Source organism: Amphichorda felina (genome assembly GCF_050947745.1).
Source record: "Amphichorda felina strain 45539 chromosome Unknown scaffold_7, whole genome shotgun sequence".
NCBI classification, from domain to species: domain Eukaryota; kingdom Fungi; phylum Ascomycota; class Sordariomycetes; order Hypocreales; family Bionectriaceae; genus Amphichorda; species Amphichorda felina.
Genome location: NW_028145043.1, coordinates 1,801,582 through 2,864,448, shown reverse-complemented (window position 1 = coordinate 2,864,448; position 1,062,867 = coordinate 1,801,582). Strand labels below are relative to the sequence as shown.

The following is a 1,062,867-nucleotide window of genomic DNA, read 5'->3' as shown; positions in this document are numbered from 1 at the left end:
CAACCCTAACCCTAACCCTAACCCTAACCCTAACCCTAACCCTAACCCTAACCCTAACCCTAACCCTAACCCTAACCCTAACCCTAACCCTAACCCTAACCCTAACCCTAACCCTAACCCTAAGCTAGGCGATCGGCGATGACCTATCCTTAGGTAGCGGGCCGTCCGATAGGTCTTAGAGCTCCATTAAGCTGGTATAGTCCTTGATATCTGCTAGAAGCCGCCCTTTTACCCCATAGCCGCGGAAGTGACGCTCGATGCCGTTGTCGGGCCTGATACCACTGCTACATAGCTGATATACCAGCATCTGATGCTCCTCTACTAAGCACACATACTCTTCCACGGTTATTTCCTTAGTCGCCATTGCCTACGCCTTGGCTGTTAGACTGATTGACAGGCGCGTTGATTGATTAATGGTCGTTATCGGATGCACGCGCCACGACCTACTACACCGCTCGTGGTTATGCCGTCTGGGGATAGGATTCCAGATTAAAGGCGCTGGAATTTCAACATATTTAATCTGGAATAGGCGCTCTCGTAACTGCTGACCGATGGGAGTTGGGTCAGGTTGGGTTTATTTTTTGGACCAATCAGCAGTAGAGGCTAACTGGAAAAGAATTCAACTAGAACGCACGGACCACGCACCAATTTCGCACTTTAGGGTCATGGGAATTCTAGTCGAAAACCCGCCGAATAGAGAGCTAGGGTCATGGGAATTCTAGTCGAAAACCCGCCGAATAGAGAGCTAGGGTCATGGGAATTCTAGTCGAAAACCCGCCGAATAGAGAGCTAGGCGCTGGAATTTTAATATATTTAATCTAGAATAGGCGCTCTCGTAACTGCTGACCGATGGGAGTTAGGTCAGGTTAGGTTTATTTTTTAGACTAATCAGCAGTAGAGGCTAACTAGAAAAGAATTTAACTAGAACGCACGGACCACGTACTAATTTCGTACTTTAGGGTTATAGGAATTCTAGTCGAAAACCCGCCGAATAGAGAGCTAGGGTTATGGGAATTCTAGTCGAAAACCCGCCGAATAGAGAGCTAGGGTCATAGGAATTCTAGTCGAAAACCCGCCGAATAGAGAGCTAGGCGCTGGAATTTTAATATATTTAATCTAGAATAGGCGCTCTCGTAACTGCTGACCGATGGGAGTTAGGTCAGGTTAGGTTTATTTTTTAGACTAATCAGCAGTAGAGGCTAACTAGAAAAGAATTTAACTAGAACGCACGGACCACGTACTAATTTCGTACTTTAGGGTTATAGGAATTCTAGTCGAAAACCCGCCGAATAGAGAGCTAGGGTTATGGGAATTCTAGTCGAAAACCCGCCGAATAGAGAGCTAGGCTATATATCGTAGGCCTTATAAGTATATCCGGGTTAGCTATATTAGGAGGGGGTATCCTATTAGAGGTAAAACGATAATATCGCGTCGATTTACCTATAAGGGAATAAGGTTATATATAGTAGATAATTAGGAGAGGTTACGTAAGAGGAACTTATAAGAATAACCCTATATAATAATACCTTATTATCGTTAGAGATTAATATAATTACTTTATACCCTATAACTATAATATCGCTATAATATTATAATTATCTTACCTCGTTATACCTCTTTACTCTCCTCCGTATATCTAGTCTTAATAGTAGGCTAAGATTATAATTTCTAAAGTTAAGTAAGCCGTCTAAAATATTACTTTTTTTTTAAATTATTAATTTAACCGATAAAAGTTAAGTTAAGTTAGGTTTATTTTATTAACTAATTAATAATAAAGGCTAACTAAAAAAAAACTTAATTAGAATATATAGATTATATATTAATTTTATATCTTAGGGTTATAGAAATTTTAATTAAAAACCCGCTAAATAAAAAGCTAAGCTATAATTATAGCTTATAATAACTTATTATATATACCGATTATCTATATAAGTAATATTATACCTAATTAACCTTACCCTAAAATTTTTAATCTTTATATTATTATTATAGTTATTATAGTATTAATAGCTTTAGCCCTTACCCCTTCTATCTTAGAGCGCCTCCTTAAACCTTACTTATAAGGCCCTTAATAATATACTTATTATTATAGGTCCCTTATTCGTATTCTTATATATAATAGTCTATCCCTAACTTAGTATATAGCCTTATCGCGGATTATAATTAGATATTATATATAGCCTTAGAGGCGCTATAATAATAAGGGATTATTAAGGATTAGGATTATAATTAGTATTCTAGATATAATCCTCTAAAAAATAGTATCGCGGGCTACCTTACTAAGAGAATAAGAAAAAGACTACCCTAACGGCTACGCCTACTATACGTAGGAGGCATCGTGGGCGGCCTCATTAAAACAAGCGGCGGCGAGATAGGCCCGAACCGGCGGGACGGGTAAGATACTGGTCTGCGGCCCTGCCCCCCCCCGAACCTGTGGGCACCCTGCCGGTGGCCTGCGGCGGCCACGTGACGCGACCTGCGGGGCCCCTATGCACGCTAGCCGCAAGGGCAGGGCGCGCTGGTCTATTTACGTCGTATAAGCCCATCTAATCTCGGGGAATTTTTGACTGCCGATCATTGATTAATCGGGGATATGGAATACTTGTAGTGTTACTGGGGTGAATTACTCCACAGGATGTGTTGGCCATGTAAAGGCCGAGGCACGTTGTATACCCCGAGCCCCGAAACACCGATGCGGTGTTTAGGAAGCTGACAACCACCTTATTATATAAGGCCTCTTCATTCCTTTTGACTTGCTAATATCAACACTCTCTAGTCTTTTTAGTCTAGGTACTTCTATAAGCATCTCTTTTGAAGTTTTCACCCCTCTCCACGCTTATCACCATGTCAAAATCCACCACTACCATCGGCGATGCCATCAAGAATCGCAGCTCGCTGCACACCCTCTCAGCAGATATTCAAATTGAGGATACGCAAGTACGGGGTATTGTCCGCGACGCTATCCTCCACTCCCCCACGCCATTTAACTGCCAGTCTGGCCGAGCCGTGGTGCTTCTGAAGGATGAGCACCATAAGTTCTGGGACATAGCCTATCAGGTCGTCAAGGCCAGCGTCCCACCCCCAATGTTTGAAAAGGTTTTTGAGCCACGTATTAAGATGTTCCTTGGGGCTTATGGAACAGTAAGTGCACAACCCGCAGTGGCCGGATGGGCCGTTGGGCGACTCGGCGCTAACGCTTATGTGCGCCATGATCAGATCCTGTTTTACGAGAGCACCAATGTTCTAAAGAAGATACAGGAGAAGATGCCTATCCTGAAGGAACATGTTCCCCAATGTGAGTGACTAGCCTGACGAAACCCCGCCCCGGCTACATAATGCTGCCCCCTGCAGCATGGAAATTGTGACTGACATTAATTCCACAGATTCTGAGCATGCAAATGGGATGCTGCAATATGCAGTCTGGACAATGCTGACTGCCGAGGGGCTCGGGGTCAACTTGCAGCATTATAACCCCATGGTGGACACTGCGGTGGCCAAGCAGTGGAGCATACCCGAGGACTGGAATCTCAAAGCTCAAATGGTGTTTGGAAAGCCAGCGGGTCCACGGCTTACGACAAAGGAGTATGAGCCTGCTGAGGATAGGATGATGGTGTTCGGGACCCTGAAGGAGGATTAGTAATTATCATCGAGCATACCATAGTCATGCGGGCTTATTTTGCCGTTAGAATACACACTTTTTAGAAGTAGAGTCGCGTTCTTAGCTAGCTATACGGAGCTCAATCTTTTTCAAATGAAAGAATACTAAGGGTTATAAGATCTCAGTCTATAATATACGCTTAATTTAACTTTATTCTTACCTGCCTTTAATCATAGTCTCCCTATCTCCGTAGTAAAAGTTTATATATTATACGATACTGACTAGAGAATACATGATCCGACACGCATCCACCTTGCCGGTGCAATTACTGAGGGGACAAGAGACATTGTCATACCGGGTCAAAAAGGAGGGCCCCGCAATCCCCCATTCGACGCCACATATAGACGATGCGGGCAAGCCAGTGAGCGCGGACGTAATCTTCCTCAACCAAACGACTCAGAAAGGGTACCCGGTCCTTGCTGTTTGGCCGAAAGCCGACCAGCTTTTATTCTGGACATCGGCATCACCGGCGCAGTTTACCAATGGGCGCTGAACGGAACATCGATGCCGTTGACGGTCGACGCCAGCAACCCAGTTCTCTTCGAGCCTCAGCCAAATGTCATGAACAACCTTACCATCACAACGCTCAATAACACATGGGTCAACCTTATCTTCCTGTCTACACAGGCGCCGCAGCCGTCACACCCTATCCACAATCATAACAATAAGATGTGACTCATCGGCTCGGCCATGGCCCATTTAAATGGAAGAGTGTAGAGGGCCTATTCAATAGATACCTGAGAGCTCCAACCTTGTCAACCCTCCACGACGAGATGGGTTTGCAATGCTCAATACTCCATCACAACCACCTGGATGGCGGCGAGACATCACGTCACTAGCCCGGGCGCCTTACTTGTCCACTGTCACACCTCAGACCCATCTACAGGGCGAGATCAGCATGATAATTCAAGATGGCGTTGACCAGTGGCCAACAGTGCCGCCCGAGTACTTTCATTATGGAGATTGAATCATCGAAGCGCAGGGCGTGAAGGATCTTGCCCAAGGCCATCACATTTATACTTGGTTGCGAACCTTAGAAGTCTCCTCCTACCTCTTTTCTAATTAGGTGTCAAGGTATACTAGGTCACCATTCGTATACTTTAATAGCGCTAATACTATAGTATGTTCGTTCTTCAAGAAAAAATTTCAACATTTATCTAGTTGACCCATTTCTCAGCCAAGCTATAGTCTTTAGGACCTTCCCACCGTTCACCTGGAGATCCATCCAAACCGTGATCCATGCCCCTGGCCACATCAAGCCGCATGGGTCTGCCTTGCTTCCTCATCGTCTCCTCGAATATAAGACTCGTTTTAGCCGGTACCGCGCTATCTTCATCACCATGTATGACCCAAATCCTCTGAGGAAGATCCTCTCCCTTCTCGACCCGCCCGTTCAGCCAAACTGCCTCATCGTCGTTCAATCTTCCATCAGGGCTGAATAGTTCGTGGAATAATCCTGCCCGTGCAATAGATATCGAGACAGATAGGTGATCCTCTTCGGCCAGCGTCACCTTGGGCCCTTTGGAAATGTCCCCGATACGCGCTTCCAGGATATCATCAGAAAGGCATGCTGCGTCGGGAATATGCATTGGATTCATGGCGCCCACTGCCTTGCTTCCCTGTTGCCACCACTCAGTATCGAAGTTGATCATAGGATACAATAAGGCTAATCCCTGGAACGACTTGGGGAAGGCAAGGGCGTGAGACATGGCAACGTAACCACCTGCGGATCCGCTCGCGAGAAGGAGACGAGATACATCCGGCTGGTACTCGGATGCCTTTCTCACTATGCAAGAGACAAATGACGAATGCAGCCACTCGTGGAACGCGAGGACATCAGCTTGGACAACGGCAAGGCCATCCTTATGCGGGAGGAGAGTATAATCGGGCGAGATTATAATGGTCAAGTGCTTAAGAGAGAGGTTGAGAATAAACTGCGGGAAATATGGCGCGTAGATACCATGGGCTAACACAAGATAACCACCATGCCAGTTAAAGATGATAGAATGAGGACCTGGTCCAGCAACCTTGGGGAGCAGGATATGTGCGGGAATGGGGTGGCCCTCGCGGGTAAGGTAGCTAAGGCTTTTAGTATGATCTCGGCGCTAGTCTTTTGAACATGACTCACGGCTCGCTTATAATATCAAAGTCTTTGAAATTTATCCATTGGTGATTGGGGATGATGGTCTTAGATATGACTGGGTTATTGAACGTGGTACCAGGTAGAAGCTTTGTGCGCAATTGATGAGATGCGCAGGCGAGAGGGAGGAGTGTTAATATAGTATTTGTTGATATCAATGACATACATACAAGGACTGAGGGGGCCCCGAGCTCCTTATATTCCATGTTACGGTCCATCAGATGCGGCGGCCTAGCTCTTAACCTCCCACATGCTTTGAAAACAGGTTCATATTGAACGGGTTACGCCTGTCCTAATTTGTCACATAGTTATAAAGCATCAAATACAGCCTTAATTATCTCTTTGGTAAATAATCTTAAACCATCAATAGTCCGGCTTGAATTGGGAGAGAGTAGATACGCGTTATTTAGCGTTTAAATCCCTAATAGCACCAGAGATAGCCCCCCAGTTATATTTCTCAGTGCCGTATACCCTCTGAGTCTTTAAAAGCATCACCGAGCTGTTGTCAATCTCAGTGAAATCCCCCCAAGATTCGTAACCAAAGATGATCTCCCGGTCACGCAGCCGCCAAGCCCCTTCTTCGTTTGGCGGAGCTCTTCGATCAGCGTAATCAGATGACAGAACCGGGCATATATCCTCCAGTACATCATCGGCCCTCGGTATTCGGTCGAGGTCTGGTAGGTGGTCTTTGGGGCTTTCTGGCGCGGCAGTGTGGTCGAACGGCTCGATAACCCAGGCTCGCTTTTGCCAGGACGGTAGGCATGCTATCGCAGCTGGTATAGCGATCCAGGATCTATTGCTGATTGATGGAGTGATAGCAAAGTCCCCTGCACCGCAGGGCAGACAGCGAGGAGCAGCGGTAAAGAATATCAGTCTCGGATCCAGGATGCATGTTAAAAACCTCGTCAGCTTTTCCAGGTCATAGCTCTTCTGCAGCAGTTCATCCTTTTGAGGAAGGGAAAAATGAGAGAGAAGGGTGCTGGCAGCGTCTGCCAGCCTAGTGTCGATGGCGTTTCCCAATGTTCCATATTGCCATGTGCCTTCTGTCGCTTCTCTCATGACCTCGGGGAATCGCAGTGTCCACTCAAGGCCACAGTCGATGGCGTGAGAAATCCAGACTGCAAGGAATGTTTTCAAAGGGCCGGCGTCGCCTTTGACGCGGTGAACTTCGCTTTTGACAAGGCTCAGGGTCCTCTTGGTTTGTTCATCGGCATCTACTGCAAACTCCTCAGCGAGGCCTGATAGCTGGTGCTTTTCGATGATCTGCGATGCGACAGCCAGCGACTCTTCAGTGGCTGCACGGGGCAGCGATTTGAAAAGCAGAAGGTCCAGCTCTATGTAGTCTCTTGTCACCATTGTAATTGATCCTGGTGAGGATATCGGCAACGTTTCGTCAAGTACACCTTGTATTGGGTGAACGGCCCAGGAGACTGCCCCCTTTCGAGGGCCATCTGCAATTCTCATCTTGGCTCCGTGCATCACAAGTGGGACGACATCATCGGTCGCGAGCACTAGGAGCGAGAATATCCAGATGAGCTCATCCATAGCTACAACGTCCCCAATAAAGGATAGGTGGATGTTGGACGTATTGAGCGCGATAGACATCAAGTCTCCCTGGTAGAAGCACCCGAACGAAAGAATGCTCACAAGGTGCTGCATAGTAGACTCATTGGGACTTCTCTGCGCCATAAGCCTTTGGATTCGCCACCAACGCTGTCGTAGCGACACAGGGTTCGGGTCGTTGATGGATTCGTTGAACATTGCGGCCTGCAACATCACTTCTGGCTCTGTATCCATCAGGTACATGGAGACATAGTGAATGGCGCGGAATTCGAATGACAGCACGCGCCCGTCATGCCCAAAGCAGAGGAACAAAGGGTTGTTTACCTTGCCATGAGGCACCACTCGGCTCTCGTGTGCACACCATGCTCGCGAGAACCATCGGGCGCCCAGCAGCTTCATGGCAAAGAGCTTTCCCGCCGCCTGGATATCCCCTTTACCCTGCTGACGTAGTAGTTGTTCTTGTCGAGGAAAGTACGCGTTAACAAATTCCATCTTCTCTTCTCCCTCGAGATTGCGCTCCTTTACCTCAAGGCTCATGGACTTGTAGAAATCGGCGTACGCAAGACCTGCAGCCTCCTCTTCCTCGCTCAACTGGACATCCTCCAATAGAATCACCACACGTCGCGCAGAGCGGTAGATAAAATCCATCGCCCCGACTTGCACTTTCTTCTCCATGATATCGTGTTGATTGATGCACAGCTTGTCCAGCCAGACCCCTTCCTCCTGGCTCTCACGCAGACTCATCACAGCGTTGACCATGGGCACCGAGATCTCCCATCCTGGCGCAATATCCTTTGCGGCCGGGGCCATGACCCATTTCGGGTAATGCCAGCAGTAGCTCACAATGATGAAAGACGAGACATCTCCGGATGCCGGTGGGTTTGAGCAAATCAATCGCAGCTGTAGCTGCGAAAGCATGTGCTGTTTTAGCTGAAACTTATCAGCCACGGCCGGATTGAGCTGCTTCAGCCGGGCCAGCAGATTGGTTGCTTGCTCGCGACGTGCCTGTGTCGAGACGTATGCTTCTGAAAGCAAAGTCTTTATGTTGGAGGTAGAAAGGTCGACAAGGACCTGGCCCAGGGAGGACAGGATGGCTGTTTGACGATGAGAATAATTGACAGACATGTCACTGAATGCTCCTTTAGCTCAAAGTGGAGATAATTTCGGTGAAATTCTTTAGCATATCTAAATTTTAACAATAGGAGTTCATCATTCGGAACGACTTATATTGGGGTCATTATGATTTCTACTTCCAACTCTTGACACCATTCCTAGGACTACAGAACTAGGGGACCAACCCCACCGGGGTAATATTGACAGCTGAACCGCGCCATTGAAAGCTGCATGCGTAGCTCCGCATTGATCCCTGTCTATCCAGGCCTAGATTCTTTATAAGTAAGTACGAATACATATTATACCATTTATGAGCAGGAAGAAAGTCATGTATCACTACGCAGCTAAAATACGAACTAACCAGCCTGGAAATAATGGCTTAATATTAGAGTAGGCTTCAGCCCCGGATCAATAATCGGACATGAGTTTCGCTGCCACATATACAGAGGTGGAATCCCACTTACTGCTCCCCTCTTCTGCCGGCATACTGAGTCTAGACTCATCTCTAGGATCAAGGCGTCCAAATGGCCCTTACACACTCTTTATACTCTTTGATGGTGATATCAGTACGGGCTTAGACACTTCTATATAGCCCTAAATACTATCCTTGTTAGTCGATCTGTTAAGTTGTTGAGTTCGGAGCCCAAGGACTGTTTGGAATGGGTGGTCTCTGCCTTGCCACCCCCCTACGAGCAACGGCTTGAGAGGAGGAGTAGCATGCCAATATTTAACCTTCTCTCCCCCCCCCACGTCTACTTTCCATATCGTCCCCTATTCCTCCCGCATTCCATATTACCACACCTTCGGCCACACAGGACTAATGATACGATCCATGATATATGTAGCGAACTATTCTCAGGCGGGTGGGGTATAAGAACATACGTCTAACTTAATTATATATGACATGTTCCCAGATGTCCAGAGCACGGCGCAAGAGGGAGTTGATGACGTCAGTGGTACACCCTAATGTCAATTCATTTCACCCATCTGGAGTCTCACATCGAGGAACCTTAGGAAGAGAGCGACTCTAGTCTTCTAAATGGTCTTTGGGCCTAACAGCGATGCATCGCTCGATTGGGGGTTGCTATCGGGGCACTCACTCCGACAGCACAGTTGGTCGTTACGCGGACAGCTCCCTGACAGGGGAGATGAGAGTGCTTCATATCTGTGCTATTGATATTAGCCACCGTACCCCGCCTCGCGTCACATCACCCTCCCCTCCTGCCCCCCCACCTTACTCGTCCAGCCAGATAGCTGTGTCTAATTTCAAACTCACCATAGAGATCATCATGACTACTTTCGCCGTTTGAAATCCAATTCCATGCCACCACTTTCTGAGAAGTGATTCTTCCTCACCATCTGACAAGTTACGGCAAAAGCTGTCCGAGCCGTACTCCGTACTACTATGCCTTTCTGCGAGGTTTGTCTCGCCATCGATTTTGAATCTATCCTGAGGCCAAAGGTGAAAAAGTTTCCCGATCCCATAGGTAGATAGCCCCAGAATCATAAGCTCTTCTATTATCCTACCGACGAATTTGACGAAGCCGTCGATCGCAGAAACCTTATTCGTTGCCATGAGGGTCTTGATGATATCAGAGCCAATGCAGGGCACTGTGACCTTTGCCAGCTGGTGCTACGTGCCATAACGGACGCTTTTCAAAAAATGAAACGGTCAACCGAACTAGGTTATGGAATTTTACCAGAGTCGGGATATAATTACTAGCTATTGGCAAAGGCAAATGCGGACGGTTTCCAAATCATCGGCAGTCACGACGAACTAGAAAACCAATATAGAGAGAGTCATGGGAGGTGCTGGAATATGCGTCAGAGATAGTAAGAGTACAAAATAGCAATGACCCAGATATCTTAAACTTTTAACTTATACTTACAATTTAGCCACGGAGTCCGCTGGCAAGTTTTATCAAAGGGCGAATGGTGGCCGCCAGTCCCAAGTTACCCTCCGCTCTAAGCACGATTCGCGGCTAGGTCGCAGAATGCAAGGGCAATCACGCCCATAATCCGCATATGGGTAAAGCGGGCCCTACTAGGATGTTAAGAATAGAGCACGGTGGCTAGAGTATCGTGCTTGACGAGATGGGATATTCCGAGCTCGAATATGCTGCACTCAGCTACTGTTGGAGTGATGGTACACAACCAACACTCAATAGAAGCTCTATTTCATATTTGAGGGCGGGGGCCGAAACAATCAATGTTCCGCAAACATTCCAGGATGCTATTTGGGTTACCCATCAACTGGGAATATAATACCTCTGGATAGACAGCTTTTGCATCTTTCAGGATGATCTATCCGATTGGGCACGGGAGTCAGCCCGAATGGATCAGGTCTACGGAAATTCGACCATCAAACTTGCATCTGACCGTGTGACAACCAGCTCCGCAGGATTCTTGGGAGATAGAACTCCTCGGACCTATGTCACTATCCCATTTTGCCGTGATCATCTGTCGGGAAAGTTACTCCTCTTCCCTATCGACACCAAACTCTTGCTCGACGCCCACTATAGTCGGCTACAAGATACCATTAACAGCTCGGGGCTGGGCACTACAGGAGTGATACCTTTTCCCTCGTATGCTTCACTTCATTGGTTCCCAGATCCGCTTTGAATGCAAAAGCAATTTCATCCCCGAGGACCGCTGCTCCGTGAGCCCATCATACGACAATCACTCTTTCCACTTCCCAAAGGAAGATACATAGAATGCCAACTAGCAACGACTCGCTATTCTATACTCTTACCGAGAATTGACCAAAGGTGCCGACAAGTTGCCTGCAATTGCTGGTATGACAAAGTATTACTCGATAGCCATACCCGCAAATTTAACAACCACGGCATCGAGTCATCTATATCTTGCTGGATTATGGAGGGATAATATTATCTTTGACGTTTGCTGTCAGGTTGATGTTCGCAGAGGAGTCGGGGACGCTGCTAACCGTATCGAGCACCTTCATGGCCTTGGGCATCACTGGACTCAAGTATCATTTATGGTCTGTTTGACGAACCTTTGGCTCTGTTCCGTGACGCCCATATAGATCTTGATTTACCTAAACGCCCGTTTGGTATAATTTCGGGGGGTTGGGTTCTATTACGAGGGCGGAAATATCCACTGTATATGAGCACGAGTAAGGATTACAGTAATTCTGGGCACTTATTCCTCGAGGAAGTGGGAAATTACCGGATTATCGTATGTTGGGATGATCCAGATGAAATTGGAGACACCCAGGCACTGATTGGATATTCAGCTAAGACATCAGCGGTGTACCAAAAGACGCTTTAGAGAGCCATCCCAATGGCATTCCGTCAAAAACCTAGAGATTTGGCTCGCAAGGTTTTATTTCTCGTGGTACGGGCTGTAGATCAGAGCGTGCTTCCTTCGTTTTATACGCAAGGTTTACAAGACTCAGATCAACGAGTCTTAACATGTCTCAGAACGACAACATGGATTTTTTCGACGCCCTTCACATCTCCACTTGGGTAGATCAGATGACGGGGGATATAAGTAGTGGCATAGAGGATATTTTGCTGGTTTAAATCCAAGAGGCCTCCTTCTTGCTATCAACTTTGCCTTCAATTCTAGGTCTACTTCTAAAACTTTGACATCTGCATCTTTTACTACATCCAGTACCTGCTCTGGCTCTAGATATCTCAGCTGCAAAACTGGTTTATTCAATTACAGTCTATAACCCCAATCTAGATAACTTGATTACGATTAATCCTCATTTTATAGATTCCATGTTCTGTAGAGAGATGGGTTGAACGCTGACCCATAACCTTTCGCAGGTTTATAATCACTTACGTCGCGGTTTTATTAAATCTTAGACCTTGCTTTCGGCTATTGTTAGGACCAAGACGTTCTCTCTCTTCTGGGAACCATTAAGTAAAGCACTCCTATGGCTTTATTCTTATCCCTACCTTATATCCAACGTATAATGAATCCTTAGCCAAAATATTCCCCCTTAGCTGTGATCGTTTTCTGAAGTACCCCGGTATCCCACCAGACTTTTGCTTCCAAGATCTGCATTTCATCTGTTCCTTGTCCGTCAACATCGCTCTTCCCAACCAAAAACATCAGAAGCCTGGGTATAATGACAGTAGAATCACCGGCTGGAGTTTTGCCCTTTGTTATGAATGTAGTCTGAGTTTCCAGTGTGATCCATTGCGCCGCTTTCTTCGGAGCTGCCTCGCCCGTAGTAGCGTCATACAGTCGGATCACCTTAACTTCGTGGCGAACGCGACGAAATGGTGCAAAGAGGCCCTTCATCCAGTCCCAGGTTTCTCCACCGCCATGGATCACGACGCCATCGGTATTGTAAAAGGTACAGCTCGGGGCGTACCACAAATGGAAGGGCCCAGAAATATCGAGAGAGTCGACTTTGTTTGTATACTTCTCGATGAACGCAAGGGTGGGTAATTCCCTAGTCACTACATCCCAGGAGCCGTAGTGAGTAAAGCAGGCCGCGAGAGGAACCATAGTTATGCTGACCAAGAAGGTCGGATAGTGAATCTTGGGGCCCATGGAAATAGCGTTGGTGAATCGTCAGCCACGTCGTCAATGGCGAACTACAGATTTTGTATTTTTGATATATTACGCGTTTGTGATTTCCAATCTACTATTCCGTGATGAAGCAGCGAATCATTAATCTAAGAGATCTCAGGAACTTCAACCCATGTTCATATAGAATATAAATAACCCCGGGCCTGTCTTCCAGTAGTATCCTATTCTTTCGCATTATTCAACTAACCGCGCACCAACATTTGATCATAGTGTTTCATCAGTACAAGATGAGTCGACCAGACATTTTCTACCAGCCCCTAAAGGGTGAGACTTCTGGCCTTACTCATGACCCCTTCAAGAGTTTTGTTATCCCACGGCCTATCGGCTGGATTAGTACAACCAGTCAAGCCGGAAAAGACAACCTTGCTCCCTTTAGTCAGTTTCAGAACGTATCGTTTGATCCACCAACTATTCTGTGTGCTTCCACAATTTGGATAAACCCCATGGCAATTATAGTAGCAATCTCTAAAACTATCACAGTTTCATTGGCCATCAGGATCTTTATAAGAAAAGGTCCAGAGATACAGTCATGAACTGCATCGAAACAAACTAGTTCGTTTGGAACATGGCTACGTAAGTTGCTTCGTATGGTCTACTCATTGTCTTGTACTCTGTCCTCAAAAGTGCAAGTCAACCCAAGCTAATCAACAAAACCTCAGCCATGAACTTCGTCATCAGGTCAACAACACCGGCAAGGAGACGTGGGAGGACGAATTCCAGGAATTCAACATCAAAAAGACTCCCTCTCAGCTAGTGCGACCACCTCGTGTCGCAGACTCGCCCGTGTCCTTCGAGTGCCGCGTGCACAGTATTGTACGCGTCGCCAACGAGTTTCACGGCAAGAAGACGGCTGGGTCCCATATGGTTGGCAACTCTGACATCGTCATCGGGAGAGTCCTGGGCATCCATGTCAAGGGAGAGTATATAACGCCTGAAGGAGTACGTAATCCCAAATCCCATTCCTCCCAATTAGACTCCCAATTAAACTTATCCAAGCGCGGGCTGCTAATGGTTCCCTGTTATAACATCAACAGTTGTTTGACGTTCTCAAAGCCGCACCGATAGCGAGACTTGGGTACCGTCAGTATACACACATCCAGAGCATTTTTGAAATGACAATCCCGAGCATGCCTGATGAAGGGGATGTCAGTGCGGTATTGAGCGGGTCTCTTAGTTACGGTGGTACTAATGATGAAGGGGACGGAGAAGAAGAAGAAGAGGAGGAAAATTATAAGGGGACGGCTCTAGCTCGTGAGTTGTCGCATCGCTAATAAGCCATCGCTCGGATTATGGGGCCCAATTGGGAAGTTGCCTCCAGCCAAACGTATAGGAGTTGGCACTGGACTTTTGTATGTCGTGGATGGCTATAATGGGCTCTCAATGCTTCGTCAGGGCCCAGAGAGAAAAAGAGCGCTACCAGGGCTAATCATGTTGCACAATCAACTTCAGATAGCCGAAGAACCACCAGAATGTACAATTTTTTGTCGGGAGAGTGTACCGGTTGGGCGGTTGAGCAAGTGTCCCAGCCCGGTGCTTTTTGGGGGGCGAGACGATCTGGACTGCTAGACTAGGCGCATGGAATGATGGGACTCGCAGCCCTTTTATCACATGATGCAAAGAGCGACCCCAATTTCTATTCCATACTTCCCAGCACCACCTAAGCTACCAGTCAGTACGCCAGCTAGATTATTTGGTCATGGGTCTTCCCAACGAGGGTCGGTAGTGGAGAGGGCGGAGACGACATGGATATTCCAGCCACATGCTCTGGCTCTACGTATCTTAGCTGCTGAGCTGTTCTGTTTAGTGTGACAGCTTCCAGGCATTTCTCTCATCCACAACGACATCCGAGAACCCTCGAGCCGCAGCCACAGGTAGCCCGGACCGAGTGCCATGGCCAGCGACTCAGCCGCATTTACAGATTTCGTTCTCTCCATCGTTCGCTTCCTCATTGTGCCAGGATGCTGAAATGGAAGATACTTGATCCGAAGATCTTCTATACAACCCGCGTGGGCGGTGTCATTCGCCAAGCCCCACTCCCGGGGAAAGATGCGTAACTGCAAATGTGGCTGCCTGCAAGCAGGCAGGAACATAATTATATATATATGTATTAATTTTCTGTCAGTAAGATTACCCTCCCCCACTTCAAACAAACACATCATTCTCATTCCGCCAGTTTCTACCGCACCGTGCCGTCCAACAGTGCCTCCTCAAGAACGCCATGTATACGCCGTCCAACCTTCCCTCTGGCAATATTGCCCAAACAGAGCTAGTCCAGACAGAGATCATCACCCTTGCAAATGGACAGCGCATGCCGAAGCATTCCCCGAGTCCCTTGCTCCAGCAGCTCTATGAGGCCTGCCAGGCTGGATCGTTGGCAGAAACAGAGCGGATCCTTCCTAGAATCACTCCGCTTCCCATAGACAACATCCCACACCAGGCTTATATGGTCCTTACAAGTTGTCTTCGTGACGCAGTAAAGCTGGAACATCGCGATTTGGTTCACGCCATGCTCCAGCGTGGATTCCCCCCATGGCACGTTGCCATCCTGCCTGCCGTTCGTGCGTCTGATACTGCCACGCTGAAGATTTTTCTTGACCACGGATGGGACGTGAATGGATGGGCTGAGAACGGATGTGAGATACGGCCGCCACTTCAATACGCAGTACTCGCCAACCTCACGGATCTCCGGCAATTTTTGCTCGCTCACGGCGCAAATCCCAACTTTCAAAATAACAGGGGATGGACGGCGCTAGAATTCGCAGCTGGAGAATCAAGTATTGAAGTTGTGTTGGAGTTGCTAGACCATGGTGGAAATCCAGCCATAGACGATAGCTTAATCCGTGCCGCAGGGCATGGACGGCTTGATGTTGCGAAGCTACTATTGGAAAGAGGAGCTGTTATCAATGCCTTGCCCAAACAGCTACCACTTCCTTGGGGCCAAGTGAGAAGGGCGAATGCGTTGGAGGCAGCGATGCAGAGGAATCACCAACACATGGTACAATGGCTAAAGAGTCACGGGGCGACTGCTAGAGATGGTTTGTTGAATCCTGGCGGTCACTATCATGGATACCATATTACTGGTTAACTTCTCTCGCAAGCATTGGATGATCGCGAGCTTGTCAGTGTTAACATGGCCTGTAGTGAGCTGGATGTTTCTCTACCAGCAATTGACTTCTTAGGACATTCTGCAATTTTTGGATCCGTCCGACAGTAGCACTTACACGAGTAGATATCATATGTCGTAGGGTTTCATTCTACAGCTAACGTTGTATGCCCTAGCCCCTCCCAACAAAGGCTAATAGTGGTGGAAGCGGAGTCGAGAGGGATTTCCAGTCGCCTATCCACGCCAAACTGCCTCTATAACCACATAGAAGGTCAAAGGATTTGCCTCTACTCGTGTGATTTCAAACCGCTCGTCCGCAGCACGGAATATTTCCTTCCACGCCTCGACCGGCCTCTCCTCAGCATTGAACAATGCCAGCATTCTCATGTCAGTGGCTGTTCCCATCTGCTGGATAGATCTTGGCAGGTCGTCGGCACTGCTCTGTTTACCCACATAGTCAATAAAAAGCACCCGGGACCCGGGACGCATTGCTGGCACGAGTCCCTGGAGGATCTTGACCGACTCCTTGTCGGGCCAGTCATGGAGGATGAGCTTGATCATGTAGATCTCCGCCTGCACGGGCTGCGGGTTGAAGAAGTCGTGGGCCATGAAGGAGACACGGGATCTGAGCTCGACTGGAGTGTTCTTTTCAAACGCGGGCCCAGCTTCAGGGAGATCCTGGACAGTGATTTCGAGATTCGGGAAGTTTTGGGCCAGGACGACGCTATCGTGTCCTCCCGAGCCGCCAATCTACGCGACTTAGCTTCACCCTTATACTATACCATGAGGGGCGAGAATACTCACATCAACCACCTTGATATTTCCAGCACTCTTCCAGTCATATGAATCGAGGATGACACTCTCGAGACGAAAAATCTCCTTTAGGTAGCGCATGAACTCGACAAAGTTCCTCTGTCGCCAACCCTTTTGCACGCCATCACCATCATTCTCGATAAAATCCCATGACGTAGTGTACTTGCCACCAAAGATTCCACCGCTGTGAAACAGTGACAGAGCTGTTTCTCCCATGTCAGTTGTTAGTTCTTCCTTGTTGAGGCTGTATCGACGAAGCGTCTCATTCATAATGGTGAGGGGCGGCCCGGCATCGTCGAGGATGGTGGAAACGAGGGCGCGTAAACCCGAAGACTTGGCAAGGGCGGCCGAGCGGCTCGTGTGCTTGACGTGGGATGCGATTTCGGCCTTGGCAAACAAGTGCAGGGTTGTGGAGTGCTCGAGAACACGACGCACCACTTCACGTGGCAGCTTGACGTGCTTGGCAATGTCCTCGTAGGAGGCACTCCCATCCAAGGGCACGGCAGCCCAAAAGTCAAAGTGGTTGAGGATACCCAGGGCTGCCTGGTCAGGCATGACCTTTAAGTGCGCGTTAGCACAGATGGGAGAGTGAGTCCATTCGGGTAAGAGAGGAAACTTACATTGTGGCAATAGTTGAAGATGCTCTCGCTGGGGCCCTGGGTCAGGATCCACATGTCGTTGATGGCATCAATGAGCTTCTGGCGCAAAAGGAAGCTCTCGGAGGTAAGACCACTGTAGCTGGTGGGACTATCCACGGCGAAGGAGGGTTCCTGGATGCCATTGTCGCCGAGGAATTTGGTGAACTGATGAGTGAGATCTGTGATCTGGGCCGCGAGGCTAGTAAGAGTAACCTGGGGCTGTGCCATGGCTGCTAGAATTCCGTTCCGAGGTTGCGAAATGCGAATAAACCGTGAGAAATGGGAGGACGGGGAGCATCGGACCAGAGCTCGAGGCGGCGCCCGAGGACCTTTTGTTCCCCATACTTACACTACGGCCACTGCGAAGCACGGCCAAGAAACACGACCGCAGCGAACATCGGCTACAGGTCTAGGCCGAGCTGCGCCGGTCGGAGGGACACATGCAAATGAACCACTATGATGCTTAAGGAAGTTAGACGGAAGTGTTGTACGGGCGTTGAACATGAGGGGTGCGCCAAGACAGGGCGACCCGCCCTGGTGCTACAGGCCCGCATGCCATGCCATCTTATCAATCAGATAAAATGGCTCAGTTCCGATCGCTCCAGCGCCTTTCTCCTCAAAAATCCCGCCTCTCTCCACCTCGGTCCCCCTCTCTCAGACTCTCCTCCTTCGCTCCGCTCGGTTCCCGACCCCCGCCCCTACCCGGGGGACCAACTCGTACGAGTCCGAGCCTATCATACGTTATGCCTTGCCATGGTAGGATCGAGTGTGACGCATCCGGGGCAATGATAGACGGACGATCGTAAAGTAAGCATAAATTGTGCGAAATATCCCGGCAGCAAGCGTCTGCCGTCTGTTGGAGCCTTGGTAATGATTTGTAGCATGAAAGATGGATGCCCTAATCTCATTGCGACAGGCGCTGTCAAAGCTGGACAGCGACAATGTACCGCTACAGACGGTTGGCATATTTCGCCAATGGGTAGGTACGAATCGATGTATATCAAAGGAATTGATTGATTTCGTAACCACGGCGAATACGTAATGAAGATGCGAACTACTGTGTATGGTAGGGATCAATGATACCTTTGCTGAACTTGGACAAGGACCCATGGGCAGAGGTTACAAAGCGACATGGCAAACAGTGAACCTTGAGGAATCATAAACCTTTCATCGCTAAATGCCCATTACCTGTGACCAATGTTTTCATGGAGTAGCCTCATTGCTGGTGCTTACCGTGAATGCCCAAACAGCCCAAGCTCCCACTCAAAGCTGCACCTTATTATTATCATTATTTTGTGCCCAACTACGGATACGTAGACAAGGTGATAAAAATAGGCAGAAGAGATTGTGAATATTACTGCGCACCAGCGCCCAAGCTGACCAGAGCATCCCCAGCGTTGGCTTATGAATGGCTGCGTGGCAGCGTCGGCACCTATTTTGGGGTGCGGGGTCCACTGGGATCAGCCTGTGCCTGCTCAGTGCTGTCCCCTGAGGCAGTGGAGCCTAGCAACTCAGCCTCAACGAGTCTCCTCTGGTCATTGTCCAACTTGACCGGGAGTCCTCGAATGGAGGAGGCTTTGAAGCCTTGTGGGAGGCACGGGTGACGGCATGCTCTCTGTGCGGCCCGTGCTGCGTTGCTGACAGCAGGCCCATGCCATGGCTGTGGGTGGGCTGTGGCCCCTGGCTGGTGGCTGGTGGTTGGTGGTTTGGCTGTCCAGGGCTGCATGGTCGCTTTGTTTGAATCAACGTTGCAAGACCCGGCCATCGAGTCCAGCCATTCGGGGCCATTCAGGGCTACTCAGGGCCATTCAGGGCCATTCTCAGGGCCTGATCGTCACCAGTGAACCCCCATCATGCCATGCAACGTGAAACCGCAGATGCCGGACAAGGGCTTCATCCTCCCGTGAACAAAAAGAAGCCCTCGTCTCGTTTGCACTTCACCAGCATTGTCACAGATTCACTTCAGTCGTCCGTCACTTTATATATCTACCCAGACCCCCATCGGCAGTCATTCCACAGACTGTCCTTCTTCAGTTCCATATCATTTCACACCGACTCGTCCATCCACGAATCACCAATCATCGTGACATTCGATTCCTTACGACTATTACTTCGCTGCATCACTTTTGAAACCCAGCCTACAAACAGTACATACATCACACAACCGCCCACCATGCAGCTGCCAGCCATTGCTGCTTTCGCCCTAACATGCGCCACGCTGGCGTCGGCCTCCTGGCCCATGACAGACATCATCGAGCACATCGCGCCCGGCTCCAAGACGTGCAAGCCCGACAACACCGAGTGCCGGACCGCCAAGCAGGCCGCGCCCTACATCTTCCAGAGCATGTTCGTCTACGGGCTCTACAACCCCAACCAGATGGCCGCCGTCATCGCGCTCATGGCCCTCGAGTCGGGCGAGTTCGCCTACAAGACCAACCACTTCCCGGCCCCTGGCCGTCCCGGGCAGGGCACCGCCAACATGCAGATGGCCAAGTTCAACCTTGAGTACGCCAAGTCCATCGAGGCCGTCAGGCACAAGGTGGCCAACGTCACATCGGTAGATGGGCTGCCCGATGCCGAGCTCAACCGCATCCGCAGCCTGGTAACGGTCGACAGGTACAACTTTGGCAGCGGTGCCTGGTTCCTGCGCAACGAGTGCGGCGAGGAGGTCGTGGAGGCGCTGCGGGCTGACATTGACAAGGGCTTTGAGGTCTACATGGAGTGCGTGGGCGTCGAGGTCGACGAAGCCCGTCTCGGTTACCTCAACAAGGCCAAGGAGGCCTTTGGCCTGGACAAGTAGACAAAGGGCGTTACAGTAGCACAATCGGTGGGAAACGGACAGGCGCTGCATGGCCAGGTGTTAATTGCCGTTTAATTTTTAGTATACCTATTCACAATTTCGTTATTGCTATGGCAAATAAAATGAACACTGCAGTGTCAGATGCAGTAGTGGCAAGAACCCTGCTAGGCGGTGGCCTATAATCAAGGGAGGATCGAATCCCAGCACAGGTTCATTTCACGGATACGCGCAATACTTACATAGTATGAGACTCGTGGGATGGGGCGTCCAACTCGTATTGCGTTTCTCCGGCCCTTTTACTACTGTGTATTATTGCCCAACTTAGGAAAATATCTATACACAGACTCAGATCTGGTAACGGTCCAGTTGGTCATGCATTGGTCTATAAGTGAGATAGTCAAAGACCGCAGGCTGAGCCAGTCCGTTCAGATCCGAGCAGGCCATTCCCACAAAAGATCCCGTGAAGCTTCCATGTGCCGGGTGACCGCCACACTCGTCGGAAACAATAGACGCGTCGAATACTGGGCCGACTTCCTTCAGCTCGCCATCGCCCAGGGCGTACAGAAACTGCAGAGCCTTTCCGCCACGAACAGTAACGGCAAGCTTCACCTTGCCCTCGTTGGGGATCTGCACCGGGCCCGGCGCTGGGTCAACCAAACGTCCTTGCGGGTAGGAGGCCTCAGAGCTCATAATGAGCAGCTCTCGCTGTCCATCCGCGTGAGCCGTCACTGTGATGTAGAAGAAGTTGTACCGGCAGTAGTACACCGTCAGCCCTGCGAACTGCCGCTCATCCTCGGGCGAGAAATCGATGACTGTCTCGGCATCAAAGGAAAAATGTGTCTGGCGACGCGCAACGAGCGCCTGCTCAAACCACGAGCCGACCGATTCGCGCCCGAAAAGCGTCAGTTTGCCCCCGTCCGTGGAGAAGATGCGCTCGGGCTCTGGGGTGCGCAGCCACTGGAAGTCCTTGTGCAACCCATTCTCGAACGTGTACCGCTGTTCAGCCCAGTAGGCCGAGTCGTCGCGTACTCCAGGGACATCGGCGTACAGCGATGGTACAGGGCCGTTCTTGACGTAGAGCCAGTCATCATCCCCCCAATACGCCTCCTGAATGGCCGTCTCCCTTCCCAGAACACAGCGCCGCTCTTGTCCAATGGGCCTCCCACACAGGTGGACAACATACGTCCTTCCATCCGGGGTGTCGACAATGTCTCCGTGGCCGGCTCTCTGCAGGGCAGCAAAGGGCGCGTCCTTGGACGTGACAATGTACTTTTGCGGGTGCAGCTCGTAGGGGCCCCAAATGTCTCGGGACCGGGCCAGAGTGCAAGCGTGGTCATAGCCAGTACCGCCTTCGGCAGTCAGCAGGTAGTACCAGCCATTGCGCTTGTACATGTGCGGCGCTTCGACAAGGGCGAGCTCCGTACCCCTGAAAACATTCTTCCTCGGGCCGATGAGCTTTCCGGCCACAGCATCAAACTCCTGGAGGACAATGCCCGCAAAGGCTTGAGGGCGTCGCCGGTGGTCCCACATCATGTTGACGAACCACTTGCGACCGTCATCGTCGTGGAACAATGAGGGGTCGAATCCGGATGAGTTGGCGTACACGGGGTCAGACCAGGGCCCCTCGATAGCCGGGGCGTTGATGATGTAGTTGTGCGCGTCCTTGAATGAGCCATCCTTCCGCTTCACATCGGTGTACACAAGCCAGAACTTGTCGCCGTCGTGGGTCAGGCAAGGGGCCCAGATACCACAGCTGTCCGGATCGCCACGAAGGTCGGCTTGGCTCTTGCGCGTGACAGGGCGCGTGGCGAGCTCCCAGTTGGCCAAGTCCTTTGAGTGGTGAATCTGCACACCCGGGAACCACTCAAACGTCGAGGTGGCAATGTAGTAATCGTCACCCACCCGGACAATCGACGGATCCGGGTTGAACCCAGGGAGGATGGGATTGAGAACGGGAGGCATGGTGCAGCTGGATGGTCTCACTCCGCCCCACAGTCGTGGTTTGTACAGAGAGATGACTGAGACACCTGGTTTATCTGGAGTGTGAGGGAGAGTCTCGCGATTCTGAAAAGCCATGCGCTGTTCAAATACTTAACACCCAGGAGCGGAAGAATATGGAGGCGGAGACAGCATGAATGCTGTGTCGCGATCAACCCGTCGACAGGAATAGTCGTTGTCTCATGGTTGCTGGCGATTTACCCGCCCACTTTAGCCGCCAGGACTCATGGTGGAGGCGATTGACGAGGATTCAGAAGAGGGGGAACCTGCTGTCCAAGTCGGACTTTTGTCCGACTTGGAAAAGTCCGACTTGACTGGACTTGTTGTTAACGGCGAGCGCAGCTGGGTCCAGGTGAGATTCCCCGCCATTCAGTCCGTCAGCGCATTTGTTGATTGCGTGGTGCGCTCCACTTGGAGGCCAGAGACTGAGTGCGGGTGACGGTTGAGACTTGAGAGACTCGTGTAGTGTTGCGATCTCAAAAATTAGACAGAAATCTGGTAGAGGGAGTGCTTAAGTATCAGGGAAATCAAAAATTGACGATAGTGATGGGTGCTCTGATATATAAGCACGACAATCTGACGAGATATGTATTAGAAAACTCAATCTCCTACACCATCACCACAGTACTTGTACAACCAACAAGGCAGTTCATAATATGTTCATTCAACTCTAAACAAAGTTTAATACTATATTCCTCCTTCCTTAAAGCAAACCTTTGGCTTTTTCTTAGTCTGAGGCCCGTGGCTTTATTTGCTATCATCGCAAAAAATGGCTACTTAGGGTGCAGGGTAGCTGCAGAATCACCTAACCATGGGCGACGAGAGAAATGGAACTTGGGAGGTTTCAAAAAATATGTGCCAAGGCAATCAGTGACAGCCGACCAAAAGCACACGTTACATCTGTCGAAAGGCGACCAGGGCGATTATCGCGTCTTGGATATGGCTTCAGCAGAGCTTTGCAATCTATGGATACTGTACTGCAGTCTCTGGAGGGGCGGCACTAATCCCAACCTGATGCGACCGTCATAAAAGCATTGGGAATGCACTTGTAAATATTCCAGGCCGTTTCGGCTATGTCTTTGATGAGACACATTCACGAATACGTACGTACGTACAGTCTCGAAAACGACAGAAGCCCAAGTGGAACCGGAAGCATCCAAGACAAGGGTGTCATTGGACTTCGACTTGAATGCGTCCAGCTGGTGATGCATCACTACAGATCCGCATGCGCATTCGATATGCGATTTTCTTTTCGATGGATAATTAAATAAAACTGTCGCCTACTGCATAAGTACGGGAACATTAAGGTTCGTCGGAGTCTGACCCGTACCTGAGACCCGAGATCCCGAGGCGAGGTCGTTGATTTCCGTATTCGGAAACTCCATGTCTCGCGACCCTCTAGAGATTCATAGGCCCTCCGTGCTCATCAAAGACCATGAGCCGTCAGTCAGTCTACTTCGGATATGGCCGAGGATTGTATTGTTCTGGGAACACACCGGAAAAAGGACGCCATCCGGAATCATCGACCAGAAGGAAGGCATCGTCATCGAATATGTCTAGTATATACATTACTGAAAGCAGCATATGGGAGATGGTCGACTGGGTATAAAGGAGAGCTTCATTCTCTCAGATCTAGAGCACAACCATCATCAGCACAGCCAGCCTCATCCAGCAAAGACAGCTTGTTCAATCATCTCTCACAACACTTTAACTTTCCGTTTCCACCAAGAAACATGCATCATCTCTCGGCGATCGGCCTTGTTGGCCTGGCTCATGCCGCCTCGGCTGGCACCATGTATGCCAACACCACTACCACTTCTACTCCGGTTCCGCAGCACACCACCAACATCAACATTGATATTGACGTCAACGTCTCCATCATCTGCTACGGCGACTTTTGCGCCCCCGAGGTCCCGTGCAAGGGCCCTGACTGCACCCACCACCAGATCGTGTGCCGAGAGGATGTCTGCCACCCCGAGGTCTGCTTCACCGACGACTGGGACCGCCTCGTCATCTGCGAGAAGGACTTCTGCCACCACCGCAAGTGTGAGGGCGACGAGTGCCTGGAGAAGATTGTCTGCAAGGGCGATCATTGCACCATCGAGCAGTGCCCTCCTGAGGAGGGCAAGGTGAACCTCGTCTGCGAGAACGACGTGTGCACCCACAAGCCCTGCGAGGACGTCTGCTTCGAGAAGATTGTCTGCGAGGAGGAGTGCAACCCGGCGCCCCCTTGCGAGACCACCACCTCTGTTCACGTCCCCCCCAAGCCCACCAGCAAGCCTGTCAAGCCCGTCAAGCCTATCAAGCCTGTCAAGCCCATCAGGCCTGTCAAGCCTGTCAAGCCCATCAAGCCCACCCAGCCCGAGAAGCCCGAACAGCCTGAGACTCCCGAGCAGCCCCAGAAGCCGGAGCAGCCTGAGACGCCCGAGCAGCCCCAGAAGCCTGAGACTCCTGAGCAGCCCCAGAAGCCGGAGCAGCCCCAGAAGCCTGAGACTCCCGAGACCCCCGAGACCCCCGAGACCCCCGAGACCCCCGAGACTCCCGAGACCCCTATGGTCCCCGAGACTCCAGAGACCCCTGAGAAGCCTGAGACTCCTATGGTCCCTGAGGTCCCCGAGGTCCCTGAGGTTCCCCAGACCCCGGAGACTCCCGAGACTCCCGCCAAGCCTGAGCAGCCTCCTGCCCATGTTACTGGCCCTGCCCAGCTCCCTCCCACTGCCGGTGGATCTTTCAACACCCCGGCCTACGCCGGTTCCCTCATGGGCGCCGTTGCTGGTCTTATCATGCTTGTTTAAGCGGTCACCGAGAGGCTTTACGGTTGCAGAGTTTACTACTCTGTTATAATCACCAGCTACTAGCTACACACTTGGGTAGCGACTAATAACTGTCTTATTAGACAATAATACCGCGTAATAGTTAGTCCTTAATTGATTATCTTTGCTTTTATAACCTTGTTTGTGTACTGAGTGAAACAATATTGCGAGTATCGACTCAAGACTTAACTCGGTGAGTTAATTATTGGTTAGGAAGAATAGTAGTCGTCACAGTTGACTACTGCATGGTTACTGTTCCTGGGGATGATCTTGGGCGTATACCCTAGATTTGGCCAACTGCCGAGCCTCTAGTTTTGACTACTGTATTAGGGGATTCTCCTCCACATGGGCACTTTAGGTAGGATTAAGACTTGATCATGGAACCCAGATCCAGGTCCTCGACAGAGGGTATTGCCGCTATGGCCACGATGCTGGCGCATGCCAGGAGGAGAATGAGGGAGGTAAGACGCTTGCCTCCACTCATAGATCAGTGATACCTGCATCGTGAGAATTAATCACCCTGTCATCTTAGGAGCGGCCGGCAATGTGTTCTTTTTGCAGTCCAGCGCCACCTTCCGGAACGTCATCATCGGAGCGGATCAGGGTGAGATATGTAAGATATATGGCGTCTACTGTATTGAGAGACGCTGCACAATTGAAAACGCCATCTCCATCGTACGTATTCCCCTCCCGTATCAATGCTGGCACGTAGTTTTACTGACAACCTTGACACAGAAAGAGGACCCTGCCGGTGTTATGACGATCATCACTGGTGGTGGCGCTTACTATGCATCTGATAAGATCATCTAGCATGATGGCTATAGTAAAGTCAACATCATCAATGTAAGCTATGCTGAATGGGTAGTCTGGAGTATATTATCTGATAGCGACATAGTTCTATACACTGTGAATGCGGGACTGTGAGCTCTCTCCGATATTAGCTAGTATGACGATATTTTATAGCGACCATACCATTGAGAGCTCTCTACCAATCCTAAAGACTAGTAACATTTTCAAGTTAAAAAATGTTAAATACCCAACTGTCGCCACTTGCAAGTTGATGGTGTCGTGCCTTGTGGAGACCCCTGGATTGCAAGGCTTATTGTAAAACGTCATCCCGCGATCGTGATCATGGCCGGAAACCGGTTTTGGGCCTCCCACTCTTCCACGTCTCCAACACTGCGGGCTTCACATAATCAGCTGAATGAACCCCACGTCAATCATATGGTAAGATTTATAGCTTAATTCCTGGAAATCGTCCACACGAGCATTGGGATATGACGTACCAAGGACCTGGCCCCATCACCACTACAGGTACGTCCTGTGGCGGCCCAAAGTCCAGGCACACACATATTATAAGACCATACGGCACCCTACCTAACTGATGATATACGGGCGCATTTCCATTTCATTCAAACATATCCAAATACGCTGTTCGAAATTTTCTACCAGCATAAAATGGATTGGACTAAGGAAACATACAACACGCAGTACGAGAAATGGGTGCCTTGGCTGGAAGACGTCTTCCTCCGGTGGTTCACAAAGGACAATAAGGCCAGTTACTCAACAAAACGTCCGTCCCACATTCAATCTATTCTCTCCTCATCCTTTCTAACCCTATTACAGAAAATCTCGACAAGACCAAAGTCACTGGCATCGAGCAAGTTGACACCCTCCAGGATGGCGTGCACAACCTAGTTGCTGGTCAGGTCGGCCAGGGAGGCCTCCTCCAGCCTGTTGGTGATATTGCCTCCAAGGAGGGTGCCAACCGCGCTGAGCGAAAGGGTAAAGACGAGAATGGCAGCTACATTCCGTCCGGGGCCACCAACGCTGTCTCTGGCGCCGCAGAGGGCAGCAAGAACATGGCCAGCACGGCAGCTTCTGGTGTGAAAGGTGCAGGGGGCTATCTGGGAAGTGCCCTTGGAGGAGGTCAGGGAAAGCAAGACGATGACAAGAGTACTTGATACAATTTTTGAGCTTTGGGTTTGATCGAACAACTATATTAATGACACTGGGCTACGGATTGTATGTAACCAGGATTACCCGTCGCTCCGAACGATAGGGTATATAATCAAGCAAATGTTTTCCTCTCATGAGTCATGCCTCCATTCTCAAAGATAGTTTTCGGCCTGCTCAAGCTCTCAAATTATTCATCATCCCAAGTTACCTTCATCGAGGTGGGGAACGGAGAGACGGTTCCCCAGTCTTCTGTCAGGTACGCAGAGAAACCTCCCGGTTGAGGAATCTTCTTCAGAAGACCCTGGGGTCCGGCAGCCCTGCGGAGCCCCTTCTTGCGGAAGATGGTGCGGAAGAGCTCCGTGAGGGCAACCTGGTTTACCTTGCGGCCGAGCCAGGCGTACGGCTCAGCGCCGTAATGGATATATGCATCAAGGGGTCGCCCGGGGTTGACCTTGTCGGGTTCGGGGAAGTACTTGGGATCCTTAGCAGCTCCACCCAGAGACACAAAGATGCGATCGCCTGGTCGGACTGACACCTTACGCCCATCGGCCTCGACAATGGTATCAACTGCGCTGGCCTTTCGGTACAGACCGGCCGCGCCCTCCATTCGGATACCCTCCACCGCGTAGCCGAGCAGCAGAGCATCGGTTTCCTCGCTGGGGGTCTGCGCCGCGAGGCGTTTGATCTCTTCGAGGTACGGCTGTCCTTCGGGGGAGAGATAAAAGTCCAAGGCTTGGGCAAACTATTTTAATCGTCAGTAAAATGAAGAGCAAAATGTTTTGAAACCACCATTAGGTGGTGAACTCACCACTTGGCCCTGGTTGGGCGCCATAGCACAGGCGGTAGGGAGGATCTGGCCCCAGGCAATATCATGGGCACTCAAGCCAGCCTTCTTCAGGCCCTTTGCCACATCGACTCCGAAAGACGACAGAGTAGAATTCTTGAGCTTCAGCGTGTACAGGCCGCGGATCCCAAGTGTCGTTGACAGCTTGACGTTTGTCTCGATGGCAGTGGCCAGAGCCCCGGCCGCCTCCTTGGCCGCCTGCCTGACGGGGACTGAGTTGGCAGGATCCATGTCGGCAAAGATGCACATGAAAATTGAGGCAAATGTCTTGTAGAGCTCCCTCTCTGTGAAGACTCCCTTGGGATTATCGCGCGTTTTGAGGGGAATGTTGAACAAGCTTGCCACAAAGTGCGTGTGGGCCAAATTGCCAACATCACGAACAACATCAACGTAGGTCTTGCCCGCAATCTTGTAAGACTTCTCGAACAGGAGTCGCTCAGCAGTATCGGAGTAGAAGGACCTGACAGCTTCCTTCCAGCCATCCTTGTAGAGGAGGTCGGTCATGATCTTTCGCGGATCGGCATCGGACTTGCCATTGCCAGTCCTCTTCAACGTGCGGCCACCGTCGTCCATTAGGTTGCGCAGACCCTCTTCCCAGTTGACCTTGTAGATGGTGGGATTATCCAGGACGTGCTTGGCCGCTATGTAGGAGGCGATATCGACCTGCGGCTCCCGGAAGGCAGGGCGGTCGTAGCTGAAGCGATCGGCACGACCAAGATTCTCCATGATCTTCTTGTTCTCCTCAGGAATGACCATGGGGTAGTGCGCATAGATGGAGTCCGGCTTGAAATGGTTGGGGAACGCACGGATGAACAGCTTGTAGAATGAGCAGCCATGGTTGAGGTTCAAGTCGTAATCGACTTCCTTGAAACCCCAGTTGGTCAGGTTGCCAGGGTGGTAGTCGATGGTGTAATAGCGATCACCACGCACCAGCGACACGGCATCGGACAGGACGACACGGGAGATGGTATATGTCGGGGCGATACCAACACCCGGCGCCATGGGGCTCTTGCCCTCCTCAGCAACAATTCCGGGGTAGAGCTCGACATTGTCAGGGTGCTGGTACAGGTTGCGAAGGCTATCGGCGACAGCAGGATTCGAGTTGATGTCTTCGAATGTCTTGTAGGCTGTGAGGCCAAAGTGCTTGCGGAACTCGTTGAGACCAGCCAAGTTCCAGCGACGGCCGCGGAGGATACCCAGCATCTCAACAGGCTTCATGATCCTAGGCACGTTCCGGGCACCAAAGGCGCCTCCGGGCTGCTCGATAGCAGTAGCCAGGGCATCCATAAGCTCGTCGTCGTCGAACCGCCCATCGGGACCTCGCTGGAAACCGTTGAAGGTCCGCTCCGCAGGATCTTCAGGAATCGTCGCTTCAAACTTCTTCAAGGCCGTGATGAGGGCCCTCATGTCCATGGTGCCGTAGTCTTCGCCAAGCAGCTCCGTATAGAAGTCTTGGATCCACTTGTCATCCATCTCGGAAATGCACGAATGCCAGCGGTAGCAGAGGTTGAACTCGGCCGACACGACGTTGCCAACGCCAGCCTCGGAGCCCTGCTTGGTCCCGACCGAGACGCCCATTTCTTGCCGAGGGTCAAGGGTCCATGCAGTGTCCACTCGGTTGAGATTGATGATGTTGCGGACGTAGTCGATCAGGGTGATGTTGATGTACAAGCCTGACGTGACGAGACGAGCCGTCTGGAAAAGCTCTTCATCATACTTCTTCCACGTCGCAGCCGTCTGCTCCTCGCTCATGTCTGGAGTCGGCTTCACAAAGCGGCCGCCTTCGTTGATCTCGGCCAGGTTGGTGGCGACGTAGTTATGAAAGCGGTTGAACATGATGAGAAGGATGCATACGCCGGGCGGGTTACCAACAAGGCGCTTATCCGCAAAGCAGTCCGGCTTGAGTTGGCCATCTTTGAAGGTTCGGATGCTGTCCTGGGCCTCCTGAGTGTTGCCGTACAGAGGCGCCAGATCCAGGTACGAGGAGGTGTCATTCTTATTCTGATCGTGCGAGTTGGTCCAGAAGAGATCTATTCCACCTTTAGAAAACAACCCCCACTGCGCATGGTTCCAAAAGTCTTACCGTGGATGATAATGGTAGCCCAGTACCAAAGGATGCTCGACACATTGTTGGGGTTCCTGCGAAACCCGTCTCGGGCCATGACAGCCTCAAAGATGGCTTCGGGATCCGGCTGGGCACCAAGCTGCAGGTTCTTGGGTTTGCATGATCGGGCATAGGTATGGCCCCTAGCACCAAGGTTGGGCGCGTACGGGTTCTGTGTACATGTGTCAGTACAGATATTTCGTTTGGCGTCGATATCAATTGATGGCAGAGTACTTACATTCCCCGATCCGTCCGGGCGACGGTACTTGGAGTCGGGCCCGACGTAGATCAGTGGCGGGTGATCGAGAGAATTCCATAATTTGTCAATGAAACTATTCGTCAGAATCTCCTGCGTCTTGGAGTGATCGGGGAGCCCGGCGACGATCTGGATTGTTCTCTCCATGATCATGGTCTTGTCATCCTGGAGCGTCTCGCCCCTCACCTTGGCCGTGACGATTTCGATCAGGGTCTTGATGTCTGCGCCGCAATATTAGTTGATTACTTTGGTCGCCTGTGATGTTTATCGCCACCTACCATTTTTACTAAATGACTTCAAGTCTTGGCGCAGTGTAGGGCGCTTGACAATCTGGTGGTAAGACCCGTCCCCAATCTCGATAGGAAGCGGGCGCTGGGATGCCTTTCGAAGTACTCGCAGGTTGCCGATAGTCCCCGGCTTCTTGTTGGGCTTGGAGGGCTTGCCCAGAGGACCGTGATTCAAGACTGGCTGCTTCGCGGTGGTCCTCTTGGAAGCACCAGCAGAGCCGTGGCCACTCGAGTTCTGGCCATTGGTGGCCGAGTGGCCGTTGGTTTCTTTGGTATCAGCCATGTTGGTAGATGAGAGGCAACGCGGGAGAGTCTTGAAAGCGACAGCCCAGGAGGGGAGGACCAAATGGGGCACGCAGCCGTCTTAAACCTCCTCTACTCGTAGGTCGGCAGAAGCTCCCGCGAGCTGTGGAGGACCCCCAGGTTCCACATGCTCGATCACTGGGACTACTACTGGTAGTACTCGTATGTAGCTTCGGCATTCGTGCGAGTACGACTGCGGCTAGTAATATCCGTACGGATACACTATTACACCGTACGAGTACTTCGTGCACGGCAACAAGCCCGTTCTGACACCCCCCATCCCAGATGCTGCATGGATGCCGGCCGGTTCATGGCCACCGGCCCACGTCGCGCGCAGGGGCCTCGATCGACTGTGCATGCAAATGATATGTACGAAGTACGGATACTTCACCCACGATGCCACGATTTGCGCTGATTCGCTAACTAATAAGGTCCCCACACAGTCTTCAGTCATAATAGTCATTGGTTCCTCGCTATCCGTACTCGTACTGAGCCCAGCACCACGAGCAGCCTGCGCACCGAACTAGCACATTGTGCCCTATGAACGAGGCAGTGTTTTGTCCTTGCTTTTTATAGACGATGTTCGTCCAGAGGCTAAATCTAATGAGGATTGCAAATAAAAATGACGTGGCGCCAATGGGAGGCTCGTGATTCATGAGCCATGCTAAGGCTTCCCCGGGACAAGGGTATCACACCGGCGTCAGGTTACACCATCTCCAGGGTGTATTCGTATTATGATTTTGCCATTTCCGTGATCTGGGCTGGCGGGCCATGGTCCATTCGTCTCGCTCATTTGCACGGCCCGGACAATGATACCTTCTGCAAGAACTTGCGCGCCACCCCCCAGATGTGCATGTTTCCTCTCTCTGCGTGTCTTTGAAGGCCCGTCTTGGTCCTTGACTCTTTGGACACTGATGCTTCACGTCGACCCTGACTCTCTGAGACTCGTAAACCTCGTGGCAATGGCGAGTCAAGCATAGACACCGTTGATGGACGTTCCCAGACTCTCGGGTCAGCAGTCACGATAAACTTGCCTTAGCCGCATGTCAGCGTGGCCATTCCGTCGGTGCTCCCAGTACCATGCTGGTTGCTTGAAATTTAACAGGATCAAGTTTCACCCCGAGCGCAAGATATGACGAGAGATTAGTAGCACACATCACTGGTTCACTGCGCCGCAGGATTCTCCCAGTACTCAAGTACGGGTATGTAATACCTAGTACGAGTACTCAGTACGAGTACACGATACCCGTGCCACAACGCAATCCGATGTGTGGTCGTTGTAAGGCGTCCATAATCGTATCCACACACCGAGGAGACAGGACGGCAACCCGCCATCGGCCGAATGGTGAAAATGCCGACACGGGCGACTGTGTTTTAATCAAAGTATGTAATAGAAACTGTACGGATATCGCTTGCGAGCTTCTCGTCGACAGTGGCACTACCTGTACTCGTACGGAGGAGAGCGGAGTCGTTGGGGAAAAGCCGACGATGCCAAGATCTACATGCCGGCCGTGCAAGGATCCGGGGCGCGGGAGGATGGAGCCAATAATGCGGTGGATGTGATGTGGAATAGCCGCTATGATATGTACGAGTAATGCAGCTGGCCCGACGTCAATTCCCCAGTGGCCAAGTCCCTCTTGAAATGAAATGGTCGGAGGACTCGAGAAGCGTAGGGAACTCCGTGCTCGGCTTCGTCACTCGCTTGGTCCATGACTGCTCTCTCTCTTTTTCAATACTGGGTTTCCCCGTTGCCCACTCGACTCCCTGTCCATCGTCGGCAACCTCGCAAGCGCACAGGCCTAGTTTGATGCCCGAGACTCCAATGCGATATCAGCCGCAGCGCCACTGTCTTAGCCTGGTAGGGTTGACCCCCCTTCTGCCAGCAAGTGGCCAGCTGAAATGCATGGAAACCGTCTGGTGCACCACTCGTTCCTCGCGGTCAGCGCGGTGACTGTCCTGGAGCTGGGTCCCACAGAGACCTGGCCGACGCATCCAAGTGAAATTAACCATAACAGCCCAGTATTGACATGCACAGGTCGGAGGAGCTGTCAGCTCTGGACCTCGCAGCTGGGAAGCACATCGTCGACCGATTCGGGCGGTAGCTGGCCGACCTTCGCAAACGCCGGGCCCCGGATTGGCCATGAGGCTCCGCCGGCACCTGAGACATCAGAGCTGGAGGGTTGGATGTGCACTGCATCAACCCAATCCAGCATGCACAGCTCCCCACATGCGCGGCGCTATCGACAAACGAGCAACTAGAACTCGTTCGTCCGTCATTCTCGCACCCCTCTCCTGCCCCCCAGGTCATCCAGGTAGGATCATTGGTCGCTGCAGTGCTTGTTGCTCACGTCGTGGCCTCCAGGTTCTCATTGTTCATATCCGATGGAGGGGCGGATGATCACCAGTCATCGCCCCGGCAGTTAAAGTGTGCTTCCCCGCCGCTAGGGGCTAGTCTCAATGGTCTGTAATCCCGGGTCAGGATCTCCCCCAATGGACCCAACAAGGTCCCCCCATACACTGAAGTCAAACATGCTCGAGTACATACTCGTACGTACGTACTCCGTACCGCCTATCAAACATTACCCGACTTACAGCCACGTCGTTGCGGAGTTGGAAATGGCCATGGCACTCGTGAGCCCGTCGGGATGATTCAGATCAATATCAACCGTCATATGACCACTACGCATGGTGTTTGACTGATGAATTTGATGCACTTGTGCTGCCACCAATTCGCAATGGCCGCCAAACTCCGTGACCTCAGAGCCCTATCTGTTCTACTAGAGAGCAGAAATCCTGCACGACGATGGCTGAAAGGGCGTGAACTCGAATTAAGCAGTGTCTTGTTCCCTACTGTCCCATGTCTTTCCTTTCAACTCCGGTGCTATGCAATGATGTCAAGCATTTGCTCTAAAAGCCTCGTGCCGAGGCAAAACTCCGTGACTTGTGTCAACCAGAACTTCGTGGTCGCAACTACTTGGTCCGTAAATCCTGTACGTAGAATGGCATCTTGTCGGTCTCGTAGACGTGGCCATCTGGCTGCTCTGCCTCGCGATACAAATTGTCTATCGAGTGCTGGTGAAAGGTATCCGTATGGTTGCAATGAAGAATATGTTCTAAGCCTGGTGGGTTCGTCAGACGGAAGATCCCATATCTGGAAATAGTGGTTAGCATTGCCAGAGCTTGTTACTCTATTTGGGACACGACTTACGATGGCGTGAACTTCGGAGCACAGACAATAGCCACACTCTCGGGCATCATGATCTGATACCCTGCGTGAGTATGCAGATCCCGCGAGCTCATGAAGCAGGTCTGCGTCGGGTGTGTATGGATCCAACCCAGCACCAGTAGATCCTCGCTGTCGCAATAATCAAACACGGCTGACTCGTTCTCTGTCTCGCACGTGTCGGGTGTACATTTCTGATCCGGCACGAGGAGACAGCGGATAAAGAGGGCATTGTTAATGGGCGTGCCACAGAGAATCCCACACATCTCAACTCCTGCTCGCGTATTATCGGCCGCAATATCGAGGAACGCCTTCCGAAGGCCCCGTGGTAGAAACACAGATCGAATAGGATCTCCATTCTCAAGATACGCGCCTGGCTTGAAGGCGAGGCGCTCCTTTTTGGGCGGAGTTGGTGTTTCAATGGCTGCCTTTGGAGGTAATGCTGGGGCTTCTGCTAGGTTTTCGGTTTTGCTAGGTCGTGGCGGAGGACTTGGCACCAATGGCTTATAATCGTCCAGGACCAGTTTGCGAGGGACTGAGGGAGGGGGACCATTCAGTCCTGTTGCGTTCCTCTCGGCAAAATCTTGAACAGGTTCTTTCGGGGGTCGCGACGGTTGGGTTGTTGATGGCACCGACGCCTGGGAGTTGCTCCTGCTATAGATAACTGGTCGCGACTTGGAGATAGACGGGTAGTTGTAATTGTGTGAAACAAAGCCCGGCGACGGAATGTTTGTGCCAGCCTCTTGAGTCGTATGCGGCGAGTCCAGATTCCTTCGGGTTGCCTCTATCTGTTTCTGGAGATCGGTATCGGGCACGGTAGTCGTCGGTGTATCCCATTTGTCCCATCTTCTCCCTCTCCACTTCACCAACGTCTCCGATTCTGGATTCTCCTGTCTTGTTGCCCTCCGAATCGTGTCTCTTCGCGACAGCTCCTTTTGAGCAAGATCTACGGCTAGATCCTGATGTTCTGAAGCATCAAGAATCTTGGCATTCCCACTCAGACTCGGGTCGCGAGCAGCAAAATCGGCATACGTAGAGGATTGGTTGGTCTTGTGAGACTGCTCGGAAGATGTTGGCCTCATGCGCTCCCACTCTTTGTACAATTTCTCTATCTCGGGTTTCAGATGCTCTAGGTCCTCGAGGACACGATCTATTCGCTTCGATAATGACCGGCACGCCCGTCGCTGATCGGGGTCTTTATACTGGGGGTGTTTCGGAAGGCATTTCAAGACGAGAACTGAGTGGCGATAGAGCATCATGTATGCACGGCCGAGGTCTCCGTCCGCAAGGGCAAAGCTGGCCTAGAGCCGGTTGTCAGCGCATGTTGAGTAAGGGAATAGGTTGGGCACCCCACCTCTTGATAGAGCGTCTCGGCGGCACGCGTCCAGTGCTTGAGGGGGATGTTGATATTAAAGGCGAAATTCTCGGCCTGTTCGACCAGCTCCGTGACCGACTGTGGCCGGGACGGCCGCATCGATGGACGGGCCTCCATTTCGATAGAGGCAATCGGATCCGATGCCCGGAAGCTTCTATCTAGAAGAGATATGGGTGAAGTGAGCGACGCGACAGCAAGTTGCGGTACTGTGCGAGGGGCCAGGGTCTGGCCAACAAGTTGTTGGAGGAGCAGGGTCAAGGTTCCCCAGAACCACGCCGTGAGCAGCGCAAAGTGCCTAGGTAGGCTCGCCCTATCGGACCGTACTCGTAATTAGGTGTCGCAAAAGTTGAAGATGGGATTTGACCGAACAAACAGGCTGCAATTACCGTTCCAGTTCTTCAGCTTCCCAATTATCTGGCTTCTTTGCCGGGCTGAAAGCTGGTGCCTCTGCCCGACGATGACGCAGACCCGTGGACGCGTCGTTGGGAATTGCCAGGCACCTGTAATGGACGAGGGGGGAATCTTGGAAGCTCCCCAAAACAGAAGCCCCTCACTCCACAGCGGGGCATTCGCTGAAGGCAGAGCAGAGCCACTGGCGACATGACGAAATGCGGTGTTGACAGAGATGCGACTAAAGAGACATATAGATCTAAAGCGGATATGCATGAAACCACACCACGTTAAGCTCTCACGATGCCAGGTTTCGGGTTCTCATCAAATGACCCGACGGGCTTGGACGGAAACTCCTCTCCCTCATATCGATTAGCGAGATTTCCCCCAATTGCTTCTCAATCCCCAAATCTACAAAACTTTTTCTGTCTTATTGAGAGTTGTTGCCTCCTGCTGGCGGCGCCTGAGCTGCTGCTTGAATCTGGATAATCTCCGCCTTCTTCTTCTCCATCTTTTCTTGCGTCTCTCTAATCTGACCCTCTACTCTCGATCTGTTGTCCACATCAGAATGCTAGCTCTTGCAGTACAGGGCTCGGGTTGCTCACATATCGCCATTGATGTAGTCCAGGCGTCCCTTGACAGTGCTCTCGGCCTCTATCTTGTCTTGTTTCAGAAGAACGGGGCCTACCAGCTTGTAGATTGTCTCGTCCTCTCCAAGGTTGTCGAATTCCTAAAAGGAGCGGTCAGAATGGCGAGGTAGATGGGTCGACTCAGGGGTGACAACTTTTTGCACGCCTACGTTCTCTTGCTTCTGTCCTTCAAGTTTTTGCCTTGAAGCCACAAATTCCTGAAGATCTGAATGTATCATTAGCATCCATGCTGTGTGGGCTGCTGGCGGGAGGATCTCACCTTGTTGGAGCTTCTGAAAATCTTCAGAGAGCGCCTGGAGGCGCGCCTGGGGGTTTGCGGTGGCCATAGCAGATATGGGCCCGTTAACCGAGGCAATGGAGCAGGATGAACCTTCTAGGACAGAAATGATACCCTCAGTCTCAGTAAGCGGATGTTTTGAAGGCTTCTTTTGCAATGCGATGGTTACTGGTGCCCCGCGATGGCCACGATACAGAGCAGTTGATTGAAATAGTCCCTCCTCGTTTAATGCATATTCCTGTTTCCCCGCCAATTCTCATCCCGCTCTGGCAGCCTGGCAGACTGGCTAGGATGACGCTCGTCTTCATTCGACCTCACCAGTCCTCGCCACACCAGCGTCCACGAGTCCCTTGTGTCGTCGATACGTCTGTAGAGAGCCTGGACAACCGCTTGCCAACCCTCTTCGACGTGTACCTGGTCCGGTCACTTGGGCCCCGCGGTTCCCGCTCCCGCGACTCTCGTCTCCGTTATCGACCCTCCCGCGATCTCGTCGCACCTATACACGACCCAAGTCAAGGTTGACAGACATCCAGAGCACTTATAGCTCAAAATTGGACCACTCGGTTTTTACCACAAGATCCTCTCGCCAAAATGTCGACCAACTTTCGCGATCGCGCCATCGCTGAGGTGCAGAAGGCCATCACGGCCGACCACAACAAGGAGTACCAGAAGGCCTTCGATCTTTACATGTCCTCGATGGAGCTCTGGGTTAAGGCTCTGAAATGGGAGAAGAACAAAGCTCTCAAGGCGACCATGCAGGAGAAGATGGCCACGTACCTCGACCGCGCTGAAAAGCTCAAGCAGTTCCTCCAGAATGAGGCTGAGAACGCCAACGGTGGTGGGAAGTCTCTTATGGGCGTCAATGGTTCAAGCACTGGTAAGAGCAAGAGCACACCCGAAGACGACGACAACAAAAAGCTCCGCAACGCCCTGTCGGGAGCAATCTTGCAGGAGAGACCAAACGTCCGGTGGGAGGATATCGCCGGCCTGGAGGGTGCCAAGGAGACTCTCAAGGAAGCTGTCGTTCTGCCTATAAAGTTCCCTAGTCTGTTCCAGGGAAAGAGGCAAGCATGGAAGGGTATCCTTCTCTACGGTCCCCCTGGTACCGGTAAGAGCTATCTGGCAAAAGCCGTCGCCACGGAGGCCAACAGCACATTCTTCAGCATCAGTAGTTCGGACTTGGTGAGCAAGTGGATGGGTGAAAGCGAAAGGTGTGTTTCTATCAAATTATCCTCCTAGGGGGGTTCCATGGACTGCTGTAGCTGACTAGTGAACGCGTATAGGTTGGTAAAGGCCCTATTTTCCATGGCCCGGGAGAACAAGCCCTCGGTCATCTTCATTGATGAGATCGACGCTCTCTGCGGCCCCCGAGGTGAAGGCGAATCAGAAGCCTCCCGCCGAATCAAGACCGAAATCCTCGTCCAAATGGACGGCGTCGGGAACGACAGCAAAGGCATTCTCGTTCTTGGTGCCACCAACATTCCTTGGCAGCTAGATGCGGCCATTCGTCGGCGTTTCCAAAGACGTGTACACATCGGCTTGCCGGACGCCAACGGTCGCGCGAGGATGTTCAAGCTGGCCATCGGAGACACTGATACGACACTTCAGGCCGGTGACTACAATGTCTTGGCCAGCAAGTCAGAAGGATTCTCCGGAAGTGACATCAGCAACGTTGTCCAAAGTGCTTTGATGAGACCAGTTCGCAAGATTCTACAAGCAACACACTTCAAACCTGTATGAAGCCAATCCTCAATAGATGACCAACACGGGCCCAGAAGCTGACTAGATGTTAGGTCATGAAAGATGGCAAGCGCATGTTGACGCCTTGCTCACCGGGTGACCCCGAGAAGATTGAGATGACCTACGACGATGTCAAGTCCGACGAGTTGCTAGCGCCGGATGTCGCACTAAAAGATTTCGAGTTTGCGTTATCAGACTCGCATCCGACAGTGTCGAAGGAGGACGTTGAGAAACAAATTGAGTGGACCAACGAGTTTGGCAGCGAAGGCTCCTGACGACTCAGCCCCATCATGGCTACTATCACGTCAAAGAAGACTTCAAGAAAACCATGGCAATGCGGCGTATCCGGAGTTCATCTTGATTTCTTGACAGTTGGGAATCTCGGACGAGACGATGGAATGAAGATAAAGCGGAAGGTCATTTTGCCTGGAGTTGGCGCTAGAAGGAAGGGCGGAGCGATACTGTTGATCTACTTGGTGGCCAATGTGAACAAGGAGACGCACATGGAGGGTGCTAAACTACTACGAAGGTAATAAGCACTCGGGGGAACTATAGATTTAGTTGTCGTCACTACCCACCTAGTATATAAGTGTTATGGTGAAACGGGCATACAAGATATCTTGGCCAACATGAGAACTCCCAGGTTGCTCCTCGCCGTTGCTGCTGTTGCTGTTGATATGAACACTTCTCTGGTGGTGTAGGGTTGACGAGAGTTGGAGCCTCACGACATTGACTCGAGAATACGCGTATTGGTGAAGGTGACCAGGCAAGCGGTGTCGTGTGGCAGAACCCTGGAACTTCCCTGCGAGTACGTACCTACGGTGATGCAATGTGCTAACAGACTTCTTGTCAAAACTTACCGTGCCGGAGCCTTTCATGCTGGCTAATCTGCACCATGCGCCAGCGCGCGGCTTCTTACGGCCAATTGGCCGGCTGGCCAGCACCCAAGGAGCTTTGCGCACGATGGCGACAAAATCTACCTCGACCGACGCCGTGACCAAGTTGACTACGCCCATGGCCGAGAAGCTCCATAAGGCGAAGCTATGGCAGGCCAGCAGACGCGCCCCAAAGGGAGCTTCAAAACGGCACGGGTTTTCTCTAAAGCCTATTGAGGCGAGAAGGGTCAATATTGTTAGCGAACAGCTATGCGGTGAGTACTGGGAGGCTAGAGTCCGCGCGTCGAAAATAGAGGCTTAGATGTATTATTCCAGACGACATTATCGAACGGTTGGGGCCGTCGCTCGAGCGTCACCGCGGCTGCGATCTTCTTGATATCAATCCCGGAGCCAGCGTCTGGAGTCGAGCTCTTCACGACGCTATCCTACCCCGACGGCACATTATGATGGACCCCAGCGCCAACGAGTACGAGCCATTCCGCCAGGAAATGATGGGCGACCGCAACATCGAAGTCATCCCCAAGTCCGGCTTCATCTGGTCAGACCTCGACGATGTGATGACCTCACACGTGGACTCGCACCATAGGCGGTTGAGCCCGGGCGAGCAGCCAGAACGAAACGACACTCTCCTCGTCACGGCCAACCTAACCACGTTTCCTAAAAAGAGGCTGTGGAACTTTGATAATATCGCCACCATGATTCTCTACCAGCTTCTCTCCAGTATACGTTCCTCGAATCTGTTCCAGCGATACGGAGTCGTGCGGATGCTCATTTGGGTCAACGATGACATAAAACGGCGGACGATCCCGCGCTCCATTCTAGGCCGCAAGCGAGCTGCTTTTGAGGCCGAATTATCGTGCGAATGGATACACGAGGTGGCTGGCTACGACATCCCCGATGCCTCCTCTGAGCGACTGTCTCTGCGCGACCAGTGGATACAATACGAGTCCGCGGCCAACACTCTGCGCCGTATGGAAGAGCAAGGACTGGTCACCCCCCCGGGTCGCGAGACGAGTATGCTCCAAACGGTCAGGGCTGACCCAACTCTCCTAAATCAGGAGCTCGCCGGACATCGGCCGCCCATATTCCAGCGCGCCTTCATGGCGGAGCTTGAGGAGATGGAGGCCGAAGAGATGGAGGGCCATGGCAAGGAAGACCGAAGTCGCCTGGCCAAGCTTCGATACCGTGATCGCCATCTCATGAAGAACGGGGAAGTCTACTTGGAGCTCCTCCAGCTCCATGACTCCATCCTCAAGATGGATCCTGCAACCCCCGAGTTCGCCGCCGCCAATAGAGATTACGACGAGCGCCTCGAGGGCCTCAAGAAGAACCAGCGAAATGAGTATAACCTCATCCGCGACAGCTACCACCTCTTCCGCCACCAACCCTCGCAGTCCCTCCTCTGGGATCGCCGCGCCTACGAACCTCTAGCCATCGACCCGACCGAGTTCTACCCCAACGCGCCAACCTGTCTTCTCGATATCCAGCCCAAGGCCATGGACCCCGTCTTCCTCCAGCACGGCGCTTCCTCATCCCGCTCCGGCGATTACTCCAGCCTCATGCTCCGCTCCTTCTTCAACAACACCACTCATCCCATCCACCCCACCGCCATGGACTCTGTCTGGCCGGGCTTCGCCGACATGGCCCGCGAGCACTGCCCTAGCCTGTGGGATCCCGCCGTGGGGGGCTCGTCCATGACGGGGCACGGCGCATTGACGGTCCGCACCATGAATGAGACTCACTGGACTGAGCTTGTCAGGGCGTGGATGCGCTGGCCTTTCCGGCCTGATTATGTCCAGATGCTGGGACGGACGACGGAGGGCGACGAGGAAGATGAAGCTGGGTTGCGAGGAGCAGCCCAGGGGAGCAGTGACTAACCATGCCGATTTTACGACTTGTACAATATATGTAAGAGATAACGTGTAGCTATAGATGGTGGCGTTTATGTTTAGGCACCTTATCATTATGCAACAAACATACTCATTTATTATAAATCATAGGGAATCATGCATTACTTATGGGGGTAAGTAGCTAGGTATAACCAACCCGACTGCCGCGCGACTGGATGTTGTACATAGGTACCTAGTTGCGGTACCATGTCCTCCGCTCTATCTTCACCGCACTCATATATACCGCCCATAAACTCCTCATACAAAACGATGTTGTAAAACTCGCCTGCTCCAAATTCGCCTCAGATCCAGTTGGATGCCAGATAAAATACCCTCGGGGGCTACACTCCGAACTGCTTGTGCAAGGGTGGATGGATGGAAACCAACCTCCGAAATCTTCAAAACAGATTGGCCCCTTAAACAAAAAAAATCAAAAAATAGATATGCCATGTAACAAAAGGAGCGAAGACAAAAGCATGGGCTAGGTCCGGCTTACCACCACCACGACCAGGTCTCCTCCAAGGACGGATCCTTCAAGGCGTCGTCGACCCAACCCATGCTGTCCCTCCGGTCGTCAAGGAGACGTGCATACTCAAGTAAGAGTCGCAGGGTATAAATTTGCATGTCTTCCTTCCGCAAGACCTTCTCAGCCCACTCCTTGCCATCGTTGGCAATCTTCTCCGCGGCCTGATCATGCCCATTCGCGCCGCGATACCCAAGAAAGTATTCCATGATACCATAGTAGTCACCGAAACGATTATCCATGGGCACAAAATGCTTCCATGGCACGAGACGGCTGTCGTGCCACTCGCGGAAAATGGTCGCTTTGATGGGCAGGGATGTTGAGCGGAGGAAGCCAAGATAACGTCCAGAGAAGCTGTTTCCGTCGATGTCAGGAACGTATTTGTAGTAGAATTGCTCAGCCATTGAGATGCCCTCGCGAATGTCGAAGTAAGGGCTGGTGTAGGAGCAAGTACCATCCACCGTGTTCGGCTCGCACATGAGGTTGATAAAGGCCACATCGGCCCACCTGTCGACCCACTGGCCAAGCTTGCCGTCTTCTTGGGCGCGGAGCTGGTACTGCTCCTCCGGCATAGCAAAGTTCTCCGGCTCATGCTGACCCTTCTCGGCAGCCGCGAGCTTCGTACCATTATTCATGGCAACGAAGCGATGGCGTTGGAAGCCGCGCCAGTTGTCTACCCGATTTTTGCCACCGGTCGCAACTCCACGCCAGACGGCCATGTTCTCCTTGGTACCCCACGCTCCCCCATGTTCACCACCACCAGTGAAGCGCTCCTCCTCACTCCAGTACATCGGCGCTGGTAGGAGAATCTCGTTGTTAACCCCGAGCTTAGAGCCGCCGAACAAAGGGGCGAAAATCTTGCTCGAACTTGTGGAGATTGGCTCTATGAGGATACCCTCTAGACCTTGAAGGTCAGGTTGATGGCAGATGTCCGTAGACAAGGTGTAGTTGGACACAAAGCCCTTGTGCATGTGAGCTTCGGCGTGAGCCATATCGATCTTCGGGGTGATGTCGAACGATTTCTGCAGCGGCTCAGTTCGAGCAAGGCTATCAGGAGGGCATCCACGACGGGCAATATCCCAGTACCGACCTTGAAGGTTTGAGAGTCAGTAATTGGGCGCTTAGGAGTCCTCTAGCCCGGAGAATGAACGTACCAGTTTCCTCAAAATCCCTATCCCTTGTCTTGGTCTTCAAATCACCCTTTCCAGGCTTGGGGAGTTTTTGAAAGTCACCCCGGACCTTGCTTGCTTTGGGTAGGTTGACCGTTTTGGCCGCCTTCTGCATGTACTTGTCCATATCTTCCCAGGGAACCACGTGGCGGGGTTCATCCATAGGGTTCAGTGGTAGGTCCATATCCGGCAGAAGGTGCGCAATGGACTGGGTCATGTTATGCCAGATGGTAGTCCAGAACCAGTTACTGATAGTAGAAGCATTGCCGTCCCTGATGTTGATTGTCATCTCAAAGTCCCAGGACTCCTTGCGCATTATAGCCGGTTCTAGTCCCCAAAAGGGCTGGAGATCATGATAGATTTGGTCGAAGAAGTCCTCGACGACGAGGGCGCTGTTGTTCTGGGCGAATTCGAACCATTGGTCAAACCCGGGAGGAGGGTGGCGGCCACGGCGCTTGCGATAGGCCTGAGCAGCCTCCGAGAGCGAGTGGGTCTCTTTGGACGCGAGTTCGGCAAACTTGAGCTGCGCATCGTATATAAGACGGTTGATGGGGTGGGTATCGTCGGGGTCAGAGGGGGTTGAGGACCCTGACCCAACGCTAGAGCCACTGTTGGAATAGTCCACCTCCTTGTGTCCCTTCCCTTCCACTCTATCCCCATCTTCCTTCTCCCACCACTTCTGTTTCTCCTCCGTAATCGCCGGGGTCGAGGGCCCCTCGTTGGGTTTCGGGGCGGGTCGGTCGTCGTCGGGATCGACGACGTAGCTAGGTTTCGACTCTGGACGATGAAGATTGCTACCATCGGCATTGTAAGGGGGAGATCCGGGTACAGGATTCGTCCCTGCCCCAGCCAGCGGTCTCGAAGGAGAGTCGTTGGGGAATTTGTAGAGATAGATCATGATGACAAGGACAATGGCGACAAGTAGGGAGCGGACGACCCCTGACGGTCGCCGGGGGGGAAACCCGGGGGATAGAATCTTAGGCATGGTGGCTCACGGCGTTGGCAGGCCGCAAAGCGGACTGCTGCGCTGGGCCTTGTATTCGCTCGACAGTCGTTGGCCGAGGGAGCGTCGCCGGCGCGAAGAGGTTGGCGATGTCAGGGGCACCACTTCGAGTTTTGAGCCCGGATAAACGGCGCTAGGAATGCTTTTCGTCTTGACGTAATGTAGCGCAAAGTATGAGGTAACGCGACGGTTGGGCAGTCCCTTGTCTCGGCCAGGCGCGTGGAAGAATGATGGGGAATTGACCAAGTGGGAGCGCGGTGGCGACAGAGGATGGAGGAGCAAACAAATAACTAGAGATATAAATGTGCGGATGAGCAGAGTAAGAGTTAAAAGACGGTAAGCAGCTATTTGAATGGTGGGAACAAGGGGTAAAGGAAGAGGAAAAGGAGGACGGCGCGGAGGAATGAGATGGGAAAGGCTCCGAAGATGCAAGAGGCGTGGTTGATTAACTTGAAGGCAAAGGGACAGTTGCGGCAGGTACCATGTACCTTTTAGTGCGGAGAATTCGCGGGTGGGACACCGTGGGAGCCAATTCAAATTGGCCGCATCAGTACTAGTAATATGGGGTTGTATGGTGGGGTAGTCGCGAAGGTACCCGTACGCACCTGCCTCCCTCTAGCCATCGCACATGCCTCCATGCGACGCGCCAGCTATGGAATGGACAGCTGGCCGTTGCGCTTTACTTACCTAAGGTACCTGACAGTCAATACCTTAGTAGTAAGTAGATGACCTGGTTCAAAGTACGTGCGCGGGAAACTGGAGAGGGGAGTCGCGATGATTGGGTCTATTACTATGTAGGTACCTGTTACCCGATTACAGCAAAACTCTAACAGGTTACGTGGTGGGCGCTGGATGCTAGCAACAGCAGAAATGCTTGATAAAGCTGAGAGGAAAGTGATGAGCATCGAACTTTTGAACTTTTGAAAAGGCCCCCAAAACTTGGAACCTAGGAGCCGGTTCAGCGGTCCCTCCCCCTGGCCCACCCACCTTCGGCCAGGTGGTTTCAGAAGTGAAGTACTATCCGTACTGCTGAGGGTTGCAGCGGACACCAGCGCCTTCAGCCTGGCAATTGAATTGATGATCTTCAACATCTGGTCCTAATTAATGGGGCACCGACCGACGACTGGTCCGGCGGCCACAACGCGTCCGAGCGATCATGTTCCTAGCTTGGAAGCTAGCTCAGGGGCTCCGGGTCTTGTCGTCACCAAACCTGGAACAATCCACATGTTCCTGGCCACTTCACATGCGTCTGAGTATCACCTGCAATCCGAAAAGGCCCTGAAATAGACAGCTTAGGGGCATTGAAGGCCGCATTAGATCGCATTTCACTGCGCGCTGACGATCAGCATCAGGTATATATTGGTGAGGCGGAAAATATAGTCTTCCCTTTGATACCCTTCCTCCACCTCGAGCAGCTATTGAATTTCTGCCCAGTGGCCGACCGCTCCATCACCGACTGCGGGTACATTTGCTTTGGGGTCGGAGGAAACACATATGCTATCAAGGCAGCGATGAGGATAGCCTTGTAATCAGCGGCAACACTCATAATCATAGGTAGCCCTGATGAATACCTCACCTGCTGCTAACCATAGGCCTACCTCTGGCCTTAGCCTACCTCTGACTATGGTTACAAGGCCTGCCTCTCACTGCAAGGCCTGCCTCTGATTGAAAGGCATGCCGCTGACTAAGGTACAAGGTGGTTATAAGCGCTGCCTCCGACGGATGGTGGAGTTAGTGCGATACATTGACTTGGTGGCCGGCTGTAAACCCCCTGATATAACCCAGTAGGGGCGAGTGCATGACGTAGCGTTAAGTCCAAGTGGTAACTCGTTTAGCACTGGGCGGATACCCTGAATCCTGGGGTTGTAATCCGTAATACTTACGGAGCATTTTTGTTTCCAAGGCTGACTCATGGAGAGCCTTCTAGCTTCATGCCACATATCGATGTGCCTCTCTTCTGTGGGCAAAAGAGGCGCAATATTCGTCCTAGCCAAACCCTCAGGCCTGCTGGACCGGTAAACTCTGGGCCTGATCCAACTTGAACACAGATCTTCATGCTGCCGTATACCTCTGAGCTTTCGATAAGATACATCTCTATGATCTTGTGTTAGGAGCGACTGAGAAACCCATTGATGCTGGCCTTGGTCCCGAGAACCTGACCTTGTCCCCGACGCTACTATACCTACTGAGATATCGTCACACGGACTGCAGCAACCACCCTGGCCTCCCTGCACTTCCACATACTATCGGGTCGCAGCCTAGCGTGTTGTCTTTGACTAGACTATGTTGTTGGCGATGGGTGCGCCACCAAAAAGATAGGCAAAGCTGCGTAGCCCGGATCATTAAATGTAGCAGACGTAAACAACTATAATATGTAAACAACTATAATATTAACGTAGCTATATCCAGAAGAGTCCTGCCTCTGATGCCTCTAACTGCGATGGTTACCTCTGACTGTGACGCCTACCTCTGATGGCTGACTGTGAGGGTTGCCTCTGGCTGCGAGGGTTGAGATGGCTGCAACTTTCTAGCAGCAGTATTTCTTGAGTCAGTTCTCTGACCAGTATTGGGGTACCCTTGACTGATGTTACCCATCGATTAAGCCACCGTTATGAAGTTTCACCCACGATGACCAATATTGGTAGTTAGCATCTATAGGTTATCATAAAATAAATCACGCTTCTTTAGTGAATTCTCTGACTAGAATTGAGGTGGCATAACAGCATCGGCTGAAGTTACCTATTGATGAAGCCACCGTCATGAAGTCTCGCCTACCATGATCAACATCCATAGTTGGATTCCACAAGGCATTATATGATGACCCATGTCTCATGCATATACCTCTTCCTTACAGAAGATGGTGTGTTGATAAAAGTCATGAAGGACTGCATTTCGCATTCACATTCATTCTTCGGAGTTTAAGACTGCCTGGTCATATGGCAGGGCACTCGCCCAACCAACCGGTCCCCTGAGAGCATGCTAGTCAATCATGTCCATGACAGCCCCTTTGAGTGATAAAGTCATGTTGCAGACATGCCTAGAGAAAGATGACTTCCCGCTGACGAGCTCCACTCCTCATGAGCTTCCGGTACTACGGTCGGGTTGATGTCTCGCCCTTGAGTTGAGATGGCATGTCACAAGTGCAGGTGCAGGTACACAATTTTGCTCCGCAGACATAGCAGAACTGATACCCTCAACGGCACAACATCTGGCGACATGCCTCCTTGTGTTCGACTAAGAGGTTGCATCTGCCACACCGTTCCCAGGGCATCTCATCTACTGTCTGAGCCGTTCGAGGGGCCCATCCGAGTCGGCGGCGATTCGGCATCTGAATGAGCAGACTGGTGAGAGTATTTTTCTTCTAGAAGGAATGTGTCGAGGTCGTCGACGTGGTTAGTGGGCTCACGACAGATTTTATCTGGGCAACAAAGTCGGACTGTATGCGTCTATGACGGTTCTGCGGCACGATATGGGATACTTTACATCACTAGAGAATGACCTTCTTGCTCAGTGCGTTCCGCTACACAGTCACATACACTATAGTAACTTAACTGCATAACTTATGCGACTTAATCCACGCTAGCGCGGGCTATGTAACCAGACGTCGCGGGCACATACTATGCTTCGTGTTTCTATTTTCGGAAGTGTCGTATATGTCGCTCTATGAAAAACTAGGATTATGAACGTTTAGGTGATAGAAAGGAACAGAAGTACTCTTCTGTGCGGGTCAAGAACACACATACACACACATACACACTCACTTATAGTCACAACAACACACATAGGCTCAATAGACCGCATTGAGCCCCATGCCGTTCCACCTCATCGCAGAAGCGGCTCAAGCTCTAAAGGACTTTGTGGGCCGGGCCCCCGTGCGTGGACATTTGGGACGGCTGATGTTAGCAGCGTTATATCATAATAGATTGTGGGACTACTCGAGTGAGAAACATCGAAGAAGATGCCGCTGTGGAGTGTCGCCTTGAATGGGACTCTAAGACACGTCCAACGGCCCATGGTAGTAGCATCAATTGCATTGTAGGAATAAATTTTCCTGGAGAGACTGATCTTGGCTGCAATGTCACTGCGGAAGTTGTTTTGCTGACGGGCTTCATAGTCGGTGTGCCTTGAGAGCTAGGTCTTAGAGTGGTAGCTGCGGTTCATCTCATCTGCTTTTAAGAGCAGCTACCGAGCGTGAAGATGTAGGGAAAACGAGATTGGTGTATGAGCCAAGGATTTCATGGTAAAGCGGATAAGGGCCAGGCCATATCAATCTGCCAAGATATACGGGTAACAGCTGGCCTTGTTCCGTTCCTTCCAAACCAAAGCTTTAGTAGGTAAGCCAATGCATCATCAAAGTGCTAGGCCGATCAGCGGTAAATGCAACAGCTACTACTGAGTACCTAGCTACGGTGGGAGTGTTTTGTTTTCCTGTTAGATCAATAACCATTTGTCACGTCAGTGCCCCTCTCTTCTCTATTAGTCAAAGACCCCCAGAGCATGCTTGTGCATAGCCGGCCCACGAAGTGTATACCCGCAGCCCCTTAGACATATATATATGTCCTTATACTTCTTCCACGTTCCTTCCTTTGATTTTGTTTTTATCACACTCTATGCATCTCATACCTAGACAAGCCCACAGTCATAACTTCAACCGTCATTATCTCCATCATGTCGAACACTACAGCCGCAGAGCAGACCCTGACCTCCGATACCGTTGCTGCCACTAGTCCCAGCAATACCAGAGACCTCCCAGTATTGCTGAAAGACATTACGGCAGGTGTTAATGCACTCGTGTCGGGGAATCTGCATGACAGAAAAGACTTGTTGACCAAGTCCCGTTTACTTGTTCGAGCCTTGGAGACACCCCGTGAAACGATGTTGTACCACTGCTGGGCACAGGTATGCGGTATCACAAAAAGACTTTATGATGTTTCTCTGACAGGCTGCATCAGATCGGTACCATAGGTGCTATACCTTCGGCGTCGACTGCGGTTTGTGGAAGGCGATGGCTCCATATGGAGACCGACCTCATAAGGTCGACACTCTAGCTGCGGAACTCGGCGTCGAACCGGCCCTCCTTGGTATGCCATCAGTAGTTTCTCTATCCAACATTTCGGAAATTATTGACATGTCCAAGGGCGCATTATGAGACACCTCGGGGCGACGGGATACCTGACTGAGGTTGGCAAGGACGAATATTTGGGCAATGGTTTCACAAAAGCCCTGGCCAATCCGGCTATTGCGCATGGCTACCTTGCACTGTAAGTCTAACAATCATAACCAGAGATGGTTGCGTTATTTGATGTCTTTGATGCAGTCGATGACAACCATCAGAATCCCGGACATGAGTGCGTCCGTACTGAGATTGAACGAATTCTCGCGTGAGCGGGGATGGAAGAGTCCAGCTGATGCGACAGATTCCCCCCTGATGCACGCCTATAAGACTGACAAAAGCCTGTATTCCTGGCTACAGGAAATTGATCGCGAGGAACAATTCAATGACTACTTGCGTGGCTTTAGTCTAGGTCGCCTCAACTGGGTAGATCCGTCCCTATATCCTGTCCAGGAGAGGCTCATCGACGGCGCGGACCAAGATGCAAGTGCGCCATTTCTGGTGGATATCGGCGGCAACATAGGTAGCGACCTAATCAGGTTCAAAAACTCGTTCCCCAACCCGCCTGGGAGACTCATTCTTCAGGACCTGCCAGCGATGACTGGCCACATCACGGACCTGGATCCGTCTATCGAGGTCATGGAGCATGACTTCACCACAGAGCAACCCGTGAAAGGTAAGGAACTGTACTAGTCACTTATTCCTTAATCTTATTATATCCTTCAATGGTCTGGCGCACTATCTGACGTCCTCGCGACTTACCAGGTTCCCGGGCATACTTTATGCACTCCTGCATGCACAACTGGCCCACTAAGGTGTGCGAGGAGATACTTCTCCGTGTGAAAGAGGCCATGAGGCCGGGTTATAGCAAGCTGCTACTCTTTGAGATTGTAATTCCGGATGTCGGGGCCTACTGGGAGGACACAGGTCTGGACATGATCGTTATGGCTGTTTGTGCATCTGAGCAGCGAACAGTCGAAGCCTGGCACGACTTGATTGAGAATAGGGTCGGCTTGAAAATTGAGAAGATCTGGGGACCAGGAAGAGGCCAGGAGAGCCTGATTGAATGTACACTGGGCTGACATGTCGGTCTAACGCTCGAGTTGGGGGCGTTGTTACCTGCTCATGTGCATCTCACTCCTAGAGCACATTGATTTTTTGTCTGCTAGCTTTTTCGTATGCTCCACATAGCCCAGATTGTCAATGGCATGATTAAATCCTTAATTTCACACTAAAGTGAGGCAAATTCGCAAGGTGGTGACAAAGGTTAGCTGAAGCTTGCAAGCCCGTGTCTCACGAACTGTCGACATCTATCTTGGGGAGCCTGCTGAAGAACATACTGAGAGAAAAGCTGCAAAGTAACGGAAAGTAGACGAATTTAACTACGCAAATCCCTGATTTTGTGCTCGGTGTGCTTGGGTGTCCCTCCCTTAGTGATGGGAGTTGTCATACAGTCACTTAGCCTGGCTGTGAATAATAATGTATATGATCTCTATCATATACTACGTACGTGGGCAAAACCAAAGACATGCATATGATGTATATCATATAGGCGAACGGGACCTAGTTAAGACATGTATTTAACTTCCATCGCATACGAGTCAGCGAATAGAACCCAAGGCATGCATATGACTCCTGTATATTTCAGAATCTTTACTCTAAAGTAGACTAGACTACATAAATCATTCTGTATCATGATACCTTCGCTTCTTGGTTGTACTTCAGCCCGCAGAGTTGCACTTAACAGGTTGAGCGTTACGTTCAGCTAGTTCTAGGCTCGCCACTTTCTCTACACCCGTAAGAATCTCATGACCAAGATGACGCTGGCATATGTGTAGATCTATATACAACTCTGCCTCTTCTCTCTCTCCCCCCTGTGTTTGTTCATGCGTAAGTGCTTTTGCAAGTGTGTTCATGTCTCCGCTTTTAAGGAAACAATGTGCGTGTCATGCATTCACTCCCTGATCTCGATCCTTCTAGTCATAGTGTATATAATGCGTCAGGAGTTCTCAGACCATGGTTTCTGTATTACAAAACATCTCTCACACTCAGTCCACCAGTCGAGATAGTACCACACTCGAAACAACCAGATATGGCCCCCCCAGCTTCCATGAGTTCCTACAACCATACCTCTGGCGAGGAGACTCACGGTTTCAAAGAAGGCACTTTCTCATCGTTCCCACCTGCCCCCCTGCCATACTCTGGCAAGCCAGACAGCCTTGCAAGTCTCCGTCTCAACGAACCGCCCATCACCCTCCCACCGCAAACTGAGCTTAAATGGTGCCTGTCATGGGCACTCATCTTCAGCAGCATGGTCAACTCAGACAAGATTGTATTTGGTGCTATTCCCGCACGACCAGACACACACCCTTCGCCAACCCAGGACACCGCAAGCAACAAAGCGAAGTCTCCTCTCCCTATTCATATGCAGATTTCCCACCACGCGTCTATCTTCCAACTCGAGGAATCTATTGCGAATCAATTGAGAGTAAAAGCTTCGGACCATACTTCAGGCACTGATCCAAGCAAAAAAGCCCTGTGCTCCCCCTTTAGTGCTGTAGTCTCTGTTCGGAGGAAATCTCTTGCGGGGGCTAAACCAGATCCTGACACCCATCACCTGCCCCTGTCCGTGGAGCTGGTCCTCGTGAACGACGAAGCCCTGGTCATAGCCAAGTTTGACTCAACAATTATCGGACGTTGGATGGTCGATACGCTGCTTAGAAGGGTTGCTATCGTGATGCCACAGCTCTCAGATTCAAGCAAGAGTCTTTGGGGGATTAACCTGATGTCAAAGCACGAACTGGACAAGATATGGGGGTGGAACAGCTATGTCCCAGAGCCGGTTGGACGGTTGGTGCACAGCATGATCACCGAGAGGGCGAGGATGCATCCTGACCGAGTTGCCTTGTCTGCATGGGACGGCGAGCTGACCTACCATGAGCTAGATCAGCTCGCCGATAAGGTGTCTATTATGATCTGCCGGCGTGGGGCCAGACCTGGCGACCTGATACCACTGTGTTTCGAAAAGTCTCTGTGGGCCTTTGTCGGCATCCTTGGAGTACTCAAGGCCGGGTGTGCCGTTGTGCCGCTCGATCCATCCCTGCCCTTGAAGCGCCTACGGATGATCATTGACCAGGTTCATGCTCCTCTGGTCCTCTCATCTGCTACTGGAGAGGTCCTCGGGTCACAGCTTGCGTCTCGAGTTGTGGTGGTTGGGCGTGAGACCTTAGCCAACGTAGTTAATGGGGAGCTCAGCACAACGAGTGCCACGGAACGACCAGATCCTGGATCACCGATGTACGTCGTTTTTACATCCGATACCACGGGAGTTCCTAAAGGAGTCGTCATTACGCACACGAGCTTTGCTTCTGCCTTTGACTGCCAAACAGAGGTGTTTCGATACTCCCAGGAAACTAGGTTCTATGACTGGGGATCAATCGGCTTTGGTGTTTCCATAAACACGCTTCAAGTCCTGCTCGCAGGGGGCTGCATCTGTGTTCCGACAGACCTAGATCGAATGGAGAACCTGGTCACGAGCATCTCAGCCTTGCGGGCTAATGCCATCTTCTTGACGCCGACAGTGGCCAGGCTGCTTGAGCCTGCCCATGTACCCTCTCTGGACATGGTCCTGCTGGGCGGTGAGGCGGTGCAGGAGAGCGACGTTGAGAGGTGGTGGGGGCAGGTCCGGGTTATCAATGTGTATAGCCCAAGCGAGTGTACACTCTTCAGTGTTGTCAACGCGCACCCAGAGACGCCCTCCGAGGCCGTAAGGATTGGCTTCGGTGCCGGACAGGCGACTTGGATCGTGGACCCCTCGGATCATGAGAAGCTCCTGCCCCTTGGCTGTACGGGTGAGCTGCTCCTCGAAGGGCCTCTGAACGGAAATCACTATCTGGGGAACCCGTCCAAGACGGCGGCCTCTTTCATCAACCCTCCAAGCTGGCTGATAATAGGACGAGCACAGAGATCATGCCGAGCATACCCAGACCCAGATGCAGAAGGATGGTCGAGTCCGGGGCCATTGTACAAGACGGGCGACCTCGTGCACTACCATTGCGATGGCAGCATCACCTTTGTAGGCCGAAAGGACAGCCAAGCTCAGATCCACGGACAGCGCGTCGAGCTAGGCGAGATTGAGAGTTACTTGAAGAAACAAATGCCCAACGCAAGGCACGTTGTTGCCGAAGTGGTGGAGCGCAAGGGAGAAGCCCCAACCGCGTTCACGTCCACCTTTGTGGTGGCTTTCGTCCAGGCCGTTGACGCCGCACCAGTCTTCCCAGGAAAATCGTCTTTAACCTTGACGGACCTTGAACCCATGGATGATGAGGAGCTGGCGGCCACGAGTCTAGCTGCACTCGTTCCAAGGCACATGGTACCCACAGTAGCCTTCCGCGTGCCCAGTATTCCCATGACCTTGACAGGCAAGACTGATCGACAAAAGTTACGAGAACTGTCCGAGGTGTTCCTCTTCTCAAAGCTCCAGAAGGCCCGAAACGGTCAGGAGACTGGGGACCCTGGACAGGTAGAGAAACACGGCCATGGTTCGAGGTGGCTGCAAGAAATCTGGGGCCATATTCTAGGTATCGATGCAGATGCTGTCGATGCAAATACTGATTTCTTCCGCATGGGCGGCTCCTCTGTTCTTGCCATGAACATCATCGCCGAGGCTCGAGCCAGGGGATTTGCCCTCACTCTGGCAGACGTGTTCCGCCACCCCTTGCTGGTGGACCTGGCAAAGCAAGCACGGCCCCTTCGGGAGGATGATCATGCATCCAAAACCCCAGGCGGATGCCTTGAGCCGTTCTCACTTCTACCAGCCGGAATAGCTAGCCGTGATGCATTCCAAAATCAACTTGGCTCCCAGTACAACCTGGATCCAACGAGTATCGAAGATGTATACCCCGCGACACCTATCCAGGAAGGCCTCATGACGCTCTCTCTGCAGGCACCTGGGGATTACTTTACGCAAAGAGTGCTGGAGTTATCTCCCCAGGTCTCCATCAAAAACTTTCGGGATGCCTGGGGCGAGGTGGCTCGGCGCGTTGCGCTGCTCCGTACTAGGATGGTCCAACATGTAGACGTTGAGGGCTTTCTACAGCTGGTATCCAGCGAACCAATATCATGGGACGACGACACAGGACTAGGGGAGTATCTCGATCGAGATCGAAGTACGCCAATGTTGATGGGGCATTGCCTCGCCCGGTTTGCCGTCGTCCGCGATGTCCCGGGTGGCAACCCGCGGTGGTTTGTCCTCTCATTACACCATGCCGTCTATGACGGCTGGATGCTGCCTCTGCTCTTTCGGATAGCGAGCCAGACATACCAGGGCTGCGCCCTTCCTCCGCTTCGCCCGTTCAAAGCGTTTGTCAAGTATATAACCGGCCAGGACGGTACAGAAGCCAAGAACTACTGGGTCGAAGCTCTCGAAGGTTGCAAGAGCAGCCCATTTCCGCCAATTCCGAGGACGCATGCAACAAGCGAGAGAGTCAAGTATGTTCTCCCACACTTATCTCGACCCAAAGCCTCCAGCATCACGGAATCCACGCTTATCCGTGCAGCGTGGGCCATCGTCGCCGGCGACATGACAAGCTCACGACACGTTTCTTTCGGTATCGTCGTTTCCGGACGAGGGGCACCAGTCGAAGGCATCACTGAGATTATAGGACCGACCATGGCCACAGTTCCCTTCTTCGTGGAGTTAAACAAAGCCCAGAAGTTGGCCGACTTTCTAGAGTCAACCCAGCAGCAGACCAATGGCATGGCCCCGTTCGAGCAGACAGGCCTACAGAACATTTCTAGAATGAGTCCATCGTGCCGACAGGCGTGCTCTTTCCAAACCTTGCTCCTTATCCAGCCGGAACAGACAGATGCCCCCCATGACGTGGTGGGCCAGTGGCAGGAGAGCGACGAAGATCAATACAGCACGTACGGACTGGTCATTGAAGTCGAACTCGGCGCCAACATCGCTACTGTGAGATTCAACCCCAGTGTCCTGGAGCTTCAAACGGTGCAGAAGCTGCTAGAGCGCTTCGGAGCGGTACTGATCCGTCTTGCCCTCGGGGAAGACGGGCCCGACACCACGGTGGCTGACCTCCAATCGGCGACAGAACAGGGCGTAGAAAAGATATGGCAGTGGAACAGCCATGTTCCCGAGCCAGTCGAGCAGTTTGCCCATGATATAATCCATCAACAAGCTCTATCCAATCCGGACGGGACGGCCTTGGATGCCTGGAACGGGGTAATGTCCTACCGAGAACTGGATGAGTATGCCTCTGGACTAGCCGAACAGATCATCGGCCTAGGAAGCCAGCAAACCGATCTGGTGCCCTTGTGCTTTGAGAAGTCAATTTGGACAATAGTGTCGGTTCTCGGTGTGCTCAAGTCGGGAAAGGCGTTCGTCATCTTTGAGCCGTCACTCCCTGAGCAACGGTTGCGAACCATGTACAACCAAGTCGGTTCCGAGTTTATGCTTTGCTCCCATGCATGCATGGAACTGAGCTCAAAAATCTCTCCAAAGGCCATACCTGTAGGGCCGGGAACTGTTCAGCGGAAAGGCCACCGACAATCCGGGCCTACTGTGGCATCTCCTCCTCAACGACGCCCACTCGAAAAGGTCATGTACAGCGTCTTCACATCGGGCAGCACGGGAACCCCCAAGGGAGTGCTCATCTCCCACGCCAACTTTTGCTCCGCGCTCAAGTACCAACTGCCGATCCTGGGGTTCAACTCAGATACCCGTATCCTAGACTTTGTCTCGTACGCCTTTGACATGTCTGTTCACAATATTATAGCAGCCCTTGCTATCGGAGGTTGTCTCTGCATCCCATCCGAGCACGACCGCAGAGAGAACCTGGGGGGGATCTTTACCACATTCTCCCCCACCCACGCCACCCTCACGCCGACGGTGGCACGTCTCATAGACCCCCTAGCAGCGCGCAGTCTCAAGTCTATGATCCTGATCGGAGAGGCTGTCGCCGTCGAGGACGCGCAACGGTGGTGGGGAGCACTCAAATTCATCAATGCCTATGGTCCGGCAGAATGCACACCCATTAGCACTTTGAACACGTTTGCTTCTGACGCACTCCAAGCCACCAGTATAGGGACAGGGGCCGGGGTCGTGACCTGAATTGTAGACCCGGATGACCACGAATGCCTGCTTCCTCCTGGTTCCACCGGTGAGCTACTAATCGACGGGCCGTCGGTCGGTCTTGGGTATCTTGGAGATGCAGAGAAAACGGCGGCCTCGTTTATCAAAAACCCTGGGTGGCTCTTGCGAGGCGTCCCGGGACGGCCCGGCCGCCGTGGTCGACTATATAAGACGGGAGACTTGGTGCGATATGACGACGACGGCACCCTTGTGTACATCGGCCGCAAGGATACGCAAGTCAAGATCAGGGGCCAGAGAGTTGAACTCGGCGAAATTGAGCAACAGGTCGAGGCCCATATCGAGGAGGCTACCCGGGTCGTGGCCGAAGTTTGCACTCTCAGCCAAGGGAGTCTTGACCCGATACTGTGTGCCTTCATTCAATTGAAACCCGAAGTAGAAACCGCTATTTCCAAGGACGGGGAAGCCCGCTCGAAAGTCGGTATTTACTCGGTTTCCGAGGAGGCGAGGAAGTTGATGGCCAGTCATCTGCCAAGCCATATGATTCCTCGATTATTCTTCTCAATGTCGGAGCTGCCGTATACAGCAGCAGGCAAGACGGACAGACGACGACTGCGGGAGCTCGGTTCAGCCGCCATATTACAAGACATCTCTCCGGGCAAATCCCAATCCCAATCCCATCCCGGACAGAGCACAGGTGGAGATGAGCCCATCCAGGCCGCAGAGCAGCCGGCCCATGACCTGGCCAAGAGGATCTTTTCCATGTTGCCCTCTTGGGCCGGCCATCGTCTTCAGGGGTTAGGAGAGGAAACGACTTTTGATGACATACCTCTGCATTCATCTGGCCTAGACTCGGTGAATCTCATGACCTTGATTCACTTCATCTCGCAGACGTTTCACGCCAAGGTCACCATACAAGATCTTCTAGGCGCCTCCATGACAATCAGGGGTTTGGCTCGCCTCATCAGCCCTACACAGCAAGATTCGCGACGCGATCCATTGGTCACAGACACTCAAGCACAAAATCTAATTGCGGAGATTGATAAGCACTATTCTAGAATTACATCCGAGGCTACGGGTTTGAAAGCGTCAGGGCAGCTAACCGTTCTTCTCACCGGTGCCACCGGTTTCATCGGCACGCAGATCCTCCGTCAGCTGCTGCAGCACGGCCAGGTCGGCCGAGTCATCGCTGTCGTCCGCGGTGAGACCAAGGCTTCCGCGAGACAACGAACCATCGCTGCGGCCGCCAAGGCCCCATGGTGGACGGATTCCTGCGGGGACACATTGGATGTGTGGTCAGGGGATTTGTCCCAGCCTCAGTTGGGCCTTAACACTGCCCAATGGAGGGAGCTGGAAGGAGTGCATGTCGTGATACACAACGGCGCCAAGGTGCACTGGACTATGAGCTACGAGGCTCTCGAAGCTACCAATGTCCGTTCAACGGTCGAGCTGGCCCAACTCGCACTACGTACCCCAGGAATCAGAATGGTCTATGTGGCAGGGGGCCAAACCTGGTATTCTAGTCTCCAAACTGAGAGGGATATGGCCTCCGAGCTTCCCACGTCTTGCACTCTGGCTTATAGCCGGTCCAAGTTCGTGGCCGAGGCCGTGATCCGGCGCGCTGCCGCTACGCCTGGCGCCAAGGGGCGGATCGGCATCGTGAGCCCCGGACTCGTCATCGGCACGCCGGACGAGGGCATTGCCAATGCCGACGACTACCTCTGGCGCCTGGTCGCGGCGTGCATCCGGATCGGCGCGTACAACGAGGATGATGTCGAGGTTTGGCTTCACGTCTCTAACGCCAGGTTCACCGCCAGTACCATCATCAGTACAGCGCTGGCAGAGGAGGTACCCGTACAGACGCTAGTCTCAGAGGGCATGTACTGGGGCAGTTTCTGGAAAGTCTTGCGCGAGGCGGGCTATCAGCTCCGAGGCATGGATGCCAACAGCTGGACTGCTGCTGTTTCGCAGGACATCAACACCGCCCAGGAGGGGCATCCCCTCTGGCCCTTGGCGCAGCTGTTTGAGCAACAGGGGACACGGGATTTCGCCGTGCGTGACATCGTCGGGGAAACGTATCCTCGATTAGAGACAGCAATGAGGAAATGTATCGAAATGCTGTCTAAGGCTGGAGCTTTGCCTCGTCCAGAGACGGAATCATCTAGGGTTACGAGACCCAGCGAGGGGGATGGTAGTAATAGCGGGTTCTTTTCTAGGTCTAGAGTGGTAGCCTGATAGAGGGTTGGATCGAGGTTGGAGGGCGCGGAGGGCGGCGGCCACAGCCGAGATTTCGATGGGGCTGCGGGCTGAAGGACCCGAGATCTTGATCCCGTCGCTTGTACCAACCAGTATTGGGTAGCACCTGGAGGGTCTAAATTGAATCGATGTGCTCGGAGTTGCGATGTTGTCACTTGTCAGCCGCCATCTCGGTCGTTTTTTTAGCACGCTTGCGCACGTCAGGTGCTCGGGAGCGGCAGACGCGCAGGGGTAGTACATAATTATGGCCAATAAACCATGGGTACTGACGGCTTCCGCCGGCTGCACCTGTTTAAGCGTCATCGCTGCAACGTCTGGGAACAGTACATGAACCGGGATAACATGAAGACCGCACAAGACCCCATGCAGCGAGCCCCAAACCAGGTATTATCTGGTATCGTGTCAGGAACCAAGGCAAACTCCGAGAAAAATCTCTGTGGGCGGCCCGCCATGAGGCATAAAAGATGGAGGCGAGAGCTTGGCGCCCACCTCGGACGACTGCTACTAGACCCCTAAGTGAAGGTCCGGCGCAGGTCCGACATGCGCACGACGACCGCTATACCCCTAAGTGAAGGTGAGCCGAGGGGGGCTGAGGCACACACGCGGGATTCCGGGTGGCATTTCCCCTAAGTGAAGGTGAGTCCGACAATGGCATGGGATGGCATGGGAAAACAGGATGTCGGAGGACATAATGCAACCAGCTGAGAGGCATGCCTGGTATGCTGGTATGGCCGTAATATGGCGAGCCCCGCCATGACGGGCGCTTGGGGGGCATCTCCCACGAGCCGCCCTAGGTACTTAAGTGCTAGGGAAGGGTGGCAGCTGACTCGAGCTGATTGATAAACCACACGGCCAGCAAGTCCTACATAACCCGGAAACACCTCGTCGCTCTTGGGCATTTCCAGCTTCCATCTCATCTGACTCTGCGCTGCTCGGCTCTGAACGAGCTCCATCGCCTATCCCTCCTTGTCTCCCGTGTCCCGCGTCCCTGCGTGATACCCCGCGTACCTTGCAGAGTTGGCACCTGTACCTTGTACTTGCCGCACTTGCAGCACTTGCAGCACCACAACCAAGCCACAGAGCTGCGCCATGACGACCAGCCCCATCCACAACCGCTACCTCTCCAGCCAGGAAGACCTCGGCGTCGTCGCCGTCGGCTTTTCAGGCGGCCAGGTATGTTTCCTCCCCAAAACACACCCGACCCCATCATCCAGCCAGCTAGCCAGCTAATATCGTCTCTGGAACAGGGCAAAGGCGGCGTCGATGAGGGCCCCGTGGTGCTGATCAAGTCCGGCCTACTCACGCAGCTCCACACCGAGCTCGGATACAAGCTCCATGGCGACGACAAGGTTCACCTGTACCCGGAGCTGCTGCCCAAGTCTCACGATGCCGACCCTCCGTTCCGTGGCATGAAGAACCCGCTGGCCGTCTCCGCCGTCACGCGCCGCATCTCGGAGCAGACGTACGAGCAGTCGCGCCAGGGCCGCATGACGCTAACCCTCGGTGGCGACCACAGCATCGCCATCGGCACCGTCAGCGGTGTCGCCAAGGCCACGCGCGAGCGCCTGGGCCGCGAGACGGCCGTCATCTGGGTCGACGCCCACGCCGACATCAACACCCCCGAGGACAGTGACAGCGGCAACATCCACGGCATGCCCCTCGCCTTCCTGACGGGCATCGCCAGCGAGGAGCGCGAGGAGTACTTTGGCTGGATCACCGACGACATGCGCCTCAACCCCCGCAAGCTGGTCTACATTGGCCTGCGCGACGTTGATGTGGCCGAGAAGCGCATCCTGCGCGAGCACAACATCAAGGCCTTCAGCATGTTTGACATTGACCGGTACGTCTCTCTGGTTTTTTGCTTCCGAGCTCAAGCTTCCCACTTTACTAACTGCCCCGTCCCAGCCACGGCATCGGCCGCGTCGTGGAAATGGCCCTCGCCCACATCGGCTCCGACACACCGATCCACCTGTCGTTCGACGTCGATGCTCTCGATCCGCAGTGGGCGCCCAGCACGGGCACGCCCGTCAGGGGCGGCCTGACGCTGCGCGAGGGGGACTTCATCTGCGAGAGCGTCCACCAGACGGGGAGCCTGGTGGCCGTGGACCTCGTCGAGGTCAACCCCAAGCTGGCCGAGGACGAGAAGGTGGGCGTGCAGGAGACCATCAGGGCTGGGTGTTCGCTGGTGCGCTGTGCGCTGGGAGAGTCGTTGCTGTAAATTATTATAAGCTGCAAGAGGGTCTGACTCGTTGTGGAAGAAGCTGTTTGGGGACTGGCAACAGTTGTTTATCCATGGGCGAAGACTAAAGACTAAATTCTAAAGAGAGCGTTTAGTGTCCAAGTCCAAGGCGTTGAATGCATGTACCTTGGGTACAGGCGGGTACTCCGAGCACATCGGCAACTGGGTATTCGTAAAATGCAAACATTTTCAATAGATGACTTGAAGGTGAAACAGCTGGTCGGGTATAAGAAGTACAAATAGGGGGCAAGTCCGACGTGAACCAGCCGTGCTGGCATACTTAAAGCCCAAGCAGTGAGGTCAGTGAGGCGGTCGATGATGAATGGACATAGGGGGCCCACCACCGTCCCGCGACTCCCGTTGATCCCCAACCATCGTATTTTGCGATTGGACATGGACGAAGCCATGGACCGCCCATGGATGAATTGGACTCGATTTGGACTCGATTGGATCCAAGTCCCGCCCCGAGACCCCCACTGGAAGCGCCGAAGAACTCTGCCCAACCACCCCGACCGCCCGGTCCCGAGAGCTAGGTATCCATATCCATCGCCTCTGACGCCGTGATTTGACCACAGCTGGGCTTCATTCGTGGCATGTTCATCTCGACCACATTCCCTCCTTGTCGCATTACTTTGTTTTTGCGAGTAGTTCATCCTGTAGTCGCTCGCTTCGTGTCATACTGTCTAGCACCAGACCTTCACCGCCCGACGCCCCATTTCCCCCCCACCACGGCCCCGGGCCAATTCTTGTTGAGAACTCGAGTCTCCCCCCACAAGCCCCAGTTGAGGCATCACCGCATCGTCGTCACCCGGTCCCAAGACGGCCCCGCCAGCGTGTCCCTGGGCGCCTGAAACTAATACTCGTACAGCAAAGCAGCACAACATCACCGCCCAACGGCACCGTGGCCCAGGATTCGCCCCCCGTACCTGACAGTTCCCGTTGGTGAAGCGCAGGGCGCGCAACGGGGCAGCCTGCAAACGGCGGCGGCCCAGCCAGCAGACCAGTCAACTCGCCTGTGGAGGTTGGGAAGCTGCATCTCCCTGCATGCTCGACGTGGCAGCCATTGGGCATCCTGAGTCGAGTCGGCGACAAGCGATAGTATAATAATTTTTTGGGGTCATCCCCCGTCGCCCAACTCGACGCCGCTCATTTAAAGGGTCCTAGTCTCGCAATACATTACCGTGCGACGAATGTCCGAGACACCAGGACTTGCGCGACACGCCAAACTGTGATACAGCTACCCTGTGTATATTGGAGGGCAAGGACTCGACTGAGGTCAGCCCCAGGGCTCGCGACGATAGCAACGTCAAGGACGACTCTGTACGGCTCAATTGCCCACCGATCACTTGATTTTAAAGAATCAAAGAGAAGGCAACAGCCTGAAAAGCCCGTCACCATGGTGTCCACATCCGCGTTGAGCAGCTCCATCTACACGCGCAGGCCTCCTCCCCCGAGTCGCATTCGCACGTACAACTGGCCTCCCATCCAGCTCAACTTTTGGATCTTCACCATGCTTCTCGCCGCGGCGAGCATTCTCGGCGTCTTTTCCGTATTCATCCAGATCCAAAATCAGCTCCTACTGCCGATACCATGGTACGAACGACCGACCTACCGCTCTCATTCCGCGATGATTGTACTAACACAAAGTCCACCATCAGGTACTTCCCGTACTACATCTCAGTATCTGCCCTCACGATCCTCTTCATCATTGGCCTCTTCTGGCTCATTGCAGAGCGCCGGCTGCTCCCGGCGATTGTCATGATCGGCGCCTTCATGCTCTTCGTCCTGTGGCTCACGGGCCTCGTCGTCATCTCCATCGAGCTATTCGGACCGTCGGGTTCGATATCGAGTAATTGCGATATAGAGGTGTTCAGCCGGGACCCTAGGGGCCGGACGCAGGAGGCCTTGGCCTATTTACAGCAGAGAAACATCTGTACGTGGCACGCATTCCCGATCCCTTCCCGACAAAACGCGCTCTAGTACCGGAGACTAACATTTTGGTAGGCCAGTCATGGCTTTTGGTCTTTGCGATGGCGCTAATAGGGGCCGTGTTTCTATTATGGATCATGATCATGGCTTATCACGTCTTTGTCCACTCATGACCTTGACAGCCGGTAATCTTTCGTCCAGGCGAGATGGCCGACGTGTGCTGCAGCACCCGACCACGTTATAATACATCGGTGTGACTATGGCGGATTTTGAAGTATGGAATATGTAACGATTTTATGTGTTGATGTGGGAAAGAAATAGTAGTAGCTAGCATTTGGGAGGCGTTTGGGACTCGGAAACTCGGTTTGAATTTGGCTTCATAGCGTCGCATTTTGGAATATATATTTGGAATTAGACACACTTGTTGGACTCACTATCTCCAAGGTGAGGGCATGGAACGGTAAGATTGACCTGCAATGAAGTCAACCGGGCTGCGAGAAGCTTGTCAAAGACTTGTCGCAGATACTATGATAATACCAGTAGTTCGTACCAAGACATGCCACGCTGTAATTAGCACGCGCATGATCCCCCACAGCATTGCAACAGAAAGGCCATCACGCCATCCAGTCGACCTTGGTTACTTGCCAGAAAGAGTTGGTGAGGGTCGCGTCTGGTCGACGTGTCCCAGTGCCATGCCCAATTGTGGCCCTTTTCAGCTCGACAGGGTCACTTTTCGACGTTGCCCCCGAGACACGATGACGCCTGCGCCCCGTCCAGTACCCCTCATCCGAACTCTGGACGCGCAGTGACGCACCCCCGCTACCTGATAAGCAGCCAACGATTACTGAGCCTAGAACGTGGAAAGTTACGGGCTCCAAGAGCCCTGGGGCGAACCGCCCGTAGAAGGCGAGAAGTGGCTTTCGGATAGACCTTAGGCGACTGGGACTTCCCGAGCTTTAACGACGTAATTCAGCAGGGGCAGAGGATCCGGTATTGGGTGGTGGGCCGGGGACTCGGGAGGGACATGCGCCGATCAGCGATGCAAGATCCGCTGCACTCTCGACCTTCAGCTACTATTAGCTCCCCTGCTACGCCTGAAGCTCGGGATCTCGGGCGGGCTGTGCAACCTGGACTATTGGCAATGACGGTCCCGCGCCATGACGCTACCTGCGTACCAACGGCCATGATCCATTGGTCACGGCCCAGGCGGGGGATCAGCTGGTGGAGGGGCAGAGAGGGAGGGGCCATTGGAGTGACGGTGGCTTGCCCGAGTTGAGCTGGTCCATGGTGGTCCATCACCGTTCAGCGTAGTCCAAGCCGGGTTAGCAGACAGCTTCTCGTCATATCCGAGCGTACCATGGGAGCTGGATCTCATGCTGGTGGGTTGGAGCTAAATAAATCTCCCCGTAGGGACGGGCAGGCAGCCAACAGGGGCCAGAGGGCTATAAGAGCGCAGGTATCCCCATTGCCCTGTGGCCGTTCCCGACTTCTCCCCTTGCCAGTTGTATCCTACTTGCAACTGAAACACTTACATAAACACCACCAACAATCATCACAATGGACTTCGTCAAGAACGCCATGTCTGGAGGCTCCAAGGACGAGAAGAAGGCCTCGGGCAGCGGTGGCGAGCAGAAGGAGGACTACGTCGACAAGGGTACGTACCGCGATTCCATCCTGTCTACATTGTCCTCCCCCATGCCAAGGGCTAACCATATCACTCAGCCTGGGACACCATCTCCAAGAAGGCCGGCCACGACTTCGACCGCGAGACCGATGAGAAGATCACCGACGCCGCTCGTGGTGCCTTCGAGAAGTTCAGCGGGTATGTCATACTACTCCACCAGCCGCAGACGTCGGTGGCCAAGATTCTGACCCACCGTGCAGCAAGAAGGTTCCCGACAAGGTCTCCAACTAGACGGAGGCATTACGCTTTAAGGATGGATGTGTATCATGTCTTCATGACGGTGTTTTATGGGCAGAAAGATTATTATACGGGCATCTTTAAGCTGCCGCGACTCGACGGCTTCGCTTGCGCAGCCTACTGCGGTCACTACATAAATACTAATCCCATTTGTGTTCCTGATAATGCTCCTTCTATAGACTTTAGGATGTGCGTATAAAGTGTTTGTAATTTTGCGATTTCTTCATGGACAATGATCGTTTTACGACCTCTTTCATTTATGCTAAACGATGCGGACGGCTCACATCAATCTTGAGCACAAAAAACACCAACTGCAGATATGCCCAGCTCTGAGAAATATCTAACAGAATATAATTTGTCGTCACCTACTATGAAGAGTCCCAGCTACTTCAGTAGCCTCTGGAGCGCTTTTTGTATAACCATTAATAATTGTATAGGGTAGTTGAAGCGACTGAAGTAGTAGCGTGTAGAGCTTGTTGTAGGGATTGGCGGGCGGATGTGCTAGCCGGGCGGCCGTTGGAAGGTGCTAGGGCGCTGTATTTTGGCCCACAGCGCTTGGATCAGCCCTGAGGTACCCCGGAACCAGCAAAGCGCATGGGTTGAAGCAGGGCGCCGTCGCAACTCCTTGTTTGAAAAACAACATCGCCGTCTTTGCTCCCGATTCGGCTTCAAATTGCCATACCTGCCCCTTGTGCTTTTTCTTGCTGCCATCGCCGCAAGCTCTTATGACGCCCGCAATACCGAGGCACGCAAAAATGCATCATGGAGGACGATGAGCATTCGTGTGGCCGCCCTACTAGCTCCATAGGGCGACCGTCTACCGCGAAGCGCGTCCCGCCTAGCAACGATAACCAAACTTTAACGACCACTGCCGACACGCCCAACGCGACGACGCGTCTGGCGTCCCCGAACCACGCTGCGATGCCCGACCTGTCTTTCTCGGAACATACAGCACACGATACGCCGTCGAGATCCAGAGGAGATGGCGATATTGAGCCTCTTGCAGACGCTGCTGAGAGCGTGGGTTGGGCTGGGACCGCCGACAGCAGCTCCATCATGGCAGCGCCCATAGAGCCCAGCAGATGTCCTGAAGACTCCATCACGGAGGAGGCCGTGCGCGAACATCTCAAAGACGTCGAATCCAGCTTTCTGCCTACCCTGTCGCCAATTCCCGCGGGCCCTAACAATGCCGCTGGCGGGGTCGACGACACGTATGTCTTCGATTCGCCCAATAAGGTCGACATGCAGGCGCACCGCGCATACTTCGAGCCCGACTCGGGAGATGCCGGCGATACTACATCTAGTCTTGAGAACCTCGACTCCTCACCGACTGCGGCTGCCGCAGCTAGGACCATCTCTCGCGCCATGAAGATGGCTGGCAACAACAACACCGACACGATTCCCGAAGAGCGAGAGCCCGAAGACGGAGAGGATGAGGAGAGAGAAGGACTGGAAAGCTCTCGGGTGTCCAGCATTGGCGATCAAGAGGGCTCGCTGTCCCGCTCTCAATCGCTTAACGAGCGTCTGGACGCGGGCGGCACCCCGGGCCACGCACTGCGGTCGAAACGGCCCAAATACCTGCGAAGCCGCCATGCCAGCCAGCGATCCTCGACGTCCTCCTTTGTAACGAACCCTGATTCTCACGATGGCAGTGAAGTCACCACTCTCGGCCAAGGCGCCGATTATGCCCTTCAGTCTGGTGGAGCTGTGTCTGCATTGGGGCCACAGCCGCGCAGCGCCAGCAATACACTGACCCGATCGACGAGCATGGGCAGCGTTGCCTCTGGGTTTGACGACTTCACCGATCATTCGTTCGGCCAGCTCGAGACTCTACCCGAGGTTGCTAGCCCCGACCGGAGCTACCAGGAAGATCTGGCCAAGACTCCGAAACCTGATAAGGAGAATTTTGTTTCTGCGCCCACAGACACCGTTATTGCTCGCCATGTTCGAAACGTTCATGTGCCCGAGTCCTTGGCAAAAGAGTACAAATTCAAGAGCGGCCTTGAAACACCGCGTAGGCCGTCCAATGCTGCCTTCACAGCGTCGGTGATGACAACGGGACGGGCGGCGAAGAGTCTGACTCTCAAAGAACAGAGTAGCACAATTGAGAGACTCTCCAAGGAGAACTTTGATCTCAAGCTCAAGGTCATGTTTCTTAGCGATCGCCTCGACAAACTGTCGGAAGAAGGTATCAAGGAAATGATTAGTGAAAACGTGGATCTCAAGACGAGTCTCGCTGTGCTGCAACGGGATAACAAGGTCCTGAGGAGGAAAATCAAAGAGCTCGAGAGGAAGCAGAAAGATGACGATGAACGACCCAGCACAGCCCGCAGCGGCACCTCTTCGACCGACCAGACCGCCAAGATGTACGATGAAGAAGCCCAGGAGCGAGAAGAAGAGCTTTACTTCTTGCGAGAACGCGTCGAGGAGTATGCTACCGAAATTGAGAGACTCCGAACCGAGAGCATGAACGGCGAAGCAGAGCGACGCAGAATGACTGAAATGCTTAGGACAATGGGCGATGGAACTGGCGAAAGTCTCGGCCGGCAAGAAGAAGCTGATGTCTGGAAAGACTTGCTGGAGCAGGAAACGGCACGCAGAGAACAGGCAGACGATGACAACCGACGTCTGCGCGACGAGCTCTTCCGGCTCAAGCAGGAAATATCTGGACAAGGCGGGCTGCACCACACAACAAACATCTACAACATCACCAAGAAGAATCGCGACCGCAACGGATCTCCTGGTCGTCCGGTTTCTGGCCTCTCTGGCGATATGGATGGAGGCTCCAACGCCAACTTCAGCGCCGCCAGCACGCTTGCCGACGAGCTACGCAAAGAGGCAGAGCATTTGCGCCATGAAAACGCCGAGCTGCGACGGGAGGTTGGTGCGCAGACCTCCATGTTGACATCTAGGAACCGGGAGAAGGAGCGCCTGTACCAGGAGATTGAAGATCTCAAGATGGCTGCCAGGCACGGCAGACCGGCACCGTCGACGATCGACAGCCTCCTGGACCGGTCTGCATCTCGCGTTGGAGCTCATGAGAGGCCGCAGTCGCGGGGTAGTGGCCAGACTCGCCACACATTGGCCGACGAGGATGCTGAGCGCGAACGTGAGCATCTGGAGAACAAGCTGGCTGATCTCCGCGATAAGATCAGCGAGGTCAAGCTCCAAAACCAGGAGCTGCAACGGGAGCTCGAGACCTGCATGGAGGACTTTGAGACGGCGGTCAATGGCAAGCGCGAGGCCGAGGAGAACGCGATGGCTCTCCAGGAGGATCTCGACAATGCGATGAATGATCTCGTTGCCCTTCAGTCGGAGCGGGATGAGGCTCTCCGGGAGCAGGGTGACATGGAGAATGAGTTTGAGGCCCTCCGGCAGGAAGCACAAGAGGAGATTGACTCATTGGAGGCAGAAGCTGATCAGCGCAGTGAGGATGTGCAACGGCTTCAAACTGAATTGACGGATCGCGCAGAAAATTTCGACGCCTTGCAGGAAGAGATGCGAAAGATGAGCGACGCCCTGGTTGGTCTCGAGGATGACCATGAGCGTAAACTGCGGCGCATTGAGCAGCTTGAGCAAGAGCTGGACTCGTCTAACAAGGAGTTGGAAGAGCTCGAGCAGAAGCTCATGGAGGCGAATGAGAAGAACCAGCGACTGTCTGTCCAGCAGGAGTCGTCTCAAGACGAGATTGCATTCTTGCGGGAAGAGCAAGAAACGGACAAGATCCGCATTGGTGATCTGGAAGCGTCGCTGGCCAACTTGGATCAGTTACTGCGAGAGGAGAAGGAGCGCGCTAAGGAGCTCGACAGCCGTCTGTCGCAGGAGCGCGAGCAGAGAGAGATTGTTGCCAACAAGGAGAAGGCAGACGTGCAGCAGATTGTCAACCAGCTCAACAAGGAGACTTCGACCGCCAAGGACGAAGCGCGCCGACTGCGTAAGAGCCTGTCGTCGCGCGAAGTGGAGGCGACCGAGTGGAAGGAGAGGCTCATTGAGCTGGAGAACAATCTGCGGGAGGCCTTGGGTGACCTGAATGGCACTCGCTCGTCGTTACTTAAGGTGAGTTTCTCTTTTAGTATGGTGTAGCGTTCTGTCTTGCTAACGTGAAAAAGTCGATTGCTAAGATGCAGCGAGAGCTCGAGAATACGGTACGAGAGCTTGATACGACAAAGGCTTCGGTGGTCGAGAAGGACCGCATCATCAAACAACGTGACGCTCTGCTGGAATCCCATGCGCTCGAGAGTCGGAAACTATCCGAGCTTCTTGATAAAGAGCGCCTTGGCCACCGCAATACCAAGTCCCAATTCGAGGCCTTCCAGAGGACGAACCAGCATCTTACGAGGACTGCAAGCACCCAGGATGTGCGCATCTCGGAACTGGAGAGCACGCGTAACCAAGAGCGGAATAGGCTGATTAAGCTGGAGCAGCTGTCGCGGGAACAGCTGGCAGAAAGGAACGAGCTGCTGCTAAAACTGTGGCAGAAGCTGAGCGCTCTGTGCGGACGCGAATGGGCCAACAGCAACACGCTCATTGACCGCCAAGTGCTTCCGTCGCTCGAGGTCGTTGCGACGCGGTTGCCAGGTTTCTCTAAGAACTTGCTGGCTGCTGTCAAGGCCATCGAGACCATCGTGGCGTCTTTCCAGACCAAGATCAAGACGGTTGAGAGGGACCTGACACGCGAATACCAGTCCCTGGAGAACAATCTCGAGGTCCGATCTAAGAAGCTAGACCGTCTGGAGACGATGGTTCGCAACACGGTGGCGTCGAGCAGCACGAGCTCCCATGAGCTCCACAGTAGGATGCTGAGGCTGGAGGATAAATACCGCCAACTGAAGGTTGAAAACGCGACCCTCAAGGCAGCCAGCGATGTGCGCGCACGTGCCGCGTATGCTTCCCTTGGAAACAACCCCGAGGCTCTCATACCAGGCCATCCCGGGTCGCCCTCACCAGCTATTCCCCGTGGGCCGGGCGAGAAGGATAGGGGCTCACGCTCAAGTCAGAGCGGTACAATGCTTACAAGGACCAGCACGGCTGCCGGTGGCTCCGAAGTGGCGCTGTCCCGTGACGGCGAGGGCGGCCTGAGCAGCAATGACAACCGATGGATCTACCGTCTACGTGATATGGAGTACAAACTCAAGATGGAACGGGAGGCGCGCAACCAGGACCGACAGGCAGCCAGAACCCGACTCGGAGGGCTGGAGATGGAGAATAGGGATCTGCGAGAACGTGTGAGGCGGGGGAACAGCGACGAATGATGGTGATGGTGACGGGCTAGTCAGCGGAGGAGCCTTCGGGGGCGTCAACGGCGTAAGTGCACAGGCATAAAGGAAAGCTGTTTGGTTCATTAATTCGGCTCGGATCGACACTTGTCTCACGGTGGCGTGTATACTAGGGGGTCATTGCTAGTACGGGCAGTGTGCCCTGGTTCTCTTTGACACAGACGGCAGGGTGCATGGGAGTTTCTTCCACTTTTGGGTACAAGGACAAATGATATCCACGTCTAGACAACGTTTTTTTTAATGCTTCGATTGAACGATCTGGAATGACTGGACGTGAGGTGCCTGGAATCAATGTGTCATAATGACATGGACTTTGTCCAGCCAGCTTGAAATGACTCTGGAAGTATACTGTCAGAGGTCGTGGCAGAAGATGAGTTCTGCGCCAGGAGGTCAATGAATGACGAAATCAACAAGGGTGGAAAAGGATCGCGGAGCTGTGAGGAAAAGGGGCAGGGGTATGTCCGCAGGAATGACCGTCTATGAGGCCCTGCGGAGATGAGCTTCTTAATCCCGGAGAGTTCTGACATGGCTGGCGAGGCTATTAGCAGCATATTTGCTACTGAGGGTATTCTTTCGGAGCGTTTAGCGCCGTGTCAAGGGAGAGGTGGATCTGGATCGGAGGAACTGGAAGTCCATGGCCGTGGAGGAGACGGAGTCGGGCCTGTGGGGTATAACACTGTTGGGGCAGAGACGGAGGCCGGCTGCTGGTTAAGTCGCCGAGCAGAGCCATGGGCTAGGGAGGGGTTTGTGGTGGTCGGCGAGGCGGGTCTAGAGAGGGTGTGGATGAGCAATCATGATTGTACAAAGTACGGTGAGACAAGAAGTAGCCAGTCAGTGTTACAGAATCAAACAGTGATGTCGTATTGCATAAAAATATACGGATACGCGAGGCGTGGTTAAGGTGCAACTGGCGATAATATGTGATGTGGTGAGATGAGGCTGGACTGCATTTGTCAGCGTGGTTGTATGAGACGTGATGGAATGCGGAGTTGGTAAACATGATGGCTCTCTGCCCGGAGCATCGCTCGTGGTTCCCGTGCTAGACGGGTCGTCGGTGGTCACTGGAGGTCATCAGTGCTTGTACGGAGTAGGTACGTATCGGTCGCCTCGGGAACAGTAGTACTACTACTACCAGTACACGCCTCCTCGCTCGTGGTTGCGGCGTGTCATGTTAGCCTAGTTAGATACGAAAGGGGACATAACAACAAGTGACGCAAGGTCAGATCCACGGTGCGTGGACATAGGGCATTTCCCCTCCAACCCCCGAAGTGAATTGCCTCGCCGATGCTGGGTGATTGGGCTCTTGAAACTCCGCATGTGTCTTTTCAGTTCTGCATTTGTCAGCTGGAACCATCCCCATCCTGGTGACTACCTGGCGACAACCTTAGCATGGTCCAAATATGGTCTACTAGGTATGTACTCCGTACTCGCAAATGCAATCTCATCCCATTAGTAAACAGCGATGCTTATGCATAGGCACTGCCTAGCGCTTGTTTCGTGTCACTCGGCTGCTGCCCCCATGGACTCCTGTAGGGATCGTCTGTTGAACACGTACTTTGTAAGCCGGTAATAAGATCCATCCACGATTTTGTTTGCCGTGGACAATGGCAGAAGTGGGACGGGGCGGGGAACCGGGCGGAGCAGTTGGATACCTCGCGCCGTCGCTGTGGCATGGAACTCTGGCCGGTTCACCAGTATAAAGGAAGAGAAGCCGACTGTGTCCAGTCCACGTCTCCATAACAACCTCGTCTCCCCCTCTTCATCAGCTTCTCACATCAGCTCTCAAACCCCCAATCCCAGCTCCAACTCTCCACAAGCCAACAACATGACCGCCTACTCTCTGTACGACGCCTCGTTCGGCGTGGCCAAGGACGTCCTCGGTTCTCTGTCTGCCGTCATCGCCAAGGCTGAGGCCTCGCCCGTCGCCGCCAGCATCCCCGCCGCTCGCATCCACGAGGACATGCTCCCCTTCACCTTCCAGGTCTACTTCATCGCCTACACCGTCCACAAGATGCTTTCTCGCCTCACGGGCGCCGTGCCAAAGAACTACGAGGACAATCTCAAGACCTTCGATGATATGAAGGCCCGCATCGCCGAGGTCGAGTCCCAGCTGGCTGCCGTGGGTCGTGATGCCGTCGAGGGCCGTGACAATGTGATTGTCCCCGTCGGTCTGGGCCCTAACAGGCCCGAGGCTAAGCTCGAGACATGGCAGTACGTCCACGGCTACACCGTCCCCAACATCTTCTTCCACCTCACCACGGCGTACGACATTGCGCGCAAGGAGGGCGTTGAGCTTGGCAAGATGGTCTACCTTGCCCCCTTCCTCGGCAAGTTTCTGGAGGATTAGAAGTAAAGAGGGTTCGAGGAGATAGGAAGAGGGTTTAAATGAAAAGAAATTTGCTTGCATCTTCACTTAATTGCCATCGTCGTGACTGTATTTTGGTGAATCAACGGCTGGTGGGGGTTGATGGAGACGTATGATCGTCAGCAGAACAGGTTGGGTGTGTGAATCGTGAAGACGCCTGGAAAGCTGGGCGGCGATAGAGCAGTTTCGAGAGATGAATCGATGATACGGACACACAGAAATCGATGGAGGAGTAGACTTGGGAGATGCAGGCAGAGACGACGTTGGGGTGTTTTGTGATCATTTGTCCTGATGCACCGCGGCAGGAGCACGTCATCTGGGTGCTTGCTTGCCTGTGGTCGCTGCAGGACCCTAGTAGACGTGATGCGACCTCCACATCAACTGTCCGACAATCCGCCACCCACTTCAACAACCCCAATCCTTCCATCTTCCACCTTCACACCACCCACACGCACCTCCACAGATCTGTTCGCGCATCATCATGGCCGCCCACTGGTGGATCCTGCGCGCCGTCATGGCCATGGAGGACCGCATCGTCGCCCTCATCCTGCGCCAGCCGGGCTTTCACCGTGCCGTTGGCCGCGTCCACCGAACCATCCACGAGCGCCAATATGGTCGCAATCCCCATGAACCGCTGGCCCCGGGCGAGGCCACGGGTATGACTTCCTTTCCGCAAAGTAATGGTTATAAAGTGAGGCTGATGTGGAATCTTCTGACAGCCGACCCCGATTCTTCTGCAAGAAGCCAGAGCTTCTTCAGATTCTTCCGCGACGAGCTAAGGAACCAGGTCCAAGGCAAGCCGACCGACCTCTCGAAGGAATCTGCGAAGAACAAGAAATGAACTGCAGACCTTCATTTTCCGGCATATCATAATACTTAGGGCCATTTCTGCGTCAATGCCAGCGACCCGACGCTCTCCGACGACGATCCCGACGCAAACTTTGAGAGTGAAGAGATGACGGCCCATCGATCACAAGTCAAGAACAATCGCGGCTTGAGGCATCTGCCTCCACGAGGCGCCTGGGCGGGTGGAGGATATCAGGCTTGCTCCGGCTCTCGCTGTGATGGTCGACTGCCCACAAGGGCTGGAAGATTCTTCCTTACTGAAGCGGCCATCCTCATCTATAACCAGTTTGCCCTCCGCTCGAAGCATAGCTGCTTCTTTCATATCGCTGGTCTGAAAGAAACTGCCGAATGCTTCTTCCCCCCAGTCTGAGGCACACGATCGGCAGAACGCTCCACTGCGTGCGGATGGTCACACTACTGGCGCCACGAAAGAATACGCTGGGACCGCGAGTGTCGTCACTTCTCCGATACCGTGTCTGTGTCCTCGCGGATGAGCCAGCCAATGTTGGGGTAGAAGGTGGTGTTTTCAATGGTGGCAGGGGCCTTGCAGCTGCGAGCATATTGACATGGTTGGCAAGAAAAAAGAGATCCGGTCCCCATTGCAGCCGGCTCACGCCCGCGCGACCCTACGACATAACGGGGGACGGGTCGAAGGACCGACATACGGCGGTCTAATGTCAGAAACTTCCCATGCTACAGCCGGGCTACAGTCTGGATGACACCGAGCCGAGATAGGGAATGGCTTACGCGCTACTGAGAATCTGTCGCCCCCAACTCCTGCGGGTTTGGCGTGGGACTGGGGATCATATCTTTTCACTAGCAGGCTATCTCTTGGGAACCCTCCAGCTCTTATAATGATAATTCTCATTGAAGCGATACTTTCCCCCCAAATCTACGTACGGATACTAGGTACGTGCGGATACGGATACTGCCCTGAATTGATGGGAGTGGGTCAAACCGCCTCAACTTGCAAGGGTAATGCTACTCTCTGGGACTTGATTGTCTCGGCAACAAGGGGCTCCCGAACGACCGGGACAACGCCGACTCTTACATTAACAACCGGATACGTGATGTTGCATTGGTCTAAACTAGTGCTGCTTGAGTCCCCAATATATGTCAGTTGTGCATGCAGTCATTGATTGTCTTCCTGAGACGAAGAGGAAATAGGGCTGGTGTGTTAGAAGCTGCCTCCGCTGGAAGAAGTGTAGCTAGGAGAGCAATTGCGTGCGCAACGTGATCTTATGTATGTGGGCTGGGCCCGGCAACAGGCAACATTCAGAAATGCTGCGGCAGACAAACCCTAGTCGTAGAGCAAGGCCACCTGGTCCCTCGTCATCATCGTTGATGGTCCGTCGTCTGACGGGCTCGGGATCGAGGTGGGTCAGCCGGGGGCTTCTCTCCGGACTCGGAGCTCCAGCTGGTAGAACCTGGGTTTGCCCCAAACTACTTTGGAGCTGGGATGCTAATATCTGTACGCTGGATCATGCAGTTATTCCAATAGGTACCGATAAGCGCGCCATACGGCTCTCAAATGTACCCAGTTGTAAAGCCCGGCGACCCCTCAGTACAGATACCTAAGGCACCAATACCTATAACTTCACGTATTCTGCCTGATGCCTAACGACCGTTTGCTTCCTGCCTTAAGCAGAACAACGGGTCCTAGCCCAGACGCAAAATAATAGACCACGGCTCCGTTATTGCTGATTCTACCGTCTCTTCCTGACTTTGGTTACAACAGAGCGAGGGTATTAAAACCGAGCGTCCGATTCCCGACTCCAATAGGCCCGGCCACCTTCCAGTATGAGGTCAAAACTTCTGGAACTGGATCCAAACGGCGACATCGAGCTCATTCTACTGCAGCCCAACACGCAAGAGTTGCAATGGCCCGCTGATGGACTATACGCCCACAATCCAGCTGCTGCTGCTGAAGTCCCAAAGCCGCTATCGAAGAAGGAGAAAAAGAAGAAGCAGAAGAGAGCCCAGAACACCACCCTTTTTGGCGAACCTCCCCCTACCGCGGAATCCGGGCCTCCTGCCGAACCTGAGCCTGCTGCGGAGCTACACACTTGTTCAGAATACAAAGAGGTGTTGCCTTTCTGGCTCGAATCGTCCGACACCCATGCGCTGAAAAAGCTCACCCCTATCTCTAGAAATGGAGAAATTAATGAGGTACGAATGCTGGTTTCCTCGAGACACTTATGTCTTGCTTCGTCGACGTTTCGGACCATGTTACGGGGCCCTTGGCATGAAGGATGTAGCAACGATGAGCCGACTCGCCAGATAACAACTACCGAGTGGGACGCCGAAGCACTTCTTATTGTTCTAGACATGGTCCACGGCCACCATCGAGCTGTACCTAGGTCGATCAGCCTGGAAATGCTGGCAAAAATTGCAACTATAGTTGATTACTATAATTGCCACGAGGTCACCGAAGTCTTTGTTGATCACTGGATCCTGGGCTTAGAGAACAACCTTCCTTCTTCGTATGGAATAGAGTGTGTACTCTGGCTATCTGTCTCGTGGGTATTTTCACGAGCAGATATTCTCAAAAAGATGGCGGACATAGCTGTCATGGAATGCCGATTACCAATTGAGACAATGGGTCTGCCATTTCCTGATACTTTATCGAGTGAGTAATTTTTGTTTTATTTTCTTTTGCCCTTGAGGAAATCAACCAAGGTCTGAACTAATGGGTCTCGTAGGTGCAATTGAGAGCAAAAGGAGAGAAGCGGTGGAGCAAATTCTCCAGATGCTCAATAACTTAGTCGAGTCTTTATGCACGAAATCCGGTTGTAGCCCCCAATGCTCATCCATGCTCCTTGGATATCTGATAAGGCAAATGCATGCAGCTGGGATCTCCACACTGCCAGGGAAAGGGAACTTTCATGATTACAGTCTCGATTGGCTAAACAAGACGGTCTCAGGGTTTTCCAGTCCCGAGTTTAATACTGCGGCCAGTCCCTTTGGTCCACATTTTTGCAGGCTCCAGCATAGGGTTCAGCCTGCTCTGGATGAGATCTTACAATCTGTTAAAGATATCAAACTAGAGGAGATGGGGATTTAAGGCAAGGAGCCGACCATGAAAGTCAAACTGATGGATGTGGTCCAGGCCAGCGTGAGTTCGGCGTTGGAAATGTTCTTGGCTCGCATCAACATATAGGGCCGAATCGTCCTTTTTTGCGGGGCTATCTAGTTGTCTCGCTAATTATGGCGAGTCGGTTGCCTTGTTCTTTTCGTAGCTTAGTTTGATAAGGAGACTTCAACCGGTTCAAATATCAAGGATTGTATACATTAAAGAGCCCAAACAAGTGAGGCATCATGGTAACCAAGCCCAGCACAATAACGCCAGCATGGAGTCCAAACCAAGTTTGGACACGAGGCATAAAAGCTCCCGATCTCCAACTCAGGGTCAGCCCGATCGAAGTACCCGCATAACCCGCACCTTGGATGTTCCGGGCTACTCACCCCTCCCTGAGATCACGACGGGTGCTACCGTTCTATTGCCGACAACAGCATTCCCCCTCTGGAACCTCCACCACATGCACTGGTGGCTGCCTCTTCTACCACGTTGGAAGGGACATCGTCATTGTATGAATCGCAGTGCATGTAATAGTTCTGTTGGCAGAAAACCTACGCTTTACCTCAAACAGTCCTGTGGTGGTAGAATCTCCTTTCCGCTGGTAGTACCGTGTGGGGGTTGCTTAGCTTCGGCAAGGCCCGCTCTGTCGGTAGCCTCGACGTGGCAGCTGCGAAGAGAGCACCGACCGAGGATTGGTTCGGGACTAGTCTGTCGCTGAGAAAGCTGTATCTCGATGCCGTCTTGGTTCGTCCTCATTAGATGGAGCGGTCATGAGTGGGGTTGGCTGGACTGTGGCAGATGCCGGTGGGTGGCGCCACCCGCTCACTCTCCGCTAGTAGTACGAATCTACGCTAACAGGAGCAGACCGAGTATGTTACGCAAAAATAGCTCTCACGAGCACCTCTTCGAGTTTATAATCATGCATACCATGTCTCACAAATCCACTCCCCTGGTTTAGAGTTGGCGTTTTCACTATAGACAACTTCGATGTTGGCTCTTAGCTCGTTGTTTACTTGCTGGGTCGCAGCTCATCCGAAAGACGGTCTCCGAACATTGTATGGCGGTCCCAGGCATTGGTTGACGGAATTGGGCTGCCAATCGTTTGATAAAAGGCCTGAAGGGAAGGCTGACGATGTGCGCACTGGGAACGTATGTTGTTCAGCTGTCTGGTTCGATAGGAAGATAAACCGTTGGCGCACTAGTAACGCCTATTATTCAGCTATCTGGTCCGAAGGGATTACTATAATAGATAGGGGGGGGAAAGAAAAGCGCTAAAGGATATTAGTAGGATAACAATTAGCACGAGTAGTTATAGCTAACCGCTACTCCTTAGTATAAGGGAGGACCCTTGACTAAAGATAATTCCGATTCTTAGGCGCGATAGCTAAAAGCTACCCCCGACCCTAATAACACCCCTTACTTCTCCGCCTCATTGTCTGGCATGGTAGTGTCAACCTCTCGCCAAATCTCCCACTCTTCATCTCTAAGGCGGAATTCAAAGATCTTCGTCCCAGACCGCGCAAAGAGCGCCCTCTCATCCGTCACCGCAATTGCGTCAATCTCCCTGTCGATCACCTCCTGGGTCTCGACATCGCTGTAGTACACCGTCGTGCCGCCAGTCGGCTCCGGGTCGGGAACTCGGGGAATCAGGCGGTGGTAAAGGAGCGATGACTTGTAATTCTCCAGGGCCAGGAAGCCATCCAGTGTAGGTGATGAGCCGTTCCCGGGTCGCAAGCGAGACCACTCGAGGTAGGTCGGGTGGGAGACGATAGGGATGGGTTCGCCATCGTATCCTACACATAGAAGAGTCAGCGCCGTCGTTCCTGCGAGCAGAGTCAAATTCATGGGAACCTACGGGGAAAGGAAGTGTTTGAATGGTAGCAGGCTGAAATGGTATGCTTCTCAACAGTGCACTCCGCCACCACGACCGTGTCGCTGCCCTCCAAGATGACGTGAAGCCCAGCCCAGTCTGCCAAACTGGGACCCAGTCGATTGACGAAACTGAACACGCCACTTGCTATGGTAATATCCGCATTTTTCCAGCTAGAACTGCTCATGTCCTTGAATTCGTCGGGCTCGAATGTCTTCCACTCATCGAAGCCAGGCTCCGGAGATATCTGGAATGAGACCGCCCCATCGGGGTTCACATAGGCGAGGACAACAACACCCCTGTCCTTGTCACTCTGGTGCCATGTAGCAGAGAGGGAAGACCCCCTTGAAACTTGAACCAGCTCTCCTTGCGAGACCCAGTCCCCCTCGCCATCCTGAGTGAGACGTATAACGGTGCTCCCATCGTCGCTCACGTAGAACAAGTGTATGGCTCCTTGGTCGTCTGGAGTAGCAGCAAGATCCGTCCCGGGCATTGCGTTGAGAATACTGCCGCTTCTATCATTAAACTTGTCCCCTATTCTGTAGACACGCGCCTTGTCGTGTGCGGAGGAGTTGTGCGCGATGAGGGCATCGTTGGAGTCTTGCCAAACGACGAGACGGCGATGGAGGCCAGAACGGCCGATGTTGACGTCTACGGCGGCAATTTTTGAATATTCAGATGGGGATAAAGGTAAGGGAGTAGCCGACGGAGTGGAGGTCTGCGCTGCATTGCCGTCATCGTTGTGTCTCATCCTTATGGCAAAGACGGCAAGACCAGCGGAAAGACCTACAACAACGAGCATGACAATGAGCCCAATAATGGTATAAATCCACGTCTTGCGACAGTACCACAATTTTGCAGTTGGTGCTTCGACAGGAGCCTGAACATAGTGGTTGTGAACATGAACCTGGTTGCTGGCATCCTCGTATGGAGGAGCTGGTTTGAAAGCTGCTGGATCTTGGTTCGCCATATTCTCTTCGTGAACAAGGTTCGGGACGTCAATGCCGGGCATCTTGACGAAAATTAATAAGGACCAGTACCAGAAAAATGGAAAATGTACCACCTCTTACAGGGAACATGAAGGAGAATGGAAGACGAGGTATCGTGCAGATGGGGGAAATAGAAGCTTTATACCACGCATGTCAGATAATGAACAGACAGATACAAGAGTCGTGAGTCAGGTAAATCTCCAAAGTGCTCTGAGCATTGAATGTTTGTAACTTCTCACTGACAAATGGTCACATGGTGAAGCATGCAGTAGCTTGTGACACTGCCTTCATCGTCAGTCCGTCTATGAGCGTCTTTGATTCATTCGAAACTACTATAACATGCCTCTCCAATACGAACCTTTCTAAGTCAGTGGATGTCACCCTGGACACCCTCAATCAGAGCTAGTCGTCTCGCGAAACTGTGCTGTTGATGACACTGAGAAACTTCCACGCTGCCTTGCCAGAGTTGCCGTCGTTGCTCCACCACGATCCCTCCCGTCCAAACTCAAGTAGCTTGTCGTCCGAGATGGAATACATGATACCTTCGTCGGCGGATGCCACACTTGTGAAGTTTGTGGAGACGCCTTGTGGGAGCGAGTTGGAATCGACCGAAAATGGCTGGTATCCCACCCATGCCTTATCGTCCCTCCGAAGCTCCGTCAGGCGGCCTCCACCGTCCAGAACCCGGATCAGGTAGTCCGAAGGTCCTACAGGATCTCTGTTGCTAACAAGGGAAATCGCGGAGAGGGTGAGGGGCTTCGGTGCATCGAGGATTCGTTGCTCTGCGTTGGAGTCTGGAAATAGTTAGCCACGCTCCTAATTTCGTCCAAGTGTGAGATTCACAGACCTCGCCAATCATTGGTCGCTCCTTGACACCCATCCAGGGTTTGATCCTGAGTGAATGAACATTCGAATGCTCCAAGTGTTTTCTCTCCCGAGTCACTGGCGACATCCCAGTGAAATTGGATACCCGGTCCCATGTCACCCTTTCTGTTTTTTCTGGCGACAGGGAGTAGCAGTAGGGATGGAGATTCCGGGTTCATCTTAAGGTCTAATTTGACAGTTGCCAGAGAGAGAAACTGGCCCTTCCAAGAATTTGCATCGTCGGGATCGGAGCTCGAGACAAAAACCACCGAGTCGGCGTCTGGTCCGGTATGGTACACGACAATAACGTAGCCATCGGCAGCACCATTTGTCTCCTCCGGCATTACTGTGACGGAGAGGCGTAGGGAATCCATTGGGTGGGCGGGTAACTTGGACTGGCCTCTGGACGTCGAAAGAGAGCCACGGTCCCAGTTTCCCTCGTCGCTGGAGGAGCGTCGGACGATGTGAGCAAGGCGCATGGTGTCGTCAATGTAAAACAGATGCAGATCGGAGTCGGAGCCAAAGTTGACGAGCTGAAATGGTGTTCCAGCCAAGGGCTTCTGTGGAGCGTTCCCATCAGTGAGCCTGCTCATCCGGCTCGCTTTCCCGCTCGAGCCACGCCACTCGATGGTCACAAGGTCTCCGTCTGGGTGCTGAAAGAGAATGAGGCGGACGTTGGAGGAAGAGGAGCTTGTGGTGGCTGCTGCCAGGTTCGAAGACGGATGTAGCGAGTGAGGAGGAGTGTCGTTCACGATGGTGCCATTTTTGCGTGGAGAGTCATCGAGTTCGCTGGGGTTGCTCTGGAGAACTGTCCCAAGCACGGCACCGAGGATGGCACCAACAACCAACAAGGTGATTAACACGGCCAGTGGAACAATAAAACGCTTCCGGCGATACTTGGAGGCTTTGCTCTCCCCTCCCGATGCCGAGTCTTCTTCATCCATGAACGCGCCGAAATTGTTTCCCTTAGTTTCATCGGAGTCAGCACGGGTGGAGGGAGGGAGAACCACTGGCTCAGGGAGGTCGTCGGGGTCAGGAACCCAGGCTCTCCGTGGAGGCTCGGGACCGGTGGGAATCGTCATGGCGATGGTGGATGGAGGCTGAGGTTCAGGCTGTCGAGGGCCTGTTGGGGGCCGCAGGAAATCAGGAAGAGGGGGAGGATCCATGTTGGGTGCAGAAATTGCCAGTGGGAGGTTGAAGTAGAGAGAACTGACGAAGAGATGGGAGACAAGATGGCAACGGCTAGGGGAACTTGGGAAGGTGCATCTTGTGCGAGGTGAGTGTGTGGTGAGGGCCAGTGAGAGCCAGTAAGGGCCAGTGGGCAGCCGAGGACTCGTCGTCTCTGGACGGCTGTCAACAGCTGCGAGTTCTGCAACAGCTGTCGGGCAACACTGCCAGTCGCCTTCATAGCGCACTCATTGGCGCCAGAAGAGGAACAATGGCCCTGTATCACAATAACGATGAATTATCCTGCTCTCTGCCCCCGTGCCCCCCCAATCCCCCATTCCCTAATACACTTCCCAGACCCCGCGGGTCATGATCTCGATAACATGGCCCTCCCAGTCGTGCACATAGACCGACTTGCCTCCCTTCTCCCATTCCATCCTTGCCACTATGGGCACGCCCTTGGCCGTAAAGTGCTCCTCCCACTCGAGAACCTCGGCGTGGCTGGCACAGGCAAAGGCAATGTGCTGCCCGAGCCCCTTGGGGCAGCCGTGTTTGGGGATGACACCGCCAGGCACGGCCCTGTCCTCAGTTACCTTGTTGCGGTCAAACAGGAGCAGGATGGTGTCGCCAGGGAGGTGGAAGCCCCAGCCGCCAGGGCTCTCGAAGAAGGGCGTGATGCCCATCACGTCCTTGTACCATTCGGCCAGACGCGGCACGTCTGACGTGTACAGGATGGTCTCGACAATTTGGCCAAGCTTTGGCGGCATGGCGGTGGTTACTGTAGTTACTATAATTGATATTGGGTGTGTGTGTGTGTGTGTGTGTGCTTCTGTTGTATATGTAGTCCCGTGTACGGAGTAGATGGGGATGACTGGTAGTCTGCGGGGATGAGCGACGTGCCATACAGGTTATATATACCTGGGATTCAGCCATGCAATCGACTGCGATATGCACCGATTGGGTCGGTTCGTACCATCGTATTCGGCGAGCGCCTCGGAGACCGACTTTGACAGGGCGCGAACTACATTCCCATCACAGGTAATTGTTTCTTGATGTTGTAATCTTACCCCGTCCTCCGAGACAGGATCAGGATTAATAATAGCAGATCGCTGCAAAGGACTACGTAATTGTTAATTGCGAACACGACTATTGCATTTGGGATACGTTTTGTTGAGCAAAATGTCTGCTTTATTCAGCCCGCTTCAAATTTTGTAATAACACAGTCGCCTGTTGTTCTTGTTCATTCCTCTACACCTAGGGCTGACCTTGCGGTTGTCTTTCTTACATGCTTTACTCTGTTGTTCTTGCATCGAACTATCTCCATTCTTGTTCCTTCATTCCTGCTCAAAGATCCAACAACCCGATCCAATAGCTCTACATCTTCTTAGACTGGATGATGTACTGGCGCATACCCGATTTGTCCGCCTTGCCCAGAGTCCTGATGGCAAGGTCCTGTCCCGTGGCAACTTCGTGGATCTCCTCTTCGCCGCGCTTCCAAGAGGGGAAAATGGTGTACGAGGTGCCAGCCTTGACCTCATAGTTGTCGAAGTTGAGCAAGGTCAATGGTTTCAGCGTGGTGACCTCGAACCAGTGCTTCGACAGATCCATCTTGCTCTGGACAGACCAGGTCTTCTTCGGGTCCGCATCCACCCCTGCGAGCTGCTGAACACTCTTGAGGTACTGGGTAATGAATGCGCTGTATGCCTCGGTCTGGTAGGAGGCGTGGGACTGGGCTCCATGGGCTCCGGAAGGGCCATCCTGCCCGACAATCAGTCGGTCACCGGGACCCATGTGTCGGTGGAACTCGTTGCATCGGTCGTCACATATGTCGTCAGGGGCGTTGAAGAAGATAGAGCCAAGGGAGAGGAACAGGCGGGGACCAGAGATTTGCTTGTAGAACCGGTCTCCGTCCTCGAAACTGCCCCAAAGTCCGAAGCACTGGATCTCAGGAAACCTGTTCTGTGCACGACAGATCTGTTCGACCAGGGATTTGTGTTCGATATCGAGAGCAACGTAGGTGCAAGTCTTTCCCTGCTCGAGGAAGGCCCGAACGTAGGCTTCGTACTTGGTCGAATTGGCAGCGCCAAGGTCGATGATGGTGGTGCCGTCGGACATCTCGCTTACGACATGGTGGGCAGTTTGCTCGATGATTTCGAGTTCGTGGGCAGTTTGGTAGGATGTTCCAGCAATGTCAAACCACTTTTCCATTCCTGCAGTGTAGGCAACTTCTTTGGGGAAGTCTCCCTGGGCCTGGAAGGCAAGTGGGAGTTGATGACCGAGTGTCATGTCAATGCGACTGCCTCCAATGTCGGTGATGGGGGGACCATCCTTGGGAGCCATCTTTGCTGTTTTCGAGCTGGAATCTGGGTGGTTCATATGATGAAGGTAGTGCCTGGTAGTTGTTGAAATTGCTGTGGTCTGAGGTTGATGAAGAAAACAGTAGGATTGTGATGAGAAGGGGAAAAGAAAGGGTTTAGTTTAAGAGAAGACATATAAAGGATTTATATCAAATTATACTCAGCTAGTTCTCAAAAACGAGTTCTTCAACAGTGTTGCCAGTGCTTGCAGTTTACAGTGTTCAACGTCACCAGTTCCCGCCTGCGTCTCATGGGGCATCTAACTGAACATGACAGAACAGCCTCCGGAGGAAAGCTGTTACAGTGGTTTGAACAGAGTAACAGGGTTCACAGCTAGCTCACTCAACGTTCGATCGGATCGGATAGCTCACTGCTCTTGTCCTAGCTCATTCCCCTGGACAAGTTCCAGTTCTGACCCCTGTTCTGATTCGATGTCCGCCGTGTTCTGGGTTCCCTATCCAATTCCGTTTCTATTACGACGCCTATTAGTATTATCCAATTCAGATCACCCTTGCTTGAAGAGCATAAAAATCCCATGAGGGAAGTTCAATATCTGCTGGGTGGTTGACTTAGAACTTTGAAGAGGCTGGTTGAAACCTGAGCGTTACCAATTGATAAGGGGTTGTACCCACAACCTAGTCATACAAAATTCCCAAGCTCAAGTTCAACAAAAAAATTCCTAGGTAGGGGAAGACTTGGAGTTCCAATTCTTAGAAGATATTGTCACTTACACAGCGTTGGTGCGGAAGCGTGGTGGGTGACTAAGCGAAGAATCTAGCCTGTTCGCCTGTTTTTTCTCCGATTCGGTCAACGACTCAGTCCTGTCATTTGACTGTTCATCCAATTTCACTTACCCATCATCATCACCCCTCGCCAGTCACCACATCCAGTCGACCAGGCTTCATACGGGCCAAAAGGGTGTGCTTTTTGAATCGCATACAATGTGACTTATCCACAACTCTTGCACCTTGATCTGGGCAATTGTCAGCACTGAGCCGACTCCGCCATCACAGCACCATTCGACGTCTCCAACTCCAACTCTGGGCCCAACATGAACCCCAGCCGCAGGGTCAAGTTTGTCGAGGTGGACACGAGCCGCGGGGGGCTGCCGGTCAAGCGCAAGCAGGTTCAGCACGCATGTCCGTCCTGCCGTCGAAAGAAGGTAAGATCCAGTGCTCACATTGAGTTTTGAGCGCTGAGTCTCACGAAATCTTATACAGAGGCGCTGCATCCATGCCCAAGACTCTGCAGACGACCACTCTGGCGACAGCACCCATGCCCCTCAGACCTCGTAAGCGACCCCCTTATGCAGCCTAGAGGGCTACTTCAATGCACCTATGCTAACATGGCCCAGCCCTGGCGGTCTGTCCGCATCCTCAACTCGCGGTATCTCGGCGGATCCTGCTGGCGAGAACAGCCTCTCCAGCGTCCCAAACCATGGCGCTGTCAACTATGGCGAGCGAGGCCCTTCGCTGCCCAGAGAAACCCCCTCTAATCAGCAGTCGCCCAACGACTCTGTAAAGCTTCAGTCTTCCATCTTTGTTGGCGACTTGAACCCAGAGGGCATGTTTAGGGAAGCCACGGGTGCAGTCTCAACCCGCGAAACTGCGCAAAAGGGCGACGTCGGCATCTGGCTGTCCACGGCCGGCCCTGGAAGCTCCTCCACCCAGCCATCGCAATTCATCACGTCTCGTCCTCCGGCCATCATGGACCGCTTTCTCCTCCCATTTGTCAGGGAACATTGTCTGACATGCTGTCCTCCCGACGACCAGTTCGAAAAGCTCAAGGCCATCTTCCTCCAAAAGATCCATCCCATCTTTCCCATCGTCCCTCTTCCCGCGCTCGACGGCAGCCGATCGGATCCGACGACGATTGTCCTACGCCAGCTCGTGTCTCTGGCCGCCGGCACCGACGCCGACGCTTCTCAGCATCTACGACTTCAAAACAGAGGCTCCGACCTGCTCTCGCCCCAAGATTTCTCCCAGTCACTCTCATCCGCAGTCCGGGCGATCCTGGAAACGAGCATCATCCCAGACAGGGTCTTGCACATCCGCGCCCTGACCCTACTGTCATTATACACCCAGCCAACTTGCGCCGAGGAGTCCGACCTCCCAGCACAGCTAGGCGGTAGGGCTATCCAGCATGTCCAGACCCTCGGCTTGCATCTTCTACGCTACGACGCCCCCAATAGCGATGACCTGGAGACTTTATTCTGTGCCGTGTGGGCTCTAGACCGGATCAACGGCGCCGTCTATGGCCGCCCGCACCTACTGCACGAGAGAGACATTGGAGCCAATCTGGAGGAATGCTTCAAGAAGTGCTCACCCTGCTTCCGCCTTCTTCTTCTCGTCTGCCAATGGCTCGATCAGGTGATGGAGCTGTATCGACCTGGTCCGAGTGCCGAAGCATCAAGCATGAACAAGATCGCATACATTGATCTCCCAGTTCTCGAGGCTATGATTGTTGATGCTGACGCACTCAAGGTCCCGTCGTCTTTGATCGGTAAGAATCCAGTGTCGCGCCTTGCCATCCAGAACTGACGTTTTTTCAGCAACCATCGAAACTTTCTACCATGCCGTTATCATCCTCTCCTGCCGCCTGCCCCGTCCGGGCACTCTCCCTGCCGCCTCCACCCTCCCTCCGCCATCAGCCAACGCGCGTCGCTCCTTAGCAGCCGAGCGCATCGCCTGTGCCGTGCCGAGGGACTGCCTCAGCCCCGTCCCCTTCGTCCCCTACGCCCTGTCTCTTGCCCTGAGCGTCGAGTACCGTAAGATGCGCCACAGCAGGCTTCCCATGTTCCGCGCGCGCGCCATGACGGCCTTCAAGCGCAACTGCCAGATGCTGCGCAACTTTGGCGACTACTTCTGGAGCGCCAATGTCGTCGCAGAGCTCGGCGAGAGGGTCATGAAGGAGATGGAGCGGGCCGCCAACAACCTGACTACAAGAGACGCGTCACCTTTGCCCATTGACAGTGAGCAGGAGGCGGCACCGTCCAAGAGACACGATGAAGGGCAGTGGCGGGTGCGGGAGCCGCCTGCGGTCGACCCCATGGCCATTGATATGGCGGCAGGCATCGACAACATGGTCGACTTTTCGGCCGTGGACCCCATATCTGGCCAGGATGTGTTTGGCCACATTGACCCCAACTTCAACCTCACAGCTGTCGAGGACGCTCTGGAGGCAAATCTGGATATTGGTCTTCCCCTCAACTGGGGTGACTGGGGCCAATTTGCGACCTGAAGACCGTGGACCATCAATTGGTTACATAGTGCAGCATACTACTACGGCCCATGCTGGCGCCTGGATGTGATGGCTGCGGCCGTTTTTGACGCAGGAGACATCAGGTCCTCGGGTCGAGTGGACCCAGAAGAGACAGGGCGGAAGCTGAAGTCTATCCTCATGATGAATCGCCTAATGCAAGGCGACCTTGGGTATTTACCGCCAGTTATACACGGGCGCCACGCAGAGTATACTTTGCATCCAGCCAGAGGAGTGGCCGTGGTCTTCGGTTGACTCCGCTCAGACCGTTCGTGGTTATAACCCTAAGGCACCGCGCAGATGTCTTGCAATTATTCTCCATGAGGGGCTGGCCAAGGCCGCCCGGAGTCACGCGCGGCGTCGGCCAGCCCCTCATGGCGAACACGTTCCCAAGTTGGGTGGCGGTCTCATGTTTGGGGCAGCGATTCCGTCACACTTAGGCAATGGGGATTGTCGGGATGTTGTTATGAATATAATTATACCAGCAGCATCAGAGTAGTCTCGATTAGTACCTAGACAGGGACGGACCCCTCGACATACTTCGTAGGTAATATTAATACTAGATAGAATGCCCATTTTGGCTACTCAGCAAAACCACAATCGCCATCACACAAAATGCGGTCAGGCATTCCCCAATGACAACTGAGGAAAACAACAGACCGCGGCCTCGACGCAGGGTCTCCCAAGCCGGCCTCCCGTGAAGAAATGATTGGCTGACAACGCCTCAATGGTTCGATGTGGGTCCGTCACGGCGGGGCAGCGCGGGGCCGTTGCCGGAACCGCTAAACCGCGATAGGAAATAGGTAAACACGCCGATAAGGATGGATGCCTGGTTCACGGTCAGTTCACATCGTGGCCGTGAAACGCGGTCTTGTCCAGGTATTGTTTACTTTACCTGTTCTTGTTTTTTTCCTCCTCAAGTAGTCGTGATCTGATCTTGTTCCTCGTCTTTTCCATTTCCATCCATCATTGTGGGAAAAGACAATGGACGCAGACGATAATGTCCCCCTCGCCCTCCGGCGTGAACGCCGCAGCAACTTTGGCGTGAGGGTCAAGACAGAGCCTGACACCCTCCCCGAGATCAAAACACCCCGGAGAGGAGGCAATGGCAAGAGAAAGGTCCGCTTCTCAGATCCGGGCCTATCCAGCAACAGCGGCCTGACGCCTATGCTCCGTCGCACCACCCTCTTCAGCACGCCCTCCAGCCGTCGACGCGCTTCCAACCCAAGTACCACCACACGTCACAACGGTCCTTCAGTCCCCTCCAGCCCTTCGCGCCAGGTCAATGGAAGCCAATGTATCCGCCACGTCCTCGACGGGCGTGTCGAGCGCCGCCTCCGACGCTCCGCTCTACGCACAGCACTCGACCAGCTCGACTCCAAGCACCAGCGCAACGCCGGCCAGGCCAGGTCGCAAATCACCCACCTCAAGAATGAGCTGCGCGCGCGCGATCGAGAGATCTACGAGCTGCAGAACGCCACCATTATGGTCGACACGGACCGCGTCTGGGATCTCGAGAGGCAGGTGGACGACCTGCAGAGGGAGCTTAGGGAGGCGCAGGACCAGCAGCAGCAGCAGCGGGAGAAGACCACGTTTGTTGACTGGACTATGGCGGCAAGGGACCCCTTTGAGGAAGGCAGCAGGAGCCATATGGACATGGACTTTGGTTATGATGGCGAGGACGAGGACATGTTTGGCGACGCAACCGTGGCCCAGTTGGCATGCAGCACGCCGTCCCGAGCGCGACACTCGTTCCCTACGCCACCAGCCACCAGTCCCGTGCTACCAGGTCTTGCGACGCCATCGTCTCACCACCCTCGTCTGAATCTCCATATTCCATCAACACCGGCCTCGGTACACACCCATGCTGGTGTTCAGGCCTCTCTCCCAGACCCAGAGCTGCAGGCGCGACAGGCTGAGCTCGAGTCCCTCCAGCGGGAGACGAGGAAGCTTACAGCCACACTCGACTCCTACAAGCAGCTCACGGAGCGTCTGAGCCAACGTCTACCGCAACTACCATCGGCAGATAACGAGCCCCAAGTCACAGCATCCACCGGAGACAATGTCGAGCTTCAGGTAGAAGCCCTCCTCCAATCTCTATCAGACCGCACCTCCTCCCTCACGGGGCTTACAGCCACCATATCCTCCCTCGGCTTCCCCGGCAAAGACGCATCCGAGATGCTCACCTCCCTCTCCGCCGCCTTCCGCACCGCCCGCCTGGAGCTCGAGTACCTAACCCCCGGGGAAATCACCCTGCCCCTGACGTCGCACGGGGCAGAGGTCCTGGACCTCGTCCTCGTCCAGCTGCGCGATCTGGCCCGCAAGGTCAAGGAGGGTGACGAGGCTGTCGATGAGTACCACGCCATCGAGCTGAATCTACGGCAGCAGCTCGATGCGCGCGTCTCGGCCATGGATGACCTCAGGGCGGATTTAACAAAGGCCACGGGGCTAGTGGGCGACAAGGACGCCAAGATCCAGGAGTTGGAGGTTGGGAACGACCGGCTCAAGGGTGCTGTGGAAGGGTATGTCCGCGACATGGCCGAGCTGGAACGTCTGGTCGAGCGAATGGAGGGCGAGGCGTCTGAGAAGGACAAGACGCTTAGTGAGCGGCAAGTCACCATCACGGACCTCGAGACTCGCCTCAAGGACGCCACCAGTCGCGCATCCGACTTGCAGGATGAGTTAGAAGTCGCCCAGGCTACCCGCAAGAAGCACCTCGCGGCCGTCAACCGGCGATCCGGCGAGGCCCTCGCGCTGCGCGACGCCCGTGTGGCGGAGCTCCGCGATGAGATTGACCGTGTGAACAACGCGCTGAGGGATGCGCACGAGCGAATCCGCAGGCTGCGTGTCGACCGAGGGAGTGTGGAAGACGAGAACCGGAGTCTGAGGGGCGTCGTCGACGGCATGAAGGGCGAGTTGCAGCGCGTGCTCAGGATGAGCGAGGAGCTCCTAGGCGGCCGGGGAGGAGAGCCTGGCGAGCCCAGTGTTGAAGACGACGGCGGTGATAAGAGTATCTCACCTGGGAATCTCCTTTCTGGAAAGCTGGCGCGGAGGAGCAGCGGAAGGAAGCGCCGGCGATATGATTCCGGGCTTGGTTTCCTCGACGAGGATGTGGTGGATATGTGAAGCGTCTCTTGGCAAAAGCACATGGGATGGCGTATTCTCTCGCTGTATTAATCTTTTCCTTTGTACATTGCATCTGTAGCATATGTATGTTGTCGTATTGATCATTGGACTATTGACTTATCATCTCAGGCGGATCTGGAATCAGTTCCAGCATAGAACCTCCATCTGGCCTTGTACTCTGGGTCAAGTTCCTTATCCAAAATCAATGCCCTCACCAACTCAATAGGCATGCCACCTGTCCTCAACACCTCATCATGAAACTCCTTCTCAGCCAGCCTGCCAGAGTCAACCGCCTCCTTCCTCAGCGCCCACATCTGCAATGCACCGAGCATGTACGCCGCCTGGTACAGTGGCCCATACGTCCCCTCCAGCGACCTCCTCACCTCTCCCTCGGCGGTGCTGCGCTCGTGACCAACCCAGTCTACCAACAGCTCAACGCACTCCTGGGGACTCATCTGACCGAGGTGGAACTTGAGCGAGAAGATGATGCGCGCGCAGCGGTGCATGCGCCAGAACATGGTGCCCACCCTGTCCTCGGGGCTCACGAAGAAGTCGCCCCGGTCCCAGAAGACCATCTCCCAGTAGAGAGCCCAGCCCTCGATGAAGAAGGGCGTGGAAGTCAGCTGCGGTCTATGAGAGTTGTGCCTCGACGCCATATACAGCTGCAGCCGGTGGCCCGGGATGAGTTCGTGGAACGCCGTTGCTCGCGAGAAATGACGGTTGTTGCCTCTCATGACCATGTTCTTGAGATCATGCTCCATGTCTACTGTCGGACTCGACACCAAAATGGACGGTCCACCGAGGAAGAAGGGCGACACGCGCTGCTGCTCGGGTGACATCATGAACATGCGCCATGTCTCCTCGGCGATGCGTGGCACCGTCACAAGGTCGTGCTTCTGGACATAGGTGCTGCCCTCCCGCGCGAGCTGCAGGACGAGCTGGGTCTGCTGGCCCGGGGGCACAAACTTGTTCTTGACGTGCTCGAGGGCCTTCTTCCAGTCGTCCCCAAAGCCCAGCTCTCTCGAGGCCGTCTTCATCTGTTTCTCGCACCACGCATACTGCTCCTTGGCAATGGTGAGTAGCTCATCGGGCGAGTAAGGGATCATCTCTGCCTCCAGCTCTGCCCGCAGCCCTTCTCTCCCAATGGGCTCACCAATAATGTCATCCTGGCCGGACCCTGGCTGCGTGCCGACCAGCTTAGTTTGGACGATAACCAGATACTGCGCCAGTGCAGTGTCGGCGGCGTGGAAGGGGGCAGCCGCCCACCAATCGAAGGATGGGTCGTAGGTCGCATAGAAGTCAAAGAACTCTCGTAGACAATCGCGGAGCTCCTCAATGGCCTTGGAGGCCTGGTAAGCGCTAGTCCTGCTCACCTGACTATCGCCTCGTTTCACCGCCTCGTGTGCTTGAACTGTGGCTCGGGCAATCTCGTCCAGTTGCGCGGCCACGCGCTCGGGTTCTATGGGCTTCACATCTTGCCGATCTTCACAGAGCGATACAATAAGTGGCGCGAAGGGCACCACAGTAGGAAGCCATTTGCTTGCAGCGTCTCGGCGGAGCTGCAGTTGATGGCTCCGCAGCCGTAAGAAGTTTCGCAGGAGAACAAAGTCCGCGCGATCCTGCTGAATTAATGCTCCAAAGTCGAGGGCAGACAGTGCTTCTAGTTCTTCGTGATAGTAGTTGTAGAGAGCAATGTGCCTTCGTGCCGAAATGCTAATGTTGTAGTAGTTGTTGAGGTCCTCAAGGTCGGCTCTGACGCGGCGGAGACGATCTGCCATAGACTCGGGTGGGCCCGTCCTCGGCGCCGCATCCGACAACCGATCCCAGGAGCTGTCAATATCCATGGTCTTCTAAAAAGATGAATTGCTTCTCCTTGATTGTCTGGCAAAGGTCGTGCGAGGAGTGATGGAATTGGAGAAGAGGGGAAGATGACGGTTCACGAGTTGGCGCGAAGTTAACAACAGGGGGTGGTCCGGAACTCGGAGTCTATCCCGTCCCAACCAGGAAGTTGCCAACACCTAGGCCAAAAGCAGGAGCACTCCAGAATGTCAATTCAACACCAGGTATCCGTACAAGTGTGCACAACATCTCTTCCAGCCATTGCTGGCAACGTTTGTTTTAATTATCGAATTCTCCCCAAAGATTCCATATATCTAGTAAAGTATGGCGGGTTACACTAATTCTCACGTCCCAATGACCGTGGTCGATATAAGTGAACTCAAAGACGCCAACGCCTACAAGTCTTCCAAATCGCTTCAATAAACAAACACAAAATCTTCATTCTCTAGATCCGTGGCATCGGAGAAGGCCTTGTCCTCCAGTTTATCGTCGCCATCCTCTGCCCCCTGCCGCATAGCAGCTAGAAGGCCGGCATTCTCCGCCGTCTCGAGACTCGTGTCCACGACAGTAGCCTTCTTTCCCAGGGAGACTCTACGCCGGCTATGCGCGCGATTCAGTCCAGCTAGATAGAGGGACGTGATGCCAACGAAGCAGATGACGCAAGTGAAGAAACCAATGTTGGCGCGCAGACCGCGCGTGTAAGCAGGAGCTTCGCCCGGTGTGAAAAGCAGCGGGCCAATGACGTTGCCTGCTGAGGAACCAATGAACACGAGGGCCGAGGTTGACTTGCGTTTGGTATCCCCTGCAGTGTTCTGGGCCGACCATGAGTATATAAGAGGCGCTGAGAAATGTTAGTACAAGTCTTACTCGGGTCGGTTCGAGGACATCAGAACTCACTGATGCCAGTGAAGGTGGACAGGCAAAAGAAGCCCGCCAGCAAAATACCCTTGTTCTCTACGTTGTGCGTGAAGCTCAGAAGAACACCAAGTCCAACGATGGGCGGTAAGCAAAGGATGGCAATGACCGGCCCTTTGAGCTTCCACTTCATAGACACATATGAGCTGACTGAGACGGCCAAGGCATGGGAGATCCCCACGGGTACATTGAACAGCATAGTCTGGAAGGGATCCGACACAAATGACTGTATAATGAGTGGACCAAAGGTGCCAATACCGTTAGATGGGACAGAGGCGCAAAAAACCATGACGACCCAGAGCCAGGTCTTGGGGTCAAGCAAGGCTTCAAAGAAATGGGGGTAGCGCCACTCGCGTGACATGACACCCATCTGATTGTCACGAAGACGTTCAATGGCTATAACCTTGTCATCATCCGAGAGAAATTTGGCCTCTGTAGGCGAGTCGGGCATCCAGAAGAACATGAAGCCCGCGACCACGACAGTAACCAGGCCAAAGAAGAGGAAGATGATCTACGAGGTCAGTGACTAGCCAATGTATGCAAGGGATAATCGTACCTGGTATGGTTTCAAGGATGAATCAATGCTGGCTAGGCAATAGGTGATGAGGCTTCCAAACTAGTACATGTCAGCTGATCCTGCGACAATGCAACCAGCACGCCATACGCACCACCCAGGTGAGACCATTCATGCAGTACCACGAGCCGACGCGCATCGTTTGCTCCCTAAAGAATGATTAGCATCTATCCCAACAGCACACGCGAAGACACCGCAGCCCACCCACCTTCTCCTCCACCACATCTGCGTGATGGCCACAAAGCTAGGGCCCACGCTCGCCTCAAACGCCCCGAGCAGGAACCTAGCGCCCAAGAGAGTCGGGAAATTATGCGCCCACGTCATGCACGTTAAGGTGACCCCCCACCCGAGGACCATAAAGCTCGTAAAGGTCCCAATGGGCAGCTTGACGAGGGCCCAGGCGACAGGCAGCTGAAAGACGAGCTGGGCAAGGAAGACGACGCTGCCCAGCCAGGAGAACTGGTCGCCATGCAGGTGGGTATCGTCGATGAGGCCGAATATGGAGGCGTAGGACAGGGTGGCCTTGTCAAGGGCGTGGAGGAAGTAAACGGCGAGCATGAGAGGGAGCAGAGCGATGTCGATGCGGCGCAGGACACGGGCGTTGTCCTCGGGCGAGATATGAAGGCGCTTCAACGGGGAGTGGCCTAGCTTGAGGAGCATCATGGCAGCGGCGTCGCGGTGGTGGGGATGGCCGGTGTGACCATTGTCGGCGCCGTCGTGGTTGTAATGTTCGACATTGTTGTCATCGTTGCTATGGTGGCCGTCGTCGCTGGCATCGGACTGGGCAAGAGGCTGGTATCGAGAGTCGGATGCTTTTGACGTCGAGTAGCCAGTAACGCGGGCCTGCAGAGCCTGCAGCGCGGCCAGAGGCCTCGAGAATACGCTGCTGAGCTTCATTGATGGTTGACCATGGAGGTCGGGCGCGGAGGGTGCATCGTGGCTTGGTGGAAGAGAAAGTCGGGTGCGATCTTAGGAATGGAATGGGTGACGTCGTGTGCTGACATTCGAGTGCGTGATGTACCTTAGCAGCCAATGGAGGTGACTCTAATAAACAAATACAGTGGGCCCCCAACCTCGCCCAGGGGGACAGGACCCTGAACCCTGGAGAGAGCCAAGCGCTGTGCGACCACATCGATGATATCAAATGACTTGCAGAGTATCATCATCTCCTCTGGTAAGTACGCATCCATTGTAGATTCAGCTTGAGTAAATAAAGTCTGGACCTCTTCCCAACGATCTTGAGGTATTGGCTCAGAGCAGCGTAGATCGGGATCATCTCTTGAGCGATGAACTTGAACATGTTGGTACTGCGGAAGGGCGCCTTGAAGCATATTCACCCTCAGGCTCAAGGATGAGCCCTGGCACTTAGTTCGCTCCGTCAGCGCCAGAACTCCGAGGGTGTTGCTACGGCTGAGTGCATGGGATCCCGACCATTCGTATAGCAAATGTCCCCCAACCTGTATCCATTATGACATCGAGTGGAAGCTGCTGCTGAACAAAGGGATAGTGACTAGCAGGCTCGCAAAAGACACGAAGAATCTTGTTCTTACTCCCCATGCCTTCTGGGACCGGACCCTAAAATTCAAGGTAGAGGATCTCCTTAAAAAGAAGACCCCACGAAATAAATGCTATAACCCCGAGGAAACAAACGTCACCATTTCTATTACTAAACCATCCGAACGAGACTATATCAGGCATTTCGAGCTGTTCGATATTGAGTGGGATAGTATCGCGAAACAACTAGAAGAATGGAGCCATTTATTCCGCGCCGGGAAGAAGTTGCGAATCGATATCTCGTTCGTTTGTGTCGAGGAAATCCAGACCAGTATGATCACAAGGAGTAGCTCCCGACGTGGAGCAACCGGTACACAGTTAGCCGAAAGAGACGGTATATTCGAGGCACACTAAGCCACTGGACAACCCACCGTGTGGAGTGCTATGTATGCATTGATGCGCTGCCCCGGGCATCCATACAAGAATCAAGGATCTTATTACTAGCGAGACCCGGACATCAAGAAGCACTTCACGCTCGATAGTAGCCCCCTGACCAGGCTTGTACGCCCGCCGAGGAAGGAAATGGTTTGGAGATACATACGGACGTGCCAGAGTTCATCCGTTAATTGGTATATGCCAAAGAGGAACAAAAATTGGAGCGTAAACAAAAGCGTAAGGCATCTGGGCAGCCTGAAGGCAACCCTCTAATAAAGATCATCAATGTCTTGCCCTCGTCATACGAGTACCGGCATGGCTCTCCTGCAGGTACCACCGGCACAGATGCCGAATTGTCTTCAGTGGCGTCTACGGGATGTGCCGCCGATCTTGTATCCTGGAGCCAAGAGATAAGGCCATCCAAACTTATTGTCAATGACATTGCGGCCGTGTTGTTGGTACCAGGATCAGGATGTGGATTTCTTTGTGAAGAACGGCGTTTCACGAGGGATTGCTAGGTCATTTGTGGGAGATATTAAGAAGTGGGCAAGGGAGATCAACGGGTGGGAAGTCACCAGGTACCTCAAAGTACCGCTCAAGGCCCTCGAACAAGGGAGCAAGGGGCCAGGGCTGGCCTTGAGTACACCCACTGTCAAGTTCATAAACACGGCCCTTAACGGCTCAACTGGTCAATATTTTCTTTAATGTCTCGCAGATGCCCTTCTTTTTAGGCGGCAGGAATGAGGGAGGCCCAAACGCATGCAAGATTCGAGGTCTTAGTCCAGGGACCGACCCATGTTTTAGTGGCAACATATGTCAGCTGCAATAGAATTATAGTGGCGCTGCCTCCAGCAGGAAGCCTCACAATAGATGTATGTTGTCAACTCCTTCCTTGGGAGACGTTGGCTTCCAGCGGTTGGCGCCGAGATCCAAGAATTCCACAGTGGCTACGGATACCAGTGCACCCACCGAAATAGCCGGCCGACGGGAGACAAAACATGACGCACGACTGCCTTTACTACTTCGTACAACATTTCAGCTGGAATTCCTGCCGGCCATAATCAAAGAGCTAACTGACGGCAAGCTCGAGCACATACCAACGGGTGTGAAAATGGTCCATCTATGCCGAAGGGAGACAAATGGGAAACCTGGCAGGTGAGGAGAGGCCATCCCCATCTATTCCAGCGAGAGTCAGGTTCCGTATGCAGAAGATATCGCATTCCAATCTTTTGTAGTCTCGACGCTGATGTTAATATTGCCCATATTTAATAGATCGTATTGGATCCACTCTGATTCATCAAGATACAACAAGTGTTCCTTCTTTTCGCCCTTACCTTGCTGGCGATAGTATTTTCCGCAGCGCAACTAAATATGGCATCCTCTTCTGCCGTCAGAGGGCTAGACGACAAGCAGGAGTTGTCGAACATCACCAGACTCCTTAGTAAAGTTGCCCTTGACGTCCCTGCACCATCCGCCCTCATCGACACAGCCGCCGCTCTATCCAACGTAATCGACGCTCTTGAGGGGCTCCCACAGCAACCACCGGCATTCTACATTGACCTGGAAGGAGAAAGCCTCTCTCGGGATGGAACTGTCTCTGTTCTCCAGCTCTACGTCGCGCCAACCAAATGCACTTACCTTATCGATGTCTACACACTGCGCAACAAATGCTTCTTAACTCCCGGGAAAAGTGGTCGCACTCTTAAAGGGATTTTGGAAGCTCCAGATATTCCCAAGGTTTTTTTCGATGTTCGCAACGACTCGAACGCTCTGTATCATCATTTTAACATCCATCTGGCTGGTATACAGGATCTCCAGCTTATGGAGCTTGCGACCCGAACCTTCAGCAGGAAGCATGTGAATGGGCTAGCGAAGTGTATTGAAAGGGACGGGCGTCTTTCCATGGCCGAAAAAAAGGACTGGAAAGAATGCAAGGAGAAGGGAGTGCGGCTTTTTGCACCTGAGCTTGGGGGGAGTTACAAGGTGTTCAATGAGCGTCCACTGTCTGATGATATCTTGCGATATTGCATTCAGGACGTACATTTTTTACCCCGCCTATGGACTATCTACAACGACAAACTTACGCCGATGTGGCGGCAGAGAGTCAAGATGGGCTCAACGGGGAGGGTGACACAATCGCAGTCTGACAATTATGTTGCTCATGGGATGCATAAAGCTTTAGCTCCAAAGGGTTGGGCCTGGCTATGAGGCTACGCACAGGGATCCCTCTCTCATCTGACCCTAGGTGTCGGGAGGTCGTTGCGCTGAGATGGTTGTGCTGGATGGTGGTAGGCCGCAGAATCGGTTGATGCTGACGCTTGGTTCAATGGATACAATTCGATTACCTGATAGCTTTAGTGATATCAGCCTTGACTGAGCGATGGCTTCAACAGATAATTTGCCCTATTATCAATTGCTGGGCGCCCTTAATTGTTAGCTGGCCCCTGTCAAAATCCGGCTCGTCCTGGAGTCTGACATATCTTTGTGTCACAGCTAGACTACTCCGAAGGAAGTCACGAAGGTCCCCGTCTCGCTGTTGTGCGATGCATCTTCTTTCGCGGCCAGTCCGCAACAGCCCGAGCGACCGAGTTTCTCGAACTTCGCCATCAAAAGATCTACTAGTTCTTCAATTTGTTTATGAATCCAGCTATATATAATGCTTGCTGTTCCTCAGAATCTATCTCTGTCGCCCTCCAAATATCAGGCATGCCTTTCCGACTTGGATACCTTCCATCTCAGTAGCTACCTGGGCCTCGATCCGATCATCTTCGGCCTTATTCCAATCTAAATAGGCCATCATCTCTTCATTAGTCCAGTCTCTAACGCCCCGCTGCAATCTACATTGCTTCCCCATCTGCTTCCAATCAAGGCACCACTAGAGCTTTGCCTTACTATATCGTAGAGGCAGACCCGATTGCTTCCGATATTGCTGATTCGTCTTGATGCCTCCACGGGGCTGTGCGTTGTACCAAGCCTCTCTTGAATCAACGTATCGCTAATAGATAGCCAGCGGGTTATCATATCGTAGTGCCTCCGTGGCCGCCGACGGCCCAGGCCGTGTATGACCAGCTCCAGCCCATGCCTTCTGTCGTGCGTGGTTGAATGATAGCAGCTTATGTAATGGATGCATTGAATGGATGAAAAATAGCCTTGATTTTTTACAAAAGAGATACGGCAGATTGTGCCCTATTTATAACTAATTGAGCAGACCTTTTGAAGCCATCGTGCGATCTTGTGCACCCTTGCAGCGTTCTCAATGAGCGGTGTATTTGAACCGATCTCAATAGGAACAATCAGGGATATCTGGATCGCATGATCGTTGAGGGCGGTCGCGATCCTCTGATCGCGACGCCAGTGAGCGTAGGTGCCTAATTAGGCTAGATCGATTCCACGTGATTCCACCACACCTTCGTACCAGCGGACCATGGGTTGGTTTGTCCGCAAAGAGCTGGTCGCCGTGGCAGACAGCCGCAGGAACTGAATAGTTCGTTGGAACAAGCCTTGTAGAACATCCTCGTTAATAGAATCACGCAGAACGGTTGCGTTATATCGCCGAGTATTACCAAACTGATTTCATCAGATCATGATGGCGTAAACTGATCAATTTTTCTTCAAAGATGGGCAGTTGTCGCTTCCAGTGGCCCCAACTAACTTTGCTCCAAAAACGAATGTCAACATGGACTTCCTCGTGAGGGAAAATTTCATAGCAACCTATTGGATAAAGATGGCCGGGGCCATCCTAGCCGGACAAATCCTCGCACCCATTTTGAGTAAGAGGCGGGCAGCGTTGTGTATTACTAGACAGCCTCCGTTTCTAGTGGTTGGGGAAGTGTTACAGCAGGTCGAAGGCAAGGGGACCCAGCCCTATGTGCCCCAATAGACGTCACAATGGATGTGTAACCTCCCACTCAACGACGGGAGACCTCCAATCCAGCAACGAACATACACGCAAGTATGCACCAAGGGACCAACTTACCATCATTGCATACAGGCACGCAAACCCAAATTAATGTTGAACTTAACCGCGTGGGATTTATGCACACCAATTAAAATGACGTACGCCAGCAACGGTTCCATTGAACTCAACCGTACTCCGTACTTGTACATAAGTATGTAGCAGTAAAAAGTACACATGGCGCCGGTATATCAGGCACCCCGCGCTAAATCACGGGACGATTACGGCTAGTATTAAAGTTAAGTATTTATTTGTACACGTAGCATCCGCTTCCCTGTAGAATCTGTCAGTTCTCTCCCGGTTCACTTCGAATTCACCACCATTTACCACCTCGTACTCTACGAGCACCGCCCATTGCCCATCACCCATCAGTATCACGCCTCACAGCTCGTCACGATGCCCGCTACCGATGCACTCCGTACGTTACAGTTTGCCAATGCTTTTTGCTCAGAGGCCTGTCCAGCTGACACCTTGTCCCAGAGCCCCCCCTCACGCCGGCAGAGCGTGCTATTGTCAAGTCTTACGGCGGTTGGACGAATTTCATGATCTGCTTCGGGCTCAAGCCTTACGAACTGGATGACATTGATGAAGCGAAGCAAATTGTTGCGACATTTGCTGCGAAAGATGCCGAGAGCTAATCGAGGGGACCTGCATCCCATTCCGCGATGACAGTCGGGAGGAACTTGGGTTCGACGAAGGGGACTGAGGGGGCGCAACCTGAACAGTGTCACCAGATGGGGCAAATCAAATCACGATTACCATGGAATTCACAGAGGCCCGGTAGAGTTCCATGAGTGTCTAGTTAATATATGTCTGGGGCGGTTGAGGTCATGCCCAGTGCACATTTCCGGCGTTGGCATTGGCCGGATAATACATTTAAGCCATCGCTATGTAAGCGTATGTAGTGCAGGAGGAAATGGCCTTCACGTGATACCAAAGATTGTATATACGCAAAACCAGAAAACATCCTTTACAGCATGCCCTCGGCTTCAAACGCCCGGTCCGGAGGGGATTAGTACGAGTGGGTGCGCACAGGTAGGTCAGCCTGGTTTAGTCTAAACACGGCGCTGCTGGAGAACCCATCACACGAAAAGGCTGCACAAGCAAACTCATCCAGCCACGAGATGATCACTCGGATGATGACTTGGATCCGGGGACCGGAGAGGAAGCACGTCCCTTTCACGGACAAGGCTGGGTCTCATAGTCGGCGCTTAGGGCTGAAATGTGATGTCCGAAGCCGGCACGTGTTCTCCGTACCTCTGTAAGGAGGTACAGGTTGTCCAGCTCGTGCGGGGTCATCGTATCTGTACATAATAGGCGGAACATTCTGGCTCTGACTACGGACATGCAGATTCTTGGAGGCATCCGAATTCTTCAGTCAGATTACGCCGCCGTTGCAGTTTGACGAAAGCACGTCTAACCCCGCATCCGAGGTCAGACATTTATTCTCCAGAGTCAGAGCAACTAATACCACTCTAAGAAATACCATCCGTCGCTGACAGTCAAGAAGCTTCTGGGGCCCCGGGGTTGATGATCGTCTTTTTGGAGGCCAAGGTGTATTCACACGTCTCACGAATTCCATCGAACTCGCCATCACATCTGCGTATCAAATATAGATTCGCTCACCTACGACACTCGATCGACTCCAAGGCATTCCAACGAAGAATCACAAGGGGCTTTAATCCCGCGGTATAATATATACAAGAGAGAAGGTCGTCGCATTGAACGAAGAAGCTGATGTTAGCCGATTCTTGCTGCCCTACAGAAGTTCACATTAGGAAACAGCAAGACAACAGGAGAACCAAGACCAGACGATGGATATACCAGAACAGCTCGACGAGACCTATCAAGAGCCGGTCCAAAACGAAGGGAGCACATCGTCCTCAGACCACTCCAGCCCCGTCCTCCCGGAGCTGCCTGAGGAGCCGTTCCTGCGCCCACACATTAGTCTCGAAGACGTTCGGGGACAGGACGACCATTGGACATACCCTCAGACCAATGCATCCAAGGGTACTCAGCCTAGTTATGCGCCTGAGCTACGGGTTCCGGTTGATGGTGTCACAGGGTATCTAACCCGGGGTTCCAATTCTAACCCTAACCCCAACCTAACTCCAAGACGTGGGAAACGGCCGAGACAATTACAGAGCCCGGACCAGACGGCCGATGTTCGCAAGTCTGGGGCCTGTCTGCCGTGTCGGCTGTCTAAGACTCGCGTAAGACGAATGAATATCTCCGTAGTTAGTCTCCCGGTGACGGTAAAAGCTGAAACTATCTTAGTGCAGCGAGAATGACGTTTGTCCTACGTGCAGGAAAGCATTCCCGCACCATTCGCATCTAGTCTGTGCTCGAACGACTCTTGTTGAGCTGTGGCCTGTCATAACCAAGGGTCCCGGTATGTTCCACCCCGGACTCCGAGACATCTCTGGCACGCCACGAACATAAACGCTAACATAACTGTGCAGACGTCTGGTCCAGAAGCCCGGAGAAGGAGTTTATCTACAGCGCTCAAGGTGGTCGGACTTTTACCGGAAGATCGAAGCCTATCTCGGTCCTCTTCTCGAACAAGCCTGGGTCACCAGCATTGAGTGCCCATGTCCAACCGTATCGATGGCAGGGTGAGGACGAGGATAGCCAGCTTGAGAAGGCTGCCTTCTCAAGCGACCACCCCGTCAGCTATGAAATGCTCCGGCAGTGGGTGGAGCAAGAACTCGAAACCCATAGCGAGCGTGAATTAGATTTTCCCCTAGCTATCCACAAGTTCCTGATGATATACACCCGGGATGGCTATGGCCTCCCTAAAGTAAAACCCCTAACTGCCAAGTACACTATCTAAACTAACTCGTTGTAGCATGGCTTGGTGAGGAAGGTCCATTATATGGCCTGCTTCTTCAGCATCTGGAAGATACCATTTTTCTGGTGCCAGGATCTATCTGGGAAGACTGCCATGTTGCCGATTTCTATCCAGACGCACCTGAGAAGGATTGTCTACCTCGGAATTCACTCCATGGAGCATGATATCCTAAAGGAGTTAGATACCCTAGTCACACCTTCCCACCAGCCCAAGCCGGACGATAAGTTAGCTTTATGGGCAAGCTTGTGGCAGCTGATCATCATCTACCGTGACCTGACGGCGGAGTCAAAGGTCTGGCTATCTCGCTCTGAACAAAGACAGGAAGGCCCTCTGACCTGTAAGTACATCGTCGCGGAATCTAGGGGCGTTTAGCTGATCCATCCGGTACAGTCGCCGTCCGCTCTCGGTGCCACTACCTGTTCGAGAACTTCTTCCCGCTGATAACCATCTTCTATCACTACCAGTTCCGGACGAAGAAGAGTCTTGAGTTGTCTCCGGACTGGCTGAGGAAGTACTCCGCTCGACGACACGTCAAGGGGATTGAGGCTGCTGCAAAGGATATGCTGGATTGCCGCAAGAAGTTTAGTAAGTCTGAGGTGTTGCTGGTGAATGCCGACAATAGACGCTGACAGCAGTATCCAGTGCAGAATCTCCAGGCGTCGGAGGAGGAGATAGACCACCTTCTGTGTATCTTCGTGGTAAACCATGAGATCAAAAAGCTCAATGCCAGAAAACGGGCGCCGAAGGCCAAGTCCCAGACATCGAGGCACGACGGAGATGGCGACCACCCCGGTCGAGTTAATCACTTGACCGGAGCCTCTGCTGATGATCGTGAGGTCGCCACAGAAGGCAGCGATTCCAGCTCCGAAGACCTATCTATAGGACATTGGAGTGCGCCCTGGTCAGATCAAGCAGGTGCCACAGAGCTATCTTCGTTATCACATGGGTCTGCTGTGGACATGGAGTATACCGCAGGGAATCAACCGCCCATGAACTTTTACGGCTATAGCAACCCAGTTATTGGAAAAGATCTTGTTGAAGAAGATGATGATGTTCAGTCTATCAACTCAATACCGGACGATATTGCGTCCTTGGCCGCATCTACCTCGGTCTCGCCGGACTATCGGCAAGCCGCGGTAAACTACCTGGTGAAAAAGTTTACTGACGACTCTGAGCTGTTATCTCTGTACCAGGATGCGACTAGACGCATAGGGGGAGATAGATTCGTGCGGAACCATAGGCGCTTGTTGAAGAGGTACTTCCTAGACCTACAGTCTGAGGGATATATACCTTCCCAGAAACTTGCTGTCAGGTTCTTGCGTTTGCGGAGCGAGAGAACCCTTATCTCGTCCAAGATTCGACGAATAGTCATGCCGGTGGACAATACCGTTTTCGAGAAATTTAACATCGCGCTTGAGCAGGAGAAGGGCAAGTTGTCCATGCTTGATCGCTTCCTGGCTCAGAAAGATTCTACTGCTAGTGCTGGGCAGGGTATAGAAAACACAGCTACAAACGATGTGGATGCTGCTAGCGAAGCGAGCGAAGACACTGACGACTGTGGATCTGACGCTAATACCATTGATGATGGCACGCTGCCTAAACTGGACGCAACTACGGAGTTCCTCACTACGGGGCGGGCATTCAGCCTCTACAAGGAAAATATCCGCGCATTCATACATTCAAGAGCTAGTACCGTTGAGAAGAGCCATCAACTTGACTTTGTTGAAACTAGCTCTTCCAAGTTCATGGACGCATCTAGAGACGTCGACCAGGGAGAGTTGGAATCCATTATTCCGAGTCCTCCAGTTGCAGACGAGAAGCAACCGACTGTTTCAGCTAGTGGCGCATATCATCAGGCTTTTATGCCAAGACTGCACACCTTGATACACCCTTCTTCATTTGAGTCTAAGCTGAAGACAATGGCCAAGGTCGCCTCCGAACAAGAGGTAGGCGTTGACCCCGACGGGACCCTTCGAGAGGTTGTCTCCGAGTTACTATTCTCGAAGCCCGTGGAAATATCAGTCACAGACGAGGCCCAACTCTCGTGGATAGACAAGACCAAGGAGCTTGTAGAGAGCTCGACGCTGACGCCATGGGATTGGTGGCCGCTGGCGCCGAAGAGAAACACACTACGACCAGGACATTCAAGGCTGAGCTGGATTTGTGTATGTTCCCAGCTAGTATGGGGTTTTAAAAGGCTAGCTGACATTGCATAATAGAGATGCGGAGAGCGCCGAACCGCTGACATCCCGAAGGTCTACGCCCACTATATCGTCGAAATCAGGGAGCAAACCATCGACCAAGCATCCGAGGACATAGCTCAAAGCCAGACGCGACATCAAGGAAATATAGATTTGGGACCAGAATCATCATCCGCAGGAAAGACAGCAACAAACTTTCCAAGACCGGGCGCATCAACGCAGTCTTCTGATGCTCTCGCCTCGATAACGCCAGGTGGTGGAAGTCCCTCGATAGTGCCAATGCCCTCAAGCTCCAGGTATATTCCACTCCTAATGCCTTTAGGATCGCTCCTGCTTAGTGAGATTGAGTCGCAAGACTTGTGTAATGAGGGCCTATTTCGAAAGATAAGGGAGGAGTATTATCGGGCCAAGGGCATCCGGCGTTGGTTCACGACAATGAAGTTCTCACATTGTGAATTTTTCAAGGTCAGATAAACTGTCTAGCATGTTACAAGTGATACTGATGATCCGTGAGTTCGAGGAATGGTCTAGGCAACGATACTGCGAGCGATTTCCGGGGATACCGCCATATGACGATGCAGCCTACTTTTACGAACCGAGACCTATGGATCGCGAACCTCCCATCTCACGGCACGAATTTCATGATAGATTCTACCAAAAAGTAGACTCGGAGGACTGCCTGGTAGGAGTCCCTCACGATAGATGCAGTGATAGAGATGCGGTCGATAGAATCCCGCAAAAAAAGGAGCTCGTCAGCATATCGGGGCAGAAGAGGCAGCAGTTCTACGGCATCGTCGCCAGGGAGAAGAAGTCTGGTGCCAAGATGATGCTGTATATTCTCGTGTCTTCCGTACCTGGTATTATTTTCTTCTTCCTCTGGATCTTCCAATGGGGTCACGACAGTCTACAAGATGCTACCGTTCTTTTGATGCTTTCTTACACGTTATTAGGATTGCTTTACGCGGCGCAGTTTTTGTAATGGGCAGTTTTGGTTATGACTCTGTGTGGTAGATTTGTTATGGATTGTAGTCGATGGCATATATCATTCGATATCGGTCTTTATTATCATATTACTTGCAATACAAATGAAAATTTTACGGATATGATGACCTCTAGTCCCAGATGGCACCTATGCTCCGTATATGTATGCTTAACATCATGATCGTGAAGCGAAACAGTGAGCACTACTCGTGACGAGATCTGAGATAAATTAATAACGATTGACAATGATCTAACTCTGTGTTAACTACTCAAAATGAGTGCCACGAGAGAACCGTAATTACCCAGGGCCTCTCGAACATTTCCCTCTTATCGACAGCTACCCTCCAAGTTTGAGACCATGTTGAGTCATGCAATACCTTTGTTAGAAGACGAACAGTCATGTACATAGGAAACAGGAACCCTTAGGCAGTCGCCAGCGCCCCAGCAAGACAAGGGTTGCTCATCAGAACCCAAAGAGGTTATCATCCTCGACATATCCCCAGTCTGCACCCCGAGTCAGTGGATATAGTCGGTGCTGGTATAGCGGGCGCCAACTCACCTGTCAATGCCGGCAGCGCCACCTTTTGTATGAGACCCGGTGGACCACACAGCAACGCCACGCTGTCCCTGCCTGGGGGGAATAACTCCCGCTTCATGATAGCTTCGGTGACGAATCCCCTCTCACCGGTCCAGCTGTCCTGCGGGTTGCTCAGCACATGGGTGATCCTGAGCTGCCCCTTGGACTGCTTCTCGAAGTCGTCGAGCTCCTTTCGCATGAGAATGTCATCCTCAGTCTTGTTGGCGTCGACGACTCTGAGCTTGGTCTTGTCGCTTTCGGTTAACATGATACGGGCGATCAAGGAGTATGCCGGCGTGATGCCGGAGCCGCCGACCAGCAATGAGACGCGGTTGAAATGCCGCTTTTTACCCTCAATCAGGAAATTGCCATTTCCATGATACTCAATCTCCCCCGTCGGGCCCTTGATCTCTACGTCTTCGCCTAGAGGGATGCAGTCCAGGATGTTCGACAATGCACCGCCGGGCTGTGTCTCGTCGGGGAAGTACGTCTTGACCGTCAAGTCAAAGGTGCCGTCGCCATCCTCCATAGAGTGGCCTGACCCGGTCTCGTGTCGTTTGACAGCACCCTTGGCATGCGGCGGCAGCAGTGGCCTAGTTGGAGTATACCTACGGATCAGCATCCGGTCTCTGAGGTGGAAGCCAATCTCGACATGCTGGCACGTCCCCAGTCCCAGCAGCTTGCTGCCCTCCGGGAGTTGGAAAGTATATGTGCGCGTGTCCTTGGATATCTGCTGCCGGTTGATCATCTTAACCGGCACCCATCTGTGCCTTTCTAGCGTCACCTTGGACTTGGATGACTTGGACCCTGCGGCCTCTTTGGCAGCCGCCTCGGCGTTGTCCTTGATGAACTTGGCCGCCTTGTCCGTCACGACACCAAGGACGCACTCTACGCTCGTGTTAGCCCCCACTGCTGCCACTGCTAGGCCTAGCCTATAGTAACTTACCGTTAAGTTTCTTATATGCAAAGTCGTCGTGAATGGCTGAAAACTCCTCGGTAGTCTGCTGGTGAACCTTTCCGGCATGGCTGAGGATGGCGGCAACGCCACCGGGGTGCCAGTCCAGTACGCTTGTCGCATCGTATACCTTGCCGTCAACCACGATCCAGCAGTCATCTCTCTTGTCGTGCTTCTCGATTTCCTCGCGAGTAAACTGCTTTTGGGGCGTCCCCGCCTTGAGTTTTTCCTCTGCCATCTGGTTCTCGACGCTCGGCTTCATCCAGCCGCCATCGCCAACTGGTTCGGTCGGGTGTCGGAACAAAATGGCTGGCACATTCGATCCGGCGTCATCGACCATCTCCGGACGGACTTCGTACCAACAATTATTCATCATGCCCATGAGGTTCCAGTTGCGCTGTCGCGGCTGCGTGTTCTTGAAGACGTTGAAGCACCGGACGAGGATGCTCGGAGCTCGGAGCAAATGGGAAATCTCAACGTCGACGTGCCAATGGATCCATGCCCAGAACTTGTTTCCATGCCGGATGGGGAAATCGGGAAACCTGCGCACACAGTACAGCCAGGTCTTACCGCCGTCGAGCGACACTTCGACGCGTTGCACCTCGTGCCCGCCTCCATCGTACGCGTATCCCTGAATGCGGTAGCTACGGCCCTTGCGTGCCTCCGACACGGGAATCTTCTCGCCGTGGGCCGGTTTCACAATGGCTGAGTTCAAGTTCTGCTCATTGCAGGCAGAACTCGGGTGGTGGAACAGGGCCTCGGCAAACGGACCGTCCTTCTGGGTCACAAAGGCGGGAAGCACTCGATTGTCGTAGATGTGGTAGTAGGAATCATTCTCCTTGTCGCTGATCCAGATTCTGCGGAGCCACTTGACGCATCGGCCGCCCACGTATCCAGGTATCATCAACCGCACGGGATACCCGTGGTCCGGGTGTAACGGAACGTCATTCATCTCGTATGGCAGCAAGACGTCGTTCCGTGGATCCATGGCGTACTGGAACGGGATGCAAGTCGCGTATTTGCCCTCGCTCGGCTCGTCGGCGCCCTCAAAATTGACCCAGTACCGCTTGTTCTCGCGCTCTGGAAGATCCTCCGGGATCCCAGCGGAGAGCAACACATCCCGAAGCAACGGGCCCTTCCAGTATGAGCAGCTCACGCCACCAGCCCCCCAGCTAAAACCCTTGCTCTTCTTGATCAGGTTGAGCTCCTTGCGTCTGTTTCCGTCGCAGGCAATAGCAATGGGGATATTGATGGTGTCATACTTCTTCAGGTCGTCCATAGATAGCGTCTTCACCTGACCGTTGTATTCAATGTCAAGCTGATGAAACTCCCATAGAAGCCTAGGCACAGCGCCATGGCTGCGGATGTAATGAAGCTCGTTTGGCGTGATCAGACCCGCGTCAAACAGCTCGCTCAGAGGTGCCTCGGCATTCATAGGGTGCTTGCCTGTCAGGCGAATGAGATCTGAGCAGCGAGGGAGCCAGTTGTCGGGGGTGAATTGATCCCGCTCGTCAATGGACAGCTCCCGTCGGTTATGAGTCTGAGGCGACTTGTGCTTTCCATCATTTTCTCGGAAATTCTTGACATAGTCCCTCTCATGTTCGAGAGCTCGTAGTAGTGCGAGCTCCTGAGGCGTGTACTTGTTGCGGAGCTTCTCATCTTCAGGCACCCCGTTGGTTGTGTAGGCATCGTTATGCTTGGCTGGCTCAGAAGACGGCATGGCCTCATGCTCTTCCTTGGGAGGCTTTTTAACCCCACCGGGATTCTTCTCTATAGTAGCCGTCTTATCCGCCTCCTTGCGTTTCAAAGTGGCTGGCCAGTTCTCCTCGTTCTTGACCCAATCCTCGGTTGTATCGAGAACATATCTCCAACCCAAGGATCTATTGGCGGGGTAACGGAGGTGGAAGTCCTGTTTTTATTGAAAATGTCATTCTCGAGGAAATTCTTTTTCTCATACGTTCAACTAATGATGGTCGTACCTTTTGCTTCTGGATGAGATCCCGGAAGTTGACCAGCCTCCCCTCACTAACTTGTTTCCTTAGCGAATCTAGATCACGCTTCGCCTCTTCGACATAGTGGTGATAGTCTTCGTCATAGGGAGTGATCCCGGGGACCCGGCCACTATTATTTTTTACCCCAATGTGATGACCATGCCCAGATCCCCAGTCCGGCTCCCTGGCGACTTCGTCCGGGCTCGAACCCGGATGGGGTTGCACATTGATAGTCCAAGGCTTGTGAGGGGACATTGTTTCTTCTCTGGTGATAATGCCTCGAAGGCAGCTCGAAGGGAGGTAAATTCGTCTGACCTCCAATTGAAAAGGGTGCGGGGTATTATGAGGGGTATATTGCGTTTCGGGTGTCTGGTATGGAAGTTGTCACCGAGTGTAACGAAATGATATGAGGATGACGTTGCTACCTGCTAGAGCCAAGGCACACTACTTACCTTAGTTAGAGCTTTATACAGACTTGAACCTTAATTCGATCTTCACCTCTAACTACGAGGATTGCCCCGGTTAGAATGGTCGCGCTGCCTCTGAGGATTATATACGAGGTATAATTATGCATGCCTCTGCTTGCAGGGAGGCTACCTTGGATAGTAACGGGCCACGGCTACCCCTATCTTTAATTTAGAGTATGTTTCTATTATTTATTACGCACGATACTATCACAATTCCTGCCACCCACTGCCATGGCTATACCGCCTAAGTTTAAGTTTGATCAGTTCGTAGCTCAGTAGATCCCGCAAATCCTTTACAGGGCCAAACCCTCGGGTCCTTACCCGTTACACCACACGACAATCCCCCCATTGATGATATCATGACCAGCCTTACCGCTTGAGCAATGATCATAATCATTGAATGCCCAAGACAGCACGGAGACCTCAATAGCAAAGCTCAAAAGCATAAATAGGGCGCAAACAACGCATTTCCTTTGTAGAAATTAAGGCTATCCGTATTTAATCTATTCATCCCTCACACTAATGCATAAGCTACTATTTTTCCGCTCCTAACGATAATTTGCTTGTGTGTGTTGATTGAAGAGATGGGCCGGTAGGATTCAGGAGGCAGCACAGGGGAAACGATGTTAATGAAACGGAGGAGGCCGATTCGGACAGGCAAATGAAAAGAAGCTGAAAGCAATCACCTAATCTGAGAGTCATATTTCAGGAACCCAATAACCATTGCACATTGCCATCGTACATTTTTACAATCTCAGTAGCAGGCGAGTGATGCAATTACTAGCATAAGCACAACTTCAAGTTTAAAGATACCCACCAGCTACCTGGGATATAATGCCTCCTGGTCTAGATTCTAGTACATACGACCATACCCAGTGGAAAATACGGGATCCCGTCTGCTCTCCCAGAGTCAAGCCGCTGAGGGGCTGATTAGTAGTTGGGTCGGTGACGACCAGCGAATACCGGCTGTTGTATGTTTTTACCTTTTTGCTCTCCCAGAGTCAAGCCGGTGAGGGCTGACCAGCTATCATATATGTGCCTTTATCCCTACGTTGCCTCAATACCACACACTCCACACACTCACCTTCTCTCCAACCTATTCGTTAAAAGGGAAGCCATGACTACCGACGTCCTCATGATCCTACGGACGTTCTGGGACCCTGCTTTCCCTACGTCCTGTTTTTTAGTCGGGCCTATAATCAAAGCTAGAGGCTTCGTTTTTTTTTTTTTAGTAAACTCCCCAACCCCCCTAGATCTCTTATCCCCGCGTCCAATCCAACTACGAGTATAGATCCGTAGGCTGCCATGACTGAGCCGACGTCCCTTGCATGGTATTCCTGTACGAGCTGTTGCAAGGGCAAGGGCAAGTGTAACAAGGAGCTGCCGAAATGCCAGCTCTGTCAGAAGGCTCGCAGGCCTTGCGTGTACGTGTCGGAGGCGCCCCTTGAGCACCCTGGCTCGGTGAGGCATGCTGGCCCCATGTCCCGTCGTATCCTGCAGCCGCTCTTCTTCCTGGATGCATACACCTATGAGCAGCGCCATGTAACAATCGAGAACCCCAAAATGCCGCTGCCTCGGGAGTTTGTTTGCGTCTATCTAGGACTCTATGGATCTGTATTTTGATATATGCCACGTGCTGTTCCCTGTTGGTGAGGCACACAATGTACTGGTTCCAATGCAGTGCACTAATCCAACATTTTTCGTGTCAAGTCTCGAAGCTACAGGTCCATCAGGGTTTGAATGCAGTCGGTGACTACATCGATACTGATCTACTCGCCCTCTTACACTCCATGAAGCTCTTAGTGCAGCCCCAAGGAGACAATGGCACCTCGGCAGAGTATACGGCTACAAAGCAGATAATCTCTCTGGTGGAAAGCCAAGGGACCGTCTCTCTCCGTCTGCTACAAGCCGTCCTCCTTTTGTCTTTCTACGAGACGGCAAATTGCATTTACCCAGCCGCCTATCTGTCGGTAGGCCATTGCGCTAGGCAGGGGCATGCCATGGGGATTCACGATCGCAGAAATGCGCCTCAGATGATTCAACCATCCAGTATGTGTGCTATAAATGAGCATTCTTTAGACATGACTTACGCCTTTGTAGACTCCTAGACCAAGGTAGAGGAGACTCGTCGAGTCTGGTGGGGTGTGATTATGATGCACCGGTACCCCGTCTCAGGAACAAGTAGCTTCTCCGTCACTAGCCGTTCCCACAGACACGTCGATTCCGGCCTCTCCCTTTTCCCGGACGTATCAGGCGGCAGATCTTCTCTCTCGCGTCCTCGCACACATCAACTCCAACCCGACCGCACCTAGCCGGAGCGACTACTACTCCCACTCTAAGCAGCTCTACCACGTCCTAGTGCTTTTCCACGCTACACTAAGTAGAGAGCCTACGAGGTATAGGCATTGCCGAGAAACTTAGTATACAGAGGACCTCTCTTAATAGACTCTACACCGTAATAAGATATATCTACAGTTTTACGTCCAGGTTACCTACCCTTATAGAGTCTAGTTCCGGCAACTTCTTAGCGAGCCCTTTCATAGCCGAGTCAATGTATACCTCGGCGATATAGTATACATAGCACGTCAATAAGACATAAAATAAAGAGCTCTAGCCTACGATAAACGGCTTAAAAGATAATCTAAAGCTCTTAGGTCACAGGTAGAATATCGCTAGTATATTATCTACCCTACTAGCTTTCTACTACTATACTCGAAGTTAACGTCGTCGTAGATAAATACCTTTCTATTCTCGCGATAGACTAGCCGCAATCTTCGTAATATAGATTTCTATATATATTTTAACTCCTTAGCTTATATCTAGGAGAGCTTTAGTAGCTTGCCTATTAAGATCTTTATTTATTGCTATTAGAGGCTATACTAATACCGTTTTAGCTATCTTATATATATATCTATATGCCCCGGATAAATAGCGGCGATAATGATATATATATAAGACATATTATTATTATTATCATTCTTCGACCCGTACTATCGATAGAGCTCCTTAGCGTATAATATATTAGTAAGCTTACTCTATCTATACCGTATTATAGTAGACTTCTTCTCTAAGTTAATATCGGAGAATTCGATTATAGGCTTTAGTAGAAACGCGGCGTAGCTATTAGATATAACGTTCGTAATATAGCACGTAGCCCCTATAGCCGAGTTTACTATCGTTAAGAGCAGTAGTAGATAATAGTTTAGGAGCTAGTATAAGATATAGTTAGTCTATCTAGTAATATATATCAGTTAATTATCTTAGATATAGATCGCTATAGAACCCTAGTAAAGGTAGACCTTACCTATAGCTAGACATCGTACCTATCCTCCGTGAGGGTAAAGGGAACGCCTATAATACCTACGTTATTTACTAGATTATATAGGACGGTCTCTCGGACCCCTAGCTCTTTAGCGGCGGATACTATACTTATAAGGCTTAATAGGTCGATTTTAAGAAGCTAGATATTTATAGATAAGAGTTAGGCTTAATCTTATTAATAGTAGTAAGAGCTATTAGTCTTATTACGTATACCTATCTATACTCTAGAGCCGCGTAATACTAAGCTAGAGACTATAAAATACCCCGTTAATAGCTTTTCTAATAGTATTAATATTTTATAAAACTTATATCCTCGTATTCCTATTAATAATAAGATAGATTCTCCTAAAGAGGTTAAGAAGGGAGTTAGCGGAGAACTTTAACTATATCGTTATTAAGTAGAGATAAAGACTAGATAATTAACTAAAGGCTAATTAAGGGCAAGAAGGCATGCCTAGGGCTAATAAGATATATAGTAACTATTTATACTATCTCGGCCCTAAAAATACTATAATCTCTCTAAAGACTCCGGCTATGATTCCGACCCTATATTATAAAGCATTACCTCTCCTTAAGTCTACGGATCGTAGTATATATATATAACCGGCTAAGCTTATAGGATAAGATATAAGCTTATAATATAATACTTTTATTATAAACTTCTCCCTACTATTTATATAATATATCTTATTAGCCCCTATAACTTTATATATTTATATATAGGCTTCGGTAAATTAACCTCTCCTATAACTATAGTTCTAAGGGCCGATATATAAGCTAAGCTCTAGGTTAACGGTAACTACTAAAGATACCTAAGGGTAGTCTATACTAGACTACTCTAGTATAGGTATTAGTATCTAGCTCTAGCGAATACTAGCTATTAGATATTTTTATCCTTTTTTAGTACCGAGAGGGGAGGTTCTAATATAAGCTACTATTCCTTATAACCTACTATATATGATTATACCTAGTAGAAAATATAGGATCCTATCTACTCTCCTAGAGTTAAGCCGCTAAGGGGTAGCTTAGCTATCTCTTCTCCCCGTTATATAAGCTACCTCTTCTATTACCCTCCGCCGTTTCCTATACGCTTATCTTCTAGCCCCTAGCCCTACCGTTTACCGCCGCCTACCTATTAAGCCGCTACCTCTATTTCGCTCCTTTCTTACGCCCTATTTACTATCCTTTTACTATAAGCGCCCGATTATACTACGATTCGATTCTATCTTAGTACCCGCCTTCTACGGATAGCTCTAAGCCTAGCTAAGAGATATTAGCTTATTAATTTCGAAAGCCCTAATAAGGGGTAATACTTAACTAGGGAGCTATAATATTAGGCTATATAATCTACTTAGGTTATTAATCGCCCTCTCCTAAAGTCTATCTCCTTTTACCCCGAAAGAATAAACCCCCTATCTTACTTACCTTCTCTCTAGCCTATATCTTCTACTCCTCTCTTACTACGTAAGTTACGTTTATTTTATAGCTACTTCTAGAGTACTCTTATACTTTAAGACTACTTTATCGCCTACGCGATAACTTAGCGCCCGTTCCCGATACTACTATTAAGATACTTTAAATCTAGTAGGCTCGACGCTAGTAAGGACGTAGCATTTACTAGTCTTAAGTTCTAGGAGGATAATTATCGTAAAAACCCTATTATCCTTTCGCTAAAGTCTTAGGCTACGTAGGAGTAGCTTTAGGAAGACTAGAAATAATAAGTATTAATTAATAGGGCCTTAGAATACTATAGTTTTTACCTAGCGTAGCTACTTTATAAATATCCTCTAAAAAGAGCCGGATCGGATATAGCTTAACCTCTATAATAGCTACCCGAGGGCTAGGTACCTCTATCTAATATTCCTCGAAGCCTATATCGATAACTCTAAAGTACTCTACCTAGTCTTAGGTCTAAAAGAGTATATAGAAGTATAGACGATAACCTTTACTAATTCTATTCTAAAAATATAGAAGACGCTACTCGCCTACGCCGATAATACGGTATTAAATAAGTAGAGGTAACTCGACCCTAGGAATAGAGGTTACTAGACCTTACGCTATTCGAGCCGCTATATAGCGCGTAACACGGGTCTAGCCTATAACGTTACTAGCATAAGATAGCTTAACCCTTTATTAGGCGATTTTAGCTAAAGTAGAAGTATAGTTAATCTAATATAAACTAGCTAAGAAGAAGGGTCTTATACTTAAGTAGATATTTATTAAAAGGGAGGCTGCGATTATTAATATCCTCGTGATCCTACGAATACTCTAGGGCCAGGCTCGTAATATTCCCTATACGGAGTCTAACTATATAATATTCTACTCTATTATCCTAGCTAGTATAATCGGTAGCTTTCGCCCCGAGACCCTAATATCTTTACCCTACGAGTAGGTTAATCTCGCGGTTATCCGTAACCCTACCTAGCACTAGAGTATAAAGCTTATCGCTACTATTACTATCTACTATAATAAGCAGCATAAGTATATCACGCGCTATACCTAAGATAAAACATAAGGCCTACGATAATTATTCGTACGATTATCCTACTAATATCGAGAATATAGTATATCCTTCTCTATCACGCTAATTCCCTGCCGGCTTATATACCTCGCGACCTTCCTCGTCTTATACGCCTTAGTAGATAGCGCGTTTATTACCCTATTTACCTCTATAGCTAAGATTCTTAAGAGACCCTAGCTTAAGGATATTAATTATATACCTCTTAAGTAAAAAGAAAAGTTCCTCGACTATAAGATTTTCCCGATAAAGTACTCCTAATATAATAAGATATAGAATCTAATTATCCTAGCTATAGGATTTTAGGAGTATATATAGCTATATTTAATAAGAGTAGGAGCCGGTACTTATCTTAGTAAGTTCGATCCTAGCCTAAAGCCTCTTTTTATACCTATATCTCTTAATTATATATCTAATAGGTATATTAAGCGGGTTACTATAGAACTACGTTCTATTAAATATAACTTAAGTATATAAGCGAAGCTATTAGCCCCGATATATACGGGAAAACCTTATAAATATCGCTTTTAGGAAACTTATTAAGAAGGATAAGGAGCTTTTCGGGGTACTCTAAGATATATCTTTATCTTAAGATATAAATACTTTACTCTACGTAAGTTAGAAAGACCTAGATAGCTTTAATAATCATCGCGATATCCGGAACCTATAAGCTTAGTATACGAATATAGTAGCTATAATATTAAGTAATACTCTAGAAGTAAAGAAGATCGCGGCTAGGATTAAATAGGTACTAGATTAGCTATATAATCTTAGGGTTACGGAGCTATATAAGGCTTACTTCGAGGATATCGATAAGCTACGTAGCTTAGGGCGGAGTATTCTTAGTATCTATAATATAGCTACGGCTATTAACCCCCGTAGATCTATCTATACCGGTAAGGCGCTTTCTACTAAGGAGATAATATAGCTCCTAGAAAATAGTAAGAGTACTAAAGAAGATAATAAGGATATATCTAACCTATTTAATAATAAGTTACTAGCGGCGTATCTCCGATATAAGCCGTTATAGGTGCCGCTACCGATAGATATAAAGCCTATAGATTACCCTATACCTAATAATAATAATAAGGCATACTATCTACTTTATAACTATATATTATCTAATCGATCTAAACTAATAAGATATATTAGAGTATAGTATATATTTAACGAGTTATTTATATGCCCGGAATATATATAGCGAGGAAAATATATTATAGTCGCTGCGGGCGGCGCTACCTAGGCTACGTACGCGGAAAGGAGCTATAGTAGATTATATATACCGGTCTTACGAGATACGAAGGATAATCTAGCAAAGATAATACTTTACCCCCTATATAAGAAACCTTATCGGCTAGGCATAGCCTTATCGTTATATCTAACGAAATATTATAAACCTCGAGGTTACTTTAAATATCTAGTATTATACGTTCTCTATAGGGATAAAGTCTAGGGTAATAATAGATAATCCTTATATCTCGATAGGTATATCTAGGTCTATATTAGTAACGAGCCTATCGATAGCCTTATAAGATAGACCTACGGAGGTAGGGTTAATTATTACTCTAAACTATTAGCCGGGAAGAAAAGGAGCCGAGAAGAGGATAATAATCCTTAATAGGGTAAAGCGTAAAAGCGGGGATTATAATAAAGAAAGCGGTAATAGATATAATTCTAATATCTAAAATAGCTAATACCGATAATTTACCGTAATAAGTAATAAGGTAGTTTTATAAATTTAATTAAAATTCTATTATAAAAGATATAGGGCCTATCTATAATATAAGGGGCTATAACTACGTTAATTTAAAAAGTAACCTATACGCCCCTAATTAATAACGCTATAATTTAATACTTATTATAGGTATTCCCGATAAAAGCGTTACCTAAGGCTACGGTATATCGATCTATTAGTTTATAATAACCTAGAGGTTAATTATAAGATTATAAAAGCTATAAGTAATCGAGATAACCTAACTAGTTAGACTATACTCTCTCGAAATAAGGGTAACTTATTATAAGTATAGCGAGTATAAGAGATAAGTCGATCCTCTAAATAACTTCCCGCTAGCCTCTAATTATATAGGTAATAATAATATTAAAAGCGAAGAAGATCTAGATCCTATAATAACTAATAATTCGGGTCTAGCTAGTATTTAATTCTCGCTAGTAGCCCTTAGCTTAGTTCCTATTATACCTTATCTCTTAAAAGTAAATAATCTACTTAAAAGCTATCTAAACGCGGAATAAGACTATAGGTATAATAAATATAATACGGCTAGCTACTCGGTATTAGCCTTTTAGAATAACGCCTCTAAGAAATATACTAAAATACGTTACTAATCTAATAGCTAATATAGCTAAGTTAAAGGTATACTACCTATAGTACTAGCTTCTAGCTACCTATATATACTAGAGAAGTAAGTAATAATAGATAGTATACCCCTAGCCTTCTTTACCTACCTAATTATACTTAAAAGTATAATAAAACTAAATAAGGATTTTAGCTAAACCTCGTTATTAATAAAAGTAAATAATATAAAATAAGCTCTAAGCCCTAATAAGAAAAGAATCTAATATATATTTAGCGCTAGAAATATAAGATAAAACCTAATAAATAATAACTAAGATACTTCTATAGGCTAGGATACTCTTTTATATTATAGGTAAACCCGGAAGATATAGATAACTAATACTATACCGCTTACTCTAGATATAATAAATATAAAGTAATAGAGGGGAGATAAATTATCTATTATTATAAGTTATTATAAAGTAGGGAGTATAAGGAGTTTATTTTTTATAGATTATCCTCGCTTAGGGAATAATATAATCTTATATCTTATAGCCCTTATTATATTACTTAATTACTAGATAAATAATTAAGTAGATTAACGCGGGCTTACTTTACCCTAGAGTAACTTCCTAGGAAGTTATAGGTTTAGAAATAATAGGATAAGTAGCTCGGAGTTATCTAGCTATAGGGTTATATCCTATAGCTTAGATATCCTCTAGGATAGCTATAGTATACCGCTATTTACCCTAGTTCTACTAAGTAGGATCGAGGCCGGTAAGGTCTACTTTTTAATTACCTCTAATAATTTACGTTTAAATAATAATAAGGATTTAACTACTTTTATTTTGATAGATTAGTAATAAACGAAAAACGAACTTAGAAACCTAAATATTAATCTCGAATTACTATTTATTACCCCTTATCCCTATATTAGAGGATAGGTTTAATAAGAATTAGTACCTAGATTAATATTAAATACTTTAATTTTACCTTCGAAGTCTTCTATAGATATAATATTACTATCTTCGACCTAGGGATAAGGAGAGGTATTATAAACGGCTTTATTCTAATCGAGGTCTCCTAAGTTAAACCCGGATATTATAAGGTTATTACTAATCTATCTATAAGAAAGTAATTTTAAGTAACCTAAATCTCGGGAGGGTTAAGGAGGGTTAACCGAGTATTATAGGTATCTTCCCTATTTTATCTAGTTTAAGAACTAAAATCCCTAAATCTAAAACTTTCCCTAGCTATAGTTAGACTAAGAGTATACTTTATAATAACTAATTAAGAAGTTATATCCCCGTTTATTAGGCTAATGGCTCTTATATTATAAGTAGAGGACTTAGTTATTAATCTTAGGTTAAAGAGTAGGAACCCTAACCTCCTTAAATCGTTTAAGGATAATTAACCTAAGAAATCTATATTTACTAATTCTAATTAAGCCGAGTATAGAAGAGGTTAAGAAGAATTAACTAAGCTATAATTCTCTAGCCTATTTTATCTATCTAATATTAAGTATATTTTATTTAGGCGCCTTCTTATAAATTCCTAGATAAGTTAATAAAGATTATCTCTATATACCCGCTTAATATAAACTAACTTAAAGCTTATCTAAGCCCTAGGCTTTAGTATCTTTAGCTTATATTAATATATCGCTTAAACTATACGTATCCCCTAGAGAGTTTAGACCTCTAGATTCTTTATTACTATAAATAGTTAGCGATATAGCGGGAGTATTAGGAATAGGTCTCTTATCCGGAAGTAGGTAAAATATTATCTCCCTTAAATAATCTAAGGGTATTAAGTAGGCGAAGGGTAAGGGTATTTAAGGAGGGTTAGCTAAGTTATAGTATTCTATCCTAATCTATTCTTACGTAAATAGCTAGTCTATATTATTCTATATATCCTATATAATTTTCTATAATTAGCTAGTATTATCTAGAATATAAAAGCTTATACCTTAACCTAGTTATTCTAATCGTATCTAAGGTATCCCGAGAGCTTAATTATACTTCGTCTACTATTATTAGCGGATTCTATTTCTAGGGTAGTTTATAAAGGATTCTACGATTTTTACCGGGTTTAATCTAGTAACCTCTAAGAGTCTAGATTACCTTCTACTCTACTAAGTATATTATAATAATATAGAGGTAAAGATAACTATTATTAATTATCGGCTTTCGATAAAGGTATAAGAAGGTACTTCTTATGCTTATAGCTTATACTTCGGAGGTTACTATTCGAAGAGGGAGGAAATAGGTATTTTATAGACGTTTAACCTATTATCGAGACCTAAAGAGTGGCTTTATTATCCCTATAGGATATCCCGCCTAGTCTCCTTACGAAGCTAACCTAGATATTAGGAGATCGTTATCCGCGTAAAGCTATTCCTATAGGCCCCGTTTATAGGATTATAATTAACCTATCGAGTTATATATATATATAGCCGGGATTAGCTTAAGTTAAGAACGGTAGATATTTATAATAGGTATTAGCTATCCGAGGTATAATTATTAGCCCCTATTATACTATTAATATAGGCTACTTCGAATAAAATAATTATTACTTTTCGGCTAGGAGATAGTAAGTCTAGAGTCTACTATAATTAGAAATTCCTAACTTATAACTACGCGATATAAGGCTACGGCTAAGACGTTTCTATTAAATAGTACGTAAACTATTATACGAGACTAAATAACCCGTTATCTAAAGTATTAAGCTTCGGGTTTTAGGTTTATTTTCTCGCTTCCGGTCGATAATTTAGTAGGCCTCGTAAACTATAGCTATATAGCTAACTATATCCTAGAGAGGTAAATTACTAGGTTTAATATAATTACTATATAGACCCTCGATAAACCCTAGGGGTATCTATTATCCTATAAGCTACTAAGAGTAATAATAATACTATTAGTTCTACGGGGTTAAGTCTTTCGATAATACTAGCCCCTAAAGTAGACTTACTAATAACTTCGTTCTCCTATATTAATACGGCCGGGAGCTAGTTAATAGAACTAAGCCTATATAAGATAGGTATATACGGCTATAAACGCTAATCGTATTAAGAGCGACTAAACTATATATATTATACGAGAACGACTATAATATAATAGCCTTAAACTCTTCGAGAACCGATATTAAGGTCCTTATCTATACTTTCCTTATTTCTTAGTATATAGCTACTTATACGTATATGCTTATCTTAGCTTCGTGACTATAAATATTAGATAAAACTCCGTTAACGTACTAGCGAATCTAAGCAGTAAAGATAGAGGTCGCCTAATCCCTTTTTATCTATAATAGTAAGATATAATCTACTCCCTCTTTAGACCGGGACCTTAATATATAATCTTACTCCCTTTTTAGACTAAGACCTTAATATATAACCTACTTCCCTTTTAAGATAAGGATTATAAATTATAGCCCAGTTCCCTTCTAGTTAAAATCAATTATATATAACCTAACTTCCCTTCTAATAAGAAGCATAGTATATAATCCGCTTCCTATTAGGTCGAGGTTTACTCCGAATACGTATATATACTTATAAAATCTAGATTAAACTAATCGGCTTCGTTTTAATTATACTATAATAAGTTACTATTCGTAACCTCGTTAGCTCGATAGCTTACGTTATCGTTAGGTACCCTTAGCTAATATCGGTATCGGTATTAGTTCGGTATATAAAATCATATAAATATAATATCTTCTATTTAATTAAATAAAGCTAGTAAGAAAGGAGAGAATAAAAAACGAAATACTAGCTAAGTATTTAATATTCGCGAAAGGAATACTTATGCTTATAAATCTATAGATAAACTATAATTAAATAAATAACTAGTATTCCTTAAGGTAAAAGAGCCTACTAACGCCCTTTAAATTAAAGGTTCTTAGTATCCCTTTAATATATACTATATTTATATAATTTATATCCCTTATATATAATAAGTATATATCTATAGTAAGTAAAATTAGTTCTTATTAGCGGTCTATTAATATAAAATCTATTAGAGAAGAATCATATAATATCTCTATTTTAATATACTATTACTACTATAGTTAGTATAGGTAGATAAGCTAACTTACCTACTATTACTATACTCGATATAAGAGGGTATAATAAGTCGTTCTTATATCTATAAGAAGATAGAGGTAATTAATATTAACGCTATATAATACGGCCTCGGGGGGATTTTATATCCCGTCTTACTTTTCCTAGCTAATCAAAGTTCGGCTAGGCCCTATAACCTTAACCCCTATTAGATTATACTCGACTTTAGCTATTAATACTTATAGCGTCTTTAAGTTATAATAATAGCTACGTTTATTCTTATTAACCCGACTACGTCTAATAATTAAGCTTAGAAGTATTAGACTTATTTTAAGATATTTAATTCGAATAAGTTATTATATCGCTATATTATAGAGTATTAGGCTAGTATATAGAACTACTAGGAGGACTTTTACTAATATCGTATAGTTTATAGAGTAACGATTACTTACTAGGTTACTTAATATTTAAGCGTATTTACTACGAAATAGCTATCTTTATAAAGCGTATAACTTAGAAGACTAGGTAAAAAATACTCGGTAAACCTACTAGACTTATTTTAAACCTTTCGACTCTAACGAGGCATTATATCGCTATATTATAAAATACTAGGCTAATATTCTTAATTAGAGTTCCTTATATATTATGCTTATATCCTATAGCTTAAATAACGATATCTAGTTAGAAAGTTATCTAATATTTAACTATATTCTCTACGGGATAATCCCTAAGAGTATATACCTTCTATTAGGGGTATTATTAGCGCTAATTATTTCGATAACGCTAAGGGTAAAGTTAATTATAATAACTATAGTAATAACGCCGACGATAATAAATTCGATAATAAATATAGCGATAACGCTACTAGATACGGTTAAATAAATAATACGATTAAAGGTAAAGCCTATCTAATAATTAATCGGGCTTTAATCCTATACCTATACCGGAATTACCGTAAGGAGTAACGTCTATTTATAACTTATAAATAGTTACTTAAGTACTTCGAATCACGTAAATTACCCTATTATTAACTAGTCTAAAATATATGATTAATCGAAACCTATAAGTATTAGATATCTTTAGGTCTATATATTTTATAGGGAGATATCTACTAAAATATCTATAGCTATAAGGTATAATTATAATAAAAGATAGAAGGCTAAATAAAATAAATAAGACTTAAGAAGCGACTAGAGAGAGGCTTATAGATTAGATTATCGTAAATATCTACTACGCTAATCCGAAGTAATTCTTAATAAGATACTTTCTAGGGTCTTAATAACTAAGAGTAGGAAAAGAGAATTATAATTAGTATATCGAAATTAAGAATCTAGCGCTCCTAAGAGATTTAAGCGAGACTCGATTTATAGAATCGAGTTAAACGGTATTCTAATAATAGAAATAAGGCCTTAAAAGTATATAAGTCGTTTAATAAAGAGTTAATTAATTTAGATAAAATTACCTCTATTAGATTAGAATAATAGGAAGAATACTATCATCGAAGTATTATAGAGGCTAGCGGAATATATATAAATCTTAGAGGATAGCCTTAGATTAGTTCCCTACCTAGTTACTTTATACTTAAATCTAGTAATTATAGAATCACTCCCCGAATATTTACCGATTTTTAACGATACTACTATATCGCCTCTTTACTAAGTTCCTTCGTAATTAGATATAATATTTATAGAACTCCCTAAGTAGCTACTAATTTTTAAAGATATTATTATATCGACTCTCTGCCTAATTACTTCGTACTCGAATCTAGAGTTTATAAACGTACTTCCCGAATATCTACTGATTTTTAACGATATTATTATACTACCTCTTTATCTACTTACGTCGTAATTAGATATAATATTTATAGAACCCTTAGAGTATCTACCGATTTTTAAAGATAATACTATACCGCCTCTATATTTAGTTTCTTTATATTTAGATACTAGGTATTAATTAATTTACTCTCCCCCCCTTACCTATGATTATATATAACGTAGACCTTAAATATTAGTATTTAGATCTTATCTATCGTTAACTTAAGGGATTTATCTAACTTTATCGGTTTTTATCTTCTTACTATATCTTTCTTCGTAATTATAAATATAAAAGCTTTACCGGCTAAAACTTCTATAAAAACGCGGGTATTACGAATATAACTAATTTCGATATAAGATAATATCGTCTATTAGTAAATATATTACTTACTAACTATTATTTTCGAATATCTATTTAAATCGCTATAAACTAATACCTTTAAGGTTAGAAGGAGCGGTTTCCTAAAGTCTAATATCCCCTTTAAAGAAAGGTATTTTTACCTAATATAAAGCCTTCTATATAGCTATTTTTATATTTTTCTCTAATAAGTAAACTACCACGGATTCGATAGGTAGGTCTAGGTTACTTTATCGGAAGGAATAAGCGCTAGGGATAAGTCCTAATATTCGATAAAGTCTAAAGCCGATCGATTCGTATTATAAATAAGATCTTATTATTTCTATAATTTTCTAAGGGGAGTTAGACCGTATTTTAAGGGTAAAAAAAATAGTTTTTATTAACTAAATCATCGATGACGTTTTATTTAAAGAATATAAACCCGTTAACTAATACTAAAGGTATATTCGCTATTATCGAGACCCGCTGCCCTAAAGCAGCATCCTTTAAATAGATAAACCCGTCTACCGATATCGAATACTAATCATCGTACCCTTCTAAAGCTGCTATCGGGCTAATGCTTTAGCCTAGAACTTACGTTATCGCTTAATAAATATTCGAAGGTTATAGCGAGGTATATTCGAACCCCGCCTCGTTATTACTTAGAAGTTCGTAATATTTAATTTCCGAGCCGATTACTATATATACGGAGTACTACGAAGTAGGATAGCGGAATATAGATATACCTAAGCTAGCCTATTTCGGTAGGCGTAAGGTCTATTACGGGGATCGGTATAATTATAGTCGGCTTCCTAATTAGGGTACGAGTCGTATAATATAATCCCTACCCTATTTAGGTTAGGATATTATCTAGGCGTACGGAGCTAATAGGTTTAAAGATACGACTTATTAATTAGTAAAGTATCTATTAGCGATACGCTTAAGGGAATTACATTAGGCGCCTAGGCCTTAATAGGTAGCCGTAACCCTTATTATACCTATATAAAGCCCGATCTTATAGCTTAGTTTAACCTAGCCGAGGATACTTAAGAGAACGGCTAAGTTAAGACGATAAGTTTAACTAATTATCGGCGCCTATATTTAGCCTAATTTATCTATTCTAGCTTATATAATATAGGATTAGGCTCCCTAGGCCGCTCTAGCTATTCTCTATCGCTTAATATATCTAGATTAGTTACGAGGCGCTTACGAGAGCTACTAGATACCGCTTCTTCCCTTAAATCCGATTAACTTACTCCCGAGGTAATCCTTATATCTCCGAAGGCCCTATATCGTTTACCGAGTAAAACCACGTCTACTAGGTCTACGGAGGTATCGGAACTATAAAGGGATTATATTTTATTCGATCCGTGATTCGTAATAGTATCTTAGCTAATAAGCTCTATATTCGCAGCCGATACTACGCTTACGAAGCTTAGACTTAGGTTATCGGCTTTATCCCTAGCTACCTTATTAGCATACTTAATTACTTAGTCTCTCTTTTCTTTTACCTAGTCTCTATTATTTCGATACGTAGCAGCGCCTTTACGGAATAACTCTAAGTTACCGGTTAAACCTTAAGTATCGATCTAGGTTATAATATAGCTAGGCGCTCCTCTAGGCATAGATAGCTATATCGGGTAGCTAGCATATATCTTTAAAGTTCTACCGTGATAAATTAATATAAGCGTATAAGCCTTATTATCGTATTCCGGCTCTAGAGCCTTATATAACTAAAGGCTATAAATCCCTCTCGTATTATTTATGGCGACGAAAGTAGCTTAACGAGATATAACTAATAAAGACCTATCTAGGCCTTTTACTTCGAGAAAGTAGTTTAGTATAATCGGTAGATTATATTATATAGAAGGAATAATATAACTATCTAAATCTTTACGAATCCTCCGGTCGAGCTACTCGGGATACGCGCTATAATATAGGTCCGGTTTAGCTAGTATAAGTATACTATCGGTTAGATAATTAAGGTTCGTAAAGAGGATATTACTAGCTATATACTTACTATCTCTAATATTCCCTTTAATAATAGGAATAACCTTTAATATAACCTAGCTCTCTTTCGTCGTATACGTATCTACTCGTTTAAACGTTCGGAAATCCTCGTTTAAGAATTACGATAAGGATAGAGATAGCCTAGGCCGCGTAAGTGCTATCGTAATCTCGTTAATATTCTCCGGCTCGGGGGGTAATTAGCCGTCTAGGTACTCGTAGCTATCGGGCAGAATATTATAGTCGATAAGGTATTACTAGAACGCCCGGTCGTATAGCCCGGTGCTTCGAGTCGTTATAGTATTCGATAAGTCACGCTTTATAGGAGACTAGGAGCCTCGCTTTCGTCGCCTAAGGCTCGACTAGCTAGAGCTTATCTTATACTTAGCGGCTAAAGGTACGCGGTACTACTACCCGTTAGCTTAAGAGATAGGGAGGCTATATAGTTTACTAACCCCCCTTAGGTCGGTTAGGTCCGGGCTACCGTATATTATAAAACGCCTAACTTCCTTTAGACGCGTCGCGGGATACCGCCGGAGAAATTAGTCGGCGAGGAGCCTATAGTTATTAGTAGCGGCGCGTCGGCTTCGGAGACGACGGCTTCTCCTACGCGTCGAGTCGGGAGATACTATAGTATCTTTCTAGCCTAGGTCTCGTTATCCGTTCCGTCGGTCTAGCTCCCGCAAAGCATTCGCGTAAAGCGGCACTTATAATAAGTTATCCTAGAATAATAGCGGTGAAATAGTTAGCTAGTCAAGCTTTTATCGCTTCGGCGAGCTATACGTTACGTTATCTAAAGATAGGTTTAACCTAGGCGAACGTCGATGCTTACGCTTCCTAAGGTTCTCGAGTTAGTCGCGCGAATGATCTTGCGATATAATTATCCTCAAGCTCTTAACTCGGTGCATCGACAGAGATACTCTTATATACGGCCGAGGATAGCGTAGCGGAGAAGAGATTACCGCTAAGCATAGCGCGATAACTAGTGATTATAACCCTACTACTACCTTAAGCCGGGCTATTTATAACTAACCGTTTATCGCGTATCATTATTAGTTTATAATATATATATGCTCTATAATAACTATAGGGTATTTAATAGTTATTATACTCTCTTATCTCCTTAGCGCGCGGGGCAGGTTTCTAGACTTAGAGTATACGGTATATAGAAAGGGCCTCTAAGCGTAAATTCTTATAGGCGCCTAGTAATATACTAAAAATAGCAATATATGCCGATCTAGCGAGCTACTCGCTAATTATCCCTAGAGAACCTTTAATCCGGCGCCTAATAGGTATACGGGTACCCGTATATATAAAATTATACGGGTACCTATATAATTACGTAAGTACCTATAGCCCGTAGAAGCCTAGTAGGTAGGCGCCCGGGCGCCTATTTAATCTAGCGCGCCTAGGCGCCTAAATTATATAAGCTTTATCGGCCCGGCTATTAATCCGCTAGTAATACTATAAGCTATAGGAAGCGGCTATACTATTTAGGGGCTACCGCTACTAACTATATATTACTAGTATAGCCTAATAAGCTATCTTTCCCGATAATACGCTCCCGCTAAAAGGTATATATAATTCTCGAGAATCTCTCCTTATAGCTATTAATTCTTAGGCTAAGCTAAGGGGTTATATATTTACGATAAGGAAATTAATAAAGATATTAAACGGCTATATTAGGATTATCTTTACTTATAACTAAAATAAGTAGCCCCTAAGTATATCTACTTAACGAATATATTATACGTATAATCGAAGGATTAGCTATTAATTCTTAATCCTTATTAAATAATCCCTAGATAAAGCTACTTAGGTCCTAAGCTATCGATAAGGCTAGGAATACTCTTTATATAATTACTCGCTAAGCTAAGATCTATCTATATATCTAATATACCGGTAAATATTAATAATAGATTAATCTATAATTTCTAATCTCTTAAATACTAGAATTACCTCTAAAGATATTAATACTTATCTATACTAAAACTCTAATAAAGTTATAATATAATAAGATATCTATAATCGGATTATAGAGAATAAGTAAGAGCTCCTTAAAGGCTAGAATATAATTTACGCCTTTATTAACTAACTAAATAAAAAGGGGTTCTAAAGCTAGATATAATTTAATCTAAAGGGTTAAGTTACTATTATCTTATTTACTTATCTAGACTTATTAATATACCTTTAGGTATACCTAGATCTACTTTTCTTAGATTATATATATAAGATAAATAAATATAAGATACTATTCTTTAATATTATCGGCGTTAATACCTATAAGCGATCTTTTTATATCGCCTTTATATTCCTAAGTAGTAATACTAAGGAGGATTATATCTAGGCCCTAGATTAGCTAAGGTTAATATACGAGAACTATAGTATAAGACTTCTATCTATTATCCTAATAGATTATTACCTAGCTTATATAAATACTATATCTTATTATTTTCTAATAGTAACCTTATTATTATACCTTTAGTATACTAATAAGGTAATCCTTTAGTATTATTAGCTAGCCTTTATATAATATTAATAAGGATTAGAGGCTTACTAATAAAGTCTATATAATTAAAATAAGTTTTTTAGTTATTAGTTTTTAATTATTAGATTATTAGATAAAGAGGCTTTTAATTAATCTATATAAGAGCTTAAAAGGCGTTACCTACTATAATATATTAATAAGGTTAGATATATTAAGATAACTTAGCTTAATCTATATATAGAAAAGCTTATTAAGGCTTAGGCTAATTAATACCTTTATTTTAATAATATAATTACCTTATAGGTTAAAGGTATCTATAGCCTATTAAAGAGTTATCTTAAGAAATCTATATTTAATCTCTTCGAGGTTTAGAAGATTATTAAGTATATATTACTTAATTAGCTAGCTAAGTTATAATATAACTAGGCTAAGTAATAAATCTAGATATTAATTAAGCTCTCTAGGTTATTATATAATGCTATATATAGCTAGATATTATATAAGGCGTTAAGAAAGGTCGAGGAATAATAGAAGCGGCTCTTAGAAGAAGACCTTCCTAGCTATATTAGCTCTTTTACTTTATCTTAAGGATTCCCTTATATATATACGCTCTAAACTCTATAAGAGTAAGATTAAGCCTTTTAGTTAAAGTATTTCTATACGTATTAGTACCTAAGCTATAATAGTATTTACTAGTTACTATTAGAGCCTCGTTATCGATCTAACCGGATAGCTACTAGCTTAACTAAGCCTTAGTTAAATACTTAGCGCGAGCCTACTATATTTAAAGCTATTAAGGCGGCTATATAGCTAAAGGCATAGCCTAAATATAATAGATACTATATATTAGGTTATAGGATATCCTCTACGGTATACCCTCTATGGTACGAAGAGCTATTACGGTTAGTAACCTTAGGGCTAGTAGCGGCTACGGAGGCAGTAATATCAGGGCCGGCAATAATATTAGGGTCGGTAGTAACGTTAGGGCCGGCAGTAATATTAGGGCCGGCAGTAACGTTAGGGCCGGCAGTAACGTTAAGGCCGGCAGTAACGTTAGGGCCGGCACTATAATACGATAACCCGCGGGCTATATATTAGCGATATATTAATTTAAGAGATACTTAGTATAAAGCATAACCTCATAATAGCGTTAGGATTAACTAGTAATATAGGAAGGTATAAGGTCTACCTCTACGGTATAATAAGGCCGAATACTAATAGTACCTTAATTAGAATTAGATAGATAAGTAATATAAGATATAGAAGGGCTCTAGAGATTAGACTAAGGAAGAGATAATAGCCTATCTAGATTAGAGTAAGGTAGAAGAGGATCGGGTTAATATATAGGTAGCTATAAGGATAGCTAAAGAAAGGGCTATAGAGAAAGTAGGTACCCGGCTTCTAAGGAGAGGGGTAGATAAGATCTAGGATATAGCTATAGTAGATAATAAGGAATAATAGGCTTTCTATTTAGGTAGATAATTATAAATTTATCGGCGTTCCGGATCATAGGATTTAACTATTACCTATAAAGTATAGTAGCCCCTAATAACTATAGCTATAGTATTACTAGCAGACTAATAGCCGGGCCGATAGAGCTTATATAATTTAGGCGCCCGGGCGCGCTAGATTAAATAGGCGCCCGGGCGCCTACCTATTAGGCCCCTAGCCCGTATACCTATAGGTATATAGTTAATACTATGACTATAATAGATATATATACTCTATACCTTTTGATTCGAGTTACTATAGCTAGTAATACGATTTATTAGTATCGAGTATATATATTTTTATTCGATTCCTAGTAGGATCCCTTTTTTTTTAGTCTAATAGATATATGCCTAGTCGTATACGTTCCGTATTAAGGTTCTGCCGCTACCTACCGCCTTCCTGATCGAGCTATCCTATAGCATAGTTTAATGCCTTTTAATAGCGTATAGTCCTCGTGGTCGGGCGGTATAGGGTTAGCCACCTATTGCTTAACGTAAACGGTATATCTAGTGTTCGATTCCTGCCGAAGGTAGTTTTCGAGGCTTCTGATCTATACTGTGGGATATCAGTTAGGACCCTGGGCCTGATCAGAAGTAAAGAACTCCGAGGTACTAACGCCTTTAGGCTAAGTAAAGGGTTTCCTAGGCCTAGGTAGGCTTAGTTTTTTACTAATTTTTATATTTTTGATCTATCTAAAGTGAGGTCAATGAATCCCATCGACTTGACGCTAGATCCTGGCCCGGAACTGGACTCGAAGAAAAAGTCAGCTCCAGCTCAGAAGTGGAAGCTCCCACCAACAATGAGGAGGGTCAAATCGCGAAGGACCTCTGCTACGTTACGGATGACAATGATTCGAGAGACGACAGAGAAGACCGACAGGGAGTACCGATGGAACCATCGTGCCGGAGAGTGGCGGACTCGCGATCCCAACTCCATTCTATATTCCTCATCGGGATGTCGGCTCGCAATGAATCACAAGACGTCAAGTCGAGTAGCTCTTCTGGCCGTGCTCCTGAACGAACCGAGCTGAGCACTGGAGGGCCACCGGAAACAACCAAGGCACAGGCACCCGGAGATTCTCATCCATCAGTTAATGACCATGAAAGAGCCGGCGAGTCAGACCATACTGCCAATTGCTCTCCTGCTCCTATTTCATCATCAGTTCAGAGGAATCCTGCACCTGCCAATACGGAAACCCCTACGGAGCCGCAATCCCCTACAACTGACAGCTCTGTTCTAGCACGCCCCTTGACAGATGCCACAGACGTCGACGGGGCGGACAGCTATTACCACACTAGTCCTCCTACGTCACCAGAAACGGGGAATGAGGCAGACTCCTCTGATATGAGCTTCATGGGGCCTCTAGATAGCAGCACTTCACAGACGTTGGGATTCAATGCCTCAGATGAGTGATGGTATTAATTGTCACTCCTGTTTCTGCACTGGGACAAGCAGCACTCCTTCAATTGCAAATATTAATATCGGTTCTCAACAGCCTCCTGCGTCCCACGGCAGACCTAACTCCAACCCCATGCTCACCTTACCAGAGCCTAGTTAAAAAATTCGATGTTTGTCCGGTTTATTAGCAAGACTATATTTGGGAGGTGTGGAATCACGTGGAATTGATCTAGCCTAATTAGGCACCTACGCTCACTGGCGTCGCGATGCAGAGGATCGCGACCGCCCTCAACGATCGTGCGATCCAGATATCCCTGATTGTTCCTATTGAGATCGGTTCAAATACACCGCTCATTGAGAACGCTACAAGGGTGCACAAGATCGCACGATGGCTTCAAAAGGTCTGCTCAATTAGTTATAAATAAGGCACAATCTGCCGTATCTCTTTTGTAGAAAATCAAGGCTCTTTTTCATCCATTCATTGCATCCATTACATAAGCGGCTATCATTCAACCACGCACGACAGGAGGCTTATAGAGAAACCGTCGGCGGCTGTCAGTGCCGTAGAAAATATCACAATACCGCTATTCGGGCGTCTGACGTGTGCGGTATCCCTCGTGACGACGTATAGGCTCGTCGTCAATGACGTGTTTGGTTTTGATATCTGCCCCATCACGTGATGTGCCACACAGTCAGTGACTAAGGAAAGAGGGGTCTTAGGATGGTTGGAAGGAGGCTATACACGCACAACAAACACAAGCATCAACAACACACTTATCAAGGCCATATCAGGGCCACAAGAGGCATCAAAATTAGGCCTCAAATCAGCCGAGACCCTTCCATCCTCGGGTCGTGACAATCCACAAAAGCGGCCACGTGTCCGACAGGCACATACGTCACCTGGCAAGACATTTATGCCTAACACCCAAAGCTTGACAATTATTTAAAGGCCACGGCTTCTATACATTCCCCGTGGATCAGCACAAAAATTCATTAATCCCAGCGCCATGTTTTTTATCCAGGCTTCCGACGACTTTCGCAACGCCGCCGAACGAGTTCGCACTCGCGTGGCGGATCTGGCCCAAACGTCAGAGAGGAATGATGTGTGGCAGCACGAGATTAAACTCAACCCTGAAGCAGCTGCACTTGTGAGATTATACAATAAAGACGAGGTAGGTATAGACTCGGCTCTATATTGAGGCTATGCTGAAATCGAAGTTTCAGCGCATACAGGCAACAATTCAAGTACAGCGCCAGAACATCGACGCTTGCCAAGTTGTTTGGAGCCGTGGCCCTCTATCGCCTTCAGACGGTAGCATAGGAGTGGCCATAGCCATACCTCCACCGCTCATTCCACATGATCAGGAAGAGGCCACAACATCCGAGCCGGCTATACTCCAGATTCCAAAACAACAACGACAACAACCCAAGACGAAGATCACAGATTGGCGTCGTGGCACTGATCAGACTTTTTACCTGCGAGTTGGTGATATCCTCCGGTTTGATGCTCACGAGACTCTTGCCACGGAGGCCGAAGGTGTTGGGCTAATGCTTATTCTGATGCGGTATAAAGTAACCAGGACGCCAGGGCCTGAAAGATGAGAGGTGAGGAAAATATCGTGGGGTAGGTCAGGGGAACTATGTTGATGATAGGGTATTGAAATTGTGACGGTCGTGCTTTCGATGTTCGACAAAGCGAATCAGGGTGTCGCTCTGAGCAATGAGTTAGTATCACTAGCCGTGAGGGTGCTTAAGCCAAAGGAATTGGTACGATGAGAAGCGTGGCTTTGTGTTATTGATAGCTAAGGAGTGAAAGAGAGGTAGCTAACCTAGGGGGAATTGGGGGTTTCTATATACTGCTGTTGTTTGCTTGTTTGTCCTTTGGATCAATGGATCGTAGGCGCTCCACTGCTCCGTAGTGTTTGTTCTTGGATCGCATCAGCCCTGCTGCGATCCCTTGCTTAATCATCTGTTCCCTCGTGACTCGTTCAGGTCTTCCGTCTGCGACCGTTCTTCCCTGCCCCTAGTTCATTCTGCTGTCACCCGCTTCCAGACGAGTCTAGGGTACTGACGACGTCGACCTTTATGAACCTGCACCCGGATATGGAGCATCCTCGATAGCAAAGTCGGCAAGGTCGTTAGAGTCTAAGTCGACTTGGTTTTCCGGGTCCAAAAATTCCAAGCCCATAGTGTTGTCATTGGTGAAGCCCAATCCACCTTGGTCTCCTGGTTCTAAGGAACCCATGAAAACCATATCGTCATTGGTGAAGCCCAATCCACCTTGGTCTCCTGGTTCTAAGGAACCCATGAAAACCATATCGTCATTGGTGAAGCCCAATCCACCTTGATATTCCGGTTCCAAGGTACCCAGGAAATGCATGTCGTCATTGGTGAAGGACAAGTTGTCCATGCCTGCAAGCTCCAAGGAGCTCATGAAGTTCAGATTTCCAGGGGTTGGCAATGTATGCTGCCGAGTCTGGCTTCCTACGACACTCGATGAGTCTTCCATAGCCTGGAAGTTCGTATTGGCATTCAATTGACTCGGGAGGATGGAGGAAGGCGCTGGTTCCGGCCGGAGCGCCCGTCTATTTGGTGACGAGGTCAGGGGACATTCCCGATTCAGAATAAAATCAAGTTGGCCAGGTGTTGCCCCGGTACTACCATGAGGCTGGCTGGGGGTGGGATTCGTTGTTCCCTGTTGTAGCTCTAGCTGGGTATGGGGGAACTGGTGTTGAGCTGTAGAAAAAATATCAGTATCATGGCCGGAGACGTTTGCATTGGGGGAACCCTCTCGACTCTGGTCCTCGGTTATGTTAACCTGGCATGACTGAAATACGCCGCCTGCCTGTTGTGCGGAGTAGTTGGAGAGTTCTGGGAAGTTATGCTCGGGACTATGGGCGACTGAGGGCCGAAGCGCGATCGGTGCGGTGGTAATGGTTGGTTGAGCGCTCGCGGGGTTTGTGAAAGGGCTGGGTTGCGTTGAGAGGGCGGCTTCAGCCAGCCCGGGTCCCTCTTGGCACCTGTCGGTCGTAGTGATTGACGTAGACAGACTGTGCCCCGGCAGGCGTAAGGAGCTTAAAGGAGGCAAGGCTGTTGTTCTCGGATGGTTTCCTGGCGACGAAGGACCCTGCTGAAAGCGAGTATCGACCACTTGGCTGATAGGAGAAGGCAGTCCGCCCGTTAGAACGGGAGCTGTGCCAGGATGACGGCCACTGGTTGCCAATGGGCCTTCTGTGAATAGCATCCCGGGCTCATCTTCTTGTATGACTGATGGACGTTCAGTTGGCCTATGAAATTCGCAACAACAGTATCTGGCTTCGGATGTCCTGTGTATATGTCTGAGGCGACCAAGAGGGACCGTCACTGCGTCGCGAGCTTTGCGTTCGAGCTCGTCCCATGCATCGTTATGCTCAGGATTGTTACGATCTAGGTGCGCATATTCGGAAGAATGTTTTTCGAGCATAACGCCAACACCAGGATCCTCGTTCTTTAGGTTCTCAAGACCAAGAACTTGACAGAAGTCTTTGAATCTATGGCCTCGTTAGTACCAAATAAAAGTTTCGACCACGGAGCTTACGTGAACTTCAAGAGCCAGGCCAGCCAAGCCATAAAGTGGAAGATGGGAGTGTCATCTGGCATATCCTCGAATTTTTGCTCCTGCAATTGTTCCACGGCATCCTTTTCAAAGTTGGCTATGCAATCCTGGGATAGCTTGGTGATATTTCCGGCAAGAACACCCATTCCTTGTAGAGAGGCGAGGAATACCCAGGCGTCGGCGCCTTTCAAGCGGTGAAGGCTATCCGTTATTCGATTTAGGGATTTGGCCCTTCTCTCCATTCTCTTCGCGTACCAATCATCTGTATAGTTGGACCGATATCGCTCATCTCGAAACCTGCAGACGATCCGCGTAGTCTCCTCAAGGATAGTGCTTGTCCATTTCTCTCGGGATGCCGCTCGCTTGGCTTGACTCGCTGAATGCTCAATGTCCTTAAGCTGCTGGCCAAACAGCTTGGCCAATCGCTCTCCTTGGTAAGCATCATGTGTCCTCTGGCACGCGACTAAGTGAGCAAACTGCCGGGAGCCGGGGTCGGGTTCTGATTGGGATTGAGATCGTAGGCCGTCCATTCCTCGCCCACACTCTTTGACCAGAACAGCTATACAATCATTGATATCGAAGCTATTCCTGGTAATTTGCAGCTCCTTCTTGGCATCTTTATCTTGTACAACGGTTCCTTTGAGTTTTCGTCGCAGATTCCGGGTGTCGGACCTTCCGCTAGATTTTCTTTTAGCACCTGGTTGGCTCGGATCCGGCTTCAACAAGTTATCGAATGCTTGAGATGGTTGTTTCACTTTGTATATCTCGAGAGTTGAGATGATTTCTTGTTGGCTCACCACGTCAGGCGGTGAACTGCGATGACGCCTAAGCACACTGTCAACGACTGGACCCAAATACTTGGTAGAGACTACTTACCCCATGTTAAGCCAACACCCATCTCCAAAGGCAATTCGAAGGGCTTGATCTAGGAGATTGTTAAGCTCCTCAGGTGGTATGGCGTTTGGACCGCAAGGGCATGATGTGAGTTCACATAGTAGGTGTGATGTACTCTCGTACTTGTTGAGGTACAGCAGCACTAACTCATCGCTGCTGTTCGGAAACTCAACTATAAGATGGATCGTTCCTGGTTTCTTGGGTATGAGCAGCTCTGTAGCACCGAATGCCACGCGAATGGGCTCCATGACGCGAGGGTTTGTGAGAAGCGAGGGAGATATCCTTGGAGTTTGCGTTGGAGGGAAATGGTAGAGACCCCTTTGCTAAAGGTCGACCTGGGGCCCTCGCCTGACCCCTGTCGTACACATCTAGCTGGCCAGATCGACCACCAGCTGACCCCATGCGGACCCCTGTTGCCAGAGTTCGAACTTTGGCAACAGGGATCTTATTCCCCAGTGACAGGGATGACGAATGGAGCGCCGAAGCAATCTGCTCGCACTGGCCGGCAGGCAATCGGTACGCATATATGATTGCCGTCCCGTCTTGCAACCTATGGCAGCCTCATCTGCATCCCAGACGCATTGCATTCCCTGACCGCCATTCCAGATGGCAGTCGCTGCCCCAGACGATCAGGCTGTCAAAGTGGCCGCTATTGGCCTCTCCGTTATTATCTCCCTACTTGTTTACATCCTGTTGCCGTTCGTACCCGAGTGGAAGCCCCTTGACCTGCCATGCCTGCATGGGTCTTCGATGGATGGCCCCGTCTATGCAATGCACTGGAATCATCCGCATAGTCGTGCCGGATTGAGCGGCGTAGAGCGTGAAGTAGACGACTCGCCTTATCCTTGCACTGATTTTAGTTAGTTATGGTATGCCTACGGTGATACTGGTTAGTCTGACGTTGTATTCCCGGAGCTCTCCTAGCGAGGGACTCTTCGCTGCTAAAGGATTGATAGTATCTAGGGTGACCCTGGTGGAGGTATTATAATCTATTCCGCGTATAGATAGTAGCTGATAAGACGTAGATCTTAGAGGTTTTAGTACCCGCTACTCGAGTATTATAAGGAACCTAAGGCTAGAAGTATCTTATAGCGAGTATATATATCTCTTATGCCTAGATAACTAGTATAGCTATAAAACCCTAACTAGAGCTTCTACCCGGTCTACCGACTTTAATATATTTAAGCTCGGCGGTGATAGTAATATACGTAGCTACGAAATATAAGAAGAGGCGGATACGTTAATAGGTAGGTACCCTTTAGAGTATATAGATAGTATCTTTTATTATACTACTAGTAACGAATTTAGGGTAGCGTATAGGGTATTTCGCGGTCTAATCTTTATACCTTATTATCGCGGTCGGGGAGAAAGCTATTTAGAAATATATTTAAACTCTACTTATAACGCTAGCCCCTATCTTAATCTTACCCTTCCTACCCGCCTTATAGTTAGCTATATATATTAAGCTTAGCGGCTACTTACTAATAGCCTAGAGAACTAAATTTTCCTTTTTTAAATAGGCGGTCGGCCGACTAATATATATTAGGTCTTATTAATAAGGTATCGGAATATATAAGGTAAATATCAGAGTTAGTATATACTAACTATTTCGAACTAGCGGTAGAGGAAAAGCTATTAGAGGTCGAAGCTAAATCTATAGTTATAATAAATAACGTATAATAAGGTTAGGTAGCTAGGTAAGACGATAGTAGCTATAAGTCTATTCTATTATAAGATTAAAGCTTACCAAGTAAGCTTTTTTAAGGCTATATACCCGCCTTATAGATAAGGTATATAGTTACCTTATATATAATTAGACTTAGGGCTTAGGTTTATTATCTATAACTTAGGTAACCCTTAGCTATTATAATTATCCTTTACCCTTAGGGTATCTATCTTAGATACTAAGGTTTTACCGAGAAGTTATAGGTTTTACTTAATAATAAGGCTACCTTATTAATAAGGCGATAAGGTAATACTAGCCCCTCTAGCTACCCCTCCTTTATTATAGTTACTTTTTCTTTAGTTTAGGCTTATTAACCTATATACTCTTTCTTCCTATATTATTTAATTACGCTTTCCCTTATTAATATTTATCGATACCCTAATTCTAAGTATCCTACGTTAATTATAGAAGATAAAACTCCTAATCCCCTAATTACGCCTTTTACGCCTATTAACTATAATATAGCCGCCTTTACCTTAACCTATATAAGCGGATTAGGTATTTTATCTATTATATCTTATTATAGTATTATTTACCCTCTAATATAAGGTACCCTAAGTAATATAAACAGATCTTTAGGATTATATCGGTTTATTTATCCTTTTATTAATATACCTTAAGCGGGTAATAGCTATAATATAATAAATTTTATATAGGTTTTACGCCTAATTAAGTTTTTAGCCTATAGCTTTTATTCTAAGCTTTTACCGCTAATATTACCTATTTTACCTAGAGATAGTTTATAGGCTCCTTATTTTACTTAGCCTAATATTAACTCCTCTTTTATCTATTAGGTATTATCTTTCCTCTAATTATATCCTTAATACCTCCTCTATATATATCTTTTCCTTCCCTTATATTACCTCTATAACCTTTAACTTAAGCGCTTAGTTCCTTATCTTAGGGTATTTATTACTTTACCTATTAAGGTATTTCCTCTATATACCTTTACCTTATTACCTAGCGAATTAGAAAAGGTAAAGCCTTAATATAACTATCGCTATAATCTAAGATTATTATACCCTTAGGTTTTATAGGTAATACTATAAGCGTAGCTAAGGCGGTAGGTACCCTTTTTACCGCTAAAGAGGTTATATCTCTCTTTAATAATAATATCTAATTAGCTGATTTAGCTAATAACCTCGGTAATATTAAAGGTAATACTAAAGATAACCCTAATATTATAAAAGCTATTATTAAATAATAGTATATATAGTATTTCTATATTATTATTAATAAATAATACTCCTTTTTCGTTAAGCGGTAGATTATTTTCCTTATTATATTTTTCTTAATTAAATATTATTAATCTTAATCTAGTAATATAAAGTATAACTATTATCGCTATACCCGCTACCCTTATATCTAGGTAAACGCCTTATACCCGCGTTATTAATAACTAATTCTATTAATACTTTATAGCTTATACTACTTCTTATAAGAGATTACCTTAATCTCTAGAATACCTTTAGTATCCTAGAGGATCTTTATATTATCCGATATACCGATAATAATACCGCTAAGGTTTACCCTAATAAGCCTAATAACCTTATTAGTAGCTAACCTTTTATATTATTTATAGAATCTTATCGCTGCTTTACCTAAGTTAGCTTTAAGTTAAGCTTAGTATTCTTTAATATAAAAACCTAATATTATTATAAATACTAACTTAGTAATAGTTAAAACGCTTAACGTATAAGTATCTTATAATTTATTAGCGATATAAAGCTAATTAGGTTTAGGCTCCCCTAAAACGTTATAATATTATCTATATTAACTAATAGATAACTATTAACTAAAGCCTAATATTACTCTTTTATTTTATTATAAGTATCTTTTTTAGCTAAAAGGTAATTTATTACTAACTTATATAATTAAAATCCTAAAGATTATATTACCTAGGATTTACTCCTAAGGTTATACTTATAGCCTTAAGATATTAAGTATTAGCCGTAGGGTTATACTTTAGCTAAATATTACTTAATTATATTTTATATCTTAGATAAAGATACTTAACTCCTCTAGTTTAATATAACTAATAATATATTATTTAAGTAGCTATTAAGTTTCTATTATAATATTATAGGTATTTACTTTACCTAGTAGGTTAGCCTTACTAATATTATTATTAATTTATAATTATTTCTTTTATCTTAGATATAAAGTAATTTTAATAATATTTAGGTAATCTACCTTTTTTCTTTTTTTAATTATCTTATAATTAATTAGCCTTTATTACCTAGGTCCCTTATCTTTATTTTTTCTTAGATTTATAAAATATAGCTATTACTTTAGCTACGTATATTATATCTTCCGCCGAGACTTATTAGTTATATTTTATAAACTATCCTTTTTACTTAACTAGGTATTATTATTAGCCTTTTTATATTCTTTAGTCTTAAACTAACTTAACTTTTTATTTTTCCTTATTATCTTTAAGATCTAATATTAATAGCTATTAGTTAGGTTTTTATAGCCTTAATCTCTAATATTATAATTTAAATCTACTAATATAAAAGATATTATAGATCTATAAGTATTTATTAGGGAGTATAAGGCGATATACCTATAAGCTAATATAATTTAAGATCTAAAATAATCTAATAAATTAAGGTATTAGCTTCTTCTATTTAGCCTTAAATTATAAGTATTTTATAGCTAACCTTATAAGATCCCCTCTCTTAAGGGTTTTTTCCTAGTAATATAGGTTATACCTTTTTATTTATTATTTTATTATAGCTTATTAGTTTTCTCTAAGGTATTAATAAAGTTATCTTAGCTTCTCGATTTATACCTTTATATCTAAGATCCCCCCTTTAAGGGTATTATCCTTAATATTAAGATAAAACTTTAGGTAATAACCTATTAATACTTTATTTAATAAGAGCCTTATAATTAAACTTTTTATATTATTATATATAAACTAAGCTAATTATAGAAGCTTAGCCTAGGCGATTAGGTTATCTATATAGAAGTATCTAAGATAATATTTTAGTATCTAATTTATCCGTTTTATCTATTTATCTATTTATAAATAGAATATAATAGATAATCTCTATTTAACTTTAAAGTAAAAGTAAAGCGATAATTAGAAGTTATTTATAAAGATTATACTTTTATCGTTTATAATATTTTAAGGAGCCTTAAAGGTAAATTCTATTTTATTATAAAATAACTTTACTAATTAAGGTATTATAATTATAATCGAGATAATAAAGAATATTAAATACTTCGTAAATCTATCTATAATTATAAGGATAATATTAGCTTCTTATTTTTAACCCTAATCTATTATAGGTAATCTTATAATAAAATCTATTATAAGTTCTTATATTAAGGTTATAGGGATTAATAGCGAATTAAGCTTATTATAGGGATAATATTATCTCGCGATAACTCCTTAGTATATAATATAAATCTTTATATATTCTTTTATATCTTTATCTATATAATTCTAATAAAACTTCTATTATAGTAAATCTAAGGTTTTATCGATACTAAAATACTTTATAAGTAGGTTATTATAATATAGATAAAAGAGCTCTTATTAGATTATAGTTTACTTAGGTATAAGGATCTTTTTATCTTTTTATATTAACCCCTTAGGGTTAATAAATTACCCTCCTTTTATAGATATTATATTTTATTTTTATTTTTATATTCTTAGGTTTTAATCTTAATTCTCCCTTAAGAGTTATAATAAAGGCTAGGCGATACTATTATTATATATAACCTCTTATACTATTACCTCGTTTATAATATAATAGGGTACCTATTATTCGCGATTAATAATCCTAGTAGCTTAGCTAACCTAGTAAATAGGGATATTATAGCCTATTATATAGATTTAAGAGTTATTCTCTTATAAAAGCATCTTATTATATCTAAGCCGATTAATAGTATAGATACTCTAGATCTATAAAGATATCTTATTATATTATAGCCCCTTAAGGTTTTATTTTATCTTCCTCTAGATAATAGGGAGGAGGTTTTAAATTAGGGGTTTTACCCCTTTAAACTTAGGCTATCTTAATAACGCGTTAGTAAGGTTTATCTTTCTTACCTAATATTTAATTATAAAATTATAGGGGGTTAAGAAGATATATTATTATACCTACCTTTTATTTAGCCTTATCTACTTTATAAAAATCTAAAGGTTCTAATAATTAAAAAAGACCTTAATTAGGTCTTTTATCCCTTTAATATAATACCTCTAATATTTAAAGGATTCTATAATCGCTATTATCTCTTAGTTAAAGGTTCTATAATTAAGTTTAACTCCTTAAAATACCCTTAATTAGAATATAATTAGGTATTAATACCCTTAGGTATTAGGCTAAGATAATATTCCTACTATAGCGAAGTTAAATATATTAATCTTAATTTTTATTAATCTTATAAGGTTATAATAGCTTAATAAAAGTATTTTAATAAAAGCCTTTATAAGCTTCTAAAATACCTCCTTAGTATCTCCTTATAATATTATTAACCCTAGCTTTTTATTATTTTTATTCCCTTTAAATAAAGATATTAAAGGCTTTATAAGGCTTAAGTATCCTTTAATAAATTATTAGTAGAAATTATAAAATCCTAGGAAGACCTAAATCTTATAATAACTTATAAGCTCCTTTTACTCTACGATAATCTTAACCTATAATAGGTCTATTAATATACCTTCTTATAAGATAATAAACCTAAGGAATTCTACCTTTAATTAGTAAAATATATACTTAGATAACTTAGCGTAAAGGTTTATATCTTATAGCTAATCTAATATTTAGTAAAGGTATTTTATATAACTTTCCTAATCCTTTAAGAAGATAAAGATATTATTAAGGTATATTATATAGATAATATTAAAGAGCCTTTAAAGCACTTAATAGATATAACTTTAGAAGGTTATAAGGGTATTTATAAGCTTAAATAATATAATAAGATACTTAAAGTAATTATAATAGGTATAAAATACTATTTTCTACTTATCTCCCTCTTTAATTTAGATCTAATAATATATATCTTTAATATCGATCTTTAAGAAATATTAGGTACCTTTTACCTAATCTATAATCTTTATTATAAGTAAAAAAAGGTATTAATTTTTATATATTACCTTATTAAACCCCTAATAATTAATATAAAATTAAAAGGTATTATCCTTTTTTAAGATAAAAAGGATTAATACTTTAGCTAGACTTTTTAATAATTAGATAATACCCTTTTTAAGGTTATTATCGATATATTAGCGTAGCTCCTCTAATTCCCTTAGGAATAATAGGTAGATAAGCCTATAAAGAGGTATTTCTACTTTAAGGATATTAATAATATAATCTATAGCTTTATATCGTAGTAAGATTATAGATACCTTAATAGTAAAGATATTATATCTTTCTTTTAGTTTTACTAATAATATTTATTTAGTTAATTCTAGCTCTTTTATCTTATCCGCGAATAAGATAAATTCTAGGTTTAGCGTAATAGTAAAGATATATACTTTATTCTTTAATTTCTTCTAAAAATCCTATTCTTTATAGATCTAAATCTCTTTCTAATTATACTAAAACTATTATTATACCTTAGTAAAGTTAAGGTAAATCTAATAATCCTATAATATATTATAAGATAATAAGATAAGGCTTCGCCTAAGAATCGGTTCTTTATTAATATTAATATATAGCTATATAAACTCCTTAATAATACCCCTTAAATCTATAACCTATAATAAGACCTCTTATATATTATAAGGCTATATTTTATAATATTAGAAGTCTAATAGGCTTAGGGGTATAATTCTACTTTATTAAAGCTAAAGTTATTTTATTAGTTATTTACTAATAATATCGATCTTAATATAACTATTAAGGTTAATTATAATCTTATAAGGTTATTATCCCTAAATCGATCCCTTAGTATAAAACTATAATATTACCCTTAGGGTAAATATCTTAATCGATACTAAGGTATCTATTTTAACCGCTTAAAGTTTCCCTTTCTATTAAAAGGCTTAGAATCTATCTTTAAGGGTTTTAGGTAAATATTTTAAAGGTAATTATAGCTTTTATAATTAAAATAATAAAAGGTTTTATTATCTTTACCTTTTAGGTTTTTTACTTTAATATTAGCTATAATATTAAAATATAAAAATAATATAAAGGTCCTCGGTAATATAAGATTATCTCTCTTATATATTAGTATTATATTAGCCTTACCCCGCTTAAGATAATACTATAACCTTAGCTATTAGTTATCCCCTTAGTAATATTATTTCCCTTATAGCGATTCCTAAAACTACTTTATAAATATAATAACCTCCTCTTTTATTAAGGGAATCGCTTTAATATAAAGGTTAATATATTCTTAAAGGGAGAATTAGAGCTTAATATAATAATATAATACCTACTATTTCTCTTCTTTTTCTAAGAAATACTTCTTTAATAAATTAAGGTATAAGTAAAAATCCCTTAAGGATTAGCTATCCTTTTAATAGGTATTTTCTAATTATCTTATTAGGATCGGTTCTTATAATATTAAATCCTTAAGAAGGGTTAAGGATTACTCCTTAAACTTAGCCTAATTATTATAAAGGTTTTATTACTTTTCTTTTATAGGTTAGCTATTAAGGTATTAGTCTTAATATAAATATATATTAGCGTTAACTTAGTTAAGATTAAGTAAGATCCTCCTAGAATCTTAGCGGTATTTATAGGTATTACCCTTAAAAGATTATTATAGGTTATTTAGCTAATTATCCTTTTATTAGAGAATTATTTTAAATTTAAAGGTAATAAAGTTATAGATCTTTACTTCTCTACTATTATTATTACTAGAAGCCTTATAAGAATATTATTAACGTTTTATAGGTAGGTTAATATTATTATAGGCGAATACTTATAGTAATACCTCTTCTTTATCTTAAAGTCTCTTTAGCTTTTATAGCTAAAGGATACGGGTCTATATAGCTACTTACTTCTATAGTAAGGCGTAATCGGGGGATATTAAGACCCTTATTAGGGTTAGGGATAGCTTTTAGCTACCTCGCCTAAGAATCGGGATTATCTTAGGTAAAGGGTTAACCCTTATACCTATAAGTAGCGGTTAATTATAGCTTTATATATTAATTATTATAGCTTAGGTAGCTATAATAGAAGCTTTAGAATTATAATAAATAATATATAATAAGGTTAAGTAACTAGGTAAAACGATAGTAGCTATAAATCTATTCTATTATAAGATTAAAGCTTACCGAGTAAGCTTTTTTAAGGCTATATACCCGCCTTATAGATAAGGTATATAATTACCTTATATATAATTAGACTTAGGGCTTAGGTCTACTATCTATAACTTAGGTAACCCTTAGCTATTATAGTATCTTTTACTATTCCGTTATAAGTATTCGTCGTTAGTATAGATCGTACCGGTATAAATATATATAACTATATGCTTTTTTTTAATAGGTATTCTATTAACGAGGATAAGTAACTAATAAGAAAAGCACTAGGCTATTATTATATTTAGATTATTCTATAAAAGTTTCCGCTTATGGCTTAGCCTATTAAGATCTAAGCGTTTTAAAGGGCTTATAGGGGGTAAAGGAGAATTTAGGAGCTAGAAGCGAATACGCTTACTATGCTTTTTCTTAGAAGTAGCTAGTCGGCGGGCGATTCTAGAATTTTGCTTATCGATTAAAGCTTATTTAGTAGCCTCCCTCCTTTAATTATCACGGCGGATGCCGGCAGACAAGCGATAATCAGGGTTAGCTAACGTATACCGATATAATATACGAATTAGTCGGAGAAAGTATCGACCCCGGTCCTAGTTAACGAAGGGATATAGCGTTAAGGGCCGCCGCGTAGTCTTATAACCCTAAGTTCGCCGTAGTTCTATAGGATAATAGCGAGGCATAGTAGGAAACTTAGTCGAAATCGAGAATACCTATAGATTATATAGCTTAATTAAAGGTTAAATAATTATATATTAAAGGCGGTACTAAAGCGAATATATATATATAGCTAGTATTCGGATACGGTTACCTATATATAGCTTTAGCGACCCGGATTCCTGCTCTTTATTTCCGTTTCACAGGGTTTAATTCCGACGTTATAGGCATAAGCTATATAACTATATAGCGATAGAAGGTAGTTAGGTAATCCGATATTAACTCCTCGAGCTTCTCCCCGAATTTATTTAACCCCTATATATAACCTATATTATATTTAACTAAAAGCATTATAGCTAACGATCCGTGGGATATAGTAACTATTAAGAGCTATTTATATCTAATCTTAAAGGAGCTAAAAATCCCCTTTAACCGTAAGGATAAGAAAAAGGTTCTAATTAAGAAGTTAGAGTAGAGGGGAGTCACTCCCGCTATAGTCTTAGGTAATAAGCCTATATCTATTAACTTAAACCCCTCTAAACTCTCCGAGCTAGAAGATTAGGATAATACGGCTAAAGACTCTTTATTAGCGAGGGAGGATATTATTTCTAGGCTTCCGTATTTAGCTATATACGTAGCTATAAACTGCTAAGAGGTCTTAGAGGTAACTTAGACGCTTATAGAGAAGCACCCGAGCTCGTCGATTATTAAATTCTGGTTCTTCCTCGATATAAACTTCCGAGAAATACCTGATAAATTTAAAAGCCTCTCTAAAATATACCTTAGGGATCCTAAGGGTTCTTAAAATAATTAGAATCATAAAGATACGGGAAAGGATCGCCTTAAAGGGCTTAAGTCAGATCTAGTAGACTTTCTCGGAAAACCGCCTCCGGTTAGTAAGGGTAATAAGGGTAATAAGGGTCGTCAGGGTAATAAGGGTCGTCAGGGTAGCAAAGGTAGTAAGGGTCGTTAGGGTATACACGACGATAACGACGACGACGACGGCGACGACGGCGACGACACGGATAATAGCAGCAATAATAACGATAACGGCAGGGTAAACTATGATTTAAAGGCACGAAGAGCTATCAGAGAGAAAAACAGAGGCCGGTAAACTCTAGCGGAAGCTAATTATATAATAATTAAAGACCCAGAGACTAGAGAAGATATCGAAGGGGATATCCTTAGAATTAACCTAACTAGACGTATATAGCTAGGCGTCGCACTTCCGAGTACCAATGATATATTTCTAGGGCTTTCTAGGGCTATATAGGTCGACTATAGTAAAGGGAACTATATCGAAGCGTATAGAGAGTATATATCTAAGGGTATTAATTATATAATTATAGCTATAGCCGACGATAGTATATTAAAAGGCTACTAGCCCGACGAATTTAAGCTTAATTATATTCTATAAATGCTATAGGGTAAGACCTTTTATACCTACGCTTTAGGTATACCCTATTACTAGTAGGACCGAGAATTTATATTCTTCTTAAAGTCGCTCCTTTCTAAGGAGTTTAAGATAACCGACGCTTAGAACCTACTTAATAGTTATATATAGGATACTAAGTAAACTATTATAACTAAGACTAGGGAGAAATATATTAGAGCTAAAGCTTAGAGGAAGTAATAAGAACCTTAGATAGCCTTTAAGAAATATTATGCTTTCTATGCTTTATCCGCTATACTTTACTAGTTAGCTTAATATATAACTAAAAGCTATAGAGGGTTAACTATCCTTATAGCCGTAAAAACGGATAACGGAAAACGGGAAAGATATCTTTACTAAGAAAGCCGGGCTAAACTTACTAGTAAAATCGACTAGTTCTTACTAGTAAAGCTATCTTATCTTTACTAGTAACGCCGGCTAAATTTACTAATAAGGTTAGCCTAAATTTACCGGTAAAGATAATCGCTTCTTATTAGTAAAGCGATCCTTTTATTTTTTTACTAGTAAACGCTAGTAAAGTTTACTAATAATTAGTAATAGTAGGTATTATATTTAGAGGTCTAGTCGCCGCCGCCGTTACGTAGCTTAGTATTACCTTACGGTAATAGAAAAGGTAGAAGGTAAAGAGGGTAATAGTCGAAAGGTAGGGAGGGGGGGGGGGGCGGTTAAGGTATTTATATATATGCTAGCACTACCTTCCCCCTTCTCCTAGGTTACGGGTATAGTAGCGCTATATAAGCGCCGTTAACGTATAAAAGGAGGGGACCAGCGATACGGCCAGCTATTAAGCCTATAACGCATAGCCTAAGGTTCTAATGATCTCCGGCTTTATATAGGCGACCCTACTAACTAGAAATAACTTGCTCCCTACGATATACTAACGAAAGGAACCTAGGGACCGCGCGGTCCCTAGATAGGGAGAGTCCCCGGATATAGAGTATCTAACCTACCCCGTCGGTCCGGGCATCTAATACTAGGCGATATAGGCTTTTAGGGGATAAGGAACTCTAAGCTATATTAAACTCTAAGCGATATTAAACTCTAAGCGATATTAAACTCTAAGCGATATTAAACTTTAAGGGATATAAAAGTCTATATAATATAAAACTTATAATAGCTAAGGGTTACCCGAGTCATAGACGGCAGACCTAAGCCCTAAGTCTAGTCACGTGCGAGGTAACCGCACGCCTTATCCACGAGGCGGGTATGCGGCCTTAAAAAAGCTTACTCGGTAAGCTTTAATCTTATAATAGAACGGACCTATAGCTGCTATCGTCTCACCTAGCTACCTAACCTTATTATACGTTATTCGTTATAAAACTCTAGGCGACCTATAATTTTAAGCGATATTAAACTAAGGAATAGAACTCTAAGCGATATAAAAATTTAAGGGGATATATAACTCTAAGCGATATTAAACTTTAAAGGATATAGAAATCTATATAAATATAAAATACTAGGCGATATAAAACCTCTAGGGATATAGAACTTTAAGCGATATTAAATTTTAAGAGATATAAAATTCTATACTTCGAGGCGATATAGAACTTCTAAGAATATAAAACTCTAAAACTCTAGGTAATATAAAGCTCTAGATAAACCCTAACTAAAGCTATTCTTCTAACTATTAAAATAATTTAAGAGATTCTTTAATCTTTACGGCTAAAAGCTTACTTATATTAAATAGTCGATCGAATCTAACTATAGATTCTGCTTTATCGGCGAGATAAATATAGATACGTATAAGCCGTTCTAGATACTCTTCTAAGATTCTAATCCCTATTAATTTTAGCGTTATATTATTAAATCTTCTAAAATTTACTCTAATAGAGATTAGTATTATAGTAAAATCGTAGAAAAAAAAAGGTAGAAATATATAATTAGCTTAGATACCTCCGAATATATTAGAATAAAGAGTAGAGATAGCCTCGCTAGGTCGCTTTAGCTTCTACTAGCTCGCTTATACTCCCTAAGCTTACGCCTTAAATCATTAGGATATAAGTAGCTTTCTTAGGCGCTTATATATATATCGATAGCTATACTCGCGTTACTATAGCTAATATCTCGGGGGATCTATTTAGCCTCTCGTTTAGACTTTATTATAGCTTCGAGAAAAGTAAAAAGCTATATTAATTCTACGTAGGCTAATTAGTAGGAGAGGTATATTCCTTACTACCTAGAAATAATATTATCTATAGCTTTAAATATAGTAATAATATATAGGTCTAAGCTCTTAATATTACTTAGTAGAATTATCTTACTTAGGAGGGAGATCTAATCTACTATAATCTTTTCGTAGTTTCCGGAAAAGGAGCTTAGCGGGTCTTAGCCGATAAGCCTATAGCTTAGGTAAGTTATATATACTATTTTTTTTCTTACGGGTCTTCTTAAGGGCCTTTTCTCTTTTATAATAATATATTAGGTATACTTTAAGGTTCCTAGCGCTTAAACCTTAGATATAATACTTATTAGTAGATTCTCCCTAGGTTTTTTTAATCCGATTCTTACCTTATATTACCTATATAGAGCTTATTAAATACTCTAGCTTTTAGCTCTAATATTAAGGGGCCCCTTACTATCGTCTCCTCCCTGTCTATCTATATAGGATTAAAAGTAGCGTCTTCTCTACTTCTCGTCTCTAGTATAATATCTTCGCTATAGGGATCGAATATATTATTAGGCTTATAAGGGGAGGCGTTTTTACCGAGTAAATAGGGGTTAGCCTTAGATAGCAAAGATATATAGTTAAGAGGCGTTTTATAGCATAAACGGTTACTAATAACTTCTTAATATTAGAATCTAGGATCCTAGGTTCCGGAGCCTAATTTTAGGAGTTAGCTTCGTAATAACCCTCCTAGAATATTATCTATAGAAATCTATTCCCCCCCTTTTTTTTTAGGTTTTAGAACTAGTATCTTATATTCTTTATTATAAGGTAAAAGCCTAAAAATATAATCTTAAGAGTAAAGGAGTCTAATAAGAGCTTTAATTAAACTTATTATAAGAGCCGAATCCTACCTAATCTTCTATTATCGATTTTATCTATATCTATAAAATAAGTAATCTAAAGTTAGGAGATAGATATTAGAACCCAGCGATCTAACCTATAAGCCCCTACTTTATACCCCCGCTTATATCCTATGATCTAAAGGAATTCTAGACTACTCTTAGATCGGTTTCCGTAAGCGATATAAGGACCGATCGGCTAACTTTTTCGAAAGTATAAGATTTTATAACGTAGAAAATATTTTAGGAGAGCTAGTAAACTATACGTAGGCTTAGTCTTAACTCTCGGAGTATAACGATACTATATCGTTATAATAAGATACGAATAATAGTTAAGGATTTCTAAGATTAGATAGCATAGAAGTTATTCTAATCGTTTAATCGTATCTTTACCCTCGATAGTATTCCCTGATTATACGCCCTTTACCTTTTCCGAACTTCCCGCTTCCCCTTCGCTATCTATATTCTCTATATCTCTATTATTTATATCTCTATTCTTCGCGTCTTTATTCTTCGTATTATTATTATATATATACTCCTCGTTCTACGGAGCGGCGGGAGCGGTTACCGTGGTTAGAGTATCTATAGCTCTAGAGGCTACCTTAGCTTAGATCTATATATATTAGGGGAGCCCCCTATATTATAAGACCTAATCCTACTTATTATAGCTAATATCTTAAGCCTTATTAAAAATCTAGTAATACTAGCCTCGGCGACCGATAAGGCATAGGAGACTTAGCTAAGGTTATACCGTAGCTAGTCGAGAACCTACGTAACTATAGATATCTTAGTATAAGATTACTAATTCTCTATATTTATATTTATTATTAAATTTAGCTCGTTACCTAAGTAAATACCTAGGATCTTAAATAATAAACTAGGATATATCCTAAAATAAACTAATTATCCGTAAATAGAAACCTCTATTAGATCTAGCCTTTACGGGTACCTCGCGTATAATAACCCCGAGCGCCTATCCTCCGCTAACGGTAAGGAGATACGGGTTATATAAACCGCTTAAGATTTTTTAAAAACTAAAGCTAATAGATAGCTAGTATTAACCCTATTAATAACTCGAATACTCTAATTAGATATATCGTAGCGATAGCTATAGGAGACTAGTTCTTATCCCGCGCCGTATATATATTAACTAGGCTTATAAGAAGAGCTACCGCCGTATTTATTAGCCCGGGTCTTAGTTATTCGAGTTAGAAAATTACTATAGTAGCGAGCGGGTAACTTATAGGAAAATATAAGTAACTAGCTAGATATAGTTATACTTAATACGCTATTAAACCTAATATATTCCTATTACTCTAAGGGTATAATAGAAGGTGCCTATAACTAGGAGAGGGGTATTTTAGATAGCGCTCTCTAATATACTTCCCGCTAGGTAATTATATAAGACCGAGGCGTAGCTAAGAGAGGTAAACGTTCCGGGGAAAATAATAAAGCTAGTAAAGAAAATCTAATTAGCCCCTATAGCCTTAATATTATAAGCATTAGATATTTCGTACGATTATATAATTATAGTATTATATAGGGTAAGAGCTACTAAGCCTAGCCTATTAGACTTAGCCGATAATATTACCCGGTACTCTCGATTTCCGTTAGTAATTATAGTATCTTCTAGATAATCTTATAGTTTAGAATCGTATTATAATATTATAAGGAGACTATATATTTATATTAGTTATTATATATAGATTTCTACCTATAGATAGGCTTTAGACCCTAGAGTAATAATATAATATTAGGAACTAGAATCTATATTATAAAAGCTATTATAATTAAGAGGGCTTTAATATACTTATCTATTATATATACTATGCTTCTAGACCTAGTTTCCTAAGCCCCGTTTTTAGTTTATAGTAACGAGAGTATATATATAAATATCGCTAATAATTTATACTATAAAGATAAGTTACGAGACTAGCTAGAGAGGGGGCTAGCTATTAGCTTAATATATAATAGCGATTAGACCTTAATACCTCCGTATAATTCCTTATATATATATAAGGCTAGCTAAAGTTATAGTAATAGAGTAGATTAGATATATACTTATCGTAGATTAGTAAACTATTCCCCTATTACCTTAAACTATTCTAGGCGCTTTATATACCGAGGAAGATATAGTATTAAATAAAGCTACGAAGCTATTATAACGCGTAAAGTAAGATAAACCCTTAAACGCGATATATATTCTTAAGAGATATAGTTTCTAGCGCTTAATAAAGAAGCTCCTATTATATATTAATATATATTATATTTATATATCTTAGTTATATTCTCCGGCTTACGCTATTACCCTATACTAATATACCTCTTAGTAGCCTATTATAGGTATATTATTACCCCCTCTTTATAACGCGGATTTATATTATACCGAATTAATAGGCATAAATATAAGATATTATTACTAAGTATTATAATAGCTAACGCGGTATAGCCTATATTATTCTTTCGATCTATAGCTAAGCTATTAAGGTTATAGAGGAAACTCTCTATAAGGCTATACTTTATATCTTTATATTAAGTAGCGAGAATATATAAAGCCGTATTATTATACTAATCGTAGTTAAGCGGGCTAGCCCCGTATTATACTAAGCGCTAGATAAAGTATTCTTTACTACTAAGGAACCGGCTAGGAGGTATCCGAAAGAGAAAGTAAATAATCTTATCGCCTATCTAACTAGGGATAACCCTATTTAGCTCGATATTCGGGTTTACTAATAAGGTATCGATTATCTCCGGGCCTTAAATATATGCCTCGTATATTGCCTACGAGTTATTTATCGATATTAAGGTACCTAAGGCAGCTAATACTATAGCCTATATCTTATTTTTAGTAAGGATCGCGTATATTATAGTATCCGAGGCGTTAGTATCTATAAAGGGCTTTAGAGAGCCGACTAAGGTATAATTAGTAATACCGCTCCCTATAGGCGAGGCGGCGGTACCTACTAGAAGATAATAAGGTAATAAAAAGTAAGATATAGCTAATCGGTAATAGCTTATTATTTAGGTAGAATTTACTCGGTATATTAGGAGGTATCGCTTATTAAAGTATTTATATATTCTCGACTTTATTATTATAGTATTTGGTTTATAGATAACTAGGCTATATTAGCGCTATCGTCTATACTATATTCCCGCGACCCTTACTATCCCGATAATCTAGTAATCTACTAAAGTATTATCTAACCCTCCTTCCCGCCTATTACCCTTAGGTATTATAGGGCCTAAAAATATACTTTAACCTCGCCGTTAGCCGCTATTACTCTTATTAGTAGCTTTTAGGGTATCCGGAAGGCTTAACTAGATACGTACCTAATTATTATCGCTCTTAAATATATTATATAATTAGATTTCTTCTAATTACGAGATAGCCTCGGGTTCCTTATCTTATCTTCTAGTCTTATCCTCGTACGCGGTAAAGGTAATCCTTATCGTATTAATAATACCTACGATAAACTCGTTTAGCTAATTAATCTTTCGGAGCTTTTACTAGTTTTATCTTCTAAGGGAGGCGATAAGTTAATCTTTTTCTAACTTTATTTTATTTTATAGGAACGTTAGCTACCTCCGTAGGTTTTCGTTCTCCTTCTATAATAACTTAACCTCTAAATCTACTATAATAAGCGCTTAAGGAGATAAAGAGGGCCGGTATAGGCTAGTTTACCTATTTATCGTTAGTAGATTTAGTAAATCCTTATTACGATATATATTAAAGTAAATAGATAAATAAATAATCTAGAGAGTAGCGTAATAATCGGGAGGATTATAATACCGCTTATATATAGGATTTCCCGAAATTAGTTACTAGTTTACTATATAAATATAAATTATATTAGTATAATTATCGCGGGGATATAGCTCTATCTACGCTATTTCTATATCTTATATAATTCTATTATTATATAATAATATTAGTCGCCGTCTAACTAGTATACTTACCCTCTTCGAAGTAGCTTATATAACGTATAAAGAACTTATCTAATCCCTTCTTAATTATTTCGATAAAGTACCTAAGCTACTTCTTATAATCCTTTTCTTTATCTTATTAGTTAATTCTCTCTATAAGCCTTAATAAGTCAGCCTATATTTACCTTAGCGTTACTTCTACCCGGTCTAGCCGAGATTAAGATATAAAGAGGCTACTATTATTATTAGTAACTATAGGCTAATAAATAAAAGGATTCTTTTCTACCTATAAATCTTAGCGCCCCTATAATCTAGGCGTATAAGAAAGTTAAAAGTATTCGGCTATATTAGACTAGTCGATATAGCGATATTAGGCGCTATTAGGTTAGGAATACGGGTAGATAAGCCGGGTCTATAGGAAATAGCTTATATAAGCCGTTTAAATTCCTAGTAGGAATAAAATCTATACTACCGCCGTTTAGTTTAGATTAAGGTAGCGAGCCGAATAGTAAACCAGAGCTCTATGATAAGGCGATATATATTTCTTCCGCCGGGGGTAGATAGATTATATCCGCCGTAAGGTCTATATATACTTCTAGTTATATAATATTAAAAGAAATAGGAATAAAAGGGAAATTAAATTATTAGAAGAATTATAATTTCCCGGGTTTAGCTTTATTTACCCTTTAATAGTATCTACGGAGTATCTTAGTCTTTTATAACCTAACCTCGGCTATTACCCCTAATACTAGCGGTAAAAGAGCGCTTATTATAGCGTAGAGTATTTAAGATACCGTATTAGGTTATAAGTTTTCGTTTTATGCTTTTCTAAGAATAATAGTAGCCGATATAGCGATAGTATCTATAAATTATTATACGGCGCTACTTTATATCTTTTAAGTTAAAGTATCCTTATAAGTAAAGATAGAATTTACTATAATCTTAAGTCTTTTCGCTATCTATAGGTTCGCTATAAGCCTCCCTTTATTAGTATATATAATAAACGGTATTAACTTATAAGCGGGAGAATCGATAATCACCGCTAAGTAGGTCGATCTCCCCTAATTCGACCTATTACTATCTAATACTTTTAGCCTATATAATCTATTAGCTAGAAGATATTTAGTATCTATAGAGTTTAACGATAGAGACTTCCTTCCTATTATATATATCTTCGATCTATCTAGCTATATTAGCTCCGAAGTAATAAGCTTCCTTTTTCCCTTAGGTATCCCTAATAGAAATACCTTTATTACCTAGTAGGTTTACTTACCCTAAAAATAAGAATAAACCTTACCTTATATATATAGGCGTTATACCGGGGAAACTCCTATATATAATTATATAATTATTTTTAGTAGGAAGCTATCTATAGATTTAGACCTATTCTCGGAGGGTATTATATCTTACGATAATATATTAGAGACTAGTAAGACTATTACCGTAACTTAGACTATAAAAATATTTATACTAATAGCGGACTCGGTTATAATAACTATAACCTTAACGATACTAACTCCTATAACGATTACGATAATTATAGAGAGTAAAGTATAATCCGTATATACTTTATCGGTATTAATAAGTACTTTATTAATTATAGTTACGGTATCTTAGATTATATTAGCTTATTATCTATCTATAGATATTTAGCTTAGGTAAGTATTACTAGGGGCCTAAGAGATAGCTAGCTATTACTATACGCTAATAATACTACTAATATATAAGTTCCGTTCCTATAAAGCTAGCTATATATCGTGATTAGAAGTAGACTAATTAAGCGCTAATCGGCTTCCCTAATAATATAAGCGGTACCGTTCCTATTAATATATTTATTATCTAGCTCTCTTATAAGCGCTATTATATTTATAAGAGTGATACTAGTATACTAAATATATTTAAATCTATCCGTTCCCGCGATTAGTTCTCTCCCTATAAGCACGTAAATATAGCGAGTAATCCCTTAACTTTATTACTTTTACCGGCGTTATCGGAAGTATCTTCGGGCCTAAAGACCCCTTAGGGCTATAATATATTTAATTTATGATTTAAACCTCTTATAGTTATTCTCTTTAGGCTACTTATCGAAACTAGAGACGAGCTTTATAATATACTCGCCTTCTATAAATATTTAACTAAGGTAATTAAGACTCTTAGCTTAAGACTTTACTACCTCGAGGAATAAATTACTTTATTAGAAGAGAGTATATTCTTTATTACTTCTTAGTCTTATTAGTACTAATTCCTATAGTTTTCTATAGCTATAAAGCTAGATAGCCCCTTAAGTAATAAGGTAGCATAGTTTTACTAATTATATTATTATTCGGGGTAGCTATACTTATAATTATAGATAGCGTAGCCGTTTTCTAATCCTCCTAATCTTATTTACTAGCCTTAAATTAGTTATCTACTTCTTAAGCTATATATTAATATATACTATCTCTCCTATTAAAGGTATCTTAAAGCTTATCGTTATAATTTATAAAAGACTCGCGAGATATTCGAGCCTCTAAGTAAGCCGTTATAAGCTCCCTAGAGGCGTGATTTATATACTCGGTGATCGCCTTATATTATTTATCCCTAACTATTCTCCATAACTCTTATATAGACTTTATAGCGGTAATAAAGCTAGCTAATACGGTAAATAAGGTAATAGATTAGGGTATTATTTTCGGAAAATAATAATACTATTAAAAGGCCCGGGAGCTATTATACGAATATCTTATCGTATATACGGCTATAGCGATAACTGCTTATTATCTAATATAGGAAACCGGATTCTTAGTACGTAATATAAGTCTCCCTAAACCCGAGGTAGCGATATAGTTCCGACTTAGGGGATTTATAAAATTATCTCCGGTAACTAAGATAAAAGATTAGATTATACGCTTATTTATAAGTATTTAGCTAATAATTCTAGCCCTTATAAAAACTTTAACTAGGTATTATTAAACCTATTATTACTCGCTATTATTACCTAGCCCTTAAGATTATAGAAAGTTTAACTTAGCTAAAGAGGTAGGTTAGCCGTAATAAATCTAAGGAGTCTTCGTTAAAGCGAGCTAAAGGGATAAAGGAGTAATCTATCTTCGATTACCCTATCTAGAGAATATAAGCTAAGGTACTAGCCTAGGAGGCAGAGCGGTAATCCTAACCTATAAGAGGTAAGGAGAAAAAGGAAATAGCTAATAAGATTATCTAGTAAATATTAGCTAAGCAAACTACTACTAATAAGATAAAAGAATAGTATTACCCTATAATAGCTAAGAAAAAGAAAGGTATTTAATAGACGCTAGCTAAGCGATCTAATAAGAAAGAGTAATTATACCTAGTAGATAAAGATAATAAGGGTATTAAGATAACTAATAAGATAATCTAATAGATATTAGCTAAACGAAGTAATAAGAAGGAGTAGTATTATCTTATACTAGGTAAGGGGAAGAAGAGTATTTAGTAGATACTAGCCGAGCGATCTAATAAGAAGGAGTAGTTATACTACCTAGTAGATAAGGGTAAAAAGGGTATTAAGATAACTAATAAGATAATCTAGTAGATACTAGCTAAACGAAGTAATAAGAAGGAGTAGTATTATCTTATACTAGGTAAGGGGCTAGCTAAGCGATCTAATAAGAAGGAGTAATTATATTACTTAATAGACGAGAGTAAGAAAGGTATTAAGATAACTAATAAAATAATCTAATAGATATTAGTTAAACGAAGTAATAAGAAGGAGTAGTATTATCTTATACTAGGTAAAGGGAAAAAGAGTATTTAGTAGATATTAGCCGAGCGATCTAATAAGGCTAAGTATTTAGAATTTATAGATACCGATTCTAATATTAAGCGGTTAATAGAGGGTATTAGCCGCCTTATATTTATAAAGAAGTAAACTAGATAATTAGCGTATAAATATAACCGATTTTATATCTACTTATATCGTTATATTTTACTTATAAGGGCTACCTTAATAATCTATCTAGACTCTTAGCGGCGTAAGCTACCCTACCTCTAAGTAATTCGAGGGGGTAAATATAATAGGAGCTCCGGGTATATATCTACTACCGCCTAGATTACGTATTCTATAACCTAAAAATAATTCTCTAATAAATATCCGCTCTTAGGAAACTAAACGCTAGCTTCTATAAGAGATTTATATATAAAAATTAAATTTACTTATTATTTCCTCTTATAACTATATCTTACTATATAATATACTTCGGTACCCTAAAATTCTATCCTTATAGATCTATTCTATAATAGCTAAGGGTTACCTAAGTTATAGATAATAGACCTAAGCCCTAAGTCTAATTATATATAAAGTAACTATATACCTTATCTACGAGGCGGGTATATAGCCTTAAAAAAGCTTACTCGGTAAGCTTTAATCTTATAATAAAATAGACCTATAGCTACTATTATCTTACCTAGCTACCTAACCTTATTATACGTTATTCGTTATAATTTTAAAGCTTATATTATAGCTACCTAAGCTACGATAGTTAATACGCGAAGCTATAATTAACCGCTACTTATAGGTATAGGGGTTAACCCCTTACCCGAGATAATCCCGACTCTTAGGCGAGGTAGCTAAGAGCTATCCCCGATCCCGATAAGGGTCTTAATATCCCCTAACTACGCCTTATTATAAAAGCAGGTAACTATATAGACCCGTATCCTCTAGCTATAGGAGCTAAAAAGACTCTAGGATAAGGAAAAGGTATTACTATAAGTATTCGCCTACGATAATATTAACCTACCTATAAAACGCTAATAATACTCTTATAAGGCCTCTAATAGTAATAGTAGTAGAGAAATAAAGATCTATAACTTTATTACCCTCGAATTTAGAGTAATTCTCCGATAAAGGGATAATTAGCTAAATAACTTATAATAGTCCTTTAAGAGTAATACCTATAAATATTACTAAGATTCTAAGAGGATCTTACTTAATCTTAATTAAGTTAACGCTAATATATACTTACGTTAAGACTAATACCTTAATAGCTAACCTATAAAGGAAAAGTAATAAGACCTCTATAATAATTAGGCTAAGTTCGAGGAGTAATCCCTAACCCTTCTTAAGGATTTAGTATTATAAGAACCGATCCTAATAAGATAACTAGAAAGTATCTATTAAAGGGATAGCTAATCCCTAAGGGATTTCTACCTATACCTTAACTCGCTAAAGAAGTATTTCCTAGAAAGAGAGGAGAAATAGTAGGTATTATATTATTATACTAAGCTCCGATTCTCCTTTTAAGAATATATTAACCTTTATATTAAGGTGATTCCCTCGATAAGGGAGGAGGTTATTATATTTATAGAGCGGTTTTAGGAATCGCTATAAGGGAAAAAATATTACCTAGGGGATAACTAATAGCTAAGGTTATAGCGTTATCTTAAGTAGGGTAAGGCTAATATAATACTAATATATAGGAGAGATAATCCTATACTACTAAGGACCTTTATATTACCTCTACGTTTTAATATTATAGCTAACGCTAAGGTAAAGAACCTAAAGGGTAAAGATAATAAGACCTTTTATTATTTTAACTATAAGAGTTATAATTACCTTTAGAATACCTATATAAAACCCCTAAAGATAGATTCTAAGCCCCCTAATAAAAAAGGAAACTTTAAGTAATTAGAATAGATACCCTAACGCTAATTAAGATATTTACCTTAGGGGTAATACTATAGTTTTATACTAAGGGATCGATTTAGGGATAATAGCCCTACGAGATTATAATTAACCTCGATAGTTATATTAAGGTTAATATTATTAGTAAATAACTAATAAAATAACTCTAGCTCTAATAAAGTAAAGTTATACCCTTAAGCCTATTAGATTTCTAATATTATAAAACGTAGCCTTATAATATATAGGAGGTCTTACTATAGGTTATAGATTTAAGGGGTATTACTAAGGAGTTTACGCGGCTATATATCGGTATTAATAGGGAACCGATTCTTAGGCGAAGCCTTATCTTATTATCTTATAGTATATTATAGGATTATTAGATCTACCTCGATTTTACTAAGGGATAATAATAATTTTAGTATAATTAAAAGGAGACCTAGATCTATAAGGAATAGGATTTTTAGAAGAAATTAAGGAATAAGGTATATATCTTCGCTATTACGCTAAACCTAGAATTTATCTTATTCGTAGATAAGATAAAAGAGCTAAAATTAATTAAGTAAGTATTACCGGTAAAACTAAAAGAGAGATATAATATCTTTACTATTAAGGTATCTATAATCCTACTATAATATAAGGCTATAGATTACGCTATTAATATCCTTAAAGGAGAAATACCTCTTTATAGGCTTATCTACCTACTATCCCTAAAGGAACTAGAGGAGCTATACTAATATATCGATAATAACCTTAAGAAGGGTATTATTTAATTATCGAAAAATCTAACTAAGGTACCGATCCTTTTTATCCTAAAAAAGGATAATACCCTCTAACTCTATATCGATTATCAGGGGTTTAATAAGGTAATATATAAAAACTAATACCTTCTCTTACTTATAATAGAGATTATAGATTAGGTAGAAGATACCTAGTATTTCTTAAAGATTAATATTAAGGATATATATTATTAGATCTAGATTAAAGAAGGAGATAAGTAAAAAATAGTATTCTATACCTATTATAGCTACTTTAAGTATCTTATTATATTATTCGGGCTTATAAATACCCCTATAACCTTTTAAAGTTATATTTATTAGGTACTTTAAAGGCTCCTTAATATTATCTATATAATATACCTTAATAATATCTTTATCTTTTTAAAGGATTAGGAAAGTTATATAAAATACCTTTACTAGGTATTAGATCGGTTATAAGATATAGACCTTTACGCTAAGCTATCTAAGTATATATTCTACTAATTAAAGGTAGAATTCCTTAGGTTTATTATCTTATAAGAAGGCGTATTAATAGACTTATTATAGGTTAAGATTATTATAAAGTAAAAGGAGCCTATAAGCTATTATAAGATTTAAGTCTTCCTAGGATTCTATAACTTCTACCGATAATTTATTAAGGGATACTTAAGCCTTATATAGCCTTTAATATCCTTACTTAAAAGGAGTAAAAATAATAAAAAGCTAAGGTTAATAATATTATAAGGAGATACTAAGGAGGTATTCTAGAAGCTTATAGGGGCTTTTACTAAGGTACCTTTACTAAGCTATTATAACCCTATAAGACTAATAAGAATTAAGATTAATATATCTAACTTTACTATAGCGGGAATATTATCTTAGCCTAATACCTAAGGGCGTTAATACCTAATTATATTCTAATTAAAGGTATTCTAAGGAGCTAAATTTAACTATAAAACCTTTAACTAAGAGATAATAGCGATTATAAAATCTTTTAAGTATTAGAGATATTATATCGAGGGGGTAAAAGACCTAATTAAAGTCTTTTCTAATTACTAAAACCTTTAGACCTTTATAAAGTAGATAAAGCTAAACGGGAGGTAGGTATAATAATATATCTTCCTAACCCCTTACGATTTTATAATTAAATACTAGGTAAAAAAGATAAACCTTATTAACGTATCATCGAGATAGCCTAAGTTTAAAAGGGTAAAACCCCCGATTTAAGACCTCCTCCCTACTATCTAGAGGAGGATAAAATAAGACCCTAAGGGGCTATAATATAATAAGATATCTTTATAGATCTAAAGTATTTATATTATTAATCGGCTTAGATATAGCGAGACGCCTTTATAGGAGAGTAATTACTAAGTCTATATAATAGGCTATAATATCCCTATTTATTAGGTTAGCTAAGCCGCTAGGATTATTAATCGCGAATAATAGGTACCTTATTATATTATAAACGAGGTAATAATATAAGAGGTTATATACGACGATAATATCGCCTAGCCTTTATTATAACTCCTAAGGGAGAACTAAGACTAAGACCTAGGAATATAAAAGTAAAAAGAAGATATAATATCCGCGAAAAGAGGGTAATCTATTAACCCTGAGGGGTTAATATAAAAGGATAAAAAGATCCTTATACCTAAGTAAGCTATAATCCGGTAAAAGCTTTTCTATCTATATTATAATAACCTATTTATAGGGTACTTTAACGTTAATAAAACCTTAGATTTACTATAATAGAAGTTTTATTAGAACTATATAGATAAAGATATAAAAGAATATATAAAAACCTATATTATATACTAAGGAGTTATCGCGAGATAATATTATCCCTATAATAAGCTTAATTCGCTACCGATCCCTATAGCCTTAATATAAGAACTTATAATAGACTTTATTATAAGATTACCTATAATAGATTAGGGTTAAAAGTAAGAAGCTAATATTATCCTTATAATCGTAAATAGATTTATAAAGTACTTAATATTCTTTATTATCTCGATTATAATTATAACGCCTTAATTAGTAGAGTTATTCTATAATAAGGTAGAATTTACCTTTAAGGCTCCTTAGGGTATTATAAGCGATAAGGATATAATCTTTATAAGTAACTTCTAGTTATCGTTATACTTTTACTCTAAAGTTAAATAGAGATTATCTATTATATTTTACCTATAATTAGATAGGTAGATAAAATAGATAAACTAGATATTAGAATATTATCTTAGATACTTCTATATAGATAACCTAATCGCCTAGGCTAGGCTTCTATAATTAGCTTAATTTATATATAATAATATAAAAAGTTTAACTATAAGGCTCTTACTAAATAAGGTACTAATAGGTTATTACCTAGAGTTTTATCTTAGCGTCGAGGATAATACCCTTAAAAGGGGGGTCTTAGATATAAAGGTATAAATCAAGAAGCTAAGATAACTCTATTAACGCCTTAAAGAAAACTAGTAAGCTATAATAGAATAGTAGGTAAAAGGGTATAACCTATATTACTAGGAAAAGACCCTTAAGAGAAGGGATCTTATAAGGTTAGCTATAAAATACCTATAGTTTAAGGCTAAATAAAAAAAGCTAATACCCCGATTTATTAGATTATTCCGGATCTTAGATTATATTAGCTTATAGGTATACCGCCTTATACTCCTTAATAAATACTTATAGATCTATAATATCTTCTATATTAGTAGACTTAAACTATAATATTAGAGACTAAGGCTATAAAAACCTAACTAATAGCTATTAATATTAGATCTTAAAGATAATAAGGAAAAATAAAAAGTTAAGTTAGTTTAAGACTAAAGAATATAAAAAGGCTAATAATAATACCTAGTTAAGTAAAAAAGATAGTTTATAAAATATAACTAATAAGTCTCGGCGGAAGATATAATATATATAGCTAAAGTAATAGCTATATTTTATAAATCTAAGAAAAAATAAAGATAAGGGACCTAGGTAATAAAAGCTAATTAATTATAAAATAATTAAAAGAAGAAAAAAGGTAAATTACCTAAATATTATTAAAATTACTTTATATCTAAGATAAAGGAAATAACTATAAATCGATAATAATACTAATAAGGCTAACCTACTAGGTAAGGTAAATACCTATAATATTATAATAGAAACTTAATAGCTACTTAAGTAATATATTACTAGTTATACTAAACTAGAGGAGCTAAGTATCTTTATCTAAGATATAAAATATAACTAAGCGGTATTTAGCTAAAGTATAACCCTATAATTAGTACTTAGTATCTTAAGGCTATAAGTATAGCCTTAGGAGTAAATCCTAGGTAATATAATCTTTAGGATTCTAGCTATATAAGTTAATAATAAATCACCTCTTAGCTAAAAAAGATACTTATAGTAAAATAAGGGAGTAGCGTTAAGCTTTAATTAATAGCTATCTACTAGTTAATATAGATAATATTATAACGCTCTAAGGGAACCTAGACCTAGTTAGCTTTATATCGCTAATAAGCTATAGGATACTTATACGTTAAATATCTTAACTACCGCTAAGCTAATACTTACGATAATACTAAGTCTCTATATTAGAGAACGTTAAGCTTAACTTAAAGCTAGCTTAGGTAAAACGGCGATTAGATTCTATAGATAATATAAAAGGCTAGCCGCTAATAAGGTTATTAGGCTTATTAGGGTAAACCTTAGCGATACTATTATCGGTATATTAGATAGTATAAAGATCCTTTAAGATACTAAAGGCGTTCTAGAGATTAAGGTAATCTCCTATAAGGAGTAGCGTAGGCTAAGAAGTATTAATAAAACTAATTATTAATAATACGGGTATAAGGCGCTTACCTAGATATAAGGGTAATAGGTATAGCGATAATAATTATACTTTATATTACTAGATTAAGATTAATAATACTTAATTAAGAAGAGTATAGCGGGGAAAGTAATCTATTACTTAGTAAAAGAAGAACGCTACTTATTAATAATAATATAAAAGTATTATATATACTACTACTTAATAATAATACCTATAATATTAGGGTTATCCTTAGTATTACCCTTAATATTACTAAGGTTATTAGCCGAATCGGCTAGTTAGATATCGTTATTAAAAAGAGGCGTAACCTCTTCGGCGATAAAAGGGGTACCTATTACCCTAGCTACGTTTATAGTATTACCTATAGGACCCGAGGGTATAATAATCTTAGATCGCGGCGATAGCTATACTAAGGCCTTACTTATTTTAGTTCGCCGGGTAATAAGGCGAGGGTATATAAAGGAAATACCCTAATAGGTAAAGCGATAAATACCTTAAGATAAGGAACTAGGTACCTAAGTTAAGGGTTATAGAGGCGGCGTAAGGGAAAGAAAAGATATATATAAAGGAGGTATTAGGGATATAATTAGAGGAAAGGTAATACTTAATAGATAAAAGAAGAGTTAATATTAGGCTAAGTAAAGTAAGGAGCCTATAAACTATCTCTAGGTAAAATAGGTAATATTAGTAGCGAAAACTTAAAATAAAAGCTATAGGCTAAAAACTTAATTAGGCGCGAAGCCTATATAAAACTCGTTATATTATAGCCGCTACCCGCCTAAAATACGCTAATAAAAAGATAAATAAACCGATATAATCCTAGAGATCTATTTACGCTGCTTAGGGTACCCTATATTAGAGGGTAAATAACGCTATAATAAGATATAATAGATAAAATACCTAATCTATTTATATAGGTTAGGGTAAAGGTAGCTATACTATAGTTAATAGGCGTAGAAGGCATAACTAAGGGATTAGGAGTTTTATCCTCTATAGTTAACGTAAGATACTTAGAATTAAGGTATCGATAAATATTAATAGGGGAAAGCGTGATTAAATAATATAAAAAGAAAGAGTATATAGGTTAATAAGCCTAAACTAAAAAAGAAGTAACTATAATAAAGGAGGGGTAGTTAGAGGGGCTAATATTACCTTATCGCCTTATTAACGAGGTAGCTTTATTACTAAATAGAACCTATAACTTCTTAGTAAAACCCCGGTATCTAAGATAGATACCTAGGGGGGGGAGGATAATTATAATAGCTAAGGGTTACCTAAGTTATAGATAATAGACCTAAGCCCTAAGTCTAGTTATATATAAGGTAACTATACGCTTTATCTATAAGGCGGGTATATAGCCTTAAAAAAGCTTACTTAGTAAGCTTTAGTCTTATAATAGAACGGACCTATAGCTGCTATCGTCTTACCTAGCTACCTAACCTTATTATATATTATTCGTTATATATTCGTACCCTACGTTAAGTAGCTATGGGTTATAGATAATAGCGAAGATAACCTACTAATTCTAAAGTTATTAATACCTCTGAGAAATACGCTAAGGCGGAGTATAAAAGCTAAAGTCTACCTCGCTAAGTATAGAAAGCGCCGGTAAACCCTTCTTTATAAATTAGATAATTATCGAAAGGATTTTAGCGCCTGAGTTCTTAATATTATCGAAGTTAATAACCGCTATTACGTCTATAAGTCGGATAAAATATAATAACCTTTACTTACAGAGATAATAAGATTAAATTAGCTTATAATAATAATCTTTATTAACTTTCTTAGGAAAATACCTACCCCTTACCCGTCTACTATAGGCTATAGTATATCTCTAGAAATAGATAGGATCGGTTACGGGGAGTTAAATATTAAATAGATTATAATCTATAATACCTTTTATAAAACTCCTTAAGATATTCTTAGAGATTACCCTAAGTTAAGTATTATATCCTTCGAATAATATATAATATAACGCCTTAAATCGCTTTTACCTTCTCCTCGGTTAGACGATTTATCGCTATAAGGGATATTTATTCTACTATTTTACTTATAAAAGGGAAGTCTAGGCGCTCTTCTTACTAATCTACTAAATCTCTAAGTATATATTAACCTTATAGGGGGGATAATAATACTACTTAGATAATTTCGCGGATCGATAGGTCTTATTAAGTTTACCTTAGGCCTTAGAGATCTCTACCTAGTCTTCTAAAGCCGCCTAAGGCCTAGTCTATTCTCTAAGCGCGCTAATAATATTAGTAAAAGCGTAGGGCTCCGAGAATATTAAAATAATTAAGGCGAGTTTATAGTTTCTTCTAGGATTTACGATTTTAGGAGACTCTTCGCTCTAATACTAAGCGTTATAGATAAGGCTTAGCTTTAAAATATACTTTAGATTTAAGACCGATAAAGATCGCGGATTATAAAAATCTTATTTTCTCCCGATTTAAGGTTTAAGGTCCTTTTACTACTTAGATATTATAATAAAGAAGTAGAGCGATTAGAAATTCTCGGAGTATAAAGCTGCTTAAGGCTTCTATAATAGCTCTCCGGCGTCGAAGGAATTAAGGAACCTCTATATTAAGCTAGAAGATAAGATAAGTCTATAAGATCGAAGTTAGTCGATTATAGAGCCCGCTTATCTATTATATTATCCTTAGACTATAGGATAGAACGGTGAAAGTATTAGTAAAACGTATCTATACCTAGCCTATAAAGTAGGTTACTCTAGGAGGATTCTTTTATTCCTTAAGAAGTAATAAAACCCCTAAGAGTAATCTTACTTATAAGACTCCGAGGAGAATATATATTTACGTTTAAAGTTTATTCTAGTAATTCGGAGATATTAGGGAAATATCGTAATTCTTTATCGAAGGTACTTATATCCGTCTAAGATTCTATCTATAGATTAATATCGCTCTTTAATAGGGTCTCCGGGCGATAATATATATTTAGTACTAGATATAACGTATAAGCGACGGAGCTACCTATTAAATATATCGCTATCCCGTAAAGTCTATTAATTAGTAGTTATCTTATCGGGAGGGGTTAAAAGCGGCCTCCTAGCGACTCCTTCCCTAGTAGCCGGGGTTATATAAGAGCGATAGGTACGCTAAGTTAAACCTCCGGGGTATATAGTATTATATTTTTATGATATTATTTACTCTCCCCCGGAGCTCGGGTTAAGAGGTAGCTATAGCTAGGAGTTAGCCTAATCCCTAGAGTTAACTCCCGGCGGTAGGCTTATAGGTCCGGGGGTCGATAGCGAAGTATTCTATATTATAGCCTTACTAAGAAGAAACTTAAAATCGCCGAAGAAAGCTTAGAAGAAATCTACTAAGATAAATACCGGGCTAGGAGTATTCCCTTATAGCTATTATCTACTAAGCTAGTCTAGAAAGCTATAAGTCTATAGACTTAGATATATCTTTATAAATAGTATCCCCGCCCTCTAATTAGCTAGCTTTCTATTCTTAGGCTTAAATAGAGGGCGTTTAATTTATTCTAGTAACCGTATTAAGTCTTCTCGAATCTTTTAATTATCGAATCTAATATATAAAGCTAGCTAGAATAAGTATATAACCGCTAAGCTATCCTTAAACGCTAGTATAGATTCTCCTCTTATATCTTAATAAGGATAATCTAATCTAAGTTCTATAAAGATTCTTAGCGCCGTGAGAAATACTATCGAATAAGTAAGCTATACTATAAGCCTAATATCTAAAGCCGGCTTAAACTCGCTATCGTTTACTTTAATTTATACTACTAAAGGTACCTTCTATTAGAAACTCTTAAATAAAGTCGGCTAATCCTATCTATAGGATAGTTTCTCCTATAGATATTTTCTTAATATCTTTACCTTAATAGAAAAGTATTTTATATTCTTATAGAATATCTTAATGCTTAGGATAACTACGTTTAAAGAAAGTATACGCTCTTTAACGGCCTCTCTTAGGTTAGGGTTTATAAGGTTATAGAAAATCATCCTACTATCTATTATTTTAGTTATTTCTTATCGGTCTAGCTTAGTATTTATTAGGGCGTAATATTAAAGGTTCCGAATAGTTTTAATATTAATAATCGACCTAATCTTAGGGTCTTCGGTAGAAATTAAATCCTATATATAAAGAACGTATTTATAAAAATAGTATATAATATTCGTATTATAATAAAGCGTTAAATACTTATAGAAATTACTAAGTTAAAGCCCTCTTATTATACCCGGATATTATAATAACTCGCTTAAGGCTATATTAATATATATATTCCTAAGTAAGTAATATAAGTGATCCGAATAGACCCTTAGATCCGGCTAGTAAAGCCGGTTAGGATCCGCCCTACGGACGAATAGATTAAATATATTATTATTAATTGACTGATTAGTTCTCTATCTCTCGTATGCCTAGGCTATAATATTATCTAACCTACGTAACCTACGCTACGTGACTATGTGCGCCTCCTTTATCGTAATAATAAGTCTTTTAAACTTATTTCCTTAGGGGGTAATAGGCAGGTTCGGTACTTAGCTATACGAGGCTTATCCTATCCTATTATATGCTTCTAAATCAGCTAATAGGTCTCTACGTCGGAATACCTAGTTTTATAGGAGAAGTAATCTACTTTATCCTAGATTTAAGACTTAATATAAGTATAGCACGGAGTAAGCTTAAGCGGGAAATCTACCTATCGGCCTTCTATATAGAGGAGCCTTATAGCCTAATATAAGAAGGGTCTATGCTTAACCTCTATAGCTAACCTCTAGCGGCTATTAAAGTATATGATCGGTTACCCTATAAATAAAGGGTAGACGCTAGAGTAGACTATAGCCGATAAGTTACTCTTAGAGATCCTAAGAGTAGTTAAGATTAATTCTAGCTCCTAGGGGGTAATAATACCTTAAATATAATTCCTCGGCTTACCTAGGCTATACTTAGTAGCGTTAAAGTATCGGGTAAAGCGCTTTATACTTCTAGGGTAAGGTAATCTACTATTATTATAAGGCTAGAGGGATATTAGCGGGTATTATACGATATTAATAAGTTCTATTATAATTAGGAATCTCTAAACTAGTAATAACTATATTAAGTATATTAAATATATAAGTAATATTAGATTAGCCTCCGGTATTTATACCTATCTATAATATCCGAGGATAGATTAAGTTACTATAGGGGTAAAACGGGAATCGGGAAATAAGAGAGGTAAGGCCTAACCCCTAATATAAGTCGGCGCTTACCCTATATACCTTATATATCCTTTTAAGTATATTATAGCGAACTACTATAACTCCTATAAATTAGCTAGAGTTTCGATCTAAGGCTCCTAATTTTTAAAATCCTATTTTCTTAGAATTCCGATATATCTATAAAGTTTTTAATAAATACTGCCTTTTATTAAGAATAGTATTTATTATCGGTAATAAGTTAAAGCGATATTTTCTCTAAAGCTAGTAACTTAGGGTAAAGGGACCTACTAAATCTAGGGTTACCTTCCGGCTATTTACCTCCTTATCGGTCTTAATTAATTACGAGTTATATAATATCGAAGTATTTAAATTAAATAAAATAGGCTTATTACTAAGGAACTACTTATAATACCGCCTTTATATACCCCTAACTAGTAATAGCGTTAAACGTAAGATTTTAAGCCTTGCTTAAGACCTATATTAGTAGCTTCTATTCCTATTTACGTTAATAATCCTCCTATTTATAGATAACCTCGGTAAGGCTAGCTATACCTTAGAGCTACTTACGGGTTAGGTCTATAAGTTAATACTAGACCCGGGCCCTTACCCGCTAAGGATCCTTATTATATACGATTAATATTCTAACGTTAACCTATAGTAATTCGAAGATTAGCTTAGACTAAGACTTAGAGTATTCTTAAATAGCGCCTCGGATTTAGAGGCTTACTATATAGCCTTTAAAAGCATATAACTACTCTCTTTCTTAACCTTATTACCTAAGCTATTACTTTATATCGAGGAGGTATTTAGTATATAAGATAGGTTAGGCTTCGCGTTTAACCCTAAATACCTTCGGTATCTTTTTTAGATCGCTATTAGCTAAGCCGGTTAAGGAAATTATCGATAAGTCGACGTCTAAGACGTGGTTAGACTCCGAAACCTACCCTCGCCGAGATTTACCGATTATATTAGCCGCTTTATAATAATAAGCTAGCGTATCGGCTTTACTTATAATTCTATTATAGTATCGGTATTATATCTTAATGCTAACCCCCCGGGAATATATTATTAGTACCCCTCTAATATACTATTATATAGTTATAGTAACTTTCTCCTAGATTTCTAGCCGAGCTCTATATTCGATAAATATTACTTTGCTATAATAAGCGCCGTCGAAATAACTATTAAAGATTATAGCCTTATAGTATAGGTCTAGTAAAATTTTATTAAGCTATCTTTTAAAAGAGAGTATAAGTCTTCTACCTAAGTATATCTTCGATTTCTCTAAGAGTATTAGGTATATTAGGGGACCTATAATAGCGAAGTTAGCTGCTTAGTTTACCTAGCCCGCGAAGCCTATAGGAGTAATATATTATCGTGCGGTTATAGGCTATATAATCTATACGTAGCTATCTCTGGTTTACTTATACTAAGAGAGCCTTAGACGTTTACTATTCTATATTACCTACTATGCTATAAGGGTAAAGATAAGCCTATACGTCTATAACCGCTAACTATAGGTTTACGAGTACTTAAACTTAGAGGCTTAGCCGGCGATAAGGAAGCTATATAGATATTCCTTAAGTCTCTATAATATATACTAGGTTTACCTCTATCGCTAAGAGATTAATTTAATATAGCTATTAGCTATAACCTCGGTAAGTTTTATTTATCGTTTTATTAATTATTTTAACTTCTTAGGTACTTACTTTATATAAATACTTTTTCTAGAAGGCTAGATACTTACTAATTATAAATATTACTTTAAAAAATAATAGACCTAAAAATTAATAAAAGGCGTTCCTTTATTAGCTTTAGGAAAGGTTTAGAGTAGGGTTTAAGTAGTAGTAAACGCGAAGGTTAGGTAGCTTTAGGCGAGGGTAGATTAAGAGGTTAGCTAGTTCTACTTTAGGTAAAAGGCTATAAAGTTTCTAATACCGCTAAAATTATTAATATATTAGTTCTTTATCTACTAAAGCCATGGGAATATTTATTAATTCGATTTAGATTCGATAGGCTAAAAGAAGATACCGGCGGTTATAATATCATCGTTTAATACTAAGGTTATAGCTATATAATTAAAAGCCTATATCCTCTAGCTACCTAACTTATAGCCTACCTCTTTTATATTAAGCTTATATCGGCCCCTATATTCTATATAATTCTAGACCGCGTTTAGGTATAATTATAATATCGCTTATTACTAGGACCTACCTTAATAAGTCTAATTAGAAGGTTATATAAGAAGAATATATAGGTCTTCTACTAAGGGGATAAGGCTAGGTAAAAGGTTAAAACTCTTATAACTATAGTAACCCTTTCTAACTACCGTAAAGGTAAATACTTTTCTAAGATCTTAGAAATAAGAGTAACGTTAATAAAGTTAAGACTTAATATTAGAGTTAAGACTAATAATATAGGTACTAAAAATATTAGTAACTACCCCTATAAGCTATAATAGCTAGTATAAGACTAAGGGTTAGATTATATATTTAGTAGAAAGGATTATCTTATTTAGAATAAAGCGGAAGAAGGTAGTTTAGAAGAAGTAATTATAGAGTAGATTAGCGAACTATATATTACCTTAGATAAAATTATTCTATCTTAGAATAAAGCTATAAATAATAGTTATATTAACTTATAATTTACTCTAAGATAATAGGATTCTAATTACTTAATCTAAGATATCTACCTATAGCCTCGTTATACCTATCGCTAAAAACCTTACGCTATATATACTAAGCCTATTTATTATATCTTACGTTAACTATATATATATAGGTAGCTAGAATACCCTAAAGAGCTCCTTATCTTTTCTAACGAGTTTTCTAAACGCGATATTTACTAGGTTTTCTTATACTTATCGGGCTAATAGATTCGCTCGTATACTTAAGTTATATTCGAGGATATAGTTTCGTAGTAGCCCGCTTAATATACCTATCGGATATATAGTTAGAAGAGGCGGGTATATCCCTTCTATTAGTAACTAAACCATTATACTCTATAATCTATTATACTGATACCTATCCTAGCCCTTTAGATACTAGAGATACCCCTTATATCTATTAGAACGCCTTTACCTAATATACCTTTCTTTATTATCTACCGAAGCTTACCGTTTATTACTTATAATACTCGTCCCTTATTAAGGCCCTCTTAGTTATCGCCTACTATTCTTAGCTAGATAGGTAGGCTAAGATTACTTAGCTAAAAGGATACTAATATTCGGTTTTTATCTTAGGAAGATATAAAAAAGTTAATCTTATCTAGTTAGTAACTAATACTTTATATAATAATTCTTCGCTTTACTAAGGTTTTAGAAGAAAGTCGCTAATTAGCAGAGTTAGGATAAGGAAGGAGGTAGTATAATAAGTATACTCGAGTAATATAGATATAATTCTATATAGTATCGGATAAAGCGAAGCGACGCTACTTTTATAGATATTAACCTTATCTATAAGCTTTAGTATTAGCTAGCCTAGTATATATAGCTATACCTATAAGCCGTATTTAGGGATTATAATCGATTAATCGAGTTATATATATAAACTATTAGTTTATAGCTATGCTATTAGGCGCTGATATAAATATATCCCTAGCCTTATTACCTCGCTTTTATCGACTTCGAAAATCCCTAGGCCTAATCGTATATAAGTTAGCCGCGAGCTCGTCTTCTTATCGGCTATACCGATCTTTTCTAAGGGCAAGCTCTTAGCATAATCGAGCTATATCTTAATAAAGCCTAGGATTTCTTACTAGATAATCCGTATCGTAGGAGGTATCGGCTATTCGAGAGGACCTAAGACTATCTAACCTAGCCTTAGAGTTAGCCTATAAGTAGGTAGGCAGCGCGCCGGGTAATAAGCGATAGTAGTTATTCTTAGATTATACGATTAGCGGATTAATTCGATGCTCTCGATGCTTAGCTTATATTAGAGGATTACCTAATAGTCTATAGCTTTTCTTATTATAATTACGTATATATCTAAAGGGGGTACTTAAGGTAATTCTAGCCTTAGAGAATCTAGACTCGAATTTACCTTTATCTTAAATAAAGATAGCTTCCTAGAGAAACCCTATATCTCTTATATTATAGTACCTTAAATAAGGTAGCTTCCTAAATATCTCTATCCCGCTATTATTTCTAGATATCCGTAAAGATATACGCTAGTAAAATAAAATTTCGAGCTTACGATTACTAGCGCTGCTATTTTCGAAGGATATACCGCTCGATATAGAATAATAAAAGAATAAAGCTTACGAGTATTATCTCCTTCTAGAACTATAAAAAACGTCTTTAAATATCTTCTATAAGTTTAAAAGACGATAATTAGCTTCTTGCTTTTATTAATATTAAAGTTTTCCCGTATAATATATAGCTCTTTAATATACGGTAAGATAACTTAAGGCGGTATTTCGTAAGGGTTAAGCGAACTTATAGGTTAAAGATTTATATCTTAAGAGCCTCTATATTCTACTTAAAATATTCTATTATTTATATTATAGGCGTTAGCCTAGATATTATTATATATAGGGAGGTAGAGGATAGCGTTATAAAGGTACGAAGGCTCCTATAATAGTTATACTTCGGCTATAGGGTAAGCGAAAGGATTCCTATTATTAGATATTCGATAAATATTATTCTAAGTAATAAGTTAATCGGTTACTAATAATCCTAAAAGCTATCCTTAGAAAGTTAATAAAGGCGCTCGGAGGAGTACTTACTACTAGCTACTATAAGGCCTTCCTAGGACGGGGGCTAGGAGGGATACTTAGGGCTAGGAGCTACGGCGTAGTAGTAAGGGGCACTTAATACTAGTTATTATAAGGCGCCCTCGGAGCTAGTTAGTATAAGGCGCCCGGATCGCTAGGAGTCTACTAATTAGGGTATACTTAGGCCTTATAATAAGGCCTAATATCTCTTAACTACTCCTATAAAAGTTTTCTATTAAATAAGCTAAAGGAAGAGGTAGTATTTATATTATTAGTCTAGCCTCGCTCGAATATATTTTATCTCTAAATAACCTTTTTTTTTATATTAATATCTTTTATTTTAGTAATATAAAGGGTTTATTAATACTTATTTTCTCTATATATCTCGTTAATCTATATAGCTAAGGTCTAGAATAGGGAAGGCGGTTAAGCCCTAAATCCTAGAAATAATAATTAGATCTCGAAAAAGAACCGAAATATAATAGCTAAGGGTTACCCGAGTTATAGATAGTAGACCTAAGCCCTAAGTCTAGTTACGTACGAGGTAATTATATACCTCGTCTATAAGGCGGGTATATAGCCTTAAAAAAGCTTACTCGGTAAGCTTTAATCTTATAATAGAATAGACCTATAGCTATTATCGTCTTACCTAGCTACCTAACCTTATTATATATTATTCGTTATAATTCTAAAGCTTTTATTATAGCTACCTAAGCTACGATAATTAGTACGTGAAGCTATAGTTAACCGCTACTTATAGGTATAAGGGTTAACCCTTTACCTAAGATAATCCCGACTCTAAGGCGAGGTAGCTAAAAGCTATCCCTAATCCTGATAAGGGTCTTAATATCCCCTAACTACGCCTTACTATAAAAGTAGGTAGTTATATAGACCCGTATCTTCTAGCTATAGGAGCTAAAGAGACTCTAGGATAAAGAAGAGGTATTATTATAAGTACTCGCCTACGATAATATTAACCTACCCGCGAAGCGTTAGCGATACTTTTATAAGGCCTCTAATAATAATAATAGTAAAAAAGTAAAGATCTATAACTTTATTACCCTTAAACTTAGAGTAACTCTCTAATAAAAGGATAATTAGCTAAATAACCTATAATAATCCTTCGAGGGTAATACCTATAAGTATTACTAGGATTCTAGGAGGATCTTACTTAGTCTTAACTAAGTTAACGCCGATATATACTTACGTTAAGACCGATACCTTAATAGCTAACCTATAGAGGAAAAGTAATAAAACCTCTATAATAATTAGGCTAAGTTCGAGGAATAATCCTTAACCCTTTTTAAGGACTTAGTATTATAAGAACTAATCCTAATAAGATAATTAGAAAATACCTATTAAAAGGATAGCTAATCCCTAAGGGATTTTTACCTATACCTTAACTTATTAGAGAAGTATTTCTTAGAAAAAGAAGAGAAATAGTAGGTATTATATTATTACGCTAAGCTTTAACTTTCCCTTTAAGAATATATTAACCTCTATATCGAGGCGATTCCCTTAATAAAGGAGGAGGTTATTATACTTATAAAGCGGTTTTAGGAATTATTATAAGGGAAAAAACGCTACTAAGGGGATAACTAATAGCTAAGGTTATAGTATTATCTTAAGCGGGGTAAGGCTAATATAATACTAATATATAAGAGAGATAATCTTATATTATTAAGGATCTTTATATTACCTCTACGTTTTAATACTATATCTAATACTAAGGTAAAGAACCTAAAAGGTAAAGATAATAAAACCCTTTATTATTTTAATTATAAGAGCTATAATTACTTTTAAAACGTTTACCTAAAACCCCTAAAGATAGATTCTAGGCCCTTTAATAAAAAGGGAAACTTTAAGTAATTAAAATAGATACCCTAATATTAACCGAAATATTTACCCTAAGGGTAATACTATAATTTTATACTAAGGGATCGATTTAGGGATAATAGCCCTACGAGATTATAATTAACCTCGATAGTTATATTAAGGTTAATATTATTAGTAAATAACTAATAAAATAACTCTAGCTCCGATAAAGTAAAATTATACCCTTAAGCTTATTAGACTTCTAATATTATAAAATATAGCCTTATAATATATAGGAGGTCTTATTATAGGTTATAGACTTAAAGGGTATTACTAAGGAGTTTACGCGGCTATATATCGGTATTAATAGGGAACCGATTCTTAGGCGAAGCCTTATCTTATTATCTTATAGTATATTATAGGATTATTAGATCTACCTCGATTTTACTAAGGGATAATAATAATTTTAGTATAATTAAAAGGAGACCTAGATCTATAAGGAATAGGATTTTTAGAAGAAATTAAGGAATAAGGTATATATCTTCGCTAATACGCTAAACCTAGAATTTATCTTATTCGCGGATAAAATAAAAGAGTTAGAATTAACTAAATAAATACTATTAATAAAATTAAAAGAGAGATATAATATCTTTATTATTAAAGTATCTATAATCTTATTATAATATAAGGCTATAGATTACGCTATTAATATCCTTAAAGGAGAAATACCTCCTTATAAGTTTATCTATCTATTATCCCTAGGGGAATTAGAGGAACTATATTAATATATCGATAATAACCTTAAGAAGGGTATTATCTAATTATTAAAAAGTTTAGCCGGGGTATTAATCCTCTTTATCCTAAAGAAAGATAATACCCTCTAACTTTATATCGATTATTAGGGGTTTAATAAGGTAATATATAAAAACTAATACCTTCTTTTATTTATAATAAAGATTATAGATTAAGTAAAAGGTACCTAGTATTTCTTAAAGATTAATATTAAGGATATATATTACTAGATCTAGATTAAAGAGGGAGATAAATAGAAAATAATATTCTATACCTATTATAGCTACTTTAAGTATCTTATTATATTATTTAGGCTTATAAATACCTTTATAACCTTCTAAAGTTATATCTACTAGGCGCTCTAAGGGCTCCTTAATATTATCTATATAATATACCTCGATAATATCCTTATCTTCTTAAAGGATCGGGAAAGTTATATAAAATACCTTTACTAGGTATTAGATTAGCTATAAGATATAGACCTTTATACTAAGCTATCTAAGTATATATTCTATTAATCGGAGGTAGAATTCCTTAGGTTTATTATCTTACGAGAATATATATTAATAGACCTATTATAGGTTAAGATTATTATAAAGTAAAAGGAGCCTATTAGCTACTATAAGATTTAGGTCTTCCTAGGATTCTATAACTTTTACTAATAATTTATTAAAAGATACTTAGGCTTTATATAGCCTCTAATATCTTTATTTAAAGGGAGTAAAAATAATAAGAAGCTAAGGTTAATAATATTATAAAGAGATATTAAAAAGGTATTTTAGAAGCTTATAGGGGCTTTTACTAAAACGCCTTTATTAAGCTATTATAACCCTATAAGATTAATAAGAATTAAGACCGATATATCTAACTTCGCTATAGCGGGAATATTATCTTAGCCTAATACTTAAGGGTATTAATACCTAGTTATATTTTAGTTAAAGGTATTCTAAGGAGCTAAACTTAACTATAAAACCCTTAACTAAGAGATAATAGCGATTATAGAATCCTTTAAGTATTAGAGGTATTATATTAAGGGGGTAAAAGATTTAATTAAGGTCCTTTTTAATTATTAAAACCTTTAGACCTTTATAAAGTAGATAAGGTTAAATAGGAGGTAGGTATAATAATATATCTTCCTAACCCTTTATAACTTCGTGATTAAATACTAGGTAAAAAAGATAAACCTTATTAACGCGTTATCGAGATAGCCTAAGTTTAAAAGGGTAAAACCCCTAATTTAAGACCTCCTCCCTATTATCTAGAAGAAGATAGAATAAAACCCTAAGGGGCTATAATATAATAAGATATCTTTATAGATCTAGAGTATCTATATTATTAATTAGCTTAGATATAATAAGATACCTTTATAGGAGAATAACTCCTAAGTCTATATAATAGGCTATAATATCTTTATCTACTAGGTTAGCTAAGCCGCTAAGATTATTAATTATAAATAATAGGTACCTTATTATATTATAAACGAGGTAATAGTATAAGAGGTTACGTATAATAATAATATCGCCTAGCCTTTATTATAACTCCTAAGGGAGAACTAAGACTAAGACCTAAGAATATAAAAACGAAAAGAAGATATAATATCTATAAAAAGAGAGTAATTTATTAACCCTAAGGGGTTAATATAAAAAGATAAAAAGATCCTTATACCTAAATAAACTATAATCTAGTAAAAGCTCCTTTATCTATATTATAATAACCTATTTATAAGGTACTTTAGTATTAATAAAACCTTAAACCTATTATAATAAAAGTTTTATTAGAACTATATAGATAAAGATATAAAAGAATATATAAAGACCTATATTATATACTAGGGAGTTATTATAAGATAATATTATCTTTATAGTAAACTCGATTTATTACCGATCCTTATAGCCTTAATATAAAAACTTATAATAGATTTTATTATAAGATTACCTATAATAGATTAGGGTTAAGAGTAAAAAGCTAATATTATCTTTATAATTATAGATAGATTTATAAAGTATTTAATATTTTTTATTATCTTAACTATAATTATAACGCCTTAACTAATAGAGTTATTTTATAATAAGGTAGAATTTACCTTTAAGGCTCCCTAGGGTATTATAAGCGATAAGGTATAATCTTTATAAGTAACTTCTAGTTATCGTTATATTTTTACTCTAAAGTTAAATAAAGATTATCTATTATATTTTACCTATAAATAGATAGGTAGATAAAATAAATAAACTAGATACTAAAATATTATCTTAGATATTTTTATATAGATAACCTAATCGCTTAGGCTAGGCTTTTATAATTAGCCTAATTTATATATAATAATATAAAAAGTTTAATTATAAGGCTCTCGCTAAATAAAGTATTAATAGGTTATTACCTAGAGTTCTATCTTAGTATTAAGGATAACGCCTTTAAAGGGGGGGTCTTAGATATAAAGGTATAAATTAAGAAGCTAGGATAACTCTATTAACGCCTTAGAGAAAACTAATAAGCTATAATAAAATAATAAGTAAAAGGGTATAACCTACGTTACTAAGAAAAAACCCTTAAAAGAAGGGATCTTATAGGGTTAACTATAAAATACCTATAATTTAAGGCTAAATAGAAGAAGCTAATACCCTAATTTATTAGATTATTTTAGATCCTAGATTATATTAGCTTATAGGTATACCACCTTATATTCCCTAATAAATACTTATAGATCTATAATATCTTCTATATTAGTAGACTTAAACTATAGTATTAGAGACTAGGGTTATAAGAACCCGATTAGTAGCTATTAATATTAGATCTTAAAGATAATAAAGAAAAATAAGAAATCGAGTTAGTTTAAGACTAAAGAATATAAAAAGGCTAATAATAATACTTAATTAAATAAAAAGGATAACCTATAAAATATAACTAATAGGTCTTAGTAGAAGATATAATATATATAGCCGAAGTAATAGCTATATTTTATAAATCTAAGAAGAAATAAGGATAAAAGACCTAGGTAATAAAGGCTAATTAATTATAAGATAATTAAAAAAAGAAAAAAGGTAGATTACCTAAATATTATTAAAATTACTTTATATCTAAGATAAAAGAAATAGCTATAAATCGATAATAATATTAATAAAGTTAACCTACTAAGTAAGGTAAATACCTATAATATTATAATAGAAACTTAATAGCTACTTAAGTAATATACTATTAGCTATATTAAACTAGAGAAGCTAAGTATCTTTATCTAAGATATAAAATATAACTAAGTAGTATTTAGCTAAAGTATAACCCTATAACTAATATTTAGTATCTTAAGGCTATAAATATAACCTTAGGAGTAAGTCTTAGGTAATATAATCTTTAGGATTCTAGCTATATAAGTTAATAATAAATTACCTCCTAGTTAAAAAAGATACTTATAATAAAATAAGGGAGTAGCGTTAGGCTTTAATTAATAGCTATCTACCGGTTAATATAGATAATATTATAATACTCTAGGGGAGCCTAGACTTAGTTAGCTTTATATTACTAATAAGCTATAAGATACTTATATATTAGGTATCTTAACTATTATTAAGCTAATACTTACGATAATACTAGGTTTCTACGTTAGAGAACGCTAACCTTAACTTAAAGCCGGCTTAGGTAAAGCGGCGATAAGATTCTATAGATAATATAAAAAGCTAGCTACTAATAAGATTATTAGGCTTATTAAGGTAAACCTTAGCGGTATTATTATCGGTATATTAGATAATATAAAGATCCTCTAAAATACTAAAAGTATTTTAAAGATTAAGGTAATCTCCTATAAGGAGTAGTATAGGCTAGGAAGCGTTAATAAAACTAGTTACTAATAATATAGGTATAAGGTATTTACCTAGATATAAGGGTAATAGGTATAACGATAATAATTATACTTTATATTACTAGATTAAGATTAATAATACTTAATTAAGAAGAATATAATAAAGAAAGTAATCTATTACTTAGCGAAAAAGGAGTATTACTTATTAATAATAGTATAAAAGTATTATATATATTATTACTTAGTAATAACTCTTAGAGTATTAGGGTTATCTTTAGTATTACCTTTAATATTACTAAGGTTATTAGCTAAATTAGCTAATTAGATATTATTATTAAAGAGAGGCGTAACCTCTTTAGCGGTAAAAGGGGTACCTATTACCTTAGCTACGCCTATAGTATTATCTATAAGACCCGAGGGTATAATAATCTTAGATTATAACGATAGCTATATTAGGGCTTTACCTTTTCTAGTTCGCCGGGTAATAGGGCGAGGGTATATAGAGGAAATACCTTAATAGGTAAAGCGATAAATACCCTAAGATAAAGAACTAGGCGCCTAAGTTAAGGGTTATAGAGGTAGTATAGGGGAAGGAAAGGATATACGCGGAGGAGGTATTAGGGATATAATTAGAGGAAAGGTAATACCTAATAGATAAAGGAAGAGTTAATACTAGGCTAAGTAAAGTAAGGAGCTTATAAATTATCTCTAAGTAAAATAAATAATATTAGCGGCGAGAGCTTAGAATAAAAGCTATAAGCTAAAACTTAGTTAGGCGCGAAGCCTATATAAAACTCGTTATATTATAGCCGCTACCTACCTAAGGTACGCTAATAAAAGGATAAATAAATTAATATAATCCTAGAGATCTATTTATATTACTTAGGGTACCCTATATTAGAGGGTAAATAACGCTACGATAAGATATAATAGATAAAATACCTAATCTACTTATATAGGTTAAGGTAAAGGCGGCTATACTATAATTAATAGGTATAGAAAATATAACTAGGGGATTAGGAGTTTTATCCTTTATAATTAATATAAGATACTTAGAATTAAGGTATCGATAAATATTAATAAGGGAAAGTATAATCGAATAATATAAGAAGAAAGAGTATATAGGTTAATAAGCCTAAACTAAAGAAGAAGTAACTATAATAAAGGAGGGGTAGTTAGAGGGGCTAGTATTACTTTATCGCCTCGTTAACGAGGCGGCCTTATTACTAAGTAAAACCTATAACTTCTCGGTAGAACCCTAGTATCTAGGATAAATACCTAGGGGGGGGAAGATAATTATAATAGCTAAGGGTTACCCGAGTTATAGATAGTAGCCCTAAGCCCTAAGTCTAGTTATATACGAGGTAATTATACGCCTTATCTATAAGGCGGGTATATAGCCTTAAAAAAGCTTACTCGGTAAGCTTTAATCTTATAATAGAATAGACCTATAGCTACTATCGTCTTACCTAGCTACCTAACCTTATTACGCGTTATTCGTTATACGAAAACTATAAACCGAAGAGTATATATATATAGTTTTTAGGTATTATAAACCGATATATTATTACCCGGTATTAGCTATAAATAGAGCCTTCTATATTATACGTAATAGTATTCTTAAACCCTCTTTATAAGATTATTATTCGCTAGAAAACCTTATTATAGACTATAAAAAGCTTTAACCTAGGATATAGTTAAGATATTCTTACTTCTTCCTAGGTATATTCGAAATTATAGCTAACCGGTTAACTATTATAAGTATTATAGATTACTAAAATAATCAGATAATTCCTAACCCTAATACTTTAGATTATTAGATTTACTTATTACCGATTATTAGAGCTATCGCTCCCGCTAATTTTACTACTTAGACGCCCTAACTAATAGATTAAAGTACTAAAAAAGAAAAGATTCGATAAGGGTATAAGAGACGGGTTAATAAACTATTAAAAAGACGAAATATATTATTATAAAAAGTATACGATCTTTAGAATAATTATAATATAGATATATATCTTATTATACGTAGCCGTAAAAATAACTAAGTATAGAAATATTCGAATAGCTATACGCTACTAAATAAGGATAAGTTTATATATTAGCCTTCTAGGCTCTCTAAAGCGCCTAGCTAATAATATCTTATTAAAGAATATAATATACCTTATACCTATTATATTCGACCTAATAAAGCCCGATAAAACTATAAATCTATAATTATATTAGAGAGGCTTAGCGTTTATAAAGAGGAAAAGAAGAAAGAGAAGAAGAAAATAATATTATTCGTAGAATATAAGAAGTAATATACCTAATAGTAGACGCCTTTTAGACTATAACTATTAGCTTAGGAGTATGATAAACTAGTTACTATTACCATAGGCGGCGTAGGCAGAGTAATAAGGCTCTAAATTTAACGTATATATCGGTATAAATAAATAGGTTTTAATATTATATTTATCTACCCTCTTTTTAGATACTCGTAGACTCGCTATAGACTAGGTTTATATTAATAGCGTATAGGTACTAGGCCGGATTATTATAAGTATATAGTAAATACTATAAATATATTACTATCCTTATATAATACCTTACTTATCTCCGGTTAAGTTAATTATATATCTTATTATCTCCTCCGCTTAAGGCCCCGTATAGCTTCTACTAATTATACTAATACGCCGCCTCTTCCTTATAATACGATTATCTCTACTAGCTATCCTCGTATATATCGCTAGGCGGGTATCGGACGCGCCTATGCCCCTACGTATAGCCTTTACCGGGGGAAGATAATTATACTCTTCGTCGGAGTTATAATTATATTATATACGTTATTCGTATAATGCCTCTTTACCCTTTAAGATATAGTTAGAGTAGGTATTATTAAACTTATTCCGTAATATAACGTAATAGCCCTAGTCCTCCTCGTATATTATATAGGGGCGAGGTATAGTATCGCCCTAGGTATAATATATAAGGGCTCTTTCCGTATTCCTATTACCCTCGATAAGCTCGCGGTAGATATCTATCGGTGCCGAGTAAGGCCCGGTATACCGCTAATAGATTATCCTCTGCTAGGTATAGGTCTCGAGGGATCTAGATTAAACCCCTTTAACGAAGAAGCCTATCTTAGAATCGCTTATAGCGTATTAGAATAGGATTATAGTAAAGGAGGGGTTAATATAATATACGAAAAACGATATAGTCGAAGATACTAGTAGTAGTTACTATAAAGGAGAGAAGGTAGAGAGGATAATAGTCGAGGGGGGATAGATAAGGTATTTATATATATGCTAGCACCCCTTCCCCCTCTCTTAGCTATAGGCATAGTAGCGTTATATAAGCGCTATTAATATATAGAAGGAGGGAACCGGCGATATAGCTAGCTATTAAGCTTATAACGGGTAATCGCGGGGATTCCTTAAGATTTCCGGCTCGCTATAGGCGATCGTATTAACTATTACCTAGCCCTCTTAAGTTATCCTAGGCTAAATCGTATTAGTTAACTACCGCCTAAGGGCTAACGCGAAACTAATAAGTAGGATACTATATTATACCGTAGGTGAGGCGGGCTCCTATTACGAACTAATAGCGAAGGTATTAGAAGGCAGAGGGATAGGCTACGGTAAAGGCTAAACTACGATATATACTAGGGAATACTACCGATCCCTAAGCTATAACTATCCTCGTGGTTTTATATTATAGCTTTATAATAATCTTAACTTTAAGGTAAAGGCTTTATCTAGTATTAACTAAATAGGGATAGAGAGTAGGGGGCGGAAAGTTAAGTATAGGTAGGGGAGTATTAAGCTTATACTATATTAACTCTTAACCTCCCTATATATCGCTTATTTACCCTCTTATCTATTCTCTTAGTATAGCTATCTATTTCTATCACGCGTAAGCCGCGTACGGCCGCCTCCTATATCGAAGACGGGATATAGGCCTAGGATATAATTAGTACCCGGCCTTAGCTAGTAAAGTAAGCATTACCCTCCGTAGTCGCTACTACCTTACCCCTCCTCCCCTACCTAGCTAATAAAGCCTAAAGAGAACCAGCGACGCTATTATACTAGCCGGCCGCTACTCTGCGCGTATAACCGTATAAGCGATCGATTAGGTAGAATTACTAACTAAGTATCTTTTCCTAAGCCTAGGTCGCGGTTACGAGTATTAGGGGATTAACGGAATCATGGCTATCTATTATCCGTTACCTTAGCGTTAAAGCTAACGTATCCTCCTATTATCGCCTCTTAGTTTAACGGATTATCTCTATAATAGTAGTTATCTTCCGTTATTAGGATTATTCGTAATCGCTCTATCGGCTTATCGATCTTTCCCGCGTCTTAGTAATACCTAAGCGATAATATAGTAGCGGTTAGACGAAAAGAGGGTTAATTCGATCCTAGTAGGTATATAGATTTATAGACTCCTTTTATAACTATACTATATATACCGCTTATCTATACGGTATTTTTATAATTAGTTATCCGGTAATAGTCGTAAGAGGAGCCGTCGATAGATATATTAGAGGGGGAAGTACTTAAAGAGGAGTTAGAGGATATTAGTATCGTAGGAGATTAGGGGTATCCTAGCTATCTACCTTAGTAGCTTTAGGAGGAAGCACTCCTTACTATACTTATCTCGCGGGCCTCTTATAGATATAGATATCGGATTTATTTAATCGCGGCTCGCCTTCTAGCTTAAGGGCCCTATCCTCGTAATAGGTATCCGCGGCGCTAGAAGTATTCGTATTAGGCTACTCTTAATATATAGATCATAGCGCTCTAAACTACTATATTCCCTTTCTACTAACTTCCCTACTCCTAAGGGATTTTATATAGGTAGGGCTAGGAGTATATAGTAGCGCCGGTATTAAAGTTAGTATCCTCGTCGAGTAATAAGTCTCGGTTTAAACTAGGAAATTTAGAGCCTTAGTATAGCAGCCCCTTAGAACCCTTATCGTTAGCGGTATCTAGCTCTTTAGGTACTCTAATAATTTTTTACGATAGGTAAAGTAGGTCTATTTCGTATCTAGTTAGGTGATTTAACGGTAGAGTAGAGAAAAACTACTAAGACTTAAACCTCTAGAAACGGAGGCTAGTAATACTAATTCTAGATATATATACCTATAACTTTAGAGGTTCCTATCCTAATAGATAAGAATTCTAAGGGGCTGATTAGTAGTTAGGTCGGTGACGACTAGCGAATACCGGCTATTATATGTTTTTTTAATCTTTTTTTGTAATTATTATAGGTTTAGGTGGAGCGAACGCGATATAAGCCGCCTCGAAGACATATAAGGTCATGTGACCCCATTGACTTCTGCCCTCTGATATTCTTGCTATATACTCAGTATCCTGTGTTTCTTAACGCTATTTCTTTCTGATTTTAGAGGATATATCCGCTAGATACGGATGTTATTGAGCCGTATATAAAGCTCTTTTGACCTAATAATACTGTTACCGGGTTTTTAGCAATCCGCATCATCCTAAAAGGTGGACCCACTGTTTCTATTTCTACCTCCACCTGCAAGTCTTTCCCGTATAGTCCGGATTTTGAATTAAAATGTAAACCTTGCGTATTATGTGTATTTGTTCATTAGCGATTGGCTCAAGAATGGGTTGGGACAAGATCGATCTTGCACAGAAGGCCAATAGGGTGGGATGTGAAGGCCCTAGCTGCACAAATGCCAATGACGCCCACGATCCGATCACATCAAGAAGAAGAAAAACTACTGCCTACAACAATCGGCAACGAAAGCGTCTCAGATATTTCATCTGAAGGCTCGAAAAAGCATGTTCAGTTCACCAACCTTTACAAGCACTATCTCCTGGCCAGCGCATGGTAGCAAACCTAGGTATCCTAGGGTGGCAATGTATTGACCCGACTAAGGCCTTCATGATAAGGCATCCCCCTATTCCAGCACGTACAGTGTGGGTAGTGACGAGCGAGAGGCCCTGCTAGTGCCATGGCACCGATGGCAACAATCCAACTAGCAGCAGTGAAACCGTCCCCCATCTTGTCTAAGCAGATTGTATAGTACAAAGCAAGAGCGCCGCTTCCCAGCATTATCAGAAACATCCCTATGTAAATAATGTAACATGGCCGCAACGTGAACAAGCCAGCCTTGGGATTTATAGACGCCGGTAGTAAAAGTACTGGGTCGGAATCTCCGTTTCGAAGAGTACTTTGCGAATCATTTGAAACATCCTCTACCGAAAACGCCTCGATTGGGCGAGCATAATACAGGATCTCTTTTGCATAAGCTGCGGCCGCTATTGCGGCGTATCCCTGCCATTCAGATGTTTTGTGCGAATCTGAGTAGTCGCTAATACCTCGAATGACCAAGAAGGGAAGATCGGTCATTATTAGCTCGGCAGCCTCCATTTCGAAAGCCAACACGTCCCAGGCAGATGCAAGACGATCACGCAATAAGGCATCCTTCATGACTGCATTACTCGAGGCAATCCGGCCGTAATGAATGGCTGGACTGCGCTCAGGCTGTGTCCGCTCGGGTCGAAGGATCAAGGTCCGGTTGCTGTCGTCGTCGCTCGAGGAAGGACCGCTAGTAATTTTGGCCTTGTATAGTTTGTCGGTGTCTGGTTTGGGACGCTTATACGTTCTGCCTAACCGCGGGTGCTGCGTGATAATGTCTTCGATGGATTCTTTGAGTCGGCTGCCTTCAGTCTCGTACAGGGCGTTGAACCGAGCCACTGCCGACCGCAGGATGGATGGTGGCGGCTGCAGAGTTGCGAGCTTTGTAGTAAATGGGTAGTCTCGGCCATCTTGAATTTTACCAAAATCGTACTGAAGTACCCCTCCGCTCGCGCCATTGAGAGAGTTGACCACGATGTCGCCCAGACGTATATCATGCTTATCGCTCGGTGCACCACCTCCGATGCCGACCGACAGGGCGAATCTGATGTTGGGAAAACTGCGTAGCATGCTTGCCACAAGGTTTGCTACGCTGGCCGAACCATATTCTCCAGGGGCCAAGGCAGCAACGACAACATTGTGAATCCCAATCTTGCCAAGTGTGTAGTCGTTGGTGTCAACAGGCGAGATCCATTCGGGAAACTCGTGGATCTCATCCAGACATACTCTCGCGGCGACGTACTCGGTGCTGATAGCGCAGACCCAACCGACGGTGTAATCTCCGGAATTTGGCATGCTTAAGTGTGGAACTGTTCAGTAGTGACGGCGATTTGATGTCGTCGGACAGGATTGGCGTGGACTTCTGATCCGATGAACGGGGTCATTGGAGGGGAGTGGGAGGGATCTGATCTTAAAACGCACTCAACCTGGGCGGGGTAGATGAGGCTGACCACATGCAGGCGTACAGAGGTACCAAGTAGAGTAGCGCAACGGGGATGCGAAAAAAGCGACGAGCAGCAGCCAGGCTGAGATATCAGGCTGAACTGCCACCAGGTCTGACTGTGCGTGGCGGGGTTAAGCTAAGATGAGGGTGACAAGAAATTTGAGTTGAAGCTTTGAGTTGAAGCAGTTGCGTAGAAAGTGCAGCATAAGTACGTAGTAGGGATCTCATAGAATCACTAGGTGTGGCATAGAAAGTGCTTCCAGAGGTTCATGCGAGAGGTGGTAGAAACGCGGCAATGGTAGACCTTGGCGGCAGACTTGATATAAAGGAAGTACGAGTAAGGATTGTGATGCCGTGCCAGGCCCAAGGCAGACAGGCGCCCTCTCCACAACCGCCTTATTTTTGTCACAGTGATCAACCACACCTCTGCATCCATAAAGTACGGAGTACGTACATCACTGGCACTTAGGGCCCATGCATCCTGCAGCAAGACGAGCATCTGAAGCATGTGTCCCATGGATAAAGTCCAGTCAGCCGCATATTTGCACTTTCTATTCAGACTCATCTCGTCATACGGTAGAAGAGATGCCTGCCATTATGCTTTGCCTACGCCATGCTGCATTATAGTCCAGAATAATGAGCGAGAGCCTCTAGATATCCAGCCTGGCCCTCGCGGCTTTCCCTTCTCTTATCCCGTTGATGCTCCCTTGCACCGCCGTGCGTATAGAGATAATTCCACTATAATAGGCGCACTGTCTATGGATTCATTGTCAGGCGTCACGGGGTCGGATTTGCTTTTTACAACGCCACGGCGCACATTGCTTGTCCCTATTAGAACGACTTTGAGGGGCTTCACTTGAGAGATACGACAGAAGCCGATGGAAACCGATTGGGCATCGATGCAACAGGCCCAGGTGTCTTCGTTGATCTATATGTAAGGAAACCTGCCAGCCGAGGGATTCGAGCCTCGGCACCGCTTCAAAGGACTGCCAGCACTGCCAGTGTAGGCATAACGCTGTGACAGTCAACTCAGCTGCGTCGTCACTTGTCAGCCTGACCGCAGTTATGCATGCGGGTTATACCACCACAGGTATTTTGCACATCTATTCGTTACTCAATTGGTCGCTCAGCGCGCCACAGAAATGATGGTGGTTTTGGTCAGGCGATTAGGAATCCGGGATGTACGGGTCCAATGAGGTTTGTTACCTTCTTCTTAGTGGTTAGTGTCACGACTTAAGGCCCGGTATGGTAAACCCGGCTTTGCCGGGTCCGGAGCTCCGGGCCCCCGGATCCCTGTGATCCAGTTGCCCGGCAATAGCGCAGTACCTAAGACTGCGAATTTGAGCACTGTTCACTCTTTTTCTTCTTTCTCCGTTAGCTCTAGATAGATAATATGACGGCTTGCTTGTTGAACAAACTCCAGTCCAACTCGGCTCTACCAACACTTATTCTCTTTTGCGGCTACTGCCCTTATATGTTGCTTGAAGCCTCTCGTGATCCCTTCGTTCCTGAGCCCTGTGTGTGTAACCGGTAGCTGGGTGACCGTTACAAGGTTGGTTGTGGAAACCTTTGTTGTCGTAAGCCTTACCGATCGGGGCATTTAAGGATAATAAGGCCCTCGGATTAGGTAGCTTCTTTCCTTTCCTCTTTACTCTAGAATAGACCTAATTGAGTTTACCTTTACGTTGGTACAACGAGGTCTGCCCCAGAATGGGTATAATTATTATTATTATTCACGGTGACCTGGTCCGGGCCGTTGTGTCATTCGTTAAGGAAGGCTTAGGTAGCGATACATTTAGTGGTAACTATATAGATCTAGCTAATGGTATAGTCTTGAGGATCTGATATAGTCTTGGTTCGTAATCTTGGGTGGGTATAACGGTTACCCGGCTACTAGGCCGTCCAAGTCCGTGATCTCAATGGCATCATGCCCAAAAATTTCCTGGTCCGGCACTACTAGCTATGCGGCTACCGAGAGTGCATAGATCTACCGTATCGAAGCGTTAGAATTCTATCTTTGCTACCGCTTCTTTGGGAAACTCGTAGCCCAGGACAGGCCGGAAAGTGAGTGCTTTACACCCAACTCCTTGCCTAGTTGCAGTTGAAAAGAATTATCCTTAGTTGCTTAAGTGAACCCTTAATCACCTCTTCACTGAGGGGTTCTGCACCTCCGATGCTCTTGTCTCTGAATGACGGGCTCAACACGGGATGGACACTGCGATGTACAGGGTTGGCTCAACCAGGATCTTCCCCGTCCGCCAGCAGAGGCTCTACCACTTCCTGAACGGTCGCTGCAGAAGAGAGTTCACGACTCTTTCTACTGCTGTTGATCATCTGGGGAGTGAAAGTTGTGAGTACATGCGCTTAAAGACAGCCTAGCAAAATGTCGAGCGTATTGTCGATCCCCAACGTATGGACGAAGAAGCTGTAATGGAGGCTCGACGGATGAGCGAAGCCAGACAGGAAAAATTGACGGGGTACGTGGTTTCTTTGGGTTGGTTGTCACACTGTTCTGGCAGGCCGTCGCTACTAATTCAGAAACTATCTGTATCATCATCCTTCGCTCCATCATCCACAGCTTATATCATGCCAGTGCTCCACTAATCAAGTGGTCAAATAGCTCTTGGCGCTTCTCGTCTGCAAGACTCGAACCGGCTAAAAGGGGCGGCCTAGCGAAGCATACGAGCAGTAGCAAGGTTGGGGCACACGAGAATGGGTCTAATCCCCGCCTACTAACACGGGGCCGTAACATGGGGTCGGATTGCAGGTTGCTTCACAACGGCGACTCTCGGGGCTTTAATGGGGCCAGGCCGGTGTCTCTCCCCGAGATCTCTGATGCCACTTGCCTGATGCGATGGTCTCTTTGGATAATGTGGGTGGCGGTTCGCAACGCCGTGGCCAGGAAAAAAATTGCAGCACCGGGGTTTTGGGGGGGTTTCAATGGCGCACGCTGGATCCCTACCTAGGTACATATGCCCCTAGAAGCCAGCCCAGATGGTTGCTACAGTGTCCTTGGGGAACTGGGCAAATATGGCATCCCCAGCCCCCCCTCATCTCGGAGGGAAAGGAGATTTGTTGACTTGCCAGCCTTCCGAATAAATGCTATCTTGGCCCCAATGCATGCCCAGCCAGCGAGCACCTCCTTCATCTCCTTATATCTCCGGCTTTAACCCTTTGTTACGTGGGAGGTTTTCACTTACGTGCTTGAGTTGGATGTCTTGTTGATAGAGCTCATGTTTGTGTCGCATCTTTGAAAGTTTCTGCGCATCGATCATCCGCTTCTCCAGCCTCGACATGTCAGGAACGTTCTTCAGGCGCCTTGGCCGGCCACTGCTACTTCTACTGTTGTTGCAATGGGCCATTCCGCTCAACGCGACAGCTTCTCCGAAGCCCAAATGCAGAAATCCCATTGTCCGCAAGGAATGGTGAGTAGTTCGGGCTTGCGAACATGCCATTCGTGGCATCAGATATGGTTTCGCTGCGTGCCCCGGAAGAGGACTGACACAAACCAGGCGGACCCTTAATCGATGGGAGAAGATCGAGTACCTTGTAGCTGTGAAGTGCTTTCTTTCCAAGCCTGGCATCACACCCAAGGCTGATGCGCCCGGGGCGGTGAGCAGATACGATGATCTGGTTGCCACGCATATCAACCAGACCTTCTCCATTCACTACGTGGTTCGTCGAATACGTACAACCTTTCTGTGAATTAGGCTCACACTGTCTAGGGTCATTTTCTCCCATGGCATCGGTGGTTCACCGCTCTCTATGAGCAAGGCCTGCGCGACGAGTGTGGCTATAGGGGCGCCCAGCCATACTGGGACTGGACGCTGGATGTGACTCCATCCTCCAAGTTCACCGAATCTCCTGTGTTTGACCCGGTCTTCGGCTTTGGTGATAACGGGCCTTTTATCCCCAGCAATAACACCAATGATGTGCCTGGTCGTACCGGCGGTGGCTGTGTCGAGGATGGCCCATTCAAGGACTTGGTTGTGAACCTAGGCCCCCTCGACGACCTCTCTGGAAACCCACGCTGCCTAAAGCGGGATTTTAGCCCGTACTTTGCCGGCCGATATCTCGGCATGAACCAGACCGAACTCACCCTGGAACAACCAGACTTCGGATGGTTTGATAACGTTGTTGAAGGCGGCCCTAGCTTCGATGCCTCGGGAGTTCACGGTGGCGGCCACTATAGCGTGGGTGGAACGTACGGTCAGATGGGTGATCTATATGCAAGCCCAACCGACCCCGTCTTCTTTCTACATCATGCCAACCTAGATCGCGTATGGTGGTCATGGCAGAAGCGGGACCTACCGAACCGCTTAAAGGATATCTCTGGCCCGATCTATCTCATGGATTATACGAATTCTCAGGGTGGTAATGTAACACTAGAATTTGAGATGACCATGGGAGTTAACGCGAAGAACATCACCGTTGGGGATACTATGGATATTATGGGGGATACTTTCTGCTTTACCTACGATAAGCTTTACTAATGGCACCTTCACTCTAGAAGGATTCGAAGGGGCTATTGATTAGATAGTAATGAGAGGAAACCTAGAATAGAGACGGTCGATTTATCCCTTGCTAAGGGGGCCTTCCATGCCTCAAGTCTTAATGGACGCCCTTCCATGTGAAACACTGGGATCACTTACTTGCTAGCCATATACCTAAGCTCGGCAATCCTTCTTCTGATCATAGTTCTACTTAACTTTCCCCGGCCCTTTTATTCAATCATTCTAGAGGCGAGTTTCGCCGTCACGTTGGCTGACCATTCGGGAGGCTCGGTCTCGCCCTCCGCATCGCGTCGTATAAATTTCCCCACCTTGGAATCCTTCGTCTTGCCTTTGAAGTTACCGAAAATGGGATCCGTCACTATTAGCGTTCGTATGAATTCCGGGTAGACTTCAAATACTCCGATTTGGTCTTCTCTGTTACTCAGAATATCGATACATCGTGTGAAAGCTGCCTTGCTAGTCAAGTACGAGGCCCATCTGGTCTAAGATACTTCGTGTGAAAGCTGATGATGAATGAATGAACTAGGGGGAGCGTTTGAGCTCTTGGCGTGCCCAGAGTAGATTTGCTAGCGCTACCGTCTAGGTCTGTGACGCTCTAGAGTTCACAGCCTAGATGAAGTTATTCCAATCGGCTTCTGCCAAATCTCGGACATTTATGAATGCAGTAATTCCGCGTACAAAGGTATCTATGTTGCCAGCCATTTGCCAATCATCAATGCAGGTCATTCTATACACAGGCAGGCCCCCGACTATGGCCGGCCCTGTGATGAAGTGGTTGTAAAACCTGAATGTGCCACCATGATAAGTCGCACTGAAGGTGTATGCCTTATGATCGTATATCGGTTTAGTGCACACCGCAGTTTGATGAAGCGTGCATAGCGCGAGCGCCGTATGCTCTATCGAGCAACACCTGTTTCCGAGCTACAGATGAACTTCTGTTTGGTCCTTTGACTTCTAAAATGAGGTTTGGTGCTACCGGGACTGTGGGATGTCTAGTTGGGATAACCTTTGACCGTAGGCTCTGGTCATTTCTGAGCTCTTCGCTGAGATCCTCCAGGAAAGACTCATTAACAAGAATTGGCTTTAGTCTATTACATTGCTCGCGATAGGCTAAGCATAAGTAAAGAGAACGTTTTGCTGGTTCGGAATGTTGGCTTCCCTATATATTAGTGGAATAATACTGGTTATGACATCGTTCTCAACAACTGATAAGACATTTTTTCTCTCCTTCCGATCACATACGACCATACCTAGTGGAAAATACGGGATCCCGTTCGCTCTCCCAGAGTCAAGCCACTAAGGGGCTGATTAGTAGTTGGGTCGGTGACGACCAGCGAATACCGGCTGTTGTATGTTTTTATTTTAGTCTTTTAACTTTTTTGCCCCCTACGTATTCGTAGGGAAGCCTTTTTAGGAAGTTTGCCCAGACATCGTCTAGTTAGACGTCGGGTTGCTATCTTGTTCCCTGTTTGCAGTGGAGCTTCAAGGTAGTTGTCATGATGAAAGTGGCAAGTTCTCTAATCCTGCAAAAGTGAAAACAAATCTGCTAGTCCTTCCTCACGCAATAGGCTTGCGGCGCGCCCTACGGGCAGCCTTTTCCGCCTCTGGCGACGTATTCTGATAGATCTACGAGGCCTGCCTTTTGAATGATTATACAGTATAATAGTTGATCAAGCTTTCCCCCCTCGCCAAGGGACCCTGGGTACCTATATACTATAGCTAAATTATATACGTAATGAGTAAAAACGATATTCTAACTAATTACTAGTCGATTTGAGCCGTTTAGTGTGGTCATTTTCCCTATTAGAGAAGCAAACCTGGAAGCTACGCTTTGCCCTCCGGCTGATGCCTTCGCGCAAAGCTGCGAGGCAGCTTGCTTAATAACACATTCTTCTCTTCCTGTCTAGCACATATTACTCGAGGGCTGTGTGTGCCGTGTGCGGGGTTGGCGTACTTTTGCGCCTTGTTGCCTAATATCCCATCGTCCTGAGGAGCTGCTCAAATAGTAACCCGCCTCATTTATGAACTCTGCCGCTCCCTGTGCCCATTAGCAATATATCCGGTAGCAACAGGTGATTTAGAGTTACGATAGCCATGGAATCCATGGACCTGCCTTCCACTATCATCGCCCCACCAGGCCCCCCAACACACACAGTCATCTTCCTCCATGGCCGCGGCGGCAACGCACGCGACTTCGCGGCCTCTCTCGCCTACTCGCGCGACTCACACAACCGCACCCTCCTCGAAGCCTTCCCTTCCTTCCGGTGGGTGTTTCCCCAGGCCCCAATGCGCCGCTGTGCCAGCCTCCCGGACACATGGCCGCAGTGGTTTGACGTCTGGAACGTGGGCGACTTTGCGGAACGCGAGGAGCTGCAGGCAGTTGGGCTTAAAGAGGCTGTCCCTGCTATCCGCCGCCTTATAGCCAAGGAGGCGGCATTATTGGGCGGGCGTTGGGATCGCGTCGTGTTGGCGGGAATTAGCATGGGCGGCGCAACGAGCGTGCACACACTGTTTAATCTGGATATACCGACTGTGGCGGGAGGGAGGCTCGCTGCCTTGATGGGATTTTCATGTCGATGTCCCTTTATCGGCAGAAGCCTCGTCGAAATGAGGGATACTCTCGGTTTAGACCAAGTCCCCGCTCATAACGAGGTCCTTCGCAACACACCCATGCTTCTTGAGCACTGTATCGACGATCCATTGGTTTTGGTTGAAAATGGTCGCAGTCTGAGAGATACACTTCGTGAATTCGGTGCAAACGTTGTGTGGAAGGAATATCCCAGTGGATGGCATTGGCTTAACTCACCGAGTGGGATAGATGATGCAGTGGAGTTTCTGAATACATACGTTGTTGGGAAGGACAGCTTTAAAGAAAACTTAGCAGCCATTCCTCAGGCTACACCTGATGCGATGGATTTATCATAAATCTATCCTCCATATAGAAGGGTACAGTCATTTTCATAGTTCCATCTTCCTTACTACATGACTCAAAAAAGGTAGGATATGACCCCGAACAAAATAGATACGTTAGCCGTTATACTCTTGTCTATCAAACCACTTGTGTAGACGAACCACCCGACTGACCCGTGCCAGCGGAGCAAGTAGTTCATACGCCATCTCCAGACTCCCAGCTCCTTATTTCGATGTCAATCTCGCGGCTATAATCCCCCAGCTCGTTGAAGATTTCCTTCACCAAATCATTATATCGCCTAGTCCATCTAAATCTCTCAAACATGGCCTTCGTACAGTCCCAATATTCGGGATAGTATCCCGAATTCTCCCAATCAACGATTCCAGCCACGCGCCAACTGGTGCTCCCATCCGACTTGGTGATTTGGTCCACCAGAATATTCCGGGGGTTGAGGTCAGCATGCGTAAAGACAATTTTGTGTCCACGGCGGCTGGGGTCATCTGAGAACCGTAGATTTTGGCTGAAAGCTGCCTCGTCCAGGAATGGTCCAATGGGCTGTTCACCGCATATGCGAGGGTCTCTGCACGCTTTGCCAAGAGTGTTGCAGATGGCCATGTCTGGATTGGCTGTCTTGGGTATATCTCGTAGCTGGCTCAGGTAGTCTTTCATATGAATGGCGATATCCTCGCAGCCTCTATCAGACAGGACGTCTTGACAGCGTGATAGGGGCACACCTGGAACTCTCGTGATAAGAAGATAGGCTTGCGGTGAAGAGAATGGATCATCCACATCCCCTGGCTTGGAAACTACATCAAGGGGCACTGGAGCTGGAATGGAAGTATGCCTGCGTACTATCTGTAGTGCGGTAAACTCGTTGCGAAACCCGTCAGGTTCTCCCTGGTACTTTAGGTAAAGCCCAAATGGGACTCTCTGAACAGTTGAATAATCGTCTGGCTCTCCGTAAAGTAGCCTTCCGAGCTTCCGCAACGTTTCGTAGGTCGCTATCCGAACTCTGTTTGGGAACATGAGCCAGACAGTGAGAGCACCGCGACCTAGAAAGCTATCGAGAGTGGAGGGTTTCCGTGATATTTCTTGTGACTGTGCATGCCATGCTGTTGGAAGCTTGACCGATGATTGAGGCAAGGTTTCCGATGCAATCTTCTGGGCGATCTCAAGGAACTGAATGTTCTTGCAGAGTCGGGCGTGAGAACCGACGAAGCGCGGATCTATCTTTTCGATGCCTGACCGTGAATGATCGGCTAATAATGCATAGGCGCTTCCGATATGCATCGGCTCCAATGGTCCGATGGGAACAGGATTGACCACGAACTAGTGCGAGTGTAATGAGTAAAGGACTGAAAACATCCACTACGAGGGGTCCATAATTCGAAACTCACCTCGACCATCGAGGACTGCAGCCTGTCCAGTCTGACCAGGCCTCGCGCCATTGCCCTGTCCACTGACTTCCGGATAAGCCAGTGATTATGGAAAGGCGACATGTGCTCAGGGTGTCTGGCATAAGAGAGCCACCAGTCCCGATATGAAGGCCCAAAAAAAGCACCAAGCATGTCGAAAACTCCCGCCTTTCAAGGTGATCTGTCAGCATTGTCGTAATGCGGTGCGCTCCAAGACGGGCGAACCTACCTTGTCCGTGATCCAGCCAGACGGGACTGGAAGAATGGGCATGACCTCGAGGGGATCCCAGAATGTGCCAGCCTTGCCGGTTACACAGCACTTGCCCCCATCTCGTCTAGCGATGGCACGTCGGGTGGTGGCGTCTGGTGGCGGCGGAGGATAACTGTTTTGCGAAACTCGGAACATTTAGAGTGGCGAAGAGGCTTCGAGGAAGGGACATACCATACTAGATTCAAGAATGTAGGTCCAATCGGAAACCGTGGAATGAGCGTCGCCCGCTGACAATCTATCCCGAACATAACGGGCAGCCAACGCAGAGTCAACAGCCTCGGTGACGAATGATGAGAGCAGCCGACCTGAAGGATGTGGCAGTCTCATAGTCTCAATGAGCGACAGTGTGCTCTGCACATCATCGCGAGTGGAAGCCATGTTTTGAGATGCAAGTAAGTTGGGTAATGACAAAATGATGGGGGCGGCGAGGAGAAATCGCACGTTTCTTGACCATACCATGAAAAGGACGTTGGTCAGGGGACAGTCACTCTTCCACTAAAATTACATGTACACTTTGGCTAATTCTTAATCCAATCATATTACTATGTTTAGCGCGTAGGACAGCGCCAACCGTGACAATCATATATCTGTGTCAATAGAATGTTTTTTTACAAATTAGTACTCTTTATGCTTCCGAATTGTAGTGGTATTCGTTTATGTTCCAAACTTACTCATAGGCAACACCAGGTCGGGATCATCACTCAGCCGCAGGGGTCCTCCGCCCTGAACCTGCTATAAACTTACAAACATGCCGCCCAAGTTCCCAAACCACAGCCCTGGGCAGAGCCTCTGGTTCACCCAGCCGTTCCTAGAATCCCAGGGTCCAATTCCTTTTCGGCAGAGACGACGAATAAGCAGCGTCCGGGTACGATATGACGCCGATGATCCGATGAGCCCCAGCGCAGTGGCGGGAGGATTCGATCAGCCCAGGCTGACCAGCGGCACAGCACCATCATCACCCACTATAAACCACATGGTTTGCGTCACAGCAACAGGGACACCCTGGATTGCAGGTCCGATCATGCCCTCCCGGCCGAGACGGTAATACTCCTTACGATCTCGATGCCTCCACATCTCCCGTAGCCACTGGCGGGACTCGGTTGCAGGAGGATTCGATCGGCCCCGACTTGGCGGCGGCGCATGCCATGTGTAACCCCCAGCCAGTCGCTAAGCAACATTGTTTGCGTCACAATAGCTTTGCTTCTTTCTATAATCTTACCATTTCGAACCAGTGTCATCCCGGGCGCGGCAGCTCATTGCCCTTAGGGGGTAGACACTTGCTGTCATAGTGGTAAGACTCCTTGAGGCACAGGCGGCGCATAGTAACATCTTGCGCGGCTGCGGCTACACATCGCCAGCATTCTTAGGCTTCTATTTTGGAAGTGGGTGGGTTTCAAAGTCTGTAAGCCTTGTACGTCATGAGTGTTGCTATCATAGGTGAAGATGCATAGGGCCACCAGGAACTTGGAGCAGCTCTCAAGTATATAAGGTTGTCTTCCTGCCCCGGGTTCATCAAACATAAAACATCATCACAATCACAACAAGCACAAGAACAACTACAACCTCTAACAAAAGCCTACTACTCAAGTCTTTGACTTTCTTCCCTCTTATTTGATAAACACAAGCCTAACAACATCACCACACCACCGCCAAGATGAAGCACGCTGCTGGTCTCTCTGCTCTGGCCCTGGCCGCCCTCTCCACCCAGGCCCAGGCCGGTCCTCTCAGCCTCGCCAAGCTCCTTGCCCGCGACGACCAGTGGGAGAACGACGACGGCGGCAACACCAAGGTCACCATCGGCGACAAGAAGATCAATTGGGGCGAGTACAAGCCCGAAGACGCCCTCGACGAGATCAAGGACCACTGCCAGTCCAACGGCTGCAACGGCGGCAAGCTCCTCAAGCTGGACACGGCGGTCAAGGGGGATAGCGAGATGGTGGGCGCCACGATCAAGATCTCGGTCGAGGGTAGCTTCGACGACGACGGGGATGGGACCCTCGAGAACCTGGTCGACCTCGCCAAGGAGACGATGAGCAACTCCAACTACGAGAAGAACACCGTCGAGTACCCCGAGAGTGCCGGCGGCTGCTCCTTTGCCGGTGGCGTCCCCTGCGACAGTAAGTTTTCTTTCCTCCGTGTGCAGTTACATGACTGACTTTATCGAAGCGGGCGACACCCTTGAGACGGACGAGTTCAAGGCCATCGACACCATCACCATCCGCGTCGAGGGCGAGGACGGCGATCAAAAGGCCGACATGAGCATCTACGTCGAGGTCGATGTCGACGACGTCGGCTTCGGTGGCTGCGACGACATCACCACCATGGGCGCTGGCCTGGCGAGCGCCTTCTCCGGTGTGCTTTCGGGTGCCTTTGTCCTTGCCTCTCTGGGCTGCGAGAACTAGAGGCCAATATGGTGATTGGATATTGTGGAAGGGATTCTGGATGCTGGACATTCAGCGGTATTAAGCGGGCGCAAGCCATGGAACCTTTTGTACTTGTATTTGTATTTTTAAGAGAATTGATGGAATTCATATAACGCCCAGTGATCATTTGCATAATTCACTTTCGCGAACATTAGGCATCTAAGCTCGCCCTCAGGCCGATGTTAGACAACAGTGACCTGCTAATAAAGCTCTTCTATATAAATGACATTCCCAATGTAAAACGCCGTCCACGTCTAAACCCAACATCTAGTCCCAACCCAAAATAAATCTATCAACAGTAATAAACGCATCTATTCATCCATGTCGCTCATTCCTCTACCGTCTTCCCAGCAGCCCCCTCTACGGGCACTACTGCTCTGCCGCCAGTCAGCGCCTCAGCCCTCCGGTTGAGCAGGGCCAGGTATGTCTGCCAGCCAATGGCGATGACGCCGGAGAACACGCTGCGGTACTCTATGGGTATAAAAGTGAAGCTAAAGGCCGTGACGATGGGCCAGAAACAGGTGGCGTTGGCGATGCTGGTGGGCACCGTGTTGACGACGCGCTCGACGACGCCCGCGGGCGAACAGCCGGACAGGACGGCCTGGGCGCCGAAGAAGTAGACGTTGAAGGTGGGCGTGAAGATGACCTGGTTGACGAGGATCTTGGTGGCCAGGGAGAGCAGGCGGGACGAGTAGTTGAAGTTGTGCGAGAGCCAGAGGAACCTGGAAGGGGAGAAGGGTGTTAGCGTTGTTGGCGCATGGACAAGAGGCGGTGGAACAGGTACATACCATGAGTAGCTCGGGATGGCCACGATGCCTCCGATGACCAGGCTGCGCATGGTGCGCTTCGGGTCCAGTTCATCTTCGCTGCCGATACTCTGCGCGGTGAGGTCGGCGACGAGGTATGTTACGAGGGCCGAGACAAACTGGGTCCCCCACGGGCGTCGCTTCTGGGCCCTGGCGTAGGCCATGGCGACGGTGGTCAGAGGCCCCAGGCGCTGCCATAATGGGAGAGGGGCCACCGTGTTGGGCACGGGGATGTGCTCGCCCGTTTCGACATTGTCTACCTTGGGGCGCGACGAGGGCGGTCGGTCGGGGACGGGGGACGAGGACTGGTATCGGCGAAACCGGAGCTGAGGACGGAGCTGAGGACCGAGTCCCCTCCGGAGCACGGAGCGAACCGGGGCGGCGCCGGGGGCGGTCGGGGGGCGCATGGTCGGCAGGCTCTGCGGCGAGCCCGGTCGCCTCGTGTCCGGCGCTCGTTTGTGACGCTCGGAGTGGCCACTGCAATGTCGTGCGATGTCGCAGGAGTGGTGGTGGTGAAGAATTGTTGGCGCATTGGTACAAATGACTCAGATTGTGTCGGCTTTTCGGTTCCCGGAATCGGCACGGCCCAGTGCTCGGATCCGATACGAAACCGGCAGTGTCCTACCCGGTGTCAAGACCCTATTGCTGAGTCTACTCCGAAGACATTGTTTTCAATGGCATTTAGTCAATATTAAGCTGTAGACAATTTTCGGGATATAACTAAGTGCTACCATACATCTATCACACGCCTTTCCCCGATTTCTTCCCGTGCAGATGTTGGCCAGCGAATGCATTGGTTTCAGGCAGTATATGAATGTGTCTACGTACAGATTATAGTCTAATTGTTCACCTAATCTGCCCTCCTCAAGAGAAGCCTCTCAACGCAACGATGTGCACCTAACACACTACACTTCCAACTATCGCCTAGCCCGCTGGCGAGGTACCTGTAGACCAAGTATTCGCAGGTTCTTGGGACGTATACCCTATCTGCCTGCCAGAATCCCCAGATGTTCCACAGCTCGATGGTGGCACTATTACATTTGGCTCAAACGGCCCGCTGGTCACGATCTTCACCAATGCAACTCCCGCGCTTGCGTGACGTGTCACGGCGTCTCTCCGTCTTCATTGGCGTCAGGACCACGCGCACAGCCCCAGGTCATGTCACAGATCTCTGCACAACCATGGACCAACAGACACCCAACAGACTCAACGGCCACACCACTGACCACTGATCAGCGACACCGCGACACCCCTGTCGGCCACTAATAATAACACCCACCAGGGGGCCAGACCTCGCCATTCCGCCCAACCGCCCGACTCGCCCGCACGCTGCAGGATGCATGATGCCTCTGAGCCCCCCCCCCCAAGGACTGTGGTGGACCCCAGGCGCATTACCAGACCCTCGGCGCTTGGGAGTCGCCCGATCCTACCATCCTACCACGTTAATATGGGATGAAATGCCGCCCGTCGCCCACCTCCGGGGTCACCCTCACTGTCCACGAGGCTGTTGTCCTTGGGGGTGTCTTCCTGCCGCTCGGCCCATGTCTCATCCCAGCTAACAACAGGCCGCCTCGTCTCAAGCCTTGTCACCATGGCCGAACTTGGTCTCGGCGTGTTATCCCTCGGTATCACCGTCACGCAGGAGCTATACAAGTACTACAACACGTGCAAAGACCAAACCTCCGATGTTACCCGGGCCACCAGCAAGCTAGGCCATCTCCTTGAGTGGCTCAAGAGGGCCCAGAGCACTGTCGATGGGCGCCAATCCCGAAACGGCGATGACCCTCAGCTGGCGGCGGACATTGCGTCCAGGATCGATGATTGTCATGAGCTCGTCGCGGAGCTCGAGGGGGAGCTTGACAAGTTCAAGCCAAAGCTCCAGCGACAAGGAACCAGAGACAGCATTGTCGCCGTTAGTCGCAAGGCAACGTATCCATTCCGGAAGAGTACTCTGGTGAAACTGGGTGAGAATGTGGACGAATTTGTTCATCTCTTGGAGCAGACCCTGGATCTCCTTGAGCACCAAGACGTTGGCCAGATTCGGGACGACATCGAAGATATCACAGTGCTCCTCAACCAGGTCAGCGCAGACCACCTCTCGGTCCAAATCAGGGACTGGCTGAAGGCCCCAGACGCCACTATCAACTTTAATGAGGTCGTCAAGAACAAGAATGAGAACACAGGGTCCTGGTTTGTCCTTGGTCCTCAGTTTACTTCATGGCTGGACGAGCCCAACTCATTCCTGTGGCTTGTTGGCTTCGCGGGCTGCGGCAAGTCTGCCCTCTGCTCTACTGCGATTGAGCATACCCTCAGACGCCGCAAGGCCAATGCGAAAATTGGCATTGCCTTCTTCTATTTCACGTTCAACGATGAGACAAAACGGGATGCCTCTGCCATGCTGCGCGCTTTGATTCTGCAATTATCTGGTCAACTGGGTAGCAAGCATCCCGGCCACAAGCACCTCGCCGAGCTGCATAACAGATACCGCAACGCCACGCCACCTGTTTCAGATCTCTTGAAATATCTGCGCAAGCTTGTCAAGGAATTCTCCAATGCCTACATATTGCTGGATGCGCTCGACGAGAGTCCGGCGCCGAAGCACCGCGATGAGGTGTTGGAGTGCGTGACTGAGCTTCGTGAATGGTCCGAGAATGGCCTGCACATTCTTGTGACGAGTCGGGACGAAGTTGACATTCGACAAGATCTGGAGGCAACCCCCGAGGAAACCATCAAGGTCCAGAACGAGGCTCATAATAAGGATATTCGACGTGTCATCTCTGAAAGACTGCAGTACAGCAAAAAGCTCAAGCGGTGGAAGGCACACCACGATCAGATTGAGGAAGCTCTGTCCAGTAGATGCAACGGCGTGTAGGTCTTGCTCCCCCGAACTGTTGGAAAGCAAACAGTGTCTAAGGTATGTCGACATACTTACTGTGTGTAGGTTTCGTTGGGTGGAATGCCAACTTCAGGGGCTCCAAGGCTGTCCGCCGAGCGAGAACCTTCTCAAGCGTCATCTCCAGTCACTCCCGGCGACGCTCGAGGAAACTTACGAGAGGATCCTCGCCAACATTTCGTCGCTTTTCCGGGATTATGCCCAGAGGGTTCTGATGCTGCTATGTTGCGCGGCACGGCCCTTGACTCTGGAGGAACTCATCGGTGGAATTGCCATTGAACTTGGAGACACGCCGAGATACGACCCGGAAAGGAGACTGGAGGATATCGACTCGATCCAGCAGTTATGTCCTGGCCTGACCGAAGTAGATATTGCCCACTCTTCGCAGAAACCTTATATCCGCATCGCCCATTTCTCCGTTCGTGAGTACTTGGAGTCGGAGGCAATAGGAAAATCCAAAGAGGCAGCCTTTTTCAGCGTAAGGCCGCAAACTGCACACGTGCAGATGGCCTGCATCTCTCTGACGGCTCTACTCTCACCCTCGTTACCGCCGACAATCCTATCGGGAGACGAAATTGTTCAGAAGGGAGGAATAGTGTCTTACGCTGGTTCAGCCTGGCCGTTCCATTACCGGGCCGCAGACTTCGACCCCCAGATAGAGGCTCAGTTGCGTCAACTGTTCATCGACCAGGGGTGGTTGTTCGAGAGATGGTGTCACATTATTGAAGCCAGATCCCTCAACTGTCAGTTTGAACCCCCTGTTGATGGGATCTATCCATCGCCCTTGGTCCTCGCTTCGGCCCTTGGGCTGACTTCAATCGTACCCGAACTTCTCAAGGTCCGGGGGGCGGATACAGATACCGAGGTGAACTTTGGACAGGCTCTGAAGGGGGCGGCAGAAAATAATCAGGAGCATATTGTGCGAATTCTCTTAGACTCCGGAGTTTCAGCGACAGAGAAGGACAATGTCCGGGCGTTGGAGCTGGCCTCTAAATGGGGTTACGCAGGCATTGTCCAGCTGCTGGTGGACGATGGTGTCAATGTCAGCCTAGCCGACGGAAAAGCCCTGCATGAGGCTTCGAAAAAGGGGTATGAAGATGTGGCCAAGATTCTCCTCGAGAACGGAGCAGACGTCAATGCTAGAGACTACAGGAAGCGGCCAGCTCTAAAGCTGGCATCAGGCCGAGGATATCAGCGGATCGTCGAGATGCTAGTAGCCCATGGCGCTGACGTTTCAGCAGACTGCGACATTGCCCTCCAAGAGGCGTCATTTGGTGGCCACATGGAAGTTGTGAAATTTCTCATCAAGAATGGCGCCGACATTCACGCGGAATCCGAGGGGCCTCTAAGTAACGCGTCAAGAGGAGGGCATAAAGAGCTGGTTCAATACTTTATTGACCGCGGCGCGGACATCCATGCCAAGAATGACCATGCTCTACTGATGGCATCAACTAAGGATGTGGCCCAGCTCCTGCTAGATAATGGCGCCGACGTCGTCGCGCACCACCAGGCCGCTTTCTCTTCTGCGTCGCAGACGAACAATGAGGAGTTGATCCAAGTCCTCATAGACTACGGTGCTGACGTCAATGCACAAGGACCACAGCCGGCAGCCTTACAATTGGCATCGGTATGTTTGCGACCCAAGGCTGTGCGGGTTCTCCTCGCCAATGGAGCCGACATCAACTTGCAAGGTGGACCCTTTGGTTCTGCTCTTCAAGCCGCCTCAACACAAGGCCATGTGGAGATTGTCCGGATACTTCTCGAGAACAAGGCCGATGTCAATATTAAAGAAGGAGAGTACGGACCTGCCCTCCAGGCAGCATCGGCGCGCGGCCACGAGGAGGTCGTGCGTCTTCTCCTTGAGCACAATGCCGATGTCAACGCCGAGGGTGGCCCCTTTGGATCCGCGTTAAAGGCAGCGGAGTCGAGGCACCACAAGAAAATCATTGATCTTCTCATGAAGGCCAGCTCCAAGATCAGTTCCAGTACTGCACATTCTGAGATTAGTGCACTACCTCCCGTGGCTGTTGGGGTTGACGTCTCCCCCTAAAAACGCGCGCGACTATCAACCAACCGAGCGTTCGCAATGTCCGAGCATGATGTTCACGCAGCCAATCTATGTTCTCAACGATGCCACCTAGGTAGGCATCAGATTTGGTATAAACTTCTTTCTTGGAATTTTTCACGATTACTCGAACTTATGTGTACATAAATATCCTATAACAACGCCAAGGTACGAATACAGTGGTGTATACCGTTCTGTCCCGAAGTACGGACACACAGGCGTCATCACGGATGATGCATTGGAAGAAATAAACTTGGCAACCCATCTTCCTCATATATGCCAATATTCTAGTCACGCTGGCCATTCGTTCAGTCAATTGGGTGGCCAAGTTACATGTCCTGGGTTCCATTGCCAAATTTGGATTTTGTCTGGGAGAAGAAAGTCAATTCAACAACATGCGAGACGGAAAACTCGCCCCCCAACTCCAGTCCTCCACAGTCCGTCACCAGACACCAACGTTTCCTCGTATTATTCCAGCTTGAGGTTAGCATTCGCTAGTACTTTAGTATGTGGCCCCAAGGTACATGGGCAGGTACCTAGATGTACCCACTGGTCGCCCCCCTGACAGTTGAGCCATGTTGCACGAGGCCCACATATGCAGGCCTCAGTCGACTGCTCAATGCTGCGTGTCCCGCGCCACCTCCGGCTGCCCATGTGTCCCATCTTGCTACACAAGCCACATGAATGAACCCACACTTGACCAGAAACTTGGAGTTGACGCCAATCATTGGCAGGCGAGCACGGTCACTCCAGTAACTCCGCCCCCAGCTGACGACAGCTCTGATCTGGACACCAGAAAATTACTTATATATAAGGTACTGCGTGGATTAGGCGCCAACGCATACTCTTGCTTGCCTTGTCTTCCAGAACATTGAAGCTAGGACGGTTGACATCAAGTTCACTCTACTCATTCTCGCCATAGCGTCACTCTCGCTTGGCTTTCGTCATTTCATGAGACTTCGTGACCTATTCAAACCAAAGCCGCGCGTCAAGATGGGCGGTGGACCAGAGGGCTACCGGTCCGTGGTTTACTTTGTGAACTGGTATGGTGGTGCCACTCCTCCACACTGACACGACGAACGACTGACCATAATCTCCAGGGCCATTTACGGACGTGGCCACCATCCACAGCAGCTACCAGTTTCCAAACTTACTCACGTTCTCTACTCCTTTGCCAACGTCAAGTCAGACAGTGGCGAGGTGTAAGTGGCCTTTCATCTTCTCAAGCAGTTTGGCACTAACGCCCAATAGCATCTTGACCGACAAATGGTCTGATATAGAGAAGCACTACCCGAAAGACTCTTGGAATGACACAGGGAACAACCTGTATGGCTGTCTCAAGCAGCTCGGCATCTTGAAGAGGGACAACCGCAATCTCAAGGTCCTTCTATCCATCGGAGGATGGACCTACAGCTCCAACTTCAAGGGTCCGGCCAGCACACCCGAGGGCCGCTCGACATTCGCCAAGTCTAGCGTGAATCTCCTCAAGACCTACGGCTTTGACGGCTTGGACATCGACTGGGAGTATCCCCAGAATGCCGACGAGGCTCGGGATTTCGTCGCTCTCCTCGCCGAGGTGCGCAAGGAGCTGGATGCGTACGCACAGGAGCTCGATGCCAGCCGAGGGCATCACTTTGAGCTCACGGTGGCCTGTCCCGCTGGTCCGCAGAATTTCAATAATTTGGACGTTCCCGGCATGGACAAGTATCTTGACTTCTGGAACTTGATGGCTTATGACTATGCCGGATCCTGGGATTCAGTTAGCGGTCACCAGGCGAACCTCAAACCCAGCACCGAGAAACCTGCATCGACCCCGTTCTCCACCACCGCTGCTGTCGACTTTTATGTCAAGAGCGGCGTGCGACCCGATAAGCTGGTCCTGGGCATGCCGCTGTATGGCCGCGCTTTCGAGAATACCGATGGCCCCGGCGAGCCGTTCCAGGGGGTTGGCGAGGGAACGTGGGAGAACGGCGTCTACGATTATAAGAAGCTGCCGCTGTCTGGATCAGAGGAGAAGTATGATAAGAACATCCAAGCCTCGTGGTGCTACAGTTCGGGGCAGAGGAAGATGGTTTCCTACGACACACCAGAGGTGGCCGAGCACAAGACCGAGTACATCATAAACAATGGTCTGGGAGGCGCCATGTGGTGGGAGAGCAGCTCGGACAAGACAGGGAACGACAGTCTGATCGACACTGTGGTGAATAAATTCGGCAATGGCGGTTTGCAGAAGAAGGAGAATTGTCTCGAGTATCCTCAGACTCCGTACGACAACCTGCGCAACAAGTTTCCCAACGATGCGACGACGTCGCCGACGGAAGCCGAATGATGAGTTCGTGGATCTGGCAAAGATTTTCAGCTAGAATTATCGATAGTTTTCATGATGAATGAGCACAAATTGAGCGTGTCTATGATGTTCTGCATAGACAGCCGTGAGGACTGACGATGCAGTTAACCTGGAAGTGAGATGTCACTGTGAAGGATGCAGATTTCAGGTGAAATTCAGGCAATCAGGGCACCCATGGCAGATGAACTGGGCCCAGCTCTTTCAGTGCTGTGGCCCCGCACACGTGACCGTCTCCAACGCTGGTACCAATTGACATGGCCCGTGCACGCCCGCTCTGCAAACCTCGAGCTCAGCCAAAATTTTCGAGGCAGAGGTGAAAAAGTCGAAAAAAAAAAACTTCCTGACCAGAAGCTCACGACGCCTTTGCTGCGCAACTCCCCCAATTCACCCCAACCCGCCTCCTCCCGCACGCGTATCGAACGGCATCGCACGCACGAGACAAGAATAAGCCGCCACGATGCCCGAAGTCGACTACGCCCTCTTTGAGGCGCCCGTGGGCTATGCCCTCTTCAAGGTTGTCCACCAGGCCGATGTCGTGGGGCTCAAGACGAAGGAAGGCCAGGAGTCGGCCAATGACCTCTCCAAGTTTGGCAAGATGATCAAGCTGCAGAGCTTCAGCCCTTTCCGGTTTGTTTGAACATTTTCCCGGTTCCCGGTGACTGCATGCTGACCCAGGGACCATGCAGCGGCCAGAAGGAAGCCCTCGAAAACGTCAACGAGATCTCGGAGGGTCAGTTGCCCGACTATCTCAAGGAGGTCCTCGAGATCAACCTGCCCAAGACCAGCGGCAAGAAGAGCCAGATCAACCTCGGCGTCTCCGAGAAGAACCTTGCCGGAGCCATCAAGGCTGCCTTCCCCGGCGTCGTTTGCCAGACAGCCGACACCTCCGATGTTGTTGCTGAGCTCCTGCGTGGCATCCGTGTCCACGCCGGCAAGCTCATCGATGGACTCAACCCCGGTGACCTGCTCCAGGCTGGACGTGGTCTCGGTCACGCCTACTCCCGAGGCAGAATCATGTTCGACCCCAAGCGGAACGATCGCAGTATCATTGAGGCCATCAAGACTGTCGAGCTGCTTGACAAGAGCAACAACACCAACTACATGCGCCTCCGTGAGTGGTACAGCTGGCACTTCCCCGAGCTCAACAAGATTGAGCCCGACAACTTCACCTATGCTTCCCTCGTCAAGACCATTCGCGACAAGAAGACCCTGAACGACGACCGCCTGCACGAGATCGCTGCCATTGTCGGCGAGGACGGCGAGAAGGCCCAGGCCATCATTGACGCTGCCAAGGTCTCCATGGGCATGGACATCTCTGCCGAGGACCACACCATGATTGATGCCCTCATCCGGCCCCTCAACGCGGCCTTCACCCTGCGCAAGACCACTGCTCTCAACCTCGAGAGGGTTCTTGACAACGTCGCCCCCAACCTTCAGATCCTCGTCGGTACCATGGTTGCCGCCCGTCTGATTGAGGCCGCCCAGGGCCTGAGCAACCTCGCCAAGATGCCCGCCTCGACTCTGCAGATCCTCGGTGCCGAGAAGGCCCTCTTCCGTGCCCTCAAGGCCAAGTCCAACACCCCCAAGTATGGTCTGATCTTCCACAGCACCTTCATTGGCCGCGCCTCGACGCGCGACAAGGGCCGCATCTCGCGCTACCTTGCCAACAAGTGCAGCATTGCCTGCCGTATCGACTACTTCGCCTCTGAGCCCTCTACCAAGTGGGGTAACGCCCTGAAGAAGCAGATCGAGGACCGTCTCGAGTTCTACGCCACGGGTAAGCGCCCGGCCAAGAATGTCGATGTCATGGTAAGTCCTCTAATCCGTCGCGTCACGGGCACACTGCTAACACAACAACCACAGTCCAGCGTTGAGGCTATGGGTGGTCTTGCCGATGAGGGTGTCGACCTCAATGAGGAGGACGAGGACATGGAAGATGCTGACGCCGCTGAGGCCAAGACCGACAAGAAGTCCAAGAAGGAGAAGAAGGAAAAGAAGGACAAGAAAGACAAGAAAGATAAGAAGGACAAGGAGAAGAAGCGCAAGCGTGACGACGACGAGGAGGAGGCCGCCGTCGATGCTGATGTCGACGGCGAGAAGAAGAAGAAGAAGAAGAAGAAGTCCAAGTCATCCGACGATGCTTAGAACCCAAACTCGGGCTTGGCTTTGGTTGAGGCCCTGCCTCGACTTCTTGTGTGCGTTCCCGGGGGTAAGGCTGCTGCTCGCTGTGAGCAGCTAACGCCAGCCAGATCTTCTTCGTCTACCTCGTCCTGCACGTTTGCCTCTTCTCCTCCTGTCCCCAAGCGCAAGCCCAAGGACAAGAAACGAAAGAAGGACAAGTCGAACAAGACGCTGGGGTCTGTGAAGAAGAGTAAGGTGACGGCTGCCACCTTGCCCAAGAAGGGTAAGAAGCGGTCCGTTGTCTCACCAGCTGTCTCCTCGCGCAAGAGGACCAGCACGGGAGAGCCCAAGCGCAAGAGGGCCAAACTGGGTTGACGGTTCAGAGCTGCTTCGGCTTCCTGTTCGTCAATGCCGCCTTGCATACTCTTTTTCTTGTCTTGTTTTTTTCTCCTATCTTGCTTCAGGAGTTGAAGGATATGGTCGTCGCTTGTCTTTTTTTTGCCACAATATCAGGGAGAGAAGGGGGTCACTTGGCGTTCCGAGCAACTTGTGTCTTTTACTAGTTCAATTTGGCAACCATTCGAAAGGAACACGGCGTGGCTTCATGTTTGTGTACAATATGCTCCCTAATCGGAGCTTGAGATGCCGCCCTGGGCATAGAATCGTCGGTTTAGATGGGAGACGATAATGACATCGATGGCTTTGCAACAAATATTTGCCCCAATCTCGTATCAAGTTAATGGTGATGCTGTGCTAAAATCGAAGGCGTGATCTGCGGCCATACGTCTTCTGTTCTATCGAATATTATAAATCCCAGACTGACATGGTGTATGCAGTGACCTCCAGTAGATTCAAATTATGAGGCACACCCCCCTTTACTCAACAGCGGAAAAATGTAGCAGTCTGAACATCACTAAAAGAGCATTTAAACGTCACAGAAGAGGGTCAAGTGTTTGTGAAGAATTTCATTGCCTGAAACCCCGATGTGCTTTACGCTACATCAACGCCGAAATTTTGCGTGTCCTGTGGGAATATTCCGTCCCCCCGGCCCATCCATTCATCATCACACTTCCGAAACAAACATGGCGAGAGTTCGCAGTTTACTGCTTGTCGAAAACGTAGGTGAGATGGCAGCGGCCACAGTACTGGCGATCGGGCATGGAGGCCATGAAGACACCGGCACCGCACTAGCAGCAAAAATTAGCAAATTGCGACATTTGAAAAAGCCGGAAAATGGGCAAAACTCACAGTCTCGGAGGGGCACTCGCGGCGAAGACGCTCGATGCTACCATCGGATCCGACCTTGTAGTACTTGAGGACGGCCAACTTGGTCTTCTTGCGCTTGTGCTTGATCTTCTTGGGGGTGGTGTAGACCTTCTTCTTGCGCTTCTTGCCACCACCACGCAGGCGGAGGACGAGATGCAGGGTGCTCTCCTTCTGGATGTTGTAGTCGCTGAGGGTGCGGCCATCCTCGAGCTGCTTGCCAGCGAAGATCAGGCGCTGCTGGTCCGGGGGGATGCCCTCCTTGTCCTGGATCTTGGACTTGACATTGTCGATGGTGTCGGAAGACTCCACCTCGAGGGTGATAGTCTTCCCCGTGAGGGTCTTGACGAAGATCTGCATCTTGCCTAGCTGGGAGAGTTAGGTCTCAAGCTCTTTGGTGATGTGGTGCGAAAGTGACGGGGGAAAAGGATGGGGGACGAGCAGCATCACGGCGGCGTGCTCTCATGCCGGAAGCAGAGAAAACACCATCGTGACACTGTCGCGAAGGGTAGAAGAGTGTTTTAAAAGCCAATGCAGCGACATCTTTCAGACATACCTCGACAATAAAATGTATTGCCGTCCTAAGCAATCGTCAGATGTTGCAGGTGGGTTGGTGTAAGATCGTCTTTTTCACCAGTGGCGCCGGCTCTCTCAAATTTCGAGGGCCGTGGTGCGCGGGCCAGAGAGGTTTGTCAGCGTCACATGACTAGGGTTCTCCCCGGCGAGTTTGCGACTTTGTGCACCAACTTTTGCGCCCTGCCCTCACTGCTGCCCCACTGCTGCCAAAAAAATTCAAGGGCTTGTGGGACCCACCAATTCGCAGAGCATTGAACTTGGTGCGCGACGGAGCCAGACACTTTGCAACCTTCAACCCTTCGTTAATCACTAACCCCTCCAGTATGTTCTGACCTTGGAGCTTCCTTTCTTCCTTCGTTTGTGCTAATCAATACCTCAGACACCGCCAAGATGGTCAAGAAGAGAAAGAACAAGTACGATTGTCCCCCCAATATCGCATCCGCCGTGCTGCCTGCGAAGACAATGATGCCGCGACCGATCCCGAGTCTACGCAGCCTTCGCTACTCCCCCGGCAGCCGACGATGATGCCTCGCTTCGCCTAGACATTTGCTAACCATCCTCGCAGCGGCCGCAACAAGAAGGGCCGCGGCCACGTCAAGCCCATCCGCTGCAGCAACTGCTCGCGATGCACCCCCAAGGACAAGGCCATCAAGCGTTTCACCATCCGCAACATGGTCGAGTCTGCTGCTATCCGTGCGTCCTCAGTGTCCCTCCAAAATCCCCCAGAGAAAAGAACAACATTGCTGACTTTGCTGGCTATAGGTGACATCTCCGAGGCCTCCGTCTACGCGGAGTACGCCGTACCCAAGATGTACCTGAAGCTGCAGTACTGTGTCTCTTGCGCCATCCACGGCAAGATTGTCCGGTACGTTGTCTTAGCTGGGAGTGTGACAACTGCGCCTTGGTTGCGTATGTGCTTCAGAAGAGCCTTGGTCGTACTTTGGAAACACTCCCTCCCCCACCTGTATCCTCAAGGAGGAGCCGCCTGCATCCCCCAGGACGCGGTGGCCCTTCCCGACGGGTTAGGTACGTTGTTTTTGGGCTGTATAGCTGACATGATCTCGACAGTGTCCGTTCGCGCGTTGGTCGCCGCAACCGTGCCCCCCCTCCCCGGGTCAGGTACAACAAGGACGGCAAGAAGATTGTCCCCACCACCCCTAAGGCTTAAGTGTGAGGGCATCTCTTGGCGATTGGAAGGGAAATATTTGACGAATGACGAAAGGACGTCATGGGAATGGGATACACACCAACCTGCATGGCGCGATAGGCATTTGATTCCACAATCCAACGGCATTGCTGTTCACATTGAAACTTTCCTGCTGTGATGTACCATGATTCGTAGATCGATGAACAATTATCTAAAGCAATTGCTACTAAAGACGGGACGAGCAATCTGGTGCCCATCTGGGCCATTCTCTATCTACCCCAGCCATTTATACCAGCAATCGTCTCGGTCTGGAAGCTCCATAACTAACCACTGCGAATCACGAAATTCACACCTAAAATACACGCCTACCCTGTACCCGAACAGGATGCCGATTTTAGAAGACTCCCAGTGGACGGAAACGCGTCAATGGGGATACAAAGTTATTTTGACAAGGTCCTGATTTAGAAGAGAATAAAGTGTGGACGAATTGGCTTTCCGTAGTTGTCAATTAGCATCTTTGTAGTATCAACATAGTCATCTTCAATAGATGCTCACGGTTGTGTATCAGAACACTAACAACACGAGAGCTAACACAAAGTATTTTCGCAAGTATTAAATGAATCATGTAATCTTCTCGTTCTCCTTATTCCTGTTAAATTTTGTAAATTTTAAAAAGGACCGAGGTTATTCAACTTCATTGTCGCGTATTGCTGGCCCAAAGACATCTTCTAGAATCCCTCCTTAAATCACAATCTTAGCACCTCATATGCAAGACCCGAATTGAGGCGTATATCAACGGTATGGTTCAGAGGTATCGCATCCGTAAGAAAATAATTACAAGCAATTGAATCGCCGAAAACCCGCCCATGCAATGCTAGACACACTGCCCTCCCCATGATCATAATCCCATCGTCATAGTATACCCAGATTGTACCTGTTCACTCATTAACCCATCACCTCATTGCTAATGTTGTCGTTAGACCACTAACACCATTACCCAATGTGCCAGGCCTCGGCGTGTTCTGTGGTTGCGCCTGCCGGCCTGGCCTCTGGATGTAGTCCCTGTTCTCAATTGTGACGCTCTTGGTCATGTGGTTGACCTTGTATACGCCAATGAGACGGGACGCCAGCTCAAACATGTTGTTTCGGAGCGAAATGACGATGAACTGAGCGTTCTTGGTGCGCTCCTTTATGTAATTTGCCACGATCGAGACCTGTGCAAGAGGGATTAGTCTCACGACAAGGAAGAGGAAATGATGTCTGTATGACTGCAGCCTATTGTGGAGTAGACTGAACGGACTGAGCAAGACACTGAAGGGACTACTCACGTTTCTGAAATCCAGGGCGGCATCAATCTCGTCCATGACATACAGAGGAGTTGGCTTGTAGTGATGCAAAGCAAACACGAGAGCCAGACTGCTCAGGGTCTTCTCACCACCGGAGAGGTTGCTGATGTTCTTCCAGCTCTTCTTGGGTGGCATGACGCTGAATTGGATGCCTTCACTGAAGGGGTCCAAGCTGTCCACAAGCTCAAGCTCCGCATTGCCGCCCATGGTGATGAGCTGATACATCTCCTTGAGACGGAGGGAGATGGCACTAAGACCCTCCATGAAACCTTCTAGACGCAGCCGTCGCAGGTCGTCGCATCGCCTCTTGGCCGAGTCGCGCTGCTCGATGGCAGCCTGCAGGTCGGACGCCCTGGAAGCATATTCTTCCACTCGGCGGCGGTATTCTGCCAGGACACCGAGATCCACGTTGACGCTCTGTGTCTTCTCTTCAAGGGCTGCGATCTCACCCTTGAGCTTCTCCTTGTTCATATCGGCCAGCTCATCCGGAGTGTAGCGGGGGATCTGCTTGGGGTCATGCATGGACTCGTCTTCCGACAACTCTTGCTCCGACTGAGCATCGGCCATCTCAGCATCCTCGGTGCTTGCACCCTCTGCTGACTCGCTGGGGTCTTCCTCGTTTGATTCGTCTGCCTCAGCGTCGGCGTCCTCCATTTCCACGTCTTCGCCGTCGACAGATTGCTCTTCAGGGGCAGGCTGTGGCTTCTTGGGAGCCTTCTTTGGCCTGGATACTGGTTCGCCAACGAGGTCCTCAATATCGTGAAGGACTAGCTTCGACAGCTTCTCATCCCAGTATCGTAGGCGTCGCTGATTCTCAATGAGGGCCTTCTGGTTCTCCTCGAGTTTGTTGCGCATCTCAATCTCTACCGCCCGAGTCTCGTTGAGCTCGGCCGTCCTCTCGTCTAGGTCTGCCTTGACTTCCTTGAGCTCCTTCTTGATAGCTGCAAGAACCTCCTCGGCCTCCTCCACTCTGGCTCGGAGCTCTTCTGCCTTTTCACCCTGATTGCTGATATCGTGATCAAGCTTCTCGAGGTCCTTGTCTGTCGTGGCAAGCTCCTTGCCGGCCTTAGCATGGTCTTTCTCAAGCTTGACCTTTTGCTTCTCGGCCTTGACCTTTCGAACTTCAGCGTTTGAGACGTCCTCGAGGGTGGAAGAAATCTCTTCCTTGATGCCGTCGACCTTGGCGCGCTGCGCACGAAGCTTTTCACCACCAACCTCCATAATCTTGTCCTGGAGGGCCTTGATCTCCTCCTCAGCACTGGAGGTCTCGCCACGAAGCTTCTCAACATCTCTGTTGAGCTTCGCAATCTCCTTCTGCAGAGACTCGGCACGGCTGTCGTCCGAGGCCGACGGCTGATGCTCCTTGCTGACCTCCTTAATGCGTCGCTGGAGATCGGCCAGATTGCGTGTGAAGCTTTCTAGCTCGAGCGCAATCTTCTGCATTTGCGTATCGAGGCGAGGAACTTTATCTTCTATTTCCCTGAGCCGTGTCTCGCACTCGCGCTGGTACTCCTGGAACTCCTGGTACTTGGATTCCCAGGTGTCCCGGTCCTCTTCGAGCTTGACGACATGGTCCCTACTCACATCTGACACCTGCTTCGAAGACATTAATCCCTTCTTGGCCGTAGTGCCACCACCTGACATGGTACCGGACTTATCAATCAACTCGCCGGCCAAGGTTACCACACGCCAGCGCCTGGCGCCGTAGGCGATGCGGTTGGCCTGGGCAAGATCATTCGCAACAAGAGTGTCCTGGAGCGCGTGGTAGAAGGCTGGGCGGAATTTGTCCTGGGACTGGACGAGGTCAAACAACCGGGGTGCATCCTCTGGGGTCTTGATGGACGAGAGGTCGCGCGACCGCATCTTGTCCAGGCAAATGAATTGACCGCGGCCGAGATTGTTCCTGCGAAGGTACTCGATGCACTGCTGTCCAGCATCGACTGTTTCCGTCACAAAGTTGTCGAGTGCAGGGCAAGCAGTGGAAATGGCGACATCGTACTTTGAGTCAATGGTGCCCAGGTTTCCTAGACGGCCGTGGAAGCCGTCGATGCGGCCAGACTCCTTCATACGCATGAGCGCAGTCAAGACGTTGCCCCTGGCCTGGGTACTCGCGAGATTGGAGCGAGCTTCGTCGGCTTTCTGGCGGGCGTTAGAGATCTTTGAGCGCATCTTAGGCTCCTGCTCAGACAGCACTTTGAGCTCAGACTGCATCTTCTCCGCCTCTTGGAGAAGCTCTGCCTTTTGGGCGTTACAAGTCTTGAACTCCTTTTTCTTGGCAGCCTTGCTCTCCTCAATCGAAGCAATCTTGCCCCGAAGATCCTCGATGGCCACGGCGCCAGCGTTGGCCTTTTCCTGGAGAATGCTCAGCTCACTCTCGGCAACTGCGATTGCGGACTGCTTCTGGTTGATCTTCTCTATCCAAGGCTCCAGAGATTTCTGCTTGGCCGCGATCTGGTCTGAGAACTCCTGAGTCTTGCCCTTGAGCGCCTCGCGGATCTTTCCAAGTTCGGCCTCTTCGCTCTTGACTTGCTCCTCGAGTTCAGCAACATCGTTGGAGCGGATCTCAATCTCCTCAGAGCACTGCTCAATGGTCTCGTCGGCTTCGGTCCTCGATCTTTCGGCGTTGGCCATCGTCTTCTCGAGCTTCTTCTTCTTATCCTCAAGGAACTTGCGCTTCTCGTCGAACTTGACGCGCTCCTGCTCGAACTTGGACATTTCCTTGACTAGGGCTTGAGTCTGCTTCTCCTGCACTCCAAAGTCCTTGTTCCCCTTGGCGTATTGCTTCTCGAGGTCTTTAATCTGCTGCTGACCGCCGTGATGCTTCTCGAGCTCAACATCAAGCTGAGCCTGCATTTGGTTGATGGCCTCCTGGGTGACGGCGACATTGTCGTTGCACTCGTGGATGAACAGCTGGTACAAGGCGGACTGCTTCGTGGCTAGCTCGTTCTCGTCCCGCATGAACGCTAACGCCTTATCCTTCTTGTCCTCCAGGCTGTTCTTCTCCTTTTCGACGTGCTGCACGCGACCATTCTTCTCGGCGCAGATGTCGTTGAGGGTCTCCACCTCGGTCGCAGATTCCTCAATGGGCGTCTTGTACTTGGATGTGCCAATGATATCCTCAAGATACTCCAGTAGGCCGTCGTCGTGATCGTTGGGAGCCTTGGGTTTCATCTGTGCGATGGACTCGACCTCACCCTGGAGAATGAGGAAACGCTTGTGGTCGAGATCGACACCGCGACCCTTCAGTAGGGTGGTAACAGCGGTGAAGTTGGACTCTTTGCCGTCAATGTAATATTTGCTCGAGTTGTTCTTGAAGGCCTTGCGCGAAATGACCAGGTCGGAATCGGGGATGACCTCGCTGCCACCTCCGGGCTAGACTAGTGTTAGCAGGGAATACCACTGTCAAACGAATTGGAACTAACCTGATCCATAACTTCTTGGAAATGAACAGCGACCTCGCAGTAATCCAGGTTGGGGTACTCAGCAGAGTTGTGGATGAGCGCAGAGATCTTGCCCTGTCGCATCTTGCTGGCTCTGAAACCAAAGACGAACAGCAGTGAGTCGATGACATTGGACTTGCCGGAGCCGTTGGGCCCCACGACGGACGAGAACGAGGCGTGGAAGGGGCCGACTTCTTGGCGACCCGCATAACTCTTGAAGTTTTGCAGGATTAGGTACTTGAGCACCGTCCGAGATTTGGGGGCCGTCTCCTCTACGAAAGGGATGGTCGTAGTCCGGGATTTGAGCATGATGTCCAGAGGCTTGTCCATGATGCTGGCGTTGAACCTCGACGCGCGGACAGTGGCCTGAGGATCGAAGGGGGTCCGTGTATTCAGAGTGGTAGAGGTCATGTCGGTCATCGGGGTCGCGGGGACTCGAGTGTCGGGAGATACGGTGGTTTGGGGGGTCGGTGGTAGAAAGCCGGCAGCAGATGCCATGGAGGCTCTGAGGCCAGAGCTTTTGCGCATCTTGGGCGTGGCCTTCTGCGGAGTAACATTCTGGATTTGTGTAATTGGATCCTGCTCTTCCTGCTTGACCACGGTGACGTCCGCTGCAGAAGCGATTGATACATCCGCTGCCGAAGTGATAGACACATCAGCTGCTGATGTTATGGTCACATCCGCTGTTTGATCTGCTTCTTCAAAAACCTGAGTGGCTTCCTCTGGCTGGGGCTCTGGAGCTGGGGTAGGTGTCTTCCTCGGTCGTCCTCTGCGTCGCGGCGCAGCTGTGGCGGGAGCGGGAGCGGGCTCGGGTGCTACTGAGCTGCGGGCGCTCCTCGTCGTCCTTCTCGTAGGTCTCGAGGGCTCTGGGGTGAAATCGTCTTCGGCATCCTCGTGGATCTTGGTAACTGTGGTATTCGAGAGGTCGTCCTCGTCGTCTGAATCAATAACGGCGGTGCGCCGAGTGGCGCGTCGCGTTGGCCTGGTTGACATGGCGGCGCTACTGCCTGGACGGCCGTTTGTCAAATGTCCAGGCTGTGATGAAATGCTGAAATCGCGACCGTCGATTTCAGACAAGGCTATATGGTTAGTTGGGCGCAAATATCGAGGTTTGAAGAGGTGGAGGTGGTTGTGGTGTCTTGTCTCGGGCCCCGCGTCTGTGCCAACAAATGACTGCTTCTTTTGTTTGGAAATGTCCTGATCGGTGCATTGTAAACATTGACGTCCACTCCAGGGGTGAACCCAGAACAAAACCCCCACCATCTGTGGGTGGCTGAGTCACGTGACAGCGCGTTCAGCCAACAGCTCTCGACAGTTGAAGATGATGGTTCTTCATTTTCAGGACGGTGAACTCCCGCCAAAATAATTCAATCGACTCGGATCCATTGACGACGCAAGCATGTTTGACTACCAGGATTTCCAGCAGGTGTTCCCTGCGGGCGCTCAGCTGCCGTACGACCGCGAGCTGCAGGCCGAGATAGAGAACTCTCGCAAGACTTTCAATGGCGTCCTCTTCATCGATCGCGTCACCAAGGCCCTGGGCCTCACGAAGAGTGCGTGGAGCTGTGATGAGGTGATGGGAAGCTAGGCTAATTATTTAACCTTCCAGGCAAACTCTACCCCCCAAAATCGGACAGTGCCCTACGACAATTCCACCAGCAAATCTGCGATGCCACCATGTCGCTGCACCACAAGTTCTCTCTTCTCTACTACCTTCTCTTGGATTTCGACGAGGCCGACGCGCGGACTTTGGCATCCGACAACTTTGCTACAGCTTCTGGCATGCCCAAGAACTATCAGATTCTGATGAAGGGCCTGTGGCACCTCGACCAGCAGGAGTTCTCGGTACGCTTGAATTTTGGGCTCAGAGAAGCAACGACTAACACTGCACCAGAAAGCTCTCGAATACATTGCGCACCCATCGCTCATCCCCGAATTTTCCGACGATATCCTGACTGCTTTCATCACCCAAGGGCACGACGCCCTCGCTCTTTCATACTACTACACCGTCCAGCCGATCCTCAGCACGACGTCTGCGCTCGAGCTCCTCTTTGATGCCATGGCACGAACAGACGCCACCGAGGCGCTCTTCTTCTCCCGCACGCAATCCGAGTGCACGCACGAAATACTGTTCCGGCGTCTAGTCTCCGTGGTCCTCGGCGACAAGCGCGGCGACTCGTCCTTTGGCGCGAGGGACCTGGCGTTTCTGCCCTTTGAGTCTGACGAGGAGGCCTGGTTCGAGGATTACCTGACGAATGGCGACGGGAAGAGTTTCAAGAGGGCCAAGGACACGCTTCTCACCCGCAAGATTGCGGGCGATCGTTTCGACGAGATGGCGCGGCTGAGAGGTGGCGGGCAGTGGGCGCCCGTTCTCGAGGGCATCAAGGCGGGAACAGAAGGCCAGCCCGAATGAGCCGCCATACAATTAGCGACACCGATTTTGTTTTGTAATTTTCAGCATAGCAGCGGCGTTGGAATGATACAATTGTTTTCCCCGGGCCGGGGTGACGGACCATTAGCGATACATCGCGGCTAACCCCGGGAGTAGTAGTTCATGTTACCATCGCGGGCTTGGCATTGCCATTCGATATGTTACTTCATCAGTGGACCTGTGGACCACGACAATCCCATCCGTACTTGTGCATAATATTCTAACATGGGTGTATTATTGGCCAAGGCTCATGTGACTGAACCAACTTTGACGATAGGCCTTTTACAGGTATTTTATTGCCATACCTTCACGGGATGCGCCGTCCTTGCTTCTTGGCGGGCCGTATCTGTATGGCCACATACAGCAGCCTGGATTAAGTCACTGATAGGCCTATCTGAGACGAAAACCTATCTAAGGCGACATAGAATTGGCCTCGAGGCGTGGCAGCTGGCATGGATGGGGAGGCGGATGATGGACAACCGGCCTCAGCAACTCAGGGCAGGCGGCATACACCGTCAGATTGGCATCGGCTTTAGTATGCCACCTTTCGAGCTCCGGAGCTCCTGTTATTGTAACCCTTTGATCGGACAACGACACGGGTGGGAGGTCTACCGTTGTGCGTCGCGGCCACCAGCGCCCTGTAACACTCACCACAAGGAAGATGAAGAGGCTGCTGTTGACAATGTTTCCTCTTTTGGTGTTTCGTTGCTATTGCTAGCCCGTCGCATGTCATCTTTTGGAAATTGTATCACGTTGACTTGGAAATGGGGCATTATGAATAGTTGGATATTGGTCATTTTGTCTACATCTATGAAGCAGCCCTACCCAGCAGACTCTGAGCGCCAACCAGCGCCGGCTCCTGCACCAGCTCTACATGCGCTATGCCTCCACACTTGCTCTCTATCCCACCCAGCACCTTGGCCTTGTACGTCTCATTCCCCATCAGGCCTCCGCCCAGCACCACGGCCGAGGACGCCAGCTTGATGTCCTGCCCCTCGGCCAGCAGGGCCACCAGGTCGGCGACGCTCTCCGCCGCAGCGTCGACTATCGCGCCGGCCTCGGCGTCGCCGTCCCCGGCCATGGAAAGGACCACCTCGGCCGCCGACGCGATGCTCCTGGTGACTGCCACGTCCGCGTTCTGCGCCCCGTGGGTCGACGCATCGGGGATCAGCAGTGTGTCAAGGAAGCTCTCAGGGGTGCACCCCGGGTGCCGACGGCGGAAGTGGTCGAGAACGGCCTGGGTCAGGGGCGTGAAGGGGGCCGGTTCAGCGCCGATGGCCTTCTTCATGCGGTGCAGGTCGCACATGCGCAGGGTCCTGCGGATGGCGGAGCGGCCGATGGCGTAGCCGGAGCCGTCGTCGCCGATGAGGCGGCCCCAGCCGCCGACACGGGCTGTCCTGAGGAAGGGGTGGGGGTGGCCTTCTCGTGTGTAGCTCATGGAGATGGAGCCGGTGCCGGCGATGAGGACGATGGCGGAGTGGATGTCTGGCTGGGATGAGAGGGCAGCGGGGAGGATGTCAATGTCGGAGGAGACGGTCAGGCCGTTGCCGAGGGGCAGTGTGAAGAGCTCGGAGAGGGCAGCGTCGATGAGGGGTTTCAGGGACGCGCGGTCGTAGCCTGCCATGCCGACCCATACGCGGCTGAAGGTGAGGGTCTGGAAAGGCTGCCCCTGGGTGTCTTGGTGGCTGTCCAGAGCGGCTTGGACGGCCTTGGAGATGGTTGCAACGGCGGCTTCAAGGCCGATTGTGGACCTGGGATTGTCAGTCAGGAAACGGTGGTAAAGGAGAAGTATGCTTACACGTTGCATGGGCCAGCGATCCCCAAGCTCTTGGTCCCATTGGGAGACATAACAACAGCCTTGCAGCTCGTCCCGCCGGCATCAACGCAGAGCACCAGTTCACTCTTGGGCTTTTCTTGGCCTGTGGCCTGCTGACTCTTCTCATGCTCCTCAAAGACACGAGCGAGGACACCGTCGTTGCGGCGCAGGCGCTCCTCGGCTTCGGAGACAGGCACCTGGAGGACGATGGTGACCGCTGCGAGCTTGACGCTGCCGTGACAGGCCTCGAGGATCTGCTCCAGCTCCTCATCGGATTGTGTGCAGGCCTTGCCGCCGACGAACCGGAGGATGTTCTTGGCGCGCTGCTGGAGCTTGAGATTGGTGGCCTTGACATCGATCATCTACGACTGTCAGCGACTGTGGGAATTATCTTGGGGTATTTTCAATGCCAAGCGGCTGCTCACCAGGTTGCCGTATGTCTTGCCAATCTTGATCATGATGCCGGTGCTGATCATGTTGAGGACCAGCTTGGTGGCCGTGCCAGCCTTCATGCGCGTGCTGCCCGTCACCACCTCGGGCCCCGTGACGGCCGCAATGACAAAGTCGGCATGGCCCTCGCTGGCCACGGCCGAGGGCTCGACGCAGACGAGGCCGATGGTGACGCAGCCGAGCGACTTTGCGTACTCGAGCCCGCCCAGGACGTAGGGCGTACGGCCAGACGAGGCGATTCCCACGAGCGAGTCGACGGCTGGGTCGAGCTTGAAGGGCTCCAGGTCGGCTACGGCGCCCTCCCTGCTGTCCTCGGCGCCCTCTCTGGCCTTGCGCAGGGCATAGTCGCCGCCGGCGATGAGGGCGATGAACTGATCTGGCGATGCAGAGTACGTGGGGGGGATCTCGGAAGCATCGAGGACGCCCAGCCTGGGGGAGTGTCAATTACACGTATTACACATACACGTACACGTACATTATCGGGACGTGAACAAGGGGGGGGGGCTTCTCTCCTACCTCCCGCTGGTCCCGGCTCCGATGTAGAAGACCCTGCCACCGTTGCGCACGCGCTCAGTCAGGACGTCTACGACCTCTGCAATGACAGGGATGCAGGCCTCGACTGCCTTCGGTATTTGGGCATCCTGGCGGTTGAGGATGCGGCAGAGCTCATCGGCAGAAACACGATCAATATTGGCACTGGAGCTGTTTCGCTGCTCCGTCTGGAGTCCTGAAATCTGCAGTACCATGTTGGGACTTGTTCAAACTTCAGGGTTTATCTTGGAGGTTCGGAGTCGGGATCCGGGTCACAACCACATGGCGTCCCAAATCACCTTATCTACCTTATTTGGCTTTTTAAAAAAGCGGCCCAAGGTTGCACTCAGATGCAGTCAGACGCATTAAAGTCGCTCATCCGGGGGAATCCAGGATGCCGGGAGAGGTGCTGGGATGAAGCCAGTTCGAATGCGGTAGATCCGGGATGGCACAAACGACGAAGCGACGAAGCGAGAAGTCCATCGAGAGTCCATTGAGAGAGACGGACCAGGACCGTCGGGGCAGAGCCGGCCGGGAAATCATGTTTCGGAGTCTCGTGGAAGAGGTGGAGATTATCGGAGTCACCTGTTTGGGGATGGGCTAATCTCCTTCCCCAGTCTGCGTGGGCTTTCTGGAGCCTCGTCTCCATTGCTGGAGTCTGGCTGGAGTCTGGCTGGGGTCTATCTGGAGTGTCTGGAGTGTCTGGAGTTTTCTCGAGTCTCCCTGCTGGGCAACGCCAAGCCGTGTCTTTCCCCACAGTCGGACGGCTTCCGACCAAGCAGCAGCCAAGCACCAACCAGTGTCAGCCGTTGTCAACCAAAGGGACCTCTGGACAAGGGCAAATCCGGCAATGACGGCGAGGTGGGCCTGGAGCCTCCATCTGCCTCCCCCGGTCCCGGACGCCACGATTGGCTCTCGCGAGTCCCATGGCTCTCCGCTTTGTCTGATAAACCGGCCAACCGATGCCGACTTGCCTGACTGTCGACGAGTTGAGTCGTCCACCTGTTAAACCTATTGGGCGCGATGTAACGTATCAAAGGCCAGATGCCCTGTCGTCTAGAGCCGCCAGAGTCCCAGAATGCTGCCGAGCTGTAATACAATTACGCCCGTGGGCCGCCTCTGGGAGAGTGGTTCCTGTTGTTCGTCAGGGCCCAACAGACGGAGCTTGACGATACTTGACGGCGACCGACTGCGATACACACGGCGATACACGGTGATATCACGGTGATACACGACGACAAACATGTCTGACGACACCAAGACCGACGCGCCTGCGCCCACGGCTACGGCCACGGCGCAGCCTGCCCAGGAGGAGCAGCTCGAATGGCAGCCATCGTCGTCCAAGATTGTGCGCCTCTACTCGCACCCGTGGTCCCAGATCATCCTCATCAGCATGATCTGCTTCTGCCTCCCTGGCGTAGGTCTCTTCCTCTGAAATGGCTTCACCCGACAGTTAATTGACCCCTTGGCAGATGTACAATGCCCTCTCTGGCCTCGGTGGCTCTGGTCAGGTCGACTCGACCGTCGCCGCCAACGCCAACGTCGCCCTGCTGTCGGCCACGGCTGGCACTGCCCTATTCCTCGTCGGCCCCATCTTCACTCGCGTCGGCCCGCGCATCTGCTTCCTCATCGGCGGCTGGACCTACGCGCTGTACAGCGGCAGCCTGCTGAACTTCAACCACTCTGCCAACGGCGCCTTTGTCATCGCCGCCGGTGCCATCCTCGGTGTGGGCGCGTCCTTCATCTGGATCGTCCAGGGCGCCATCATGACCACCTACGTCGAGGAGTCGCAGAAGGGCCGCGCCATCGCCGTCTTCTGGGTCATCTTTAACCTGGGCGGAGGCATCGGCTCGCTGGCCTCGTTCGGCCTCAACTTTGACAACGAGGGCGGCACCGTCACCGACTCGACCTACATCGCCCTCATGGTCATCATGCTCGTCGGCTGGCTGATGGGCCTGCTGCTGTGCTCGCCCGACCGCATCCGCCTGGCCCAGCTGCACCGCGCCGTCGAGACCGAGAAGCACACCGTCAAGGGCGTCATCGAGATGTCTGTCCGCACCATCTGCAAGTGGCGCGTCGTCTGCCTGCTCCCGCTCTTCTTCTCCGCGAACGTCTTCTACAGCTACCAGCAGAACAACGTCAACGGCCTGACCTTCAACATCCGCACCCGCTCCCTCAACGGCGCCCTGTACTGGATGGCCCAGATGCTGGGCGGCATGCTCATCGGCCTCATCCTCGACGTCCCCTGGCTCGACCGCACCTGGCGCGCCCGTCTGGGCTGGGCTGTCGTCCTCATCACGGGCATGGCCATCTGGGGCGGCGGCTACGCCTTTGAGCTGTGGCAGGAGGCCCGCATCGCCAGCGGCCTCAAGCAGGACATTGACTACACCCAGGGCAGCCTCTCGGCCGGCCCCATCATGCTGTACATCTTCTACGGCGCCTACGACGCCCTGTGGCAGGGCTTCGCCTACTGGCTCATCGGCACCGAGTCCAACAGCACGGGACGTGCCGCCGTCCTCGTCGGTGCCTACAAGACCTTCCAGGCCACCGGAGGCGCCATGGCCTGGCGCGTCAACGCCCTGGGCGTCGGCGGCAGGGCCCAGCTGGGCATGAACTGGGGTCTGTGCATCGGCTCCCTCATCATCGCCCTGCCCACCGTCTGGACCGTCTCCAAGCAGACCACGGCCGAGGAGGAGGCCGGCTACACGGCCCCTGCCGTCGAGGATAAGAAGACGGAGGAGGCCACCGCTTAAGCGGGGACGAGACGGGGCCTGCATAAGAGAACGGGCGCTCAGAGCGTCTAATAATTTGGCTGGGGCCGATGGCGGCAGCCAGAACCACGCCATGCTTATACCCAACATATTAATAATACCTAGCAAACTACTATGTAGATTTGAATAAACAAGACAGCAATTTTGCCAAATTCAGCCCACCGTATCGTACGAGTATCGTGCTTGATTTGCATGCGCAGACCAGAGGGCAATTCGCGAGAGACGGGGAGATCCGGCATCGTCCACTTTGCCGAGACGGGAACTTATTTTTTTTTGGGGGCCGTTTTCGCCGTCCACATTGGCACATGAAACTTTGGAACCCCCTTTTGAACTTTTAATCCGTGATTTTCAATTCGATGGGAGGGGAGTTTCTGGCCCCCTCTTACCCCTGGACCCTGGATCCACTCCAGCGCACAAGGCATTCTCAACACGTTCCCATGAGTCGATGCCCCATCCCGATGATAATACTTCTGTCATGAGGGGCATTGCCTCTGTGCATGAGCCGATTGACTTTTACGATAAACATAGATTGGCTGGGGAGGGGTTTTCGGACCGATTCTTCAACTCCTACTCCAACTTTGGCGCATCTCTTCAGCGCATCCTCCAGGGGCCTAGAATCCACATTCTGAAGCTGATTATTATGGCCGCAGCTGGTCAAAATTATGCATATTTATCCTAGGCTATTCATTCGTCAATGGATTCTCACGTAGCCTATGTTCTTGACTCGTCATTATTTGCCCACTGCTACCCTAATCGGCCCCGTGGATCGTCCCAATGCCTATCTTCGGAGAAACAATCATGCTTGCATCTCGGACTATTATAATCATTATTATTAGAACTAGCTCATTTGTGACAGCAGTAGTTAAAGCTCTAGGCATCCAGTTTGATCGACCCAGTCCATGTCCATCACCACCACCCCCACGTCCTTGCTCAACCCCCTGGTACAAGATAAGCTTAGTAGTAGATGGGGTTCTCAGGGTCCGTCAGGTCATAGATGACGCTGCTATGGGGACGCTGTCTTTGTGTTAGCACTTTATCTTCCCAAAACCACGGACGTCCGACTACTTACAGCTCCGCCGCGGTCGGCAAAGATGCGCTCAAAGTCAACGGTGCGGTTGAAGCTCATGGAGCCATCCTCGAGGATGTCAATCCAGTGAGCTTTGTAGTCGCCGGGCGTGTTGAGGACCGAGATCTGGCCTTGTCAGCAGCCAAACAACAGTCATCGTAGGGCATCTTATTTTCACTTACATCGCCAGCCTGGACAAAGTATCCCGTAACAAGCAGGTTCTTCTTATCTGGGGACAGCTTCACATAGTGCGGACCAATGATGGGCTGCTCCTCATTCGGGTCGTCGAGACGCTTGGGGTTGCTAAGATCCGAGATGTCGTAGGCGGCAATGTGGTTACCCACCGTGATGGTGAAGTAGGCCCACTTCCCGTCGGCTGAAATCTCCGAATAGATGGCGGTGGACTCCTTGGCATCCTCGCCGAGGTTGGCCAGCAGCTCGGCTGTGCCCTGGGTGCCGTCCTCGTTCTTGCGGAACGGATAGATGACCCAGACCTGGCCTGGGCCGACAGCACTGGAACGTGTCAGTCCTGATGCGTGTGACTCTTGCGTGTAAGGGGACATGAGGCTTACGTGGCGAGAGCAGCAGACTCTGGGTGGCCGGGGATAAACTTGACGTCCTGGATGCCGCCTCCGTCGGGGATGCGGATGGTGGAGATAATCTTCCGATCCTCAAGGTTCCACAGGCGTAGCGTCTCGGCGCGCTGGACGCCAAGCGTGGGCTTGAGGATGCTCAGGGGTACGACGTAGTCCGAGGTGAGCATGACGCCGTTCTCAAAATCGATGCTGAGACCGTGGGGACTGAACTGCTCTGCGAGAATGCCGAGCTAATACATGCAATTAGCAGTGTTATCTATGGTGGATGTTGGTGAAAACTCACAGTGCCTTCGACGTCCTCGGGCCATTCGTGGATAATGTTACCCTCAGCGTCTGTCTCGATAAGACGGCCGGGGGAAGTACCAAGGGCACTGCCCACTGTGTTCTGATCAGAAAACTGTTACAATATGGGAATAAAAAAGGGGGCTTACTGTAGGTGATGAAGAACCCTCCCTCGGGCTTGGCCCGTATCTCATCAGTGATGGAGCTCAGGAGAGCCCGGTTGCTGTGAGAGAACTTGGGGTGGTAGGGGTCAGAAGCGTCAAAGTAAAAGGCCGTGTCCTGCAGCTTCAAGAGAGACAGCAGACCACCGCCTACGAGGAGCTTCCCGTCGATGGAGGGGTTCAGGTGGTGGGGGGAGTTGCCGCTGGAGGGCACGTCGGCGATGTGGACGAACTGGCCAAAGGTGTCATCGTCGAGACTGACAGTAGCCAGGAAGTCCTTGTGGTGGTTGTCACCCGCGCCGGTCCAGAAGTAGCCAATCTTCTTGGGCTTGATGTCCTGGACCTCAAAGTGAGGGCTGTCAAGGGGTGGGAGAGGAGCCTGCAAGATGGGGAGGGGAGGCACAATAGACACAAGAGGCTCAGTGACTCCGGGAATCGAAGGGATCAGAGGAGGGAGGCTGAGTCCCGGATCCTTCTTCTCGATCTCGGAGACATCAGAGACCTTGGTTGGGACGGCAGCCACATGGGCAACGAGCAAGCTCAGGAGAGCCGCGCCGAGAGTGATGGACTGCATTTTGAAGAGCAGAATAATAGGCTGCTGCGCGGATATTGACTGAGTGTGAAGGAGTGACGGGCAACATGGAGAAGTTTTTGGATGGCATTATATATGATTTTAACTTATACACTGGTTAGCCTCCTTGATTGTGATTCCTCTTATCCCGCTCCTCAACGACAATCATCAGTCCACCGCCATCTTCCACAACTATGGCATCATGAAGCCCCAATATTGCAAGATGGATCGGCTGATGTTGAGTTCTGAATGCTGTACGGTGGAGGGTCGATGCCTGTTGTGAAGTCTACAGTCATGTCGGGGCTGATCTTCGCGGCTGACGGTCTGAGAAACAGTTGTCGCCAAAAAGGGAAATCACTATGGCCAGTTAGAGCAATTTCAGTGAAGATCTCTGCATGTCTTGGCTCTATTTGGCTGCCTACCGTAGCCTACGCTTGAAAAAGCATAGCCACGAGGGAAGACCCGGCCATGAGCGGTAGTAGCCATGCAGGTGGGTATAACTGCCGATGGAACCACCACGTCGGTGACGCGACGGAATGTGATTTGGACCAGAAAGTCTGCCATGGCATTGGCCTGGGTGAGTGAAGGTGAGGTCTAGCCTGTCATGTCGCCATAGACTAGCCCCCACACCGCCTCTAAGATGTATATGCACCTCTCCGCAAGGACTTCACAAATAACGACGGAACTTTAGCCCGCGGAGACTTGTGGACTTATGAGGTATAGGGTGGAGTAATAAACAGGGGCTGGAGCGACTCGATCGGACGGGGATGGAAGTCTAACTAGCCCTGACGTCGATCAGTGACGGGGAGCAACAGCTGACAGGTATGTACTGTGATATAAATGTTGTTAGCTGTTAATTAAATGGCGAAAAGCCTCGCCTAGCTGAGTAGAAGAAAGTTTTGGACTCTAGCGAAGGGTTTGACAAGTGTCATGCCAACGTATGATCCTTGAGGTGAATAGAAACTCGGATTATATATATCAATTGTGGATGAGTTCTCGTTGGAAGTGCAACGAAGCGAATCAAAGTTGCAGGTGACCAGCTGTTCCACAACTCCGGGTCATCGATCTCCAAGGCACAAGTTCGTCCCTCCTCGGCAGGAGTTCAGTCTACATGCGATTCGATGTGATTGCAATGTTCTTCCTGCAACCTCGATGATCATTCCATTGATCTGATGCCAAGGCTGGGGTATCCCGTGTGTGTGTGGAGCTACCAATTGTCAGCCAGACTGCCAGAGTCCACTTGATCAGGAACAAGCCATCCATTGGGGGCTTTGCAAGTTGGCAAGTGCTATGTAACAAGCTTACAACTCTGAGGGACGGGATCCACCGGTAAATTACATCCTGCATCCGTGTAACCGTTGGGTGCGTGGGGGCAACTCCACGTTCTCCAAACAACATGCCTACAGCTTGGTAAGCTCATCACCACGATAATGGCGTGATCCAGACTCGACCACTGACAGCGACGGGCCTAATCCCATCAGACGTCTCTCCCAACTCGTCGCCGATGGCACTGACCGAGACAGAACTACGACTGACGAATTATTCCATGTCATAATTGCTGCTGACATGCTCTTCTTGCAGATCTCTTTCTGATTGCGGAAAGCTACCCTCCGAATATGAGACAAAAGACCTTCGGATGTCGCCATTATCGCCTGGAGGGAACGAAAAGCAAAACTGGGATCTTCGGAAATGAGTTAATATAATCGTGATCAAAAGGGTCACACAAGCTTGGCGAAATGCAGCATGTTGTGACGATGCCGCATGGAGATATCACGCCTTGGGAGCGATTGGCAACGCGGATAGCGCGGCATCAGACATGTTGCCTCATTGTCTGGAGGCCTTAAAGGGGAGGGGAGAGACTTGAAAAGAATAAAATCTGGCCAACACATCAAATCCCTGCTCAGCTGCGAGTGAACGGTCTCTTCATCGTGTTTCCTTGAACTCCTCTCTTCCACCATGAAGGCATCTGTGCTCTCCCTCCTGTCACTCTCCCTCGTTGGAGAGGTGCTTGGTGCGCCTCATCTTGTCAAGCGAGGAGAAGACAAGTTTGACGAAGGCCAGCCCATCAGCGGTGATGGCAAGGGAGCTCCCATTCTGGGTAGGTCGTACAATACCATCATACTGTCACACACCAGTGAGCTGACCATCCACAGGAGGTACAAACCCCGAGAGGGATTTGCAGAGCCCCAACGGCCTGGGACAGCAGCCCACCGACAATGGAATTGTCCCCAACCTCAAATGGAGCTTCTCCGACTCCAAGACGAGGATCCTCAACGGCGGCTGGGTGCGCGAACAGGTCATCCAGGACCTCCCATCAAGCCACGACATCGCGGCGGCTCAGCAGCACCTGACCAAGGGGTCGTCCCGTGAGCTCCACTGGCACCGTGTTGTAAGCGAAATTGAGTCTCACATGTAAATTCTGTCTGACACGAGCAGGCTGAATGGGGCTTTCTGTATGCTGGCAAAGTCATTGTCTCTGCCGTCGACGAGAACGGCATCTACCAGGCTGAGGAGATTGGCTACGGTGATATCTGGTACTTCCCCAAGGGTGTCGCCCACACGGTTCACGCCACCGAGGACGCCGAGTTCCTTTTGATCTTTGATGAAGGCGACTTTGACAAGGCCGGGTGAGTAATTGCTTTCATCACCTGATATAATAGAATCCCACTGACTGGCCAGAACCACATTCAACATTGACGACTGGATTGCCCACACGCCCAAGAACATCCTGGCCAAGAACTTTGGCGTCGACGAGTCCGTCTTTGATGACGTGCCCAAGCCCAATCCGTACATTCTCAACGGAACCGTGAGCAATGGCGATGTCGTGGACGTGCCCGACTCCAACGCCCACGGCGACGCCTCCTTCATCTACCGCACCTTTCAGCACGAGCCCGAGAAGATTGGCGGCGAGGGTGGCACCTTTTACAAGATTGACTCGACCAACTTCCCCATCAGCAAGACCATTGCCGCGACATTTGTGACGCTCAAGCCGGGTGCGCTCCGTGAGCTGCACTGGCATCCCAATGTAAGTTCTTCTTCCGTGGCAATGAAAATGAGATGTGTACGATGAGACTGAACTTTTTACAGGCCGAGGAGTGGCTGTACTTCCACCAGGGCAAGGCCCAGGCCACGGCCTTCATTGGCAACGGCAATGCTCGCACATTTGACTTTTCCGCCGGTGACACTGCCGTCTTCCCGGATAACTCTGGGTGAGTATTTCTTCAGAGAGTTGAAGAAAATGCAATTGCTGACCAGTTATAGCCACTACATTGAGAACGTCGGCGACGAGGACCTCATCTGGATCGAGGCGTACAAGTCGGATCGCGTGGCGGATATCCCTCTTACCCAGTGGCTGGCTCTCACTCCTGCTGACATTGTGGCCAACACGCTCAAGATCCCTCTTGAAATTGCTCAGTCGCTCAAGAAGGAGAAGCAGGTTCTTATTAAGTGATAAAGAGAGGCCAAGTTTGTCTAGTGAATATTTTAGTTAATACTATAGACGATTGTGTCTAACATTATGCATTCATTGTGTTTGTATTTATTGAACTTCCTAGATGGTACGAAGGGAGACACTAGAAATAACAACGCACTCTATACCTAGCCTACTAATAGCTACACATGGTGTCTCAAGTATGGTTCTATTAATGGGTTAGGTATAGAGTGCATCGTTACTTTTAGCACCTCTCTCTGTACTATTGTCGACCTGCCCCCACCGACTCAAAATTTGTTCCGTCAGAATCATGATGAAATCTACGGTCATTTTACTGTAATCTAGAAATATAGGTGGTAAGACTTATTAGGTTTATAGCTCTGTGCCTGGGGTGCTGGTGATATGCAGGCTTATAAAGCTGTTGTTGTCTTGTATTTGGAACAGGGGCTATGAGTGGTATAGTAGTCTTAGTGACAGATTGAAACCCACGTATGTGTATGTTTGGTCAAGACACTGAGGAAAAAGGGATATGGAGGTAAGCAGCACAGTCGGATGATGACATGACAAAACTAGGCTATCTATTGATGCGATCAACTACTACGGCCACAGCCCCTTCAGGAACTCGTCCACCTTGGTAAACTTGTAATCCGGGAAGATCTGGTTCCACTCATCCGTCACCGTCCAGGCGCCCCGGGTGCAGGAAAGCAACATCGCGCGAGTAGCTATCTTGGAGAACTCCTCTTTCTGGTCCTCTGGAATACTTGGCAGGTCCACAACCATGAGGTTCTTCGTCTTGACTTCGCCCGCCTCAAGGTCCTCCTTCTTCAGCCAGTCAATTGCAAAGGGTTTGCCTCGGACAACCTCGGCCAGAGCAAGGAGCTCCCTCACGGTGATGCGGTGGCCGCTGATTCCACCGACGGTAGGCCAGGTTCCCTCATAATCGACGGCACGAGCGATGATATTGACAAGGTCGTTGACCGTCGTGTATGTTATATCATCATCCAGGGAGCCCTCAATCACAAGAGCCTGGAGGCCGACATAGTCAAACTGAGCTTTAATCGTGCTGACATGCTTGGTTGTTTTGTGTGGATGACCCAGAGCGTTCATGTATGCTCCTATCTGGAACTTGGAATACTCGAGAACCTTGAATGGTAAAATCAGTTTGCCAATTCGGAAAATGCCATTTGATCTTTAAGGGATGCGCGCAATACCTGCTTGTCTTTGTTGAGCTCCTGTAGATAGTGACGGATGTCAACCTTGTTGGTGTACCAGGAGAACACATCCACTGACGATGGGAGCTTTTCACCCCTAAAGCTAAATTAGAGGTGGTACAAGATATTTTGCAAGAGAGGGAGGGCTCACGTGGCCCACTCGGCTGGTGCATATCGCTTGACTCCAGCCTCGACGGCAGCATCGATGAGAAGCTTCTGCGACTCGTTCCCGGCATCGAGATGCACGGTGAAGAAGCACAGCACCGTGTGCACCCCTCTCAACAAGCCAACAAGCTCCGACTTGTCTTGGTAGGATGTCTTGGCCCATTTAACACCCGGGAGAGGGGGAAGCTCCGTGGGATCCTAGGCTTCTAGTTAGGCCTAGGGTTTGAAGAATGAGGAACTGTATGTAAAATCACCTGTCGGACCAAGGCAATGATCTCATGCTTCTGGTCCGCGGATAGCTTGTCGAGGACTTCCTTCCCCAGCTCTGAGAGTGACATAGTTAACATAAGAACGGAATTGACCTGGTAAATGGGAGCAGTGACGTACGGCTTGTAGCTCCTGCGACTGCGATCTTGACCATTTTGACTTGAGGTTTCGGAAGAATGAAGATGTGGTATTGTTATGTCGTCCTTGGAAGTGGATTTACTTTGAAATTGATGGTGAGAAGAACCAGGCAACTGTTCCTCGGTGCCCATGGACAGCCTTTATACTAAGTCAATTCCATTGTCTCGTTGGCTATATTTCCGCAACGCTGCGGCATGATTACCAATTTACGATAGGCTGTAGTCACGTAACCTGGGCGCTATTGACTGTCGACGCTTGGGGTCCAGTTCTCCGGGCTCCGGCGGTTACGTGAGACCGGGATGATGCTGATGCCCGGTTGATCCACCCTCCGCCCATCCCCGTCTGACAAATCCACCTCAACCCATGTAGCCCCCTTGGACATCACATAACCGCCGGGCAAACCCTCCTGTTCTAAGCCCGAAATCCAGCCCGTCGGCCGCATCTAGGCGCGATACCACGGATAGAGTACGTGATGCCGGATATCGAGGATCAAGTCCAGGTAAGACCGCAATCTTGGCATCCTGCACTTCAGGGGACCAGGTCCACCATCAGCCCATAACCCTAACCCGCTCACAGCGCCGTCGCGAACGCGGCCGCCGCTCTCAAGCTGCCTTCCGCAAGCGACAAGCCCAGGCCAACAAGGATCTAGCAGAAGAGAATGAGCGTCTCAAAGAGGCAATTCGCAAAGTCCTCGCTACCAGTCGTGCTGGCGCTCGTCCAGAACTGCTCGACACGATTCATGACCTGGCGGACGTCGCCGGGATTGACACCAACGAGCCCAAAGCTGGTCATGTTGTCACTGAGCCAATCAATGGAGGCATGAATGCCCAAGCTGTCGCCAGGGGGTTCTCCCAAGAGTACGACCAACATTCTAGTCCGTCGTACTCGACGCCCGACCTCACCACGGCGCCGCGCCGAATATGCGAAACGATATTGCCAAATCCATTTCACTATACGCGCATCTCCCTCCCGCCCTATGACATTATGCCATATCTTGGTCCAGGTTCAACCGCATTCTCAGGGCTGATCTTCTGGTCCCTCATGGACCACTGCGTTGCGGTCGAGTGCAAAGCCACACACTCCAAGCCATCACTCATCATCCAGCGGGGGCTGGGTCACTCCAAAGCCACACGGGACATAAACCCGTTGTTCATCCAGGCCATGGTCGAGGCCAGGATGGAGTACAAGAAGACGGGGTCCATAGGCCCCAAGTACGCAGCGGCCGCGGAGAGGGACCTGAGTGTGGCGGTGTACAACCAGGTCCGAGACGATTACCGTGCAAGGGGCAAAGATGCGGCGCAGTGGCTGTCATGTATGGCAATCGAGAAGCGTGTGAGGAGCCTAGTGGGGAGTGAGGTCTTTGGTCTCCTGGAACGGGCGGCAGGGGGCCAGGGGGACTCGTTGCTGTGCGAGCTGATGGATAACCTCAAGTGTGCCCTTTATGACAGCTCCATCTGCTTCGGGGATGGGCCGCGCTGGAACATCAACGTTGTTGACGAGTTGTTTCTTGACTGTATAGGAACTGCCTTGCGTTTGGCTTGAATTTGGCAGAGGCACCGTATGTAAACACATCTAACAATGGCATGTACGTCTGAAGACATATCAATCATTATATTCTCACATACTCTTCTGTTAAACTTGGGGTTTGTGATGAGCTACACTTGGTATGAAAGTGAACTTTCTTTCACAACAGCTCATTCCCCCTGCGTAATTCTTCCCATATCCGTTGCTCAAAAAGTCTATCCAGTGTCTGTCACACCGAATACACATCATGCCACCTCCTGAGGGTAGGTTGTAGGTAGCGGCAACCGTCTGTGTAACCTAGATACAATCTCGGCAAGGTCCCTTTCGTTCTCAGCATTGATCATGCCATGACGCACCAGGAAGTCTATCATGACACATGCGCAGCTCGGCTTAAACTCATGCTGAAAAAGGGCGGCTTTCACTTCCTCGACGCTGAGCAACCGGAGCCACTCAATTCCTGATTCAGCAGGGCGCAAGACGGCTTTTGCGTCGACCTCCAGGTCGTAGACATACTGGACTCCGGGCTCTACTACGCCTTCGGCAACTCCCGATCTGGCGCCTTTGACGTTGATCCAAGAGATGGTGCCGCCCGAGACAGCTGATCTGGCATCGATCCCGAGCTCTTCTTTCGCCTCCCGCACAAGACTTTGAAAGGGCGTCTCACCCTGCTCAACGGCTCCTCCCACAGCATTGTCCAACATGCCCCCATACATAGGCTTGTTAATCCCACGGCGGGGGATCCAGACACCGGCGACAGAGCCGTGCTCGTCACGAACAAAGACCGTGAGCTGAGCGCCGGTGGTGACAATGCCAAGGTACGGAGCAATAGCTCGGTCGATCCCAAAAAGGAAAGGTGAGCCAAGGACCGGGAACTTCTCGCCGGGCCAGTTGGAAAGGTGCGGGAAGGAATCCGCATCCTGCGCTGCCCTCAGGAGTTTTTCCATCGCAGCAGCGCTGGAGGCCTCGAGGCTAGTGCTGTGACTATCTTGCGGTAACAGTCGGATGGTTCGAGCGGAATGATCCAATCTGAAATCAGATGTCCAGGGCATTTGGGATACCGTAGCCGGGATTAGGTATCCAAAGGCGCGACTATCCCCTGGCAGGTAAAACTGCCAGATTTCTGACATTGTGGACTCCCAAAGTTCATGGTCGTTCATGCCATATTGTGGAAAGCTGTGGAATTAGCGACTGGTATCTAAATTAATAGGTAAACAGGAATCATACTTATCGCAAACATTGATCACATCTAGAAAACTCATCTTTGTCTGATCTGCTGCGGATGATAGGAACCTAAATCCGGATATAAGTGAGCCAAGTTTGAGGATGTCAGAGAGCTGGGTATCTAGAGGCTTCCTTGGCTCTTTTTCTGGACCAATGTGAATACAGAGGGATACCAGAGGAGGTTATTTATAATATACCTCTCTATAGCAGGATGGGCGCTCTAGTAGATTTCGACCTCACTTTGTGTGCCTTTTGGTTCCATCGCATACTTCCTCGCCCAATGACACTAAACGTGTGGCACATGCATATGCTCTGAATGTTAGTGTGGGTGTAGAGAATGGGTAGCATCTAGTTAGGAGAGACCCGCAAAAGTGGCCGTGTTTTATGAAATGGAAAAAGTATATGGTGACTACTCCGGTGATCTGTGCATGTATATGCCTTTGTAGGTCGGATTGGAGCAGTATATGCCGTCATTGGCAGTATGCAAGGCATACTCGTACCGAGGGGTAGTGAATTTACACTTTCTTTATACTAATATGACTACTTGGCGTAGGGGTTCATATTAGTCCCTGCCCGCGATGATACGTAAGCACCCATCTCTTCCATACACCGTAGCGCGTCCGAATGATTGGATAGGATCCCATCTACGAAAATGGGTGGGAGTTAGCCTGTTAATGATTTTGCTGTCGATATAGGGTGCTCTGTTGATGTTGGATGCCTGCATTAGTTGCCTTTGCAGTTCAAAGGGTTACGGCTGGCCGCCACACCAGCAAAAGGCGACATCATGAGACTAAGGGCTCTATCATTATGTACATAAGACGGAAAGCAGTCATCTATGAAATTGATGCCCACACCATCATTTATTGGTATCAACTTACGCAGTTATTGCCTATTTTGCGCACATTGACTTGTTGACCCGTGAGCCGCGACCTCCGGGTCCTTCCGACCATCAGGCTAGGAAAACGGCCTCCAAGCCCTTCTTTGTTATTGTTGTTGGCGTTACGGTGTTGATAACCTCCGACACAGCTCTCCTTTGCCTCCCATTGTGGGTCCCTTGTGGTGTGTGTGTGCAGACCACTTGGCACTGAGACCATATGCAGTCTCCCTCTAACTCAGTGTCTACTGACCTCGGTGGGTAAGGCTCTTCTGGGGACAAAACACGCTAAGGTGTATGAAAGAGATGAGTGCATACGGTATTTTATTTATAAACGCGAACACGCTGCTGTCCCCCCCCTTGGGTTCAGCAGCATCCCAGTTAGGCAAGGCGCTCTCGCCGCTATTCACACCCGCATATGATATCGCAGTTATCCTTCCTCGTTATAATACCTCTTCGCTCTCCTCGTGACCCCGGCTTTTGACACTAGCTCCTGTAGGGGTTGCTGGTCCCGGCCCTGTTATTGTACCTTCGGCGGGGCCGATGCTTGTTGGATTCACTGAAGAGTTTCGCCAGACCTCTTATCAGCGCTCCTACTGCCCACTGCGTATTTTTCAGCCCTACTCCGTACATTCATCCAGTCTAGCATATATTCTACACCACTCCGTACATTGGGCATCAACAAGGTACTCATTGCTACTCATTGCAATTTCATTCCGTATGACAGGACTGTTTAACTTGTCAGGCTGGTGGTAGCTCAACGGGCATACAAAGAACCTCTTCATCTTTTAAGTCAGGCTTCTTTCCATGCAGTATCCCACGTATTGGCCAACTCGTTGTAGGGATTGATGAGGTAGTACGGATATCATGAATGCATTCTCGACTTCGATGGCAAGCGTGTTTTCGCAGATTGCCTTAAGGGCACAGGGGCTTCCTTGTGGTCTACCCACTTTGGTATACTAGTATCCGTACGTAGTAGTATCAATGGCGGGAGAACCCGGCTATTGTGGGGCGCCAAGAAGAGGTACAAACTTGTTTTAGGAGCCAAGACATACTGTACTTGTGTGATTGGCTGAGTTACTGTATGGCTTGCTGACAGCAGAAGTTTTGTGGGGTCTAGACTTCGCTAGGACCTCGCCAGCTCACTTGGGAGACTTCGCTTAGGGACTCCCTACAGTTTCTGGCTGGCCGAGGAGCCCCTGTGAGACAGGGTTCTCTTTCGACCTGCGCAGTAGCCCTACAGGGCGCCCATGTTATCATCTCGCGAAGTAGCATACCATAATTAGAGTCGACCCATGGCGTGCATCTACCTTTTGGCGCCTACGCCGTACTTGGTCATATTTTGCGATTAAACAATTGCATGGTTGGGCCTCAGCTCCCTCCACGCTCTGAGGAGGAAGTGAGCTTAAGTACGCTCCAAATCTCTTGTCGCGCATTACCTGCCCTTCTTTCCTGTACTACGTGATCCATCCTCTGGAGCAATGGCCGAAACGCACCCAATGCTCCAAGTTGGGCCCAACTCTGCGGAAATCTTGGCTGGTCCTCCCACGAAGAGCGAGAGCACCGGCGTCACGGTTACGAGCCATGTACCTGCCGGCATGACCCCTAAACCCCTTCCACGGGTCTGGAGGCGGACATTTATTCTCAGAACATTACTCCTCATCTTTGCCCCGATCCTCATCACGGTGCTTTACATTGTTATGTGGCGCTACTTCATGGTATCTAGCGACGGCGACCTGAAGTTCGGCACACCTGGTCACCAATGGCTCTTCTACGCTTGGTTCCTCATTGGCGTCTTTGCCCTGGGTTGGTCCGAGGATGGCCTTGTTGGCGTCGAGGTTGCCATGCTCCAGACACCGTTTTGGCGGGCTCGGGATGATGCAGCGCTCGCGATGCACATGGACAATCGCTGGGGTGGGCCTGCTGGATGGCTTTACTGGATACGAAACGTTCAACCCAAGGGCCGCCTGCACGCTCATCGGCTCTTGGCCTTGCTGTCATGCCTCAGCATTCTGATGTTTATTGGCCTGCCACTGTCGGGTCTGACGCTGGGCCTTACCGAAGGCTTCGTCGCCTCCTCGACATCCCCGCTCGTCGTCGGCCACACCAAGGAGAACTTCTATGATCGAAAACCGACGAGAATGCTTGACTTGCTGGCCAACAGCTGGAAGATTGGCTCGCTCCCCATAGTCCCCGGGTATGGAATCTTGTACACCCCACCAAACGTTTCGCGGAGCGACTACGATAGTCTCCTCAAGTTTCCCAATACGCTCCCCTTGGACAAAAGCGTACCGGAAATATTCCTGGCTCCCCAGGCCACAGATCCAATCGGAGGGACTCCATGGGGTCTCCGAGCTAGCTACAACTGCTCCATAGTGGAAGACCCCTCGGCCTTCACCATTTTGAATCAAAGGTCGTCGTCAATTTTGGATGTGAGCAAAAATGCCTCTCAGCGAGAACCCCCCAACACCGGTTTCACAATCCCTTGGGCCACTCTTGAAACACCATCCGGGAACTCCATCTCTTCCTTTATCTCAAGAATTGATACTGGCCCTGCAAGAAACATCTGGAGCTATGTTGAAATAGGCAAGAGCGAAGTCCAGCCCGGAGATTTCAAGATTGGCGACACCCCTCCTGCCAATAAATCAGATATATATTACAACGGCTATAAGGGCGTTGTCGAGTATTTGCTCTGGCAGGTCCGCATGAACAACACCTATGGTGAGTCTGATAACAGGTACGGCTTCAAGTTCAACGAAACACTCGGACCCACAATCAAGGGAATGCCAAGTCCAGTCCTTCAGCTTGACAACGGAACGTGGATCCACAATGAGACTTTCTTCCAGGTCAAGAAGAGAAACGGTTTTGATGGGCCTGTACGTGGCACGGCAGACATTGCTGAATATCTTGGCTTTACCTGGGATCTTGGGACTACGGTTCCACCCGTTGTGGATATGAGCAGGATCCAGTCAGCCCCGGCCCCCATTGGAGTCCGATGCGAACATATTGTAGCGGCTGGGACGGCCAAGCTGGAGACGACGACGTCTTCGTTCAGTTCATTCACTCCCGATCCCCCGCTCTGGGACGTCAACGTCCAAGAGAGAAATAGTCCCTTCGGGTCCTCTGTCGCCGAAGTCATGACAGCTCGATATTTCGACCTGTTTACTTCCACGGGCTCTCCGGCCCCCGTGCTGATTTCCAACTCCCCGGCATTTCATAGCTATGTCCAGCCACAAATCTTGTTGAAGTCCATTCTGTTGCTCTTCGGCCTGGACGCCTTGCACATCATGTATGACGGCGGTGGAAATGGATTCGAGGGCGCCTGGCTCCACGAGAATTTGACCTCGTCGACCAAGGGATGGATCATTACGCCAGGAGACGTTCCTCCATTTATTCCGCTCATTTTCTTTGTTCCCTGGACTGTTGCCTGTCTCGTGCTAGCAGCACGGTATGGGTTTGTCCCAAGGTTGAGTGACAAGCTTGATGACGACAGCCTGGCACAACTAAAGGAAGAGCTCGACGAGAGACGCGATATAGCTGGGGACTCTTGATGGAGAGGGATTGCAATAGATCTCGGTGTATTTCAATGTTGAAATTGGGTATATGATTTGATGGATATGACGGTCTCACCGACGGCCTTACCATCCGAGTTAGCGGCAGCGAGCTTTCGTTAATACATAATTCAGTTTACATCATGTTGGTTCTGCAAGGAAAGGCTATATGAAACCTGCTCGATCTGGAAAGTTTATGAGCTTCATGGAGCGCCTGATGTAATGTTGTGGAAACACTCAAGTTGACAGGGCAAGTGCTGCCTAAGTTATAATCAGAACACGTGAGTAGGTATAGATGGCCGCAATTGACTGAAATATAACAACTTCTAGTTTGATATAATAAATAAACACCAGGGCTCGAATAATTACGGGCTGTGGCAGCCCTGACAGGAATGGAGCCTCCGATTTTGAATCAGTTCTAGAGTCCCTTTTTGAAAGAGACCTTGATATATGTCTTTCCGCCCACATATTCACCTTCAATGGATGACCTGCTCTCTTTTATACACGCATCTACATGCCACTCATGAAGCGCTATAAAGGGCGGAGAAGAGCTCGTGCGTGGCCTGCAATGGCGCGACCACGGTATGATGAAATTGCTGCCGAAACATTGGCAGTCCAAAGTCGAAATGTGAACTGTGTCCCATGAATTCACAGTTCACACACCTCTGCGCGGCATTTCCGTACAAAGATCCTGCTTCGCGGTACACCTCATCGAGCTTCCTCCTCAGAGTTAAGAAATCGCCATGCAGAATAGCCTCCAGAGAGCTCTTCTGAAAGACCTCGTTGATGGCTAGCTCGACAAGAAGGATGCCAAGGGCGAAAATGAACCCATTAGGTATGCGCCGCATCATCCCCTGGAACGCTTCATCGACTGCTTCAGAGGTTGGAGAGCTGGGAGGCGACTTTAGGCTTCCAAACAGATAGGAAATGTGGGGGTGATCCAATAGCTCATTACAGCCAGACGAATTCTTATGGATGAAGAGCTTGACCTGCTCATTTTCCCATCGATTGTTTAACCAGGGACTGTCGCTCAGATATAAGACTGCTTGGGCGAGAGATGCAGCCAGAGAGTATCGCTGTTTTGCCGAGAGCGAGGGTGAGAAGGACTTCTCTTGCTCGGGCTCTAACGTGAGCATGGTTTTGAGACCAATAGCCCGTATGACCCGAGGGTAGTTATTAGAAACATGGCTGAGGGAAAATGATTTGCCTTTAGCAGGTGACCCTGGATCTTGAAGAGAGCCAAATGACAAGTCTGTCTCTGCGCCTTGCCTGCATGCGTCCTGAAGGTGAATCTCGGCGCAAAGATCTATAATTGATGGAGTCTTCATCACGTGCACCGTTGGCGATAACGACTGTGTGTATGTGTCTTCTTGGATGACCACTAGATAATGACATGAGCGATTTGAAGTTTGCCATCTGGTAACATCACTTACCTTTTGGAGGGGCGAGGGTGACTGATTTCCGAGGTTTGCTGAAGATCCGTGTGACCTTGCTCTTCAACGCTGGTGAGGGCGACCGAGTTGACGGCGGAGATGGTGTTGTAGAGAGTAGCGAGGTTGTAGAATCGCCTGGACTCGATTCATCTCCCTCGCTTGCCGCGTGGAAGCTTCGCCAAGGGCTTTTTGGCGTAGGATCGGATCCGTGGAGAAGACTGACGGTAAACTTGGGCACTTCACTGCTCTTGAGCCGAGTTCCTAGCCAGTCTAGCGTAAGGGTGGCTTGGTGAGGAGCTTTAGTGCAGCATATTGCACCCTGGACAGCACGATGGAGAGACTGAAGACTCTCGCGAATAGAGTCACAGGTGTGACGGTTGTATCGTAGTTTGACCTTTTCCACGGCAGCACTGCCATCGTCGGCAGGAATCTCGGTTTTCTCTATGAGGTTTTTCAAGTCGTCATTCCAGTTGCGAAGGTCGGAGAGGATTTTATCGCGCTTCCTGGTGCTGAAGCTACGCTTGACGCGGCGCCATTCGAATGATGCCCTCTCGGGAGGCTCATCCGTCCAGCGAGGCTAGAGCAGGCAGACATTAGGGTCTCGTTACTATGTATGATGCTCTAACTATTGTGAATAAGAACCTACTCTTCGATTTATATCCACCATTAAGTTCTCCATCAGAGTTGCCGTTAGGTTGTCCATCTGTCGAATGATGAACAGCAGCTCGGAGTGGCTGTCGGGGAACTTGGACACAAGACAGTCCTGCAATTCTTGCGGGGTGGGGTCTTGGAGTCCAATGCTCTCAAGTGTGGTGTCGAGGTGCATCTTCTGGATTCGCAGGTTGACCTTAAGCGTGTTGATGGTGTTGTGGTAGTTCGTGTATGCTTCATAGGGCTCTTGATACTTTTCTAGGGCCCAGATGCCAATGGGGATGGCCCCAAGCACGAGCCCAGCCAACTCAGTCATAACGAATGGTGTAATAAATAGGCAGGAGATTAATCTATCAAGTGCCCCCCTTGTCTCAAACGCTTGCAAGCTCCCCAGCGGTAGCCTAGACTGATGGCATGAGATGGTGAGCGAGATCTGGCTAAGCTGCCGCGTTCAATGTTGACCTTGTCGAAGGCTCCTCCTCCCACCGTCAAGGCATCGTGAGCGGGGTAAGTAACGACTACCTTGGAAAAGTACATGTACATGTACATAAACTACAGCAAGGTGATGCTCCTGGTCCACGCTGACCTGTTGGTAGGGTGACATCAAATCAAAACGCGCATGCGCATGCCTTCCCCGCAGCTAAGTATCTTCCATATTGATACGGCGACAGCTCAAGATCATACGAGTACAACATTCATGCCGCATTCCACTTCTTGTATTCAATAGCACCGACATACTGGGGAGGGTACCATGGAAGTGACTCAGGGAACGACTCAGGGAACGACTCAGGGAACGACTCAGGGATCGACTCAGGAATCGACTCAGGAAGCGACCCAGGACTCAACAATCGGCCCCAATGAGGAGGTGTATATTGCAGAACTGTACTTGTGCTGCCTGAGATCATTCGGTCTATTGTTGGTGAGCCTCGAAGCAGAGTCGTGTCGAGCGGTTCAGCTAGGCTACATTAACAGCTCCCATGTTGTTGATGAGTATGGACGACTCAATGTATGGGGAGAACAGTCAAGAGCAAACCTCCCTGCCAGAGCACGGGGCTCACTTGATGATACCTTGAGAAACGATGACGATGTGAGGAGCATGGTACAGGGAATACTACTTCGACTTGATGCTATTCTTGGCAAAGGTAAGACCATTGAAGAGTACCTATTTTGAAAGGGGATGTACGTGAATACTAAACAAGGGAAAAACAGCACTGTTGTTGGCAGGAAGCTCGATGGACAATCACGCCGACGTGTCGGATCTCGAGTCTGCGACCAGTACAGACTCTGATTACAGCTCAGAGGCGGAAACCCGGATTGAGGGACGAAAGGTACATGTACCTCGCATCGCCACCTTTTTACAACATGCCTCGGAGCAAATTCGCTCTCTGTTTGAGCTCTCATCCGTCCTCCGCAGGCCAACTATCGAGGGGAAATGGATCCGGTCGGCGGCAAAGAGGGAAAACGGCTCAAGCGGAGCCCTGGAGCTCACCAATGCTTATGCAAACTATGATCTACTTCACATCTTGGAAAAGGTCCACTGTTTGCGAGGCCAAGGAAAAGACATAGTTTCACTATCTTTCCAAGAAGAAGCTGCGGGCTCGACTGTTGACTTGATGGAAGAACATATTCAGGATGTGTCTTGGCTCTGCCATAGACTGGCGAAAGCAAATGGCAGACGAAGGAAGCAGCTTCATTACTGGCTTCGTCACCCGTACGGTGCACCTCTAGCCAAGGCCCCTTCTAGCCCTGAAAAACCTAGCGACTCCAAATCGGTTGTCTCAAAGCAGCCAGAAAAGTCTACCAAGACTGGGAGCGACGCTTCTACACTCAAACCCCCGACATCAACCGCCTCCACTCAAAAGCGAAGCCTTCCAACAGTGACATCCAACTACAGCTTCTCCACTGCCGCAGCTTCTGACACACGCGATGACACAATGGAAAGCAGAAGACCTCGGACTGTTTACGCGCCAACAATTAGTGGCCGCCGGTACTCGAACCGTGTTCCAGATGCTCCAACGTGCCCTGACGGAGACCAATGGTTGTTTTGTCCCTATTGTGGAATGCAACTGGAACATGAAGTGATCAAAAAAAGAGACCATTGGAAGTGAGTGAAATCTTTCTGTCCATGCCCCTTGCCAATATCGTTGTATGTGTGGAGTATTAGCTGACCTGACGCTCTGCGCATAGACGCCATGTTTTCCGAGACCTGAGACCATACGTTTGCACGTATCAAGATTGTCAAACCCCAGAGAAACTATTCGTCAGCCGGACGGATTGGGTGTACCATGAGCTTCAAATGCACAGACGGCAATTTGTTTGCAGCGACTGCGATGCCAAGTTCGACGACAAGCAGAGCATGTCCCAACACCTCACCACTGCTCATGGAGAGTCATCATTTGCCAAGGCCCAGCTTCCGTTTATCCTCAATCTTTGCAATCGTCCTGTTGAAGAAACAAGTACTCAGGTCTGTATATTGTGTGGCGAGGAGATGTCACTGATCGCCTTACAAGGACACCTTGCGGCTCATATGGAGGATCTTGCCTTATTTGTACTCCCTCTCAACGCAATAGACGAGCAGGATGCAGATTCCAACGTTTCAAATCGTGTGATTGGAGATAAATCTCCCGTCCTAGAAGATCAGAACTCCAACTTCAGTAGTTTGGTCTTCTCTGACTCTTCGGGGCCAGAGTTGTCTGGAACAAATGAAGGCCCTAGTCAAACTCCTTGGAGTATTGATCAGCTGAAGAAAGAGAAAGATTTTACCTATTCACAGAAGATTAGAGATTGGATTAGCAAAGAAAGGCCTGGTTCGGAAAATCAAACATGCCCTAGTCAAACTCCTTGGAGTTTTGATCAGCTGAAGAGAGAGAAAGTTCCTACCTATTCACAGAAGGTTAAAACTTGGTTAAGCAAAGGCAGGCATAAGTCCGGAGATGGAACAGGCCCTTCCAACGACATCCTGACAGTAGAATCAGATTCAGATTCTGGAAGCAGCACAAAGGCTTGGAGCCTCAAGACGCAGCCTGACGACAGCCACAAAATGACATATTCGTTTATACTATAAGTAGAGCACAGAAAAATTTGAACATTCAAGTACTTGCTTTGGACTAGGGTGGAACTACATTCACCGAGTCAAGTATGAATTGATAAGTATGATCCTACATAGGTACAGCACGAATAGAATTATATTCTAGGGAGCAGTTTTACTGGATTCATTTACTTCCTCAGTTCAAATGCCGGCGGTGCTTGCAACTTTTTAAACCTAATACCGAATTAGTTGAGCATCAGAGTGTACTTCAACTCTGCGCTATGAAGCACCCTGAGGCATCTCCGCGAGATCTTGCGGATGGGTTTGGCCACGAGAAGAGGGAACAGTTGATGAAACGCACCAGGAATATTCCAGGGCATGAGGAGTGGGTTGGATGGTACCGTATCTTATTCGAGGTAGAGTCTGATTCCTCTGAAAGTCCCTCCTATCTGAGGTTACCTTTTACCCCAGCCATAAGTCATCTACTTAAATAATTTTTGCAGACGTCAATCAAAAGCCGGAGCCGAGGGGAGCTCACCGGCCATCGGTAAACAACCGAAACAGCCCAAAGAAAAGCAACAGAGAAAAACTGTTTTCAACCCTCTTGAAAAGTACTTGAAAGGTGCCTGGGGATAGCTGTATCCCTCCCATGGACCTGGCCCAATAGCGCTAGAGACTCGCTTACGAAAAAAAGCCAAGACAGCGAAGGTCCAAGATGAAAGAGAAGACTCGTCTGAAAGATGGAAGGTTGGCATGCCGGATCCCAGAGATATAAAAGAGGCGTTGGAAAAAGGAGGATACACAATCGCTCGACATCCCCAATGTGGTAAGCAAAGTCAAAGAATAGGCGTAAATATGACAGCTACTAACTATTTATTCGAAGATCTGGTCATTTCAGACCACACCATGTCAAATCAACATTGTTTCTTCTTTGAACACACCTGGAGATTTGAGGGGCGAGTTACAGTCTGGGACATGTCTACGAATGGGATGTTCATTAACGACACCTTACTCGGAGGGAACAACCGCTATGATCTGCGGGACAGCGACGAAATAGCTATCGACGGGATTCACCCAAAGCTTTGCTCCCTTTTTCAGTATCACCCTCAAATGCAACACAAAACGCCGTTTTTCCAGCAGTACAGAATCTCCAGGCGGCACCATAAGGAATTTTTGTCCTAAGTATGTGTGGAAAAAGCCACAAGAGAGGAATATGCTGTCAAGATCTTTGCATCGACCCATGGTGAGAACCGGGATAGTGCATGGCATGCGTTAACTGGGGTATTGATGGGCATTGAACAACCAAATATACGGCCTATCAGACAGACATTCATCGAGTCCGATGGAGCATACGTTGTAATGGATGAGGCACCGGAGGGCGACCTGTTTGACCTCTTGCTGATGAAGTAAAAGTTCAGCGAAATGGACAGTCGCACGATATTCAAGCAGCCGTTTGGCTGTGTCGCATACCTAGTGGGAATCTATCACCTATACTACGGAGAGATATACGCAGCTAATTTTGGCTTATCATGATCGGAACATAAATCACGGAAATATCGAACCAGAATGTATCTTGATGAGCGATAAGAACTTAGGCGCTTGGCTCGATCACGCCGATCTCCTCGAGAAAGCTGGCGGGGCGGATTCTGGGAACCAGTCGATCGCCTCTAACACTATTTTATGGAGCTGTTTCGCTCCCGAATTCCCTAAGAAAGAGGACTACACCAAAGCTTCAGACATTTAGTCCCTAGGGGCCGTCTTATACATCTGTCTTTGCGGCTTCGACCGTTTTTCGGACGAGCGCCATTGTGGAGAATTCCCCTTCACCATATTACAGCAGATGGAGCATGCTCGATTCGACTATCCCTCGCCATACTGGGATTCATTTAGTGACCAGGCTCGTAAGTTCTCCTATTTTGCCCCGACTTTGCTGAAATTCGAATGCTAAGTGGATACGTGATATAGTTGATATCATTGACAAAATGATGGTTGCGGATCCTAAGGGAAGGTCTACCGTGCAGCAGTGCCTTTCGCATCCATGGCTGACATAGGACAGCTCCGACGTAGACATTCTGACTAAACGACGGGCGCCGCAATGCAGGCGAACTTTGTTCTCAGAAACAAGCTCCGTGAGGCTTAACGCTCAAGAGACCAAATAAGGAAGTATATCGATGGGAATTTAGGTAGAAATAGACAAGCTCTCTAGGGTAGAGTTCACAGAACGATCAAACCTCCAATCCTTCCTATTGCCATTACCCGCTTGTTCCCGGCCTCTAGCTCATGGGCAACCACCAAACGCATATTCATTGGGCCCTGGTCCCGGGACAAATGATATGAAGCTATTAGAAGTTGTTGGATATCTGCACCAGGCCTTCAAGCCGTCCGTGTTGTAGTTTGTTGCCATTCAATCAGCCTGATAAATGGATTTTTCTAGGTACATGATACCGTATTATATGCGGGAGGCCGACTCGAGGACTGAGCACGCACCGTCATCATGCCTTCCCGGTAGATCACGCTGTGGAAACATCCCCGTCATGCCCACATTGTTGGCTTTATTTGTTGTTCTTTTCTTCCCACTTTTTGGAAATTGTGAGGCTCATTGAGCAGTATCCCTGGGCTGATAAAACACAGCATAACCTTGGCCAGTCGAGGAATCTGGACTCTGGATTATGCTCCGTCAATATCTTCTCTAATTGAGAGGGTGAAACAGCCACACACTGTTTCCCCCATTTAACCTACCTTGACCCACTGGTACCGAGGTAATTCTTGGCTGTTATCCCCAACCCCTTATCCTCCACGATGACAAAAGAGGACATGGATAGTCAGCGAGTTGCTCGCCTCGATAAGGTCTTTGATGACTGTATGAAGGGTAATCGTCCCGTTTCGGCCCCTAAGGATTCCTAGCTATTCCCCGAAGCAGTCCGCGGGTGTTAATCGCCCCTATTTGCGTCGGAGAAATTATAGCTATCCCTTACGGCCTCTAGGCTATCCGGAGCAGTGCCAGAGCTAGTGACAACCTTCCATTCATCCGCGCCCATGATTCCTACCATCTCGTATCTTGCCCATCCTCAAGTCAAGCCCATCGCCGATGGACAGCTTCTACGGTAGGTGGTGGTTGCTATTGTAGATCCACCAACGGCATGGATGTCGATGCCCCAACTCTACGTCGACAATGGCTTCGTAAAGGGCCAAGCTAGCGCAGAGACATTTGCCTGGCTCTATCTCGGGACGGTTGCCAGCACCCAACTTAAACCCGTTGAACTCACAGACAACCTTGTTAATGCTCTTTAAATAACGCCGCCGAGGTGGCATCCTCAGAACACACGCAGAGGTCTAGAGTCCACCTCGACAATCAATAGATGACGGGTGCGACGCTTGTACGACCTAACGGCAGTCAGGTTCGTATACATGACCCGCTAGCTAGGCATCAATTGCATGCCTGAAATATCCCACATCCCTTGCCTTCGCCTTTCTCTTTGGTTGTGTCTAAACATCAATCCGTTTGGAAGAAACGCATATCGACATACACCATCCTAGATGACCAACCTCGACAATGAGCGAGTGGTCGACGCCAATGGCGGCTGCGCAGTAGAGCCCCCAACGTCCAGTGCCCTGCCGGCCTACGAGTTACGTGGGAGCAGCGATGAGGGCAGAACAACCGCTGGTCTCAACTGATGCTCGGGCTGGACCGTCCAACGCCGCCCTGCCCCTGGGCGTCGTCGGCGCCACCGAAGCAGTCAAGTTCCCCAAGAATGCACCATAGCCTCTAGGACATGGATTAGATCACTTTGGTTAGGCACATCCAAAGACGAACTGCTCTTCGCCCTTGCCCCAATAAGTTGGATGAACAGCCCCAATCTCCTCAAGGATGGTCACGAAAAGGATAGCCCCAACCTAGCATTGAGCAATAGATTCCAGAAGATTAAGAGTGCTATCAATATCCACCCTTGACTCGGCGGGGAAATTACGATGATGAATAAATTCTACTTGGAGAATATCGTAAGGAGCGAGATGCTCTTTGGCTCACTATTAGCCTTCGCAAAGGGCAATTCGCATAACACAGAACCTATGGTAAGGAGGACAGGCGGCTGACTAGCTCAAGCTTTATTACGGGTCACAAGCTCATCCGTGTGGCAGCGCGGTATCCGGCACGTATTGGCAGGCGTAGCCAACGTCCCCTCCAGCATACGAGCGACGGCGCAGAGATCTTGGCCATTGGCACCCACGGAGCGGCTGGGGGGAACAAACAGGAATTAGGAATTACTTCTCACGTTTCCAGGAGTTCATGATGCCGACTTCTTTACTTTTTAGAACAGAAATAGAACACCGAAGATTTAGGCCATCCACGCACCGCTGGCCATGCACCGCCTGGCCATGCACCGCCTGGCCATGCACCGCTGGCTTCGCGACGGACTGTACTAGTTAGTACACACGTTCATCACTAAGACCAGGCTACGTAAATGTGCGGGGTCCATGCCATGTGGCCGTGACAAATATGTAGGCATGATAATGTGTGAGCACCAAGCTCTACCAAGCATGATGATCTCGTATAATTCAAAGACAAAGCGGGCAAACGAGGCTGTATACGAAGTGGAGAGTGCAGCGCATGTGCACATTCAAGCGCTGGCACATTGGAGGGATGATTCCATTGGGCATCAAAGGCCATCTCAACCAACAAGTTGCACTTGCATGCATGGACAGCTGGAGGCCTCCCATCGAATGAATCTATTTCTCGGTAGACTGCATGTTCCAGAGTTCTGATGCCGCCCTGTGCCGCGTGTGACTGTGTCTCTGTCCAATTCAGCCCATCGCCGAGAGCCTGAGACGTTTTCTCATTGTCTCCAGGGAGAAACTACGTTACCTCGATATATCCATCTTTAGTAGTGTCACCTATTGTGCTCTTCACGGTTCCTCACAGTAATCACGTAGTTGATCAGCCATGACCCGCGACATGACTGAAGCAGCCAAGACCATGGGCCTTATCTAGGGATGAGGAAACGCACGTTGAAGATGGAAGGCTCGGCGTGGCATTAATATCACTGCCATCTATAGTTTTAATGCTGAGTCCCCGGACACCTAAATATGCAAAGACTATAAAGATTCTATCACGAAGGTTTAATGATGGTCGTTAACACTGTCGTTGTCGAGGTGTGAACCACTCCCAGTGATGACTAATGCGTTTTGCTTCTCATTCTCAGGTACAAAGACCAGATGGAGGAAATATTCCAGAACGTCAGCCCGGCCTCAGCAGACGGCATGCCTGTCCGTATTTACGTATGATATAACCGTACTTATAGATATATGTCTATTAATGTTCTTCTCAACTTAGGCTAAGATGTATCCAGCGGACTTAAACTTAATTCTAGACTACGGTGTATACATGAATACCTCTAGCGTATTAATACCGACTCAGCAAATGAATCTAATCAGTGATATAACATAAAATTCAATATAAGAGGGTAATCCGTTAGCCGTAGCGTATTGTTCTGATTAATGGATTATTAATTGCATAGTAATTAAACTAATGTACAAGATAATTGCTATAGGATGAAGGTTAGGATAGAGCTCATCGACACGACAATGCCAATAATAATCATAAGGAATGTATTAGGGTTTTAGTAGGTTGGACTAGGTATAATATCGCCCGTAAACATAATCTATGCATACGAAATGTCGTCGTAAGCCTTGATCGTAGCTAGAAGGCCAGATAGACCTGAAGGCCACGGCTCACGAAATAATATCACAGGTTACCGTTCATAAGATAAGAAATAACGGGTCCATCAATAGTAAGGAATGATAAGAGGGGCATCGGTAATTTAGATAATTGACTCCTGCTTTATATATATATAAATGAAATAGCTTCTGATCTTGCGAGGTTAGTCTTTCATACCGGGCTAGCCGGCCGTATCTGCCTGAACTTGCGAAAAGCAACGAATGTGGGCATTCACCACCTGTTGAACAAATTCCCATGCACTCCAAGTTATAACAAAAGAAACCTAAGATCAATCAAAGTATATCTTCTCGCAATGGAGACCAATAACACGAGTCCAGACCATTTCATTCGTGGACAGAAAATACAGCGGCTTGTCATTTGGATGTTTACCCCAGCGCCCCTGCGTATCCAGATTCCGGCACTTAATGCCTGTTTTATCTTTAGATAATCCTCTAGGACTTATTGCCATAAAAGGGTGGTTATAGTTGAGGCGAATGCAAATTAGCGCCGGACCGGCAATGCTCTGGACTTTGACGAAGAAGCAGCCACCCATGTTCAAAGCTTCCGTTCCCAGCGGCACGTCAATCGCAAAGCCATCGTCAGGGTGTTCTCGGGTAAATATAGTACCGAATGGGCCTCGTTTCTTGAGAAATGTGAAGGGCTCCAGATAAAGAAGAATTGATAGAAGCAATTGGGGATTAATCGAACTCACAGCAACAACTTCCGAAACAGACTTACACACAACCTGACCTTGGAAGAAGTCTCGCCAGGGCCACTCCTGAACGCGAATCGACTTGAAGAAAAGAACCAAAAAGCCGGATAATACCCAGCAAAATACTGAGATATTGAAAGGGTCAACGCCCTGGATTCGTTCGTGGACAGAGAAACCGATAGCCAAGCCACCGAAAATGAGGCAGCCGCATAATCCCAACGTACCCCAACAGTACCACCTGTAGGGAATAACGATTGACTTGTGATCCATTACCCAGCTGTGGATAAGCTTCAGCGCAGATGCAATCTCTGCGTTTTCCAATCGAAGCTGATTGCGCAGCTGGCTATGAGTTTCGACATGGTCGATGCTTCGCCCCAGTGTGGTTGGTTGGTTCCATTCTGACAGCGCACGCTTTCGTGCAATAGCGCTTGTACTGAGAGATGTTACGCTTGAGTCTGTCGGGACGTGGTAGTTGCTAGTATGGAGCACGAGTGAGGCCAAGAACGAATCCCCCTCGCATGTCCTAGTTCCGCCGGTGTTCTTAAGTGAATGAACTCTGTAGAGCATAGGCTTCAATTGGCTTGAGAAATCGCCACAGAGAATAAAAAAAGGAACAGAAGCCGTGATTATGTCCTTCATAGAGGTCAAGTGTATGGTTCCAGTGCGAGGATGGTTTAGCTGAATACCCTCTCCCCTTTGGGGGGCAGGGCCCCACGAGCTCGAGTTGTCGCGGCCATCTTTAGAGGTAATTATTTGAGTCCATTTCCAGTAGACTGTTGTATAGGGAGTCGAGTCTGAATTTGATTCTGTGTGTTGCTTTCTGGGCAGCCTTTCCTGTAGCCTCTCAAGCACTTCCAGGCAAACTTCGAAGGCAAACCCTGCACAGTGGACGTCGTCTTTATTCGCGCTCCCACCTATGGCCCCCGATCGGTTTTGGAACAGCAAGGAGCGCTGCTGGAGCATGCCCGTATCATATACAATGCAGCTTGCCTCGAATGAATCAGTGGACGCCGCAGCTTGATCGGAGATTAACTCGGTGGCGACATGGGAAATTAGGACGTCAATACACTGGGTAAAAGCGTTCATGACTTGGAAGTAATGACTTCCTTCGTGACTGATATGCCTCTGTGCCGCAGATAATCGCTTGTCCTTGGGGTTAGACATATCCTTACTCGACGGTGGGGGAAAGTCGTTCTTTTGTTGGCGCCACAGGCGATTGTCCCAATCGTTTGCCCCGGCCAGACAGATTGTTGCCGCCTTTTCAAGATCGAAGCCGACAATCTTGATCTTTGCTGCAAGCTTGGCCATGGCAATGACGACGTTGTGATCCCAAAACTCGCCTTCCATAACCCGCAGAAGGACCTGGATGACCGTCCCAGTTACGTAGTTTACCAGCGCCTGGTAACAACGATTGTTCTCCTCGATCAGCTGGATAGAGTCCTTGGCTGAATGAATTGTCCCTTCGGGACCGAATCTCCTTAGCAGGTGGGCCCTGGAATTTCGAAAGTTGTTCGGGTTCGAGTCCATGGGTTCGAACTCGAGCAAAATCAATTCGTTATCCGTGGAGCAAATACTACTAGCATACCTCAGCTGGGTTGCAAGCTTGTGAAGCCGATCGTAACCATCTCCATTGGCCATGCCAAACCATTCGTCCAAGCCTTCAAGCTCGATAGGGTTTCCCGCGTTGACAATGTTGACAAGCCGGTTAGTTTCCAGGGTCCACAAGCGGAATTGCTCCGCCTCTGAGATTTGATAATTGGTCATGTCGCTGAACGGCGGCAAGTTTTTAAGCTCGCGACCATCCTCTATTGTGAATGATTTATGACAGTTGAGCTTCTGAACAATTCTTTCGGCATCGAGATGCCATTCCCCTCTCTTGGGAGCAAGGTGGTCCTGCGGGTGCTCGGCAGAGTTTTCGGGCGTCCCATTGCCGTAAGCCTCAAACGGCTGCCTATAGCCCTGAGGGGTTGCCCGACGTTGCGGCTTCTTCATGTTTAACTTCGCCGGGGGCCCATTTATTGTTAAAGTTCATATGAAATTCTTCAAGGACACTCGGTGCGTGCGCCTTGATGATGATGGTGATGCGTGAGTTTCGGAGAAGATGTGGGAAGCCCAGTGACTATGATATGGACCAGGCTGCAGGTATGATGAAGTAGAAGCTGCTGAACCCAGCCTGAGGATCCCCAAATGGAGATACCTGTTGGTTATTTATGCATGCCACGTCACACAGAGGCCACGTCACCACGCCCTTGCCTTGGAGCCTTGTTTGTTAGAGGAGTCCGGGATATAACCTCCCGAGGCTTGTCCCTGGTGCAGAGAAGAGTCATCAAGCATCGACATTTAAGCAGCGGCCATCTCAACAAGTACGGGTAACAAAACGATGGAAAATTCCCCAGAATTCTTTTCGGAATATGCGCGAATCGCCCAGCGTCGCTCCTTGGACGCCGACGCCAATGACAATGAAGAAACAGGACAACATGAAGGCAATGGTCGTTTTTTTGACGTGACCGAGTACTGGGCCTCGGAATATCGTATGACAGAGTGCATCCCGACTGGAGAAAATCCTAAGGTGGCGGCTTTGTCTAAAACACGGTACGCCGAGCACTCGATGCTCCTCCGCCGGAAAGTCTTGCCGCAATCACCGCCGAAGCTACGGCTCGAGATACAATCCTCCTCACTCCAGCGCATCTTCCGCGAGATTACTGGCAATCTTGGATCTATGAATGTGCATGACAATCCTATTGTCATCAAAGAGCCGTACCAAGAGCTATATCACTTCCGAGCCGAGTTAAAGGCCGCAAGGTATCTGGCCACAACAACGGAGCATCTAAAGCGGGAACTCCAGCTCTTCCAAGATTTCGAGGACGAGCATCTATCTCCCGCTATTAATATCCAAAATATTGAAAACCACAAGAACCACGGCACCATCAGCTCGGAATATCTGTGGGCTCTCTTTAAACCACGCGAATTGGTCGTGATGCAGACCGAAACGGCGGCAACATCTAACATCCGGTCCTGCGCAGTGCTGCAGAAGTACTGGGTTGATTCTAAAAAAGATTCCTGGTGTATTCAAGTCGAACACATGTCCTTCAATGGCCGCAGGTTTGGAACAGTCCAAAAAGACTTCTCTTTTCCTCTGCCGACAGGTGTGGTCAAAATTGACTCGCTGCCGGTTTATCCCTTGTCGCACTGTAGTGGAAATGACAGAGTACTACTCAGATCAGAGTTTGAAGAGAACGGCAAGAATTTTCTCAGGCTCTGTAAGGGCGGTCAAGACGGTCCTGTTGGAACATGCGACTACCTGTGTGACTATCAGGGGCCGGTATGGGTGCAACAGGATACACATCAGGTCGATGGCACTAGATTGTTTGATCCTCCTGCGGCGACGGTGAGATACCTACCACTTATATAACCCTTTGCTTGTATCACCGACTAATTTCAATGTTATGGCATGAAGATAGCAGGACGTGTGCTCGTGGATCCGGCCGGGTTTGCCAGTGAATACCCTATTCTTCAGGAGAAAATCATCTCCATCACAGAACTAGCCTCAGAATCGACTATCCCGCTCCCTGAAAGCACCGACAGTCTAACAAGGAACAAAGATATATGCTTTCCAGCTTTAATCCCCGGGTATTCGCTTACGACAAAGCATGTTGGATTCTTTCATGTCGGTGACCTTCGAGACCCAAACTGGGAAGACGAAGAGGCCCAGAAAACATTTGAAAGCTCAAGTAACATGAAGGCTGTCCATGCCGTTATTTCTGGTTTCTCTTATGGGTCCCGTTCATTTGGGTATTCCATTGCGGGAAAAGGGAAAGGATTAGTTTTTCTCTTCTTTGGACCCTCTGGAACAGGGAAGACACTGACGGCAGGTATATGTTCTCCATGTGTATCCTTTCATCCTTATAAGAACTTGCTAACTATGGATGGAACAGAATCTGTCGCTGAATGCCTCCACCGCCCACTGTATCGTGTTAATGGTGCAGACCTGGGGTCAAGCACGTATCACATCGAACGAAATCTACAGGCAGCGTTTAATAGAATAGCTCGCTGGAAAGCAATTCTCCTTCTTGACGAGGCAGACGCCTTTATGGCAGAGCGGGCTGACGATAGCTTGGAAAGGAACGCTCTAGTTGCAAGTAATCACCCCCATCCCTTCACAGCCACGTATTTCAGTGAGAATTTGCTAATGTCATTTGGCCAGTTCTTCTCAGGCTGTTGGAATACCAGTCCGGGATTGTCATATTGACGACTAACCGGGAGGACCATTTCGACAAAGCGTTCCAATCCAGAATTCACTTGAATATCGGCTTCCCGACTCTCAATTCGGAGACCCGGGAGATTATATGGCGCAACCAAGTTCATGACAAACAGAGAAGCGTAGGATCGACAGCCCTGTCCGACGCCGACTTCGCCTCGCTGAGCCAGCTGAAAATTGACGGGAGGACCATCAAGAATGTGTTTCACGTTGCACGGCTATATTCCAGGGGTAATAAAAATATCACTGTTGATATTTCGTTGGCAGATTTGAAGGCAGCGCTCAAGATCTCGCTGGGGAATGTGTCAGACGAGCTCAAGCAACAAATCGACGAGTTGTGTGACGGGGGGGACGTGAGCCCCCCTGATCCCAATAACTCCAAGTAGGCGCTTTTGCTCCGGTTTTTAAGTTGTCGAACATCGGATTTGATCTTTTGTTCCCCTTTTGTTGCGCTAGTATAAGCTCCGTGCACGTGGTCCGGAGTCAAAAGGCACCATCTTCGCTGATAGATTGAATCAGAATATTGGATTCGATTATTTTCAATCCAGTCGTACAGAGACCCTTTATGTGTTTCTCATCATGTATTTGTTTCAGACTAGCTGTTTTCCAATTTATTTCAATTGGAGGGCCCATCCCGTAAGCCAGTATTATCGCCAGATATACGAGAGACTCGCCTTAGGTGAGAGCATACGTATAGCCCCTATCGATACACTCATCTTTGTGATAGAGAAGTCTAGGACTGTGGTGGACTAGCGGGTTTCGTATGAAAAATGATCTGCAAATACCAAGCGCCACGTGTGTCGGAGATTCAGAGTTCTTGCACAGTTGTTACGTTTACAAGAGGGGAATGTTGCAACGTACATGGTACAGGACGGCCAAAGACTTGGGTTACTGTTTCTTCGGCTTTGAAGGCACCCAACATTACAAGCCTTCATCTCCGTACAAGGCGATGTCGAACTTATACAGCCATCTGTCTGCCTGAAAAATCAGCTTGTGATCTCCTTCGTCCGAGAATCATACATCTTCAGTGCCGATCCGTACGTACTCGAAACAGTTATTAGTGTTAGTTGGTATCGCAATGGCAATGTATTGCTACTGATCAGCCTACCCTTAGATCTGATGACGGTCGTGGACAATACTCGTAGTCTCGATGCTGCCCATAGCCACCGTCAGTACCTCGGCACTATATACCGCCAGCGCCAAGTATGCGTTGGGCAGCCGGCGAAACGGACTGTTGACCCTCAAGTTGGAACGCTGTGGTGCTGGCACCGCCCTCGTCGCTCTCGGGGTTGGGGGCAGCCGTGACACCTAATGGAAACAGACTAAGCTAAGGAAGACGCAAGCGGAGATAGCTCTTATTAGAGAAAAAGGGCCAGTATTAGGAAATGACACCAGAAGAACGACGGAATTTAAAACTCTTAAGGACCATGAATATAGAGTAGAAAGGGCTAGCACGAAGTCCATCAGCACTTAGTCTCCGTCCTTCGCTCATATCGATACATGCTCACTTGGTCGACATGCCTTAATGAGGGGGACAATCAAAACGGAGAGGGAAAAATGGCAAAACAAAAAGGTATCTTAGAAATTACACTATCAAGTTTATACTCTCACAACAAAATATTTCATTTCTTTGACTACGTACAACCAAGCCTGCTCGTTGATCCCCCAATATTTACATATGCACATCCACCAAACTTCAAGACCCCCTTACATCCCTTACCACCTCCTCCAACACAGCGCTATACCGCCTCATATCCGGCGCCTCAGCCGCCCAAAACTCAAACGAAGCCAACACCTTGGCCATCCTGCCCCCAATCGGCCTCGGGGCCCCTCCCCCTCCCCCACGACCATTGTACTCATCATCGCCACCACCACCACCCCACAGCGCATCCACCCCTCCCGGCAGCCACGCCGCGTTGCCGCTCTTCACAATGGCCAGCAGGATCAGCGACGCGCTCATGATGCTGCGCAGGTCGTACCACAGCCCGTGGTGGCGGTGGCCGCGCGCGCGCACGTCGATGGTCTTGAAGCTGCACTCGATGCCCGACGCGACGAGGGATTCGAGCACGGCGACGTCGTCGGCGTCGAGGGTAGTAGGTGAGCTGGCGGTGGGTGGCGGTGGTGGTCCCGGGTGGGTTACGTAGTCGACCGAGTGCGTTGAGCTAGTCGTTGCGCTGGGAGACCATGGGTTGAGGAGGTTGTTGATGGCCTGACGTGACTCGAGGACTGGGCTGTTCGTGTTGTAGGCATTGGAAGCAGGATTGGTACTACTGTTTGCCCTTCCAGGAAGACCAGCATGGATGAGGTAGTACAGAAACGGCTGGTACAGCCACGTCTGCATCTCCAGCAGGCGATTATCAACCGCCCAGCTCAGCTCGCGCGAGACGTAGCTCCGCGCCCCGTCCCCCGTGAAGTTCAGATGCGGCGCGCGGATCATGCTGCTCGTCTCGTACTGCTGCATGGCGGGCGGGAGGTGGGCACTCCAGGAGCTGACCTGGGCCTCGAACTCCTGGGCCATGCGCAGCAGAGGGCGGATGTTGTTGAGCCAGGAGGCGCGGTCCGGAGTGGGAAAGAAGGTGTTGATGATGCGGTTGCCGATGCGGCGCAGGGCGATCTCGGTCAGGTAGTAGTACCAGCTCTCTTCCTCGTTGCAGAGGCGCATAGCGTGCTGACGGAGGTCGAGGTCCTGGTCGGTGATGCCCTCTGCGGAAGATGAGGTGGGAGCTGCTTCGGCATCGCGCGTAATGGGGCCAGGGGACGGAGGTGAGGGAAACAGGGCCGGGTACTCGCCAAGGCTGATGTCGGACTGAGGCATGGGCAGCTCGATACGGAACTCGCACTCGGACTTGAAGCATGACCAGTAGAGGCTCTGCTCGATGCGGCGGGCCTTGCGGTCGGTGGAGCTGAGCGCCTGCGAGGGCGCGCTGAGCACCTTGGCGAAGCTGTCCGAGAGGCCGTGCGTCATGCGCAGGTGCAGCTGGGTGAAGTTGGACGCCTGGAAGAAGTAGTTCCATGACTGGAGAGGGCGGAGGGTATACATGAGGTAGACTAGAGACTGTTAGTTGGAGTCGTGGATGGACTCGAACCCCAAACTTACCTCCCGCAAAGAAATGGCACTGCGCCCCGAGCATCGAGTACTTGAGCGAGCCCAGCCTCCGACACGCCAGCGTGAAGCACGAGTCACCCTGCTGCAGCTCCTTGGAGTACATTTGCGCTGATGACGCGTTGGAGTTCCTCCTGTTCCTGTCCGCGGATGGGGCGACAGATCTGTCAAATGGCTTAGCCACAGATCCCAGCGCACACGCGATGAGCACTAGACACGACCATCCATCCCACCCAACACCGTGGTCAGCACACCGCCGGCCGTGCTTGACGAGCGACTCGACATCGAGGATGGGGTTCTTGGTGTACACGTTGGTGAGGAAGCGGTCGATCAGCGAGGGGATCTGCTCCTCGTCGAGAGGCGTCAGGCCCTTCGGCGATGTGATGAGGTCATGGGCCGGCGAAGCGGGAGACCGGTGCGAGGGTGGCAGGTCGCTGCTGTCTGGCGCGAAGAGCACGCCGATGAGGGCATTCGGGGGGTATCGCCCGTGGAAGATCTCCCACTGCAGGATAGTGTCGGCGCTGGCGCAGTGAGGAGGGATGCGCAGAAAGTCACGCGAGGTCTCGTGTGCGGGAGTTGCCGGAGGGAGATTGGATTCCACAGGGAGCTCATGCTGAGGGCGGGTAAAGATATTATCTGCTTAATTAGTCTCGTACATACATGTGGTGATGGTCGTGGGGTGGACGTACTCTGTTGGAACTGGCCTTGTTTGACGCTGTCTATCTCCTGGCGTAGGGCATCCAGACGCTCCAATATGGTGTGCGTGGCCGTCTCAAGTCTAAGGCCGTGTCAATCGACGCCATGCCAGGAGGATCGCAACGTGTTCAACATACGTGATCTTCTCGGCCGAGTCGCCCATGTACTCGCAGACGACCCCGCCTGCTCGACACAGGCCACAGCATGGCCTCTTCTTGTCGCACTTGACCTTGCGCAGGCGACATGGTTGACAGGCGGCTTGACGACGCTAGAATACCAAAGCGTCAGTAAATTATGACAATCTTGGGCGAAGTCAGGAGAAACGTGAATATGAAGCCAAGCTGGTGTCTCAAATTCCCCCTCATCGTTGATCCCGGGGATTCGGGGCAGCTCCAGTCTGATGCTTTCCCCTCAGCGGGCCCACGATGACTGGGCGCGCCCACATGACTTACACCAGACGACTGGGTCTCTTGGCCCCCATTGCCCTTGTGTTTCTTCGCCGGTGGTTCCCCGAGGCCATGGCCGTTGGAGAAGCCATTCGCTTCGCCGTCCGGAGATGACAGAGACTGGACCATGATGCCCAGGGTCCCACGCTGCTAGGTCACGATAATCGTCAGCTTCAAAACTTGGCGGGTAAGCGATGTCTCTCTTTTTTTTTTCCCCCCTTGTTCCACCAGACGAGGACGAGAGAGTCTTTCCCCGGAGTGGGAGGAGGGACGAGCAGCATTTAACGGGGAACTCGGCGGAATGACCGTGGGAACAACGACAGCAGGGGGCGGGACGATGGCGCCGGAGCCATTCCGCTCTTCTCCTTGCTTCCCCACAGCACCGTTACGGATTTACGAGTCCCGGGTCGGGGATAGCACCAGCATGGGGCCAGCAGCGGGCGTCGGGGGATTTGAAGATTTGTCCCCGGACGGAAACGACTGCGAGGGACGTGATCACTCCCCCAGGCGTCCTCAGAAGTTAGACCTGGTAATGCGTATTACTGCGTGTTCTCTGTAGTATTACGAGCAGCGAATCCGGGGATGACCACGTGGTTTCCCCTCGCTTTTAAGCAGCATGTCAGCTCCCACGCTGTGTTGGCTTGACCGTCGGATCGTTGTTTGCCGAGGTGACGACCCGTGATATAGATGTAGGAGCTGGTATCCTGCATGCATCATGGTCAAGCTACCCCGGGCTTGTGTGCCGTACATGCAGCAGCATCACGTCGATTCTCGAAAAATTCGTCCTCTTACAATATGCCCTCCCTGCTCATCAGCCGTTCCGCGTGGGGAGCTGGCTTAGAAAAACGACACTATTACTAGAAAAGATTCGGGATCTGGGCTGTGGAATGACACCGTCACCCACTGTAATAGCTTCTTATTACACATACAACCGGACCGCAACGGGTTCTCCAAGGCCTAGAAGAGGCCGTGAAGAAATGTCTTCCACGAGATGACTCCCGCCCCAATCACAGCAGGCCCATGAAGCCACTCGGCATCTCATTGCTCCCTCGTATTGAACTTGTCCAACCGAAACTCCACAAACCCCCTCCCCACAACCGGAATCTGCAAACTTTGCAGAGTGCATCACCACATCTGCACTCCCAGAGCCCACTGCCAGCCCAGTCGGCAGCCGACCGGCCGCAAAAGTGTGGAGATGGAGGGTGGATCTCCGGGAGACTTTCCCGAATTACATGAGTGGCCGGCCCCTTGAGATCGTGGAAAGTCGGGGAGAAATGCCTCAGCCCCCCGAGCGACGCCTGGTAGCTCTCGCGAGCTTACCACAAGCTGCCTCCATCTGCCTCCATCGTGCTCCATCGCCCACGAGCTCCCCCGAGTCCGTGCGGTGCTCCGGCCAGTCAGCTTCGGTCCTCAGCCTGCCTGAACCGACGCCGGTACTCTGGGGAGGGGGGGGTCCCCATGGGCCCGTTCTGGCATTCATGGTGCCATTCTCCAATTCGCTTCCCCCAAGTTGGAATTCTTCTGTTGCCTGGGGCCCCACTGTGAATGCGGGCGCCCGTCATTGTCTACCCATGAGCCCATGATGGCGGTAAAGTATTAAAGGGCCTGGCCCCTCACAGCACCGTGTATGTACGCCGTCATCAATGTCTCAGACGATCCTGAACGATCCTCCACAATTCTGAGCACGCGACTGTATGCTCCCCTCGGACACGCGAAGCAACCGACAACCTCTTCACCCCTCGGGAACGGACCCGAGAACAAACCTCCCACCATGTCGGTGCTTCAGGGCCGCCTGGGCAAGTACAATGTCGCCCACAAGCTGGAGAAGAGCAGCCTGCTCAACACGGTGTGCTTCGTGGCCGGCATCTCCATCTTCTTCTTCGGTTACGACCAGGGCCTGATGGGCGGCGTCAACACGTCGCGCCACTACGTCGAGCTCATGAAGTTTGGCCACTGGGACGAGGCCAACAGCATCGTCCAAATCGACGAGCCCCTCAAGCAGGGCTGGATCAACGCCTGCTACTACCTGCCGGGAACACTCGTCGGCTGCCTGCTCGGCGGCTGGCTGGGAGACCAGTACGGCCGTACTACCACCATCGGATGGGCCTGTGTGTGGTCTGTGGCGACGGCGGCGCTGCAGTCGGGTGCCCAGAACTCTGACTGGATGATTGCTGGTGAGGACCATTATCTGGTGTTGACATGCGTTCAAGAAAAAAAAATGGCTAACACAAATGGATAGCCCGTGTTCTCAATGGCATTGGGACCGGTATCCTTAACGCCGTGACGCCGGTAAGTTCCACGGTCGACGCTGCCAGAATCAGGTACTGACTGAGATCCAGGTCTGGGCCACGGAGACGGCCGCCCACACTTCCCGAGGCCAGTTCGTTGCCATCGAATTTACCCTCAACATCTTTGGTGTCGTCGTGGCCTACTGGCTTCAATTGTAAGCTCTTGCACCATGTACCCAATTCCGCATCGACCCCCCTGCTGACCCCCAAGCAGCGGCACCTCCAAGATGCCCAACCAGAACTCGTCCTTCATCTGGCGCTTCCCCATCGCGTTCCAGATCCTGCCCCTCATCATCCTCTTCTGCATCATCTGGTTCATGCCCGAGTCCCCCCGCTGGCTTGTCCGCATGGGCCGCGAGGACGAGGCGCGCTTCATCCTGCAGCGCCTTCGCGGCTCCGAGGGCGAGGACGGCGAGGCCGCCGAGGCCGAGCTGCAGGACATCATCAACATCCGCAACATGGAGAACGAGACGGCCCACCAGCAGAGCTACTTTGCCATGTTCTTCGGCATCGGCTCCGGCAAGCTGCACACGGGGCGCCGCGTCCAGCTCGTCATCTGGCTGCAGATTCTCCAGGAGTGGATTGGGATTGCTGGAATCACCATCTATGGTCCCGTGATCTTTTCCATCGCTGGAATTAACTCTTCGGATCGTCTCTGGGTCAGCGGTTTGAATAATATTACCTACATGGTGAGTCTTGGTTGCGCCCTCCTTGCGCCCTACCCATACGGTGTTGTTGCTGACATTGATCCCCCAGTTCGCCACCCTCGTCTGCGTCTTCACCCTCGACCGCATCGGCCGCCGCTGGACTCTCTGGTGGGGAGCTGTTGGCCAGGGAATTTGCATGTTCGCTGCCGGTGGCCTCGCACGCGCGACAATGAACGCTTCCGAGGGCAACAAGGCTGGCGTGGGTGGTGCCGCCACTTTCTTCGTCTTCCTCTACACGGCCATCTTCGGCGCCACCTGGCTCACTGTTCCTTGGCTGTACCCGGCTGAAATCTTCCCGCTTCAGGTCCGTGCCAAGGGCAATGCGTGGGGCGTGGTCGGCTGGAGCATTGGCAATGGATGGTGTGTGTTGCTTCTGCCGACCATCTTCGACCGTCTCAACGAGAAGACGCTCTATATTTTCGGCGCCGTCAACGTCCTGAGCATCTTCGTCGTCTGGGCCCTCTACCCCGAGTCGAACCAGCGCACCCTCGAGGAGATGGACCTGGTCTTTGCCGCCGACAGCATCTGGAACTGGGAGGCCGAGAAGAACTTTGCCAGGCTCAAGGAGGAGAACCCGCAGCTGGTGCAGGCCGCCAAGCATGGCGACAGGGTCGTCGATCCGGAGACTGGCCTCGTGGGGTCTCGCCGTGCCAGCAAGGCGACTGCCAGCAGCAAGGTTGATAAGGAACTTTCGTCTGAGTAACGTTGCGGGTACATACGTGAACCCCAATCTACCACGGCTTCTTCTAACCTAGGCCGCCAACATCACCCGAAGCAGTAGACGGAAACTTCGTCGACTTTAGCACTGGAGAATAATCACTTAATTCGATACCCTTTATTCTTTACTATTGCTGTACATTGGACCTTGATTTTACCATGTGGATGGGCTGTCTGATGTATGTGTTGAAAGGCTGGTGCCTCGGGCAGCCTGAGCAGACCTCGCCTTCTTCGCACCTCACGTTTATAGCTAGCTTCCTTTCTCCTTCCTCAAGGGGCCTGATTCCCACGTTCTTCCTAGTATACCATCCTCGTCTCACGATAATATGTCTTGTAGTCCATGATATGTGAGGTAGAAGCAGACCTCTATGATGCTAATCGCACATGGTAGGGAAGACTTTTGAGCTCGCACTGACCAAAGTTGCTCGATGATTACTCCCAGAATAGATCAATGGTTGTTAAACCTCGATATGGTGTTGGTTTGATGAAGTTCGAATCCAGCGCAGGTACTGTATTGACCTTCCACTCGCCTCACCTTTGGCAGAAATTTCTTCCCTCCTCACCATCAACAAATACCTACTCTTTGCGTGACACAGTCATCGACTACATCCCCTTCTGATCAGATCTTGTTGAAAAGACTTTTGATAGGCCTTATCAAGACTCTATCCTTTTTTTGTAGATAACCACTTATCGCTTGGTGAAGTGGGCGTTTTAAAACTCTTGTCAAGCCAGCAGCTCTCATCATCAGAGATGGTCCTGACAGCGTCGCCATCAGAGAAGACTGCACTCGACTGCCCAAATCATGATATGATGGAGGTGTTTTTCAAGGCCAAGAGAAACGCAGTCGTGTACCCTTAGCATAGTTTCTCACTCATTACTCCCTTTGGGCAACACTGCGACTCATTTCATCTTCCCTCCCCACGCAGACATGTCGGGGATTATGTCGCCATCACTGGGCAAGGAAAAACCGTGGTCCACGCTCGCCGTAGCAACTGGGAATGTAGGGTTGTGGACTCTCCCAACAGTGTTGATGCCCTCAACAGCCACCCGCGCCAGCCCTACGACCTAGTTCTTTTTGCCTTTCGGCCTCCTCCTACAAAGAACCAAGACGGCGTCGACATTGCCACATTCACTTCTCGTGCACTGGCGGATGTTAGATTCAAGACTAGAGGCTCTAGGGTGCAATAGAGCTCATAGGAGCGCAAGTCATCACCGGAATATGCTGATATCAACCGTCCTGGATGGCAGCAGGCCTGGTCTCGGTACTACGAGCAACGTCCATTCCCAACACCAGGGGGCATACAAAAGACGCGGCATGCTCCATGCCGTTGCCACACATTCTGGGACCGCCAATATGAGTATAGTAATAGTCCTAGATTACGGAGCACGGCTTTCAAACGCCGGTGACCCTGGCACTAGAAGAGCCCGTTGAGTTCATAAAGCGGAATCCATTTCTCTCGCAGAGAAGGCAGAGGATAACTTAGATAATGACGAGGAAAGCTCAGGGGAGAAGAACGAGGAACATTCAGAGTCCTATAGATACGACGGAAACCCCCATTAAAAGATGGCGTACAGATGTCCTTTCATCTGGTATCCAGAACACTGAATGCGGGTCGCTTGCGTGGGAGCACTTTTTGGTTTTTTTCTTCTCGTCGCAAAATCTTCTATTTGAGGAGGTGCAATTTCTATAGTTGGGAATACCCTTTTGTTATCCCTCTGATTCAAGAGTTGGTTTGATCAATATTTTATTGTTGAGCTCAAATTCTGTTCTTGTCACGGAGCATGGTACTCAAAGGCCAGATCATCGCAAACGCGCATAATGAATCGTTAAGCCCTCAAATTGCACGTATCAGTCTCTAGCATAGTAATTATTATAAACGCTCACTAAGTATCCCCCGGCTAATATAAAATATTCGTACTATAAAAGGAGCGATCGATGTTCGACTATCACGTAGCGTTGCCAATTATACGTCCCACTATGAAATATGGGTAAATATTTCTTTGATAAAAATATGATATAATAGTTAAATTGGGTCGGGTCTTTTATTAGTACCTGCCCGCAAAGTCTCCTTCGTGACCTCCAGGCTCGGGTTCCTGGGACTAGGCGGTTCCTGTCGGAGTGACTCGTCTGCTTCGCTCGCAACAAAAGGAGTGAAGAAAAGAATGGGTCGGTCCTTAGATAAAATGTCTTCATGTAGGGATATGCGGTCTCTCGGACACGGTATTATAGGGGGCCTCACTAGGCGCCCAAGCTAAAGGGGAGCTTTCGATCCTCCCGACGAAAACCAAGAGAACACTCCTCCCCGCAAGAGTGTCCAAGGGAAGCTGAGTGTTCGCACCGAGTGGGGTAAAGAAAAGTCATTTAGTGGAAATACCATGCGTTAGACAAATGACTGGATAGGCAAATATTTGGCACTTTTCAGTTATATTATAACCTTGTATTGGTATATTTGACGCCCTGTTTTGATGTCGAGTCGTGGATGTGCCCGTCGTCGTAGGGTAGGTGTCAATTGTTGAGTAGAGGGAGCCGAGATAGCTCTTTGTTACTCGCCCTAGTGCAGGTAATTACTCGGTAAATATACTGCAAGACGAGTAAATAATCAAGTATTGGAGGGATGATATGTTAAGTGACAGGGAATAAACTATAAAATATCACATATATGCCATTGCGAGATACTGGCACCCATGGCCGAGATATCAATACTACCTAGTAGGAATACAAGTGCTGATTGACCTACCCACGCAAGCGCCAGAAAGAGCTTGGAAGAGCTTACCTTATGGCTCCGTGGATATGGAAATATACTTCCGTACACGTGGTGGCATTAATATGTACGGCACAGGGTCCGACCAGCACCTGTGGCCGGATGGGGTTGCAACTGAGGGACTCAACTGCCATGCCCTGCCCGGCATGGCAGTCTGTTGAGGAAGGGGCTTTTTTTTCATGCACAGAGGGACCAGCATACTTCCGAGCTGCAGAGTTTAAATACAGGACCTGGGTTGTATTTCGTCAAGTCGATTGGGATTATTGAGTAGACCTCCTTCGTGAGACTCGGATCAATTTAACTTGGATCTGGATGTCAGTCTTCACAATGCTACAGCTCGCTTGGAAACATGAGCGAGAATACCTTAGCACCAACTGGAAGACTAAGAGGTCAGGTCAAGCGGCAACTGTCCGTTGTTTCCGCGGGGGCGTCTTTGTTGGGGGGCTATCGGGGCAGTACCCGGAGCTTTGTACTCGCCGAGATGCAGCTACGATCAAGGCCAATGTAACCTTTTCGAGAAGGTGACCAGAAGAATGGGTGGCGGATATTGGATAGCTAGCCCCGCATCTTGGTCTTTGTTTGTGTAAGCATGTCGTACAAGAAGTTGGTGCATTACTCAGTACGGAGTAGCATCCTAGAACTAGGGACCTGGACAACTGCGAGATACTAACAGGTACTTAGCTAGCCACCTGTGATAGTACATGTAGAAGCACCCTTGGCGGCTTGGTGTTCTGACCGCTCGAAAACGCCCAGAAAATTGGCAGTGTATAGGCGGCGGGTGGCGCTTCCATTTGAGGGAGCTACAAAGAAAAAGAAACTTGAATTGAACCCAAGACATCTCATACTTCCCCACCCCATTGAGGCATCTTTTTGGGACACAAGACTCACAGCCACAATGAAGTGGGTTGCTGGCGATAACGGCTAATGAAAGGGGCTGATTGCCGCAATCCGTCGATCCATTCGTCCCTGAACAAGCAGCTCCTCAGATCCAGCAGCTTGGGAGGGGCGAACTGCAGATTGGGCAATCGTGGGCTCACGTCACGGGCTGTGGGAGTTGTTCCTGGTTGCTATGGAGGAGTAGAGGAGCGCGAGCCCAGTGGCCTGGGTGCTATTCTTGATGTTGGCACCGCCAAGAAGAGGAGGCAAGTCTTGGCTTGGCGATACCCATGGCTCGGTCAAGAAGTCTCAGTCTTGGATGTTGGGATAATATGGGCATAGTCCATGTTGCGCACGTGTGTTTGGCCGTGGGACAACCGGAGACATCTGCGCGTGAATCACGATGCCATCGCTAACTATATCCTGTACTCATTTCGGCCGCAGCCCGTGGCTGACTCTGCCGCGTCACTGGAGCCAATGTATCCGTAGTCGTTAACACTCGACATTCTCGAAGTCTGCGAGAATGATCTTGCAGTCGGGTACGACACCAGAACCCCTCCTAGCTAGATGGCTCATCGGAAGCCCACAGTCCAACACCAATTGCGAGGGAACAGACCCTAAATCAATTCCACTAGCCAGTCACGCTAGGGCCAATCGGGAAGGCAGCAAAGGTGCCCCTGGGAGGGGGGAGAAGAGCTTGGGAGCTTGGGACAGCTTACGATGGGGTTAGGTGTGCTGCATGTAATATGCTTGGCCTGCGCCTCCTCTGGAGTCAATCGCGGATCCAGCATGGGATCAATCGCACAATCATGGTCATCTGGAACCAGTTGGAGCTGATTCGCTGGCAAAAGTGTGAGCCGGCTGGGCAAAAGTCCTGTGTACGACGTATTGCGTGGCGGCTGGGCAAAAGTACTCTAAAAGGGGTGCGAAAGTCCAGCTGTCAGCACCGGCAATTCTTATTCCAACTGCCGCGGCACGGGGAATATTGGCTGGAAATGCCGGGTTTCTACGGATAACAGGCGCCAATCGGGGTTAAAAATTAAGCATGAATCTGGCAGGCTGTCAGCCGCCATTTCGCCAACGACGCCTGGAATGCTGCAATGCGAAATGATCGGTCAATCAATCCATTGATCCCTCATCCATGAGCAAAAAAAGAACAGATCCAAACCAGGGTCTCCTGACGATCCACCGACCCCGTTCTTACGGTTCCCACCATCCCACATTAATGTCATTTGTCGTAGACTCGGTGCTGATCTTGGCCCAAACTCGGAAAGGCAGGCAGATTGTCGTCTCCCACGCGACCATGCTCCCGCCAAGCGCGCTCGCCATTCGAGACAGGGACGACGTTGGTCAGCGTGGGCCATGGCGACATGGAATTCGTTGGAATGATGAAATCTGACATTGTGCAGTGAGAGGAATAATAGTGGGAGAAACGGTGGGAATCTGCGCCGTACTCATGGCAACCTGGTGAGGAGGCGCGTCGCTGGGCTATTATATTAAGGCTGGCGATCTCCCCGGCCAGACGACTTCCCCTTCCCTGCTACCTGCTCCCCATTCCAAGACTAGCCCCGAATACATCCTATTCCATTATACCACCAGTCAGCATGAAGGCCACTGTTGCTTCCCTCTTCCTCGCCAGCCTGGCTGCCGGGGCCATCGCTGCCGAGAAAGCCAACTTGGTGCAGGCCTCCGATTTCACTCCCGCCAAGCTCCAGGCCTTCAATGCCCCCAATGCTGTCTCCATGTCCACCCTGCGCGAGCGCAAGGTTGAGCAGAAGGAAAGGGACCGTGCCGCTGGCGTCTACGACAACAACCGCTACAAGAAAGCCCGCGCCACCAAGTGCAAGAACGGCAAGGCCGGCGAGTACTCGTGCAACAACATCGATCTGCTCGGTTTCCTGCGCCACCAGGACCTCGGCAGCGTCGCCCGTGAGGGCAATGACATCTGGGGTATGTGTCAACTCGATTCCGCAGCGACTCCATTCATACTAACTAAGATATCTAGGATGGACCGACTCCTCCAGCGGCCGCGAGTTTGCTCTGGTTGGCCAGGCCGACGGCACTGCCTTTGTCGAGGTCAAGAAGAACGGCAGCCTTACGTACCTAGGCCGCCTGCCCACCCAGACTGACGACTCCATCTGGCGTGACATCAAGGTCGTTGGCGACCACGCCTACATCGGCTCTGAGGCTGAAGGCCACGGCCTCCAAATCTTCGACCTGACCAAGCTGCTCAAGGTCAACTCCAAGAAGCCCACCACCTTCAGCATCGAGGATGACCTGACTGCCCATTTTGACGGCTTCGGCAGCAGCCATAACATTGTCGCCAACGAAGAGACGGACCTCGTCATTGCCGTCGGCACCGAGCATAGACTCAAGTGCCGTGCCGGCCTGTGGATGATCGACGTGAGCAACCCCAAGCGCCCCCAGGACGCTGGCTGCGTCTCGTCCGACGGTTATGTCCACGATGCGCAATGCATCATCTACCGCGGCCCCCAGGTCGAGTACCAGGGCAAGGAGATCTGCTTCAACTTCAACGAGGATGCCCTCACCATCGTCAACATTGACCGCCGCACCATGCCCAGGCAGCTGTCCCGCACCACCTACAATGGTGCTACCTATACTCATCAGGGTGTGATAACGGACGATCACAAGTACCTCCTCCTCGATGACGAGCTTGATGAGCAGGAAAAGACTGGCCCGGCCGCTGACCAGCGCACCACTACCTACATCGTCGACATTTCCGACCTCACGTAAGTTATCCCTTGAACTACCTTGCCCAGCAGTCAAGACTCTGTCTAACCCAAATTCTAGCTGGCCCGTCTTCACCGGCGTCTACAAGAGCCCCGCCGTCAGCATCGACCACAACCAGTACATTGTCGATGGCGTCTCGTACCAGTCCAACTACGCCAGCGGTCTGCGCATGGTCAACGTCACCTCGGTCAACGAGGACAGCACCGGCTCGCTCTTCGAGGAGATTGGCTTCTTCGACGTCCACCCCGAGGACGACGAGGTTGGTGGCGAGGCCATCTTCAGCGGCGCCTGGTCCGTCTACCCCTTCTTCGCGAGCGGCAACATTGTCGTCAACAGCATCGAGCGTGGTATCTTCTCGCTCAAGTACACTGGTTAAATGTAGGCCGTGGATTGCTTGTCGATGGCAATGAAGAGCGTAGTTGTTTAATGGGGATATGAATGGTTAATCAATAATACCAATTGCCAACCAACATCACTGAATGATGATTCTGGAGTAGACCAAGTGACTTCGAAGTCTGTGTGGTTAATACATGTAATTGGGTCAGCGCCTCTTGTCCTGGTGGGCGTTCAGCAAAAAGGCGAGACACAAAACACCTAGAACTCGCACAGATATAGCATAATACCTACCTAGCGGGAGGGGCCGATCTGTGGTAACGGCTTAGCAAGGTCTATTGATCACTCACTAGATGCAAGAGTATGTCGACGTATTGGCCCCCAGGAGACTAAATTTATCCCCCAAGGATATTGATATAGCAATGGTCTTCCTGATCAAAAGATTTCCGTTGTTCTAAAAACGTCTCAGTATAGACTAGGGTTAATATTAGAATAGGGATAGTTCCGTACGTGTTGGTAACCGACTAGCCGAAATTCTAGAGGTGAAGCTCACGTACTGAATCGTGGCGGACTTTGCTCGAGAGTTCAGGAAGGCCAAGATGGAACCCCCTGCCTTAGGCCTGGAGTAGCTCTGACGGCATACTCTAATTGAACGATAGAGCCTCCTTATTAAAATGGTCGGTGGGATACCCGTAAACTTCGAGAATTTAATCTCTCCAGTTGCTACTGTCTTCAGGTCGTGGTATTTTAGATCACGATCGAAGGAGGAGTGGAACTTGAGGGTGGGGGAACTATCGTCGGTGTCGAGCTTAAGGATACCATCGTCCTTATACCATCGTCCTTACACTATCGCCCTTGAAACGGGGCGCCCACAATGCCTAGTAAGCCATAGATGTTGTAACTTCCACTGTGACGCACCACATATTGCCCAGTGAGAGACGGCTTTGCTGTCAAGACTGCAGCCCCACCACACACTGGATAGTAAGGCATCCACAGGCGGGACGTAAATCCTGTTCGAGATTACACACATAGCTTCACATAGCTCAATTGACATATCGAGCCGCCTTTCAATTCCACAGTATCTCACAGGGACGGGGGGGAAAGGACGATATCTCCCGGAGGCTGATGGCCGCTGTAATGGATAGTTCCTGTGGTTTGAGCTGTAGGAAGCCTTCCTCTGCTATGGAAGAAACCAGAGCAGCTTGGAGCCGCCATTGATAAAACTCCGACTGCTCTACCCGTCGCACTGCATCTCTTGTTAGATCACGTGAGTTGTGGTATTCGTGGCGGCATCCATCGTTATACCCCTCACCTCTGCTGTTTGCCTTTTTTCTCGAGCCATCCAGACAATCACCACCCGACATCAGATGCCTCTGAGCCCACTATGTCGATGCTATTCATCACAGTTGCTGCTCTTTGATTCCCAAGTCTGTCGATTCATGGTGAACTATCACATATCTGGGTAATGGGTAAGTCTCAGAGACATGGAGCTGGGCAGAAGGATGGCGGAGATATATTCCTAGATGGCGAACTCTTTTCTGGTCCTTCCAATGATGAAATTCTAGGTGAATTGCGAAGGAAAATCTATACGGCGGAACAGAAAATCTACGACCTACCTCGGGCCCGGGCGAGAAAACCGTACAAATTCTTCCGACCAGGCTGGCGCATTGAACGCAAGTCCTTCACGGCGCGGATCAGGACGTGGAGGGATCTCGACGAGAGACTGCCGCTTCCAGCCGTGCCGTCTCCTTCCTCTAGTCTTCGGGATATCTATTTGATGAGCCGTGCCCACTAAACTACTATTACTCTCGGTTAGTCCGTTATTTACTAGTCAGTATACTACGAGGGCTTAGTCTACCACCTATCCGCAGATTCTACCTCGACTAAACAAATCCGGTTATATTCGGCCACTATTAATTCAGCCTATACGAGAGCGCGGACGATGCTTAGAGTAGACGAATACAACGTAGCCTTATCAAGAAAGACTCCCTTAGTATGCTATCATATTGGTTAGACCGATCTAGATGACGCGGAGATTAGATAGCTCGTAGAGTAGATCATTAGGAAGCTCGATCGATATAACTTCCGCCGAAGTAACTATCAGCACTTTGCCATGGCTCTATATGTGCGGATTCTATGCAGACGTAGACACTTTGCTATTTTCATAGGCTCGCTAGCGCAATTCTACGCTTAGGAGTAGCTTAGAAAAAATTACCCGAGACCCGGTTTTATAAGCAGCTTTATCCAAGGCTTTAAGCTCTGCCTAGAAGAAGGACTTAAATTCCTCCGAGACTATAAGATAGATGGATTATATTCTCTTATATATCTATTAATTATGGAATTAGGGCAGAATACCCCTAATCGAGGTTTTACCAAAATAGTTTTATTTCTCGCTTAAATATAAATTTTATAGATCTAAGGTATTAGAGCTATTAATTTAAATAAACTTCTTAATACTAACTCGTATTAGTTTAACCTAGGACGTAATTCATCGAGGCAATTTAGCCACCAACATATAAGACGAGCAAGTTCCCTCTATACGAATTTTAGGAACATTATGCCTAGAGCTGCGTACTTATGCTATTACCAACGGCGTGGACGCGCGGAATCGGCTTTGATTAGGGACCGTACCTCTTAGAGTCGGAGGATTTGGAACAACTTTGATATTATTATCTAACGTGATATAACCTTAGGACCAGAGGCGAGTTAGATTTTTTATAAAAGATAATAAATAAGTCGTTTTACCTATTTATAAGGATGAGGATAAATGTATTGAAAGTGAAAAAATACAACCTCGCAGCGACGGACCCGCAAAGTAGCAGGAAATCATTGATGTTGAAGTATACAAGTGGTAGGGGCCCTGATTCTGAGCTTCTACATATTCCTACTTAACTCTTAAGGTAAAACGGGGATCTCTATATAAAAGCACTGGGACTAAGCTGCCAAGTTAGTGTTGAAGATCCATATTGGTGAGCTTATGGTCTACCCACGCGATCCAACGACATTGGGCTCTGCTCCACGGAACTTCATACAACTGATAGCAGCGTAAATTCTGTAATTAGTGCTACATGCTGATGTTCCAGGCTATATACATATACGGTGAACCTTATACGAGTGTAAAAGACACCTCCTTTATATGTATAGGACATTAGATCAAGGAGTGTACCTCCCAACGAGACCACCCCAAGAGCCCGAGAATCCGTTACCGGACTCGATGTCGGTGCCGTCAGCTAGACGAAGCACCACACGCGTGTCCTTGGAGCAGAATCCATAACCCTGGAAGTTTTCAGGCGTCGTCTCTATCCAGTGGATGTAATCTGTCCACGACTGTTAGCTTCATATACTCAGAATTCTTTCTTGGCTGTGCAACATACCCTGGCACTGGCCGTCGGAGCATGTCTGGTACCGAGGACCGCTGAAGAAGGCCCACGAGGCCGAGCCGTAGTAGTAAATATCCGAGCCGCCCTGGATGAAGTTGGAGTACCCCATGTGGCACCTCTTGTCCCCATCCTCGCAGTGCGAGAAATCCGGGTCGCCCCAGCCCTCCACATCGGGCGTCCACGGCGCGGGCGCAACCTGCTCCGCATTGTCGCCCTGCTCGTAGTTGGTCTCGGTCTGCAGCATGCTCACGACCACGTTGCTCGCGGAGCGTAGGTTCAGCTGGTACAGCCACCAGTGCTCGCTTCCCAGCGCGTGCAGCCAGGTGCCCTTGGTGGACTCGACGAGCGCGCCGCCCTTGCCCGAGATGCTGGAACCGCCCTCAAAATCCTCCGTTATGTGGTCGGCAACCCAATTCCAGACATTCTCTACATAGACAGACGAGTCCTCCGTGAAATGCATGCCGATGTAGGCGGCCTGGCAGGTGTTACTGGCGTCGCCGCATGATTCGGTAAGGGGGGTGGCTCCACGGGTACCACCGACGGTGATGACAGAGTTCCAGATGGCGACATCTCCGGGTTTGGTGCCGGCTGCGTTGAATTGCATAATGATGGCGCCAGGGAGCACATCAGCGACGGTGAAGCGCATGTCTAGGATCTGGGCCACGCCGCCGTCGCCCTGCTTTCCAACCTGGATCACAGGCTTCGGGTTGGAGCCGTCCTTGAAGAAATCTCCGGCGGCAGAGATGGTGGACCATGCCTCGCCCACAATGCGCGAGCCGATGGGGATGACTAGAGTTGATTCGACGCGGTAGTCGCCAAAAGGGAAGTAGGCAATCTTCTTCTGCTCAGCAGCGTAATCCAGCACCTTCTGGAGAGCCTCGACCTCATCCACGCTGGCGTCGCCCTTGATGGTCTGGCCGCCGTTCTGATCGGGATCCTTGACGTTGATGAAGTCGCTCACGCTGTTGTTGGAAAAGCTGGGAGCGGCCACGGCGGGAATGCGACCACCGGGGGCGACGGCTTCAGGGCGAGCAACCGAGGAGGTCGTGTCTCCGTAGATGGGGTCGCGTCCGACGGTGTTTCCGTACGTGAACGTATCGACGTGCTTGGCCTGACCTAGGGCGGTACCTCCAGGAAGCTGAACAATGTTGGAGTCGGTGTCCTTGTCGAGGTTGTCGATCAGGAGTGAAGGGTAGCCGGAGGAGTCAAAGGTGACGCCCGAATTGATGGACTTGGCGTCGATAATTCCAATAAACGGCGACCCACCGGTGTGCTTAACAGCGGTTCCGACGCTGTCGAAGGTGGGATTCAGGATGGTGATGGTGTTTCCGCCGCTAACTAGCATGCCAACCGTGTTCTGGTGGAAGTAGACGCTCTTGTACATGGCCTGCTGGTGGCCATCCTGCCAGATACCGTTCTATGAAAGGAGACAATGTTAGAGATTGCAAGTTTACTGGGCTAGAAGGTGGCACCAACCAATCCCTTTTCAATGCGAATATCAGAGAGGCCAAGTGTCGAGCCTCGGCCTAGCTTGATACCGGAGTGGCCTTGGCCATTGCCAGCTGAAGGCATCTTGATCGTGATGCCGGCCAGATGACACACCTGGGCGACACCCCAAAAGAGGGCGGTGAATTCCTGACCTGTATCGCTAGTAAGCCCCATGCATTATTATCCGCAATCTTGGTTCGTGTTCTGACCAGCATCGACGCTTGTGGTATCCAGAATCACGTTCTTAACGCCAACAGCAAATGAAATCTCTCCTGAATCGCCGACGCTGGTATCACGACCTGGGCAGGAGTTAGCTACATAACACAAACTTTGTTTTATAGGTCCGGTTACCATTCAGAAGAGTTTCGCCGTTGAACCCGGCAGCAGCCTTGATAACGGGAGGCTAGAAACACATTTTGTTTTTTTTAGCTTCGTCTTTATGATAGAACTCTGCATGTAAGAACAGAATATCGTACATTTCTAGCATCGCCCATGAGGATCGTATCGGTTCGGAGGTTGATGGTCTGGCTGACCTCGTAGGTGCCGGAGGGGAGATAGACAACCTAACAGCATCGAGTTAGCTATGTCTTAGTACTTGCGTCTTCGGTTGCTCTTACACGGGGCTCGGAGGCCAGCCATTGGTTGTGGCGGCTGTTGCCATTGGAACCAGAGTCAATGGCATCCTGAATCCCGGCTCCATCACCAGCCTCGACAGTCTTGAAGACCTCGTACGAGTCGGCGTCGTCAAGATGAGGAGCCCTTCCTCGGAAGTCCCCGGTATGGTCCATGGCGGCGTACCAGAAGCCATCCGCCTTGACGGAAACATCCCTGACGGCCCCCCTTGGAGCAGCCGTCGCGCCCGCAAGTGCGCCGGCCAGAAGAAGTAAAGATTTGAGCATGGTGTTTTGCAATGATGCACCACCTCACACGAAGGAACGAATGACGGCAGAAGAAACAAACGAATGGACCGTGTGGGAGGTGTGGCGGCAAACTACACTATCGCTTCTGATGGAGTCTGGTTTATATAATTCCCGGGTTCATCATATTCATATACACATGCATGCAGCAACAGACCTATAGTCTAGCTGAGGTTTTCCTTTTGGGCCGTTTGAACCTTGTTGCCTACGTAGTCGGAGGATTAAATAGGCAGCAACATTTCCTGAGACGACTGGAGGGAGCATTCGTCGATCTGGCCCTCTGGTGGCCTGTAGGGCGCCAGGCGTGAAACTCGGTAGGATTTTGGTTACATTTGTACAGGGCTACTACACGAGTGAGACCCGCTCTCTTGCCCGTTTGGCAGAGGCAGGCTGGCTGGATTCTGGGCTCTAGGGAATAAAATGCAACCAAACCATGCGCGCATGCGAGGAATTAATTGCCGGATGAGCCCACGCGGCCAAATTCAGAGTATACTACGCCGCCATGCTGTCAAGTCTGTATTGTATCATCACATTCACAGATCAACCGTAAGGCTGAGGGCGCGTTGAGCTAGCTGTCAGATCATTGATTCCTGTACGGTCGCAGCGGGATTTTAGTTGATCCAGAACATGTTCCAATTGATACGTTAATGAGCGTCGGCAGGATTTCGGCCTCGAATGCTTTATGAGGCATGTCTCCTGACGCTCACGAGGATCAGTTCTGCAGAGACACAGGGCGCCAGCAGGGTGCCAGCAGGGCGCCAGCAGGGCGAGACATGATCGACATAGGGGTCCTGGATGCGATAGCCACCTGCCACAATAGGCATCTCAGGGCCATTAGCGACGGCCGCCCCTGTGGATATGTAGGGTATCTGGGAGCGAATTTGTGGAGTAGGGGCTCTGTTGTGATGCTGCCAGCCATACCTAGCTCAACCTGTGGAGGATGCGCTGCGCTAGGTCTAAATGACAACTCGTGGGCTATACGAGACGACGGGACTATTCGAGCGTGGCCGCAGGATTTCAAAACGACATTGACGGTCGAAAGTCTGGTAGCGCCAGCCTGCTGGTCATTCTGGTCATTCGTGCATGATAGTGATCGTTCGACACCAAGGTTTGGCGAGCACATTGAAGACTTGAATCGTAGGCCCATGTCGACCATGACAAAGAATGTGTCAATTGATCAGGCCAACCGGGCCAAAAATCGTCATATGCGACAAGCCATAGTGAGCAACACTACGTAATTGTACGTAGTATGTCAATGGAATTCATTGCCGATGTGATCCTGGGGAAAACTATGTCTCGTCCACCGATACCGAGACAAGGGTGATGCAGTATTCACCATCATGCCATGACTATGCACGGATACTCCATGCAAAAATACTATCCGTATTAGGTACTAGTATAGGTAGTATTATGAAGTACTATCCGTACTACTAGTAGCATTACCGACAAACAAATAGGGCTGCCGTGGGTGGGCGACCCGGTCCGTGTCTAGAAATGCCGTGCTTGCCGGTCATTTCTTTGATGCCAAGCCCCGTGGGATTTCATGATCGGCCACACCGATCCTTCTGTGTACCTTACAGAGTAGCCAGCGTTAGAAAGGTGGATTCGCTAGACATCTGGATAGTGGACACTGGACAGTGGCGGTGGTGATTAATAGTGGCCCTGTCTTCCGAATACAGGGCAGGTAGTAATACCAGCCAATCTATGCGACGGCATGGGCCAGTGTAGCCCTGGCTACCTTGATGAGCTCATGCGGTAGGGTTTCTCAGGCCATTGGGAGCCAATTATGGAAGTATAGTGCCCTGTCAGGTTTGGCGTCTTTATGTATCGACGTTTCGGGATGAGGCAAGTTGGAAACCCCCGACCTCGGGGCTGCCGTGTTTGATGTTTCCTAGGGTTTGGGTCTGGCAGTGAGTCTGACAGGCCGACACATGGAAATAAACTGTTTGGATTAGTACTGACTGTGAAACCGGATGCGCACGTGTATGCAGGCACACATGGTGGCGCTGGGCGACCCTGGGGGCCCCTGGGGGAGGCAGCCAGGATCATACGAGGGAGATGGAGATGCAGTAATAACTCAATACGATATGCCAGGGCCCCAGACTGGGGGATTGATCATATGAGACAGAGCCCACACATTGAATGTGGCGGGTCCTGGCAACTCCTGGCAACTCCTGACTCGCCCGACTCGCCCGGATCAGATCTTGTCCCTTTCTGACCCGCAATGAAACGCATCACCGCAAGGCGCGTGCCGAAACCCGGCCATGCGCAAATCGATCTTCCCATCTCCAATTGAATGGAGCCGCTAGGAAAGACGTCGCCATGTCCATTTAAGACGACGGGACTCCCTTCATCTTCAGTCGAGATCCGATCAACACGCCACTAAATAACTTCCATCACTCAAAACACCACATACTACCGACACCATGGTCTCCAGCAAGCTCGCCCCTGGCCTGGCCCTCGTGGCCCTGGCCGCTGCCCGCGACATCCCCGCCGGCGTCAAGACCGTCTACGACGCCATCGTCAACAAGGGCGAGTGCGCCAATGTCCTGGCCGACGGCTTCCTGAGCATCGATGACGGCGACGACAGTGAGCATTGACCCTTGATTCACCGCGCGCACAGCGACTGTCCGACGGAACTAACGCGATCGCAGGCTACGGCTACTGCGGCGACCTCATGGACAAGTACGGCATCATGTACATCCAGGGCACCGGCGGCAACCTCGCCAACATGGACATTGACTGCGACGGCATCCCCGACGGGCCCGGAGACGACGGCCGCTGCGGCAGCTCCGACGACACCCAGTACGAGACTGCCTTCAAGGAGGACGTCCAGGAGTTCGGCATCGAGGACCTCAACTCCTTCGTCCACGACTACGTCGTCTTTGGCAACTATGGTGAGGCCGACGGCTACATCACCTACGACCCTGAGCAGGATGGCGTCAGGCCCCTGAGCGTCATGGCCGTCGTGTGCGGCGACAAGCTGGTAAGCAATCAATCCTCGACGCCAACGGGGCGAATGATAAATGTGCTTTGGATGGATGCTGACAACAAAATCCCCAGGTCTACGGTATCTGGGGTGACACCAACGGCGACGACGGCAACCCCCTCGTCGGCGAGGCCTCCATCTCGCTCGCCTCCCGCTGCTTCGGCAAGGAGGACATCAACGGCGACAGCGGCTACGACGGCCAGGACGTCCTGTACATTGCCTTCACCGGCGACGATGCCGCCCCCGGTGCCGAGCTCGACTGGGAGGCCGAGACCTCCGATGCCTTCCAGGAGAGCCTCCAGGCTTATGGCGATGCCCTCATTGCCCGCTTCGAGAACGGCGCTTCCAAGCTGTAAAGCACTACCCAGCATCCGGAATAGGCGGATCGGTATATATGTAGATCAGATAATGGACATAGCATAGCATGATTTTTGAGAATCTAGCTTATAATATTTTCCCGCACACTATCCCGTTGATGTCGCAGTGATTGAAATGGAACGTGAGCCTTGGTCGCGTCTAGAGTAGCCTAATCGCATAATCAGGTGCAACTATTACCTAGCAGACGCAAGACTTGAGCGAAAGGGTGTTTTGAATTTGTCTTTCCTGCCGAGAAGCCTATAGAACAAAACTGTTTATTTCTCAGCTACAAAAAGTCTCGATATGATAATGCTCACTCGCAGAGCCGTATCCCTGGTGGACTACAACAACAGGTTCAGGCACAACCGCAATCCTTACTATAGTAGGTCTGGCCATTTCTCTCGCATTTGCTAACAAATGTTAGTCCCGGTATTTAAATCATCGTTATAAAGACTTTAAACTCACATAGAGAAGGGAATATCGGCATTGACAAGCCAAAACATGCCGTCGGACTCAATCTCAAAGTACTGCGTCTTCCGCCTCATGACGCTCTCGAGCTCGGCCTCGGTCATGAGCCTCTTAGACACTCGTGCTTCGTGCGGAAGAAAGTCCAGGCCATCTCTGGCTAGGTACGAAGCGACTATTCCTGGCATTGTGCAGGGTGTTGCTGCGTAGTGAGGTCTGTTGAAAAATTTGTTGTGTTATAGACGGGTCTGGTCGTGATGGCGATGCTTAGGGAATTTCTACGGCGACACTCTATTTATTCTTTAGACCCGTCACTGACTTGGCTCTGTTTTGAAAGTTGTGGAATTGATTCACTACAGTGACTGAAAGCTATCCGTAGTTTTTAATCGTCATCTCATATGCAAGGAGATCGTCATAGCCGCCACCCACACAGCCGGGTGCGTCGCCGTGGCTCACTGCATTTAGGTGCTCTGACAAGCTAGAGATTCTGTTGCTGGGGATCATTCCTCAATTCCCTAGCTCACATCTACGTCGAGGGCATGCCAATTATTGTGTAAGTCATGGGTAGCCCAAAGCTACATGTACTTAGAGTAAGCATTGATATTCCTACCTAGCTACCTCATAACTTTTATCTCTAATTGCATACCTAAAGTCCTCCGTTTCTTCTTAAGCTCAATAAAGTGAAGATAGTTTAACCTTTTTATATTACTTATCCAAGGTAGTTTTATATATGCCATATTTAGTATAACAAGTCTGAGATATAACATTTATTGAATGGCTTTATACATTAGTAAGGTAAACACGCTGCCATGCAAAAGCGAGCCTCTAATCGCCCTAATTAGGCAGGTCATCATAGTTAAACTCGAGATCCTCAGCATGCCGTAGCAGAGTGCTCATGACGGCCAGGAACTGGATAACATCCTCGTCATTGTCATCGCGCCAGTCGTTGCGGGCGTTGGTGACCCAGTCGCGCACCCAGCGCTGGGTGTAGCGGATCGTCTCCTGCAGCTGGTCGCGGAAAAACTCATCCCAGGCTGACACTACGTAGTCGGTGTAACCCGTTCGCCTGTAGTGGAACTCCTGTAGTAGGCGCAACTCGTCGCGAATGTCGAAGTTGATGGCTAGAATGCGGTTCCAGACGACGGGGTCGCGCATGTAGTTGATTGTCACGATGGCCTGCCATGTGTAAGTGAAATGGTTTGATTATTTATGGCAATGATAATGAATGTGGGGGAGATGACCAGGGGAGGTTCGTGAATGCCAGGGATATCTTACGTTTCGGATGTTTCGTACAAAGTTGCCGTTGCGGAAGTTGCGCAGTTCTCGCGACATGGCGTCCTCGGTCATCCAGGGGTTTAGCCAGTTAGCAGTGTTATCTTGTCTCCAAAGCTGTTGGAGACAACCCCATACGTCAGCCTCAAACCTCTTTGATTGTTATTCCGAGACACGATGTAACTTACAGCCGTCTTGAGGAGGTTCATACCGCCCTGGGTGAACACTGCATGCCGCGTGTTGGCCCTGCTACCGAAAGCATTGAATAGTCTCCTTAGCGGTTGCAGCAGGTTGACGCCGCCGATGGCCAGGGGCGGGTTGGGCATTTGGCCCAAAAGCGATTCTATAAGGGATAAACTGGATTGGGGGGTCCTCATCGAGGAGCCTGAAGGCAAGGTGCCATGGGAGTAGTGGGTGAAGAATCGAGGTAGGGTGTTCTGTTCAACCTCATGTTCGTCTATACTTTGGATCAGTCTGTTTCTTAGGCGGGAAGATGGTTACACCGTGGAACTCACAGTGAAGACCTGGTTTGCCCGCCGTCCAGGTCGAAATCTGTGGATCGATTTCAAAGCACCGGTCTCGGGGGTACAGATACACATTGTTCCAGACAGGGTGATTGGCATACCAGAAGCTGTGTGAGGAAGGATAGTACTGCATCAAGGCAAGGATACGTTAGTCTTGGCTGCATCTTAGTGAACTCGACCGCCTCACTTACCTCTTCACTCTCGACATCGACCACTGTGCCATTGCGCAACCTGATCTTGTACGGCCGTCCTTCACCTGGGCTGGCCATGATGGAGGCCATACCATCGTCTTTATCATCCTCCATTTTTCCCTGCAAAGAAATCGACGAACTGCCGTAGTTGTCATCAGGCACGCTATCCTCAGACTCGCACCAGTCACCGCCGTTGGGGCAGCAGGCGTCCGAGTCGCACTCGCAGTCGTCTGTATCACTGCCTCCAACCCAATCGTTGAAGTCGCCCATATGGCAAGTAATGAGGTACGCCAGCTGGTCGTAGCCGTAGCGAATCAGGGCTTGGGTGTCCGAGATCCAGTTCTTGAGCTTGGACCACTCGAGGTTCGGGAACTTGACAGGCACCAGGTCGTCCCAGATCTCAATCTCTCGGAGGGTCGCCCGCCCGAGGATCAGCGCGTAGACCACCGTCTTGATCTCGTCCTGCTCGAAGTTGCCGAAGCTGCCCTTCTGGCGCCGCGTCAAGGATGTGGCCTTCTCAGAAGACGAGCTAGGCTCGGAGGAGTTGAGATCCCTAGAAGCCAGGGAATACCACGCCCAGCCGCCGCCGTCCTCGGAGCAGACAGGGTTATCCAAGAACGAGCTGATGGCATCGGAGAGCACCTCATTCTGTGATGTATCTCGCTTCTCAATGGTCTGGTGTTTAGGGATGCAGCACCTGGCTCTGGCGCCACGCGCACACTCAAAGTTGCCGTCCTTGTTCCAGTATGCGTCCATGGCAACGCGCACTCTGTCACTGGGACACCCGCTGCGACAGTATTTGTCGTCGTCCTTGCCAGGACCGAGATTGTCGTACCACTGGCAATCATCCCACTTCTTGTTGTCTTCCTGGTCGCAGCAAAGCTTGCGCTCCTGGATCTTGACGGTGCCGTCTCCGTACGGATGGTTCCAAATCTCAACGTTGCAGACAGCGTTGCCGCTACCACTGGGGGATCGAGCGACCTCTTCCTGGCTGCTGCTGCAGGACCCGAGCATACACATGGGCGACTCGGTCCAGCCGCACTGGTCGTAGAGCTCCATGCTCTTCTTTCCCGTGGTGCAGCATGCGGCCTGGTACTTGCTGTTATTGCAATGCGTCTTGAGAGAGCCCACCTCCAGGGTGCCGTCTGGACATTTCGGGTCGCATTTGCCGTTGTTGTGCTGGTACCAGCCGCAAGTGGGAGGGTCCTCGGCTGGGCAGCACAGCTCGTGCACGCCCTCGGAGCAGTGCGATCCATCGACCATGTACTCGCTGTCACGAGCCTCCTTGTCCTTGCGCATCATGCGCACCCACCCTGACGGACACGACTGGCCGCAGTTTGTCCACTTGCACTGCGGGTGCTTCGTGGTGACACTGACCATGCCGTCATCCTCGGGCAGCTCGAAGAACATGCCCGGGAGCGCCGTGAACTTGCGCGCGGCAGCTCTGCCGATAGCCCTGGAGTACTTGCCATCGGGGACATCCTGTGAGACGGCCCAGACCATGATACCGCTCAGGCATTGCTCGCGGGCAAAGTCGGCTTTCATCTTGAAGGTGTCTTCGTCATCGTAGGCAACCCACTGGTTAGTGTCGAATGTCAAGATCTTTACCGCAGCCTCCTTATCAAGGGTAGGTTTGCTGCCTGTCCTGTTCATCACGTCCACGATCTCAGACTGGATCATGACACTAACTTCATTGCTGCAGGGCTGGCGAGGGGCACCGGACTCATACGTGCAGCCCGGAGCGAGACAGTTGGGGCTGGTGGCGGTGAAGGCCCGGCCATAAAAGCCGGTGCCTAAGACGACCTTGTCGGGGTCAATGTTGTTTCTCCATAGGAGGTCCATTGCCTGCTTGATCTCTGTCAGGTTGGTGTGTGCGTTGAGATATGGGCCGACCCATTCATTGCCCTTGTCCCATGTTCCATGGAGATCGTAGCTCATGCTGAAATATCATTAGCAGGCATTCCAACTACTGGAAGAAACGGTATGAACCCGCATTGATGCAAGGATACGTACATGTTGAAGAAGTCGACGTGCTTCTCAAGGTTGACAATGTCAAAGTGCTTCAGGTACCCTATCCGGCTCGTCATCAGAATAATGTCCACGTCCAAAAGTCGACTAGAGTATTCGAATCACTTACACATGGATGCCGGCAGCGTCAATGTCACCTCGTCTCTTCCGCCAGTTGATTTAAGCGCCTTCTTGAGGTTAGCGAGGAACTTGGGGAAGTTCTTAAAATCCTCGTCGCGGCCGCTACGGTCCTCAGCAACTGGATACTCCCAGTCGAGGTCGACGCCGTCAAAGTCGTACGTAGACATCATACTAATTAGCGACTTGAAGAAGGCCTTCTGGGCCGTCTCGGACCGTGCAATGTCGGAGAAGGTTGTGGCCGTTGGGCCGGGGTCATTGAAAGTCCAGCCGCCGATGGCAATCAGGATCTTGAGGTCCGGATCGCGCTCCTTCAGCGACGTCAGGCGTCGGTACAGCTGCGTGTCCGCACTCGAAGCTGGGCGGACTTCAAAGGTGCTGGGGTCAATGGTGGCGAAGGCGAAGTTCAGGTGCGTGTAGACACCAGTTGGGATCTGCTCCGGCAGGAAGGCGTTGCAAGGACGGCGGGCTGCCCAACCCTCATAGTAGCCAACGACACGTTGAAGTGAATGGTCGTTGCACTTGGGTCGTTCAACCTTCTTATTGCCACAGAACCTTTGATACGTTTAGCTGTATTTCTATACACATAAGAATCATGGCAAGAGGGCTTAAACACACTCTTCAGTCCAGCCACAGAATCCATGCTTCGAACAGCAGACGTTCAGGGGGCATTTGGACTTCTCGACAAACTCGGAACCGAAGCCGCCGGGGTCGCACTCCGCGAGCCGGTCACAGTTGTTAAGGCACACATCCTCGTGGCAGTCTGGAAAGTGTCAGCGTGCGTCTGCCCACTCAGCTTTAAGGTTGTGAGGATTTCCTCCACATGGAGTACAAACGTACAGTCTTTGCCATAGCCGCAAAAGCCAAACTTGGAGCAACAACCAGCCTTGCAAGGGATGGACTCGCTGCACTCTGGGCTCTGGGAGAGGACAAAGGTAGCGAAGAATAGGAGTAGAGAGAGCGTGAGTAGGCCGTGGCGCCGAAAGGCACTTGCCAAAGCCTTCATTATGCGACAAGTTGGAGACCAGGAGACTGACGAAGAAAAGAGAGAGAAGGAGTGGAAAGAGATTGGCACAACTGCGAGGCGTGCAAGTGAATCTCAAGGACACGCTTGCCAGGCCATGGCGAGAATAAGAGAAAGGGACACAGAGCCATGAGTCTATTATCATGTCCTCCAGGCCGCTCCATCATGTCGCCCGTTTCCATCCGTCCTCATACTCTTGGCAAATGGATACGCAGCCTTGGCCTGCCGATGTGAATTTGAATCGTATGTTTCCCCAAACAATAGCTCCATGCGTGTAAGCCTTGTGTGCCGCAGGGGCAGGGCTCGGCGATTGGACCGGTTCATATTATGCTTGTCCCACCCCCACCTTCACCCACAAGGGTAATAACGGCTGTACCCGAAGCGACTATTGACAGTAGTAGTTTTTCACATGTGCGGTTCTTCTGCCCAGAATACAAGTGTGGGGATGATAGGGGAGAAAGAAGAACGACGAGGCCAAGATGCAGGAGAAGAGAGAAAAATGAATCCATCTTGGCACTGCACAGGCGGTAATTACATGTTGTCCGGCTGACCTTTTTCAAGGGATATGTTGCATTCGCGTTCGGTCTCGACCTGATAAGCGGACCTGGGGCTCATTGATGCTTCCGAGAGTTCATCGTAAGATGCCACCTCGTGACGAGCCCCTTCGTCCTGTCTTATACTCGCTCTCGGAGCCGCTTCTTGCCTCGACAAGTCCCCCGTCCAGACCCAACTGTACAAGTGGACGTTTCATTCTTTTCATCTCCTTCATTCTTCATTGCCCATGCGTCTCGTCTCGTCTTCCGGGGCGTATGGCGTCCTGGCGTCCTTCCTTCTCCTTATCTTTCTTGCCCATGCCACACTCACGGTAGCTTCTGCCACCCACGGCCACGGGAGCAGGGTCCATAATGGTCACGGTCACGGCCACGGCCACGGCAGCAGAGCCCGTAGTGGAAATGAACGCCGAGCAAATAGTACCAGCTCCGACGCCCAAGAACTCGTCAAGAAGGCCCTCAAAGTCCTTGCCGTGGTGAACCGTGACCGCATCGAGAACCCAGTCTTCAACGAGAACAAGTTCGAGGACCCGGAGGAAGAGTACAAGCCAGCCCCGCTGCTTGACTACGATGTCGAGCCCAAGTCCATTGCCACCGCGTCCCGCATGCGAGGCGATGGAAGCTCGGTGCAAGACAGCCAGAACAGGACCCTTGGCAGCTACCGCATCCCCAAGGAGCTCGCCGAGGCCGCCGCATCCATAGCCGAGTCCACCCCTCAGATCCCCGAGGGTGACCACGAGGAGGTCGCGGCCCGGATCCGCAAGAAGTACTCCCCCAGCTTTCTCAACGACACAAACACCCCCAGCGAGCTGCAGGCTCCTGAGGGCCGGCTATCCGCCTTTGCTGGAGATGACGGAGGCCACGAGAAGCGCGCCTCGGGATATTGGCTCATTGACGACCAAGAGTTCCCCGGCCAGAGCCCTTTCTCGCCGGCGGGCTACAAGGTCTGGCGTAACGTCAAGGACTTTGGCGCCAAGGGCGATGGTAAGACAGATGACACCGTGGCCATTAACAAGGCTATATCGGACGGGGCTCGTTGTGGAGAGGAGTGCAAGACGAGCACCATTGCCCCAGCCGTCGTCTATTTCCCCCCGGGCACCTACCTCGTTAGCGGTTCTATCATCCAATACTACAATACGCAGTTCCTTGGTGATGTAAGTGCTGTCCCAGCTATCAAATTCACGCGGCCTCTTCATGTTGCTAACTTTATCAAGCCAATCAACGTCCCTACCATTCTGGCCGCGTCCAGCTTCGTTGGTCTCGGCGTCTTTACTTCTAACAAGTATATTGACGATAATGTCGGCTGGTACCTTAACACGGCCAATTTCCTCCGTAGCATCAAGAACTTCAAGATTGACATTCGCCTCACCGACCCGTACGCCTACGTGTGCGCTATCCACTGGCAGGTCGCGCAGGCGTCGTCGCTGGAGAATATCGAGTTCTACATGCAGTATAACTCGGATATGCCATATAGCACGCAGCAGGGCATCTACATGGAAAACGGCTCAGGCGGCTTCCTGGCAGACTTGACCTTTGTCGGTGGTAATTTCGGCGCCTACTTTGGTAACCAGCAGTTTACCACCAGCCACCTCGTCTTTGTGAACTCCAAGACCGCCGTCCAAGTCCACTGGGATTGGGCATGGACAATGCAGGACTTCGTCATCGAGGGCTGCGAGAATGGTCTTGTTGTCACCGGTGGCGCTGGTGGTGACCATAGCACGGGGCAGAGCCTAGGCTCTCTTATCCTCATGGACACCATCATCGCCAACACCCCCAACGGCATCATCACCTCCCTGCACGCCGAGAACTCGACCTCGTTCCTGCTTCAGAACGTCGGCTTTTTCAACGTCCAGACGGCCGTCACCGACAGCATCGCCAAAAAGACACTGCTCGCCGGTGGCAACGAGGTCTACGTCGACAGTTGGGGATTCGGCCGCATCACCAACAAGAACGGCACCAGCGACTTTGTCAACGGCGTCGAGATCCCAGCCATGAACCGTACTGAGGAGCTTACGGGCGTTCAGTACGACAAGATGAAGCCCAACCTCTTCACGCGCCGGAGGCCCAAGTATTACGATGTCCCTTCCAACAAGGTCATGAACGTCCGCGCTCTCGGTGCAAAGGGCGACGGTAAGACCGATGATACGGCTGTTCTCAACTCTATCCTATCAGGTGCTGCCAATACCTCGTCTGTCGTCTACTTCCCCTTCGGTGTATATGTTGTCAAGGACACACTACGCGTACCTATGGGCTCTCGCATCATCGGCCAGGCCTGGTCGCAAATCATGGGCACGGGCGTCAACTTCCAGGATGAGTCTAAGCCGCGCGCCGTCGTCCAGGTTGGCCTCCCAGGCGATAGGCCAGGCATCATCGAGATCCAGGACATGATGTTCACCGTCTCCGGTCCGACGGCTGGGGCGGTGCTGATGGAGTGGAACGCCCAAGAGTCCAGCAAGGGATCTGTGGGAATGTGGGGTGAGTATTTTGATGTCATTATCTTGTCATTCTGAGGAACGATATGATACTAACGTCGTGTAGATTCGCACTTTCGCGTAGGTGGAGCTATCGGATCCAACCTGCAAAAGGAGACGTGCGCAAAGAACAGCGGCCAGATCAACCCCAAATGCAAAGCAGGCTCCATGCTCATGCACCTCAAGCCCGAATCAACTGCATATATCGAGAATTCTTGGCTATGGGTTTCCGATCACGATCTGGACAAGTCAGATCGGCCCCAAATTGACATCTATGTCGGCAGAGGCATGCTTATCCAGAGCAAGAGGGCGTGGCTCTGGGGCACCTCGTCGGAGCATTGTGCTCTATACCAGTACCAGGTGTCTGACGCGACCAATATCTTCATGGGCATGATCCAGACCGAGTCGCCATACTACCAGCCAGTCCCCGTGGCGCCCCAGCCCTTCCGCCCGGGCATCTTTCCCGACGATCCCACGTTTAGCGATTGCAAGTCTGATGACAAGCGCTGTTACTCATCATGGGCTCTGCGTATCGTCGACTCCAAGGCCGTCTATGTCTTGGGGGCGGGTCTGTACTCGTGGTTCAGCGACTATAGCCAGGACTGCCTCAAGACCAACGACTGCCAGCGCCGTGGGGTTGAGATCCAGCAGAGCTCCGACCTGTGGGTTTACAATTTGTGCACCAAGGCCATCCTTGAGATGGTCACCCCTACCGGGGGCATCGCTACACTCGCCAAGAACAACATCAATGGCTTTCTATCCTCCGTCCTTGCCTGGCTCGAGGGCTCCGAGGACACATCTGGCGAACGTGTCTTCCCCGGCTTTCACGTGTACACCCTCGACGGCCTCCGCAACCAGATTCTGCCAGATCCGTGTAAGACGGCTCTCAGTGCCAAGATTCTGTGCGACTACTGGGTCCAATCCTTCAACGAACCAGCGTACCACGGCAGCCTGGGCAACGACAGCTTGACTGACTCCATCTGCGCCAAAGGCTGCGGCGAGTCACTGAGCAGCTGGTTCAACAACGTCGATACCAACTGCAAGGGCTACGATGTCTCTGGAAGCATTCCTACGCTATATGGAGGGCGAATGTGGGCTGGCTATAACGAGACGTGCCTCAAGGATGCTACGACTGGCAAGTATTGTAACGGTACGTGTTCCCCATCGCCCCTGTCTCCTTTCTTCACCAAGGAGTTTTCTCTCCCATTGTCTCCTATGATACAGGAATTGACGAGACTGCAGACATCATTGCCGAATTTACCACAGTTAGCTCCATCAAAGACATGCCCAAGGCCGAAATGTGCTCCGATTGCTACGTCAATCGCCTGGCCATGATGCAGAATACCTCATACGCTGTGTACGACAAGAACTACAAGACCAACCTAGAGCTGGTGTACGAGACGTGCGGCAAGACGGGTAACACGGATCTTCCGCCACCCATCGTCACCACACCCGAGCAGTCCACAATGTGCGTCTCGGACAACTGGCACACGGTAGGGGCCCAGGGGGAGACGTGCGAGGACATTGCCTTCCTGAACAATGTCTCGACCGTGTCGCTCTACACCGTGAACCCGCAGATCTTCGACTGCAGCGGCATCGAATCCGGCACCAAGGTGTGCCTGCCCCTCTCCTGCGGCAAGCTCATCTCCTACACCAGCAACGACACCTGCGCGGGCCTCGAGGCCGAGCACGACCTGACGTCCGGCGACATCCGGCGCTTCAACCCCTGGGTGTACTTTGACTGCAGCAACCTGGCCGGCGCGTCCAGCTTCTTCGGCAACATCCTGTGCGCCGCGCCCCAGAATGGGCTGTACACACACCACGGGCCCGGCAGCGGCGGTGACACCACCACGCCCCATCCGGGCGCTGGATACACATTCAATCCTGTCGAGCCGCCGGCGAACTCGACCGTCGCCGAGGGGACCACGAGGAAATGCGGCACGTGGCACGTGGCGCAGGAGGGCGACTCATGTGTCAGCGTCTGCCTCTCGTCTGAGATCGATATTGCCCTGCTTCTTGAGGTGAACCCGTCGCTTGGCACTGAGTATGGTCAGTGCACGTCGAGCTTGGTGGAGGGGAACGCGTACTGTACAGGGCCCAACTATGGGTGGGACGGGAAAGATGAGCTGTAGAAATAAGCCAGGGGGTTGCGAGGGACTTGTGTGTGTTCATGAACAAGTATGTACAGAAAAGAATAATTTTCAGGGGCGAGACTCCTACATCAACTCCCTGTGCCAGTCCCCAGGGTAGCCCCAGACGTTCTGAACTCCATCCTCCTCATCCTCCCATCCCATCTCCTCGAGCATCATGTCCGGGTCAGAGGGAGAAAACCACACAGGCCACAGGTAGTCCGTGATGCCCACCCGCAGCCACCACCTGCGGGTGCCTCCCTGCCCATCCGATTTCATTTTGTGCGTGATAATCTTGACACAACACTCGCCCTCATCCTCGTCAGAAGCGACGTAGCCACGTCGGGGGTTGGGATCTTCCGGGAGCGCGAGGATGTTGTCGATGGTCTCCTCGTCGAACATCAGGCAGTACATAAACCTGGCATTCGGGGATGGGTAGGCAGTTGTCGGGGCCCGGCGATGCTGCCTAATCCAGGCATCGAACACGTTCCCCACCTCTTCCTCACTCGCGTCAGCCAGGGTCTGCTCGTCCTGCACCACCTCACTGTAGTAGCGACTCCAAAGCTCCTCATTCGGGCGGCTGTCAAAGGGCTCACCCACCCGCGCACGGCCACGCTCGTTGGTCTGAGCCCAATACTTTGCGTAGACGGCCAGGCGCTCGACGGCCCTTGCGACGGCCTCGTCGGAGCCGGGCGTGTAGACGGTGCGGAAGATGGTGTAGCCCCAGGAGTAGGCGTAGTCGTGGCTCCCGTCGTGTTGTGCGAGGTGCTGCAACGCGAGGCGCGGCAGGCGTTTAGGTTCGTCGTCCCTGGGGAAGCGGGGCTCAGGGGAGGCGATTGCCATGTCAATTGGAGGGAATTGGGTCATGATTCTTGGCTCGTCTGAAAGAAGCTTAAGTATCTGTGTAGCTAAGAGAATGGGAGTGAGAGGTGGTTGTAGTGGGAAAAAAAGGAAGCGAAGGAAAGCGAAGGAAAAGGAGGGGAGGAGGTCTGAAGTAACAAGCATGTGAGTGAGTGCCACGACTGTCTAGACCCCTGTTACCAAAAGCGTAATAGTGCTAGTATTCGTACATTAGAAAATCACTAGTCGCACGTAAAGCCCCAATTTTCTCCCCACTTCCCTAGCGCTCTTTGTACTCGGAATAGATTATAGTAACGACTAACGAGCAGAGAACCAAACCGTACCTATGTTTCAGCAGCCGAGATTGGTAGCGCTTTTCTAACACAGCCCCTAACTCGAGATCGTACTAATATCTTCAAGTGTAATACGGCGGCGGAAGAAATAGCATTAAAGTAAGGCTAAAAGGCGGCGGTCGCAATCGGAGGTAGCGTAGGCTGCGTAGCACAAGCAGCTATCGCGAAAAGCTTCATTTTGTCATAATCTAGGTATACATTCTCTTACGCACTTTATCTTTGGGGCCGATACAAAAGAGTACGTGAGCACTGTGAGTCAAATATACGAACAGTGATTTTCTAATGTACGAATAATCCCTCCCATGTCCAAAAACATCAAGTCTTTGTATAGCTCACTAGCACGGCCTTCGCCTTCACTTAATTCCATTCTTCATTGTGCACAAGGGAGCATGCCATGTCCCTTGAAGTCCGCCCAGCTCTAAGGCAATGGCTGTTAGATCATCGATCTTCCCATAGTCGAGCTACGTGTCCATATTGAAGGGATTATGACCCCTAAATTGATGGAAGCTTACAACGCAGTGGCCAAAAATTAAAGCTTGAATGGACCGGGAAGGCATATGCCAGTCTAGAACAGCTCGATGCGTCGTACCATTGACATCCTTGTAGAGAACTTTCTCTTCTTCGAGGCCTAACACGGCGGAATTGAAGTGTTGATAAAGAAGGGGATTTATAGGCTCAGGAACCAGCATACAGTCAGTATAATCAAGGCCACGATTGGTATGAGTTCAAGGTAGCAATTAAGTACAAGCTTGAGATAGTGGGGGCAAAGCACTTAAGTTGATTCCATAGTTCAGAGAGCATGCTATTTATTTCCCCTGATTAGTTTACTAAGGACCTGTTTAGTTTACTAAGGAGATAGCGGACTTCCTTACTCGCATGTTTCATTAACAACTTGACTCTCTCAAATCAAACCAAACTCCAACACCCCTTATCGTTATCTGTATTCTAATTTCTTTGAAAACATCCTAATACTCTTACTGCGTCTGGGGCATGCTTATCTTTTGATAATTGCACCTCGATGATAGATGCTAAGTGGGATGGTAGGAACTGTGACCCACCTAGAATGCTAGCGGTTCGTAATGTGCTCTTGACCTGACGTCCCTGTATACCAGCATTAGCTTAACATGGTTCTTATCGATAAGGTTTGTTTCCAGAAGATCTAGTTTCAAGCTTACATTCATGGTCAACAAGCCAAGTGCCTGAAACATTTCAGACGTTCAAGGTGAGCCTTCATCGATACCACAGTTTAGGCGGATGCACGTGCGACCAGCCACTCCCAACCGCTGGAGCAAAAATAGGAAAACGCATGTGGTCAATCTCAACCAAATCCACCCCGCAGTCCTCGCCCACCTAGTGTGGCAAATCCCACGTCGCGTGCTCTTGGTGCCCAGCGGTTCGACTGCCATCCAGACACGGAACAAGACTGTAAGTATAGTGAATTATTTGTTGAACATAAGTGACTGCAAACTACGGGTATTGGTCTTTCGACTGGGCGGCAAAGTATGCTTGCATGAGAAAATCATCATATGCCATCTCCTCGGCTGTCGGCCTCTGCTCGGGCAGCCAACAAAGCACGCTGCGCACAAATCCAAGCAGTAGCTCTTTGTCCTCCCCTTGAACTTGGGTGATGCGATCTTCGAAGGACTGGTCCGGAATAGGAACGGAGCCTTTCCAATTGCCTATCATAAGGTGTTAGTTGATGTAAGGGAATTATGTTGCGACAGGGTAAAGCTCACCCGCATCGTCGAAGAATCTCGCACAGATTTCACTACGTCGCAAAAACTCGGGCGGCGGGTTGCCCATCAGAGATACCATTTCCGCCAAGTGTTGTTCATCATCAAGAATGCCGTCCTTCTTCGCATGAAACAGTCGCTTGCCTTCCAAAAGATCCCATATCTATATTGATGTTAGTAGATCACCACTATTCGTGAAGGACAGAAACCTGCCATAACCCCAACCGACCACAAGTCAACTTTGGAGGACCACTCCATGCCTAGGATAACCTCCGGAGCTCTATAGGCGTCGGGCATAATGTCGCCCAGAAAAGTCTCTTGGCCAAATCTTGCTGAGCCCATATCAGACAGCATAAGCTGCCCATTGGTCCGAGGTACTGGACGCGACATGTAAATTGTTCTATCGGCGAGAACCTTCCTTGCGACAGGGCGCGCCTGCTCGTCCTTCTCTAGTTGAGAGAATGGCGTGTCATCCGTTGCGCCAACAAGGATATTATTCGGAGAAATATCTAATGGGGCTAGCATTATAGGCGCCAGACCAATGAATATATACTAACCTGTGTGAACAACGCTATTCTTATGAAGATAATCCATCGCGATCAGAAGAATTTGGACGCTGGTCTGTAGCATCCGTTTCGCTAGCCTATTCTCCGGTAAGTACTCGCGGAGTTCAGTGAAAGTCATTCCTTGAGGCGCATAGACAAGACACGTATGAGTCCCATGAGAACCGTTGAGAGTGAAAGAGTCTAAAGCTATGCGAACGCCACGTCTGCCTGGGTGCTCTTGGACTGGAGCTGCCTTGAGGTACTCGGCCACGGCGATCTCTTGGCTGGCTTGTGCGGGAAATGCACCGTCTGTAGTCCGAGTGCAGACCTTTATAGCTCGATACTGGGAGGTTCTGGATACTCCGTCAGCGAAATGATGTGGATTGTAATGAGGCTCAGGGCTGTCGTACTTCACATCTTTGGTCAGCCAGACCGTCGACCCAGCCCCACAACCAAGTTTGCAGATGATGCGATACCGCGAATTTAGAGTCTGGTCTGTCGTAACGGGATAGTAGTCCTCCGCCTTGTACCCGGGAAGAAGCTCCTCTTCAATGGGTGTCGCATCTGACACGCGATGGAAATTCTCCTTTGTCGAAGGAGTCGTCAATTTCCGCCGCCAGACTCTCGGTTGAGATACTTCACTCAGTTGGCCGCACTTATGAGAACAGACAAAAGAGGATGATCGTTGCAGATGAAACAATGCACGAGGGCAACATTGAAGTGCGCGGATTGTCTGTTTCATTGTGAGATGTAGAATGAAGAAACGCAGCACAGAGAAGGCAAGCGCCGGACGTCGAGGCGCGTGGATGGGGGTTCTGAGTTCGAAATCTCCGATTGACTGATCTGGCGCGCAAGTCTGATGGACCTGCTGCGGGAGACCCGCTAGTGACTGCTAGGCTAGTTATCTTAGCGCTTAATAGTGGACCGGTGGTCGTGCCCACCAATCGTTATTGAGTATCCTCCGCTACTAAAGATCTGCCTAGCTGCATGAACGGTCGCACTACTAAGGGTCTACCAGGACCACAGAACGAACGACGTTGGGTGGAAGTTATCACCAACAACAAAATGTATCATCAACAAGGCATCTTATCTTCTAGCTTCATTAGCCTCTTCAACCAACATTCTTACATTTTTGCATGGTTGAGCCTTGGAGAAAGTCGAAAAAACTTCGCTCCTGGCAGTACGCGCTGAGGCACCCAACCGCGTCGTAATGCCCTTGTCTCCACGCTTTACACAGCCTAACAAGTCTGAAGCCTTACCAATTATAGTTCAATACTATATCTATAAAGAGCTTTGAGCAGCCGTTACTTGGTAAACTCCGATCATTCCTTATTTTACTGTCTTCGTCTTACTTCACACGCCTTGTTACAATTTCAAGCTACATTCTCTTCTTTCTTTTTTCTTCTAAACTTCGACAATGCTGCGTTCTACAGCAAGCCGCCTTGTGAAGTACCAGTCTGTTTCTCTATACCAGTTCCAGGCAACAACTGGTTCTGTTTCTCGGATGGTGTAGAGGCAGCCAGCAATGCCGTTGAGCAAAAGGTTAGAGCTATTCATCTGAGTCCGAGTTCACGAGCAACACCAAATTAACCCAATGTGACCCATAGTAGCCTCGTATAACTGAAGCTCGAATCCAGTAAGTAGCCCCAGCAGTTTGTACTGCGTGGCGATTGTCCAATGTGTCAAATTTTCAAGGCTTTTACTGATTGCCGCGCCATAGGGGTACAACGCCGCATCCGTCTAGCAAAGACAAGAGCGAGACCCAAAATGTTGTTACTGTGAGCTATTATACCGAATCTGGAACGCGCATGTGCAGCGTTCATGTCCGCGAGGATGGAACATGGGTCGAGTTTCCTTCCAGGGCTGGCAAGAAGTAGCGAGTCAGTGGGATCCTAACTATTCCAGATCCTTGTGGGACTTCGTGAACTCAAGTCTTGGATAAGTAGAATCATGTCGGATATTAATAAAGGCGAGAGTTTTAGATTTTTTTTATTTGTTCCCAATCTCTGCAGAGTCATCTTCATTCACGGATCATTTAAACAAGAAGAAAATTGAATCTCTATTCTGGGTTAGGTCATTCTCTCAATGCTACCCTATATTAAACCTACATGTAAGCAGATATATCAACACGTCCCTCTGTGGCGACAAACTTCTTGCCGGAACATTCAATACTTCCTACGAGTTCAGCGGGCGGTGAATGGAGCAGGGTTATTGGAGTATATACTCGGGAGGGCTATTACTGTACATGGATCTGGATGCATGACGATACTATTCGTGTTTAATGTTATTGGCTGTAAGATATAAATCTTCCACAATTCTATTATCATTTCGAAGACTTGAATCAACATACCCTATTACAGCTGTTCATTTTCATATTAACGATGATAAAACTTTCTACACAATTGGCTCTGTTACCAAGTCCAAGTGTGACTACTCCAGAAGAAGAGAAGACCACCTCTGCCACCCTAACATTGAGGGTCAGCATAAAGCATTCTCGTGTCACATCTCATAATTAGAGACTTATCTACTTCTTCGCAAAATGCATACCGAAGTAAAGTTGTACCCAGGTGCGACATTTCCCCCATGGCAATCCAGTCCACATGTTTCTCCATAAAAGCAATCTTGATCCTTTGTCCTGTGATCCGAGACCCCAGTCCTCTGCAGGAAATTCCACGCTCCCAACTATGGCCCTTCAGTCATTGTGCCATCACACCAGTAAGTCCTATTGTACTGGGTGCCGTACCTGGATATACACCTTAGCACTAGTCTCACTTGACCACTTGGTCTGGAACTTACACTCCAAAGAACTTGTTGGCCCTGAAGTGCCAAGTGTCCCCTTCGTCAATCATTCGGTAAAGGCTGTAGCCAATCTCATCAGTCTTGAAGTGCCATTCGCCCTCAGTGGCTTCCGACTTGGGTATGAAGACGTGGAATTTGAGAGAGGCTTCCTTCTCGGCCTCCCTCTTGGCTTCTTCATGGGCCTTGCTGGCTGGGGCATGCCCGGTTGTGTTAGTGGTCGTGGCACCCATTCTGAATGAAACAAGGCATTCAATGAAGTGTGCTTTGATAAAGTATAATTTCAAGAAGGGTGGAATTTAGACTCTTCCTGGGTCTTGTGAGTCAGGCAATGAGAAGAGATCAACACTGGACCCGTCCCCTCTTATATACACACATATATCATCTATGGGTTGCATTTTTTGACAGCTCTTCACTGCGAGCTGTATTCCCATATTGACATTATTCAAAGCCACAATGTAGGCTTCCGGCGAATCAATGTGCATCGCAAAGCCATACTTCTTCGGAAGCTGGTGTTTCCATTGAACACACCAAGGTCTGTCGAATCAGAGAGACTCTCAGTATCTACGAAAGCGCCGAACCTACTCGGAGCGTGGCAACGCAGTTATGGCCATAAAGGATGGGAAACAGTGAATGGAGGAAAAAAAGTCGTCACGGCACTATTGGACTCGCTTTCGCAAGGTATCACCTTCAGCTCAAGAGTCGCCCCAGAAATAGCCCGATATGTACTTTTACGCATCCATTCGGAGTGATCAACAACAGAGAATTCGTCAACTCGAAGTTGGCCATCCATCCGATCTGTGATGAATGATGCGGACCCCGTGATCGAGGAAGGTGTCTACCTTATTTGAGAATTTCTTTTTCTGAACAATCGAAAATGACCAAAAAGGGAAGAAAGAGGCTGGAAGAGGTGTGGTTGGCTCCCTCAGTGGCTAGTCACACGGTGCGAAACATCCATGGTCATCATCATTCGTACTGTGTGTGGAGGGGATGTTTTGATGCGCTACTTGACCCATCAGCTCTATCTAGCCTGGTCAGAGAACCTAAGCATCAGGACGGTAAAAAATATCTAGTAAAGCAAAAATGTTCAGAGAAATTCAATTATTATATTCGATCCATCAATTTTCTTGCACCTCATTTGAGGGGTTTTAGGTCATTGCGGTCTAGCGGAGTTCACGTCACGTGCCACCATGTCGCTCCTTCCCGATGCCATTTCACTCCTCCACCACCTCCAGTTCGCATCTGGAAGTCAGTAACGCGTCGTCAAGGTGGTCTTCAGGCACACATATTCACCCCCATAACCAGGTCTCGATACGTGTGAACCAAGGTCGAGATGCTGCCATCCATGCTGCCACACCATGAGAACTCTCAGCTGGGGCCACCGACATATGCACCGCAACCTCATTCTCAGATCGCGGGAACCAAGCGTCGCGGGACAGGATCCTTTGGCGACGGCGCAAGCTCAACAACGGGAGCATCTCCGGGTCTGTCGGTAGGCTCATCTGCGTCTCCAGCGACTGGCCCACCAGATGCATCTGGGGACAGCGCATCTTCGGCGTCGAAGCGCTTCCAGGTACCGCGCGCATGCGACCGATGCAAGCGGCTGCGACGGGGCTGCAGCGAGTACAGACCCTGCAGGAGATGTATCGACGCCGGCGCTGCCGACCAGTGCCACACGGCCGCTGCGGCTCAGACTGTCCTGTCCTCCGTGAACGACATGCATGCCCTCCATCAGCGACTGACGGACATGGTCCCCACCCGGGTCATTGACTATTGCACCGATCGCTTCTTCGACCGTCTTCATCCCACCATCCCCATCCTCACAGCCGAGTATGTCGCTCGCCTGCGGTCTGCGAGCGTGTCACCTGAGGCTGGGCTCGAGAGTTTGTGCGTGCTGGTCGGAATGTGTGGCCAGGTCCTCCTCCAGACCGAGGAGCCGGAGGATTTGTTTCACCAGGGTGTCATCGCCGACAAGAACCTCCCCTTTGGGCGTTTGATCCTCGACACCGCAGTGGCCGCCTGGCAGTCTCTTCCGCGTCGCTCGCCTGTCACCATCGAGATGTGTCTCTTCACCTTCTTCCTCTACGCTTGCGAGGCGGTCCTCTTCCACCACAGTCGCGCGTTTCGGTTCTTGCGTGAGACGACAACCCTGCTTCTGTTGTATAATCAAGAAGGAGCAGATGATATGGCCCGACTCGTGACGAACCGGCTCTTCTGGGTGCTTCTTATCTCAGAGCGGTCACATGCCATCCGCTATCGTCGCCCCATCACTTTGCAAATCACGGCTGATACACCGAGCCTAGATTCACGCGACCCGTCACTCGTGGGCTTCTGGAGTCTTGCCGCCCTCTTCCGACCTATAGACACGTCATTTATTGCCCTCCTCAATCACGAGGTTCTGGCCATATCGCCCTCGCCAGAAGGGCTCAACTACGTCGAGACCACGGTTAACTCGGCCCTGAGGCCCGGTCTCGATCTGCGCGACACCCAAAAGGCCAACCTCAGAGTCACGCAGCTCTGGCTACGCGTCATTATCTGGCAGCTGCGCCTGCACCTCGGATACCTCGTCGAGGAGTCGTACCAACACAGTCTCACGTTTCGTTACCCCATCGACGTGGCCAAGGACCTCACTCTCTCCACCCGCGACTTGCCGACATCAAGCTTCAAAGTACACGGCGTGGGCATGACGGAGAAGCTTTTTGATATCGCTTCAGCGCTAGTCGACGTGCTGGCACGCGTTCCACTCACTTCATCAAGTCCACGCGGCGTGGCCATGGGCACCCTGCCCGAAGATGATCTTTCCTATCTACGCAACCTCATCCGAAAACTCCCTGGTGGGAGTACCATCTACGACGACTTGCTAGACAAACACATCCAGCAGACAGTACCAAGCTTGTCAGCGCGCCGACAGCACATTGTCCCCGTGGGAGCTCTTGAATCTCAATGAGGGGCAGACAAGAATTATATGGGAAACATCCTCCATTACGCCTAATTATTGGCCACGACAATTTACAAGTCCATCTCCAGCATACTTCAGCTCTTGTCATACGACGGCCGATCACCCCCCTTGCCGCCTGTCGCCTCTGCCGTGAACGGGTTGACCTTTGTCTCGGCAAATTTGTTCGCCGGCACGCGCTGCTCAAACAGCATATCGAGCTCGGCGTAGGTGCGGCCCTTGGGCTCGGGCAGGCGGAAGAAGACCCATACGCAGGAAATCAAGCACGTCCCCGCCCAGAAGAAGGCCGTGCGGGCGCCCCAGTCCCAGGCCGTTGACGAGAGCTGGTAGTTGGTCATGACGTTGACAAAGATGTTGCTCGCATTGTAGGCGGCGCGGGCGAGCACGATGGTCTTGGCCTTGAGGCGCGTCGACGACAGCTCCGAGACGAGCGAGTAGGTCACGGGCCCAACGGTGAAGTCATAGACAAAGGTGAAGACGATGAGCATGCCGCCAATAGCCCACAAGGAGGCCTTGGTGCCGGCGAAGGAGAGGCAGCCCACAATGATGAGGAGCAGGAACTGGCAGCACAGGCCGCCAAAGTGGATCTTGCGGCGGCCAATCTTGTGCATGAGGAACCAAGAACCCGCCGTGCCGATCATGCCCAGGGCCGAGTTGGCCATGGACAGGGAAAAGGAGTTGCGGGCGTCCATGCCGGCCTGCTTCATGAAGTAACTGAAGTATCCCATCAAATTCTGACCTCCCAGCGTCTGCACGGTCCAGATGCCGACGACGATCTCGGTGCGGCGCAGGTCGATGCCGCGGAAGCAGTCCATATAGGTGACGCCCTCCTTTTGCAGACGTTCCATCTCGTTGGTATGCTCGATCATGGCAATCGTCTCGTCGGGGTTGAAGCCGGGCTGGTTGGAGCTCGTGAGGCGGGCGAGCGAGGCGCGGGCTTCCTCGCGGCGGCCCTTGCGGACATACCACCAGGGGGATCTGCGAACGTCAGACTAGCTCTATGTAAATCCAAGTCGTGATTAACTCACTCGGGCGCAAAGACGAGGCCAGCCAGGATCAGGACAGGCCAAAGCCACTGGACACCAAAGGGGATGCGGTAGGCGCGCGCGTCTGTGTAGTCGACGGAGCCACGGTTGACGGCGGCGGCGAAGAACTGGCCAATGACCCAGCACATGTTGATGAAGGTGGTGAGATACGGTCGAAGGATGACGGGGGAGACCTCGGATGCGTACTGAGCAGCTACGCTCTGGAACGCCCCCCACGGGATGCCTGTGGTGTGTGTGTTAGTCTAGTTTGTCGTTATATGGCGTCGTCAAGCTTACCGCAGAGCACCTCGCCCGCGACCAGCACCTTGATATTGGGCGCGAAAAAGAGGCAAAAGACAGTGGCAATCATCATGGCCAAGAAACCCACCGTGGTCATCTTGGTGCCGTACCGATCCGTGAACCAACCGGCAATGATGAGGCCGATGATCTCGCCGGCGCGCGCACCGTTGGACAGGCCCGACTGCCAGGCCGCGGAGATGACATAGGTCTCATCTGCCGCGTTCCACTTGCCGTACTTCTTGTTGAAGACATCCGACGCGTAGAGGTTGCCGAGCAGGGCCAGGTCGTAGCCCTCCATGATGAGGGTGCTGCTGAGCAGCACGGACCAGCCAATGGCCTTGGGGTAGGTCTTGACGGCCTGCCATAGAGTCATGCTGGTCTCAGCGTCGGCTGCCTGCCGAGCTTCGGCGGCGAGGACATCGGCCTGGATGGGCTCATTGTGCTCCGCCACGGGGCCCTTGGCCGCATTCTTCGAGTCCTCAGCCATGGTGGTGATGGTAGGCGACGAGGTATGGGAGAGGGGAGAGGACGAGGGTGTGATTGAGGGGACCAACAAGCAGGTGTTGGGAGGGATGCCAGTATTTATGCTTGTTAGCGACACGCGATTCGCCCAGTGACCAGGATCGGAAGGGATTTCAGGGTGTTGACAGCAGTGACCTGACAGGGCATCCTCTCCGCACGGGTTCACATCGTCTTGCGGGGACTCCAACGCTCCAGACTCCAACGTCCCAGTCTCCTGGGACCGGAGAAGGCTCAGTTTGAACTTTTATGTGTCTTGCCTTGGGGAAACCGGTCGAGATTCTGGCGCAGAGATGTGGGGAAGAGTCTAATGCCATGTTTCTTGGGCGCCACGCGAGAGGCTTGGGACAGGAGACTCCGCGTGGGCGACATGCCGGTCTCCACAAGGGGGCGGAGAAATCACGACAGCACTGGAGGAGGAGACACGAGTCGGAGTTTAGCGGGATTTCTTGGTGTCCCCGGACGGAGTCTCCGCCATCCGAAACCCCTGCCGCTGGAAAAACGTCGTCTGTGAGACTGTGACTGACTGTCTGTCACCTGGCACACATCCGGATCACGGCAACCCTGGCAGCAAGACCCAGTTTTGGGGAGAGCAGCTCCCCGCTCGGGGGTCCTCGGCCGTACTCACCCACTGCAACCCCAATTCCCCAGGTCCATGAGACCAGTCTATCGCGGCCCGGCTTGGATTGCCACCGCGGAAGCCCCGTCGGCAGAATGCGAGCGTGGAGCTGTCCTGACACCGAGTCCACATCGCGTCGCGAGTCTACAAGTACGATGGAGCACCTGGCTATGGTTGAGCGCGAGATCCATTCTCATTCTCCCCCATTCCATTTTCCCCTTCCTGACACCGTCTGAGCAACCATGGGCTCCATCTCGTGGAACAAGGAGCATGGCTGGGCCAACGAGCCGTACTGGAAGGATGCCACCTTCTACCAGGTCTACCCGGCCAGCTTCAAAGACTCCAACGGCGACGGCTGGGGGGACCTGCCCGGATTGATCTCCGAGATTGACTACCTCCACGAGCTCGGCGTGGACGTCATCTGGGTATCGCCCATTTTTGAGAGCCCGCAGAAGGATATGGGTTACGACGTGTCCGACTACCAGAAGATCTACGAGCCGTACGGGTCGATAGAGGACGTCGACACGCTGCTGCAGGAGGCGCACCGCCGTGGCATGAAGGTCATCCTCGACCTCGTCGTCAACCACACCTCCCAGGAGCACGAGTGGTTCAAGGAATCCCGGTCCTCCAAGACCAACCCCAAGCGCGACTGGTACATCTGGAAGCCGGCGCGCTACGACGCCGACGGGGTGCGCCATCCCCCGACCAACTGGCGCAGCTACTTTGCCGGGCCGACGTGGACCTGGGACGAGCTCACGCAGGAGTACTACCTGCACCTGTATGCGCCGGACCAGCCCGACCTCAACTGGGAGAATGACGAGTGCCGCGAGGCCATCTACGGCAACACGATGCGCTTCTGGCTGGAGCGCGGCGTGGACGGCTTCCGCATAGACACGGTCAACAAGTACTCGAAGCGGCAGGACTTTGTCGACGCGCCCATCACGGACCCCAACTGCCCCCACCAGTCGGCCCCGGAGATGTGGTGCAACGGCCCGCGCATCCACGAGTTCATCCGCGAGATGAACCGCAAGGCCCTGGCGCCCTACGGGGCCGTCTCGGTGGGCGAGCTGTCCAACACGCCGCACCCGCACCAGGTGGTGCCGTACGTGTCGGCCGCGGCGCAGGAGCTCGACATGGTGTTTGAGTTCTCCGTCATCCGCCTCGGCACGGGCAACATCCTGGGGCCCAAGTACATCTACCAGCCGTTCCCCCTGTCGAAGCTCAAGCACCTCACGGAGAAGTGGCAGGCCTTTGTCGAGGGCACCGACGCCTGGACGACGGCCTTTATCGAGAACCACGACAATGCGCGCGCCGTCAGCCGGTTCGGCGACACGTCGACGCCGGAGCTGTGGAGCCGGTCGGCCAAGACGATCGCGCTGTGGCAGGTGACGCTGACGGGCACGCTGTTCCTGTACCAGGGCCAGGAGATTGGTATGGTCAACATGCCCGAGTCGTGGGGGATGGAGGAGTACAAGGACGTCGAGGCCATCGGCTTCTACGACGAGGCGGTCGCGTCGGGCGACGAGGAGCGCGTGCGCAAGACGCTGCACGGGCTGCGCCGGCTGGCGCGCGACCACTCGCGGATCCCGTTCCAGTGGGACGAGTCGCCCAACGCGGGCTTCACGACGGCGGGCGCCAGGCCGTGGATGAGGGTGCACGACGGGTACCGGTCCATCAACGTGGCGCGGCAGCGCAAGGACCCGGCGTCGGTCCTGAGCTTCTACAAGGAGGCGCTGCGGCTGCGGAAGCAGCACCGGGACCTGTTTGTGTTTGGCACTTTCAAGCTCGTGGACCCGGAGAACGAGGCCGTGTTTGCGTACGTCAAGCGGGACGCGAGGGGCTCGTCGGGCAAGAAGGCCGTCGTGGTGCTCAACATGTCCAAGGAGGAGGAGCAGGTCGGGCCGGATGTGGGCGCGGTCATGGACGGGGATGAGCCGAGGCTGCTGGTCAGCACGGTGGAGGAGGGATCGAAGAAGCTCAAGAATGGGCGGCCGGTGCTGGGTGCGTGGGAGGGCAGGGTCTATGTCAACTACGAATAGGGATAGAAATGGGCGGGCGACCAGCGTGATAGAGTGCGAGGTACACTATCGCTAGTGCAGAGAGATTATTATCATTCATCATTATCGTCATTCAGAATAATCACAGCTTGGAGGGCGTCTCGTTGGGGTCCTTGACCTCGACCATGAGCTTGCCCGTGTTGATACCCCTGTACAGGTCAACCAGGGCCTGCTCAGCCTTCTCCAGCCCTCCCTTGATGATGGTCTCGGTCTTCTTGAGCCTGCCCTCGTCCAGCCAGGCGCCCAGCTCCTTGCGGGCGCGCGGGAAGTGCTCGCGCTGGTCGAAGATGATGAAGCCCTGCATGCGGATGCGCATGGTGACGACCTGGCCGATGTTCTTGAGCCCCGTGGGCGTGGACGTGTTGTACTGGCTGATGACGCCGCACTCGACGAAGCGCGCGTGGGGGTTGGCGCGTGCGAGGCACAAGTCCAGGATCTCTCCTCCCACTGTTTGTCACTTGTCAGCATCATTGAACCCCATCTTGAGAATATAAAGACAAGAGTTGAAGGGTTGAACCCACCATTGTCAAAGTACACGTCAATGTACTTGGGCGTCGCCTCCTTCAGCCGCCTCCTAAAGTCATCCGCCTTGTAATTCAGCGCCACGTCAAACCCCAGCTCCTCGACCAGCCACCGGCACTTATCATCGCTGCCCGCGATGCCCACCACCCTCGCGCCCCTGATCTTGGCAATCTGTCCCGCCACACTCCCTGTCGCCCCCGCGGCGCCCGAAACCACCACCGTCTCGCCCGGCCGGGGCTCCCCGATCTGCGTCATGCCGTACCACGCCGTCACGCCCGTCAGCCCCAGCGCGGAGAGCATGTCCTGCGGCTGCCGAAGGCCGGGGTACTGCGACGCGGGTTCGAAGGTGCCCTCGCGGAGGATGGCGTACTGCGTCCAGCCGGGTGCGGCGTAGACGAAGTCGCCGGGGGACACGAGGCGCGACTTGGAGGCCAGGACGCGGCTGGCGCTGGCGCCGTTCATGATGGCGTTGAGCTGCACGGGGGGGACGTACGAGCGGCGGTCTAGGTGTGTCAGCTGCCACTCGATGCAGAGAGGAGGGAGGTTGGGTAGAGAGGTGTTATTATTACCGTTGAGCTGCCCCCGCAGAGAAGGGTCCAGAGACAGGTACAGCACCTCGACGAGGATCTCGCCATCCTTGAGGTCGGCGGGCGTCGGCGCAGGCGTCGTCTTGGCGGTGAAGGTCCTGCCGGGGATGATCTCGCCGGTCGGGCGCTCGGCCAGGTGGATGGAGAGGTTGTCGCGGGGCATTGTGAGGGACGGGCTGGAGGTGGTGAGTGGCGATGATGGTGTTTGGGGTGGGAAACTGAGTGGTTGGATGGATGGGATATTATACTAATTGTGTGCAGTTGAGACGGCCCCTCACTGAGAAACGGCGCTCCCGGTGCTATTTATGCTTCCCGGGCGTTAACTCAGTTCTCGGGGCGCCCGGATCCACGCCACGGCACGGAGCGTCGTTCCTGATCCGACCTTTCGCCGGGGCGGGGCGCCTTGTTCCATTGTGGTAGATTTGTAATAACTGCTATGATGTATGATGTATGATGTAGGGGGACCTATTAACACGTACGTCCGCGGACCTCGGTCTCTCAACGCCACCCACTAGGAAACTAACAACCGACGTTATGAATATATCAATCATCACAGCCATTCGAATCGGCCAAGGTAGGCCCAGATGTGAAAATCGAGCCGGGAATTTGGCAGCATTGCACAGTGCCTAAATAGCAACTATTAAATATACAAATTTACCGCGTATGAACCCTTCCTGCCGCAACCACATCCCCACCAGCCATCCATCAACCATCTAAGCCGCATCTTTCGGCTTGTATGGGACAGAATCCCGCAGCAACCTCTCCACCTCTGGATCATGGCTCGGCAGCACCACCAGCTCCGTCTCCCTGGCAAACTGCTTAATCAGCCTCAGGCTCTCCAGTGCCGTCTGGGGATCATCGTTGATCCCATCGGGCTCCTCCTTGTCCAGCAGATCCAGCCCGTACGTCGCGTCGCCCACTAGGAAGTACGTCTTTCCATGGTTCTCCCCATCGTCGCCGTACACGACCAGCGACACGTGGCCTGGCACATGGCCCGGTGTGTCCACGACGACGACCCTGCCATCGCGCGTGAGCTTGGTCGACTGCTTCCACGGACCGACCGCGTCATCCGTGCGCTCCAGGATCCTGGGGGTAAAGTTGGCCGGCCAGTGCTGCGGGTTGCACCCCTGGATTTTGGCGTGCAGCGGGTTATGCCCAAAGGCCTCCCAGTGCTCCCTACTCACGTAGATGGGCACGTCCGGCGCCGCCTCGGCCAGGTCCTGCAGCCCGCCGGCGTGGTCGCCGTGCAGGTGGCTGAGCACGACGGCCTGCAGCGTGGAGGGCTCGACGCCGCGCGCGCGCAGCTGGCTGACGATGCCGTCGTCCCGGGAGATGGAGACGGTGTTGAGGAGGTACGTCGGGGACCACCAGGGGAGGAAGCCCGGGTCGTTGCGGTGTGGCGACTCGCCCGTGTCGAAGAGGATGGGGCCGTCCGGGTGCGAGATGAGGAACACGCCGATGGGCATGTCCTCGCTCCAGCCGCGGTCGGCAAAGGACCGCAGGCGGCGCATCAGGACGCTCTGGTTGGTGATGGGCTGGCTACGCATCGAGGGGCGGATCCTGACGGTGCCGGTCGACAGGAATGATATCTGGCTTGGGGGGGGCTGTGTCTGTGTCTGGTCGCTGCGACCGGGTTCCGGCTTGGTGGTCGCCATGGTGTATTACAGAGCAATATCCGTAGGACTATTGGTATTACATGAATTTGGAAGATGGGCTGTCAAGACTAAAGTCCATGGGTGGCAGCTGGTTTTTAAGTTTTCAAGCCGTTGTGCCCCCCCCCCCCCCCGACTAGATGCAAGGGAGCACAGGTGGGTGTGAATTTCAATTCATTATTGCAACCAACAATGGCCGATCCCGGCGAGTTTAAGTTCACATTGTCGGTGCCAGCAAACGGTCATTGAGACACGCACAAGACTGTGTTCATATTAATATCAAATGCAATGGGTCATGGCCAAAATACCAGACAAAGCTGCCCTTTGAAGCCCTGTGGTTGCCTCTGTCGATTATCCGTACCAGGGCTCCAGATCGACATGGCCACAGTGAAAGACAAGATGCTGAGTGCGTGGTGCGATTCGTCAAGTCATGCCGAGGCACCGTGGGAACGGCTTGGGGACGGGCACGGCGACTCCGGCGCCACTGATGCCGTTTACACTCCTTCAAAGCTTTCCGTCGCTGGATCCGAGATTTGTAATCCCTCCGACGGGCAGACTGAGAGCTCCGATGTGGGGATTTCGAATCAATTGGCTTCACCAAGCAGAACGGACCATTCTCAATGTGGGTTCAACTCGGACGGGCAATTGCTCCTTGGGACAGCATCCTCCGGGTTTCAGCCAGCCATTGACGAATCCCGCTCCGTTCGTTCCGCGAGATGAAACTAACGGCAGTCTTTCCGCTGAATGGCCGAGATCAGATCCGATTGCTCCAACGGACAGCCCAGCCAGCAGATGCACTCTGTTCCTGGATCATACATTATGGCCCCTGGCCCGCCTACCCTGTAGCAACATACATGTCTTGACCCAACACCTTCCAACAGACATGGTATATGGGCGCCTCTAACACAATTAAGGTGGTAGGTATCACAACTACCTCCTCTACCCTCTACAGCCAAAGCCATCCCAGTCCGTCATTCCCCCTCCCATACCCCACGACACCCTCCACCACCTACACCTACACCTCCACCTCCCTGTGCTCAGCACTCGTCTTATCCTTCAGCCCGCCCGAGGCCTCCACCTCGGCCACCTTCTCGGCAAAAGTGCCCGCCTCGGCGGAGCGCCACGCGGGGACACCGTTGCTGAAGACGTCGTCAATCTCCTCGAGCGACTTCTTGACCGTCTCCGGGTACGTGAAGAAGATGTGGAACGTCATGGCGATGCAGAAGGTGCCGAAGATCATGTACGCCTTCCACTGGATGTTTGTGAAGGCGGGGGGCACGAAGAAGGCCAGGGCGAGGTTGAACCTGCAACGGCGACGTGTCAGATATCCTTTTCGATGACTTGGAGTGTGCAGAGACAGAGAGAGAGATGAGACTTACACCCAGTTACCGGCGGCAGCCAGGCCAACGCCCTTGGCACGGTACTTCAGAGGGAAGACCTCGGCGGCGTAGATCCACGCTCCGGGGGCCCAGGTCAGGCCGTAGACGCCGACAAAGATGTAGCACATGGCAATGACGGCCTTGGCGGGCGCTCCGCCGATGGACCACTTGAGGATCTCATTGCCTACGTTGGTCAGTTGGATTACTCACAAACAAAACAAAAAAAAAACACCAGTGAGAAGTAAGACTTACCATCTACATTGTCGACAGGATGCCCATACACGGCCATGACAGCACCGGTGACAAAGTGGAGGACGCCGCAGACGAGGGCACCCACGAGGAGCAGCCAGCGACGGCCGATGCGGTCGATGACGGGCAGGATGAAGCCCGTAGTGACGAGGAAGATGACGTACTGGATGATGGACGACGTGAGGGCCGTGTTGCCGCTCTAGATGCAACGGGTCAGCTCTATCATCACATCACACCGACCAGAGAGGTAAGAATCAAACACACCATGCCGGCCATGTTAAAGATGTACGCCAGGTAGTACAGCATGACATTCCCACCCAGCAGCTGCTGCCAGACCTGGACGCTGACGCCCACCAGCGTGCGCTTCCACACATCCTTGGCGAACAGGCCCAGGTAGCCAATGTCCTTGGACTCGTTGGCCACCCTGACGGCGTCGCGGACCTCCTCCAGCTCGGCCAGCACGACCACGTTGCTCCGGTCACCCTTGGCGTGCAGATTCGCCAGGATCTCGTGGGCCTCCTCCCAGCGGTCGTGGCCGGCCAGCCAGCGAGGGCTCTCGGGGAACAGGAACAGCACGCCGAAGAGCACCGCGCCGGGCACGGCCTGGATGCCCCAGGCGATGCGGAAGGCCGACGGGTGCGGGATGGTGACGGAGCAGCCGTACGAGATGAGGTACATGATGAGGATGCCCCACTCGATGGACCACTGCTGGATGCCGACGATGCGCCCTCGCGTGGCCGCGGGCGCCAGCTCGGCGAGGTAGACGAGCACCTGCGAGCTGGTGATGCCGATGCTGAAGCCGCCGACCACGCGCCCGGCCATGAGGTGGCCGATGTTCTGGGCCGAGCACTGGATGGCGGCGCCGACGATCCAGATGACCGAGGCGACCTGGATGGCGCCCTTGCGGCCCATGCGGTCGGCCAGGAGGCCCGCGATCAGGGCGCCCAGGAACGACCCGGCCGGCATGGAGGCGGTGATGCCGCCCTGCTGGTTCGAGTCCGGGTGGTCGAAGTAGTCGAGGTACTGCTGCGAGACGATCCAGGCGCTCATGGAGCTGATCTCGAAGCCGAAGATCATGCCGCCGATGGTGCCGAAGGCGGCCAGCGCGTAGATGTTCCAGATGCGATACATGGTGCCCAGCGTGTGACGGACCCGGCTATGCTTCAAGAGACATGGAGAGCCCCCATGGCCAGCGGGGGCTGTCAACGCCTGTTGGTTTATATATTGCTACGCAGGTACTGCTCTCCCTCGCGCCAGCTTGGCTGTTGTGTCGTCCCCCCCCTTGTCATACCCCCCTTCCAACTCTAACTCGCGCCATGCGCACAAATCGTCTCCCCCTCATGGGGAGAGAAGGGGGTGGGCCAGGGTCACGGACTCGCGGCTGGGGGAAACGGGGAGACTGTGCCAGAAGCGCACGTATCAGAGGGCAGTGTCTGGGCGTTTTAGTTGGGGAAATCTGATCCAGGTGCCGGGGCGGGTCGAACAGCTGCCGGCTCTCCTTGGTTGCGCTGACGACTGGGCGGGTCGAAGCTGGAGATCGGCAGTGCCCAATCCCCCCCCCCTCGGGGAAAGACGGCCGGGACGTGGGAAACCCGCAGCGACCACCTTAAGTTGCTCTGTACATTATCACCGAGGCGTCGATTCAGGCTGAACATGGAAAAGGCGTTGATTGGGAAATCCCCGTGTACGATTGCGGGAAGCAGGTCGGGGATCACAGGCGGCTGGTGCTTCGTCATCTTCACCGTCATGGAGAGGAGAGAGAACATGGAAATAAGATTTTGGCGGCTAAAGGGCGCGTTCGGCACTTATTCGACCGCTTAAGAATAACGCCGCATGTGGCGTTGGTCCTATTCTCCGTCTGGCCCGCCTCGACTGTCTCACACTTGACCCCTGGCACTCTTCACCCCTTCGAGAACAATTCGAGAAGGCTGGGTGGATGATACCCGAGGTTGCAATTGCATCCCCAGGCTCGGATGACGGACATTGAAACACTTTGCTGCACTGTCTGCTGCACTGGTAGCTGCAACGCCAGTCACGACCTCGTGCTAATACCTGTCGAACGCTCCAATGGACCAAGAATGGAAAATGAATCCCCGAGTGTCTTATTACGGAACAACGCTCATACCATCCACCGACTCCACCACCTGCCGGGTCCCTGGTGATTGTTAACGTCGTGGTGGGACAGTCCTCTCTTGGCCTCCCAGAGACGGGGAGACGGACGGCAATTGGCATCGCTCATGATGCATCTTCTTGATCTCAATGCCCTTCAAAACCCCCATGTACGCTTCTCAATTATCTCCAGAAAAGAGTTTCGCCGCGCAAGATGTACACATGCCACCCTTACCCTAGAGAGACATCCCCTGGCAGCATCACATCTAGGAACCTAGTGATAGAGTCCCCCCAATCCGGGCACTGACTTTGTAATCTTCGAGATTAGTATTATTTGTACGTGTATCAGCTGTCAATTACTATCCACACGTAGCTGCTGGTAGGCGGCATCAAAGACTGGCCATCTTCACGCGCCTGCTGGGCTGGTCTGTCGACGAGCTGTGCGTCTTCATAACCTAGGTGTGCTAGGACCTACGTGAACGGGGAATTCATGCGTATTGGAACCTCTAGTTAGATTATTTACGGGAGGAAGCTGTGATTGTTTTTTAAAGGTTAAGCATATTTGTAGTGAACATCGAAAGGAAATAAAAGATTATGATATAAAAAAAGCAAAAAGAAAACTCCGGTACTGGGAATCGAACCCAGGGCTTGACGGTTGTAGGTTGGCGAGGAACTCGCCGATTGAGAGCGTCAAATGTTGGCCACTACACCATACCGGATGAGCTGATTTGATGTTACAGGCTGGGAAAGCTTACGTTATACACCTGAAGCTGTAGGAACTTGCAAGGTCAGCGGGGAAGGAACGACGTGGGTGCGATGCGGCCTCCTTACACCTCGCGCAATTGCCACCTTTGATCCGCATCATCATTTCAAGCTTTTCCACACCTCATGTTTCGACCGCCGCTGTGAGGCGCACATCCAGCCACTGCCCAAGGCAGATGCAGACACAAGTGCCTAGAGAGCTCTGCCTCCTGACTACTTGAGGCAACCCTTGTTGGACACACAACTGTGACGCCGTGATTCGCGGAGCACATGTTGGCGGTCGGACCAACAAGGCAACGCACCTGATAAATGCCTGGATGCCTTCAATCCTTGACCTCTAGGACTCACCAATGCCGGGTCTAGGGTCGAATATTTGACATCGACGGCGACAACAACGCGCCTCCACCATGTCCCTCCAGCTACTCCCGGTGGAGACCCTTGAGAACATCGCCAGCCATCTCGTCAGGGCCCGCGACCTTCGCAACTGGGCAGCCACCTCGCGCCGCCACTTTGAGATTGCCGAACTGCCTCTCTACCGGGCCTTTGGTGACCACGCTCTTACATGGGCAGCGTGTCATGGCCATGAGGACACGGCTAGAAAATGTCTGTCCCTTGTGCCCGAGGTGGTCCAGCTGAGTCACGTTACCGCCGCCGCCACGTACAATCGCGAGGGCGTTCTAGAGTTGCTCCTCGGCGTTGGCCGTATGAGAGACGAGCTCGTGGCCGGCAAGGCGGACCATCAGCATCACTCCCCGGTGGGCAACGCTGCCGAGAATGGCTCCATCGGGGCCCTGAGGCAACTCCTCGCCATACCAGGAGTTAATCTCATGGTGGAGGACTGGCGAAATAATAGAAAGCCCCTGCAATGGGCGCTGTTCCAAGGATGTGGGGAGGCTGCGCTTCTCCTTCTTGCCCACGGCGTCAGCGTCATGCCCTCGGACTACCATGAGCGCGGCCAGCAATCGTCACCTCTGCTGCTGGCAATCGAGCGCCGCAACTCGCTTGAGGTGGTTCAGGCGCTTCTAGACCACGGAGCCAACGTGATGGCCGAGCCAAGGGCGCTCTCTGACGCGGCCAAGTTGGGATCTGTAGACGTCGTCGAGTTGCTTTTGAAGAGAGGTGCCGACATCGAGGCTCCCGCAAATAATTCCGCGAAGCCCCTGTACGCAGCATCCCGATGCTGGGACTCATCCCTCAGCATCCAAGTCCTCAAGGTCCTCCTGGAGCACGGAGCGGATCCTCTGGCAGTTGATAACACAGGCCTGTCAGCACTCCACGGCTTCGCTAGATACGGGACGCCAGCTGCAGTTAGCATACTCTTAGAGCATGGGGCAACTGCCGGTATCAATTCCGTAGATGACTCCGGACACACGCCTCTGCATTATACTGTGGATCCAGACATCGTTCAACTCCTGCTCGACAACGGTGCGGACCCCAATATCCCTGACGAGAACGGTATCACGGCTTTGCATACCGCGAAGAAGCCTGAGACAGCCAAGCTACTCATAGAAGCGGGTGCCGACATCGATGCTGTCTGTCATCAAGTTCGCACTCCATTCAACCACGCCCTATACCGAGGCAAATCCCGCAGCGCAGTAGCTGAATGGTTGATACGTAACGGTGCCGACGTCCACCGTGGGATCTATGACCCAAACAAGCCGCCGGTATGGACGGCTGTCCGCTACGGCCTCACGGAAATCCTCAGGCTGCTACTTGAAAAGGGGTTCGACTTGCAAGCCCCACCTGATCAGGGGGGCACGGCCGTCGAGAAGGCCATTGAACGGAGGGATGCGCCGATGGTCGAGCTTCTAATATCGCATGCCGCCTCCCACAATATCCAACTCCCCTGGGGAGAACTAGTCTCCAAAGCCGTGAGTTATGGCTCCATGGAGATTGCCCACTCACTTCTCGTCAACGCCGGGGACTTTCACGTTGACGACGTCCGCGGCAGAGGCTTGATGCTGGAAGGGGCTGTGCGCCTGGCCGAAAGCGACCCGTCTCCCGGCCCTCTATCTCCAACATGCCCAGCGCGCCCCAAGCGTGGCGACGAGGTTATAAAAATGCTAGTACAACATGGGGCCAACCCCAACAGGGTCACTGATGAGCAGACCCCGTTGGTCACGGCCCTGCGCCTGTCTGCTACATCTGGTGATCCCTACAAGGTACAAGCCCTGCTGGAGTGCGGCGCGGACCCCAATCTCGCCGCCAATCATGGCTACCACCCGCCCATGTACGTCGCTGCCACGTACGGCTTCCTGTCTGCCGCGAAACTGCTCGTCGAGCACGGGGCGTATCTCCAATCCAAGACGTACCAAGATGAGACGTTGCTCATGACGGCAGCCGGGGGCTTCAACCACGGGGAGACGGGCGAGCAGAGAATTGAGCTGTGTAGATGGCTTCTTGGGAAGGGTCTGGACGCTGCATCGGTTGACTCGGCAGGCAGGACAGCGCTTGGCTATCGGAAACGGCAACTGGCGTACCTGCGAGACAGGCCAGTACGTGAAGAGGAGGATAAACTGTCCGAGATGCTGGCTGAGCATGAGCGCCGGGCTGCTTCCCTTGCTAGGCTGCAGGATAAAGACACTGGAGCTGAATCCTCATGAGAGCGTGGAGATGTTGGGCCAAGGTTCCATGGCTGGAAGTCGACTCTTCTGGAGGCCGATTGGCTCAACGTCTTTTATACAGCTGGGCAGGAAGCAGAGGTATCGGTACCACAATTGTAAACTTCAACATGGCCATTTCCCGTCATGGTCCATACTTCTACGCGTACTATGTACTACATACGCAGTGCTCGAACGGATATCCTGCCGAGCCGATGACTGCCAGCAAGCTAATGTAGGAACCCCGCACGCATAAGGCGGAGATGGCCATGCCGCCATGCATTGCCAGCTTCTGGGCCTCGAATTCTTGGCACCCCTGGCCCTGGCACACAGCCACCTGGAGCTGCCTATCGCGACGTGAGTGGGTGTTGATTGCTCGTATCCTTGCTGATTGCATTAAACCGCGGGAGTAAGGCAGACTGCGAGTTCTGTACCGCGTGGCAAGGTGACACTGGGCACAGATTGCCATTACGTACTATAGTCTACTGGTCAAGAGATCTAATACGAGTCGTATTAGGTGCTACTTATCCTAAACAAATCCCTAGTACGGAGTACGGAGCAGCAATCGAGGTTGTTGAATACTTGGGGTTCCACTCCACACAGCATGCCCACGGCAGTCGGTCTTAGCGAACTAGGCCCGACATGGAGCAATACGACCGGAGCGAAGTTGCCCCAAATACATGTATATCCGACGATTTCCAGCTACCCCTGAATCGTAGCGGAGCTGCGGCTGACAGTGCTCATTTATCGCAATCCTGGCACTTTACTCAATCAGCCCAGGTCTCCAGAATTCCTTGGCTTGGTGAGCCAATCCTACAGGCTGTTAGACCGCTCTTTTGTTGATGAGTCGGGGGACCAACTGCCCGTCTTACGGTCTTACGCGGTCCCACGCCAGCCCTACCATCCGGGGTACCGGCCCATGATGTACATATTAAGGGCCCAGGATTCCCAGATCGACAAGAAAGCTAGCAACTTGCAGAACCCACAAGCCCGTCCAACTCCAGCTCCACGTTCGTTTCGTTCCCACTCCCCAAACCCAACCCGCCATCACCATGAGACTCGCCACCCTCTTCGCCGCTGCCATCCTGCCGGCCGGCCTCATGGCTGCCCCGGCCGCCGAGGTCGACGACTGCTACGTGCCGCCTCCTCCCGTGCCGTCCCCGACCCAGTCCTCCTCGGCCGGATCGGCCCCGACCTCTTCGGCTGGATCGGCCCCAACCGAGTCTTCCGCACCCTCCACCCCTTCGTGCGTCATCAGCGGCAACTCCGAGTACGTCAACTGCCGCGCCAGCCCGAGCACCGACGCCGAGATCGTCACGCGCCTGACCCGCGACGAGGCCTACGGCTTCAAGTGCGTCAAGAAGGGCGAGTGCGTCACCATCAACGGGTTCACCAACTGGTAAGTCGCAGCATAGTAGATTCCCTGGTGCTTTGTGGGATCCGATGTGCTGACATTGTGCAAAAGCGGCTGGGATTACTCCCCTGAGAAGGAGTGCTACATCAACGGCCACTACACCGACGACCAGTGCACTCTTGGTATGCTTATCCCCATCATTCTCCTAATTACTGGTAGCTAACATTAAGCGCAGACATTCTCGGCTGGTGCTAAATGCGCACAGCGACTTCCATGTATATTATAATGAAATATTCACGGTCGGCTTATATAGACCATGCGTCTTGGGCTCTGCCGTCTCCTTAGCCTAGGATAATAATTTGAGGGCAACCGACTTTGACGCAGCAGTTTGGGACCGCGTAGGAATTGGTGCATGTGTATCTTCGTCTCGGAAATATATTTGCACAGCAAGCGCGATTATTAACGTCTTATTGATGACCTGGCCCTGATTTCTTTACGTGACCATATATATGCCTTGCACAAACTACCATCTATATCTCGACTACAGTACCTATTGCATTGCTTCTATTGGGGGGGGATAATTACGATTTTCTATCATTGCCATCCCCCATTTTGAGCAGTTTTACTCGCATTCCCCGGCCGATAACTCCCACCGAATAATGTGCCCATCTCTGGTAAATCTCCCCCCACACCGAGCGAGCGGGTATGGCGTTAGCCACAATCGGGAGAGGGAATTGACCAACGGGATCGTTAGCCCCATCAATAGTCTAGACGGGATCAATTAAGGTTGCTCGGTGTCTTTTACCCCGGAGTCAGTGTGGCGAAGTAGTTGTTGTTAGGCAAGAATCCCAGGCCAACAACGTATTGTCGAGGCATTTTGCCAAGGTGAGTTTCCGAACCAAGTATCGTGGCGGCATTCATCAAGATCACCTGATCTACACTGTATAATACACGTATGAGGTCTTTGCTGGGAGTTACAGCTTTCCCTGAAAATCATACGACCGTTATCGAGAGGAATTATGGATCCGAGAATGTGGCACACATTTATCACGAAATGTAGGAGACGGGGGTGTGGCCACCAAGTATTCTCTCTCTCTCAGCCCTAGATGAGCTGGAGACCACAGCCCTTAAAATACCATCTCTTGGGCTCTACGTCTGTCGAGCATTAGAATCAAGGTCCTCCAAGCTGAAGGGTTTAAAACAGTACGGGCCATCAGCCTAGGAAAGACATTAACACGTATCATACCAACCATCTACCGTAGATCTCATCATTAATGCGGCCCGGCCCGTCCCTACGGTGAGGCTAAGCCTCGTTCAATTCTGTCACTCTAGGCAATGGAGGTGCTGATCCCTTTGTTTCGTGACAGGCGTATGCCCAGCACGGAGAGGAGAATTAACCGTACTATGTAAATATGCATTCATGTATATGTGCATATATGTATGCATGTGTATCTGTATTACATATTACCTCACGTCCTGAGCTGTCGTTGCCGTTGTGTATCACTGTGTGGATAGTCTAACGTTGGACGGACCCTGAAGCTAAAGATATATAACCACGACAGCCCTTGGCTCGAGGCCAGACAGTATCTGGATCTTCAAGAGATAGAACCTGAGTTATCAAGTACAAGAAGTTGATAATTTCTGTCTGAGCTTCTCACATACATAGTCCTGAGATGTACATGACCCCATGAAGTAGTAGACCAGACCTGGTGCACCGGTAATGTTGAATACTGATACACTGCCAACATGATCAGAGTATATCCAACCAATCCCAACACTACCACAGATCCACAGGTCCCTATCCTTCAGTCGTAGCAGATGAAGCCACTGGTCTGTTCACCATGATAGAGAGCACGCTCGCCGTCTTTATCAATATACGGGACGAACATTGTGTCCAAGTCACAACTAATGTGCTTATACGAGCTGCAGAACCTGCCCCTGATCACTTTGGCAGAGGCGATGCGGTCGTTGTAATCCTTAGGGACCGCGGTGCAGTGTCCGCTCCGCGCAGCAATGTCCTTGCATTCCTTAAAGTCGTATCCGTGGCATATGCGGATGGTCGCGGCGTACACGGCGGTAGCTCCTAACAAGGGGGCAAGAATGACGGCGGTGAATCGCATGGTGGAAGTTGTGCTAGGAATTGATAAAGGATTAGTTTGCCAGGACTAGATAGACTGTGATATCACGGTAGATGGGATTTACATGACGGCCGTGGAGGGGGCTTGGTTGAGCAGTGTGCAGAATTCAGCGGATAGATGAAGACTGTGTTGGCCCAAGGTTATTCCCAAGACCAAGTAGGGGACTATAGGCCTTAAATACCCATTTCTTGAGCCCTACGTGTATAGTAGTTGTAGCATGTCGAGATGTTGGCACCCTTCTCGGCTTAGAGGCTTGAAACACATCCGAGTCACCTGTCGAGGGCAGATCCGGAGAACATTCTTATGGAATTCTAGGCCGCGTCTGTCTAGCATTTAATGGGGTATCTGAGGTCTAGATTTCTCGTCTGGTGGCATGCATATGACTGGAATGGAGAGGGGTGCTCGGCCATATGCATGAACTACCTGCTCATATGTTATCCCCAGCTGAAGATGCCCTCATGTCTCACTGCTGAAAAAAAAAAAAACACCCCACGGCCTGATCGCATGTAACCATAGCAGCGCATGGCCAAGAGAATAGAAGTAGTGCAGAGACTTCGCACCGGGATTCTCGAAGGAGAAAAGCTGAGCTATTAAGTCCGAGGGTCTAGTACTCTACACTCCGTACTTAACATCTCTCTGAGCTGCCCATAGAATCCTGGGTCACATAACTCGTATGATGGTGGACTACTAGTAACATTGAATGTAGATAGAATAATACGACTAACAAGCAGGCAAACTATTCACAGTATATCCAACCAATCCCTACATCACCCTCGATACATTGCCCCGGATGCCTTTCTTAGTCGTAGCAGCGGAAGCCGCTGGTCTTCTGGCCCTTGGGGAGAGCGGAGAAGCCGAGATGGGTAATCTTGATGAGCGGCGACCCCTCGCACGGAATGTCGTACGACTCGCAGTAATTGCCCTTGAGCACCTTGGCAGAGGATACCTGGTTGTTGAAGTCATCGGGGACCTTGGCGCACTGTCCGCTCGGCACGGTGAGCACCGTGCAGTCAAAGAAGGCAATCTTGCGACATATCTTGATCTCAGCCGCCTGGGTGGTGGTGGCTGCCAGGAGGGGAGCAAGAAGGAAGGCTGTGAACCGCATGTTGTGTGAGGTTGGTGGCGACAATGAGGGCCAACAGTATGTGGGACCAAGACAATTTAGTCTAGCAGCGTGCGGACTTTTATGTTGACGGATCAAGGACTTGTTTGGTCAGGAGGTCTGCATAATGAATAGAGCACCGAGGCTCTTAAATACCCATTCCCTGGGTTTCATATCATCTGTGCCTCGTACCGTGTCAAGATCGGGTGACGTAGGTCATTTGCTGATCGGTCGACTGTCGAGGCAGACGCAGACTCATACTTCCTCCCCGCAACAGGGGCCTTAGATGCCCTAAATCTCCAACAAGGCATTCAAAATGCTGATCGGTGATTTTGGGGCAGGCACGGAGCTAGTAATACGGAGAGAGGAGAGGGGTTACCTGTACGAAGTGCTTAGTACGCGTGCTCGTGCTCGTGTGTATAATATCTGTATTACTACTTGTCATGTGCCCCGCTGACGGCGCCTTTATGTCTCACTATGGTATGGTCTCAGTGCCGACAAGGAACCTGATCAAAGTACTACGTACTCATACGAATACATGGATGTAACTACTGGTCCATACGACCAACGGCGGTGCCTGTCCCATCACATGGGGGCTGTGCCCGCTCTGAGCCTCTGGTGTGTCCATGTTCCCCGTCGAAACATCCATCATGTCCTCATTAGGCAGCTTGTTCATGTACACATAACCGGACCCAACAGCAATACCCCAAGTCTCATGTTCGCCCTCCTTTAGTCGTAGCAGATGACGCTGCTCGTGCGTGCGCCGCTGGGTAGAGTGGGCACGCCGTACTTGTCAATCTTGGGGATGAGCAGCGTGTTGCACGCATAATCTTCGTACGTGGTGCAGTAGTTGCCTGTGGTTATCCTGGCAGAGAAGATCTTGTTATCGTAGTCCGATGGGATCTTGACACATTGTCCGTTCGGTGCAGTAACAGATGTGCAGCCTTTAAAGAGGGCCTGATGGCATATCTGGAGGACTGCCGCTTGCGTGGCGGCCGCTGCCAGGAGGGGAGCGAGGACGACGGTGAATCGCATGTTGGAGGGTAGTTCTAACAATCGAAAAAGGGTTAGTTGGTCTGCGTGATGTGGGATCAAGAAGGACTGTGGTGTGGCAAGGGACTAACATGATGGTTACAGGGCGTTTATCCAGAGTGTTGTTTGGGATGCCGGTTTGATGGTTCGAACAACTTACGAGCATGTAGGCTGCGGATCATGAGCCTTAAGTACTACCCATCTGTCAAGCTCTAGGCCCGCCCTTTGGCTCAGGGGTTTGAAACATTGGGATGATCTGCAGTACTCGTACAACCCTTTCACGGTGATGTGGCCCGTCTTAAATTCGTACTTCAAGACTAATACTCGTAGGCCGTGCCTGTTCAACAACATTCCCAACTGGACATACCAGAGATGCAGATCCCTGGGTTTGCGGACGAAATATGCCTAGAGACGATAGGAGTGTTTAGCCGTATATATATTTAGTGTTTGTTACCTGTCATGTCCCCAGCTGACGGTGCCTTCCTGTGTCTCACTGTGGAGATGGTCTCACTGCTGAAAAGGAACTCAATCTTAGCACAAGTAACGGTGGTGGTGTCTGTTCCACTACGATTCCAGCTACTGACAGACCGCCATGTTCCAGGCGGCGGAGGATACCTCCGCGCATCGAGGCTGCGCGCTCTGGGCATTTGCATATCGTCATCGGCCTCGAAAGATCCCCAGTGTCTCCCCATCGGGAAACCTACCCTCAAACCTCCTTGCCTAGCAACTGACGTTGTCTCGTCACTCGGGAGCCCCCGGTGCGTGCCACTGATCGCCGACTCTGAACCCATTTGGATACGGATCCTCTGGGTCCAAAACAATCTGCTTGTAGCTCGTAATCCACGCCCGCCCCTTGACAGTCGGCAGCACCGCATCGTACTCGCCCACCTTTGTCGCCCCGCGGATATGCGTCTCAAACTCCGTCCCAATGATGCTCCGGTGCCGGAACACCTCCCCCTCCTTGATCTGGCCCCTTGCATGAAGCACCGCGAGGCGAGCACACGTTCCGGTCCCGCAGGGACTCCTATCAAACCGTCCCGGAGACACCACCACGGTGTTCTTGGCGGTCTTGCCATCAGGCCCCTCGTGCAGCGGCTCGGTGAGGGCCAAGATGGATACCCCGCGTATGTCTCGGTTCTCCGGGTGGACGGGAGTGAACTGCGCCTGCACGGCTCGCTTGATGCGCTCCCCAACCTCCACCAGCCGTGGGCCGTACTGGTTCTCCACCCTGAGACCGACCGACGCTGCGTCAACTAGTGCGTACCACATGCCGCCCCAGGCCACATCTACAGACACGCTGCCCAGACCGGGTACGTCGATTGGCAGGTCAAGAGCCGCAACAAAAGCAGGCACGTTGTCGAATGAGACACTCCTGCATTTGCCGCCTCCACACTCGGCCGTAACACTGACCAGACCAGCCGCCGTGTCCAGCTTGAGCTCGGTGACAGGCTCCTTCATGGGGATCATGCCCGTCTCCAGCAGCACGGTGGCGGTGCAGATGGTGTTGGACCCGGACATGGGCGCGTACTCCTCGCTCTCCATGATGAGGAAGCCAGCGTCAGCGAGCGGGTTGCAGGGCGGCAGCACCAGGTTCGTGTTCATCGAGGCGCGGCCGCGGGGCTCGTTGAGCACCAGCTGGCGGATCTGATCATCCTTGGTGCGGAAGTGGACGAGCTTGTCGTACATGGTCTTCCCGGGGACGTCGAGGACGCCGCCGATGATCACGTCGCCAACTTCACCTTCGGCGTGGCAGCCAACGACGGAGAGTGTCCGAATAGAGCGCATGGTAGGTGTTAGTGGAAGGTGAGGCGTTGGCTATATTGCTATGCTTCCCGATAAGGTATATGTTCATAGACAATATTCTGTCTATGTGCTGTTAAACGCAGTATGCTGTCAGATGCCTAACAAAGAGAGGTAATCACAGCATGGCCAGAAGACAATTGCCGATACCGGACGTCGTATCTGTAAGAGGGGTCCGTTGACACGACGTTGGAGCAGAGCCAAGACCCAAAGGTCGGGTACCGAGGATGCCCATGGTCGAAAATGGCTGGCTAGTCTGGAGTAGTGTGAGTAAGCTAGAATTTCATATGTCATGGCATAACCCGCATCAACCCGGCGATTGGCAGCAATGAGCTTCCATCTGGATGCCACTTTGACAGCACCAACATGCACGTTCACCTCGAGAACAACAACTGCTAATTTCCAACAGTAAATTAGCTAGGGCTAGATTCAACCCACCCCTCAGATCCAACGAGATAGATATGAAAAGAATTGTCGCTATTCGCCGGCAACTCCAAGCCCGCACATAAAATGTCAACCCACTTGATTCAACACCAGCACATCGTTCGCACCTTCCAGCACAGGAATTTCATGTGAGGACTTTGGAAATCAAATTTGAAAATGCAAGGCCTTCCAGTCTACAGATTCTGGAAAGAGGCATAGATGCTGGGGCTCCAATCTCGTTGGTCATATATCTTATTACTTAACGATATTAGCTTGAGCCGAGACTCTATTATAGATGCCTAAAGTTTATATATATATAAATTATCGCATCGAATCGATCGATTAATTTAGTTACCCCAGTATGATTTTCTCGACTTTTTTAGATAATAAAGCTACTTCGTAGTCTACTAAGTCTAGCGTAGGATGTTTTCCGTTACTGAAAATAATACAAAATATTAAGGTCCTACTATATAAGGCATGCTGAGGTAGCTGGATTTATGGAGTCCTGATAGTATAAGGCTATGTATTAAACGTAACATTAATTAATGAGCCTGGGTCGACCGGGGCCTCGCTGCCAGGACTAGATACACAGAGGAGACTGAAGAGGCATAACAAGGCAGGATAACGCCGATATAGCGGCGATATTGCAATTAGGGGGCATATAGTGACTGTATTGATCTCTGAAGAGCATAACGCCTGGACACAAGGAATCGCTCTTATAAGCCCCTTCCACGTGACCCCTCGAAATGTCTGTTTCATGCGATCTCGCTCTTCTGCCTCTGACACTCCCTTGGGAGGGACTAAAATTGCTGTGTCGCAGGTTCAGCTGTGAAGTGCACCTAAAGTCCAACAGCGATTATTAGCGAATTAAAATTAATAAAGCCGGCGCTAGTTCAAATTACACTAGCATTTGGTGGTGTATCAAGGACCCACATTTCCCATAGGTACTAATAAAATATCACTTCTAGCGTAGCCAAACACGTAAACAATGCTAAGATCGAGGTATCTCAATAACAAGCAGGGGGGTTGTGGGGCGAGTACAAAACCCGCACTATATATCACAGTCACAGAGATGGGGAGAGGCTAGTTTTTCCGACCTAGTCCACGACAGCGATACGCACCCATGAGCCGAGTTGAGTGTGCTATAATAAATAAACTACTAGTAGAGAGAAAATAGAGAGAAAATGCCCTTGGCCGTCAGTTTGCCGTTATAAATAAAAACTAGTGCGACCCGAGTAGAGTGGCAGTCAGGCATGTCCTCCCTAGGGACACTCGTTGCACTTGCCCCTAAGCTCCTTGGATATATTGTTGACATTTGACGCTTTCCGGCGCCCAGCCTGGCTCGCGTCGATATGGATGGGTAATTGAGTATTGTTTCCTAAAGATTCTGTGAATGGCCTCACTAGGTGCAGCCACCTTACATCACAGCTGCAATATCCGGTTGTGCCTGTATATCAACACAGCATCACCCTTCCCCATAAATAAGGTAGACCCTTTCTGGTAGCAGCAAGGAAGTCTCACCAAGAAAAGTGTCTGCTCTCCTCTCAAAAACACAACATCCCGACAGCATCATTCCACTCACTGTACAGCCCATTTCTACCTCCAATGCCGCGCCACCATACTCCATCTCCAACCGCACCATTCTTATGATCCCAATTGACTCCATCCACATAAAGCTGTACTCACCATCACCAACCGACCATGCTGACAGACGCAGAACTTGCTGGCCAGTGCCCAGAGGCCACGCTGGCGGGTTAGGGCCTCAATACCAACTGCACCCTCCTTACCTGCCCCATTGAGATGAGCCTCATCAAGTACCGCCCATCACTGCTCGCCAACTCTCTCTTTGCCATCCTCTTTTCGCTGGCCCTTCAGGTCCACACGATTCTGAGCTTCCGTTAGAAACATCTATGGTACAATAGATGCATGATTAAAGGCTGCGTATTTGAAATGATGGGGTACTTCTGTCGTGTCATGATGTGGTTCGAGCCGTTCTCGTACAGCCTCTTCATGATGCAGGGTATATCCATGGCCATTGCTCCCTTGTCTTTCATGACGGCCACCTACTTGACGCTAGTGAGAGCCTCCCTTTCACGGAGCCATCATTATGCTTGGCTAATGTCTTCTTCCATATAGCGTCGACCACCTTTTCTCCCCGATCAACCGCTGGAACCAAGACTGCATTTGCCACTTCTTGGTGGTCTTCGAAGTCATCTGCATTTTGCTCCAACTGATCGGAGGTATCCTTTATACTGCGGAAGGGGCAGCGGGGGGGACAGGGACGACACTCAACAATGTAGCTGGCGTTGCGCAGGCTTGCGCCATTTCCGCCTTCTTTGTCTTCGTATCTCACTATATTATGGTGTACTTGTATACCAGGTATTATGCGCGAATAGCACGGCGGATTATCTCACGTGAATGTATATTCCTGGGTTTCTATGTATCCGCCATCCTCTCAATCCTAGGCCGAAGCTTGTTCTGATGGCATTTAACAATGGAGGGATGCAAACCGACCAGCATCTTGCTTTCTAATGAGACACTGTTCATAGTTTTCGCGGGATGATGAGTATCCACTGAAGACAAGTGAATCTGGAGCACGCTGAAAATCCCGAAGTCTCATGATCGCCGCGGTCTGTTGCCTATAGATTAGGCAGCCAAGCTTCATGTACTACGGCATGAGGCAGCCACCCTTGGGAAGCTCTGCGCCAGAAGACATATACGGACTGAATCACATAATGCCACTCCGGGGCATGGAACCGCAGCTCCCGTTTCAAGAGAATACGCCACCACAAAACAACACACCACCTCAAGACAATGTATGACCTCAAGACAATGCATCACCACCATACAGTGTAACAACACAAGGACATACAACCCCGTGAGATAATCCCGATCAAGGCGCCGAGGGATGTATAGTCGTTCAAGATAAAACCTAGAGCATAGAAGCGCGAATTCTTCAAGCGAGCTGTTTTTCCAAGAGCAACTTGTGTAATTTAATACATCCTCTTCTTCAACACCCCGTGTTCAGGTGTCTGGTAATGTAACTATAGTTATCAATAGTGACCTAATCTCTGCCCTCGGCTAAGGCGTCGCAGTGGCAGAAGCACTGCCTCTCACATCCGTCGTAGCGGTCGCCATGCTTGAATCTTCCGTGATCATCGCATCGGTAATTGTATGGACGGCGGATGCAGAAGGTGTACCAGGGGTGGCAGGAAATTCCACAGTCATCAGACTGGAGGGACGAGTCGCTCTTCAAGTCGACGGCTAAGGCGGCAGCAGCCGTAATCATGGCGAATGTGGTGGCTATGGTTGTTAGAATCGGGTGTGGCTAGTTGGTAGCGTATCATACCTTTGATTTTCATGTTGAGTAGTTTCTGAAGGCTCCCGAGTTGGGAAGTAGTTCAAGTTAGAGTTGTGTATGGTATTCTGTGATCTCCAACGGTGGCAGATAGTTCTGGTATTAAGAAGAGAAATGACACTACCGGAGAAATTTGAATGGGGGACTAGCACGGCAGTTCAAAAGTTGTGAATCATGGTGGGATATTCCTTCAAGTCGGGCTCGCCGCAAAGTGAATAGTGAATCAAAAACAAGTGAAGCTACACGGGCATTTCCGTGCCATGTCTCTGTTGGGCTGTAAAAGTCCCTAGATCAAGAATCACCATGAAGATCTCAACATATAGTATTTCTCCTTGAATATAATCATGTCAATACCGGTATCTCTGTGGATACATTGTAAAAATGTTATTTGGAACTACATGTAGCGATGTTGCCCAAGTAGCTAGTTTCACTATTCCCAGAGACCCTGGCTACATGCTAGTATGCAACACTCCCAAGTCACAATGCGCTCAATTTATCTATTCCATCCATTTTAAAGGACATTCTAACATTTTGATATGAAATCCCACAACACCAAAGCCATTCATAGCACCCCCTGAGAAGACAATACGTAGTGCCACATGTGCTGTCAGTCCATCTGATATGCCCTTGCTTTCCAATCCCCTCGTCTCTTAGGCTCCTGATGACAGGCCCGTATTCGTGATCTTGTCCAGATACTCATGCAGCTCCTTGTCGCTCGCCCCCTTTTCCTCTCCGCCTCTCTCCTCCGCCGTCGGCTGGACACAACTCGTCTTGCAAGGCCCACACATGCGCGAATCCCTCTCCCTAACCCTGTGGTGCACAAACTTCTTATCGCCGCGGCAGTCCTGTACCCCGTTGGCGTTCCATTTCGGATATCCGTATTTGAGGATGGCCCTGTTTTGATCGGTGTTCTTGAACCAGCCGAGGCACATGGCCGAGACGCGGTAGTACTGCGTGATGCGGACGGTGTGGCCGCCCTCGGGGAGCTGGTGATCGGCGATTTCCTTGGTGCGCTGCTTGCAGTTGGGGTCTCTGCATTTGCAGAGGATAACCTTTATCTCGAAGGTACACATTTTGGGCGTGGCGGGGTGGTTGTTATTGCGCGTCAAAGTGTAAAGTGGTTGTTGTTGATGGCTAGGCGTAACTCGTGACGATCAAGATATCAAAGTAGAGATCTTTGAGAAGGAGATAGATACCGATACAGAAGAAAATCTGTATATGAAAAGTAGCATTTTCTAACTTGTGAGGTCTTTACGGCCAGCTGACTTTGACACGATGCGACGGGACGTCGTGTAGCCGTTACGCAGGTGTTGCCAGCTGGCGAGACATTCAAAACGTGCCACCCAACTTTGCTACGATGACGCCATCATGAACTCTTGGGACGTTGGAGGCTGACAGCGGGAGCACTCAGTGGTACTCAAAAGCAAACAAGGAACTCATTTGGGATTGTAACTTGTAAGTGATACTTGAGCAGTGAATGCGTGCCTGTTTGCAGATTCCACCTCGGATTTTCGGGAGCAATGTAACAGGCGTTTGCCAATCTCCCACTGGTGGAACGCCAGTGTCGTTAAACACATGTCGTCAAACAATGTACTCTAACTAGATGCCCGCCGTCCGATCACGGCGCCCCTCCCTAGACCCGCCGTTGAGAGCGGAACCCAAACCCCAACCACGGACCCGCCATGATGGATCTCGGCACAGCTAAACCGACGGAGCAAAGGCCGAGCGACATGCGGAGACGCCGTTCGTGGGGAGGGGGCCGGCCCCAACTAAGCACTAGGAAGAATGAATAAGACCTCCCATTACCCCTCGTCAGTGTGTACCATCAGTCTCCGCCTCTCAGAAACGCGCCCAGCAAACCACTACCATGCCCACCAAGCCCCCCTTCGACGCCCTCCCCCTCCGCAAGGACGGGCCCCCGGGCAACGCATGGGGCCTCTTCGGCGCCGACGACGAGCTCGGCATGCTCAACCTGCTCACCCCAGCCAACACGGCCGCGGCAGCGCGCGAGATCATCGACGGCGGGCGCATCCCCCTGGACCTGTCTCTGGGCCACCTCGCGACGCCGTGCTTTGGGCGCGCGCCGCTCGAGCACAAGATGTGGCGCAAGAGCCCGCGGGTCGTGCACGACGACACGCTGACATTCAACACACAGAGCAGCTCGCAGTGGGACGGCTTCCGGCACTATGGATACCAGAAGGAGCAGCTCTTCTTCAATGGGCGGACGTTTGAGGATCTTCAGAATACGAGTGCCATTGGAATCCAGTGTATGACCCCATCTTACCGTAGTAGTTCATGATAGAAGAGCTGACAGGAATATAGCGTGGGTTGATAATGGAGGCATCGTGGGACGCGGCGTGCTTCTCGACTACGCCGCCTGGGCCGACGCCAAGGGCCTCAAGCCTGCCTTTTTCGAGCCCACCAGCATCCCCGTATCGACCCTTCAGGAAGTCGCCGCGTATCAGGGTACCACGTTCCGCGAGGGTGACATCCTCTTTGTCCGCTCGGGCTATATGCGCGCCTACGACAAGATATCACCTGAGGAGCGGCAGGCGCTGGCTGATATCAAGGTGCCGCCGGCTATTGGGCTTGAGTCGTCCGAGGCGACGCTGCGTTGGGTCTGGGAGCAGGGCTTTGCGGCGCTGGCAGGCGACCAGCCAAGCGTGGAGGCGTGGCCGTGCCAGGACCAGCGATTCTGGCTTCATGAGTGGTGTTTGGCGGGGTGGGGGCTGCCGCTGGGAGAGTATTTCAACCTGGAGAGATTGAGTGAGGAGTGTGAGAAGCGGAAGCGGTGGACCTTTTTCTTTAGCAGCATGCCGCTGAAGGTGAGTGTCGTGAAGTTGCATCATGTTCTTGTACTGACCATGATAGGTACCCGGAGGTGTCGCCAGCCCGCCAAATGGTGTAGCCATCTTCTAGAAACGATGAATCAAGTCCCTTGCTTTTGCCGCTTTTGAGAGAAATCCCACAGTCACGGTAAGAATTATATCGAATGAATACCGTTGTGCCTCGTCATTCATGGTACATCGGCATCTATGAAGTGAGACCCTCCTCCTTCTCCAGCTGCTCTTTGCTCGGGCACCACTTGTCCTGCAGTTTCTCGTCGAGCGAGTTTCCGTACACGTCCTTGGGCCACCACTCACCCCAGCTGGTGAGGAAGATTCGCTGCGGATCCTCGGGCAAGTCACTCCGGAACAGGGCACGGAGGATGTTGGCGCCACCTGGCTTCAGTCAGTACTTTGTAGACAGATTTCGACTCGATGGAACTAACCTTCGGCGGGTGACTTGGCGTCGGGTGAATTGGGGTCGATCTTCATGTCAGTGCCTCGAGCCAGCCCCGTGCCTGGGATAAGACCAGGTGACACGGCCACGACGTCGCACTGGCCCCAGAGCTGACGGCGCCACCAGTGGGCACCCAGGAGGGCGATGAATTTGGTGGCACAGTAGACTTTCCACCCGGGGGCTCCAGAGCCTCCCTTGACCTCCTCTTCTATGACGGCTGGGATCATTAGCATAGAATATTGGTGCAGGTCGGTGGGCTACCTGACGTACAGACGTCGGGCACGTTGCGGACGGCACCCGAAGAGACAAAGACGATGCGCGACTTGGAGGCGGCGAGCTTGTCACGCAGGAGATGCATCAGGTAGTGGTGGGCTCAATTCTGTGTCAGCTCATTACACGGCTTTGAACTCCCAGGCATCCTCACCCAGGTGGTTGACGATCAGAGGCTCAGACCACTTTGAGCCATGTGGCCCAGGCTTCTCCGCGCCATTGCTGATGCCAGCATTCAGCAGCAGATAGTCGATATTGCCCTCGCCGACTTTGTCAAGGGTCACCTTGGCAAAGGTTTGGACGTCACGCAGGTTGCTAAGATCGAGGGGCAGTACCGTCACCGGGTTGGCAGCGCGGTCGTAAGTGAGGGCATTGTAGGCCTCCTGGGTGCGCTGGATGTTGCGAGCGCCAAGAATGACCTTGTAGGGCTGGGATTGCTCGAGGAGCTGGCGCATGGCCTCAAAACCCTAACGTGGCGTGTCAGTTGCGCGGTCGAGAGCTTGGTGGATGGATGGGGACCTTACCAGGCCAGAGGAGACGCCTGTGGCGACGATGGTCTTTGCGGCGGTGGCCATGGCGAGGCGTGTTGGGACGTGGACAAGCAAAGGGAGGTTTCTGTGCTATTTGTGATGGCTCGGGATCTCGAATCGGGCTATACTCTAGCTTTTTAACGAGGAAAGGAAGGAGTTGGAGCTTCGACTTCACGGCAGGAACGGTCCAGCATCATGGCGCAGGTCGCGGGGCTAGCGGGGCTAACGGAGTTATGGTTGTGGGATGACGCAGTTGCTCAAAATCAACTCCCAATCTTACTCCTCAGAGCACCCCATTCCTGTCGCTATGGGTAATAATAATGCATTTCGGGTCGTCGCTGTGGCCACATGAGCTGAAGGGGGATCGCAGGGGATGCCCTCAAGTGCTGATGCAAGTTTCAGCATCGGAGTTGTTAGTGGATGAGGTTGCAGCTGGAGCTCCGTAGGAGCTCGTTACTGGGCGCTTGATTGGTGCGTGAAATCTGGTACCTAGAGGGATTTCTCTACTTCTCCAACTCTTGCACGATACAACCATGTCTACCTTAGTACTCATACGTCCGGATGAAAGTGACATCAGAAAACTCATCGCTCTCGCCAGCCAGGACACCCTCATCTCCTCCCAGCAGTGTGAACTCGATAAACGCGCCCACGTATGCCTGTATCACCTCCATCGCCCTCCCCCCCGTCACCTTGCCAAAGAATTGGGCCAGGTCCTCCTTCTCCCGCAGGTTCAATAGGTCCGCAATCAGCGACAAGTCGTAGTAGCTCCCATGCACCGAGTCACCCAGGCTCAGCTCCTTGTACCACACATCCGGGTATTTGGCGTCCATGGAGTCGAGGAACTGGCCCCAGCTTGGGTCCTCCGGCATCGACGAGTTGTGCCCCACGGAGCCAAACAGGAGGAATGGACGGTTCACGCCAGCCGCGATGGCCCGCCCGAAGAACATGCCATCGAGGTTGACGCCGCTCACGATGCGTTTCTCGTTGGGCATGGCCGTCACCACCGACGCACCGCCAAATGACTGGCCAACGTACGTCGTCCTGCGGATCTTAAACTCATCCAGCACAAACGACACGTCCTGGGAGCGCACATCGAGGCCCATCTGTGCCTCGGTCTGGTTGATCGGGTCGCGTCCGATGCGTCCCCCAAAGACGATCTCGCCGTCGGGAAACTCCACCACATCTGTCTCGTAGGGGTGGTCCATAACAATCACCTCGTACCCTAGAGCTGCCAGGTACTGCGCCGTGCCCGTGTATAGAAGCCTCGTCGTGTTGAGACCCGTACCAAAGAGTATCTTGGGCACCTTGTGCTTGGGCCGACGGGCTTTGTGATCCACCTCGCAGCATATCTCGACCTCGAGACCAGCCAGCGCACCTGAGGGCCAGCCAATGTCACCCAGGGCTTGACTGAAAATGGCATCCTCGATCTCGCTGATCTCGGGTGACATGTACGGCACCTTGCATGTCTTGACACACGCGTCGTTAGGAACTGGGGTGAACTGCGAGATCATCATCCGTCGCACGTGTGTTGTATTGAATGGATCTTGGCGGCTTTCATCGACTAGCTCCTTGTTGGTCCATTGGACCTTGTAGTCACCCTTTGGCACGGCAAAGACCTGTGCCAGGGCCGCCGTGGGAAGCAGCGCTGTCGTAATCGCGTGTAGTCTCATGGTGGTGGTGGTGGTAAGTGCAGGGTAGGTGCCAAACTGGAGGGAAAAACAAAAACTGCGGTGATGAACATCTTCTTATGTATTTCTTCAACCCTGTGCGTGTCAGCTTGGTTCTCGGAAATACGGCTAATGAAGGAGGGTTGTACGTTTCTTATTGTTTGACCTTCTGTTCTGGGCAACTGCATGGTCCGCCCTGCCAACTTCGACTTGTCAGCTCGGACTCAACGGAAGACAGGTGCAAATGTTCCTCAGTGGAAGAGATCCGGCGACCATAATTCACATTTGCATTTTCAATAACCACATTGTTTCATTTTTTATTAGTGTCGTTGCAAGAATCAATCAATCAAAGTCATATTCTCAGAGACTGAGTTGCATGACTACGAGAGACAGAGAGAGTGCGCGCCGAGGAGCTCGTCGCAAAATTGATGACCACCACCTCTTTGAAATTCTCGGCGTCGCTTCTTTGATGAGTTTTTCCCCACATGCACCTGGGCTCGAAAGCTAGAAAGATCGTGGATTGCCAGTGCCTTCCTTCCTTCTCCCTCTCCAAAACCGCGTGCTTGAGGAGTTGGCTGGGGGCGGGGGGCGGGGCCCGTTGTGCCCGACACGCTGCATCCCACGCGACAGCAAAAGAGACTCCAATCACTCAGGACTCTATAGCAGAAACCGCACTGCCTCAGATGCTGCCTGGGGGTGTGGACGCTTTTACGGATGGTGGTGGTGAATTGTGTGTATGCTTTGCTGCGAGGGAAATGTAAGAAGAGATTAATTGGAGTCGAGCTTGATGATAGAAAACGACAATGGGTGCCAACGGGTGGTAAGACTGTTGACTAAATTTAGCACTTGGCCACATATCGAACATCAGTTGCCTCTATGGCGCAGTGGTAACGCGTCGCACTTGTAATGCGAAGACCCCCAGTTCGAACCTGGGTGGAGGCTATCTTTTTGGATGCTTTGATTTTTTTTTTAGAGAATTAATTAGGGCGAGAAACGCACTCATTGATGGTGGTGCGGATGGGGCGGGATACCCCACATGGCGGCTGGGCCAAAAGCGTGGCAATCAAGCCCCACCGTCTACGACCAATAAAAATGCCCCGTGCATCTCACTGGCCAAGTGTGGTACCGCTTCCTTCGTTTTCGCTCGCTCCCTGTGACAACTCTCCCAGCGAATTCACTAGAGAATCATTTAAGTTTCAATCGCCCGGTAACATTCATGACTATAATGCGCCCCCAGTGTTCTGTACGCAAGTACAATGGCCCTCTGTTTTATACTGTGTCCATGCTAATGGCGCAAGGGGCCTGGTATATGGAAAGGTGCAACCCGTCAATCACTCGAATCGATCAGATGGCACTATGCCGAAGAGGCGGGGTCAAGTGAACAACTGCCTCTATTTAAGGAGTGATATAAACATCAATCTTGAGTACTCGTATGGAAATCTCCAGAACATAGCATATGAAGTCCAAACTCTCGTTTCAGACGGTCGGGGTTTGGATGTTTTGTTTGTCGCACCGCTAGCTTGCTACATTGATATGCCAATCACGGCGTGACGTCGGGCCTTGATCTCACTGACAAGTGCGGAGCAAACATCAAAGGTGTGATGCGGACCATGCTGAGTCCCATTCATTGATGCCCCCTCAAAGTGAAATACTAGCGGTGACTATTGTCACATGGCCCTTCTATCTGACAATCGGACAATTAGACGAGACATTGATGTATTATCCTGACCCCTGAAAATTGATTCTCGGTTTCCCCCTTCTGCAGTCTACCGGCCTATCTGGGGATGGTGCCTGGACTGTACATTCCTTCAAAGAACTTTTCAAGAGCTAGTTATCTTTCGGAGTAGTTGCTAGCTTATTTGAGTGGCCTATGAATAATGTGATTAATTATGGGCTCAACTGCCTGCGCTCTGTAGGCCATGACGGTGGTGCGAGGTTCACGTGTCTGGGCAACAGAAGTGTTGGCGATGGCCTTCCCATGTTAACGATACAGATGAATGATCCCATTCTGACTCCTGGCCAAAGAAGCCCCATTTATGGAATTTTTGCTATTAATATGAATCAATCCCTAGTTGGAAAATTATCCGAGAAATTCACCCGAATTTTAAACAAGGATGCCCATCTGCTGAGCGATGTCACATTCCAAACTCGGAGTGCAACGTCCATCTGCGCTATCAGTTCCCCATCATAGATGTTGTAAAACAGTCTCTACCAGACCCCGAAGGATGAATCCTACTTTTCCGTACCCCTCATTTTTGTTTATCACCTGTTCTTCTACTTTTTGCCTCTACCAGCCTTGCCTCCAACGACGCTTAGAATGTCCCAGGTTCCACGTTGGTATCATTTGTGTCGTTCTTAGATGAGAAAAAAAAATGCAGTGTTGGCAATGAAATACTGAGGGTTCTTTGAATTAGTCACGAGATTGAAGGATGGAATTTCGAGAAACAGTGGCACCGATCACCAAAGGACAGGTGAAGCAATGCCTCAAGCACGACGGCGCGGTCATTTTCGACTGCCCTGTTAACATGTAAGAGGGGGTCGTATTAGCACACGGTTGTCTGAGGAAAACAATATGGTTAGCCACGAGTCCGAACATGCTAGGTGAAAGCAAGAACCTGTGGTAGCCCGCAAGCCGGTCGCAGACTCGTCAACGAGCATTCTAACCGCATAGCTTGTAAGCCATCGGCAAATGGTATCGAGAAGGATACTCACTACTTCCTAGCAAGACCCCTTGAGGGATCTAATACATATACGACCCCAGCATGAGTTCCTAGGGGCGTGGCTGGCAGGCGATGTGAACTGTCACGGGGTAGAAAGCTTGAGAGGCAGTCATCATTCCTAACGCAAAACCGTATCTAAGACTACCTAATACCAAGGGCGGTCGTCGGGCCCGGCCATCCTGGCCTTGTCTCCATTAGCATCTACCCAGTTGGTGATGTGGCCCCGGGCCTTGAGGTTCCTCTCATCACCCTTGTATTCCTCGTGGCCATATCCGTAAACGACGCCATCAATACCCATGTCCAGAGCCTCGGCGGTCCATTTACCATCGTCGTCAGAAGATCCGACGGTCCAGAGCATGACTGGACCAATCTGGCCGTTGTCCCTCTCCTCCACGGCGTGGGCGAGGCTGGGGCAGATGTCGTCCCCGTAGTCATCGATGCGCTTGCACTCGCCGAAGCCCGGCTTCTCCTTGTAGAGATCCGGGTTTCCGTAGTCAATGATCCTCTTCTCGTAGGGGATGGCTGAGCCAAAGTCTCCGTAAGCCTGCATTACGTCCGGGGTCAGGCCGGTGATGCGCACAGCGGTGTCGTGTTCAATATTCTTCATGACATATCTCCAGCCGTCCTTGTCAGCCGCGCTGGGGTTGATGAATCCGTAGACGACACCGATGCCCTTGTCGTTGAGGTCTCTTGCCATGTTGACGACACCGGCCATGCCGCACGCCTCATCGTCGACGGGGCAATCCTGTGGGGTCTTGATGTCGAAGACAACAAAGGCCAGCTTTCCGGCACCCTCATCGCCAATGGCGGGGATCAGGACATCCGCCGGGTCGCCCAAGCTCTTTCCCCCAGAGGCATGGTCAATCCACCACTTGGGTGCCGGGTCCACGTCGTTGCCATTAGGGTACGCGGTGAGGTCGATTTCAATCGCATTGGCTCCGTTGTCAAGAGCGGCATGAAGGCCGTCCACCCTGAGCACCTTGTGGGCAACATCATAGATGACTCTCTGGTCACGGGCCTGGATGTTGCTGGGTCTGGCAGCGACGAGGGCCGCCGTGAGGGCGGTGGAGGATAGGAGTTGGGAAAGCATGTTCGCTCTTTTAAGGGATTCTGTAGAGTTGGTCTGTGTTCTCTGGGACGAGGAGAAAGGAGAAGAACTGCGCGTTACTCGCAGTGGTGATTGTATATGTAGATTGACTTGTCTTGTCTTGAACTGTCGGTCGATAGCGGACGATGATGCCAACCTTTATATCATGCTCAACCCCTATCAAAATCAGAGCCGTGCAGCATTTTGAATCCTACAAAAGCGTTGGAAAGGCTTTGGGTAGGTGCCGATATAACGTTGCGTCGATCCCTCACCATAAGCAGGGATGCTGCATATGCCGAAGCTTTGAGTAGTAAAATGCCGGGTTGGCGATCCGACGATCCTTCATCCAAATATAGGGTATGTGTTGCATCCGAGTGGGCTTAGCAAAGCTCCGAACAGACGATCTGAAGGTCTTTACCATGATATGCAAAGGCCGATATGACGATCTGACGAGGCCATCATACGGCCGGGACCTATGTACGCCTTGGTACCCTCGGGGTTTCCACTCGCTGGCTGTCATAGCCACGCTGTTGTTTCTATTATTGACGTGTATTTACTAACGGTGACGTTATAAACGGCGTAATATAATCTCATAGTGGGCCTATATTTTATTGGCCCCTCTTTGCTGGTGGGCACTTTGCGCTTGCGTTCTTGAAAACGCCCCTAAGGCAAAAACGTGCCAATAGATGTAAGGGGTAGAGCTTCGGGATCATAGCAATGGCGGCTAGTTCTAGTTGGGCCCATTTGAAATCCAAGTGCGTCGACAGTGAATAGGTCTACGAATGTCTGAAGTTCCGGTGATAGTCACAGCGCTAGCAGTGTATTACTCCGTACTTATGCTCCCTGTGGTGTACGACAACCTCAGGTGGGGAAAATATCAATGTTTGCCTTTATGCATTCGTCAGATATTCCTCTGCCTTCCAGGAGGCCCACATGCTCTCTCCGATTATGACCCGGCAGTGGAAGGCAGCCTGGTCATTATGTCAAGCTACCGCCGCTCAAGCGACCTTGTTCAATCTCGGTTTTCGATCAGAGAGAAAAGTTATTTGATGACGCAAATCAGATTCAGTTTACCCTCAACTGTGTGTGAAATTTATGGATGAAAAATCTTTGTACCCTTTTTGGTATTTTGTTTGGCACTCGATACTTCTTAGGTCTTGACGTATGGATATGTGGGTTGCCCCTTGCCATGCTCTCCCACAGAAATGATGGAATTATGGAACGAGAGTGGTTTTAGGAGCGAATTATGGGGCGAAGGAAGTATCTAGTTAGGCCCTCGTCACACATTGTTAAATGCCCAGACGATGCTTTCCCAGAGACCCTGAATCGAGATTGATCCTATTGATATTTTTCCATGGCTTTAGAAACAGCAGTTCCCGCCTGAATAATGTGCTAGTTCAGGAACGAAGAAACTCCAGCAGATCCTTATTTACTTCATCAGTATTGATATTGTGAATCGCGTGGGAACCCCCCGGGTAGACCTTTAGCCTGCCCTTCTTCAAGAGCTCGACCGATTTGTGACCCGCTGCCTCGATAGGCACAACCTGATCATCATCGCCGTGCAGAACAAGCACAGGAATATCAATCTTCCCAAGATCCTCCGTGAAATCTGTCTCGGAAAAATCCCTGATGCAATCATACGCCGTCTTGAAGCTCGTATTCATACCCTGCTGCCACCAGCTCCGGATCAGCCCCTCGCTTCTCTGCACGCCAGGACGGTTGAATCCAAAGAAGGGCCCAGTGGGGACGTCGAGGAAGAACTGGGCACGGTCGTTGAGCATGGCCTGGCGGAACGAGTCAAAGACGGACTTTTCGAGACCCTCGGGGTTGGCGCCCGTCTTGAGCATCAGGGGCGGGACGGCGCCGACGAGGACGGCCTTGGTGACGCGGCTGGTGCCGTGCTTTCCAAGGTAGTGCGTGACCTCGCCTCCGCCGTGCGAGTGTCCGACCATCATGGCGTTCTTCACGTCGAGGTGGTGGAAGAGCTCGTCGAGGTCGTCCACAAAGTTGTCCATGTTGTTGCCGTCCCAGGTCTGGGAGGAGCGTCCATGGCCACGACGATCATGCGCAATAACCCGGTAGCCCCGGTTGGCAAGGAAGAACATCTGATTCTCCCAGCTGTCGCTGCTCAGCGGCCAGCCGTGCGAGAAGGTGACGATCTGGCCATTGGGGTTTCCCCAGTCCTTGTAGAACAGGTCGGCGCCGTCACGGAGTCTGAGATAGGGCATGTTGGGGCAATCAAAGGGGAGGTTGATAAATATGCTTGTCGATGTAGTACACGGATGCTAGCAAAGAGCAGTGACAATGGCAAGTTTAAGTACTTCTCATTCCATGAACCAGCGGTGACCAATGTATATTATAGGTAGCACACATTTCGTCTTGGTCGGCACCACCCAAGCTTACAAGCTTACCGGTAAGCTTCGTGTAACCATCTACGCTGACATGACATGCAACGCACCGAAAAGGGGATCGGGATGAGGGGTTGCTTCGCAGCACCAGTACGGCGTGGTGGGTGATAATCCGAGAAATAGGCCGAGATGCCTGCTCTGTCGAGCTCGAGGCTTACATGACATGGAAAATATTATAAATAAAAATGTAAGTTCACTTTCAGAGCTGAGAGATGCTTGCTGTTGACCTCTGCTACGTCCTAGGGCTTCATCATGCACGTGTCAAAAGGACCTTTCTTAAGCGAGACAGAGACTGGTACGACTGCATCTTGAGGATATTGAACTAAGATGGAACACAGATGAGCAGCGTAGAATGTTTTAGCCTGAATTAGTCTCTTCTTATCTCCATGTGTAGAATCTGCTTATACTAGACATCTAAGAGGTGGCATCACATTAGATACTATATGAGCAATCCGTTCGCCCCATCATTCTACCACCGGCAGCTTGATATCCCTCTTCCTCAGGACCGCCGACTTCTCATTCAATCCATGATAGTCATGCGCCCCGACACACGCCTCGCGACTCCACAGGACCGCCACGCTCGTCCGCTCCCTCATCTCCGCCTCGTACCCATCCACGGCCTCCTCTAGCCCCCTCGCCCCCTCGCGCACATCTTTCAGCGCACGAACAAGGTGGTACGCATCCATGATGCCGTGGTTGGCCGCCTCGCCGCGGTACATGGTCATGGCGTGCGCGGCGTCGCCCACCAGCGTCACCCTACCCCCGCGGTTATCCCACGGTAGACACGGCCAGTCCTGGAGGATGATCTCTCGAGGGGTGTTCTCCTCGGAGATGAGGTTGACGGCGTCGTGTAGCGTGGGGTGGAAGTCGGCTGCGTGACGCTTCATCTCCTCGGCCAAGGCGGCGGATGACGACGGTAGGTGGGCATCAGCGGGGGTCTTGACGGGCCACGAGAGGACAACCTGCATTTTGTAGTGCTCCCCGCCCGAGTCTTTGCTGCCGTTGTTGGCGGGCGTGTCAAGCGTCGATATCCATAGGAAGGTGCTGGTATCCGGGTGGCAGCCCTGGAAGAGCAACGGATCAATATCGCGCAGGGGCTTGACCTGGTTCGGCGTCATGCTCACGGCCGCGCCGACAAACTTGACATCGAGGGGCTGGTTGCGATAGGTCTCTGGGGCGAGGAACTGCCTCGTCTGCGAGTTGGTGCCCTCGGCCCCCACGAGGATGGTTCCCTCGATGTGGCTGCCATCCTGGAACTGGGCCCTCACCCCGGCATCCTGGGCCTGGATACCCTCGAGACGCCTGCCCCAGTGAACACGTCCAGCCACGCGCGGATCGGAGAGCAGTGCCTCGCGAAACCCCACACGACTCACGCGGCGACGCTCGCTGGGCGGGATGCGGAACTTGGTCTCGAGGGTGGCGAGGTTGAGGAACAGGAAGTTGCCCGTGTCGTTGCGCGCAACCTCCGGGTCGACCTGCGAGGCATTGATGGCGGCGAGGGTCTCAGCGTTGACGAGGCGACGGAGGAAGACAAGGGCCCAGTGGATGGTGATGGCCCAGCCCTGGTCTCGCGGCTTGCCAAGCTCCTCGCGCTCGTAGACTTCAAAGGGGATGTTGGCCTGGCAGCCGTCAGCGAGCTGCTTCGGAAAGTATCGACGATGAATGCAGTTATATCATACGTTGGCCAAGCCGTGAGCGAGCGTCAGGCCGACGACTCCAGCGCCAATGATGATGACGGGCTTCTGGGGAGTCGCCATTGTCGTCTTCTGATCCATGTATGCTCAAGTCGTGCACGGTCTCCGACAGCCACCCTCAAGAGCTCTATACCACTGACAAGCTGGACAGCCCCAAGACCAAGAGACCAGCCCCCCAGTGGCCTGTGTTTCCTGTGCGTCATGCAGTCAGATCAACGGCTGCAGATCCGAGCGACGTCCATTGGCCAAAGCGAGCGGCGATCAAGGCTCGACTCCGAATTGGCGTGACCCCGCATTGCGACCACCGTCGGATTGCTGCAGGAGATGGCAAACTTGATACGTATTACCACAACGACATAAATTTGACCGGCACCAGAAGGCCTTACACTCGTTAAGAGAAGGGACGCATATGTCAGCCAGGAAGAACGTTCCTCCACATACAGAGTTCACCAGCATGGCATCAGACACAAAACATGAGGCACTCCAGCCCCTGCACCCGTCCATGGCGGGCAAGCTGGACCCCGTCTTTGAGGAGCTCTACAACCAGCATGTCGCCAACACGCCGATGAAGCCCATCGACCTGGGCAAGCTGCGCGACAACTACTCGCAGCTCTACAGCTACGCCACCGGGCCTGCACCAGAGGTGGGTAGGGTCTATGATACTACCTTTTCGCTCGACGACGGTACCGAGATCCCGCTTAGGGTGTACGAACCGGCAACCAAGGGCCCGTGGCCAGTGCACATCGACTTTCATGGCGGAGGATGGGGGCTGGGCGATCTGGAGACCGAGGGTCACATCTGCCGCCATGTGTGCGTCAAGGCCAACGTTGTGGTCGTCGACGTGGCATACCGCCTGGTTCCTGAGCATCCCTTCCCGGCCGCCATGATGGACAGCTGGGCAGCCATCAAGCACATCCACGAGGGCGGAGCTGAGAAATTCAACATCCTGCAGGACAGCATCTCCCTCGGCGGCGTGTCTGCTGGCGGCGCTATCTCACTAGCCATGGCACACCTCGCCCGCGATGCCTCACTGGCGCTGAAGCTCGTGGCCGTCGGCACGCCCGTCATCGACGACCTCTCCCAGTACGAGTCAGCCGCCGACTCCCCCTGGCCATCGATGCGCGAGAACGAGCACGCCCCGACGCTCAACTGGGCGCGCCTGGCCTGGTTCGACAGGCTCAAGCGCACGCCTACGTCCACGTCCACGGCCGCCCCCGACGCCGACGCCGACGCCGACGCCGCTAGCTGGTTCGTCAACCTCCTCCAGGCGCCCAACTTCTCCGGGCTGGCCAGGACAGTCGTGTACACGGCGGGGGCGGATCCCCTGCGCGACGAGGGCGAGGCGTACGCGCGCAGGCTGGCCGAGGCGGGCACCGAGGTGACGCTGCGGCGGTTCCCGGGCGTGCCGCACCCGTTCATGCACATGGACAAGGACCTGTGGCAGGCGAGGGAGTTCATCGACCGCACGGCGAGGGAGATCCGGCTTGCGCACTGGAGCTGAACTGTGTGTGAGCTTGGGCCAGGTCGTTGCGACGCTGTGAGGACAGCTTCACCTAGCTGTGGGATCGCCCGTACGAGGTGGTTGGACTCGGTGCTGAGTCCTGGTAGTCTTGATACACGGCGGCCGCCTGCTGTTGCACCAAGCCAACGGATTTTGCCGTCGTGTTTGCCGCGCCATCTCACCTGGCAAAGATGCCAAGCAAGGTGACAGCTGTGGCCCAGGAGGCCGCCGAGTTGAGCGCTTTAGTCGAGTCGGTGGGTGGATGATTGGCCCTGCCGCTAAGACAAAAGGATGAGGTGGATCTGTTGGTCTCAGTTGCGCGTCCCGTGAGCGGTGGCTATGGACAGTGAACGGGCAAGTCGTCGTAGCCAAAGACCATCATCGTCATCGTGGTCTGGAGGAGTCGCTCCATCGGTTACGGTCGAGAGTCAATCGAGGGAGTGTCGCCACCTCCAAGGATTCCAGCGGGTTCCGCACGTGGGGAGGGATTGGGAACACGGGCGTTTGAAGAGTCGAAATAGGAGTATGTCGGTGTGAGCCAGCGGTCGTGGAAACCTGCCACTTCCAGGTTTCAATGAATTGGAGACATGCGTGTGATTGCACTGTCCACTGTCCAGCGCGTCGGGGGGCCAATCAGGCGCTACAAACCCCGCGTGGCTCCCGCTGGGCCTGATCCAGTGACGATATCCAGCAGTGCACACTGCAGGGCGGCGGTGTCGGCGAGCGAGATCCGAGTGCCCCTGATGGGCCTTCCAAGTTCCAGGTCCAGCTGGTGGCGCCCTGCGAGAGCGAAAATCCCCCCCCCCCCTTTCCCACCCAAGCCCCCGTCGGCCCGCCTCCTCCACTGACGGATCCATCGATGGCACCTGGGGGAGGGCTCGGACCGCCTGCCAAAGCCTAAAGGGCTGCCACTGTGCCAACCGATCGCCACTGGAGGACCCCCCCAGGGTCCCAGCCGCCACTCCCGCCAAGCCACCCCAAACGTCCCCAGCTTGTACAAGAGCTTGCGTGTGTCACGGATCGAACTCTCCCGTTGCCAACAGTCCCCCAACTTCTTCGACTTCCTTGGCAACTCCCTCCCGCAGGGTCCAATCTCCAGACCCTCTCCAGCTCTGCAGATCCCCCCCCCGTCCCTCAAAGCTTCCAAACGCCCAAGCCAGACTTCATGCCTTCAATTGCGTATCCGGTCGAGTAGGACCTCCATCCCTCCGACAGCGCCCTCGAACCGGCCGACCCCAAGCTCCACGAACCTTGTCCTCGAGCGCCACCCTGCCACAGGCTCACGCCCACTCCCAGCCGCCCAGCCGCCCAGCCGCCCAGCCGCCATGACGACCGAACGCCGCCCCGTCTGCTACCGCTGCGCCCAGATCAAGCAGGCCTGCGACGGCAACCTGCCCTGCTCGCGCTGCACGCGCCTCAGCCTGCCCTGCCGTGCTCGCAACACCCCCGAGACCGGCTATGCCGACGATGCCTTTGCCGCCGACGCCCCCAAGGCCCGTATCCGCCGCGTGCAGACGGGCTGCGTCATGTGCAAGCAGCGCAAGAAGAAGTGCGACGAGGTCAAGCCCAAGTGTGGTGACTGTCGCCGCCTGTGCCTCGAGTGCCAGTGGCCGCCCGAGAAGGCGAGGGAGAGAGCTGTGGGCAAGGCCACGGGGAAGGCGGCGGTGCGTCAGAATCGTCCCCCGGTGACGACGGAGATCATGATGACCTTGCCAATGGCCTTGCCTACTCCCGTGACGGCGACCCCCGTGCCATTGTCCGATCCGTTTGGCCAGATGTCGCAGATGCCCATCCGCCAGCACAGCCCCATGCTGGACTCGCCCGTGAGCGTCAAGCAGGAGTTCATCGAGAGGAACGACGGCCTGCAGGAGGCCTACGCCCAGGCCAAGTCGGGGATCGTCAACTATGATGCCAGGGCCACCTGGGAGTCCCCAATGATCACATCCCCGCCGTGGTACGAGATGATCTCGCCCATCAGCAACCACAACTCGCCCGATCCGCCCGATCCTACATCGCTATCCCTGTATGTGCCACAGCTACTGCCCCAACTCACGTCGCCACACGACCGCGCGCTTCTCAACCATTACTCCCACATTGTGTCGCCCCTCCTATCACGCCGGTCCAACACATCCACAAACCCATACACCAGCTACCTGCTTCCCCTGGCCCAGTCCAACGACTTGGTGCTGCACTGTATCCTGGGCCTGTCGGGCAACCACTGGCGCAAGATGCAACCCAACATGGGCAACCGCGGCCTGCTGCACCAGAGCCAGGCCACGCAGTCCCTGGCGCGCCTCCTCCCGCACGTGGACCGGACAAGCGCCGACGTGGCCCTCGTGAGCAGCCTGCTGCTGTGCATGACGGAGCTGTTTGACGGCACCAGCGAGGGCTGGAAGCTCCACCTCAAGGGCGCCAAGAGACTGCTGGCCGCCCTGCGGCGGCAGCACGGCGACCTCTGGACGGGCCAGTACCAGTTCCTGCTCCGGCTGTCGAGGTTCCTCGACTCCGCCGCCACGGTGTCCACGTGCCGACCGCCGCTCATGGAGGAGGAGGCCCGGGACGCCGCCGCCGTCGAGGGCATGACGCCCTCGGCCGACGCAGAGGACTCGGCCGTGTACGGCATCCCCAAGGAGCTGTTCCACCTGGTGGACCAGATCAACAGCCTGGCCGACAAGCGCAAGAACCGCGTGGACGGGCCCTCGGAGGCCCTCTTCCGCGAGGAGGCAGCGCAGGTGGAGGAGCGCATCAACCGCTGGGCGTACGAGTACGGCGGCGTCAGCCGCGCCGTCATGACGCTCGCCCCGGCCGACGACGACGCGCTGCACGCGACCACGGCGTTCGAGCACGCGCTGCGCCTGCGCCTGCACCAGATCGTCGAGGGATACGACGTGCACGACCCGCAGGCGACGCGCGGCGTCGAAGGCATCCTCGACGGGGTGCAGCACATCCGCTACGGGAGCCCGCTCGAGACGTGCCTGCTGTTCCCGCTGGTCATGGCCGGGGGCGCGTGCAGCCGGATGGAGCAGCGGGTGGTGGTGCAGGACAGGCTCATGGTCATGGAGCGGACGTGCGGGTTCGGGTACGTGTACAACGCGAGGGAGCTGGTCGAGCGGGTGTGGCGGCGGAGGGACCTGGCGGAGGGGACGGGCGAGGTTGTGAACTGGGCCAAGATTCGGTACGAGGAGATGCATGGGCTGGTTGTGTTCTGAGGGGCCTGGTTATGCGCCACGAGGGAGATGTCCCAGGTGTCGAATCATGTCGTCCTTGTTGGCGAGATCGACGCACCACACAGCAAAGACTCTTGCCGGATGCCCACGGCCACACCGTTGCCATGTTCTCTGAGGACGCCCTTATCCAGCGGCTTGGTCTGCCGCCGTGCGCCGACCCGGTACTCGTCATGGTGCCGTCGCCTATCACGGCAAGCTTCTAGGCTGTGGCGATTCGCAACCGTGTATATGTCTATGCCGGTCAGCGCTGTTATCGATTTTGGGTGGCATCGCGCGGTGGTGGTGACGATGCCGGGTCCGTGCGCCAGTCGATAGCTTGCTGGGACGGCTGGCTATACGCATGGTCCTCGTGCCGGCTGTTGCCAGCGCAGCACATGTCACCCTGCAAGAGCCTACACGCGACGGCGCGGGCGTCATGTAGATGACCAACTTGGAGGAGATGCCGCTCGAGGACACCGTATGAGCCGAGAAATGAGAACAAGGTGGCAACCATGCGAGGCTGGAGCGAGATTGGAGGAGAGGAACGGCTAGATGGATCAGACAAATCCTGGTTTTACATACGTAGACTAATAATATATATACTATGTACATATATATTTCGTGGCTCCTGTGCTTCTGACAGGAAAGGGACAAGATTACGAGTATTGATCGGCTCCTATTGGATAGCCCTCGGCTAATATCCGCGGCCAGCCAGCCACCTGGTGCCAATCACTGCCATGTTATTCGTACGTGCTCCGACGGTAGGGAATGGTGGTATGAACACGGGACCGCGGACCCAATCTAGTCCCGGCGCAAAAGCAAAGGCGTGGCTGGCCATTATCGCCCCGGCGGCGGCGGCGGCGGCGGCGGCGGCGGTGTGGTCATGTAATGCGGTGATAATAATAATGATATGTCTAGTCCGGATGCGACGGGGGGTGGAACATGCCCCTCGCCTTCACAACTCCATCCTGGGTGCTATTCGACACAATGGCCCATGGCTGACGCGATGACAGCTGCCTCCCCGTGTCCGCGGGACCTACGGATACACGGGGATAGCCTGCAAGTATTCGTAATTGGACCAACCATCCCGAGTGTCCGGGTTGTCTGAGCTATTCCGCGGCGTGGCAACAGGATGGAGACGGAACCTGTTACACAAGTTGCGACGGCTGCGCGACTCCACACCCCGCGAGCTACATGCCTATACGACTTGCTCACCCTGTGCCTCGGTGAGTCGTGACCTGGCATGTTGGCATGCTCGCCATCTCTACGGCGGTGCCTGGTGGTCCCCTGGCATCGGACGGAGAAGGCGTGTCTGTCGTCATGATTCATGACCCTGTCGTGTGGGCTTACCCTTGGCCCGTCTCGATGGCTATACAATGAGGCTAGGACCTCGCTCTTGTGCCTGCTCCCTACCCTGACCTGGCCATATCATCTCAGATACTAGGCAGAACTCACACCAGCCATATCAAATACCGCCGCCATGCCGTCGAGGACTTTTGCCCCCGTCCTGCCCCCTGAGCTGGTCGTCGTCACGGGCGCCAACGGCTTCATCGCCCAGCACTGCATCGCCGCCCTCCTCCAGCAGGGCTACACGGTCATCGGCACCGTCCGATCCCAGGCCAAGGCCACCGCCGTCCGGCACGTCCACGCCCAAGACCCCCGGCTGACCCTCGTCGTCGTCGAGGACATGACCTCGCCGGACGCCTACCTCTCCCAGCTCCAGCCCTTCTCCCCCAGCGCCATCCTCCACCTCGCCTCCCCGTTCACCTACTCCGCCACCGACTACGACCGCGACCTCATGGCCCCCTCCGTCCGCGGCGCCACCGCCCTCCTCACCGCAGCGAGCCTCCTCCCCTCGGTCCGCCGCGTCGTCCAGACCAACAGCTTCGCCTGCATCTACGACGCCTCCGCGGGGCCCCGCCCGGGGAAGACCTACTCGGAGCACGACTGGAGCCCCCTGACCTACGCCGACGGCGTCCACGCCCCCGACGCGCCCACCGCCTACCGCGCCAGCAAGACCGTCGCCGAGCGCGCCGCCCTGGAGTTTATGCGCGACCGCCAGCCCGGGTTCGACCTCGTCAGCCTGTGCCCCGGCATGGTCTTCGGGCCGTTCCTCCCGCGCGCGGTGCCGTCGTCCGCCGGGGAGCTCAACACGAGCAACGCGCTGGTCCACGCCGTGGTGTGCGCCGCGGGGGGGGACGCGGCCGCTCTCCCGCCGACGAGGGCGCCCGTGTGGGTGGACGTGCGGGACGCGGCGGGTGCGCACGTGCGGAGCCTGGAGAGGAGCGAGGCCGGAGGGGGCAGGTTCCTGCTGGCGGCGGGGGTGTACTGCAACCAGGAGGTGGCGGACGAGGCGCGGAGGGCGGTGGCCAAGGGTAGCAGGCTGGGGAAGGGGAGGATACCCCTGGGGCAGCCGGGGAGGAGGGAGGCGCATCTGCACTACGGGGTGGATGCGAGGGGCGCGGAGGAGGTGCTGGGGATGCGGTGGAGGGCGCTGGGGGAGTGTCTGGGGGAGCTGGTGCCGCAGCTGTATGAGATGGAGGGTGGTGGTGGATCATGAGGGTGGTTGGGTCTATGATTATTGCTAGACGAGGAAATGAATATGTTTGGGAAATTGTTGGATAGCTCGCCGCATGCAAATCCCGTCCCGGCGGAGTGTCGGGGGCTCGGGGTGGATGCCGGGTTCGGGGCTCCACTCGGAGGTAGATCGGCCAGCAAGAGCAGGGTCTCCGGGATGAAACTTGTCAGGAATTCAGGTCATCATGTTGAAGGCAAACGCAAATCTCAAACGGTCAATTTGAATGCATTGAGCTGCCCGGTAGACAGCAAGTATACCCCTCTGCCTACCGACCACCCACCGCTATGTACATGCAACCCCATATATACACCACCCATGCGCCCGTATACACACCCATCCACCCATCCACCGTCTAAGGCATGGCATTGCAGTTGCCATCACTATCCGCCCCCCACGAGTTCAGCGTATGGTCCTCGCAGTCCTCCGGCCACACCCCCGGCCCGGGCGAGATGTACTCCTGCGGCGGCGGCCAGTAGATGCCAATCAGGATCCCCGGGTCCTCGGCCGAGTACGCCCCCGGGAACTTGGCTGTCGGGGCGGGCGCGCCGCTGCCAGACCCGGACACGGACAGCTGCGCGCAGCCCATGTAGAACTGCGCGCCGCCGACCTCGCCCGCGCCGTGCAGCGCAATGTGCTCGCCGCGCATGAGGTACTCGCCGGGGGCCAGGTCCTCGGGCAGCGTGAAGGTGAAGTTCTGCGCGCCGCCGGTGCCGGGGAAGGTCGCCCACGACAGCCCCGTATCCGCGTCGATGGCGCTCGTCGTCAGCGCGTACACCTTGAACCAGTCGCCGTCGCCCGTGTAGTCGGAGGCGGACACGCCGTCGGGCGCCTTGCTGAGGTAGACGTAGAGGGGGCCCGGGTGGCCCAGCTCCGAGTTGATGTCGAAGCCGACCTCGTCGCCTGGGGCCACGGCGTGCGTGAGCGTCTTGGCGCGGATCTCGGCGTCGTTGCCCCCGGCGTTGCACACAATGTCGGCAGAGGTCACGTCGGTGACGGGCGAGTTGGAGTTGGTCGTCTGGCGGACGTACTCGTAGGGCTGGGTGACCTCGCCGTTGACGATGAGGGCCTCGAAGTTGTAGTGCGCCAGGGCCGAGGGGATGGCCGCGGCCACGACGGCCAGGGAGCAGGCTGACCGCATGGTGATGCTAAGCAGAGTTTGAATATGGGAATTGGCAATGATGAAAGATGCTGCTACCTCGGACACGCCAGCTTCTTATACATGTTCCTCCCCTGGGCAGTGGAGCCGACCACGGCGGAGCATAGCCGCCATCTTCTCTTGACATGGTCATCTCGAGGCATTCGAAACAGCAGAGGGGCCCTGATTTTGACCCCAAAGGCTGTTTCCACCAATTACTTGGTGCAGGTCGGCCTTGAAGTGACTCCGTGCCAGTAACGCGGCCCGCGACCCGGCCGGTGGTGATCCTGGTTTGGGTATTTGCGGAGAGTCCGCCTCCGAGGCCCCATATAAACCGGCACTGTTGACCCCCATTCCAAGAGCCGAGAATGCCAACCACTATATTTGGTCTCTGTCATTCGTCCATATTTACCAGGGAGCTCGTTCGATGCCGTCAGCTGATGCGTCGTCGTAGCCGCCCCCGTGCAGCAACCTTAAATTGACCAGAGGGCCACCGGTGCATGACGTGCAGATACATCTCCATGTACTGGATATCGGGATGGCCCGAGCTTACCGCGGGGAGCGCTGATCTCAACCGATCATCTTTTTGCCATGCTTTTGCCATGCTTGTTTGTCTCTACTGTGATCATGGTCTAGGTGGCTGGCGGTTAGAAACACGGCCGGCCGTGTACGGATCCAAACGTGTTCCATCATCCCTGTCCTCAGACGCTTCCCGAAACGGCGCTTCCTTCGGCGGCAAGATGAAACGAATTGGTACAGCACTTTTCTGTTTCGGTCCTATCCGGAGGCCGCTGACAAAACGGTAAGTTGTTCGTCTCATACTAAGACTACTCGGGAGAAACAAAGGAGGGGTTCAAACCGCGCCGACCACAAGCATACTCCCATCACCATTCACCAAATCCCGAAAATATAGGGCGTCATTATCTAATTTTGCAGGGTCAAGTGTCAATTTGCTTATCAATGTATGATGGCTCAAGTATCCCGCCGAATCCCAGCCATACTCCCGCTCACCATATCTAACAGCTAGTTAAGACATAGAGTCGCGCTGCTTACACCCGCCTACATCCCAATCAACACTTGATCCACACAAATAGCCCCTAATACAACTAGGCCGCCTCGTGGAAGACAGCTTCGATATTGTTCCCAAAAGCATCCTTCACAAAGGCGCCGTAGTAGTTGGCGTGGTAGTGCGGCCGAGGCCCGGGAGCGCCATTGTCACTGGCACCGCTCTGGAGGGCCGCCGCATGGAACGCGTCCACCGTAGCACGGTCTATCCGGTCAGCATTTTTCCTGTCCAACATGAAACTACAAATCACCCAGGTGCCGAAGCAAGAGACGACCCACCCTTTGCGCGGAATGCAATGTGCACAATGGTGCTCGGCGCCACGGGCACGCCGGTCAGCCAAAAGTCGGCCTGGTTGTACCCCTCGACAGTGGCCTGGCTGGGGCCCATGCCGGCGACAAAGGGGCCGAACTGCATCTTTACCTCGTAGCCGAGGGGCTTGAGGGCCTCGGTGTAGAACTTGAGCGTCTGCTCGTAGGTGTCCTGGGGGACGCACAGGCCGATGTGGTCGATGGGCATTTTGAGGGTTTGGTGGATTGGTTGATGGATAAGTGGTTTTTGATGGATATGAATTGGATACAGATAAAAGATGACATATCGACGCATCGGAATCCCCTTAAATACCCTCAGCCATTGACACAGTTGTGATGTGGTAATTCGGCCTTCTCAAAGTTCCGGCCAGGCGACGGTAAACGGACAAATGAGCTTGTCCGGTATGTAAGTAAGACATGAGAGGAGAGGGCCATGACACAAATAGCAGCACAGATTCCTGCCCCCTAGGACTCAGCTAATGCAGGATCTATTATCACCAAGCACCAAGATTCACGGTCTTCAATAACACCAGAAATAGTACACGCACTCACCACAACCTTCGCTCCGGTATGACTAACAGCCAGATTCTTTTTGTATGTACAGGAAGAAATATGTAAGACGAATCCAAGTAACAAAGAAAGAATCACCAGTGCCAAGTACACCATGCAGAGTTCCATGCAATCTCACACCACAGAGACCAACAAACAACCCATTCACGCCGTATTATAATACATATCAATAGACCGGATCCTAAACACCGCATCCCTGGCCGGCGGTCCCGCCGACCAGTCCTTATCCCCATTCGACCAATTGTTAAACACCCACGGCCCGGGCACGCTGGGCACGTCCGTCGTCGCCTCCCAGACCTGCAGGCCGTCGAGGAACCACTGGACGCGCCCCTCGGTCCAGTCGATGCGGTACTCGTGCTCCAGCCTGGTCGCCAGGGCGGGCGGGTAGATGTTGCGCGACGTCTTCTTGCCGTCGAGGTCGGCGTCCTGGTTGGTGAGCCACAGCCGGCGGATGCCCTTGTTGGAGCGCGAGTAGCGGTCGGAGAGCCACTCGATGTCTGTCTCCTGGCTGTCGGACTCGTAGAAGAAGATGCCTACCATGGTGTCTGTTAGTTCCATGGATATAGGTCAATCTGAATCAAAAGGGCATCTCACCATTGCAGACACCCGCCGGCTCCGAGAAGATGGCCACAGTCCGCACGCTGGCGTACTTGATATTGTCGACATCCGTCACCACCTCGCTGCACTTGTACGGCATGGCGGTCTGGCCGCCACCTACCAGAAGCTCGAGGTATCCATGGTGCACGGCGACGTTGTCCGGGACAAAGACGTGCGTGTCCTGCACCTGGTAGTCGCTAATCTTTAGGCCCTCGGGCAGACTGTCCCCTAGAAACGTCCACGAGGCGTGGTTGTCGAATGCCACATGGGGGCTGACAAAGTATTTGCCATCTTTCCTCGCCGGCTCTGGGGAGCGGCGGGTGGAGCGGGACATGGGAGTGGCCCAGGCCAGTCCGAAGCCCAGGAGGGCCACGGCGAGGGTACGGGCGAGGATCATGCTGAATTGATGATGGCTTCTCTGTCGGCAATATCTGACAGCATGTATTACTGTTGATCTACCCTCAAGTTCATATGCAGAAACCTGCATCACCCTATATATACCAAATGGGCATCACAACTGCACCAATTCTCCTCCTCGACAACGGGCAGGCCAGACTCTGAGACCCGTCGGATCACTCTGCGGCAGTGATGCTAGTATATCCATAGAACCCTATGATCTATCCACATGGCAGCTCCCAGCATTCCATGCGCTCAGACATGCATCCTCCCAACTTCCCCATCCGTCCAAGCGAAGGATTCCCACGCGGCCACGCCACCACGCGACAGCTCCATGGTCACCAGGCGGCGCCTTTGTTAAAAATAACACCAGTCACTCCTCCCCCTGGGGACTCGTAGAAGCCTTTCAGCTCGGGATTTTTTTCTTTCCCCTTTTTGCCTGCGCGGACTCGGGCGCTGGTGCGGCATTGAATTCTCGCCACGTGGGGACAGGACGGACGGACGGACGGCGTCGGCAACGTCAGCCATGGTGCAGGCAACGGTTTCTGAAATACCGCTTCACACACAAGACTACAATCTTCCCGCTTCATGACATCATGACTGGCCATGCGTACATGTGCTACGACACGCAAAAGACAGGTATGAGATTGTGGTGGTGAGAGTAGCGATGCGAGTGGTGATATCACTGGAGCCATGTCTCGCAGGCCGTCCGTTGACATTGGACCTCGACGAGCCGTCTCCCTGCATGTATGTACACTGCATTATCTCCGTCTGAACCGCTGTCAGCCGCAGGTCGCAGCAGCACCACATACACATACTCATGCACCCCAGGGTCGTAACTCAGATATCAGTATAAACCAACACATACCCAGCCGCTGCCCCATCCAGCCCAATCGAATCAATACAACTGGCCCAGCACGGCAACTTCTACTACAACCCTACTACCCTACCTGTCCTACCCTACCCAAGCCACTCGGCCTCGACAAAGCACATACGGGCCCTCTCCGGCCTCCACACCCTGTTCACCCGGTACCGCGCATCCGCCTCCCTGAACAGCCCCTCCCAGTCCCCCGCCTCCTTCTCCCGCGCATTCACCGTCACCTGCATGAGCAGATCCATCGTCCTCACCGTCTTCTCCTCCACGTGACCCACCGACCCCGGCTCCGGCAGCCCGCCGTCGTTGACAATCACCTTGGCCCCCGGCCTCAGCGCCGGCACCAGCGCCCGCAGGATCTCCACGCAGTACTTGTCCGAGAAGCCGTGCAGGATCATCCGCAGGAGGTACGCGTCCGCCACGACGGGCTGCGGCGTGAAGAAGTCGTGCGTCGTGAGCTGCACGCGCGCCCGCAGCGGCTCCGGCACCGTGGCGATCGTCTCCGGGCTGCGCATCCCCGCCGTGTCCTGGACGATGAAGCGGAGCCCGGGGAAGGCCTGCGCTATAGCGAAGGAGACGTAGCCTTGGTTTCCGCCCACCTGATACCAAGCGGTAGCATCATGTCAGCAAGAGAGTGAAGAAGAGCGCCAGCACCGAGATGTCATGTATACTCACGTCGACCACGGTGGCCCCCTCGGGCAGATCCCCCCACGGATACCCATCGACCACGAGATCCACCGAGTAACCCTCCCCGCCCCCGTGCGCCTGCATGGCGAGGTTGTACCTCCTGGCAAACACCTCGTCCTGCTGGATAAAGTCGAACCAGGGGATCCCGTGCCCGTACGCCAGGTTGACCCCCGTCTCGGTCGGCTCCCCGCTCGCGGGCCACTTCTTCATGGCGTCCACGGCGCTCGCCAAGGGGAGCCACAGGTCGCGGGTCATGAACCCGACCCAGCTGTTCATGCGCTCGTCCTCGAGGAGGATGCGCGACGAGCGCGTGTGCGCGACGAAGCCCGCCTGCGGCTCGCAGAACAGGCGGTTGGTCATGGCGTGGCGCAGGAGGCGGCGCAGGTTGAGCATGGGGATGGGCAGGCCGTTGTTGAGGGCGACGACGCGGGCGGTGAGGTCCTCGTAGGAGATGATGCCGTCGAGGGGCACGGCCTCGTGGACCTTGAACTCCCATATGGCCTGCAGGGACAGGGAGTTCACGCTCTAGGGGACAGGGTGGTCAGTGATGGGCGCTGCATCGCTCTCACGGCGCGGCGGCTTACATCCCAGGCCAGGTACCGCAGGCTCTCCTTGGGGCCGACAGAGATGTCGTAGAGCTCCTTGGTGAGGGCCGCGAGCTCGAACCGGGCCTTGGAGGCTTCCTCGTCATCGGGAGAGATGGGGAAGTCCTCAAGGCCGTTGACGTCGAATGATGCCGCATCGAGGCCCTTGGAAGAGAGGTAGCCTGTCAGGACTTTGCTCTTTTCCGAGATTTGCTGCGACAGCGTCGTTATCCGCTCGATCGAAGGCGACGCCATGGCCATATACGAGTCTACAGCTTATGTGAAAGTAGGAGAGGAGGTGATTTATGGAAAAGTGTGCGAGGAGGGTATTTATAGGAAGATACCTAGGCGTGCAGTCCTCGGGATACCACTGGTGATGATCATCGACAGGCCCTCCAACCCGCCTCCAATCCTCCACACTGTCAACTGATGGGCCCCCCTGTCACCTCCTGCAGGCAGGGGCCTAGGGCGAAGCGAGGTGGTTCCTATTCCCGTCCAAAAAGCAAATATTGACTCCGCTCCCCAGTCAGAGGGGCCACGTCAGACAGGTGGAGTTAGGGTCGGATCCGGTGCCCTGGTGGCGGTTCTTCAGGCTTTTGCAGTAGTAATTAATGCTAGCTGTTTGTCTCACTTGGAGGGGGATCAACCACAGACCCTATCGCATCACATCAGACGTTGGAGACCCGATCCAAAGAGGCAAAAAAAAAAAAAAAAAGGACAACAAAAAATAGCAAATAAATCATATCAATGCCTACGCTGGCTTCTGGCCAATAATGGCGTGGAACGGAATATACGCATGCTGGCTGCTGTCCATAATCTCCTTCCTCACCCCCGCCAGGAACACCTCGATCTTCTCGGGCGTCCACTTCAGGCCATGCCCCAGCGGCTTGACCGAGATGCCCTGGAGGCCGTCCAGGAAGTTGCTGCGGTTGTACAGCCCGACCATCTTCATCTTCTGGTCCCTGGGCCACACGCCCAGCGGGAGCTTGTAGATGCGCTCCTCGACGTTGACGAACCCGGCGTCGATCAGCCGCTGCTTGTTCTTGTGCACGGTGAGGAGGTCCACGCCAAGGACGGCGAGGCCCTCGGCGACAAAGGCGAGCCACTCGCTGACGCTGTTGTCCTCTCGCATGGTGCCGTCGTCGCAGTACAGGGCGCCCATCCGGATGTCCTGCAGCTCCAACCAACCTCCAGGCTTCAGTGTGCTGCGGGAAACAAAGGTTAGCTGACCGACCGGTTTCTCTCACGGGTGACCTAGTGCGACATGCTTGTAAGCTTTTGAAAGCAACCCTGCCCAGTTGCGGATGGCGGGCGCCAAGTGCCGGGCGTGGACATAATCGATTGACTCAGGGTCTTGGATCCATTCCGCCTCAAAGTCGTCGACAACGAAGCGGACATTGGGGGGCACCCAGGTAGGCTGGATGGGGCTCAGATCAATGCCCAGGATATCTGCCTCGGGGAACTCGTCTCCCACTGCCGGGGGGGGGGGGGGTTATCAGCCAAGACAGCACGTCTAACTAGAGGCACCAAGATGGCTCACTGTCAATCGCCCAGATGCCCGTGCCGGTGCCCAGGTCGAGGATGGTCTGCGGGTTGTCGAGCGGCGCAAAGTGCAGCTTGCCGTCGCACAGGTGGGTGATCATGGCGTGCTTCATGTCCTCCCTCTCCTGCTCCGGGTCGTCGTTGGGGATGAGGTAGCGGCCCTCCTCGAACTTGTGGTACCGGCGGTTGGCCTCGAAGGTGTAGTCCCGGACGCTGCTGGAGATGGACGTGGTGGCCCTGGACGCGCCGTCGGAGCCGTAGCCATCGTCGTCGGTCCCGTCGTCGCTGGCGCCGTCACCGACAGCCGGCTCGGCCTCAATGGCTGCAGACGGTGAGGCCTGAGTTGGGGAGGAGCTCCCGGCCTGGGTTGGCGGGGTTGGCGATTTCTTGCCGCTGCTCTTGCTCTTGACCGAGGTAGGCGAACCGGTCTGGGATGCCCGAGGCGATGTCCTGCCGGCGGGCGCGGCTCTATCGGGGCTGCCTGTCATTGTCGTGGGCTCGTGGTCACCTCTGCAACGGATCAAATGCTACGCAAGTGAGAGGTTTGAGTCTGGGATCCTGGATGTTTCGGGCGGGGACTGGATCAAGCGGGGAGTCGCGGCTACCTGGAACCTGGAACTAATACCTCGAGTCCAGGGACCCCAGGGTTCAGGGAGCGACCTTGACACACTAAGATAGGAGAATTAACATGGCGCCCTCTTCCCCGACCTGGCCATTCAGCCGGATATTCCCTGTGAGGGCTCCGGCCCCCACTGAAGATTCCGCCTCCAGGCTCCGTTCTGATGTGGTCCGCATCGGCAGGAGCCGTCAAACGACTCCAGTGCTCCACGTCGCCGTTGCGCCAGCTAATACTAGCGGCTCCGACCCCAGGCAGCACACAGCGCAGAGAGGGTGTGATGGTCTGGATCGAGGAGATGGAAAATGGCAGAAATGCGCGCGCATTGAGTCCGTGGAAACGTGTGGTCCATGGTGGATGTTGTGGGCGTGACGCAGGAGATGAGTCCTGAAAGGACAGTCGGGCGATTCGTTGCGATGGAGTGGGGTGAGGTCGTTGTTACGGTGAGGTGAGGTGAGGTCCATGGTATGGTTTCATCATGTTGGCTGCCACCCAGGTAGCATTTAGGTGCCTCAGGCAGGTCTCACAGTTAGGCTTAAGCACTCTCGCGGCTTCAGGTCGTGAGTGAAAGCAATCTAGGACTCGGGCAAACCGAGGGTCACGTTATCGGTCCCAGCTGATATTTGACTCGAGGGCTCGACCCAGCCTTTGATCCTTTCACCGTTTCCCACCTGCAACGCGTTCCAATCCCCACAAAGCACAATCCTCGCGAATGCCGTCACGCAGCCTGTCCTTTTCTCTCTTCTTCAACAGCCCAGTCCACAACTACATACACATCTTATGGTGGTAGATGAGAAATTTAGTTTATATTCTGCCATAAAAAAGACTAGGTATCTCCCATCGAACTAACCCAATGGCCCAAACGCATATCCCACGGCCCAATGTTACAGGCAGTAAGCTAACTACCCTACATCAAGGCCATGCCAGGCCATCAAGCAACAATATACAACGTCATAGACTTGACGCCCGATATATGTCGTAGCACTTGTTAGTCATCTGACTTACGCAACTGCCTCTAAGTGTTTTTTCCCACAATTTTTGTTCCAGATGCCGTGCTACTACGTGGTACAATACTACTAATCTAACAACCATAGTATTAATAATCAGCACATTGACAACAACCTCAATCTCTGAGGAAAAAGTCACGCCCCTAAAAAGGCCTGAATTGATTGATGGAGCAAATTTATGAGTTTGATTGGATCCAGCATCCAGGATCAACCGCGTTTACGTTTTTATACCGTTAACAGACTTGCTACTAGTTCTCGGTGTGGGATAGTGGGATAAAGACATGTCACGGTTGGACGCGGTCACTAGGGCCCCTGGTGATCCAAGTAACGATCACAAAATACTGTTCGAATGTCTTGGAAGATTCTCAAAGGTGAAAAAGTGGTACAGCTTTTGTGCCCGGTTGGGAATGAGGCGGTAATATACTGGTGAACTGATGGGCTCACTGGTTACCTACCTTGGATAGCCTGCCTCGGCTTGGCCTAGGTGTAAGACCACAAGTTGTCGATCACGAGGCGTCAACATACATGTACTCGCCCAGCACTTGTACGGGGCAAACCTAAAATGTGTCCACGCCAAGGACCCATCTGATCCGGAGATATAAGACAGTCAATCGTTATTCATTTTCTCTCCTACAATAAACCCATCCCTGCGGTAATGACTTCGACTGGGATAGAGACCCGGGCGCTCACGGACGGCGACCTGACAAACCATGGCCGGTATGGCCAATACCACGAGCCCGTCCTCGAGGCCGACGCCATGCGCAAGGTCGTCGCCGAGGGCTGCTCCATGATCCCCGGCAGGGCCGCCGTGATGCTTCAGATTGCCGCCAAGGGCGTCGGCAGGGGCGTCTCGGACCACAGCAGCTTCACCAGGCGGCCCGTCGAGCGCGCCCGCCGCAGCATCTTCTACATCTATGTCATGGCCTTTGGCACACCCGCCGAGCGTCGTAGAGTCACCGACGCCACGCATCGTGCCCACATGCGCGTCAAGAGCGCCGACTACGACGCCAACGACGTGCACCTCCAGCTCTGGGTTGCCTCCACCATCTACTGGTCCTTTATATGTGGCTACGAGGACATCTACGGGCCGCTAGACGACGACACTGCCGACCGCGTCTACCGCGAGTTCTCCGTCATGGCTACGGGGCTGCGTGTCCCACCTGATATGTGGCCCAGGGACCGCGAGGAGTTCAAGGCGTACTTTGACCGCACCATAAACGAGCTCGAGGTGACGGACGAGGCCCGCGCCGTGGCACGGGAAGTCATGTACCCGGGCCAGAACCTGCCCTGGGGCTTCTGGCTCTTATCCAGGCTGACTGGGCCGTCGCAGCGCGTCACGACCATTGAGCTCCTGCCCGAGAGGATCCGAAATGAACTGGGGTTCCCGTCTACCTTCTACACGAGGACCATGTACTGGCTCAGGTCGAGCATGGATAGGATGGTATATCCCTGGTTGCCGGAAGTGGTCCGCCATTATCCCATGCAGTACTTCATGAGTGACTTTCGCGATCGGATGGCGAAGGGAACTGGGCTTTAGCTGTCGGTGTACGGTACGTGTGATGGGAGCTTTCAGCTTGAGAATGAGAGGAAAGACGGTAGGATAAAGGACTATTTGTAAATCGCCATACGCTATGTATTATAGAAAGATCTCGAGCAGGGGATATAAGCCCCAAAACATGATACATTTCTCATAATATTATAAGAGGAATAACATTCTACGTATATATGTCTATTATTAACAATGATATTAGTAGGTGATAGGCAATCAGCGTCAACAGGGTCTAACAAGATCAACTCATTTAGGGACGAAGTAATTGTTGCCCCATTAGCTATTGCGAAAAGCTATGGGTAGCACTCTAGCTTTACGGTACTGTTCAAATTGTTACTCGTGTTACAAATGGTAACTTGCGCATGATGGATGTAGAGGAACACCGCTATCTCGAACTGTCGAGTTTAGGGGCCTAGACGGTTCCATGCTATTACACTGCAGCGGAGGTGTGCTACCTCAAACAAAAAGAGGAGAAAGAGAATAGGAAAATAGAGGAGAAAACAAGGCCCAGTAGACTTGGTCGAGGAGTTTCGCTCCACAAAAAAAGAGCGAGGCAAAAAAAAATCAAAAAGAAATGGTCAGAAAGGGATTCGAACCCTTGCCTCTTTCGAGACTGCGACCTGAACACAGCGCCTTAACCACTCGGCCATCTGACCTCTTCGCTGACTGATTGATACAGTTGGAGGTGGATGGTGGGTGCTCTGCTAACTCTCCTCAACTTACTGCATCGAAGAGGACGGCAAGTCGCGCATGTCTCAAGTGCAGACGCCAAGTGCAGACATCCACTCGTTGATGGCGACTTTAGATCACTTATTCAACGTCCGTCTTATTTAGAAAAGAGCAGGTCTTTTTTTTGCTATGGATTTTCATCCACTACGAAGTATCCCTTTTCTCTTCTTCTTCTTCTTTTTTTTTTTTTTTAACACGATCGCTGGCTTGCGTTGAGCCAGACCCCATCCTGATCGGTCGCAGCAGGATCAACGACAGGCACTGACGGAATCAACGGAAACAACGGAAACAAGGGACCTGTCTGCTGGACCCCTGGTGGAGTAGCACCAGACCCTGTTCCCCACGCACTCGGACTTCGCCCGGACTTGACTTGACCGGGGACTTGGGCACCAGCTGTCGAAAATGCAACATGATGGCATTCATCGAAATACGACATTGTAAGCCCCCATTCTCGAAGGGGAAACTGGAGGGATTATCATCAGGCTCCCGGGTGACAACCTCGCGAAAGGCAGCTCGTGTTGGATTGATGCCCCAGTGCTGACATTGACATGCCAGAAAGGCAGGCACCGTTTTTAACGGCTGATGGCATGGGGCAGTCGGACAATATGGTGGTCGATGTTTACGTACTCCTCGCAAGGTGCAAGTAATAGGTGATGGAGTGTGTCCACTCTCATGAGCTCAATGGGCTAGTAGCAACATGACCTACCTATGCCAGGCCATACATTTGAAACAACGGAGGCTTTTATACGGTAGCGATAATAGTAGTATATCCATATCATCTGCCGCTAGTGTTCGACTATATGAGGCTATTGGGGTTGGCGATGGCGGAGGATACCGGGGTGCTTCCAGTCTATTGTTACATCTGCACTCGCGTTCTTCAAGCGAGCCATACGACTCGTTCGGAAACGGAAAATATGCTGATGCTAAATCTCACTTGCAGACGGCTAGCCCGGCCACTGGCTAGCTGCGCTGCCCCCTGGCTGCACGTGGATTTCTATGTGAATCCTCTTCTTCCTTGGCGTTCCACTCCCCGCTATGCATGCCTTCTCTCATAGCCAGTCGACCCCTCCATAGCCACCGAACGACTTGGAGGCAATGCCTACTGTGATAATCGAGCACACCATGTTATAAAGCATAACAAATCTCACAGTCGGGGATTATTTCACGCCTCGAGCGACATGTTGCTGCCTCCGGCCGGAGGCTGTTGCTTACCCTTGTCAGCCTGATCTCGGCTTGGCAGTCCCCTTGCGGAATGTTACGTATACATGGTAGATACGCTTTGCCTAGCCCTCAGGAATCCCGAATCCCACGTAAAAGCACCGAAATGAGAATGTACACCACTGTACGGTATACCCCCGTCCGTACGTGTGTACCTCATCCTACGTAATACTCTGCGCTGTCTCAGCATGTGTAAATCCACTTCTGCCCTGGACCGCGGTGTTGTCGTGTAAGCGACAAGCTAGACTGGGCTGGGCCAGGGCGACGTACTCGTATGTTGCCAAGCATGCTGCTATGCAGCGCCCACCAAGTAGGGGATAGGTTGCTATTAATAACGGGAGAGGCTTGGAATGTCTCAAGAAATGAGTGGTTTAGGATCCGTCGGTGCTCCGTGTGAGCCGTGTCGTGCATGAGCAGCATGGTCTGTTCGTGGGTTATATGAGAGCGGACAGCCCGCTTCCTTTGTCTCGGAAAGAAGCCACGCTGCGAAGCCATCGTGAGGCCCATTTCACTCCCTAAAACCATACTCCACCATGGTGTCCCTCAAGGCGGCCTTGTCGCATTACGGGGCGCTGCTGTCGCTATGCGGTGGCATAGCCGCCTCTCCCATCAGCCCCAACTACGCGGCCGAGCTGTCCAATCTCCAGCAGCGCGACCCCCTGGACTTTTACCTCCGTATCATGCCACTGGGAGCGTCGATTACCAAGGGCTTTCCGATCCCCGCCAATACGCACGGCAATGGATATCGAAAGGCGATTCGTGATCAGTTGCGGTTTGAGGGGTACGAGGTCAACATGGTTGGCAGCCAGCCTCACGGCGAGATGGCCGATAGTGTAATCCCCCCCCCCAGCTTTACAAAGGCTTCCCAGAGGGCGTGAACTCAATACAAGTAGCTGACCCGCCGAGAATAGGACACAGAGGGATACCCCGGGTATAGGATCGATCAGATCCACCCGTTGGCCGTGTCCGCCGTCCAAAAATACAAGCCTAATGTTATCCTCCTCAACGCCGGCACCAACAATGCAGTCCAGGATAACGGGGTCAATGAGGTCAGTGACCTGATGGGGAAGATGATATCGGAGTGCCTCGAGCATGTCCCGGACACACTGCTGGTCCTCTCCACCCTTGTCCCCAACAAGCTCCCAAATGGCATCAAGAACGTCCCCATCATCAACGAGCAGCTGCGCGCCCTCGTTCCCAAGTTCCAGGCCGAGGGCAAAAAAGTCATTCTGGCCGACATGAACGACGGCTTTATCCTCGACGAGGACATCAGCGACCAGATCGACGGCAAGGATGACAAGACCCATCCCACCGCCGAGGGCTTCCGCAAGATGGCGTCTGTGTGGCGCCATGCCATTGCTGAGGGTCAGGAGAAGGGTTGGATCAAGGCGCCCAGCGACGACGTCGACTTCAAGGACGACGAGGCCAGCAACCAGTGCTCCAAGCAGTACGGCGACGGTAACAGCGACCCCCGTGGCGAGACCCAGGTCCTCTGGGGATCGTCCAGCCTCATCAAGGACGACGGCTGGTACCGTCACAGCTCCGAGTCCAAGGGCAAGATTGGTGCTGCTACGCGCAAGCACTGGTTTGCGCAGCTGGTGAACCATGGCGCCGCTCGCGGTAAGGAGCTCGACGACTGGATCACCATTGAGGACGATGCTACCTCGCTCGTGTTGTACGTGAACAACCCGGACAAGCCTGGGACATTCAGCAATGATGGTATAAAACTTGATGTCAAGGATAAATGCAACGCAAGAGGTGAGTGGATTCATTTCTGGGGCATTTGAAGATTTTATTAACATGAAACAGGTGTCCGCTGGGGCGATGTGGTATGTACTGATATATGCTCGAATTCATGTTTAGGCGACTTGCTCACGCGGTTTGCGGCAGAATAACGACGGTCTAGACGATTTTATCTGCATTGGCACAGAAGGCAATATGTAAGTTGACTACTCTTCCGCTCGCTCATATTTACCTGTACTCACCATGGCAGGTATGTTTCTATCAACAAGGGAGGAGAAAAGCCGACCTTTGAGTATCTCGGCCTGGTAAGCAGATATAATACTTTGTATACTCTGCCAGCATGCTTTATCTGACACGAAATAGTATAAGGAACATGTCGACGGATATGCGCAAGAAAATGTTCGCCTCGGAGGTCTGTACTCTCCCCACCCAGCCCAATTTATCAGCAAATTCTAATTCCCTTGCTTGAGCAGACATCGATGGCGATGGAAGACTCGACTACTGTGTCGTTGCCAGTAACGGCAATATTGACTGCTGGCGAAATGGAGGCGTTGGTGACAAGGCTGAGTACTGGCAGAATATGGGCGTTGACCAGCCAGTCTTCACTGGCAAGGGCAAGGGTGACATTGCCGGCGTGCGATTTGGTGAGTGACCCCCGCCGTCTTAATATTGACGCCTCGAAGATGTGGCTAACCATTACATCGTACCATAGTGGACATCAACGGCGAGTAAGTGCCATTCTTTGTTTATGCGATGTGTATATGTATGTGGACGCGTCTAACACGAGGACAGCGGACGTGCCGACTGGCTCTGGGTTGACAATGATGGATCTGTCAGCACCTGGGCCAACCAGCGTGGCTTCTCCAAGAGCATGAGGCCCTACTGGAAGAAGTCTGGCGACCCCAACGACGAGAACGACGAGGGCATCACGCACGTTGGTATGGGCAAGGACGTGGGCCGCGACAAGATCTCCTTTGGACGAATCTACGGCAACGGGCGAGCTGATGTAAGTCCACCCCATGTTTACCTGGCAGTCCTCTATGCTGATCATTTCGCAGTACATGTTCTGGGACACATCCGACGAGAAGGACCAGTTCGTCTCGGCCTGGAAGAACACAGGCTCTGGCGGCACACACCAGAAGGGCGACGGCGCACACTGGGGTGACATGACAGGCACGGGCAACGACGACTACCTCTGGATCTACGCGGCGGGTGACATTGTGCTCTTCCGCAACAACAACAAGCCGCCCAGCACGGACAAGTTCGACGACGCGACCGCCTGGGCCGAGATGGGCATCGTGCTGTCGACGGGCATGAACCGCAAGGCTCTGCACATTGGCGACTGGGATGGCGACGGCAAGGCCGACGTGATTGGCGTTGACGAGAAGACGGGTGCGCTCACCATCTGGTTCACCGACTACAACGCCGACGAGAAGAAGATTAGCTTCAGGAAGGAGACCCGCGAGGGCACGTACTGCACGCAAGGCTGGGGTGTCGGTCTCTTTGACATTGGCGCCTTCTTCGCTGACATTACGTATGTTCTCATTGCCCCTCCCCACGTAGATCAACTTTTACTGACGGTTTCGCTCGTGCAGCGGAAACGGCAAGGTGGACTATCTCTGCATGGACCCCACGGGACTGACCAAGGGATGGCTCAACCGCGACGACAAGGAGCTTGACGACGTTGGTCAGATCAAGTTCAGCGAGAAGCTTGATCGCGCAAACTTCCGGTTCGCCGATGTTAACGGTATGGCTATAAGCTGACTCAAGACTCATAAGAACTTTGCTAACACCAGTGGACTCTAGGTGACAAGAAGGCCGACCTGCTCTGGGTGGATAAATTTACCGGGGATGCCACCGTCTGGTATAACAATGGCGAACTCCCCGACGGCGGAGAGATGAACGGCAGCAAGTTCCACTGGGTCAACTCTGGCAAACTCTACCAGGGCTCGTCCCGCGGGCCCAACATGCACTACCCGAACCTGGGAGGCCAGGGCCGTGCCGACATGGTTGAAGTCGACCCTCAGACCGCAAAGGTAAGTAGCCGCGTTTCCCCCTTTGTGGCTACCTGTGATGAGAGACGACGACGCTGACATGGTGAATTTAACAGGGCAAATGCTGGTTCAACAGCTGCCCGCGTGGAGGCGACGATGGCGAGATTGTCGACCCCAAGCTGCCCACCTATTCCCCGTAGCGCTACTCGTTAACGAGATCCAGGACACTACAAAGGGCACGCTGTCATCATGCTTTATATCTATTCAGGGTAATAGACTGTGTAAATAGCAACCGATATACATATCCATCATTCTTTCATATCAGCCGCTGCTGGCCCAGACGTGCGACTTGACTCGCCGGGTCGGAAAGGTTGTAGCTACTGTATATATTTATTCCATAATCCAAATTTCATGAAGAAGCTGTTGATTTCGATCCATTGGGTCTTATTTACCACTTTATGTTCAAGTCCCAGGTAGTACCTATATATGCTCGCGAGCAATCGGGCACATGTACGTACCCGAGATGGACCCATCTACTCAGTATCCTTCTACGGCAAGTAGGGGAATCCCTAGAACCAAACGGGAGCCTGCAGAGACACGGATTCCTCCAGACCCAAGCCGTGTCGGAGTCGGCGCCGCTGGAGAGCGGAGAGCCGGAGCGAAATATACCCGTTTTGGCAAGCTTCCGGTTACGGGTCTCCACTCTTCCGGGGCCGCGCCTCCGATGCAGCCCCACCACTTCCCGGCGACTGTGTGACATATGTGCGTAGTGGGTAGGTGGCCACTGTGGAGTGAGATATTCAAGTTTAGTAGCTCTATATTCTGCTGCCTTTCGCGAGATCCCGCTGTGGTTGAACGGCAATGGCACTCCCGAGGGAATGTCTACCATGGGTATGTTCATGAAGCCGAGGGCCATTGTCATCAGTGTCAAGGTATAGACAAATATACCTCTTCTGCCCCAATTGACTCACGTAGTACCAACTATTTTGGTGAGTGTAGGCAGTATTCCAGATGTGCCACGCTAATGTGACCATGGTCCGTATCATGGGAGCTGTGGCTGGAATTTCTCCGTCCACTTGGGAAGCTCTCTGTGGTCACTTTCGAATAATACAGGCTCATGATAGATGAATCTGGGTCTGGTGTGTTTAGTACTAGTTAAAGCTAGCTGTAGCCATATCAGGATAAAGCATTTTGCTGTCCGACAGGTTCAACGATGAGCCGCTCTACCGAGGCCCCACCATCCATGCCCGACCATACTTGGAAACAGAGTCGCTGTTTGAGATCTGAGGGGCACCCCAAGCAGAATTCCCTGAAACCGGCTCATCCATTTGGGGGAAATCCTTGCGAATTTTTAAGCCCCTGGCACTTGTCAAGTTGTCACTCCCCACGTGGAGCCAAACTGCCGGTTCGCAACTTTCGACCGAAATGGTTTAGAGGCCACCTCCACTACAGGGTGCACCGTGTATCATGTGTCTGGGATCTTGCATGACATGCTACCCAGATTCCCCAGCACTGCCGGACCAGGTCCGGACTTGGCTCCCCGGCGGTTGGCGTATTCCCTGACAAAAACTCGCAAATGCTTCCAGATGATGATATTGCAGCGCTGATCTCATCTCTGAGTTCCCCGCCATGCACCCCAGATTGATTCCACAACCATGCCTCGGCATCTGTGCCGTTCTGTGAGAGCAAATTAGCCTCGAAACTGCCGCTGTATGACATGCAGGTGGGGGATGCGACCCATACGGAGGTCGCTGACTGCTTCAGGTTGAAGCAACATGAAGCCGGCATTACCCACGCCACCCTGGCTCCCTGACCTTCACAGAGCAAGGTTTGTTTTGACTCATGAATTGACTGGTTTTAAGTTATCTTTCCCCTGTCTGTCTCAGCCGAGAGGACGACTCCCGCCCCCCGCAGCATCTTGGCAGGCAGCGACACCAGTGCCGTCTTGGCTATATGCATCTAACTTTAACCTTTGGCTACACCCAACACGGAGAAATAGAGGCGATGCCTCCCCCCTTATCCACTCTACCTCGAAATTTCCGACGTCGAGACGAAAACCCGGGGCTGTTTGGCATGTCTCGGAATTCGTTCCTTGGCATCTTCATCCGTCGTTTCTTGCGAATCGTGCAGATCGCTGCTCCTTTAGATCTTGAAGCTATCAACTGCGTCCTGGATATCAGGTCTCGGTAGAAGTATAAGTAAGAGACAAGCTGCCGGCTCTTTCAAAGAATATTACACAAGGAAAACCAACAAACACCAGCAACTCATCCATCATCAACATCACCACTCCCTCATAAAAACCAGCAACATGAAGGCCGCCACCACCCTCGCTCTCCTCGCCGGCAGCGCCGCCGCCGCTCCTGCTCTCACCACCCGCCAGCTAGGCAGCACCACCAGGAATGACCTCGAGGAAGGCAATGAGGCCGAATGCCCCGGCGTGATCCTCATCTTTGCCCGCGCCACCGGCGAGGCTGGCAATATGGTAGGGCCCCATCGATACATCCATGGAACAAGGTACAAGGTCCAGAGCTGACTACCTATACCAGGGGGGAAGCACAGGTCCCGCTCTCACAGGCACTCTGGAGGATAACCTTGACAGCCTTTGGGTCCAGGGCGTTGGCGGACCCTATGACGCCGCCCTCGGCGACAACATGCTCCCCAAGGGCACCAGCCAGGAGGCCATCGACGAGGCCATCCGCCTCTTCACCCTAGCCCACGAGAAGTGCCCCGAGGCCTCCATCGTGACCGGTGGATACAGGTACATAATACCACCCTTTTCTTCCCGCTCAAGCCTAAACTCTCCACTAACACCCCTCCCCCCTTTTTCAGCCAGGGCACCGCCGTCATCGCCGGCTCCGTCTCGGAGCTCGAGCCCGCCATCCAGGACCAGGTCAAGGGCGCCGTGCTCTTCGGCTACACCAAGAACAAGCAGAACAACGAGCAGATCCCCAACTTCCCGACCGACCGCACCTCCATCTTCTGCAACGAGGGCGACCAGGTCTGCGAGGGCACTCTCATCCTGGCCCCGCCGCACTTTGCCTACACGGGCGCCGCGTCGGGACCCGCCGCCGAGTTCCTCCTGGGCCAGGTCGCATAGGTTTGGGGAGAGGGGTTGCGAGATGGAGATCTTGTTTGTATCTTGTTGGTTTCCCAGGGGCTGGGAATCTTGAAAAGGGACGCCTCTGTGAGAAATTTCCCATGTCATGAGCTGGGACTCGCTCAGGCAAGGGCTACTGTTTGGTCCAGAACGATCGTTTATGAAGTTTTGATATTTTATCCTCCACACGAATATATACCACTCTGGATGACTAGAAACTCAGCGTACTCGTACCTATTTCAAAGCCATTGAGAGTTGTAGCCAGGGGACCCTTGGTGAGATCTGAGACATTAATCCGACCGACCAAAACGGTAAGCAGGTTCCAGCAACCAAGCTTTCGATCGTCGCGGCGCGCGATGCACTAGGCTAAAGCTTGATGATGCGATCGCCAGGAACGGGACTAGATGAAGGTGCGGAATTCTATGACGCGGCGGTGGATACCAGGACATGATGACGACACGCGATGGAAAGGAGCGGATTGCAATGCACATAAAAGAAAACTATCTGTGCCCTTCACATCTTCCTACGAACCAATTACCTACCATCGAGTCTCCTACCGGTCCATTCACCAGCCACCCACAATGAAGGACAACGCCCAAGTCATCCGCGAGTTCAACGACATTGTCAACATGACAGCGTCGGAGCTTGAGCACTGGCTCAAGTCGGACGACTCGCGCAGCGCCGGATGGCCCAAGGACGACTCGAGCGGCGAGTCGGTCGGCCACGACAGCGGGCGCAAGATTGTCGAGATCCTGCGGTCCAACCCGGATAAGGACCCGGACAAGTACACCGAGGAGCAGGTCCAGCACATGCGCAAGGTGGTTTCGTACTGGTATGTCCGCCTCGGAAGGCCCGGCTGTTGTCTGTTTTTGCTAAGATCCTTGCAGTAAGCGGCACCTCGCGCAGGAGGAAAAGACGAACAACGAGAAGTCTGTGGAGGAGGTCAAGAAGACCAAGTCGTACGCTTCGCTCAGGAACTGGGGTCACGACGTGCTAAAGAAGCGAGGAGATGTCGATGGGAATGAGGGCCAGGTGGGAGCAAAGAGGAAGAAACTGCCAGAAGCGCAGCCGGGGGCGAACAAGAAGAGGGAGACGCGGCAGGGGAAGGGCACTAGAAACGACCGTAAGGATGCCGGAGATGAAGATGAGAAAGAAGAACAAAACGACGGAGATGAGGACGACAAACAAGAAGACGACGATAGAAATGAGGAGGAAGAAGGCAACGCGACCAATGGCCAGGACGAGGATGAGGAGGGCCAAGGCGAAGATGAAGCTGAAGGCGGGGATGGCTCAGAAGAGCCTAATAAGGGCCCCAAGCCCGGTGACACAGTGAGCTGGAAATGGGGCGGCGGCAACCCCGAGGGCAAGGTCCTTGACGTGAAAGACGAAAAGTAAGGTCATCCCTTTTCTGGAATTAATGGCGCCAATTGCTGACTCTACCGCTCCCAGGACAACTATTACGACTAAGAGAGGCAACAAGGTATCGCGGGATGGCGACCCCGAAGACCCTGCTGTGGTGCTAGACACGGGCAAGTCCAAGGCAGTCAAGGCGAACCATGAGCTGAATTAGCTGTCGCCTGGTATTAAGATTCAGTAGATAAAAAGTCACCAAAGGGCGCCTACCACAGATGATGTTCCAGTCCGTGTATGTGAGCTACCCTGCAGGCATTGTTGCTGAATAATCCGGACACGAGTTGAAGGAAGCCAGCCTCCATTCACGGTTCTTGTTGGCCATTAATCTTGGCTTGATTGGTGCTTTCAATATTAGCAGGCTTGACCCCACGTTTACCCTCCATTTCCATTCCCAATGGATAACGTGCTAACACCCCTGATGCCCCAAAGCTTATCGTCAATTACCACCAATTGGAACTGTGCCATAGGCCATGAACTGCCACAAGAGGCTACTAGGTGGAATCTCGAGTCCGGCTCAACAGATCCATCCAAGTGCTACACTCTAGCTTTGAACACACCTTGTATTTTCATTGCCATTTTGTTGTTCTGCAATACGAGGAGAGGAACACACAATGCAGGCAAATACAGGCACTGATCTGCAGTGGCTTTTGCCCCGCGCCCACGTCTGGGCTGAGGTCATGAGGGGCGCAGCTTAACAGCTGGCTGGAGCGCGCCGCACTTCCTGTTTCAACCAACAAGGCCACCCAGGCAACCGTCTCTCGCAGCATCTCTCCCAGCTTGGACGTCGCACCCTCATCACCCTCTCTTCACCTGACCTCATTCCCATCTCTCCTCTCTTCTCCTCTGCGGGCTCCTCCTCGCAAACTTCATCCTTCCACCATGAGCCGTCGCCCACCATGTACGTATCCCACCCCCGACTCTGGTCTGCATCCATGATCTCTGTACTCACTAATCTCCCCAGGATCGACCCGTCCATCCGCCTGCGACGCGCCATCCACGTCGACGACGTCCTCCTCGTCAAGCGCATCCTCAAGTCCCACCCGACCCTCCTCCACAACCCCGACGCCTCCCCAACCGGCCTCTCTAACTCCAACCTACACCTGGCCGCCTCGCTCGGCCGCCGCGACATCTGCCAGGCCCTCCTCGACGCCGGCCACGAGCAGCCCTGCCCCGCCCTCAACGAGCGCCACCAGACGGCCCTCATGCTCGCCGCCCGCGCCGGCCACACCGACGCCGTCCACCTACTCTGCGACGCCGACCACGCCTGCGTCCTGCGCCGCGACGCCCGCGGCCGCGACGCCATCATGGAGGCCAGCGCGGGTGGCCACGACACTGTGTTGCAGCTGCTGCTGACGTACGTCCCCAGCGGGCCCGAGGAGGCCGTGCGCCGCGCCGACGCCGAGGGCAATACCGCCCTGCACTTTGCCAGCGGCAATGGGAACCTGCTCGTGCTGCGGACGCTGCTGGCGGCGGGGGCCGACGTCGAGAGGCGCAATGCCTGCGACTGGACCCCTGCGGCGTATAGCGCTACGGTGCAGGCTGAGGTGTATCTCAAGGGGCTGGTGAGCGAGGTGGGCAGGCGGAAGCAGGTGCGAAAGGAGGCTCCGGTGGTGACGGCCAGGGGGTTGTCGCCGGCGAAGGCGAATATCGACCCGGGTAAGATGGCCGGAGGACTGAGGGTAGTGGCCAATGATGGCGATGAAGTTTATTGAGTATGGGATTTGATTGATATTCGGGAAAACGGCATGGCGTTGTTGGTACGGTATGGTTTGGTCTTGTCACGTGCTAATGATACTCACGAGGGATATCTGGGTCGCAGTTAGGGATACGATTGAATGGAACTGCTTTGAATCACAACCAGCATATGTTTCTTGCATGGCCATGCGCCTTGCTTTGAAATTCTTGATTCACTCTTATTCTACTCCACGAGGTTACACCAGTTCGTCTACAGGTCGGTCCATTTCAACGGCTAGAGTCGGTCAGTGATCGTTGAAACCACCTGGCACACATGCAACGTGAATCACAGCCAATTCGCGGCTCCCACAAACGTCTATCGTGTGCCAATGATGAAGATCTAGGGTGATTTCAAGATGCTGTCGTCGCGTTGGTTATACTAAGCGTCCGTACTATAGGCATTCCAAAGTCGCGCAAACTCCTGACCGATGGAGTGATAGTCGCTAGGGCATGTCTATCCATTCCATAGCTCCTACAGCAGCATTACCCAAGTCAAAATGCTTGTTGTGGACGCGTTGACGAATGCGAAGAACGGTGGTCTGGGATCCAGACATTCGGTGTGTCCTTGTGCGTGATTCAGCGCCGCCGACATCACGAGATGGCGTATCCATCATTTCTTTGCGGTGAATAGCTGCTTCTCATCTCTGTCAGATCCATGTATTCACATCCATGATAGAAGTGGCTATAAATCTACCATCATGTTCTTAATCTCGCGGTTGACTCTCCGCCGGCTCCTAACCTTCCTCTTCATCCTCCCCCCTCGCCTTCCCTCGCCACCGACGTACGTCTTTTCTTCATGTCATTTTATTCTGGTCCTCAACCCAGACACATCCACGTTAACGGTGACTTTCTTCCATACCCAGCAACCAAGCTCATCATCACACAGTACTTGAAGACAATCCCCTCCCAAGCCTGGTGGGCCTGGATCATCGTCGGCGCCTTTCTTGACAAGGACGATAACATCATTTGGAGTACTGAGCTGTTTGTAGCTCATCTAGACGTAGAGCTTGAGTCAGATAGCGAGGAGGAGACCAGCGATAGCGACGAAGAGGATCTTGGCACAACGCAAAGATCCCGGCGATTCTCACCAGGTCAGTCGTCCTCACAAACTGCTTCTTTGCTCCCCCTTATTTATCGATTACCTTGCCTGACAACCACTTCCAGGATCCGTGTCTCATATCCTGACTGGCAGCGCCGGTTCATCATCGCAACGCCGCGCGAGGGAAAGAGGCCATCGACTGAGCGTCGGCTCACGACCACCGCTCCCTCGATCATCCCTAGCCCCAGAACCTGTCCCATCATCCCCCCTCCACATCCAACCCGCCACATCTCCTGGATTCTGGAATCCAACCTCATACACTCCCGCTCACGGACACTGGGTCGCCTCCTGCGACCCTACTATCGGTCGCTGGGTCAACACCTGGCAGCGTCTTCACTAGCAACCCTCCCCGCTGACCATTTCCCCTGGTAATCTCCAACATCATCTCAGTAACAATGTCGGGAGGCTGGAATCCCATGACGGGCCGAGACTCCTCGGGCACCCGGCCGATGGCCTCCCTGGGAGTCCCCTTCGCTGGCCAAGGCCACGGCTACAACCCCCTATCCGCCGGCCCCGGATATGGCTACGGTACCTTTCCCCCGTATGCAAGCTGGAACAGCCTCGCTTACGGTCCTAACCTCGCAGGCACCTTCGCGCAGCCCCAGGTCTTCGCCTCGCCCACCGGCGGCATGTTCTACTACACGTATCCGTACGCGTACACTGCCCCGGGGCCGGCCACCACCGCGACGGCCCAGACGCCGTCCCGCCCACCACAGCCTTCTCCCGGCGTCGACCAGACCATGCCGGCCGCACAGATGACCAACTCGTCGGGCGGAGTCGGCTGCGAGCCCGGGTACAACTACTTCTTCCCCGCGGAGCACACCAAGTGCCACGTCTTCTACTCGGGCACGGCGCCCTGGCAGCTGCCCACGGGGGCGCAGATCCGGTTCAAGGCCACGCACGTGCCCTGCACGGTGACGCTGGCGGAGCTGCTCAAGGGGTTCGGGTGCAACGCAGCCGACGCGAAGAAGAACCGCTGCTACGAGATCATCCCCGGCGGGAACGGCACGTGGTACAAGGGCATCAGCTTCTCGGCCGCGGACAAGAGCATGATGGGGAAGACGCTCAAGGAGGTTGGCTGGGATGCGACGCGGTCGGGGAACCCGAGTGAGAAGCCTGTCGTGTGTCTGTGGTTCTGCAAGAGCTGAGTATTTTTCTTGCAGATTTGTAGGGGGTAGTCATGCTGTCGGTTGGGAGTTCGGGGAGTGTGGGAATGGACCCCCGGTGTGGGGGTAGGGGACTCCGAGCGGGACCGTCTTTAGGCTGGCGCACAGGTTTTTATACGTATTCTTACGTATTTCTTTGGGTTGTGAGGGCGCTGGGTGAATCAGTTGTATTTTGGTTCTGATATTTGCTATGGTGATACCTAGGTATTCTTTGTTGGTAAGCTCGGTACTAAATCCACGCATTTTATCCACGACTTGGTCACGGAGTCGGGTAGCCTTTCCCGGTTTGTCAGAGGTGGCAGCTTGACAATATCTTGTTCAGTTCCTGTAGTGACTGGAATAGTTGTAATTTGTGCGTCCGGGTTCCAATCCTTAATAACGGCTAGATCTCGAACAGACCTTAGATGTGCTTAAAGGGTGTGTTCTGACTCGCAGTCAATTATGTGAAGAAACAATGAGTCGACGAACATGCCTCAAAAGACAAAACAAATGAACTCGGCCATTATTCAAGAACACAACAAGACAGAGATGCTAGGCTAATATAATGAAAAAAAAAATGAAAGAAGAAGAAGAAGAAGAAGAAGAAGAAGAAGAAGAAGAAGAAGAAGAAGAAGAAGAAGAAGAAGAAGAAGAAGAAAAAGGGCCATTAGAGTAAGCTTGAATAACTAATCTGGGATTCTTATAGGATATTTGGGCTCTGAACGCAGCAGCCGGTCTTTGGAACAGGTTCCGTACTCGGCACTGGAGCACGTCCAACCCAGCACAACAGCATGCCCACCTTTTGCAAAACCTTTCAGATTAAGCCTACAGAGTAATTATTAGTTTTCTAATTTCCTATTGAGAACAAGGCGGAGGATACGAATTTATGGCGGTTTCATTGAGCCCGAGTCCATCCCATCAGTGGCTCCAGATCCCCAGACTTCCATCTCATAAGAGGCTATTATCAGACCGATGTTTCCTGTACTAATCTCCCCAGACCCCTTCTTTCTTACTGGCTGTTTTTATTAGAATCCCACTTCGTGGCTGGCCGCTTGTTAAGGTGCGATCCCACCTCCTTGCCATCACGTTCCCCGTCAAACAGCTTGGTAGTTTGTTGGCTCAAGGCAGCGAGTAGCCTATAATCTTGAGAGATGAATAAGATAAGAATAGGCTCATATATATATATGTAATCTATATATATACACAAAATAATATGATGCTGCCTTGAAATGATGCCCTCATCGAGTCGTCACTGATTATGTCGATGCCAAAGTGTCTCTGGTCGCCGAGTTATGCAAACTTTATTTTTGGATAGAATATCAAGCCCTCTTTTCTCCATTCTGAAGTTTTGAATATACGTGTAATGTGCAGGTGAAGCCGTGATGAGTTTTGATGAAGAATTAAGGTTAGAGGCTGTTACCAACAAGCTCATGTGTCAGCCCCCCAACAACGTTAAAGTTATGGGCACGTAAACTGGGGTTGTTTACTTTCTAGTTGATTTATAGTTCTGTGATATGACAATCTCCAACTTGTTTACATACCCTTCCTTGGAGATATCTCATCATCTCGACAAGCTATTTCTCAAGGCATCATCATCCTGTCTACACTACATTCCAGATCAGACATCTTCAGACACTGAAAGCTCACTACTTTCAACACATTCTCACGATGTGTTTCCAGATAACTGTATCCACCCGGGTTCTCATCCTAGCGGATACCCATGGCAAGACATTGGGGGACAACTGGCCCCGGCCGAATGACAATGAGTTCGACCTTGTCATCCACTGCGGAGACCTCACGCAGGAATCGAAGCTGTCCGAGTTCTCAGCGACGCTTGAGGTCCTGAAATCCATCAACGCCCCGCTAAAGCTGGTCATCGCGGGCAACCACGAACTCACACTGGATTCTCCCACGTATCAGAAGCACCTGAATCAGGCTGGCCTGAAGGCAGACGACCCAGCGGTTCTGAAAGAATACGGAGCTGTAGGTGAGGCGAGGCAGCTCCTAGAGAGCGCGGACGGAAGCATCAAGCTACTAGACGAGGGCACGCACAACTTCACGCTTCCCAACGGTGCGTCCATCACCATCTACGCAAGCCCCTGGACTCCCCGGAAGGGCGGAACCCTGGAGTACGACGAGGCAGGCTGGGCATTCCAGTACAACCGTCGCGACCCAACGGCCAGTTCCAGCGCAGCGGAACCCGGCCACAAGTTCGACATCGCCACGGGAACAGACATTGTCGTGACCCACGGACCACCGCACGGTGTACTCGACTACGTCAACCGCGAGCGCGCTGGCTGCCCTGACCTCTTCGCTGCGGTGGCGCGAGCGCGTCCTCGGCTGCACTGCTTTGGACACATCCATCGGGCATGGGGGGCGAAGTTGGTTGCTTGGCGGGGGGGGCTGGATCCGGCCAGGGATATGCCCTCGCATTTCACGGATATCGACAACGAAAGATCCGTCGTGATGCAGAAATGGGCGGGGCTGAGGCCTCAGGTCCTCGATGGCTCGACAAAGATGTCGGAGGAGTTAGTCAAGTTTGAGAGGGAGGGATTCACTGACGCTACGCCCCCCTTGATAATGCCGGGGGAACAAACCATGTTCGTGAATGCTGCTGTGGAAGGAGACGAGGATGTACCTGTTCAGCCACCGATGGTGGTCAACCTGGAGCTGCCCAGAGCTGAGGGTTGAAGGCATGGTTTTGATGCCAATACGTAAGACACTCCTCTGGAGCTTATTAAGTACAGTTCGTCTATTTTGAACACAATATTGTTTTTCTAGTTTGAGCTAGTCATCAAACCCCGTTTTAATCAAAATATTTTTGTGCTCAATATTTAAAAGAACACGCCTTCATTGTCCTGGTAGTTCCCAACAACGTTGATAAGAACTCCCCAGTAGCTCGTGCGTTACCTGGTATTAGTTCAAATCCTTCATTATGTTCAAACACCAATGAACATTACATTGCACACTTTGTTCAACAGAACATCACTGAATGTTTAATCGATAGAATTAGTATAAATTCTTCCAAATTTTTGTTGATTCTGTCTCTTTTCCCATCATTTTCACACCACTCCTACAATCTTCACTTGACTTAGCTTACACAGAAAACACACGGCTCACAGAAACTAAGCTTTCAGCGACTATCAACCCGCTCCCCTCCCCAAACACAGCACAAATCACCATTTCCAGGAAAGTTTGCGACAATGGAGTTTCGCGGCAGAACTCCTCATCGGGAAGAGTGGGACCCGGACTATTACCAGAACGGCGGTGTCCGGACTGGTCTTACTCCCTCCCCCCATGCCCGTAACCGGGTTCTTCTCACGTACCAGGGCGCCTCCCTCAACACCACAGAAACAGCTGTAGCAGAGTGGTCGGCCATCTCGTCTGACTATTCAATGCAGGCGGACACTTTGATCCAGAGCTGCGGCCAGGACGGCCACACAACCCCGTGCTGGAACCAGCAGCGAACCCAGCTATGGAACGAGTATGTGGCCGCGGCGATGAGGCGAGTGCAGCATATTTCCGAGCTCGGTGGCCGTGCTACTACTCCCCCCATTGGTATTGACGAGTCTTACCTGGCTCCTTCCGCGTTCTTCAACTGCTACTGCTCTGGGGTGCCCATCATGTACGGCATGAAGATCGAGGTGAGGGAGGGTGGTCTCAACGAGACCTGGTGGGAGTTTGCAACCCCTCATAACTGGGCACCCGCTAATGCCTCTTAAGAGAGAGATTCAGAGCCCCGGCTAACATTATCTAGGGGTACGGCGGGATCGGATTGATCAGAGTTGTGAGATAGCGAAAAGATTCAATAATATCATTAAAAAAAAGAGAGAGAAAATGAGTTATATCAAGAAAAAGAAGTCCCGGGTAAGAGAAGAATCGGGAAAGGATAGGAGAGAAGGAAAACAAAAAAGGGGTCAGGTAGGGAATCCAAGTACTGCTACAGAGTACAACCCCTCGCCAAATAAACTATTGATCCAAATCTATATGACCACATTAAAATCAAGTGCCATGATCAACTCGTAACGACCTCCGTACTATGTAGACCCCGAATATCAGAGACGGCTATTGCAAACTTCCTATTTCCACTTTGCTTTCATTGGGTAATGAAGTAGTATATTGAGGACTCATGTCGTATAATCCCCAGATTGCGTCCTCCCAGAGCCGCGGACTCCCCTGTATGGTAAAATGCAAGAAACTAGCAATATGATCCAGAGTTTGCAGGAGCACTATTGGGATTCTGTTCTTCGGGCGTGGAATCCAATTGTATGCTGCGATAGATGGAAACCAAGTACGGAGTTTAACAGCAGAAGACGACAAAGGTAATAATATCCTATTCTTTCATCTTCTGGGTTCGTATTTTCCAACTTCACAATATACACACTGATTTTTACATCCATCCAAAATCACTGCCGCCAGCTTATGCATGCTGCTTCCCAGCCTTCATCTTCTCCCTCCAGCGACCTCTCACAGCCCTCAGTAGTCCCCACGCCAGCAGTCGATACACGACGACACATCCAGCCAGCGCAGCGATATTCACCACTGGGTCAACGTCAAATTTGTACAGCTCCAGAACATCCTGTCCTGTCTCAATCGGGCACTTCCCATTGGGCAGCCTCTGCGAGTCGTTGCAGGTGAACTCGACGCCCCGTAGCGAATACGGGGCAACGGCGCGTGTTCCGTACCGGATAGGTGAGAGGTAGTTGAACGCATTGAACAGCTCTGGCATGTCGATTGAGAGGATGCCAGCCATGAGGGTGGCAACGGAGAGAACGACACCCATGACGTTAACAGCAAAGCCTGTGTGTGGGAGGACCGTGTTGAACATGATGCCTAGGCTCTCGCCACAGGAGACAATGCCGAAGCAAGAGAACACGGTGACAAAGTACATTGTCACAGTGCGCGGCAAGCCCACAGCAATAGCACCCAGCACGCCAAAAACAAGGCAGCTGATGATCTCAAACGGGATCTCGAGGATAGTGTAGGATGCAATGAAAGCTTCGATGCCGTAGACACCATCGTCATCCTCACGGTAAAACACGTCGCGCTCGTTGGGGTAGATAGCCACATTCTGCAGCATTCCCACGAAGTAGAAGGCCGCAATCTCCTGAACAAAGCCCATTCTGTTCTGCACCGAGAAGTAGTTGTTGTGAAGCGGCGCAAAGAAGAGAGCCAGGATGATGGCCAAGCCAATGACCTGCATCAGACGGGCGACAATCAGCTCCGGCTGCCGTCGAGTGTTGATGATGGCCCGGTGTAGCAGCAGTGGTAGGGCCCTTGAGAACGAGGCGCGTTTGCGGATGAGCGCTCCAAGCTCTGCCGGTGTCGACAAACCAGCCCTGCTGAATGACTTGCGGGGGGCGCCTGGGGCCAGAGACGGTCGTCTTGCCACAGATGACTTGGAATCCTGGACCATGTTCAGATCCGTCTTCTCTGCCACCTTGTTCCCATGTTGGGTACTGTCTCCGGATTCCTCCACCTCTTCGATATTGGGCAGTATCTTCTCAGTCGTCGCATTACCATTTCCGTGGAGCTCCCACTCCTCAACGAAATTTTTCACGCGCTCCCGGCTCTCTGCTTCTCTCTCATCTTGCTGCAGATCAATCGTGATCATATCGAGAGCAAAGTCGGCCGGATTCGTGTGCGTTGGGCACTCGTAGCCCTGTCGACCAAAGTACCCCAGCATCTCCCGCGCCGCACCAGCATACACGGGTGAGCCGCCTCGCGCAAGGAGGAGGACGTTGCCAAAGCGGTTGAACAGGTCGGACCGAGCTTGGTGGATAGTTAGAATCAGAGTGCGCCCCTCATTGGCCAAGCCTTGGAGCACCTCCATGATGGAGTTCGCGGTGAAGGCGTCCAGACCAGACGTCGGCTCGTCCAGGAGCAGAATCCGCGGATCCGTGAGAACCTGCACAGCGATGGTGACGCGGCGTTTCTCTCCTCCAGAGATACCCTTAACCAACTCGTTGCCAATCAGATTGTCGGCGCAGTCCTTTAGACCCATCTTCAAGAGTACGTCTTCTGCACGTCGGTTCTTTTCCTCCTTGCTCATGAACGAAGGGAGGCGCAGCCCGGCAGAGAATTGCAGGGTCTCACGGACGGTAAGAGAGGGTAACAAAGCGTCATCGTCCTGGCAGACATAGGAGCACACTGAACGAATGACTGTATCAGCTGGAACCGCCCCATTAAAGGTCAGGTTTCCCGTCGAACGATACTTGGTGCTGATTGAATTCCGGAGGCGCAGCGCCATGGCATTTAGTAGGGACGTTTTGCCACTCCCAGAGGGACCCATGATGACGTTGAGCACACCGGCCTGGAATGTTGAGTTCAATGGTTTGAGGATGGTCTTGCGCGGCAGCTTCTTCCCTCTGGGTGTTCGCTTGTCCAACTCCAGCGCAAACTGTTCCAGCCCGACATCAATAGCTCTAACCTCCGAGATGGATTGTGCTGTCATCTTCTCCTTGCCCGCAGACAAGTCCCCATCGGAAACACGTGCCCTCGCAATCGTCATCTCGACCTGCAAGAAGTGCAGCCCTATCGTAGACAGCAGAATGAAGAAGACGACAAATGCAAGCATGACGATGATGGGCCGCCAGACCCAGTTGGGCGGAAAACCAAGCGAGTCCATAATGAACTCGCCCGTGAACTGGCGACAATTGGGGTCCGATGCATCACCTCCACCTGGACAATCATAGAAGCTTCCTTGGAACTCGTTCCCAGCATACGCGCTAAAGGCATAAAACTAGTTGTCTTGTCAGTTATCGGGGCTGACGATCGGCACGACGTACTCACAGTGTAGGTAATCCACTTCAGCCACCGCACGTACACGGGTATTGTCTCACTCTGGATAAACATCCCACACGCCATGCTCTGTAGCGTGTACACAAGGTTGGCGATCAGACTAGCCCCCGCAAAGTGTCTCACTGCAGCAACGCAGGTCATGGCGCAGCACACGGCAATATATTGGTTGAGAAAAGTAACCACGAAAAAAATGAAGAACTTGGACACTTCGCGATCGAAGCCGGCCATAAAGTAAAAGATGGCGGAAAAGAGCAGCGGAACGGGCAAGTCCTCCGTTGGTAGTCTGGCCAATCGTCGAGAAAGGATGTAAGGCAGCGCATCAACGCAGTTCTCAGATGACTCGCGGTCAAAGGTGGGAATGTCGATGGTCATGCGATAGGTCTCGAATAAGAGGATCAGATAACCCTGCAGTCCAGCGGCTGTGTAGAGCCCCCCCTGGCGAGAACGGATACCTGCCTGATCACGACTGAGATCAAAGAATATATAGCCACAGATGATGCCCATCATGATAGCTTCAAAAATAGATGCTCCCATGCCCAGAGGATCCCGGTAGGTTACCTTGAATGTTCGATGGGTGAGGACGCTAAGCTGGCGGAAGAAACCAGCATGTTTTGTCGCCTTCTGGGCACCCTTTCGCCCACTCTTCTCGACGATGTTTTCAGGCAGCGCGTAGCGTTTCCCACTCTCGACGCCCCACGCATCTTTAAGTCTCTGCACACGGGTAGTGCTCTCCTCCTCTAGCTCTGTGGACCGGTTGTCGATGGCGGCGATATCGATGACGAACTCTGCGGGGTTGACGAACGGTGGGATCCGAAACCCCAGCTTCTCAAACCAAGGAAGGCACTCGGGAACGCCACCGGAGTAAACGGGACTACCTCTGGATAGTACGATGAGATTGTCAAAAAGGTCCCAGATTTCAGAACGCGGCTGGTGGATAGTGGTTATGACAGTGCGGCCTTTGTGAGCGAGCTTCTTGAGGGTGCGGATGAGCTGGAAGGCGCTTGTGGCATCGAGGCCGGTGGTGGGCTCGTCGAGGAAGAGAACGGAAGGGTTGGCGAGTAGCTGGACGCCGATGCTAACACGGCGCTTCTCGCCTCCCGAGCAGCCCCTGTGCTGGCTGTTGCCAATTCTCGTGTCGGCACACTCCTTGAGGCCAAGCTCACGGATAACCTCCTCGACCACCTGAGCCCGGTCCTCGGCCGACGTGGAAGACGGCAATCGCAGGTCTGCCGAGTATCGAAGAGTCTCGCGGACAGTGAGAGTAGGGATCAGAATATCTTGCTGCATGACATACGCATGGCGAACGCTGTGGACGCTTTCAGAGCCGTTGAAGGTGATTATGCCATCCTGGCTGAGCCGCGAGCTCATGACACGTTCGGCCATAGTGTTGAGGAGCGTCGTCTTCCCAGAACCACTCCCTCCGATGATGGCCGTCAGCGTTCCGGGCGCAAAGTCGGCCGCAACGGAATGGAGAAGGTTCTTGACGCTGGGCGACGTGTTGAACTTGGCAGCTATGAGCTCCGGGTACGTGGCGGGCTCGAGCCACGAAGGAGCCGTGTCGACAGCGACGGCCAGGTCTCGGATGCGGACTTCGACAGCCTCGACGTCATCGAGAGAGAGGTTTCCAGCGCCAGAGAGAGAGAAACGGCGGCTCATGACGGCGTCTGGGGCCAGCTGGGTCGATGAGGCGTCCATGGAGCTGGCGGGCTCGGCCTTGGCGATACCACTGTCATCGCTCGCGTAAGCGTCTGCGGTCGCAGCCATGGTGGTAGAAGTCTCAGGGCGCCTGATGATGCACTGCTGGCAGCGCCAAACGGTCCAGTGAATATCGAGGGGTCTCTATCCGGCGTTATTGTGGCATCCTATAGCTTTCTGTTTATAGGTAAATTTTCTCAGGTGGGAGTTGGAATGGTTGAGGGGTGTGGAGATGAAACCGTGGAAGGAGCGACCAAGTGACTGCTTTGGCGAGGTCAATGGCGATGGAAGGCACAACTAAACACCGGAGATCGGATATGAAGAACCAAGCAAGAAACGAGAGCAACTTCCCGTCAACATGGAGCTACTTATGAAATTAGAACCACACGCGATTCGAGAGCTGCCTGTTCTTTTAAACTTGGCCGGCCACTGGACGGATTGAATGATGGATGCAACGTGGGCCGGGGGCGCAGGGCTCCCTCACAATAGTGCCTCTTAGGGATTAGGTGGTAATACTACGGAGATTACTTCCTCAACATAGAGCTTCTTGGGATTAGTATCCGTAGTGCTTATTACAGACACTGCACCTAGGGGTGCAACTGTGCAGGGCTCATGATTGTACCTAGAGTCTCTTTTAGGGATAAGTTTACAGAGGTGGCGCCCGAGGGTACTCCGTGCTGAATTGCCTGGGGCATGCTTGAAGTCCACCTGCGGGCATCGTCACCTCGATCTGCGCAAGACACCCCGATTCCTGACACGAAACTTTTCCGGGAAGAATTCTTTCCGAGATATTGATGGATACGCTGAGTCTTGATCCATAGGTCTCTCATGGAATGTTTCGGTCGTCCAACGACCCATGACGGGGATATGGGCTCTTCACCTTTGGCTCACGCGCCGGGTGTGCGAAACCCCGAGGTCCAAGACCTTGGCTCGGGCCACATGCCATCCCAGCGACTCGCCTAATACGATACGCTTACGTGTAGGAGTAGTACTTACTACTCACTACTCACCGACATGTTCGCCGTCGAGCCGTTGGCGCCGGCATCTTCTCGTTCCGGCGCATCCAAGACAACGTCTCGTACCTATACGCGTATAGGTGAGCGAGTTAAACGCGAGCTAATCTTATCGATACGAAGTGGAGTGTCACCTGCACTCCTCCTTGGCCAGCATCGCCATCATGTACATACACTCAAATTTCTGATTGATGCAACTACTTCGGCTTCGGATCCAGCACTATTATTGCAGGCTAGTCAATCGCACGCTAAACCTGGCTAACTTATGTTGGTACTATTACGCTGACAGAAATATCTGGTTATTTGGTCAACTACTCTGCGGATAGCTTGTCGCGACAGTTGAATCAAACAGGAGTTCGAGCGTGCCCGTACAAGACTCTAATCTGTCAACTGCACTCACCCAAAAACACCACACAATGGTACTATCTGGATCATGGGTCATCATATTCGCTTCTAATATACTCTAATGTCCGCGCCAGCACAATGCTATGCCAAATCAACGCTGTGGTTCCGTGTATGTCCTCCCACCCAATGCTCCCACTTTCCAGCCAAGCCAATGCAATGTGGGAGCTGAAGCTCCAGTAAACACCATCGCCCTGCACCTTCCCCTCACCTAACATCATTACCGCCTCATCAGGTCATCGCCCCTCTTTGCCATCGACGATAAACATCACCAATGTCTCCTCCAAACCCATCTCTTCCTTTCAAACCCCCTCTCATCGTCATTTAAGCAACCCGCTTCTCCGTGATGCTCTCGCCCAGCGGCTCACCGCACACGAACCCAAACCCGTCACTCTTGCTCTTATCCGCGCCCAGCTCAAACACCTTCCGCCCGCGCAACCACGTCTCACGCACCCTGCCCACAAACTCGTGGCCCTCCCACGGGGAGCAGCGGTTCTTCCAGCGCATGTCGCCCTGCGAGAAGGTCCACGCCTCGGTCTCGTCAAACACGCACACGTCGGCGTCCATACCCGCCCTCAGCCCGCCCTTGCGGTGCGACAGCCCTACCTGCGCCGCCGTCGCCTGACTGCACAGGCGCGCCATATCCACGATGGAGGGCGCCGCCTGCGACAGTGAGCGGCGCGCCAGTGCCTTGGTGTGCAGGATGGGTAGGCCGAGTCCGACGGACGAGATGCCGCCCCACGCGGCCAAGAAGTCACCCTTCGGGCCAGCCGAGGCCTGCTTCTCCTTGCCGTTCTGCGGCTCCTCTCCCGGCACCGTCACATCGACACCGGAATCCGCGTGCTGGATCTTCGGCCGTTCCAGGTGTCCCGGCAGGAGCTTGAGCTCCGGCGTGCACGGCGAATGGTCCGACACGACTGTCCTGATGCACGATTCCTCCCCGGCCGTCAGCTCGTCCCACAGACCGTCACGGTTGCGCTCCTCGCGGATCGGAGGGCAGCACTTGTGTCGCGTATCACCCTTCTCGATCTCCTCGGCCGCAAGGCCCAGATAGTGGAAGCACGTCTCGGCCGTGACCTTGATGCCGCTGGCACGCGCCGCGCGCAGCAGCGGGATGCACTGTGTCGCCGACAGGTGCACAATATGGAGCTGCAGGTTGGGAGCGCAGGGCGCGAGCGCAAGAATCTCCTCGACAGCATAGGTCTCAAAGGACGGCGGGCGGGACTCGAGGAAGGTGCTGTATGCAGTGAGGTCGCCGGTCGGTGCGTCGGAGGCCTGGGCAGCGCCGTCGTCGGCAACGGGCGGGACCATCTCAGCGTGGAACATGAGGGTCGTGGGGGAGTCCTTGAGCGTCTCCATGGCGAGGGCGACATCCTTGGTCGAGACGGCGGGGAACTCATCAACCTGCGCAATTGCTGTCAGCGCCCAGGTTTGAGGTGAGGCGAGTAAGGGAAAGGGGAATACGAACACCAGACTCGATCAAGAAGCCCTTGAAGCCGCGGACACCGGCTTCGACGAGCGGGTTCAGCTCGTGCGCATTTCCAGGGATGACGCCGCCATAGAAGCCCACGTCAACCCAGCATTTTCCGCGGCTAGCAGCCAACTTCTCCTCGAAGTTCTTAACCGTAGTCGTCGGCGGGATGGCATTGAGGGGCATGTCCACAACGGTCGTCACACCGCCGCTAGCAGCAGCCCTGGTGCCGGTCCAGAAGCCCTCCCACTCGGTGCGGCCGGGCTCATTGAGGTGAACATGGGCGTCTACGAGGCCAGGGAGCAGGATTTTGGGAGAATGGTCAATGTAGGTGGTCGAAGGCGGGAAACTTGAGGCCGGGAGGATGGAGGGCACGGCGGAGATGATCTTGCCGACCTTGGGAGAGATGGTGATGGTGGCGGGAGTGAGGAGGAGGGAGTCGTCGGCGAGAGTGAGGACGGCGCGAGAGGAGACGAGGACCGTGAGAGGCCCCACGTCGGAGGAGTTGGGGACCGTCATGGTAAGCACTCTGTATCTTTCTGTCTTTGTCTCTCTGTGTTTGCAGTCACGTTGAAGCACTCTGCGATGTGGCCCTTGGTAGCCAAAGTCTAACGTTCTGGTGGTGAGTGTCTAAAAGATAGAGAATGACCAGCTAAACAAAACACAGCGAGAGACGGGGGGTTAAAGGATCAAGAGGGAAGGGGGTCAGAGAAAGACGACGACGACGACGAGAGCGACAGCGGGCCGGTTTTAGCAGTACCGGAGCCGAGCGGGCTAGGAATGGGCCATGGGGATTGTCAGTGTTTCTGGGGGTGCTTCCTTATCTGGCCCGGACAGCCATCGCTTCCGAGTCAAACACACGACTCGTGGTGGGGCGATGCGAGATAAGGAAAGGCGCGGAGGGCAGCGTCAGCCGCTCGCCGTCTTTGCCCATCACGGACGAACCCATTACTCGATGGCAAAGCACAGCCTGGGCCTAGATGCCAGGGCTCGCTAATCTCCCCATGGATCCCATGGGATCACCGCGGAGTACGGAGTGTTCCTTATTCTTTTTTTTTTCTCCTGTCCTGGGCTTGCGGGGTGCGTTATCGCCCATTATCGCAGCTTTGCCCCTCGTATCTGCCCCGCGTTGCCCGCGGTTCAATACTGCGTAGTCATTATCTCTGGCTACTCGTAGGTAGTATTCTGGAAGGTTTGCCGCTTGCACCCACCTGTGCCCAAGGTCAGCAGCCCACGCGGCTCCTTATTATCGGACAGCACACTAGACAGACAGGCAACCAGTCACCATGGCCCAACATGTCTCTGCTTGGGGTCTGATGTTAGAGCCAACAGATTGTGTGTGGCCGCTGGCATTCCAGTGAGAGTTTGAGAGTTACAGTGCCACAATGCGCCCGGATGCCGAGAATCCGAAGGCGACCAATGAGTGTGACCAATCAGCCTCCCCGCCTTTCAACCCTCCAGCGCCGTTTGCTCGATCCCATCGAGTAATAGCTATGGGCTCTCGAGTAATATCACCCAAATCTCTCGAGTAACAGCCATGGGTCATTGATGCTATTCGTACCCGCCGCTCTCGGCATTCACGATAGGCCCCGGCACCGATGGCGCTCTCCACTTTTACCTTCCTTTTTTTTTTCTCCTTCGATCGTGTTTCCCCTGGACCCTTTGTCGTCGTCGGCCACCTCCGATGCCGCGTACGTAACGATTATACCACCGAAATGCCGCTTACTGGGAGGGTTTGGGACGGATCAATACGCGGGAATGGGTTGAGACGATCCGAACTACAATGTTCCTCGTACACACGGACGCCACTGCTATCGTGTAATAATATAAACTTTGGCGACGCCCGGTCAAGTGACCCTTTCCCTTCACCGGTTCACCAGGAGTCGACAAGCAGCCCCAAGTATCGAGAACAGGTCGCGGCCGTCTTCAACCGACACCACCCACCCCAAGACGCACGACAAGAGAGGTCCCGGGGGATTGATGCAGCACATCTCTGCAGAAAAGGTCTTTTCTCCCAACTCGGTGCGGCAGCTCCGCCCCCCCCCCCCCCCCCCCCCCCCGACAGTCTGCGCCACTACATTGCTTGTCGTCGCCGCCGCCACTCTGTAAGAAATACGAAGTGTTGGGCTTGATGTTCAGTACTGAAAATTGACTCGGTGAAGGCTGGCGTTGATTCCTCCGAGGTGTCGGTCCGCACATCGGGGATCGGCCCCACATTCACGGCGGCGCTCCAACCCCCAACGTCACGCATGATTGATATCAGTAGTACGTAGGCGAATCAACATACAAGATCCTGTGATGGATTTTATATAAAACCCCAGGGACCGGTTTTGGTTGGGCCTAACCTTGTCTTCTTCTGCTGTGTCTTCCTTCCTTTGGCGCCACTACCTTTCGGATAGAAATGCTTAGTATCCGCAACGGGGCATAGCCGGGTTCAATATGATGCTATGTAAGATGTAGCTAGGAGGTAGAGTCACCCATCTTTGAAGAAAAGGGGAGTTTGCCTATATAGGGCGAGGTGGCGTGTGAATGGAGCGCACCGTGGCTCCTCCAACTTAGATTTCATGTAAGCCGTGATATATCCAAATACGGACTGGGGCTTGCCTATGCACCACTTCTACGTGCTGTTCAGGACTGAAAGCTAAGAGAGGCGCAATATAGTGTGCTATTAATCAACATCGCTTACTCACAGTAGGTGGCTGGCGTCTTGTGAATTTATACTTTTGCCATAAAAGTCCAGCGTGATCAGTACCTAGGACCTATGGCAACCCACGTATAGTTCACGGATGCCTCATTATCCTCACAACGGCAGCAGTGCCTTCATCCTACAAGCTCCCAACTACGGCCCCTTCTTTTTGTCCCAACAGTGGCTTAATTTGGGTTAATAGAGAGTGAAATAGAATTCCACGCAGCACCGCAGCAGCGTCACTTGCTCCAACGTGGCCCTTCTCATGGCCAGCATAAATGACCACAAATTCCCCCTGGAGAAAAATACCATCATTCTCTTCCCAGACCCCTGCCTCCCGCTCTGATATTCACTACCATCACCATAATGCTGCACTTTATCGCTTACTCTTTCCTCGGAGCCCTGGCCACGTTCGGCTTCTACAGCCAGGCCTACGAGCTGCCACATCCGACTGGCCCCTATAATGTCGGCGCCCGCCGCTTTATCCAGCCCTTCTTCCAGAACCACACAGGTTATCATCACAAGTGGCTCTCGAACGAGACATATGAGTACATGGTGACCCTCTACTACCCCACGCTGGACGAGTCCGTGCCCCAGCCCTACCTCGAACCGGGCCTAATCGATATCCTCGAGCGTGACATTGCTATCCCCAAGGACACCCTGAGGCAGTTCATGGGCCACCGCGTGTGGAACGCCTCGTTTCTCGACGTTCAAGAGGCGCCCGGCCCGACCGTCTTCTTCGACGGGCGCATCCGCTTCCCGCCCTCGGACGGCAACAGCATCCTCCTGTCGGAGCTGGCCTCGCACGGCTACACCATCGCCGCCATCGACCACCCCTACGAGCAGCTGTACCTCAAGTACCCCAACGGCACCGAGGTCGTCAACCCGCTGGGCCACACGTGCAGGGCCCGCGACCACGACATCCACTTTGGGTACTTCTACACCGCCCTGCGCCGCGGCAACGTCACGCTCGACCTGCTGGACCGCTGGCCGCAGCTCGTGGACGGGTGGAAGGCGCCCTTTGCCAAGGGCAATATCGGCCTGCTGGGCGTCGAGATGGGCGCGTCATCCATGGTCGACGTGGCCAACCACACGTCTGTGGGCGCCGTGTGCGCGCTCGGGCTGCAGCAGCCCTTTGGCCACATGTCGATGCGGCAGGGCTTCCACTGGCTCAGCAACATCCGCGACGACAAGTTCTTCAAGATCGAGAAGGGCCTCGAGTTCTGGGGCATCGACCGCAAGTGCCCGGGAATGCACCTGGGCGGCCGCCGCGACAACAGCCGCTTCTACTGGATGAAGCCGCTGTTCCCCAAGGCGTGGTGGCGGTGGCTGGTCGTCAAGGACGCTGAGCAGCTCGACTTCACCGACTGGACCATCTGGAAGGTCTTCAACCACAAGCACCTGGAGAACTGGCAGGTGCTGGCCAACACGATGCTGTTCGAGCGCCACAACGTCGTGGGCAAGATCAACGGCGAGAGGATGGTCAACGTCACCAACCACATTGTGCGGGCCTTCTTCGACAGGCACCTGCGCCCCAGCGTGCCGTACGAGCGCATCCTGGAGGACCCGGACCCCGAGTACCCGGAGGTCGAGGTCATGCGAGGAAGCTTCATGCACAAGGACCTGGGCAAGGTCCGATCCGGCGGAAGCGCGGTGGAGTACTTGAACGATTAAGGGGAGGGAACCCCCCTGGGGTCCGTGGCTAAGGTTGCCTGGTGTTTATAAGAATTAATTTTGATGTTGGGAGTTGTATGCATACCCTTGGAGCCACGATGGGCTTGTCTTTATAATTAGTACGGAGTACGCAGTCAACAATAAAATGAATTTATAACTTGCTATGCAACCCCAGTAGTTATTATACCAGTGACGGTTTGTTTGACCCCGATTGTTCAGGTGTAGCCACCCTACCTCCAGTTCAGATATGCCTCACACTGAGCGATAGAATTAACTTGGGAGGCTAGAGGAGAAAATGGGATACAGGTAGGTAATCATTACTGGCATGTATCAATACTGCCAGGGCCGCCCGCAAGCTGCACCACCAACGGGGCGATCCAACTCTACTATGAAATAGCAAATAATCGCTAGACATTAAGCAGCACTGACGCTGGCTGGTTATCCATAAGACGATCTCCAACACACGCCTCTACTCCCACTCCCTCACTGGCCCTTCTTGGCCTTTCCCGCCGCCTGCACCTGCGCAAAGGCAGCCTTGGTCGCCGTGACGCTCGACACAATCAGCGCCAGGGGGATGACGATCCAGAATGCGTTGCACAGGAAGTAGTAGGCCCAGAAGTAGAAGCCCTCGGGCCGGCAGTAGTGCACGCCTTCGACGAGGGCGCCGAACGTGGCCGTGCCGTAGTAGAGCACGTCGCCGTACAGCTGGCCCAGGCTGACGATGAGCTGCAGCGGGTGGCGCAGCGGGTGCGACACGACGATCATGTAGGCGATGGTGAAGGACAGGGGGCCCCAGAAGAGGGCCGTGACGGCCTCCATGATGACGACGAAGGAGTCCTGGGTGAGGTAGCGGGAGTCGGAGAGGGAGTACTCCTTCCACAGCTGGCCGAAGAGGTCGAGCTGGCCGGACATGCGGTCATAGTTGAAGGCAAAGTAGCCTTTTTTCATTATCATGTCAGTCATGGGTCACAGTCTTCTGTGGTGTAGATTCAGGTGAGGGGGGCATTACCTTCAAAGAACAAGTGGATGAAGCCGCATAGGACGAACCACAGGGCCGCAGAGGTCTCGCCGAGGCTCAGGCCAGGCCTCGCGCGAGCAATGATGGTGTATGCCGTGGTCAGGATGGCACCGCTGCCGGCGGCGAAGCAGGCGACGAGGACGGGAGCCGTCATGGTGTTGGCAGCATAGCCAGGCATGGCAGTGCCCAAGGGGAAGTAGGGGTGGCCCCCCAGCGTGGCCGAGTCATTCATGATGGATGGTGGTCTGCGGGTCTGTGGACGTGGAGAATCAATGAATGAGTAGGCGACGTGGTGGAAAAGGCCCGCTACGATATGGGGTACAGATAATAGTATATAAGCTTGAAAAAAAGGTTACGGGGGTCCAGGCACGCGATGAGTGAGTGAGGCTGTGAGCGGGTGAAATGACGGTGACCCCTGAATCAATGGTGTTTTTTCATTGGCAAATCCATGACTGGTGTCCTCGGCGCCCGTCGCAGCCGTCCTTCCGGCATCAGCTCACTTTTTTCGACTTTTCTGGCACGAGATTTGGCTGACGGGATGCAACGTCCCCGGATGACGCAGCTGGAAATACATTACTACGGAGTACAGATTGCTGGTGGTCGATTGGATTAATCTACCGTAGAATGCTCTTCATTTCGATTGAACAGCCACTACTAGTATGTAACTCGGTGTATGACGGTATGAGTACAGGCGATCGTCGCTGGTGGCCATGCCATTCATGAGCCCGTAGCGCTTGGGGCTACATGTACGCAGTGGGAGGCTGCAATACGCGTCCCCATCCCATCACTGAAGTGAGACCAGCGGCAAGTATGTCAGCGGACGGCATTCTTGGGGGCCGCTGTCCGCTGAATAATAGTTGACAAACAAGTGCAACGATGAATAGCCCCTCGTTATCCCATGGTTCTAGGGTAAGGTAGCTAACAAACGGTCATCATGGGAAGACTGGGTACTTGTACTAATAGTAAACTGGTTGAGATTTAGTCTGTTGAGCTGGACTTCTGTAGACGTTTATAGCAAAATTACAAGCCCCTGTCCGCGCCTCCGGCCATGCTACTCATACAATGCAAGCCGTCATCTCCTCCCCCCAGAACGTAGTCTAACTGTACGCCCCGTATCCCAACCAACAAAGCAATCAGGAACACCGCCAGCCCTCTCTGTTCTAGTACTCGTAGATGCGTCCAGCCCCTTCTAATACCGTCACTCCCCCGCCGGAAAATGCACTCGGGCGAAACCTCAAAGCGTACATTGCCCCTCTCGAACCTTATAGTAGTCGTACATAATACACGTATGGCAAGACATTGCCCCGCTGTTATCCTTGTTGGCTTCAGCCGGTGCCGCATACCTTACTTCTGCCGCTTGATCGTCTTCTGGGCCATCTCCATCAGTCCGTCTTTGGCCTCGCTGTCGGGGAAGTCGGCAATGGCCGCCATGGCCTTCTCGGAGTACTCCTGCGCCAGCGCCCGAGTCTGCTCGAGGCCATCACTCTGCAGCACCAGCTCGCGGGCCTGTTTCACCGATTAGCCATTGACCGTCAAGATTTGCACAGATTAAATAGGACTCACCCTCTGCACATCACCCTCCTTCTCAAACTTGCGCCCCACCAGCGCGCCCAGCTCTGGCGTCTGCTTCCACGCAAACAGCAGTGGCGCTGTCGCCAGCCCCAGCTCCAAATCCGCCCCGGCCGGCTTGCCGAGGTCGGCGCCCGACCGCGTGTAGTCGAGCATGTCGTCGACGAGCTGGAACGCCAGCCCCAGGTTGCGCCCGTACGAGTAGGCGGCGTCGACGGTGCGCGCGTCCGCCCCGCCCAGAAGCGCCGCGGCGCGGCAGCTCTTGGAGATGAGGCTCGCCGTCTTGAGGTACGTCTTCTGCAGGTAGTACCGCAGCGTCTCCTCCGAGTACTTGGGGCTGCGCTCGTCGCGCTCCGTGTTCTTGAGCTGCATGAACTCGCCCTCGACCAGGTTGGCGATGACGGTGGCCAGCAGTTCCACCACCTCGGCGTTGCGGAGGCGGGCCAGGGCCACGGAGGCGCGGCCTAGCAGGAAGTCACCCGCCAGAACGGCCATCTTGTTGCCAAACTCGAGGTTGGCGCTGGGTGAGCCGCGGCGCGACACGGAGTGATCAATGACGTCGTCGTGGAGCAGCGAGGCCGTGTGTATCAGCTCCGTGATCTCAGCCAGACGCCGCTGGCTGGGCAGGATGTCTGGGTTGCCCTCCTCGGGCATCTCTCTGCCGTCGGGCGCTGTGAGCGGGTGGGCAGACGGGTTCACATCGGCAAGGATGGCGATAGGCGATATCGACGAGTCGATGCCTCGGGACGTCTCGGGGGTCTCCTGGATGGGCGCCTTGGGGCACAGGTGCGTAGCGCGGCTCATGAGCAGCACAATGAGCGGCCGGACGTGCTTCCCCTCAGCCTGCGTGTAGTACTTGGCGACGCGGTCGAGCGACGGGTGGCCGGAGCCCAGCAGCTTGCGGATGTTGCCCGTCAGGTGCTGCATCTCCTTGGCGACAGTACGCAGGGGATCGATGGCCATTCCGCCGTGGGTTTTGGCCGTCTGCTTGACCACATTGCCGACCATGTTCGAGGCCACCTGGACGGCGGCCGCCCATGCCGAATCGTTCCGCGGGCTTGTGTGTAGACTCCTCCGCTGCTGTCTTCTCATCGCTGGTGTGACGGCGGTTGCGGCGACGGTAGCCACGGGTTGCTGGCACCACTGGCATGTTGGAGCTGCGATCCTTGCGACTGCAGCAGCGTCGCGAAGGACCGCTGCTCCCGGTCGAAGCTGCATCGCCGGCGAGTTCTGGGCGAGGTGAGGAGGTTATCGAATGTTGAGTCGTGATGTCAAGATGATGAGCGGGCGCCTCGGGGTCGTCGGGGTGTGTTGAACGGGTTTCGCAGGTGTGAAATATGGATAGAACAGAAGCATCAAGGTTTCCTCAGCTTTCACCGCAAGTTGACGAGGAATCGGATCATTCTCCTCGTGCTGGCAGCTGGCAGTGATTTCTTGCGTTCGGGAGTCCGAAACTTTTCCAATTGGGAACTAAAACGGTTCAACCCGGAAAGGTGTCAAGGGTTCCCACCCCACGGGATTCACACGCGTTCATTGGCCAGGGCCCGGGCCTCGGCCGCCTGTAGCTGTCATCCATCCAGGTCCGTTCCGGTCATCGCTGCCTGAGGTGCATTTCATCGCATTTCAGCGCTGGATGATGACCGCATTCAATCCGCATGCGCGCCCAGCTGACTCCATCCATTGTGATTCATCCCGATAATTCCCTACCAACCTGCAACGCCAATTTCGTCACCCCGAAGGTATCGAATCGAATATGGTGCTTCTCACCATGACGCCCTCCATAGTGGAAGGGCTCAAAGCTCTGCCAGATCGGCCACCAGAGCGGCTGGACGATGCGCCGGAGACACGGACAGAAACGAATCACGAAGACCCGTCACTATCAGAACCAGCTGTGGGAAACCCCATTTCCCACGGCCAGATTGTCCATCTATGGAAGACCTTGAAAACCTCGTCACATCCCCAATCCTATAGCCTCGAGAATCTCCTCCTCGGATCCAACGTCTACGTCCCTCCACCACCCCCCAAACGTGAACCTGTATGTTCCAACACAGCCACCTACCCTCCACCTACCTCTAGCTAACAGGCCAACCCCCCTAGACCCCCGAATACAAAGCCCTCATGGCCCGCCTCCGCCGCGAGGAAGAAGCCCGCGCCTACCAACGCATGGTCAGCCCACCGCACGTCGAGTCCTTCCACGAGCGCTTCCCGCACGCCTCAGCCCGCGCCTTCGCGGCTGTTAACAGGCCCACCACGGCCGACGACGAGAGCGACGGCGATGTGACCTTTGACGACGTCCAGCGGCAGGTGCTACTCATCATCAACTTCCTCGTCAGCATCCTTGGCGTGGCGGGCACGATCTGGGTCCTCGCGCGGTGGTGGAGCTTGCCGGCGCGGCTGTTTCTGACGATGGGGAGCGCTATTGTCGTGGGGATCGCGGAGGTGTCGGTGTACTCTATATACGTGTGGAAGGTGGATGACGGGAAGAAGAAGGAGGATGCTGTCAAGGAGATGAAGGAGGTGGTGGAGACGTGGGTTGTCGGCGAGGAGGGGGAGAAGAAGGAGGAGGATGATGAAAAGACGGTGCTTCTGGAGAGCAAAGAGGAGGACATTGACGGCGTAAGAAAACGGACAGCTACAGCGAGGGAAGCGGATTGAAGGTTACGACATTATGAGACAATGACAAGACATGAACGCCACCAGCATCTACACCAATGTCCATCCATCCTGGATACGAGAGGTACACATCTCATTACCCATGTTGCTGGATTAATATTACTGGCAAGATGTCTATCTGCTGAGAACAAGAATACGTATAATAGAACAGAAGTCCCCAGGGACCGAGATACTACGTAATTACTAGCCTATGCAGGTCGATGCAAGGATCATTTAATTGATGGGCAGCATGTGACATCGCGGGCGCGCATTCGCGAAAAGTCGCGTCTCAACGCGTCGCACGGTGGGGCACCACTTCAGCATGTTCAACTCCAGCCCGACATCACCACCACGGCAGTTCTACAGAATTGGAGACTTCTCTTACCACCGGAGAACCTAATTGGCGATTGACACACAAGAGCATCTTGGGAAGCTCTTCTACTTACCTCCCGATATCCATACACCATCCCTTACGTATCTCAACCCTACCATCCACCCCACGCGCCCAACGACGCGCCTCACCTCAAAACCACCCATACGATGCCAATATGATCTCCCCTTCGCCAGAATTCCCCATGTCAGTTTCTGCTCCTTGGACCCTACCTCCGTCCGCCGACATACTAACACACTGACAGCACGAAACTGGGGATGCACCCCCACCACCGCAAGCGCGACAAGCCCATCCGCACCTACGGCAGCAAACGACACACGGCGCCCACCCCAGACACCACTGGCAGTAGCGATTGTGAGCCACCGGCCAAGAAGCGGAAGTCTACACATGAGGATCTGAAAGAAACAACCTCTGAGGACGCGGGAGGGCGAACTAGTGAGCCAGCATCGGTGACGGTCGGGTCGACTACGAGTGCGGGGCAGCGCAAGGCAGACACTGCGACGACAAAACTCGCGAAGGGTTCGATCTTAAATTACTTCCAACGACAGCCGCCACCAGAAACAGCTACATCTCTGAGTGTACAGAGCGATCCATGTCCAGAGCCCTCCAGCCCGCCGTCATCTCCACCCCCAATAGCCAATCGCAGGAGAAAGCAACCGAGACTGCTCAGGATCAGGCCAACAACGTTGCCAGAAATTGAAACATATGGGCACGATGGAGAAGAGGGCCATGGAGGCAGCGAAAAGGAGAATGCAGTTCAGAATACAGAGAGTAAAGATGCGCCCAGGAGCACTGGCCAAGCGAAAAGAGTACTCCTATCCGATACGAACAAAAATATCGACACAACACTAGAAAACACCAACGACCTTCCAAAGCAGCGGCCAAAATCCAAACACTCGCCAACCTTCCAAACGACTCTCAATCTCTCCTCGCGGCCTGCCTTCTCCGAGTGCAAGGTCTGCAATACCGTCTGGAACCCACTCTATCCCGATGACGTCCGATACCACAGCAAGCGCCACGCCGCTGTCATCCGCCGTGACAGACAGGAGAAAGAGAAGGAAGTTGATTTAGCTGAAGCGCCATAATTTCGATACCTTTCTCGAACGCCGCAGCATGCCTTTCAATTTCTCGCGAAATGATGGTTTTGCGCCAACCGGGTTGGTTGGGATATGATCATGCCGGAAATTAGCAGATAGCTCGCCGAAAAACGGCAGCCGTCCTCTCTCGGCTGCATCTGCTACGTCCGCTGCCAGAGGGCCAAGCGTGGCAGGGGCCCGAAGCACAGTGCCGAGATCCCAGCCGATGAAATTGCGTACGTTCGCCCGGAAATCCTCAGAATGGACGTCTCCCCGCAGAAACTCCTGAACATAGTTGGCCACCGTAGTTCTTTGCTGGGGTGTCAGGTTTTCGAATCGTGGATGGGCAATTTCCTCGAGCATCGACTGATACATCAGGAGCAGATTGTCGATACGTTGTTTACCCAGGGGCCTGTGTCCATACAGTAGATAATTCATCAGCAAGTTAGCTTGGCCTGTGAAAAGCTCAGTGACCCATTGGTCGTTGCGCCAATTGTTCCCTGAGGTGAGCTGTTGGCAGGCGAAGAGAAGATAGCGCAGACTGCTCATGGCCGGCAGCAACGTTTGAAGAACCGTGTGGTTGGAAGGCCGTCTACGTTTGAAGTTCTCATTTCCGGTTGTAAGTTTTTCGATCCGTCCCAGGGTGTCGATCCCTCGCTGAACTTGTTGGATTACATCAGGAGTGACGAGGCCTCTGAAAATTCCAGGCCCATTCTGGAGGAACTGTGGATCGTTTTTGAAAAGCCTGGCCCCCACAATGATTCGGTCGAAGAAGAATATGTCGAGCTCGAAGTTGCAGCGAATCATCATATAGGGGCCGAGCTTTCTGATCGGCCCCGTGCCCTGGAGCACCTCGAAGGAGCAGCCGTCCACGCGGACGCTGTTAGGGTACATCCTCAAGACCACCTGCCGTGACTCTCTGTTGACGGCGGTTAAGCTCCTGACCATGTCGAACGCATAGGCTGGCTTGACCATGTAGGAGCTGAGCTTCAGGTTGTGGATTTGCCGGGGTTTCGCAAAGTGAGCGCCCACAAGCATCATAGTCTTGCCAGCCATGGCCTGTAACCTCCCCTGTAAAACCCAGGCGTAGACATCGAGCCTGATGACCCGGATTCCGAAAGACAATGCATGCTCCTAGATTATGATCCGGAGCTCGGGTGGTAGCTGGGAGAAGAGTCTCATTGTGTGGATAGGATTGGTGTTGACTAAGTCGCGTGGGTGTGTATAGATATTGCACACGAGTCGGGCGATGCCTTGGAGAGGATGTTGGGTCTTGCAAGGGCGAAGAATTATTGTTTTGTTTCGAGTGGCGGCAGCAACATCATTACAGCTGCTATGTTTGGCTCAAAAGCTCACAGAAATGGAAGTACAAACCGAGCAACATCTTGCCTTGCCCATTCCCCTCCCCGTTATGAATTTTGACTCAGCAGGGCCACTCTTGCTGGATCGCCGCCTATCCCTGCCCCTGGACTGCATCAGCTACGCACATAACTGACCCTTGGGTGATGATCGTCGTGATTAGAGGCCATCGTCGCACGTGTTGTTGGATGATGGTGGTATGACACCGGGACTGCAGAAGCACAGGTGGTATCCATGTGGGTGAAACCCACACTAAGTAGCACTCAATATGCTCAATATCGATGACCTAGCTTGACCTCGACTGTTGTCTACCGACCTGACTTTGCTTCTTTTTTGGGACTTGGGCGTAAGTATTGTTATTCCAGACTTCCGCCCCAGGGCCTCCACCTCAACCAGCGGCCAAGGATGGAAGGTGAAGAGGTGTTTTCTGGTGGCCGTGGCTGGAGGTACGCTGCCTCAAGAAACTGTTGTCCCAAGGTGTCGTCCTGGAAGTTGAGGATGTCTTTGAGGATGTCTAATGTGTCGACCGGCCTGCTCATTTCCACTGCCTGCGCCCATACTGGCGAGTTCTCGGCCTTCAAATGGTCCCCCAGTTTGCCCATCTGGTCAGTCCGGACGTATCTCGGGGCACCGGACCGGATCAGAAGTCGGCAAACGTCTTCTAAATTGGACGGCCGAGAACGTGATTGGTTGAGCCACAGGATGGTGTTCAAGCAGCTGCACCATACGCGTTCCATCACTTCGCTGGTGTCAAGCTTTTGTAGTAACGACACCGTGGTACTGACATTTCCGAGATCTGCTTCGTCCATTTCTTTTACCTTTATCTCGTCGTCGTCTCCTAATTCGACCTCCCATCTCTTTTGCAAGCAGATTTGGAGCATCTGCATCAGATCTGGCTCGCCTAAGCTTCCCAAGCATTCTCGACAAGTCGGCATCCAACGCCGTTCCATGATCCGGGTAGTTGACCCGTAAGTATCACACGAACAAAGTCCGCTGCTTTTGAAAGTGCCAACGCCTAGATAGCTCGCTAACTGGAAGAATCTTTTATAGCTTTCGTTAGATGCCTGCAGGTTTTCGGAAATAGGAGCACCGGCAAGTCTAGCAAAATCCGGGGCCAATTGGCATAAAAGATGCACAATATCAGAGCTCACTCTTTCCGAGTAAGGCCTGGTTTGCTTGGCTAGATGGATGACCCATATTTCAAGGGACCTTACCTGCAGCTTGTAGGCTGGATGGGAATGTAACTGCCTCGGCACGGCTCCCATCTCCAGATGAATAAGTTCTAAATATGCATATCCCAGTGCTGCAGGGGCAATAAATTGGGCCCCTTTCTCCTCAAGACGGGTATTGATGAGCCCTCTGGTCTCTGGCAGAACCAAGAAATCGGCGACAGTTCTGTGAAAAAAACCAACTTTGAATCCTCCCGGTCCGGTCCTAGTGAACTCGAATACTTCAGAAACGTGGACCAGATCCTTGCACCTGGCAATTATTTTTTTCTTCTCCTCGTTTGGATCATACTTGAACTCCAAGTTTTGCATATCATCGCCATCGCCAAGTTTCTCGGCCCATGTTTGCTGCCTATCTAATTGGGAACTAGACGGCGCTACTCTTGAGACGAGAAATTCATAATCTGGCATTTTGCCCCTCGATACGAGTTCGGCCCTAGGCAGGCTCCGTCTGTAAGCCCATGTGAGGTGAGTATTTAGATACAGCTGGGGATAGGCCAGCATGGTGAACAGCGCGCTTGTTTCAAAGTAGTAAACGCGGTCAATGGTGAGAAGCATCCGCATAAAATAATTCTCGAGGTCCCGAGGTAGGTCTCTCAGTCGTCTCTGGAGAGTTTCAATGTCGTCATCATTTGTGAGGCCTCTCAGAAGTTCTCTTGTGACCAAGTACACCCATAGAAAAACTCCATCCGCAGCGTCCACGAGTTCTCGTGTCAGCGATTTCGCTTCTTCAGGCTTCCGCCGTCGCATTATGGTGTAGGAATCATTCTGGCCTAGATTGTCTTGTACATATCTGCTGATATCCTCCTTGGTGACATCTTCGACACAAAGTTTCCAGGGAAGGTGGCCGAATGCTTTCTGAAACTGCAACCACGGGCGGCTTGAGACGCAGAGCTTCATGCATTCACTCTGGGATGTCATCTGAATGATATCAATGACATCGCCATGGTTATCCTGAAACTCATCCAGACCGTCTATGAAGATACACAGCTTGGAAGGTAACGTCTCTACTGTGGAGAGGGACACAAAGCATCGTTTCAACTCTTCCAGCGTCCAGGGCTCAAGGTGGCGATACTTAAGATAATCCAGCCTGGAAGGACATATTCTCTCGATCAACTCGGGGTCTTGTAGGAAGATCTGGAAGAGCAGTGTGCGAATCAAGCCGGTCAAGTTCCGCTGGAGGTCGGTTCCGTGTGCCCAGAAGAAGTGGCCCAGGACAAGCACGGGGCCACCGTGGGCCCATTCCTGGAGCAGACCGCGGACACGCGGCTCTTGCTGGAGATATTTCATAAGTGTCGATTTGCCGGAGCCAGCTTTGCCCTTGATCCAGTAGCTGCCATTGCCTGATCGTAGCCATTTTGCTAGCGAGGCGTTCTCATCAGAGAGAGACCACTGGAAGGTGTTCTTGTGAGCCCATGGAATATTCGACACTCTTGTTGAGATGGTCTCAAATAGAAGACTCTCTAGAATTTTCTCGACCCTGTGCCGTAGTATACAGTGTCGGGTCGTCTTTTGGGCCTCTTGTGCCATGGCATCTAGAGTGGCATACATTTGGTCACCCTTCCCATTCTTGATTTTTTCTTCAAGATCGGTGAGCTTTGTACACAGCTCATGGAGTTTCTTCGCTGCCTCGATATTGTTTGTCGAAAGCTTTGGACTTATCGCGTTGACACCTCCAAGAAGCGCCTCTCGTGACTGACTTAAGTACTGTTAGCGTAATATTCAAAGTGAATGGTATGGATAAAGATAGTGGAGCTTTAATTAATATCTATTGGGGATGTAGGCCCCCTCGGGCGCGGTGCTCTTAGTCACAATATCGATATGCTTAATATTGTGATGTTACAAAATTTGAGCGTTTTGTAGATACTAGCCCCTGGGAGAAGATTCATTACAGCCCAGATATCTTCAATCAACGGTAGTATAAAATAGAAGAGAAATCACTTACTATGATTTCACGACGAGTTGATGTGTCACTTCATCTCTCAGTGGGAGTAACCGGTTCTGCAGATGCTCAATATCAGATCTGGTCTGGAATGCGCGCCAAGCAAACCCGAACTTTGCACGACGCCTGTCACTGGTTCCGCAATTTTGTAGCTCTCGTAGCTTCGCTTCTAGCTCGCGAGCAACACAGCCAGTTTGGTCAACGAGCTTTTGCAGCTCTTGGCCTAGGCCGCCGGGGGAGTTCTCGATAGCCTCTGCGCTACTGCGCACATTGCGCACAATGGTCTCTAGATCATCGCGTTCCTGAAGAAAGTCGCCAGTTTTTTTATATGCGCGGTAGAGGTACTGAACGGTCTGGAGACCAAGGACGGCAAACTGGGCGACATTGGCGGCGACGCTCAGCCCCGCAAGCTCTGCCATCGCCTTAGTCGAGAGGCTCTCGGAACACAGTCTGCGTTGTTTGCGGTAGTTTCAAACGAGAATAAACAATATGTTCGATATTTTTAAGATGGGTAGGAGCGGCAGGGAGTGATGTATGAGGAAAGTTGCAGGAGATGGGAGATGGCGATCCCGGAGCCCGATAAGTTTACACGGCCTATAGATGTTGGGCTGTTGTCCTCGGGGCTGAGTCGGTGAGGCTGACTGATGCACCTCCGAGGCACAGCACAAGACACTCTGCACTCCGAAGACCTGGATTGATTGTGCGCTGCAAGGCATCATTGAGGATGGTACGAGTATTCTGGACCAACTCTCTGGTTGTGCTGGATCTACAATCAAAGCCTGTAAGCCACAGCTAACTCGTAGATAACTTCCGCTAATAGAATACTTGTCTATTACACATAACCCTTCCTTTTCTATTAACTTATGGTAGGATGATGGTCATGATGTCTCTTGACTTCAGACCACCTTAAAAACATCCAGGTATAGACCTCGTCTTATATTGATACTTTGACACGATGTCATCGCCCTCCGCATTAAGATCCTCCCACAGAGCTCATTTTGCGTGCATTCCGTCCAAGGGCGACTTGCAAGTAAAGAGCCTCGTGCCATGCATATTGGCCACCGCAAGAGTGCAGTCATAGTCGTCGCCGCTGTCGCGCGTGCACTCGCCCTGCAGTGGGCCTCCGCCTGCGGGCGTAAGCTTGTAGCCCTCCGCCTCTGCCAGAATTTGTTAGACCATCAATCATATTAACAATAAAACACCGGTAGGACCAAGCCTGCACGTACCGTACATGGTGAAGTGACCCCAGTCACCGGAAGAATGGAGTTCCAGTGTCTCGATGTCCCAGGTCTTGATATCTTTCATGTCTTCGCAGCCTTCGCATCGCGAGTAGCCCGGGCTGGACGCATCGGCTGCATCTGGGAGACTTGGGGACGAGCTCACATCGTCGCATGAGGGTTCTCCGTCAAAGATGCGAATGCTCGTGACGACATTCCCGCCGCTTGTATCGGCTATGAGCTCTTCTTCGTACTGTTGGTATTGTTTCAGCATCAGGTCCCGAGACATATTTACATGTATCCACGGCATTGCGCTCAGACTTACGTATATCTGGAAGTCGGCAGCTACACCGGCGATCAAGGTAGCAGCAGCCAAGGTTGGGGCGACGGGGAACTTCATAGTGACTGTCGCTGGAGATGCTGTTGATGGATTCTTGGGAGGGATGAGGTTCTAAGGAGCGATGAGGGATGAAGGGATCTATGTGCTTCTTAAATGCCTTTCTTTATCGTAGCTACATGGAGAGTGGACATGGTGACGATGACGATGACGATGCCTTATGGCAGGCAGTACCCCTGATTAGCACCAATTGGTCCTCATCTGATGTCTAGATGATTGAGATCTTCCCCGTTGTCGAGCTCCCCAAATAAATGTGACATGGGGGTTCCCGCATTCGACACTACCTGGCCCGGGGTAATCTGGGGCAAGCCGCCATTTCTCCAGGATTCGACGTCATTTAGAGGATAGAAAGTGGCGATTTGTGTACTAGTATCCGTATTGTGTATTGGAAACCCAGTGGCACTCCACTATAAAATCTGGAATGATCTCATAGAATCAGCACTAACTAGAAACTGACATGGGACACATGGTGATGGACGATAAACTTCCCTAAACATGCTACAGGATTACTTACATAACAAGGCGGAAGTCAGGATCTTTGCATTGTAGATCGTACTATAAATGCATTCCCACTTTATTTTCTGACCTGTATATGTTCTCTCATACGGATGGTTTTGAAGTTGGATATATCAAGCAGTCTAGGGCCGACTCTATATCCACTACGTAAGCAGATTCCTTGTTCCCATTGAACAATGCCGACACGATGAAGCGGAGGCAAGTGACCAAGGTACGGGATGTACTCATACTGATACGCCCATCACCAGACACTACACCTAGAATCATATCCTATACTCCTGGTGCGCTTTTATGAGGAACTTGACTATGATTATATATCCTGATCAATTTACCCCGAGGGCCTAATATACTCTATATTTCCTAAATTAATGCATAAGATTTTTCACATGACTTTCAATTACTAAAGTATAAAGGGACACATATACCCATCAATTTACTATCGTGTTAAGCGTGCTCCGACCTAGTGCGTCTAATGAGCAGCAGGAATCCACTTTGAGAGTTCAGAGTTACGGTGCACTTTCCTGACTACATTCTTGAAGGATATGAAGAAATGCGGCGTCTCTATTAGCCTCCGTCTCTGGCTTCCCTGGAATATACTCAAAATACGCGCAGCCAATCTCTCGAGCTAGGGTGTCGCACTCTGGGCATCGCAGTCGTCAACTACCAAGATACACCGAATGATTCCATACGAAGATGTTGACAACATACCTTCTTGAGTAATGACTCTTGTCTTCTGAGAGCCGCAACCCATCGTCCCCAACAATATGACCGGCACGCGTTTCCTTTCTCTCACTTCGCGTATGGTGGCCAGGAGGGCCTGTGCATGCTCTCGAAGCTTGTCGAATTCCTTTCTGTTGCTGACGCAGAAGAAAAGGATGACTCCTTGGGTCCTCTGATCCTGTACGCGGTTCAAAACTCTACCATCCAGTGGATTACCTGGCCAGTAGGTCTCGGCTATGACTGTCTTGTCGTCGACCACATGAGTGAAACGCCACGAATCTATGTACCTGCATTAGGGATATTCTCTCTTCTCTATATTTTCGAGGGGAGGGATATGTACCTTCAATGGTAGGATCGTAGTTACACCAGCAGGACCCAAGCACGATCCTCTGGACTTCACAGAAGGAGGCAAACCCGACGAGGGTTAAATCATAACAAGGAATCTGAGACGATTTGGTCCTTGAAGTGGACCTAGAATTTTTAGTCTTGTCTCTAAATTTTGAAAGAAATGTCTTAAATGTCATTTTCCTAAAATGTTTTATCCTTTTTTATTCCTCCCGATGTAAATCATAGGATGAGCTTCATTCTTCACAATGGAATGCGGGGAATCATGAATAGGAACACATTTAGGTTATCAATACCGGGCTATCGTCGGCCCGTATACGAGCGGAATACGATCACTGATCCTACATACATCGTATTATAAGGAATATGCTCGGGTATTAATCTCGATTGCGGAAGATGAATGCCTTTACGATGTCTAGGGTAAGATCTTGCTTTGAAAAATCAAAATAGCTGCATCGAGCTGCCAGCAAAACTATTCACCCACCTTCCTCTGCACCCAAGTCCTTGAGGTTGTTACCTGTAGCAGGTCTCACAACCTCAAGACTCGGGGGCTTGGGTCGACCGAACAGGTGCGGCTAGTTATTCGAAAATTCGAAAATTCTAAGTCATATTGGCCGATTAACGTAAGGGCACGGTTGGCCGGGGCACAGAGATCCTAGGGTGATTGGCAAAGGGTCACTGGACCACCCAGATTCATGATGCTGATGTGGGCTGTTGTTCTCGGCCTGTCTCAGCATTTTTTTTGTGGGATGGGAAAATTGATCATTTTCAATCTTATACCTCATAAAATCAGAGAAAGACCGAGATCTCGAGCCGCCCATCTTGTGGTCGTGACGACGCACGTGGTGGTGGGCGGCGAGGCACGCGGGCAAAATCAACGGCCTCAAAGGTGCACAGCCCCCCCCCCAAGCATGAATAATTTTTTGTGATTGTTTGTAATGTGAGCTCCCCCTCCCCCCCTTTTTCCCAACCCCGGAGGACCGTTTTGCCCAAGGCGAGATGGATCGTGGAGCAGGACAGGAATTCAGGACTCGTGAGAGGGAAACCCGGCCCCACAGCTCCGGGGGCCGAGACTGGCCCCGGGGTCCACTCTGCTCCCTCCGCCCGGACCCGCCAGGGGGGCCAAATGGGGCAATTCTGGCCCTGCTACTCGCCTGGCCGGCCTGGGCTCGGCAATATCGACTCATGCCAGTGGCGGCGGTGGATAGAGAGTGCGAGCTTGCAACTGCACGGGCCTCCGGAGCCCTCCTACTAGAGGCTTAGCCCGTTCCTCTGTGGAACCGTAGAACGGCGCCGGCTGCCACTAGGTTTGGGTCCAGGGAGCGCCGGTCGAGAGTCTGCTGGCCTGGCGCTCTCCCCGGGGCGACGGAGGTTGGAAAGCACCCGACTCGCTTCTGCTAGACGGATTTCCACCGGTGGTTTCGTCCAGTTCGACCGGTCGCAATCGCTGATGGCACTCGCTGATGACTCGCCATGGTTCAACATGGTCTCTCGCCTCCCACCAGAGTCGTGCAATGAGGATATCACACATAAAGCCATGTTCTCTTTGTGGTAATGTGTTGGTTCATCCCGGAAGATGAGCATACGGTGACGCATATTGCAGGACCTTCAACTGTCCAATCTCTGGAAGAAGTGTATATTGGAGGATCCGTCATATCCGTCATCACCCTCGTCCGAGACATGTCTCGGGGACCTTTGCCATGGTGCCATGGACGGGCTTCCCATGTCGCCCCCCACTAGGGAGTGAACGATTTGGTAAGCCGTCCGGACGACGACCGACGTCGCGAGAGTCCGACGCCGCGAGAGTCCGTCTAGCATCGGCCTACTCCTACCGAATCTTGCGAGTAGTAACAGTAGGGATGGATCCTAGCCTCCTAGGCACGAGACCGGACTTCGTAATCAGCCGCCATGCGGATCCCGTTGCCCCGGAATTTCTACCGGCGCCCATCCAGCCCATCCAACCCATCAGCCCATGTCCACTCTTCCAACGAGCCGTCTCCAGGTACCGGCCACTCAACAAAAGGGATTGACTCTGTCTACCCACATGGTCTCTGTTTAAGAATTTTTCCCTTAGCCCGTATCTCTGAACCCCGCAAGAGGTTATTCCTCCAAGATCAATCATGGGGTCTGTTCCCCGCTTGGCATCTTATTACTATGCACATTCCGTAACTCCTAGTACCCCAGCTACGGAGGGAGACCTGACCTAGGGCTATTACGATCTAGAGACACACTGATCCCCTCTGGCCTCGATATATAAGCATACCCCAGAGTCCTTCTGACAGTCTCACTCTTCCTGTCTGTCACCGTAGTCTCTCTCCTCAACTACTCTCGCCACCACACACCACCATCATGTCCTCCAACAACACAGTTGCATCGGCCGATATGGCCCAGCATGAGCAGCAGTACCGGAAGGGTCGTGAGGATCAGTACAATTACCACGAGCCCGCCCGGTACGACATGGAGGCCAACCATAGCCCCGTGCGGTCCCTCCCCAGGGCGTACGTCTCGCAGGTGTACGACCCGACCTTCTTCAGCGTTGCCAATCCCGGTCCCCTGGGCCTGATCAGCTTCGCCCTGACCACCCTCGTCCTTGGATTCTACCAGTGCGGTGTTGGGTATGTCTCTCCCCCTCCTCCTCGTCCCCCACTTCCCTACTATCGCAAGTAATACTGACTCGTCGACAGCCTCCCCGAGTCCAACCCCTTTGGGGGCATCGGCCCCGACCAGGCCGTCTTCGGCCTCGCCGTCTTCTTCGGCGGAGCCGCGCAGTTCGTCGCCGGCCTGATGGAGTTCCGCGTGGGCAACACGTTCGGTACCACGGTGCACTGCTCCTACGGCGCCTTCTGGCTGTCCTTCTCCATGTTCATCGTGCCCTCGCTGGGCATCCGCGACGCCTACCACGGCGACGCCCGCGCCTTCAGCGTCGCCATGGGCGTCTTCCTCATCGCCTGGTGCCTGCTGACCATCCTGTTCGTCATCGCCGCCCTGCGCACCAACATTGCCATCCTGGCCGTCCTCAGCACCCTCGCCCTCGCCTTCTTCCTGCTCGCCCTGGCCCAGTTCCTCCAGGTGCCCCACCCGGTTGCTGCCGTGAGGGTCAACCGCGCGGGTGGCGGCGTCTCCATCATCTGTGCCCTGCTGGCCTTCTACGCCGGTGGGTCGGGTATCATGCGGGAGGAGACCACCTGGGTCAGCTTCCCGCTCGGCGAGATCAACGTCAAGAAGCCGGTGGAGAAGCGCGCTTGAGAGTAGAAAGATTTCTGATGATGCGGAGGATGATGGTTTGCGTTGCTCGTTCGATAATGATGATGGAGTCCCGGAAAACACCATTTTGTGCTGGATACCCTTGTCTTTCTTGGTTGGCATGTTTCTTCGACAGGGATCCGGCCACGATATATATATGACATGACATCTCGAATGATTCTCAAAACTAGTCCTTTTTTCCCTGCTAGAATCCACCGTTAAGATTTGTTGAGTTATGCTCATCCCAAACTCCAGAGGTCGGTCGCCCAATCGTATCATACACTGCGCTGCTCTCCTCTTTCCGGCTGATGGTGCTACTACGCGCACACAGCTCACAACTTCTCCTTGGCCTTCTCGGCCGCGCTCTTGATCTTGCCCTCTGCCTCGGACGCCTTGCCCTTTAGCTCGCCCTCGACCTCGCTCCCAAACCTCTTGGCCTTGCCCTTCAACTCCTCGCCCTCGCCCTCAAACTGGCTCCCAAACTTCTTAGCTTTGCCCTTCAGCTCCTCGCTCTCACCCTCAAACTCGCTTCCCATCTTCTTGGCTTTGCCCTTGAGCTCCTCGACCTCGCCCTCGGCCTTTCCGGATAGCCTTTCAGACTCATGCTTGATCTTATCCTTGGCCGAGACTGCACGAACCCCCAGGTCAGTCAGCATCAGCAACCAGGAAAGCCTATTTTTTTTTTTTACTGAAGAGAGTGGGCTCCAAGAAGAGGGATACACGTACCCGCAGCATCGATCCCGACGACAATCTTGTCGCTCACAACCCGGTCCACCTTCTTCAGCCCGGCCTTGACCGACTCGGCCGCCGTCTTCTGCACGGCATATGTTGTGCTGAACGACCTCGACGGCATCGGGGCGGGCTGCGCATGGACAGCGACGATGGCCCGAGGGACGACTGCCGCGCGGCGGGCGATGATGGACGACGACATGGCGGTGGTTTTGAGAACTCGTATTCTGTTCAGTTTTCGGGATCGATTGGTTGGATGGGATGAAGGAAGACGAGAATAGAGGTTTCTCGAAAGAAATGCCCTTTAGTTGACGTCAAAGGGCAGGCCCTGACGGTTCTGACCTGGTCATGATGTCATGTGCACGTTAGCTCTCTGCCTTTTGAGTTAGGACGACGTTCCCCGGGACAGAAGCTCTGGCTGCACGTGAACATTTATCAATGATGACGCGGGGGAATGGACAGGCAAACTCCGGCAGAGATCGAAATATGGGAAGATTGGGTTCCCATCGCTGGGTTGGGTGACGCCATGGGTGCCGTTGGTGAGCTGCTGATGAGGTCTGCTGCGATGTGATCCACTCTTGTCACCAACAGTCCGCAAACAGTCAATTCCCGTCAGTGGAGACACAATCACGGTGATTTTCAAACATGCGATCTGCACGGGGGTTGTTTTACAATTGGTGTCCTACTTAATATGTGCAGGTTGGTTAAGGCACTCGTACCTCACTGTTCCATATTATCCGCTCGCGAACTATATCACCCGATGGAGACGTTGCTGCGCAGTCTCTGGTCAAGGCCATAGAGTCGCCATGTCCGCCAGGGACCGAAATGGCAGCCCTGGCTGCATCTGCAGCAAGCTCAGTGCCCCGGAATAGTCGTCTCCGGTGCGTAGACGGAGCTCGTGACTATTGCTGTGAAGATGGAGTAAGGCTTGTTGGAAATGGAGCTGTGGTTGGGTCGCGGAAGGGCGCGGCCTGAACGTCGCCGACCTAGTTTACGAGATGGACTCGCCATCCGTCAATCGACTAGTCCGAAAGCCTGTACGGCCTAGGACTGATTCACGATACGTGGCGAACCAGCCTTAGATGGCCCTAAGAGGGAACTCGGCATCAAAAGATTGACGGCAAGCTCTTGGTAGACACTCACGGACCCCGTAGTTCCTCGATACGGGCTCTCAGAACCCCTTCTGCCGTCGCTGGGTCAATCCTCTCCGTCGGGCCAGCACGCATCATCTTCCCGACGAGGAACATGAGCTTGCCCTGCGGGAACGTCTCACTCTTGACAGCCTCCTGCAGGACCTGGTCCTCGGCCTCGAGCACCTCGTCCACGAGCTCGCCATACTCCTCCGCCGAGAGTTCCTTGAACCACAGGTCGTGAGCCTCGATGCTGTCGAGCACACTGCCCTCCAGTTCACCCAAGTAGAGTGCCATGAGCAGCTCCTTGGCGACCTTGCCTGTGATGTGCTTGCTGTACAGGTGGAAGAGTAGCTGCGACAGCTCCGAGTCAGGGACCTGGATGCACTCGCCTTCGGGAGTGAAGTCGAGTTCCACCTGACCCAAAGGACCAGCTCTGGACGTGGTCAGACGGCCGAGCTCGTGGATGGTCCAGTTTCCAACCAGCCCCGCGTAGGTTTTGACGTCGGGCATCTCACCATCAGCGGCGTTTGCTTCAATCATGGCCTCGACAGAAGCAAGCACTCTGTAAAAGTATTGCACGCGGGCACCATTGTCGAGGTTGATGAGTGAGAGGGCGTCCTTGGGCGTCAGGCCAAAATGGGTGATCAGATGGTCAAGCTCCGTGTCTGGCGAAACGGCGAGAGTCTGTCGCAAATGATCCACAAGATCATCCCCGATGATAAGAGGCGCAATATCGGGGTCAGGCATGTACCGGTAGTCGACCTCGCCCTCCTTGCCACGTAGTCGCCGGGTCTCCTTGGAGCCGATTGTCCAACCGCGCGTCTCGCCAGCAATTTTTCCGCCAGCTTCAATCTCCCGGATCTGGCGGTCTCTCTCTGCAATAATGGCATCCTCGACTGCCTTGATGGTGCTCAGGTTCTTGATCTCAGTCCTGGTGCCCAGTGGCGCGGTCGGGTCACCAGTCCTCCGGACGGACACATTGATATCAGCTCGCAGACCTCCCGCCTCCATTCCCGAAACGCAAGCGTCAACGGTGCTGAGGAGGAGCTGGATCTTGCGCACGGCCACGGCTGCTGTGCGCGGGTGATGGATTTGTGGTTCGGTGATCACCTCAATCAGGGGAACACCAACACGATTGAAATCCAGCCATTGCGTGTTGTCTGTCTGCGCCAGTGTCTTGGCTGTGTCCTGCTCCAATTGGACCTGCTTGATACCAACAGTGACGCTCTCCCCGTCCTCCGCGGAAATTCCATCCCGAGCCAGGAGGGTAATGTGGCCGTTCCGCGCAAAGGGCTGGTAATATTGTGTGATTTGGTACCCCGAGGGCTGATCCCACCAAAAGTAGTGTTTTCTGTCGAATCGGCTGACCGGCTGGATGTCGCAATTCAGGGAAAGGGCAGCGCGGAGCGCGGGGATCAGCGTCTCGGCCTGGAAGAGAGGTTGGCTGCCTGGCATGGCGACGTCGAAAAGTGCAACATGGCTATTGGGGTCGTCGTTAAAGGATGTCACGGCAGGCGAGAACAGCTTGCGCGACGTGTTGAGCTGCGCGTGGATCTCAATGCCGACCGTAAGCTCCCAGCCCTCCACCGTCTGCGAGTCCTTCTTGGACTTGTTCTTGCCCTGCTTGCGCGCCCGCTTCGCCTCGTCCTTCAATTGCTTGCGCAGTGGAACGGCCTGCGGTCGCTCAGGGGCCCCGTTGGGCTCCTGGGCGGCGGCGGCGTGGAGCATCCTGAATGGCCGAGGTGCAGAGGGCGCTGGCCCAACCAGTGCCCGGCGAGGCGCATGTCGGCACTGGCCAAGGCAGCTCCGTCGGGAGAGGTGGCCTTGCAGCAGGTATCTCCCCAGCTCGTTGATCGGTATGCGCGCCATTGTGGTATGTGGTATGTGTGGGCGTTGAGCTGCTCTAGCGGGCTTTCGACGTGTCGCGAAGGGAATTGAAGGGTCCAGGTAGAGTCACCGGCGAATTACGGAGTCGCTATCAAAAAGCTGTATCCGCCTCGGTGAATAAATTGCCAGTGGCGTGGACCAGTCCCCTAAGCCGAGACTCGCACTGGTCGCGAAGTCGCAAAGCGTCTGGTGTGACTGTTATCAGGCGCCAATTATCGGGAGGCTGCGGTCGATGGAGGACCGTCTCGGGCGCTAAAGCTGCAGGCTGCAAAGGACTGGAATCACCCGCACAAGCTGCATAATCCCCAGCGGAATCTGCCACGTTGGAAGCTCTGCGGCTGGGGCCGGCGTGAGAGAACCGTGGAGATGTTGGCCAAGTCGCGACGAAGGGCGTCAAAGTGGAAGAAAGTTGAAGCTCTGGTGGAGCTCGTTCCCGAAGAGTTCCCGGTGTGCCGGACGTACAGTGTGTTACAGTGCGGTCTGATATCTAGATCTGACAGGCCCTCAAGGGTCTGAATCCCCTGATCTGAAGTGATGCCTCTGAGTTGAAGAGATCAGATCATAACCATGGAGTAAATTACTCCCATATCTCGTGCAGGCGTCGTCTGAAATTTGGGCTACGCTGATGGTCGCAGCCATTACCAGGACTTGTCAGCGCAAGATGCAGCCCGCCGCACAGTACGGCGCAGTTCTCAGCGCACTGTCCGCCTTCTCCCCCCCGGTCTGGTCCATCTCTCCAACTTCCAAGCCCCCAGACTCCAACTCATCACCCCATACATGGACAGCCATCACCCCATCCCCTCAGCTTGTGCGTGAGACATGGTCCCAGCCGAGGTGACGTCCTTTGCATCCATCCATCACGAGGAGGAGGGTGCCAGCAGACGCCCCCTTACTTCTGCTTCGCTGTCCCGTCGCTTTCTCGCCCTACCTTGCTCGTCCTGTTTGTCCATTTGGTGTTTGCCCAACGCAAGGTGCCATCATGGACGTCGCTGTGCCCATCTATTTCTGGCCGGCCTAGGGCCTCGTTTTATGCCATTCGCCTCATGCTATTTGAGAAGCCCGGTATCTGCCTCGATATGTCCCATGGCGCAAACCAGCTGTCACTGATTCACGTCCAACCACTCCATACGATCTAACCATCGCTGGTAAGTCAGAGACATGTCCCCGTGGTTACTTTTGTTGTTTTGCTTCAGCAAAGCGCTTGGAACTGACGTCCATGTAGAGACCCAAGCTTACCCAGTAACGACCACTTATTTCCCGTGTTCATCACCAAGACCACCCACCCCATCGGAGCTGAGGTCGAGCAATCGTTGACTAGTCTCGCCTAATCCCGCTTGGATATTTTTCCCATCCCATTCAGTCTATAGGAATACAATGACGAACCCAGCCGAATTCCGCGAGTCTGAGGATGGTGAGCCGTTGGAGCTGGGCAATCCAGGCAACGACCAACAGTCTCATGGAAGTCCAGGCGCTCGACCCAGACACGGAGAGCCCTCACATGCATCTGAAAGTAGCGGCCCTGTTCCTCCCAGCGTTGAAGACTGTCCCGATGAAGACGGCGTCTTGGTAGAAGGACCTTCTCCACGCCCAGCAATGGCCAACATCATCCCCATGCCAACCACGTCCTTGGCCTTCTCAGAAAAGGAGCCGCATCCGAGAGAGCCCAATGAAATTCACATGACTAACATGCATGACTCTCCACTACCTCCCTTCATTCAACTGCGCGGACACCCACATGAGCCAGAACCCCACGTCGGACCCTTCCGGTACCTCGACCCGGACTCCCCCACCGTCACCTCCGAGGCCATCCGGCGCTCCGTCGATAGCAGCAACGGCGGCGGCGGCAGGCGAAGAGGCAGCGGCATCCATCCAGCCTCCCCCTCGGTCCTGAGCCACTCTTCTGCACCCAGTAGTCGTCACAGCGACGTCTTCTCACACGGTACCCGGAACAGCGACTCGCACCGAAGCTGGAGCCCAGAGCACATCGTGTCTCCACGGGGGCCTGGAGACAACCCATTCCAGTCCCAGCCAGGCCGTGAGCTGTCACCAATCTATTCATCACACGAGCACCCTCCGAACTTAGCCGTCGGCTTCCCCAAGGGCGGTCCGACCTGGCATGGCTCGCCCGAGATGACATATGGGAATGCCAACGGCCCGCCGTTCCCCGGAAATAACGTGCCAGCCATGCAGCCGCCGTACTTTGGGCAGAATATGGGATCGCAGCCGCTGCAGCCGCCTCCCCAACAACCTCCCCTGACCGGATATCAGCATCTGGCACTAAAGTTGACAGGGAACCTGTATGGATTCCCGCAGGTGACGCCCATCTACCGGCGCTTCGAGGCACTAAACCATCGCCTCCTGCTGCAGCTGCAGGATGAGATTGTGGAGCTTGAGCAGCAGCTCGATGAAATTGACGCGGCCGATACAAACGCAAGGGCCATGCCGATGGGCTTCATGCCCGCGTCACGGCGAGCGGAGAATATGGGGCAGGGCGAGCTCGGGTGGCAGAAGCAGGAAGTCCTCGGCAAAATCGGCTGGAGGCTGTCTCAGTACAGTAAGTTCTCACGCGCCTCATCCCCGCGGACTCGCGCATCTAACATGACTTCCAGACAAGATCATCTCGTCGTTCAGGGAAACACAGTACATGCCGACTCCCACACAGGAGGAGATTGACGACTACCGTGGCTTCCTGGCCCATGGAGGGATAATCTCGGATCCCGAGACCAGGTTCCTCGACGAAACCAACGACCTCGTCTCCCTCGCGCCGGTTGACTGGGACGAACCGACTCACGAGGTACCACGTGGGAGGGCAGGCGACTCGACACCCACACCACAAACTGCGTCCGTCGTGGGCTCCCCGCCGGCCCGGCCAAAATCCACTGTCCAACCCGCCAGCAAACCACCGCACCGGCTAGGGCCCCTGCGCTCGCCACACTCTCCAATGTACCTCGCGTACGCAGCCGCCATCGCAGTGCTGGTACCGATCCTGACGTTTGTCTTCATACCGGGCTTCCTGGAGCGCATGGTCATCGTGCTGCTTGTCTTCTCTGGCGTGGCGGCCGCGCTGGTGCAGTCGGGGATGCTGGCCAGGCTACCGGCGGACCGGGGGATGACGGACTGTGTCATCTGCGCGGGCTTATACGGAAGTCTGATGGCCGTTGTAGCGGGTATTGTTGCGTGATGTTTTCTTTGGTCCTTGCATACAGACAGCGTGTTTGTTTCCTTGCCTCACACAGCTTCAATTAATGCCAGTTGAACTCCCCCATATCATCTCCCAAGGTTCAGGTAGTACATCATGATTTCCCCTATTCACATATAAGGTAGGTAGCAGAGAGCATTCGTCTTGACCCTCCATCATCGTTCACACGCTCTGCCTCGTGCCCGTATGTCTCAACTCACAACAAGTACAAGCAAAAAGGGCAATGGCAACGGTGCCAACTGCCAGATCTCAAAAAAAAAAAAAAGCTCAACAACGCAAAAAAATAAAGAATGGATTGGTACAATGGTGGTGTTTAGCCACCGTCGACTGGACGAACGGGGAATCGAACCCCGGACCACTCCCAAGTTAGATGCTTTGAACATGCTAAGGGAGTATTATACCACTAAACCATTCGCCCGATGAATTGTTGAAGTAGTTGAGGGAATTTTGCTACATGAGGGAATTGTCAAAATTAGTCGGTGGGTGGGCGAGTGATATGTGGAGACACGGTTCAGATATGAGCTGGTGGGCCTCCCGAAGTTTTGGCAGGTTGTAATCCCTTCCAACACCAAGAACCATAAGTGCTCGTACTCGCATGTGTGTTTGAAAACAGGATATGCAAGTCCCAGAATTTGATTTTCAGTTTGAAGTTACTAGCTGTCGCTTTTGTTTTTAAACAGTATCTTACATTCCATTAAAGCGCACTAGGTAGCACGCCCACCTAGCTAGTAGTCGCCTACCCTACAGACCGGGGGTAGAACTCGACAGTCAAGGCCATCTACGCAGTAAATAAAAACTCTAGCATTCGACTGCGTAGCAAGCCTGGCTTAATATGTTGGTAAAGATAAATTGGCACAAGAAAATTTGATTAGGTGGCTATGCTGTAGCATTGAAAAGTTGTTAGAGAGGTAAAGGTATGTAGATGTGAATACCTCATCAGGTCTACAATGTCCAGCTAAGTTAAATGAGTCGGTGATTTATGAACTTAATCCACTCAGTCTCTTCCAGTAATTTTCAGATTTTCTATGATAAAACACATCAATTTCTTAATAATTTGAGGGCATCAATGCATATCTAAATAATGAGCATATCAACATTATGACCTAGTAGCGTTGCCGATGAGGTTTATAGCCCGAATAGATAGATGTATTGCCACCCAAATGTCTCCGCGTATCCGATAACACCAATCATTCGGGACATCCATCCCCTAAACTCCCGTTTAGGCCTGTAGAACTGATCAATGGTGCCGTGAATTGGGAGGTGGTGCTCCTGGCCCGTTTCACCGCCCGTCTCCCACCCCCTGGGCCGCCTGTCACTCCTCTGTCACTCCTCTGCCAGATGTTCGCAGCTGTCAAGACAAGGCCAGTGACGCGTTTTTATTTCTTTGCACAAGATTGGCTAACTTTTACGACGCGTTATGATCTTCTTCTTTCTTCCGTCTTCTCTCCTCCCGTCACCATCTTGATCGCCAGCCTCCTCGCTTGACGGATCGTCGCCAACTTCTACGAAATTCGACTACACATCACATCGTGGCATATTCTGATTCACAAAAAATTATTTCAAGGTAAGTACTTTGCGCCTTTTTTGCTGTCACTTTGGTCATATCAGACTGCTCGTTCTAGTGTTTGTTTGTATCACAACGACGACCCCAACCCAGCATCAAAGCTTGCTTCAAAACTTCCATTCGATTCTACAACTGCCCGTCACACACACTTGTTGATTCAATATTTTCTTCTAACTCTCGCTCAGGCTAAAGTCATTACAATTGGTTGTGCCAAAAATGATTTTCCTCGTCCGCACTCTCGCCCTGACGGGTGCTATCGCCTCTGGCGTCCTCGCCAACGCGCCCCTCTGTAAGCTATCCACAAGCATTCTCCTGTCATTTCACAATTATTGATGGCCGTAACAGCTGATTATACCCGCATCGAGACGGCTCAGCCCCAGGAACTTGGCTTCATGACCTCTGATGGTACGCCCCCCGCTTTCGCCATACCTAATATCCCCCTAACGTTCATCTAGGATACCTCGTCTACTCGATGAACTACTGCACCATCATCCAGACCACCATCTGCAACGTCACACTCTCCACCGGTGTCCCTGTCCCCGTCTCCGACACCCCCTCTTCTACTCAGGGTGTTCCTAGCACCGTGGTCATCACCACTCCTACTGTTGACCCTGCCCCCACCGGCAGCGGCGAGCCCACTTCCGCCGCCTCTGGCACCCATTCTCACTCTCACTCCTCCGGCGAGACAACTGAGGCCACGACCAGTACTGAAGCCACCGGCACGCCCACCGGCTCCGCCCCTAGCACCGAGTCTATTGGTGTTGGAGCTGTCGTCGATGCCTTCCAGGCTGGTGTTTTTGGCGCCGCCGGGATGGCTGCCGCGCTCCTCGTCTGAGAAACACATTTTGGTGGACATGCTTGGGCATAATCTGCGTTCATAAGGAATATCCCCAGAGCCAGGAGTCTGGGAGGGGTAGAGCTTGATGGATGGAGACTCGAAAAACTGTTGTGCTAGTCTAGTTAAGAGGACTGACTTGATGCGGAAGGCTATAGTTCTAGGTACGCTCTACTCAGGTACTGACAATGAACATTTGATGAAACAAAATGTGATCAAGAGATCTAAAGCTTGATGTCTGTCGCCTGCCAAGAAGGACTCCAAGCGCCGGTAATATGTAACTGGTCTCCCTCACACACACCTACCAAAACTGACATGCTGCTACCTGATATCCCCAGGATGACAAAGGGGACACCCATCTCTGACTTTGTCCCGCAACAATCTAGCCCTCATGACTTTCATCCCAACACTGTACCGCCCGCCTTCCTCCGGCGTGGCCCCGAGATCAACATCCACCTTCTTCCCCTTGTTTAGCAGCTCCATCAGGTGGCTCACGTGGTAGACATGGCCGCACGCATACCCGAGCAGTGTCTCCATCTCGTACTCGGTGAACGGATCGTGGCACTGCGCACAGTGCCCTGGCTGTGGCTCCATATGCCTGTGCTCTCCCTCATCGGGTCCTTGTGGGACATTCGCCTCCACGTCCACATGGTCCTTCGACTTCATAACGACCTCAAATCTGACGCCCTTTCGCTGACGACTGCGCAGGTCGTTCTGTGCGGCCGCAACCTCACTCCTCAGTACTCGCGCGGCACCGGAGCTGATACTGTACTGGATTTCATGCTCCTTCATCATATGTGTAAGGCCCTCTCTCAGGCCCTGTATCTCGAGACCCTCGGGTATACGCCGCACAAGCCTGATGGGGTCAATGGCCGTCCCGGCCTGCTCCAGCAGGCCGCGGATGAAGCTCGGCTTGTCCATGCTGTAGTTGAGCAGATCATCCCATAGATCTGTGTCGTCCTGTTCCTTGGCGAACTCGATTGCCTTGTGGACATTCTTCAGCCGGTCGATGATGAGGTAAAGGGCGCGCTTCATCTGGCCAGTCTTGGAGTAGAGGTACACTAGTTCATCGTAGTATGAGAAGAGCTCACACTCTTGGACAGCCTAAGATGGTCAGTAGATGCTATGGCGCTAATTTCTGTCCAACATACCTTTTCCAGGACATAGGACGTGGACGTCTTCAGATAGTCCATGAGAAGTTCTCGGTCATACGTGGCAAACAGGTGAACCGCTAGATCAGCGAATCTGTCTACTAGGGATTGACTGTCGAGCACGAGCCGGTCGGTATTCTCCACGGTGTGCTCTTTTAGGCCCTCACCTCTCCATAAGCCGCGGAGGTAAAAGTAGAGATAGAGGTTGAGTTCCTGGCCCAGGAGCTGCTCGACAACCACCTCCGGTCGGACAAGCCCGTGCTGTGCCTCATCAACGAGGAGGGTAATGGCTTCCGAGGTTGCCTCCTCGAGATCCTTCTCGGTCATCTGGGGAAGCTGATCGGGGGACACGCGGAGACCGATGAAGCCCGGAATATCGTCCGCGACGGATTCTGCCAAGTGACCGTCTCTAATCAACCGGAACGTGGAATCTGCATCTTGAAGCTTGATGTAACACTTCAAGGCTTCGCGCTGACGGCCGTTGGCCTCATGGAGACGGGCTAGGCTCTCCATGACAATGCGCCAATCCCGACCCCTCTCCCCCTCTTCGACGCTGTCTTCGCGCACATCACGGAACTTGAGTTGATTCTCCAGAGCTGTCGTGATGGTCCTTATATCAAACAGATCAGTCGACCAACGGTCCAGGAGCTCTCTAAATCGAGGCTTGTCGGTCTTGAGGTAATGTCCAAGGACCACCTCGTATATCGTCGTGGGGAGTGGTGGCTTCAGTGGCACGTTTGGTATGAAGTCTGTGATCTCATCGAAGCGCTTCGCCCCGGCAAACGTCCACACCCACTTCTCCCAACGGTCTGGCGTGGTAAGGACCTTGCTGCAGACCTGGCCTGCCTGAAACCATTTATTTTCTTCAACAAGCTCCTGTATCCAGAGCTCGCCTATCCGCCGTTTCTCCCTTTCGCCCGGCGAATACATCTTCTTATAAGTGGAATCGGCAATCGACTCATCGTCTTCGACGTTATCTGCGCCTCCTTGCTGTTTCCCTGGTGTCGGTGGGGTGGCGTCGGGCGGCCCCTCCGTGGATGGTGCCAATATCTCGGGGTGTTCGTCCAACAACTCCCAAGCCTGCTGGTACTCCTCCCGCTCCACCAACCAGGATAGGTGATCGCCAAGATCTCTCTTGGTCGCCAGGATACAGTCGTACGGGCTGTGGATAAATATCTTGGCCCCAGGTTTGGCAAGGTTTGGGTGCACAGAAGATGGGTGACTGGTAACTGGGCGAATTGTGCCTGCGGTGCTCCCTGTCATTGCACTAGAAGCTGCATCATCAGCACTACCACGGCTTCTGACGCTGGCTCCGGAGTTGAACAAAGATCTTGGGTTAACCGCTGCGTTCCACATCTCGCTACCGATCCCGCCTAGGGCTTCCAGGACCCCACGTGAAGATACGACGGCAGCCGCATTGCGAGGCGGTATGACTCCTAGGTGGTAATCTCGCGCGGATAGTCTCTCATAGCGGCTAATAGTCAAACTATCCCTGCTGACTTCTTCTTCCGACTCGAAGTCGAGGAGCCGCAGTTCGGGGCGGTGCTTGTTCTGAGTCCGAGAGATACCACCCGATGGCTGACTTCCTACAGATGCAGTTGAAGAGTTTGATCTATGACCCTTGGAGCTCCGAAATTGAGGGGCATCCTCCTCGTCGTCACTTTCCTCGTCATCAGTGGAGGTGGCAAGAACGAGCATCAGCCTCTCAGTATATAATGAGATGCCCGATATAACACATCCTAGATGAAGCCTTGGGTTCCGTTAGCGGCATGGAAATAGTTGACGACTCCGTTGTACTCACATCTTGATGAAACGAGCTTCGCCTGGGGTCTTGTCGCCCGGCTTCTTCCCTGGACCTGATCCGGCTGGATCCACGTGAATAATCCAGACGGTACCCCCCCAGCCAACAATCAAACGATCGACTTTCTTCTTGTTCAAGGCCGCTTGGTTCTTCGTTTTCTCTACTGCTGGCGATGATATGTTGTCGTGAGGTTTGGAGTCCTGATCATGACCGTCAAACGCAGTCTCGTCAATCCACTCGGCACGACCTTTCCAGACGCTAGCCATAGTCTCCCATTCGGGCGTGTCTGGCCGGTCAAAGTGACCTATCCGCTTCCACGCGTCTTCCGAGTGATTGCTGTCGAGATGTAGATGGGTTCGCATAATCTTGAAGCCATATTCGTTAAACCAGACAACGTACTTACCCGACGTGGACCATTGTATCGTGTTGATGGTGCCTTCGCCGGAATGAAGAATCGTATCCTTTCCTGTATTGGAGCCAATGCCTATGCTTCCTAGCCAGCCTGAAGCTGTCGCAGCTGCACCACCTGTTAGTGTGGAGGTGCTTCGCCCAATACCTCCGCCGACAGTCAGGACGAGCTGGCCGGCGAGGCCGCCGGATAGGTATGTCCTATCGTTCTGGTAGTCTGGGGACAACGCAACAGCTTGAACTGGACGCGCAAAGTTCCGCAGCTGCACATCCCTGAGATCGACTAGTGACTGAACGCACACGTTTCCATCCATGGAAGAAGTAGCGATGTATATCTCGTTCGATGGCGTCCTCGGCACCTGCTGAGGTTCTCGGGGTTTCCGGGACGAGGCGGTGGATGCGTCAGAATGCCGCGAGCTGGGCCTCGCAAGGGGCGGCTGCACTGCCGGTCGCTGAAGCGGTTCGGGTTTGTCGCTCGGTAGAGGAGGGGGGAATGGTGAGATGGAGATGCCCGTAACTGAGGCCGAGTGGGCATGGTAGACGCGCATCGACTGAAACATGGGCAGCTGGACGACATGGATGTTGCCATTGTGCGTGCCCACAATCATCTTGTCGCCGGCCACGAGAAAGGCGCTGGTTGCATCCCCGTTCCGGTACACAGCTCGTAGATGCTGCGTGAGTGGAGCGTACTTGAGCTGGGGCTCCTCATCTTCCTCCTCGTCCTCGTCTTCCTCGTCCTCGTCCTCCTCTTCTTCTGCGTCGTCTTCCTCCTCCCCCTCCTCCTCATCGTCGTTATCGTCCTCTTCGGCGGTGTCGCTATCATCTTTCGTAGGGGGTTCCGAGCTCGGATCCTTTGGGGATACAGAGTCCGCTACTCCGCCCGCCATGGCGGGGGCTAACTCCTTGCCTTTGGTAGAGCTCTTGGCCGGGTCATTGTTGCGCGGCGCATCGATGGGTGACTGTGGGGATGAGGGCTGGTTGCTCTGGTCGTCGACCGAGCCGGGCGCCTGATCTGTCATCGCGACAGCTGAGGGGAAGCAGTCATGCTGCGAAGACCTTCAGGCCCGAAAAGAAGGTGGCGGTGCGGAGAGACGGGTCTGGAGGGCCAGGGAGCGAGGTTGGATTGAGGAGGACTGGAGTCGCGGGAATGTGAGGGAGCTCTAGCACGGAGCTTGGGATGCTGGGAATGGTGCCTTGCAGCTCATCCTACGTCACGAGCCTCGGGAGGCCAGTGGCTGATCAGCAAGTGCACTGTGCACTATTAGCTGTGCACGGTCCCTGCTGCTGAAGGCTGCTGAATGCTGCTGAATGCTGCTGGAAGATCAGCCAATGGAGCTCCCTCGGACCCTCTCGAGCCACCCCCACCATTTGTGACAGTCTAAACCTCCATGATCCCACTCAGAGCCAAGGCGCGTCGACACGCGATTCCAAGTTCCACTGTTCTCTCAGCACACCGTACGCCAACCGCCGATGCTCCGATAGCACATCATCACGCTCACCACGGATCAGAGCCCGTGACCTGACTCCGACTGGGGCTCTGTGGCCTATGGAGCCCTCCCACCATGGCGTCGGTCAAGTCCTTGGGGCTGCATCAACCGTCAGCCCTCCGACACGCCATCAACGAACAGCTCCTCCCCCCCAATCCAACGCCCGGCTCATACAGATGGGACATATTTTCCGATGATTCAGAGGAGGGGCATCACGAGGATGAGCTCCTAGTTACTAAGGACACTGTAATATGGTCCCGAGGTGGCATTTTCCGCAAGTCGTATGGGTTCAACGTTGAAGACGACCCCATCGTCCAGGCCCTGTTTGCCTATTTCCCGACCTCCGAAGACGAACAGAAAAGCGAAGAAGATGCACACAGTGGAAAGCGCCAGGGGGGTCCAGCCCTTGAAAAGGCCCTGGTTGTCTTTTTCAAGACCCAGGCGAACATCTACTTCCTCTCTGGAACCAACCACATCGTCCACATGCCCTTCGAAGCCGAGTCAGCCTGCGCAGGCCCCATTGGCATCATCATTCAGCGGAAATCCAAGACCGAGAATACTGACGCCCACACGCTCAAGTTCCTACGAGTCCCACCGAACTCCACCGTGTCTTCTCAACTGACGGCCTTCAACAGCTCTCAACAATCGACCTTTTCCATCGAGAACCTAGGGAACCCGAAGCCGCTCAAAATGAAATTTGGATCGTCTTTTGCAGAGACGTGGGATGCACAGACAAAACCTACAGAGTCCCGCTGGCCTCGCTTGGTTTGCCTGACGGATCCCCTATTGGATATCGGTCTGGTCGTGACCGACTCGGAGGCCCCGAAAGGGCCAAAGAAGAAGCATTCAAAGAAACAAGCGTTCCTCAATCCTTCCGAAGAAATCTTGCACATAGAGAAGATTGATTTGCCTGGGGCGGAGCCGTTGACGATGGCCGTTACCATTCATCGGGAGGCAAACACATATACCGTGTGGCGATTAACCTACCTGGAACACAAGGACCCCTTCATCCAGCACAAGAAGAACACCAGGAGGAGAAGCTCTCTGCGTCGGAGCTCCATGCAACCAGGTCTTGTGAGCGGAACGTCCACCCCAGTTCAGCAGAACTATCGCGAGAGCTTTGGTGTCCCTCTTCCAGGAAAGCGCCAGAAGAAGGGGGATAAAGTAGAAAAGCCCCTTGACCTCGTTTCTTCCCTAGAACAGCAGGATAAAGAGGCTGCTGGCGTCACGCGGCGAAGCTCCAGGCGTGTCAGCTCCATGCTTGCCCGAGCTGACCTGTCGGCCTCCCACGAGCGGCCTGCCTTTGCCGATCAACAGTCGGCTGCCGGCCTCACGTCATCAAGGAGGAATGATTCTCTTGGAGGCCACGTGGCTCGCCTGAGCTCCAGCCTGAACAATCAGATCCACCCAAGTTTGGGCAGCTTGCTTGAGGCACCTTTTGACATCGGACTCGACGAAGGCTTTCATAACATGGGCCTGGATGACCACGAGTTGGATGGGTTGCAGCACGAGATCAAGTTCACCAAGATTCATAGCGTTCACCTGGAGAACCAGCAGTTTCGGTATTCTACCGCCGAATCAACTACCAAGATCAAGCCAAAGGTCTTTGTCCTCACGGCACCCCCCTTCGCAAACAATGAACGTTCTCGTACCCAACTCCTCGTCGGCATCCAGGATCCCTTGGACAAGCGCCTTCAGCTCATTATTCTACACGCCAGGCTACATCACAAGCCTGAAAAACTCTCGAGGACCCGAACACGGCATACGCCAGCGCTAGCCACCGTGTCTGTTACGCCAGGGGAGTTGCGGGTTGCGCAGAATGTTGTCGATTCTTGCAAGCTTGTTGATGGCGACCAGTCCGTTGTCCTTGTCCTATCCGAGTCTATGGATGGCCGGCATGAGTTGAGCATTCAGGCACCATGGAGGGAGCTCACCAAGATCTCATTGTCTACACTCCTTGTAGACAACACCAGAAGTCTTGTCTACGTCGGGAGAAGCATTGACCGCGATGTCAAAGAGCGCAAGTCTGAAGCGTTTGATATCAGTAATGGGAGCGTTGTTGGGATACGGTATCCCCGCGCACGTGGCGTGGTTGATGTGGTTGACGCCGAAGGGAGGCTACACCAGCTTCGGATCCAGCTTCAGCCACTTTGTCCCCAGGTTCGAAGGGTTCTGGCTGCTTGCAGAAGTATTCTACCAGACTGTGTCGGAGAGCGAACGCACGCTGGTTGGTTCCACATCATGCAATGGCTAGAGGGTCGAGAAGACACTGTAGCCAGCATGGAGTGGTCAGCTGTGACTATTTTACTCTTGACCATATTTCTTAATCTTGGCCGCACTGAGGCCGCAACCTTCCAGACGACGCGGTTACCCTTTAGGAGGAGGAAGCCGGCGTCAGGTTCGTTCGGCTCAATACGAGAATCTGATGACTGGAAAGCTCTAGAAGTAGGAGAGACAGCCAACTCACTAGGCTGTCCCTTGTGGATGATGAATCGGGGCTGGGAATGGACTCTCGATGAAGATTTAGACGACGCGATTTCGCCTCATGGGGATCAGAGCTTCGCACCCAAGTTCATATCAAGGCACATTGCTCTTGCAAAGGAGTTCATGCTCTCTCCAGTCGGCGATGCGGCTGTTGGGACATCAGGATTTCTACCGACAGCGCTCAGTAGGAACCTCGAGACGCGACGAAAGAATGCTATGGACATTTTCATGGCGCTGCATCTCTTGTTAGAAGAAGAGAAACTGGGCATCATGACTCCGGAATACAAGTCTCCTGGCCGGGCCGATCTGCGAGTGGTGCTGTGCCAGATTAGTAGGTGGCTAGGATGGCATGATTTCTGGTCAATGTACGAGGTGGGGATTCAGGAGGAGATTGACCATCGTCATGATTCCGGTATGTTTGCTTGGCTGGACTGGGTATGAATTAATTTGCTGACTCCAACGCAGAATTGATTGTGAAACCTCCAATCAACCAACCCACCGTTCGACCGGATGTATTCCAGTGGATTCAGTCTCGCCTGATTAGGGACGGGAGGGAGGCGTACCCAACTCCTGGAGATATGTTCTACGTGAGCTCGCAGCTTCCAGAATCGGAAGCCAGGTGGGACAGCAGATGGGATGCCGTCGTACCTCGGACTCTTACATTTAAGCGCTTTTTCAAGGTCCTGAAGCGAGATGCATCTGCGGTTGAAATGGTCGAAGCCATGCAAGAGTGCGGGATGACGCCCCATTTTCTGGACACGCTACCAGAAGCCGTTCTGGTTCCTCTGCAGGACGCGATATCACTCTGCCAGTCTCATCCGCCAACCTCATGGAACAAAGAACTCTTGGACCTGGTGAAGCGAAGCGATATCAGTCTTGTTCTGGCACCAAGCAAACCCCGATCGGCGATATCCAACATCCTCGTGAGTAAAAGCCTTTCTTGACATTTGCAGCAACTAACAGAATGTTACAGGCCCCGACGCACAAAGCCACGCGGGACTTCAAGCTGGTCTGCCAGAGCTTAGAAGAGTCGAACAACGTCGGATATGACGAAGGCGAAGGGACGGAGCGCCAGGCGGTCATTCGTGCGCTATTCAAAGAAGATCGGCGATTGAACGAGGTTCAGGACCTGCTGTCAACTCACAAGGCGCGAGCTGTGCACTTCCGGCCTGAGCCTGACTGCCCCGAGAGCGTGTATCTTGAGAAGCAGAAGGAGTTCGTCTCAAGAATCGCCATGGGAACATTGGCTATCCCGGCAGGGCGAGCTCTGCTCTACTACAGTCTACGCTATCCACTAATTACCCAGAAATTCCACATCGGCGGATTCAACCTGAACTGTGTCGTCAGGCCTGCTAACGTCACCGTCGGTGTGGACAAATCTCTCTTCACTGAAGAAAAAGTCTGCTGGGGCTTCTTCCACCAGGGCGTTGCCGCCGGGCTGGCTATCTCTCCCCAGGCCAAAGGCATCGACTCCTCATGGATTCTTTACAATAGGCCTGGACTGGAGCTCAGTAATAGACACGCCGGCTTCCTTCTTGCACTGGGCCTCAATGGGCACCTCAAGGGTGTTGCTAAGTGGGTGGCATTCAAGTATCTCACCCCTAAGCACACCATGACCTCCATTGGCCTGTTGCTAGGACTTGCCGCATCATATATGGGCACCATGGACTCGCTCATCACCCGCCTTCTCTCTGTTCATGCTACGCGCATGCTACCCCGTGGGGCGGCTGAATTGAACCTACCCCCCTTGACACAGACGTGTGGCATCATGGGGATCGGGTTGCTGTACTGCAACAGCCAGCACCGGCGAATGAGCGAAATAATGCTCTCGGAGATTGAGCACATCGACGAGGAGGACGAGCAGGAACCCCTCCGAAGCGAATGCTATCGCCTAGCAGCAGGGTTTGCCCTGGGCTTCATCAACCTTGGTAAGGGCAATGACCTTAAAGGTCTGCACGATCTCAGGCTCACCGAGAAGTTGATCATGCATGCCACGGTAACCAAGAGCGTCGAGGTTGTGCATATTTTGGACAGAGCCGCGGCTGGGGCAGTCATGGCCATCGCACTTATCTTCATGAAGTCGGAGGACTCCATTGTTGCGCGCAAGATTGATGTTCCATCCTCAGTGCTGCAATTTGACTATGTGCGCCCTGATATCCTTCTCTTGCGCACCGTGGCTAAGAACATTATTATGTGGTCAAAGATCCAGCCGACGTTCGCATGGGTCCAGAGCAGCCTTCCAAAGGTGTTCCGCCCGCGGCATAAACTCCAGAGCACCAACAAACTTCGCTCGACTGATCTGCCCTTCTTCAGTGTTTTGGCAGGAATTTGTCTGTCTATCGCACTGAGATTTTCCGGCACTGCCTCTGTCAAAGTGAGAGATCTCTTGCTCCATTACCTCGATCAGTTCATTCGTATTACCCGGATTCCGCCGACTCTCTCTGATCCGGAGGCCACGCCACCATACGACGAGGAGCTAGCCCGGTCAAGCGCCCGCATGTGCCAGGATGTTCTGGCCCTATCATGCTCCATTGTCATGGCTGGGACAGGTGATATTCCTGTCCTTCGCCGTCTCCGTTCTCTTCATGGACGGGATGATCCGGATACACCCTATGGGTCACATCTCGCAGCTCACCTAGCCATAGGTGCGCTATTCTTGGGCTGCGGAACCGCAACATTTGGATCCAGCGACGTGGCCATTGCCTCTTTGCTCGTTGCCTTCTACCCCATCTTCCCCAACGATGTTATGGACAATCGCTCTCATCTCCAAGCATTTCGCCACTTCTGGGTTCTCGCCACGGAGCAAAGGTGCCTAGTGACCAAGGATGTCCTGACCGACCAGCCCGTCTCTGTTCCTGTCGTTATTAAGATGATGGATGGCTACTCGGCGGAGCCTACGCTCTACCGCACGACGCCTTGCCTCCTGCCTCCTCTTGATCAAATCTCGAGCCTATCCACTAATTGCAGACCTCAGTTCTGGGACATTGAAGTTGATTTCGACAATCTCGAAACGCGGGAAGCCTTCATGAAGAACCAGAGCATATACCTCCGGCGTCGACCACCGCGCGAGGGTGTCTTTGCTTCAACCCTTTCAGCTTTGGGCAGGTCCAGCAAAGAGAGTAACCCACTAGGAGGGCTCTTTAATCTGGAAGGCCTTCGCCAAGTGTCGTATGCCGAACGAGCCGTCATCATGCAAACCGATGGGGAGGAGGAGCATGAGACGGGCCGTGCCGTGGACGCGAGGATGGAGATGGAGAGGGGGATTGATGATGGAGGTGACAGGGAGCGGCTCGAGGGCGCGCGGCTGCTGTTCGAGTGGGGCAGGGCGAGAGACACACTCCTTAGGAAGGATGGCGCCGACGTGTCTGACAGTATGGCGACGGAGAAGGGTGAGCAGGCCGGGGAAGACAAGAACATAGTAGATGCAGAGGAGGGCGCCTGGTGGATGAGGGACAGCGTTATTGAGGCTCTCAGGGGCAAGGTTCTGCTTGCTGGGCGGGAGGCTGAATCATGAGCCACTTCCGTCTCGGGAACTTGTGGTACAAGCTTAAGGAGCAAAACGCGTTGGGGGAACCAAGGGGAGTTAGGTGTTTGTTCGGGTTGATACGAAAAAGATGTTGAAAGTATGAGTTACGACATATACACATATACTACGAGTGTTACGGCAAAATAAATCTGGCCTTGGGTCATGTCGTCGTTCTAGAGGTTGCAGGGTCACTAATGTGTCAGGGGTAAAGTTCAAATATCATTTACTTCATACTGAAAAGCAGCCATTATACCCCCCTTCAATCGGAAGTATACCCACATCCCTTATTTTGTTCCCGAAAAACGCCATGCAATGCCAAACCGCATCACCGGGGATATACAGGGGCCGCCATTCTAATTTCCTTGTAACCCTCGTTCGTCGCCCGCTACCTCCGCTCGTTTCTAAGGGTCGACCCTCCGGGGACACAGCTCCGCTGAAAAGCTTCTAAGAAGGAGAAAACCAACATATCCAAACCGACAACGCTCACGACTTGGACACGGCGGCGTTAAGGACCTGCGTCCGGAAGAAGCCGCCCTTGGTCTTCTCGATGACCTGCTGGTAGACGTTGTTGGGAGGGTGGTTCATGATGACGGTGCCGTCCTGGCTGTCAATCTTGGCGTCGAGGCGCGTCTCGCGGATGAGGTTGACGATCCACTTCTCGCCGTCGTCGGGGTTGAGGCCGAGCTTGGCGCTCAGGTCGCGGATGTTCATGCGGCTGAAGATCTTGCAGTAGCTCTCGCAGATAAGGTGACGGGCGGCGTCGACAAAGGCGTCGGCCGACGCGGCGAGGAAGAAGTCAGAGCGGCACACCTGCTCGGCCATGTGGAGCGCCTCGCGGGCGGCGTTGAAGTCGTGGCCAATGTACAGGGCGTTGACGAACTGGGTGAGCGGGTCGGTGTACTCGTAGGCCTCCTGGCGGACATAACGGACGACGTCCTTCAGCTGCTTCTGCTGAAGTGACGAGTTGCGCGCACGTCCACGGCCGGTGATAACGGCGGCGATCAGGTAGCGCAGGGCCCAGGGGCACGAGGTCTGGATGGTGTTGATATAAGGGGCGGAGAAGAACATTTCTAGGATGGGCTCCCGGGCGGCCTCGAAGTTGAAAAGGGGGAACAGAGACCAGTGGATCAGCATGGTGCGGTGGTCGAGCTGCGCGCGGGGGTTGTTGAAGAGCTTAGAGTCGATACCCTCACGGACGTTCTTGATCTCATCCACGGCCGACTCCCAGTTGGTGGAGAGGATCTCGGAGGCCAGCTTGCCCCATGTCGCGGCAGACACCTTGTCGTTATCGGTGGAGAGGACACGGAACTGGTAGAGCATGTCGGCGGCATTGCCGTACTGGCCGCAGCGGAACTGAAACTGGCCAAAATCATACAGCGCGTTCACCATGTCCATAGTGACCTGGCTTCGTCAGCACAAACCCTCACTTTCCCTCCCCGCGTTCAATTGACTCACTCCATGCTGGTTCTTAAGGAACTCCAAGTTGGCAACCTTATCACTCCTCAGTCCGTTGACAACATCGTCCTGCGTCAGCAGGTCCGCAATCTTCTCGGTCGCCTGCTCGTGCTTCTCGAGCTGCGCAAGCACCTCCTGCCTCTTCTTGTTGTACTCGGCGGGCGCGTCCTTGACGCCGTGAAGTTCGCAATACATGCTCGCCACATAGTCGGTCATGTTGGTGTCCTCGAGAAGCTTCATCTTGCCGATCGTGATGGCCTTGGCCTTTTCCTCCTCTCCCTTCTCCTCCGCCTGGTCGCCCTCGAACTGAATGAGCGGGAAGAGCAGGTGTCGGCTCAGGTGGGGCGCCAGCTTGGGCATGATGGACGAGCCGTCGGCCGACACGGTCTTGAGGATTTCCTCCATGGTGGGCAGATTGTCTTCGGTTCTGTCGACGAAGAGGGAGTTGTTGGTCGGGTCTGGCTTCGTTCGAGAACTCGAATCGGGCGAGGAGGGGCAATTTTGGCGAAATTTCGCCAACAACAAAGTGGGTGTGGGGTTTGTGACTGCCAGGCGCTGATCCGGGGATTTGCCGCAAGTTCACGGCTGGAATGTCATGTGACCTCGAGATTTTCTGGTGAACGCGACTTTGGCTTCCCATGGAAAGGTAGCTAAGGAGCCATTCCTGCCATTGGTGATTGTCACACGCTTCTTTTCTTTGTGCATACCCCATATATGAGGCTTTGACGACCGAACGGAGCTCCGCGGCGACGAATTTAACTCCAACACTTTCTCTGCACTCACTGGAAGCTATAATCTCCCCATCTCCTCGGGTCTTCCGAGACTTTCGACTTCACGATGCCTCAGCTTCTCTCCAGGGCGCTCTCATGCGCCACCCGGACGCAATCGACCCTGCCACACCAGCTCGTCCGGATACGTACAGCTTATCAGCCCATCTCGCAGGCTGCCTCGATATCCTACAAGGCCGACCCCCGCGCAGCTCAGCGTACTGCAAAGTCCGCCGCCTCCAAGATCCCCAAGTCCGCGCGCCCTCTCAGCCGCGAGCCCCTACCTCCCCCGACCATGACTCCCGAGGCCCTTCAGTCTATGCCGTACATAATTCGCCGCACCGCCTTTGCCCAACTCCCCGTCTACCGGAAATGGATGGCTGGTGGGACAAAGGAGATCATACTTATCAAGAAGATCAATGGTGATCGGAGTATTCTCGCCGAGGAGCTGAAGGAGAAGCTTGAGATACCCCAGGACAACATCCGCCACAATCCTACGACAGGCAATCTGGAGATTAAAGTATGTTTCCATTAAACGTCGGGGCGTTGGCAGGAATTCGAAGTGCTAACGATCCATGCAGGGTAACTACTTTGACAAGACACGGCAGTATCTGGTGGAGCGCGGCTTTTAGATGGGTTTGGAGCCATTGTACGGAATTGACTGTACAATAAGTGTACTAGTACTTGGATGGATTGCATCACGGGAGCGGGCATATCACTGCACTCTACTTGTAACATATTGAGATGAATGTGCAATAAATCCATATAATGTTTAGCCTCAGCTGGTGTGGTATCAGTATATCATATTCCTATTCTCAAAAGCACCGGCGCCACAGGAAATCCGTGAAACCCATGCCAAGGCCCGCATGACGCATAATGCAAAATCTAAGCCGCACTCGCTATCTGGCGTGCTGCAAACCAAACATTCGCCTCAAATAACATACACAACCCCCCCAAGGCTATAACTGCTAAGTATATCCAGATGTGGCGTCGACAATGTGACGCCAATTTATATGCAAAAAGGAGTTGTCAACCCCAAGCATAACGGAGACCATCACCGGTTCAGGTTGAAACAAGCCGTGAATTGCTGAAAAAGGCCTTCCTTTGCCCATTCTGGGGATGTCAGACTGGTGATTTCCATCAGCCCCTGTGACGATGGGAGGAAAGAGAGCACTGAGGATGCCGAGTCGGTCGAGTCCCTCGTCTTCTCCGCCAGTCTTCGAAGCAATGCGACTGCAGTGACGACAATATAAACAAGTTCCGGATCTTTTCTGGGAGGTGCCCGTGCTGCACCTCTGTTGAGTGTCGCTGGCTGGTCATACTGCCGACTAAGCCCCCGAATGAGACCCATTAGGCTTTGTACTAAGGCGTTGTCGGACAAAAGCCACGACTTAGTCAGTCCAGAGTCCGGACCAGGAGCCAAAGCAACGAGAATCTCGGCGCACAGGAGACCCTGCATGAGGAAGGGCTTTCTTGTTTCCACAAGCGGCGGAAGTTGAGGCGGCCGACTTCTTTCCAGAACCTTGTCGGGAATCGGTGAGACGGCAAGAGCAAAGGTGCGCGTCAGAAGCTCGTGTGGAGGGTTGCCGCTAGCATCCAATGCAAAGATGGTCTTGAAATGCGTCCTGTTTGGCTCGTCGCGAGCAAAAAGTTTTGCTAGGGCGTCAACAGCATGAGGGAGGTAAGGGTGTAGACTGGGTTCATAGGGTGTGAATTTCCAGGCATCCCTAGTCTTGCTTGGGGGCGGAGTGGGAGCAAAAGCCAGCAAAAATTGCAGTAGACACAATGCCTGTTCCCGGCCGGCGATTTCCATGGAACCCGAGATGTTCGAGAGTAGGATGACTACATCCTTCATGAAATCCAAAGTGTTGGCGTGCGACCGCAGCAGCATGGTTCGTGTCCCAATGTACCGAATGACAACACACAAGAATTTGACCACCGTCTCGTCCGCCAAGACGGCATGATTCTCGTTTGCTTCGCCAGGGAAGGACACATTTCGCAGAATCGTTGTGATACAGATCAGCCTCTCCACAGCGCGGTCCAGCTCGTACTCATTACTCCCAACGGCGGGAGTTTCTTTGACCGCCCACTGTTCCAAGCGACAAGCTCTCATGAGTTCTTCGTAGGGGGTAAGCTGGATCTCATCTGAAACCTCCACGGTGTGCTCTGCCAAAATGTCCAGCTGGTCTTCGGCACAATCAACCAAAGAGTCGACTAAATCATCACAGTAGGGTAATCGGATGAAATGGGGCTGGTGTGGCGAATTGGAGACGGATGCAAGCGTATCAAGAGCCACCCTGACTTCTCCATGAATACCGCTTTGTATGCTCTTGGTCAAGGCGTGGATATCAATATTGCCAAGCTCCGGCAACGGTGGAACGTCTGGCTCCCATCTCAGCAACTCAGAGCCCACCGCGCCAACAGCGTTAATATCCATTCCACCATAGGTTGTGAGCTCACGAGCACAGGGAGTGTACTCGTCAGATTTGGGAAGCGGCTTCGGCGCGGCCGGTTCGGCAATGGTGGCTACGGCAGGTGGGCGCTCGCTGGGCTGGATTATCGACAGGCTTCCGGGCTTGGCGTGTGCCGGGGAGCTCATAGGGACGTTGTTTTGGCCAAGAGCTTCCATGCCCCTCGACAGGCTGTTCCTGTTGTGACTTGCTGCCGAACTTAGCTGGTTCTGGAGTTGCTGTTGTTGCTGAGGAGTTGAGAAACCGTTTGCAGGAGGTTGGGCAGGCTTCACAGGCGTCTGCTGTTGCATATGCTGTTGCTGGGTTGGTTGCATCTGTCCCCGATTCATGTGCTGATTTGGCTGCATCTGCTTCTGAGGTGTCCCATGCTGCTGTTCATGAGGCTGTTGTTGCTGTTGATGCTGCTGCTGTTGCTGTTGTTGCTGCTGATGCTGTTGCTGCTGTTGCTGCTGATGCTGCTGCTGTTGCTGTTGCTGTTGCTGCTGCTGCTGTTGCTGCATTAACCTCTGTTTATGCTGTGCCATCCATACTTCTTCGAATTTGTACAGGTTGCGTTCGTAAATCTGCTTCAGTGACATCGCCACGTTCGGGTTTTGCGCGGGGAGTCCTAGTGCTTGCGCGATGAAAGGCCAGTTATTCCCAGCCATTATAGCCTTGTAGCCTCCCTTGTTCTGGACAGCCTGGAAGAGCATCATGAGATTTACCGGGCGATCCCCCACCATTGGGTTGGGATCTAGTGGTAGGCCCTTGGCATTCATCAGCGCTGTAAGGCTCTTCATGAATTGCTCGGGGTTGGAACTGGCCATCGGGCGTGGCCTCATCATGCCTCCCTGGCCTTGTGGTCCCTGACCGTTTGGCATGCCGGGCATCGGTTGCTTGGGCATCATTCCACGTCCCATATTTTGCGCCTGCATCTGAGCTTGCATCTGCATGTTGCCCTGAAGTTGCTGCTGAAGGCGCATTTGGTATGCGGCCATCTTGTGCGGCTCGTTCATACCTGGAGCGTTCTGGGGACGCTGTTGGTGTTGTTGCGGCAGTCCCATAGGTTGTTGTTGTCCCTGCTGATGCTGATGCTGCTGCTGCTGCTGCATTTGGGCATACATGTTTTGCATCTGGGCTATTTGCTGTGGCATTTGTCCCATCTGCTGGGGCATCATCTGCCCTCCGGCCATCGCATTAGGGTTTGGCGATGGTCGGGGATTCGAGGATGATTGCGCGAAGGTAGGATTGTACCCCTGGGGCATATTTTGCATAAACTGATTTGGTTGCGGCGTGCCGTGCTCAGAGGAGACGGGTGAGGTTTGGGCACCAAACTGCTGGTTCCCTGGGGAGAAGGGGTGCGGTGACGCGGTGGCTACCCTTTGAGGCACGCTCCCTGGGCGCATCTGGTTACCCATGATCGGAGATGGGCTGGCGTTTGCAGACCCATTAGGCTGCAGATGAGGGAACTGGCCAGCGCCTTGCTGGTGTACACCACCGGGCTGGAAGGCGCCCGGAAAGTTTTGCTGTTGTGGCGTCTGGGATCGCGAAGTTGGCAGCATGCCAGGGTTCTGTGTCGGGGAGCCGGCAATGCTATCTTCGCGTGGGCGAGGTCGTTTTGATGGAATCACGGGGTTCGTTTGATATGCGGCGTTCTGTAGGGTGGATGGCGAGGCGTTGCGCATCGGGCCATTTTGCATGGCCTGTATTTGCTGCTGCTGGGCCTGCTGCTGTTGTAGCTGTGCGGGATTGAATTGGCCCGAGTTAGCCATGAAGGCGGAGGGGTCCATCATGGCACCTGCGGCGTTTGGATCGTTGATGTGCGGGAAGCCGTTGCCATTGTGGTTGGGGACGGCGTCGTTCATCCAGGCGCTCATGGCGATGGCCGCCTATGGCGAGCTGGTCTGCGATGGGCGACGTCAGCAATCAATGAGCGCGCGACACGATCCGCATTGAGTGGAGGCGGATGTTCTGAGACGGATCGGGATGGGGTCGTGACACGGCACAACGTGTGGCGATGGATAGGAAGGACTCGATGCGATCTTGAATCGCGTCGCGAGGAGGTGGAGGTGTGTGTGCGTGGCAAGGAATGGGACAAAAACGGGGGGAGAGCGAGTGAGCGGCTCAGCAGCGGGCAACAGTCCCCTTCCAGTTGGCTGGCAGGGGAGCGCCAGCGCTGTCCACGCCTGAAAGAACAGGGAAAAAATTGGAGGCAGGGCTCCTTACCTTGGGGTCAAACTACCAGTCGCGATTGCTGCTCTGCGATCTCCAGCGTCGCAGGCAGGGTCTACCGACAAGAAAATAGTCGAAAACTACCAGCAAGAATGGGTAATACAATGGACCGATGCACTGAGGGCCAAGCCAGTAAATCGCTGGCGAGGATGAGGCCAGTGGTGGCCAGGAGCTGTTAGCGGGCGCGGCGAGCGGAGATGCAGTGCGTGTTGTGTGCTGTGCAGCCAGCGACGCGCCCGTGGCAGAGAAAGCAGGGCGACGGGGGCGTCGTCTGCAGGCGGCGCGAGTGACCACGAACAGCAGGAATGGTGAGAAATTTCTGTCGCTTCACCAGTTGGTCGGCAGAATGGGGCACATCAACCACAGTCCACTGTCTGCGCCTGAGACCATATGGTGTGCCAGCAGAGGACTGGATGCGTCAGGTGGTGCGAGACTCGGGTGGGAAAATGTCGATGGACAACAACGCCAGGGGGCCAAGAGGCGCGTCTGGCTTTGGGTGTGTCTGGGCCGTGGTGAACGGGAGGAGTGAGTGCGACCGAGGCGACCGTCTTACCTAAGACAAGCCAGTGGTGGTAGTACGCTCCACAGTTAGTTGCTTTCGCCAGGAGAGGAAGGCCTGCTGCTTGCCCGAGTCTGCGTCTGCTTGTGCACACGGTCGGTTTCGGTTGAATAAGAGGAGTGGAGGAGTCAGACGAGCAAGCAGCAGGGTGGTTGGGCGGCAGAATGGCTTTTTCCAAGGTTCAGTTCAAACGCCCCATGTAACAAAGGCCTAGCCGTATTAGGCCTAGCCTGACGCGAGAGGCGGAACACCCTGTGGGTCAACGACCAATGAGCTCATCCGTTAGAGGTAAGATGCTGCTGTGCGGTCTCATGATAAGCAGTCAGCAGTAGCTTAGCGACAAGTTTAACATAACCTTCCAGGCTGTTAGCAGTGAGCTATTCTGGGGGCACACCTGGCCAGACTGGGCTCCTGGGTTCTCTTCCAATCGACCATGGTCGTAGGTGACGGGGGGACACACGAGCTCGTCCCGTAGAGTGTTGACTTCCAGAATGACAGCACAGGGTTTTCCATCCACAGATGATAGTTCAGAGCCAGCCATGACCCACAGCGTCGAGGAGTCCTCCTCAATGAATGGCTGCCTGACAGGAAGCGTGTAAAACATCTGAGCTGCCTGACAGGACAATCCAGAGCAAGCTGGGATCTACCCGGGCCACCTAAAAGTTGTTCTCATATTTTGTCAACTTCCAAATAGGTCCAGTGGAGACGGCTGGTATGATAAGTTCCAGGCCGCCAGTCAGAGAAGACAATGCCCCAACTCTCCATGCTTTCAGCTTGACGTGTGTTGTAGCAGCCTTCGATTGGCAGTGGTCGAAATCACCGTCGGGAAACGGCGCATGACTGGGGATCAACAGCCCCGTCAAACATTTGGTGCCTAACCGTGCCATGGAACAGGTAAAAAACAATCCCCTTCGCCCAGTTGGAAGTCTCGAAGAAAACCATCGCGCGTCTGAATGAAGCCGAAAACCGGCAAAGAGGGAGCCGTCGACGCAAAGACCGTTGGTGATGTTGGTCCCCACACACCACGCCGAGGCTCGAATCCGAATGATCGTTCCACCGTGTTGATGCCAGGAGCTGGGTCCAAGAATCGCAGAATTGACACATTCCCCCCGAACAGAGCCATTAATAACGGATAATGGCGACATTCGTCAGCTCCAAACCCCCGTCATTTTTCACCCAAAAGAATCGCATTTTGACAGACCCTCTTTGGAATGAGGATTGGCTTTCTCCAGGCGCCAGACCCGCCCCACTCGATAACGGGAGGTGACCAGGGATTTAGATGGGCCGTAGTAAATGGGTTTGAACCACCGCCATCCCCAATTTCAAGAGAGAGATGCCGGCCCGGTTAAGGATTGCGTGGACGATAACCCAATGCAAATGCCTCAATTCCCGACGGGAGGCGAAATGCACTGAGGTTGGCTAGTGTGCTGGCGGAGGTCGATCCCGGAGTCGCTCGTGACACTGTTTGATGCCACCAATGCGCCATGCGTTGGGGCTTTCCCAGGTGGAGGGAATCCCTGCCACTCAGGTCCCCAGATGGTGCTTGCTCATGTCGTCTCGACGGCGACCCCGATCAATGGTGAGAGAGCGACGCTGTCGTCGTTAGGCATTTTGTATCCTTGGACGCCGGTTTTCTGCTGATTCCATCGTAAATCGCAGTGCGTTTGCCGTTGAATAGCGTCTTGTTGTCCGGCTCAATGACCTAGGTACCGCTGGAGGCAGGGCGAGGAGGGAGCGTCCCATGTTAGTGGTGCAGAGTCGTAGCACAGCGCAACGCCCGCAGCGATACGTAAAAACAAAGCAGAAACGAGAAGAAGAACACACAAAATCAGCAAAAGAGAGGTGAAATGGAGAAGGCAGGAAGATGACGAAGTGAAAAAGGATGAGGGAAGGGGGGGCCAGTTATGTGAAAAGGTACGGGCAGGTACGAGTACGCTCTTGCCCATCCACCTCCCTCCCACCCAGCGCCAGCGGCCCCAAACCCGGCCTTGTGCTGTCGGGCCCAAAATAATATTGACAGCGCGGTGCAGGGTCAAAATTCCCCACCGCATGTTAATAAGGTTCCAGGTTCCCAGAACGTTCCTGGCTCACCACCGCCGCCATGTTATTATCGCACCCAGGTGTCCAGACTGTCCATTTCGCCGCCTACTGAACGAATGCCCAACAAGGTTTTCTCAAGCTTCAGCACCAACTTTTCAATCTGCCCGCATAGGACAGATAATCTCGCAAGCCCGGTGTCTCGCCGTGGGTAAATGAATCGCCAGCGGTCCTCCCTGAGCCTACAAGCATTGGGCATGTGGCAGGGCGCTAATCGGAGTCAACGGACTCGTTCGTGGATGCACCAGACGGCTAATCCAAAAATCCAGATCTTTTGCCCACGCCTCGTGTTCATTTGCGTGAGCCTTTATAGGCTCTATATGTATTTCCCTACATACTTGTACGGAGTACCAGCTCAGCGGAATAGGAAATTGTTGGAGACGACTCTGCCTTCACAGCGATTTCCGTCGGGAGCTGGTGCCGGTCATCTCCCACCCTGTCGCCCCATCGTGATGTGTGAACCACAGATCCCCCGGTGCTCGGCTTGTGCCAAGTTTTCTTGTGCGCCCGTGACACCATGTGTCCGTCTGTTACGCCTATAATCTCGTCAAATGTCATCGCCGCGTGCCCCATTCGCCGCGTGTTCCGACACCAACAAGTGTCCTGCTGTCCCCGCAAATGGGTTGGGTGGTGCTCATATCATAGTCGATCTGAACACCACACATCTCCGCGTCGGAGACATGCCTGAGCCTGCCCCGTTTCGTCGCGCAATTCCGTCTGCGGTGTCGATCTGAGGGGGACTTTGATTGAATTTCCCATTTAGCGCGACTTGGGACGGCATAGGGACACCTCTACGTCCCAATGAAGCCGATGTCTAAAAGACGCGGGAGTGCTGGTGTAGGCGTGCCCCACATTAGGGAAGTCTCAGCGGAAGCCCAACAGTTATCTCGGTACAGCCGTGAATTGTCATTTGTCGCTCTATCTATGAAATAGTATCTGTATATTCCGTCCAATCAGGCCGTGCTTAGGTTGTTCTTTGTATGCTCCAGCACCTTCCTGATGCCCTCATCGAGCTCCTCTACCGCGAGGTACTCGTCGATCCATTGGTTGGTCTTCCTCTCGAGCTCTGCCCTATCTGTGGTGACCTCAAGGTACTTGCTCAACCGCGGAAGAGCCTCCCGCAGACCCCTTGGGAAATCAGCCGTCTTGGGATTAACACCAAGAATCGACTCCCGAACATGGCAATTGCAGGTGGCCGGGTGGTTGGGGTAGGCCTGGTCCATAGTGTCCAGGACATGCTGCGATATTCTTGGTTGGACAGAGATATCCTTGAAGGATGCAAGCATGGTGAAGAATTGCTCGGCAGATTCGGCGTTGAAGAAGGGCTGTTTTCTCGATATGTCGAAAATGGCAATCGGGATGGCTCCATCCATGGCCGGATTGTTTGCCAGCTGCTTCGCCGCCTTCTTATCGATGACCTTGGCCTCCGCCTTGGACGGCTCCGGCAGTAATGTGCCATCCTCCTGGTCCTCATCCTCCTCGTCGCTATCCTCAACGCGCAACTCGTCGTCGTCTCCCTCGGGACGATCCGGCCGCAGCGGGTCATCAGTCTTGCTCTTGCGCTTGTCCACCTTCTCAAGCCATTCCATTTCGCAGCGGGAGTACTCGACCCACAGGGAGGCATCCTTGGTGCAGAATCGGCAGCCTCGCATGAAGAAACTTCTCGCCGCCGCCATGTCGCCATTGCGAGCGGATCGCCTGCCGGCCATTACCCACAGCTGCGAATCGTGGGGCATCATGCGCAGAGCGTTGGTCATTGTCCGTCGGAACCGCTTGGACGCTTTGATATGCGACGTGTACGACAGATACTCGCGCCACAGCGCAGAGCTGCTCGTGTGGCGATTCACGCCTCGCTCATAGATTGATAGGACGCGGGTCTGTCCCGCGTGGGACGAGTTCAAATGCCGGATCTTGAGGCGGTTGCAGCGCTTTCTCCGGAGCGACTCGAGAGATTGCTCCCATTGTGCGTAGGCTGACCAGTCTGCTGGCTTGTTTCCAGGAGACAGGACTCTGTGCTCGTGATCGTTGCGCTTCTGTACAATAGTGCGGATCTCGTCCTATCGTTGATGTCAGTACCAAGCCATCAAGCCACGGGAATCATGAGTCCAACCTTAGAGAATAGTTCCTTTTCCTCCCATTCCCGCAATTGGGGAACAGACCTTTCGAGGTAAAACCTCGCTTTCTCGGCGACGCCAGACATTTTGTCGTTTGAGTTTCGCCGGGCTGCAGACCAAAGGACAAAGAGCTGGGGCCCGTTATGAGCGACCGTGGGGATTGAAGCAAAGAAGTTTTTGTGAGGCTACTGGAAATTTTAGTGGGACCATCTTCAGCCTTCCAAAGCACGCGCCACGGGAAGAGGGGCACCAGCCACAGAGCGACAGAGGCCTACCTCTACGTACCTAGGTAGTAATTACTAACTTCCATGTCGCAACCCAATCGAGATTCTAACGCCTCTTTCGCAGGGTTCCCCAAAATCGAGCTCCCGCGACTCCGAGGTTCCGCGTGGTCCGCTGTCAGTCATCCACTCCAGCCAAACCCTGCTCACTGGATCGACTGCTCAGCCGCCCATTCCTACACCTCCTTCGATAAGGTTCTCACCACGAATATTCCCTCGACAACTTTTTTCCTACCTTCGTTTTGTCTGCGCATCCATTCTCTCGTTCCATGAGCTCGCCCCCATGTCCAAATCCAAGGACAAGGAGGGCGGTGTCGTCCTGAGCTTCGGTGGACATTGGGTCAGTTGGGCCCATACCATCGCTGCATACAGTATGTCCTCCGGGAAGCTCGGACTAATAGATGGAAATGTCTAATGGGATGCACAGCGGCCTTCATCAGCGCTTTAATTGTCGGCATATCGTTGCATTACCATAAAATCGTCCGGAACGAGCATTATGGCTATCCCGACGAGTGGTTCCCCTCTGTCTCGGCCACAATCGGCGATCGATATCCCGAGCGATCCTTCTTCATGCTTTTCATTGCCATCACATCAGGTACGAATTGATATCGCCAGTATGCAAAATTAGTGATCGGCTAACAATTGCAGGGCCTCGATTTGCGCTTGTTGGACTCTGGTACATCCTCACGAGGAAGCCCGGGCGCAAGCTCCCGACCTTCGTTGCCACCATGGGTCTCGTTCGCACCTTGACCTGCGGTGGATGGACCTACATCACCTCGACCGATGACCACGATTGGCATGATATACTCATGATATCCTACATCGTGGCTACGCTGCCGTGGACGATTGGCTGCATTGCCTTAAGTCCGCCGAACCCGCGCGCCATTACATTGCGAAAGTACATTGCAAGCACCTTCTTTGGGACCCTTGTTCCTTTGATTTATTTCTTCATCCAACACAAGGTTCACAAGGTCGCTGGAGGTAGGATGCCAGGCCCCTCGTTGTGCCGTACTTTTAGCTAACTTGTCGCAGCATATACCACTTACGCCTTTTTCGAATGGTCGCTCATCGTCCTCGATGTGGCTTTCGATGCTGTCACTGCTCTCGACTTTCAGACGTTTGAACTCGTGGTCAAGGACGTTAAGGGTTCGACCAAGGGGTACGTTCAATGGCTCCCGATATAGTTTTTGGCATGATTTTTTTTGAATATATTTGTTTTTCTTTTGAGGCTATGTTCTAAACTATCCATGCAGTGTGAACCCGTCTTCCATCCCATCCGCTGTCCTGGAGAAGCAGTAAGTATTTCTGGTCGCTTACAAATAGGAAAAATAGTCTGACGAGCTACAAGGAAGGAGAAGGCCACCGGAGGCGTCTTCTCTGTACGCTTTAGTTGGCCGGAGCTCTTTGACGCACTCGCTGATGTGTACCATGGGGTAGGTTTGCAAAAAAAAAAAAAAAAGCCGTAATTTTTCTTGACTAATAGCCTTGTAGTTTGTATTTTGGACCACCTTGACCAGCTTAGGTCTCGTTGTCTGGTGTAAGTTTCCAGGGAGTTGGTCAATAAATCATGAACTAATATGGCAGTCTTCCCTCTTTGGTACATGGGCATCTCCGGCTTCGAGGCTTTCATCATGACAACTCTTTCTCCTTTCTTTCTGGCTATCGGGTCCGTACGGTCTTTCGTCCAGGGAAACCTTCGGCTTATCCACCTACTCTCATTATCTGGCATCGCTTCCTATCTTGTCATCGACCCTACTGTCCGACTTTGCGTTCTTGGCTTTGGTGTTGCCATGTCATGTCTAGGGTGGGCTGCAACATTGTCTATCGAGTCGATACATGAGAATCGCTTCGAATCCAAGATCCTAGGCCTTATGGTTGGTTTGATCTTATCTACGACAGCCAAATTCATATGGAAGACCAACAACCCGATCTGGCCTGTGATGCACGCCGAGAATGGTGGTTGGAATGGCGTTGGCCTTGTACTCGGGATTTTGGCCGCTCTCCGATTTACGCGTAAGGCGCCGTTGACAAGCGGTTCACTGGTCAAAGACAAGCACCAGAAGGGCTCTGTATTCCTTGCCGCTTGTGGTTTTGGCGGGCTTTTCTTCGGTCTTCACTCCCTCCTCTCAGATACCAGCACTATGATTCTGTGGGTGTGGGAGGGTTACCCTATACGAGGCCCATACTTTTCCACCCACGGATGGTGCACTCTCGCGGCCATGTCTCTAGGCCTCCTAGGTGGGATTCATAAGCCTAACGTCGCTGGTAGCTGGCTAAGCTACATCCTCGGAACTCTTGGTGCCATGGTTCTGACCTTCTACAGTCACTGGTTTGGTTACTATGGTGCTCTAGCCCTTACTGCCTATCTGACGAGCGTCTCAGTGCCTCTTCTGATAGCCGTGACTAAGAAGGACCCGGCCATGAGCTTTGGCATGGGATTCCTCATCTACAACTTTGTGGTCCTGTTCCACGTTTGGGTTGTGGCCTACGCCTTTGTGCCGGGCGGCCCCCTTGTCCGTGAACACACCGACTGGGTCATGATCACCATGATGGTGTTCATAGGTTTGGGCGTGTATAATTTTAACCGCTCGCAGCCACCCCAGCAGCAGCCGAAACGACGCTCTACATCCCAGCACAAGAAGTACTTTGGTGTGGCTACGCTTTTCATCAATGTCATCTTCTTGTGTGCTGCATTTATGCGCTTACCCACTAACGATTACGAGCCTTACCACCCCGAGGACCGAGTCCTGACGGCCGGCATCTGGACGATCCACTTCTCTCTAGACAACGACATGTGGTCGTCAGAGTACCGCATGCGCGATCTTATCAAGGAGACTGAGCTGGACGTTATTGGTCTGCTCGAGACAGACCAGCAACGCATTATCATGGGTAACCGTGACAGCACCCAGTTCCTTGCGGAGGATCTCGGCATGTACGTCGACTATGGGCCAGGGCCCAACAAGCACACGTGGGGCGCGGCGCTGCTGTCCAAGTTCCCCATCGTCAAGTCAGAGCACCACCTGCTGCCCAGCCCCGTCGGCGAACTGGCACCGGCCATCCACGCCACGCTCGACGTCTACGGCCAGCTGATCGACGTCTTCGTCTTCCACTCTGGACAGGAGGAGGACACCGAAGACCGGCGCCTGCAGTCGGAGTACCTCGCCAAGCTGATGGGCTCGACGCCCCGCCCGTCCATCCTGCTCAGCTACCTCGTCACCGAGCCCCTGGAGGGCAACTACAACACCTACGTCAGCGAGACATCGGGCATGCACGACGTCGACCCGACTGACTGGGACCGCTGGTGCGAGTACATTCTGTTCAAGGGCCTTAAGCGCGTGGGCTACGCGCGCCTCAGCCGCAGCTCCATCACGGACACGGAGCTGCAGGTGGCCAAGTTTGTCATCCCGCAGAGCGAGGGCGAGATTGCCCAGCTCAAGGCCATGCCGGCCGAGGAGCGGAACCGCAGGGCCAAGGAGGGCAACGTGCCGCAGGGGTGGAGGTTCCCTGCCCGGTTCCGTGGCAAGGGCGTCCGCGGGCACAAGTATCATGTTTTTAACGAGCCCAGGTATTATAATTAGGAAGGATGACGAGACGAGACGAGACGAGACGAGATGAGACGACAGATGGAGAAACGCGCCTGTTAATATCGTATGTATATTTCTGCGGGTAATTTAGGTAGCTCTTCGTATATTACGTTTATCTAGCTTGGCCGACTCGTGACGTGTAATCCAACACCGGAGCCAGATGCTCGATAATGATTGTTTTCATTGAACCTATCTGAAGCAACAGGCGCTGTCGAAGGACGACCACCTAGGTATCGCTAACCCAACCACCATCAACAACATGGCTCCCGCCCGTAATGGCACTCGCGTCGTCAGATGCCAGAAACAGTATTAGCTTGGCTACCTCGACGGGCCGCAGGATCCTCTTGAGGGCCTGCGCCGCCATAGTCTCAGCCTCATACTCTGGCGTCAGAACCTTTTCGATCTGCGTCTTGGTTGCAATGGAACCCGGCATGACACTATTGACACGGATCCCAAACGGGCCAAACTCGTGCGCGTGCGTCCTCGTCATGCCCATGACGGCCGCCTTGGCCGCCGCGTAGATAGGCACCCCAGTGGCGGGGATGCGCCACGTGATGGACCCGAGGTTGACGATGCTGCCCGAGCGCTGCTTCTGCATGGCGGGTGCGATGGCCTGGGTGAGGAAGAACTGGTGGCGCAGGTTGGTGTTGATGTCGTGGTCGAAGGACTCGGGCGTCACGCCGGAGGTGGGGACACGGCTGTTGGGGCCTGCTGCGCCGGCATTGTTGACGAGGACATCGACGGTGCCGAACTTTTCAATCGTCTTCTGGGCACAGTCCCGGAGCTGATCGAGGTTGGTGACGTCGCAGAACATAAAGGTGGGCTCTGTGGCGCCCTCGATGCCCCGGATGGTGCCCACGAGCTCACTGGCGGCCTGCTCGTTGAAGTCGAGGAAGACGACCCTGGAGCCCTGTCTGCAGAATAGCTCTACTGCGCTGGCACCGATTCCTTCGGCGCCGCCGGTGATGAGGACGGCCTTGCCGCGGAGGCTGGGGTAGGTTGCCACGGTGTCCATGTTATCTGATTTGTGGGGTGGGATGTGTTGTGGAGGAGGCGGGGGTAACGATGGCTTATATACGGCGAGACAGATCAAACCCAGCCCGAGCCTGTATTACCAATATTATCAGCATGGACAGGTCAAGCTAGCTTAGTCCAGTCGAATAGTCCTGGTCGGCGTGCCTAGAATAGAAGTTCCGCTGAGCACCACCCCAAGTCTCCAACGACCCCGCTCTTGACATCGCTCTTCCATCCATGGATCCTCCAGGCATCTTGCCAGGTTCAAAACGCTATTCCCCGTTAGGCCTACTATTCATATACTCGTATGAGTCGTATCTATTTCATGTCGCGGAGAGCCCCGATGTGGCCATGAACTAATACCTAGCTAGTATGTACATTTGATGACAGGAAGGGCGTCCAATGTCATGAACCACATGCCGGGATACAGGGCCATTATGATCAGTTCGCCGCCAGACTCTTATGTAATAGACTTTGCGTGGCGGGAGCAGCTTTAGCAGTGGCTAATACCATGGTGAGTGAGGCTTTGAGATCCAATTAGCTGGAAATTATCTTCGTTTCTTTCTCTTCCATCAGATGCTGTCTATTTAACTGTTTTCCTATATTAACGAGGGTACCCACTATCCCAAGCCCAGCCCCTCACCAAGGTATTATGATCCGTACCTTGGCCAAACCGTCGATGTAACGTAGCGGATTGCCAATCACCTTGGCGAATTAATTTCATATAGTTAGTAGCTATAGACGTGGCCCCGGAGGCGCCGGGAGCATCATCTGACCTAACCACGGGTATGTTCCTACTAACCTGAAAACAGCTAGTATTATCACTACCTGCATGTAGGACGCCCAGCATGACTTCAAGATCGGGACAATTCTCCATCACCCAAGACGGTTCTGTTAGTGGCGCCTCAGGGGTTGAGACGAATGTCGCCGTATAGTCACCAGCCCTCCCAGGAGCCGTTGACAAGGCTCGCGATGCCACCATCTTCACTCGGCTGGGGTTCTGCACTCGCCCCAGGAGCTCAAAGCGGCCCTCGGTGCCACCCCCGAGATCGACCAGAGCCTCTGCCTCTCGGTCAACAATGTCGCCCTCGCCTTCTCCATCTCTCTAGACGATACACTGCCCATATCTGCAAGGTTCTCCAAGTGTTGCAGTGCTGCTTGATGCATGCAAATATTCAGGACTCTATCTTTAATTCGGATAAGATCACCGGTCTAGGATTCGCTTGGGGCCTGTGGGGAGTCACGGGGTATACATGGTTATCAACGAGGGCGCGCCGGAGCGTTAATACTGAAAACCCGCCCAATGTGTTGCCTTTCTCCCACCGATCTCCGCAGGAAGGGTAGGCTTGATTAACATAACTGGGGAAAGTATTTTCGAGGTTACGCCAGTTTAAGACTTTGACAGTTGGCGGCCAGGCAAAACTCCTCCATTCGATAGAAAAGTTCACTGTGCGCCGCGAGGCCAAGCGCCTGACCGAGTTTCAGGAGAATAGCTACCAACATCTCAGGGAAATCCCCCATGATATGTGGCCTGGCTGGCATTCAGGTAGTGGTGGACTTACCGCCAGATGTCGAACTGGCCAAACAGTTCATCATCAGCATCTTTAGATGAGAGAAAGACATAAAGTTCTTCTGTTCTGATTGCCCAGTCAGTACATCATGGGGAATTTAGTTCTGAGCTTATAAAAGCTGCAACTATCCAGCCTCAAAAAAGCTCGGAACTGATCTCCATGGAGCCGATCTATATCGCAAGCCATACTGCAATGTCCAGTTTGAGAACCAACTCACAATCCTTCCCGAGAGTCTCTATAACAGCCTTGCTCATCCCTTGCTGTATAAGACTTTTTCTGGAAATATCTATCGTAAAGTTGAGATAGTCATGGATCTGTCACATAGGCTGGCTCCCTGTTTCTCTCCCTGTAACCTGTATTTGTAGGACAAGTTTGATAATCGCTTAACGTGCCTGACATCTTATGGGAAGCTGCGCAGAGGTATGAGAAAGGCGGTTCCATTATCTGGAGTCGAGTTGTCTAACTGTGATACGGACCATTTACTGGAGATGATTCCAGAAGACACATATGGAATTATATCCCCAAGCTCGACACTGCCAGGTCCTCCGAACAATACACTTTTCCTTCAGAGCCTTTTGAGAGGATCAAGCTCTCCCCTAGAGTAGTGCGCCGCCCCCGGCAATATATGGCTATGGATAGCCAGTGCACTACGAAAACATATCAAATCATCTCAAGAGGCTACTCAACTCGGGAAAAGGACGGGAAATTAGTTCTATGGGAGCTATACTCTTGACACACTACCTGGGGTGTTTCTCCGCGAAGTACCGTCTCGGATTTTCTTAACACCACCAAACATTAACTCAAGTTCACATATACCTGCTCACAATCTGGTATAGGTTATTAATAACTCTATAAAACCTCCCCACTGTAACGATCCTGTGCGTAACGCGATTATGTCAATGGGGACTGCTATCAAAAGATGTTCTTTCTCTTTAAACAGCTAGAGCGATAGGTGGCTAATAATATAGTGGCGTTCATCTCTCTTCTTCTCTAACGAGTTACTTATCGTATATCAAACCGACTGCCCATCAACCTTTCCTAGGCTTTAGTCAAGGCCTGAACGATACACCCATGATGCTTCAGACATCTACTTTCCTCTCACCAAGTGCAACAGCATCACGATACCTGACCTAGCTGTGTAGTGGTCGTCAAGAGTGCCATGCGGAATCAGGTCTGTATCTCCATTTGCCCTGAGAGCCTCCTCGAGCGTGCAATAGCCAGCACGCTCAAATCCAAGCCCGTCATATAGCCTCAGGGTCGCCACATTCTCAGGCTTGACCATGATCCGAACCACAATCTGCGGTGTCCCTGTTCCGTCTCTTGACTGGAGGAACTCGAATGCCTTTTCGCACAATCGGAATCCCAGCTTCATACCTCTGTGAGTCGGGAGAGTATAGAGGCTTAGCATCTGCCATTTCTCCGTCTCATCATCGGACGCCGGATCACGCTGCCCCGATTCCTTGGGAGGGAGAAACTCCTTGGCCGGGAGGGGTCCTCTCAGCGTAACCTGCCCGACCCATTCACTCTGGCCATCTTGGGCGACAGCAACGCACACAAAGGTCTCTTTCTCTGGGTTTTGCAGACGGGATACCCAGACGTCGTCGGAGAATCGGGACTCGGTCTCCAAGGTCGAGGAGAAGGCCGTGGGCGACTGCCGCAAGGCCTCGAGGCGGAGAGCCTTATATTTGGCTGCCGACGTGCGGAGGTTGGGCCCGTCGCGGTCCACCATGATGAACTGGTATTCCATGCTGCCGTCTGTTGGGGGTAGTAAGCTGGGATGGATTGCTGACTCGATGGCGGATAGAAGGCGGTAAACAAGAGCCTATATCGACGCAGTAACGAATTAAGCTGTTTTGGAAAATTCACCTCGTATTGACTTGGGGGCATGGCATTTGAACAGGATCCGTCAATCACGCCCTAAGATAAGGCATGGTATTGATAGTAGCAAGTCCAGGTGGGTCAACCAAGGCAGTGCCATGGTTACAAATTGCTGTTAAAATCAACGTGAAATGCTCCAGGGCCTCTAAAATCAGTACTACAGAAAAGACTGAAAATACTACTTAGGCCTACCACCCAAATCCACACAACTTTACAACACCATACAACGGTCAATTTGAAGCTGTTTTGTGATAGAAAATACCATATATTAAGTACATGTAAGGTGTCGTACCCCCTAATCCCTGTAAATTTGTTAGTGGGGCTGTTCACCGGTTAATTGGCTACGTAGAGTTACCCCGAACGTTTGAGATACCCCCAAGATCCCTGTTTATACTAGTGGTAACGCCTGAAAACCATTGGAGAGTCCCCTATATATAATATTTCTCACTGCATAGTACTCTGCTGGTGCTTTTTGGCCTACTTTTCTAAAATCTCCAGACTTTGGTTAATAGTTGAAATCCAGCCATATATACCTGCCCTACTAGTAAGGGATGAATGTAGGCTATGTATGGTTTCATTCATCAGATGAAAGAGTATAGGAGGCCAATTATAAGCATCGGTGTATCTGAGCTATGGAATCTTAGCCCTGTAGTCCCTATATTCAGAGGCTATTCCCACATAAATTAGGGGCAATGAGAGTTACAGTGGCAATGCCTTAAACTACACAGCGTCCTTTACGAACATTGCGTGTTGGCTTTCTACATGAAGATGATTGGCTACCATTGTATGGCAACAATTTTCTCGGAAAGTTTGGGTACTTGATTTCAAAGTGAGGCAACCGAGAAAGAGATCTCTAATGGAATTTTATCAAAACCTTTGGGAACTTGAAGTGTCGGGCTACGACTACTTCCTTATGCTCGATGGGCAAAACACCATAATGGCCGATGATTCAAGGGGCTCGAAAAAATGATTCTTAGTCTCTACTGTATTTAGTCCGCTTGACATTCTGGCTGTCCGTCAGTAGGATGATTGTGCTAGACTTCTCAACACCCATCTCCTTGAGTATACTACTGATTCACAGAACAGCTTTCCCCGCTGGTGTAAAAATTACAAATTCCGCCTTGGTCGTGTTGAGAACAAGAAGTCAGTGAAGATGGGGAGTTTTAGGTGAAAAATAGAGCCTTTGCCTCCAAGGCGATACCGTAGCCAACGGTGCTCTGGATGTACAGGACTGGATGCCTGAATATTCCGAGGTGGCTATTTTTGGGCCTGCATTGGCTTCTGCACACTTGCAATCGATGAAAGTGATGCCAGATTCCGTGCCTGATGCCTCTCAATTTCCTTTCATTCCAACTAAGTCATAACTATGCCTCCATCAATATTGATGCTCTGCCCAGTCATATACTCGGCATCATCACTGGCCAAGAAGGACACAAGCTTGGCCACGTCCTCGGGCTCCCCGGTCCTCTTGAGGGCAATCATACTCTCAGTGGCGCGCTTGATGCTCTCCCCCTTGGCCACACCACGAATATCCCCCATCCTGGCGTCGATCTCCTCCCACATCTTGGTCGCGTGGATGCCCGGGCAGTAGGCGTTGACGCGAATGCCGTGAGGTGCCAGCTCCATGGCCATGCCCTGCGTCAGACCGCGGACGGCGAACTTGCTGGCGCTGTAGTGCGTGAGCAGGGGGAATGGGCGGAAGCCGACGACGCTACATGATCCATCAGTAAACGGCGTCATCTCGACTAGCAGTTTTCATACCTGGAGCACCCAATCAGTCTCCCCTGTGTGCCCTGCTTAATCATCTGCTTCGCCGCAACCTGGTACGAGTTGAACACGCCATTGACATTGACCTCGAACATGCGCTTGACGTCGTCCTCGGTCAGCTCCAGGACCGGCTTGACCTGGCAGATGCCCGCATTGGCAACCATGGCGAACAGTGGGCCGAGGGCCTCGACGTGGGAGTCGACAATGCGCTGGACGTCGCTGCGGGACGAAACGTCGCCCAGGACGACGTGGGACTTGCGGCCCAGGGCGGCGACCTCCGCGGCGGTAGCGTCGGCGTCGGATTTCATCGAGGGGAGGTCCGAGACGGTGATGTTGAAGCCGTCGGAGGCGAGGCGGAGGGCGATGGCTTTTCCACTGGGGGAGGTCGTTAGTGAGTGAAGGGGGCCAGTGGGGAGGATGTATCTGACATGCCACGCGCACTGCCGGTTACAATAGCGGTCCTTAGAGCCATGGTGGTGAGATTGATGGATTATATGAGTTGAATGTCGGGGAAAGTTTTTCAACACTACGAGCAGGTGGTATTTAATTATGGGGGAGCTAGGAATGTAGGGAAAAGTTAGAGCGGATGAACTTCGAGATCTGGGGTTACGAGGAGGTCTACTGATGTGGGGAATCTCCGGTCAGATCCGAAAGTGCGGGGGCGGGGACGTGCAAATCGGGGATTATCCACCTATTATCAGTAACAGGGGGAGAGCTTGGACAATGTTCTCCGTATAATTATAAATATAACATGACTGAACTAAGAAATCTGTTGTTGTATATGTACTCTACGTGTGTGAGACCTTTATGAGATCCACACACCGCCACCTCAACGCTTAAGCATCCTCCTGAACAACCCCCTCCTCGCAACACCATCCTCCTCCTGCGCATTATTCTCTCTCGCCACACTCAGAAACACACTCTCCAGCGTCGCGCCGCCCACCGAGTAGTATGCAATCCCCAGCCCATCCTTCTCCCGCTCCAGCAAATCAATCACCTCAGCCACGGCACTGCGCCCTCCTCCCCCCTGCTGCGCCGTCGCACTACTACCACCACGACCACTACTACCACCAACGCCGGGGATCGTGAAGCGCACCTGTCCACCCAGCATGGCGCGCTCCAGCTCCGCCCCGGGAATCTTGTCCTGCACCCACGCGCGCACGCCCGCCATCTCCCCGTCGCTCGACCCGGGCGCCGAGGCCAGCAGCAGGCTCACGTAGTACACGTTGCTGTACCTCTCGCGCAGCGCCCCCGTCGTCCCCACGGCGAGCAGCCTCCCCGCGATGATGGCCGCGCGCGTCGCCAGCGCGTCGGCCTCCTCCATGCTGTGCGTCGTCAGCAGCACGGACCGGCCGGGCGCGACGTCCCGCACCAGCCGCCAGAAGGACCGCTTGGCCACGGCGTCCATGGCCGACGTCGGCTCGTCGAGGACCATGACGGGTGGGGCGCCCATGAGGGCTATGGCCAGGCTGAGCTTGCGCTTGTTGCCGCCGGACAGCTTGGAGGCGTTGGTGCGCGCGTGGGGGGTGAGGTCCAGCCGGGCCATGACGTGCTCGACGTTGGCACTGACGGCGCGGATGCCCTTGACTCGGGCGTAGAACTCGAGGTGCTCGCGCGTCGTCATGAGATCCAGGGCGTCGAACTGGGGGCACACGCCCAGGAAGCGCTGGGCGGAGCGCGTGCGCGAGTCCTCGCCCCGGAGGAGGATGCGGCCGTGGTCCGGGCGTAGCTCCGACTGGATCATGTTGACCAGCGTGGACTTGCCGGCGCCGTTGGGGCCTAGGAGGGCCATGACGTGCCCAGCTGGGACGCCCAGCGTGACGTTCTGGACGGCGTGGGTTGAGCCGAACGACTTGTCGACGTTTAGCAGCCGCAGGAAGTCGTCCTCGGTCTGCTCTACGCGCTGCTTCTCGGCCTTGACTTCGGGGCTCATGCCCGTGGGAGACTTCTCACTGTCCTTTCCGGTAGCAGCGGCAGCAGAAGCAGAAGCCTTGGCGCCCTTACGGCGGAACAGGGCGACGTCTCCCTCGATCCAGACAATGATAAGGAGGAGCACAATTACCTGGATGGCCAGATACAGTATGGGGCCCCCGTAGGCGTATATACTCCCCGCAGGCTCCAGGACCCCATTTCGGCAGCCAATCTGCCTGACATTACCGCCGAGAAGCACAGCACGGAACACATTGCCGATGGGGAGAACCAGGTTCAGGCCAAACGTGAGCCCATTGGTGACGGCGTCGAGGCTCTCCGGCCCTGACCATCCCGATCCGAGCTTCTCCAGTTAGCACATGATCTCGAACGCACCGCAGGAATAGTATGAAGGGTGGACTCACAGAGAAGGAAATAGCCGCAACGGCATACATGAGCAGGCTGATCCCTCCCATGGCCATGAACGACTTGAGCGGGCCCGTGACAAAATGTGAGACGACGTATCCTAGCAACACCGCAGCCACGCCGTACAGGATCAGGATGGGCAGCATGATCAGCCCGGGTCCGTTCCAGTACCACAGCTGGAACTGGACAATGAGGCTGCACCCGATGGCGATGACGACCACGAAGATGGAGTCAAACAGCCCATAGGCGATCCACAGGGGCGCGCGCCGGACACCGTTGGCGTACTCGAGGGCTCTCACGCGACGGGCCTTTTCGATGGCTGGGTACAGCACCATGGCGGCGGGCCAGATGGCATGAACGAGGGTGAAGAAGGCAGCGTAGAGTGTCGCGTCAATGGCGATGTCCTGCCAGGTGTCAGTGGTCCTGTCGAATACCGGTCTATACGCATGGAGTTGAGGTTATCAGCTTACACCAGAACTGTCGGAAAATTCCCCAAAGGCAGCGTTAATTTCGATCCCCGTCTCCATCTCAGTCCACATGTTGAGCATCTGCAACGCCGCGTCCGCATACCCTCCACTTATAATGTTGAACCCAATGACAGGCGCCTCCCCCTTGTCGCCCATGAAGATGGCCCCCGCGGCCTGACCCCTGATCTGGGTCGTCCTGTCTAGCACCTGCTGGCGACTATCCTGGACGTCGACAAACTGGTAGTACGTCCTATTGTCAATCGACTCCATGTCACTGAACGGCTCCATGACCAGGTCATGCAGCGTCCTGTTCGCCGACGGGGGCCCAAGCACCAGCCTCTCACAGCCATAGTAACCCGCACTGATGTCACTAAAGTCACAAAACTCACCATTCCACGTAATCGTCGAGGCATACGGCAGATAGACCTCGGGCGTTAGGTCCTCGCAGTTCCCCGGGTAGTACTCCTTGACCAGCTCATTGAGCTGCGACGTGATGACGATGGGCAGCACCACCACCCACAGGTACGGGAACCAGAACCGCTTGAGCACCGTCACGCGCTTGCGGAACAGAACCCACAGCTGCGCCCCGAAGGACAGCACGCGCGCCGGCTCCAGCTCAAAGTCCTCTGCTGATGTGATGACGGGCGACGATATCCTCTTTGCGGGCTGCTCCAGGAGTCCCTCGTCGGCCACGCGCAGGAACACGTCCTCGACCTGCGGACCCGCGATGCCTACATCCGACACACCTGCAGCAGAGAAGGCAGACGACAGCTTCGCCGCAGATTGAGAGTCGGGAGTCGTGTACACCAGCCGGTCCTGGTGCGTCTCAGACGGATACTGCACATCCACCACGCCAGCCGCACCACGGGGGACCAGCACGCGATACCCACCGCCATGGATATTCTTCAGCTCGGCAGCAGCCCCCTGGCAGTTGATACTCCCCCTCGTCAGTATCACAATGTGATCCGCCAGCACGTCCACCTCGTCCAGGAAGTGCGTCGTGAAGATGATGCTCCGCCGCGCGCGCTGCTCCAGCAGGATCTCCCAGATGACGCGCCGCGAGAGGGGGTCCAGCCCGGAGGTGCACTCGTCGATCAGGCAGATGGTCGACCCGCCGATGAACATGCACGCCAGCTGCAGCTTGCGCTTCTGCCCGCCGCTCAGTGTGCCGGCCTTGCTGCGTTCCTTGGCCCCGAGGTCGCACGCCGCGATGAGCTGTTCCTGGTCCTGGGCCGTCTCGTGCGCGGCCTTGATCTGGTTCCACACGTACATGTGCTCGGCGACGGTGAGGTCGTCCCAGAAGGTGTTGTGCTGCGGGCAGATGCCGATCTGGGAGGGGCTGGCGTCGAGCTGCACGGTGCCCGACGTGGGTTTCGTGAAGCCCGACATCATGTGCAGCGTCGTCGTCTTGCCGGAGCCGTTGGGCCCCACGAGGCACAGGATCTGGCCCTTGTGGCCCTGGAAGCTGACGCCGTCGACGGCCGTGACGCCGCGGCGCCTGCCGCAGCAGAAGATCTTCTCGAGGATGCTGGGCGTGAACTCCTTGCGGAGGTTGAACGTCTCCGCGACGGCGTCGTTGGACTGTTTGTCGCCCTGCTGCTGCTGCTGCTGCTGCCCCTGGAAGGTCCGGCTGCGGAAGTCGATCCCGTGCATGAGCTTCTCGACGAGGATAGCCAGGAGGGGGTACGCAACAATCTGGAGGACGAGGAAGCCCAGCATCTCGCCCTGCGTGATCTTGTACGAGACGACCTGCGGCCTCTCATTGAAACCAGGCAGTACAGGCTGGACGCCCAGATCAGGACTCTTGTCCAGCAGCTCCCAGATACACGACTGGATGACAAAGAAGACAAAGTTGGAGCTCGGGAACAGGAGGGCCATGACATACGGCCCCGCCGGACCAGGCTTGTTGTCCCAGTCAAGCGCATGGACCTGCGCCCCGACGGCGAGCAGCAGGAACGCGCCGATGACATAGACGGACGACACGCGCGACTTGCGGAAGAAGGCCGCCGCGAAGACGGTGGAGCTGTTGACGGCCAGGCCCAGCAGGATCTGCCACCCGACGAGCACGCCGACCCCGGAGCTGGGGAACAGCAGCTGCGAGAAGAGCACGCCGAACACGACGCAGACGGGCAGCGTGGACAGGTCGAGTACGAGCACCCAGGCAAGCACGCGGGCCGCGGCGGTGCTGCTCCCGCCGCCCATCGAGTCGATGAGCTGGGCCATGCCCGACTCGCGCTCGGCGGTGATGAGGGTCGTGTGCCGGTATATGATGAAGAGATAGGACACGAACAGGGCAAAGACGATGATGCCTCCGACAAGGTTCACGGCGCTGCGCTGGTCCTCGCGGTCCTTGTCCTCCTGCGTGGTCTGCGTGTAGCCAAAGGCCTCGGGCGTGGAGGCGGTCGTGTTGGTGATGGCCTTGTTGATGGCCAGCTGCAGGGGCAGCTGGTACTTCTCGGCCTTGTTGTCGTGCGTGTTGGCGTCAAACCTACCGAATGATCTGGAGGGATCGAGGCGGACGGCGTAGGACCACGTCTTGTCTTTGCTTTCATCTCCCGACAAGAGGTACTTGATGGGTGTATCCTTGGTCGTCTGGGGGCTGTCGAGGAAAGTGACCGAGGCGAAGCAGGGGCTGACGCCGCGGAGGTCAGACATGCAGACATTGGGCAGCGAGCCGTCGTCTTGTTCAAAATGAATCAGGGCGGGATCGATGCCCTCGGTGAAGGTGTCGACTACGCGCTGAACGTCCGGACCCAGGTGTGGAGGCTGGACAATGACGAGCTTCTTGTCCACCACGTCGCCGAGGGCCTTGATGGGCTCTGGGGACGCGCTTCCATATTTGCTGGAGGAGCTGACAAAGTCGGGAATGGACAGGAGGATGGCGAGGACGGCTATGGGGATGCCGTAGATGAAGAGGAAGAACCCAACGGGCCGTCTCACAATGGCGACGAGAAAGTTCTTGTACATGAGGCCTCGAAGGCGCCGGGCAAAGGGCCCGACATTGAGAGACACCATGGTTGTGGTGGTGGAGGGATCACTCGTCTCGCGACCTCCAGCACGTGCTTTGGCAAGGCCTGCCGCTTCGCATAGATTGGGGCAAACGATGATATAGATTTTTGACAGTGGTAGCCTAAGGACGATCTGCCAGGGGAAGGGGGCTGTGAAGTGCAAACACAGCTTATAGAGACGGGCCGCCGTCAATAGACAACTACCGAGACGTGAAGAGTTCTCGGCTCAGCACTCAATTTCGGCTATCTGACAGAATTAGACAAGATCGGACGGCCGCGTCAGGCAACTTCAGGCAACTGAAGTTTGATCCTCCCATCGTGGCGGTGTTGACCATGGTGTTTCATCCGAGGGCTATCATCCAACGACACGAGCACACGTCAAGGCCACCCGGCGACTACCCAGACAGGCAAGGAATACGTAACCAGAGGTAGCTATTATATAATAGCAGGCCTCGTAGTCAGGGACAGAGAAGGCTATTGTTATTAAGATAATGAGCGTTATTTTATATGAAATCTATATAATTATAATTCTTTGCGATTTGTATTTACACACGCTGTACCGCTAAAATGGGGAATTGAGCACTTTTCCAACGCTTGCCTGATATGCGACCGTAAAGGAACCATCATCATCAGCGGTCTGGGACATATAACCCCTGCAGAGGAATGTGGGGTGAGCATGGACTTTTGTTCTGCTTACGACGTTTTTGCTCGTGTTCGTAGGCTCTTGGCGCGTCACGATCTCCATCTGGACATGGATGGATGTGCTCAGCCTCAAAAGATGCTGCTCAGAGAGCCCATTTGGGACTCGGCCTTTGGGACTCGGCCTTTTGAGACACAGCCTCGTAATTATCACCAATCCACCCTGGTCCATTGTCTTCCCATCAATCGTCTTCTTGTCGCTGCTCCTTCGGGTTGACACATCCAGTTGACGCGGCGCTTGTATTCTTTGACATTGGCTGAGGAAAATGGAGGATCAAGATTTTCGGACCGAGTGCAAGTTATGAGATCTTCGAGCTCCGACGTTCAAATAAACGCGAAAATTCTGACCCAAATGAGGCATGATAACCACCATACCATGTTGACTAGACGCGATGAGCAAAATCACTACCGGTTTGGAGGCCGCGGGGGAAGATTTACCTTAGGCATTATAATTCCAATATGAACCTGTGGATTTCACTTTCTTACCTTCCGCATATTCTTCTCGCATCAGGATCCTACAAGTTTAAGCATATCGTATCTATTTTAAGCACTCTTCTCTTTCATACACCTTAGCGTTGTCTGAGTGATTAGATGGGGCATCATAATATACGAAAAAGAGCGGGGATTATCCTGATATTGATTCTGCCACTACCATTGGCACAGAACATCTACTAACCTTGGTGGGTAAGCTCTTCTGGGGAGAAAACGCGCCAAGGTGTATGGGCGAGGTGAGTCTCAACAGTACGAATACCTAATACGAGGGGATGTCGGTTTTCCGTAAGGGTTTGTCAGGGGCTTAGCATGGAGGCAAGACGCGGATACCAGCACCATAAGCTTTATTACCCTGATTTAAGCCATTTACCTTCTTACGAAGTATAAAGGGTTCATTTGGTGATGGCTTTCGTGACTGAACTTACAGGTCGTTCCGTGGGTATCTTTCAGAAGTAGCTTTGTGGAGCGTACGCTTCGAAACTTCGAGAGGGAGGCAGGTAGAGGCATGTTGGTCAATGAAGCTGATGATATCGAGGCACGATTGAAGCTGGAGAATTGAAACCTCTGTGTTATCCAAGGACAGCATCACAATAGCTGCGATACTGTACTGGTATTTATACACAAATTTGTTAAGATGGTACACAAGACAAATAGACAGGATCCGCTCCCGCAAGCAAAGTGTTGTCCGCGATTGTCGATCAAGTACGTAGACTCCGACACTTAGTTACGAAACCCCAGCTTTGTCTATGTGAGTAGATGAATGGGATTTGCGCCGCCTAATACTCTCCTCCAGATTGCGCAAGGTATAACGGGTAAGTCTGCAACGACTAGATGGATAGTTAGATTAGCCGTTCCAGAGCGAGGCTTTTGACTGGGGTGTTGATACTGTTGATTCTCAGTATAGAGACTTACATCCCTGTATCCATAATCCAGTTCAGGCCTCTCCGCGCGGTCGGAGTGTTGGTTCGGTCTGTTGGTCCCAGGTGTTGGATACCCTGATCAATGGCCAATCATAGCACTTGGCTAGCGCTAAAGGAATGACTCAATTTTGCATAGAATGACCCATACAACAGGGAAACAAGCTAATAACTTGAGGCGAAGCACGCGGCTATGAATCCAAATCAATTGGCTGGAACCAAGATCGGTGGACAAGGACTTGAGTCACAGTTCTGCAGATTCCGTAGAACCATAAAGTCTACAGAGTACTCCGTACTCGACACATTTTTAGGCAACACCGCCACCCTCGCGACACTTAGCAGTGTTTGTTGATACCCTCAGACGTTGAGGATACCTGCCCTGCTCAAAGCCAGGCAAAGAGGCGGCAACATGGTCACCAACGAAGAAAAGTTGAGTCGTTCCAACGTGCAGTTGAAGACGCCAAAAGGTACTCGTGATTGGGTTGGTCCAGACCTCATCCTTCGCGAACACATCTTGTACGTTTTGCAGAGTCAGGGACGATAATTGAATAGGTTCACTGACGTGCCATCAGCCGCTCCATCAGCGACGTTTTCAAGCTCCATGGCGGCACACCATTGGATACCCCCGTCTTCGAGCTCAAGGGGATCCTGACAGAGAAATATGGCGAGGACTCGCGTCTCATATACGATCTGCAAGACCAGGGCGGAGAGCTTTGCTCTTTGCGATACGACCTCACGGTTCCGTTTGCTCGCTGGCTGGCTATGAATAGCAACGTCCCACAAATCAAGCGCTACCAGATCGCAAAGGTCTACCGAAGGGACCAGCCTGCGATAGCTCGCGGGAGGCTCCGTGAATTCTACCAGTGTGACTTCGACATTGCTGGGATCTACGACCCCATGATACCTGATGCGGAGGTTCTGCGGGTTATCATCGAGGTTTTCGAGGCGCTTGAGATCGGGGTTTCTATCAAGATCAACCACAGACAGATCCTAGACGGCCTTTTTGAGGTTGCAGGTGTCCCAGATGAAAAGGCTCGTTCCATCAGTTCAGCCGTCGACAAGCTAGACAAAGCACCCTGGGGTGAGGTGAGGAAAGAAATGGTCGGGGAAAAAGGTCTACCCGAGGAAGTCGCCGATCGCATTGGTAAATATGTTGCGCTCAATGGCGATTTGCGCACAATGCTCGAGTTGCTTCAGTCAGATGAATCGCTATCAGGAAATGAAAAGGTGCAAGCTGGACTGAAAGACATGGGGCTTCTCGTCTCCTACTTGCAGGCGCTGGATGTCATCGACAAAGTCTCTTTCGACCTCTCCCTTGCTCGGGGCTTGGATTACTATTCCGGCGTTATTTATGAAGTCTTGACAAAACCTCAAAGCGAAACTGGCCCTGGAGCCCCAGGCGTGACCAAGCGTAACAGCGTGGCAAGTCAAGTTGGCAGCATTGCCGCAGGTGGCCGCTACGACAATCTTGTTGGCATGTTCGGAAAGCGCCCCGTGCCGTGCGTTGGAGTGTCGTTCGGAGTTGACCGAATTTTCACCATCCTTAACTCTCAACGGGAGCAGAAGGTATCGGTCTTGACTCGCGAGATCGACGTCTACGTGATGGCATTTGGAGGCAAGGACATGGACGGGCTTCTTCTTGAGCGGATGGCAATCGCTCGACAGTTGTGGACTGCGGGCATCCGGGCTGAATTTTCAGCAAAGGTCAAGGCCAAGTTGCCTCAGCAGTTCAAGGCGGCCAAAGACGTTCCCCTTGCAGTGATTATTGGCCAGGATGAGTTGGCTGATGGTCTGGTCAGGCTTAAAGTACTGGGTGGGGTGGACGGCGAGAACGATGAGAAAGATCGCGGGCAGCTTATTTCCAAGGATATCCTAGTTAAAGAGGTTAAAAGGCTTCTTGAGCTTATCTAGTAGGCTAGATTATAGGCAAACGACATCCGTTTGTGCCACGTCCCAAATTATTGTCCCATGAAAGTACGCAAACTTGGCGCCCTAGAAGGGTAGAGCGACTGATAAAGCCTCAATTACAGGGGAACATTTGTCGCTCTCCATCCTATGGCCATGACAGGGTTCTGGACAACAGCCATGATTATTTTTACTATGTATACTGCAGGTTGACTCAACTGTTGTATCCTTTGAACAAAATCGGTAAGATTAATCTTGCTATATTAGAGGATGCCTTCGCAGTTCGTTGTTGGGCTCACAAGGAGGACATTTTGCAGTTGATCACCGTGCTTGATTATATTGGTGTAGGCGTTTCTATTTCATTGCTAGACACAGTGGTCATTGGGTTTACTTCCGTGCTTTACGGTGTTGAAGTAGAGAACCAAGGTTAAGAGTAAATAGGTGTAACGCTTGAAATCTCTGCTAAACCCGGTGTGGATTATACTACTCCTTGACCTGGTCGGTAGACCCAACCACCAACCAGACCATCCAGATGGGACCCTGGCTTGTAGAATTAATGCTAGTAGTTCGGAATAAGCTTAAAGCCTGCGGGGAGGTGGATAGATTTGATGGGGCATCATGCCAGATTGTATGCCTGTGGTTTTAGTACGGATACCGGCAATATTCCCCGCCCCAAAACAATAGTTCCTGCTTACTTGGATTGTTGCCTGCAGAATCTTGATTTTTAAACTACCAACCAATACATGTACAACCAACACGCGTTGCCTCATTTCACTCGCAGGGTTTACCGTTGAGATTTCCGACTTTCGCTATCCGTAATGATAGTGTATTGATTCTAACATTGACAATTAATACAGTATACATATGCCATGACTTCTATCTATACACCTAACAGCCAGAAGATCAAAGAATATTCAATGCGGCAAAACCCAGTGCCAGTACCGCCCATTTCGCCCCCAAACCTGCGGCAACGCCAAGCTCTCGTCCTCCCTCGGGCACGGCGCCTTGATTGTCTGCCAGGTACCCTCCTTGCACCGCATCTCGTCTAGCATAGCCACAGAGACGTTGGCTGCGAGCTCCTCGGCGTCGGACTTGAAGAGGCACTTGGCCGGCTTGACATCCGTCTTCAACACCGGGCACGGGTAGCCTTCGTCATACGTCTCTCGCACTTCGGTGAGGCGAACCGCCACCGAGTCCGCCTCAGTAGGCTCTGTGCACGAGTTGACGGTGGCCTCGATGTCAGGAAGCTGCCCTCCGGGTGCGGTGCTGAACCGGACCGCGCGCGAGGCATATCCGTTGGGAGAGTTGGTCCACGCGTAGTCACCCCCATTGTCGTCTTCTGGGCCCGTGCTATTGGCGAAGCATTGGAACGGGATCATGGTTGTCCACAGGATTTTGAAATGCTCCGTCGTCCTGTTGGTTATGTTGATCGAGGGGAAGTCGAAGAAGTGCTTGCCCGGCGCGTCGTTCACCGAGTTGGCGAGCCCACCCGAGTCAAGACTGACGTCTTGCGACAGCCACTCGTATCTATTGGTGTTTTCCGTCTCGCCGTAGGACTCCACTGCCACGCTGATCATCATCTGTATAGGCCAGACGGCGTCGAGGTTGCTCACGCCGAAGACGATGGGGAACAGCTGCGTCGGTGCGTACGTTTCATTGCGCGCGAAGATGAGGTCGACTTGAAGGTCAGCGGGAAGCTTGCGCCCAGCGTTGGCGACCCGTGCCAATAATAGGGGGGCGTAGAAGCGCGACGAGGAAGCTGAGGGACTTCATCGTAGCGGTTGTTCGTTGAGTTAAGCAATCAGATGGACAATGGAGCGAAGTGAGTGCTAGCCGTAGAGCATTTCTTAAAATACACACGTACAATGTGACGCTCGGCTGAATGGGATCAATACTACGGAGTACCTATAGCTTGGCGCCTTTGATGGGATCATTTATTTCCGCGCAGCTTGGCATCACCGACGCCAAGCTCTGCCTCGGGGGGCCCCGGCTCGTGGAACCGAAGCTTCAGGAATACGAGATGAACAAGTCGGGAAACAAAGGCTGAGGATGATAATTAAAGACTTGAAATGGTCACGTTCTCCCATATATAAAGTGATGTAGCCCATGCTCCGCTTTTCTTGACAGTATAGCACACATATGCATACAAGTTACATGTGGCTTTTTGCCCGATGCCAAACGGGTTGTGAGACGCAGGTAGAACGACATGCATGTAAGCACCTGGGTACATGTACTTATAATGCTGCAGTCGGCTCGTCCCCCATATTCCTCGGCTGCCTTTCCCCTTTTGCCATCTTCTTCGTGCAGCTTTGCACCTCTTGGTCGCTGGAGTTTCCACTATTGACATAAGCGAGCTTCTAAGCTCCCAGCACCTGTCATTATGATGGGCCTACGCCAACACACACTTCTCTCCTTGCTGGGAATTACGGGCCTGGCTGTCCATGGCGCTGACGACAGCATCGACCAGATCAGCTGCGACGAAGCGCAGATCCTCCGCACCGGCGACTGGGTCAACAAGCAGTGCACCATAGATGAGGTCGTGATGCTGTACAGTTTCACGCCATCAGAGCGGTGGAAGGCGCTCGAGTGCCAGTATTGCTGGGAAGATGCGATCCGAGTGTGGCGGGCGTGCAACTCTAGCAAATATGACGGTTACGACTTCGCCACGTCTATCGCCGACTTTCTTCATGTGCCTCTCAAGTCCGTAGGTAGACCCCAGTGTCAATCGTGTCAAAAGACTCCCGAGACTGAAATCGACTGTTCGTATATAGGAATGCAATTATGCATCGATAGAGACCGACTGCGGGCTGGGTCAGGGATGCGAAGCGCACAGCATGGAGCAGGACAAAGATAAGACGGGGGCCTGCACGTACGAGATCTGGAACTCGTTGCTTGCTCTGCGTGAGGTGAGTAGATGAGATTGCGGGAAGTCAAGTCTTTATATCCCAGTGGTCATCCTGGGGCTTCGACTTGGCTCTCCGACATGACTGCGTTGGATTGAATAATTGCTGACACCTTGTGCCGTGGTAGATGATTATCACTTACTACAACGCCCTAACCACAGCGACAGACGAGCTCAAATGGGACCACGAAACTTTCATCGATACCTTCGCCCCGAAGGTGCTGGACGAGGGGACAAAGCTATTCACTCTTTTTCAGACTCTGCTTCCCATCCCCTTCAACACTGCGGCCGCACGTTTCTTCGGCGGAGGTAAGTAACTATGCCCATGTGAGCCATATCTTTCACTTGATTGGAATCTGATACCGAAATCATCAGCCTTCATGTTCAAATATTACTTTTCGGGCAACACCACTGGCAAGGTTTCCGAATGGGAAGCTGCAACCTCCAATATTATCAGTACCGGTTCCTCCGTTGCCAAAGACGCGCTCAAAAAGGCCTCGGACGACCACGCGGACTTCCCCCTCGATACCATCTATGATAAGCTGACCGAGAGCTGGAAGTCACAGGCCAAAGCGCTCGCCAAGAAGCTCTTCGGGGGAGACAAGGATAGCATCAAGGCCCTAACCGACATGTTGTTGGACGGCAAGATGATTGGAGGCAAGCCGGAACGGGGCAGTTGGGAGAACAGCGAGCACATGGACAACTGGGATTCAGAAAAGAACATCCAACGAGCCTTCTACGCGGCGGCGATCCCGGCCGTCTGGGGTGCCAAGCACCTCTCCCCCGTGGTCGTCGACTTTGGCGCCAGCTGCGAAATCGACGCGCGCAAGTACTTCAAGGAGGAGCCCGACGCGTACAACTTGGGCTGGAGATGCCCCGATGGGCACTCGTACATCCTCGCCGGCGTTCGTGATGGGCCCCAGTTGCAGTGCGCGCCCAGCTACCCTGGCGACAACGGCGGATGCAACCACGTGTTGAAGTGGACGCTCGACAGGCTCGGGGGCATCGGTGAGATCCAGGACCCTGGCAACGACTGGGGTGTTACGGTGGACGACCTTATCATCGGGTGAGTTTCATCTTCGTTTCTTACCCTGCCCAACTCACCTCGCCTCGCGGGTCGCCGAGAGCAGATGCAACTGACCGTTTTCTTTTCACAGCGCCGTCAACACGTGGGAGAAGAACGGCAAGAAGAACAACATGAACCCAGCACACGGGATGCCGGATGATTCAGACAGGACCGTCGCCGAGGAGTACAAGGGAGAGCGGCTAGACATTCGCAGAGCCGGCCTCATCCGCATCCCCGTCTGCAGCGTCGAAGAGGCGACGGCGAACCTTAACAAGGGCCGTGAGTTGTACGGTGACTCGCCCAACTACCCTTGCAACCCGTAATGGATATATAAGTGTCTGTAGAAGAGGCACTTTCTTTCTCCTTTGTATAGATACCTATAGGCTAGAAACCCCTTGCCTTCATTCAGCAACAATAGCCAGCCGCCGTGTGCCTCCTGGACCGCCCAGCGTACAGTTTTGCAACTTTCTAACAATGATGCAAGATCAGCATCACAATAAACGGTACATCGCATCTTTTTTAACGCCGAGTTACTTTTATTTCGGGATCCATTGTTCGGTTTCTATGGGCCCGCGTTCTGAGAGCGAGCGTCCGTTCTAGTGGAATTGTCTCCCTTGCCGTGCCCGCCAAGTTTTCGAGAGCGGAAAACGGAGGTGCCATAGTACACGCATACGCCCAGCGACCAGAATAGGTTGGAAAAAATGGCACAGGCGGCGCCTATCCACACTGCCTTACGGGACGTGTCGTTGAAGTTGATGGTGGCTCCGTCCCACTGTGCGACGACACCTTCGACGCACATGATGACAACAATATCCAGGCACGTCGACAGTGCCGTAGCAGCGCAGACGGCAATAGTAGCTATGCATGCCAGGGGGAACGTGACCCAGGAAACCGTTCGAGTTACGCCCAAGTGAACCTGGGCACAGAGTAGCGCAAGGGCAACGATGAAGGCGATCTGGGTATAGAGAGTGACGCTGGCGAAGAGAGAAAAGGTTTCTGTAATGTACTCGGGCAAGATCACACCCGGCGCCCCAATCTGGTTCCCGAAGCTCTTGGTCCACCTATCTAGCGCGTGCTGGGCCCAGTTGAAACCGGGTCTTGTACACGCCCGGGAGCCAGTATGAGATGTATAGCAGTAACCCCACAGGCCAATATCGTACAGGTTATATAGACCCAAATCTTCTGCGGTGATATTTGTTGACCTAGCACCGAGGAACATGCCGTCCATTTCCTCGAACAGGTGCTTCTCATGGATACCCGCCGGTCGGGGGCTGCAGGAATCGACCAAATTATCAACGAATTTGGGAGCAAGGGAGAAGTCCGCTGCGTTGACTTGGAAGAGGTAGGGGTGAATGCCTGGAATACTACCAGCAAGAGTCGGGACCAGAATGGTAATGAGAGACCACAGATTGAGGGCTATGGCCACGCCAACGAGGCAATCTTGGATACTCATGATAATAGAGGAACAGAAAATATATGCTGCCCTTCGTCGCTGTCTTTACTGTTCCGCTAGTCTGAGGCAGAGAAGATGGTAAGATGTAAGGTCAAAGCGTTTGGAAGATGTAGTCAAAGTCTTGGGAGGATGTTGATGGTACTTAGACAATAAGTATGCGATTTATTTCCTGACACAAATGAGTCGATGATATGGGCGAGTGATGAAATGGTGAAACCAAACTACGCGAAATCTTTGGAAACGGGGGAATGCTTATATTTGTCTAGGGTGATAGAGGGATCGTCAGCAAGGTAGAAAGTTCGTCCGCTACTCATAACTCGCTTAACAGGGTATGAAAAGCGAGACAGAAACTTTTGGTAGGCGATTCGTATTATAGAGGGCTGGGTTCGTGTAAGCCGTGTAATTTAACCAGTGAGGTCTCCTAAACGAAGTTCTTTGCATCGCGGTACTCAATTCCTCGCGTCCCAAACCAGAGCCGCCGCTGTCAAGAATGTCGAAAACGCTTCCCAAGTGGCCATCAGGTACCAACCAGGACCCTGTGCCGCAAATATTGCTGCCGCCGGTAATCGTAAAAGGCTAAAGGTAAAGAAGACTTTGTTTTCCTGGTATGCAGAAAGGATGTAGAAGAAGCCGATGCCCGTGATTGCTACCGAGAAGGCGTTGAGGCCGGGAAGAGCTGATTCTGGGAGTCGTTTGGCGGCTAGTGCTCTTCGGGGCGCGACGAGGATGCTGGCACCCTGGTAGGCGGCGCTCGCGCCAAAGAGATATGCCGTTATTGCCGCTGCACTGGGCATCTTTGTATATGTTTGCTGAAGTTCTTTGATTTAAAAAGAAGAGGGACAGCTTAAAAGAGAGTGATAGGCTGCAAAAGCGTAGCAGCCCAACCCAAGGAGACCGAATAGAGCCTGCAGCTGGCTCGGAGCATGAAGCGCGGGCGGGTATCAATAGCATATAAATAAGGCACAGCGAAGTCAACAACGGACTTAAGAAGCTGGCGTTGCGAGGGCCGAATAAATATAATACGAAATGAAGCATTACGGGGGAGGCAGCGGACATAAGCACATCTAAGCCACCGAGTTCCCGACCGTTACAGCGCGGCTTACGCAGTGATATCATAAGAAAATGTGAATATGTTTGGCATAGGATAGGATTTTACTCTTGTTTAAAACACCGCCTGGAATGAAAATAAAAGGAACATGATATAAGTAGAAATAAATATCAACCCTAGTATTCGAATGGGTCATACGATGATATAAACTTCGCATACAACACATGACCCTAGGCAGCCGAGAACTGAAACACAAATGAAGGGTGCCCAATTGACTGAATGAATGAATAAATCAAAGTTTAAACTACAAATTCACAACTCTGAACTCAGAAAACGGCTCAGGTTGCGGATGCCCTTCGCCCAAAATAAGGGAGGAAACTCCTCGTCGCCCGCCCCAAAAGTTAATGAACCGCCTGCAGAACCTCCTCGTCGTCATACAAGCACTCCTCCCCCAAAGGATTGATTATCTGCCGCGCAAGAGTCGAGACAGGCATGCTGGGGTGCTGGTGCTTGACGTTCTCCATCAGCACGTCACACATGACTGAGCTCATCCGCCCAACCGCCTCGTTGCCCCAGGCGCAAGCACCAAGGAGTTCCTTGCAGTACTTGCTCCTGCGCTCCTGTGTGCCCGGTGTAGTGGCGGATGTATCCACGACCGAGGCGAGTCCGGTATCGCAGCAATCCAGGATCAGGACCATGTCGCACGGAGCATCCATGATGTTCTAGCGGTGTTCTTCCCAAACCACCTCAGCAATATTCCGAATCTCTGGGTATCGTCCTCTCCATTTTCCCGCGGTATTAAAATTTCTCCGAGATGACATGGTATTTTCGAACCGGCCCAAGAGTTTGTGTACTGTGTCCAGCAAGAGGAAGCCTTTAGGGTGGTTGTGACTGTTCTCTAGTTAGCCCCTGATGGCCCATATTTAAAACCAAACTACAAATGGTCAAGAGAGATTTGGGAAAGATAGATTTACCTCAGGAGTACAAATTGCTCGTCATGGATGCTCCCATGCCCGTGATAGTACACGATGAGCAGCCTGTCGTCGGCTGCCAACTTCAAGAAGTCGTTCAGCGCCCGCTGTAGCGCAAACGAGGAGCGCCTCATGGGGATTGTGTAGCTCCGTACATTGTAGCCCCAGTTCCTGAATGTATCTGACACATCTCTCGTCTCGTCGTCGAGCTCGTCGCCTAAATCGTGGTAGGTAAATGTTAGAAGCAATACGTGTGCCTCTTTGTATTTCCCCGTCCCTTCTTCCGAAACGGCTTCTCTGTCCCTGTGTCTTTCGTTCCTGACGGAGCTCTGGACGCTCCATCTCGAATGTTCGGCCCTCGCTCCAGCTTTGGGTGATCTGCTTTTGTCACTGGTCTTCTTTTCTGGTTTAGTTTCAACCCCATCCTTGTCTTTCTTCTTTCCTCCATTCTGAGCTTCCTTGTTTCCCTTCTCGTCGTGCTTGGCGTGTCTAGTTGGTGCTTCGGGCTTCGCATTTCCTCCCTCAGCAGTCTCTCCACTGACTTTCTGCTTTCCCTTCTCCTTGTTCTTCCCCTCTCTAGCTTTATTGTCGGGAGTCATCTTATCGCGCTGCGCTAGGTAGAGGTTACACTGCTTATGTCACTCGGCAATGCCGCAAGTCCGGAGAGGAGAAAATAGACGTAGCTATAGTGCTGTCCCTAGCCCCAGAGTCATATTGAATACATGTTGGAGACGCCTCCCCCCGGTCTGTCAAACTTCACAGGAGAGTAGGCCACATTTAATGACCAAAATTGTCGCTGTTCCTGCTCCTCTTCCATATCCTGCTACACACATTCCCCGTGCTCTTCTGTGTACAGCTCCACAACCCCCGCTACGCGTTTACTTGCACCACATGATGTAGCACTTCATATTGTGGACATGTCCACAGTCGGTGTAAAGAATCAGGTAGCAGTCATCCGGTAAATCATAAACGTTCTACCATGCTAGGCGATTGGTTCTTTGTACGATCTGTTTCGTGTAAAGCACATCGACCTTCTTATCAGGAACGTCTATTTTAATCGACATGGGGATCGAGGATGGGAAGTGCAAAAGGGATGAGTTAGATGGCTATGGCAATGTTGTCAGTCAGTTTCCTTCGCCCACCAAGACTCCTAATACTATCACCTCGTACCAGGTTTGTTGCCGCAGACCTGCAGCAGCTGGACCAACCAACCGACATACATAAATCATTCCTATATAAACGCCGCAGAAAGAAGAATTCAGGACGATGTGTCTTAGCCCCATGTGTATATTGATTGATGTGAAATTTAGTGGCGTAGACCCGTAATCACAACGATCCGCCCTTTGTAAACGGCCTTTGAAGGGCATCTTCATCGGTATTCAAACGTCCAATATTGACGCGCCAACACGCTAAATATATCGGACTCCTCGCGAGTTGACCTGGCCCGCAAAGGCCCCAAAGCTTACAACTAGGAGCTGACATCACGTATTACGATCGAGAAGGCTTGTCGAGCTGTGAACGGTCACAGGACCCCAGTCTCTGTTCCAGATCCATGCAGCAGCAATAGTCTAGGAGTCATAGATGGCACGGCAGGTATGCATAGAATAGTAGGTACTATATCGCGCAACACTACGAATACTACAATGGAACCAACAAGAGAATCCATGTTAGGCTTGCAGTAAGGTTTCGGTCTTACGGGTTACAAGAGGAGCGGGGCACCGGCTTCTGGGCCATATACATAATAGGGTTATTGAACCGATGTAAACTAGGGAACCATTTTGACATGACTGGCAACGGACATGTAGGCGGGAGCCCCGCATATATGAGACGGGATCTGAATCGCAGTGAACTGTCGCTGCTCGCCAAGACGCATGTCTCGTCTGAACTCTAATATTCAGTCGATGGAACAGCTGCAGTTGCAGATTGACTCATACACCCCATCCTATGCAGGGAAGAACCATAAGATGATATGAGGCCGTCATTGTGAATAGTATACGTATTGTTCGTACTTTGCACTTCGCAGTCTGCCAGGAGTGAGCGGTCTGATTGTTATTCAACCAGTCCGCTATTATTCGGGGTTCCCAACGTGAGACACTTGTAATTAATTCATCTACGAATAGAACATGTGGCTTTTAGTATAGTTAGCCTCGAAACCAGGCGGCTGGCCCCGTAGGAGTAGTTCCTGCAAGCTTGGCTTCCCCAAACACACCAGTCGGGGAGACGGGACGGGACATTGAGGTTCCGAGACATGGCGCCCGTCCTGTGGGCTGAGTCCTGCATCCTGGCAGCGCAGGCCGAGTGGACTTTGGGGACCCTCTAACTAACAAGAATCCTCCAAAATTCGGGTGCCTTGGAGATGTGGATATGTGCGCGTGCGTGTCTAAGAGGTTGGTCATCTGAAGGATATCGTCGCCTTCCCAAATAGGCAATTTGGGATCGGCGACTCGCCGTGTTTCTCCCCACCAGCTCGATGGAAGGGCCATGGCACCATACTTGCACATGTGGCTACCGCTAAACAAGTGCTCGCATATTAAGCCCAAGGGATGACCTCTAATAGCTGTTCCATCTCCCCGGGTGATGCCACGATCTTGATCCAGTGATGCCCAATCTCCCACCCCGGTCTCCGGAATCCGATCCGAGAAGCCCTCCCCCAACACGTGCAGAGCTGAGGTAACGTCCCACGAAGACCGAAGAGACCAAATGTCTCGGATTGTGCCATCACGGGAGCCTCACCCATATCAAAGTCTGGGCGCGTGCCGTGTCTTATGGGACTCTTCTGGAATGTAGACATGGCTTCGCGTCGAGTCGCGGGCAAGGCCCTCACTATATCAAGACATACAGGCGCCACCGCGTCCAGCTCTCTCCTTGCATGGCACGTCTCTCCTTCAATTATTCCTTATTAGTATAGTTATTAGTTGCTTCAATTATGAAGCTCATCACTCTCCTTTCCAACCTTCTCTGGCTTGCAGGTGCCAACGGACTTGCTGTGCCCCGGGTCGAGCCGCTTGCCCTAGCCCCTGACCAGATCATCCCCATCGACAAGACCGTCAAGATCACTATCACGGCTGTCCCAACGGGCATTCGAGAAATCCTACCCACCCTCTCTGGGCATGTCTCACCGCACACCATGGGCAACATCTACAGCAACCTCATCCCGAGGCGCAAGGAACCCCTCATCACCAACCCCATCCCTGAGCCTAGCAAGCTCCTAAAGCCCGCTGCCTCTCCCACGCTCGACAATCACAACGCCCAACCCACTATCATGGACAGACCCCAGACCGACAACATCTTCTCGCGGCCCATCGGCACCGACGCGCCCCCGCCCACCATCCCCCACCGCGACGACCACCCAGTCCCGCGCAAGGGCATCATCAAGGACGGCGTCATCCCGACCAACAAGTTCTACTCGGGCTTCTTCCTCGGCAACCAGACAGATCCCATCTACACCTTCCCCTACTCCCTGCAGTGGGCCAGGGGCGGCGGACCGGCCAAGAGCTGGGGCATCGCCGTCTCCCACACCGAGGCCAGCCAGCGCGTGTTTGGCGACGTCGTCTTCAACGATGCGGCCGCTTACTACTATAACCCCGTAGGCATCCACTCCATGATCCTCTCGGCCACCGAGCTCGGTGAGGCTACCGTCCTGGAGATGGAGGACATCACGTCCTTCTCCGCACGCGTCCTCCTCAAGGCCGAGGCCGGATCCGACCCCGTCCTCGCCCTCCCTCTCGTCCAGGGCATGCCGTACGTGACGGGCGAGTTCAGAGGCGGGCACCCCATGGTCCAGTCGGGCGTCTACTTCCGGTCCATGACCCGCGTGGATGAGGACCCCAAGGCCGACGTGGTCAAGTACAACTTCGCCCTCGAGGACGGCACCACGTGGATTGTCTACGGATACCACACCGAGGGCGAGCCGCTCAACCTCGAGGTCACTAACCAGGGCCTCGCCCAGAGCACTGAGTCCTTCACCGGTGTCATCCAGATTGTCAAGAACCCTGGCAAGGCAGACACTGCGCTCGACGATGGCGCTGGCGTGTATCCCACGGGCGTCGAGCTATCGGGCTCCGTGTCCGGCGAAGAGGGCAGCTACACCCTGAGCTTCGCCCGTGGTGGCACCACCGAGGGGAGCTTGTATATGTACGCGCTGCCTCACCACATCGAGTCCTTGGACGGCGATACGGCCAGCCGCGTACAGGAGGTCATCCAGCTCGACACCACCACCAAGGGCAAAGCCACGCTCGTCCAGGGCGAGTCATGGACCATGCGCGAGCCGAACCTCCCCACGACCGTAGACTTTGCCCCCTGGTCCCCCGAGCACGGCGGCCCTAAGACGTTCCTCTCGCCCATCGCAAAAGCCGCCATCGCGCCCGTGGCCGTGCTCGACGTCTCGCAGGACATGGACGTGCAGACCGACCTCGACTCCATGTACTTCAGCGGTAAAGCGCTGACCAAGTTCGCGCAGGTCGTGTATCTTCTCAGCGACCTGCTCGACGACCCGGCGCTGGCGCAGGCCGGTCTCCTGAAGCTCAAGGCCGCGTTTGCGCGCTTCGCGGGAAACACGCAGAAGTTCCCGCTGGTGTACGAGAGCGCCTGGGGCGGAGTCGTGTCGAGCGCGGCGTACACCACGGGGGATAACATGGCCGACTTTGGGAACACGCTGTACAACGACCACCATTTCCACTGGGGGTACCACGTGCTGGCGGCGGCGTACATTGGGCATCTCGACAAGGCGTGGGCGATCGCCAACAAGGCCTATGTGGACGCGCTGGTGCGCGACTACGCCAACCCTTCGGCGGAGGATGCGTGGTTCCCGCAGTGGCGCAACTTTGACTGGTACCACGGACACTCGTGGGCGCACGGCCTGTTCCCTGCAGCGGATGGCAAGAACCAGGAGTCGTCGTCCGAGGACGCCATGTCCGTGTACGCGGTCAAGATGTGGGGGGTCGTGACGTGCGACGCAGACATGGTGGCGCGCGCAGATCTGCAGCTGGCGGTGCTGGCGCGGTCGTTGAGGCACTACTACCTGTACGAGGAGGGTAAGAATGTCAACCAGCCGGCCGAGTTTGTGGGAAACAAGGTCGCGGGGATCCTTTTCGAGAACAAGGTGCACCACACAACCTTCTTCTCGCCGGACATCGAGGCCATCCAGGGGATCCACATGATCCCCGTGCATGCGCCGACGGGGTTCACGCGCAGCAGGGAGTTTATCAAAGAGGAGTGGGAGACATTCTTTGGCGAGGGTAGGATTGATCAGATGGACAATGCGTGGAAGGGCATTGCGTATGCGCAGTATGCGCTGGTAGACCCCAAGGCGGCGTGGGATTTCTTTGCGGCGCTGGGGTTCAAGGACAGATGGATCGATGGGGGCGCGTCGCGGTCGTGGTGGATGGCGTATGCTGCTGGTGAGTCCCATTCCTTTATTAATGATGGTAAAATGAACCGTGAGAGCTAACTGTGTTGCAGCGTTGGGCGGTGCGTGACGGATGGATGGATATACCCCTTTTTTACTAGTGTGACTTTCAGATTATTAACACCCAGCCCGGCCCTATCCTATAGGAGTGAGTTTGGAAAGGACTAAATACGCCGAGGCTTGACCAAGTGGTCGTGATTACTCTAAAGATATTTGCGGCTATGAAAGCATGGCCACCTATCATGAGATAGCCCTGTGTTGCTTGTGACATATCCTCTATATTAGAGTTAAAGGGATAATCAGAATCGAGATTGATAAGTATCATACGGTTGCCCTGTTCATGAAAACTGAAGTGCAGACCAATCTACTTCTCCTTCCCCTGATTCCAATTTAATCAACACGTCCTTTCTCCTGTGCTGTAAGTAATCCATTCCAACCTCTTTATCGACTTGCGGATGACCCAGCGTTCCCCTTTGTGCTCCCATTTTGCGATTTGTTCTGACTCGGATAGTTCTCACAGCTGTGGCCGTCGTCTCTTTGAGTAGAAGCTACTGTAAGGCCATGCCATGGATCGTCTCTGTCACTCTGGCTCAACCATCGTAAGAGGGGCGAAGCAAGATCTGTGCTCATATTGAATTAATAAGTGATCCCTCATCTATTGAAACACGTCCAAATCTATTACCTTCATCTTCATACCCGTCAGACGCAGGCTGTGGTGTGCCGGACTTGGGTCTCTTGTTGGCCCAGTTGGAGCTGCTCGATGCAGAGGCCATATTGGGGGGCGTCAAGCCTCAGTGCTAAGAAGTGAATAAAAGTATTCAATATCGTAATTGAACTAAAGCAGCTAGAATGGGTTGGTCTTGGCAGGATTTGGGGGAGTTCTTTTCCCAGACACTGAGGTGAACGACGTCTTTAATAGTCAACCTCCGGCATGCTTCTTATCCATTGCCACCAGGTTCCTTCTTGACAACAGGAGGGAATCATTTATCCACGTGAATCTTGCCTTGCCATGTTATCAGCAGACGTCTTGCTCCATTTTAGAAAAAAGGGCCAATTATTGTAATGGCTCTTTTCTTGAACTGCGCTTTCGGCTATGAGAGATTGCGGACCATATAGTCAGGTGCCTGACATTGGGGGCAACAGGGCCTTTTTTTTCAATTGGACTTTTAACTGAGACAGTTATCCATAGGCCATGCAAAGTATTATTTCCTTTTACCCCAAGGGCCAATTCTCGCATTGGAAGACTAAGACTCTTATTCTCGGACATAAATGCTGGGTGTGAATCTGTTCAAGGGCCCATTTCCTGATTGGTAGCACTCACGCCTAGTGCGTTTCAACTTTTGGCAAGTAAGTCCTGTTCATGTTGTCTTCTCTGACAATGCCATGCAGGTTAACTTGGCCTCTCAAATTGACGAATGAAAGAAATGGCCCCTCAAACAATGGTACATAGGTATTACAGAGCCTTGTCAACCTGAGCCACGTAGATGATCCACACCACCACCGATAAGCGAATCAGAAAATTGGCCCTGGTTCCTGTGTGACTGTGCGGCTGGCTGCAGAGCGGGTGACACGCGCGTAGGTAGGCCGGAGAACACTTTCAGCCCGCTGAGCCCACACCATATCAAGGAGGTGTCCTCCGCTGAGTTCGAACCAACTTCTCCTTCGCGTCGCACGAAGCCAAGCGTCACCGTCAGCGCATCTGTCGCAGCTGGCGTAGCCCGTTAGGGCAAGCGCAGCAGATTCATTTGTGAGTGGGTTAAGTTATCCTCCAACGTTGAAAGAATACTCATCTAAGACTCGACTCGTATTTAGGGCCTATTACTGCTACTAATTTAGCCCTCACTGCTGCCCTCTAATCTCCCTGCGCCTCGCAGGGAACTCGCTGTCCATCTTCTCCTAATTGGAGAGTCAGTGCCGAGCATCGCCTCGGCGCTCCCACTATTCGAGAGTGCCACGATGATCATGACCTAGAACCATTGACCAGCGGCATCGACGACTTGCAATGGCTGCTCGACTTGGGACACTACGACTATAATCTGGTGCCCTTGCCTGATGATGGGTTTGCTAAGAACGGAGGCTTCCATGGCTTGAGTAGTGATCAAAAACGCGGTTCCCGTGTCTACCATGCTGAAGGCGGATGTCCTACACAGCTGGGACATCAAAGCGCCCCATCCAACACCAAAACCAAAACCACGCATGGTTGGCTAACCTGCCATGAGGAACCATCCGTGAACATCACGACTTCAGCCATTGAACCCTCTGTTCTTAGACCTATCACCACGCAAGAAGGCCTAAGTCTACTTCCCGACGCTCTAGATATTCCGACTATTCATAAATCTGTTTCTTATTCTCTGCCAAACCCATCCCCCACGTCAACATACGCCACCTCCCCAAGCAGCAGTGTGCCAACGTCCATTTCGTGTGAAAAGGCATCCTCGGAATCGGCGACGTCAAGCCCCGCGTCCAACATATCCCAGCTCAGCTGTGATTTTTGCGGGGAGCCGTTTCACGACGTCGATTCCCTTTGGTACGTGCTAGCTCTTAGATTAAACATTGGTTAAAACTGACGCGCAGCAGCACCCATCTCGTCTCGTATCATGCCGCCTCAAGCCCCTTCCACTGCGGCAGATCGACCTGTAAGACGCACAGCGAACTCAGGTCTCTGAAGCGCCACCTGAACAACATTCACCTCCACGCCATGTACATCTGCCGGTGTGGACACTCTAGACGAAAGGACAAGCACTGCGACCATTTGCGGAGAAATAACTGCGACGGCCATAGCCCCTACCGATGTATCTGTGGCCACACCGTCAACGACATCCGTATGCACGAGCTACATATTCACAAGTGCGGAAAACGGAAGAGAGGAAGACCGAAGAAACAGAACGTGAACAGCGGACCGATCTGATCTGAAAAGAAGAGCTCCTGGATGGGGATATGGAAACACGGTGCTCAAGGCCCGTGGCCCTGGCAAGACTTTTCCTGGTCGATTGGCTTCTCCGTGAGCGCCGTGGTTCCATATCCCCAGAAGGAAGTGAGGAAGTGATTGATTGGCCTTACAAAGTTGAAGCGCCTGCATGTTGTGCAGATGATCGACGAATCTTTGCGAACTTTGTTCCATGATCTTGACTGCCTTGGGTTGTCGTGTTTGGACATGGCGTCACGATAGAGAGTTTGAACTGTCTATGGTTTCAAACTGTCTATGGTGACGCTTGATGACTTGCTCACGCAAGGCCTCGCCGCACCGCCCAAATCAATACCTGGGGTGTAACTAATACCCACACAGGAATTTTCCTTTTCCCCTTGTTTGTTTGTCTTTTTCCTTAGTATCAGGGTCATTTGTTACCGGGATTTGGTTCTTTTTTTCAAAGTTAAACATATGCCCAGTATCCGTATGTCTTGGGGCTACTGAGTATTATAGCTTGTAAACGAATTCTGCCGGCTTTATCACGTGACACCCGCTATATATACCCTACCTTTTCCTTCCTCTTTCCTAGTTATAAGTTTTAAGACCTTTAGCTATACTATAAACCGTACGGCCTCATAAATAGGATTATTATAAATTCCTTCCCTTGCACCCTTTGTATCTCCCGATTGCCCGTGAGCGCCGTAGGCTTTATGTATGCGTTTAATGTTAGTGTTTGCGTTGCATACGCTCCTTCGCCAGATTGCCTTCAAGTTTGATGTATAATCAACAGCCTCGTGTGAGAAGATGATGTGAGAAGACATAGTTAATAGCCCCAACAGTCCGCCTTCGTCAACCCAGAAACACATCAGAAGATTTCTGATCATCCTAGGGCTTTTTCCCTTCCTGTGCTATATCTATACCAGGGCTATTCCATGACATGACTGTTTTAGCAGCAAATGCAGTAGATTCCTGTGTGTGCTTCTATGCATGTTAGATGTACCATTCTGCAGTGGCGTGTAATAAACCAGAAAGGGGTTGTGATCAACTTGCCGTGTGCATCCCGTCTTTTCTTTCCCCTCCTTGATTCCCTCTGTTCTCTCACCCTTCTCTCTCTCAATTCCAAGCTCTCCCTCTTCTTTTATATGTCAATTGTCCAAGCCAACGAGGGCAGAAGCATTTCCAGCGCAATCACTCCATTACCATCCTGGTAACCCATTTCATTTCTGGAGAGGCCACCCACTGCCCTCCAATCTAGAAACAACTGGATGCGCTACTAAAAGATCTGGTGGCAATATTCGAAATTGACTCTGTCTTGAAATGGTCTCCTCCTGTTCAGCCTCTCCAAAGCGATCACGGTGGCCCCAGGAGTACCATCAGTCTTCGTCCGGAGTACAATGAAAGGCATGGTTTCACAGCCACTCGCCGCCATCCCACTGTCTTTTTACCAATGTTAGGAAACGACTTTCACTACCTATCCCTCTCTCATATGCCTGGAAGGCTATACTTCAGGTTGAAGTGGGCTCAGAGAAATTAGCGCTGCCACTCTGTGGCATTGAGCCCTACCATCACGAGGCTGAAATAGCGGCTGTCGAACCTACAAAAGAAAATGGTAGAGTTACTGCGTGCTGCCTAACCATATGCCCCAGCCGACTTCATGGCTTCACCAGAGGGGCGTATATGGTAGAGTGTGCACCATTTGGGCATGTACAGAACGCTTCTCCACAATATAAAAGGACACGAGAAAAGGAGATAGTTCTGGGCCGTCCTTCCGACGCCCAAATCCAGTGCGTTAGATCTCTATTCCATAACTCAGCGTCTCGCGCAGTGGCTACACAATGTGTTATATCTAGTCGCTGCAGAGTATTTGCCGGTCCCGAACCCTGGTTAATCTCCTTAACAGCTCTTGTCACGACCCTTCTGATCATGACAAACCCAACCAAGAAGGTCGATGCCAACACAGACTGTGCGGACCGGGAGCTCTCTTGGTGTTTGGGCTCGCTCCATGCGTTTTACCGCGAGGAGGGGCCCGAAGAGGGTGGTATCCCCCTCTCATGGTCACTTGGGACATTTCCCAACTACTGGATATATCCCCACTTCATCTTCCACTATTTCTCGCCTTGCACTCCGCGAGACGTTGACGGGTTCGAAAAATGGAAGGGTTCTGGCATCCGGCACGAGGGCCGCATGATCTCGGCGCCCATAGGATGGAACGGACAGACCAAGCGGTTCGCCAAGGAGCGATAAGAGGGTGGAAGAGCTCCATAGACTTCGGGATAGGGTGAGTTTTTCCACTCTCTTTTTCTAAAGGTTTCCTCTCTAACTACTTATCATGCAGCTCTTTATTGCCAGGGGGCACGAGGCTCCGGCCGCAGGTGGAAACATCTAAGCGGAGCTAGCAGATAATGGGCTATGCCGGGTCGAGTACACTAGAATTCTAGGGAGGAGAGGTCATGAGCACAGGAACTCTGAGGTATGGTTGAGCTAGCATCAAGCCATGTTAGAACCTCCTAGCCGCATCATATCGCATGACAGCCCTAAGCAGCACCTGGGCACCCAGCACACAGTCTTCTGGACTGCAGTACTCGTCTGGAGTATGGCTCATGCCGTTCCTCGTAGGCGTAAACACCATGGCTGTCGGACACCGCTTGGTTGTATGGCAGCTATCATGCCCAGCACCGCTCAACATGTGCCTCCAGAGCTTGGCCCCTTCAACCCCAGACGCACCTGGTATCTCGGTTGTAGCCTCCTCAGCCGCCTGCTGCACCGCCGCGATGCAGTCAGCATGGAACTCGACGGCCATGTTCTCCGTTAACGTCGTCCACCGCACCTCGACTCCCTTCCCACTGTCCTCCCTAGCAATCCTATCAAACTCCTCGCGACATCTGCCCACCATCTTGCCCACGGCCTCTGTGCTCGGATGCCGCACATCGAGCGTGAATCGCACCGTCCGCGGCAGCGTATTCACACTCCCCGGATGCGCCTCCAGGATCCCCGTCGTGATCAGCCCAGCCTCCTCGCCGGCCACCGCATTCGATGCGACGATCATCTTGGCCGCCGCCAGCAGCGCATCCTTGCGCGCAGCCAACGGCGTCGTCCCCGCGTGGCTGTCCCTCCCGACCACCTCGACCTCGAACCAGCTGTACGCCTGTGCGCCCGTCACGACCCCAACCCTCTGGCCCGCGTCCTCGAGGATGGGTCCCTGCTCGATGTGCAGCTCAAAGTGCGCCGCCAGGGGCTGCGCCGTGTGCGACGCGGGGACGCTGCCCAGGAACCCCGTGCGCTCGAGCTCCTGCCTGAGCGTCTGTCGTGACGAGGGGTCCGTCGCGAGGGAGGCTACTTCGCGGCAGCTCCAGCCTGTCTCGAGGGGGATGGAGCCGGCCCAGACGCCGGATGAGACGGTCACGATGGGGAAGCGGGCGCCTTCCTCGCTGTTATTTTTTCCTTTTTCAGTACAGATGAGATAAAGAAGACATATATATATATATATATATATGTGGATATGAGACTCACTTTGTCCAGTTGATGACACCCACAGGGCCCTCGGTCTGATACTCGTTCTCGTGGAGCGTCCGCAGCACCTCCAGCCCAGCCATGACGCCTAGGATGCCGTCGTAGCGGCCGCCCGTGGGCTGCGTGTCGAGGTGCGAGCCCATCATGACGGGCGGCACGTGGGCGACCTTGCCGGGCCGCACGGCGAAGATGTTCCCCATCTGGTCCACGGTGACGACGCACCCCAGGGCCTTGGCCTGGTCCATCAGCCAGAGCCGGACGCGCCTGTCATCGTCGTTGAGGGAGAGGCGGGCCATGCCCGTTTCGGTGGGGTGGCTGTTGGGGTCATTGTGAGCTGTCGTGCTGGTGGTGATGGAGACCAGGAGGGGGTGGGACATACTCCCCGTAGGCGTGGGCCTTGCCGAACTCGCATGTCGAGTGGATGGATTCCATCAGTCGGGATCCATTGACGCAGAGTGCCGCCGGGCTGCTGACCCGCTGTGCAGAGGCCATCTTGTCGGTGTCGTCGGTGACGGTACGGGACTCGCGAGAGGAGTGTTGGTTTGGGAAGTGAAGCTAACCGGAGGGACCAACCGAACTGCGGAGGCCCCGTGGAGAGTCGGCGACTGTGAGGGGTCGATTTGGTGATGCATTGATAAGAACTCGGCAGTCGGCCGAGGTCCGGTAGCTGAATCGGGCTATCGTCCGGTGCCTCAGCCTTACAGGCCGAGCAGAATGATCTTCATGCACCTGGGGTTGACTTCTCGGTCTGTCTGTCTCTGTGAGGCTGTCCGGTTCGGCTGGACAGCCTCCATACTCATTAGATCATACCGGCCCCGGAATCCACATTTACTTGCCGACGTGTTACGTACAACCATCGGGCTAGCCATCGTCTGCCGCTTCGGAAATCCAGTTCTGAGTTCCGAGGGCGTCGAATCCGGCGAGTCTCATGCGTGGCTCGGCTTTCGGTTTTCGGCTCTGACGGGTCTAAGCTCCACCACGGTTCCCCGTGTAAGTCAACTGGCACCTTGAGCCGACCCGAGCATCCCGGTCTTCCAAAGCTTGGTTCCAGTCAATCGAGATGGATTGCTCGATGCAGAGATTTCGATCAGAATATCGAGGGGGAATTGGGAAGATTGATGGTTCCCAAGATCATTGTTGGCAATGCATCCGTTGTGCCGAGGATTGAAGACCAACTGCGAGTCCTACCCTATACGCTGCCCATCCAAGCCCGGACCTAAATCTCCCCAGCTCGGCATCGTCATCAATGCTGCAGTCGACTTCTTCTACTACAAGTGCTGACCATTCATCAGCTGAAACCACCGTCGGCCGCGAGCCAAAGTCAAAATACATCATGGACAGACATGGACCCTCTTCCCCCACCCTGCAACCCCAGAGTCTCGAATCTTCCCCAGCCGCCGCCCTAGAATCCTTTCAGTTTCCGCACCCATTAGACGCCGTTCCGCATTCACGCCCCGAGAGGCTTATGCGGGTTTGTTCACTACTGTTAGTATGCAACCACCAGAAGGCGTGCAGATCTCAGCCGTTGGCTCTGCCCCAGCCCGACCGTAACCGCCATCTTCCCAATCGGGCAATATGGAGGGGTGGGGGCCCCGGAGCCGGCGGTGGAACCTCCTCCTGCTAGTATGGTAGTAGCTGTGCCCGCATGTATTCGTAATACAAGGCCGCACCATTCGTATTGATCCGGTATTGATGACGGCGTCTCCTGTGCCGCCCAAAGCCGAAGTGGGCCACCACTGGACAATGCCGTAACGCTGTATCTGATATCTAGACCCGTCCCTTTCCTGGGGCTGCTGCCGTCTTATTAAATGATGCGAGGGGCCGTCACGTCCTCGTCCTCGTCCTCCCCTTGTAGCCTCCCACACACTCTCACCTTCTATCCAAGATGCTCCACGTCGTGACATTGCTGGGCGCCCTGCTGGGCGCCGGGGCGCTCTACGTACGCCCTCCCAGTCCAACACCCACCACCATCATCACAGCGCTCAGACTGACCTCCATGTGCCATAGACCCTCGGCCTCGCCGTCTACCGCATCTTCTTCCACCCGCTAGCCCGCTACCCTGGCCCTCTCATCGCCAAGCTCACCAACGCGCACCAGCTGTACCACGCCTGGCGCGGCGACCGCCACCTCGAGTTCTGGCGCATGCACCAGCGCTACGGCCCCGTCGTGCGCTTCGGCCCCAACTGCCTGTCCTTCAACTCGGCCGCCGCCCTCAAGGACGTCTACGGCTTCAAGTCCAACGTCCGCAAGGCCGAGTTCTACGACGCCTTCGCCCACCCCGTCGCCAACACCCACAACACGCGTGACAAGGCCGTCCACGCCCGCAAGCGCCGCGTGCTCTCCCAGGCCTTCTCCGACAGCGCCATGCGCGGCATCGAGCGCTACATCCTGCAGAATGTGCGCTCTTTCTGCGACCAGATCGGCACCCTCGATGGCGCGGCTGACTCGAAGGGCTGGACGGCACCCCGCGTCATGAGCGACTGGTGCAACTACCTCGCAATGGACATCCTGGGCGATCTGAGCTACGGGAAGGCGTTTCACATGCTCGAGCGTCCGGATAACCGCTTCGCCCTGGAGCTGGTCGAGGCGGCCACCACGCGGCACCTGGTTGTACGTCGTTCCCTCCATATATTATCTGAAAGTCTTGAAACTGTGTGTCAATACTAACACTGCTGCCCCGCCCCAGTGCGGCACCATGCCCATCGTCAACAAGCTCAAGTTCGACCGCGTCCTCTTCCCCAAGCTCGCCGCCGGTCGCGCCCGCTACATGGCCTACAGCAAGGCCCAGCTGACGGAGCGCACCAAGCTCGGCGAGGACTCGGACCGCCGCGACTTCTTCTACTACCTGCTCAAGGCGCGCGACCCAGAGACGGGCCAGGGGTTCAGCATCCCCGAGCTGTGGGCCGAATCCAACCTACTGTGAGTCCTTCTAAGGAGCATTTTGCGCTTCACCAAGTGTGGATTATAGGAGGGTAGAAATGCTGACACGCACACCTTCAGGATCATTGCCGGCTCCGACACCACCTCCACGGCCATGGCCGCCACGCTCTTCTACCTGGTGCGCAACGAGGCCGCCCTGCGCAGGGTTGTCGAAGAGGTCCGCTCCAAGTTCTCCGACGTCGAGGAGATCGTCCAGGGCCCGGCCCTCACATCCTGCACCTACCTGCGCGCCTGCATCGACGAGGCCATGCGCCTATCCCCTTCGGTCGGCAGCATCCTCCCTCGCGAGGTCCTCCAGGGCGGCCAGACCATCGACGGGCACGCCGTCCCCGCGGGCACCGTCGTCGGCGTGCCGCACTACACCATCCACCACAACCCGGAGCACTACCCGCGGCCCTACGACTACGTCCCCGAGCGGTGGATCACCGGTTCGCGTAGCTCGCTCTCGGGGGCTGAGACGACCGAGGACGATGTCGCGCGCGCCCAGGCCGCCTTCTGCCCCTTCAGCGTGGGGCCGCGCGGCTGCATCGGCAAGGGCCTCGCGTACGTCGAGATGACGACGGCGCTGGCCCGGACCATCTTCCTGTACGACATGCGGCGGGCGGTGGGCGTGGCGGACCCGGGCGAGGGCGGGCCGGAGCTGGAGTGGGGGAGGCACCGCGAGAGCGAGTTCCAGCTGATTGATACGTTCACAAGCGCCAAGACGGGGCCGCTGGTGGAGTTTAGGAAGGTCGACCGGTCGTGAGGCCCGGGGGGAAAGGGGGGAGAGAAGGGGGGGATGCTGGGGATGAGTGTAACGTGTAACGTAATGCGCATGAATGGCATCAAGCCCAAATCGAACTTACATCTGGATCAACCGACGGCTGTTCTCGCTCCAAAAGACACCGAGGGATTCACCGGGCTATCTCGGGTCCGTGAGGATCTTACCTGCGATCTAGTGCTTGAGTGATGTACCGACAGGCCCTTTCCACGCGGCCCAATCTCAACACTGCTAGCCCCAAGCCCAATCCTACACTGCCGTCTTGTTACTACAGTAATAGAGGCCGGATCGACGAGATATTGTGTGCGGAAATCATGTCCGAGATGCGGGGTCCGGGGTATCATGTCGAGCTTGCCACATGGTGACATGGTGCGTGTCATGTCTGTGGCAGTCTCTTCCATGCGATCCTTTAGCCATGGTTGAAAAGATCGCCCGGATCAAGTCTAGAGAGGTTTTAGATTGCATTTCTGCCGACGCCCGATGTATGCCACCCGCAAAGGATGTATGACAAACCGAATGCTACTGCTGTCCCGATGCCCGTGATGGGGTCTGATCGGCAGCGTCACCCGTTTTGTATGAGGAATCTGGGGTTCCGTCCAAGAACCAGTGTATGAATGGTGGCCATGCCCATATGTGCGGGCGAGAAGCTATGGAAGCAGCGAGGAGTTTTAAAAGAGCCAAGCTTCCCGACTTGCTCTTCTCTTTGAAGGTGCTTGGAATTGTGTACACATCCTGCCAGCCTCTAAAATGATCAAGTTTCACACTCTCGCGACCCTCGCAGCCAGCCTGCTCAGCACGGCTGACGCCTTCCCCAACCTTCCATTGGTTGTTGATGGACCGCAAATGATTGATACCACCGGGGCTTCTGTCAAGCTCGCTGGTACCAACTGGCCTGGCCATGGCGGCGTCATGGTTCCCGAGGGTCTGCAATACCAGTCCATCCAGACCATCGTTTCCGATATTAAGAGGCTGGGCATGAACGTCGTGCGCCTGACATATGCAATTCAGATGATTGACCAGATCTATGACAACGGCGGCGAGGACATTGACCTCCAGACGGCCTTTATCGATGCACTAGGCGATGACAACGGGACGTCTGTTCTGGCGGCTGTGCTTGCCAACAACCCACAGTTCACCGAGTCCACTAAACGACTTGAGGTATGACCAGCTCTGTCCTCTCTAGTGGCTTTTTTTTTCCTTTCTAACAGATCCCGGAAGGTCTTTGATGCTGTGGCGGAAGAACTCGCGGCGCAGGAAATATACGTGAATCTCGACAACCACATCTCGCGTGGCCAGTGGTGCTGTTCCGGCGACGACGGCAACACCTGGTGGGGAGACACGTACTTTGACGCCGATAACTGGGTCCGTGGACTCTCATACATGGCCGAGCATGTAGGTCCTTTGTCCCTTGTGTGAACAAATCCTCTTGGGAAGTAAACCCAGCTCATCCATTCCTAGGGCACTTCGTGGAGCAACCTGGCGTCCATGTCACTCCGCAACGAGCTTCGTGAGCCGTCCGGTAATGACGCCGTCCGCGAGACGTACAACTGGGAGACGTGGTACACACGCGTGCGCCAGGGTGCCGACGCCGTCCACGCAGCCAACCCAGACGTCATCGTCATCCTGTCGGGACTCAACTACGACACGACGATGCAGCCCGTGGTGCGTGGCCAGGCTTTCGAGCCCGGCACGGCGACATTCAGCTTCGACGACTTTGCAGGCTACGCCGACAAGCTGGCCATCGAGCTGCACAACTACAACACCAACACGGGCTCGTGCGCGGACCTGCAGGGCAGCCTGTACAACGGCGGCGCGCAGGCGATGAACCCGGACGAGGCGTCGACGGCCAACGTCTTCCCCGTGCTGGTGACCGAGTTCGGCTTCGCGCAGGACGGCAGCGCGCACGGGAGCGTCTACTCGACCTGCCTGGCCCAGTGGCTGCCAGGCAATACGGCGGGCTGGATGCAGTGGGTGATTGCCGGGAGCTACTACACGCGTCAGGATCAGCACGACTTTGATGAGACGTGGGGGTTGTATAACCATGACTGGACGGCGTGGAGGGATGAGGTGTATGTTGAGAGTCTGCTGATTCCGTCGGTCGAGGCCACGCTGGGTGGTTGACCACGGCGGTGGTACAAGCTTCATATTCACAAGTTTATATGGGCTGCAAAGTCATGATGCTCGCTGTATCTGCTACAATCAATATGAAATAGGTGTGCTGAGACGTCTGTCGCTGTAGATGCATGCATAAAGTCGGAGCAATTGGGTGGTGCTAAGCATTCGTACCAAGAACCCACCTTGCCGCTAGCAGCACCCAACCACGAGGCTTCGTCGCGCGAGGCAGATCATCTCCCAACCCATCTGAACTTTTGTCGCGTCGCAACCTCTAACCCACCCCCACGAAGAGCTACTCCTCCCCAACATCGACCGCCTGTTGCGCATAGGCCAAATCATATCTCGACCGTGGCAAGACTAGACGCGAGCTCCGATTGCCACGAAAATCTGCCTCCCCCGACATGACGTAGCGCGATCGAGGAGGACCACGACGAATATCTTTTGGCTCGACCTCTGGGGTTCCCTTGAACCATTGCCGCGTCCAGGACGCCCGGCACAATGACCATCTGCAGGTACTGGCAGCAGGGAAACTGCAAATTTGGAAGTACGTTTGCCGTGGCTAGGTGTCGTGGGATGGGGGGAGGGAGACACTGGCTGACTTTCGTCCTTCTTTGCCATTCACAGACAGCTGCCGCTTCGAGCACCCCGACGGCGGTAACCGCAACCAGCCGGCGAATCGCTTTGGCGCCCTTGGAGGTGGAGGCGGAGGAGGAGGAGGAGGAGGTAGTGGCGGGGGACAGAATGCGCTCGGTAAGGGCAACTCCGTCCTGGCGAGAGCAGACGGGAAGGTGCTAACATGCAGCAGACAAGTACAGGATCAACCTCGATACTATCGAGGCGGACCTGACGACCGAGGTGCCACAATGGATTCTCTCAGCCTACGCACCGGGGAGAGACGCCCCCGAGCAGCTGTTTGGAGGATACCCGCGCGAACAGAGCTTCGAGGAGATGCGGCTGCACTACCTCACCGCCAAAGCCACTGGCGGCGATCAGCAGGCTGTATGTTGACCTCTGTGCCCCGAGACAGACGCCTTGGTTCGAGTTTGCTGACAAGCCCCCTAGCTTAATCAAGCCCAAGAGCTGTACCAGAATGCCCAGCAGCAGATGCAGAATGCCGTGGGCAACCTCCGCGAGGCTGCCAGCTTTGTCGTCCAGGCCGAGAACAAACACCCCAACCGCCACGACATCTGCCAGCAGGGCACGCAAGGTCAGCCTTTTGGCGAGTTCCTCGTCGGCAGGAGACCCAAGGCCAACGCCCCGGGGGCGGCGACACAGGCGAACCCTTTTTCTACGGGTGCCAGCAGCCAACCGTCTGCCTTTGGAGGCGGCGGGGCGGCGGCCGGAGTAAGCGCCTTCGGACAACCTTCGGCTCTGGGACAACGGGCCAATCCATTTGGGCAACCCTCACAGCAGTCTGCTCCAACCTTTGGACAGCCCTCGCAGCCTTCGCAGGCTGCCTCTCCCTTTGGCCAATCATCACAACAGCCCTCGGCATTCGGCCAGCCGTCGCAGCCGGCCTCAGGGTTCGGAAAGCCTTCATTTGGCCAACCATCTCAGCCAAGTGCCCAGGGTTCTGCTTTTGGCCAGCCCTCACAGCCAAGTGCCCCAGGTTCTGCTTTTGGCCAGCCCTCGCAACTCGGTGCGAAGCCCAGCCCCTTTGGCGCTCCCTCCTTTGGCCAGCCTTCACAGCCCAATGCTCAAGGAGCTGCCTTTGGTCAGCCTTCACAGCCAAGTGCTCAAGGGTCCGCCTTCGGTCAGCCCAGCGAGCTCGGGCAAAAGCCGAACCCTTTTGCCTCTACGTCCAACACGACCGCCTCTCCCTTTGCGACAGCAGGGAGTGTCGGTGGCAGCGCTCCAAGTCCATTCGGCCAGCCGTCGAATCAAGCAAACGCGGGTCCCAGTCCCTTTGCGTCTGCTTCCAATGACCAAAGCCAATCCAAGCCCAATCCCTTTGGGCAGCCATCGCAACCTTCCGCCACAACAGCTGCCAACCCCTTTGCTTCTGGAAACACAGGGGCAGCGCAACCTGCCAGCAGCCCCTTTGGCCAGCAGCCAGCGCAACAGGCAAGCCCATTTGGATCAAACCAGCCGCAACCACAGCAGCAGCAACAACCTAATGGCCCATTTGCTCAGCAGTCCAACGCGAGTAACCCCTTTGCCCAGAATGCTCCAAGCAATGCCAGCCCCTTTGGCCAGCAAGCCAACAACGCCACCCAAGCACCAGCCCAACCAAAGGCAGCCGCCGCCCCTTCGAGCAACCCGTACCCGCCTGATAGCACCAGGCAGCATCCGCCCATCGAGAGCTACAGCGCCAAGGGCATGGACGGCAATCTGACCATGTTCCGCGACAAGCCCGTGAGCTACAAAAACGGCAAGCCGGGCATTCTCCACTTCGATGGCACCTGGCAGCGCATCTTCTTCCCGTCCGGACCACCGCCCTTTAATAAGGACACGGCGCTGCCGCCAAACGAGTACGACGACAAGACGCGAGCGCAGTGGGTTGCGTTTGCCGAGACGGGAACGTTTGCGGATGGGGTGATGCCCGAGCTGCCGCCACCGCGGGATTGTACATTATGGAATTTCTAATATCTACATGGTGGTGTAGGAAAAGGATGGACGCGACTTGGTATGGGCCGCCCTGGAAATAAGAAGCATTATTTGGCGTTGGGGTGTATACTGATAGAATTTACGTTTCTGGCTACAAAGATAGCTGGCAGATTACCAGATTTTTGCCTAGAATGCCTCCTACACAGTAGGAGTCAATGTACAACCTGCACACACAGAGTCACATGAACCTTCGAAGAATGGCAGTTCTGTATCACACATGAGACCATTACAGTAGTTTGCACCAATTTTTGTCTTATTTTCTAGCTGAGCCCAGTATCCGCAGCTCGAAGCTAGCCTATCTTTTCCTTTCCCGTCCGGGGCACCCTGCTTAAGCAGCAATAGTGACCTCGACCTCGACGCCGGCGTCAATGTTGACGATGATCTGCTTGACAACCTCGGTAGGGGCAGTCAGGTCGATGAGGCGCTTGTGGATGCGCATCTCGTAGCAGTCCCAGGTCTTGGAACCCTCACCGCAAGGGGTCTTGCGGGTGGTGATCTTGAGGGTCTTGGTGGGCAGGCGGACGGGGCCCTTGAAGCGCAGGTCCTTGCTCTTGGAGCGCTCGATGATCTCGGAGCAGACCTTCTCGAGAACCTGGACCTTGCGGGAGGACAGGGTGATGCGGATCTTGTGGCTCTTCTGCGGGCAGGGTGTCAGTCAAGTCAAGTTGCGGGAACGTGCCCTGGTCAGGCCTGGAATTGGGGGAGGGGCGCGTACGGGAGCCTCGCCCTGGTCCTTCTCAGGCTTCTGGTAGGAAGACATTTTTGATAATTGGTCGATTGATTCTCTTCACGACTCGAACGTGGGAGTTACGGCAAAGTGATGAAGAGCGGCGGGTTGGCGATTGTCGTTGGATGCTGGAAGCAAAATCCAAGAAATTCGCCGACGACCGCCTTTTTTTGGTGGGGGTTTGCAAAATGCTCGAATTTGTGCGCCGAGGACGCTATTCCGTATTGGGACAGGTGGGTATCTAACATGCAGAGCTCATTGCCCATTGGCCAGATGGTGGGGTTCTTTAGAGCTGGGTACGTACCTCTGGGAACGACCCCAGTGCGCCTCGTCGATGATGGTCATCACGATGATTCATCCGGCGATGAGGCAGACACGACACTCGCATTATATAATAATGGCAGAAATACCCTGAGCTTTCTCCCATTTTTGTTCATATCTCACAAAATATCTCGAATCCGCCGTTGGACGAGCCTCAATCATGGCCGCCTTACCCCCCTTTGCGCCGTTTCCGAAAGCGCCATGGAGGCAACATCTCAGCTCACAAGAATGGGACGCCCTGCTCGAGGCGTGGTTGGTGCTCACGCAAGCTTGTCTGAGTCTTGGAGATGGTGATTTTTCGAAGAAGGCTGCAAATGATGAGTATATGGGAGCTTTTATCGCCTCGTTCATGGAGGAGGCTGCTGAGAGGGGCCCCTCATCTCTGGGCTCTTACTCGACGCAGCTCCTGAAATCAGTATTTCAGCTATCATCTCGACTTCTCCGTTCTAAGACGCCTACTCAGCTCCTTGGGTTCGATTTTCTATCGAACTTCTCAAGAGTGTATTCCAAGAAGCACGTTGGTCCTGTCATGGCCAAGCTCTTCAACGACCACGCCCCCGCCATTGAAGCTACTCTCGCCTCACTGAAGAAGCTCCTCATCCCCCATCTCGACTCTGGAATCAAGGGCGATCTCAAGCTCGTCGAGTCCCGTCTCCTCCACCTCAACCCTCTTCTGCATGCCTCGCCCCAAGCGTGCACCCTCTTCCTCGCTGGCTCCGACTTCTTCGACGGCCTGGTAACCTGCTTCCGCGTCATGAATCCTCCCCTGCGCAAGGCCATAATCGCAACCATGTACCTCTGTCTTGTAGGGCTAACGGAGGCAGACCCTCCCAAGTGGGCGATGCTCAATGATCAGCTCTATTCGCTCAAGTCCTCTGCCGACTCTCACAAGGCTGGTCCACACAATGTCAACGACTCCCTGGTCGCCGAGCTCGTCACCTCTACTCCTATCCTAAAGATCCTATCAAGGAGGGCAGAGGACTCGGGTGCCGCCACAGACAACTTGAGGAAGCGCATAACGGCCCTCGAGGACTTCAAGAAGGGCCCCATGGTCCGGCCAAAGCGTCTCGTGAGGCGCAAGGTGGACAAGGGCAAGGGAAAGCAGACGGTTGATGATGTGCAGGTTGAGATCCACGTGCACAAGATGAGCCAGATTACCCAAGTACAGGACCTTTTCCCCGACCTTGGCTCTGGATTCGTGGCAAGATGCCTGGATGAGTACGGCGATGATGTGGAGCAGGTCGTCGCGAATCTTCTGGGCGAAACGCTGCCGCCTCATCTCGCATCGGCCGACCGGAGCGAGCCCTTGTATGTCTCATTATTGATGATCTCATTGCCTGTACAGTATTCTCATTTGCTAACATATACAGATCCTCAAAACCACAAAGAGAGCAACACCAAGACCTAGCACCACATCCCACACCACCTCTGGTACCAGAGAGACACAACGCATTTGATGACGACGAATTCGATCGCCTTGCCATCGACGTTTCCAAGGTTTCTTTCGGCAAGAATCACAACAAGACTGCCGACGAGGTCCAATCCGCCGCCCCCAACAAGGCCGCTATTCTCTCCGCCCTTGCCGCCTTCGATTCAGACGACGACGAGCGTGATGACACGTATGACGCCGTCGATGTTGGCGGCACCGTCGACTCGACCAGCCAGGAGGCTGATGGCGCGAGCAACGGCAACGAGGAAATCCTATTCAGGGCCTATCAGATGGACGAGGGGGTGTTTGGGCGAGATGCTAGCACAAAGAGAGGCCCCGCCCGTGCCAAGTTACGAGATGAAACGGGGATGACCGACGAGTCAATCGAGGGCTGGGCGGTCATGCTTAACAGGAACCCCCAGCAGAAGAGGCGGTTAGAGGCCAAGTACGCCTTTGGCGGGGAGCAGTCACAGATCGAACGTACCGCCTGGCGAGGCGGCGGGGCCGGGTCTGCGGATGAAGAGAGTGACGCCGCCGGGGGGTCTTCAAGAGGAGGGAGGGGAGGTAGAGGAGGCGGGCGCGGAGGAGGTCGCGGCAGAGGCCGGGGTAGGGGAGGCAGCGTTGCCGGTCCGACTGGAGAGAAGTCGACGGAAGCAGCCAGGAGGAACAAGGAGGCCAACAAGGGGTCGCGGGCGAACCACAACCGACGCGAGGGTCGCGCCAGGAAAATGGCTCGCGGAGGCTTTGCCCCATGATATACCCCTATTCACCTCAAAAGTCCATCCTAGCTCGCTTGGTACTCCTCTCAGACCTAGGGTGTGGCGTAGACGCCTGAGTATTAGGCCGTTTCTTGGCCGGCCCGGGCGTGGGTTCCACCTCGCGCACATCGTCCAGCTCCAGGGTCTGCGCATAGGCATAGGGGCTCCTCAGATCAGCAATACACGGTGTGGCAGGCGTTGCAACTCCCACAGATGGAAACTGAGCCGGCGAGAGAATATTGTTGAATGACGCGCCCATTTCTTCGATATACACGGCCCCCCGCGGCGTATCTAGTTCCGAGGCAGCCTCAGTTGACGTAATGTCCTGATCACAGTCACCTCTCCCCATGATCATGCTCTGCAGTGACACGCGCGAACTGCGCCGGCTGTCGAGATAGGTCTGCAGGTCGTAGCACCGCCCGCACGAGGGATAGACGAGATACCGATCGGCCTCATCGCGGTGCTGCGGTAGCTGGGGGCGCGTCTGCTGACCGCACTTCTCCTGGATATCGTCAAAGATATCGCTCATGGGTGTGAAGAAAGTGTGTCGCGGCCCGGGCCCCCAGTATCGGTTGCGACCCCAAACCTGCCCGACGAGAGCATTGGTGTCAGGGTCAACCACGGCTGCGCCACTGTCGCCCTCGACGCCGATGCCGCCACGGATCCAGGCCTCCTCGTTGTCGCAGGGGTAGGGTTCCTCAATGAACCATTCCCTCGTGGCCTTTTGCGTCCCATTCTCCTCGCCGCTGACGTACGCGGGGATCTCGCAGACCTGGCCGCGCTGGTAACCCGATGTGCGCCCGCTGGAGACAACGGTGGCGCCGGGAACAATGGCCGAGGTTGATCGGATAAGGGGTTCTTTGACGGGGGCTTGGGTATCGGAAGGGAAGCGGCGGAGGATGTTGGCATGGAAGGTGGAGGAGGCGATGAGGGCCCAGTCCGTGACGACGAGGGGGTTTTCCTTGCCCATATCCTCCCAGTAGGGGTCGTGCGAGACCCGGGTCGTATGGAGGTTCAGACCGGATGTCACCCTTAGGTCCCCGATGCCGTAGTCATGACGCGCTGGCATGGAGTCGTGTGCGCTGGCGATGCAATTGGAGCGGTCCTGGGGGGAGGGATGCTCAATCTTGACGCTGTGCCCTGTCTGATACGCCTCCAGGAAAGGGTGGAAGTTGCCAAGCCAGAAGCTGGCGCCGTTGACGGAAATGCAGGGTCCCAGCGTCGCAGTGCTGTCTTGGACTGATCCGTTGCCCTTGATGCCAATACTGTCCCCCATGCACGGGTTATGGAACAGGTAGGGGTTTCTGGGACTGCAGATATCGTCCTGGAGGTTACTGCTGAGGCCCCTCGCCCACGCGACGGTGCGAACGACATTGCCCACGGAGAAGACAAACGACACCTTGTGGCGGAACGCCTCTGGGAGGAGGTCCAGCACGTGCGAGGCCACGGTAACCTTGCGGGCGCGGGACATCTCCACCTGTGTCATGATGTTGATGCGCCTAGTATCTGGGGTTCGCCCGCGGGTGGTGCTGATGACATGGCGCGGTGTTGACCATTTAGGTACGGAGTCGATGAGGAAGGGCAGGACGGCGTGCTCCCACACGAGAGCAAAGCTGGGCGGTTGGCTCACTTGTCTGTCGCTGGATTGGGAATCTTCTCTGGTCAGCTTGCAGTGATGCCTGGCCACACAATGGGCATTACTCACCCGAGGATTTCCTGGCCCGCTTAGCCCTCCTTTCGACGACGCTCTGAAGCTGCTCTTGGTACTTTCGCTTTCGGTAGGCAGTCGACTCGGATCCACCATCCTCAATTACTCTGGTTACCCTTTGAGGCTGTTGCGGTTGAACAGTAGCACTGGTGGTTGGGATGTGCTCGGCCGGTCGCTCGTCCTCTGGAGGAGCACTCGGCTCAAGCTGCCACTGTTTGACAACCTCCGCCCCTGTCTCAGGATGTGCCACGGCGATATGAGCCGTCACCATCCTGGCGCTCCCAAACGCCCCCTCGACACACCCAGATGCGGGACACACGAGCAGGTGCTCTGCCTTGACGTGCCAGACCAGCCCGGCATGCGTCGCAAAGGACCTCTTCTGGCCGTGGCCGCAGCCAGCCCAGTCGCACGTATACTTCTTCTCCACCCGCGAGTCGGCAGTCCAGCAAGGCACTGAGCTGAGGGTAGACAAGGCGGCAGGCGGCAGGTCGTGGGGGCTCGGGTCGCGCGACGAATGGAGGGTCCGTATCGTCGCCGTGTCGCTCACCTCGGTCTGCACCGGCGAGAAACTCGACCCTATAGAACTGGCCGAGCTGACTATGCTCCACGGGCGAGACTTTTTTGGGAATTCGAAATCGGGCGCCACCCAGTCCACATGCTCCTTGCCCGGAGCCTGGAATGTGAATGCATCGTCAGGCGTGATGGTCTCCAAGGCAAGTCCATCGGGGACGCAAAAAGGCACATTGGTCGGGCTACCGAGGAGTTGCCCGACAAATGGGTCGTTATCAAGCCACAGATCTGCTGGCATGGTATTCACCATCGGCGGCAGGACTGCTCTTGTTCGAGATGGAGTCGTCGGTTGTGGCGCCGAGGTCGGTCCCGCTCCCGCTGCCGTGGCGGGGCCGCGCACCGGTTGGCGCCAGATGTGCTCCCGGTGAGAAGGCATGATGATGATGATGTTGATGGTGTTCACCAGTAGCGTTAATAAAGACAAGCAATGTGATAACAAAGAACTTCATACAAGGCCAGAATCGAGGCTGTAATAGCTCAAGCCACGCCTGACGAACTGGAGGGTGGGCGGCGTGGGCTCGAGACGAACGAACAGGTCGAGGAAGAATGGATGGATCAGTCGAGTAACGGGTTCAAGTCCTGGAGGGGCACAGCGGCGCAGCAGGACAAGGCAGTGCAGATACATGCAAGAGCGGGTGGAGAAGCATCAGGCTGCCTTGTCGGCTGCATGACACCCTGGTGCGAACTGCATGCGAGCCGTGGGTCATTATCATATCCGTACATATATGGATGGTCATTGCGAACCATGGTCGAGTCCAGATGAAGAGTAAGGTAGATAGATAGTCCATAGAACCGTGTTGTGTATACATGCAAACCAAAACAATAACTCCTCCAACACCTCCATGCCAGACCCGCCAGACCAGAAAACTCCATCATCCCATCCAATGCCCTATTACACCCTCATCACACATCCTCCCAGAGAGCGTCCACCACATCCCCCAGCATCCTCAGTCCGTAGAACCGCGCCACCCTCCTCATCACACCCAGCTTCTTGCCCACCTCGTCCCTCGACACGACGCACTTCCACCCACCACTACACGTGCAGTGCTCCATAAAGTCGTTGACCCTCAGCGCGCCGCACCGCTCGCACTTGACGTCCTGCGTCGCCCACTCCACCGTCCAGCTCTCCACCAGCGACACCAGCCGCTCCTCGATGGCCACCCGGTCCATCTCTGCGCTGCAGTAGCCGCACCGCCAGACCTGCTGCTGCTCCCCTGAGGTCCCGCCAAAGAGGTCCTCGTCGCGGCAAAAGTCCAGGTCGCGCGCCATGGTGCAGCTGTCGCACGACACCTGTACCAGCCTGAGGCTCTCGGACGGGTTGGCAAAGGTGCCCTCGCGCGAGAACTCGCGCACGTCGAACAGCGCCAGCAGCTCCTTGCGCAGCAGCCGCGCCTCCATGGTGATGTTCTTGTCCAGCGAGAGCACCTGCATCAGCGTCTTGACCAGCTCCAGGATCGGGTTGCGCGGGTGCAGGTGCGACCCGGGGAGCTGCGGGAAGCTGTAGTCCGATGCCAGCTCCGGGTGCAGCAGCTCGCGCTTCTGCTGGGCGATGAGCCCCGTAACGGCCTTCTTGAGCGGCCTCTCGAACGCCTTGCCCAGGATGATCTGGCCCTGGTGGTCTTCCAGGTTGTTGCTAGGCAGCTGCGTGAGCCGCGGCGTCGAGTCGGCATCGCCGTTGGTGCCGCCCCCCTGGGGACGCTTGAGCCGGTGCATCAGCTGGATGAACTCGACGACCCAGTCCTGGAACGTGGGTTGCAGGCGCGCGGGCAGGAACGTGGCCATCTGCCAGTTCATGATGGTCTCGAGGTTCTGCTCGTCCGTCTCGGCCACCTCCTGGCACGCGCGGCCGCCGTAGTTGAACTCGTCGTACCACACCAGGTAGTCCCAGTACTCCTTGATCTCGAGGTCGATGAAGTGGAAGAGCGGTTTGCTCTTGATCGACTTGATAACGTACTGGCTGTACGCAAAGGCGGTGCCCACCTCGGCCTTGGTCGTCTGCAGGATGAGGCGGTTGGCGTTGGCAAAGACGACCTGCGACCCCACGCGTCGGAAGTCCGCCATGAGCTGCTGGAACGCCTTGCGCGACATCATCTGCACGTAGTAGTGCAGTGCGCGGTCGTACATGAACGAGTCCGGGTTCTCGACCCACCGCACCAGGTGCTGCACCAGGATGTCCGCCATGGTGCTCCCACGGCAAGCTTCTCCCCACCAGGCCTTGACCATCTCTCGGAGGACGACGACACCGGCGTTGGCAAAGGCGTTCTCCGAGGCCAGAACCTCGGATCCATCGGCCGTGGGGTTGAAGGAGATGGACTCGGCGCCCTCGAGCTCGTTGATCAGGGACGAGGTAAGGATGGTGTTGATGGCGAGGTTGCGCACATCGAGGTCGATGCAGACCGAAGAGAATGTTCCAGGCTGGTTGACACTAGGGAGCTTGACATTGTCGAGGGGCTTTAACAGGTCGTCTCTCTCGTACCCAGCGTGATCAGGACGCGGCCCAGGAGACCACCAGAGCACAACCCCGTTGGCCTGCAGACGACGGGCGTAGGCAACGTCAATCAAGAACCGCGGATCCTCGCGCTCCAGGTTGCAGAGCGGCACGTCACCGAACCTGGCGAGGGCCGTGAGGTGCAGGATCCAAGATCCCAAGCCCAGGTAATGCCCAACCAGGCGGCGAGCCACGACCGATTGCCAGCCCAGCGGTGGCAGGGAGCTGTCGGCCGCATCATACTTGAGGGGGAGGACGGGGAACTCGCCCAGGATTGGCACGTCGTGCACGAGCTGGTTGCACTGCGACGACTGCACCACCATCATCTGCGGACGCGCTTCGTCCTTGCGCATCTTCTTGACCACGTCGCCAATCTCCAAGTGCGCCTTTCGTCGCGTCGTCACCTGCGTGATCTTGAATGTCACCTTGTCCTGGTAAGTGAAGCAGTCCTGCCAGTTGGTCCCGGCCGCCTCCTGGGTGCGCTTGTCCAGCATCTCCGAGTATATCTTGGTCACGTTGGGCAGGTCATGGCCCGAGTCCCGACTCTTCTGGAGGATAATGACATGGGCCTGGTCGCTTGTCATGGAAAAGACACCAAAGATCTGGCGCTCGCCGGCCGTGATGTGCGAGATGTAGATGTAGGCCATGGGCGAGGACTCGAGGTACGTCTTGGACTTGGCAGGTCGCTTGAGACCGCCCAGATCAAAGCCCTGCTCCAGACCCTTCCCAAGAACACCCCGCTGCTTCTCATCAACGGTACAGAGGTTTCCGAGTCGGAGCACGGCCCGCATATTCAGGGGGAGCTGCCTTTCGTACACGCCCTCCACGCTTGGATGGTTGAAGAGAACGGAGAACTTCTCCGCCTCGTTAAAGTAGACCTCTTCGGGAACCGTGAGCTTGAACAGATGGCTCGAGGTGTGGCCGTTCGGGAGCGTGTAGTTGACCTGCTCAACCTCGCATCCGTCAATCTCAACATCAGGAAGTTCCTTACTCTTAAGGTTGAGAAAGACCTGGCGAGGAACCTTGATCTTGAGCGTATGGATCCTGGCATCGATGAGGACGTATGCCGTCACCAAACCAGGGCTATCCCCCTGCTTCAGGTGGAGGAGCTCCCAGGTATTGATATACGTAGCGTGAGCCTGCTTCATGAACGTCTGCTGAATGTTGCCACCCACGAGACTCCTCCGGTCACCAAATAGCTGCCTCCTACGGATACGAGCCTGCTTCTGTATCCTCCACTTCTGCTTCTGGTACTCGAGGAAGGCAGGGTAGTCCTCGGAGGGGTTGGGCATGACCTTAGGCAGTGCAGCCATGGGGTCAGGGTTATCCGCCGGCTCAGGGGACTTGCGCTTCTGCACAGTCGGTGCAGGCTGGGACGAGGCGATGGCGGCACCGACGGGTTTGGGTTTCAGTAGCTTGGATCCAAAGTCTTCCATGTCGTCGGCCCGAGAACCGTTGATGTTGGTGATGTCTCCAAGAGGCTCCTTGCTCATCAGGTCGGTGATCTTCTTCTGCTTGAGCTTGTCGTCCTTGATGTTGATTCTCCTCTGGAGCCAATCGGGATGGGGCACTCGTGGCACCGGATTACGGACCTTCTGCAGCGCAGCTGGGATGGTGATGAGCTTCTGAATGACGGAGCCGAGGCGCTCCAGATAGTAGTTCCAGTCGAGGAGCGCTCGAGGGTCAGTGTCGGGAGGGTCCTCCTTGAGCCACTTCTTCAAATAGGTGCGCTTCACAGCCTCGTCGGCTGAGAAGATCGCCACGGGAACGGCACGCTCCGTGACGGGGGCGTTCCTCGGGCGGGAGCAGATGATGAACTTGCAGTTGAGTCCCTTGTCCTTGACCATCTGCTCGCCGAGAAAGTCGGCCAAGCGTCGCGCCGTCGTGATACTCGTCGACTTCTGGCTCCCATACTCCTCCAGCGTCTTGGACATGTTTCTGTTCTCCGAAATCAGCTCCATGAGCTCCTCATCGGCGAGCGTCGACCCCTTGCTATCCAGCACGTCGAGCCACTGGTTCGCCACTTTGGCGACGGCGGTGTAGCACTGCGTCAGGTCGCTGCCCTCGAGGAAAAACTTGAAGATTTGCTGCTGAAAGATCTTGATGAGCTTCAGCTCACCACGACGCTTGACCTCGAAACCTTTGAGCTCGGCAAGACTGCCGTCATCGTTGAACACAGCGTATCGCTTCTTCAGATTCTTGTCCTCCTCCTTGGACGTGGGGAGAATCATGGCCTTGTAGGGGCCGTCGACCTCGAAGAAGATGGAGTTGTCGCTGTGCGTCTCGTATCTGTGCGTCTTGTCGTCCACGAGTGTCTGGTACTGGTGATTGGTGAAGCGGCCGTGGACGAGGTGGTTCAGCATGACGCAGGGGTATGAGATGTTGAGCTTCTTGCCGCCCTTGAGTTTGAAAGCAAAGTTCTCCGGGAACGTGGCGGGCAACATGCACCAGATACCGTCCGTATCCAACTCGAGGGGTCGTCCGAGACGCTCGACCAGCGAACGCGCCAGCTGGATAATCGTGGCTCCCGTCAAGCAGGTAACACCAGCCATCTCCAGGGAATACCACCGTGATCCCTTCCGCATGACGTAGCCGTAGAAGGAGTTGAGAATACACTTGTGGGCAAGCTGCAGCGAGTCGTAGACGACAATCATCTTCTTAGCTGCCTCGACCTCGTTGGCAGGGGCTCCGGCAGACTTCAATGCCTCTGTCTTGCCCTTCCACACCTTGGTCTTTCCCTTGTAGTCGTACCGACGGTCACGGAAATCTCGCACCGTATTGACGTAGAAGGGGTTCTCGCGCTGGCAGATGATGGCCTCCTTGACGATGGTGGTGGAGTCGTGGATCTTGTGATAGATCTTTTGCGAGTACAGCTGCAAACGCTTCCGCACCAGGCTGGCCTGGTCATCTGCGCTTAGTTCTTGGAATGTACGCATTGGCGAGTACGGCGTCTTTCCGGGGAATTTCTCATTTTCGAGGGCGTTCCGAATCATCCTGTACTCATCCCGCTTAGCTGGGATGTACTCTCCTCTCCAAGCCCACGGCAGTCTCCTGTCGCAAGTCTTTCCGGGGCGGTTAAAATCGCAGGCCGCGCAGTCCGACTCGTCCACCATGGAATCCGGCTGTAGTCGATTTGTCGTCATGATGTTTGGGTACATGGAAGCGACGTCCAAGTGGTAGATGAGCGGGCACTCGTGGCGATTCGGCGTCTCCTTGAGGCTCAGCAGCTTTGCTGTGATCTGCTCCTTGACCTCGTCATAGTTCTCCACGTCCTCGAGTTTCTTGTTCTCTTCCACTGTGATGACGAATTCCAGGGCTGCGTCGAGATCCCTCAGCAACTCATCGATAGCACCCGGGTCAACGGCAAAGTCGACAGGTATATCGGCGCGGAAGACTCCAGCCTCGATACTCTCGACGTGGCCGCCAACGTACGTCTCAGAGTCTAGCAAGTGGCCATCCCAGAAAGCTTCCTTGGGTGCAATATGCTTGTTCGGCAACACGATTCCCTTCTGGTATGCCTGAACCATGAGAAGCATCTCGCACAGCGTACCAGTTCCCTTTCTCAAGACCTCATCACCAGCAAGAGGCAAAACAGTACAGAGTGAGAAGATGAAAGGGTGGACGTACTTCATGTACAGATAGTACGTCGCCACAGCATCGGAAACTGAGTACTCGGCAAGGGTCTGAGGACGCTCCCTGGCATAAGGGGTCATCAGCTCCGGGTCGAGTTCATCAGGGTCGTATCCAAGCTTGGCGACAGTGACGGCTTTCAGACCGCGAGAGCCCTGAGGGAGGTAGGAGTCTCGGTTAACCCAGTGGAAGCAGTCCATGTGCACACCGTAGCTGCACTTGTAGATATCCTCGTTGTCCTTCTTCCAACCAATCTCTTGGTACATGTCAATCCCATTGACACTCGCCCTAGTTTCGACAAACGGCCAATCGAAGAAGTCACCGTTGTAGGTTGCAATAACCGTTGGTCGCGCCTCTTTGATGTGTTCGAAAAAGCGCTCAATGACCGACTTCTCGTCGGGCTCGTTGAATATCATAAAAGGACCAGGGTACTCTGGTTTCGGGGTATAGTCAAAGTCCTCGATGTCTTCCGAGACAATCTGGCGATTCGTGATAAGAAACCCCTGTCCATCAATCATGTACGAAATCATCATGATCTCGTCTACAGCAGCGTCGGGGAACTTCAAGGGTGCCTTGCATGTCTCGATATCGTAAGCCATAACGACGGGTTCCGCCGGCAGTGATCGCTCCTCGTTGGGTAGGATTTTGGTGACTCCGTGTTTCGCTTCCACCCAGTACCAGATACCAACTCTTATATCTAGGAGACAGTCAGCCAACGCATCATGCCGGCAGAGTTGCACACCTACCCAGATCTATCATTACTCTGACATGGTAAGGGACATCGTACTCTCGAATGTCCATAACATAGCCGCTCGCATCAATTGAAGTGTTCATTAATCTTTCGTCATCTCGTGAGTCGTCAAACAGGTCAAAGTTGCCATTCGCTCTGTAAGTCTCGTCAGTTACATGTCGGTCCACAGGATTGTCGGGATACGTACGTGGCAACCTCGGCATATGCATCCATAGCATTCATATTTTTCTTGTTCTTCTCCGCAATGGGCATGATATCCCTTCTCGCCGCCATGAGGTCGTTGACGTTGGCAAACTTCAGCTCCAGGAACGTGCGCTTGTAGCCCAGGAGGTGGTTCGGCATGCTAAGATCATCTTTCTCGACCCGTCGCACCGACTTGACGGCACCGTCCCCGGGAACGCGCTTGAGCCATTCCTCGACCTCTGACTCGTGGCCCCTCTTGACAGCGACGAGGAAATAGGGTTCGTACTCGACAGTCGCCTTAAAGTACGAGCCGCCCTCCTCGATGAAGTAGCAGTCCAGCGCCGCGCGCCCGTTGGGTATCCTCTCGTCTTCAATAGCTGTGGGCTGGACGCTGACGAGCCAGCCTTCTCTCCTCCTCCCGCTCTCGTAGCGGCCGAATCCCATGTTCTCGTCAATGGTCTGTGCTAGCCGCGTGCGCTCCCACTTCTCGTCGGCAGAGGTTCCTTCGGCACGCGACGAGGCCGCAAATGTCCGCTGGCGCGGTCCATGGTAGGATGTCTTCCCTCCGCGGCGGAAGCCCTTCTGCGGGCGCCGGAGGCTCGTGTTGGGCATGACGAAGGGACCACCCCTCCCTTGGGTGTGGGAATCTCGAGGGTGTTCGTCGAAGGAGGCAGAGCCGATGGGTTCAGGGTGCCGATGCAGCGATCATGGGGTTGTGTGCTGCCTTTAGGACAGTGGAAGACGTCTGCACTCGATTCACCGTGTCAGTATTAGTCCCAATGTCTGTTTTGAAGTTCAGTCCGAGGTTGTAGTGGAGATTGACCAGGTCGAGGTCCAAATGGTTGTTACACACCACATGCAGACAGGGAGGACGCGTTGAGACGCGCTGCACCACGCGACACGCTCCCCCAGGCCCCACTACGGCTTAATGAGTTTTGCCCATGAACCACCACCTCTGTAGTGCGCCACACCTAACCCCTCCAGCCACTGCTCCAGCCATTTCAGCGTCATGCCAACGACTTTCGACCCAAAACAGCTCCAGTTCACAACTCGAACCACCACATGCACTCCATTGCACAGCGCAGGTAGCCGGCAATGGCCTCCAACCCCGGCGATGGCAGCGGGATCCCCGACGCGCCGCAGGATCCGAACCACAAGACCGTCAATGTCTGGTCCAAACCCATAAGCGAACAGGACGCTACCGGCTCGCAGCCCACAATCTCCGAGGCCGTGTCCACCATCAAGCCAGAGGACTTCGCCAACATCGGCAACACACCCTGCGCCCGCAACAGTCTCCTCACGGGCATCGGCGCCGGCTTCGGCCTGGGCGGCCTGCGATTTGTCCTCGGCGGTTAGTTGCGCCCACGCTCCAGTCTTCCGACCCAGCGCTGCCGAGCTAGAAGAGAGAGGAAAGAAGCTAAAATTGACGTTCCGTTATAGGTGGCATCCCGAGAGCAACGAACTGGGCCGCGGGATTCTTTGTTTTAGGCAGTGCGGCCTCGTTTGAGTACTGCCAGTACCTCCGGCGATGCGAGAAGAGAGATATGAAGCGACACATCGAGGTGATCAACGACAGCCGACGACAGCAGGCGCGGAAGCAGGCAGAGGAGAAGTGGGAGCAGAAGAGGCAAGAGGAGGAGCGAACAGCGTCGTCGCAAAAGGCCTGGTACAAGTTCTGGTAGGCATACCAGAATCAGCCCTGGGCTGTGTATAATTATGTACGAGTGCATACGGCAGGGGTTTGAAAAAGAACCGGCTTATCTTTACAGATTCAGCATTATTCGCTAGAATGCCGCTATTAAGGTCGATACAAAGAGAAACTAGTAGTTATTTGATGCGCTGTCCGTTTGATACCCGACCATCCGTATTCCCAGTATAATCCTACCCACGCTTCAAGCAACTCCAAAGTAATAAATCCCAAAGACAAGACAAGACCAAACGCCCAAGACTCCAGCCCCTGTTCCCGGGTTTCATTTAAAACATGATGGTGAGAAGCAGTGCCGAGTGACTTCAAGGTGTAGCGGAAAAATAAGACCGATTGTTCTCCTCTATGAACCTGACTTTCCGGGATTGGGGACTCTTCTCTGGCGAGGCCGCCGCCGTATTATGACCGTGGCGCCGCTGGCTGCGTCGCGCCCTGGCCTCACTCTCCTCACGTTTGCGATACTCGGCCATCTGCAGACGGCGCTTCATGACCCTGGCGTGTGCCAGTGCCGGCGTTGGGCGGAACCCGACACCATTAATGCCGGTGCCGTCGTCATCAGCGTCGTTCGGGTCATAGACGGTAATTTCGTCGTCGCGCCAGGTCAGGGCCGCTCGCACGGGTTCAACAATCTCCATCTCGTCATCGTCCGCTTGGCCCTCGCCGCCCGAGACCGCTGCCTTCTTTCGGAGGCGCGGAGGCGGAGTGCCTATTCTCTTCCGGCCTCTGCGGGACCTTGACTCGGATGGTCGGTTGATGGAGGGGTATGCACTCTGCAGGGTGCCCTCCGGCGGCTGCTCCCCGGGTGGCTTGCTGCTGGTCTCCCCAGGCACATCAGGCTGGGGCACTGCCTCGCCTTCCGAGTCGGCCACTGCGACGACGGGCCCTTCCGGCACCTCGGTCATGTCGACATCCGGCCTCTGGCGTTTGCGCGTGGCCAGGTCAGCGTCATCATCATCAGTGGTGGGCGCTACCCCGCTCCCGCCCTCGCCCTCGAGTGCCAGGCCACGGAACCTATGTGCGACCTTAGATCGCGGACTGTCATTGCCGTCCTCTGATACCGCCTGAGTCGGATCAAAAGAGAATTTGATGGGCGTGATGGCCGTGTTCACGCCGCGTTTGCGTTTCGGGGTGCTCTTGGGCTCGTTGTCCATGTTTGTGTGTTGGGTCAAACGACCGGAGGGATAGATGTGCAAGTGTGAGGAACTGAGTGATAATGGTGAGCAACGGGCAACTCTGGTCGTGCACTGATTCAGAGCCCCATCATGTGTGATTTTGGTCAAAACCTCGCACAGATAATTTGAAGCAAGTTATTCTGTCGCTCTTTCTTAACTTTTTTCCCCCGTGAGACCACGGGTTGTTAAGGGTAAGACGCTTCACTCTGTACAGTAAGAAGGTTGGAGCTTGGAGGGCAGGTACCAGGTGTATCCGTACGTGCGAAGACAAGTACGAGTACAACTCATCACGCCTCCTCATCCGTGTCTTCTCTTAATCAAATCACGTTGCTGTTAACACGCGGCATACGTAGGTAACGCCACGATTGAACACGCACTTGTCCGACATTGGCCAAGTATGCTACTCAAAAACAGTACTTACGTGCATTTTGCCCAGCCAGACGGAGGCTACGGGCGATGGGCAGAGACGTCTGGCGGAAACTCATGCATGCTCGGGCACTCCCGACTTACGACTTCATACTAGCCATAGGATTTCTTTTTTTAAAGAAGCATGGGGTTCTCTATCCAAAAACATAAGGCTCCTTGGTTAAAAACGTAGGGTTTCTTATTTAAAATCACGAGGTTCTTTATCTAAGGAAATTAATCGGACATTGCTTAATCCTGACGCCCATCGGCCAATTTAATGGTCTCTAAATAAGGACCTGGTCTGGGTTGGTCCCAGGCGCCCATTGGGCGCACAAGCCTTAGTTGGAGACGGGAACCACGCCAGGACTGTGTACAATGACGATCCAGTCCCCTGAGTATAAAACTCCAACAACACCATTCATCATCTACCAGTCCGTGCTATTCCTAACGTTTCCGTCTCTTCCTTATGCCTAGCACAATGGAGCTGGGAACCTTGCAAGACTCGCATGTTGTGGTTGACACAACCGACTCAGATATGATTGACATCGATGATGAACTACGCCAGCAGAAACTGCTAATAATCGACGAATACCTCTGCCACCTCCAGTCGTACCTGGGCTTGACTTTGTTACCAGAAATGGTGCAGCCCGTCGTCGACTCACTGCTAGAGCCCAAGAAGGCTCCTGGGTACCCGAGCGCAAACCCGACGTCCTGGGAGACTTTTGTCGAGGCGAGCTGGCTGGCTTGGCTTCTATTAGTAGACGCACGACGGCAATTTCAAGAGCTCTACTACGCTTCACAATAGGTGAGAAGTGAGAAGCGTCTTCCGCCATTTGCAGTTGTGCCAGTTGCTAAACATGGCCATGGTAGCTAAGCTAGGGCGAGGAGCGAGTGCATAAATACCCTTCCCTTCCCCGCCTCCACAGAAACGGCCGACCAAGACACCCAGGTTGCTTCCATGGTAGCACCAAACTACTTCGTACAGCAGCAATTTATCCACCTGACAGTTTCGGTGAAAAATATCTCACTTCTTATGTTTCGGAAGGGCAGCAGTCACGGAGTGTCGCCCCGTCGGAAACTTGCAGCCCCGACCCCGCCATCTTGCCCCGCATGCTCGCCAGAGAAAGGGATGAGATTTGCACTTTGCAGGTGAAGAGACGCCGGGAGGCCCTCACACCTCTGCGGATAGTAGCCTGCGGGATGACATAAATAGCCTGAAGTCGCAGCGTCTCCACACGAGCTTAGCCTGGGAACCTAGCGCACTCGGGCAATCGGCCTATTTTCGCGGTGGTGGTGGGGGATGGTGGTGGTGGCGCCGCCGTACTTAAGGAGATGACGGTGCTCTACAAGCAGCTCATGTCCATCGTGAGACTCACCATCAAATTCCACATCTCTCAAGAAAAACATGGCCGACGCCGCCTTCACATTCTTGCCACTCGGGGCTTCCATCCAGACCTTCAAGGTCAATGGAGTCAACATTGTCCAGGGCTTCGACAACGAGGAGCAGCACGAGAAGTACAACGACCCCTACTTCGGCGAGACCATCGGCCGCGTCGCCAACCGCACCAAGGGCGCCCAGCTCGACTCGTTCAACGGCAAGACCTACCCCCTTGCTGCCAACGACCGCGGCAACTCTCTCCACGGTGGCATCAAGGGCTGGGGCAAGCGCCGCTGGAACGGCCCCACCCCCGTCGGCACATCCTCCATCCCGGGCATCGACAACCTGGAGGGTGGTGAGAGCGTCGCCTTCACCCTGACCAGCGAGGACGGCGATGAGGGCTACCCGGGCACCGTCGAGGTCCGCGTCATCTACACCACCGGAATCCAGCGCGGCGCCGAGGGCGGCAAGGACGTCAACGTCCTAGGCATCGAGTACGAGGCCAAGCTCGTCGACGGCGCCGACGAGACCGCCATCAACATGACCAACCACTCCTACTTCAACTTGGCCGGATGCCCCGACGCCGCCACCTACGACGGCACCACCGTCACCCTCGCCACCAACCAGCACCTTCCCATCGACGCCGGCGCCATCCCCACCGGCAATCCCGCCCCCTACCCGGACTTTGACCTGTCCAAGCCCTTCTCCATGACCGCCGACGGCCCGTTCGTCGACCACTGCTTCTGCCTCGCCACCGACCCGGCCGCCGTGCCCATCGACACGCGCGCCAGCCCGCTCAACAGCAACCTGATCGCCCACCACCCGGGCACCGGCATCCACCTCGAGGTCCTCAGCACGGAGCCCGCCTTCCAGTTCTACACGGGCATCGGCATCAACGTCCCCGCCGTGGGCAACCTGCCCGCCCGCAAGCCCAACTCTGCCTTCTGCTGCGAGCCCTCGCGCTGGATTAATGCCGCCAACACCCCCGAGTGGAAGAACATGGTGCTTCTCAAGAAGGGCGAGACGTATGGCGCGCGCATCGTCTACAGGGGGTGGTCCGATTAAGGAGAGTTGCTGGGCTGGATGATGCAGTCGGAGGAGGAAGCGGAAGCGCATCTAGAAATGGGGTATTTTGTAGATGATGGCAATGTGAAACATCGTAAAGCAACCGTCGGTATCGTACATGGCCCCGTGCAGTAAAGAGCAAGGTTAGAAAGCTCGCACGCACCTCGTAGTCACCTAGTCTGACTCGCTGTCGTCTCCTAGGAACGCTAGGTCCGCCTGTGCTCTCCGTCTCCGCGCCGCAAAGCTCTTGCCTTCCTCCTCGTCTTCGTCTTCACCCTTGACGCTGGCATCGTCCTCGTCGCTCCCCTCGCTGTCCTCGACCTTAAGAGGCTTTCCCCTGACTTTGCTCCTGCTAGCCCGGCCACCGGCGTTCATCCCCCACAGCGCGTTCATCTCTTGCGCCGCCTCGGCCTCGGCCAGTAGCTCCCGCGTCTCCTTAATCTCGCGCGCTCGCGCTTCGGAGAAGCGCCCGTCCATGCCCACGTCCGCCAACATCTTCTTCAGGTGCCGGATCTTGGCCCGCGCATCGCTGCCGTACGGTTTCAGCTCGTTGTGCCACAGCTTGCGTACACCGCACTTGACTAGCTGGCCCTGAAGCTTCTTGATCTCGGCCTCGTTGGGATCGTCTGGCGAGGGTGCCTTCTTGGATTCTACCTTGGACGGTTTGGCCGTTTTTTGTCTGGGCTCTTTCTTCTCCTTTATCCTGCGCTTTGGTTTCGGCGGCTCATCTATGACGTCTGAGTATTCCTCCTCTTCGTCCACAACGGGCTTGGTTTCGTCCTCGTGCTTGGATGGCTTCTCGTCCTCTTCGGACTCGAGCCGCTTCTTGACCCTGGTCTCCTCTTCGGGTGGAGAGCTAAGGTCATCCGAGTCGGAGGCTTCTGATTTCTTCACCTTTATATCTTCGTCCGACTCATCCCCCACCACTCTCTTGCGCTTCCGATCGGCCGACGGGCTTGGTTTGATGTCTTCATCCTGATCCTGATCCGATTCCGGGGCCTTGGGCTTAGGTTTGCGCCGTACTGCGCTCTTCCCTTTTTTTAGCTTTTTCTCTTCCTCGCTGAGGTCGCTTAACTCGGACTCCTCCTTGACTGATTTCTTTAGTGGAGCGCTTCGTTTCCGTCGTTTCGGGGCGGGCGATTCTGGTTCGGAAGATTGGCGCTTGACGCCGTTCTTGGATTCGGGCTTCTCCTCCTTCTTGGCCACAGGTTCCCAACCGTCCAGCAGTTTTTCCTACGTATACCAGTCAGGGCTGTCCCGCGCAATGCACTCGGAAACGTGGTTGTCACTTACAACATACTCCTTGATTAAGGACTTGCTCTTCTGCTTCCACTGCTCACCCGCAAAAAAACCGTCCTCAAGTTCAAGGTTCTCCTCAGCCTGTCGGCGCACCTTGTTGACCGAGGTCGCGTCGGGCTCGGCCTTGAAGACCTGGCAGGTCGCGTCAATGAGCGCCGTCTCGAGCTTCTTGGCCGAGGGCGCCATTGTGCGTATCCACGTATGGTAAAGGGTGTACCAGATGAATAGCCCGATAGAGATTTTCGGAGCCGCACAGGAACGGTGGTATAAATGCGGGGGTGCCGAATTGTGATGCTCAACGCGACGAAAGGTCTGGCGCGCGAGCGAAGTTGAAGCAGCTGCACGTCACGGCTGCAGGCGCAGTTCTATTGTTGATCTCCACGGCGCAAGACTGGGGGGCAGCGCCTGGGGCTTTGGCCAATAAGGGAGGGCTCGAATTGGGGACGAATTATTAGACGCCCACCACCCTTCCACGTAGTAACAGCTACTAGAGGATGCGGTATCGTTCGTAAATAAATGGCTTTGCCAAAGGAGAAAAATAGTAATTCAAGGTAAATTTTGAGTTATTTATTCATGCCATGCTGTTTTGGTTTGTTTTTGTCATCTCTCGCCTGTACAATGGAAGTGAGAAACACAGTGGCTGCCTCAAGTTCGAGGTGTCCAGTTCGAAGTAGAAGGATCTTGGCGCAGGAACATTTGATGAGACGTCATCCGTTGCGCCTTCTTCAACTTCCATCACTCTCAACATCGCCAAAATGTCTGCGTCATTAGCGCCCGAGTGTAACGAGGTCAAGGAGTACGGCGATACTCTCATTCTATCCAGATTCCACGTTGGCTAACAGGGGTCAGGCGCTACGACACGTGTTTCTTGAAGTGGTACAGCGAGAGTATGTTTTATCACCATCCCACCGATGCGATGCGGTGCCCCGGCTTACACGACGCAGAGTACCTTCGAGGGGCTGAGAAGGACAACCAGGAGTGTGCTGCTCTATTCAAGCAGTACCAGCAGTGTCTGAGCGTGAGTGCTGTGCCTTGGCTCCGCGCTTGACTGATCTAATAATGGCTCCAGGTTGCGCTCAAAGACCGGGGAATAGATAAACTGCTCGATGATGCCCGAGAAGACAACAAGGAGAATGACGCGAGACTAAACAGCCCACCAAAAAGTGAGCCTTTTATTTTCATGATTAATTAACTTCCACTCACCTTTTTGGAACAGAATAGAGGCCTAGAGGAATGAGTGCTCAGACCATCATTCTGCCAGATGCCAAGCAACGGGATCGGAGTTCGGGACATTGGGGTGTGGGAACCTCACCAGTGCTGACCACTGTATGAATACAAATATTTACATGTACTAACTAGGTATAAATCTCGCTTTCCTCTTTTCCATTTTTGTAAAGATATTTCTTTAAGCTCGCTCGTCCTCGTGCTTAAGTGATGATAGCGACCCAGCCACGTGATGCAAGCGCGAACCTGCTGGCGGCGGTCAAGACGCGACCCGGTTCCGGAGTCTAGAGCCCCAGCTGGCAGACCTCCAAGTTTCGGAAGGTGTCAAGGGGGACATCCAACCTCGCACCATCTTTCGCACTTACGTGGCCCGCTGACCGAAACTCCTGACTCAAGCTTGATCTACCTGGCTGTTGCTATTCTCGATCCATAGATCGATCGACCGCACAACAAAGCTTGGGACATCGTCCGCCAAGACGCCTACCAACAACCCCCCAATCGGCACTTGCAATCTCCGACCACCGCCGCCTACCCCCCCCGGATCTGGACAACGAGACGATCACGGCCGACGACTTGAAGCTCTCTAGCCCTTACCCCAAGGCCACCTCCTACCGCAGACTCGCTCGCCCTCCCAAGCGCCCTGACCACCCACGCGAGGCATGCGTTGGCGACCGCAATAGCTAGCGCTCTATGCACCCCTTCTCCGTCCTCACCCTCGGCATCTTCGTCGCTGGCTACATCACTGCGCGCTGGGATCTCGTCACCCGCCTGTATGAGCTAGCAATCTTTGCCTGGGAACACGGAGTATTTGTATATCTGGACCTGGAATCCCAACGCGCGTATACCCCTTGCTAATACCAGCTCCCCCTAACAGACGCGTGTTGTTTGTGGCTTCGTCGTCCTAACCGCCCTCTTCCTCACCATCTTCGTACCGATTGTACTCCTCGCACGGACAGAAGGGACGCTAGTACGCAACACCACTACAAAATACTCGCTCAGAACGGAAGCTGACGGTCAGCAGCACCCGCGGACGCCTGGCATTGGCGTATCGGCGCGAGAGCAGCTCAGACGCCGAGGATCCTTCTAAAAGAACATCGACCCATCGTTCGATACTCCACCGGCTGATATGGTAGAGCATGATGGGCTTATGAGAGTGTTCTGGCCGACGGACATCCACAAGTCTGATCGCCCAGGGGTTGTTGTGGGGTGGAGGAACTCGAACCTCGACGTCTTTGTCGTGGCCGTCTTGGATGATGTGGATGTAAGGAGTATCGACCACCCTTGACGGATGGAGGACTAACATGGGATAGGCTCACAATGCCGAGTTTCACCTCAAAGCTGGGACCCTCTTCCGAGGTTCGCCCCATACACCGGCACACGCCTACGAGCTCTGCGGCCACACGTCAATGCATGTTCTCGGTATCTCTAATGCCGACCCGAAGACTGCAGATCCGTCGTGGGTCTGCGCGACGACGGACCCCTCGCTTCGAGTCCCACGCATCACTTGCGCCAAGGCGTCCAGCGTCCAGCTCATCATGTATGATCGGCCGCGACCAAAGGGGATGCAGTACATCTCTCTAGACCCCATACCCCTAGCGCTAGGCGACCATGTAGCGGGGCTCCAGCATACAAAGGTCCAAGGCATTGACAGTGCTGAGGAAAAGCAGGAGAAGGAGGCACAGGAGGTCCGGAGGAAGCTGGCGGAGAAGCTCAAGCAGCACACCATTGTCAAGAGGGTCCCGTCCGCGCGCGACAAGGCGCTGCCCAAGATCGTCAATCAGGTAAACTGGTCCTGGGAGCTTGAGCAGATACTGCAGAAGAATGTGGGACGCCTGGGGCCGAGGCCGAAGCGCAGCCTCAGCGTGTCGGAGCAGTTCGTCGAGTCCGCGACGGTGATGCGCAACTACGTCGTGATGCGGCTCCTGGAAATATTCACTCTCTACATATTCCCTATCATTCGAAAAGCATTTATCCTGCTCCTTCTGGGACATCGAGTGGTAGCCGAGATGCTGCTCATCCTCCTCGAGTTCCGGATCAAGCCTGGGGGTCGCGCTTTGAAGGACGTGTCGGCCACGGCGCAACAGATCGAAATAAGATTGCAGCAGTTTTGCTACTGGCCGATGCAGTACGTAACCCTCCGGAAACGAAAGGGCAACTGGGCGAGCATCAACACCAGTCACCCAGACTACATCCGCTTCTACAACAGCCTCTGGCTTGTAGCCAACGATGTCATCATCGGCCTCGCTCTCGGTTCGTATATTATTGAGCATGCAGACTGGGTCGCCGCGCGGGTGAACGACATACTACGTACATACAGTGTTGGTGCTCTGCAGAGGAGCATATCCTGGCTCATGGGCTGGCCGGCTGGCCTCAAGCTCAACGGCGAGCTTGCGGCATTCCTCGGCGACCTGTTCCTCTGGGTCATCGATTATTGGTCGAGTAAGTGACCCCCAAAGTTTGATAATTGGGATTCGTGCTGACAGCATCAGACTGCGTCTATGCCCTGGGACCGGCGCTGCCAAGGATCATCTGGTTCGTCGGCTTCTCATCCTTTGCGGGAGCCAGCATGCCCATCGCCATGATGTCTGACTTCCTCTCCGCCCTCACCGTCCACATCTATTCCTTCTACCTAGCCTCTGCGCGCATCTACCACTGGCAGTTGACAATCCTACAATCCCTCTTTCACCTCTTCCGCGGCAAGAAACACAACGTCCTCCGCAACCGTATAGACTCGTGCGACTACGATTTAGACCAGCTTCTCGTGGGCACTATTCTGTTCACGCTTCTCTTCTTCCTGTTGCCGACGGTGGTGGTCTTTTATCTAAACTTTGCTATTGCGAGGATGATTATCATCTCCTTGAAAGCCGGGTTTGATACTCTACTTTCGTGTTTAAATCATTTCCCCCTGTTTGCGCTCATGTTGAGAATCAAAGATCCAGGGCGGCTGCCTGGTATGTTCCAACCCCCATACATGCCTGGGTCACAAACTAACAAGGCGCTATAGGAGGTATTCGTTTTGAACTTCGAGATACCCATCATAATAGAGCTCCTAATGACAATACAACCCACGAACCACCGACCTCTGTCATCTACCTCAAGGTCAGCATGCGCACACCCACACTCTTCGCACCCTGCTGACACAAACCAGTCCATTCCGCTCTCTTCCACCGCCATGTTCCACCAGTACTTTCAGATGGCACACCGCATACGCAAACACTACCTGTCACCACGGGTACTCTTCTGCCTCCTGACAGGCAAGTACGTACCGCCCATCGACCGACGCAGCCTGTATAGCCTGCAATACAGCATGCTCCCTGCGAAGAGGGCTACGGTGTGGGACATGTGGCGCGCTCTCAATGAGAGCCCGGTGCCTCAGAGACAATCGACGTTTCCCCTACCTAATATACCGCCGCTACCAAGCGGTGGGAGGCGCAATGCGAAGACGAGGACGAACCATTGACGATGTTGGTTGTTCTCAGCAGATAGATGAATTACATACATACTTACGTTTAATGATGCAAAGCGGTCCGCTCCCCCTAGGGACTCTTGGGTGATGGGTGGCTGAGTATGACGCTAGCTTGCAGGCACATGAGACTCTGCATTCTCTTTCGAGCCGAATTATACGGATTCTCTTACTCTATGCGAGGTGCTTGGGTTGTACACGAGTTGAGTTGTCGGGTGTAACTTTGATTGTGACGGTCGCGGTCAGTGGTTTTACATGGAAGACTAGCACTCAAAGAAGACGTCAACCGTTCCACAAACACTGAACCAAACCGCTTGTGAATAATTCGAGATGAATCGATAGACGGGATCGAGATTCACATCTCACCCCATGTGAGTGAGGCCTCAACGGTTCATGAGTTTGTAAGATGCTATGGCAAGGTGAGTAAGCGACGCTGGACCGCCACATATTCAGCACAACATCACCGCCAGCCCAGTGATACCAACCTAGAGCTGTCCAACGGCAAACCAAAAACTCCGAAACTCCAAAACCAGAAACAGGGCATGGTACGCATTGGTCTATCAGTTCTCTAAGCCAAAACTCGGCCTGGTGTCTTTCCACGCCAACCAATCACAAGGTATCCACCACATCGAACTGCAAGCCCCTCTCCCCGATGGTTTCCCACCTTCATGTTCCTCCTCGGTCACCCGCATCAGACCAACCATCACACCAGCGTTCCGCTCAGCGAATCTTGTGTCTCAGTCACCATCCCATCCATCTCATTTATCCCATTCACCGGTTCTCAATCCCTTCCCCCTCACGCCATTTTCTGGTCTCGCCCTAAGCCATTGACCTATTGACGTCAATCACTCGGTTCTCCTCAAGCCACCCCTCTCTCACTTCCAGGTTGTAATCCGCCGCACCGCATTCAAGAACCTGCTCCCAGCCCTACATTGCCGGGAGGGGAATTTCTGTAAGTTTTGTTCTTGTATAACCTATTTGATTATTCCTTTAGCCTCTTCTTTGCCCTTCCTTGCTCTCCCTCGTCACCTGCCAGATCAGATCAACCCCTCATACTCTACACAAGGAAACACCAAAGAACATATAAGACGAGCACAAAGTTGACATTCCCCCTTCTTTTCCGTCATGGAAGCCCAGACCCAGCCCACGTGGACCAACCATCCCCTTGCTGGACCCAAGGTCCTCTACCGAACAAGCACCATGGATCCCAAGCAGCGCTTCTACCGCCACTTTCTTGAGAGCGAAGCCGGTGAGTACACATATTAAGCACAGACTGTAGAGTCAACGTATAGCAATTCTAACAGGTATCTGCGGTACTACAGCCCTCCAGGATGAAATAGCCGCCGTGGAATCTGTCGCCTCCATTGCGGGAGAGCGCCAGGCTGCCATTGATCATGTCCTCGCCGGCATAGCAAAGCTTCAGAACGAGGTCGCCGACTCGGCAGAGTACACGCCACCCTACGATCGCAAGCAGTACTCCGAGGTCCGCTCTTCCTCTCTTTGTCCATCTGTGTGACCCCCGTCTAACTCGAAGCAACAGTCCATCAAAGCTTTGCAGGAGAAGCTCAACAACACCATTGCCAAACTAACCCCCAAGTCCCGCTTCCAGTTCAAGCGAACCGCCAAGACAACCTATGTTGATATGGGCGCCCCGGAGAACGACCCTCGTTTCAACCCAGGTAGTTTGTCGCGCAACAGCTTTTCCCGCGTGACCACCACCACCACAACCGTGACAACGGCGTCATCATCCTCTGCCGTGGCCGACGACGACCAGGACACCATCTCCGAGCTGCCGCCCTCCAAGAATTACAACGAGGAAATGTCCCGCCCGAGAGACTCTTCCCTCCGCAAACCCAGCTTCTCTGCCGCGCGCCACATCACCATCTCCGGCCAGACTAAGCTACACATCATCCTCCCCTCGTCGGCCGCGCGCGCCACCGCAGCAGGGAGCCTGACGGACCTGAAAGGGTGCATCGTGGACATGTCAGCGCCGACCGGTGCCGCAGGGACGCCGTTCCCGGGCCTGGCGATGCGGAATATCAGCGGCTGCCTCATCGTGGCCGGGCGCGTCGACGGACCGGTGCACATCACGGGCGTGACAAACAGCATCCTCGTCGTGACGGCGCGGCAGGTGCGTATCCACGAGTGCCGCAACGTCGACATCTACCTGCACTGCGCGAGCCATCCCATTATCGAGGACTGCTCGGGCATGCGCTTCGCCCCGCTGCCGGAATCCTATGTGAGCCCATCCCCCTTTCCTGCCAAAAAAAATCCCCGGAATTGGACGGCGTGAGCTGACCGAAATGTTAGGTGACCGACGCGGAAAAGACGACTGAGAACCAGTGGGACCAGGTTGACGACTTCAAGTGGCTCAAGGCGGACCACAGCCCCAACTGGACGACCATGTCAGAAGCGGAGAGGTTGGGTGGCCATGTGTGGACCAAGGTTGTGCCAGGGAGGCCGGGGGTGAGTGTTGAAGAGACGCTTGCCGAAGCTGGTCTCCCACGGCGATGATCTGTGGCGATAGCCTGAAGTAATGTTCGGTTTCGTGTAATATAGTCTTTCCCATCAAGTGTCGTGTTGTAATGCAAGAAGCGTCCATCACTACTGTTTTTCCCCCCCCGTGTCTTAACCCCAAGTCCCAGAACGCCATCGCTTCGAAAATCCCAATCGTGAATAATTTCCAACCCTTTGATTATTTTCCAGGACGCCGTCACGTCTCCATCTTGTCCCCGCCGCCCGTCACGCCCTCGCCGCCGTCCTTGACGAGCACAGCGCCCTCCTCCCGCAGCCGACCCAGCAGCGCCCTCTGCCTCTCGATCCGGGCCTCTAGCTCCTTCATCTCGGCCTCCTGCTCCTCGATCCCGCGTTGCATGTCCGGCAGGGCGCGCACCTGCTCCCGCGCGCGCTGCAGCTTGTGCTTGATGCCGTCGCTCGCGCGCGTGACGTCCTTGAACGTGAGGCCGCCGCCGCTAGGTGCGCTGCCGTCCTTCTTCTCGACGCCGCTGTCGGTGTCGAGCCCCGTCGATGTCTGCAGGGTGGTGCGCACCTCGGAGAGAATGGTGGAGAGGTGCGTGAGGACGTCAAGGGTGTCGGGGGAGAGGGTCGATGGCAGAGCGAGGGGGTGAGGTTCGGGCATGGTGGGTTGCGCTGCGTGCCTCGGTGGTGTTGGAGGGGTCTCAGCTTGGTGGCAAGAAAAAATTGATTCGTTATATGTGGATTGCCTTGTTCTCGGAGATCGATCGAGATGTCGATGCGGTTGGCACGAGCTTTAATGAGAGTGATCGAAGCAGCACGTTTGGATGATGTTGCTGGCGTACAGTTTGTATAAGATGCATAAGACTGTGTAAAACATTGTTATCGCCGTGTTAAGGACAGTGTTAATACAGTAAACATGTGCTATCAGCACCATTGATCCACCTTTCAACAGCAGCTCGACAACCTCAGCTCTCGCTGTTTCATCAACCTTCACAATCGGCACACCCGCAAACAACTGTGATCTCTGCCGAAAAATGTTCAGAGGCCACTTCAAATCGCGATCCAGCTTATCTGCCTCCCCCCAATCCTCACCGGAGTCCCAGCGCCCGTCGCCTCGCCGCGCTCACACAGCACCCTCTAAGGTCCTCACCGGCCGGAGGTCCACCCGCCCGGACTGGGTCCTCGTTTTCTGCTACATGCTCGTGTACATTGAGCTCGGATGGCTCGTGACTCTGTTGTGGCGCTCGTACGGGTGGCCCGTTGACGCCATCCGGGGATTGGATGGGAGTGGAAAGGCCACTTGATAGCTGTTCTCACAAGGTCATCTACTCTTCTACTGATACCAGCCCACCGCCCCTATCACGAGGCTTTGTCCCCAGTGTACTCTTCAGGTGTCTGGGGCTGATCCCCCAACCTTGGTCGAAGAGGACCATTAGCGGGTCGTCATCAGGCAAGTTGGCTAGCCAGTCTCGATGTGTCTCAAGCCTTGCTGACTGTCCTAGGTTATGCATGCCACCCACAAGGTAGACAACTCTCTAGTTGGCGCCGTCATCATGCCTTTGTTCAAGGCCCGCGTTCCACGGGGCCCTTCGCATTGGGCGCCTAGGGCCGAAACGATGGCGGTGCCTGGGAAGATGGTGGCGTGACTTCGGTCACAGTCGACCAGAAACTCTAGGCTTGGAGTCGAGGCTGAGAGGTCGGGGCCTGGGGGCAGTCCATGGCTTCTGTGCTTTGCATGAAACACCTGACCAAAAACCAAGCTCGCCTCAGTCTCATGGAGTCTAGCCTAGGTCAGTGAGCGTTTACGTGTACACGTATTCCTATGCTCAGCTAGTGTGTGTTGGTCAATGGGATGGGGGCCAGATGAAACCCCCCCTGGTATATTGTTCCGAAAATGGGACTCCGAATATCGTCAGTGGAGGTACCGATGTTTCTTGGAGACCCGCGAAGTCCCCATCATTACTACCTACATAGTAGTACAAATTACTATGTCATCGCATTGGATCTAGCTATGTCCACAGCCACATTCGAGGGCAAGCTCTACCAGCCTAGATACGCTGATCAATGAGCGACATGCAATGCCAATGAAAGGTACCTTGGAGCTGTCTCCGGTGGCAAATAAAGACCCTCTGAGGGGATCGTCAGGTCCGCACAACAGGGAACTTGCAAATTTCCGAAAAAGAGAGCCGCAACCAGCTAGTACCTGTAATATGTAACTACTGGCACCTATGCACATAGCGCTTGCGACGCATAAAGGGACTTGATCAGCAGATGTGTTGCGTCATCGAGCAGCCAGCGGTGTGGCTAATGCGGTCAGTTCGCAGGCAAAGGCACGAGAGTGCTGGAAGGGTCCAGGGGGTTTCACAACCTTGGAACTTGACAGGTGACGCTGGGAAGGTGGAGTGGGACCCTAGTGCAGGTGTTGTAAGACTGCAGGTGCGGTCGACGATTCGGGTTAGTGGTACAGCTCCCCAGGATCGAGCAAAGCTGCTGGGAATCGAGGACCCCGCCAAATGCATAATATTGACTGCGTCGCAGCCGCCGCATTGGCTGTCATCCAGATGCCCTGGTCATCAGCACGACACCTCCCACACAACCTGTTCAGGCTGGGCTCGTTCCAGACTCGCTTTGACATCTCATTGCCTCGAGGTTGTCTCGGGTGAAGCTCTTGAGTTGATGTGATCCTTTGCGCCACGTGAGTCAACGTAGCTCATTTTGGCCTTGCAATTCAATATTATTCGTAGACTCCCCGGGAGGTCTCTAGTTGGAATTCTTGCCCGTCGCTCAGGAATGTCAGATTGATCTAGTGTCCCCACGCTAATATGGGCACGAGCTTAAACGGCCACAACGGGTGTGTATGTGCTAGAACGAATACAGTTGCTAGCGTTTAGGCTGTGTGACTAAGGGTGCTCTGGTGCGACATTCGACTTTGGAGGATTAACGGACGCTTAAATTCAATGGTTTGTTTAGTTTATTACCGCCCTGGTTTGGCAAGGTTGTGAGTCTTTGACAGTTACAAAACCTTTCGACAACTTTGCTGGTCTTCGCAGGAGGACCCTTGGACCCCTATCTGATGCCAGCCGCTAAGTCGATACAGGATATGATCGTCAAGAGCGCCAATGGTCGCCTGAGCCTCTTGAGGTGTGAACACGTTGAAATGCAATAGGCTTGTTAGTGTACTAAGATGCCTGTTCGTATAGGCAACCTTCACAGCCTTATAGATATGGTGCCACAAGTCTCGGAAGGTGGCGATCTCGCGAGCCATCTTTGACTCAAAGGCCGTCTTCGGGCTCCTGGAGAAAAGTCCATTCCACGAGCAATGATCGTTCTCATCGAGACTGTACCTAAATAGAACCCGTACGTGGGCAACGTGGGAGACCCTTGAACGAGTGACGGGAGAGGGTCCCTTAGCCTCTTGGCTTTAGAATGGGTATGGTATCTTGGGGTTGGGCGGTAGATCGACGATTCAGAGGGGGATCTCGGCTGCTTCTCAATGAGAGGTTAGCGCCCCACAGTGTACGAAGCACAAGCGAAAGAGATGTCAAAAGCCGTCTTGCACTGAAATTGTGATCCCAAGCAATAATTCGATCAAGAAAAATTGATGGATCATAGGTCCGCTTCGCCAAATTCCGACGTGGCAAAAAAGAGGAACCAGCCAACAACCAGTTCTCGGGGAAAAGTGGGAGGGCGGGACGAACCTTTCGATATCGAAATGAGTACTACGCAGATACAGGCGAGAAGAGTAATGTACATGCTAAGTACATCCTATCATTACCATGTGGCTCCAGCGCCACGGACACGTTTTCTCAACTGGACGGTTTTCTCAACTGGACGGCAGCCTAGTCCCCAAACCTACAGTACTCGTACGAGTAGGTAGTAAAGCTCGAAATGAAGTCCCAAGGAATAGTAGACCTAAGCTTTAGAAACACATCGTGATCCCTCTCCACTGCTATGGCCGGCATCAATAATAATCAGCGCCCGGGATGGCCAGACTGCCGTTCCTTGACTCGCGACCCCAATGTAAGTACTCGTACTCTGGTGTGCTCGTAGAGGCATGGAAGGCTTGATACAACGGGTGGGCGCATGTCGAGGTAATAAACACACGGGTTGCCCGAGAGTATAACTGTAAGCCTAGAGGAGGGGGAAGCCCGTTGCTCATTGGGGGTGTACTATTATTAATATTGGAAAAACGAGGTTGTCGGGGACCTGGAGGTGAGGGTCCTTGGTTGGAAAGGATCACGGAGAAAAGAAAAAAAGTATATGCTAGTACCAAATGGTACTGACAGCTAAGTACCTAGCTGTGCTAATAGGAGTCCGGGACTGGGCCGTTACGCTCTTCTGCAGGGGGCGTGCAGGAGGCAAACTTGAGTGAACTTGGACTCTTGGAGTCTTGGGCTCAATTCGGTGGGACCCACAGGTTGGCCACCGACAACGCCTGTGCGCCAAGAATTGAGCCAGTCAAAGTGGGGATCAAAGCCCTCCAAAATCCTCCAAAAACCCCCTCCACTGCCTCAGACGCCGAATTCATGTCAATTTCATCCATCATCCTCACAGCTTACCTGCGCCTGGATGCGAGGCTTCGAGGGACCCTCCTCTGCATGTTCTAGTTACTCCTTCTTCCACACCTCTTTACACTTTCCTGGGGGCTCAGCGGCAAATTATGGCGTCTTTGGGTTAGACGTTGTACGTGGCGCCCCTAGCTCCCATATCCCTAACACCCTCCTCGTTTTGAGTAATACTACGGATAGCGCCCTGCAGATATTGGTATCCGTAGGAGGCATCTGAACCCTGGTCCTCGACCTTCTGGGCCACCGCGCGCCGCTGATGCTGCCCTCCCACGCCACTGGTCAACTTGCTGTCCCAACACTCCTCCTCCCAGGTTGCCAGACCCGACCTACTTGAACCGATCCAATCTCCACGCCGGCTTCTCCTCTCTCACTCCAGACATTCCCTTCGCCGCCAGCATTGTCACGCGTGTATCATTCCGTGACCAACCCATCAGACACAGCGCCCCAGAAAGTGAGGTGACCACACGCTTCTAGGCGCCAGTTTTCACTCACACGGAAATTACCATATTTGGGCACGCGCAGACTCTCTCGCGCTCGTGGACGGGACTGCCCAACATCCGATTACCCTCTACTACTCAGAACCAGCCGGGGGACCACTGAGGCCAGCTTCAACACCTGTTGTCTGGCAAGGACAATCCAGAGGACCATTGTTTTTCGGGATTGTGGACGGGGAAGCACGGAAAACGACTTAGCTTCGACCCCAGGAGCGACCAAGGAGCGACAGCATCCTCCGAGTCCCCGAGGTGCAACAGCCAGCCTTGGCGGTGAACCTGCGACGCCCAAACCAACGAGAACACACTGTGGTAAGCCGGGGATACGAGCACCCACTACACGGCCCAGCTGTCCTAGTGTCTGGCCGACATTACGAACGTGCGCATTGCAATCAACGCAGCCATCGGCAGCCCGGCGGGCATCGAGATTCTTCGGACGGAGCAACCCAGGACCCTTCAGGGTTCAGGCACGGCCCCGCTGCTATTGCAGCTTATTCAGAACCACCGCATGCTCTAACCTCATCAGAGATCTCAGGCTTTTTCTGACTTTGCAAAAGGTGAGTGACGCTGGCGCCGCACAGTGGATGGGCAGGCTATATGGCTGTTTCGTCATATAGCGATGGGCCCTCGATCGATCGATGCATTGGTGGTATTTGGCCAATCACAATACCCCAATCTGCCCCATTGCGCACTCACAATACAAATACCTCCGTATATGCATGCAAGCTGGAACAATGAGCTGACCTTTTCGTGTTAGAGGAGTTTAGGCAATTACTGAGGCGGCAACAGCGTCACCCTCCTACGTCACAGGCCAAGGTCTGCAAACCACGGCCTAATAAGGCGCCATAAACCCTGGGCCCTCCCCCCCATACGCCGCAGGACAAGGCGACATCAATCACAACGAAAGCTCCCAGCTGCTCTTCGTTTAATCATCACTCAACCCCATTCATCGAAACGACCATACATGTTTTCACGATGTCCGGGACGGGGAATACTTCCCAAGCAGCACAACCGCCACCAGTTGGCCACCCGCTCCCACGTCGCACATCTCCCGCCAATTCGGTAACATTGCGGCACCACCGCGTCGCTCGCGATGCCTCACGCCAAGCCAGCGCGGGCTCTGTCCCGCCTGGAAACACCAATAGCACATCATCACCCCGCCGTAACTCATCCGGCGATAGTCACGATACTGGTCAAAGCGACGCCAAGAAGTGGTTCGACCAGTCAAATAAAAATCCGACGGCCACTTTTGATAGCCACGCTATGGATGGTATGCTAGGTTCTTGGGCCTCTGGGTTCTTGGGTCTCCGGGCCCTAAGTCGTCTGTGCTAATATGTGTTTCAGTCGACCCCCCGTTCTTCCAGAAAGAGTCGGACTCATCCAACGAGGACAAATCGTACCAGCAACACCTTGTCGCTCCTGCGAAGCTCACGACTGCCCAGAGCAGCAGTGCGGACGAGTATCGCAGCGTAATTGACGATCTCACTGTTGAGATCCAGAAACTGAAGGATGAGCTGAAGCGGTACAAGCAAAAGGGCCCCGACACGTTGCGCAAGGATAAGTTATTTGAGATCAAGATACACGGGCTGCCAAATAGGAAAAAGCGAGAACTGGAGTCGACGCTACGAGACTTTGCCGCCAGCCTGCAGAGTTCTCCAGACGCATCATCCTCACAGCGGAAAAAGCAGTCTTCATCGAGACATGCCACTCGCAATCGCATGTACTCAGGATCAGGATCCATGTCCAAGCATGCGCCCTCGTCTTCTGGCTCCTACAACAGACCTGTCGACTCTGCGTATGCCTCGATGTCGACGGGTAACCACTCATCTGGGGCATCGCTCAGCCGCCCGTCAATGAGCTCACGGGCTAGATCCTCCGAGCAAAAGGTGGAAAGCTACCTTCGCGACATTCCAGAAGGGCTCTACCCGCGAAATGTTCTGATGACAGACAAGGAGAAGAAGAAGATCATCGTGCGGCGCTTGGAGCAACTTTTTACTGGCAAAATCGGTGGTCGCCACTCCAAGCGTGGCCAACATCCTCTATCCGCGCCCAACAGCAATGCACCTCTCGCACCTGTCGTGGCAGAGGGCCAGTCTCACCAGTCACGGCCGCTTGTCCACCAGCCGCCAACACTTGGCAACAGCACCACCGAGCCATCACGAGAAGCGAGGATACTTCCGATCGAGCAAAACTCGAGACAATCCAAGAAGAGTCGTTCGAGAGACAACGGTTCCGCATCCAACTCGGGTGGCGACCAGACCGAGTCGGGTGGAAATGGCAACAGCAGCGGCGGCACGAACCCCTCGCCACCCAACCCTCCGCCGCCTGAGCAGAGACCAACTCGCCTCACTGATCTTGATCCGGATCGTGTGCAGGTTCCGTCCGAGAATATGGAGTATATTAAGCATCTTGGATTGGTTCCTCCGGAGCTCCTCAACGATCCGGCAGAGGATGTCCACCCTGACGCAGAGGGGTGGGTCTACTTGAACCTGCTCTGCAACATGGCTCAGCTGCACATGATCAACGTGACGCCAGATTTTGTGCGCGCAGCTGTCTCGGGGATTAGTACTAAGTTCCAGCTTTCGCCCGACGGCCGCAAGATTCGTTGGAGAGGGGGATACGATGGCACAAAGTTCAGCAGCGACAGCTCAGGCGAGAATGCCCACAATAGCCCTGACAGCGACGGATCCGATGGCTCCAATAAGGAGGACTCGCGAAAGCGTCAGAAGACGGGTCACTCGACGGGTGACGAGATTCAATCAGGTAGCTCGAGCAGAAACGCTTCCAAGTTCGGGCCGCAGATCTCGGGTTCCTCAGAGAGCTTTCACTACAAGCCTCTCTTCGTCCACCAAACATCCTCTCAGGAGCAGACTTCGATGGATGAGACCCTTTCATCGTTTGGACCCGTCGAGGACAGCAACATTGACGATTCTCGCTGGGGTCAAAGTGGATCAGGCGGAACCTCGAGCCGTCGTAAGCGACGTCGCGATGGCGCCATCATTTATTACAGCGGCGCCCCCTTCTGTACCGACCTATCGGGTGACCCTGGCGATGCGTCCCCGATGACGTATATGATGTCCAGTGGCCAGGACCAGCAGGAAGGACAGTTAGATCGACCGCCGCCGTTCAGGTCTCTGTCGGGCTCTTCGCTCAGCTATCGACCTTTGACGGACAAGGCTCCCTACCCCGGCCCGGTGTCCAAGGTGGACGTTGACAGCATCGACGCTCCTCCGGGTCTCTGTGCCGATTCTAGCGGAGACTCGGCTGATGATCTGGACTTTGAAGTGCCCTGGAGCAATGAGCAGCAGTTCATCCAAGTCCATCCGCTGGAGCCATGCGGCCTTGGTGGAGTCATGCCGGAGGATCATTTCATGGTGGTTGTGACCACGAAGCGACCGAAGGAGGAAATCGGCCCCTCTATCGCGACCGGGCAAAAGTCTCGGGCGGAAGCGACTACTGACAGTATCATTAGCCGCCTAGCATCCATGAGAGCATCGTCGCCGGCGCCATTTGCATCGTTGGCATCGTCTGGAACTGATTTGCCTGTTGTTGAGATCGAGTACATGTCGGGGCGTATCAAGCGCCTCGCGCCGGTCCGATTGCCCCCGCCCGCCATTTTCTTCCCGCCATTCAGCAGCGATGGCTCCTCATCAGAGGGTGATTTCTTTGGATCTGAAGGCGACGATGAGCTTGGATCCTCGGATGAATTGAGCAGCCGCCGGGCGAACCTGCACCACTCCGACGGCTACCCCGACGGAGTCGACCTGAGCAGCGGCGATGAAGATGGCGAGGACCCGGAGGATGAGCCGGATACGCGTGGAATGTATGACGACGAGGGATTCGGCCGCCCCAGATTGACAGAAAGGCGACGGCAGAGTAGCGCGGAGGCTGCTGCGGGGACATCGGCTCGAGACCGCAGCAAAAGTGCTAGCGCTGAGGCGACGGGCCGCACCGATAGGAGCTCAGCTGCCACGGCCGGAGGCGCCGTGAGCGGAGATAGCAGCGGCGATATCAGCTCTTGATCGTCGCTGGTTAGTTGCAGACGGTGATTTGTTTTTTTACGGCATTGCAGCGTTGATATGGAGTTCTGGGCGGAGAAAAGTGCATTGCTTGTGGGCTGGTGTTTCTTGGTTTCTGAGAGTTTCATGATATCCCCTCGGTCGATGGATTTTGTCCTAGGATCTCGGTGTGCGTTGCCTGGAAGGCGTTTTTGCCATAGTGGGCGTTAGGCCGATCTATGATGACGGTGGATATTAGTACAGAATCATTCAATGGTCTGAAATATCGAATATTTTCCAAATGATTTTGATTATTTGCTATTGCACGGTGACGCTACAATGCTCTCCCTCTCATGACCCAGTGATGCAGATCTGTTCGACTTGAATAGATCTCGTAGAACCAAACAAGTGACACAGCCGACAGCAATATCCTTGAATAGAGCATAATACTATACTTTTGCACAAGGGAATTTCTTTCATGCATATTCACAGTGCCTAAGTACCTTAGGCATTAATACACGTCGGACAAATGGTCTCAGTCAGGCTCAAGAATCATCACGTGATGCTACTCAGGACCCTGGCTCGCGGGGCTGAACCTTGCCTGCTTCATTTCATGCTGCCGTGCTTTCTGCCCGGGATGAAACCTACGCGTCACTCCTCTATTCCGTCCGTGAGAAGAACAGCAGGTCTCTCTTCATTCGATGTTGTCGGTTGAAAGACGCGTTTTGGACGTAGACGTTTAACGATGCAGCTTCCCGCTCTTAGTTCACTGCTGGCGTGGGTCGGCGCTGTCCCTGATGCCCCTGTCGAGGATAGCCATGTGAAGAACATTGCCATCATCGGTGAGCCCTCATTCCATCTCAGAATTGCAGACTCGTAGAGCAAGAGACATAACTGACATCGATACAGGCGCCGGCGCGGCCGGATCCTCGGCTGCGTACCACCTGCAGCGCTTCGCCGCTGAGGAGGAGCTGGCTGTGAACATCACCATCTTCGAGAAGACGGACCGCATCGGCGGCCGCACCCTGACGGCTGATGTCCTGGACAACCCCACCGAGCCCATTGAGCTCGGTGCAAGCATCTTTGTCACGGTCAACCAGATCCTCTACAACGCCACCCAGGACTTTAACCTGTCCACGGCCACCATGCGCGAAGGAAGCCCCGGCGATCTGACGGCGATCTGGGACGGCGAGCGCCTCGTGTACCAGAGCGCCGACGGCGAGTCGTGGTGGCGGGAGGCGGCGCGGCTATGGTGGCGCTACGGCCTAAGCCCCTACCGCGCCGTCAAGCTAGTCAAGAGCGTCGTGGGCAAGTTCATGCAGCTGTATGAGGAGCCGTGGTTCCCGTTCCGGTCCTTGACCGAGAGGGTGGTTGAGCTGGGACTGCACAAGATTACGGGTGTGACTGGGGAGCAGTTCCTGGCGCAGAATGATGTAGGTTGCCTGAGTACCTTGCCATCTGTGGACCTGTGAATTCCCGTGTGCATCTGCTAACCTTGGAAATAGATCAACCCCGACTTCTCAAGGGAAATCATTCAAGCGGCCACTAGGGTCAACTACGCTTCCAACTTGGCGTATATCCACGGACTGGAGGCCATGGTAAGGTTCCTGGGTGCATAATGTGGTTCCCTGCTAACTAGTCAAGGTGTCCTTTGCCACCGAAGGAGCTGTTAGTGTTGCTGGGGGTAACTGGCAGATCTTTGACAACATGGTGAAGCACAGCGGTGCGGCTCTCAATAAGAACTCTACAGTGTCTGCCATCACCCAGGACCCCAAGAAGCGAAAGGGAGGTTCATCCAGGTATCGCATCTCAACCAAGGATACCACCAACCTTACGGCTGAAGCTGAGGATTACCCCGTCTCCTTTGACAACGTCATCCTTGCTTCACCCTGGCAGTTCAGCGACATTAACGCCGACGAAAGCGTCATCAGCCACGCCATCGAGGAGATCCCCTACACCAAGCTCCACGTCACCCTCTTCACGTCGCCCTACAAGCTGCGTCCCGGTTTCTTCGGTCTTGAGGACAGCGCTAAGGCGCCCAGCAACGTGTACACCACTCTCGCACCCTCAGAGAAGGCCCTCCAGGGCGCCGAAGGCGTTGGCCGCAGTGGATTCTACTCCATCAGCACGCTACGCACCGTCACCAACCAGCAGACGGAGAAGCCCGAATTTGTCTACAAGATCTTCTCGGCGGAGCCCGTCGCGGCGTCGTTCCTGTCCGACGTGCTGGGCGCAAGCGTCCCCGAGGACTTCACCTCGGGCAGTGACGAGTCGCCGTCGCCCATCTCGTGGTACCACCCGACGTGGTTCTACTCGTACCCACTGGAGCTGCCGCGTGTGACGTTTCAGGACCCCGTCGTCGGGGACGGCGTGTACTACACGTCGGGGATCGAGGGCTTCATCTCGACTATGGAGACGAGCGCGCTGATGGGGATGAATGTGGCGCGGCTGATTGCGGATGAGTTTGCGGGAGTGGAGAGGACGGCCGAGGGGCGGAAGAAGGTGATGGAAGAGGTAGTGGCAGAGGAGGGAACGGCGGAACAGGAGCTGTAAGATTGTTTTTGGAGGTGGCCATCTTGGAGAGATTCGATTTCGAGGGGGTTTGATTTTTTTCTTACATTTTTGGTAATTACAGTCTTTTCAGGCCAGAGCGAACAACATCATATCATGGAACATTTGGAGGCTCCGCACGGAGTACCTGGTTGCTGTATGCGACTTGCACGCTGGCTGCCTATCACGCCCTGGTGGTGAATGGAAATTGATCATTGCCTTTGCTGTCAAGTAACCTGTCCGCATTTTCAGGAACCGTATGCCAGCCCCTGCCTGTCTCTTGGGAACGCGCGTTAAGTGGTTGAGTGTGCCGCTCAAAATCGCTCGCAGCCAGCTTGATGATTCACTGACGCTGACATCATATCATGGAAGCATCTACGGATACACAGCGATGGAATCCAACGTCATCAGGGTACCTACCGTATGCATACTCCGTACAGGCTACTATATCTAATAAACCCAGCAACAGAATCGGTAGGTCCACTGGGCTTTCCGCCATAATTATACTGGTAGCAATCAGCGGGATAAATCTCCCATCACATCCATTGGTTTTTTTGTGTTTTTTTCCTTCCTTTTGGCCTACCGTATCGTAACATATTCCACTGAGATCATCCATCCCAGGCTACAACTAGGCTCCAGGTGGAAACCCTTGGATCTACGGATACAGCTGACCGACCATGGGGCCCGTCATTTCTTATGCAAAAGAGCATACTCATAATATCGAGAATATTCGGGGCAGACAAACCTAATATGTAAGAGAACAAGGTATTTGCCCATAATATATCAAAGAACATGAGTGCTTTGTAAAATGCAAGATCCTACGAATACGTAATGCAGAGAATGTGCGCTCACATGCTGGCTGGAGACATGCCACGCTGCAATGGTTACCCCTCCATTCCACCACCAGCGCAGCGTCAAAGCAGCACCGAAGAACCAGAGGCGTAGATGGCACCAACGATTCAACCAAGGCGGCCTATGACGCAGCCCTGGAGGGCGCCAGAAGTTGGCGTCGCGCGCTGCCTTCAGGTGACTGGACGCTTCAGAATATTTCCAAGTACTAATTACGGCGCTACTTTAGGTTCGTCTTTGTCGCTTTTCCCTTTGCCTCTTATCAGTTCTTTATCCGCCCCATCCTCCATTTTTTTTTCCTCCCGTCAACATCGCCGCCACCACTGGGGTGTGTTTATGTTTCTCCACCGTCGAACGAACCGTCCTCATAGCAACCACCACCACCACAACCTCTTGCGAGTCGCATCCGCACATGCCGATCGGCATCGCCTGAACTATCCCCAGACGCACTTTCCCCGGCCTTCAGGATGTTCATGCTACGGAATGGTAAGTCAAACATGGCCGCATCGCGACATAGACTTCAGCTGCGCTCACTGGCTGCCCCGCACCAGCAACCAAAACAACAAAACAGCCCAGATCATCACCAACGCACCCTGGCCTTTGTTCCTCCCCCAGCATGCCTGTTTCAGCATTTTGCCTTTCTCCTTCCCGATCCGCTCCCTTCTCTCATCTTGCTCCTATTTAATCTCCCCCATTGCCGCCTCATCGCAGCACTCAATGATATATCGCTAACAACCTTCAGTTGGCAAGCTGATCTTCGGCTCCGGCACGCAGGAGGCCCTCTGCGAACTCCCCCAGGGTCAACTCTATCTCGTCCGACCGCTATCCCCTAAAGGCTACTCCGAGCTCATCTTCAAAGACTCCGCCATCCGCATCCGCCGCACCAACCAAGACTTCCAATACCAGCTCGTTGTTCAGCGAGTCTTCGAGGAAGGCGAGGCCGAGCTGCTCGCCGAAGAGGAAGGAGAGGACGCCGAGATTGATGCTCTTGCTGGCGAACGTGACGAGAAGACGTTCCTGCTTGACCAGGCACTGCACCTGCGCGTCGAATACAGAGAGGGTGGTGAGAAGGTTCTGGCTTGGAAGGACCTTAGCGGCGATACGGGCGATCTCTACGAATTCGTCTGCGAGAGCCCATCCAAATCCATCGAGAACTTCCTCGAGGTTGCTCAAAACTGCCAATACGAGCGCAAGTACCGCAAGCCTCACACGGCCGCGTCAGAGGAGGACCTAGAGCAGTTCACCTTTCACGAAGAGCAGCCCATCCCGCCCGCGAGCCCTCTCCACAGCCCGTCATTAACCCGCTCCCTCGACGACTCGGTCGACGACATGTTCTCTCAGAAGAACGTCGCCAACTCGGCGGCCAAGCGGGAAAGATCCCCCGCGGAAGCACCCCAGGTTACTGGTCCGTCTGACCCCCAGGAGCCAGAGGAGGCGCCCGAAGCAACCGAAATCTACGCTGTGGTGCCCGCCGAGTTACATCTCTACGACGCCCAGGCAGGCCACTTCGCTCTCGTCGATGAAAACATCGTGGCTACCGTTTCTGAAGTTGGCAAGTGGGAGTATTGGTTGCAGGTCAAGAGCAGTGCCAAGACCTGGGTCAGCATGCCCGTCCAGGCCGACATGAATCCTGTCTTTGACTTTGAATTTCTCTCCTTTGTCTTCAACCATTTTGGCAACGATGGAACGGCACGATCGTGGCTCCTCCGCTTCAAGGACCAACCCATGCTAGAGAAGTTCCAAGAGGGCATCATGCAAGCTATCTGGGAGCAGCTCAATGAGACCAAGTGGCATAAGGTACAGGAGAAGGAGCGCGAATACGTTCTCGACGCCTTTGGAGACCTAAAGATGGACGATGTCCCTGAGGAACCCGAGGAGGAGGAGCCCGAGGTAGAGGGACCTGAGTCTGATGAGGAGGGTATCCGGAATGAGGAGTACGACTCAGACGAGGAATACGACAACACCGATGTCCAAGGCAAGGAAGCCGGTGATGTCAACTCGCAGCTTGCCGTGGGCTACAAGCACGATCGCTCCTTCGTCGTCCGCGGCTCCAAGATTGGGGTCTTCAAGCACACTCCCAACAATCACCTGGAGTTCTCCACCAACATTTCCAAGGTTACCACGCCGGGTGGCAAACTGATGAACCCCACGAAGGTGATGCTGCATTCCGAGGACAGGGATCTTGTCCTCCAGAATCAGAATGATCCCAACAAGCTATACCGCATGGATCTAGAATACGGCAAGGTGGTTGATGAGTGGAATGTCCACGATGATATCCCAGTCGTCACGTTCGCACCCGAGAACAAGTTCGCTCAGATGACGGCAGAGCAGACTTTCCTGGGTGTCTCGAACAATGCACTGTTCCGTGTTGACCCCCGTGTCTCGGGTAACAAGCTGGTGGAGTCTGATCTGAAGCAGTACGCCACCAAGAACGACTTTTCCGCTCTGGCAACGACCCAGAAGGGGTACATTGCTGTTGCCAGCAACAAGGGTGATATTCGCCTATTCGATCGCCTTGGTATTCGGGCCAAGACATCGCTGCCTGCGCTCGGCGACCCCATCATCGGTATGGACGTGTCTGCCGACGGCCGCTGGATTCTTGGAACAACCAAGAATTATCTATTGCTCATTGACGCCCAGCAGAAGACTGGCAAGAATGAAGGCAAATTGGGCTTTGAGAAGGCCTTCGCCGCCGACACAAAACCACACCCGCGACGACTCGCCCTGACGCCCGAGCACGTTGCACAGTTCTTCCACGAGACGGGTAAGGCTGTCGCGTTTACACCAGCCAAGTTCAATACCGGCGTGGACGGCACGGAAGAGACATCCATCATTTCCGCCACGGGCCCGTACATTGTTGAGTGGAATCTTAAGCGCATCCTCCGTGGCACCAAGGCTCCCTACAAGATCAAGCGGTACGAGGAAGAAGTCAAGGCGGACGACTTCAAGTTCGGCTCTGACAAGAACGTAATTGTGGCCCTCCCCAACGAGGTGAATATGGTGGCCAAGCAGAGCTTTAAGAAGCCCACAAGAGAGAGCATCATGGGTGATATCCGTCTAAGCGGTGTCCGCCGGAGCTCAGGAAGAATCGGCACTAGGGAAAGCGGACGATATAAGCTAGGGAGGGATGAAGTCGTCAATTCCCCCTATTGATGATCGGGTGACGAGGTTGCGGCCCGTTGCGGAAGGTTGGGCGTGAGAGATCGGGTTGAGAGGTATTGCAATGTGTTCTGGGGGCAGGAGTTGGTGGGATATTAGTGTAATTTTGTCGGGGATTGTTGCCCAGCTGCTGGTTTGCTTGTGGTTTCTTCTGTCGTTTGATTACACACAGCTTAGATACCTTGCTCGTTCGAGACGGTCTGTGCCATGGCACAACGGACTCTCTTATCGATTCGTTTATCACATTCTCTCCTATTCTTGTTCTCGGTTTCCTTGTGTTTTAAAAAAACAATAAAGCTTGTGTCAGCATCTACGAAACAGCCATGACCGCTCTCGACTTCCGGGTCTCAGGTTACAAAACACACACACCGGTGCCATGGCACGATCAGGCCTAACGTGTAGATAGTTGTAGCTTAGTTAGATAGTATGTGTTAACCAATCAAATGCCCCTTCAGCATAAACAGAAATCGCTTCTAAAGAACCTAGGACTCCACCTTCCAAACAAAAGAAACACGGTTCCCATGATGCCAGCGCCGTTATGAAAGCTTTTCCTTTCAGTCCCAGCCTAGGGGCTGGTCAATCGTACTTGTGTTTTGTTTTCTAGGTTGCATTCCCCCCGCCTAAACATAGTTCAGAGGTGGAATACATCAGAATTGTTATCATTGTCTCTCGTCGTCGTGAGTTATTGTTTGCCTTTCAGCATCAGAACCTCTGCGGCTGCACCAAGCTATCGTGCGCTCGCCGAGTCCAAGCCTTGCCCGGGAAGAACCGCCTTCCCAATCTCTTGAGCAGCTTCCTGAGCCTTCTGGCCCACCCCAACTACCGCGCCCGAGACGTTGCGCAGGGTCTTGGGCTGTGTGTTCTCCGAGCTTAGACGGGTCATCTCGGCGACGAAGCTAGCTCCCCACCAGGCAGAGGTGTACTTGAAAACGTAGCGCTCGAGTTTCTTGTAGTTGGCCTCGCGTTGCTCAGGACTCATGGTGACGGCATCGTGGATGGCATTGGCGAGCTCCTCGGTGTTCCAGGGGTTGACAATGAGGGAGCCGTTGAGGGATTGAGCTGCACCAGTGAACTCGGAGAGAATCATAACGCCGTGGTTCTCGCGCTGCGTAGCAATATACTCGTATGAAACGAGGTTCATGCCGTCCCGGGTGGAGGAGACGAGACAGATGTCGGAGACGGCGTACAGGGCCGTCAGCTCGTCGAAAGATACGGACTGATGCAGGAAGTGAATTGGCATGAACTCAATGGTGCCAAATTTGCCGTTAATACGCCCGACAAGCTCATTGACAACGGCGCGTAGATTCTGGTATTCCTCGACATCCTGACGTGACGGAACAGCCACCTGGACAAGAACAATCTTCCCAATCCACTCTGGGTGCTCAGTGAGGAAGACTTCGAGCGCATGCAGCTTCTGGGGCACGCCTTTGATGTAGTCGAGGCGGTCAACGCCGACAATGAGCTTGACGCCCTCAAACTTGCGGCTAAGGGTGGCGATACGCTCCTGGACACTCGGCTTCTTCAGACCCTCGACAAACTTGTCAGGGTCAATACCAATGGGAAAAGCCCCTATAGTGACGAAGCGGCCCTTCCAGTCAACGCCATTTGGTGTAGTCGGGGTGCCAAGAATGCGCGAGCAGCTACTAAGGAAGTGGCGGGCATAGTCGTACGTGTGGAAGCCTATAAGGTCGCAGTCGAGTAGACCAGTCAAGAGGGATTCACGAACCGGAAGAATACGGTATATCTCGCTGCTGGGGAAGGGGGTATGGAGAAAGAAGCCAATTCGCACGTTCTTCTTCGAGTTTCCAATCTCCTCGCGGAGCATCTTCGGCAGAAGCATAAGATGGTAGTCGTGAACCCAGATGAGGTCGCCATCCTGGACGTCCTTGACAACGGCCTTGGCAAACAGGCGATTGACCTCCTGGTAAGCAGCCCAGGCGGGCTCGTCGAAGGTGATCTCGCCGGGATGGTAGTGAAAGAGCGGCCAGAGAATGGAATCTGAGATATCAGTACATTTCCTTATGGAGTTCATCTGGAATTTGAGACCTACTAGAGAAGCCATTGTAGTGACGGTCGGCGAGTTCATCGTCAATGAAAACTGGGTGTGCGCCGTACTCGTCTTTGAGGCGCTGTTTCATACCCTCGACCTCGTTCTCGGGGACCTCGAGGCCCGGCCAGCCATACCACTGGAAGCTGGTTGTCTTGCTAAGGCCGCTAAGCCCGGTGACGAGGCCGCCGGAGGACATGGAGAAGCTATAGCTACCATCCTCGGTGCGCTTAATTGTGATGGGCAGGCGGTTGGATAACAGCAGGAGGCGCCCGCTGGCCGCTTGGGCCTCTTCAACGACAGTGGGCATTTTGTAAAGCTAATGAGCTCAATCAGGACAGATTGCAAGGGCGGAGAGTCGATTCGATGCGCACACAATGACGACTCGGGGACGACGGGTGGAGGTGCTCGCGGAGCGACGGGAATTGAACTGAAGTGCCCTTTCGCAAGGTAAAATCACGGTTGCCCTCGTAACGCAGGCATACAGAGAGCTACTGACCGCCAACACTTTGAGGTGAAGGGGGAGGTCAGGAGACAGAGGAGGCAAGACGGGATGGGGACGCAAGGGAAGAAATGCAGCTTGCGCTGGAACGAGCTGTGCTTGCAGCTGCAGGCGATGCAGGAGCTAACGTGGAGGAGGGGCAGGCGCGTAGTTAGTGATCGGAGGAGGGGCAAGTCGACGTCAGACGCTGTAGCAGGGGTGTGAGAGGCACTGCCAGAGTTATACTTTTTCACCCGTGGACGCTTGGTGCGACGAAAGTCCATGGCGTCAGAGCCATTCACACTTTACGTACGCCAACTTTTAAGGAGTTAAGGGCCGTATTATCGGTAATGCAAACCCGGTTTGGGGATGCAGAAGCCACAAATAGCCGGTCCATATGCACCGGATGTCTCCAGTTTTCCCGGAGTGAAGGTCCGTCTGATCTGGCCAACACTCAAATGACCAAAGCTACTCGGGCTATAGCATAAGGTACCCTACGTGGGTTCTACAAGTACTTGGGTTAAGAGCCTGTATAATTCTGTACTTATTGCAACAGTATTGCTTCAGGTACTTGCCTTACCTACCTACTTAAGTACCTGGTAGTACTGTAGCGGTATTGCCCTACGTACTTACAGTGACGATACCTATTGCTGGTGACGATATGACTACGCACATATACTTATGTATTATGACGCACCAGCCCGAATGGAGATTTTTCAATACCCCGAGTAGTAACCTCATCCATATGCAGGTCTTCCGAGCCCCGTTCCCCTCGCCCAGCCTGGGAGTCTGTAGGAATGGGTAGACGTTGAGTGAGTTGGTGGCTTGCTGCAGTTGCAGAGGAAGGTTGTTGGCATTGCCAACATCTGAGGCCCCACCACTTGGCACCACAACCTTCGTAGCGTCACCACTATCGATAAGCCCAAACAATGGCCTCGCTTGGGCATTTTTTTGACGGCGCCCCTTCGCAAAGAGCCAAACGCTGCAAAATCGCCGCGCATCCCACCGCGCATCCCGCCTAGCACCATGGAGCCGCCCCAGGACTTCAAGTCCTTACAAGAGGGTCTCCAGAAGTCCCTTGTGTCTACTGTCAAGGCCGTCAACCGCGTCGTGGCTGAGGACCTGGACTTCCAGCGCACCGTCAACCCGGACGTCGCCGAGCAGCTCGACGATACCTCCTCCCGCTTCCTCGATTTGTCCTCGCGCCTTCTCACGTCTGCCGCTACCGCCTGTGGCCTTGAGGCCCCGACTCTTGAGGATGCCGACGATATCGACATGAATTGGCGCGGTGTCGTCGATGTGGTGGACACGCTGCTCGAGAAGGCCGACACAGCCCTTGACGAGTACACCGGCTTGATCAAGCGCAAAGAGCCCCCGACCGGAGACTCCGTGAGTCCCATTGCCTCTGTATTGAGAGGCAACACTGACCATTTACAGGCGCCCGACGCAAAGAAGCCCAAGCCAGCCGCCAAGGTGGTTCGCAATGCGAACATCACCAAGCCTCAAGTTCAATTCGATGTCAAACCTGATAACTTCCCAACCGAGCCCTGGAAGCCCATCCTCACCCGCAAGCCTCATTCCACGGTCCCTCTGGAGAAGAGCCTCGTCACCTTTTCCAGCGGGAACGGATCTAAACAGTAAGCAAATCCCTTTGATATCAGCAGGGGCCCCCAACTAAGTGTCGCGTGTTGAAACAGGTACAAGCATCCTTACGAAACTGAAATCTCCAAAATGGACTACCCCAAGCGCGTGTTTGAGAAGTCTGAGCCGATTCCTTACCAGCCAGTGGAAAAGTCGAAACCAACGTGGGTAGACACTTACGAGGCTGTGCTCGAGATGCTCGAGCACCTAAAGAAGGCCAAGGAGATCGCCGTCGACTTGGAGCACCACGACTTCCGCACCTACACCGGTCTTGTTTGTTTGATGCAGATCAGCACGCGCGAGCAGGACTGGATCGTCGACACGTTGAAGCCATGGCGCCACAAGCTCGAGATTCTGAACGAGGTCTTCACCGACTCCAACATTGTCAAGGTCTTCCACGGCGCCTACATGGACATGATATGGCTTCAACGTGATCTGGGTCTCTACGTCAACAGCCTCTTCGATACATACTTTGCATGTGAGCTGCTGGCCTATCCCGGCCGAAGTCTTGCCTATCTTCTGTCTACCTTTGCCGGGTTCACAGCCGACAAACAGTATCAGCTAGCAGACTGGAGGATGCGGTAAGTCTTTACCTGCAAGACGACAGCTATATATAGCTAATTCTGTCAGCCCTCTTCCTAAAGAGATGATGTTCTACGCCCGGTCCGACACTCACTACCTCTTGTATATTTACGACCGCGTTCGCAACGACTTGATTGCCGCTTCGGACAGGAGTAACCCTGAAACAGACCTCATACGACGAGCCTTGGAAAAATCCAAGGACGTATCGTTGTACCGCCATGAGCACCCAGAATTCAACGACAAGACTGGAGAAGGTTCTAGGGGCTGGTACGGCTACATTCTCAAGCATGGGCACCTCTCTCTTGATGCCGAGCAGTTTGCCGTCTTTCGCGCCATATGGAAGTGGAGAGACGTTGCAGGACGGCGAGAAGACGAGAATCCGAACTTCATTTTGGGCTCCCATACCGTGGTACAGATTGCCCGAGTAAACCCGCCGGATATGAAGGCACTGCACAGCCTCCTGCCGCTCAGTCCTCCAATAGCGAGGTCGTGCCTGAATGAGATTTGGGGCCAGATACAAGCAGCAAAGTCCGAGGGCGGGCCAAGCCTGCTGCACTTCCTCACGTCACAAACATCGGACTCGCTAAAGAAGAATGGCGTTCCAAAAGGGGTCAAGCCTCCAACTATCTTGCCCGAGATTGATGATGAGACTGGTGCCGAGAGGCTTGTCCGTTCACAACTCTTTGGGGACATGGCTATCAGTTCTCGTTGGGAGGAGTCAAAGAAGATTCGGGACACAAAAGACGATCGTGTCCCCTTCCCCTGGCAACGATTTGTTCAAGAATCATCTGGTGCGAATGCGGTCGATAATACTAAGCCTGAAGGCGACACGGTGGAGACTGAGGTAACTGCGGCCGCAGAAACCACCGATCCGGATGCCGAGGCTATGGAAGAGGCCGACCAGGAGTTTACGCTGAAGCGAGGGAAGAAACGGAAGGCCGCTCCCATCGAAGAAGATTCTACGTCTAGTGAAGAGGCAGAATCCGACGAGGATAGTGATGATGAACCGATGCAAGATGCGGACAGCGGGATGCTCAGCATTGAGACAGATCAACCAAAGCAGTCCAAGAATAAGAAGGCGCGAAAGGCAGAGAGGCGAGCCCGCGAGAAGCAGATAGAAAACGAGCGGGCGCAGAAGAAGGCTGAGAGGAAGGTTCTGAAAGCCCAGAAGAAGGAGCAGGAGAGGAAGGAGAAGAGTGAGAAGAAGGACAAGGATCAGAAGAAGTTCGCGGCAGTGCCGTTCGACTACAGCACAGCGTCGTCTGTGATAAACGCCAGTCGCGGTGGAGGGGAGGAGCAGAAGAAGAAGAAGGAGAAGGCGTTCAACCCTTACGCTAAGTCGGCGGAGGAGGGCGTCAAGGGTGCGAGAAAGGCGCCGCCTATACGTGGTGAGAAGAGCGCAACTTTCAAAAGGTGATGCCGAGGGATAGCATGTTAGAATTACCTATCTTTGAATAGCACGATTATGTGGTTATACGGGTTAATTATTCGCAGTACTTGGCCAACGCATTAAATAGTATCATCCCACTGTGACCAAAACTAGTAGCCATTCGTATCTCACGTGTTATAAATAGTACTAGTAGTACGGATAAAGTAGACGTTATTATTATATGACCTGTAGAACTTACCGCAATGATCAAGATTATCAGTAATCCTAGCGTCGTCAATCATGCTCCGGAGGCGTCACGAAATGATAAACGAAGCTCCTCGATTCAAAATGAGTGCCCCAGAGCTACTAACGTGGTGCGTGCTGTTGAACAATGCAGTTCACTTTGAGACCATTTCTGGTCCGGTTCTGAGGACAATTCAGAACCAGAGAGTACGCCGTCTGCTAAATAAACTCGAGCCGGCTCATCCATGGCCAACGCCACTCCCATCCTCAATGCTTCAGGCACCATCACCACGTTCGCTGCTCACCCACCCTTGACGCGACCTTTTAACTCCAGGGACCGTGACACGCTCTTCGCACTCCCCCTTCTAGGAATTGACCCCGGCTCCTTCCTTTCCGCTTCGCGTGCCTTCCCTAAGGTAGGTAGGAGTACGAATTGGGGGACGCGCAGCCAGGTCATGTGACCGGGCGTGAGGGGAAAGTGAGGGGACGGAAACAACGACATGTCTCGTCAATTTTCCCTCTTGCACACTCGAAAACAGCCTCTGCCCGGTCCATTCACCCGTGTCACGTCGTCGTTGCGCTGCGTGCGCTCGGTGAGGTGAGTCCCGGCGTGAGATGGGCGATTCGGTGAAGTGTGGGGTCCGGTGAGCCGGTGATAGTGAGTTCGTGAGCATGGCACTAGGACAGCCGTTGGATTCGTCAACTGATTCGCGCCGAAGGCAGAGGCATTGACTTCAATGATTGACGATATGAGCTTGGTGAGATTCGCTTCGCTTGAAGCAGTGCCCGAGCCATCGTCGTCGTGCGTGTCCAATGGACACCTCGATAACATTCCGCACCCGATCCTCATTATCATCACACTCTGCCAGCGCTGATTCCCATAGCTTTCTAAATTTTGGCTCTTTGGGGTACCTCTTTCAAAATTGAACGCGCCAAGTCCCTAGGAGCGATGGCGTCGAGAGCCATGTGGCATCGTACGGTGTGCCAACAGCAGCACAACGTGAACCCTCAAGGGACAGGTTCCATCGGTATCGGGAGAACGATCCAAGGAAATCGGCAACAATACGCCATCTCTCAAGAACCGGATAATGCTGTTCGGAGTGCCTTTACCGGGGGATCCTAAACGACAAGGTCAGAGGCGCAGGCCTTCTCGGCAGAAGCCTCCAAGGTCCACAGCCACTGGGCAACGATTTCGATGAACCTCTTTCAGTCTCATCTCCAGACATTGAGCTCCTAGTTCTGTGGCATCCAGCTAGGCGTGGTGGGTTTGCCTTTGCTCGACAAAATCGAAAGCGGGATGTTATCGACTCCTGGACGCGGAGTCTCGGTAGGATGGCGTCAAGCTGCTGTCTCGTCTGTGGCCCCGGGCCGGAGCATTCGGATTCGGTAAGCCCTTGTCATTGTCGATCCTTTGGTGTTGTCAGCAGTTGAGTGAGTAGTCGCCAGTAGCGGCTAATCTGCAGCATCGGATCATTTCAACGTTTGCATATATGCTCTCGTTTCAACTTAGATGTCATCTTCAGAATCGCATTCCCAAGAGAAGTAAGCTCGCGGTTATGTCTGCCCTGTCCCCAAGTCCCTTTTCATTCCTAGCCACTTGTCCACGGAAGAGTCAAAGAGGGTCACCTATTTTGTTGATCCACCTCGTTCTCTCATTGCGCTGTGTTATTGGCTTCCTTGAGGTCCCAGAAGTGGCTCCGTGATAAGAGCAGAGGATCACAGGATGAGCACTTTGGCACCGTGTGGGGTCTGGTGTGTTCTTGGCCGCAGAGGATCCCACAATTCCATTTCTACCTGCTTGCCTCGGATTGCAGGCATCTCTCCGTCCCCGGGCCATTCACTCGAGTGGTTTAGGCCCTACGAAGTCGTGGGAACCAGATTCGAGCACCGACGGGTTGGCGGGTTACCGGCTGACCTCGGCTATGACTGGCTGGACGAGTGTTAACGCTTGCCATCTAAGGGTTATTTTCGCCCCGGAGACTCGGAGGTCCAAGCCCCGCCAAAATTGTTTACCGTTCCATATCCTCAAATGCCTCATATCAGGGGCAGCTCAAGTTGAAGTTATCAATCAGCAAGGCTAGGCCGCTTGAACTAGAATGTCTGTGCAAATACGTCATTGCGTTCATATGCACGTGGCACACATGTTGATTACATTTGATTTTGATTGATTGACAAAGGAAAACTCTCCCTCTGAAGAATCGAGTTGGATGAGTCTTTTTATTTTACAAATGGTCCCTGAGCAAGTGGTCCCTGGGGAAAACGGCGGGTTTTCCCAACTCTATCACAAAAGACGACACTGCTTCTATCGGCGTCCCATCCCAGAGTCTATCCCGTCGGTTACAATGCAGGTCCCCCCTCTATCATGAACGTTGGCTGCACACACATTGATGTGGCAAGCCCTGAAACTCCGCGAAATGCATCGAGCCAAGTAGGCTCCTTCTCAACTCGAGCTCGATCGATCGGTACGAGCGGTCCCAGTTGGCAATGGGGAATTCGTCGTTTAGGTCTAGTGAGGAATTTGTTAGCCGCGAATTCCCGGCTTGCGGGATTTTGCGGAGTTGACTTACGAACTTGGCCATGAGGGCAACCATGAGATCGAAAAGACCGATGGCCTCGACGAAGGCGAAACCCAGAATGGCGTAGGAGAAGAGCTGGCCACGGAGGGCAGGGTTGCGGGCAACACCGTTGAGGAGAGCGGCGAAGACGAGACCGATACCAATACCGGCACCAGTAAGACCGATGGCGGCAGAGCCCATACCCAGGTTCTTGGAGACCTCAACCATGGCCTGAGCGATCTCAGAGGAGTAGGCACGGCGCTGAACCTGGAAGGCGTTGCGCTGAGTAGCCTTGAGGATGGAGGAAGCCTGCTGGCGCTTCAGGGTCTGCATGGGGGTAGCAGTGCCTGTTGGGAAGGCGTTGTCAGCCACCCTTTCTTTGCAATTGGCCTTGCCCACGAGGCCTGGGAGGCCTTGGGCGAGCTCAATGGCAAGCTCGAAAAAGATTTTACTCACTCAGGGCGCGCTTGGAGGCGGCGACGGGGGCACGCATGGCAGGGCGAGCGGCCTTGGTGGCCATCTGGCCAGCGAGGCGGGAAGCGGAGACACGGAGGGCGGCCATTGTAATGGTTGTGAGGGGAGAAGGTTTGGTGATGGGCGTTGGTATAGAGTTGGGATGAAGGTTGGATGAAGAAGACGGAGAGAGCTCAGCGGAGGAGAGAAACAGAGGAGGAGAGGAGGAAAAGGGAAGAGAGGGAAAAAGGGCCAGCGGGTGGGAAGAGAAAGCCGGGTCCACTTGGATGGGATAGGCCAGGGGGGTGTGGACGAGCAGAGAGAGCAGAGCCGGGGCAACAAAAAGACTAACGGCGACTTGAGCAGCGATGGAGGGTGCGATGCCTGAGGTCAGAGGGAAAGAAACATTGGATCAAGCCGGTGGAACGCGGGTGATGATGGGTACCCCGTGTATGAAGACACAGGCGTGCAAATTTGGAGGCCGGAGTGGGCACTTACACGGGGAGCGTAGCCCGTCGGGGGAAGCCGGGTGGACTCGGTGGGAAGAATGCAGGGACATGATTGCTCTGGCTTGTTCTGGGCAGGTTGACCAGGTGGATCATGAATCATGGGAACGACTCTGTCTGGTCGAACGGATGTTCACTAACCTCAAGGTTTGGTTCAAGATGGTGAGGAAAAGCCTCAATTGGCTCAACCGGCACAAGGGAAGCAGAGTGCGCCCGACCGGAGGAGGAGGGCCTTGACGATATCTACGGATCCGGATACCAAGGACACACGAGCCGCTTTTGATGCTCCCCACGACCAGCACAGTGAGACAATACAAGAACATGCCCGAAAATACGTAATTGAGCATTTCCAGCATCGGGATATGAAAGGGGGCCGGTGTCCGAGCTGAGAAAAAATTTTCCTTTGGCCTGACTGTCTGAGGCACGAAGTTTTGGATTGGATTGGGAGGTCTTTTTTTTTCTGGATTGTGATCGCCTGAGGTTGCGACCAACAAGCTCCGATAGCTCAAGCTCAGTTTTTTTTGCTTTGAAGGGACCGATGCGCGATCCCTGTTCCCGGCAGAGACATTAAACAATGTGAATCACCTACCCGTTGGTAAGAGGGTGGGGTGGGGCACATATCACGACAGCCAACTGTAAGAGACACACCTCTCATGGCATGTTACAGAGTCGCCATAACTACGGATACGGAGTACTCGTACGGATATTATCGTTAAGTCGCCGCGCAATAATACTCCAGTATAACTAATAACCTCATTATTGTGCTTGGTTTCCTCTTGGCCCCGTCATATGCTCCCACGAGGCGGCTGCCCGCCAGCCTATCCCTTGCACGGACAAGCTAGCAGATATCGACTTCGAGTCAAAGAGAATCATCTCGAGCGGCAGTCCTATTACTCTGTTTACGAAGAATGAGCCGTGATATCATTAGCCATCTTATTATCATTAGCCACAAAGGCCCTCAAATAGCCATCAAAACTACGGAGTAATTACAAAGTACTAGGAGAACTCGCGTCAAATTGACACCTGTTGCTTTCCCATCACCAGGCTATGAAGAGAGGTACAACGTACCATGTGCCCCCACGGGCGCGGACCCCCACTTAGCAGCTCCCAGACGCCCCAGCAGAACGAATCAACCGGCCGAATTGGCACGTGAGTGGATCAAGCGAGCATCCATGCCTGTGAAAATAGTCTCTGCGATGGGGCTGATAAGGGCGAGACAGAGCTCCCAGGCGGTACTTTGTTACGGGCAAAGACTTCACTGGCCTTGTTGGAATGAGTGCAGTCATCAGAGGGCAGATGGACAAGAGGCGCGCGCACGCACACACACACTCGCGGCTATAAGAAGCGGATGCCCTCCTCGATCCCCAGCCCTAGGAGAGAGATGTTTTTTTGGAGGTGCTGCATGATGCTCCTCGGCTGTCTGGTGCTGCACCCTGGCGACGGTGGCTGGCCGGCTCCTGGGAGGGATCAGAGGACGCGACGTCAGTTGACTCGGCTCAACCATGCCTGACGCCAATCTCTCTATATTTCCCGTTTACGCCGACCCAGCCCCCTGGGCAGCCCGGTGCAACCGAGCCTCGCCATCAGGGTCCGGTCTCTCTCTCGCTTGAGGGACAGAGACAGCTACGAGCATCACGATAACACGACAATTGGGGGACGAGAGGCTGATTGCACTGGATTTCCAAGCTTCGAAGCAAAATCCCAGGGCGCAAAACCCCTCCCCGTCCCCTTGGGCCCAGCCTCAGACCTGCGCCCTGGTGAGACAAAGAACAGCTCGCCTCTTGCGCGCGCGGCGCCGCGGCCTGCGTTTGCACTCCCCCCGGTCCGCGAAGCTCTTCCCAGCCGGGCGGTCTGACCAATGGACGCTGCAGAAGGGGGGCGTGCGGTGGCCCAAAGGGGGAAAATGAGGCGTGGGTGCTTCTCGCTTCTCGCCTGGCTGGGTGTGGGCCGTTCCGAAATGGCATCAGCGGCCAGCGGGAGCAAGGCACCACCCACTTTGGGGGCGCAACCAAGCAAGCAGCACTCGTCTGACGATGAAAAATTTTCCTCGGTTGCTTCTGCGACTTTTGCGACGGCCCTTTCTTTCCTGGAATCTCCTGGCCGGCCTGTGTGCAAATTGGCACCCGGCCGGGGATGTCTCAGGGAGAAGGCTTAGTAGTTGGAGATGCCGAAAGTTTTGGAGAAGAGCCGTATTAATACGCGAGTCATCCGAAAGAGTGCAACCGGCAACAAGGTAGGGTTTTGTGCTACTGGCAACTCTGTTCTTCAATTTGAAGAAGGACAACTTTGCCTGATACTGATGCCAAAAAAAAAAAAAATATACGGTGAGAGATGACGAGGATCTTACGAGCTGCAAATTGCGGACCCGCCGGACGACCTGATTGTGCTTTTTTTTTTCCATCAAGTGCCTCACATCCTAGGGGATGAAGTTGAAATTCAGCGCACGCCCTGCCTGAGGCTCAAAATGACACATGGTGAAAATCGCACAGGGGGGGGGCCCGGCGGGTTGTGTCTTGTGTCTGTGGTGGTGGGTGGCAGCCGATCTGCCACACACGCCGTGGGCTGCATTCCCGAACACGTCGGTGGACAGGGGTCCTGGACGTGCCGAGACACTGGATTGGGACAGGGAAAGAACAGAGCGTGGCTTGCCCGATAATTTCTCGGAGGCCGCTGGTCTTGTTGCGCACATGCAATCGTGTTCGATGCAACGATAGGTCATGTATACCTCATGTTGTGCTAGTATGAACGACGACAAACACGAAAGGCCACGACATGAACGGTCAAAGTCGTCCGGAGGGGGCGCAATCGAGAGCGATTCCAGACAAGAGGAGAGGGGAATTGGGTTTATAGCCAGTCTGCCTGGTTTCGTCGCCCAGTGGGCTGGCCGTCCAGACAAGCTCCGTGTAGTCTCCCAACTTGGCTCTTGCATTGGGGCTAGCCAGCGAGCTTACGTAGAACGTCACCCACTTCCCTCCATCTAGGACGGCGACAGCATCGGGCCTCTATCATTCGCCAGCTCGAGCCTCGCATTCTATTTCTTATTGGAGAAATTGAGTTTTCTTGCCTTGTGGCATATGCCGGGGTTGCTGGTGGCCCGATTCTTCGACCCCGACTTTTGGTGTTGTGATTCCCCGGATACGTCACAGGTTGAATCCCCGTCGGCTCTAGACACCCGCCGTTGACGCGTGACCCGTTAGATCAGAATAGCAGAACCGATAAGTTTGGTGGGATACGCAAGTCCATTACCTGCACTCGGCTGTACAGTGTCGCTTCTCGCACGCCTTTTCTGGTATAGCTAGGTATGTTGGAAGTGATGGGTTTGACGCAGGGTATCTCATAACCACTACAACACCTAGGAGAATATCGAAAGCATCTTTGAATCGTATGTATCAGGTCCATTGTCCATTGCGTAATTCGTCAAATTGGGTATCATATCGCTACAACAAGAAAAAAAAAACACTAGTTACTCCTCCATCCCGTCCTCATCCTTCTCGCTTTTGGCTTCCTTCATGGCATACCCCTCCACAAACCCGTTGGGGTCGCATGTCCTCTCCAGGCTGAGCCGGTGGCTGGCCACATACCGGCGCACTGCCTCTTTGTCTACCTTGACCCGGGGCACTTGTCTGACCTGCAACGGCTCTGGTGACTTGACCTCGCCCTGAGCCCCTGGCTCCGCGGATTCCTGTGCCTCTGCCGCCTCCTCGTCTCCCTCCGTGTCCATCTTCTCCGGCTTGCCTGGTCCAACACCCGCGTCCTCCACCAGGTCCATCTCCCGGAGAACACCAAGGCAGTCCTCGAGCGAAATCCACGTAGCTTCGCTGCAGTCCTTGACGTCCACGACCACCTCCCCCTCCGCACCGCCGCCCTCCCGAGCCGCGGCATCCAGGCTCAGCAGCCATCGTGCAATCTCCCCCGCCCAGAAACGCTTGTAGCCTTTCCTACCCAGTTCTGATATGGGTTTCTCAGGCCCCCCGAGGACGCCCTCGCGCCGTGAGATCTCGTAGGATGCACCTATAAGAAGCCCACCTAGACCCTTGCGCTGCCATGGGGGAAAGATGAGGATGCATGCGAGATTGTTATTGTCCCATGACATCTTCTCTTTAGAGAAAAATCCTACAATCTGGGGCTGCGGTGGGTCCACCATATGGTCGCGCACCCCACCGGGCAGCTTCACATGTGGTGGCGTGTAGATGAGGAGGAAGTAGTTGAATCCCGTCACATCGAAGAAGACGGACTTGTTGTCGAGGAAGAGCTTGGCGAACAGTGACAGGTTCTGACAGAACAACTGTGTCCAGTTAGCCATGTGCAAACTCGAGCGCAGTCGTAGGCGCGCATGTTCCATCAGCTTACCCGGTCATTCTCCCCGTCAACCTCCCATATGCTCCACTCGCCATCATCCTGTATCGTCTGCTCCACGTACCGTACACCAGAATCCCCGCGCCTGCGCTTCGGGCCCATACCCTTGGGACCGCCCTGGGGCACCAGCACCTTACGCCTCCCCTGGGGATGGACATAGACCTTGCGCCCGGGCACCTTGCCCTTGCGCTCGCACACCCGCACATGGCCCCACCACGCTACCAGCTCCTTGGAGTACTTGAAGCAGCTGGGACACACGTACAGCCTCTCGAGGACGGGGTGGTGATGCTGTTCGCGGTCTCGCTTAGACGATGACGCCTTGCCCCCATCCTCGGCCTTCCCGCCCTTGGCGTTGCTGCCACTGCCCAGCCCCAGATCGCCGAGGAGCTCTTTGCCATAATAGCTCGGGTACCAGGTCCGGAAGCACAAGTCCCCCAACACGACCTTATCAATGTTGCGGTCTGCCCGCGGTGGCGGCTGCAGCGAGCGGTCAGGCGCCGTACCCGACGACAGCGCTGGGGGTTTCGGCGGCGGCACGGGTGTCACGACCGGCGGGGGAAGCCTGGTCCCAACGGGCGGCGGCTGGGCGGACGGGCCATGCGGGCGCACGAGGGACGAGAAGTGCCCGGGCGACTGGTGGGCGTGCGGCACGTGGTACGTGATCTCGGGCGCGACGAGGTCGGAGGTGCGCATCTTGTCGTTGGGCGCGGGGCCGCCACGACCGCCACCTGGCGGGGAAGTCTGCGCCTGCGCCTGCGCCTGCGATGCAGCGGGCTGCGTCGTGGGTGGTGGTGGCGCTGCCTGAGGGCGCGCGCGCGTCGTCTTGTTCGTGTCCTGCCGTTGGGCTATGGGATAGTATTGGGGGACAGGGACGCGCGACTGCGGACGAGGGGCGGCAGTTGGTGGCACTGGCGGGTATACGGGCGTGTGGCGCGTTGCGGGACGCGTCGCTGGGGTATTTGCGTCGGGAGAGGTGGTGGTGGGAGGTTGTTTGCGCTTCGGAGGCATTACTCGGCGAGTCGAGGGAGTGGAAGCACGGACGTCGGAGCGGTGGGTTTATATTCGTACTAACAGGTATTAAAGTCAAGACGTGGCGTTCTAGTGGGGGCGCGTCCTGTATTAGCATTTCAATCTTTGAGCGAGTTGGCGGTTGCAGCAGCGACGAGAGAAGCGAGTATTTCATTATTCAATCATGGTGTAGTTGAACAGGCGAAAGCTGTGAGTACCTAATGTACAGACTGCAGGAGTGGGCAATACTATAGAAGGAGCGACCAGAGGCAGGATCCTACCTCACGACAAGGTGAGTACCTAAGGAAGGTACTTAGCGATCGCGTCGTCACGTGTTGCTGCCATCAATTCACCACCAAGGTATCCGTGTACACTTCGTCTCTAGTCCTACACGATCTTTAAAATCACGGTTTTCTCATTCTCGAACTAAATATGCACTACTAGGGCGAAAAAACAGTAAATCTCGATCCTCGTATCGGTCGGTCATCAGCCCCTCCAACACAGGATCAGCGGCGGCGCAGTGTGCAGACTGGCCCAACTGCATTCTGGACGCGGTCCAGCGTGTCGTCGCCGTCATCCCACTCCTTCACTAGGGTCATCAGCCGGCGCCGAGCCAGCCCGGCGTCACGATTACGGTACACGCTGTCAATTTTGCGCACGTCGTTCCGGTCGTTGACCAGCCATCGCTTCTCCTCCTCCATGAACTGCGTGTACGTCACATCCTCGCCGTACCTGGCCCGCACGTTACCCTCGAGGTGCTCCCGGATAGCCTTGGCCGTCCGGATCTGGGCCGCTGAGCGGGTCCCCGGGTCGTGGAATGCCTGATCGCGCGAGGGAGTGAAGGTCATGTTGGGGCTCTCGAGATCGGGCAAGATGGAGATGGCGCTGTAATACAGCAGAGATGGGCTCTGGAGGATGGCCGATGACAGCTCACGCAGCCTGGGGGGCGGTATGGGGCAGTGGGCGAGATTGAAGTACTCCAGGTGAGGTGCCTGCTTGAGCAGTTTCGAGATAGCAGGCAATGCCCCCTCCTCGATGTAGTTGTATGCCTGACCGAGATCCTCGGTGGTATATGCCTGCCCTAGGTCTATGGCCTGGATGCCCGAATGTCCAGCTAGAGCCTCGCAGAGCGCAATGGCACCTTTGGTGCTGACGCCGACTGATTGTAAGAACAGTCGCGTGAGATACGGTGCCTTGGGTAGTGCGGAGGCTAGTAACTGTGCGCCTTCGTCCCCAAGTGGGTTACCGGACATGTACCATGACGTGATCCCGCAGTAGGGAGACTGAAGGAACTCCCCGATGGCAGTGGCAGCTTTGGTGGAAATGCCGTTGCCGTTCATGTAGATGTGTCGCAGGGGCAACTTGGTTCCATCGGGGACCTGGTAGGCGGCTAGCTTGGTGAAGAGCTCGGCAACGCCTTGGTCCCCCAGTTCGGCCTGGTCGAGATCCAGGGTTCGCAGATTCTTAGTCTCGGTGATGAGACGGAACAGATCATGAGCAGCGCCGGGGCCAAGTGGATTCCGTTTCAACCAGATATTGGTGACGGCGGGCGACTTGACCAGAGCATCAGCGAGGATCTTGAAGCTGGGCCCGTCGATGCAATTGCCCGCGAGATACCAAGTATCCATCCGGTCCGGGATTTCAGTGACAAAATCAGCAATAGCCTCCGCTCCCGTGGGCCCGATGATATTGTTGCCCAGCAGGAAGTGTCGCACAAAGATATTGCTCCGCAAGCTGTCCATCAGGCGCCAGATGTGGTCTGGTCCGACAACCATTTTGCACAGATCCATCCTGCCGTCCTCGTACACGACGCCTTTGCGGAACTCGGCACCTTTGGTACCGTAGTAAGGCTCACCCCTTCCGCCATCGAGCTCAAAGCCTCCCTCATCACCTCGAAGCTCGTGTGTTCCGCCACGCTCGAGGTGGCCTAGGAAGGGAGCCAGGTCCATCTCCTGGGCGACCTTGACGGGCATGGGGATGGCCGAGACGCCGTCGGTCGACACGGGGTATTTTGACGGGTCCCAAGGTCCCTGGGACATGATGCGGCTGGACCACACCGGGGAGAGGACACCGGGGGGTGCTCCGCCCGTCATCCCCATGGTGGTATGCCCGTTGCGTTTGGTGGCCACCAGCCGGTCGTATGTACGCTGCAGAGCGGCCCATCCACGCAGGCGCACCCGGTCGGCATCGTACCGAATGACGGCAGTCAAAGAGCCCTCGTGCGAAGGGTCTAGCAGAGCGGCGACGGCCTGAGCCAACGGATGGCGCGATGATTTTCGACGCGGCAAGTTGTGCAAGTCATCGGCGATGCGGTGCTGCGTCAGAGGCAGGGCGAGGATCTCGTCGGCCGTGTACGGGTGGGAGGTATCCAGGGTAGGCAGGTTCTGGGCGAGGTCGTTTAGAGATGTACGGCAGAGACCAGCGAGGCGGATGGCTTCATCCATATCGACGACGGTGTTATCATCCTTGGGTTGGTGGACGGTGAGTGAGGGGGAGGTGAGTTGGAGTTGGGTAGCGGTGGCCATGGTGGCTAGAGTAAGTGGTGAATAGATGCTTGATGCTGGTTTTTGTCTTATTCGGATGGACAGAGTCGGCGCAGTGTTTTATATCCCATCCTAATTCATCCCAGAGTCATAGTATATGTAGGAATAATAGACGTTGGAGCTCCAACCTTGCCGTGACGCCCCCCCCAATGCCGATCTCGACAGGCTGCATGCATGCATATGCACAATGTCAACTCCAAGGGCGCAGCCACTCCGGCGCAACGGTCGCAAAGACGCACAGAATGGGAAATGTCCGAGACTGCCAAGTGCCTAGTTTTCATGCGTTTAGCATAGGGCTGAGGGATCGACTGCGGTCCACATCGTCTTGGGGCGTGACTTGGTGATGGGAGGATTGACTTGTGAGTCAATGCTGGAAGGGCGTGCAGGGTCATATGGAGGAGGGTGGAAGGTGACGGAAGAATGAGGACGGCGTCGCCAGTCTGGGGGTTCGACCGTTGGGCGTGGGGTTGATTCTACCGTTGCAGCTGTATATGTAGTTGCCGTTGACTTGACATTCGGTACCGGTATTCATAGTATTTTGCGGGATAGCTACCGTAGTAACTAGGTAGTATTCGAATACGTAATGATTGCTATGGCGATGTCTATTGACAGATGGCTCATGGTCTGGGCAGCTCATGGATACTCCTAAGCCATTCACCACAGTACATGTACCATCCACCACCGACTGCACAGTTTTCAGCGAATATCGATGAAGAGAAAGACATACATCTTCAAATAAGCCTCTATAACTACCACTTAGAAACCTAGTATTCTATGAGGCATGACCTCGCTGATATGCACTAGATATACCACCTCGTTCAGGGTAGCAGACCTGATGGAGGTACCACAACGTCACGAATCAGGGGCAGCTCAAGTACCTTCAACAGTTCTAGGCACCGGACTGCCGCTTGATTTGTCAACATATAATTAGCATTCGGGAATAGGCGATGGTAACCCAGACTCGATATAAGGCACGTTGCGGACAAGGAATACATCACGTCGAAGGCCCCAAAACGGACAATCAAGAGACAAATCACTAAATTCCACCATCGTCTTCGCCCGCGCGGTCCTATCTTGTACATAGCAGAGGCAGCTCGCCTCCATGTAAGGCAAAAAAATGACGACTGAACGAAACAAAAGAGGATTAAAGATGCATACCTCCACGCGTCTATCATCCTGTCCGCCCATCCCAATCCACATAGACCAGCGCCAAGGGAGAGTGGTTTCAAGCGCCGGGGAACTCTAAGTGATCCCCAGACCAAGTCGAGCCCTATGAGGTTCGACGTGCAATATGGAGGGGAAGGGCACATGCTTGCGGTAAGGTGTGCACCTATACCGCAGAGAGCCCGTCCTCCGCTTTCCGTCCCCCGTGTAGTTATGATGCCGTAGGTAGTGACACAAAGTTTGTAGAATTTACATGCCCTCAAAGTCCCCACCGAGGTCGTCCTCGTCCAAGTCACCATCTTGGATCTCCTTCGCCATCTCACGCTCACGCTCACGGGCCTCCTGGGCATTCTTGAGCTCAAGGCGATGCTGGTTCATTGGGAAACGCATAGCCTGTGGTCTTGTCAGTAAATGGGGTGGAAAGTCGATGGGGAGACTGCCTACCTTGACACTCTCATCATGCAGCGCCAGGCAGGCCTGGATACGGTCGTGAAACGCCTCCCCAGGTTCGCGCGTGGCGTACACATCGCCCACCTCCTTGCTCTTCATGAATCCCCTCTCTCGGTCCAGAGTTGCCTCAATCACGCCGTCTCGGATGGCCTTGGCAACAATGTACTCGGCTGACTCCTCGCTACCAAGGTGCAGGCGAATGCAGATGTCCCTCAGCGAGATCCTCGAGTAGGACAGCGACATCATGCGGATGCCGGTCTTGATGACGTTCTGGCGTAGGCGCAGGATCAGGGTGTAGGTGCCGTCTCGGCGGAACGTGTCGGCGTGGTCGGCAATTGTCGTCTCAAAGTTCTCGAGGTCACCAACGCGCACAGCCTGGACCAGCAACAGGTACGGGTGAAGCGCGTCCTCCATGTTCGGCTGGCGGAAAGTAGAGCGCTCGGGAATGTCACCCATGAGTAGCTCAACAACTAGAAGAAGCTTGGTGGCAGTCTGCGAGAAACCCAGGGCGCAGTTGCTCCCGGGCGCCTTGCGCGTGGCCGCAGTCAGGTGTTCGTGTGCCTCGGTGTATCGGAGCTGAATCGCGCGAATGCGGCCCAGGTAGTACAGGAACCGGGCGACCTGATTATTGACGGCATTCTCGGGGAACTGAGTGTGCGAGACGAGAAGATCGGCTTGGTTGATGTGCGAGGTCAGTAGATAATTGCGCAGGAGCAGAACAATGACCGAAGCCTGTGTATCAATGTCCTTGCGCAGGACGGCGGTCCGGAGAGCTGCGAGCAGAGTCGGTCGGATGGCGACGATGGGTGACTCAGGAGACGGGGGCAGCGGGTCCATGTGCTCGCAGAAGAGGGAGAAGTAAAAGTACACCTTGGCGGAAAGCGAGTCTAATGTGCGGCGGTTGAGGGCCTGAATCCGCTCAGACAGATATTCCGAGAATTCGGCACCCTTCTTGTACTGCTTCGTGTCAAACAGGTAGACCTGGATGAGGATGCCAAGGAAAATGTCAATCTCGGGGATGATCTCCTTAACCTCCTTCTTGGAGCCATTCTTGGCCGGCTTGGCGTCGCTGTCGACCTCCATCTCGGAACTGGGTGACTTGCCGAGCGGCATGCTCTCGCGGCCGATGGCAACGAGCAGGTTCTTTGCAATGTTGCCCGAGGCGACTGTTGCGGGGAAGGTATCGACAATAGCCTGGGCGATGACATCGGGCGACAGGCGTTTGCGGATGAGGGAGATGGATCGGAGGGCACGGAGGGAGAATCTGGCGTCGAAAAGTGCAACGGCGCGATCTAGCAGCGCAAAGTTGCTCTTGATATCTGCGAGAGTAGCTGTGAGCAGGTGCACTGTAATACGAAGCTGCGTGAGCTGTTGCCGTTGGGAAACGTACCTGCGATGGCCTGCACGGCCGGATCGACCTTGGCGGCGGTATCCTCACCCTTGTCCTCATCACCCATGGAGACGTCGCCGTCAGCGTCAGCCGGCGGTGCTGACGACTGCTTCGAGGCCTTTGAAGGGGGAACAACGACCGTCATTTCCTCGTCGCCGTCCGTAGCGGCCTTCTTGCTCTTGCTCTTGCCACCCTCGACGTCCTTGTTGTTTCTGAGGCCGTTCTCAACGGGCTTGTTGCCGTTCCTCTGGGGCGTTTTGCCGGGCATGGCGGCGGCCGGTGAGACAGATACCTGGCTTTTCTAGGACAAGTATTCTGCGTCTCGGTAGTGGGCGGGTGGAGGCGGGTTGTGGTTGCTGGGGGTGCCTGCTGGTGGTGGTGGTGGTGATGACAAAGGGCGTCAATCGATCGGAGCGAGTCGCGCTGGAACCTGGATCGCTGGTGTCTGTGGTACGGGTGGCTGCCCAGGCCACGGCCGATCAAATGATGATGGTGGCAGATGAGCTTGATTGCACCGTTATCGTTTGGTGATGCGAGGCGACCTGGAGAGCGAAGGCTGAGATGGTGATGATGCTGCGTTTGCGTCTTTGGGTTTGGGGTGCAAAGAAGGTTCGAGCTTCCCAGTGAGCGCTGCTGGTCAGGCGAGGTTCCCAAGCTGCCAGCTGAGGTGCTGTGGGTATTGATACTTGGGTCTCTGCAGCGGTGTGGGAGAAATTAATGTACCGAGTACCTCTCTGGTGGCGCTCAGTTGTGCAGCGGCTTTGTGCCGGGTGTCTTGTGCTGTGCAGAGGCGCGTTGTGGGGGTCCCAAGGAGCAGGAGTGACGTTGTCCAAGTGATGCCTTGAGCTCTGCCCAAGAACCTGACAACAGAATGTGCGCTAACTGATCCGGCGGCGAGGTACTGCGCTAGCTACCTTATGCAGCGCCGGGGAGGATGTCACTCAGCCGAGTCCCTGATAGAACATCATTCAATGCTAAAGCATCATGCCGACTGGAATCTAGACAACGACTTTATCACTCTCATCACAATGTCGATTTCTTTCTTAATAGTGCACCATTACGAGTCATCTTCGGGGACCGGCATAAAGTCTGGTGTGGAAGGTGCCCAAAGTTCTAATATATTCCTCGTGACCCAGATACGCATAGACAACGCAGTAGGGCTCGACAGCTTCGTATTCACAGATGGTGCCCAACATTAAAGCAAATATCACTCCTATAGGAGGGATTTCGTGTACGGGATAGAACCGTTTTGAATTGGCCACATAACTCATCGTCTTTCTCGTGTCCCTAAGGGATTCACAAGATGCTCAAAAACCCCAGCGCCTTACGCCACAACCGTTCTCTTGACCTGTTGCAGGTAAGAACCACCAACGCCGAATGTCAAAATAGCAACCCTATTACATCTTCTGTCAGACCAGAAAACCAATTTCTTCTTAGCATTATCCGGCATCATAGCATTCTCACCATCACTCGCCCTTGCCTGGCATCACCTTAGCTGCCTGAACGGCACTCATCTTGGCGATCCAACCTGGCGACGGCTGGACCTTGCGGACGGTGCGGAGGTCATCGGACGAGTAGCCGGGGACGCGGATGTTGTACGTCCTCTCAAGAACAAGCTGGATATCGCGGATCTCCAGCACCTTGGATCCACGCTCCTTGGCATTTCGGCACGCGGCATGTAGAACATTGTCGACAAATGAATCGGCCATGTTCAAGACATTCTGAGAAAGTCATTAGCAACTAACAAATCCAAAGTACTGGAGTGGGATGTACCTCTTCAACCTCGGGCGTGAGGAGGTTCCCCTCCTGACCATCTGATGACCCTCCACAGACTTGACGCACCAACTCGTCTAGCTTCTTCTTGCTCAATACATGATCACCCTCCGCCTCGTTGTTGTACGCGGGAATCCTGTTAATCGCGGGCTGATGCAAGGCGCTACCCATGGTGCCAGTACCTTGGTTAAAGGTTGGCCGGTTGCCCTTAACGCCACCGCCTAGAGCGACACCCTGGGGGACAGCTGTAGCCTTCTCTGGCAGCTGTTTCGGTATCGGCATCTTGGAGTGCATGGCCGTTTGCGGTTGAGTCGGGTGCGCATGAGGATGGCCGTGCTGCTGCTGCTGCTGCTGCTGCTGGGAAGGCGGCGGCTGCGGCTGTTGCTGTTGCTGCTGGGGCATCTGCTGCTGTAGTTGAGGTTGAGGTTGCTGTGAGCCTTGTGAGGTCGACGGCTGAGGAGGCATCACTGGACCGGCTGAGGAAGGAGTTCCTACAGTTGGTTGCTGTGCCTGTGCCTGTGCATTTCCCGCGGTGGTAGCTGCGCGTTGGTTGGCAAGGGACATGGCGGCAGAATGACTGAGTGCTCGGCCAGGGCCGGGGGCAACGGGGGTCGAAGATCCCGAAGTCTGGACACGACCAGCTCCTTGAGCTCCAGATGGTGGGGCCTGGCTCACCGGGACACTGTTGACAGGTGTTGGCGGTGCCTGCTCAGATTTGTGAGCCTGGAGCTGGGGCTGCACCTGCTGTGAGGCGTTGGGCGCATTTCGATTCGGGGCCTGGGGATTCGGCGTGGTACCGTTCGCGGGCGACGCTCTGCTGCCACCAGCTGCCGCCGGCTGCTGCTGATTTGCCGCTACGCTCTGGTTGCTGGCTTGGGCGCTCTGGGAGTTCCCCTGTGACGGTTGGGCTGATAGCTGGGAGCCGCTCTGGCCACTCTGCATATCAACGTGCTGCTTTCGAAAGCTTTCCAACCACCTGGAGGCATCGGTGTAAATTTTGGCCTGCGCTGCCTTGTTTTCGTTGATCATCTTGAGCTCGTCCTCTGTGAAGGGGTTACCCTGGGACTCTTTCAAGGCAATTTGTCTTTCGATGGCCCTCATTTTGCTCTTAGAGTTCTCAATCGAGAGAAGCGCGCGGCCATATTTTGCGCGAATGTCTTGCATGTACTTGGCTGCCTCAGCTTGAGGCTTGTCCTTGAGCTCTGGCGGTATCTTGAACTGGATACTCCTCAGATGGTTCGCAATACTATCGGGTAGTTTGTTGACCTGGGCTGGACCTTGTTGTTGCTGGGGCTGTCCTCCCCTGGCGGTAGCAGGACCAGTAGTATTAGGGACGGGCCTGGCGTTCACCCCGGCCTGCTGCTGGCCCTGCTGCTGACCCTGGGGTTGTGTCTGAGGAGGAGCTTGTGCTAGGGGCTGCTGAGTTGCCGAAGGAGGCCGAGGAACTTGGGGCTGCTGGGGCTGCTGGTTCTGCTGGTTCTGCCCCTGCTGCTGAGGCTGCCCCTGAGACTGTGGGCGTTGCTGGGCTTGTTGCTGCGGTGTTTGCTTGCCCTGCTGTTGTTGCTGCTGCTGTTGCAGCTGTTGTTGATGGTGCTGCATCTGCTGCTGTCTGTGCTGTTGGATATGGACCTGGCGCTGCTGAATCTTACTCTGCAACATCCGGGAAAAGTTCATGATCTTCTCGGTGGCCTGCTTGTATTCGTTGCTCTGGGGCGGAGAGCTCTTAATCTTATTCCAGAGACCTTCGAGGCCGGCAATGTATTTTGTCTTCTCTTCCTCGCTCAAGATTGTAAGCTGTCGAATCTGGCTAGGTTGGAATAGGTTTGCCAGCGGCGATGTCGACTGCGGCTGTTGAGTCCCTGGTGCCACCGACGTCTGTTGCTGCTGTGGCTGGCCCTGGCCCTGGGCCTGGGCGGGCAGCTGTCCTTGGGCGGGATTCATGGTCGGCCCGTGGTCCGCCTGGGAACCTTTCTGTGGCTGGAGACAACAGTCGAGAGGGTGTCCGGGACTGGGAGCGCGAGCGGCGGGCGAGTGGGAAGAGATATGTTTTCGTGCCGAGTATCAGGAAATCGGGAGGGTGGATCTGTGATTGTTGAAAATGTTGGAAATGCAGGTTGGAGTCGGAGTTCCAAGAAATGGATGTCGCGATGATGCGCGCGGCTACATCTCCCGTCCTGGTTGGTGTGGGTCCCCGGCCTGTGAGCGACTGCAATGCCTGTGAGGGAATGGGATGAACCGGAAATTCATTCCGCCGATCCGAGGCCTGCCACGAAGCCACAGGCGACGGGAGCGACTTCTACGGGCAACTTGTTGGGAGTTTGGAAGCCATGTGCCATCCATCCTCCATCTCTGTGGCCATGACACAGTTTCCACAACATTCACCGAAAATGTACCTTTGCCCTTCAGGTGACTCGCTCTGAGGTCGGTGCTACTGCATTGATGGCCACGTCTAGTCTTCTTGCCCACCCGCAGGTGGCGTTGCGATGGCACCTGTACGAATAGCAGTAGTACTGCTAATCATGTTCCCAACTGATTCATAATGCCCTTGTACTGCAGTAATTATTAGATACAATCATCAGGTATATCGCCCTTCTTCTTGTCCTTATAGTTCCTTTTTTGTTAACAGAGAAGAAGAACTATTCAGCGTATACGAGTTCAGTCAGTAGTACCTAGTGAATAGGCTGCGGTTCCTCGCCGAAACCACCGCCCGCTGCTGGCTTCATACCTCATGCGGCTAGTCATTGCTTAAAAGACCATCCATCCATCTATATAATCTTGGCATCTGATCATATCATATAGTCCATGGATTGCTAAGGTAATAATATTATCTATAGAGTACATGAATTATTCTGCTCTTGATGCCCAAACAGGTTCAAGTACGACGACTGTGATGTGGGTGGGCTGGGCACAATGACATTGTGCCACAACAGCACGCGACATCTAGAAATGGAGAAACTTCAGCATTGAAGAGGTATGCATATGGGAGAGGTGGCTCAACTACCGCACAGGTATCTACTACCAGGAAACGTGAAGTAGTACCTGGCGTGTACTCAGAGTACTGGTATATTGGGTGGTGGCCATGTGCCATATCCGTGTCTTGCGACGGCAACACGATGCTTCGTACCGACTCGCCCAATCTGCCTCCTCCACAACACACAGACGCACAGACGCACACATACACAGGCGCAAACCAAACAAACACACAGCTCAAATCCGCCACAGCAGATGGGATTGCGACTGGGATTGCTAGTGTTCCGACAGTTCAGCATCGCAGATTCGCCGCCCAGAGCATCCAACGACAGCAAACAGCGGGGAGGTGTAGGCGTGCTGGAGTGGTTGCACAACAGTCACACCATTGCAACTGAACTGGGGGACTTTTACTGCACCATTGGGAGCTGTTTGTTTGGCCGTCCAGCTCGATTCACCACTGATCAACCCCCCCGGACAGGGACGACAAGCTTGCTACTAGTACACAGTATAGCCTATGGGACATTGATTGATCAGCAGGTAATAGATTGCGCGGGAGGTGATGGCGCTGCTGCAGTCCGACGAGACAGGCGTCTCCTTGCATGGCTTGAATGGCTTGCATTCAAATTGCTTGCATCGCTTCCGTTGCTCACGGGCAGGATCGGAGCACTGAATTACATAGGAGTTAGGTACTGCTACTGGTACGAGGGAGGTGATGACAGATGCGGATTGCCTTATCATGGCCATACGAGTACGCGGAGAAACCGACCGCCTCGACCTCTCAACCTCTCAACCTCTCAACTGCCATCCTCGGCCAGGGTGACGCCACTCTCCCCGGCCTTTGACCTCGATCTCTTTGGGCGTCTGCCAGATTGCCATTGAGGCCGATTGACGGACTCGAGGCGGATAGCTGCATCCATCACCGCCGCCATCGCCGCCGCTGCCGCCACCGCGCCCAGGTTCAGAAATCAGAGCCAGAGTCTCTCCGAGCCCATAATGACCCCAGACACAGGCGCAAGGATACTCATTGTCGACTCCCTGCTGAAGGGTCCTGGTTTAGGCGCTGCCAGGCTCCATTGGCAGCCCGTTGAGGCCTGAAGCACAACAGCGAAGGCCCTGGAAGCCCACCTGTGGACGCTGGACAGCGGTTGAACTCCACCCCCCAACGCTCCCTGCCACCATTCGCCGTTCCCAATTCCCCGTCTGGCCGCATTGCATCTGCGATGCTCTGCTGGCAGTCGAGGTACAGTACTAGTATTCCACCACTGCCTTGCATGGAGGTACATGGCATTCCTGTACCAGGGCCTCCTTTTGATTTTTGATTTTCCAAATTCCCTGAGCTTTTTTTTTTTCCTTCCCTGCCCTTCTGCCGCCCTCATCCATCGCCGCACACACTCTCATATCAGTTGAGTGGCACACTCACTCTCACACTCACACTCCTCACTCTGCCTCTCAAAGTACGGATACCTGGTTACCCCACACGCCCGGCTGGCTCCTCTCGATCATCGACCTGGACAAAGCCGGACAAGGAGCCAAAGATCCATGATCCGCAGGCCGGTGCTGTACGACAATCACCTCCCAGGATAAGAGCGTTCCACGACAGCTCCCAGCTAGAGGCCCCCGGCCAACCGCCAGCAAGACGCTGATACACCATCCGCCACACAACACCATACGTTTTTCCTCGCTCCGCCCGTGCCACCGCGTCAGCGGGAGCAACAGCTACTACTAGCACCAGTAGCACCAGTAGCAGCAAGCGGAGCGGCCAGCAGCAATGCCGCGGAGTAGGCGCCTCCGGCGGCGGCCGTCGACGCCGAACCTCTCCCACCCCAACCAGAGCCTCCTCTTCACCGCCGATCCCGCCTCACCGCCGGAAACGCCCACCACATCCCCCCAATTCTCCCGCAAGATCAGCCTCAAGCCCCGCCACCAGAACGACCCATTCTTCGCAAGTGTATCCTCCCTCGGTGATGACCCTAACATCAAGCCCGTCGGCAATGGCCACCAGTTCAGCTACCAGCCCTCCGTCGGCCCCGAGCAGTTGAGCCCCCGGTCCTCGACCTCCTCGTCCGATGCGGCCGTCGAGGACTTGGCCGTTGAGGAATCGGCCGACGGGGACTCGGGCGATGATGAGTCATCTGAGAGCGGCAGCTTTGGGAGCTTGCCTAATGCACCCCCTGCTGGTCACTCTCGGTACCAGCCGTTTCTTACACGGCAGTCCCCTACCGACGACTCAGATGCAGATGAGGAGGATGATGAGGATGATGAGGACGATGAGGACGAGGACGAGGACGAGGACGAGGATGAGGACGAGGACAGCGAGGGATCGGAGAAAGATGACCATCTGAAAGCGCCCAGAAATGGAACGTGGAAACCGCGAGCAAGGGGGCCAGCAGCCACCAGTCTCCCCATAAGAACTCCAACCGCAGCCGCCCTCCTTTGGGATTTTATCCTAGAGGAGATTGACCCCATGGATGACAACTCGGGTGCCCTTGAGGTGCTCTACCCATACGAGATTGAGTCAGCCAGGAGTCGATCCAGCTCATGGCACAGGGATTTCCGGGACCTTGACCGCTCCATGATGCGTGACCTGCGGAACCTCAACTGCAGCAACGAGGTCTCGGACAACGAGCCCGAGTTCGACCTCGATGAGGACATCTTCCTCAAGCGCCAGCAGGAGATGCGGCGCCTCCGCCGCGTCAGCATGTCCAGCAGCGTCGGCAAGCGCACGCACAGCGAGCTCAGCGACTCGGACGACGACTTCCGGCCCCTCGACGTCAACGACGTGGGCTCCAGCGCGCGCCGCCTGCGCAAGCGCCTGCACCGCTGCAGCCTGCTGTTCCACGACCCGCCCGAGCAGATCGAGGAGCTCGACGAGCCCAACTCGAGCGAGGACGAGTTCCAGGCAGGCCAGTCGCTGGCCCAGGAGCTGCCCTACTGGACCATGGAGATCATGGAGATGGGCCAGTCCCCTTGATGAAGGCTTGGCTTGGGGAAGGGCTGGGCATTGAGCCCTAACGCTGGGAGGGATGATATTTGATGATGACATATGAAATGAACGATAACGATGTGACGATGACGGGCTTCATCAGACGACCCTTGGCGCGCGCGCAACATGCGAGGACACTTCTGTTTTTCAACATGAGAAACCCTTTCCTCAACAAGCGTGCACAGCACGATGCTTCGTTTCTGTACTATTCAAAAGTCACCATAAAAAGGGATTATGGGGAGATTGAATTTTTCATTTATATAGACGGGGGGCATCACTCACGGCGGCTCGGGAGCAATTCTGCCCATCTTTTCTCGACTTTGGATCTCTTCTTTTTTTTTTTACAACTCATCTCATTTCATTTCCTTTTTTTTCCTCTTCACGTCTCCTTCTGCGAGTTCATTCTTATACCGTACCCGATACCTCATAGATTTCGCCTAGTCTGCACTTCCGCCTGGTGTTGAATCAATGGACTGGAAGATGGGAGATTGGGGACTGTCAAAAGGTCCGGAGATGGATTCGCCGTATCTGAAGTTCAGTAGATGGTTGTGAACAATTTGAGTCCCTGGAGCTTGCCACTCGGTGAATGCGTCGACTGCCAGTTCGCGAATACTCACCTATCGTAGGTAGAATCAGGCCAGGCCATAGTGTCGGAACTGCACCAGCAGCTTTGACTACCTAACTGGAGCAAGATGGATGTCAGGGCTCGGACTGGTTGTGAGAGGCTCCCGAGCAGGTAATTAGCACGAGGATGTATTAATGGTGTTTCGCCCATGTATAGCTTATGGTACCTACTATGAGTAGAGATCCTTTGTTGCGAGGAACGGAGACTGGTTGATGTTGTCAGGTGGCCCACTTTGTAGTCTGGACTCTGTTACCACGACAGTCAAATCGCGGGGTGACGGTTGTTTTCAACCTACACCAACACCAACCTCGATACGACGGCATCCCAACCTCGCATTGAACCAGCTCCCAGTCAGCAGCTCACGAGAATACTGTTCCATTTCAATTCGGATGAGCTAGCGACGCGTTCATCTCCTGAGTCGCCCAACATCCACCACTGCGCGCCCTCATCACGCGACCTCACAACATCCACCGCACCCCACCATCAATCATGTCGCTCCTCTCAGCCCACCTCGAGCAAATCGGCTACTCATGCCAGGGAATTGACACCCTCCCGTATGCCTCAACCCTCCCTCCCATGGTGTACCCCCCAGAAAAAAAAACACTAGCTGACGCCCCCACAGCTTCCCGCCTCCCAAGATCTTCACCAACGCCCTCCTCGCCAACCACGACATCACCTCCCTCATCCGCGACACCGAATCCCACGAACGCGCCCTCTTCTCCGTGCCCCCTCCACCGCCACCGGCCACCACCACCAACACACTTCCGGACGAGCCCAAGCAGGCCAAGCGCCGCCGGACCGTCTTCAACGTCGCCTCGGGCGAGGTCACCACGGGACCCCCCACGCGCGGGTCGACCAACCCGCGGCGGCACACGGCCGTGGCCGCCGTCCTGGGCGGCGAGATGCACGAGCAGCTGCGGCGCGGCGAGGCGCTCCGGGGGGGCGGGGACGTCGACGTCGAGGTGCTGTTGCGGGGCGCGGAGAAGCTGTGCGGCGTGTACGAGCTGCCCGGGGCAAGGGAGCGCATCGGGCAGCTGAGGAGCAGGTACCGCGCGGGCAGGGGGACCATGGCGTACTACGAGACCAAGGTGGCGGAACAGGGGGAGAAGCTGGCGAGCTATAACCGGGACTGGATGGACGAGGACGACGATGAGGAGGAGCAGGAGGAGGAGAATGGGGCCGATGTGTGGACGGTGGAGGATCTGAGGAGGGAGGAGGAGGAGGCGAGGGAGATGGAGGCCAAGAAGAAGGAGTTACAGGCGAGGCTCAAGGCCATGCAGAATGATCTCGGGGGCCTGATGAATATGTGACGAGGCACACTTTACGAATGACAAATGATACCCATATGCACAGATGTCTGTCTATTTTGACACCGCCCGCCAACTCAAGCTGCCGCCTCCCTTGCCTTGTTCAGCTGCTTCAGGAACACCGACACGTCCTCGGCACCGTGGACCTCGAACTTATCATTGATGATAAAGTGCGGCACCCCCGTCACGCCCATCTCATACGCCTCCTCCACCTCGCGATCAACCTCGCCGCCCCCCTTCCCCCCCCTCAGCCACGCCCTCGTCTCCTCCGCATCCACACCCGCCCTCGCCGCCGCCCGCACCAGGTCCTCCTCAGCCGTGACGTCCCCGCCCGCCTCAAAGTACATCTTCATGATCTCGTGCACGACCCGGTCCTCCACATCCCCGTCCCCGGCTATGGCCTTGGCTTTCGCCTTGGCCTTGGCCAGCTGCACCACGCGGTGCGAGTCCCTCGTCGACCCTCTGCGGCCCGCAAACGTAAAGTCCAGGCCCTCGGCCGCGCCCACCTGCCGCAGGCGCTGCTGCATGGCGGCCGCGCGCGCGGGGCCGAACTTGCGCGCCGTGGTGACCTGCACGGGCTCGGACACGCCCTCAGGGGCGCTGGGGTCAAGCATGTAGGCGTGCCAGGAGATGTTGAAGGTGTCTGGGGAGGAGGGGGAGGAGTCGCGGCGGAATTGGGCGATGGCGCGGTCAAGGCGCACTTTGCCCAGGTAGCAGTAGGGGCAGACGTTGTCCGAGACGATTTTGATGTTGAAGGCCGTCATGGTGGGCGAAAGGGGAGGCAACGATGCTCAAAAGGGTGAGGGGAGGTTGAGGAATTTCCTTTTGTGAGGGGCGCCTTTGGTTAGACTCGTAGATCCGAGCTGCTTCTTGACAGAAGACAAGATAAATGTATCAGAAGTGGCATAAATGGGGCCCCTATATAAAAGCGCCGAGTTCTCGGTGTAAAGCGGATGAATCCAGGATGCTTAGAAATCAACGCCGAACACCATCATGTTGCAATGGCGTGCTGGCATTAAATAATGCAAGCGATGGGCTTCACTGTGTGATCTGGCCGTTATTGGAAAAAGGAAGGTCACCTTTTCATCATCAATTGTCTATCCATATTAGTACAGTATCTCGTGTCAGTCGTTATTCGTAGTAGAGGTTAATCTCTGGGTATCATATTCTAAAAACCACCATGGCCATCCAAACACCTGTCCTCATACACCTGAAGTCCACACTCATCGGGGAGTCTCTTCTGAGCCTGATGCCCTTGCCGTCGTCGGTGAGTTTGACACACGCCGCCGACGCCGCTCCTTGTTCCTGTATCGATCCCTGTATTCGTTGCCGATAAACCTCTCGCGGTTCCTGTGTAGGCGTGTGTTGCGCTGCACGCGCCCGACTGTGCGCCAGCGCGATGCGGGCTCTTGATACTCATCCCGTCGCCACCACTCCTCGGGTGCATCTAGCCACTCTGGTCGTAGCTCGCCCTCGTACTGCACCACCCTGTCCCAGTCCTCGAGCTCGGTGAATGGGCTCCTTAGCCACGCCCGGAGCTCATGGAGGAACAGCTGCGTGTCCTGCCGCCCCAGATACTCGGAGATCATGTTCTCGGCTTCTCCCGCGCTGCCCATGATGTCCACCGTCTTCAGGATCGCAATGATGTACTCGAGGAGGAACTCGGCGTTCTGAGCCCTGCGCTGAGCCATGCTCGCGCGTGAACGGCGACCAGTCCCGTGCGAATCCTGCCATGACATCCCAGATACTCCCACCTGACTGGTCGTTGATGCCCGAGTTGGACCTAGCCCACGCCTCAGGAAGGGGAACACGAGCAATTCCCGCCGTATCCATTTCCTGGCGCGAGACACGAGTTGCGGATCGCGCAGGAACATCCGGGGTGTGATCTCGCGGAACTGAGAGAAGCGGTTGGAGCCGATGTGCTTCGAGAAGCGATAGTGGAAGTAGACCGCCCTTCGGCGCTCCAAAGCCCGATCCAGACCATCGCCAGCGTCAGGGCCGTGGGAGCCAGCATGAAGCCCCGGAGATTCTGGGCGGAGGTTGCCCTCGTCGTCGTAGAGACAGCGATCCCACGCGGATGTCAATATCACGCCTGTAGACTCGGTTATCGAGTTTTCTCTACGCCACTCGGATATCCGGTCCTCTAGCGCTGGTCCCGACGTCAAGTCCTGCCGCGCCCATGCGGATCTCAACTCTTCCGCGATCGGTTCGGAGATCAAGCCCTCGTGGATCCATTCCGATATATAATCCTCAAAAGTCGGTTCGAGTGGTGGGTACAGCTCGGTATCATGTCCGGAGATCTTCTTTTGGGCGGTCGCCTCGTCTTCGGTGAACACGGCGCCGTCTGAGTCACGCACGATGCGATGCGTCCACTCTCTGCACAGCGCGCAGTTACCGTGGTCGATCATCCACCTCTTGACGCAGTCCCAGCACCCCTGGCGATGTCTGCAGGGTATCGTCTCGCAGGGGTCGGCGACCTCCTCTTCCATGCAGATGGCGCAGCGGTGGCTCTCCTTGGTCGACGCTCCGAGCTTCAGCAAGTGGCGAACGGTGTTGAGCATGGCCCGCGGTGCCCATGCTTCCTCTTCCTCTTCAGACGCCATCTTTGGAGTGCGATGGTGCTGATGGCACCGGAAACGGCCGCGCAACGCTGCCGGTGGGGTGAATAAAGTTGCCGATGCCCAAAAATCGTCCAAGATGAAGTTGCAGTTTCGGCTGATGGAGACTGGAGGATGCGATGAACGGAACATTGAAATGGCGCCAAGAAAACTGACAGATGACGTTTGGGGGGGTTCTGTCCCACTATTACTGCTAGCAACCCCTGTCGCGTTTTAGTGAGTCGCGTTCACTGACCGATCCTTGACGCGTTTCCGCGCGCCGTCCCGCTCCTCCTCCTCCTCCGACCCAGTCCTCTTACTATTGGCGGCTGCAACCTCTTCAGCAAGCTCCATAACAGAAGCCGTCCAATGCTGTTGAATCTTTTACAATTAGCACCTTTATGATTTCCACGACCATGGACGACCAGACGAGAGCCGAGTACGACACAAAATGCCAGGGCCTTCGCGTCGAGCTCAAGACGTGGGAAAGCACCTGGGCCAAGGACAATGGCGGCAAGAAGCCAGGACGAGAGGACATCAAGCGTAATCCCGACATTGGTATGATCATATCCCCCCTCATGGACCACTGCAAGCTGGAGATGTTAACTCTCCCAAAGCCCAAAAGTACAAGCAGTATCAGAAATGTCGCGACATCCTCGACGGCAAAGTGCCACCGCCGGCAAAACAGCAGCCCAAATCACCCAGAAAACGCAGACCTGACCAATCCGCACCTTCACAAACGCCCTCGAAGCGATCAAGGCACGCTGAGACACCGTCCAAGGGCCACTTCCATGACGAGCAGCTGGAGACAACGCCGAGCATCTCGAGGAAGCTCTTCAGCCCCCCCGCCGTCACCTCACTAGGGCCGACCCCCCAGCGCGATGGGCGTGTGCTCGGCCTGTTCGACCTCCTGGAGGAGCCTGCGGCTGCCGACTCACCTTCCAGACGCCACGGGGCGCGGGACGCCAGCGCAGCCCCGTCTAAAATCCACGCCACGCCCAGCAAGCGATCGTCAACATCCGACGTGGAGGTGACGCCTCGGATGGGCCGCACGCCCATGTCCGCCAGCAAGCGGCAGTACCTCAACACCTTCATGTCGCCGCTCAAGAACCGCGACGCCAACATCGGCGCGAGGACGCCGTCTAAGCTCCACTTTGACACGCCCCAGTTCCTCAAGAGGCACTACCTCGCAACCGTGGACGAGAACGGCGAGTTCGACGCCCCCGCGCCGCTGCGCCTGCCGCGGAAACCCCTCGGGAGGGGCCTGAGCGAGATTGTCGCGAGCCTACGCAAGGTCGAGGAGGACAAGGCCGATGCGGACCTGGAGGCGCTGCGCGAGATGGAGGCCGAGGAAGCGGCGGGCTACCCGAGATCCCCTTCGAAGCAACCAGCGGGCGCGCCAGCAGCGCCAGCAACAACAAGAGCAGCAGGTGATGAGCAAGTCCTCGTCGAGGACAGCCAGGCCCAGCGACTACCACTGGGTGGCTTTGACGACGAAGGCCTGTACGACAGTCCGGTGGAAGATGAAATGGGGCGGGACGGGAATCCGATGAGGATATTCAAGAAGAAGGGCCAGAAGAGGACGACGAGGAGGTTCAATCTCAAGCCCGTGTGGACCAAACGGCCTGCCATGCCGACAGAGGAGGACAATAGCGACGAGGAGGATGTGGAGGGGGAGGGCGAAGAGAGGATCCCGAAGACGCAACTCGGCAATCACCCGGAAGGGGATTACGGGGACGGCAATGTCAGCTCAGATTCCGAGTTTGGAGAAGGCAGGAAGGCCCCCAAGAAGCCCAAGAAGGCGTCGAAGTCCTCGGAGCAGTCCAAAGAAGGGCCTATGAAGAAGGCAAAGAGGAAGGTGAACGAGCTGGCACACGCCAACTTCCAGCGCTTGAAGCTGCGTCAGGGCGGAGCCAAGGGAGGGCCCGGGTACAATAGTAGATTCCGTCGCAGGCGATGAAGATGAATACTATGTTGTGACGATTGCTTATGCGAGGGGGCGCCTTTTGTCTGATATCTTTCTGTCTATCTTTGTTTCAAGAAGTACTCGGTGCTTTCTTCCTTTGAGCATGACCCAACGCGGGCGTCAACCAGCTCTTCATCCTGGGCGTAAGATTTAGTGAAAATTATCTAACTACAGCTGTCATTCGTAACTGTCGAGGATAAAAAACTGCTTGTTGCGAACTGGCGAATGTCCCTCAGCCGGAGCGTCTGTGTCGCGGTGGTGGCTGTTGTTGGCGTGGCAAGTGTTGCGATGCCCCTTTTCTCAGGGTGAGTGAGGGGTGTTACTTAGGGTGCACAAAGGTATTGAAGAATACCCTACTCCCTCACACCAACTTTTAGTAGTACCAATGCTCTTGGTATTATGATGATGCAAGAATGCTTATTATATCAGGTATTACGTTGATATTAGGAAAATATTGTAATATCTATCATGTTTGTATTGTAGTGTGCATTATCCTTGCTCGCTGGGAATCGATTTGTGAAATTTAGAAGGACGGGTCCCGAGAGGAATGATCAACGCAGAACGCTTGCCGTTGGCGTTGATGCCAGGCGAAGCCTTTGGGAACTGGCTGCTGCTGCGCGATGTGAGGGGCGTAACACTAGCAGAACCGCGAGCGATCGTCCTGGGAACATCGTCCGAGTCTTCGTCAGCCGAGCTAGCCGAGTCGTCAATAACGATGGGTTCGACTGCAGTCTTCCCTTCTCTTGCTGGCGCGCCGTGGTGCTTCAGGGTCGCAGCCCATGCTTCGCGAAAAGCGATGCCCAGCGCCACTGAAATCTCCCGAGCCACGCTGTTGCCCACGATCCTGTGCTGGTCCGTGGGATTCCCCAGCAAGACCTCACTGTCTCTGAATCCCTGCGCGCGTCTGGCTTCCATGATTGTGACTGTACGGTTCTCCCGCCAATGGATCTGCCTCCCGGCCTTGGCATCGTGGGGACTCGACGTCGTGGTGACCGTCTCAATAAGTCTGTTCGGGTATTGCCTGCCGTACGATTGGGAGGCTGAGCCGGCGCGACTGAGCGACCCGGCATCTTTGGAGGTGCATCTGGCGGGATACAGCTCACGCTCCGCGCGTGTGAGAATACCTGCGCCCTCCACAGGCCTGCCCAGACCATACCAAGCTTTGGCGAAATTCATCCCAAAGGGCCTCGTCGGGATATGGTACATGCCCATGCGGACCTTCTTGGTCATCCCCATAGAGACGCGGTGGTCAGGATGCGAGATGGAGATGTCCGGTTTGGCATCCTGTATAGGAGGGAGATCCGCTGTGGCCTCCTCGCCGGTTACAAACTTGAATGGTGTCGCGGCTGGCATCCGCCTCCTGGCCATATTCTCACCGTTAGGCAGCTTTCCAATGCCGAGGTTCTTCGTATTGGGCGGGTGAGAATGTGTCTGCTGTGGCTGCTGGGGAAGTTCGCAGCCAGGCGCAGCAAACACGACGAAGACACGCGAGCGGCGCTGGGGCGAGCCGCAGGATGAGGCATCCAGAAAGTAGAACTGCGTCTGATATCCCAGCCCCACGAGTGCGCAAATGAGCTGGCTAAAGACATCCTGGTCCCTATTTGCCTTGTTCTGCACGATCCCAATAACATTTTCCAGCAGGCCGTACTTGGGACGATATAGGTCCACAAAGGAGGCAAAGGCTGCCACCAGCGACTGGTTTTTGCGCTGCTTGACCGTCGTTTTGTCGTTGGTAAGCTTGGAGAAGCCAGGGCAGGGGCTGCCGGCGGAGATAAAGTCTACCTGGCCAATCTTGGGGACAGATTTGGAGAATTTACCCTTGATGGCAAGGCGCTGAAGAATGTCAATAGATCCGAGGAAAGGATGCACATCTTCTACCTCTGGATCTACGTTAGCCATGTACGTATGTATAGCCTTGCTATTGTAGTCATTCGCCCATTTCATCTGGATGCCTCCCCCGTCCTCAAGGCCTCGGCCAAAGTTGCCGCCGCCGCAGAAGAGATCCAGGCCACGAAGTTTAGGTATGTCTCGTCGAGGGTCAAGTCCCTGGTTCAGCGACGTAGGGAACTCTTCCAAGGGAACGATGGTTTGGTCGGGTTTTTGTTCGTGAGTGATGAAGAAGAGTGCTCCCACACCATCTCGGTCATAAGGGGTCGGGATGGGCTCATTCTCTTTGAAGAAACGGACGGAGCACCGGTCCAGTATTGCACACTCGCTGACTGTCACAAGGGTGTGCTCATTCGGATAGACCAGCTCGTTGGGTGGCGCATCCCGAGCGAGGGGGTCGATTTGGCGCCGACGCAATAGTCTCCGCACCTCGAACATGACGAGATGCCCGTACTTCTTCTGAGCGAACTCCTTCTGAGAGAACGACACCACCTCGCAAGGCTCTGAGATGTTGCTTCCCCTGTCAAGATGGACGAGAACAGTATCCCCTGCAAGATAATCGGTCCCGGCTCTGGGACTGGCTCCGTCTCCGGGACCGGCTGCATCTCCGGGTCCGGGCCCGTCCCTAGACCTCAAGTGCTCGCACATGAGGTGGTTCGGCTTCAGTGTGACCCACTTCCTCTCCTCGTGCATGTAGGTCTGGCGGCAGAACAGCTCGGCGGTAGTCGTGCCCGTGCCGTTGAATTCCACATCATGAACCCCGAGAATCTCGTCCTCCTTGATCTTGGTCCGCTCGTTACACGAACAATGGTCAGACAGGAACAGCTCGTTGTTCCACGGGTACTTCATGAGGCCGCACAGGGTCTCCACCGGGCGGTAGTACCAGGTAACGTCGAACGAGCGCCTTCCCATCTTGTCGACGTGCACCTTTTGGACAAGCGCAAACCAGCGATCAACATCATGGAAGTCCTTGGCTTCTTCCCGCTCCCATTGTGTCCCTGAGTCCTCTGCGTCACGATGTGTGGATATCGTATCCCCAGGCTGGATGTTCTTTATGCGCACTTCTGCGGCGATGGAAAGGCTTTTCACGCCTTGATGTGGGTCGTGAGGCAGTTCGAGATGTCGTTTCCGTATGAGGCTGTTTCTCAACTTTTCCGCCGCCGCACTGAAGGGTATGGTTTGCAGCCGATCTCCGAAAGGCAGGTGTTTGAAGCAGTCCATGATATATGGGGTAACGATTGTCGGGGGGTTCTCGCCGTCGTGCAGCTCCTTTGGCGGTCCATTGAATCGCTTAAATGCCAAGGTCTCTTCCCAAAGCTTGTGCACATAGACCTGCCTCTCACCCAGGACGCCAATGGCCTCCTTGTGGAGAAATGGCAGGTTGGCGATAATCGAGGTCCGAAAGTCTTGGCTAGGATGCGCCGACAGCCATTCGAGAAACACCGGGGCGTCTCCATGGACCTTCCGAACCCATCTCCCGAACTCGGCGCGGAAGTCGTGGATACTGACTCTGCTCCCGCCTTCCCACATACTCTTAATGTAGTCGACAAAGTGCTTGGCAAGATCCGCAACCCACAGGAACGGGTTGAAGAAGCGTGCGTACTCCCTGGCCGGGTTTCCTAGTCTGTAGTAGACGTTTCTTCGTTCATTGAAGCGAGACAGAATCCAGAGACTATCACGGACAGTATGCTCATCGAGGGCAGAGTAGTTGCCGATTGGGAGTGCATAGATTGGCGCGCGACGTACAAACAACCGCTTCTCCCCAGCGCTAAGGATTCCATCCATGTAAAACAGTTTGGCGCGATTAGTTTGGGTGCCAAGTTGATGGAGGGGTCTCATCTCCACCCCATAGAAATCGTATTCGCTGTAAACAGCAAAGTCGTTGAGTTCAAACTCCAAGAAATCATCATCCGTGTCGCACATGGACTTGGCCACCTCGCTGAGCGTGTTGACGGCGGTTCGCTCTGAAACGATGGGCACACCAGGATCAAAAGGGTCGTAATGTGATCTGGGTGTGACTAGCGTCGACTCCGGTATCTCAACTGTGACGGAGCCGGATGCCGGTAATTGAGGGCCCGGGGACGCTTCGGTCGAGTCGTCCACGTCGCTCTCGTTGTCAGTAGTTAATTCGAAGATCTGGTTAGCTCGGTCGTCTTTCCCCGGCGCGCCACTATCGTGTGTTTCGACAGGCACCACCATGGACTGTCTGACGGGATGATGGGCTTCTGTGTCACTTTCTACGGAGACAACAGTCAGAGCATCAGCCAAGTCCAAGTTGGGGTCCTCAAATAGCTCGTCGATCGAGTTGGCCACGCCATCAGACTGCGAAAAGAGCGGTGATTTGCTGCGCTCTTGGAATGCTCCCCGGTACACGGGAGAGTGTACAAACAGACTGGATTCACTGTCGCCTGAGAAGCTTTTCTCATAAGGGCTCTTGGGAGGCGGGGGAACTGCTAGGGGACCCAGTGGCCATGAGACGGGTTCCCAATCGCTGCTGACGATGTCTCCAAAATCAGAATGAAAAAGGTCCGGCATCGTGAGCGCCTCGTCCACATCTAGATCTCCCATCGCCTGGTGATGTTAGTGCAACGAATGCTCGTAGGAGGAGTGAGTCTGATCCACCTGCAGCTATCCAAAGATCCCGGCCGCAGAGAAGAAAAAATCAAGATGAGGCCCAAACTCAAGATCCATGGGAGTATCCTACAAAGATTGCGACAGAAAAGGCGAGGGTAGATGGCAAGGATCCCAACGTCGAGTGAAGTCCATCTCAAGTCGCGCTCAGAGCATCGTCACTCGCGACGCGTTTCAGCCACAGGAGGTGAGGCCACGACAACGAGTCCTATATAGAGAGGCTCCTATTGAAAAGACCATAAATAGAACGCGGCAAAAGCCCATCGCAAGAGGCGCAGCAGAGGGAGGCGTTAGCAAGGATGAAAACAAAGACCTTTTCTTGGTTAATTAAACCTGGACGAAGCTGCTCTGTTTTGCGTGCACGGCAAGTACGAACCTGGTGGTGCCCTGTGCCCTGAAGCCCTTGAACGTGCACGTATATCTCAACTTCATCACCAAATTTAACCATATGCAGTAATGCCAACCTCGACAATATGCCTTACAAGAAGCAAAGAATAAGAACGTGAATTATTTAATCCAACCATGAACCCAATTCTAAGCCTTGTAGCTCTACAGGTAATTACCCCGGTTATAGGGTTCTTAAATTCTATAAAGTATCCTTGATGCTTGATCGAAGGACCTTTCTCCCTGGAATAAGAACTACCTCAGTTCGTGCGGATCCTTCTCCGGAAACACTTGGAGCTCAATGAGGAGGCGGTTCGATGCGAGGAAAGGGGTCAGTCGCTACAGGCCCCGGATCTACTCGAGAGAAGCGGTTGGTGTTTGCGTGAGTGAGTGCTGTCTTGCCAATCCCAGAGCCCTTCGCCGCAGGATGGATGCTGACGACTAGCCGCAAGACTCGAAAAGGCAGAGAAGCTCCACCGCTTCCAGGACGGCAATCAATGGATGGTCGAGAATCTCCTCCAAGTTGAGGACGGCTCCAAGCCGCACATGACATGCTTCTTGGTCGACAACACGCCGAGGTATGAGGATAATCTCTGCTTCAGTGAGCTGTGGTGTGTCATCATGATCTGTGCCACCCAACACTTCCGACTTCGACTGGCACAACGCCCGGTTTCTATAGTCCCCGTAAGCCATACCTAACAACTGTTATATAGGCCATCAGACTCACATCTTCCAGGTCACAGTCGTCTCGGGGTCCGGGAGACAGGTCCACATCGTGCAGGGATATGCCAACGGGAAGACTGGCCACATCTCGATCCGCAAGTCGCATATTGTCAACTTCGAAGACGGTGAGATAACAAGGTGGACGGACTGGTTAGCGATCCTATCATAGTTCATAAGTGCCCCAGTCGGGGACACTACCTGACTGCCCACTTGGGAGTTGACAAGACATAGGGCGTCGAGGCTGTGACGACGGCATCCTGTAGCGATGATTGTTGTTGGCGTTGGGGCTTTCTGATACGACACTTATGAATATACTGATTCTGTTTGGACTGCATATTGGGGACGACGGTGACCTCTTCTGCGATGTACGGTTGGCCTTTTACTTTTTATAACGGGCCTGACGGATGTGAGCCACAGCCCTTGAGCATGGCTAAAAATAAACCCCGGCCACACTGACAAGCAAGCCTCTTTGTTCCTGGGCTGAAGTCGAAGGGATGGAAAGCGTGTAGCATCATTGGCTGCGTTAGGTATCTGAGGGCGAACACAGACGCTAGGCCGAGAAACATGCCCGGTGGTGTCACTGCTGGCATTAGCAATTACAAACATTGGATCTATAAGACCCCATGTTTCAACAGTCCTTACATGACTACGTAAACTGGTAATGCTTATTATGCCTTGCAGTTGTCAACCAACGACTACACCGTACGACCTTTATACCTCACCCGTGACAACAGCGTCTGACTGATATACACCACTACAAGATGAATTCGGGAGCTCGAGGCTAATTTATTCATCACCGGGAATCCCAACTCGCATTGTTGCAGTGACATCCGTCGGCATGTCAGGAAAAGAGGAGCCCTCCAGAATCGGAGAGTCCAAACAGGTCCATCCATCAGCCAGAGACCCCCCTGGAAGGAATGCCTGCACAGCGCCGTAACCCTTGTGATGCAGCCGTAGGTACGAGCAAATAGCAGGACATTCGACCCTTGCCCTAAGTCCGACCCACCATATACAGCGACCTGCCTTGCGATACCAGAGATACAGCAATAAGAGGGCGACAGGGTCCTTTTCCCGCAGTAAGAGCTCGAAGGATCCATGTATGCTGCGCGGAAGGAGCTCAGTCTGACCGACTGTGACCTGGCTGTCCGGGAGGTGCTGGAGCTGGGACAGCGCGTGGGCGGCACTGAAATATGCATTATTCCCCGCCGTTGAGGAGTCTTCCAGACGGCACACGGCAGCCAAGGCCCCTGGTATGCCATGCGTGCCTCCCTCTGGAGGGCGTGAGTCCATGTCGGCAAAGACGGGCGCCAGGATGCTGTAGAGACTGTCCGGACGCAGCGGGTTGGCTACAGCCCACAGCGACATTTTACCCCTGCTCATACGCAGCCACTCCAGGCCGTCGGAGGGCTCGTCGGAGGGCTTGAGGGGCCACGATTCCTCCGGCGTGCAGGCGTCGGGGGAGCAGAAGGACAGGATGGCCAGAGCACCCGCGGTGCCCCAGACCGGGTCCTTGTCCCCCGTCCCCACCGGCTGCCTTAGCCGTCTGTTGAAGAGGGTTGTGCTTTGGGACCAGTGGTAGCACTCTTCTACACTGCGACGGGAGCCTGACGACGAGCTGCTGTTCAGATGGCGGTCATACGCAAAGGCCACCGCCAGCGAGGCGTGCATCAAGAAGGGGTGCTGCAAAACATATGTCAGTCGACAGTGCTTGGGTGTTGAATGTACGGGGGTATGGGGTCAGGTTAACACGGCTTACCTTGAAGGCTAGTGCCAAGAGCCTGCGATTCACCTGTATCATCCTGGGGTCCTCTGGAGTAATGAGGCTTTGTCCGAGGTACCGGGTCACAAACTCCTGGCACTTTGCGTTCAGCTGATAGCGATAGGACATTGACTCATCCGATGTCCAGACGGCGCTGGTGGGAGGAGGTTGTGGTCCTGCTCGTTTTTGAGCGACGACTAATGCTCTTATTGTGTCATCCGCAACGGGGTGCAAGTCAGGAACATGAGCCATGAAGTTGCATAAGACCCCGAATGAACAACATCTCTTGCACTGCGGTTTGCTTTCGTCGCACTAAAAGAAAGAAAGAAAATACGAGGAAGACTCGTTCAGCCTAGAGCTATTACTCGTAGTATCCCGTGGAAGAAAGCAGAGAATCACCCACCTTGAGTTTCCTGAGTTTGCAATTTCGGCAGCCAAACCTCGATCTCCGTATAAGTCTGCGCGGCCGAGCCTCTTTTGGACAAGCCGAAGCCATGTTTGATTTCTGGCCGGCACGGACGATTATGCTCTCTGGCCGAACGAGTCTCTGAACTGGCGATAGACGGAAAGCGGGCAATTCCGAGTCCTAGCACTCCTCCAATGGGATAGTTATTATTACTTGGTGCCTTGCCGCAAAGAAGAACGCTCAAGGGCCATGAACCACAAAGCGGCCAGCGACTCGGCTACGAATAATAGCTGAGATGGTCGCTGTGGCTTGAGGGAATTTGTACGGTTATTACCAGGTACATGTGGACAGAGGTGGAGGACAGAGGACAGGGATGACCGACCCCACGACGGATGACAACTCCGATCTGACCTGAGACGAGTTCCGATTAGTATCCACAGCCTACGACAGCCTCTTACAGTGGGGAGACATTACGACGTAGTTTCGTGTAAAGCCCCACCACAACGCGTCCCTCGCGACACGGCACAATATAACCTTCCTCCTTCAAATACGATTTTCTTCATAAAGGATAGCTCCGATGAGTCCCAAACCATAGTATAGTCCGCATAAGCGGACTAGAATTATGATGCTCAAAAAAATAGGCGTTTCGGCTATAGAGATCGCGCGTATGGAGGGAGTGTCACCCCGTACCGCGAATGGGATCGCGTCACGCTATCGCATCCAAAAGAGTGCTTGCGACCTTCCACGCCCTGGGCAACCACCAAAGCTCTCTGATCGCGATAAAAAGACGTATTAAACGTATCATTGAGGCCAACCCTTTCGTCTCGGTTGAGGCAATTCGCGATGGGGCCGATCTCGCCGTTACTGGCAAGATAATTACCCGGTGGCTCTAGAAGAAGGATCACGATAAGGTATTCAACTAATCTCTTAAGGGCGAGAAATTACTCCCATAATTTGTTTGAACACGGGTTAAGCCCCTATGGTACTCGTAGATGTTCTGGGGCGCCTTCTCATAGAATAGGCGTACCTCTTTATACGGCCTCGTCGGCGACCCCGAATCGAAACGCGGCGGCGTTACCTCCCGACGTATATAAGAATGCCTCGAGATTCAACTTCCAACGATTGCCGAACCTGGAATGATATTCGCATAAGATAACGCCTCCACGCATACGGCCCGTATCGTGCAAGTGTGGCTACGTGAGTAGGCAGAGGATAATGGGGTCGAGCTTATAGATTAGCCGGTATATTCGCCCGACCTTAACCCCATCGAGAATATCTAGAAATTACTTAAAGAGGAAATAATGAAGCGTCATCCTGAACTTATGGATATGCCGAAGAACAGCGATACCTTACAGAGGCTATGCGAGGCAGCGGTTGAGTGCTGGGAGGAATTGAAAGAGGAGGTATTCAACGCCCTCATCGTATCGATGCCATCTAGGCTACAGGCCGTTATCGATGCCCAACGGATGGTACACAAAATACTAGATCTTCAAAGTAGCTAATTTCGGGCCTAATAAATAGCATATTTAAACCTCAAATCCAATAGCCTTCAATTAGCCGAGAAACACGGCTTTTTGTTTCATAGGTTAAAGACGTGGTTTTGTTAGTGGGGGCATTACACAAAATTAATGTCCACCGACTGTACACTCTAACCCTCTTTCGGACATCGAAGCCTCACACTAGCCATTACTCGGGTGCGGAAGTCTCTGATTGGCTGGGGGTTCTGCATTTGGCTTACACCCGTCTACCGACTCCAGAGTTTATAGCGAGGTCAACGCAAGACCGCATGGGACGAGTCGCGGGTTTATCAAGAGTGAAGGTTTTGAAGTGATGGCTTGATTATAAAAGAAGGCAACTGCCCCTTGATCTTCTTTCATGAGGAAGTCATACTCCTCAGAGCATCACCATTCACAACCAAGAAACCCCCAACTGGTCCTCACGCAGCACACGCCGTCTTATACATTTACATATCCTCATCCCACACAATAAACCCAAAATGGCCACCCACCTTGCTGCCTTCACCCCCGCCAAAGGCGAGCCCTTCGAGGTCCGAAGCCGCCCGACCCCGAAACCAGGCCCAGGCGAGCTCCTCGTCGCTGTCAAGTCCGTGGCCCTCAACCCGGCAGATTTCCTCATGCGCAATCACGGCCTCTTCATCCCCACCTACCCAACCGTCACCGGCTTCGAAATGTCGGGGCTCGTCCTCGAGGTCGGCGACAACGTCCCCACTGGCGGAGTCGGTGCTGCCGATGGCGACCAGGGCGGCCTCTCCTTCCAGCCGGGCATCACCCGCGTAGCCGTCTACGGCGGCGCCTTCTGGAAGTCTTGGGACCCGGACTACGGCATCTTCCAGGAGCGCTGCATCGTCCCCTGGCAGCACGCCCTGCCCCTGGACGACGATAGCATGTCCTGGAACCACGCGGCAACCCTGCCCGTGGCCGTCGAGGTGGCCCTCAGCGCCTGGGACGCCTTCGGGTTCACCCGGAGGGAGGATGCGCCTGCCGCCCCGGCCTCTGCCTTGCCAGCCTCTTCCGGTAGTACCGCTGCTGCCAGCACCGGCCGGAAAAAAGAGGCCCTCCTCGTCTGGGGCGCCTCCTCCAGCGTCGGCACCATGGGCGTGCAGAGCGCCCGGGTGATGCGGCAGAACCCGGACTCTCCCTTCGCCGCCGTGTACGCCACGGCTGGGGCGGCCAACGCGGAGTACGTGTGCTCGCTGGGGGCGGACCGCGTGTTCGACTACAAGGACGCCCGGGTGGTGGATGCGATAGTGTCGGCCGCCAGGGAGGACGGGCTGGTGATCCGGCACTGCTTCCTTGCCACGGGGCAGCTGGCGGCGTGCCAGGCTGTGCTCAAGGCTTTCCTTGGAGACGATGATGAGGGTGAAGGTGAAGGTGGGGAGAAGGGGAAGAAGAAGGCGATAATTGTGTCGTCGCCTATCGTGTCCCCAGACGCAGAGGTAGTGGATGGGATGGAGGTCATCTTTGTGCAGCCGTCGACGGAGGAAGAGGCGAGGTTGGAGCAGTTAAGGTATTGGATGGGGACGTGGCTGAGAAAGAACCTTGCCAATGGGGCCATCAGGCCGAGTCCAAAGCCGACGGTCGTGGGGAAGGGGTTGGAATTCATCAATGCCGGGTTGGATATACTGTCCCAGGGCGTGAGTTGTACCAAGCTGATTGTTGAGATTGGGGAGTGAGGGCATAAGAGTAGTACCATTCCAAGTGTCTTTCAACTTCCTGCTCCTAATTGCTGGTGTTTATTAGATTGAACCACACAAAGTCAAAGGATTACTTCTACCACCAAGCTGTGATCCATATTGCCAGTTGGCAAATGCCTTGGATGGCCCATGATCGGTCAGAGCTTGATGTCCAACCTGTGTCTTTGCTTCCTTCCTCTCTCGGTGTTGGACAAGTCGTAAGCTATGGCAGTACAATGGAGACTGCGCCAAAGAAGTGATGACTTGGGAGGGAGGCGTAGCTACCAAGTAAAATGGTTTACTGGATCCCATAATCCTGCCTCCAGGAAGGCCCATGGGACCCTAGATGTTCTCCGCTCCGTAGATGATCAATCAGTCTCAGCCCGGAGGGTACAAGGGTTTCCCGCGCCCCAATTCGGTTTCATCATCGACTGTTGAAAGAAGTGCCAAAAGGTGAGGCTCCTCATGTGAAAGAAAACCTTGTTACGACTCTGTGGCCAAGGCCTATGATGGAGAGCCTGTGTCTGAGGGTTGCCTCATAATATCAGCCCGTGGCTGACACCTCCTTTTGTTTCTTTTAGGGCACAAATCGACCCGACAATCCCAGGGGAATCATCATTGACCGCCGACAGAATGTCCCCATAGCCATACTTTCTAGAGAAGAACCGAGCTAAGTGGTCAATTCTTGGCCACGTGGTCCGAAGCAGGAGTGACGTGCTTCCGTTTCTCGCTGACCTTGTGCAGAACCCTGTGACTGGATATGGATGGTTTGCGGGGGAAAGACGGGGAAGGATGGGGCTGTGAGTGCTAGACATAGACCGGCGAGGTAAAACATGGCATGGTTTTCAACTAGTCGACCTCAGAAGATTGATTCATCACTGGCCGTGATCCCTGTTACGACTGTCTCTCATTGAAGAGCGATCCAAAACCTCGCAAGCGAGGTTGTACCCACGATGTCAGCTTAGGCAACTTCTAACGCGAAAGCTAGAAAGAAAATGAAAGCAAAAGTGGGTTTCCTTTATCCCTTCTATCCATGATGGTTGGGTAGAAAAATGATGGGACCATGTGGAATTAACCTTCGAGTGAGCACGGCAATCCGACAGTCTGACTCCCATATTGACACATGTATGATTCCAAGAACCCACAAAGGCCGCCACTGCCTTTGAATTTGATTTTGCGTGTCCCTTCTGAAGTACTGATATGGCTGAGGGAAAAAAAGGTATGTGGCGGTGGCTGGCCGTCTCACGTCAAGGCTTTCCACAAAGTAATACCTAGGAAAAGGCAAACCCAGAGACTCTCTAGGGCATATAGAAGGCGTCTGGGTAGCAGTTTTTATTGCCTGGTGTTGAAAATGATCCTTGCCCTTGACAGAGCTGCCCTGATGCAGGATGGACAAGACCGGAGACAACGGCCGGCAGCACGGCGGTGGGGCCGGACCGGAACAAGATGGAGTCGGTGATCTGTAATATAAAAAAGAGGGGGGGGGGGGGGGGGTCCAAAAAAAAACACCAAAAACATACAACAGCCGGTATTCGCTGGTCGTCACCGACCCAACTACTAATCAGCCCCTTAGCGGCTTGACTCTGGGAGAGCAGACGGGATCCCGTATTTTCCACTAGGTATGGTCGTATGTGGTGGATAGAAGACCAGAGAGGGTTATATCGGTTCGCTCCACCAAACCATAATGATAATAAAAAGACAAAAAAACATACAACAGCCGGTATTCGCTGGTCGTCACCGACCCAACTACTAATCAGCCCCTCAGCGGCTTGACTCTGGGAGAGCGGACGGGATCCCGTATTTTCCACTGGGTATGGTCGTATGTATCATGAGGTGGCGTTGAAAGATATCATAAGGCTCCTGTTATGTTGCACATTCAGGTGCTAGTGGTTATCTGTCATCACGCCAAGCACTCTCCCTCCATGCAGTAGTATTAAGAAATACCAGGTCCAAGTGGCTTGTCTTCGTCTGTAGTAGTATTGGGAAACTGCCTGCTATTCTGTTGCGGCAAAATAATGGAGAAAATAGGCCAAACAGGCCAACGGTCTCAATCTAGATAGCCCTCTGTCTTTCTGATCACACTAAACTCCAGCCATGCTGCTTCCCGGAGAACGGTGGAAGCATGTGCCAAACCAAGCCAATCTATCATAGAATAATAAATAAAACGGATACCGCAAGGGCAAAAAAAGAAGACCAGGAGAGGAAGTAGGGGGAATACCTAATCCAACGCCCCGCGCCGTGCTCGTACTACTATGTACGTATCATCAATCTTCCAAGTCATGCCATCGTAAATCATTGCAACCCCCTCAACCCACTCCCCCGAAAAACCCGGCCCGGCTCACTTCACCTCGGCTCACCACCCATCCCCCTCGAGGTCCTTGAGCGTCATGACCTGCCGCGCACCCATGGGTCTCGAGTTCCAGCTCCGCACGTCCATGCTGTCGACGCCGGCCCCAGCCAGGATGCGTACCAGGTCGCGCCCCGTGACGCTCAACTCGGCGCCCGTGTAGCCCTTGAGCGCGCACTGCTTGAAGATGTGCGCAATCACCTTCTCGCCCAGCGTCTCGACGCTGCGCCCGCTCGCCCAGGCCTTGTCGCCGCCCATGCGGCCCAGGCTCCCCACCAGCGTTGCCCGCGTCGCCCCGTCCATCTCCGTCGTCGCCTGGATCGAGATGCCCACCTTGCTCACCACCGCCCGCAGCTGCTCGATGCACTGCTCCGCCCTCATCGGTCGGAACCGCACCTCGGTCGCGAATCGGCTGCGCAGGCCCGGGTTGACCCGCATCAGCCGGTCCATGTCATCCTCGTATCCCGCCAGCACGATGATGAGCTTGCGCGCAAACTTGGGCTTGGTGACAGCGTCCACGAGCTCGTTCACCGCCTCGCTCTCAAACGACGCCTGCGATGCGTGCGACCCTGCGAGGCGGTATGCCTCGTCGATGAATAGCACCTTGCCGAGGGCCGACTCGAGCAGCCGCATCGTCTTGGGGCCCGTCTGCCCGCAGTACTCACCCACGAGCTGCGATGCCGAGACGTCGATGACGTCGGGCGCTGCGAGAAGGCCCATGTCGTAGAAGATCTGGCCCAGCTTGCGCGCCGTCGTCGTCTTGCCAGTACCGGGGGGTCCCTTGAAAACGTACGTGAAGGGGATGTACGGACGCGGGTCGATGTTGCGGAGGCGCATCCCCTGGGCCATGTACTGGTACGACTCGAACTGGGAGACGATTTCCTCGAAGCCGATAAAGCCCTCGAAGAGAGCGCGCGTGTTGGCCACGGCCCGGGCCTGGCGATCCCAGTCTGGGTCAAAGTCTTGGGGCTCAATGTGGATGTCGTCCGTCTTGACCTCCACGCCTGGGGCTGACTTGACCTGCTCATCCACGCGCTTTGATCGTGCGAGGACAGCCTTGGCGAGGACATTGTCTACCTCTGCTCCGTTGCCAAAGCCGGGCCGCATAGAGGCACGCTTGAGCATGTCTATGGCCACCCCCCGCGCCTTCTCCGTCGCCTTCAGCCTCTCCTTTTGCAGCTTTAGGTCAAGGACCTCGCCCAGCTTGTCCGCGTCAAAGTCGTGGAACACGATCGCCGTATCTAGGGGGAACCGCCGAGCCAGTCCCGGGTTCCCGTTTGCGTACATCTCCTTCATATGCTCCGGGTATCCGCAGAGGATGACACAGCGGTCTTCCCCTGGCGCTCCCGTGACGTCGGCAACCAGCGTGTCGAGTACACCACGGCGAAAGTTGCAGCTGTCACTACTTTTACCGGGGTCTAACATGTGGGCATCGTCAATGATGAGGACGCTACCCTTGGCCTCGTCCAAAGTCTCCTTGGTGTTCCTCTCGGACCAGCCAATGTACCGATCGACCAAGTCGCCCGGGTTCTTGACAATCACCTCCCCCTTGGAGAGAACACCAAACTCGGCGAGGAGTTTTCCGTAGAGCTTCGCAACCGTGGTCTTCCCAGTCCCAGGATTCCCGAGGAAAACACGATTCGGCGTCATCTGTAGGGGCTCCAGTCCTTTGATCTCCCGCTCGTAATTCTGGCTCGCCTGGTTCACGATGGAGAGGATAGCCTCCTTGACTTCGTCCAATCCTTTTAGTTCCTGCAGCTCCTTCCAGGCGGCACTCTTCTCTAGTGTCAACTCAGGCTTGTCGCCAATGAGGTCTTCCTTGGTCATGAAGAAGTCCTCAGGATAGTCCCCGTCCTTCCGCGCCAGCCGGAAGCGCTCGACCTGCCTCCTCGTGGCCTCGATAAAGACCTTTCTCACGGCCCATATGTTGGTAAAGTCGTCGTTGCATACATCCTTTCGGATGCGTTTGATCAGGATCTTGACGAACTGGTCGGGCACCTCGCCGTCAAACTTCATCTTCTGGTGGAACCATTTCTGGACCATCCGGTGGAAGATGACGCAAAGCTGCTCCTCGGTGTAGTTGGGAAGTTTGAGGACCTGCATCTGATTCTCCACCTCGGCCCTGTACTTGAGCTGATTGCTCAGTCCATCGTCCACGTCGCCCGCGATGACGAGAACAATGTTGCCCGGGAGATCCTTGAGACGAGTGTAAAGGTTCCATAGGTTGAAGTCGCTCTTGTCTATCAGATGAGCATCATCAAGGATGACAACCTGGACGATAAGATCAGTTTGGTCAGCGCTTTTCAGGGATTAAAGCGCAAATATCTGTCCACTTACACATCCATTAGACTGTGTAGAAGTATTCCGGACGCCGTCAACTATCTCCGTCTTGGAGAAACGGTACCACGATGCCTCATAAATTGGCTTAAACCCGCAGCTAGGGGTCCCGAAGAGCTTCTCGGCGACTAGGAACTTAGCATACAGCTTGGCCACACTAGACTTTCCAGTTCCCTGGTTGCCGGTGAGGACGATGTCAAAGTTTTCCTTCTTGAGAGGCGTCTCTCGGCGAGTGGCCGCCTTGATTTTGGCGCGAGCGTTTAGGAACATAGCCTTGGTCTCCTCGAGGCCGGGGAGTGACATGATCCTATCAAGATACTTATTCGACGCATACTCGATCGTCTTTTGCCGAAGCCACTCTGTCTTAGAGAGTGACTCCTCCTCGTGGTCCTCGGGCGTAACCCCGTCGATGGACTCTGTATCCGAAATATCGTCGCGACTAGCTTCTCTGGAGAGATAGGGCAATGAGTTTGAATTCTAAACAAAAGAGGGGCCCGGGGGGAAGAACTCACTCAATCTCGGTAATATAGGTTCCTAGATTGGTGGCGAGTTCGAGGAATTCCTCAGTAGCAAGTACTGGGTCATCCGTGTCCTGTTCGCTGTTGCTGCTATCGCTGCTGGCGCTGCTGGCGCTGCTGGCACTGCTGTCGCTACTGTTGTCATCGTCGCTGTGCTCTTCGCCGGACATGTCGCCAAAAAGCTTCCGCAAGCCCAGCTCGTCCGCTAATTCGTTGTCCTCCTTGTCCGGCTCTCCGTAGGGAATATCGCCATAGAGCCTTCGAAGGCCCAGTTCGTCGCCTGATTCTTCGTCCTCCTCTCCTTCTCGTTCTGATTGTTCCACTGCCTCGCCTGTCTCTTCTTGTTTATCTTTGGTGGAGCCAGCTCCTACCTCACCCTCGATCTTGTCAGGCTGCTGCCTGATTTCTTCGTTGGGTCCTTGTGGTCGGGGAATCAGGCCCAGAATATAACTGACGCGGAATTCCACGTCTTTATTCTCAAACTCCTTTGCCCAATCCGGGCACTTGGCAACAGTACCATGATCGGGAGGCGGTGGTACGGGCTCTAGCAGACGGCCCTGATCCGACATCTCCAATTCCGGGGCCCGTCCTGGGCTCCCGGGACCCTTTGTATCCATAACTGAAACTGATACTAGTTCTGGTAGCTTGCTCACGGGACAGTGAAAATCCCCGGACTGGGGATCTCTCACTAGACGCGGAGGTAGTGGCCGGGATAAGTGCCAGGACGAACGCCGGGGTTGCAAGCCGAGGAGCCAGCTGACGCAGAAGCCGGCGTCATCGCTTTGGGCCTCCATGGGGAGAATGGTGTGAGGAGCTGATGTATGATGGTGGGCTCGGCGCGGCCAAGGATTCGCGAATACCTACGTTGGGCAGCAGCAGTCGAGGGAGCAAACAGGAGACGGGAGACGGAAGACGCATGTGAGGGCGGGCAAGGAAAGGGACTGGAGCTCCAAAAATATTTTGTGTGATGGGCGATGCTTCAGTGAAAAGTGAAAAGCTTATGAGATTTGTGTTTTTCCACTTGGGGAACGTGGCTCCCAGGCAGCCGCCGCGGCGGCGGCAGGCGGCTGGTGACGCTGACCGTGAACCTGCAAGTCGAGTGAGGCTGTACCAAGTACCAGCCACTGACTGGCCGCCATGACTCCCAGCCATTCGCACCATAAGTCCCCAATCGGCACGCCGCTCTGAGTTCACCGCAGAGTACCAGTACCTATATGAATCTCTACCTGTGCCTATCCGCACCTGCATGCAATATGTACTCGTACCTGTAGTACCAGGCAGCACCTCTAGGCCCGAGCCCGTCGCCAACTTCTGGATGCCTGTGTGAGATTGAAAGCGGCAACCCGCGACTTTCTACAGTTGGCCTACGGAGCCTAGAGGTAACCAATTGTATAATGAAGACAGTCATAGATAGAGGAAGCGTAAACAATGCTTATAGTAGTAATATTGGCAGACAGCTAACAGTACTAGGTACGGATAGAGACTGTGGAACATGGGAGTTAGGTCGGCACTAGCGTTGCATGGTCTACCATGGTCTACATTTCAAATTAGCGAGCGATTGTGACGTAGCAGAGATGGCCGAGTTGGTCTAAGGCGCTGTGCTCAAGATTTCTTCAATCTTCTTCGCCCTGAAAAGGTGATTGATTCACAGTATGGTAACATGCGTGGGTTCGAATCCCACTCTCTGCACTCATCTTTTTGCTTTTTGCCGGTCTTGCTTTCTTATATTTGTATTGATCTAGCCATCTAAATAATATTATTTGCGGTTTGTCTTCTAGCATTATTTTCTTATTGCTTTCTCATTGCCGTTTTCTTTACGGAGTACGTAGTACGTGTGTAATTACTCCGTAGTAGGTAAGTAAGTATGTATCTATAAGTTGTAGTCGTGGATCATTTTGTACAGGATGCCTACTTTGTAAGTATGTACGGTCACCATGAGTCCGACTGTGGAAGTTAGAACGCTCATAGCATGGACCCGAAGACCCATCAAGGTGTTTGGACTTGACAGACATTGGTTTCTAATATACCAATGTGGCTGAGATTCATCCTCTCCAATGCAAAAGCAGCACTCCAAAACGTGCCCAAAGAGGGATGCTACCCTGTAGGAATGGCGGCCTAGGGCGCGATGGGAAGCGGTCGCAAGAACAGGAGGCGTTCTCCTCTTCGTCCACGTACCGCATCCACCCTGGCTGCCCCAGCATCTTCATGCAATGCACCCGGGACGGACTGCAGTCACTGCACTGCCACGAGACAGAACGACATTGGGGCGCACTGGGCCAGCAGCCTGGCGTTCCTAGACATGACTGGTTGACGCTTGCATGACTGGTTGCTGGTCGGGCTGAAGGCCAGATGCCCAGGGCTCAGAATTGCTCGGCGCGATGCGTCATCGCGTCCATCGTTCTTTGGATCAAAACCGCCGATGGCCTCTGTGTTGCCCCCCCCTGTTGAGACAGCTGGGCATCGGAGGTGGTAGTAATGCTAATAGATGTAACCCTGGGATGGGATCCTCATGAAAATTCACGCCGACCACATATACTGCTAGTACTGTATTTCTACGTACGTATGTACCGACGGAATACCTACCATCATGAGCGCCGCCTCGGCTGGTGGACTCGTGGGTGCGACGGGACGTGTCACCGATCCCCGGGTTTCCCGGCGGGCGTGGCATAACGGGGTCATATGCTGGGGCCGGGGAACCCACGGATGGTGAAAGACCGGCACCTTCATCTGTCTGCTACAAGCCCCGACACCCCTCGAACTTGACTCAGCCGGGCGCGGGCGCAGATCTTCGGCTCGCACTGCTCCTCATGCCTTTTTAGGGTGCGCGAATCGGGGCGCAGGAATCGGGGTATGGCTGATTTCCTACATATATACTCCGTACTGCGAGTATTATACCTACTCGTAATCGTACCGTCGCTCGGGGGGTTGAAAACTCTGTTTTCTTTTACCCCAGCTTTCCCAGGTGGTGGTTGCGTGGAGATGCGTGGAGAGAGCATCCTGTCCCGCATCGTTCTCGTACCGTTCTCGTACCGCCGCAAAGTCGGAGGGGATTGAATGGCATGTGGGAGGTCCAAAATAACCAATGTTTACGTTACCAAGCGTTCGTACGAGTACCAAGGTTACATTGTAGGTATCCCATCAAACCGCGTGGTCTGGTGCACGATGGCATGTCGTGCCATATGTGCAGAAAGCCCGGGCCATGGACGCACAATGATGATGCTGTACCACTCTCAACCCTTGGTGCAGAGATAATCACCGACGAGGGCTTCGACGGGCACGTGGCGTCGAGTCCCGGGCCCCTGGTATACCGGTTGTTGCAGTGGACATGGGATGGAGATTGGAGTGCGGCATGGGTATTTGTGAACATCTCGATTCGGACATTCGGACATGCTGGTCATTTAGCTTCCCGGTGATTGATTGCCCAGAGAAAGATGAAGTTTGCAGCAGTCTTACTTTCGCAGGCTGCAGATGGGGGCGATGGAGCCTCGCTGCCTCGGCGAGTCGGGCCTCAGCCGGGAGCCGGTAGAGTGCATACCACATTACAGTCACAGATGATACGCGTCCAGCGTCGTTTGATGTGAGCGGGCCTTTGCAGGGCCGACGACAGCTGGGGAGAGACGCCGAGGCGGTCAAGACAATTCGCAATTCAAGATGATGAATGGATGTGAATGTGATACATGCTACAGCTCATACATGCTACTGTACGTACATGGTTCAGGGCAGCTTGGGAGCATGGTTTAATGGGGTTGGAAAACAGCCGGGATGAAAGGTCCCCGTCAGGCCACGCGAGCCTCCGGTCCTGACCGAGCGACCGGGTTGATTGATGAGTTGTATTCCTTTCTCCCGGCTGTTACAGAGTTGCCAAGTTCGACGTCTTTTGTTCTGCCTGTATGCAGAGTCGGACACTAAAGCCGACGCTGTCGAGTTGGAGGGAATGATCCAAGCCTGTGACACTGGCACGCTGCTCTTGGGCATTCCGAGCGCTTTTCCCTGCCGGTGTCTCGCCCGTTCACTCACAGGCCACCAGACTCAGGCTGATAGGACCTCATTTATCATCTGTCTTCCCCGGATAGCCATTTCTTTTTCTTCTCTGCTGTTTGTCAGGTGAGCGGCTTGCCCGCGTTGATCATTGGGGATTCTGGAAATTTGGAATTCTTCTGGAACAAAGGATCATCATGGCCGTGTTCCCACCCTCCGGAATCTGGGACAACAACTGACTCCTGACCCCCGGTCCGAAGACAGGGGTTCCGGGATGGACTCGCGACAATGCACCGATTCCGAAGAACAAGACCGAGGGAGGAGAGTATGGTGACTGGCTTGTGTTTGAATGCTCGTCTTTGTTTCCTTCCGAGGATTGGAGCTGGCGGCCGGCGATGGTGTCCTCGAGTGCTCGAGATGCGGGCGTTGGTGCCGTGAAGAATAATGTCAGACATCAAAAGACCCTCGACCGGTCAATGCACCACCGCATGGTCCATGATCCTCCGACACGCGACGAGTGGGCCGAGGCCAGCCTGATGGCCCTACCTAGCCCACCGGTCACCGGTGGCTGGCCCACTGAGACCGGGCTTCAAGGTCAGCCCAAACGACTTGCCAAGGTGCCAGCGTGAACGCCATCACCTTGAAACGTTGATGCCTTGCTCGGCTTGTCAGGAGAAGCCGGACGCAAGAGAGCAAGTCGTTCGGAAGAGGTCGACGGATCATCGGCAAAGAGAATTTCTAGCCAAGGTATCCGTAGCTACGTACCCCGTCCGGAGAACACTGGAGTCTGCAGCACACTCTTTTTAGCAAGTTAGCAGCGTCGATTTGGAAACGGTATTGCAGCAGGGCCAGGGTCTGTGATCCGCGATGCACGCCGGTGATCTGTAATTCCGACCACATCATGACTCGTCGGCTCGTGAATCGTACTTCACGGTTGGCGGCCCGATGTGTGCACTGATGGTGGATTGGTGCTTCCTCGGTGCTCTTGGTGTCTTGGTGGGCATCCGAATATAATCGCGACGGCGCCCCTCCCGTGGCCAGTTTCCTAAAGCTTCCCAGGATTACCAAAACTCTGTTTGCGGATCGCCTCAACCTGGCCTCGCTCCGTCCACTCGCCCCTCTCCTCTTCTTTTCCCTCACTTTCCGCCTTCGCGCGTGCCTCCCCCTCCCACGCAGTTGGCTCCCGGCTCCCGCAAGGCGTCGTTGTCACTACCGGGTTGCGCTCAACACCAATAGCTCCTCCGTACATTCCTGTACATACTTGTTTGAAGTAATAATCCAGTCCGACTTCCCCTCGATCCGAGAACTCACCGAGAGCGACGACATTCGATTGCTGTGGACGCTGTGCGTGTTCATCGAGTCCGCTGCGCTACGTTGCGCTCCTTCTGCCCGTTTCCCGTTTCTTCGAACCCCGTGGTCGTACCTACATCCACCGATCAACAAACAACGACCACAACTTGGGCGATACTGATAGATAGATCAGCCATCAGGGCCGCTGGTCGCTGATCGAGACTATTGGAACGTCATGACCTACATTGTAAGTCGCACGCAGAAGCGCAAAGCCATGTGTTGCCATGCATTTCTCCCTGCACACATTGCACCTTCTTCCTGCACCTTCCTGCACGCTCGGAACCCGCTGCACGCACGCTCCTCCCCGTGCCCAACAGCCAGCCCTACCTTCCACGGCCTTCCACTGTTCCAGGCTCGTTTCGATCGGCTGCTCCTTCCTTGTCGCGCTTTGCACTGTGCGGCTGGCTGCTGCCAGATGCTTCCGCCGCGCAATAATGGCAGGTGTGGCCTTCGTAACACCCACGGGTCATGGCGGATGGGTGCTGTCCGTGCCCTCTTTCTTCCAGGTTGTCACCATCAGCATCACTGCGCTCTCAGAGAGGCCTACCCTACTTATCTAGCCATCTCACCCCATCCTACCCCCTCGCACACCGCCTCGTGTGCTTGCTTTGTCCTCCCCCTCCATGAGCCCTCACCGGGACCCTCAACCGGCCGGCAGAGTGCGACAGCGCACCACCTGAGCTCTCGTCCCCCCTCTCCTCCCCCCAACCGGAGGGCACAGACGGGACCCAAGCGACTCGTGTGTCTGCCCCCTCAGTCCTCGTTCAGCTGGCGTCGGCAAGCCTGACTACATACATAAATCCACCATGCCATCTTCCTTCCCCAAAATCTAATCAGATCCGCCTCTGTTTGCACCCCACGCTCTCTGCGCAGTCTGCAGTCCATCCCTTGTCCTTCCCCAACTCCCAACAGCCAGCCACACTCGTCATGTCTCTCTGACCATTGGGGATCGACGACTTGGCCCCCACGTTCACGCCCACATCTCGACCTCCGTCTTCGAAATACACCATGGGCAAGGCTCTTGGGCTAATCTTGAACCTCCAGCTCGCTCTTGCTCACTACTGCGACACCCATGGCCCGACTCCATTGATGGTCACTGAGGGCTTGCCCGCCTCCTGCAACTCCTGCTACCCCGATCCTGCTACTTCCGCCGACGCCACTCCCAGACCAGCTGCCTCGCGTTCGACGACACAAGTCACTGACGCTCTGCGCGATCTGAACATTTCTCGCGGCGCCTCAACACCTACGTCTGAGCCATACTCCCAGCCGCAGCGCAATTCGACACGGGGGCTTCCCACGGTCGCCTCTTCGGCGTCGGTACTCGATTCGCCCCCAGGCAGTCCTCGTCCGCCATACCCAGCGCAGTCGCGCCCCGACTCAAGCTTCCGCCGAACATACGACGATACAGTCACGAAGAAACAGGGACCATGCGACAATTGTGCCATGACGCTACCCCGCCGCTCGGCGCCTACGTCAAGCAACGTCGATGCTTCAGTCAATACCAAGGGCCCGACACTCCGGACACGAGCCCCCGCTGAGCGCGTATTTGGCACCGGCGGTCAGGCCTCGCCTCCCAACTCGCAGTCTTCTAGCGACACTGATGGCGAGCGGGAGGAGGCACCACGGCGACCGCGAAATAGAAGAGTGTTACCCGTGGCAAGCTCCCGAACTACTTCGTGCTCTAGCACATCTACCACCTCTGAGAGCGCACCGTTTCATGTCCACTATGTGGATTACACTTCCACCCACGAACCCGTCCTACCAACCTCCTTTTCTCTCCTACGCGCCTCCTGCCTCCGGACTTTGTCTTTTGAGACACTACCTCGGGCACCAAGCACTGCTCCCGCCTTGGTTGCCTCGCCGCACTCCTCGTCAAGCTCCTTTGTCACCACACAAAGCGCTGGCTCTGCTGTTTCGGGCGGCCCCATCTTTTTCGGTGACGCCCTGGCTGGCTATACGACCGCCTATATCTTCCGAATTCCTGACGTCCATGCCCGCGGCCACAAGCGTGTCTATGCCTTCATAGCTCTAAGTACGCACAAGGAACGTCTAGCCATGAAGACCTTTGCCATCGTCTCGGCTGCCTTTCGCGAGCTGGCTACCTGGATACAGCAGCTTGCTGAGGCTGAGGCGGAGCGTGCCGCCGAGTCATCTCCCGTAGGCAGCGTTTTCTATGGGGGTGGCGGCGGCGGTTATCCTTCGCAGCAACCGCCTTCAGCGTTTGACACGTCCTCTGCGTCTTCATCTGTGGCGGCGGACCGTGGCGGTAGCAGCTTTCTTACCGGCGGCACCAGTTTCGCGAGGCGGATGGGTGGCGGCCCCGGTGGTTCAGCACCCAAGGCGCGCGGGCTGGCAGAGCTGGTCGGCCAGCCAGACTTTTTCATCGAGCTGCATCGCAAGTTTGTTCAGCTCCTCTTCGAAGTTGGCGTGACACTTAACTCGTGAGCGAACCCGTCGAGCGGGACTGTTTTGCGAAGCGCGGGGCTGCTCATCATACCCATTATACCTCTCTTCTACTGATACCCCTTGATAACGCGATACGACTCTTGTCTTCTTTTTATACCTTGCCTTTCTGTACTGCATAACACCGGCGTTTGCGCACTTGGAGCGACTACACCACAGGGAGGTTGTAGTGGGTAATGACGATCACGAGAATCGACACTAAATAAGGTCGAGAAATCTAATACATACGATTCACTTCCTCTCCTTGAGGGGACGAGAACGATGGGTCTTGTACATGTACATTCATAAAAAAAACAAGAACAAAATGCACAGGACAGCCGAGGAAAAACAGTAGAAAAACATAGACGAAGGGGCATTACAAGATAATGAACGAGAGGGGGTTTGCTTTTTGTTTGATTTGTGGAGATGCAGTCTTTCCTAACCTGCTCTCCGTCCTGGACTTTATGGTGGAACGCCATAGATGGCAAAGGGATAGCTGGCAAATTCTTTTTTATTATTATCTTGATTTGCTTTCATGTACAGCCGGCATTTGTTTCATCTCATGGGGTAAACGGAAAAAATAGACTGGGCGGGCAATTCGTGGCTCCGATGCGGAAAGATGATGATTTCGCCAACTCTCCAAAAGTACTTCGTGATGGTCGCATTTTGTAATTATAGTACAATTTCAGCGGCTCTCGAATATCCCCCAGAGAACCATGAAACCCGGTCCATCCATTTCATCTATGATCCTATCCTTGTAAGCCGCCAACACGAACAGGCACACGCCACACCACGCCTTGCCACACCACACTTTACACCCCATCCAACCTGAGTTTACTTGTAGAAATCAAACTTGTTGTCGTCCTGCGTGCCCTTGACCTGGCTTGAGTACGCGTCCTCGAGATCGCTCTGAATAATGTTGTATCTGTTCTTGCGGACGGCGCGCAGGCCAGCCTCCTGCATGATGGCGGCGATGACAGCACCCGAGAGTGGGTCATTTCGGACGATGAGGCTATCCAGGTCGACCTCGGGGGCGAGGCTCATCTTGCCGGCAATGGTGGTGAAGATCAGGCGGCGCTCGCGGCGGTCGCGCAGGGAGGGGAACTCAATCTTGCGGTCAAGACGGCCGGGGCGGAGGAGGGCCGGGTCGAGGGTGTCAGCGCGGTTGGTGGCCATGATGACCTTGACGTTGGAGGTTTGGTCGAAGCCATCCATCTGGTTGAGGAGCTCGAGCAGGATACGCTGGACTTCACGGTCGGCACCAGTCTGGGCGTCAAAGCGCTTCGTGGCGATGGCATCGATCTCGTCGATGAAGATGATGGAGGGCGAGTTCTCGCGGGCCATGCGAAAGACGTCGCGGACCATGCGAGGACCCTCACCCAGGTACTTCTGGACAAACTCGGAGCCAACAACGCGGATGAAGCTGGCCGTCGTGGAGTTGGCGACGGCCTTGACGAGCATGGTCTTGCCCGTACCGGGAGGCCCGTACAGCAGGACACCGCGGGGCGGGTCGATGCCGATTTGCCTGTAGAGGTCGAAGTGCGTCAGGGGCAGCTCGACGGCCTCACGGATCTCCTGCTTCTGCATATCCAAACCACCAACGTCCGCATATGTTACGTCGGGCTTCTCATCAGCACCCAGCATGGCGATGGATGAGTCGGCTTCCGGGGGCAGGATATCGACGAGGGCATTGGAGTGTCTGTGGAGGGCGACGGATGATGACGGCTTGAGTTTTTCGCGATCGAGGGTCGAGAGAATGCGCACGACGTAGTTGGATCCGGTGCTAGACTGCACGATACCGGTGCTGATAAGTGTGTTAATAGAGTTAATTCTAAACGTCGAGGTAGGAAGTGAAGCATACTTCTGGTCGATGGCTTCCATGAACTGGCCGATTACCAACGGCACGCTTTGGATCCTCTTGATCTCTTCCTGAGCTCGCACCAGCTCGCGCTTTAGGCTCCTGTGGGATCTTTAGCCTTAGCCTTCACTGCAAGTGCTGCGTAACAAACCTCTGCTCATCCTTGATATACTCCTCTTGTAGCTGAATGTACCTGGCCACCTTGTCAGCCTCAATCGCGTGTCTCTGTCGACCGCGGGTCTTACTCTAATTGCCTCTGGAGCTTCTTCAGCGAAGCATAATCATCACCGCCATCCGTCGGCAAACCCTCGAAGTTGTCGATGGTCGGTATCGCCGAGGGCGCGGCCTTCTTGTGCGGCGGAACGTGGTTCGACGAGGTTTCCACTGTGATATCGCCCATTGTTGCTGTCCCGTCGGGGAACGAGGGTGAAAGCTTCTGTCGTGTCGGTGTGTTATCCCAGTATGTACTGCAATGGTTCCACTACTTGTTGCGAGGTTGAAACGGTGATGGCGGATCGTGAAGGTGATGGTCTTGCAGCTCGAAGCAGCCAGAAGTTGGAAGATCCGTTGGCGTCAACACCGGCAGCCTGCCCTTGGCACCGACTTAGTCCGGCTTAGTCATTAAGGGAAGCTATTGTACTGGCACGTGATCGAAAACGATGATTGGTCCACGAAGCTCCTCTGGGGCAGGGCGAATGGGCTTGAGGGCCTGCGGGCTTGACATCTCCAAACGCCGTCCGATTGGCCTAGAGGCCGATGTGGAGATTCCGATGGCGCAGAGGTCAAGTGACGGTGGTGGGTGGATGCTTTAGTTGGATGGTCCCCGCCGTTCCCGATACCTGCCGTCGATAAGCTTGCTGTCTTGGACAATGTGGGGGTACTAAGACGGTGGAGGTACTCGTCACTCGATGTCCTATCGCATCATCCTCCATGATGCTCCAGTGATTCACCTCTGGACTCACCGGCCATTTGGCTGTCCGCTTTCCGCTTTCCACCGAGCCTCCTCGCTACGTGCTAATCTGTCCAAGGCATCCATTGCCTCTTTCTAGGTGGGAAGTTTCCGGCCGTTGTGTCCTTGCTCTCAGCGTCCTGATGTGCAGCCTCCCCGCCATCTTTCAGCAGTTCCTGCCCCTCTGTCAGCCTGATTCGAAGCGGCCCTGACTTGGAGGTGTGCCTCATTGCCTGATTATACTTTCCGCCTTCTCCCAACGGCCCTCCACGCTTTCGAAAACAAACATCCTCCCTCCACAACTGCCTCTCCCCCCGTGACTCGGATCGTTCGCCGTTTTGGCCATCCTTCCCATCTCCCATCTGTGTTATATCCAGCCCAACCCCTCTCCGCAACCCGTCGACCATGTCGACTTCCATCGCCATTCCCAAGGCGTACATGAAGGCGGCTAAGCCCATGGCTAGCTCCTCGGGGAGCTCCTACTCCTCTTCGCCGCCTTCGTCAACGGCTTCATCGCCACCCAGAGGGTCTTTGCTGCACTCCAGGCGGCCAAGTCTTCTCAGTATGTTTCTATCCCTCATGTCTTGGCTATGCGTACCTGTGCACATGTTAATCGGGGCTGTAGGCTCGGCCATCTCCAAGCAGGAGTCGACCGTCATTAACATCGGTGATCCCGACGGGCCACCCCGATTGGTGAGCATCCAAGCCGGCGGCAAGAGACGCCATACTAACCTTAACTCGCAGATCACGTATCTCTCCTCAAGCCAAGGCTTTGCCTGGAATCCTGGTGGGTGACAAGAACAGCCTCCTAGTTGCCAGGACTCGGCTAATCCAGCCTCTACAGAAATCTTCCTACCCTCCTACGTCGACTGCGACTATGTTCCCCTCGAGAATCGACGAGACCCGGTCCATGACATCCTACTCACCGACGAGGAGCTTCAACAGATGCTCCCTCAATGAGCACAATTGCTTCGGTACCGATATACTGGACCCAGACCCTCCCTTTAGACTTGGCTTCCTCGCGAACTTCCTTGGCCGGTATCCGTTACTATTATATCTCTACTCAACTGGCGTCTTGATTGGCAGTCCATCTCCACGCTGGTAGATGGACTTTACGACCTCTGTATGATGGGAACACACTGAGGGCGACATTACGGAGTGTACACTGGAGGGCAGCACTGCCCGTAATCTGATTTAACTGGACCAATGCTGTTTGCTTGGTCGTGTTTGGGATTGATATTGCAGGGCGTCTCAAGGAGGAATCACGCTGGTATCCCGTGATGGAGCACCGATACTTGGGGGAGCCCTTGGCGTTTAGCATCTTGAATTTGTCCACTTGAGATTATTGACCAGAAACCTCCTAGTCTGCCCATCTTGAATGCTTGGGGACTTTCGAGACTTCGATGCTGAGTGAAGCTACTGGGATTGTAACACATCTCGTTTCGGACTATAACCCAAAAACGCTAGTACATATCGTCAATGCTACCTAGGTATGCATATTGTCACGATATAACCAATAAATTACGCCATTCATTGTCATAATATCTCTGTGCTTATTTGTATCATCAAATTACAAATATATTGGCAGATCAAAACCCGAACAGACGTTTGTCACAGGCCGAGACGCTTCACCTCACCTCCCAGTGCAAATGGCCCGGGGGGCTACGTCATGACTCACCGGCGATGGCTCGACCTTATCGTCGGCAGAGTGGTAGTTGGGCCGATAGCCCGTCAGTTCTGTATTTGAATAAGGCCCTCGGATCAGCGAAGACACGTACTTTATACAACTCGTGGCTTTCAATCTGGCCACTTACAAGGAGGTTGAAACGATGTCCGACGGTTCACCCTTGCTGGTGCTGCCCACTTGCGCCCCGCCACGAGGCAGGCTACCCCACAGTTGAGGGGCCGGCCATTTGATTCAGGCCCCAAAGCCAGGCCCTGGGACGCCTCATGTTGCTTGGGGCTGATGCTCATGCCACTTTGAAATATACTGGTAGTTTCCCTGCTGCATGGGCAATATTGGGCATCAAGGTAACAGTGGCAAACCTAGACCGGGAGGCACAGAGGTCAAATGCAATAGTGACAGCTCCATCTCGAATCGAGATTGCCTTGGTGGGGTACTGTTGAGCCAGCCTACTGACGTTGCAGGCTTGCAGCTTCCCGTTTCCGGCACTCGGCGCCGCCAAGTGCGTCTGACGGGGATTTCACCTGCTTAGTCATCACCGAAATCAAGGGTCTCGGCTCTAGTAAACATTCGCGACACGCTAAAAGAAACAGACATGTTCCCCGCGACGCTGTAGAGTAACTACACTCTACCGGTCTTCTCCAGCCATGGACGCCGAGTCGGTCGTCGCACAGGTCCAGCGCAAGATCGAACTCCAGAGCCCAGAGGACCTAACCTACCTCATCACCAATGTGCGCAACGCGGCCGCCGCGCGCCTCAATGAGGCCTTCCCCCACGTCGAGGGGCACGACGGCGAGGACGAGCTGAGGAATCAAATTGAGACTCTCGTCAACGAGGTGGGCTACCGCCCACACTTTGCGACCATTTCGAAATGGAAACTGATCATGAACGCAGTACATTGACAAAACATTCACCCTCGCCGCCCCGAACCTCTCCATCAACGGCCTCCCTGTCTCCCCCGACTCTGTTTCGCAGAAGGACGCCTCCGCCGCGCCCGAGCCGGCCTACGAGCCCTTTGACACGCGCAAGCGCCAGCGCGTCGCCGATCTCATCACCCAGGAGGAGAAGCTCCTCGAGGAAGTCGCCAACCTGAAGCGCTCCGTGCCGGCTAAGGCCGCCGCGGCGCATGGGGAATCCCTGCGTGACAGCCTGCAGCGCGATGACGAATTGCTCCATGAGTGGAGTGAGAAGCTGGCGAGCGGCGCAGAGGTGGACCACGTGAGGTTGGACGGCGTCGGCCCGCTAGAGAGGCAGGAGGGCGTGGAGGGCGAATTTAGGGGTGCGGTTGAGGCGTTGGGAAGGCTGAAGAGAGACATGTCCGCTGTTGTGGCTAAGATGGAGAGAGCCAGGGTAGCGGGGGAGTATGTTATTACCCAGGGGCGGTGATCAGCCTTTGCTGGGGGGCGACAGCGTATGAAATTTTATGCATGGATGGAGTTGGGCGTTAGAGATCACGGCTGGCAATGGGTAACAATGGGAGATATAGGGGTTTTATATACCGCGAGAACTCTATTCTATCTTGTCGCAGGGAGTAAGAATTCATAAAGCAGAAAGAAAGAATCACAACATTCTAAACTCGTCCTATTTCTCGGTATCTAACCGGTCGCGCCGTCTCCTTGCTCCCAACATGCATGTTCTGTCTGAATTTACTTCATCAAAGTATAAGCCAACCTGTAAAGACCTAGCTCTCTAAAATAGAGAGTACTCTAGCAGTGGATACGAAAGTACGAAATCTAAGCGGCAACGGGCTGCTTCTCCTCCTCCTTGGCCTCAGTCTTCTCGGGAACCGCAGCGGCCTCGGCACCGGCAGTCGCCTCGGGCTTCTCGATGCTAGAGCCGTTGTTCTGGATAGTCGTATCGTCCTTCTTCAGCTCCCATTTGGGGGGCTTGGCCCACTCGGCCTCGTGCCACGGCCCGGCATCGCTGTTCTCGCAGCCGCCCTCGCACGCGCAAGTGCCGCCAAACTCCTTGGGAAGGCTCTCAGCGGGAACCTGCTTCAGAAGCTCACTCTGGTAGCCGGAGCCTAGGATGTTGATCTTCGAGACGGTGACGGGGTCGAGCCATCCCTTCATGACGCTCCAGACAGTGGAGAAGCCCCAAGGGGCATTGATGAGGTAGAGCTTGCCCAGGCGCTCGGGGTAGTAGTTTTGTGAGACGACAGAGGCCTGACGGACGTAGGAGTAGACAGAGGGGATCTTGGTGAGAGTGACGCCCTTGAGATCCATGACAGTGCAGCAGGTCTCAAGGAGCTTGCCCGCTTTGCGGGAGCAAGCAGGCAGGCGGGGGTCCGCAAGGCGCTCATACTCAACGGCAAGGTTGGACAGCATGCGCTCAGCCGAGGTGATCTTGTACATGGCGGTCAGGTCGATGCCGCCGAGGGTCTCGATGTAGATGGGGCGGCCATCCTGTTATAGGTCAGACATGCACTCGTGGAGCGGTAGGCTGAGGGGGGAGGTGGGGACGAACCTTGTCGGTCTTGTGGTAGAACTGCTTGTAATACTTCTGGATCTCGGCCTTCTCGGGGTATTCCCAGGTCGGAACGAGTTCGTCGAGCTTAGTCTCCTCTCGCCACTTCTCGCAGTCGACGAACCTAGCATGGTCAGCAGCTGGCTCTTGTTCTGGGGCCTGGGGATCTGTTTCCATACATCTGCTTCGCCAGAGCAACATCGAACTTCCGGGCTCGGAGGAATCGCAGCTGTTATTTGCGTGTCAGGCAGGACGGTAAACTCCATAGGTTCCAGGGTACTATCATACCAGAGTCAGGGTGTCAAGGCGCTTAGTGTAGCCTTCCGCCTCCAGCATCATGCGCAGCTGATGCACCTGGGCAATCTGCTGCTCGGTCAGGAAGCCCGCATGGCCATCCTGCTTCTCGGCCGCCGTATAGGGGAAGTCATAGTCGTCGTATTTCGAGTTCAGATCCATGGTGGGGTTTAGGGGGTGGGTGGCGAGGAGAATGAAAAGATGGAGAGGGGTGTTGAGGGATCGGGAAGAATTTAAGGGAAAGGTAGAATTGGAGAAATTGTACGGAGTAGAAAACAAAAATGTAGGATTCTAGACCAAAAGATCGTTCAGGGATCTGTTGGGTGTCTCCTCTGGGTTCCCCTCGATTCCTCCCTTGTTGATCGGTGGCTCCAAGACAAGCGGCGCCAAGCTTTTACTTACCAAAGCGTACTAGCTTAATCGCTGAGTCAGCTCATGACTAGTCACATGGCGATAACACCGCTATCGATTCATGTCCATTGCTTCCCTACGAAACTTGTCCCGACGCCCTCCGATTTCTTCCCGACACCAGATGGCAACGATATGCCACTATGAGGTCCTCTGCCCCGCGGATAGCCCTCAATGTTGTTAGGCAGGTTCACACTTCAGTGGCAGGGCCGCTCCCACGCCGCTCTTTTCACTTGACGACGCTGGCCTGCATGCCCCGGAAACGCAGCTTCTTCACCTCGAACCCATATCTGTCGCAGAACGGTGACGACTCCAAAGCCGCGGTTGAATCGTCGAGCCCCGCGAAGCAGAATGGGGCTGCATCTCAGACGAAACGCAAGGCCACCCGCGCCGCCTCGGCCAAAGGATCGTTGCGTCGGGTAGCCATGATTGCACAGCAGCCCAAGCGAGGGGCCGAGGGGAGGGATGGACAGGAGTCTGAGGAGAGCGACCCAGCAAATCTAGTCAGCGCGACATGCATTGCCGAGAATTTCCAAATGCCTATGGTGTTAGACATTCTCTCCTCGCATGGCTTTGCTATCAATCCCGACGGCATCGACTTCGAGGCCAGTGAGGTTGTCCATGCGCGCGGTGTCAATGGCGGTGACATCTTTGTCTTCCCGTCAGGAACAATTGTCACCTGGTCGTTACCCCCGGATGTTGTCACGCGACAGTTATTACGGGCGGCGGAAGAGGCTCATCCCATACACTTGCGAGAGGTGGAAGATCTGGAGTTCACAATGGACAATAACAGAGAATCGAGCACGATGAAGGGTGACATCGTGGTCCTTGGCACAAGGAGGGAGCACAGGGACGGTGACACGCTAGATACGACGCTGGCCAAGGTTGCCTTCTCTTCTGGTCTCGCCCGTAGCACCAAGCTCGCCGTCCTCGAGAGCGCTCTCACCTGCTACTTCGAGTCCACGCGGCAGATTCCTGCCATCCTCTCCAAAGGCAACGGCTTCCCCTTTGGAAGGCGCTTTATCCTCCAAAAGACGGGCGAGCTTCTCTCCCTACGCGCGCGTCTGAACCACTACTCGGAGCTGACCGACTCGCTTCCTGACATCCTCTGGGACAGCCGCTCCGACCTCGGTCTCGAGGGATACTATGAGCAAGTCGGTCGTGCGCTCGACGTCAGCGTGCGCATCCGCACCCTAAATCAGAAGATGGACTACGCGCAGGAGATTGCCACTGTGCTGCGCGAAATGTCGAGCGAGCAGCACGGCACACGCCTCGAGATAATCATTATCCTACTCATTGCCGTCGAAGTTATCTTTGAGCTGAGGAGGATATTCCTAGAATTGGTCCAAGAACAGGAGGTGGCGCTTGATATTCCTAAGGCCTCGTAAAGGCCAGTCATGTCTTAATGGGTTGTGGGCACATGATAATGTAACATATTATGTACTATTACGGCAATTATGAGTGGATTGATATCCTGCTCTCGGTGTAACACCTAGAAGATACCTTGCCTCCTAGCGAATGAAGTATGAACAATTTCACTCTATGACAATGACACCCGTGCAGGCTCAAAGACTAATCGCTTGATATTTACTAAATCTATTTCGATCTCATGACGGCACACTTCGATCTGATAAAAACCCTTGCAGAAACGTCAATGGTCCAAAATATTGTCCCAATACGAAAAGCAAGTCGGTGCTGCTTCGTACACTACAGCTCTCATCCGGCCCTGAAAATCTCACCTCGTCCCTGACGCAAGGCAAACTCCACGACAGCTATGCCACTTCGAGTAGGCGACTCGGCAGAACATCCTCATACTTGAGAGACCACTTCTAATATCTCCCTCCATCATTGAGCTTCAGCGTCTATTAAAGTTTCAAATATCCACATCCCAACGTCAAATGCCGAGAATCCCACCCACTCCCCACGCGCCCCTTCAACCAAGGAGTAATAAACCACGAAAGACCTCTTTTTGGATAATAAAAAAAAACTCCCTATACACGTTCCACGACCTTCCCAAACGCCCCGGCAGTATTCTAACATCCGCCCCTTCACACTAGGTTACAGAGTTCATACCGACTTTGCCCCTTACAACCATCATCACGAAGGTCTCTGCTGCTGCTGAGGCTGTGGTTGTTGCTGCTGTCCCGGAATCACCGGGAGGGGTACGGGTGTCACCTTATGCGGTGGAACATGCCCGGAGCCCGGGGTCCCGTTAACAGGCCGCTGGCCACCCGTCGGCGTCCCCGGCTTTTGTTGGCCTCCCATCTGTGCTCGCGCTGCTGCCAGCCGGTTCACATCTACCGAGCCGCCCAGCCCGATACCGCCCAGGCCTGTCACTCCTGGTTGGGAGATCTTGTCAGTGAACATGGCGGACCTCTCTTGGGCAGCTACCCTAGCTTTTGCCTGTTCGAGGATCCGCTGTTGCTGAGCCTCGGGAATGACGGTGTGGTATCCCAGCGACGAGTTTGAGTGGTGCTGCCCTCCAGGATTGGGGGTTCCAGAAAACCTATTGCCCTGGCTACCCATTGCCTGGGTCGGCGTCCCGTATCGCTGATTTTGCTGCATGTTAGGCGACGGGCTGTAGACCTGCCTTTGAGGAACCTGGGGAGACATCCTTTGCTGGTGATGCTGTTGTTGGTGCATCCCCGAACCATTCGTGTAAGGCGAGTAGTGGCCCTGCGTTGGCGTGCCGGGTTGCTGGTAAGGGTACCTGGAATTAGGGGTGCCTTGCTGGGGCATCTGACTGAATTGTGGCCGCTGTTGATTCGTATACTGGGGCATGTTCTGGTGACCAAACGGAGTCTGGGCCTTGGCCAGCTGAGTTGCGTACTGGCCGGGGTACCCATTTGGCCGCGAGTACTGGTTCGGCTGCGGCGGCCGAGGCTGATGCGCCGAAGCAGGGAATTGTCGCTGTTGCTGCTGAAAGTTTGGTTGGTAGTTGGGTGTAACCCCCGGCCTGAAGAACTGCTGAGATTGCGATGGTGGCCGAGTGGGGGTGGCATACTGGTTGTTAGGCGTATGGTATTGGTTCGCATATGACATGCTGGGAGTGCGTTGAGGCGGTCTCGCACTGGCCTGCGCCGCTTGCTGCTGCGCTCGCATCCTAGCCTGCGCTGCAGCGTCATCCTCCTCCATGACACCCTTGTACTGATCGGTCGCGATCTGAACCTTGGTGCTGATCAAGAGGTCCTCGAGCTGATCGCCATTCAGCTTAGCTATCGCATAGGGCGGTAGGGTTTTGATGATGAGCGCCAACTGGGCCTTAAGCATCTGGTATGTGGCTTGCTCCTCCTCAGATGGTTGTGGGCCTGAATTCGCCAGCATGTCACCGGTGACCGGGTCGCTGGTTTGGCGGTTCTGGGAGTTGGGGAGGTTCAGGTTGCGAATGCGCTGGTAGGAGGCCAGAGTCTCGATCATGTCGCTGACCTCGTCGAGAATCTCATCCGCCTCCTTCTCATCTGCATCACGCTTGATTCCCATGGCGTCCTCGAGGGTTGGGTCGACAACACTATCATCCCAGTGGTCAATGGCCTCCTGTATAGCTTGCTCATCGACTTCGACCTCCTTCGGGCTTTCGATGGCACCTTTCTCAGCCCCATCCTGCTCGTAGTACTCAATTTCAATCATACTCTGGAAGTTTTGCCTACCAGCCCTCTGCCACCATATGCGCCCAGCGATGTTGGACGGAACCACAGCGGCAGAGTCGTCTTTGCAAGGCGCAAAGCTTGAAAAAGCGCCACGGAAGAGAGCATCCAACTCCGACAATTCCAGTTCAGATGTGGATGGCTTCTTGCCTGCGAGACTCTGCGCACGTTCGTGGTGCCTAGCCTTCGCGCTGGATGAGGGGGTTGCGTGGCTGTAGTCCAAGAAGTGGCCAACGGAAAGTTTGGTGCTAAAGTATGAGTTGGTGCGATATTGTGACTTATCAATCAGCTCGGGATGGTAGAAATCCAGCGTGTTGCCTTTGGCCTGTGTTTTGGGCTGCTTGGGAGGTTGCAAGGGCGGCAGCACCCTTGGGGGCGCAAATAGTTCGCCCAGTGTGGGCGTCCTCTCCTGTGGATTCGAGGCAAGCACTCGAGTCATCGAGACGCCCGCCGGGAGATTCACCTCGGACAAGTCGACATTGTGCGACAAAGGAAGACTGGAGAAAAGCCGGCGCTCTTGTGGCGCGTGTCCAAAAAGAGAGAGTGCCACCTCAGCATTGGCAAACGCGTCTACTTGATCCTGCTCGCCAGGCTGATCGACGGAGGGGGTTTGCGGGTACGCTTCCTCGCGGCGGAGGAGGTCCATCGCGTTCTTCTTAAAATTGCGAATTCGAGTCGCCGCATCGGGCTTGGATGGCTTATCGCCATTTTCAGATGACGCCTCCTCAATATCAACCAGGGAGGCCTTGATAGCAGATGCTAAATCGGCTGTCAGGTCGCTCAGTCTGTCGTAGGCGCTGGCAGCAACCTTGTCGGAGATGCTGCGGGACGACGGAGGCTCGGCAGACTTCTGGCGCTTCGTCTCGGGCTCATCCTCTGATACAGGATCTGGGAGTGGGCGCTTTAGGATGGGGGGCTCGATGTCGATGCTGTTGAGGGATGGGTCAGCCCTGGAAAGAAGGGGGGGCGGAGAAGACTGCCCACGCCATTTGTCGCGGCAGATGAAGGCTCGACATACCTGCTTAGGGCCTCGAAACAATACTTGACCAATTCCCGCTGGTCTCGTGTGGGCGGCGGGCTGGCGTCGATGAGCGCAGAGGGCTTCTCGTCCTCAACGTCAATGCCCTCGCCATCGTCAGTGGAGTCGCGTTTCCTCTTGCCGGGTGCGACGGGTTGGCTGGCCCCGGTGCTATCGAGGGCGTGCGTGCCGTTAGGACCTATGACAGTTGGTTGCGCCATGCCAGGCGTGTATCGTGTGTGGTTGTTGGAAATGGGCGTCGTGGTGGTGAAATTTGCTGGGCTGCCGCGCCTTGTCGCGATACGCGCGGGCAGTGCGGTTCCAGGTCCAGGTGTAGGCCACTCGCTATTAGCACCTCAACCTCACTTCATTAGACTGAATTGGTGCACGCCTAGAAAAAAACAGCCTGTTGTCGAGTGCAACGCAGTCGGCATCCAAAACCAGAATACGACAGAGGACGATGGAAGGGTCACCTGCACCACCAGGAAAATGCAGCAGGATGGTAATAACTGGCAGATAAAACGAGGGAAATGGAGATTGGAGGGCAAGACTGTTTGCTGCCGGGCAGAAGAATGTGCCAAAGCGCCTGTCTCTGATCGCCAGCGTACCATTCTTGAGACTGTGCCAGTGGCTGGCTACGCACCAGCGCTAGTGCCTTTTGGGTTAAAGTCTAAAATAGGTTGCACGTGATTTGACTCCACGGACCTCCACCACACGGTACTATGTAAGTTACCACCTACTTATGTAGTCCATACCACCCACCATAGCATCAAAGCTATCAAGGGCAAGACGTAGCTCGTAATATGACTAAAGCAGTAATTTACCTGCCTCGCCGTCATCAACGCCACAAGCCATCAAAGCCAGAATTACCTATCTGAACAGAATTATGTCAACTAAATCGTCACTGATAGGCCCTAGTATCCACGTATTGTCCCAGCCGACTCCTAGCATTAAGCCACTCCACCGGGATTACAGAGCATGCTCTCATCTCTACACACGGCTCGGATCTATGAATCCTAATTTTATACCAGATACTTGCGGTAGCTTACTAGAGGCGTCGAAGCAGGGATGGCCTACAGATTGCCAAATTGTAAAGACTGGAGCAACTCGGTATTGTCTATGGAGTGCCGATGTTCCTCCTATAGATGCCGTCACAATAAGTAGAGGAATACCATCGTTGGGGGTTGCAGCCCAAATAGGGGTTTAAACCAAAGACCGAGTAACTTCACTCCCTATAAATCCTAGGTACGTCTTGGATCCAGCACACAAAGGTTAAACAGCCCTCCCCAACTAAGTCCTTGTACTATGCAGATGTAGGCTATACTCACACCATCATCGTCACAGCTTAAAGCTTGAACTCTCACGTCGGGTATTCAAGACATTTCATTCAGCAAGCATTCCTACTATCGACTTGTAACATAAATAAGGAGGATTCGCACGTGCAGCCATTTCTGTTGCCTCAGACTCTCACCAACTCCATCCACCACCATCCCTCAAAAGTGTGTAGCATCGTGTCTCTATACTTCTTCAATGCATCAAACTCGCTGCTAAACTTACTTAGCACGGGCAAGACCAACAGCGTTCTTGCCGAGGTCGTAGACGGTGTAGTAGCGGCGGAGGAAAGCATCGCCGAGGATGACGAGGGGACCGGCAGGGGGGGGGATGTCCATGCCCTGGAAGGTCGAGATGCAGCTTCCAGAGACCTCAAGGATGTAGTCAGAGGCCGGGAGACTGTAGTCGGAACCAGCAAGGTTGAAGGTGATGTCGGGAAGCGAGCTCTTCTTGCTGCAGTCAATCGTGTACTGGCCGTTGTAGCCCTTCTTGGCACCGATTTCCTTGTTCAGAAGCTCAGCAAGGTTGGTAGGGAGGACGTTGAGGGAAGTGCCAGTGTCAAGAATGACACCGGTGTCCTCAAGCTCGGCAACCTCATCGCCAAGAGCAATGGAATTGAGGTCGACCTCCCAATAGGCCTTGCGGCGAAGGGGGATATACTCGATCTCACCCTTGTAGTGGTCCTTGTCGACTCCGCCAAAGACAGCCTCGCTCTCGCCCTCGGAATCGGCAAGGTAGAAGGCAAAGACAGGCTCATCGAGAAGGCCCTGATTGACCATCTGGAAGAAGGGGGGGACGATGCCGTTGACGGAGATGCTGTCGTAGGCGAGGCCGAGAATACCATCGAACCGGCCAAAAGCAAAGGCCAGGCCGGGTTCTTTGGTGGCCTCGGCAAAGTCCTGATCCTTGATCTCGAGATCGCCGATGGTAAAGACGTCGTTGGAGACAAAACCACTCAAGCTGCCGGAGCCGTAGTGGATCTCGAAGTCACTGCCATTGGACTTGTATGTAGAAGAGGCGTCGGAGTCGTATGTGGAGTGAAGATAGCAGGCAATGCTACCGCAAGACTTGGAAGGCACCCAAAGGTTGGAGCTGCCAGTGTCGAGGACTACCTTGAACGTCTGGGGAGGGGTTCCGATAGTGATCTCGGAGAAGTCTGATAAGGGTCAGCACCGTACAAGTTTCGCATAAGTGGGAGGCTCACACTGGGCGTTCATGAAGTTGGTGACGGGGACAGGGTGAAGGCCGTCAGACTTGGGGGGCTGGGTGTTGAAGATGACATCGGCGCGAGACTCCGGCCGGGCAGATCCCAGGTACTTCTGGCCGAGAGCCTGGAGTTCAGTCTCGACAGAATAGCCAGCCTGTTATAGCACTAGAGTCAGCAAATGAAGGTAAGCAGCATTGCGGGGAAGGGAGAGAGAGCCTCAAGGCCGACAAAGACATACCAGCTGCTCAGAAAGAGGGACCTTAGTGAGCTTCATCTTGTGAACGCCAGCCTGGGCGGAGCCCAGCAGCGCGGCGGCTGTGATCAAAGTGCTCTTCATGATGGGCTGCTAGCACTCGAGATCCAGCTGGTAATTAAGAGTTAATAAAGAATGTGACGTTTGATGGATAAGCACCGACAACGATGATGGCGCTTCTTGTTGATTGTTGATGGAGGATGGATGGTTGGGGCTGGGGGATGACGCGGGAGATGGAGTAGCTGCCCTGTGGAGAGATGCGGGAGCTGCCAGCACAGGGAGCTACCGGTGACGTGAGACCACTGAGGCCTACTGGTGCACCAGCGCTTGGCTGCGGGGACAACGCAAGGTCCCGTGCCATGGTGCCTCTGGGCTTGGGTTCGGACCAAGGTGGCACCGTCTCCGGTGTGACAGATGCTTCTCAGCCCAGCCTGTCGATCGCTGTCTTCCAACTCCACTTAACAGCCATCACTAAATAATCACTTGGACGGAAGCGTCCTGTGTCATCTCTTGGTCTTCTCAACCGGAATTCTATCAGGCCTCGGGAATATTATTGTTTAGAGACTATTAGCTAGCTAGTGATCCCCCATCAGCCATTCGTAATAATTATCAAACCTTGACCAGGAGAGGAGCAATCCAGCATCGCTCACACAAAGCCCCATTCGATACTAGTCCCGAGACAGATGAGAAACTTCACCAACGGCAGATTTCGCTATAGGTGGGGAGTACTAGTATTTTGCGTGGCACAAAGTGTGTGGTTTTAAAGTTCCCTCGCCTTAGTAGTATGTGTACCATGATACGAGATAAAATTGGTCACCGGAGCCCACTACATCAATTCAGGCTGTACCTCACGGATAGCCGATGTAGCAACTTGAGTGAGGAAGCTCTCCCTACAAGCTTGAAGGTCCTCGGGCTCAGCAGACTGATATCGTGATCCGATGACTCGCAAGTCACATTATACAACTATTCCCTAGGCATCGTCTCCAAATTTCAACCTGAAGACCAACGAGAGTCGATCGACGTACTCCTTATGAGTACTACTTGTACGAGTAGCAGCATGGAGAGGCGGAGAATTTAAAAGCGGTAGGAAACGGACCCAACTGAAACACGGTTCACTGGCAACAGGAATTACCTTGTCAGCGAAATCAACTGACACGCACCCGGATCAAGATGGGCCTGTACGAGTAGTTCCACAGGTGACGACCCGACAAACTGGACAACAAAAAACGTACGAGACAATTATCTTAGTCGAAGCAGAGCCGTTCAACTGACCAGGGTTGCTTCCCAGTTCGAACAATTAACCATATTAACTTGCACTTGGTTGGAACGGCCGTGTTTCCCCCCCGAGGGAATCTGTTACTTGCTCGGTATATCATGAGATCCGCGATGACGCTACTAGTAGTCATAATCGGCTATTACATATTGCCAGGAGGAGGAAGACAGGCAGGCCATCATGTTCTATCAGCATAAGTACAGCCAAGTCGCAGCCATGGGAACTTCTCATAGCAAAGTCTGTTTGACTTGTCAGCCCCAAGCCTGCTCGAATGCGATAGTATGATGTCGAACGAACACTCTTTCTCTCCAAAGAACCCACTGAGGGTGTAATGGAGTACGAGTACGTACTCCGTAATAATAATAATATCCAAGAAAGAGGGTCAAGTGGGGCAGACATATTGAAAGATCTCGAACTCCAAGATCCAAAAATAGCCAAAGAAAGCCGACAACTTCCTCCCACCACAGGTTCCCCATGCGAGCCAGCCTCGAGGCTCAGCAAAGGATCCGAGGTCCGAACTTGTCGAGTTCTTCTAGCAGCACTGCCTTGGAAATGTTGCAGCTTTGCTCATCCGTGCAGGCAGGGGGCGGAACGGCAGGATCCAATTTAGATGCAGCCAATCCCCCGGGAATCTCGGATAGAGGCGATGACACGCTGAAGACGGAATGACCGGAGTCTGGGGCGTGGCTGCTGGCGACGGTGGCCTGAGAGGCAGGCACAGGATCGAATCGGGGGGTGATAATGACATTCCCTACACATCCGAGATACCATCCGAGACCAAACGCGAAAGCTCCCCGAAGCGTTCGTCAACGAGGGCAAGAAGTAATCGGACTCAAAATCGAAGTCGGGGATTTTGATCATATCTTTAGTAGTACTATTACTCGCAGGATACTCGGTGAGCGTTCCAAATCAACGCCTCCGAAAGGATCCGGATGTCTGAGAATGTTTCTCCCGAGAAGCCACTAATCCTCACCGTTCCGTCTTCCCTCCTTTGGTTTGGTGTGCAGGATGGGGCGCATGTCAACCGTCAGCGGGAGAATCGAATCGATTGATGCTGTGAAGCGCATTATATTCAGTGTGAAATATAGAGTAATACGGACACCACGTTGCAGAGCGAGGTGTGCCTTGTACTGGTATAAAAGTAGACTTTCGCTTCCCAGCTACCGGAAACCGTTTCGCGATCCATGCAATGGCTGGCTCATGGTGTCATGCACAGCACAAAATACGAAGGCCGAGAGAGCATGTGAATCCTCCGGCCATCTGCGCAGGACACTCGAGAGCCAGGGGATCGGAGCTGCCGGGGCCTGTTTTGTTCTGTTGAACACTCGTATCGTCTGGCCGCTGGGCAACGCGAGGTATCTGTAGTCATTGTCCAAATGAAGGAGGTCGCTGCGACTGGCAAGCAAATGCTCAAGCATCACTGACGTGAAGCTTGTAATCACCCAGGAATCAAAGACCAAGGCGTGGACGTGGGTTCTTCCCGTTTCCTGGCGTCTCGGATCTGTGACCGTGGATCGGCTTGGCGGGTTTCAAGGCAGACTCGGTGGTAGAGGCAGTCGATCCTAAAGATGTGCCTCATTCAATGCAGAAAGCCTTGCCTTCACAAAGGCGCATAATCTGGCATAATGTTTTACACTTTGTGAAATCTTTATGCTGTTGTGACTGACTGAGCTTGCAAAACCTGCTCCATCGATCTGGCCAGCTTTTGTGAACCGGTGTGAATCACCGTCTGTGTGCGTGTTAATGGGTGTTTCCGCGCAGTTCCGAAGATCCTCGATTCTTCCGCGAAGTACGTAGACGCGTGTGCGACCGTGCGCAACGACTGTTAGGCATTCGCAGAGGACCGAAACTATTCGTACCGACTCAGACAGAGGCTATTATTATGACTGCTCAGAAACACTCCAGCCCCCCCTCTTCTCCCAGGCAGTGGTCCATCATTGATTTCGTTAACGGCTTCGACTTCAACAATCGACGACGGATCGGACCTTACAGTAATGGACATAGTCGTTATGTCTGGATATGAAACGAGCATAATCAGTGTAATGTTGCACAAACTAATCGCTGAAATTGTGAAGGTTCACATTAGACGTCGTGAGAAGCATTAATGGCTCCGTGCAGCGTTTAATTACTGTGGAGACTAGTGAAACGAGATAGGCTCACGGGGTGGAGGGAACGTTTGCCACCGCGAGCACCAAGCTGTTCTGTTAGGCAATGCCAGCCATTGAAGCAATCAGACTTTAACACATGCTGGCGCCCAAGAGGTAGCAGCTACCTCAGGAGCAGCAAATCAGGCGCAGGTGGGGTGGGCTTACCCCTGGCGGGATACCTCGTTCCTGCAGGCCTAGACTGCGACGATTGGAACATCATCGGCCAATGGGTGCGTGGCATTCCAGTTCCTGCGTGAGCATTGGCTGGGGTGGCTTGCGGTGGAGCGGATCCCGTCAGGGGGTGCAGGGGGACAAGCTTGCTGGACCGTCGAGGGAGCGCCGTGGGCGATGCAAACCAACAGGGATAGAGGCAGAAGCAACCAGGGAACCAGCGGCTTCGGGGAGGTCGTCGGGACGGGTTGAGGTGCCCTCGCAGTGGGTGAAGCTGCTGGCCAGTGGGACTGTGACGGTGCCAATGCCAACCAGAACCAGCCAGCGCACCTACGCACCAAATGCCGCCCTGTCGTGACGGGTTAGGGGGGTGTGCAAGCAGGGCAGAATAGAGGCCACCCACAGGCACCCGGCTCGCCTTACTCCCCTTCCCTCACTTCTTCCTCCTTCCCCTGGTCGCCGTCGTCTCGTTTCTCCCCTTTCAACAAAACAGACAGCCACTCCCTCTCACCCACGATAAGTCGCTCGTTCCAGTCCTTCCTTTCCCTCTCCACAATCCAACAACGCCCCGTCAACAATCAACCATCGTGTCTATCCCGAGCAGATGCCTTCTTCGCCCAGCCGACGCTGAGAAGAGCAGCTCTGGTCAATCGTCAAACAGCATTGGGCTCTCGAGCCAACGCAGCCAGCATTTGCCATTAACGACTGCTGTTCTCATTGGATAACACTCTCGACGTGTCGCCTATCTGGCAGACACGACCATCGAAAGAAGACCACGCGATCGAACCTTCGCCCTGTCATTTCCACTTTGGAACAATCGGATTCGCATATTCGATTCACCTTGGACTTCAGCACAGTCTGGTCTGCTGAATCCTCCCAGATTCGCCTTCGTTTCGTTTCGTCGTTTTCGCAATCTCCCACAACAATTACCATGAAATCATCAACAATCATCGCAGGCGCCCTGGTGGCTGCCGCGCAATTTTCAGCTGCTCTCGCTATGGCCCCTGGGAATAGCATCTCTCCGGGCAAGATTGCCCGTCAAGCACCCACTGAGGGGCAACAAGTAGAAGCCGGTAACCCTGCGCCGGGCGCAATTACATCTGTCGGCTGCTACAGCTCAGTGGGAAACATGACAGTCTCCATGAAAGGAGTAGGAGTGTCCTCAGGAAGCTGCAGGACCACGTGTGAGAAGGGCGGGTATACACTCATTGGCCTGCAAGTAACAGACTGTTACTGCGGCCGCTTTATGCCTCCAACAGACACGCTAGTCAAGGACGAAAAATGCAACTTTCCATGCCCTGCGTTTGGCAAGGAAGCTTGCGGAAGTAAGACCCCCAAGCATTACTCGATTTGGAACCTGGGTGTCGACCTGGACCCGCCTGTCTATGAAAAGGAGGAGGAGGAGGAGGTGGTGGTGGTTTCATCGACCACTGTTGCTGCAGCATCAAGCACTGCTGCTGTTCCTCCAGAGAAAACCGTTATTGAGTCCGAGGCTCCCGAATCAGACAAAGACAAAGGCGACGATGATAGCAGCCCCAACGTTGCCGGCATCGTGGCCGGTGTTGTTGTTGGAGTTGTCGTCGTCGCCGGTTCCGCTGCTGGTCTGTGGTTCTTCATGCGCCGGCGACGCAATTCGGAGATTGAGGAAGAACATCGCCGAAATGCTGCAGTCAATGCCTTCATTAGCGGATCCAAGCCGCCGGGTAGCAGTGGGAGCATATCCATGACGGATTCACGTCTTGATCCCGTCATGGCCCACCGGAGGATGAGCGATGGAAGTATTGCTGACAACGAAGATTACTCTCGCAAGATTCTCAGGGTACGTTGAAATCTGAATTTTCCAGACTCTAGTATTTCAACTCCTAACTATGAGCTAGGTTACCAACGCATGAGTTATCAGACCGAAGTGACGAACGCACTCACCTTCTTTACACTCCTACACTCGATATATCAAAAAGAAAAAAACCAACTCCAGTCACCAGCATTCATGGCGTTTTTCGGGATGATGGCTCATCCATAGGTTGGTCGAGTGAATGACCATCTAGCGGCGTTGGGCTCTTGCTTCTGGCGTAGGGATAGAAATTTATTCGATTAGGTGGAACGACTTGATTTGACATTTAGCGCAACGCACGTCGACCGCCTCTATGCCGTCCGCTCCTTACTTGATTACTCAAAGTACCAATATTTGTTTTCACCACCTGGAGCTTGGATACAGCGACGCCTCCATCTCTACAGATCGACCTCTCATTGATGGACTTTGTCACCTAGATCAAGGTGTACACTCAGGCGAGGCACACTGAGGTTTCTCGGCATGGCCCCAGCTATCTTCCAACGCCGCCACGGCCCGGAGCCTACGGGCGTCAGGGTCTCCCGCGTACAAATATCTCTTCAGCGAGTGGGGAGCGTGAACACAGAAGAATCTGACATGGCGAGCGATTTGAGATACGAAAGGAACGAGAGGATGGGGAGCATGGAAAGGGGCCTGGCGAGATCACCAGAAGGGATCTGTTTTATTATATGTTTTTAACTTGTCTTCATCTTTCTTCGGATATGTGAGGAAAGAATTTAGTGTTCGATGTACGTAGGAGCACCATAGCAACTAAGAACACCACGCCAGGTTGCGACCTCATCTCTATGGCCTGGCTTATCTATCTAATTCGCAAACGAATCCCTTTCCAGGCAGGGGATCGGGCTGTGGTTAATGTTCAAACCCTTCCAGATTGAACACTTCAATTCCGGATATAATAAATAGTTTTAGTCGAGCAGAACATTCGCGTTCCAACGTATATGCCCTAGAGACCTAGATTCCTTCCCGAGTCAACATACCTAGATATTGTATAGTAATCCGTACATGAATCATACTAATCAATGATTGTTCATAACTCTCCACCAATCATGTACTAAGGTGTCATCTGTTCTACTCATATTTACTATTCTCTTTAGTAGCCAGGCCAATCCTTCACACGATGCCATCAACCTTCAACGTGGGCCGGGGAAGGTCCCGCGGTCCCCGGGCCACTACATACATACCTACTATTAGTAGGTAGGTATGTATCACAAGAAGAGACAGGAAGCCGAGCAGTCAGCTAAAGTACAAGAGCTCGAATGCTCAGTAACATCTGGAAATTCTGAGACTGAGGGGGGACGCATTTTAATGGAAGGAATGGAAGTGTTGACTATGGGTAAATTTGGAGTATGCATCTTGGATGAGAGTCGGGTGGTTCACGTGATCCACGTGACGGTTGGTGACGGACGGAGCTCGAGAGCTGGTTTCTTGTCGCGTCTAAAAACATTTAGCCCAGAGCAGCTCTAGTAACGTAACAAATCCACCATTCGCAATCGAAGACGCCTCAATCGAAGACTAGCCACTAGATATCTCCTTGCGATCTTGAACTCCCCATTCACCTCCCCAAGGCCAGTGCAGGCTATTGCGGCCCACATCCAGCGAGCATGGCCACCTCTACGATCCCACGGATCCGTCGCACCGCGCAGAATACTCAGTTCACGTTAGTGGCACTGTCTTTATAATGTCTGGCTTGGCTAACAATTTTAAGTTATGATCTTTCTCGGCGTATCAACGATGTACAAACATACCCTTACCAATCTCCCCAGGGAGCCAACATTCTCATCTATGGTCACGACACAGGTGTGACGATAGTGTGGCGTGGGGGGAGACGATTTAAGGCTCAGAAGAAAGCCCCCGCGAAAGAGAAACAGAATGGGTCTGCGGATGGCTCAGTCATGATCATCGACTCGGACGATGACGAGCCTCCCGCCAAGTCGCAGTCGGCAGCAAAGTTCAAGGACAAGCCCCAGTTCGAAGAGGATTCCGAAGACACTCCATACCCCGAAATTATACAAACCCTAGACTTGACGCTGGGGACGGCAGTGCTCAATGTAGCTGTCATGCCTTTGTCCACTAAGCCGGAGCACGATGGGTCACATACAAAAGCTACCGCCATTCTAGGGGAGAAGATGATATTCGCGGTGTCGTGCGTCACCAATGATGTCTACCTCATCACGCTACCATTGACACCTCCATCCCCAGAGAGCAAGTCAAGACCTGAGCTAAAGCGTGATCTACTTGCAGGGAAAGCAGGGTCTGGCGCCTGGGGCGAGTCTCTAATCCTTCTGGGCGGGCAGACCAGGCTCAGCGACGGGATCGCCATCGGGCTGGTGCGCCCAGACTCTTCGGAACGTACAGCAAAGCCCACAAGAGCAGTTGTGGCTACCCATTCGCGAGAGGCGTCCGGCGTTCTCAGACTCTGGGAGATTCCTCTGGATACCGAGCCAAACTCCGGACGTGCCATCGAGCCCTTCCAGTCCGAGTTTCTTCCAACACCCCTAACAAGCATCTCATTCAACCCTACCCATAAGACACAACTCTTGGCCGTGTCATCTCCCCACGGTGTGCGAATCTACGACTTCGCCTCGCCGTCTCTGCCACCTGATCCCGAGGCTACAGGCCCATTTCCTGCACAGGGATCTTGGCTGTTAACACTCTACCAGCCGTTTGCTCGGCCGTCATCTATGAGGAAGCCGATTGTCGACGCAGCCTGGATATCACACGGCCATGCTGTCTTTGCGCTGCTCGCTGATGGAATGTGGGGGATCTGGGATATCGACGGTGCCGGGATCGGTACATCGGGGCCAGCAATGTCTACCAAGCTCAAACTAGGCATCCGAGGAGCTGCCCTTACGGCATTCAGCGCCTGCGGGTACTTGGATGGGACAAGCACAATACGCAATGTTGCGTTAAACAAGGAGACGCAAAGCGGGGAGTTTGCACCCATGACGCCTCATACCCGCCGTCAAGCAACCGCTACGATGAGCTCAGCTGTCACAGTAGACCGCCTTGCTACGATTCACGGCGGCATTGAGGTTAAACCTCTACCACCCTCGGGGAAGGCCCTTCCTGGTGAGACCTTGGCCCTCTGGATCGGTAGCCATGAGCATGTAGCCGTCATTCCCGAGATCTCGCGATTCTGGGCTTCGCAGCTCACGAAGGGCCCTGCTGGAGGCGCGGGTTTGTTCGGTGGCGGTCAGCCTACCAAGATGCTGAAGATTCATGATCTCTCGACCGGGCTTCTCGGAGAACGATGCTGTGGCATTAACCTCATCGCAGACCCATCAAGAGCAAATTACAAAACCTACAACGATGGGGGCCTTACGGCCGAAGTGTTGGTACGCGGCGAAACGAGACTTGTTGTAGTCCGAGAAGGAGAAGACGGCCCCGGAAAGAAGATAGGTAGTGTTGTCGCCACAAGGAGGCGTCTCTTCTCTGAGGCCAAGCCGAATCCGATCATTGTCCATGGAAAGCAGCCAAGGGCCCCCATGGCTTCTTTCAACCTGAGCACCGCTCAACCGGGTTCTCTTAGATGGAAACCTTCTACCAATGCCGACAGGGAAACAATAAACGGCGGGGCTACCCAAATATCCATCGGAGAGCCCGCGTCTCGTCCCCGGGTTGGCTTCAACTTTGCGGATACGCTGAACGCAGCGGCCGATACGACGGACGATCAGAGCCGAGATATAGACGCAGAAATGCTCGATATCATGGGAATCGACCAGGCCCTGCAAACCCTAGAGGGCACACAAGGAGCAGGGAGGAGGAAGGTCTTTTTTGGGGAGGACTAAATAATTGGTGACTGACTGGACTAGGATTTCGGATTTTCGATGGTACTGAATCATGACGATGTACGATACCCATGCAAAAGTGAAAAAAAGGAGCGCAGGATATGTCGATGGCGCAGCGACCAGCCCTCCTAAATGTCTCCAAACTCGACAATCCCCCATCAATGAAAAGGCATGCCCTTTCCGCACGGCAAGGTGGAGCGCAAGGAGAGACCCATCCTTGACTGCTTTGTATTCCGAGCGGTATATTAACAGTCGACGGCATCAATAACGAGGTGGGAAGGGTGGGGAAGTCTCTGCAAAGAGACTTCTTTTTTTTTTCTTTGCCTAGTCCGAGGACATCCTGCTATCTGCTGACTCCTAGTAAGCTTGAGACGTTGGGCTTCTGGCCCTTGTTGACGAAGGCTACTACCCAGAGTCGCGGGGGATGTGGCACTTGGGCGGGTGATGGTGATCGTCGAGACATGTTCCGCGTAGTTATCAGGTGATTTGACAAGATTCAGTTCCTTTGCGTGACTGCATTACCTGGCAGAGAAACCGGCGCTTTCACATAGTGCAATCCATCTAGATACACCTAGTCTCTGCTATGACTCCCCTGAGCATTGAAGTTGGAACACTGAGAGCAAACTAGTGAGTGGGCAAGCGGTGACCGTAGGGACTCTATGCCTCGTGTAAGGTAATATAGGAAAGGTCATTCTTTCTATATCCAGTACTTCGTACCTAAGTAAGTAGTTACCTATTCCCCCTGGATTTAATGATACATTCTCCATCTATTCCAGTAGCGCATTCCTCGTGTATTTCAATAGTACATTTCTCGTGTACCAAGTGTGTTATTCTTTAAAAATCGAGTACGGAGTACTAGTCTATTATTTGTGTGTTTAATCCCATACTCCTCAGGAATCTCTTCAAGTTCCTCGTGTATTGAGGCTAGCTTCCTGAGTCTTGGGTTTTCTCCACGGGTTGGTGGGGTCCCATCTGGACCCTGGCTCAGAGACGCGCGACACGGCGCGTCAAACTGACTTTGTACCGCGTTGCCTGCTAGTATACTAGAGCAGCTCCAACCCACCTTGACATCTACCATTCGCCCAGGAAGCTCTCAGTTCCAAAGCAACGATTTTCCCATCGACTTCCAGTGGCCTTTTTGTCCCCCTGACTTCTGCTCGATACATAGCCAGTGTCTAGCTTTCTTCTGTCTGCACTTGTGACGGAAGAGCCCCCACCAAGATGGGTATCAAGCAGCTTTTCTCCATCATCAAAGATGAGGCCCCCGATGCCATCAAGGAGGGGGAGATCAAGAACCAATTCGGGCGCAAAGTTGCCATTGTGCGCGTCTTCCCCCCAGCCCCTACTAGTTACATTCTAACACACCCAGGATGCCTCGATGAGCATCTACAGCTTCCTCATTGCCGTGCGATCCGATGGCCAGCAGCTCATGAACGAGACGGGCGAGACGACATCGCATCTGATGGGAATGTTCTACCGCACCCTGCGCATGGTCGACAACGGCATCAAGCCTCTCTACGTATTTGACGGGGCGCCGCCCAAGCTCAAGTCAGGCGAGCTGGCCAAGCGCTTCCAGCGCAAACAGGAGGCCAACGAGGGTCTCGAGGAGGCCAAGGAGACCGGCACGGCCGAGGAGGTGGAGAAGTTCTCGCGGCGCACCGTCCGCGTCACCCGGGAGCATAATGCCGAATGCCAGCGTCTGCTCAAGCTCATGGGCATCCCCTACATTGTCGCGCCGACCGAGGCAGAGGCCCAGTGCGCGGTGCTGGCCAAGGCAGGCAAGGTGTATGCTGCGGCGAGTGAGGATATGGACACGCTATGCTTTGATACTCCCATCCTACTACGCCATCTTACATTCAGTGAGCAGAGGAAGGAACCCATCCAGGAGATCAGGCTAGACAAGGTGCTTGAGGGTCTCAACATGGAGCGGAAACAGGTAAGGCCTCCACTCCTCGTAACAATCCCTCATGGACTTTTCCGCTGATGCAATCCTTTCTGCTAGTTCATCGACCTGTGTATCCTACTCGGCTGCGATTATCTCGACCCGATTCCCAAGGTAGGCCCGAGCACGGCCTTGAAGCTGATACGCGACCACGGCTCCCTAGAGAAAGTCGTTGAGGCCATAGAGAAGGACCCGAAGAAGAAGTACGTTATTCCTGAGGACTGGCCGTACAAGGATGCGCGGGACCTATTCCTAGAGCCGGACGTCCGCCAGGCAGACCATCCCGACTGCGATTTCAAGTGGGATAAGCCCGACATGGAAGGCCTCGTCCAGTTCCTGGTGGCCGAGAAGGGGTTCTCGGAGGACCGCGTACGCAGCGGTGGGGCGCGCCTAGAGAAAAACCTCAAGAGCTCACAGCAGTCGCGGCTGGAGGGTTTCTTCAAGCCGCTGCCCAAGACGGAGGTGGAGAAGGCGGCGCACAAGCGCAAGCTCGAGCAACAACACGAGGAGAAGAAGAAGAAGCAGAAGCAGGAGAAGAAGGACAAGGCAGCGGCCAAGTCGAAGCCACGCGGAGCGGCTTGAGCTTGGGAAAATCTACGGAGGGGAGGCGATGGTTTTATCTTCATCTGATCTGGTCGGATGACTTGACCGTCTCACGAGAAGTTGCGACGTGTGTTTTCTTGCTATCGCTGGTGGTATGGATAAAGTAGGATGGTGTTTTGGCGTCTGGGCGGGCATAAGCCTTTGGAATCAACTACCGTACTATATATCCTCGGATACTTTGACGTGTGTAGAATTGCAGATGCGAATGTGACATGCAGGGTCGATCCGCAAGCATCGAGTATTACTAGTAGGTCTGTATCCGTACTAGGAGGGTATTAGCTCGGGGAAGCACATGGTGGTGATCAGGGGAATGTCCAACAAGCGGCCGACGACCGGACGGCGGGACATTTGGGCACTTGTTGGGGCGGAGGAGAATCCCGATTCGAGATCCAACTCCGTATTTCATTAAAAACGTAGAATGAATGCCCGGCCTGCCGGCCTCGGAAGCATGACCTGCTCTGGGCTTTTGCACCAGATCCATTGGCAACGATGGCGGTGCGATTGGCTGCGCTGGAGCCTCGCTGTGCTCCAGGCGCTGGACCTCGGCAATCCCCAGGGCACCAAAGCCCCATAAAATTCGAGAGCCCATGTCCAGCATCCAGCAAGCCCCCCCCAAGCAGCCCCCATGACATCAGCGTCGCGTTCTTTGGCTCGTGGCTCGTGGGACAGGCAGGCGCATTTCACATGCCAGCCAAGACAGCTCCTGTGGCCAACCTTGGAAGCTGCGAAACTGGTAGGAGAGCAGAGCCCAGAAGTCAGCGCAGAACACGCGCAATGTGACCCGCAACGGGCAACGGCTGGCCCTCGTAATACGACTCATGACCAAGCTGCCCTCCATCTTCCCCCACGGGCAGCGGCGCTCGGTCTGGCCGGGGGAGACTTTTGTGGGGGTTTTCTTGTTGCGCCAGAGAGATCCATCGCTACCCGGCGGACTATGGCCGCACTAATATCTTGCTGGCCCTTTGGCGGGGAGCATGTGATTGTTCCTTTGCCGACCCGGGTGGATTTAAGAAGCAACCGCTGGGGATTCCAGTGGATCTCGTTCTGGTCTCGAGTGCTCTTTCTACTCAATCTCTTCTTTCTCTCCCTCTCACCTCTCATCAACCCCTACCAATAACCGCCGCCATGTCCAAGATCTTCACCGCAGGCGACGTTGCGTCGCACAACAAGCCCGACAACCTGTACATCATTGTCGATGGCGATGTTTACGACCTGACCAAATTCCAGGACGATCATCCCGGTGCGTTGAATGCCCTCTGCTGCCCTCCAACGGGCTACGTTGCTAACATGCGACGGTTGTGCAGGTGGCAAGAAGATCCTCCAGCGCGTCGCCGGCAAGGACGCCTCCAAGCAGTTCTGGAAGTACCACAACGAGGGCATCCTCAAGAAGTACAAGGCCAGGCTGCTGGTCGGCTCCCTGGACACCAAGCCCAAGTCCGAGCCCAAGCCAGAGGCCGCCCCGGCGCCTCCTCAGCCCAAGCCCGCGAAGGCCGCTGAGCCCGCCGCCGAGAAGGAGCCGAGCGAGGCCCTCGAGTCCTTCGGTGACCAGATCCCCTTCGCTGACCCCAGCTGGTACCAGAACGTAAGCCATTCATTCCATAACCGGCCAGCTCCCCACGCGACAATGGCGCTAACCCACCCGTCCAGTACCACTCCCCCTACTTCAACGAGACACACGCTGCCCTGCGCGCAGAGGTGCGCGAGTGGGTCGACAATGAGATCGAGCCGTTTGTCACCGAGTGGGATGAGGCGAAGCGCGTTCCCGAGGAGATCTACAAGGAGCTGGGCCGCCGAGGCTACCTGGCCGGCCTGCTGGGTGTCCGGTACCCTACCGAGTATGCTGCCGGCGTCAAGTCAGTTCCCGTCGAGAAGTGGGATCTCTTCCACGAGATGCTGCTGACCGACGAGCTCTCCCGCACCGGTTCCGGTGGCTTCGTCTGGAACCTGATTGGCGGTTTCGGAATCGGCTGCCCCCCCCTCATGAAGTTCGGCCAGCAGTCCCTCAAGGACCGCATCATGCCCGGCATCCTGAGCGGCGACAAGCGCATCTGCTTGGCCATCACTGAGCCCGACGCCGGTAGCGACGTGGCCAACTTGACGTGCGAGGCCAAGCTGAGCGAGGACGGCAAGCACTTCATCGTCAACGGCGAGAAGAAGTGGATCACCAACGGTATCTGGGCCGACTACTTCACCACCGCCGTCCGCACTGGCGGCGAGGGCATGAACGGTGTCAGCCTGCTGCTCATTGAGCGTGGCGAGGGTGTCAGCACCCGCCGCATGGACTGCCAGGGTGTCTGGTCCAGCGGTACCACTTACATCACCTTTGAGGATGTCAAGGTGCCTGTCGAGAACCTGCTGGGCAAGAAGAACCAGGGTTTCCGAGGTGAGTTTGACTCTTGATTGACATATACTAGTATATTAATGCTAACATGCCCAGTCATCATGACCAACTTCAACCATGAGCGTATCGGCATCATCATCCAGTCCCTGCGCTTCTCGCGCGTGTGCTACGAGGAGTCGGTCAAGTACGCCAACAAGCGCCGCACCTTTGGCAAGAAGCTCATTGAGCACCCCGTCATCCGCATGAAGCTGGCCCACATGGCGCGCCAGATCGAGGCCTCGTACAACTGGCTCGAGAACCTCATTTACCAGTGCCAGCAGATGGGCGAGACCGAGGCCATGCTGCGTCTCGGCGGCCCCATCGCCAGTCTCAAGGCTCAGGCCACCATCACCTTTGAGTTCTGCGCCCGCGAGGCCAGCCAGATCTTCGGCGGCCTCAGCTACTCGCGTGGCGGCCAGGGCGGCAAGGTCGAGAGGCTGTACCGCGACGTCAGGGCGTACGCCATCCCCGGTGGCAGCGAGGAGATCATGCTGGATCTGAGCATGAGGCAGAGCTTGAGGGTGGCCAAGGCGATGGGCATGAAGCTGTAGAAAGAAGGGGAAGAGAAAAAAAAGGCGGTGATTTACCTCGCGGACGGGTGTGGACTAATACTACACAATCCTGTATGAGTACATAGTAGGGCATTGTCATGACGACGGGACGAGATTTCCTAGAATGAGACATAAATACCAAACAAATTTCATAACATGTCATAAATTTCAAGATCACATTAACCAGTTCAAAGTTATTCGTATGGTTCTATCATTATCACCATTAGTCCCGCACGTCTTAAGCACTGTAGCTGTGACAATAGACGGAACGTTGGAGTGCCGTTGAGGTACAGTATCTTAACACAGTGCGCGTGGTGCTTCGCACGTGGACGCATGCAGTCGAGTTGCCAATCAGAGCTCGGGCAGAACGTCCGTCGTGCATGTTGGAGGAACCACCGAAAAGGCCACGAGGCATTGAAGACCACGGCCGACTGCTCGGGCTGCCAGCTTGTGTCTGGGCCCATTGACCACGATATCCAACGACTGCACGAGGCAATGACGACCACCTGCCACGGCTTATGATCATAGTTTCCATCCGTTAACGCCTCCTCCCGCCACGCCGATCCGCTCCCTGGCTCTCGTCACCCCACTCTCTCCTATCCACAGGCCTCCGTCCCGCGTATGGTCGCTTGAGAGCTCCTCGTCCAACCCCTCGATCCTCGAGCTCGAGCTTCCATCATGGCCGACTACTCCCAGTACCATGCCCTCGGCCAGGGCGAGGCCCTCGACCCCAACGACCCCAACCGGACGACCGCCCCAGCTGCCCAGCAGTTCTACCACCAGCAGCAGCAGCCGCCGCCCCAGCACCAGCCACCCCAGCAGCCATACCAGCAGCAGTTTCAGCAGCAGCAGTACCAGCAGCAGCAGCAGCAGCCACAGTACGGTGCTCCTCAATACCATGGCGGTCCCCAGGCCCCAATGGGCGCCCCCCCGGCTCCGGGCCAAGGCTACGGATCACCGGCGCCAACAGGTTTCCCTGCCGGGCCGCAGGTGCTAGGACAGGATGCCAGCCTTGCCGCGCAGATAGGCGGGATGAACCTGGGCGCCGATAGCGGTCACAGCACGGTGCGGAAAAAGAAGAAGGACAGGCACGCGTACCACACGGTTGAGGCCCAGGGATCCTCACAACCGTTCAGCGGGATGCCGCCGCCGGGCACTTCACAGACCCAGTTCCTCGATAGCCCAGCACAGGGAGTTCCGGCTTTCGCAGGACAGTTTGGAGCCGCCCCCGGCACACCCCAGATGGCACCAGGTGGCCCGTTCCAGGCGCCTGTCAGCCCTGCCTTTGGCCCAGGAGCATCGCCGGCTGACGCCTCGGCGACGATGGCAACGTCCGGCGGCGCTCCAGCTAAGGTCTCCGCCGATGACCTGCCCAGCGTCCCGGCTTCGCGAGATGGCGTCCAGCCTTACTTCCTCAAGAACGTCTATCCCACATTCGAGCGGCACGTGCCACCTCCCGCGTCCGTTTCCTTCGTCGCTTTCGACCAGGGCAACGCCTCGCCCAAGTTCGCTCGCCTTACCGTGAACAACATTCCTTCCACGAACGACGGCCTACAGGCCACAGGCCTTCCCCTGGGCCTGCTTCTACAGCCCCTGGCACCCCAGCAGGCAGGCGAGGCGGAAATTCCAGTGCTCGACTTTGGAGACGCTGGCCCTCCCCGCTGTCGGAGGTGCCGGGCGTATATCAACCCCTTCATGATGTTCCGATCGGGCGGGAACAAGTTCGTCTGCAACCTTTGCACGCATCCCAATGACACCCCGCCTGAGTATTTCTGCGCCACAAACCCCCAGGGCGTGCGTGTGGATCGGGACCAGCGACCAGAGCTACATCGCGGCACCGTGGAGTTCGTCGTCCCCAAGGAATACTACACAAAGGAGCCTGTTGGTCTCAGGTGGCTGTTCGTCATCGACGTTACACAAGAGTCGTACAACAAGGGTTTCCTAGAAGCATTCTGTGATGGGATATTGAGCGCCCTGTACGGGGGAGAGGATCAAGAGAAGGACGAGAATGGCGAACCCAAGCGGCAGATTCCGGAGGGCTCCAAGGTTGGGTTCATGACCTACGACAAGGACATTCATTTTTACAACATCGCTGTGAGTAACACTCATCTATGCGCCAGGACATGGACTAACAAATATAGCCCGGACTGGACCAGGCACAAATGATGATTATGCCCGACTTGGAAGACCCCTTCGTCCCTCTCAGCGAAGGCCTGTTTGCCGACCCATACGAATCCAAGGCTGTCATCACGTCTCTCCTGACACGCTTGCCCGATATGTTTTCCAACATCAAGAATCCCGAGCCTGCGTTGCTGGCCACGCTCAATTCTACCCTGGCTGCACTGGAGTCTACAGGAGGCAAGGTCGTCTGCTCATGCTCGGCCCTGCCGACCTGGGGCCCTGGGCGTCTGTTCATGCGTGATGATGGTAACCACCCCGGGGGAGAGCTCGATAAGAAGCTCTACACGACGGAGCATCCAGGCTGGCGAAAGGTGGCCGAGAAGATGGTGTCGTCGGGTATCGGTGTTGATTTCTTCCTTGCCTCCCCGAACGGTGGCTACCTCGATATTGCCACGATAGGTCACGTCTCTACCACAACCGGTGGCGAGACGTACTACTACCCTAACTTCATCGCTCCGCGCGATGGGCTCAAGCTGTCTGCTGAGATCACGCATGCGGTAACTCGAGAAACGGGCTACCAGGCGCTTATGAAAGTCCGTTGCTCAAATGGATTGCAAGTCTCTGCGTACCACGGGAACTTTATCCAGCACACCTTCGGAGCGGATCTAGAGATTGGTGTAACTGACGCGGACAAGGCCCTGGGCGTGTCTTTCTCGTACGATGGCAAGTTGGATTCGAAGCTAGATGCGCACTTCCAGTCTGCTCTTCTCTACACGGCAGCGTCGGGCCAGCGCAGAGTGCGATGCTCCAACGTCATTGCAAGCGTGTGCGACACGTCCAGGGAGTCAGGGGCGCGCGAGAATGGCATTCGGGACTGCATGAAGTTTGTTGACCAGGACGCCGTGATTTCCATCCTAGCCAAGGAAGCCTGTACCAAGCTTGGCACGACATCGAGCAATCTCAAGGACATTCGGAACTGGCTCACCGAGAGGACAATCGACATCCTAACAGCCTATAGGAAACATGCCCCCGTGCAGCACCCTCCCAGCCAACTTGTCATGCCGGAGCGGTTGAAGGAGTTCAGCATGTACATGCTTTCACTCATCAAGTGCCGAGCTTTCAAGGGCGGCGTGGAAAGCTCTGACAGGCGGGTCAACGAGATGCGCATGGTTAGGGCCATGGGCGCCCTAGAGCTCAGCTTGTACCTCTACCCTCGAATAATTCCCATTCACAACCTGGTACCCGAGGAGGGCTTTGCGGATTCCGAGACTGGCCATCTCAAGATGCCTCTGTCCATCAGGGCGTCCTTCTCCCGTGTCGAGACCGGTGGGGTCTACCTGGTGGATAATGGCCAGCAGTGCCTGCTATGGTTCCACTCGCAGGCATCCCCGAACCTTATTGAGGACCTGTTCGGCCCCGGCAAAGATTCCCTCAAAAGCCTCGATGCCTATACATCGGCACTGCCCGTGCTCGATACGCACCTGAACGCCCAGGTCCGCAACATTATTGAGTTCCTCAAGACCATGCGGGGGTCCAAGGGCCTGACGCTGCAGCTGGCGAGGCAGGGCATTGACGGGGCGGAGTTTGAGTTTGCGCGAATGTTGGTTGAAGACCGTAACAACGAGGCCCAGAGCTATGTGGACTGGCTCGTGCACGTGCACAAGAGCGTCCAGCTTGAGGTGAGTTCTTGGCAGTGATTTTGATTATGATTATGATTACGGACATTGGAACTGACCAACGTGCCCTGCAGCTGAGCGGCCAGCGGAAGCGAGATGCGGATGGTGATGGAGGGTCGGCGCTGGGCACCCTTAGCGGGCTCAGGCCGGCGTATTGGTAGACATGACTTGAGGCACCTACAGTGTTAGGCGATGGCGATGAGTGGGTGGGCGCAGACGGGACTATACTGATTAGCGAAACATAACATACACAAAAGCACAGAGGGAGGTTAGGTGTCAATAAAGCAACCTCGGAAGCTCAGTCTTTCTTGTGGCCTTCTTGTGGCGTTGTGAACCAGCTACGTGGTCATCATCATCAGCCTTACCCAGTGGGAGGGGGCGGTCAGGCTTCTAGACTTTCGGGTTTTCACATTGCTCGCCACCGATGTGTTGTGTTGTGGCGGGAAATGTTATGCTTGATGTCTAAGAATTATATTCTATCTCAGGGGGGGTTGCTTTCCCATGTTCATGTTTGGATGAGCTGATCTTCTAGGGTTAGAGTTCACTGCTTGTCCCCATATTAGCGTTCACCAACATAATCCCAAGAGCTTACGAAAAGGAACATCGGTTATGACGGGGCATTTAGGCTAGTATTCCCATGCACAATAAAATCACTTTACTACTCGTAGTATATTCTATTTTACCCTGGATGGCTTCGTGACTTCGACTGCGTCCATCGTCTGGCCAAAGATGGGACGACGGCGGTCTGGCTCGAGGGTAGGCCACCGACCAGCGGTGAGCGCAATTCGTTCAGGAGGGAGCCAGGCTGTACCTCAAGAAGCCATATCTTTGACCTTGAAGTTACCGAAAAGGTCAATGCTTGTTGTTTATACATATTTTAATACTAGGCCTAGCAGACACGGCCAGACGCCAGCCGTGCCCCCGCCGTTGTCTCGACACCAGCGGCGATTGGAGACGCCGGGTGTCGCAGAAGACGCGCCACGAGGGTGCAGCAAACTCTTCTGCGGGTGTATACTGAAGACTAGTCTCGATACAGATACCATAGGTATGATTGGATATTGGTTGTGTTTTATATACGGCGTTGTTTTGAACCCAAGTTGATCATCACCACTGGGGGCGTCGCGTCAGCAGCGACACGCTCCACGCGGCACACCACTCCTCCCTAGGCGTCAAGGAGCGGCGGCACGACGTTGAAGAGGATAGATAATAATGAGCTAAATTTCAAGAGGAATCACGGTTGATAAAAAATTGTTACCGACGATGCATCAATCCCCAGGGCAACCGCCGGGACCGTCGTGGGAGATGATGCGAAATCTGTGGATGGTCTCACGATCTCCGACCATGCCCAGGGGACAAGATCCAGGAGTCAGGGCCCCAAGACCAATTCTCATGACCAAAATAGCATCCACCGATGCATCAATGGCATCACAAGGATGTCGGAGCAGATCAAATGCATAAAACGGCTAGTAATGTGTTGTGACGTGGCGTCGAGGTCTGGCGGGTGGTGATGTGTGGATAGCTTCAGATGGGTTCGCCAACACGGCCGGCCGTGGGGTTGACGACTTACACGGACCACACAGGCGCAAACAGTTTGAGGAATGAACCAAATTTGTGGCCACGGGAAAAGGGGCATCACGACAAACCCCAGGTTCCAGGCTACGGGACAGCGGCACTCGAGACATGGGCCGAATGTGCGTTGGACAGCAATGGGAAATGCGACAACGAGGTGGTTGGTGGTCGTGGGCAGTGCTCAACATGGCAGACGGGCATATCTCACAATTTCTCGGTGCGAGAAGATGGCAACACCTGGGCACTAGCGCAAACCCTTACGGGGATTCGCCAAAACAGAACGACCCAAAAATGACTCACGGAAACCGTAAAGGAGGGTCGCGCAAGAGGAGAAGAGAAGAGCAAGAAGCGAGAGAAGGTCGGGACGTCGATGCTCGGGGGGGTGAGGGGGACGCCTGTTGGGAGGCCATCTGAGGTCCAAAGACTCCCAGGTGTCGTCCAGATCACACCTCCAGCTGGCAGACTTCCCAGGTTCCCACGTTGGGCGTGTGGGCAGGCCATCCGACCAATCAAAAAAATGGTCACGGGGCAGGTATTTTCTCCCGCGCTGCCAGGGCACCGGTTTTGCCATTTTGACCTGGCCTGGTAACATGCAGCTTGTGCTGTTGAATGCTCCGCTGCTTCTCTTGGGAGGCGGCCCCTGCCCTGTGGCACTGCGCACTTCTCAGCACGCCACGCCCAAGCTCTAGAGGAAGCTCTGGCTTGTGGCGTTTGCTTGTCCCTCGCCGCTGCCCGCGCCCCCCTCCTCCCCCCGGCCGAGAACCAGGGGTGGGGCCAGAGCGGTGGCATGCGCTGTCTGACTGGCTTGGCTTGGGCAGACAGGCAGCTCCCGCGAGGCAGGTGGGTCAGGGATCACTCCTGCAGGCCCCAAGGCCGCTCTGCCCACTGCGACCGTCATCTGCCCCAGTTGCGACGAGCTAGTTTTGCTACTGATTGCGGTTCGCGCCTGCTGGGCCCCCGCCCGATATATAAACAAGCCACGTCCCCTCCGCGCCCACCGACGAAGTCGGTCGCTCCGGTTCTGTCTCTGTTTTGCCTCCCGTAACTCTTCATCGCCGTCGCATCCCGCCTTCATCGCGTCCAGCTCTCCCCGCCCATCATCATCAACAGCAACAAGCATCTTTCAGCCCTTACCCACCCAGCAACTTACACCCACCCAATCGCAATGGCTCCCCCCGCGAAGAAGGCCACCGGCGCCGCGAAGCCCAAGGCTGCCCATGCCAGCTACCAGGACATGATCACCGACGCTATTGTCAACGTACGTTTACTTCTTCTTCATCTCTCCCCATACCCCCCGCGCCGCCTGCCTAGGGCAATTGGGCGTGTACCCGTGCCGGAATTGGTGTGGGCACGGTCGCTACCGGCATTGGCACGGTCGTGCGCGTCTTGAAGCACCATACAGCTTGCTCTCGGAATTTAGCTGCTAACTACATGCCCAACAGCTCAAGGACCGAAATGGCTCCAGCCGTCAGTCCCTCAAGAAGTTCGTCAAGGCCAACAACAACCTGAGCGTGACGGACAACATGTTCGACTCCCTCTTCAACAAGGCGCTCAAGAACGGCGTCGAGAAGGGTGTCTTTGAGCAGCCCAAGGGCCCCTCGGGCGGTACCAAGCTGGCTAAGAAGAAGACCGCCACCGAGAAGAAGCCTGCCGCGAAGAAGGAGGCCGCCACCAAGAAGGCCCCTGCCACCAAGAAGGCCGCTGCCGCCCCCAAGAAGACCACCACGGCCAAGAAGCCCGCGGAGAAGAAGGCCCCTGCTGCTGCTGCCGCCCCCAAGAAGGCCCCTGCCAAGAAGACTGCTGCCAAGGTTCGTCTCTCCGAGTTGATTCAACACGCGTCACGTCCAGTGTTAAACTTACTAACATGCCTCCCCAACAGGCCGAGAAGCCTGAGACTGTTCTTACCAAGACCAAGTCCGGACGTGTTGCCAAGACCCAGAAGCCGGCGGCGAAGAAGGCTGCGCCCAAGAAGCCCGCCACCAAGAAGGCGGCGACCGCCAAGGCATAAACTCTTCACTCGAGTTGTTGTTTGGCTAACAAAGTTTACTTAATGACGATAATGGCGTTACGGATCTTCTCAGGGTTTACTTGTTGCTTGCTTTTGGGGGGGCCAGGAAAGGAATGAAGCTGGGTCATGGGTATTGTTTGCAACGGGAAGCGAAGGGAATGTTGATCGTTTCAAAGGGGGCGTGCGCGCCGATACTTGCAGGTATTGTTTTTTTTTGTATTAGGTCTTGTTGCGCAGCGTTGGGCACACCTCGAGCGACGCGCAGCGGGTGGGGGGTCTCGGACCCCTTCTTTGCCTTGTACGATATCACACCGCGATGATGAGTTTTGGGCTTGTTATCACGGAATAAATATGGCGCCTGCCACTTGGCAGGTTTGACGTTTATATCTTGGTCAGATTGCACACCGGTATTGAGCCGAATGATTTCGGTCGCTTGAGAGAAATGGCATTAATATAACAATGGCGGCCGGTGTTGGGACCTGTGCTGCGACGCGTCGGACATTATGCTTGTTTACATCTAGGGTTGGGGCACCGCGCCCAGAAGCCTCTCACCGGTGTCACGTGCCTACCCTATAGCCGCTTGAGGAATCCCAATGTTGGAAACACGGGGTGAGAGGTGGACGATGAAGAGTCAGAAAAGCATTTCTGATGTCATGGAGGGAGATACATTAGGCGGCGGGGACGACAAAACTTTGAGGCCTTATCCGCAAAATGTTGGGTAAAATACCTATGCAGCCGTTAAGACCAGCCGTTGAAGAGATCCACGTTGCAAATGTGTGGAGCGCGCATGCTACGTGGATGACGAGTTAAAATCAGCTAGGTTTAGGAATGGTGTTGTCATAATGCCTAGTATTAGTATTGTGTAATATTAATAACCATGAGGTCTGCTGCGATTTGTAGGCGACATATTTAATATTATTATGTATGTGTAAGTTGAGGTCGGAGGCCCTATGGGGCAACACCCCTCGCAACTCTCTCGGACTCACGGGGCATTTGGGAGTCGCGACTCAGAGCGGGAGCCACGGGGATGAATCGGTGACTGATGTCAGTGGACGGCGGAACAAAGACCAAGGCCCCCCCCACATTCTTGTCGCCAGATACTCAGGTACCAAGCACCACGAGCGCCGTCAAATGCATACCAGCCAGGCACCAGCACCTCACTTGGCCATAAAAAAAGGGCAACGCGGGGGACTGTGGATTTGGTCTTTCGCTTCTCGGTTGCTGCCTACTATTCGGGAGCGCGGCACGTCAACGTCGTCGTCACCTCCTACTAGTAGGTACGTAGTAGTCTCTCGGAACGGACGATACTTGGCCTTGGCCTTCCATGGAATAGCGCGGTACCTGACCCTTGCTGGGCTCTCCCGCCGAAATGCAGGTTCTCCCGCATCTGCCAATCTGGTGGTGACGGACATGAATCGAATCCCGATAAGCCCGCGCTGCTCCCCACCAACAGCATCTGGTGGTCCCTCGGGGTAACCCACCTCTCACCCAGGCTGCTCACCACCAGACACCGCAGACCTTCTTCCACCCACCACATCCGACGCCTCAGCTTCTTCTCTTCTTTCCATTCGAACCTGCTCCTCGCGCACGGAAAATCCCCCCCCCCCCATCCTTCCATCCTCGAACCATCCACCCCCCGGACATCGACGTGCCCCCGCGGTCGATGATGGCGCGGGGCCTCTGTCCCTCCATGCCCTGAACATACGGATATATGCCAACCTCGTACATACTATCAAACACCTCGCCATCAAAGCCTCGTACCCCTGCATCCTTGGCCATGTCGTCCTCCAACCCCTTCCGCAAGAAGGGTCCCGCCCCACCCGAAGCCTCCCGCTTCCCCGCCGTCGAAGACATAGACACATCCGTCGCCCAGGCCCCGCGACCCCCGCCGCTCGTCAGCTTCCGCCGCGGTCCGAAGGATGACGGGCAGGTCGGCAACGACGGAGACGTCTCGGACGCCCCGGCAGCGGCCCCCCCGGCGCCGGGGAAGAAGGCCAAGGTAGTCAAGAAGGTCCGCGTGCTCTCGCCGCCGCCCCTTTCGCCCGACTCTCCCGAGTGGCCGTCTAACCCCGTGCCCGCCGCCGCATTCCCCGAGGATCCCTTCAGCAATGGCGTCGGTGATGCCTTTGGGGCCAACCGGGGCACGCCGCCGCCGCCGACATTACAGCAACAGCAGCACCACCAACAACAACAGCTGCAGCAGCAGCAGGAAGAATACACTCCTGGTGCAGGGCCTCCGCCCAACCCATTCAGCAAGACGCTGCAAGATCTCGAGAACTCGAAGAAGGAGCAGGAGCTAAAGGACGAGCGCAAGGAGGAGGGCGCGGCGCTCAAGGCGGTTAATATTAGGGGCTCGATGAACGTTGACTCGTTCCGGAGACTGCTTATGACTGGAAATACGGGCAATGGGAGCAGCGGTGTCGCCGGCCAGGAGGGACTTGCAGGGCCTGGGGTGCTGGGCGTGGATGCCGCCCATGGCGGGGCCAGGGTGTTATCGGGGGAGCATCGGAACCAGAATACGGAAGACGAGGGAGACGCGTCCGACTCGAGCACCGCGGTGCAGTTTGGGCAGAGGAAAAAGGCGCCGCCGCCACCACCCAGCTCGCGCCATGGGAAGTCGATCGCGGACCACGCCAGACCGAGAGATGCGTCTGGGAACTCTCTTCCTATGAGCTCTTCGCATGTGGGCACAGAGGGCGATGCTGAGCCACACCACGCTGGTGATTCCACTACGTCACAACCACAAGACCCCAACAGGGAGCCCTTGGCAAGCACCAGGAAGTCGGCGCCGGCTCCCCCGCCACGCAGAGGGCATGCTAGGACAGAAAGCAAAATCCATGGCTCTGTCCCACCACCACAGCGCGCGACTCGAGACGAGAGTCCCGCTCCCAGCCCATCCCCAGAGGCTGCCCCTACTCGGACGAATAGCTTCCGCCATAGTACCTATGCCCCGGCGCCGCCGCCGCGGCGGAGGCCCCATGTTGCGAACAGGATATCAATGACGTCCCCGATCTCGGGCACGTTTCATACCTCTTACCAATCACCCCAGGAGTGGGAGAGAAGCGCCGGCTCGACGCCGTCACACGAGGCACCGGCGTCCTTCGAGCCATCCGCTGTCCAGGATCCTTACACCGGCCATATCAAACTCTCCGCCCCGCCGCCGCCACCCGCCCGCAACGCTTCCACCCGTCGCCCACCGAGTGTTAGCAGCGTGGAGGCGCCAGTGCGGAAGGTATCGGGCGAGAGCAGCAGGACGCGGGAGGGCTTGCCACCGCCTCCGCCGCCGTCCAGGAAGCGGGGGAGCAGCAAAAGCAGCATGGACGGACAGCAGCAGCAGCAGCAGCAGCAACCCTCGTCAACTCCGCTTGTGACAGGTCAGGGTGATTCCATCCTGGCGGACTTGGATGCGCTGCAGCGAGAGGTCGATGCCCTCAGGGGAAAGATGTGCTAGAATACATGCACATACGTGAAGGGGGTCCGTCGCCTCCAAACGGGGAGAGCTATACGGAGCGACAACGAGATCATCGGCATGGCATGGAATTTGCTTGTACTGTAGGTAGGCGTTTATCAGAGCGGAGAGAGCACAAAGCTTTTTAGATGACGGGAGGAAAGTGGACCTGCGGATATTTGCAACTTCAATCTTCAAGCGAGCATTTTTTTTAATACCACGGCTAATTTCGTTCGACGTAGTGGCCTATTCCTCGTATCTGGGACATGAGGAGTAAAAAGGAGAACTTGCCCCGCCGCCTGTTTAATGTGTGTACCATCTCCCCGCTACGAGATGCAGTTTGCCGAGTGGGTGAGGTTCTAGATGGCGTCATATGGGAGGCCCCATCTCTGACATATTTATGTCGGAGACTCCTCGTCTTGAGCTAGTATTAGAGGAACTAGGCCAACGACCTTTGCGCTCTTTAACAGGGAGAGACTTTTGGGGGACTGGGCATGACATGGTGGGCCTGAGGGCGTCTTTTGCTCGACAGAAACGCTGGTGAGTCACTCTCCGAAAAAGGGGCCGAAGGTGCCTTGTGGAGAGTGGAAACTGATAAGACTGGAGAATACGAAGACGATAATACTATTTGGCTCGGGAACTTTTCTTTTTCCCCTATCGATCTATCCAGGGAAGACCACACAGCCTTCCCAAGGCAGCCTCCAGGCACAGACGCCGGGGCAGAAACACCCATCGGAAAAGAAGGGGGCAGAGATCACGGCATGTGCTTCACCAACCTGGCAACGGTCATCTGCGCGACGTGCCAGCGGCCCTGCGGCGAGACGGCCTGCGGGACCGAGACGTGCCAGCAAAAGTGCGGCATGTACGTGTCGCGCAGCACGGGACGGCGCGTGGCGGGCGAGTGCGGAGTGTGCGAGGCCAAGAGGGAGGAGGGGGCGCGGCGGGCGGCGGCGCTGAGGAAGTACTCGCTCAAGTAGGGGAGGGCGATGAGCTTTGCTGTGGGTTATTGCAAATGGAGTGAAGGGTGTTTGTTGCAAAAGTTGTGTGTGTTGGGCTCTTGTACGGATAGTTTGGCCTCGACCCCTTCCCCCCTGGCTTAGTCGTGGTGGCGTTGGTTAAGTTTGGCAGAATATGCGTACATAAGAAGGCTGTCCCTCGTGCACCACCATAAGAACACTCCGAATAACACAAATTTTACCGGTAATATCAAATTCACAGTTAGCATGTGGAAAACTTGTTATATGCATACATGCCTAAAAAGGTCCATATCTTGGATAAGTCTTATTGTATTGGTACGAATACACAAGTCTGTTTCAGGCGTAGCCATCCAGACTGCTTAGTCACATCCCCATATATCAGCCTCCCCCACACACCATTTTTGACGTCGCTTCATCTTTCATGCAACCACATCACCACGCCTCACAGCTCGTAGAATAGGCCCTTGTGCCACCTGTCGGAGAGCAACCGTTTCTCTCGAGACATAATGATATGCGCTCTCCAAGACGGCTGCTCAAGGGTAGGTAGGTCGCTAAGCGTGGCAGAAATATGTGAAAGTTTCCTCTCCTACCCGGATTATAATTGGGCTATTCGTTCTATACATTTTTCGAAATCGCATGTTGTCTGGCTCTCATTCCATCCGGAGATTGAACAGCGGTCTTGTAGAAGACTCCACTTGCTCTTGCGGTTCTCTCGATCATGCGGCTGTTCTGATGCCCTCGGTCTCGTAAACGTGGGCGGACATATAGAACTCTATATACACCTGGAATCAAGTAGGCCTTTCGTACGTCACGCTTTATCGAGGCGCATATGGTGTGAAGGAAAATGATTGTCATATTTATGGCTTGCTCAGATCTGCCTCCAAACTCACTAGCCCGCTGGCCCTGAGCAGTCAAGCTCAGCTCCTAGTTCGCCAGTCCGAGAGCTGGTGGCTGATCTGGCGGTTCCCCCTCAAATCTTTTTTTTTTTTGGGTTGTTTTCTAAATCCCCCACCTGACAAGTACCTCTGTCCCCGAGGTTCAGCCCGAATTCTGCTGAGCAAACTCTCTCGCGAGGTTCCGTGCGCGAGAGGCTCGCCACACAGCAGATAACGTTTGAAACGAGTTGGTACCTTTGAGAGGATCCATAAGTATTGCCAGTGAGCCACTGAGGTCTCCAAGCGCCCCCTCTGGGCACCGGTGAACACTTCTTCTCAACCACCATCTTGTCTACCGTCTTGTTCTCATAGAGGTATCATAGTCGTGCGTCATCACGGCAGTGTTCCTCCCAAGCCCCGGTCCCGTTCGCCACGCCAATCGCCAAGCAACTGTGCCCAGCTCTCCTCTGCGGGAGAGGAGCTGTGTATGCTGAGCGAAAACCAGGTACGCCTCAAACCATGTCTCACCACATCCATCCCGATAGCGCGTGTCCGTTCGAAAACGTGTATTTCAACCTACCTGCCTGGTGAAAGGCTCGCTCGCCTTTTCTTTCGCCATCCGCATCGATTTCGTAAATCGGGGGCACAAGACGAATCAAGAGCCAGGTATCGAAACATGCCGACAAAAAGACAGCGCATCGTTCGCAACCGTCGAGAAACGACGGCAAAAGTCGCCGTCCCAAAGAAATCATGCCACGGTCCCCGATGTAGCCTCGTTCGCCGTAATGTATGCCCTGGTCGGGGCTCATTGTCGTCATGAAGCCAGTCGCAGCCCGCCTGCAATATAGCCCGGTTCGCCGTTTCCCTCCATTCGCTCGCAAACTGCGATTACTGTACAGTCCGACACAAAAAACGAAATGCCAAAACGCCCCCTCAGCATAAACTAAGATGGTGCCCAAAGGAAGAAAAAAAAAGAAAAAAAAAAGAATTAAAACCTTTCCAGTTCGCCCCCGACCGTCATGTATGCATGAGAAGTGTGAAGGGTATTAGGACTGGACCTCGCGGGGCGGGCCGCGGCCGCGATTACCGCCCGTCCTACCGCGGTAGCCACGTCCTCGGCCTCGTCCTCCCCGCCCCTGGTTGTACTGCCCATTGCCATTTTGGTGGCCGCCCTGGCCCTGCCAGGTTCCCTGAGGCTGCTGAGGCTGTTGGGCATGCTGGGGCAGTGCCTGCTGCGCCTGCTGAGGCTGGGGGTTTCGCTGAAGGTTCGAGATGGGACGGGGGATGGTGTCAGGGTTCTCGTAAACGTAAAGGCTCTTGTCGATGCTCGCGGGGATGGGCTGGATCTCGGTGCCGAGATCGCGTTCAATGTTGTAGAGGTTGAAGCGGTCGTCCCAGTTGATGAGGTTGATGGCTAGACCAAGGTGGCCGTAGCGGCCGGAGCGGCCAATGCGGTGCAAGTAGGTCTCAGCGTTCTTGGGGAAGTCGAAGTTGATGACGACATTAACGGCCTGAATGTCAATGCCACGGGTGAGGAGGTCGGAGCAGACCAGGTTTCGGCAGACACCGTTGCGGAAATCGTGGAAGACACGGTTGCGGGCGTGCTGCTGCATCCTAGCGTGGCTGTAGAAGCAAGAGTAGCCGAGTTCGGTGATTTTCTTGGCCAGTAGCTCGACACGGTTGGTCGAGTTGCAAAAGATGATAGACTGGTTGATCTGGAGCTTGGAGAAGAGGGTGTTCAGGCAGTGGACCTTTTGCTTCTCCTCGACGAAGGCGTAGTATTGCGTGATACCCCTCAGGGTGAGTTCGTCCATCAGGTTGATCTCGTAGGGGTTGGTCATGTTTCGGTCGGCAAAGTCCTTTACGGAGATGGGGAATGTAGCGGAGAAGAGCATGACCTGACGGTCCTTGGGGTGGAACTGAAGGAGCTGCTCGATAACGGGGGTGAACTCGCTCGAGAGAAGCTTGTCAGCTTCGTCCATGACGAACATGGGGCACTCGCTCAGATCGGCCACGTTCTTTCCAGCGAGATCGAGAATTCTGCCCGGCGTGCCGACCACAATATGGACGGGGTCCTGTAAGCGGATGATATCGTCTCGCAGACCGGTGCCACCCGTCGTTACCATGACGTTTACACCCAGGTGCTTGCCAAGCGTCTTGCAGACCTGGGAAGTCTGCATGGCGAGCTCGCGAGTGGGGACGAGGATGAGGGCTTGGATCTTGGCCACCTTGGGGTTGATGCGCTCAAGGGTGGGGATGACGAAGGCGGCCGTCTTGCCGGTACCGTTCTTTGCCCTGGCCAGGACATCTCGGCCGGTTAACGCGACTGGGATGGCTTCTTCTTGGATGGGGGATGGCTTTTCGAAACCAGCTTCGAAAATGCCCATCAGCAGGTCCCGCTTCAATGCGAAATTCTCGAATTCGAGGCCCTTGGTGTTGGTGACATCCTGTATTACCAGATACGTTAGCGGTGATCTATATCAGCACGGGGAGCGCCCGGGGGCGGCGTCTCACCTCTGTTTGTTGGCGATTGTCTCTTGCGGGGATGTTCAGGTTTTGCTTCCAGTCGTTGCTCCCGGAGCCGGTACCGTCACTGCGTGGTCAGTCAGCAACAGGTCATCACGACGTGGCAGCGTATGGCTGTCGGCGGACCTGAGTGAAGTGTTTTTCAGCTTGTCTGCCAGCTGATCCGACATGGTGTGGTTGAGGGCGGTGCTATGTCACCGCAAACTGCCGTGCGAATGGGTGGTACGTGGGATGGGGCGGAAGCGCTCCCAGGGAGAGGTGATGGAAGCCTGCGGCAGTACAGGGGAGAGATGATTCGTCCGGTGTTTGCGAGAAAAGGTGGTGGATCTTGCTGTATCGTGTTCGGTCCTTGTTGGGATCGTCTAGCAGGTCAAGCTCAGACTCGGAATGAGTCGAATGACGGCGTTTCTCTGGGTTTCTGTCGCCTGCGGTCAAGCAAGGCGGAGGGGTCTAGGGGAGCGGTTGGTCGTTTTAGGGAGCGCCGTGCAGAGTTGGTGCATAGGAGGATATTCTAGATCGATGTGTGGTGGAGTTGGGCGTGCAAAGGGAGGAATTGGACGTCTGGGGCGAGGATGAGAAGCTTCCGGCTGCTGGCCAAAGTCTTGGAATCAGCTGTGTGAGGCGTTGCAGGGCTCTCTTCGGTCTCTCGCTCCACGGACCCACCAGGCACACCGCTGCACGGACGGCTGGCCAAACTACAAGTCATCATAAAGTCACGTGAGTGCGGGGATTTGCAGATTTGCACCTGCCCCGGATAATATGCCCAGGGAAGTATTACTACTACTATCTTATTGCTACGAGTACGAGTACGTAACGTCCAGCTTGCACCCCACGCACAATTCACCCACTCTGAACCATGCCCTGGTGCAGTAGTAACGGCGGCGAGCATGTACGGCCATTGTGATGCGACACTTGCCCGCACATATTGGTATGGGGCCCCTGGAGCGGAGCAGCCGATGGGCGATGATCGGAAATCCGTAACTTCTTGCGAGGTCACCTCCCGCCCAGCATCCATCACTTTTGGCCAGTCCTCGAGACAGGAGTAATGCCGGCGGTGATCTAGGTAGGGCCGGGGCAAGATGCAGGAGCAAGGCAGTCGGTTCAGGTGAAGACAAGCTACTATCGGAAGACTCCGTCGAGCACCAGCAGCAGATGTACCACTAGGTAGTCAATGTGGGCGATCTGTCACATAATTTTTTTCATTTTTTTTTTCACGGTTCACGCACAAGGGCTGTGGAGGAGGCGGGGAGGAAAGAGGGCTGTGAATGTTTTGCAGCATGCTGCAGCTGTGTGATGTGAATGAGCGGTGGCGTTTGGGGTAGGCATTGGTGGTTGATATTCTTGCGAGTGTCATCGGTTGGGGGGGTGAAATGCTTCAAATCTGCCATTGAGGCCACGAGTGTGGTCGCACGAATCCAGACCAGGCTGGGAGCCTCATAGGTTGACGCAGCCGAGACAATGTGCTTTGCCGCTTACCCACGGCGTAGCAGTTGAAGGCATTGACGGATGGCGGCAGAGACTCAAGGGCCCTGTTGAGATATCAAGTCAGCGGTGAAGAATGCGACGAAGGACCTGAAGCCTCCCACAGGGGGTGATTGGTGTTCTCAAACCATCTCATGTCTTACTCATGTGAGTCTAATCACCAGGAAGCCTCGGCCAGTCCGGGGTTTGGATCCTCACCTCCGATGGATGGGCTCAGACAGGCAGAACGAAGAGAGATTTAGGTACGGCTACCTGTCATCTTTCTGTTGGTTGAGAAACTTGTGCGATGCACTTTATGCCGCTTCGTGAACTTGGTGGACCACTGGGGGCGAAGGTGGCTTGCAGTTTGTGGGACGATCAAGGCACAAGCTCCTAGCAGCGATCGATGACATAGGTACCAAGATCTAGATGGCCCCAAGCGTGAACCATGCGTGTAGCAGGTGGTTGTGGCGAGGCAATGTGCTGGGATCATTGCCGAGGTTCTCGAGGTTATGTTCGGGGATAATGGCAAAAACTATCACAGCGTTATCAAAATGTTATAGCAGCACCATCACAGTGCTATCATACCGTTGCCAATATGTGACGATTTCAATTTATACCTGTTCATCATGAGAAAAGCCGTGGAGCGAGCGATGCCTAATCCTGTATCCGTAGTCCTTTCACACCGAAACACCAATGGGGGGATGAACGAAGGCCGACCAGCGGCATGAGAATCTCGGCCAGAAAAAAAAAAGAAACCAACAAAGCCAACGAGCGACCAGTGCAAGTAAAAAGACACAACTGCGGCAGACCAACAGGCCGCGAACCACAAACCAACAAGCAAGACTCCTTAGCCGCCTCATCGTGCGATGGCCGACTTGTGATTGGCCTCGACCTGTGCTGCAAGCCTCGTGGGTTGGTCAAAGTAGCCAACATCAACTTTGAAGCAAACTACCCTCCCTCTCGCCCGCCACTAAGCCGCCAGTTGGGAGAGCAACATTGGGCCTGTCCATGTCAAGGAGCGGTAGGGTCTTGGCCCTGGGAAGTTAGGGATTTCTACCGCTAAGTGGTGATCATGCCGAGCCCGCACCGGGGGTCACGCTGGCTTCGGACCCGTTCGATTTCCGCTTGGTTAAAGACGTGCTGAAAGATGGCCAGGTCGGTTAATGGAATATTGGGGCCCGGGGACGAGCCCGAGTCGGAGGATTTGCCACCATGGTTGGCGCTGATGGAGCTACCGTGCTTCTTGTCCTTCTTGGCCAGCTCGTTGAGAATGATTTGGGACGTGCTCTGGGTGGGATCGTCAAAGACAAAGGCGACCCAGCGAAACTGACCACGGAGGTCGGGGTCGAAGAGGAAGATGTCGCGCCATATCTCAGCCATTTCCCGCGGAGGGTTGCGGTGGCCGTTCCCAAGCCCAAAGTCACCGATGACGACACAGCGATAGTTGTTGACCAAACAAATCCGTAGAGCCCCGCGGATCTTTTCTCGGATGATGTCGCGCTCCGCTGAGAAAGAATACTTGGTGCCATTGTCCTTGAGCTTTGGCCAGCGTGTAGGTGGGACCGAGACAACGGGAAGACTGACCCAACGATCCAGCTTCTCGTAGTGATCATGCGGCCCGCGATACACTGCGACCGAATCCGAAAGGACAACTCCTTCAGAAGGGATGGGATAGTTACTAGAGACTGTGCTAGGCCATGGCGTGCTGAGTGTTGCCGAGAGGTTGCTCCGCCGACATAGCTTCTCCTCGTACCCTGAGCAGCCAGTTTCCCAATCACCCCCAGGGCGGCGCTCGTTGGCAGCGCAGATAAAAGGAACCCGAATTCTGGGACTGCCTGTAGCCTCGCTTTCTTGCGTCTCCGCTGCGCCATACTCAATGGCTTTCGAAACAGGGTCTCCCATCTTTACGTGAAAATTCGGAGGATGTGTAGTGTGAGTCTGGCGTTGGATCTCTAGGTCTGTCGGGTGCGCATAGAGGATTGAGTAAGGAGGGAAAATGTTGGCAAACTGAGTATTTACTAAGGGGATAAAGCTCCTCTTCGTCTCGGCGGCGACTTCTGAGGGTCTGACCCTCCCGTTTCTAGAGCCTGAAGGCATCTTTTGAGAGTAGCGGATTTGTAATCCGAGAGAGAAAAGGACCAAGGACAACTGTAAAGAAAAGTAAGCGTGAGTTTCCCGAATAAAAGCATGTATCGGTCGAGGCGAGGCTTATTATACACGTTGAAGGTTGCGGGTGTATGGCCAGAAGGAGCCAAGGTCCTGGTCAAGATCAAAGGCCGAGAACTGCCAGGAAAAGTTCAAGAGGTGAAGAGACAGATGTGAAAGCAGACTATGCAGTTCGATATGACCTGGGTCTTAACCAGACGTTTAGAACAGATTTAGAAGGAGGCGAGCGGGGAGGAGGGACAGGACAACTTTATGGAGCAGACAAGCAATCGCTTGATTTGCCATTGATGGGGCTCCGGTGTCCCTCCGTCGAGACAAAAAGAAATGGGGCGACGAGGGCTTCGGTATCCCGAGTTGTCGGTACGGCGGTAGGATGCACTGACGCTGTGCGCACCCGCCCTGCACCATCTCGCGGGTATGTTTGGGTGTACCTAAGTTTTGATGGACCCCGTCACCTTGACGACTAATCGAGGGACATGAGGTTGGTTAGCCTGACTTGACAACTGGGGATAGAGCTGCTCGGCTATGACGAGATGAAGAGGCACCTGACCGGCGCTCAGCGGTGTGGAGGCGACATGGACATGACCGAGAAAGGTAAGTCGGCGTGGTGGTCTGGGGTAGAGGTGTAAGTGCAGATTTGGAGACGCCGAAGCCGCTGGGCTAATAGATTGGGACATTGTTGCGGGACCCTGCGTCCAGCGACTAGATCTGTGGCACTCCATCTCGCCTTGTCAAACAGCGCACAATGATAAAGCGCAACCATGGCTCACTTCCTGCTCCCCGGTAGGATTGCAGGCTTGCAGGCTCAGCTGGACGAAGATCCACCGGCGTTTGGCGGGGATGGTGTGGTGTCGAACGGTCTCCATGTGCTTGCTCAGCAGGCCTCGAGGAGGAGAGGCTTGGGCTCTACTTTGTTAGTGGCGGCCTATGACGCTGCCAATGCCTGTCGAACCAACAGTCCAAGAGAAAAAATCGGCACTGGTCTGATAGGTACGCCGGAAAGGCACGCGGACGAATGCGTTCCTAGGAGGGGGGCTCACAGTACTCCGCGCAGAGTACCTACAGTGGTGTAGAGTGAATGTGCAGACAGTCTTGTTGGAGTAGCGGCGATAGTCGTGGTACCGACAGGGATAAGGTCGTCAAGACGGCCAAGGCAGACGGCCGGCATGAAGACATGGAGGAGCGGCGCAGGGCGCAGGACACCCGACAGCTTGACCGGTTTGGAACTGATCAGAGGCAATCTGAGACAGACTTGGACGGGGCCAAGAGCCCACGACGCTTGAGCTAGTGTTCTCCGCCATTCTATGCTGCTCAGCAGAGCAGGTTGAGAGGCTGTTCGGTGCGACGCTGCAAGGCTGGCAACGCTTCCTGGGTGCCGGCGGCTTGTCGCGGTGTCGAGATGACCAAGTGTCAAGTGACAGAGTGACGAGGACCAGCCTGCAGGGAGGCAATGGCGGCTGAGCCGTGAACAATGAGCGCGCAGACAGGGTCCAAGTGATCCAAGGGATGGCATGTGGCCGCAATCCTTGATCCTGGTCCGCATGCTCCTGGGCATCCGGTCTGCTTGGCTGCGGACTCGTGAGCCCGTGAGTATGTACGTAGGACATAGTAGCACATACTACTACTACGTAGTAGCATGTCTCTTGTCTTGTCTCTGCTGGGCAAGCAGATTGCCAAGTTGGGAGGCTTGGGGGAGGTGCCCTGCAGCCTGCAAGTGCGGTGCTCCCAATCACCCCTTCGTACGAGGATGCGTGAATGCGTGAATGCGTCACTCGTCTGCACCCGTGTCTGTGACGACGACCCGGCTGTACATCTTCCAACTCCCTCTTGCATCGCATCGCATCACATCATCCTCGGCGGTGTCGTCACCGCGCCGGCGAACCGCTTGCCGCCGAACCAGGGTTAGTCATTGGTGAATGGCGACAGTGTCCGGGCATGATTCATGGACGCTGGTAGACGCTGGCAGACGCATTGTTTCGCGGGGGCAGCACATGAAGCCGCGCAACGGAGCTGGCATGATAGGGGAGGCCATATGCACAGGTATGGATAATGGCCATGCTGCATGCCGAAGGTGAGGGGTAACTTGAAACCAAAGACAATCTGTTTGCTTTTCAACAAGAATTGTGCCTTCCAGGTTGTTGCGCTGACACGGTGGTGGTCGATGAACCTGGAAGTTGAAGCCTGCCAAGTGCCAACTACAAGGCAGGTAAAGTTAGGCGGCTTTTGCCTTCCTTGGACAGGCGGGCGGCTGGTGGCGGCCTGAGGCACCTGCAGCTCAGCGGAGCTCAGCGCATCTTCACCGACGGCCTAATGGTTTTTCCTCAACTTCACCTTGGGTGAACCTCATCGTCACTTCCCTGATCATATTCCCACCGCATAACCACCTCCGACGACGCCTTCAGGGTCCATACCTACGCAACGAATCATCGTCGTTGTCACACCACCAAAGGACGCATCCCCTGTTCCGCTGCGGCGCTGCCTTTGCCCATCTCCCCACATGTCTCGTCGCACTCCTTCATGACACACCTGAACGCGTCTCAGTAGTAGGCCCCCATGTCGCGACTTTCCACATCCACATCCACAGTCATGCGGCCGCTTCGACATGCGCCGTTTAGACGATGCTTCCGGTCTAAGCCGTTGATCTGCAGGGACTACTCAGTTCGGGTACCCCAAGCTGCCTCGTCTGCCATTGCCACCGTCTCAGACTTGCTGTCATCAAATCTCCACGATGACGAGGGTGTCAAGGTTGAGGTCGACGGATGGGTTAGAAACATTCGCAAAAGCTCCGCCGTCCGTTTTGTTGATGTTTCCGATGGCTCGTGTAGCACCCCACTCCAAGCCATTGTAAAAAAGGAGTTGGCCAAAGAGTAGGCAAACTTACTTATACCTTGCATCGTCCTGTGGAGGAGGAATGGCTAATGTAGGCGTAGTATGCAATTCGGTGCCGCCGTGCGCTTGAAAGGAACCTGGAAATCCCGAGATCCTCCGAACGCAGTAGAGTCAAATCAGCAGGCCGACGGCCCAGTTAACACCTCAGATGGTCACCATACCGAAGTAGTCGGGGCTCCTGAGCTGCAGGTCGACGAGGTGGAAATCCTAGGCCACTCTAAGGCTGCCGTAAGCACGCCTTGCCCAGCTTCCATGGAAACCATCCAGGAACTTGTCATCTGACCCAGTATCTGCTAGACGTACCCAATACAGAGGAAGTACGCCACTCCCGAGAGCCTTCGCAGCATTCCTCATCTCCGCATGCGCACGCCACTCAACTCGGCGATGCTGCGTCTTCGTTCCAATACTATGGGAATCTTGAGCCAGTTCTTCTCTGAGCAGAAATTCCAACAGACGCATCCGCCCATCATCACCACGTCAGACTGCGAGGGTGCTGGTGAGACCTTCCGAGTTGAAGCTGGGACCAAGAAGGACCCCTTTTCCAAGCGGGAGCAGTACTTGACTGTCTCCTCCCAGCTTCACCTGGAAGCTTTTGCGCAGGCGCTCGGGAATGTCTGGACGCTTTCTCCCACGTTTCGCGCTGAGCGTAGTGACACGTCCCGGCATCTAAGCGAATTCTACATGCTCGAGGCGGAGCTGAGCTTCGTCGAGGATATGGATGAGATCCTCGATTTCATCCAGAAGATGCTCAGCACGCTCGTTCAGGACCTGAGCCAGCGCAGTGCGTGGAAGGAACTTGATGCCTTTAGAACGCACCCCAGAGAACCCACTGAGCGTCAGAGCATGGCGGACCTTGACAGCCGGGACATCCTGGAACGTCGGTGGAATGGCTTGCTCACACCTGACAAGTGGCCCCGAATCACGTACACCGAGGCGATTGAGATCCTAAAGGGCAAGACAGGCGAGTTCGAGTTTGCGCCCGAGTGGGGAAAGTCTCTTCAGAGTGAGCATGAGAGGTACCTGGCCGAGGTGATTGGGTTCGACAAGACGAGGAACGCTTACGTGCCGGTCTTTATTACGCACTATCCACAGGCCATCAAGGCATTCTACATGCGGCAAGCAGCAGAGAACCCACCTCAGGGTGCGGTATTTGATTGCTTTGATCTGATCGTTCCGGACTTGGGAGAGCTGGCTGGAGGTTCAATGCGCGAGCACCGCTACGATGCGCTGGTTGCTAACCTGCTTGGACGGGAGGCTCCCGGCCTGGACTGGTACATGGACCTGAGGCGCTGGGGATGCCCTCCGCATGGCGGCTTCGGTATCGGGTTCGACCGTGTCTTGAGCTACCTGACGGGTGTAAAGAGCATCCGGGACATTGTAGCCTTCCCCCGACTCTATGGCCATACCCAATGCTAAACGAATGTTCCATTTGGGCCGTGCCTATAAGGGACCAAGAATGCCCGACGTGGAGTCGTCAAAGCGCAACACTCGGGTGTTGGCATGGTGCCCGTTGAGGGCCACCGGCCTCAGATAGCCCAATGGCCTGACACTCGAGATGGACACGCGAGACAGACACAATGCCTCATCAACAGCGATCTGCGTCGGAATTTCGTTACACAATGCAAGGGCGCGAGTTGAGCTCGTGGTACGAGACGGTGCTCTCAGATCCCATCTCGAGGCGAGCGGCCCAGAAGCCACTCCGGCTGGTCGTAGACGTCAAAGTTTTCCTTCCACACGACCAGCAGGCGGGGTACATAGAGACACAAGTACTCCACAAGCGAAAGAATGATTGGGCCTACTAAATCTGTGCTCGGCTGCTCGAGACGGTGGTACTGAGAATAGGGAACGAGGTGAGGCGGAAGGGTTCGCGAAGAGGGGTTTGACCACAATGGCAGTGGGGCTTTGAGATCTTGTACGATGACAGTGCTGGAACCATCTTGCTTACACGACAGCAGAAGGCTTGCCCCTACGCATAGACGTTGAGCATCGCGTGGACTTTTGTTTTGCACGGCATGGGGTATTCCCCTGGGGTTGCAGGTGTGTTCCACTGTACCATTATTTCGCCATGTACGATAATAGATAGTCCTCAAGAAACGAGGCAACCGCCAATCATAGAATATAGAGCTTGAGTCTGAGGATATCCTCTGACATCTTTGTGTTGCATAGGTATTTATCGCTAGTCCCATGGCTCAAAGCTCTCTAGACTGTTACCGAAATACCCATGTTATTAATAGGCTTTATAGCCGCCTTAGATTGTAACTCAAGACGGCCCCCTTCTTTGGGTAACTCAAAGAATAGGTGGACTTGATGGTCTTTACTAGTTGTGCAGGGTGGGGGAGCAATTGGACTTATGAGGGCTTATTGGGAGTGACTGTCACGGTATCTCGAGCGTCTCGATCATCGGTGGCCAACAGACAAACAACAGCTCCGCGTAAACACAAGTTGATAGCCCCGTAAGCCACAAGGGAAACCACGACGCCACCATATTGGGGGGCCGTTGGAAAAAAAAAAAACGTCTATGCGCCATCGCAGCCGGTCTCATCCACTCTGACCAGTTTGGTGTTTTGCCAGTGGCCACAGGCAGGCAAACACAGAAACTCTATCTCCCCAAGGCGTCGTCATCCGCCCATGTGTCGCCACATCATCTCCAAACGGCGGGATATAAGCATATCTGGCTTCTTTCACGCCCCCCTCCGGGCCATCACGTACCGACCTACCTCCGTCGTGCCGCGACAGCCGTGTGGAGAGACCGGGGGGGCGTGCGAACGGCCAAGGAGGGGTGGAAGGTTTTCGCAGCCCAATAAACTTGCTGTTGAGGGTTTTTGGGGGTGGAATCGAGTAACACGTATCCGTATCCTTTCCTCTTTTCTGCTTCGGGAAATGCATTTCCCTGGTTATTCCCGAGGCACTTTCGGAGCTTTTGGATGGGCTTCGGATGGGTCTTGAGTCGGCGCCAGTTTGGCGGTGATCAGTATCGTGGAGCTGGCCATGTGGGCTGGACCGCTGGAGAATGTATCCGTACCGTGTACTATTATACATAGCGTCATGGACGGGAGTATCATGTCACCGCCTCGGAAGAGCCACTTTTCCGCTATGGGAGCGAGACGATACTGAGTTAGAGTCGTCGATAAAGCCCCTGTGAGGGCTGCACCCCCAAGGTTTAACTTCTAGGTAAGGTAGCGGAACTACAAGCGCCAAGCTACACCGTCGCAAACTCAGATTTCGCTAGCTACCGTCCGGTCGTAAGAGGGAACCAAAGCGTTTGATGTTGTCTTGAATTGGAAGAAGAGGGAATAGGATGGGGTGCCTGTTAGGCAACAACTTGACTCTGGAGGCCGCCAAGAGGTGGGACAAAAAAGCAAGGGCTTCCTGGTTCGAGTAAACGTTCAATGGGTTATTCCTCGTGTATTCAACGTGTATTAGGGGCAGTTAGTATCTTGTTTTTTTTTTCTTACCATGGCCGCTTTGCCGATCGTTCCGTTCCGACATTCCCGCTGCTCCCGGATGGACGGCCACTGCAGTAAGTACTCGTACATTGAAACCCCTGGGAATTTCGGGAATATGGCCACCAGATTATTTTTCTTCTTCTTTCCGTTCGCGAATACTAGTCGATGTCGGTTTGGGTCGGTGTCAATCGAACAATTTCCTGACTTTCGAACCCGTCCGGATAATGGCTGCTATTAGCCGATGTAGGCCCCTATACTGCTACGGCTTCAACCTTCAGGAGGACGATTGGTGACTGAGGATTTCTAGGGGCTAGAGGACGGGAGGAGTATTATGATCTACTTATTAATCTCGGGAAAGAAGAGACGTGTCAGGAGGGGTATTTGCTTGGTATTAGAGTGGAACCTGGGAAGTTCATGTTGTTGTTCCGAGGCCATAATACAGAGTAGCACCTTGCTACTTCGTACGTTTGGTCGCTCTTGCCGTCCTTTACCACTTAACCTTCCTGGTCCACCTTATACTTACCATACTTCCTGGCAGTTTGTAGAGGCCCTTTTTGTTTTAGGGAGACGATGAGAATGTGCTAGACAGGCTCTTGTAAGGACACAAATTCCTTTCTAAGCCGTACCTACTTACTTAGGTAGGTAGGTAACCTGTGTACGAATGCCTCAGGTGCTTGGGCATCTCCAGCTGCTAGGAGGCCGAAAAAGACCTGTGCCTTTATAATAGAGGTTGTTTCCATCGCCCAATGGCCTTCAGGAAAGGGCTTGCTCCCCGAATTCCCTTGTCTGATAGACCTCTGGCCTAGTATTGCCATCAGGCCGCCGGTGTCACGAGACTGAGTCAAGATTGGAACGTTCCAGCCGGGGGGTGCGAACGGTGACGGTGAGTGATATTAGGTGGGGATAACCTGCCACGGCCTGCTTATTTGGGACCTTTTGGCCTTCGTTCATCCCAATGTGTTTGCCATTTGGGTGTGAAATAAGCTTAAGCAGGGTACATGTGGAACAGTGGGATTGTGGGGGGATGTTCGGCACTGTCAGGGCTTGGCAGTGAGGCATCTGGATAAGGCGGCACTGGAGAGGAGCACTGGGGACTCATATTACCAAGCACACGGCATGCTTCGTCTTACGTGGTAGGCAGAACGTCGTAGAGGCGCTCCTCGCGGGATGAAGAATACTATTTCAACCGTAGCAGGTCTCGGCAGCAGGAGAATGAAACGCCGAGCAAAGAAGAGTCAAGGACGGACCTCGGGGGCCCGGGGGGTGTGGCGGGCCGCGCAAGAATGCGTTTTGGTGCCGACTTATCCATACAGCCAGCCAGTCAGCCTCCCGTTTTCGGGAAATGGGGGCGAAGGGGGGGTGTTGACAAGTGTCAAGGGGCACTCGCGAGTCGGGTCATCATATCCACGGCATCATCGGGACAGCAATGACAGTACTGACGACTCTGGCCCGCCTCCGGCGCGCTGAGTCTGATACCAAGTATTAGTAGCAGTATCCGCACTCGGTCCTTGGCCGAATGTGGGCCACGGGTCGCGATGGAACCCCCGGCACCCGCGGACCGAAGTTTCTTGTACCTCGTATCCTGTTGCTTAGGTACGTATTATTATCGGGAGGAGGAATTGAGCCCGTCTTTGTCAGAGATCTCCCTCAGGATTCCCTCGGCGGTTCCTGTGCAGCAATACCACGTAGGATGCGCGGATGTAGGCTGCCGAGCAACAACTGTCACCATATCGCAAAACGCGCTTGCATGCTTAGTCACGGGTAGCTTCTGGAGAAAATAGCCGTCCGTAATCGTATCCGTAATAGTACTCGTACGAATACCTAATAATATCCGTAATCTCGTAATAATAATAGACAGCAATTGAAAGCATCGGCCGAAATGGATTCCCCGGCCCTCAAGCGTCAGCTGGCAATTAAGCATAAGCCAAGGTCAGAGCCAAGCATTTTTCGCCAGGAACCTTGCAAGGGTCTGCACATGGTGGTTCTGGACCCTTTGCAAAAGCCCTCACTCACCCCCGGGTTTTATTGACCTCGCCCAAGAACTGGATTTTATCCCAAAAGGGTCGATGAGCGTCCAACTCCACCATCGCTTGAGAGCGCGATTGGCGCCCTCCCTGCTTGCCCTCCCTCGTTACGAGCACCTCTGTATTTCCGTTGGCCGCGCGCCTTTCGCTTCCAAGACTTGGACATTCGTGCGGGCAACGTGCGACGGTGCGATGTGCGGGCGACTCGGCACAAAATTGCCAGACTGCCTGTCGCTTCTTGATTCGTACGTTGGGGGCTGAGCGCCGAGGCCGTGGCCTCTGGGCCCGCCAGGGGTTGTAGATCAGGGCGTCCTTGGCTTTGGGGGAGGTTAATACCAACTACTCGTACTCCGTACTCGTACTAAGATGTACTGCCACCGTACAATATCGTTTCGTAGGAAAGTGCACGGTGACACTGTCCTCCACGGCCGACAGGTGGAAATTTGCGACAAGTACTCGCTGACCTCTGGACGGCAGAAAACGCCGACTTGGCCGCTGGACAGTGAACCCTACCGGGAATAAGCTCTGAAACGGATCCTCAGAGGACTCCAGACCATCCGCGCACCCCTGGACGCCAAGCCGGCTGTGACGGCATCCCAAGGCCCGGCCAAATGCAAGACACCCCTGTACGTGCATGACCCCCAGCTTCGAACCTTTGGCGCGTTGAAGCCACGCGCATCAGGAGCGCAGGAGTCCAGCCGGCGATATTCAACAAGGCCACAGGTAGATGCGGTCCCGGACCGCCTCGCAGTCACGCTCCGGCAGCCGACTAAAAAAAAACATAATTCTTGCCCAAGACCCGCAGCACAAGAAAAGAGCGCAGCCGGCGCTGATGAGGCTCTCGGCATTTAGGTGCCGTGATGGGGGGGCAGAGAGGGCTGATGACGTGGTTGATACAACCACGCCTCCCCTGTTCGAGGATAGCGTCCGCGCCAAGCTCAGTGGCTGACAACGTTTAAATTCATGCTTAAAAGAAAACCCAGCTCAGTGATGAGCGCATCAGCGCATGCGCCGAGTTATCCGTGGGCACGTCCTCGCGGTTTTTGTGAGTGGCCGAGGCCCCTCCCCCCCGCCCACTCTCCCCCCGCGGGCTGCCTCTTTGGCGACCAGGTCTCCAAGTTAGCAGGAAGGGCGCTGAGAATGGATGGTGAACGGTCCCCTGCAGCCTGGATGTCGGCGCACTGTACACCCCCGTTTGGAAGGGCATGTACCTATACATGTACCTAGCACCTTGCACCGGCGATGTCGGTGGCTTGGCGCAACGGATGTTCCAGATGATCACCCGCTAATTACCAACGACCATTCATCTCGAGGCGCTCGTGATGGTTGACCATTGATGCACTGTTCACATCTTCCAGAATTGCAATGTATAATTATGTAACCTGCTCCGCGGAGAAGGGTTCACATCCAGCTTTGTCTAGTGACATTGACCCGAAGCGGCTGTAAAAGTCTAGAACTTCCGCAGACCGTTTGGTGTGTACGCCTCGACGTCAGCGGCCCATGACTAGCAGGAAACGAAGCTTTTCAATGCTTACTTTCGCCATTAACCCGTCCAATGTTATTTTTATGCTTCCCAGTTTGTGAGGACGGTTGCCTGAGGGGTAATTGTTGATCTCTGGGGTCGCAGGCTCGCCAAACAGTCTGTTTTATGTCGGCTTGGGGGCGGTTGTTGGCTGCGCAGATGACCGCTGCTAAGTACTACTACTATTAATACTATCTAGCCATCCAATCGTAGCATTTAATGACAATACTCGGATGTCTTCATTCCACATCACCCACTAAACCCTTTCAATTCCCTTCACACCCCCAAGTCACTAATTTAGTAAAAGAATGGGACGAAACAAGGGACATCATTAATGCCGACTTTACAAGTAGTATAGAACGGGAAGCTTGAACGTTTTGCTTCAACTTTCCACTTCTCCACTTTTCCCTAGCATCTTCGCCCAAATAAACCATATCCATCTTCAATCTACCTCCATGATGCCACTGAACACACTGCCAACAGGCTCAATACTCGTAGCCTACGTGCCTCGCTGAGGCTGCTCATATTGAATTTCAAAGCATTGTATTGCCAACTGCCGGTTAAATCATTGCTCGCAACATCTCTCTACCAATTCTAAACATTTCTATCCGAATTATCCCCTGCTCAGTTCTACTCGTCAACGGCCGTACCTAAGAGCGGGCAACGCCGCTTCTTTGAGTACAAGCTGATTGATGCGGTAGAAAGTCTTGAGAAGTACTAGCTGGGGGTTATCATCCTACCATGCTGGAGATACCATACACGAAAGATATCTCACCGTCAACTGTCTAGCTCGCTCGCGACACACCTGAAGCGCTTCGTGGCCCTCAAAATCACCATGGCAGACTCACAACCACGATAGATGCAAGTGCTTCGAGACTAGTAGGTACGGAAATTTCAAGAGGATACTTAATAATTAAATTAGGAATGATTAATAAATTTTCGCTATTTTTTAAAGTTATGGATTGCGTTCAGCATACACATATAAGCTGTAATCTTAGATCACTAAGCACATACGACCATACCTAGTGGAAAATACGGGATCCCGTCCGCTCTCCCAGAGTCAAGCCGCTAAGGGGCTGATTAGTAGTTGGGTCGGTGACGACCAGCGAATACCGGCTGTTGTATGTTTTTTTTGCCATTATTTTTTGGACTGATCGATCGTATTGACAATTACTACCTGTATATTAAAAAAGCCCTAGGCCATCGTGGTGTTACTTAGAAGACATATTATATAGGGCCCTCCTGGTCTATATTTTCCTCCCTCCACCTGTACGCCTGGGACTATCTTGGGCCAATTCCATCATATACATCGATCGTCCTTGCCCACTCGGCTGGTTTACAAGTTTTAGACCACCTTTACATGCGATACGTGCACCCTGGACGGGCCAGATGGCCCGCCGCTAGAAATCGGAGAGCCTCCTGACCAGAGGCGCCGAGAGCCTACTCGTACAAGGGACAACTTCTATTTCATAGGTACGCTGTGGTATCAGCCGGCGAAGCGCCGTGCGCTGTCTTGGTCGGTCGGCCCCCTCCAGCCCGCCCCAAGTCACGTAGATGATACATGCCTTAGATTCTTTCCTTCGCTGTACGAGTAGGCAAGGCAGAAATCCAAATTCCACCGTGGGCGTTCTGGAACGTCTCAACCGTTTAGGATCTTATTCTCACCTCTTTCCCGTCGTCACATTATAGTATTGGGGCTGTTTCTAATAGTAGTACTAGTAGTCCTAGACGGCGGTTGTGGTCACTATTAACGAGGGGCTTTTGATTGTCATGACGACTTAGACTGGCCAAACCATGATTCACACCCTGAGACATGGGAAGCGGCATTCACTACCCGTACAAAACACAAATGCTCCGTACAGGCTCCGAAACAAAGTCTATGGTGGTGGCGAAACCGCGAGATGCGAACGATGAAGCACGTCGCAGATCACATGGCTGGACGAAAGGAGACGGCTTGTCGGAGGCAAAGAAACTGAAGCAAAAGGAGGCACCTATCCGCATGTCGCACGGTACAGGCCAGGTCTCATTCCTGATCCAGAATCCCCGATACGTAATCCAGGGGGAGGGGGGAGGGGGAGATTGCCGAAGTGCCGATTACCTTGTCATTATGCTTATCTTGTCGGGTAAGCCAAACCCCACCACAGAGCACACGAACGAGACCAAGGGTGTATGTACTACTCCGTAGATGCACCCAAAAGAAATCTCTCTCCTCATGGACGGCAACAATTTAATATTGTAGAGTACCCCTTTGCCGGAGAATGCCAGAGCGCGAGACATACATACATGGTGCGTACGGATACCCCAGCGCCCTTTGGGGAATGACTCAATGAAGAGGGAGGACGGTGCAGCAGACTCAGCAGTCTGCTCGGCTGTCCGGCACAGGGAGCCCAGACTCGGAAGGGTGTCGGGGGCCGGACATAGCGATCACCCCGAAACGAATGCCCCGTTCAAAAGAACGGCGGGGGAGATGCCCCCAAGGCGAAGATTGGGAAAAACGAGTCGAGTGTGATCGTACGTACGTACTCCCTGGTCAACGGCGACTGTGCGACGTTGAACACATGGGCAAACGCCATGTTTCTGGGACGGACTGAAGTTCCAATTTCTCGCCGTCTACATAGTACACCGAAGTATTAGTAGTGCTCATAGTGAACACTGCTGCCGCGTGGAGAAGGGCCAGATCTGGTCCAAGTGGCCTCTCGGTCCGTTGCGCGTATTCGTACGTACGTTGACTTACACATAGGCCATAATACCGCGCCTGCCGACTCGGTCCCGGGGAAGACGGCTTTAAAACGTTTCACCCAACTAGGTTACGGCAAGCAACGGAGGGCGTGAAACACAGTCGTCATTCTCAGATACCGTCCTCTGGGCCCAGATTGATCGGCCAGGGGAATGACTGGTGCTCTCTGAAGCCGCACTTGCGGTGTCTGGAAGAGGCAGCCTATTAGAATTTCCCGCGGCACTAAAGGGCCTGCTTGAACAAACCTGTCTCTTAGTCCCGTCGGTGAGCCTTGGATGATCTGGTTATCCGTAGATAGGGCCACGATGTCATGGCGGCCAGTTGTCTCTGGGGAGATCTCATCGAAGTCAGGCGGGTGGCTTTCAGTTCGATTTCAGGCAGCTATTCACAGTGTCACACTGTGGCTGGAAGGCCTCTCGGCAGAATCGGCAGGACCAGCGCCTCGAAGGTGCCGTTTCTACCGTTGAGTGCCTGCAGCAACTCTTCTTCATCTTCGGCCTCTGTACTCGTACCTCTTGCCTAAACTTGACCTTTACATCAATTTCACTCTGATGCGCAGCACGTCCAAGTTCTGCGCCACAAATTGGTTGCCCACGACGTGGTGTCTTCCGCCAAGCCCAATCGACGAAGGAAGTTCGTACGAGTACGTTACAAAGTACCGGTACCTCTCTCCTCCGGGTCCTCGCCGCAACAAGCCTTGCACCGGGTGCGCCACGCTGCCAGCCCATTCTAGCCATTCTCAACGGTAAGAGCCCACCCTCGCTCTTTCTCCCACATTCCGATTGCGCCAGTTCTGGCTGCAACGTCCTCTGGGTCAGCTGGCATTGGATGCTTGTTGGCTGCTTGTTGGGTTCTCGTCCATCCTCGCCCCCCTGCCTTTCCGCTGCTGTCAAATCTCACGACGCTCTGGCGGGCGAAGAGCGGAGCCGGTCGCGGAGACACATGGCATCGCGCAGAAGCGACTCCAACTTGCAAAGCTTGTTGTGCCCAGTGGCTCACTGGCTCCAGTTTTGCCAGTTTTGTTACGTGGGGAGCTGGAGACGCACCCCTGTTGCCCGTCCATGACTCCACACCCCCCTTGTCCCCTACGTTCACCCCTCCCCGTCAATTGAGACGTTGCTTCAAGCCTTGGCCTTGGGGTCGTCGAGCCGACTTATCCATCCCATCCCCATTGTTCGGCGCTGTCCCTGATGGGGCTCACCATCCCCGGCATTCCCATTTGAGGCCGCCTTCGCTCGTTTTGCACGCACCTCACTTCACTCTGCTCTGCTCTGTCTCTTTTGCGCCTTACATCTGCACGACATTGACGACCTCTGCCTGCTGCTACAGACTTCAAACGAGATCTCATCAAGTAACGCTACCATCTGCAGCAAACCTTATTACCAAACAACCTTATTACCAAACAACTCTATCCGACCATTCGAATTTGCGCCTGGACACTCTGGTTCACAGGCACAAACCGGCCACCTACATCAGATCTCACTTGGATCTCGACGACCACCTCCTAGTCATCTAGTCCGGTATGTTGCTTTCCGCCTCATCCCTTCTTCTCCAGTACCATGGCCCCTTGGCATCATGGCATTGTTTGTCAATCGCCCAGATCTTGTCATGCCCACAGCATCCAAGCCAACCACCACCACCAGCCTAAGGCGCCTTGTTGGCAGCCACAGGCGCTCATCCTCAGGCGTCATGGGCGGCGCCAAGCGGCGCCGGTTTCACGGCATGCTTTTTTTCGAGGCTTGATATCTGCGATGTTGTCAAGAAGCAATTGGCGTTGCTTCGTGCTCGCCACGATGCTTTGGGATACAACACGACTGCATCATATGCGTGTGGTCATGGTGCTACTCTGACATGTCCCGAACGCAACCACCACTCTCACGACCATCTTGCACTTGGTCAACATCAACTAGCCTCTTCTTCTCTCCATTCCACTTCACCTCGTTATTTATCTCGGTAGCGCTGAATTCCCTTACTGACCAGCTCTTCTAGACGTTAAACTTAGACCACCTATCTAAGTTTTTTAAGCTTTTCTTTCTTAGTTTTTTCCGAGTCAACCCGGCATCCTCGATCGGGCTCGTCAAGCTAGACCCTGTCTAGTGCTCTTTCCTCTGAGGCAGCCTTACGATTCCTTCAGGGATACTACTCCTAGACCAAGTCTGTACAGTGCGCGGCGAGGTGTGGGAGGGTTGCGCGGAGGAGTTGTGGTTGAATCATCGACCGAAGTTTTGACCTGCTCTGCGGGTAAAGACACGCTCTCAACACAAGACTCTGAACATTTGCACAATGGAGACATATTATGGTTATGTGCGGACACCCGCCGACGCCATCAAGCTGTTTGAGGCGTGCCGATTGGGTCTTTTGCCCCGGGTACAGCGTCGTCTGTCGGAGAAGGAACGCCAGTCCATCCGGTCAGGCTCGGTCTTTGTTTGGGATGAGAGGGAAGCTGGCATGAGAAGGTGGACGGATGGGAAGTCATGGAGTGCCAGCAGGGTTTCTGGGAGCTTTCTGACGTACCGGGAGATGGAGGGCAAGCGAGGCGGTGGCTTCAGCGCCGCCAGGAGGGGATCCAACAAGAATGGGGAGACGGGCCGGGCTAGTGACGAGGACCACGACGATGGCGAGCCGGAGGGCTACCGGTATAAGGCCGATGGTCTGATGAAGCAGTCGTTCAGCATCACGACATCGAATGGGCAGCACCTTCACCTGATCTCCTACTACTCGCGCCCACAACCAGGCCAGGCAGATCTCCCTCAACCGACCAACGACCCGGCCCTTCGGAGCATCGTCCCAGTCAAGGGCATGTATCCCGAGTCGAGCATGGGAGAGACGAACCAGACGCCAGCGCTTACCAGGGCGCCCATGCAACAACCAGCTTACAATATCCCCCCCCAGCACCATTACCCGCCTCATCAGCAGCCGTATCCTCCCCAATATGGCCACCCTGGCTATGGTTGGCCTCCCTCGCCGGCGGCGACGCCCCCTTATAGCCACTACACGACTGCACCGTACCAACCGGGTGCCCACCAGGGGCCTCCGCACTCAGTTTCGCACGCTCCTCACGCTCCGTCGCATTACGCTCCCGCGCCACCGCACTACGAGCCTCGAGCATCGCTCCCGCTACCGCCTCCCCAGAAAACGACTCTCCCTCCCTATCAGCATCAGCCGCACCAGTACCGCATACCTTCACCCCCTCGGATTCATGATCCCCCTCGGGAGCAGCACCTCCAAACCGCTGCGCAGTCGGCCATGGTTGATGCCCGGATAAACACTACATCGGCGAGGAACCCCCAGGGACCTCTGCCGGCTCTGAATGCCGTCACAGCCGGTCCTCCGGGGTCTTCAATCGCCGCTGAGGTGCCTCCCAGTCGCGGGCATAGTGTGAGCCCATCACAAAGTTCGCGCTCGGATGTTGGTGGTGCGAGCGTGCAGCCCCGGTCGAGCCTGTCATCCATTCTTCATGCGACAAATGACTACAACGGCGGCGGCAGCAATGCCGGTGGTAGCCCCCGAGCCCACGCTGCTGTGCCGACTGGGTCTGCCGAGACAGGCGGTCTAAGTGAGGACACCAGGGCTCTCCGCATGCTGGATCGCAGCGCCTTCAGACAGACGGTAGCCTAGATGGCGAACTATCCCAACTTTATGTCAGGAAGGATCCAATTTAGCGCCGGCAATCACGTTCGGTAGGGAGGAAATTTGTGTCTACGCGACATATGGCATAGGAAGGTACGGTTATAGGGACTTGCGACTTGGTGTTTCGGTAGGGGGTCAGCGACTTTTGACTTTTGACTTTTGAACATAAAACATTGTTAAATACATTACATGTCTATTCCATACGTTTGTTCCACCACGTGAAAGACCTACCTAGTGACTGTGGGACATGTGTGTAATATTTGAAGGTGGATCCACTGGTTCGCCCTGACCGGTGCGCCAGGGTGGCTGGCGGCATAATGCCAACATTATCGGTGCTAGTCCGTGATGTATCGGTCGACAATAACGAAATAGTATTTAGGAAAATATCATAGAACCTTGAAAATGTAATGATAGTGCCTACCAAGCTTCTTACAACGCCTAATTGATCATGGTGCTCTAGAGGGCCGTGTCGCTTGATAGTTGCGCCGATCCGGCACATTGTCATGTACTTTGTACTCCACCTACCTTCAAGGTTGGCAGCTTGGCCCGAGCCGCCAAGACCCAACGCGACGCATTTCATTCTCATCAGCCTCGAACAATGACATAGTGGCCAACTGGTTCACCACCTTCCGAGCCATCGCTACTCTGTACAACCTCTCTCTTTACCATGGGCCGGTAGCGATACCAGAATTGTTTCTTCCACCGCATCGGACCCGCCAAAATGTTTACCTTCTGCTCGCTCCAAGGCGCGCTCTCCGAGTCGACTGCGTCGCAGTCCCTGCTCGAGCTGGATGGAGGTGTCAAAGTGCTCGTGGACTTGGGCTGGGACGAGTCATTTGATGTCGAGAAGCTCAAGGAGCTCGAGAAGTGAGCGATTCCATTTGATGAACCTGCGTCGCAGCCGACCGCATACTAACCGCGCGACGCCTAGGCAAATTCCCACCCTTTCGCTGATCCTGCTCACCCACGCCAAGGCATCCCACCTTGCCGCCTACGCTCACTGCTGCAAGAACTTCCCTCTCTTCACCCGAATTCCCGTCTACGCCACGCGCCCCATCATCGACCTCGGCCGAACCCTCATCCAGGACCTCTACTCCTCGTCCCCCGCCGCCGCTACTACTATCCCCCAGGAGTCGCTCTCCGAGACGGCATACTCCTTCTCCCAGTCCGCTGCCACGCAGGCACAGAACCTGCTGCTGCAGACCCCGACTCCCGAAGAGATTGCGCGCTACTTCTCCCTCATCCAACCTCTCAAGTACTCCCAGCCGCACGAGCCCCTGCCGTCGCCCTTCTCCCCGCCGCTCAATGGCCTCACGATCACGGCCTACAATGCGGGGCACACTCTCGGTGGTACGATATGGCACATCCAGCACGGCTTGGAATCGATTGTCTACGCCGTCGATTGGAACCAGGCACGCGAGAACGTATTTGCTGGTGCTGCATGGCTAGGCGGCGCGGGAGGTGGTGGCGCCGATGTCATAGAGACGCTGCGGAAACCGACGGCGCTCATCTGCAGCAGTCGCGGAGGCGACAAGAATGCGCTGGCGGGAGGACGCGCTAAGCGCGACGAGCACCTCATCGAAACAGTCAAGGCGTGTGTGGCGCGTGGAGGGACGGTGCTTATACCTGTGGATTCCAGCGCGCGAGTCTTAGAGATGTCATATCTGATGGAGCATGCCTGGAGGGCTGACGCGACGGCCGAGAATGGGGGTGTGCTCAAGTCGGCTAAGCTGTACCTGGCGGGTCGCAACATGTCTAGCACCATGCGCTATGCGAGGAGCATGCTCGAGTGGATGGATGACAGTATCGTCCAGGAGTTTGAGGCCTTTGCGGAGGACCAGAGGAGGGTCAATGGCGCGGGTGACAACAAACGTGCCGGTGGCCCATTTGACTTCAAATATCTGCGCCTACTAGAGCGTAAAGCCCAGATTGCTAAGCTGCTCAGCCGGGACGCGGAAAATGTCGAGACGGAAGGCCGTGTGATCCTCGCAAGCGATACGAGCATCGACTGGGGGTTCTCGAAAGACCTCCTTAAGGGTCTGGCCAAAGACTCGAGGAATTTGGTGATCTTGACGGACCGGCCGGGCCTGGCGAAGGACGATTCCCCTTCCATTGCGAGGACCTTGTGGGAGTGGTGGAAGGAGAGAAAAGAGGGTGTTTCGGTTGAGCAGACGAGCAATGGGGACAGCCTGGAGTTTGTGTATGCCGGTGGGCGGACACTGGAGATCCGAGAAGACCAGCGTCAAGCACTGGAGGGCGATGAGCTGACACTATATCAACAATGGCTCGCTACGCAAAGGCAGCTCCAGGCGACACAGCAAGCTGGTGGTGCTGGAGCCCTGGAGGCTTCCGGCGATATTGTTGATGACGCTTCCTCCGAATCCTCTTCTGATAGCGAGGGCGAGGATGGTGAGCAACAAGGCAAGGCGCTGAATGTCGCTGCTACGCTGGGCCAGACTGGGCGGAAGAATGTGGTGCTTAGAGACGAGGACCTCGGTGTCAATATCCTGATAAAAAAGAAGGGCGTATTCGATTTCGATACCCGTGGGAAGAAGGGCAGGGAAAGGTCATTTCCTCTCGCTATTAGGAGGAAGAGAACAGACGACTATGGTGAGGTTATTCGGCCCGAGGACTTCCTTCGAGCGGAAGAGAAGGAAGAGGATGGCGCAGAGGGAGGGAATTTGTCTACCGACGACGACAAGCTAGGCAAGAAACGCAAGTGGGATGAGGTGGCCAGGAACGTGTCTGGGTCAAACAAGCGAACCCAAACGAGCAGGGCAGATGCTGCCGAAGAGGACGGCCATGCAGCAGCGGATGGATTTGTTGCTGACGAGCTGGACAATGTCGAGGACGCTGAGCCCGAGGAGCCCACTGGCCCCTCGAAGCTGGTGACAACCACCGAATCAGTCACGGCCAACCTACGCATCGCATTCGTCGACTTCAGCGGCCTGCATGATAAGCGCAGTTTGAACATGCTCATACCGCTCATCCAACCGCGCAAGCTCATCCTGGTGGGCGGCAACGAGGAAGAGACGATGGCCCTGGCGGCAGACTGCCGTGCCACTTTAGGTGGCGAGGGCGGCGATCGTGCCGTCGATGTACTCACGCCCAGTATTGGTGTCTCTGTAGATGCGAGCGTTGACACCAACGCCTGGGTTGTCAAGCTGGCAGATCCGCTGGTCAAGAAGCTTAAGTGGCAGAACGTCAAGGGTCTTGGCATCGTCACCATCAGCGGGCAGCTTCTCGCCCAAGCCCTCTCGCAGGAGCCAGAGCCTCCGAAGGACGAGGAAGCAGCCAACAAGCGCCAGAAGACGGACAACACAGCCGTCGCTCTGGCCAGCTCTGCCGCCAACTCGGCCGGTCTGCCCGTCCTTGACGTGGTCCCCAGCAACCTCGTCTCGGCGTCGCGCCCAGTCGCCCAGCCGCTGCACGTGGGCGACCTGCGACTGGCGGATCTGCGGCGCGCCATGCAGAGCGCTAACCACTCTGCCGAGTTTAGGGGTGAGGGTACTCTCGTTGTGGACGGGACTGTGGCGGTGCGCAAGACGGCCGAGGGCAGGATCGAGGTCGAGTCTGTTGGCCTGCCCATTGGCGGCCGGAGGAGCACGCTGTATGAAGTGAAGAGGGTGATCTACGATAATCTGGCTGTTGTGGCAGGGGCATAGACTCCGGGCTGTATCGTGGTATTGTAACTTATCCGGGGCGTACTCTAGTTAACGGTTGTATCATGAGGATCAGTAGAAGGCAAAGTTCACTTAGTTAATCCCATTATCCCAACTGAATCAGGGGCCATTGCGGATGGAGGATGTATAAAATAAATACAGAGTCTATTCGCGTCTGCTCCCATATAGAAAACCCATCAGGGGGCACCTAATCTATCTGTCCCCCTTTGTGTCTGTTCGTAGCTCAATAGACACGTCTTGTATCCAAGTCCCAAACGCCCAGCAATGCACGCTATCCTAACAATCCCGTCCCTTCCAGCTGACACAGCACGGCACCGCCTCTCGGCCAGTAGACGACACACTATCGCCCTGCTTGCATCTTGCTCATCTCATACTCTTCCCTGCCCCTCAGCCGTCCCCGCCCGTTGGCCAGCCCCATCTCCTCATCGTCACCTCTCGCGTCCAGCTCTCCCCTCCTCTCCTCGTCATCCTCATCGCTGTGGTTTGTCGCTGCGGCCGCGGGCCGCGCGTTGCTGCCCAGGATGCGCCCGCCGCCAAAGAAGACGGGCTGCAGCTCGCGGTACCGGCACCCCCACATACCCAGGGCGACACACAGGGCCGACGAGGCCAGCATGGTGAACCACCACATGGCGTTGCGCGGCGCGGCGCCCGAGTAGAAGGACGTGGCGAGGAGGTGTAGGAAGTGGATCGTGAGGGCAAAGTCGGGGACTAGCTTGCTGCGTCCGATGAAGGCGACGATGGCGATGGGCCTGAACAAGATGGAGCATTAGCGACGTTTTACAATGGAAACCAGCTATGAAGGGGAAGTGAGCGACGCACATGCAGAGCCCGCCGTTGAGGATCCAGACAAAGGCCATGACCCAGCCCTGCGTCGTGTCGCCGCGGACGCGGTCCCAGCCGAGGAGAAGGCCGGTGCCGAACGGCGTGCCGGCGACGAGGGCTGTGAAGAGGAGGAGGACGAGCGCGGAGGCGTAATAGAGGGACTGGAGGGCGGCGATCTGGGCCGCGATTTTGAGAGGTGGCAGCTCCGAGAGGGCGCCTGCCCTCGGCGGTCTGCGACGGCGTGGCATTATGTGATATAATGAGATCAAGGGACCCTAGTTAGAATGAGTAGGAAATGTTGTCGACGTGGTAGCGGCGGTTTCTATGGTTGTCGCATATTCGAGCTGGATCTCCTTATTTTGGTACCCAAGTATGAGACACGACGATTCTTTAGTCCCCGGCAGCGGAATTATGTCGCAAAAAAAGGCCACACGTGTGCCTGATGCGCTTCGATAGGGGGGTAACGAGAGGATGTAGGGATCTAAAGTTGGATGAAATAGTGACAAGCTGTCAGCCGCCTTGCAAGGAGAGGCGACGGGAGGTTGGAATGCTGCAGCTTGGGAAATGGGCGCTAAACCGGTTTAAGCTCACCGCCTGACAATTCTGCCGTGCGACCTCGTCATGAGCTTCCCACGAGCCATCCACACCTCTGAAGTTTCAGTACGGGCATTAGCGAGCTACGATCTCATCTTTTCCACGTGTTGCTCAACAGGAACATCTTCCAATTTGGCCTTAGTCAATACCTCATAGGAGCGACTCCCCCAATTGGATCGGTTGCGCCAACAACGCATCCGCCAGCCCCGAGCTCTCCCGACCGAACCGGCCACGCCAAAACCAGAACCAAACCAAACCCACAACCCAACACCACGATGGTGTGGCCCTTCTCCTCGTCCGACCCCCGCGGCGACGCCATCCGCTCCGGCTCCGCCATACCGACCCGCGAGGAGCGCAAGGCGTGCTGGGCCGCCCGCGACGCCTACTTTGCGTGCCTCGACGCCAACTCCATCGACGACCCGGTCAAGGAGGCCGACCGCGCGGACCGCACCCTGTGCCGCGACCAGGCGCAGCAGCTGGACCGCGACTGCGCCGCCCAGTGGGTCAAGTACTTCAAGCAATGGCGCGTGGCCGACCTGCAGAAGAAGCGCCGCCTGGACGAGCTGAGGCGCCAGGGCGCGCAGGAGATGACCGTCTCGACGACCTTTGCGCCCGAGGGGGGTGCAGCGGAGAAGGGCAAGGGCAAGGAGGATATTCAGGATATGCTGGAGAGGAAGAGGAGGTGAGCGGGTGCGCTTAGGTGCGGGAAGGAATGGCATGGCTGGCCTGTAACTGTCACGGACGGAAGCATGATGGGAGTCATTCGGATGGCCGTTGAGGATGGACCCATTGTAAACTGTATCATTATTCTATACACCACCCCCCTGGGCGTCGCGAAGACGCCATGCACACAGTACCCAAAACCCAGCTGGCTTGACAGGTACAAATGCAAAGAAAAATCTCATCTACCCATATCTAAGTGGCCCGTAGCCCCTCAATAGCACGCCAACCTTAAAGAACCGGACAGGACGGCAAAGAAACGATACAGAAAGGAAGAGAACAGGCTGTGTAAGTTGTGACAGTGTAAGAAATAATGAGCATGCTTGCAGCAGCTTGTGGTATCATCCATGTCTTTTGCTTCCATCAACAACCTCGTCACATTCAACAATCGCGATTAGGCGCACCGCTTGTGCCGCCTATCGCTTTTGAAAGAAAAAGACAAAAAAAAAAGAAAGGCACAACTATCCCGATGCATCATGTATTAACAAAAGCCCAAAAAAATGTAAAGAAGAATGCCTCATTAAGAACTGGGATGGGGGCCCAATGTCTGTACTGAGGTAATGTGGTCCAGCCCTCTCGTGGTTTGATGCGTCCATTCTCGATGATGTTCTAGGCCATGACGACTTGGAGGTCGACGACAAGCCGAGGTCGACTCCCCCAACCTAAGGGCAAGCAGCATGACAAGATCTCCATCATTTATGCCGTCATTTTGACTCCACTGTCTTCTGTGTCATTACCAGGAAGAGGCGGGAGAGACTTGTTTCTGAGACTCTCTTTACTCAACCTTGGTTGACCTCCATAGCCACTATCAGCACTCTCTGGTTTCCCAGGTGCAGGGCCCTTGGGTGGGGTGGGAGGCGGTGCGCGGGTCGGCGGTGGCATCCTGTCCTTTGCAGGAGTCTTGGGCCGAATATCGCTCGTCTCCCCGGCCTCCTCAACAATTGGGAGGATAGGTTCGTGCATCGAATCGTGCGGCTCGGCCACAGAAACTGTTCGGAGTGTCCTCTCTGGCGGCACTTGCTTTTCTGCCGCGCCATTCTGTTCCACCCGCTGTGCTTCCTTAGACGCTCTCTCCACCACCTCCCGTGCCTCTGGCGACAGCGGTCCTGGAGGTGGCGCTGGGGGCTGGTAGTCGGGCATGGGAGGAATCCCGTGGTGAGACTTCATCTGGTACGAGCTGCGTGTAGCTTGGGCCATCTCTTCATCTTTCCGTTGGGCCTCGCGGTGGGCTTCCTCCTCTGACATGGTGACCCCCTGGATGAAGTTGTAAAATCGATCGCCATATTGGTCTGGTGGCAGAGCTGAGATCTGAGTCCTGTCGCTGGTTAAACCCTTCCAGAAGTGCTCAATTTTCTTTATCATTCCATACTGTAGCTTGTTAGCAACCATCCCTCTTCCCCAAAGCAACGAAGGGCGTGATACGTACGTGAGTCAAACAGTCAATGACGCCAAGATAGTATATCTCGTCTCCCGGAGTGTCATCTTCGTGGGTCGCACGGAATCCACCGTCATCTTGGTTGAAGACAAAGCCACTCCGGCTTTTGCCCTCCTCCAACTCGTCCGGCATCTTGTCCAGCGCCTGTCCTATAGGTACGGGCCTTTCTGATCGGATCATCTGCCTCAGCTCCCGGGCCTTTCGAGCATTCTCCAACTTGGAGGGGGTGCGCAGGAGCACCGACTGCGGCTCGTCGTCTGCGTTCTTCTCGCCGCCTGGATTGAATACCTGGAGGGTCTTATCGCGAAGATTCTCCTCGTTTCCTCGCGTGAGATCGTGGATACCCACGAGAAGAGAGTAATCCATGATTTGCAACCGCTTCAACAGAACAACGTCTCGTTGAAGCTGTTGAAGAAACATTCGTTTCTTCTCCAGACCAAGCTCCAAGTGACGTTTCCGTCGGAGCCAGTTGAGGTCCTTCAACGTAGCCCTGGGATTCTTGTCCAGATCCTCCTCTTTGTAGTCCCGCCCAATAGTCGAACCCTTCAAATCGAAAGTTGTGTGGATGTCTCGATGCGGAGGGAAGAGGTTGTTCATGACCACGAAATGAATCTTCTTGCCATAAGGCAGCTTCACCCTGTGTAGGCCATAAAACTGAGACAGAAGTGTGTTGGGGTTCTCCATGACGTGCTCGTAGTATTCCTTGAGTATCTTCCTCAGAAACTTGTGCTCGGCATGGTGGATCGTCTTGATGATATACTTGTAGTCTCGGGAAAAGTAGAAGAAGCTGCCACTCTTTCCCGGCGACCCAAGCTCCGAGAGAATGTATTTACCGGTCAGAGACATGAGGTAGTCGGCGGGATCGAGACGGAAGAGCGCACGCAGCCGCCGAAAAACCCAGGGAGCATAGTCTTTGAACTTGAAATCATACTTGGCCGAAGGAACCAGCTCGTTACCGGCGCTGTTTGTTTCCATGTGTTAGCCCTGCTGGAGCCCAGGTCGGCTCTCAGTGACTTACATATCAAACGTTGACTTTTGTTTAACCTGAAAGTCTGCGTCGGTTAACTCCCTGTCAAGCTTCGCATTCGTCCTTGAGACAGAAACCCGGATCCCCGTCAACATGTTATAAGCCGTGACCCAGTTGGCGTGCGACTCGTCCACCTTGGTTCCAACCAAAACACGGTCGTCATCCTCCTCTTCCTTTCTCTTCCGCTTGCTTGCCCGCTTTTGACGGTACGCCTCGGCCCATCGTTGTGCGTCCTCATCGGGTACGATCTCGTCACGGGGAGCATCTGACTGCATCGACCGCGTCGTCCTCCGAGCTAGGCTAAGGGAGGCTCTCCTAGTGCCTGAGGTAACTGTCGGGGAAAAGCGGCCACTGGATTGTGCTGTATCCATAGACGGTCGGCCAGGCGCCAGCTTCGGAACTTCGAGCGTGTGCCTTTGCTTGAGTGTTGAGCCGGGGTGTGGAGGCTGCAGGTGATTGGACGAGGAGTTGGGGGTACTCCCATGGTAGACTGGGGGGGATGATAGGCGGTGAGGAGGACTTTTGGGTGGCGTATGGTCGTTGGTGGGAGATGTGGACGAGAGGAAAGGCTGGCTTTGAGAGGACGGTAGACCGTCGGATGGTATCGTCGGGAGCGCAGGCTTGGACTGCTCACTGCTCCTCCGGGGGGGCCTCTCGGTAGCGAAAGACCCAATTGACGAGAGCGAGTTGTGTGAAGCATCGATGGGATAAAATGAAGATGTCGCCTTGGCAGAACTATCTACCCCATTGACAGTAGAGTTGGGAAGAGCCTGACGCGGCGCGGTTCGGTCGGGCAGATTGGTGATGACGTTCGACGACCGGGGTGTATTTTGAGCAGAATCATCGTCGAAATCACGATCATCGTACCCTCCAGAGACGCTCTTGCCGTTAGGAAGGGAGCTCATGCTTGTTGGTCGAGTGACGTTGCCATTCGAGGTCATCGGAGCAGCGTCCGAGGTATCGGAGTCGTGGATCGACGAGTTGGAGGTTTCTTCAAAGGGCTCATGGATGACGCTGGAGCGCTGCTGCTGCTCAATGGAAGGCCCCTTCGCCTTGGGATCCTCCACGGCGGCGATGCCAAGTTGGTTGTGAGGGTCGAAGTTAAGGATATGTGAGTTGTCGTGAAAGATGGGCGAGGTGGTTTCGTCTAGGAACGAGGGCATTTCGAGAGATGGGGGAGCACTGGCCCACGGCCAACCAGAGCGCAGATGGCTTGGACACGGCAATGTCGTGCGGCACGAGTGCTAAACTCGGCACGGGGTACGAGCACAAAAGGTGGCAATGAAAGTGCTATTATCGGAAGAGCAATGCTGCGGCCGCGTCCGCCGTCGTCTGGAGTCGTCGATTCTAGTCGTGGTCGTGGCCGCTAACGTGGTTGTCGGGGGGTCGTCGGGAGTTGTTGTCGTGGTCGTGGTCGAACAAGGTAGCAGGACAAGGCAAAGGCAGAATGGACTAGTGGGAATGTGCAATGAACAAAGGAAGATGCGAAAACAAACGAGGCTCTGTGTCGCAGGCCAGTCAGATCATGCCTGCGTCTCTTGGGGTATCGTGGAAGGCGGAAATGAAGGAGATTGGCAACGCACAGGCTCAGCTGGTGCAAGACTGAGGTGCAAGGATGGCTGGCATCCTGACGCCCAGGTTGTTGGCTGCAATCCGTCACCCTGTCTTACCCGCTGTGGAGCAGCTGGCGTGGCTTCGCCCTCCAGCGACGAGCCCAGGCCTGGCAGCGGGCTGGGCAGTGGGAAACACCACTGTAACGCTGTTTGAGCGCTGGCAACGGCTTCTGCGGGCCCCACCTCAGGTTTCTTGGCCCAGCGGTTGGAACTTGCTGCCTCATGCACCGCGCAGCAGCACGCCAGGGCCCCTGAATACGACGGGATCTTGGACTCCATTTCTGAATCTTTAATACAAGAAGGTTTGCCTTTCATACATTTGACAGACCAGAACATAACCAGCCACAAACAATTGGGTTTGGGAGTTCATCCAAGCCTTTCCAGTGGATGGAGGCCCCTGATGGCTCCCCTGAGGCGAGGAGCCATCAGGCCTTGGCAGCGCTGACCAGGAGGCATTGAGGGGCCCGTCTTCTGGTGAACGGCCTATGACCTGGAGGCAGCCCGAAAGCTCGGCCCTTGACAACCAGCCTGCCAAGCAGCAGCCCAGGCAACCCAGGCAACCCAGCAACCTGGACGCCCGTCCTTCAACACCCTCCCTATTCGTAGATCTTGGCCATGTCGCTACAGCACGTCAACTTGGAAGTTGATGCATTTTAGGCGACACGTTGGGAAGGTCGAACATCCGCGATTGCTGCATAGTAGTACAACCCTACCACAGCAGCACAGCACATCTGTCGGAGACGGGGACTTGTTTGCGTTGTGGCCATCCCTCGTATCACACCCTCAGTTGCGTCACGGGCTCTGCCTTGGCGCTGAAGAAAGATATCAACGAGCCGCCCATGCAGCCAAATCCAACCAGCCAGCTCTACATTGCCCTAGCCTCCCTACCCATATCTAAATGGCGGGATGACCCCCAATGTATTCCCGACCGGCCATACTGAGCAACTGGCCAGCGGCCATCAATCAACCTACAGCACTCTGGTATTATTATACGTACGAAGACGCATTACTACGAGTTACTATCCCGCCAGGATGTTGGCTGGAATAATCGCGGCAGGCTGGATACGAAGTACTGAGCCATGAACTGCCCATTGCCTATTATCACGCTCTTTGTCGCGGTCGCTTCTCGCTGAACAATGACCTCATGCGCGGGTCTCAATTAAGGAATTCACGGCAGAGATACGTGGATCATCACGTCAGAAAGTCGGGGTCGACGACATTTTCCCTTGCCCCATTCAGCGACAGTAAATTGCAGCCGCATCAGCAGGTAATTAATCCTAACAAACGACTTTTGGTATTTGCTCTTTCTTTAAATCTATCTTGCAGGCCGCCTGCTATTATCATTTTGTATATACGTATAAAGTAAGTACGGATAAGCAGGTAGTTAGCCCCATGGTCTCCATGCCAGCCTCATCGCATTGCCTCTAGTATGTGAAGTTGCTAAGCTCTGTCCCCACCAAGTTGAGCTCAGTTTATGATTTGGGGTTTCAAAGGCGTGTCCTCAAGCGCTTCGACATGCAGACTGGCGCTGACTCCATCGGGCGGACTTGTGGACAATGTCTGGCCCAAATTCGAGACTCTACGAAGTATTGTCCCGCCTAAGACTCGTCGTATGCCCGAGTGGGCACTGCAACATGAGCAAGAGCGCCCCAGCCTGTACATGTGCTGTCCGAGTTGACTCGCGGAACATCGAGTTAGCCTCGACCTTGGGGTTTCTTGCCCAGCACACTTCTCATCGACTTCGAAGATTGACCGGTATTTCTATCCCTAACCTATTTCCAACTTATGCCCCGGAGGCCACTCCAGCCTCGGCATAGCCAGCAGCTTGTCCGGTGGAAGCGTCCCAGTCTCTAGGCAAACTCCTAATCCCGCTGGGTCAAAATCATCCGTCCACTGTGATGCCGCCGAACGAGTGCAGCGGCTGCGGCGACGGCTGCACAGGAGAGGCCGGGAGGCCAAGCTGAGCGCCTGGTAGGGTTCGGAGATCAACAAGTGCTTCCCGCCCACACAGCCTCCAGGCCCGCTCAGCTTCGCCATGACATCCTGCCCAGAGCCGGTCCAAGAATTAAAGGACAGCTCGGTAAGTGACCCCGACTCCCCGCTATTTAGAGGAGTCGTTGAATTAACATAGGAATCCCCCTTGGAGCCGCATGCAACTCAACGGCATTGGGTTCGGCGCAACTCTCGATCCCAACCCCCCTCGGCGTCCAGTCTCACCGGCCGAATTGTCTTATGTGTCCAACGCGCTCATTTTTGGAGATCCATCAGAGGTTCCATTCGCAGTTGGGCCCCCTCACGGCCCACAAGGTCCCCCAGATTCATTGAGGGGAAGGAGAGGCGGAGGATGGCGCGCGTGACGGGGCTGCACCACTCGTCAGAGGGGCTGTCTTCACAACCTTCAAGCTTGCTTGAGAGCGACACGCCCAGTCCACTAGCTAATGGTGGGTGTAGCTCCTGCAGTCGACCTAGAGGAACTAGACAGACTGAGCTTGCTGGCGAGGGAGGAAGTGGGAAAGGGGGCGGTCAAAACTGCTCCATAACAGCACCCCATACTCGTAGGTAGTCCACACTGGGGGAGATTAATCTTCGCACTGTACGGATCGAGTAACCTGAATGCCAGCCTCGCGGGGTTTGGTGGCCTAGTGAAAGTACTGCCTAGGACGTACGTACTTTACCTACTTAATACCACATTCTCCCCACTTGGGCACTTACTACCGAGGTATTCATAGCGAGCATCATAAGAGCTGCATGGAATGCTCGGGGAAATGGATCGGCCCATCATTGAAAACGCCCTGTGTGGTGGTGCTATGCGGCCAACTTTGTGATCCGCCGAGTTAAATGTTGAAGTTGAATCCACGGTGCTCGGCGCTTCAGACCGAAATCGAATTACCTTCAGTGCCAGACAGTGGGGCCCCCGCCGCACCGGTGTCGGGACCTCGCCTCGGCTGGCCGTACTTCGTGCCATCTATAAGCCGCCAGCCTTCGCCTCTCCAATCCCAACTCCAACTCCAACCCCAACTCCGCACCTCCACGTTTCTCCCCAGACTTCTTCTCCCTTCACACAGCCATCATGTTCCGACCGGTACTGAGGACCTGCGCGCGGAGTGCCGCCCAGCTGCGGCCAATGGCCGCCAGAAGCTTCGCGTCTGCTCCCACCAATACCTTCAACTGGGAGGATCCCCTCTACTCTAAGAACCTCCTGACCGAGGAGGAGCTGGCCATTGGCGAGACCGCTGAGCGCTATTGCCAGGAGCGCCTGGCGCCCCGGATCCTGCGTACGTCCTCACCCTTGGAACGCGTGTCTACAAGACCGAGCTAACATGACGTAGAGGCCTACCGCGACGAAGACTATGATGCGACGATGCTGCAGGAGATGGGCGAGCTCGGCCTGCTGGGTTCCGGCATCGAGGGCTACGGTTGCGCGGGCGTCTCCACCGTCGCCGGCGGCCTCATCACCCGTGCGGTCGAGCGCGTCGACAGCGGCTACCGATCTGGCATGTCGGTCCAGTCGTCCCTGGTCATGGGCGGCATCAACGAGTTTGGCACAGAGGAGCAGAAGGAGAGGTTTCTCCCCGAGATGGCCAAGGGCAAGCTCCTCGGCGCCTTCGGGCTGACAGAGCCCAACCACGGCAGCGACCCGGGAAGCATGGAGACGGTGGCCAAGCCCCACCCTACCAAGAAGGGATACTACTCTCTCAGCGGAGCGAAGACGTGGATCACCAACAGCCCCATCGCGGACGTTCTAGTGGTGTGGGCCAAGATGCAGGAGACGGGCAAGATCAAGGGATTCCTGGTCGAGCGGAAGGACTGCCCGCCCGGAACGCTGGAGACTCCGGCTATTAAGAACAAGAACGGCTTGAGGGCGTCGATAACGGGCATGATCCAGCTAGATGAGTGCCCCGTCCCCGAGGCGAACATGTTCCCCGATGTGGAGGGTCTCAGGGGCCCCTTCAGCTGCCTCAACAGCGCCCGCTACGGCATCTCCCTCGGCGTCATGGGTGCGCTGGAGGACTGCCTTGCGCGCGCGCGCACCTACGCCCTCGAGCGCAAGCAGTTCAAGGGCAACCCGCTGGCCAAGTACCAGCTCATCCAGAAGAAGCTCGCCGACGCGGCGACGGACGCCGCGTACGGAACGCTGGCGTCGATCCAGGTCGGCCGGCTCAAGGACGAGGGCAAGGCCACACCCGAGATGATCAGCATGGTGAAGCGCCAGAACTGCGACGCCGCGCTGCGCAACGCGCGGGTGCTGCAGGAGATCTTTGGCGGCAACGCTGTAAGTGACGAGTACGGTATCGGCCGCCACGTGGCCAACCTCTATGTCACGCAAACATATGAGGGACAGAGCGATATTCACAGCCTGATCCTGGGCAGGGCCATCACTGGTGTCCAGGCTTTCTGTTAATAATTGTATCAATGTAAAACCAATACCTAGTACCTTCTTGCAATGCCATGTGTCTGATGCACCCCGTGTATAAACAAAGCAGCCAACGGTCAAACCTTGTGATCTGGTATGGGCGCTGAGTAAGTGTTACATGTCAATCTGACAATCGAACCGTCCTCAAGGAGAAGAGCGCGGTAAGGTAAGTGTACCTATGCATCAGCGTCATGGTACGAAGTGAAAAGCCTGGTTGGGCTTAAGCCAACAGGCAAACCATGTGGCAAACCAATGATTCTTCGGTTCTGCATGCACAAGATGGTTCATGTCGCAGCCCGACCGGGCTCAGGATGCTTACGGATCCAGAGCCCAAGAGGGCGCTGATTTGAGGCCTGAGAGGTGCGAGTCACTGCCATCGAAGTTGGGGGAAGATTGTGGTAGCCGCCAGCGAGACGGCCTGACACGAGGCTTAGACAATGCTGAGAAATGAGTCAACTCTTAGCAGGACTTTGCATGACAATACGTGTAACGAGGTGGCCTCCCTGTTAATATTGTACCTAGCGCCGGGTGGCGGCGCGCCAATGTGACCCAGCGCAGACGTTCGCAACAGGCCGCTCAGGCGTGGGCCAAAAAAAGCCTGACTTTTCGGGCTGCCAAGCCTTCCCTCTTTTCTCCCCCTCCACTTCCTCTCTCTGCCCGGTTTGGCTCCTGACAATCACTCACGACTCTCTTCTTCCTGCATCCCCGTCACCCACGACACCCAACGTCAACATATCCAACCGGCGCTTCTGGCCACAAAGTCCACCCAAAAACTCGACATTTTCTTCTCTCGAATCGACTGCACTGCAGAATCGACCTCCTCACCCCGCCTTGACGTCTGAAGTTGCGCCTTCATCGTCGTGCGTCATTCCCGCCTTCGGTGGCTTTTTCGCCTACGCCTGCTAACCATCCGCCGCCTTGCAGGAGACCACGACTGCGAGAATCCTCGCACCACCCCTAGATACCCTCCCACCCAAAACACACAGAGCACGATGGCTCTCAAGCGCATCAACAAGGAACTCACTGACCTCGGCCGGTACGTTGGATTCCCCTCGTCGCCCTCCGACAGCGCCCGGCGGGATCCCGCAACCAGTCCCAGGATGTGGGGCTGGCATAGGCGGGGTTCTCAGCCTATCGCGGGTGTCTCTTTACGAGCCTGTTTGAATGCTCGGGGGCCTGTTCAGCGGCATGAAAATCATAATGAGCAGTTTTGGCTAACTTTTGATCTCGTAGTGACCCGCCGTCCTCCTGCTCCGCCGGTCCCATCGGCGAAGATCTGGTATGCAACTGCCCCGCCCCCTCATCCTCATGATAAGCAGCCTGGTCTCCCAGCCTCAACACCAGCAAATCTTCTGGGAGCACCGTTCAACAACGTCAAATCAACCGCGCTCGTTCCGAATATGCTCTGACCAAATTAATAGTTCCACTGGCAAGCCACTATCATGGGTCCTGTAAGTATTAACCCGCACAGATACCCCTCCCCCGCCCCACGGGATCTTCAACGGATCGCGGTATTACTGTTTGCATAGTGACGTGCGCTTGTCGCCGCGATGTGTACATTACCACATACCTTGAAAGGTTTTCGCTGACTTTTTTTTTTTTTTTGGCAGGGCGAGTCACCTTACTCTGGCGGCGTCTTCTTTCTCGCTATCCACTTCCCTACCGACTATCCCTTCAAGCCTCCTAAGGTCAACTTCACCACCAGGATCTACCACCCCAATATCAACTCCAACGGCAGCATCTGCTTGGATATCCTGAGGGACCAGTGGAGCCCGGCTCTGACCATTTCCAAAGGTGAGGAACTCCAACCATTTTTTGTTGGGATATTTGGCTGACAAATATGCGATAATAGTCCTTCTGTCTATCTGCTCCATGCTGACGGACCCCAACCCCGACGACCCTCTTGTCCCTGAGATCGCCCACGTGTACAAGACCGACCGCCCGCGATACGAGGCCACTGCCCGGGAGTGGACCCGCAAGTATGCGATCTAGCGTGCTTGACGCGTTTCGGGGGCGATGAGGCACGGCGATATATTTTCTTCCTCTGTCTCTATAACGACTGCGACCTGAGATGTGGTGAACATGGGGATCATGCTCGGTGCCGAGCGGACTTCCGGAATCATAGCGAGGCCACGGGCGATGTCGGACGCTGGCCGAGCTAGAGCTCTCGGCGGCGACGACGAGGGTTTTGCAGGGTGGAACAAAGAACAGACCAGGCATGATACATGATGAGTTATTGAGGGGACCCGGCGATTAGCTTTCGGACAGCATTGACGAGTTATTATACTCAATAACAGCACGCATCTTTATGTTGCAGTTCATACGTCTTACAGTGAATGTAATTACCTACCTATGCGAACTAATACGATGGGCTCCAGATGCGTTCCGAGCGGCGACACTTGGTTAGGTAAGGTTCCTTTCACGATTACAGTGACATCCATGCATCACCATCTGCCGAGGGTGACATCGTGGTACCCCTGGCGCCTTTCCGGCGATGCCTGCAGCAGAACGGTGTTTCACATACCGCGACCTGAGGTTCTTGACACGGAGAGGGGTCGAGGCTTGGAGAACTATCAAATACGAAGTCTCCTAGTAGAATATAGCGAAACGGTGCGAGCGTAGAGATGGGCTGATTGCGCCCTCACGTGTGAGACTCTGTGTACCATTGGGGGATGGGGAACAGCGTTTGATGGGCTATGGTGGTGATCCCTCTATGGCCACGATGTAGCATCGCCAATATGGCAACCATACAAAGCAAGCGGGCAAGGCATGCAACCATTTTGCGCCCAAATCAATCAGTTGATCTCTATAATGACGAGTTACTTGTTAAGTTGTGCGATTTTGTATTTTCCCCATCAAGAACCAGCCCCTTGATAGCGCCGGTTGGGCTGGTGAGAGGGACCCCCAGCCAGGCGCATCCTCATACAATGTAAGTCTCATCATCATACAGGCCGCGCCACGACCAGTTTCTAACCCTGAAAAGTGCCCTAAGGTTGACCAAAGCTTGGGTTCTTCGGATATCTCTACCTCTTGAATTTCTTCTCTATTCCTTGTTTCCTACGAACCCCATGGTTGATACGTTCGTTCTAGACACGCATTTCCTTTGAGATACCCTCTTTTCGCCGATTCAGCTGGTTCTGAGGCCTTCACGACTATTATTATTGATTAATCAGGTCTCTACAGTGTCTCGCAGTTTTCAAGAATATACTGGCCGAGAGCATTTCAAAATCTTCGAGTAAAAACCAAAGCCGTTACCGACGAACGACAGACAGTCTGGACTGTGGTGTCAAGCAGTAGGCCTGACCCAGGCTGCTGCCATATCTCGTCGTCAAGATGAGCTACGAAAACTACTACGGGATTGAGCGGCCCTCTGAACGCTCGAGATGGACTCCCCTCACGCGGATGCTGCTCGCCGGCGAGATGACACAGGAGACACAGCAAGAGCTGGCACCGAGGGACAGGTTTGCCCGGTGGATGATCAACGAGGGATACCGGAAAGTGTGAGAAGTTCCCTGGCATGTACGCATGGAAGATATGGGAAAGAAAGGGTGCTGACTCGGCTTTGGACAGATTCGTTGCCGTCTTTGTGCTCGCGCATGGCCTCATCTTCGCCTTTGGGTGCGTGCACTACGCCATGAAGGAGAGCCTTGAGAGCTCTCGAGAGACATTCGGATTCACCTTTGTCGTGGCGCGCTCTTCGGCGCTGGTTCTGCACGTTGACATTGGAATTATCATGCTACCGGTTTGCCGGACGCTCATCTCGCTGCTGCGCCGGACGCCCCTGAACGGCATCATCCAGTTCGACAAGAACATCAGCTTCCACAAGATGACGGCGTGGTCCATCGTCTTCTTCTCGTGGCTGCACACCATCTCTCACTGGGTCAACTTTGGGCGCGTCGCCGCACGCAACGGGCTCGGGTTCTACGGCTGGCTGCTGGCCAACTTCGCCTCCGGGCCCGGCTGGACGGGCTACGTGATGCTGGTGGCCCTCATGGGCATGGTGGCCACGTCCATGGAGAAGCCGCGGCGGGCTAACTACGAGCGCTTCTGGTACACACACCACATGTTTGTCGTCTTCTTCCTGTTCTGGGCCATCCACGGCGCATACTGCATGATCCAGCCGGACGTGGCGCCCTTCTGCACCAGCCTGGGGGCGTCCGCCATCGGCGTCTTCTGGCAGTACTGGATGTACGGCGGCTTCATATACCTGGCCGAGCGGGCGGCACGCGAGGTCCGTGGCCGGCACAAGACGTACATATCCAAGGTCATCCAGCATCCGAGCAATGTGTGCGAGATCCAGATCAAGAAGGAGCACACCAAGACGCGCGCAGGCCAGTACATCTTCCTGTCCTGCCCGGCTGTGTCTCTCTGGCAGTACCACCCCTTTACGCTCACGAGTGCGCCCGAGGAGGATTACATCTCGGTGCACATGCGGTGCGTCGGGGACTTCACCAAGGAGTTTGCCAAGACGCTTGGATGTGACTGGGACAACAAGGCCGACACCAGCAAGGTTGTGGGCATCGATGGCGAGGGAGAGAATGGGGACCCACGACTCCGCCGTGTCCTACCAAGAGTGTACATCGACGGGCCCTTTGGATCAGCTTCAGAGGATGTGTTCAAGTACGAGGTGTCTATCCTCGTCGGCGCGGGAATCGGCGTCACGCCGTTCGCCTCGATCCTCAAGAGCATCTGGTACCGGATGAACTTCCCCAAGAAGCGGACGCGACTGAGCAAGGTGTACTTCTTCTGGATCTGCCGCGACTTTGGGTCCTTCGAGTGGTTCCGGTCGCTGCTGCTGGCAGTCGAGGCGCAGGATGTGGACAACCGCATCGAGATTCACACGTACCTGACGGCCAAGATCAAGGCCGACGATGCGACAAACATCATGATCAACGACGCCAACGCGGACAAGGACGCCATCACCGGCCTGCGCAGCCCGACCAACTTTGGCCGCCCCAACTGGGACATGATATTCCGGGGCATTCGGAAGCTGCATGCTCCTGCCGAGGCGGGTGTCTTCTTTTGCGGCCCCAAGGGGCTGGGGAGCTCGCTCCATGTGTACTGCAACAAGTACACAGAACCTGGGTAAGTTCCGATCTCTGTTTTGAAGAGGCCCCGAGAGGTGCTAACATATAAGCAGTTTCTCCTTTATCTGGGGCAAAGAGAACTTCTAGTTGGGCGGCTGGTGAGTGCGTGGAGCGCATTCGGGGTCCTTGGTTGAGGAGATAGATCAAGAAATAACCCTAAGAGGTGCAACTACTCGGGCTGCAACAGAGCATTATCACAATAATTATCATGGTACTGTAGTAATATTGTCACGAAAATAATGATACTTTTTTCATAATAATATGGCGGTTTATACTAGGACCTGCGAACAGCCCGAATAGGGGTTTGTTACAGCCCGAGTAGCTTTGCTCCTCCTAGGAGCCTACCTGCAACCAAGAGAGTTAGACTCACCTAGTGAGAGGATTTAACCAGTTGCCTCTATTTATTTCTACGCATTGACCTCCCACCCTACGAGTTCTTTACTTTAGCACCATCACATCTTCACCACAACTCCAACATCACAACAGACCTTCCACCGCCACACTTCCCACTCTGCATCAAGACAACCTATCTTGGGGCCATTGGTTGAAAAGAAATGGCCTCCTGTGGCGGTGAGACTTTTGGCGACAACTCGCAGGAGAATGAGCCAGGCCAACCCTTGCAACAGCCTATTGATGGAGCTGGCCCCGAGGTTGCTGGAACGCGAGAGAACTCCCACATGCAACATGCCGATGACGCTCCCACTTCTATCCATGAACCGACCGAGATGATGGATACTGATTCGGAGTCATCAAACCTATCTACGGATGAAATTGGAGAGACACCATCAACCGAGGCCGAATTTGACACCACCACAGAGGAGACAACTCTGGAAGCGGATACTATCCAGCATCAACCAGACACGGTTAGCCAACTGCATGACTTGGCAGCGGCAATGACCGACGCAAAGCATGAGTACTTGGACATCAGAGGGAGACTTGAGAAATATGTAGATGCTGAGAAGGATATGAGGGAAAACATCAGCCTCTGGAAGCGACGACTTGACGAGCTGAGCGCGTGGTTCACTTGTATCGAAGCCTGGGTACAGGCTGCCATTGCGTCAGGAGAGCTTGGGCGTGTCGAAAACCTTATCCTGAGGTACTTTTACGAGCGGAAGCTCGCCTATAAGAAGCCGGCGGAGGACAATGAGGCCCTGCGTCTTAGGCCAGATGAGGTGGGCCGCTGATCGGCTCGAGCGTTGGAGAGTTATAAAAGACCTCATGGACACGGTGCAGTTCATACCGCAATAGCATGGGTCCAGAGCTTGATTGGAGTTGACGGATATTGCTACATGGGTTCATGGGGATTGATGAGGCTCTGCAGGTATCATTCTTTTAGCGGTTCTTGGTTGCGTTCTCCTTGGGTTCTTTGGGTCGTGTTACATAGACGTTTTCCGTCTATCCTTCTAGCTGGGCTTACTAGCTGTCTTTTCTCTTTTAATTGGTGCACCCATTTAAGGTAGATCGAGAGGGAAAACGCGGCGATGGTGATATTTAACAACGAAAGCCAGCGACAAACTTGGAGGAAGCACAACTAGGTAGGTAGCTTAGCAGAGGTTGTGGCATCTTAGTCTCAATCCTACAGCAACATCAATCAAGCACTTGTTTACAATCACTGGAGTCACCTTTTGTTTCTGCATAGGTATCATAGACCACGAGCGTCTAGGAATTGTTAGGTTGAAATAAGTACCGTATGTGAGACAAGCCTGAGGACTGCCCTTTCTTAACTATGAGTAGGAATAAAGACCGTATTTTTGTGCCGCCTGTCAGATTGGCTGGCGCAGTAAGATAGAGCACCAACAAACCTTTTAAAAGACATACTCGTACTAAACGCTCCCAAGGTAAGACTAAGACATTATAACAACTCGTCGCGATGCTACGAGTACGAATAGGCACTCTGACATCAGATACGATTGCTGCTGGCCTTGATTATGACGGTGGGGTGGTACAATTCACAGAACCGAGCCCTGAAGAAATTGGATCCCGTATTAATATCCTAACTAGGTGGGCGATGCCGAGGTCACCCGCAGAAATCCGAGACCCCAGAACTGGTTCGCACTTGTATGTATCCGTATTCGTATGATTGGGTCGCTCTGGGAAAATAACACGGCGCTGGTAATATTCGTGCAGGTCCAGCTGGCCCCACGGCTGAATAGTGCATCACCCCTTCTGTCGGTATCGGCTGTTATGACGTTCAAGTTGTGGTATTCGTAGTCGGGTGGTCATAATATGAGACACAAGAGACACGAGGCGAAGCCAAATGTGGCGGTTCGTTTCTCACCTCTTAGAAGGGGGCTGAAGGAAGCAGTCACGGGCCGAAGTGTAACGTCTCTTCCTGCCAGCTCGCCGCCATCAACGTTCGTCTCACTCGTGCGTCGTGCCTTCCCGTTTGGCTTCAGAAGGATCAGGTCGCGATGTGAATGGAACTGTTCGCTGCTCGCCCGAAACAATTTTCGGTGCGATGCAGGCGAGATGATGGGATCTTGGGATCAAGATCAATTATGCGTTACCCCGATGCCTTATCTGTGGTGCTGCTGTCCACTGCCGTCATTTCCACCCACTACTGTGTATCGCTCCCATCCGCGTCAATTCCGAAATGTTTATCATGTGGTTTTTTTTTTTGGCGGCTTGCGGCTTTGTTGTCGGCGAAAGAGATCACCAGCATGCAACCTCTTATAGGTAATACTATTGTAATAGCCCACGTCAGCTTATCAGAGTACTCTGGAGAACCACAATATATGTTCTCCAGCGACCAGTTAGCGCCCCTGAAACCAACCACTAGTACTGATCCCCAGAGACCCAGGTTTACGGCCAAAGGCAAGGCCTTGGAAGCAAGGGCCCTAGTCTTGTGGCCGCTTGCCTCCGTCAACAAGCGACTCGAGCCTAGCTTGGACCTCAAACGAAGCCATGAGCCAAGTTACACGGCGGACTCAATTGGCGCTGTTAGCCTACGTCGCGAGTCGCCAATCCCGCCCTAGCAAACAACTTGAAACCAACCTCGAGTCGTGAGAGCAGTGACATGATCTGTTTCTCCGACTTTTCTACCATGGTATACATATCGTTGATCAATCACCACCCTCCGAGGCGGCGCTGCAACAACAGCGCAGAGTTGCCTCTACGTAGTATAAACTGTGGACTGATTGTCACAAGGCGGCGCAGCAAGAGGGTCCTGTCAAAGTCAGTCGGCTTCTGCAAGGGCAGCGAATCAGGTGGTCCAAGTCGGACCGTAGTGACCCCACAGTGTACCCATCCACTGCCATCCACTGTCATCCATGGCCGCTCATCCACTCATCTCCTGCGTGGAATCCCTCCTGGGACGCGGACTAGCGGACCCCGTTTGGTCACCCGCTCTCGCCTGACTTCGCAACGGTCACAAACTTTGCCATTTCATACCTGCCTTTAACCCCCCCCAAAACGTCCATACAAAGGTAGTCCGTTCGTTAGTCTTTACTCCTTTTGTCCAATTTCGACCTTCTTTTCTTCGACCTTTGCCTATCTCTCTCTTTGCATTCCAGAGCGCGCACTCCAATCTCCACCATGCGACCGCACTGGGTACTGCTCCCTCTGCTCAGCGGCCTCGTCGGCAGCGCCGCCGCCGACCTGGCCGAAAGGCAGATCTCTGAAAGCTCCGTAATATCTTTGGACGACCCGTTGCCAACATCGAGCGAAACGGAAGGAGAAGCCACCACTACTACCGAAGATGAGCCCACGTCAACAACCGAAGAAGCCGACACTACGAAGACCGTGACGACCACCGTCAGCGGCGAAGCCGGAAAGGACACCACCACATTCACCACTATCACCAAGGTAATCACTGTGGTTTCCACCGACACCGAGTTTGAAACGACCACCGTGACGAGCAGCAACGAGGAAACGGCTACCAAGACCATCTACGAGACAACAACCGTGTACAGCGACAAGCGCAGATGGCTTCAGGAGGCAGAGCCCACCGCCCCCTGTGCCGAGGTTGAGGCCACACCCACGAACCCGATACCCGCGCCCACCGCCACCTCTGTAGATTCAGCGATCTTGGAGATTAAGGCGCGTGCTCAGCCCGCTGCTGCTCTGGAGAAGCGCGCCATCATCACGGTGACGGAGACCAAGACTGCGGACGGTGCCGACGGATCAACCGTTGTCAACACCCGCACGGCGACCAAGACCACTCTCGAGGTCACCACGGCCACCAAGGTGATTACGGAGACGGAGCAGGCCGGTGCTAAAACCACAGTGACTGTTACCAGTACGCTGACTGAGACCGCCGCGCGGGTTTCAACGGGCGTAACTGAGCCCACCGATGCGCCTACTGAAGACAACGGCAGTAATGATGACAGCGGTGGCCTATCAGTTGGGGCCAAGGCTGGAATAGGTGCTGGTGTGGGTGTCGCTGGTCTTGCCCTCATTGTTGGCCTAATTTGGTTCTGCGTCAAGAGACGCCGCAGTGGCCCTAAGCCCGACCACGATGACTTGATTGGCGCCTCCGAGGTCCCCGTCGGCGCTGCTGCTGCTGGTGCCGGCCGCCGCACGCCGCCTATGTCTCACACTCCCTCGAGTGCGGGAGGTCTGGCCCCGGGTCCTAAAACCAATGCTGCCCCCGAGGGCTACCGCGGAACTGCCATGGGCGACGGCCGCGCTGGATATGCCAAACCAGAGCCATACGGCGCGGCATACACCAGAGCTTCGGCGTATAACAAGAGCCCCAGCCCTGGCACAGCGTACTCCCGACCATCCCCAACCGAGCGGAGTAGCACCCTGAGATCAGGTGATCAGCTCCCGCAACACTCAACTCCCACAGAAATGGAGGGCGCCGGGTTTGAAGATCGTCATCCGTCGCCCCATGCTGCCGAGCTGGGCAGCGACGGCGCAGGCGCTGCCAGGTGGCACAACTCCAACGCGGCCGAGATCGACGGCCACCAGGCTGTGAACCAGCAGAACGGCCCGGTGTACGAGATGCCCGCTGGGGACTACCGATAGGCAGCGACGTGGGTGCTAGAGAGTGGGTGATGGTTGGAAAGTATTACCACAACGATGCGGACTCGGCACGAGAGTCTGATAATGGGACAAAGGCGTCACGGGGGCTGTATTCACATTAGGACGTGGGGAGGTTGGCCGCACAGTGGCATTCCCCGCGGGGTATTTATGAATCTCCGGCGCGAGGAGACGAATAATAATTCGAAGTTGCGCCATGTAGATACTATTGGATAGTCGAAATCTTATTTTCACTTGTACGACATGATCGAGTTGGACTCGAGATGGTGTACTCGTACGGAATACGGACTCGTACGGAATACTCGTAATACCGACAGTAGGGAACCCCCCACCTTGATAAGGAGGTACCCTAGATATGTGGCGGACTCCAAATCAACGATGAAACACACAGCATCATTCCACAACCTACGGGTGTCTTTGAGCCACACACTCTCAGTCATCATGGACGGATTACGGTGGTATTGAGCGCTCTACGGGTGGAGTTGACTTGGTGGCGCTGGATCACGCCATTGGCTCAGGTACAGGAGAAAAATACTTCAACTCACCACCCGAGTCCCCGAAGCGTCCGTTTAGAGTCTTGGCCATGGTTTTTGCCGAGTCTTTGCGCCTCGGGCGTTCTCGACTATGGTATCTGACAACCCACCTAGGCGAGGTAGGCAGGGTCCCGCATGCCTTGGTAGTAATGGGGGTGAGGGGGAGGCATAAGGTAATAATATACCTAGTGCCCTGAAGAACTTGGGGGTTTGAACCTTCCGTGATCTCACAACATGCTCCCACCGCTGTCGCTACCAGCGTGAGCAGTTGCGCTCTTTTATCTTGCGACGCTGATCCAATTCCCTCTTCGCTCCGATCCCTATTATACTTTTGACCTCATTCATACACTCGCTGAGACACTCGCTAAGACGCCCGAGCCGGCTGTGTCTCGGACGGCTCCGGCTGCGAACTTGGGGTTCCTATTACTGACTCACTGTCTCGCTTTTTTACATAAGGTAACCTTTAAAGTCTCCCTACCCCCGGGAAATCACCACCAACCACCACCGTAGCGATTGCCCCTACAGTCGTCGCCATGGAAGAGCCAGAAGCCGAGAAGAGGGTCGAGACGTGGCCGGCCGGCGACGCCAACCAGTCGCTCGACGAGGAGGCCGAGCTGGCCAAGCACGTCGATGAGAAGAAGATGGTCCGCAAGCTGGATCTGTATCTCATCCCGCTCATCATGGCCCTCTATCTCTTCAGTTTCCTCGACAGGTTAGTTTCTCCCCCGAACTTTGGGACACGGAACATAGGATCCTGACAGCGACACCCCAGAGTCAACATTGGCAACGCCCGCCTCTACGGCCTCGAGGAGGACCTCGGCCTCTCCTCCAGCCAGTTCCAGGTCTGCGTATCCATCCTCTTCGTCACCTACCTCGTCTTCGAGGTGCCCTCCAACCTGGTCCTCAAGCTCTTTACCCCGCGCCGCTGGATCGCCTTTATCGCCGTCACCTGGGGCATCATCGCCACCATGACTGGCCTTGTCGAATCCTACGGCAGTCTCATTGCAGTGCGCCTACTCCTTGGCGTCGTCGAGGCCGGTCTCTTCCCGGGGCTCAACGTCTACCTCACCTTTTTCTACTCCAAGCACGAGCTCGCCCTACGCGTTGGTTACCTCTTCGTCAGCGCCGCCATCGCGGGTGCGCTTGGGGGCCTGCTCGCCTATGGCATCGGCCACATGGACGGCGTCCAGGGCATGAGCGGCTGGCGATGGATCATGATTATCGAGGGGATGCCTAGCGTGGTCCTGGGCATCATCACTTACTTTGCCCTGCCCAACGACGCCCAGTCGGCGTACTTCCTCACCAGGGAGGAGAAGGCTCTCATGGAGGTCCGCCGCCGTCGCGAGTACGGAAACACCGTGTCCAGCCAGCAGTTCAACAAGAAGGACATGAACCGCGCCTTTACCGACTGGAAAGTCTGGGCCTTTAGCATCGCCCAGTTTGGCGTCGACACCATGCTCTACGGTATGTCCTCGCTTTCCTCCCATATGCTAGGCCGAGAGAGTACCATGATGGACTAACACCGCCCACCAGGCTTCTCGACGTTCCTGCCGACCATCATTAACGGTCTCGGAGACTGGAGCCCCGCAGAGGTCCAGCTCCTCACCGTGCCTTGCTACTTCCTCGGTGCTACGGCGTACATGGCCATCGCCTTTGTCTCTGACCGCACGCAGCAGCGCGGCCTCTTCTGTGTCCTGTTTGGCGCCATCAGCGTCATCGGCTACGGCATCCTGCTCGCCGACGTTCCCAGTGGTGTGCACTACTTTGGGTGCTTCCTCGTCGCCGGGGGCCTGTATGTAGTCGTTGGCCTGCCACTTGCCTGGGTAAGTCCCTGGAAGTTCCGGAGCAACAAGATGATACGGACGTACTAACGTGCCCCCTTTAGCTCCCCACCAACTCACCGCGTTATGGGAAGCGCACGACCAGCACAGGTTTGCAGCTCACCCTCGGCAATACCTCAGGGATCATGTCCGCGTTCATCTAGTCAGTCTCCCCTCCCCTCATATCTCTCTCCACGTCCCGCAAGCTAACCCACGTCGACAGCCCCGCCGCGGATAAACCGCACTACACCCGTGGGCATGCCGTCACGCTGAGTATGGTCGGGATGGGCGCCCTCATCTACGCCTTCATGTGGTTCTGGTACCGTCGTGAGAACGCGCGCCGCGACTCGGGAGAAGCATCTGCCGTGGAGAAGTACAGGGGCATGTCGGAGGAGGAGCTTAAGGAGCTGGGCGATGATAGCCCGCACTACCGGTACACAATTTGATCCCGGTGCTCTGCATGTAGGAAAGTATTGTGGTGTTTTTAGAGAGTAGACGGGGTTGGATAGAAAGCGCATTCTCTAGAATTAGAAAGCGATAGCAGGGATAAAGGAGTTGTTTATCGAAGGATCATTATGATGACCACTAAATTCATTATAACAGACATTCATTCTTATACCAAGTATAAGTAAATACCTTCGAGTTGTGAGAAAAGCAGTCCTGCGCCTGAGCCGTGTGTCTGGTGTTCCCGTTCCACTCGTGCCCCGCTCTGTGATGCATTGAGACCTCAAAGACATCCGTCTCTCTCTAGAGCCCAATTCCCCACCTCCCGCCGCCGATTTCGCATCCAACTCTATTGTCAACTCTCAACTCTTCCTAAACGACCCAAAAACGCAAAGCACAATAATATCCGTCTGACAAAAAACAAACAATGGCGCCAGTCACCCACGTTGTCATGTTCCAGCCCAAGGCCGAGGTTTCGGCTGAGGTTGCGAAGGAGGTAAGAGCTCTTTATCCGGGCCCCCATATTGGCGTCGCCCACAGAGTACACCTATGGTGCGCAAACGGGAGGGGCCCTGGCAGCTGACAAGAGAGCGGCGTAGTTGTTCGACGACATGTTCGCCCTCAAGGACAAGTGCATCCATCCGGCGACGAACAAGCCGTACATCAAGTCGTCCGTCGGAGGCAAGGACAACAGCATTGAGGGGCTGCAGGTGAGTGAGGCTTGCTTTTGTCCACAACAGCTGCCTCCAACGCTAGTGGGATAGATGGAACTGACGATGGGCTGGCCAATCTCTAGGGCGGCATCACGCACATCTTCATTGTCGAGTTCGAGTCTGCCGAGGACAGGGAGTACTACGTCAAGGAAGATGCTGCCCACAAGGCCTTCCTGGAGAAGCACTTCCCGAACCTGGCCAAGGCCCAGGTGATTGACTTCACGCCCGGAGTGTTCTGATTAGGGACAGAGGCGGATGGACAATGGGCCATGAGTGTTGCTACTAGGTAGAATTCATGCAGAAGACTACCTCTGATATACGACAGAGCACAAAGAAGGCTACTTGACCTCGAATTCTGATATCTCATTGTAGTATTCGTACGTACTAGAGAGAGAACCTAGTAGTAGTACGTAGTATTTCGTGCTTTGCTGAGCACGGAGCACCTAGGGGCCAAGGGTGGCCTTGCGGTCTCGGGGGGGAAAGAGTAGCTTGCCCGCGTAGTAGCCAATCAAGGGCCGCCAATACGTCATAGGATCGCCTGAGATCGACCGTGGCGGGCAGGAGCCGCCCGCGCCAGTGCTTCTTGGAGCCTCCCCATGGAGCTGTTGCTGGCCTGCCCAGGGCTGCTCTCGATGCCCTGTGGTGATGGAGCAATGCTGCAACAGGCCGCAACCCGCAACCACCATGCTCTAGACCGCCTCGCATGCAATCTGTTTGTCTTTGCAATATTTCTCATCCCTCCAACACGTTGACGGTGCCGACTTCAACTATTGGATTTCCCATCTTGTCGTTAGTGTTCACGTGTGCTCACAGTGTTGGCGCCTCATACCTCTGGTCTTCATCGCCAGTCAAGTCGCTAGTTAAGTCGCCGACATAGCAGCATACCGCACGTATATCGAATCGCAGTTCCCACCTGCCCCCCACACCAACGGCATCAAGGGTCCTATCCTCGATCGTCTCGATATAAATCATCAGCAACACTCTGTACACTTTCAAACCTGACGGTCACACATACCCTGCATACCAGGTCGCGGCCCGATCCAGAGTCGCCCGCCATGGCGCAGACGTCACACCCCACCCTCACCAACCTGCCTCCCCCGGGGTCCAACCCAGAGACCCCGTCTGAGATGCCGTGCGTTCTCCCCTGGCCATGCGCCGAGCTGACATTGCATCCTGTCCCTAGACTCGAGCTCACATTGAACAGAGGCACTCCAACCAGCACGACCACCTCCCTCAGCGCTCTGTCCACGACCGCCATCAAAGACGGCCACCGCGGCCACTTTCCCCAAGGCCCAGGCCTGGATTGCGGCCACCAGCACAGCCCCTCCACGACCAGCCTTGAGGCTGAACGAGCCGACCGTATCTCCCGACTCGCCGGGCTCGAACGTGTGTCCACCGTCCGTGCTCCTCCGCACAATCCCAGCGGCGGTGTCGGAGGCGGCACATCGTCCCTGTCACCGCAGACGACGCCCACCTCGACGGGGTTCCCCACCAACTACCCCCCGACGCACCCCTTGACGCCTGCATACTTTGACGGCAATGGACAGCCCGTGGCCGTCACCAAGATGAGCACGGTGGGCACCGCAAGCGCGACGGAGAGCCATGTGGGCGAGGGCTCTGAGATGCGGGGCACGGCCGGCGAGCGCGACGAGGACATGCTCAGCACGGATACGAACTACCGCGAGGCGGAATCAGTGGCGAGCATGGGGGCATATCCTGACGCTATGGATGAGGACCTGGACAGGCTTGGCCACGGCGGCTACGACGACCGGATGAGCGACGACGGCTCCGCATCGCTTGTTGGATTCGGCGAGGGCGCCGGCAGCACCGTTTCGGGGCCAATCTACCACCGGCGACCGGTACCAAACGCCGCCGCCGCACAGCAAGCTGGGCTCGGCGAGATAAGACGGGATCGTGACATACCCATGGTAAGCGGTAGCGACACACCCGTGACAGCAACTGCGATGCAGGAGCGACGTGACGCTCGCATGATGGATGGTGTTGCCGCTGACCACCCCCATGGTACCCCCACGGGACCGGAAGGCTTCGTTGATACCACCTTCCGGGGCCCTATCCCTATGTCGAGTCCTCAGGCTCGGGAGACGGCCGAGACCATTGTCCAGCAGCTGGATCATGGTGAAGCCACTGCCGGACCATCGGCTCTGAGTAGCTCCGGAAAAGAAGGACAGCCCCTTGGAAAGTTCTACTTTGAGGGTGAAAAGCGGGATTGATCGTGGGGACAAAAAAAAACAGAAGAGGTCTCGAGGGGCATCGGCGGCTATTTGATTGATTCAGCTCGTCATTTTTGTTTCTGTATTGATCAATGTTCGCACAAGCCAGGGATTTGGGAATGGGAGGCAAACTCGGCGTCTTGTTTTATCTTTAGGAAGCTGGATGTGCGCTCCGGCACTGTGAGGACTTAGTATTGTATCCAAGAGTGTTTTGTGCACCTGTATCTCAAGGACGGTCGGATTAAGTGATCGGTCCTTGAAATAATACGAATTGTGTCGTTCGAAGGGTCAAAACCTCGTTGTTGATGCTGCCGTGAAACTAGTATCTCCATGGCCTTAGGATCTCACTTTGTTCACGATATCAGGTAGATGCCCCCCCTCTGTACCAACCCATATACAACATGGCATATCCTCCTTGCTTCCTTCTTGAATGTTCATCCTGTCGTCTCGGTCTGTCTACGGACGAACAGTGGGAAATCACTCAGTACCCAGCGTATATCCCTATCTGCGCCCAGCCATCCCACTGCTACCTAGGCAACCACATACCTACTATAGTAGAGTCTCCTGTGCGGAATGCGCTGAACCATGCATCCCAAGCCCTTCCTCGCCCCCTTAAGGCAGGTCACGGGTGGCATGTTGAATGCGTGGGTAACGCCCTTCCGACCCTCCTTAAACGTGGGTGCAGTACAAAAACCCGCACAGCAATTGGAAAATGAGCTACATACGTGCGCCCATCGTGCATTGAAAGGCACAGACAGCTAAGACGTCCCTGAGCGTCGGGCTTCAGCTTCTGCGAAACCGGCATAATATGCGCGTTGGCTCATGCGGGCCGAATGTGCTTACCACAACCTCGACCAGCAGCAAGGCAAACCCAACTTCGCCACAGTTTATCAAAAAAAAAAAAAAAAAAAAAGTAGACTGCAGATGTAACGTAGCGTGGATCAAAAATAAAAACAGGACAGGAATATTGAAGGCAGAGAATAGGCCTCTAGACAACTGCTTTTAATTGTTCGTGGCTGACAGGCATATCAGGGACTTGGAATCAGATGAAGAGCTGAGAGGTAACAATAGAGGGAATACATGGACAGGATATCTCACTCCCGATCGAGATGTACATGTCCGCGTCTGCTTGGCCCATCCCAGAACGCCAAAATCATCTATGCTATCCATGTCAGATCGTCACTCCAGTTCAATGCGGCTGCAATGCCAAACGCCACCCCTAACTCCCCTCTAACCTCCTTGTACCAAATATATCAAACGATGCTAAGGTGAAAATGCTTCATCAGATCCTGCGCTGTAGTGAAATTCTCGTGATTTGGATCATGCGTCGTCAAGTTTAGTTGGTCGAAGTGGGGAATCACTGAGGGGCCAGAAGGCTGAGAACCCGTGACTGAGCAGCTCGTGGTTGCTGGTGGGTATGGCCGGTGCTCAGGCTTGCCTCGCTGAAAATATTGGACCCTCTGGAAGAGTATAATGTTCGCTGAAGGTTGGCGCGGCCTCGATAGGACCAGGGGCGGGCGACGTGGCCCTGACGCGTCGATTATCGTCGAAATTGCTGTCAGAACCGTCTCTGAGCTCCAAGGCCAGGCGCCAAAGCAGTTATACCTGCTGGCAGACTGGCGGCGAGCTTGGGAAGAGACAGAATATGAGGGTGGTGCACTCATGTGCAGGGAACATCAATGCCGATGCGTCTGGCCACGGCCTGCCAATCCCAGACAGCCACCCAGTCGCCCTCATCCATGAGGGCCCAGACCTCCTCGAGTAGCTCCGTCACGCGATCGCAATTGCGAAGCCCAGTGTACCCGCGGACGGCCCGGACAGCCTTGCGGACTCGCTCTCGACGGTCTGGATCGAAACAGGCGATTCCTACTAGCACGCAGGGTATGAGAAGCAAGGTCTGCGCAGGTTCGGAAGGATTGAAGGACTCCAGTAGGTTTAGTGACTCATCCACAGCGCTGATAAGACGGGGGTCATCTAGGGCTGGGCGGCGTTTCGGAGGCGGGGATGATGCTCCCGAGAAGTCGAATGCTGCTGGGTGAGAACCGCGTGGGTCGCCTTCATGCATGGAGCTTTGTCTTGATGGATTGCGGGACGACGGGCAGCTGTGCGGCAGATAGAGTCCTTGGAAGCCGTGAGATGAGCCAAAGACGGGAGCAGATGCCGTCGAGACGATACTGGCGGCCATTGAAGCTCTGCGCTGGGGCGTCGACGCGGAGGAGGAAGGCATCGACGAGAGTCCACTAAGGCCTGAGCGAGCTGATGCGGATGGCGGGTAAATGGTTCGGAAAAGGTAGATGAACATCATCTGTTTGTAGAGAAGACCGACACGGTTTCGGCTGTCACCGGAGGGCCAGTGCGGTGTCCAGTCCTGGATAGCCGTGTTAATTTCTGCTGCGTGGAAGAGCATGAGGTAGTCAACTGGTGGATCATTCGACGTCGTCATATTTTCGCGGATGGTGTTCCGAAGTGCAGTGATGGTAGCCATGTATTTTAAGAGCCCATCACCAACACCTAAGAGTCGGGGTGGTTGGATTGGAGAAACGGGCTCCCAGTCGTCTGACGAGAGACGCTTCGCCCGGGTATCGGGGTGCCACAAAAGGTCGTCCGCATAGATGTGATACTGAAAGAATTCAGTTATAAACGTATAAAAGGTTGGATCCTGAGGTGGAGAATCCTCAATCAAGGTCTGGAAAGCTTGCAGGTGCAGGCGATGCTCCCCAGTTGCGGTCCCCTCTGCTCGTGTTTGTAGCAGGCGACACAAGATCTGGCCGTATCTGGCCGACAGAATGGTCTGGTATTCCTCGGTCTGATATTCAGGATCATCCTTGTCCACCGAATTGGCAAAGTCCTCATGGAAACGATTCATGGCTTCGTCATGGTGATGGTCCGATCTCTCTTGGAGAGCCTGCCGACTTGTGGCCGGATTCTCCTGAAGAAGCTTCGCGCCGTAAGGAGCATCGAAGTCGATGTGCTTGCTGCTGACGGACAGGATGGAGTGCATGAGGCCCTGATGACGATTGGCCAGGTGCAAGATGATGTCCTTGAAGGCATTCCTAGCCTCGCCCTCGACAGTAAGCACATTGCTAAAGTTATTAATGTAGTGCTTCCAGAAAATCTGATCCTCCGTCGTTTCAACTCCGTGGAAAAGCGGGTGCAGAGTGATGCTAGGTAGACTCTCACGCCTCATACGATCTAGTATCCGAGTCAGTTGTGCATGCCAAGGCATAATTAAGGTTGAAAACGTAAACATACCCTCTTCGGCCCTTTCTTTGCCGCTCTTCCAAATTTGCTTTTCATGATAGCCCTCACAGACCACAGCATTCTTCTCGCAGTTCATGCCTGTTTAGTAGCTGTAAGTACGGTTATCGGTGAAACCAGGAAAATGAAGGGTGCCTACACCGCGGTTTGGCTTCGTCGCACTTCTTCTTTCGCTTCCTGCAGGTAATGCATCCTGTCTTCGACCTTCCCTTGGTGACTTTGCTGGTGTTGATAGGGGGGTTTAGGGGATGCTTTCTGGGCCTGCCTCTGGGTCGTTTCGGTTTAACTTGAGCATTGGCCGATGGCTCAGCGGCGACAGCAGGTGTCAGCGGTGCCGCTTTCAAGTCGTCGAAGTTGAAGTCATCCTCCACCGGCTCCAGCTTGGGAACAGTCAGAACATCGTCGGAACCCTGTTCCCAATGCACGTCGTTCTCGCCCTCTTCCTGCTCGGGATTCCCAGAGACCCATGATTCCTCGCAAGACGGCGATGCAGAGTTGGCCATGGTCGGCGCCGAGGAGCTGTCTATCGGGATTTCCATGCTGGTACTCGCTGGGGATAGCTGTCCTCCCTGCATCTGAGGTGCCCCGTTTGGACCGCCCCAGGCCATGTCCATAGCATGAGTTGCCTGGGCCACGGAAGCGTCGCGATTTCCTTCATCCGGAGACAAGCTGCTGGTGTCGGTCCAGGCGAAGTCGCCCACGCTCGACACGATGGGGAGCGCACGATCCATTGCGCGTCGATAGCACGTACATGCCAACGCAAGACTAGGAAGGCGCCCGTTTAATACCGCTAAGCCCTCAGGTGGCCGGCAAGCAAGGAGACGGGAGAGACTGGACGAATTTCTCAGATGGTGAATGAATTGGGTTGATATGGGCTGCGGGCGGATAGGTGGAGGTGGGAGGAGATGCGGTGGTGGTGGTGGTGGTGGAGAAGGTGGCGGGCGGGCTGGCTCGGGACGTTGGGTTGGGATGTGCTATTACGATGTGTCCATCCATCGACAGACACAGCACGGGCGGCTGACGGTCGATGCTGCGGTCGCCCAGGACAGGCGAAAGCGATTGAAGATCGCGAATGAAGGGGAGGAGGGAAAAGAGAGAGGGCTCCTTGATGGAGGGGCAGAGGGTGGGGAGGTCTTATTTGTTGGTGGCTCAGGTCTGGCTGCTGTGGCAGGAGCGAGCCAGGGTCCTGAAGAGCTCCCCGTCCCATGCTGCTGCTACATAGTACTAGCCCAGTAGGCCTTCCCAGGTGCCACTGGCTGCTGGCGAGTCGCGAACAGAGCCGATCCCGCCTGCTGCAGTGCTGGGACCCCAGTGCATCACTGCACCACTAATAGGTGCACCAGTGGCCGGTCTCCAGTGCCACCACGGCCCCCGGCCGTTTCCCCAACGGCGCTGTAGGAGTACTACCCAGTACCCAGTACCTTACAGTGGGTAGGACGATGGAGGCGTGGGCGTGGGCGTGGGCGTGGGCGTCCATTGCCCACGTTGACGAGGTGCCTGGCTGTGCCGTGGTTCCCGTGCACCAAGCGTCAATGGCAAATTGTTAGCTCGTAGTAGCGAGCGTGCAGGTGTTTGGGCCAGCCCAGGCTTGGCTTTCGTCGTGCGTGCGGATACGGATACTTGGACTCCGTACTGAACTGCGGGTCCGCGATGCCATGGTGCGTCTGGTGCGTTTTGAACGAGGGGGCTTGGCCTAGGAGCCTTGGCGCCCCGTTTCTCCACCCACTCTCGAGAGCTTGAGCCGTGCCCCTGGTTCAGCCATGGATTTTTGCGATGTCTGCGACTGTTGTTGCCATGTCGAGTTCCGCTCAAGTCGAGACACAGTCATGCGTATGAATTGTACGGATACGAGTATTCCTATCGTGTCTGGGATTTCTTTTTTTTTCGACTGTATGGCATGAGCAATGCCATGTAGTACCATGCGCGCGAAGATGTCAGCATGAGGCTCTGGCTCCCCAGTCACATTTGGACACGGCGGATGGATGCATCCGTTTTGGCGTTTCAACAAGAACCGCAACCTTTTGACCTCACCTTGACTCGGCAGTTTATTTTTGGGTAGGCGTAGGCTGGATCGAAAACTGCACATTCCCATCCGGTGTTATCCGCACCTGGTCATCGCTGTCTTGCGGCCTTGCCGTACGTAGAAGGTTCAGCAAGTTCCTCGATGGCGTCTTGAGAAATCAGCCGTCCTGGAGCCAATCAAGCGAGGCTCTGCGAGACAAGACGCACACGACAATGCCGATGGCTGTGGCATGATATCATGATAAAAACGGTCAGTTCTCGAGGGTGTCGTGGTGGCGTCCGTGGCTTTCAAATCCTTCGTTGCGGGCTGGGTCTAATAACTGACTGATCATTGATGGTATGCGCATGCTGTGTGGGCTGGCTGCATCGCGGACAGCGAGGCGCATGTCGATTCTCAGGAGTCACCTTGATTGGGTCATTGGCATGGAGATATTGGAGATCTTGGGCATGAACGCTTATCTCCTAGCTTATTGGCCGGCCCGTCGGTTTTGGATATAATGACGACGGATAGATTTCTACCTGGGGAAAGTGCAAACGGGACGCCTCGATTCTCTTGACGTTGGCAGGTGCCAAGACACTGTGCCTTCCATGAAAATTCCCACAGATGTCACCGTGCCCGCATACACAGTGGCACTGTACGCCTACCTGACAGTTTTGAGGCAATGGCCATCTGATAGGTACCAGTTCAGAAATAATTCCATCTCTGATCCCACATGTCATTCTGAGACGATTCCCTCCACCCTACTCGCACACAACACTCGGGTTGCAGCACAGGGTACCATTAGCTTTGACTTGCAGCAGTGACCCAGGCAAAGTACCAAGTCAACCACAACCTCTACCGAGGGCTTCACCTTGAGTTCGCCTCAGGGACTCAAAACAAAGAGTTGCTAACAGAACAGCCATCCTTAGGACTAGAAATCCCGGCAGTTGGAACATATTATCACGCCTGGGCTGACCGAATGCTTGGTCAAGCTAATGAATCAAATTATCCTGACACTCTGTGGTCGACAATCGCCCTGATTCCCCGCATATTCCGCTGGCCTGACAGCACGGAAGCCATGGGGCATGCAATATGTACATGGTGTCACAACATGGGGATATGCGGCATGCCCGGAGCTCAGTCTTCTGTGTGGCAGAATCTCCAGAATCTCCGCAGATCTTGCGACCACATGTTGGCGGCTTGGTTTCGGCACAAGGTCCTGTTAGGACAAGTCAACAAGGGTGCTCCCCATCTGGCCACACTCCAGTCTCCAGAGGAGAATCTCCTCACCCGGTCATCGGAGTGAACCGCGGTGGCGTTTCGTCAATCAAAGCCTACCCCCACGCGCACGACCGGGGTATATCGGCCACCCGGGATGCCCTCCAGGTCGCCAAGTGCCAGGCGGGCCGGCGGGCTGACTTTCATCTGCCAGTAATTTGAGAAGAACGGGACGACTTCAACCAACCATGTGGATATGGGATCATCAATTGCAAATCTCTTGCAAACGCAAGAGAAGCATGCAGAGTCATAGCAAGAGGCACTCTTCCATGTGTGCGTGCTATCTGTGAGCTTGGAACCTCAATTTTGAGGGCAGTGCGTTGCGTACCATGCTTTCTCCAACTCCCTGGTATTCCTACGTACAGGAACCCGACGAATGCCAGCTGAATAAGTTCGCCAAGGTCCAGAACGAGCAAATCAGCAGCACGGTACCTAATTATTAGCTAATCTAGATCTCTCGGTGAGTCCAGCCAACTGCCGGTCTGTCGGCAGGGAACTGGTCTTAAACCGGGCTTGGTCAAGTCGTCACCTGGGAACGCGACCCCGAATCAGCCGGGATGCAGCAAAACATATTGGCTGGAGTCCACGCCGCAGTTGGGACCCTCTTAAACCCGGGGTAAATTATGGAAGATCCCGTCTTTGAGCTTTATCCCCTTACCCGGTGGCACGAAGATTGGACGCGGAACTCGATTGAATTACTGGACAATAGCGGTTCAGCAGGGGACCTGACGGATATGTAAGTTGCCGTCTGTTGACCTCTGCAGGCCACAAAAAACGCCCTGGAGGATGCCGCTAGTCTTTGCTAACTGCCCCGTAGTGCCAACCCTTACTTCATTTGCTCCCTCTACGAGTGCATGTTTCCGAAAACTCTCGCCCAATACTACGAAGTAGTAAGTATAATGCACTTGTTTTTTGTGCCGTTGATCTGTACTAATGATGGGGTTGTGTTCGAACTATGTTGGAAGACCAAAATGTGGTAGAAACAGGGAATCTTATGCGGCGGGCGCCCCCCGAAAGATGGCAAAACGACCCAAAGTGGTTGGCTGTTGGACCAAACTCTCGAGTCTTCTCACAGGGTTTCTTTACCACACCTTGCCAGCGACCGACAGCTTCTTAGTGTAACGTCCCCATTGTTGGCAGGCTGATCGACGGGGTATTTCAATCCCACTGATGAAGCGAGAAACCCGAGTGGACTCGGTCTGGGGCTCTGAAGATGCACTCTGTACTCTGTACGGGGGAATTCAACGGGGGCGACGGGAGATATTACTACTACCCTTGTCTAAACATCGCATCATTTACGGCATCCATAATATCTGATATTACTGATACTCCTCGTCGAGGCAGGACATTGGGCGCCTCACCAGGACTTGATGGGCTGGCTCCCTACTAATGCAGACCGTGGACAATTAGGGCTTACTCTGCACTGCCCGCCAGGCGAGAAGCCCATCCCATGCTCCCCATAGAATCCAAATACGTATACTCCGTACCATGCGCGCCAAGTCAGTCTGCAGGGACTGATGTCACACATCAGCGCTCTGGAGTTCTTCTGCCTTCAAAAAGACCCTTGGAAGTCAGCGTCCATTGATTGTGGACGTGGAGACCTGCATGGAGCCCCGAGAGCATAATATGCGGTATCCGGATAGCGTCCGTACCATACTGCTGGATCTCGCATGGAGTTTCGAAGCAATGCGGGCCTCCTGTGTGGTTCTAGAAGCAAGCCTCAAGGGCGGATTGGATCGACGAGATGCCATACACACAACAGCCATTGACAGTGTCTACTCATAAGTCGCAACGATGCGAACCGCCGACGAGTCGGACCCCACGGAGCTCAGTCCGGAGGGGGTCTGGACTCTGGAGACTGGAGTTGGTGGTAGTAGTACAGGGTCAAGTAGGTACTCCGTATAGCCAGGCCATCTCCCGTTCCCCGCTGTGCGCCACTTCAGGGAACCGTCGATTTAGCCAAGGCCCAAGTAGTGCGAACGACAAAATGCGGTGAAACGGACTCCCGCCAAATGGACCAAAGGGGTCTCGTATTGCTCCAAGGTTTCCCAAAGCGTTCCATCCATGTGTCGACACCCTTCAGCAATCTTCACCGTCCGGACACTTTAGTAGATCGACGTTCGTCTATCTTGTGATACACCTTCTACGTGTACTACGGACATGCAATTTCGGCCTCTCCCGTTGATTCTATGTTTCTGGTTAAAACATGGTATTAAGTATAATACTCATATAATAAGCATGGTAATGCGCCCATAGTATTAGAGGGAATGCTGAGATAGTAAACAAACCAATATCGACGTCCTCTGACAGGGACATTTGTCGGACGCTATTGAAGGTGGCTCATGACCAGGGACAATACTACAACTACTGTTCATCCAGAAATCGTAGGCCTGGAGATCAACAAAATGGCTCATTGTTCCTAGTGGCATCGCACCAGGGCTCTGGGGCTTTGGGGTGAAAGTTGGGACGATAGTTGGGACCTCTTCCCGGCGGCGAATGTATCGGTGTGCCGCGTGCAGCCTATTACACGGACACTAGGGTATCACGAACAAGAGTGAGGTCGCTTTGTCATTTTTCATTAACTGCCGTCTCCGAGCTTTTGCGAAATATGTAATAATTTTTATGTTCTGGCGCAAGTATCGATGACCATGTGAGAATCTTCCAAGCAAAGTTCAGCTCTGTCAGTATCCAATCCCGGCCAGAACAGGAAACCCGGCAAGTTGAAAGCGTCATGTTTAACCGTCGCTGCGATGCGGGCGCCCCCTGTCTGGGGCGATATGTTCGCCCATGCTGCATGCATGCATGGCACATGATGATGGTATTGTGCCCTCCAAGCGGCTTGGCGCACAAATGGCATGATGACCGAAGTGCGATGATCGAAAGCCGCATCCCCGATTACACATCTTGAAAGGAGAGGGGGGAAGGCCGGCACATAGACCCCAGGGCCGGTCATCGAATTCTCCAAAGACAGCAATGTAGCATTCTCGTCCCGTCGTCAACAGGAGAAAAGGGCATCCCGAGATGGAGGGCGGCCGAGACACGCAGCCGGTGATCGGCACAAGGCCGTGTGGGTGTCGGGCGATTCGCTACGCCGAGCCTCTGGTAAGTGGTGGTCGAGCATGTGGCCTCGTGGTGGGCAGAGCGGGAAGTATTATTACTATCTATATACTCCGTACTCGATCCCTACCTACCCGTGCAGAGACTCGCAGGGTCGTCATTGAGATGGGTGGCCCGGCCATCACGAGAGCCGCATGGGGTTGCATTGGTGCAGCTTGCGCCGGTATCGACGGGCGTTTGCAATCTTCTCGATGGCGAAATCGATCCCCTTTCTGGTGAAATGACGTTTCGGCTATCAATAGGGGAGGGCTATGGGGACACTTCAATTGATGCGAGTCGGGTCTTTGGTAGACTTGAGAGAGATCCAGGTTACAGCTTAATCCAGAGTCAAGACTCGAGCGTGTTCATGGGTAATAATAAGTGCTTGCAGTCTTACGTGGATACCTACCTACATGTAGTATCTTCTCCGCAATGGGCCACTCCCCTCATTTCTCCTCCTCATCCACCACAATCTTGCTCAGACTGGCCCTCCTTACCCCCCTCCGAAATGCAGTCCGCAGTCCAGAACTGACGCTCTGCGGCTTACGCAGTCTGTTAGCCATTGTAGTTTCAACTGCCAAGCCCTGGGGCTTCTTGTCTTTGTATGTAGGTGCGTCGGGCATCGATGGGCCAGGATAGTTGTCAATGGCCGTTTTGATGTCAATGAGTGACTCGCGAGAGGACTTTGGCCGAAGCTGACATTCGTCCCTGCTACCACGGGATGCCCTGCGCTCCGACTCATCTCTTTCCACCTTTTGCTTGAAGTATACTGCGCGCTGTTCCTTTGCGCCCCCAAGCCTCTGCCGGTCCTGGTCCCAGGGGGGTGAGCAGGAAGGCTCTTCCATTGGCACCTCAAACGGCCTCCAGTGTGTTGTTGGGGTTGTGACTGTCCTGAGAGGTTTGCTTCGAACGCGTCTCCGGAAGAGGCTGCCAAAAGTAGAGGATGCTATGCGGTGCTTCCCCGTGGGGGTATTGTTAGGGGAGGGTGTCCCAGGCCTGGCAGGCTGAAGATGCCCCTGCGAGAGCCGTTCCTGCGTGGTCATATTCGATCGGAGTGAAGATGAGCGTGATTCGATAGCGTGCTTCAGTTTCCCGGGTCCGGGGCTCATCGGTGTAGAGACATCACCAGAATGGCTCGGCGAGTCTTTGGGGAAGAAGCGTGCTTCGGAGCGGGGGAGGATGGTGAGCGCACCGCGACTCTTGGACCGCTCCAAGGAGAAGGAGCTCCTTTCGGAGTCATGGTGCCTTAAACTAGCCATGCTTCGAATTAGACGGGGTGTGGAGATCTCATCTTCGCTGACATCTGGTAGAGTACGACTCCGCTGCGGCTCAGGTTGGCGACCAGTCGACTTTTGCGCTTTGGATGAGACAACCCCAAACCTCCTACTATGGCCCATTTTTCTAACCAAAGGCCCAGTAAAAGAAGTATCCGGATCCTCTGACGACACATGGCAAGGCTCGAACCCGGGGATTGTGGGGGAGTGTTGCGGTTCGCGCGGCAGCTTGGCTCGCTGGCTGCTCTTGGGAGTAAATTTAGATGGCTCGTTGGGACTGATATTGAAAAACATTTGATCTGACTGAACCTCTGGGTTAATCTTGGTTGTAGTTCGACGTAAAGTGGGGGAATTGACCTCGATTGTGGGAGACGTGTCGTCTTTCCCGGGTTCTAAACCAGTCTGGTCCCTTTCATCGGAGTCCTTTGTCTGGATACTTGTATTGCGCGTTAAAGATCCCAATGAGCCCAAATTTCTCTCCTTGTTCTGTATAACAAGTGAATCGTGCTGTCGTAGTTTCAGAGGAGCAGGTTGAAACTCGGCAATCATAGACCTCGTGGAATTAGAGGTGCTGAGCTGCGGCAGGTGGGCGTCCTCTAAGTGTAGATCTCTTCCTGAACTACTCATAACTTGACGGAGGAATGCGGAATAGCGAGGGTGGCTTGATCCTAGTGGGAAACGTGCCAGCGGTGTCGAAATATCGTCTGATGCGTTTGAGACAGGACTGTACTCGAAGTTTGCGGAGAGAGAGCCATCCTCTCCATTATGCTGGTTTGTTGGCTCAGTGCTCATCACCTTGGTAGTTCCCATAGGGATTAATATGTCTGGAGACAATGCTTGGACATCGCTTTTGCTGGCTGTAACAGTCTTCCCACTGTCTTGTGAGTACATCGATGATGCTTCGAGTAGCTGTTGGTCCACATGGTCCATATTAATAGCAGATGATTCCTGGGAAGGAAATTGAGGTTCATAAGGCACTTTCTCCGGTGCTTTGGATCCAGGGATAGTGAGTTCGACATCGTGGAAGCGGTCTCCAGATTGCAAATCCTCTCCAAGAGTATTGAGTCCTTCATCGGATGGTGGTACATTATCTTCGGACAAATTTATAGAAACTTGACGACACTCTTGATGCTTCAAGTCCTCGCGATTCTGCTGTTCCTGGATTGGTTCGTCGTTTGAGACCTCACGAGGAGACCCCAGGGAACTCTCCCAGGCCGCTAGGTCCATAATAGAAGGTAAAAGGGACGCCATGGAATCGAGGTGCAGCGAGAGTCGGGGGCATCGGGTGCCTGGGGAGATTTCTTTAGTGATGTTTTCTGCATTGTCTAATAGCCACGGGGTTGATGAGTCCGAGATTCCTACACTTGCTCGCCTCTTGATGTTGAAAGGAATCTGGGGAAGGATGAAAAGCTTTTGCCATCGCGGTGTCCAAAACCAAAGCTTCTTTGGCGCAGGAAGCTCGCATGGCCTATTCTCCTTGCTGCAGAGAGATCTTTCGATAAGATACATCCGGGTATACTCCATTGGTGAGAGGCGAGGCTGGGCCAAGACGTATTTGAGCTGTCGCGGTGTTGTGGCTGTTGACTGCTTGGGACCCGAGGCGGAAATCGCCGAGTGCCTATGAAGTGTGAGCCCGGCCGGAGATATTCCCTCGGTCATCTTGGGGGACTCAAGGGGCGCTGGTGAATGTTCTGACACATGCCTAGTCGGCTTAAACTCTGGATTGGAGATCTGGGATTTGAGTAATGGCCTGCTCCTGGCTGGAGCAGGATGTGGTATGATACTGCGGTCACCCCGAAACTCGTCGCTATTCCTTTGAGCTTGAGACTTTGTGTCGAGGATATGTGATCTTGATCGCATTCGACGAGCAAATTTATTCCACATATTCGGCGTCATGTTGGATTTGGGTGTCTCTGGAATGGATGGTAATGTTGGCGCCTGGCCGTCTTTGGGCGTCCGGGGACGCGACCTCCTGTGCCGCTTAGCACGGTCTTTAATAGGGGGCACAGAATCAGCGCTCTCGTCATCCGTGTCCTCACTGTCGAAGCTGTACTACAGGCTGCAACTGGAGAGTTCTTTAGGAATGAGAAGGCCGAGAATTGCCTTTTCAGTCAAGCTCATGTCCAGGTCTCGCGCCAAGGGGTGCTGGTCGAACTCCGTTGCCGAGAGGCTCGGAAGAGAAGTATCAGACTGTGAATTTGATAAATGTCCAGCAAACGCCGCCATATCTGTTTGGGCTCCCAAAATCTCCCTTCCTGGTACCCCCGCCAGGAGTCCGTTGGGAACCGGGGGGGCCGACAAGACCCTATGACTCGACGAACTTGAGTTTTGAGTGTTGTAGGCCATGCTACCTATTGTGCGATGGCTGGAAAATGATGGGTCTAAATCCGCACTGAAAGAGCCATCAGAGGTCGTGTTCATGGACGTGCTGAGGGAGGTGGGCTCGGACAAAGCTGTTGAATGGCGCTCGGCGGAATCAAGACCTTTGAGGCAGACCTCTTCCAGTTTCCTAGCCTCTTGCATATATCGCATCAAAGCGTCTCGAGACTTTTCATAATCGGGTATGTCGCACCAGCGTAATAGTTTCATTCGGATTGCTTCTTGCTGTTTCTCAGAAAAGGGGTCATCGCCCATGAGGAACTCGTAGAGGGAGAATCGAATGTTGTCACGAAGGCCGGGCGAATAAGGAGTAAGATCAAAGTCTTCGGAGTCTTCCAGGTGCACGTCGGGTGGGAAGAGTGCGTTTATGAGAGCCATGATCTCGATTGTACTGTCGGGGCATTTGTCGCTGTGACCCAAGGTGTTGATGAGAATCTAGCGGGACAAAATATCAGCTATGGAATCTTGAATCAGTAAAGGCAGGGCTTACGCTAGCTCGGAAGCCCATGTGAAATTGTGCATATCGGTTGGAAGCGGTACGGTGAAGCTCTCGGATGATCTGGGCCTGCTCCTCGTCGCTCGTTCTCAGCTCCAGGGCCAAGGCTAGCTGAGTGGCTGTTAGTAGGCGAATACGGCGGATCTCAGCAGCGTCCAAGAAACCTAAGCCCTTAAGAGCCTCTTTACTGTTAATTTCGCCATCCTGGGGTGTTTTGAAAATCTCCTGCGCTGCCTCTTTGAGCCTCTTGCGTGGGTTCGCTTCGAAATCGATGCGTTGGGATTCAAGATCCGCCTGCCAGTCGGATTGCAACCGGGACTGCAATTGTCGGTTATTGTCAAACGCTCGGATTTTGCGATGGGCTGCCTGAGCGAAGCCCACATCACGAGGGGAGAGGCCGAGACCATTGCGATCGACCAGCTGGGCCAACGCTTCATGGCCGCTGGTCAGCCACCAGTCCTCGAGATATGTGGGAGACGGGGGCATTTTTCGCCGGCAATCGGCTAGAGTTGTCCTCTCTGCGGTGCTGATCTAGTCCTGTAGAGTTGACAACGAAAATTCAGGGAAGGACGAAGGTGTTAGGTGAAGGGTGAGGATGTGAAATGACGCTCACAACTTACAAGCCACAACTACGGTTTGAGAAGCTCTAGCCTCCTAGTGTCAGTCTCACTTTCACCTCACTTCACCATATGCAATGAGAATTTAGTACCTATATAAGACGTACTTGAGCGTCTGCAGTTGCTATTGAGTAACTACTGGGGCTACAATTCTCTCTGCAATCATATGCCATTGAATATTAGCCGATGCGGATCCATATATCTTTATCTCTATATAAAGAGATGAAGTTGTCATGGCCCTTTGAACACACAGCTGGAGAACGAGCCTCGGGGGACGAACATATCCTAGAGACAAGAAACCCCCTGCTATGCGCAGATTGGTTGAATTTCCCTCGATGCTCGCCGGGGCTGATTAACACCTATCTACTCAGGGACTTGCTCAGCTGGGCCTTCCTCAGCTTCTAGATCCCTGAGGATCGACAGACTCAAAACCCTTGAGGGTTTAAATCCTCAGAACTGACTGCTTGCATTTATATGCTCCATAGCCAAGGACGATGAGCCTCGCAACACTCTATACGAGCATCTTCCTTTGGCCCTTGTGCCTATCACATTCTGACCCCATCTAGGGTCGAGGTTCTTCTGTCGCCCGACCTTTGAATATAGGTGTTTTGCGAATGTTTCAACTCACAAAGAAGGCTAGAAAAATTGTCGTACTAATCGCGGTGTAGTCTTGGACTGAAGATTGGGTGGCATGGCACATGATCGTTGCTAGATGTGGAATGACTTTATGTTGATGTTAGGTGGAGGAGCCCGGGCGTCCATTTATCCAGGAGTGGATCCACCACCAACGCTTAGTCATCACTCAGGAACACCCCCAAAAACCTCCCCAGCCACGCCAAATATCCTCTTTTCTCTCTTCATCTTACAAACCATCTTCGCCAAGCATACTACTATGAACAAGATCATGACTACCGTGGCTTATTCACAATTTGTGCGAAGTAGAAAAGCAGCCTGTTATAATCCCGCTTCTTGCTCCTCTTTTTCATGAGCGTTGCGGGTTCGCTTCTGTGCATACATTTCACCACCAAAGTGCAAATTTTTGCTCGTAGAAATCAACCCTCATAGACATTCGTGCTCCAAACAGGAAATATGTATATGTACTAGAATCAAGCTGTAACCTTACGCCTTTGCCTTTTTCGACTTTGCAGACTTCGCTCCCTTACTCTTGGTCTTGGGCACCGATATCGTCTTCTCAACCTCCGTCTTGGCGGGCTTCGTCATCACCTTTTCCTTGACTTCAACCTCCACTTCCTTCTCGTCGCCTCCATTTGCTGAGAGGGTCTCGATGACCTTGGCCTCCTCCTCTGCCTCCTCAGGCACAGCACCGGGGGCGGGAACATCCTTAAGCCCAGGTACATCAAACTCGTACCCCAAAGCCTTGAGCTTATCAGCCTTCCTGGCCCGCTTGCTCTGCTCCCTGGCGACCTTCTTCTCCCATACAGCCTCCGCGAGGGGCTTCTGCAGCTTCATGCCCACGATCTTGTTCCAGGGCACCTTCTTGAACCGCCTGTTGGCGCCCTTGAAGAGGTCGTCGTGGACTTGCTCCTTGGAGATCGTCCTGCACTTGAGGATGTGGCCGAAGAGGAGGTAGTTGTTCATCGTCTTGGACACGATCTCGGCGGTGGTGGACTCGGCGAACTCGATAAAGGCAAAGTGCTTGCTGGCACCGGTCCTCTTGTTGCGTGATAGCCGGAGCTTGGTGATGGGGCCGAACTGGGAAAAGTACTGTCTCATCTCGTGCTCGTAAAAACCGTGGGGGATGCGGCCGATGTAGATGACACCGGGCTCGCCATCGGACTTGGACTTGGCAACCTTCTCGACGGCCTGCGAAACGTCGGGGATCTTGCCAACGGGCTGACCAGGCTTGTACACAGCATCTTCCTCGGGCGCGTCCTCATCCTCGGGATCAAGCTCGGCGACGAGAGTCTGGACCTCGACCTCTTCCTCCTCAGACTCCGATGCGCTGCCAACCTCCAGCTCCTCAGCCTCGGCCTTGGGGGCCTCTATCTTCTTGGCGGATTTGGCGGATTTGGCCGCCTTGGTTACGGCGGGCTTCTCTTCATCCTCCTTGGCAATAGTCTTCTTGGTTCCCTTTTGGAGCTTTCGGGGAATCGGAGAATCGCTTTCAGTAGGGGCTGGTTGCTTGCAGTTAGCATGGTTGCGCGCAATGGGCCAGAACATCGACTCACCTTTGCGCTTGCCCTTCACTGCCTTCTTCTCGACTGCCTTCTCCTCGACGACCTTGGGCTTCGCTTCACCATTCTTGGTCTCGGAGACCGCTAAAAAATCCAAGTTAGAAAGAAGGAGACACAGTGGTTTCGCAAGTGTTTTCTCTCACATTTCCGGGATCTCAATTCGCGCGCCATCTTTGCTGTGTCGAAAAGTTGTTGCTTGGTCAGGTCGCTCTCGCAAATTCTCGGCGCAGAGAAAACCAAAAATTTACGGAATTCTGCCACTGGCCAGAGCGGTGAGGGGTTGGGGGGATCTAATCGCTATCGGACGGTGGGGCAGGGTCCTGTGTCCGTGTCGTGGGGCCCACCTAAAGCTTTAACTCGCCATCCTGGACCTAGTCTAGGAACTCATGCCTTGTAATAGCTTCAGCTGGCCCCCATCTTCAGATATTGCGCCTATGATTGAGATTCTATCCATACACTTTTTCTCCAAGATAATTTCATTTTTCTCCTCTTGTGAACTTCTGTTGAGTGGGCCCCTGGGTACAGCCCCGCTATCAAAATGGGTGACGGGAAAGAGGCGCTTAGCCACGAGGAAGTCTGGGATGATTCCGCGCTTATTGATTCATGGAATGAAGCACTGGATGAATATAAGGTATGAGTCTATATGGCTTCAACTGTTACTTGTTCTAAGCTGACGATTCGCAGAAATATCACAGCATTCATGCCAAGGGGGGTAGCCTGGAGGATCTAGAAGCCGCTGCGACTTCGAGGTAAGAGCCTCCTCCGTATTCTTGTGGAATGTATTGCTAAGGGAAGAATTCAGAATGAAGCAACCCCCTGTCCCTAACACAGATAATGCCTCGGCTGCCCGGGAGGATCTGGCTCCCAGTGATGGGCAGCAGACCCCATCAACGAAGAGCCATGGGATCGGACACGTCCCACCGGGACCTCCCCCACAAGCCCTTCTAGGAACAGGTTAGCCTTTCCCATGCCTTATTTCTTTACACTAAACCCTGAAACCGGCTGACAATTCGTGCAGTGCGGGATGAGAATCTCAAAAAGCTTCTTATGGCTTGGTACTATGCTGGGTACTACACTGGGCTATTTGAAGGGCAACAACAAGCTCAACAAGACGAGAAACCACAGTCATCGCAAGGGTGATGGTTATAGTCTGTGCTGGCTATCTTTTGGGACCTTCCGAGTACCTAGTCGACGACAGCATCCCCTATCGCATGTCATGTGGCCATGTTTTATGGCGTAGCTCACTCTGGGGTTAGTGATGCATTAAAACAGGGAGATTTTTCATAATGCTGAGGATATGGTTGACATATCTAGGTACGTCTACTCCTATTCTGGAACTCGCGTGTCTGGCTAAAACGGAATTGGTAGGCAACACAGTTACAATGACAGACTGGCAAGGTACACTAAGTAATACCAGAATAACTGTAATACCAGAATAACTGCAATGCCTAAAAGGTCCAAAGGCCTTGGGTAAGAGGAAGGCCTAGATCATACGACATGAAATTAGCATATTAGTTGCGTCGCGGTATCAACCTTGTACTTAGTCTGGATTACAACGCCCTTACTGATGGAGGGCTTAAGTTGTTGGGCAGTGTAAGGCATGAGATCACTTGTAAAAATGATTGGTAAAAAAAAAAAACTGTTATTCCCCTTTCCAGTGCCTACTTTCCGACTTGAATTATTGGCACCAGAGCGCAGTGGCTGCAGACATCCGGTTTCAGCATGGTGATGGCGGTTTTGGCCACCGCCAGGGTGTCAGAGCAATAATACTGGTATTTAGAGTTTTCTGAATGGTAATCAATTGCCGGTGCACTGGGTCACGGATAGATCCAGAACCGACTTGAGTCCGATGGGGGTGCTCTGGGGCAGTCGGGGGTATCGACCAGGGTCTTCACGACATGACCCCAAACACAACCCGAGACGCATCTGGCACAACAACCTCCTCACCTGAGTCGCCTCTTCAACTTCTCCAACATACATCGCCACCTCCCCCCATTTGCTGGCCGGATGCTCAAGATACCGACCTTCAAAATGTAAGCGCTTCAGGAGGGACACCGTTACGGCCTCGTTTCAACAAGCTTTGCTCAGCCCCTCTGGGCAGACTAGATGAATGGGAGTTGGTAATCCCAGTCACTGATGAGCCATGACGAGGGCATCAATATAAACCCTCTCTTTCACCATTGACTGTATCGAGACTCTGTTTCCTCCCATCTCTCGTCCAATCTCTTCCCTCAGTTGTCTTGCACGCTTCCACTCTTTCCATTACCCCCAGGCCTCTCATTCGATTCTTCACGAGCAGGCACTCGCTAGTAATCTGTCTTCATCGCTTGGTCGATACCCTTCTACTACACGCTCTCTCTTTTTAGCTTGTAAATTATACATACCCCTATAGATCAATCTCTTTCAGTCCTTGGTCGGGCCCCAACCGCAAAACCATGAAGTTCTCCACGGCACTGGCTCTGGGTCTCGCCCCATTGTCCCTCGCCCGCAGAGTCCGCAACACCTATCCACCCATCCGCCGAGACGTGGAACTGGACGCCCGTGATGGGCATTTAGCACAGGGAAAGGAAGGGCACCAGTCCGAGCTCGATAAACTGCTGGGGAGTGGCTTTACTGCCAATTCCAAGACAGAGGTCATCATCATCTGGGCCAACCCTGGTGCGGGGGCTGAGAAGACCACCTACAATGAGAAGATCACCGTGACCGAGACCGTCACTGCTCCTCCTGGTGGCGAGGCTACTCCCCCTGCCGCCGCGGCCACCCACACCGTCACTGTTGGAGGCCCGGGAGGGTTGGTCTACCAGCCCGATCAGCTGGAGAATGTCCCCGTTGGTGACATGGTCATCTTCGAGTTCCTCGCCCAGAACCACACGGTCACGCAGTCCGGCTTCGACGCCCCCTGCGAGGCTCTCGAGGGCGGCATGGACACTGGCCATCAGGCCAACCCCAACAACACTGTCGTCCCGCCTCCTCAGGTCGCCATGCAGGTCACCTCCGGAGAACCCCTTTGTAAGTTCTTCTCTCCATATTCCTCTCATCCTCTCAAGCAAGCGGCTAACAGTCCCCCTCAGGGTTCTACTGCAAGACAGGCAATCACTGCGGCTCTGGCATGGTCTTCTCCATCAACCCCACCAAGGAGAAGACACAGGCCGCGTTCAAGGAGAAGGCCATTGCCCAGAATGGCGAAGGTGGGGGGACTCCGATCACCGGAGGTGAGCCTCCTGCTGATGGAACAGAACAAGGGGGCGAGCAGCCCGAACAGGGGCAGGAGACTGGCGGCGAGGGGGCTACGCCTGGGCAGGGCGTCGTCGGCCAGGATGGCAGCTGCCTCTGCGTGGTCAGTTGCAGCGCTGGCGGCTTTCCGGCCGCTGATGCCCAGGGGCTCGGTTCCTGGGGTGGCCAGGCGGGTTCTCTGCCCGTGAGAATGGCAGGCGTTACTAGCTAATCCGAAGCGGGTGAGTTGCGCTGCCGACTGGGGCATGGGGTTGTTTCCAATGGGTTGCTGGCAAATCGGGGTTTACACGGATCGGCTGCTGCTTGAGAGGCGAGAATGCTTCGCTGGAATGAAGGGTAGATTTATGTACATGTATGGCTGGGTCGTACAATTTCTGGACGCAATTAATGACATTCACCACGAACCTCTTTGCAATGCGCAAGCCGGTCATCTTCACTTGTTCGTGCCTGGGAAAAAGACGCAAAGATAGAAATCCGGAGGTGGCGGAACAGGGCTGATATTGGTCTGGGAGGCCACAGAACTCACTGCCAGGCCACGCCGTATTTGTTTTGCTCCGTGAAAATATGATTAAATTGTACTCCCCCTTCGCCTATGCTATCCTGGAAATGACCCTCGATTGCGCCGGTGTTGTGCTGTCGTTCGTTCTCGTAGCCTCTTGGACGGCTGTGATGCGAGCTCGGTGCGTCGTCGGGAAATCACTTCTTCTCGGCCGCCCTCTTGGCCTCAGCTACAGCGCAACCTGTGTTAGCTTCAACCACTTCTGCTATGCAAGGCGAGAGTCTGAGGGGAAACGAACCGGCAGCCTGCTTCTGGCGCATAATGTCGGCGGCGGCCTCCTTGGCGCGCTGCATCTCGGTGCCGCTCATGTTGTTGCCCTTTTTCTATATTCGTTGGCGCCCATCGGTCAGCGCTTAGGGTCGCGGCCAGCGTGGCGTCTAATCGCTAGGCAGGGGGAGGGCGCTTACCTGGGACGCCTGCTTCTTGAGGTTGGCCTCACGGGACTTTTCGCGCTGGTTACCGCGGGCCATGGTGTAGGTGCTGGGGGGGTTCGCGGGTCGCCGGAAAAAAAAGTTGTGGGGTGTTTGGTGGATGGATTGGCGATAGATGCTTGGGCTTGGGTTCCAGGTTGGGAAGATTTCCAAGAGAAGAAAATGAGGGCGTCGGGTAAAAAAAGACGATCAGAGGCTCCAGCAGCCCAGTTGCGGGACCGTCTCGGTGCAACCACAAGGCCTGGCTCCCTGAGGCTGTGCCTTTCCTGACTTTGAGATGCTGCAGCAGCCAATGGGGGGGTGCGTAGGGAGGCCGCCCTGAGTCGGTATCGACCTAGAAGGCCCCAAAAAGGCCACTGGAAAACCTCGGATCAGGGCACTGATCCAGAGCGCCTGGCATCATCGAGCCATCATTAGCTGGCGATCCTTGAAGAAGTCTCCGATGACGCTGTAGGCGCTTCATGATCTCGGCCAAGTGGTTCATGAATGTACTGGCTCCTCTCCGGGGGGGAACAGCGCTGGCGAACCCCGAATCTACCAGAATTCTAGGCTTGCTCTCTCCAAATGAGCGTGAACGACTCTCAACGACCGCAGCAGCTCTCGCTTCTCGGCTGTCCACGTTTCTTGACGTTCTATTAGATTTTCCTGGTCCACGGAGTCGATGCGATTGTCAGTCATGGCTGTCTTGGAGTCGGGGCCCTGCATAGGTATTGCTCCAGTAGGCGCCTCCAGACGGGCTTGAAACAGCTGCCGTCCATCGACGTCCAATCGACCCGCTGACACTCCTCAACCACGAAATCTCGCCGCGCTACTTCAACAGCTGTCAAATCGCCCAAGAACCCCCATTTGAGGCTCTTCCGCGGTGGCTCCACTTCAGTTTGCGCCGGGCCCGGCGACAAAATGGCGAGTGTCGTGGATGGACTGGCTGTCGGTGCCCGACCATGCCTCGGGATGCCACTGCCTGCCCACGCTTCATGGCCAGCGAGATGCGGCCATGAAACGCTTAGTTTTGGCCCGTGCAACGACGCGCTTTAGAGTCAAAGTTGACCTTGTCGCGTCTCTCAGCTGGTCGATGAATGAGCCAAATCATGCGGCCTTGTTGGGGAACAGGCCCCTGTGAAAACACTGAAGGCGCGAGCTTGTCGGCTCTTCGAGTCTTGGCCTGAATACAGTTCCTGAGTCGATCCCGTGTTACAGACAGGGGTTTGCTTCTATTCTTTATTCATACAGACCACAGGGGCACCGCTGTGAATGGCAGGCAATGGCGAACTCTTCTGGTATTAAAGAACAATGGCTCCCACTTGCCACATCCTATTGAGAACTTCGACAATCATGTTCACGAGTGACCACTATTACTAACCTTTTCCTTCCAGCTTTCTCTCATCGTTTCTTTTGTCAAGTTTGTTTCCTTCCGTGTCACATCAACCCTCCCTTCGTCACAGCTGGTCTGGGATCTCCTTCACTCCCTTCTGCAGCCTTTAATCATCCTGCTGCTTGTCTTCATCTACACGGCATCGTACTCACGAACACGATCGTCTACACATTCACTCTACATACACGCCGCTACCATCATAGTCATTATACCGTGAGTGTGGCGCAACTACAAGTACGGTGACGATCGTCTCGCTAAATTGTCAAGCACCTTCATCCTTCACAGAACAATCATCACCGCAATTGATCATCATGCTCGGCTTTCTTCGAGGCTTTGCCCACAAGGGTGTTAGCATGATCATTCTGCAGGTCCTCCGCGTGTTCACGCTGATTGGCCTTGCCACTGTCATGGCCTCGGCCTGGGTCCTAGCCGTGAAGATCAACATGAGCAAGCCCTACTTCGTCTTCGACGCGGCTTCCCTCGTCTTCATGAGCGGAATCGCCCTCTTCCTGGCCCTCTCCGAGCTTCCCTTTGCCTTTTCTAAGGATTTCTTCCGAGCTCACTGGCCCGCCTTTTCTTCGCACTGCGGCCTGGGCTGGCTCGGGCTTGCGCTCATCATGATCGGCTGCAACACCATGGGCAAGCTAAACAACTCTGCTGCCGAGCCCGATGATATCGGCAAGGCCTGGTGGCAGCTTGTTCTCGCCTCGGGAATTCTCAACCTCGTCTTTGGCGTTCTCAACGTCCTCGCCACTTTTGCCCTCCACGACTATACCGAGGGGAAGAATGTTCGCGTCGTCCGCTCTGACGGCGCAGATGACACCGAAGGGTCGCTTCCCTACTTAAAGTCCGAAGGCTTCTCCGGTTCTGGACCTTATAAGAAGCCGAAGCGGGCTTTCTTTGGCTTCGGGAGGAGGGATTCGGGTAAGGAACAGTCTCGCCCCACAATCAGCAATCCCATTTCCGCTCACAATGACCTCGAGAATAATCAATCGGCCCAGGGGGACGACTATGACCACAGTGCCGATGGCCACATTGGCCGGCCGTCCGCAGTCTCCTCCCTCAGCCGCGAGGACCATCATGAGCCGCAGAGGAGCCCGATCAATCCAGAGGTTCAACGTCCGAATGACTTTGACCACCCTTACAACCGACGAAACACGGGTGGTCCTGGGATCGTAGTGCGCGCTACAAGCAGCGTCTACGACGATCCCCCGACTACAGTTGTGCAGTTCAAATAAAATAGAGGTTGAGGGGGTTGTTGTGAAACCGGAGCCGAGGAACGTTCTGCAGAATTAGCTTGGTGGCGTTTTAGGAGCTTTATGGCGTCTTTTTGCTTTTTATGTTTGGTTTTATACCCAATCTTCAGTTCAGGCCTGGGGGACAAGGAATGGCTATTAGATCTCTGTGTAAGTGTACCGCAGTACAATTGCTCAAGTTCAACTTTGCTCAGCTCGCTTCAAACCACGAATAAGTTCCGCTGTCCGCCGTAACAGTGCAAATTATCACACTGGTCTCGCTTTAACACCAGGGGGGCGTTCAGCCACGATGGTGGCTAAAGCCGCAAAGGAAAGCCCTCCAGGTGACGTAGGAGGCGAGCTCAGCATAAAGAGCGAAGTTACTAGTAGTGCTCGAGCTGTAATAAATCGTGTTTCGGGATGTAGCCTTGTTAATACCATCGAATAGGTTTGTTGATATCATCGTAACACGTAATGGTACCTAGCTTCCAGGTTTGCTCCACCTGAATAGGCGTCTCATGGCGATCACGTGATGGTGATTGGCTTAGTCATTCTTGTCATGAGCTACTACCAGGTAGTCACCATACCTCCAGTTCTCTGTTTCCCAAATCAACAAACTTCGCAACCTCGTCCACAACCCCCCCGAGCCTTTCAAGCGCAAATTACTCCGACAGCGTGACGTTTTACAAGCAGAAGCCTCTCAAAATCATCGTCATCACCGCTGATCCCAATCTTTCCCCATCAGCTACCAGCCGACGTAGGTGGAATCAGCGACTGCCCGTTGCGCACCGCATCGTCGTACTGTACTTGATTCTTTGTGCGTCTCTTTGGATGATGTCGGCTTGATTGTGGTGTTTCAAGGTTTCCCTGGAGACTGGCGCTAGACTGGACTTGAAAGGCGGATGAATGCGAGGAACAAGGGCTCCTTGGAATAAACATCGCCACATTAGATCGTGCCTCCCTTTGTATTTCGGCGTCCCCCTCTCCTCCTCTACCACTACACGGCAGACGCTGTTGTCGTCTCTTTGTCCCTTTGTCCTGCATCGGGTGTCGATATCGAGGGGTATTTAGCCAACCTTTCACTTGCCCGTTTGGCATCTACTTCCCAGTCGGTTGACATCGACGACAACAGTCACCATGTCGACTGAAGGAGAGGAAGTGGCGGAAGATTACCGTCATGCACTGGAGGACCTGAGTTCAAACGCTCGATTCGAAATTAGCAACTTGACCGTGATTGCGCGAGAAAACACAGAACATGCCTTGCTCATCGCTGAGGTGCTGGAAAAGCACATCCTTAAGGTAAGTTGTGCCTGCTAGATTCTTCATCTAAGGCTCATATAGGGTCCTCAAATCCTTCAATGAAGCAAATCGCTGACGTACTGTTAGACGGCACCAAGTAAGAAGCTGCCCGCGCTCTACGTCCTCGACTCGATTGTGAAGAATGTTGGCACGCCATACACGCTGTATCTCGGCCGAAATCTCTTCAAAACGTTCATGGAAGCCTACACTGTCGTTGATAATTCTACACGAAAGCGCATGGAGGAAATGCTCAAGACGTGGAAGCAGCCAGTTGCTGGGTCGATGGACACGAGACCCGTCTTCTCCCCGGACCTGGTTCGCCCGATAGAAAACGCTCTGATGAAGGCCAAGGCAGCGATGATGCCGCAGGCTCAGCTCCCAGGAAGGCCAAGACCTGCTATTCCCCCCTACCGCAACACCCCGACGCCTCCAGGAATGCGAAGCGCAGGCGGAACTCCCAATAATCTCATACCTCCGCCTCACGCCTACCCACCTGGTACACAACCTCCTAACGGCCAGATGCAATACCCCACACAGCCACATGTGAGTACTTCCTTTTTCTTGTTATCGAACTGCCCACTGATATGTAAACTAGGGATATCCCCAGCATTCAACTCCCCAGCCTGTCAGCTCTACAACCGCGCCTTTCCAGCCCCCGCTGCCCGGAGCATATGGGTTGCCAGGGGCTCCGGTCCTAGCACAGCCGGCTGGAGTAAACGTAGAAATGTTGAGCAGTGACATTCAGAACATGATTGTTGCAATGAGGCCAGAGGCGTCGCAGAACCCCCATGATACTAGTGTTCAAACCAAGTTGAGAGCACTGCTGGATCTTCAACGCATAGTACAGAGCCAAAGCCTGCCGCAAGATCAGCTGGAGCTCATAAAGAATGAAGTAACAAGACTTAGTGGCGTGACATTAGGGGCCCCGTTGACCCAGAACCCGTCCCCTGCCATCAAAAATACACCACCACCTCAACAGCAGCTCGTACCCCCTCCGGTTCAGCCAGCAAGAAGTTCCGTAACTCCCACCCCGGCGCCTCCGAGTGCCGGGCAGGGACCGGTGACGCTGGATTCTTTGCTGGGCGCGGGAGCCCTGGCAGCCTTGATGGGTAGGACGTCTTCACAGCATTCGACTCCGAACCCTCCTCCCCCCGCTGCGGTTGTTAGATCGCCCCAGCCAGCCCAGGCTGCGCCGTATGCGGCGCCTCCAGCCCCGGCACCGAATGCCTCCTCGTTGTTGGATCAGCTGCGTCAAGCAGGGCTGATTCCATCTACAACGCCTACCAATGCTGGTGCCGTAGCGCCTCCACCGCCGTCGATACCACCCAATATTGCTAGCCTCCTGTCTGGCCAGAAGCCATCCCCGGCTGGATGGGCCGGCTTCAATGCCCCTATCCGTGGAGGATTGGATTCCGCGTTGTTGAAGCAGCCGTAAGTGGTTACTTGTCTCGTACATGTGAGACAGAACTAGTAGCTAACATGTTGTCAAAGTGCCCGACCAGATGTTATATCCCAGTTATACGAGCAATTAGGCCCGCCTTGTACCCAGTGCGGACGGCGATTCAAGACGGACGCAGAGGGGAAAAGGAAGAAGACAGCCCACATGGACTGGCATTTCCGGGTTAACCAGCGGGGCACCGAAGCTGAGAAGAGAGGGACGCACCGCAGCTACTACCTTGACTCACAGGTAAGTCGCCGTCTAGACATCTATCCCACCTCACGTCGATGTGCCGACTAACGTTATCAGGATTGGCTGAAATCTCGAGAGGCTATCGACGCGGACCACATGGCCGTGTCCGAGGACAATGCCGCCCAGGCGACCAAGGCGGCAGCGGAGGCGGCCAAACCCAAATACATACCCGTGCCGGAACCCGGAAGCAGGATCAACAATGTATGCCCAATCTGCCAGGACAGATTCGAAAACAAATGGCTCGACACTGCGCAGGAGTGGGTATGGCTGGACACGGTGCTGGTGGGCGGACGAGCCTACCACGCATCCTGCCACGCCGAGGCGGCTCGGGATCGAGAGGGCACGCCGCGGAGAACGCCCGAGCCAGTGCTAGGCAAGAGGAAGGCCGAGAATGGGCTGTCGTCGCCCAAGGTGCGGTCGCTGAAGACGTTTGCATAGACTGTACGCGCTCTTTGCGGAGGAGGGATGCTGCGTTAGCTGGAGTGATATATTGGGCATTGTACATGCATGGGTGGCGTTTGGGAAGCATGTGGGTGTTGCTACCATTGCTATAGAGCGTTTTGCTGGGCGGGAGCCCTTCTCATGAAGAGGTGTTGTTAACAAGGTAGAAGGTGTCACTTTCAAGGGCAGCTTGGGATCAAACCGCAGATGTCGGTTTATCCCAGGACAGACGGTATATTTAAATGAAGAAGCTGATGCACAGCACCTACTCTGTACAAGAATGCTCCAGTTATACCTGCCTGCATGTATCCATTTGGCAATTGGCCAGAGCTTCGCATGCGTACCTGCATGTTATTAGCAACCATCCCAGCGAGAGACAAGGCTCGTCCTGTTCCCACCCAGCGTTTTTCGATGGCTGTAGTATTTATACATGGTATTTGTGAAAATGTTCTTTCTTTTGCCTTCTGTGCCTTGGCCTTGCTATACGTGGTGCCTTTATGCACGAAGCTCGATAGTACTATTAGTATTAGTATTATTAGTTGTACACGCCCCACCATCCCAGGGCGCGTCATAGCTGTAAACTCTTAAAAAGTTCCCTACCAAATACACAGACGCGTCTCCCAAACCATATCCTGCTTCCCCATTAATCTCGACTCTTCCTCCTCCTCCCATCCGTCGGCCATGCCCATCACTTGTCCGATATGCTTTAAGGCGGTCAACCCCGTCCACATCAACGACCACCTCGACTCCATCTGCAAGGATTTCGTCGTCGACCCTTCGCCGCCACAGTCGCAGCAGCAGAACGGTCCAGGTCCGCAGTCGGCGACCTCGTCCACGCAGCCCCAGAAGCGCAAGGCATCGGGCTTCTTCTCCACGCCGAGACCGAAACGCCAGAATGCTGATGCGAAGGCTCTGGGGGTCCTGAACGCGACCATCGAGCCCTTCGCAACCAGGAAGCGGACCTATGATGAGGGGCCTGGGGCCGGGGGGGCATTTTCCTCGACAGCGCCGATAGGCACGACATCTGCAGACGTCCCGAGACATACGGTAGAGAATGGCGGCTTGGACGGCTACAGACCGGCCAGAAACGGTGACGACAGGGTCGTAAAGAAGACGAGGATACACAAGACCGCCCCCCTGGCCGAGAGGATGCGCCCAGAGACGCTGGACGAGGTGTGTGGACAGGACCTCGTCGGGCCTAGCGGTGTGCTGCGATCCCTCATCGAGTCGAACCGTGTGCCCTCCATGATCCTGTGGGGAGGCTCGGGGACGGGCAAGACGACGATTGCGCGCTGCATCGCCCATATGGTGGGCAGCCGCTTCATCGAGATGAACGCCACAAGCACAGGCGTAGCAGAGTGCAAGAAGGTCTTCCAGGAGGCAAGCAACGACCTGGCTATGACGGGCCGCAAGACCATCATCTTCTGCGACGAGATCCACCGCTTTAACAAGGCTCAGCAGGACGTGTTCTTGAAACCTGTTGAGGCTGGCACCGTCACCCTAATAGGCGCCACGACGGAAAACCCGTCCTTCAAGGTCGCCAACGCCCTGCTATCCCGGTGCCGGACCTTTACGCTCAAGGCACTGGACACGGAGGATATTGTGAGGATACTGCAGCGGGCGCTCAAGGAGGAGGAGGCCGTATACCCTCCCACAGGTCTCATCGACGGTGAGATGATTGGCTACCTCGCTCGCTTCAGTGACGGGGATGCTCGCACGGCGCTCAACCTGCTCGAGCTGGCCCTCTCACTTACCACCTCACGCGAGGGTATCACCAAGGACGAAATCAAATCCTCGCTCACCAAGACGCTCGTCTACGACCGCGGCGGCGACCAGCACTACGACAACATCTCAGCCTTCCACAAGTCAGTCCGCGGCTCCGACGCCGACGCCGCCCTCTACTACCTGTCCCGGATGCTGCAGTCTGGCGAGGACCCCCTCTTCATCGCCCGCCGCATGGTCGTTATCGCGTCCGAGGACGTTGGTCTCGCCGACAACTCCCTCCTCCCGCTCGCCACGGCCGCCTACACGGCCACCCAGCAGATTGGCATGCCCGAGGCGCGCATCCCCCTCGCCCACTGCACCATCGCCCTGTGCGCCGCCCCCAAGAGCACCCGCGCCTACCGCGCCCTCAACAACGCCTACTCGGCCCTGCGCGAGCCCGGCGTCGCTAGCCTGCCCGTGCCCCTGCACCTGCGCAACGCCCCGACGCGCCTCATGCGCGAGCTGGGCCACGGCGCCGAGTATAAGTACCCGCCCAACTACCGCGATGGCAAGGTCCGCCAGACGTACCTGCCCGATGGTCTCATCGGGAGGCGGTTCCTCGAGGACAGAGACCTGGGTACCGAGGTGGATCCAGATTTGGACATGGCGGATGCTTAATCTTTCGCCATTTCGACTTGGTTTTTTTTTTACTAGAGTAACATGGCGCATTAAGGTTTTTGGACAAGGGACATTCCGGGGTCACTTTCTGCATAGCGCGGTTGGGTATAAAACAGCCTCTGGGCTCGCTGAGTAGTAGATAAATGTGCGTTGTCAGGCAACACTTGTATGTATAGCTAAGCATGATGGCGTTCTAACAATGATACCACCATTTTCCCCCCTTTATCAAACATGCTCAACTTATATTTCGAGATGAACACCGATGGTATATGATCCTTGACGCCTAACGAAAATTTGCACGAATCACCGCATGTGAATGTGAATCGCAGCCTCCCACAACGCCGTATCATGCATGTGCTGGATGCTGTTTAGTCGTCTTGTGTCAAATCCACAAACGATACATCGCTCCATCTCACAACCCCACGCCTGTCACCTTTGTTTTCGAGGCGTCTCGATTCTCTCGAAATCGTCTCATCTCTTTCGTCGGCATCAACTTCTATCTCCTTGAAAAACCCGACGGCGCTGGTGTTCGGAATGAACAGCTTCTTCTTGGCTGCCTTCACTGCGCTGGCCCTGTCCGATTCTGGAGGGCTCTTATTTCGTTTGTTCGGAGACTTGGGCTCCGATGATTCTTTGGATAATAAGGAGGATATAGTAGGGAGATCGTCGTCTTCATCTTCGTCAAAGTAGACGGGAGATGCGGGTCTGTTGACGGACGAAGTTGGCTGGCTGGATGTCAAAGAATCCGTCCTTGTGGTGAACATGTCCATCGATGTCTGCTTGTATCGAAGAGTCGACGGCGAGCCCTGAGAGCTTCTCACGCCCTTGAACGTTGTTGTTTTGCTCTTTACCCCTTTCGAGCCCTGACGCGAGGTAAAACCCGAACGTATAACGCCAAACACTTCCTGAGAGCTAGCGGGAGGCGCTCGAGGGCGAGGGGACGGGGAGGGAGGTGGGGAGGTCGTATTTGGGGGGCTAGACGAGATGAAAATCGCCTCCTGAGCGCCTGCGGGCCTGAGACTCCTAGTTGGCGTCATTTGTGAGCGGGCGCTTGTCCATATATCGGCCGTAGGCTGGTCCGAATCTTTCGTCCCCGAGGGCGTGGGTTGCTTACTTGACTCTCGAGGAGAAGAATGAGGAGGAGGAGGAGGCGACGAGGGCTGTGTGAGGTTCGAGGGAGCAACCTTCTTCTTTTCTTTGCTTTTCTCGACAATGTCCATCGTTCCCTTCGGAATCTCTTTCAAGATTGTGGACGTCTTCGTCACCTTTACAAACTTGTCCATAGAGCCCCGCTGCGTTTCTGTTGCCTTGGCTGCCTTGGCTGCTTTGGTGGCAGTGCCTTTCTTCTTCGCGGGAGACTTCCGAACGGCCTTAGCGCGCTGTGCTTCCTCCCACTCTGAAAAGGTGCCAGGTGCTGTTTGCCGGACAACATCTTCTAGTATCCAGGCTGAATCGATCTTTGTCACATCGTGGACCTTCGTTGGCTGGGAACCATTGACTGCATCATCATCGGCTGGAACATCGAACTCATCGTCGCTGTTCAACGCTAGTCCCTCCCGAGATGACGGGATGATTTCGTCCGCCTCTTGAGACAGGTCTATCGGGACCACGTCTGCAGGGATAAAGCCAAGACGGAGTTCTGGCTCGCCATCGGCACTGAAATGATTCCTCCGGTTGGCTATACGTTGGATGGTACCATTGTCTTCTGCTTGGCCATATAGCATACTGCGGACCAGAAGAGCAGGGGCAAGTACGCGAATAAACTTGATCGCCCCGATTCGATAATCCCAGCCAAATGTTTGCCTCGTAAATTCCCTCAGGTCCTCTAGGCGTAGTTGGCCCCTTTTCTCTAGTTTTGACGGGAGGGTCTCCATGATAGATTCCGGGGATACCACGGGATGCGTATAATATCCAAGAACCTCGAGATTGGGGAAGTCTTCGGGGATAGAGAGAGCCTTGTGCTTTGTGCGAAAATAACTGTTTTCGTTCGTCTTCAGCTCGTGTATAAGCCTCTCCCTCCACTCTTGTATTCCTTTGGCATCCGAGCCTTTTAAGCGGCACAGGCTCTTCCCGAAGCCCGCCTTAGCGGCTTCGCAAGAAACCTTGACACCGCAGCCGGGGATACCGCCGGGAAGATAGTCGCCCCCGCTCATAAGGGCCACCAGGACCATGCCTTCTCGGTCAAGGCCGAGGTCGGCTAGCTTCATGTCCCCCACATCATAAAGAGAAACGTGTGTTGGCGTCTTCGAGCTCCTCGACTCTGAAGACCAGTTTCGCAGTGTTCGTGTGCAGCCAAACATGATGGTATCGACATCTTCGCTCAGAACAGCATCGACGATGCCTCGTTTCTGCATCAGAGCACACTCGGCTTCGGCCTCGCCCGGTGCATCGTGGACCGGGAAACCAAAGAGACGAATCATCCTCTTGGCCTCGGATATCGCAGCTCCATCGCCCCTTCCGGAGCGTTTGTTGCGCTTGAAAACTGGTTTGTGTGGACCATCGAATACGAATATGGGCTGTATGGGTGTTCCCAGTAGACGGACCAGCCGGTAGAATAGAGTTCGGAGAGCGGGATTGGTACCACCGCGGGCGGCCTGGGCTTGAAATTGCCAGATGGCGAAATCGACGGCTAGGCGAAGAGGGCGGGCGTCGTCTCGGAAGCTCTCAGCGGTGAGCTTGGCCAGCGAGACCCTCCTGCCCGACCCGAGCTGGGCATAGATCCTGAGCAGGGCATTGTCAGCGGATTTGCAGCATTTGGAGGGAGTAACTAGTGTAAATACCCCTTGATTCCCATGAGGGGCAGGCGAGGGTGCGGAGACTCATTGACAGTTGGTGGGTGCGTTGAAGGAGTTAAGAATCGGAGGCGATGTTAATGGGAGAGCTGTAGGAGGTCGGCGACAGAAGGTCCGGGTCGCTGTGGTGACGCGCCTGCCTGTTGACTTTCAGCGGATTGGCACACTGAGGTGCAAGCATAGCGCAGATAACATCAGCCACAGCGCAACCTCACCAGCCACGATACTAAGCACTGTGACGCCACTCCTCTGTGCACGGGCATGGCTTCACATCAACGCCCTTTGTCCGGGCATACGAGACTCGAGGACTAGAAGCTACCAGGACAAGTCAACGAGACGCGGTCGCCAATAGAGTGACGGGCTGCCTCCTACCATGTCCTCAGGCTCGGGGCCGCCGCTGGCTCATAGGAGCGTCGCCAGCATCCGCTCCGCGCCATCCCAAGGTCAGGGGCACCACGGTTCTTCTAACTCCCACACGCCGCAGCGTACCATCGCCTCGTCCTACGGGTCGCCCTCGACGATTCGCGCCGACGACGACATCATCGTCATTGAGCTCGGCTCGCGATCCATCCGTGCTGGATTCGCTGGTGACTCGCTCCCCAAGGCGACGCTCCAGTGCGGCTTGGAGGAGCAGCGGCGGGTGGGCGACTTCCGGGCATGGCAAAACGCGCCTCGGGGATCGTGCCATGCATGGGCAGCTGAGCATGAGATTTGGCGCTACGACCTGCGAGAGGTGGACTTGGGCCTCGTTCGTGACAAGCTCGATCGTCTGCTGAGGGAAGCTTTCACGAAGTAGGCCCCCCATTGGTCGTGCTATCTTGGACTCCCAGCTGACACAGTCCCAGCCATATGCTCATTGACTCAAAACCCCGGAGGATGGCACTTGTCCTAGACTCCTCAGTGCCGCTTCCACTTCTGTCAGCCATTCTAGACACGGCGTTTAACAGGTTTCAGACCCCGATGGTCTCTCTTCTCTCGTCGGCCACCATGACCGTCGTGGGTGCTGGCGTGCGGTCGGCACTGGTAGTGAACATTGGCTGGACAGAGACTGTCGTCACCAGCGTTTACGAATACCGCGAGGTGAAGAGTACGCGCACTATCAGAGCGGGAAAATACCTCCTGGATGAGCTATACAGCAAACTCCTGCGCCCCCTGGTCTCGAGTGAGTCTGTCGATGACGACGCCGAGAGAGTCATCAGCTTCGAAGAGTGCGAGGATATCATGTGCCGTCTCACGTGGTGCAGGGCATCAACATTCAGGTCATCGCAAAGAGACTCTGCGCAGCTCGAGACGGTGGAGGAGCAAGATGAGACGGAGGGAGAGGCGTCACATGCACAGCCCAAGGGGGTAACATCTGTACCATTGAGCTCGTCAAACCCACCGAAGACGATTGAGGTCTCCTTTGAGAAGGTGGCTGACATCTGCGACGATACCTTCTTCGACCCCTCAGCACCTCCGAATTCATTCGACGACAACGAGTTGCCCGTGCACACGCTCGTGTACCAGCACCTACTTCAGTTGCCGATCGACGTTAGGGCAATCTGCATGTCCCGCATCATCTTCACGGGCGGTGGGTCCAGTATTCTGGGACTCAAGGAACGAATTGTGGACGAGGTGACGGCCACGGTAGACAGGAGAGGGTGGGAGCCGGTTTCGGGCAAAGGCTTCGATCAGCTGCACGGCAACTCAAAGCTCAAACGGGGGAGTGTAGGCCACTCTCCGGCTGACGCAGCTTCGCCAGCATCCGAGACGGAGGAGCCTCAGAGTGACAACTCTAGCAGAGCTGCCAGCAGGGCTACTAGCATTGACCATGTGGAAGACCCCATTGAGGCCAAGATCTCCCGTCACCGGGAGCGGCCGCAACTAGTCCAAGGACACATCCGGGCCCTTCACTCCTTGGGGCCATGGGCCGGCGCGAGTCTGATGTGCCAACTCAAAATCTCGGCCACAGCAACCATAGACCGCGAGCTCTGGCTACAGCAGGGGCCCCATGGAGCCTCACGCCCCAATGAGGTCGACTTGAAGGCCCAGCAGCGACAGAGCATGGGGGCAGGTGGCTTGATACGAGGAAGTGGAGGGCACCATACCAACTGGACCCTGGGAACCTGGGGCGCCCTTTGAACTGGTGAATTTGAGAGCTAGCGAGATACCCTTTGAAATCTTACACGATGCATGCCGTCCGGGAAATACATGGAACACTGTTGGCTCAGATCTGAAAGATGCCATGTGTGTAGAGCTGATGGACCTCTCATTGATGAGACACTTGGACCTGGCTGGTGCATCTCATATATATCATGTGATTCTTGTAACGAAAAGACTGGTGGGACTGCCTATGGACTCGAAAACAGTCGTAAAGTCGCCCTCGCTTCGTTGCAGAAACAATCTGCAGGGCGCCGATTTTGTCAACTTCCGATGTCGTCGATTTATTCTCCCGAGGTCGATTGAGCTGGTGAGCACTGAGCAGCGATTTCAGTGCGAGACAATGAGAGAACCATAGACGCTAGACCCGATTTAGATAGCTGCCAGACCGGGGGCAGGCACACCGGTCGTACCCGCCCGCAAGCGAGTCGCGAGTCGAGACTTCACCAGTAACTTCAACTGAATCTGGGCTCTGGACCCTTCCAGGTTCACTCACTCACTCACTTTCGTCACTCACCATCACCACCTCGTGGACTGGACGCGCCAGCTTCCAACTCGACCCGGCACCATGGCCAGAGGATTCTTGTGCCTCCGCTGCCACGGCGCCCGTCTCAATACCACCCTTCTCTTCTCCCGGGGCTTTGCTTCTGGGACCACCACCTCCCCCGACGCTGCCATCCCCGTCACCGCCAGCACCACCATTGGCTCTGGCTCCAAGCGTCCCACGTCGGCGCCCAAGCCCATCATTGACATCAGGCACATCCGCCAGAACCCAGATCTCTACGAGCGCACCTGCCTGGAGCGCAACTACAAGCGCCAGGCCCAGCACCCCTCGCGCATCATCGACCTCCACGCGGAATGGCAGGCCCTCACCCGCAGCAGCCGCTCCAATCGTGAGCGGTCCAATCTCTTGCGCAGGCAACTGGCCAACCCGGTCACCAGCTCCGATGATGACGACCTCGAGGTCGTGCGCCGCATGTCCCGCGACGAGATCCAGGACGAGGCGCGCCGGCTAAAGCAGGAGTTATCAGGCATGATGGACCAGGAAGCTAAGATCCTGTCCACCATGGAGGAGCTAGCCCTCGAGCTTCCCAATCTGACCAGCGATGAGACGCCCAAGGGCTCCGAGCCTGTTCTTCTCAGCTACATCAACGAGATGGAGCCAGAAATTGCCGAGGCTCATGCATCCCAGGAAGGTCCAACGTCCCACGTCCAGATCGGCACGGACCTCGGTATCCTTGACTTTGCCGCCGCAGGAACGGCGTCCGGCTGGGGATGGTACTACCTCATCGGAGAGGGTGCGCAGCTCGAGCAGGCTCTCATCCAGTACGCTCTCGCTGTCGTCAGCCGGCACGGATGGACCCAGGTCTCGCCTCCCAGCATGGTCTACAGCCACATTGGCGCCGCCTGCGGCTTCCAGCCGCGCGACCAGAGCGGTGAGCAGCAGGTCTACACCATCGCGCAGTCGCAGAGCGACATTGACCGTGGGGTCCCCGAGATGTGCCTTACCGGAACCTCCGAGATCTCCCTCGCCGGCATGAAGGCCGCCTCCACCATCCACACCGACGACCTCCCCATGAAGCGCGTGGCCGTCTCGCGCTGCTACCGCGCTGAGGCGGGCGCCCGAGGTGCTGACACCAAGGGCCTCTATCGCGTCCACGAATTCTCCAAGGTCGAGATGTTCGCCTGGACGAACCCCGACGAGGACTCGGCGCAGGACATCTTTGACGAGATGCTCGACATGCAGACCGAGATTCTCTCGTCTCTTGACCTACCCGCCCGCGTCCTCGCCATGCCCGCCCAGGACCTGGGGGCCTCGGCCACGCGCAAGATCGACATGGAGGCCTGGTTCCCCAGCCGGGCAGCTCGCCTCGGTGGATGGGGCGAGGTCACGTCCGCCAGCATCTGCACCGACTACCAGACGCGACGCCTGAGCACCCGCATGCGTGTGGCGGGCGACAAGATGGGCTTCCCCTGGACGGCCAACGGCACGGCCCTGGCTGTGCCGCGTGTTCTGGCTGCGATTCTCGAGAACGGGTGGGACGAGGAGACCGGAACGGTCAGCATCCCCGAGTGCCTATGGCCGTGGATGGACGGCAAGGAAAAGATTGGAGGAGGTCATCGCAGGAAGAGGATGAACGGCGACTGATGTGGTCTAAGGAAGGCATCAACAGGACAGGCATAATGCACCTCCTGATTGTAATATTTTTGTATAGAAGGGCCCAGGTTGGTCTATACTGTATCTCTAGGTATGTTCAGGGCCGGGCTCGAGTTTAATTCTTTGCAGCCCACCAGCCATAATATGCATCATCACCATCTATCTAGGTACCTCCTACCTACCTACCTCAGAGTGCCATCCACCCTCGGCGCCTCAAACTGCATCCCACGGGGTCCTCCTCTCCAGCGATAGTACCCGCTCGCCTTCTTAGCCGCGCCACGCCAGCCGAGCTCCGTCCTCCTCCACGCCCTGACAAGCTCCCCATCCGTCATCCTCTGCACCACCAACCCACCGACCCTCCTCCCACCCTGCCCAGCACCACCGTCATCCATCTCCTGCTCCCCACCGTCTGCCTTCTCCTCCTCGGCCAGCGCATCCGCCGCGACCTCAACCCACACGTGCAGGCTGCGCATCTGGTCCAGGTATATGAACATGACAGTCACGGCCGAGACCCCGACGCTCGCCACCCAGAACACCCAGAAGTTGCCCCCCTCGGGCCCGTAGTCCCCCTCGATGGCCAGGATCCCCGACACGACCGTCACGGGGAGGAGCAGCCCGCCGAGGTACGAGATGCGGTCGAGGCTGCGCTGGTCGGCGTCCGCGCGGCCGTCCGCCCCCGATGAAGAAGAAGAAGAAGAAGAAGAAGGTGGTGTTAGGAAATACTGCGACATGGTCCGGGAGCTGAGGCGCCAGTGCACTCGGGCGATGAGGTCCGTCCAGTCCGCGTGGGAGGGCGTGCCGAGCGGCCTCCCCCTCTTGTCGAGATACCGTGACGAGTCCTGGTTCTGCTCCAGGCTTGCCAGGGCGGCCCAGAGGATGCTCGAGACCCCCTGGCGACCGCTCCGCCCCCTCCGGCAGCTCCCGCCGCAGCCCAGGGTGTCGAACAGGTCGAGCCAGCGGTGGTAGACCAGCTCTCCGAGGACCTGCTCCAGGGGATGCGGCCCGCCGAGCGAGCTGTACATGTCGCTGTCCATGCTGGGTGGCGGCTCGGGCTGCTCATCCGCCGCCACGTAGTGGCTCGCCGTCTTCAGTCTGGACGCCCTCGTGGCGGCATCCTGGTGGCGCAGTCTAGGCGGCGTCCCTCTCCTCGCCCTGGCCGCCCCCCCTCCCAGCAGCGGTGGCGGCGCCTCCGGGCGGTTGACGAGCAGCAGCGTCAGACGGGAAGAGCTCCAGAGGGACACGCGGCGGAGCGACACGTCGTCGCCGCCGCCCCCGCCCGTCTCCGGATACTCCCAGCTCCACCACCGAGCGTCGTCCCCCGCAGCCGTCGCCGTCTCCCTGGGGCGGTACCCCCTGCGCCGGGCATGCGCCTCGAGGAACGCAGCGTCCACGCCGCCCGCACCGCCCAGTATCTCGGCGACGTGCCCGTCGAGGCCGTGCACGACCAGCAGCCTCCTCATGCCCTCGGGCCGCCGGTGCTGCTGCTGCTGCTGCTGCCCGTCCGCGAGCACCACCTCGGCCCTCAGGTCCCTGCCGTCGACGAGGACGCGCCTCCGCCGGGTCTGCGCATTCCACTCGACGCAGTAGCCCGGCGGTGCCGCCTCGCGCTGCCGCGGCGGCCTGCCCGCGTCCCGGGACGACGACGACCAGCGTCTGCCGCCATCGTCTGGTGCTGGGAACTGGTGGTGTCTGAGGGGGGATACGCTCTTCTTGTGTCGGAGTGACATGGTAGTGCAACAACGAATGTCTCGTCTCAGCCGCTTGGATAGTATTACCGGACCGAGGAATGAGGACGGGAGGGAAACACGGCTCAGGGGCCCCAAGACATGGCGTTGGATGTTATACTTGATTAAGGTGATGATATCGATAGGCGGGGGGTCAGTCCCCGCAGCGTGACCCCCCCTATTTGCACTTTGCCGTCCATGTGAGGATCTATCTGCGCAAGGTATATACAGTGTTGGGTGGGATATAGAGAAGAGAAGTGGTCTCCAAACCATGGTGTGGATGCACACCTGACCATGCATGACGGTCACGAGGCGTCCAACCACACACACATCCTGTGTTGAGACATGCATGCAGATAAAGATACCAGCCAAGAAAAAAAAAAGGACCCACGAAAGTCAAAGAGCACGCTCTGTTCTCGCTCTATTCATAGTTCGGGCCGTATCTGTGTACTAGACTAGTGACGGCTGTACATAAAACAATGCTCTATCTTGCTTGCCCTTCCTCCGAAACGCCAGACCATGTGCGACGCCTTGTTCGAAAATAGACCGCTGAGACGGGCCGGTCCGCGCGGGAGAGCTCGGCCCCTGACCTGCCAGAGACCAAGCGTTCCTCGCCCCCGGCTCCTACATCCTCCGCTAAACGCTCTTGTCAACTCTGCTCTCCCTCTTCCTCTCCCCTCCTCTCCTCTCCTCTCCTCTCCTCTCCTCTCCTCTCCTCTCCTCTCCTCTCCTCTCCTCTCCTCTCCTCTCCTCTCCTCTCCTCCCCACCGCTACTCAAAAAGGAGTGTGATGTAATGTAGACGTTTGCTGCTGTCAACTCATATCCCCCAGCGGCCCCAAGCAAGCATGTCGCTATTTGGAACCGGGAGGCGTTTCGTCACTTCTTCCTGGTACCAGAAAATTGAAATTGTGAGACACGCACAGAACTATCTTCCTCCACCATAGTCGGAAGCGCCCCTCTCGATGCTTGGGCTGTTTTTGTTGCTCTCGCTGGCTCGCTCCTTATGAGCCATTGGCGAGATGTCCGTTGTGCTGCTGGTCATACTGGTGGTCGTCGCCCTCGTGATGCAACGTGACACTATTGAATTCGAGGAACGGATCTTGGACCTCGTTGCCGGGGGTGGATATTCCGCTGTCCAGAGGAACGCCATTCATCGCCTTTGACCCGCTAATGTCCACACTGTCGCTTTCTTTCACGTTACGGAAGTTGGGCGTCTCGTTACCCTTAGGTGTGTGTGGCACAATTGGGGGCTTCATATGGCGAATGAGGGCCCACTGGGTTGTGCGGAAGAACGGGTGCGCCTTGATGTCAGAGGCTCCTGCGCGAGCGCCCAACCTCCTGTTCTCGTCCTTGATCAGGAGTTTCCGGATGAGCGACTTGCAAAGGCTAGATGGGAACAGTCAGCATCACATCAACCTTCTTCGTTGGAGGAAGAACAGTGCTCCGGAGCTCTTACTTGGTCACCTGCGGGGCCCCTGCGTGGTCGGGGAAGGGTATGTCTTCCCGCAGAATATTGGCAAATGTTGCGTTGCGGTTCTTACCCTTGAAGGGGGTGGTGCCGTAGAGCATCTCGTATATGAGAATGCCCAACGTCCACCAGTCAACAGCGCTGGTGTGTCCACTGCCTTTAATGACCTCGGGCGCAATATACTCCTCGGTCCCGACAAACGAGTTGGTTCGGAAGTTGGCAATGCACGATCTCGTGTCGATAGTCGGCAGGGAATCGGTTCTGGCGCCGTTCTTGCCCACAATCATGGTAGGCTTGCCACCAGGGTCCGACTGCTTTGACAGGTCAAAGTCGGAAAGCATAATATGCCCAGATTGGTGAAGCAAAATGTCTTGAGATCCGGTTAGCAGGGGGTCAGCGTGTCACGGTAGCCCAAGGCAGACGTACTCTCAGGCTTCAGATCGCGGTAGATGAAGCCCATCAGGTGCAGGTATTCCAGCGCTGCCGTGACCTCGGCAGCATAGAAGCGAGCGTCGTCCTCGCAGATGCATTTACCCGGCCGGGTCTGCAGAGCACGGAAGAACTCTCCGCCACTGCAATATTCCATGCAAAGGTAGAGATAGTCTTCGGACTGGAAGGAGTGATACAGTGTAACAATGAACGGATGGTTGCTGGTAGCCAAGATTTCCTGTTCAGCGAGAGCCCGCTTGATCTTGTTGCGTTTGATCATCTCCTTCTTGCTCAGGACTGGTAGCAGGCAGTCAGCGACAACTGTAGGGAGATGGTGGACGGGATCAACCACACTCAGGCCTTACCTTTCATGGCGTAGAGCCGGTTGCTCTTCTTCTCCCGGACCAGATACACCTTGCCGACATCTCCCTTACCAATGAGCTTCACCTTGTCGAAGCTTGCCGGGCTGACCTCGACAGAGCGAACCTTGATAGAATTGGAGCTGTACGTCCTACGGAAAGCCAGATTCGTGGTGGGCGGCGGCAGGGCAGTCAAGGTATCCTCGGGGGTAGGCAGCCCCAGGGACTGGCTCTTGGCGCCCGCGGTCTTGGCCTCGACCATGGACAGGGATCCGGGGGCTTCGAGATCCTCAATCAGAGGGTCCTTGCCTAGATTGGCCGTGGCCGGGCGCTCGCCGGCGTTTTTGGAGCCGTCCTTGGCGAAGAGACCCTGGGTGTTGGGCGCGCTCGCAACGCGCCGCAGTCTTCTAGCCAGCTCCTCCTTGGTCTCGGCCGTGGCCTTCTGGCCACCGTTGCCGTCGTCGGGACCGGAGATCTTGAGAATCGGGGTGTCGGGCGGGCTGGGGGGCACGGAGCCGGCATTGTGGTGACGCAGGCCGGGCATGCCCTGGTGGGCAAAGTAGGGATTGGCGTGGGCAGTCGGGCTCAGGGCCTCGTCGAGCGGGTTGCCCTCGCTAGCGCTCGTATGGGAGCGGAAGCGGCCGACGGTGCTGCTGAAGAGACGGCCGCGGAAGGGCCTCGAGGGGTGGCCGCCGGTGGCAGCGTTGCCGTCATCGTGGGCGGCGGCAGTCTTTTCCTTCGGGTGCTCCTTGTCCTTGTCGCCGCCGAGGTTGCCGTTGCTGGCGGTATTGATGCGGAAGAAGTTGCGCAGGCGGTGGCTGACCTGGCCGCCGCCAGAGTTGGCGTGGGTGTTGTTGTTCTTGGAGGGCATGATGACCGAGGTCGTGCGGGTGGTCGAGACGTCGTCTTGGGTGGCTCGATCACGCAGCCGATGCCATGTTCGTCGCAGCAAGTTGCGGCGGTGGCTACTGCTGGAGGTGTGGACGACACGCTGGCGTTGGGGCTGGGGCGATGGAGATGGTGGAGATGATGATGGAGACGATGGAGATGATGATGGTGATGATGATGCTGGCGACGGTGGTGCCGGGGAGGAGGGGGTTGACAATGAGGAGGTGCACGGCGAGGGATTGGAGGTCGTGGCGGTGGCAGCAGCAGCAGCAGCAGTGGCAGAAGTAACGGGAGTGGTAGTGGTGGTATGGGATGTTGGGGCCGAAGCACCGTTGTTGGAGACGAGAAGCTCCTGAGGCGACTGCTGAGGCGACTGCTGAGGCGACTGCTGAGGACTGGGACTGGTGGACCTGAGACGGGAACGGGCAGCAGGCTGGGGATGATGATTGCTCAGCAGTGCCTGAGGCATGGGTAAGCTGCACGCACTCGGTGCACTGGCACACCTCCACTAACTTGCACTGCCTGCAATTATTGCCTGCAATTGATTGCCTGGAACTGCAACCCGAGACCCCAATCTGGCCGCAATGGCACCATCCAGTGCCCACCACGTTTTTCCCCGTGCCCCAGGCTGCTTCCACTAGTACCTACTCGTAGTAGGTAGCCTGTCGAGTATGGAGGCCCTACTCGTTCTGGCGTCGGCCAAGCCTCTAATGCCTAGTTGAACCGAAGGTCCCTTAAAGCCGGTGGGTGGGTCGTTGGAACTTGGGGGTTGAGTGGGTAGGCCACGATAATACCACTACTAGGCATCAGAGAAGAGGTGCAGATATACGGATAGTTGCGAGGATCGAGATGCCGGCGATGGGAGCGAGGATTCCTCGTCTCCATCAATCGCTGTCCCAGCGATGAAGCCAGTGACTACCCGATGACTCAATGTGGAGAGACAAGAGGGGGGGAGCAGCCAGCGCCGTGGATACTCGGGGCTCCTCTTGAAACAAGCCAAACGTCAACGCCGGAAGCGTGACAATCAAGTGATTCAACGGGACGACAACGGGGGTTGCCGGCTCGAATCGATGCAGTTGATATTAGTACGTGGTAATACCACCTTTCAGGCCTTTTACCGCACCGCCGCAACAGATCGCAATGACATCTGGATCCTCAGCGCATCTGAAATCATCCTGAATCGCAAAAGATATGAAGCCGTTTACTCATCCTCTTACGTACACTGTGGCATTGGACAATCATTCGACAATTGGCAGTTGGCAGCTGGCAGCTGGCAATTGAACAATCGACCTGGCCAGGCCAACCGCCTCCGTACACGAGCCCCCAGCTCGCCACTTGTCCCGTGTCTGAGTGTCCGAGTGTCCAGGTAATGGGTGTCTAAGCCTCTGAGGTGCTTTTTGCCAAACCCGGCCAGTCCCTGGTGGCGTGCTGCTGCTGCTGGTGCTGCTGCTGGTGTTGCTGGTGGAGTCGGTGACCTTCTGGAACCGGCCGACCGGCTGCAAGCCTCCACTGGGCTGCAACTCCCTGGCGCCAGGTACGAAGTACGAGTACTCTGCATGGATAGTACAACCCTGCATGTTAGTAGGTGCTCTAGGGTAGGCAAACAGGCCAACCTCGCCAGTGGCACCACCACCACCACTAACCTATTAACTAGTAGGTACGTAGTCGTAGTATATATCAAGAACGAATGGCTCCCCCTCGCGTCTTACAAGTGCTAAACGGCTAAATACTACCGTCGCAGTTAGACAGCAAGTTGCGCAGGATGCCCCATTGAAATCGGGGCCCGGGAGTGTATGGCAAGCGTCTACTCCGTCCGTCCTGAGCGAAACAAACACCATGCCACAACATGTCATGTCTTGCAAGATGAATGAATGTCTGGATGCCTGGATATCCTCATGAGTTGTCAACGGCCGATAGTCAGACGACCAGGCCCTCCCCCTCACCACCACCATCCTCCTCCTCCTCTGGCGGGAGACTCCTGTCCCTCTCCAGAAGCAGCTCCTTCAACTTCCTGCGGTTCTCCCGCCACGTCATGTAGTCCTCCAGCTCCTGGTCCCGCACCGACGGCGTCACCTGGTTGCCCTCCGCATCCTTGAGATAGCTCGGTATCCCGTCCCCACCCTGCTCTGCCGTGGGACCTCTTCCTCCTCCTCTTCCTCCTACGCCTCTGCCGCTCCTGTTGGCCGGCCCGTCCCCGACGTGCCACGCAAACGGCTCCATGTGCGCCCCCTCCACATGGGACTCCAGCTGCGGCAGCCCCGAGAAGGCGGGGACGGGCTCACCCCGTCCGCACTTCCCCCACATGCAGCACCACTCCTCCCCTTCATCCTCCTCCTCCTCCTCCTCGTCGCCGTAACCCTGCTCCTCCAGGTGCACAATTCCGACGTGCCGCCGCAGCGTCTCCAGGTTGTGCAGCTCCGCCCTGCAGCCCCTCCACTCGCACAGGAACGCCACGAACGGCGGGTCCAGCGCGTGGTACAGCTCGCGCGGCGGCGGCGACGCCTGCTTGGGCCGCCGGCCTCGGCGCTTCGCGGCGCCCGTCGCGGGCCTCGGCCTTGCCGCCGGGGGGCGCTCGTGGCCGCGCATGGCGGCGTAGGACATGCCGGGCTTCCACCCCTTGGGCCGGCCGCGGGCGGTGGTGGGCGTCGTGGCGCCTGACGCGGTCGCCGGTGCTGGTGCTGGTGCTGCTGTTGTGGTTGTCGTCGTTGCCGGCCTCGGGGGCAGTTTCACCGGCGCCTCTCCCTTGGCCTGTTGTTGAAGCGGGCGCGACATCCCCGGGATGAAGGGCAGGGGCACGGGGGTCTGTCTCTGCTTCTGCTTCTTGAACTGCGGCGACAGGTTGGAGATGACAGCTGGCTTGGGGCCATCGTAATGCTTCACGACGGGCTCGTGGAAGGCTGGGCGGTGTGGCGACGAGCTGAGGACGACAGAGATGTGTGGCTCTGGGCGGGATGAAGGACGCTCGGTGGTGTGTGGTGATGGTCGCTTGAGCGATGATGGCGGCTTTGGGACCTGGCCGCCCGGGGCTGTGAAGCTCATGGCGGGACTCTCGGAGTGTTCCGGGAAGCTTTATCGGGGTCAATTTTCTAGGAGCAGTGGTGAGTCGTGGGGCCCAAGGGCTGTAGGTTCGCGGTGGTGAGGTGATGAGTTGAAGATGAACAAGTGGTGTTTGGTCAATATTTGAAATTGGCCGTCGCTCAGACGCGACGTGCTGGATTTACTGATGGCTCAACTTCAACGCTCAATCCTCGTAACAACCCCAGAGCCTTATTTCACTCGTGGGGATATAAATAGGAGAAGTATTATATGAATATAATATGGGTGGAATTTATTTGGCCCGAGTTCACATTGAGAGTCATTTTCGTCATCACCATCACCACGACCCTGGTGGAACGCAGTGAGCCTGTGTTTCACTCACCCATCATCAACCCGACAGAGACTATTACGGTAGGTAGTGCTTAGTATTCCATATAACACGTGCATATCAGCAGCATTGGCAATTAATGCCATTGATGGTGTCAATGATGCAAGATGCAGGCCAGATAGCAAATTGGGTTCGAACGGGATTCCGTCATTGCTTTATAATCGCGTCACTTACACCATCCCAACCCACCCTCGGCATCACGAAGGCCGAGCTGGATATATATATATATATATATATATATTCACCAACTCATCCACCCTCATCCGCATCATCCATAATCCAATTCTTTGCAAGCACCATCGCCACACCAGGATTGAAATGGCCTCCTCGCAGTTCTACGCCCTCATCTCAGGCGTCGGCTCTGGCACCGGGCGTGCCGTGGCCCTCCGGTTCGCGCAGGCCTACCCTGTAGTCGTCCTGGCTCGCACTGCCTCTTCATATGAGCCCATCGTCGACAGCATCCGCGCATCTGGAGGTGAAGCACTGGGCCTGGCCGCCGATGCCTCCGATTCGGCTGCCGTCGACGCTGCCTTCCGCTCCATTGGTGATAAGTGGCCTTCCCGCAAGCTGGCCGCCGCTGTCTACAACGCCAACGCCGGCTTTGCCTTCAAGCCGTTTCTCGACTTGACCGAGAAGGACCTCGACACTAGCCTTGGAACCGCCGCGTAAATACACCTCATCATCACCTCTGTTCTGATGAAAAATATCACTAAACAATGCGTAGAAAGGGCCTCTTCCTCTTCGCCCAAAAGACCCTCCCCCTCCTCCTCGACACCCTCTCCTCCAGCCACCCCCACCCCCCAACCCTCATCGTCACGGGGGCCACGGCCTCCATCCGCGGCTCCGCGCGCTTCGCCTCCTTCGCCGCCGGCAAGTTCGCCCAGCGCGCCCTCACCCAGTCGCTGGCCCGCGAGTTCGGCCCCCAGGGCGTCCACGTCGCCCTGGCCATCATCGACGGGGTCATCGACACCCCCTGGGCCCGTGATCTGGGGTACGCCCCGGGGCCTGAGAATTCCAAGCTGAAGCCCGAGGCAGTATGTTTCCTTCTTCTTCTTCTTCTTCTTCTGTCAGATCAGTCCGAAGCCCAGATAAGATATGCTAACACAAAGGTAGATTGCCGACAGCTACTGGCACTTACACACGCAGCATCGCTCTGCCTTTACGCAGGAGCTGGATCTGCGTCCCTTCTTGGAGAAATTTTGAGAAATAATGAGCCACGTAACATGAATTTTTTTGGGGATACTCGGTACTGGTAATAATTCAATACTTGTTGATGTCTTGCGTGCCATGTTCTCATTCCTCGTCCATGACCATTCTCCCTTCCCATATACTAGCCTAGAAGCCAAGCGACCCAGCTCAGCCCCCCCAGTAAGACATAGAAAACTCGTTCAACATGGCAAATAAGAATAAAGGAAAAGCCAGCTCACACCTCCGTCTCCACATCCGGCTGCCGCCCGTCCAGCGCCCCCAGCGTCTTGACCTTGCGCAGCGCATACTTGGCCTCGTTCTTGGCAAACTGCGCGTTGCGCATCGGCCGCCACTGCATGAGCCCCCGGTGCTTGCGGTGGAGGTCCCGGCTGCGCGTCCGGTAGTCCTTGTACGCGCTGATCGGGTTGTGGCTCCTGTGCGAGGCATCGGTCGCATCCGTGGCCTGGCTGGCTGCCGAGTGGCTGTCGCCGTACGACTCGACCGAGGGGCGCGCCGAGCCCTCGTGATCCGCATCGTGCAGGCCCAGGTCGGGTTCATCGTCCTCGTCCTCGTCCTCATCGTACTCGTCGAAGTTGTCGTACTCTTCGCTGTCTTGACGGCCATGGCGCATGGAAGGCATCAGCTCTGTGGGATCCTTGCCAAACGCCCCTGTCCAGTCGGTGCCGTCCTTGGCCAGCCACTTCTGCTTCTCCTTCTCGTCGGCCTGGGCCAGAACGTCTCGGCCATGAGTCAACGACTCGTCGTGAAGCTTCTGGACGAGGGGAGGGACCTCAGCCTTCACCTCCTCCTTGCGCACGCCCTCGGCGTAGCACGCCTCCCAAGTCTCAATTGTCTCCCGGGAGTCGTTGTCGCTGACGAACCGGATGTGATCACTATCAGTTCCTGGGGAGAAGCGGCCCTTGAATTTGACACGTCCAATCTCCTCAATGTGAAGGTCTGGGATCTCCTTGAAGTTTTCCTGCGTAATGTAACTCTGAGACAGACGGACGCTGTTGTCCGTCTTGAATAGCGGGATATCAAATTCCTTTTCCTCCCCGTCGACTAGCTCGAGGAGCCACAACGCTGCAAACGCATCCGGGCGTCGCTTGCCAGCGGGGTAAAACTCCATGAAGATGGGCGATCTGTACCGGTGCCGCACTGGAAGCCTGATCTTACTTTCTTCTTCAGTGTCGGCAATGTTGAACTTGATCCCGTCATCAGTCTTGGTCATTTGAGCCCTTCTGACGGTGGCCGAGGAGCCTCCTGTCCGGAGCCGGAGCTTGGCCTTCTGGTGAGGATGGTAGTTGGAGACGGCGATCTCGTCCGACAGGAACTCGAACGTCCCAATGTCCCAGCCAAGTTGCGTGGGCGGGAGTCTCAGCTCGCAGGACCGGAAGAGGAGAGAAATGCGTATCCTGCCAAAGCCGATACCACCATCGAGAGGATACCAGCGGGTTACCTCGCTGGCCGTCTGCATAACGTCCGACATCTTGAGCGGCACCACCCCGATGATGGGATCATGCTGCCTGTTCCGCGAGTCCCGCACGGCAACGGTCACAATGGCCGATCGCCAGTCGCGGATGAATTTCTCGGTGCCAGCGTTGAAGATGGGTTGCGAGGAGACGGTTTTGACTCGGGTCTTGTAGACTAGATCGTCGTTGAGAAGAATGGTGCAGTAAGAGCTCGGCAGCGATTTGCCCTGCTCCTCCTTGACCTCGCCCGCCTCTGGCCTTGCCGGCTCGTACTCTTTGCCCCTGCGTTTGCTCGAAGTTCCCTTGATATTAGCAAGCTCCAAGCCGACAATCTGGTGGACGACGATGCTGAGGATCCCAGAGGGCCACAGCGGATCAGGGGGCGTGTGGACCACAGCATCCTCCTCGGTTGACTCAACCGCGCCCGTGTCCTCCTGAAGCTCTGGCTTGCCCCTGAGCTCCGCGGGTAGGTTGGGATCCTCGCCGGTGGTTCGGAGCGCCTTGCGGAACTGTGTCTTGCCAAAGAAGCCAACTTCCCAGTGTAGCTCCCCCGGCATGGTGCTGTTGGCTTTGACGCCCTGGAGGTGGGAAACCTGGGGAAACATCTTGCCGGGATGCTGGATGAGCTTCTGGATGCTCAGCTCAACCTTGCCGACCACATCGTCGGCCGAGGAGCGATCGCTGTCCCAGAGCTCCATGGACAGCTGCTCGTCGGCCTTGATCAGGTCGCTCGTGATGAGAAGACCACAGCTCTCCTCAAAGACGGGGTTGAGGTTGTCCTGAATGACGCGGGTGCAGAACTGCGGCTTGGAGAACTTGCTCCAGCTGACAGTGATGTAGGGGTCGGAGCCACCTCCCCTGCTGCCGCGCTGGTCCTGCTTGCTGAGCCCAACCGCCTTGTGGATGCGGATGAAGATGACGCCCATGGCATCCGTCTCCTTCTTGATGTCATCGCCCTGGAGCATCTTGCTGAGGTCCAGAGTCAAGCTCTTGGGAGCCACGTACATGGAAGCGGCCGCGCTGATGGCCCAGTTGACAAAGTTGGAGATGAGTGGCAGGTTCAGAATGTTGACGCCCCTCTCGAGCATCGGGGTGCAGCCGGCCTGGACCTTGGGGATGCCCATAAGGGTGAATGTGACGGTCTTGAGGAACGGCGGGTCAGGGGTGAGCTGGAGGCGGACTCGAGCCGTGGCGACAAGGCCGATGAGCTCGACCCAGACGGGCAGCGGAACTCCAAACAGTCCCTTGACGCCGAGGTAGAAGACCAGCTGCATGCCCATGTTGCGCGCCTTGGAAGCAATGTCCTGGCCAGACGGCTTGGCGTGGTAGGCAACAGAAACCTCCATGTTGTAAAAATCACCAGCCTGTTCGTTGGCGGCAAGCTCGTCGGGATCCATTGTCTTTTCCTGCTGCCTTCGGAGCTCGTCCTTGATGTCCTGGACGTGGGAGTCGGGTAGAGCCCTCATATTGAGGATTCGGATGGGGTTGTTCCCCTGGTTGATGTCGGCGACGCGGACGGCCTCAATGATGCCGGGCACGGAAGCAGCCATGACATCCTCGAGGGTGTCGGCCACGCTGGCAAACATTTCCGGGTTGATGAGCCCCCAGACAATGCCGAGCATGGTGTTCATCCACTCGACAGACTCTGGAATCAGGTTGGCGGTAGCTGTCTCGCCGCGCTCCTGCTCGCTGGCCCATTCGTGGTCACGGCCCTGGCGGATCAGGTCCTTGATCCAGAGGAACACGCCCGAGGCAATGCAGAAAGCCAGGGGGATCAGGCCGAGGAGCCTGCCGCCAAAGAACTTGCCGACAAAGATGATGGCAAAGAAGATGGCGGCGCAGAGGAAGTTGCCGCGGTGCTCGAGATGATCGAACATGGGCTCGTAGCTGATGGAGGGGGTCTTGTAGAAGAGGACAGAGGTTTTCTCGCTGCGGATGGGGACATCGGACGTGGAGCCTGTCTGGACGGGGTCGGGAGGAGCGGTGACGTCCTGGGCGTAGCGGTACTCTTCGCCAGACTGTTTAGAGGAGGTAGCTATGGTGGCAGGCTTGCCCAGGTTCTCGTTGGGAACGGAGACTTGGGGGTTCTCGACGGCATCCTCAAAGTCGAGTTTGACGTCGCGGATCATGACGTCCTTGCCGGTGACGGGGTCGCGGACGGTGCGGGTGTCTTTCCTGGTAGGTTTGGCTTCGTTGGTGTGCTCCTTGACCTCGCCGGTGCGCTTGTTGCGCTTGAGCTCCTGGTCGATGGCTGCATCTCGTTGCTTCTTCTCCGAGTCGAGCTGGGCCATAAACTCTTGGATGTTGGGGACCTTGTTGCGCCCGCTATAGTGCTGGGCAGGCTTGTGCTCCTGGACATCCATGATGGGGTGTCTGGGGATGGTTCAATTTCTCCAAGTATCGTTCATGTGTCGGTGGTCTGAGCTCGCCGTCGTGTCGAGCTCAAGGTGCGAGGTGGTCGTGAGAATGTAGGAAGAGCATCCGGCATCCAGAGATTCCAGACTGCCCGAGGCTGGAGAGGAGAAATGGTGGTGAAGAAGAGAGAAGGGAAACCAATTCACGGTCCATGGAAGTTGGCCATGATTATTAGCCATGACGGTGGTCGTCAAAACTTGTCTGGGCATTTGTTGCCAGCTCCAAGTGGAAGCCCCGGGCTCTATGACGTAGCGCTGTGTGACGTTTGGCCATTGCGATCTCGCGATTTGCGATCCTGGGAGCCACTAACTACCTGCAACTAGCGTCTCCGGTCCGTCCCAACTCTCGATCCAGCTGGAGACTCCAGGCCATCCACGGCATGGCTGAATATGGCCTTGAATGGTTGGGTATCCATTGTGCAAGGCATCCTGAGCTTGACATCACGACGCATCCGCAGCTTCAGCAAGGCCAGTCTGCGACTTTTATATTGACTGTACCCTCCGTGGGGGTCTATGGAGGGGTCCTGTTAAGGGCATATTACGTCGTAGTAGCGGCTGGAGCACAGGCAGTCCAGGGGTCGTCCCCCTGCAATACCCCCACTGAACCAGCCTCTGGAGGCCCTGGACTCCTTCCTACCTTATAGAGCCCCCCCCAAAACAACCTTCAGCCTCCCGCAACGGTTGCGTCGATGGCTTGGCCCCTCCTCCACTTACCGCCCATCCAACCCCATCCCCCTCCAGTCTCCAGACGATCCGAACCTAGACTCGACACCATCACAATCAATTCCTCGATATCCGTCCTATTACCTCCTCCCCGGATGGTTCCTACGTCTCCTTGTGTTCCGTCCCCGACAGATCCCCCGCAGGGCTCACGAGATTCTTCCCGTCCAGCTTCTTATACTGGAGCGTGTCGAGATCCATGTCGTTGATAGTCCGAACCTGTAAGCGCGTTCCGCGTCAGCAATCCCCCCCCAAGCCCGCCATCAACCCCCCCTTTCCGGCCTGACTCACACTTATCCCGTAAAAACCCTTTTGCAGAAAGTCGATGCCGATGCTCGAGCCGCATTTGGGGCAGAACAGCTGGTCCTTGCTCTTGGTGTTGAACTAGGCCATCGTCAGAGACACACATGCATCTAATAATCCCATGAGAGTAGTACACAGAAATAGGTACTGCCCAGCTCGAAAAAACATACCTGGTATACCGAGCAGCGCGCCTTGGAGTCATTCTTCCAGGTCACGTCCTCGTGCTTCGGGTCTAAACTCCCCATCGTCAGCCACCTAGACCGCCGGGAGGGGGGGCTTCTGGACAAGTCGCCATACAGACGAGGAGGTACCCAGCCCGCGTGCACATGGAGCAGTTGCAATTGAGCACCGTGTACTCGGGCAGGGGCGGCGACAGCGTCAGCGAGAGGCTGATGTAGCCGCAGTGGCACCCAGCATCGTATGTCCCCGATTCCTTTGGCGTCTCAGCGGTGCTCATGTTGGCGGCTTGTTCCTATGGGGGTTTTCTCGGGGAGAAGGGTTTGGTTGTTGATGGAGTTGCTCTGGCACTTGGCATTATGTGACCTGGGCCGCCACCACTGATACATATATACGGTACCCGTGGGATATGTCACATTGCAACGTGGCTCACAACTTACCCCGCCGTTAATTACAAAGCAGCTCATGGTATGACCTGATTACACGCGGCGACGTCGAGGTGGGTTGAGTCGCAGCGGTATCGGTAATGTCTGTACGCAGATACTTAGACCCCGTATGACTATCACGGCGAGCAGGGGTTGCTTAACTTCAATTCCATGTTCATTTTCAAACCGAGAGATCGTACCTTCTTCATTAGGTATGCCGTATTATAAATATTACCAGTAGTCTACTATTATGAGTTAAGTGCGTAAATATCCTGTTGCCAGGTCGTCCCATCCCAGCGTCCATGAGGTATCACAGAATCATGCCAACACACCAATTGTAATGTCGCCGGCTCCGGAAATGCATCAAAACGCCCCACTACCCCGTCTTAATATAGCAAGAAACCGCACCCTGTTCTCCGTTCCACCTATTACACATTCTCCCTCGAGCCATTGACATCGCTGTCCCTCGCGGGAGCGTTTGCACTGGCGGCGGGATCCTCCTCCTTCTCCTGAGTCGCCGGCCCTTCATCAACCTCGTCTTCATCCGGAACGGGGTCAGCAGGGGCTGAGAAGGTCGGCGCATACGCACTCCTCTGGCGAATCTTAGCGCCGTAGATGTAGAGGATGAACGGGATAGGTGCTAGGACAGCGGCCACGCATCCCAGCATGGTTGCCGCCCACTGGATCCCCATGCCGTCGAACATCTGTCGCGCAAAGAGAGGGAAACCAGCTCCGGCCAGGGACCGGAGGAAGGTGTTGCCGGCAATAGCTGACGCAGCGAACATGAGATAGGCATCTACAAGATAGTTGAGGGCCTGGAGGAAGATGGACATGAGGCCGAAGCCCGTGAAGATGCCAGACGCGGCAGGCACAGCCCAGTGGATGTCGCGGGTGTAACCAGTCCTAGGATATACAGTTAGTTTATATCTTTGAAGATCTAAGCACATACAGAACTGAACATACCATCCGAACCAAAATATACCAATGGCGAAGGAGACGCCGCCTGCCATAACGCTGGGCAGCCGCCACTCAGGGACGGGGACGCCATTGTTGCGTGCCAGCTTGCGCATGTACCACGGTTGCTGGGCAATGACAGCAGCACCGCCGAGAAGCTGTCCACAGATCATTCCAAAGAATGTCAGTCCTGACTGACCGGAATTGAAGCCGTGAACACCCATGAAGACGAGCGGGTAGGCCGTGAGGAAGAGGTAGAGAAGCCCATAAATAAAGCTCATGTAAATAGACAAGAAGAGAATGATGGGTTCGGTGAAGAGAAGGCGCATGGGGCGCGAAAAGTTCTTCGAGACCAGCTCTCGGAAGTCGACCTCGATTTCCTCCTGCTTGGCGTGGATGCCCCAGTTCTTAGTGCGTCGGCGGAGCTCGGAGGCCTTCTGGATGAGGATGACGGGCGGGTAGGTCTCCTCGAGGAAGAGCAAGTCGAGGATGAAGGCAGCCCAGCCCATGATGGAGGCCAGGTACTCGGTCCAGCGCCAGCCCAAGTAGGATTCGGTAATGAAGCCACCGATAAAGGGCGCGAGCAGGGGACCAGTAAAGACAGCCATAGAGAAGAGCGTGATGGCAATGCCTCGCGTCCGGTTGTCGAACATGTCGGAGAAGACGGCCGCGACGACGGCGAGGGGGCAGGCGCCGAAGAAACCGCTGAAAAAACGGCAGATGAGGATGGTCTGGATATCCTTGCCCGTGGCGCAACCAATGGAGAAGACAGAGAAGCCAAACATGGCGAGGACGAGCGGCAGGCGACGTCCCTTCAACTCAGACAGCGGCGCCCAGAGCGTCGGACCAAAGGCAAAACCAAGGACGTAGAATGTGGTCCCTAGTAGACCGACCTCCTGGCCAACTCCATACTCCATGGCGACGACGGATGTAGCGCTGGAGAAGACGGAGGAAGTGAAGGCCGAGGTCATGGTGGTATATCCCAGCATGGCGGCGGTCAGCATCTTCTTCCTCAGCGGCCAGTTCTGCGAGTGCAGAGGGTCTTTCAGCCCGTCAAACTCGACGACATATTCCTCGCGCTCGGGCAGGGGAGGCGGGTAGGGCTTGCCGGCGCCAAAAGGCGGCAGAGGCTTCCTGTCAGCTCTTGTGCTGACCCTACTGCGCAGTCCGGAGCCGACGGTGGACTGGTGCTGGCTACGCTGGGTCGCAATACGGCTCAGGGCGGTGGGATGGCGCTCGAGGTCGTTCTGGGTCGTGATGCGGCTCATCTGGTGTTGGAGGACGCTGTGGTGGCTGGACGTGGAACTCGAGGCGGACGAGGCAGAGAGGACGCGCTCAATCTCTTCGCTGGCACGGTGCTCATAGCGCTCGGCTGAGGCCTCTCTCTCAGCCTCTATAAGAGTCCTATCCACCGGATCGAGAGGCATGATGTCGGTGTTGACGGACGCGGGGTGTCCTTGGCGGGGTTGACAAGAAGCAGCAAAACGAATATCGGATGCTGTATCTGTATGTACAGAATGGGAGGATGGGAAGAAGCGAGAAGTTTGAAAAGAGGGGGGTTAGAGAAGCCGGTCAAAGGTTATTCGAGTAAGGTAGGAAGGCGTAGCGGTTGATGCACCGTAACTGCCTCGGAAGGTTCACGCGCGGGACCGACAACGGTCGACGGACACGGCGGCGGGGAATTCAATTGTTGCAGAAGAGAGCGAAACGGGATTGGGCGATTAGGCACTGCGCTGGCCAAATGCGACAGTCTGGGGGGCGATAATAATGTCTGAGACAGACAGATCCTCGAAGAGGGGAGCTCTGGCAATTAAATAAGGCGATCTTATAAGGCCAGGACCCTAGACTCGCTTGTGGAATGGCACCCTCGTCGGGATCGCGTCCGAAGATGTGGGTCCTAGCGCCTAGTATAGCAACTATCGCTCCGCCACCATGAATTTTTTTCGCCCTGGGTTTCTAATCTTTCTAAAGATGCGCCAGGTGCCGAGCGGAGCATCATGATGACAGATGGACATGGTAGGGATATTGTGCATATCGCCGGAGCCGGTCACCCGTCTAAGTCCGGCCGGGTATGCCGCAAGATGCGAATCCCGTGGCGGGGGCCCAATGACGATTGATCGGATCATTGAGGACTCCAATCGCTGGTCTGCTGCGACCAACTAGTTAACAGTTACATCCGGATATACTACATGTGGACATACGGAAAACACGGACAATATCTACGGAGTACCTACTAGTTATTAGTCCGCATAGTTGCTTACAAACCAAGAAGCATTTGAAACTTTCGAAACCCGCCAGGAATTGACGTCTGAATCCCGAAGACTACCTACCCCTGCTGAAGGTGGGAAAAAAAAACATGGAAAATTCTCTGCAGGGAACAGTCATCTGTTTTTATGCGACGCTCTGTTTTGGGTTGCGCCGTCGCCCGATGCCCTGGTTCAGTGGCTGTTTATCGTGCAGCTGTACTCCGTAGTGGGCGCGGGAGTTCGGAACCATCCATATTCCATGGTCCATGCCTCATGGAACATTGGAACCTGAAAACCTAGCAGAAGCTTCCAGGTTCCAGTGGGCTCGCAGCCTGACTGGGCTCCAGATAGCGGATGCCGGCACCAGCAACGTCTGCAGTGCTCCACTGTCTTGCGCAGCCGCTGCAACCCGATCGTAGTAGCGTCGGCTCAGGGCCTCGGCACCTGACTTCCAACTCGTATCGCATTGATAATTGCTGTGTAATCCGGTGATGGCGAATACAGGAATCGGTATGACTGCGCCTTGCCTTTTTAGTATCTCGTAGTAGAATCCATTAATAAGAGAGCCAGCCGTCTGGTTAAATCGTGCTCTCCAGTCACGTCATCTGCTTACTACTTACCTTAAGATACTTAACTCTGTGGTCTTTTGGTACGGATACCTAGTTAGTACCAGCAAAACGCCGTCTCCGGAGCCGAGCTGGCAGGGCTGACGCCGCGGCGCGCCGACACCAAACCACCGGATTCCGGATTCCACAGGACACACACACACACACACCACACCACCGCGGTGCGTTGTCGGTCGCCGGTGGCACTGCCACTCGCGCAAGGGCCAACCGCACGGCTTGTATCGGCGTCCTGCACCGGCCATCCATTCCGCATTCCGCTCCCCCCCACCTCGGCACCACCCGCCGAAGGGTTCAGACTTGAAAAGCTGAAAAGTTGCAAGTTCATCCTCGGCATAGTATTTGAAGGCCATTCCTGTTTTAGTGTTGGGTCAAAAGTGACCATGGGTTCAGTGGCACGGAATCACCATTGGGAGCTAGGGATCGACACCGTCCCTTAAAACGAATATTGCAAAATGTACAGTAGTAGTACTTGGGTCACTAACTACACACTGCCTTACTGCCTAGTAGGTAATAACCCTAACCCACGCCCCAACCGTTCTCGAGCAGGGCTGTGGCTTCTTCCAGCGACAGCCCCGCCGTCTCGGGGTAGATCCGCCAGATGAGCACGTATCCCACCGCACAGATCCCAGCGTACAGCACAAACGTCCACGACGGGCTCAGTGCGTCCATCAGCGGCAGGAACGTCAGCCCTATCACAAAATTGGACCCCCAGTTCGTCGCCGTCGCCACCCCGCTGCCCAGCGACCGCACCGATAGCGGGAACAGCTCACTCTGCATCCACGGCACGTTGCCCAGCCCGATGGCGAACGCGGCCACGTATATCATGATGCTCACGAGGATCATGCCCGCTGCGCTGCCCGCACCAGAGTTCCCCTCTTCCTCAGCTTTGGCCTCGGACGTTTCGCCGAGGGTGATGAATGAAAAGCCGAATGCAGATAACAGTAGCCCCAGCATCATGAACGGGAGGGAGTACAGTAAGATGCGCCGGCGGCCGACTCGGTCGATGAGGCTTAGCGCTACCAATGTGAAGATGAAGTTGGTAATAGCCACCGTTAGCGACGTCAGTGTTGGGCTCTTGAAACCGACGAGCGTGAATATCGTAGCCGAGAAGTACATCAACGAATTCTGGGAGTAAAAAGGATGTTAGTCTCACATCTCGCGTGGGCGAACACACCCCCGCAGGCAACGTACAAATCCGCACAGCTGCTGAAGGCCCTGGAGCAGACAGGCAATAGCCAGCGCACGCCGATTCTTCCCCTCGCTCACCAGCTCCTGCCATGCTCCCAGCCACTTCCATGGCCCGGACCGCTGACGCTCTCGCAGGCGCGCCGCCTCATGCTCCTGACGAGCCTCTATCTCAATCTGCCTGATTACCGCGTCCGCGTTCCGCGTCGAGGCAGCGGTGCCGCCATTGACCTTCTGGATGACCAGCTTGGCGGCTGCCGACTTGCCCACCTTGACGAGCCATCGCGGTGTTTCAGGCATGAAGACCACAATGGCAGCCTGCACGGCAGCTGGTAGGGCGCCCAGCCCAACCATCCACCTCCACCCCGATGTCTCGGAGCCAAACACAGAGAAGGCCCACCCTACAATGTAAGCGACGACCTGGCCTAGCGTGATGAAGAGGACATTCATCGTCACTAGCCTCCCACGATGCGACGCGGGTCCGACTTCGGCAATGTACAGCGGGACGACAAAGCTGGCGGCACCGACGGCGGCACCGACGACGCATCTCCCGACGACCATTCCTGTGACCGTGGAGCTGTAGGCTTGGATGAGCGCTCCGAGGACAAACAAGACATCGGCGTAGAGTATAACCCGCTTGCGCCCCAGCTTGTCGGCGAGGACGGAGGAGAATGGCGATATGATGAGCGCGAATAACGAGGTCGACGAGGTGATGACAGACTTGTCCATGGACGTAAGGGCCCGGTTGGAGAGCGATGTTCCGATCGAGACGAGCGTCGCTGATATGACACCTGTGTCGTCTGCTTCGAATTAGCGCCATGGTAGATCTATTGCCGCCAAGGCCTTGCGTGAGAACTGACATCCGAACAGGAGCCCGCTGATTCCCGCCGCAAAGGTCAGCAGCAGCATGAAGGTGCCGGGCTTCGTCTCGGCCTTGCTGGCCTCGATGGCATTGTCGGCATCGTCGGCTGCGTAATGGAGCTCGCCGTGCCGCTGCTCGTCCGATATCAGCGGCTCATGGGGGCTGTCCATATTGTCTGCATCGTAGAGTTACTCCGGAACGCTACACATGCATAAGGTCCAAGAATGCTTGTCGTCGAACTCATGACGGGAAGTCGAGGAGCCGACGCCGGGGGAGGCGGCCCAGCCCAAGCAGAGAAGCGCTGACTCAGCGGGGTCAGGCGGGATTCCATCAACGTGACCGGTCCAATATAGGCCTTCAGGCAAGAATACGAAAGGTACGTATGATGATTTGAAGATTTGTTTTATTAGAGTCCCTCCGAGTGCCAACATAAAAGGTTGATTTGTCCAGCCGCCATGTGATTTCCGAGTCTAGATCCGGCGCCCAGGGAAATGGTTTAGATTGAGTTGGTCATGACGAATTGAGTTTCCAAGACAGTCGAGATCTGCATTCTGCAACAGCACAGTCTCATGTCTGGTATGGTGAGGTTGACAGCTTTGGGTTTGTAGCCACGATTTGTGTGAATCGTTGCGGTAGTTAAATTATAGAAATGAAAGTTACGCTGGATAATGCTCAATAGAGCTGGTCGAGGATAGGAACGCGGCATGTCCTCGCGACAATGGAGACCATGAGGGCAGCCGTTGAAGACTGGAATCATGGAATGAACGTACGGATACTGTCGAGGGAGCCAGGAGTCTGCAACCAGTGGGAAAGCTACAGCGTCTAAGCGTCCCTGCGCTGGGCGCAGCACCACAGTCAGACACTGCAGACACTGAAGAGGTTCGGTCTCTCAGAGCTGGAGAGCTGGTGCGTTGGCGGATCGGGGGGCCCCACTGAACCCGCATTCCGCCAATCCCTTTCCAGCCATCCAGCCATCCAGCTATCCAATGACCCAACCATCCACGTCGTGCTCTCCTATCGATCCTCAGCGCCCTCATCCTCACTTCTGCCCTCGCCAAACTCCCTTCGCCACGGTCGCCAGCCTGGAGCACTGCTATTGTCTTCGCATAGCTGTCGCTTGATTTGCTTGCCTGTTTATTTGCGTCCTTATCCCTCATTCTCCCAGCTCAGACCATGTCAGTTCTGTTGCTGCCCTAACCAGCCGTGGTTCCACGTAATAATACCTTACTTAATTGCGCGACTCCTTTTACTGCCTCCGACTGCCCACCAACCCCCGGCACGTCGCAAACCGATAACTTGGCCTTGAACACTTCTTACCACGAACATTACTCGCGATGCAGCCTCAGGCTGGCTCGCAGCGGGGCTTCCAGCGCCGCGACGAGCCTGGGCCACCACCCAACATCCCCATCCGGTCTATATCCCCGGGGATCCAAGGCCGTCCGTCAAATATGGGCTCTAGATCAGGCCAGCCGGGCTCCTCTAGGAGGTTGGCCAGGGAAGTGAGTACATGCTTCCCATCATTGTGCAGCGTACGAGAGTCGCAAACGCTGACGCCCAACCCTCACCGCAGAGTTCGGGTGGCGCAACCAGCGTGCCGCTTTCGCAGATCGAAAAGAGCGTCACACACCTCCTTGTCGCGACGAAGCAGCTCCTCGAGACCCTCACACAATGGTCCCGCGGCCAGGCTACCGACACTCAGGTCTCCGACGTTTACGTCCGACTAGGCTACGAATTCAACATGGCTTGCAGGGCCTTCCAAGCCATCAACGTCGACGTTTCCGACCTGGGCAACGTTCCCGATCTACTGCGCCATATCCTCGAAGCCACACTGAGCCAAGAAGCGAGCTCCGAGAATCTCGAGAAATATCTGCCGAGGATACGAGACATTATCATCAACCTCCTCCACGGCCTGAAGCGAAAGCAGCACAAGCTCCGCCAGAAGCAATGGCGGGATCGTGATGGCAACGCAGCGCCCGAGAGGACCACCAGTGTCAGCACCGTCGGCAGCGGCAACAGCGGCTTGACAAACCTTCTGGAAGAAGGGTTGGACAGTGGCTTCAAGCCCGACGGTCCGCGTAGTGACTCTTTGCGGCATCCCAACAGGACTCCGTCCCCGACACGACGATTTAACTCTCAGAGGGACCAGTCTCTGGGCTCCATGGGCTCGGAGCAGTCTTCTATCTCCAGCAACACCATGCAGAATATTCCCGTGCTGCCGCCCTATCCCGCTGATGAGTCGGGGATACTATCTGGTCCCGGGAAGGGCGAGATCGATGTGGATTCCTTCCCTCCTCCGCCTCCACCGCCTCCAGATAACCAGTCCAGCGCCCTGGCGGCTCTGCAGAAGGGAGGCGATCTAGAGCGGCGAGCGTCTCGACGATACTCGCAATATCAGATCTCAAAGCACCTGGGAGGCCCCGCCAACGGCGTCCCGATGCTGGCTCAGAATGGACCTGTGCCAAATAGGGGCAAGAAGGAGGCGCGTGAATCTCTGCGGGCAGTCCAGAAGCGGGAGTCGGTTCGGCATACTCGGAATATTTCCAGTCAGTCAAGAGCTGGGGGGTACGAAGCTCCCTCATCGAGAGTCCCGGCTCGAGTATCCGAGGAGTCATCGGCCAAGGATCAACCCTCGCTCTCCGAGAGCCCATTACCCCAGACCCCCGAAGACAAATATGCCCCTGGTGCAACACTGAAGGAGCCGCCGCCATTTGCTCCATCCTTTACGCCAGGGGACGATGCCGAGTCACCTAAGACTAAGAGGGAAGAAGCAAAACCGGAAAATAAGTCACTCCCAGCGCCACCACAGGAGCCCAAACAAAACGAGTCGTACTTCCAGGTTTCTCCGCCGCCGACGCCCACCCAGGACTTGACGCTGTTCCTTCAATACAAGTCGAAAGTCAAGAAGTTTGTGCTGCCAGAGGGACGAGAAGAGTTAACAATCGGCCGCCTGCAGCTTGCCTTCATCGAGAAGTTTTCCTGGAGCACACAGCAGAATGGCGCCGATTTGCCCGATATTTATATCCAGGACCCTGTCTCCGGCGTGAGGCACGAGCTTGAGGATCTGTCGGACGTCAAGGATCGCACAGTCTTGGTTCTGAATGTGGAGCCCCTGGATGAAGTAAAGCGACACATCGATGATGGGATGCAAGCCTTGACCAAGATCATCCAGGAGGTCAAACAGAACGTGGACGACCATGGCGCAGCTCTTCAGCGCGTCTCTGATCGCCAACAGGAGACGGCTCGGGACCTGGCCAACATTGCGGCACAACCGTCAGCCGTACAGGCGCCGTCCGAGGGCACCAAGAGCTCGGTTGGCTTTGGGCGCAAACTAAGCCAGGGCCAGATGGGCGAGATCCAGAACCTCCGCCGAGACCTGGCTGTTCTGCGCCAGACATACTCCAACTTCCAGTCAGAGGTCCAGTCTTCCATGTCCGGCCTCCGTCAAAAGGCTGCCAACGTCAAGACAGTTGCTGCCAAGGCATCCATTCCAGATATCGAGGGCGATGCGGGCTACTCGTACGTCACTCAAGGCCGCAAGCAGCTCAACACGGACTCTGACCGACTCGTCGGCAAGGTGGACGACCTCCAAGATTTGGTGGAGGACCTACGCAAGGATGTTGTGCACCGCGGTGTCCGCCCTCGCCCACGTCAGCTCGAGGGCGTCTCGGTTGAGATTTCCGGGCTGACCAAAGAGCTGAAGAAGATGGAGGAGTACCTCAGCCAGGAGAAGCCAATCTGGACCAAGATCTGGGAGAAGGAGCTCGAAGATGTGTGCCAGGGCCGCGACGAGCTCCGCCTTATGGAGGACCTGCTCGTGGATCTGCGGGACGACCTGGAGAAGGCCTCGGAGACGTTTGTCCTCGTCGAGCAGGCCACCAAGGAGCAGATGAAGGACAACGGCACGGGCACCAGCGCCACCACGGCGCGCCAGTTCTCCAGGGGGCTTGAGAACCTCGGCAACAGCCTTGACCAGACCGCCGCCAAGGAGGGCGTCCTGGGTGAGGTCAGGGCGCTGCAGCCAAACCACGAGAACCGCCTCGAGGCCATTGAGCGCGCCGAGAAGCTCCGGCAGAAGGACCTCGCCAGCCGCCGGGGCAACGCCCTGCACCAGGAGATTAAGAGCTTCGTCAACGACGGCAAGCTCAAGAAATCCGGGGGCTTCGAGGAAGTGGAGCGCTCGCGACAGATGAAGGATGATAGGATACGCCGCGAGGTGTGGGAGCGCATGAACGGCCTGGTGGCAGAGGATGACGACATCGAGTATGAAGAGTATGAGGAGGGTGAAGAGGAGGGTGATGAGTATGTGGAACCCGCGGAGGAGGCTGCCCAGGACGGTGATGGGACCAAGGATGTGAAACATGATGGATAAACGCAGACACGAACATGCCTTGGGACCTTTTTATGATGCAACTCTCGCGTCGGACTGGCGGACGGATTGTACGACTTGTGGTTGTTCATATGATGGCTTAGTTTCACGGGGAGTATGTTTATCATGGGGTGACTTCTTACATAGCGCTGGGTCTGCTCTGGGGCGCAATGGGACAGTCGATTCCTTCATCATCACCGTTCAGGGTATTGGTATCCTAGAGAACCTTTCCAGTCCATTCCATCAAACATACGGAGTATAATACATATATACCCATATGGACAGGTACATCATGTCTAGACGTATCATCATATCCAATCAATTCCAGATTCTATGAACCCAGCAGCGCGAGCTTCTTCAGTCCCGTCACAACTGGCGCCTCCATCGCCTGTCCTTTCCGCTCTACAAACTCCTGAAACACGGCTTCACCACCTCTGGCCTTCCAATCCCCTTCCTGTCCTAGAGGCTCAGCATCGGCCTGCTGCTGCTGCAAGCCCTGCGGGAACACCTCCTCCACAGCACGCTCGCAGGCTGCCACCACATCAGCCATGAGGGCCTCGGCGGCACGCGCACGCTCCGCCATGCCACGCCTCACAAGCGCAAAGACGAGGCGCTCGACCTCGGCCTTGGTGGCCATGACGCGCTCGATGAGGCGGCGCACGCTGTTGAGCAGGTACTCCTCCTCGTAGACGGTGCCCTTGCGGCCGCGGGCGCGCTTCTTCTCCTCGCGGCGGCGGTTCTTGCTGGTGGCGCGGCTGACGCCCGTGCCGACAGTGCCGACACTTCCAGCCTTGCCGGTGTAGCGCGTGAAGAGACTGGCACTGGTGCTGATGCGGGAGGACGCCGCGATGGAGACGTCGTCGGGGAGGTCGATCCCGCCGGCGCGTTCGCCCTCGTAGAAGGACAGCGGGTCCTCGGCCGCCTTGCGCCTGAGCTCGGCGATGCGCGGGAGCTGGGCGTTGAGCTGGGCCTTGCAGTCGGCGAGGAACTCGGTGCTGCTGCCGAGGGCTTCGGCAAGGCCGACATCGACGGCAGAAGTGAGGAGATCGGGACGTGATTTCTGGACGACGAGCCGGAGAGCCTCGGCGAAGTGGTAGCCCTTGCAGAGGCACTTGACGGCGGACTCGATGGAGGAGAGATAGTCGAGATGGATGCTGGCTGCAGCGGCGTAATCCTTTGCCTCCCAAAGGGCCTCAGCGAGAGTGGTGGCTAGATCCGACATAGCCTCCGAGGACAATGCAGGGGACTGCTGTTGAGCAGTAAAGAGGCATTCTTGCCAGCAGGCCGCACCAGCGGCCCGGTAGCAGCTGGTGGCCTTGGCAAAGTTCTGGAGGGACTCGTAAGCGAGACCAGCTTCGCGGTAGGCAGAGGTAGATTCTAGGTAGGAGGCGTAGAGATTGGTGAGGGTATGAAGGCGGGCCGGGTCGTAGCGGTATAGTTTGAGGGCGTCTTGGTAGAGAATGTGCTTGGTGGTGTAATCACAGAGCTCATCAAATGCATCGAGAGTCTGTAGATGAATAAGAGCTTTAGAGCGGCGCCCGAGGTGATCATCGATTGCGAACTTTCGTCGAACATCAGGAAGCTTGTGAAGATCCTGGATAAATGGGAGATATTCTCTAGGGTCCCTCTGTGACTGCTGGGCGACGAGAAGAGCCAACTCGAGATCGTAGAGGCCGAGCGCGTTATCGTATAAGCGGTTAACATCCACGAGGAAGCAAATGTGTTCTACCGCATTCTCTGCCAGCTTCTCGTCTTCCTGCATGAGTTCTCCAACCAGTTTGAGGCCATCCTCCAAGGCCGGCGGGTTTTTGCAGACATGGGCCGTGACGATGTTCTGCAGGTTTGTGGCCTTACGTGCCTGGAGTGCTTTGAGAAGAGCATCGCAGATCGTGTTGACCTTGGAGGATGTAGGGGGCGGGACTGGAGGATCCGAGGCAATAGCCGCCGTCGTATGCTTTGGACGCTTGGTGTCTTGGTACATTGTCTGCGTGACGTCTTCTTCCCTGAGAGGAGGTTAGAAAGATAACGGGACATAATGTATACAAAACATACCGAAGTGAGGAGAGGAACAGGTCAATATGGGCGACATCCTTTAGCTGGTCGAGGAACAGCCCCACATTGGCTAGGAACTGCTCTGGCCTGTGGTCGTAGAGGATGTTCATGTCAACGCGCTGGGTGCGGCAGTATGAAAAGGCCCGGCCATAGTCCTTCTCTTCGATGAGTTGACGGATACCGGCCAACACCATGGCTCGGGGGAAGATCGTCTCGAGATTACCGCGCGGCATCTGAAGCACAATGCTCATGTTGGTGGGTATGGCAGTGACGATACGCGAGCCACGTTCCACGTTGCGACACCGCTCGTCCTTTTCAGGGTCATCTTCCGGCACCTCGAGGTCTGCAACTTGTTAGACAAGGGTCGAGTGACGAGGTACATAGAGTTTCCTTACCGTCGACATTAGAGGTTATGTGAACAAATTTAACAAAGTGGTTGTTTGTGGTAAAGATGAGATGACTCGGTGTCAGGATAAAGGAAGTACAGTTCTTGGCCAGCAGTCGTGAGTTCGCATACATGTGGCCATTCCTCGAGAGGCCAAAGCCAACCATGACATCGTCAACCTTGGCGAACTCGAAGAATGGGAGCTGAGTCTGGAACTGGATCGGAAGCTTTTCGCTCCCGGAGTGAGACAGCCGATACAGCCCCCCGTTGCGATCCTGTGCGTAGCCCTCGATGATATCGTCGTCCTCGTATAAGGATGTGGCAATGAGAGCATTGCTTTCGTCAAGCAGGCTCATATGAGCATCTGGAAGATCGGCATCGACGCCAAGCTGCAGATGTCCTAGGTCGTCCTGATAGTTCATGCACCGAAATTTGCCAGCGGAGCTGCAGCATATCCGCAAGGTCAAATGGTACTCTGGGATGTTTGCCGATTCAAAGGGAACCTTGAGCTTGAGTTCAGGTCTGAGTGATCTGCCATTTTTCACAGGCCACTCAAAGATATCCACGCCCTTGTGGTGCAGCACGGCAAAGCTCTTGTTCTGGCGCCCAAAAGCAACATCGACCACCGATGATTCTATCTGAAGTTCAAATAGGGCCATGGGGGGCGGGACGTTGGCGTGGCGAAAGGGAGTCAGCTTGACAACATCACCATCAATGACCGCGACTGCTCCGTTATCATAAGGAGGGCGGCAGGAGCCTCTGGCCGTGTGGAAGACTTGCTCTGCGGAGATGACGCTATTGGAGGCGGCGACGGCGAACCTTAGGGCCTTCTCGGGGTGCCAGCTCAAGCAGACACAGTTGGGGTCCATGGGGATCTCCTGTTTTAGATACCAGTGATAATTGCCCATTGTCCACAGCTGGACTAAGCCGTCTAGGACAACTGCCAGCACGGTGGAATCCGCGTTCCACTCGAGGCGTATCCTCTTCTGGGAGGTGGCAGGCCCTGATTCGGGAGACCGAAGTGTAAACTCGCCGTGCCGTAGACCATTGCGCTCAAAGAAGACAATGTCAATGCGATCTTTCAGGCGTTGGACAGAAGCCATGAGATTACCAGCAGGCCTCCAGCTAAGTGTGCACTCTAGACCGTCCACAGGCTCACTGGCGCTGTCAAGCTCGCCCTCACGAGAGTAGACCCGGATGACTCTTCGGCTGCCCTGCTCAACCGCATTGATGGCGACAAAAGCACCGTCGCCCCTCCAACTGATGGTTGTCTCGCCATTATCATTGGGGCTCAGAACACCGGAATCGACCTTCTCGGGGATAGTGGGATCTCGCAGGGCCTTGGCCCCACGGCCCTGGAATTGGGTTTCCTTCTTTCCCCAGCCGACAGAGACTTGTTTGGATGCCTTGAGATCCTCGGTGGTCATGGTGGCCTCGCTGACGGGGTCAAATGTACTCCCCATGAAGACCGTCGTGTTGGCCTTGGTGACAATGGCCAGGAGCTCCTCATCCGGGGACCACCTTGCAGCCGCAATACCGGCATCGATGGATCCCATGATCTCAATGTGGGCTTCATTGTTGGTGAATTGGTCCTCCTGCACGGTGACAATATCACCGCCCTCGAAGACAAGGCATGTGGTTCCCGTGCCGCTCAAGTACTGGATGTTCACAACCTTGTCCACCAATAGGTCTGGGCTGGGGCTTGGGGCATCCCAGCTGGCGACTGTACGGTGTGACCTGGGGGACCAGTTAGTATATTCTCCGAGTTTGTGATCAAGTTGGCCTATACTCACAGTTCCTGGTTCTCCGAGACTCGGACCAACTCGATATTGGAGCTCTGCTGGGTAGGACCCAGGGTGCACAGGATGTCATCCTTCTCGGGATCCCAGCAGGCCGATGTGATGTCCGGATGCCTCCAACGGCCAAACCGGACGTTACGAAGATTACGCATGGTGTGTGGCGAATCAGGGTCGGTCAGGCGGTGGGAGGTGGTCCTTGAGGCTCAGATGCGCTCACACGGCTTTCACACGAGGGCCAAGGCCACCCGATCCTAGTTCTAGATTTGCCGCTTCTGGCCAGCGGCGCATTCAGGTTCTAGCCCGTCTAGCGATAAGAAATAAAAATAATAATAGTGCGTGCACAGGGAAGGTGCTGCAACGTCGGAATATCCAGGGTGGCGGATGACTCTTGTTGTTCGGATGTATGTACGAGGTTGATGTTGAATCCAGATTTTTTCCTGCACAAATGCGGTACTTGATCATTGCTGGCGGGGAGGTCACGACGCCAGCCTATAGAGGCGCCATCGACACACTGATTGGGGGTTCAGGACTTCCCACAGGTTAGATACGAAGTACCACTCAGTGCCACTCAGTGCCACACTTCACCACTCACCCACTTCACCTCACCCACTCACCTGCAGCCGCCTGCTCCAACTCCCGGCAGCCTCGCCACGATAATGCCACGAACCCTGATGGGCGCGCTGCACTGCCCACTGCTGTTGCACCCAATTTCTCCCGGACTTCCGATAACTGATTAACCTTGGGTGGTTGCCGGCAACCGAACCTTGAAAAAAGACCTTCGGACTCCGGCGGCTCCTTTAGCGGCCCCAACAGCAGTGCAACAGTACAACACCGCCCGTAGCAGAAAGCGGCGTTCCACTGGCCTCGGCTAGTCTCAGAGCACTCTGGGGGCCTAGAGGCTGGCGTAGCCGTTTGTAGTGGGGCCGATCAGCACCCCAATTGCAGCGATAGCCGCCTCCAACCAACAGCTAGACTCCAGCTACATAACAGAGCTCCGGATCGCGAGAAGCATCCTCCCTAGCCCATCACCATTCCCCTCTTCCTATCCATTCTTCTTCAGCTGGCAAGTCAATTTAACGCCGCAACAACCATGGACCTCTCCTACAACCCCCACGCCGAACGTACCCGTCGGAAGAACCGCTCCTCGACCAACGTCAACCACCTCACCCTAGCTCCTCTCACTACCAAGATCCCCTTCAACGACGATGATGCTGCCGCCATCCTCGACTCAACATCTCATCAAACTCCCGTCCAGCGCAGCACTTCCTACCTCCAGGGGAAATCCGCCCCCACAACTCCCCGCCTCCTCTCCCACTCCCCAGCCGGTCCTCGGTCGCGGTCCCACCACAGAACACCCTCGGCTCCCGGTGGCCCCGTCTCTAAGAGCAAGTCCACAACGCACATCTCCGGCCCCAATGGCCGCAAGAACGGTACCTCCACCCCGAAGAGGCGAGGAAAAGATGAGGCGCTCGACCCGAGGGGCCGCGGCGACAGCGACTGGCTGCTCCGGACCGGCGCCCTGATGAGCACTGAGGCGAGGGAGTTCAAGGGCCAGGCCTGGCTCGTGTCGCGGCAGAGCTCCACCAGCCTGGCAGCGATGCAGGACGAGGACGAGGAGGCCTTTGAGAAGGAGCTAGCCCATGAGCGCGAGCTAGCCAGCCACCGGGCCAGTCGTCGCGGCAGTTCCGCACTCGCCGACGACGACGCCACGTCGGCCAACGGGAGCCGATTCGCGAGTCGCTTCGCGAGCCGAGCCAACAGCGTCGCCGAGTTTCGCAGCAACCTCCTCTCGCCCATGGGGGAGGGCGACGGCTCCTACTTCCCGCCCCATGAGGGCATCTCGGGCCCGGACTTTGTCAACCTGGACGAGAAGCTAGAAGAGCTGGAGCGTGACACGTCTCAGGACGACGAGGCGGCGGTACGGTGGCTGATGCGCTACGGGCAGGGCGGCGGGGGCTCCTGGCTAGCCAGCATGCTGGGGTGGTCCCTCTTTTCGGTCGACGAGTACGACGAGGACGAGGACGATGGCGAGGATGAGTCCATCGAGGACGCTGCGTCGCAGGCTACGGGGCGGAGCGGGTGGTCATCAAGGCACTTTGAGGGCATCTCGAACGTCCCCGATGAGAAGATGCCGCCGCCGAGAAAGGACGAGGGCGCGTGGGGGGACGCCGCGTGGCTGCTGAGCGTTGCTTCCAAGGTCATGTTTTGAGTGAGCGAGACGGTTGTCCCACCTAACCTAACCAAAGGGCAAGCAAGTTTGATAATGGGAGTGGTTTATTCCTACGCTGGCAGCGGAACTTTAATATATGCTAATATTAACCATCTAATCTTTCAGGCACTGGTAGTATACGAAGGGACATGCGTGACCACCTAACTAGAGTTGCCACCCAACTCCAGACGGGGACAAGTACGTATGTACCAGTAGTACTTACCACGAGTATACTTCAACATTTCTCAGGGGAGTGTCGTAGTAGTAGGTAAGGTAGTATGGGATATTATCTAGTTCATGCCCCTTTCTGTCTCATCAAGAGACAATCACAGTCGTATTTGTTGCTCCAAAGCTGTGTCAATGGTTCGCAGCAACACGTTTATGGAGCACCAGACTCGACAAATATAGCCTATACGAAGCATACAGCTCCCATTTGTCTTAGGCCTGGCAGAGATGGTCAGCAAGTTTCTGGAGCGTGGCTGCGGGCGCTATCCGTCCTGCGGCCCCTGATCGGCGTGTGCGAAATGACGTTGGGTGGTGTTTCATCACACCGATCCCTGGGCTTTGGGCACAAATACGAATATACGATGAGCTGTTGGATCTTGGCTGAGAACACCTCATCCAGCAACCCATTAAACTCATGGGGGCGTCCTGGAGGCGATCAACAGAAGCTCATGAGTCCTGTGGTAACGGGTTGAAACCCATGCCCCAGTGTTTCCTTCTTCGGCCTGCCACGTTACTCGTATCTGTACAAATTTCTTGGGGAACGTCAGACCCCCAGGCTATTAGCCAATCCCTTCAAAGTGTTCAACGTTCTGGGAGGTCACCAGCAGCGAGTATGCATGCTGTGGGTTAATATCAGAAGATGACTAGAAGCCAGCCGTGGCGAAGTGATCCCTCATTTCGGAGTTCTTCAACAAAAGCAAGATGAGGCACATCAAGCGGCCGATGGTCTATTACTGTGCTGATCATGCGCTTGGCGTAGAATCCCGGTAGACCGAGTTGATGTGGGATGATGACATGGGGCGGGATATCCCAAGGGCGTATTATGGAAAGAGAGAAGAAAATTTCTGCCACGCTACGTCGACTGCCCAGGCTCGCGCGGTGTCTTGGACGATCAGCCAGTCTGTGCTGGCTGTTGGTGGCTACGGGAGACAATACCTACAAGGAATCAAAATGTGTCGCTACCTTAGGCATAGACCAAACCTAGAAGAGACTGGATGGCCTCAAGTACATCAAGGGCCTAGGAAAGACCAAGTCTAGGTGCGCTCCAAGGTCCTTGAAGTCGACTTGATGGGCTACAGCTGATGCGCAAGGAGAAGATCCTGAGGGAAAGTTCGCCGCACGTTGGTGAACTGCATGATAGTAGTAGGAATGGTTCAGTAGCTGTCTTGGAGATGGAGCTGAAACTAAATGCACCTACTTCCCCAAACACCACAGTTAGCCAGTTACCACCTGCCGAGGTGACTTCCTGCCGACAACGGTGCAGGCAGAAGGCCTGCAGGGAAGGTGGGGCGAGGGGCAGCTGCCAGCCTGCCAGCCTCCCACCATGCCCGATATAAAGGCAACAAGCACGAAGTCGCAATGTCCCAATGATGCAACCATCGACGTAATGCCTCCGCGCTGGTGGACCACCAGGCTTTCCGTCTGGTCTTTGGCCTCTGCACGGAGGTTGAAATAATAGTATTTACAAACTCCGTTTCCTTTGCATCACGTTTGGCAACAATCACAACATTCCATCAAACCCTCAACGGTCAACAACCGGCTTTTTGGGCTTCAGACTCCATTCTCCACGCAGCCGACATCCCCGACTTGGCAAACTTACGCGCGCCGGGGTAAATCATTTGATCTAATTCTACTGTTCCACGTCCATCACCGCTCTTCGCGACTTTGCCTTGCTCATCCACCGTGGAATCACAGCGAGGCCACTTTTCATCTCCAGGCATTGTTCAGGCAATTTACCTCCCGTCGCTCGCTCGGTTGGAACTCTTTTTCTCTTCAGCAACGGCTTCAACGAGGCACCTGGCAACGATAGACGTGCAGCCGCGTCTCCCACAATAACCACCCAAGATCATCCGCCTTTAGTATTTGTCTCCGCGGAACCCTATATCTGAGGTGAGTTCCATGTGAGATCTCTGCCCACGTCCCGCCCGCCTTACAAAGTACTCTACTATTACTGTACTACACCCGCGACCCACGACCCACGCCCAATTCCTCCCGGCACGCGAGCATCCTTGCGCTTCTTTGGATGGCTGTCATGGCTGCCATGGATGTCTCTCTGCCTCCACCACGTCCGCACCCCTTCCCCACTTCCCTTGACCATGCCATTTCCAATCACGGCCAACTTCCAAGCTCCGGCCTGTCAAATGCTCAAATGTCTCCACCAACCCACTCCAACCGACCGGTCTGGTGCGGTTGTGTGACCATTGCGATTCGATCCTACCATGCGCATGTACATGCGTGTCGGCAAGGTGTCGCCCTCGAGCGGCTTCGATATCCCCTATCCGGGCCGCGGTGTCTGTCATGGCTGCCGCCGTGGGCCGTCAACACAATGCTCGCATCCCTAGATATTACTGTACAGCCCGGACACCAGAAGCCGACCAAGATCCGTGTTGCAGTGCCCTTGAGCCCATCCCTGGACCCCGCCTCCGCCCCAGCCTGGCCTTGTCTTGCTCATGTATTATTCCACACTGACGATGGTTTTCCAGAGCTAACGTCGTCGCCCATCGTACCGGTCAGCCCGCACCGTATTACCAAGGCAGCCAAAGAAGATCTTTCTATATCCGTCCGCCCAGCGACCCAGTCCGGATAGGCTGACACTGGGCCCTTCAGCCGCTGCCGCTCATCCAAACGGCTTCGACGAGGACGTTGCAGGCAGGTGCACTGCAGATTACTATTACCACAACCAGATTACGCTCTTAGCTTCTCCACCATCATCTGGCTAACATTCTGATCTCCACAACACCACAAAGTACCCGCCGGCATCCAGACCCAGACCCTCCCTCCTCCTTTCAGAGGCAGAGGCGCAACTTCGCTCCGACTGGCCCCTGACCCTTGTCCCTTTTCGCCCTGGGACGCGTGGGACCCGTTGGACCTCATTACCTCATTGCGCTGCCATACCCACCTGCCGTGCCATACGTAAGGTCGAGAAGTGCCAGCACGAGTGGGGCCACACGCGCTTTCGTCTTTCAGGCTCTTTCAACCCCTCCACGGCGCTCGACTCGGCTCGACCGACTCTATTCTGTCCTGTCGAGGTCAATACCGTCACCCGGCCCTCCGTTTCCTGCGTTGCTTGCCTCTCCCTGCGTTGCTCGCGTTGCCCGCGTTGCCCGCTGCCCTCGTCCGTCGTATAACCTTTCGACACTCTCATCAATCATCACCATGTCGCCGGCAGAGGATCAGGTTAGTCTTACCCGCGCCCCCGCGCCGCCCACGCTGGCTGGCTAACTTGCGCCGCGCCACCCCAGTCCGCGACCGACGAACGTGTCGTGCCCAGGCTTGGCGATGTTTTGGATATGAGCACATTTAACCAGATCCTAGAGATGGATGAGCCGGACGACCACGACTTCAGCTTCTCCATCGTCTTTGGTTTCTTTGAGCAGGCAGAGGATACATTCAAGGGGATGGACGATGCGCTGTAAGTACACCCACCCGTGCGACCCACGACCTCAGCGCCACATTATCCATGGCCAGCGTCTTGGGGCCTCTGATACCTTACGATAATCGTGCAACATTCCTGCTGACGCCTACTTTTCCATCATCTGCAGTGCGGCTAGCGATCTTGAGAAGCTGTCGTCGCTAGGCCACTTCCTGAAGGGATCATCCGCCACGCTTGGCCTGGTCAAGGTGCGCGAGGGTTGCGAGAAGATCCAGCGGTACGGCAAGAAGGAGAACGTCGACGGATCACCAGAACCAAATGAGGCTCTATGCCTGAATCGAATCAGGGACGAGCTCAAGGCGGTCAAGGAGGATATTGACGAGGCGCACCGGGCGTTCAACTCATACTACGACAAGGACTAGGCCTCCGATGCATAAAGGCGAGGGGCATGTCGTTGGTTTCTTCTCACCGACATATTCACGGTTCTTCAAGACTCCTTGTTCATGTCCACGGCTTGTTCAGGGGGTCTCCTTTTTTCTTCTTCTTTCTTTTTTTCTTCTCTTTCCTTTTGTTGTCACGACTAGAGCTGGGAAAAGTCGAGCAGAGTTGGGGGTACGGACGGTAATGAGGCTTGCGGCCAGGGACAACAGTGCTCGGTCAGCTTGGATTTTCAACATTGATGGGTTTAGCGCTGCATAGAAGGCGAGGGAACGGGAGGTTTGTGCGGGGGGTGAGGGTGCATGGCGGACCTTGAGTGGTTTTGTCTGGTGAGGCGGATGCCGGACTCTGTTCATAAGGTATCAGGCGGTGGCAGGGATGGTTGTGTGTGTCGCGTAGATTGCCAAACCACCAAGCCATGATTCACAACGTTCTATCCTGACCCCTTGTCGTGCAGCATGTCCCAAATGGAACAGTTGCGGAATGGTGGCCAAGGGCCGTGGTCGAGGGAGCCCGAGCCCGAGTGGAGGAGACGAAGGAAGCGGCCCCTGGGTGTCGACGGACGACCAACAACAACAAAAGTCAGAAAAGAGGCTCGAAAGCGGGATTGGTGCGTAGCAGGGGGAGGCCTCGTTCCAGATGACGCTCAGGAGAAGCAGTTGAGATGCGTGAGTCACGGGACTCTCAAAATCGTTGGGTCGCCAAAAATATCGAGGGCAAGTCACCCGACCAGGAATAGGTGTAAGCAGGGGGAGGAGGATAGATGGGGATTAGAAACCCGAAGACGAGGATTGGGACGGACGGAGGAGAGGACGTGTCGTGGGAGTCGTGGGATCCCGGCTTCACCCATACGCCTCCTGGCTGGTGGTTCGATTGTTCGATTTGTCTGCCGGGAAATAGCGGGGGAGGGGCCAAAGGTCAGGCCAGGCGAGCGACTAGCTAGGTACTACTGCTTACAGCAGTGCTTAGCAGGTCACGTACCAGGATGCCAAGTTCGTGGGTTCTCTCGACGGGGCGTGTAGAGATGAGAAAAAAGGTGCTTTAGAAGGGTAGGGGCTTTTAAATATTTCCCAGACGGAGGTTTTCTCTTCGGAACGTGTTTGCGGTTTGGCGAGAGTTTGTTAGCATCTGGGCCGGGTGGTGTTAGTGCAGCACAGTAGCAGTTGGGGAGAAACCAATATTGTCAGAGCCTGGGTGAGTTCCAGGTTGCCATACCTACTATGTAATTACTAGCACCTAGCCACCCCTACCGGGCCCCCGTCTCGGCGCCGGCCGACGCACACGGGGGCCGCGGAGGGGTGCTGGGGGGTTTCTGGGGGTTCCTGCGGCCGGCACCGTAGGGCAGACAATTGGGTTCTGGTGGCGTGATGTTTGGGGTCACTGACGCCGGCGAGAGTCATGGTCTGCCCATATTGACTTCTCCTAGAGTCCTAGCTCCAGGCGTTTTGGGTTTTGCACCATAGCCACTGGCGAGAACGGTCGGGAGGTTGAGGAAGCAACTGTCGACTAGCCAGTCCGGAATGCTGTCAACCGGGAAAGCCTGAAGCATCGAGCTGTCAACGACTATCGAACAGCCCACGTCATGGGCTCTGGATGTGAGTATAAGAAGGCCACCCGTCTACGTCTCATCATTGCCATACCAGAACCGACTTGGATACACATATATCAACTCCTCTCGTAGGGTACTATCTAGCTCCCCCTCAAACTCTCCTCCATCATACCACGCCACTCCGTCTGCACAACCATTAATAGTCCATTCCTTCGAGGGCAAAACCGCCGCTTTTCTGTTTATACCAGCCATCATCATCATCATCAGCAGCATCATGAGACCCGCCATCAACCTCGCCGCGCGCACCATCCAGCGCCGGCCATTCTCGCTCGCGTCCTCCCTGAGGGCCATGGGCCGTGCCATGGACCTGCACCCCATCGAGCGCATGCACCGGAACAGGGCCAACGCGCCAGCCGACTGGTCCAAGCAGGCGAAGCGAGTAGCTACGCAGGTGGCCGTGTGAGTTGTCCCCTCCGCAGTGACATCTATATGCCGATATAATATTGCTTGAGTGCTGACTGTTATTTCGACAGCTTCTTCCCCGGCATTGCCGCGCTGCTCGGATGGCCGCTCCTGGCGAGGCGGATAGTCGATCCCGGGGCCACTTACAAGATCCCCGAATCGGCCAAGCATGCTCACTAGACCGCTAGGGGGGAGGGCGAGATGCTTTGATTTGTCGTTATTCTTCCACCAGAGTTGTATAAATAGGCCCAAAGTTTGTGGTGGTATTTTTTTTTTGGCAATACCAGGAACTTATATACTCGGGGAGGGGGGGCCTGAGGCGTATGTTATGATGGCGTTTTGGTGAATATTACGAATACTATTACTACTGCCGATTAGCAGTATGTATATAAATACTACTGCTGCTGCTACTACACATATTACACTGCATCCCAACTCCCCGCGTCACATCAACACCACACTACCCCAGATTTTTGGCGACTTGACGCCTCGTGGCATGGCAAAAGGCCACATGGGCGCCCGAAACAACGAATTGGTTCTATGAGTCATGATGTCATGAATTCAGCACAATCTTGAAGCACTTGAAACCAGTGAACCACATCCCACCCCGACGACGACACTGCACATCATCATCATCATCACATAGGTACACACACCACAAATGCCCCCCCGACCGGCCCCGACGCACTTCCTGTGCATCCCGCTGGCGGGATCGCAGCTGGCACGTAGCCTCGCGTCCTTCCGCGCAGACATCACCAGCCCCAGCCCCGCGGGCTTCGACGTCCCCGAGCAGGCCGTGAGGCCCCCGGGCACGCTGCACCTGACGCTGGGCGTCATGACCCTGAGAGACGACGACGGCTCCCTCGCGCGGGCCGTGGACCTCCTGCGGTGCCTGCGGCTCAGGGACGTGCTGGAGCAGGCGAGGACGGCGACGGCGACGGCGGCGGCGGCGGCGGGAGCCAGGGCCGTGGCGCCGAGGACGACGACACGACCCCCGGCCGCCGGCGAGAGGCTCTCGGTGACGCTGCAGGGCCTGCAGGCGATGCAGAGGCCGTCGGAGACGTCGGTGCTGTACGCGCCGCCGGCGGACCCCACGGGCGTGCTGCGACGGTTCTGCGAGAGCCTGCGGAGGGTGTTCCAGGAGGCCGGGCTGATGGCCGAGGAGCAGCGCCCGCTGCTGCTGCATGCCACTGTGGTCAACACTGTCTACGTGAGGGGGCAGCGGCGGCAGCAGCAGCAGCAGCAGCAGCAGCGGGGGAGAGGAAGCAGCAGCAACAATAATGGGCGGCAGAACGGCGGTGGGAGGAGGGAGCGGATGACGATTGATGCGCGGGACATTATCGCGCGGTACGACGACTACGTGTGGGTAGAGGACATGCCAGTGGGCAAGGTCGCGATATGCCGGATGGGGGCAAGGAGGATCGAGGGCACTGATGGGGATGAGGCATACGAGGTCGAGGCCCAGGTCTCGCTCAGGGGCTCGTGAGGTGATGATGGTTGGTAGGGATGCTGTTCCTACTTACGCGTACTACCCCGTGCGTCCTCCATAGATCTGTGCTATGGGATAGAGGAGACTAGAGCGCTGGAGGTGACCATATTATGATAGACATGACAGATACAGCAATGGCAGATGTGGTGTCATTTATGCCAGAGTCCTGCTAAGATGCGGTCACTGTTGAGGGTAAGTAGTATTTCCAGTTGGGGGTTTGATAGGTAGGTACAAATACACCCACAATATTGAAACCAAACCTCAGCTCCGATACAGGCGTTTGCGCGCCTCACCTCCAGGCAGCAGCAAAAGCCGCCCTCAGCGGCCCATCGCACCCAGCGCTGCACTGCTGACTCCGCCGAGCTGCATCATCCCACTCGGGCACCCACGCAAGCTCAGTCTATGGGCGAATATCCTCTCCCTGAGGTCCAGCAGCGAGCCCATCCAGGCCCAAGTCGGTCGTGCCGTCAGCTTGCGCCCCTCCCCAGGCTGAGAACCCCCCGCCCGCTACACACAACGACACCTCGCGAACCACGGCCGACATTCGACATCTCGAGGCTTCCCAGTGCCCGCTTTGCCTGCCAGCAGAACCACGGGGGAGCATCAGGAGCGGACGTCGAGTGCGAGAGCCAGATTCGACGGCAGCACCTCTGTGGATGGGACTGCAACCATGCCGAGCCGCCATCATCTACCCCCTCGACCTCCACCGACCGCGCTCTGACAATTACCACGATCCCCACGATTCTAACGGCTTCCACTACGACCTGACGACTTATTGAACGGCTGCCTCACCTCACCTCACCTCACCTCACCTCACAAACCCCACCCAATGAACCAACCAGAGAAGCGCCGCAGTGGCGCCACCGGCGGTCACGTCCTCCGCGCCGGCTCCCACCCCCACCACTCCGGCCGACATCACAATCCCGGCCCTGGGAGGAGTCGTAGCAGCAGCAAAGATAGGGGCAGGGACAAGGACGGCGGCCCCAGCAGCATGCCCGCCCTGCCTCCCCGCGCCGCCGTCCCCAGCGCCGGGACCGCCTCGGCCGAGGAGCCCCACGACGGCGGCGGCGTCCTGCTCAAGGAGAAGGACAAGGAAGGTCATGGGAGGGATAACGCCATAGAAGGAGGAGCCGGAGGTCCTAGGAGCGACAGCCCCAGCGGAGCCGGGCCCAGCGGCGTCATGTCCGCGGCGGCCAAGGGGCCAGCAGGCCGGCAGCAGCAGCAGCAGCAGCAGCTGCGGGAGCGGGACGAGCGGATCGCGGGGCTGGAGCGCGACAAGGAGGCGATGCAGCGCGAGCTGGACGTGCTGGAGCGCGAGATTCACCGGCTGCTGGAGAAGCTGAGCCAGGACGAGAGCGAGATGGCCACCTTCTGGCAGGCCAAGCACAGCGCGCTGCACCAGCAGTTCCTGCGGGCCGACACGGAGCTGCGGCTGCTGCGCGACGAGGCCGACGCGCGCGACGCCGACCGCGAGGAGCTACGCCAGGGCTGGGAGGTGCTGCGCCGGGAGCTCAAGGAGCGCGACGACGAGGTCAGGGGCCTGAGGGGCCAGGTCCGCGGCCTGAAGGAGTGGGTGAGCACGAGCACGCGGACGGATGGGCAGACGAGCGACGAGGTGTTTGGGGATGGCATGGCAAGGCTGGGGAACGGGCTGCAGAACTGGGTCATTGTCAACTTCCGCAAGGCCAAGATGGGTGAGCTTCTGTCTTCTCCATCTCTCCCCCCTGTCATGGCCCTTTTTTCCTCCTCGGAAACACGGAGCTGACCTGAGTAGATCTGACCAAGGCAAGCGAGGCAACGCTGGGCGAGCTGAGCGAGCTGGTGCCCATGTTCGAGGAACTGGTCTACGCATCCAAGGTCCATCTGCTGCAGTCCATCGTATCGAGCATCCTCGTCGAAATGGTATTCAACGCCTACTATGTCGGCCTGTCAGAAGACCAGACGAGCCAGTTCCGCAAAATGGAGGAGCTCCTCCTATCCTTCAGTACGATCTCCGCCCTGTCCCCCCTTTTCCTCCCACCAACACACGCAACGCTAAGCTAACCCTTCTCCTCCTCCCTTCCCCAGCTGGCAAGGACGAACCCGTCAACCAGTGGCGGTCCTCCACCCTCGCCCTCATCCGCCGCGAGGCGCCGCAGCGCCTCTGCGACGAGACCTCTGCCATCACAGAGCGCGTCGTCTCACGCATCAACCGTATCCTCGACGCCGTCACCACCATCACCACTACTGCTACTGCTACCACCACTACCACGCCCTCCTCAGCCAGCGAAGCGCGCGACTCGGGGCTACGCGTCCTCGTCGGCAACGCCATTGAGCTGGCCCGCCTCCTGGCCGTGCAAAAGGCCGTGCTGCGCGTCTACTTCCCCGCCATCCTGCCGCACCAGCGCGTGCCGTTTGAGGCGGACACGATGGAGGACATTGGCGGCGAGGACGAGGACGCGCTGGCCGCGCGCGAGATCTGCTGCGTCGCCTTCCCCGGGGTCATCAAGCACGGCGACGAGAGCGGCGGACACCTCCAGCAGTACCGCAACGTCATCACCAAGGCCCGGGTGCTGTGCAGCCCGGAGGACTGAGCTTGGGTTGGCCGCGTCGGCTGCGTACAAGGGAGGGCTTTATAATAGTATTTAGAAGAGATTTATACGAAGAAAGACTCATATCCTTTGTCCATGCCCACTTGCGGGCGTGCAGGGGAGATACGTGATCAACGTGGAAGGCTCCAACGGCTTAATGAGGGGATATGCGTCCTGGGGGCACAGGAGAGTGCCTCTAGTCTTCCCGTGATACGTCATATAACAGCATGCTGTGCCTATTCATTTCCCACGTCTTCCGGGCTAAAATCAGGAGGTTCTGATGCCAGTTTCGCGCAGATTTCGTACATTCATTACTAGTTAGTAGTATTTATATAAGTAGGAGTGTATCGGGCTAGAGTTCCCAGTCCTAGGGGCAATTTTCCAATATCATACACGATGCGGGAGTAAACTCGTGCTTCCTACGAGTATAGAGGCACAGCTGATCTTGTCTCGCCTGTGCCACAGCGTTCACCGGGCCGTTGCCGCTGTCTGGTTGAAACCTCAGACGGGACTCGGCATAGGTCGCACGCGTTTGGTGCCCAAAATACCCTGCGAGACCAACACACAGCGTCAAACACTCGCCCCCCAGTTCATGGCGTGTTCCGTGCGGCGGCAGCGAGTGAAAGGTGGGCGCTTCAGGGTTGCGTTGTAGGATCGTCCATGGACCCCAAGCCCTCCGTTGAGTCTGGGAGCGCATGGAAGAACGGCGGGGTAAACCGCAGAGCCGCCTCGTTGGGGGGTTGGTTGTTGCCCCGCCTAGCCTCCTCCGAATGTACCAGTAGGCAATCCCCCTGTGCTTAACTCACGACAGCCAGCTCTGTTAAGGGACACCCGGTATAGCCAAGCTCTTCTGCAGCGGGAGCATTTGCGCAATGCTGTCAAGGGTGCTTGGTCTCGTATAGGTCTGACGCGGATCTATCGATTCTAAACGTCCTTTGTTAATACGATTCCATACAAACCAAAGCAAATATTGTTTCTGCTCCTGATCCTAAGAAGATCTCACGGAGCAGAGGGCTTGAGCCATCTATCCTGGTCACATTCGGGACGGGATGAGGTCCCGAGTCAGACGATAATGCACCCTCTGCAAATGAGCTTCTGTGTTTTCGTAATGCTCGACAAGGGGCCGGTTCGTGGATGGCCGACAAGACTTGCAGTGGTCCCTACCTAGGTAGCAGGTAAATCGTCCCAGGTCAGCCGCCTCTGCTGGAGAGATGGAGGTGTGGACGCGCGTTGACCCCCTATAAGGTAGCGCCTACCCCATTTCGCCGTGATTTGTTCACAATTCATCAGGACGAACGCATCATCTGTTTCCCATCAGTATTCAAATCATCCACGGTCCTAGAGGTTACTGAGTTTGCTCTCCTGTAGGTGTCCTTCCCCTTTCGTCCAAGCATATTCAGCCCTGTATGCCGCGCTTCTGATACCAACTTTTGGGCAGCGCCAGGTTGCTCAATAAGCGATTTTGAGCCGCACGCTCGTGCATGTTCCTCGCTAAAACGAGCTTCACCACTGCTGCCGACACCTGCTCGACTCTTCCGAACGATCGTGTCTGGCCACGGTGAACCTGACGAGGGGGAAGAAAACAAGGTTGCGCGTTTGAAACCCTTAGGACTGAGGATTTCGCCGCTGACAGCTGTCTGACTCAAGCGAGGAAAGGTGTCGCCATGTTGCTTTCGCTTTCGTCGTCGGCGTCATCGTCGCCATCGTCGCCATCGTCGTCATCGTCGCCATCGTCGCCATCGTCGTCATCGTCGCCATCGTCGCCATCGTCGTCACCGTCGTTGGCCCCCTTTACCCTCGCTGCCATTCAAGGCTTCTTGGACGACTACCATGCTCGGAAGAAAAATGATGTTGGCCGACCGCTGTTCACAGCGGATTTCTCGCACACTCCTTCCATCCGAAGCACTTCATCCTCATGCCTTCCATTCACCGTCGACCCATCAACTCCGCACCACTCGACCATCGAATCGAACCTGTCATCGTCACTGGGTTCGAGTGCCCGTCCGCCTTCAGTGTTCGACTCCGGTAGCTCCGAGAGTTCCGAAATCTCCCAAGGATCCGTATCGACCGCTCCCGACATCCTCCCCCCACCAGGAGAGATCCGTGGGCCATACCCGTGTGAGTTTTGGGGATACGAAAACTGCCAGACAACCTTCCGTATAGGGGAAGAACGTCGGTGGATTGCCCATATTGCTGTTCACCTAGAGCACAAATACCCAAAGGCATCAACGTGTTGGTTTTGTGACGATGTGGTGTTCAAGTCCGATTCGGAAAACCAGCATAAGCGACGAATGTGCTTTCACGAACGTATGCTCCACATCGCCCAGCACCTCCGGGAAGAGGGCGGGTCGATACGTCCCGACTTCTTTCTGCTGGAACACCTTCTGGAACATAAACTGCTCGATGAAGCCGTCATGGTGAGAGCCCTGTCATACCGCGAGAACCCTATCCCCATGCCAAAGGATACGCTACCCGGGGAGGCGCCTAAGCGCGAGGTCGGAGCTTCGATGATCATCATGGAGCACAGAACCAGGAACTCTCATGGTGGCAAATCATCTCGGCCCTCTCGTGAGAGGAGCTACCGTCGATAACCCTCATCCCCAAATACCCACCCATCCCCCTCTTCACCAACGAGGACTGGTCTTGCTGGCAAGACTCCACGAAAGTTCTGGTGTAGCGCAGCGGGGGATGGGACATGGAAGCCTTTTATGCCTGGCGTCGCTGTGTGATGCGTGCAGCAGCGTACACAGGGATGTCTCGGGGAGTATGGTAGGGCACTCGGATGTTGAAGTCGTACGAATCATGAAAGAACGGGAGAGACTCTTGGGCAAGCGGCAATAATGATAGTTTTATATCCGAGCAGGTCTCGTGGTTTCAGGAGGAGGGACAGAGAGAGAGAGAGAGAGAGAGAGAGAGAGAGGGTGTGTGTGTGTTTTTGTTTGAAAAAGGTTTGAAGTTTCGGTCAGCGGTATTGCACCCATGCTGGGGTAGGATTTGAGGCATCCGAATCGCACAGACCCTCCTCCTCTTGAGCACCTTCCCGTGCTCAACGGGAGAGGACTGAGGGATCGGGAGGTGACGGTGGTTCGATTCCATGTTTGGATGTTGGTGGAAGGGGGAGGATTGAAATTGGAAGTGAAGGAGGACTTGGCTCATTTTCGGAAGAGCTCCAACGATTTCCACTCTTGTAAACCCAGATTGAACCACACTGTATGTAACAAGAGGGCTCTCAACTCAGAAACATGGATATTGCACGTGAAAATAGGATTCTCCAAGGGCCATATCACACTCGTGAAAAAAAAAAGAAGAAGAAAAAGAAATGAAGATTGAAAAGAAAATACTGATGCCTGGAGAGGGAAAGTAAGGCGGACGTTGAAAGAAAGTGCACCATGGCAAGGCAGACCGAGTCTTTTGTGCGCGGACTATTAAAGCACTTTTCGCCCCCGACTTACATCGCGCGTTTCTACACCCCTTCTATTATCCACACACGGAACGAGGCGAAAACAAGACCCCAGGCTGCCGTCCAGTCGCTTCGGCATCCGCGGCGTTGAATCCTTTAGGCGTCCTCGGAGGTAACCGGTGGAGCGTCGTGGCTGTGTGTCTCGAGGTGGCAATTGGCATCTGTCAACCCACTCGCAAAACCACCATCTCTTCCCCTTGGCCCGGAAAACTTGCTCGGATTTCCAAGGAACCAATCCCTTTTCTCACAAGGCGATTTTGCCTCAGATTTGGAAGAAAGGAGGCCCGTCGAGTGGCGTGGAACCATCCCTAGCCCTGTTTTTCGGTAGGCGGGTGTGACGGTACCAAGGACTGTCCTAGCCCAACCAACACTTTTCATGGTGAACGCCTTACCTCTCGGGGGGGAAATGACGTGTCAAGCATCGCACCACGAAATATATACGCGTAGTATTATGTTCCATGTCTATATGCCGTCTATACATCCTCGTAGTAGTGGTTATCACAGTCTTGGTACAACGCTTGCCGGCTGCGCCTCACCGCCAGCAGGCCGTTGGCGAATCCTCTTCCTCCGTCGAGCCCTCGACGTGCTCAGGGACGGGTGATATCCTGCCAGTCGCCTCTGTGTGCCCCTCTTCTCCAGCCCGACGAGCGTCTTATCCCACTTCTTATAGCTCACATCGTACTGCACCCACTTGTCGAGCCCTTCCACCTGGATGTGGAACGACGGCAGGGCCAGCATCGTCAGATGCTGGCGCTCCACCCGCGTCCTGATCGTCTCTGTTTCCGCCCTGTACAGCGCCGGCAGTGTTGTCCTTACTTTCCCGGGCGCATAGTGCTTCAGTGCTCTCTCCAGGTGCGCCCGCTCGTGGACGGGCAGGGACGCCTTAAAAGCACTGGCATGCTCGTGGTAGTATGGCCGTATGTGAAATCTTTCGTTGACGCGGCTCGCCAACGAAATCCAGAAGCGCCCGTCCCAATGCCTTGGGGGTTCCATGGTACGCCACCCATGGTGCCTCTGTTCCGACTTCTCCAGGCCAGTGTGGGACTTGCTCTCCTTGTGCGCAGCCTTGGATCGCTCATCACGCCAATCCACAAACACGTCTGGCTGCTCTCCACGTGCGTTGTACGGCGCTCGAGAGAGGTACCACATGACCGTCTTTGACCCAATGATGGGTTCAAACAGAACACCTCCGATGGAGAAAGCTGTCGGGCGCCTCGCGCCGTTCTCGCGATTAGGATCGAGGCTGAGTTCGGGAAATAACTGATTCACAGAATTGCCGAGATTGGACGGAGGCGGCAGGTGCTTCTCAGGACTGACAAAGTCCATGAGCTGCCGAATGGCCAAGGCAGCGATGAGCCTCTGATGCGAATTCCGAGCTTCGTCTCTCGCAGCATCGTGAAACCGGGCAGGGCGGCCTTTGCGTGCGTTGAACGGGGGGAGCTTGATAATTAGGGTCCCCGCGCATGGGTCAAAGCTTTGAACAACAGCTTCCCTGATAAGCAGCCGTCGTGCCTCGGCTTCCTCCAGGTCGGCTCGCCGCTGTGATCTTTTGCACAGGGACAGAATCGCTGGCTTTTGTAGAGCTTCTGGCAAGGTGTGATGTTTTACCATGTGGCGGATCGCGTTCCTCGTGGTCATGGTCTGGTCCTTGTTGGTGTGGTCCTCGAACCACTCAATCTTGTTGGCCTCACACGTTGCCCTGAGGCTGTCCTTGTCAAACTCCAACAGCGGCCGGTAGACTGTCACACCGCCATCCTCGCTGTCAAGGGATTTCAGGAGGGGCATACTAGCCTCTTGCACCGAAGCAATACCGCGGTGGAAGTGCATATCGTCGAATGAGGCCCATGTATCGGTCAGATCAGCCGGTTGCAGACCCTGCTCCTCCCTGAATATCTTTCGCAGCATCCTAGTCTGCCTAACAGAGGGCCGGAATTTGAGGTTGGGATCGCGAGACTTTTGATCTTGGAGCAGGCCGCTCTTGTAGACGGCATACATTCCATGGCTTTCCGGCATGTCGTTGGCCGCCCTGATTCCCCGGAGGCCACGGTAGCCATGGCCGTTGAGGAGGCGCATGAGCACAGTCTCGTACTGGTCGTCGCTGTGGTGGGCCGTGAAGAGGGAGGGGCTCATGAGGCCACGGCAGCTCATTCCTAGCCAGTAGTAGCGTTGATTCCGGGCTAGACTCTCGATGTTTTCGAGCTCGGCCGGTTCAATGCCCAGCCTGCGGAGGTCCCTCCACCTCATGTTACGGACTATGCTTTTCAAGCCCAGCTTTCGGCACTGCCTCGCCACCTTCAAGGCTTCCTGCTCACTTTCGGGTCGCAAGTTGTGGTTGACAATGATGGTACATGGTACCTGCATGGGGTAGTCTCCCAACCTGTAGCCGGGAAACATCTGGTGGAACTCGGAGAAGAGGTAGGCCAGTGCCATGGAGTCGACGCCGCCGCTGATGGCTAGGGCTGGATAGGAACGGTGTTAGCAACAAGCATCCAAAGTGCAACATGTCGAGAGGCTAACCAGGTGTACGGGGACGGGCCCAGCTGGCCGAGGGAAACTGGGAGCGACATGTTGCGTCGAGGGCGTCCTTGAAGTCGATGATGCGAACCGGCCTGGTGACCTGGTTGCGGAACAAATGCGCTGCAGTCGAGCCCATTCCTCCATTGTCGAGCGCGTACGCTACCGGCGCCGCGTCTGCGCATCCGAATCCATCGAGTTGGGACGGGGAAGTTGGTGCAAAAGATGGATGAAGTTGAAAGTCGAGCTTGTGGCAGGTTCCAAGGCCCGTGCTGGCCCCGCTGATTTACCGGCGCGCGACTCAGTAAGGTAGTAGGTATTATAATATCGGTATCCGTACTACAGCACTATGGCAGCCTTGGCCTTCTACAACAATGGCAACTTGCAAGGGCATGCAAGGCTGTGTAGCTTGTGGGTTGATACGAATCATCGCCTCGCAATGGATATCTCATGGATATCTCATAGGGATCCCCGATATCAATGAACGTGACTCTAACACCCCCCTCTAAACTCCCCCTACCTCCGTCTCCAATATTACAGAATACCCAGCGAACAGGGTAGTGGACCAGCAACCACTGGCCAGGATTCAAGCGCCCAGACGCGTCGTGCATATCGCCACGAGCTGCCTGGGACTGCCAGGGACCGGTTGGCCAACAGCTGCACAGAGCCTGGCAGTGAGGCAAAACCGCAGATCCCAGCATTTCAGAGCACTGCCGGCCGACTGGCTGGGATTCGCCCGTTGCCAGCCGGCCTCAAAGCCTCAAAGTCTCTCCCATCGAGGGACGCCATGCACGTGCTACGTAGGTAGGTATGCAACCTCCATGTCCTCTGCATCTTCTCCCCTGCGCCAACTCTCTCCATCTCAGCCCTGACAGCGACTCCCCGTACTGGACAATGCGTCTCCGTGCTTGCCTCTTCTTCCGCGCACCCATGCTGCCGTGAATCTCTCTCGCCCACCTTCCGAGCACCGATCATCAATCGCCACCGCCGCTGCCCCTCCAATAAGCTCACGCCTCCCAAGCTCACGCCTCCCAGGCTCACGCTTCCAGCCCGCCAAACCTCTGCCATTCTTCTCCCCCACGATCCCTCCACACCGCGTTCCATGACGTGACATAACTCGCGCCAAATGGTCTCCCAGCCCGAAACCTCCAGCTCCCTCTCCCTCCGCGGCCCGTCGTCCGCCGTCTCCCGCCCGGCCATCTCGCGCACCAAGCGATACAACCGCTCCCACGCCGGCGGCGCCTCCTACGTGCCCCAGAACGAATTCCCCGTCTTCTCCCAGAGCGGCGATGTCGAGATCCTCGTCCGCGCCGGCCCCGTCGAGAACCGCTACCTGCTGCACCGCCATACCCTGACGCGCTGCAGCGGCTTCTTCGAGGCCAGCACCTCCGACCAGTGGTCCAAGGCCCGGCCCCTGCTGGCAGGCGGCAATGAGCTGGCCAGGATCGGTGAGGACGATGTCGCGGCTTCCATGCCCACGGGTTCGGCGGTTGGGTCGGCTATTGACGGCGACGTGGACAGCGGCATAGGATCGCCGCCCAGGAAGAGGTGGAGGTATGAGCTGGATCCGGGCGAGGGCGAGGGCGACATACCCATGCTTGTGCAGAAGGACGAGTCTCGCGATACCTCGAGCGGTTCAATATTCGGGCCTGGCGACACGGCGCGATCCTCTTCGCACTCGCGCAGCACCAAGGGAAGCCACTCCCACTCCCACTCCGCTTCCACCTCGTCGAACCGCGACTTCTTCCGCTCAGTCTCGAATCTGAGCCTCGGTCCTCACCATAGCAACCATAGCCACCACCGCCGGCACCACTCTTCGTCTTCCGTGCCTCAGCCATCGAAGGCAGACCAGGATCTTCTCCGCGACTATGACAACCTCTTCCGCACCATGTACAACTACCCGCCCATCCTCGACGGCGTTAACGTGGCCGACGCCTATGTCCAGTGCAAGAGCCTTCTGAACCTGGCAGACCAGTACGACGCCCTGGGTGTCGTCGGACCCAGGGTTGACCACCATCTCCTGCAGTTCCAATCGAGGTTATGGAAGCAGATTGCCAAGTACCCCATATCCTACCTCCGCCTGGGATACCTCGCCCGGAGCAAGGTCATCTTCCAAGAGGCCCTGATCCACGTCGTCGGGCAGTGGCCCTCAGGTGAGCGGAGCCTACGCGCCGCCTTGCCCGACATCGTGCTCGACATCATCGAGGACAAGGTCGACGAGCTCGAGGAGACAGTCAGCCGCGTCGAGGGCCGCCTCTTCCGCCTCAGCCTCACCACCAGCCGCGGCGAGCGCGTCACCCCGGCCACCAGCTACCTCGACTGGCTCGCCGTCAGCCTCTTCCGCCAGTGGCTCGCTGACAACACCTCCCCGCAGCCACCAGCAGCACCACCTCCTCCTCCACCGCCGTCCCTCCCCTCGACCGACCGCCGCTCCCGCTCCCGCGCGCCCCTACCACCCGCCGTCCCGCCCCTGACGTCCATCGGCCGCGCCTACCGCACCCTCGGCTCTGCCAACCCGGCATCCTACCTCGGCCACGACGACTGCAAGCGCTTCCTCAAGCTCACGCCCGACATGTACAGCCGCGACAACCTCCGCCGCTTCGAGAGGCGCATGGACGAGCTCAAGTCCATGGCCCGCGGCATCGTCCGCCCCCTCATGGGCAGCGACCTGGAGCTCGAGCTGAGCGGGTCCAGCCGTGCCGCCGACGGCATAGGCTACCTGACCTGCACGGCCGTCGGGAGCCGTGACCTTCCATGGGCGCTGGAGGACTAGTAGCCCGCCCGGCCGCCCGGCCGCCCGGCCAGTCCCTTTCCCCCACACCCCCGCCCTTTGGTTTTTGGTGTTATCCTTTTTTTTCGGCCTAATGTCTCACATATACCACGTGGGGCGCCGTCGACGCTGTCTAGTTTGGTGTTTGGCATTTATGGAATGGTTCAACGATATATGAATTTGATGTGTATACGGACGAATGGATGGTAGGTTTGCACGGATACCCCCTGGCACTGTTGCTGGTTTGCCCCAAGGGGCCTCCTTTGTTCATAAATACATGCTACCAGCACTCGGAGCTGCGCTCTCTGTCATAATCTTGTTTTTTTGTTACTCTGTTGCTTATTACGCGTTACCGATATGAGATAAATGACTAGCCAAAAGCACTACTACTACCCACGGTATCCTTGCGCGCCATGTAGTCGTGCTTGCTCTCTCCAACGCCATAGATAGAACGCCTTGTTATTCCCAGCGTGACCGCCGCTCAGAGGCAGCAAACAAAATGCATTCATTACGCGTAAAGAAAAGAAAGAAGAAAGGTCCCTCACTCCTTGCCAACCAAGAAATTCTCGTCCCCCGAGATGGTGCTCACCTCGAGGGACGACTGGCCGTCGCCCTTGGAACCCCGGATGATGCGGGGGAAGCCGGCCTGGGTCGACGTCTTGAGGCCCTTGCCGCGGAACTTGAGGCTGCCGGACATTGTCTGCGCCTCGAGGTGGCCGGTCCAGGAGGCTGGGTAGCGCATCAGGATATTACCACTGATGGAGGTGTGCTTAGACTGGAGGTTCGAGAGGGGATGGAGGCCATAAGAATGGTCGTGGTCCGTCGAGTGAGCCGACTCGCTGTGGGGGTGAATTACGAGCACGGGGCCGTCACTGTCCTTGTTCTTGATGTCGCTGTTTCTATTGCTCGGGGCCTCCAGGCCTTGACCTCCCTGGAGGCCCTGTAGATCGGTCCACCACGGCTCGAGCAGGCTCAGCTGCGTATAGCCGCTCTTGGTCTCTGTCGCCATCGACGGCGTGGAGTGCTCAGCCTCTAGCACGGGCCATAGCCGTAGGGTCAGATCTCCCGACTGCGAGGTGAACTTGGTAGATGAGCCCACGGCCAGCTCGGCGCGTATGTTGCCCGAGACGGAGTCCATCCTGACGACGTAGTCGCGCGCTGGGATGCTGGTCTCGGGCTTGCTGGACTTGATGGCCGCCTCGATGGGCTCCGTCAAGTCGATGTCACCCGAAACGGTAGCGACGTTGAGGACGGCCGACTTGGGGTTCTCGGGGTCGGCTAGCTTTGGCCAGACATCGGTCGATACATCGCCAGAAGCAGTGGAGATGTCAAGGAGATCGTAGAGGGGGTACCAGCCGGTGACGTCCCCGCTAACGGTCTGCAGTCGGATCTCACGCGAGGCGACCTTGTAAGGGAGAACACCGTTAACTGGTTTAGGCGTGGTAATGTCCCCTACAACGGAGTTAAGGGAAGCCTTGGTTTCCAAAGTGAGGTCCAGCCCCTTGAGCACGTCAATGTCGAGATGTGTCACATCTGCCTCGAGGCGGTCGAGGAAGGCGTCGGTAGGGACCCAGACGGTGATGCGGATCTGCATGCAAGGCCGGAGATTGGTGCTGTCCCAATCCACCCTCCTGGGAGTGAGCATCGTGAAGCGCTGGTCGTCATTGTCCCAGTCTGCCTGGACGTTCAGGTCCTTGCGGTTGGATATGACCTCGAGGTCGACTTGGCTAGATTCATGGCCGGGAGAGGGTCTCAAGACGAGAGTGCCGCTAACATGAGGCTCGCGGCCACTACGGTGGTCGTCATCCTGGGACTTCTGGATGATTTTGAGGCTCCTGCCGGCGTTGAATTCGATCACGGACGACACCTTGGCAAAGGTGTATGGGGTGTTTTGGCAGTTCCGGAGGTTGGTCCACCCGAGGTCGCCGTGGGAATAGTCAGGCGGCGTGATGGGGTCGGGGTCCTTGGGCCCAGGTGGGTTGATCTACATCAGATGTCAGTATAACTGGCACTATTGGGGGCAGGTTCGCAAGTAGGCAGACGCACAGGATCATTGCTGCCGCCACCGCCGCCACCGCCGCCGCCGCCGTTGTTGTTATTGTTGTCATTATGGGGCTTGATGGTGAAGGTGCCGAGGAGCATGGCAAAGATGGAGAGGACAAGCAAGACACCGAGGATGCTGCGGATCTTCCTCCTCACGTTGGTGAAGGAGCACTGGTCCTTGAACCGCTGCCACCACGAACCACCACGCTGACTCACCGGTCCGTCGCCCATGGACTCCGGGTCACGGGGGAGAAGCCTCTGGTACTCCTCAGGGACGCCCATTGTGGCGTCCTGGTGCGAGGGGCTGCTGGTGCTGGGTGGAAACGTTTGGTATCCCGGCCCGGTAGAGGGCGGTGACGTCGGGCTGGTGGGAGAGCGAGGCGAGTAGGCGGGAGGGGCGTCAGTCGGGGTGGGCTGGAAGTGAGGCCTGGTATCCAGCTGGGGAGGGGCGGAGGGAGAGGAGTAATGGTCGTCCTCGACGCTGCGCCTGTGATGGTGCGCGGGAAGATGGGATGCTGGGCGTGGCTGAGAGGGAGCAGGTGACGAGGCGTGCTGATTATTTAACCTCCGCTCCTCGTCGGCCTCCCTTGCCTTTGCGCTGGCATCCTGCTCGCGCAGAGTGGGATCCTCGACGAGGACATTGGGGACCGACGGCACACTCGGGTAGCTGGGGGAGCGCTGGGATTGGTGCTGGGGCAGCTGGGACTGAGGATGGGCATGGGGATGGGACGACGAGGCCGCGTCAGAGGATGATGACGCGTGGAAGTACCCATCCGCAGGCGAGAGGGCGTCGTGCTGGTCGTCGTCCGAGTCGTCCAGTGTCGAGTAGAGGTTGTCTGAATAGGGGGCTGGCATTGCTGCAGTGCTGCAGATGCGAAGACTAATATGAGGACAGCAACCGGGCGGCAGTTCCGGCGATAGTGCGAGTAAGGTTGTGCGTTGCAGGTCTGCAGGAAATAGGCCCAGAGTAATAACACCTCAAGGGGTCAATGGGAGTCAAAAGGAGTCAAAAGGAGGCAAGAGGTCTAGAACGACAGTATCACAGGTGGGATCCGAGCAATCGCTCGACCTGCGCGTTCTAGGTATTGCTGTTCCTTTGAGCAATGACAGTCAACGACTCAATACTCGTAATACAGGCAGGTCAATGGATGAGGTTGAGAGAGGGGAAGAGTCAGTGCGAAGAGGAATGCGCACCTCTGACCTGGGTAGGCATGCACATACTGCCTACTACAATGTGATACGGCGTATCCCGGCCTCGACTCCAACAAGCCAAGACACTCCAGCCTTGATCCCTGGCATCCATGTCCCTCTTCACTGCAGTCACTGCAATCGCCATCGCTGCAAGTGAGGGGCCAATCTGTCAGCCGCAACTAACGGCCACCAGTGCCCACTGCTCACTGCCCACCACAAAAGTCCCCGGCAATGTGCGTGCCACCACCCTGGTAAGGCTGCCGTACCCGAAGCTGTGGCAAGACTCGTAATACCATCGTATGTGTGCGCACTGCAAGTACATAGCATAGTACTAAGATCAAGACTCGTAAGCCCCCGCAATCCTCGCCTCGTCTCGTCAAGGATCCACCAGCCCAACAAGCGCTGATACTACATAGTAAACTTCACGGCCGTGCCGGCTTGCTTTTAATTCTGCCTCCGAGACCGGGGCTCTATAACCTCTAACAAGTAATAGATCATGCCTATAAACACACGTCGCCAGCTCTTCGCAATCCGCCATATACACGCCTATTGGGGTAGTTCCGTGCCGACGCCGTAGGGCCATAAAGGAACCCTATCCAAATCCAGAGAGACCAGTCGCTGCCTCCCCTTCCAACGACGGTCAACATATCCATAGTACCACGGCGCCCAGCCGCCATCCATCATCACCCCCCCGGTGGGCGTCGCGCTCCCTCTCTCTCACGTCAACCCGAGCAGCTTCTTCGAGTTCTCGTACACCACCCACGTGATGCTCAGCGCCGGTGCCACCTTGAGCATGTTCGGTGTCAGGCCCTTGTACAGCCCGCGGTAGCCCTCCTTCTGTATCGTCTTCTGCGTCACGTCCCAGACCCCCGTGTACGTCGCCGAGTGCATCACCGTGCCCTGCGTCTGCAGCCGCGTCCGCACCACGTTGAGCGGGTACACCACCGTCGCGCCGATCGCCCCGGACGTCGCCCCTATCGCTCCCGTCACCAGGTTGCCTGGGTTCGCGTCGTCCTCGTGCACGCCGTAGTACTTTGCGTACGTCGTGCGGTACGTCGTTTTGAGCAGTTCAAACATGCCCATGTCGATGGCGCTGTATGGGAACATGCCCACAAGTCCCATCGTGACACCCCTGTAGCAGGCTCTCAACCCACCATCGGCGAACATCTTGATAGCAGTCTGTCGCACCAGGGCGCCGCCCCTCAGGCCACCCTGTACAGTCTCACACTGGAGTCGGAATTTGAGGGTATCAAGTGGGTAGACGCAGAATCTACATAATCTGTCAGCGAGGGCCCGCGAAGACAAGCCGTGGGGAGGAGCCTGCTCACTGTGCAATCATGCCGGCCACACCGCCAGCGGTGAACTTGGAGTATGAGCTGATCCGCCTAGGGTCGTCATGGCCTTCCAAGTTGGCCAATGCTCTCTTGGCAGCCTCGTAAGAGCCGAATTTGATGGCCGTCTCAGGCATGACCTTGGCCACATTGAGCCCGTTGCCTATTTCCAGCATCAGCATGCCTGCTTGCAAGGTGGCCTCGGCGCACAGAATTTGAACTCACCAGCAAAGAAACTTTTTGCGCCCCCCGACCGAAGAATATCGCGGATGGCATCTTTGAACGGGCGCACTGCGTTTTTTACTGTAGAGGCAGTGCGGCCCTGCTTAGCAGAGCCAGCACCCTCAGCCGTCTTGCTGCTGGTGTTGACGAGGAGATAGACCTTAAGGCGGTCGAGAGGGGCAGTGGCTGTCCGCGAGACACCACCGGCGATGGCACCCGCAAGGAAGTAACCTGGATCGGGGACAAGCTCTGTCAGTACAAACTTCTTTCTGGTTCGGACGGCTGCGGCGGTTGAGGACCGTTGACGGGAGTCCCGGGTGCCATCGCCGACGTCCTGCCCAACGGCATCTGCTACTACTGCCTCTTGGTCCTGCGGGTAGGAAGCCGGCCGCGTCGCGCCAGCAGCACCAGTGGCATCTGTGGACGGGGACGGGCCATCCAACTCGGAGCCTGTACCCGGTGTTGCTGGGGGTGCTATAGGCGGCTCTGGTACATTCGTCGTGTAATCGGAAGGAAAAGCGACTCTAAGGAGAGAGCCGAAGAGAGACTGTATGAGAGAGCTGAAGGAGCTTGCCGTACCTAGGCCTTCCAGAGTTTCCTCGCTCACAATTGAATCTCCTTCGGGGGTGACGTTCACCACAGAGCAGTAGAATGACAACACCGCTCCCAGGTGCGAGTTGTTGTGTTCACGCGCCGGCATGAATAGGAGAAAGTCCCTGCGGAATGCATTGTCAGCTGCGTACTTCCCGCCATCATGGGAGTGGGCATTTGCGCCTGTAGGGGGGTTTGGTGGTTTGCCTGGAGTGAGTGGTGATGACTTGGCTCATCACGCCCCCATCTCCAACCACCTCGGCACATGACATGCCAATGCTCCAGATGACAGTTGGAGGCGGGGAAATCGAGCACCACCCGTGAAAGCGCAACCGGCAGACAGACCTGAAGCCAGGTCAAATGTTCCAACGTACCTCCACTCATTAAATGTGACGTAGCCGTCATTATTATGGTCCATTTCCTGGAAGAAATTGCTCAGGCGCTGGCCGGACACAGTCAACCCGGCACTGCGGAAAGCTGTCTGGAGCTCCTTCTTGTCCAGCTTCCCGTCGCCGTCCGTGTCGATAGACGAGAAGAGGTCGAAGAGTTGGCGTTCGGCTCGCTGGCAAAATGTCCGGAACTCTGCACGGTAAGAAAAAGAAAACATCAGAATCCGAATATACCAACGAGGCTACACCATGAGCAGTTGAGAGGGGGCCACCGTACCTTCATATTGGATTTTGCCATCCCCGTTGGTGTCCACCTCCTTCAGTGTCTTCTTGAGCATCTCGTCCGCATTTTTCATCGCTGCACAGCCGGTCAATACGGAAATTGGGGGTCATTTCGAGAGGGCTCGGGGTCCCATACGGTGGTCGATCTTGCGGAAGCCCTTCTTCAGGGCCTTGAAGTCCAGCTCGCCGGTATGACCGGGGTCGAGCGAGATCCAGAGCTGCTCTATCCGAGCATCACGCTGGTTCTGAGACTCGTTGAAGCCGTGCTCCAACTCGGCGACCAGCTTGGACGGGCTCATAGCGGCGGCATGTCTCGTCGAGGGAACAGGCCCGCTCGCGAGGTCGGGTTTTGCTTTGGTGACGTGAGAGAAACCTTGGGCTGGTTATTGAGATAACAACATGGTAGGGCCCAGGCGTTTTCGCGTTTCGAAGATTCGGCGGGTCTGCTGGTTTGCTGGTGTGTGTGCCAATTGAGGGACTTGTCGCCTCGTCGATGCTGGGGGAGGGTCGGAGAGAGGCGGGTAGGCGGACGTGATGCGATGCGATGTGCTGCAACTGGGGGGTTGCGCCGGGTCCTATGCAGCTGTGAGATGTCGTAACCTCGATCGTCCGGGCCAAGATGTGGCACAACTGGTTGACATCCAACAGGGCTGGCACCTCGCCAACTCACGTCCCGAGTGAAAGCTCCGCTTGTTGGCAGTTCAGGTGGAGCCCCTTGCCCAGAAGAGCCCCCGTGCCACTGAGTCACTGGTCCCAAATTGCTAATGGCCATGCAATCATTGCACCTGAGCAGCCTGATCAACTATGGCCAATCGATAAGACCTGCACGCCCTTTATCAACTCCACCAGCAAAGTTGCCAACTCGCCCAGCCGCCCCCTCAAGCCACAGAACGCCCCACGAGGCGCCATCGCAGCCCGTAAACACCGGCCAAACGTACGACCCCAAGAAGGCATCATCATCTGCTTGGCTCCATGCCCTGCCATCTTCACTCTCTCAGCGCCCTTCCGCCGCCGGGACGGGAAGGCTCACGGCCCCAGGGCTAGCCATGTCGGCCAATTACTGGGAGTCGACGCAGCGGCGGAACTGGCTGTTTACCAAGGAGCAGCTGGCGTCGATGCGCAAGAAGCTTGAGGACGACAACACCGACCTTGTCCGCATGTATCCTCTACCTCAGATCCGGCATCTGGCCATTTACTTCAACCAGCGTGGGTTTTCCTCCCTTCACCCCCCCTTCCCCCTTCCCCTTCCCCCTCTCCATCGTGAACGGGGCGCGCGGGAGCCGAAGACTGACAGGAATGCCGCACAGAGATGATCCGGCTCAGCAAGCGCATCCAGGTCCGGCAGCAGTGCATGGCCACGGCCCAGGTCTACCTCAAGCGCTTCTACTCGCGGGTTGAGATCCGCCGCACGAACCCATACCTGGTCATCACGACGGCCGTCTACCTGGCATGCAAGATGGAGGAGGCGCCGCAGCACATCCGGCTCATCGTCACCGAGGCACGCACGCTGTGGTCCGACTTTATCAGCCTCGACACGTCCAAGATTGGCGAGTGCGAGTTCTTCCTCATCAGCGAGATGAACGCCCAGCTGCTCGTCCACCAGCCCTACCGCACGCTCTCGTCCCTGCGCGCCGAGGTGCCCATGACGGACGAGGACGCCGCCCTGGCCAGGTCGGTCATCAACGACACTTACATGACGGACCTACCGCTGCTGTGCGCGCCGCACATCGTCGGTCTGGCCGCCATCCTGCTCGCCCTCGTCCTGCGCCCTAACTCGGCCATCCCCGGCCAGAGCAGCTCGGGTCAGGCGGCGGCCGCGGGGCTCGCGGCGGCGCAGGCCGCTCTGAGCCAGGCGCAAGCCCGTGTGGGGCAGCAGCAGCAGCAGCAGCCCGGCTCGGGGCCCGACAGCACCGAGCTTAAGAAGAAGCCGCAGGAGTCGAGGATCGCGAGGGTGCAGCAGTTTGCGGCGTGGCTGGCGGAGAGCAATGTGGACATACCGGCCATGGTGGACGCCACGCAGGAGATCATCTCCTTCTACGAATGCCACGAGCAGTACAACGAGAAGTTGACGAGGGAGCAGATCAACAGGTTCGTCAAGGCACGCGGCCTGGACAAGTGAGAAGAAGCGGGGAGCGAGACTGTGTCTTTCAAGAGGCGTTTTGTTGGCACAAGGCATATATACAGTGGTACGAGCATGAGATATTGCATGGGAGACTTACATACATGGAGGATTTACATAGGACATGGCGATGGCGTTGGGGACTGTTTTTTTTGTTATAGATACTGGAGTCTACAGACGGGGATGATAGCCCCGAATCTTTCTAATCTTCTATTCGTTAGCATCTAACTTCTCCGGTCAACGTCCAGGGCTCCGGCTCTTCATTCCACGCCGCCATGGCTAGCTCCGCCACGACTTGCCCCTTTGTGATGGCAATTTCATGGCCGCCGGGAACGATGGAGATGGTCACGCCGTCTTCCCCGAGGACCTCCCTCGAATCTTCAACCCACTCCTCCTTGATCACGATGGGATCCGCCTCAGCCAGGATCAGGCACACCTTCCCTCCCGGCAGCCCCGGAGGCACCACGCCGGACGTCACCCGCCTCTCGGCCAGGCGCTCGCTCAGCCGCCTCCACAGGCCGTCGTGCTGGCCGTATATGGGCGCGTTCCGGAGGGTGCTGATGTACGCGCCGACCAGCCCGTCGTTGGTCCCCAGCTGCCACCGCATCGCATCGCCGACCCTGGGCGCCGGCGCGTCATTCGACAGCGGTACGTCGTCAAAGTCCAGGCTGGTCTCGTCGCCCGCGTCGTCGACGGGCACGTCGGCACTGGGCCCGCCGTGCTGCGGCTCCAGCCTGCCTCGGACGAGGCGGCGGATGAGCCACTCCGGGAGGATGCCCTCCGAGTAGAGCAGCCGGCTCTTGGCGCCGACGTGCGAGGGTCGCATGAGCCCGCCCGGGCAGACGAGGGTGGCGGAGCGGAGCATGTGCGGGAAGTAGGCCGCGAAGGCGGCAGTGAGGGCGCCGCCGAGGGAGTAGCCGAGGATGTGGAACCCAGCAGAGCCGGTCCACGGCAGCGGCGACGAGGCCAGGACGAGGAGGATCTGGGAGACGTACAGGCGGTCGTCGTAGGGGATGTCTGTGGGCGCATCGGAGTAGCCCCTCCCGAACAAGTCTGTGGGAAGGGGGGCGGTTACATATTAGCCGGTGGTCCCTTTCCTTCGAGAAGCATGCCAGGGCAACTCACCAAACAGCATGACCCTGCATCCCCGTGACACAAAGTGGCTGGCCATATCGCCCAGGGCGATGGAGGGAGTGCCGATTCCATGAATGAGCAGGACCTTTTCACCGTGCTCGGGGCCCCATTCAAAGACCCTAATGGTCCCGTAGGGCGTCTCCACGTCCCTGGCACCGGGGAAGGCGTCGGGCGGGTACGGGAGATGGCCCGAGAGCCCGCCGTGTGCGGATTGCGTTCGGCCTCTTGCCAGGGCTGTCGCCGGGGGCTTGATGTGGTGGCGGAGGGCAGGCCGGATATACAGATAGGCGGAGAGACATGCGGCCGCGGCTACGACGGCGGAGCCGAGCGGGCGGGCTATGGGGAGGCGGTCCGTGAGCGCAGACATGATAGGCTTCCGTCCTGTGCGACCTACAAGAGTCGGGTCGCGGTGAGACAGCTGGTGAGACAGTGGGAGAAGTGGTCGGAAGCTGGATTATCGGGGGGGGTGCCTCGGTTCCGGCCACCGACCGCTTAGCGGTGGGGAGTCGGATTCGGCATGGGCCCACCGGGGCATGTCCCCCATGTGGTGATATTATGTGTTACTCTCACGTCTGTATGGATCCCGACTAGTACATACCACACACGGATAGTAGTTGCAGGTATGCTCCATAATACAATGTCTAAACTCTAAATTCTATTCCAACCGGCGACGACAGAGAACAATGGCCGTTGTCAACACAGCTCAACTCAGCCCAGCCTAACCTCCTCCTCCTCCTCCGCCTCCTCCATCACCACCACCACCGTCTCCTCCATCACCACCACCACCACAGTCGCCCCAGCATCCGCCGCCAGAGTCATCCTGGATACCTGGGTCCCAGTCTCCGTGTCTGCGCTTGCTGTTCTTTGGCTTCGTGCCGTAATAGTTCCGGCCGTAGGTGTTCTTGTACGGGACGCTGCCGTACTGTTGCCGGCGGTGGTAGTCGGCGGCCATGATGGGGCGCGCCCTGTAATAGGCCTGTTGCTGTTGCTGCTTCTTCTTGCTGGTCTTTTTCTTGTCGGAGCTGCCGCAGCAGCAGCAGCAGCAGCAGAGTTTCCAGATGCACATGATGGTCTGTGTTCTGGGAGGTAGAGGTAATATACATGAGGGTTTCAGGATTAAATGTCTAGGGCTGAGATCAGAGGACCGTGATTGTTCTTATACCCTCCTCGTGGCCCTCGTTGCCCTGCCTGGCAGTCGTCCTCGTACAGGCGGCTCTTTATGACGGCAATCAATTGTATCACCAGCGCTGCATGGGTCCCGCAACGGGCAGCTCATCAGCCCAGCAGCCTAACAGCCCAGCACTGCTCCATGGCTGTGCGCACTCTGAGACCAGCATTGGTCGAGTCACAAGCTGGGGCGCGGTTCCTGACGAATCCATACGTCACGGCATAATCCTCCTAATACAACTGCAAGTGGGAGGATAAGCACCGGCCGCAGACTCGCAGGACACTGCCCTTCGAGAAGCCTTCCAGATTCCAGGTTCCATGCTCTGGTCCTTGGGATCGCCACACGGGACCGCCACACGGAACCCGGCAGCCAGTACGGTTCAGTTTGGTACGAGTCCCTCTTTAATAGTCTGTCACCTTAAGTTCCCCAGACCCTGGAGCGGCCCGGCTGGTCCAACACTATTATCCTCTGGAGATGTAAATCTGCCTTGCGAGTTACGACTTGTCTATTGCAAAAAGATTCTTCGTGCCCAAATCCATTCACCCTCCTCCGTTACCACCGCCTCCTCCTCCTCCTCCTCCCCCATCACCACCTCCTCCATCGCCACCTCCTCCATGGCCGCCTCCCCCATGGCCTCCTCCACCATGGCCTCCTCCACCACCTCCAAACCCACCTCCATCACCACTTCCTCCACCACCTCCTCCGCTGGTGCTGGTGGTGCGCAGCCGGTAGCTGGGGTTGTTTCGCCCTGGATTCGTCCCGGCCCTGCTGGCCTTGGAATGGAAGCAGCCCATTTTGCCAGCACTTTTCTACCAAGCACCGCGTTTATTATTGACTTGTCCGTGCGTGTGTGTGTGTGTGCGTGTGTGTGCGTATGTGTGCGTTTAGCTCTCGCCGTAGTGCGGTGCAAGTATGCAGAGCAGCTATTGATTCGCCGTCAAGTAGAGTTGTACCTTCGAATGACAGAGTCTCACGCTGCGAGATCTCAGGTGGTTTAATTATTGTGTATGATTATTATCATGGTGAGTCTAATTGCGGGGAAGGCAGCTGGTTTTATATAAGTACTACATAGTACGGATATGCAATACCATGGTATGCATTTCCCACTTCGTCGACTGTGCGAGTCTGGAAGTTTGCCCGGCATCCTGTGACCACCTCGTAACCACAATCAGGTATAACAATGGGGTTAACGACGCACTCTTGTAAGCAATATCGGCTCAAGAAAACTTGGTGTTGCCTTGGCCACAGATACTAGCTGCCAGCCAGCACTTCTATGTATTCGTTACTATATACACCACGAGACTCCTACCTCCTCTCTTGCGAGTTGCGGCCCGTCCGCTATTATTCTAATAAAATACTTCATTAAACAAGTCCATTCGTAACGCCTTCAATCACCACCGCCGCCGCCGCCGCCTCCTCCTCCTCCATCACCACCTCCACCACCGCCGCCTCCATCGCCACCTCCTCCACCATGACCTCCTCCATCGTAGCCCCCTCCGTAATGATTACCACCATGATGATGCCCGCCGTAGTGATCCCCGCCGTGGTGATGCCCACCGTGGTGATGCCCACCGTGATAATGTCCATCGTCCCACCCGCCGTTGTTGTTATCATTAATTACCCAATACCAGCCGGGGCCTCCATCGGTCCGCCCGCCGACGCCGCCTCCTACTCTGGCGCCTCTCTTCCTCAAGCCGCTGCTGCCTCCTACCCTGCCGCCTGTCTTCGTTGTGCCGCTGTCACCCCTTACTCCGTAGGCTGTATTTGTATCGCCGCCGCCGCCGCCGCCGCCCCCTGTCTCCGTCTTGGACTGGAAGCAGCCCATGTTTGCCGCCAGCTGGTACCTCAGCACCGCGTTTATATAAACTTGTCCGCGCGTGTAATTTTTTTTGGTTTTTGGTTTTTGGTTGATTTGGTGGTTGGGTTTACGCTGGGAGCGCCTTGTAAGTCGATGTTGATACGTCGTCAATTACAAGCAGTGGTTGTAGTTTCACGTTCCGCTCTTTCGCGTCGCAAGGTTTGAGGTCGCTTGTAGATATTGTGTAGGTATGAGGCAGTGTGATTCTTGCGACAATGGGGAAATATGGAAAGAGTCCCCTACGAGTAGTAGTGTTTATATATAGGTAGTCGAGTCTGTGGGGCTGGAGGCTGTGCTTGCTGTCCACCATCTTGTGACCACCTCGCTGCAACCACAGCCGGGCAACGCTTACATTGAAGTCAGCCTTGCTTTCACGACGTCTCAGCCATTATTATGGATGCTCTTTTTTGGGCACCTATCCAACAAGTGGGTCCCGGAAAGTCACCAACTGGGCAGCGACCGATCGCGCTTGCTATAGAGGATGAGGATGAGATCAATCGTCAATGTTGAAGTTGCGATTTGTATGAGACACCTAGGTGCATACGCACGCATTCTACACGAGTAGGCGATACTGATACATCACAAGGAGGCCCCAGGGGGGTCGTCTTGACAGACCAGGCCAAACACCACCTCAACTGTCCTCACCACTACTTCCTCCTCCACCACCGCCCTCATCACCTTGCCGTCCCTCGTGGGCGCCGCCTCATTCACCACCCTCTCCATCATTCTGGGCTCTTCCTTCAACACATTCGCCTGTACTGCCTTGTACCCCTTCCGCCGGCACCTGGATGTCGCATTCGCCCGCTTCTCGTATTCCCACGTGCCGTGCAGCTGAGCCGCCGCGCAAGCGGCAGCTGCTGCCAGCACGAACCAATATCCGGTCAACTCCATCGCTCCCCTCGGCCGGATTGCGAGGCTAGAAACTGATGGTGCTTCGAGCTCGGCTTGTCCCGCCCGCTGTGTCCCTGCCGGTCGTGTTGGCCTCGGGACACCTAGAAAAACCGACTGGTGCCACTCCTGTGAATTTGTTCTTTTGCGATTAGGCAGCAAGTTTGGTGCGTTCACTTCTCAGTTCTTCGTAGCGGTTCCCAGAAACTTCGAGGTTGGTCGTGGTGTGACTTATAAGTGGACTTGCCGACCGGGCTTCGGGTGTCGGACTCTCACGTCACAGGTTTTTGCGCGCTGCTGTGTTTGATTATCGTGGAGATGATCAGAAAACTTGTTTCCAACCTCGCAGTCTCTATTACCAAGTACGTGCGAGACCAGAAACATGCTGATGCTCCCCAGATCACCCATGGCCACTTACCGGCCACCGTATCACGACACCGGTCAGCGCTCAACAAGCGAGCCCACCAGACTCCTTCCTACAATATAACTTTTATGGCGTCTCACCATTGCGAATGCCTTGTCTGTGTGTGAGCACATGGGCATAAAAAAAGACCCATCAACTGGACGGCGGCGCGCGAGACTTACACAAGGCACCCGCCAGAGCAGAGTGGCCAACTTCTGGCGAGTACAGGGATATTTAACATTCATTGTGAGCAGCACCAGCAATTACGTGAGAACTCATTCTCGAAAAACCATCAGTTTAATTATAATATACTATGTACATGTGTACCTACTAGTATATACTACGTAGTACTCGTACTGATTCGTACTTGTACAACCCATATTATCGGACGTCCACTGAGAGTGGAAACGATCATCCGGGGTTCCAGAAGTCATTACTGGTATGCTAAATTGTTTATGGTACCACCAAATGTTCATATAAATCAAAGACATTATAAAGTCGATGTTGATTCACCTCTTAATTGTCTCGACCCAAAGGCAGTGCTCGTACTCGCACAGCGTCTAACCAAAGTCATCGGCTAATAATACCTATAACGTATGTGGTCAAGACAGGTACAAGAGGACAAAAAAGGTTAAACCACATACTTCGTCGAGCGGCAATCTTGTCAACATTGATTTTGCATTCGTCGGTAAACTCTTTTACATAGTAGTAATACTAGTGCCTAGAGCTTCGAGTAAGTTCCTCGAGTCGCAATGCCCCCCACTCCCCACGAGGCACCTCCAGGGTTCATCTTGGGCAGTTCCTCGCCAAAGAGCGGTCAATAGCTGCGCAGATGAGGGGGGTTACATTCGCTGCCATATCAAAGTCTCGGGGCGACAAAAGAGCAGAGTCGGGACTCGGGGATAATAGTCCTAGAGGTGGTCTAAGGGCCATGGCGCAAGGTACGGTACGGCTAAAAGGTCACAGGGGCTGGCTGCTCGGCCTTGGCCCGTGCCATTTACTAGGACCGTGTGCCTTTTGGATTCCACCCGAGTGGAATGCGGCAGCTTGCAGAAGGGGAGCTTGCCACATGGTTCCTGGCAGTCTGACACAGCTGCGACAGGCAGCGTGTCGCCGTCTTCGTACATGGTACGAGGAGTAGTATCTTGCTTGCTTGTGCATGCAGCAACGCCCGTCTGCCGAAACTGCGAGAGTCCATTAGTAGTTAGCCCAGTCTGGGTGCGACTTGATAGGGGATGGGACTCCCCAAGTGAATCAGCCATTACTCGCAGGCCCCCAAGTCCGAATAAGCCCATTGTCTAACAAGCGCCCCATACTAGTAGTTTCCCGCCGGGCAAACACTTACTAATACTAGTACTATGTATCTAAGTATCCGCTATTCATAGGACAGATCTAGTTTACCAGCGATAGGCGCGCGTAAATACGTCAGAGGCGAAATGTATCAATCGAACTGGGGGCAGTGCAAGTGAGGCTGTGAGCCTCGCCGATTAGGTTCTCCAAGTCTGTCTTTGAGATAGGGGGGGGAGTCACACCACAACCCACAAGGTACGTAACCAGCCTGTGTCCACAGATCGATCCATCGGTGAACAGTGTAGATGGTTCGAGCAGTTTGCTCAGGTGACGAGACCCTTCCAAGTTCCATCCCTTCCATCTATCTCCTCCGCGAACCTTCTTCACCAGTAGGCCGGAGCAAGAGTCTGGTGATGTCGGTGATCTATGCCCAATTGGGTCAAGGTCCGCGATGATGGTTGATTCAAAGCGGCCTCGCTTGCAACCTCACACAGGATCCAGGGACCAGTCAGGGCCATCGTGAACGGAGGTGGTCAGTCATGGCCCAGTTGTGTGAAAGCCCACGCTGCAGGCTTGAACCCCCCCCCCCCCCCCCAATTCACTGGGCTCCCGATTGCCGCTTCCCCACACATCCAGAAGTGGAACACTTGCACGACGCTTCGAGCCTGTCAGGCTTCCTCCCACCCACGCACCACCTCACAGTGCGGCACGACAGGAGGCGCGGAGGAGTCGGAGCCCTGGCAGACCTAGCCACCTCTAGGTCGCCTCCGGCCCAGTGGGAGCCCGTAGCCGCCCTCCCACTGTGGCTCTGGTGCTCCCAGCCCTCGAGTTGCAGGTCCCCCGTCGCGCTGGGACACTGCAGCTCTGCAGGCGCCCAGCCGCCCGCTCCGCTGGCTGCCTTATCGCGACTACCGTCGCGTCTTTGTTCACAAGCGGTCGCTTTGGTCGCTTGGTGTTGTCTCGATGAGGTGCACCTCTTCTCGGTGACCAGGCCAGCTCGACTCCAAGTTGTTGCCTCCGTTGCACTAGCCCTGGGCGCCAGGTTCCATCATCATGTGTTGTCTCGTAGCCTTCCAATGGTGCGCCGCTGCAATTACAGACACCAAAACAAAGCTGCGGCCGGCCAGTGGTGTCTCGCCGGCGGGATGGGATCAGCAACAAGTGCCAGCGGTCCAGCATTGGCGGCCGACACTGGCGGCACTCTGGCCGCTCTGGCGCTGGCGCTGTGGCGGATTCCGCCATAATAATTGTGGTCCGGGTAGGCTGCGCGCGGTCAAGTGACAGCCAAGAGCCCCTCTGCACCTGGAATGGAGTCCAATCTTCGCTCTGTGCGTCATGGCCATGGTTCGCACGTTGCCGCTCCCCTGGGGCCTGGCAGCCTGCCAGTGCTCCCTGGCTGCAACCCTTTGTACAGATGCCGCTGCTGCCCAGCACACACATCGGCGGTCCCGCCCTGCCCTGTTGTTGTCCATTTCCAGGGCCCTCACCAGCCACCATCGGGTGATATTCTCGAAGAACGAGGGGCTGGTTGGGCTTGGGGGGATGAGCTGCATGGTTGCTCACGGCGTGTCCGTTCTGGCCATTCGAGCATGTATTACCTTCTGATTCTAGACCGCCAAAATAGACTTGCTTTCAGGTTCTCCGAGCGACGGTCTGCGACAGCTCTCTCTCCCTTGCTACCCCTCACACTCAAACACGGTCATAGCCACGACACTGTACCTGCGCGCGGCTGTCGACACTGTCCCACAGGCCACCGGTCATGCCTGAAGTTCTGAACGCCTCCCAAAATTGCTCCATAGCGCCTCCCACTGTGGCTCTAGTCCCTCTTGGTACTAGCGTCTGACACACGAGCCCAATCACCTAGCGGTGGCGAAGGTGGTGGACCCTGCATCTGCGTCTTCTCATTCGCCGGCTGCGTCGCCTTTTGGGCATGACCCCAACCAACAAAACCCGCCGCCCGTCATCCCCCGAATACTCAGGTTCTTTCCTGTTCCCTCCCACACTTTCTCGTACTTCGTCCCTCGACTGCTACTCGTCCTAATACTTCGCCAACATCCATCCCACACCTCCCGCATCCAACCCAAACCGACCACCGCGAACCACGACCACAAATTCTCCAACCACTTCTCAAATTCAACACCGAATCGACTATTTTGCTCTGGGAGGTTTTGCTACCACCGTTCGCTTCATGCTCAACTCCTTTTTGTTTACATAATATCGCTTAATCCCGCACGCACAATCTCTAAGAAGGGTCCGCCTTCCGAAGGAGCAAGCAAACAACAATCGCACACAACCAACAAACCAAACAACAGAGACGACGTGCCTCGGCTCTGGGAGCGTCACAATCATGTCTTCGTACTATAACTTCAACATGCACTCCTCTCACCCGCCACCCACCTCCCACAGCCACCATGGCGGCCGCAATCGTCGCGCGCCCCGCCTTTCCGTCTCGCAAAATTCCCAGAGGCAGTTTCGTGGTGTGCGCAGCATGAAGGAGCTCAACGAGTCGGCCTCACTTTCTGCTTTCCGCACAAAGTTCGAGGCTGGCCGCTCCTTCGAGCTCGAGGACGATTTGGAGTTTTGCCCTGGTCTGCTGACAGAGAGCGACGTGAGTACCCCAAGCACGGAAAAGCCACTTCCTTTTACCAGGAGCCCCTTCCAGCTCACACATCCCATCAGTTGGTCTCCATCTCCAGCGCCTCTGAGCGCTCCTCTCTTGCCAGCAACTCCCCACAGTCCTCACCGACCCAGCAGCCTCAGACTGTGGCGCCCGGGTTTTCTCTCAACACCAGCTCGCCGCCCTTCGTTCCTCCTACCAGCTACCAAAACCACCAGTCGAACATGAAGCTCCACCAGCCCGCCGCCACACGTGGCCGCAACGCCATCCCCATTATCAACCCAGCCACTGGCATCTCCATGTCGAGTCCGCCTTCATCAGTGTCGCCCGCCAAAATGCAGCAGTCGATGGGTCGACGGTGGTAGATCGGTGCCGTGATGGCGTCGCTTGTCCTCTGGAAGGGTAGCGCCACCGCCCCGATCACCACTGTCGAAGGTGCAAAATGCATCTTGACCTGTAAAATAAACATTACATTGTCGGCAACTGTTTACCTTGGCGGACACTGACGATACGACATGAACTGGATTGGCATCGACTTTATCTTCGGGCTGGGTTCCTCGATACTTGGCTTGACCCGGGGTCAGCTGCTTGACGCAGCTGCCTTGGGCTACTGGCTCAACCACATCTTTTTCCGAATCTGTATAAATATCCTTAATATCGACATACCCTTGGTTTACCTACGGCAAGATTTCGAGGATACTATCGGCACGGCACGACAAAGATTTCGATACCATTTCACGTTTTTGTTCTTTCGCTAATATCCACTGGGAGTCGGTGTTGGCCTCGCAAGGAGAGGTTGTCCGACTATGAATGGCGTTTCTGCGGTTTTTCTTTTCAGGATACATTGCATCGGTGTCGACACGGCGGTCTGGGAATAACGGCTCGGCAATGTCCGGCCATGGGAGCGAGCGACGACTTGACGTTACCGGGAAAATCATCAAAAAAAACCGTCTACTGATTATTGCGGTCACGGATTCACGACGATATAAGAGAAAAGATCACATATAGAGTGTGTGCTTTTTTTGGTGGAGCGGGACTTACGGGTGTTTTGTCTGGTTACATCTGGGAAAGTACTTGGGGTTAAGCGGCTAGTTGTTTGGTCGGTCAAGACGAGCGGGTGTCTTGTTTGCGCGCATGTCTGGAGCTGGAATTGGGTCTACTGGGAACACACGGAGTTGGGTCGAATTCGGGTTGTGATTCCCCAATATTTTTCTACAAACGAATGGGAAAACGGGCAAGTCCTATTTTCTACATCTTTGTATCATGTTGAGGGGGGTTACGGTATATGTCATCCCTTCTCCTGCGGCTTATTGGTTTGGTTGTCTCGTCTGGGAATGGGTTTACCTGCGGACATTCGGGGAGTGCTGGAAGATTTGCTATGACATGATCTCGAGACATGGGACAGGTGCATTGGGAATATCGGGCCCTCGCGCCCTGGTGTTTATTGCGCATTGCAATGGAGCGAGCTTTTGTACGTTGCCCGCGGGGCAGATGATTGTTTCCAGGCGAGAGAGAATATACGATCTGTTCAGACTTGAATGCTCCCTTTGACTGTGACATGCACGGCTTGAATGTCCAGGACTCACAGGATGTGCAAATGTTGGAATGGACATTCGTACGAGGGTAATCTCTACGAGTACTACATCCGTTGATAGGCAAGCTTGACGCAGGAGCCACCCGGTCTCACAGACGGAGCGAGCAGCTGAGAGATGCGGGTATTGTTTTCCCAACAATTCTATCTTCCCGAGGCTCGGGACCAGCAATTGAATTGCCAATGGAACTTATTACCTACTCTACGTGCTAGAGGAGCTCTGGTCGAGAGAGGGACCAGCATGAACAAGGGGTGACGTCAATCCTACGGCACCTCGCAGCCCGGTCACGGAGGCCAGGAAGCTTCCAAGCGAAGAAGCTAACATAGGGAGTCCTTAGCTCAAAGCCTCTTCTGCGTGAAGAATACTACACGATCCCTCTCCTTTCTGTGCCTCTCTGAATTCTCTAGAATCCAGGATCACCTCACTCGAGAACTATCCATCAACCCTTTCCTCGAGCGGCATCAGACAAGTCCCCAAGCATCGACATGATGGCACCGGCACGCAACCTAGTCAGCCTCTCGATGCGCAGCGCCGCCCGCGGCGGTCTTGCGATCCGCGGACGCGGCATGTTCTTTTCTACGAGCCAGCAGTTCGGTCTGGATAAGTCGGCAACCTGTCAGTCTTGACCATTGGCCTTTCCGCCCCCAAAACTACCATCAGTGTCCAATAATCACTAACACGCATATCAACGAGCAGCCGATAACATCAGCAAGGTCGATTCGGTATCGAAGCTGAAGAAGAGCCTCGGCCACTGGGAGCCGGAGCTGGCGACGCCCAGCGAGGAGGCCGTCAAGGCGGATCAGGCGCCCAAGGAGCCAGAGGCGAAGCTTCAGGAGATAAGTAAGGAGGCGGCGGAGAAGGCGGCTAAGACGGGGAAGAGCGTACGTGACGAGGTGTGGGGGTTTGATTAGGGTTCCGGTGCTATGTCAAAATGGCGAATGGTTGCGTGTTTGGATCATTGGTTGTTAATTTATAGGAAATCGAGAATTGGTCTGATCACCCGGGTACTGATATTGGTCGATGTGTGTCTCCAAAACCACACTGATGGCATGGTTGGGCATGGTTGACTCCGTGGAATGAAACGAGTCTTAACTGACTTTACACGCTCAGCTATATCTGATGACAAGAACTACCCAACATTATTTTTAGAGCATTTATTGGTTTCCTTACATTGTATGGAGGACATTATTCCTTCTAAGATGGCACTTCAACAGTGCCGGGTCCCGGAGTTGTCTTGTGCTAGCTGACCCACAGGGTAGCTCTCGGCTCGGATCCGACGACGGGACCCTCGCCCGTTATCGATAAATTCGTCCTAGGCCAAATTTCTCCCATCGCATCACCAACAGTCCGTCCTCCTCACCCCAAGCGCAACTCCACACCAGCCCGAGCTCGCCCTCCCCTCCATCCTAGGCCGCTGGCCTACCTTTCCCCCTCGAGGCCTCGGACCCTCCCACACCACCTCCTCTTGCACGGCCTGATCGAGACAAAAAAAAAAAGGAAGACCGAACGAACCCATCTCAGCTATGGCGCCCGCTGCCACGAACCCCCCCTTCCAAACCGCCCTCCTCGCGGGCGCCCTCGCCGGCACCACCGTCGACCTCTCGCTCTTCCCTCTCGACACCCTTAAGACGCGCCTGCAGTCGTCGGCCGGCTTCTTCCCCTCGGGCGGCTTCTCGGGGATATACCGCGGCGTGGGCTCCGCCGTCGTGGGCTCCGCGCCAGGCGCCGCCTTCTTCTTCTGCACCTACGAGGCCGTCAAGTCGCTGCTGGGGCCCGAGACCGGCTCCAGCGCCGCGGGCCACATGTTGGCCGGCAGCATGGGTGAGGTGGCTGCCTGCGCCGTGCGCGTGCCTACCGAGGTCGTCAAGCAGCGCGCCCAGGCCGGCCTGCACGGCGGGTCGAGCGCCAGCGCGCTGGGCGCCATCCTGGGGCTGTACAAGACGCAGGGGCTGGGCGCCATGTGGCGGGGGCTGTACCGCGGCTGGGGCATCACCGTCTTCCGCGAGGTGCCCTTCACCATGATCCAGTTCCCCATCTGGGAGAGCCTCAAGGCCTGGGGCCGGAGGAGGCGGCGGGAAGGCAAGGGCGACGACGACCGTACCGGGAGGGACGTGCCCGCGCTGGAGAGCGCTGTGTACGGGAGCGTGGCCGGGGCGATAGGGGCGGCGCTGACGACGCCGCTGGACGTGCTCAAGACGAGGGTCATGCTGTCAGAGCAGCGCGTGTCGGTCGCGCAAGTGTTTGGGCAGATGGCCCGCAACGAGGGGATACGGCCGTTCTTTGCTGGCGTTGCGCCGCGCGTGACGTGGATATCGATCGGCGGCTTCATCTTCCTAGGCAGTTACCAGTGGGTTGTCAACACCATGACCACTGTACTATAATAATACAGCCGCCCGGTCACGACACGCAGAGGTTGCATCTGAGAGACGACGCCGCCATATCACACCAAGACGAGACGAGCGCTTATTTCGAGCTACCTCCTCGGTGCTGGATGATGGTCCAGCACCATCCTTTTTTGCACCAGTACTACCAGTATCCTCTCATTCTCAGGCTAACTACGCATCGCTCTGAGATGTATCATAATGTATATATAGACGGAAGGGACAAGACAGGAACGCTATAGAGGCAATGACGAGCGAAATATGTACATGAGTAGACATAGACAATAGAGTTCCCAACGCATAGAGGGTGTGGTGTCGCCTGTTGTCTTCGACCTAGAGGGCCTGGCCTGGGATCGCCTGGTTGGCGTTTCCAGGCGTTACCGGGGGTTCTTGGGGCACCTCTGTCTCTTGGGCTGGCTCTGCGGATGGAGGCGGCGCTAGCTGAATTACCTTGCGGCCATTGGATTTGTAGTGTAGGACAATATCGTTACCGCCTTTCCAGACGTGTGTCCGGAGGGTTGCCAAGCTCATTAATGGATCCAGCAACTGGTTAGAGAGTTAGTATCGCATATCATGCTCACGGGTGGGGGCTAGAGAAGCGCCACATACCTGTTCGTTACAGTAGAGCTCGAGGTATTCTTCTGGCTTCAACGCATTCTCCTCTGGCTCCTCTGGCTCCTGCTCGATCCTTTCCGCCACATAGGATAAGATCTTCTTCACCCGCAGCATCCTGTTCGCATTGAGTCTGTTGTTGCCGTCGGCCGATGCCACGGGGGGAAGGTCGCCCACCGGGTGCAGAACGAACGAGATCTTGATAGGATCCTTGAACGTGACTTGGTTCTGGAGGAGGATGTGACCAAGCCACATCGGACCCTTCTGCTCGATGATATCAGCATCCTTGCTGAGACTCCCCACTGTGCCTTCATAGATGTTGGCAACACTGCCCGAGGTCTCTTCTTGGATGAGAACCTTGGTGTTGGGTGGGAGCTTCAGAACGGGTGTCTCGTCAGGCAAGCTCGGCGTCAAGCCAGTCTCGACAAATTTGTCCGGAGCTTCTGCTAGCTGCCTCTCGTACTCATGGCGAATTTTCTGGACGACGCCGTAGAAGCTGTCTTCCACTTCCTTCTCATGGCTGGACGATGACTCGGACCCCTCCGCTTTCTCGTCCACTACAGTAGGTTTCTCCTGAGCCGTCTGGGATGCCGAACGTCCTAGCTTCTTAGTACCAAAAGACATCCGGAACTTCTTGCCGAAACCTGTGCCTGGTGACTTGGGGTTGTCTCCTGACTTATCCTTGTCTTTGTCCTTGCTCTTCTCATCTGCTGCTGCCTTGTTCCCGTCTGATGACTCTGCAGCTGGGGTAGCGGGCGTCCCTGCCGGCTTGGCTCCTGGATCAGCTGGGCCGATTGTGGTGGTTGTGAAATAGTCGTCCTTTTCACCTGAGCGGCGACTTGCATGAGAGCTCCGTTGCTCAAGGGGGCTCATGACGCTAGATGCAGATGCTTCTGGCATACCAGGGAGAGGTGGAACTGGCCCGGGAGTTGCTTGATTAATCACAAGCCCAGGCGTCGTAGACGGCACCTGGAGGCCATTAGCCTTGGGAGTGGTGGCTTGGTCAGGCGACGTCCAGCCCGAGAGGTTGGGCTGAGGTAGGGGTATCGATGTCGGTGCATTCGCTCGACTGGCCGCTTGCCTCTTCTCGACCCCTGCGTTGACATCCTTCCGATAGTCTTCGTCCCGTTTGATCTCTTCATCAATCAAATTGGCAAAGAGATAGCGGAGGATCCATCGTCCGAGCGAGACTGGGGTTTCTGTTAGCACACTGTCGTTGGAAAGTGGAGGCCGTGTCTCCTACTTCTCTGGTCCTCTCTGAACTCCACAGGCTCTTCCAGCTCCAGCTCGTCGGCATATACCTCGGCATCGAAGCAATTGTACTGCTCCAGCACCACAGTAAGGTTGCCAGAGCTTAAGTCAATGCCACACCAAGGGGCGACTGCTTCCCGTGTGTTGACCACCTTCTCCACATCCTCAAGATGCTGCTTTCCGAAGCTTTCCACGGGTTTGCACTGTTCGCGTTAGCTGAAACTTCCCTTATGTCTAGGCTGAGGGCGTTTACTTTTATTAGATCCCACATCAAGACCTCCCCAGCCGTATCTAGCGTCAGGACTCGTCTCCTATCGTTGAGTAATTGATGCTTGAGAAGGCCGAACTGGCCTTCAATTGTTTCGGCCGGTAGCTGGTGAATCGGTTTCACCTCAAAATCAGGTTGTTCAATTATTAGCTCAGACATCTTGGTCGTTACTGTCTCGGCAGCCGTATTTGACTCGGGGTTGATTCCCGTCCGCGGGGGTAGTGGAGACGTATTGGAAACTCGCAGTACAGAGTTTGGAGATATCTCCTTCTTAGTTGATGAGGCCGCTGGGGGGATCGACGCGGGATGGGCTCTGGTGGATGTGGTAGATGCGTCGCGGCGGCGACGGAAGCTGTCCCGCAACTGGGCATGATCGTCCATGTTGATGTCGTCCCACCGATTTATCGAGGATTGGCCAGTGGCTGTCCAAATATGGCCGCCGGCAGCAATGAGCTTCCAAACACTAGAGTGCTCCTTGGCGACAGCAAGGCTCAGCCCATCGTCCATGTCCTCAATACCTCCTCGGACGTCGGTCTTAGCAACAAGGCCTGATCGGTCGCTACTGTAGAAGACGCCGAGACGAGGATCGTCAGAGTACAGAGACCAGACCGCATCATCGTGCATGGTAAATGTGTACATGCAGCGGCCACCCTTGATACTCCACATCTTGATTGTCTTATCCGCGCTGGCACTTAGGATGGTATCGCCGGAGTCGTCGATGAGGATTGAGCGAATGTTGTCAACGTGCCCAACCAGCTTGGAGACTCTGGAACCTGTCCGGGGATCGTAAAGGCGCAATGTCTTCTCGGGACTGCCTACCGCGAGTACATTCCGGCCCACGCTCAGCGCGTAGACGGAGCCCTTTTCGGGCTTGTCCTCACCCTTGACATCAATCTCAAGCGTCTTGCCTCCGCCATTCAAGTCCCACAAGCAAACCTTGCGGTCCAAGCCTCCTGAGGCCACCCAATTGAGACCCATGTCATCAGGAGGAGCCGCAAGGCGGTTGGCGTAGTCGGCATGGGCGCCGATGGGCTGCGCCTCAGCATGTTCTTCAGAGTGTGGCCTCCACACCTTGACGGTCAAGTCCGAGGAAGCTGAGACCAGCGCTGTATTGTTTTTGGCTAGAATGATATCGTTGATCCAGTGCATGTGAGCCTGCGTTTGGGCGCGGAACTTCGTAGCGGGCTTGGACTCGGTTGAGGGTGCATTGTTGTTGTCACGGCCGTGGCCAAGGCCACAGTTTAGGTCCCACGCACAAACGACGCCGTCCCGTCCACCGGAGTAGCTATGGGTTCACGATACGTGGTTAGCTCAGCTGTAAGGGGAGCTTTAGAGGCGGGGGACAAGGCGGTTTTCGGAGGGGCCTTCAAATTCGAATCGTGCCACGATGGGTCGAGGGAGCTCACAGAATGCTGTTGTCTGTATCGACGGCTACACCCAAGACGCCGAGACGGTGCCCCCCCGCCGAGGCTCTATTGTTCTCGAGAACTGCGAGTTGGTTAGCATGAGGTTCGTTCCTGTGGGCGGCTAGGCGCATGGCTCTCTAGAGGGCCAATTGTCTCATTGCGGGGTCGGTTGTTTGGCGATCGCGGGCAAAGCGCAATATCGGGCCTTTTTGGGCTGTTCCATGGGGTATTTCGGGAGGAGGGAGTGGAACGTTGGGGTGCGCCATGGTATCTGGGGGTTTGGTGTTTGGTTGGGGAGAAGGTCGAACATACCGTAGCTGATCCTCTGCCGGGCTTTCTTGGAGGCCATGGCGGGACGGGTTGAACAGGCGCTGCGACGAAGCGCGCCGCAGGCTGGAGGTTATACGAGCAACGGGAGTGAAGTGTGACGGAGAGCAACGTTGTGGGTGCTGATCGATGAGCGAGGAGTGGAGTGGAGGATGATGGTTGGGACGTCATGTACATAGTAGAGGCAGCCGTCGCCAAGACCCCTGGCGTAGTGGCAGCCTTCAGGGGCCCTCAGGTCACTGTGGTTTGGCGGGGAAGCGATACTAATACGGTGGATAATAGAAGTTGGCGCGGAACGTGGCAGGGGCCGCCTAACGTGCTTACCCACAGAGCAGGTGGCAGGTGCGCAGGGAATCTGGAATGAAATGGAATGTTGTTGAGGTGCGGTGTGTTCAACCGGCGTCTCACGTCGGCGCCGTCACGCCGTCACCATAAAAAGCAGTCTTCGAACGTTCTTGATCTTTCATCATACAGTCTAACATTAATGGCACCTGCTCTTGTAGTTTCCGACGCCCCAAACTCCCGACTCCAGAAAGACACCCAGGTATCCGCACCAGCGATTGTTCGGCTTCCTTGATGGACATGGTGGTGAGAGTCGGCTGAACTCAACAGTGGCTTGGCAGTTTCCCCCGCTGTTGGCTGTCGCAAACCAGCCCAGAGCCTGGAATCATTTGATACCTTGTCCGTACACCACTGTTGGAATCCTGCGGGACTCTGAGATGCTGCCGCCACCCTGGCACCACCTTCTTCAACCTGTGGTAGTGGTGGCGGTGGTGGTGGTGGTACGACTTGAACAGAATGCATAGGTCGTCCTGAAGCCTGTCCGTACTCGTAGACGGTCCACTTGGACAATTCGCAATGTCGTTCGGGTATTATAATACAGCTGGCCTGGTAGGAATTGATAGATCAGTCAGAGTTCTCGGAAGGTCACTCATCCCCAGGGTCGGGTTTCAAATAATACCTCTCTAAATTTCTCTCACCCTACCCTTACATGACGACACAGTTGCACCCGTTTGGACACCATCTGGCCGAGCGAATCTTCTTTATGCCATCGCACTGAGGGCACGAGTCGTCGACAACGGTGATTGAGTCTCGCCTCCCAGGGCACGCTTCGTTGAAGCAGCGGGTATTACCCCTCGGTACCCGGTGGTGGCACTTGGAGTACTCCGTGATGTTGCTGACACACATTGGGCTTGCATCGGTCGCGGGTGATTCGGGAGCGTAAGAGGTGCTAGAAAGAATACCGTAGTCGCCTCGTCGTGCGTAGAGATGCTGATGCTGTGGTTGGGCGAGGAGATGTTGGCGCTGCCTTATATGATCACCAGTACCTGGCTAGCTGGACGGGAGCCACTCAGTTCATAGGCCGTCGCTCTTGACACACAGGTACTAGGGAGGTTAGGGCCGCGCGGTTCGAAGTGGCTGTGAGGCAGGAGTCACGAGCTTGTCATGTGCGTGCGTGGCAAGCAGGATACCCCCGAGTATTTAAACGCTGAGAACGGCCTTCCGGGATATCGAGGCATCCGGGCAGGTCCAGGCATTGGACGGGCTGGCCCGCCATGCCGAATGAACACCTATCGGGCTGGGTGGCGGTACGGGACACCCTTTGTGCATCATGGTGTGGCTTCTTCAGAGAGCGGTGTTAAACAAGGACGGCCCCGCTAGGATCCGATGCATCTTGTACGAGTCACGACTTACGACTCACGAACACCATCTTCACGCTATGTACCTTAGGGTCAAGTTTTTACAAGCCAAGTTTCATCTTGTGGACATGTTAAGACCCGCGGCCTTGAGCGGGACAAGGTTAAAAAAAAATAGTGCCCGGCATCACGGAGAACGGGAGCGTAAAATGGAGGAAGCATAAGTACAGTAAGGCACGGATACTAGCAGTAGTAGGTATTTTACCTGCCCTTTACTGTGGTACGAGTATTAGTTCAACGGTCTTAAGGGAGCCACGGGGACTTCGGTCTTGAGTCTCTTCCCATTGGCCAATGGTCGGGTTCGACAACACCTCTGTGACTGTAGCTCCTAGCACCAAGCTCTTTACAGCGTGGCTGTGCCAGTAAGGATGGTTACTTCGGCCAGATGCATGGAGGGTCCAGCACCAAGTTGGAGCTACCGCTTCCGCCAGCTCCGGTGCGCTCGCTACGATATACTGTCCTGTCCGCACATCCAAACCCATCTTGGATGTTGGGCTGGCTCCCATGTCCTGAAAGCGAGTGGAAGCTAAGGCAAGACCGGATTTAAGGTCAAGGCACAGACCGACGAGAGGAGCTCGGGCATCGAATGTACTACAGTAGACGATATGTCTTTAAGCATGCAATGCCGGGGTCTGCTGGAGGCACGGTGCGTAAACAAGAATGATTCTACATCTTGGTAGCACGTACCTAGAGCGTACTAGGGGTACGAGTACACAAGCTGCGCTCAACCAGATACCAACTAGGAGGTACAAGTACCGCGAAGTAATCGATGCTTACTTAGGGGAAGGAGTACGAGTAGAACGAGGCTTCCAGCATGGTCCATTGCATCCGGGTCGAGCGTCCAGTACTGAAATATAGCACCGTGAAGTGCGTAAGCTTACTAAACTCTCACCTGGATGAGATGTCGTCTCTGAAACTGCATTTAACGGAGCTGTGGGTGGAGGACCGGGAGTCGATTAGTACTACTACTAATAGTAGTGAGACATTGGGTACGTACCTGTTAAACCCGTTCGTACGGATAGAAACTGGTGTATTACTTTCGAGGCTTTCAGTCATTCCAGCCTCACTTCTCCGAATCCACGAATTGGTTGGGACAGCTGACAAGTTTGACAACTCGGAAATCGAACGATTTATCTATTCGTGGATCGGAGGCAGCATGGGTTCTCCGCGGGGGCCGGAGCACAAGCTCCTGTTTAATTCTAGGGCTGGACAAGTATTGTGGCAGCGAATTCCCGTTCTCCAGCGCAATGGAGCTTCGGTTCCATTTCGTCACGTTGTGTACGAGTAGTAAGAATAGATGCGGGGAGCCAACATAGTCCGAGGGTTTCAAAAAGGTCGAAAAAAAAGAAACGAGAAGAAAAAGAACCCCATGCTGGAGTCGCATGGGCCGCCGTTGTCTAGGTTCTGGAACCTCTGCTGGCTGGCTGCCCGGTGGTCCCTGACTTCCCTGCCGTGGAACCCTTCAAGCCCTTTTAGGCTTGCACCACTGCACCCAGTGCACCAGCGCACCACTGACTGCACCCTCCAAAGTTCAAACTCTCAGGTCCCCACAACAAGGCCGGCACCACCACCTGAAGGAACCATCTGCAAACTCTTCCTCTTTCAACCCTCTCCCCCCTTCCACATCAACTAATCCTTTGGTTCAACTGTACGACCCATCAGCGCTTCGCCGCATCGACTCCTTTCGACATCGCCGTGCATAGGCTCGCAGTGATTGCATCTTTGCTGATTCTGATTTTGCCGTCGTGATATCGCGTTGGTGCGCTGATCCCCGACCGCGTCGCAAGCTCGGCAGAGTTGGTATCTTGGTGATAGTGGCCCGAGCTCATAGAATCGTCACTGTCGTTTCGTGTTCCCCCGGGCAAACAGGCAGACACCCTGCCTCGAGCCTCATCGTTGCGCTCTTGCTCCTTGTGCTTAGGCTTCAGTCCTCCTAGACAATTTGCCAGCTTGACGTGTTGCGAAACCTTCTAAGTCAACCCATCGGCATCCGACAAGATGGGGGATGCGACCAACATCCAGAATCTTCTGGCCGCCCTGGGTAAGTACTATGTTTTGCATGCCGATGACCCTGTCCGGTCCAGGGACTTACTTGGTGATACCAGCTGCTCAGCGACCGCCGACTACGACGCCTTCCCAGACACCCCCGACAATCTCCAACCCAGCATACCCTCCTCCATCATCTTCGACACAACCTGCTGCCCCGTATCAAGCCCCCCCACCGGGCGTCCCCAACTATGGCTCAACAGGCGCAGGGCTGCCTGCGCCGGCAGCCAGCGGCAACCTTGACCTAAGCGCCATTCGCCCCGTCAATTCTGGCACCATGAACTTCAACGATACCTTGTCCAAGATTCGGGCATCTGCTGCCGAGAAAGGCGCCACCCCGTATGATCGGCCTCTAGTCTACAGCTCCGAGTCTCGCAACCAGGACCGACCGTATCGAGACTCTAGATCGCGATCGCCTCCCCGTGGTGACTATGGCGACAGCATGAACCCGTACAGAGATGAACGCCGTGGCGGACACGGCCGTGATTATGGTCGTGATCGTTCCTATTCCCCTGGCCCTCGTGGTGGTCGGCCATTTTCTCCCCGCGGAGGCGGCCGTGAGAGATCCCCTTTGCGCGGGGGAGACGATCAGTCAGAAGTCATCCAGATCGAGTCCAGCCTCGTTGGCCTAATTATTGGCCGGCAGGGCGAGAACCTCCGACGTATTGAGGCTGAGTCCAACTGTAGGGTGCAGTTCTTGCCGCCTAGTGATGGAGGCCCGTTCCGGCAATGCAAGATATCCGGCCCTCGCCATCGCCGTGCCGAGGTCAAGGAGGCCATCGACCGTATAATTGATGACAGTGGAATGGGTCCCCTCAACCGAGCACAGGAGAAGCCTCGCGACCCGAACAAGGGTGGGGCCGGTGCTCTGCGTGACGGTGAGGACCACATGCAGATCATGGTGCCAGATCGTACTGTTGGTCTTATTATTGGGCGTAAAGGCGAGACAATTCGCGATCTGCAAGAAAGGTCCGGCTGCCACATTAACATTGTTGGAGAATCCAAGAGTGTCAACGGCCTGCGCCCTGTCAACCTGATTGGGACTCCCGAGGCTGCCGCCAAGGCAAAGGATGCCATTATGGAAATCGTGGATAGTGATAACAGAGGCGAGGGGGGTGCAGCTCCCATGCCGCACGCTGGAGCCCGCAACGACACTCCGCGGAGGGACGCCGGAGGATCAGGCAGCGGTGGACCGGACAAGATCAACGACGCCATCTATGTGCCTTCAGACGCCGTTGGAATGATTATCGGGAAAGGAGGAGAAACAATCCGCGAGATGCAAAGCGCGACTGGCTGCAAGATCAACGTCGCTCAGTCTTCCGGGCCGGGAGAAACCGAAAGAGAGATTGCCTTGATTGGATCTCGTGACAGCATCACTCGTGCCAAACAGGCCATCGAGGAGAAGGTTGAAGCAGTGGTAAGTCGGCAACGCAAAACTCTGAGAAGCACTGGCGACATCTGACTTTTTTCTCAGCGCCAAAAAAGCGGCGGCGGCGGCGGCGGTGGTGGTGGTGGCGGCGGCGGGCGCGGCCGTGGCCAGAACGATTACGATCGTGGTGGCTATTCTCAGCAAGGATCCAACCAGTCTACTAACGCTCCTGCGCAAGCATCTACAGCCGACAGCAATGACCCTTACGCCCAGTGTAAGTTACATGCTCGCCGCGGTGATATTGACGACATGAACTAACTGGGACACTAGATGGCGGATACCAGAACTATGTCGCTCTGTGGTACCAGTCGTTGATGTACCAGCAGCAACAAGGTGGCCAAGGATCACCGGCGGGAGCACCCGCCCCCGGATCCTAGTGATTTCCTGACGGCAACCATGCGCATTGTCTATTGGGTGACCCTGATTGAGCTTCAGTCTCACGCCCAAGTCGTGGGCTGAGCGCCATCTGAGATGCCTGATTTGATTGACCTGACACTCGAGGCCTTTTGGGCCATATAATGTCTGCGCGGGATTCCACGACCGCATCCATCTCCTTTCCAGCCTCTTCTTTCTGGCGCCTCGGCCCATCTCTGATGCTGAATTCCTTCTGATGACGACTTTGTCTCTTGATGCTCAGTACGCATAGCATGATCCGATGGCGCACGCACGAAGATAGCATGTCTTACTTTCCGCAACTCCGTTCATTTGGAGGCGCCGCCTTGGAAAAATCCAGCTTGATGAACGGCGCTCCTGCGCGCACCTCGCAAACAGAATTTCTTCACTGACTTTATATCTTCGACATTGGGTGCCTTGGGCTTGGCCCTGCCACATTGAAGTTACGGCGTTAACTGCACTAATGGCTTCTCAGCTCTTGGTCCGCGTACAATTCTGATGTCTCCATCGCAACCTCTTGTCTCATGCGTGTTTTCACGGCTTCGGTCTCAAGGTCCTTTCGCAGGTTTTTGATTCTTTGTCTGATCTGGCGCATGAGCTTGACGAAAAGAAGCATCGCGTTGACTCCTGATGTGGCGCATATTCCTTGTGGACACTCCCTTACTATAGCCTGCTTGACTATCCTAATTACGTATGGGAAGGCATCGTGGTAGGGGAGAGCGGGTGGGCTTGGTGATGGACGCTGAGCTTCGCACCCTGGGCAAAACTCCTTACTGCAACTCTCGCCCCCCGTCCCCCTTTTTGTTTCTGAATTGGGTTGCATAGTTGGTGGGCATGGGTGTTGGGGTAGGGAAAAGATATGACTTGATGAGTGGAACGGTTGCCTACTGGTATTTGGTTCTTGGGGATTTGAGCAGTCGAGACCGTACCCCAGGCCGCCATCTTTTTCCAAAAAGATAGTAGTAGTATGGACTTTACCTAGTAATGTTTATTATATTTCCATCATTCTGTTTCCCCATCCAAACTGACGGATAGGACAACCATTGCTACAAGTACTATTGATCTCCCTCCCACACCTCCTTTACAGCGCGCCAATATCTCTCCCCATCGACCCTCACATGGGCAACGTGCTTCCCGCCCTCGAACACCTCCCTCGCCACCTCGACGCCCGCGGTAGCAGCACGCGCGGCGTGGTCCTCGACGTCCCCCCAGTAGACCATGTCGTCGCCCGTACCGTACAGGTACAGGCGGCGGGCCTGCACGGCCGCGAGCGGCTTGGCGTTGAGCCCGCGCGCCTGCACGTTGGGGGGCGGCTCACGGCCCAGCGGCGCGGACAGGAGCCAGCTGATGGCGATGCCCAGGTGGACGAGCGGCGAGGTCCAGGCGGGGAGGGCCTGGGAGATGGCGCGGTGGAAGCGCTGCCAGTGGAAGTAGCCTGGGCATGAGTCGCAGACCATGACGTGGCGGGGGAAGGGGGCCTCTGGGGGTGCTGTGTCACTGTCGTCGTTACTGTCGCCGCGCAGCATGGCCAGGAGGCGGGTCATAGAGTTCATCCCGCCGTTGGAGAACATGTGGACGAGGACGGCGGGGCATTGACCGTGGTTTCCATCGTAGTTTCCTTCATCCAGCAGAGAGCGCAGGATCTCGACGGCCGGGCGCAGCTGGGAGGTGACGCCGAACGGGAAGAAGACGTGGTTGAGGGGGCAGCGGACGAGGAGGATGCGCGAGGAGGGGAAGAGGACGCGGTGCTGGGCGACGTATTTAGCAATGTGGATCTCGTGGGCGGCAAACCAGGAGAGGATGAGGATGAGACGGGGCCCGTTGGCGTTGGTAGATGAAGAAGAGGAGGAGATGATGGTTGGGGGGTCCTCGGGGTCGAAGAGGGAGACGGAGGCGCTGAGACGCCGCATGAAGGAGAGAGGCGCCTCGGGCGAAACAACAAGTGAGGCCATTGGGGATGATGATGGGTCACGGTTGCGAGAGCATGTGTGATGATGAATCTTTTACTATCTGTCATTAAGTAGGTATCATATGGTATTTTACTCGAAGAGCTGTGTTGGTCGATCTGGGAGTCTGACGATGATCTAACTATCTGTTGGATGCCTCGGCTGTCAAGAATGCGGGTCAACCCTGCAGTCGCCCCAATACAACATATTTAGACTCCATATTATTCGCACCCATATTGTACATATCCGGGCATGGGTTTTTGTTGAATGATTTCAAGAGCAGGGATTAATTCCCAAACAGGTAGCGATTAGGGTGTATTCCTGCACATTGGTTGCACAATCACTTACACGTTCTAGCTGAGGGCTGCTCCTATCACCCCCCATAGGTAGTAGGGGTTATTTCGGTATCGTCAAGCGCCTCACCAAAATACCAGAAACCTTTGATGAATATGTAAATCACTGTGTATAGACGAGAAGAACCTCGTTTAGTACACAACGTGCTCTTCCCTTGAAGTCTTAGATATGTTGTCGCCAGCCGTCTTTATGTTGGTTGTGGTTGTGATGGTGACTGGGCATTCAGTCGAGCTGCATTGATTCTGGACCATATATGTACCTACCTACCTACTAAGTCGTATTAGATCACGTCTAGTATGATTTCAATTTCATTTGAGCTACCAATACACTAAGTGGTTAACATAACATAGACCGCCGATATTGCTCATTGTAGTTTTACAGGTGTTGATAATATACACAATCCTCGAGACGAGCTATCACAGCGAATTGACTTTATCAAGAGGTCGTGTCTAATCCTAAGTTAATATTTCAGCATTTACAGCGTTGATTTGATATAAAGTGGTTAAATTTGGGTGTGAGTGCAAGGCGAGGGCGGACAGTTGAAGGTCTTCAGATATTACTCACCTTGACCTCAATCCCATATCCTACCCACGCCTGCCTACAAATTCCACTCGAGGCACCCTCGCTCGCATCTTCGAGTTCCATCAAGCATCCTGCCTGTCTGATAAGAATTCGTCAAAGCTTGTTCCCCCCTTCACCAACGATTGCTGGAAAAATGAAGCTTCTCCACCACCTGGCCTGCTTGCTGGCCATCCTCCTCGTGGCCTTAGCCGAGGAGAACAACCGAACTGGCTGGGACCTCTGCAGTCCCATCAACGGTTTCGGCTTCAAGCACGCCGCCAAGATCTCCGAACCGACTAGAGATACCCTGACCCACCGCTTCTCTCGCCTCAGGGGCATCAAGGGCCCTGCTGGTCGCCTCTCTGCCGTCTCTGCTCTGAGCCGCGCTTCTCGCGATGCCCATGACTCCGCCGACAAACCATACCAGAACATCACCGCGCTGGGAGAATTCTCGACCCAGTACGCCATCGAATGCGAATGGGATGGCGTTCCTGTGTCTCTTCTCTTCGACACAGGCAGCTCCGACACCTGGGCGGTTCGAGGAGAATTCGAATGCGAAGACAATCTAGGCCAGTTGGATCTCCAGGCTGCCTGCGGATTCGGGAGCCCCTTCATTGACAGCTTCGCCCACGGCGAGGTTGATGACATCCACTTCTATGTCAAATACGGTTCCGGTGAGGATGTCTCTGGCCCCATGGGCTACAGTGACATCTCGTGCGGAGGGCTGTCCGTGTCGAAGCAGCAGGTCGGCCTGGCTAGCACCACCTACTGGCACGGCAATAATGTTACGGTGGGCATTCTCGGCATGGCGTATCCATCCATCTCGAACGCCTTTTACGGGCCTATTGGCCAGGAGGCCGAATGGAACACCGTCACGTACTCTTCCTTCCTGACAACGGCCATCAGCCAGGGCAACATGGACCCCATCTTCAGCGTAGCCATCATGAAGAACTCCTCAGACGGCATGCTCGCTTGGGGTGGTCTGCCTCCTATTCCATATGACCGCAACAAGAATGCCTCAGCTGATCTCCTCATTGTGAGTTTCCTGTACGCATGACAGGGGCGATAGAAGTGCTGATGGAGCTCTAGGCAAACCTCATTGACCAGGACGAGACGGCGTGGAAGTACTCATTTTACACAATTGTGCCAGATGGGATGCGCTGGGGCTCGACCATGGACGATACCCGGTATCCCTACGTTGTTGACACGGGCACGACCTTGATGTATCTCCCACCCCGTGAGTAACTACCTACTACCCCTTGGCCCATAGTGAAGCGGGACTGACCTCGTCGACCCCCCAGCGCTCCTCGAGGCGATTGCGGCGGCCTTTGTCCCGCAGGCAGTGTACCTGTACCAGTGGGACTCGTACTTTGTGAACTGCAAGGCGAACCCGCCGGAGCTCGCCGTTGTCATCGGGGGAGTCGAGTTCAGGATCAACCCGGCGGACCTGATCTACCGGGACGTGGTGGATCCCATGACAGGCTACTGCGCCATCGCCATCGCCAGCGGGGGGTCCGGGCCGTACATTCTGGGGGATGTGTTCCTGCAGAACGTTGTGGCCGTGTTCGATGTGGGTGGCGCCGAGATGCGGTTCTACGCGAGGATATAGGTTGAGGGTTGCTGGCTGTTGAAAAAAGGGGAGTTCGAAGGGAAGGCCGAGCTGGGGAGGGGGTTCGAGACCGCTTGCTGATGCTGGCTGTGTTGGCTCATGCAAGGTTTTGTTATGCTGGCTGCTGGAGCTCACGATGCTTTGGCCAATTCACTACGAGGTTTTAGTGCTAGTAGTGCGGTGAAGTCCCGTGTGCGAGTTAGTAGAGCCGACATGGGTATTAAAAAACAAGAAAAGACAAGACAAGCCTCGTAATGACGAATTGGCAGCTTTTGAGCGTCAGGTGAGCGAGACGACTCGTACGAGTGGGTGAAGGTGGTTTGAGGGCCAGTTTCTTGCCTATCAGCAGTGAGAAATGGAAGTCGACAATTCCACCTCTCCACCTCTCCACCATCGTCGCTCACGCGGCATGGCAAATGTTGGGCTGCCGGGCCCTCCTTGCACAATCTTATCGCGCCGCAGACCGTACCTTGTATAGCTTGTAGCCTGCAGACTGCAGACTGCCTGCAGGGCCTCTTTTCCGCATCACCAGACCAGACCGACCAGTCCCGACACGACCAGCCCACGATCGCCCGTTTGAGACTTAGTTAACTACAGGCGCCTGCCCGCTACTTGGATCGCTCCCCTTCACCTCTACTCATTTCTCCTTGCTTGCCAATCTTCTACGACTGTCCTCCGCCATCACGCTCAGCGCAGTCCCAGCGGCGATCCCCAATTAGGCCAGCATCCAACACAGCACCGAGACACACCGGAGGTCACGATGCCGGTGGGCGTGGCCGCAGGTCCGCCCTCACCTCCGAGGGGGAGGGCGCGAGGCGACACGTACAGTTTTAGCAAGGTGAGCCGGTGACGCTTTCCTTTTCTCTCTTCTCTCTCTTCTCTCTCTCCCCTCCCTCTACAGCCATGGACCAGGACGACTCTCGTCGCCAGAGCGTCTCACTTCGCAGAGGCAGAATGGGCGGGGGGGTGATGGTCTTGGACAGTGTCCCTGGCCCGGACCCAGACCGCCACTAGCGGTGCACGTCAAAAAGCCAAAAAGAAGTCAAGTCATGTCATGGCATGACAAGAGCGCAAAAGCGCTGGCCCGCCGTGAGTACCCGGAAGTCCATTGCGTTTGTCTGGTGTGTCATCCTTCGGACAGAGCCGGAGGGAACACCGCACACAAATTCTGCTGGGCCCGTCAGGTCGCGGTTCCTGCAGGCCGCTGTCCTGGTTCCCGGAATGCACACGCTGGCGGTATGCAGGGCCTCCCACAGCGGACAGAAGGGTCCAGGCTCGCCCTGGGAGACGGCAAGTCTGCCGCTTTGGACACCATCACGCAGGCCGGATCTCAGGTCGACGGGAGGAGTCGGAGAGGCCTTGTTCTGGGGAAAAGGCACCAGGATGATTGCCAAGATGGCGTCCCGCACTCCGCAAAATCGGCCAAAATGCCCGCCCGTCGCTCTCGGCTTTCCCCACCCTCGGCAAAAGGTGGTGGTGCACTGGTGGCCCTGGGGTGTGTGTGGATGTGTGGATGTGTCGATGGAATGCCACTTCCAGTCGCTGCCAGTGAGCGAGTGGGCAGCTCCATTGTTTGCGCCTTCTGTGACGCACCGCACACATCAAAGACGGGGATGAGGGAATGAGACAGTGGAAGTCGTGAGACTCGTTACTGCCATCAACGCACCTTCTCTACCTGTTCCAGCCAGAAACAGGACACGTGAGACTACAAGACGGGACCAGCCGTCGTCGACACGTCTTTCCAGTATCTACCACGCCCAGTTATATATCTCAGACAACTGGAACCTGGAAGCTGCTGGGCCTGCCCTAGACTCGCATCGCCATACCCCAACTTTGATCGACTTGCACTTCCCTGGACCTCCTTCACCCGGCACCCTCCACACCTTGCACACCTTCCGGACGGCCTCTTCCGGACGGACGGCCTCCCGTCGTACGACGTCAACCAAGATCAATTGCCTAAAACCCTCCCGCACTCACCCACGGGCTCGTCCACGGCCACACCTGCAGGTGGTCAGACTCTTTCCCTCTGGCCGTCTTCCAATCTATTCTACAAGCCGTCTAAATTACGCCTTACCTCGGCTTGGGTCGTCCCTTATGTGCCTCCTGCAGCTAGTGGCTGGCCTCGACTGCCCAGACGAGCTCTCGTGATCCTGCCCCAGTTACGTTTGCAATTGTCATCGCCAACTCGGGCGGAGACCCGCGGCTCCCTTCTCCCGAGCTTGCTCTTTCCATCTTCACGGCCTTGGTGCCTATCACGGGACCCTTTCATGCTTTTCATTCGTCCCATCTCTTCTGGCCAGTGTCAACCCCAGCTTTCATCTTCAGCCTCACTCCCCATCACTTCTTTTTTTCCTCTGTTGATGCTGTCACCATCGCAACCATCATACGCTGTCCTTCGAGACATCGGTCACACCCAAAACTTTATCACAACGACCGAATTGCAACCGCCAGAATGACAGGGTGCACCGCAAAGTCGGCTGTGGCTAATGGAATCGGGGTCCAGGTTGAGGACACCAAGATATGTGTCGTCATGGTGGGCTTGCCTGCTCGCGGCAAGAGTTTTATTGCACAAAAAGGTTTGTTTCAATACTGGACCCCGGCTAGGGTGATTTGGCGTTGACAGACATCCAGCTCAACGTTACCTACAATGGTTATCCATCCCGGCCAAGGTCTTCAACGTCGGCAATTATCGGCGGAATGACGCACCTCAGCCTACTGCCGACTTCTTCGACATGAACAATGCCGAAGGTGAGCGCAAACGTCGTGCAGCTGCTGAGGCTGCCGTCGCCGACATGCTCGCATGGTTCCGGCGTGACGGTGGCGTTGTCGGCATCCTCGATGCCACAAACTCGACAAAGGAGCGGCGGAAATGGGTTATCGACACATGCTCAGGCCACGGTATCGAGGTACTCTTTGTTGAGAGCAAGTGCGACGACGAGGACCTCATCATGGCCAACATCCGCGACGTCAAGACCACCAGCCCAGACTATCGCGGCCAGGACCCTGAGAAGGCCGCCCAGGATTTCCGCAACCGCATCAAGATGTACGAGAAGATTTACAAGACCATCGATGATGACGGCGATGAAGACGAGTACACCTACCTCAAGCTCATGGACGTGAGCAAACAGGTCATCATCAACCGCATCCAGGACTACCTCCAAAGCCGCATCGTCTACTATCTCATGAATCTGCACATTCGCCCGCGCTCCATTTGGCTATCGAGGGTAAGCATCAAAGCCGCTTCGTCTTGAGTTGCATGTCCTAATTCTTCGCAGCACGGCGAATCACAGTATAACCTTGATGGGAGAATTGGAGGCGATGCGCTGCTTTCTGCTCGTGGCGAGGCATATGCCAGGAAGCTCCCTGAGCTGGTGCGAAAATCAGTAGGGGTGCGTGTTATTTTTGAACCCTGACGTTGGCTCGGCACTGACAAGACAACAGGACGACCGGCCCCTTACCGTCTGGACATCGACCTTGAAACGCACCATTGCAACTGCACGTTTTCTCCCTCCACATTACAACCAGCTGCAGTGGAAGGCCCTTGACGAGCTTGATTCTGGCGTCTGTGACGGCTTGACGTATCAGGAGATTAAGGACCGCTACCCCGAGGATTTCGCTGCGCGCGATGAAGACAAGTACAATTACCGATATCGCGGCGGAGAGTCGTATCGCGACGTTGTTATCCGTCTTGAGCCCATCATCATGGAGCTCGAGCGGAGTGAGGACATCCTCATCGTCACTCACCAGGCCGTTCTCCGCTGCATCTATGCCTACTTCATGAAGAAGGACCAGTCTAGAAGCCCCTGGATGAATGTACCCCTGCATACCCTGATCAAACTCACCCCAAAGGCGTACGGCACCCTCGAGGAGAGGTGGGAAGCCAACATTCCAGCCGTCAGCACTTGGCGTGCCAAAGGAAGCACGGCCAAACACGAGAATCCGACTCCGGAGACCTTGTAGGACGAGGCGGAGACGGAAGCCACCGTAACCGAGGAGATGCACGACGACTATTGCGTCTGATCAAGGGCAACGGGGGTTCGTTAGTAGGCAGATTTAATTATCGGAACAAGCGTGGCATAAAACTGACTCAGCAATGACTGGGAAGAAGGCGGGTTGAAATGGGAACACAAGCATAGATGGCACAGGTCTACGGCTCTCGGGTTTTATATGTATTGTGGGACGTTGGTATAGCACGGTGCATGGTATTGTTTAAAATGGACACGCTCTGGTGGGCGGAATGAAATAAATACTGCTTTTACTTACTGCATCTCTCTTTTTCTACGGAGCGTTTATAGTTGGTCTTTACTCCGTACGAACTTGTGAATTGCGTATAAGATCTATCTAGCAGTTTTCTCTCCCTCACTTGCTTCTAATACCCATGAAGTAATATACACAACTAGTTTTAAGTAACGGCACTCCCAGCTGATGTTTAAATATTCAGCCACAAGAGATGGTATTTTCCCGTTAAGAGATGAGAAGAAATTCATCGTCCCTGAGGTCCCTACGAAAGCCAAGTATCTAGTAGCGCACGCGCTCACTTTTACTACCCTGTACCAGCCCCAGACCGAATAGATAGAGGCGTAGGTACCGGGTAGGACATGTGGGGAGTTTCCATGGACGCAACATGACTGGCTGCTACGAGAACACGTATTATGCTTTGTGTTGGGGAAGATTGGATAAGCTAACTTGTTACCTAAATAACCCAGAAGTATCCTTATGCTCTTAATCTCTGGGGAGCTGTACGCATGTCTACTTACATGTGGCATAACGAGGGGTTTCAAAAGCTGTGTTAGTGAAACTACTGAGGAGAGGATTTGGAGCATTGCAATCTTGTACTGAGCATTACTTAGACCAGGGAAAAATATGCATTTCCGCTTCATCCTCCAACCCGTAGGGCTATGATGCAACCTTAAAAAGAATAACAACAAACAAAACACTGGTATAAGCTGAAAAATGACAAGCATAAAAATAACCCTGCCCATGCCGCCCATCCTCGAAGCCCGGCATTCGATCTGTTGATGCCCTTGCCCCTGCAGCATACATAAGAAAATGAGATGATGCCTGGAAGCCAACATGCCCCCCTGGGTATTTATGTCCGTGTACAAGGGCACAAGCTTCTGTAAATACCAAAACGGATGAAGCAACAGAAAAACAAAATCACAGGGGAGCCCAACCTCTTGGAGCCCCTGAATTATCGTACACGAGTAACTCCGTTACCCAAATTAAGATAACCGTCAAAGCCAACTCATACCCCAGCGCGGGGTTCCCATCTCTTCATCGCGCAAGCCTGCGTCTCGGTCGTTGGTCGGCCGTCGTGGCCGCCGAAACTGTGCCTCTCGGTTGAAAACCACCGTTGACTTGAAGCACCGGCGAAGCCGCATGGCTTCAGACTCCTCCTTTTAAACCGGGTATCGTTCATAGCGACGCATCGACCGGGTTGGCGTGATGTAGGGAGAACGGCGAGACTCCCAGTCGTCAAATCCGAGTACATGCTCTATCCCATTCCTGCAACTCGAGTTGTCGAAAATCAAGTCCCTCCCAAAGAACAGAAGTGACAGATCCCATGCATGCACAAGACGCCACCATGCCCAAAACACCGAGCGAAAATGACACAATACTCAATGATAGCAAGTGAGAGTTTGCTCACGAGGGGTTATTCTTGGCACGTTTGGTCATTCGGGGCGTTGCTGGCTTCCCCGGACGATTCTGGATCCCGTTGACCTGAGACGGCGGCCCCGATCCGTCATCCTCGGCTTTCACCCCTGATGGACGCCTGCGCTTATTCGAAGCCGGAGAAGTGTTGGCACTCGGTCCACTCGAGTTGGTTCCTTGTTGGCTCTGTTGCATCTGCATCGCTGGTGCCTGCATATGGCCTGGAGCTGGGCTTCCACCCACGTGCGGGGATCCAGGGAGATTCATGTGGGCGGCCGCGGGGCTTGCGCCCATCTGGAATTGGTTGAAGCTGGGCGTCCGGGGGTTCTGGGGACCAGGCTGTCCGTTCATCATAGGCCCTCCGTTGATGTTCGTTGACACATACTGCTCTAGAGCCGCATAGGGGCCTAGCCCGGGATTGGCATGGTAAAAGCTAAAGAGGGGGTTCATCTGGCCCATGACCTCAACGATCTGTAGATCTGATTAGCATATCATGTCTTCGGTTCTGACGTCGCCTGCTACGCACCTCCAGGAACTGAAATGCTGCTGGCGTGACACCCTTGCTGCTAACAGCAGAGTCGGGTAGGCCCATCAAAACGTCTGGAGGATGTGATTGTGGAGACTTCAGTTGCTTCCCCTTGCCCTTCTTGGTCATTTCCGGCGATTGCTTGGCATCGCTGTTGACATTGCGCCAGTCTTTGATCCAGGTGTGCGCCGGCTTCGCCGCTTCGATGACCTGCTTCCGCGATATGTATTCCTCGTTGTTGGTGGTAATAAACTCCAAAAGCTCCATCTTCTGCTGGGCATTAAAATGAGCGCGGAGCGTTCCGTTGGCGACGAGCTGTAGTATATTGTCAGCGCTGGCTGAGCCCATTTCTTTCTGATCAAGAGTATACTCACGTGTGATCCCGTCTCAAACCAGTAGACGAGGCTGGCCCTGTTGTTCTCAATGAAGTGGCCGTCTGGGGAAAGCGGCCGATCTGTTATGCCTTTATCTAAAATCAATTGCATGTTCCTGACACCGCTGCTGAAATGGGTATGGAAGTATCGGGCGATGGCGGGAAAAGCAATCTCGTATTGCTTGTCGGTCGTCTCTCCAGATTCGGTGATATGTAGCGAGTGTCGGAACACGCTGTCAGGCGCGAAGAATCGCTCTGCAAAAGCGTTCCAATATGTCACATCGTCCTCGCCCCTTGCGCCCTACGATTGCGATAGATTATTAGCCTGTGGAGGTCGACAACGGCCATGGAATGTAACTCACCGGGAAGCCGCTCAGGTGCTCGCTGAACTGCATCAGTTTGAGAAGGCACTGTCCCTTCATCCCCTCATTTTGGCGCATTTGACGTTGTTGAGCCATCAGAGAGTTCTGAAAGGCCAGCTGCTGCGCGGCAGCGTTCATCTGCGGGTGCGACATTTGCTGTTGGCCTTGCTGAGGTTGGCTCTGAGGTTGCGGTTGCGGTTGGCCCTGCGGAGTCTGCTGTTGGCCTTGCTGAGCGGCGGTCGAGCTGGGTGTTTGCGTGGGCGTTTGTTGTCCGGCTGGACCTGGAGTCCCAGCCTGGGATGATTGTTGGGGCGTTTGATGTGGTTGTTGTTGACCTGGCTGTTGTGGCTGGTGTTGCGGTTGTGATGGCGTCTGGGCTTGTGCAGGCTGTCCCTGCTGGCCTTGCTGCCCCTGCTGACCCTGCTGACCGGCCATCTGGGTCTGACCAGCGCCACCGGGTTGGTTCTGCTGTGCTATGCCCTGCATATTCTGCGCATTCATCGGCCCCGGCTGCCCGGGATTTTGTCCGTGCTGTTGTGGCTGCTGCTGAGAGCCTTGCTGCTGCTGGGCTTGATGTTGTTGCTGTTGAGCATGCTGAGCGTGCTGTTGCTGCTGTTGCTGCTGAGCCTGTTGAGCGTGCTGAGCGTGCTGCTGCTGCTGCTGCTGCTGTTGCTGTTGTGCTTGCTGCTGAGCGTGTTGGGCGTGTTGGGCCTGCTGGGCCTGCTGGGCTTGTTGTGCCTGTTGTGCCTGCTGTTGCTGAAGAGCATACTGCTGAGCAGCAAAGGCCTGAGGGTGCTGGCCCTACGGTAGAGTTAGTCGTCACATTACTATAGCAGAAACATAGCTGCCGGGAGGAGCAGCTCATGCCGCGACTTACAGGAGCAAGCCTGCCGGATTGCCGAAGCTGGTGCACCTGCTGAGGAGTGAGCTGCATCGCCATGGGCATCCCGTTGGCCTGGAAGTTGGCGTTGTATGCTTGTTGTTGGTGCTGTGCCATCATTTGCCGAGCTTGCTGCTGTTGGAGCAACTGCTGATGATGTCGCATGGCTGCCATGGCATTCGGGTTGTTGTGGACTAAGAGCATGACATTGTTAGTGGCGAAGGTGTGACTTGGGAGTGATGGGGATATTGGTGCCTGTGCGACATACATTGATTCTGGAGCTGCTGATGCTGCAGCAGTTGTTGTTGCTGAGCAGGATTCAGTTGCTGCAACGCATGAGCATGAGGGTTGATACCCGGCGGCATCCCGCTCATCAAGGCTGGATTTACTTGGCCTCCTGGGGCTGATACGGCCATAGGGCCTCCGGCAAACTGGTGAGGCATACCGCCGCCGGGAGCGCCTTGCTGCCCGGGATTATGGGGCATCCCGGGGCCCATGGCATGGCCAGCGACGCCCGGGTGCCCCATAGCGGCGGGGTGCCCTCCCGTGAAGTTTGGGCCCATGCTTGTAGCCATCATCGTTCTCTAGTCGGCTATCCACCACGTGGACGTCGACGAGCGCGGCTGATACTATTGCATGCGCTTGCGTCGACGCGACAGTAAGGAGTGCAGCGTCGGCCAAGCACGGAGAACGGTGCGATTTTTCGAATCGAGGCGTCAAATTCGTGTCAAGGAACGGAGGGGAGCTAGGTCCGACAAGAGGTTCGGGTGGGTAAAGACAGATGGAAGAATGACGAGCTTATCTGAATATTCTGTACGGTATATGCGGGAGCAGGAGGGCATGAACGACCTCCAGAGCGAGGCGACTGGTTGATGCGTGTCGAGTGGTATCGTGTGGTGTTGAGTGATATGGGGAATGGCGTGATGGTGCTGGCGAATCGTGCTGGAAGGTTGGCTGGAGGCGAGGCAACGATAATCTAGCAGCCCAGGAACGAAGGCTCAGGCGCTTGGTGCGTAGCGCGTTGCACGATTGCGCAAATGGTGCACAGAGCTCCTTCCCGTCGGCAAATCGACAGGCACGGGAAAGAATCGCAGCTGAATTGGATTGCAGCTGCAATGAGTGCGAGCTACAACGTCCAGCTGCCGCGCGCTTTTGGCTGAATCGCGGTGACGCTAGTTAGACCAGCCCGACGATACCGTGGAGGGGAGTCGACGGGGGATGACGGGAGGCAACAAAAGCACCGTTGCTTTTTGTCGCCGGACTCTTCGTGTGCGTCGGGTCTCGTGCGATCGTCGTGGCCTGCGGCAGAGGCGTCGTCGTGGTCCTCTTGCGATGGGGGCGGTGCCGCGCAGTTCGGTGTAGTGCAGAATGCCAACCCTGATCTGCCTGCTTCTGGGGACAGGGAGACAGACGAGAGACAGAGACAGCAGGTTGGGATCGTCCAGTACGGGCGGGTGGACTCGACGTTCCAGGACTGGCGGCTTGACGGGACTGGCAGCCCAAGTGGACCGGGGTGGCCGCACCTGGCCGGGGGGCTTAAGCGTTTAGCGAGATGATATTTCTCAAAACATTGCATTAAAGGCTAAATATATGCGATTAACGTCAATGCCAAGGCGCTTGGGATTCCAAGATGTAACAATAGATTCTGCACTTGACCACCAACTGTAGCCGCTACTCCGCCACAAACTTTTGTCATGCTAATTTTGGTGGCTGGGCATCGTCACAATATCGTCGTACCGGGTCTGGCCATGCATTCGGCGTCTGAGTCTTCCGCGATATCGTTAAGTCAGGCCAGATGGATGCTGCCTACAGGTAATTGGCCAAATCTGTCAAGAAATTTTCGAAAACACGTCCCCATATTCGGATGACGGGATATTATCACGCTCTTGCTCAATCAAATGCCCAAACTCTGCGCGATGGTGCCGTTGTATCAATTGCCGACGCACTTTCGGCATTACTTGGACCTGCACTTGGCTGGCTCTGGAACCATGTTGCGGTTCTCCCGACGCTAATAGCGTATCAACTGTCCTTGGTGGATCATATCATAACGTCACGTGACTGTATACAGTGCGCATTCCCGAAAATTTTGCTAGCACTGTTAACCAATATCTTCATCTTCGCTCGCCGCGTTCTCAAGAAACTTTCTCTTCTACCATCACGAAAACTTGAAGCTCCTTCCATGGACTTTCTCTGCTGCAGCTCCAGCAACAGACAGCAAGGCATGCTTGTTCATAATCTGGTGCAGCTCGACTGAGCTCGAGATCCAGTTTGATCTCGGTTCTGTCTCGAGCATCGCGCCGATCAGATCAGCATTGCTTCTTGTTCGTCCTGCACGCTGGAGCAAATCACCACTGACCACACCAACCAGAGGTAAGCTTGCCCAGCTCCTGAACTCCTGCACCCGAACCCTCGCGGCCCTCCTCCCTTCCCTTGAATGATGATAACTGCACACTACTTCTTTTCCTGTCTCGAATCGACCATGAAGAGATTTACTCGGGCTCGCTGCAACGAGCCTGTTACTTGCCAGTATAACTTTCTGACTACCCCAAACAACGCTGCGTTTGTTGCTGCAGGACAGCACAACTCAATCACCTGACGCATGCTAACGTGTCTTGTCTCATTAGGGTCTCGTCATCTTTGCTACTGTCACCTTGTTCGAACTAACTCACGCCCACAGCCACGGCTGCATTTTATTATGAATATGGTGAGTCAAAACTTTTTTGCTTTCGCATTTTCTGGGGGGGGGGGCCGCGTTTGGGTGCAGAATTTTCTGCACCTGTTTGTATGATGAAATTTCCATTGAATTCGCAGTTTCCACTCGAGTCCCTAACGAGCCTTTTCTTGGGACAGATGAGGGTCAATTCTTCCTTGGATGTCTGATCAAACACCTATTCATCTCTTTTGCTTTTGACTTTGTTGAGTCGGACAAAAAGCTAACGAGAATAAGACTAGGACCATATCTGAACTCCGTATATGTAGATGTTAGATGCCTTTGCAATATAATATGATATTCCTCAATGCTTATGTCACTATACTTCATGTTGACGATTGTGATGTAATATGCATTTCAATTTCACGCCTTGGTCCGTCGGCCTCTAGATGCCGCTGACCACAACTCCCGTTTGGAACGACGGTCCTGGTATAATAAATAATGTGCTGCCATCAAGCAACCCGCAGTTCTTCCCTTGTCCCTTCTCTCCTGACCCTCCCGCCAACGATCCCCATCCTGTTCCTCCCAGTCCTCCCCCTGCCCAGCCAGTTGAGCTTGAGCATCTTGCACAGCTCCACTATTTTGCTGTTGCCCTCGTCGTCGCCGACGCCGCCCAAGCTCGACAGGACACTCATGCACTGCAGCATGCGGCCCACCATTTCCGTCACCTGTTTCGAGTCCTCGACGTTCTGTTCACGCACGCTGCCGAGGACCTGGACACTAGAAGGCGTGAACGGCCGCATGACGCCGTCACTCCCATGGCTGCCGAAGCTGACGTTGCTGATGGCACGGCTCCGGCCGCCAGCCGAACCGCCGGAGCCCTCTCCGAGGAGCGTAGTGCTCGTGGAGTTGTACGATCCCACGGATGGGTCCAGGGACATGGCGGTGCCCGGGCGGGCCATGGAAGAGAATGATTCAGGTGGGGAAGTCGACAGGGTTGAATCTGGTTGAGAGGTGCTCATGGCCGTGTTTGCGAATGACGAGGGGAGGAACTCGAGGGATAGACGTGAGAATATGTTTTTGAGGGTTTCGTAACGCGGGAGGATGACAATATCGCGGTACGATGTCAGGACAAGCCTCCTGACATCGAGGACGGTAGCCGCGGGTGCGACTCGCGCGGGCCCATCTGATGATGAGGGCTCGGCCACAACACCTCCCCAGAAATCGCGAGCCTGCTCTGGGGTCATGATGGTACCACAGCCAGAAACCTCGAGGTCAAGAGGTAAGAAGACGGATTGCATGTAGGGAAGGATAGAAGTAAAGGTGAAGAGCCAAAGCTCAACCAGGGTGGGGATGAACCGGTCTTCTGGCGTCTTACGCAGCGTCCGGTCTAACGATGAGAAGCCCATGGCTAGAAGGTCTCGGAGATCCTCGAGCATGCCGTTAGGTGACCGCCTGTGAATGCAATACTTAATATGCATCTGAACCACCCTGTTGAAATCCTCCACCGGTAAGCGAAGGTCCTCGCCCTCGAATATGACTAGCAGCTTGGCCTTGAGATACGGCCATGCATCGTCCAATGTCATGTGGTTGTGCAAACCGAGTTTCCCGGGGTCAACCGGGTCATACACGGTTGATTGCTGGCTGGGCAAGCTGCTCGGGCCCTGCAAATCGCTCTGTCCTCCGTAGGCGGGCTCGTCGCCGAAACCCAGACGACTCTCAGAGCGTTCGGCGTGCTTCTTATCTTTCTTGGCCTTGACGAAATTACCAGAGCTGGGGGCGGGGCTCGCAGGGATATTGAAGTTATACAAGCTGTTTGGGGCGTTTGGGTCCGTTGGCAGAGAGTTACTGGCGGCTGAGGAGAGTGGTAGGTGGTACTCGTCCTTGAGCTTGTGCTTCTGTCTCGATAGGAAATGGTGCTTCTTCTCCTTCTCCCTCTCCTTGCCCCTGTCTTCGGTAGGCGTCTCGGAGGGTCGGATAGTGGCAGCGGAAGAATTGCTGTGGTTATACATGGATTGGGAGCCCGGATCAACAAGGCTGGTGGTACTGAAGTTGGCGCGCTGGAGTGCTGATAGAGCAGACCCTATCTTACCAGGACTCGGAAGCGGCTTGTCCTTGATATCGATCTTTGTGCTGATTTTCCCGGGGCGCGAGAACAACTTGGCTCTGGCCTTCTCTGACTTGCTCTGCTTCTCTGGCGGAGGTGGGGGTGGGGGCATCTGCTGCTGCTGGAGAGCAGATGGCTGGCTAGGCGAGCTGTGTCCCGACCGCGGGAAGACCATGTTGGCAGCGGCAGCAGCAGCCGGCGAGTGCACAGTGTTGAGCCTGTCCTGCTGGTGATGGCCCCCGTGGCCACTGAATGCCGTATCTCGTGGTGCGCTCGCTTCGGTCAAGCTGAGCATGGGCGGGCTCACGGGTCCCTTGCTGCCGCTCCCTCGTCGGGGCTCGTCCCCGGGAACGGGGACCGTCTGGGACCGTTGCCTAGCGTGTTGCTGAAGCTGCTGCTGGCTGTTCTTGTGGGACATTACGGCAGCCTGGGCCGCGATCTGGCTGGCAGATAGCGCGGCGCTGGAGTTGTTGGCCTGGCCCCCCTGGCTCATGCCAACGTGCGACAGATTCGATATATTGGCCGATGGTAGGGTCGGCTCAAACAGCCCGGGCTGGGCCGAGTACTTCCTCGCGTGGTTCTTCATCATCGGCGAGGACGATCCTCCCGTCGGAACTCTTGCCGGGCGGGAGAAGTTGTGGTGCAGGCTGGAGGTGCTGGCGTTGGACTGGGTCGTGAGGAGGGGGTAGACCCCCGTGGCGGGAGATGCGGTCTGCTGGCGAGTCTTGGGGATGGTGATGGACGGCGCCTCCATCAGGTCGTCGCTGTCGGATGAGTCGACGCGGCGGGGAGCAGGGCGAGCTGGTGGTGGTGGCGGCGCATTGCTGGCTGATGAGTTGCTTCCTGGCAGCGGGGAGAAGCTACCAGGAGCTCTGGGTTGTTGTCGTGACATGGTGGCCGTCGGATTGTTGGGGGCAACTGTTACATCTTGATTCAGAGAACGAATATGTGTGTCATGGTTGTAGAGGAGCGCGTCGCTGTGGTTGAGGGACCAGCGAGCGGCGATGTGCCAGGTGGGAAGCCAGGACAGGACAAGGGATTAGGACCCTTGGCATGGGGAATCTGAACCCTCCAGCCTGTCTCAGGTGTTGCGCTGACGCATGCATCCCTGCGATTGCTGCCCGCCCATCTATCCGTCAACCCCGCCAACCCACCAAAAAACGCTGCATCAACCTTCCTTCAGCAGCATCACTGCATCTACACATCCCACATTATTACCAGTCGAACGGCGGAACCAAATACCGTGGCCATGGCACAAGACAAGAACCTCAACCTCTCCGCAGTCTACAGCTCGCCCGCCAGCGAGCCCTTCACCATCACCCATAGCCTCCCCGCCCCAGCCTCAGCGTCCGTGTCCGACAAGTCCCAGTACCTCAGCTCCTTGCGCCAGGCCGTCGCTGCTACCCAGGATCAGGTCAACAAGGAGCTCACGTCGCGCATGGAAGAGGACAATTCCCGTGCGGCCAACGGGGCAAAGGGTGTGGACGAAGCCAGGGAAGAGGAAAACTACGGCGAAGAGGTCCAGGAGGAGGAGGACTGAACCAAACACCATCACGTCGCTGAGGTACCCGGGACTCCTCGGCTTTCATCTCGTCTTTCGACATTCGCATACGGGGTATTCTTCAAACAAACTATAAACAGCTATACAGCCTCGCCGACCCATGTAAATGCTCGACACCCGAAGCGAAACGCAAGAATCAACCATATCCGGGACCAATATACATCTCTAGAAGCCCCTGCCCCAGCTTGGAACCCGCGCACTCTCCGACCTCTGGCCCGTCGCCCGGCTTAGGCAACCGTAATGGACCGTCGTGTTGTCCGGAAGAACCGCGACGACGCTGCCGCCCATTCTCATACCTCCGCCAAGCTTCTTGTGGCACACGACGCAGTGGCGTTCGTCGGTGATGGTGACGTGCCTGTTACGGCCTCCTTGCCCTCCTGCCTTGTCATCGCCAAGGTGCAGTCGTGCAGCCACAGAGATGCCTTCGGATTTGCGTAACCCAGCGATGATGCGTGTCTCGTTGACAAGGCTGTTGACTGCACGTATCCGCCCTCGGAAATATGACTCGAGGTCCCTGACAGGAAGGTCGTCGGGTATCAGCCCGAGAGTTGAAGTCGCAGGCAGGCGGGAGCCGTGTTTCGAGAGCAAGTCGAGGGCAGGTTCGAGATTCTGCTGGTGTGGCGGCGCGGGCTGAAGATAGAGTGATAGAAGTGTATGGTAAATAGACGGAGTGGCCCCGTCAGGGTCCTCTGGCGACAAAGATGTCTCCTGTGACAGATGAACTCGATTGCAGTACCTGCTCGGATTAGCCCAGTGTCCCCTTCCGCAAAGTGCCTGTACCTACTCTTCAGCCTTGGAAAAGTCTTTCATCTTAAAGACGTAAATCTCCAATGCTTGCTTGTGCTGTCCCATGTTGCTCAATACAATAGCTTGAGCCTCGTAAAACGCCGATTCTGTCCTTGTCAGTGGGCATCATGTTAGAATGAATTGTGGGTGCCTACCATCCCGCGGAATGAGCCCAAAAGCCTTACTGAGGCTGTATTGGCGGGACTCGCGTAAAAACTTGACAAACCGCTCCATGGTCTTGGCCCATTCCTCACCCTCCTTCATCTCCGATAGGTTGTGTACATATAGCTCAACTAGGCGATTGTGGAACTCGGGACTTTCGTCCTCGAGTTCCTCGACGATATGGGATATGTATTGAGCCTCAAGTTCAGAGTCTTGCTCCCGTAGGAATGACGCGACCCTGTCCCGTGGCAGTGTCTCCGCATTCTCCGTATCGCCGACAAAAATCTCCATGGCGTAACCTGGGTTCGCCTGGAGAGTCCATTTTGCGTGCTCTAGAATGAGATCAATATGGGACGGGGGGAGCTTTTGAAGGTATTGGATTGCCCGGTCGGGACCATGCAGTGTGGGCGCTGCGGGATCTGGCTTTGTGGCCGTGCCGAACCTCCGCAATAGCTCCAAGGCTTCTTTGTGGAGTCTTTTGCCGTAGAAAAAGTCGACAAGCTCGTCGAAGCGGTTATTCTCTAGGAGCTTCTCGTTGACCACTTCTGGATCACAGAAGTTGGGGATGCGGAACAGAGATCCAGCGAGTGTAGGCCGCGAGAACATGTATGCCCGAAAGAGGGTAGTATCGACGAGACGGAAAGTTTCCCGGAGCTCCTCTTCCAGCTTCTTTTCGGAATCGGTCTGAGACATTCTCAGGAAGTTCTCCGCAGCGTCTTCTGTAGACCCGTTCTTATCGCCGCGAGGCTTCAGTTTGCCAGTGACTGGATCGATGACACGCTGCAGCCGAGCTCGGGTGCCCGCCAAGTAGCTGTTGAGTTCCAATACGGCATTCGTCAGGTCCTTGCCTTCGAGTGGCCCATTTTCTGTGATATCACCTTGTTTGGCATCCTTGACACCTTCCACATCCTCATCAGATCCGTCCTTTTTGGAAGCGATGGATGCCGTGTCTGAAGTTTTCTTGTGACCCCCAGTAAAGAATTTGGCGATTCCACCAGTATTGGTCGGGGAAGAGTAATCCCCAGACTCATCTGGGGTATTTGGCCTGGTACCGTTCTTCTTTGGCGACACATTCGTCTTATTCTGCTGCTCTTCATGATGGGTCCAAGATGAAAGTTCTCCTGATATAAGGGGCGGAAAATGCTTCAGAACTCTCTCTGGTGGGGCGTGAACAGCATCCTCATTGAACAGATCCATTGACTTCCGGTATCTCTTCTTCTTGAAAAGCATCTCTGCCTTAAGCATCTTGACTTCTCGAAGCGTTTCGGTCTTGTTCCGCAACAAGGCGTCCTCGAGCATATTGAGGATGCTGATTGCTTCGTCATAGTGGCCGCTCTGGACGAGTTCATCAATCTGCGAGTCGTAGTCGGTTGCGCCCATCTTCCAGACACATCTCTCGCTCGATATGTGGAAACCTTTTCCGGCATGAGCCAGGCTGTATGTTGGCGGGGGGAAGTGTATCTGCGCCGCTCCTGGGAGCGAGATGGTCTGTAGAAGGGACAAGGTATCAGGGTTTCGGACTTCGAGCGACCCCTTGGACGGAGCAAGCAGGGCTAGAATGTACGGATACGAATATCCAACAGACTCGGGGGCCGACTGCCACGGCACCTGTTTCCTGTTCAGAGGCTTGCCCTTGTCATCCACAAACAGCGTGTTGATGTCTCTAGCTAGGAGCATCTCCCCATCGGCCAACTTTGCAACCAAAGGTTTCGGGGTGTAGCCTCCAAGACCCATGTATCCCATGCCCGCATTGCTGACGGCTCCGAAGCGGCTACCTTGGCCATTCGTGTTGATCGATCCCGGGCTCACAATATCCTCGATCTCCTGCGTCACGACATCAACCATGACATAGCCACCGTTCATGCCGCAGACTATCTTGGTCGCGTTCGCCCACGTCGTGGACCGTATCGTCTCCGACAGGGTGATCTCCACAACATCCTCGCTGAGCTCGCTCTCGTGCCAGCTCCACAGCAGCAGCCGCCTCTTCACCGCCACCGCCAGCCGGCTGATGATCTCGGGTATGCCCGTCTCCGGGTCCTTGACGATGTTTGACGTGACGGCGAAGCAGGACGCGTTCCTGGAGCGGCCCAGTGTCTCGACGAGCTGGTAGGTCTGGAGGTCGTGGAGGGAGACGTGGTAGTTGGACAGCGAGACGATGGTGTTGGCCTCCTTGATGATGGCCAGCTGCTCGATCGCGCGTGTCGAGAACTTCTCCACCTCTCGCAGGAGGTCTGTTGGTTTCGCAGGGGGCCGCGACGGCGGGCGGTCGCCATTCGAAGGAGGAGTGTTTGTTGCATCTTGGGGCGGTGGACGGTCGCCGTTCTGCGGGGGAGGGAGCTCGTTCAGCCGGTAGACGCGCAGCGCGCCGCTGTTGAGGCCGACGAGGACACGGTCGCCTGTGAAGAGAGTCCTGTGTGAGCGTCCACGTAGGGCATAACTGGTCTGGGGGCTTAGGCTCGTCATACCATAGGCCAAGATGGTCTCGATCTTGGACTTGTCCCGCTGTCGCAGCTCGATGATGGGATGAGCTGTAAAGGCGGAGAGCATGGCGGCGGCCAGCTCGACGCTGATAAGATCACCGCAAGAAGGCGGGCATCAGTTTGCGAAGTTTGCCGAAGGGAGGGATCCAGGGGATGTGCTCGTGCTTGCACGGGGGCTGCTGTCGGTTGAAGATGATTGCCGCCAACGGGCGCCTGGAGTCGGACGTCACTGGCGCTGGCCGTGGGGAATCAATCACTGGGGAAGCAATCCAGCCGACGTCAGTCAAGGTGGTCAGAGCTCAACACCCTGCATTGCTGCACACAGTGTCTGTGACAGTGCGACCTCTGATACCCGTTTACTCCTTTTAAGGTTGACTCTATCCGTATTACAAGCTGCTAGTAGTGCTAGTACTACTAATATTGCCAACTTTACATGGAATCCCTCTGCTTGGGATGTATTGTATTGATCCGAATCCTATTTTTCTCTACTAATTTGTTATACATGGAAAGACACTGCCATCGTATCAGGGCATATAGTAAAGATCATGAACCATTGGGTCATCTGGTGACCAGGGTCTTGCGCCCATATCGTATATCTTGTAGGTATGTCCCCCCCCTGAGCCTTTAATCTATGCCCGCAACCTGCATGATGCCGTAACCAAGTGTTACCACAACGAAAAGGGTGATCAAACTGCTGGGCACTCCTCTGCTGATGAAATGCTTCACCTGGAGATACCTCTGGCCGACGGGGTCTTCTTTCATAATCGCAGCTATTCCTCTTGTTAGTCTCCCTCAAGGCTGGTAATAATGGGTGGGGCTGCGACTCACTCATGTTTGGGAACCCGCTGGTAGGCAAGCCCATGGCGGCACTGCACATCAAGACACCTGCCATGACCAGCAGATTCGGGTGCGGCTGATCCATAGCTACGCCAACATCGTAGACGAGCGGCAGGAAGATGAGAGCCGCTACAGTGTGGCTGATAAACGTAGCAACGACCAGAATCAGAACGGAGAACACAACTACTACCCCGTAGAGGCTCATCCCCTCCACCTTCTCGGTCACAATGCCTGCAACGGTGTGCAAGAGACCTGAGGACCGGACAGCTTTGCCAAGAGACAGGCCGCCGGCCGCCAGAATGATAATTGTCCAGGGGAAGTTGTTGAAGTCCTCTTTGGTGAGAATTCCGATGCCAAAGAAGAGTACAATCGGGATGATGGCAATGACACCCATATCGCCAAAGACATCCTCCAACTGATGGCTCGCACACCACAGCGCGATCGTGACAATGGTGACGATGGAGACGAACCACTGCACTCCGGTAAACTTCTCCTTGACGGGCCGGATGGGGGCAATGGTGATACCTCGGCCAGGTTTGAATGAAATGACGAGGAGAAGCCAGATTAGTACGATCGAGATAATCCCAACCGGAATGACAATGAAGAACCACTGGAGCCAAGTCGGCTCGGGCTGCATGATGCCCATGGCAACCACATTTTGCGGGGAGGCAATTGGCGACAGCATGCCGCCAATGTTGGAGGCTAGCGCAATACCGATAATGAGGGCCTTAGACATGTTGGAATCGGACGGCAGCGTCCGCAGCATGGGCTCAATGATGGAATAGCAGAGAACGGGTGCCGCAACGTTGCTTATCAGCATCGACGCAAATGCGGCGACGAACATGTTGGCAAGCAAGACCGTCTTGGGTTGGGTGCCTGCTCTGCTCAGCACGAGAGTTGCTAGGCGCTTGTCAACAGTGCATTTGGACAGGGCGGCTGCCACTGTGAAGCCACCCAGCAGTAGGATGATGACTGGGGTCCACATGGAGGCAAAAATGGCCGTAGTGGCCTCCTTTGCGTTGAGCCGCTTCGGCGGCTTGCTGGGGTCTTCCTCGTGGACCACAGTGAGGAGTACGGATAGAAAGGGAATGAGAAGCGAGGTGACGAAGAGCGGAATCGTCTAGGGCAAGTCAGTACCGGTTCATAAACAGACTCTTTGGGGCATCACACTCACCTCGGTAGCCCAGAGCAAGCTGACAAAGACAAGAAGGGCAAGGCAGTTCTGCTGCTCCGATTTCTCCATCATGGGAACGAAGAGTATGATGAGGAAGATGGCCACGGACGCCAGGAGCGTGAGCACCGTCGTGTTGGCCAACCAGGGTGGGAGAGAGAAGCGGCCGAGAGGAGTGCTAATCCTCTTTGGCTCCACGGTAGGGGCTTCGTCACCCTGTAACCTCTTTCCGGCGAAGGTAGAATCCTGGCCAAGTAATGTCTGGCCTAGCCTGGCGGCCTCACCCCTACGCTCGATTCCAATAAGATCTCGCCAGACAGTATTCCTCTCCCAGACGACATGTTCGCGGAGGTGGGAGCGCAGGTCCTTCTTGGCGAGCTCCCGGTCGCCCCCTGTCACGATATCTGCATACGCCGCCTCCATCTTTTGGATATTCTGCTCAAGAACATCCTTTGTCTCTTCCCTGAAAGGGTATGCCGTGTCAACGTGAGCTGACATGTACCTGTTCTTGAGATCCTTGTCAAGAATCTTGTCAAACTTCTTCAACACCTTTCTAAAACCAGTCCTGTTAAGCTGAACGTAGGACTTCAGCTCGCAAAGCTGGACGTAGAGGCTGATGATACGCTTTTTGAGCAGAATCCCAGAAGAGTACAACCCGGGAAACATGAGGGAATGCTCGCCGTAGTCGTCGACTGTGGCGCTGTGTCGTCGCAGAGAACGCCCGAGCTCGGACGAAGCCCTCCTCTCGGGTAGATGGCTAGATAGGCCTCCTACCGTTCTCCTTCTGCCAAGGCTGTAGCCGGGGGCGCTGTTTTTCCGCGGCCTTCCAGTGAGACCGGTCGTCTCGTCATCATCGGTTGCGCTGTCCTCGATGTCATCGTCTGAGATATTACCAGCGGAGCTTGTGGGCGCGGGATGGATGTGGGCGTGATGATGATGGTCATCGTCGATTGCCGGCAGTCGCAACGCGGGATTTGAGCCATCGGCCGCTGCCTGGGCCTCAATGTCTCGCAAGAGCTGGTTGACCTCATCGAGGAGCTCGCCTTCCTTGGCGACGTAGAAGGAGCATATCTTCTCCAACTCAACTCCAAGAGCTCTGGTGAAGACTTCCTCAGAGTCTTCGGTGGAGATAAGGGGTCTCGATTCGCCATCGCCGGTTCGGCCCTGGTAGATCGACTTCTCAAGCTGGTAGATACTGGGGGGTTGCTCGTCAGTGGGTGTCTTGACGGGGGTAGAGACCGGGCGTGTTTACTCACAGCTTCTTAAGGTTGCTGTAGGCAATGTAATGGCTACTCCAGTCCGGGACGGCGTTGAACTGGATGCTGTGGGAGAACTTCATCTCGTCTTGTTCCTCGAGCCACTGGCGCTTCCAGGCTCGCTTCTCCTGGTGCCGCTGTTGGGCCTTTTCTGCGTCGCGTCGCGCGGCGATGTCGCTATAGTCGCCGAGTTCGTAGGCTTCGCCTTCACCGAGGGAGGCGAGGGGATCGCGGTTGCTTGATGCTCCCCCTCCCCGTTCGTGATGGCTGATCGAGCTGCTCCGGTTGTTGTGGCCGGTGTGGACTGCTGGACCTGTGCCGGGAACAGAGGAGGGATTCCCGAGACCAGCAGGAGGCGGAATTTTGACGACGGCCTGTGGACAATGGGGCGAGCAAATCGAAGTCTGGGGACAATTGGGGCCGGCGCGCTGAAGCTTTAAACTATTTTATCGACGTGGACGGACTGCATTATTCGTACCTGGTAGCTTACTTTTCCAAGACGAATTAGCGTCCTCCTTGACCCCACGCCCCCAAGCATGTGACCTCTCCATTGGTGGTGTGGCACACCGATTCATGCGCAGATGGGCAGCCAAGCATCAGCCAAGCATCAGCCAAGTAGCAGTCAACAACCACACTGACCACAATGGTCTTCACACTGCCACGAACTGTATCAAGGTTTGAACAGCACGACAACTCTTCATATCGCCGATGCCTTTGCAAATTCAATTATAGTCTATGAGTATCTTATAATCCCAACCATTAATGTACCGATATACCTATCCGTGACCCCCTTTGTTACCTATTTTTGTCTTAGCTACCCAACATCTGTTGCAGAGCATTCACTCTGTACGACTCGCTCGACTCAACCAGCTCCTCGTGACGGCCCTTGTCGACCACCTTTCCTGCCTCGACCACGAAGATGACGTCGGCCTTGCGCACCGTGTGCAGCCTGTGGGTGATGGCAATCACCGTGATGCCTCGGGCAGCCTGCTCGAGCCCCTCCTGAAGGGCCCTCTCGCTCTCCGCGTCCAACGCACTCGTGCTCTCATCCAGTAGCAGCAGCCGTGGCTTACGGACGAGGGCACGTGCGATGGCCAGCCTCTGGCGCTGTCCTCCCGAAAGGCGTGATCCGTTGGGGCCGCACTCCGTGTTGTACTTGTCGGGAAGCGACATGATGGTGTCATGGATGTTGGCCAGCTTGCAAGCTTCCTCGATCTCGGCGTCGGTTGCCTCTCGGTTTCTCCTGGCTCCGAGGCCGACGTTGAACTTGATTGTTCCCTCGAATAGGGCGCAGTCTTGGGGCACCACCGCAATGTCGTCCCGGAAATCGGTACCCTCACGCCCGCAAATGTCGACACCATCTATCTCGACAGTGCCGCTGGTTGGTGTATACATCCGCTGGACGAGCGACATGATGGTCGACTTGCCCGCGCCGGATGGGCCTACGAGGCCACAGAACTGCCCGCTCTGGATTGTGAAGGACATGCCTTGAAGGATGGGCACGTGAGGTCGGGCAGGGTAAGAGAAGCCGACGTTATTGAAAGTGATGCTAGAGCCGGTGCTGCTGCCATGCGGTCTCTGCAGCGCTTCAGCTCTGGATTCAATGTCCTTCTCGCCGGCCGGAGCCCCCCGACTCAACTCGGATTCCTTGATTGACAAGCGCTCAGCAGATCCCAAGTCTATGAGGCTGAGGATTCTCGAGGCCGCCGCCCTCGCACGGCTCACCTCGGGAGCAAGACCAAACATCTGACCCCAAAGCTGGGCACTGACAAGCATGGAAACCAGGATGACGAAGAACTGGGTCTGAGTGTATTCGCCCTTGGTAATCCTGGTCGATCCCCACCAGTATGCGAAAGCGTAGATCAAATTGCCCGAGCTGTTGGCAATGGCGAGCCAGATATTGGTGTAAGCGCTGGCCATGGCCATCTCCTTGCGAGGGGCCTTCAGGGCCCGGCGATATGATTCCATGATCTCCTGCTCGAGGGAGAGGGACGAAATCGTCTTAAAAGAGTTGACTGCCTCGACCGAAATCCCCACAGCATTGGAGAAAGCACCGGCGTGCTTCCGCTCAAAGCTGGACAGGGCACGCATCTGCATCACTCCGGACCCTAGGAGGATTGGCACGGTGACTAGGCACACGATGGCAATCTTCCATGCGAAGATGTGCGATACAATGATGGCAACCAGAAAGTTGACAACGATAGAGAACATGGTGCCCATGATGGAGCCGCTGAAGCCACCGACGGCTGCCGCATCAGAAGTGATGACGGACAGAAGAGATGTCGCCGTGCGGCCACCCGACTGGTGCCATTGCAGCTCTTGCTCGTACAGGGAGCGGAAGGAGAGGACACGGATCTTGTACAGCAGCTTCTCTGCCACGTAACCGAATCCGGACCAGCTGCATGTGTAGGCGAACAGCTCGATGACGGCCAGCATGAAGAACATGCCACCAAAGAACTTGCCACCCCACAGGATTTCGCTCTTGGGATGGCAGGGACTGAAGGCGCCAATGGTGTGACCAAAGATCAGACCTGATCCTGTGAAAGTGCCTCCCACAATGGTTGCAGCAATGACAGCCATCGCCAGCCATAGCAGGTTAGGCCGGACCATGCGACCGATATTCTTGATAACGCTCCACGAAGACTTGTTGGAATCAAGTTCTGCGATGGTCTCCACGGGGTTAGGAGCATCGCCGGACGGAGAGACGGCTTGTTTCTCGGCAGTGGGGACATCACTGGATTCTTGTTCTTCCGAAGTGGAATCCTTTGCCTTCTCCAATGACACCGTCTCGACGTCGCCCCTGGCGGTGCTGGAAAGCGACGGTGTGTCATCTTGCTGCTCCGAGTTGATGTTCTGAAGACGAACCATGCCCGCGTACGATCCGTTGAGAGCCATGAGATCCAGATGAGTGCCTTGCTCAATGATGCGGCCTTGATTCATTACAATGATATTGTCGGCGTTCTTGATTGTCGACAGACGATGGGCGATGGAAATTAGCGTCCGGCCCTTGGCGATAGACTCAACTGCCGTTTGGATCCGCCGCTCACTTGCCGAGTCCAGAGATGAGGTTGCCTCGTCGAGGATGAGAATCTTGGGGTCTCGGATCAGGGCTCGGGCCAGGGCGATTCTCTGTCTCTGCCCACCGCTAACGAGTTTACCTCCGGTGCCGACAAGGGTTCCGTAGCCATTTTCGAGCTTCTCGATGAAGCTGGAGGCGTCAGCCAAAGAGGCCGCATGGCAGACGAGATTGATTAGATCGACCGTGTCTTGGCCGTATGACTCTGAAGCGTGGACAAGATCATCTCCGTTTCTGATCTTCTCGGCAATCTCACGTAGAACGGGGGTAAGGAGGATCTGCTGGAACTTGGCGTGATCTTGCTGAGGCGAGTTGACCATGCCCAGAGCAATGTTCTCAAGAATGGAACGATCAAGCAGGGACGGCTCTTGCTGTACGAGGCTCATGAAGCTCCTGAGGTTCCTCACGTTCAATTCCCGAAGGTCGTGCCCATCCAGGCTAACGGTACCCTCGGTCGGATCATATAATCTAGAGGTTAGGCCGGCGACCGTAGACTTGCCGCTGCCGGAGAGTCCAACCAGGGCCGTGTATTTTCCAGCTGGGCATTCGAACGAGACGCTGTTCAGCACTGGTCGGTCCGGGCGCGAGATGTAGGCGAAGGAGACATCCTTGAACGAGAGCGATCCCTGAATGGGTGACGACAGTTTCTTGCCGTCTTCCGAGGCCGAATCGATGCGCGAGGGGGTTTCGATGTCCTTTCGCAGCTTCTGGAAGGATGCTGCGGCTCCTCCAAGGATGGGGAGTATGGGTGCGATGGAGCCGAGAATGATGCATGCTGCAGTTTGTGTCAGAGAAACATGTGCTGGATAGGCCCATTGTGATGCCACTTACCATCGACGAGGAGGAAGATGACGGTATAGATGTCTCCGACCGAAGTCGAGTCATCCTTTTCAAGGGACGCCGCAATCTCCTTGCTCCCCTGCCAGTACGACAAGGCGTTGGCAGAAAAAGCAATAAAGTACAGTACGCCGGCCTGGACAGCTGCACAAAAGGCCTTCTTGATGCCGTGCTTCTGAGCTTCCATGACACGAGAGGCAAACTTGCTCTCGAGGCGTGGACCAGCGCTGAACGCCTGGACGACAGCGATGTGGGAGAGAGTCTCCTGGGCTATAGACGAGGCAGAGGCGATGGAGTCGGACATGGCCATGGCAAACTTCTGCGTGAAGGCACTCCCCACGGCAGCTGAGATGAGGAACGCAGGGATGAGGGACAGAAGCATGCAGGCCAGCCTCCAGTCGCGGGTGAAGGAGACAATGTACGCCGTCAGGAAGAAGGACAAGCAGGCGATGCACATGCCGACCTTTTCGGAGGTGCCCGACTGAACGGCCTGGATGTCGGCGTTGAGCCTCGAGGCCAGCTCACCAGCCTGCCTCGAGTCGAAGAAGGACGCATCCTGGCGCAGCAGGGTCTTGAAATAGCGGTCGCGCAGCCTCGTCTCAACACGTCGGCTGAAGATACTCCAGGTGACGACGTAGATGTAGATGAGGACGAGGGCGGCGATACCAATATAAACCAGGATTAGGACCTTTTCGTTGACGGCATCCTGGATGTCGCCGCTGTTTCCAGATGACTCTATGCCGCAAGTGGCATCGTTGAGGTTATCGAGGAGCTGGCCAAAGATTATGCCCATGAGAGGGAAGGGGACACCGGAGGCGGCAGCGGAGACGGTGCCGACAAGGAGAAGCAGGTAGTCGATCCATGTTGGGTCGGCGTAGAAGAGGAGTTGGAAGAAGCTTGTGAGGCTGTCAAGGAACTGCAGACGGGGAGGTGAGTAGACAGTTTGGGACAGGAAAGAGCTCAGGGTCTTTTCACCTTGGGCTTGGAGACGGTCTCGGGGTTGGACTGCTTGCTGTTCTGGGAAGAGGCGTCGGCAGCGGCGACGTCTGTGGTGGAGGAGCCCATGGTGTACTGCTGATGGTTTTGACGGCGATGGCTTCAGCTTCTCCTCATGCTGGCCACAGGACTTGACAGCTTCCGACAGCTTGTGAGTATGGGAATTGCAGTTGCAATTGAGCTCACACGACATGAAGCAAGGGAAAGCTGCCCAAGCAATGCATCATGTCTTGCTCGGCGCAATCGATAACCGACCAGTCTCGCTCATGTGGTCGGGGATCCAGCGGCGCTCAGCAGTGACCCTCAACAACAGAGACCCTCACCAAAGACCCTCTCCATTCTCCAAGTACCCCGAGGTCGCTGGCAGTATCATCAGGTGGGAAATGCACCCCCCGCCGCCCCAGTGGGCAGGTGCCGGGGGTGCTCTGGAGCGTTTTGGTGTGTTTTGCGGTGCTCCGTGGTGCATGTACCGCTGATGTACCGGTACATGTTGGCGTTTCCAGGGCAGGCGCCGATGACGGGGACTTGGCAAGCACCTGCACAGCACTTGCAGGGTGGTACAAAGGTGGGGCTACCGGATCAGATAATTTCGAAACCGGCTCTTGCTCCGCTCCAGCATTTTATCAGATCGAATCGCATCACGACATTGGCTCGACCCAGCACACCGATCCCACCCGACCACCGACCACTCGCGACCACCGACCACACGGGAAAATGGCTCAATCTTTGGATCCGCTGCCACCCAGCGAACCCCTGCCCATGGCCTCACCGTCATTTCCCTGCCTCGGGGCATTTCACAATCCACAGACAGGAAGAGTTTTCGCGCCCCCACTGTTGAGGGGTTCCGTGATGATCTGATAAAAAAAAAAGGAGGAGAAGAGGGAAAAGAAAAAAAAAGCCAAGCCACCGCCGACCGGCAGGAGTGAGGAGTCGGGGTCTCAGCACACCCCCGTCCCCCTGGCTCGGAGCTCGGATCTGATAACTTGTTGGACGAGCCAAGAGAGGGGCAGCAGACGACCCGGCGATTCATCATTGTGGATGGGCCACCGATGCCTGAGCCGAGGACACGCTGGCTCTATGACACATTGGGTGGTAGAGATCCGAACAATGCACGGATCTACTGTTTGACAAGACGATCCCGTGTAGATGCGTTTCCAACACGTGGCTCGGAACCCAACAGAACTCATCATCAACTGACATATGTATGTACTACCATGTATGTAGATAAGGTACAGCAGGAATGCTACCCAACACATCTCTCCCGTCTCTCGGCCGTCTTATAAAGCCCTAGTATTAAAGGAATCGGTCCCCAAAGGTTACTCAAGTGTTCCACGGTGGAACCCATGGGCCGTCCTAGATTCCCCGCAACATGCCACGCCTCCTGCCCTCTAAGCTATTACTCTCCGAAGGTTTCCAACTATTCAACTTGACCTCTCTCATCACCTCTCTCCGTCGTTCCTTTTCATCACCACCATCATCACCACCGCCACCCCACGCTTCCACAATGGGTTCCATTCCAGAGTCTGCTCCTCCCCGCGTGAGGGTCTTCATCGCTGGCGGTTCGTACGCCGGCCTCTCCACGGCCCTCAACCTGCTCGATCTGGGCGAGGGTCTGTCATCGCGCCTGGGCCGCGAGCCGTATGAGCACCACCCCGACGTGCCCCGTTTAGATCTTCAGATCACCATTGCCGACGAGCGAGATGGTTTCTGTGTGTTCCTCCCGCCATATCACACTCTTTTGTATTAATCATTTGACTTACACCAACCCCCCCTCTCTCAGTCCACCTCATCGGCGCGCCTCTCGCCCTGGCCGACGCAGACTACTGCAAGAAGGCCTGGGTCAAGTTCGGCGACGTGACCGCCCTGCACGAGTTGCCCGGCAAGGTCAAGGTCCTTCAGGGCAGCGTCACGAGCGTCGATCCGGCGTCCCGCACCGCCACCGTCGTCGACCACGCCACGGGCCTAGCCGCTACTCACGAGTACGACTACTTTGTCGCCGCCACCGGCCTGCGCCGTGTCTGGCCCGTCGTGCCCCAGGCCCTGGGCCGTAAGCAGTACCTCATCGAGGCCGGGGAGCACATCCACACCGTCGCCAACGCGCGTGACGGCGTCGTGGTTGTCGGCGGTGGTGCCGTGGGCATCGAGATGGCCGCAGAGCTGAAGATGGTCAAGCCGCATGTTAAGGTCACCCTGGTCCACTCGCGCGAAAAGCTCCTGTCATCTGAGGGTCTCCCCGACGAGACGCGCGACCGCGCGCTGGAGCTCCTTAAGGAGGCCGGTGTTGAGTGCCTCATGGGCCACCGCCTGGCGTCGTCCGACAAGGTCGAGACGGTCGACGGGGCGCCCCGGTATGAGGTCAAGTTCACTAACGGCAAGACCATCGTGGCCAGCCAGGTCATCATGGCCATCTCCAAGAGCACGCCGACAACAGCGTACCTCCCCAAGTCGACTCTTAACGAGGAGGGCTACGTCAAGATTCTCCCCAAGTAAGTCACCATATCCCCCCCCTCCCCCCCTCCCCCCCTTTCGGTCAACTTCTATATACATGTGTATACATGGCACTGACACCCAACAGCCTCGGCTTCCCGGCCGACACTCCCAACGCTGACGTGCACTTCTGCGGCGGCGACGCCGCCCAGTGGTCTGGCATCAAGCGTTGCGGCGGTGCCATGCACCACGGGACCTGCATCGCCCAGAACATCCACCAGACCATCACCAGCAAGCTGGCCTCGTCACCGCACACGCCCCGCTTCCAGGAGCTGCAGGAGGTGCCACCCATGATCGGCCTGGCTGTGGGCAAGACCGCCGTTGCCTACGGGCCCGACGTGGGTACCGTGTCCGGCGAGGACGTGAGGCAGGCCTACTTTAGGGATGATCTTGGGTTTGAGAGTGAGTTGAGCCCCTTGGTCTGTCTGTTGAGAAGAAGAGTGAGACAGAGGCTAATATACACACAGTTGTCTGGAATTACATGAAGCTCGGAGGAAAGAAGGAGGAGGCCACCGCTTGATTTTGAGCTTGGATTATATAGGGACTTTGTTTCCCGAGGGGTATGGGTTTGGCGTTGGGCGGTGATTTGATATTTACGAGAGGACATGCATCATCATTTAAGCGATTATGATCAAGGCTACTATTATGGTATTAGCATTGAGTAGGAAAATTCCCTCTGAAAGGCAGAAAGCATTCGTATTTGCCTACAGTTACTCCGTAAATGGTGGTTAAATAATACCTAGCAAATCCATAGTGTGAAGAAAGACTCCATCTTGGGGTATCCGTATAGCCGGCTTGGCGTCGGTCGGATTCTACGGATACCCATTATTACATCGACATGTTTCGCACCACATTCGGGATATTCTGCGCAGTATAGCCAAAAAAAAAAAAACCCCTGGTCCGAGTATAATTCTATTATTCATCGCGTAAAAGTCCTTGGTATCATATTATTATCCATTACATCAAACACATTTGTTCGTTTTTCATACACTGCAACGCCTCGCCGGACGCCACAATCCGCACCGAAATTAATTATCCCATGCATAACTGCGTCAGTGTCTAGATGACGAGACCCTTGACCTGCTTGCGGTCCTTGACGTTGATGTCGCGCATTATGGCAACACCGCCGAGGGCAAGAATGAGGATCGAGGTGGCGGCGATGAGCATGTACCGCACCGCCTCACCGTACGAGTCTTGGATAGCAATACGGCCCTCACTGCCCCAAGGGTATGAGAGCTGGGTGTTGAGGTCGCCATAGATGACCATGAGGTTGGGGAGGTCCGCCTCGGGCAGGTGCTTGGCCAGCGCACGGGGGAAGACCTCCTGCCAGATGGCCGACGAGACGGTCAGGCCGATGGCACCACCAATGCTGGCGCACATGCCCTCAATGGCGAGGACGACGGCAATGTGCTGATGGGCAGCCGCTGCCATGATGGCGACCTGCTCGCAAATGACCAGGGCACCACCGGCAAATGCGATGAAGATCTGGCACATGACAATGTAGCCGATGTTGACATCGGGCTGGCGGAACTTGATCATCAGACCAGCGCCCAGCATGGTCAGAGGCACGCCAAAGTAGAGGGCAATCCACTTGAAGCGTCCGGTGTATCGGATGGCAAAGCCAACGGGGATGGAGAACAAGCACGACCCGATACTGTAGGTCTGCGACACGTAGGAAGCCTCGGTGACAGTCAGGCCGTTAACAACTTGGAGGAACGAGTAGAAGTACGAGTTCCAAATGTAGAAACTGATGAACAGGACGGCGGCCAGGATGCACGAGCCAATGACGGTGCGGTCGACGAGCAGCTCGTAGGGGATGAAGGTGACGGCAGCGAACCACTTCTCCCAGACGGCGAAACCAATGAGGAGGAGGATGCCGAAGACGATGAAGCAGATGACAAGGGCAGACTCCCACATCTTCTTCTGCATGGGGGCGAGACTGAACGCGAGCAGGAACAGCGAGAGGCCGGCAGTGAGAAGAAGCAGGCCGACAGCGTCGAATTCGCGGGCGTAGTGGAGGATGGACTGAAGGAGATTCCGGCCGCTCTTCCTGTTGGGGACAAGGCCCTGCTTCTTGGCCAGGCGGAAGTAGTAGGTAAAGAGAACCCAGAGGGGCATGGTGATGACGGGTGTGATGATGCTGAAGGCACCGAAGCCCCAGCGCCAGCCGGGGCCGTTGAGGAAGGCCTCGCTGATGGGGCCAGACAGCCAGGTGGTGACTGGGACGGGTTAGCTTCATCTCATCAGCAAGGGGAGTAAGGACCGAGGCATACTGATGTAGGGGGAACTGGCATAGGCAAACATGAGACCTCTGTTCTTCAGGTGCGAGGTATCAGAGATGAAGATACCCAGGCAGAAGCTGAGGCCGTTGTAGCCGACCCAGAAGAAGACCTGGGCAGCGGCGTACATCTCGACGCTGTTGCAGGCGGCCATAAGGACGAGACCCAGGGTGGTCAGGATGACAACGACGAGATAGCCAGTAGGGCGACCGATAACATCGAGGATCTTGGCGATGGTGAGCTTGGAGACACCGCCAATGATGCTGCTCAGAATCTGGACGGTGGGAGTGAGGGAGTGCTTCATGAAGGCGGAGGTGACAAAGGGCGTCAGGGCTCCGGTGGCGCCCTGCTGCATGGTGTCGACAAAGTAGATGACCCAGATCCAGACGTAGGCAACGATGAGGGCGGTCTTGGTCCAGACGGAGGTGGTGAGCTCGATGTCCTGGACACCGGCCTGGGCCTCTCTGTCGAAGGGCTCATCGCTGTCGGAGCCAGCGTTTTCGGGTTTGGCGACCGAGCTGGCCTCCTTGCGCTCAGCGCCGGCAGCGTAGTCGTCGACATTGTGAGCATTGGAGACTGGCTCCGTGGCGGGTGTCGCGGCGGACATGATGGTCTCCAGGTGCAACGGGACGGTAGCTTGAGGGTTGCGCCGAAGAGAGTGTCGCAAACTCGAGAGAAGGTTGGGTTGGGACCCTCGGTGAAGAGGCCCAGTCAAGTGGTTATATGGGTTCGCGGTATGGAGTCGCGGTTGGTCAGGCTTGTTCCCACCCTGGTCCAACTTTGGAGAAGTCACGAACGTGGCGCCATGTTGGGCCAGACCACTTGGAGCTACTGGTGCGGATTCCGATACGGGCTCGGCCTATTCGATAATAGTGCCCTTAAAGGGCCGCGACCGTGGCTGGCTGCCAGGTTACCTGGTAGTAATAACCTTATTCACGAGAAAAGTCTGCCAGGCTGCAATATCTTGTTGGCTGCTGTTCGGAGATGCCAGGACCGTGGGGCCTGGTACTACCATGTACGAGCATGTACGTACTCGTACTATGATGTAGGTTCCTCATTGGAAACATGGAATGGAGTTAGACACCACACGGAAATGCCCACGCGGGAGGGGAGAAACAGTCTGCATCTTGCAAAAGATCGGCCAGAGCCCTAGACAGCCGATGTGATACGCTGAAACCGGCAAACTGTTGGAGACCAATAGCGAATTGGCGGCCATGCCCAACCCGGACACGAACACCTAGGTAACTGTGTCGGCCAAATTCGGGTCACCGCTGGACCCTCAGTGTGTACTGTGTACCTATGTACATCGGCAGGGCTGGTTGGGGGTCCATAACAGCTGGGAGGGATCAGGACTCGTGTAAGTCAACGGATGGGGGCCGGAAGCGTTTTCCGAGGCTCTGAGTCTGAGTCAAGACACGATGGGCTCATCGCTATAAAAATCATTCCAGGTTGGCTGGAAGGCAAATTTTTCACCGGCTCCCAAGGATCTAATTGCCAAGAAGGTGCCGTGCTCGGAGGGCAAGTGCAAGGGTGGAATCAATGGATGGATGGAGTCGGGTGAGAAAATGAGCAAGATGTGGGGACAGAGCTTCTCCCGTGTTGATTGAGTTATCAGATTATCTGATCCGCTCTTGCCAAGTAGCGCCAGTGCCTGCCCAGTCCCTGGTCTGCAGCCCCCCGTCCCTGGCGCCACATTATGCATGAGACAATTCCCTCACCTTCTCTGTTGGTCTGGGCAAGAGCCGACGAGGTACCTCCTTGTCTCTGTACGCTCTTTGTACTGTCACGCGCGGCACTCGTCACCATCTCCACCAACGTGAATCCGACCAGCTTGCGTTCTCAACCACCCTCGAACCACGCCACAGCGTCTCTTCGACCACCACGATCCCCTGGGCCGACCAATGCCATTGCTCCGACGGATCAGATAATTTTCAGCGGAGCACCGTACGGCATCCGCCCGGCATCAAGCTCCGCTCCAGAGGTTAGCCTCTGGCACCTCTGAGGTCACTATGCCCCCTCCATGAGCCGAGGGGCTAGCCTACGATGGAGGTAACGTATTCCGTAGCTGCTCGCGCGCCCGTGGGGTGCATTGATGGCTGACGATGGTCGTCATCGCTGGACCCTGTCCTCCCCTCGGGTGAGCTGAGAGAGAGCTTTGGCGAGCTCTTTCCCCACCGCCAGCCAGCGACCGGGGATCATCGGCGTAGAGGTGGTGTAGTACTGCTGGCCCAATGCTTCACGAGCTGCAAACTGAAACGCAGACCTTTCCATAATCACCAATTGGCCTTACACCACCATCGCCAACATGTCTCTCATCCAACTGAGTGCCCTCTCCCCCGAGGAGACCATCATCAAGCTCCCTCATCCTTACCAGACCGAATACTCCATCCGCAAAGCCAGCGGCAGCGACTCTGCGTATTTCCAGATCGCCGTGAAACCCAGTGCCTCTTCCAAGCAGCCTTCTTTCGACCTTCATAACCCCAAGCTTCGCTTCACCGAGCCCATCGATCTCAAGTCCAGCGAGCTCCCTTCGCAGTCCAACAATGGCCCCTGGGCTCGAGCACGCCGCTCGCCAAGCTCTTCGGTGCAGTGGGACAGCGCCGAGGCGCCCACGCTCGCTCAGGCATGGCTTCTCCTCTATGTTCTCTTTACCGTGAGGCCGTCAATGGAGACGTTGCGTCTTGAGCTCAGGGGATCGGGAGCTCTGCGTCTAGGCCAGCAGCTGAAGGACGTCCTTCTCGCCATCAGCCACCCGCTGCCGGCCAAGCAGCAGCCTACCCCCCCGACGTCTAACGACGAGGATGTTGTCCTTGCTCTCCGGAGCACCTTCTGGCAGGGCGCTGGTTCGCCCTTTGGTCCTCGCCCTGCCTGGTGCCCCGATGAGTCGCCCTCGTCTCTCACCCAGCCCCTAGGCTCCTACCCGATCACCCCTCTCCACAATACCATGACTATCGAGTCCGCCGGTGACCCCCAGGACCCCGGGCGCCAGTACCAGGCATGGCACCCCATTCGTCCTGCCAAGCCTGCTCCCGGGGCCGTCATCTACAGCCGTTGGATCCCCCATCTCAAGGAAACCTTCTCCATGGTCTCGCTCGACTGGGAGGATGCGGAGCACCTGCGCCTGTTCCACGAGTGGCAGAACGACCCGCGCGTCTCGCAGGGTTGGAACGAGACGGGTACCCTGGACCAGCACCGCGAGTATCTGCGCAAGATCCACGTCGATCCCCATCAGGTTGCTGTTCTGGCCAAGTGGGACGACGTTCCCTTTGCCTACTTTGAGATTTACTGGGCCAAGGCAAGTCCACGGACCACCTCTATTTCCTCGCTTTTTTCAAAGGGCCCGTAGAAGATCAATTCGACTAACAAACAAAAAACAGGAGGACCGCCTGGGCGGCTATTTCGATGCTGGCGACTTCGACCGCGGCCGCCACTCCCTCGTTGGCGACGTGCGATTCCGAGGCCCGCACCGCGTCACGGCGTGGTGGAGCAGTCTCATGCACTTCTTGTTCCTCGACGACCCGCGCACCGTTAACGTCGTTGGCGAGCCCAAGGACGCCAACTCGACCGTCGTCATGTACGACCTGATCCACGGCTTCGGCATTGAGAAGTTTGTCGACCTCCCCCACAAGCGCAGCGCCCTCGTCCGCTGCTCGCGCGAGAGGTTCTTCCAGCTGTGTCCGCTGGGAGAGAGTGAGAAGGCAGTGGGTGGCATGAGGATTGGCCTGGTGCCCAAGTTGTAGATACGCCTGGGGCGTATGTAGTAGCTGGTGTAAAATATGCAAGACAAGTTGAATAAGAAAAAAACCGGCATTTGTCTATTTCCATCAAAACTCCATAACGATATTCGTGCCTATTGTACCCTAGGTATTTTTATGTACACATCACATTGCCAAAATCTTCATCACAGCTTGGGCGCCGAGGCCCTCTTCAGAATCTCATCGCCCAGCTTGGCCATCTCAAACTTCCTCACCTTGCCACTTCCCGTCAGCGGCACGGCGGCGGGCACGCCGCCCTCGCCCAGCCAGAAGATGTGGGTGGGCGACTTGTGGTTGCCGAGCCTCTTGCGGACCCAGTCGCGCAGCTCCTGGTCGGCGGGCCTGGCGTGGCCCTCGGCGAGCTCGAGGAAGCTGCCGACGACCTCGCCGTAGTGCTCGTTCTTGAGGCCGACGACGACGGCGGTGGTGATGGCCGGGTGGGCCACCAGGCGCTCCTCGATCTCCAGGGGGTAGATGTTCTCGCCGCCTGTGAGTTTTGTTCCATGTCAGTGAATTTCCTTTCTTCTTCACCCGGGGCTGTATATCCGGGGAGGTTATTTTATGCTTACCGCGGATGATAATGTCCTTGAAGCGTCCCGTGATGGAGCAGTAGCCCTGCTCGTCAAAGACGGCCTCGTCGCCCGTGTGCAGCCACAGGACGCCCGCGGCGTCGCGGATCATGGTCTCGTTGGTCTTCTCCGAGTTGTTCCAGTAGCCGGCCTGCAGCTGGTAGCCGGCGATGCACAGCTCGCCCCTGGTGCCGACGGGGACGATGGCGCCGTCGCGGTCGACAATCTTGGCCTGGGCGTGGGGCATGAGGGTGCCGACCGTGGTGAGGCGGCGGTCCATGGCGTCGTCAGTAAAAGCGTTGAAGCACGTGGGCGACGCCTCGGTGAGCCCGTAGCTGCTGGTGAACTCGGTCATGCCGAAGCGGTTGACCAGCAGCTCCATCAGGTACCGCGGGACGGGGGCGCCGGCGATGATGCCCGTGCGGAGGTTGTCGCAGTTGAAGTTGGGGGGCAGCTTGGACTGGAAGAGCGAGTCGAACATGGCAGGGACGCCGTGGACGGCGGTGCAGGCCTCGTCGGAGATGGCCTGCAGGGTGGAGGGGATGTCGAAGACCTCGGCGGGATAGACAATCTTGCCGCCGTGGGTGACGATGGCCAGCAGACCCAGGACGAGGCCGAAGCAGTGGAACAGGGGGGGAGGGCAGCACAGGATGTCGGACGAGCTCAGGCGCATGCGGTCACCGATGAAGCGCGAGTTGTTGACCAGGTTGTGGTGGGTGAGCATGGCAGCCTTGGGCAGCCCCGTTGTGCCGCTGGTGAACTGCAGGTTGACGACCTGGTGTGGCAGCACCTTGTTCATGGCGCGATAGAGCTGGCTGTGGCTCTTGCGCGACGTCGACTTGATGAGCCCTTGGTACGTGGGATAGTCGCCGGCCTCGCCTCGCAGGATCACCACCTTGGGCCCGCTGCCCTCGTGCTCGAGCTCCCTGAGGAGCCGCGTGTTGTCGAGCCGCCCAATGGCCTTGGTTGTGAAGAAGACCTTGCAGTCTGAGAACTTGAGCCCATAGATGGCCTCGGTGGGCGTGTAGGTGTTGTTCAGGATGACGAGGATGGCGCCAATCTTGGCGACGGCGAAGAAGACGGCAGCGTACTGCTCACAGTTGCCAGCCATGATGCCCACGCGGTCTCCGACGCCGATGCCCATGTCCAGCAGGGCCTGGGCCAGGGACGAGCTCTGCTGGTTGAGGTCATTGTAGGTCCAGCGGGCACCGGTCCAGGGGATGACTATGCACTCCTTGGTGCCATGTTGGTATGTCTGCAGTTCGAGGAGCTCACCCAGCGTCAGGTCGACGAGGGGCGGGTCGCTGGGGCCGTGGAGGAGAGAGAGCTTCTGGGGCGAGGGCACCCTTTGGGGCACGACGGCTGTGGGTTCGACGGCCATGGTGAAGGGGGATTCAGCTGTCCTCTTTGTGCTATACTGGATGATCTTGGGGAGTATAATTTCTCAGAGAATTGGTGTTGTTGATGGCGTCGACAGCCTCCAGATGAGTCCTGGGCGTCTGGAAGCCTCGGCCCCTCAGGCCTCAACACCATGGGCTGGTAGGCTCAGCCCACGACAGCTCTGCACGGCCATTGCTTGTCCTGCAGAAACTTGGCTCCGTCATCTGAGTCTCCGGGGCTGGCCGAAGTCGCAGAACCTCAGTGGGGAGGCTGGAGAAAGGCCTGAATGGACTCTCAATGGAACTGGATGGGGCCAGGAGGGGTGTGATTTGCGGCGCCAAAAAGGGGGGGGGGGGTCCATCTAATCTGATGATCTGATAAGATTGAATCTCCACTCCATCTCGGTTTCATCAGACAGGTTGGAGCTGCTTGCCGGCCAAACACCCATGTCGAGGCCTTGGGGCCACCCCACACGCGCTGGCAGCAAATTTTTTCCCTTTTTTTCCCCTCAGCTTCGTTGTGGCTTCATAGCCCACATGCCTGTCGGGGTCTTACACAATACATATCCATACTTCGTACATACGATGCATGTAATGTCGGTGGACCAGACCCCAGTGCTAGCGGATCGCTGTTGCGGTATTTGTTGATTGGGCCGTGGCTCTTCGAGAACTTTGAAGTGTTCGGTTTCGAGGCAGGGTTGGCCGTTAGTCTAGCCTAGCCTAGGTCGGTGTGATGCTCGGATCTTTGCTGTTCGATGGGTCAACTCCTTGACCTTGTCGTGACAGTCGTCGACTCATCGATGTCGGATTCAGACCATGTGGCAGCGTGGCAGCCCACCGGGCCACTACCTACCTCGCTGGGCCGAGTGCCAACCCGTGTGACTCCGAGCTCGATGCCGAAAAAGTTATCTGATCCGCGCCCCCGCTCTCTGGGCTCTCGGGCCACATCCAGGCCCACTTGGACGCAGAAGAATGGGCGATGATGGTGTCCTCTGGTGCCATCTGGTGGCCCTTGAGGAGTTGAGATGTTTATCTGATCCGACATCTCGACGCTTGTTCCTCCATGTACCTCCAGGTCCCACGTGTGCCCCCAAGCCGAAGTCGCAGCGGCAGAAGCACACTCCAGCTTTGCTCAATGGGTGGTTCGCACTCCCCGCGCCGATTGGGTAGGTGTCGTCCGTTTCCAAGAACTACCCGCATCATGATGGATCCCCCAGCGTCGTGCCGACGGCCGATGCTGGGAGCTGCAAGTGCTCGAGCTGTGAGTTTATGTGAGACCTCTGACTGCAGCTTGTGTCGATCCCACAACTCTTGCCATAGAAGCAACAACCGCAGCAGCTACTGCAACAATAACAACACCAGTATCACGGTTGCCTGGCCCTGATCACACAAGACGTCCGTCATCTTCCATGCCTGGGAGAGCAAGTCTTGGCCACTGACGTCGGTATGCGAACCATCGACAACGACGGTGGCGGCGGTGCCAGTGGCAGGCCAGCCGAAGACCATCTTGCCAACGGAGTTGGAATTCAGAGCCGTGCGGGTGAGCGATCCGACAAGCCTATCCCCAATGGAGCTTCCATCGAGACTCCCGCAGCCTCAACTACAGAGGAGCAATCTACCGAGCAGCCTCCCAAGGAAGCTCAAGCTCCCACCACCACAACAACCACAACCACGACCACGACCACAACCACAACAACAACACCACCAGTCCAGAGCACAGAGGAAGCCTCCGAGGTGAAGCACAATGCGACCACCGAGGACCTGGACCAGCTGTGGAAGTGGAATCATGAGGTCCCCCCCGTGCTGCCCACCTGCGTCCACGACATCATCGCCGAGCAGGTGCGCGCCCAGCCCGACTCCATCGCCGTCCAGTCCTGGGACGGCTCCCTCACATACACCGAGCTCGATGGCCTATCGTCTCGCCTCGCCCAGCACCTCGTCTCCTCGCGGGGCGTCACCATCGGCACGCGCATACCGCTGTGCTTCGAGAAGTCCATGTGGGCCGTCGTGGCCCTCCTGGGCGTCATCAAGTCCGGCGCCACCTTCTCCCTCACCGACCCCAGCCAGCCCGAGGCGCGCCTGCGCACCATCGTCGAGCAGACGGGCGCCACGCTGATCATCACATCTGTCGCCCAGAGCCCCCTGGGCCGGCGCATAGCCCAGGACGGCCAGGTCATTGCCGTCTCGCGGGACTTTTTCGACGCCCTGCTGGAAGGCGAGTCGTCAGCGGCATCTGCATCAGCAGCGCCCACTGTGCTCCCCGTCGTGCCCCCCTCGACCCCCATGTACATCATCTTCACGTCCGGCAGCACGGGCAAGCCCAAGGGCGTCATCATCTCGCACGAGAACTACACCAGCGGCGCCATCCCCCGCGCCGAGGCCGTCGGGTACAAGGCCAGCTCGCGGTGCTTCGACTTCCCGTCGTACGCCTTCGACGTCAGTATCGACTGCATGCTGTGCACCCTGGCTAGGGGCGGGCGCGTGTGCGTGCCGTCCGAGGAGGGCCGGATGAACGACCTGAGCGGCGCCATCCGCGGCAGCAACGCCAACATGGTGCACATGACGCCCTCGGTCGCCAGGGTCCTGGACCCGGACATCATCCCGTCGCTCGACGTCCTGGGCCTGGGAGGCGAGGCGGTGGCATCCAGCGATGCGGCCGCCTGGAGCAAGACCACCAACCTCATCATTGCCTACGGCCCGTCCGAGTGCACCGTCGGCTGCACCATCAACAACACCTTGGACGTGTCGACGGGCATTGGGAAGGGCGTCGGCGGCGTGACGTGGATCGTCGACCCCGAGGACCACAACCGCCTGACGCCCGTGGGTGGTGTTGGCGAGCTCCTCATCGAAGGCCCCGTCGTGGGAATCGGGTATCTGGACGAGCCAGAGAAGACGGCCGAGGTCTTCATTGACGATCCCACTTGGCTCACCTCAGGGCATGGCACTACCCCTGGACGCCGTGGCCGCCTTTACAAGACGGGCGATCTGGTGCGGTACGAGGCGAACGGATCGGGCTCGATCGAGTTTGTCGGAAGGAAGGATCAGCAGGTCAAGCTGCGAGGTCAGCGTGTGGAGCTGGCCGAGGTCGAGCACCATCTGCAGGCCTGCCTCCCGTCTGGCGTCAAGGTGGCTGCCGAGGTCATCAAGCCCGAGCAGGGGGCGCCGACTCTGGTAGCCTTCCTGTCAGAGCCTCAGCCAGCGGCTGAGGCTCCCGTGGGCGATGAGCTGATCATCGAGCCTTCCGCAGAGCTGAGCGCGGCCATCGCCACGATAGACTCGACGATGGGCGCCAGGGTGCCCAGGTACATGATCCCTGCTGCCTTCGTCACCCTGAGGGAGATGCCCACGCTCGTGTCTCGCAAGATTGACCGCAAGAGCCTACGCCAAATCGGCACCTCCATCCCTCGGGACAAGCTGAGCCGCTTCCAGTCCGCCGAGGTCCTGGACGAAGAGCCAGACACAGATGCGGAGAAGCAGCTGCAGCGGGCATGGAACCAGGTGCTCGGCCCAGACACCCGCATCTACAAGCAGAGCAGCTTCTTCAACCTGGGAGGAGACTCCCTCCGGGCCATGAAGCTCGTGGCCGCAGCCCGTGAGGAGGGCCTGATCCTGACCGTCGCCGACGTCTTCACCAGCCCAACCCTGTCTGAGATGGCAGAGAAGGCAAAGGTGGGATCCGCAGCTACGCAGGAGATCATCCCCCCCTTTTCACTCCTCGAGAAGGACTGGGCCCCTGAGCAGGCCTGCAGGGACGTGGCTGAGCTCTGCGAGATCAGCCCAGACGTCGTCGAAGACATCTACCCGTGCACCCCCCTGCAGGAGGCGCTCATGGCCCTCTCCGCCAAGGTCAAGGAGGCCTATGTCGCCCAGCGCGTAGTCGAGCTCGACAGCAAAGCCGTCGGGGAGAAGCTCATCGGCGCCTTCGACGTGGCCCAGAGGGACTGCACCATCCTCCGCACGAGGATCGTCCAGGTTCCCGGCCACGGCCTGGTGCAGGTGGTCGTCAAGGGGGCCCTCCAGTGGCACTCGGGCACCAAGCTGGACGAGCATCTTGTCGCCGACAGGGACGACCCCATGGACCTGGGAAAGCCTCTGGTGCGCTACGCCCTCATCGAGGACTCGGCCACGGGGAAGGTCAGCTTCGTGATCAGCATGCATCACGCCCTGTACGACGGGTGGTCGATGCCCCTAGTGGTCGACCGGGTCAACAAGGCGTTCCAGGGCCAGACCCTGAGCCGCCCAGCCGAGTTCAAGCACTTCATCCGGTACCTGATGGGACGCGACCAGACCGAGTCGGAGACCTACTGGCGCGAGAAGCTGCAGGGAGCCAACGGGCCCCAGTTCCCCTCGCTCCCCTGGGCTGGCTACCAGACACAGGCAGATTCGCTGCTCGAGCTGTACGTCCCCCTGGAGCAGCAGCCTGCATCCAACACCACCGTGGCTACCATCATCCGCGCCGCCTGGGCCCTGGTTGCCTCGCGGTACATCAACACCAGCGACATCATCTTTGGCGAGACCCTCACCGGTCGTAATGCACCCATCATCGGAGCAGAGGAGATCGAGGGCCCCATGATCACCACGGTGCCCGTCCGTGTCCACGTGGACCGCGACGCCAGCGTGTCCGAGTATCTCCAGGACATCCAGGAGGGGACCGTCTCTCAGATCCCCCACGAGCACTTCGGCCTGCAGCACATCCGGCGTCTCAGCCCCGATGCCCTGGAGGCCTGCGAGTTGAGGACGGGTCTGGTCCTGCACCCGAGCGTTGCCGAGGAGCCCCTCGCGGAGGATTTGCCCGCGAACCGCCTTGTCCCCGCTGGGGACGCAGAGGCCGCCCAGGAGGCCCTGAAGTTCAACACGTACGCCCTGATGCTTGTGTGCTCCATCGACCCCAAGGGGTTCCTCATCATGGCCAGCTTCGACTCCAACACCATCGAGAAGCCTGTCATGGAGATGGCTCTGGAGCAGATGAAGCATGCTGCCCAGCAGCTATGCAGCAGGACGTCCGAGCCCGTTGCCGATATCTCGCCTGTCGCAGGGGTCGATGTCGACGGGCTTGTGGCGCTGGGGAGACAGCCCATCTCAGACCCTATCCTGAGCGAGTACCCAGGTGCATCATCCGCATATATCGTGGATCCCCGGGACAGCAGCCGGCCGATTCCTCTTGGAGGCATTGGTGAGCTCCTCTTGGGTTCCTCGACTGATCTCCAGCTCTCAGAGATCGCTAAGCCGTCCTGGATCCAGGCAGAGGCAACGACACCTGAGACCCAAGAACCCATGATCAAGTTCTACAAGACTGGGAAGCTAGCCAAGTACACCCCAGACGGCAAACTTTCATTCACGGGGGACGGCAGCGCCAAGAAGGACGCCATCACCACCCAGGCCGCCCAGGCGCCAGCCAAGAGGGTCTCCGCGAGCTCGAGGAAGCAGAAGAAGCTGAGGGCCCTGTGGAGCCGCGTGCTGCGTCTCCCCGAGGACCAGATCGGGCTCAACGACAGCTTCTTCAACCTGGGCGGCGACTCCATCTCCGCCATGAAGCTCGTCTCCGAGGCCCGGGCCGAGGGCATGACCCTGACGGTGATGCAGATCTTCCAGAAGCGCTCGCTGTACGACCTGGCCAGCGCCGTCAAGGAGGAGCAGGCCCCCGCCGCGGCGGCCAGCCAGGTCGACGCCTTCTCGCTCATCGACTCGCCTGCACCGCAGGACTTTGTGCGCGACATTGTGCGGCCGCAGCTCGCCAGCCCAGAGTACAGGATCGCCAACGTGCTCCCCGCGCGGCCGCTGCAGCAGATCGCCGTCAGGGGCACGACGCAGATCCCCCGGTTCTCCGCGCGGTACGAGCTCATGTACTTTGACCGCGCGGTGGACCGCCAGCGGCTGCTGCGCAGCTGCCGCGAGCTCATGGAGCGCAACGAGATCCTGCGCACCGTCTTCGTCGAGCACGAGGGCCGCGGGTACGGCGTCGTGCTGGAGGAGCTCGAGGCCCCCTTTGTCGACTACGAGACCGACGGCGACCTCGAGGACTTCTGCAGGCAGGTCTGCCAGCTCGACGTCCTGACCAAGATGCCCCTCGGCTCGTCCTTTGTCAAGTGGTACCTCGTCCGGGCCGACGACGGGCGGTCCTGCCTCATCTTCCGCCTGTCGCACGCGCAGTACGATGAGATCTGCCTCCCGCTCATCCTGCGCCAGCTGTCCGCCCTGTACGAGGGCAAGCCGGTGCAGGACACGATCCCGTTCTCGTCGTACGTTGGGCACGTGCTGCGTAAGACCATCCCCGAGAGCGTCGACTACTGGAGGGACCTCCTGCGGGGCTCGTCCGTGACGGTCCTGAAGCCCGACGCTCCCCCGGAGCGCAAGAGGCACTTTGCCATCGAGAAGACGGTCGACATCTCGTCCCGGCCCCGCGAGACGACGGCCGCCACGCTCCCCACGGCGGCGTGGGCGCTGTGCCTGGCGAGGCGCCTGGGGCTGCGGGACGTGACGTTTGGAGAGGTGGTCAGCGGGCGCAACATCGACTTCCCCAACGCCGACGCCGTGGCCGGGCCGTGCTGGCAGTACATCCCCGTGCGCGTCAGGTTCGACGGCGCCTGGACGGGGCTCGACCTGCTGGACCACGTCCAGCACCAGCACGTGGCCAGCTCGGCGCACGAGTGCATGGGCATCGACGAGATCTCGCGGAGCTGCACCGACTGGCCCGCCACGGTCGACTGGTTCGACACGGTCGTGCACCAGGACGTGGAGCACGTGGAGAGCCTGGGGCTCTCGACGACGGGGACGCGCATGGAGACGGTGTACCTCCACGAGGAGCCGCTGCGCGAGTGGAAGATCCAGGCCTTCTTCAGCGGCGAGAAGATGACCCTGGAGATTGTCACCATCGACAGCTGGGCCGACTACGCCAGGGGCCTGCTGGACGATCTGGTCGAGGTGGCGCGTGGCCTGGTGGAGGCGCCTCGCAACCGCCTGTTTGCCCAGGAGTCATAGTGTTCTAGTTGTATGAGATTCATGAAATCATTGGCAATGTTTGAGTAATATCACATGGACCAGAGATGGTTGCAGATTCGCAGACCGCTACTATAAATGACTTCCACGTGATCGCCTCCAACTCGTTGGGCATCGAAGTCTTGGGCAGCTCAACGCTCCGAGGACCTGTGCCACGAGACGAGAAAGGCCGCACTAAACTGACAATATGAATATGTGGGTTTCCAGCCCAGCGCTGCGGAAAACAAAAATTAGGTAATAATAGGGAGGGTATGCGCAAACGTGTATCCGAAACCGAGTTCCCAATCCCCCTTGCCATGATGCCCACCAGAACAACACTGGGCATTATATGAATGTGCCAAATGCGCGCCGAGCATTCCCTGAATGGTATGTATCTCTCCATAAGCACCTCCCCCGCGCCAGTAAACATGCCCGTGAACCCTTCCCATTCGTAAATATCATCCGTACGCCGTGTCATCACGAGTCGTCAATCTCTTGGGGTTCTTTGAAGCCCGAGGCCATATCGCTGTGCCGCAAGACGACATCAACGGTGAGCCGTCTTCTCTGGAGCAACCGGTGCGTCCATGTGCGGATGCATCGGGGAGCCGAGCCCGAATGCCTTCTGCAGGCTCTGCCTCACGCCCTTTCCGGTCCGGGACTCGGTATCCTTATCCCGAGAGAGGAATCCGGTCAGGCTCAAACGTCTTCCGTGGTGAGCAGGTTTGTCGTTGGTATTCACAGCAGCTGCTCTCTTCTTGTTACGGGCGGCGTTGTGGGCGTTAAAGATGGGATCGACTGGCAGAGTAGATCGCGGAGGCCACTCGCCGTCTCGCTTCCAGCCAGCCACGCAAGCCCCAATCATGTCGGATAGGTTGATAGGGCATGCCGGTTGCAGGTTGTGGACAATAAGCTTGTCATACAGCTGCAGGTAGTTTCCGAATGTGATGGAGGCTCGGAGCGGGTTGCTTGGGGGGAGGATCGGAGGGGGGACTGGGACAATCGTCTCGACAGGGCACAGCTCGACAGAGGCGTCCGCCGAGCCAGTGGAACTAGAGGCCTTGTCATGATGCTTGCTGGGTTCCTTCTCCGCCTCCCTGTGCGGCGATACCTCGGACAGCACAGCCGAAGCCCCTGATTGGCTGTTGGCGCCCTGGGACGAAGTAGAGGAGAGACGGCGGAAGAAGAAACGACGGGACGAGCGCTGTGAAGAGGGCGATTGCGGCGTCTCTGGCTTCGCCCGTAGTCGCACGGTCCTCGCGTGAGTCCAGGCATTGCGCCGCGCCTCAAAGCAGGCCAGCCCCTCGTTCCACTCGATCTCCTCTCGGAGCTCTCGCCGCTTCTGGGCCCGCCGCTTGAGCCGCAAGACCTGGGGGTCAATTCCCTCTTGTTGGTCTTGTGTTCCAGTTGCGCGGTTGGTAGTGGGCTCCTCAACCGGCGCGTCCGAGTCCCAGTCGATCCGAGGCTTGTAGTGGGCAGGATCAGCCGTCATAATGCTGTAGACCGACTGCGCGTCGTCGTCCTCATCATTGTCGCCCATTTCGAGGTCTTCAGCGGGATCGGATTCCTCGTCAACCTGGTAGCCGGCATCGTCGTTTGGCTCGTCTTGGATGTTGGCGTGGTCTCGCTGTTCAAGCGTCTCGGGTTCCTGCTGGACGTCGGCAGCAGCAGGCGCGAGCTCGCCGGCAGGAATTGGTGGCCAGTTGAAGACCCAGTCGTTGCGGACCTTCTCGGACAGGTAGCGCCGGATGGCATCTTTGACCTTGGTCTTGTCCCTGCTCAGTAGGTCGGCATGGTCGTCGCTGCTCCAGTCAGGAGGATTTGTGGGCAGCTGCTGGGCCGGGGGCTGCTGACGCAGCTTGGACAGCGATAGAGATGTCCGGTGGTTTTTGTAAAACATGTTTGTAAATATCATGCTGAGTAGGCGTGTGAGAGCGGAGTAGGTTTGGGGTCGGCGGTGGATGGCGGTCCGGATCGGAACGTCGGTGGCAAACTCTCTGAGGGACGTTTACTATGCGAACCGGTCGTGTCCCAACGGCGCAACAGCGGGCGGTGGAGGGCGCTGAGCAGCTGAAGCACGAGGCGTCTCAGTCCCAGCCAAGTCGTGTAGTGAAGAGGAACATGCGCGGACTCTGGGTGGAAAGAGGTTTGGAGCAAGTCTGGTGAGGGAGGCAGCGGGAGGCGGCTGGAGGCGAAGATCAGGGCTAAAAAGCCTGGCGCTGGTCGGTCAGGTCCTTGGCAGGTCCTGGTAGGGCCAGCCCACCTAGTGAACCTACTATGTGTGTAGTAGCTGGACCAGGCCTCGTCCAGCAAACTCAGACTGGGCCCTGGGGGCGCGGCGACTGGGCTGGCTGGCTGGTGCCACTGGTGGTGAATGTGGGTGGTGGTGACCTCGGACTGGGGGAGTCAGGACTGGGAATGGAGGGGTCTTTTTTTTACGTGTACGACGTGTGGAGCAATGCTGCAATCCACGGACAATCATGGCACTCTGCCAGCACTCTACCACTCTCTCGAGGTTCTGGGCTGGGGCATGTGCTCCTTGCCCAAGGCGGTGTAGCGCCCACGCCGCTCTCCAAATTGACTCTCGGATGCCCGGAGCGCTGAGGTACCCAAGCAACCTTAAATTAAGATACGAGGACATTGAAAAATAGCCCAGGCTATGCCTAGACCAGATATCAATATCTCAGTCTACTTGAGCAGTTTTCAATTGCCCTCGTTTGTCATGGCTGATGCGAAAGAAGTGGCAGACGACCCTTCTGCACGGGCAGCTCCGGGGTCTAAAAGCAGCGAGGCGCCCCAGAGACGGGCAACTGCGCTCCAGCAGCCCCACAGCTGCCAGTCTTGCCTTTGCGTGACGCTTGTTCGCATTTGGGGGAGGGGGGATCGCAGATCGCAAGTGGCGGCAGGCGGGCAGCAAGTTAACAAAACCCCCTTGCCTTATGGTTTCTTACATCAGTAACATCACGGGGCCGCGATCTACAGTTGTGCCCCCGTGCATCGGCACATAATCCCAACAAAGCTCGCCCACTCTCGTCGACATCAATAACTACGAGTACGAGTACACAGTAGCAGCCGAGGGCACGGTGAGCTGGAAACCACGTCATGCATCGGAGCCGGGTGGCATCATCTGGGCCATCATCTCCAGCGCCTCTGGGCTGAGAGGGTCCCGGCCCGCAACGCGGGGTTGCGTTGGCCATGGGCTGATGATCTACTACTACCTACCTACTACCAGACGACCTCCGCGGCTCCGCGGACTTGCCAACTTGCTCCCAGCAAACCTCGCATGTTCGCTGCCGCTCGCACGAGGGCAGCAACTTGGGTCCGGACCGCTCCGTCGCAGCCAACCGAGAGTAGCAGAGGCACCACTGACCATGCCAGGGCCCTTGTCAGACATGCTGCGCGGTGGCCTCATCGCCACGGCCAGCCACGGCCCGTGACGCTGTCCAGTGGTCCAGCCGGTCAACGGCCTGATGCCCCAGCGGTCCCGGCGGGGGGAAGCCTCTCAGCCTCAGGTCAAAGCTTTTGGTCGTGTGACTCGATCCCAGTCGCAGCTTGTCTCACTGTGTCGGCCTCTGCAGGCGCCCTGAATTGGCCACCTTGGAACAAGTTGCGCCAGGGATGCATCGATGCATCTGGGGCACCAATTCCCCCCTCCCATTGGCTTGTCCCCGCTCCGGAGGCTCTCGGTGAGGATGCTTCTCATCGACTGGTCTTGGAGTTCTGTCATAAAACGTCCTCGTCCTTCGTGTCTGGTCCACCTGGTAACGTAGCCCGGCAATCATGCCACGCAGACGCACCACTTCTCCCCGAGACATTCGTGGGCGTCACGTATATTGCCATCGTCCATACTCGTATGACCTATACCTGCTCAGTATCAACCAACCCCTCTCCAAGCTCAGTCTCTGGGCTTTCATTCTTTCCTTCCAACGACTTCTTCCCTTATGTTATTACCCCGTACTATCAGTGTGATTCGAGGCGCGCCCAGAGCTTGGCATTCTGTCTAGCTCCAGGGAACAACCCCTACCTCACAACTCCACGGTTCATTGAGACCTCGAGCACGCAGCCGCCGTAGCCCAGAAACCCCGTCAACGTCCGATGTTCGCCTGATGGTGCCGGGTGGCTGCATCCCATGGTATGAAAGCCAGGGCCGTGTTTGCGTCGTGTCCTGCAGCAACATCCCGGCTCCCGACAGCCATCCCGAGATCCTCCTCCCCCCTAAGACATCCTCGAAAAGGCTCCAGTTGCCAGGCCTCCTTGCTGGCATCAATCTCGAGTCCAGAAAAGGGCGTATCCTCAATCAAACAAATTCGCAACCACGGCAGCAGCAAGCACTGGGTCTACGGCGCCATCAAGTCGCGATTTCATGTTTCATAAGCGTGATACTACTACTACTACTACTACTACTACTACTACTATGCCCCAGCAAGTTAACTTCCACCTCCCACTCTAAGCCACATCCTACAACGGCCGCAAAAGATAATATATGAAAAACACAATGACATTCCCAGCAACAAATATCATCTCAGGGTATCAATTCCAAAGAAAACCGACCGCCCGAGTTCATAAGCCGTTCAAATTCCAGCGGCGGGCCAGGCCGCCCCCGGAAGCGCGTCCCGGAGGCTGCTATCCATACACAGCGGTACAGCTGGCGGACATCTGGCACGTCATTCCCATCGTCTCCTTTCATCTCAAAATGAACAGGTATCTCATAACGTCGTAAAAGTTGCCGATACAGTCGTGACCAAAGGAAGGTGAAAAACAGGAAGCCGTGTAGCCACAGTAAAGCGCATCCATCTAAGCCAAGAGTAACTGAGAAACGCTAGTAAAATCATAAAACATGGGACATAATGCAAAGACGTTCCAAAAAAAAAAAAAAAAAAAAAAAGGTGGTGAGTGTGTCGACAGCTCATGTACTAATCAGTCCCGGTAACGAGAATTAACAGTCCGTTGACCGTGAGGGAAGGAGTGCGTAATAGCCTATCCATCGAAAAGTCTCCAGGTACAATGAGACAAGGATATCGTCAAAAAGGGGGGGGTGAATCGTATATCGTGGCATGAAGAGCAAGCCATTCGTTGAGCTGCGTATCTCGGAGCCCGTTATAGAAAACCCGTTCCGAGATCATGTCGGTCGAGTCATTACTGGGCCGTAATTATGAAGCCTTCAGCTTCAGTAATGTGGAGTATTGGTTTAGTATGCAGTCGCAGTTGACCCTTCGCTAGTGGCCACGGCTACCAAGGCCTCTAGGCGTCGGAGGGGATCACCTCCGTTGACTGGCCTCTCCTGCTGCTGTTGCTGGTGGTGGTGATGTTGGGGCTGCGGCGGTTGGTGTGTTGGCGGATGCTGTTGTTCTCTGACTGGGAAGCCACCGAACCTGGTGAAGTTGGGGTGGACCATCCTGTCAGCGTGCGACACACGAGGGTCGTGGGATGGCCGCTGACTATCATCCCGGCTCCCTGCGAGGGGCCCATTATACCAACCGCGTCTCTTGTTCTCCCTAGACGTCGCTATGGATGGGGCTGACATTGTCTGTTGATGGAGACTGCGGCCTGGCCCCACAGGACCACTGGAGTGGTGGTATGTAGATGGCGCTTGCTGGTCCTCGAAGCGGACAACAGGGGCGTTGACCCGAGTACTCTCGGCCTGGGCCTGGACGGCCTTGTTGGCTTCCGACGCCCAGGCTCCGGCGCTGTCCCGAGGAGGGGTGTTGGGGCCAATGTCGAGGCGAGTGAGGCCACGCTGAAGGCTGGCGTCGTACACATTTAGGTTTCTCCTGTCCTCGGGTGCAGAGGGGTCTCTGTGTGCGGTCTGCTGAAGGACTGGTGGGCGAGGGTGAGAGTCAACCATCATGGGGGATGGGTGCCGCCTAGGCGGAGTCAGCGGCCCGCGAGAGCTCGGCTGATCGAAGGACTCGATGCCCGGAAGCTGGAGGGTCGACTGCGTGTTGGATGGGTTGGCAATCGGAGGGGGTGGATTTGGGCCCATGGAGGACTGGTTGGCGACATTGCTGAGTTGGCTCGGGTGGTGATTCTGGCTGTAGCTACGACTGTCGGGATGCCAGGTTCGCCGCCGCCATGCATCCTCCGCCGTGCTTGATGTGGACTCTCGCCGCCCGGACCATCCGGAGGCATTAGACGCGGTCGGTGATGTCATCATGGTGCTAGCCGGGGAGAACGCTCCATTGTTGGAGCTGTTCATGGGCCCGGCACCGCTAAACATCGGCCTCCCAGGGACGTGGGCGGTGTTGGACTGGAAGGGGTTTGCCGTGGATGGAACGCTTAGTCGGCGACCTCCTGGAGTACGAGTCCCTGTGCTGGTATACATGCTCTGAGAGCGGGAGTGCGAAGTTCCCGGTGATGCCACCCCAGAGGCCCACCGCGGGCTACCTTGCCCCGTCGAGAAGGTTGCTGAGGTCGGCGTGCTGAACTCACTTGGTGAGGGCGGCCGGTATTGGAAAGTCCCGTCAGGATTGGAGCGGTAGATATCCACGGGTCGCGAGCGGGGGTCAGCCATGACAAGAGGCGGCGGTCGGCGCCGAGCGTCCGCGGCTGTGGTGTAGGTCGAGCCAACAGAGCTAATGCTGTTGATGCTAGATGTGGAGAGGGATTTGGAGTGGCCTCTCGGGGGCCCCCCAGCACTGCCACCGGTTGATGCCCGCGCCCGGTTGCCAGCCTGCCTCACGCGGTCCGTTCTCATCTGGCGCTGGAACCTCGAACCTGTTGCTGCGAGCGAGTCGATGGGGATGTCTTCGTTGACATGGACTGTCTGGGCATGCTGTCGCAGATTGTCGAGTCTCGAGAAGCGTCGCGAACAGTGACACTGGAACGGTCGTTCGCCTGTGTGTTTCCTGCAAAGTGTAAGCACTCTCTCCGTTCGGGGTTGGGACATGCAGATTTAACAAACCTGATATGCCTCGCAAGATGCTCGCTCCGTGTGAAGCTCAAGTTGCAGGGGGGGTAGTCAGTGCAGTAGAAGCGCTGCGACTTCTTCTTCTTGTTTGATCTGGAGCCGTCGGCGCCTACGCTCTCATCGTCGGAGGCTGCACCATCATCAGCGCCGGCGGGCTCGCCGTCCGAGTCGTCCATATCAACATCCATCGAGTCTCTTCGCCGGGCCTTGTTTGATTGCTGGGATGCTGTGTCGTCCTGGGAGGCGTCGGCAGCGCCGGAAGCTTGCGCTGCCTTGGCAAAGGGGCTCGAGGGCAGCGGCTGCTGGCCGGCGATGACGGGGCTGAAGGTGGCCCGGGTCGGGGTCGTGGCATCGTCGGCATCGTTGGCATCGTTGGCATCGTCGAGGGTCTTGTTGGACATGCCTGGATGGGGAGCGGTGCTGGGTCGGGGGGTGGCTGATGGCGTCATGACGTCCCCGCCAGCGTTGGTAGCCGCCTCGGCGATGAGGGGCGAGTTCACTGGTCGGAACGCCGCCGCCATGACGACGGGCGCGAGGTAGGCGAGAAAATGATGGCGGTGATGATGCGAGGCAGGAACTGGTCGAGTTCGGTATTCTGGTCAGAGATGGGCTGCAGCAGCCTGGCGGTCGTTGGTGGTTGCGCTGAAAACAGTCGGTGTTTGGCCCCCCCGTCGGACAGGGCAGAATATAAGCGCCGTGGCACAAAGCGACACTGCTGTCCACAGCAGCGACAGGACTACGAGTACCTCCTGGGACGCCGCTGGTGAGGCTGAGCGTTGCGAGGGTACCGGGCACGGACGCTGAGACGTCTCTGGGCAGCTTGCAACACTGCAAGCTGGCAACAGTGCAACAATGCAACAGTGCAACAGCGCAACAGCGCAGCAGGGGAACAGGGGGGATGCGGGAGGATGCGGGGCTGGCACGGCGGGTTGGACGGAGTGGCGCCGCTCAAGACCCAAGCCGATCAGAAACACAGGTGATGAGATATCGAGTGAAAATGGGTGGCTGATGTCGAGGAGAGAAGAAGGAGGAGAGAGACTGAGAGGCGCTGCTTAGGTCGAGGGAGGAGGAAGGTGGGAAGACAAATCAAGATTCAAGAGGCGAAATGCCAACAGGATGGAGGCGACCTGGCAGATGGCAGACAGAGGATGGAGGATGGAGGATGGGTGATGGGTGATGGGTGAGATGGGGGATGGGGGATGGGGCACTCAAGTGAGTCGGGACCCGGTTTCAAGTCGCTCGACGCAAGGCACAGGCCCCTCGTTCGCTGATGGTGACCTCAAGAGGCAACGCAGCAAAGTGGCTGCCAGCCCCGTCCTCAGTTTGGCAGTGTGTGATGAGAGCGAGCTCCCGAGCTCCCCTTAGCCCCGTTGCCCGCGGTATGAGAGATGCCCAGGGCGACCTCTCGATCTTGAACTGGGGGCACTAGCAACATCTAGCTCACTTGAGACTCTGGCTCCAGGTCCGGGCTGAGCTAGCCTCCGGTCTCTCTATTGGCCCGCCCTTAGTTAGAACTTGAGATCTGATGTAATGAACAAAGTATGGATATTACTAGTACCAGTAGTACCGTGAATTAGAGGGCCGCAGCGGAAAGGCAGGGACGGCGTGGCGATGAGTGGACGAAGCCGGCTAGAAAGCCATGTCTGTGGATGCTTTTGCCCCTCGAATCGATGTCTCTCGGTGGAGCCCGCATTTGGTTTGGATCGTTTGGATCCTGCCCTGGGACCAACCAACCACCGAAACTATTACAGTAGGTACTGTCCACGGCAGGGCAAAGCGGATGCCTGCTTTTGCATCTGCGTGTGCACTATCCGTACTTCGTATGGTGCCCCAAGTACGGAGTACTACATGTAGCTGCGTGCCTGCGGCTGTGTGCGCCAGAATTGTGGGCTAGGTTGCCAGGCCCCTGATGCCGCTGGTATACCAGCTACTACTATGATAGTTCGAACTTTCGAAGGCTCGCAAAGACAGACTTCCGGATGAGAGGGGGAAGGGGAGGGCCGGAGGTAGGCAGGGACGCACCGGACCAGGACGGCGTGTGAAGACGACTAGCGAGGACAAGTAGGAGAGGGACAGTTGGCTAGGCTGGGCTGGGCTGGGCTGGACCTGCTGGGCTGGTTCGACGTGTAGGTGTGTAGGTGTGTAAGTGTGTGTGGGTGTGGGTGGTTTTGGTGGTGGATGGATGAGCCAACTGCAGGATGGATGGGCACCTCTGCCACTGGGCTCCAGAGCTGCCCCCAGGCAAAGGGGTAATGATCCAACCCAGGCATCCTCGAGTCAGACCAAAGAGCACATGCTTCACGGCGCCTTAGGGTCGTAGATGCTTCTCGGTTTACTGCTTTGGTTCCCGTCCGCTGTTTCTCGCGACTGAATTCTTGCCGCTCCCGTGGTCGGTATCCGCCGTAGTGTCAGCGTGGTATTATATGTATGACACCCATTGTGTGACGTCTCCAGCTGGCTGGAATAGCCCGCTTGCCGGGACCAGGGTTACTTGGTGGGATTTCAAGGTGGCTGTTATGCCAGTCCGTCCTGGCTTTTGAATCAAGCATCTTTTCTGCAAGGGATTTCGAGATCTTGGATCCATCTTGCCCTTCGCAGTTGGGCAAGTCGAGACACGTGCCAAAGGACAGGTCCCAGCTGAACCACGAGTCCAGACGGTACGACACAACACGAAGCAAGACAAACCGTTTCGTTGACCGGGGGAGCCACTTGGAGACGCAAGGTACGGGTCATCCGGTCGCCCTTGTCGGTGCCGACTTACACCGCACCAACGGCACCACACAGTCCACTATGACTTGCAACCAGGCCCGGCAGGCCCAAGGGACAAGGTGGGTGGCGTCACTGCTAGATGACGATGGTCTCCGAGTCTACCGGCGCCCCCGAACTCTTGATTGGCATTCTCCATGGCGCCAGACTCCCACCAAGACCAGAGGTCGGAGAGGGCGGGGACTAAGGCGAAGGGCCCCGCCATCATGGGCGGGCCCCGTCGGCCTGTTGCTGGATGATGGAGCCTGGCCCCTGCCCACCATAGAATGTGAGGGGTTGGGCGGTGCCTGTCAAAGCCCCATGCGTATTCGTAGTTTCAAAGCAGCTCTCGTGACGCCCTTCGGTAAGCCGTTCTCTCAGGCAGACATGAGGGCCCAATCTTATGATTCTCCTTCCCAGAATTACCATTGGGTGAGTTAATGCATTATTCCGCGCTACCTTGGGCTTGGATTTGTAACAAGTCCGTTTTCATCACACTTGACGATGGACCCCACAGGGCCGACGGGACCCTTGCTCCGAACATCTGTCGTAGTCGATCCGGAGTCCTGCGTTCACTGAAACCTCCCATAAATAGCATCCGACCTGTGAGGTACCGGAGTGGGGGAAACTTTGATCGATGCAGATGATGCCGGACAACATCGTGGTATTTGCTGCAGCCCTGAGACGAGACGATCGAGATGAGTAATATCGCGCGGTCTGGGTCCCCTCAAGAGCATTTCATCGCCTTCACGTTTCGAGATTTGCCCTTCTTGAACCTGTGGCTGGAGGCGGCACTGCAGCAGGGCGCACGTCCAAATCTTCTGGATTCGCCTGTCGCACACCGATAGTCTGCTGACACCGTCCGCTGCCCTCGAAAGCCTCCGACCCGCAAGCCTTGGCGCAAGTGGCCTGGAGGCTGTTGGTACCTTGAATTTGCACGAGTCCCCCAGCGGGAAGTCGACAAGCCGGTGGTGCTAGTCCCCGTTCGGGCGCCGCCCCAAATCTTCAAATCCGTGCCATCTGAGTTTCCCGCGATGGAACTCTGCTTGTTCACGAACTCATCTGCGACCCCGAAAACCGCGATATCTGCTCCGCACACATTCCACTTGTGCTGCAGTTGAGAAGAGAAATGAATTCGGCTTCTAGGTGTCCATGTCGTAGATACATACGGCATGAGCTGCATGCCCCGAGGGTGTGTTGTTGTCTGTAGCCGAACTCATGGTGCGGAGGGCTCAGTGGGAGTGTGTGCCCCTCGTGCCTCTCACAGAGCTTACCGGCCAAGCCATCTACGGCCGTCGCGAGGTCTGGAAGTGGTTGCATGAAGTTGCCCCTCTCTGGGTAATGGATCTGCAGTCAGCAATGACGTTCTTGACCGCCCGACATCGAACGTTGTGAAAGCGCCCGTCATGTGTGGCCGTTCCTCCACGTACTAATTACTCAAGAGCCGCATCTCCCCAAACACTGCCTGTCGAGCTATTGGCTAAAGACGTGCAGTCCGGCAAAGGGCTGTGATATTTTCTGGCACAGTTCAGTCGATGTCTCAAGGCTTCGCTGAGTCACGAGCGATGATCCGACCCGGCTGAGGATGATATGCTGTCTCGGCCTCGCCTTACATCTCCTTCTCGAAGGTTTCCTTCGCAGACCGAGTCGCGCAGGCTGGTATGGGTGAGCGCAACCACAACTTCGCAGTCGCCGCGTGCGGTCAAGATTCAAGGTATGAAGTTTGTAAGCCCCAGTCATGGCAATGCTTCTGGCCGGCGAGCCGTCAGTCAAAGGCTGATGCTTAGACCCAACTGGAGAAGCACTGAAATGAGCGGGGAGGTACCTGAAAATCGAATCAATTAGTGGAAACGTGACCGCCGTTACCAGCAGGCGGGGACGACAAATGTTCGCCATTCCCGGTGAGATTCCTTGGCCAGCTGGTGCCTTGCCGTGCCGCGCGGTGATGGTGTGTGACTCTGTGTGTGTGGTGTGAGCTTCGACCTGTCATGCAGCGCGGAGAGCCCTGCAGACGACGCAATGCGCAAGGAGTACCCTAGATCCAACGTTACGATCCAAAGTACCGGCTTATAGGTGGGCAAGTTTCAACACGACGCCTCCAAAGGGAGTTGATGGAAATGGACTTCCGTGATGCTCGAATTTCCCGCTCCTCCTTTGTTCAGGTCACATCGGAAGTCCGAGATCCGAAAGCCCGCGCCTTCCTTGTGTTCCATTGTCAGTCTACGTTGAAGTGAGAAGGTACTACCATAATCTAATCGATACGGTAGGGCAGCTATTAGCTCACATCAGCCCCTAAAGGTGACGTGATTCTGTGGTGATACTGTAAGCTGTTCCTGTCGGTGCCGCCAGCTCCCACATTCCGCACCTCCAACCTTGCATCGCCGGTCACAATTGGCTTTTATTCGCATTCTTCGAGAATAAGTCGGCCGCCGTCATCATGGCGCCTTTGGGTTTGCGTGGCGGTGTTGAAACTCTAGGTCTGTCCATCTGACCCAAGCCAGACCAACAATCATCATCCGGTCCACCCGGGGCGAGGAAGCGAAGCATTCACGACGCCCATCATCAGCTGTGGTACTTTGTAGGTTACACAGGTTTGCCTCGGCCATCGCTCGGAACCGTGCGGGGGGGCGCCTCCAGATCTGTGATGCGGAGGCCGAACGTCACGTCCGTTTCGTGCATGATCCCGCAGGTCTAGACTATGCCATTGCACTTTTCGACCATCGTCTTCAGTTCCTTATATCTTCCAGGAACTAAGGGTTTCAGCTTCATTCTAATATCCCCTTAAACTCTCGGTCTTTTTCTACGGCTCTGTTGGGGTGGAGAAGAGCCTGCTATTATACCAGGCTGATTTAAAGACCCAAATCAACAAGGAAGTATCTAGGACATACTAAGCCTATGTCCGTACGAAAAGAACCATGATCGGGTCACACTCGTGGAAGATGACTCTAAAACCATTCGTCATGCATCCATCCGGTCATCAGAGATAGTGGGACAATTGCCGTAGATTATTCGGGTAATCTCCTCTTGTGCTTTGTGCCAGACTTCAGAGACCATGACCATGACCGCAACAAAACAACTGGAGGTTTGCATTACAGTATCTGGGGCAGCTAGGTAGTTATTTCCTGGCACTTGGGAATCGTGCGGTGAAGAAGGCCACCTTACGCCGAGCGGACTGGAAGAGCCATGCACGGGATCTCCCATAAGTTTACCTCACTTTTGATCCGAATCTGGGTATACCCGCCATCTTTCTGATCCGAGGATGGGTTTCCCTGGGGGTTGAGTACGTTGTTTGCAGTCGATACGTGCCTGCCCTGTAGTTTCAGACAGCTTCTGATTGATTGTCTTCTTGGCTCGCTTCGGAAGTTCTCTGTCTTATCTATGTGAACAAGACATAATATCAAACTCGGGAGAGGCAACCCGAAAGCACATGAGTTATGTACACTATGAGAAAAACGGTTAAATTACCATACGCGTATTCTACAAAAAATACCAAGCTATAATAACATCTTGTCGTTCTACCTGGTCTAGCACAAAGCCCGGCGTCTGTGAGCCTGGGCTAGACAGCTGTTGACCTATTTCATCATGTAATCGAAGCCATTATAGTCACGTAACATATGCCCTGCGGCCAAAGTGTGCCGAAGTCTTGAACCGCCTTATCCAACCGACGCCTGGAAACGATGCATTCTGTTTTGAAATTGCAGACAACCCACCAAATCGAGCATGAATCATCATCTGGCTGTTTTAGATATCCAGCATGCTGCGGACCTTTGTCGCCGGAACATTGATCGAGTTGATGGTTCCAGTGCTGTTGCTCCGTTGGCTTGAGCCCGGTCGGGTTCCCGAGGTGGTTCGCCCGCGGTCGGGCACATTGTCGTAGTATGAAGGCGGGGGAGGGCCATCCTCCTGGAGGAAAGCCACGCGGCGTTGCCTCTCAGCCTCAGCCTCGCGCTCCCTACGGCGTGTCTCGTCGAGGTCGGGGAAGAGGATGCCCGAGGCTAACTGCAGCACACGGTCTGACTCTGGATCGGCTCCCAGAGAGATCTCGCTTCGCCTGTGGTTCAATTTGCCCACTCCGGCCCGGTCCACGCGAGGATTATACTCGCCCTGGCTGGCATAATTGCGCATTTCGAAACCATCTTCATCATAAGCCACGCCCTCCATATCCTCACGAATATGTCTCTCCATATCTCCTTCAGCTCGGCGACCTATGTTCCGCTTCTGTCCGATTTCGTGGACGTTGCGGACCAACTTATCGCGGACTGATCCCACCAGATGTTCGCCCTTGACACGACGCCACCAAGCCGGGCGCTTAACGAGACCCAGTTCGCGGTCAAGGTCGTCGCCGCGTACTCTTCTCTGCCTGACGAGCTCCTTGTCTTCATTGGGGCTTGCCCATCCGTAAGCAACCTGCACAAGGAGGATTGCGAGCTGAGCTCCGTATCCCCAACCATAGATGATGCCGACCGGACCATCGGCCCTGATCAATGAATACTGGTAGTTAAACGCAATGAGGGTCTGGTATATGATGACGGCAAGGTTGAGGGGAACAATCAGGATGAAGCGGAGGGGAATGGCCCGGATGAGGCCGAAGGCGCGGTTGAACAATCCACGGTTGCGGGGCTTGTAATGCTTGACGGAATGGTAAAGAGAGAAGCATGTAGTAATCCAGGCAGCGATGAGGAAGAAGGCCGCGACTTTGAAGCGCACGCTAGTAGCAGTGGGCTCAGTTACGGCAGCCTCCTGCTCGGGGGAGCGTTGCTTTTGAACAAAGGTCCAGCTTCGCGGAACGACGAGGAAAAAGTTCTGCAGACATGTTAGCCCATGTTATTCCACAAGAGGCGAGCGAGAAAGAAAAAAAGGGGGGACGGAAATGTACTGACCATCCAGGTCAAGAAGTAGAACCAGAGCGGCAAGTAAAACTCGACCTTGGCGCGCCTATCATCATCGCGCAAGGCGAAAGGGTTCGGGTCGACGTACTGGCGCTCCAGCCAGCTGCCCCAGTGCCGGACAGCCTCCCACGTCAAGGCAGTAGTCGCCATGCACATGATATACCAGAAGAAGACGGTGACAATGATCGGCAGTCCCTGGACCCTAAAACGGTCGACATCGACATTGAGGAACAAGCTGATGAGAGCGCAGGCACACACGAACAAGCCCCAATACCATTGCCAGCGACGGCCGATGGGATAGAAGCGCTTCTCGCGCGGGAGATGCTGGCGGCCATGCTTGGCCAGGCAAGTCAAGATGCAGACCATGGTGACGCCAAAGAGGCCGGCGAACGTAAGGCCCGTGATGCCGCGAGTACCGATCTCATCGACGGCCGTGTAGCAATTGGTACTGTTGATAAATGTGCCATTATGGTTGATGAGGAGAGCAGGAGTGTGGGGCTGGAAGGTCAAGTAGCACTTGGAGACGTTGGAGATGGTCCCATTGTCATAAAGGGTGTAGTTGAAGTGCTCGAGGGCGGTCAGGTTGAAGTGTACGCCACCGAAGACGGTATCGGTTTTGTTGTCGCCTTCGGGAAAGCCGATCATGCCGCGGGAAGCGAGGTTTGGAATCATGCTGGGCAATGCGTCGATTGGGCCTCCGTCCACAGAGCCCTTTTCGCTTGACCGGCAATTCGTAAACAGCTGTCGCCTTGGTGAAGTTCGCGTGGGGGGTTTCGGACTTTAACCAGAGGGTGACGGGTTCGGCCGGGGGAGGGAGAGAAGGGCGAAGACGCGAGAGACTCCCATCAAGTTCTCCGCGAGACAACCAGTCGAAGATGGCTGAGGGCGGGTGGAAGAAGATAAAGAACAGGAAGAGAAAAACACAACCCGCGACACGGAAAAGTCGGGGGAGAAAGGTGGGAGTATGCGGTGTTTGTTGAATTGCCAACGTGAGTCGCGGAGACTTGCGAGGATCAGCAGATCCGGCGCTGCCGTGCTCGGGGCGCTGGAGGGCGCTGAAGGCGGATCCACCCAGTGCCACCGCCTGAATCAGATGGGCAATGGCGGATGCCTTGAATTTTGATCGACGACTCGGAAAACGCTCACCCAAAAAAAAAAAGTTGGGCCATCCTGCCGGATACGTAACGGCGCATGCGGCGAATAATGGCTGACGTAATGCCAATTCGCCATCATTCTGGTGCGCTGATTGGCTGCCCGCACTAAGCTTTCTGTGCCCCCCTGTGCCTGGACCTCTTTTTTTTGTCAGCCCCACTTGGGGCCGGCCACCAATGACGGATTCTCCTCAGCTCGCATTCCAGAGCGAAGTACGACCACCTACGTTCCTGGAGAGCTTCCAGACATTGACGACCTTCAATGCGCCCGCCACCAACCAACCCAAAATGACGACCGCTTCCCAAGACGACGAGCCTTCCTACGTCGACTACGAGACATTCCTATCCCCCGACTTCAAACCCGCTGCCTTTGCCAACTCGCTCGTAGTCTCCACCAACAACCCCAATGACTCCCCCCTCGACCTGTCCACACCCCTATCCAGGGTGCTCTTCGACGCGCAAGAAGTCGACTCCCACATAGACGTCCTGACCACACGCTCCGCCATACCCCTGATACAGCACACCCAGGACCAGACGGCCGCCAGCAAGCACATCATCTCGGAGCTCGATGCCCAGATCAAGAGCCTCAACGACAGCTACAAGCAGCTCGAGAGGGAGGTCATTGACAAGCATGCCGAGGCAGACGAGGTGCGCCAGGTGTCGCTGCGCCTCTGGGAAACCCTGAGGCTGGGCCGCGCGGTGGGGAGGTGCCTGCAGCTGGGCAGGCAGCTGGAAGTCCAGTTTTCCGAGCTCGGCCGCTCTGCGGACGCCCAGGACCACGGGTCGCTGGTGCGCTGCTCCTACACGATCCTGTCGCTGAGGGAGATCCTCGACAAGAAGGCTCCGGGGGAGGAAGGCCACGGGCTTAACAGGGTGGATGCTGTCCGGAGTCTCCAGGATACTGTCGTCAATCCTGTCGAGCGCGCAGTCCGCGAAGCCTCGGAGCGCATCGTCCGCGACTTCTCCATGCCCAACTCCATGACCTTTACGCAGGGCGAGGAGGCTCGTTCAAAATTGGCGTCTGCCATGACAGCGCTGTATCTCCTGTCCCCGACCCAGGGGGCCAAGCCGCAGAAGTGGGCGCCTCGCTTGCTCCTCCAGGCCCTCGAGTCTTACATTCGCGCCGCACTGCAGACCGGCGTCACAACCCTATCTAGATCCCTAGGCCAGCTCCCCACGCTAGAAAGATCGTTGGCAGAGGTTGCCGTCAAATGCCAGAACATGGTCTCTCTGGAAATCATTCTCGAGGCAACCAAGGCGCCGTCGCACCCTCTCTTGCCTGCGGATGCTCAGCAACCCCAAGCCCCTCTTCTCCAATTTCTTCTTGCTCACCTCGAGACATCCTCCCTGCCGTCGTACTACTGGCGGACCATGGCAAGCAGCCTCGCGAGCCGAGTCCAGGATATCATCAACCGTGGCGGCGTGGTAGCGAGGACACTGAAGTCCAACAAGACGAGCGTGGGCGACGCCATTCGTCAGACAGTGACCAAGGGCTGCCAACCACCGAATGCATTGTCGGCCGCCAAGGGTAAGGAGAAGGCTCCGGCGAACTGGGATCGCGAGATCGCCGTCATGGTGGGCAGTGTGGTGAACAATCTGGGTAGATGATGGGAGACGGCAGTATTGAGGCCTAGCGACATAACGAGGAAATGAGCCCACGAATCACGTCTAACTATGCTGCCCAGCAGCCCACGTAAGAACTCAAGTCTTGCCCTTTGTGATATCATCAATTCGGCCATGTTCGGACCGCCCGACCGAAGCCCCGGCCTGGTGGCGCCGATGTGGAGCCACTCGGCAGATCCGATGCACCCCGCACATGCATCATTGCAGGCCGCGTGTCGCAGCTTCACCGAGTTTCAACCATCTCACCCCCGTCTTCCCATTATACCCATCGGCTCTACTCGAATTGCCCTCCACAGAAGATTCTCTCAAACCAAATTGATCACTGTGCCCTGAGAAAGGTCTGATCGGGTCCTGCCGACGCCATCACGCTGCCCACCATGGCCCCGAACGCAGGGCTAGTCCACCCCAAGGAGTACGACATCAAGGACAGCAACGTCGAGCTCATCGGCTCCGACATCGACCACCAGGTCAAGTACAACTCGGCCGCCACGGAGCCCGCCTGGAACGACGGCCACGTAGGCCAGTCCCCCGGCCTGCAGGTATGGCGCATCGAGGAGTTCCAGGTCGTCCCCTGGCCCAGGGAGCGCCACGGCCAGTTCTACGACGGCGACAGCTACATCGTCCTCCACTCGTATAGCTTCGGCGACAGCAGTGAAAAGCTGGGCCACGACGTTTTCTTCTGGCTAGGGGAGCACACCACCCAGGACGAGGCCGGCACCGCGGCCTACAAGACGGTCGAGCTGGACGAGTTCCTACGCGGCGCCGCCACGCAGCACAGGGAGGTGCAGCGCGCGCCGTCGGACGAGTTCCTCGCCCTGTTCCCGCGCATCTCGGTTCGCGCCGGCGGCGTGCGCTCGGGCTTCCGCCACGTCGAGGAGCGGCCCGCCGGGGAGGAGATCACGACGCTGCTGCGCGTCTTCAAGAACCCCGGGGCGGGCGCCAGCAGCAGCAGCGGTGTCGTAGTCTATGAGGTCGAGCCATCGTGGCAGAGCCTGGACGATGGGGACGTGTTCGTGCTGGACAAGGGCGACAAGATCTGGGTCTGGCAGGGCAGGGGGTGCAGTCCCATGGAGAAGGCTAAGGCGGCCCAGGTGGTGCACGACATGACGCTCGCCAAGCACATTGACGTCGAGGTGCTATCGCAGGCCGAGTCGAGGTCGAGGCGTGTGGTTGAGCTGCTCGGCGGTGACGACTCGACCCCGAAGGACGGGTTCCAACGGGCACGACCGCTTGCGTCCTCCCGCAAGCCGTCCTCGACGGAGAAGCACAAGAAGCTGTTCCGTCTGAGCGACGCGTCTGGGCAGCTGTCGTTTGACCTGGTCAAGGAAGGGGGCGTGTCCAGGCAGGACTTTGATCCAAACGATGTGTTCCTGCTGGACGATGCCGGGCAGGCGATTTGGGTCTGGGAGGGCCAGGGTGCCAGCCGTGCGGAGAGGTCCAGGTGGCTCCAGGTGGCCCGGGCGTATATCAACTGGCTGCAGAGCTCCCAGGAGGATGCGTATATAGTTCCTCTAGCCAAGGTGAACGACGGAAACGAGAGCAAGGCATTCCTCAGGGCTGTTGCGGCCTGATCCAAAGGTTGCTGGGGCAAAAGGGACGCTGAGAGTTGTGGCTGCAGGATGGTCACAATGTCAGTATTAGATGCATGTTTATTTTATGTTGCAAAAGCATAGCAGTGTGGCCTATTAAGTCTACGTGCGGCATCACGAACGGTGTCAAAACATGATCACTGCGAACCTAAAGAAGAACCTCACCCGGTCATGAACCAAAACATATTTGATCATTTACACGTAAAAACTAGATTCTTCATTCTTCGGCTTGCGTTACACATGTTGCCTACCTCCTTGACATTGCATATTCCCCCCTCTCTCCCATTAGAACCGGCCCCGGCGCAGGAACTTGTTGGGAATGTCAACGTGCTTGGCGCGGAGGTACTCGCACACATTCTTGCCCAGCGTGTCGTACTCGCTCGTCGAGTTGAAGCCGCGGTCCAGGTGGTCGCGGATGAGGAAGTGGACGGCGCGGATCCCGGGGATCTCGAAGCGCTCGATCCTGCGGCCCTTGTTGCTGCCCTCGAGCAGGGTGTGGATCTTGCCGACGGTGAGGAGGCTGCGCAGCCAGTCCCACTCGTCGTCGTGGCGGACGTAGAAGCCAACGTTGGCGTCAGATGCCTTGTCGCCGGAGCGGCCACCGACGATCCAGCCGAGGGGGCCGCGGGTGGTGGGACCAAACTCGCTGAGATCGACGGGGTTCTCCGTCTCATACGACTTCTGGTCACGCGGGTAGGTGGTGACGTTGTTCTGGACGGGGATGTCGATGGACTTGCCGAGCCAGGGCAGCTCGACCTGGTGCTTGACCTCAGACTGGGGCAGCAGCGTGACGTAGTACTCGTAGAAGGGCTTGCCCTCGCTCTGGCGCTGGTCGTTCCCCAGCGAGGCACCGGGGCAGCTCTGGAGGAAGTTCTCCATGCACCAGCGGTTGAAGCCGGGGACGTCGAGGGTGAACTTGTCAACGAGGGCCTTCTTCTTGGTCTGGACAAAGACGCGAAAGTCGACGGTGGCAACCTCCTGGTTGCGGGGGTTCTCAGGAGAGTACCCGTTGAGGGTGAACTTGAGGCAGGACAGGTCGCTGATGGCACCCCCGATAGAATACCGGATCTGCTTCTCTGTCCACTCGGCCTTCTCCTCGAGATCGAGACCGACAAGATAGTAGTGGAACTCGGCCTGGTAGCCACCAAAGGCAGTCAGTCCAACCTTGGTGGTGGAGGGGGCGGGAAGACCCTTGACGCCGGTGACCTGGACCCGGTCCTTGCCAACGTCCGTCATGACAATGCCCTCCAGGTTGGCCGTGACATCGGAGCCATAGTAGAGAGGGCCCTGGATCTCGTAGAGGAGTTGAGAGGCGACAGTGCCGACCGAGACCTCACCACCAGTACCCGCCTCCTTGGTGATGAAGGCGGTTCCGTCGTGCTCAACTTCGGCAATGGGGAAGCCAATGTTTTCGCACTTGTCCATGAGTCTCTTGAAGCCCGAGTAGTACCCTCCACAGACGTAGGAGGAGCACTCGATCAGGTGGCCTGTGACTAGGGAGCCCGCAATCTGGTCAAGGTCCGTCTCGCGGTCCCAGCCATGCCACCACATGGCAGCACCAATTGTGGGAGCAGCATCGGCCACGCGGCCACAGATGACAATGTCACAGCCCTGTCGGAGGGCCTCAGCAACGCCAGCACCGCCAAGATAGCATCTGTGATCAAAGTCAGGACGGCAGAAGTAGAGCTCAGGGTCTTTGAGGAACTTACTGCGCAGCAATGACGTCGTGACCCCAGTCCTTGAGGGGCTTGCCGTTCATCAAGCTGGGAAAGGCTTCGCCATTCTCGTGCATCCTCTTGACCGTGTCGGTGACTTCGTCGCCGCTGACCCAGCCGACCTTGAGGTCGAGGCCCTGCTTCTTGACCTCTGCTTCGACAACCCTGGCCAAGAACTCGGTGTCGCTCGCACCGGCATTGACGGCAACCTTGATATCCTTGGACCTGAGGTAGGGGAGTGCGGGAGAGAGGTTGTCCATGAAGGTCGGATCAAAGAGCCCCATGGGCTCCTCCTTGAGCTCGCCGGCCTTGCGCAGCTTCTCGTTCTCCTGCTTCTGAGCGCCGTGGAGGGTCATGGTGCACTCGGAGAGCCAGTCGCCAATGATGCAGTCAACGTCGCAGTTCTTGGCCAGGTCGCCAATGGCGCGCTGGCGGTCAGAGAAACCACCAGACGACCCGGCGATGCGGATGGCACGCTTTACCAAAGGCATTGTGACTGGGTGGAGGAAAGGGGTTCAGATATTAGATTCAGCGAGTCCGAGTAGATATTTACTCTACTCTAAGATGCTCGAGGTCTCTCTCTCTCCCCGATGGGATGGAGATCTTCAAATATTAATACCCGACGACATCCTAGCCTCCCCCTCTTCCGCTCCAAGAACTCGGAAGATTGGAAGCGGATGGAAGGGGCTAAAGCAGCATTAGTCTATCACGACACCTCTGATCATGCCACAAGAGGGATGGCGCATGAGACTGTTTCGCATTGACATGTTGGTGTATGAGAGCGCCGCGGCGGAAAATGATAGCCTCATGCTGGGGCGAGAGGCGGTGTTGAAGTCGAGGTTGGCAACTTATCCTGGAAGTCTGTGGAAGTCCGGAAGATGGTTTTCCTCGTGTTGGACAGGTGGGGTGTTATTTATCCATGTACATTTCTGCTGAGCGCGTCCAACTTACCCTAGAACAACAACGCCAGAACAGAGAGCCAAAGGTCTCCCACTGGTCCGTATGCCCGTATGCGACTCTGGTTGCGGATTCAGAGCCTAGAGACAGACAGAAGCAATGAATTATGACTGGGATATTGTTACCATGACGGGCTCTCTGTTGTCTGCGGCGAGAGCACCAGCTTGGACGAAAGGCCAACAATCAACACATTCACACCAAAGATCAAAGATCAAAGGACCTTCCACTAACGAAACCACCCGCTGACATTCAAAAAGGCTTCAGGAACCAACCCCTTACAGAGATGGGCAAAGGTTCCTCGTTGTGTCATTGGGGCACTACTATACTTTCCACGTGAGCCTACAACGGCTGGCAACATGGACCTCGGATTGCCCACATGCGCCACCATATGTACGGTTTCCCCTCAACCCCTCGGCCTGATGCCAGTAACAGAAGGCGCAGAGTCTCGAGACGCAGAGGAAGCGGTCTCATCGCGGCAGAAGTACTGGAAATGGGTTTCTGCCAAGCCATCAAGCCTCTCTCAACACCACAAGTGACGGGCAAATAGACCTCGTGAACCATCCCCACGTGCTCGTTTCCGCGGGGCTCGTCAACCACGTTGCATTCAGCATACAAAGCCAAGGTTACTGTCAACCACCACCAGCAGCCAGATGCGATTTCAGAAGCATTCCACGTGGGGCATCACGGCGACAGGGCCGATTACTGTCCCATGCCCAGCGGTCCCTGTGAGGGGAGCACCATGGGAGCTCACACTTCTCTCCGATGTATAAAAGACCATGGCGGGCACACCTTTTGAATGAATCTCTGTCCTTTTCCCCGACACAGATCTCCAGAATCCCCAAGAGTAGATTTCTAAACATGAGATACACGGCTTCCTTCCTTCTCGGCTCCCTTGCCGCCTGCGGCGCAGCCCAGTCGTTCGACCTACGGCTCATGACCTACAACATGCGCTACGCAGTCGCGAATCCCACCGGAGATGAGAAGCCGTGGTCCGTCAGGCGACCCCTGATGGCCGAACAGCTGGGCCGCGAGACCGCCGGTCGCCCCGACTCACTGCTGTGCTTCCAGGAGGCCCTGTACGGCCAGGTCGAGAACTTGAAGGCGGACCTCGGCGACGGCTGGGACTATGTTGGTGTCGGGCGCGACGACGGCAAAAGGGGAGGCGAGTTCTCCCCCATCCTCTACCGGCCGTCGGAGTGGGCGCTCCAGGAGAGCAAGACGTACTGGCTGAGCGAGACGCCCGGCGTCGTGGGGTCTGTCGGCTGGGACGCTGCCCTGCCCCGGATCGTCACCGTCGCCAAGTTCCAGCACCAGAGCACGGGGGCTCCCTTTGTGTACATGTGCACCCACTTCGACCACAAGGGCCAGGTTGCCCGCGAGCAGTCGGCGGAGCTGCTTGTCGACATTGCGGACGAGTGGTCGGCGGGCAATTCAAACGTGCCCGTCTTCCTCGGGGGAGACTTGAACGTGGATCCCTCGAACGCTGCGTACAAGACCTTGGCGTCCAAGCTCAATGATGTCCAGGACGTCGTTCCCGAGGATCTCCACTATGGCTATGACATGACGTACACGGGGTTCGACCACGACACATCCAATGACAGCCAGATCGACCACATCTTTGTCAAGGACCCAAGCGGATTGGAATGGACCGCCTTCTCGGTGCTGGAATCCCTATCTGGTGACGGAATCTTCATCTCGGACCATCGTGCCGTGGTTGTCGACTTTCTGGTGCCAGTGAAGAAGAGTGGACGGAATTAAGCTCTTCCAGGTACATCAGGATATGGACAGGCTATATCGACGGGAACATGCGGCATACATTTTGACAGATGTCCTTGTGCCTAAATAAAAACCATGAATCATTGAAATACCCCCCCCCCCCCCCCCCTCTCCTTCAAATTAGAAACTCGGGTAAGTTAGGTCGCTCCCCTCGGGCACAGGCACGAGCGCAGACCTGGTCCATATATGCCTGATGCCCTCCAGACTGATCCCCTCGAGGCAGCCACCCTTGATGGAGAGCGTGGCCTTTGGCTCCCCGCTCGGCAGGATGTTGCGGTGGAAGACCCTCACGCCACATGTCTTGCAGAAGTAGCACTCGACTGTGTTTCCCGCATCGCTCGGGCGTTTCCAGACGCCGAGCTTCGCCTGGACGTCCTCCGGCAGCGGCCAGATGCCCTCGGCTGGGAACAGGGCGGTCGTGCCAAAGGCCGAGGCGGACTGTTTTCGGCACTCGAGGCAGTGGCAGCAGTAGACCCGGATCGGCTTGGGGAGGGATGCGTGGAACGAGACGGCGCCGCATTGGCATCTGATCTCGGGGTTTGTGGAAGCCATGGTGGGAGTTGAGCGTTGAGAGTTGGTTGAGGGTGGTGGTGCCAGGTACACCGATGGACTCAATGATGGTTTGGGGTGAGATGGTGCAATACCAAGCGGAGCAGCCGGACAAGCGGGGAGGTTTGAATATATACCTACAAGGGTACCAGCAAACGGAGTCGGAGTCCGTAACAGGTAAGAAGTGTACCGACAGTTCGTATATCGTACATGCAGTGTGCTATGGCGGAGTTCCCCAGCTGGGCTCAGAGACGCTGACAAGGTTTGATATAGTAATACGGATGCATGAAGGGTGGTTAGGGAACTGTGTCTACATTTATCAAATGGTATTATTGATACGTCTATTGGTGCGTTGATTGTTGGCTTACCCTGGTCGTGAATATCCTCCAACGAGTGCCATGGGAGTTGAACGTCCAGGATCAACAATCAGCCACACCTCCCCTAGATTCTCCCTTTGAGATAATGAATTGCGCGAACCTTTCTTCGAGCTGGTATGAGAATGAGGTATAGGGGAGTGTTACATATTTGTGTATTTGGGTTAAATGGCACCAAACACCAGCAGTGCCTCTCCTAGATATATTCGAATTTCGATGGCCTGCATCGTCTGGTATAGGGTGGCTGGCCTCGATCAATCCGTGGGGAACAGAGCGGAGAGCGGGGGTTGAGGACTGGAGTCCGTGATCGGGTACCAGGTCCTGGGGTAGGCAAAGGGGAAAGGCTACTAGGAGTACTACATACGTAGTACTACCCGTTTATCCGTACTGTTGGGCATATTATATGTCGAGGCTTAGATGAGCAGTCACTGGCTTCTCTACATTCCAGTCTCACTTTCACTCCCCGAATCCATCACATGCTAACCCTCGCGTGGAAGCTGAGGCGAGGTTGGCAGTGACGTATTATTGCCATGTAGGGCGGGCTGCAGCCTGCGTTACGTATTCTTAGCAGATCGCCGGCCACGTCTCCCGCGCCGTCACTTCTGACATGACTGCACCTCACCATCAGCCTCAGACGATACGCACATTACCGTGCTCGCAGACCGCCCCCCCCTCCGAGAAACACGAGAAATGCCTCGAAACGGCCTCGTGGACGAATCCAGCCCCTTGAATAGAGGCTTGGGCGCGCGCCCAGACCAGCCCTGGCCTCGCTCCCTCAATTACCTCCAACGCGCTGGCATCGCAGCCGCCTATCCCATCCGCGGAATCTGGTATTTCCTGCGCAACCGCGAGTTCTGGCCCCTCTTCTCCGGGAGGCTGCTGCCGCTGCTGCTCATCTCCTTCATCGTCTACTTCATCCTCTTCGCCTTTGCCTTCCTGCCCCAGTATGCATTCCTCGCCATTTTCCACGGCTGGGGGGCCTGGGTCAACGCCGTGGTCCTCGTCCTGGGGGAGGGCCTGGTCATAATCCAAGGTCTCTTCGAGGGCTTCTTCGTTGACGAGTGTCGCGTCGACGCATTTGATGTGAGTTGACGAGTCACTCCCGCCGCGCCTTTCTTGCCTTCGCCTTCAGCTAATGACATTCTTCTTTAGGCGACTTTGATCAAGTTCTCCTGGACAGCACTCATCTCTCCACACCGGGCTCTGGATCACAGTGCCCCCAACGCCGTCAAGATGCTCGGCAAGCCAACTAGTTCCGCTGTCTACACACCCTGGAGCATCATTCAGATGGTGGAGCTGGTCGTCTTCCTCCCGCTCAACCTCATCCCTTGGTTCGGCACCCCAGCCTTCATCATCATCACTGGGACGCGCTTGGGGAAGCTCTCGCATTATAGATGGTTCCAGCTGCGCGGGTTCTCAAAGGACCAGAAAAAGAAGGAGGCAAGGCTCCTGGTCTGGGATGACATTTGGTTTGGGACGGTGGCCATGATCCTGGAACTCATTCCCATCCTCTCGCTCTTCTTCCTCATCACAACCACTGTAGGCGCTGCCATGTGGACTGCAAGGATAGAGGAGGAGAGGAGGGAACAGGAAACAGCTGGGTTCGGAGAACATGGCGACCCGCCGCCATATTCCGACCATGATGTATGAAAGGATTGTGCCTTTGGCACGAAGTCGCGAGGGACCTGATGCTCCATACCACACCCGCCCGGACGATGCCCGAAAGAACTTACCCAACCTAATATATATATATGGCACGAAGCATGCGACCAACCCACGCCAACCTGCACTGTCGCTGTGGCATATTGGAAGGTGGTAGGTGCCGGGGGCAAACCATGAATGAAATGTTGAGCAAATGTGATTATATCACTGATGAAGTTACCCCCTCCCACTTTAGATAGAGACTATATTCCGCTGAGTGATAACGGGCGTGCAAATCCAATCTGATGATCATCATTGCGAACCTACGGTTCTATTGAGTGACAACGCGGAAGGAGCGTAGTTCGGGGCCTATCTCTACCGAACGGGGGCTAGTAGTAGTAAGACGCGCAGCTAGACACACCATTTTACTGGGACAGAAACCTCGGTTTGAACTTCAAGAATGATCCCAGCACTCCCTTGTTTCATGTATCCTCTACATGAGGGCATCGTTCCACGCCATTCTCTCGGACTTGTACTGTCCTATTGCCTCTGGCATGGATCCGATTGTGAGTCAACAGTTGAAATGGCCAGGAAACACACTACAACGTTCACCGTGACTTCGATTCAAGCCGGGCCGACGGTCCCCACAAGTCCATCCGATGCTTTGTCTTCATCGTGGCGTACAATGGCTGGAGCTGATCTTTGGCGGCGTTTCTGGAAACTCCCCGCTGTCCCGTAGATGCTTGGTTTAAGGTCTTTAAGGAAGTGAATTTTTTTAGGGAAGGGAGAGAACGAACCGCACGTATGGTATTTCTGTGTACTTCAGGAGGAAAACCTGCTAGTGTGCATTTGCTGTAAGGATGGTAGATGTAGATATTTTTCGATTTCTTCAACGAGCGGCGTTATGGTTGTAGAAATAATGGCAAACGGGGTCTGATGTTAGGGGCAATAGAAGCATCATGTGTCAAATGAGCCCAAAGGTCCAACAACCATGGACGAAATGCCCGGGAAACCTATCGTTCGAGGAGCAAGTGTACCACCCTCAAGAGTCAAGAATGAGCCTCTAAAAAACTCCAGATCCGGCCACTTGAACATCCCATGCTTGTTCCATGGGTTGCAGACACTCGCCGACTACTTATATCATCGTGTCATTTGTCTAAAGTCTTATGTATAACCAGCTTGTATCGAGAAGAGCTGTCGGGGATATCAACCAAACCTGAATTGCCAATGCGAAAGCCGCCAATTCCGTTCTTCAGAAAACAAAATAACAAAACCCGTCAATCTTCCCTCGACTCCTTGAAATGCCATCTTTACGCGCTAGTAACACGGCGCGATACCCCTTGCAAATATAATCGACGCTGCGACTGTCTCTCTCGCTCCAATTACTCACATCAAAACCTGTTCAATCTTGTTAGCATTGTGTTGAAACCTATTTGAGAGCAGAATAAAGAGTGACTCACGCAATCGCCCTCTTGCTTCCCCTGCGGAATCCCCATGTCTTCGAACGTAGCTGGCCCCTTGCTTGGTGCCTTGCTTGGCTTGGATGGTGGCGCGGTCGCGGCACTTGGAGCTGGGCTGGGGGCAGGGCTTGGTTTCATATCGGTCCTCTGCATCTGCGAGGGAGGGGCGCTTCCCACTCTCCCGGGGCCAGACATCGGGCCCGGGCCGGGATGGCCGGAAGGTAGCCGTCCCCCCTCACCTGCCACCCGCGAGTGCCGCTGCTGCTGTTGAGGGAGGGCATTGAGCCTGTCGGGACGGCCAGCGCCGGCCGGGCCTGGGTATGAGGCTTGCTGAGGCATCACACGCGAATCATATGGGCGCCCAGGGTGGCTCGAAGCCCCAGGGGGTGCGGTGCCCGGAAGCCCCGAGCTCGTAGTCCGACCCCCACTGGCAGGTTGGTTCTGATATGGGGCAGAACTTACCGGCCGGCGATGGGAGGCCCCCGTAGGGCTCGGCAGCCCGGGACTTGGTTGACGATAGGCGCCGGGCCCTGGATGACCACCTGATGAAATTCTTCCACGGGGGTCTGAATGTTGCGGGGTCAACTGCAAATTCCCCATTGACTGTGAAGCCGGCACGGGTCTCCCCCCGAAGCCTTGCGGCTTGACACCAAAAGCGCTCCCCGGTCGGTCGGCTTGGGGCCCATGGCCGTAAGGATGCTGGGGCCCCCGGTGGCCCGGGCCTCGCATATCATCTTCAGGGTAGGGGGCAGCTGACTTGGGTCGTGAGCCATTCGGGGGGTAAGGCATGTCATCGTCGGGGTACGGTGCCGCAGACTGCGGACGCAAGGGCTGCTGAGCATCCAGCCGAACGTTGAAAGCCGCAGGTTGGCCCGGGTTGGTGGTGGATGCCCTGGAGGGATCGGGTAAGGTGGCATGTTCCGGGCGGAACCCCGGGGAGGGTTGAGGTGAGGTGAGGGGAGACGAGCCATCCCCCCTGGGTGGCCTCGGGGGACCATCCTCGCTGAGCGCCGGCAACTGTTTCCCCGCCTGCTTGAACCGTTCAGGTCTCTTGCCCCTCTGAGAACCGTGCTGGGACTTGATCCTTGTGAGTGTCGTCGTTTCGTGGTCCGTCTTTGACAAGGTCTTGTCATCCCTCAGGGAGTCTAGCCGACTGATGGCATCCTTATTCCCATGGTCAGCGGCCAGCTGGTACCACTTGCGGGCCTCAGAGAGGCTCTTATCGACGTGAATGCCGATCTCATAGTAGTATCCTATGGCGAACTCGCCGGTTGCCAACTTCTGGGCAGATGCTAGCTGTGCATATTTGAACGCCAGCTCCTCGTTCTTTTTGAAGACGCCCTCGTAGCCGAAGAGGAACCATCGACTGACGCCTAGCGCAGCCTCCGCGTTCCCTTGGTTGGCCGCCAGCCCATAGTAGTGTAGCGAGTAGGATGGGTTGAACTCGCAGCCGAACTGGCAAAGCTCGTATGCCTGGCCCATCTTGTGCTGAGCCTTGGCAAACCCCAGGTAGGCAGACTTCTCCACATATACCATGGCCGTCTGGGGGTTGTTGGGCAGCATGGAGTCTGGGATGTAAATATCTGGGAGTTCCCGGCCCAAGAGCATACCATACACGAAGGCACCCTGCGGGGAGTCCTCGTCAGAGCTATCTGCGGCGGACTTGATGCGATCCAGCCCGACCTGGTAGTCCTTGGTCTCGCCGAGCTGCCCGAGCAAGCTCATCATGCCCAGACGGTATAGAGACGCCGAGTCTTTCAGGCCCATGCCACGGTAGTAGTGCTCCTTGGCCTTGGATATGTCGTTGGACTGCTCAAACAGCATGCCCATACGGTATTCGGCGCGAGCATGACCGAGTTCGGCGGCACGCTTGTAGCCCGTGTACGCCTCCCGCTTGTCCACTCGATTCCCAAACTTGCCAAACTCAAGCCACTTCGATTTGATGTACAGAGCTTGCGGGTGATCCTGACCAGCGAGGTATGTGATTATGTTGAAGGCGTCCACCCGCAGTTCATGCTCTATGCGCGGCGTGGAAGGCCGGGGCTTATCGGGGTTTTCGCGGGCAGCAGCCTCCATGGTGATCTCAGCCCAGTTGAGGACATCACGAGCCCAGGTAATCTGCATAGACACGTTCTGGGAGCCCAAAACATGCTTGCGCGCATTCCATAGAATCTCTTCCTTGTCCTCGTCGGATGGAGGGAGGGTTTCGCCCTTCACCTTGGGGAAAGGTGAGAACGAGGGAGACATGCTCGCCATGGTGGGGTCGCTGTTTCGATAATTGCTGGAATCGTCGCTGGCCGGCTGGGATGGTTGCTGGGACTGATCCGGTTGATTGGATGATCGCATCCACGTCGACAATGACGGGTCTCGGGTGTGCTTGGAAGGCTCGCCGTCTCGGGATCCGTGATCGGTTTGTCTTGCTTCGAGTTCCATGCGCTGGAGGTCCTCCTGCATGTTCTGGGGGACTTGGGGCGTCACTCTATAGACGAGGAGGAGACTTGTCAGCAATCATGCCCCACCTCAAAGCTCGTTACAGGCTTGGAGGGCAGAGCCCTCGGCTTCAAAGATGGTAACTTGGTACTTGGTATCAAGTGACGGGATGGTTTAGGCGTGAGGCTAAGGTAGGAACAGGGGCGCGTGCTATTACTCGTACTCCAAGTGTCTGGATGCTGGGTATCTGGACGCAACACCGTGTATCCACAAGCACAGACGTACCTTTGAGGAGAGGGAGCGACGACCTCGGGCATAGAGTAATCATCCCAGCCGCCTGGGACAAAAGTTGCGCCCAGCTCAGGACCGGGCGCCATGTCGGTTGGCTGGTGCGGGGCTTGGCTGTCTGCAAGAGAAATGAAAATGAGAGGCGTCAGCGGCAACGGCTTTTTTTAAAATGCGAGCGACATATGCAAGACGAGGCTAGCATTAGTAGCATAAGAGACTGTGGCGCCGGGCAGCTGACAGGCTATGGGCGAGCCGTCTATTGTGGGAGGAGGGGAATCAGGGTGGGCGAGACGGACGGACGAGACGAGGGGGGGTGGGTTAGTGGGTGTGGTGTGTGCTTGCTTTAACGTGGCGGATATGTACGAGTATTTGGAAGAGATGGTGCCCCTGGCCCTGGTTCGGCTGAGGTATTATCTCCAGGCTCTATCCGTAACAAGGACGAGCCTCAAAAGTCTCCGGCCAAAAGTCGAGGTGTCGATAGTGCCTGGAGAGGCGGGAGGAGGGGTGTGGACAGCGTCGTGGCAGACTGGCAGTTGGCGGTTGGCAGCGGTCGCAACGTGGGGCGGGAGCTTGCGCCACGGCTGCCAGCACTAGGACACTGCAAGACTGGAGGGGCCCTGTTTGCGCCTTTCTGCCAGCCCGTCCAGCACGCACTGGTCACGCTAAATTTGGCTCTGGAGATTTCCACCGGTGGCCCTCGACCGACCCTGGAGGCAGTGCACCAGTGCAGGGGGTGGCGGGGACTCAGCACCTCAACTTCCAGGATCCAAGCCTGGGGCGCAACCCAAAACCGCCGTTGCACAAGATGGCCGGCCGTTGGATGAGGGGGACGTCCGCTTCCGGTGCTGTAGCTGCTGCCTGACGCAATCGATTTGGCCAAATACAGGGGCGTCCACGAATACGAATAGGGGTCGAGGGGTTAACCATCCTCATCGATCCTGGGCAGGCTGTGTCCGGTGCCGTAATAGCCAACTTCCTGGGCTCCCGTCTTCGAGGACGATTCTGCCAAGAGTTTATATTGGGGGTTTGTCTTTGTCTTGCGGTCAGATCCACCCGATGGTCCAGCTGCATGGTCGGCAATCTTGCGTGGTACTCGTAACGTGGCTCCTTGGATGCGGTGCGACGGTGACCATGGGATGATGGAACCTACCCGGTACAGACTTGGGTCGGAGGGGGAGTTGAAGCAAGCAGCACACGCATCACCGGGTTACCCATCCGTCAAGACCTTGGGAAACTTCCTGGGAGTCTTCCCGCCATTTCAACAGAATCAAGACTCACCGGTTACGATGGCGTTGGTGGCCAGTTCATCCAGTCCAGGAGGTAGTAGTAACAGTAATAGTACCAGTAATAGTATGCGATGTCGATCTGGACAAACGCTTGGCGTCTGGTGAGGCGTAAATGGTCCCGCTCTAGGACTCCAATCTGCTCGTACTGGGTCGCGCGTGTGGAGAAACAATTAATATGGGAGCAATACGAAGAAGATCAGTACGAGTATCCGTATTGTATTACTCTGTAGCTGGATGCAGAGAACTGAAGGGCGAAGACTGGGACAAGGTAGGGTGCCGCAGTTCGCTTTTAAACAATAATACGCGTCGAGCAATAATGATAATAAGCTGGCTATGATCCTTCGGCAAGCCACTGGGTCCGCATCGTCAGCAAAGCCACCGGGGGTCCGTGGCATTTCTAGCGGTTCCTGCATCGTCTACCTTCAAATTGGAGACGGAGCGCCGCTCAGCCACACCGTCCGGAGCGAATATGCTATTTTGAGTATCACCTTGTGCACTGGCAATCTAGCATTGCCCGGATTCTGCTCCTTCACCAGCCAAAGTGCAAGGGAAGCACGTCCACCTCATACACCTCATACACCTCATACATGCCCAGGCTACAGGAACAGCAAATCGATCCGGACAGGGAAGGAGCCTCTTCTTTCCGAGGATCCTTTCTCCGAAATCCAATTCGCATCCCAGGGACGTCCGGACGCGCCATTTGTGCCGTTTGTGCCGTTTGAGCCGGCCAACGCCAACCGCTTGGAAAATATAACAATATGCGAGCGAGCCAGCCATCACGACATCTTTCCGGGCTCTCAACTTCCGAAGCGCCAGTGGCTATCGCTCGTACATAGTACGAGTAGGTAATCAATGGCCTTAGATTCATCCGTTGCCAAGTCAGCTTGCTTGGCCAGCCTACCGCTGGTAACGGCGTCATAAAAATGCTCGCCAACCTCTGAAGCTGAATCGCGCGGCTGTGATGAAAAAAGGGGAAATTATTCATAAGATACCCCTATCGACATCAACACTTGTAACTGTTTGCTTTTCGCCATACATGCATGTGCAGCGTACTCGTACGAGTGATTCCTCGAATGTTGATGGAAGCGAGGAGGTTGAGGAGATAAGTGAGTGGACAATGAAGGTGTGATAGACGCTTACATAACATAACGCCCAACCCGCAATTAGAACCGGCAGGGAACAACTTGCGGCCGTCCCCAGTGGTGAGCTAACATCAACCGACAGCTCCCAAGTGCGTCAGCCACGTCCAGCCTGGAGGTCGCCTGGCATTCAGCACTCTGTACACAGACTTGGAATACCACATCCCTCTCGCCCCCACCCCAACGACTGCCTTAACTGGCTTCGACGCACACGAAAACCCTCGCTCGCAGCTAGGCTTACCCTTTCTACAAACGAACGACTCAGCATCCCGACAAGCCGGTGTCGCTACGGCGCCCTCCCATCCACCACCATGGCCGAACGCAACCTCTCCCAGATCCTTGGCCAGCTCAAGCAGTCCCCCTCCATGAACTATTCCGACGCCAACGCCCTCCTCTCCAAGGCCAAGCTCTCCCTTCTCAACCTCAAGGCCCTCACCCCCAACCCCGCCATCCCCCAGAGTACCCTCGCCCTCGCCCGCGAGACATACGAGCAGGGCGCCCTGTTCGCCATCCGGGCCCGCAACCCCGAGGCCTTCACCCGCTACGTCCAGCAGCTCCAGCCCTTCTACGAGCTTCCCTCAAGCCGGCTGGCCCCGAATCTCGCCGAGCGGAACAAGGTCACGGGCCTGAGCCTCCTGCTTCTCTTGACGCAGGGCCGCTACGCCGAGTTCCACTCGGAGCTGGAGAGCTTGGCCAACCGCGAGGGAGGCGGCGGCGACGTCGAGAGCGACAGGTATCTGGGTTATCCTATTCGTCTCGAGAGGTGGTTGATGGAGGGCAGCTATGATCGAGTGTGGAAGGCCATGAAGAGCAGCGAGGTGCCATGTGACGAGTACAGCGTCTTCTCCGAGGTTCGTTTTCTGTCCCCTCACCCCCCCGGGCCGTGTCGCTTGTCAGGAGTGCAGCAACTAACACGCATGTCTCTTCGTTCCCGGCCGCAGATTCTCAAGAACCAGATCCGGTCCGAAATCGCGAGCAGCAGCGAGCGGGCCTACCCTAGCCTACCCATAAGCTCCACCAAATCGCTCCTGTTCCTAGACTCGGAAGGCGACGTCATCTCCTTCGCCAAACATCGCGGCTGGCTAGTCAGGGATGGCCACATCTTCTTCCCTGCTGCAGCTGAGGGCGACGAGGGTACTCAAAACAAGGATATGAGCCAGATGGTGATAGAAAACACACTGGGCTACGCCCGCGAACTTGAGACTATCGTGTAAGAGAGTCGGTGCTGAGAGAAGAATAGGGAGCCACGCATGTATCACATAGTTAATTCCAGCCACGCCAAAGTCCCTGCATCTTCTCAGACAAGTCTCCAAGTTTCCTTTCCTTCGATGTGAACTGGTTTTTATTTCCTTTCAAAAACTAAGATGAACATATGCCACGTCAAACCCCCGTTCATTGTGACAAACGGCACTTTTCCGAGCATCCCACCGATCAATCACCTTCTAGCCATGATTCAACTCCCCGGGTCGTCATCATTATAACTCTAGGCAAAAAGCTTCAGGCCGCTACCATGCTTGCCAATCTCACACACCTCGCAGACCTTGCAAACCGTTCCCTTGTACTTGGAGTGGTACTTGGATCCGTCAAACGCACACGCCTCGAACGGAGTGCCACTATAGATGGGCGTGTGGCTAGCAGCGCAGATATCAAACTCGGCGAACTGGTCAAACTCGATCTCTACCGCATCGTTGGGATTACGCTCGCACTGAGCCTTGGTTTTCTTAGCCTGTCGAGATGTTAGTTTCCACATGTCAAGACTTCCACTCGTGGTGCACTTACGTTCTCCACAATCTTGCTAGCTCCCCCGTTGGCGATGATACGGTTTGCGAAGCTCAAGGCCGAGTTGTAGTTCTTGTTCTTGATAGCCAATTGCATGGCGCTGAGAAGAGCCAGTTGCCGGTGGGGAACCTCAATCTTGGGGATAGTGAAGTAGGCCGACAGCTCGAGGCTTCTCTTCAGTGCCGCCTCATCCTTAGACAGAGTCTCTTGTGTACCCAGCTTCCGCCTGGCTAGTTCAATGTCCATAGCCACAGCGTACTCGCTAGCCGAAGTGATGAGCTTCTTTGCTTCGGATACTTCGTCCTCGCTGGATACAGCATTGATGAGAATGGCGTGAAGAATGCCCTTGAAGAGTTTAAGTCCGTCTTCCAGTTTGTTGGCCTTCATGGAATCGTAACCTTTCTGCAAATCGTTTGCCGCCAGCTGCTCCAAATCGCGCGGTACGATGGGGAGTACTTGACGAGGATCTGTCTCGTCTAGAGTACGACGAACGTAGTTGATCAATGGCGGTAGGCCCACCGATGCTGGAAGGAAAGTCTTGGAGGCCTGATAGACCTCAAGGAAACGGGGCTTGAGAGGAGCGAAGTTGACAGCGCCGACCTGACGGTTCAGTAGCTGCATGGCAGATTCGAAGGAACCGCCAGCGATATGGTCCACTGCGAGAGGTGAATTGCGGGCCCACAAGTCCGCTTCACTGCTGCCAGCACCCCCAGCTTCAGCACTCTCCACGTTGACAAAATCGCTTTCGACTTCAGGAACGACGTCATCGCCCAAGTCCCAGCCGGCGGCATCCTCGTCGTCATCGTCAATGAGGGTACCGTTACGCTTGGACCCGGGCTCATCGACCATTCCATCGTCAAGTCCCGCGCCGTTAGTAGCTGCTGGTGCGTCTTCCAAAGACAATCCTTCGACCTGGCCAAGGAGAGCCTTCTCGAAGAATGACTGGGAGCTAGCTTTGGTGGGCCAGTTTGCCTTATATGTGGGCACAATCGGTCTGCTCGGCTTTAGCGGCTCACCAAGCTTGGGCATTGTGATCTGGTCCTCAGTCAGGCCAGTTGCCTCGAGTATAGCCTGACACTCCTCGTCTAGACCATGAGACTTCGCCGTCATATAGGCTAAGGGGTCTTTTTTTAAGGTCAGCATCTGGAACCTAAAAGTCCTAGGACGTCATTACTCACATAGGTCAATCTCCTTGAACATCTGGATCCGATCTTCAACCTCTCCTAGGTAAATGGCATTCTGGAATCGCGAGGTGTAGTCGCCACGATGCTCGGCGATCTTGGCCATTCTCGCCAGTTTCGAGTGGTCTCCAGTGGCCAGGTATAGGAAGGACAGCTTGTCGAATTGCTTGAGCTTCTGGTAGCTCATTTCGACGATTTGATGGTTGCCATGAGCGAGAGCTTCCGTTCCCAGCCTATTCCAGAAATTAGGTCGGTCCAACTGCTTCGCCATCTCCACAGCGACTTCTAGGTTGCCGCATTCGATAGCGAGGTCGAAGCGAGTGGTCGGATCCTGGACAAACTGGAGAGCAATCTCGGGATAGCCCTTCTTCTGGAGGTATGAGATGATCGACTGGCCGACGAGGCTTGAGTTCTGAATAATGTGAAGCATTTCCTCGTAGTTTCGCTTGACCAGCGCGAGTTTGAAGCGATATTCAGTTGGGTCAATCTGCAGAATTCTAGGCTTGGCGGATCTGTCAAGGCAGTAGACGTTGCGGCCCTTGACACGCACAAGATAAATAGTCTGGTCAAGAGTGCGAACAATGCCATTATCACCGTTAAGAAGGGTGTATTTGACGTGGTTCAGAGTCGAGTACAGGAGAACTCCGGCGTCGTCCCAGGTAGCACTCTTGATGCGAATTGTCTCGTGAAGGCTGCTAACCTGCTCAAGCGTCTTCGTCACAATAGTCACATTGTGCTTGCTGAGTAGGGCTGCATAGAGCCCATCATTGGACCAAATAACATATTTGACACCGTTCACCGAGAGCTCGGCTGTGCTCTTCTTCTGCTGGATATCGTAGAGGTGGACGGCGGTTGGCGTGATGATGAGCAAGTTACCGGTACCACCAAAGTAGATATCCGAGGTGCCAGCCGGAGGCTTGAAAGAGCGGGTGATGTTGTTCGACAGGTCCTTGATGTCGATGACCTGGCTGCTCTTGTTCAGGACGGCGAATCGGTTCCTCGCCACGAAAATCGCCGAATTCCCGGATCCTCGCTTAGATTCAGTGGGCTCAATGGCACCGGAACCATCCTTTGGCAGGTTCACCAGCTCATAGATGCCACCGTCAGCGGGCGAAGTGACCAAGACAGACTTCTCAGCAGGGTTGTAAGACAGAGTCCTTGGTGCGAGCCACGGGCTGCCCAGCTTCTTCAGCGAAAGCAAATTGGGGCTCTCAACGTTCTTCTGGAAGTCGTAGGACTTGACCGTCTTCTCCTTTGTGATATAGAAGAGCTGGTTCTGGTGAACAGCAGAAGCGGGTCGCTCACGCTCCAACTTGAAAACCATCACACCATTGTCATGGCCTGCCGCAAACAGGTTGATCTCGGGGTGCGCAGCTATCACCCAGAAACGGTCGCTCTCCCGTTTGAAGGACTGCACGGCCGTTCGCTTGTTCAAATCCCAAACCCGGATCGTCTTATCTTCGCCAGCGGAAATGATCAGGTCCTGGTGGGGGTGGAAAAGGCACCCCTCCACATTCTGGAAGTGACCTCGGCAAGTATCGACCTCCCAAGCCTTCGTCTCGCTCATCCTCCAGAGCTTCACAAGGCGATCGTCACCAGCTGAAACAATGAGGGGCATTGTTGGGTGGAAGGCCACCCAATTGACTCCGCGATCGTGGCCCTCGAGGACAAACTTGACGACAGCATCCGTGTTTCCAAACATGTCAGTCTGATTTTGATTGGCTCGAGCCATTTGGTCCTCAAAGCTCATTGACGTGGGGGCGGAGTGTTTCTTTCGAAGGCCGGAGATGTCCCAAACGCGGACAGACTGATCGAGGGACGCGGAGACGACGAGATCTTCTTTGGGGTGGAACTGGGCACACATGGCATAGTGATTGTGGCCAGTCATTGTGCAGACTTTGATAATCAAGTTAGAACAGGACCTCGGGAGAGCTGATTTAGGATAGACTCACTCAGAGAGCGATTCTGCCAGTTCCATATGCGGATCGTCTGATCGTCAGAAGCCGAAATAATCCAAGGGAGCTCATGATGGAAAAAGACGGTTCGGATATAGTCCAGATGGCCATTCAAAGTGAACAAGCACCGTCGAGTCTGGTACGACCAGACCTTGATCTTGTAGTCGTCGCCGCCGGAAACGAAGAGCGGCTGGGTCTTGTGGAAGTCGATACCGCGGACTGGGCCATCATGTTCCTCGAATCTGTCGATAAGCGTGCCCATTCGGTAGTCCCACAGTTGAATAGTCGACGAGTGGAGGGAGACGAGGATCCATGGTCTGAAGCGAACAGGGGAGTCAGCATGCGACATGCGTAGAGCTGGGATGGGACAGGCAGGGAGGCTCAGCGCACCTTTTGGGGTGAAAAGCAATGCCTTTCGCTCTCGATGACTTGGACTCAAACTATCCAGACGTCAGCTGCCGGGTATATAGCTCTAGGCCAAGCTCGAAGTTACCTTGGTCAGCATGCCAGGGGAGGACTGCATTTTGGCGGGGAGGTGAAGCCGCAGCTTCTTGCATCAAGGGGAGGGCGCAACGCAAGAGGGAAAACTGAGGATCACCTCGCGAAACGGGCCAATCCACCTTGTCTTTAATTGTTGTTGTAAGCTTGCCAGCAAGGCAGTCCCGAGCGAGAGTTGGCGTGGTGGAGATTCATGGGGTGGGCTGGCCGACTCCTGTTGCGCATCGTGTCCTGACCTCCATGCTCAATTGTGGGCAGGGGGAGGGACCGCATCATTGTTCACCCGAGCTGCGCAGCCTCACCGCCTTCCCTGGCTGTGGCGCCCCCACTAGTACCAGGTACGAATGCCGTGTGTGCCTGTGCTGGGCGCAACGGTTCTCCCTGTTATCGTCCATAATACTACTCCATACTCGCCTTACCTTAGCTGGGGCACCTTGGAGCTTCGCGATAGGTGTCCAGAAGCTTGGTTCGCCCTTGGGCCAATACGTACTCTCGACACACCCATTGAGGCGTGTTGATCCCATTCCACGGCCGAAATATTCACGGCGTCGATATCCAATTCTTACGGCCAACACATAGTACCAAAAATTAAATCTCCTGCCCGTTGGTTAGCTTCCCATTGCACATTCAGAGAGCCGCATGGGACGGTCCGCCTCCCCACCACAAACCCGCCGAGGCCATCGTGCCAGACCCTCACGTCTCGATTGACCCTACCACCGCCATGATACGTCTTTTGCAGCTGCCATGGGGCCTCGCCGGGTTCCTAATGACAGCACTGGGAACTTCAGCCACTCCTGCTGTAAACATAGGCATGAAGGCTGCCTTCCCTGCAGGGCCATATGTTCTCGAGCTTCTGTAAGTTTTCCCCTTGGAAATAAAAAAGGCCCTGCGCTCACCAAAGCAGTGAAACGGCGGCAGCCGAGAACTCAAGCTCCTATTTCCCGCTACTGGATCGAATTGCCAGCGGATACTTTGCATCGCTCTCCACCGAAGCAGACCTATACACGTCCTTCCTAAACGTCTTACACGACGACGGCCACATCACAAGCCCCGAGGCCCTCTCGACTTTCAAATTGGCCTTGTCTCTTCGGACAGCTGCTCCGCGGATTGAGGCGCATTACCAGTACTATGAAACTTCTGTGGAATCCTCGGTCGAGGACACGGGAGGTTGCCAGAATTGGGTTCTATTAGAAGGGAACCAATACTGTAACCCCTCGCTAACCGACCCCATCAAGGATTCATCACTTTTGCTGTGGGTTTACCTAGTAACACTACAAGCCCCTGAGCTAACACCTCTTTCAGGGACGTGGGTGACTTGCCATTCGACCGAACATCGGGTGCTGGCAGGGATGCAGTTCTCTACGCTGACCCAACGTCAGACTCTTTTGGTGCGTTACATCAAGCTCTCTCCCGGGAAGCTCGCAAGGGTGGACTGAGGTATAGGGTCCGGTACCGCCGAAATGAGGCAACTGCAGCGAGCATATTGCCGGTCAGTGGTTATGGGGTTGAGCTGGCGCTCAAGAGGACGGATTACATCGTCATTGACGATCGCGAGGCAGTCGCACATGCATCTCAACAACCTCTCACTACGGTAGTCCTCGATGAAGAGGAGGAAGTTGCCGACTTAACACCACTGTCCACATCCGAATTGGCGGGACTTGGGCTAAAGGCGGCATCTTTCATCATGCATAGTGATGAGCCTCTCGAGACTCTCGTCAAACTTACACAAGACCTACCCAAGTTTTCTACCTCTATCGCCGCTCATGAAATCTCGGAAGACTTTCTGTCAGAACATAAGCAGAACCGACAACAGATGGCTCCCCCGGGGATCAACTATCTGTGGATGAATGGCGTCCAACTTATTGAACGCCAGGTAGAGCCTTTCACCCTGGTCGACATGGTCCGGCGGGAGCGTAATTTCCTGAGTGGAGTCCTCGACCTGGGATTCAACGGGAAGCAGGCGGTTTCACTGCTTGGTCATGAAGAAGTCTCAGCTTCCAAGACGGGCCATGGGAGTCCCCGATTCGACTGGACAGATCGAACAGAAGAGGGACGTGCGATCATTTGGCTCAACGATCTTGAAAAGGACGAACGTTACGCGAGCTATCCAAACTCCCTGAAGTCTGTGAGTAAAGCCTACTTGCCTAGCCACTTCCATCGCACTCTAACATCTTTCAGCTGTTGCAACGCACGTATCCTGGCCAGCTTCCCCCAATTTCTCAGAACATATTTACACTCATTCTTCCCGTTGACCTTACCGATTCTGAAGACTTAAATGTTGTCGCTCAGATATTGAACTTGATGATGCGTGGAATTCCACTTCGTTTTGGACTTGTCCCATTGGCATCTACATCCGACGCTTCCACCCAAGCTAGGGTATCATACCATCTGATAGAGAATTACGGCGTTGAGGCATTAGCCGCTTACCTTGGATCTGTCAAGGAACACATGAAAATGGAGGCTATCGAGGGGCTTCTTGCTGACACGGTTAAACACTTCAACCTTCAAGCTGACGCTCCAGCAAAGACTTTCAATGAAGTCATGGAGGCAGAGAGTTATTCTCAGCAAGTTGAATTAGCACGAAAGTGGTCCAACAGGCTCAGTGCAGATACAGGAATCCGCCTCGTTTTCGCAGACGGAATTGCGATTCCGAGGGAGAAGACCTGGATGCAATTGGTCAGCATGAAGCTTTCCGAGGACCTTCAAACTCTTCAAATGGCATTTATGAAAGGAATTGTTGATGAGGACACATGGGCTCCTGGCTTCTTCCTGGCGAAAGCAGCCCTAAGACGCAATGCATACATCTTGCCAGAAGACAACGGATCACTGCGCATTCTAGATGTTAGCAAGATTTACAGTGACCACGACGATCTGTTCGACAAAGTCCCGGTCATCGAAAGCTATGCCGAGTCGACTAAAGAAAACTGGGCTGTGCTCTCTGTTATTGCAGACATCTCCTCAACTGCTGGCCAACAGCTCCTGCTGGAAGCTTTGGAATTCCAGCGAGATAACCCAGGCATCCGTCTAGATATCGTCCATAGCCCCGAATCTGGTGAATCCGCGTTCAAGGTCAATGGAGCTCTACGCGCCACGCAGAGACGACTAGGCGATGTGAAAACAGCCGCCGGTATCAATGAGATACTAGAAGCGTGGAGTGACTCAGAGGACGATGATGGTTTCAACGCCGCCCTCAGTAGGTTCCTATCCGCATCGAAGCTTCAGCCAGGAACACAGATACTGCTTTTGAACGGCCGAGTCATTGGACCAATCTCCCTAGAGGACTCGTTTCTGAAAGACGACTTCCAACAGCTTTTGGAATTTGAACAAGCCAACCGCATTCTACCCGTCTACGCGGCGGTGGACGACCTCGGTCTCGGTGGGAAGCTGACCGACCCCATATCAGCGGCTAAAGTCACCTCCCTTACTGCCTTGTCTACCATTTCAGATCTCCCTGAGGGCATTTTTGAGTCAGCACCTGCAGTTCGAACGAATCTCTATGACGAATGGGAGTCAAGATACACAGCTATCGAGTCTGGGGATCCAAATACCGCAAAAGTCCACATCGCAGGTCTTCTGAACCCTCTCAGCGAACAGGGACAAAGATGGGCACCGATTTTGAAAGTTCTCTCAGAGCTGGATGGGGTGTACTTGAAGCTTTTCCTCAATCCAAAGGAGAGGATTGAGGAGCTGCCTGTGAAGCGTTTTTTCCGCTATGTTTTGGAGTCGAAACCGTCGTTTGATGAGACCGGGAAGCTCAAGGCTTTGAATGCTACCTTCAAAGGACTGCCCTCAGAGGCCTTGCTGACAGCCGGTATGAACGTGCCACCAGCATGGTTGGTCGCTCCAGAGGTGTCAATTCATGATCTCGACAACATCAAGTTGAGCACAATCAAGAGTGATGTTGAAGCTCTCTATGAGCTGGAGCACATTTTGATCGAGGGTCACTCTCGAGAGGGCAGGGGAAACCCCCCAAGAGGCGCGCAGCTGGCGCTAGCTACCGGCTCGAACCCTCTCGTGACAGACACCATTGTCATGGCCAACCTTGGATATTTCCAATTCAAGGCTAATCCAGGATTTTACAACATAAGGCTCAAAGAGGGCAGAAGTGCCGATATTTACAGCATTGAGAGTGTTGGTGCCCAGGGCTGGGAGCCAATACCTGGTGACGAGGGCACAGAGGTGGCCGTCATGGACTTCCAGGGCACCACCTTGTATCCGCGACTAAAGCGAAAGCCGGGAATGGAGGAGGCTGACGTCCTCGAGGAAGACGACAGTTCTGGAGACAATATTGTTTCCAAGGGCTTGAAGTTTGCTGAGAGTCTGTTTGGGGGCTCTAAGAAGGATCTGGCCTCTGCAAAACAGCATGCCGAAATCAACATCTTCTCAGTCGCCAGCGGCCATTTGTACGAGCGCATGCTCAACATCATGATTGTGTCAGTCATGCGAAATACTAAGCATACAGTCAAGTTTTGGTTCATCGAACAATTCCTTTCTCCGTCTTTCAAGGACTTCATCCCCTACATGGCGAAAGAGTACGGCTTCGAGTATGAGATGGTCACATACAAATGGCCGCATTGGCTACGACAACAGAAGGAGAAACAGCGTGAAATTTGGGGGTACAAAATTTTGTTCCTCGACGTCCTTTTCCCCCTTTCGCTCGACAAGGTCATCTTTGTGGACGCAGACCAGATTGTCCGCACCGACATGATTGATCTCGTCAACCTCGATCTGAAGGGCGCGCCCTACGGCTTCACCCCCATGTGCGACTCTCGCACTGAGATGGAGGGCTTTCGATTCTGGAAGCAAGGATACTGGGCTAACTATCTCCGCGGCCTTCCCTACCACATTTCGGCTCTCTACGTAGTCGATCTCCGTCGGTTCCGAGAACTTGCGGCCGGTGACCGGCTAAGACAGCAGTACCATGGGCTCTCTGCCGACCCGAACAGTCTTTCCAACCTAGACCAAGATCTGCCGAACAACATGCAGTTCCAGATTCCTATCCACAGCCTGCCCCAGGAGTGGCTCTGGTGCGAGACATGGTGCAGCGACGAAGACCTAGCGTCAGCGCGAACAATTGATCTCTGCAATAACCCGGAGACAAAGGAGCCCAAGCTCGACAGGGCCAGACGCCAGGTTCCAGAGTGGACAGTCTACGACGATGAAATTTCCGCGCTTGACAGGAGGAGGCGGGGCGCTGAGGCACGCACTGAGTTAAAGGAGGGTGGGAGAGAGAGCGTCAACACAAAGAGCCGGCGGTTTGAGGATCCCGTACACACAAAAGATGAGCTCTAGAGGTTTATATCCAGTTCTGTCATTTCAGTACATATCTAGATAGATAGTCATATCATGTTATGCAGGCGTGAGCTAATACACTTCAGTCTGATCGATATTGCAGAGTTTGTGTGGGCTCAACACACAAGGCACCATTCCAATAGTTGTTAAGCTGTAGTACGGATGCTTGGAAGTCTTCGGATCCGCCAATCATTCCATCTACAAATTGCCCGACACGCAAAGACATTCGGAGAGACATGTTGTGTATTCAATTTGTGTTTCAGGGACCGAGTGCGTTTCCCGCCGACGACATTGTGCGCCAAACCGAGATGCCCTCAAACTACGTAAGAAGAATGTTATTCTAGTCCATATAACCCCAACCGCGATGTCTTTCCCTAGACCGGCTATCAAACCACGTCAGTGAACATACCAGATGGTACCCTTTCCCATAGGCTAATTCAGGAGTCCTTCCGAGGCGTCAGCCACGCGCCATGTCTCACCCGAGTTCAATCGAGACACGTTGAAAGGGTAGCAACAGAATCCTGAGAGAATCGGACTTTTTTTTTTATTTTTTTATTTTTTTATTGAGATTAAAGGTAGGAATTCCAACGCTTGCACAAACCAGTTCGCCTCGTATATGTGGTATAACGGCCGTCTAATCCCAATCCATTTCTCAAGAGATCCCAACCCAACCAACGCCCAATGTTGCAAAACGGGCGGCGGCAAAAAGAAGAAAGGCAGGGCAGGTGGAGTAAGTATCGTCAGCAGAGCCCATGGTCGTATGCTGGGTTCCACAGATAGAGAACTGGCAAATGCTGTTCTTCACATGATGGAAACATTAAAAAAATATGACAATATTGAAATGGTGGGTATCATGTTTCCACAGTCATCGTTCCGTCCCCAGCTCCCTCGGCTAGAACAGAATTGACCTAAAAAAAAAGCGAAATACAAGGGATTGGATAAAAGGAAAAAGAAAAGGGGGGGGGGGGGGGTTCTGGCGCAGATCAGCGCGTTTGGCTTGTCTCACGCTCTTCCCGAATGGAAGTCATGACTGATCCCGAGTTACCCCCTGCCATGTAAGAGTGGCTGGGAGGTGGCATGGTCGCAGAGCTCATGGTTAAAGTCGTGGCACCAGCAGCAGATGAGGATGTATTCTGGTTGGTAAGTCGCGCTGGATTGATGCCTCCGTCGCCATTCGCGGCATGCGGATTCGGTGTTTCGGCAGACATTTCTTTGTGCAATGGGGAAGAGTGCACCGGGGAGGCCGACTTCTTGCTTTGCGAGTCCCCAGTGTTGCCACGGGATGAGTTGCGTGGGGAGACACGGCCAGTCTGCTCTTTAGTTAGCTACCTGAAACTCAACAAAGAGTTGGTCGTTCAATGCTATACGTACCTGCTTGGCCCAACGCAAGCCACAGCTGTTGCAGAGGTCTCTCTGCCCGCTGGGACCCCGTCGCCACTCTGGGGTGTTCCTCGTGTGGCAGTTGGCACAGTCCCTAACGATGTTGCCCACTCCCTTTCTCCGCTTCCTCTTCTTCTTATTCGACAGCAGGCTCCCCAGCTCCTCGGCCAAGATACGATTAATCTTCTCCATCTGCCGGAGTTCAAACTGCCAGCTGGAACACTTGGTGGTGCGCAATTCATCAAACATATTGTCATCTGACGCCAGAGCAGCATCCTGGGTCACTAGGCCAAGTGTTCCGGCCCCTGGCTGTGAAACCTTGCCAGCGGCTGATATCTGGGTATCTGACTTTGCCGCTACAGAGCCGGACTTGGCACTTCCCGCCGGCGCAATGCTTCGTGAAGAAGCCTTCAGCAGCTTTGTCTGCGCCAGCAAGAAGGACGGTTTCTGACCCTCGACCGCGTCCCCTGGATACAAGACTGTCTGCGCCTGGAGAACCTGACCCCGGCGGTTTTGAACTTCATGCTTGCAGGTGACGATTCTGCCCCTTCGAGCTTTTTCGATGGCGCGCCCGAATTCTGGACGAGATTCCTTGCGCATAAGTTCTTGGATGCTCGTGCCGACCAGTGATTCTGGTTGCAAGTCTAGCAAAGACCGGATGTTGGAGGAAACAAAGAGGAACATGCCCGATGTCGATAGCTTCGTCCACAGCTCGCTATCCCCAATTCCACCATTTGACTCCAAGCTCCATCTGCTTAGCGCAATAACGGGCCGTTTGCGTCCCACGAGAATGATGCATTTTCGGCCTTTTCCTTGTTCTACAAAGAGCGATCCATGGCTCTCGAACCACGTGTAGCCGCTGTTCTTCCGCCTTATCCTGAATACGATATTGACCGGGTTTCCAGCCGACGTGTCTTTCAGCTCCCTCGTTACAGGTACGATGTCGGACGGGTGGCATACAGTGGACAAGGAGTTGCCCACGAGGTCGGCCGTGTCGTATTCGAGGACCTTTTTGCATGATGGAGACAGGTACAAGAAAAGCCCCTTGAGAGACAGGACATGGATAACGTCGTCCGTATTTTCCAGCAGCATCTTGTCCCAGGGCTGTTTGTGCCAGTCGGAAACCAGGCCCTTGGGGCTGTACTGCTGCAAGAGATTCGAGACATCGTCCACACCAAGCGTCTGACCATTGTCGGGCTCCCAGTGGGCTGAAGCGGGCGGCGTCCAGATGTACTGTCCAATGTCGCTGTGCTTGTAGTTGACCTGCTGGTCAGAGGCGATGGCATCGGGGCATTCAACAAGGTCAATCTGAAAGCCGATGAAGTAGCGGATCTCGTCTGTGTCCCATGGGATGGGAATCATGGTGAGGAGATTGAGGAACGGCTTGCCGCCCTTTCGATAATTGATAAGGCTCTGCTGCACCTCTCTGCCTTCTTGGATCATCTTTTTGAGGTTGTACACAGCGCTGTCATCCACAAACTCTCTTTTAGACCCTGCCTCGACCTTCCCATCGGGAGCCTGCAGGAAGCGGCAATTCTGCCCAACAATCTCATGCCTACTATAGCCGGTGAGGTTCTGGAAATTATCGGAGACGTAAATGATGGGACAGTCATTCATGGTGACATCGCAGACCACAAAGGCGCATGACATGTCAACAGCTCCGAGATGTATCTTGGGGTTTTTCCGAGTGGCCACCAACCAGAGTGCCTTGAGCATATCAAAGCCGCTCTTAGAGTAAATCGTTTTCTTCTCCTTAGATTCTTGAGGAGGCGGGGCCGGGCCAGTTGCTGGGGTTGCCGGGTCTGAGCCAGAGCCAGGGTGAGGCATGCCGACCGACGTGGACGAGTGACGTTGCGTCAGTGGGGGTGGCATAGCCTGGCCGTATCCCCCCATATTGGAGTCGAGACCGACGTTGCCAGACGGCTGGCCGTGTGAGGGCTCCATAGAATCAAACTGGGGGGTGACATGCATCATATCGTCCTCCGCATCGTCAACGGCGCCGAGGGGGCCAGGAGCCTTACTCGCAGTCGCGTCAAGAGGTCCGCCATTTGACCCCATGCCCATGGAAAAGCCGTTGCCCACATGGCCCATCTGACTAGGTGCATATTGGCCGGCCATTGAAGTTCCGTCAGACGTGGTGAACATGCCCAGAGGCTGTGACTCGGTTGCCATCGGATCCATGTTCATATTGGCGAAGGTGGAGGGAATCATGCTGCCCATCAGATCGGGTGGCAGAGTGGTGTAGTCAGAAGGGTCCGTCATGTAGTTTGCCATCTGGTCGGACATGTTGAGGTTTGTCGTATTGACAGTTTGGAAGCCAGCGGACATTGGTTGGCTGAACTGGTACCCCCTGAGGTCGCCGTTCCCACCTCCAAAAGTCATGATCTCTCCAGAGCCGGCGGACGACATGCGACGCGGGCCACCGTTTTGTGACACATCGTTTCCGTAATTTTGAGGCATGCTCCTCCTCCTGTAAAGACTGTCGTGGTTGTCGCTAATAATGTCATCCAGAGAGTCCCCAGCCATCGATCCAGAATTTGGTGCTTGGCCGGGAATTTGGGAATGCTGCTGCTGCTGCTGCTGGTGTTGGTGATGGTGGTGCTGCTGCTGTTGTTGCCGTTGCTGTTGCTGTTGCTGCTGGGAAAGCTGGCGTTGAAGGTGGTTGTGGGTGTAGAAGCCATCCATGGCCGCAGCATTTGGCCCCGCGGCCGGCCGGGGCGTTGAACGTGAGCAGGGAATCTGGTGCTCGTGTTCTCAAGTTGCGAGAGAGGAATAGGCCTATGCCAAGCGTCGTCTAGAGCAAGGCTAGCAGATCATAGAGCTCGACAACGGGAGCTGCGGTAAAATCGAGGCATACGATGGATGGAGTGGGTCGACGGGGGATGATAAGAACTGGCGAGAGGGAAACCCCGCCAAAAAAAAAATATAGAGCAGCACGGTCGAAAGGGGTTGATTCGTTAGTAACGATGAGAAGGCTGTTCCGAGGGAAGGAGATGTTGGGCTGGCGTCGATCAAGAGAAGCGGCACCGAGAATCGAGCAGCGGGAACTCGAGCTTTTGAGGGGTGCTGAGAGTGTGGGATATGGGTGCGCCCTCCTCGGTAGTGCAAAATTGCACGGCGGCACGGCAGGCTGGGGAGGCGCGTCGTCGGGAAATTCGGGATACGGGATGCGAGAGGGGCTGCTCGATGCCACGCGAATGATGGCAGACGTGTCGAGTAGGAACGGTGCGTGCAAAAGGTCGAGGAAGAGCTGAGTTGGAAGATGACAGGTTAGGAGACAACACGACAAACGGTCGAGGAGTTGCGGCAAACGTTCCAGCGTGGAGGAGTGGGGAGACCTAGGATGTATTTGCGTCAGTAGTTGGCAGGTACCCGTTGAGAGTGGTACCTGCCTCCTGACAGTACCTGGACAGCTGGAGACCGAGCCACAGCCTCCACAGGACGCTTCCAAGGTTTTTAGGTACCTAGGTAGTAACTGTTTATGCCCCACGCAATAATCGAATGTACTACTATTGCCAAGGTAAGACTACTTTACCCTCTCAAAGTGAAAAAAAAAAAAATTAGGAGTACTTGGGCAGTATTCGCCCCTTCCCATTAATCATTAGCCATTAGTTAGTACATAGGAGTATTATAGGTAATAAAACACTTCAGTGGGCGGGTTCTCCCCAAGCTCCCAAGTTGGTAAACCCAGAAATGTAACCACTAAGGTATACGAACGGACGTCCCAGGAGCAGGTCGGCCTTTTTTTTAGTGCATCCATTGCAAACCCAGTTGTCACAAACAAAACCCGGAATCCTAGCGTTACCAGGGAGTCGTGCTACGTAGTAGCAAGTATCCGTATCCTCTGTTAGAACTCTAGCAAGATAAATGGCTCGGAAATATCCGTACTTGCTTGGTACTAGTAGTATTAATTATTGTACTTCGTACTCGAGTAGCTTGCTGTGACCATGGACTATAGCAGGTCCTTGCTTATTTGCCCAAGGTAATAGTAATTTTTTTTATGTTCTCGGTTGGCGTACGATTACCTACTTAGGTACTTACGTATCACTGTACGTACTCGTACCTAGGCTTGGTCGGCGAAATGGTAATCAAACCGGCAGAATGAGGGGTAAATGGGTCCATGCAGGCCCCATCCTACCCTCTTGGTATACGGATACTGGAAGCTTCAAACACACATACGTCACTCACCTTCTAGTGGAGAGTAATTCCCAATGTTCCCGGTAATACGTATTCGTAGGCAGGCAGGTAGCAGCCCAGACATGACGCAATAAAAGCCCCTGACGGGCCTGGGCCGGTCTGCCATCCGAGGTACAGGCTAAGTTACAATCTGATGCCGTGTCTGCTAGCCCCGGGATGCTTAAGCACATAGCGAGGTCTAGCTAGCTTTTAGACCTAGAATATAGCTACCTCAATTTACCATCCTACTAACAGTAGCTGCTCATGACCAAGTACTATCCCTACTGCTGGTAAGGACCACAGAGTCGGAGTATATTGGACGCCCTTATATTATGGCCCTTTTTGCTCCAACGATCGGCGACCATTCCCCCAAACAACTCGGCCAATAAAACAAACATACCTGTTCGGAAACTAAGAGGTCTTGCGGCCTCGCTCGCCTAATCGCATTCCTAGTCACATCGATGGGCGGCAGGCTGCCAACTTGAGAGAAGATACTACAAAAGGGTGTGTTCAAATTTAGACGCTACGGTATATCATGATTCAACCCCCCTTCTCCTTTGGCTACCTATCTAGCCAGTTTCTCTCATAGAACCCCCCATCAGACGCATGCCTTGCAATTCACTCTTGCCCCCCGTCTCATAGAGCAGATATCGCAACCTGTACGGACAATCCAACCTGGCAATCTCGTCTTAGGGATCAACGCCAATGTGCCTATAACACCAGAGGGATAACACCCACCCCTTCTCAACTCATCGAGCTGTGGCCTGCTTATGAGTCGAACGAACCCCCATCCGCTCCTTCATTATACCATATGTAGATATCCTCGCCTACGAGAAATATCCCATTATCGTCTGTTGCGCCTCGGGTGCGAATTGTTGGAGGAGCGGCATGGGGTCCACATTGGCCGCCGTTAACAGCGCCTTGGTGGCACCAGCCACCCGACTAGCCGTCTGGCCTTGCAACGCCTCGGACTCGAGCGCTTGGGCGATGAACACAAATACCTTGCTGGCCTGGTTCATCACCGCCGGGTTTCGTCTGCTCGCATGTTAGCAGGCTACGGAGAAGAGGGTTTGGATTAGGGATGTACTTACTGGTCAATGAGTTCCGCCAAATATGCGTAGGCGTAGGGCGCCGCCTCCTCGTCGTTAATCACGGGGAGTGTGTCGATCCACTGAGTGATCAATTGCTGAGTGTCCCCGACGCTCCCGGCGTTGAAGTGCAGAATCTTCGCAATTGCCGCACAAGCATTTTCCGTCGCATACACGTTATCCTCGTTCCTCGCCTCCGGCACCTGCGTCACCTGGAAGAGGAATGGAATAGACCCGCTTAGGAACTGAGCCCAGGGCGCTCCGCCCCGGTGAGCCGCGACACCAACTCCATAGGCCGCGGCCTGCCTAATGGCTGCAGATGGATCTCGGCATCCGTCAATCAGAGGCTGGGTGATGTAGTTCGCATACCGGATGCTCTCTGGTCCGCAGTACTCCAGCACATCATCCATGATGCAGAGGCCCCATTGCCGCTGGGTTGGGTCAGGCGACTTGAGGAATCCCTCGTACGTCGGCATCAAACGCTCCCATGCTGGCAGGAAGGAAGCACCATGGTTCTTGAAGATAGCATGGAAGGCCTTGTTCATATCCGAGAGCAGTGTCTGATCATCTTCAATGGCCATCAGCGTCTCCTCTGCCTCGTCTTCCGCGTCCTCAGCTGCCACGCCCTCCTTGTCCTCGGCTCGCTGATTGACCCGGTCTTTGTAGTCTTCGATGGCTGAGTTGACCGAGTCGATAAATCGAGACATGCGGTCAGCGGTAAGACAGTTCTTGCCCACCACCTCAACGGACTCGTAGAAGCACTGGTACATCTCGGCGAGCGTGTCGATAGCCGGCTCAGCAGGAAGGACCTCTAGAAGCTTGTCCACTGACGCGTTCCACAACCCCGCAAGTTCGTTTGACTGGGCGCCATAGGCCTTCTTGTAGGAGCCCAAGAGCTGCGGCACTAGCTTTGCAGAAATATACCGCACTGGGTCGTGGAAGAAGAATGCCAAACCGGGCAAAGCAACCTTCTCCATGATGTTGGCAACGTACGGCGCAAACGCTCCCTCAAGTACTTGGGCGTACACAACCAGGAGCTCAATCGCCATGTGCTTGTCATCCATTGTGCTTGTCCGGATTCCAATCATTTTTCCCTTGAGTGGGACGAGCTCCCATCCTTCTTCATTATGCATCGCCTCCACCTGTTCGTCATCATCCAGCAACTGAATGTCGGCCTTGGCTGTTGCCAGCTCAAGCAATGGTGGCATGACATTGTCGAGGAAAGGAAGGAAATCGGTTTCCATCACGCGGCACATGCGTCCCCAGCAGTGCATGAGGTACTGTGCTTGCGGGTCGTCTGAGTCGGTTATGTTTCTCTGGATATTGGCAAGAAGATTGACCAAAAGCATCGCATCCCCGCCGAGACGCTCCTTGCCAACAGCCAAAGCAATCAATGTAGCACACTCCATAGCCTTTGCACGCAGGAGTCTATATTCCTTCTCGCTTTGGTTTTGGAGTACGTTGACGAGAAGAGGCATAAGTGTATCGTAGTACTTAGCGAACGCGGCCTCGGCGGCATCTGCGATCGTCGCGATGGTGGAAAGAGCCTGCTCTTGGACGTATCTCTGCTCGCTCTGAAGGAGTTGGAAGAGGTTGGTCAAGAGTTCCTCCAGATAAGGCTCCAGGACCGACTTCTCTGCCTCCTCGCAAAAGTTGACTAGTGCAGCCGCAGCGTGTGATTTAACGCGGCCTTCCGGGGATCCAAGAACGGGAACTATAGCCTTGAGGACACGGTCATAGTAGTCAGTCTGCATCTTTGGGGCGAAGTCGGTGCTCATCTGGCCCAGGGCATTGCAACCAGCCCATCGAACTCGAGGGTGGGCATCACTAAGAGCTGGAATCACTAGGTCCAATACTTGGCTAAGCTCGCCGATCATGAGATCACGGCAGCCTTCCGAGATTGCAGATATAGCCATGAGAGCAGCATGGCGATCTCTCCAGGCCATCGAGGTCATCATCCTTGGGAGCCAGTTGAAAGTTGGCGCAAGGATAGTCTGGCCACCAAGTTTGTTTGCCAGCCGATCCATAGTTTGCTCCCCAGCAACATGATTCTGATCACTCTCATCCTGGTCAAGCTACTCCAAACGTCAGTTTAACGAACAAGCCAAGAATTCCCTGAAGGACTCACGTCGTCGGAGGCCAGCCACTCGGCAACATCGTCGTCATCTTCTCCCAGGTCGGTCATAAGGCTCAGACACTGAGTAATCATGTCATTCGTGTAAGAGGGGTCCTTGCGGCACATGGCCGACGCATAGTCCGCAAAAGTAGCCATCAGTTCTAGGGCGTTCTGTCTGCAAATATTATCCAGTTCCTTGTCCTGGATCACCGAAATGCTGAACTGCACGAGGTTCGAAAAAAGCGGTTTGAACATCTTCGGGGCAGCCTCGGCAAGGTCGATGAGAGCAACCAGAGCCTTGCTAAGATCGTCGGAATCCTGGGAGTCCTTGATGGGGGGAAGGATATTGAGAACACTCGGGATCAAATCGTAGTACCTTGCCTGTGCCTTCTTGCCAAGGGTCCGGAAAAATGCAGCGAATGCCTCCATAGCTGCGAGGCGAACCTATCGAAGATGTTAGACATGCTTTTGTCGCAAGAGGAGCCATATCGTCCTCACCAGAACTGCATCATCGGTGAAGCCCTTCTGGAAAGCCTCTAGGACCATAGTTTCGTGCTGGTTCTCGATGACCGCCGGGGTCGTCGTGAATACTCGAAAAGCGCATGCTCGTTTTTCAGGCTCGGCGGCCTGGCTGAGCTGGAAGAGAGCGCTGAGCAGTTCCGGCCAAGGATCATCTGTAAAGCAACCCCATGTCAGCAGCCTGGTCGCCAAGCCTCTCTCCATCGATCAGTGGCCTCAACTAACTATTTTCGGTGTATTGTCGTGCGACCTCCGCAACGGCGTGGCTGATTTTGTTGCGAACGTTTCGGTCAGTTTCTGTTCCGAGGGTCTCAAGCAGCTTCTGGCGGATAGCATGTGCCTGGTCGGCAGACAAGGAGATGAACATGTCCAGGGTTGCGCCCGAGTCTATTTTTCTTGCCTTGGTCGCAATACGGCGGAATATCACGGCGGCAAAGGTTCTCGTCTGAATGAGAAGACATAGATCAGTTACACAATCCCGAGATGGAAAGGCCAGGTTAAATGAATGCATACCGCAACATCTTGGGCGCCCTGTACTTGCTCAGCAAGTCCCATAAGAAGGACTTCTGGGCGCGTGCTCGTCCAGTTATTCTGTAGATGCTCCTCCGCCTTCGAGCGAATGGTATTGTCGGTGGACTGCAGAGCTTGCAGAAGCTGGGTCAGCTCCGCGTGGATCTCTGGCGAGAGGACCGACATGGCTGCGGCTGTTGTTGTCCGTGGAGCAGGACCGATGACAATTGATACTCTATGCTGTCGTCGTCGCACAAGAATCTCGGTTGGCCTTCGAGGCAGTCATGCGTGTCCAGCGCGGATGATTTCGAACAGTACGATCAGAACAAGGTCTTGGGTCTTGAGTCGGTCTTCGCGGTGGGTTTATTTTTTTCGAGGTGGGGGAGGGGGAGGGACACACGCAACCTAAGGTTGTGCCAAGGTTTGTGGTCGCCTGGGTGATTTCGCGTTGCAGAACGAATAATGGCGTTACCTACGCAGTAATACGTTTTGAAGGGGCTGGGGCTCAGCTAGTAGTCAAGGTGTTCTTTATGTCAACAAGCCCATGGCCCGAGAAATACAGGTGAAGGATTTGTTTGTGAGCATCGAGAAGAGGGGTTTGAGCCTCTGGTGGGAATTTCGAGCGGCAGTAATTTTTGCCCCTCCCTCCACCCGACTCTAGTTGTCCATACGGAGTAGGGAGTTATGGAGCCAGGTCACCCAGGGCCATCATCACACATGGTCCCCAGCCGCCGAGGAAGTCCCTTAATTATTACGCCGTACTGTACACCAAATCTTTATGTAGCAAATAGAGCCTAGCACTAATAATGTTTACAGGGAGGCTATTTGCTACTGTACCTACTACGAGTACGGTACTATAGAAGTCGTGAAATTTATTTCCATAGGTGTACTGATGTCGCACACCGCGTCCTATCAGTGGTACCTTCATTACAGAGTAATATGGGCGGGTATTAAAGTCGTTGCAGTTATTATATAAGTACCATTTGCCCACAGACCAGCGCGTCTACCCATCCACGCCTGCAAGCAACTCGACGCCAGTTGTCTGAGCTTGTCGTGCTAGCCTACCTCCTAATGATGGATAGCATCCCCTATCCATTACGCTTTATACCTAGTATGGTCGATGAATTTATTTAGGCGCTCTAATTACCACTGCCGATACGTACTACCTATCTAACAATACCGTAAGTCCATTTATCTGTTTGCGGTCTGTAGTTGAATGTTGCCCGCTGTTTGATTGGTTATAACCTTTCAGGAGCAGGTTAGCGACGGTGTCGGCATGTAGACACTAGCTATGAATACTTGGTACCGAGATATGTTAATTACTCCTAGCAAATTCTAGCCGAAGAGACAAGGGATAGTATCGCCAGAGACAAACAAGCAGGACCACCTTACTTACTAGTACTACTATTAGTACTAGTACTAGTTAGTATGAAAAAGCACACTCGTAGAAATACTATCGCCAGCTGCAACCTGGCCATATACGTAGATAATACCAGTAGCAGGTAAGTACTGCGGATACTAGGGTACCCAATGGTAGTGGGGCTACCAACTGAATCATCCATCACTTAGTATTACTCGTAGGTACCTACTAGGTAAGGTACGTACTCCGTACCTAATAAGTGCCAAGCTACGGTATTCCAGTGCTTATCGATACTCATGTCGCACGCGGCGTTTGTTCTCTACATATCAATGTCGGCGTGTTGACGCCAACAGCCTCTCAACATCACCTTTCCATTGGCGTAAGTGCAATGAAAAAGAACCTGTTTCGGTGGGCAAATTTTCAGGTTTACAAGGCAATAGGAGTGTTTAACGGGGGCCGCCGGGGAGCGCAGGGAGCAAAGGATTAACCAGGGACCCCCGCTGATCGCGTCGTGGGGCACTGGGCAAATGTTGTTGGCGCGCACCTGACGTAGCTGGAGGCTTGAACCTTGAAGGGCTCCCGAGCTCCCCAGACTGGCAGGCCTCCACCGTTCGATGTAGGTTTCTTGCAATCAACACACCTCTCTATCCACAACCACTCATCGGTGCTTGACCACCAGCATTGACTTCGCTCCTCAGCCTCGCTGCCCAGTTTGTCCACACTCTCTGATGGCATCTGCGACTCGCTAGCGTCAGCACATTGAGCATCACCCCATCAGGACTGCTTCCCCCACCACGTGCAAGCGGGCAAACTCACACAATCTCGGAGCCACGAGAAGCCCTCCAGCCGTCCTGCGAGTCTTCAAGACACTCACATTTGGATATATATTACTATTGACCGCAGTACTACTCCTATTTCCCATGGAGTCCTCCCTATCGACCTCAAGCGGCTCCGCCGACGGAAAAGCACCCCGAGATCCTCGGTCGACGAGCGCTGTCAGCCTTAGCTCATCCACGTCCGCCAGCAATGCACCCCAGAGGTCGCCCTCAGTGTCTAGTATCAATAGATCTAGTCATCGACAGAGCTTTGCCGAGAACTTGCGCAACATACCTCCTTCTCCAAGACAACGCCACCCCTCCTTGACCCAGGCCGCTGTCCAGGAGCTTCTCAACAACCCGCCTCCAGCCAATAGGCACTACAACCCGAAGTTTACCAACCGCGAATGGCGGGAAATAACTATCGGGGAGCTTGTCTCTCCATCAGACATAAGGTGGGTTGAGATGGACAGCAGTATCGAGGAGGCAACAATGGTGAGTTCCCCTGTCGCAGACTGTCAAGACGCAGCGGGCAGTCACTCGCCTCGAATTTCAGTGCTTCGCTGATATTATCTTGCGCCCAGCTGCTGGTCAAGAGTAGGCCGAGCGTCGTCCTCATTCGCGAGGAATCTTCCTCCACCACGGCTGTCTCCACGTTTGACTTTAAAGACCTGAACGCCTACCTTCTCGTCGTTGTCGGCCTGGCAAAACCTGAAGATAAACAGATTGAAGCTTCTAACACAGTCGTCAGCAAAGCACAGAAAGGGGAGCCTATAACACTGCGCGAGATCCAGCCCCTGTGTCAGAAAGAAGCCTTGGTTGCCCTTCCTTCGACAAACAAACTCTCTCAAGCTATAGAGGTTCTTGGCAGTGGTGTCCACAGACTCTTGGTCACCAATGAGTCTGGAGAGGCTGCCGGGATAATGAGTCAACTGCGCATGGTTGAGTTCTTTTGGAATGAAGGCGTCAACTTTGCATCGATCGACCAGCTTTATCCGCTCATACTGAGGGACCTCAACATTGGCACCAAGGACACTATCTCTATCAAGTGAGTATGAGGTTCCCTGCAGAGGGTTACTCGCTCCCTTCCAGCTACTCTCTTTCACAACAAAGTTCTGACAAGGTCAATGCATAGTTCCGATGCCCCCCTCTCTGACGCTCTTACCATGATGAATGAAGAGGGCTTAACGAGTGTGGCGGTTGTCGACAATGGCCACAATGTTGTGGGGAACATCTCTTGTCGAGATGTTCGTCATCTGACTAGCACATCCAGCGCACCGCTTCTCAGTGCCTCATGCATGCACTTCATCTCGGTTATTCTGAACGAGAGGGGTGTGGAAAACGGAAGAGATACGTTCCCAGTCTTCTACGTCAACCCGTACTCCACGCTTGCCCATACTGTGGCTAAGCTTGTTGCCACAAGGTCGCACCGTATGTGGGTCGTGGAATCGGCATCACCCTCGCCAAGCGGCCCAGCAACACCGTTAACAGGATCGGGGAACTTCCCAGGTGGTCCCCCTCCCATAGCTCCCACTGGTGGTGCGCCGCCTTCGCCGCAGATGGCCCCGGCTGTGCCTGCATCCGCCATGATGGGTGCGCGAATGTCGGGTAGGCTGAGTGGAGTTATTTCTCTCACGGACATCCTCAACCTTTTTGCCAAATCCACGGGGCTGAACCCAACCGACCCTAGCGCCCAGCGAGCGAGGCGGCGTAAGAGCTCGACCAGCTCGATGCGTGCCAGTATCGACTCGGCCAGAGCAGGCAGCGTGGATTTACGGAGATGAAACAAAGCTGGGGACAGCAGGCACTCCGCAATATGAAGACGAGGACAAGCGAATGCAAACGTTGGAGTTTGAAGCACACACGGTAGAAGTGTCAGTGGGGAGATGACAAGTTTCATGCTGCCACATATGCGAAGGCCACGTGGAGGGAACATGGAGTTGATGGAGTTTGATGCACGGGTACTTGTGATATATAATATTTCGTTCCCCCCAAGTTTGTTGTTTTTCTGGCACCCCAGTCCCCCAGTCCCCCAGTCTCTAAGTCTCCACGTCTCCAAGTTCCAAGGCCCCAAGTCCCGAACACAAAGCCCTGAGTCTCATCATTTGATTCTAACCATGGCACCTACCGCCCGACCAGCTCGAGTGATGTGAGCGGCCATGTGATACGCATTAGTATCAAAGAACTACGAGGACGGAGTACGGATATTACTGGAGATCTTAGTTCGGATGCGATGGAGTTCCTGGTGGAAGCAATCGAGGCTCCTGGGAGGATATGATTGGCCACGATGGATAAAGGTGGGAACACATAGTCGCCCCCTTGTCATGCTCACCACTCACTGGCACTCACTGGCACTCGCTGGCAACTCACTGTCACTACATCTCACCTCTCGTCTTCTCCAGGCGATGACACATTCGACTCTCAAAGCCCGTGCTGTCACCAACTTCTCTTCCTTTCCACTACGTGGCACGTTTACTTTCTTGTTTCTTATCATCGCATCAGATTTGAGGGGCCAGCCTGAGTCTACACTAACGTCGAGCGCCTGGCCGAAACTGTCAGAACTACGTAAACTGTGCCCGAATGCACGACTCATCCCAACCAATGTGGCTGACTAGGCACACAGATTCTAGTGACTCCTCAACTCAACCTATCTACTCTGAAGCTTCGGAAACACCGTTCTCTATTATTTCGAAAAGTACTTGAGCCTCCGCGTCTTTCAAGTCCTATCCCGAATCCACGGGCCCCGGCAACACCATCTCGAACCCGAACCTCTTGGTGGCGTGGCAACTGCCTACTTGACCTGCTCACGCTGAGCTCACTTTCCATCCCGGCGGCGCATTAGTCCATCGGCAGCACTTTGGAAGCACCTACAGTACCTCCACACTTGCACCTTTTGACCTTCTTCAATTTGTCGCCAACTGTTTCCATAACCCCAAGTCCATCCTACTCAAGGTTGGGTGGACAAGGCGTCACCACTATACGGATACATCGTGGCCCACACTATCTTGCTCGCCCTCCGGTTTGAACCATTTGGCCTGGAGACACTCTGAGATCAGCCCTTGTGTCAATAGTGGGAAGAAGGCATCATCAATTTGGGATTGGTGCTCTGTCATTTTGTCACTGAGCCGTCAAATCCCAACAAACTTCGACCATCTCTGCACAGAACAACAACAAAAACAACAACACTCATACCCGGATGAACTGGTACTTTACTTTTTACCAGTTGTAAGCTTTCGGATTTGAAGTATATTGGACATTTGGCGTTCAGTATGATCCTCTGAAGCTTTCACACAAGTCATATTACATCCAGCCACAGTCAACCCTTCGGGTCGATTCCATGGAACCAGGCTCAAGAAAGACGATTATAAAATCCCCATATTTCCGCCATGGAGCCTTCAAGTAACTCTCTTTTTTCATCTCCCCATTCCTCCGTCCAAAACAGACCAGCCTCGCATCCTACGCTCATTCAAGCGCATTCTACCAGAACCAACACACCTAGACTTGGCGACTTTTCTACTTTGGGTTTACCATCGATATCATCGAAATCTCAGCATCCGTCTCTCGCCTCCAGCGTCTTCGCTCCTACTACTTCTCACACAAAGTGTTTCGACACAGTCGATCCCGCCTCTCCTTCTCGGAATAACACGAAAAGCCACGTAGCCCTTGGAAACTTTTCGCGAATCTTTGACGTTATTGGAAGGCCCCAGAAGCCTTCAGCATTGCCAATAGGCTCTGATACAAAAAAACGTGGTCTCAAAATGCTTTGCCTAGACCGAAATCTGCTCATCAGGGACCCCAGCCACCAGGGACCTGTTTGGACCCTGAAAACAGACAAAGTGGCACCCGCCCTGTCGGAGAAAATACAAAACATCGAGCTCGAAAATTATCTCGATGTACCAGAATTGGCATGGGACTCTGGATCTGACGTGCCTGCTTCTGATGTCGACTCTATTTTGTCCTTTACCAGCCCTGCAACCAGCGCCTCAAGCTCACCAAGCCGGACCGACCTCGACCTCAAACAACAGAACCCGACTCTGTACTATCGGTTACACCCGGACGGACAGGAAAGGCCTATCCCGGAATCCGTCCTACCCTCCGCTCTTGACGAGTGTGGCAAAAAACAGCTCAAGGCCGTTTTTAGAACCGACGGCATCATCAAAGAGACATGCCCAGAGATCCATGAGAATGGAATCCATGTCTTTCTCGACATGTCCAACATCCACATCAGCTACTTGAGCGCGATGAAAGCCGAAGTCGGAATCCCCTTGTCCGCTCGCTTTGTGGCAAACCCGACCTTCGACCTAGAGATCTTGACGGAGATGATCATCCGCAACCGTAAAGTTGGAACGCTAAGGGCAGGGTGTTCCGTCTTCCCTGGCCGTCCTACGCCGGCATTCATCGAAACTCTACGCAATCTGAAGTACAAGATCGACGTCCGAGAAAAGAAACCCATCCAGGAGACCAATGATTGGTCTAACCACGGAATATCCTCACCGAAAACTACTCGATACGTTGAGGACCTAGTCGACGAAACTCTCCAGACCCGCATTGGCGAGGTGTTTATGGACGATCCCGAAAAGAAAGGCACATTGGTCATGGTCACAGGCGACGGAAAGCCTGCCCAATACTCAGATGGGTTCTACAAGTACGCTCTTCGGGCTCTGAAGTGGGGCTGGCACGTCGAAGTGATCTGCTGGAGCAACTGCTGCTCTTCTCTTTGGAGGGAATTGGCCGCCGACGAGAGCATTGGGAATCGATTTCGCCTCATTGAACTTGACGCATTCTTGGATGAGCTTTGGCTTAAGACGGATTGACCATGCCACTATGTCTACATTCATAGTCCGCTGTTGAGCTTGACCTTTCTCGGCTCTACATAAAATGACACCTAAATAACCCCGAGATCTCACCCGCAGCAACCGGGTGTGTTATTACATCTGTTCTCTTTTTCGATACATTTGGAGCATTTCCTCGCATATCGGCTTTACGAAGCCCACGAGCATACATAGCGATTGTTACGATTGGACGGGTTTACGAGAAATCCAGCGACTTCCTATTTATCTCCCCGAGGGGATGGCTTGGCTTTAGCGAAGAGCATTCTAATGTTTAGCAGGAATGGAATTGATTATATGGAAACTTGGGTGGTTTTATACGGTCACGGGAATATCTTTGACCACATTGGGAAAAAATGATTTTCTCCGCGTATATAACGGGGGGTTATATGTGCAAACGTGTTTGTTCAGCATGCATCTTATACGCAGCGATTTTTTGTTTATGGTTCTCACGTCAGTGGTTCCGTCTTTTGTGGGAGGGGATTCGAACGGTCTGCACAACGAAGGGGCTTCCCATGAGACATGGATGCTTTCACATCGCGTGTTTCGGGAGGCGTCACCAGTCCTAGATATGAATTCAAAATCGTCGAATCCTAATTTCAAGTTCCATGTGAAGTTGGATATCTCAAGTTGCATGATCAATGCCTACTTGGAGTAGGTATGAACTGAGGTGAATCGGAATTGTAGCATACCATGGGTCAGATCAGGAGGGCATAGTGCCTAGTTGTATTATCCGTTTCTTCTGCCCTCTTACTTATTTTCTGTGAGCGTTTCAACAGAACAGGGCCATCCCTCATCATTACATCTAACAAAGGTCCCCCGTGACCAAGACTTCATCCACCTCATTACCGTAAAACTCCATTCACCGGGATATCCAGGTAGCAGACTGACAAAAGAACGAGGGAAAATACGGGAGAATGAAACCGGCCATGCCGTAGGATTAAAGCAGCAAAAAACCTAAGCCTCCCCGGCATACAATATAGCTAGACGTCTAGGTAGGTCCTACCACCATTCAGATTAAAGCCAGATCGGACTTGGCAATGGCGCCTCCAATACCCCAGTGCTGGTCAGCATTGAAGGTTTTCATGTTTTTTTCCTTCCAAATATCGTTAAAGGCTGAGAAGAGGACCACATCGTAAGGGTGCTTGGAGAATGCGTCCTCGATGGACTTGATTGCCGTCTTCTGGTTCGCAAGGCCGGGGACAGCCAAACCATTGGCGGCTCCGTCGGTTGGCCAGCCAGTCTCGGTAATAACGACCTCCATCGGCTTCGAGAGGGCTGACTTGACTTTCTGCACCGTGTTCTGCAGCCATTTTCCGGCATCCTTGGCAGCCATGGTGCTGTCAAAGAAGGGGTGGGCATTGATGGCACAGAAGTCGGACTTTTCGCAAAGCTCGGGGTGTGACTTGACCGCAATAAAGGTATCGACAGTTACCACAGGCCCAGTGTATCCAGCTTTCCGAAGTATCTGGCGGGCCTGGTCCATAGAGTCTGTGACCTGCTGCGGCGTGGCCTGCCCATTATTAACAAGCTCGTTGCCGACGCTCACCGAGTGCACGATGTCCCAGTCACCGCCGACGCCGTCGACAATCTTGGCGGCTTCTTCTTTGACCGAGTGGATATCCCAGATGCCCACCATCATTTTGACCCTGGCGTCCTTGGCTGCCGAGTAGACTTTGGGAACCTGATCACAGTCGGTGCCGTAGATACGCACAAATGAGTAGGCGCCCTTGAGACTCTGAAAGTCGTCCATGATATCCTTGGCGGACTTGCAGTTGTGGTTGGCTCTATAGGGAGCGTAGGAGATGCCAAATAGATTTGCGCCGTCACCCATATCTGGACCGTTTGATCCCTGGGCAGGGGCCGCGTCCGGGCGTTGTTGATGTTGTTCCCCCCCCTCTGTAGTTTTCTGGCAGTCTGGCGTCGCGGCGGTCTCAGGGCTATGCGGAGGGTCTGTTGGAAGCACCATGATCATCTCGGTGGTGGTAAGGACTGGAGAGCCATCGCCATCCGCAACCCAGACGACCTCTGCGGGGACCCGTGTCGGCGCTGCCACATTTGCATCGTAGACAGTGATTTCCTGATCAAGGTTGTGCAACTCCTGGGGACCCGGACTGCGCCTCTCTGGGGTGAAATGTCAACATTGTGGGAATAACCTAGGATGGGAGTGACCTAGCCTACCTCCTCTAGGATATCCAAACCCTGGGGCGATTAGAGGGAGTGTGCATAGTAGCCACCGCGATAACTCCATCTTCGCCGGCCGTAGGTGGTTATAGTATGTAGAAAAAAGCACCCTCAGGTTGCAGAAAGAATATAGAGGACCGTACTGAATAGGTCACAAACTAGCAATAGCGAATAGAGAGGGCAATAACTGAATGGGGATCGGGGATCCTGATAGTAAGCCAGTAGGGACTGAGGACGGCGTTTGGACGGTCAAGGCGCCTTAGGAATACCAGATGAAGCCACAGGTTCTTAAGGAGGCATATATGTAGGTTGGTGTAAGGAACGCTTGTTAACAATCAATATATACTAAGACTGGGGACGACAGGTATATGTAGTGTAGGTACCTCTGAAGAGCTGTCAGACGTTATTCATTGCCTCTAGCAGTGGGAGTTGCAAAGGGTGGGCCTAGGTACGGGCAACAAGCCATCAAGTCAACAAACAAACCGGGCTGGGAATGTTGCGACTTGCGGGAACCATGCTTTCTATCCATCACCTGGAATGTAATGGATGGGTTGCCGTCTGGGGCTCCAGACTTGTGCTCAGAAGCTAAGACCAGATGCAAGACATCAGTTGCCAACCGTACGACCGCAATCCACGATGGCTACGACCGATCTGCAGGATCCTGATCGCAGCTGTCGGCCATGACCCCCTACATAGTATTATAAGTTGGTCCTCAAGCTAGTCAACCAGTAGTTCCATTAGACATTAATTAGTAGTGGTAATATAAGCAGCCTGAGTCATATACTCCTATGTGCCCGTCAAGGCTGGCCTGCGTAACCGTGGGCCGTAAGCCTAAGCGTCTTGGAAAGCTATGCATTGCCCAGCACTCCCTAGGCTTGTCTAGTATAGTCCATCTATCATAATACAGCTAATAGCCCAGAGCACACACATGATAAACCCAACATTGGGTAGGACAAGTTATTACGACTTGCTGTTAGACTTGCGCGTCATGACTTTGGTAATAGCGTGGCGAATCGTTGTCCCAGCCTTTTCGATATCCTTCTTGGACAGGCCGGTGGTGATGCACACCTTTAGGGCGGGTTGTGCAACCCAGTTGCCATCCTTGGCCTTGATGGCGTGGGCAAAAGGCTGTGTCTTCAGACGAGAAATGAGGATGCCATTCGCAAGGGTCTGTGAGTTTTGTTAGTCTGGTGAGCAAACAACATGTTTTTGCTTCGACGGGGAAGGCTGCATGGGCCTGTGCTCACCTCCTCAACGCAATCCATCAAAATTCTTTCTTGGTCATCCACTTCCAGTTTCCGAGACTTAACAACGTCCGGCTTAAGCACGAGCAACATGACGGGGTTCTCCGGGGCGCTTGTGCACACAACCCAATCGCTGCGAGGATCTAGCTGCGCCCTCATCGCCTTGATGTTTTCTCGGCACTGCGTAAGAATGTCGGGATTCGACTGCAGAAGACTGACAGTCTCACTCGCTGTCACGGCGAGCATGGCAGGCAGGGCCGCCGAAAACGTGTATGCGGTTGACGTGATACGCTGGTGCACAATAACATCCTTAGCCCCGGCACAGAAGCCACCTCCAGCGCAAAGCGGGCCCGCGAGGGAACCGATAATCATGTCCACTTGCTGGGGGTCCACGTTTTGTGCTTCGGTGAGGCCTCGGCCAGTGCGCCCCAAGACACCGAAAGACCATGTCTCGTCAAGGATGAGGCGGAATTTGTATCTCTCTTTGAGCTCGATCAGTCGGGGCAGATCGGCTGCATCACCCACTGTTTCGAAAAGGCCCTCCGTCACGATGAATCTGCGGGTGAGCTTCTTTGCCTTGGCCTGCTCCTTGGCAACGCCCTTCATGACCCTCTCCAAGTCATCCATGTCCCCATGGTTGAACCATTTGACATTGCTCCTGGATGCTTCGAGGCCTTTGCGAATTGAGTAGTTGACGGCACGATCGGCCACAATGACGTCTCCGCGCTTGCAGAATGATGGAATGACACTGGATATCGTGGAGAAGGCCTGGGCATAGACGATGCAGCCCTCGGTACCAAGGTACGTGGCAATGTCGGCTTCCGTCTTGACATGTACATCCTGCGTGCCGTAGAACTGTGGTGGCCCGCAAGGCCCGACACCGTAGGTGCGGAGAGTCTGCACAGCTTTTTCCTTGATTTGCTCGTTTGCGTTGAAGTTGTAGAAATTATACGAGGCAAGGTTTGTCACGGTGCGGCCGTTGGAGAGCTTCGACTTGGGTCCGGTAGGGCTAGCGCAGCCTCAGCAATTAGCAAAGCTAATCCTATGCAAAAGGGAAAACAGGGAGATGGGAGAAAGGAACGTGGAGTTAGACTGAGAAGCTGCACATACCCAACAATGACAGGAATCCTCTCCGTCTCAATAGCCTCTGCCGGGGTTTGCTCCGAGACCAGCGGCTCTGGGACCCAGTCGTCGATAAGCTCGTCAATTTCCTGATAATAGCTCACGTCAGCAAAATCTCAAATCGCAAGGAGAAGGAGAATAGTGTGATAGAAGGGAGGAGCGCAACGAGAAGCAGAGCTTGGAGGAAACGCACATCTTCCCTCAGCTTGACGTAGTTTTGTTTGTCCGTAGAGTAGGACGGGGATAAGAGATAGCGGATGAAGAACAGAACGAGAACGAGTTCAATGGCCGACCGCACCGGGTCATTCTGGTAGCTGGATTGGATGTAACGCATGAGCACCGCGGATCCAGGAACCTTGCGGAAGTTGGATGACACTTGGTTGAGAAAGTCGCCCATCCGGGCTTGCAATGCGTCAAGCTCCATCCCCCTAGGTAATCCGATGGGTACGTTGTGTACTCGGGGATCGAAAAAATACGGAGAATGAACTCGTAAGGCCGGGTGCGTCCAGGGGTACGGGTTGACGCCGAAATTGTGTCGCTGACGAGAATTGTCGTCCGTCGCGGCCTCTTGGGAGCCACTCGAGCCCCTGGGAACCTGCAAGCCACATGCGCCACGTCAAGCACATGCGCCACATCTCCCCGTAGCACTGTGTGTACTAGGTACGTACTTCATACGGATACAGGTAGTAATACCCCGTACGAAGTACAGTTACTGCAGAGAAATAGATAGGTATCCGGACCCCAGTGTACTACTAGTAAGTAGTAAAATCTGCAACCATACTCTTGTACTCGTAGAGAGACAGCTATTATTAGTAATTATCATAAAATTGGGCTATGAAGCCGCCGTACTAGAGACACGAGGTCCCTTTACTTACCTATGCCAACTGTCATTCATTCTGTACTAGATAGGTAGCATTCTAAGTTGATAATCACAAGTCTATTCTGTTGTTATTGTTGTTGTTGTTGTTGTTGCCCCCTATGGAATGAAAAAGGAAAAAGGAAATCAAACCGAACCAAACTCGAGTCTCCGTCCTAATGTCCATGCGTCTCTCGTCCATCGCGTAGCAAGCGGTGTAAATTACTAGCAACAAGACAACCACCGCAGACCCCTTGGAACATGTACTAATAACATACATCACAGCTTTCGTAAGGCTGCGTATCCACCGAGTTTCCAATCTAGCCTCTTCTTAGAAGAGCCTGATCCTGTCCGTAGCCCTACCTCCGCCATCAGATTCTGACTCGACGACATACACGCCAGTGTAGTCAGGATTTCCGGTGCCCGTAAGCGACGACGAATTGGTGTTCTTGTGGTTCTGATGATTGGGCTGGACAATCCTCAGGTTGTCGCCAAACTGATCCTGGAGACTCTTCACATTGATCTTGTCGCCCGCAACTGCAGGGCCCACAATCAACGCGATAAAGACAACGAATAGGACATAATACAGTATGGCGAACCGGGTTACTCGTCGGCGCCTCAGCTTGGATTGCTTCATCGAGTAGATTGGTGGACGAATCTGTCGGCTGCGAGAGGAACAAGTTAGCACAGAGGTCGCTGCTGCATGGGGGATGACGGAACATACCTTGGGCGAAGCCAAAATAGCATAATGGAGTGGAGCATATCCATCTTCGGAATTGTGACAAAAGGCAACATCATGAACAGCAGCCAGTGTCCTAATATAAAGTCGGCGGCAAACATACTGAGTTCAGTGATCTTGCACAGGAACTCTCGTGCCGGCTGTGACATCGAATGCCATCCCATCGAGTACCATTTTCCAGTCCAGAACGCAATGTTGGACTGGTCAGTTTTCATTTCTCGGGTGAGGGCAGTCGACACGATGAGTTTGACCAGGAACCTCTGGAGGGCCACCACCGCAATCATACCAGACAGAGTTCTCTTGAAATTGAAGCTCTCGAGCAGGAACATGGCCTCGAAGAAGACGAGCAAAACGATGACAGCGACTGCGTGTGCGATTCCTGCCAGGACACTTCCAAACTTCTTACAGCACATGGAGAGCAACGGGCCCATAAAACAAGCCATAAAGAACATGATGCCGAGGCATCCAGCATTGATTGCAACAGGGGCAAAAGCCACAGCCGCGACGCGAATCGCCGATGCCGTCGGGAGTGTCTCATCGTCACCATTGTTCTTTGGCAGGACGCCGGTCTGCGCGTTGATAAAGAGATATGGCAGCACTGTGACAACGGCAAAGAGGAGTGGGGCCAAGATCTCGCCGAAGAAGATGTTGGCAATAGCTGCCCTCGGCACATCGGAGGACAACTTGCCAGAGGGGTCACCAAGAGCCTTCCGCTTGTAACCAGTAATTCTAGTACGAGACAGCCGGCAGAACGAGATCCATGATGAGGCATGAGTCCTAGAGTTTCCTCGGCTCAGCCATCTCAAGAAGTCGCGGTAATCGATGAAGAAGTCGCTAAATGCAAACTGATGCGGGTTGTACAGGAAGGGTGAGACTGTGAGGCCGAGCAGAGTGATCCAGAAGTACGTCATAGCCGCTTGCCATACCGTCAAGGTACCAAACAAGAGCATCATCAGCAGTCGGGAGCCGAAGTAGATTGATGGACCCGCGAAACGAGAGTAAAGTATCCCAAAGGGAATGCGAGATGTGGCGAAGCCACGACCTGTCCCAATGTATCGCGCACCACCAAAGGAAAGATCCTGCTGTACGGAATTGGCGTAGATCTGGGTAACAAAAACTTCGAAGAACGGCGAAAGCGAACACAACTGTTTTGCGAATCGTAGCGCCGCACGCTTGAATCCTCGTTCCATGAGTTCTTGAACAATCAAGGGCACGAACGACAGGAAGAAGACGAAGAAAATGGACATGATGCAGCGGTATACCCAGTCCATGATTGCGGGCGTGTTGGCACATCCTGTCGGGAAGAGGGGATCGGTGATGGGAACATCCCGGTTGTAGTCGCACTTGACCGTCTCGTGACGCAGGGCACCAAAGTTGAGCAGAGTAATCATGAACATCTGCACTGAAAGCATGATGAACATGTTGTTGATGTGAAAACCCGCGTGGGCATAGTAAAACGAGAGGAAGCGATCCAGAGGGAGCTGAGTCCCCAAGTAGTAGTACTCGCGAGACAGCATTTGCTCACCCATACCCGTGCCAATCTTGGTTGTGAAGTTGAGAATTGATCCAAAGCCCAAATCACGACCCTTGCCACACTGGTAGTACTCGCAGTGTTTGATACGCCCGCCTCGCAGAAGCGCGTTCATGCCAGCGAAGATGTCTTCGTTAAGGTGCAGGCCCTTCTGAGCCTTGGAGACACCGCCGCGCGTTGTCATGAAAATGCCGTTGAGGAAATCCGGGTGACCGTAGTGAAGCTTGCCACCAATCTGTGCCATGGTTCTGGCGAATAAAGTACCGAAGGTTTGTTCCTTTCCAGCCGCGATATCACCAAGAATACCAATATTCTCAGAGAAAATATATTCACGTGCACCCAGGATAGCCACAGGGGCCGGAACTTCACTCTTCACGCCTGGCGTATAGGGAGACGTGTCGTCCGTCTTCAGCTCCTCAAATTCGGCCAACACACTGCGGATTTTGAGACACTCCTCGAGATAGTTGTCCTGGTTGGCATCGATGAGCTGAATGTATTCACCCCGGTAGAAGATGAGAGCATGGTTTTGATTGTCAGATTTGCCGTCACCGAGTACAGGGTTGCCTGAGAGTTGAATACGGAATTTGGGCCGACGCATGCCGTTCTCCATGATTTCCGAATGACCGTCAATGAGAGCGGAGTACAGGCGTGGCTCCTCACCCTCAGCCGCCGGAGGCTCTTCATCCAAATAGGCAATCTGGAGATCAGGGTACGCTCGGAGCAGAAATTCAGCATTCTCCATTTCCTCCTTCTTGAACTTGGAGTATCGCTGCATGGAGACAACAAGCTTGAACTTGCGGCGAGCCATGCGCTCAAGCTCCCGCTCCAGCTTGTCAGAGTTGCCACCAAACATCTGAACGACTTCCGGGTTCTCCACGCGGTAAAGAAGTTTGATCGCACGGGAATAGTTCATGAAGCCAGAGACGGTACGGTACAGAGTCTGCGAGCGGAGCGATGCCCAGATGCGCGTTCGCAATGTGTACTCGGGGGCTGAGGACTTGAAACCGATACAATAGAAAGGGAGGTCGTCAATCTTGCTCTTGGCCGTGTCTTTCTCGTTCTTCTCAAACTCTCCGTTGAGTTGGGTTGTCTCGTCAGCGAGGATCTTCGTGTCCTTCACAAAACAGTCCCATTCGTGTGGGTGGAGCTGTTTCAAATACTCAAGAAGGGTGACACGCGAGTAAGGATCGTCCTCACGAATGATCTCACGAAGAGAATGGAGAATCTTCTCACTGTAGTGGGGGATCATGACCGTAAAAGTTGGCATGTTGTCAACCGGTAAGGGTTCCGGAATTGGCGTGGAAAGCGATTGAGCGAAGAAGGACAGCCGACGCTCCGCCTCGCTGTTGCTGGGGAAGAACTCTGTCTTGAACGAGTGATCTTCTTGAGAGACAAAAAATGTCGGCGCGCGAAGCGTTCGCTTTCCCTCCTGCTCAGACGGGACCTGATGGTAGAGGAGCTTCTGCACGTGGTCAATGGCCAGCAGGTGCTCGCGATACATCGAAATGACGATGGCGTTCCAGATTTGTGAAATGAGGACCTTGGGCTTGTACTTAATTTCCATGTCCGTCGTGGCCAGAATCTTGGAGTAAATTCTTTTCGGAAGGCGTGAGAAGACATTTCGCCACGGGGTCCAAATGGAAGCTCCAAGATAGAATGACCTTGCCAGGGAAAATACCGTGTTCAACAAGACGTAGAACAGGTAGGTGTCTAGGAAGAAGAAGATAACATCGGTGAATGCCATCAGGACCAGTAGGATGATCGGGAACCACTTGCAGAGGTCATTTCCCAAGAGATGTTGGTCTCCTACACAACTGTCGACATTCATGATATGAAGATAACGAATCGAATCTCTGAACGGCAAAGCCACGTATACGTATGACTCGCCAAACTTGAGGCCGAAAACCACTACCCACAGACCAAAAGACATGGCCATGTCGCTGCCGCGAAGCCTCGGCCAGCTGGCAGTGAACGTCTGGCTGGCCACGTAGCGTCTCGAGTTCTTAGTAAGATAGCTTCCAAAAAGCCCGCCGAGTGGCATAACAGAAAAGAATAGGAACGTAATGAGCGCGATGATAAAGTGTATGATGCTAATGATGAGATCAACGTTCGGGCCGTTCTCAATCGGGGTTGGGACAGCGAACACCTTGATACCGGGGCCAATGTTTAACACAAAAACCCCAATCAAGAACAGCAGTCTCTTAGTCAGGTGCTGTGCCCCAGCCCATCGCCGAGGAACATAAGCCCATTCTGACAGAGTCGCAATGATCTGAATGAGGGAAGCAATGCCACCGCCAAAAGCGACGAAAGAAAACTGCTCCGCCGCCGGCGGCTGGTTATTAACCTCTTGCTCGTATGTATTGAACAGGAGCAGTGTCGGAGCATTGTAGGAGGTATAGAACCAGAACATGGTCAAATGAATGATCCAGATGCGGTTGAAGTTGACCAGGAGATGGAGCCAAGAGCGGGATTCCTTGTAAGTCTTGAAGAAGCACTTCTTCCAGTTGATTTCCTGAAACTTGAGATATCGTTCGGAAGTAGCCACGTCAATAAGTTTCGTTTTGTCATTGAGGACAATACGCTCAATGCCTTCGGGATACCAGAACAGCTGGTTGCAGTCATCGTAGCCGATGATATCTTTATGATCCCGCTCCCGGCGGACATAGACCCCATTGAGGATCTCATATCCCTGATCGCGGCAGTACTGGTAGAGCGGGGTGATGACGTTGTTCAAGAAGGTGAACTCATCTACCGGCTCAACCAGCCCCTGGCAAGCCGGGGATTCCAGGTAGTCGAGAGCGCACTTGAAGATGAAGGCCAAGCATTCAGGCATGAAACGGACCTGATTGGCTTCTCCCCAGCAGAGGAGATACAGAGCGATCTGTCGCGTCCGATCATGCTGCGACATGCGGTTCATCTTCGACTTCCAGCGGTATTCGGCAGCTTCCAAGCTCTCATCGCCCTCGAGGTCTTGCAGCATCTCTTCTTCGTTGGTGTCCTTGTCCTTCTTCTTCTTGCTCTTCTTCTTTCGACGCATTCCTTTGGTTTTCGCATTGGCGAAGCCGATTTCGTCATCGAGATCCAAGTGTGCAGCGAAGTACCATTTGCGGTAGTTGGCATTCTCACCACCGATGTAGTCGGCGTGAAGGGAAAGGAGAGCTTGATTGGGGGTCATGCGAGATGCTCTTGAATCCAAAAGAGTCATGAAGTGATCATACATGTTGCGCATACTGTCCCGCTGAAAGCCGAACTTGGAGGTCAGGTCCATGAAGATGTCCTCAATTTCCTCCTTAGAGAGAGGAATCTGGGCGTCAGAAGTCCAAGCAGGGTAAGGCTCCCGAGATCTTTGGCCAGCTGGCAGCACGTTTGCATAATCCATGCCGTAGTTGGGGGTTGATGCTCCGGATGAGCGGTTCCCGCCGTAGGAGAGCTGGGAAGATGGGGGACGGTATCCTCTTCCACCCTGGTCTCCATAGTTGTACTGCTCGTCCCCACGGCCGTAGTAATCCATTTCGGCGGCTCGCGCCATATCAGACCTCATGGTGAAGTCGCTAAAGGTTTCCGAATCCTCTTCAGACCCATGGCGGCCACGTTGACCGCCATAGCCTTGATTGTATTCATCGTAGTAACCACCTCCTTGGCCCTCGTAGTAGTCGTCTCGGTATTGATCCTGGCCGTCGTAGTAGCCACCGTCCTGATGATACGGGTTGTTGGCATCAGCGTTATAATACCCACTAGCAGAGTTCGGTGTCAGCACAGTTCGTGTTGGCGTTTAACGCTAATTCAACTCACGACTCATCGTAATAGCCATCATGGCCCCGGTTGTCATGGCCCCGGTTGTCATGGCCTCGGTTGTCATGGCCCTGATCGTAGTACTGATCATCTTGATAGTACGAGTCGGTATGGCCACCCTGGTTGGCGCCCTGGTTGCCTCCCTGGTTGCCTCCCTGGTGGCCATAACCGTCGTCGTACTGTCCAGGCCCTCCTGGATATCCCGACATTGTTCACGTCGTAGTATCTGAGAGATTCAAATTGTCAGCCGAACAAGTATGGCGATACCCCACGAACAGAGATGGAAGCGGGCGATGATGACAGCGAAAAGAAAAAAAAAGAAAAAAAAGACAAAAAAAAAGACAGAAAAAAAAGCCGCCATCCAAAAGACAATATCGCGGTTGGATGATGCGTACCTTGATTATTCATGGAAAAATCGGTTGATTTGGATGTATTCGGTGTCAAGGAGGTCGCAGCCTATCGATTTTGGATGAATGTGGTGCAAGATGAAATCAACGTAGTTTGCCGGGGAAAGCGCGTCAAACGGTGACGCGAAGAGGGTTTGTTGAACGAGCGTCGCGTGAACGAGAGATAGTCAAGTTCCAAAGAGTGTCGCGATCGTTAAGACTTGGAAGGTAAAGGGGCTCGGTGGTGGGATGGCTGTTGCGTCCAAATCCGCCTAGGCGAATACAAAGAGGCGCGAAAGCAACCGCGAGGAACAAGGCGATGGCTTATTGACAAACGTGATGAGTTAGAAAGAGAGGAAAAAAGGAAGGAGAGCAGCGAGCGAATGGCCAAGGCAAGGGCGTCGTGCGGTCGCAGGCGCTTCCCTTTTCGTGAGACAGGCTGTGAGAAAAACGAAGAGAAGGGGAATGACAGTCCTTGAGAAGATGGACATGCAGTTCCAGGAGGTGGCTGCGGACAGCACAAGCCCCCTGATGTGGCCGTTTTGGTAGGTACGTACCTATGTACCTGCTTCTCAATTCCACAGGCCTTTCCCTCACTGAGAGTGAGTTGTTCCAGGTTGGCCACAGGGCTACAAAGACCAGTGCTTTTTAGTGTCCTTGCTGGTAACGGAAGGGACAGTAAGCACATCCAAGTTGAGAATGCAGGGATGCGGAGTGGGGCAATGCGTGCTGGAAGGCTCTCCAAGTACGGATAAAGTGGTCATGAATACTAAGAGCACGGAGTACATACTAGCACATAGTAAGTATGGAGTACATCAAGCCCAGAAGCAAAAAAGAAACCTCCAGCGTGTGCCTCTGCCATGCCAGCACTCCAGCATGAGTGCAAACACACCAAACAGCGGTGAACATAATTGGTTCAATGGTAATGTTGAAAAAGCCCCTGGGCGGAGCCAAGAGGCACCAGCACCAAGCGTTGGCTATTACTAAGTATTATCCGTACTACGAGTAGTACTCGTAGGTACAGAAGTACTGCAGGATACACATTAGAACATAGCACTTGTCGTATCTTAGGGGTTGTGGTACTTTGATTGTACGTACACACGTCCACCTCCACTACGAGTACGATACGGCTAGCACCACCCGCCCAGGAACAACACACGGCTGGCCGAGTCCAGACCGACCTTGCTGCTGGTTGCTTCTTGGTGCTTAGTACGAATATTATTACCCAGTAGCAGTATTATTAACTGCCCGGTGGGGGGCGACGGTGCTCACGGAGAAGAGGACGGAAGGCACCCATCATGCATACGAGTATAGCCAAATAAACCCGTAACTCTCTCTCCAACTCACACCGTATATACCGGATACCTACTCGTAGGTATATTGGACTACCCGCATTATTACCAGTATTACTTTGCACATAGGCTTTTCTTTTTGTGGTGCAAATATCCCAGGTACTCGTAGTACTATGTACGAGTACAAAGTATAGATACTAGTAGGTAGGAAATACGCCAAGGTGGGCTTGCCCCATCATCCTCAAACCACGTTGTGTCTGCTAAGTGCCAACTGTCTTGTCACCCGAAAGTCCAGCCCGAAGGAGCCGATTTTTGTTCTAAGGCTCTCCAAGTAGGTACCTAATAATATGTACGAATAGGAAGCCTCACCTTGGTGGTGGTCTGCAGGCCTGGTGGATGCAAAGTTCAGGGGGCGGCGGGTGGATACGATCGCGGCCGCGTTCGTGTTGATTTCCGATCCATTCCAGGTTTTGCCCACAGGTCTGAGGTCAGAGTACTAAGTACGAGTACTCGTACCACTTGTAAGGGGTACGAGTACGAGTACCTGTATTACCGACGAACGGTTGACCGGAGACTGACACCAGTGCTGCTGCGCCTACGACCACAATTTGTGGATGGGTTGCAAAATGACTTTCTGCTATGTAATATTTGCCGTCCCTTTCCTGGAGGGTCGCACAGTTGGGCCCTCTGACAGCAGACAGGTAACACTGGTAGCGCAGGAGTCGCATTGAGTATCCGTAATGAGGCTCACAATCCTTCTCTAATTTGCAAATCTCACCATCCTGCCATTCCTTGTCAATTCAAATCTTCGGCTTCCTTAATGCTACATAATAAGAGGGTCTACCCCTAATACAACTCATTAATGACGGCGTCAATCCAAGGCCGTTGCGTTTCGGGCTTCACCCCTCTCAGCGTTCAGCCTTCAGCTCCATCCCAATTTCTAATCATGAAGTCACGTGAGCCCACCCAATCTTCGGGAGCGCACAGTGCGTTCCATGTACGGATCTACATAGTACGTACAGGTAGTTGCCACGGCAACTCACAGATCAATCGATTGGGCGGTATCAACATCATCAACCTTCAGGCATACCCAGCTGGCCTGTAACAGCAAATCTCTCCCTCATCCGTGAACAAGTCGTTCTAACATCTTGCTTTGCATCATTCTTCTGAAACAACACCCGAGGCTGAAATCTGTTTCCTTCAATCACCGATTACCACCCGTCCCTAGCAGGTCAACATTCTGGCCTTATCCTCTGTTATGGCCAGGGTTGTTGATTTTTCGCCATCCAGCGACGATGAGCTACCCGACCTCAGCACGCTGCTAAAAAGACCGTCTCAAAGGCAGCTAAAGCCAACCCTGACATTGAAAGGGTCACCTAGGAAGAACCTCGTTCCAAAATCTCCTTCCAAGTCTATTGGTCGCAAGGTTCGACGCCTTGAAAGCAGCTCCCGAATCGAAGGCAACCTCCTGTTTCAACGATGCACTCCTGGAGAGAACAGCAACATTTGCGGAGGCATACCTCAAGACTCGCCGCGGAAGAGTCCCCTAAAACGGAGAGAACATGGAGCTGAAACACTCGGCAACATGTTTGCCCAGGAGTCAATTTTTGGACTTCATGATTCTCCCCCGCCTCCGACGGCTCGGGGATGCCGTACAAGGCGATCCAGATTCAAGCCCTCAGCACCCGAAGACGATGATTCAGAGCAAGAATTTCAGCCGGACGTCCGAATTGCCCAGCTCCTAACAGCTCATACCCCCGGATCTGGACGCTTGAAATCCGGGCCCTCATTTCAGCCAAAGAAGCAGTCCATCTATGACCTAGACACATATACCGCAAAGGTGGAAACAGCAAACCCATCTATCTGCGATAATCGCATCAATGTGGTACAGGGGTCCTCAAAAGTCGAGGCGAACGACGACGACAAGCATACGGACGGATCAAGCATATATCGCACGGCAGAAGATGACTCTTCTTCTAACTACAATGACGTGTCTGGTTCAGATTTCGTCTCCGACGAGTCATCCCAGTCAATTGGAAACAACACGAACACAACATCATTTACTACTCGTGCGAAGAGGACGAAGCCGCGGGTCCGGAGATTGGGGAATTTTATCAATGTTCTCAAGCCGCGGGAAACCAACTCAATGGTCAATCAAGCCCACCCAAACTCAATCAAGCAACAAGCAGAATCCATAACCTCGTCTTCGCCTGATAAATCTCTGGAAGGAACGAGGCTATCCTTCGATGGAACAGCGGATACAACCACTTCTCTGGACCTCGCCGGTGAATTCTCTAAGCTGCGACTTGAGCATGGCCAAGGCTCAGACGAAGAAAATGAACCGCCGATGGCTTTCTCCCAAACAAACCCCCCGCGAACACCATCGAAGTCGGAAAAGCAAAAAGGATTAGCCTCGCCGACCAAGCAAGGCCATATTCCTAAGACCCCCCACAGGCCGAGTATGGATGTCTTTTGGAACCAAGACTTCGTGAACGAGTGGAATGAGCACCACTCTCCACGGAAGCTCGTCCTCCCGCCTAGGCCAACAAGCCCCAGTAAAAAGAGCCCCCGAAAAGACGAAAGAAAGATTTTTGACTCAGCGAAGCATGATACCGCCCGAGAATTTTTGGGACAGCTCGATGCTCGGATCACGGGAGGGAAGATTGCTGAGCTTGCCGAGTCAAGTGGTGGTGTGAAGCTGGTCTGGTCGAAAACGCTCAACACAACCGCCGGACGTGCGAATTGGCGTCGCGAAACCATCCGTGCGACCAAACCCGATGGTACCGGGGTAGACGTGAAATATAAGCACCACGCCTCTATCGAGCTTGCCGAGAAGGTCATCGATGATGAGAATAGGCTGCTCAACGTTCTCGCCCACGAGTTTTGTCATCTTGCCAACTTTATGATCACTGGGATCACTAACAACCCTCATGGCAAGGAGTTTAAGGTTTGGGCAGGAAAATGTTCACGTACCTTTGGAGACAAAGGTGTAGATGTCACGACAAAACACACTTATGAGATCGCGTTCAAATACGTTTGGGAGTGTTCAGCTTGTGGCACCGAGCATAAGCGGCATTCGAGGAGTATTGATCCGCAGAGACATCGATGTGGTAGCTGCAAAGGCACCCTCAGGCAGACCAAGCCTGCGCCGCGCGGAGGAGGCAAGCCAAGCGAGTACCAGGTTTTCGTCAGGGAGCAGATGAGGGTCGTCAAGGAGGAGAATCCTGGCAGGCCCCAGAAAGATATCATGAGGATGGTTGCAGCTAAATGGGCGGAAAAGTCCTCCAAGAAGCAGCCACCCACTGTTGAGACGGAGGTAGAAGAGCATGCATTGCCGCTGGTGGTTGATTTAACGCTAGAGAGTGCGGCATAGAGGCAACAATGTTTTGGCGTTTGGTCTTAGATGAAACCTGTATAGTAATCATATATCGCATTGCAAGCAATATGTAAGCGTCAGGGTCACATAAAGCATCCTCAAGACCTTTACAGTGCTTCCGGTTCACAAGACTTCGAACTTCCTACCTACTCTATGTTCGGCATTGTTTGTTCAAGCCTCCCCAAAGAGCCCCCAGTCCTTAATCTTAAACGTTGACCAGATACGTGCTGAGTACTCGACAGCATCACCAATCAGCTTCCCCTGCTTGCCAAGTTCTAAATCAACTTTGTCTTCGTCGTACTCGCCCTTGATGTGTGGGACATTGATGGTGATAAGAATGTCGGTCTTGTGCTTTTCGAGTCGCAACAGGGTCATGACGAGCGCGGTAAAGTCAGGGGCAGACGTCCGATCCTTCGAGTGGCCAACCTGAGGTGTCTGGGTCGAGATCAGGGTGTAAGCGGGCGTACCGGGTCTGTACACGGTTAGGGATATGAGGATTAAGGTATTAAATGGAAAGAAAACAGCGTACTCGAGGCGCGAGAACTCGGTCTCAGCTGTATTCCAGATCTTGAGGCCGTCGGTGTCTGATCCGACGAGCTCCTCAAGATGTGTCGTTATGGCACGGCCATCAACCTCTGGACCCGAACCAGGTTCGCCAACGCGCTCGGTGATGTCAAAAATTATGCTTGTGAACCCATCTTTGTCGATCCAAACTTCCTGGTTGTCGGGAACCTGTCGCAACTTGCTGTAGCGGGCCGCAGTCAGTCAGCACAAAGACAGAATCCGCCGGACCATGCAACTAACCTCACGTCGGCGAAATTATCCGGGAGATCGCAAATTATTGCGCCACCGTAGAGGGGCGTGCTCTTGAAGTTAGGCATGACTAGGAGTTCTCGTCGGAGGTTCAAGTTGCTCCCGGACGTAGTCCCAGAGTACCAGGGTCTAGGCTATTGGCTGCGAACGAGCCCGGCAGACAGAAAATCAGGTCTAATACGTCGCGTTTGGGAAGAGCGAGAGATGGGAGAAACGCTTCCACAGCGCTGAAAGCTTGTGAGGGATGTTATAGCAGAGGCGAAAGGGAAGCTGACCTCGGAGCCTGCGCAACTGGACTGAGCCTCGCCACTAGTCTACAAGCTGGTCTGCCTGGTGGTGAGATGATGGCGGGGTACCGCGCGAAGTTGCATGGGTTTCTTGCACCCAGGTTGGGGCGCCCTTACCTATTCACTGGGTGGATGACGACATGCCTACCTACCAGTATGTAAGCCTTCACCTGCTATATACGAATGGGTGTGCCTACCAGTACCATTGCAATCGTCAAGTCTTCACATTCTGAGAACACGTATGATTGCTGTGCAGGAACAAAAAGAAGAAAAAAAATAGGGAAAAAAAGCCTATGCAAAAATGAAAATCGAATCTGGGTCTTCCAGACGAATAGTTGCCAAAGATTGGAGGAGTGGAGTCTTTTGGGCCAATCCCACGGTCACATCTGGTAAAAGGCAAGAGGTGAGTTCGATGGGAGGTCCCACTCCAGGTGGAAAAATATCTTATTTAATTCTATATGGGTATTCGAGACTCGAAACACGCCTTAGTACAGAGCTGTACCGGACCATTCCAGTGGGCACCAGGGTAGTGCGTCACACCCCTCTCGAGCTCCACCTCCACCTGAGGAGTTTATGAGCTCCAGGTGACATCCAAGGGGAGCACTTGTCCTCTTAATATCTGCCGACTTTCTACTCTTAGGTTCTTTTAGCAGCTATTCCCTTCAAGACATCATGTCCTGCATCTTCTGCCGCATCATCAAGGGTATGTAGCCATGTGAACATGGGGTCTAGTCTGGCAGCTAATCATCGATATTTCACGATTCGTAGGCGAGATCCCTAGCCTCAAGCTCTTTGAGAGTGACAAGACCCTCGCCTTCCTCGACATCGGCCCGTTGTCCCAGGGACATGCAGTAGGGCCCCTGTTCTCGATGCAGTCGCCGTTCGCTCGCGTTTCACTATGCTAATATGCATGGTCTAGCTTGTCATCCCCAAGTATCACGGTGCAAAGCTCGCTGATATCCCCGATGACCACCTGAGCGAGATCCTGGTTGGTTGCCGTTGATAATAGTGCTATAATTCATTTGCCGGAGCTTTGCTGATGGATTGTTCCACTCAGCCCATCCTGAAGAAGATCGTCAATGCTTCAGGTGCCACCGATTACAACATTCTCCAAAACAATGGTGCGATTGCTCACCAGGAGGTCCCTCATGTGAGTACTGGATTTGCGTGATACACATATTATTCAAACTTAAAACTAACAATGTGTCACTCAAGGTTCATTTCCACATGGTGAGAGAAACCCTAATCCTAGAAACACGATGTGGACATTGACATATCACCGAATTAGATTCCCAAGCCAAATGGTGAAGAGGGTCTCGGCATCTCCTGGAAGCCCAAGAGCCCTGATATGGACAAGCTTAAGGCTCTGAGCGAGGAGATCAAGTCAAAGATGTAGCCTATTCTGGAGACTGCAGACAGTGCATTGGTATCAAAACAACTCTGTAACTGGAAATGAATAGCACATAGCGGCCGACTTGAGCATGGTCTTTATGTTCCTAATTCATTCTTGAAATGCTATATCCCAAAATCAACGGTGTCAGGGACGCCTTTCTCATCAATCCACATCGTCAGCTGAGGTCTCCGGAGCCAGCTGCGTGTTGGCTGCGGGAGCCCTAGCATTGTCCCAGTTCGTCTTGCCGTCCGGCTGGATGACGCCTATTCTGTCGTACAATGAGCGAGCACGCAAGTATGGGTCCAAAGTCCAATAGCCCTCCCTGAGCTCAGCAGCGATCTTATCCCGCCTGGCCTTGTTCACCTTGCCTTCGTCGCCTCCTGGATGGTGTATCCACTCCATAGTGGCCGCCTCAAATTGCTTCACGACTTCTTCCCTGGATTGCAGAAGTCGGTCTCTCGATTCAGTATCCCTCATCTTACCATTTTCGCCGGGAATGGGTTCCACGTATTGGTATTCCCAATCCTCATCGCCCCCGAGCTCTTTCAGGATTTGTCCTGGCTCGATGAATTGTTCAAGGTCTGATTTATTATTGGTGAAATGGACCTTCCCTGCCACGACAGGATCCAACCATCCGCGGATAACTCTCCATATTCCTATGTTACGTTAGCTTCCCGGGTCTATAGTATTTCTGTGGAAACTAACCCTGGAATAACCATGGCGCGTTGTGAACAAGGACAGCACCAAGAGACTCGGGGTAATTGGCCTCAAAGCACTTGATCATGAACTTGACTGGAGTGTAATCCATGTTGGCCATGGAAAAGCTGGTCATATCAAAAATGACAGTCTAGATCCCGCTATCAGCCGTCTGCCTAACCTATGCAATGCTAACAGAAAACAAAAGGAAGAAAGAGGGGGGGAGAAAAGCACTTACAGCTGTGTCCACAGGCGGTGAAAGAATCATCCGGGTCGTCTCGATAATGTATACTGTATACTTTTCCAAGCTCTCCTCGCACTGTTCACCCTGCTTATGGAGTCGAACTCGAATAACACAAATGGGGCGGCCATTCTTGTCTGTCCCATGAAGGAAACTCTTCCCCATACGAATCTGTGCGAGGAAGTCTTCGCCTAACTTCTGAGTGTGGGCGTCCTCATCATTCAGGTTCTCCAGAGCTCCAGCCTCCCCATCCCTCATGATCTCGGCATCCACAAGCATTTCATTGTGTCTCCAGTTCAACGTGGATACAGCCATGACCAGAGCCTTCTCGACGTCCCATTTACGGGCTCGCAAGAAACGCAGGAGCAGGGCATCTGGGTGGTCATGCTTAACCATGGCCCAGATTGTCGAACGGATGGTCTCGGGGCTATTTTTTGCAAGTGTTTCGTGGAACTGCTTTGTTTGACCGTATTTATCGTCATCCTCTCCATTTTTAGCATCTCCAGCCAACGGTAACGTGGTGCTTGACTTGTTTTCCCCTCGGTTCTTACGGAACATTCCAAAACGCTTCTTCTTGGAAGCTTCGCCCTCAGAAGCCGCGCCTGGCTCCAGTGGGGTCGATGCGTCAGCAGATGACGCTTCGTTACTTTCGGCAACACCGCAAAGCTGAAGGATGGATATCCATAGCTGGCGAAGCTTCTCCTCCTGCTCCGGGGTCAGGTTCCCCGGGCGGCCTTCTGGGATCTGAGAAGCCATTACGGCGGGTGAGTGTGAGTCGGACAGGTCGTCTGAGCTTTCTGTCTGACTTGATCCTTGAAGAGTGATCTGAGCCAAAATCCCAATGAATGAGATGATGGCAACAGCTAGTAAGTGATACGACAAGCTAGCCTTGAGGCAAATGCGTTTGTCAGAGGTAAGATGGGAGCCTTGGTGGGCTCTGTTGAGGGCGAGACCTAATTGGGGCTCATGTAGGGCGGAAGTAGGGGCGACTAGGTGCGGGCTAGAACATTTAAGTTCTAAGTAGTAGCCCGATTGTATGCTAGTTAAGCCAAGTTTAAGCACACTTGGGAGGCGGAGGCCTGCGATGAAACCGTGGGCAGTTGCTGGGGCTTTCGTAGCACACAGGTGCGTCGGGAACACCTGTTGTCGAGGAGGAGTACGAATTCCGCGTCCGAAGATGAGAGAGTGTCGTTCAAGCTGGGGTCTCATAGGGAAGTGGCCAGCAGGACCACTTTGGGAGACAGGAAGGACGGTCCAAAGAAGGCAATGTAGGCGAAACCGTTGAGGTCGATACACTCCAGGTCACCTCGTGTTTTGGATATTGAGAGTAGGGTATTTGATGGCTGTAGAGGAACTAGTGCAGACGGTGCAGGAGTTGAACAGCAAGGTGACCAGAGATGAAGGATTGGAGTTGCCAACTAAGGTAGCGATGAATTCGGAGAGGTCGGAAGCGACGGCGGAGCTGACAGGGATGTGTTCTATCGTCAAAGCAACAGCCAAGAGTACCGAAGAAATATTCAAGACTTTGACAGGGTAATTTGTCAAAGACCCGAGGAGTCAAGAGCGTTGGACACGGGAGGCTAGAGACCTGTTCAAAGAGATCGTTGTGATGAAGCAGGGTAGTTTTAAGGCGGTCGTACGAATGCCCGCCATTTGGAACCGATGCTGTCGTTTTTTTAGCGCGTGTCCCCAAGCCCACCAGGGACGGTGACCTGTGTGTACCTGGCCAGAAACTCACTGTGACCTAGCGCAATGATGCCTGTGACAAGATATTTGAGCTAATTTACGAATCAAAGTAGTCTCTAAGTATAGTCCTAAAGGAGCCGCTTTGAAATAGTTAGGCTTCGCAGCGGTAATCATTACTACCAGTCCGTACTTCGTACTTCGTACATTCCCGTCGAACCTTTGCGCACGTGTGCTGGTGGAACTTCTCGAAGCCAACTTGGAATTCAGAGGCCGGTGGCAGGTACGCCAGGGGATGCGGGGTGGGTGGTCGTGCGGTGGGGGCTCATGGTTGCACCCCAAGGTCCTGTTGTTGACTTCGCAAAGATACCCTCTCGACAAATTTCCGTATTAGAGCGACGCGACGCCTTACTCAATAATCATCAACCTACCACCTACGAGTGCTTCTAAACGCTCAGCCTGCTGCTCCGTTCCCAACTGTTACCTAGAGTGCAACGCAAGGCATCTCCCGAACACACACTACATAACCCGAGCGGCGCACACAATGACCACTGAAATCCCCGAGTCTACCGACAAGAGCTCGAATTCCCGAACGCGCACTTCACGTCCAACAACGCCGCTCCGTCCATCCTCACGATCGTCGTTTCGCGACTCCGCCCGTAGTGCGGGAGATGGAGAGGCTACCTTCCCTCTGAATACGTTTGAGCCGGCCTTTGCCGAGCTTTCAGACGCCATGGCTGACCTCGAGGCAAACATGATGCATTTCCAGCTAATGCACGAGAGTCTCGCTCGATTCAGCGAATCATTCGCCAGTTTCTTATATGGACTAAACATGAACGCGTTTTGTGTCGATTTCCCCGAGGTATATTCCACTCCACGTCTCCCTCATGTAAACTGTTCGGCAAATGATAGCTCATGCCCGGTGGTAGGCGCCCATCTCCGAGTCGTTCCGTCGCGAACGCCAGGAAGAACCGGTTCCCACCAATCCCTCACGCTCGGAGAACGATGGGGAAACTACATTTATGCAAGTTCGCCTCCAGCTTCCCCCCATAACTGTCTAGTAACCATCTGGTAGGACTACGGACACATCCTTCGTCGATAATCCTCCTGCGTCGACCAAACCGACCACTAGAACGACACAACCAGACAAACGTCAGTCTCGACTGCCGGCAGCTCGTGGATCCTCGACGACAACAACAACAACAACAAGGGGGAGATCTAACGCTGGTAGCCGTGGGCGTCCAACCGGACTAGCTAGGGCACGCGGTCGCGGCACTAGGTGAATAGGCCAAGGTGCAGACGTCGAGTCGAACACCTCTCATCAACGATTGCGCCTCGAAGCCATGCGCGGGACGTCAATAGCGGTTTTCTGCAGCCCGGGCTCAGAAGTGACATGAGATCCTCCCGAATGAGATGAGAAAAATATTCCTCTCATGCTCAGGTTGTCATGTCTATATCGCCCCGCGGCTCCGTTTCGGTATTGGGTCTTCCGTTGTCTGTCCAAAGCCCAACGGCGGCATCGGCTTCCTTGTGGGTATATGGCCCTGCTTTAAGCTGCTTGACTCTGTCCAAGGGAGATATCAGCAATCAATTAACACATACACACGTCAACCCCGTACAAAAGCGGATATTGCAAGCATACCTGCGCTTGTGAGGCTTTCCACGTCGATGGGCAACCAGATTCGTCTCGCTCTCAAACCATTTGGCACACTCCACACAATAATGTCGGCCAAGTGCAGGGAGATCCTCAGTCGCTTTCGTATCTTTGAATTGCGTTAAATGCTTGGGCGAAAGGAGGTCGGCTTTGATCTGATCCAAGTCTCTGGATAAAAATCAGTCAGGTTCCTGTACATCCCAACCTTATTACAGATCTTCATACCTAGTCTTTCGCCTCGTTTTCGTGATGGTTTTCTTGTTCGTTACTCCCATGATGTATGATTATTTCACTTTTTCCGTTGGAGTTATTGGGAGAGTGATCGGGGCTGTGTGCGATTCTTGATGCCGTCTGTGCTGGGGTTCTCTGTTTCTGCGATGGAAGAGGTTCAGAAAATTTTTGTGGAGACCCAGAAAAAAGTACGGATTCTAAGAAATCACAGTCCCAGATCGTCTAAGTACTTACGAGGGCGACCCCCGTTTTTGGAGATAACGGAAGGTGCCAGATAGGCTCTCGACAGAGCATAGATTCCTTCCTGAGTAGCCGAAATCTTTTAGGCGGTTAGAAAAAATCTCAATACCCTTTAGAGACCATATCTATCCTTTTTAATCGTCTCCAAAAACGGGGTCGCCCGCGTAAGTAGGCTTACCTACTACATGTACCTAGTACCTACCTACTTAACAGGACGCCCGCTGCTCTGCCCAATGAACCGCAATAAGACGTACTATTACCTCTGGTATTATGGAAAAGCAAACGCGCATCGGAGAGCGTAAACAGCTTATTGCTTTCAGCGGTGAACTTATGGTAGCATAGGGGTTCTGTACTATATTAGTAATTAGTAGCGCTGCTACGGGGTATAGTCGTATTGTACTCGTAGGTACCTAAGTACGTGCGTAGGACAACCCACCCATCCCCGTCCTTAAAGTATTAATATAATACTCTGTACGGAGTACTTGGGTAGATACTTAGGTATCATTACTAGGTGCTCATACCTAGGTACTATTGGCAACCCTGTTAGTACTGCTTACTGGGTATCGCCTGACTTCTTGGAAGTTCTTAACAGATGCTCTTTCAAAGATGATCCATACGTTACTGTCGACGCTCAAGTAATGGTTTCTCCCAGGCCAGAGAAAATGGCTACACTACTAGTACGGATGACATTAGAAAGCGTCCCTTCTAATATTCCCCATTCTGTCTATTCGGGTACCCACAAGACCCACCATTGTTGTCGCTTGCTCGTGCAAGAGCGCCGATGCCGTTAATTTTGGTAGGTGCGTTCCCAACCACGGACACAAATCTAATGGTGCTCTGCAGCGAAGTTCGTGACGTTATGGTAGGGCCACAGCCTCTGCGAGACTCAAGGCTGCAATTTCCACGAGACTCAGGGCTTAGTTCGCGGCGAGCGTGGCTAGGTGGTTAGTCAAAGCAAGTACTAGTAGTATCCAAGACGTGATGATTTAATACGAGTACGTTGCTGAGTGATCTGCCTACCTAGGTACGAATATGCTACTCGTATGTTTTATTTTGATCTCGGCAATCCACCGTGGTATGGTAATTACAGAAATACGTATATATACGGTATATATCTAATACTCTCGTACTAATAGAATTATTATTATAAGGGTCTCTCGCTTTTTCCCCAATGTACATAGTACTTCGTATAGTTGATAAGATGAAAGTGTGCGGATTAATATCACCTACCTGAGTTCCACAAGTCGGTCGGAGATCGAGGTTTTATTTCCGTACACAGACTTGCAAATCCGACGCGGGATCGCCGGGACCCGACATAAAACCGAGGTTAAAGCTAGTTGGGCCGGGCAGGGGGAAAAAAGTGAGTGCCGGGGGCCAGCAGATCCCAGGTATTACACAAGCCGCGGCACATTTTTATTTCCCTCGAACGGTTCCAGAGGTGCCTGGTTGGGGGACTTCGTACTGGGGGCTCACTAGGGCGGGAAACGAAAACCTGGAATGTCGAGGTGAAGGCATCGTTGCACCCGATCGGAGCCGAGAACATCGGCCGAGCTCTCTTGGCCAAACCCTGCACAACGTGGTGGGCTCGTTATGGTGAAGAGACCAGGGCCAATGGCAAGAGAAGTACTAGAAACACAGGTGTGGCAAAAAAAGCTCCTCCAGGACGGGAGTCGGTTGGGGTCATCCGAATCGCGCGCGAGTCCATGAGTATGGATTTGACGTCTTCCTGTCTGTTCACATGCCTGTTAACTCGGCCCCCGGCATTGAGAGAATATGCTCGCAGGCTTACGATGATGCCCGGTGGTTGTTGCATGGATGGGAAATGCAGGTCTCGCGGGCGACTCCCCTCGCCTCCAGAGACCCGAAAGCCCCATAACCGCTGCTACGAGTAATACTCGTAGTAGTAATACTTCCGAAGACATCTGCCATCGGTAGGGGAGCTTCGGCTCATGACGAAGCGGCAAGACGGATTACTTTCGCATGGTTACTTATTGGTCAGAAGAGTGTCCACAGTAGGCGCCAGCCAGGTTCTCCAGCTGTTTGAGTTTCCCAGTGCTACGAGTCCACATCTTGTTCAATCTTGCTCGACATTCGCCAGACGTGTCTTTTTCCACCCCTCACTATCATGTGGCACACCCCGACCCGCCCTTTCTACCCCTTTTTAGACGTCATGCCGACAGCCAAACTGTGCGCAACTTCAATCTCCAGAAGGGAACAAGCCCAAACCGTTAAGCCGAACTTTAACATTGCGGCAATAGGATACGAATACATATATGAATCTATACGAATATACATAACATACATAAGAATAGGCACATCAATATATATATAATAAACACGCGAATATACATATTAATATATATACATTATAATAGTATCTAGTTTATTTTTACTTACCGCTGAGCAAGTTCACCTCCACTGATTTAAGTCACGCATAGTTCAGTTCATGCGGGTGCGCACTGTATGGTGGAGAGAGGTGTGTAAGTAGGACGGTTCGGGTGTGGAAATGGACACATCTTCGGTCGCCCTATAAACATCCTCTCCGCCCCGCCCTTACCATTCTTTTTCTTTTCCTCAATCATCCTCAACCTCGGCTCTTGGGATCAGCGTCGCGGGTATTGCTACGAAACCTCGAGCTTGACCACCATCCCATCTCACGTCCATCTCAAGTTGACCTGAGTTGCTGTCATCATGCTTGCGACCAAGCAGCTTGTGGGCGGCCTTGCCCGGGCTCGCGGCTTGGGCAGTGCTGGGATCCGCCGTATGGCCACCGTCTCCGACGCTCTGGACCGCAAGGTGAGCATTGCATATACTCACATCTAAGAGATCCGCTCTTGCTGACATTCTGTCACAGGTTCGCCAGAACAACTGGGAGGAGAACAACTTCATCAACTACAAGAAGATGTCTGAGAACCTCGCCATCGTCCGCAGCCGCCTCAACCGCCCCTTGACCTTTGCCGAGAAGATTCTCTACTCTCACTTGGACGACCCCCATGGCCAGGAGCTCGAGCGTGGCAAGTCCTACCTGAAGCTGCGCCCTGACCGCGTTGCCTGCCAAGACGCCACCGCCCAGATGGCCATCCTCCAGTTCATGTCAGCTGGCATGGACCAGGTCGCGAACCCCACTACTGTTCACTGCGACCATCTGATCGAGGCTCAGATCGGCGGCGAGAAGGATTTGGCACGTGCCATCAGCATCAACAAGGAGGTTTACGACTTCCTCTCTACAGCCTGCGCCAAGTACAACATTGGCTTCTGGCGCCCAGGCTCCGGTATCATTCACCAGATCATCCTTGAGAACTATGCTTTCCCTGGTGGTCTCCTCATTGGAACTGACTCTCACACCCCCAACGGTGGTGGGCTTGGCATGGCTGCCATTGGTGTTGGTGGTGCTGATGCTGTCGATGTCATGGCCAACCTGCCTTGGGAGCTCAAGGCCCCTAAGGTTATCGGCGTCAAGCTGACTGGAACCATGTCCGGCTGGACTTCCCCCAAGGGTAAGTCTCCCCCAACCCTCCAAGTCATCTAAGCCACAAGCACTAACAACAAGGATGCAGACATCATCCTCAAGGTCGCCGATATCCTGACGGTGAAAGGCGGGACTGGCGCAATTTGCGAATACCACGGTGAGTGCATTACCTTGATTTATCCATCCCCCCCTTTTTTGATAGTTGTGATGTTCCCATTCCAGCATCGTGGGTGCTTTCCTGGAGGTTGAAGTATGAGTGGATACCCGGAGCTCCGGGGTCCGGGGAGCCCCCACCATGGACCTGCCCGTTCCTTCCTCCTGGACACCCCTGCCTAACTACGAGGGCGACGCCCGTTTTTGGCGACGACGGAAGGTGCTAGACAGGCTCTCGATAGCATAGATTCCTTCCTGAGTAGCCGAAATCTTTCAGGCGGTTGGAAAAGATCTCAATACCCTCGAGAGACCCTGTCTATGCTTTTTAATCGTCTCCAAAAATGGGGTCGTCCACGCAAATGCACACGATACGACTATGGGCACCCTATCCAACCCATTACCATAGAGTCCCCCTCCTCCTCACTCGCTCCCTTTCTCTTGGGGAATCTACTATATGATCTTGCCGCAAAATTTGAAATGTGCGCTAACATTGAGTCACAGGCCCTGGAGTTGACACCATTTCGAGCACTGGCATGGCTACAATCTGCAACATGGGAGCTGAGATTGGCGCTACGACCTCTGTGTTCCCCTTCAATGATCGCATGTACGACTACCTCGCCGCCACCAAGCGCAAGGACATTGGCGATTTTGCTCGTTCTTACGCCCCTGAGCTCCGTGAGGATGCCGGAGCCGAGTATGATCAGCTGATCGAGATCAACCTCTCTGAGCTCGAACCCCACATCAACGGGCCCTTCACCCCTGATCTGGGTACTCCCATCTCCAAGTTCAGCCAGGCAGTCAAGGAGAATGGCTGGCCGGAGGAGCTCAAGGTTGGTCTGATCGGATCCTGCACTAACTCCTCGTACGAGGATATGAGCCGTGCCGCGTCCATTGCCCGCGACGCCCTTGACCACGGCCTCAAGGCCAAGGCCGCATTCACCGTCACCCCCGGCTCTGAGCAGATTCGCGCCACCATTGAGCGCGATGGTCAGCTCCAGACCTTTGAGGAGTTTGGTGGTATGGTTCTGGCCAATGCTTGCGGCCCTTGTATTGGTCAGTGGGATCGTCAGGACGTCAAGAAGGGCGAGGCCAACTCTATCGTCTCATCCTACAACCGAAACTTCACCGGTCGCAACGACGGCAACCCCGCCACTCACTCTTTCGTCACCTCTCCCGACCTGGTGGTTGCTCTCACTATCGCTGGCTCCCTGCACTTCAACCCCCTGACCGATAAGCTCAAGGACAAGGACGGCAACGAATTCCTCCTCAAAGCCCCGACCGGCGACGGTCTACCCAGCCGTGGCTACGATCCTGGCAACGACACCTACCAGGCTCCCCCCAAGGACCGCACCACTGTCAATGTTGCTGTGTCCCCCACATCCGATCGCCTTCAGATCCTTGAGCCCTTCCAGGCTTGGGATGGCAAGGATGCGAAGGATCTCCCCATCTTGATCAAGGCCAAGGGCAAGACCACCACTGACCACATCTCGATGGCTGGTCCGTGGCTGAAGTACCGTGGTCACCTCGATAATATCTCCAACAACATGCTGATTGGTGCCATTAATGAGGCCAACGAGGAGGCCAACAAGATTAAGAACTTCACCACGGGGGAGTGGGATGCGGTCCCCGCCGTTGCCCGCGACTACAAGAAGAAGGGTATCAAGTGGGTTGTCATTGGTGACTGGAACTACGGCGAGGGTAGCTCTCGTGAGCACGCTGCCCTTGAGCCCCGCCATCTTGGCGGCCTGGCTATCATCACCCGCAGCTTTGCCCGCATTCACGAGACCAACCTGAAGAAGCAGGGCATGCTGCCGCTGACCTTTGCCAATCCTGCCGACTATGACAAGATCAAGCCCGAGGACAAGGTATGTACAAACAAGAATTTAATTCCACACGAAAAGATTTACTGACACCTGGGGGTGACAGATCGATATCCTCGCTACCGAACTTGCTGTTGGCAAGCCCGTCACCATGGTCGTCCACCCCAAGGACGGCAAGTCCTTCGAGGTCAAGCTCGAACACACCTTCAACGAGCCCCAGATCGAGTGGTTCAAGAACGGAAGCGCTTTGAACACCATGGCCAAGACCCCCCGATCATAAAGGGAAAGACCCCAATGAGGAAAAGAGGGTGTGCTCAGCTGTTGAGGGCGAAGCAGTGGGGTAGGGTGTCAGACGGTGGACGGATGATGAGGAAAAGAGATATATGTTCGACTGTTGGGAGCGAAGTAGTGGGGGGTAGTGTATTATGTTGCGGGAGCCTATAGCCCTTGCTTTCGGACTTGGCGTTTAGGGGTCACGATCGGCCATTAACGGAAAAGTAGCCCTTTAAGGGTTAGAGCTTCTTATGTATTCTATATTATCAAAGTATATTAAGCAAGTATCTGCTATAGGCGCCCGAGACAATTATTTTCCAATGAGTCATAAATCTTATTAGCTTAATTATTAGCTTTAAGACATTAACTAAAGCTAGGTTCATAAGAAGAGTAAGGAGGTATAATGAGGTAGTATAACGGTAGTATAGCGGTGATATCATAGTTAGGAGGAGCCCATAGTGACTATATTGATCTCTGGAGAGCTTAAGGCAAGGCCTTGTCAGGATTAGATACATAGAGGAGAGTGAAGAGGTATAACGAGGCAAGTTATCGGCAATATAGCGGCGATATTGCAGTTATGCGGCATACGGTGACTGTATTGCTAAAGAATACATAAGGTCTTGACGGCAGGGGGTCTTATGAGTCCCTGTCATGTCACGTGGCTCGTCCTTGGCCCCTTGCACGTGACTTCGTGCCTCGGAGGCAGGTCGACGCGATCTCGTCTCTTCTGCCTCTGACAGCCCTAATGTAAAGGACTTATAAGAGTAATCCCTTCATGTCGTACCTCTACAGTCCGTTACACGTGACCTCTCGATCTCGCAGGCAGATTGCTGCGATCTTACCTCTTCTGCCTCTGACAGCTACCTAGAGCCCTTATTCCACGAGATAATAGGGCTAGTACTATATAACTAACACTAAAAATAAGAGTCACCTATATTAGTAGATAAAAAGAATATAGTTTAAAGTCTTACTCTATTACCCGATCTTAGTATATATATACTAATACGGATAGAATGAGGCTCTTAACCGCAACCTAGGTAGTACGTACTGCTCCCGTATCGATCGCGATATTAGCGCCAAGTCACGTGGTGATAAGAGTTGCGCTGTGGAAACTTGAGGCTAGTATCTGTCCTTACCTCGACCATTTCTTCGTCCAAGAACGGCCCCTGTCAACACCGCACGTTTTCGACCAGGCAAGGACGCTAGAAATGAGTTAAAGTTCTGCAACTGCGTTTGACTCTTCTTAGACAGCTGCGACAATACCGGCACCCGAACGAGCCCGAAGCCCCGCCCACCTTGGTCACCAGCAGGAGACGATCAAACATGCCTAGCATCCAAGGCTTTAGCACTCTGCGAGCGCGATCCTACATCTTCCGGCTGCCGCTGTTCACTCGTGTTATCATCGTGATTATATTTGCGTTTTGGATTGTTGGGGTACAATCTGTTTGGAATTTACGACAATGGGGTGCCTTGATCCCATCCGAGGTGAATCTGGCAACTGGTAATTCTGCTTCTCCGAGCCATGATATATCGACTGGTGACGAAACTAATTACTGTAATTAGCCCACCGATTAACTACTTTTCCCCTGATTCACCTCAACCTATTTCACACTCTTGCCAATGTCATTGCATTGACACCGTTGATGGAGAGGTTCGAAAGCGAGTATGGAACTCTGACCACACTGGCGTTATTCTTCGGGCGTACGAAAGACCGGTCGACATTCGATACAAACCATTCCGCTAATATCTATCAGCACTCACATCTGTCCCCGCTATCCTATATTTGATAATAGAAAGACTCGTCCTCGGGGCTAACAACTCTATCATGGGTGCAAGGTATGATATGCAAGCCTTGGACACCCCAGCGTCGAGACATGAAACTAACTACTTTTCTCAAAGTATATGGGTTTTCTTGCTGTTGGGAATGGAGTCCATCAGGACCTTCAAGTCCAATCCATACTTGGTCATTGGGACACACCATATTCCAACCTGGATAACTCCCCTACTATTGATATTCGTCGTAGCCGTACTGATGCCCGGAACAAGTCTTCTGGGACATCTCTGTGGCGTGGCCGTTGGATATGTCGGTATGTATTCATTGGCATTACGCCGAACCCTAGAGTTGCTGACGTTTTCTCGACAGCTGGGCTTGGGTATATCAAGTACCTGGCCCCTCCCGAATGGGCTCTTCGTTGGGCGGAGTCGCGCCTCAATCTACTGTCAGTGCTTCCCCACTATGTTAGCATCGATCAGAAGACGTATGGACGCTTCGGTGTTCTACCATCCAGTGGCCACTCCGGTGGGAGCGCAGCTACGGAACTTGTCGGGAGCACACAACGATTGGGCCCTTGAGACAGCATCAGGCATATTCTCTCATGTTTAGAACCAGTTGCATTGTATAATACCATGTAGCGGCGGCTTTGACTCGTTGATTATCTTCAGCCACTCTAGCATTGCTAGCAGGAGTTATGGCGTTGTGGGCGATTATCGAGAGGTGTAAGAAAACTGTATTCTATCTCACAACTGTTTCTTTCTATTACTTCTCTTGAATCCGATGCAGCGGGAACTGCCTGGATCAACGGGCCAAGGAACACAAGTCTCCCAACTCGGGCTCAATGATAGGATTCCGTGTTAATGTTTAAGGGGACATCACTCCTCCAGGCACTTGAACGTATCATACCACACAAGCTGGGTAGGTGCGCGATCATAAACTGTAGAAACCTGGATATAATATAGCGCCATCAGGGATTAAATCGAAATTGGTAATACCAAGTTGCAAGAATAGCATAGACATAAACACTGAATCTATCAAAACTTGGGAAGGAAGCCTCGAATATGAAATGCAGCAAGCATTAACTGGCATGGACGATTATTATGCCCTTTCGCAAACCGGTGTTCATAATGGTAGTTGTTCGCAAAGACCAGCACGACGTCTGTCGCTGTCCGTCCATTATGTGGGACATATTCTAAATCCAAGTATGAAATAGCCACGCGCGCGTATACCCCTCATCGTCCCGTCTTCCTAATCGTATAATGAGCTAATTCAAGACTCTTAAAGGTGTACACATATGTACCTAGGTACCAGGTGCCTGTGGCCTCGAGTGTGGATACAGTAGCAATACGTACTTCTTACTAAACTCGTACCTTATTAATAGCAGTACCGTACCTGACCTTGGTGGCATTAGTAGGTAGTTTAGTACTAGTACTACTACTGGTTACTAAGGAAGATTTATTAATACTACCTACTTACGCGGGCGACCCCGTTATTAAAAAGGATAGATATGGTCTCTAAAGGGTATTGAGATTTTTTCTAACCGCCTAAAAGATTCCGGCTACTCAGGAAGGAATCTATGCTCTGTCGAGAGCCTATCTAGCACCTTCCGTTATCTCCAAAAACGGGGGTCGCCCTCGTAAGTAGGTAATATGAAGGCAGAAAGGAGGAGGTCCCAGTTTCCAAGGTACCCGTACGTCGACTCTGCCCAATCAGCAGGATGGACAACCCTCCTTGGGCCAGGCCTCTGTGCGCCGCCCAGCTTTCAGCCGGTTCTCCTAGGTCGCCTGGTCTCAAAATCAGGGTCCAGCGCGACGGGCCATTGTAGTCCATTCCATTCGACCACAAGCATCACTCTCGGGAGAAAGATAGCGCATCGCGCAATCTGGCCACCATGTCCCGGCTACTTTGTAAGGATCGTGTCTGTCACCTATCCAGAAACTCCGGCTGACAGCTTCCCATCCAGCATCGGCGCTTGCTCTGCGACGCGACCCACGTATCCTAAAGCTGCCTCCTTACCTGTCATTACTCTGCATCTTTGTCGGAATCATCTGGCTACTTCTGCTACCCCTCGATGAATATTCCCGCCGAACTTATATTTCCGAGAACGCTCTCCTGCCAGGCCAGGTTCACACCTACTTCGGCGGTAGCGAGCACCATGTCTTGCGAGCGTACCGGCACGAGGTAGAAGCCCTGGTTGACCAAGACAACCACCAGTAGGTGCCAAATCTCTCGTGCTCCCGACACGGCATGTCTAATAGCGCCCTCGCAGTATCAATGACAAGCTCGAAGAGATTCTGAAAGGGTTTGGGGTCAAGGTCGGGCGACAGAGCTACACCTACCACGCAGCTGGACACGAATACAGCGGTGAAAATGTATACGGTATCTTGCAGGCGCCCCGAGGCGATGCTACAGAGGCTATTGTCCTTGTTGCTGCTTGGAAAAGCATGGAAGGGGAACTGAACCGGAATGGCGTCGCTCTAGCCCTGACTCTGGCGCGCTACTTCAAGCGTAAGTTACAACCCCCCACGATGCCTGAGCAGGACTGCGAGCCTAATGCTTCCCAGGATGGTCACTCTGGTCAAAAGACATCATCATCTTGTTCCCCCCCGATAGTCACACAGGCACGCAGGCATGGGTTGATGCCTACCATGATGCCCACGATCCTAAACAAGTGGCACCGCTTCCCCTTAAATCCGGTGCGCTCCAGGGTGCTCTAGCCATCGATTATCCGTTAGACCACCGCTTCCAGGCCATGCATATCGTGTACGACGGCACAAACGGGCAGCTTCCCAATTTGGACTTGGTCAATTCCGTCGTCAATATTGCAGGCGGCCAGATGGGCATCCAGTGCTTCATTAAAGGCATGCGACACCACAAGGGCACTTACAGCCACCGTTTGCAAACCATGCTGCGTGGTATGCTCAGCCAAGGTCTGGGAAATGCCTCCGGACCTCACAGTAGCTTCATCCCGTACCATGTCGATGCAGTGACCCTGCAACCCTTTGGAAAAGGGTTTCATGACGAGATGGCCATGGGTAGAGTGGTTGAGGGATCATTCCGGAGCCTTAACAATTTGCTGGAGCATCTTCACCAAAGCTTTTTCTTCTATCTCCTTATGCAGAAGGACCGTTTCGTTAGCATTGGGACATATCTCCCGAGTGCGATGCTACTTGCGGCAAACTTCACCATCATGGCTATATTTCTGTGGGTGAAGAGCGGACAAACCCCCCAGGACTCGGAAAGTAAGCAGGGGAAAACAGGGGAGCGGATCAGCTCCGCGATCAATGAGATCTCAGCATCGTCGGGTGCTGAAGAAAGAAGCTTCGTCCTTCCTCTAAGCATTGTCGCGGTCTGCCACTCGCTCTCCGCTATTCCTCTTTACATCTTCAATCATCTTCCTGCCGAGGTAAGACCACAAAGTCACACGTTTAAGCCCTCTTGCGGCGGCCTGTTGACAAACACCTTTTAGTACCTCTCCAGCGCATTTGCTACATTCTCGGCAGTTTCATCGGCGCTACCCTTCGCCATATGCTACCTTGCTGTGGCCCTCTGCAAGCCTGCCCAGCAACAGGCTCAACTCACCAAGGCCTTTTCTCTCCTCATTCTTGGTATGATTCTCGCCACCCTAGCAACTCTCAACTTCTCTCTCGCATTCCTAGTCGGACTTCTGGCTTCACCACTCTCCTTTGTCAAGTCAACAAAGAGTCGACCTTTAAACTGGGCTTTGGCGGCGATGCTCAATGTCATTTCCCCCCCAGCAGTCATGTTCAGTGCTGCTTTGGCTTATGGCATTGAAATCGAGAATGTTCTCAGGCAAGCGAGTTTTGGGTGGAACGTAGGGGGAATGTATACACCCGTTGTCATATGGGCTATCTGGTGGCCAGCGTGGACGATCGGTATGGTCAGTGTTCTAGGTTTTGCTGCTGAGTAGGGTTGTTTTATGTTTTGACGTAGGCAAACTTAATTGATTAATGCGCGTAGTTTCTGGAAACCAGTATTTAAGCTCATCGCCGCCGCGGCCCTCGGTATGACGGCGAACTAGGCTTCACTCACGGTACAGCGTATGCCTGCATCTAAGAATATTTTCCGGGCACTGAACTAGCGTACACCAGTGTCCTCTTGTGCGCTCGTCAACTATGCAGCCTTTCGGCTTCATCTACGCTGCCCATACATCTTTACCGGCTCCCTCGATCCAGTTCCCGAGCTGATTGACACTTGAATCCCAATCAAGCAGGCGTTTACGCAGATTGCCGACCTGCTTCATATCCAGAACTTTGGGCTGGACCCAGGTGATGTGTGCCACCTCATCCACTTGATCAATGGTGCCTCGAAGGAGTCCCAGGCTGAGCGCCTTCATTATGAGATGCTCGATCTCCTCAAGGCGAACCTTTGTTTCCTGAGAGATGGTCGTGAAAGTCATGGCTCGATCGTGAGGAGGTCGGCGGAAAACCGCTTCGGTCAATGCTGCCAAGTAGATTTTTTGCCGTAGGTGAGTAGAGTGCCCGTTCAACAGTCTATTCTCGGAGATATGGTCGGAGAGGACGTCGTAGGCGGCCAGGTCACCTCGGTTGAAGGCAAAAAGGAGGTCCCGCAGCCAGGAGTCGTCCTCACTCTGGGCCAGGGCATCGAGGATAGGGTGGAGTAGGAGCTCGCCGAAGTTGTAGATGCTATTGGACACGAGAGCTGCAACACTGAGGTAATAGGCCCTTTTGTGGCGCTCCTCGTCGGACATGGAGGATAGGTCGATGCAGGCAAGATAGAGCAGGGCGGTGCGATAGTAGTTGGCAAAGTCCATCTTGCGCTGTGGAGTGAAATGTTAGAAATGCCTCTACTATGTCCCCAAAGTCAGTACGAGCGAAACTTACCTGGTAGTAGCTCGCATTGGCATCATAAAACGCGGCATGTACGATCGTTTCCACTGAGTCGAAGGAGTCCAGTATCCTCTCAGCATCGTCCAGGTCTTTTCTCGCAGCATCCAAGTCGTTCAGACTCAGTTTCACCCTAGCAACCGCAACTGAGGCATACACAAGGGCATCCTGAGAGTTCTCGTTGTCTACCTTCTTCGCCACCGACTGCAAAAACGTCAAGCGCTCGTTGTCGTCTGCGAGTTGAGTAGACAAATCAGCACCTGTACTTCAGTCTCGAAGAGGTAGTCGTCCCTGAGTCATGTAACGCACCTCTACACTGTGTCGCGGCCTTCAAAGCCAGCTGTACCAGCTTCAACTGGTTGATCTTGTCCGCAAACTTAAGAATGAAGACCTTGTAAAAGGCCAAGCGCTGAGGCGCGCTCCCATCGTGATTGAAGAACCGGACAAGAGCATCCGTGAGTTGGTGCCATAATTTGCGCTCCCAAAAGTTTTCGAAGTCGAGAATGAGCGGTTGCAGCTCTTCTGGAGCTTCGTCCCGCTGCTCGGCGAGGAAGTCGGAAATGGTATCCACGTTCATCGTGGGAAATTGCTGCTGTTCCAGCTCCGTCTGCTATCCGGCCGGGCTTTAGATACAAATTCTGAGTTCGTACAAGGTCTTGTCAAGTTGAACGGCCCAGATGTATGGTGTGCAGCGAGAATTGTTTCGGAAGTGCTGTTAATGTCAGGTTAGTAGCAAGATCAAGCTTGTCGACGCGGCTGGCCATCAGCCTGGCGATGGTCGTCATGACTGGGTACGTAGTGCACAGGCCACCAGCAAGCCTCTTGGTGGGGCTTAACCACCTCTTTCCGGACTGATTCCATGAGGTACGTACCTACAGAAGCATGTGCCACCTCACGTGACTAAAATCCACTTCGGCATCAACTCTAGCCGACACCACCAAGAAGTTCGATGAACCTCAGAGCCCCATTGGAAGGACCGGCATCCAGATCAACCAGACTTCCAATTACTAGGATGGTTCCCTCACTCGCCGCCGCACGATCGGCAGCTAGGGCCGCCCACAATGTTGGGGCCAGGCGCTCCCTGTCGGACATTGCTATAACGCGGACTGGGAAGCCTATCCTTCGAGTCGAGGGTGGCCGGTAAGTATACCAACTCAATTGACTGCTCACGGCTTTATCTAACGTATACATTATCCAGATCTTCTCTTGGAGGTGCGATACGACGACGACCCTACTTACCACGACAATACTGACACGGTTTCCAGGCCACACAGCTACAGTATTTGGCGCAACGGGGCAGCTGGGCCGTTACATTGTGAACAGATTGGGTGCGCTTCAACGCAAACTACACGTTTAAAGTACGTTCAGTAGACTAACAGAGTAAATGCAGCGCGGCAGGGATGCACTGTTGTCGTACCGTTCCGCGAGGAGATGACAAAGCGCCACCTGAAAGTGACTGGTGACCTTGGCCGAGTCATCTTCATTGTAAGTTTGGACCCGATGCATATTGAGGCAACGACTCTGACAATCCCTAGGAATACGATTTGCGCAATACGCCCTCGATCGAAGCGAGCGTTCGGCACTCCGATGTCGTTTACAACTTAGTCGGCCGAGACTACCCAACCAAGTGCGTTTCCACGCAATGAGAGCTATATCCAAAGCAGAACTAATAATATATCAGGAACTTCTCTTTGGAGGATGTTCATGTTGAGGGAACTGAGCGTATCGTGGAGGCTGTGGCCAAGTATGATGTGGACCGATACGTCCACGTCTCCTCCCACAGCGCGAACCCTCAGTCCCCCTCTGAGTTCTATGCCACAAAGGTCAGGAGCGATGTCATAATTCGTTCCTATATCACGTTGAAACTAATCCTCTATAGGGACGCGGAGAGCAAGTTGCGCGCAGTATCTTCCCCGAGACTACCCTCGTTCGACCAGCTCCGGTATTTGGCTTTGAAGACAACCTGTTGCTGAAGCTTGCCTCGGTGCTCAACCTTTTTACTGCGAACAACATGCAAGAGAAGTTCTGGCCCGTTCATGTATGATCGATTTTTCAGCTCGAAAAATAGTGGGGCTAACATGGCGGTTACAGTCGATTGATGTTGGCATGGCTTTAGAGAAGATGCTGTATGACGAGTCAACGGCTGGCCAGACCTATGAGCTTTACGGACCCAAGCAGTACAAGATGGCCGAAATCGCCGAAATGGTTGACAAGGAAATCTTCAAGAAGCGACGCCACATCAACGTGCCCAAGGCTATCTTAAAGCCTGTGGCCAGCTTGCTCAACAATGTGCTCTATTGGAAGACCCTCTCGGCCGACGAAGTCGAGCGTGAGTTTTTGGACCAGGTCATTGATCCTGAGGCAAAGACATTCAAGGACCTCGGCATCGAGCCTGGTGATATTGCCAACTTCACCTACCACTATCTGGTAAGTCACGAGGCGAGCAATCTGAGCCGAAGGAATACAACTAAACTCTTTCCAGCAAGGATTCCGGAGCCAGAGCTATTACGATCTGCCCCCGGCGACAGAGAAGGAAAAGAGGGAAGACAAAAAGTACATTCATGTCTTGGATGAGCTATGAGACACAAGTCCTCAGCAGGGGTCCCAAGACGGTGAACCTATTCAGGAAACAGCTATGCGAGCTCTAGCCGTTCAACAAGATGGTGTTTATATTGGCCCGCATATGTTAGAATATGCGTGCTCGAGCAATTGTACAGTCCTCTTCCCTTTGTTGCTACTAGACGAGATTTATCTTCCTCTTCCGATCAACTATCAATAGTGTCCACGTAGGCGCGACTTTGGCTACTTGGCCCTGCCGACGGCGCTCGTATCTAGAGGACAAAGGTTAAGTCCATGAAACATCGCATACTCGCGTCAGTCGCGCGGGCTTTCTTCGCCATGGAGTCATTAAGTACGCCATCTTCTACAGGGTGCAGTTAGTCATATTCTTTAAAAATAAAAATAAAAATAAAAAACAATAAGAGGAACCAGTTCAAGATGGAGGGAATTGCTCGGAATTGCCTCGATATGGCGTGACTCAGCTCCCAAATCATATATATAGTACAGTAACTACTGAATCCCGTATGTGGAGTATTCATTCCAGTTCCATTCCCCCATGCAATGAAGTTCCGCCTACTCCTCCTTGGATATTTTAACCTTCGCTTCTAATTGAACATTCGCAGCCGTTCCACGCTACTGACATAGTGAAAATTCACTGATATAATGAATCAGCACCGATGATCTCAGGCAAGAGACCGAATGATATAAAACAACAAATACGCTTGCGCCCCCAAAACTTCCGATATCGTTGCCAATTCTACTTTATGGTCATTGAACTTGAACCACTAGAATGGAAAAAAAATTAAATGTCAGTTTCGTCGTTGAGGCACTTGTGTCTGACAAGACCTTGAGCTGAGCGCATACCTGATCGCCAACGCGACAATATGACACATAGTGCCCTGTCTCAATTTCGCCTACATGGACAACGACGCTGAGCAAGTCATAGGTGCAGGATCTCTCGAGTTCGGCGTTTTCGCGACCCTCGCGAGAACGTTGACGATTCGTGTATGGAAGCATGTTGAGCTGAAGAGGAAAATGAACGGGCTCGTCGATCTTGGAAGCACGATCGTGCCTGCCCTGCTTGTATTCAAAACGCTGCCAGAGATATCAATATCCAAGATGAAACTTGAAGGAGGTGCTTCAAGCAGGGTGCGAGTATACCTTGAGCTGGATTGACAGGACATTAGGGAGGCGCTTGATGCTTGTGTGACGTCGTGCCTGCTGGGTCGAATTGCAGTTATGGCACCGATACTCACACTTGTCCGAGTTGATATACTCTTCGTCCAAGCAGTCATGGAGTGTCAGGGGTACCGTGGCGTGGCCAAGCTTCCGGTTGCGCTTTTGGGCCAAATTGTCGAGTCCCAAGCTAAGGTCCAGAAACGATTGCACTGCATTAGTAGTGCCGGAACAATTCTGGCAGGTCGTGGTGGTCTGCATTTTCCCGTAGAACGTTTGGTGGATAATACAATTGCAGCTATGTTCGCTGCCAATCTCGGGCTTCTTCCCGTCTCCGTTTCTCTCGTGTAGTTCTTCGGCCAGAAACTGGAAGAACTCATGGGCATCTTGCTCCTTGGTGGTCACCAGATTCTCGAATGCCTTCTTTTCCGATATCCAGAAACCAGAGAGAATATTAGCGGCGGTGTATCCGTTGGTAGTTTCGAGAGCGTAGAAATCCTGAAACATATCATCCATGGCGCAGCTGAGGCAGTGGGGAACATTGCAGTCACTACTCTGATGGCCGTCGCTCAGGTAGAAGTTGCGGAGAAGAGGGTTGTGGAGAAAGCTTTGGAGGACAACATTCTGGTAGCAAGTCGCCCCGGCATTATAGATACCACGGAGGCCGTTGGCTCGACACGAGGATGCTGTGGTGTTCGACGAAATATAGCGAGGGTCTTCTTTTATCGAGTCAGAAAACAGCTCGTCGTGCTTGCGCTTTCGACCTGTGTTCCGAGTTAATACACGTAGCACTCGATGGCCCAACAATCTGGTGTATATTACCAGAGAAGGATCCAGTTCCGATTTTTCGCACTCGAAGTTCCTCGAGGGTGGGATCCCAGACAATATCATCGCAGATCTGGCAATATAGCGAGCCACTCCTTGACTCAACGTCTGCAGAGTGTGTGTGAGCACAATACCAGATTTGGTGCTTGTCGCGAAGAAGACTTACAGAACCGATGCGATCTTTTGTTGCCATGCTTCAGACAGTCCTCCTCAGTCAACGTCGATGGGCATTGCAAGCAGAGGTACGTCGAGGTGAGCGAGATGATGGGGCGGCCTTCGTCATTTGTTGATGTCTGTGGGACTATGCGGGACGAGTCAAAGATGCTTCGTAGGATCATCTTGTAGTGGCTGATCGAGCTGTTCATGACTTCCTGGGACTGCGAAAGTAGTTTCTGTACATGCTCTATGGCCGCAGTAGTCAGCAAGTAGCAACCCTCTCGTCCTGGAGTAGAAGGGCATATGTACCACAGCCGAACACAGGCGTCCCGGGAGCCGGTGCCTTGACTTTGACATTCTTGGGGGAGGCCGGTGTTGCAGGCCGAGCAGACATGGCTGATGAGATAATGTAGTCGCAGGCACTTTCAATTCCGAGTGATCAGATTCGGGGCTCGGGGGCGATCGGGTACGTGTGCGTCTTGTAAGGTGGTGTTTATTCGAGGGGGTATGTCGGCGCAGAACGGGGGGGAAGTAGCGGGTTTAAGCGTTTGAGCGTTTGGGTGTCACCTCCTCTATCCGAGGCATCAGTACCGAGTGCTCAACTTTATATACTAGTAGTATTGTTCTTGCCTAGTAGAGAGTATAGACACGGGTCCATTTCCTGTGGCTACTAGGAAACGTGCCCGAGAACAAAGCCCTGACTTTTTGGAGGAAGGGAACTCACCGTGGCTGAACTCTAGCAACAACTGTGGTGTTGCACGCCTGGGCATGCAGCCGAGTAGTGCACGGATTCGGGGAATGTAGGAATTGGTGCAATTGTTAACTAGTTATCTGGTGCAATATTAGTTGATCGTGGCAGCTTGCTTTAGTCTGAGCCATTCGTGAGCCTTGGGTGTCTGATGATGAAAGGTCCCCCAGAAATTGGATGCAGCATCTCTGATAAGCATTCGATAAGCAGTTTGGCGCGGTGGCTTCACTCAGTTGCGGGTCCAAGAGAGGCGCCTCGCGTTTTAGACAGATCTTCTTAGTAGCAGTAGAATGCTTAGATGTGCAACTTAACAAAAATACTTCGAACCGATCAGAGAAGTGCATCTTCTCTCGCTATGGTTTTTCTCACATGCATTAAACTATCCTTCAGAGCTTTGCGAGGTTTTCCTTCACCTGTACGGATGCACGGTAATAATTTGGGTATCAATCTGGACCGACGTGGACGGTCAACTGTTTAACGAGCTGCCCGCTCGACTTACGGCTCCTTGTTGGTAACCCAACCTCTCTATAGCTTCCATATATATCGAGTAAGAGTACTGTGATGGTTGGCTCATTGTTTCTAATGGGATCTGTATTGCTGATATATGCTACCGGTAGGCAACATGTTCACACTCGGGTATCTAAGAACATCTAGAGTGACTTGAGCCGAGGCAACGCGCTGCACCACCACTTTTATCCCCCGCCGCCGCCCCTTCCTAACACAATTGTCACCAACAACCCACACCGGCGATTCTGAAGACGAGCGACCATTTGCTCGCCGGCTTCAGGCCCATCTAACACAACTAGGCCTTCTTTCAACGGTGACCTGGAGAATTGTCTCATTTGGGCGGCGTGCCTAGGGTAGCGAGTCTTAGGTCTCAGCCAGCCAACCACCAGACATTACCCCTCGACGTCTTAACTGACGGGTTCTGTTGCCCCTGGAAGTTATAGACTCCGGTATTCCCTACAGCCAAGTCGGTAGGCCGGGACAAGTCGGACATGACTAGCCACCTGGTCGCTCTCCCAGCCGTGGAGCGACTGAGTTCAAGATGCATCCGTATACTAGGGGGAAACCCGGGCAAGTTCACACTCCAGGGTACAAATACGTACTTGGTGGGGACCGGAAGACATCGCATTCTCATTGATACTGGAGAGGGACGTCCGGCCTGGGCGGCCTCACTTAAGGCCACGCTCGAGCAGGAGGATGCGACTATCGCGAGCGCCCTCATCTCCCACTGGCACCCTGATCACGTCGGGGGTATCCAAGATCTCCTCCGTATCACACCCGAGGCCAACATCTACAAGTACAATCCCGATGTAGGGCAATCGGCAATCACGGACGGACAAATATTCCACACAGAAGGGGCCACCCTGACTGCTGCGCACACGCCGGGGCATACCACCGACCACATGGCATTTGTATTGGCCGAGGAGGACGCCATGTTCACGGCAGACAATGTTCTGGGGCAAGGTACGGCCGTCTACGAAGACTTGGCTACGTACTTAGCTAGTCTCGAGAAGATGCGACACCTCTTCAAGGGGCGGGCCTACCCTGGACATGGGCCAGTCTTGGAAGATGGCACAGGAAAAATCGTCGAGTATATTGAGCATCGGAGACAGCGCGAGGAACAGGTGCTCAAAATGCTCCGACCAATTCAGGGTGGTGGAGCAGTGGCCTGGACAGTGCCGGGGCTGGTCAAGGTTATATACAGTGACGTGCCAGAGGAGCTTCATGCTGCTGCCGGGAGGGGCATTGCTCAAATTCTCGAGAAGCTCGCAGGCGAAGGCAAGGTGGTACGAGAGAGTACAGATACCTGGCGGCTGGGGCCGTCGTCAAGCCTGTGAAGTCATAGTCTAACTTATATAAGGATATAGGCTGGCAGAAGCAGTGAATTCGATGCTATCTGCGACTGGCTCAACCCTTGTAGATGATGGGATAGGATAGAACGGTGAAAGCGGCATAACTTATATCAAGCGATCAGAGCTATTGGGGCAGTAAAGAGCATAGTCCATGTATATTGTGCAGTACTCTAGTTTACGGGTCCTTATGTGCGCCAGTATCGGTAGAAGATCATTGTGTGGACCACAGAAGCTGGATACTACCGAATTAGTTGTATGTTTGCATAATCTGGCAGAAGGCTAAGTATGAGTATATATATATATATATATACAATGGGATATACTTCGTACGCTTGCAATTCTATACCCCGGTAGGTTGCACAGATGTAACTCTACACGTGTTTAACCGAGAATAATCGTGTACTGCTACACTACTCAACGGCGGCTTGCAAGCTTTATATGCTCTTGACTATCCGGACCTCCCCGAGGTCGGATATCATCCCGTGGACCGCTCAACTAGAGTCACACGGGGTCGTGGGTGATGAAGCACCGGTATTCCCTACTGAAGCCTCCAAGTTCCAACATCAAACAAAGCTTTTCAATGTGTATTCATTTCGACGGCGGTGGTGATTGTTGGCGGCGGGGCCGCGGGCTTGATCCACCCTGACCGACATCCCGATCCATTCATGCAGGATTGCGGTCTTTGCATGTCGTTTTCCCGCACGAGGTGGTATATGACCAAGTGACCAAAATGACCCAGATGTCTAACAGTCTAGATACCTGCACGCCCGTCGCCCATGCACGATTAGTGGATCATGCCTCTTGGCATCTACTAACCCGGATTGTATTAATGCCCAACAGCCGGGATTTCATGCAATGGTGGCATGGAAATTGTATTCGTGGGTGGGGGCCGGTGAGGAGGAGCCCTTGACAACATGTGGACAGTGAGGCTCTTAGCCAAAGGAATGCTATCGCGTGCTCGACCCGCCGAGCATGATGACAGTTGCGACTAGGGTTAAAAGAACCCTAGGTCATTCGGTTCCTTGCTGCGTCGTCATCAGTAATGGCGCCTGGGTTTAAAAGGTACTGCTACTATGTACCTTACTATCCGTACAACTAAGTACCTTACCTACCTACGTACATAGCAGTGGTAAGAGTAGTACTATGTGGCTCCCGCCGCTGTCCGCACTGTGTTTGTTATTAATGATACTACCTACTCCATCGTACGAGAAAGTGGACCTCGCCCGTCCTCGACAAAGTGCAAACCTCTCCAGACTGTAAATCCCTCTGCACGTTTACCCTGGGCACCTTAGGTAGGTAGGTGTAGGTAGGGGTAAAGCTTTTGCCCCACTGAGAATCGCAGGGCGTGAGAGAGGAGTCAGAGAGACCGAGAGTTCCGGGTTGTTCCCTGTTGACGTGGATTGGCTGACACCCGCAGGTTCAGAACCAAAGCTGGACGCACCGACTGTAGGTAGTCCAGTGACTGCCGTGGTGGTGGTGGGTGGCCGGAGGCTTCGGCAGGCACAGTGGAGACACTGGGGAGGGATGCAGAACTACAGATACCTTATGTACAATCAATCCCAGGTGCAAGTTGCGCAACACCGCACTCTCCGGGCCGCCAGTTTGCTGTCGCTCGGTCAGAACTCAAGCATCGCGAGCCCATGAGCCATCGAGTCCAGAATTCACGACTTGACGTCGAGTTATTTGGCTGGGCCAACCCAAACGTCACAGAAATGCGTGGGACTGCGGTATGGAATGGAATCACGATGGGGCCAAGAACGGATGGGAAGACGGAATCCGAGCACCGGAGTCACAATCATCATCAGATGATTACTACGAGTATATGTAATACGGCCCATTACTGATGACCGTCTGCTCTGGGTAGGGATATGCAACATGCCACGGCCTAGTCTCCAGGCTTGGCATAAATAAGCAACAGGACTGCAGGAGGGCCGTCAGATAGCCGAAAGCCCACGCAAGCTCCTCTGGGCACGGATCAGCAACCAAATGACCAGGTGCGATTCCGCGCCGTTGCGTATTATTGCTACTATGATATACCACCCGTACTCGTACTCGGTACTAGCAATTACGCACTGCACAGTGCCTGCTTCATATTGCAATTTACTGGCAGTGCTACCACGTACCACGCTCGCACGGGTTGCTACTACTAAGACTATTAGTACTCTAATACTTATCTATTCCCTTGGGTTATGTCTTGCAGGGCGTCCACTGCGCCTAGTGCTTGCACATGTGGTCACCTTTAACGTCTAAGTTTCAGCAGATGTCGTCACAGGCAGAGTACGAGTAATACTCGTACGAGTACTTGTGGTGGGGAAACGACACAATAAGTTCGGCACGGGGCACTGGAGGAGACGAAGCACCAGAACCAAGCGCGCCGGAAGCTCACCGCTCACAATGTACCAAGTAGGAGGAGGTAGGCAAGTATTGCAGTACTCGTGGTCATAGTGCAAAGGTAGTATGTCGTAGTCCGCAGGCAGGTGAGAATTGCGGTCAGTTGCAGTTGGGCAACTGGAACTGGCGCATGGCTAGAGGATGGGGCGGATCCCTGGGATGTCAATCACTGGGTCGGCCCGTCGACTACACATCCCATCGTACATAAGTACGTCGGTCGTTCCCCGTACACTTATTTCTATGTACAGTACCAGAAATAATAGCCGTCTGCTGCGGTGGGTGGTGGGTGGTGGTGGCAGAGGGTAGGTACGAGTACGATCCGGCCAACAACTGTCGTGGTGTTTCCGTCAGCGCCGAACCCACCATCTCCACCGGCGTCTTCATTTGTTTGACCACACATCCAAGTCCAAGCCAACTCGGAACTCTCGGAGTCTTTCCACGCATGGCCAGAGTCCACCGTCCAGTGCATGCTAGGCATGTACATGTGAGCCATCCCATCCTCACACGGTCTCACCGGATGGCGTGTACCCATACACCACAGTACCTGGCCCTCTGGCCTCTTCGCCTCCCACCCCCAGTAGCTATCTGGGGTTTCCCACGAGCCTTGACGCCTGGATTACAGCCGACCACCCGCCCTTGTCCCTCCAAGTACTCATACTCGTCTAGTCGCCCTGCGCATGACCACACACGTCACCCGGCAAGCCAAGACGAGGCACCTTCAAAGCCAAGAGAGGAACGCATGTCCTGGCCAAGCAATTAGGCGCAGGCCACCATGCCATCACTATGTACTGTTATTGCCAAATCCCATGCTTGTGTTCGGCTTGAAGGGCCCCGAGATGCCGCCCTTGGGCGTAAATAAGAGGATTTCTGCCCTCACTCCGCCGTTCCCGGGCTCCCCGTCCTACTTGACATCACCACTAGTAGCCTACATAGTTCCTTCTCTCCCAGTCCTAAGCGCCAAGGACGGCGTCGCATCGAACTCTCACTGCCCGGAACATCCATAGCTTGGGTTATTCTCAGCGTCTCATCCTGTGCGCCTGTGCACATCCGTCTGGTGACCAATTCGCATTCAGGGTTGCCTCCGAACAGACAAGCGTCCATGAGACCATCGCGCGCCCCTTCACTCACCGTCGGCACCGCTCTGGTGGTTGCCTTGACGTCTCTTTCCACCGTCCTGGCGCATAGCGATGACATGGAAGGAGGTGATCAAAATGGTGGCCACAACACTGGCGACCATACAGACAGCCCGCAAGATGACTACCCGCCCACCTACTTCTCTCACCCGGGCTATGCCGGGCTCATGTACGCCCACATTGGCCTCATGGTGGTTGCCTGGGTCTTCGTCCTCCCCGTCGGTACGTCTGGCCCCAACTTATTTTTCCTGGCCAAATCCATGATCCGGCGTTGCTGACTGAAATCTCCGGCGTTTATAGCGGTGATGCTATCTCTCGCTACCTCTCGCTATACTTTGCCTATGCAGTTTATTTTCCTCGCAGTGAATGCCCTGGGCGTTCTTCTGGGAACCATTTACAACGCTCAGACCCCTGATCTCTACCCCGGAAATGCTCATCACAGCATTGGGTGGATCATAACCTGGGTTGCCTCTGCCCATATGCTTATTAGCTTGGTAGGGCGAGTTGCCGGTGCGATCAAAGCTTCCAACCGTGGAAGCTCTCAGGAGGAGCACCGCTTCATACCCGTTTCACCTGACATGGGGGACAGCAACCGCTATCGTTTTGCCCATGGCTACCGACTCTCTGACGAGACTGTCCACGGTTCCGGTCCAGCTACAGAATCGTTGCGCAGTAACTCAGTTTCTACACACGTGGCTGATGACGAAGATCTATCAATATCAAGGCACGCCAAGGACTATGAGGATGATGAGCCTGAACTCGAGGACATGACCTTTTCAAACCCGAAACCTAGGAGCGCCCTAATGGAGAAGCTTGCTAGGGCCATTTCTGGGCGTATTTGGAAGTATCTCAATCTGGGCTACAAAATTGTCGACCGAATCATCCTCCCATTTGGTTTCATTGCGTTTACCACGGGTGTCGTTGCTTATGGTCGACTGTTCGTGAGTTTTTATGCCCCATACAGTTGCTAGGCATCGCCCTGACGTGATTATAGGAGGGCCGTGCAATCTTTGGCGGGCTAGCACATTGGATCAAGGGCGGCATCTTCTTTTGGCTAGGCCTGTTCAACCTTGGTCGCTGGACTGGCAGCTTCGCTGAGTTAGGTTGGGCTTGGAATATCCGGCCCAAGCAGTCACGCCGAACGTGGCGACCGTCGGCAGAATTTGTTGAAAGTGCCCTCATCTTCATGTATGGGTCAACCAACATCTTTCTTGAACACCTTGGAAATTGGGGTAAGAAATGGAGGGCTCAGGATCTGGAGCACATATCCATTACCGTTCTCTTCATCGGCGGGGGTTTGGTAAGTAAAGTCCTATGCTCGGAACCTGGCAACATCTGGCGCTAGTCCTGCATGCGATTAGGGACTGCCGTGAGACTGACACGAGGCTGCAGTGTGGCATGCTCATTGAGTCGACTCGGATCCGCGAACTTCTTAATACCACAGTTTCGGACATCAGGCCCACGGATTCGTACTCTGATCTGGAGCGAGAACAACTGAGGCCACCCGCAACATATGAATTCTCCTTGAATCCCATCCCGGCATTGGTAATTCTGCTGCTTGGAATCATGATGAGCTCTCATCACCAGCAGACCATGACATCGACCATGGTCCACAAGCAGTGGGGGAACCTTCTCCTTTTTGCCTCGTTTGCCAGAGGACTCACCTACATTGTAATGTTCATACGGCCTCCAAGGTCCGTGTTTCCATCTCGTCCACCGACTGAACTGCTTGCGGCGTTTGGGTTGATTTCAGGGGGGATCATTTTCATGACAAGCGTAGGTGCTGACCCGTCTCGTTCTGAGTGATCGAAGCACTGACGCATTTCAACAGAGCAGCGATACTGTGGAGGGAATGATCCACTACGAACTAGATGCCATGTTTATGTACACGGTAACTATGGGCATGGTGGGGATGCTAATGGCATGGGAGGTGGTCGTCCTCGCCATCAAAGGTTGGGCGGTGCGCAAGGAGCGCCAGGCGAAGACGCATCAGCTGGCTCAGACAATGTGAGGAATACAGGGGGCCAGCTGATCTGTGTGCCCATGGCCCTTTTGATCGCTCCGCCTCGGAGAGGAGTCAGATCTCTTCGACATTTTGTCTTAGGATGGTCTAATGACACTCACGGGCTCTTTGCTTTGAAATTTAAGATACCCTTCTACAACTTAAGATTTTCCTGTGATACTAGCAGCTTTAGGGGGGAAGTGGACGTTGGAAGGCGTTTAGATTAAGAGGGTAAGGTAGGCTATAGAAGCCGATATTCTCGCGCGAGGGGCTTTGATAGTATATGAAACTCTGTCCGACGATGTATAGAATTTAGAAGGCTACATTGGCGAACTGGATGTGGCGATGCCATGTCTGTGCCATATGTATTTGAATTCGCCCCTCGGGATCTCCTTCGCTCTCTACTTGTCTCTCTATAAGAGCAATATCTTAATAATGTAGAGGGCATAATCGACTGCAGCGGGAGAAGTCGATAAAATCCGACGCCGGGTGGGTGGATGATGCAGGAGCTAGAAGTTCCGCGTTGATGGCACAGCGATAAGATTTTCGTATACCCAACTACCATAGATGACAAGCTTCATCTCGACCAGACTCCATCGTCACCTCTCACAACCCTCATGGGCCCTGGTTTAGACGGGATCCACAGACGAAAGATACTGGCGGCGGGCACGCCGGCGAGGTGGTAGGTGGGGTAGGGCGGTAGAGTGAAAGGGAAGCTGGTTACGTGGGCGTGTCTGGCCTCCTTCTGAGAGCAGATATGATGCGTTTCTGGTCGTGTGAACTGAATTGGGCCGCTCCTTGTTGAATGGCATGGACAAGGAATTGAACCGAGTCGGCCTTGAAGTCGTCCGCACTGCGAACTTTGTTGAGGTCCTCAGCCAGCTCTTCCGTCGATCGTTGAAGGTAAAGCGATTCGAAGGACGCCTGGGTTTCGTAAGACTTGCTGTCGGCCTTTTGGGACATGTTGATTTGACTTTGGGAACTCCTCGGGGGCACGGTAATATATTTTTGTGAACTTCTGAGGCTTCTTAGAGTTGCCTGGGTCGCGGGTGCGTTGTGGGGCGACAGGTTAGAAAAAAAAAAGGATGACTGGTTTGTGCTAAGAAGGGTGCTAAGGAGGTGGCGTTGTACGTAGTAGAAGTAGAGCCAAGATAAAGGACTTCGAGGCGACGCTACCTATGAAGTAGGTAGCTACCGCAATTACTTTGCAGGTACTACTTAAAATTTACTACATATTCGTATTACGTCAGACGAGAGCCATGAAATGCAGAGCTTGATGGTGGAGTTTACAGACGTTGCATGTACTCTGTTTTACGGGGTAGTCTCGAGCGAATCTACATTATCACCACCAAATGTAACAGACTTTGGCCCGTGCAAGGCAGCCGACCTCCTTCTCTCCATCTCACCTAGCTCGACCTAGAACGCCCATCAGAACCACTGATCAGTGGGAAATATACTGGAATACCGATGAGACAATTTTCTCGTCGCATTCTTGTCGCAGTAGCAAATCTTGAATGGATTTTAAGCCACTGTTGATAAAGTGGTTCCAGGTGCTTGTGTCACCATATAACATTGCCGGAGCCTTGATGTATTGTTTGCCATCTGGCTTACACCTCTTACACTTAAATGTATCGTGAGTATCGCTCCTCGTGTTAGGTTGATATTGAAATAATTCACGGAGGCTGTCGAGAGAGAAATGCCGCTCAACATCCTCGGCCGAGTCGACTAGGCATGATGACAAGCTCTGCTTGTGGGACTGGCGCTGGAAAATCTTTTCCTCAATAGTGCCTGTCGCGATAAAGCGGTAAACAAAACAGTCCTTCTTCTGACCGTCTCGCCAGACTCGAGCCAGTGCTTGCTGATCAGCAGCGGGATTCCAGTCAGGGTCAAACAGGACGAGCCGATTAGCACCAATGAGATTGATGCCACAGCCACCTGCTTTGCTGCTGAGAAGAAACACAAACTCGTCACCTTCTGGATCATTGAAGCGGTCGACTAATTTCTGACGCTTGTTCACGTTCATCGTGCCATCAAGACGTAGACAACCGTACTGGCGAGATCGACATAATTTTTCGAAGAGATCCAAAGTCGATGTATAGTTGCTGATAAGCACTATCTTGTCGTTTGTATCCTGGTGGATCCGAGCCAGCATTCGGTCGAGGACTTGCATCTTGCCTGAATACCATGGTTTCGGGTCGCGATCACGACCACGGGCTTCCTTGGGAACATATTCATCAGGGTAACAGTTCTCGGAGCCGGGGAGATCTTCAGCGAGGTTCAAGAGATCGGGATGGTTGCATAGCTTTTTGAGAATGTTGATGGCTTTGAGAGGCTGACTACCCTTGCCTCGCAGCAAGGCCTTGATGTCGGGGCTCGTGATGAAGTAGTTATATAAATCGAGCTGGAAGGGAGCAAGCTTGCAAAATACCACATGCTCGTATTTGACGGGCAGGTACTTTGACAAAATGTCGTTTGTCCTTCTGATGAGAAATTTATTGACGATTCCGAGTAGCTCTGCTGTGCATTCATCTCCCTTCTGGCGATCTGAATCGGATGCGTCGGCGTCGCGGCCCCTCAATATGGGAATTTCGAATCTCTTCCGGAATTCCAATCGTGAGCCAAGAAGATTGGGATTGGCGAAACTGATTAGAGAAAAGTACTCAGTTAAGTCATTCTGAATCGGTGTGCCTGTCAAAATCACCCTGCGGGTGACATTGAGGCTGTTGAGACCGGCGAAAGTGTTGCTGTCGGCATTTTTGAGGCGATGGCCCTCGTCGCAGAAAAGAAGGCCTATTTTGGTATGTTTGAGCTCCTCGACGTTGAGACGCAGGGTCTCGTAGGAGACAATGATCACAGGCCGGGTGACCGAGCGCCCACTTGCAATAGCCCATTGTCGTAGTTGGCGCGTGAGCTCCTCTTTTGTAGCTTTACCGTCAATGGCAAATGGCGTAATGGCATTAGCACCGAGCCACTTTGTCAGCTCGTTTGCCCAGTTTTTGACAAGGCTGGCGGGGCAAACCACGATGGCTTTTTGGACGGTCGGTTTTCCGGCCTCGGGTGATTGTTTGAGCAGCGTCCACAGAAGCGTGATACACTGGAGCGTCTTTCCCAGACCCATCTCGTCAGCCATGATGCAGCCGTTGGCGTTCTCGTCAATCTTTCCCGTGACGCATTGGTACATAAACTTGACCCCCTCAACCTGATGTGGTCGGAGGATCTTCGCCAGTTTAGGGTCGAGAACGACGGGCACTCGAGGATGATCATTGTTCACCTTCCTCTTAATCCCCAAGATTTCTGCTAAGCTCTTGTGGACAAGCGGAGCATCAATCTTTTCCGACGAGTTATCGAGCTGCTCGGCTTTTTCTCCCTCTCTTGGGGGAAGCGTAGGTTTCCCGTCCACTGTCGGATCATGAAGCACAATGGCAAACTCTCCACTGGGATCATGTAGTGGTCTGGGCACAAACACTGCACCCTGCCTCAGACCCAGCGTTGGGGGAGGCCGGCCTGGGTTGTAACTGGTGACATCCTTATTCTTTAGAGGAACAGAAAATGCCTTTCGAAATACAACGCTTTTTTCCTTCGGCTGGTAGACGGGATACCGATTAGCGTCTCTTGTGGACAGTGCCAGCCTTTCATTGTTTGTGTAAGGCTTGTCCCCCTCTGTATCCTGGTCGGCGCCTTTGTAATCAACCTTTCTTCGCTTTCGAACTGGTCTGTCACTTGATGGTGCCTGGATAGCGGATCCTGGGCATTTGAATGGTTTGTGCAGTCTGTCTGATGAATGGGCCTGCGCAGACCGTGCACCAGGAAGGCAGTTCTTCCTAGGTGAAGGACCCGGCATCGCGGATGGCTTCTACCAGAAATCGGCGTCAGCATCGGGGACTAGCTCGCGATCATAGGGACGCTGATGATATGTCACGCACCTAACACCAGGAGTGGGTTACTTCTGGACGATAGCAGGTTTCCACAAATTACTGTAGCCTTTAGTGTAGATGCGGAATTTGCCTGCAGGTAATAGTCATCTTGGGTGTCGAAGTGAACTGGTTGTGACCTTTGTGGCGATACCGTCCAGTTGTTGACACTAGAGCAACGGACGCGACGTGGCGCGTCGAGAGGACACGCGAGTTCACGTGACTAGAATAACTTCCGTCCAACGCCCCACTCTCATTCCTTTCATGTTGGTTGACATCGCTTGCCCCGCGGCAACTCCTCGGCAGTCGGGATGGGTGGCATGGCATCGTCGACTCCATTCCATAATTAACCATCACTCATGTTAAACACCTTCTATCTGAACTGTTTTTCTCAAATATTATTAGCCGGAACTACTCGAGAACTGCCACTCTCTCCCCCAGGTATTACCCACCGTTCATCGATCTTTCACACACCGGTCGCCCCTGAACCAGACCGAGTTGTCTCGCTGGAAAGCGGCCGCTGTCTCAGGTCACCCGAGTATTGCGGGATGCTGGCGCTGAAGAATATCAACATATATTGATTTCAACTAGGCCCCCCGCATGTGATTACTCCCCGTGGGAACACCGTCGCTATCAAAGAACTTCTACTCCAAGGCCCAACTTGATAGCCATCTCGCAGTCGATGCTGCTATGGGGGCAGATTTCTGGGCCGGCTATTTAAGTGGCGCTTTGGGAATTATCATTGGAAACCCTCTCGACCTTATTAAGGTACGGTTGCAAGCCCACAATGGAACCACCAGTAGAGCACCTCTGAAAGCCACTGGTGCCTTGACTACGGGCACTGCGGCTCCTATTCTCGGGTACGGTGCCCTTAATGCACTTCTATTTGTATCATACAATCATTCTAAAGCTGCTCTGAACGAGGCCTTCTCGGTCAGAGAAAGCCTAGTGTCGACGTGGCTTGCTGGTGCCCTAGGTGGACTGGCGACTTGGGTTGTTAGCACTCCAACTGAACTGGTCAAGTGCCGTGCGCAAGCGTCCGCGACACCACTGTCCAGCGGTACCGTTGCATGGCACATTTGGAAAGAGCGAGGGCTCAAGGGTTTCTACTATGGCGGAACAGTGACTGCGTTGCGGGACAGCATTGGGTACGGATTCTACTTTTGGTCCTATGAGCTGGCTACCAGTCTGTGGCCTGTACCGGGAGGAGATGAAACCCGCTCATTCCGCGACGAGGCCCCGAAAGTTCTGGTCTGCGGTGGTCTAGCTGGCATCGCGACTTGGGCGAGTGTTTTCCCGTTGGATGTGATCAAGACGCGAGTCCAGACACAGATCTTGAGATGTGCCACTGAGTTATCGCCTCTTCTCGACCATGAGCGTTGGGAAGCACGCGAACCCAAACCTCCCGGAGCTTGGCAAACTACTAAGGATGCCTATAGGACTCAAGGGGTGAGAGTCTTCTTTCGAGGTTTTGGCGTCTGCTGTATCAGGGCATTTATAGTTAATGCGGTCCAGTGGGTCGCCTATGAGGGAATCATGCGGGAGCTTGGGCAGGCCCCAAATTAGGACATATTATTCCCTTCCACGAATTTCCCCTTTCCTGGATTTGCAATGATTACATACATAATCCATATAAGCTTTGAATCTAAAAGGGCGGACTATATAACCCTGATACCGTTTGCGTCTCTCTGTCCTACGACCACACCAGTCTGACAGAAATCATCGTCTCTAGTCTGACCCACAATCTTCATGGAGGGCAAAGGCCTTGTTTACCGGGCGATGTTGTGATCCCATGCGTCATGAGGCAATTATGTTATCCTCCTGGTGTCTTAAGGCCTGTTCGGACCAACTAGCGCCAAAATAACCCCCAGGAACGTGTTCATGAGTGATAATGCTATTAAAGAGGTTTGCCCCATCTTTCGTTAAATAGAAAGATCAACCATAGACGCACATTCTCTCATTTGAAACCAGAACTTCCAACTAATGGTAAAATGAAGCTTTCTACGGACTTGAAAGTTGGGACGAAGCTGGCATTGTCAGTTTCCCGTAAGACCGTCCCCTTGATTTCAGTGTCTGCTCCACTCTTCTTTGCCTTCCATTAGACATTCTGTAATACGATATATACATTTCCTGCGATAAGAATTACACACCAAGGTCGCACTTCCCGCAGTCTTCCCCTGGGCCCCGTCGCTGTGCATATTATCATGATGATCAAGGCATCTCGTTTCGGAGGTTGATAGCTCAGGACGAAAGGGGGCTAATACCATCGATAGATAACGTCAGAGGGGCCCAACAGCAGAACCGGGATGAAAGTTTGTTTCTACTGAACTTGATCCAACTCCCCCTCAACGCCAGTAAGTCACATCTTTCGCCGGACCCATCCCGCTAGACGCCATGCTGTTGGGAGCAATTGTTGAGAACAGAAAAAAATCGTCCCTATTCTTAAACAACTTGACCCCATCCTTCCAAACCTGCCTCCTTCTGCCATCGGACAGTGTCTTCGTCGAAGTTCCGGAACCAATTCTCCATTGCTTCACTCGCCTGCGATATGATCGAACCTCCGAGCTCGGTGGCGCGGGGCCCAAGGGATGGCGACTTCCTGCGCAGGTTCTCATGTTGTTCCTCGTCGCGGACCTTTCGCTTCCTTTCTCGCTCGGCCATCCATTCCCGATGGCCAGCTAGATATTTCGCACTGTGGCCAAGCCTTGCACTGTCTGAAGATAGTCCTTTGTGTATGCGGTCAAGCGGAGGGGCAGTGAAAAACAGAACTCTCCCAGCTTCATCACACTGAAACTGCCGCCGTACACCCTCAGGAAAAGCCTCGTTGACGACGTCCGGAAGTGTGTAGACTTCCGGCGGACGGGGAGGATTGTACATGTTGCCGTGGGGTAGTGCGTTGCTAAGAGAGGGGTTGAACCCAGATCTCGAGCCCGGAGGCGGTCCCTGTCCATAACCTAGTGCCACAGTGTTATGAAGAGGCTGATGATGCATTGTCAGTGCTGGGGATTGCGTGAAACCCGCCCCTGCACTTTGGGGGAAGTTTTGTTGTTGATAGTGCATCGGCCGGATAGGCACTTGAGGGGGGTGAGGGCTGTGATGGGATTGTTGAGGAATGGGCACAGGTGATTGGTGAAGGGGAGGCACAGCCATTCCCGGAGTAGAGGGTTGGAAGGGGGGGACCATATGTGCCTGGTACTGATTGGGTGACGGCGACGGCCCAGGACCTGGGAAAGATGTCGAATTGTTCCGCATGGGGATTTCTCCAGGCGGGTCTCGCGCTGCAGGAAGTGCCGCAGGAGGTACCGGAGCTCGCCGGTTCATGTCCACCGTGACCTCGGGAACAGACGCGGCCGGCGGGAGTGGTGGTGTTGGCTCTGGTGGCGGAGATTCCTGTCATCGGGTGTTATATTAGTTGAGGACTCCATGTTTTGGTGGAATTGGGGAACAAAGGCTGCGATTCAACGGCTGCCTCAGGCCAAAAAAATGGAGCACCCTGGAGATTGCCCAAGGTATTCAAAGCAAGATAATGCCAACAGCAGCAAAATCGGGGGAAGCAAGTTGGGTCTTGAACTATGGGCAGTGCTCAATGGGAATATGGCGAGACTCACATTAGCTTCCCTGGGCCTTCGATGAACGGCGCCAACAATGGGCGGCGCATTGGGACTTCCCCATGTAGGCTTTGGTAGATCGTCGGTTTCCTTGGCGTCCTCGCGCAGGAGGTGTTTGATAGGACTAGGCAACTTCCGAAGTCGTTGTTGCACGTCAAAGAGATCCATCTCGTAGTCTTTCTCCCGGACTTCATCCGGGACGCAACTTGCCCAAGTTTTGATCTTGTTGAACCGGAACTTTTCCTCATTGTAGCGTGATTCGCACACATAAACCTCCTTGTCCCTCGGGAAGCCTCGTGGTCGGCCTCTGCTGAAACGTGTGACAAACATGACGAAGCAGCGGTCTAGGACGTCCTCAATCTGGTGGTCCCGGTATTGACCTGTCTTCACCACCTCGTGGTCGAAGAAATGCTTATCGAAGCGATGCACTGTCTGTTCGGGGCGATAGTACCAGCATGCATTGATCCACTTTTGACCATCTCGATCTTGCCAGGTCCTGTAGATTTGAGCAACGATCGGTTTGGCTAAATCATTCGGGTTGCGAATGTGAACCCAATCTCCTAAATATAGCGTTAGGTCCCAGCAACAAAGAGCAGCGATAGTCAGCAACATAGGAAACCCTTACCAACTTTCCACAATTCACCCTTGTAGTCAATCTCCGCGAGAGGCAGCTTGCCATCCTCGTCCCTGAAATCTTCATCTGGTTTAGATTTCTCCTGCTCGGCGAGGACCTGCGCCTGCTGTTGTAGCTCTACTGCTGCTTTGTGAACAGGGCTGTCATCCTCGTTGTATGTCTTGGCATTTTCAAACATGCGCTCTATATCTGCGAGAACTTGATCCACATTTTGATACTTCTTGCGTTTCGCTTTCTTCTTTATGTTGTCGAGTGCGATCGGGTTGGTAATCGTCTGGTAGTAATCCGTGACCAGTGTCTTATCCGGTAGCTTCTCAAAAGGCAAGATGAGTAAATTGCCATCCTCATCCTTCGGCTTCCTTAAGCCACGGAGAATGGACGAAATGCGAGCTTCCATAGGGGTCAGCACACTCGGAGGTCGCCCCCGCTTCTTATGCGCATCCTCTTCCTTGTCCCCGTCGCGATCCCGACGGCTGAAGGTTGACATCCGCCCTCGACCCCGTCGTTGTTGGCGTCTGCCTCCTTCGTCGCCGGAATCTTCGTCGTCGTCGTCGTCATCGTCATCGTCTTCATCTTCGTCGTCGTCGTCGTCGTCGTCTTCATCGTCGTCTTGCTCAAAATCACCGGGCTGACCTCCCGAAGCTGGGGAATCTTCCGCCGGCGGCAATTCGCCCAGGTCCGGCAGTGTTGCATCTTCTATAGTGATCTGGCCCTTGGACGCCATCTCCTGCAATTTTTCTTTAAAGACCTCCCTTAGCCGCACAGCCGCGCCAAAGATGGGCGCAGATGGGCGGTTGTAAACTTGGGCGTTGTGACAAATTTGCGCCACGTCTCTGACAAACTCAGCAAACGATGTGTATTGTTTTTTCTGTATTTTCCCCTGCAAAACCAGTCAGCTCGACACTTGCTGGAGGACTAATCCAACATTGGCCACGTACCCGAATAGTACTGAAAGCAATAGGTTCCGCAATAACCTCGAAGTAGTCAGGTAAGACACGCCGATTTGGAATTCGCTGAAAACCACCCGCTAGCTCTTCCCCGCTACCCAGGTGTGAATTAGCATCCGGCCAAAGACGTGCGGCAAGCATGAGAAGCGCAAATGAGAAGGTATCCATACTCTTCTTCCACGCTGCAAAGATAAGTCGACAAGTCGGTGATCGTCTGGAACATGTCGTGGCTCCCGCCGTCGCCCAGCTCGCTCTCAACATCGGGATCAGACCCTACATCCTCAGTGCGATCTCTCATTTCAACGTCGTCATTGTCGACGTCGGATTCCGGTAGCTGATGCGCGCCCGTGGTAGGAGCTCGCCTCCTGGACATATCGAATGGTGATGATCAGAAGATAAAAAAGGTTTATTGAGGTGAGGGTAATACAGTAGGGTCGAAAATGAATTAGGTTTTACATCGGTGAGTGACGCTGCTGATGTCCCCTTCGAAGGTGCGACTTCGACTGACGCGTGTGGTTGCTAGGCTTCCGACAGCTAGTATGGTCACGACGCGCTACCACATCGAAGTTTGGGGCGATTGTCGCATAAGCTGACTAATAATAACAGATCAACCACGAGTACAGTCAAACTTGCTTATAACGGTAGGGATATATATTAAATTTAACTATATTTAGTAAGATCGTAAAAACCCGAGAAACCTACTTAATATACTCTATTAACTACTACCTATATAATTTCTAATTAGATCTAGATAAAAAATACTTAGTTAAAGTTTATTATTATTTTAATATATTTTTTCCTCGTATTATTATATCTAATAACGCTTCTTATATAATTAAATATATTATAAAAGGTTATAGTAAATAATTATATTATATTTATAATCTTAGATAATAGGATTAAAGATAGAAAGTATTTCTTTTATAAAAATACTTTTTAAAAAAACTATATATTTTATTTAGTATTTTTATCTAAGCTTAAAAACTATAATTAACCTAGGTTATAATAATATTAGTATATAATAAAATTTTAATAGTATTTAGTAAGATAACTATAATAAAATCTTTAAAGTATTATTTATATTATTTTATTAATAAATATTATATCTAGCTTACTAATAAAGAATTATAAGATATTTTAAAGTTAATATAAGAAAAACCGTTTTCGGCTATATTATTATAATATATATTACTAATATTTTTATAAGATCTTTAATACTTAATATTAATACTATAAATAATATAAAATAAGGTTAAATAGCTAAGTAAAATTTAATTTAAAAGTAATCTAAGATTATATTTATAATAGTTTAATATAATTAGACTAATAATCCTTAGATAAATAAGTTAATAATTACTCTTATATAAAACCCCTTAATTTTCTATTAGATAGATTTACTTTTTTTACTTTTTAGCTATTAATAATATTTCTTAGCTTAATAAATTAATAACTATATATATCTTTATATTAATTTTCTTAATATTAATTATCTTATTATTATTTATATAATAACCCTTATTACTTAAATAATACCTTATCTTATTTTATTAAATATAAAATAATATAAACCCTTCTTATTACCTTATAGCTAAAACCCTAAATATTATACCTAGCTATCTAACTATTACGAACCTAGCTAAGGGTACTACTATAACTAGATAAATATACGTGATAATAAGTAAGGATAACTAAGGATAGAGCGATCTAGCGTAGTCGCTACTAGAGGAGCTATATAATCTAGAGTCGATCTAAATCATATAAGGAGCGAGTTAATCTATGATAAATATAAAGAGAAGATTACTAAATAATAAGTATAGGTAAGTATTTATTAGTATATAAGACCCCTTAATTTCCCCTAGATTAGATATACTTCTTCTACTTCTTAGCTATTAATAATATATAGCTATACTAATTATTATACTAATTCCCTTTAATAAAAGTATATCTTCTTATAGCTAATAATATTCCTTACTTAAATTATACCTTATTTCGCTTTATCGAATATAAAACGATATAAACCCCCTTAGCTATCCTATAGCCGAGATTAACCGTTATATTAACCTTATTCTATATTATTTATTATATATAAGTATTTTATTATAAGCTAAAATTATATTATATATAAATTAAGCGAAAGATAAGTATTATATTTAATATAATTTATTATTTTATTATTTTATTTATTTACTTATAAGTAAAGTAATATAAAATAAGTTATATAATAAAATATAATAACTTTATTAAAGGATATTAATAAAAATACTCTTTTTATTACTAATAATCCCCTTTAATATTTTATATTTAAAGAAGATATAAATATATTAATTTTATTATAGTTTTTTATTAACTAAGATTTTATAAAATAATTAATAGTTATTATTAATAGTTATTAAGATAGATATATATATCTTTCTAATAAGTAAACGGAGCTAAAATAGCCTTATATAGTTAGTTAACCTAATAAATAGATGATAATTATTAAGCTTAGATTTAGAAATAAGAGGAAGCGAAGACTATAGTATAGCTTAATCTATACTAATATTTCTAATCCGATCTTATTATACGTTAGATTCTTAGAATCTGCTAGCTTATTATTATAGGCTTATCGGAAAATAATATAACGCTAGTATTTTAAACATAGAATCAAGATATTAATAGACCTACGCTACTTAGATATAGGTAAGAATAAGATAAATACTATAAGCTTTCTTAATAATAAGGTAGTTAATAATAGCAGAGAGTAGTAAGATTATTACCGCTATTAGTTTACTCTTATTACCTCTAAGGCGTAGATAACTAGAGCTACTAGACTTAGATCAGTGGGATAAAATATAAATAACTTAATATCTACTATAGAGGTATCTTCTAAAAGTCTGGCCGCTCCCCCCCTCCCCCCCCCCCCCGATTTAGGAAAGATTAACGCTAAGCTAAAAATAAGAATAACGGTGCTAAATTATAGAGTTTTATATATAAACTTATCTCTATTCTTTATGCTTAATATATATATTATAAAAGAAGGCGGCTATAAGCTCGTATCTTTTAGCTATTAGAGCTAGTCTCTAAGATAAAGAACCTAGCCTTTGATATTATTAAGAGTGATTAGCAGTAGTAAAAAGGCGTCATTAGGTCGAGGAGGTCGAGACGAAGGATCAAATCTATGGTTGATAGCCTACGCGAATACTCGCTAGGTTAGACGCTAAGACGAGAGGTAGGTAGGGTCTGAACGGCAGCCGTAACGCCTTGAAGGCCCGTTCTAGTAGTGATCAGTCGGGGGGAATTGACACATAGTAAATTGCTATACGTACCCGCTTCCCTGCCTACTGTGTGGGAAGGTGCGTTTTCCTGACGGGGGGGACAACACTTTTAGAAGGCACCTCCGTGGGGTGCTCGTACCTACACCACCCGTATCCGTACTATCCATACCTATGCATGTAATCACACCCCTGAAAAAAAAAAGACATGATAGTACACATAATACGGAGCACCTAGGTAGGTACCTAGTATTAGTAAAGGACCGCGCCCACGACAAAGGGTACCCCCCAGGGTGGTAGTCACCTTGCACCACTCGTACCTCGTAGTAATTCATTCCTAGTCGAGGTAAGGGCACTCGAAAACCAATACCCTCTGCTTACCATCCTTTAAACCTTGCCCCCCCCCCCCCCAGCTCTCCTTTGCTTCATCCCTCGTCTAGGTCCTGTCTGAGCCCCTTGATCCCAGGTTCTCAGCCCACCCCCGTAGACATCGCCACACTGCTGGTCCCCATTTAGCTCTGGGAAGTTGCTGCATGGGCACCCGAACCAAGGGACGCTCTCGTTTGATCATCTCTCCCCCTTTCACGCTCCCTTTCCCCTCCCTACCTTAATTCTCTCTTCTAGTCAAAACACAATCACCTCGCTTCGCTTCAACCTACCGTCCACCATTGGGACCGCGCCGGATCAACACGGGCGTGCTTCTGATTGCACATAGTATTCAACACAATATTCACACCTTCGCCAAAGCTGGCAAGCCCTAAACGGAAGTCGCCCCCAAACGTCATCCAGAGCCCTGCTACCGAACGCATCTGGACTTGATCCCGCCTACTCGCTCGTCTTGAGAACTTGTTCACCTGCGTAGGACCAGGGAACAGACGCAATAAGAAAGCTCAATATCTACCTAGACACGGTCTGGGTAACTTGTGTACTTCGCGACACTGGATCGTCACTAGAAGCTGCTCACAGTTCCTTCGCGCTAAGTCATCGCAAATTGGGGACCCAAGGTCAATCGTATCACTCTCAGCTCGCAAAACAGCAGAACTGGCCTTCATATAGAGTCTCTCGGAACCCGTGCCATAGCCGCCATGGCCGAGCGCCCATTCGTCTATGTCCATTTTGAGTTGGGGGTCTCATGGCGGGCTCGAAACCCAGAGCCTTCGAGGACGCATCGGTTTGCGTACGTGTCCAAGAATGCCCGAGAGCGTGCAAATCAATTCCCCTCCCAACTTCCCCAGGTCAACACAGACTACTTGACCGGGCCCTCAGTCTTGGAACCAAGAGATCACGGCTATCCTCACCAGGAGTACCTACCCCCTCTTGCTGGCTACCACAATGGCCCTGTCGCTCTGCCTTCAAGGGCTCCTCGCCAGCCAATGTCAGGACATCAACATCCCCAATCTCACCCGCAACCCAACTTCCACGCATCACAGTATCATCAGCGACGTCCACGCTCGCAGGCCAGATCCTCCCACGAGCGTGGTCGCTCTGCGCCGCCTCTACTGAATAAGGCCCCATGGGATGCGAACCCGGAGCCATTGACTGCGACCGCTCTTCCTAGAAGAGCACCCCATCTTCAACTCGGGAAGGCTCTACCGCCAACCCCGGGTCAGTTCCGCCTGGGCCATGACGACCTGCCGTGGTCATCACCACCGTTTCCAACCGGCAAGGCGGAGGAGGGCGAAAACGATGCTCCCATTGCATCTGCTGCTAGGTCACCCGCCCCCCCAACACAACACGGGCAACAACATTTCGTTGATGACCGTGACAGGGCTCGTACCAAGGAAATGCAGTCCTTGGCTACAGCTATGATGACTGTGGACAATGGGTTCGAGGATCAGTGGTGGTATCAGGGCCCTCGACTCGTCAACGTCGCCGGCGACCTAGTAACCCCTACCGCGATAGCCGAAAGTTATGCCCCGGATGGCAGGATCAGTTGGCCGGTTGCAAATATTGATACAACCAGCATATCTCCTCGAGATTGCTACTCCCTGGGATCTCCTCGCCATAGCGTAGTCGATATTGTCTCCCCTTTGAGCGATTTTTCGGGCTCGGCGTCAACGTATCGGCACCCTTTGAGACGCTCCCTAACTACTCGGTCCGATGAGCTGTTCATATGATACTCACCGGTTTCAAACTCAGGTGGCTACATATGCAAAAGCTCTCAACGCGCTGTCTTCCCGTTCTATCGCTTGCGACGGCCTAGGCCGCACTCTCCCGGCGGCTCCCCGTCGAAGCCATGGCGGGGGCGCCGTCGTTATGATTTAGGCCTCCTGCATGGTGTTTGAGGCACAGAGCGAAACCGCCTAGTGTCCACGCGACATTTACCAGCTCCTGCTAGGGGACGAACTCTGGGCTATAAATTGCAGCGCCGTCACAAGAATACTACCTAGAACTCGTTGGCAAAGCATTATGTCCTCTTTGCGCCTGATTGATGGTGTTGTTGGCCAGGTTTGCCAGCCACCAGCTAGGTTTAACTCCTATACAGCACGGAGTGAGCCCATGTAACCCTGACTCCTAGTTGCCCTGGAAAGGGACGAGTTGGTTGCTTGGGCAAATCCTCGTGCTTGTAAGGGATGGCAACTAAATTCTGTAGGGCATCTACTCCACCCACAGGTGCGAGCATATATATGATAAGAGTAGAGAGGGACAGATCAGGCACATACTCGTCTGCTTAAGGTGACAGGTGGAGCTAAAGAAGGGCTTTTGGAAATTGGTAATGTTTATCACTTTCTATTCATCTCGCGGGCTGTTGTCCAACAACCACAAGCCTCCACTTACGGGGCGTCCGCAAGATACATCCCGCGATATCTATGGCAGATTGTGAAAATGTACCATCACTTTCTAATGCTCCTCGGTCCGAGCTCCAGTCTTCTAGGTGCCTCTAGGTAGAGAAACAGCCCGAGCCGGTGCCGGCAGTCGTCCTCCTTCGCCTGCTCCGCCCTTTCCTCCCCAAAACAGTGTTATCCACTCTATGGGGCCGTGGGGCTGGAATAAACTGCCCCCGACACTCAGTTATGGTATTTCTTACATCTGCCGTTGCACGACTCGGCCCTCAGTAAGTCGACGGAGGGCAGGCCTGTCAGCTTCCTGGTGGGCTCCCTTCAGGAGCCTGCCCCTCCCAGAACTTGGGCTCGGAATTACTCTTACTCCCTTTGGCAATTCCTACGAGATCAAATGGATCCAGGAGAGTCCTCCAGAGTGGACGGGGGTCAGTGTATCCTGGTCCGTTCACCTCAGTCACGCCGTCTTGGGAGAGGTAGGTTCCGCTGTTCTCCGGCAGATAGCGCCGGGGGTGACGCACGTTGAACATGATATTGTTGCAGAGCATGGTTGCGCCTTCGAACACATAGAAAAAGGCTTCATATCGGAGAAGTGGCGACATTGACATCGGATTGAAATCCGGGTCATGAAACTTGTAGTTGGCAAGACCGAAGTACTCCACCGTGCGGAAAATCGTCCGGAGTACGAGTAGAGAAGTGCTGATATAGAGGGTGAGGAGCGTGTTCTGCACCCGGGGGTTATTCACGCCACGCGTTGAGCAGCGGCGATGGAACACGGCCGCCAGAGCGACGAAGCATGCCGCTACCACAAGCTGTAGTAACAGAGATGCCTTAATTAGTGCATGGCCAGCTTCTATCTGGTTGTCGCTTAGCGATTGGTTGACAGAGTAAGATGCGCCCCAGCCGTTCAGTGCTTCGATGATGAATGAAATGAAGCCAAATGTGGTCAGAATCCGCCCTGGATGCAGCGGCGAGTGGTATGGTACGTAGTATAAGACGCGTCCTAGGATGTGGTAGTTTTGTAGTTCGAGCAGCGGTCTGAGGATCGGGGAGCCAGTTAGCACATGTTGCTTGACCAACCACAGACTCCATGACTCGACTCACGGCGCAGCGTATGTGATGCACATAGTGGCAATGTACATTTCAAGATGGTCATAGTGAAACGCACCGTAGATACGAAGTGTGAATCCAGTGACGAACAAGAAGCTACATAATGGGAAAAGGGGCGTCAACTTCCAGCATGTGTAGTGCCTGATACAATACCTGGTTAGCACAATTATAGTCAAGGTTTAGTTTTGCCTATTGCCTGTGGCGATGATAGGGAGTGACTTACGAAGCTTGCCATAGATGCGTGCTGCCGGAGACTAGGAAGGAGATAGCCAGGAATATTGCAGCACCTTTATTCGGGGCGTAGAAGTAAAAGCTCCCATCAACTGAAGATGTGTCAGTGTCTGCAACCAGGGACGTGACGAGATCAAACCCCCTACCGTATCTGCCGTATGACATTCTTTCCCTTCTCCCAACCGGGCTGTCGTTGATGAGTGAGTTTCCTTAGGTTATACCTAGGGGCTGAATAAGGTATGGAGGCTAATAAGAAGCTGGAGCTCCTTTGAAATGTGATATGTTCGTAGACCGAGAGTGATATATCTAGGACCCATCCCGTACGGATCAGGCACCAGGCCCTTTATATATTCCATCGCAGCCACTGGCACCATACAATTTAACGGGCTGCATTCGGCGCTGCTAGTTCTGGTGGCACCAGTTCTACGGTCCACAGCCGCTAATCGTATCACTTGTCGAAATACGATCTGCCTCGTCCATACACATATTATGCATGGGAAGCGCCTGTGAGGTAAGGTAGTGCCCCACCCGGAGTCCCGTCCGTACTGATCGTATCAGGCCGTTCGCGAAGTCCGGGGCAGCCCACCACGGCCCCTCAGCACAGTGTTATTGTGGCGTTCAAAGGTGGAATCTCGATTTCCCATCCTGCCCGTCTACCTACCCCATCCATGAGGTGCAAATGAACTGGGCGGGTACGTACATGGCACGAGTAGATTAGAGCAATTCTTGCCATTGCCAGGCGATACCCTCCCGAGATGTCCACAATACCACGGCCAACCCGTCTCGGCTCTCGACCGACGGGATTGTGATAGCCTGATTAATCCCTTTTCCCCGTTGGCTGATAAAATGCAATCGCTCAAATCATCTTCAGAATAGTCCCAATGAGCTGGGATTTCATCACCACTGCTGCTGTATCCATAAACGTTGCCCTTCCACTCCCCAACAGACAGTTTAGCGACCACTTTCAACATCAAGGCGATGAGATGGGCCGGGGTTGCAAGTAACGCCTCGCATGTTTTTGTAATTATCATCATAGAAAGCCCTGCCATCTTTTCTTCGGTAAATCTGGGATCTAAGATGTCCCAGAGCTCGAGGCTTGTGCGATATTGCTTCGTGGCGGAGGGAATGAGAGGGGCCAATTCACCACAGATGTTCCCTGTGGGAGACCTCTAAATCTCATGCTAGATGCATTGATTTCGCAGGTCGTTGTGGCAGAGACTCGACTGCTCGTCCCAGACGTTGAGTGTGCCTCCTCAATACTCACGTATAAGTCCTGGGGTAGCGTGGATAGCGACCCTGCGCTGGATCCTGAGTAGAGAAGCCCATGGCTGTGGGTCTGCGGGTAGTAGCTCGGAGCTGATGTTGATACAACTAGAATGCCTCCTGCCTCTGACTCGTTAACCTTCTCGCAAATAGTAACACTCTTCGTCTTCGCCCCCGCATGCAAATCTCCATTTGCAGACGAATGCCATAAGTCGATAATTTGAAATGAATGTTGTGAAGGGCTGCGAGGGGGTTCCACGACATTGCCAAGAATCTGCGGTATCAGGGCTTGATCTTGTGAAGGGAATTTTAAATCTCCTGAGAGGGACGCTGACCGAAAACTGCCGTGGGCTGGCCGGCCATTCCGGCTTAGCTCTGCACCGTCCGCGGAAGGTGACCACGGAAGTTTATCTGATCTGAACAGTGTTCCTCATTCTCGAGCCCTAGGCTCTCTGTACCCAAGATCAAGCCCTCAGCATATGGGATGGATGGCAGTGCCAATTCCTCGGCTCCGGATGCAGTGTGGCGGTCGAGGCGACTATGTATCTGATGCACGACTGAAGTCACTATATCAGACCTCGCAGGGTTCCAAGAAGCACCGTCATCCAATGCTGAAGAGTAGCTAGAACAGTTTCGACAGGGGTTTGACGTTATGGGCTCAATTTCTGTCATGGTGTGATAAGAACCGCCCGGAGGAATGGAGATCTCGCCCGAAGCGACTATTGGTCGGAGAGCATTCGAGTTTGCACCGCAAGTCGGGATTCTATTTGTTATAGATGTCATTGCAAGATCCGTGGAGTCACAGGTTCCCTCATGGGGCCCAGGTCTCGCTAGAAGATCTTCGTAGTCCTCGGTAGACCTGTCCTTGAGGCCAGTATTGTGAGTGGTGGGCCGGTGTTTTGGTGTCCAAGGCTTCGTTCGGACGGGTATGAGTGCTTCATCCGGAAGTTCAACCATAAATGTTCTTTGAAATGGACAATTTGTTTTCTCGAACTGGAGAACCTTGTCAAAGGCGTCCCTGAGGTTAACTGCCTGCGTCCTATATTCCTTAGTGGACGTAGCTCAATCCTCCAGGAATTTGGGCGCCGTATTTGCAGTACAAATCTGGCATTATCCTCGTCTACACACCAGCATTGACTTTTAGGGCGGATGGGCTGGAGAGCAGAGCTATAGTTCAAGAAGGCGACTGATCCTGGTGCACGATAGATGCACAATGATCCTATATGTTTGTCAGTGCCACCGTGGGTAATGCTGCCTGGTGGCGCGACTAACCGACAGCTACTGTTATCTCCAGCAGAGAAAATGAGGGCAAGGTCCCTGATTCCAGGCGCGCTACATCCATACTAGGGGATGGGGATGCCGCCAGGGCCGTGAATGACACTATTCTGACATTGGTGTGGAAGTAAAGGGTCTCTATTGGAGCGGCACTTGCTGTCTTGGCCGGCTGATAGTCTAGCGGTGTGCTGAAGATTCGCCGGTCAGGTTTTGGCGCTGTGGGAGCAATTTTTTACGAATCCATGGCGAGAGCGAGGCTTCGTTACCGCGGCGCGGGAAAATAGCGATGGCCAGAACGAACATCTCGGGCAACCAGAGTGAGGCGCCGGAGTGAAGGTTACCTCATAACTACAGAGATGGCGTAGTACGGATGCGTGGCGTTGGTACGTATGCACTGGTATTGAGCATAGTAGTACTTCGTTAGTACCTAGGCTCATAAGCCTGTGTACGGGTCTGGGGATGACTGTGCTGTTGAAGAGGTCACCCATGGTTGCCCACGTGGATTATTTTACTACGTACCTCTCCGCCGTACCTCTCAGGGAGGGCCGGATTGGCAGTTGACTAAGGTAGTCGGCCGAACGCCGCCTGGGTAGTAACGCATGCGAAGGTGGGGCGCTGGTATCGATAAGATATTAGCTGTACGGATTGGTACTGGTATAAATAAACCGAACATTTCGTGTTGGTTCTCCGAGGTTGACGTCAGCCCCCATCTGATTTCGCGATTTTCATAATCCCCTCAGCCTACTGAGCTATTCTATGAAGCTAGCGTTGGAGTATAGACGGCTTAGCTTACCGATTGGATATCCTCTTAGATGATACTGCTTTCACCGCGTGAAATCTGCCAAGATAAACGCGGACGAGTTGTGTCTTCTAGCACGCCCCACCAGAGACTCGACAGCGAGTGAACTCGACTTAACACTTGCCATGGTGATGCCGGGGGAAACACCCGGGGCCGGCCCGAAGAAATTGAAAGAGGCGTTCGCATGGACAGTGGATGAGGATAAGCTTAAAACGAAATTCGATGTCTCCAATTTCGGTGCCAATGCCGTTGTGCGAGGCATGCAGTTAACACTAGTTGGTGGTGATTACACATCTCATCCACCCTTCGCTAGATTCTTCTACCAGTTGGACTGACAATCATCGCAGCACACCGAGCCTTACAAAACCCAGCCATATTCACAAACAACTACTATAGACAGGCCGCCAGTGCCGTGGTGATTGGCCTAGCGATTAGACTCCTTGTCTCGCTGCCTGTAAGTTGCCGAGCTTGGGGTCGCGCATCCATCCATAGCAGACTTCCTGCCTAGTACATAGTGTGACTAACCAAACCTCTTCTCCAGATTATGGGGGTAAGATTTTGTCTTTGGGTGATATCTTTGCTCTATCCCTTGGAGACAGTGCACTGGGACGATACCATTGTGAACGGACTCAGGTTCACCGAGGAATACGTCCTCCAAGTCCCATTTTTCTTGATGACATTAATGCGCTATGTCGTCCCCACGTTAGATAACCTGTATGTCCCTATTCACAATACAAACTAACGTAAATATACCATATCGCTGACAGTGACAGATTCATGCAATCCCTGGATTGGGTCGACTTTACGTATGTCAAGAAACACCAAGGGGATGATCCAAGTGATCTTCGGGGCCTCTACTATCCAAATTTGAAGAGCTACCGTCTCAAAGACGACGGCGCTCATGAGTTTGGCCCTGTAAAACCTCTATTCCGTTTCATTTACCGATATATTCGAAAAGGGGGGGTCTCCTTGGCCGTCTTTGCATTCTCTTATATCCCGTACATTGGCCGTTTCATACTCCCAGCTGCGAGTTTTTACACCTTTAATAGGGCTGTTGGTATGGGACCGGCAACGATAATATTCGGTACCGGATTGTTTCTTCCACGGCGGTTTCTAGTCGTTTTTCTGCAAACTTACTTCGCTTCTCGGAGCCTCATGCGCGAGCTCTTGGAACCGTACTTTGCTCGGATTCATTTCACCAAAGAACAGAAACGCAACTGGTTTCGAAACAGAGAAGGAGTCTTGTTTGGTTTTGGGCTAGGATTCTATTTGCTCGTCAAAATACCCCTTGTTGGCGTTCTCATATACGGCATCGCGGAGGCCTCGACGGCCTATTTGATCACCAAAATTACGGATCCGCCGCCCCCTCCGCAGCACCGTGAAGAATTCACTGCTAGCCAACAATCCTGGACGAACAAGCACGAGTTCTTGAACCTTTCACTTATGAATATGGATCATCTTCACCGCCGGGAATCGACGAGAAGGCCAGGGGAGATATCCTAGAAAGGTTCAAAGACAACCATTTCTAGTGTTATTATGTCTTGAGACCCCGATAACACGACCAACCCTGTGTTGGTCAAGTTTGGATGCTACAGCCTAGATAATGTGGTCGCTTATTGATATTCTTTCTATTAGTATTTAGCGCAACTGGATTATGATGTATTCAAGCACTCCGTCCGCGCTGATTCTGGACAACTCTCGAGCACCTCGCCCTGCTTGCACGCGGTAAGACTTTCGGAACAGACAAGCTATGGTATCCGAATAAACGAAGTATAGCTGTCTCGGACGATAGGCTACTTTAATGTACCGAGTTGCAGTAGCATACTATAAAGCATAAAAACGAAGTAATGGATCTCCATACCGAGGATTACCTGTGTGCTTCATTTACTACGATGGCAATCTCGGCCTTCGGCCTACCGACGTAATTGGCCCACAGATTTCAAATCTCAAGGACTAGTGTTGGTGTTTGAACAATCGTTCTTGGGCGGATTATATTTGGTATTCGTGGTTATATACGCCACGCAGTGATTGAATGATTCGAAGCCATCCCGGGGGAACGATATCATGCAGCCCAGTGAGGGTTGCACCAACTTGGTCAAACCATCTCATCAACGCGAAAAAGTCCATCACCAGTCGGGAATAATAGACCAACGCTCATGGCCTGTATCAGTTGCATGCTGCCTGATTGTTTTGTCCCCTTGGCCTATAAAATCGCATCCAGACTCGTCGCAGCGACGAAGAACGTTGTCACCTTCGGTGTCTTTGATTTCGCTCAACTCAAAATGACCAGTTTGTTGGGCATGCTTACTTCCTTCGGCCTGCCCACTTCCAATCCAGTCGCACCCCGGAATGTCACATTTCAGGATGAGGCCTTCGGTATCTGTATAGTAATGAGCCGAGTTGAGCTTTTTGACAAGCTCCTTTGATTTCTCTAAGACCTCGGCGTCGCTTGTTGGCCATATTGTTCGGTCCATGTCCGGTGGTAGGGAAGCGCTCTTATGTGGAAACTCTGTATATGTAAACGCAACACGATCGTAGTGAATTCCAGAGTACACAAGAATACACATGTCACGCTTGTGCTCGCCAAAATCCATGATACTCTGCGCCTAAGAGATGGGGTCAGCCTGATAGAATGTACGATAAAGTCATCGTAGAATCCTCACTTGAACATCAAAAGTGCAAATCTGGATATCAAAAATGGATGAGAGGATGCTCAACTCGATACCACCTCCCCAGCGGTCAGGGTCCTGTATACTGCGGCAGTACAGAGACGGCGGGCTGCCGAGTACAGCTTCTGTATAAACGTCTGGGTGCTGGCAGATGTAGTCGGCCATCATCTTTCGGAGTTTCTGGGCTGCAATCTGGGTTGGCAGCGCACCGCCAAAGGCAGTAAAAAGGCAGCTATTGTCGCTGGGCATGACCCGAAGTACTATGTGGCCCAGTTGTTAGGGGAGGGGACAATGGTAACATTCCAAGGGTCTTGCGCTTACAAAGTGTGCCTTCCCGTTCGGCCCACGGAACATTAATGTCCTCAGGCTGCTCGCCAGATTGCATTCTTGATTGTCGTTGAGAGTCTTGGTTTTGTTGTTGGCTCGAGAGACTGATCTTTGGAGCTGTGGGTATTGGGGAGACCGATCTCTCCTGGTCAGGAACGATAGTCAATGTCTCGCCATGTAAGCCGAGAGTCCTGGCAGTTTGGTTGAGATCGGAGTAATCAAGGGTTTTCATGGCCATGGGAGGGCCGTATTTGATCGAAAAACATTGAATGCCAGTCTCGGACCTAATCACATCCAATAGTGACTGGACACTAGCATCATCGTTGACCTCGACTACCCCGGTGCCAGCTGGACCTTTGTACCTAGCTCTCATAGTGCACTCGAGTGGAACGTATTTGTGGCGGGCACCGTGGATACGAAACGTTCGCAGCCCAAACAACCAAATATTGAACAAGATTATAGTGCTGGGAGAATGGCTATCAGATGTGATTAGGTTGGCTGGTTAGGCATTCTGTATGAGGTGGCAAATAGGTACCTAGTCGTCATAATATTAGCCCGTACGAGTATAGTATTATTTGCGCGACCTAGGGAGAGTAAAATACTATTATTATCATATCTATTTTTAGAAATAATACGTAATAAGTCGCGTATTATATTAAAGTATAATAAGTATTAGTTATATTTATATTTTTAAGTATATTAATATTTAAATATAAAAAGAATCTTAGCTTATAAGTTTATAGGCTTATATAAGTCTTTATATATTATTATAAATAAATTTAATTAACATTATATATATAGCTTATTATATTAACTTAATTCTTTTTAATATATTATATTAGGGGATACTTGCCTTTATTAATTTTATAGCTATCATATTATAATCTAAAAATTATAATAAGGAATTTTAACCTAAAAGGTCTTAATATTACTTTTGATTATATATATAAGATAAATATTAATTATATAGATAATTAATATTATTATTATTATCTTTTATTTACTAATTAATATATTTATTACTTATCTTATATATTAACCTTATTATTTTATAAGCCTTAACCTTTAGGTTAATCTAGCCTTTAGCTATAATTATAGCCTATAATAACTTATTATATATACTAATTGTCTATATAAATAGTATTATATTTAACTTAGCCTATTAAACATTTAAGATTTATATATTATTAGATTAGCTTTATTAGACTTTATAGCTATTATATTAAGAAATAATTAAATTATTTATATAAAAAGAATTAGATTATACTTTTAATATAAAATCTATAAAGATATTAAATTAATAAAAATTAAAAGAAAAGTTTATTAATTCCTTTATAATAGCTTTATATAAATAAGGCTTAGATTTTTATATTACTAAAAAGATATCTTTATTAAGGATATTTAGAAATATAAATATTTTTCCCTTTTATTATAAGATTTAGATTACTATTAAATAAATATAAATTATTTATATAGAAATACTTTTATTTATAATTATATTATTATTATATAATCTAATATCTTTATAAGTTAAAAAATAATTTATTATTATTAAAGATAAAAGACTTCTATTTTAAAGTAAATAAAACTTAAAGAGAAAAAAAAACTAAAATAAATAAATAATGAAAATTTAGAATAATAACCTTTAAAATAGATTTTATTAATATAATCTAACTTATTATTTTATAAAATATAATAAATAATATAAAGTAAGGTTAATTAGCTAAGTAAAATAATAATAATAATAAATCTATTATATTATAAGATTAAAGCTTATTAAGTAAACTATATAAGGCTATATATTTATCTTATAGATAAGGTATATAAGTATTAGGTATATAACTAGGTTTAGAATACTATAAGCTAGGGTATATAGGCTTCTAGCGTATATCTATTATAATTATCCTCCGCTTATAAATACCTATCCCTAGGTATTAAAATTACCCGAAGATATTATAGGAATTATTTAATTATGTAATCGCTTTATTAATAAGGTAATACCTATAAGCGTTTTATTATTTTACTTTATTTTTTCTTATTATATATTATATAACCTTTTCTTCTTTATATATTATTAATATATATTTCTTTTTATTTATATTTTATATTATTTAATATATCACTTTTTATTAGTTATTTCTTTATTAAACTCCTTATTATTATAATAAGTATAAGTAATAGTATAAAATAAGGTTAGATAACTAGGCGAGGTAATAATAATAATAGGTTTATTATATTATAAGATTAAAGTTTACTAAGTAAATAATATAAGGGCTATATACTTACCTTATAGATAAAGTATATAAGTATAGGTTATATAATTAGGTTAAGTATTTTATCTATTATATCGTATTATAATAGTATTTATCTTTCTCTAATATTATATTATTTTACTTATTTTATTATTAGTTTACCTTAGGTAAATAATAATTATAATATAATAAACGTTATCTAAGCTATATACTTAAATAAGTTCTTAGCTTATAATTTTATATTTAAGTTTTCTTTATTATTATTATTTATCTTACCTTAAGATAATTTATAAGCTTTTTACTTTTAATAATATTATATTAATTCCCTTTATTATTATTCTTAGATATTTTCTTTTTACCTATTATATTAATGATACCTCTTTTACTTATAGGCCCTAATAGCTTATTAGTTATTATTAGCCTTCTTATATTATTTATTAGTTTATCCTAGCGCCTAGTTATATCTACTGATATATTATAATTCTTACTATATTACCCCTATTATATACCTTTACATTATTACGTATTAGATTAGTGAGGGAAAGCTTTTATATACCTTCTAAGATAACCTAAGGAGACTAAGGCTAATACTCCCATAGGTAATATTAGCGATAATACTAAGGAGGGGGTAATCCCTTTTAATGATAAGGAGGTTACCTTACTTTAAGATAAAGATATTTATTTAGCTAATTTAGCTAATAATTATAATATTACTAAAGAGGTAGTAGATAAAAGGAAGGTAATAATATATATTATATTTATATGATCTTTAATAAGTAATATATACCTCTTTTATTAAATAGTAAAATATTTTATTTTTAAATTTTACCTTTCTTTATAATATATTAATAATATTAGGTTAAAAGTATTAAATATAATTATTATTATTACTAGGGTTATTATCTATATATCTAAGTAAATACCTTATTTATAATTTATTAATAGATTATTATATTACCTTATTTTAGCTAGCTATTTTCTTAGATAATAATTATTTATATTTTTAAAATACCTTTAATATTTAAAGGATCTTTATTTTATTTATTTTATTAATAATAAAGTTATTATAATTCTTTATTTTAAATCTATAACTTATAAAAAACCTTTTATATATATAAAGCTATATCTTAAAATATTAGATATCTTAGAAGTATAAAGAAAGGTATAATCTTATTTATTAAAGCTAAAATTATTTTATTAATTATTTATTAATAATATTAAATTAAATATAATTATAAAAATTATAATATTATTATCTTTAAATTAAATATCTTAATTAATAATAAAGGATTTATTTAATTATTTATTTTTAAAAAAGATTTATTAAAAAGTTTATATTTTATCTTTATAAATTTAAAATAAATATTTTAAAGATAATAATAATTTTATAATTAAAATAATTAAAGGTCTTTATTTTTAAAGTTATTATATTATTAAAATATATTAATTATATAAAGGTTTTTAATTATAAAAGATTTTTTATATAATAATATAATTTTTTTATTTTTTATTAAGATTAATTATTTTAATATAATTTTTTTAAAAGTATTAATTATTATCTTTTAAATTTAATTTAATTATTATAAAGATTTTATTATTATTTTTTATATATTAATATTATTTTAATTAAGATTAAATAAGATCTTTTTTAAAAAATAATTTAAATCTATAAATATATTTATAAATAATTAATTTAATAATATAAGAAGATTATTTTTAATTTAAATATAATAAGATTATAAACTTTTATTTCTTTTTAATTTATTATTAGATATCTTATAAAAATATTAATAATATCTTTATAAATAATTTAACTTTATTATAAATAAATACTTATAATAATATTTTTTCCGTAAAAACCCTAACTTTTATAGCTAAAGAATATAAGCTTATAGCCTTTTTATTTATAATATAATAAAGAATTTATAATTTATAATTAATAATCCTAATAATTTAATAAATAAAGATATAACTTCTTATATAGATTTAAGTTATTTTTTTTATAAAAGTATTTTATTATTATATTAATTAATAATATAAATATTTTAGGTCTAAAAAGATATCTTATTATATTATAGCTTTTTAAGGTTTATTTTTATCTTTTTTTATATTTTAAGAAAAAGGTTTTAAATTAAATTAATTTTTTAACTTTAATTATCTTAATAATAGATTAATAAGATATTAAGTATTAAATAAGGCTTAAATATCTTTTAATAAATTATTAATAAAAATCATAAACCCTAAAAAGATCTATATCTTATAAAATATATATCTTTAATATTAATCCTATAAAATACTAAGCTTATTTACCTAATTTATAATATTAGTTATTAAAAGAAATAAATAATAGTTTTTATATATAACCTTATTCTATTATAATCGATATAGAAATATATAATATTATCTTTATTTTTATAAAAATAAAAAAGATTAATACTTTCTAAAAGTTAGATAATACCTTTTTAAAGGTTCTTAAAAATATAATAATATAACTCTTTTAATTTATCTAAAGATAATAGGTAAATTAGCTTATAAGGTAAAAACTCTTTTTTAAAGATACTAGTAATTTTTCTTTTAATTATATTAGAACTATTATTATTTATTAATAAACTTAAAGTATATCTAATTTACTTAAAATACTTATAGGCTAAGCTAAACCTTCTTTAATATAAAGACTTAATATCATTATATATATTAATTTTCATAAGAATATAAGTATCTAATATATAAGTATACTATAACTTATAGGTAATTTAAGGTAAACCTAATCTAGCTTCTTATAGAATATTATTATAGAGTATATCCCGATTAATAGGTAGGTAGCTATTAACTAAAGTCTAATACCTTTTTTTTTTCTTATAAATATTATATTATTTATTAATAATACTTATTATTATAAAGCCTTATTAATTATATTATTTAAGATTTACTCCTAAGGATATATTTATAGACTTTAGATATTAAATATTAGTTATAAGGTTATACTTTAGCTAAGAATTAGGTTATTATAATATATATCTTAGGGGAAGATTCTTAGATCTTTTAATTTAGCTTAGCGGATAAAAAGGTATTAAAGGAATATTTAATATTTGATTATAATATTTTAATATTTGATTATAATATTTTAATATTTTACCTTAAATATAAAAGTAATTTATTCTATTAGTATTATTATTAATTTATACCTATTTTATTTATCTTACTTATTAAAGTAATCTTATCGATATTTAAGTAGTTTACTTTCTTTCTTCTTATAATTATCTTAAGTTTAACTTATATTAATCGCCTTAATACCTTAGCTTTATCTTATAAAATATAATTATTAATTTAATAATATATATCATATCTTTTATTAAGGTTTATAAGTTATATTTTATAGGTTATATTTTTTTATTTAATTAAGTATTATTATAAACCTTTCTTTATTTATCCTTTAATCTTAGATTAAATTAATTTCTTATTTTTAAAATATTTCTTTAAGGTTTAATATTAGTAATTATTAATATATATCTTATAGCCTTAGCCTCTAATATTATAGTTTAAATCTATCAATATAAAACATATAATAGATCTAAGAGTATTTATTTGAAAGTATAAGGTAATATACCTATAAGCTAATATAATTTAAGATCTTAAATATTAAGGTATTTGCTTTTTTTATTTAGCCTTATATTATAGGTATTTTATAATTAATCTTATAAGATCCTTTTTTTCCCCTAATAATATAGTTTATACCCTTTTACCTAATACTTTATTATAGCTATCTTAGTTTTTTAATCTATATATAATTTAGTATCAAAGAACCCCCCCCCCCCCTTCTTAAAGGGATTATCTTTAACACTAAGGTAAAATTCAAGTTTATAGCTTATAAATATTATATTTAGTAAAAGGCTTATAATAATATTTTTAGCGTTATTATATATTATTTATATAAAAGTATATTAAATAATATTTAAATATTTAGTTTATTTATTTATTTACTTATAGGTAAGATATTATAAGAAGCCTTTATTTTACCTTTAAATAAAAATAAAAAGATAATTAAAAGTAATTTATAAATATTATACTTTTATTATTAATAATTCCTTATAAAGCCCTAAAGATTAATTTAATATTATTATAAAATATATTAAATATTTTATAAATTAGTCTATAATTATCTTTAATTTATCTTAAATAATTTTATAATAAAGTTTATTATTAGCTTTTATATTAGGGTTATAGGGATTAATAATAAATCTAATATTTATAATATTAAAGTATCTTATTAATAAGTTATTATACTATAAATAAAGAGGCTTTTATTATATTAAGCTAATTTAGGTATAAGGTTTTTTATCTTTTTATATTAAACTTTTAGTTAAAAACTTATTATCTTTTTATAAATATAATCTCTTAGTTTTATTTATATAGTTTTAGGTTTTAATCTTAATTCTTCTTAAATTATAATAAAAGTTATATAATCTTTTATATTATCGTTTACTCTTATAATAAGATATAATCTTAGCCTTAGATCCCTTTTTATAATAAGAAATAGTAATTAGCTATAACTATATATATTAATTATCTTAGATTAGGTAGCTATAATTAAAGCTTTAAAGTTATAATAAATAATATATAATAAGGTTAATTAATTAGCTAAATAAGATAATAATTATAATATATCTATTATATTATAAGATTAAAGCTTACTAACTAAGCTATATAAAGCTACATATTTACTCTATAGATAAGGTTAATAGATACTAGGTATATAACTATATCTAGGATAGGCTAAATATTATATATAGAATATAAATGTTTATTTAAAAAGATTAGAAAGAATAAAAAAATAAAAAGCTAAGGCTAATAATATTATTTAAGAAATATTAAAAAGGTACTTTAAAAGTTAATAAAAGCCTTTATTAAAGCTTTTATATTAAACTCTCTATTAGTATAATTAATAAGAATAATATAACTATATAATCTAATACCTTATATATTCATTATATATATCATATAGCTACTTTAGCCTTAACTTATATAAATAACTCTATTATATTTAATTATATATTAATATAATAATAGACTTTATATTTTATTTTAAGGGTCTCTATAGAAGTAATATCAATATATTATAAATCATCTATTTTTTATATTATATATTATATATACTAGGAAGGTATTAGTTATAATAAATACTATTTAAATGACTTATATAACTAAAATATTACTTATAATTCTTAAGTTCTATTCTTTTTACCTTAGCTTTATTTATTATTTAAGTATGATTTATAATAATTTGTATTAAATTAATATTAACTTCTTTTATTAATCTACCTTTTATTTATTAACTACTTATATTATTATTATATCTTACTAAGATCTTATTATGAAAGGTTATATTAAAGGTAAAGCTAAATCTAATTAAGGCTAAGCTTAAAATACTGATATTTTAGGAGGAGGGTATTTATTAACTCTAATTACTTAAATAAATCTGAAATAAATCTAAAAGAAAGATAAAAGATAAAACCTTATTTTTATATCTTTATATTAATACTAAAGCGGATACTCTTTAAATTAAAAATAAGGATTTTATTTTTACTTTTAACGATAATATCTATTTTACTATTAATATTAAAGATTATATACTTATAAAATTTAATAATAAGAGTAGCTTTATTTTAGATTTAATATATATCTTACTTTTTTTATATATATTAAATAAATAATATATTTCTTTTACTGAGTATTATATTATATTTTATTTAGCTTTATTCTTTATAAAATACTAATAATTATAGCCTAATAGAATAATAATATATAATAACTATTATTACTAATTTTAGTACTTATATACCTAAGTAAATAATATCCTTAGTATTAAATTAGCCGTTTTACTTTTTATTAATATATTATAATTTCCCTTACCTTTTAATAATAATTAACTTAACCTATAAAATACCTTATAATTAATAATAGATATATATAACCTATATCCTATTTAAGATAAATAATATATACCTTTTATTAATAAGCTTAACGAATCTAATAATAGCTATATTTTCTAAGTTTCTAAGGATATAAAATATTTATTTACTTATATTAGCTATAACCTAGGTTAAGCTTTCTTTAATATAATATTCTAATAATATTATTAGTTATATTAATAAAATAAAAGCCTAAATACTTATTATATAGATTATAATAATAATTATTTTAAAATAAAAATAGTTTTTAATAAAAATATAATTAAATTAATTAATTTTTAAGAATATCTATAAAGTAAGGTTTTTTTTTAAAAAAAAAACTTTTATATTAATTAAGTTAAATTTTATAAATATTTGTTTTTATTTAATTTCTTTATTAAATATATATACCTTAGAAAAGGATTAATTATAATCTAATTTTATTTACTTTTAGTATCTAAGATTAAATTATAATATTATTATTTTATCAAAGATAAAGATTTTATCTATTTTATAGATTTTATCTATTTTATAGATTATAAAAGAAAACTATTATTCATATAATCTAGGTCTAGCTAGGCTCTCGCCTTAGTTAATAGGTTAAAGTATATTTATAATAATATTATTTAATTATTATACCTTAAAATATTTTAAAATATCTATTTATATATAATAGTTATTTTAGTATTATATATATAATACTAAAATATAAGTAAAATAGAGTAATAAGATATATATAACTCCTTAGTATATTACTATACTTATCGTAGTACTTATTATATATAATATTATTAATAGCTAGTAGCAATAATATTATTTACTTATATAAGGAATATTTTATATAATTTAAAGTATAATTTAACTTCCTATCCTTTAATCCTCTATTATATATTATATAACTAACTTATAATATTAATTAAGCTAATTAACTATATAATAGAAATATAGATTATAATATACTAAAGGTAATATTTATAATTAGTTAAATATAATATTCTATTAATTTAGATAAATAAATATAGAATTTTAATATATGATTTTATTTTATTTCTAATATTAGTTAAGAAATAAACTTATTTTATTTTAGCTAATATTTATATTATTATATAAATACTAATATATAGAATTATAATATTTATTAAAAATACTATATAACTAAACCTTATTATATATATATATATATAATAATAATATTAAGACTTAGGTTATAGTATATGATTTACGTAAAGGTTATTTATCAATTTATTTAAATAGGGAGGTAGCTGTTAAAAGTCTTTAGTACAAATAATATTCAGGCTTTAAAACTCTAAGCTTGATTTTTAGGGGGCCCCTATAGTTAGAATATATATAGTAAAAGTCATAGAGCTTGCTATAATAATTGAAATATAGAGGACTATAATAGTGGGCTTTAGTAGCTACTTATATCCCTATATATAGATAGGGATAAGAAGCTTTTAAATAGCTACCTCTATATAGCTTTCGTATTTTATAGACGGTATTTAAATATAAGCTAAAATTAGATATTTATACTAAGTAGTTATTTAAAATTTAATAATATATTAAATATATATTATTTTATATAATAGACGCTTTATTTAGACCTTTAAATTTATATATATTATATTATATAGTTATAAATATTAAAATATAAATAATTACTTTAATCATAACTAGAATAATCTTTTAATATATTTAAAAATAAAATATTTAATAAAAGTATATAAGGTATTCTAGAAACTATAACCTTTACTTTAATATCTTTTTTCTTTATTAAACCTAATATAATAAAAAGATTAAAAATATTAATATTAATAAAATAATTTTTTATTATTATTTTTAATATTATTATTATATTTCTATTATATTATAATAAGAGAATATAAATTTATTTAGATATAAATAATAACATTATTAATTTAATAAGAATTATTAAAAATAAATTTCTCTAAAGAATATATAATATATTTTTATAGTTCTTTATTATAATATAATTAATACTTAATACTTAAGGTTAATAAAAATAAATATTAGGTAATAAAATAATTAAACCTTTAAAATTAAAAATAACTAATAAATAACCTTAAAAGATATTAAATTATTTAACTATTAATAAAATAATATGAGAATTATAATAAGGTTTTATAAAGAAGCTAATTTAATAATAATTATAGAATACTAAAAATAATAATCTAATAAAGATTATTATTAAATAAAATATTTTAATTCCTTTTAAAAGATTTTTTATTTTTTATTTTAATTTTATTATTATAATATAATAAATTAGTATTTATATATATCTTATATAACCTAATTACTAATTATAATACCTTATTATATCTTTTAAGATATATAATGATATATAAACCTTTCTAATTACTTTATAACTAAGATTATAATATTATATTTATTTATTATACCTAAGTTAAGATTATCTATAATAAAGAATTTACCCTTTCTACTAAGAAGTAATAATTAGCTATTACTTTATATATATACTTAAAAAAATATAATTATAAAATAATTATAAAAGGTATTAAATTATAATTAAAGATATATTAGTAATTAATAAATTAATTATTATATTACTTTTTTCTTTATTATATAAAGTATTATTTATATTTAATTAAAATCTTGATATTAGAGATAGCTTAATTAATATAATAGCTAATATAAATAAGGCGAGTATATAGCCTTATATATATAGCTTACTCTATAAGCATTAATCTTATAATTTAATAGGTTTCTTATTATCATTATTATATTTAGCTATTATATCTTATTTTAGATTATATTTTACTTCTAATAGCTATAAATATAGTAAAAGGCTATATTAGCCTTAATATTATATATAATTTATAGCCTATAATAATATATTAGCTATATTAATTATTTATATAAATAATATCATAATTAATATAATTTATTTATTTATTAAGCTTAGATATAATATTTATAACTTTAATAATATATTTTATCTTTAAAGAAATATATAGTATTAATTAATCTCCTTAATATAGTATCTAAATTTTAAAAATATTATCATTTTTAAAAGTTATTATTTAATATATATTACTATTTTTTATATTTATTATATTATTCTTAATTTTAAAATATTTTAAATTATAATAATAATAAATAAATTAATAAAACCTTAATTAATAATTATAAATATATTTTTAAAATAATTAATTAATATAATATATATTAAAGAAATTAGTATCTTTAGAAAAAAATTATTATACTTAAAAATAAAAGATAATAATATAATACCTATTATAATATTTTAAAAGTATATAATCTAAAATTATATATAATTATAATATAAGGGTTAATATTTAATATTTTAAATAATACTTATAATTAATATTTTCAAAAAAAAATAGATAATATATATTATTAATATTATATTAAGATTATATATATAATATATTATAATTATAATCTTTTATATTATAAAAATAATCGTAATATAATTTAAAATCTTTTATAGTTATAAGAAAAAATAAATAGATTATCTATAAAAAATAAGATATTTATATATTTAAATAAAATATAATATTTTTATACCTTGAGATATATATGATAATATAACCCTATATATTATCTACTCTTTTAATAATTATAATTTAATAAATTAAATAATATTAATAGAGTAATTAAATATACTAGTATTATATTAATATAAATATTAATATTTAAATTTATAAGTTTTTTAATAATTTATTATAACTTTCATTCCTATATAAGTAGATTTAGATTTAACTATTATTTTCTTATAATAAAAAGGGGCTAATAACCTAGCTAATACCTATTAATTTAACTAAAAAAATCCTATAATAATACTAGCAAGATATATATATTACTTTTGAAATAAATCGTATATTAATTATAATTAAAGGAGCCTAGTATCTACCTATATTATTATAGTTATTAGAGTATATAAAATTACTATTATTGATTATAAGATCAATATACTTTAATATTACTAATTCTTTTATATCAGATATCTAATTATTCTTATAATCTAATAATTATAGCGGGAGTAATTTAAGATATTATATACTATATCTAATATAAATATTATATTAAGAAATAAAGATATAATAAGAAAAGCTTTAGCGTTAAATTAAAATAGGATATATTATAGAACTAAGATATATGAATTTTAATAAAAGGTATTTAGGATAATAAAGTATATTTTCTTTAAGTTAAATAAATAAGTAATAGCTAAATTTAAGTTCCCCTAAGGAAGGATATATAGGTTTATTAATATAAGTAAATAGCTAAATATAGGGGAAAAGAAGCAAGTATAATGAAGACTATATATAAACTATGATAAATAATATAATATTAAATTACTAATCGGGATAATAATTAGTTTATTATATTATAAGATTAAAGTATATTTATACGTCTACCTTCTATATAAAGTATATAAATTTTAGTTATATAATAAAGTTAAATTACTCTAATTAGCTTAAATAAATATAAATATATAGTATATATATATATTAATTATAAGTATTTTTTAAAGAGTAATAATATCTTTTAATAAACCTTAAGATATTTCTTAGGCGGTAGAATTATCTAGAATTAAAGAGAAAGATAACTAACTCCAGATATATTAAGACTCGTATATTACGAATCTTATAAGACGCTATAAATATATAAATTAGACCCGATAGGTTATTTTAAGGTTTACTAAAAGATATTATATAGATTTTAATAAATTAAGTTAAGTTTTATTTTTAATATTTATATTTAATTTATATATTTATGTTTATAATATTTTATATTTATATATATTTGTTATAGTCTAAATAAATCTAAGGTTTATTTTATTATATATATTTTGAAAGCTTTTAGATAAATAAAAAAAACTCTATAAGTATAATATACTTATATACCCCTAATTAATGATACTAATTTACATTCCAATTAAAACAATATGTTACAAAAGCATACGTCTCGGATCCTCGATATACTCCTTGATCTTTACTAGGAACTGAACAGCTTCCCTCCCGTCTAGCAGACGGTGATCGTATGTCAATGCCAGGTACATCATCGGACGAATCTCAATCTTGCCATTGACGGCAACCGGACGTTCCTTAATGGCATGGAGCCCGAGCACGGCGCTCTGCGGCAAGTTGATGATAGGTGTTCCCATGAGAGAACCAAAAACGCCGCCGTTACTGATGGTGAAGGTTCCACCAGCCATATCCTCAATAGTCAGTTTTCCGTCGCGGGCCTGTGATTACCTGTCAGCATACATCCGGTCAAGTTGTTGATCTCTGCCGACCTACCTTCTTTCCCATATCGGATATCGCCTTCTCAATACCGATCATATCCATTGATTCGACATTTCGCACCACCGGGGTGACAAGACCCTTCTCTGTCGCTACAGCGACACTGATGTCTACGAAGTCTCGGTATACGATGGTATCCCCGCCGTTTGGTCCTTCGATCGACGCGTTGATGGCTGGGAGGTCCCGCATGGCCAAAACCGCGGCCCTCGAGAAGGCGCTCATGAATCCTAGCTTGACTCCTGTCTTCTTGAGCACATCGTCCTTGTACAATTTCCTAAAATCCATGATGTTGGACATGTCTACTTCGTTGAAAGTTGTCAGCGATGCTGCTGTGTTTTGCGATTGCTTGAGACGCTCAGCAATGCGAAGGCGCATGCGGTTCATCTTCACCTATGGGGTATATTAGCCACTCTCTTTTCGCCGTACGTGAACATAGTGAGGACTCACGCGGCGCTCTTCACGGCTTCCAGGAGTATGCGCTGCCGGGACCCGAGTAGTTTCAGGGGTGGTTGACTTTGCCTCGGGTTTCTTCCCGGCTGGCTGTCCCTGGGGCTCCGGCTTGACAGCTTGCGGCTTTTCGCTGGATTGGGCGGGCTCGGTCTTTTTCGGCGGCTGCGATTCCCGTTCGGTCCTAGGTTCCTTTGTCTCCCCCGCGTCTTGCTTGGACTTCTCTTTCTGGGCTCCAGTTTCCTTATCCCCTCCCGCTGGCGCGCCTCCGAGTTCCAGACGAACGAGATCCTGGCCAACGATGACAGTGTCCTCCTCCCCAGCTAGGAACTCCTTGATAATACCAGCCTCGGGAGCGTTGACAGCGACGTCGATCTATAGACACGATGTGTCAGTGCCGCTGTGCTACGCGCCTAGCCGTTGATGCTCTGACATACCTTGTCCGTTTCAATGGTGGCAATCTCTTCATCTTGTTCCACAAACTCCCCAATTCCTTTGGAGAACTGCTTGAGCGTACCCTCTGATATGGACTCCGCCATTTGGGGCACCTTAATAATCGTGTCGGCGTAGGTTCTGACCATCTGCATCATTGACGGCAGCATGACCATGGGCCTCTGCGCATGTCTGGTGCGCAGAGGCACCATCCGCGCGGCAGAGACGAGGCTCCGCGACAACATAATGGCGACGTCGAGGTGGTGAGGTGGGTGAAGTAGCGCGTGGTAGGGGGCGGAGGAGGGGGAAGCACTGGGCCGAAAACACAATGAACAGGGGAGGGGGAGAGAGAGAGAGAGAGAGAGAGAGAAAAAATGTTGAAGGTGACGATAGTGCCATTTGAGGCCCGACCGGGGTGACGGGAGGTCGCTGGTCGATGTGTGGGTGGGTACCTTGGTAGTACTAAAGAACACGCTCAGTGCCCCCTAGTATCATTCAAGTTCCTACCAATTAAGAGTGGCTTGGGGGGTACTTCAAAGGTACAGACACGGCAACGCCGGGCGCCCTTTCGGAACATGCAGGCTTCCATGTTGGAGAGCTCCCTCGCCCATGCCGCCCCTGTCACTGATTGGCTGATCGGGCCATCTGTAACCGGGAACTCGATGAAACTCCCGACTTTACGGATAACAATACTTTGAGTACCTTAGGTACTAGTACTTGGTAGAATGGCACTACGTACCTACGGTACATGGAATTATTTCTAACTTATAACCATCTACTATTCCATTAACTGTCAACCGCATATCTAGGTAACGGCTAGGGGGGGCAGGCCTATTAAAATCTATGATATATCCTCCTTCAGTATACTGTACGTAACCTTCCTACCTCATGCTGCGATCTTGTCTCTTCTACGTACCTCTAGTATATAATATCTCTCTGGCCTTGCAAATAAATCTCCATATCTAATACTCTCTGTCCTAATATTATATATTATACTTATACCATTGAGGTATTTACTGGTGGGAGGTTGAATATTAATGGTAGGAGCCACCTATTTGCATAGTCATAGGCCCGGATATTAAAGTGGTTTATTTTCCCTCATGTTTAGAGTAAGTCTTCTCGATTTGTGGGACACTCGTGACGTGCGAGGGGCGGTGATTGCATCTATGTCCAAACACAGTCATCCAAACTAACAACTGCCCTGTCATGCCTCCTGGCACATCCTACAGATTGATGGGCGCTTGTATATCTAGACTAGTGCCTTTCTTCTTTGACCGTCTTGCTACGCATAACAAAGTAGGCGACCATACTATAGTGGTATTATGAGAAATTGATGATTTGGGGTTCAATACTATTGTCTCTCTCGTAAATCATAGACTAGATACAATGGGAATTGTATTTATTTTTTAACTTTTATCTTGAGTGAATATTCCGTATAAGAACCCAATGCAAAATATATAAGAGAAACATCAAAAAATATAAATACGAGTAAAGAAGAGTACATAGAGAATACAATAACACGGGTAGCGACAACGATTGGATGATACAGGGTAAGGAAGGCCAGTACCGACTCGGCCGTACGACTTGTAAACAGGGAAGCTTAGTCATCAGCCTTCCCTGCACCAGGCCACAAGGCAACGAGCAGGCTCTTGTCCCCAATCACCCCCAGCCAAGATTGGCGAAGCAAAACGACCGCAAGCATACCAAGAACGCACACGACCCTGAGACCGACATCGATCGAACCGTGGAACGCCAGTGAAGCACAGTTGAGGACGCAGAGCTCGAGAGCGACGATACACACCTGCTCGGAACGTCAATTGGGCTGGCGACTGCGAGCGTCCTACCCAACACCACTACACAGCTCCGAGATCACGCAGAGCTTGCGAGCTAGGGTGACTCCCTCCACATCGCGTCACATCCCACTGGCAATCATGTCGACCCGAAGAGCTGCTCTGTCAGTAAACCAACAAGCCTCGACAACCCATCGCACACCATCGGTGTCGATATGAGCGGTGCTGACTGCGAGAAACCAGGTCTCTTTATCGCCGCTCCCTGAAGTTGGCATTGGACTGGGCAGTCCACCGCCACCTGTGGCGCGGCCAGGCGCTCTATATCCGCTCACTTTTCGAAGCAAACCGGCACATAACGGACCTAAGGCAACAAAGGGTACTAAATCTGGAGCCTAAGACGACTACTAGGTGACTGACACAAACCTTGGCTGACACTTGGCGGCGACAGGCACTGTTGACCGAAACGGAGAAGCTGCTGGATAGCTGGAAACACCCCGATCCGTATATCGCGCCGACCGCGCCCGGAGGTACGCCGCTAGATGGGACGTTGAGCCTACCGTATTCGCGCTAACACGATAGAAAGGGTCCAAATATGAGCGCAACCTGCCGTCTCCCGTTCTCGACCGTGAGATGATCTGAGTCTGGTTCCTGGGAGACTAACTAACAGCAATGTAGCACCCGCCTCCCCGCCGCACAATCAACATTGAGATGGGATTAGTATGTTGGAGAAGTGAATTTGACAAGAAACTCTGTGTATAGTTTAGATAGAGCCGGTGGAAACCGCCTGGATGAAGCGAGGGAACAAAACTTCCAACTGCCACCTCTGCATATTATCGTACACTCTCCCATTTAAAAGAACATACCGATGCAGGGAGAGCAGCCATCTGCCATCTGCCAGCCCTCTCCGACGGAGCTGACTTAATTCAAAATGACCGATAAACAACGATGAAAGAGAAATACAATCGAAATTAGGTGCCTCGAAAAAAAGGTATTCATTCATGACCATAGCCGTGGGGATTATTGTACAACCCAAACGCATGATAAAAAGCAACCGTGAACCCTGAACCGTGACCCCAGTCATGACAAACCAAGCCAACCATCGCGAAAAATCAGAACGCAACAACAAATTACAGCTCCTGGCTGGGACCCTTTCCAGCCTTGCCAGTCTTCTTTGGCAGAAGGTCTGATATCGCGTTAGCAGACTATATTGATCGGAAGTGAGGGATCGCCTACTCTGGTGAATGTTGGGGAGCACACCACCCTGGGCAATGGTGACGTGTCCCAGAAGCTTATTCAGCTCCTCATCGTTCCGGATGGCGAGCTGGAGATGACGGGGAATAATACGGGTCTTCTTGTTGTCGCGGGCAGCGTTGCCAGCCAGCTCAAGGATTTCGGCAGCGAGATACTCGAGGACAGCAGCCAGGTAGACGGGAGCACCAGCACCAACGCGCTGAGCGTAGTTGCCCTTCCGCAGAAGACGGTGGACACGACCAACAGGGAACGCGAGACCGGCCTTGGAAGAACGGCTACGAGACGCGTTAGCATCAAATATGTAAAGATTGGAGATGTTGAACACTTACGATTGCGCGTTCTTGGAGCCAGAGGCCTTGCCGCCAGACTTGCCACCGCCAGTCATTTTGAGTGTGGGATTGGGGGTTTGGTGTTGTGAGTTTCGGATATTTCTGAACGAAGTCGAGTCAAGACGACGGGTGTGTGGCGTGTGAGCTGGGTTGATGACAATTGAGAGGTGGAAGATGTATGTGCAGAGGTTGGCGGGGGGCGATGAGGTTAAGTACTTTTTGGCGCGTCCTGCCCGCTATCGCGGATCACCCATCATCATCATGGGCAAGGCGCGATTTCCCACTAAACTTGTTTGGGGAAATGGGCGTGCCGCGACAAAAACAATCACCCCCACCCTCCCGTGGCAATCCGCTATTATCCAACTTATCTCAGACCCATGTGCGCAACTGCCATTTCTACTGCCTTTATTGACCAACCAGAGTGTCACTATTTAGGTCAGCAGATAGTACGGGGTTCATTCGCTACTCCTTGTACTAGGATTTTCCCTCTTCCGTTTTATTTTCCCACTCTATTTCTTTTATATTATAAGTATCAGGACATTGTACGAATTGACTGTCAAGCTCGCTACTCTAGTAAGATAGTTAACGGATTATCGTCTCGCGTGCAAGAACTACAGTGCATGGCTCGATATGTCGCAGCAAGGTATCACTACTCAGCCGTAATGTTATAATTTTCGATAGGTTCGGGCTTTGGGCCTCCGAGCAGCACCCGTCTGCTGTTTTCTGCCACCATAGTCGAAGGAAGGAGTATGATTACTATGGATGCCAGGTCGTGATCCTTCCCTCAAGGTTAGTGGCAAGAGACTCATCAAATCAAACTCGCACCTCCGGACCTGTAATGGATAATTTCTTAGAAACTACGATACTAGTTGCAATCAGTATTAGTACTACTATTACTACTACTACTCCGTAGTACTAGTGCCATCGTCTACTACCCCTTTCGGCCATTTGGTGGACCTCGATCTACTCCGTATAAATGTAGTAAAGATATCGGTATGTTGCTGTTGGTGGGGCAGGTATAAAATGGATCGTTTGTTTTGGTCACAACCTTCGTACCCGCGAAGTATTCAGCTTATTCGTCTACGAGTAAATGTAACATTCACCTGCCGCTCTGTTTGCAAAATATTAAATATAGTAGAGAGCATGCACTGCTTCAACAGTTCTCATGGGCTTACTTGAGCATCTAGGGATAGGTAACCCCGGGGGTTTGCCATTCCGGGTTGCGCATGCTGGCCTGGCATTCCCGAACTAGGCGCCTCACTGAAACATACTGAGGGTTGACATGGGGGGGAAAGGCATTGCAGAAAATAGTAGATCTAACACAGCATAGTAGGGGTAGAAAATCTCGAACTTTGGCTTGAAGGAGATAGGCGATGTGCCCTTCCAAAGTGATTATTCTTCTTAGCTTAAAGATACAGCCTACCTAATGACTTGTCGCGATGGTACTGGTAGTATGCACTTATATGTGGTTTCGAAGTACTAGTATCCGTACTAGTACTACTGTGAGTATTGTACTCGTCGGTGACGTCCCATAGATCTTGGAAGTGGGTGTCCTGGAAGGTAGTGGTTGGGAAGCGGAGCGAATCAAAAAATCGCAATGTGGGCAGGGGGACCGAGGACCGAATCGCCCTAAAAGAAATGACTGACCTTGACTCTCTGGGCTTTCCAGGCCAGGAAAGATGGATGTGGGTGGGTGGCCTCGTGCGCCCGCACGCGCAGAATCACTCTTTGGGCGCGTTTTTAGCGGGAGACCACTGACCAGCCTCTACTGGTAGTGGGGCTATCTCTACCACTGACCAATTATCAAGCCACATAGCTTGCGCCTTTTGGCGCGTGCTTTGCGGAAATCAGTAACTCGACGCCAGAGCAACGCGTCAAGCTACAAATACCCAAGCCCACCCCCATCGCTTCTTCTTCCTTCGTCATCCACTTTCCATCACCACACGCTGTCCACACGTCTCGTCGCTAACGCGTATTCGCAACCGAACAATCTTAGCCTTTTTTTTCGAATCCTTCCAACTTCACAACCTTCAAAATGGCTCCCAAGGCCGCTGACAAGAAGCCCGCCTCCAAGGCCCCCGCCACCGCCTCCAAGGCTCCCGAGAAGAAGGATGCTGGAAAGAAGACTGCCGCTTCTGGCGAGAAGAAGAAGCGCACCAAGACCCGCAAGGAGACCTATAGCTCTTATATCTACAAGGGTGAGTTTCTTTCAAAAACCATTCGCCCAACGGCACGCCTAACTTTACGCAGTCCTGAAGCAGGTGCACCCCGACACCGGTATCTCCAACCGTGCTATGTCTATTCTGAACTCGTTCGTCAATGGTAAGTCGCCCACGAACTACGTTCATCTGGCACAATACTGATTGGACCCAAGACATTTTCGAGCGTGTTGCCACTGAGGCTTCCAAGCTGGCTGCCTACAACAAGAAGTCCACCATCTCCTCCCGGGAAATCCAGACATCCGTTCGTCTGATTCTGCCCGGTGAGCTGGCCAAGCACGCCGTCTCTGAGGGCACCAAGGCAGTCACCAAGTACTCTTCTTCCACGAAATAAGCGGATCAATGGCATTCATGGTTAGTTCGGGCATTCGAGTCGCGCATGGTATAGTGCCATGACGTGCAACTTGCAGGCGAGGATGGCCTCGCCGCCCGCTGGGTTCTCTTAATGCGTTACGGATGGTCTGTTTTTTTGGGGTCAATGTCTTCAACGGTCAATGGGGTTTGCGGCTGTACAATACACTCGAGGTTTGGGACTCGAAACAATGAGAATTCGCGCACATGATATCCTGAATCTTCTATCTTTTGTCACTTGCCCGTGAAGTCGTATTTGGTGCCGGCAGTGATATCTCGTTACAATCCTAACCAAGACCTGCTTTGGACTTCTTCATTGTCTGTGGCACTGGTTGCAGGATTCCCTTGTTGTCCAAAGCCCCAAGTGCGGTGCCGCTGCTCCAGCCCATTTTTTCAAGCATTGCTCGACCGCGATTCTCACTTCCAAGTTCCGGTGCAGTGGCTCCCACGACCTCTCCTTCGCGATAACTAGCCGCTGGGTTGTTGCTGTTGTTGTTTTGAGTTGTTCGTTTGGTTCGCTTGCCTTTAACATCTAGTCGTGGAAAGTAACGACGATTGATTTTGGCTACGGCCTGGTTAAAAGCAGCTTCAGCATATGGCAAGGTTCTTCCTGTCCTGTGTAGCATCGGCCGGCGCTGATCTGCCTTTCCAGTCGATTTGGATTTGATATTAAACTTGTTCGCTAGCTCGTGGATCACTTTTCGTGCGTGGGTGTCCATAGGCGGGAATGATAAGCTGGATGGAAGATTGGTCAGTGTCGGGAAATTGAACTCATTTATCACGCTGATTGCTTACGTTGCGTCAACCCCGATGAGGAAGGCTTTGATCTCCTCTGCCACTTGTTGCATGTTTATCCCGGTGGGATATTTGACCCTGAGATCCTCCGGCTTGCTTGCTTTTTTCCCTAGCATACCCAGGGCACGAAGCTCCTCTCGCTGCTTTTTGCGCTGGGATTTTCTGAGGCGATCGTTTCGCCAAGCGGCTTGTAAGGTTTGCTCCAATTCAGAGTCAGAGATATCGAAATTCATTTGGACTTTTGCTGCCTTGCCCTTCTTCCGTCGCAAACTGGGACGGTCCCAATCCATCACGTCAAACTCGTCATGCTGAGGGGGATTTCTTCCAGACTCTGACAAATTAGAGCTGACATACTCATCTGTCGGGACCGGATCTGGAATGTGACTTGATGCTTGGCCAGTTATAAGCATTGCCAAGGTTTGGTCGTTGAGCTCGTTTTTAGAGGAAGGGTGATGATTCTTCTCGTCGCCCATGAGTCCTTCGAGCCTCTGTGGCGAAATTTGGGAAGGGCGGCGCTCTTGAACAGCGTCATTAGTATACTCCAACCTCATGCTACCATATCCGAGACTCTCAGAGTCACTTTCGGGTACATTTTCCGCCTCATCCAGAGAACCTCCCAAATCTCGAGTGTTACGGGTGTCGCGAAACACTAGATTGTGGATTTCCCCATGGTGTTGCATGTTTGCAATATAGTCGGCAAGGAGCGCGTCATCATCGGCCCTTTTCCCTCGAGTGCATTGCCGCCGCTTCTGGTCAGCGGAGGCTTTGACTGGGTTCCTGTTGCTAGATTGTCCGTGGTCTCTCGAGATTGCACGGATATCCTCCTCTACTATTCGAATTTCGGTCTCCATCTGCGTTAATGCCATGGTGGACTTGGCTCTGCTGGACCACCCTCTGTCACGCCCCCTGAAAAGGATAATCTCATCTTCGCTGGAACTGCTAGGTTGTTCTGGGCGCTCAGGTAACTCAACAGGAACCTTTGCGGAGGGGCTAGCGCTCGTCCTATCTCCTTTCAAGTCAAAGAAAAATAAGTCCTCGTCTTGCCGCTCCAGGTCGGGTAATCCTTCCCCAGGAACTTTCTCCAATCCCCCTTCTCTTTCAACAGGGATTTGTCTCTTCTCATCAGTAGGTGTATCGCCAGCAGGACGGTTATACTTGCGATCAGGTGAGATGATGCGGTCATTCATCCAGCCGTGCTGTGGTCTCGCTTCTCCGCTGTCGTCCGCCTTCAAGAGGTCATCGTCTAATTGTTTCAAGGGCTCACTCGTGCCAGCACTGACAAAAGCTATGGGCTTTTGGCGCAGGCTGCTACGGGAATCCCAGTGGTTGTGTTGGGACGTGTTCCTGGCTTCGTCGGCCAGACTGAATCCTATTGAAACGCAACTTGTTCAGTATTCCTGCTTTCGGGATCGATGTTGAAGACAATTACCGGGGCCGTAAAATAGATCCCTTCTCTCAGCCAGGGCGTTGATTGGCAAACCTCCGCGTTGGGAGCCTCGCCCACGGCCACATTTCCTGCCCCTAGGAGCAGAAGAACTCTTTTTATTGCTTCGCGGCGGCATGGCTCCTGGCGACTAGGCGCATAGTGACTTGAGCAAGGTAAAGGCGAGATTGTGTTCACAAAACCGAGATTGCGTATTTGCGCTGATTGAAGAGTCGGATTCCCCGGAGTGGCGGACGTCGTGGTTGGCAACGGGTTTGATGGCTCCAAGATCTGAGTAGAAGGGTCAGCGATGAGTCACAACGCATTTCGACGGAAAGGACCAGTGATTCATACTCGGGGCTGGGGTTGTCTAGAGGCTTCACTGTTTTTTTTCCGAACACGCGGCTATGATCAGTCTTAGTTGAGACCGAGTTTCTCAAGAGAATTGAGGAAATGAGCCTGACGTGATGACCTCTGGCATAAAAATGTCACCTCTTAGGTAACTGCTACTTTAATAATGGTAGAAATGAACTTGTATCGATAAGAATTCGCACCTGCATTGGTACATCGCTACTACCAGCAATGGGGACCTGCGTACGGGTAGTACGAGTAGTTATAACTAGTACGGATGGTGACTACCTAAGTACTTAGTAGGTATCGGTACATAGTACTAATAACGCGGACACACTACTAGTAGGTTCTCCACCCTAGTTGGGGAACCATACGTCACACTCAATTATACCCCTGGCATGGACTTGCTAATTTCCATTCGCTGAGCTAGCCAAGTAATAAGGTACGCAGTGCTCCGTATGATACCTTCTGTGTAGTGCAGTTTCAGATGATTGAAACTTGATAGTAGCTTTATAAGTGACCAAAGTTCGGAGCTACTCTTCTTCTCAATGTTCTGGACAAGAGGAATGGGATTCTATATATAATAACCTGTCTTAGTCTATACTCTTTTAATCACTTTTAAATACTCTTATGGAAGTTATAGTTGAATAAGGTACGGAGTAGAGAGGCACGGATAGACTGGGGGGGCTGAACAACGATTGCTATCATATATGAACACTTCCTACTTACTTATAGTAGCTCTGTATCTTAGAACTTACTAGTATAAGTACCTAATATTTTAAGGTACTTGTTATAGATAATTTAGCATTGACAGTTGCCTCGAAGAGAGGCAGTAGTGGAAATATTAGCGAATGTGAAATGAATACTTAGTACCTTGCTCACAGTGTGTGCGTACAGTACAGTCGTACTCGTACCAGTAGCCACCCCAGACTACAACGCCCCGCAACCTTGTTAGAGTCATGAGGTAACATCAGCAGGTCAGCTGCGTCGCAAACCACACCAAGACGTTACGATCCTCGTTGAGTCGCCCTGAACGAATATCGGACATCATTCTCGACGCCGAACGACCTCCCCAACTTCGCCAACTTTGACCCTCAATATACGGCGACTTGTGCCGTCAACTATTGTTGGCCGTCGTCTCCTTCTCAGGCTCTCTGCTCCGATCATCCTCGCTGCACCGCGTCACTCCCATCGGTCCTTGGCAAAGTCCGGAGAACCTCCCGCAAACTTGTGTCAAATCTCTCGAAATACGATCTTTAGACTCCCAAAGTCGAGTACCATACGATTTCCAGCGCCAAAAAGAGGTCAGGGTAGTTGGTAGACCTCAACCTTTCATCCCCCAAGTGGTGGCCATTAGTAGCTACGGCCGCACCGGAGACGCGGGCAACACTTACTACTGCTGAGGTGCGGGTCGCGAACCGTGACGCATACGGCAGGCGAATACCAGGCTAGCAATTAGCGACACTACGTGCTCGAGAAGCCAAAGTGCGCTGATACTGTCGTCTGCTAAGTCGCTAGGCTTAGATTACCCGGGATGGAAAATACATTGGCCAACGTGGATTTAGGGCGATATCGGCGGATCGTCCAAATGTTCTGGGACCCCGAACCAACAAACGACGTTGTCGCCGACCAAGCAGTGTGGTGTCTAGGGCGTTCGTACCAACTTAGTGACAACAAACATGACCATAACATTTTGGAGAGCATGATACCCCCCTCCACATCGGAGGGCCAGTCTCACGCATGTACAGGAAAGGGTGTGGGAACCCGGCCTCCAAATACACCCGGAACGCCGCCAGAGTCAATACCCAGCAGTTTCTCATCGTCCCTCGCGTATGACGAGTCAGGGCAAGATGGAGGGTGGCCTCAAGGATTTATCAATGACTTTGAGGCTAGATTCTGGATGACCTATAGATCGGATTTCGAGCCGATCCGCAGGTCAAGTAATCCAAAGGCCCCCTCTGCAATGACATTATCAATGCGCATCAAAAGCCAACTGGGCGATCAAACAGGGTTTTCCTCTGACAGTGGTTGGGGCTGTATGATCCGCTCTGGTCAAAGCCTTCTTGCAAACACCATTGCTCTTTTACGGTTTGGACGAGGTAAGTCGCGGGACCCCTAACCATCCATTCAATACCCGAAGCTGCTCCAAGCCCCACGGCTATGAAACCAACGTAATGAACTCGCAAAAATGCTGACATTTTCTATAGGATGGCGTCGAGGGGATTCTCCCCAGCATGAGCGCCAGCTCATCCGTATGTTTGCCGACGATCCGAGGGCGCCTTATTCGATCCACAATTTCGTACAGCATGGCGCCAAGGCTTGTGGGAAATACCCAGGAGAGTGGTTTGGGCCTTCTGCAACAGCTCGATGCATCCAGTAAGACTGACTATGGCATGACATCCTCCGCTTTCAGCCATGGCAGTTAACGTACCGATATAGGGCCCTTGCAAACCCAAACGAACCGTCCCTCAAAGTATATGCTACCAGCGATGGACATGATGTTTATGAGGATAGTTTTATGAAGGTCGCAAAGCCGAATGGGGAAGAGTTTCACCCAACGCTAATTCTTGTTGGAACACGCTTGGGAATCGACAAGATCACACCTGTGTACTGGGAAGCACTCATCGCCTCGTTGCAAATGCCACAGTCGGTTGGTATCGCCGGGTAAGTCAATCCACCTTCACTTTAATTTCCTGCTTTCTGTGGCTGCCTCTGACCATGCCAAAGCGGCCGACCTTCATCCGCACATTATTTTGCCGGAACTCAAGGCTCGTTTCTCTTTTATCTCGACCCCCATCATACCCGGAAGGCCCTTCCCTATCACGAAGATCCAAGCCAATACACAGACGAGGAAGTGGATTCCTGTCACACCACTCGATTGCGTCGAGTCCACGTCCGAGAAATGGATCCCAGTATGCTCATTGGATTCCTAATCCGCTCCGAGGATGACTGGATAGAATGGAGACGATGTGTCAAGCATGTGCAAGGAAAACAAATCATCCATGTTGCCGATCACGATTCGACATTAGAAGGTAGCGCTGGTCCTGAGGGGCGACGAGGCGCCATTGACGAAGTCGAGACTCTGAGTGATGATGATGAACATACCACCCTTGACGAGTGATTACTATCGCGAGGGCAGGGGGAGGCGCATGGATAGTGGCCCAAGGCAACCCCCAGTGTATCCCCACCGTGCCTGCGGTACGGCAATCTGGTATTGAGTGCTGAGCGGTGGTGAGTCCTTACCAGCATATAGGACGTGTGGGAGGGGCTTGGTCTAGCGGTTCTGATTAAATAATACCACTCATAAGTGCGCAGTCAGTCACATATCTGAAGCGCGGTCCCATCAATATATTTTGCTGGGGCAGTGATGATCGGCTCTAAAAACTCCAGATCCTGGATATGTAGGTGGGCCTAGCTCCAAAGACCGCCATATCTAAGAGGGAATATAGGACCGTACCAAGACAGCTTGTCTACTTACCGCCTCATCTTATCGTGCTGTCCCCGGTGTGGTTTTGCCTTGACTGGTACAGCATGATCTTCGTCTCGCACATGTTGAAAAAGTTTTGACCTAGAGCCAAACACTTCCTCGCAAACGACACATCGATGCTACACCCGCACCCGATCAGTTATACTGAGCTCTTGGTAGCATCTGCCAGAAGATCATAGCGAAGTGGGAAAGCTCCAGTCTCATGAGGGGGCTTACTGTATCTGTCTCCCGAGCACTCTGCGCAGCCTTCTTCTCCCGCTTAGCCTTGGCTTTTCCAACTTTCTTCTTAGGTGGATTGTCCTGCAAAGAAGCTGTCTCGGTCGCGGCCAACAAATCATGGTCGACGCTAGCATCATCGCCCAGCTTCCCATATGGGTCAATCTGGTCAAGGGCAAGCCGGCGCTCGACTGCATTACGTGGTGCATAACCGTCGTCTTCTGTATCATCGTCGAGAACAGGGGGTGAGGGGTCGTCGCTGTCGTCTTGATCAATCACTCCCTCCTCCGTGCTGTGATCGCCCTGGTTACAGCCAAGGATGTTATAGTTTTCGTCGGAAGTGCCAGTCTCGTGCTCGCAGGGACCTGTGTGGTTGTACGCAGGTTTGGAGATTTTCTCTGCCCGGTCACCATCGAGGTGAAGCTTCGCTTCCTCTTTCAGCATGCGCCAGCGCAGCTTCTGGGCAGCTTTGACATGCTTTTTGCTGGCTTCGTGGACAAGTAGCTGCTTCTCGCTTTTGAAAGATTTGTTGCAGACAACGCACTCAAGCACCTCCGCCTCAGATTCCTCCTCTGTCTCTGGGAAGAGATCATCTTCGGCACTTTCTTCTCGAGACTGGTCCCATGATGGAGGCTCATAGGCTGCAATTCTCTCCTGGTTTGCCGCCCGCGCCCTCGCTGCCTGGACGGCAGCAGCGTCGCGCATAGATTTCTGGCGCTCTGACTCGGTGTGCGTGTTGGGGAGATACCGGGTATCGCGTTTCCGGACAAAGGCTACGAGAAACCTGACGGCATCGTTGAACTCCCGTGCAGCTTCGTCACGGATTTTCTTATTCTCCTTCTCCATCAGTCGGCGGATTCGGCGGTCGGGGGCATCAGATAGTCGATACTTGTCTTTCCACGAGAAAGACTTTCTGGTGGCGAAGCTGGTCCAGGCATTATAAAACGGTTTCACCGTTGAGTCGTAGTCATCACCTGACGATCCGAAGGAGGGATAGTTCGGAAGGTGGCCGCCATCGAAGTTGGCTGCGGCTTCCTCCTCCAATCCAAGGTGCTCGAAAGTTTCCCGGGCGATGCCGAAGAAGCCAGTTGGTTCATCATTGAAGGGTATTGTGCTGTTAAACCTGCTTATGAGGTTGTGTATCTCCTCAGTCGTGGTAAGGCGGACATTGTGAAATGTCCGGGGTTGCGCATCGTCGTCAAACCCATCGTTTCCGCTTAGTATTGCTTCCCGGTGGGCATCATACCAAGCCCTTTCCTGCGAGTCGGATAGAACCTCGTAGGCGGCCTGGACTTCGGCAAACCTTTGCGTGGCCACAGCGACGTCATTTATGTTCCGATCGGGGTGTAGCTCGAGTGCTTTTCTCCGGTACGCCTTCTTGATTCTCGGCTGGGTTAATGCGAAGTTCTAGTCCTTGCCGCACGGCGAGTGCGTCCATGTGACCGCAAGCACTCACTCTTCATCAGTCGCCTGCCTGTCAATGGCGAGGAGCTCATAGTAACAAGTCTTCGTGGGGTGTGCGTTTTGGGACGCATCTGTCCGGTTGGATGATTGCTGTGCTCCCATCGTGAACGATCGCCCGGCGTCTAGCCGCACAGGCGTTGAGCAGGAGTTGACAGTGTTCTGCGCAGGCTAGGGAATACGCTCTGTTGACTTTTGGGGCGGAGGGTCGAGAGGAGTTGAGAATGAAGTCCGTACATGCTACCAACAATCGGGTCACCTCAGTGCAGATGCAGGATGTTGTACGAAACTCCCGTGCCTATTGCCAGGCCCTAAGTAGGTACTCGGTGATCTAAGCAGTGTTAACAGAAGATACGCCACTAGGTGGCAAGAGCGAAGAATGTACATATGTGATGCATAAGTGTAGGTGGTGTTGTGATATCTACCAGTAGTAGATATTGTGCGTCCTTCGTATATTGTCGGTGGTGGTGGTCGATGAAGTCAATGCCAGTGATGCTGCGGGGCTCGTCTTTTTAGCTGGTCCCGCTTGGTCAAGTCTTGGGCGCTGAATGAAATTATTGTTACCGCTCGTCGCTCTGGGAGGTGGGATGGTATAACTACTCTACCTACCTTACCTACCTACCTAGGTACTTAGGTACACTTATACAGCACTAGTGCTTAAGCAGGCGACGTCCGTTTTGGAGCAAAAACGGGGTCGCCCGCGCAAGTAAGTACTAGGCAGGCTCATTTATTGAGGTACCGTACGTACTTCTACCAATAGTTTCCTGTGCTCTATTGACAGTCGACGACTTGGCCGTTTTTTAGCAGGCCTCTCGCACTTCTGAGCGTTACCCACCTCTGCCAGCCCTTCATCGCTCCCCTACTTCTCTGTTGAGTTGGGTATGGCGCAGCGAGATGCAAGGTTGATTGGTAACTTGTGATTGAAATACTATCCGTACTGGCTAGCAGTATTGATCTGAGTACCTGTGAGAGGGAGAAACAAGGCAGGTATTCGCACCGTTTGCGTACTAAGTACTTACTACGAGTATTGGTAGGTAGTAAACTGTGCGTACGTGCTGCGTAGTCGTACATTAATAATAATGCCTGCCCATGTGGTTCTATCCCTTGCCCCCAACATATGCCACCAACATGCTTGGCCTTTGATCTTCTTTGACTTAAGTGCCTCAAGTATCCGTGTCCGTACAGAAAACACTAATCGCAACGCCATGATCAACGTCTGAGTGGCTGCAGCAGGTTTACAACCACGTGCACCCTTGGGTCCCGCAAAGAGACCAGCGAGGGGCAAAATAGGATTCAGCATTTTTTTCCCACCCCCAACGCCACAGCATACCAAGCCGGAAGTACTACCCGACGCCAAAGGAGATCGGGCCGTCTAGGGTTGGCCGTCGAGTAGGCATCAATATCGGATTAATGATGTCGATATCGGCTTTTCTCTACGGGCCCGACTGATATCTATCCTCCATCTCCCTCGACCATGGCCGTGCCTCTCCCCGTCTGTTCCCAAGAGCCTCCATCACTTACCCTCAGCCATCACTGGCATAGAGCCAGCCAGCCAGCAACGAATAAGCACAATGAAGTTTGCCAGAGACTTCAAGGAGACACTCGCCAGCCAGGGTCAGTAGTACCCTTTGCTATCGCCACACTTGTCCCCCATACCCTCGGCGATCATTACTTGTGTGCTCCCGCTCTTCGTCGGGGCATGGGTGACTGATAGATGCGATCACAGACTTCCCACCTCACTGGGTTGAACAGGCCATCCCCTACCGCCAGCTCAAGAAATGCCTCAAAAAGGTGCAGGGCGAGCTCCAAGAACTGGGCCTTGACCCCGATACCCTGAGATCCTTAACGGATCCAGAGAATACATCGCCGGTTGCTTTGAAGTATCGCCTACTGAGTAAGAACATCATCCCAACCCCACGGGACGGCTCGACTAACCCGTAACGTCCGCATCGAAGGCTCGGCCGATTCCAACCTCGTCCGCCCCACACTCACCGTTGATGTCCATCTTAAGGACGGTATTGTTGTCGACGCTTCTCTTACGGCGACAACACGTCGGTTCTTCGAGAAAGTCGCCACGGAACTCGCCACTAACCGCCAGAAATATGTCGCTGACACTGCCGGGGAATGCAGTAGAGATGCAGACCACAAGGAAACTGGCAATTCTGGCAGCCTCAACGCAGCTCAGATCACGATTGACCGAGACGATCATGAGACCATCGAAGTCCCCCTAGTGTTCGACAATCGGTTTTTTGAGATGCTCCAGAGCGACGTCAACAATATTGACGCGCTGCAAGCCAACGAGCAGAGAGGCATGATCGAAGAAATATTTGCCCTACGTGACGAAATAGCTCTCGTATCAAAGCCAAGCCGCTTCTCCAAAACTGACCTTGCCCTCTGGAGACATATATTTGAACTATATCTGGATGCTGACGTCTTCTTTGCCACGAGCGAACAAGACCACGGGGCTAGGTCAAGCCAGGCCGCTCTCAAACAACTACAGTGGTTCCAGGGCGAAGTAGAGAAGCGTCACCTTGCTCGGGACTTCAGGCTTCGCGAGAGTCATGTGGCCCTTGCTCGGTTTCTCAAGCTCAATGCCAGCCTGCTCAAGAATATGCAATTCCAAGAACTCAACCGCCTGGCAGTGTTAAAGATTTTGAAAAGTTGGTTGCATAATCGGAGAAGCTCACGGCATTCCACGAGCACCAGCAGCTAACCTCAGTCACTAGAATTCGACAAACGAACCTCGTTGGGTATATCCAAAACTTTCCGAACCGTCGTCCAGCCCCACAGACTCATGGCCGGCGATATTGGAAAGGACGTCTGTGCCCAGCTTTCACAGGAACTAGTATCCGTGGTGCCGCAAGTTAACGACTACCTCTGCCCGGTCTGCTTCGCGTTGGCTTATCGTCCTGTTCGATTGGACTGCCAGCATGTCTTCTGCATACGTTGCATCGTAAAAATCCAACGCCGACGGGAAAAACACTGCCCACTTTGTCGGGCTGATGTCATCATGGAGGCTTCAGCTGGTAGGTGTACATAGTCTGTGGGCAACTACAAGTTAGGTAAGCTAATGGGACGAATAGACAACCTTGACATTGCTCTGGGGAAGTACATGAAGAAATACTTTGCCAACGAAGTCAAGGAAAAGCAGCGGGCCAATGATATCGAGCGTGGGATTGAAGATTATGGACCGACGTATACTCATAAGGAGTGTGTTGTCATGTGAATTGACAGCAAGAATCTCCTAAGGAGCCAAATCTTACCATTCAACCAACCTATCGACGCATGTGGATTATAGGAACGGCGGCACAGTTCGACGTGCTCTCCGAGCCATAGACACAGGCACAACGACTGATTGCTGCCGGTTTCACCAGAGACCCCCCAACAACATGGTCATGTGGGATGCCAGGGCTCCTTGCAGCACCTTGATCCCGCACGAACGTGTCAAGCAGCGGCAGATATCCGCAGATACCCGCAGATCCAGGCCTGCTACCCCTAGAATACTCTCCTACTCGCCATTTCGGTACTCCACCTGAGTGCTTTCGGCCGCCCCAAGAGCCTCCCTAAACGTGGCCTGCAGGTCGGAAGTCTCTTCCAAGCCAACGCTCACACGAACAAGCGACGGTTCAACACCAAACTGAGCTGCCCACGGTAGTTCCTGGTAGTGCGCTAGCAGGACATAGGGGGAGCAGAGGGTGAAGTTAGTCCCAAGACTCGGTCCCTTGGCGATGTCCATAGCGTCATAGAACGCTTGAGCCTGACTCTCGTGGTTGAAGACTATTGAAAGCAGACCACCATACCCACCGCTAGGAAGCCGGAAGGTATCGTAATTGGTGCGTGACTGATTGTATTTCGGATAGTAGACGCTCTTGACCATAGGGTGGTCGCGCAGGATGGAGCATATAGCATCGGCGTTCCCATTAATACGATCCACCCGGGATGCAAAGTCCCGGCTATTCCTCTCCATGAAGACCACATCTTCGGGCCAATACGTGTCTTCGAATTCAATATGCATGGCTGCCTTGAGAGATTCGTAATATCGGCTATTGGGATTTAAGATTGCGCTCCCACCCATGACATTGGAGTCTCCTGAAAAGATTTTGGTGAGGCTGCTAACCACAATGTCCGCGACAGGGAGAACATTGATGTTGGCGAACGTTCCAATAGTCTCGTCGACGACGACGGCGAAGTCGAATTCGTCGGCAAGCCTGCGAATTCGACAAAGATCAGGGCACTTGAGAAGTGGATTGCCCGGGAATTCGCAAAACAGGGACAGAAACCGCTCACCCGACCTCAGCGACTGTTCCAAGTGATCAAGGTCGTCATCTGAGCCATGACCGTAGAAGACACAGCCTGGTCCGAACTTCTGGAGAATTTTGAGGGTGTCAACGTAGGGAAACCCAAAGTTGATGCTCTTCAGGTTTGGCCGCGCGGCCAGGAGGGCACGATGAGCATTGAAAATGGCATTCATACCGGCCGGAAAAAGATAGACATCGTCTTCACGAAGGTTGTGGAGGCCACGTGAGTTGGGGGTCATAGCTGGTAGGTGGTCTTCCGCGACGTCGACCTCACCGGCCACGGCACCAGCAATGCGCCTCCGAATTGCCGATTTGGCTCGCCCGACGAGCGACAAGTCCAAGTTTCTGCCGAAGCGCTCCTCTAAAAAGCGGTTACTCTCCTGTGATTCATTGGCGGTAGTGGTAGTAGTGCTTGGTGAAAATTGGGAATGATTCGACTTCGGTGCAGCCGTGATGCCATCGATAGATCCCGGTCGCTGGTAACGCTTGGGCCCCTTCAACGGTCTGGACGGAACGCTGGAGATCATTTCCAGGGCTGCAGTTTGTGGGACTAGGAGCTGATCTTTGAATAAATCGTGGCAAAATTCGGCACGCCTACTTGAAACGCCGTCGCCTGTGTGCTGCCAGTACTGTTTGGCAATCCCTTGGACCTCGCTCGGAAAAAGAACTGCCGAGATCGTCGGTGACAACTGGGCCAACATTGACGACACGGAGCGGCTGGTGTCCAAGCCTAGTTCCACGATGGACAAACTGGAAGACAGTTCGGGGGGGATACGTGACTGAATGAATTCCAGACACCGGGTGGCTACCCGAGCGGATGGGAATAACATCGCCTTTTGCGTGGATTCGCCATACCGTGCCACGATTTCATCAGCAAAAGCCCCAATAGTTCTGTGGACAAAGAAACTGTGTATAGTGTCAGCCAAGTACATGGCTTTGTACTTCCGAGTTTGACTCGAACTATGAGGGTTTACCGGGGGTAGCCTGATGTCATCCTACTGACAACCCATTCTTCACCTTCCTCGTAGCCGACATTCGACTTCCACGTAGGAAGAGACACACTGACTGCCTGGAATCGATGTCAGCCGGGGGTGGAGTGTTCTTAGATTTCACACGGTAGTGATTAGCCCTCACATGAGCAGTGTCAGGGGGAATAGATTCCCCTAGGCCAAACGCAGGCATGGTGGTGTCGAAAATATGGATTCCTTATGTCTGTTGATGTGAGGTAGAGAGATCCTATAAGGGTCTCAAGTCCGATGTGACAGCCCGATTGAGGAGCAAGTTCGGCGAAAACCTCGTCTATGATTGAGGAGTGTGGCGGACAGAAAGCGACGGGCAACTCGTTTTTATGTCTCGCCAGGGTGGGTGGGGATTTCAACAAACCGGGACCAAAACTCGGCTTAGCCTACCTTAATGAACAAAAATTAAACACTGCCCTAGATTAAAAAGCCCTTTCCTCTAGATCAGTCTTCTCTCTGTCTTTATTTAGGCGTTGATTTCGTTGTTTATATATATAACGGGTAAGGGAGGCTGCAGCAGATGAAGGTGAGTTTTGTCGGTATCCCATCCCCAACTCTAACTGTATCCGAAAATCGGAGGCGTCATGGTGGGGGAGGGGCGAGCAGCTGCTACCTTGCCCAGGTACACCTACGTCGTACTTACGTCGTACGTACTTCCTACTAATAGCCCCCACCTAATGTACTTAGGTACCTGGTAAGTACTCCGTACGTGCCTACGAATATCTATTACTTCTGGATTATGATCGAGTCATCTATAAATTATAAATCTATATTGAATTCTCCCCACCAGCACATAGAGGTACCATGATGTTTTTTTTATATGCTTAAGTCAGTAGGTAGGTATAGTTAAGCGAAGCAGTTTCATATGAAAGTATTAATAAGAGGGCAAAGCATAGCTTCCGGATTTGCTTTATAATCAGGGGAAATAACCATACTAAACGGCTTAACTCGACTAGTTATTAGTCAGAATTTTAGTCTTCCACCACTCTATGCCATTTTAGAAGTACTAGTAACATCACTGTATAGAATACGATTTCGCTACAAGGTAAATACTATAACATGAAGGCAAGAGACAAATACGCTACGGTAGTTATCGTTTACACCATATCCTACATCATATGAACATAACAATATGATAGTAGGTAGATACCTAGGCAAGCAGTCTGGCAGATAACATAACATAACGCAACGCAATAGAATACAGTAAGATTGCTTCAAACTGCTAACGGCGGCTCCAGGCAGGGCCCCAGAAGACCCTCGGAGAGGCCCCTCTCCGCCGAGGGAAAAATGGTTAATCAACCTATAAGAACAGACAGCTCTCGCAGCCAGAGGTTTCGCAGGGAGACTCAATACTAATCAAGAATAAGCCGCTGTAGGTGGAAAAGGCCGCACGCAGGGCGCGCCGTAGGCTTATTGCGCGTGAGGACGGACTAGAGAGCAGCTTTGCTTGCACCCTGATGATCGTGTGTCTATCAGATTTATACTTAGATATTACTAGTTACGTGACGAAGCTCCTTCCTGGAGACGATTAAAGAGAATAAATAAGGCCTATAAAGAGAAAAAAATCATTTCCCACCCCCCTGGAAGAATTCCGTTGCTTAGAAAAGAGCCTATACACTGGTAAGAACCTATATAGCATCTTCTGCCGTCTCTAAAAACGAGGGTCGCCCGCGTAACTGAGATACTTGCTTTAAGTACGAGCGAGTTATGACTTCCGAGGAAACTATCATCCTTACAGAGTCAAGTTTCAACTCACCGGCCAACTTAAACGACACGCAGAACTCCACTATTTTCCTACATATCTATATGGTAGATGGGATTCTGTCCCAGCTTCAGGTTTGACGTGAACGGGGCTACTATTACATGCACGCCGGGAACTAGAGTCTATCCAGTGAATAGCCTGCTATATGAACAGGCTAATTTCACAAGGTGATTTACTTTGTGAAACACTTCAGATGCTATATTCAGAGCTTAATACTATAAACAGCCCCGATAACTCGCTGGACTTGTTCTGGTCCGACCGAAGGGAAGGGCCCAAGTCCCCATGTACCTAGAGACCATTGGGCAGCCATGCTGCTATACCAGACAATTAAAGTCTTGCTTGAGCTGGTCTCCGTGATGGGCTATGATATCCAAATCGGCGCCCTTCCCTCTTGGACATGGAATCCTTTGTCATTCGCGACGGCTTTTTCTTTCCATGGCCTAGGCAGCCGACATTCCCTCCTAGGGCAGTTCCGTTTAGTGACGGCGGTTGTGACTCTGACGTCCCCCTTTGCTACCCGCGCAACTGATGCTATCGCTAGGGGCAAGGCTTTCCAGGTCATCATCCCACATGGCATGGCTACTCCCGACTCCGCTCCTGGGAAGAGGTACATCCCAAGGGTCCCAATTTACATGACTGCTTCCCAATACGCTCCCTGGTAGCGGCACTCGTCTTGCTGAGACGTGACTGGGTGCCTTCTTTGTTTGGTCCCTGGACCGTTCCCGCATAGTTGGGACGCTAACATAGCTGGAGCGTCGACCTCTGGGAGCGGTCTCATATTCCGAGGGTTGATGTTCCCTTTCAGGTTGCCTCGCCGTCACATATGAGCGATGACTCCTGGCTGAGACATACGAGTCATGGTCGGGATCGTGGTTGGAACGGTGTGACCTTGAGAGCGGTGGACGTGAGACAACCGACTCTGGGCCAGCGTTGCGCCTCGTATGAGTTACATTCCTGTGGTCCCAATCGTCGGGTAGTGCCAATGGTACCCTCTCATGCGGGATCTCGCTTCGTGCGCGGGCGCTGGGTGCGCGACCGACACTGATTCGAGACCCGTGTCGTTTGCGAGTCTCGTCTGCACCATCCGCAGTGCGGCTGATGGAGGAAGCTCTAGTTCGGGTGGGATCCTGAGTGGCTGACCCTTGAGTTAGGTAACGGGGCGGAGGGAAGGGGTCCACGTCGTACTTGACGTCCTCATCGCCGTCCACGTACGACCCTCTGATGGGTAGGGGTTGGAAGCTGGGTTGGGCTATCTCTCGGGGAATGGGGTAGTCGTGGATGGGACCTTTCCCGTTTCTGGTCCTGGCTAGGAAGTCATAGCCTGTAACTGGCTTCTCGGGAAATGTTGCTCTTCGTGGCAATTGTGTGGGGCGTTGGTGTTCTCGCTCATGGGACTGAGCGACCTCCTTAGGATTTGAGACAAGGCCATAGGTGAGCGCCGCTCCAGCAGCTGCACCTAGCAAGGCCCCAACGACGGTCGTTGTGTTCAACCCTCCCATTCGGGAACTTTGGCGTGGTGATGCCGGTTCTTGTGCCTGTCGGGAAGCGGTCACCTGGACAGGAGGGGGTGCGGGTGATGGAAAAGCTCCGTGGGAGGAGCGATGACTACCGGAGTGTGTGGCTCCATACTGAGCTGGTGCCATAGCGAAAGGTTCCCGTAAGATGGGGCGATGCGTGAGCTGAGGGGTGCTTTGCGGGCTGGCCTCGAAATCGTGATTCCACTCGAGGACGTGGGGTCTCGTCCAGCCTAGCTTGGAAGTTTGTTCTTGTGCGGATATTGGGTCGTGGCACACTTCAAGCCTGTTGCCGTCGTGGTCGTATATAACAGCCCTTGTCACGGTGACTCCGGCCTCGTTATTCACCCAGGGCCCTTTGTTTGCGCGCTCACGATCGTTGTAAAATTGTTCGAGGCCACGATGATCTCGAAAGAGGGACCACGAGGGGGGTTCTGTTTTCAACCAGCAACTGTGAGCGGCAAAAACGGCCGACCTTCGAGGGACGCTAATCAACAAAGATGATAAACCAGGGGGCTTCAGAGGGTTTTCAGATTGCCTGACTTCCAAGATGATGTCCTCTCGGTCCACGCCGTACGCCACTGAGGACTGTAGGGAGGACCTATCTTCCCTGGGGCGTGGGTATATGCAACGGAGACCTAGTGTCTGGAGGATAGCGGAATAGAATGACGACGATGAGGGTAAGTGGGAGACCTCGACGAAGGGAATCATTCCTCCTTATAGTCAAATACTGAGCAGAGGCAGTGGCGTAGGCGGTCGTACCCGTGGGCTGCGTGTGGGCCAAGCCAGTTCCTGTGCCTGATGGGAGGCAAGAGTCAGGTAGTATCCCTTGGAGCTGCGCCTACCGCTTTCTTGCCTGACCGATGGGGTAGGTTGTTTCTTGTGGACCAGCTGGGTAGCTGGGTAAGGCACTGGCTAGCAGGTGAACTGGCAGACAAGCCCGAGGGAGGGACCCTTCCCGGCCAGGCAGAGGACGAGGCGTGAAGAGTTTGAGAACTTGCACGAAGAGTATAGATAGGCTCGAGGTGTTAGGCAAGAGTTTCGGGACTGTGACGAGCGAAGGTGGTCAAAAACGGCCTTATGGCGGAGAGAGGTGGGCGGCCAAGGCAGGGAAAGCGCAATACTACCATGCCATGGCGCCTCACCCACCAAAGAATGTCCGCGATGACTGGCTGTGAACGCATGCACGTATCATGCATGCAGCTTGACCCATATACAGTCAGTCACCCGCTCGCCTTGTCGCCATGAGAGCGGTCGCCCACCATGAGACTTTTTCTTACCGTCTTCTGGCCTTGGCAGCATAATCGAAATTGTGATCACGGCCCTTGTTGCCGGTGATGAATAGATAGGCTTGAGGTAAAAGCAAGTTCATGGTGTGCTATACCACATGTGTGACGCGTTACGTCCGTGACTTCAAGTTGTTTGTTGTGGGGACAGATATTTGGTAATAGTACCTAGGTACGGAGTATACGTAAGGTGACACCTGGCTACGAATACTACTGGTAGGTTTGGGCAGCATTGCGGGACTTGATGTGGTGCTGCCACGTCTCGCGAGGTTTTAGTGGAATCCACAAGCTGCCGGAGGTAAACTTGTTGGCCATCTTAAGTACTGGTAGGGATAATACTGTATGCGCTATATGGAGTACCTCGATACTTATCTATAGGCAAAGCTCGGTGTTGCCACGTAAACAGCTGCTACAAGCCAGGTCTGAAAACATACCCCCGCCCGCGATGGTAGGCGGTAGGTATGGACATGGTAGTAGTACTACTTTGAATGTAGATGCTAAGTAGGTAATTTAACTACTACTTTAAGTACCTACTGTAGTAAGTAAGGTATCTTGGTGAATGACATTCCAGGGCAGATGAAGTGAGCCGTGGACAATGAGAAGCCAACTCAGCAACCGCACAATTCCGAAAGGCCCATCAATAGATGTGAGCAGTAAATCCCACCTGAGCATAGGGAAAGGCGCACTGGCCATCATGCCTCTTGCAGTTCTGAGCGACGACGGTGAAAAATGCCATGTGGATAACCTAAGCATTGATAGATTTCCCCTCTCGATAAACCAACATCAAACAACGAGAAATACCATATTCCGAGTGAAATATGTAATCTAAATGTCCTCCTCATCTCGCTCTGTTTCTGATCATTGACTATAGACTCTGTGTAGCCCATGAATTCATCTTCCTAGTATTATACCCTTCCTCCTACAAGCCTCTTCTTACCATCCTCCTTGAAACACGGCAGTTCTAAGCCGGGCCTTCCGCTTTGAGAAGCAGGGGAAATGAGAGCGAGATATGCTATTTCTGCTTCCACAACGTGGTATTCGATAGACGGAATGCAGTGAGAAACGTTGAAGTGACTCTCCGAAAAGGCAGGGAAGCCCGCTCGGGGATCCGGTGTTGAACGCCTCCGTGTTTTGGTTGTAAAAACAAGCGATAGCGCAAATCGCACAGATCCAAGTCTTTGGCGAGCTACAACGCTGAGCGACGATGTTGTATCGTTGATCAGCTATGCAGCCCGAGGTCTCGCTGAGACCACACCCTCCTTCAGCCATCATTCCACGGGGCGATGACCTCCCACAGACAGTGAGGGCGTGCGTGGAGCTCTGTCACATCACAAAACGTCCCATACGTCCTCGACAGCATGGCAGAACTTGCTGCAGGCCACACTAGCCGAGAGCGAGTAGTTACTGATGGCAATCTTTTCGTCCACGAGTGAATCGGCAAAACTGTCGTTGCCCTTTGCCATGGCGCCAACAAAGACACAGATGCTCTCCTTGGGGCCGAGAGTCTCGATGAAGTCGCGGCAGCGTACGAGAGGAGCATCGAAGCTTAGTGTCACCTTGCGACAATTCGGGGGTAGGTGATCGGTGATGGGATTCTGGATCACACGGAGAAGCTTCTCGTTTGAGTTTGTCGAGCGGATAGAAAGCCGATGTAATAGCTGGACCATGAGGCCTGCGAAGCGTTTGAAGGTTCGAGGAATGCGGACTGAAGGAGAGACTTCAATGAGAACACCCTTCGCTGTGTGGATGTAGATTTGGAGTCTGCCAGCTTTGTTGATGGGTGAGTCGAGGAGGGTCAGCAAACACTAGGGAGGAGGTAAAGTCAGCATGTTGAATGCAGACGCGGGAAAAAAGAGCCGAGAGGCAAAACCTGATGGGTGATGTCTGGCCGAGCATCACTGATGTCTCGATTCATCTTTCGCAAGACTCCAATGTGCTCATCGCTGTTGAGGAGCGAGTACTTGTCTTCTCGATGTAGGCCCGCACGGCTGGAGCCACCGTGCGATGCCTTATATGTTTCGAGACTGGCATTGGAGAGGACGACAATCAGGCGTTGGGAGTCTTTGTCTGCAGGGGGAATCGGTGTGTTCTGCTCTGCAACAAGCTGGGGCAAGGCAGGAGGAGGCAGCGATTGCGTTCCTGAAGAGTCATCACCGCCAATGTCAGCACCATGCGCGTTTTAGAAGCAATATGCTCTAGGATTGAGGATGGAGGGCTCTTGAGCTAGGAGGGGAGTGTCAGAAGCTCCCTGGCATCGTCCCATGCACCGAACGTTCATGTGCCCTCCTTTCATCAATTGGGGCACGGTCCTTACTTGGCCGCTTCACGCCAGTTGGGCGCTCCGTTGAAGACATCTTGATGGGCGTTGAGAACGTCGGGAACGTTGAACGGGAATTCTCACGCTGGGAAGCTTGTCGAGGTTGCGATCTTGGCAGTGAGTGAGACGGCCAAAACCTTGTTAATATACTAACGAAACCTTCTATACGAAAGAAAAGGACAAGGGCAGCGTGCAGAGAAAGGTGAGTGACAATTGCAAAGTTAGGGAGACGGAAACCGTTGCGCCTTTTGAGGAACAAGGGAAGGCGGGGGCGCAATTTTCGTTGAGGGCCCGGTGAACCTGACTCGGATTGACCTGACCTTTCAGCCGAAATGGGGGAACCTAGAAAGTCGCTTGGCCGCCAACCCCAACTACAGTAGTACGGAGTACTGGATACCTACTACTAGGTACCTATTACTGCTACTACTAGGTAGTGCTACGTATAGTACTAAGTATACTCGTACTCCGTATCCGTATCTGTACGGGGTACTCGTGCGGACAACGAGCCTGCGAGTACCTACCTGCAGATTAATGGGGCAAGCTCTGTACTGACTAGTAGCTTACATAACGTGACTCGGCGGATTGGCAGAACACCTTCCAATCAACGGACAAGCCGCGCTTAGGCGCGTGTTCCAATCGCTGGTCAGACGTCCTCCAGAAAAAAAGTCAACGACCGACGACAACCACTCCAACATCTTTCGGCCACGACATTTAATTACTCTATTTAGATACTGGAAGGCGCTAGTCATTGATACAAAAGGCGCCAAATATGTTTTCACCGGTCGCCAAGGCAGCCCGCCGTGTGACACACGAGCTCCATGGAGTAGTGGTATCAGCCGGACTGATGGAGAAGACTGCGAAAGTACGCGTTGGTGGTCAAAAGTGGAATAAGATTGTCCACAAGGTTCGTTTAGATGCTCAAACGCTTTTGAAATGGCTTAAAACGAGATTGGCTGACGTTTAGCTACTGGTAGTGGTTCGCTGACCCAAAACACTATCTCGTTCACGACCCCAACTCCTCCCTTCGCACGGGCGACGTTGTCTCTATTAGGCCAGGATGGCCTACCTCCCAACATAAACGCCATGTTATTAAGCAAATAATAGCTCCTTTTGGAGTCCCGATCGACCAGCGTCCGCCTGTACCGACCTTGGAGGAATTGATTGCGGAGCGAGAAGCTAAGAAGGCTGCCAAGGACGAGCGTCGTGCAACCAGAAAGGGGGAAAATGTACACATCGGAGAGGAGAATAAATAGTAACTTCCGTTAGAGTTGGTGAAAGACGCTATGTGAGAGAGAGGTATTTGAGTACGCGGGAGGACAAGAGGGCGGCGTCTAGTTCAGCGTTCTGGCATCATCTTCGACCGGAAAATTGGATTTGAGAGAAGAGGGAACGCATCATATGTATTGGCGTGCGGACATATCCAGCTTTGGAAACTCACGAACACCTTTAAGGCAGGGGGTGTGGGCCCTTCAATGGACACCAAGGAGCCTGTTGCAAGGTACCACCAGCGGCCGCTGCTCCAAGGATCATGCTGGCTATGTAAACTACTGTATATTGAAATCACGGTTTAACATTTAACTAAAAAGCGCGTGCATGTCTCTGAACGGCCTTTTTTTTTGGGGGGTTTTTTTTTTGAGAGAAAAGATAAAATAATAAAATAATAAAAATAAAAATAATTCGGTAGGCTCGAGCTGAAGGCAGAAATGAAGACTGTATTGACGATCTTCAGCCAAGGTATGAACTCTAGCTAGGCCTAGCCACCTCTTTCCCCGAACTCCCTCGCCCAATCCTCATATTCTTTCAAGCCTACCTTGCTGACGCTAGGTCGAATGGCACCAAGGCTTGTCTTGAAGTCCAGTAACGTAATGGGCCTAATATCGTCCATGGTCATATGCAGCAACGCATCCCCCACCGACCGCAGCGGTCCCATTGCCGCGTCTTTTGCAAGCGCAGTAATATCAGATCCCGAAAAGCCTGCCAATACATTACAAGGTTAGTTCTTTTCTGTATAAAGACTTCCCTGATCTTACCTTCTGTTAGATCGACTAGCTCGCATATGTCTCGGTTTGAGAGCCCGTGCTTTTGTTGTCCTAATAAGGTACGCAATTGTGTCGCTCGCGTTGAGGCTTCGGGGAGTGGTATATACTGTCGTCTGACGAAGCGCCGGCGAGCTGCCTCATCAATGGCCCACGGTAGATTCGTTGCGGCGAGCACTAGTACACGATTTGCATCGCCTCTTTCTTTATCCTTGTCTGTGGTCTCCCTTCCTGCTGCTGCTCTTTGGAGATCACCCCATTGTATGAGGAACTCAGTCTTAATCCTTCGAGTAGCTTCGTGCTCCCCGGAACCAGACCGCTGGGAGAGTAAGGAGTCGATTTCATCGACAAAAATAATGCTCGGCGCTAGCAATTTGGCGAGACCAAAGAGTGCCTTCACAAGTTTCTCCGATTCTCCAAGAAACTTGCTCGTCAAGCTACTGGCTGATATAGAAAAGAAGGTCGACCGTGATTCGGTCGCTACCGCCCGGGCAAGCATTGTTTTTCCTGTTCCGGGAGGCCCAAAGAGGAGCATCCCTCGAGCCGGTTCCCGGAGTCCCATGAACAGGTCAGGGCGAAGGAAGGGGTAAACGACCGCTTCACGGAGGGCATTCTTGGCAACTTCTAAACCAGCAATATCCCCCCAATGAACCTCGTCGCCCTGCACCACAATATCGTTGAGAATCTGTTTTGCTGCTGACTCATCAAGTCCTGCTGGCAAGTTTCTAAGTATGGCTTCCTTCCTCTTCTTCCATGATGAATTCTCGTTGCAGGTTTCGTCTTCCGTGAGCTCGTCAGAAGTATTATAACTACCGCGTTCAGGAACGCAATCTGTTCCTTTTGCCCTGCGTAGTTGTCGGGCGACCGGCACCTTATTGTCGTCGTCAGAACTGCTTGCTACAGTGGCATCTGATGCAGTTGCCTGCGATGTAATTGGTTGACCTTGTGGCCGGGATCGACTTGGCCTTTCTGGAGTCATTTTCGAAGAACTTTTCCGGGTCGGCGGTTTGGGGATTTGGTTCCTTCGGGGAGACCTTTCATGAAACTGTTTCGTTTGCGACCCACCCAAATGGTCATCCGTGACGGCATCGTGGCTCTCTAGCTGATCTTTGGCGGCCTTTTTTGATGACACAGTGAGATTTCCTGATCGAGAGCCCGGGTATCTCTCTGTGCGGCCAATGCCCGGGTTTGCGCTATGATTTGGGGGCAAAAGATCTTGAGCGGAAGTCAGGGCACTTGATGCAGCGCTGACGGATAGATATGATGGCCTTGGATATTCATCCGAGTGTCTCCAAGTGGAGGCATCACCGCCATTTTGAATGGTATCCGGATCTGAAGGTGCGACCAATCTTCGAGTGTGGCTGTCCCACTGTAGTTGAGGTGAGGATGGTTTCTGCGGATGTTCGGATGAGTGTCGTTGGCCAATGGCTGACGGGATGGATGGGACGGATGGTCTATCCGAATGCGTGCTCGTGCTCCGAGCCGCTTTCTCACGCGATGTCAACGCGCTCCACGCAAGGGTGGCGGCTTTACTTGGACCCTCCCCGGGTGGTCGGGGGGATTTGCGGGTGCTTTTGGACGGCTTGTCGCTTGACTTCCCTGATCTCAGCGTAGTTCTCATCGTATATTTGTCGGGGCTCTGTGAGCGCGCAGAGTCGTTAGACTCGGTTTGCCTGGACGGCGAGCGTGACTTCGGTGTCGCACCTAAGGGAACATGGTGTTTAGTAGCCGGGTAGTGGCTGGTGCTGTTGCTGTTGCTGCTACCTGCGGCGGCTTCGGTCGAAGTACGGTTTGGCAGAGAGGGCCGATGAGGCAACGAGGGCCGGGACAGGTCTGAGTACGAAACAGCGGGGATGGTTCCCTGGCCGATGGAACCCTTTGATCGACTGGTCGTGTCGTGGCACTCAGGAACTTTCGACAGCTTGCCAGTCGAGGGCAGACTTGGGCTATCTTGTCTTGAGATGCGCAGGGCCTCGAGAAGATCAATGCGTTCCTTGCACTGGAGTTCAAGCTGCTTTAGAGCATCGATCAAAGCCTTTTCCGTGTCGGTACGAGGGGTATATGTTGAGGGAACCTTGTTCGCATTATGTTCGTAAATCTGGTCGAGGGCGCTTCGCCAGTGTCGCATTGCTTCCACTTCATTCCCCTATATGCGCCACGGATACGATGTTAGCGCCGTATGGGGCAACAAGTCGTAGAGCTGGGAAGGACCGGCGGGACTGGGGAGAAAAAGGGCAGCTTCCCGCCAAGGTAGAGGCATGCAGCGATATCGACGGGTACTAACCTGGCTCTCATGATAGACAGCCGTTGAACAACTCAAATAACTGTCATCGTAGGTCTTCTGAAGCCCCGCTAATGCCTTGTTGCGCGACATTACACGGTGGATGGGCTCATAGTAGACTCCGCATTCATTGCAGGCCTACCATGCGACAGTGATCTGCGAATAGGTACTCGTCGACTGCGATAGACAGGCGCGCTGTGTGGCTGACTTGTCTGGGACTGGCGAAGTGGCGTGGCGAGGAGTCACCCTCGAATTCGTCTTACTGGTAGAGGTCTGAAGGAAGATGATGGTGCTTATTCGGGCGAGGCGAGGAGCAGGTGTACAAAGACCTCGAGGTTAAAGTCAAATCTGCAGGAGGCAGGTAGACACGGCCATTGTAGACGCTGTAGACGGGTTGGGAGCCGTCAGCGGCAGTTTGTCTTTGGGCTAAGAGCCACTTTGGGAGTGGCCATGCTGCTGACTCGCTGATGCCGAAAGCGGGTCGCTGAGGAACGTCAAATACCCCCCAGCAACCACGCCAGTGGCGTGCAGATTCCGAAATTCGACCAAATGCTACTATTAATCTTGCGTGTTTGGCCTCTACTTTTTGTGGCGAATTTACTATGTTTGGTCGTTCTCTCATTACCGAGCAATACTGCCGTACTGGGAGCATCGACTCATGTTGGTCACTGGCACTCTAACGCAAGTATACCTTACTACTACTACTACTACAAGTAAGTACGGATACCTACCAGGTAAGTAAGGTGCCTACTAGGTAAGTACTAAAGCTACTACTAACCCAATACCTAACTAGTACTTGGTAGCAGCAGCAGCAGCAGCAGTAGTACTAGTAGCTCAAGGAGGGCCCCGACCCGGGTCAAAAGCAACCCAACCGACCGCATCCATCCAAGAGGGCGGAGGCAATTACTACCTACCTGCACCAAGGGCGAACGACCGGACCTATGACGTAGGTAAATTTTGAAGCTGCATTCTCTTAGTACTTAAGTACATAAAGTGCTGAGGGTTGGTACCCAGATCCCAAAAATCTCCAGCTATTAGAAGTATTCCAATTAATAGTAGGCACCTATATCAATACTATTAGTACCAGTGCTAAGTAACTGGAGGCAGTACTAACTGATAGTACTAGTAGATACTTGGTCCTTCCCCTTTACAATACAGTGTCAGGGCCTTGAGTTTCGCACGCTCACATATTATTACCTCCACCACACGGATTTACACGAGAACCTCGAAAAGTAGGTATGCGTATACTAGTTACTACTAGGTACTACTACTAACAAGCACCCATATTTAAGCTGGATAAAAACCTATGCAGGCAATCCCCGTTTTTTTTTAGAGACGACGGAAGGTACTAGATGAGCTCTTGATAGAGCAGTGATTCTTTCCTAAGTAATCAAAATGTTTTGGGAGGTCGGGTATCTTAGTACTCTTCGGAGACCCTGTCTACGTTTTTAATCGTCTTTCGGAAAGGGTTTCGCCGCGAAGTACAGCGTAGATAAGGTCTAAGCATTGTGAGCGCGCCTGTGTTTTCAAAGCCATACCGGCCGCGGCTGTGCCCTATTGTCCAATTTGCCGTGTTTGATAGTTTTGAGGCGAGAAGTATGAGGGAGAGGACTAACATTGTGTCACTACCCAGCAGCAGGTGCGGTGAAACTTCGACTGAACTGTGTCGCCCCGCAAGCTAGGAGTGTCATGAACATGCGTAAAAAAACACTACAGCCGTACTTTTGGAACGTAGGGTCCTAGATCTGTATTTCTTTTTAAGGTATTAGGCGAAGTATTTATCGGTGCACTCCCGAAGACTCTATATATCCGCTCTGGCGCACAGGCTGTGTCGACACCAATCCTAGGGTTGTATAGGTCATTGGTGAGATTTCTCGGGCTACATAGGACTGTCCTAACAGGGGTGTCTACTCGATTGCAGACCGAAATAAAGGGGTTCATGACAGAAGAACTCTGATTTCAGCACTTGTCCGGGGGAACGCCGCACGCAACTCCCCGGGTTTGTCTGGGTCGTCCCCAGGGCCACTATCTGTCTCGACCACGGCCTTCTCCAATTGTTCGAAGTCGGCACAAAACCGCTCCGCAGCGTCCTCAGTAATCTGATGAGCCAATGTAGAGTCTTGTAGGTGTTTTAGTAACTCCATGGCGTCCATCCATGCCGAGGGTAGGAAATCGTCTAATCGTTGACTGGCCTCGGCTAGCTTGTTAACCACCAGTATGTTCTTTGTGCCAGCCCCTTTATCGGAGATAGCTCTTAGCACAGCGTCTAAACCGGACTTGTCTCGGAAATATTTATGCTGACTTGAAACCAACTTTTTCGAGTCGGCATTCATTTGTTCCTGCAGTTGACGTACTCTCTTCCGAGTGAAGTCAAATCCTTCGAGACATGAGGATGCCGCGAGCCTGCAATTGATGAGAAATATGGCATCTTCTGGACTTCGCATGGAGCTGGCCATGTTTTCACACCCGGACATGAATGGATCAAACGTTTCTGCCAATATACTCTCAAAGCCAGTTTCGCGATCACCTGAAATCGCCAATGATGAGTCATACGTTTTTATGAATGATTCCAGCTGTTTAAGGCATTCCTGGAAAAAAGCCGGAGGACCAAGGTCGGAGGGTGTTTGCTGAAACTCGCCTTGTAAGGTTGCGATGTGTTCCCGAACGAGGGCACGGAACTGGCGCATGGCTTCGTCTTGTAGTCCTCTCATGGACTCAAGAAGGTTGGAATCGGGTCCAAGGAGGTTGCTGAATGTGACGTGGTAAAAGCCCAGCAAATTCGCCAGTTTGTACGCCGGGACGATATCCTCGTTTGTCTGTATAACCTGCTCCACTCTTTGACGCAGGACACGGGTGGCTCCCGAAACATTGCGGTCGACCAAGTCGCTTAATGCCTTGAGAGCATTGAAGTCATCAGAATCATCGTCCTCATCGGCGACCAGACGCCAAATTTCAGCATCACGGCCTGACTTGAGCCCCTTGGCAAGCTCCTCGCCCTCTGCAACAAAAAGAACCTCGAGTGCTTCACGCTCGCTGACCGTTGCTGAATGAATCCAGGCTAACATGTCTCCCACGTAGCGGAGAGGGTCATGGGCTGTCATGTCTATGGGCTTCAGTGACCGGTCTTCCAAAGCAGCAGATGATGTCCCAGTGAGTGCAGCATAGAATGAGTCAGAGAGAATTCTCTCCCGGGACTCGGCGAAGAAATCCAGGCAGTTTTGGAATAAAGACGGGCGCTCTGCAAGCACCCGCAGTGCACGGCGCATAGATGAGTTCATCTGGGGATTTTCGAGGTTCAATGTCTTGAACTCCCTCTGGATCCACTTGTAGAGCTTTTGGAAGCCGAGATTGATGTTCTTAGACGTTTGCTCCATTAGCTGTGAGCCAAGTGTCTGCTTTTCGAAGCCTAGTAGGACCTCGCAGTCTTTGTTGATCTTCTTGGACTTTGCTAGAGCATCGAAATAACGGTTGTCCACTGGCTCGGCGGTTACAGTCAAGGCCGCAATCTCGTCGCCGGACATGGTAAAGTGGGCTCTGAAGGCCTCCAGAAGCTCTTGCTTGGTCGACACCGCCTTTCGTTGGCTCAAGATTGTGGTGGCTTCCGATAGCGTGGGTTGAGTCTCCGTATGTGCGGAGATAATTTGTGCCTTCATGTCATCGTATCCCGCATTCAACTTGTCGAGAGTTGTCCTTATACGGTGTAGTTGCTGATTATCGGGTCATTAAAGAGCTTCTTTGGGGGACGGGAAGAGCTTACCTCGGCGACCCGCCCAAAGTCGCTAATGATCTCGCCGTTGCTATCGATGGCCTCTTTTTGGAGGTCCATGCGAATTTGACGTCTGGTCTCGGCGTCATTGTGAAGCCCCCTCTCGTCAAGAAGAGCCAGAGCGTCTCGAAACTCTGTATCGGAGTATGATGTTGACAGTACGGTCGTGACCTTTGACGCTAAAGGTGTGGAGGCCTTTGGTCCTGAGGTCGATGGGCTTGGTTGAGGCAGCAGCCCTTCGCCTAGCGAGTCGCGCTGGGGCATATTCCACGATGGTGACGTTTCCGAAGATATGAAAACAGTGTATGATATTGTTTAGCTCCGTGCAGGGACTACGTCTCGCACGAAAACGCGTCAGGGGATGCACAGGCTTACGCTCTTTTCTCCTTTCAGGCAAACCCCGGTGCTGAAATCGACGAAATCGATAGAAAAGGCGCGTCTGTAGACCCGTAACGACACACAACCAGAAGTGCACGCCCACAGGCCATCGCCCTTCAACGTTTAATTAGGGGACGGAGCACCTGACAAGTACTAGCAAGTACTACCTACAGGTAGATAGGTACTACGAACGAAGTAGTACTGGTAGATAGGACCTCTCTGAGTGGTCTAGGCAGGTGCGTCCAGGGTAAGAAGGTAGAGGTACTGGAGTGGTGCCTAAATGAACGATGGTTCAATACTAGTAGTACCTAGTAAGTAGGTAGGTAAGGTATGAGCAAACCTGGAGGGAAGTACTAATGAAAAGTAGGTACTGATAGAGGTAGGCATAGTGGGAAGTCGAAGTGGCTTTCTTACATAATGCTCAATGGCCGGCTCAATTTTTGGTCACTACCTACTTACTACCCAAAGTACCCACCTAAGGTACAGAGTACAGGGCCTAATACGGATACTAAATTGTGTGGGGTGAGGCATGTAAGGCCAGTAGAGCATCTGGCGGGTCCTTGTTATCCGCACTAATAGTATACTAGTATTTATACTATCAATATCCGTATTTATATTAAGAAGGCAGTGGGCAGGTAGAGACCATGAGTGTCTATAAGGGAATGGGAAAAGGTTACGGTGGGATATTAGGCAGATAACTATATAAGTCCGCTAACCCTAAATGCTATAATATCTTAATAGCCTTAATATATAATATAATCCCTAAAGGTTAAAAGAAACAGCTACCGACTCCTCGAGGCTTATTTATATAATAAATCAATTAAATATATGATATTTTCTAATATTAAATTTTATAATAATATTATTAGCTATAATTATAATATATATATTATTTATTATAGATTATTTAAAGTAATTAAGATAAATAAATATAAATATTTAATTAAAGGGAAAAAATAAGGTTATTATTATAATTATAATAATTAGGCTATAAAGGTTACTTATATCTTATAATAAAGATAATAAGAAAAATAATAATTAATTATTATTATTAATTAAATAAGTTTATTATTATTTTTAAGGATTAATAATTTTATTAATCTCTTTAAACCTCCTTAACCTTTTTAGCTTTTTATTTATTTTTATTTTTAGCTTTATTTTTAGCCTTATCTTTTCTTTTTATTTAAAATAAAGGTTTTTATAATCTAATTATATTTTATTATATTATTAAGGTCTATAATTACTTTTTGAAATATAATCTTATAAAATCTCTTATAAACTAATAACTTATATTTAATTTTTAATTTTTATTTTTTATCTTTAAAGCTAATTATAATACTTTTAATAATAATAAGATATTTTTATCTAATATTATTTAAGCTTTTATTTAAATTTTTTTTAAAATAGATACTTAATAAACTAAAACTTAAATTAGATTATAATCTTTTTTATTATTAATAAATTATTAAAAATCTATCTTTATATTAAAGATATCTTAGATAATCTTAAATAATATATATTAAAAGATAATAAAAATAAAGATTCTAGGCTTTATTTTATTAGCTATTTTAAAGGTATTTTTAAATTATATATTTATTTAATTAATGATATTAATTATATTATAACTATAAAAAGGTTTAAGATATATATATAAATAAAATTAACTTTTAAATAAACCTTTAAATCTAATTATAATATTAAAAAAAGTAATAATACTTAAAATATATAAATAATTAAATAATTAAATATAAAAAGAAAATTATTTATTTATAATAATTAAAGGTTACCTAAGTTATATAAACCTAATAACTTAAGCCTTAAGCTTAATTATATATTAATTACTTATATATTTTATCTATAAGATAAATATATAACCTTAAAAAAATTTACTTAATAAATATTAATCTTATAATATAATAAACCTTTTTTTATTATTATTATCTTATTTAGCTATTTAACCTTATTTTATATTATTAATTATAATTTTAAAGTTATTATTATAATTATATAAGCTATAATAAGTAATATATAAAGCTATAATCTAAAATTAATTTATTAATATTAAAAAACCCTTTTTATTAGAGATTATATTAATTTTTAAATATAATAATTAAAAGCTACTTTTAATTCTAATAAAAGCTAAAAAGATATAATAGCTAAGAGTTACCCGAGTTATAGGCGGTAGACCTAAGCCCTAAGTTTAATTATATATAAGGTAATTATACGCTTTATCTATAAGATAGGTATATAGCTTCGAAAAAGCTTATTTAATAAGCTTTAATCTTATAATATAATAGACCTATTATTATTATTATCTTACTTAGCTATCTAACCTTATTCTACGTTATTTATTATAATTCTAAAGCTTCTATTATAGCTACCTAAGCTATAATACTATTATAGCTACCTAAGCTATAATACTATTATAGCTACCTAAGCTATAATAGTTAATATATAAAGCTATAGCTAACCGCTACTTATTAGTATAAGAGAAGACCCTTTACCTAAGATAATCCCGATTCTTAGGCGAGGTAGCTAAGAGTTACCTTTAACCCTAATAAGGGTCTTAGTATCCCTAGACCTATTACCTAAAAGTAGCTTAAATCCTAATTATACCTTATTATAGAAATAGGTAGCTATATAATCTTATATCCTTTAGTTATAGAAGCTAAAAAGATTCTAAGATAAAGAAAAAGTATTATTATAAGTATTTACCTATAATAATATCGATCTAGTTATAAAGTATTAGCGATACTCTTATAAGGTATCTAATAATAATAATAAAGAAAAGTAAAGATCTATAACTTTATTACCTTTAAGCTTAAAATAACCCTCCGATAAAGGGATAATTAGTTAAATAACTTATAGCAGTCCTTCGAAGGTAATACTTATAAATACCGCTAGGATTCTAAGTAGATCTTATTTAATCTTATTAGGTTAATACTAATATATACTTATATTAAGATTAATACCTTAATAATTAACCTATAGAGGAAAAATAATAAGATCTTTATAATAATTAGGCTAAGTTTAAGGAGTAATCTTTAACCTTCTTTAAGGATTTAATATTATAAAAGCTAATCCTAATAAGATAACTAAAAAACGCTTATTAATAAGATAAATAATCTCTAAGGGATTTTTACTTTTACCTTAATTTATTAAAAAAGTATTTTCTAAAAAAGGAAAAGAAATAATAAGCCTTATATTATTATATAAAGCTTTATTTATCCTTCTAAGAATATATTAATTTTTATATTAAGGCGATCCCTTTAATATAAGAAGATATTATTATATTTATAAAATAATTCTAGGAATTATTATAAGGGAAGAAACGTTATTATAAGGATAGAGTTTAATTAAGCTTATAATATTACCTAAAGTAGAATAAGAATAATATATTTCTAATATATAACTATAATAACCCCTTATAATAGAAAACCTTTACTTAGCCTATATATTTTAATATTATAATAAACCCTAAGGTAAAGAACTTAAAAGGTAAAGATAATAAAACCCTTTATTATTTTAACTATAATAATTATAATTACCTTAAAAATATTTACCTAAAACCTATAAAGATAAAAGCTAGACCCTTTAATAAAGAGAGAAACTTTAAGCGGTTAAAGTAAATACCTTAGCGCCGATTAAGATATTTACCTTAAAGGTAATACTATAATTTTATATAAAGGGGTTAATTTAAGGGTAATAGCCTTATAAGATTATAATTAACCTCGATAGCTATATAAAAGTCGACGTAATTAATAAGTAGCTTACTAAGCTATTATAACCCTATAAGATTAATAAGGATTAAGATTAACGCGTTTAACTTTACTATAATAGGAATATTATCTTAGCCTAATACTTAGGGGTATTAATATCTAATTATATTCTAATTAAAGGTATTTTAAGGGGCTAAACTTAATTATAGAACCCCTAATTAAAAGATAATAATAATTATAGAATCTTTTAAGTATTAAAGGTATTATATTAAGGAGGTAAAAGATTTAATTAAGGTTTTCTTAGATTATTAGAACCTTTAGACTTTTATAAAGTAAATAAAACTAAATAATAGATAAATATAATAATATATCTTCTTAACCCCTTATAATTTTATAATTAAATATTAGGTAAAAAAGATAAACCTTACTAATATACTATTAAGATAACCTAAGTTTAAAAGGGTAAAGCCTTTAATTTAAGACCTCTTTCTTATAATATAGAAAAAGATAAAATAAAGCCTTAAAAGGGTATAATATAATAAGATATCTTTATAGATCTAAAGTATCTATATTATTAATTAGCCTAGATATAATAAGATACTTTTATAGGAGAATAACTCTTAAGTCTATATAATAAGCTATAATATCCCTATTTATTAGGTTAACTAAGCTATTAAGATTATTAATCGTAAATAATAAATACTTTATTATATTATAAATAAGGTAATAATATAAAAGGTTATATACGATAATAATATCGCTTAGCCTTTATTATAACTCCTAAGGGAGAATTAAGATTAAGACCTAGGAATATAAAAGTAAAAAGAAGATATAATATCTATAAAAGGAGGGTAATCTATTAACCTTAAAGGGTTAATATAAAAAGATAAAAAAATCCTTATACCTAAGTAAGCTATAATATAATAAAAGCTCTTTTATCTATAATATAATAATCTATTTATAAGGTATTTTAATATCGATTAAACCCTAAACCTATTATAATAAAAGTTTTATTAAAATTATATAGATAAAAATATAAAAAAGTATATAAAGACCTATATTATATATTAAGGAGTTATCGTAAAATAATATTATCTTTATAGTAAGCTTAATTTATTACTAATCCCTATAGCTTTAATATAAAAACTTATAATAGATTTTATTATAGGATTACCTATAATAGATTAAGGGTAAAAATAAGAAGCTAATATTATCCTTATAATTATAGATAGATTTATAAAATACTTAATATTCTTTATTATCTTAATTATAATTATAATACCTTAATTAATAGAGTTATTTTATAATAAGGTAAAACTTACTTTTAAGGCTCTTTAAGATATTATAAGTAATAAAAGTATAATCTTTATAAATAACTTTTAGTTATTATTATACTTTTACTTTAAGGTTAAGTAAAAATTATCTATTATATTTTACTTATAAATAAATAAATAAGTAAATAAAATAGATAAATTAGATATTAGAATATTATCTAAGATACTTTTACGCTAATAATCTAATTATATAAGCTAGATTCTTATAATTAGCCTAGTTTATATATAATAATATAAAAAGTTTAATTATAAGCCTTTTACTAAATAAGGTATTAATAAGTTATTACTTAGAGTTTTATTTTAATATTAAAGATAATACCCTCTAAGGGGGGGTCTTAGATATAAAGGTATAGATTAAAAAGCTAGGATAACTTTATTATTACCTTAAAGATAACTAATAAGTTATAATAAAATAATAAATAAAAGGATATAACCTATATTATTAAGAAAAAACCCTAAAAAAAGATCTTATAGGATTAGTTATAAAATATCTATAGTTTAAGGCTAAATAAAGGAAGCTAATATCTTAATTTATTAGATTATTTTAGATCTTAGATTATATTAGCTTATAGGTATATTATCTTATACTTTTAGATAAATACTCTTAGATCTATAATATCTTTTATATTAGTAGATTTAAATTATAATATTAGAAATTAGGGTTATAAGAATTAGATTAATAATTACTAATATTAAACCTTAAGGATAATAAAAAAGAATAAGAAATTAAATTAATCTAAGATTAAAGGATATAAAAAAGCTAATAATAATACCTAATTAAGTAAAAAGGCTAGCCTATAGAATATAACTAATAGGTCTTAGTAAAAGATATAATATATATAGCTAAAATAATAGCTATATTTTATAAATTAGAGAAAAAATAAGGATAAAAAACCTAGGTAATAAAGGCTATTTAATTATAAGATAATTAGAAGAAGAAAAAAGGTAGATTATTTAAATATTATTAAAATTACTTTATATCTAAGATAAAGGAGGTAGCTATAAATTAGTAATAATATTAATAAGGCTAACCTACTAAGTAAGGTAAATACCTATAATATTATAATAAAAACTTAATAACTATTTAAATAATATATTATTAGTTATATTAAACTAAAGGAGCTAAATATCTTCGCCTAAGATATAAAATATAACTAAGTAATACTTAGCTAAAGTATAACCCTATAGCTAATACTTAGTATCTTAAGGCTATAAATATAGCCTTAAAAGTAAATCCTAGGTAATATAATCCTTAGGGCTTTATTTATATAAATTAATAATAAATTACCTTTAAGTAAAGGAGAATACTTATAATAAAATAAGGGAATAATATTAGGCTTTAGTTAATAGCTATCTACTAATTAAAGTAGATAATATTATAACGCTTTATAAAAGCCTAGACCTAATTAGCTTTATATCGCTAATAAGCTATAATATACTTATATATTAGGTATCTTAGCTACTATTAAGCTAATACCTATAATAATATTAGGTCTTTATATTAGAGAATACTAAGCTTAGATTAAACTTAGCTTAGGTAAAGTAGCGATAAAACTCTTTAGATAATATAAAAGGCTAACTATTAATAAGGTTATTAGGCTTATTAAGGTAAGCCTTAATAGTATTATTATTAGTATATTAGATAATATAAAGATTCTCTAAGATATTAAAGGTATTTTAGAGATTAAGGCGATCTCCTATAAAAAGTAATATAAGCTAAGAGGTATTAATAGAATTAGTTACTAATAATATAGGTATAAGGCGTTTACCTAGATATAAAGGTAATAGGTATAATAATAATAATTATACTCTATATTATTAGACTAAGATTAATAATACTTAATTAAAAAAAATATAATAAAAAAAGTAATCTATTATTTAATAAAAGAAAAGTATTATTTATTAATAATAATATAAAAGTATTATATATATTATTACTTAATAATAGCTTTTATAATATTAGGGTTATCCTTAGTATTATCCTTAATATTACCTAGGTTATTAGCTAAATTAGATAATTAGATATTATCGTTAAAGAGAGGTATAACCTCTTTATTAGTAGAAGAGGTATTTACCGCCTTAGCTATACCTATAATATTACCTATAAGACCTAAAGGTATAATTATCTTAGATTATAGCGATAGCTATATTAAGGCTTTACCTTTTCTAGCTTATTAGGTAATAAGGCGAGGATATATAAAAGAAATACTATAATAAGTAAAACGATAAATACCCTAAGATAAGGTAAATAAGGTAATTAAAGTAAAGGAATTAGTATTAATAAAGGGTATTAGGTAATTAGGTATTAAAGTTAAAGGTTATAAAGGTAATATAAAAAAAGGAAAAAATATACGTAGAGGAGGTATTAGGGATATAATTAGAGGAAAGGTAATACCTAATAGATAAAAGAGGAGTTAATATTAAGCTAAGTAAAATAAAGAGCCTATAAATTATCTCTAGGTAAAAAAAGTAATATTAGCGGTAAGAATTTAAAATAAAAGCTATAGGTTAAAAACTTAATTAAGTATAAAACTTATATAGAACTTATTATATTATAGCTATTACCTACCTAAGGTATACTAATAAAAGGATAAATAAACTAATATAATCTTAGAGATCTATTTATATTACTTAGGGTACCTTATATTAAAGGGTAAATAATATTACGATAAGATATAATAGATAAAATACTTAATCTACTTATATAGGTTAAGGTAAAGGCGGTTATATTATAATTAATAGGTATAGAAAGCATAACTAAGGGATTAGGAGTTTTATCCTCTATAATTAATATAAGATACTTAGAATTAGGGTATTAATAAATATTAATAAAAGAAGGTATAATTAAATAATATAAAAAGAAAAAATATATAAGTTAATAAGCCTAAATTAAAAAAGAAATAACTATAATAAAGGAGGGGTAATTAGAGGGATTAATATTACCTTATCGCCTTATTAATAAGGTAGCCCTATTACTAAGTAGAACTTATAACTTCTTAGTAAAACCCTAGTATCTAAGATAGATACCCTAAGGGGGGGAAGATAATTATAATAGCTAAGGGTTACCTAAGTTATAAATAATAGACCTAAGCCTTAGGTCTAATTATATATAAGGTAACTATATACCTTATCTATAAGGTAGGTATATAATCTTAAAAAAGCTTACTCGGTAAGCTTTAATCTTATAATATAACCGACTTATTATTATTATCGTTTTACCTAGCTATTTAACCTTATTCTATATTATTTATTATAACTTTTATATTAAAAAAATAATTTAAAAATAATAACCTTATAAAATTATAATTAATATTAATAATTATATTAAAATTAAAATAATTAATAATTATATTAAAATTAAAATAATTAATAAATAATTAATAAATAACTTTAATATTAATAAAATAAGCTTATATTTTTAAGTTAATTAGATTTATAATATTATAAAATATAACCTTAAAGTATCTTAATAGTTTTTATATAGGTTATAGATTTAATTATAGATTTAAAAGATATAATTAAAAAGTTTATTTAATTATATATTAATATTAATAAAAAATTAATTATAAGATAAAAACCTTATCTTATTATTATATAATATATTAAAAAAGTATTAAATATATCTTAATATTATTAATAAATAATAATAATTTTAATAAGATTAAAAGCATATATATATTTATAAAAAATAAGACTTTTATAAGAAATCTTAGAATAAAATATATATCTTTATATAATAAATAATATAATATAAGGTTAGATAATTAAATAATAATATAATAATAATATATTTATTATATTATAAGATTAAAGTTTATTAAGTAAACTTTTCTAAGGCTATATATTTATCTTATAGATAAAGTATATAAATAACTAATATATAATTAAGCTTAAGGCTTAACTTATTATATTTATATAGCTTAGATAACCCTTAGCTTTTATATTTATATTTTTTTTATTTTATTTTATATTAATATAAGTTATTATATTCTCTAAAGATTAATATTAAAACCTTTTTATAGAATATTATAGAAACTTAAATAATTAAAGAAATTAAAGTTAAATAATAATAATTTATTTAGCTAATAAGCTTTTTAATTATAAATATAGTTTAATATTATATATTTAAGCCTTAGTTATTAAACTATTTATATAACCTTTATTTATTTATTAATAAAAAGATAGTTTCTTAAAATAATAAATTAACTTTAATTAAAATATCTTAAATATATATATCTTTAAGATATAGATATTAAATCTCTTTATAGAAAGCCTTAAAGTTATTACTTATAATTAATTAATTAATATCTTAAATTAATAATTATCTCTTAAAAATATAAAATCTAATTAGCTTATTATTATAAGAAATAATAAATTTATTTAAAAAAGATAATATTTAATTAAGTAGCTTATAACCTATTTAATAGCTAGTAATTTATTATAAAAAGTCTTAAGGTTAATATATAATAATAATATAAAGTTAGGGTATTTTATAATACTATATTAAGGGTATAGGGGATAATATATAAGCGGGTTAGCGGATTTATATAGTTATCTGCCTAATATCCTACCGTAAAAAGTAGCAGAACCCAGCGTAACTGCTCTGGCTGTGGCACCCATGCATGAGCTTAACAGGTGACCAACCAACCCACTTCACGCGATAGGCAGCCAAAGCCATGTGACGCAAGAGTTGCTATTCACCACATAACCTCACCGAGACAAGATAGGTATCGATTGGCCATCTCCTCTCCGCCACGATCATATTTGAAGCTCACTATCTTCCGAGCTGGATGGATATTTTGGTATGACTATTGCCTAACTTGCCCTTGTGTTGCACTGGCCCCCATACATCAAGCAAGCACATGATACACCTACTCCGTACTCTTTGGTCATTCCCTCCTCTCTAGTCACAACACTCACCCGATCTCGGTGCACTTATTCTTATGTATGAGAGAATCTGGGGGCTAATTTGTTTCAAGGCTCGACCAGATTCCTTCCTGAGATCGTAGCATCATCCCTAGACGTGTTCGATATCCATCGTGGGAAAGTTGCCAGAGCCCCCGAGAACCTCCTCCCCCCAAGCTTGAGGGCCGCCCTACATTCGGTAGTCGACGCATGCTTGGGCCCGCGTTTTGTCTCTAATACGCCATGCTCTAATAAGTCTATAAGTTCCAGCGTTGCCGTTTGGCTCCGTCATGACCTCCAACATCTTTGGGCGACTTGCCCCGACCCCCCAAGGGACTCGCTCATTCTATGAACAACTACGCGCCCAAAACGACGGCGATGTTGAGGACGATGAGTTGGAACAACAAAGGAAGACAAACGTAGATGAGGAAAATCTACGACAACAACTCCAAGAGTTTGATACGGAAGACGTTGCTGGCGAAGATAGCCGCATCACAGTTGGAAGCACTGCCTTCGGGCCTCCAGATTACCAAGGGCCCCCACGTAGCCCTGAACCTAGGTGGAAAACTCACGACGAGGAAATCGATAACGATGTCCCCGCCTCGCTTTTAGTCGAGCACAATAACACCGACCAGCCATCATTCGCAAATCCATCTCGCAGTGTTCATCGAACTCAACGCCGGCACTATCAGCTTTCAGGAGCTGGCTCATCCGGGACACGTGCCCGAGCTCAATGGGAGGCTGCAACTACGTATCGTCCCTTGGATCACGATGCCGTCAACGCCCCAAGTCCGAGACCACAACCAAGACCTTTGATGGCTGGGAAAGCACTCGGGGGCCTGAAGGAGAAAGCCCTCTGGAGATGGGTCAACACATCCAATCTTGACAGCTTTATGAGGGATGTATATGACTATTTCGAGGGAGGTGGATTATGGTGCATCTTATGTTCCAATGCCCTGTGGTTGCTGTGAGTCGACGATGCACAACGACCCCTTTTATCCAATTAAGATACTAACAATACCAGGGAGACACTCTTTGTAGCAGTTCTCCTGACATTTCTTTCCCAGTGTGTGGACTATAGCAAGGTGCCACATAGCAAGTCACTGGACCAGGTTGTCATCAGCCAATGCACAAGGAAAATGTCTGGGTTTTGGAGCCTTGCCATCTGGATGTATTCATTCTTCTTCATCTGGAAGTCGGTCCAATATTTCCTTGAGCTACGACGCCTCAACCATGTGCGGCACTTCTTCATCTACTTGCTGGAAATTCCTGAACAGGATATGCAAACAGTGTCATGGCAAGACGTTGTGGCTCGTATCATGTCATTGCGTGACCAGAATCCCAAGACAGCAACCAATATACCGCGGAATCTTCGCCGCTTTATTGGAAGTCAGTCGAAAGAGAGATTGGATGCACATGATATTGCCAATCGGTTGATGCGCAAGGAGAACTATCTCATTGCCATGGTAAACAAAGACTTGCTGGACTTGTCCCTTCCACTTCCTTTTTTGCGAGGACGCCACCTGTTCTCGAAGACGATGGAGTGGAACCTGCAGTTCTGCATTCTGGACATGGCTTTTAACGAGTTCGGACAAGTGCAACAAGACTTCCTACGTGCCGACCGCCGGGGCGTCCTCAGCCAGAAGCTCCGGCAGCGCTTCTTCTTCGCTGGGTGCCTGAACCTTTTGTTTGCACCTGTTGTCCTGGCTTATGTTGTCATTGTTTACTTCTTTACGTACTATAATGTGAGTTCTCTCGCTTTGGCATGTTTTGGCGGCTCCTGTTGCTGATACCGTTGGAACACCTAGGAGTACCAGAAAGACCCTAAGCTTGCTGCGGCTCGGAAGTACACGCGGCTTGCGGAGTGGAAATTTCGCGAATTTAACGAGCTGCCACACATCTTTTATGAGAGGCTGAACATGTCCATACCCTTTGCAACTCGCTACATGGATCAATTTCCGAAGCGAATGACTGAGGAAATTGCTCGCAGCATCGCTTTCATGTCTGGGGCTCTAACTGCAGTCCTGGCCGTCCTTACGATCCTTGACTCAGAATTATTCCTCGGGTTTGAGATCACCAAGGACAGGACGGTGCTCTTTTATCTTGGTGTATTTGGAGCCATTTGGGCAATGACTAGAGGCATGGTATCCGAGGAAACCATAGTCTTCAACCCGGAATACGCGATGCGTAGTGTGGCAGAATACACACACTACATGCCTGATCACTGGCAAGGGAGGCTGCACAGTTTCGAAGTCAAACAGGACTTCGCGGAACTGTACAAGATGAAGGTGGTAATCTTCTTGGAAGAGGTCATGGGCATCATCACAACTTCGCTGCTCCTGCTCCTGACGCTTCCAAAGTGCAGCGATCAGATTGTCGACTTCTTCCGGGAATTCACAATCCATGTAGACGGTCTGGGCTACGTCTGCTCATTTGCAGTTTTTGATTTTAAGAAGGGGATGGGAAACGCTGACCAAATCGGAGCCGGCGAAGATGTCCGCGAGGACTACTACTCGACTAAGCACGGAAAGATGGCAGCGTCTTATTTTGGATTCATCGATAACTATGTCATCAACCCGAAGACAGGTATCCCGGGACACGTCCCTGGGGCAGCTCGCCATCATTTCTATCCGCCGCCCATCTTTCCGGGACTGAACTCACCGACGCTCGCTGCCGATATGCAAAGTTCTTATGTTCTCCGCCCTGAAGGTGGCAGAACGAGGACCCGTATGAGTGGGCCCGGGGTATCGCGAGCGCCTCAGACAGCGCCGTCCCCAATGACATCGATGCTGCTAGATCCACATCATCATCCGCCTGCAGTTAATGCAGGGGCAAGAAGCTTCCATCGACCACGACACCCGCGAGGGGGATTTCGAGGAGACAGTCAGATTATTGAAGAAGGCACTGAAGACGTAAGCCAGAGTAGAAAATCGGGAACGGATGATGACATTTATGAAGGCGAGGGAATTTTGGGGGAGTCAGCATGGCAGACATCACCAGGCCGAGGCTTGAGTCGCGAAAACAGCGCAGCCAACACGGACGAACCGGACGCGGGGGTTCTAGGGATGATTTATCAACTGCGGCAGACTCAGCGCAATCGGAGGGGTGCAGGAGTAGTTTGAGAGACGTTGGCATTGTTAGCTTCTCCTGTTGTAGGAAAAAGGAGGTGATATGCGCTGCGGATAGGATTAGCGGAGGCGTTTTAAGTTTAGGCCCAATATGACTTATCCTTCTATATTAAAATAAGCGCCTAGTTACGGTTAAACTATTATCATGCTCCGGTTGAACAAAGTGTTTTTGATGTTAGAAAATTCGAAGTATGCAGTCGCGGGTTGGTTGTACTAGGAGTTTGGGAGGAATCCTTGGCAAGCCTAACCTAACAGGTATAAGCAGCACGGAGGAGCATACCTAGAAAAAGCGAAGCCGCCCTACGTTTATTACTCTACTTGGTGGGTGCCAACAGTATTAATGCAGCTCGAAGAAGTATAGTGATGGCAGGCACCCACTAAGGATGGGTGATGGAGCAGAATCGGCCTCCTCCCTGCGCTCCCACTCTTCATCCTAATATATAAGCACCTGAGGCTGATAGGAGGGCTGATTATTCCCATTATTGAATCGATATCCGTATAATCAGCTACACTGCGGGTGCAAGACGCCTAAGCGGGCTGGTTACGAACAGCAGGCATACCTGAGCTGTAATAGGTAGTATGTATTAACGCAGTGGGGAGACAGGTTTGCACTTTTCAACTGGTGGAACTTCTTGGTGGCAGGCGTCGCACATGGTTCATTACCGGCACCTCGGGTACCCACTATGAGTGACGACCAACCACAAGCGCCAACAGTACTAGGGCCTCCAAAGCCCGAGGACGGAGGAAATTTTTCAGATACCATCGTCCTCGGCGCTCTGAAGCACGCCGTTGATCAGTCCAACAGCGCCAAGCGGCAGTCGCGATACTCAACGTTGGTTGCCTATCTACTTGAGCTTGCTTGATTACTCAAATACTGTTTCCGAGCCTAATAACCCTACTTCCGAGGCTGAATTCCGAACCCCTCGCTGGCGCGCTGAAGAAATCGCCGACGTGTCCGAGCTCTCTGCTCTTCCGCTGTTATTAGCGAGTCCAGAGGGAATTTCCGAGGCCCGCCAAGCACCCCGGCCACGGCTCAAGGACTTTATCTGATCTAGCCAGACCGACCGCACCTCCCTCCACCGTCATATATCACAACTCCAAGTCGTTGCCCAAATTCTGCTACTACTATACCTAGTACATACACAGTACTTCGTAGTAGTGTCCCGATCGCCAATTGTGGGCAACCTAGCCTGCTCTACGCAAAGATCATTTCTCACTAGCATCGTCGCTCGCGTTTGCCGCGCTTTGCGGAACTCCTCCGGATCGCCCCCAACACAGAACCGCCACCTGCCTGTCGATTGCACGGCGGAGTCGCTGCGCATCGTGAGGCAGCTACCAGCCGGTCAAGCTGGCTGCGTTCGACCCAAAGGCCGTCGGCGGACCTTCACCCGCTGTGGCCGCAATGGCCCAGCCAACAACGGCTGAGCCAGCCGACGAATATGAGTGAGCAGTCTCCCACTGGTCCTTTGCTGTGTCGTGCGCTGGTGTGGGCACACCCTTAGAAGACTCACTGACGCTTCGACATGGCAGTTATGAATCGCTCCCTCCGAACTTCTCCCTGCTCCAGAATATGGCAGCAGGGGCATTTGCCGGCATAGCAGTATGATATATCTCGTAGCACATTTTGGCTTTCACGGCCCTCGAGTACTGACGACGATGCCTCAGGAACACACAGCCATGTATCCTGTCGATGCGATAAAGGTATGCCGGCCTCATTGCATCTTGATCACCGCGACCAAAAGCTGACGATCACCCCCTTCTCCTTGACAGACCCGGATGCAAATCCTCCACCCGAGCACTACACCTGCCTACACCGGAGTGTTGCGCAGCACATACCAAATAGCGGCCGGAGAGGGAGTCTTTAGCCTATGGCGTGGTATGTCTAGCGTCATAGTCGGAGCCGGCCCTGCCCATGCTGTCTACTTCGCGACGTACGAGGCCGTCAAACACGCAATGGGTGGTAACCAAGCTGGGGTCCACCATCCCCTCGCTGCTGGTAGGCACTTCCCAGTTCTGGTCGTTTTCTGTCAAAGAAGGCGTTAAATGGCGACGAGCGCATGGCTAATTGACGTTGTAGCATCTAGTGGCGCGGCAGCCACGATTGCGAGTGACGCTTTCATGAACCCTTTCGACGGTAGGTGTGCCCCTGGTACAAGCGTTTTCCGGGTCCGACTGACGTATTTTCTGGGCAGTGATCAAACAGCGAATGCAGATCCAGAACTCGAGCAAGATGTATCGGTCTATGGTGGACTGCGCCAGATATGTCTACAAGAACGAGGGCCTCGGGGCATTTTACGTCTCGTACCCAACGACGCTGTCTATGACGGTTCCTTTTACTGCTTTACAATTTCTGGCCTACGAATCCATCTCTACCATGATGAACCCGCAGAAGGACTACGATCCCTTCACACACTGCGTAGCTGGCGCTGTCGCAGGTGGCTTCGCTGCTGGCCTTACCACGCCAATGGATGTCATCAAGACGATGTTGCAAACCCGCGGAACCTCCCTTGATCCCCAAGTGAGGCATGTCAACGGGTTCGTGGGAGGCTGCCAGTTGCTGTATCAGCGGGAAGGGGTCCGAGGCTTTTTCAAAGGTGTCCGACCTAGGGTGATCACAACTATGCCCAGCACAGCCATCTGCTGGTCAGCATATGAATTTTGCAAGTAAGGAGACTCTTAATGCCCAGCCGTTCGATGAATATGGCTAATGGCGGGACGCAGGGCATACTTTATCAAGCTTAACGACACAGCATTGTGAGAATCGCTTGTCTCGTCCACGGGAATTTCGAGTGCATTAGGATGGGTGCCAGTCGGCGATGACATCGAGAGATCGATACGTGGCGAGTTCATAGCGGGTAACCGCTCCGCTCGATCACCTCCTTCTGACCTTACAAATACTCGAGAGCGTCAACTCTGCTCGCTTTTTTTTTGGGCACCTCGCCTCGAATCCACTGAAACGTGCGAGCAACTCTGTCAATTTTGACGATTATTGCCGTCTTTGAACAGAGAACTACGCTTGGCGATGTGGGCAGCAATGCCGGATATAAATGTACATACAATGGCCCACTTTCACGGCTGGGATTTTTATACGGAGCATCAAGCGACGGCTGGAAAAGGGGGCGAGTGTAACAATATGTCAATAATACAGGTGTCTAAAGATACAACGACTTTGACCGATTGCCTCGGCTGGCTTGGCGCTGTGAATGTGACATAGTGAATGCTTCTTCCTGATGAGCCCGATGAATGCCGATGTGTGCGTTATCATTTCCTCGTCCTTTGCTATAGATAAGTTGATCAATGTGGGCTGTGACAAAGCCATGAATTGGGGGAAAATGCAAATGCGTATCCGTACGAGTGCAGGTTAAATCTAAGGATGCGACCCGGCGAGATCGTCATGCCGTTTAGTAGTAATTTGGGATCTTTGTCCAATCGCATAACAGGAGGTCACGATTATCATTTCTGAACCATTCGAAACGCCTTGAAGTGCGAAATCCCGCTGACGCCGCGCGTATTTCCCACTACCTCCAATTTCTCACTCACTATTGTCGAAGTCTATGAAGTATTCGTATACAAGTCGAAACAAGCAGCGCTTAGAAGCCAAATTGCGCGCCGAAGGGCCCGCCACCACCCGCAAAAGGTCCACCTCCGCCTCCAAAGGGCCAGCCTCCGGACCCTCCTCTGCCTTTTCGGGGTCCTCCGCCTGAGTATGTGTATGTGTACTGAGATCCGCCACCTCCGAAGTTGAAATGGCTCCCTTCAAAGGGGCTGGATCTATCTTGGGAGTTGGGATCATCTCCTCGGTCGAATCGGGCCCTTAGCTCCGGATCGCTGAGTACTTCGTACGCCTCGTTGATACTGGCCATCTTTTTCTCCGCCTCTTCCTTGGAAACACCCTGCTTCGCGGCCTTATCGGGGTGGTATTGCTTGGTAGCTTTGCGGTATGCTGACTTAATTTGTTTCTCGTCGGCGTCACTAGCAACCCCGAGAACCTTATAATAGTCCTTGGTCTTGCTGCGCTTAAGCGCAACCTGGGCTTTTTTAAGCATAGGATTCACTTTGTCTTGTTTGCTCGGGTCGGCGTCAAGCGCTTCTTTTAGGGTGCTTATGGCCGCCTCGTACTCTTCTTGTTTGAAGAGGGTCTTGCCGCGGTTTAGCAGGCCCCAGAATGATTTAGGATTATTCCGAAGAGATTCGTCACAATACTTGGTAGCATCCTTATGACTCGACTAGTTTAGGTTAGCGATCTGACATGGGACGTGGCCAACGGCGATGGTTTGCTTTATGTTTGGGGGGGGGGATATTGAGGTTACCTCAAAATAAGCCTGGCATGCCATTTCAATAACGTTCTCGTACAAGGCAGGCTTGGTTGCCGCGGGGATGCTGCCGGCTTCTCGCAATTCTGCCACCTGCTGTTTGATGTCGTTAATCAAGCCAGCATCATCCCCGTGGCCCACAAGCCCCCTGCCAGCTGTGGTTGATTGACCCCTTTGCAACTGACTGGCAATCTTTGAATATATCTTTTGGATAGCCTTCTCCTGCTTGTGGAGCTTCTTGCAAATTTTGGAATCGGGATCTGAATGCAGACACTTCCTGATCTGAGCCATTCCATTGTCCATGTCCCCCAGACCATAGAACATGGTGGCAGATATGAGGACGTGGGGGAAGGTATTTCCAGGTCGCATGGCTAAAAGATGTCGTAAATCTTGCATACCCTCCTCAAGCTCGCCACGCTCGAAGCGACACCGTGATCGTAACTCCCGTAGAGACGGTGATCTGGTAGCCACAAGAATGGCCACTCCTGCGTGATGGACGCAGTCCTCCCAATGACCCTCATCCGCAGCGGCCTTGGCCAGCTCTGCAGCACCCCTCGCCTCGTAAAGTTCAATCACCTCTGGAGATTCTGGGCTTTTATTCGCGGCCATGTACTCTTCCAAAGCGGCATCCCAGTCGGCCGCCTTGGACTTGATCCTAGCTAGCTGGGTATGGGCTCCTTCAAAGCCTGGCTCCAGAACCAGAACCCTGTTGAAATCGTCGGTCGCTTGATTTGTCCGGCCGAGAGATAGATACGTCGCGCCGCGTTTGAAGAGGGTCAGGTAGTTGGATGGGTCGCGGGAGATGGCGGCGTCGTAATAGACAAGCGCTTCGTGGGTCTCGCCCTTGGAGAGATGGCTTTGGGCTGATGTCAACAGCGAGGACACGGGCAAGTCGGACGGAATATCTTGAGGTGATATGGCAATGCCTGTGGCGAAAAGGCTAGCAGCCACGGCCAGGGTGCAAAGTCGAAGAGCCATGTTGGACTAGGCGACGGTGGTGGTTCGAGAGACGGGGCTATGCGTAACAGGGTAGCAGAGTAAAAGACGGGCTATGAGCGCGAGTTTGGTAGACGGCGGCAAGACATGGATGTATGAACGCAGGTACTAAACCGAGGCGCTATGTCGCGGTGTAAGTGTGCTGGATACGAGGTTTTTGGTAATATGAAACTGTAGGAGACCACGCCGTTTGCAAATCCAAGTACGTCAGGAACAGGGTGACCGGTTCTTTAACGAAATCAGAGCTGCAAGAGGGAGACAGTGGAGGTGGAGGTATATTATGAAGTTGTCATTGTGGCGTGTCCAGCAACCCAACAAACAATGATAGAGGGCAGCATCAGGACATGGCAGAATGCCCACGCTGTCCTTTACTCAGAAGCGCCTCGAAGGCCAACCCAACGCGGATCTGCGCCTGGGCTACGCCTTGGCTTGACAGCCGGGCTTAACATGTGGGGCCTCCCTTTGTGGGTGAGGGAAGAAACGTCCTAGTACTGTGTACGAGCTCTGTATCTGTACCTTTGACTGCAAGCAAAACGCTGGCTTGAAAAAGTACTAGTACATTGTCAACTGCCACCTGACCTCAAATCCTTGGGGCTTCTGGACCATCCTGGGTCCCATGTTTCCACGTTCGACCAACATATCTATGTCGTTGACTTAGACGGATACTACTCGTAGTACTAGTTTAGTACCTTGGTATAATATGTATCCATAGTGCTTAGCTACTTATGTACGTACATACAATGTAGTACGAACCCTGCGCAGCAAAATACTAAGGACTCTCAGATTGACATACCTAGTCTCTAGGAGACCCTTCTCCGTTTTTTTAACACTTACTCCCCTAATAAAGGTTATATATTTGGTGCTCTTATCCATCTACAATTTTCATTGAACAATGCACCCGGGCACTTGGCCAACGTTGACGTAGAGATTGTCTATACGAAGGTTGCGGCTAAAAGTCTTATTGCATTTGGTACCTAACCCACTAACAGCATTGCATATAATAAACCGGGTTAAAATTGATAGTGGGCCAGGTACCACATGGAATAAGACTTTTGGCCGCAACCTTCGTAGCAATCGCAAGGAGACTTTCAGTGTCTAGACTAGTGAAATTAAGATAGGAGGCTTTTAAGACATTAAGCTTAATAATATTCCTTTGTTAATTAATCTGATGGATGGGTCGGTTAAGCATTTCTAGGTCCCTCCGTCTATCCGTATATTATCGTGCAATGTTGCTCTTAGTGGTTGTGACTTGGACTATTCCAAATGGAAATGCGCACTGTATAGGTACCTGCCTTAACTTCATGAAGCTTACCTGCGTAGGTATCAATATAAGCGAAGCATGAATCAGGGAAACTAGAGGACACAAGCCAGAACGAGGCAGAGGGAGGCACCAAAAGTAACAACGCACTCTATACATGGTCTACTAACAGCTACACACAATGTCTCAGTATGGTGCTGTTAGTAGGTCAGATATAGAGCACATCGTTACTTTTAGTGTCTCCATCCGTACACGATACGTCATATGTAGACCCGTTATCGTTTGTTATGTTGCTGTCGCAAGATACAACCAACACGTACTAAATCTCCCGTTTGCGAAGCGTGTTCATCCACAAGCGCATCCATCCACAACTATCCTATCTATCGTGTTAGTGTGAGAGCCGCGAGACTCCCCTGGAAGACGAAGCGCTGCTAAAGATCGAGAGGTTCCACTCGTACAGGGGCGAGCAGCTGCCGTCCGGATTGTCATTACATGAGCCGTATGCTACGAATACCTCTGCTCATGTTTCCCACGCTGATCAACGATATACCTACCTACTCCGCTTGATATTTCATACGATTCCACATGTTCGGAAGTATGTGGAAAGCTCAAAGAGTCGAAGGGTCCTTCTGAGACATGGGCAGAAAGAGAGGTGGCGAGGCAAATTGCCATAAATATTTAAATGCCCGCGAGAGTGCCTTACCCGATTGGTAGATATAGGTGGGTGCCACACCGCGTTTGCGATTACAGTTGGCATCTGTAGACTCGTACTCGTAACTACCTGTTAATGACCTACGAAGTGGGACAGGCTCCGAGGTACAAAACCGGCCTAAATTAACCCAGCACTGCCAAAACTTACACTCCAAAGCGCCCGGAGACGCTCCTTCAAGCGTCTTCTCATTATATCAACCTCCATCTTGGCTCTTGTAATCTGCTTATCCCTTGGTCTTCATGGGAGCCCGTCTACCTAAATCAACTACAACCGCTCCCATGGCTCATCACCCGCACCTCGCACACGATTCCGCCGCCATTTTCTCCCCCTCGGTTGCCCGCATAGCCGCATCCAATGCCCGCGACTGGTCTTACGTTGACTCTTGGCTGGCGTCCAAATTTCTCGGCCGCTCGGTCCCGCCCTTGGAGCGGAACCCAGACACCTTGAAGGCCCTGCTTGCTCTCGCCTCGTTCAACGAAGCCGCCGACGAGGAGCGCCAGCTCGTCAGCCGCGCCGAGGGCGAGGCTCTTCTCCAGATTGACCAGTCTTGGGGAAGCGGAGAAAATGAACTCAAGGATAGCCTTCTGAGCGCCATCGAGGACGAGCTGCCGCGAGAAGGTCAGGTCGCCCTGGACTCAATGGCCGACATTGCCGTTCGAGTCGGGATAGCCTTTCCCGAGCACGATACCTTAGGTAGTAGGATTGCGGATTCCCAGAGAAGCACCTGCGAAGCAGAGCAAATGCACCGGCGAGTCGAAATCCTTCACGGTCATATCGAAAACGAGACTGCTTCCATTGAAGCCTTCCTCCGTACCTTGAGCAGTGACCAGTACAAACCGCCACCTGACCTCGCCAAAAGGAACTTGGAAATGCAACGCAAGGTCAAATCAATGTCTGCTCAGTTGCTTGAGCTCCAGGATCGTGCCACAGCACTTGCCTCATCTGCCGGCTCTCCTCGCCTGACCATCAATGATGTTGCCCGCGAAGAACAGGAGTACCTCGCTGTACTTGCACGTAAGAAACAACTCGACCTGCAGATTGCGGCTTTTGAAGGCCTACCCAGCGACCCTGATCTGGCTCGCTCTGAGCTAGAGGCATTGCGTGGCCAGTTGCGCGGTGCCACTTGTCGTCGCGATGCGGTTTTCGAGGGTCTTGTCGAACGTGAGAGTCCCGCCAAACGACGTCACTGAATGAAAACTTGCCATTTTTATGTGTTTCATTACGAGTACATGCCTAGCAACGCAGGCCTGATTGTTGCTTGATTCAAACTTCCTGAGGGTTCTTGGCCAGTTTTGAGCCGCACGTGCCAACAGATACCTCCTATCTGAGGGGCACACGAAGCACCTCAGATCTTTTGTGATCGACTCATTATCCACGCCGACCTTTCCCAGAAACCGCCCCACCGAGCCTTCCAAACTGTCTTCCCAGTCCCGATTTCTTGACTGGCGCTGCCGGGGTTGGAGTTGGAGCCGCTTCCTTTTGGACCAAGGATGGGATATTGGTAGCTGTAGTCCGTACTTCCTTGCCTCTCGCGTCTAGTGCTCCATCTCCTATCCGGAGCTCGCTAACACCGAGAGGCGGTATGTCGTCATTCTCGGTATTTTGTCGCTGAGCCCTCCTTGCCCTTTCCTGTACACTACGAAATTTTTCCAGTAATTCGACCCAACGAATACCACCATCTTCTCGGCCCTTCAGTCGGTTCGGGCGGTCGTAGTTGGAGCTGCTCGACGTTGATGATGTACTGTGGGGAGTTTAGCATATACCTAAATGGCCATAGAAAGTGGCGAGCCCGTTCGACTGGTGCCAGCATCGAGTAGATAGTGGGTAAGTTCTTAATTATAAAGGGGTCGTTACCTTTTCGGCGCCACATGTAAATAGCCTATGGAACTAACGCTGTTTAGACGATTTTTGAGAGCAGCAAAGGCTGATGATTGCGGTAGTAGCATTAAAATCCCATACATGCACTTGTAGAGATATGGGTACTTCTCAGGCTCAAGGAGTTGAAGGCGTAGGTCTTCTTTCGGTCAGCCCGCTCGACAACTTGCTTTCACCTGCGGAACGGGAGGCTTTGCTTACAGGTAAAGACTGGGGACTCGATGAGCTGGACGAGTTTGTCGACTTGAATCAATAAATTGACAGTCATTTCTAATTCACCGCTTCGATGAGTCAGTCGCATTGTTTTGGGCGGATAGTAGGCGTGTGTGATACTTACAATATCTGCAGTAGGTGATACGCCTGCTCATACGCCTGGGCGAGCAGGCACAGCGAGAAGGTAGCCACAGCGTTGTAGCACCAAGACCGGAATAGGGTGACAAATAGTGTTTGGCCATCCTGCAGAGCTGTATTAGTACAAGATAAGGGCCCCCTATTGGACTTGACATTGTGGATTTACCTTTGTATCAAGGTTACGCAACCGTTTACGCATGTCAGAAAGTTGCGGCGCTGTGATGAGATTATTGTTGAGGTTCTGCACCATGATGCTGGCGAACTCCAAGTCCTCCTCCTTCTCTATGCATTCAGCCATGGTCCGATATATCCGCTCCGGACTCAGACTGAGGGACAACTGGCGGATGATGAGATTGCCCCTAGTCTCGAGTAGTTTGCGATCTGTCGAGAATAAAGATAATAAGTTGACCATGAATTTATGAAAATAAAGGTCCTCGCTGGTTCGAGAAATTTGCGACATCAACTGCAGGTCCTTGGTCACCACTGAATCGGACGGATCTGATAGTGTTTTTAGCAAAGCAGGGAAAATCCCGTCCCCGAACGCAAGGACCTTCTGGGGGGCTTTTCGGTGCAGCATAATAAGCCAGGTCATCGCTGCCACGCGAGTGGCTTCGTGGTCATTGAGGAAAAGTAGGGTGAGGGAGCTGACGGCAGCCCCATAGTCTAAATCAGATTGCTGATGAGGGACGCTGTTTCCGGCCGGGGTGGACATGGAACGATTTTGTAGGCCACCGGGAGCCGGGCTGGGGGAGTCCAGGTCCCGTGAGCTCGCTAAAGAACCACGGTTACTACTCAGGCCTTCATTTCGCTCGCCGGGGGTAGGTAGACGAGAAGTTGACTGTGCATGGCTTTGAGCGGGAGGCTGGCCTCGAATACTAGGCTCGTCTGACAGCGACACAACGTAGTCCATAAGACAACCGTTGACCCGCGTGGCAGCTTGATGGATAGTCTCGTTTGTGCTGGCCATGGCGGGAAGCATGTGGGCCAAGATTTTGGGCGTGAAGGGTAAGACTTCTTCGGGACAAATTTCGAGGAACTCGACAATCCATCGGAGAGACTCTAACAAGCAATCCTCCAGAAAACAGTCTTCTTCTAAAGGATATTAGCTTAGCAACATGTATGGGCCGAGTTCTGGAGCAAAACATGATGATGGCATACCTAACGGTGAGTCGAGCGTAGAGGTCAGGATTTCCAGTATCTCTTTGTAGTTGATTTCAACATCCTGTCCCGGTATCCAGTCCTCGTCAAGGTCGTCACGTTCATCATCAAGAACTGCGTCAGAGTCCAGTTCATCACCTTCCTCGAGGACAATGCGGCCGCTTTCGCTATCAGCCGAGTCCTGGCGCTTCCTCTTGCCACCATCCTTCAGCCTCCTGGCATCCATGATCCCCCTTTTGACTCTGGAGATGCGTTTTATCTCGCTGAGAAATTTATCTAAGCATGTTTGAGTAGAGGCACGCACGTCTGCGTTCTGATCGCCCAGAAACTTTAGCAGACCACCAAGAAAGTCCGGGAGATATGTGACAAGCTCCAGGTCCGGAATTGAGTCGAGCAGTGTGAGCCAACCCACTAGAAAATTTCGCGTGAAGGGATTGATGACCGATATGCGTTCCTTAAGAAGTGGAATGAACCTCGGAAGGGAGAATGCTGTGGGAAAATGGGCATTAGGGTCATCCAAGCTGGTTTTATCGTCACCTTCAAATTCTGGTGGTGCTTCAAGAACAGAGACATAGGACGCTGCCGACTCTGAGACGATGTCCTTGATGAGACGGTCCAGCAATTCAGCTCCATTCTTGACTGAAAGCTCCGAGTCCGCGCCAAGCTAGGGGAAGAGGATGGGTTAGGGCAAGGTCATTTGCGGATAGCGGATGGGCTCGTTGGCTCACCTTGCAAAGTTGATCAAATATGCTGTTAAAATAAATAAGAATTTCGCCCTTTGCCACCTTGGCGATGTTGTACATTGCTTCGCAGGCATAGTACCGAACCCTAGCGTCCTGGTCTGTGAAGCAAGCGAGCACTGGAGGTACTATCTTGGCCAAGTATCGAGGAAGCTCCTAAACCCACACATACATATACACGTTAGCATTTGTTTGCATGGCGTGTGCAACTTCAGGCCAGTGAGGCACAGGGGGTACAGGCGGTACAGGGCGCGTAAGTCAACAGGACGTACCGGTCCAAGTGCAATGGCGGCAGCGGCAAGGCCGATGAGCCCGCCATTTCTGGCATGGGGCTGGTGGACAGCGTACGCGTAGTCATTGCAGAGTTGATCGAGGATTTCTTCGACCTTTTGGTTCTCGCCGGCAGTGCTCAGCTCCCGGATGATCCTTTCCAGCCTGTTTCCAAAATGGACTAGTCAGTCTTACTGCGAAGATAGCATCACAACGAAACAGGTGCTGGTAGGGGCTGATGGAGTTGGAGCGGAGGCGGAGAATGGGCAGTTGGACGGTAGAGACGATGATAGTGATAGCCCGAGATAGCCTCTCGGTAGCTAGGGGAGGGAGGCGAGAGTGAGGAGCGATTAGTGAGACATACTCGAGTGCTCCAACCTTGCGTTTGTCGTAGAGCTTATCGTTGAGGGCGCGCTGGATGTTGGTATCCATGATGGCCACTGGAGCATGCTGGCGGGTTTTTCGTGCGCGGGTGAATCTGCTCGTGCTGCTCGTAGTGGTTCAAGAGCTCAACGCCGCAGCGCAGAGGAAGTGGGATTCCTGGATGATGCAAATGACGATGATATGGGTAAGCCAGCACCCATGGGTAGATGCGGTGCAGCTACGTCAATCGGTTTGGGTACGGATACGCTAAGTGGTCCTACCTAAGGTAATAAGGTCCCCATGGATGGATGGAACCCATGTTTGGTGCGGCTCCGGGTGTGGGATTCAGTGGAGAGTTTAGGGACCTCGTCCGCTGAGGTCAGGTGCTAGTGTGTGCCACACTCACAGGCATGGCCCAGGAAAAAAGACCCTTCCAAGGCCAGGCAAGTTCTAGTAATACCTACCTATTACCTGTACCCCCTACGTACGTACTACTAGTATCCGTAGGTTGGTTGAATTACACAGCGCTACGAAGTACACCACCTTGCAATGCCAGGTACAATGCAGTACGTACTATTAATATTGATACCAGGCTCTATGGACCTACTGTATATACGGACACTCGATGTCAAAGAGCGCACAACGGCATAATTCCCACGAGTCTGTTCTACTCGTACGCACCATGAACGAGGATACGCTGCTCTACAACACGACTGGCTGTTCAAAAATGCTATGGCCTGGCCTCTCTTCACCTGGGGAAGTGCAACCAGGTATTATCTAGCGATTGTCTATAGAGCTTCGTGCTATTCTACTACCTTACGAATCAAGACATAAGCTACACCTGTATAGAAAAGAAAATTGCTATAAAAGACACCGCACAAACAATACTTAGTGCCCCAAGAAATCCCCTCTCTGTGCAATTGTCCTTTGACACTTGGCCAGAATGGCGGCCTGCCGCGACACCTCCGCCAGCCTTCCAATGACTCTCTTGTTGGAGTTTGTGAACCCGTAAAGAGCATAAGGGATCCCAACCTCGTTGCAAAACTCTTGGACCAGCTTCTGAGTTTTACGGAGGTTGTGCCGAGGGACACGTGGGAACAGGTGATGAATTGCCTGGAATTGCAAGCCTCCGTGAATGAAGTCAAGCCACGGCGGGCAGTCCACGTCCATAGTGGTCCTTAGCATCTTCTGGGCGAATGACTCTTGCGGCCCTAGATCAGCCGTACTCATGGCAAAATGCGATAGGACGATTTGCAAATGGAGTGGCGAAGATGCAATGTGGCTAATCATGACGAAGCTAAACCGTGTCCAGTTATCCGGCAGTGACTTGTAGAGGAGACCGTAACCGAACCAGATCCAGAAGAAGACTTGTCCACAAATCTCCAACCATCGATGCCAGCCAGCAGGTCCCTTCTGTGGTCCTCGGCCAGCGAGGAGGTGGTCCCAGGAGAGGCGGTATAGATTGAAGCGTGCAAGAGATAAAAATGGATAGTATGTCCAGGCTTGAATACGAAGAAGTACCTTGGCAAGGGCATCAATCTTCATCACCTTGTCGTAGTATGTGGATCTCAGATTCCCAAGGAAACGATGAGAGACCGCAAACAACGGTATATGCTCAATGTCAGGGTCGTGCTCCGGCGCATTTGTCACAATATGGTGGACGTTGTGACTTCGTTTCCACCAGCCCATAGATAAACCCCCGATGAAGTCGGCAATGATGATGCCAATCACGGTGTCAACATGGAAGTGATGAGTGATGCCCATGTGTCCGGCATCGTGTGCCGTGAAGACCAGCTGGTGCCACAAGAAGCCGAGGGCCAGAGCACCAATCTTGTACCACTCGTAGTGAATGCACACCAGCATCAGTCCAAATAGAGAAACGTAGCGGCAGCACTCAACTGCGTATGCCCAGTAATTGCACTGGTACAGGCCTTCGTCCCGGATCCTCTGATGCAGCTCCCTGTACTTGACAACGATGCCGGCTTGCGTGGCCTCATCTTGCGCAGGGTACTTGTCGAGGTCTAGCTTGATATGCTGTCGGGTGATGGTGTCGAGGAAATCCATGCCGTCGCTGTTCTCTTCTGGAGACGCTGGCGGTGAGGCATTCGGCGCATCTCGTTGGGCCTTTGTCCTCTGTCGGGCACCCGTCATATCAGTATCAAAGACGGGAGAAGGAGACCGCGAGTCGGATGAGCTGGCTGTGTCGACGTCATGCGCACTGTCTGTCTCTTCTTCCTGCTCCTCCATCTCGGCTCGTGTTCGGAAGGTTCCACCTTGAATAGGAGGGAGGAAGTTCTTCCATCGTCCTTCGATTCGGCCAATTCGATACCGCTTCATCCGATCGATCGCCCCACTTGAATGTAGACTGCGAGGGAAGTCAGCTGCGATGCCCATGGGATTTGGAAATGTAGCCCTGGCGAGGGTGTGGACACATACGCGGTAACCTCATCCGTCGCATCTTTGCCCACCATGTGCAGAATGGCCTTGTCTCCTCCTGGATGGTAACTGAGCCAAGCGTCGGCCTTGAGGACGTGCTGTTCTACAATGAACACTTTCCGTCCGCCTGCTATCAGTGCCTCAATGTCCCCCCGTGACATGAGGGGGTAGGTCTTCTTCGCTTGGGCAGTCGCCATATCGCCTCGTCTTTGTCTCCACAGAAGGAGAGGCGTTATCTGCAGAATTCAGTTTGTCGCTGGTCGTGCGGTCATGGCCCCTTCCTTCAATAGGAGTCGGAAGAAGGTTTGTCGATGGAGTGTTTAAGGAGTGGGAGGTGGAGGTAGCGAGGGCATTGGGGAGGCAGGGCTTAAGGGGACAAGGAGTAAGTATATCGAAGAATCAATTGACGTCTAGGAGGGGATGGGGTGGATCAGAGGCAACAAACCCCTCGGCGTATATTCTCATAAGTACTCCGTATGCAATAGTAGTACCTACTAGTAGTAGGATACCAGGAGAGCTTTGGAAGTGGACCCGGGGTGATCCGCACCATGCACCAGGAAAGGAGGGTGTGTCGTGTCGTACGGTTCTTGCACCTGGATCAGGTCGTCGGTCGCCGAGCATGCAGCGGTGAAGCACTGCCACGGGGGGGCTCCACAACCGATATGGCTCCAGTTCACGCCCGAAACTCCCAATGACAGCTGATCTAAAGCAGGACGTGGGATGAGCCACAACCACGTACGAATAATATTAATACTGTACGAGTACAAGAGGAACAGACGAACAATTACGTGTCCGTATTCGCACTCCGGGGAAGATTTGCGACCTGCTCCTATCAGGGATGTTAGATCCATGGTTATTAAACAGCGGAATGGCATTCATTTCTAGCACGTTGGTCAACGATTGGATAAGCAGCATTAAGAGGAGTATAATAGATCATAAATCCGGTTCCCTTGGTCTACAGCTGTCTGTCTGTGCATATACAATGCCGGCTCAGCAGGCCAGTTTTCATTCATCATGCTAGGACAAAATTACTAGTTTACAGAGTCCCTGCACCACCTTGACAGACCCAGGACGTCGATGATCCAGCAGCGAGCGGATCTGCACGAATTGGTGCCCTGAACTTTGGTCCGTCAAGCATCATCCCCCGGTCTATTCACCCGATGGTTATGTAAGAAGGAGAGCGGGCGCCGATCCAGTCCCCACAAATGAAATAGGCCAAAACAAGATATAGGAAGTTGTGTTGTACGGGTTACGGCCCGTGAACGACGAGAGTCTAGAAGTGGATGGCTTTCGCATGGGTGGCCATCGCAGCCTCCTTGAAGGCCTCAGCCAGCGTTGGGTGGGCGTGGCACGTCCGCGCAATATCCTCGCTCGACGCACCATACTCTAGTGCAAGAGTGCCCTCGGCAATCATCTCGCCAGCATTGGGTCCGATGATGTGGATACCCAGCAGGCGGTCCGTCTCGGGGTCGGCCAGCATCTTGACCATACCCTCAGTGTCGAGATTGGTCTTGGCCCTGGAGTTAGCGCTGAAGGGGAAGGTACCGACCCGGTAGGGGATCTTCTGGCTCTTGAGGTCCTGCTCGCTCTGGCCAACCCATGCAACCTCGGGGTAGGTGTACATGACAGACGGGATGCAGCCGTAGTTAACGTGGCCGTAGCCCTTCTTGATGTACTCGACGACGGCGACGGCTTCTTCCTCAGCCTTGTGGGCAAGCATGGGCCCGAACGTCGCATCGCCGACGCAACGGATGTGGGGGAGCTTGGTACGGTACTCGGAGTCGATGATGACACGGCCACGCTCGTCCACCTCGAGACCAACGTTCTCCAGGCCAAGGCCAGCGGTGTAGGGTCGTCGTCCGATGGCGACGAGGACGGTCTCGGCCTCGAGCTATTAACCCAATGTCAGCTTAGAGAACACACTCAACCGACCCTAATAAGTCCTTACAGTTTCGGCCTTGCCACCCTTGGTAGCATCTACATCGAGCTTGACCTTGTCGCCGGTGGTGTCGCCACTAAGAACCTTGGTGTTGAGCTTGAACTCGATGCCCTGCTTCTTCAGCGTCTTTTGCGCAGCCTTGGCGATCTCAGTGTCCATGCCAGGACCGCCGATCTGGCCAAGGAACTCGACGACCGTGACCTTGGTGCCCAGTCTCGACCAGACAGAGGCCATCTCAAGACCGATGATTCCACCACCAATGACAAGCATGGACTCGGGAATCTTCTCGAGGGCGATGGCGCCAGTGCTGGTGATAACGCGCTTCTCGTCAATCTCGAGACCAGGGAAAGGAGTGGCCTCGGAACCGGTAGCAATTAAAAAGTTCTTGCCCTTGACGGTGGTTTCGCCGCCGTCGTTGAGCGCAATCTTGACCTCGTTCTCATTGACAAAGGAGCCGGTGCCCTTGATATATTCGGCACCGTTTTTCTTGAGGAGGAACTCGACACCCTTGGTCAGGCCATTGACAGCAGTGTCCTTGGCCTTCATCAAGTTGGCCAAGTTGAGCTTGACGTCGCCGACCTCGATGCCTCGGTTCTTAGTATCGTGGAGAATCTGGTGGTAGAGATGCGAGTTGTTGAGGAGAGATTTTGAGGGAATGCAGCCGACGTTCAAGCAGGTGCCTCCGAGGGTACCGCGCTTCTCGATGCAGGTGACCTATACAGGGAAGACTTTAGTTGCTGCATTAGACTAATGGATAGGCAAATAAACGAGCAAAACTGACCTTCAAGCCCTCCTGGCCAGCCTTGATGGCGGCGACATAGCCAGCAACGCCACCACCGATGATGACTAGATCTTTCTCATCTGCAGGTGTGTTAGAATCCAAATGTCGCTCATTGCGCGATTGGCGACGGGTACGGACCGGAGGAGGAGGCGTAGCCGCGGCTCCAGCGCGAAAGTGAGGTCGCGGGAACGACTGTGGGAAGACTGGGAGGTAGTCGGTTAGTAAACGAACTCTTCTTTCCCCTTACTTTAACCCCGAGACTGCGTCTCTTGAATCTTTTGCTGATGCCACAGAGCACTTACGTTGACCGTGCAACAACCGGGCGAACGGTGTGCCGGGGAATAAGGCGACTAGCGAGCATGTCGGAGGATCACGACGGGGACTCGACACTCAGTGACGCCGGTAAGGGGGTGTGTGGAAATGAAGTTGAAGTTGACGAGGCGAAACGTCAAGAGATGGGGAGTGTTGAGTAATGAGGTTGCGTCGTCGTTGGCGTTGGCGTTGCAGAGCTCCAATGCCCAATGACAATCGGCGAGGCAGCTTCCGAGTTTCCGTTGCTCCCTGCCAATTTTTTTCTCGGCCCATCATTCGCCAGTCTTCGGTACAGAAGGCGGCCCCCGTTATATCCCGCGTCCAGGCGACCTTTGCCGCCACGTTGGGTGCTGTAGGATAATATTTGTTGGGCGTCTCCGGATAGGCACGGAGATAATATTATTATCTAGCATAGCCGATTCGGAATTGCGCACACCCTGTTGGGACCTTACTTCGATGTTATGTAACGGCACCGTAATCCCTCATCGTGAATTTCTTTTCAATATTTCCAGTCGAAAACAACTCTATCGTGATATACCTAGGTACCTTACTTCGTACATGATTGGAATTCGTCTACCATCTTCGAGGTAGCCATTATTCCTCCACCGGGTCCCTTTGAAGAACCACCCGCGCCTGTTCCTTCACTCGGTCCAGCTTCTTGAGTTGCTTGGAGTCCACAAGCTTGGTCTTCTGGATCTTTTGCCGCAAAAACCAATCGAGGCCGGCCGCGAGCTTAGGGATCTCTCTCGCGGCACCAAATGCCCTTTCCACTCTCGCGCGCTCCTTCTCGGGCTTCTGCGACTTGCAATTCCTCAGCAGGTTGGTCAGGAGCGACTCGAGGAATATAGACGTCGACGGCTCCAACTCTAGGGGGTTCAGTGGCTTCAATATCGAAATCCGCAGTGCTCCATCGGTGATTAGAGACGCGTAAAGCTGTGCCACTTTGCGCACTCGTTCCTTGTCACTGAATCGAATGCCGTCCGCCGTCTCCATGTCCTCCATGTCTTCGCCAAAAAGAGACTCCCCCATGGCTCTGAAGATTTGCCACAGACGTGCCTGGAAGGCGAACCGAACCCTGCTGTTTGAGCATGCCCGCTCACCCACAGCCGCGTAATATGGGTTGTATTCGGTCTCGCTGCCAGCGCACTGGACCAGAACGCGGGCAATCTCGAGCTGTTCCTCCTTCCTCAACTTCAGGTTTAAATATTGACGATATCCGGTCTCGAAGTCCATGGCGGTCATGATTGCCGTGAAGATGGCAATCTGAGCCGGGGTTCCCAAACCCTGCGCGCGCGCCTTCTTGGGATAGTCTGGAAGCACAAAATCCATGTCCTCGCTGCCTGCATCTGAACCTGAGCCCTCGTCGCTGTCCTTAACATCATCATCGCCAGCTCTTGTTTCCCCCTTCCTCAGCTTCTTGGCCCTGATCGGCTCCTGTTTCTCAGGCTTTGCAGGGACACTGGCTCCAACGAGCCACCATTTACCTCGAGTATCGGCACTAATTATGTCGTTGAGATCCACCCCCATGGGAGTAAGCCCATCAAGTCTTCGTGACTGGGACTTGATCTCGCCCAAACGCTTCTTCATTCGGATTACGTGCTCCGATACCACGGCAGAGTCCAAGCCTTTAGCCTTTGCCTTCTTGTTCCGTAGATCATTGATGGTCTCCACCATGAACTTGGTACGAGCTGACACGTTGGCATATCCCGCCTTCGAAACGGCCCTGCTCAGCCCACCAGAGACGTTTTTCAGGGCTTGCGGGTCATCTCTGCGGAGAAGGCGGCCTCCATTCCGACAGATTCGTAGCAGAAGCTCGACGTTGATCTCCGAAAGATCAGCTAGGAGACGTTCCATGTAGTCAAAGATGATCTTGCACCCCACGACTTCAAAGACGTAGAGCTGTGAAAGGAGAGTGATGAGGTTGGATGGTTCTTTTGGAATCGCCGATTCATCATTTCGGGACGCGCTAGCCTTGTCGTACTCTTGTCCGAAGTCGTTGACCACGCGTCGAATGAGATGGGAACCAAAGCTAGAGCCCACGATCTTGTAAACAGCAGCCGCAAAGCCCCCAGTAAGGACAAAGAACTGGTCTGGTAAGCTCTCGGGTTTGCACACCTGCGCCAAGATGACGTCCGTCAGCACCTCGGTAACGTCGCCACGCGCATTGTTCTGATAGAGCTCCTCGGCAGCCTGGACGATTGATAAGATGTTTGCGTCTGTCAGGCGATTGATTAACCCCTGGACTTGTTTGCGCAAGCGGCCAAGGGCTTCCCCCTCGTTGCCGGAAGACGCTTTGCGCAGTGATGGAGGGACATATCTGGCCACTACTGGTCCCGTAGTAGGTGCAACATAGGGGTTTTCGCGCGGCCGAGGCTGAATAGGAGCGCCTGTTTCCTCTTCAGAATCAAACCCATCGAAAGATTCCCCATCCATTTCGTCGGCATCGTCACTTTCATAGCGCTCATTATCGCCGTCTCCATCATCTTCCATGCCTAGGTCGTCCTCTTCGCTAAAAGCCAGGGCATCATCGGAATCGGAATCGCCTGTCAGGTCACCATCATCCTTCTCCTCCTCATGCTCTCCGTTAGTGTGCCGGGTTGGAGTAGGTCCCGATCCCATCTTCCTCCTTTTCGCAGACAGCCATTCGTCGTAGTCGCGCTTCCGCTTAGACCCCTCGCCCTCGCTTTCCTCTTCATCTCCGTCTAGATTCCCTAGGAGCATGTCGAGTCCGTCGTCCTTGAATGATTGGGGCAGAGTTTTCCTCCCCTTCTTGATACCCAGCTTCCTTTCCAACGCAGCAATCTCAGCGTCGTCCTGGGCCAGTTTTTCTCGTATGGCCCGTGACATTTTGCTCTTGTCGCTTGGCTTCAGCCCAGGATGGACAGAGTCGTCATCCTCTTCCACGTCCCCAAATTCGTCATCATCACTCATTTCGCCCTCCTCGCTGTCCGATTCATCCTCCAAGCCACCGCTGTCGCTAAATCCACCCGTGTCTGCACCCGGGTCATCCTCAAGGAAATCCTCGCTGTCTGGCTCTAGTCGCGCGCGTTTGGATGACGCCGGTTTCTTGAGTATAGAAACTGGATGGGAGCGACTTCCCGGAACAAAACCTGAGGAGGGTTGGGGCTTGGAAGAACCGTTGGCCAGAGGGGTAAAGTCATTCTTCGAATATTTTTGAGACTTCTTCTGCGCCCTCTGGGCTTTTCGTTGATCCTTTCGAGTGGCAGGTTGCCGTCCTCCCGTCCCAGTGTTTCGAGATGCTTTTTGACCCTGGGCGCCGTGGCCTTGGCCAACCCCCAGGGTTTTAAAGAGCTGGGTCTGAAGCTCTGGTATCGACTTTGGCATGTTGATACTGTGCGCTGTGCCTTGCGTTCAAAAAGGGGGGGGGGGGCATAAAATCAACTGGATGCCTGTGAAGGAAGTCGTGAACTGAACTTTCTTTGCGCCCGGGGGGCAAATGGAGGACAGCGCCAAAAAGCCCCATGGGACCCACTACGGTGGTACATAAGGATACCTAAGCCACTAGAATGGCAGAAACTCTACTTCGTAGGAGGTAGGTCTCCTTCTTGCCTCCATGCGCGATCACACCTTATGAATACCAAATAACACATATATAATTAATGGCTAATATTACACTTACCTAGCAGTTGGCAAATAAGCTACATTTTTTAACTCTTAGGGCCGCCTCCGACTACGAGTGCCGCCTCTGATACCTTTGACTTTGGGGCCATCTCCACCTTTAACTAGTATCTTACTAATAATACCTCTGTCTTCCCATTCAAAGGCGGTTCTCGTAAGCTTAAAAATGTACTAATTTTAGTGGTTAATAATACGTGATTGTTTATTTAATTCATATATACGGAGTAATACTTTGTCGCTGCACCTGGGGCGTTGAGCCAACAATGGGGTTTCTGCCGCTCTGGTCATGTATTCTCATGTACCGCCCTGGCCCACCAACAACAGCACTCAATCACTTGAGGTTTAACCTACTCGTACGTGCACAGGAGGGGCACCCCACCTCGCTCACTGAATCAGATCACCAGACTCAACTCCCAAGTTCTCAACCCGCGACAACAGACCGCGACCCTACCGCTGAGAGGAGCTGCCCCCTTACGGCGCATTGGATGTAGCGATGTCGACTCACAAGCCCTCTTTGAGCCAGAGCGAGGTCCGCCCCAGCATTCATCACACACCCGGCAAAAGACAGATTTGGTACTGACCATGAGACCAGTTCTTTGACCGCCTGGAAAAGCTCTTTGGCCAAAGGAAAGGCAGCGACCATGGAGCCATCTATCTAACCCAGAAAAGACGTGAGTCTCACTTTGATTGCCTTCTACATCCTCTCCGGGGGCACCGGGCCCCCTCACTCAGAGGACAAGCTATCTCTAACATTGAGATAATAGTCACACAATCTAAAGATGCGCCTATGCCCTCGGCATCCGATCCTTTCCCCGACCTTCACCCCAGTGAGCCCCTACCAATTCTTATCCGCGCTAGCAACGGCAAATCTATGAGGGATCGGGGAAACAGGGTCAAGTTCTACACCATCGTTAAGCCTAGTGACCTAGATGGATTCTACGCGCATTATGCAGACATCTGCAAGGCAGGAATGACAGCACTCAAGCCTAGAGACCGAAGCAAGAAGAAGGCCAAGGCGAAAAAGAAGAAGGCTGGTTCATAGCTACCGTTCAATTCGGCGCCTTGGTCATTCGTTGCCCACATGGGGGGCGAAGAAAACATTGCCCACAGACAACAGGGCTAGGGGTTGGGGTTACCTACATGACGGTGGAAAATATCATCTAATAAAGCAACATTGGAAACCCTGGCCTTGGTCATAGCGATTTATTACTCAGAGTTGATCGCCAAATTACCCATTAACAACATTATCGAACCCAGTCTTGAAACGCGAGTCTAACTAGTCCCAGTTTTGAGCGACCCAGTGCCCTTTGTGCTACTCTAGTGACACTCGCTAATCTTGACCGGGCCGAGGAATGCGATCTTGCATGGCATCATACCACTTGTATTATACCGGTATACTACTAATCCTGGGAAGCTACCAGGGTCCACAGCACCTCGCTCCTCCACCTGGGGAGTTGGCGTATTCGAGTGAGCCGGCGGATATCGGATGATGAGGCATTCACCGGGGGGTGAGGTCTCCAAGGAGACGCACACCAACGCACCTATGTACGTACCTTATGCTTAAATTCAAGCTCACTTGCCCCACACTGGTCGCTGCTCTACACAGTACCTTCCCTGTATATAATACAGGTCGTTGCAGTAAGCTTGCCATGAGGAGATGAATACCTGGCACCCGTGGATCGCAACCTACTACCCTTGAAAGCGAGTTTGGCCCGTCGTTAGCATTCGAGGCCTTTGGATTTGCTTGACAGCCCCCTTCTAGCTCTAGATCAGGATTAGACGGGCCCTCATTCCCCGCGACATCCGAAATCACAACATTAACACTTGCTATTGGGTTATCCCCTATGAGCTCCAGCGTGACCCAGAATCAACATACTTTGGAAATCCATGTTCAACTCGCCGAAGTATAAATCACCTCTTTCCCATGTGGGGCTCACCACTGTTTGGGATTCTCCATGTCTATCTCTACCTATCCAAAAAGACTTAATCCCTTATTATGCCCATTTACAGTCCAGCACAACTTTCCTTTGGCTCTGTTGGCCGGCATCGTCGAATGTCCATGATTGTATGTGCTGGGAAAGCGCGTATTGCTTGATCATGATAATTCAAATCCCCTGCCTTCCTTTCTGGAAAGAAACTGTTTAGACGCCTGAAGGTAAAAGTGGCCTTTGCCAAAATTCATTCCCCTGTTACGGTCATTTCTATCCACAAGAAGTGAGGGGAATCACGGCCACATCGACTTTGTCTGTTGACCCACGTTTGTGAAGAATCAGCACTGGCCAAGTACAGGATCATATTTCTTATAGTAACCTGGATGGCACTACTCTTGGATAGAGAGACCCTACGCCTCAACATGTTTTCTTGTTATTCAAGCTGATTACCATGAAGGCAACACCTACAGCTGTTTCAAACTACAACAGACCGCTACCTCCTGACGACAAGAGCAATCAGTTATCTAAAGAAGGTTCCAGATGTCATCGAGCTATATAAAAGGGATGACTTCCCCCATCAGCTGAGGGAAGAGTCATATTCATTAATCATGCTGGAAACATTCGG

At 52.1% G+C, this 1,062,867-nt stretch overlaps 295 protein-coding genes and 5 non-coding genes across 300 annotated transcripts; 150 read left to right on the top strand and 150 right to left on the bottom strand.

Moving 5' to 3' along the window:
- Positions 1-2,844: 2,844 nt before the first annotated feature.
- Positions 2,845-3,637, top strand: ACO1O0_007675 (uncharacterized protein; the record flags this gene model as incomplete). The annotated part of the gene is made up of 2 exons (XM_083197043.1): positions 2,845-3,295; positions 3,384-3,637. The coding sequence occupies 2 exons, from the start codon at positions 2,845-2,847 to the stop codon at positions 3,635-3,637; spliced, it is 705 nt and encodes a 234-aa protein (XP_083048251.1).
- A 2,563-nt stretch (positions 3,638-6,200) lies between these two features.
- On the bottom strand, positions 6,201-8,486 carry ACO1O0_007674 (uncharacterized protein; the record flags this gene model as incomplete). Its single annotated transcript, XM_083197042.1, has 2 exons — positions 6,201-8,432; positions 8,481-8,486. 2 exons carry the CDS (start codon positions 8,484-8,486, stop codon positions 6,201-6,203), a joined length of 2,238 nt encoding a protein of 745 aa, XP_083048250.1.
- Positions 8,487-16,380: 7,894 nt separating this feature from the next.
- On the bottom strand, positions 16,381-17,825 carry ACO1O0_007673 (O-methyltransferase-domain-containing protein; the record flags this gene model as incomplete). The annotated part of the gene is made up of 3 exons (XM_083197041.1): positions 16,381-16,896; positions 16,951-17,502; positions 17,580-17,825. The coding sequence occupies 3 exons, from the start codon at positions 17,823-17,825 to the stop codon at positions 16,381-16,383; spliced, it is 1,314 nt and encodes a 437-aa protein (XP_083048249.1).
- A 1,945-nt stretch (positions 17,826-19,770) lies between these two features.
- ACO1O0_007672 (uncharacterized protein) lies at positions 19,771-20,397 on the top strand (the record flags this gene model as incomplete). The annotated part of the gene is made up of 1 exon (XM_083197040.1): positions 19,771-20,397. The coding sequence occupies one exon, from the start codon at positions 19,771-19,773 to the stop codon at positions 20,395-20,397; it is 627 nt and encodes a 208-aa protein (XP_083048248.1).
- A 345-nt stretch (positions 20,398-20,742) lies between these two features.
- ACO1O0_007671 (glycosyl hydrolases family 43-domain-containing protein) lies at positions 20,743-22,359 on the bottom strand (the record flags this gene model as incomplete). The annotated part of the gene is made up of 1 exon (XM_083197039.1): positions 20,743-22,359. One exon carries the CDS (start codon positions 22,357-22,359, stop codon positions 20,743-20,745), a length of 1,617 nt encoding a protein of 538 aa, XP_083048247.1.
- A 1,769-nt stretch (positions 22,360-24,128) lies between these two features.
- ACO1O0_007670 (uncharacterized protein) lies at positions 24,129-25,190 on the top strand (the record flags this gene model as incomplete). The annotated part of the gene is made up of 1 exon (XM_083197038.1): positions 24,129-25,190. The coding sequence occupies one exon, from the start codon at positions 24,129-24,131 to the stop codon at positions 25,188-25,190; it is 1,062 nt and encodes a 353-aa protein (XP_083048246.1).
- Positions 25,191-26,666: 1,476 nt separating this feature from the next.
- ACO1O0_007669 (uncharacterized protein) lies at positions 26,667-27,172 on the top strand (the record flags this gene model as incomplete). Its single annotated transcript, XM_083197037.1, has 2 exons — positions 26,667-26,781; positions 26,835-27,172. 2 exons carry the CDS (start codon positions 26,667-26,669, stop codon positions 27,170-27,172), a joined length of 453 nt encoding a protein of 150 aa, XP_083048245.1.
- A 182-nt stretch (positions 27,173-27,354) lies between these two features.
- Positions 27,355-30,941, bottom strand: ACO1O0_007668 (heme peroxidase; the record flags this gene model as incomplete). Its single annotated transcript, XM_083197036.1, has 6 exons — positions 27,355-27,867; positions 27,976-30,041; positions 30,095-30,287; positions 30,354-30,592; positions 30,650-30,743; positions 30,765-30,941. The coding sequence occupies 6 exons, from the start codon at positions 30,939-30,941 to the stop codon at positions 27,355-27,357; spliced, it is 3,282 nt and encodes a 1,093-aa protein (XP_083048244.1).
- A 2,990-nt stretch (positions 30,942-33,931) lies between these two features.
- On the bottom strand, positions 33,932-35,676 carry ACO1O0_007667 (AMSH-like ubiquitin thioesterase; the record flags this gene model as incomplete). The annotated part of the gene is made up of 3 exons (XM_083197035.1): positions 33,932-34,112; positions 34,170-35,485; positions 35,539-35,676. 3 exons carry the CDS (start codon positions 35,674-35,676, stop codon positions 33,932-33,934), a joined length of 1,635 nt encoding a protein of 544 aa, XP_083048243.1.
- A 703-nt stretch (positions 35,677-36,379) lies between these two features.
- Positions 36,380-36,925, bottom strand: YKE2 (tubulin-binding prefolding complex subunit YKE2; the record flags this gene model as incomplete). Its single annotated transcript, XM_083197034.1, has 4 exons — positions 36,380-36,500; positions 36,555-36,679; positions 36,749-36,804; positions 36,859-36,925. The coding sequence occupies 4 exons, from the start codon at positions 36,923-36,925 to the stop codon at positions 36,380-36,382; spliced, it is 369 nt and encodes a 122-aa protein (XP_083048242.1).
- A 542-nt stretch (positions 36,926-37,467) lies between these two features.
- On the top strand, positions 37,468-38,891 carry VPS4 (AAA family ATPase VPS4; the record flags this gene model as incomplete). The annotated part of the gene is made up of 3 exons (XM_083197033.1): positions 37,468-38,087; positions 38,160-38,610; positions 38,670-38,891. The coding sequence occupies 3 exons, from the start codon at positions 37,468-37,470 to the stop codon at positions 38,889-38,891; spliced, it is 1,293 nt and encodes a 430-aa protein (XP_083048241.1).
- A 688-nt stretch (positions 38,892-39,579) lies between these two features.
- On the top strand, positions 39,580-41,389 carry ACO1O0_007664 (uncharacterized protein; the record flags this gene model as incomplete). Its single annotated transcript, XM_083197032.1, has 2 exons — positions 39,580-39,766; positions 39,828-41,389. The coding sequence occupies 2 exons, from the start codon at positions 39,580-39,582 to the stop codon at positions 41,387-41,389; spliced, it is 1,749 nt and encodes a 582-aa protein (XP_083048240.1).
- Positions 41,390-41,893: 504 nt separating this feature from the next.
- Positions 41,894-44,078, bottom strand: ACO1O0_007663 (uncharacterized protein; the record flags this gene model as incomplete). The annotated part of the gene is made up of 3 exons (XM_083197031.1): positions 41,894-43,014; positions 43,079-43,870; positions 43,892-44,078. The coding sequence occupies 3 exons, from the start codon at positions 44,076-44,078 to the stop codon at positions 41,894-41,896; spliced, it is 2,100 nt and encodes a 699-aa protein (XP_083048239.1).
- A 5,362-nt stretch (positions 44,079-49,440) lies between these two features.
- On the top strand, positions 49,441-50,291 carry ACO1O0_007662 (uncharacterized protein; the record flags this gene model as incomplete). Its single annotated transcript, XM_083197030.1, has 3 exons — positions 49,441-49,444; positions 49,622-49,885; positions 49,975-50,291. The coding sequence occupies 3 exons, from the start codon at positions 49,441-49,443 to the stop codon at positions 50,289-50,291; spliced, it is 585 nt and encodes a 194-aa protein (XP_083048238.1).
- Positions 50,292-51,319: 1,028 nt separating this feature from the next.
- ACO1O0_007661 (NRPS) lies at positions 51,320-58,415 on the top strand (the record flags this gene model as incomplete). Its single annotated transcript, XM_083197029.1, has 3 exons — positions 51,320-56,237; positions 56,343-58,366; positions 58,410-58,415. 3 exons carry the CDS (start codon positions 51,320-51,322, stop codon positions 58,413-58,415), a joined length of 6,948 nt encoding a protein of 2,315 aa, XP_083048237.1.
- Positions 58,416-59,659: 1,244 nt separating this feature from the next.
- Positions 59,660-60,788, top strand: CAR1 (uncharacterized protein; the record flags this gene model as incomplete). The annotated part of the gene is made up of 3 exons (XM_083197028.1): positions 59,660-59,743; positions 59,818-60,410; positions 60,476-60,788. The coding sequence occupies 3 exons, from the start codon at positions 59,660-59,662 to the stop codon at positions 60,786-60,788; spliced, it is 990 nt and encodes a 329-aa protein (XP_083048236.1).
- Positions 60,789-62,205: 1,417 nt separating this feature from the next.
- ACO1O0_007659 (uncharacterized protein) lies at positions 62,206-62,911 on the top strand (the record flags this gene model as incomplete). Its single annotated transcript, XM_083197027.1, has 3 exons — positions 62,206-62,402; positions 62,468-62,742; positions 62,814-62,911. 3 exons carry the CDS (start codon positions 62,206-62,208, stop codon positions 62,909-62,911), a joined length of 570 nt encoding a protein of 189 aa, XP_083048235.1.
- Positions 62,912-64,295: 1,384 nt separating this feature from the next.
- ACO1O0_007658 (uncharacterized protein) lies at positions 64,296-64,653 on the top strand (the record flags this gene model as incomplete). The annotated part of the gene is made up of 3 exons (XM_083197026.1): positions 64,296-64,392; positions 64,461-64,560; positions 64,623-64,653. 3 exons carry the CDS (start codon positions 64,296-64,298, stop codon positions 64,651-64,653), a joined length of 228 nt encoding a protein of 75 aa, XP_083048234.1.
- A 768-nt stretch (positions 64,654-65,421) lies between these two features.
- ACO1O0_007657 (uncharacterized protein) lies at positions 65,422-69,911 on the top strand (the record flags this gene model as incomplete). The annotated part of the gene is given in 3 exon segments (XM_083197025.1): positions 65,422-65,441; positions 65,460-68,715; positions 68,769-69,911. 3 exon segments carry the CDS (start codon positions 65,422-65,424, stop codon positions 69,909-69,911), a joined length of 4,419 nt encoding a protein of 1,472 aa, XP_083048233.1.
- Positions 69,912-71,760: 1,849 nt separating this feature from the next.
- Positions 71,761-72,282, top strand: ACO1O0_007656 (DUF1993 domain-containing protein; the record flags this gene model as incomplete). The annotated part of the gene is made up of 2 exons (XM_083197024.1): positions 71,761-71,856; positions 71,917-72,282. 2 exons carry the CDS (start codon positions 71,761-71,763, stop codon positions 72,280-72,282), a joined length of 462 nt encoding a protein of 153 aa, XP_083048232.1.
- Positions 72,283-72,781: 499 nt separating this feature from the next.
- Positions 72,782-73,141, top strand: ACO1O0_007655 (uncharacterized protein; the record flags this gene model as incomplete). The annotated part of the gene is made up of 2 exons (XM_083197023.1): positions 72,782-72,956; positions 72,993-73,141. 2 exons carry the CDS (start codon positions 72,782-72,784, stop codon positions 73,139-73,141), a joined length of 324 nt encoding a protein of 107 aa, XP_083048231.1.
- Positions 73,142-77,641: 4,500 nt separating this feature from the next.
- ACO1O0_007654 (uncharacterized protein) lies at positions 77,642-79,107 on the bottom strand (the record flags this gene model as incomplete). Its single annotated transcript, XM_083197022.1, has 2 exons — positions 77,642-78,018; positions 78,276-79,107. The coding sequence occupies 2 exons, from the start codon at positions 79,105-79,107 to the stop codon at positions 77,642-77,644; spliced, it is 1,209 nt and encodes a 402-aa protein (XP_083048230.1).
- Positions 79,108-79,486: 379 nt separating this feature from the next.
- On the bottom strand, positions 79,487-81,030 carry ACO1O0_007653 (uncharacterized protein; the record flags this gene model as incomplete). Its single annotated transcript, XM_083197021.1, has 2 exons — positions 79,487-79,878; positions 80,055-81,030. The coding sequence occupies 2 exons, from the start codon at positions 81,028-81,030 to the stop codon at positions 79,487-79,489; spliced, it is 1,368 nt and encodes a 455-aa protein (XP_083048229.1).
- A 426-nt stretch (positions 81,031-81,456) lies between these two features.
- ACO1O0_007652 (uncharacterized protein) lies at positions 81,457-81,882 on the bottom strand (the record flags this gene model as incomplete). The annotated part of the gene is made up of 2 exons (XM_083197020.1): positions 81,457-81,708; positions 81,802-81,882. The coding sequence occupies 2 exons, from the start codon at positions 81,880-81,882 to the stop codon at positions 81,457-81,459; spliced, it is 333 nt and encodes a 110-aa protein (XP_083048228.1).
- A 607-nt stretch (positions 81,883-82,489) lies between these two features.
- On the bottom strand, positions 82,490-83,455 carry ACO1O0_007651 (uncharacterized protein; the record flags this gene model as incomplete). Its single annotated transcript, XM_083197019.1, has 1 exon — positions 82,490-83,455. The coding sequence occupies one exon, from the start codon at positions 83,453-83,455 to the stop codon at positions 82,490-82,492; it is 966 nt and encodes a 321-aa protein (XP_083048227.1).
- A 1,068-nt stretch (positions 83,456-84,523) lies between these two features.
- Positions 84,524-86,712, top strand: ACO1O0_007650 (fungal specific transcription factor domain-containing protein; the record flags this gene model as incomplete). The annotated part of the gene is made up of 4 exons (XM_083197018.1): positions 84,524-84,634; positions 84,693-84,763; positions 84,827-85,974; positions 86,024-86,712. 4 exons carry the CDS (start codon positions 84,524-84,526, stop codon positions 86,710-86,712), a joined length of 2,019 nt encoding a protein of 672 aa, XP_083048226.1.
- Positions 86,713-87,714: 1,002 nt separating this feature from the next.
- ACO1O0_007649 (uncharacterized protein) lies at positions 87,715-89,856 on the top strand (the record flags this gene model as incomplete). The annotated part of the gene is made up of 1 exon (XM_083197017.1): positions 87,715-89,856. The coding sequence occupies one exon, from the start codon at positions 87,715-87,717 to the stop codon at positions 89,854-89,856; it is 2,142 nt and encodes a 713-aa protein (XP_083048225.1).
- A 125-nt stretch (positions 89,857-89,981) lies between these two features.
- On the bottom strand, positions 89,982-94,081 carry ACO1O0_007648 (uncharacterized protein; the record flags this gene model as incomplete). Its single annotated transcript, XM_083197016.1, has 5 exons — positions 89,982-91,706; positions 92,127-92,536; positions 92,593-93,121; positions 93,279-93,333; positions 93,531-94,081. The coding sequence occupies 5 exons, from the start codon at positions 94,079-94,081 to the stop codon at positions 89,982-89,984; spliced, it is 3,270 nt and encodes a 1,089-aa protein (XP_083048224.1).
- Positions 94,082-99,464: 5,383 nt separating this feature from the next.
- Positions 99,465-99,706, top strand: ACO1O0_007647 (uncharacterized protein; the record flags this gene model as incomplete). Its single annotated transcript, XM_083197015.1, has 2 exons — positions 99,465-99,486; positions 99,549-99,706. 2 exons carry the CDS (start codon positions 99,465-99,467, stop codon positions 99,704-99,706), a joined length of 180 nt encoding a protein of 59 aa, XP_083048223.1.
- Positions 99,707-101,355: 1,649 nt separating this feature from the next.
- ACO1O0_007646 (uncharacterized protein) lies at positions 101,356-104,271 on the top strand (the record flags this gene model as incomplete). The annotated part of the gene is made up of 6 exons (XM_083197014.1): positions 101,356-101,360; positions 101,544-101,868; positions 101,917-102,256; positions 102,310-102,504; positions 102,562-104,084; positions 104,239-104,271. The coding sequence occupies 6 exons, from the start codon at positions 101,356-101,358 to the stop codon at positions 104,269-104,271; spliced, it is 2,421 nt and encodes an 806-aa protein (XP_083048222.1).
- Positions 104,272-105,564: 1,293 nt separating this feature from the next.
- On the bottom strand, positions 105,565-108,879 carry ACO1O0_007645 (uncharacterized protein; the record flags this gene model as incomplete). Its single annotated transcript, XM_083197013.1, has 4 exons — positions 105,565-105,605; positions 105,661-106,566; positions 106,625-108,542; positions 108,613-108,879. 4 exons carry the CDS (start codon positions 108,877-108,879, stop codon positions 105,565-105,567), a joined length of 3,132 nt encoding a protein of 1,043 aa, XP_083048221.1.
- Positions 108,880-134,382: 25,503 nt separating this feature from the next.
- Positions 134,383-134,934, bottom strand: ACO1O0_007644 (uncharacterized protein; the record flags this gene model as incomplete). Its single annotated transcript, XM_083197012.1, has 1 exon — positions 134,383-134,934. One exon carries the CDS (start codon positions 134,932-134,934, stop codon positions 134,383-134,385), a length of 552 nt encoding a protein of 183 aa, XP_083048220.1.
- Positions 134,935-190,400: 55,466 nt separating this feature from the next.
- ACO1O0_007643 (tyrosinase family protein) lies at positions 190,401-191,599 on the top strand (the record flags this gene model as incomplete). Its single annotated transcript, XM_083197011.1, has 3 exons — positions 190,401-190,531; positions 190,619-190,781; positions 190,832-191,599. 3 exons carry the CDS (start codon positions 190,401-190,403, stop codon positions 191,597-191,599), a joined length of 1,062 nt encoding a protein of 353 aa, XP_083048219.1.
- A 6,272-nt stretch (positions 191,600-197,871) lies between these two features.
- ACO1O0_007642 (uncharacterized protein) lies at positions 197,872-198,619 on the top strand (the record flags this gene model as incomplete). Its single annotated transcript, XM_083197010.1, has 2 exons — positions 197,872-198,334; positions 198,384-198,619. 2 exons carry the CDS (start codon positions 197,872-197,874, stop codon positions 198,617-198,619), a joined length of 699 nt encoding a protein of 232 aa, XP_083048218.1.
- A 349-nt stretch (positions 198,620-198,968) lies between these two features.
- ACO1O0_007641 (Mpv17/PMP22 family protein) lies at positions 198,969-199,610 on the bottom strand (the record flags this gene model as incomplete). Its single annotated transcript, XM_083197009.1, has 2 exons — positions 198,969-199,362; positions 199,429-199,610. The coding sequence occupies 2 exons, from the start codon at positions 199,608-199,610 to the stop codon at positions 198,969-198,971; spliced, it is 576 nt and encodes a 191-aa protein (XP_083048217.1).
- Positions 199,611-201,037: 1,427 nt separating this feature from the next.
- On the top strand, positions 201,038-204,389 carry ACO1O0_007640 (ankyrin repeat domain-containing protein; the record flags this gene model as incomplete). Its single annotated transcript, XM_083197008.1, has 2 exons — positions 201,038-202,314; positions 202,388-204,389. 2 exons carry the CDS (start codon positions 201,038-201,040, stop codon positions 204,387-204,389), a joined length of 3,279 nt encoding a protein of 1,092 aa, XP_083048216.1.
- A 1,008-nt stretch (positions 204,390-205,397) lies between these two features.
- On the top strand, positions 205,398-206,733 carry CHT4_4 (glycoside hydrolase superfamily; the record flags this gene model as incomplete). The annotated part of the gene is made up of 3 exons (XM_083197007.1): positions 205,398-205,447; positions 205,505-205,606; positions 205,656-206,733. The coding sequence occupies 3 exons, from the start codon at positions 205,398-205,400 to the stop codon at positions 206,731-206,733; spliced, it is 1,230 nt and encodes a 409-aa protein (XP_083048215.1).
- A 475-nt stretch (positions 206,734-207,208) lies between these two features.
- Positions 207,209-209,247, top strand: nop56 (snoRNP complex protein NOP56; the record flags this gene model as incomplete). The annotated part of the gene is made up of 4 exons (XM_083197006.1): positions 207,209-207,378; positions 207,438-208,560; positions 208,615-208,877; positions 209,001-209,247. 4 exons carry the CDS (start codon positions 207,209-207,211, stop codon positions 209,245-209,247), a joined length of 1,803 nt encoding a protein of 600 aa, XP_083048214.1.
- Positions 209,248-211,101: 1,854 nt separating this feature from the next.
- Positions 211,102-211,879, top strand: RPS26A (40S ribosomal protein eS26; the record flags this gene model as incomplete). The annotated part of the gene is made up of 4 exons (XM_083197005.1): positions 211,102-211,124; positions 211,277-211,404; positions 211,474-211,576; positions 211,780-211,879. The coding sequence occupies 4 exons, from the start codon at positions 211,102-211,104 to the stop codon at positions 211,877-211,879; spliced, it is 354 nt and encodes a 117-aa protein (XP_083048213.1).
- A 932-nt stretch (positions 211,880-212,811) lies between these two features.
- Positions 212,812-217,637, bottom strand: SMC4 (condensin subunit SMC4; the record flags this gene model as incomplete). Its single annotated transcript, XM_083197004.1, has 4 exons — positions 212,812-213,072; positions 213,187-216,576; positions 216,627-217,370; positions 217,464-217,637. 4 exons carry the CDS (start codon positions 217,635-217,637, stop codon positions 212,812-212,814), a joined length of 4,569 nt encoding a protein of 1,522 aa, XP_083048212.1.
- A 406-nt stretch (positions 217,638-218,043) lies between these two features.
- On the top strand, positions 218,044-219,057 carry ACO1O0_007635 (nuclear pore complex assembly-domain-containing protein; the record flags this gene model as incomplete). The annotated part of the gene is made up of 3 exons (XM_083197003.1): positions 218,044-218,197; positions 218,254-218,489; positions 218,539-219,057. 3 exons carry the CDS (start codon positions 218,044-218,046, stop codon positions 219,055-219,057), a joined length of 909 nt encoding a protein of 302 aa, XP_083048211.1.
- An 826-nt stretch (positions 219,058-219,883) lies between these two features.
- On the bottom strand, positions 219,884-222,087 carry ACO1O0_007634 (uncharacterized protein; the record flags this gene model as incomplete). Its single annotated transcript, XM_083197002.1, has 4 exons — positions 219,884-220,826; positions 220,874-221,253; positions 221,317-221,770; positions 221,858-222,087. 4 exons carry the CDS (start codon positions 222,085-222,087, stop codon positions 219,884-219,886), a joined length of 2,007 nt encoding a protein of 668 aa, XP_083048210.1.
- A 1,028-nt stretch (positions 222,088-223,115) lies between these two features.
- Positions 223,116-224,625, top strand: ACO1O0_007633 (uncharacterized protein; the record flags this gene model as incomplete). The annotated part of the gene is made up of 2 exons (XM_083197001.1): positions 223,116-223,289; positions 223,345-224,625. 2 exons carry the CDS (start codon positions 223,116-223,118, stop codon positions 224,623-224,625), a joined length of 1,455 nt encoding a protein of 484 aa, XP_083048209.1.
- A 972-nt stretch (positions 224,626-225,597) lies between these two features.
- Positions 225,598-227,322, bottom strand: ACO1O0_007632 (uncharacterized protein; the record flags this gene model as incomplete). Its single annotated transcript, XM_083197000.1, has 6 exons — positions 225,598-225,657; positions 225,713-225,835; positions 225,892-226,222; positions 226,282-226,535; positions 226,589-226,683; positions 226,737-227,322. 6 exons carry the CDS (start codon positions 227,320-227,322, stop codon positions 225,598-225,600), a joined length of 1,449 nt encoding a protein of 482 aa, XP_083048208.1.
- Positions 227,323-229,275: 1,953 nt separating this feature from the next.
- Positions 229,276-230,770, top strand: ACO1O0_007631 (RmlC-like cupin domain-containing protein; the record flags this gene model as incomplete). Its single annotated transcript, XM_083196999.1, has 6 exons — positions 229,276-229,417; positions 229,473-229,685; positions 229,787-229,946; positions 229,999-230,344; positions 230,407-230,528; positions 230,575-230,770. The coding sequence occupies 6 exons, from the start codon at positions 229,276-229,278 to the stop codon at positions 230,768-230,770; spliced, it is 1,179 nt and encodes a 392-aa protein (XP_083048207.1).
- A 576-nt stretch (positions 230,771-231,346) lies between these two features.
- Positions 231,347-232,546, bottom strand: ACO1O0_007630 (uncharacterized protein; the record flags this gene model as incomplete). The annotated part of the gene is made up of 5 exons (XM_083196998.1): positions 231,347-231,892; positions 231,961-232,057; positions 232,112-232,323; positions 232,380-232,450; positions 232,513-232,546. The coding sequence occupies 5 exons, from the start codon at positions 232,544-232,546 to the stop codon at positions 231,347-231,349; spliced, it is 960 nt and encodes a 319-aa protein (XP_083048206.1).
- A 456-nt stretch (positions 232,547-233,002) lies between these two features.
- On the top strand, positions 233,003-234,072 carry ACO1O0_007629 (uncharacterized protein; the record flags this gene model as incomplete). The annotated part of the gene is made up of 2 exons (XM_083196997.1): positions 233,003-233,029; positions 233,107-234,072. 2 exons carry the CDS (start codon positions 233,003-233,005, stop codon positions 234,070-234,072), a joined length of 993 nt encoding a protein of 330 aa, XP_083048205.1.
- A 227-nt stretch (positions 234,073-234,299) lies between these two features.
- On the bottom strand, positions 234,300-235,211 carry ACO1O0_007628 (NUDIX hydrolase; the record flags this gene model as incomplete). The annotated part of the gene is made up of 1 exon (XM_083196996.1): positions 234,300-235,211. One exon carries the CDS (start codon positions 235,209-235,211, stop codon positions 234,300-234,302), a length of 912 nt encoding a protein of 303 aa, XP_083048204.1.
- A 2,437-nt stretch (positions 235,212-237,648) lies between these two features.
- On the top strand, positions 237,649-239,700 carry ACO1O0_007627 (uncharacterized protein; the record flags this gene model as incomplete). Its single annotated transcript, XM_083196995.1, has 2 exons — positions 237,649-237,657; positions 237,703-239,700. The coding sequence occupies 2 exons, from the start codon at positions 237,649-237,651 to the stop codon at positions 239,698-239,700; spliced, it is 2,007 nt and encodes a 668-aa protein (XP_083048203.1).
- Positions 239,701-240,221: 521 nt separating this feature from the next.
- ACO1O0_007626 (uncharacterized protein) lies at positions 240,222-242,100 on the bottom strand (the record flags this gene model as incomplete). Its single annotated transcript, XM_083196994.1, has 5 exons — positions 240,222-240,333; positions 240,364-240,922; positions 241,134-241,710; positions 241,780-241,980; positions 242,080-242,100. 5 exons carry the CDS (start codon positions 242,098-242,100, stop codon positions 240,222-240,224), a joined length of 1,470 nt encoding a protein of 489 aa, XP_083048202.1.
- Positions 242,101-252,319: 10,219 nt separating this feature from the next.
- ACO1O0_007625 (uncharacterized protein) lies at positions 252,320-253,001 on the bottom strand (the record flags this gene model as incomplete). The annotated part of the gene is made up of 3 exons (XM_083196993.1): positions 252,320-252,351; positions 252,410-252,729; positions 252,823-253,001. The coding sequence occupies 3 exons, from the start codon at positions 252,999-253,001 to the stop codon at positions 252,320-252,322; spliced, it is 531 nt and encodes a 176-aa protein (XP_083048201.1).
- Positions 253,002-257,191: 4,190 nt separating this feature from the next.
- On the bottom strand, positions 257,192-259,260 carry ACO1O0_007624 (fungal specific transcription factor domain-containing protein; the record flags this gene model as incomplete). The annotated part of the gene is made up of 4 exons (XM_083196992.1): positions 257,192-258,543; positions 258,593-258,762; positions 258,853-259,211; positions 259,255-259,260. 4 exons carry the CDS (start codon positions 259,258-259,260, stop codon positions 257,192-257,194), a joined length of 1,887 nt encoding a protein of 628 aa, XP_083048200.1.
- A 2,251-nt stretch (positions 259,261-261,511) lies between these two features.
- On the top strand, positions 261,512-263,438 carry ACO1O0_007623 (general substrate transporter; the record flags this gene model as incomplete). Its single annotated transcript, XM_083196991.1, has 5 exons — positions 261,512-261,914; positions 261,980-262,029; positions 262,080-262,183; positions 262,243-262,717; positions 262,785-263,438. The coding sequence occupies 5 exons, from the start codon at positions 261,512-261,514 to the stop codon at positions 263,436-263,438; spliced, it is 1,686 nt and encodes a 561-aa protein (XP_083048199.1).
- A 5,256-nt stretch (positions 263,439-268,694) lies between these two features.
- Positions 268,695-270,217, top strand: ACO1O0_007622 (uncharacterized protein; the record flags this gene model as incomplete). Its single annotated transcript, XM_083196990.1, has 3 exons — positions 268,695-269,040; positions 269,096-269,840; positions 269,902-270,217. 3 exons carry the CDS (start codon positions 268,695-268,697, stop codon positions 270,215-270,217), a joined length of 1,407 nt encoding a protein of 468 aa, XP_083048198.1.
- Positions 270,218-273,327: 3,110 nt separating this feature from the next.
- On the bottom strand, positions 273,328-275,830 carry ACO1O0_007621 (glycoside hydrolase family 55 protein; the record flags this gene model as incomplete). The annotated part of the gene is made up of 7 exons (XM_083196989.1): positions 273,328-273,491; positions 273,549-274,971; positions 275,031-275,194; positions 275,252-275,341; positions 275,394-275,445; positions 275,519-275,605; positions 275,660-275,830. 7 exons carry the CDS (start codon positions 275,828-275,830, stop codon positions 273,328-273,330), a joined length of 2,151 nt encoding a protein of 716 aa, XP_083048197.1.
- A 2,555-nt stretch (positions 275,831-278,385) lies between these two features.
- Positions 278,386-279,304, top strand: ACO1O0_007620 (fungal chitosanase of glycosyl hydrolase group 75-domain-containing protein; the record flags this gene model as incomplete). The annotated part of the gene is made up of 3 exons (XM_083196988.1): positions 278,386-278,548; positions 278,614-278,945; positions 279,023-279,304. The coding sequence occupies 3 exons, from the start codon at positions 278,386-278,388 to the stop codon at positions 279,302-279,304; spliced, it is 777 nt and encodes a 258-aa protein (XP_083048196.1).
- Positions 279,305-280,604: 1,300 nt separating this feature from the next.
- Positions 280,605-284,908, bottom strand: ACO1O0_007619 (uncharacterized protein; the record flags this gene model as incomplete). The annotated part of the gene is made up of 9 exons (XM_083196987.1): positions 280,605-280,946; positions 281,046-281,159; positions 281,231-281,399; positions 281,506-281,594; positions 281,758-283,696; positions 283,771-283,828; positions 283,895-284,457; positions 284,521-284,665; positions 284,743-284,908. The coding sequence occupies 9 exons, from the start codon at positions 284,906-284,908 to the stop codon at positions 280,605-280,607; spliced, it is 3,585 nt and encodes a 1,194-aa protein (XP_083048195.1).
- Positions 284,909-285,831: 923 nt separating this feature from the next.
- Positions 285,832-290,080, top strand: ACO1O0_007618 (uncharacterized protein; the record flags this gene model as incomplete). The annotated part of the gene is made up of 5 exons (XM_083196986.1): positions 285,832-285,897; positions 285,930-286,631; positions 286,692-287,952; positions 288,016-289,098; positions 289,173-290,080. The coding sequence occupies 5 exons, from the start codon at positions 285,832-285,834 to the stop codon at positions 290,078-290,080; spliced, it is 4,020 nt and encodes a 1,339-aa protein (XP_083048194.1).
- Positions 290,081-296,340: 6,260 nt separating this feature from the next.
- ACO1O0_007617 (uncharacterized protein) lies at positions 296,341-296,577 on the bottom strand (the record flags this gene model as incomplete). The annotated part of the gene is made up of 2 exons (XM_083196985.1): positions 296,341-296,537; positions 296,574-296,577. The coding sequence occupies 2 exons, from the start codon at positions 296,575-296,577 to the stop codon at positions 296,341-296,343; spliced, it is 201 nt and encodes a 66-aa protein (XP_083048193.1).
- A 1,100-nt stretch (positions 296,578-297,677) lies between these two features.
- Positions 297,678-299,291, top strand: ACO1O0_007616 (Zn(II)2Cys6 transcription factor; the record flags this gene model as incomplete). Its single annotated transcript, XM_083196984.1, has 1 exon — positions 297,678-299,291. The coding sequence occupies one exon, from the start codon at positions 297,678-297,680 to the stop codon at positions 299,289-299,291; it is 1,614 nt and encodes a 537-aa protein (XP_083048192.1).
- Positions 299,292-299,377: 86 nt separating this feature from the next.
- ACO1O0_007615 (general substrate transporter) lies at positions 299,378-301,112 on the bottom strand (the record flags this gene model as incomplete). Its single annotated transcript, XM_083196983.1, has 3 exons — positions 299,378-300,278; positions 300,329-300,569; positions 300,623-301,112. The coding sequence occupies 3 exons, from the start codon at positions 301,110-301,112 to the stop codon at positions 299,378-299,380; spliced, it is 1,632 nt and encodes a 543-aa protein (XP_083048191.1).
- An 893-nt stretch (positions 301,113-302,005) lies between these two features.
- Positions 302,006-303,802, top strand: ACO1O0_007614 (alpha-glucosidase; the record flags this gene model as incomplete). The annotated part of the gene is made up of 1 exon (XM_083196982.1): positions 302,006-303,802. One exon carries the CDS (start codon positions 302,006-302,008, stop codon positions 303,800-303,802), a length of 1,797 nt encoding a protein of 598 aa, XP_083048190.1.
- Positions 303,803-303,902: 100 nt separating this feature from the next.
- Positions 303,903-305,092, bottom strand: ACO1O0_007613 (MDR family NADP-dependent oxidoreductase; the record flags this gene model as incomplete). Its single annotated transcript, XM_083196981.1, has 2 exons — positions 303,903-304,267; positions 304,342-305,092. 2 exons carry the CDS (start codon positions 305,090-305,092, stop codon positions 303,903-303,905), a joined length of 1,116 nt encoding a protein of 371 aa, XP_083048189.1.
- Positions 305,093-305,642: 550 nt separating this feature from the next.
- Positions 305,643-306,584, bottom strand: ACO1O0_007612 (N-acyl homoserine lactonase family protein; the record flags this gene model as incomplete). Its single annotated transcript, XM_083196980.1, has 1 exon — positions 305,643-306,584. One exon carries the CDS (start codon positions 306,582-306,584, stop codon positions 305,643-305,645), a length of 942 nt encoding a protein of 313 aa, XP_083048188.1.
- A 1,012-nt stretch (positions 306,585-307,596) lies between these two features.
- Positions 307,597-309,340, bottom strand: ACO1O0_007611 (general substrate transporter; the record flags this gene model as incomplete). The annotated part of the gene is made up of 4 exons (XM_083196979.1): positions 307,597-307,885; positions 307,961-308,144; positions 308,213-308,408; positions 308,474-309,340. 4 exons carry the CDS (start codon positions 309,338-309,340, stop codon positions 307,597-307,599), a joined length of 1,536 nt encoding a protein of 511 aa, XP_083048187.1.
- Positions 309,341-310,938: 1,598 nt separating this feature from the next.
- Positions 310,939-311,037, bottom strand: ACO1O0_007610. The gene has a single exon. It is a non-coding gene; the product is annotated as a tRNA-Glu (tRNA).
- A 450-nt stretch (positions 311,038-311,487) lies between these two features.
- Positions 311,488-313,683, top strand: ACO1O0_007609 (ankyrin repeat domain-containing protein; the record flags this gene model as incomplete). Its single annotated transcript, XM_083196978.1, has 1 exon — positions 311,488-313,683. The coding sequence occupies one exon, from the start codon at positions 311,488-311,490 to the stop codon at positions 313,681-313,683; it is 2,196 nt and encodes a 731-aa protein (XP_083048186.1).
- Positions 313,684-314,732: 1,049 nt separating this feature from the next.
- Positions 314,733-315,257, top strand: ACO1O0_007608 (uncharacterized protein; the record flags this gene model as incomplete). Its single annotated transcript, XM_083196977.1, has 2 exons — positions 314,733-315,079; positions 315,146-315,257. The coding sequence occupies 2 exons, from the start codon at positions 314,733-314,735 to the stop codon at positions 315,255-315,257; spliced, it is 459 nt and encodes a 152-aa protein (XP_083048185.1).
- A 1,582-nt stretch (positions 315,258-316,839) lies between these two features.
- ACO1O0_007607 (uncharacterized protein) lies at positions 316,840-317,154 on the bottom strand (the record flags this gene model as incomplete). The annotated part of the gene is made up of 2 exons (XM_083196976.1): positions 316,840-316,861; positions 316,922-317,154. 2 exons carry the CDS (start codon positions 317,152-317,154, stop codon positions 316,840-316,842), a joined length of 255 nt encoding a protein of 84 aa, XP_083048184.1.
- Positions 317,155-317,971: 817 nt separating this feature from the next.
- On the bottom strand, positions 317,972-318,277 carry ACO1O0_007606 (uncharacterized protein; the record flags this gene model as incomplete). Its single annotated transcript, XM_083196975.1, has 1 exon — positions 317,972-318,277. One exon carries the CDS (start codon positions 318,275-318,277, stop codon positions 317,972-317,974), a length of 306 nt encoding a protein of 101 aa, XP_083048183.1.
- A 726-nt stretch (positions 318,278-319,003) lies between these two features.
- On the bottom strand, positions 319,004-319,309 carry ACO1O0_007605 (uncharacterized protein; the record flags this gene model as incomplete). The annotated part of the gene is made up of 1 exon (XM_083196974.1): positions 319,004-319,309. The coding sequence occupies one exon, from the start codon at positions 319,307-319,309 to the stop codon at positions 319,004-319,006; it is 306 nt and encodes a 101-aa protein (XP_083048182.1).
- A 738-nt stretch (positions 319,310-320,047) lies between these two features.
- Positions 320,048-321,091, bottom strand: ACO1O0_007604 (proline racemase family protein; the record flags this gene model as incomplete). Its single annotated transcript, XM_083196973.1, has 1 exon — positions 320,048-321,091. One exon carries the CDS (start codon positions 321,089-321,091, stop codon positions 320,048-320,050), a length of 1,044 nt encoding a protein of 347 aa, XP_083048181.1.
- A 4,446-nt stretch (positions 321,092-325,537) lies between these two features.
- Positions 325,538-325,960, bottom strand: ACO1O0_007603 (uncharacterized protein; the record flags this gene model as incomplete). The annotated part of the gene is made up of 1 exon (XM_083196972.1): positions 325,538-325,960. The coding sequence occupies one exon, from the start codon at positions 325,958-325,960 to the stop codon at positions 325,538-325,540; it is 423 nt and encodes a 140-aa protein (XP_083048180.1).
- Positions 325,961-326,754: 794 nt separating this feature from the next.
- ACO1O0_007602 (putative cyclase-domain-containing protein) lies at positions 326,755-327,806 on the top strand (the record flags this gene model as incomplete). Its single annotated transcript, XM_083196971.1, has 3 exons — positions 326,755-327,154; positions 327,210-327,712; positions 327,759-327,806. 3 exons carry the CDS (start codon positions 326,755-326,757, stop codon positions 327,804-327,806), a joined length of 951 nt encoding a protein of 316 aa, XP_083048179.1.
- A 114-nt stretch (positions 327,807-327,920) lies between these two features.
- Positions 327,921-328,527, bottom strand: ACO1O0_007601 (sepiapterin reductase family protein IRC24; the record flags this gene model as incomplete). The annotated part of the gene is made up of 3 exons (XM_083196970.1): positions 327,921-328,108; positions 328,159-328,386; positions 328,440-328,527. The coding sequence occupies 3 exons, from the start codon at positions 328,525-328,527 to the stop codon at positions 327,921-327,923; spliced, it is 504 nt and encodes a 167-aa protein (XP_083048178.1).
- Positions 328,528-328,561: 34 nt separating this feature from the next.
- On the bottom strand, positions 328,562-329,014 carry ACO1O0_007600 (uncharacterized protein; the record flags this gene model as incomplete). The annotated part of the gene is made up of 2 exons (XM_083196969.1): positions 328,562-328,906; positions 328,964-329,014. The coding sequence occupies 2 exons, from the start codon at positions 329,012-329,014 to the stop codon at positions 328,562-328,564; spliced, it is 396 nt and encodes a 131-aa protein (XP_083048177.1).
- Positions 329,015-329,511: 497 nt separating this feature from the next.
- ACO1O0_007599 (uncharacterized protein) lies at positions 329,512-330,639 on the bottom strand (the record flags this gene model as incomplete). Its single annotated transcript, XM_083196968.1, has 1 exon — positions 329,512-330,639. The coding sequence occupies one exon, from the start codon at positions 330,637-330,639 to the stop codon at positions 329,512-329,514; it is 1,128 nt and encodes a 375-aa protein (XP_083048176.1).
- Positions 330,640-331,506: 867 nt separating this feature from the next.
- Positions 331,507-331,578, top strand: ACO1O0_007598. Its single transcript has one exon. It is a non-coding gene; the product is annotated as a tRNA-Thr (tRNA).
- Positions 331,579-333,501: 1,923 nt separating this feature from the next.
- ACO1O0_007597 (uncharacterized protein) lies at positions 333,502-334,446 on the bottom strand (the record flags this gene model as incomplete). The annotated part of the gene is made up of 1 exon (XM_083196967.1): positions 333,502-334,446. One exon carries the CDS (start codon positions 334,444-334,446, stop codon positions 333,502-333,504), a length of 945 nt encoding a protein of 314 aa, XP_083048175.1.
- A 1,394-nt stretch (positions 334,447-335,840) lies between these two features.
- ACO1O0_007596 (alpha/beta fold hydrolase) lies at positions 335,841-336,671 on the bottom strand (the record flags this gene model as incomplete). Its single annotated transcript, XM_083196966.1, has 1 exon — positions 335,841-336,671. The coding sequence occupies one exon, from the start codon at positions 336,669-336,671 to the stop codon at positions 335,841-335,843; it is 831 nt and encodes a 276-aa protein (XP_083048174.1).
- A 644-nt stretch (positions 336,672-337,315) lies between these two features.
- On the bottom strand, positions 337,316-338,608 carry ACO1O0_007595 (FAD-dependent oxidoreductase; the record flags this gene model as incomplete). The annotated part of the gene is made up of 2 exons (XM_083196965.1): positions 337,316-338,470; positions 338,531-338,608. 2 exons carry the CDS (start codon positions 338,606-338,608, stop codon positions 337,316-337,318), a joined length of 1,233 nt encoding a protein of 410 aa, XP_083048173.1.
- Positions 338,609-338,999: 391 nt separating this feature from the next.
- ACO1O0_007594 (alpha/beta hydrolase) lies at positions 339,000-340,046 on the top strand (the record flags this gene model as incomplete). Its single annotated transcript, XM_083196964.1, has 1 exon — positions 339,000-340,046. The coding sequence occupies one exon, from the start codon at positions 339,000-339,002 to the stop codon at positions 340,044-340,046; it is 1,047 nt and encodes a 348-aa protein (XP_083048172.1).
- Positions 340,047-341,371: 1,325 nt separating this feature from the next.
- On the top strand, positions 341,372-343,255 carry ACO1O0_007593 (uncharacterized protein; the record flags this gene model as incomplete). Its single annotated transcript, XM_083196963.1, has 1 exon — positions 341,372-343,255. One exon carries the CDS (start codon positions 341,372-341,374, stop codon positions 343,253-343,255), a length of 1,884 nt encoding a protein of 627 aa, XP_083048171.1.
- Positions 343,256-344,732: 1,477 nt separating this feature from the next.
- Positions 344,733-345,812, top strand: ACO1O0_007592 (uncharacterized protein; the record flags this gene model as incomplete). Its single annotated transcript, XM_083196962.1, has 1 exon — positions 344,733-345,812. One exon carries the CDS (start codon positions 344,733-344,735, stop codon positions 345,810-345,812), a length of 1,080 nt encoding a protein of 359 aa, XP_083048170.1.
- Positions 345,813-346,182: 370 nt separating this feature from the next.
- On the bottom strand, positions 346,183-346,968 carry ACO1O0_007591 (glycosyl hydrolase family 61-domain-containing protein; the record flags this gene model as incomplete). Its single annotated transcript, XM_083196961.1, has 1 exon — positions 346,183-346,968. One exon carries the CDS (start codon positions 346,966-346,968, stop codon positions 346,183-346,185), a length of 786 nt encoding a protein of 261 aa, XP_083048169.1.
- Positions 346,969-348,071: 1,103 nt separating this feature from the next.
- Positions 348,072-348,547, bottom strand: ACO1O0_007590 (VOC family protein; the record flags this gene model as incomplete). The annotated part of the gene is made up of 2 exons (XM_083196960.1): positions 348,072-348,235; positions 348,310-348,547. The coding sequence occupies 2 exons, from the start codon at positions 348,545-348,547 to the stop codon at positions 348,072-348,074; spliced, it is 402 nt and encodes a 133-aa protein (XP_083048168.1).
- Positions 348,548-349,053: 506 nt separating this feature from the next.
- ACO1O0_007589 (concanavalin A-like lectin/glucanase domain-containing protein) lies at positions 349,054-349,903 on the bottom strand (the record flags this gene model as incomplete). Its single annotated transcript, XM_083196959.1, has 2 exons — positions 349,054-349,442; positions 349,504-349,903. 2 exons carry the CDS (start codon positions 349,901-349,903, stop codon positions 349,054-349,056), a joined length of 789 nt encoding a protein of 262 aa, XP_083048167.1.
- Positions 349,904-350,862: 959 nt separating this feature from the next.
- On the bottom strand, positions 350,863-352,308 carry ACO1O0_007588 (S-adenosyl-L-methionine-dependent methyltransferase; the record flags this gene model as incomplete). Its single annotated transcript, XM_083196958.1, has 3 exons — positions 350,863-351,375; positions 351,452-351,988; positions 352,048-352,308. 3 exons carry the CDS (start codon positions 352,306-352,308, stop codon positions 350,863-350,865), a joined length of 1,311 nt encoding a protein of 436 aa, XP_083048166.1.
- Positions 352,309-352,798: 490 nt separating this feature from the next.
- Positions 352,799-354,077, bottom strand: ACO1O0_007587 (S-adenosyl-L-methionine-dependent methyltransferase; the record flags this gene model as incomplete). The annotated part of the gene is made up of 3 exons (XM_083196957.1): positions 352,799-353,252; positions 353,295-353,520; positions 353,588-354,077. The coding sequence occupies 3 exons, from the start codon at positions 354,075-354,077 to the stop codon at positions 352,799-352,801; spliced, it is 1,170 nt and encodes a 389-aa protein (XP_083048165.1).
- A 1,790-nt stretch (positions 354,078-355,867) lies between these two features.
- Positions 355,868-356,749, top strand: ACO1O0_007586 (oxygenase MpaB family protein; the record flags this gene model as incomplete). Its single annotated transcript, XM_083196956.1, has 1 exon — positions 355,868-356,749. One exon carries the CDS (start codon positions 355,868-355,870, stop codon positions 356,747-356,749), a length of 882 nt encoding a protein of 293 aa, XP_083048164.1.
- A 587-nt stretch (positions 356,750-357,336) lies between these two features.
- Positions 357,337-357,417, bottom strand: ACO1O0_007585. The gene has a single exon. It is a non-coding gene; the product is annotated as a tRNA-Leu (tRNA).
- A 1,824-nt stretch (positions 357,418-359,241) lies between these two features.
- On the top strand, positions 359,242-362,645 carry ACO1O0_007584 (uncharacterized protein; the record flags this gene model as incomplete). Its single annotated transcript, XM_083196955.1, has 13 exons — positions 359,242-359,541; positions 359,620-360,466; positions 360,518-360,537; positions 360,599-360,648; positions 360,702-360,756; positions 360,815-360,863; positions 360,925-361,095; positions 361,164-361,179; positions 361,244-361,457; positions 361,510-361,985; positions 362,047-362,198; positions 362,258-362,487; positions 362,562-362,645. The coding sequence occupies 13 exons, from the start codon at positions 359,242-359,244 to the stop codon at positions 362,643-362,645; spliced, it is 2,664 nt and encodes an 887-aa protein (XP_083048163.1).
- A 2,108-nt stretch (positions 362,646-364,753) lies between these two features.
- ACO1O0_007583 (uncharacterized protein) lies at positions 364,754-365,542 on the top strand (the record flags this gene model as incomplete). The annotated part of the gene is made up of 3 exons (XM_083196954.1): positions 364,754-364,927; positions 364,992-365,203; positions 365,275-365,542. 3 exons carry the CDS (start codon positions 364,754-364,756, stop codon positions 365,540-365,542), a joined length of 654 nt encoding a protein of 217 aa, XP_083048162.1.
- Positions 365,543-366,123: 581 nt separating this feature from the next.
- Positions 366,124-367,112, top strand: ACO1O0_007582 (uncharacterized protein; the record flags this gene model as incomplete). The annotated part of the gene is made up of 3 exons (XM_083196953.1): positions 366,124-366,374; positions 366,430-366,933; positions 366,992-367,112. The coding sequence occupies 3 exons, from the start codon at positions 366,124-366,126 to the stop codon at positions 367,110-367,112; spliced, it is 876 nt and encodes a 291-aa protein (XP_083048161.1).
- Positions 367,113-367,851: 739 nt separating this feature from the next.
- Positions 367,852-368,667, top strand: ACO1O0_007581 (ankyrin repeat-containing domain protein; the record flags this gene model as incomplete). The annotated part of the gene is made up of 1 exon (XM_083196952.1): positions 367,852-368,667. One exon carries the CDS (start codon positions 367,852-367,854, stop codon positions 368,665-368,667), a length of 816 nt encoding a protein of 271 aa, XP_083048160.1.
- A 1,516-nt stretch (positions 368,668-370,183) lies between these two features.
- Positions 370,184-371,604, top strand: ACO1O0_007580 (uncharacterized protein; the record flags this gene model as incomplete). Its single annotated transcript, XM_083196951.1, has 2 exons — positions 370,184-370,909; positions 371,518-371,604. The coding sequence occupies 2 exons, from the start codon at positions 370,184-370,186 to the stop codon at positions 371,602-371,604; spliced, it is 813 nt and encodes a 270-aa protein (XP_083048159.1).
- Positions 371,605-372,601: 997 nt separating this feature from the next.
- ACO1O0_007579 (Metallo-dependent phosphatase-like protein) lies at positions 372,602-373,624 on the top strand (the record flags this gene model as incomplete). Its single annotated transcript, XM_083196950.1, has 1 exon — positions 372,602-373,624. The coding sequence occupies one exon, from the start codon at positions 372,602-372,604 to the stop codon at positions 373,622-373,624; it is 1,023 nt and encodes a 340-aa protein (XP_083048158.1).
- A 512-nt stretch (positions 373,625-374,136) lies between these two features.
- ACO1O0_007578 (uncharacterized protein) lies at positions 374,137-374,655 on the top strand (the record flags this gene model as incomplete). The annotated part of the gene is made up of 1 exon (XM_083196949.1): positions 374,137-374,655. One exon carries the CDS (start codon positions 374,137-374,139, stop codon positions 374,653-374,655), a length of 519 nt encoding a protein of 172 aa, XP_083048157.1.
- A 698-nt stretch (positions 374,656-375,353) lies between these two features.
- On the bottom strand, positions 375,354-379,498 carry ACO1O0_007577 (P-loop containing nucleoside triphosphate hydrolase protein; the record flags this gene model as incomplete). Its single annotated transcript, XM_083196948.1, has 2 exons — positions 375,354-377,675; positions 377,726-379,498. The coding sequence occupies 2 exons, from the start codon at positions 379,496-379,498 to the stop codon at positions 375,354-375,356; spliced, it is 4,095 nt and encodes a 1,364-aa protein (XP_083048156.1).
- A 1,670-nt stretch (positions 379,499-381,168) lies between these two features.
- Positions 381,169-382,834, bottom strand: DAL1 (allantoinase; the record flags this gene model as incomplete). The annotated part of the gene is made up of 2 exons (XM_083196947.1): positions 381,169-382,248; positions 382,313-382,834. 2 exons carry the CDS (start codon positions 382,832-382,834, stop codon positions 381,169-381,171), a joined length of 1,602 nt encoding a protein of 533 aa, XP_083048155.1.
- Positions 382,835-385,367: 2,533 nt separating this feature from the next.
- On the top strand, positions 385,368-386,675 carry ACO1O0_007575 (uncharacterized protein; the record flags this gene model as incomplete). The annotated part of the gene is made up of 1 exon (XM_083196946.1): positions 385,368-386,675. The coding sequence occupies one exon, from the start codon at positions 385,368-385,370 to the stop codon at positions 386,673-386,675; it is 1,308 nt and encodes a 435-aa protein (XP_083048154.1).
- Positions 386,676-387,158: 483 nt separating this feature from the next.
- ACO1O0_007574 (Emopamil binding protein-domain-containing protein) lies at positions 387,159-387,925 on the bottom strand (the record flags this gene model as incomplete). The annotated part of the gene is made up of 2 exons (XM_083196945.1): positions 387,159-387,613; positions 387,685-387,925. 2 exons carry the CDS (start codon positions 387,923-387,925, stop codon positions 387,159-387,161), a joined length of 696 nt encoding a protein of 231 aa, XP_083048153.1.
- A 1,112-nt stretch (positions 387,926-389,037) lies between these two features.
- On the bottom strand, positions 389,038-390,480 carry COQ1 (trans-hexaprenyltranstransferase; the record flags this gene model as incomplete). The annotated part of the gene is made up of 2 exons (XM_083196944.1): positions 389,038-389,199; positions 389,257-390,480. The coding sequence occupies 2 exons, from the start codon at positions 390,478-390,480 to the stop codon at positions 389,038-389,040; spliced, it is 1,386 nt and encodes a 461-aa protein (XP_083048152.1).
- Positions 390,481-391,030: 550 nt separating this feature from the next.
- ACO1O0_007572 (endoplasmic reticulum-based factor for assembly of V-ATPase-domain-containing protein) lies at positions 391,031-391,917 on the top strand (the record flags this gene model as incomplete). Its single annotated transcript, XM_083196943.1, has 2 exons — positions 391,031-391,297; positions 391,360-391,917. 2 exons carry the CDS (start codon positions 391,031-391,033, stop codon positions 391,915-391,917), a joined length of 825 nt encoding a protein of 274 aa, XP_083048151.1.
- Positions 391,918-392,462: 545 nt separating this feature from the next.
- Positions 392,463-393,005, top strand: ACO1O0_007571 (uncharacterized protein; the record flags this gene model as incomplete). The annotated part of the gene is made up of 3 exons (XM_083196942.1): positions 392,463-392,491; positions 392,550-392,740; positions 392,890-393,005. The coding sequence occupies 3 exons, from the start codon at positions 392,463-392,465 to the stop codon at positions 393,003-393,005; spliced, it is 336 nt and encodes a 111-aa protein (XP_083048150.1).
- Positions 393,006-393,372: 367 nt separating this feature from the next.
- On the bottom strand, positions 393,373-394,437 carry ACO1O0_007570 (uncharacterized protein; the record flags this gene model as incomplete). The annotated part of the gene is made up of 1 exon (XM_083196941.1): positions 393,373-394,437. One exon carries the CDS (start codon positions 394,435-394,437, stop codon positions 393,373-393,375), a length of 1,065 nt encoding a protein of 354 aa, XP_083048149.1.
- A 659-nt stretch (positions 394,438-395,096) lies between these two features.
- Positions 395,097-398,327, bottom strand: ACO1O0_007569 (uncharacterized protein; the record flags this gene model as incomplete). Its single annotated transcript, XM_083196940.1, has 3 exons — positions 395,097-395,641; positions 396,149-397,665; positions 397,963-398,327. 3 exons carry the CDS (start codon positions 398,325-398,327, stop codon positions 395,097-395,099), a joined length of 2,427 nt encoding a protein of 808 aa, XP_083048148.1.
- Positions 398,328-398,901: 574 nt separating this feature from the next.
- ACO1O0_007568 (uncharacterized protein) lies at positions 398,902-399,525 on the bottom strand (the record flags this gene model as incomplete). Its single annotated transcript, XM_083196939.1, has 3 exons — positions 398,902-399,065; positions 399,135-399,378; positions 399,451-399,525. The coding sequence occupies 3 exons, from the start codon at positions 399,523-399,525 to the stop codon at positions 398,902-398,904; spliced, it is 483 nt and encodes a 160-aa protein (XP_083048147.1).
- A 3,927-nt stretch (positions 399,526-403,452) lies between these two features.
- On the top strand, positions 403,453-404,349 carry ACO1O0_007567 (GPR1/FUN34/yaaH family-domain-containing protein; the record flags this gene model as incomplete). Its single annotated transcript, XM_083196938.1, has 2 exons — positions 403,453-403,718; positions 403,788-404,349. The coding sequence occupies 2 exons, from the start codon at positions 403,453-403,455 to the stop codon at positions 404,347-404,349; spliced, it is 828 nt and encodes a 275-aa protein (XP_083048146.1).
- Positions 404,350-404,678: 329 nt separating this feature from the next.
- On the bottom strand, positions 404,679-405,277 carry ACO1O0_007566 (uncharacterized protein; the record flags this gene model as incomplete). The annotated part of the gene is made up of 2 exons (XM_083196937.1): positions 404,679-404,974; positions 405,073-405,277. 2 exons carry the CDS (start codon positions 405,275-405,277, stop codon positions 404,679-404,681), a joined length of 501 nt encoding a protein of 166 aa, XP_083048145.1.
- A 937-nt stretch (positions 405,278-406,214) lies between these two features.
- ACO1O0_007565 (glutamyl-tRNA(Gln) amidotransferase subunit PET112) lies at positions 406,215-408,077 on the bottom strand (the record flags this gene model as incomplete). The annotated part of the gene is made up of 2 exons (XM_083196936.1): positions 406,215-407,937; positions 408,001-408,077. 2 exons carry the CDS (start codon positions 408,075-408,077, stop codon positions 406,215-406,217), a joined length of 1,800 nt encoding a protein of 599 aa, XP_083048144.1.
- A 1,611-nt stretch (positions 408,078-409,688) lies between these two features.
- ACO1O0_007564 (uncharacterized protein) lies at positions 409,689-411,276 on the top strand (the record flags this gene model as incomplete). Its single annotated transcript, XM_083196935.1, has 2 exons — positions 409,689-410,649; positions 410,705-411,276. The coding sequence occupies 2 exons, from the start codon at positions 409,689-409,691 to the stop codon at positions 411,274-411,276; spliced, it is 1,533 nt and encodes a 510-aa protein (XP_083048143.1).
- Positions 411,277-411,622: 346 nt separating this feature from the next.
- On the bottom strand, positions 411,623-411,712 carry ACO1O0_007563. Its single transcript has one exon. It is a non-coding gene; the product is annotated as a tRNA-Ala (tRNA).
- Positions 411,713-413,074: 1,362 nt separating this feature from the next.
- On the top strand, positions 413,075-413,693 carry ACO1O0_007562 (uncharacterized protein; the record flags this gene model as incomplete). Its single annotated transcript, XM_083196934.1, has 3 exons — positions 413,075-413,147; positions 413,204-413,263; positions 413,314-413,693. 3 exons carry the CDS (start codon positions 413,075-413,077, stop codon positions 413,691-413,693), a joined length of 513 nt encoding a protein of 170 aa, XP_083048142.1.
- Positions 413,694-414,014: 321 nt separating this feature from the next.
- VPS41 (CLH domain-containing protein) lies at positions 414,015-418,072 on the bottom strand (the record flags this gene model as incomplete). The annotated part of the gene is made up of 3 exons (XM_083196933.1): positions 414,015-414,797; positions 414,845-416,546; positions 416,646-418,072. 3 exons carry the CDS (start codon positions 418,070-418,072, stop codon positions 414,015-414,017), a joined length of 3,912 nt encoding a protein of 1,303 aa, XP_083048141.1.
- Positions 418,073-418,615: 543 nt separating this feature from the next.
- On the top strand, positions 418,616-424,538 carry APC1 (anaphase promoting complex subunit 1; the record flags this gene model as incomplete). Its single annotated transcript, XM_083196932.1, has 3 exons — positions 418,616-421,436; positions 421,490-421,947; positions 421,998-424,538. The coding sequence occupies 3 exons, from the start codon at positions 418,616-418,618 to the stop codon at positions 424,536-424,538; spliced, it is 5,820 nt and encodes a 1,939-aa protein (XP_083048140.1).
- Positions 424,539-425,033: 495 nt separating this feature from the next.
- INT6 (eIF3 subunit 6 N terminal domain-containing protein) lies at positions 425,034-426,410 on the bottom strand (the record flags this gene model as incomplete). The annotated part of the gene is made up of 2 exons (XM_083196931.1): positions 425,034-425,951; positions 426,006-426,410. The coding sequence occupies 2 exons, from the start codon at positions 426,408-426,410 to the stop codon at positions 425,034-425,036; spliced, it is 1,323 nt and encodes a 440-aa protein (XP_083048139.1).
- Positions 426,411-426,842: 432 nt separating this feature from the next.
- Positions 426,843-427,404, top strand: img2 (mitochondrial 54S ribosomal protein mL49; the record flags this gene model as incomplete). The annotated part of the gene is made up of 2 exons (XM_083196930.1): positions 426,843-427,292; positions 427,354-427,404. 2 exons carry the CDS (start codon positions 426,843-426,845, stop codon positions 427,402-427,404), a joined length of 501 nt encoding a protein of 166 aa, XP_083048138.1.
- A 422-nt stretch (positions 427,405-427,826) lies between these two features.
- On the bottom strand, positions 427,827-431,175 carry ACO1O0_007557 (uncharacterized protein; the record flags this gene model as incomplete). The annotated part of the gene is made up of 2 exons (XM_083196929.1): positions 427,827-431,111; positions 431,167-431,175. The coding sequence occupies 2 exons, from the start codon at positions 431,173-431,175 to the stop codon at positions 427,827-427,829; spliced, it is 3,294 nt and encodes a 1,097-aa protein (XP_083048137.1).
- Positions 431,176-435,063: 3,888 nt separating this feature from the next.
- On the bottom strand, positions 435,064-436,310 carry UTP6 (snoRNA-binding rRNA-processing protein UTP6; the record flags this gene model as incomplete). Its single annotated transcript, XM_083196928.1, has 2 exons — positions 435,064-436,167; positions 436,221-436,310. The coding sequence occupies 2 exons, from the start codon at positions 436,308-436,310 to the stop codon at positions 435,064-435,066; spliced, it is 1,194 nt and encodes a 397-aa protein (XP_083048136.1).
- A 478-nt stretch (positions 436,311-436,788) lies between these two features.
- CWH43 (Frag1/DRAM/Sfk1 family-domain-containing protein) lies at positions 436,789-440,083 on the top strand (the record flags this gene model as incomplete). Its single annotated transcript, XM_083196927.1, has 8 exons — positions 436,789-436,876; positions 436,933-437,100; positions 437,154-437,486; positions 437,538-437,664; positions 437,759-437,800; positions 437,854-437,938; positions 437,997-438,042; positions 438,090-440,083. The coding sequence occupies 8 exons, from the start codon at positions 436,789-436,791 to the stop codon at positions 440,081-440,083; spliced, it is 2,883 nt and encodes a 960-aa protein (XP_083048135.1).
- Positions 440,084-440,315: 232 nt separating this feature from the next.
- ACO1O0_007554 (SDR family NAD(P)-dependent oxidoreductase) lies at positions 440,316-441,104 on the bottom strand (the record flags this gene model as incomplete). The annotated part of the gene is made up of 1 exon (XM_083196926.1): positions 440,316-441,104. One exon carries the CDS (start codon positions 441,102-441,104, stop codon positions 440,316-440,318), a length of 789 nt encoding a protein of 262 aa, XP_083048134.1.
- A 2,657-nt stretch (positions 441,105-443,761) lies between these two features.
- ACO1O0_007553 (GNAT family N-acetyltransferase) lies at positions 443,762-444,421 on the bottom strand (the record flags this gene model as incomplete). The annotated part of the gene is made up of 1 exon (XM_083196925.1): positions 443,762-444,421. The coding sequence occupies one exon, from the start codon at positions 444,419-444,421 to the stop codon at positions 443,762-443,764; it is 660 nt and encodes a 219-aa protein (XP_083048133.1).
- A 1,484-nt stretch (positions 444,422-445,905) lies between these two features.
- Positions 445,906-446,791, bottom strand: ACO1O0_007552 (uncharacterized protein; the record flags this gene model as incomplete). Its single annotated transcript, XM_083196924.1, has 3 exons — positions 445,906-446,263; positions 446,314-446,694; positions 446,748-446,791. 3 exons carry the CDS (start codon positions 446,789-446,791, stop codon positions 445,906-445,908), a joined length of 783 nt encoding a protein of 260 aa, XP_083048132.1.
- A 357-nt stretch (positions 446,792-447,148) lies between these two features.
- ACO1O0_007551 (ABC transporter A family member) lies at positions 447,149-452,135 on the bottom strand (the record flags this gene model as incomplete). Its single annotated transcript, XM_083196923.1, has 3 exons — positions 447,149-448,591; positions 448,653-449,057; positions 449,124-452,135. 3 exons carry the CDS (start codon positions 452,133-452,135, stop codon positions 447,149-447,151), a joined length of 4,860 nt encoding a protein of 1,619 aa, XP_083048131.1.
- A 2,510-nt stretch (positions 452,136-454,645) lies between these two features.
- HTS1_2 (Cytoplasmic and mitochondrial histidine tRNA synthetase) lies at positions 454,646-456,147 on the top strand (the record flags this gene model as incomplete). Its single annotated transcript, XM_083196922.1, has 2 exons — positions 454,646-454,752; positions 454,809-456,147. The coding sequence occupies 2 exons, from the start codon at positions 454,646-454,648 to the stop codon at positions 456,145-456,147; spliced, it is 1,446 nt and encodes a 481-aa protein (XP_083048130.1).
- A 908-nt stretch (positions 456,148-457,055) lies between these two features.
- On the bottom strand, positions 457,056-458,075 carry ACO1O0_007549 (uncharacterized protein; the record flags this gene model as incomplete). The annotated part of the gene is made up of 2 exons (XM_083196921.1): positions 457,056-457,908; positions 458,047-458,075. The coding sequence occupies 2 exons, from the start codon at positions 458,073-458,075 to the stop codon at positions 457,056-457,058; spliced, it is 882 nt and encodes a 293-aa protein (XP_083048129.1).
- Positions 458,076-458,521: 446 nt separating this feature from the next.
- Positions 458,522-460,432, top strand: ACO1O0_007548 (uncharacterized protein; the record flags this gene model as incomplete). The annotated part of the gene is made up of 5 exons (XM_083196920.1): positions 458,522-458,845; positions 458,913-459,047; positions 459,172-459,352; positions 459,419-460,109; positions 460,201-460,432. The coding sequence occupies 5 exons, from the start codon at positions 458,522-458,524 to the stop codon at positions 460,430-460,432; spliced, it is 1,563 nt and encodes a 520-aa protein (XP_083048128.1).
- Positions 460,433-460,671: 239 nt separating this feature from the next.
- Positions 460,672-461,562, bottom strand: ACO1O0_007547 (SUR7/PalI family protein; the record flags this gene model as incomplete). Its single annotated transcript, XM_083196919.1, has 1 exon — positions 460,672-461,562. The coding sequence occupies one exon, from the start codon at positions 461,560-461,562 to the stop codon at positions 460,672-460,674; it is 891 nt and encodes a 296-aa protein (XP_083048127.1).
- Positions 461,563-466,507: 4,945 nt separating this feature from the next.
- On the top strand, positions 466,508-469,030 carry ACF2_3 (glucan endo-1,3-beta-D-glucosidase; the record flags this gene model as incomplete). The annotated part of the gene is made up of 1 exon (XM_083196918.1): positions 466,508-469,030. The coding sequence occupies one exon, from the start codon at positions 466,508-466,510 to the stop codon at positions 469,028-469,030; it is 2,523 nt and encodes an 840-aa protein (XP_083048126.1).
- Positions 469,031-473,550: 4,520 nt separating this feature from the next.
- Positions 473,551-474,140, top strand: ACO1O0_007545 (uncharacterized protein; the record flags this gene model as incomplete). Its single annotated transcript, XM_083196917.1, has 2 exons — positions 473,551-473,569; positions 473,797-474,140. 2 exons carry the CDS (start codon positions 473,551-473,553, stop codon positions 474,138-474,140), a joined length of 363 nt encoding a protein of 120 aa, XP_083048125.1.
- Positions 474,141-474,393: 253 nt separating this feature from the next.
- Positions 474,394-475,898, bottom strand: ACO1O0_007544 (M20 family metallo-hydrolase; the record flags this gene model as incomplete). Its single annotated transcript, XM_083196916.1, has 3 exons — positions 474,394-475,324; positions 475,407-475,721; positions 475,786-475,898. The coding sequence occupies 3 exons, from the start codon at positions 475,896-475,898 to the stop codon at positions 474,394-474,396; spliced, it is 1,359 nt and encodes a 452-aa protein (XP_083048124.1).
- Positions 475,899-477,291: 1,393 nt separating this feature from the next.
- ACO1O0_007543 (cytochrome P450) lies at positions 477,292-479,091 on the top strand (the record flags this gene model as incomplete). Its single annotated transcript, XM_083196915.1, has 4 exons — positions 477,292-477,345; positions 477,414-478,016; positions 478,093-478,325; positions 478,407-479,091. The coding sequence occupies 4 exons, from the start codon at positions 477,292-477,294 to the stop codon at positions 479,089-479,091; spliced, it is 1,575 nt and encodes a 524-aa protein (XP_083048123.1).
- A 762-nt stretch (positions 479,092-479,853) lies between these two features.
- ACO1O0_007542 (glycoside hydrolase superfamily) lies at positions 479,854-481,227 on the top strand (the record flags this gene model as incomplete). Its single annotated transcript, XM_083196914.1, has 3 exons — positions 479,854-480,264; positions 480,325-480,498; positions 480,565-481,227. 3 exons carry the CDS (start codon positions 479,854-479,856, stop codon positions 481,225-481,227), a joined length of 1,248 nt encoding a protein of 415 aa, XP_083048122.1.
- A 492-nt stretch (positions 481,228-481,719) lies between these two features.
- On the top strand, positions 481,720-483,807 carry ACO1O0_007541 (uncharacterized protein; the record flags this gene model as incomplete). The annotated part of the gene is made up of 4 exons (XM_083196913.1): positions 481,720-481,765; positions 481,846-481,971; positions 482,027-482,220; positions 482,284-483,807. The coding sequence occupies 4 exons, from the start codon at positions 481,720-481,722 to the stop codon at positions 483,805-483,807; spliced, it is 1,890 nt and encodes a 629-aa protein (XP_083048121.1).
- Positions 483,808-484,156: 349 nt separating this feature from the next.
- Positions 484,157-484,588, bottom strand: RPS20 (40S ribosomal protein uS10; the record flags this gene model as incomplete). The annotated part of the gene is made up of 2 exons (XM_083196912.1): positions 484,157-484,465; positions 484,544-484,588. The coding sequence occupies 2 exons, from the start codon at positions 484,586-484,588 to the stop codon at positions 484,157-484,159; spliced, it is 354 nt and encodes a 117-aa protein (XP_083048120.1).
- Positions 484,589-485,036: 448 nt separating this feature from the next.
- On the top strand, positions 485,037-487,060 carry ACO1O0_007539 (ASCC2 family CUE domain-containing protein; the record flags this gene model as incomplete). Its single annotated transcript, XM_083196911.1, has 2 exons — positions 485,037-486,184; positions 486,247-487,060. 2 exons carry the CDS (start codon positions 485,037-485,039, stop codon positions 487,058-487,060), a joined length of 1,962 nt encoding a protein of 653 aa, XP_083048119.1.
- A 16-nt stretch (positions 487,061-487,076) lies between these two features.
- On the bottom strand, positions 487,077-489,591 carry ACO1O0_007538 (uncharacterized protein; the record flags this gene model as incomplete). Its single annotated transcript, XM_083196910.1, has 2 exons — positions 487,077-488,692; positions 488,769-489,591. 2 exons carry the CDS (start codon positions 489,589-489,591, stop codon positions 487,077-487,079), a joined length of 2,439 nt encoding a protein of 812 aa, XP_083048118.1.
- A 653-nt stretch (positions 489,592-490,244) lies between these two features.
- Positions 490,245-497,005, bottom strand: POL2 (DNA polymerase epsilon catalytic subunit; the record flags this gene model as incomplete). The annotated part of the gene is made up of 3 exons (XM_083196909.1): positions 490,245-496,156; positions 496,206-496,345; positions 496,398-497,005. The coding sequence occupies 3 exons, from the start codon at positions 497,003-497,005 to the stop codon at positions 490,245-490,247; spliced, it is 6,660 nt and encodes a 2,219-aa protein (XP_083048117.1).
- Positions 497,006-497,488: 483 nt separating this feature from the next.
- Positions 497,489-498,075, top strand: ACO1O0_007536 (COX20 family protein; the record flags this gene model as incomplete). The annotated part of the gene is made up of 2 exons (XM_083196908.1): positions 497,489-497,744; positions 497,834-498,075. 2 exons carry the CDS (start codon positions 497,489-497,491, stop codon positions 498,073-498,075), a joined length of 498 nt encoding a protein of 165 aa, XP_083048116.1.
- A 328-nt stretch (positions 498,076-498,403) lies between these two features.
- Positions 498,404-499,249, bottom strand: ACO1O0_007535 (uncharacterized protein; the record flags this gene model as incomplete). Its single annotated transcript, XM_083196907.1, has 1 exon — positions 498,404-499,249. The coding sequence occupies one exon, from the start codon at positions 499,247-499,249 to the stop codon at positions 498,404-498,406; it is 846 nt and encodes a 281-aa protein (XP_083048115.1).
- A 1,831-nt stretch (positions 499,250-501,080) lies between these two features.
- On the top strand, positions 501,081-502,118 carry ACO1O0_007534 (galactose mutarotase-like domain-containing protein; the record flags this gene model as incomplete). The annotated part of the gene is made up of 1 exon (XM_083196906.1): positions 501,081-502,118. One exon carries the CDS (start codon positions 501,081-501,083, stop codon positions 502,116-502,118), a length of 1,038 nt encoding a protein of 345 aa, XP_083048114.1.
- Positions 502,119-502,292: 174 nt separating this feature from the next.
- ACO1O0_007533 (uncharacterized protein) lies at positions 502,293-503,603 on the bottom strand (the record flags this gene model as incomplete). The annotated part of the gene is made up of 2 exons (XM_083196905.1): positions 502,293-503,351; positions 503,412-503,603. 2 exons carry the CDS (start codon positions 503,601-503,603, stop codon positions 502,293-502,295), a joined length of 1,251 nt encoding a protein of 416 aa, XP_083048113.1.
- Positions 503,604-505,767: 2,164 nt separating this feature from the next.
- On the top strand, positions 505,768-507,779 carry gpi1 (N-acetylglucosaminyl transferase component-domain-containing protein; the record flags this gene model as incomplete). The annotated part of the gene is made up of 4 exons (XM_083196904.1): positions 505,768-505,902; positions 505,952-507,080; positions 507,131-507,592; positions 507,646-507,779. The coding sequence occupies 4 exons, from the start codon at positions 505,768-505,770 to the stop codon at positions 507,777-507,779; spliced, it is 1,860 nt and encodes a 619-aa protein (XP_083048112.1).
- Positions 507,780-509,229: 1,450 nt separating this feature from the next.
- On the top strand, positions 509,230-510,618 carry ACO1O0_007531 (tubulin binding cofactor C-domain-containing protein; the record flags this gene model as incomplete). The annotated part of the gene is made up of 4 exons (XM_083196903.1): positions 509,230-509,353; positions 509,409-509,587; positions 509,645-510,343; positions 510,415-510,618. The coding sequence occupies 4 exons, from the start codon at positions 509,230-509,232 to the stop codon at positions 510,616-510,618; spliced, it is 1,206 nt and encodes a 401-aa protein (XP_083048111.1).
- Positions 510,619-510,817: 199 nt separating this feature from the next.
- ACO1O0_007530 (RNA polymerase II transcription mediator complex subunit 9-domain-containing protein) lies at positions 510,818-511,243 on the bottom strand (the record flags this gene model as incomplete). Its single annotated transcript, XM_083196902.1, has 1 exon — positions 510,818-511,243. One exon carries the CDS (start codon positions 511,241-511,243, stop codon positions 510,818-510,820), a length of 426 nt encoding a protein of 141 aa, XP_083048110.1.
- Positions 511,244-516,904: 5,661 nt separating this feature from the next.
- Positions 516,905-519,663, top strand: ACO1O0_007529 (frequency clock protein; the record flags this gene model as incomplete). The annotated part of the gene is made up of 2 exons (XM_083196901.1): positions 516,905-516,911; positions 516,986-519,663. 2 exons carry the CDS (start codon positions 516,905-516,907, stop codon positions 519,661-519,663), a joined length of 2,685 nt encoding a protein of 894 aa, XP_083048109.1.
- A 721-nt stretch (positions 519,664-520,384) lies between these two features.
- ACO1O0_007528 (Prenylcysteine lyase-domain-containing protein) lies at positions 520,385-522,192 on the top strand (the record flags this gene model as incomplete). The annotated part of the gene is made up of 4 exons (XM_083196900.1): positions 520,385-520,481; positions 520,549-521,072; positions 521,145-521,237; positions 521,284-522,192. 4 exons carry the CDS (start codon positions 520,385-520,387, stop codon positions 522,190-522,192), a joined length of 1,623 nt encoding a protein of 540 aa, XP_083048108.1.
- Positions 522,193-523,505: 1,313 nt separating this feature from the next.
- vid27 (VID27 cytoplasmic protein-domain-containing protein) lies at positions 523,506-526,191 on the top strand (the record flags this gene model as incomplete). Its single annotated transcript, XM_083196899.1, has 2 exons — positions 523,506-523,524; positions 523,781-526,191. The coding sequence occupies 2 exons, from the start codon at positions 523,506-523,508 to the stop codon at positions 526,189-526,191; spliced, it is 2,430 nt and encodes an 809-aa protein (XP_083048107.1).
- A 733-nt stretch (positions 526,192-526,924) lies between these two features.
- On the bottom strand, positions 526,925-528,554 carry TPS1 (alpha,alpha-trehalose-phosphate synthase (UDP-forming) TPS1; the record flags this gene model as incomplete). Its single annotated transcript, XM_083196898.1, has 2 exons — positions 526,925-528,195; positions 528,248-528,554. The coding sequence occupies 2 exons, from the start codon at positions 528,552-528,554 to the stop codon at positions 526,925-526,927; spliced, it is 1,578 nt and encodes a 525-aa protein (XP_083048106.1).
- A 1,197-nt stretch (positions 528,555-529,751) lies between these two features.
- Positions 529,752-532,365, top strand: RRP6 (exosome nuclease subunit RRP6; the record flags this gene model as incomplete). The annotated part of the gene is made up of 4 exons (XM_083196897.1): positions 529,752-530,114; positions 530,163-530,362; positions 530,423-530,947; positions 530,997-532,365. The coding sequence occupies 4 exons, from the start codon at positions 529,752-529,754 to the stop codon at positions 532,363-532,365; spliced, it is 2,457 nt and encodes an 818-aa protein (XP_083048105.1).
- A 2,695-nt stretch (positions 532,366-535,060) lies between these two features.
- On the bottom strand, positions 535,061-535,677 carry ATP9 (ATP synthase subunit C family protein; the record flags this gene model as incomplete). Its single annotated transcript, XM_083196896.1, has 3 exons — positions 535,061-535,066; positions 535,128-535,519; positions 535,572-535,677. The coding sequence occupies 3 exons, from the start codon at positions 535,675-535,677 to the stop codon at positions 535,061-535,063; spliced, it is 504 nt and encodes a 167-aa protein (XP_083048104.1).
- Positions 535,678-539,537: 3,860 nt separating this feature from the next.
- On the bottom strand, positions 539,538-541,438 carry SAS2 (acyl-CoA N-acyltransferase; the record flags this gene model as incomplete). The annotated part of the gene is made up of 3 exons (XM_083196895.1): positions 539,538-540,359; positions 540,425-541,275; positions 541,318-541,438. The coding sequence occupies 3 exons, from the start codon at positions 541,436-541,438 to the stop codon at positions 539,538-539,540; spliced, it is 1,794 nt and encodes a 597-aa protein (XP_083048103.1).
- A 506-nt stretch (positions 541,439-541,944) lies between these two features.
- Positions 541,945-543,963, bottom strand: ACO1O0_007522 (uncharacterized protein; the record flags this gene model as incomplete). The annotated part of the gene is made up of 1 exon (XM_083196894.1): positions 541,945-543,963. The coding sequence occupies one exon, from the start codon at positions 543,961-543,963 to the stop codon at positions 541,945-541,947; it is 2,019 nt and encodes a 672-aa protein (XP_083048102.1).
- Positions 543,964-545,394: 1,431 nt separating this feature from the next.
- Positions 545,395-547,253, bottom strand: RPN3 (proteasome regulatory particle lid subunit RPN3; the record flags this gene model as incomplete). The annotated part of the gene is made up of 3 exons (XM_083196893.1): positions 545,395-545,538; positions 545,590-546,914; positions 546,986-547,253. 3 exons carry the CDS (start codon positions 547,251-547,253, stop codon positions 545,395-545,397), a joined length of 1,737 nt encoding a protein of 578 aa, XP_083048101.1.
- Positions 547,254-548,451: 1,198 nt separating this feature from the next.
- Positions 548,452-550,699, bottom strand: TAF12 (transcription initiation factor TFIID subunit A-domain-containing protein; the record flags this gene model as incomplete). The annotated part of the gene is made up of 2 exons (XM_083196892.1): positions 548,452-548,706; positions 548,759-550,699. 2 exons carry the CDS (start codon positions 550,697-550,699, stop codon positions 548,452-548,454), a joined length of 2,196 nt encoding a protein of 731 aa, XP_083048100.1.
- Positions 550,700-553,496: 2,797 nt separating this feature from the next.
- On the top strand, positions 553,497-554,699 carry ACO1O0_007519 (uncharacterized protein; the record flags this gene model as incomplete). The annotated part of the gene is made up of 1 exon (XM_083196891.1): positions 553,497-554,699. One exon carries the CDS (start codon positions 553,497-553,499, stop codon positions 554,697-554,699), a length of 1,203 nt encoding a protein of 400 aa, XP_083048099.1.
- A 1,126-nt stretch (positions 554,700-555,825) lies between these two features.
- Positions 555,826-556,646, top strand: ACO1O0_007518 (DASH complex subunit Spc34; the record flags this gene model as incomplete). The annotated part of the gene is made up of 2 exons (XM_083196890.1): positions 555,826-555,890; positions 555,959-556,646. 2 exons carry the CDS (start codon positions 555,826-555,828, stop codon positions 556,644-556,646), a joined length of 753 nt encoding a protein of 250 aa, XP_083048098.1.
- A 74-nt stretch (positions 556,647-556,720) lies between these two features.
- ACO1O0_007517 (thioredoxin-like protein) lies at positions 556,721-557,407 on the bottom strand (the record flags this gene model as incomplete). The annotated part of the gene is made up of 1 exon (XM_083196889.1): positions 556,721-557,407. One exon carries the CDS (start codon positions 557,405-557,407, stop codon positions 556,721-556,723), a length of 687 nt encoding a protein of 228 aa, XP_083048097.1.
- A 459-nt stretch (positions 557,408-557,866) lies between these two features.
- ACO1O0_007516 (uncharacterized protein) lies at positions 557,867-559,246 on the bottom strand (the record flags this gene model as incomplete). Its single annotated transcript, XM_083196888.1, has 1 exon — positions 557,867-559,246. The coding sequence occupies one exon, from the start codon at positions 559,244-559,246 to the stop codon at positions 557,867-557,869; it is 1,380 nt and encodes a 459-aa protein (XP_083048096.1).
- A 410-nt stretch (positions 559,247-559,656) lies between these two features.
- ACO1O0_007515 (DNA replication regulator SLD2) lies at positions 559,657-561,200 on the top strand (the record flags this gene model as incomplete). Its single annotated transcript, XM_083196887.1, has 2 exons — positions 559,657-559,798; positions 559,858-561,200. The coding sequence occupies 2 exons, from the start codon at positions 559,657-559,659 to the stop codon at positions 561,198-561,200; spliced, it is 1,485 nt and encodes a 494-aa protein (XP_083048095.1).
- A 495-nt stretch (positions 561,201-561,695) lies between these two features.
- ACO1O0_007514 (DNA cytosine methyltransferase) lies at positions 561,696-565,628 on the bottom strand (the record flags this gene model as incomplete). Its single annotated transcript, XM_083196886.1, has 2 exons — positions 561,696-565,437; positions 565,483-565,628. 2 exons carry the CDS (start codon positions 565,626-565,628, stop codon positions 561,696-561,698), a joined length of 3,888 nt encoding a protein of 1,295 aa, XP_083048094.1.
- Positions 565,629-567,617: 1,989 nt separating this feature from the next.
- On the bottom strand, positions 567,618-568,719 carry ACO1O0_007513 (uncharacterized protein; the record flags this gene model as incomplete). Its single annotated transcript, XM_083196885.1, has 2 exons — positions 567,618-568,511; positions 568,588-568,719. 2 exons carry the CDS (start codon positions 568,717-568,719, stop codon positions 567,618-567,620), a joined length of 1,026 nt encoding a protein of 341 aa, XP_083048093.1.
- A 2,273-nt stretch (positions 568,720-570,992) lies between these two features.
- ACO1O0_007512 (chaperonin 10-like protein) lies at positions 570,993-572,189 on the top strand (the record flags this gene model as incomplete). The annotated part of the gene is made up of 1 exon (XM_083196884.1): positions 570,993-572,189. One exon carries the CDS (start codon positions 570,993-570,995, stop codon positions 572,187-572,189), a length of 1,197 nt encoding a protein of 398 aa, XP_083048092.1.
- A 2,353-nt stretch (positions 572,190-574,542) lies between these two features.
- ACO1O0_007511 (P-loop containing nucleoside triphosphate hydrolase protein) lies at positions 574,543-578,185 on the bottom strand (the record flags this gene model as incomplete). The annotated part of the gene is made up of 4 exons (XM_083196883.1): positions 574,543-576,807; positions 576,874-577,321; positions 577,386-578,010; positions 578,122-578,185. 4 exons carry the CDS (start codon positions 578,183-578,185, stop codon positions 574,543-574,545), a joined length of 3,402 nt encoding a protein of 1,133 aa, XP_083048091.1.
- Positions 578,186-578,959: 774 nt separating this feature from the next.
- Positions 578,960-579,080, top strand: ACO1O0_007510. Its single transcript has one exon. It is a non-coding gene; the product is annotated as a tRNA-Leu (tRNA).
- A 4,647-nt stretch (positions 579,081-583,727) lies between these two features.
- Positions 583,728-585,164, top strand: ACO1O0_007509 (vesicle coat protein; the record flags this gene model as incomplete). The annotated part of the gene is made up of 1 exon (XM_083196882.1): positions 583,728-585,164. The coding sequence occupies one exon, from the start codon at positions 583,728-583,730 to the stop codon at positions 585,162-585,164; it is 1,437 nt and encodes a 478-aa protein (XP_083048090.1).
- Positions 585,165-585,995: 831 nt separating this feature from the next.
- RPT3 (proteasome regulatory particle base subunit RPT3) lies at positions 585,996-587,419 on the bottom strand (the record flags this gene model as incomplete). The annotated part of the gene is made up of 4 exons (XM_083196881.1): positions 585,996-586,965; positions 587,023-587,121; positions 587,171-587,212; positions 587,265-587,419. 4 exons carry the CDS (start codon positions 587,417-587,419, stop codon positions 585,996-585,998), a joined length of 1,266 nt encoding a protein of 421 aa, XP_083048089.1.
- A 954-nt stretch (positions 587,420-588,373) lies between these two features.
- On the top strand, positions 588,374-588,928 carry ACO1O0_007507 (uncharacterized protein; the record flags this gene model as incomplete). The annotated part of the gene is made up of 3 exons (XM_083196880.1): positions 588,374-588,530; positions 588,594-588,755; positions 588,813-588,928. 3 exons carry the CDS (start codon positions 588,374-588,376, stop codon positions 588,926-588,928), a joined length of 435 nt encoding a protein of 144 aa, XP_083048088.1.
- Positions 588,929-590,299: 1,371 nt separating this feature from the next.
- On the top strand, positions 590,300-591,038 carry ACO1O0_007506 (uncharacterized protein; the record flags this gene model as incomplete). The annotated part of the gene is made up of 2 exons (XM_083196879.1): positions 590,300-590,488; positions 590,547-591,038. 2 exons carry the CDS (start codon positions 590,300-590,302, stop codon positions 591,036-591,038), a joined length of 681 nt encoding a protein of 226 aa, XP_083048087.1.
- Positions 591,039-591,385: 347 nt separating this feature from the next.
- SEC14_2 (CRAL-TRIO domain-containing protein) lies at positions 591,386-592,574 on the bottom strand (the record flags this gene model as incomplete). Its single annotated transcript, XM_083196878.1, has 4 exons — positions 591,386-592,057; positions 592,119-592,242; positions 592,298-592,347; positions 592,407-592,574. The coding sequence occupies 4 exons, from the start codon at positions 592,572-592,574 to the stop codon at positions 591,386-591,388; spliced, it is 1,014 nt and encodes a 337-aa protein (XP_083048086.1).
- Positions 592,575-593,071: 497 nt separating this feature from the next.
- Positions 593,072-594,208, top strand: ACO1O0_007504 (RMD1 family protein; the record flags this gene model as incomplete). The annotated part of the gene is made up of 1 exon (XM_083196877.1): positions 593,072-594,208. The coding sequence occupies one exon, from the start codon at positions 593,072-593,074 to the stop codon at positions 594,206-594,208; it is 1,137 nt and encodes a 378-aa protein (XP_083048085.1).
- A 709-nt stretch (positions 594,209-594,917) lies between these two features.
- On the bottom strand, positions 594,918-597,703 carry ACO1O0_007503 (uncharacterized protein; the record flags this gene model as incomplete). The annotated part of the gene is made up of 2 exons (XM_083196876.1): positions 594,918-597,393; positions 597,483-597,703. 2 exons carry the CDS (start codon positions 597,701-597,703, stop codon positions 594,918-594,920), a joined length of 2,697 nt encoding a protein of 898 aa, XP_083048084.1.
- Positions 597,704-599,035: 1,332 nt separating this feature from the next.
- APR1 (proteinase A) lies at positions 599,036-600,358 on the bottom strand (the record flags this gene model as incomplete). The annotated part of the gene is made up of 3 exons (XM_083196875.1): positions 599,036-599,970; positions 600,019-600,175; positions 600,260-600,358. The coding sequence occupies 3 exons, from the start codon at positions 600,356-600,358 to the stop codon at positions 599,036-599,038; spliced, it is 1,191 nt and encodes a 396-aa protein (XP_083048083.1).
- Positions 600,359-605,006: 4,648 nt separating this feature from the next.
- On the top strand, positions 605,007-605,757 carry wsc1_2 (Protein SLG1; the record flags this gene model as incomplete). Its single annotated transcript, XM_083196874.1, has 3 exons — positions 605,007-605,015; positions 605,058-605,684; positions 605,743-605,757. 3 exons carry the CDS (start codon positions 605,007-605,009, stop codon positions 605,755-605,757), a joined length of 651 nt encoding a protein of 216 aa, XP_083048082.1.
- Positions 605,758-607,315: 1,558 nt separating this feature from the next.
- ACO1O0_007500 (uncharacterized protein) lies at positions 607,316-609,502 on the top strand (the record flags this gene model as incomplete). The annotated part of the gene is made up of 2 exons (XM_083196873.1): positions 607,316-607,371; positions 607,420-609,502. 2 exons carry the CDS (start codon positions 607,316-607,318, stop codon positions 609,500-609,502), a joined length of 2,139 nt encoding a protein of 712 aa, XP_083048081.1.
- A 1,221-nt stretch (positions 609,503-610,723) lies between these two features.
- Positions 610,724-612,026, top strand: FEN1 (multifunctional nuclease RAD27; the record flags this gene model as incomplete). The annotated part of the gene is made up of 3 exons (XM_083196872.1): positions 610,724-610,822; positions 610,872-611,438; positions 611,505-612,026. The coding sequence occupies 3 exons, from the start codon at positions 610,724-610,726 to the stop codon at positions 612,024-612,026; spliced, it is 1,188 nt and encodes a 395-aa protein (XP_083048080.1).
- A 1,146-nt stretch (positions 612,027-613,172) lies between these two features.
- ACO1O0_007498 (acyl-CoA dehydrogenase/oxidase) lies at positions 613,173-614,978 on the top strand (the record flags this gene model as incomplete). Its single annotated transcript, XM_083196871.1, has 4 exons — positions 613,173-613,287; positions 613,352-613,629; positions 613,695-614,430; positions 614,485-614,978. The coding sequence occupies 4 exons, from the start codon at positions 613,173-613,175 to the stop codon at positions 614,976-614,978; spliced, it is 1,623 nt and encodes a 540-aa protein (XP_083048079.1).
- Positions 614,979-615,656: 678 nt separating this feature from the next.
- Positions 615,657-618,936, top strand: SFB3 (uncharacterized protein; the record flags this gene model as incomplete). Its single annotated transcript, XM_083196870.1, has 3 exons — positions 615,657-617,072; positions 617,120-618,778; positions 618,850-618,936. The coding sequence occupies 3 exons, from the start codon at positions 615,657-615,659 to the stop codon at positions 618,934-618,936; spliced, it is 3,162 nt and encodes a 1,053-aa protein (XP_083048078.1).
- Positions 618,937-621,509: 2,573 nt separating this feature from the next.
- ACO1O0_007496 (histone H1/H5 family protein) lies at positions 621,510-622,352 on the top strand (the record flags this gene model as incomplete). Its single annotated transcript, XM_083196869.1, has 3 exons — positions 621,510-621,602; positions 621,787-622,152; positions 622,224-622,352. 3 exons carry the CDS (start codon positions 621,510-621,512, stop codon positions 622,350-622,352), a joined length of 588 nt encoding a protein of 195 aa, XP_083048077.1.
- A 1,777-nt stretch (positions 622,353-624,129) lies between these two features.
- Positions 624,130-625,803, top strand: ACO1O0_007495 (uncharacterized protein; the record flags this gene model as incomplete). Its single annotated transcript, XM_083196868.1, has 1 exon — positions 624,130-625,803. One exon carries the CDS (start codon positions 624,130-624,132, stop codon positions 625,801-625,803), a length of 1,674 nt encoding a protein of 557 aa, XP_083048076.1.
- Positions 625,804-628,698: 2,895 nt separating this feature from the next.
- On the bottom strand, positions 628,699-630,348 carry DHH1 (DExD/H-box ATP-dependent RNA helicase DHH1; the record flags this gene model as incomplete). Its single annotated transcript, XM_083196867.1, has 3 exons — positions 628,699-630,099; positions 630,167-630,245; positions 630,305-630,348. The coding sequence occupies 3 exons, from the start codon at positions 630,346-630,348 to the stop codon at positions 628,699-628,701; spliced, it is 1,524 nt and encodes a 507-aa protein (XP_083048075.1).
- Positions 630,349-632,701: 2,353 nt separating this feature from the next.
- Positions 632,702-633,544, bottom strand: ACO1O0_007493 (uncharacterized protein; the record flags this gene model as incomplete). The annotated part of the gene is made up of 1 exon (XM_083196866.1): positions 632,702-633,544. One exon carries the CDS (start codon positions 633,542-633,544, stop codon positions 632,702-632,704), a length of 843 nt encoding a protein of 280 aa, XP_083048074.1.
- Positions 633,545-636,394: 2,850 nt separating this feature from the next.
- SLM5 (asparagine--tRNA ligase SLM5) lies at positions 636,395-638,113 on the top strand (the record flags this gene model as incomplete). Its single annotated transcript, XM_083196865.1, has 3 exons — positions 636,395-636,675; positions 636,733-636,925; positions 637,010-638,113. 3 exons carry the CDS (start codon positions 636,395-636,397, stop codon positions 638,111-638,113), a joined length of 1,578 nt encoding a protein of 525 aa, XP_083048073.1.
- A 10,596-nt stretch (positions 638,114-648,709) lies between these two features.
- On the top strand, positions 648,710-650,044 carry PTH2 (Gti1/Pac2 family-domain-containing protein; the record flags this gene model as incomplete). The annotated part of the gene is made up of 1 exon (XM_083196864.1): positions 648,710-650,044. The coding sequence occupies one exon, from the start codon at positions 648,710-648,712 to the stop codon at positions 650,042-650,044; it is 1,335 nt and encodes a 444-aa protein (XP_083048072.1).
- Positions 650,045-650,777: 733 nt separating this feature from the next.
- Positions 650,778-653,721, top strand: ACO1O0_007490 (cleavage polyadenylation factor subunit CFT2; the record flags this gene model as incomplete). The annotated part of the gene is made up of 2 exons (XM_083196863.1): positions 650,778-650,923; positions 650,988-653,721. The coding sequence occupies 2 exons, from the start codon at positions 650,778-650,780 to the stop codon at positions 653,719-653,721; spliced, it is 2,880 nt and encodes a 959-aa protein (XP_083048071.1).
- A 358-nt stretch (positions 653,722-654,079) lies between these two features.
- Positions 654,080-654,809, bottom strand: ACO1O0_007489 (integral membrane protein S linking to the trans Golgi network-domain-containing protein; the record flags this gene model as incomplete). The annotated part of the gene is made up of 2 exons (XM_083196862.1): positions 654,080-654,488; positions 654,559-654,809. The coding sequence occupies 2 exons, from the start codon at positions 654,807-654,809 to the stop codon at positions 654,080-654,082; spliced, it is 660 nt and encodes a 219-aa protein (XP_083048070.1).
- A 621-nt stretch (positions 654,810-655,430) lies between these two features.
- Positions 655,431-655,841, top strand: ACO1O0_007488 (cytochrome oxidase c subunit VIb-domain-containing protein; the record flags this gene model as incomplete). The annotated part of the gene is made up of 1 exon (XM_083196861.1): positions 655,431-655,841. The coding sequence occupies one exon, from the start codon at positions 655,431-655,433 to the stop codon at positions 655,839-655,841; it is 411 nt and encodes a 136-aa protein (XP_083048069.1).
- A 730-nt stretch (positions 655,842-656,571) lies between these two features.
- Positions 656,572-659,500, bottom strand: MSS4 (1-phosphatidylinositol-4-phosphate 5-kinase; the record flags this gene model as incomplete). The annotated part of the gene is made up of 3 exons (XM_083196860.1): positions 656,572-657,243; positions 657,302-658,271; positions 658,329-659,500. 3 exons carry the CDS (start codon positions 659,498-659,500, stop codon positions 656,572-656,574), a joined length of 2,814 nt encoding a protein of 937 aa, XP_083048068.1.
- A 3,520-nt stretch (positions 659,501-663,020) lies between these two features.
- ACO1O0_007486 (acyl-CoA dehydrogenase/oxidase) lies at positions 663,021-664,352 on the top strand (the record flags this gene model as incomplete). Its single annotated transcript, XM_083196859.1, has 2 exons — positions 663,021-663,225; positions 663,280-664,352. The coding sequence occupies 2 exons, from the start codon at positions 663,021-663,023 to the stop codon at positions 664,350-664,352; spliced, it is 1,278 nt and encodes a 425-aa protein (XP_083048067.1).
- Positions 664,353-665,356: 1,004 nt separating this feature from the next.
- Positions 665,357-666,356, top strand: UBC4 (ubiquitin-conjugating enzyme/RWD-like protein; the record flags this gene model as incomplete). Its single annotated transcript, XM_083196858.1, has 5 exons — positions 665,357-665,400; positions 665,598-665,643; positions 665,786-665,815; positions 665,975-666,158; positions 666,217-666,356. 5 exons carry the CDS (start codon positions 665,357-665,359, stop codon positions 666,354-666,356), a joined length of 444 nt encoding a protein of 147 aa, XP_083048066.1.
- Positions 666,357-667,697: 1,341 nt separating this feature from the next.
- Positions 667,698-669,538, top strand: ACO1O0_007484 (ferric reductase NAD binding domain-containing protein; the record flags this gene model as incomplete). The annotated part of the gene is made up of 3 exons (XM_083196857.1): positions 667,698-667,864; positions 667,935-669,449; positions 669,505-669,538. 3 exons carry the CDS (start codon positions 667,698-667,700, stop codon positions 669,536-669,538), a joined length of 1,716 nt encoding a protein of 571 aa, XP_083048065.1.
- A 467-nt stretch (positions 669,539-670,005) lies between these two features.
- ACO1O0_007483 (uncharacterized protein) lies at positions 670,006-670,635 on the top strand (the record flags this gene model as incomplete). Its single annotated transcript, XM_083196856.1, has 1 exon — positions 670,006-670,635. The coding sequence occupies one exon, from the start codon at positions 670,006-670,008 to the stop codon at positions 670,633-670,635; it is 630 nt and encodes a 209-aa protein (XP_083048064.1).
- Positions 670,636-672,985: 2,350 nt separating this feature from the next.
- On the top strand, positions 672,986-674,419 carry ACO1O0_007482 (uncharacterized protein; the record flags this gene model as incomplete). Its single annotated transcript, XM_083196855.1, has 1 exon — positions 672,986-674,419. The coding sequence occupies one exon, from the start codon at positions 672,986-672,988 to the stop codon at positions 674,417-674,419; it is 1,434 nt and encodes a 477-aa protein (XP_083048063.1).
- A 1,081-nt stretch (positions 674,420-675,500) lies between these two features.
- Positions 675,501-677,233, top strand: ACO1O0_007481 (major facilitator superfamily domain-containing protein; the record flags this gene model as incomplete). Its single annotated transcript, XM_083196854.1, has 4 exons — positions 675,501-675,679; positions 675,740-676,431; positions 676,501-676,831; positions 677,011-677,233. 4 exons carry the CDS (start codon positions 675,501-675,503, stop codon positions 677,231-677,233), a joined length of 1,425 nt encoding a protein of 474 aa, XP_083048062.1.
- A 425-nt stretch (positions 677,234-677,658) lies between these two features.
- ACO1O0_007480 (Dabb family protein) lies at positions 677,659-678,183 on the top strand (the record flags this gene model as incomplete). The annotated part of the gene is made up of 3 exons (XM_083196853.1): positions 677,659-677,727; positions 677,831-677,941; positions 678,028-678,183. 3 exons carry the CDS (start codon positions 677,659-677,661, stop codon positions 678,181-678,183), a joined length of 336 nt encoding a protein of 111 aa, XP_083048061.1.
- An 816-nt stretch (positions 678,184-678,999) lies between these two features.
- On the top strand, positions 679,000-680,175 carry ACO1O0_007479 (uncharacterized protein; the record flags this gene model as incomplete). The annotated part of the gene is made up of 2 exons (XM_083196852.1): positions 679,000-679,076; positions 679,128-680,175. 2 exons carry the CDS (start codon positions 679,000-679,002, stop codon positions 680,173-680,175), a joined length of 1,125 nt encoding a protein of 374 aa, XP_083048060.1.
- Positions 680,176-681,835: 1,660 nt separating this feature from the next.
- Positions 681,836-684,164, bottom strand: ACO1O0_007478 (transcription factor domain-containing protein; the record flags this gene model as incomplete). Its single annotated transcript, XM_083196851.1, has 3 exons — positions 681,836-683,367; positions 683,428-683,514; positions 683,573-684,164. 3 exons carry the CDS (start codon positions 684,162-684,164, stop codon positions 681,836-681,838), a joined length of 2,211 nt encoding a protein of 736 aa, XP_083048059.1.
- A 6,091-nt stretch (positions 684,165-690,255) lies between these two features.
- Positions 690,256-691,068, bottom strand: ACO1O0_007477 (uncharacterized protein; the record flags this gene model as incomplete). The annotated part of the gene is made up of 1 exon (XM_083196850.1): positions 690,256-691,068. The coding sequence occupies one exon, from the start codon at positions 691,066-691,068 to the stop codon at positions 690,256-690,258; it is 813 nt and encodes a 270-aa protein (XP_083048058.1).
- Positions 691,069-693,434: 2,366 nt separating this feature from the next.
- Positions 693,435-694,444, bottom strand: ACO1O0_007476 (uncharacterized protein; the record flags this gene model as incomplete). Its single annotated transcript, XM_083196849.1, has 3 exons — positions 693,435-693,448; positions 693,477-693,897; positions 693,953-694,444. The coding sequence occupies 3 exons, from the start codon at positions 694,442-694,444 to the stop codon at positions 693,435-693,437; spliced, it is 927 nt and encodes a 308-aa protein (XP_083048057.1).
- Positions 694,445-695,694: 1,250 nt separating this feature from the next.
- NOP15 (rRNA-binding ribosome biosynthesis protein NOP15) lies at positions 695,695-696,941 on the bottom strand (the record flags this gene model as incomplete). The annotated part of the gene is made up of 3 exons (XM_083196848.1): positions 695,695-696,710; positions 696,765-696,854; positions 696,914-696,941. The coding sequence occupies 3 exons, from the start codon at positions 696,939-696,941 to the stop codon at positions 695,695-695,697; spliced, it is 1,134 nt and encodes a 377-aa protein (XP_083048056.1).
- Positions 696,942-699,205: 2,264 nt separating this feature from the next.
- Positions 699,206-700,215, top strand: ACO1O0_007474 (cupredoxin domain-containing protein; the record flags this gene model as incomplete). Its single annotated transcript, XM_083196847.1, has 2 exons — positions 699,206-699,779; positions 699,842-700,215. The coding sequence occupies 2 exons, from the start codon at positions 699,206-699,208 to the stop codon at positions 700,213-700,215; spliced, it is 948 nt and encodes a 315-aa protein (XP_083048055.1).
- A 485-nt stretch (positions 700,216-700,700) lies between these two features.
- ACO1O0_007473 (putative serf family protein) lies at positions 700,701-701,033 on the bottom strand (the record flags this gene model as incomplete). Its single annotated transcript, XM_083196846.1, has 3 exons — positions 700,701-700,732; positions 700,802-700,886; positions 700,971-701,033. 3 exons carry the CDS (start codon positions 701,031-701,033, stop codon positions 700,701-700,703), a joined length of 180 nt encoding a protein of 59 aa, XP_083048054.1.
- Positions 701,034-702,677: 1,644 nt separating this feature from the next.
- Positions 702,678-703,604, top strand: ACO1O0_007472 (uncharacterized protein; the record flags this gene model as incomplete). The annotated part of the gene is made up of 1 exon (XM_083196845.1): positions 702,678-703,604. The coding sequence occupies one exon, from the start codon at positions 702,678-702,680 to the stop codon at positions 703,602-703,604; it is 927 nt and encodes a 308-aa protein (XP_083048053.1).
- Positions 703,605-704,738: 1,134 nt separating this feature from the next.
- On the top strand, positions 704,739-706,335 carry PCF11_2 (CTD-interacting domain-containing protein; the record flags this gene model as incomplete). Its single annotated transcript, XM_083196844.1, has 3 exons — positions 704,739-704,900; positions 704,988-705,443; positions 705,880-706,335. 3 exons carry the CDS (start codon positions 704,739-704,741, stop codon positions 706,333-706,335), a joined length of 1,074 nt encoding a protein of 357 aa, XP_083048052.1.
- A 168-nt stretch (positions 706,336-706,503) lies between these two features.
- On the top strand, positions 706,504-707,028 carry PCF11_1 (mRNA 3' end processing factor; the record flags this gene model as incomplete). Its single annotated transcript, XM_083196843.1, has 2 exons — positions 706,504-706,587; positions 706,648-707,028. 2 exons carry the CDS (start codon positions 706,504-706,506, stop codon positions 707,026-707,028), a joined length of 465 nt encoding a protein of 154 aa, XP_083048051.1.
- A 684-nt stretch (positions 707,029-707,712) lies between these two features.
- On the top strand, positions 707,713-709,413 carry MGS1 (ssDNA-dependent ATPase MGS1; the record flags this gene model as incomplete). The annotated part of the gene is made up of 1 exon (XM_083196842.1): positions 707,713-709,413. One exon carries the CDS (start codon positions 707,713-707,715, stop codon positions 709,411-709,413), a length of 1,701 nt encoding a protein of 566 aa, XP_083048050.1.
- Positions 709,414-709,781: 368 nt separating this feature from the next.
- ACO1O0_007468 (GEN1/YEN1 family endonuclease) lies at positions 709,782-712,207 on the bottom strand (the record flags this gene model as incomplete). Its single annotated transcript, XM_083196841.1, has 3 exons — positions 709,782-710,237; positions 710,598-712,134; positions 712,194-712,207. The coding sequence occupies 3 exons, from the start codon at positions 712,205-712,207 to the stop codon at positions 709,782-709,784; spliced, it is 2,007 nt and encodes a 668-aa protein (XP_083048049.1).
- A 371-nt stretch (positions 712,208-712,578) lies between these two features.
- ACO1O0_007467 (uncharacterized protein) lies at positions 712,579-714,326 on the top strand (the record flags this gene model as incomplete). Its single annotated transcript, XM_083196840.1, has 2 exons — positions 712,579-712,997; positions 713,051-714,326. 2 exons carry the CDS (start codon positions 712,579-712,581, stop codon positions 714,324-714,326), a joined length of 1,695 nt encoding a protein of 564 aa, XP_083048048.1.
- A 586-nt stretch (positions 714,327-714,912) lies between these two features.
- DIA4 (serine--tRNA ligase DIA4) lies at positions 714,913-716,493 on the top strand (the record flags this gene model as incomplete). Its single annotated transcript, XM_083196839.1, has 1 exon — positions 714,913-716,493. The coding sequence occupies one exon, from the start codon at positions 714,913-714,915 to the stop codon at positions 716,491-716,493; it is 1,581 nt and encodes a 526-aa protein (XP_083048047.1).
- A 191-nt stretch (positions 716,494-716,684) lies between these two features.
- ACO1O0_007465 (uncharacterized protein) lies at positions 716,685-718,229 on the bottom strand (the record flags this gene model as incomplete). The annotated part of the gene is made up of 1 exon (XM_083196838.1): positions 716,685-718,229. The coding sequence occupies one exon, from the start codon at positions 718,227-718,229 to the stop codon at positions 716,685-716,687; it is 1,545 nt and encodes a 514-aa protein (XP_083048046.1).
- Positions 718,230-719,228: 999 nt separating this feature from the next.
- On the bottom strand, positions 719,229-721,354 carry NRC2 (kinase-like domain-containing protein; the record flags this gene model as incomplete). Its single annotated transcript, XM_083196837.1, has 4 exons — positions 719,229-719,613; positions 719,684-720,065; positions 720,122-720,421; positions 720,490-721,354. 4 exons carry the CDS (start codon positions 721,352-721,354, stop codon positions 719,229-719,231), a joined length of 1,932 nt encoding a protein of 643 aa, XP_083048045.1.
- A 1,934-nt stretch (positions 721,355-723,288) lies between these two features.
- On the bottom strand, positions 723,289-724,410 carry ACO1O0_007463 (uncharacterized protein; the record flags this gene model as incomplete). Its single annotated transcript, XM_083196836.1, has 1 exon — positions 723,289-724,410. One exon carries the CDS (start codon positions 724,408-724,410, stop codon positions 723,289-723,291), a length of 1,122 nt encoding a protein of 373 aa, XP_083048044.1.
- A 703-nt stretch (positions 724,411-725,113) lies between these two features.
- On the top strand, positions 725,114-725,998 carry ACO1O0_007462 (uncharacterized protein; the record flags this gene model as incomplete). Its single annotated transcript, XM_083196835.1, has 3 exons — positions 725,114-725,460; positions 725,520-725,829; positions 725,909-725,998. The coding sequence occupies 3 exons, from the start codon at positions 725,114-725,116 to the stop codon at positions 725,996-725,998; spliced, it is 747 nt and encodes a 248-aa protein (XP_083048043.1).
- Positions 725,999-726,218: 220 nt separating this feature from the next.
- Positions 726,219-729,818, bottom strand: ACO1O0_007461 (SMP domain-containing protein; the record flags this gene model as incomplete). Its single annotated transcript, XM_083196834.1, has 1 exon — positions 726,219-729,818. One exon carries the CDS (start codon positions 729,816-729,818, stop codon positions 726,219-726,221), a length of 3,600 nt encoding a protein of 1,199 aa, XP_083048042.1.
- An 876-nt stretch (positions 729,819-730,694) lies between these two features.
- Positions 730,695-731,349, bottom strand: ACO1O0_007460 (GFA family protein; the record flags this gene model as incomplete). The annotated part of the gene is made up of 4 exons (XM_083196833.1): positions 730,695-730,808; positions 730,881-730,973; positions 731,063-731,124; positions 731,190-731,349. The coding sequence occupies 4 exons, from the start codon at positions 731,347-731,349 to the stop codon at positions 730,695-730,697; spliced, it is 429 nt and encodes a 142-aa protein (XP_083048041.1).
- Positions 731,350-731,922: 573 nt separating this feature from the next.
- On the bottom strand, positions 731,923-733,875 carry ACO1O0_007459 (major facilitator superfamily domain-containing protein; the record flags this gene model as incomplete). Its single annotated transcript, XM_083196832.1, has 2 exons — positions 731,923-732,397; positions 732,458-733,875. The coding sequence occupies 2 exons, from the start codon at positions 733,873-733,875 to the stop codon at positions 731,923-731,925; spliced, it is 1,893 nt and encodes a 630-aa protein (XP_083048040.1).
- Positions 733,876-735,836: 1,961 nt separating this feature from the next.
- On the bottom strand, positions 735,837-737,537 carry ACO1O0_007458 (general substrate transporter; the record flags this gene model as incomplete). The annotated part of the gene is made up of 3 exons (XM_083196831.1): positions 735,837-736,445; positions 736,512-737,305; positions 737,366-737,537. 3 exons carry the CDS (start codon positions 737,535-737,537, stop codon positions 735,837-735,839), a joined length of 1,575 nt encoding a protein of 524 aa, XP_083048039.1.
- Positions 737,538-738,701: 1,164 nt separating this feature from the next.
- BUD6 (actin interacting protein 3-domain-containing protein) lies at positions 738,702-741,736 on the top strand (the record flags this gene model as incomplete). Its single annotated transcript, XM_083196830.1, has 2 exons — positions 738,702-738,866; positions 738,938-741,736. The coding sequence occupies 2 exons, from the start codon at positions 738,702-738,704 to the stop codon at positions 741,734-741,736; spliced, it is 2,964 nt and encodes a 987-aa protein (XP_083048038.1).
- A 328-nt stretch (positions 741,737-742,064) lies between these two features.
- On the bottom strand, positions 742,065-746,121 carry ELP1 (Elongator subunit IKI3; the record flags this gene model as incomplete). The annotated part of the gene is made up of 4 exons (XM_083196829.1): positions 742,065-743,736; positions 743,786-744,128; positions 744,181-745,907; positions 745,964-746,121. The coding sequence occupies 4 exons, from the start codon at positions 746,119-746,121 to the stop codon at positions 742,065-742,067; spliced, it is 3,900 nt and encodes a 1,299-aa protein (XP_083048037.1).
- Positions 746,122-747,059: 938 nt separating this feature from the next.
- Positions 747,060-748,178, top strand: ACO1O0_007455 (DUF3984 domain-containing protein; the record flags this gene model as incomplete). Its single annotated transcript, XM_083196828.1, has 1 exon — positions 747,060-748,178. The coding sequence occupies one exon, from the start codon at positions 747,060-747,062 to the stop codon at positions 748,176-748,178; it is 1,119 nt and encodes a 372-aa protein (XP_083048036.1).
- Positions 748,179-751,559: 3,381 nt separating this feature from the next.
- On the top strand, positions 751,560-752,198 carry YPD1 (signal transduction histidine kinase; the record flags this gene model as incomplete). The annotated part of the gene is made up of 3 exons (XM_083196827.1): positions 751,560-751,580; positions 751,646-751,815; positions 751,946-752,198. 3 exons carry the CDS (start codon positions 751,560-751,562, stop codon positions 752,196-752,198), a joined length of 444 nt encoding a protein of 147 aa, XP_083048035.1.
- A 1,598-nt stretch (positions 752,199-753,796) lies between these two features.
- Positions 753,797-754,405, top strand: ACO1O0_007453 (uncharacterized protein; the record flags this gene model as incomplete). Its single annotated transcript, XM_083196826.1, has 3 exons — positions 753,797-753,809; positions 753,967-754,222; positions 754,297-754,405. 3 exons carry the CDS (start codon positions 753,797-753,799, stop codon positions 754,403-754,405), a joined length of 378 nt encoding a protein of 125 aa, XP_083048034.1.
- Positions 754,406-754,886: 481 nt separating this feature from the next.
- ACO1O0_007452 (kinase A anchor protein) lies at positions 754,887-755,711 on the top strand (the record flags this gene model as incomplete). The annotated part of the gene is made up of 1 exon (XM_083196825.1): positions 754,887-755,711. The coding sequence occupies one exon, from the start codon at positions 754,887-754,889 to the stop codon at positions 755,709-755,711; it is 825 nt and encodes a 274-aa protein (XP_083048033.1).
- Positions 755,712-756,543: 832 nt separating this feature from the next.
- Positions 756,544-758,287, top strand: ACO1O0_007451 (uncharacterized protein; the record flags this gene model as incomplete). Its single annotated transcript, XM_083196824.1, has 3 exons — positions 756,544-757,408; positions 757,489-757,698; positions 757,782-758,287. The coding sequence occupies 3 exons, from the start codon at positions 756,544-756,546 to the stop codon at positions 758,285-758,287; spliced, it is 1,581 nt and encodes a 526-aa protein (XP_083048032.1).
- Positions 758,288-762,242: 3,955 nt separating this feature from the next.
- On the bottom strand, positions 762,243-764,397 carry ACO1O0_007450 (tRNA lysidine(34) synthetase; the record flags this gene model as incomplete). The annotated part of the gene is made up of 2 exons (XM_083196823.1): positions 762,243-764,203; positions 764,262-764,397. The coding sequence occupies 2 exons, from the start codon at positions 764,395-764,397 to the stop codon at positions 762,243-762,245; spliced, it is 2,097 nt and encodes a 698-aa protein (XP_083048031.1).
- A 987-nt stretch (positions 764,398-765,384) lies between these two features.
- On the top strand, positions 765,385-767,031 carry ACO1O0_007449 (uncharacterized protein; the record flags this gene model as incomplete). The annotated part of the gene is made up of 1 exon (XM_083196822.1): positions 765,385-767,031. The coding sequence occupies one exon, from the start codon at positions 765,385-765,387 to the stop codon at positions 767,029-767,031; it is 1,647 nt and encodes a 548-aa protein (XP_083048030.1).
- Positions 767,032-767,569: 538 nt separating this feature from the next.
- Positions 767,570-769,926, bottom strand: ACO1O0_007448 (uncharacterized protein; the record flags this gene model as incomplete). Its single annotated transcript, XM_083196821.1, has 2 exons — positions 767,570-769,012; positions 769,075-769,926. 2 exons carry the CDS (start codon positions 769,924-769,926, stop codon positions 767,570-767,572), a joined length of 2,295 nt encoding a protein of 764 aa, XP_083048029.1.
- A 1,053-nt stretch (positions 769,927-770,979) lies between these two features.
- On the bottom strand, positions 770,980-773,376 carry ACO1O0_007447 (mitochondrial carrier domain-containing protein; the record flags this gene model as incomplete). The annotated part of the gene is made up of 6 exons (XM_083196820.1): positions 770,980-771,532; positions 771,591-771,756; positions 771,819-772,531; positions 772,781-772,988; positions 773,073-773,153; positions 773,214-773,376. The coding sequence occupies 6 exons, from the start codon at positions 773,374-773,376 to the stop codon at positions 770,980-770,982; spliced, it is 1,884 nt and encodes a 627-aa protein (XP_083048028.1).
- Positions 773,377-774,123: 747 nt separating this feature from the next.
- On the top strand, positions 774,124-775,196 carry SSN8 (uncharacterized protein; the record flags this gene model as incomplete). Its single annotated transcript, XM_083196819.1, has 2 exons — positions 774,124-774,283; positions 774,385-775,196. The coding sequence occupies 2 exons, from the start codon at positions 774,124-774,126 to the stop codon at positions 775,194-775,196; spliced, it is 972 nt and encodes a 323-aa protein (XP_083048027.1).
- Positions 775,197-775,413: 217 nt separating this feature from the next.
- Positions 775,414-776,697, bottom strand: ACO1O0_007445 (Alpha/Beta hydrolase protein; the record flags this gene model as incomplete). The annotated part of the gene is made up of 2 exons (XM_083196818.1): positions 775,414-776,249; positions 776,322-776,697. 2 exons carry the CDS (start codon positions 776,695-776,697, stop codon positions 775,414-775,416), a joined length of 1,212 nt encoding a protein of 403 aa, XP_083048026.1.
- A 7,611-nt stretch (positions 776,698-784,308) lies between these two features.
- Positions 784,309-784,919, top strand: ACO1O0_007444 (DUF4452 domain-containing protein; the record flags this gene model as incomplete). Its single annotated transcript, XM_083196817.1, has 2 exons — positions 784,309-784,545; positions 784,617-784,919. The coding sequence occupies 2 exons, from the start codon at positions 784,309-784,311 to the stop codon at positions 784,917-784,919; spliced, it is 540 nt and encodes a 179-aa protein (XP_083048025.1).
- Positions 784,920-786,634: 1,715 nt separating this feature from the next.
- ACO1O0_007443 (uncharacterized protein) lies at positions 786,635-787,057 on the top strand (the record flags this gene model as incomplete). Its single annotated transcript, XM_083196816.1, has 2 exons — positions 786,635-786,761; positions 786,843-787,057. 2 exons carry the CDS (start codon positions 786,635-786,637, stop codon positions 787,055-787,057), a joined length of 342 nt encoding a protein of 113 aa, XP_083048024.1.
- A 612-nt stretch (positions 787,058-787,669) lies between these two features.
- PET8 (mitochondrial carrier domain-containing protein) lies at positions 787,670-788,527 on the top strand (the record flags this gene model as incomplete). Its single annotated transcript, XM_083196815.1, has 1 exon — positions 787,670-788,527. The coding sequence occupies one exon, from the start codon at positions 787,670-787,672 to the stop codon at positions 788,525-788,527; it is 858 nt and encodes a 285-aa protein (XP_083048023.1).
- Positions 788,528-788,860: 333 nt separating this feature from the next.
- ACO1O0_007441 (WD repeat WDR48 family protein) lies at positions 788,861-792,413 on the bottom strand (the record flags this gene model as incomplete). Its single annotated transcript, XM_083196814.1, has 6 exons — positions 788,861-789,073; positions 789,137-790,329; positions 790,383-790,593; positions 790,644-791,943; positions 792,065-792,146; positions 792,377-792,413. The coding sequence occupies 6 exons, from the start codon at positions 792,411-792,413 to the stop codon at positions 788,861-788,863; spliced, it is 3,036 nt and encodes a 1,011-aa protein (XP_083048022.1).
- Positions 792,414-796,086: 3,673 nt separating this feature from the next.
- On the top strand, positions 796,087-797,940 carry ACO1O0_007440 (KH domain-containing protein; the record flags this gene model as incomplete). The annotated part of the gene is made up of 4 exons (XM_083196813.1): positions 796,087-796,129; positions 796,194-797,551; positions 797,609-797,777; positions 797,834-797,940. The coding sequence occupies 4 exons, from the start codon at positions 796,087-796,089 to the stop codon at positions 797,938-797,940; spliced, it is 1,677 nt and encodes a 558-aa protein (XP_083048021.1).
- Positions 797,941-799,011: 1,071 nt separating this feature from the next.
- ACO1O0_007439 (uncharacterized protein) lies at positions 799,012-799,908 on the bottom strand (the record flags this gene model as incomplete). Its single annotated transcript, XM_083196812.1, has 1 exon — positions 799,012-799,908. The coding sequence occupies one exon, from the start codon at positions 799,906-799,908 to the stop codon at positions 799,012-799,014; it is 897 nt and encodes a 298-aa protein (XP_083048020.1).
- Positions 799,909-800,971: 1,063 nt separating this feature from the next.
- Positions 800,972-802,426, top strand: ACO1O0_007438 (aspartic peptidase domain-containing protein; the record flags this gene model as incomplete). Its single annotated transcript, XM_083196811.1, has 3 exons — positions 800,972-801,853; positions 801,907-802,054; positions 802,119-802,426. 3 exons carry the CDS (start codon positions 800,972-800,974, stop codon positions 802,424-802,426), a joined length of 1,338 nt encoding a protein of 445 aa, XP_083048019.1.
- A 2,452-nt stretch (positions 802,427-804,878) lies between these two features.
- On the top strand, positions 804,879-806,386 carry FBP26 (fructose-2,6-bisphosphatase; the record flags this gene model as incomplete). The annotated part of the gene is made up of 4 exons (XM_083196810.1): positions 804,879-805,002; positions 805,058-805,650; positions 805,702-805,815; positions 805,868-806,386. 4 exons carry the CDS (start codon positions 804,879-804,881, stop codon positions 806,384-806,386), a joined length of 1,350 nt encoding a protein of 449 aa, XP_083048018.1.
- Positions 806,387-808,069: 1,683 nt separating this feature from the next.
- ACO1O0_007436 (LIM-domain binding protein-domain-containing protein) lies at positions 808,070-810,746 on the bottom strand (the record flags this gene model as incomplete). Its single annotated transcript, XM_083196809.1, has 7 exons — positions 808,070-808,549; positions 808,605-808,919; positions 808,979-809,278; positions 809,340-810,140; positions 810,217-810,413; positions 810,488-810,545; positions 810,609-810,746. The coding sequence occupies 7 exons, from the start codon at positions 810,744-810,746 to the stop codon at positions 808,070-808,072; spliced, it is 2,289 nt and encodes a 762-aa protein (XP_083048017.1).
- A 2,635-nt stretch (positions 810,747-813,381) lies between these two features.
- On the bottom strand, positions 813,382-815,868 carry ACO1O0_007435 (HbrB-like-domain-containing protein; the record flags this gene model as incomplete). The annotated part of the gene is made up of 1 exon (XM_083196808.1): positions 813,382-815,868. One exon carries the CDS (start codon positions 815,866-815,868, stop codon positions 813,382-813,384), a length of 2,487 nt encoding a protein of 828 aa, XP_083048016.1.
- Positions 815,869-816,225: 357 nt separating this feature from the next.
- Positions 816,226-816,516, top strand: ACO1O0_007434 (uncharacterized protein; the record flags this gene model as incomplete). Its single annotated transcript, XM_083196807.1, has 1 exon — positions 816,226-816,516. The coding sequence occupies one exon, from the start codon at positions 816,226-816,228 to the stop codon at positions 816,514-816,516; it is 291 nt and encodes a 96-aa protein (XP_083048015.1).
- Positions 816,517-816,702: 186 nt separating this feature from the next.
- On the bottom strand, positions 816,703-820,032 carry VAM6 (SPX domain-containing protein; the record flags this gene model as incomplete). Its single annotated transcript, XM_083196806.1, has 4 exons — positions 816,703-817,273; positions 817,322-817,430; positions 817,479-819,881; positions 819,951-820,032. The coding sequence occupies 4 exons, from the start codon at positions 820,030-820,032 to the stop codon at positions 816,703-816,705; spliced, it is 3,165 nt and encodes a 1,054-aa protein (XP_083048014.1).
- Positions 820,033-820,589: 557 nt separating this feature from the next.
- ACO1O0_007432 (P-loop containing nucleoside triphosphate hydrolase protein) lies at positions 820,590-828,207 on the bottom strand (the record flags this gene model as incomplete). Its single annotated transcript, XM_083196805.1, has 7 exons — positions 820,590-820,735; positions 820,794-821,922; positions 821,977-823,168; positions 823,230-823,603; positions 824,073-827,080; positions 827,137-828,058; positions 828,118-828,207. The coding sequence occupies 7 exons, from the start codon at positions 828,205-828,207 to the stop codon at positions 820,590-820,592; spliced, it is 6,861 nt and encodes a 2,286-aa protein (XP_083048013.1).
- Positions 828,208-829,642: 1,435 nt separating this feature from the next.
- On the top strand, positions 829,643-831,145 carry ACO1O0_007431 (uncharacterized protein; the record flags this gene model as incomplete). The annotated part of the gene is made up of 4 exons (XM_083196804.1): positions 829,643-829,847; positions 829,919-830,624; positions 830,714-831,027; positions 831,093-831,145. 4 exons carry the CDS (start codon positions 829,643-829,645, stop codon positions 831,143-831,145), a joined length of 1,278 nt encoding a protein of 425 aa, XP_083048012.1.
- Positions 831,146-831,684: 539 nt separating this feature from the next.
- On the bottom strand, positions 831,685-833,511 carry MFS2_2 (uncharacterized protein; the record flags this gene model as incomplete). The annotated part of the gene is made up of 2 exons (XM_083196803.1): positions 831,685-832,844; positions 832,899-833,511. 2 exons carry the CDS (start codon positions 833,509-833,511, stop codon positions 831,685-831,687), a joined length of 1,773 nt encoding a protein of 590 aa, XP_083048011.1.
- Positions 833,512-835,209: 1,698 nt separating this feature from the next.
- On the top strand, positions 835,210-836,644 carry SAT14 (acyl-CoA N-acyltransferase; the record flags this gene model as incomplete). Its single annotated transcript, XM_083196802.1, has 2 exons — positions 835,210-836,163; positions 836,282-836,644. 2 exons carry the CDS (start codon positions 835,210-835,212, stop codon positions 836,642-836,644), a joined length of 1,317 nt encoding a protein of 438 aa, XP_083048010.1.
- Positions 836,645-836,805: 161 nt separating this feature from the next.
- On the bottom strand, positions 836,806-838,609 carry ACO1O0_007428 (uncharacterized protein; the record flags this gene model as incomplete). Its single annotated transcript, XM_083196801.1, has 2 exons — positions 836,806-837,146; positions 837,229-838,609. 2 exons carry the CDS (start codon positions 838,607-838,609, stop codon positions 836,806-836,808), a joined length of 1,722 nt encoding a protein of 573 aa, XP_083048009.1.
- Positions 838,610-839,841: 1,232 nt separating this feature from the next.
- On the top strand, positions 839,842-845,585 carry ACO1O0_007427 (uncharacterized protein; the record flags this gene model as incomplete). Its single annotated transcript, XM_083196800.1, has 2 exons — positions 839,842-839,868; positions 839,970-845,585. 2 exons carry the CDS (start codon positions 839,842-839,844, stop codon positions 845,583-845,585), a joined length of 5,643 nt encoding a protein of 1,880 aa, XP_083048008.1.
- Positions 845,586-846,126: 541 nt separating this feature from the next.
- On the bottom strand, positions 846,127-847,479 carry ACO1O0_007426 (DUF4050 domain-containing protein; the record flags this gene model as incomplete). Its single annotated transcript, XM_083196799.1, has 1 exon — positions 846,127-847,479. One exon carries the CDS (start codon positions 847,477-847,479, stop codon positions 846,127-846,129), a length of 1,353 nt encoding a protein of 450 aa, XP_083048007.1.
- A 3,341-nt stretch (positions 847,480-850,820) lies between these two features.
- On the bottom strand, positions 850,821-853,007 carry USV1 (C2H2-type zinc finger protein; the record flags this gene model as incomplete). The annotated part of the gene is made up of 3 exons (XM_083196798.1): positions 850,821-850,951; positions 850,995-852,424; positions 852,481-853,007. The coding sequence occupies 3 exons, from the start codon at positions 853,005-853,007 to the stop codon at positions 850,821-850,823; spliced, it is 2,088 nt and encodes a 695-aa protein (XP_083048006.1).
- Positions 853,008-858,972: 5,965 nt separating this feature from the next.
- Positions 858,973-860,792, bottom strand: ACO1O0_007424 (DUF2434 domain-containing protein; the record flags this gene model as incomplete). The annotated part of the gene is made up of 2 exons (XM_083196797.1): positions 858,973-860,034; positions 860,112-860,792. 2 exons carry the CDS (start codon positions 860,790-860,792, stop codon positions 858,973-858,975), a joined length of 1,743 nt encoding a protein of 580 aa, XP_083048005.1.
- Positions 860,793-861,448: 656 nt separating this feature from the next.
- Positions 861,449-862,879, top strand: COG5 (Golgi transport complex subunit COG5; the record flags this gene model as incomplete). Its single annotated transcript, XM_083196796.1, has 1 exon — positions 861,449-862,879. The coding sequence occupies one exon, from the start codon at positions 861,449-861,451 to the stop codon at positions 862,877-862,879; it is 1,431 nt and encodes a 476-aa protein (XP_083048004.1).
- Positions 862,880-863,271: 392 nt separating this feature from the next.
- ACO1O0_007422 (gelsolin family protein) lies at positions 863,272-864,465 on the top strand (the record flags this gene model as incomplete). The annotated part of the gene is made up of 1 exon (XM_083196795.1): positions 863,272-864,465. One exon carries the CDS (start codon positions 863,272-863,274, stop codon positions 864,463-864,465), a length of 1,194 nt encoding a protein of 397 aa, XP_083048003.1.
- A 303-nt stretch (positions 864,466-864,768) lies between these two features.
- On the bottom strand, positions 864,769-866,689 carry ACO1O0_007421 (acyclic terpene utilization AtuA family protein; the record flags this gene model as incomplete). Its single annotated transcript, XM_083196794.1, has 2 exons — positions 864,769-866,137; positions 866,193-866,689. The coding sequence occupies 2 exons, from the start codon at positions 866,687-866,689 to the stop codon at positions 864,769-864,771; spliced, it is 1,866 nt and encodes a 621-aa protein (XP_083048002.1).
- A 1,324-nt stretch (positions 866,690-868,013) lies between these two features.
- Positions 868,014-868,913, top strand: ACO1O0_007420 (Endonuclease/exonuclease/phosphatase; the record flags this gene model as incomplete). The annotated part of the gene is made up of 1 exon (XM_083196793.1): positions 868,014-868,913. One exon carries the CDS (start codon positions 868,014-868,016, stop codon positions 868,911-868,913), a length of 900 nt encoding a protein of 299 aa, XP_083048001.1.
- A 138-nt stretch (positions 868,914-869,051) lies between these two features.
- On the bottom strand, positions 869,052-869,483 carry ACO1O0_007419 (Mss4-like protein; the record flags this gene model as incomplete). Its single annotated transcript, XM_083196792.1, has 1 exon — positions 869,052-869,483. One exon carries the CDS (start codon positions 869,481-869,483, stop codon positions 869,052-869,054), a length of 432 nt encoding a protein of 143 aa, XP_083048000.1.
- A 1,061-nt stretch (positions 869,484-870,544) lies between these two features.
- Positions 870,545-871,504, top strand: ACO1O0_007418 (uncharacterized protein; the record flags this gene model as incomplete). The annotated part of the gene is made up of 2 exons (XM_083196791.1): positions 870,545-870,937; positions 871,007-871,504. 2 exons carry the CDS (start codon positions 870,545-870,547, stop codon positions 871,502-871,504), a joined length of 891 nt encoding a protein of 296 aa, XP_083047999.1.
- Positions 871,505-872,886: 1,382 nt separating this feature from the next.
- Positions 872,887-875,762, bottom strand: ACO1O0_007417 (uncharacterized protein; the record flags this gene model as incomplete). Its single annotated transcript, XM_083196790.1, has 5 exons — positions 872,887-872,893; positions 872,956-872,976; positions 873,418-873,521; positions 873,574-875,434; positions 875,671-875,762. The coding sequence occupies 5 exons, from the start codon at positions 875,760-875,762 to the stop codon at positions 872,887-872,889; spliced, it is 2,085 nt and encodes a 694-aa protein (XP_083047998.1).
- Positions 875,763-878,409: 2,647 nt separating this feature from the next.
- Positions 878,410-879,312, top strand: RPN12 (proteasome regulatory particle lid subunit RPN12; the record flags this gene model as incomplete). Its single annotated transcript, XM_083196789.1, has 2 exons — positions 878,410-878,949; positions 879,040-879,312. The coding sequence occupies 2 exons, from the start codon at positions 878,410-878,412 to the stop codon at positions 879,310-879,312; spliced, it is 813 nt and encodes a 270-aa protein (XP_083047997.1).
- A 269-nt stretch (positions 879,313-879,581) lies between these two features.
- ACO1O0_007415 (coatomer subunit alpha) lies at positions 879,582-883,536 on the bottom strand (the record flags this gene model as incomplete). The annotated part of the gene is made up of 6 exons (XM_083196788.1): positions 879,582-879,824; positions 879,878-881,001; positions 881,056-882,954; positions 883,011-883,330; positions 883,404-883,453; positions 883,507-883,536. The coding sequence occupies 6 exons, from the start codon at positions 883,534-883,536 to the stop codon at positions 879,582-879,584; spliced, it is 3,666 nt and encodes a 1,221-aa protein (XP_083047996.1).
- Positions 883,537-884,232: 696 nt separating this feature from the next.
- Positions 884,233-888,803, top strand: KRE5 (UDP-glucose:glycoprotein glucosyltransferase-domain-containing protein; the record flags this gene model as incomplete). The annotated part of the gene is made up of 4 exons (XM_083196787.1): positions 884,233-884,366; positions 884,416-884,763; positions 884,814-885,636; positions 885,690-888,803. The coding sequence occupies 4 exons, from the start codon at positions 884,233-884,235 to the stop codon at positions 888,801-888,803; spliced, it is 4,419 nt and encodes a 1,472-aa protein (XP_083047995.1).
- Positions 888,804-889,786: 983 nt separating this feature from the next.
- Positions 889,787-892,868, bottom strand: ACO1O0_007413 (white collar 1; the record flags this gene model as incomplete). Its single annotated transcript, XM_083196786.1, has 2 exons — positions 889,787-890,113; positions 890,175-892,868. The coding sequence occupies 2 exons, from the start codon at positions 892,866-892,868 to the stop codon at positions 889,787-889,789; spliced, it is 3,021 nt and encodes a 1,006-aa protein (XP_083047994.1).
- Positions 892,869-895,186: 2,318 nt separating this feature from the next.
- On the bottom strand, positions 895,187-898,778 carry PSE1 (importin PSE1; the record flags this gene model as incomplete). The annotated part of the gene is made up of 6 exons (XM_083196785.1): positions 895,187-895,394; positions 895,451-897,522; positions 897,576-898,007; positions 898,062-898,237; positions 898,308-898,527; positions 898,596-898,778. 6 exons carry the CDS (start codon positions 898,776-898,778, stop codon positions 895,187-895,189), a joined length of 3,291 nt encoding a protein of 1,096 aa, XP_083047993.1.
- A 2,454-nt stretch (positions 898,779-901,232) lies between these two features.
- Positions 901,233-902,551, top strand: SDS23 (CBS domain-containing protein; the record flags this gene model as incomplete). The annotated part of the gene is made up of 3 exons (XM_083196784.1): positions 901,233-901,262; positions 901,352-901,815; positions 901,903-902,551. 3 exons carry the CDS (start codon positions 901,233-901,235, stop codon positions 902,549-902,551), a joined length of 1,143 nt encoding a protein of 380 aa, XP_083047992.1.
- A 1,974-nt stretch (positions 902,552-904,525) lies between these two features.
- Positions 904,526-905,581, top strand: ACO1O0_007410 (NYN domain-containing protein; the record flags this gene model as incomplete). The annotated part of the gene is made up of 1 exon (XM_083196783.1): positions 904,526-905,581. The coding sequence occupies one exon, from the start codon at positions 904,526-904,528 to the stop codon at positions 905,579-905,581; it is 1,056 nt and encodes a 351-aa protein (XP_083047991.1).
- Positions 905,582-906,608: 1,027 nt separating this feature from the next.
- Positions 906,609-907,571, bottom strand: ACO1O0_007409 (glycoside hydrolase superfamily; the record flags this gene model as incomplete). The annotated part of the gene is made up of 1 exon (XM_083196782.1): positions 906,609-907,571. One exon carries the CDS (start codon positions 907,569-907,571, stop codon positions 906,609-906,611), a length of 963 nt encoding a protein of 320 aa, XP_083047990.1.
- Positions 907,572-908,740: 1,169 nt separating this feature from the next.
- Positions 908,741-910,543, bottom strand: LCB1 (serine C-palmitoyltransferase LCB1; the record flags this gene model as incomplete). The annotated part of the gene is made up of 4 exons (XM_083196781.1): positions 908,741-908,950; positions 909,028-910,033; positions 910,135-910,235; positions 910,340-910,543. 4 exons carry the CDS (start codon positions 910,541-910,543, stop codon positions 908,741-908,743), a joined length of 1,521 nt encoding a protein of 506 aa, XP_083047989.1.
- Positions 910,544-911,333: 790 nt separating this feature from the next.
- FKS1 (1,3-beta-glucan synthase) lies at positions 911,334-917,273 on the bottom strand (the record flags this gene model as incomplete). The annotated part of the gene is made up of 3 exons (XM_083196780.1): positions 911,334-911,667; positions 911,727-917,006; positions 917,065-917,273. The coding sequence occupies 3 exons, from the start codon at positions 917,271-917,273 to the stop codon at positions 911,334-911,336; spliced, it is 5,823 nt and encodes a 1,940-aa protein (XP_083047988.1).
- Positions 917,274-920,389: 3,116 nt separating this feature from the next.
- Positions 920,390-922,115, top strand: ACO1O0_007406 (SprT-like family-domain-containing protein; the record flags this gene model as incomplete). The annotated part of the gene is given in 2 exon segments (XM_083196779.1): positions 920,390-920,394; positions 920,411-922,115. 2 exon segments carry the CDS (start codon positions 920,390-920,392, stop codon positions 922,113-922,115), a joined length of 1,710 nt encoding a protein of 569 aa, XP_083047987.1.
- A 174-nt stretch (positions 922,116-922,289) lies between these two features.
- Positions 922,290-922,999, bottom strand: ACO1O0_007405 (Ran GTPase-binding protein MOG1; the record flags this gene model as incomplete). The annotated part of the gene is made up of 2 exons (XM_083196778.1): positions 922,290-922,863; positions 922,923-922,999. 2 exons carry the CDS (start codon positions 922,997-922,999, stop codon positions 922,290-922,292), a joined length of 651 nt encoding a protein of 216 aa, XP_083047986.1.
- An 891-nt stretch (positions 923,000-923,890) lies between these two features.
- On the top strand, positions 923,891-924,614 carry HNT1 (adenosine 5'-monophosphoramidase; the record flags this gene model as incomplete). The annotated part of the gene is made up of 5 exons (XM_083196777.1): positions 923,891-923,921; positions 923,987-924,069; positions 924,138-924,206; positions 924,276-924,368; positions 924,507-924,614. The coding sequence occupies 5 exons, from the start codon at positions 923,891-923,893 to the stop codon at positions 924,612-924,614; spliced, it is 384 nt and encodes a 127-aa protein (XP_083047985.1).
- Positions 924,615-924,773: 159 nt separating this feature from the next.
- Positions 924,774-926,304, bottom strand: CSR1_3 (CRAL-TRIO domain-containing protein; the record flags this gene model as incomplete). Its single annotated transcript, XM_083196776.1, has 3 exons — positions 924,774-925,267; positions 925,317-925,458; positions 925,546-926,304. The coding sequence occupies 3 exons, from the start codon at positions 926,302-926,304 to the stop codon at positions 924,774-924,776; spliced, it is 1,395 nt and encodes a 464-aa protein (XP_083047984.1).
- Positions 926,305-932,047: 5,743 nt separating this feature from the next.
- ACO1 (aconitate hydratase ACO1) lies at positions 932,048-935,078 on the top strand (the record flags this gene model as incomplete). Its single annotated transcript, XM_083196775.1, has 5 exons — positions 932,048-932,152; positions 932,211-932,853; positions 932,914-932,982; positions 933,480-934,843; positions 934,905-935,078. 5 exons carry the CDS (start codon positions 932,048-932,050, stop codon positions 935,076-935,078), a joined length of 2,355 nt encoding a protein of 784 aa, XP_083047983.1.
- A 3,658-nt stretch (positions 935,079-938,736) lies between these two features.
- Positions 938,737-940,776, top strand: GAA1 (GPI-anchor transamidase subunit GAA1; the record flags this gene model as incomplete). The annotated part of the gene is made up of 5 exons (XM_083196774.1): positions 938,737-938,752; positions 938,809-939,058; positions 939,115-939,353; positions 939,410-940,251; positions 940,315-940,776. 5 exons carry the CDS (start codon positions 938,737-938,739, stop codon positions 940,774-940,776), a joined length of 1,809 nt encoding a protein of 602 aa, XP_083047982.1.
- A 225-nt stretch (positions 940,777-941,001) lies between these two features.
- RPN9 (proteasome regulatory particle lid subunit RPN9) lies at positions 941,002-942,290 on the bottom strand (the record flags this gene model as incomplete). The annotated part of the gene is made up of 3 exons (XM_083196773.1): positions 941,002-941,646; positions 941,711-941,946; positions 942,023-942,290. The coding sequence occupies 3 exons, from the start codon at positions 942,288-942,290 to the stop codon at positions 941,002-941,004; spliced, it is 1,149 nt and encodes a 382-aa protein (XP_083047981.1).
- A 435-nt stretch (positions 942,291-942,725) lies between these two features.
- EFM5 (putative N6-adenine methyltransferase-domain-containing protein) lies at positions 942,726-944,294 on the top strand (the record flags this gene model as incomplete). The annotated part of the gene is made up of 9 exons (XM_083196772.1): positions 942,726-942,853; positions 942,912-942,925; positions 942,979-943,041; positions 943,104-943,198; positions 943,249-943,340; positions 943,395-943,536; positions 943,593-943,751; positions 943,805-944,140; positions 944,196-944,294. The coding sequence occupies 9 exons, from the start codon at positions 942,726-942,728 to the stop codon at positions 944,292-944,294; spliced, it is 1,128 nt and encodes a 375-aa protein (XP_083047980.1).
- A 1,118-nt stretch (positions 944,295-945,412) lies between these two features.
- Positions 945,413-946,823, bottom strand: ACO1O0_007398 (uncharacterized protein; the record flags this gene model as incomplete). Its single annotated transcript, XM_083196771.1, has 4 exons — positions 945,413-946,212; positions 946,271-946,381; positions 946,440-946,676; positions 946,739-946,823. 4 exons carry the CDS (start codon positions 946,821-946,823, stop codon positions 945,413-945,415), a joined length of 1,233 nt encoding a protein of 410 aa, XP_083047979.1.
- Positions 946,824-948,175: 1,352 nt separating this feature from the next.
- Positions 948,176-949,021, top strand: ACO1O0_007397 (beta-lactamase-like protein; the record flags this gene model as incomplete). The annotated part of the gene is made up of 1 exon (XM_083196770.1): positions 948,176-949,021. The coding sequence occupies one exon, from the start codon at positions 948,176-948,178 to the stop codon at positions 949,019-949,021; it is 846 nt and encodes a 281-aa protein (XP_083047978.1).
- Positions 949,022-952,619: 3,598 nt separating this feature from the next.
- ACO1O0_007396 (uncharacterized protein) lies at positions 952,620-954,571 on the top strand (the record flags this gene model as incomplete). Its single annotated transcript, XM_083196769.1, has 4 exons — positions 952,620-952,782; positions 952,924-953,501; positions 953,555-953,860; positions 954,392-954,571. 4 exons carry the CDS (start codon positions 952,620-952,622, stop codon positions 954,569-954,571), a joined length of 1,227 nt encoding a protein of 408 aa, XP_083047977.1.
- A 1,432-nt stretch (positions 954,572-956,003) lies between these two features.
- Positions 956,004-958,403, bottom strand: RAD54 (DNA-dependent ATPase RAD54; the record flags this gene model as incomplete). The annotated part of the gene is made up of 1 exon (XM_083196768.1): positions 956,004-958,403. One exon carries the CDS (start codon positions 958,401-958,403, stop codon positions 956,004-956,006), a length of 2,400 nt encoding a protein of 799 aa, XP_083047976.1.
- A 2,512-nt stretch (positions 958,404-960,915) lies between these two features.
- ACO1O0_007394 (uncharacterized protein) lies at positions 960,916-964,035 on the bottom strand (the record flags this gene model as incomplete). The annotated part of the gene is made up of 6 exons (XM_083196767.1): positions 960,916-961,183; positions 961,262-961,416; positions 962,082-962,641; positions 962,707-963,595; positions 963,654-963,756; positions 963,833-964,035. The coding sequence occupies 6 exons, from the start codon at positions 964,033-964,035 to the stop codon at positions 960,916-960,918; spliced, it is 2,178 nt and encodes a 725-aa protein (XP_083047975.1).
- A 12,462-nt stretch (positions 964,036-976,497) lies between these two features.
- OTU1 (ubiquitin-specific protease OTU1) lies at positions 976,498-977,425 on the bottom strand (the record flags this gene model as incomplete). The annotated part of the gene is made up of 3 exons (XM_083196766.1): positions 976,498-976,977; positions 977,035-977,300; positions 977,362-977,425. 3 exons carry the CDS (start codon positions 977,423-977,425, stop codon positions 976,498-976,500), a joined length of 810 nt encoding a protein of 269 aa, XP_083047974.1.
- A 13,093-nt stretch (positions 977,426-990,518) lies between these two features.
- Positions 990,519-991,997, bottom strand: KGD2 (uncharacterized protein; the record flags this gene model as incomplete). The annotated part of the gene is made up of 4 exons (XM_083196765.1): positions 990,519-990,815; positions 990,871-991,263; positions 991,321-991,695; positions 991,758-991,997. 4 exons carry the CDS (start codon positions 991,995-991,997, stop codon positions 990,519-990,521), a joined length of 1,305 nt encoding a protein of 434 aa, XP_083047973.1.
- Positions 991,998-994,669: 2,672 nt separating this feature from the next.
- Positions 994,670-995,178, bottom strand: HTA1 (histone-fold-containing protein; the record flags this gene model as incomplete). Its single annotated transcript, XM_083196764.1, has 3 exons — positions 994,670-994,725; positions 994,776-995,068; positions 995,123-995,178. The coding sequence occupies 3 exons, from the start codon at positions 995,176-995,178 to the stop codon at positions 994,670-994,672; spliced, it is 405 nt and encodes a 134-aa protein (XP_083047972.1).
- Positions 995,179-997,157: 1,979 nt separating this feature from the next.
- HTB1 (histone-fold-containing protein) lies at positions 997,158-997,675 on the top strand (the record flags this gene model as incomplete). The annotated part of the gene is made up of 3 exons (XM_083196763.1): positions 997,158-997,320; positions 997,373-997,444; positions 997,497-997,675. The coding sequence occupies 3 exons, from the start codon at positions 997,158-997,160 to the stop codon at positions 997,673-997,675; spliced, it is 414 nt and encodes a 137-aa protein (XP_083047971.1).
- Positions 997,676-1,003,883: 6,208 nt separating this feature from the next.
- Positions 1,003,884-1,005,530, bottom strand: ACO1O0_007389 (uncharacterized protein; the record flags this gene model as incomplete). Its single annotated transcript, XM_083196762.1, has 2 exons — positions 1,003,884-1,005,348; positions 1,005,421-1,005,530. The coding sequence occupies 2 exons, from the start codon at positions 1,005,528-1,005,530 to the stop codon at positions 1,003,884-1,003,886; spliced, it is 1,575 nt and encodes a 524-aa protein (XP_083047970.1).
- Positions 1,005,531-1,006,996: 1,466 nt separating this feature from the next.
- Positions 1,006,997-1,008,651, top strand: ACO1O0_007388 (SPX domain-containing protein; the record flags this gene model as incomplete). Its single annotated transcript, XM_083196761.1, has 6 exons — positions 1,006,997-1,007,039; positions 1,007,152-1,007,319; positions 1,007,381-1,008,085; positions 1,008,152-1,008,309; positions 1,008,466-1,008,487; positions 1,008,509-1,008,651. 6 exons carry the CDS (start codon positions 1,006,997-1,006,999, stop codon positions 1,008,649-1,008,651), a joined length of 1,239 nt encoding a protein of 412 aa, XP_083047969.1.
- Positions 1,008,652-1,008,933: 282 nt separating this feature from the next.
- On the bottom strand, positions 1,008,934-1,010,250 carry STR2 (pyridoxal phosphate-dependent transferase; the record flags this gene model as incomplete). The annotated part of the gene is made up of 1 exon (XM_083196760.1): positions 1,008,934-1,010,250. The coding sequence occupies one exon, from the start codon at positions 1,010,248-1,010,250 to the stop codon at positions 1,008,934-1,008,936; it is 1,317 nt and encodes a 438-aa protein (XP_083047968.1).
- Positions 1,010,251-1,016,632: 6,382 nt separating this feature from the next.
- NEP1 (18S rRNA pseudouridine methyltransferase) lies at positions 1,016,633-1,017,658 on the bottom strand (the record flags this gene model as incomplete). Its single annotated transcript, XM_083196759.1, has 3 exons — positions 1,016,633-1,017,109; positions 1,017,175-1,017,398; positions 1,017,619-1,017,658. The coding sequence occupies 3 exons, from the start codon at positions 1,017,656-1,017,658 to the stop codon at positions 1,016,633-1,016,635; spliced, it is 741 nt and encodes a 246-aa protein (XP_083047967.1).
- A 6,217-nt stretch (positions 1,017,659-1,023,875) lies between these two features.
- Positions 1,023,876-1,025,764, bottom strand: COG6 (oligomeric complex COG6-domain-containing protein; the record flags this gene model as incomplete). Its single annotated transcript, XM_083196758.1, has 2 exons — positions 1,023,876-1,025,645; positions 1,025,696-1,025,764. 2 exons carry the CDS (start codon positions 1,025,762-1,025,764, stop codon positions 1,023,876-1,023,878), a joined length of 1,839 nt encoding a protein of 612 aa, XP_083047966.1.
- An 11,091-nt stretch (positions 1,025,765-1,036,855) lies between these two features.
- ATG9 (autophagy protein ATG9) lies at positions 1,036,856-1,038,956 on the top strand (the record flags this gene model as incomplete). Its single annotated transcript, XM_083196757.1, has 4 exons — positions 1,036,856-1,036,942; positions 1,037,108-1,037,785; positions 1,037,849-1,038,640; positions 1,038,837-1,038,956. The coding sequence occupies 4 exons, from the start codon at positions 1,036,856-1,036,858 to the stop codon at positions 1,038,954-1,038,956; spliced, it is 1,677 nt and encodes a 558-aa protein (XP_083047965.1).
- A 2,255-nt stretch (positions 1,038,957-1,041,211) lies between these two features.
- Positions 1,041,212-1,041,836, top strand: MRS4 (mitochondrial carrier domain-containing protein; the record flags this gene model as incomplete). The annotated part of the gene is made up of 2 exons (XM_083196756.1): positions 1,041,212-1,041,302; positions 1,041,361-1,041,836. 2 exons carry the CDS (start codon positions 1,041,212-1,041,214, stop codon positions 1,041,834-1,041,836), a joined length of 567 nt encoding a protein of 188 aa, XP_083047964.1.
- A 922-nt stretch (positions 1,041,837-1,042,758) lies between these two features.
- On the bottom strand, positions 1,042,759-1,044,459 carry DNJ1 (tetratricopeptide repeat protein; the record flags this gene model as incomplete). The annotated part of the gene is made up of 2 exons (XM_083196755.1): positions 1,042,759-1,043,394; positions 1,043,479-1,044,459. The coding sequence occupies 2 exons, from the start codon at positions 1,044,457-1,044,459 to the stop codon at positions 1,042,759-1,042,761; spliced, it is 1,617 nt and encodes a 538-aa protein (XP_083047963.1).
- A 2,266-nt stretch (positions 1,044,460-1,046,725) lies between these two features.
- ACO1O0_007381 (uncharacterized protein) lies at positions 1,046,726-1,047,637 on the top strand (the record flags this gene model as incomplete). The annotated part of the gene is made up of 1 exon (XM_083196754.1): positions 1,046,726-1,047,637. One exon carries the CDS (start codon positions 1,046,726-1,046,728, stop codon positions 1,047,635-1,047,637), a length of 912 nt encoding a protein of 303 aa, XP_083047962.1.
- A 1,018-nt stretch (positions 1,047,638-1,048,655) lies between these two features.
- Positions 1,048,656-1,051,273, bottom strand: ACO1O0_007380 (vacuolar protein 14 C-terminal Fig4p binding-domain-containing protein; the record flags this gene model as incomplete). Its single annotated transcript, XM_083196753.1, has 6 exons — positions 1,048,656-1,048,778; positions 1,048,840-1,049,732; positions 1,049,832-1,050,495; positions 1,050,560-1,050,727; positions 1,050,844-1,051,006; positions 1,051,206-1,051,273. The coding sequence occupies 6 exons, from the start codon at positions 1,051,271-1,051,273 to the stop codon at positions 1,048,656-1,048,658; spliced, it is 2,079 nt and encodes a 692-aa protein (XP_083047961.1).
- Positions 1,051,274-1,052,092: 819 nt separating this feature from the next.
- ACO1O0_007379 (fatty acid desaturase-domain-containing protein) lies at positions 1,052,093-1,053,837 on the bottom strand (the record flags this gene model as incomplete). The annotated part of the gene is made up of 2 exons (XM_083196752.1): positions 1,052,093-1,053,569; positions 1,053,641-1,053,837. 2 exons carry the CDS (start codon positions 1,053,835-1,053,837, stop codon positions 1,052,093-1,052,095), a joined length of 1,674 nt encoding a protein of 557 aa, XP_083047960.1.
- A 1,076-nt stretch (positions 1,053,838-1,054,913) lies between these two features.
- LPD1 (dihydrolipoyl dehydrogenase) lies at positions 1,054,914-1,056,721 on the bottom strand (the record flags this gene model as incomplete). Its single annotated transcript, XM_083196751.1, has 5 exons — positions 1,054,914-1,055,531; positions 1,055,589-1,056,293; positions 1,056,361-1,056,440; positions 1,056,499-1,056,563; positions 1,056,663-1,056,721. The coding sequence occupies 5 exons, from the start codon at positions 1,056,719-1,056,721 to the stop codon at positions 1,054,914-1,054,916; spliced, it is 1,527 nt and encodes a 508-aa protein (XP_083047959.1).
- Positions 1,056,722-1,057,266: 545 nt separating this feature from the next.
- SGD1 (MIF4G domain-containing protein) lies at positions 1,057,267-1,060,017 on the bottom strand (the record flags this gene model as incomplete). Its single annotated transcript, XM_083196750.1, has 1 exon — positions 1,057,267-1,060,017. One exon carries the CDS (start codon positions 1,060,015-1,060,017, stop codon positions 1,057,267-1,057,269), a length of 2,751 nt encoding a protein of 916 aa, XP_083047958.1.
- A 787-nt stretch (positions 1,060,018-1,060,804) lies between these two features.
- On the top strand, positions 1,060,805-1,061,353 carry ACO1O0_007376 (signal recognition particle, SRP9/SRP14 subunit; the record flags this gene model as incomplete). Its single annotated transcript, XM_083196749.1, has 3 exons — positions 1,060,805-1,060,840; positions 1,060,904-1,060,982; positions 1,061,076-1,061,353. 3 exons carry the CDS (start codon positions 1,060,805-1,060,807, stop codon positions 1,061,351-1,061,353), a joined length of 393 nt encoding a protein of 130 aa, XP_083047957.1.
- Positions 1,061,354-1,062,867: the final 1,514 nt, after the last annotated feature.